We start from the raw sequence: 1,153,433 nt of genomic DNA, 5'->3' as shown, positions 1-1,153,433 counted from the left end.
ACCATGTTGTCCAGGCTGGTCTCAAATTCCTGACTTCAGGTGATCCACCCACCTCAGCCTCCGTAAATGCTGGGATTACAGGCGTGAACCACTGCACCCAGCTGCAATATAATCTTAAGCAGGGATGAAACCCTTTGGCCAGAACTGAGGGACAAGTGGGAAGTGTGCTATAGCCACGGGTGCAGGAGCTGGGTGCCCCTCCTTCACCAGGGCAGACTGGGAGAGGCATGACCGGAAAACCAAGGTTTCTGTTCCAATGGGGAAGGCTTATGGCCTGGGGCAGTTTTGAGTTCTGAGCACAGGCTATCTTGAAACCAGCTAGCTGCTGCTACTAGAACACAGTGGGTGTGAGACTTGCCTTGTAAATGCATGGGAGCTGGGCAGGGCTTACTGCTGCCTGCAACCCCTCAATCCCCATGTGGATTCTTCTGTGCAGCAGAGGCAGATGTGCTACTCCCTGGAACATTGACCCAGTGGCCCCAGAACTGTACTCCGATTTCCACTGGGGCAATGCTTGCACCCACATATGGAGAGCCAGAGCACAGACTTGCCTGATCCAACCCCCATCTGGCTTTTCTCCTCCACCTGCCCTGATAGTTTAACACAAAGGACAGGGACTTTTGGAAGCTCCAGGTCCCACACATTGCCTAAGACACCAGAGTACCTCCCCTGGGTAACATAAGGCAAGCACAAATCCCACCACTACTACCGCAGCTGGCACTCTTTTGCAAGTACCACCTACTGGCTGGAGGCCAACCAACACAATCCATTACAGCATCTGCAGACACAATAAGACAACAGCCAGGAAGGAGAAAACTCTTATCCACCCTTAGCTATCACCACTGCCTTCACCATTCTTGCTAACCAGGAGGCCTTGAGTCTGTCCACGTGGCCAGCACATTACTACTACAGCTGGTATTTGAGAAAGCCAACACATTAAGGCTATTTATAACCAAGGAAATCTCACAGAGTCTACATCTCTCCCCTGCCACCCCCATCAGAGCTGATACTGGTACTTACTGCTGGGAGACTAGATGACAAGTCATATTACTAGATTCCCTGCAGACACTTCCAGCACCAGCCTGGAGTGTGACAGCCTCGTAGAGTGGAGGAGCACCAAAATTCACAGTAGTCTGACCCTCAGGGACTTCTACTCCTATGGAAAGGGGAAGTGCACTACAACAAGGGAACATCTCATGGGACAAAATAATTCAGACTGCAAGCCTTGAGTCACAGAACTTTCTGTTTGTGGGAAGGTGCAGTGCTGGACACAGGTGCAGAGGCACAGGTGCAGTGCTGGGCTCAGTGAGGAAAGTCTGTAGCTTTACCCCAATAGTCAGGCACCCCTAGTGCTCATGAAGAGTCTTGGAAAAAAATACTTCTTCTCCCACTTAGCCATCACTGCACACAGAGCTGAGGCTTCTCCCATGGAACCTCGGCATGGGTATACCTGTAGATAGTCCTGGAACACTTTAGGGTGACTGCATCCCCACAGGAGGAGTGCCCTCCAGGTTTATCCTTGCATGAGGGGTAGAGTCACAATCCATTTCTACATAGAACATCAACATTTTTTCAGATGAACAGAGGAGTGTATCTAATCTAAATAGCTGGAACACTGAGCCAGCAGTGTGACTAGGAGGTAAATTGCTTCCCCGCTGGCGTGGTAGGGAAGCTGAGGTGGCTCCCTCCCTTCCCCCTGACCTCAGTGCGTTTTGCTGAGAGCTCCCCCAGTCACCTCTGTCAAGACTGGGACCTCTGCCCACCATTAGGTATTGCATTTACCCACCTGCTTTAGCCACAGCTGGTTTTTACTCATGGGCATCTCCTACAGGCCTAAAGCCTGAACTGCTTAACTCTATGAATAATATACTGGGGAAAGTAAATAAATAAAGAAGTGCATACCACTGGGGAACAAGATAAGCCTCATAAGAACTCTGCCATCCTAGCCCTACAGGAGACAGTGGACCTACTCACACACTGAACACATTGCTACTACAACTAGCATCTGAGAAGGGCATCACACAAAGACTCTCTGTGACCAAGGAACTCATACAGTGTCTTCTCCACTGAAAGCACATACAGCCAAATTAGGTTGCAATAAACTGTAAACATTAAAGTCACATTCTCAAGAGGGGGAAAAAAGAAATAAGACAAAAACACAGTTGAATCAAAAATAAATTGAAAAAAATAATTATAAGAAATAGTCTACCCAAATGAGAAGGACCCAGAAAAATAACTGCAGCAATATAAAAAACAGGGCTCCGTAACACCACACTAACTCTCCAGCAATGGATCCAAACCAAGATGAAATGTTTGAAATACCAGATAAAGAATTCAAAAGGTTGATTATTAAGTTACCCAAGTAGATACAAGAGAAAGGTGAAAAACAACATAAAGAAATTTTTTAAAAAATTCAGGATATGAAAGAAAAATTTTCTAAAGAGATATACATTTTAAAGAAAAACTAATCAGAACTTCTGGAAATGACACGTTTAGGGAATTACAAAATGCAATGGAAATTTAATAATAGAGTAGACCAAGTAGAAGAAAGAATTTCAGAACTTGAAGAAAGGGCTTTCGAATTAGCCCGATCAGACACAACATTTTTAAAGTTTTTTTTTAATTTTAAAAAATGAACAAAGTCTCAAAAAAAATCAGATTATGTAAAAACATCTAAACCCAAGAATCATTGATGTTCCTGAGGAAGAAGAAAAGGCAGAGTTTGGAAAATATATTTGAAGGAATAATTGAGGAATACTTCCCTCATCTTACTAGAGATTTAGACATCCAGATATAAGAAGCTCAAAGAACCCTTGGGAGAATCATTGCAAAAAGGACATCATCAAGGCATATGGTATGAGGCTATATAAAGTCAATGTGAAAGAAAGAATTCTAAGAGCAGTGAGACAAAAGCATCAGATAGCCTATAAAGGAAAACCTATCACACTAATAGTAGGCTTCTCAGCAGAAAATTTTTAAGCCCGAAAGGATTGGGGTCCTATCTTTAGTCTCCTTAAACAGAATAACTGCCAGGCAAGAATTATATATCCAGCAAAACTAAGTTACATAAATGAAGGAGAAGTAAAATCTTTCTCAGATAATCAAATGCTGAGGGAATGTGTTACTACAAGGAATAGTAAAAGGAGTTCTAAATTTTGAAACAAAAGGTCAATATTCCCTGGAATAGAAACTTTTGGCCCAGGCATGGTGGCTCATACCTGTTATCCTAGCACTTTGGGAGGCCAAGGTGTGCACATCATCTGAGGTCAGGAGTTCAAGACCAGTCAGGCCAACATGGTGAAACCCCATCTCTACTAAAAATACAAAAATTAGCCTGGCATGGTGGCACATATCTGTAATCTCAGCTACTTGGGGGGCTGAGGCATGAGATTTGCTTGAACCTGGGAGGCAGAAGTTGCAGTAAATTGAGATTGTGCCACTGCACTGCAGCCTGGGCAATAGAGTAAGACTCCATCTCAAAAAAAAAAAAAAAAAAAAGAAATTTTTGAACACATAAAATTCATAAGGCATATAAAGTAATAACAAGGAAGAAAACAAAGTAAGTAAATAACAGTCAACACAATGAGGAGAATAGTAGCTCACACCTCAATATTAACATTGAATGTAAATGGTTCTTATGCTCCACTTAAAAGACATAGATTGAGGCCGGGCGCGGTGGCTCAAGCCTGTAATCCCAGCACTTTGGGAGGCCGAGACGGGCGGATCACGAGGTCAGGAGATCGAGACCATCCTGGGTAACACAGTGAAACCCCGTCTCTACTAAAAATACAAAAACTTAGCCGGGCGAGGTGGCAGGCGCCTGTAGTCCCAGCTACTCGGGAGGCTGAGGCAGGAGAATGGCGTGAACCCGGGAGGCGGAGCTTGCAGTGAGCTGAGATCCGGCCACTGCACTCCAGCCTGGGTGACAGAGCGAGACTCCGTCTCAAAAAAAAAAAAAAAAAAAAAAAAAAAGACATAGATTGGTAAAATGGATAAAAAGTCACAAACCAAATATCTGCTATCTTCAAGAGACTCACTTAACATGTAAGGATTCTTTTAACTCAACATGAAGGGGTGGAAAAAGAGACACCACGCAAATGGAAACCAAAAGTGAGCAGGAGTAGCTATTCTTAAATAAGACAGACTTTAAACCTAAATATATATGCACCTAACTGTGGAGTTCCCAATTCATAAAACAATCACTACTAGAGGTAAGAAGAGATAGACAGCTACACAATAACAGTGGAGGACTTCAACACACCACTGTCAGCACTAGATAGATCATTGAGGAAGAAAGTCAACAGAGAGACACTGAACTTAAACTTCCCTCTAGAAAAAAATGGACTTAACAGACATTTACAGAACATTCTAGCCAAGAACTGCAGAATATACATTCTTCTTATCACCAGATGAAACATTCTCAAAGACAGACCATATGGCCAAAAAACAAGTCTCATTAAAATATTGAAAATTGAAATCATATCAAGTGTCTTCTCAGAGCATAGCAGAATACAACTAGAAATCAATTCTAAAAGGAACACTCAAAAATATACAGATACATGGAAATTAAACTATCTGCTCCTGAATAATTTTTAGGTTAACAATGAAATCAAGATGAAAGATTTGTTTGTTTGTTTGTTTGTTATAGGGTCTCACTCTGTCACTCAGGCTGGTGTGCAGTGGTGCAATCTTGGCTGACTTCAGCCCCAAACTCCTGGGCTCAGGTAATCCTCCTACCTTAGCCTCCTAAGTAGCCGGGACTACAGGCACACACCTCCATGCTTGGCTACGTTGTTAATTTTTTTATAGAGGCAAGGTCTCACTATATGCCCAGGCTAGTCTCAAACTCCTGGGCTGAAGCATTCCTCCCACTTTGGCCTTCCATAGTGCTGTGATTATAGGTGTGAGCCACTATGCCCAGCCTCATGATGAAAATTTGAAAATTCTTCAACATTGATAACAGCTGGGCATGGTGGCTCGTGCCTGTAATTCCAGCACTTTGGGAGGCCAAGGTTGGCAGATGACTTTAACCCAGGAGTTTGAGAACAGTCTGGCCAACATGGTAAAACCCTGTCTTTACTAAAAATACGGAAAATTAACCAGACATGGTGGTGCATGCCTGTGGTCCCAGTTACTCAAGCAGCTGAGGCACAAGACTTACTTGAACCCAGGAGGCAGAGGTTGCAGTGAGCCGAGATTGTGCCACTGCACTCCAGCCTGGGTGACAAAGTGAGACTCTGTTTAAAAAAAAAAGTAATGATAACAGTGACACAAGTGATCAGAATCTCTGGGATACAGTAAAATCAGTGCTAAAAGGGAAGTTTATAGTACAAATGCCTACCTAAAAAACGTTGGCCTGGTGCAGTGGCTCACGCCTGTAATCCCAGCACTTTGGGAGGCCAAGGCGAGAGGATCATCTGAGGTCAGGAGTTCGAGACCAGCCCGACCGACATGGTGAAACATCGTCTACTATAAAATAAAAGATTTGTCAGACATGGTGGCACATACCTGTAATCATAGCTGCTCGGGAGGCTGAGGCAGGAGAATTGCTTGAATCCAGGAGGCAGAGGTTGTAGTGAGCCGAGATCACGCCATTACACTCCAGCCTGGGCAACAAGAGGGAAATTCCATCTCAATCAATCAATCAATCAATAAATCAATAAATCAATAAATAAATGTAAAAGATGGGCCAGATATGGCGGCTCATGCTTGTGATCCCAGCACTTTGGGAGGCCAAGGCAGGTAGATCACTTGAGGCCAGCCTGGCCAACATGGCAAAACCCCATCTCTACTAAAAATACAAAAATCAGCTGGTCACAATGGTTCATGCCTGTAGTCCCATGTACCCGGAAGGCTGAGGCAAGAGAATTGCTTGAACCTGGGAGGCAGAGGCTGCAGTGATCCAAGGTCATGCCTCTGCACTGCAGCCTGGGTGACAGAGCAAGACTCTGTCTCAAAAACAAAAGCAACAAAACAAAGTAAAAGACCACAAACTTAAAACCTAACTTGACACCTCAAGGAAATAGAGAAACAATAACAAACTGATTAAGAAACAAACCATCCTAACGAAAAATAAAACTGAGAACAAACCAATCCAAAACTAGCAGAAGAAAAAGAATAATAAAGATCAGAGCAGAACTAAATGAAATTGAAACAAAAAAATACAAAACATCAGTGAAATGTAAAAACCGGTTCTTTGAAAAGATAAAAAAAATTGATAGTTCATTAGCTGGATTAACCAGGAAGAGAGAAGACTTAAATAAGCTCAATTAGAAATGAAAATGGAGACATTGCAACTGATATGCAAAATGACACACCCACATTGGAAGGCAGTTTCACAATTTGTTTTTTTTTTCTTTCTTTTCTTTCTTTTCTTTTCTTTTCTTTTTTTTTCTTTTTCTTTTTTTTGATGTAGTTTTGCTCTTATTGCCCATCCTGGAGTGCAATGGCACGATCTCCGCTCACTGCAACTTCCACCTCCTGGGTCCAAGTGATTCTCCTACCTCAGCCCCCCAAGTAGCTGGGATTATAGGTGCCCGCCACCACGCCCAGCTAATTTTTTGTATTTTTAGTAGAGATGGGGTTTCACCATATTGGCCAGGCAGGTCTCAAACTCCTGACCTTAGGTGATCCACCCGCCTCAGCCTCCCAAAGTACTGGGATGACAGGAGTGAGCCACTGGGTCTGGTCAGTTTCACAGTTTCTTATGAAAAGAAAGCATGTAACACATTACCATCCCTGCTTCTGAGACAGGTTATGAAGTCTAAGCAGGTGGTAACCATAACTGCTGTCTTCCATAACTCATTCCATGTTCTCTTACCCTTTGATAGCACCTCACCTAATGGGGTTCTTTACCTGACAGGGTGACTCAGACCTTTATTCCTACAGGATTTGAGTCCTTAGTGACCTTGTTCTTGTGTGCTACTACAGTTTTTCATTGACTAAGACAATTGGCCAAATGAGTACTAAGAGGCACCCCAGTGAATCCTCTGGGTTTCAAACATAGCTCTCTGTCTTCTCTGGGTGGCAGCAACCCAATTTTTCCCTGGTAATCAGGATTGACTACTCCAGTCAACACAGTAACCCCATTTTCTGCATTCCTCCCTTGGGCACTAGGACCTGTAAATACACAGAAGCCAAGGTCACAGGGACAAAAAAGCAAAAATTCTTCAAGGTTATGGTGTCATAGTGAGAGGGATCACTGCGATCTCCAACCCTGGTCCCTAGGCTCATGCATTCTGGCTAGGAAAATGAGGACATCATGTGCTGGTCACTGGGTTATAAGCATACCTCAATTTGTAGGTCAGGAGCCCACCCTTACAGGGTGTTGTCTCCCAGCTGACATTAGGATTTCAGCAGAGCATTCATTCTACTGTTCTATCAAACCTACTTTTGTGTAGTGAGGTCTGTGGTGAGATAGGTGAAGTTCACAGATGTTGGGTTCATTGTTCCACTTCCTTTGCCATAAAATTCATGCCCTTGTCTTAGGCAATGTTGCATGGGATATGAGGGTGGTGGATAAAGTATTCTGAGAGTCCAAAAACTGGTGGAGCTGGCAGAAGCACTGAGGACAGGGAAGATAAATCTACACCCAGTTTATGTGTCTACCCTAAACCTACCACTAGTTGGCTCTCTGGTCTCCCCCAGGAAATTATGTCATGTCAAGGGCTTAAAATTGTCCTGTGCTGTTGGCAGGTTGGGCGCTCAGCATTGGTGGTAGCCCTAATGAGGGAAAGTCCATGTTGTTGAGCCCATGCACAGCTTTCATTCCTGTCTGTACATAGGTCCACAAACTCCATGAGTGACTGGAGAAAGAAACTCATTGACATTCATAGGCCAAGGCATCTTGTCCCTCTGATTAAGAGCCTCTTTGTTAGCAGATACCCTCTGGTGGGCATTTACATGGAACATGAACATTTTCACACTTTGTGCTCATTCCAAGAGCTTTACCCACATGCATCCACCCCAGATCTCCTTCCCACTGGTTTTCCAAAATTAATCCTTCCAAGTTCCTGACCAAATGGATCACTGTCCATGTGTTACTAAGGTTCTGTCCCTCAGGCTACCTCTTCTTCCACATGTAGTGGACAACTAGATGCAACATCCAGCACTCTGCCCACAGGGATTTCCCTTCACCACTGTCTCTCTAAGCCACCTTTCAGTGGAGAGATGGTGTAGCAGCTACACATCTCCAGTTGGGGATGTCCTAAAGGCAGATCCATCAACAAAACTGGCCTATGTGTTTCTTCTTCCTCTATTAACTGGCTATATGGAACTCCTCAAAAGGGACTAGTGTGAATTCAGAAAGAGGCAACAAAGCAGTAGGAGCAGTAGCATGGGAGTCTGTGCCGCCTGCTCATGCAGGGTGCTGTGTCTTCCAGACCCGTACCAAGCAGATCATATCATTTCCATTTTATAAGAAACCTGCTGTTGGCCGAGCACAAGTGGGTCATACCTGTAATCTCAGCACTTTGGGAGGCTGAGGCAGGCAATGACTTGAGGCCAGGAGTTCGAGACCAGCCTGGCCAACAGGGTGGAACCCCATCTCTACTAAAAATGCAAAAATTAGCCAGGCATGGTGGTGCACACCTGTAATCCCAGCTACTCAGGAGGCTGAGACATGAGAATCGCTTGAACCCAGGAGGTGGGGGTTGCAGTGAGCCAAGATTGCACCACTGCACTCCAGCCTAAGCAACAGAGTGAATGAGACTCTGTCTCAAAAAAGAAAAGAAAAAAAAAAGAAAAAAGAAAAAGAAACTTGCTGTGTGCAATTTTTAGGTTTTAGTGGAGCATATAATACCCAGTTCAGGATGGCCAGTTTAGCCATCCTGGTCACAGGTGTCTGTCAGAGCTCAGTAGTAATCTAGGAGGGTATTTTTTGGTTTTGGTTTTCAAATAGAGAATAGCTAAAATTCTTTCAGGAGCTGAGTCCCTCCAATGAGGGACAAAGCTAGCCCATGGTGACTTCTTAGAGAGGACATTAGAGGAATAAATATCTCAATCTCACTTTCCCCTCTCTCTCTGGTGTCCCTCCGGGTTGCCATGGGCTGAACTCAAACAGGACCCAGAGAGAAAAAGGTTTGCCAATGATGGTAGACCACCTGTCACAGAATAGGGTGGAGAGTGGATCTGGAGGGGAAAATAGATGATATCCTGCACAGCAGATGAATGTAATCAAGGAAGAACAGAGAACTAAGAAAACGTTGAAAGATCATATAAATTAAGCTGGATAAGGGGGGTGGTGAGGATGTAGTAAGAGAGTGATGAGAAAGATACAGCATCCTACAACTCTAGGTTCAAAGGAAGGTATCTAAGTGGGGATACTAGAGTAAATTAGAAAGACAGAAGGTGCCCATCAAGAATGGAATTGATGAAAATAGAAGTTATTTGTTATGGTAAGGTTTTGAGCAGCCCTAGCCAATACAACTTTCTGTGATGATGGAAATATTCTTATTTGTGCTATCAACTACAGTAGTTACTGGCCGCATGGAGCTACTGAGCATTTGAAATGTGGCCAGCGTAAGTGAGAAATGAAATTTTTAATTTTATGTAATTTTAGTTAATTTAAATTTAAAGTCCAGGCACGGTGGCTCACACCTGTAATCCCAGCACTTTGGGAGACTGAGGCAGGGGGATTGGTTGAGGTCAGGAGTTTGAGACCAGCATGGGCAACATGGTAAAACCCTGTCTCTACCAAAAAAAAATATATAAAAATTAGCCAGCTGTGGTGGCACGCACCTGTAGTCCCAATTACTCAGGAGGCTGAGGTGGGAGGATTGCTTGAACCCAGGAGGTGGAGGTTGCAGTGAGTCAAGACCATGCCAGTGCACTCCAGACTGGGCAACACAGCAAGACTCTGTCTCAAAACAAACAAACAAACAAACAATAAATACATTTAAATAGCCACACATGGCTAGTGGCTACTGAATTGGAGAGCACAGGACTAGAATATGAGCATGTCAGCTGCTTTATTGGGAGGTGGAATCCTAGGGAAGCAAAGAGTAATGGAAAAAAGGAAGAAAGAGAAACAAACCCAACACTGCCATGGGCATCAGAGAGGTCAGGACAGAGCTAGGCACTCACCCCAGGGGAGTGTGAGTCAGCTGTGAGTCAGCTGTGGTGTTAGGAGACCAGACGAGCTCCACTGAGCAAGCAGCCAAGGTCCAAGGGTAGGGCTGAGTGGGGCCAAGTGAGTCTGGATGGGGTACAAACTCAGTCAGGTATCTTGTGAGTGATGTTGAGCAAGTCACTTAAGCACTTCAACCTTTAGTTCCCTCTTCTGTAAAATGGGTAACATTAGTACCTACCTCATATGCTGGCTCAGATTATTCATTTATATTATCCAGTATTATTACAAGAACTTTGTAAAAATAAGTGAGGCAGCTATCACTCTTGCCATTTCACAGCTGTGGAAACTGAAGCAAAGAGATTAAATGAATATGACTTATAAATGGCAGAGCCAGAGTTTCTTCTGACTCTTAGCCTCTTACTCCTTCCAGCATACCACACTTCCCCTTGAGCTTTCATCAGTGGACTGAACTTCAAAACTTAAGGGAGACACAGAAAGGCAAAAGGGGGTTAAAAATTGTACTTAGGGGCTGGGTGCGGTGGCTCATGCCTATCCCAGCACTTTGGGAGGCCGAGGTGGGTGGATCACCTGAGGTCGGGAATTTGAGACCAGCCTGGCCAACAAGGTGGAACCCCATTGCTACTAAAAGTGCAAAATTAGCCAGGCTTGATGGTACATGCCTGTAATACCAGCTACTTGTGAGGCTGAGGCAGGAGAATCACTTGAACCTGGGAGGCGGAGGTTGCGGTGAACTGAGATCGCGCCATTGCACTCCAGCCTGGACAACAAGAATGAAACTCCGAATCAAAAAAAAAAAAAATTATACTTGGGGCTGGAGACAGTGGCTTATGCCTGTAATCCCAGCACCCTGGGAAGCTGAGGTGGGTGGATCCCTTGAGGTCAGGAGTTTGAGACCAGCCTGGGCAACATGGGGAAATCTTGTCTCTGTAAAAATACAAAAAATTACCCGGGCATGGTGGCATGTGCCAGTAGTCCCAGCTACTTGGGAGGTTGAAGTGGGAAAATGGCTTGAGCCTGGGGGCGGAGGCTGCAGTGAGCTGAGACTGCACCACTACCCTCCAGCCTGGGTGACAGAGAGACCTTGTCTCAAAAATATATACATATACACTTGGCTGCAGATAGTATTAAGTATAAAATGTGTGTCCATCAATGTGCAATTCTAAAATTTCTTAATTTATTTTATAAAGTAAAATGTACTTTGATGATGGCACCTACCTGTTGTCTCAGCCACTTGGGAGGTTGAAGCAGGATGATCACTTGAGCTCAAGAGTTCAAGGTTATGGTGTGCTATGATTGCACCAGCCTGGGCGACAGAACAAGACTCCATTACTAAAAATAAAAAGAATAGATTAGAGATAAAGCCTCACTCTATTGCCCAGGCCGGGGTGTGATGATGCAATCATACTTCACTGCAGCCTCAAATTCCTGGGCTCAAGCGATCCTCCCACCTCAGCCTTCTGAGTAGCTACAACAACAGTCATGCGCCACCATGCCTGGCTACTTTTTAAAAAAATTCTGCAAAGACAAGGTCTCCTTATGTTGCCCAGGCTGGTCTCAAACTCCTGGGCTCAAGCGATACTTCCACCTCAGCCTCCCAAAGTGCTGGGATTATTAAAAAAGTGACCAGCTTGTGTTTCTAAATTTAAAAAAAAAAAAGTACTTTGAAAGCAGTTTACAAGTATATTTTTTGAAGTACCCGAAAACATCTTTGATTTGAATTCATTTATCTCTGTTGAATTGCAGTGACCTGTTAAAACATAAAACAGAAAACTTATTCTTCCAAAAAATGTTTAGGGACCCCAATTTCATTCGTTAGGAAAGCGCAACAGGAGAGCTGCTATCATTGAGATCACACTTGCTCTGACTTGTCAAGAGTTACTTTTTGTGTCTTCGTCCCGCCAAGTAATAGGCTCAGCTATCATAACCTCTAATCCCTTGGATCCAGCTGCCCCTCAGACTGTCAGAGCCTGAGCCATGTAGCTCCCCTGCATAGCAAGCCTCTTTCCGATCTGAGTATTCCAAGGAAATAACAATGGAACAGAGGGATTAAAAGCAAAGACCCTCCACACTACTCCGAGTAGAAGTCAGTAATTACAATGAGCTGTGAACTGTTAAATGTTTGCACTTTATGCAAATACAGAGAGAAATCAAAAGTCTTTTAAAAATAGGGTTATTACTTGCCACCCTTCAACTCTCTGAGTAAGGTGATATGGGAGTGACGTTAATGTGCTAGAGGTAGGCAGGGCTCTTAAAGAAGCCTCTGTTCCCAAAAGCACAGTGTAGAGTTGAGCCAGCTCATGACTGAAGACTTTTCCTGTGAACTTTATGAACTTCATCAGGCTGTGGAAACAAATTGGCACCTGTTAATGGAGTTGTTACCCTGAGAAACCGATGCTGGAAGGGATGAAAAGGTCACCCAAATGTTAGATTGAGTCAGGTGTCCTGGACGTCCGGAGCCTCCTCATCATGCAAGAAGACAAATGGGAGTGCTGTCTATTTTTTCTTTTTTTTAATTGGACCCACTGAATAGGAGGGAGTGCTGCCTTTACAGTATGACTCCCCTCACCTTAACTCAGACTGTGGGGCAGAGCCAAAGGGTACAATGATCATCAATATTGTTTTCTTTCAAGGGAAGCTAACTGGTGGGCTACTACTGATATAAAGAGTTATGTGAATTGTCTCTAAGGACATTTTTCTTTTAATTGTTTCTTTGTCAGCCAAAGACATGTTTTTGTTTTAGAGAAGAAGAATCTAAAATATAATATACCCTGGGATGATGGTATGCTATAGAAACATATTTCAAATAAACTTTGCAGGCTGGGCACAAGGGCTCATGCCTGTAATCCCAGCACTTTGGGAGGCTGAGGCAGGAGGATCACTTGAGCCCAGGATTCAAGACAAACCTGGGCAACATAGGGAGAAGCAGTCTCTACAAAAACCAAAAAATTAGTAGGGTGTGGTGGTATTTATCTGTGATCCCAGGTACTGGGGAGGTTGAGGTGGAAAGATTGCTTGAGCCTGAGAGGTCAAGTCTGCAGTGAATTGTGACTGCCCCACTGCACTCCAGCCTGGGCAACAGAGCGAGTCCCTGTCTCTAAATACATAAACCTTCCCCACAAAGAGATAAAAAGTGTACTGTCAGAAAGGAAACAAGTCTGCTTTATGTTCTTATGCTTTTGTGCCCAGAGTAGTCCCCTCCATACACACAATAGGACTCAACAAATCTTTTTTTTTTTTTTTTTTGAGATGGAGTGTGTCTCTGTCACCCAGGCTGGAGTGCAGTGGCGCCATCTCCGCTCACTGCAAGCCCTGCCTCCCGGGTTCACGTCATTCTCCTGCTACAGCCTCCCGAGTAGCTGGGACTACAGGCGTCTGCCACCACGCCCGGCTAATTTTTTGTATTTTTAGTAGAGACGGGGTTTCACCATGTTAGCCAGGATGGTCTCGATCTCCTGACCTCGTCGTGATCTGCCCCCCTCGGCCTCCCAAAGTGCTGGGATTACAGGCATGAGCCACCGTCCCCGGTGGACTCAATAAATCTTTGTCATCAATGTTGATAATGAGAAGTCTTGATATGGCCCAGTGTGGTGGTTCACACCTATAATCCCAGCACTTTGGGAGGCTGGCACTTTGTTGGCCAGGCTGATCTCAAACTCCTGGTTTCAAGCTATCCTCTCGCCTTGGCCTCCCAAAGTGCTGGGATTACAGGCGTGAGCCACTGCACCTTCTTTTGTTTCTAAATAATGACTTTAGTTCTCAGCTCATTTATAAAATAGGCAAATCCCAAGCCTGATGAATAATCAAGTTCTTCCTACCCTTAGATCCCTTTACAATTCAATTGCCCTCTTCCCCACTTTCACAGGGGGTGTCCTAGACCTTAACACCATAATTACACAAAACAAAACAAAAAAGAAGAAAGTTTTACCAAGGAAAGAGGGTTGTTTTCTTAAAGAACACTGTACTCACAATCAACTCTCCTAACTTGCCTTTTGAATAGCTTGAACATAAGTTTCCTGAAAACCTGAATTATATTCCCAATGCCCAGCATGTTGGGTAAAGTAGTGGGCATTCACAGACTATTTCTTCATGCTCACGATTTTTAAAAAGACTTGATTTCCAAGTTCATCTCTGTACATACCAGCAGAAACTTATTGCAAGAGCTTTTTTTGTAAAAATTTTTAATTGAGAATGAGAGGATTTATGAAAGTTTAACAGTATGCTCCATTTTACAAGAAAATTATAAAAGAGATTATAAAAATCTATCAATTGAGACAGATAAAACCGGAAATGCTGTGAAATTTTTTTTCCTGATAAATTTTTGTATTTCTCTGAAAAAAATCTAGATTTATAAAGGTCGTTGATTTAAATGAAATCCTTCACAAATGAAAGAAAATTCAAATGGACCAGAAAAAGGAGACTGACCTAAATCTGAGAAAAATGCTTTGGGTCCCAAGTCACTCACCTTCTTCTAAAATATTTTTCAAAATATGGACTATTTCCTGCTCCTTTCTCTTTTCCTTAAAAAAAAATTATAGTATCACCAGTAAAGCTTAACTGCCATTTTGCATGTTTTTAAAATCCGATAATCCTATGAATGGATACTACACTGCGAATTCAGCTGAAAACATTCCCAGGCAATAACTCATTTACTTTTCAAAACAGCCCTGTGAGGTAGGTATCATTATTATCATTCCTATTTCACAGATGTGGAAATAAAATTTAAGGAAATTATTTACTTTTCTCAACATCATACAACTAGCAAGAAATAGAAACTTAAGTAGTGTTTGTAAATGCTTGAGAATGGAGATGAGATGAAATGGGAATAATAGTCTAAAGAACATATATTTGTTTTGAGACCCCATCTTTACAAAAAATACCAAAACTAGCCAGGCATGGTGGTGGCATGCTTGTAGTCCCAGCTACTCAGGAAGCTGAGGTGGAAGGATCCCTTGAGCCCAGGAGACGGAGGTTGCAGTGAGCTGTGATCACACCACTGTACTCCAGCCTGGATGACAGTGAGACCCTGTCTCAAAAAAAGAAAAAGAAAAGAAATAAGGCCGGGCATGGTGGCTCACACCAGTAATCCCAGCACTTTGGGAGGCCGAGGAGGTTGGATCACCAGAGGTCAGGAGTTCAAGACTAGACTGACCAACATGGTGAAACCCCATATCTACTAAAAATACAAAAATTAGCCGGGCATGGTGTCACTTGTAATCCCAGCTACTCGGGAGCCTGCGGCAGGAGAATCGTTTGAGCCCGGAAGGCAGAGGTTGCAGTGAGCTGAGATTGCGCCATTGCACTCCAAGCTGGGCGACAGAGCAAGACTTCATCTCAAAAAAAAAAGAAAGAAAGAAACAGAGAAGAAATTTTTTCAGTAAGAAAATCCAACTTTTATGGTCATAAAGTTATAAATCCTCTAGTGAGATTAGCGTCAGATGATAATAGATGAAGAAGCCAAACTGTGATGAGTTAACCAAGAAGGTGCTGTGGAAATACCCGAGATGATATACAACTCAGCCTTGAAAGGGTGAACAGGGTCCCTTCCTGGAGAGAGCAGATCTAAGTTGAGCTTTCACGGATAAGCAGAAGTTAGCCAAGGGAAAGAGGACTGGAAAAGGAAGGAACAACACACCCAGGAGCTCAGGTTCAAGGACAAGCAAACACCACATTTGTGTTGATTAGGGAGTTGAGAGAAGTGGCCAGAAAGTGATCTGAGATCAGATCCAGAAAAACTTAATGCAGCTGGGCATAGGATTCCATCCCTGGAATCCCAGCCCAGCACTCTGGGAGGCCAAGGCGAGAGGATCACTAGAGCTTAGGAGTCCAAGACCAAGGCTGGGTGCAGTGGCCTTTAATCCCAGCACTTTGGGAGGCTGAGGTGGGAAAATCACTTGAGGTCAGGAGTTTGAGACCAGCATGGTTAAGATGGTGAAACCCTGTCTCCTAAAAATACAAAATATAAAATAAAATAAAATTAGCTGGACGTGGTGGCAGGCGCCTGCAATTGTAGCTACTTGGGAGGCTGAGGCAGGAGAATCACTTGAACCTGCGAGGCAGAGGTTGCAGTGAGCCGAGATCACACCACTGCACTCAAGTCTAGGCAACAAGAGTGAAAAGTTCGTCTCAAAAAAAAAAAAAAAAAAAGAGCAGCAGTTGTTCCAAATCAGCCTGAGCAACATAGTGAGGTTACATCTCTAGGAAAAACAACAACAACAACAACAACGCTGTATTGAAGACAATGGGGATCCAGTAAAGGATTTACGTTAGGGGAAGGCCTTAAGCAGATTTGCCTTTGAGCAAGGTCCCTTAGGACTAGTGTGGAGAACAGATTGAGGAATATAATCTGGCTATTCATCCAGTTTTCATAAGTGTCATAGAGGGAAGAAAGTGACATCTAATAAACTATTTATAAAGTTTAATCTAATTTTAATTTCTTAATATTGCTCTCAGAAACATCTTTAGTAGAGATCTTTAGTAACTATATTATTTAACTCTATCAATTCAACTTGCAAATGTCATGTAACTATATACTGCTAATGTGGTGGTGGGTTTTTGTAAAAACAAGAATTTCTAGATAATCTGGGTGTTGTTCCAGAGATGATTTTCCCCTCGTGCAATGTCAATGGACTGATTCCTTTGGATTTATCATTTGAAATCATTAGTCATGCCATATGTCATGAACAGTTGTATAATTAAAGAATCTATACTTCCTTTATGAAAAGCACAAATAGCTCCATGAAATATGGGTGGCACTTTCGAGTTTTCTAACAGATGATTTCAAAATGAAATGACCAGAATGGATTCTTAATTTTTCAGTTCCTCCATATTGTAAAACTTAACAGATTATCTTACTCAATTATTTCATCTCCACAATTTAAAGCATACTTAAGATTAAAGACTCCCTGGCTGGGTGCAGTGGCTCACGCCTGTAATCACAGCACTTTAGGAGGCCAAGGCAGGTGGATCACTTGAGGTCGGGAGTTCAAGACCTGCCTGATCAACATGGAGAAACCCCGTCTCTACTAAAAGTACAAAATTAGCCAGGTGTGGTGGCACATGCCTATAATCCCAGCTACTGGGGAGGTTGAGGCAGGAGAATCACTTGAACCCAGGAGGCAGAGGTTGCAGTGAACCGAGATCACGCCACTGCACTCCAGCCTGGGCAACAAGAGTGAAACTCCGTCTCAAAAAAAAAAAAAAAAAAAAAAAAAGATTAAAGACTCTCATGACCTGCATAAAGATAAATTCTGGGGGACATAAAAATGTGGAAACCCGCATTTTGTCTGTTCTTCCAAATCTGCTAAGACCTATTTTCCTTCAGGGAGAGATAATGTCTTTTGCACTCTTCCAAACTTTTTCCAGCCATTGGCCTCTTCTATTATTGCTGGCAACAAATACAGTTATCCTCACTTTCAGAGTAAGTTCCTGGCATGCCTAATAATACCTACCTGCCTTTCAAAATCAAGGAATAAAAAAGAACTTACAATGGAAAGCAACAGTCATCTGCCCCACCCCTTATGCCATTTTCCAGAGGCAACTACTTTGAATCATTTTATTGCTATTTCTTAATTAATCAGGTTTAGACATTTTCTTTTTACTTCCTGCTATGACAGTTGAAAATTCAGCACACTTATACCACATCTCAGTTTGCTTACCTCCCTTCTCAATTCTGTTAGTCATAGCCTATTCAGTATTTATTAGTAGCTTCTCTACTGCAGAGGTTGCAAACAGATGGTCTGCAGGCTAGACCTGACTGTATGTGTATTTGGTTTGGATTGTAGTAATTTTTTTTAAAGCCAACATTGAAAAACTATTAGATGTATTATTATTTTTTAATCCAAATGTTGACCCGGTGTGGTGGCTCACACTATAATCCCAGCACTTTGGGAGGCTGAGGCAGGAGGATCACTTGAGCCCAAGAATTCAAGACTGGCCTAGGCAATATAGTGGGAACCCATCTCTACCAAAAAAAAAAAAAAAAAGGAAAAATTAGCTGGAGGTGGTGGTGTGCACCTGTGGTCCCAGCTACTTGGGAGGCTGAAGTGGCAGGATTACTTGAGCCCAGGAGGTCCAGGCTGCAGTGAGATGTGATTGCACCACTGCACTCTAGCCCGGGCAATAGAGCAAGACCTCGTCTCAAAAAAAAAAAAAAAAGAAAGAAAGAAAAAGAAAAAGAAAATGCCTAACTTTTCACAAAAAGTCAGTTGTAGCACACATGAGTTTCTTAGCATTGCTATAACAAAGTACCACAGGCTAGATAACTTAAAATAGCAGAAATATATTTTCTCACAGTTTTGGAGGACAGAAGTCCAGAATCAAAATGTTGGCAGAGCTCTGCTCCCTTTGAAAGATGTTTTCTTGCTTCTTCTTAGCTTTTGCAAGCAATCCGTGGCATTCGCTGGCTTGTAGTTGTTATTACTCAAATTTCTGTCTTGTCTTCACGTGGCTTTCCCGTGTGCGTGTGTGTGTGTGTGTGTGTGTGTATGTCCCCAAATCTCCCCTTGTCAGGACACTAGCCATTGAAGTTAGGGTACACCCTAATCCAGTATGATTTAAACTAATTACATGTGCAAAGACCTTCTTTCCAAATGAGATAACCTTATGAGGTCCAAGGTGGACATGAAATTTGGGGGGATAACCAGTACATGAAAAATATAGCCCTTATCTCCAAAATTAATCCCATTAAAATTAATGATCAAGTGGCTGTACTCTCCAGATGTGACCAGTGGCAGCTTGTATGCCAAAGTTCTCAACACACCCAAGAGGTAAACATGCACACCCATGCTTGAGCCCTGTTTCTTATTTATATTACTTGCTTTGCTCCTATAAGCATTTCAGTTTGTTTACCATGCTAACTGGTTACCGTCATAACATTAAATAATATATCAAAACTCCTATTTCTTTGTTTCTTTTTTTTTGTTTTGTTTCTTTTTGTTTTTTGAGATGGAGTTTCATTCTTGTCACCTAGGCCGGAGTGCAATGGTATGATCTTGGCTCACTGCAACCTCTGCCTCCTGGGTTCAAGCAATTTTCCTGCCTCAGCCTCCTGAGTAGCTGGGATTACAAGCGTGCGCCACCACACCTGGCTAATTTTTGTATTTTAAGTAGAGACAGGGTTTCACCACATTGGCCAGGCTGGTTTTAAACTCCAGACCTCAGGTGATCCACCCACCTCGGCCTACCAAAGTGCTGGGATTACAGGCATGAGCCACGACGCCTGGCCTCCTATTTCATGTTCTATAGACTTTTGTCAATATTTCACGACTCTCTTTCTGTTTTTGTAAGACCAGGACATTAGATTTTCCCATTTTTTCCTCTATCTCTTCTCACAAATTTTCCATTTCCTTTCCATCTCACAAATTTTGTTAGCAACACGTGTAATTATGGTTGTGAGTTGAATTGTGTCCCCTCAGAATTCATATGTTGATGTTCTAACATCCAGTACCTCAAAATATGGCCTTATTTGGAAATAAGGTCCTTGTAGATGTAGTTAAGATGAGGTGAGCACCTAATGCAATATGAGTGATGTTCTTAAAATGGGGGAGATTCGGAGACAATCGTACACAAGGAAAGATAGACATGTAGAGATGAAGGCAAAGACTGAAGCAGCAAGAGCCAAGGAATGCCAAATATTGCATTGAACTTGAGAGAGAGGCATGAACAGATTCTCCCTCACAGTCTTCAGATGGAACTAACCCTGATGGCATCTTCATCTCAGTCTTCTAGCCTCCAGAACCATGAGACAAAAAATTTCTGTTGTTTAAGGCCCTTTTATGTCACTTTGTTTTAGCAGCCCTAGCAAACTGATACATCTACATGTGTTCAATATTATAACACCTATATTGTGTTGTGGAAAAAATATATATAGATATATATTTTTTTCTTTTTTGAGAAGGAGTCTCGTTCTGTCGCTCAGGTTGAAGTGCAGTGGCGCGATCTCAGCTCACTGCAACCTCTGCCTCCCAAGTTCAAGCAATTATTCTGCCTCAGCTTCCTGAGTAGCTGGGACTACAGGTGTGTGCCACCACGCCCGGCTAATTTTTGTACTTTTAGTAGAGACGGGGTTTCACCATATTGGTCAGGCTGGTCTCAAACTCCTGACCTCAGGTGATCCACCCACCTCAGCCTCCCAAAGTGCTAGGATTACAGGTGTAAGCCACTGCACCCGGCCTGTGTTGTGAAAATTTAAGTAACCCTTGTGTTCTCCCATCCTCAAATGTCTGCTGATCCTGGGTTATCTATTCATATTTAACAATGAGTCAGTAGAATTCTGCGTCCACTTATGGAATGGTGTCAGTATGGAGCTTACTGTGCTGCCATAGAACACAGAAAACAAAGTGTGTGAAATCAGTGTTTTAAGCCCTCTTTCTTTCTTTCTTTCTTTCTTTCTTTCTTTCTTTCTTTCTTTCTTTCTTTCTTTCTTTCTTTCTTTCTTTCTTTCTTTCTTTCTTTCTTCTTCTTTCTTTCTTTCTTTCTTTCTTTCTTTCTTTCTTTCTTTCTTTCTTTCTTTCTTTCTTTCTTTCTTTCTTTCTTTCTTTCTTTCTCTTTCTTCCTTTCTTCCTTTCCTTCCTTTCTTTCCTTTCTTTTCTTTCTTTCTTTTTCTTTCTTTCTCTTTCTTTCTTTATTTTATTTTATTTTTTTTTTTTGAGACAGACTCTTGCTCTGTCACCCAGACTGGAGAGCAGTGGTGAGATCTCAGCTCACTGCAACCTCTGCCTCCCAGGTTCAAGAGATTCTCGTGTCTCAGTCTCCCCAGCAGCTGGGATTACAGGCACACATCACCACACCCGGCTAATTTGTGTGTGTGTGTGTGTGTGTGTGTGTGTGTGTGTGTGTGTGTGTGTGTATTTTTAGTATTTTTAGAAGAGATGGAGTTTCACCATGTTGGCCAGGCTGGTCTCAAACTCCTGGCCTCAAGTGATCCACCTGACTCAGCCTACCAAAGTGTTAGGATTACAGGCGTGACCTGCCATGCCTAGGTTTCTTTCTTTCTTTCTTTTTTTAGACAGGTCTCACTCTGTCACCCAGGCTGGAGTGCAGTAGGGTGATCATAGCTCACTGCAACCCTGAACTCCTAGGCTCAGGGGATCCTCTGCCTCAGCTTTCTGAGTAGTTGGGACTACAGGCACAGACAACCACACCCAGCTAATTTATTTTTATTTATTTATTGTATTTTATTTTGGTAGAGACAGGATCTCACTTTGTTGCCCAGGCTGGTGTCGAGTTCCTGAACTTAAGCGATCCTCCTGCCTCAGCCTCCCAAAGTGCTGGGATTACAGGCGTGAGCCACCACCGCCAGCCCTAAACCATTTATTTTTAGCCATTGAAAGAAAGGAAATCATTAAGGTGTGTCTTTTGATTGTTGCAGCTTCCTTCCTAAAGGCAATTCCTGGCTATGGCACAGAGAGGGGAAGCACAAACGTCACTGAGAGATCTCACTGAGTTAATGAAGTAGAGATAAAAACTTGGTATATTTTACCTGCGCTAGACATTAAAAAAAAAAAAAAAAACTTGGGGAAGCTGAAGTGGCTGGAATTTTTGGGGCAGAGTTCCAAAGAGGGAGATAGCAGAGAAAGAGATCCAAAAGTTTGCATAACCTTCATTATTTGGCAGAATCTAATGTGTACTATGTGAGGTGAAATTACACAAGGCTGAGCGAAGAACAAAGTCTGTGAGTTGTAAGCTAAACAAGTCCTAGAGGTCACACAGGGCTAAGAGACGTTTGATCTCCTCCTTACCAGAGTGAAGAGAACTTCAGAAAACCCTGGGCTTTCAGGCTGGGCACGGTGGCACGCCTGTAATCCTAGCCTTTTGGGAGGCCCAGGCAGGCGGATCACCTGAGGTCAGGAGTTCTAAGACCAGCCTGGCCAACACGGCGAAACCCCATCTCTACTAAAAATACAAAAATTAGCTGGGCATGGTGGCGCATGCCTGTAATCCCAGCTACTCGGGAGGCTGAGGCAGAAGAATCGCTTAAACCCAGGAGGTGGAGGTTGCAGTGAGCTGAGATTGTGCCACTGCACTCCAGCCTGGGTGACAGAGTAAGACTCCGTCTCAAAAACAAAAACAAAAACAAAAACCTGGGCATTCAGCACAGAACCAACAAGTGTTATGTCTTAGTAGTACAGCTAAATATGTCTTAGAATTAAAACTACTTTAGATTTTCCTTAATAAGTTTAAAAGTAGTTCTTGAAATGATCAAGCAACTAAATGATCCAAGTAACTAAATTACCTGCCAAACATTTTCAACATTCATTAAAATAAGTCAACAAAACCCAAATACTCAACAATATAATATTCACAATGTTCAACACCTAGTGAAAAATTGCTAACAAGATGAAAATATGACCCCTAATGAGGGGAAAAATTAGCCAATAGAAAAATACTCACAAATGATAAACATAATAGAATTAACAAAGACTTTAAAATAGCTATTATAAATATGTTTAACGTTTTAAAGGAAAACATAAAAATAATAAAGAGACTGGGTGTGGTGGCTCACATCTGTAAACCCAGTGCTTTGGAAGACTGAGGCAGGAGGATTGCTTGAGGCCAGGAATCCAAGAATAGCCTGAGTCAGACCCCGTTCTACAAAAAAATTTAAAAATCAGCCAGGCATGGTGGCACATGTCTGCAGTCTTAGCTACTCACTAGGCTAAGGCAGGAGGATCACTCGAGCCTAAGAGTTTGAACTGCAGTAAGCTATGATCATGCCACTTCACTCTAGCCTGGGTGCCAGAGTGAGGCCCTATCTCTAATAATAATAATAATAATAATAATAATAAATAATGAAATATATTTTTAAATAATCAGATGGAACCTCTAGAGGCAAATAATACAATATATGAAATGGAAACATCACTGGTCTGCTTTTGTGGGGACATAAATTAATTTTTAAAAAAAGAAAGAGAAAATTTCACTGGATGAACTTAATAACATTTTAGATACTGCAAATGAAGAGATCAGTGAACTTGAAGACACAGCAATAGAAATTGTCCACATTGAAAGAAATAGGATGGACATGGTGGCTTACTCCTGCAATCCCAGAACTTTGGGAGGCTGGGGCAGGTGAATCACCTCAGGTCAAGAGCTCGAGACCAGCCTGGCCATCATGGCAAAATCCCGTTTCTACTAAAAATACAAAAATTAGCTGGGTCTGGTGGCAGGCACCTGTAGTCCCAGCTACCTGGGAGGCTGAGGCAGGAAAATCTCTTGAACCTGGGAGGTGGAGGTTGCAATGAACCCAGATTGCACCACTGCACTCCAGCCTGGGCGACAGTGAGACTCGTTTCAAAAAAGAAAAAAAAAAAAAGCCTGCTATATTACCTGTATGTTTATCATTTCTGAAGTTTATTATTTCTTTGTATAAATGTAAGGTTTTCTGCGATCATTTCCTTCAGCCTGAAAAATATTCTTTATATTTCTTGTAGTGCAGGTCTTCTGGAGACAGATTTGCTCAGCTTTTGTTTGTATGAAAAAGTTTTATTTTGTCTTTAGTTTGGAAAGGTATTTTTATCAGGTATAATAAAAATGAAAAGGGTTAAATATGAGAAATGGGATTTTTTTAGGGCACTGAAATTATTCTGTTTGATGCTATAATGGTGATACATGAATGTTCATGGCTTATGTGAACTCACAGCCCCAACCCAGAAAAATCTCAGCTGTCCAATCACAGGTGAATAGATAGGCAAATTGTGGTACTGTATATCCACTGTATACTGTGAGGTACTACTCAGCAATAAAGAGCAATGAACTGATATGATCTATGACACAAGGAATCTGAAAAACATTATGCTGAGCAAAAGAAACTGGAACCACATAGTCTGTGATTCAGTTTATAAGAAACTCTAGAATATGAAAACAGATCTACAGTTAGTTGCCTGGGTAGGGTGGTTGGTGGTGGTGGGCATTGATGGCAGAGAGGCTGGAGCCAACTTTTTATTTTTATTTTTGTAAATGAAATATTCTTTGCTTTGATTGTGTGGTAATTATACGCTATATATATTTGCCAATATATTATATTATGCAGAAGCTATGCATCTATAAAGTTGACATTTTTAAAAAAGAAGACAACATCAAGACTGACTGATTTGTGCACAAAAGATGAGATTCTCTGGCTTTTATGCTGGAAGCTTCCCACATGTCAGAATGGAGAGCTTTTCTCTGTTTTTCCAACTCTTCCCTGGTATCCCTAGTTCTCTCTAGGCAGTTCTTTTGAGAGGAATTCTCCTGCTGGTATAGATTAAGTATTTGCGTCCTTCTGAAATTTATATGTTGAAACTTAACCCCCAGTATGGTTGTGTCTGGCTTTCGGGAGGTGATTAGGTCATGAGAGTTGACCCCTCATGAATGGGATTAATGTTCTTATAAAAGAGACCCCAGAGACCTCCTTTGCCTCTTTTGCCATGTGAAAACACAATGAGAAGACAATGTCTATGAATGAGTGCAGGCCCTCACCAAACACTGCATCTGCTGGTGTCTTGATCTTGGACTTCCCAGGTTCCAGAACTGTAAGAAATACATTTCTGTGGTGTATAAGCCACCCAGTCTATGGCATTTTGTCATAGCAGCCTGAATGATGGAGACACCTGCCCTTTTCAACCTTCACCACCATCCACCCTGGCTGCAAACTATTCTGTGCTTCAGGGTGCAGATCAGAGTCAGTCTGTTCCCTGTCCACCTTCAAACCATTCTGTTTCGGCCTCACTTCTCCCTCTTTCTTTCTGTAATACTTTCAGTATCCAAGTCCAGAACCTCTCCAAATCCCTGCAAATCCAAAGTTGTTCATTTGTTCTCAGAGTTTTTATTTATTGATGTGCATTCACTGATTTAATCCTAACTAAAAAGCAGTGTATTAGTTATCAGTTATCTACTGCAGTGTAACAAATGCTTCAGACTTTAGGAGCTTAAAAGAACAACAAAAAGGGGACGAGGACCATTGGAGGCCATCTGAGAGGCTGGCAAACACAGTCAGTAAATACTTACTTGTGTGTCTATATTCATCTACTTCATTTTTATTCCACAGCAAGTCTTTCATCTGCCACTTGTGAAGAAAATACCAATCACAGATACTATATATTATAAACATACACAAGAAGTTTATAGTATTTTAAAATTACATTTGTAAGCTGGGCACAGTGGCTCACACCTATAATCCCAGTACTTTGGGAGGCCAAGGCAGGCAGATCACCTGAGGTCAGGAGTTCGAGACCAGCATGGCCAACATGGCAAAACCCCATCTCTGCCCAAAATACAAAAATTAGCTAGGTGTGGTGGCGCATGCCTGTAATCCCAGCTACTCAGGAGGCTGAGGCAGGAGAATTGCTTGAACTTGGGAGGCAGATGTTGCATTGAGCCAAGATCGCACCATTGCACTCCAGCCTGGGTGACAGAGCGAGAGTCTGTCTCAAAAAAATAAAATAAAATAAATAAAATAAAATTACATTTGTATATACTCTTTATTTTAAATTAACAGACTTTTAAAAGCAGTTTTAATTTTAAAGAAAAATAAGTGGGAAGTGTTGCATTCCCATGTACCCTCCCTACCCCACTCCCAGTTTCTCCTATAGCTATCTTGCATGAGTGTGCTACATTTGGTATAATTAATAAGCCAAAACTGATACACAGTTCCTAACTAAAGATCATAGTTTACATTAGGGTTCATTCTTTGTGTCTTACCTTATATGGGTGTCGGCAGTGGTATGGTAACAGGTGTTCATCTTCACAGTATCATATAGAACAGTTTTGCTTCCTTAAACATATCTCTTTCTCTATCCATCCATCCTTCTTTCCTTCCTCCCTGAACCTCTGCAATCTCTGATCTTTTTACAGCCTCCATGGTTTTGCCTATTCCAGAATGTCATATCGACTTTTCAAATTGGCTTCTTTTACTTAGCAATATGCACATGAGGTTCCTCCATCTTTTTTTTTTTTTTTTTTCCCTATATTTTTAGTAGAGACAGGGTTTCACCATGTTAGCCAGGCTGATCTTGAACTCCTGACCTCAAGTGATCCTCCTGTCTATCTTCCCAAAGTGCTGAGATTACAGGCGTGAGCCACAGCACCCAGCCCTCCATATCTTTTTGTGGCTTGATAACTAAATTCTTTGTATCACTGAATAATATTTCATTACATGGATGTGCCTCAGTTTGTTTATCACTTTTTTGAAGGACATCTTGGTTGCTTCCAAATGTCAGCACTTATGAATAAAGCTGCTATAAACATTTACGTTCACGTTTTTATGTGGATAAACACTTCTTTTTCTTCTTTTTCATTCCTGGTTCTTCAGGTTTACACTGGGTCTTTTTTTTTTTTTTTTTCTTATATGGTTCATTTCTTCCATACCTGGGAAAAACACTTAATCTTGTTTTTGCAAGCCTGAATTCGTAGATTCTCATCAAATATTGATTACAAGAAAGTTTCCTCACAATTCATACAAACATTTAAACATTTGTTGAGTGATTCTCAAAGTCCCTTGAGTTTCTAGGCTCTTGGCCATTTCCACACAAAGATGAAATGGTGTGCTATAATTGAGATTGGAGCGCTAAATAACTTTTCCATAATGCAACTCAAAATATCTTAGCTTCTTTTCAGTTAATAAAGTCTATTTTGTAATTTCTCTATCTTTAACTGAACACTTCATTAAGTTAAATGTAGACACTTATAACTATATCTGAATTACTGAGTATTCCTTTTGATGACAGAATGAAAATTATGCTTCTTTAAGAGTATCTCCAAAAACATTACACTGTGTTTTTTACTACTTTCTGAGCCATTCTAGAAGCCCTGCATATACACATGGCACCAAAACAAGCTGCTTCTGTGTGGGGACACATATTTTGCTTTAGTTCTAGACAGCTGTAACTAACAGCTGTACTTTCTTAGCTGTACTATGTCCAATCCTTCCTTCCTATGTGAGAGAATTCCCCACTGTCTTGGTAATGCCCTTCTTCCCACTCTGGAGGCATTAGAGGACATATCCTGAGGCTCCCCTCTCCAGCAGCCTATGCATGGGCATGTGATCTAGGCTTAGCCAATGATCATTTTTCCAGAACATTGATTCTTGACCAGATAACACAAAGACAAAGGGGAGATGATATTTAATTCACAGCAGTAGGGAGATTATCTCCAAGGGCACTAAGGATGAATCCTAAAAGTGCCCTACAATGATGGTGGCTGTGTTCTTCCCAGGCTATTGCTAAAATCTTGTAGCTTCTTGGCTTCTGGAACCACCTAGGTCTCTACCCATTTTTCAAGCCTAGTATTATAGATTCCTGTCAGTTTGTTAGCCCTTGATAACACCCTTCCAATAAATTTGTTTTTCCCTTAAGATTGTTAGAGTAGCCATTTACTTTCCATAAAAGTATTTCATGGAAATACTTTAATAATGAAAATCAGTCAATTCATTCATTAATTTTCCTAATATTCATTAAACACCTACTGTATATTGTAGCAGAGCTTAAGAATATGATGGTGATTAAATAGAATATGATGGTGACTAAGAATATGATGCTGAGTAATAGGCACTGTTTCTACTGTCTTGGAACCCACAGTCTTTTGGAAGATACAGACAAGGAAGGAGATGATTGAAACACAGGCATGATGGAGAAGGATGCTATTCACCAGAAACACAAAAGAGCATTTACTCCAGCCTCAACGATGGTAGTGATGGGGCGGGGGGTGTCAGATAAAGCTTCAAGTGATATCTAAATTAAGATCTGAAAATATATAAAAATGACACCTAGTTGTGAGGTAGGAGGTGGGAGTGAGAATTCCAAATAGAGGGAAAATGCCATGTGATGGCCCAGAGTTGAGAAGAGCAGTACCTTTCAAAAATGAGAAAAAAGCTCTGTTTTTCTGAAGTGCAGAGTAAATTTAAGCAGGTAGAGACTTGAATCTGGAGCAATAAGTGGGACTCAGATTATGCCAAGTATTGTGAGTCACGTAAGGGTGTTAGCATTTTTTCCTATAAGCAGTTAGAAGCAATTGAAGGCTTTCAAGCAGAAGCCTCAGTAGGTAGCTATCTGGTACCTGCGGGCCTGGGGAAATTGTGTAAGAAAAGATTGTGAAATTCAGGAGTGGGAGCAAAAATCTCTGATCTGTCATGACTTCAAAGTCATTGATTTATTTTTATTTTACTTCTTTTTTTTAGATGGAGTCTCACTCTATTGCCCGGGCTGGAGTGCAGTGGCACCATCTCAGCTCACTGCAACCTCCGCCTCCTGAGTTCAAGTGATTCTGCTGCCTCAGCCTCCTGAGTAGCTGGGATCACAGGTGCGCGCCACTACGCCTGGCTAATTTTTTTTTTTTTTTTTGTATTTTTAATAGAGATGGGGTTTCACCATGTTGGCCAGGCTGGTCTCGAACTCTTGACCTCAAGTGATCCACCTGCCTCAGCCTCCCAAAGTGCTGGGATTACAGGCGTGAGCCACCGTGCCTGTCCTATTGATTTTTCTAAAATTTTTATCTTGTTTTTTACAGAGATGGGATCTCTCTCTGTTGTCCAGGTTGGTCTCAAACTCCTGGGTTCAATCAATCCTCCCGCTGCAGCCTCCCAAAGTGCTGGGATTACAGGTGTGAGCCACCACACCCAGCCAAAGTAATTGATTTTTGCTTTTTTTTTTTTTTTGGAACAATGATAATGTGCTTTCCTTTATGTGTGAAAATGATAATACTGGGCTGAAAATTAGCAGACAGGTCAGGCGCAGTGGTTCACGCCTGTAATCCCAGCACTTTGGGAGGTTGAGGCTGGCAGATCACCTGAGGTCAGGAGTTCGAGACTAACCTGGTCAACACGGGGAAACCATGTCTCTACTGAAAATACAAAAATTAGCTGGACTTGAAGGCACACGCCTGTAATCCCAGCTACTTGGGAGGCTGAGGCAGGAGAATCGCTTAAATCTGGGAAGCAGAGGTTGCAGTGAGCCGAGATTGCACCACTACACTCCAGCCTGGGCAACAGAACAAGACTCTGTCTCCAAATAAATAAATAAATAAATAAATAGCAAGCCGAGTACAGTGGCTCACATCTGTTATCCCATCACTTTGGGAGGCTGAGGCGGGCAGATCACTTGAGGTCAGGAGTTTGAGACCAGCCTGGCCAACATGGTGAAACCCTGTCTCTACTAAAAATACAAAAATTAGCCAGGCGTGGTGGTGCATGCCTGTAATCCCAGCTACTCAGGAGGCTGAGGCAGGAGAATAGCTTGAACCCTGGAGGCAGAGGTTGCAGTGAGCCAAGATCATGCCACCTGGGCATGTGCCAGCCTGGGCAACAAGAGAGAGACTCTGTCTCAAAAAAAAAAAAAAATAGTAGACAGGTTTATTGAGAATTTTTTTCTATAATGGTAATGGATTTACTATGATTTACCAATGTTTCACAGAGGATTACCTATGAGAGTGGCCTTCAGATTTTTTGCTTGTATTTCCTAAAATAATCTTGGAAGCCTGTATCTTTGTACATTTTTAAGTTGACATTTAAGATTTTTTATTATAAATTTAAATAGTTACTAACGATACAATTTTCTGTCATTGTATAAGTAAAACTAAATCACTTGCGTTTATGTATGGAAAATATTCAAACTATAGCAATTTGATATCCACTATCATTCTTTCAGAAATAATGCATCATCTTTAGTAAGCAGAATTTTACATTGTTCCTCTTTTTCTTTGACTTGTTATTTCCATTCTACTTCCCTCACATAATTTTATCATAATACAATATGGTAATTACTTTTTGGCTTCCGACTCTTTTTCTGACTACTCTATCATACATCCTGCTATAAAAATGTGTATTAAATTGACACTTATGAGTGAAAAAAATTTTTTTTCTTTTCCCCATTTTCTATGGCTGGAGAAAAAAAATTTTATTCTCGATTAAGCCTTAATTTTAATTATCACTAATATTGATTAAAACAGCAAATACATTTTGTATTTTGATAAATAATTTTTAAACATTAGTCAACGTGCCATGCACCATAAGCTCATATGTCCATGGAAGATTAGTACTTACTGCTACAATGAGACAGATTGCCTTGATTAAAAATTGCTTCCTCATACCAGTGTTTTGAACTGTGGCTTCCTTTGTTTGTCTTTGTTCTTACACCTTTGGGCAATGCACCATTATGATTACAGAATGCGTGAAAGTGGCGTCAGCTGCAGGTGGCTCATGCCCGTAATCCCAGCACTTTGGGAGGCTGAGGTGGGTGGATTCTTGAGCCCAGGAGTTCGAGTACAGGAGGAGTTTGAAATCAGCCTGGGCAACAAAACCCCTGTCTCTACTAAAAAGGCAAAAATTAGCCGAGTAGCATGGCACACACCTGTAGTTTCAGCTTCTTGGGGCTGAGGCAGGAGATCACCTGAGCCTTGGAAGATTGAGGCTACAGTGATTCATGATCACGCCACTGCACTGCAGCCTGGGTGACAGAGCAAGACCCCTGTTTCAAAAGAACAAAAAGAAAGAAAGAAAATATGTCTTCTTTTGGTAAAATGAGGGAAAGAGACCCAGCAAGACACCTTGAGGCCAGGCATGGTGGCTTATACCTATAATCCCAGCACTTTGGGAAGCTGAGGCGGGTGGATCGCTTGAGGTCAGGAGTTCGAGAACAGCCTGACCAACATGGTGAAAGCCTGTCTCTACTAAAAATACAAAAATTAGCCAGGTGTGGTGGCAGGCACCTGTAATCCCAGCTGCTTGGAAGGCTGAGGCACAAGAATTGCTTGAACCTGGGAGGCGGAGGTTGCAATGAGCTGAGATTGTGCCATTGCACTCCAGCTGGGTGACAGTGAGACTCTGTCTCACAAAAAAAAAAAAAAAAAAAAAAAAAAAAAGACACCTTGACCACGGGCAGATCGATTTTATTTTATGTATTTATTTAAAATTTTAATTTTATTTTAGATATGTGGTATTCCTCTGTGACCCTGTTGGAGTGCAGTGGCGCAGTCATGGCTTACTGCAGCCTTGAACTGCTAAGCTCAAGTAATCCTCCCACCTCAGCCTCCTGGGTAGCTGGGACTACAGGCACGTGCCACCGTGCCATGTTACTTGTTTTATTTTTTGTAGAGATAGGGTCTTGCTGGTCTCAAACTCCTGGTCTCAAGCAATTCTCTCACCTCTGCCTCTCAAAGTGTTGGGATTATAGCTGTGAGTCACTGTGCCTGGCCTAGATCAATTTTAGAAGTATACAAGTTGAGGATCTAAAAACTCACTTCCTTAAAAGTTTCCCAACCTATTTATTCCTTAGAACATCTTTGAGTACCACTAGTAAATTTGAAAATCATGGATCTAGCTGGAAGGCAAAATAAACCAGGTTTCTTTTACAAGTAGCAGTAGGATCTTGGACAAGACATAGATTTGTGTAAATCTCAGTTTACATCATAAAAAGTGAGGGTCAGGGGATTGAGTTAATTTTTAAGATTTTTTTTTTTTAATTTTATTTTGAGACGGGATCTCACTCTGTCACTCAGGCTGGCATGCAGTGGTGCAATCTCAGTCCACTGCAACCTCTGCCTCCTGGGCCTCAGGTGATCTCCCACTTCAGCCTCCTGAGTAGCTGGGAATACAGGTGTGAGCCAACATGCCCAGGTAATTTTTGTATTTTTTTTTTTTTGGTAGAGATAGGGGTTTGCCATGTTGCCCAGGCTGGTCTCGAACTCCTGGGCTCAAGTGATTCACCCACTTTGGTCTCCCAAAGTGCTGGGATTGACCTCCCAAAGTGCTGATATTACAGGTGTGAGCCACTGTGCCTGACCTAAGATTTTAATTTTTAAATCCCTTGAATTCCACCAGTAATTTTTAGCTATGCCCAGGACAATAAGAAGAAGGCCAGGAACAAAGAGAGGGAAAAGGAAAGATGAAAAGCATCTGTGTGGTTACTGAGGACACCACAAAGGAAAAGAGCTATAGATCAATACTTTGACACTGTATTAGTCCGTTTTCATGCTGCTGATAAAGGCATGCCCGAGACTGGGAAGAAAAAGAGGTTTAATTGGACTTACAGTTCCACATGACTTGGGGCAAAAGACACTTCTTACATGGCGGTGGCAAGAGAAAATGAAGAAGAGGCATTTCTTATTATCCCTAATAAACTCATTAGATTTTGTGAAACTTATTCACTATCAAGAGAATAGCATGGGAAAGACTGGCCCCCATGATTCAATTATCACCCCCTGGGTACCTCCCACAACATGTGGGAATTCTGGGAGATAGAATTCAAGTTGAGATTTGAATGGGGACACAGCAAAACTGTATCAGACACTTAAAAAAAATAGTTTTGTGTTTAGAATATGTTTTGAGGTTAAAATTTGCTTTACATTATTGTTTATGTGGCTATAGGCTACTCAATCTCTTTGATCTTTACTTTTCTTATCTGTTAAATGATAATAATATCATCTATTTTGTGCTTCAGGTGATGATTATGAGAGAGAAACTAAGGCTTCTTTCACTTAGCTAATGGCTTCAAGGTTCATCCATGTTGTAGCATGTATTAGAAATGCATTCCTTTTTACTGCTGAATAATATTCCATTGTATGGCTATGCCACATTTTGCTTTATCTGTTCATCAGGTGATGAACATTTGGGTTGTTTCCATTTTTTACCTATCATGACATGTTGTGAGAGCATACGTTTTCATATCTTTTGGCTAATATGCCTAGCAGTGAAATTGCTGGGTCATACGGTAATTATATGTTTAGCATTTAGAGGAACTGCCAAATTGTTTTCCAAAGGGGCAACACCCAGCTTGGCGTGGTGGCTCACACCTGTAATCCCAGCACTTTGGGAGGCCGAGGTGGATGGATCACTTGAGGTCAAGAGTTTGAGACCAGCCTGGCCAACATGGTGAAACGCCATCCCTACCAAAAATACAAAAATTAGCTGGGTGTGGTGGAACGCCTGTGATCCTCGCTACTCAGGAGGCTGAGGCGGGAGAATCGCTTGAACCTGGGAAGCAGAGGTTGCAGTGAGTCCAGATTGCCCCACTGCACTCCACTCTGGGTGATAGAGACTGACTCTGTCTCAAAATAAATAAATAAACAAAGCAAAAAGCACAAAAGACATTTTGAGAGAAGATTTTCTCATAATATTTAATCAACAAAAGTTGAATATTAAGCAATAATAAATAAACATTTACATTTTTAAAAAGTGGCTGCCCCATTTTTACACTTCCACCAGCAATGTATGAAAGCTCCAATTTCTCCACATCCTCAACAAAACTTGTCTATTGATTATAGTCATACTGGTGTTTTTAATTTTGTTTTATTTATCTATATTTGAGACAGGGTTTCGCTCTGTCACCCAAGCTGGAGTACAGTGGCACGATCTCGGCTCACTGCAACCTCCGCCTCCCAGGTTCAAGCGATTCTCATGCCTCAGTCTCTCAAGTAGCTGGGACTACAGGTGTGCACCACCACACCCAGCTAATTTTTTTATTTTTCTAGAGCCGAGGTTTCACCATGTTGCCCAGGCTGGTTCTGGTGTTTGAAATGGTATCTCCTGTGGTTTTGATTCGAATTTCCCTAGTGGATAATGACATTGGACATCTTTTCATGTGCTTTTTGGTCACTTGTATAGCTTCTTTGGAAAAATGTCTGTTTAGGTCCTCCAAAATTATTTTTTTTTTTTGACAGAGTCTCGCTCTGTCACCCAGGCTGGAGTACAGTGGTGCGATCTCTGCTCACTGCAACCTCTGCCTTCCGAGTTCCAGTGATTCTCGTTCCTCAGCCTCCCAAGTAGCTGGGATTACAGGTGTGCGCCACCACATCTGGCTAATTTTTGTATTAGTAGTAGAGACGGGGTTTCACCAGGCTGGTCTTGAACTTCTGACCTCAGGTGATCACCCGTCTCAGCCTCCCAAAGTGCTGGGATTAAAGGCATGAGCCATTGTGCCCAGCTGAACTTTTTTTTCTTTTTCTGATAACACTTAAGATCTATCCTCTTGGCAATTGTGAAATATAGGATCGGTTTTTCTTTGTTGTTGTTGTTGTTTTTGAGAACGTGTCTCACTCTGTCGCCCAGGCTGGAGTACAGAGGTGGGATCTTGGCTCACTGCAACCTCTGCCTCCTCGATTCAAGTGATTCTCCTGCCTCACTCTTCAGAGTAGCTGGGATTACAGGTGTGTGCCACCACACCTGGCTAAATTTTGTATTTTTAGTAGAGATGGGTTTTGGCCATGTTATCCAGTTTGGTCTCCAATTCCTGGGCTCAATCTGCCTGTCTTGAATTGTAATTTGGATGAAATCCAGTTTATCTATTTTTCCTTTTGTCACATGTGCTTTTGGCTCATTTTGATTTTTTTTTTTTTTGATATGGTATGAGGTTGGCATCCAGCTTTTTTCTTTTGCATGTGGATACCCAGTTGTCCTGGTATTATTTGTTGAAAAGTCTATTCTTCCCCATTGAATTGTCCTGGCACCTTGTTGAAAATCAACAGTCCATAAATGTAAGAGTGAATCAATTCTTAAATGCTGATTTTTATACTTTTTTTGTAATGTTCTGTACACAAAATAAGATTAACATTGCCAGTTAAAAAGTTCTGGTAGAAATGGGTCGGGAGCAGTGGCTCACACCTATAATCCCAGCACTTTAGAGGCTAAGGCGGGTGGATCATCTGAGGTCAGGAGTTCGAGACCAGCCTGGTCAACATGGTGAAACCCTGTCTCTACTAAAAATACCAAAACTAGCTGGGCGTGGTGGCAGGAGCCTGTAATCCCAGCTACTTGGGGGGCTGAGGCAGGAGAATCGCTTGAAGCTGGGAGGCAGAGGTTGCAGTGAGCTGAGATCACACCATCGCACTCCAGCTTGGGAGACAAGAGCGAGACTTTGTCTCCAAAAAAAAAAAAAAAACAGTTCTGGTAGAAATGGTTTCCTGTAACCTATGTCATCATCAGTATTATATTTTAAGATGTTAATGACTCAAGAGAAATTTTAACAAAACATAGATGAATTGTTCACGCTTGTTTCTCTCAAATTTGTTGATGTAATCAGTAACTTGAAATACTTTTGTTGTCTAGTTGAACTTCCAAATATTCACGAATATTTATCTCCTAAGAGTACCTAAACATTTTTGTAAAATTAAAGAATAAAAAACATTTGGCCGGGTGCGGTGGCTCACACCTACAATCCTAGCACTTTGGGAGGCTGAGGCAGCCAGATCACTTGAGGTCAGGAATTCAAGACCAGCCTGACCAACAGGGTGAAATCCCGTCTCTACTAAAAATACAAAAACGAGCCAGGCGTGATGGCGCACATCTGTAATCCCAGCTACTTGGGAGGCTCAGGCAGGAGAATTGCTTGAACCCGGCAGGTGGAGGTTGCAGTGAGCCAAGATCACGCCACTGCACTGCAGCCTGGGCAACAGAGCAACAATAACAACAACAACAATTTATTCCAGGCCAGGCACGGTGGCTCATGCCTGTAATCCCAGCACTTTGGGAGGCGGAGGAGGGCAGATCAGTTGAGGCCAGGAGTTCAGGAGCAGCCTGGCTAATATGGTGAAACCCCGTCTCTACTGAAAATACAAAAATTAGCCAGGCATGGTGGCACACACTTTGAGACCCAGGCATGGTGGCGTGCGCTTTTAGTCCCAAGCGATTCTCCTGCCCCAGCCCGGCCCTGATCTTCCATTTTCTAAGAATCATTTCCAGAAGCTTCGTCCAACAACTTCTACTTCCCTTCATCGGCAGGAGCCAATGATCACGTCTCATCTGTAAGGAATACTGGAAGATGTAGTTTTTAGCTAGGCACATTTACCCCCATCAAACCCAGGATACTGTTACTTATGTAATCAAGGGAAAATCCATGTAGGAAGACAGCTAAAAGTTTACTCCACCATTACCGTTTTATAAATACGTATCCTTCAGCTTTACTGAACCAGCAAGAATTCCCACTCCCCAACACATAGAAGCAATATTGCACTTCTGAAAAAAGTGCCAACACTGTGGGCCTCTGAACTGCATAAAAGATGAGTCCGGGGCCGGGCGCAGTGACTCACGTCTGTCATCCCAACACTTTGGGAGGCCGAGGCCGGTGGATCACCTGAGGTCAGGCGATTGAGACCAGCCTGCCCAACATGACGAAACCCCGTTTCTACTAAAAATACAAAAAATTAGCCCGGCATCGTGGCGGGCCACTGTAATCCCAGCTACTCCGGAGGCTGAGGCAGGAGAATCGCTTGAACCTTGGGGTGGAGGTTGCAGTGAGCCACGATTGCACCACTGCACTCCAGCCTAGGCGACAAGAGTGAAACTCTGTCTCAAAAAAAACAAAAACAAAAACAAAACACCAACCCCTCCCCCCCACACACAAGCAGTAATAAACAAAAATATACTCTCAAATGGCAATTTCAAATCTCTTGAATATTCAGGCAAGCAGACAGGCTTATAGACACAGACGACTTCTAATTCAAAGGTCGTTCCCATTTTTTGGAGTTTGAATCCTTTTAGTTATTAGTGTTTCCAACCACGTGGGCGGGTATCTTTGGAGAGCTCAAAATGTTCATTCAACCTCCCCCACCAAAGGTAGAATCTTTGAGGAAACATGTGGGTGGTAGAACCACAGTAAAAATATTTTAGTACATGTTTTTTGTTTGCAGCCTGAATTGGGAACTATCCATTTACTTTTCCTTTTTCTTCTTCTCCATTTAATACACTTACCCATGGGAATTATCCATTTACTATGGATCAACTTTTGTTTGAAAGTATATGATAGAAGATGACATTCTCAAGTGGAACTGTTTGTACATGTGGGGAGCTGCAAGCTAAACCTCTTATTTGCTCTCTTTGTTCTGTTATTCCAGTCTATTTAACGTAGGATGATGGAACAAGTTGATCCTACATGTTTCTGAAAAAGCCACTTGCTAAACAGTCTTTGGTAGGAGGCTGGCTACAGGACCTTCACTCAACAATACTGTCAACGAGAAATTTGTTTTAGAAACTCTGCCCCTATTTTTCTATTCAGTTTCTCAATGCCCGTCCCATGGTGTGACCCACCCAGGCCTGCCCTCCTGGGACATGCTCTAAGATTACCTATTCCTTTGCCTCCTCCTTTACCCTTCAGCAAACCAACATCCTTTGTACTCGGTCAGTGAAGTCTGATCTTAGCTTGAATCAGTCCAGTCTGTGATACTGTGATGTCAAACTGATTAAAATAATTTACACTAAGGTATGAATGATGGATAGATACCAAGTGTTTAAGAACTAAACCAACTGATGATCTGAACAAATAAATTTTCAAAGGGGTGACTACAGGTAGTCATTAAACAGACGGCTTTTTATTAGAGGCAGGGCCTCACCCTGCCGATTGCCCAGTATGGGGTGCTGTGGCACGGTCATAGCTCACTCCAGCCTCGAACTCTTGAGTTCCAGAGATCCTCCTGCCTCAGCCTCTGGAGTAGCTGGGACGACAGGCGTGTGCCACCGCGCCGCCTTAGCTTGAGTTTCCAACCATTCCAAAAGTCAATAAGCCATTTAGATTTTAATCTAACCATCCCAAGTGCTCAGTCTGTAACTGAAGGGCAATTCTAAGGCAAGAAATGGGATGTGAGGTCACTATATGGCTATGTTTGGCAACCCCAGAGGTGTAGATATTAAGGTGAAAGGGGGTGAAGTACTAAGAGGGCACTCCTCATTCGCACAAGATGTTTTGGTTTCAAGGCTCCTGAGAAGTTATGGAATTTTCAGTAGTTCCTTGTAACATTTCACTTATTCCCTGCATTGATTTAAAGCTTTAAAAATTTTTATTTTAAAGTAAATAGTGTTACCGAAGCTTGAGCTGTGATTCCCAAGTCTGTTTTTTAGGATAAGAAGGTGCCTCACGGAGGTTGCGGTGAGCCGAGATTGCATCATTGCACTCCAGCCTGGGCAACGAGAGCGAAACTCAAGTCTCCAAAAAAAAGAAAAAAAAAAAAAAAAAGAGAGATGGGGCCTCGAACTTTGGTGTCCGTTAGACAAGTTAAACCAAGGCCATCTCCGCCCTGTTTCGCGGGGTGTCTTCTCTCCTTTCGCAGTTGTTCCACTCCCAGGGCTTGACTGAAGGTAGACTACGGGGTGACTGCCTAGCCCAGAAGGCCTGACCAACAGCATTATTTCCCTCGCAGTCTCCACAGACACTTGTTCTCACTGTGACCTTTCGCTCACCAGGCAGGCAGTGCGGCATCTGCAGAGGGCCGGAACCGGCTCTGCGCGCTGGACGCAAGCAACAGGCACGACGGGCGCGCCACCACGGGGAGAGTCTCAAGCAACAGCAGTGGGCGGCGCACAAATCCTCTCCTTTCTTTAACCCTTCTTCACATCGAGTCCCACCCTCGCCGGAAGCCGAGCGGTTTCTACACATGTCACTTCCGGTGCGGCCCGCCGGCCCCTGGCGGGAGCGAGCACGCCAGTGCGCGGCAACTTTGTTCCCGCCTCTCTTGTCCCGGCCACCTCTCATCTTCGGCTTTCTCTGAGCGTGACGTCCGGGCGCGCTCCCGGTCGTACGTCAGGGCTGAGGGGAAAAAGCCGAAAAGACCGAGGCGAGGAGGAGGGGTTGCGGAGGTTAGGGCCCAACCAGCAAGTCCCGTGGCTCTCCCTCCTCCTGACGAGGAGCGGAGAGGGAAGGGGAGGAGCGAGCCGGGGCCGGCCGCGCACATCAGGAGCCTCCTCGTGGAGGGGGGGAGCGGAGGAAAGGGGTAGCTCCGCCACCTCTGCTCGCGGCTGTGGCGGCGAAAGAAGAAGAAAGTCAGGGCCCATAGTCACCGCCACAGACTCAGAAACGCCCCCGCCCCCATCTCCCCGGAAATAGCCCCCCGCCCAGCCCCGCACACCCGCTGCCCCAACCGAGAGCCGCAGCCCGGTCGCCCCCGCCTCGCCCCGCCCCGCTGCCCAACCCCGCGGGCCGCAGAGTGCGCGAGGCTCTAGGCTGGGAGTTGTTGTCAGGCCCAGGCCACTTCCGAGGCGCCTGCGGTGTGTCGCCGCCACCACAGGAGGACGACGTCGACGCCGAAGAGGAGGCGGGGGAGGCGTGTTGTTGTCTCGCCCACTCCCCTCCCCTGAACTCGCACCCAACGTCAGGGCGCGATGGAGTGAAGCGGCGACGAAGGTGGTACTTCCGCGTTGCGCTGCCCGAGCCGAGAGCGCGGCCGAGGCCGCTCCCCCACCCCCGGGGGCACTTGGAGGACTCGGGACTCCCCCGCAGGTCAGCGCCCGGCGCATCTGGTGTTTTCGCTGCCGAGGTATAGGACGACGAGCGCGATCGGGAGCTCCGCCGCCCGGATTCTTGCTTCTCTGAGGCCCGGAGGCCGCTGCGTACCCCACTGTGACCTGGAACCCTGGGACCCGAGTCCCGACCCGGATTATCGTGGCGCGTCTCCCGGCCGGTCCTGGTGCTCGGTGTCCCTCCGCCGCCGCTCCCGTTTCCGGCGGGGGAGATGGCCAGGATCTGACCCGGGAGGAGGCCGCACCCGCGCCGCGCTCTGCGGCTGGCTTTAGGCGATGCCGAGCAGCTCGGACACGGCGCTGGGGGGAGGCGGGGGCCTGAGTTGGGCGGAGAAGAAGTTGGAGGAACGCCGCAAGCGGAGGCGATTCCTGTCCCCTCAGCAGCCGCCGCTGCTGTTGCCGCTCCTGCAGCCGCAGCTCCTGCAACCGCCGCCGCCCCCGCCGCCTCTGCTCTTCCTGGCTGCTCCCGGCACGGCCGCCGCCGCAGCCGCCGCCGCCGCGGCCTCCTCCTCTTGCTTCAGCCCGGGCCCCCCTCTGGAGGTCAAGCGGCTGGCGAGAGGCAAGAGGCGCGCAGGAGGGCGGCAGAAGCGGCGCCGCGGGCCCCGCGCCGGGCAGGAGGCGGAGAAGCGTCGGGTCTTCTCGCTGCCCCAGCCGCAGCAGGACGGCGGTGGCGGTGCTAGTAGCGGCGGGGGTGTGACCCCGCTGGTGGAATACGAGGATGTGAGCTCCCAGTCCGAGCAGGGGCTGCTGCTGGGGGGGGCCAGCGCGGCAACGGCGGCGACGGCTGCCGGGGGAACGGGGGGCAGCGGCGGGAGTCCGGCCTCCTCCTCCGGCACCCAGCGGCGCGGGGAGGGGTCGGAGCGCAGGCCCCGCCGGGACCGCCGCAGCAGCAGTGGCCGCAGCAAGGAGCGCCACCGCGAGCACCGGCGGCGAGATGGACAGCGCGGTGGCAGCGAGGCCTCCAAGTCCCGCAGCCGCCACAGCCACAGCGGCGAGGAGCGGGCCGAGGCCGCCAAGAGCGGCAGCAGCAGCAGCAGCGGCGGCCGCCGGAAAAGCGCCTCGGCCACGTCCAGCAGCAGTAGCAGCCGCAAGGACCGGGACTCGAAGGCCCACCGCAGCCGGACTAAAACGTCCAAGGAGCCGCCTTCGGCCTATAAGGAACCGCCCAAGGCCTACCGAGAGGACAAGACCGAGCCCAAGGCCTATAGGCGGCGGCGGTCCCTCAGCCCGCTGGGAGGCCGGGACGACAGCCCGGTGTCCCACAGGGCCTCTCAGAGCCTGAGGAGCCGCAAGTCCCCCAGCCCGGCAGGAGGTGGCAGCAGCCCCTATTCTCGGCGGCTGCCGCGCTCCCCGAGCCCCTACAGCCGCCGCCGCTCCCCCAGCTACAGCCGCCACAGCTCCTACGAGCGGGGCGGCGACGTGTCCCCTAGTCCCTACAGCAGCAGCAGCTGGCGCCGTTCTCGCAGTCCCTACAGCCCTGTGCTCAGGTGAGTCCCGTCGTTCTGCCCGTGTGTACTTTGGCTGCTCTAGCCAGATCCCCAGGAGGAAGGGAAAGTGGTGCCTGGGTCCTCAAAACCATTCAGGTCCACCACCGAGACGAGACAACACTGCCTGAGCCTCCCAGGAAGGGTAGGCGTTTTCGCGCGCGTGACACTTTTTTAGGGGGTCGAAGGGACAAAGCAACTGGGTGAACGGAACTTTTCTCCTAACTGTGGCAGGGAAGATTTCTAAGGAAGAATTCAAAGTTTCAGACTTGTTGCATTAATGTGTTAACAGGTTTCTCTCAATTGCTTTTTGCGTTTCTGGTACAATTTGGGTAAACCCAGAGGTGGTTTAAGTCGTTTAAATTTCGAAAGTTCTGTGAAGAGGTTTCATTGTTGGGGATTTAAGAATGTACTGCAGCTTAGGATCTAGTATTGTACAGGGGAATAAGAATCAGGTGCTGATGTCAGAGTTCGATGTGGATTGCACATGTTTCTTATGATAATTACAGAGATGGGAGAAGCAGCCTTTCTGTAAAGTTTATTATTCTTTTAGTATGTGAAAAAAGCTTAGGTGGAAGCTGATAGTTCTGAATACTGAAGAGATAAGGAAGGTATCTATTTAGTGATATTCTTGTGTGGGGTAGTTTTTACCTGATCTTTCAAAGTCATAATTATAGAAAGCAGAAAAAATGACAAGATTGTGGTTTCTTTGTTGGTTTGTGATGACACCCAGTTGCTAATAACATTATAAATCTGGGTAGTGTAACCTAGTGTAACCAAGTGAATGGCTGAGTACATTTTTATACTATTATAAGCCTGCAACTGCTTAGTTTAAAAGCTAAGTCGACTGTTTTTTTTTCTTAGATATGCCGGAAGGATAAAAACACAATGTAACTATACCTTTAGATATCAGATTCTTTGTCCAGAAATCTTCAAAAGGTGTAATTTAATTTAGTGAAATTGGAGTAAAACTTTTAGGTAGCTTTCTTGCCTTTTTTGTTATAAAATATTCTTTTTAAAAAATATGCCTTAAAATATACTTATCCACTAAGCAAAGTGCATTAAAAACAACTTTCGAGTGTTTTATGGGTTCTTATATTCCTTGAGATATTTGGACATTCCAGGCCTTATAGTTTAGAGTATTGCAAAATGACATTTGTATCAGTTTTTCCTATTGGGTTTCAGTAACGGCAAGTGGATATACGGTACCCCTAAGTATGGATTATATGGAATCTCAACATAATACGAATATGCATCTGCAAAATTAGCAGACCATTTTGAAGCATCGGCATAGTAAATGTGAAGGTGTGATGTTTGTAGAGATCTGAGCGTGAGTTTGTCTTTAAGCTAAAAGAGTTGTATAAATTGCTTCACTCTTTTAAAGAGTGTTGAAGCACACTTAAAATGGTAGTTGATGCCTTAGTGAAGAATTGAAAAACTCATTCATCAAAATTAGCCATTATATCTTGTAAGAGTTTGTATTTTGCTTTTAACTAGAATACTTTGCCAGAAGGTTTGCAGTTTTTGCAGTTGAATTTGTTTTGCAAACTGGTTGGTTGAAATTTCAGGACCTGAACAATTTAAAGTGCTTGATGCAATTTTAAGAATGGATTTTATACTTAGGCTTTTTAGTTGCTGGTTACTTCAGCGAGGTCCTTTATTGTATAATAGTGGCATGTATTTTATATATATATGAAATATATAATTGTGGTATGTATGACTAGGACTATTCATATTTAGCAAGTATTTTTTGACCCTGTATTGTATGCCATATACTGTTTTAGGTATTGGGATGTAGCACGGAAGAAAAAGTTACTGCCCTCATGGAGCTTGCATTCTGGAGGACCATTCAACACAGAATCTTTTCATGGTGTTTATATTGACCAGCGGTATTTCTAAAGGGTTGAATTTGGAAGGAACTTTAGGGTATCTTGGCTAACATTCCTGATAGATGGCCATTTGGTGTGTGCCTTAAATACATCTGGAGGTGGGAAGCACATTGCTTTGAGGCAGCCTGTTCCACTAGATTTGGGACTTGATTTTTTAGCAAGATCCTTGAAGACTCAGTTTCCTAAACTGTAACAGGGAAACACTTGTTTTTCTGGATTATTTCAAGGATTAAATGAAAATTTATCTTTTTAAAACATGCAGTCTCACAGAAATATTTAAGGTGGTTGAGTTATTCAATATCTCAAATTGTTAGAATTCATTTTGTAACCAAAATCCACCTTCATGCCACTTCTATCCATTGCTCCAAGTTTAACCTTTTGGAATGGTACAGAGCACACGTGTATGCTAACCCTTTAAAATGTAAAGACAGTTGTGATGATTTCTGAGTCTTCTAGGCTTAAAAAACTCGTATGGTTTTCAGATTTTTCACATTATATCTAGTTTGTCAAATGTCTAGCTGAAAACATGGGGCCCAGAATTAATAGCTAAAATAGTTGATTGGAAAATCTTAAGATTTTAAAGTATAGTAAATGTGTCATTACTTTTTGGGGACAGTTAATTGAACTCACTTGTACAGATGAATGCAGAAAGTTTTATTTATTTTCAGAATGTATTACTTGTGGTAAGTGGCCCATGTTCTTTAATGAATGGACTGCTGTGAGTTCCATGAAGGCAACTGGCCTGTCTTGTCCACCATTGTGTTTCCAGTGCTTAGCACTGTATCTGGCACAAGTACACTCTTAATAAATGTTGAATAGGTAAATGAAGGGATGCTGGAGTTTCCTGAACATAAAAAATACTAATGTGGGCCTGTATTACAAACTTCAGTCAAATATTTAATATAGACCATGTGTAATGCTGTAAGAAACAGTGTAATCTTTTCCCAGCCTACGCAGAACTTACATATTAATGAATTGTCAGTGTCGATATTTTTAAGGAAATGCATACACATTCAAAATAGTATTGAAATCATGGTATGAAGATGAAAAACAATTTTAAATAAGCTGAAAATAGAGATAGAGTTTCACCATGTTGCCCAGGCTGGTGTCAAACTCCTGGGCTCAAATGATCCACCTGCAGCAGCCTCCCAAAGTCCTGGGATTACAAGTGTGAGCCTCCGTACCCAGGCTGAAGCTTTTTTTGATGTCAGATAAATAAATCCTTTTCATTTTAGTGACTTCTGCTTCACAACTTGTTCTTTGTCTTCATTTGAATCTTCAGTCCTCATGCGTTTCTTTTCGTCAGTTCCCTCTTACCTTTACTTTTTCCCCTGTATGATCTGTTTGTCATATTTTCTTTACTACTTGACTATTGGGGTGTGGAAGGTCACATAATCTTGCTGATTGGCCCTATAATAAATGTGAAGGTGTATTGAAAAGAAGGGAGGGTACTTTTTGTAGTGTTTTACTGTATGCCAGGCGTTGATAAATATTTAACATACATTGACCACCAAAATCCATGTGATAGTTGGAAACATTTCCATTGATGGATTGGGAAACGGGAGCTCTAAAAAGTTAAGTGATTTGTTCCAAGGTCAGCTTGGATTGAAACCCTGGACTGATTTGAAAGTACATGCTCTTAATATTAAAGAGCATGGATTTTGGTTACAATATGAAGGTGGATTTTGATTACAATATGAAGAATTCTTTTTTTTTTTTTGAGACGGAGTCTTGCTCTGTCGCCCAGGCTGGAGTGCAGTGGCCGGATCTCGGCTCACTGCAAGCTTCACCTCCCGGGTTTACGCCATTCTCCTGCCTCAGCCTCCCGAGTAGCTGGGACTACAGGCACCCGCCACCTCGCCCGGCTAGTTTTTTGTATTTTTTAGTAGAGACGGGGTTTCACCGTGTTAGCCAGGATGGTCTCGGTCTCCCGACCTCGTGATCCGCCCGTCTTGGCCTCCCAAAGTGCTGGGATTACAGGCTTGAGCCACCGCGCCTGGCCTAATACGAAAAATTCTAACAGCAGTCTATTCATTAAAGTACATGGGCCACTTACCACTTAAAGCATATGCATCATTGAACTTCAGTTGGCATTCAGGGGCGCTGGCCACCTCACATAATGACCTGTTCTGGTGACAAATCAGCTTCTGTTTGGGTACTTATGTGTCAATTTCTGTTCCTTGGCCATTTTTTCAGCATTTTGAGGATTTTAAAAGACAAATCTTCTAAAGAGTCTTTCAGCTTATTTGTGTTTATTCATAGTTTTTATGAACAATTGGGTTTAAATCTTGTGGATTTTTTTCTACTTTGTCTTTACAAAGATTGGCTAAAAACATTTCTTGAAGACATTAATTACTTTTAGTTTATTGGTGTTGGTTTTCCCGAATTATTTTGAGCTGAAGTTACTGATGTCAGATTAAAATCTGTGCAAGAAATTACTACGTATGTTCTGTTCTTTCTCTAAACCTATGGAAGTTCCATTCCACCAAGAAGTCCAGAAGCATTCATTATGGAATGATAACAAGAACCTAAGAATCTGAAAAAGATGGGTGGACTCCAAATATAAATAAGTAAAATTATTACTATATGTGGTCCCTCTGTTATGGATTTTTTAGTGTTTTGTCCTGAAAACTATGGTTCAGAAGTATATGAAATGAAGATATTCTATAATGAAAAAAGAAACTCAAAAAATATGCCACTGATTTAATATATACTTAATAGAAATAAGTCATGAAAATCCCTAGGTGAATGGAATTCTTAAAATGCTTTTAAAAAGTGTCAAAAAATAGGATATTAGAACAAATGCAGAAACTCTCAGAAGGGAATGGAAGTTCAGGTCAACTGTCTTAAATTTCCAGAGCTGTAATCATTATTTTCATTTCAAAGTGATGGCCTTGTGTTTTGCTCCTTCTCTGACCAAACTTTACCTGATATTTACATCTACTCAGTCCTTATCATATTTCTTTTCCACTCTCACTAATATTTATTTCTTTGCATTTCTATCACCCTTTCAGGTTAATTAGCTAGACTTCCTGTTACTGTTACCAGTCTTCTCATTTCATCCATTCTTCTCAGTTCATTCTTTATGAGGAGAGTTAATGTCTTTGTTTAGCTCATGTCACTCCCATTATATTAGAATTATTATTCAAATAAACCTAAACTTTTTTGCTTGAAGGGGTAGCGTCTAGCTCAGTTGCCCAGCCTGGAGTGCGATGATGCCATCATGGTTTACAGCAGCTTCGAACTCCTGGGCTCAGAGGATCCTCCTGCTTCAGCCTCCCGAGTAGCTGGGATTACAGGTTCACGCCACCATGCCTGGCTACTTTTTGTATTTTTTGTAGCGATGAGTTTTACCATGTTGCTCTGATTTGTCTTGAACTCCTGTCCTCAGACAATCCTCCCACCTGGGCCTCCCAAAGTGTTGGGATTACAGGCATGAGCAACTGTGCATGGCCAACTCTAAACGTCCTAATGCATCATCAGTTAATGCCTTTTATGATCTGACTCCATTCTATCAGAATTCTATTTTCAGAGACATTTTTAATTTCTATTTTTATACTTGCTGTTCTCTTAGCTTAAATGATGAGACACTCTAAACTCTCTTTTGCTCTTCATCTCCAGCTTTGCATTTAAAACTCAGCTAAAAAATCCCCGTCGTGTGTGTGTGTGTGTGTGTGTGTGTGTGTTTTCTTGGTAGAGGTGGTGTCTCACTATGTTGCTCAGGCTGGTCTCCTGGGGTCAAACAATCCTCTTGTCCTTGCCTCCCAAAGTGTTGGGATTACAGGCATGAGCCAGTGTGTCCAGCCTTAAATCCCACTATCTTGAGACCTTTTTCCATTCATCTAGATAAAAGTTAATTTTTTTTCCTGTGCCCCACAGCACTTTATCTTTGTTATAGAACTTTAAAAAATTGTGTTTAATATCTGCTTGGTTGACTGGCTACTTTTGTGTTTTCCCTGCTAGATTGTAAGCTCCTAGAGGAAAATTACAGAGCTTATTTATTGGTGGTTTAATTTAAATACATTTTTTCCCTCTATAGATTAGTATAAACCAGTCTGCACAGATGCCAGTTACATCTCTAAACTTGCTTGGTATTTTGGTTTACACATACTCTCATACTCTAGGATAGGGCAGGTAATTGTTTCGATTTATAAGGAGGGAATTTAAGAACCTCCTTCTAGCTTCTACTTTATTAGAATGAGTAGAGGATGCTGGGACTCACTTTAGTGTGAATGGAATAAATTCAGACCTAATGTTTATATTTGCTCTCTGTTGTGCTGATCAAGATAAATTCTTGGTGAGTTTGAATTAATCTTTAAACGGAAAATTTTCTCAGCAGACATTATGTCAAACTTTCATTTCCTGACTCTGAAAAATTGTAGCTATTTTTGAAAAACCAGTTGAAAGTGAATGTTGCTTAATATTCACATATAAGGTAATTTTAATTTTTTCCTTTATTTTGGACTTTGTGAATATCATTTTGTTGTTGTTATTTTGGTTTTGGTTGGCTTTGTTTTCTATAAATTTATAAGCTTTAAAGTGGGTGTTGGAAGCAGAAGTACCAAGCCAGAATCAGAAGCATTACTTGTTTGCAGTGATTTTGTTCCTTTAATTCCTGCACATTTAAATTGTGGAAGAACCTAGTGTTTTTCATGTATTTCGAAAATAAAATTGATGTACGGTAGAGGATAAATATAGGTAAAACTGGAATGTAAATAAAACGGAAATGAGAAGGTTAGTGAGAGGAACCGAAAATGGTAAATGATCTACATGCCTCCCCGCTTTTCTGTTTGCATTTTCAGTTGCATAGGGGCACTTTCACTGGGATATTTAGTAGGCATTCCAAACTCAATTTATCTAACATAAAATTATTTCACCTTTTTTAGAGTCTTTTTTTTTCTGATACTGCTCTTTATTATTTTTCATCTGTTTGCAAACATAATAGAGGCTAATGGTAGAAATTTTCAGTTAGTACAGAAAAGTATAAGAGATAAAAAGGCCTCTTAAGCCAGCTACCTGATGAGATGATCATTCATGACATTTTGATAAACATTCTTCTAGACTTTTTTACATAAGTGGGAACATGTATCGATACTGTCTTGGAGCCTGTACTCCGTAGTACAGTATATCATCTTTAGTAGTAGCTCGTAGTATTCTGTTGTATGGATATAGCATACATTGTTTGGCTGAATCCACTTTGATAAATTCTTAGTCTTTTTTTTTTTTAATTTTTGCTATGTGTGTGTATCTAAAGCAAATATATTTTTTGTGCATTTGTTTCATTATCTTCTTTAGATTGAATTTCCCAGGGGTAAAATTGTTGAGGCAAAGATGGTATATACATGTGAAACATCGATACACTTTCAAAATGCCTTTCAGAAGGCTTTTACAAATTTATATTTCCCAGCAGTGTGGGAGTACGCATTTCCTGAGTCTCACCAACACTTGGAGTTGTCACATACTCGATTATTGTTTTTTTGTTGTTGTTGTTGTTTTGTATTTTTAGTAGAGATGGGGTTTTGCCATGTTCGCCAGGCTGGTCTTGAACTCCTGATCTCAAGTGATCTGTTCACTTTGGCCTCCCAAAGTGCTGGAATTACAGTTGTGAGCCACTATTGGTGCCTGGAATCATTATTGTTTTATTTGCACTTTGATATTTAATACGGTTTAGTATATTTTAATCTGTTTACTGGATATTTTAATTTTTCTTTTTTTTTTTTTTTTTTGAGACCGAGTTTTTTTGCTCTTGTTGCCCAGGCAGGAGTGCAATGGCTCCATCTCGGCTCACTGTAACCTCTGCCTCCCGGGTTCAAGCGATTCTCCTTCCTCAGCCTCCAGAGTACCTGGGATTACAGGCATGCGCTACCACGCCCAGCTAATTTTGTATTTTTAGTAGAGACGAGGTTTCTCCATGTTGATCAGGCTGGTCTCAAACTCCCAACCTCAGGTGATCCACCTGTCTTGGCCTCCCAAAGTGCTGGGATTACAGGCATGAGCCACCGCGCCTGGCCTCTTTCTTTTTTTTTTTTTAATTGAGACCAGGTCTCACTCTCACCCAGGCTGGAGTACAGTGGCACCATCTCTCCTCACTGCAACCTCCACCTCCCGGCTCAAGTGATATCTCACCTCAGCCTCCCGAGTAGCTGGGATCACAGATGCATGCCACCATGCCCAGCTAATTTTTTTATTTTTGGTAGAGACGGGGTTTCACCATGTTGCCAAGGCTGGTCTCAAACTCCTAAGCTCAGGTAATCTGCCTGCCTTGGCCTTTCAAAATGCAGAGATTACAGGTGTGAGCCACTGTGCCTGGCCAGATGTTCTAATTTCTTGATTCTTTTTTTTTTTTTTTAATTGTAAGAGCTACTTGTGTGTTATAGCTACTAATTTTTTTTTTTTTGGTGGCATTAGCAAGTATTTTTCATGAGCTTGTCTTTTATCTTTTAACCTTATTTATGTAATGTTTTGTTTTAAGACTAGGTTTTTGATTGGTCTCTGTGTGTGTGTGCACATGTGTGTTTTAAGTGGCAGTAGTTTCTCCCAGGTACCTAGTGTCAAACTTTAGTAGTACTTACATCTTCTCCCTCCATAATTGTAATGAACTTCTTGTTCTGTAAAGTTTTTTCTTTTTTTTCAGTGGTCTTTTGGTCTATACATTAGTCTTGGAATGCTTTGTTGTTAGTTCTGCTTGCTTTTTGATTTCTCTTTAAGCTCCTCCTGTTCTCTGCATTCAGATTTAAAATACCACTTTCATTTGATTTTTTCTTTCTGTAAGATACTTACAGAATGAAATACTTTTTAAATTATTTATTTATTTATTTTTGATATGGCGTCTCACTTGTTGCCCAGGCTGTAGTGCAGTGGTGTGATCTTGGCTCACTGCAACCTATGCCTCCTAGGTTCAAGCTGTTCTCCTGCCTCAGCCTCCTGAGTAGCTGGGATTACAGGTGCCCGCCACCATGCCTGGCTAATTTTTGTACTTTTAGTAGAGATGGGGTTTTGCCATGTTGGCCAGGCTGGTCTCGAACTCCTGACCTCAGGTGATCTGCCCACCTTGGCCTCTTAAAGTGTGGGGGTTACAGGTGTGAGCCACTGCACCTGGCCAATTTATTTTTTATTGACAAATAATTATATAAATTTACGTGTGTGATATTTTGGTGTTTACCTGTGGAGGGCTTAATCAAGATAATTAAGAAATCCGTCACATCACATACATGCTATTTTGGTGGTGAAAACATTTTAAAAATAATTTTCTTTTTTAACACAGCTCCAAGCAGCCATTGAAGAAAACATTTAAAATCTACTCTCTGGTCAGGCACAGTGGCTCACGTCTGTAATCCCAGCACTTTGGAAGGCCAAGGTGGGTGGCTTACTTGAGGTCAGGAGTTCAAGACCAGCCTGGCTAACATGGCAAAACCCTGTCTCTACTAAAAACACAAAACATAGCCAGGCACAGTGGCGTGTGCCTGTAGACCCCAACTACTCGGGAGGCTGAGGCAGCAGAATAGCTTGACCCTGGGAGGCAGAGGTTGCAGCAAGCCAAGATCTTGCCATGACACTCCAGCCTGGGCACAAAGCAAGACTCTGTTTCAAAACAAACAAAAAAACTACTCTTTTGTCAATATCAGAATATGCAGTGCGTTATTGTAGTCACCATTCTGCGCAATAGATCACTAAAATTTATTCCTTCTGTCTATCTGAAACTTTGTGTCTTTTGATCAGCATCTCCCTTTCCCTATACACTCCTCTCCCCTAGACCCTGGTAACCACCATTCTACTCCCTGGTTCTATGAGTTTGAATTTTCTAGATTCCATATATAAGTGAGATCATGCAGTATTTATTTTCCTGTCACAAATGACATAATTTACTTCTTTTTTAAAGCTGAGCTGAGTGCGGTGGCGCAGGCCTGTTATCCTAGTACCTTGGGAGCCCAAGGCAGGCAGATCGCTTGAGCTCAGGAGTTTGAGACTGGTCTGGGCAACGTGATGAAATCCCTTCTTTATAAATACAGGAAAATTAGCCCAGCATGGTGGCATGTACCTGTAGTCCCAGATATTTGTGAGGCAGAACTGGGAGAATCGCATGAGCCCTGGAGGTAAAGGCTACAGTGAGCTGAGATTGAGCCGTGCCACTGCACTCCAGCCTGGGCAACAGAGTGAGACCCTTTCTCAGAAACAAAACAAAACAAAAAACAAACCTGAACCACATTAAAAAAATTAATCCGTTCATCTAATGATGGACACCTAGATTGCTTCCATATCTGAACTATTGTGAATAATGTTGCAATGAACATGGGAGTGGAGACATCTCCTACGCATACTGATTGCAGTTTCTTTCGGTATATACCCAGAAGTGGGATCATGTGGTAATCCTGTTTTTACTTTTTTGAGGAACCTCCATACCATTATCCATGATGGCTGTAGTAATTTACATTCATACCAGCAGTGCACAAGGGTCCCCTTTTCTCTATACCCTCGCCAACACTTGTTATCTTTCATTTTTTTGATGCTAGCCATTCTAGCAGGTGGGAGGTGGTATCTCATAGTGGTTTTAGTTTGCATTTCCTTGGTGATTATTGATGATGATGAGCATTTTTTCATGTATCTGTTACCATTTGTATGTCCTTTTTTTTTTTTAAATACTGAGATGGAGTCTTGCTATGTTGCCCAGGCTGGTCTCAAACACCTGTGCTCAAGGAGTCCTCCCACCTCACTCACTTCAGTCTCCCAAGTAGCTGGGATTCAAGCATTAATCACCAAACCCAACTGTGTTCCCTCTTTTGAGGAATGTCTATTTAGGTCCTTTGCCCGTTTTTGAAATTGGGTTATTTATTTTCTTTCTGTTGATTTGAATTCATAAAATATTTTGAATGTTAATCCCTTATCAGATGTGTGGTTTGTAGGTATTTTCTCCTTATCCACAGGTTGTCACTTTACTTCGTTAATTGTTTCCTTTGTTTTGCAGAAGCTTTTAAATTTGATCCATCCCTTTGTTTATTTTTGCTTTTGTTCCCTGTACTTTTGGGTTTATAACCATGAAACCTTTGCCCAAACTAATGTCATGGAGCTTTTCTTCTACTTTCTACTGTATAAGGTGTGAGATGAGAGTCTATTTTCATTATTCTCCATGTGGATATCCAGTTTTCCCACCCCTGTTTATTTTTATTTTTAAGACACAGGGTCTTGCTGTGTTGGCCAAGGCTGGTCTCAGAACTCTTACGTTCAAGCAATCCTCCCGCCTAGCCTCCCCAGTAGCTAGGACTACAGACATGCACCACTGTGCCTCACTCCCGTCACCATTTATTGAAGAGGCTGTCCTTTTCTTACTGTATGTTCTTGGCTACTTTGTCAAAAATCAGTTGACTGTAAATGGGTTTATTTCTGGGTTCTCTATTCTGTTCCTTCAGTTAATGTCTCTGTTTTTATACCAGTACCATACTCTTTTGATTAACATAGCTTTGTAATACACTTTGAAGTCAGATAGTGTGATACCTCCAGCCTTGTTCTTTTTGCTCGGGATTGCTTTGGCCATTTGGGATCTTTTGAGGGTTTGAGTATTCCACTGAATCAAATTCTTGAATGGGGCATTTAAGACTGCCAACACAGACTGAACCAAACTACTCTTACTTCTTACTGTATATCCTGATCACAATACAAACTGGACTATTTACTATTTTCTTGTATCTCACTTTGTATCCTTCCTTCAATTGGCCAATCTGCCTTGCTCGTTCTTTCAACCTTAGTTCAGGTGTTTTTTTTGTTTGTTTGTTTGTTTTGAGACGAAGCCTCGCTTTGTGGCTGGAGTGCAGTGGTGTGATCTCGGCTCACTGCAGCCTCCATCTCCCAGGTTCAAGCAATTCTCCTGTCTCAGCCTCCGGAGTAGTTGGGATTACAGGCACACGCAACCACGCCTGGCTAGTTGTTTTTGTATTTTTAGTAGAGATGGGATTTCACCACGTTGGCCACCTGGTCTCGAACTCCTGACCTCAGGTGATCCACCTGCCTTGGCCTCCCAAAGTGCTGGGATTACAGGTGTGAGCCACCGCGCCTAGTCTCAGGTGTTGTTTTTATCTATGAAGCCTTCATTAATCTCGTTCAGAAGTGATTTTTAAAAATAACCTTTAGAACTGAGATCACTTTGTGAGTAATTATTACATCCAGTTCACCCAGTTGATAGGCATTTGAGTTGTTTCCAGTTTTTGGCTGTTATGAGCAAAGCTACTGAACATTTGAGTACAGATCTTTTGTTTTTGTTTCTCTTGAGTAAATTAGGAGAGGGTTTGCTGTGTTGTATGGGAATCGAATGCTTGACTTCCTACAATCCCATAGTCTTTTTCAAAATGTCTTTGCCATTTGCATTCCAGTCAGTACAGTATGGGCATTCCAGATGCCTCACCTCCTCAGTAAGACTTCTTTTTTTTTTTGTCAGTCTTTGATTTTAGCCATTCTAGTGGATGGGTATTGGTATCTCATTGTGGTTTTATTTGCAATTCCCTAATGATAAGTAATGTTGAGTATACTTCCATATGTTTATTTGCCTTTCGTATCTTCTGCTAAGTGTCTCAAAATGTTCATTCTTCATGAATTGGGTTGTCTTACTAAGTTGTAAGAATTCTGTATATATGCTAGATACAAATCCATGTTTTGCAAACGTTTTTTCCTCAGTCTGTGACTCACTTTCCCTAACAGTAATTTCCAAGAGCAAAAGTTTTAAATTTTAATGAAAAACCAGTTTAGCATTTTTCTGATTTATGCTTTTTTTTTTTTTTTTTTTTTTTGAGACAGCGTGTCTCGCTCTGTCGCCCAGGCATGTTCTCAGCTCACTGCAACCTCCGCCTCCTGGGTTCAAGCGATTCTCGTGTCTCAGCCTCCTGAGTAGCTGGGATTATAGGCGTGTGCTATCACGCCCAGCTAAATTTTGTATTTTTAATAGAGACAGGGTTTCACCATGTTGGCCAGGCTGGTCTCAAACTCCTGACCTCAGCCTGCTTCTGTCTCCCAAAGTGCTGGGATTACAGGCGTGAGCCACCCACCGCGTTCAGCCAGATTTATGCTTTTTATGTCCAAAAAAATTTTTGCCTAACCCACAGTAACAGAGATTTTCTCCTTAGGCTTATAATGTGCATGTTTATCAGTCTACTTTTATGTGTAATGTTAACTTCATGATAACATACTTACATTTTCATCTTGTACTGTTGTCACCTCTTTTTTTTTTGAGACGGAGTCTTCTTCGCCTAGGCTGGAGTACAATGGCATGATCTTGGCTCACTACAACCTCTGCCTCCCAGGTTCAAGCAATTCTCCTGCCTCAGCCTCCCCAGTAGCTGGGATTACAGGCATGTACCACCACGCCCAATGAATTTTTGTATTTTTAGTAGAGATGGAATTTCACCCTGTTGGCCAGGCTGGTCTCGAACTCCTGACCTCAAGTGATCCACCCACTTCAGCCTCCCAAAGTGCTGGGATTACAGGCCTGAGCCACCGCACCCGGCTGTTGTCATCTGTTTTATGTCTGTGTTTGCATGGCGTATGTGTGTTATACATAGACATAAAATTTAAAATGAGAAGAGTCACTTCTTGGGGAAATATTTACTCAAATATTTACCTTTTCAAGTGCTTTTCCTTTTTACAGATCCAACTTTCCATGTAGTATCATTTTCCTCTGGCTGGAGGAATGACTTTGAACATTTTTTATAATGTAGGTCTGCTTTTTGTATGTCTGATAAACTCTCCATTTTGAGAGATAGTTTTACTGGGTATGGAATCCTAAACTGAAATTTTTTTCCTTAATATTTTGACTTGTTGCATTTCTGGCTGATAAATTTCTGTAATATTTTGGTTTTGTTTCAGCCATTGGATTTCAAGTCCTATGATTTTTAAAATATTTGTGGTTCTTAAGCACCTAGTACAGCATATGATAGTAGGTACCTAGCAAGTGAGATTAAATTGCCTGTCTTGTTTTAAAACTGTATTTTCTAGGGCTGTGTGTAGTGACTCATGCCTGTAATCCCAGCAGTTTGGGAGGCCAGGGCAGGCAGATCACCTGAGGCCAGGAGTTCGAGACTAGCCTGGCCAACATGGCAAAACCCCATCTCTACTAAAGCTACAAAACTGGCTGGGTGTGGTGGTATGCCCTTGTAATTGCAGCTACTTGGAAGGCTGAAGTAGGAGAATCGCTTGAACCCGGGAGACGGAGGTTGCAGTGAGCCAAGATCTCGCCACTACACTCCAGCCTGGGCAACAGAGTAAGACTCTATCTCTAAAAAACAAAACAAAACAAAACAAAAACCTTGTATTTTGTAGCAAACTATTTCTTCAGCCTAAATTGCTTTGGATTAAAAAAAGAGGTTCAGGCTGGGCACGGTGGCTCACACCTGTAATCCTAGCACTTTGGGAGACCGAGGCAGGTGAATCACGAGGTCAGGAGTTCGAGACCAGCCTGGCCAATATGGTGAAACTCTGTCTTTACTAAAAATACAAAAATTAGCCAGACGTGGTGGCAGGCGCCTGTAGTCCCAGCTACTTGGGAGGCTGAGGCAGAAGAATCACTTGAACCTGGGAGGTGGAGCTTGCAGTGAGCCGAGATTGTACCACTGCATTCTAGCCTGGGCGACAGAGCAAGACTCCATCTCAAAACAACAACAACAACAACAACAACAACAAAAAACCACAAAGGTCCAGCCTCACAGGGTTAAAAAAAATTCTGTTGATATTAACAAAGTCTAATAATATACTGTGAACAAATTCTTGATGGCTGGAGAGAGACTATCAAAGTATGTGCCTTTGTGCATATTAAGTACTGAGCTCCCTTCTACTCTTCTCACCTGCTTTTCTTTTTCCGTCTTCAAAAATACATCTCAAGGCATGGTTCAGGAAAACATGAAGACAAACACAGAATTTGTGCTCAGTGGACTAGAACATGTTTGCTTGAGCACATTTGCAAAAAGTCAGCCATGTGTCTTTTTGTTGTTGTTGTCGTTACTTTTAATATGGCGTGAGGACCATAAAGGAAGTATACTTTTAGAATAAACACAAAACTTTTCATTTTTATGTTATCTTTTCTGGTTTTAAAAATAACGTGTTTATTGAAATATATTTCACATACCGTACAGTTACTGTTTTAAGCTACAATTTATTAGTCTTTAGTCTCTTCATAGCATTGTGTAACCGTCACCACTAATTTGAGAATATTTCAGCCACTCCAGAGAGAAACTCCATGACTATTAGCAGTCACTCCCCATTCCCACATCCTACAGTCTTGGCAACCAACGGTTGGTGATTTCTTTCTGTCTTTATAGATTTACCTATCCTGGACATTTCATTTCACTGGAATCGTATAAAGTATCGTGTTTTGTGGCTGGATTCTTTCACTAAAGCATAATGTTTTCAAGGTTTATTTGTGGTGTTGTATGGATCAATATTCCTTTAAATGGTCAAATATCCCATTGTACAGTTATGCCACACTTTATCATTAGTCATGGACATTTGGGTTAACTTTTTGGCCATTTTTTTTAATGCTGCTATGAACATTTGTGTACACATTTTTGCATGAGCATTTGTTTTTCTCTTGAGCGTATACCTAGGAGTAGAATTGCTGGGTCATATGATAATTTTATGTTTAAGATTTTAAAGAGCTGATAAACTGTTTTTTAAAATAGTTGCATCATTTTTATATTCATATCACCAACATATGAGGGTTCCAGTTTCTTCACATCCTCAACAAAAGTTTCTTTTTGATTGTAGCCATCTTGGTATTTGCAGTGGGATCACATTTTGGTTTGGATTTGCATTTCTCTAATGACAAGTAAAGTTGAGCATCTTCTCATGTGTTTTTGACCATTTGAGAAATGGCCAAAATCTTTTTTTGAGAAATGTCTACATGAATCTCTTGCCCACCCCCACCCACCCACCCCTGTTTTTTGAGACAGGGTCTCATTCTGTTGCCCAGGCTGGAGTGCAATGGCACAATCTTGGCTTACTGCAGCCTCCATCGCTGGGGCTCAAACGATTTCCCTGTCTTAGCCTCCTGAGCAGCTGGGACCACAGGTGCACAGGGACCACCACACCCGGCTAATTTTTTTGTATTTTTGTATAGATGAGGTTTTGCCATGCTGCCCAGTCTGGTCTCAAACTCAAGCTCAAGCAGTCGTCCCACCTTGGCCTCCCAAAGTGCTGGGATTATGGGCGTGAGACACCATGCCCGGCCTTCTTTGCCCATTTTTAAATTGGGCTGTTGTCTTGTTATAGGGTCTTAAGGGTTTTGTATACTGTCTATTCTGGATGTAAGTCCTTTATCAGATACATTATTTACAAGTAATTTCTCTCTCATTCTATCACTTTGTTGATGGTGTCTATTAAAGCACAGAAGTGTTTCATTTTGATGAAGTCTGATTTATTATATATTGCTTGTGTTTTTGGTATCAAATCTAAGAAGGCTTTGCCTAATCTATGTTCACAAAGATTTTCTGCATTTTCCTCTAAAAATTTTATAGTTTTAGCTCCTACTTTGATCGATTTTCAGTTAGTTTCTTGTATGGTGAAAGGAAGAGGTCTAGCTTCATTCTTTTGTGTGTGGATATACAGTTGTCCCAGCACCATTTGTTGAAAAGAGTATTCTTTTTCCATTGAATTGTCTTAGCACCCTTGTTGAAAATCAACTGATCATGAATATTAGGATTTATTTATGTACTCTGAATTATATTCCATTGATTTATGTATCCGTCTGTATGCCAGTGCCACACAGTCTTGCTTACTCTAATTTTGCAGTAATTTTTGAAATCAGGAAGTATGAATCTTCCAACTTAGGTCTTTTTAAAGATTGTTTTGACTGTTTGGGTTCTTGGCATTTTCAAATGAATTTTAGAATCAGCTTGCCAGTTAGTTCAAAAAAGAAGCTAGGATTTTGATGTGGAGTACATTGATTTAAACAATTTTTTGTTTCATCACTACAAAATTGCAACACATTGACTTTTTAGATTAATTTGGGGAGTATTGTTAATTCTTTTTTTTTTTTTCTTTTTGAGATAGGGTTTCACTATGTTGCTCAGGGTGGTGTTGAACTCTTGGGCTCAAGCACTCCTCCTGCCTTGGCCTCCCTAGGTGTTGGGATTACAGGCATGAACCAGCACGCCTGGCCACGGAATATTACCTTTTAACAGGTTAAGTCATCTAATATGTGAACATGGGATGACTTTCCTTTTATTTAGATTTTCCTTAATATTTTTTAGTGTGTTTTGTAGTTTTCAGGGTATAAGCCTTGCACTTTTTAAATTAAATTTTTAGGTATTTCAGCCTTTTAAAGGCTATTGCAATGGGATTGTTCTCTTTTTTCTTTCTTTTTTGAGATGAAGTCTTGCTCTGTCGCCCAGGCTGGAGTGCAGTGGCGCGGTCTTGGCTCTCTGCAACTCTGCCTCTCATGTAGCTAGGATTACAGGTGAGGACCACCACGCCTGGCTAATTTTTGTATTTTTAGTAGAAACAGGATTTTGCCATGTTGGCCAGGCTGGTCTCGAACTCTTGACCTCAGGTGATCCGCCCACCTTGGCCTCCCGAAGTACTGGGATTACAGGTGTGAGCCACAGTGCCCGGCCTGGATTTGTTTTATTTCTTATCCTTGACCAATTACGATGGCTAGAATCTCAAATACAATGTTGAGCAGAAGGGATGAGAAGGGACTTTCTTGTCTTGTTCCTCATTTAGTCTTTCTTCGCAAAGTGCTTAGTTGCAGATTTGTCATAAATGCCTAGTCTTATTTTTTAATAAAAAATAATGACTTTGATTCCAACTCATTCCAAAGAAAAAAGACTTTGTTTGCCTCAAAGTCTAAGTTTTGGTGTAAAAAAAATTCTGGGTTGGGCATGGTGGCTCACACCTGTTATCCCAGCACTTTGGGAGGCCGAGGCAGGAGGGTCACTTGAACCCAGGAGTTTGAGACTAGCCTGGGCAACATGGCACAGACTTGTCTCTACAGAAAATACAAAAATTAGCCAGGCCTGGTGGTGTGCACCTGTAGTCCTATCTACTTGAGGGGCTGAGGCAGGAGAATTGCTTGAGCCCGGGAGGTTGAGGCTGCAGTCAGTGAACCAAGATTATACCACTGCACTCCAGCTTGGACCACAGAGTGAGACCCTGTCTCAAAGCAAAACAAAACAAACAAACAAACAAAAAACCTCAAATACCTTGTTTGACCCCTATACGGGAGCATATATTAATATAAATATTCATTACTATTCTAGGGTCCATGAAAAAAGGAAATCTCCTATTTTGTAGTATGTGTGTAATGATTGCCACATTGGTTTCTCATATACCATGTGTACAGAAACATTTGAACAGTGTTTTATAATGAGTAATATATGCATTAATGTTGAAATTATGAGAAAGAGCCAGCCATGTGATGATCTAAGCATCCCAGGAAAAGAAAATAACGTATGCTTAGGCGTCAAGTCAGGAAGAAGCTTGACCTTCTGCAAAAGCAGAAAGGAGACCAGCGTGGCTGGAGTCTAGTAAATAAAGAAGGGTATAATAAAGATGGAAGGTGGTTTAGACCTTGTGAGTCACAACACAGAGTTTTATTTTTATTTTAAATGCAGTTGGAAGCCATTGCAGAGTTTTAAGCAAGGAGATGGCATAACCCAATTTATGTTTTTAAAAGACAAAGACATAAAATACAAGCCAACCTGTAACAAGCACTGGGTGATTTCAGCAAATGGGGAAGTGATAGAGATGAGACCTCAGCTTGACCCATGAAAGATCAATAAGAGTTAAACAGGCTGGACATCGTGGCTCACACCTGTAATCCCAGCACTTTGGGAGGCCAAGATGGTCGGATCACCTGAGGTCAGGAGTTTGAGACTAGCCTAACCTGGTGAAACCCTGTCTCTACTAAAAATACAGAAATTAGCTGGGTGTAGTGGCGGGTGCCTGTAATCCCAGCTACTTGGGAGGCTGAGGCAGGAGAATCGCTTGAACCTGGGAGGCGGAGGTTGCAGTGAGCCAAGATCATGCCATTGCACTCCAGCCTGGGCAACAGAGTGAGACTCCGTCACACACACACACACACACACACACACACACACACACACACACACGAATTAAACAAATGGAGGAGAAAGAGGTAGTGTGTAGCAATAAATAGTGCCTGGCTTTGAAATGGAAGACTTGGGTTTGAGTATTGATTCTGCCTCTTCTTAGTTCCCGCATCTGCTTTCTCTATACCTTGGTTGCACATGAGGAGAAAATCAAATGAAAAATGCTTATAAATGTGAACCTGTGAGGGTTAGTGTGGTATATCGTCATGTCCCCACTTTTCCATGGGGCATATATTCCAGTATTTGCAGTGGTTGCCTGAAACCACCAAAGTAGTACTCCACTCTAAACATACTATGTTTTTTTCTATACATATGTACCTGTGATAAAGTTTAATTTATAAATTAGGCACAGTAAGAGATTAACAACAATAATAAAATAGAACAGTTATGACAATACGCTGAAATAAAAGTTATGGGAATGTGGGGTCTCTCTCAACATATCTTATTATACCGTACCTTGCATATGGGAAACCATGGAAAGTAAAATTGCGGATGAGGGGACTGTTGTACGGTATTTGTTTTATTCAGTGAAAGACTCTTACCTGTGTGGTATTATGCTAGGGGCTGTGGAGTGATACAACAATGAATTAGACTTCTCAAGGAGGGTACAGTTTAATAGACAATGTGAAGTTGATATCTAAAATATGAAGTTAAGAGTGAGAGATCGTAAGAAGGGTGCAGATACAATGCTATGGGAGTTCAAAGAATGGAGAGCCTGCTTCTTGCTTGGATTTGACTTCTTTCTTCATAAGGCTTTATGAGGAAGGAAGCACTTTTATGCTAGTGCTTGAGAGATGGATAAGCCTTGAATATAAGATGGAGGGCAAGATGATATTCTCCCTAGGCTGGTATGTGGGAGTGTAAAGGCATGGAAGTACTGGGCAAATTTAGTACTTGATAAGCAAAGGTAGGTTAGGACCAGACAAATTATGCAGTACCTTGATACTAGGCTACTGTGCATTCTTTTCAATAGGAATACTATCAGTAGTGTCTTTAATTGTGTAAATATTTATTGAGCATCTACCACTGCCAGGTTTATGATAGAAGTCAAGGCTTGAAGATAGAATATCTCAGTTTAGTTGGGGAAGATAGATTATCTGATTATTTTTATTCCGAGATATAAACAAAGTTGTGATGGGATCATAGGACAAGTACCAGCTCTAACTGACTGGCATAATAAGAGAGGGCTTTATAAAGGTGGTAAACATTGTGCTGAGATACGAAGTATCCTTTTGTTTCCTAGATAAAGGAGGTGAAGAGAGGAATATTAGAGAAACATTCTAGGCCTGACACTTCCTGTATTTTGTGATGGCTGGACAAGGACTTTATATGCAAGTCAAGCAAGGCTGAAGGTTTTGGGGTAACTGAAAAATTATTCAAGTGCAGAGTTAATTGGAGAGGGTGGAGACTAGAGGTGGGAACCTGGTAAGGAGACTTGCACTGGGCCAAGTGTGTGATTATGTAGTACCTAATGTGGAATAGTAGCTATGGGGATAATGAGCATGGAAAGCTGAAGACACGCTTGAGATGTAGAATTGGTGGAGCTTGGAAACCAAATAGATCTGAGAAGAGATAAAAGGGATCATGTGGGTATCTTGTTAAAGATACCCATTAAATTGTGGGCTGGAGTCTGAGACACAGCATCTCTGACAAGCTTGCAATTGGTGCTGATGCTGCCTGTCTATGGACTACACTCTAAGAAGTAAGGCTCTAGAGAGTATGAGATTGATTCATTATAGGGGAGTTAGCCTTAGATAGAAAGAGGAACACCTCCTCTCTTAATTGAGGTGGAATGTACGGTGGATGAAGGCACAGGAAATACAGATTAAATTTGCAGGCAAGAGACATGCCTGGTAGTCTTTGTGGGTTTTTTTGTGAAACAATAAATAAAGCTATGTTATGAGAAGACTGGGATTGTGTGAGCTTGATGAAAGTTGTGAAGGTTTGGAATAGCTACTAAGAGGAGGAAAATGAGTAAATTTGGGACGTGTAATCACTGAACAGTGAGGATTAGTTTGGTTATGGTGTCTGTAGATATAATTGGAGCAGAGAGAGACTAGTAATAAAGATTTTTTTTTTCTTTCTTTCTTTTTCTTTTTTTTTTTAAATGGAGTTTTTGCTCTTGTTGCCCAGGCTGGAGTGCAATGGCATGATCTTGGTTCACCGCAACCTCTGCCTCCTGGGTTCAAGTGATTCTCCTGCCTCAGCCTCCCAAGTAGCTGGGATTACAGGCATGTGCCACCACACCCAGCTAATTTTGTATTTTTAGCAGAGACAGGGTTTCTCCATGTTAGTCAGGTTGGTCTTGAACTTCTGACCTCCAGGTAATCCGCCCATCTTGGCCTCCCAAAGTGCTGGGATTGCAGGTGTGAGCCACTGCACCTGGCCAGGAGAAATTGCTTATTTTTTTAAGATGATATGGTAGCCTAGGGAAGTGGTAATGAGGCCTAAAGTTGAACAGTGTCCTTGAGAATGGAAGAGGAGGATGTGGTAGGCCAAATAACACCCAATACCACACCCCCTCCAAGTGCCATGCCCTAATCTTTGCAATCTGTGACTGTTACACCTTACATTTTAAGAGAAACTTTGTAGATATGATTAAATTAAGTATCTTGATATGGAGGGGTTATTCTGGGTTATCTGGATGGGTCCTGTGTAATCACAAGGATTCTTATAAAAGAGAGGCTGTAGGGTCTAGTCAGATGACAGGAATAGGAGAGAGGAAATGCCATGGTGAAAGTAGAGGGCCGAGGAATGTAGACAGCCTGTGGAAGCTGAAAAAGGCAAGGGAACATTTTCCCAAGAGACTCCAGAAGGAACAAAGCTGTGGTGACATGTTGATTTTTAGTTCACTGAGACTGATTTTGGACTTCTGACTTGCAGAACTGCAAGATAATAAATTTGTGTTGTTCTAAACTGCTAACTTTGTGGAGTTTTGTGTTACAACAATGATCAGAAACAGAGGGTATGGATATAAGGGAATAGTATAGAGTTAGAGTCAGTAAAATGAGACAATTAAGGGGTTGTGGTATGGGAACCAGGAAACTAGATTTCTAGCCTGGGTAAATGAGTGGAGAGTAGTGAAATTAAAAATAGAGAATGGTAAGGAGTAGATGTTAGAGGAACGTGTATTTGCTTTGCATGTCATAATTTTAGGAACTGGTGAGAATAGTATTTTGAGTCTAGTAATATAGATTAGATAGAGTAGAAGAAAATTTGAAACAAGGAGATGAATTTAAGAGGCTACCACAGTGCTGTTACATATACTTAGTAGGGCTGTTATAATGACGTTACATGACAAAATACATAGGAACATCACTTTAGTGCTTTTCAGTTTGGGAGTCATATTCATACCTTTTTTGGGGGGGCGTTAATAAGTATTTGAAATAGACACAGCTGCTATTAGCATGAGAAATAAGCAGAGTGGAAACATTAGCCTCAAAGATGTTGTGGATCGCAGCTACCGTATTGGACATCCTATGTATAGAACATTTCTGTCATCCAGAAAGTTCCATTAAGTGACGCTGCTCTGTGTTATTTTCAACAGTGGAGGACTGGATATTATCAATATTTTAGTAAAATTTGTAGGATGTGGTATTTGCTAATGAGAAACAATTTTCAGAAGACCTAGACTCCTGGAGAGACTGTGAGGTAATAGTCAAGTGAACACTAAACAATCCTCTCTCTCCAAGGAACACTAAATAGTCTAACAACGAGCACTAGCCAGTTGGGTTTCAGGATACTGGGTTTTTATTCTGGTACTGCTTTGTGTTGTGTGTATTGGGAAAGCCTGTTAGAAACATAGAAAGTTCTCTTCTTAAAGAGGTCCTGTAGCCTCTTAAAAACATCAAAAGCAAGAAACAGGTAATATGTATTCATTAATTTCTATAACAATATAGGAATATTAGGAAAACATTTTTAGAAAAATCTTGGCTGGGTGCAGTGGCTCATGCCTGTAACCCTAGGCCAAAGTGGACAGATCACTTGAGTCCAGGAGATCAGCCTGGACAATATGGTGAAACCCCTATCCCTACAAAACATACAGAAATTAGTCGGGTGTGGTGGTGCGCGCCTGTAGTCCCAGCTACTTGGGGGGCGGAGGTGGGAGGATCACTTGACCCTGAGAGGTCGAGGCTGCAGTGAGCCTTGTTTGCGCCACTACACTCCAGCCTGTGCGAAAAAATGAGAGACCCTGTCTAAAAAAGAAAAAAAAAATTATCTATTAAACAAGAAGGTTGGACCTGCTACCTACTTCCATTTCAATTCTTTTAGTAAAACATTATCATGCCGTAATTCATTATATAGTTTTAATTAAAGATGCACTTCTCTCTTATTCTCATAACTTTTTATGGCTAAAATGTTAATCATTAGTAAAAATGACCTAAACTTAAATTTGTTTAGTTTTAGGTTCCCAAACCATGTTTGTTATAAACAGTAAATATATTATTGGAATTTATTAGCAAATCACAATATCTGAGAGAATGGAAATTTACTAAGGCATGAAATAAATAGTTTAAGGAAGGAACTTTTGTAGATAAATAAGAGTTGGAGAGGAGCAGAAGTTGTATGTAGAAGAATTTAGTTGGTATAGTGATCAAATACTATAAAAAGTTGCCTCCAAAATATCTTTTTTTTTTTTTTTTTTTTTTTGAGACGGAGTCTCGCACTGTCACCCAGGCTGGAGTGAAGTGGCCCAATCTCGGCACACTGCAAGCTCCGCCTCCCGGGTTCACGCCATTGTCCTGCCTCAGCCTCCGGAGTAGCTGGGACCACAGGCGCCTGCCACTACCACTACGCCTGGTTAATATATATATATATATATATTTTTTTTTTTTTTCTTTTCTTCTCTTTTCTTTTCTTTTCTTTTCTTTTCTTTTCTTTTCTTTTCTTTTCTTTTTTTAGTAGAGACGGGGTTTCACTGCTTTAGCCAGGATGGTCTCGATCTCCTGACCTCGTGATCCGCCTGCCTCGGCCTCCCAAAGTGCTGGGATTACAGGCGTGAGCCACCGTGCCCAGCCCCAAAATATCTTTTTATAGGACAAAAGTTTTCTGAGTCTTTATTGATACCTCTGTTATTCAGATTCTGTCTAAAAGAGATTAATAGTTTAGAAGAATGAATTGTGTTGGGATTTTACCTATTATCTTTGTATCTCTTTTCTTAGATAAGATTCACTGATTATAAATCTCAATTAAATATACTTTATGTGTCTGAATGAAACTGATGACCAGAATCTTGCCAGTGTAGGAAAAGTTGACTTAAGAAAAGAAGGTTTGCTTTCCAAACCTTCTATGCTGTTACCTTTAATGAGATGACAGTCTCTTTGCTTTCTTCTGCTGTTTAGCTTTCTGCTACTCATCAGTATGTGATCAGGGAGTAGAAACATGATGTATATCAGACTTGTTTGGAACTCCAACAAAATCTGAAGGGAGAGGAAATTGAAAATGTGGCTGAGTATTTCATGTTATGACACTTTGGTTCCTATATTAAAGTTAACCACATTATTTCACAACCAACTTACAATCACTTCATATTTAGCCAAACATTTCCTCTCATTTCTGTGTATAATTATAAGTTTATTGATACTAAAGTATGGTTTTTTTATGAAATGCTTTCTCAATACTGAACCCTAGTTGACCCTCAGCACTTACTTGTTTTTGAAAGAAGGAGGTAGAAGTTGAATTTGTGTTTGAGTTTATCCTAAACCTAATCATCATTTTGTTTTTATCCTAGAATTAGAATGTTTCTAAACACTTCCCTCCACACTGTATTAATGTCAACTAAGAACAGAAATTTTCAGTGGCTAGGCATGGTGGCTCACGCCTATAATCCCAGCACTTTGGGATGCCAAGGCAGAAGGATCCCTTGAGCCCAGGAGTTCGAGACAGCTTGGGCAGCAAAGTGAGACCCTGTCTCTACAAAGTTAGCTGGGCATGGTGGTGCATACCTGTTGTTACTCAGGAAGCTGAGGTGGAGGATTGCTTGAGCCCAAGAAGTCGAGGCTGCAGTGAGCCATGGGTAGTGTGTGTGCACTCCAGCCTGGGTGACAGTGAGACCTTTTTCAAAAACAAAAACAAAAAATCTCTGCTTATTTTTTTTGAATTACAAAATTTTGCAAAATAAAAATTAAAATTTTGTGGGTACATAGTAGATGTATATATTTATGGGTTACATGAGATATTTTGATACAGGCATGCACGCATATTAGCACGCATATTAGGGTAAATGGGGCATCCTTTTATCCTTTGTGTTAGAAGCATTTATCCTTTGTGTTACAAACAATCCAACTATTCTCTTACAGTTTTTTTGTAAATGTACACTTAAATTATTTTTTACTATTGGCTAGGTGTAGTGGTTCATGCCTGTAATTCCAGCACTTTGGAAGGCCGAGGCAGGCAGATCACCTGAGGTAAGGAGTTCAAGACTAGCCTGGCCAACATGATGAAACCTCATCTCTACTGAAAATACAAATACTAGCCAAGCGTGGTAGGGGCATGCGTGTAATATCAGCTATCAGAAGGCTGAGGCAGGGGAATCGCTTGAACGCGGGAGGCAAAGGCTGCAGTGAGCCGAGGTCAGCCTGGCAGCTGAATTGAACAAGAATAAAAAAGCACGAGCGGCAGAGGCAGCAAGAGCCGCAGAAGCACTGCACTCCAGCCAGGGCTGGAGCGAGACTCTGACTAAAAAAAAAAAAATTGAGTATAGTCAGCCTGTTGTGCTAACAAGTAGTAGGTCACCTTCATTCTTTGTATTTTTTGTGCCCATTAACCCTCTCCCGACCCTCCACTATGTCACTCCCCTTCCAGCCACTGGTAACCGTCCTTCTACTCTCTGTCTCCATGAGTTGAATTGTTTTAATTTTTAGCTCCCACAAATAAGTGAGAACGTGCAAAGTTTGCCTTTCTGTGCCTCACTTATTTCATGTAACATGATGACCTCTAGTTCCATCCATGCTGTTGCAAGTGATGGGATCTCATTTTCTTTTTATGGCTGAATAGTACTACATTGTTTATATGTACCACAGTTTGTTTATCCATTCATCTGTTGATGGACACTTAGGTTACTTCCAAATCTTGGCTATTATGAATAGTGCTGCAATAAACATGGGAGCACAGGTATCTCTTTAGTATTATTGATTTCCTTTCTTTGGGGTATGTACCTAGGAGTGGGATTGCTGGATTGTAAGATAGCTAGTTCTATTTTTAGCTTTTTGAGGAACCTCCAAACTGTTCTTCATAGTGTTTTTACTAATTTACATTCCCATCAGCAGTATACAAGGGTTCCCTTTTCTCCACATTCTTGCCAGCTAGCTCCTTGGCAGTGTGTTAATGTGTTAACCTGCCTACTTTAGAGTTAAAAAAAAATGCTGAGTTTAAGACCTGAGTTCTAGGCAAAAATAGAATCCAACTCAGATGTTATAAGAGACTTTAATGCAGGGACTGCAGAGGTGCCCTGGGTTAAGGGAACCCATAAGGCATGTTTTTACTAGAAACAGGGAAGCCCAAAGGGGCAGGAAAAATATTGTGCTATTGGAGCCTCGTGAGAGCTGTGAAGAGGGTGCCTCACAGCAACCATGGTGGTGGAGGGATGCAGCTTCTGCCAGAAAATGTGGCCATGAGGAGGGAGGGAGGTAGGAAGAAATAATGCAGCCTTTCTCCGCCTTCTTATCTTCTGTCAGTGGCAGGACAGCCCTGGAACCCAGAAGGCATATCTGTTGGGGTCAGCATCATTGGTCACAGAGTAGAGCAGAAAAGTATTGGGAGATAGAGTAGTTGTAGTAAGATAATAAGCAACACAACTACTAATGAGTTCAGGTGTTGACTTCAGGTAATGTAATATTTTACCCAATTTCTTATATGTTATCTATGCATACTTTACTGGGTTGATGTGGGCATTAAATGAGATAACGTGAATGTATTATCATAGTGTCTTTGTCTTGTTGAGTATATTTTAAAAGTCTTAGTAATGCACGGATTTGAAAAGCTCAGCTTCCTTTCACTTGGTACTGTGTTAAATTTGTTTTGTGGGAACTTTGGTTGCCACTATATTTTTAAATATATGTTTTCCAGTAATTTTTGAGAAGCGAATGGCCTCATTATCAAGTTGTTTCCAAGATTTAGTTTCTCATTGTTTTATAGAGCAAGGAGCCTGAAAACCTAAGTCCTAGTTCAGGCTATAGTACTATTTGTGGCATAGTTCTTTGTGGGAGTTATTTTTACTTTGCCTCTCTGTTCTTTTCCCTTCTGAGAAATTGGAGTAATAATACTTAACTAGTAAATGTTTAATATTATGGTAAAATAATCGTTGTCAAGTACTTTGAAGACTTAAATGATACGTATATTAACTTTTACTCTCGTTCATTTTGAAAGTATCAGAGCCTCAGATTAAGAGTGATTAGATGGTTTTTAGTTTGTAGCATTTTCTGTGTGAAATTATGTAGCTCATAAGATATTATCTTGTATATGTGTGTTTATGTGAGTAAAGTGATTATGCTTGTGTCTATTTTAGTTAATGTGTGTGAATGTAATTTTTTTTTTTTTTTTTTGAGACAGAGTCTTGCTCTGTTGCCCTCCGCCTCCCAGGTTCAAGAAATTCTCCTACCTTAGACTACAGGCGCATGCCACCATGCCCGGCTACTTTTTGCAGAGTTTTTTTTTTGAGGCAGAGTCTTGCTCTGTCGCCCAGGCTGGAGTGCAGTGGCCGGATCTCAGCTTACTGCAAGCTCTGCCTCCCGGGTTTACGCCATTCTCCTGCCTCAGCCTCCTGAGTAGCTGGGACTACAGGCGCCCGCCACCTTGCCCGGCTAGTTTTTTGTATTTTTTAGTAGAGATGGGGTTTCACCATGTTAGCCAGGATGGTCTCGATCTCCTGACCTCGTGATCCACCCATCTTGGCCTCCCAAAGTGCTGGGATTACAGGCTTGAGCCACTGCCCCTGGCCTACTTTTTGCAGTACTAGTAGAGACGGGGTTTGATTCACTATGTTGGCCAGACTTGTCTCGAACTCCTGACCTCGTGATCTGCCCACCTTGGCCTCCCAAAGTGCTGGGATTACAGGCGTGAGCCATCACGCCTGGCTGTACATTTTCTTAAAACTATCTTTCTGAAACGAACTCTAAGAGACTCTATTTATTGCCCAGTAGTAAGTCTTGTCTTTTTCACTCTTGCCGTAGACAGAGCACTGTTTATTTCTGAACTTATGGTTGAGTAAGGTACTTTTGAGATGTGGCAACTGTCTCCTGGTAAAAGATTTGTCAGATTTTACCCTGCTGCTACTACTACCATTGATGTAGCCTTATTGCCTACTTCTTTTTTCTGAGACAGCAGTGATGCCTTGTCACATTTTTCCTCCTCATTTTTACATTTGTAGACCAAAGCAAGATCGGGGCAATCCATTTTGAAGAGAACTATGAGCACCAAATAATATTCTACTTTAAAGAACTTTTTATTTTTCAAAACTCCTTCGAAAATGTAACTTTGAAATTAAGTAAAATTTCTATTTTATTTCATAAACTCGAGTTAGCACTGTCTTTGTAAATTCCAAACTGAACCTTTCTGAATTACTGACTAAATCTTAATTATTTCTCACCAGACGGTCTGGCAAATCCCGAAGCAGAAGCCCATATTCATCTAGGCATTCAAGATCTCGTAGCAGGCACAGATTGTCTAGATCCAGAAGTCGTCATTCTAGTATTTCTCCTAGCACACTAACTCTGAAGAGTAGCCTGGCAGCTGAATTGAACAAGAATAAAAAAGCACGAGCGGCGGAGGCAGCAAGAGCCGCAGAAGCAGCGAAAGCTGCAGAAGCAACTAAGGCTGCTGAGGCTGCTGCCAAAGCTGCAAAAGCTTCAAACACTTCTACACCTACCAAGGGGAACACAGAAACTAGTGCCAGTGCATCACAAACAAACCATGTGAAGGATGTGAAGAAAATTAAAATTGAACATGCACCTTCTCCCTCAAGTGGTGGAACTTTAAAAAATGACAAAGCAAAAACAAAGCCACCTCTTCAGGTAACGAAGGTGGAAAATAATTTGATTGTAGATAAAGCCGCCAAGAAGGCAGTCATAGTTGGAAAGGAGAGTAAATCTGCTGCTACAAAGGAGGAACCAGTATCTCTTAAAGAGAAAACCAAACCACTTACACCAAGCATAGGAGCCAAGGAGAAGGAGCAACATGTAGCTTTAGTGACCTCTACATTACCACCGTTACCTTTGCCTCCCATGCTGCCTGAAGATAAAGAAGCTGATAGGTAAGTGAAAAAAGTATTTGTCAATAACTGCTCAAAGAAAAAATGTAAGTCTGAACTGAGAAATGATTTGACCTCCCCTAACCCCCTCAAAACAACTTTAGTGAAAAAGACTACAAGTAAGAGAATGAATTTTCTTTATTGTATGCATCTTAAAATTAAGCACATTGCATACAAGATGGCAAAATTAAAGTTTATACTAAGACATTCAGGGAAAAATTGCCATTGCCTTGGGATACAATGAATATTTCAATATGATTTTGGGTATTAGAAATACCAGTATTCTCTTTGGTTTAGTTTTCCTTGATGATGGCAATCAGAAACAGGACATTTTATGAATGAGTTGGCCATGGTTAATATACATCTGATAAGCATTTGTCTCATTTATTTCTAAGTTTCTTCAGTGGCCTCGTAGATTTATCACTGTCAGTGATTTTATTATCATTTTTTAGTTTAGTCTTTTCTTTTTTTTTTTTTTTTTTGAGACGGAGTCTAGCTCTGTTGCCCAGGCTGGAGTGCAGTGGCCGGATCTCAGCTCACTGCAAGCCCCGCCTCCCGGGTTCACGCCATTCTCCTGCCTCAGCCTCCCGAGTAGCTGGGAGTACAGGCGCCCGCCACCTCGCCCGGCTAATTTTTTTTTGTATTTTAGTAGAGACGGGGTTTCACCGTGTTAGCCAGGATGGTCTCGATCTCCTGAACTCGTGATCCGCCTGTCTCGGCCTCCCAAAGTGCTGGGATTACAGGCTTGAGCCACCGCGCCTGGCCTAGTTTAGTCTTTTCTTAACTCTTTTAATTAAAAAAAATTTTTTTAAGCCTGTCTTGCAGTTGGGATTAATCACATTATATTATAGGAAACTCATAATGTGGCCAGGCGTGGTGGCTCAAGCCTGTAATCCCAGCACTTTGGGAGGCCGAGGCGAGTGGATCACCTGAGGTCAGGAGTTCAAGACCAGCCTGGCCAACATGGTGAAATCCCGTGTCTACTAAAAATACAAAATACTTAGCCGGCTGCAGTGGCGGGTGCCTGTAATCCCAGCTACTAGGGAGGCTGAGGCAGGAGAGTCACTTGAAGCTGGGAGGTGGAGGTTGCAGTGAGCCGAAGTCACACCACTGCACTCCAGCCAGCCTGGATGACACAGTAAGACTGTGTCTCAAAAAAAAGAAACAAAAAACAAAAAAAGAAAGAAAGAAAATTGATAATGTGATTATGCTTTCCTTTAACACGTTTAAAAAATTTCTATTATGAACGTTGAGGGTATGACTTATTTTTTTATTGAGAAACATATTCTTAAGAGGAAGTTAAAATACAACTAAGAATGTTTATTTTTTGTGTCCTAGTGTAGAAGAATTAGACTTGTGTGGTTTATCTGCCTGTTATCTGCCTGTTATACCAGCTAGCTGTTTTTATTTTTATGAAGAAATTAGAGCTTCCACCCCCACCCACTCCCCATTAAAAAACAACTATATGAGTAGTTTTCCTAGCTGACTTTTTAAAATAGATTTTGTGGATAAAAATGCCATGTGGACAAGTGCTTACTTTGGCATTATGGAAATTTTATAATTTAACACAAACAAAAGTGAAATAATAATTCTTGAGTTTCATGCCCTTTGAGGTGCCTTTTGAAAAATAATCAAAATGTTGTTGGGAGACCCCATCCAATTTAATTGGGTGTTATTTAATTATACTACTATAATTGTTGTATTTGCAGGTTTGACTGTTAATTCATTGAATTGAGTTACTTCATTAGAGAGTAACCTGTTACTGAGAATCCATGTTTTATTGAGACTGGTGGTTCTCTACTTTATATTCTTCATATATGCTTTAGGAGTAAATTTTTACTAGGATATTTTCAGGAACTCTGTATGTACACATATGAGTGCTTAATAAGGATACTGTTTATGCATCTGTCTTTAATTAGTTGATGGCACATTTAATTATTGTTCATTACTTTTTTTTTTTTGATCCACCTTTTCTGTCTCCTCTGCTTTTTCCCCTTTTTGTTGTCTCTTCTTTCTTTGAATGTGTTTGTATGTTTAATGGATACAGAAGTTTCTTAAGATTCATGAGCACTACCAGTACATGTCTGTGTGGCCAAAGATTAATTCATCACCAATGGAACTTTCCTTATTTTGATATCTGTAATTTAACTACCGAAATGTATGTACTAACTGCATATGAGGAAGAGACTTGATATTGTTTTACTTTTTATAAAAGTTTTTAGGTGATTAAATAAAAATGTATTGTAAAAAGAAATGGTTAGAAGTGATTACTTTTGGAAATAAATGGACGCTGAAGGGAATGGATGGCACAGGAGACTTATATTTATTATTTATAATACTGTTAGAAGTACAATAACATTTGTTAGTAGGCTGTAGTAGAAAGCTTAGTTTTTAGTGCCAGTTGTACTTCTTACTACGCTCATGACTTAATCTTTCTGTGCCTCAGTCCAGTTAGTTCTATTCATGGGTGAAAATATTTACAGTTTAACCTCACAGATTAGTTGTAAACATTAAACGAGTTGATGGACTGAATTTTGCAAGCTGTAAAGTGTTATGCATCTCAGTTATTATAATTAGTCCTAGTATAAATCAGCACTGCTGGAAATATTACAGATATTTAAAACTGCTTTAGATTATTGAAAAAAGGTAAAAATTACAAAGTATGATTTACATTGTATAATATATGAACCATTATATATGTAACATGTAGATCTGTTGTGTAACGAATAGACCTAGTGCTTCCTTTGAAAATAATTGGTTTTTGTAAAAGAGGAACTATTGGTTGGTTTTCCATCCTCTTTTATAATGAAGGGGGAGCACCCCCAGGACATATTTTTCATGTATCCGAAAGTAAGCTCATGGTAATTTTATGTTTACAAGTTTCTTTTTAGTAACCATTGTATACTTTTTGGTTTTTGCTGAACAGCTATTAGTTGAAAGTGGTTTATAAACTATTTCTCTTGAGGTAAAGAAACAATCTTTTCTGTTACAACATACTTTAGGAAAGCCAAATATGGGAGGTATCTTTATTTACTTGTTACTCAGTGTAAATTTAAAGATCATTTTAAAGAAGAGTGAGTAATGGTCTGCATAATCTCATTGCTGTATCTTAAGGAAAGCTTTCGATCTTTGCTTTCTTTGAGCATGCCTGTATCTGTATTCCTGGTTGACTCTCACTGTTGTATCCACAAATACATTAGCAAAAGTGTGTGTGTGTGTTTTGAGTGGCCTCTTGATTTTGCAAACCTCTACTCCACTTGTTTTTGCTGTTTTATTATGTCTAAGTAAATTCTCCCCTTCCCTCATACTTCTTTTATTTTGAAAGTATTCAAGCACTTAGAAAAACTGAAAGAATAATACAGTTATCATCTGTGTTTACTGGATGGAAGTTACATTTTGTTTTAGATGCTCCGTCTCAGCGGGTGTGGTGGCTCACAGTTGTAATCCCAAACTGTAATGAGCACTTTGGAAAGCCAAGGTGGGCAGATGGCTGAACCCAGGAGTTTGCGACAATCCTCGGCAACATGGCGAAACCCTATCTCTACAAAAAATACAAAAATTAGCTGGCTGTGGTGGTGCATGCCTGTAGTCCTAGCTACTTGGGAGGCTGAGGTGGGAGGATCACCTGAGCCCGAGAGGTTGAGGATGCAGTGAGCTGTGATTGCGCCACTGCACTCCTGCCTGGGTGACAAAGTGAGACCCTGTCTCAAAAAAAGGAAAAAATTACACACACACACACACACACACGCTCCATCTCTAGTTGTTTAAGAGAACTAATGAGGGTATGTGTGTGTGTGTGTATAGTTCTCCCCGAGATGAAGTCTTGCCCTGTTGCCCAGGCTGGAATGCAGTGGTGCCATTTAGGCTCACTGCAACCTCTGCCTCCTGGGTTCAAGCAATTCTCCTGCCTCAGCTTTCGGGGTAGCTGGGATTACAGGCGCACACCATCATGCCTGGCTAAATTTTGTATTTTTAGTTGAGATGGGGTTTCACCATGTTGGCCAGGCTGGTCTCGAACCCCTGACCTTGTGATCTGCCTGCCTTGGCCTCCCAAAGTGTTGGGATTACAGGCGTAAGCCACCGCTCCCGGCTGTGTATATATTTCTTTTTACTATACCATAAATATTTAAGTCATCTCCCAAGAATAAGGTCAGTCTCCTGCTTGATCACAGTATCATTATTGTGATAACAAGGAAATCAACAGTAGTTAATCTAATATAAATAAACAATAATATCATGCACTATATATAATCAGTAATCAGTACTCTCCCCCACCCACCCCCTGTCTCCAGCCCCATGACTTTTTGAAGAGTCTGGGCCAGTAATCTTACAGAATGTCTCACCTTTGGATTTATCTGATTATTTCTTCTTGGTATCATTTAACTTGTTCTTCTCTAATCCCTTTATTTCCCATAATCTGGAAATTACTTGTGCTTTGTTTAGATAAAGAATACACAGTTTTTTAGCCAGAATATTTAAGAGGTGATTTTATGTATTTTATGCTGTTGTTACAGGAGGACCAAAATACCAGATTGTCTTACTCTGCTAGTAGTGATGTGATCACTTGGTTAAGTGGATGACCAACTGTAAGGTCTCTTCATGTATGAGGGTACATTTTCCTCTTTGCAATTATAAGTGAGCTGTAGGGTAATAGTTTTGGCAGTGATTGAATATCCTTTTTCCCAACAACCTATCACCTAATGGTTTAGCAGCCATGAATGATACTTGTCTAATTCAGTTACTATAGTAGGGGCTGCAAATGGTGATTTTTTTTTTTTCCGTTGCTGCTGCACAAATTGAAAATGGTTATTTTCTAATTCTGCCGTTCCTTTTAACATTAGCTAGCCTTGTTTTGTATGTACATGTTTCCCCATATCCCATTTAATCATTCTACTCTCGTGGATTTTTATTTATTTTCTGTGTTACTAATAGTAATAGCCACTATTCCTTTTGACCCTCACATTGTCTGAAATTTGGCCAGTGGAAGCTGCTATAAGCTGACTCTTTTATTTTTTTGACATGACCTCATTTGTTTTTTCGTGTTTCCTTGCCAAAGGTATATGTTAGGCTCACTTTGAATTTTGCTTCATTCCCAAAATTGCAGTCTGTTTTCCTACAAAATCATGAGATAGATGGTAATCTGTGTGTTTTCAGAGAATGTGATTGTTTTATTATTATTTTTAAAATTAGGATCATACCATGGATAATGTTCCTTGACTTGCTTTTTCATTTAATGTGTTGGAGATCTTTCCATGTTGGTATAGATGGGCCCGATATTCTTATTACAGGAATGGATGTATCGTGTTCTTCTGTTGATTAATGGATACTTAGGTTTATAATTATTTGCTATTAAACTCTCCTTATATATTAATATTTTATGTATATTTAGGTAATTTTTATAGGACAGTTAACATGTCAAAGTACACACATTAAAAATTTGATAGAAACTGCCAAATTATGTCTTAATAAGGCTGTATACCAATTTATGCACCCAGATGTATGAAATTGCCGTAACAGTTTTGGATAGTGTCAATTTTGACACTCTTTAAAATACGTAATTATTTAATTTTGCATTTTTCTGATAATGAGGTATGGTATTTTCTAGAACGTTTATTGGTTATTTATTATTTTTCTGGTGAATTGCTTGCTTGTATTCTGTGCTGGCTTTTCCTTAAAGTTGTTTCCCTTTTTCAAATTGGTTTTTAGTTGTTATGTTAGAGATGTTGACCTTTGCCTCTCAGAATCTATTGCTTATCTTTGACATTTGTTTTGCTTTTGGTTGTATGAATGTTTTCCATTTTTATCTAGTCAAATCTATTCTCTTTTCTTTAAGACTTCTAGGTTTATAAAATTTAAAAAGGTTAAGTCAGATCTCATAGAAGTTTGCTTTCGGTTATAGTGTAAAGAAGTGTTCTGATTCTTTACTCCCCCAACCCAGTGTTGTTACCAGTACTGTTTATTGTATAATTCATCTCACTAATTTCCATATATAAAAATTCTTACATATATCTGTTTCTCTACTTTCTTTTCTTTAACATATTTTATTTGTCAGTATCTTACCATTGTAATGTCTTTAGATACATGGTATATTGGCTCCCAAACTCAAATTTCTATTTTAGGGGCAAACAGTAATATAAAAATGAAGGGAATGAAGTAAATTTGTGATGAGTAAACAGCTCTGCTGTTGAGCTGCAACATCAATGTTGCTCTACAAGAATTTAAGCTTGTCTTAGAACTTTTGCTTTTTTAAAAGAGGAAGCCTAGAACCTGAATATTATGTAAATCTTTGGATTTAAAATTACTCACAATTCATAGTTCTTTATAAAACATTAGATAGACTGAATAATATATATCCTTTGACTTCAACCAGCCTTTGGCTTGTAGTTCTAGATCTTTGAATAGCTTGACAGGGCAAATCCTACTTAATTTCTCTTTTTCAGAAATTTCTTGGCAGTTCTTTTGCCTTTATTCTTAGACAAATTTTATAATCAGTCAGGTTGTCAAGTTGTATTTAAAAAAAAAACTTTCTTGGATTTTTTTGAAACTCTATTAAATGTAATAGAGTCATAATTTGGAGACAGCTTTATAATATTAGTTTTCCATATTAAAACATGGTTTCTTTTCATTCGTTCAGATCTAATTTTATGTTCTTCAGTCAGATGTTTTATTTTTTTTCTGTTGCATGTGTGTATTTCTTTTTAAGGCATTTTATTTTTGTTGCTGTGGTGTATGGAAGTGTTTTTAAAAGCACATTTTCTATTTGATTATTGCAAATACTCAAAAATGTTTTAAATTATGTAATCTTGGAAAGTAATATTTGATAGTTAATATAATAACATTTAATATAGATAGTTTTTTAAGTTTTAAATTATAACTGAAATTAAAACTTTAGTTTTTTGCTTTCAGAAATGTTGATTGAATCTTCAGATAACTCTTGACTAAAGCCTCATTACAAGTTAGAGACTATAGTTTTCAAATAAGTTATTCTAAATAGGCCTATTTTCAGTTGGCGTTCAGGTGATACCTTTTCTAGAAAGAAGCCTTTACTGTATTTCAGACTTGATTTAGCTACCCTTTAGCTACTACATTACTCTAGGAATCTGTTTGTATAACACTTTATCCTACTTCCTGTCTTCCAGACTGTAAGCTCTTTTTTGAAAGAAACTGTAGCTTAATGTGTTTGTTGTTAAATTTCCAGTGCCTTACAAAATACCTAGCACATGGAAGCTCATAATCAATATTTGCTGAATGGAGGGAGAGGAAAATTGAGAAGTGGGCTGTGTGATACATTATTTTAAAATTAAAACTACAGGCCTGGCATGATGGCTCACGCCTATAATCCCAGCTCTCTGGGAGGCCAAGGCAGTTCTTTTGGATCACCTGAGGTCGGGAGTACAAGACCAGCCTGGCCAACATGGTGAAACCCTATCTCTACTAGAAATACAAAAAAATTAGCCGGGCATGGTGATGCGTGCCTGTAGTCCCAGCTACTTAGAAGGCTGAGGCAGGAGAATTGCTTGAACTCGGGAGGCGGAGGTTGCAGTGAGCTGAGATTGTGCCACTGCATTCCAGCCTGGGCAACAGAGCAAGACTCCGTCTTAAAGAAACAAAACAAAACTACAAACCAGTTTCTTTTAAAGCATGTTTTTTCTCTGTTAAAGAACCTTTCAGTGAGTAACACAGGACATACATTTACTATGATTATTAAGTCATTTTTATCAGATGGTATTATTAAGTTTTTATCAAGTGGTATTAAAGGATTCATTTGTTTTACAGTATTATTCAACATGAACAGAATAATTACAATTAAATTATTTACATTGATAATAATATCTTCAGTAATTTCTGATCACAGCAGTGTAGTTGGAATAAATTTTTTCACTATGGGACTCAACTGCTATGACAGTATGTGAAGTCCAAATTTTATTATCATTATGAGATTCTCTTTCAACATGTCACATTATATTAGATGACGTACTTTGTCATATCAGGGAAATTTAAAATAAATTGCCAAGTTAAGATATACTTTAAAACTCAGAGCTCTTTATGCATTCATAAAAAGTACAAAGCTAATGGAGTTTAAATTTCAACTGTAATTCTAGTAGGCTGGAATCTTAAAAAAATTAGAAGAATCATTGTCCAATTTAGAAAAATTAATTAACCCTGAAAAGGGTCAAAGCTGAATTAGCTGTGGATATTTAAATGGGCAAGATAAATACTATCATGTGCTTTCATTTATTTATTACAGTAAAACATCTTTTGTGTCTCTACCAGAATCAAAGTAAGTGCTTTGCAGCTGGGTGTTGTGAGGCCAAGGCGGGCAGATCACTTGAGGTCGGGAGTTCAAGACCAGCCTGGCCAACATGGTGAAACCCCGTCTCTACTAAAAATACAAAAATTAGCCGGGTGTGGTGGCAGGCACCTGTAATCCCAGCTATTTGGGAGGCTGAGACAAGAAAATCGCTTGAACCCAGGAGGTGGAGGTTGCAGTGAGCCAAGATCCCGCCACTGCACTCCAGCCTGGGCGACAGTGAGACTCCATCTCAAAAAAAAAAAAAAAAATGCTTTGCAAAACTGAGTTCTTATGCAAAGCATGTTTAGTTGATTTTCAATTTTAATGTACAGTTTTATAGTTAATTCTGTATCGTTTTAAAAAATAAACTTTATTTTTATAACAGTCTTATATTTATAGAAAAATTATGAAGATACTACAGGGACCCTGAATACCCTGTACCCAGTTTCCTTACTGTTAATATCTTACATCATTGTGGTACATTAGTTAACAATGAATCAATATTGATACAAAGTTCCTACCTTATACAGATTTCCTTAGTTTTTACCTAATTCTGTATCATTTTTACCCCAAATTTTGCATTTTACAGTTGAGTATAGTGTATTACTTTAGCTAGAAAGAAACTCAGGCAATAGTCTTATAATGTGAAATATTGTTGAATATTCATGACTATTGCTGCTTAAATGTAAGACATAAGCACATTTTTATTACTTAACAAAATTTTTATTTGTCTGACTTCTTTCACTTTTAGCTTACGAGGAAATATTTCAGTAAAAGCAGTTAAAAAAGAAGTAGAAAAGAAACTCCGATGTCTTCTTGCTGATTTACCGCTGCCCCCTGAGCTACCAGGAGGAGATGATCTCTCAAAAAGTCCAGAGGAAAAGAAAACAGCAACACAATTACATAGTAAAAGGAGGCCTAAGTATGTGCTTGCTTTCTACCTGCTCTTAAATTGACCGGCAGTGATTCTGGGTCATCAGAAGTTCATAAAACACTAAATTAAGGTTTAAAATAAAAAATGTACTTATTCTTTCAACTTAAATATATGAATTCTATTACAGTTTTGAAAAAATTCATAATTGCTTGCATTCCTATTCACAGTGACTAATAAAACCAAATTTAATTTTCCTTCATAATTTGTAATGTATTAATTTCCTGGGGTATTGTATTTGTTTAAGATATTTTCTGTTATTAAGAGATTGAACACAGAAACACTTAAATTGGGCAGAGTAGAAGTCAGCATTTAGTGAGCCCAAATAAAATTAGTAATGGGCAAGCTGCTATTACCTTTGCTTTTAGCTCCATTTTCTCCTATAAACAAATACATTCTTTGTTTTGCAAGAGGTGGAGTAGAAGGTGGTTTGAAATTTGTATCCTAAATTAGCTTCAAGTAAGTGCCCAGAGAGACCTTTTTCCCTTAAAACCTGTTAATCAGTTAAAGGCGGGCAACACTGGTGCTTTTTTTTTTTTTTTTTTTTTTTTTTTAAACTTCCTAACCAAGGGACAGTGAGGACTTTAAGTTAGATCTGATTTTAGAATTGCAGTTGAGGTAGTATGTAGTGTGTGTGTTTGAGGTCGTTTTCTAAACTGGCCGGGCACAGTGGCTCATGCCTATAATCCCAGCACTTTGGGAGGCCGAGATGGGAGAATCACTTGAGTCCAGGAGTTTGATACCAGCTTGAGCAACATAGGGAAACCCCATCTCTACAAAAAAAAAAAAAGAAAGAAAAAAGCCCGGTGTGGTGGTGCATGCCTGTGGTCCCAGCTGCTCAGGAGGCTAAGGCAGGAGTATCACCAGAGCCAAAGAGGTCAGGGCTGTAATGAGCTATGATCGTGTGCTACTGTACTCCAGCCTGGGCGACAAAGCAAGACCCTGTTTCCAAAAAAAAAAAGCCAAAAAATACTCTCTTCTTGAGCACTGTAATAATTTTATTCTTTTACTTGAATTTCTGTGATTTACTATAATATTAAAATACTACAAAATTATGTATCTTTTTGAAGAATGTAAGATTTTTGTCCTACCTATCCATCTGTATCTGCTTAAATGTGGATTCATGAGAGTTGGTTGTATTAATACCTTTTGTACTCTCTTAGACTGCAAAATCTTTTTTTTTTGATGTTTTTCAGATGATTTCATCCAGCCATAAGTCTAAATTTGTCAATAAGTTTTATAGTTAGATTTTTGTTAACATTCTTTATCAAACTCTTGTTTTTTAAAAGTAGATTATGTATATTGTTAATGGATGAAAAATAAAACTCCCTGGAGATTGATTAGAGAATTTTGACTCTTACTAGTGTTGGTTTCATCTACTCATTGAAAAATTACATTTTATTTTTGAAAACCCTTCATACAAGCTCTACTACTTTTTTTCTCAGTTTAAATACTTGTCTACAGAAGAAGAGTCAGTATATAGAAATGATACCTCAATTTTTATGATAACTTAAAATACCAAATCAGTGTTACTTGTTTTGGATAGATGATGATAAATACTGCAAGAGTAGGGAAGAATAAAGAATATACAATTGGGTGGCAAGTACATATTGAGTTATTAGACAGTTTATTCAATTTGCTTGATTGTATATAAAAACTTTAGAACTATATTTGATAGAATATGTGGGCCTCGCTATGGTGAAATCAAAGAAAAAGATATTGACTGGGGAAAACGCTGCGTGGATAAATTTGATATCATCGGAATTATTGGAGAAGGTACTTACGGACAAGTTTACAAAGCCAGGGATAAAGACACTGGTAAGAATGCCAAGTTCTGGGGATCTTTTGGGCCTACGGAATGTACTTAGTTTGTGTTTCTTTTCTAATGTTTAGCTTTGGAAATTTTCCAAAAAAATTCAAATTTATTGTGCTTTTGTTTCATCTTGTTTTTAATTTTATTCTGTATATGCATTTTGTAAGTTATGAGTACATGTAAGTGAGTCTGTATATGTATATATTTTAAAAAGTGTTCCTTTAGTATTTGTGATATACTGTATGGTAGGATTTAGTTTTTCTTTCCTCTTTTATGGTGAGTAATTCTTACACTGTTATTAATCAGAGGGAAAGGTATCTTGACCTGAATTAATCTTACTAGTAAATTTTTTTTTGTCATAAGCCTTACACAACACTTTCATTTAGCCTTCAATTTTTCTCCTGCAGTAACTATCCTTGGAGGTCAATTTTAGCAGCTTAATCTTTTATAACATAATCAGGAACTCAGAGAAAGTTTTAAAAGGCTTCACAGGAGAAGCAAAAAGTAGCTGTGTCAGAAGCTATGTATTTTACTTAATAATGCATAGAGCTAGTATTTTATCTTTCTTTACTCATAATTGCTTATTGAAATAAACCAATAGATTGGGCATGGTTGCTCATGCCTATAATCCCAGCACTTTGGGAGGCAGAGGCAGGGAGATGACCTAAGGCCAGGAGTTTGAGACCAGCCTGGCCAACATGAAGAAACCCTGTCTCTACCAAAGACACAAAAATTACCTGGGCATAGTGTCACATGCCTGTAAACCCAGCTACTCGGGAGGCTGAGGCTGGAACCCAGGGGGTGGAGGTTGTAGTGAACTGAGATTGTGCCACTGCACTCCAGCCTGAATGACAGAGCGAGACTCCACCTCAGAAAATAATAAAATAAAATAAAAACACACAAATTAGCCGGGTGTGGTGGCGGGCACCTATAATCCCAGCTACTTGGAAGGCTGAGGCAGGAGAATTGCTTGAACCCCGGAGGTGGAGGTTGCAGTGAGCCAAGATTGCGCCACTGCACTCCAGTCTGGGCAACAGAACGAGACTCTGTCTCAAGGGAAAAAACCAGTAGATTAAAACAGCACAGCTATTTGAGGCCATATAGTATATGGGAGGTGACTTTATTGTTAGAAACTACTGAGGGCAATTACTTCATAGAGTAATAATTAGTATTTATAATGATGTGTTATCAAAAACATTAAATTACAACTTTTAAAACTGTTAAGTAAAACCAGGACTCATACACAATATAGAAGGCATTCCATTAAAATTAATAGAATAAGTTGTAATGATTAAAAGAATACACCTCCTTCTTTTAGAAAATTTGTAAGAACATTTTTTTCTCCAAAGAAGTGGAATGAACAAACCTTTATTATAGTGAATTTTTTCTTATAATAGACTTTGTGTATGTGTGTGTATTTCATTTTCTATTTGGATCATTTCTGATACAAAGCTGACTCATACTTAAATTACGTGACAATTTAGTGTAGTGGGGAAGAACGTATATTTTTGAGGCAAGTAACTGGATTTTGAATTCCAGTTTTACTACTAGGTAACTGGCCAGGTTTGGGCAAGTAATATGTCTGAGCATATTTTTTTCACTGATAAGAGTTTTTCTCTATTCAGAGAAATTTTATGCATACATAGCATATGGGCTATATTTGTCTTTCCCTTGTTCACTTTAAAAAAAAAAAAAATGACAGTGTGATATACCCAGTCTTCAGCATCTTTTTTTTTTGAGGCGGAGTCTTGCACTATCGCCCAGGCTGAAGTGCAGTGGTGTGATCTCGGCTGACTGCAGCCTCCACCTCCCAGGTTCAAGTGATTCTCCTGCCTCAGCAACCCAAGTTGCTGAGGTTACAGGTGCCCAGCTAATTTTTTGTGTTTTTAGTAGAGTTGGGGTTTCACTATGTTGGCCAGGTTGGTCTCGAACTCCTGACCTCGTGATCTGTCCTCCTCAGCCTCCCAAAGTGCTGGGATTACAGGAATGAGCTACCGCATCCGGCCTAGCATCTTTCTGTTTTCTTTTTATTTTTTTCCAAGTGAATGTAAAAGCATCTTACTTTATTCACTGAATATATAAATGGGGAGCATAATATATTTGGACTTAGCTCATTTTTAACAGTTGTATAGTATTCCCTGGTTTATATAAATATTACATAATTTGTTCAATGACGGACTTAATTTTTTTGAACTATAAGTATTATTTGGTATATTGGAAACAAACGTATTTTGTGGGTTGTATTTTTGAGAAGTAAGAACAGAATTAAATTAAAATACATTTAAAGTTAAGAAAAATGTCATCTGCTTTTGTCAGCTGGTAACCTGATTTTATTAAATTCCTTAATAGGAGAAATGGTAGCCTTAAAAAAAGTACGTCTGGATAATGAAAAGGAAGGCTTTCCAATTACAGCAATTCGAGAAATTAAAATTCTCCGGCAGCTTACCCATCAGAGTATTATCAATATGAAGGAAATAGTGACTGATAAAGAAGATGCTTTGGATTTCAAGAAGGACAAAGGTATGTGCGCATATTTAAATAACTAATTCTTTGTATTCATGATTAATATTGCTAACTTGCAAATTTTTTAATAGATTTGACTATTTGAGTAATTAGATACTATTGCTCTAATGTGAAACTATATTTTTAAGTTTGGTAGAGTTGAAGAATTGATTGATTTACTTTAGTGAGTTTTGAGTAAACTTCATAAAGGGTATTTGCCAATGTTACACATAAAGTATTCACTAGTAATACGTGTTTTTTTTTGACATCAGTGTCTAGTTTTTAGAGTTCATTTTTTAGTAGTTGAAAAACCAGTTCGTAGTAGTAGTATTTTTACTCTACATTTTTATGTTACAAATGCCTTAACATACAAGGAAACTTTATGGTAGGCATATGTATTATTTCTGAAAGTGTGGAGGCAAAAATCATACTTGAAATTGCCTTTAATAATCTATAGTGGGGTATGTATATATGTATAGTTATTATTTAGTAGAGAAGCTGACAAAAAATTAGCCTGCTTATTAAAGTAGTTATTATAGGGCATATGATGGGTGAAAGCAGTGCTCTACTGCTGGTATGTTTTACATCTTAGATTTTAGATTTAAATCTTTATACAATCTTATATTAAATCTTATATTTAAGATGTAAATATAGGATCTTTATATGAATCTTATATTTAAATCTTCATGAGATTGTAGAACCAAAGTTTACTGACTATATTCTGAGGTTTGCAAACAGCAAAACTTTTTTTCAGACTAAATCTAACATAAAACAGACACAGTGTTGCACATCTATAAGCCAAACACTTTGTGAGTCCAGGGTGTGAGGCGCACTTGAGCCCAGGAGTTCAAGACCAGCCTGGGCAACATAACGAGAGCCCATCTCTACAAAAAAAAATCAGAAAATTAGCCCTGCATGGTGGTGCATGCCTGTGGTTCCATTTACTCAGGAGGCTGAGGCAGGAGGATCTCGAGTGCAGGAGATGGAGGCTTCAGTGAACTGTGATTGCACCCTGCACTCCAATCTGGCTGACAGATTAAGACCTTGTCTCTCAAAACGAAAAGAAAAAGATTAAAGTAGGAATGTTCTGATTGAACATGGTACTTAGCCTTCTGTCTTCCCCAGCTACACACACACAGTCTCTCTCTCTCTCCCTCTCTCTCTCTCTCTCTCTCTCTCTCTCTCTCTCTCTCTCTCTCACTCTCACTCTCACTCTCACTCTCACTCTCACTCTCACTCTCACTCTTCTGGGGGACACAATTCAAAATGATTGATAAACTACATGGTAGTTATTTTGCATAAAGGAACTTTTTGAAAGTACAATATGGAGTTCAGAATCATCTTTTTAATTGATGTCACTTCTGTTACTTTTTGTCCCTAGTAAAGCTTGCATTTCTCAGCCTGACTTTTACCCTGGTTTGTCTTTTCAACTTTATTTTTCATTACTACTTATTGTGTGGTAGAAGGGGTACTGGTGTGACTTGAATTAGAATATCTGGGTCTTGAGACTGAGTGCATTAGTGGTGTGGGCTTATTAGTAAGGCTTTTAGCCCTTTTGAGTCTGTTATCCCTTTATCCATAAAAGGGAAACATTATCTGTCATGGTAAGAATTAAGACTTTTCAACGTGAAAGTATTGTGCAAATGCTGTTTGTTTTGCATTAACCTCATGCTCTAGCTAAATTAGTATATTTGCTTTTCCTCCAGCATACCTGGGCCGTCCTGCTTTTTTGATCTGTGAGATCACCTCCCTGCTTGCTTCTCCAATCCCATCTATGCCATTTTGATTGCCCACCAGGCTTCACAGACACACACATACCCACACACTCATTCACACATGCACACATGCACAATTTGAAAGGCTAATTTTTCACGCCTGAGGTCTCAGCCTGAATGTTGCTTTATTCATTAGTGAGGCCTTACCTTATCAGTCTTCCCACTTTCCACTACGTATAGACACAGACAATTTAATATTTCCTAATAAGTGGGAATAATTATAATGGTTTGTTACTTGTTTCTGTGCAGATAGATGGGAACCATACCTGTTTTCTTCACTGTTGTGCCTCCTACCTAGCTCAGTGGCTGGACCATGGAATGTGCTGAATGACTAATTGCTGAATGAATATATGAGATCTATTTTTTTAAATAATCCTATTTATACTTTAATACTTAAACAGTACTATCTGTGAATGTAGTAATAGTCTTCCGGGTATTACAATTATGGTCATAATTTATTTTCTTTATCAGGTTATAAATTCCCTGAGCCTTTTTTTGCTTTGTTTTTAGTTATATTTCTCCTCAGTGCCTAGCGCTGCACTTCAGAAATCATAGATTTTCATGTTATTTGCACTCTTCATCATCTTTCTTCCTACCATAATCCTGTTTGTAATTGTATGAGTCATGATAAACAGGAATGTGTTTTACTATGTGAGAAGTTACATGTGGGTACCTGGAATTAGTTAAATGCATTAGTGTATGTGAGAAGTTATAAAATTTAAAACATAATTCTTTCTTAAATGAATCTAATAATTTTGATGGGAACTATGATGAAGCAACATATTTTCTGAAAAGGGAACTAGATTTGAAGTCTAATCCTGACCACGGTAGCTGTATGACATTATGCTAATTGTGATTGCCATACTGTGTGGTATTAAACTAATTTTAATTGTCTAGTTAGAGCATAAAGACAGTTCAGTAACACTGGTTAAATGTTACGGGCTAGTCTAAAATGAGTGTATTGGAATGTATAAACATTAAAAAGTAAAAGTTTAGACTTAACAATGTAAATATGAAAATTAGAAACAATACAAAAATCAAGTAAAAATATTAACTTTTAAAAATATAAACATTGCATTGTTATAACTAACTAAGCTATTAGTTGTGTAAGAGAAACATCATAAATGCCCCGTGCAGTGGCTCATGCCTGTAATCCCAGCACTTGGGGAAAGCCGAGGTGGGTGGATCACTCGACTGACGTCAGGAGTTGTTCGAGGCCAGCCTGGCCAACATGGTGAAACCCATCTCAACCAAAAATACAAAAATTAGCCAGGCATGGTGGTGCGTGCCTATAGTCCCAGCTACTCAGGAGGTTGAAGCAGGAGAATTGTTTGAACCCAGGAGGTGGAGGTTGCAGTGAGCCGAGATTGCACCATTGCACTCCAGCTTAAGCAACAGAGCGAGACTCCTGTGTCTAAAAAAAAAAAAAAAGGAAAACATCATAAATATATTTTCTTAAAACTTGGCTTTACTTAAAAATGAGAAAAAGTTAATCATGAAGGTTATTAATTTCAATTAATTATTGAAAGTAAAAAAAATTTTTTTTGTTTTTTTTCGTGACCCAAGTCTTGCTCTGTTGCCCAGGCTAGAGTGCAGTGGCACGGTCTCAGCTCATTGCAATCTCTGCCTCTCAGATTCAAGCTATTTTCGTGCCTCAGCCTTCCAAGTAGCCAGGATTACAGGTGTATGTCACTACAGTGAACTAATTTTTAATTTTTATGTTTTTAGTAGAGACGGGGTTTCGCTATGTTGGCCAGGCTGGTCTGGAACTCCTGACCTTAAGTGATCTGCCTGCCTCGGCCTCCCAAAGTGCTTGCATTACAGGCTTGAGCCCCCGTACCCTGCCAAAAGTGAAATTTTATTTCATCTTAAAGAAGGAATTATTCTTAAGAAACAGAGGGTTAAGTGGTATCACCGAGTCATGGGTATATTTTTGTGCAGAAACAGATGCTGAAGAGGCTTTTTCTTGTTTTTTTTTTTTTGTTGTTGTTGTTGTTGTTGTTGTTTGTTTTGTTTTGTTTTTTCTTTGAGACAGGGTCTCATTCTGTCACCCAAGCTAGAGTGCAGTGGCATGCAATCAGGGCTCACTGCAGACTTGACCCCAGGCGATCCTCCTACCTCAGCCTCCCAAGCAGCTGGGACCACAGGCGCATGACAGCATGCCTGGCTAATTTTTAAAAAAGTGATTTGTAGAGATGAGGCTTGTCGTGTTCCCCAGGCCGGCCTCAAACTTCTGGGCTCAATTGATCCTCCTGCCTCGGCCTCCCATAGTGCTGGGACTATAGGTGTGAGTTGTTACACCTGGCCTAAAGAAACTTTTTCTAAACTAATTGGGGGAATGGACAGGGGATAAACTGAATCTGAAATTTCCTCCTAACTCTTTCATCTTCATGTAGTTTCATCTCTTTTAATCACTTTGAAGGGAACTTTGAACCTTTTTGTCTGATTTTTTAAATCTTTTATTGTTAACAAGGTGGGGTTTTGGGATCAGAGAGCTTTTCCTGTTCTTCTAGATACTCAGTTTCTTCATGTATGGAAGGAGAGTGGGATGCAGTTACTTACATTAGTTTCAGTATTTATGTTCATATTTCACTGTTCAAAAAGTCTTTGAACTGTTCAGTGTTTATATTATAACAGATTGTGAATGGAGATGCATTTGCTGAAAATAGAATTAATTTGCGATATAAGCTTTTCTTTGTTACTTTCTTCCTTTCACTGAGGATTATAAAGTTATAGAAGAATACTTTCTGAATGAGTAAAATAATATTTAATTAAATATTAAACATTTTAGTGCTGTTTACAATTCTCTGGGTAGGCTGGGCATGGTGGCTCACACCTGTAATCCCAGCACTTTGGGAGGCTGAGGCGGGTGGATCACCTGAGGTCAGGAGTTCCAGACCAGCCTGGCCAAGAGGCCAGCTGGGTGTGGGGACACGTGCGTGTAATCCTAGCTACTACGGAGGCTGAGGCAGGAGAATCACTTGAACCCGGGAGGCAGAGGTTGCAGTGAGCCGAGATCGTGCCACTGCATTCCAGCCTGGGCGACAGAGTGAGACTGTGTCTCAAAAAAAAAAAAATAAAAATTCTCTTGGTAGAGAAGACTTTTATGCTGTATAAAGTAAAAACTCGAGTCATTGATCTTTATTTCAAGATGTAAATTTTCAGTGTTCAGATTTAAAAAATTCGTCAACTGAAATGTACCTGTTTCTACTGATAAGACCTACACATTAACATTCTTCTTTTTCTTCTTCTGCCCCACCCCCAAAAAGGTACCAACTCTGCTTTGTAACAGTACTACACAGAGGGGTAGAATCCTAAAACTATGAATCTATGACCTTATACCTTAACTGTAAATTTCACATAAAACCTTCCTACTTAACAAAACAGTGTTTTGGTACTTAACATGGTATTCTGGACACCCAAACATCAGTATTATAATTACTATCCCCTAATTAATTTAGCTGTAATACTTGGAATATTAGTGTTTTTATAATGAGGAACTCGAATTAGAGCACTCTACTGTGGAATTTTCCTAAAAATCAGAAGACAGTATTCTATAGTAAATGCTTGTGGCAACATGTCACTGTGTGGTCCAGGGAAGAAGTCCTCACATGTCACTTCCTCTGTAGTCTCTGATTCACAAACAGTGTTAGGTGCTCCCGTATACTTGAATTGCATGTCATACATAATTCTGTAATAGTACTTTCATATAACTTGTATTTTTGCTTTGTTTTGTTTTTGTTTTGAGACGGAATCTCGCTCTGTCACCCAGGCTGGAGTGCAGTGGTACAATCTTGGCTTACTGCAACCTCTGCCTCCCGGGTTCAAGTGATTCTCCTGTCTCAGCCCCCGAGTAGCTGGGATTACAGACGTCTGCCACCACGCCCAGCTAATTTTTTTCTGTTTTTAGTAGAGACGGGGTTTCACTGTGTTGGCCAGGCTGGTTTTGAACTCTTGACCTCACGTGATCCACCCACCTCGGCCTCCCAAAGTGCTAGGATTACAGGCGTGAACCACCGTGCCCAGCCATAACTTGTATTTTCATATAACTTGTCATGTTTTCATATCTTATTCTTACTGTATTTCTGAGAGCAGGGACTGAATTTTATTCTTTGTATTCATTGTGTGCAGCCCACAGTTGATTATCATTAAATTTTGAGTAAGTGAATGAATGAAATGGAGAGTTCGGAAGGTTCTATGGAATAGGTGGAATGTTAAAGGTGGGTGCAGTTTGGATAGGTATAGTGGAGGGCATTCTAATTATTAGTTGTCATGACTTGTTTTTACAAGACAATGAAAGTCTGGCATATCCCCTAAAGAATACCTAGCTTCCAAATTATTTACCTTGTGTTTTTCTAGGCCTGAATTTATATTCCCGCAGTTTAGAACTGCTGATATCTCCTGAGGTTTGAGAAGAAAGCAACATTGATTTGTTCATTCTTTCTTACCACAAATGTTTATTGTGCTAGGTTCTAGATAGAGCTGGGCTGGCCAATGCAGTAGCCACTAGCCACATGTAGCTATTTAAGTTAATTAGTATTAAATAAAATAAAAAGTTTAGTTTCTTAACTGCACTGTTCATGTTCCAAGTGCTCTGTAGCTACATGTAGCTACCGACTACATTTTGGACAGTGAAGTTACAGAACATTTTCATTATCTTAGCATTGAATAATGCCCATCTGAATACTGGGGATGTTAAACAAACCAAATCTGGTCCCTAACTCAACCTAGTTTCTGGAACCAGAAGAATCTGCAAACACTGCTAGAACTGAATCAAACTTATATATGAATGACAAACCTGTTTCTGCCTAGAGATTTTTCTTTATTGTTAGTTAATGTGTAATTGTTGGAATTTCAGTTGAAGGTGTTAAGTTTCAAAAGAAGTGAACAAACTTAAGCAATAACTCACTGTGGAACATACCCAATAAATCAGGGAGCTTTGCTAAGGAGTCTGTTCTTAGCAACTGTAAACTGTGTTATCTTTTTTTTCCCCTCCTAAAAAGAGAAATGAACTTGCAGGGTTTTTTTAATTGAAAATAACATGTTTCTGTAACAGTGGGGCTTCCAGCAGCACATTTAAGGCAGGGTTGAAAGTCACTCATAAGTTACTTTTTTTTCTTTTATAGTGGGGGTTACCTATATTGTGTTATCCATTATGTTATGTAAAAGATAAAACTTACAAAATAGTCTCCATTCTACATTTTACTTTTATCTGGAATTTTATGTGAAATTTACAATTAAGATATAAGGTCAGGGATTCATAGTTTTAGGATTCTACCCCTCTGGTGTAGTACTGTTACTTTGTAGAGTTAGTACCTTTTTTGGGGTGGGGCAGAAGAGGAGAAAGAAGAATGTTAATGTGTAGGTTTTGTTTGCTTGATTATAAAATAAATATTTGTCATCTATTTGAAAAACAAAGTATAAAGGAGAAAAGAAGTTGACCCAGATACTGTCACTATCATCATTTGTCTATATTTTCCTCTAGTGTCTCTTTTCTCACATCTATGTGATTATTACCAAATGAAGGTTCTGCTTCTTTTAATGTCTTATTTAATAAAATGCTTTTGTAATGGCATAATGTCACTTGGGTGAAATGTAGCCTGAATTATATTTTATTCCTCCATTTTGTGTATTTAAGTTCCTTTGGACATTTCATTATAGTTCCTTCTATTGAAGCTTTATGCTTGGATATTCTAGGAGGTACCTGCCACTGTTCATATGCCTTTAGCTAAAGCAGAGGCTTCATGTGCTAGGAAAAGTCCTAATCAATTCTTAATTACTGGTTTGGTTAGGAATGAAGTATTGAGGATAAAAGTCTTACATAATGAGCAGCTGTTGCATCAATCCTAGCAGTCAGTGGGTCATAGATACTAGAACCAGATTTCCTTCCATTCTTAATATCCTTATTGGTAAACTTTTTTTTTTTTTAACATTTGATTATTTCCTTAAATAGATCAATACGAATTGAATTGAGAGACCGAAGTTTTTAAATTCTGAAACTTCTTGACATATATTACCAAGTTGTTTTCCAGAAAAAAGGTGCCAATTTATACTCCTAAATCCAGGGTACACTTCACAACCTAGAAGTAGAAGGGAACTGCCTCAACCTGATAAAGGACATCTTATGAAAAACAGGGATATCTGCTTCTACCACTTGTATTCAGCATTGTACTGGAGGTTCTTGCCAGGACAGTTAGTCAAGAAACTGGAATAAAAGGTGTCCAAGTGGGAAAAGAAGAAGTAAAACTCTCTTTAGTTTGTGTGTGTGTATATTTGTGCATGAAAATATAGAAAATCCTCTGGACTCCACCAAAACAGTATACCCCAACCTTTTTGACACCAGGGAGTGGTTTCATAGAAGACCATTTTTCCACGGGCTGTGGGGGAAGTGGGGATGGTTTTGGGGTGATTCAAGCACGTTACATTTATTGTGTACTTTTTTATTATCATAATATATAATAATTAACAACTCACCATATTGTAGAATCAGTGGGAGTCCTGAGCTTGTTTTCCTGCAACTAGATGGTCCCATCTCAGGGCGATGGGAGACAGTGACAGATCATCAGGCATCAGATTCTTGTAAGTAGTGTGCAACCTAGATCCCTCACATGCACAGTTCACACTAGGGTTTGTGCTCCTCTGAGAATCTAATGCTGCTGCTGATCTGACAGGAGGCGGAGCTCAGGCAGTAATGTGAGCAGTGGGGACTGACTGTAAATACAGATGGAGGACCAGGTGTGGTGGCTCACACCTGTAATCCCAGCACCTTGGGAGGCCGAGGTGGGCAGATCACTTGAGGTCAGGAGTTCCAGACCAGCCTGAATAACATGGGGAAACCACATCTCTACTAAAAATACAAAAATTAGCTGGGCATGGTGGCTTGCACCTGTAATCCCAGCTACTCGGGATGCTAAGGCAGGAGAATCCCTTGAAACCAGGAGGCAGAGGTTGCAGTGGGCTGAGATCATGCCACTGTACTCCAGCCTGGGTGACAGAGTGAGACTCCATCTCAAAACAAAGCAAAAAACAGTTGGAGCTTCACTCACCCGCTGCTCATCTGCTGTGCGGCCCAGTTGCTAACAGGCCACAGGCCAGTACTAGGGTTGGGACCCCTGCACTAAAAAACTATTAGAACTAATAGGTAAGTTCAGCAAAGTGCCAGCATAAAAGATCAATATGCAGAAATCATTTGTTCTGTATACAAGTAATGAACAAAGTAGAATTAAGTCAACAATTTAAAAAGAGAATAAAATGTCTAGAAATAAATTGATGAAAGAAATGTAAGACATGTATCTTGAATACTAGAAAACATAATTGAAAGAAATTGAAGACTGAATGGAAAGACATTCCATATTCATCGATTAGAAAATTCAGTATTAAGACGGCAATACTCAAAGTGCTCTACATATTCAACACAATTCCTATCACATCTCAGCTGACTTCTTTTCAGAATCTGACAAGCTGATTCTAAAATTCATATGCAAATTCAAAGGAGCTAGAATAACAAAAGGAATCTTGCTGGACGCGGTGGCTCACACCTGTAATCCCAGCACTTTGGGAGGCTGAGGCAGGTGGATCACGAGGTCAGGAGGTCGAGACCAGCCTGGCTAACACATGGTGAAACTCCGTCTCTACTAAAAATACAAAAAATTGGCCGGGCGTGGTGGCTCAAGCCTGTAATCCCAGCACTTTGGGAGGCCGAGACGGGTGGATCACGAGGTCAGGAGATCGAGACCATCCTGGCTAACACGGTGAAACCCCGTCTCTACTAAAAAAAAAAATACAAAAAACTAGCCGGGCGAGGTGGCAGGCGCCTGTAGTCCCAGCTACTCGGGAGGCTGAGGCGGGAGAATGGCGTAAACCCGGGAGGCGGAGCTTGCAGTGAGCTGAGATCCAGCCACTGCACTCCAGCCTGGGCGACAGAGTGAGACTCCGTCTCAAAAAAAAAAAAAAAAAAATACAAAAAATTAGCCGGGTGTGGTGGCAGGTGCCTGTGGTCCCAGCTACTTGGGAGGCTGAGGCAGGAGAATGGCATGAACCTGGGAGGCAGAGCTTGCTATGAGCCGAGATCGCGCCACTGCCCTCTGGCCTGAGGGACAGAGGGAGACTCTATCTCAAAAAAAAAAAAAAAAAAAAAAATCTTAAAACAGAAGAACAAAGTTGGAACCCTCACACTTCTCAATTTTAAATCTTCCTACAGGCCAGGCATGGTTGTTCATGCCCATAATCCCAACCCCTTGGAGGCCAAGGTGGGAAGATCACTTGAGTCCAGGAGCTTGAGACCATCCTGGGCAACATAGTGAGACCCCATCTCTATTTTTATAAATTTATATAAATTTTAAAAAATCTTCCTACAAAGCTAGAGTGCTCAAGATTGTGTGGCACTGGCATTATGATAAATGTATAGATAAATAATAGAATTGAGAGTCTAGAAATTAATTCCACACATTTTACAAGCTCAATTGATTTTTGACAAGGTGGCAGGATGATTCAGAGGATGATAGCTTTTCGGCAACTGGTGCTGGGATAACTGGATAGCTACACACAAAAGAATGCAGTTGGACCCCTTCATACCTCATACAATAATTAACTTAAAATGAATCAGTGACTTAAATGTAAGAGCTAAAACCATAAACCTATTAGAAGAAAATATAGGAGTAAGTCTTTATGATCTTGGATTGGGCAGATAGATGCTTATTAGATATGACACCAAAAGCAGGAGCAACAAAAGAAAAATAATAGATACATTGAACTTCATCAAAATTAACTTTTGTCCTTTAGTGGACATTATTATTAACATGAGAAGACAACACTTAGAATGGGAGAAAATATTTGTATACTGTATATCTTATAAGGGACTTGTATCTTAAATGTATAAACTCTTAGAACTAAATAATGAAAAAAGACAACCTGATTAAAAAGTAGGCAAGGGATCTGAACATATATTTCTCCAAAGAAGATATGCAAATGGCCAATAAGCACATGAAAAGATGTTCAACAACTTAGGGAAATGCAAATCAAAGCCACAGTGAGATACCACTTTATATCCATTAAGATGGCTATTATAAAAAACAAAACACCACCACCACCAACAAAAAAAAAAAACCCTAGGAAATAAGTGTTGGTGAGGATGTGGAGAAATTGGAACCCTTACTCACTGCTACTGAGAGAGTACGATGGTGCAGTTGCTTTGGAAAACAGGATGGCCTTTCCCCCAAAAAATCAAAAATAGAATTCTAGAAATTTGACTACTGAATCTCCAAAAGAATTGTCATTAAGTGTGGTGGCTCATAGCTATAATCCCAGCACTTTGGGAGGAGGCCAAGGTGGGAGGATAACCTGAGGCCAAGAGTTCAAGACCAGCCTGGGCAACATAGTAAGACCACATCTCTTCAGAAAATTAAAAATTAACCAGGTGAGGTGGCACATGCCCATTGTCCCAGCTACTCAGGAGGCTGAGGTGGGAGGATTGCTTGAGCCCAGGAGTTTGAAGCTGCAATGAACTATGATTACTCCATTGCACTTCAGCCTGGGTGACAGAGAGAGACTTTGTCAAATAACATATTTAAAAAAAAATAATAAAAAATCGAAGACTGAGCGCGGTGACTCACACCTGTAATCCCAGCACATTGGGAGGCCGAGGTGGGCGGATCACCGGAGGCCAGGAGTTGGAGACCAGCCTGGCCAACATGGTGAAACCCCGTCTCTACTAAAAATACAAAAATTAGCTGGATGCAGTGGCGGGCGCCTGTAATCCCAGCTACTCGGGAGACTGAGACAGGAGAATTGCTTGAACCCGGGAGGTAGAGGTTGCAGTGAGCTGAGATTGCACCACTGCACTCCTGCCTGGGCGACAGAGTGAGACTCTGTGTCCAAAAAAAAAAAAAAAAGAAAACAGCATTTCAAAGAGATTCGTAAGCTCATGTTCATAGCAGCAGCATTCACAGTAGCTGCAAGGTGGAAGCAATCCATGTGTCCTTGGATGGAAGAATGGATAAGCAAAATGTGATATGTACCTGCAATTAAGTACTGTTAAGCCTTGAAAATGGAGGAAATTTTTACACATGCTACAACATGGATGTATCTTGAGGACATGCCAAGTGAAATAAGCCAGTCACAAAGATAATATATGTATGATTCTACTTATGTGAGGTACCTACAGTAGTCAAATTCATAGAGACAGAAAGTAGAATGATGGTTACTAGGGGCTTAAGGGAGAGGGGAATGGGGAGTTACTGTTTAATGAGTTTCAGTTTTGCAAGATGAAGAGAGTTCTGGAGAGGGATGGAAATCATGGTTGCACAACAGTGTGAATATGCTAATGCCACTGAACTGTACAGTTTAAAATAGTTAAGATTATGTTGTGTGTATTTCGCCACAATTTTAAAAAATTAAGCAAGATGAAGTGATACATGCTACTATTTGGATAAACCAAGAAAACGTGCTAAGTGGAAGAAAGCTAGTCACAACAGACTATGTATTATATGATTCCATTTATATGAAATATCTAGAATAGGCACCAAATATTACCAGAATATAGATTGGTGATTGCCAGAGACATGGGGAGGGGATTGGAAATGGAGAATGACTGCTAATGCCTGTGAGGTTTCTTTCTAGGATCATGAAAGTGTTCTAAAATTCATTGTAGTGATGATGGCTGCAGAACTCCAAGTATACTCAAACCAGTTGAACACTGTAAGTGGTTGAATGTATGATATGTGAATTATATCTCAATAAAGCTGTTATTTAAGGAAGAAAACCATAACTAGCTCCTATGAATTCTGTGTTTAATTAAAATACAGTGCAAATTGAGAGGGATAAATACTGGGGTGAGAGGGGTGTCTCTCTGTTATAAAAGATGAGACTGTAAAGGTGCTAGACCTTGAATACTATGCCAAGGAACCAAAATATCCAAAAACTTCTACTTTTTTCAAAAAATGATAATACAGTGCTTATTGTACATTTCAAACAGCATTTGTAGTGATTTTATTTTATCTTTGGGCATTTAATAGGCAAAAAATGGTGTCTTGTTTTTTTTTTTTTTTTTTTTTTTTTTTTTTTTTTTTGAGACAGAGTTTTGCTCTGTTGCCCAGGCTGGAGTGCAGTGGTGTGGTCTCGGCTCACTGCAACCTCTGCCTCCCAGGTTCAAGTGATTCTTCTGCCTCAGCCTCCCAAGTAGCTGGGACTACAGGCGTGTGCCACCACGCCCAGCTAATTTTTGTATTTTTAGTGGAGACAGGGTTTCACCACATTGGTCAGGCTGGTCTTGAACTCCTGACGTCATGATCTGCCCACCTCAGCCTCCCAAAATGCTAGGATTACAGTTGTGGGCCACCGCGCCCGGACTGTCTTGTCTTTTTATTTTTAAATTTCTATGGAGCTTGAATAGTTTCTTGTATGTAGAGGCCATGTATATTTGTCTTTCTTTTCTTTCTTTCTTTTTTTTTTTTGAGACAGGGCCTTGCCCTGTCACCCAAGCTGGAGTGCAGTGGCGCAATCATCTCAGCTCACTGCAGTCTTGACCTCCTGTGCTTAAGTGATCCACCCACCTCAGCCTCTCGAGGAGCTGGGATGACAGGCACATTCCAGCACTCCTGGCTCATTTTTGTGATTTTTTGTAGAGATGTGATTTCACCATGTTGCCCAGGCTGGTCTCGAACTCCTGGGGTCAAGTGATCACACCCGCCTTGGCCTCCCAAAATGTTGGGATTACAGGTGTGTGCCACTGTATCTGGCCCATTTATATTTCTTTAACCATCTATTTTCATGTTTAGGTCCTTTACTCTTTTTTAACTAGGGTATTAGTGTTTTTCTTAATTGATTTTAATTATATGATTTACATAGTAAAAATGTTCATGTTTTGACTAACATTAAAAGTTATTCAGGCATCTGGTTTTCTTGCTCTCTATGTTTTTCTGATGTTAGTGATCAATAAATTTTTTTGAGGGGTGAGTTGAATTGAGAAGAAAAATATGTATAAAATAGATTGTCATCTGTTTCAGAATAATCAAATAATTGCTAGAAGATAGAGGAATGTGTTTTAGTTAAGATACACCAAATAATGTCCTAAAGGAAAAAAGCTCAAATCTTAATTTGGAATGACTTTCTTCTCTGGGTTTCAAGGAAATATAGAGTTAGTACCACGTGTTGAAATTTAAAGAACGTAGAGAGATCAGAATGTGTTAGATGCCCATCAGGAGATGATACATGGCAAAGGGACTGTTAGGAGTTTAATGGAAAGGGAAACGGGGCAAGTAGGGAAGGGAGTAGGATAGGAATGGAAAGTAGGGTGGGGAGTGCATTTCCCATGTCACTATTTCCTGAACAGTACATTAGAGCACTAGAAATACGTGCTCTTGGAACAGGCGGTGTAAGGTAATAGTGATGGTAATATGTATAATGGGTTAAAAGCATGAATTAGTATCCTATACTCTGTTTTCCTCATCTGGAAAATGGGATAATAATGCCTAACTTATAGGTTTCTTGTGATTATTTAGTGGTATAGTCCATGGGAAGTACTTCACATAGAATATGGCACATAGTAAGCACACAGCAGTAAAGTTTAGCTTGGTAGTAGATTGATTTTGAGGGTAGAATTAGATCATTAATATAATATTAGGCAGGTGGGATGGAATTTTGGAAGAAATAAAAATTTTAGTTTTAGTCCTCTAGTGAAATTTTATTATGTGGAGATCAAGCCTCAAGAATGGAGTTGATCCAGAAGTTAAAAAAAAAAACAAACATTTTCTGAAAGCTTAGAAGCCGTCTCTAATTGTGAAGAGTTTCAGTCACATCTGATTAGCTCTGAGTAATTGGTTAACCCACCAGAAAGAAAAAACAAGTCATTGGTTGCGATCAAACCCAAACTGGCAGCGAAAGGAAGACTGACAAGTGAAACTCAGGAGCAGATAATAAGGGAAATACAAAGAGCAGATGCCTTGGTACAGGTTAGAAATGGAGAGTAGAAGAGGAAGTTAAGGAGCAGATGCTCTTGACATTGAGATAACTATAGCCAACAAGAACAGATAGAATTCTGCAGTTAAATTCTGCACTGGGAGAAATGCCAGCAGTGATGGGTGGAAGTGGCAGAGTGCCATTTAGAGCGCATTAAGCTAAAAGTTACCTGTTATGTTGCTGTGCAGTTTTTGGTACCTCTTGGAGGAAGGTAATGATTAACTGCTGTTTTTTCATCGTGAAAAGTAGAGGACAGTGAGGCTGGGGGATTGTTTTACTTTTGCCACATAGTAGTTGTGTGAATGTGGGCAAATTATTTAGTGTCTCTGAGCTTGAGTGTTACAAGAAGATCATTATACTTTTTGGGTTGTTGTGAGACATAAGTGAGACAGTATGTGAAGTATTGTCACCATTCTTTCTTCATGATTACTGTTAGAGTCAACCTATATGTACTAGGATGTCACTCTTACTATGCCATGTGATAGGAGAGACTTTATATAGTAGTTGATCCATCATGCAATTACCGTATAAAACTTGCCGGTTTCTTACTTGTTTCAGTTTGTGTTTAGAATTTTGTTGAAAGTCAGATGCTAAAGTTTGGGAGTATTGTACCAGGTGTTCTATATTTATAGAAATATATCATCTGATGTTGAAGAGAAATATGAACTGTGGCATAACTTTTAAACAAGGAGGCATAATTCTTCTTTATACCTCATTAAAGATTTACTGTAAAAGTACATAAGGCAGGGCAAAAAGAAAAAAATAATTTCCAGTAAATGTAAGAAAAAAGAAAAAATATCCAGCCTCGCCATAATAAAATAAATGTAATTTAAATGATACAAACTTTTTATCTGTCAAAAGTGGTAGTGTTTTAAAAAATTTTTCTCACTAGATTTTTTTAGAATTATAAAATTATTTTTGATTTGGTTAAAACAATGGAAATATAGAAATAAAAAGCATAAATGGATAGAAGGGGAATATGTAGCAGATAAGAATACCATGGCCAATGATGAAGAGACGTGAGTCACGTTTTTTCAGTTTCTTTCCACACAATTTTTTTGTGCAAAACAAGCATGCGCATTATTCTATTCATGAATTTTTTCAAAATTGAGGCATTAATATGCAATATTCTGCAAAATAGTTATCTTTATATGCCATGATACAGCCACCTAAAAAGCAGAGATAGTATTCTGTAATTCTGTAATTTAGATATATTTTGTATTTTATTAAGCTTGCCCATATAGATGAATATTTCGGTTATTGGTTTTTAGTTTCTTCAACAGTGCTTTACCAAACATCATTAAGTGTAAATCTATGTGTATTTGTTTGGGACTTTTGTAGGATACATTCCTAAAATTGGAATTGCTAGTTAAATGATGTAATTCTTTTGTGTGTTAATAGGTATAGCCAAATTAATTTATAAGGAAGTTTATTCAATTTTTTTACATTCTAATAAAAATTTTGTGGGAATATGTAGTTTACTGAAACACAGTGTATTATTGATTTTATGGTTTTGCCCATCTGATAAGAGAAAGTAATACTTTTTCCTTATTGTTTGTGAAATTATACTTTTTTCCCATAATTTTTGCCATTTCTTTTGTGAATTTGCCTGTTCCTTTGATATTTTCTTACTGATTTAGAGAGATATTAAAATACAGATATCAATGTTTTATGTGTTTCATGTGTCAAATAATTTTCCCATTTCTATTGCTTGCCCTTTGTTTTTCTGTGTTGTTATTTTAAATCTTTATGTGATCACACCTGTCTGTTTGGGGGCTTTTTTTTAAAAATTTTGGAAGGGTGGTTTCTCTCATGCTTAGGAAGGCTGAATCCTTGGCAGAGTAATAGGAATTTTTTTGTGTTTAAAAAAAACTTCTATTATAGTTTGAAGAAATACTCAGTGATCTTAATCTTTTATTTTTATCTTACACTGTTCTGCAATCTTAGCCCGTATGAAATTCCCACGTTATTATTATTTTTTTTTAATTCCCACATGTTCTGAATTTCCTGTTTCATTGATGGTTTTGTATGTCCTGCCACCATATCATATTGCTTTAATTATCACCACCCTATAGTATATTTTAATTTCTGGTGGATAATTATTTCCTTCTCTTTCCCCCTTAAAAAAAAAGATTTTATTTTTATGCATTTTAGATGGATATAAGGTCTGAAAACATACTGATGGAAATTTGACTGGCATTACATTGATGTTAGTATGGGAGAAAGAAGGCTTTTTAAAAAATTGGTCAAGGTGTGGGATCATTGACAAGCATATTAATGTAATGCTGGAGAGTAAAAGTTGTTAGAGAGTAATTAAGGATGTAATATAGAACCTGGCATGTGCTAAATACTAGATAAACATTTCATGTTACTATTATAATCATTATTTCTTAAAATATAATGTATTCCTTAACTCTGCAATTGTATTTTTGGAAACATAAGGAAGTAGTCATACCCAAGAGAAAACAAGTCATTATATCAAAAAGACACCTGCATGCGTATGTTTATTGCAGCACAGTTCACAATTGCAAAGATACGGAACCAATCTAAGTGCCTATCAGCCAATGAGTGGATAAAGAAAATGTGGTTTGTATACACCATGGAATACTACTCAGCCATAAAAAAGAACGAGAGTGTCTTTTGCTGTAACTTGGATGGAACTGATGGCCATTATTCTAAGTGAAGTAACTCAGGAATGGAAAACCAAATACTGTTATGTTCTCACTTATAAGTGGAAGCTAAGCTATGGGTATGCAAATGCATACAAAGTGGTATAATGGATGCGGGAGACTCAGGGGGAGAGTGGGAGGCAGGGTACAGTGTACACTACTTGGGTAACAGGGGCACTAAAATTTCAGACTTCACCACTATACAATTCATCCATGTAACCAAAAACCACTTGTATCCCTAAAGCTGAAAAAAATTTTTTAAGTAATTAAAATTGAAAAAAATTTTTTTAAGTAATCAGGACTAGATAGAGCTACAAGATTGTTCTTCATTGTATTGTTTATAATAACAAAACGTTAGCATCAACATAAATGTCTCAACAATAGAGAATTGTTGAACAGAACTATGGTATATTATTACTAGAGAATGCTATGTGGATTATATACATTGTGTAAAAGTTAAATTATAAGGGAGGTTATTCACAGTGTTTACAAAGGACTAGGTAAAGTTCAATCCAAAATTTTGTTAAAATTTATTCCAGGAACACAAGAAAACTTTTGAGGGTGATGGATATATTCACTGTCTTAATTATAGCCACAGTCTTAATGGGTACATACCTATGTGAAAGCTATTTAAGTCATTCCCTCTAAATACGTGCAGCTTACTATTGTCACTTAATACATCGAAGCTGTAAAAGAAAATTTTCTGTTAAAATGTAACAAACTTAAGCTAAATTATTCAGTTTATTACTTTAAGAAAGAACCGGCTGAGCGCAGTGGCTCAGGCTTGTAATCCCAGCACTTTGGGAGGCTGAGGTGGACGGATCACGAGGTCAGGAGATCGAGACCTTCCTGGCTAACACGGTGAAACCCCGACTCTACTAAAAATACAAAAAAAATAGCCAGGCCTGGTGGTGGGCGCCTGTAGTCCCAGCTACTCGGGAGGCTGAGGCAGGAGAATGGCCTGAACCCGGGGGGGCAGAGCTTGCAGTGAGCCAAGATCTCGCCACTGCACTCCAGCCTGGGCGACAGAGCGAGACTCAGTCTCAAAGAAAAAAAAAAGAAAGAAAGAAACAACAGGATGTATATTTACGTATGTAGAGAGAGATTTGTTTTAAGGAATTAGGTCACAGAATTGTAGGGGCTGGCAAGTCTGAAATTTGTAGGGCTGGCCAGCAATCTTGAGTCTGAAGGTAATCTGGAATCAGAATTTTTTCCTTTTTGGTGGACCTCATTCTTTTCTTTCAAGGCCTCAACTGCTTGGATGAAGCCCACCCACATTGTGAGGGTTCATCTTTTCTCCCCAAAGTCTTCTGATTTAAAAGTTGATCCCATGTAAGAAATACCTTCATAGCAACATGTAGGCTGGTTTTTACCAAGCAACTGGGCACTATAGCCTAGCCAAGTTAGCACATGAAATTAACCTTCAAACTGTAACAGGATGATTTTGGCAGAATAACAAAATATCCAACTGAGAGAGTTTTAACCCACATGGGAATCTATTAGCTTACATGAGAAGAGACCCAGAGATAAGGGCAAGGTTTAGCATTGGTTGATTTAGTGGCACAAAGATGTTATCAGAAACTCAGTGTATGCCATAATGCGTGCTTCATTCTCATGCTTGAGAATTTGGGTAACGGGAACTGAATGATTTTTGCACTTTCATGAAGTTTTTTGTTATTTGTCTCTGGCTTTAAATGTGTTTTCTGAAAGTGAATTGGAATTTTACACGTATGTTCTAGATTTAATATAAATGATAAACTTTCAACTTTATTTATTTATTTTATTTTTTTTGAGACCGGGTCTTGCTCTGTCACCTAGGCTGGAGTGTGATGTCACAATCTTGGCTCACTACAACCTTCACCTCCTGGGCTCAAGGGATTCTCCTGCTTCATCAGCCTCCCAAGTAGTTGGGACTACAGGTGCATGTCACCATGCCCAGTTACTTTTTGTATTTTCAGTAGAAATGGGGTTTCTGTGTGTTGCCCAAACTGGTCTCCGACTTCTAGACTCGAGCAATCCTCCCGCCTCCGCCCCCCAAAGTGCTGGGATTACAGGTATGAGCCACCGCACCTGGCCCAGATTATTTTATCACCTCTTGTTATTTCTGTAGCAGCCACTTTACCAACCAGGATTCCTTTATTGCTACTTTCATACTCCTTTACTCTTCAGTTTTGAACCTCTTCCTTTCCCTCCTGCTGTTCCCCCGATGTATTTCGTTGCCTAAGAAAGGCTAAACTGGCATGCTACTCCTAAAATGTTAACAGTGATTGCATTTGTCTTAGAATGTTATTGAGGTTACACATACTTCTTGCTACACTTTCGACTCTTATAGCAGACACTACATTAAATGATGGCAGTTCAATGGAATATTCATAATTAAGCTAAATAAAAGTTGCTTAAACATAACAAATAAGCTTTTAAGATGGTAACATTATAGTTATAGGTGAAATACTTTGTAGGTAAAATTTTTAAAAAGCAAGGTAACTTTTAAGGTTAAGATTGCTTTAAATATATTAAAATGTAGGGCTGGGCGCAGAGGCTCATGACTGTAATCCCAGCACTTTGGGAGGCCAAGGCGGGTGGATCACGAGGTCAAGAGATCAAGACCATCCTGGCCAATGTGATGAAACACCATCTCTACTAAAAATACAAAAATTAGCCAGATGTGGTGGCGGGCACCTGTAGTTCCAGCTACTTGGGAGGCTGAGGCAGGAGAATCACTTGAACCTGGGAGGCGGAGGTTGCAGTGAGCCAAGATTGCACCACTGCACTCCAGCCTGGTGACGGAGTGAGATTCCGTCTCAAAACAAAAACAAAAACAACATGTATATAAAGTTTTAAGTCTGAAATTCCCAAAGATCAGTTCATATGCTTTCTTAGAAAGAATAATTTTGGCTGGGCGCGGTGGCTCATGCCTGTAATCCCAGCACTTTGGGAGGCTGAGGTGGGTGGATCACTTGAGGTCAGAAGTTCAAGACCCGCCTGACCAACATGGTGAAACCCCATCTCTACTAAAAATGCAAAAATTAGCTGGTGTTGTGACACTTGCCTGTAGTTCCAGCTACTTGGGAGGCTGAGGCAGGAGAATCGCTTAAATCCAGGAGATGGAGGTTATGGTGAGCTGAGATTGTGCCACTGCATTCAAGTCTAGGAGACAGAGACTGTCTCAAAAAAAAAAAAAAAAAAAAGGATATAGTAATTTTGTCTGTTTCGATAATTTGCTTACACATAAACCTCCAAAAAGTTTTTGAAAATATCACTAAAAAAGTAGAACCAACATACTTTTCTTTGAAAACTAGTTAGAAACTTATCTAAAAAAGTAGTGTTTTATTTAATTAAAATATATATGTATAATGCTTACTATGGGCCAGAGACTGCTTTAAGCTATTTACAAATATTCAGTTAATCATCGTAACAAATCTATGAACGATAGAGAAGGAAATGAGGTACAGAGGTATAGGAAAAGTTAGAATTTTTGTCACGCACTAAATATGTGAAAAATAGCAACTCCAAATTTTCTTTTCAAGCAGATAGTCATTTCTGTTGGTTTGATTTCAACAGGATGTATAGAATCTCATTATTTATCAAGGTATATTTATGGGAAAATGTGTTTAGAACTCAGATTTTCAGGCACGATGCACACCTATTCTCACTCCCAGTTGTGATGTCATTAAGTGGATTTTTGCTCTTTATACTCCTACCACCTTTCATGTTGAGGGCACATATTTACTTAGGCAGCTCACTATCACTAGTGGCCTTAGGGCCTGAAATTTGGAATGGAAAAGAGCCAGGAGGTCTTAAGTTTTCAGTTTGAAAGTTGGAGGACCGGAATTTTCTTTGGGCCTCTTTTTGGTGTAAACACCTCTGGGTTTGAGATATATATTTGGTTTCATGTCGGCACAGTGACCAGATCTTTCTCTTTTGCCATTTCAGGAATTGATCTAGTTTTTCTTTTCATTGCTGCTGCCCCCATCAGCCACAAACTTCTTGTAATGTGCGTGTATCAATTTTTAGGTTTCCTACCACTGACATTAATGAGAAATGGAAGAGTATAGGTCCCTTCTCTTCCAGTACTCATACTACACCTTCTACCTTCAGGCATATTTTTTTTCATATCTCTTCTACAGTTTATGGCTTTGGGTTAAATAGAAATGTTGAAATAAGATCCCTGAATACTTTTAAAAGAAATACTGTAACAAATGCTTGTTGAGCACCAATTATATACCATTGTTCTAGGCATTTGGAATAGACAAGGTCTCTACCCTATGTTGTGTCATAATGGCTGAGGATTGGGGCTGGAGTGGGGTTAGGGGAATAGAGGAAGTATCTTTTTTTTCTCTCTGTCCCAAATTGAACCAGGGTCAAAGGAGAGTAGAGGAATGTCCTGATCCACCCCCATTGATACTGTATGACTTGGGACTCTAATGTTAGGTTAATTTGCTTACTCCTGTTAGAACTAGAATTGTTTTCTAACAATTACAGATTAAAGGTAGACCCATAGGAAGAAATGGGTTTTTTTTCTTTTTTCTTTTTTCTTTTTTTTTTTACAGAGTTAGGCAGAAATGGTTTTGAATTTCATATGAATGTCCTGAAAACTTTGCAGATAGTCTGATTCTTTTACTTGTTTTCTCAAGTAAAGATCAGTGCAATTGTTGCAGCCCTTAGTTTTACAGTCAGAGCTGTTAAATCTTGTTTCTGAAATTCTCTTCCTTAGTTTTTTCTGTTGTTGAATTTGAGAAAGCAGAGTTCTAGTACAATTTATACCCAACCTTTTTTTTTTTTTTTTTTTTTGGAGACAGGATCTTACTCTCCTGCCCAGGCTTGAGTGCAGTGACGCTATCTTGGCTCACTGCAACCTCTGCCTCCCAGGTTCAAGAGAGTCTCATGTCTCACCCTCCTGAGTAACTGGGACTACAGGTGTGCACCACCATGCCCAGCTAATGTTTGTATTTTTGGTAGAGGAGGTGAACTCCTGGCCTCAAGTGATTTGCCCACCTCGTCCTCCCAAAGTGTTGCGTTTATAGGCGTGAGCCACCGTGCCCTGCAAACTTCTGATTATACATTTTCATAAGTATTTGTGGTTGAAATAGATGATTTTCTGAGACTTTGGTCAGAAAGTTTATACCTCTGACATTTTGTCTTTTGGTGTCACACCTGCCCTAGCCTTGGATTGATCTCTTAATACTAAAACTGCTGGAGAAAAATCATTACAGCCATCTAGGTTATTTTCTTCTCAGATTTATGGTCAACAAAGATAGGACTTCAGGGCTACCAAAGTATCCTTTTATTTGTCCTTAGTGAGCTCTGTCTTCCATTATGCAAAGCAAAGATTCTTGTCCAGCTTCTATTTCTTTTCTCTTAAATAGAAGATATTGCTTTATTATCTGCAGGGAAAGTCACACCAGCCAAGAACTCACTCTCAGCTTTTAACTTTCAATGTATTTACCTCACTCTGTACCCGTTTTATTCATTTATCTCAGAGGAGGTAATAATTCTCTTTCCTACTTGAAGCAGATTCCCTCAAGTTCCTAGGTACTTTGACGTGTGTGTTACCTCTTCTGCATTTTTAACTGCTTCCCTCTCCACTCACTCCTTACCTTCAGCACTAACCCTACCCACATATTTCCTGTATTAAAACAAAAAAACCTTTCTCCAATTTGAGTCTGCTTTATGGATTATTACTCTGTCTTACTATTTCTTTTTGCTGCCAGACTTTGTGAAAGAGTAATCAGTAAGTGGATGCCAATTGTACTGCCTCGCTTTGTCATTCACCTGTTGGTCTGAATTTTCTTGCTACTTTATAAAGATAAGGACAGTGGTAATTTATTGCTAAAAGTAATAATTTCTCAGGTTTTCTTAGTTGACTTGGCCAGCATTTATTATGTTGACTTGCTCTTAAAACTTCTGTCTTTTCTGAAACAGTTCTATTCAGGTTTGCTTTCTCTCTCTCTGGCTGTTGCTTCATAGTCTTTCTCAGTGGTGTCTACTTGGTGGTGGTCTTTTTCTTCCAAGATATTTGTAGCTCTGTGTTTTTTTTTTTTTTTTTTAGACAGAGTTTCGCTCTGTTGTCTAGGCTGGAGTGCAGTGGCATGATCTCTGCTCACTGCAGCTTCCGCCTCCCAGGTTCAAGCGATTCCCCTGCCTCTACCTCCTGAGTAGCTGGGATTACAGGTGTGCGCCAGCATGCCTGGCTAATTTTTGTATTTTTAGTAAAGATTGGGTTTCACCATGTTAGCCAGGCTGGTCTCTAACTCCTGACTTCAAGTGATTCGCCTGCGTTGGCCTCCCAAAGTGCTGGGATTACAAACGTGAGCCACCGCACCCAGCTATAGCTCTATGGTTTTTTAATCATCATGTCTCTGTGCCATTACCTTATGAAAACATTCCCAGATCTGAGCTTCAGATAGCTACAGCTATTCACTAGATATCTCCATGTTCATATTTCACAAAGGTATCTCATCATGCCTCTGACCGCTGTCAGCCTGCTTGCTCTTAGTCCTGCTTTAAATCTCAGCTTAAATATCTCTTCCTAATAGCTCAATCAAGTTTTATCTTTTGGGCTACCACTGCATGTTTAAGCCTATCAAAGCATTGTAATACTACAGTTACTTTATTTACGTGTTTGTCTGCAATGGTATTAATAAATTTCCAGCCTCCTGATGTGAACAACTCTTATTTGTCTTTATACTTGTAAACAATAAACTTCTGTTGTTTTGTTGAATAGTCTCACAAAGAAAAAATTCCAAAATAATTGATAGAGTATAGTTTTTATAAAGTTATATTTTAAAAATTACTTAAATTAGTATTTGTAAATGTAAACTTGTAGTTTTTTGATCCACTTTCACCATTGCTGTTCCTTGTATCTACTTCCAACTTTTGCCAACTTACTAGTCTTAACAGGTAGGATATATATTAATTCAGAGAATTTCTAGAATGGATAATTGAAAGTTGATTGGACATTCACAGCCTTTTTCTTGAGATGAGATTTTCTTCCATTAGGAATAATCTAATTGAAGAATTTTAAAACACATTTTTATAAATAGTGCTACCTTGCTTTCCATAATGTTTTGGTCATGTGTGAACTTTTATTTTGGAATTAGTAATAAGTGAAAACTTTAGTTTGATCTAAACCAGTGTGCCATTGAATTTATTGTTTATTTTATTGGTGTTCTTTCCCCTTTCTTGCCTTATATGAACACTTAGAGAAGAAAATTAAGAAAATCAAATGCTTTATTCTCTCTTAGTTTTAATGCCAGTTCTGCTAACAGGTATTTTTCTATGTGAAGCAATTTTTTTGGTTGCCAAAATAAGCCAAGGTTTAGATTCTTACTGTCTGAAGTAGTGGATAAGGACACTCAGGGTCAATTCTTGGTTCTATCTGGCTGTCTTTCATTGCACCCCCCACCCCTTTTGCTCTGATTCTTTCTAACCCATGGTTAGCAGTCTCAAAAGCACTAGTGGCATCTCTTTTAAGTACTAAACATAAGTACTAAACATGTGGGGAGAGTATTTCAGTAGAAGTGGTTATGGCCACTATACCTTTTCTAGAGAACAAAAGTACCTCACCATTGAAATTAAGAGAAAGAAATCCTGTGTAAGAATACCATTTAGGCCAGATGTGGTAGCACACGCCTGTAATCCCAGCACTTTTGGGAGGCCAAGGCAGGAGGATCACTTGAGCTCAGGAGTTTGAGACCTATCTGGACAACATAGCTAGACTCCATCTCTAAAGCAGTAAAATACATTAGCTGAGCATGGTGGCACATGCCTGTAGTCCCAGCTACTTGGGGAGCTAAGGTGCGAGGATCCCTTGCTTGAGCCCAGGAAGTCAAGGCTTTAGTAAGCTGCGATTGCACCACTGCACTCCAGCCTGTGCAACAGAATGAGACCCTGCCTCAGAAATAAATAAATAACAATCTACCATTTAAAAATAATTTGAATATGTTTTTCTTACTCTTCCCTTAAATAACCTAATAAATAACCATAAAATTTCTTCACTTTGTCTACAAGGACTCTTTACTTGCAGCAGTTTTTGTTCCGGTTTTTCCTTGAAATAGCCAAAACATGCTGTTGGAAAGACAGATGGTAGATTAAGCAGATTTCATAGACCTCTGCTGTGATTGTAATTCATTTCCTTTCCAGCCTTCATTTTAAAATGAAAATACTAGGAGAAAATTGGGAGTGCAGTGGCATGATCTCGGCTCACTGCAACCTCTGCTTCCTGGGTTCAAGCAATTCTTCTGCCCCAGACTCCCAAGTAGCTAGGACTACAGGCGCATGCTACCACACCCAGCTAATTTTTGTATTGTTAGTAGAGACGGGTTTCACCACATTGGCCAGGATGGTCTTAATCTCTTGACCTCGTGATCTGCCCGCCTTGGCCTCCCAAAGTGCTGGGATTACAGGTGCGAGCCACCATGCCAAGCCTGAGTTGACTTTTTACCAGGGTTTTTACAGACCTGTTGGTGGGGCAGATACTTAACAATCTACTCAATGAAAAGGATCAGAAATGCAGATAACACAATTATTTATTCCCCTGGTGGTGGTCTCACTGAGTCTTATTTGCTTTGCCTGTGAGTTTAGAACTTATTGTTTCCAAATTTTATTGAATATAAATCTCTTGTATTTTAGGGACTTTTAAAGTATAAATTCCTTAATATTTTTCTTTTCAAAATAAAGTTCCTCTGTAAGAAGTACAAATGAGTTTACTATGATGATAGTAATGCAAATATATATATATAAAATATATGTAATAATGCAAATATACATAAAGAAAAAAATTAATTTCCCATTTTCTCTTGCCCCTTTTTGCCAAATCCAGTGTTAACAGCTTAGTATGTATCATTTGTACTACATTAAAAAAAAAGGGAAACAGAAATGGAAAAATATATTAGATATATGGTTGACCCATGAACAAGATGGGTTTGAGCTGCATGGGTTCACTTATATGCAGATTTTAAAAATAAATATATTGGAAAATATTTTTTTGGAGATTTGCAACAATTTGAGAAAACTCAGATGAACCATGTAGCCTAGAATTTTAGAAAATTAAGAAAAAGGCTGGGCGTGGTGGCTCACACCTGTAATCCCAGCACTTTGGGAGGCCGAGGCAAGCGGATTGCTTGAGACCAGGAGTTCAAGGCCAGCCTGGCCAACATGGCGAAACCCCATCTTTACCAAAAAATACAAAAATCAGCCTGGTGTGGTGGTGGACACCTGTAGTCCCAGCTGCTTGGGAGGCTGAGGCAGGAGAATCACTTGAATTGGGAGGCAGAAGTTGCAGTGAGCCGAGATCATGCCACTGCACACCAGCCTAGGTGACAGCAAGACTCTCCGAAGAAAAAATAAAAATTTAGGCTGGGTGCAGTGGCTAGCCCCCATAATCTCAGCACTTTGGGAGGCTGAGGTGGGTGGATCACAAGGTCAAGAGATCGAGATCATCCTGGCCAACATATTGAAACCCTGCCTCTACTAAAAATACAAAAATTAGCTGGGCGTGGTGGCATGCACCTGTAGTCTCAGTTACTCAAGAGGCTGAGGCAGGAGAATTGCTTGAACCTGGGAGGCAGAGGTTGCAGTGAGCTGAGATTGCACCACTGCACTCCGGCCTGGCGACAGAGCGAGACTGTCTCAAAAAAAAAAAAAAAAAATTAAGAAAATGGTGTCTCGTGAATACATAAAATTACATAAAATATATGTAGATGCTAGTCTGTGTCTTAACTGTCATTGGGAAGGCTTCTCGTCAACAGTAGGCTATTGACTGGGCACGGTGGCTCAAGCCTGTAATCCCAGCACTTTGGGAGGCCGAGACGGGCGGATCACGAGGTCAGGAGATCAAGACCATCCTGGCTAACATGGTGAAACCCCGTCTCTACTAAAAAAAATACAAAAAAATAGCTGGGCGAGGTGGCGGGTGCCTGTAGTCCCAGCTACTCGGGAGGCTGAGGCAGGAGAATGGCATAAACCTGGGAGGTGGAGCTTGCAGTGAGCTGAGATCCGGCCACTGCACTCCAGCCTGGGCGACAGAGCGAGACTCCGTCTCAAAAAAAAAGAAAACCAAAAAAAACAGTAGGCTATTAATAATTAAGTTTTGAGGGAGTCAAAAGGTGAACATGGGGTTTCAACAGTGTGGGGGACCAATGACCCTAACCTCCAATTTGATCAAGTCTCCCTTTCTCTCTGTCTATCTCTCCCCCATACATATATATACACGCACACATATATACACACACATATATATGTATAGGGAGAGAGAGAGAGAGAGAGAGAGAAAATATTTTTTTTTTTTTTTTTTTTTGAGACAGAGTCTCGCTCTGTTGCCCAGGCTGGAGTGCAGTGCCATAATCTTGGCTCACCACAGCCTCTGCCTTCCAGGTTCAAGCAATTCTCCTGCCTCAGCCTCCTGAGTAGCTGGGACTACAGGCTTGCACCACCATGCCCTGCTAATTTTTTGTAGTTTTAGTGGAGATGGAGTTTAACTCTGCTGGCCAGGCTGGTCTCGAACTCCTGACGTTGTGATAAACGCCCGCCTTGGCCTCCCAAAGTACTGGGATTACAGGCATGAGTCACCATGTCTGGCCTAAATTAGAGTCTTACTGTCTGAAGTAGTGGATGAGGACACTCAGGGTCACTTCTTGGTTCTATCTGGCTGTCTTTCATTGCACCCCCTACCCCTTTTGCTGTGATTCTTTCTAATCCATGTTTAGCAGTCTCAAAAGCGTTAGTAGCATCTCTTTTAAGTGCTATGTGGGGAGAGTATTTCAGTGGCAGTAGTTGTAGCCTCTATACATTATATCTTTTCTAGAGAACAGAAGTACCTCACCATTGAAATTGAAAGAGAAAAAAGTATGTATATATGGGGGCATGGAGAGAGAAAGAGAAACAGTCATTCAGGCAGTCTGGCATGCAAAGACACAGAGAATCTGAGAGTGACACAAAAATCAGCAGAATACTTTTTCTGCTTTAAAAGTCCTGTGTTCATCCTTCCCCACCCCTGCAACTCTGGCAACCACTGGTGTTTTTGTTTTTTTCTTTAAGACAGTCTTGTTCTGACACCCAGGCTGGAGTGCAGTGGTGCCATCTCAGCTCACTGCAACCTCACCCTCCTGAGCAGCTGGGATTACAGGTGTGCACCACCATGCCTGGCTAATTTGTATTTTTAGTACAGATGGGGTTTTGCAGTGTTGGCCAGGCTGGTATGCAACTCCTGATCTCAAGTGATCTGCCTGCCTTGGCCTCCCAAAGTGCTAGGATTACAGGTGTGAGTTACTGCACTCTTCCACTGATTTTTTTTTTTTAACTTTATCCATAGTTTTGCCTTTTCCAGAAAGTCATCTAGTTGGAATCATACAATATGTAGAATATTCAGATTGGCTTCTTTCACTTAACAGTATGCGCTTTAAAGTTCCTCCTTGTCTTTCTGTGGCTTGATAACTCAGTTTTTTTTTTCACTCAAAATATTCCATTGTATGGGTGTACCACAGTTTGTTGAACCATTCACCCACTGAAGGATATTTTGGGTACTTCTAAGTCTTGACAGTTATGAATAAATATTTGTATGCAGGTTTTTGTGTTAAGTTTCAGCTCCTTTGGGTAAACACCAGGGATTGATGGATTATATATGGTAAGAGAATGTTTACCTTTTAAGAAACTGCCAAACTGTCTTCCATACTGTCTGCATAAGCAATAAATGAAAGTTTGTGTGGTTTCACATTTTTGCCAGCATTTGGTGTTGTCAGTGTTTTGGATTTTTGCAATTCTAATAGATATGTAGTGGTATCTCATTGTTGTTTTAATTTGCCATTCTCTGATGAAGTATGATGTTAAGGCTGGGTGCGGTGGCTCATGCCTGTAATCCCAACACTTTGGGAGGCCAAGGTGGGTGGATCACTTGAGGTCAGCAATTCAAGACCAGCCAGGCCAACATGGTGAAACCCAGTCACTACTAAAAATACAAAAATTAACTGGACGTGGTGGCATGTGCCTGCAGTCCCTGCTACTTGGGAGACTGAGGCAGGAGATTTGCATCAACCTAGGAGGCAGAGGCTGCAGTGAGCCAAGATCATGCGACTGCACTCCATCCTGGGCAACAGAGTGAGACTCTATCTCAAAAAACAAAAAAAAGGAAAAAAAGAAAAATATGATATTAAGCATTTTTTCATTTGCTTATTTGCCATTGGTATATCTTCTTTGGTGAGATATCTGTTCAAATGTTTTGCCTTCTTTTTTTTTTTTTTTTTTTGAGACGGAGTCTCGCTCTGCTGCCCAGGCTGGAGTGCAGTGGCCAGATCTCAGTTCACTGCAAGCTCTGCCTCCCGGGTTTATGCCATTCTCCTGCCTCAGCCTCCCGAGTAGCATGTGCCACCTCGCCCGGCTAGTTTTTTGTATTTTTTAGTAGAGACGGGGTTTCACCGTGTTAGCCAGGATGGTCTCAATCTCCTGACCTCGTGATCCGCCCACCTCAGCCTCCCAAAGTGCTGGGATTACAGGCTGTAGCCACCGCGCCCGGCCCTTGCCTTCTTTTTAATTGGGCTCTTTATTTTCTTTTTTCTTTTTTTTCTTTTGGAGACGATCTCACTCTGTCATCCACGCTGGAGTGTGGTGGCACAGTCATGGCTCACTGCAGCCTCAAACTCCTAGTCTCAAGTGATCCTCGTGCCTCAGCCTCCTGAGTAGCTAGGACTACAGGCACACACCACCAAGCTCGGCTAATTTATTATTATTATTATTATTATTATTATTATTTGGAGAAATGGGGTCTTGTTATGTTGCACAGGCTAGTCTCCAACTTCTGCCTTCAAGTTATCCTCCTGCCTCGGCCTCCCAAAGTGCTAGGATTATAGACGTGAGCCACCATGCCCAGTAGATACCAATCTCGCAGTCTGACTTGTCTTTTCATTTTCTTAGCAGTGTCTTTTGAAGAGCAAAAGTTTTTCTTCGGTTGTTTTGTTTTGTCACCCAGGCCTGGAGTGCAGTGGTATGACTTTGGTTCACTACAATCTCTTCCTCCCAGGCTCAAGCGGTCTTCCCACCTCAGCCTCCAGAGTAGCTGGGACTAAAGGCACATGCCACTGCACCTGGCTAATTTTTGTATGGTTTAAAAAATATTTTTTGGAGAGACAGGGTTTTGCCATGTTACCCAGGCTGGTCTCGATCTCCTGGGTTCAAGCGATCTGTACACCTTGTTCTCCCAAAGTGCTGGGATTATAGACATGAGCCACTGCACCTTGCCAAAGAGCAGAAGTTTTAGATTTTAACACTATCCAACGTATTAGTTTCTTCTTTTCACATATTGTGATTTTGGTGTCTTATATAAAAAGTCATTGCCAAACCCAAGATCACCTGGATTGTTTCCTGTGTTCTAGAAATTTAGTTTTGCAGTTTACACTTAAGTATGTGATCTGTTTTGAGTTAATTTTTGTGAAAGGTATAAGTTTTGTCTCTAAATTCATTTTGTTCACGTGTCAGTGTCCCCTTGTTTCAGCAGCATTTGCTGAAAGGACTATCCTTTCTCCATTGAAGTGCTTTGACTCCTTTGTCAAAGATCAGTTGACTATTTTTTTTTAAAGGATGCATTTCTGAGCTTTTGTATTCTGTTTTGTTAGTCTAGTTATCTGTTTGTTTTTTTTTCCCCCCCACTGATACCGTACTGTATTAATTACTGTAGGTTTATGGTCAGTCTTAAAGTTGGGTAGTGTCAGCCCTCTACCTTTGCTCTCATTCAATGTTTTCTTGCTACTCTGAGTCTTTTATTATCTATATAAATGTTAGAATCAATTTGTTGATAATCCACACAATAACTTACTGGGATTTTGATTGGGATTGCTTTAAAAGGATATATCAAGTTGGGAAAGAACTGACATCTTGACAATGTAGAGTCTATGTGCATGGAATTTGTCTTCATTCCTTTGATTTCTTTCATTAGAGTTGTGTTATTTTTCTTATATAGAGTACTTGGGATTATACATGTGAGCCACCATGTCCAACTAATTTTTGTATTTTTAGTAGAGGTCTCACCATGTTGGCCAGGCTGGTCTCGAACTCCTGACCTCAGGTGATGCGCCCACCTCAGCTTCCCGAAGTATTGGAGTTACAGGCGTGAGCCACCATGCCTGGCCTGAACATTGTCCTTTGATTCTTAAGAGTTTCCATTTCTCTGCCTTTGCATTTTGTTCACCTTTTTTCCATTAGAGCTTTAGGAATATTAATTAGAGCTTCTAAAAAAATTAGTAGTCTGATAATGCCAATATTTCTGCTGTATCTAAGTCTGACTCTGATGCTTACTTTGTTTCTTCAAACTGTGTTTTAGCATACTTTTAAATTTTTCATTGAAAGAAGTAGTACATGGTTTATAGAAGGAACTGAGGTAAATATGCCTTTAGTGTAAGGTTTTGTGTTTATCTGGCTAGAGGTTAGGCTATGTTCTCTCTTTGCTGTACCTATAAGTATCAGAGGCCAAAATTTCCTCTAGTGTTCTTTTTGTCTCCCCTGTTGTCTTTTGGTTTCTCTGGAATTTCTTAAATAAGGTCTGAGGTGTGCAATTTGTTTAGTTGTATTCTCCACTTAGTATACAGGAGCTGTATTTATATAGTGGTAAGGTGTGGAGGGAGGGAAGTGTTCTATAGCCTAAAGATTTGTTCTCAGTCTTTTAGTGAACCTGTGCCCCTAGACTGTAGTCTCCACAAGTGCTTCTGATGTTTTGGTTTTTCCCTGAGACAGGAGTGCTAGAGGATGCTGGTATATTGGGTATTTCATTACCCTGAGTCTAAGGCTAGAATGCTCTGGAGTTGAATATTTCCCTTCTAGATTGGCAAGGCTTTGGTGGAACCCTGGTAGGTTAGGCTCTGATAAATAATTTCTCTTGAAGTCAGGCCTTGTTAAGGACAGAATGCTCTGGGCATATTTCATCATAACTACATATTTTTTTCTGATCTTCACTATGATAATCTGGAGGACTTCTGGTTATTAAAAACTGACAAAATGTGGAGGCCTCTCAGACAGGGTCCTGCTGTAGTTTTTAATTAAAACTTGTTCACACTGAGCCTCCAGCTTGGTTTAGGCTTTCCTACCTTTGTAATGGTTCCCAAGGAGATTTCTGCAGTTGTAAGTTGTGGTTCTCTGTATCCTGTACCTGCCTGCCTCTCTCTAATTTTGTGGGCAGTGGTGTGCCCTGTGACTCCAATTTCTGTGATAGCTCTAAGAAGAGTTGTTGCTTTTCACCTTTTCTTTTCTTTTCTTTTGAGTGTGGAATGGCAGTTTTTAACTCCTTAAATTCCAGACCAGAAACAGGTAGTCCCCAGGGCTAATTTTTTTTTCCCATAATTTACTTTTTAAATTAAAGATTATAACATATCTCTAGCTGCATAATATACTACAGTATGGATATACTAGATTTATTCAACCTTTTGTTTATTGGTGGACATTCAAGTTTTCTCAGCTTTTTTCCATTATAAATAGTACTGCTAAAAATATTCTTGTACATATATATTTGCATACTACTGCTGTTATTTCTTTACATTTACTCTTAAAAGTGAGATAGCTAAGTCAAAGGATATTTGTATTTTTAATAATACATATTGTCTGATTACTTTGCCCAAACGTAGCAGTGTGTGAGTATCCTTTCTTTGGCTATTACTGCATGTTGTCAATCTGATAGAAGAGAATGATATCTCATCATTGCTTTGATTAGTACTTTCTTGAAAACTGGTGAGGTATGGAGCATCTTACATATATTTATTAACATTGTAATTTTCTCTCTGGATTCTTTATTTGTGGACATTGGCATTTACTTTCAGTTGGGTTATTTGCTGTTCCCCTTATTAATCTGAATATTAGGCACAATTGATAATGTTTCTTAAAATTGTACTTCTTTTAGAAAAAGTTAGAAAATTGCAGCATAAGAGAAAGTAAAAATCACTTATCTGTTCACACAGATAAACTCCTCTTAGAGTTTTGATACTAATATTTTTCTAAGGATATGTATATATATCAAATTTCCTACCATAATGAAATTTTATGTGGCATGTTATAGTTCCACCACTACATTACATATGATTTTATTAATTTTAAATACAATATAGGAAAAATATGAAGCAATATAAAAATGTTTTTAAAAACACAGATCATGACTTATTCAGTTGATTACATGACCCACAGTTTGAAAACCATTGCCTTAAACCAGGGTTTCCCAGCCCCCAGGCCATGGACAGGTACTGGTCTGTGGCTTATTAGGAACTGGGCCACACACAGCAGGAGGTGAGTGGCAGGTGATCGAGTGAAGCTTCATCTGTATTTACAGTGGCTCCCCATAGCTCCCATAACTGCCTGAGCTCTTCCTGCTGTCAGATCAGTGACAGCATTTGATTCTCATAGGAGCCCAAACCCTATTGTGAACTGTGTGTGTGAGGGATCTAGGTTGTGTACTTCTTATGAGAATCTAATGCCTGATGATCTGTCACTGTCTCCCATCACCCCCACATGGGACCATCTAGTTGTAGGAAAACAAGCTCAGGGCTCCCACTGATTCTACATTGTGGTGAGTTGTATAATTATTTCATTATGTGTTACAATGTAATAACAATAGAAATAAAGTGTACAAGAAATGTTATGCACTTGAATCATCCCAGAACCATCCCTCCACCCACCCAACCCCCATCCCTAGTCCATGGAAAAATTGTCTTCCATGAAACTGGTCCCTGATGACAAAAAGGTTGGGAATCACTGCTTTAAACTTAAACTTGGCTTACACCTGTAAGCCCAGCACTTTGGGAAGCTAAGGCAGGAGGATGGCTTGAGCTCAGGAGTTTGAGACCAGCCTGGGTGATATAGTAAGACCTCGTCTGTATAAAAAATTACAGAAATTAGCCAAGCATGGTGGCATACACCTTTAGTCCCAGCCACTGGAGTGGCTGAGGCAGGAGGAGGAGCGCTTGAGCCTAGGAAGTAGTGGCAAGATTGTACCACTGCACTCCAGCCTGGGCAACAGAGTGAGACCCTGTCTCTAAATAAATAAATAAATAATATATACAGATACACACACATACATATATATATAAAAAACCTTGATAAGTAAAAACCAATTTTAAAATATAGGAACATAAAATTTATCTCTTAATTTAATAATTTCAAACCTTCTAAAATTTTATTTACGTTTTTAAAAGACTCATTATTACTAAAATATTCAAACATCTAAAAGTAAATGAGGTCAGGAGTTTGAGACCAGCCTGGCCAACATGGTGAAACCCTGTCTCTACCAAAAGTACAAAAATCAGCCACGTGTGGTGGCAGGCACCTGTAATCCCAGCTACTCTGGAGGCTGAGGCAGGAGAATCGCCTGAACCTGGGAGGCGGCGGTTGCAGTGAGCTGAGATTGTACACTGCACTCCAGTCTGGGTGACAGCGTGAGACTCCGTCTCAAAAAAAAAAAATTAAATTAAAATAGGGCCGGGCGCGGTGGCTCAAGCCTGTAATCCCAGCACTTTGGGAGGCCGAGGCGGGCGGATCACGAGGTCAGGAGATCGAGACCATCCTGGCTAACACGGTGAAACCCCGTCTTTACTAAAAAATACAAAAAACTAGCCGGGTGAGGTGGCGGGTGCCTGTAGTCCCAGCTACTTGGGAGGCTGAGGCAGGAGAATGGCGTAAACCCGGGAGGCAGAGCTTGCAGTGAGCTGAGATCTGGCCACTGCACTCCAGCCTGGGCGGCAGAGCGAGACTCCGTCTCAAAAAAAAAAAAAAAAAAAAAAAAAATTAAATTAAAATAAAATACAAAAATAAAAGTAGAGGAAATAATATAATGAACCCCAGTGTCCCCATCCTCCACTTTTATAGCGAACACATTTTGCTAAATTTATTTATCCCTGTCTACTTAAAAAAATAAAATAAAATAAAAAACTCCTAGATTATTTTTAAGTGAATCTCAGGCTCATTGTATTATAAAAGTTAGTCTTTGATTATAGAGAGACAATAGATAATGAAATTGTAGTTATATTTAAAAAGAAAAGAGACCTTATAGTTAACAAAATTAGCCATAATTTTATGTCATCTAATGATCTACATTCACGTTTACCCAGTTGTCTCAAAAATGTTTTTTATAGCTGCTTTGTTTGAACCTGCATGCAAACAAGATGTGCATGTTATTCATGATTAATTAGTATTTTAAGTCTCATAATTTATAGTAGCTCTTCTTGCCTTTTAAACATTTTATTCCTTTTTTTTATTGGAGAGTACACTGCATTTTCAATTTGGCCAAATGCTTCCTTTAGGTGTTAGTTAGCTTGTTCTTCTATCCCTCTTATTTCCTTTAAATAGTAATTAAATTTAGAAGTTTCTTTAGATACAAATTCAATTCTTTGGCAGTTGTACTTAAAAGGTTATGGTGGAAGCTGCTATATCTTGAAGTTTCTGTGGGCAGAAATTTGGGAGCATCTTGGCTTGGCAGTTTTGGTTTGGGGTCTCTCATAAGATTGCAATGAGATGTTAGCTAGGGTTGTAGTCATTAGAAGGCTTGACTGGGGTTGGAGAATCCACTTCCAAGGTGGCTCCCTCACATGGCTAGCAAGTTGTTCTCTTGGTGGGAGATCTCACTTATTCTTTACATGGGTCTTCCACAAAGTTGCTTAAATATCCTGACAGCCTTGGCGGCTGGCTTCTCCCAGGTTGAATGATCTAAAAAAGTAAGGTAGATGCTGCATTGTCTTCATGACCTAGTCTTGGAAGTCACATTATTCACTCTCCAATATTCTGTTGGTCACAAGGACCATCCTTGAATCACTGTGGCATGGCATGGATGCCAGATAGTGAGGATCATTCAGGACCCTTTTGGAGGCTGGCTACTGTCAATGATTTCAATTTCAATTTCAGAGTACATGATTTATACATCTTTGACCTTATCTTTCTTGTAAACTAAAAGCCTTGGTTCCTAAAGTATTAACATAGCTTGTTTTGTTCTACCATATACATGTAATAATTTCAAAGTAACAATGCTAATTTTAATTGCCAACAAGACTACTGAATGCAGTTTAAGATTTCTAAGTGATTCCTTTTGTCCTTAAAAAATATACCCCCCAGCTGTATATAGTCAGTATACTGTTTTGTAGACAGTTTATGTAACCAATTTGATAAACATAAATCCACCTAAATGTGGATATGTTTCTAGTTTTTTAGGGATTGCTTTTTTCCCCCCTTTTGATTTAATGATGTATTTTAATTATATAAAACGTGTACTTGGTTTCAAACTCTAAACTATAAAACAGGTACATTCAGAATAGTGTCACTTCCATTCCTTTTTTCTTGTTCTCTCTCTTACCCATGGGTAACTATTTTAAATGTTTGTTTCATCCTCCAACATTTCTTTTGTACATATTCACCTTCCCCTTTTTTTTAATAAAAAAAAGGTAGCAATGTTTTAAGTGCTCTACTCTACCTTTTTCTTTTCATTTAACCATACATGCTGAAGTTTACTCCATGTAAGTAGACAAAAATCATTCTCTCATTTTATTGCTTAGAGGCACTGCACTGTGTGGATATACTATAGTTTATTCAGCTACTTTCCTAGTGATAGATGTTTTCATTGTGTAAATAATGCTGCATTGGATAGCCCTTTGCATACTTCATTTTGTATTTTGGCCAGTGAATTTTTGGTACAAGTTCCTAGAATTGGGATTGTTAAGTCGAAGGGAAATGCTGAATGTGATTTAGCTAGATATTGCCAAATTTCTCTCCAGAGGTCTTGTATTTGTGTGTTTCCACTACCAATGTATGAAAGTGTTTCTTACAGCTTTGTCAATAGTCTCTGGAGTTCTACTTTTGGATTTTTGTCAATTTAGTATTTTGGTCAAGTTTTAGTTTGGGAAATTAATTAATTAATTAATTAATTTTGAGGCAGAGTTTCATTCTTGTGCCCAGGCTGGAGTGCAATGGCATGATCTCGGCTTACCGCAGCCTCTGCCTCCCGGGTTGAAGCAGCTCTCCTGCCTCAGCCTCCCGAGTAGCTGGGATTACAGTCATGCACCACCCCATCTGGCTAATTTTGTATTTTTAGCAGAAACAGGATTTCTTCATGTTGGTTAGTCTGGTCTCGATCTCCTGACCTCAGGTGATCCACCCGGCTTAGCCTCCCAAAGTGCTGGGATTGTAGGCGTGAGCCACTGCGCCTGGCCATAAATTTTTATTACGAGCAAAGTTAAGCTACTTTGCATTCACTTAGGGGCACTTTGCTCTTTTTTCAGATGAGCTAATTGTCTCTTTTTCTCACTGTTTTGTAAGGTCGTTGATCTTTTTTCCCCCTAATTTAGAGAGTTTTTATTTTATATATATATATATATATATGAAGAGTGAGAGAGACAGAGAGACACAGAGTCTTGCTTTGTTGCCCAGGCTGGAGTGCGGGAGCACAGTGGCATAATTGCGACTCACTGCAACCTCTGCCTCCCGGGTTCAAGCAATTTGCCTGCCTCAGCCTCCCAAGTAGCTAGGATTACAGGCGCCCACAACCATGCCTGGCTAATTTTTTTTTTTTTTTTGCGACAGAGTCTCTTGTCACCCAGGCAGGAGTGCAGTGGCAGGATCTCAGCTCACTACAAACTCCACTTTCTGTGTTCAAGTGATTCTCATGCCTCAGCCTCCTGAATAGCTGGGATTATAGGCATAAGCCACCATGCCTGGCTAATTTTTGTATTTTTAGTAGAGACAGAGTTTAACCATGTTGGCCAGGCTGGTCTCGAACTCCTGACCTCAAGTGATCCACTTGCCTCAGCCTCCCAAAGTACTGGGATTACAGGCATGAGCCACCGTGCCTGGACTGTAGTTGGTACTAATAATCACTCTGCAGTATAAGTTGCAGCTAATTTTTTTCCAGGTTGCTATATTCTGTTAATTTTGCTTGTAGTATTTTTAGCCATGCAGAGGATTTTTATTTTTACATAGTCATATTTATTACTTCTTGGTATGAATTATTTCTTGATTCCTAGTTGGAACTTTTTTTTCTATTCTTAGATTATTAAGGAATTCTGTGTTTTTTTAAAAGTACTTTTATAAAAATTTAGATAACTGATTCGTTTGCTTTTTTTTTTTTTTTTTTTTGAGACTGAGTTTCACTCATGTTGTCCAGACTGGAGTGCAATGGCATGATCTCAGCTCACTGCAACCTCTATCTCCCAGGTTCAAGTGATTTTCCTGCCTGTGCCTCCCCAGTAGCTGGGGTTACAGGCACCCACCAGCACATCTGGCTAATTTTTGTAATTTTGTAGATTAATTTGCTTTTATGCTGGTGTATAGTGTGAGAGACAGACAAGTTTTATCTTTTTCTGGCTATTCAGTTATCCCAATACCACCAATTAAAAAGTCCATCTTTTCCCCACTGAATTGATATACCGTCTTTATCATATAGTAAAGGTCCATGTGTATGTGAATGTATTTCTGAATTTTCTGTTTTATTTCGTGTTTATTTACCAGCATCACACTTTTTAATGATGGAAATGTATACTGGTTTAATATCTGGTAGAGTGTGTACACATACCCCCTTTCTCTTTCAGGTGTTACTTTGCTATTCTTAGTTACTTTTCTATGTGGATATACATTACAGAAAAGCAACCAATAAGTATCTTGAAAAATTTGGCTGTGTCTAATTTATAAGCTAACATAGGGATAATTAACATCTTTATCATGTTTAGCCTTGCTGTCCATTTGCTCATGTGTACTTTTCTGTCTTGTAAGAGTGTTATAGTTTAAAGGATTTCTCACATTTCTTATGTGAGCTGGGACTACAGATACACACCACTACACCAGGCTAATTTTTGTAGTTTTTGTAGAGAGATAGGATTTCGACATGTTGCCTGGGCTGGTCTCATGTTTCTGACCTCAGATGATCCACCTGCCTCAGCCTCCCAAAGTGCTGGGATTATAGGCATGAGCCACAGTGCCCGGCCATCTTTTGCTTTTTGAATATTGATTTTTCTTTTTTTGAGACAGAGTCTCACTCTGTTGCCCAGGCTGGAGTGCCGTGGTGCGATCTCGGCTCACTGCAAGCTCTGCCTCCCTGGTTCACACCATTCTCCTGCCTCAGCCTCCCAAGTAGCTGGGACTACAGGCGCCCACCACCATGCCTGGCTAATTTTTTGTATTTTTAGTAGAGACTGGGTTTCACTGTGTCAACCAGAATGGTCTCGATCTCCTGACCTTGTGATCCGCCCACCTCACCCTCCCAGAGCCCTGGGATTACAGGCGTGAGCCACTGGGAATTTTTTTTTTAATCTCATACATAATACCTAGCCTTTCCTATTAAATATTACATTGGTTGTTGGTTTCAGAGAGGTACCATAATAAACTTTTAAGAAAGACTCCTGTTGCAAGTTTACCAAGAGTTCTTTGCTCTGTTTTAAAAATTAGGAACTTATCTGAACCAAGTTCAGATGCCTTTTTTTTGTCTTGGTGTTAGTTTTTCTGCTTTTCACAAATGTAATGAATTCTATTTCTCATTCAGTTTGTGTGTAAGTTTCATTTAGGATTTCTGAATCTCTCATAAGTATGTTTGTATAGTTTGTGTGTGTGTGCTATGTGCTGTTTTAGGTTTTTGTAGAAGGACTAAGCTGTTTTTTATAAAATAAAGTTGTAAATTCAAATTATATTGTTTTTCCTCAAATTCTTGCCTTTAGGTACTCTGGAGCTGTATAAACAGAATTAAATTACATGTTTATTGAAGCATTTAGAAGTCACCTAACATCTTTCTTGGCCTGTACTCTTTTTTGTTGTTGTTGTTTTAAAGCAGTTCTTTTACCAGCTTTTAATTTTTTGATAAACTATATTGATTTTATTCAGCTTCTAAGAGACAATTTGATGTCTAAAACATTAATTGCACCTAGAAACTATACAATATGGAGAACAGCAGGGTGATTTTTTTTTTTTTTTAATCGTAACTGTTTTTTGGAGGGGAGAAGAAAATAGGTTAGATGTTTTCGTTGGGATTTATTTATTGATATTATTAAGTCCAGAGAGAAAGGTGAATGTTATTAAAGTAACAAAGTAACACTTCTTTTCAAGGATTAATTCTTCCTCCACCAGCCTTTTATTGTTAAAAATTGTGAATTTATAGAAAAGTTGTAGGAATAAGTTTTTAATGTATTAATTATTCTCATTCTTAGGTGCATTTTATCTGGTGTTTGAATATATGGACCATGATCTGATGGGACTACTGGAATCAGGCTTGGTTCATTTTAATGAAAATCACATAAAGTCATTTATGAGACAGCTCATGGAGGGTCTGGATTATTGTCATAAGAAGAACTTTTTGCATAGAGATATTAAATGTTCCAATATCCTTCTAAATAATAGGTATGGTTATGAACTTTATATATATTTAAAATGAGTTTTACCATGGACATGTACATGGAGAGAATAGCCTGGAAACTGTAGCGGCGGGGAATGTCGGGGATAGTGAGGGTTGAAAGTTACCTATTGGGTACAGTGTCCAACATTTGGGGGATGGGCACCGTAGAAGCCTAACCCCTACTATTACATTTCTAATACCCGTGTCACAAACAAGCACATGTACCCCCGAATCTAAAATTTTTAAAATAAAGAAAAGATACAGTGTTACATGACGTTGCACCTTGATTATGTTAAAAAAATATTTAAAATTTAGTTTACTTTATACAAACTATTTAAAAATAATCAGGCCAGCCACAGTAGCTCACGCCTGTAATCCCAGCACCTTGAGAAGTAGAGACAGGCGGATCACTTGAGGCCAGAAGTTCAAGACCAGCCTGGCCAATGTTGATGAAACCCTGTCTCTGCCAAGAAAATACAAAAGTTAGCCTGGCGTGGTGGAGCACACCTGTGATCCCAGCTACTCAGGAGGCTGAGGCATGAGAATTGCTTGAATCCAGGAGGTGGAGGTTGCAGTGAGCTGAGATCATGCCACTGTACTTCAGCCTAGGTGACACAGCGAGACTCTGGCTCAAAAATAAAAATAAAAATAATCACCAATATTATAGCTTGGGATACCTCAAAAGTTGTGTTAAATATCTGTTAGTGGCCGGGCGGGATGTCTCACGCCTGTAATCGCAACACTTTGGGAGGATGAGGCAGGCCAATCACTTGAGGCCGGGAGTTCGAGACCAGCTGTGCCAACATTGTGAAAAGCTGTCTCTACTAAAAATACAAAAATAAACCCGGTGTGGTGGCACACGCCTGTAATCCCAGCTGCTAGGAAGCCTGAGAAACGAGAATCGCTTGAATCCCAGAAGTGGAGTTACAGTGAGCTGAGATAGTACCACTGCACTCCAGCCTGGGTGACAAAGCAAGACTCGGTCTCAAAAAAAAAAATCCAATAATAGTCTGTAATGCATATAAAATAATACTTAGTTTACTTTTCTGTTTGCTATTTTTCCAAGTAATGTGAATGGATCATCTAATAGCAATATAATTTCAGCTTTAGGCTAAGAATAGATTTTAGAAAATTTTAAAAAAACAGTCACAGTTGTAAAGTGAACTTTTTGGAAGTGTGTACACACACATACACATTCACATATTTAAAACTTATGTACATATTTAAAACTTATGTAAATAAGCTTATATTCGTAACAGCTTATATTTGAACCCTGGTAATTCTCTTGTAATTGGTACTGTTTGTTAATTTAAATAAGGCATGCCTGGTTCTGATTTTAATTAATAGACAGTGTTCTATGCACCTAGCCCCTCTAAAACTGGAGAATTAAACAAATTAAAAGTGATGTCACTTAGTTCTTGTGCACTGTTACCTTGAACAAGAAATTTGTCTTACTGCTAAGTAATAAAAATGATCTCGTTTTATTTTGTTTCCATTGAAGTGTGCTTTTCTAAATAGGAACTGAATAGTAATAAAATACTATTCTAATATTATAATACAGTAATTATAATAATCATATTGCTGTAAGTTTGACTATCCAAGGATTTATTTTTTTGTTTTGTGAATTTATCCACTAGTTGCTTTTACCTGTATTACCTTGATGATATTGAAGTGTGAGCAGAGTTAACGTTTACATAGGTATTTTTTCTTATCAGTTCTAGGCATAGAATATAAATGTGTATTGTCAATTTAGAGTAAATTAATACTTTTTGTTCATCTTGTCTTTTTTCTACCAGAGGGCAGATAAAACTTGCAGATTTTGGACTTGCTCGATTGTATAGCTCAGAAGAAAGGTAAGCATACCTTCAAATGAATATTGTAGATATTAGAGTTTAGTATTTGAAGCTATACTAAGAATACCTTATTGATAGTTTTATTTTTTAAAAGAGAAATTTACTTTTCATGGTTAGTACATAAAAAACTGAAATTTTATACCATATTGGGTTGATTATTGTAATTACAATATTTCACACATTATCTCAATTTAAAAATTGATCTTTAACACAGGTAAAAATGATTTTTAAAAAATGTACATCTTTAATTGTGACTGAAGTGAACTTATACTTAAATTTCTAATGTGTATTCAGATATTAAATATTCTTAATGAAAACCTTTTAAATTGCGTTTTTAAACTTATAAACTTTGTTTTCATTATTATTTTACACAGGTTTTATTGTTATATTTACAGTTCTTTGTTTTTTTAACTCCCTAGAACCCTTTATTTAAACCAACTGTTGTGAGGATGTTCAGTGTATAAGACACAAAAAGGTAGAAATTTTCTGGCTAAAGTTTGAGTATATACCCAACTTGGCTTTCTTTGTGCCTGATGGTAGTGAAATGACTTGTCTTATTAGAACTAATATGGGATTTCAAAATAAAATATTTTTGTGCAATAGTAGGTTTTATGTAAATAAAATATAGAATTAATTTTGCTTAATAAATCTTTAGTCCATTTACTCCATTCCTTTCTTGTCTTTATTTATATATATATATCTCTCTGAAATAATATATTTAAAGAATTTTAAAATTATTTTATGACAATTCTGTCATTTCTTTAGTATCACCATAATTTAATATAGTGAAACATCAGTTGATTGTAGTCTTAGGAATAGATGTTTACTTTCATTTAATCTTTGCTTTTTTCTGGTTAAAGGAATAAACAAAAACTCTCGTTTGAATTTTTCAGAGTAAAAAGTCTATGTTTTTAAATCTTGCAGTGCCTGTAACATAATTCTGGAAAGTATTTTCATTATATAGTGCTCTAGAGTAGAGGTTTATAAGTGATATGTTTTGGATCCACTCAAGTTCCATGAAACCCCTCAGAAAGTGTGCTGTGGGCCGGGCGCAGTGGCTCATGCTTTTACAAATCCCAACACTTTGGGAGGCAGAGGCGGGTGGATCACTTGAGGGTCAGCACTTGGAGACCAATGTGGCCAACATGGCGAAACCTCATCTCTACTAAAAATAGCTGAGCTTGGTGGTGCACGCCTGTAATCCCAGCTACTTGGAAGGCTGAGGCACAAGAATCACTTAAACCTGGGAGGTGGAGGTTGCAGTGAGCCGAGATTGCACCACTGTACTCCAGCAAGACTGTCTCCAAAAAAAGAAAGGAAGGAAGGAGGGAGGGAGGGACGAAGGAAGGAAAGAGAGACAGAGAGAGAGAGAGAGAGAGAAAGAAAGAAAGGAAAGAAAGTGTTCTGTGGATGGGGTTTTGTGATTGGACCTCCAGTCCTCTGTACTGACTTTCACCAGAGTTACTTGGTTTTTAGTTGTTTTGACTGCTACACTTAAAATTAACATTTTATTTTAGGAAAGGGTTGTATGAGTGTTTTTTTTTTTAAGTTTAAAATGTTTTAAAGCTCAAAAGCTATACCCCTCATTTTGCATTTGAGAGAATTGAGACCCAGAAAGGGCTGAGTTACTTTCTTTTTAATTTTGAAATATGTATACATTGTGAAATGGCTACATTGAGCTAATTAATATGTATTACCCCAATATTTCTACCAAGTTGAAGAAATTCAATAAATCTCTTGAATTTACTTTTGTATACATTGTGAAATGGCTACATTGAGCTAATTAATATGTATTACCCCAATATTTCTACCAAGTTGAAGAAATTCAATAAATCTCTTGAATTTACTTTTGTCTAACTGAACTTTTATATCCTTAGGCTAGCATCTTCCCCCCATACTCCCTATGCCCAGCATCTGGTAACTCCCAGCTCTCCTCTCTACCTCTATGAGCTGAGGGTTTTTGGATTTCACATATAAGTGAAATGATGAGTTATTTGTCTTTATGTGCCTGCCTTATTCCACTTAACACATTGCGCTTGTTCATCCATGTTGTGATAAATGACAGCATTTCCTTGTTTTTTTAAGACTTGAATAGTATTTCATTGTGCATATATGCCACATTTTCCTTGTTTTGTTTTGTTTTGTTTTTTTGAGACGGAATCTCTGTCGCCCAGGCTGGAGTGCTGTGGCGCAGTCTCGGCTCCAGGATTCAAGTGATTCTCCTGTCTCAGCCTCCCGATCGCTGGGATTACAGGCCGCATTTTCTTTATCCGTTCATCTCTTAGTGGACACTTAACGTTGATTCCCTATCCTGGCTATTGTGAAGGGTTGAGTGACTTTAAAGATCAAAAAATGTTGGCAGAGCCAAGGGTGTATAGCTAAGTTTTCAATTCCCAATTTTTTATTCTTTCTATCATATGTAATAGTGCCTCTTGGTAGAAGTTGAAAGAAAAAATTGATCTGAATGTGTACTTAATCCAAAGCTTCACTTGAAGTATATATTTTTTTCTTCTGCTGTTTAAGAAGCATATGTATTTATTTTATTTGAGACAGAGTCTTGCTCTGTCGCCCAGGCTGGAGTGCAGTGGCGTGATCTCAGCTCACTGCAACCTCCGCCTCCCGGGTTCAAGCGATTCTCTGGCTTCAGCCTTCCGAGTAGCTGGGACTACAGACGCGCACCACCATGCCCAGCTAATTTTTATATTTTTTAGTAGAGACAGGATTTCTCCATGTTGGCCAGGCTGGTCTCGAACTAGTGACCACAAGTGATCTGCCTGCCTTGACCTCCCAAAGTGCTGGGATTACAGGCATGAGCCACCATGCCCAGCTGAGAAGCATATATATAACTAAATTAATGTGGCTATTATTTTGGGCAAGTTCTGGTTAATTAAGAATTCTAACTGCTAAGCTGGTTGAGATTTCACTGTAGTTAGATTTTGCTTAATACAAGTTTGTGTCTGTCGTTAATTATGTAAATCCTTTTCTATGAAATGGAAAACAGCTAATTACCATTTTAATCTAATAGATTCTTGATATGCAGATATTTGTGCACATTTGGAATAGATATGTTTCAGAAAAGCTGATTATAAAGCCAGATTTTATATTATCAGGCTCAATTTTCCTATTCATTTTCATTTTAAAATATAATTTGGGTTCCAATGGAGTGCCAGGGGTGTGGCGTGTTCACTGGGCCATGGTCCCTGTTGCCCTGCGAGATTGATGTAGAAATTTTGAGTTTAGAGAACCAGAGTTTTAAAGTCCAATAACTTTGCATCTTTGGGTAATATATACTGAATTTTTCTGCTCAGTTAAATGTGTAAGAGGAAAATTCAGTCTGTCATTTTGTTTTAAGAGCAAATATCCTATCATTATGGGGTTTATATACTCCTTTAAAGCTTCTCTTTTTTTTTAAAGAGAATAATTGTGATTTATTTAGAATCTCCTGGAGTAGGCTTAATATAATGGAATACCTTTAAAATACATATATTGCTCTAGTGAACCTTAATAACATACTGATTTTAAAAGAAATCTACCTTTAACAGATTGTGTTGTCTCAAATTTTCTAGATATTTTTTGAGATAAATATACAACAAATGATTTTTCATTCATATTTCTGCTTCATTATAGAGAGCCAGGTAGGGCCTTACTATAATACTCAAGCAAATATAAAGTCACTTTGAAGTGTTTTTATATTCTAAGTAGTTAATATAGATTGAATAACTGAAGTGCTCAAGAATTTTGTGTAAGGTTTTTTGTTTGTAAATAGAGCAGATTTCAGCTTACCACTGTAATAGCATCAACCACAGCTCTCATTAGATTTTGGATGTTCCTTTTTTGAATTTGAGGAAAACTGGGTGGAGTTACAGCTAGCACTTGAGGGGGTCTGTGGCCAATGTGGATCTGCTCTGTCATGTGCCTATTATTGAAGAAAGAAAGAGAACCACTGGATTAAAAGTAGAGGGGAAAATTATTTCTTTCGATTTGAATCATTTTCTCATTTTGAACATTGGTATTTATACTTTGTCCCATTCTGCATTGGAAACTTTAAAACTTGAGAATAGAGGTTTTTACCCCATTTCTTCGTTTAACTGTTCATCTTGTAGTATCTTTTCTTAACTCTGGTTTTTCTGACAGCTACAGTGTTTACCTCTTCTTAGTTTTTATTTTACCAAGTCATTGCTCAAGTGGTTTTCAAAAGGATGGAGTATTTTTCTCTCTTCATGTGACTGTCCTGTGTGAAAAAAACGTTTTCCATATTAATTGAAATTAGCTTCATTTTCTAGAGAAGAAACTATAATGTAACACTTTATTTATTTGTTTATTTATTTATGAGACAGAGTATCACTGTGTCACTCAAACTGCAGTGCAGTGGCGTGATCTCAGCTCACTGCAACCTCCGCTTCCCCGATTTAAGCGATTCTCCTGCCTCAGCCTCCTGAGTAGCTGGGATTACAGGCACCTGCCACCATGCCCGGCTAATTTTTGTATTTTTAGTAGAGACGGGGTTTCACCATGTTGGGCAGACTGGCCTCGAACTCCTGACCTCAAGTGATCTACCCACCTCTGCCTCCCAAAGTGCTAGGATTACAGGTGTGAGCCACTGTGCCCGGCCCTGAAAAATGTATCTTTAATAATGTTTCTGTGATCAAAATAAAATAGATTTTTAAACAATAACCAGAAAGCATACTACGTTTCTGTATGATGATCCAATAAGGAGAGAGAAGGGAAAAATGAAAAGGGCCTTAAAGTATTATGCTAGCTCACTAATACCACCCTCCCAAAACGCACACACCTTTTTGAAGGCAGTATCGCCATCTAGTGGCTTTTCAGAACATTGTTATTGAAAGCAAAACTAAATTTTCCCAAAGTTGAAGGTATTAATGAGAGAGGAAGGCAGTATTACCGTATTTTATTCTTTTGTGTTTTATGTTCCTTAAAACATTGACTGCATTCATGGCAAGTGCTTGGTTGATTCTGATCTGGGAGAAGGTGATCCTCATCTGGAGGATCCTCCTGATATGGATGAGTGCAGGGAGTTGGGGATTCTGGGTAGTAAAACAATCTTCTGAGAATCACTAGACAAAGATTGGAACCATGGTAATAAAAAAAATTACTAATAACAGGTGAATGACAGTAAATAATAAGATTAAACAAGCTTCAGGAAAGGAGATCTCATTTGGATCACTGACTTTTAACTGTAAGATCAAGATTAAATTGTTCTCTCTTCAGCTCTGATGGAGTAGTCTTCATTTTTGAGCATATAAAGTGGAAAGAATTCCCCCTTCCTTCTGTTGGGGGAGTGTCATCCAAGACATTACTGCCAAATACTTACAAAACTGAATTCCAATCCTTGGTCTTTCTTCTGGTCTCCAGACCTTTTGTTTATTGGAAATCTCTACCCAGGTGATCTGGGTACCCTAAATTAAACCTTTATCTATTTCATTCCCCAGAAAAATGTCCACTCCTTTTCCTTTATTTCCTGTTTTAGTTAAAGGTACCCAGTCACCTTCTCATATAGGCCATTGTAAATAGAATTGTATTGGTTTTTCTGTCGTCTGGTCTTTCTCCCTTATGTTCTTGTCTTCTGCCATTCCAGCCCCCCAGATAATAGCAATGTTGAACTATTTGTAGTTCCATAAACTTGCTGTGCTCTTGAGTGCCTTTGTGAATCTACATAAGCTTTCTTTTTGTATGTAATTATACTTCCCACCTGAGTTTGACAAAATTGTTTTTTTTTCTTTCAGTGTGCAATTCAGGCCCTACCTCCTTTGAAATCTGTCCTGAATCCCACAGGCATCATTGGGCACATCTTTTTTTATGTGTTTACAGTATATTATTCATCCTATGTATTATTTATAGTACATGATTATAATTTATATTACCACCTTTTTTTTTTTTTTTAAAGGCTGGAGTGCAGTGGCGAGATCTTGGCTCACTGCAACCTCTGCCTCCCAGGTCAAGCAGTCCTCTCACGTCAGCCTCCTGAGAGGACTACAGTTGTGCACCCCAAGCCCGGCTAATTTTTGTATTTTTAGTAGAGATGGAGTTTTACCATGTTGGCCGGGCTGGTCTCGAACTCCTGACCTCAAGTGATCCACTTGCCTCAACCTTCCAGAGTGCTGGGATTACAGACGTGAGCCACCACACCCAGCCTATCACCATACTTAGTTGCTCTAATAAGTGCAGTTATTAATTGCTCTATAAGTGTGTATTTTTGTTTCGTTTAACCATCTGCTAGTGCTTACTTAGCACAGTGCCTAGCTCAGAGTTTCAATAAATAGTTACTGCTTATAAAGAAAGGAAAAGGAAAGAACAAACTTAACATTTGTGTACATTATTATACATAGTTTCCTTCACAAGAATTATTTTAAAAGAAAGTTGAGATGGATAATGTAGGTATCATTATTCTTATGCACATTTTAAAGATACAGAAACAAGTTTAGAAAACTTAAGTGCATTTTCAAGCACAACCAATACACAACCAATAAGTAGTAGAGCTCAGGATCTTTTGTCAGATTATTTTCATTATATGGGAGTGCTTCCCTGGTAAGACTCTGAATTCAGCCTTTATTTCCTAGAAGTGTCTTCCAGGTAGAGAACTCTAGGGGCCTCTCAAGTCTGCTTTAGAGGTACCATTAGGCTGATGCCAATTTTTAGAGTTCTTTTGTAGTAAAGGGTCTGCTGAATTTTGCTTTTTGTCTTTGCATCCTCCAAATATAATATTTTTGACAAATGAGGTATGCTGTAGTTTTAATCTTCCAGCAGATTAGCAAGTTATGTGATATTTCTACTTCTGAATCTCCCTTAGTCATACTGGATTTAATTATATTTTAAGCAGTTTGAAAGCTCTTGAAATATCTAGTGAGAAATCTATAAACAAAAAATATTTTGATAGAAACAGATATTTAAAATTACTTGTAATTTTTCACATGAAAGTTTTATTAAAGTCTGATGATTTTAATGTTTTTTTTTTTTTTTTGAGACAGAGTTTCGCTCTTGTGCCCCAGTCTGGAGTGCAGTGGCACAATCTCGGCTCAACGCAACTTCTGCCTTCTGAGTTCAAGCGATTCTCCTGCCTCAGTCTCCTAAGTAGCTGGGATTACAGGTGCCTGCCACCACACCCAGCAAATTTTTGTATTTTTAGTAGAGACGGGGTTTCACCATGTTGTCCAGGCTGGTCTTGAACTCCTGAACTCAGGTGATCCACCCGCCTTGGCCTCCCAAAGTGCTGGGATTACAGGGGTCAGCCACAGCACTTGGCCTGACTTTAAATTTTCATATTTGGTTAATCATTTAAGGTTCAAGGAAAAACAAAAGAAGGTGTTACTTTCCTGGCAGACAGACAAATAGTGTCTGCCTTCTTTTCAAAAACAGTAATGAGATTTACAAATGAAAGTATTTAGCAGAAGGCCTGGCCTTGGTGGCTCTTGCCTCTAATCCTAGCACTTTGGAAGGCCAAGATGTGAGGATCGCTTGAGCCTAAAAGTTTGAGTCCAGCCTGGGCAACATAGTGAGATCTCTATTTAAAAAAAAAAAAGTAAAAATTGAAATGCACAATAGTTAATGTTGAGACCATTATTTTTGGGTCTTTACAAAGTTTAGTTTCTTGCCATCCAATAACAACTTATTGAAGTTACTAAATTTTGTTTTTCCAATTTAATGGCAGAAGGACTGTGTGTGTGTGTGTGTGTGTGTGTGTGTGTGTTTCTGGGTTATTGAGTTTATTGCTTGGAATTGATCTAATTATGTAAATAAACTGGAGTGGTTCATTTCATTTTTAGATTTTTCTTTTTTGTGTGATAACACCTAAGAACTTGACTGTATGTTTTTCAGTCCTGTTTCTTTTTCATTGTGAGTTAATTAGCTTTTTGTGCAAATACTGGGTATAGACACATCACGAGAATGTAATTTGTTTTTTAATCCATGAAAGTAAAAAACATCGTATATGTAGTGTCACATCAGTTTGCTGCTTCTCTGTGTGATCTAAACAAGATCATCTCTATGATGTTGAAAATTGGTAGCCAAATCTAATAGAGCAAGTTTGAAATACTCATTTTTGAAGATTCTGGATGGTTTTTTTTTTCTCCTTTTTTTCTTTTTTTTTTTTTTTTTTGAGACAGAGTCTTGCTCTGTCGACCAGGCTAGGATGCAGTGGTGTCATTTAGGTTCACTGCTACCTCTGCCTCCTGGGTTCAAGTAATTCTCATGCCTCAGCCTTCTGAGCAGCTGGGATTACAGACATGCACCGTGATACCTGGCTAATTTGTTTTGTATTTTTAGTAGAGACGGGGTTTCACCATGTTGGCCAGGCTGGTTCCGAACTCCTGGGCTCAAGCAATCCTTATGCCTCCACCTCCCAAAGTGCTGGGATTACAGGCATGGGCCACCATGCCCAGATGGATTTTCTTTTATTTGTCTCTCTTTGGATAATGTATTTTCATATTACAACGTGGTTTAATTTTTCTGGGCTTTAAATTTCCTGGAGCCAAAACATAGTTTCAGTCTCTTTTACTTTTGTCTTTACATTTGTAAACGGTTAACGAGATTTAGTATTAACATCCTAATCATTACATAGATTTTTGTTTGATTGTCTGCTGTATTACTGAATTGGGCAATACCTGAAATTGCCCTTATTCTCTTCTAACTCCACTTACCTTGGAACTTGCTTTTATGATTAAATACTTCTGTCTGCTCACTTTCTCAATATTTGCTTCTTTCTCATTAGAGAGGTAGAAAGTGAGGCATGGTACCTGTTTTGCAAAATTTTTGAATAAATCATCGGATGTTTTTCCTTGTCCTTAGTAATGGTCATTTTCATTGTCTTTTGTCATTGTTACCTTTTAAAAGCTTTTTAAAAAATAGTTTATTAAAAATATTTAAAATACAATTAAAGCACCACTAACTTCTTTAAAGTTTTCTTGCCAGCTCTGTTCTCTCCCTGGCTTTATCCCCTTTCTCTGGAAAATGAACATTTGCTCACCTCCCTCAGGGAACTGAAGGTTTAGTGTGATTGGAACAAAAACCAAATTATAATGGATTTTATAGGCCTTGTGTAGATATTCTCTAGATGGAAGCAATGTGTACTATAGGCATAACATACTCATGTTTTATTTCATACTATCACTTTGATTGCACTTTGGAAAGTGGTTTGGCCTTACAAGTCTGGCAGCAAGAACAATCACTTAAAAAAGCTGTTGCAGTAAATCTAAATAGGATGATTATAGCTAGAGCCAAGGAATGGGCACAAGTATTGGAAAGACAGATTAATTATATCATAAGGATATAGAATTGTTAGAACTTGATGGTTGCATGTGTTGTGAGATACATCCCTGCCTCTACCCCTTACTGTAAGGTTTCTGCTTAAGCACCTGGATGAATGATTTGTTGGTTAGGATAGTCTAAACTTTTGTAACAAAGAGAACCACAAAAGTTAGTGGCTTAAAGAATGGGAAGTTTATATATGTATTTCTCACTTAATAATCTTGAGTGGTGACTGGGCGTGGGGGCTCACGCCTGTAATCCCAGCACTTTGGGAGGCCAAGGCAGACGGATCACCTGAGGTCAGGAGTTCAAGACCAGCCTGGGCAACATGGTGAAACCGCATCTCTACTAAAACTATAAAAATTAGCTAGGTGTGGTGGCTGACACTTGTAATCCCAGCTACTTGGGAGGCTGAGGCAGGAGAATTGCTTGAACCTAGGAGGTGAAGGTTGCAGTGAGCTAAGATCACGCCACTGCACTCCAGCCTAGGTGTCAAGAGCAAAACTGTCTCAAAAGAAAAAAAAGAAAAAATGTTGAGTGGTTGTCGGTTACCTTAGCGCACAATTAAGAATATTTAACCATATCACCAAGTCAAATGGTGACTGCTTCAATATAGCTATTCAGAGAAGCAGATTGGAAGATCTGCCATCTTCTACACATACCTTCCAAGGCTGGTGCCAGAAGTGAGAAAAGAGGAAGGAGGAGAGTAATGAGCCAGGCCTAGAAATGACACTTACCACACATGCTTATGTTCCACTGGAGAGCACTTGGTCATGTAGCCACACCTAACTGCAGTGAGGATGGGAGATGTAGCGGAGCTGGACAACTGCCATAGAAGGGAGGAATAACAGATTTTTAGAGGATAGCTATGAGTATCTGCCACAAATGGTGAGGCTGTTTGCTGAGACAGTAAAGAAGAACAGAGATGCAGTTTGTAGCAAAAGGTAATAATGTAGGTACTTAGAGGACTTCTAAATTTGCTTGTGATAATAAGAATGGGCAAGTAAGACAGTTGATCTTAGTAAGATGACAGCATCAGTTGGGAAAAAAGTGGTTTTGTTTCTCTATAGCACTGTGATGATAGAGGAATTTAAAAAGTTATTTTTCTTGGAAGATATCAAAAGGAGGAAAACAGGAGTTCAAGATTGTGTTTATTGCTATGTAGTTATGGTATATGAAAGTATTAATAAGTTAGGCAATGCATATGTAGGGTGAGGAATTTAAAATAGCTAAGTGCTACAAAGCAAATAAAATAATGACTGTAATGTCAAAGTAGGGGTGGTAGTGGCTGATTGGATAATTTTCATTAGGGTAGTTAAGATAGACCTCTTTTAGGAAGTAAATTGGAGCTAAGACCAGAGTGATGAGAAAGGGAAAACTTAATGAAGACCTGGGCCACGAACATTCCAAGTACAAAGGAGAAGGAACTCAGTACTGCCTGGGAACAGACTTGGGAAGTTTAAGGTCAAAAGTTGCCCAGTGTAATAGGAGGTAAGATCTTCGGTGTACAGTCCTATCAACTGAAGTAAAGTTTAAATTTTATTTGATTGCACTGGGAAATCACTGGGCAGTTTTAAGCAAGTAGGTGATACCTGGTTTTATGCTTAATAAAAAAACTGAAAAGAAGTTAAGGGTAGCTGGGCATGGTGGTACACGCCTGTAATCCAAGCTACTCCACAGGCAGGAGAATTGCTTGAATCCAGGAGGCAGAGGTTGCAGTGAGCCAAGATTGCGCCACTGCATTCCATTCGGGGCAACAGAGCGAGACTCTGTCTCAAAATAAAATAAAATAAAAACAAAAACAAAAACGGGTGGCGGGGGGTGTGATGAGAGATGGAGGCCAGGAAACCAGTTAAGATATTGTTGTGGTCATACCAGTGAAAAGAATAATGACTTGGACTAGGTATTTGGATTGGGGATCTATTTTGGATGAAGAATTGGCGGAAGTTGTTTGGAAATCTGAGGAAAAGATGAATCAAGAATGACACCTGGATTTTTGACGTCAAAAGCTAGGTAGGTGTTAGAAAGTGGATCCCATATTTCTTTTGTAGGTTTGGTAAATTTTTCTGCAGTGGATTGTGAATGTCATAAAGATGACATGCCATTTTGTGTATATAATGAATTTAGTTTACTGAAGACTCTCTTTGTCTCAAAACAGTATAAATTATAGTATAAAAGAAGTACATGGGAGGGTTGCCTTCAAGCAGGAGGAAAGAAGTACAGACTTTATCATATGTTGTTGGAAAAATGAAGCATTTTAGAGCTAGTTTAGGTATTTTATATGATTTTTTTTTTTCACTTAGAATGGTCTTTAACAAAGGCAGCAACCCTGCTTTATAAATTTTAACTGGGATTATCCAGAACCCCCAAATACTTCAAGGATCTAGGATTTTGTGCTGTTTTTCTATATATATCTAGACCAATAAGAGGTTGAAACACGTGCCAGCAGAGGGGCACACTCCTTATTGCACTGCTTGGTTTGTTGTGGATACAGTGCAGCTTATCAGGCCTGAAGGCAGGGAAGGCCATAACCGTATGTCATCTTACCTGCCCTAAATCTCTGGAATTCCTGGGATTGTTTTTTGTTTTGTTTTGTTTTTTGAGACAGAATCTCGTTCTGTCACCTGGGCTGGAGTGCTGTGATGCGATCTCGGCTCACTGCAACCTCTGCCTCCAAGGTTTAAGCAGTTCTCTGCCTCAGCCTCCCAATTAGCTGGGATTACAGATGCGTGCCACCATGCCTGGCTAATTTTTGTATTTTCAGTAGAGACAGAGTTTTACCATCTTGGCCAGGCAGGTCTTGAATTCCTGACCTCGTGATCCACCCACCTTGGCCTCTCAAAGTGCTGGGATTACAGGCATGAGCCACTGCGCCCAGCCTTCTTGGGATTGTTTAGAGGCAAAGTATTGGAATCTATCAGTGAACAGATAGTCTTTGATCTCTACTCCGTTGACACTTCCTTGAGTGTAAAAATAATTTTTAGAGTGTGGTACTTTTTGTTTTATAAAAAGTATGTATCAGTCTGAATGCTTGTTTGCTTCATAAATCAAAGAATTTCCATACTTTCGAAATCACATTAAGTGTTTTCAAATTCAACTTCCTAGGTTAAATTTTACAGTTGAATGTTTTCTCTCAATCTTTGCCTGGTTCTTATTTCTTGTCTAACAGAAACTAAGCATTTAGAAAGGCCATTAAGTAGTATACATTAAATATTTTTCTGTACAGTTAGAAATATATTTCATGTGATTTTGTGTTTAATCATTTTTGAAAATTTACTATTTTCATGTCTGAATAAAAAATTTAACAATAAATTATATTCTAGTTTTAACTGCTACGGTGACTGCTAAATATTGCATTAGATGATGCTACATATTGCCTAGAATTTGATATACAATATCTACAATAATCTTTTATTTAGATATTCCTTTTTAGACACCTGAATTTGTTTAATTTCTCTACAATTCAACATACTTTTAATTTTTAAGATGTTTTTAAAAATACAAGACACTAAAAATATTTTTTAAAATAAAATAAAAATTAACTATTTGCAGATAGATTTATATAAATTTAAACATTTCCTTGAGCCTAGTTATCCAGTTGCACTTTTATAACACCATTGTATAGGTTTGATATACTCATCCTTAACATGTTTGAGAAATTAGTTGTCATAATTTTTACAAATTTTGTTATTCCACCCAGTTAATCATGTGCCATCTAAAGTTAGAGGGCCATATACATTAAGGTGCCTGACCTGTGGCCAGCATTGTTCTGGGCTTTGTGTGTGGGGTTCATAATAAAGAATGTTACAAGGCTTTTTAACTTTCTAGGAAAATAAAAATAGGGAGTTCAAGACAGGTAAGTATGATGTAAATTTAAGAATGTGAAGATAAATATATTTTTAATAGAGATTAGACTTTATGAATTTGCATCTTTTACTGTGTTGTAAAGGAAGTATAGCACTTCAATGAGAAAAATAGGGAAAGGATTTTATTCAAAGGGGGTAAAGCAGCTGGGCTCAGTGGGTCACACCTGTAATCCCAGCACTTTGGGAGGCTGAGGTGGGCAGATCACCTGAGGTCAGGAGACCAGCCTGGCCAACATGGTGAAACCCCATCTCTACTAAAAGGACAAAAATTAGCCAGACATGGTGGTGGGTGCCTGTAATCCCAGCTACTCAGGAGGCTGAGACAGGAGAATCGCTTGAACTCCAGCCTGGGTGATAAGAGTGAGACTCTGTCTAAAAAAAAAAAAAAAAAAAAAGGAGGTAAAGCATAAAGAGGTGAGCATAGTTTTAAAGAATTATTAAGTTCAGCTTAACTAGAGTAGCTACAATTTAAAAGACTTGCTCATTATGTGAAGATAAGTGATTCCAATAAACAAGCAAAAATCACTGAGAAAAGTACATTAATAATGTAAGAAAAACCTAATCTTAATTTACTATTAAAAATATTCATCTTATACTATCCTCTTTTTGCAATTTTTACCAAAGTCAAATGTTTTTGCTGGCTTTGGAGCACTGTTAAGTAGAGTCTTATCTGTGTTAATCCTAGAATGCCCAGATTGATAGTTTTATAATACTAGTGCTTAAATTATTTGGAGAAATTTGGCTGGATGGGGGCAGCCTGGAACTGCAAATCTATAGGTGGCAAGAGGGAATTGCTTTCTAAATTGAATGCTCCATTTCCTTAACAAGACTGGTCCAGGACCAAGCCAAGCTTAAATAAATGGGCTTGGAATACAGCCTTTCTGGGGAATTTGCTGTGGCTTTTGAGTCCTTGTGATTTGGAAAACATCTGGATATAAAGAGATGTTTATAATTGATCTGAATACATATGTGATCTTCCTGAAGTAAGTAACTACAGATCAGCCAAAGAACCTCCTCTGACTACTTAGGATTCTCTTGAAGCGTGTCAGTCAGCTAGAATGTGACCATTCTCTGAGCGTTTACATTTCTGAGCATTACATTCTCTGAACACTTTACGTTGCCAGATAATTTGTGCTGTGATAGTCAAACCTGACCCTATTATAACTTGACTAAATAATCTTTTCTGTGGCAAATAAAGAGGTAGCAGTATATTTATGTCCTCTTTTCAGAAGGTAATAAAAGAATTATTTGATAAATTACCGTATGTATTGCTACTTTGCAGAGTAGACCTCAAGCACTATAGTCTGCATTTCTGTGCTTTTTTCTATTCACATACACCAGTGGGTATGTAAATCAGTGAAAAATTGCCAAAAATATGATCATTTGAAAACTCTTGTTAGGTGGTCTCTATTTGAATTATATGTTGTCATCCATTAGTAATTTACAAGATTTGATCAGAACCAGTCAACGCTCTTTAAATCAGTTAATCCCATTAAAGGTTTTTATGGAAAGCAAAAACAGTGCTCAACAATTGAGTTGATACTAAAGCTTTGCTTTGACCAAATTGCAGTTAATACCAGTCAACTACTTTTTTTTGAGAGGGAGTCTCACCCTGTCCTCCAGGCTAGAGTGCAGTGGCATTCTCGGCTCACTGCAAGCTTCGCCTCCTGGGTTCACGTCATTCTTCTGCCTCAGCCTCCCAAATAGCTGGGACTACAGGCACCCGTCACCACACCCCCTAATTTTTTTTTAGTAGAGTCGGGGTTTCACCGTGTTAGCCAGGATGGTCTCCATCTCCTGACCTGGTGATCCGCCCGCCTCGACCTCCCAAAGTGCTGGGATTACAGGCATAAGCCACCGCACCTAGCTTACCAGTCAACTACTTTTTATTTTTATCTTCATATATTAAGGGAATTTTTAGTTAAACAGGTTGCCCTCACATATATTTTATGATTATATATTAGATGCCTTTGGATGTCTGTATTTTTTAGTAGGCAGATGAAAGTGTTTTTAGTAGCCGGGCACGGTGGCTCACGCCTGTAATCCCAGCACTTTGGGAGGCCGAGGCGGACGGATCACGAGGTCAGGAGATCAAGACCATCCTGGCTAACACGGTGAAACCCCGTCTCTACTAAAAATACAAAAAATCAGCCGGGCGTGGTGGCGGGCGCTTGTAGTCCCAGCTACTCGGGAGGCTGAGGCAGGAGAATGGTGTGAACCCAGGAGGCAGAGCTTGCAGTGAGCCGAGATTGTGCCACTGCTCTCCAGCCTGGGCGACAGAGCAAGACTTCGTCTCAAAAAAAAAAAAAAAGTGTTTTTAGTTAGGATTATAGGATTGCTTTAATAAACAAAATAATATTTCCTCAGAAAATCTCTCTTATTCCAACAAATACTAACTCTAAAGACTGTTCTCTGTGTTTTTTAGTCGGCCGTATACTAACAAGGTAATTACTTTATGGTACCGTCCACCTGAACTGCTGCTGGGAGAAGAACGATACACACCAGCCATTGATGTATGGAGCTGTGGGTAAGATAACCTTATTTACTGGTTTATTTTACTTGAAACTTTTGGTAGTGAATTAAAATAGATCATTTGGTAATGACGGGTATTTTTTCCATTAGCTGTATCCTTGGCGAACTCTTCACTAAAAAACCTATATTTCAAGCAAATCAGGAACTTGCACAACTAGAATTAATAAGGTAAGCTGCTGATTATAATATTGGTGGGAGTTGGGAGAGTGTCAAACTCCTCAGGAAATTTAAACTCTGTCAAGCTTGTCTTTTCTCTTGTTAGTTCTCTGGAGGGCTTATGACTGCTAAATGGAGGACAAACTGAAATGTAGGCACTTTGATACTTGTTCCAGTGAAATTAAGGATATCAAAGCCCCTTGGTGGGTGTGTGTGTATGGATACATGTGTGAGTGCATGTGTGCGTTTTTTTTAAATCAAAGGACTTGAGGCCCAAAAGATAAGACTGTAAAGGAAGAGTAAATGTAGGAGAGAATGAATGGTAGATAATGTATTTTTTAATTATGACAGAAATGAAAAATTAATGTTTTGGGGTATTGTTAAAAAATACTCTATTGTAAATACACATATGTTTTTATGTGTATTTACATGTGTCTATATATGTGTGTATATACACTAAAATATATGCATAAACCCTCTAGCATAGGCCTTCATTATTTGGAGCCTATCATAGGACCTAGTTCATAAGCAATTACTCATACATTTTTGTCACTTTTCTTTTTATCTTTTATTTTATTTTATTGTTTTATGTTTTTGAGATGGAGTCTCTGTCACCTAGGCTGGAGTGCAGTGGCACAATCTCCACTCACTGCAACCTCTGCCTTCTGAGTTCAAGCAATTTTCCTGCCTCAGCCTCCCGAGTAGCTCAGATTACGGGTGCCCACCACCACACCCAGCTAATTTTTGTATTTTTAGTAGAGACGGGGTTTCACCATGTTGGCCAGGCTGGTCTTGAACTTCCGACCTCAGGTAATCCCCTCACCTTGTTCTCCCAAAGTGCTGGTATTACAGGCGTGAGCCACCTCATCCAGCCCATCTTATATTTTAACATAATTTTAATTTTAAAAATGGGCTTTGTTCGGGCACAGTGTCTCACGCCTGTAATCCCAGCACTTTGGGAGGCCTAGGTGGGTGTGGATCACCTGAGGTTGGGAGTTCAAGACCAGCCTGACCAACATGGAGAAACCCCGTCTCTACTGAAAATACAAAATTAGCAGGGCGTGGTGGCCCATGCCTGTAATCCCAACTACTTGGGAGGCGGAGGCAGGAGAATCATTTAAACCCAGGAGGCGAAGGTTGCAGTGAGCCGAGATTGTGCCACAGCACTCTAGCCTGGGTAAGAAGAGCAAAATTGTCTTCAGTTTCATATGTAATAATGTAAACGTGCAACTTATAAAATTTCCATGACAGTTTCAAAATACATATGAAGTTTTTTAGAAAAGATATTGGTAGGGGGCACAGATTTACAGAATTTTACTTTCCCGACTGAACAAAATGAACATAAAGCAACAAATAGTAACCAGAGAAGGACCTCAGCATGCCCTGGACCTCAGCATCAGATCATAAACAGACAAATTGAATCAAACTAAAAATCTTACTATTGCCCTTTTTGATGGTTAGGCAAGGTTTTTACTGTAGGGTACAGCAGGGAAAGATTAGTTCCCTGGTTAGAGCCTGCTTCTTCTCTGGGGATAACTTGGCTATAATCAGAAGTACCCAAAACCAGAAACTAGTAGTGCTTCAACTCCAGAGCAGCGAGTTGCCTCACCTTTAAATGGAAGCATAGAACTAATTATGTCCAGACTTCACTGAGGGTATCCATGCACAGAACTTTTAATAAAATTACAAAAAAGGAGAAGGGAAAGGAAGGAGTTCACCTGAAACATAGAAAACTTTTATGTTACTTTTTTTTTTTTTTGGAGACAGGATCTCACTTTGTTGCCTAGGCTGGAGTGCATTGGGGCAGTCATGGCTCACTGCAGCCTTGACCTCCTGCCTCAGCCTTCTAAGTAGCTGGGACCACAGGCATGCACCACCATGCTGGGTGATTTTTGTTTTTGTTTTTTTTTTTTTTTTAGAGACTGGATTTCTCTATGTTGCCCAGGCTAGTCTCCAACGCTTGGGCTCAAGCGATCATCCTGTCTCAGCCTCCCAAAATGTGTCTTACCTTTTTAATTGTGCGACAGACAAGTAAAAAGGGTTAAGAACAACTGATATTCTTGGAAAAAAGAAATATACCTTTCAATGCTAATCGAGCATTTACAAAAGTTAGTTATATATTAGTAGAGGAAGAAACTCCAAAACGTTGAAATACTATAGGCTAAATTCTCTAAAATAGAATAAAACTAGAAATTAATATAAAAATGAAAACAACAAAGTCTCTTAACTATCTGAAAAATTTACATATGCTAAAAAACCCTGGATTACAGAAAAATCAAACTTTAAGACAGGGGTGTCCAGTCTTTTGGTTTCCCTGGACCACACTGGAAGAAGAATAGTTGTCTTGGACCACTCATAAAATACAGTAACACTGATGATAGCTGATTGATAGACTAAAAACAAAAAAAAAAAATGCAAAAAAAAAAAAAAATCTCATAATAGTTTAAGAAAGCATGAATTTATGTTGGGCTGCATTGAAAGCCATCCTGGGTTGCATGCAGCCCGTGGGCTACGGGTTGGACAAGCTTGCTTTAGAACATCTAGGTTCACAAAGAGTGATAAGTATAAAAATCCATGGGCTCACCCTGTGCTTAGGAGAAAATCACAACCTTAAATATACTACTAAATAAGAAAAGGAAAGCAAATTAATTAAGCATTCTACAGAAAAATTAGACAAAAGCAGCAAAATAAACCAAGGAAATAAAAATGAATTATAATACATAAAATGTAGAATTTATGAAGAAATCTGTGATCTGGTCTTGGGTTTATTCACACATATATATAATATAAATTAATCTAGTTTGACTTCATATGAAAAGAGAGTATAAAGAAATTGAATGACTGAGTGTGGTGGCTCATGCCTGTAATCCCCGCATTTTGGGAGGCCGAGGCAGGATCACTCGAGCCAGGATCACTCGAGCCAGGATCACTCGAGCCAGGATCACTTGAGCCCAGGAGTTTTAGACCAGCTTGAGCAACACAGTTAGAACTTGTCTCTACAAATTAAAACAAATAAATAAAAACAACAACAAATTAGCTAGTCATTGGGGTGTGAGCATGTGGTCTGTACTACTCCTAAGCTGAGGTGAGAGGATTACTTGAGCCCGGGAAGTCGAGACTGCTGTGAGCTGATGGCACCACTGCATTCCAGCCTGGTTGACAGAATGAGACCCTATCTCCAAAACAAAAAACCAGCCCTAGTATTTTCTTTGATAAATTATTGCACATCTTTTAGAAACCAATACTTGTAATGTTCTTTAAACTATTCTGGAACATAAGAATAGTGCAGTAGAAGCTTTCTTACTCAGTCTCCTCTTGAAGAGTCTTATTAGATTAATTGATGCTCTTCATTCCCTCTGTAAAGAAAAACTGACTTGATAAAATGGCAAGCTGAATGCTTATAGCTAGTAGGCTATCATTTTCTAGTAAGACTATGTATTTATCCCACCAGTTGAAGAGTATGCTGAACAGGAGGTGGTTGTTAGTTTTCAATTTTTATGCTAACTTTTTATTATTATAATTACATAGTTTAATTAAGCATAGATACAGTGCTTTACAAAAACTTTAAGACATTGCTGTCTAATTAGGGGTGGACAAGTAATTGTGTAAGTTAGAAAAGTCATAAAAATCTAAGATGTGGCATTAGATTGCTTTGAAAGTGTTTTTAATTTCTAGATTTATTTAAAGAAATCAAAACTAAAAATCTGTGATGATGTGTTATGCGTGTGGTTTGTTCAAGAGAGCTAATACAGAATTCCATTCGGGGAATCCTCTGTTCAAAGAGAAAGCCTTGGCCTTTGTCAGAAGATGGGAAAACAAATGTACATTTATAAACTTTCAGTTAAAATAAAATGTTTAAATTATGTATCTGTGTATCTTTTTTTTTTAACGATTCCTTCTAACCTTTTTATAAACGAGTCATTCTAACCCCCCCCCCCTTTTTTAAAAAACTTAACCAGCCAACTCTCTTGGTCCTGATTATATTGGAAACTAGGGCTTGTATTAAAGATAGTTAACATCTATTTAGTTTATATACAATATCAGCATTATTCTAAGAGTTTCACTTGAATTTTCTCAGTTAAGCTTTATAACAACTCTATGTCTTCTCTTTATAGTTGAGAAAACTGAACCTTAGAGAGGTGAAGAATTTGTCCAGGGTCATATAACTAGCAAGTGGCAAAACTGAGATTTAAACACTGCTAGGTGTTACCTTAGGATCTAAACTTTTAACCATTACTCCAAACTACAGGCTGGGTGCGGTGGCTCACGCCTGTAATCACAGAACTTTGGGAGGCCGGGACAGGTGGATCACTTGAGCCCAGGAGTTCAAGACGAGACTGGGCAATATGGCAAAACCCTGTCTATACTAAAAACAAAAATTAGCCGGGTGTCGTAGCACACACCTGTAATCCCAGCTTCTTGGGAGGCTGAGGCACGAGAATTGCTTGAACCTGGGAGGCAGAGGTTGCAGTGAGCCAAGATAGCACCACTCCACTCCAGCCTGGGTGACAGAGTGAGAATTGGTCTCAAAAAATAAATAAATAAACTAAATAGGAAATAAAACTACCTGGAATCTTTTCTTTTATAAAATCAATATGACTCACATATCAGTACTTGACAAAGACAGCATGAAAGTTTTTATAAGATATTAGGCTGGGCACGGTGGCTCACGCCTGTAATCCCAGCACTTTGGGAGGCCGAGGTGGGAGGGTCTCTTGAGACCAGGAGCCCAAAATCAAGCCTGGCCAACATGGTGAACCCCCCTGCCCTGTATCTACTAAAAATATAAAAATTAGGCTGGGCGTGGTGGCTTATGCCTGTAATCCCAACACTTTGGGAGGCTGAGGTGGGTGGATCACTTGAGGTCAGGAGTTCGAGACCAGCCTGGCCAGCATGGCAAAACCCTATTTCTACTAAAATTACAAAAACTAACTGGGCGTGGTGGTACGCGCCTGTAGTCCCAGCTCCTCAGGAGGCTGAAGCATGATAATTGCTTGAACCCAGAAGGCAGAGGTTGCAGTGAGCTGAGATTGCTCCACTGAGCTCCAGCCTGGGTGAAGGAGAGACTCTGTCTCAAAAAAAAAAAAAAAAAAGGAAAAATTTTATGAGATATTAATCCAGGAATTCTAAGGGAGGTATTAACAAATAGTATCCAGCTTTTTATCAAAAAGTTAACTTGCAGAAAATGATGGGAGGTAAGATGATATAGAGGGTCAAGAAAGGTATCTCCCATAAAGTGACACTTGAGCAGAGATCCGAATGAAGAAATGGCAAAGTAATAAAGACTCTGAGACATGAGTGTATTTGGTTTTTTTTTAGGAATATGTTTTCAGTGAACCATATGCGGGGGAAGGCTTGGTTTATCCATTTTATAGCATACTGTACAGTTACTAAAAAGGAAATAGTTGGTCAGGCACGGTAGCTCACGCCTGTAATCCCAACACTGTGGGAGGCCAAGGCAGGTGGATCACTTGAGGTCAAGTTCAGGACCAGCCTTGCCAACATGGTGAATCCCTGTCTCTACTAAAAATACAAAAAATTAGCTGGGCTCAGTGGTGTACGCCTGTAATCCCAGCTACTTGGGAGACTGAGGCAGGAGCCAGAGGTTGCAGTAAGCCGAGATTGTGCCACTGCACTCCAGCCTGGGTGACAGAGTGAGACTATGTCTCAAAAAAGAAAAAAAAAAAAAAAGGAAATAGTTGATTTGGAGATAAAGAAATGGAAAAGCAGCATGAATAGTTACAGAAGGCTATATTGAGATTGATGTTATTTAGGTAACACGAAAGACTCAAATTGTTCATCTGAACATGGACTTTCAAGAAGAGTAGGGAGGAGAAATTTTTGTTTTCTAGTTTATATATTTCAGCATATATATATTTCAGTTTTTGTTTTGTTAAGACATTTATAGTTTTATAAATAGATTCTCTGGGCACAGTGGCTCACATCTGTAATATCAGCACTTTGGAAGGCCAAGGCAGGTGGATCACTAGAGCCCGGGAGTTTGAGACCAGCCTGGGCAACGTGACCAAACCCTGTCTCTACAAAAAATACAAAAATCAGCTGGGTGTGGTAGCACACACCTATAGCCCAAGCTATTGGGAGGCTGCGGTACAAGGATCACTTGAACCCAGGGAGGTCGAGGCTATAGTGAACTGTGATTTCACCACTGCCCTTTAATCTGGGCAACAGAGCAAGAGCTTGTCTCAAAAAACAGAAACAAAACAAAAAATAAAAACATGCTTCAATTTTGATTTCGTAGCATTAATTTCTTTTTAAACACGAGGAAATGAAGTTTCTGATAAACAAATCTGAGTATAATGAGGCAACGGAGTATACTGAAAAGTGTGTGGCCTTTAGAATCTTACAGACTTGGGTTCTAATGCCAGCTCAGCTACTTCCTTCTCTTATGGTTTAGGGTAAATCCCATATGCTTGAAGTTTATTTCTTCAAAAGTAAAAGAGGACTAATAACATGCTTAGGGTTGTAAGAATTAAATGTAAATAAGTTTTCAGTACATATTTCTTCCCTCACCTTATTTGCAGTAATGCTAGGTTGTTTCTCTAATCTGTAGGCTCAGGAATGGTGAGACCTAGTGTCAGTATTGTACAAATACATGTAAAACTGATCAAGAGTGATAACACTAATCAGGATTTGCTTTAAATGGCTTTACACCATGGTGATTGAGTTACTTTATTTATAATTTGCTTTGTTCCAGAAAGTATTTCAGGTAGATTACAAATATTTTATAATAGAAGTAGCATAGATTAAAAAGTGATGGAGGGAGGCCGGGCACAGTGGCTCATACCTGTAATCCCAGCACTTTGGGCGGCCGAGGCGGACAGGTCACGAGGTCAGGAGACCGAGACTATCCTGGCTAACACGGTAAAACCCCATCTTTACCAAAATTAAAAAAAAAAAAAAAAAGACCGGGCATGGTGGTGGGTACCTGTAGTCCCAGCTACTCAGGAGGCTGAGGCAGGAGAATGGTGTGAACCCAGGAGGCGGAGCTTGCAGTGAGCCAAGATGGCACCAGTGCACTCCAGCCTGGGCGACAGAGCGAGACTCTGTCTCAAAAATAAGTAAATAAAAAAACAATTAGCTGAGTGTGGTGGCACACACCTGTAATCCCAGGTACTTGGGAGGCTGAGGCGGGAGAACTGCTTGAACTTGGGAGGTGGAGGTTGCAGTGAGTGGAGATTGTGCCACTGCACCCCAGCCTGGGCGACAGAATAAGACTCCATCTCTGCCGAGCCTAGTCTCAGTTTGCAAGTCAAAAAAAAAAAAAAAAGTGATGGAGGGCAAGATGACTCACACCAGTAATCCCAGCACTTTGGGAGGCTGTGGCCGGTGGTTTACTTGAAGTCAGGAGTTTGAGACCAGCCTGGCTAACATGGTGAAACCCCATCTCTACAAAAATGCAAAATTAGCGGGGCGTGGTAGCTAGCACCTGTAATCCCAGCTTCTAGGGAGGCTGAGGCAGGAGAATCGCTTGAACCTGGAAGGCAGAGGTTGCATTGAGCCAAGATCGTGCCACTGCACTCCAGCCTGGGCAACAGAGTGAGACTCTGTCTCAAAAAACAAAACAAAAAGTGATGGAGGAAGAGAATGGAAAACAAACATTGGGACAAAATGGGATGAATGAAGGCAGAAATCTCTGTGTAACCACACATATACACATATATGTGTGTGTGTGTGTGTGTGTGTGTGTGTATATATTTAATTTTTTTAAACATGAGGATCACATTAAGCCTTATAGCAGTGAGCTAAAGAGCCTTTATATCATACAATGTACATTCCCTATGAGATAAGAACGATTATAATCAGTGAAGAAATTGAAAGTAGATTAGAATTAAATGAATCTTTTCTCTGACTCTCTGCCACCTCATGCAGTACACACAAAGCCTCAGGCCTAGGTGGTTCACACAGGTGAAATTTTTTAAACTTTAAAGGAATAGATTTTGGTTGTACCAGATGATAGGTAAAGAAGGAAACTTCCCATATTGAAAAAAATGAAGCATGTATGCCTTCATAAACCAATACCATAAAATATTCTGTAGAGTTGTGCTTCTCAAACTTCTTGGTCTCAGAACTTCTTTACGCTCAAATTATTAAAGATCCCAAGAGTTTTTGTATCTACTGAGATTTACCATATTAGAAATTAAAGATATTTATGAATTCATTTTAACACAATATTTTAACATGCTTTAAAGTCTATAAAGTCTATAGTTTCTAAAATAAAAGTTGTTGGAATGAGTGGCAGATCTATCTGGTTTAATAGACATGACACTTGAATCCTCGTATCTGTGATGTGCTGTTTTCAATAGCCTTTTTGGATAACGGTGCATGTTCTTAGAAACCACAAAAATTAGATGATTGGTAGTTTTTTACAGGTTGTAATGTGTAATCTGAAATCATATGAAGGAATATTTTATACTGTACTATATTGAAATCCATTGTTCTGTCTTGCACTTTGAATGGATCTTTTATCTGTGATGATTTTGTGACATTATGCATTGGTCATTTGAAAAATGCTGCTTCACTGAATTGAACAGATCTTCCACATGTAACATTTTATATTATATAATTTGTACCACCACTGATCTCATCAGAAAAGCTTTTCAGTACTGTGAAGCTGTTAAGCTGACGGTGGAGGATATAAGTTTTCTAATCTAATTTCTCTAGAAAGTTCAAATTGTATAATTGACAATAAATACTGTTGTTTTCCTTCAAGTGACAAGCTGACTTTGTTCCTATTTGAGAAAATGTCTGGAAAATACCCAAGTATGAATGACTGCAGTGTGTTAGTTGTCTTTGTCGGTAAAAATAGAGGTCCATGAAAAAAGCAGCTACCTCAGTTTGTAAGTCAAATCATTGCACAGGCACGTCTTCTCAAGATAACTATCATATTTTATTGTACAGTAGAAGCGCTTATGAGTATTTCTCATTTCATTGCAGAGAATATTAAAAAGATACATACTCAAGTGTCAGAATTAAATGCCATTAACAATTTGTACTGCTTCAACAAGTACATTCTTTTTTTGAGACAGAGTCTCGTTCTATCACCCAGGCTGGAGTGCAGTGGTATAATCTCAGCTCACTGCAACTTCCGCCTCCGGGGTTCAAGCAATTCTTGTGCCTCAGCCTCCTGAGTAGCTGGAACTACAGGTGCACCACCACACCCGGCTAATTTTTGTATTTTTAGTAGAGACAGGGTTTTGCCATGTTGGCCAGGTTGGTGTCGAACTTACGACTTCAGGTAATCTGCCGACCTTGGCCTCCCAAGTGCTGGAATTACAGGCATGAGCCACTGCGCCTTGCCTAACAAGTACGTTCTTATTTGAAACTGGCTTTTCTCCCCACCCTGAAATTTGCATGATAATGAAGAGTACATCCTGTTAATAGAGTTTGTTGCCACTGAGTTGAATCATTTTAAGGTGCTGGTGGTTTTACCACTGTTTTTGAACCATTAGTGCAAATCAACACATGGAAAAAGTCAAATAATGGCTTAGTAATAACTTCGACCTGCCAGACCTTGAAGTGTCTAGGGGACACTCAGTGGTCCTTGGACCCCACTTGTGAAAACTGTTGCTGTGTGTCAGTCTTACGTATGAATACTGATGTACAACATCTAACTTAACAAATAGAAAATACAGCATTACACTGAAATAATGGTACTTTTATTAGGCTCGGATGGTTTTCTTCCTTTGAATATAATGATGAATATGTATTAGGAAATCTGGTGATATAATTCACATTAGTAGCCCTGGAGGAAATGCAGATGATGGTGGTTATAGAAGTTCTAAAAAATCAAAACTGATAAAACTAAAGCACTCTTAGAATGTAAAAGCCACAAAAATTAAAATCCATAGTAGAGAAGAATAAATGAATACTTCCTTAACAGGAAATATGTGTGAATTTGTATGTATATATGTGAGTATATTTCTGTTATGTGTTTTTCAAACCCAAAGGCATAATTCCTCCCAGGGCTGACCAATGAATGTGCTCCCATTAAAATCAGAAAATGAAGTTACCCATTGTTGTGTACTGGCATTATCATTTTAACATTGTTTAGGAATTGCCACATAATATAACATACCACAGTGATAAAGATACATTTGAAAAAATATAGATGATTCCAACATGGGTTATATGATTTATATACCTGGAATACCTCAAAGAAACACCTGCTAAAACTGGTAGGAACCCTGCAATCTCAGATGGCTTCCTATTATTAAGTTTTTGTTTGCAGCCAGGAATGATGACTCACACCTGTAATCCTAGCACTTTGGGAGGCTGAGATGGGAGGATTGCTGGAGTCCAGGAGGTCAAGGTTGCACTGAGCCTGGTTTGCACCCCTGCACTCCAGCCTGGGTGACAGAGTGAGACTTTGTCTCAGAAAAAATAAAGAAAAAAAAGAATGTAAAATTTCAAACCTTTCCTGTCATAAAGCTTTTCTTTCTTTTCTTTTTCTTTTCCTCTCCTTTCTCCTTTCTCCTTTTCCATCCTTCCTTCCTCCTTCCCTCCCTCCCTCCCTCCCTCCCTTCTTTCCTTCCTTTCAACAGAGCCTTGCTCTGTTGCCAGGCTGGAGTGCAATGGCGCAGTCTCGGCTCACTGCAACCTCCGCCTCCCAGGTTCAAGCGGTTCTCCTGCCTCAGCCTCCTGAGTAACTGGGACTACAGGTGCACGCCACCACACCCAGCTAATTTTTGTATTTTTGGTAGAGACAGGGTTTCACCATGTTGGCCAGGATGGCCTTGATATCTTGACCTTGTAATCTGCCCACCTCAGCCTCCCAAAGTGCTGGGATTACAGGCATGAGCCACTGTGCCCAACCTTTCTTTCTTTTTTTCTTTTTTAAACAAAGTTTTGCTCTCTGTCACCCAGGCTAAAGAAGTGCAGTGGCCTGATCTCAGCTCACTGCAACCTCCACCTTCCAGGTTCAAGTGATTCTCCTGCCTCAGCCTCCCAAGTAGCTAGGATTACAGTTGTGCGCCACCATGCCCAGCTAAGTTTTGTGTTTTTAGTAGAGATGGGGTTTCCCATCTTGCCAAGCCTAGTCTCAAACTCCTGGGCTCAAGCAATCCACCCGCCTCGGCCTTCCAAAGTGCTGTGATTAAAGGCGTGAGCCACCATGCTTGGCCAAGCTTTTCCAATTAATTGCTTAGAAAATATAATGGGCTTGGGCTGGGTGCGGTGGGTGGCTCACGCCTGTAATCCCAGCACTTTGGGAGGCCGAGGTGGGTGGATGACTAGGTCAGGAGATCGAGACCATCCTGACTAACATGGTGAAACCCCGTGTCTACTAAAAATACAAGAAAATTAGCCGGGTGTGGTGGCGGGCACCTGTAGTCCCAGGTACTTGGGAGGCTGAGGCAGGAGAATGGTGTGAACCCAGGAGGCGGAGCTCACAGTGAGCCGAGATGGTGCCACTGCACTCCAGCCTGGGCGACAGAGCGAGACTCCCATCTCAAAAAAAAAAAAAAAAAAAAAGGAAAGAAAGAAAATACAATGGGCCAAAAACATGTTTAAGGCTGGGCTCAGTGGCTTATGCCTGTAATCCCAATACTTTGATAGACTGAGGCAGGAGGATCACTTGAGGCTAGGAGTTTGAGACCAGCCTGGGTCTCAAATTAGATGGATATAGTGGCATATGCCTGTAGTCTCAGCTATTTGGTAAGCTGAGGCAGGAGGATCATTCGAGACCAGGAGGTTGAGGCTGCAGGGAGCTATGATTGTGCCACTGAACTCCAGCCTGGGGTAGCAGCGGAACCCTGTGTCTATTTTTTTTAAAAAACTGTTTAAAAAACAAAAAGCCCATAAAGGAAACACACAAGATCTCACTGGAAATAAATAAATAAATAAATAAATAAATAAATAAATAAATAAATGGAAAGAAATAGAAGCATTGAATTTTTCTAAAATAGAAATATTAAGCATTGTAAAGGCAGTAGTTGGTTCTAAATCTATAAATTCAGAGTGGTGGTTGAATCCTAGCAGGATTCTCTTCTGGAGTGCTACAGTATTGATTATAGTTCATGTGTAATAAAATTTTGAGGATAATAAGTGAAGAAGTGGATAGGAGATTTGTTCTATCAGACTTTCAAGAAATATTAATAGCACAATACGGTATTGACACCAGAGTAGATTGATCAAATCATGATAGATTCCCAAAGTAGACCTCAGATAATTGGAGATTTAGTATATACCTTAGTGTATGATGCATCTCAGTAGTAAATGGTCTTGGAGTAGCTGACTGGCCACCAGGCACAGATTTTGTAAATGAAGTTATCAGTTGCTGTCATGTCTACCTCTCTAGTTTCTAGGAACTTTCCTTGCATCGGTATGTATATTCCATCGTGTTTGCTGCTTTTGATTAGATAACTTTGGTACTGAGATATCTTTCAACATCACGTATGCTAAAATAATTGAAATTATTTAAGGGTAATGAAACTTATTTATTATAAGACTATTAATGGGCCAGATGCTAGCTCATTTAATTTTGTAGCTTCAAAATAAAATTAATCTTAAGTTTCCAAAAGAGGAGCAGATTCCTAAGCAATATAATTTGACCAGTGTCAGACAGGATTTAAATCTAAAGCTTGCTTCTGAAGTCTGTCTTCATTATACTTAGGCAAAGTACCTTCTTAGAACTGTATTGTGGACTGGGCGCAGTGGCCCATGCCTGTAATCTCAACACTTTAGGAGGCTGAGGTGGGAGGATCACTTGAAGTCAGGAGTTCAAGACCAGCCGGGGCAACATAGCAAAAACCTGTCTACAGACAGACAAACCCACCACAGTATTATGTAGACCCCGGTTATGCTTCCAGCTAAGCCTCCCTGAGTCCTGTATTCTACCTACACTGATTTACATAGTGTTCCTCCCAAATGTCTATACTTTGCTATTTCCATGCCTTTGCCTGTGTTCTTCTTCTGGTAAGATAATTTATCTTATTCCGTTTCCCACCTGTCTATGGTTTTTTTTTTGTTTTTTTTTTTTTTGAGACAGAGTCTTGCTCTGTCGCCCAGGCTGGAGTGCAGTGGCGCGATCTCGGCTCTCTGCAAGCTCTGCCTCCCAGGTTCACGCCATTCTCCTGCTTCAGCCTCCCAAGTAGCTGGGACTACAGGCGCCCACCACCACGCCTGGCTAATTTTTTGTATTTTTAGTAGAGACGGGGTTTCACCATGTTAGCCAGGATGGTCTCGATCTCCTGACCTCGTGATCCACCCGACTTGGCCTCCTAAAGTGCTGGGATTACAGGTGTGAGCCACTGCGCCCGGCTCTATGGTTTATTTATCCTTGGAATTATAACCAAAATTCTTCACTCTTTCCCTAACTTGAGTAAGTTTTCTTATATTTCTGCATGTTGAAAGTATCTTTGCCTTCCTGTATTCCAGTATGCTTTATACCTCTATTATAGTGCACATCAGTCTGCCTGGGGTCGATTGTGTTTACATAGTTACTCAGAAAAGTATACAAAAATAAGAAATGGAAAAGAGACCTGTAAACAACTAAAATAGAAAGCAGGATGAAACAAATGTCAAACCAGTAGCATGCAAGGAGTAATTCTGAGTAGCACTAGGGAATACAGAAGACTTTTGTTAATTAGATTACTTTTGATCTGAATCTTGAGAAGTGGAAAGAATTCAGCTATATAGAATTTAGGGAGAAGGAACATTAGCATAGACATGAAGGAGGGCCTGTGGGGAGAGATGCATTGGGAAATGAGACTAGGAAGGCAGATTGGGACCAGATCTAGAGAGCCCATGCTACAGGAGTTGGGCTTTCTTTCCAAGGGAGTAGGGTTGAGGAGGTTGTAAAAATTGGACTTTCAGACAGAAGAGAGTAGAACTGTACAAAGAATAAGTTCTTAGTATCTTTAAAGCTTGGGTTTATAAAGATGTTAAATATATTGAGACAAAAAAGTACATTTCAGTGACATATGGCTTTAGACATGTGAAAGGTCTCCTATAAATATGTGTTTCTGAGTTATTCTAAAGCTCAGCTAAAAGAATGTCTGGCAACTTGAGCCATTACTTCTTTATATACATTTATACATGCATTTGTATTTACGTATGTTTGGAATATTTTTACTTTCAATCAGTGATACATTAACATTTTCTTTTTACATATGCAGATTAGCTGACAATTTTATATATAATAAACATTTATCCTTGAAATTTGGCATACAAAAAATAAGCAGATTTAATCAAATTTTCATCTACATATTACTAAATCAGTTAGTTTTTAAATGTTTAGTAGCTGGAGTTGCCTATTTGTTTATAGCATTTTTTATACAAATTACCATAACAAGGATTTACTAGTTAATACTAAAATAATGAGGGTTTTCAAGATACAGGTAAACGAGAGTAAAGCAGTTAAAATTTCTTTATGACTTAAGATCAGCAGCACTACTTAAATTGAAGAACTTTAATGTTTCAGGAGTATTATGTTTAGTGTCCTTCCATTGATGGCAGTTAGCAGTAGTCTACACTACAGTTACCTTCTTGAGGTCATATAGGAATCTGTTTCTGCTATTATTGTAGACTGCCTTATATTCATGGGAAGGAGGAGTGACAGGTACCAAAAAACCATAGAGGGACATATATTAAACTCTAGTTCCTTAATTTATTGGCATACATTTTTTATGTTGGTTTTAAGGTATAAGTCACATATTTTGAGTATCATGTTTTAAGATTTCATTTTGCAAATATGAAAGTCCTCTAAGAATTGGAATGCTTGGATTGTTAAAAGTATCTACTGAAAATAAATTAATTTCTTAAATAATTAAATTGGGATGACTAAAATATTTAACGAGGGCCGGGTGTGGTGGCTTATGCCTATAATCCCAGCACTATGGGAGGCCTAGGCAGGTGGATCACTTGAGGCCAGGAGTTCGAGACCAGCCTGGCCAACATGGGGAAATCCCGTCTCTACTAAAAATACAAAAACTAGCTGGGCCGTGCTGGCGCATGCCTATAATCCCAGCTACTCAGGAGGCTGAGGCAGGAGAATCACTTGAACCCAGGAGGTAGAGATTACAGTGAGCTGAGATTGTGCCACTGCACTCCAGCCTGGGTGACAGAGTGAGACTCTGTCTCAAAAAAAAAAAAAAATAAATAAAATAAAATAACAAAATTTTTTATAGACCAAGGCTTCAATTTTTGTGTATTTAAAAATGAGTTGATGTTTTGTATAACAGTTGTATGTATTCTTTATGTAGTTTATAGTGATATACTTTCTTTTGTGTATTGCTTAGCCGAATATGTGGGAGTCCATGTCCTGCAGTGTGGCCTGATGTAATCAAACTACCATATTTCAACACCATGAAACCAAAGAAGCAGTATCGTCGAAAGTTAAGAGAAGAATTTGTTTTGTAAGAAGGGGATGTATAAACATCCTTATTGCATGAATGTTTTACTTTTAATTCTAGTGAATTATAAATGTTAGTCTATTCTCTAGTGATCTGAGGTAAACCTATAATTCTTCTAGGGCATTTAATTTTGAGTTCTGTTTGCCACATGCAGATTACCATTTTACCATTATTATGCAGTCAGTGATTTGAGGTTGTGTGTTTGATATGGTACTTACACAAAATAACTTGACTAAGATCATTTAAATGTTACTGGAACAGCTTTCAAGTTACTTGAGCTCAGGTTTTCATTTTGCTTTAGAAAAAACTATACTGTTCAGTTCTTAATTTGTGTAATAACAGCAAATTGCCCATGGAGTAACAATATATACTATTGTTTAGAAAGTGATTGCAAAAATTATGTAAAAATAATGAAATATTTATTCTAAGGAAAATTCTGGATTTATTAAAGTATTATGCACATATTAAAAAATGTTAGTATTTAAAATTATTTTTACATTATCTTAGTTTTAGTTTTACAATTTAATAAAAAATAATTTAAGCTCCTAAAGAAACATAAGCTTGTATCTAAAGAACACATCTGACTTTTGTAATCCTCTCATGCTAGTATTCCTGCAGCTGCGCTAGACTTATTTGATTACATGCTCGCCTTGGATCCTAGTAAGCGCTGCACTGCTGAACAGGCTCTTCAGTGCGAGTTCCTCCGAGATGTGGAACCCTCAAAAATGCCTCCACCAGAGTAAGTGACTTTTTTTATATCAGCTTCCACATACACAGTTTTAATAACATTTATGTATAATGATAAGATAGTTCATGCCTGGTTATGAGAAAAGAAATATAATAAATCAAAGAAAAGATAAAACAGCAGTAATACACATAATTTGCACATCTAGGATATAGATGCTTAATGTTTAGAACTAGCAAAAACAGCTGCCTTCTAGCTAATTTTAGGCTTGATTGACCTCAAGATTTAATAACATATTTCAACTTTAAGAAAATATTACTGCTGCCGGGTGCAGTGGCTTACGCCTGTAATCCCAGCACTTTGGGAGGCCAAGGCGGGCGGATCACGAGCTCAGGAGTTTGAGACCAGCCTGGCCAACATGGCAAAACCCCGTCTCTGCTAAAAATACAAAAATTAGCCGGGCGTGGTGGCAGTTGCCTGTAATCCCAGCTTACTTGGGAAGCTGAGGCAGGAGAATCACTTGAACCCGGGAGGCGGAGGTTGCAGTGAGCCGAGATCGTGCCATTGCACTCCAGCCTGGGTGACAAGAGCAAGACTCCATCTCAAAAAAAAAAAAAAAGAAAATATTACTGCTGTTGCTATTCTAATACTACATCTACTAAATACTTAACACTGCTACTGGTGCTGCTATAGCTATAATTTTGAGTGCCATGCTAAGCATTTTTCATTTTTTACATTAATCTTTATAACCTTATGAAGTAGGTGTTAGTATTATTATCATCACTACTTTATAGAGGAGGAAACAGGCTCAGAGAGGTTAAGAAACTTGCCCAAGAATACAAATCTAGTAAAGGGTACAGCCAGCTCTCAAATTCACGTAAGTCCAGTAAGTAAGAGAGGTTCTAAAAATACTTTATAGCATACTGTACAATATAAAATTCTTATCATTGAATGAAAGAATATTAGTATCAGAAGCCTGTATGGAAGGAATTACTGTCTGATGGGGGAAATATACAGAGTTTGGGAGTCAAAATAGCTGGCTTCTTTTGAACCTTTACCTTCACATGGCTCCTGTTATTTCTCTAGGATTGATTTGGGGTTGGGGGGGGGGAAGGAAAAACAGTTCATTTGCATTCCTTGACAGGATCTAGAAACCTTGTAGGTATTTTCTTAGTAATTTTTTTTTTGTCTTGAGACAGTCTTACTCTGTCACCCAGGCTGGGGTGCAGTGGCACGATCTCAGCTCACTGCAATCTCTGCCTCTCAGGTTCAAGTGATTCTCCTGCCTCAGCCTCCCAAGTAGCTGGGATTACAGGCATGCACCACCACATCTGGCTAATTTTTGTATTTTTAGTGGAAACGGCGTTTCACCGTGTTGGCCAGGCTGTTTTCGAACTCCTGACCTCAGGTGATCCTCCCACTTTGGCCTCCTGAAGTGCTAGGATTACAGATGTGAGCCACCACACCCAGCCTTTCTTAATAATTTTTAAAATGATACGGAGCATCATTAAAAGCAAGTCTGTTATCTATAATAATAAAGTGGTTCCATGTAATAAATACAGCATATTTTAAATGAACAGACATGGGCTCTGGAGTTCAAATCCTGGTTCTTCTACTTATCAGTTAGATAGTGCTTGTTATATTTCTATGAGGCTGTCATATTCAGCTTCATTAAGCTTTTATTGAGCTGTATATGATTGGCCTTTATGGGATGATTTGAGAGCCAAAAAGGATCTATTATTTGACATCATGAGGGACCTGAATTTTTCACTGTTGAATTAATTGTTTCATGTTTGCTTTTTCCTTAGTGTGTATCAGTAATCTTAAAACTTGGGCTCAGTATCCCTTCAAATAACATTTTTTAAACTTCGGATTTGGAAAAATTTCAACTCTACAGAAAAATAGGAAGAATAGTACAATGAGTATTCATGTATATCCTTTATCTAGATTCAACAGTTATTAATAGTTCGACACATTTGCTTTATCACTCTCTGCTTTTTTCCTGAACTAGTTGGATATCATGTTGTGGAGGTGACACTTATAAATATGTAATCATATCTGTAAGAACTAGGACTTTATTCTACATGCATACCATATAAAGCATATGAAATTTAACATGAGAATATTTAATGGTCAATCCATATTCAGATTTCCCCAGTTGACACAATAATTTCCTTTATAAGCTTTCTTTTTTTCCGGATAAATAATTTTTCAAAGTTCGGCATTCTATTTATTTGTTATGTCCTTTTCATCTGTAATCACTCCATAGGGAAGAGATCTTATGACATTTAACATTTTTTAAGATTCCAAGTTAGCTGTTTGGTAAAATATTTCACAATTTGGATTTGATTGCTTTCTTTTTATCAGAATTAGATTAAGAGTTTGGGGGGCAAGAATATCATGTTGATGGTGATCCTGCTCTGTCATAATTATGTTCAACAGAACGTAATATTACTTAGTAACATAGTAAATGCTGACATTTTTAGGTAGAGCAGTTACATCACTCTTGTAAATGTATCAAGTGGAAAGCAACTATCATAGCATTTTGATATCTACCACCCATAGTCATTTAGAAAATGTTGAGCAGTTGTACATCGTCCCATTTTCATCTTGAACTTATGTTACTCCCATAGGCTTTTATTCTAACATAAAATATTTATGCTGGAAAGTATTTTATTGATTACTGTATTATATATTTTAAAAAACAAATATATGTATATAAATGGAAATTAAATTTCACATTTCTTGTGACTAAAAGCTCTCTCTCTTCTTGATTAAATTGTTACTGCAAATATCAGTAGTGAATATTTCCTTATTTATTTATTTATTGACGGAGTTTTGCTCTTGTTGGCTCAGCCTCTCAAGTACCTGGGATTAGAGGCATGTGTTACCACGCCCAGCTAATTTTGTATTTTTAGTAGAGACAGGGTTTCTCCATGTTGGTCAGGCTGGTCTTGAACTCCCAACCTCAGGTGATCCGCCTGCCTTGGCCTTGCAAAGTGCTGGGATTACAGGTGTGAGCCACCGTGCCTGGCCCGAATATTTCCTTTTTAAATAAAGAAGAAATTAGTAAATTTTGTTGGAAGTACAACCTAATGAAAGAGATAGGGCTGAGATTTTTTTTCCCAAGTAGTTTGCGTATCTGTTGATTAATATTGCTTATTTTAGAATGAGACATATTTCCATATGAATTCCAATTTTATTTTTTATTTTTATAAGCACGCTTGTAAATTAGCATTTGAGAATGTAAGGAGTTTTGTCATAGTTATATCACTGAGTTCTTGGAACTCCTTCAACATTATGTGTGAAAAGTCTTTCATCAAAAATGATTTTAGACTGGGCACGGTGGCTCACGCCTGTAATCCCAGCACTTTGGGAGGCCGAGGCGGGTGGATCACAAGGTCAGGAGTGCAAGACCAGCCTGGCCAACATAGTGAAACCCTGTCTCTACTAAAAATACAAAAAAATAGCTGGGCGTGGTGACAGGTGCCTGTAATCCCAGCTACTCAGGAGGCTGAGGCAGAGAATTGCTTGAACGTGGGAGGCAGAGGTTGCAGTGAGCTGAGATGGCGCCACTGCACTCCAATCTGAGCGACAGAATGAGACTCCATCTCCAAAAAAAAAGAGAAAGATTTAAAGGACGGGCATAATGGCTCATGCCTATAATCTCAGCACTTCAGGAGGCCTAGGCGGGAGGATCACTTGATGCCAGGAGTTTGAGATCAACCTGACCAACATGGCGAAGCCCTGGCTCTACTAAAAATACAAAAATTAGCTGGGCATGGTGGCATGTGCCTGTAATCCCAGCTACTCAGAAGGCTGAGGCAGGAGAGTTACTTGAGCCTGGGAGGCGGAGATTGCAGTGAGTCACGATCTTGCCACTGCACTCCAACCTGGGTGACAGAGCAAGACTCTGTCTCAAAAAACAAAAAAAAAAAGAAAAGGAAAGAAAATGATTTTAGGCCGGGTGCAGTGGCTCACGCCTGTAATCCCAACACTTTGAGAGGCCAAGGTTGGTGGATCCCTTGAGCCCATGAGTTTGAGACCAGCCTGGACAACATGGTGAAATCCCATCTCTACTAAAAATACAAAAAAATCAGCCAGGCATGGTGGCACACGCCTGTAATCCCAGCTACTCCAGAGGCTGAGGCATGAGAATTGCTTGAGTTTGGGAAGCGAGGCTGCAGTGAGCGGAGATCGCGCCACTGTGCTCTAGCTTGGGCAAAAGAATGAGACTGTCTCAAAAAAAAAAAAAAAAAAAAAAAAAAGATTCTAATGACTTTCCTGTTGTTAAGATTCTTTCAAACTCAGTTTTTCGGATAGTAAAGAGTTGGAGGCTGGGCATGGTGACTAATGCCTGTAATCCCAGCACTTTGGGAGGCCAAGGCAGGAGGATTGCTTGAAGCCAGGAGTTTGAGACCTACCTGGGCAACATAAGGAGACCCTGTTTTTACAAAAAAAAAAAAAAAAAAAAGATGAAGGATTAGAGATCACATGATCTAAAGAAGGATTTCTTATCTAGTAATTATTTGCCTTTTCAGTTGTCTTACCAATACTTATGAAATGACATTTTCTAGTACTTGTTACTTTTTCTTTTCATAGCACATTTAATCCAGTATACCTAGAAAAGTTTAGGAAATCAGCATGTATTATCAGTGCTACTTTGCCAATCCATTTTTTAAATTGTTTCTTAATTATGTTTTTTAAGTATTTTGCCAGAACCTTGGAACTATAGGTTTATCCGACTCAATTTATGGGAAATGCCGACTTTATAACCTAATCATAAACTGTGTCCTTATTGTAGAGCAAATTACCCAAATCAGACTTAATTTTATCAGAACACACCTGACTGCATTTTTTCATTAAAAACAAACATGTTAAAACACATTCGAGGAACATTCTGTAAGCTATCTGTAACACATTATGGAATGAATCCTGCTAGATATATTACTAAAGCAGTCAGGTAAAGATTATCAGATTGACCCAATATTTAAATAAAAACATTTTATAAACAATATAATGTCTCTCACTATTTTGCAATATGATGTAATGAGTAGTTAAAATTATAAATTATTTATGAGGTAAGGACTATGAAGAAATACATGGTATTCCTTTAGAAAGTTGGAAGATGTATCAAACTCTTTCGATCAATTTTTTAGGAATAATCAAATGAGAGAGTGGGGTATTTACAAATCGGAAATAGGCTGGACACGGTGGAGGTGGCTCATGCTTGTAATTCCAGCACTTTGGGAGGCCGAGGCAGACAGATCACCTGAGGTCAGGAGTTCAAGACCAGCCTGGCCAACATGGTGAAACCCCGTCTCTAGTAAAAATACAAAAATTAGGCCAGGCACAGTGGCTCACACGTGTAATCCCAGCACTATGGGAGGCCGAGGCGGGCAGATCACAAGGTCGAGAGATCGAGACCATCCTGGCCAACATGGTGAAACCCCATCTCTACTAAAAATACAAAAAAATTAGCTGGGTGTGGTGGCGTGGGCCTGTAGTCCCAGCTGCTCGGGAGGCTGAGGCAGGAGAATTGCTTGAACCCAGGAGGTGGAGGTTGTAGTGAGCTGAGATTGCATCACTGCACTCTAGCCTGGTGACAGACTGAGACTCTGTCTCAAAAAACACATACACACACAAAACACAAAAATTAGCCAGGTGTGGTGGTACATGCCTGTGTTCACAGTTACCTAGACTGAGGCATGAGAATTGTGGGCTGAGGCGGAGGTTGCAGTGAGCCAAGATCGAGTCACTGCACTCCAGCTTGGGCAACAGAATGAGATCATGTGTCAAAAACAAAAGGCCAGGTGTGGTGGCTCACGCCTGTAATCCCAGCACTTTGGGAGGCCAAGGCAGGATGATCACCTGAGGTTAGGAGTTTGAAACTAGCCTGGCCAACATGGTGAAACCCCATCTCTACTAAAAATACAAAATTAGCTGGGTATGGTGGCACATGCCTGTAATCCCAGCTACTTGAGAGGCTGACGTACAAGAATTGCTTGAACCTGGGAGGCGGAGGTTGCAATGAGCTGAGATCATGCCGTTGCACTCCACCCTGGGTGACAAGAGTGAAACTCTGTCTCAAAAACAAACAAAAAGTCAGAAATAAGTCCATTAATTGTATTAGATGCCCTGTCAAACATAAAGTATATATAGCTAGAAAGTGAATTAGACTAGCAGCCAGCCTGTAAGCTTTCTTTAACAGCAAGTAAAAAGCATTAAGCCATTTATAAGACAAAATATCAATTGCCATTAGGATATTTCATGATATGACTTGATGGAAATAGTTGTAAACTACTAATTGAATGATCAGTGATATCAAACATGAATTAATACATTGCCTACCTTGTAAGAGGCACTGCTGAAGAGCTTGCACATGTTAACATACAGTACCTCTACCCTATGAGGTAGATAGTATTGTTAATCCTATTTTTAAAGACAAGGAGAATAGGCACAGAGGTCCAGTCCAGTTATTTGCCTAAGACACATCAAGTAAGTGACTGAGCTGGCATTTGAACCTTCAAGAAAGCAAATAAAAGTTTGGTTATCTGGAAAACATTCCTGATCGATCTGAAAGCACTGGCATCAGTAACCTGTACTATTTTAGCTATTTGTTGGGTAAAGTTTATTTTTCCTAGAGATGAGTGTTGAGATCATCCATAAAGAATCTCTTACTTTTAAGGGGGCCAGATACCGTAGCTCACGCCTGTAATCCCAGCACTTTGGGAGGCCAAGGCTGGCAGATCACCTGAGGTCAGGAGTTCGTGACCAGCCTAGACAACATGGAGAAACCCCATCTCTACTAAAAATGCAAAAATTAGCCAGGCATGGTGGCGTGTGCCTGTAATTCCAGCTACTAGGGAGCCTGAGGCAGCAGAATTGCTTGAACCTCGGAGGCGTAGGTTGCAGTGAGTCGGGATAGCACCACTGCACTCCAGCCTGAGTGACAGAGCAAGAGAGCAAGACTCCATCTAAAAAAAAAGGAAAGAAAAGAATCTCTTACTTTTAAATTGTGGGAGGGAACAAAAGCTCTTTTTGATGGATTACTTTGCTTTGCTCTCATGGGGCTGTCCTTCAAGAGCAATGCATTCCCTGAGCTTCAGGATGGAAAGGTGGAATCACTCCAGTTACCCCACTCTGCAGTACTACAGTATATCTGAATTTAAGATATTCCAACAGAGACTGAGGCCCACATCATATCATACACACACTTAGAAAGGAAATTCTTTGGCGGGTTTATGATGCCTGAAAGCTTCCCAATATCGATATTTCAAATTGTCCCTTTGTTTGTTACTCCAGGAGGTTTTTACACGCTGAGGCAATGCATCATAGTAAGATGGCTGAGAGGTATGCCTTTGTTTTGTTTTTGGACCTCAGGTGCATAGACTTGGTTTAATCATAATCCTTGTGTCACTCATCATTGGTCCATGCATGGCTCTCTTTTATTTATTTTAGTTACTTTAGTTATTTTAAATAATGTTAATAAGCAGCCATGAACCTACCAGACAAAAGCTAGAACCCTGTAAATAACATACTTTACTCATATTATCCCTACCCCCACCAACCTATCCCCTTGCCTTCCTCCACCTGAGGTAACCATCATCCCTGTTTTCTTTTGTATATACTTTTTGTTGCCATCTATATGTACTCATAAAAGGTTATATTTTAAAATTTTAGTTGTTAATTTTATAAAAGCACATCAGGCTGTTTGTAATATTTTGGGAATGACTTTTTAAACTAATATTATATTGCTAAGATTCAGCCATATTATTGCATCTGCCTTTATTTTATAACATGAGTAATTGTGAAAGAGTAGATGTGAAAGAAGAACTTGCTTAGACAGGCAGGCCATCCTCAAAGCTCAATCTTAGGAAAGCAGACATGGATATGGAAATTCCTTTAAAAAAAATTCCAGGTGTACCTCCTTGGAGAGTCTTCATGTACCTCCTAGAGGTAAACAGATCCAGGTTGAGGACTATAGGTATATATCACTAGGTGGGGTTGCTTAAGGGAATTTGTAGATATTCTGGGCAAGTTTATTCACCTTTCTAAGCGTCAAGTTTCTCATCTTTAAAATAGATACAACAGTAACATTCCATTAAATACTTTATTAGGTTAAGAAGAAAGCATTTATAAATCAAATATTTGTATCTTTAAGCAAAAGTTATTCTCTCGTGTTATCAGTTGTATGAAGTTATTTTAAGATAGAATTGACTAGGAATTGTGGGCAGTTTTGGTAGTTGTTATTCACAACTCTGTTGATAAATGATGAGCCACTCTATGCCTGGATTACCTATTTTGAAAACTTGTCTGTAGCATCAGTTTAATTCTAGAGCATTTGGCTAGACAAGCAAGTTAGTAAAAAGTAAGATTTTACTGTAAAGTTCTTCACAAATGTTATGTTCTAGCCTTCCTTTTTTTTTTTTTTTCTTTTTCTTTCTTTTTTTTTTGAGATGGGGTCTGGCTCTGTCACCCAGGCCAGAGTGCAGTGGCATGATCTTGGCTCTCTGCAGCCTCTGCCTCCCACACTGAAGCCATCCTCCCACCTCAGCATCCCAGGTAGCTGGGACTACAGACATGTGCCACCATGCCTGGCTAATTTTTTTGTAGAGACAGGGTTTCACCATGTTGCCCAGGCTGGTGAACTCCTGAGCTCAAGTGATCCACCCACCTTGGCCTCCCAAAGTGCCGGGATTACAGGCATGAGCCACTGTGCCTGGCCCTTTACTATTTTTTTTATCCCATATCTAGTTTCTGCAAATGGCATATTTTTCTGTTTTGTGTGACAAGGCCTGGCTCTGTCGCCTAGGCTGGAGTGCAGTTACATGATCTCAGCTCACTGCAACCTCCACCACCCGGGCTCAAGCTATCCTCCCACCTCAGCCTCCCAAGTAGCTGGGACTGCAGGTGCACAACACCATGCCCAACTAATTTTTGTATTTTTGGCAAAGACAAGGTTTTGCCATGTTGCCCAGGCTGGTCTTGAACTCCTGGGCTCAAGCAATCCTCCTGTTTTGGCCTCCCTAAGCGCTGGGATTATAGGCGTGAGCCTCTGTGCCTGGCTGGAAGTGGAATATTTTTTCTGCCTTCTTTTTCATGTCTTATTCAGTGTATGATGTACTATCATAAGAACTGACTTTGAAAGGTTGCACCAACAGTGATAGTAGGCTTTTTTTTTTTTTTTTTTTTTTTTTTTTTTTTTTTTTTTTGAGACAGAGTTTCAGTCTTGTTGCTCAGGCTGGAGCGCAGTGGCACAATCTCGGCTCACTGCAACCTCCATCTTCTGGGTTCAAGCAATTCTCTTGCCTCATACTCCTGAGTAGCTGGGATTTACAGGTGCCTGCCACCATGCCTGGCTAATTTTTGTATTTTTAGTAGAGACAGGGTTTTGCCATGTTGGCCAGGCTGGTCTCAAACTCCTGACCTCAGATGATCCACCTGTGTTGGCCTCCCAAAGTGCTGGGATTACAGGCATGCCTGGCATAGTAGCCTATTTTTATGAATATATATTCTTCATTCATAATTTTGATAAATGATTATTTATTGATTATTCAAAAGCCAAAGAAAAATAGTTTACCTGTAAAAACAAAGCAAGCCCTGAAGTAAGTGGGACAATAAGGATGATTTTTATTGGAGGAGTTTTACAGAGCCATTCTATGAAATCTTCAAGAACTATTTGGGGTGGGGGCATAACTTTGGTGCTACATAGTAACTAGCATTTTTTGTTAAGAAATGCCATTTACAATTTAATTCCTTTTTTTTTTTTTTCAGTCTTCCTTTATGGCAAGATTGTCATGAGTTATGGAGTAAAAAGCGAAGAAGACAGAAGCAGATGGGCATGACCGATGATGTTTCCACAATTAAAGCCCCTAGGAAGGACTTGTCTCTGGGCTTGGATGACAGCAGAACCAACACACCCCAGGGTGTGCTGCCATCTTCACAGCTGAAATCTCAGGGCAACTCAAATGTGGCACCTGGTCAGTAATGCTTCCATGGGTTGGTTTTCTTCACATTGTTTTGCAGTTAATGCTGATCATACTGCTCTAGTGTTAAAGCATCTTGTGGCTAATGATGAAAATTAACATTTATTCGCTGAACTAGACATTTCTTTGTGCCAGTATAGAAGTTTCCTTGCTATTGGCACCACAATTTTAAGTAATCTTAAGGTAACTTACAAAGAAGCATCAAATTACCTGACTGGCAAGTCCTCGGATTTCTGTATTTCCTTTTTGCTCTTAAAGGTGCAGGAGTCAGTAAGTCTTTTACTGACACTGCTCTCAGTGAGGCTCCGCATTCAGTGTCTACAGATGCTTAAGGAGTAGGAAGAAAGGTATAAGAAGAGAGCTAAAAATCATAATGAGAGCTCTTTCATACCATAGTGACCCCATGTCACTCCTAATGTTATCATTTCTCTGGTTATATTAAAGAATCTTAAAGATTGGGGCCAGGCATGTTGGCTCATGCCTATAATCCTAGCACTTTGGGAGGCCGAGGCGGATGGATCACCTGAGATCAGGAGTTTGAGACCAGCCTGGCCAACATGGCAAAACCCCGTCTCTACTAAAAGTTCAAAAATTAGCCGGGCATGGTAGCACACACCTGTAATCCCAGCTACTCGGATGCTGAGGAAGAAGAATCGCTTGAACCTGGGAGGTAGAGGTTGCAGTGAGCCGAGATTGCGCCACTGTACTCCAGCCTGCACGATAGGAGCGAGACTCCATCTCAATATATTTATATATTTATGTATGTGAATCTGATATTTTGCCCAAAATAAAATATGAGAAGGGAAGGCCAGGCATGGTGGCTCACATCTGTAATCTCAACTCTTTGGGAGGCCATGATGGGCAGACCACTTGAGTCCATGAGTTCGAGACCAGCCCAGACAACTTCCTGAAATTCTGTCTCTACTGAAAATACAAAAAAAAAAAAAAAAAATTAGCTGGACATGGTGGCACATGCCTGTAATCCCAGCTACTCAGGAGGCTCAGGCATGAGAATTGCTTGAACCCAGGAGGCAGATGTTGCAGTGAGCCAAGATTGTGCCACTGCACTCCAGCCTGGGTGACAGCGAGACGGTCTCCAAAAAAAAAAAAAAAAAAAGGGTATCTTATATCTAGTTATTTTAGGGAAACTTAAATTTCTTCCTCTGTCATAGAGTAAGTTTTTTGATGCAAAGTCTGCCTATTTAATGTTGCCAAGAGTGTTAAAATCATTTAACAACTTTTTTAAAAGGACCTCCACTCCCTCATTTTGCCTAAAGCATCCAGAAGCACTCATCTTTAGTTTCAGTTGTATGAAAACAGAGACTGATATCAAATAGAGAGGTGTGTGTGTGTGTGTGTGTGTGTGTGTGTGTGTGTAGGTGGTGGCTTATTAAACATGAAAAAATAGACTAGCACTTCTTAAGAGATGAGTATATGTTGATTGATCAGTTAGTTGATTAAAACAGATGTGTGGATCAGACTGAACTTTTGGTGGTTGAAGATAAATATAGATTAACTGAGAAAGCTTTAGAAAGATAACCATTAATGCTTGCCGATGTAGTCTACAAGCTTCTACTTGACCTTGGTTCGACTGCATACTTAAAGTACTCATTCTATGAATACCAAAAGCAATTATTTGTTGTTCAAAAGTATTATTTCTTGAAATAGTGAATTCCCCTTATACATTAAAATATTTGTCCTGCTAACAAAAGGATGTGAAATGGCAATAACAGAAATTTTGGATGGTGATCAGTTTTCCCAGGCAACAGTTGTCATATTTAGCAAGACTCTCAGGTCTTTACTTGTGGTCCTCTTCATGGAACTGATGTCTTAAACTCTACTAAACCTAGTACAACAGAGGGTTGTTAGTTTACTCATTATAGCTGGTAAAAAATGAATTGCCCCTTCTGGGCTCGTTTTGTTGTTAATTTGCTCTAACTTACTTTACAACCCTGTTTTAATGTTGGAGAGTTTTATTTTTTATTTTCCTTTTTTAGCTTTAATTTTTTTTTTTTTTTTTTTTTAGACAGAGTCTCTGTTGCCCAGGCTGGAGTACAGTGACACAATCTCAGCTCCCTGCAATCTCCACCTCCCAGGTTCAAGTGATTCTCCTTCCTCAGCCTCCAGAGTATCTGGGATTACAGGCATGTGCCATCACACTCGGCTAATTTTTGTATTTTTAGTAGAGATGAGGTTTTGCCACGTTGGCCAGGCTGGTCTGGAATCCTGACTTCAAGTTATCTATAAATAGCTGGGTGCGGTGGCTCATGCCTGTAATCCCAGCACTTTGGGAGGCTGGGGCGGACTGGTAGCTTATGTTCAGGATTTCGAGACCAGCCTAGGTAATGTGGCAAAACCCCGTCTCTACAAAAAATACAAAAATTGGCCGGGCCTATATTCCCAGTTACTTGGGGGACTGAAGCAGGAAGATTGCTTGAGCCTAGGAGGTCGAGGCTGCAGTGAGCTGAGATTGCACCACTGGCACTCTGGCCTGGATGATAAAGTGAGACCCTGTCTAAAAAAATCAAAAGAGGAAAGAAAAAAATCAGTATTCTGATTAAGAAGTGAGAATTCCAGGCTGGGCATGGTGGCTTATGCCTGCAATCCCAGCACTTTGGGAGGCTGAGGTGGGTGGATCACCTGAGGTCAGGAGTTCAAGACCAGTCTGGCTAACATGGTGAAACCCTGTCTATACTAAAAATAAAACAATTAGCCAGGCATGATGGCACACGCCTGTAATCCCAGCTACTAGCAGGGGCTGAGGCAGGAGAATTGCTTGAACCTGGGAAGCAGAGGTTACATATCACGCCACTGCACTCCAGCCTGGGCAACAGAGCAAGACTCCGTCTCAAAAAAAAAACCAGTGAGAATTCTGTTTTTTTGAAAAAAAGATGAATCCTCTGAGTCATTTTCTTCTCCGTCATCAGTAAGTGTGCTGAAATAAGAAACGCCCCTTCAGCAAAAGAGGCACCTCAATTAAAGACCACATCCCTGAATTCACATGGAGAGACTACCTGTGCTAATAGGGAAATGAAAATAAGGAAAAATGACTTTTGATATGTAGCATACAAGCATGCTCACGGGTCATAAGAATAACTTGCAGAAGTATCTCAAAATATATAAAGAGAATATAAAAGCATTAAACATCAGTTTTTCATCATCTTAGAGTTGCTCTTCTATCAATCTGTCAGCTGTGATTATGGGAATTTCTTACCATTGCAGTCTTATAGTTACCATATATGGTATTATATGCATTTGAGTCTTGTCATTATGTATGATTAAGATAAGCTTGCTTGAGGGAGGACCTGTGTAAATTATCCCAAGTCTAAACTGAAAGTTGGAAAAACAACTGAATCGCTATTACTGGTGATGAGTTAATACTATCATATGCATATATTAATAATAAACATGTTTCTGTAGGCATTCCTAACTTATCCAAAGTTGCTTACAAAAAAAAAAGGTAATTTGAATAGAAACACAGGCATTTTATCAGAATCTGCAAAACGTCATAGTTTCAATATAGTGCAAAGATAACCTTAGATTTTGCATAATAAACTTTATTTTAGAGAAAGTATGGTGTAGTTAGGAGCTCAGATTCTGGAATCAGAATATCTGGATTCAGATCTCACCTCTGCCACTTACAGAATATTTGACCTTGGGCAAGTTGCTCGGTCTCTTTCGGTGTCAGTTTCTTCTCAGTAAAAGGAGGTTAATAATAGTCTGCCTTATAAGGTTTTTGTAAGGAATAAAGGATATTAAATGTTTTGAAGGTATGTGACACTCCCTTAGCTGTTATCATTATCATTATTCATTTCCCATTCACAATGTGCTGTTTCCTGGTTAAATCCATAACATGAGTTTTTAGTAGTGGTCTTGATTTTCCTTTTGAAGTATTTACCCCTAAAGATAAGTTATTCAACATTGACTGCAGTTCTTTTTATGTACAGGTACATTTTAAATGTACATGATATTTAACTAGACTTGAGGTTCTCTTTTTACAATATTTCTTAAATACTCTCCCTCAAATATACATTTTCATATGGTAATACAGAGCCATTTTGGTGTGGGGGTGGGAGGAGCTGTGAATTATGGCAGTTCTAATTAATATAATTTTGTCTTTAGTAAAAACAGGCCCTGGACAGCACTTAAACCACAGTGAATTGGCAATTCTTCTAAACCTACTACAATCTAAAACAAGTGTTAATATGGCTGATTTTGTCCAAGTGTTGAACATTAAGGTAAACTCTGAGACTCAACAGCAGCTAAATAAAATAAACCTTCCTGCTGGAATTTTGGCAACAGGTGAAAAACAGACAGATCCATCAACACCACAACAGGAGTCTTCGAAACCGTTGGGAGGAATTCAGCCTTCTCAGACCATCCAGCCTAAAGTGGAGACTGATGCTGCCCAGGCGGCTGTGCAGAGTGCATTTGCAGTTCTGTTGACTCAGTTAATAAAGGCTCAGCAGTCAAAGCAGAAAGATGTGCTACTAGAAGAGAGGGAAAATGGATCGGGACATGAAGCATCATTACAACTCAGGCCACCTCCAGAACCTAGCACTCCGGTGTCGGGTAAGTGTGCAAATACCAGACCACGAACACGGCTGCATTAAATTGTCTACTCAGTGTTGCTGACTATTTATAATGTGTATAGTTCAGTGACATTGCTAAAAGCTGTCCTGAAAAATCTCAGGTTACTGGCAATAGGTTCGTTTTTTAGTCTGTTTACTTCCAGGAATGGATTCTTTAACAAATTATCTATGTGAGATAGAACTCATTATGAATGGTAAAGAAATTTCTAAGGTAAACCTATGGTTAAGAAATAATATTTAACTCCAAATACAAAAGGATACTTGACTAAGGCATAATTTATGTATACAGTAGCTTTTGTTCCTTAAGCAATGAAGTATAAGTGAATTATGCACCCAGCCAATTATAGCTGGGTGCAGTGGCTCACACCTGTAATCCCAGCACTTTGAGAAGCTGAAGTGGGAAGATTGCCTGAACCCAGGAATTCAGTACCTATCTGGGCAACATAGTGAGACCCTGTCTCTAAAAACACTTTTTTAATTAACTGGACATGGTGGCACATGCCTGTGGTTCCAGCTACTTGGAAGGCTGAGGTGAGTGGATCACTTGAGCCCGGGAGGTCAAGGCTGCAGTGAGCTGTGATCACTCCACTGCACTCCAGTCTGGGTGACAGTGAGACCATGTCACACAAAAAAAATTTTTTTAAAGAGAAGTCACATACAATAAAATTTACCAGTTACCATAGTACTGGTAAACTTTTTGCTTTTTTCATTTAACATTTTGCCAGAGATGGAACTTCTAATCATCTTTAGGACTACCTACAGGAAACACTATTTTGAATATTTAGTTTTCCATGGTAACTTTTGACCTTGTTTTTGCTCTGTTTCACTTAGGACAAGATGACCTCATCCAGCATCAAGATATGAGGATCTTGGAGCTAACACCGGAACCAGACCGGCCTCGAATTCTGCCTCCTGACCAACGACCTCCTGAGCCTCCTGAACCACCACCAGTCACTGAGGAAGATCTAGATTATCGGACAGAAAACCAGCATGTACCCACCACCAGTTCTTCATTAACTGACCCTCATGCCGGAGTGAAGGCAGCCCTGTTACAGCTGCTTGCTCAGCATCAGCCCCAGGATGACCCCAAAAGAGAAGGTGGGATTGATTATCAAGCAGGAGACACTTACGTGTCCACTTCAGACTACAAGGACAACTTTGGATCGTCTTCTTTCTCTTCTGCTCCTTATGTTAGCAATGATGGTCTAGGAAGCAGTTCTGCTCCACCACTAGAACGACGTAGTTTCATTGGAAATTCAGATATTCAGTCTTTGGATAACTACAGTACTGCTTCATCTCATTCTAGTGGTCCACCTCAGCCTTCTGCCTTTTCTGAGTCGTTTCCCAGTTCAGTAGCTGGTTTTGGAGACATTTACCTCAATACTGGTCCAATGTTGTTTAGTGGAGACAAGGACCATAGATTTGAATATAGCCATGGTCCGATTGCAGTCCTGGCAAACAGCAGTGACCCTTCCACAGGGCCAGAGAGTACTCATCCTTTGCCAGCAAAGATGCACAACTATAACTATGGTGGTAACTTACAGGAAAACCCGAGTGGCCCCAGCCTCATGCATGGACAGACCTGGACTTCTCCTGCCCAAGGACCTGGATATTCACAAGGATACAGGGGACATATTAGCACATCAACTGGCAGAGGCAGAGGCAGAGGGTTACCATACTGAGCATCTGTTTTTCCTCAGGCACATCATTTTTATCTGGAAAGACTTTTCTAGCTGCAATTTAAGGCAGCAATCCAAGAGACTTGAATAATAATAATTCAACAACAGCTTTATTTTTATGTGGAGAAGGGTCTTGCATACAATAGTTTAAAAAGACAAAAAAAAAAAAAACCTTTGCTTAAATTCATGCTGTTCTAAAAACTAGATCTATCAATTGTACATCTTCACAAATTCTAGTTAACAATTTTATTTTGTATTCTTGCAGTTTTAAGTGGATGCTAATTTTAGGGACATAAGCCTTTTATGGCCCTCTTGCAGATCTTCTGAACTATGCACATTTGTGCTTTTTTTGTAAGTTTGGACCAACTTTTATGTAACAAACAGCCCCTCCCCACCTCCAGTTTTACAACAATCAGAAAGGGCACTGATTTATTTGGTATTTTTCTTTTTACAAAGCTACCTTTAGTCAAAGGTCACTGTCAGTCTTTGCACCTGCTTTCAGTGTTATTGTGAAAGGTGTACTTTGTGCTCATTTCAGAAAATAAAACACAACCTTTCTCTTGATGCAACAGTTTTATAAGAAAAAAATGGTCAACGTTATTTTTGTTTTGTTTTGCAGATTATCATAGCCTAGCAAAATGCATTTAAATGAAATAGTGGGTTTTATATGAAAATTATGGGTGGGCTGGGGAGGGAAAGTAAGTGCCTTAACAGGTAAGCTTAAGGTCTGAAAAACAATAGTTAACTTTTACCCCCATTTATCTTTTAAAGGGAATCAATGCATTAAAAAGGCAGGAAGCTCTCAAGTTTTCAGGGGCTGCCTGTTCAGTTCCGGTTAGGTCCATTCCCTCTGCCTGTCACACCTTCTCCTTTTCTGCCTGTCTTTGGGCTGTGTTACCTTTCACTACTACCTTCTCTTGATAGGGGAGTGAGAGCAAAGAAAGGGAGCAGAACTGCAATCCGTACCTTTTGTTTGATAAGTTCTAAAAAGTTTTGTCATTTAAATGGTTGAAAGTAATAGCTCCAGGAGAATTTTAGAGTACCATTTTCTTTCAGGCTGCCATATTATCCCTGTTTCCATTTGCCATGGATAATTGGAGGGTCATAGTATAGAAGCAAGAGTTAATAACAGAACTTGCATAAGTGTGTTAAAGTTCGTGGGGGAGGGGTGGCAAATACCATATTTTAAGTTATGCAATTGCCATTTTAAGAAAGTCAATTCTATTCACTTGTTAACTAGAAACATTGCCTAGATTGAGTTTATTGAAGCAAAAAGAAAAGGCAATGAGAGAGAACTTTTATCTTCCTTCCTGTCACCTTCTATATAGTTGATTATGACTTCTGCCAGACTTAGAGGAACAACTTTAGTTCATTTCAACATTTTTTTTTGTTTTTATGAAGAGCATCAAAGAATGGAGTAGTCCTTATTTAAACTGTAATGGTGTTAAGTCTCACTGTGTGCACACTCTCACACATATACACACAATTATTATTCTAGAAAGGAACCAAAGGTAAATAACCAGTGTTTCCATTATCACTAAATGGAAAAATTGACTGGAAGTTAGAGTTGTGCCAATTAATCATTTTGTTCATTAACTGTTCTGGTAACTTATTTTTTTTAATTGGAATCTTAAATTGGAACAACTGTTACAGAATGTATATTGCTCCAGTTCTAAAGCCAGTTAACCCTGTGCCCTCTAACTTACGAACCTTCATTTCAAAACAGTATGTGGGAAGCCCTGTAGTTTGATAACAGTAAAATTATTTTAAAGAGGATAATTTACCATTTTACTACTATAAAACAGTTGATATCAGTTGACCATTTTATTTTTTGATGGACTCTTTATTGTTGGGAGAAAGAAATGAATGGAAGAAAAAATATTTTGCTTTTATTTGAATATTGATTACTAACAACTTATAAACTACATTGCAGGAAATGAAGAAATATTTTGAAATTAGCAAAATAGCAACAGTATTCAAGTATCTGAAATTTTAATATGGTGAGTCTTAGAGCTTTAGACTTTCCTATAAGTGACAGTATCTAAGTTATTCTTAATAGTCACACTTGATAATTCTGCTGACCATAAGCAGCTAACCTACAATTGAAGATATTTATGTGACATGAATAGCCTGTGTTTTAAAAATTAAATATTTTATATAAAATTGAACTGTGTTTGGATAGTTTTTCTAATCAAACATTTCAGTTATATATTTATGTTGGGAGAGTGGCTGGGAGGACAGGGAAATTGTTGCTTTGAAATTGAAAATTTGAACTAGAACTTCTAATACTATCCTAAGACAGCATTGCTTGTGAGACATACCAGTCTTTTATATATCACTTAGAAGAAAAAATGTTTGCCAATTAAGCCACAAAACAATGCTAAGATGTCATCAATTATAAGCTGCATCCCAGATTCAGACATGTTATTATATAGAATATTTGTCTTATAATTGATGAAATATGATAGTAAAAAATTTTAATGCTTCCCTTCATAGCATTTAATATTTTAATTCAGTGAATTCGGATTAATAGAAAAAAGTTTGGAAATCACTAATTCTGTAGGTTATAGTTACAATAACAGCAGTCATCGCTGAAAATTTGAGTGAAATCTAAGGAACACAAAATATTGCTTAAATTTTTTGGAAAAAAGCAGGTAAGTCAGATTTCAAGTTAAGAAGACAAAAATATAAAAGATTTGACCTACCAAAAGAAGAAAGTATTTATCTTCTCCCATGTGAAATTCTCTTTTGTGTTTACTGACACAGCAGATTTTTCTGCACGCAACTCAGTATGTTTCCCACGTCTTCATTATTTGTTAGAGAGTTGCAAGTCACTTGTGAAACCTTCAAATGCTAATTTTAAGGAGTTGTCATTTGTGGAATGTGAAATAAGGTAATAATTCTAGCTGTGATTGAGAGCTTTATTAAGTCAGCAAATACATAGTCAGTGCCTACAACATGCCAGGTACTAATCTAGTCCTTGGGGTAACATCAATAATCATCAACAGTGTTAAATCATACTTCCAATGTGCTGACAGTGAACAAGATTTTTTATTTATTTATTTTTTTGAGACGGAGTCTTGCTCTGTCGCCCAGGCTGGAGTGCAGTGGCATGATCTCGGCTCACTGCAAGCTCCACCTCCCGGGTTCACGCCATTCTCCTGCCTCAGCCTCCCGAGTAGCTGGGACTACAGGCGCCCGCCACCGCGCCCGGCTAATTTTTTGTATTTTTAGTAGAGACGGGGTTTCTTCATGTTAGCGAGGATAGTCTTGATTTCCTGACCTCGTGATCCGCCCGCTTTGGCCTCCCAAAGTGCTGGGATTATAGGCGTTAGCCATCGTGCCCGGCCAGTGAGCAAGATTTTTTAAATGTCTGGAGAAGCTAGTGGTATTGCTACCCTCAGCTGTATCTAAATTGTACTTAAGTGAATGTAGGGCATGAAAATGTGAGTATCTTTTTGAAATTTTAAATTGAAATTTGGATAGAGATGGTTATGGAGAGAAATCAAACAACTGGAAATTCAGTGATAAAATTTTAAGTTGAATCTGGTCGGTTTGCAATGGCCTATTTGTAAGAAATATCAAGGCTTCTTGAGAAAAATGAAAAGTGAATACGTAAATGTTTACAATCTAATCTGGTACTTCTGAGTTAAGGTTTTGCTGTTTGCTTTGAGCTTAATCCAATTTGGGATGATTTTTCATCCTAGGGCTTTTTGTTTTCCTTTTTTATTTTTATTTTTTCTTTTTTTAGGGGGAGGGGACTTGCTTTCTTTTCCAAAAAGCTGAATCCTTCCTGTAGGAGACAGCGAAAAAAAAAAAAAAAAAAAAAGCTGAAATACATGTTTTGACCATAGATCAGCTGGGATATAATATCCTTTCGATTTTTTTTTTTTTTTGGCCCAGTCTGCCTTTTGATATTTTAAAAGTCTGAATGAGATGTCCCAATAATCTAAAATTATCCGGTCAGTCTTCTTACTTTACAGCTAAGAAAAATAAGGCTTAGAGAAAGGGATTGCCAGAAACTTTGGCGACTGGATTGCCTGTGCTTGTTCCTCTAAGCCATACCCAAATTCTGCAGTAAATACTAAACTTTTTAATAGGGAAATTGCTTCAAAATAACTTGACCAGTGATACAGTAAAATAATTAAATTTAGACTGTTGGACTAATGGCTTAACACAAGTGGCTTTAAAAAGTCTGCTTAAAAAACAATTTTTATTTAGAAAAAAAACAGAAAAAGACATTTTCAAAATCTAGGAGCCTGAAGGGGCTGTTTGTTTCATATATGGATAATCTTTGAAAAGGCAAATCCTGTATATATTTTTCATTTGTTCAAAGAAGATTGGTTATCAGTAGTCTTGCAAACATAATTCGCTTTTAAGTTCTTTCAAGGTTTTATGCAATAAAACCTATTGATTTGGAACTTTTTCTTAAAAAATCAACAAAAATACTTTCAGGGTTTTGTAATTTCAAGTGGTGTTTTAAGGGGAGCAATAGTTTGCCATTTACCAAAAGCTTCTCCAGATAATTTCTTAAATGTTTCTACTTAAAAATAAAAGCTATTAATAAGCTGTCATGGGATCCAGTTGAAGACAGCGAAAATGGAAAATTTTTATCGTAATGGGAAGAACTTATTCTTTTAATTTTATGGACTGACAGAGTCTGTGGGTCTTAACTCATTTCAGCCTATCAAATGTCCAATTAAAAATGAATTTTCTAATTGTATTCAAATGAGGCTCTATGGTGAATACAGAATCACTCTTTTAAGTTTTTTCCCAGTTAATTTGTTGTAAAAGTATTGTACCCTTTTGCAAGAACGATTGAAAGTTAAGTCTTGAAACTGTTAACATCTAATGTATTAATATAAACCATTTGTTTTTTACCATTTTTTTTCAGGCTGTATTCAATAGTCTGTAAATAAATTGCCATAACACTCCCAGGCCATTTTTCAGCCTTGTATGCTTTTTGCTTCTATCCAGAACAGACTTTTTGAAGTTTTTATCTGATAAAGATGACCACTTGTAATCCACTGTGCCGTGTTTTTTCGACAAAGGTTAAGATGTGGAATCCTTTTTTCTTTTTATAATTAGTACATATGCGGAAATAGGAACACAGAGAAGAACAACCCCAGATAACCACCTAATATTTTGCCTTTGATGGATGTATTTAAATGCATATCTTGTTTGATTTTTCTTAAAACAATGGGATCATACTGCCCATAACTTTGTAATTTGATTTTTTTCATTTAATAATATGTTGTGAACATCTCTTGGTATCAATCAATTAAATTCTACCCTCTTGTTTTTTTTATTTTTTAGAGAGAAGGCCTCACTCTGTCCCCCCAGTCTGGAATGCAATGTCAAGATCATGGCTCACTGCAGCCTCAAACTCCTAGGCTTGAGTGATTCTCCTGCCTCAGCCTTCCAGATAGCTGGGACTACAAATGAGCACCACCATGCCTGGCTAATTTTTAAAATTTTTGGTAGAGATGGAGTCTCCCTGTGTTGCCCAGGCTGATCTTGAACTCCTGACCTCAAGCAGTCCTCCTACCTTGGCTTCCCAAAATGCTGGGATTAAAGACCTGAGCCAGTGTGCCCAGCCCACCCTCTTTTTAATGGTTGTAAATTATTGCTTTATAGAGGAACCATACTTTCACAATTTCTCATTGCTGGACACAGTATTTTGGATTTTCTGTTACAAATAATGTGATGAAAATCCACAAAAATACATACATACACACAAACATAAATTAATTTCCTTGGAGTTGCTGGTATAAAGAATGCACTTTAAAAATGTTTGCTAGATCCAAATCTCTCTAGGGAAAAGTTTACCAATTTCACATTCCTGTTCCTTAACCTTTTCATTTAGCCATGTTGGGTACTTAAAAGTTAGAGATCTTTGTTAGACAGGTGGTAACTCCTCTTGTTTTAATTCATATTTCTTGGATTACTAGTGAAGTCCAACACTTATACATACTTTTGTATGCATATACATACTTTGTAAGCACATATACATACTTTTGTATGCATAATATATACTATATATGTATGCATAATATACGTGTATATGTATATATTGTATATATTGTAAATGTGTATTATGTATGTCTATTGTATATGCTATATATTATATATACAATATATACAATATACATACATATATGCATATATACAATATATTGTATGTATATATTAAAATTGTCCCATAACAAATATATTTGTAGTTAATATAAAAATATTTTATGTAGTTAAGGCTGTTAATCTTTTCCTTATTTCTCTTTAGAGAAATTTTCCTACTCCAAGGTTATTTAAATATTTACACATATTTTAGTATACATTTCATTCTAAACCATTCTATAATTTATTTTATAGATGTTTGTTTTCAGATATGGATCCAACTTTTTTACACTTTTTTTTTAAATCTTTCTCTTCTGTTTACAAGGCCTACACTTGTATCATTATAAACTAGGCATCTGACAGTGTGTGTTTCAAAAATCACTTTATTTTCAATTCTTCGAACAATGTGTACCACATAAAATTTGTCAGGCAGAATTTTAATTGTCCCCTTTTCAGAGTTTTCTATTCCTGTCTATTTTTCCATGTGACTTTCAGAATCATTCAGATTATTTTCTCAAGTATTCTGTTAGGATTTTAATTAGAAACATATTAAATGTTTTTTACTTAGGGGATCTTTCCATTGAGAACTTAGTAGAATTGTTGTTTTACATGTTCCCCATTAAGAGTTTTGTTTTGTTTTTTTTTGAGACAGAGTTTCACTCTGTCGCCCAGGCTGGAATGTGGTGGCGTAATCTCAGCTCATTGCAGCCTCTGCCTCCCAGGTTCAAGTTTCTCCTTCCTCAGCCTCCCAAGTAGCTGGGATTACAGGCCCCTGCCACCACACTTGGCTAATTTTTGTATTTTTAGTAGAGACGGTATTTCATCATGTTGGCCAGGCTGGTAAGGGTTCCAAACTTTTCTTTATGTTCTTTTTTTAAGTTTCCAAAAATATTTTTGTGGCTTTTAGATACAGACTCCTCGTAAGTATTATAATATTTTTAACTAGTCACCACTTATACTGTAAAGCTGATTATTGTTGCTGTTAAACTAGCCACATAATTTTTATCATCATTTTTAATAGTTTTCAGTGAGTAAGTATAATAATGGGCATTCTTGTTTCTGATTTTACTGATATCTGATTTTTAGTGTTTCACTCGTGTAATTTATAGGTTAAAAATAGAATATTATGTTTAAGAAGAATCTTTTTTCATGAAGCCTGCTTATTAGGATCAGCTGTTAAAGTTTTTTTTTTCAAATGACATTATATGCATTTGCTCTTTTGATGACAGACACCAATTTTATTAATAGAATGTAATAACCATTAATTTACAATGCTGTTATGTTCTAATTCCTAACCATGTATTTGGGACTTTGTATCTATGTTTTGTATCTATATTAATTTTATTAACAGGTTATGACAGGTTGGCAGAATAAACTGGAAAACTAATGTTTTATTTAGAATATAGATCCTCTTGGGTGCCGTGGCTCACATCTGTAATCCCAACATTTGGGAGACTGCGGTGGGTGGATTGCTTGAGCTCAGGAGTTCAAGACCAGCCTGGGCAACATGGTGAAACCCTGTTACCACCAAAAATACAAAGAACTTAGCCAGGCATGGTGGCGCATGCCTATAATCCCGGCTACTCGGGAGACTCAAGCAGGAGAATTACTTGAACCTGGGAGGCAGAGGTTGCAGTGAGCTGAGATTGAGCCAGTGTCCAGTCTGGGTGACAAAGTGAGACCCTGTCTCAAAAAAAACAAACAACAAAAAAAAGTATGTGTGTGTGTGTGTGTGTGTATGTATATGTGTGTATGTATATGTGTGTGTGTGTGTATATATATATATATATATATATATATATCTCCTGAGAATTACCTGTTTTTTGAAGTTGGAGCTATTTTATTTATAAGCAGATATACTTGGCTCTTGAAAGTAATTCTTTCATGTTTCTATTTCCTTATGTGTTGGTCTGTTGACAGGTCTGTTTACCAGGTAAATCTTGGTAATTTCCCTTTTTTCTGGAAATTCATCATTTACCTTTTATTTAAAATGTCTTAAGCCTATAATTGCACATAATCTAAATATTTTAAATACATTTTATAATTACATACACTTTTTGTGTCTTTTCTCTCTTTCTTGATTAAACTAGCTAAGGTTTGCCCAGGCTACCTCCATTCTCTCTCTCACCACCTGGGAATAAGAAACTATCATTTATTTTCTAATTTATTTAGGTATTTTTACTTTGATTCCTTCTTCTACTTCCCTTATTTATTCCTATTTATTGAGTTGAATAATTGGTCCATTTATTTTTTTTTCAGTTCTCAAAGGAACCATTTTAATGTTATGAATCTCCTCTGGTTATTTATTTGGTTCCATCCTGTAGGTTAAAAACGTTTTCATTCACACACGGTGGTTCACGCCTGTAATCCCAGCCCTTTGGGAGGCCAAAACATGAGGATTGCTTGATCCTAGGAGTCTGAGACAAGCCTGGTCAACATGGGGAAACCCCATCTCGACTAAAAATACAAAAATCAGCCAGGCATAGTGGTGTGCACCTGTAATCCCAGCTATTTGAACCTGGGAGGTGGAGGTTGCAGTGAGCTGAGATTATGCCACTGCATTCCAACCTGGGCGACACAGCGAGGCTCTGTTTCCAAAAATAAAGTGTTTTCATTACTGTTTTCTAAGTATTTAGTGGCTAAAATGTGACTACTTGATCTGAGTTGTTTAGGATAGTATGTTTCTATTTCCATGTGGTTGGGTATATTTTATTTTTTAGTTTTTGTTAACAGTTTGTAGTTCTAATACACAGAGTTAGTGTATGTAGTCTGCTTCTGGAAATTTATTCAGGATTTCTTTTTAACCTGCTAAGCAGACATTTTGTAACTATTTCCCCGGTGCTAGGAAGGATGTGTTCTTCAGTGCAATTTGTTATCTATCCATTTAATCAATATTAATAATTAAACACTGGTGGATTCTCTATATGCTTATTTCTCTCAAGTAGTGAGAAATGGAAAATAAAGCCGATACTGCTGTTACGTATTTTTTTCCTTTTTATTCAGTGTTTTGTATATTTGAATCCCTTTTGCTTTTTGTATTCAGTGCTATACTCAGCACATAAAGGCTCACAACTACTTAATTTTTGTCCCATTTATTTACATTTTTTAACATTTTGAATTCTACATTGTTTTAGCATTACCACAATTAGATGGTCTTCTTTTAATTTTATGCTCTGCTTGTCTGCTTTTTTTTTTCTTCTTAGTGTTAATTGTTTTGTTTTTAATCTTTTCTGAAAAGAATTTTTTTGGTTTTATTTTGAGACAGGGACTCACTCATCACCTGGGTGGAGTGCTGTGGCGTGATCTTGGGTGATCCTCTCACCTCAGCCTCCCAAGTAGCTGGAACTACAGGTGCATGCCACCTTGCCCGTCTAATTTTTTTTTTTTATGTATGTATTTTTAGTCGAGATGGGGTTTTACCATGTTGCCCAGGCTGGTCTCAAATTCCTGGGCTCAAGCAATCCACCCACCTTGGCCTCCAAAAATGTTAGGATTACAGGCATGAGCCAACGCCCCCAAGCCAAGAATTTTAAAATTTGAATTTGGGGGCCTTCTCTTAATTTGTAAGGTGTACATACTATTTTCTATTCAGCTTTAAATATGTCAGAGACATACTTAAAACAATTTCTTGAATGAGTAACTTCAGGAATAAAAGTTGCCATCGACTGCCTCCTATATAAAATGAAATTTGCACATTTTCACTTTATTCTAAGCCTCTACTTCTTCCTCTTTTGTTTTGTAGTAAGAGTCATGATTTTAGACTCATTTAAAAAATGATGTTTTAGGCCAGACATAGTGGCTCACCCTATAATCCTAGCACTTTGGGAGGCCGAGGCTGGTGGATCACTTGAGGTCAGGAGTTCGAGACCAGCCTCGCCAACAGGTTGAAACCCCGTCTCTACAAAACGTACAAAAAATTAGCTGGGCATGGTGGTGGTGTCTGTAGTCCCAGTTAGTGTGGAGACTGAGGCAGAAGAATCGCTTGAATCTAGGAGGCGGAGGTTGCAGTGAGCTGAGATCACGCCACTGCACTCCAGCCTGGGTGACAGAACGAGACTCTGTCTCAAAAAAAAAAAAAAGTGATGTTTTAGTTCTCTTATTTAACTATTGTAATTATTTCTTTCTTTCTTTTTTTTTTCTTTTGAGATAGAGTCTCGCTCTGTCGCCCAGGCTGGAGTGCAGTGGCGCGATTTTGGCTCACTGCAAGCTCCGCCTCCCGGGTTCCCGCCATTCTCCTGGCGCAGCCTCCTGAGTAGCTGGGACTACAGGCGCCCACAACCGCGCCCGGCTAATTTTTTGTATTTTTAGTAGAGACAGGGTTTCACCGTGGTCTCCATCTCCTGACCTTGTGATCCGCCCGCCTCGGCCTCCCAAAGTGCTGGGATTACAGGCGTGAGCCACCGCGCCCGGCCTATTGTAATTATTTCTAAAATGTAATCCAGCAAACATACTTGGGGTAGAATGTTAGACACATTTATTTTAAGATGAGGAATAGACAAGGATGTCCATTATTAGTTACTGTTCAGGTAGTCTGCAGTTTTGAGGGATGGAGGAAGGTAGAGAAGGGTTTGAAAAGGCATAATTTTATCTATCTATCTATCTATCTATCTATCTATCTATCTATCTATCTATCTATCTATCTATCTATCTATCTATCTATCTATCTATCTATCTATCTATCTATCTATCTATCTATCTATGAATGACAGGGTCTTGCTCTGTCACCCAGGCTGGAGTGCAGTGGTGCGATCATAGCTCACTGCAGCCTTGAAATCCTGGGCTCAAGTCATCCTACCGCCTCAGTCTCCCAAACAGCCGGGACTTACAGGCACATGTCACTATGCCCGGCTAATTTTTAATTTTATTTTTAGAGACAGAGTCTCACTATATTGCCCAGGCGGGTCTCAAACTCCTGGCTTCGAGTGATCCTCCTACTTTGGGAGGCCAAAATGGGAGGATTACAGGTGTAAGCAACTGTACCTGGCCAGAAAAAGTTATTAATGTTAGACTTAAGTGATTGTCTATGTAAAGCACACAAGATAAACTATTATTAGCATTGATAGATTTGCATGAATCACTAGTAACATTTACAGTAGTCTCACCTTATCTGTGGGTACGTGATCCAAGACTCACCACTCAGTGCCTGAAACTGCAAATAGTACCAAACCCTGCATAATACTATGTTTTTTAAATCTGATAACCGAGACAGCTACATGTGACTAATGGGCAGGTAGTATCTACAGCAGGCAGAGCCAGGATGGTGTGAGATTTTATCATGCTACTCAGAACTGCTCACAAGTTAAAACTCATGAATTGTTTCTGGAATTTTCCATTTAATATTTTCAGACTGCAGTTGACCTCTGATAACTGAGGTAAGCAAAACTATGGATAAAGGGGAACTACTGTGTGTAGAAGACGCCATGAATAGCTAAGGTAATTTCGAAGAACAAGATTTTGGATTTGTTCTACCAGATATAAAGATTCCTGGGACAAATGATTATCTACAAGAAGAAATAGGAAGAGGCAAATTTTGAAAAAAAAACCACACATTTTCATAGATCTGAATGGGAAAACTTTAAAATACTGAGAAAGAACAAATACACTTTGACTAGCAACTCCACTTCTGGACATATATATATTTAGCTTATTTCTGTCTGTATAATTTTATATATAATTATAAAGTGAAAAAAGGTAAATATGTTAAATATTCATTTGTAGGAGAACAGTTATATGGATAAAAGTATAGAATGACTCCATTGTATTAAATAAGTATGTCTACATAGTGCATAGAAGGACTATTTGAAAACTGAAACCAATTGTGGGTTATAATATTGCAGATTGTTTTAAAAAGAGACTTGGGAGCCAAGACCAAATCCTGGTTTTACTATTTATTAATCTGTATAGCCATAGACAAGCTATTAAAACTCCCTTATTTCTTAGTTTTTTCATTCATGAAGTAGGTACAGTACCTAAAGGTTTGTGTTGAGGATTAAGTAACTGAATTGTGCCTTGTACATACTTCAGGGCTCCCCGAATGTTTGCTGTTGTGACTGACAGAGGAACTGGGTGGGAGTGGGGAAGGGGGAATTTTGCTGCTGCTTTGATGCTTATTTTTTATCTTAATTAAGAAAAACATACTTGTAATAAAATAATTTTTTTTTAAAGTAGGAATTTATGGGTTCCAGTGAACAAAGCAACAATATTCACTCTTGAGGCTTTCCTTCAGGTTTTGAACTATTTTCTATCTAGTTCCACCTTAAATATCTGACAGAAAAAGATGAATGAAGAACTGTCTAAAGTGTATGTAATCCATGGCTCATGCCTGTAATCCCAGCACTTTGGGAGGCTGAGGTGGGTGGATCACTTAAGGCCAGGAGTTCAACACCAGCCTGTCCAACATGGCAAAACCCTATCTCTACTAAAAATACAAAAATTAGCTGGGCATGGTGGTGCACATCTATAGTCCTAGCTACTCAGGAGACTGAGGCACGAGAATCACTTGAACCCAGGAGGCAGAGGTTGCAGTGAGCTGAGGTCAGCCGAGATCACACCACTGCACTCCAGCCTGGGTGACAGAGTGAGACTCCATTTCAACAACAAAAAACAGTATATGTAGTCCATTTGTTCCTTGTCATGTAAACACTGGAACTTACTCTCTTCAATTTCACATGATTTATTTCTCTGCTGTCTATTGGAAGAGATAAGAATAAGCAAATTCTATGATTGCTAGGAGGAAATGATATAAATAAGATATCCTAGCATAGGAACCATTCACTTTGAAAATTTAGATCTCCAGTAAGCACTCAAATCAGCTCTCAGGCCACACTTGAACTCAAAATTTTCAGTCTTGAGTAAGCATCAAAATCTTAAGTTTATTTTCCATGTAATTTTTAAATTGTAATATGTTTACATTAAAGTTAAATTAAGTACATTTAATGGATTTTTATATTAACACCTAATAATGACCCAGGTCAAGATGGAGAAAATCTGTGTTACTCCAGGTCATGTTCTTCTCAATCAGTACCCCTAGAAGAAATCACTATTCTAACACTCAATTAATTTTGCCTGTTCTTAAGCTTAATTTGTTCCAGTAAATCTGATAAGTTAGATGATACAGGAAAATACAGCTTAAAACTGACAGAAGAAATCCCAAAATCTTGTATCTATTAATGAGAATGAATCTGTAATTGAAAATCTTTCCACACATAAAAAAATAATATAATTGCAGCCTCAGAATGCTTTGCTGATGAATTCTTCTGAAAAAAATAATTTTTTATACACCCTGAGATTAGAGATAGAAGGAACATGTTCCAACTGGTTTTCTGAGTTTAGCGCAACTCTTAACACCAAAACCTGACATGGGACTTTACAAAAATGTTACAAGTCAATATTTCTCTTGAACATCCTTAAAAAAAAGTTGGAAAATCCAGAGGTTTTTTTTTGTTGTTGTTGTTTTGAGACGGAGTCTCACTCTTGTCACCCAGGTTGTAGTGCAGTGGCGCGATCTAGGCTCACTGCAACCTCCACCTCCCGGGGTTCAAGAGATTCTCCTGCCTCAGCCTCCCGAGTAGTTGGGATTACAGGTGTGCACCACCATGCCCAGCTAATTTTTGTACTTTTAGTAGAGATGGGGTTTCCCCATGTTGGCCAGGCTGGTCTCAAGTTCCTGACCTCAAGTGATCCACCTGCCTCAGCCTCCCAAAGTGCTGGGATTACAGGTGTGAGCCACCGTGCCTGGCCAAGAGATTTTGTTTGTTTGTTTGAGACACAGTCTCGCTCTGATGTGCAGTGGTGCCATCTCGGTTCACTGCAACCTCCACCTCCCTGGTTCAAGTGATTCTTCTGCCTCAGCCTCCCTAGTAGCTGGGATTACAGGCACATGCCACAATGCCCAGCTAATGTTTTTTGTATTTTTAGTAGAGACGAGGTTTCACCATGTTGGCCAGGCTAGTTTCTAACTCCTGACCTCAGGTGATCCACCTGCCTTGGCCTCCCAAAGTGCTAGGATTACAGGCCTGAGCCACCACGCCCAGCGAATTTTTTTTTTTTTTTTTTTTTTTTTTTAAAGGATGATATATCAGGACCACATAGGATTTATTCAGGAATGCAAGGTTGGGTAAACATTCCGAAATCAATGTAATTTACCACTTTCACTGAATAAGGGAGAAAAATCATGTGATAATCTCAAATTCAGAAACTATAAAAGTAAACACCCACTTATGATAAAAACTCTCAGCAGACTAGAAATACAAGGAACATAGATGATCTGATAGAAGATGTCTATAAAAATCCTATAGTTAACATACCTGAAGAGGAAATACTGAGCACTCTCTCCCTTAGGTCCACAACAAGATAAGGATATTTACTATCACTGTTTCTTGTCAATATTTTACTAAAGGTTTGAGCCATAGGTAAGGAGAAAAAAATATATAAAGATTGTAGGCTGAGCACAGTGGCTTACACCTGTAATCTCAGCACTTTGGGAGGCCGAGGTGTGACGATTGCTTGAGCCCAGGAATTTGATCGAGGCCGCAGTGAACTATCATTGCATCACTGCAGCCTGGGTGACCCGGCGAGACCCTGTCTCTCAAAAAAGAATTGGAAAGGAAGAAATAAAGCTGTGTTTATGTGTAGATTACATGATTGTATTCATAGAAAATCCAAAAGAATCTACAAACAATAAACTTATTTAGAAAGAAACTAAATAAAAGATCAACATACAAAAATTAATTGTATTTATATGGATTAGCACAAAGAATTGGAAAATGAAACTCAGTAAACACTGCCTACATTACTGTCAAAAACAAATACTAAGAAATACACCTTAGAAAGATGTACTTCACTAAAAACTACAAAATATTGCTGAGAAGGTAAAAAAGACCTAAAATATATATATATGTGTGTGTGTATATATATATAGCAATGTGTATTCTATATATTTTATATATATGTGTGTACAGTGTTTATATATAGTGGCTTTAGTTTATAGTATAGAGTATATATAGAGACTGTACATATATACACACACATATATACAGACTATATATACATATATATAGAGAGAGAGAGACACACACACACACAGAGAGTGCTTACATATATAAATACACACTGTCCCCTGGTATCTGTGGGAGATTGGTTCCAGGACCCTCTAGGATTCCAAAATCCACAGATGTCCAAGGCCCTTATATAAAATGATGTAGTATTTCCATATAACCTATGCTCATCCTCCTGTATTCTTTAAATCATGTCTAGATACTTACAGTACCTGATACAAACTGATATGTAAATATTTGTTATACCATATTGTTTAGAGAATGACAAGGAAAAAAAGGCTGTACATATTCAGTACGGATGAAACCATCCATTTTTTTTTCCTGAATGTTTTTGAGCTGCAGTTGGTTGAATCCATGGACGTGATGGCTGACAGTGTGTATACAGTCATGCGCCACATGATGACATTTCCACATTTCAGTCAATGATGGACCACATATATGACACTGTCCCATAAGATTATAATGGAGCTGTGGGATAAAGTAAGTACTTGATGGCTCTGAGGAATCTGTGTGACTTGGGCATTGTAGATCCATACCCACCATCATGTGACATTAAAGGATCATATACAGCACAATTGAACATACCATAGTGTTGGGTCCAACATATAAAGAAGTTGTCAGCAGAGGAAAGTACTATTCAACTTAGTCACAAGCCACCTCAACATCTTTATTTTCTAAGCTTTGTTGGAGTACGTTATATGAGAATTAATTTGCAACATGTTGTCTGTTTTAACAGTAATACTTCTTTTTTTTTCTTTTTGAGATGGAGTCTCCCTCTGTCGCCCAGGGTGGAGTACGGTGGCGTGATCTCGGCTCACTGCAACCTCCATCTCCCAGGTTCAAGCAATTCTTACACTTCAGCCTCCTGAGTAGCTTGCAAGTGCAGGCCACCACACCCAGCTAATTTTTGTATTTTTAGTAGAGACAGGGTTTCACCATCTTGGTCAGGCTAGTCTCAAACTCTTGGCCTCAAGTGATCCAGCCACGTTGGCCTCCCAAAGTGTTGGGATAACAGATGTGAGCCACCATGCTTGGCCCGTAATACTTTTATCCATGTTTAAAAAAGAAGGAATTTGGCCAGGCGCGGTGGCTTGCACCTGTAATCCCAGCACTTTGGGAGGCCGAGGTGGGAGGATCACGAGATCAGGAGTTCCAGACCAGCCTGGCCAACATGGTGAAACCCTGTCTCTACTAAAAATACAAAAATTAGCTGGGCATGATGGCAGGCGCCTGTAATCCCAGCTACTCGGGAGGCTGAGGCAGGAGAATCACTTGAGCCAGGGGGGCAGAGGTTGCAGTGAGCCGAGATCGAGTCACTGCACTCCAGCCTGGGCAACATAGCAAGAATACATCTCAAAAGAAAAAAAAAAAAAGAAGGAATTCGATCAAAGACAAGCCATCTAATGTAATTAACCAAGGGGAAAGCTTTCAGGACTTTCAAATGTTAACTGTTTTTCCCCTTCCTGTCTGGGAAAATGCTATTATAAAGCTCCACTGAGTTAGGAATGACTTACACGTTTTGTTTTGAACACCTAAGGGATGCTTTTCTGATATTTATAGTGCCATAATTTTACTTGAATGCTTTGAATGATTACATCTAATTCTGCACCTATACCTGCTGGTATTGCTTTTTAATCTTCCTGGAATCCATTTTCTAAAAAAGAAAGACATTTTGAGATCTGAGAGCTACATCTCAGGGTCTGTGGTTATAATTCTGGACAGAAAGTAGCTAAACTTAATGTAGGGAAATGCAGAGACATTTATCGGAATTGTAGACCTCTACACTGAGACTTTCTTCTGTCATAGTGGCTAAAACAGGATCTACACATGCATAAAGTGGGACAATCATCTTTTCTTCATAAATAAATACACAGCTTTAGGAATATGTCACCATTTTTTATAGGACATATTAGTCCTTGTTTTCTTTTCCCTGGCATCAGAAAGATGTAGTAATTGAAACATAACTTAGGAACATTGTGCCATCTTGAAACCTGGATTTAGTAAAAATCTGAATTGTGTAGATCATTTGTTCAATGGCATTACTGATCAGGAAATGTATTCAGCTTGCTTAGAAAACCAAAAGGGTATTAGAGCCACAAAAGCAAAGAAAAACAAGAAAACGTCCCATATTTGGATCATGTTCTAATTAGAAAAACTAAATTATAATTGTAGGCTTTTTCATTCATGAGCCAAATGCTGTAATACTTTGCCCTTTGACTGGTTTGGATTCTTAACATTACTAGTGGTGTTTCCCGAAGTAAGACGACAGTTACTCTCCTTATAGCAACTGAGTGTACTAAGTTGAATGTAAGGATGCATAATATTAACTTGTTTGAACTGAGCCCCACTGATGATTCTTTAATAAATTGCTTGAATTTTTTTTTTTTTTTTTTTTGAGATGGAGTTTCACTTTTTTCATTCCCCCCAGGCTGTGGTGCAATGGTGTGATCTCAGCTCACTGCCACCTCTGCCTCCCAGGTTCAAGCGATTCTCCTCCTCAGCCTCCCGAGTAGCTGGGATTACAGGCATGTGCCACCAGGCCCGGCTAATTTTTTTATTAGTAGAGACGAGGTTTCAACATTTTGTCCAGGCTGGTCTCGAACTCCTGACCTCAGGTGATCTACTTGCCTCAGCCTCCCAAAGTGCTGGGATTACAGGTGTGAGCCACCACACCTGGCCTTGAATTCTTTTTTTTTTTTTTTTTTGAGACGGAGTCTCGCGCTGTCACCCAGGCTGGAGTGCAGTGGCGCCATCTCGGCTCACTGTAAGCTCCGCCTCCCGGGTTCACGCCATTCTCCTGCCTCAGCCTCCTGAGTAGCTGGGACTACAGGCACCCGCCACCGTGCCTGGCTAATTTTTTGTATTTTTAGTAGAGACGGGGTTTCACCGTGGTCTCGATCTCCTGACCTTGTGATCCGCCCGCCTCAGCCTCCCAAAGTGCTGGGATTACAGGCGTGAGCCACCGCGCCCGGCCTTGAATTCTTATATGTAAACAATTTGATGGGAATGTTCCATCATAAATTGTAAATTGTTTATATGCCAAGGTAGCCTTAATTTGTAAACATTTCAGTACAATGAGATTCTATTGCCTCTGGGATGCTGTTTGATTTATATTTTGTTGAACGTTTTTCTCATAGGAAGAGAAACCTATGACTTCTGTATCTAGATCATTTGTTACATTAAAAAGCTGCTCTTTCAGCATTAGAGCTATAAATGAATGTTATCTTGTGAGGAAAACAATCTAGTCTTTAGCTGTATGAACTGAGGCAGGTAGATCACCTGAGGTCAGGAGTTCGAGACCAGCCTGGACAAAATGGTGAAACCTTGTCTCTACTAATAATAAAAAAAATTAGCCGGGTGTGGTGGCACATGCCTGTAATCCCAGCTACTTGGGAGGCTGAGGAGGAGAATCGCTTGAACCTGGGAGACGGAGGTTGCAGTGAGTTGAGATTGCACCATTGCACTGCAGCCTAATTGCTAGTTGCCTAGTGACATTGTTGCCTTCATAACATCATAAGGCAAAGCATTACTTTTTCTATGTTTAGATGCACAAATACTTAACATTGTATTACAACTGCCTACAATATTCAGCATAGTAACATGTATAGGTTTATAGCCTAGCAGCAATAGGCTTTACCATATAGCCTAGGTATATAGTAGGCTCTACCATCTTAGTTTGTGTAAGTACATTTTATGATGTTCACACAACAACAAAATTGCCTAACAATGCATTTGTCAGACTGTATCCCCATCATTACGAAACACATATAGTCTATATAACCAGAAAGCTACATAAGTAGGTAGGTAGATAAAGTTCATGGATTGGAAGGCTTGATATTATTATTATTATTGTTACTTTTGAGACAGGGTTTCATTACCATCTCCCAGGCTGCAGTGCAATGGTGCAATCTCGGCTCACTGCAACTACCCCTTCCTGGGCTCAAGCAATCCTCGTGCCTCAGCCTCCCAAGTAGCTGGGATGACAGGTGCATGCCACCACGCCTGGCTAATTTTTATATTTTTTGTAGAGACAGGGTTTTGCCATGTTGCCCAGGCTGGTCTCAAACTCCTGGACTCAAGCTTTCTGCCCGCCTCAGCCTCCCAAAGTGCTGGGATTACAGGTGTGAGCCACTGCGCCTGGCCAAGGCTTGATATTATTAAGTCAATGCTACTCATATTGGTCTAATTTATAGATTCAATGCAATTCCAATCAGAATCCTAGCAGGTCTGTGTGTGTGTGTAAATTGACATGTTGAGACTAAAATGTATGTGAAAATGCAGAGGAACTAGTGTAGCCAAGCCAACCTTGAAGAACAAAGTTGAAGAACTTACTTTACCAGATTTCAATGCTTAATATAAAGCAACTACTATTAAGATAGTGTGATATTAGCATAAAGACAGACATAGACCAGGGCCAGGTGCCGTGGCTCATGCCTATAATCCCTGCACTTTGGGAGGTCGAGGCCGATGGATTACTTGAGGTTAGGAGTTTGAGACTAGCCTGGCCAACATGGCAAAACCCTGTCTCTACTGAAAATACAAAAATTAGCTGGGTGTGGGGGCATGAGCCTGTAGTCCCAGCTCCTCGGGAGGCTGAGGCAGGAGAATTGCTTGAACCTAGGAGGCAGAGGTTGCAGTGAGCCTAGATATCATCACTGTAATCCATCCAGCCTGGGTGACTGAGTGAGACTCCATATAAAGAAAACAAAGAGGGTCGGGCACGGTGGCTCACGCTTGTAATCCCAGCACTCTGGCAGGCTGAGATGGGTGGATCACCTGAGGTCAGGAGTTCAAGACCAGCCTGGCCAACATGGCGAAACCCCGTCTCTATTAAAAATATAAAAATTAGCCAGGTGTTGTGGGCACCTGTAATCCCAGCTACTCGGGAGGCTGAGGTAGGAGAATTGATTGAACCCAGGAGGCAGAGGTTGCAGTGAGCCAAGGTAGCACCACTGTACTCCAGCCTGGTCGACAGAGCGAGACTCTGTCTCAAAAAAGGAAAAAGAAAAAGAAAATAGACATAGACCAATGGAACAGAATACAAATCCAGAAATAGACCTCACAATCATTTTCAGCTTCATGTGATTCAATGGAGATGAAATAATCTTTTCAATTCATTTTGGTGGAGCAACTGGGTTCCATGTGGGGAAAGAAAGGAAGCTTGGCTCATATATCACATCATATTCAAACATTAATTTGAGATAGATTCTAGACATACATACAAAAGGTAAATGTCAAAGCATGTAGAAAAAAAATAGGAGATTGTTATGATCTGGAACAAAACACAAAACCACTAATAATACTTCATTAAACTTAGGAACAAGTCCATGTATTCTTATAGTTATTCTAAGTGGTATCTTTAAATCAAGCTAGTCTTCATAATACTGCCACCATTATCTTGAAGTTTGTAGAATTACCTAAACTAACATTTTATTATTACGCTCTCAGCTTTTTATCAAAGGGCACTATAGGAAACATTCACATGAAATTATTACTGGGCTGAGCATGGTGTCTCATGCCTGTAATCCCAGCAGTTGGGGAGGCTGAGGTGGGAGAATCACTTAAACCCAGGAGTTTAAGACCAGCCCAGGCAGCACAGTCAGACCCCGTCTCATAAAAGATTAAAAAATTAGCTGATGTCGTGGTGCATGATTGTAATCCCAGCTACTCAGGAGGGAAGATTGCTTGAGCCCAGGAGGTCGAGGCTGTAGTGAGCTGTGATTGCACCACCATACTCCAGCCTTGGTGACAGTGAGACCCTGTCTCTAGAAAAATTAAAAAATAATTATCATTGCATTTGCTGTAGATGATTAACACTTTAGTGTTTACTGTGCACTAGGCACTATTCTAAGCTCTTATAAATATTACATCATTTGGTCCTCATGACTCCTATGAAGTAGATAGTATTCCTACCTACATTTTACAGATGAGGACACTGGTGAAAAGACATTAAATTACCCAAGGTTAGTAGCCAGGGACTGCCACATAGCAGGGATGGAATTTGAGCATACTCAGTCAGCTAGGGCTGCCATAACGAATGTCCACAGGCTACGTGGCTGAAACAACAGAAACTGACTTCTCACAGTTACGGAGGTAGAAGTCCCAGATAAAGGTCTGGCATGACTTGATTTCTGGTGCGTGCTCTCTTCCTGGTTTGCAGACAGCTGCCTTTTCATTTTGTCCTCACATGGCCTTTTCCTCAGAGTCCATGAGGAGAGAGAAGAGTGAGCTCTCTGGTGTCTCTTCCTATAAGGGCACTGATCCCAATGGATCAGGGCTTCACCTTCATGGCCTCATTTAACCTTAATTTTTTTTTTTTAACCCCAAATACAGTCACACTGGGCTTCAACATGAATTTTGAGAGAATACATATAGTAAATCCATAACCATTCCATCACCCAAAAATTAACATCCTTCTTGCATGCTGATACAAATGACCAGATCTCATGAGAACTCACTACCATGAGAACAGTACCAAGGGAAATGGTGCTAGAGCATTCATGAGAAATCCACCACCATGATCCAGTCACCTCCCACCAGACCCCACCTCCAACACTGGGGATTACATTTCAATGTGAGACTTTGGGGCTGGGGACACATATCCACACTGTAACAAATGGAGAAATGAAAGTAGAGAAAATAACCAAAAACATTGGTGGGAACTACCACATGGTGAAAAACTCCAGGAAAATTCCAAGCTCAGGGCCAATAAATTCAGGAAGTCCTTTTTCATGCCGGTATAACAGATGCAGCAAAAGACAACTTACAGAGACTCCAATTAAAATGGTGGTGGTAGGGAGAATTCTATAGTGGAGAAAAAAGTTTGGTTGGTACCTGATTTTTAATAACGATTGTGAAAGCTATGAAGATAAATCTGTTGAATTTGTAGTTAAAATTTTTGTTATAATTGTAACTGTGTTAATTGTTAAAAGGACACAAATTGAATCACTCCTCTGCCTTTCTTCTATAACATTTCTGACCAGACTGGATGTGGTAACTCAGGCCTATAACCCCAGCACTTTGGGAGGCTGAGGTGAAAGGATCTCTTGAGGCCAAGGGTTGCAGGCTGCAGTGAGCTGTGGCTGCATCATTACACTCCAGCCTGGGCAAGAAAGCAAGACACTGTCTCGAAAAAGAAAACAAAAATCTAAGGCCTGGCATGGTGGCTCAGGCCTGTAATCCCAACACTTCTTCTTTTTCTTCGTTTTTTTTTTTTTTTGAGACAGAGTCTCGCTCTGTCGTCCAGGCTGGAGGGCAGTCACGCGATCTCGGCTCACTACAAGCTCCGCCTCCCAGGTTCACGCCATTCTGCCTCAGCCTCTCAAGTAGCTGGGACTACAGGCGCCCGCCACCACGCCTGGCTAAAGTTTTGTATTTCGGTAGAGATGGAGTTTCACCACCAACACTTTTTCTTTTCTTTTTTTTTTGGGCACCTGGGCTGGAGTGCAGTGGCACAAACATGGCTCACTGTGGCCTCAACTTCCTGCACTCAGGTGATCCTTCTGCTTCGGCCTCCCTTGTAGATGGGACCCTAGGTGTGTGGCGCCATGCCTGGCTAATTTTTTTTTTACAGGGTCTCACTTTGTTGCCCAGGCTGATCAAACTCCTGAGCTCATGTGATCCTACCCCCTTGGCCTCCCAAAGCACTGGGATGACAGGCCTGAGCCCCCACGCCTGGGCAGTCCCAGCACTTTGGGAAGCCAAGGTGGGAGAATCACTTGAGCCAAGGAGTTTGAGACCAGCCCTGGCAAAACAGCAAGACCCCATCTCTACAAAAATAACATTTAAAAATTAGCCAGTCATGGTGAAGCATGCCTGTAGTCCCAGATACTCATGAGGCTGAGGTGGGAGGATTGCTTGAGCCCAGGAAGTTGAGGCTGCAGAGAACCATAGTCGTGCTACTGCACTTCAGCCTGGGCAACAGAGTGAGACTCTGCCCCCTGCCTCAAATTTTTTTCTGATGAAGTAGTGTGATGGACAATAAGAGATTTTCCATTCCATGCTTCATTTTTGTAACTTATTCATCGATCTGACCTTCTATTTAATGGTATAAGGCCTTGAAGCAATTTGAAACAACAGCCTTGTGTAGGAAGCAATGATTCATAATTCTATAGTTCTGAGAGAAGCCTGATAACGTTTATCTCTTTTTCTCCATCTTATCTCCTATTCTGTCTCCCACTTTATTGGGGGGAATAATCCCGCTTTTTAAAACACCAAATCAGGCTGGCTGTGGTGGCTCTCACCTGTAATCCCAGCACTTTGGGAGGCCAAGGTGGGCAGATCACCAGAGGTCAGGAGTTTGAGACCAGCCTGGCCAACATGGTGAAACACTGTTTCTACTAAAAATATAAAAAATTAGCCAGACCTGGCAGTGCGCGCCTGTAGTCCGAGCTACTTGGGAGGTTGAAGCAGGAGAATCACTTGAATCTAGAAGGCAGAGATTGCAGTCAGCCAAGATTGCCCCACTGCATTCCAGCCTGGGCAATAGAGTGAGACTCTATCTCAAAAAAGAGCAAATTAACCTAAATATCAAGTTGAGAGATGCTAGGGATGATCCTCCTTAAAATTAACCACTAAAAATTTTTAAAAAGTATAAAGGCAAATTGAGAAATGAATAGATCCAGATATCGCATTATCCATCCTATAGCAGTTCCAAAAGGAGAAAACACAGATAATTTGGAGGAAGAAATACACAAAGAAATACTAAAAGAAAAATTTCCAGAGTTAAAGGAGACATGAGTCTTCTAATTTAAGAGGCCTATGGAATACCAAGCAAGATACGTGACAAAGGTTTCAAACTTGGAATAGATCAAAGTAAAATTTCAGAATTTTAGATTTTATTGGAACTTTAGATTTATTTATATTGAGAAAATAACACAACAAGATTGTCTACAAAAGAACTCCTCACCAATTAACATTACATGCAAAAAAGATTCTGCAATGTCTAAGAGAAACTAATTTTGGCTGGGCACAGTGGCTCAAACCTGTAATCCCAGCACTTTGGGAGGCAGAGGTGGGTGGATCACTTGAAGTCAGGAGTTCAAGTTCAGCCTGGCCAACATGATGAAACCCTGTCTCTACTAAAAATACAAAAATTAGCCAGGTGTGGTGTGGGCACCTGTAATCCCTGCTACTCGGGAGGCTGAGGCAGGAGAATCACTTGAACCTGAGAGATGGTGGCTGCAGTGAGCTGAAATGGCACCACTGTACTCCAGCCTGAGTGACAGAGTGAGACTCTGTCTCTAGTAATAATAATTTTGACTTTAGATTACCATACTAAGTGTGTTAAGGTATGGTTTCATTTGGAGAAATTATATAGATAGCTTTTCTCTAAGTGTTCCCTTGGCCTTCTTGCTTTGACTGAAGCCTGGCTCTTCCCTGAGGACACTGATCGCCCTGTAGCTTTCTCCAGTGATGACTGTTTTCTCTCCCTTGTACCACTGGGTTTAGAGTCTAGCTGGAGGTTCTTATTTCACAGATAGATAAATAAATAGAAGAGAGAAGTCAGTTGGCATGTGAGAGGTTTTCTCGCTCTAGGTAGATTCTTTGAGCGATCACTATGTCGACAGACACAGATGTTTCCTTTTCTTTGTATGATGAAGATCAGGGATCCAAACTTACTCAAAAGCTAAAGAGGCACCATTCACCCCCATTGGAATGGCAGGTTTTATAGCAATTGTTGCATACGGATTACACAAATTGAAGAGGAGGGGAAATACTAAAATGTTCCATCATCTGATCCACATGCGTGTGGGAGCCCAAGGCTTTGTTGTAGGAGCAATGGCTGGGTTGGTATGGGCTATCGGGAATTCTAGGCAAAAACTAAGCCTTAGAAGAAGAGATGCTGTCTTGATCTTGTTGGAGGAGCTTGCTTTAGTTAGACATCTCATTATTGAAGTTACATATTAATGTTGAAAATAAACTATTTGAGTGGGTTAAGATGGTAACAGCATTTTGAATATTGGCTTCCTTTCTTGCAGGCTTGATTTGCCTGGTGATTGAATTACTAGTGACTAAGTTTACTAGTAGGTCATTAAAGGAAGTAGAGTTAACATAAAAGATACATGTCACCTAAATACACTTCAGAGTGTTGAAATGTCCACCTTGTTAAACTGTTAAGATGAAATTAGTTCTAAAGAAGATAGTAAGCCAACCCTGAAGTACTGCCAGTTTGCTGCAGAATCTCACGTTTTGAATATTATGTAAGAGTGCTATTTGCCCAGTTAATTTAACTTTTTCCTGCCTGTCTTGTGGACTGGCTGGCTCTTTTAGAACTCTGTGCAAAAAGTGCATGGAATATAACTTGTAAAGCCCCCCACAACTGACAGTATCTGTGTGTGTGTGTTTAAACCCAACCTCAAAAGCTTACAATAGAGCTGTATAGTAGTTGTATTAAAGAATCACAGTTGTAAACACGAGAATAACTGATGGATTCTAGTTTAATTCTTTTGTAATTGCATAATTATATTTTTGCTGCTGTTACATTAGAATAATTTTTAAATGTTATCTTGAAATAGAAATATGTATTTTGGTTGGGCACTGTGGCTCATACCTGAAATCCTAGCACTTTGGGAGGCCAAGGCGGGCGGATTACCTGAGCTCAGGAGTTTGAGACTGCCCTGGGCAACATGGTGAAACCCTGTCTCTACCAAAAATACAAAAAATTAGTCCCAGCTACTCAGGAGGCTGAGGCATGAGAATTGCTTGAACCCGAAAAGTGGAGGTTGCAGTGAGCCTACATCGTGCCACTGCATTCCAGCCTGGGTGACAGAATGAGACTCTGTCTCAAAAAAAAAAAAAAAAAAAAAAAAAAAAGGAAAGGAAGAGATGTGTATTTTAAGAGCTCATGCAAAAATAAATGAACACTATTAAAATGTGTATGTTGCTTATTTTCTCCATAAAAACTGTAAACACTAAACAAATTACCTATAATGGAATTAATGACTTATAAGCAAACTGGTTTGGCCAGAAAGTATACAGAATTTTTTTTGTTTGTTTTTTAGTTTCACTCTGTCTCCCAGGTTGGAGTGCAGTGGCACAATCTCGGCTCAATGCAACCTCCACCTCCCAGGTTCAAGTGATTCTCCTACCTCAGCCTCCACAGTAGCTGGGATCAGAGGTGCCTGGCACCATGCCCAGCTATTTTTTGTATTTTTTAGTAGAGATGGGGTTTCACCATTTTGGCCAGGCTGGTCTCAAATTCCTGACCTCAGGTGATCTGCCTGCGTTGGCCTCCCAAAGTGCTGGGATTATAGGCGTGAGTCACCGTGCCCTGCACACAAACTTTTATATACTATGGAATGCTATTATACTTGTGAAATTATCTTGTCTAACCTGAATTTACATTCCATGGTGATAACATGGTATATGTACTGTTATGAAAGTGTCCATAAATAGAAAGAAATCCCATAACTCCTGCTACATCACTTCTACCTTTTGCAACCATTTCCATTACACTAACTTCTGTCCTGCTGCTATGGAAAAGCTATCTGGACTCCTAAAAAATCCCTGCTTGCCAAACAAAGAACACACCAGCTCACCGCTCTCTCCTGCCTCATTTTTTCCCTCATATAAGGTTCATGAGGGCCATAGTTTTGTTTGTTTTGATTTTCTCTGCTTCTAGCATCAAGTACTGTGCCTGGCACACTATACAAGCTTAGTCTTTAATGAAAAAATACAAATTAAATCTGTATATGGGCTGAGTGTGGTGGTTCATGCCTGTAATTCCAGCACTTTGGGAGGCCAAGGCGGGCTTATCACTTGAGTTTGAGACCAGCCTGGCCAACGTGGTGAAATCCCAATGTGGTGAAATCCCATCTCAAAAACAGAAAAAAAACAGTCCGGGCACAGTGGCTCATGTTTGTAATCCCAGCACTTTGGGAGGCCAAGGTGAGAGGATCACCTGAGGTCAGGAGTTCAAGACCAGCCTGGCCAACATGGCGAAACACTGTCTCTACTAAAAATACAAAAAAAAAAAAAAAATAGCCGGCACGGCGGTGGGTGCCTGTAATCCCAGCTACTCGGGAGGCTGAGGCATGAAAATCACTTGAACCTGGGAGGTGGAGGTTGCAATGAGCTGAGTTCGCACCACTGCATTCCAGTCTGGGTGATACAGCAAGACTCTGTCCCCTCCCCAAAAAAGAAAAATAGTTCACTTTGCTGCCAAGATCACGAGTTTTTGCTATTTCTTTCAATTAGGGGATGTTATACGTGTATGATGTCAACCAGTGACCACTGTATGTTTTCATTTCTCTCCTTTCCTAAGGGAAGTTTCTTTCTTTGTCTTTTCTTTTTTTCCAATTGTGGTTACCATGGTTTTGTTTTTTGTTTTTTCAGTTTGAGATGGAGTCTCGTTCTGTTGCCCAGGCTGGAGTGCAGTGGCGCGATCTCAGCTCACTGAAACCTCTGCCTCCTGAGTTCAAGCAATTCTCCTGCCTTGGCCTTCCGAGTAGCTGGGACTACAGGAGCACACCACCACACCTGGCTAATTTTTGTATCTTTAGTAAAGACGGGGTTTCACCATGTTGGCCAAGCTGGTCTTGAACTCCTGACCTCGTGATCCTCCCGCCTCAGCCTCCCAAAGTTCTGGGATTACAGGCGTGAGCCACTGTGCCCGGCCACTATGTTTTATTTTTACCATTGCATGTTGACTGAGCTGGAGTCAGTTAAGTGTAATTTGGCAATCATTTGCCATGAGAAGTTGTATTATATCTAGACCTGAAAAGAAATACAAATCATCCATGCATTTTTGACCCTCAATGGGAATGAATAATGAGACTTTCAGCTATCTCCCTGAGGAGGTGTGTTTTATCATGTAGGTTAGACAGTTACATTAGCTCGGGTGTGACTATTTTTAAGAAAGCATACAGATGCTAAATGCAGTGTGGAATCCTGGATTGGATCTTGGAACAGAAAAGGATAATTATTGGAAAAAGCAATGAAAGCCAGATGAAGTCTGTAATTTGTTTAGTATTCTTAGTTTTAACACATGTTCTATGATTATGTAAGATGTTAGCACCAGGGAAACTTGTGTGAAGGCTATATGAGAACTCTGTACTATCTTTGCAACTTTTCTATAAATTTAACAGTCAACATATAATATAAAAACAAAACAAAACTACAAGGCTGGGCCTGGTGGCTCATGCCTGTAATCCCAGCACACTGGGAGGCCAAGGCAGGAGGATGGCTTGAAACCAGGAGTTCGAGACCAGTCTGAGCAACATAGTGAGACAGTGTCTCTACAAAAAATAATACAGCAAAAAAATTAGTCAGGCATGGTGGTGCACGCCTATAGACCCAGCTACTCAGGAGGCTGAGATGGAAGGATCACTTGAGCCCAGGAGGTCAAGGCTGCAGTGAGCCATGATGGTGCCACTGCACTCCAGGCTGGGTGAGAGCAAGACCCTGTTTTCAAAATAAGAAGAAAAAAAGAAAACCATACAAACGAAAACCAAATAGTGTATGTATAGCAAAAGGTTTGTGTATGGAAACTGGGCTGTCAGGACACACAGAATGTCTTTTCTGGCCAGGTGTGGTGGCTCATGCCTGTAATCACAGCACTGTGGGAGGCCGAGGCGGGTGGATCATGAGGTCAAGAGATTGAGACCGTCCTGGCCAACATGGTGAAACCCAATCTCTACTAAAAATGCAAAAATTAGCTGGGCAAGGCGGCGTGCGCCTGTAGTCCCAGCTACAAGGGGGGCTGAGGCAGGAGAATTGCTTTAACCCGGGAGGCAGAGGTTGCAGTGAGCCGAGATCATGCCATTGCACTCCAGCCTGGCGACAGAGCAAGACTCTGTCTCAACAAAAAAAAAAAAAAAAAAAAAAAAGAAAGAATGTCTTGTCTTACTCAGTATTGACTTTTTTTTTCTCAACAACATTCTATTTTCTACTGGGAAACTGTGCATTCCCTTATTCTCAGTCTTTGTGATTTAGAGGGACACTAATTCCACCTCTGCTTCTATGGATAGCAACTGACCTAGACTTGACCTGCTGAGCAACATCACATCTTCCTGGTCACAGTTACAGATTCAGGGATGGACACGTGATTTAATCAGAGCAAATAAGGTGCAATTACAAGACTCTTGTGAAATTGTTAAGAAGCCTGCCAGGTTGAGGCTGCAGTGAGCTATGATTGCGCTACTGTACCCCAGCCTGAGCCACACAGTAAGACCCTGCTTGAAAAAAAAAAGCCAGAATCTCTCCCTTCCACTGGGGGGTTGATAAGAAGAGTTGTATTAATCTTATTGCCATCACAAGGTGAGAGGCTGCTGCAAAACGGGACCAAGACAGGAAAGAGTAGAACAAAAGAGCACAGCCAAGGACTGACAGCATTACTTACACTCCTTTACCCAGCCAGGCCCTGGACTTTTAAAATAAAGTATGTTTGTTCTATGAGGCCATTTAAGTCTGAATCTTACAACTTGACGGAATCCAGACTAAGACATAAATCGCTAACTATAGTGAGGGAATGCAAAACCGTGAATTAGTATGAAACCATCAAAAAAAAGTATTTGTTAGTGCATATAAAAATCTTTGGAGGCAGGGTGCAGTGGCTCACACCTGTAATCCTAGTACTTTGGGAGGCTGAGGCAGGCGAATTACTTCATGTCGGGAGTTTGAGACCAGCCTGGGCAACATGGAGAAACCCCCGTCTCTACTAAAAATACGAAAATTAGCTGGGTATGGTCGTGCACACTTGTAATCCCAACTATAAGGCGGGAGGATCGTTTGATCTGAGAGGCAGAGATTGCAGTGAGCCAAGATCCCACCACTGCACTCCAGCCTGGGCGACAGAGCAAGACTCCATCTCAAAAAAACAAACAACAACAACAACAACAACAACAACAACAACAAACTTTGGAAAGACTAATCAGTTAACTGGATTGGGATTACAAGAGATTTTCACATTCTGCTCTACACATTTCTGAATTATTTGAATTTTTTAATAGGAGCATATATTACTCCTGTTACCAGAAATAGCAAACATCAAGCTGAACTGCAGTTAAGGAAGTGTCTGTGATAAAGTGTCTGATTCTTAAACAAAAAAAATTGAAGCCCAAGTTCTTTTAATTAGCCTTGTTCAATTAGTTACTTAACTTTATGAACTCAAGTCATACACTGAGACCCTAAAGTTGTTTTTGTTTAGAATAAATGCCATATAGCTGAAAGTCACAAACACTTTGCTCATGGCAGTATACAGAAATTATCAGGGAAGATTAAAAGGCATGAAAACAGCCGGGTGTGGTGGCTCACGCCTGTAATCCCAACACTTTGGCAGACCAATGCGGGCGGATCACGTGAGGTCAGGAGTTCGAGACCAGAAGACCAACATAGCGAAACCCCATCTCTACCAAAACTACAAAAATAAGGCAGGTGTAGTGGCGGGTGCCTGTAATCCCAGCTACTCGGGAGGCTAAGATAATCGCTTGAACCTTGGAGGCGGAGGCTGCAGTGAGCCTAGATCGCGCCACTGCACTCCAGCCTGGGTGACAAGAGTGACTCTTTCTCAAAAATAAAAAATAAAAAAAAAGACATGAAAACATGACTCTTGATAGACAATTCCAGCAATATACAAACTGTTTTTACTTTGTTTCCCGAGAATCTTGAATTTGTTGTCCACCTCATTTTCTGGTTATGAATTTTAAATTACAGCATAGAACCAATGTCTGAGATGTAATCTGTTATTGGTTTAAATTCAGGATTCTTAATATAATATTATGACTCCACAGGAGTCTGCTCACATATTCCATGGGCTCATGTAGTGATCTTAATTATGTTTCAGAAAAAAAGCATCATGGTCACCCATTCCCAATAAACACAGTTGAATTACGAAACTAGTTTTAATATGTAGAATGCCAGTCAACAATTAGAATTCCTTTATATCTATACATTATGAGAATATTTAGGTAAGTTACTTAATAAATCCTGATCCCAACTTAAAAAGCAACTTTTGCTGAGGTAGATGGATCAATTGAGCTCAGGAGTTTGACACCAGCCTGGACAACATAGGGAAACCGTCTCTATGAAAAAAAAAAAAAAAAAAGCAAAAACCTAAAAACCACCACCAACTAAAACCTAGTCAGGCATGATGGTGCACGACTGTGGTCCCAGCTACTCTGGAAAGTGAGGTACGAGGATTTCTTGGACTGGGGAGGTCAAGGCTATAGTGAACTATGTGATTGTGCCACTGCACTCCAGCCTGGGTGACAGAGCAAGATCATCTCAAAAATATATATAGAATAACAACTTTGCCACTCTAGAAAGATCCCGGTTCAACAAGTTTATTAAAAAATAAAATGGCTGGGCACGGTGGCTCATGCCTGTAATCTCAGCACTTTGGGAGGCCAAGGCGGGTGGATCAGGAGATTGAGACCACCCTGGCCAACATGGTGAAACCTTGTCTCTACTAAAAATACAAAAAAAAAAAAAAAAAAAAATTAGCTGAGCGTGGTGGCTCGTGCCTGTAATCCCAGGTACTCGGGGGGCTGAGGCAGGGGAGTCGCTTGAACCAGGGAGTCGGAGGTTGCAGTGAGCTGAGATCGTGTCACTGCACTCCAGCCTGGTGACAGAGTGAGACTCCATCTCAAAAAGGGAAAAAACCAAACAAAAAGCATTGGGCTGAGCACAGTGGCTTACACCTGTAATCCCAGCACTCTGGGGGCTGAGATGGGAGACTTGCTTGAGGCCAGGAGTTTGAGACCAATAACAAGATCCTGTCTCTATAAACACAATTTTTAAAAAATCAGCCAGGTGTGGTGACATGCACCTGTAGTTCCAGCTACTGTGGAGTCTGAGGAAGGAGGACTGCTTGAGCCCAGGAGTTTGAGGCTGCAGTGAGCTATGATGACACACACCACTCAACCGCTGCCTGGGTGACAGAATGAGATTGTCTCTAAAAAAAATAAAATAGGCTGGGTGCCATGGCTCACGCCTGTAATCCCAGCACTTTGGGAGGTCGAGGCTGGTTGGGTGGAACACCTGAGGTTGGGAGTTTGACACCAGCCTGACCAACATGGAGAAACCCCATCTCTACTAAAAATACAAAAAAATGAGCTGTGTGTGGTGGCGCATGCCTGTAATCCCAGCTACTCGAGAGGCTGAGGCAGGAGAACCGCTTGAACCCCAGGAAGCAGAGTTGCAGTGAGCGGATATCATGCCATTGCACTCCAGACTGCACAATAAGAGTGAAACTCCGTCTCAAGGAAAAAAAAAAAAAAAAGATAAAAACCAATGTGTGCACAATTCTGTTAATCATTTACAACAAATGTCATAAACTGGTGATCTGGGGTTGGGATTCAGCTGATATGTGGTTTTGACGTACATTGTTTAAACAGTAACAAAAAATTAGTTTAAAATTGGGAGATTTTGAGTAAAAAAGCCCAAATTTTGGGGTGTTTTGAAAAACTGAAAAATCTGGTGACATTACACTTCCACATTGGGTTTTAATTTTATTTTTGTGAGACAGAGTCTCACTCTGTCACCCAGGCGAGAGTACAGGGGCTTGATCATGGCTCACTGCAGCTTCGACCTACCAGGCTCAATCTTCCTGCCTCAGCCTTCCGAGTAGCTGGGACCAACGCGTGCACCACTACACCTGGCTAATTTTTGTATTTTTTGTAGAGATGAAGTCTCACTTTGTTACCCAGGTTGGTCTTGGGCTCCTGGGCTCAAGCGATCTGCCTGCCTCGACTTCCCAAAGTGCTGGAATTAACAGGTGTGAGCCACCATGCTTGGTCTACAAGCTCTGACTTGTTAAGTGGAAGCTAAATAATGGGTGCATGTGGACATAAAGTGTGGAATAATAGACACTGGAGAGTAGGAAGGGTGGGAGGGTGCTGAGGAATAAGAAATTACTTAGTGGATATGATGTATGTTATTCAGGTGCTAAAAGCCTAGACTTCACCACTACGTAATATCCATGTAATAAAATTGCTCTTGTGGCCCTTAAATTTATACAAAAACAAAATTAAAAAAGTCATAGCCAAACCCAAGTTCACAAAGGTTTTTTCCTGCTGTCTTCTTTTATAGCTCTGTGTTTTACATTTAGGTCTATGATCCATTTGATGGTTTCTGTGAAAGGTGTACGATCTGTGTCTTGATTCACTTTTTGCATATGGATGTCCAGTAGTTCCAGCACTATTTGTTGAAAAGACAATCCTTTCTCCGTTGAATTGCCTTTGCTCCTTGATCAAAAATCAATTGATCTTTGACTAAGATCAATTTGTAATTGTGGGAGTCACACAATTGTATTTGTGTGGGTCTATTTCTGGTCTCTTTATTCTGTTCCATTGATCTAGTTGTCTTTTCTTTTGCCAATACCACATTGTCTTGGTTACTGTAGCTTTATAATAAGTATTGAAGTCTGGTAGTGTCAGTCCCTCAACTCTGTACTCAATCAGTACTGTGTTGCCTATTCTAAGTCCTTTACCTTTACAATTAAACTTTAGATCAATTTGTCTATACCCACAAAATAACTTGCTGGGATTTTGACTGGGAGTGAGCTGAGTCTACAAACCCAGTTGAGAAGAACTGACATCTTGACAATATTGAATCTTCCTACCCATGTTCATGGAATACATTAAATTTCTTAGATTTTCTTTCTTTCACCAGTTCTGTAGTTTTCCTTATATAAGTCTTACACATATTTTCTTAGATTTATACTTAAGCATTTCTTATTTTTTGGTGCTGAGGTAAATGGTATTAGGTTAATTTCAAATTCCAGTTGTTTATGATTGGTATGTAGGAAAGCAATTTACTTTTGTGTATTAGTCTTGTATCCTGCAACCTTGCTGTGATCACTAATTAGTTCCAGAAGTTTTTTCCGTTTCCGATTATCTGTGATTTTCTGCATAGACAATCCTGTTATTATTGGGGAGTAGTTTTATTTCTTCCTTCCCAATTTCTATACTCTTTATTTCCTTGTCTTATTGCATTAGCGAGCATCTCAGTACAATATTGATAGGAGTGGTGAGAGGACATCTGACCTTTTTCCTGATCTTAGTGGGAAGAATCTAATTTCTTACCAGTAAGAATGATGTTAGTTGTAGAATTTTGTAAATTAAAAAAAAAATCAAGTTGAAAAAGTTCCCTCCTGTTCCTAGCTTGCTGAGAGTTTTTGTCATGAATGGGTACTGAATTTTGTCAAGTGCTTTCTTGTGGCTGGGCACCGTGGCTCACACTTGTAACATCATCGCTTTGGGAAGTTGAGGTGGGCGGATCACTTGAGTCCAGGAGTTTGAGACAAGCCTGGGTGACATGGCCAAGTCCCATCTCTATAAAAAATACTAAAATTACTCAGGCGTGGTGATGTGCAACTATAGTCTCAGTTGATCTGGAGGCTGAGGTGGGAGGATTGCCGTGAGCCAAAACCATGTCACTGCACTCCAGCCTGGGCAACAGAGTGAGACTCTGTCTCAAATTTTTTTTTAAAAAAAGCTTTTTCGTCATCTATTCATACGATAATGAGATTTCTCTTTTTTAGTCTATTGATGTGATGGATTACTTTGATTTCTGGATGTTGACTAAGCCTTAAATATCTACAGTAAATACCACTTGGTCATGGTATATATTTTTATCTGACAGGGCCTTGCTCTGTCCCCAGGGTGGAGTGCAGTTGCGTGAAAACTGCTTACTGCAGCCTTGACCTCCTGGGCTCAAGCTATCCTGCCTCAGCCTCGCATGTGGTCCTATCCAGCTGGGACCACAGGCGTGGACCACCATGCCTTGTTAATTTTTTGATTTTTTTTGGTAGAGACAAGGTCTCACTTTGTTGCCCAGGCTGGTCTCCATCTCCTGGGCTCAAGTGATTCTCCTACCTTAGCTTCCGAAAGTGCTGGGATTATAGCTGTGAGCCACCGTACCTGGCCAATACAATTCTTTCTATTTATTGTTAGATTCTATTTGGTAACACTTTATTGAGAACTTTTGCATCTATGGTCATGAGATATTGGTACGTATTTTTCCTTTCTTGTAATGTTTTTGTCTGACTTTGGTATTTGGGTGATGCTGGCATCACAGTATGAATTAGGAGGTCACAATAAATTTTTTATTGTAAAATATTTCAAAGAAGAGAAAATAAATACATGTGTATTCCATGGCAAGGTTTAATACATTTTAACATTTTCCCAATTTGGTTGACTTGAAATACATACCTACTCACACATCCAAGTCCATCTGAAGCTTGTATCTCCCCAAACCCACCCCAAAATAATTACTACCCCAAAATAATTACTGTATCTAAAGTATTTGTTACTTCATTTGTATTTATAGTATGACCTTATATTTACCATCTATAGCGAGTACAGCATATTGTTTTGCAGACTTTTAAATTTTATGTAAAGAATGTAAGTTTTGCTTTGGCTTTTGTTTGTACACGATTTTAGATTTATTCATGTTGTATCAAATGGCTCTAATTTAATCAACTATCTTGTTATACTGTGCAAATATGCAACTTATTTATCCTTTCTCCTATTGATGGTCATTTAGATTGTTGCCAATCTTTTAATTGTAAAACTTTTTTTCTTTTTTGAGACAGGATCTCCCTGTGTTGCCCAGGTTGGAGTGCAGTGGTGAGATCTTGGCTCACTGCAACCTTCACTTCCTGGGCTCAAGCAGTTCTCCTGCCTCAGCCTCCCAAGTAGCTGGGATACAGGCATGTGCCACCATGCCTGTCTAATTTTTGTATTTTTAGTAGAGACGGGGTTTTACCACATTGGGCAGGCTGGTCTCAAACTCCTGACCTCATGATCTGCCCGCCTCAGCCTCCCAAAATGCTGGGATTACAGGTGTGAGCCACTGCGCCCAGCCTCAATTATCGTTTTTAATGAATTTGAACAAATATAAATAGCTCAGAAGAGTTAACCCTAATTAAATAAAGCTGATTTTCAAATGTATTGTCCTACACTACTTTTTGGAGACATTTACTTCTCTATACCTATCTATATCTAAGTATATATTCTGCTTTTAAGAGTACTGTAGGCCAGGAACGGTGGCTCATGCCTGTAAACTCAGCACTTTGGGAGGTCAAGGTGGGCAGATCACAAGGTCAGGAGTTTGAGACCAGCCTTGCCAATATGGTGAAACCCCGTCTCTACCAAATACAAAAAATTATCCGGGCGCAGTGGTGCGCGCCTGTTGTCCCAGTTACCTGGGAGGCTGAGGCAGGAGAATCGTTTGAACCCGGGAAGTGGAGGTTGCAGTGAGGTGAGATCGTACCACTGCACTGCAGCCTGGGTGACAGGGCAAGACTCTGTCTCAAAAAAACAAACAAATAAAAAACAGTATTGTATATGAGCTGGGTGTAGTGTCACACACATGTAATCCCAGCTACTTGGGAGGCTGAGGCAGGAGTTGGAGACCAGCCTGGGCAACATAGCAGGACCGGTCTCAAAAAAACAGTATTGTACGGTATTTTTATCAAATTAAGACATATATTTAACATCTCTGAAATTAAGATGTATCTTATAATCAATGACATGTCACTGCTTAACTGTCAGTATTTTTACTAAGTGGCATATAAAATAATAGTGAATTTTAAGGCATCTTAAATTAGATGATAAATTATGGAAATTATGAGCAAAATAAAAGAGATAATTCAGGCTGAGTGTACTGGCTAACCCGTGTAAGCCCAGCACTTTGGGAGGCTGAGGCAGGCGGATCACCTGAGGTCAGGCGTTCAAAACCAGCCTGGCCAACATGGCGGAACTCCATCTCTACTAAAAATATAAAAATTAGCTAGGCGTGGTGGCTTGCACCTGTAATCCCATCTACTCGGGAGGCTAAGGCAGGAGAACTGCTTGAACCCAGGAGGTGGAGGTTGCAGTGAGCTGATATCACACCACTGCACTCCAGCCTGGGCAACACAGCAAGACTCTGTCTCAAAAAAAAAAAAAAAAAAAAAAAGGTCATTACGAAGTTCAGGGTTTATATAAGGTGTGCTGATGACTACTATGTATTTTTTTTTTTTCAGACTAGTCAAGCGCAGCAGTGAGAAGTGGGGGGAATAGAACAAGGAGTTTGATCTGTGACTGTGAACAATCAATTGAGATAACCCACTACCTTCCGACCAGCCTATTATGTGTTTTATTTACAGTAAAAACTACAACATATTTCTGTTAACTTAAACCTAAGTATATGGTAGGAATGAATGAAACAGAGAAATGGTTGAGTGACAATAGCAGGAGACTTTGGCCTACGTAAAACAACTAATATGGATTTATAGAACCTAAGAAGAAATGTACTGGCAAGGGTTAATGTTTCTCTTAAGATTCTGAAAATGTTTCAGAAAATATACATTCATGAACTTACTTCTAAAATATGTTTTTAACTTGAAGATGTAATGTTAGTATGTCAGAAGTAAACATGAAACTTTTAACTTCCTCCTCCTTGAAATCATGCAAACTACGCTACTGAGACAGGAATTGAGATATCTTCATCAGGCTGTTTATCATTATCAAGAATGGTGGAGGGCCGGGCGCAGTGGCTCACGCCTGTAATCCCAGCACTTTGGGAGGCCGAGGCTGGGCAGATCATGAGGTCAGGAGGTCAAGACCATCCTGGCTAACACAGTGAAACCCTGTATCTACTAAAAATACAAAAAATTAGCCGGGTGTGGTGGCACACACCTGTAGTCCCAGCTACTTGGGAGGCTGAGGCAGGAGAATCGCTTGAACTTGGGAGTCAGAGGTTGCAGTGAGCTGAGATCGTGCCACTGTACGCCAGCCTGGGCGGCAGAACAAGACTCCATCTCAAAAAACAAACAAACAAACAAACAAAGAATGGTGGAAATACAGAGCTTGCTTCACAGGTGATGCACCAAAACTAACCATGTTTTTACACTAATCTTGAATATTTTAATTCTTAGATAGATGAGGCAAAGCGCCTTACCATTTGCCTTTTGTCTAAAAATAAGGTATCTTTTCCTTCATGTTAAACTCATGCTCTTTGCTTTCCTTTCATACAATGCACCCACAGAAGAAATGATTTTTTTAATAGTCCAGAAACAAAAAGGCAAGGTAACTGAACACTTTCATCATTATTTCCCAACTTGATAATACATCTGAATTCTGAACATCTCCACCTAGGCCAATATGACTTATTTTTTTTTTTTTGAGATGGAGTCTCACTGTCACCCAGGCTGGAGTGCAGTGGCACTATCTCGGCTCACTGCAACCTCCGCCTCATGAGTTCAAGTGATTTTCCTGCCTCAGCCTCCCTAGTAGCTGGGATTACAGGTGCGCGCCACCATGCCCAGCTTATTTTTGTATTTTTAGTACAGACGAGGCTTTACCATATTGGCCAAGCTGGTCTCGAACTCCTAACCTCAAGTGATCTGCCCACCTGGGCTCCCAAAGTGCTGGGATTGCAGGTGTGAGCCATGGTGCCTGGCCTGTAACTCATTTTTAACACCACACTTCACCCACAATGAAAATACATTAACTTCCAACATATTCTCTTAATTATGGCAGTCAGAAATCGGCTAAGGGGCTGGGCGTGGTGGCTCACACCTCTAATTCCAACACTTTGGGAGGCCGAAGCTGGAGGACCCCTTAAGCCTAAGAGTTAGAGACCTGCCTGGGTAATACAGGGAGGCCCCTATAGGGAGACCCCCTAACTCCTCCTAAGTCTGTTAATGTTCAAAGGGAAGGGACATAACTCCACATCTTGATAAGGGTAGTGCCAACGTTCTAGCAGGGTATGAGACTTTAAATATTGTTGGGGTAGTTTTTGGAAAACACAACTTGCCACAGGCTTCTTTTGTAAAATGGGAGAACAGTGATTACCAAAAGGCAGAAGGGAAAAAGAACGGGCATGATCTCTTGATCATGGATATGTTTTTATGTAGGTCAATTTTAATAAAGAATTTACATGGGCACTGGGATCTGAACTTACATTCCCTTACAGCTATTTATGCCTGCATATCCCTTAGAAAGTTTAATATTCCCAAGAGTATGTGGACCCTTGTTTGAAGACTCTACTATAGACTACACTCCCATCCTTTAAGCATCTGAATGTTTAAAGATGTATACTTACTTGTAAGTTTTTCTAAAAAGTTATTCAGCATTTTTATGGAGGTAAAATGTGTATCCTAGAACAATAAAAAACAATCCCTTTCATTTTAAAGAATGATCAATTCCTTTTACTCAGCTACATAAAAATAGCGTAACAGTAACAAACCAAATGACCAATGCCACAAGAATTTTGATAACTGAATACACTACTTATAGTATATGCACCTTTCGTGAGGACAAAATTTTTTCTCTTAGAAAACTCAGGCCAGGTCTCTGGAAGTAGATGTTGGTAAGCTTTAGCAAGAAATTTTACCTTTGTTTTATGTTACACTTACAGTGAAAGAAAATGTACCTAGACCATTAGAAGAGTTACAGTTTGAAGGTCTTCCAAATATGATATAAATACGCTGGCACAAAATTCTTCCTAACTTCTGTTTTCGTCTTTACTAATAACCCAGTGATCTAAGAGATGCTTCAGTACATTATTTCCAAATGTCATTTCCTAAAGACAACATTTCTTACCTATAAAGTTCAATAAAGTATTTTAATTTCCATTATACATCATGACCTCGACATATCTGGAAAGACATAATATTGGGAATAAGGACTTTTTCTTTAAAATACTGGGGAAAAATTACTAAGTTATCCCTTTATATATAGAGTGTAGGTAGAACAATATAGTAGTTACAATCAGAATTTCTATATCCATTCATTACTAAAGTACCTACTATCTTGCAGACACTATTCTAAAAACTGAGGAAATGGGGGTAAATGAGAAAGAAAGTAACAGCTACCATTTATTGAGTGCTTACTATGTGCCAGGCTCTGGCTTAAGAGTTTCATACATAAATTCACTTAATCTTCCAACACAACACCTCTATGACACAGGCACTATTAATTTCCTCATCTTACATATGAGAAAAACGAGGCATAGAGAAGTGAACTCATCCAGCTAGTAACTTGTAGAAACAGAATTTCCAAAATCTTGGATTTCATGGAGCTTTTATTAATCTAAAAGCCTTCCATTCTTATTTTCTTGTCTCTGTGAAATATCTAATGAACAAATAGAAGTGGGTATGGGTCAAATAGGAGGTGTGACTATTTTGTTTTTACATGTTTCTTTCTGGAATGTTGAAACAAAAGTTTTAATAGCTCTATCTTCCTATTTTGTAACTTCAAAATGTCTAGAGTCTGTATTACACGTTAGAACACTTGATTTTGGCCGGGCACGGTGGCTCACGCCTGTAAACCTAGCACTTTGGGAGGCTGAGATGGGTGGATCACTTGAGGTCAGGAGTTCGAGACCAGCCTGGTCAACATGGTGAAACTAAAAACACTAAAAATACATGTTCTCGGCCGGGCGCGGGAGCTCATGCCTCAAATCCCAGCACTTTGGGAAGCCAAGGTGGGGGATCACTTGAGACCAGGAGTTTGATCGAGACCAGTCTGGCCAACATGGTGTAACTCCATCTCTACTAAAAACACAAAAATTAGCCGGGCACGCGCCTGTACTCCCATCTACTCAGGAAGTTGGGGCGGGAGAATTGCTTGAACCTGGGAGGCGGAGGCTGCAGTGAGACAATATCGCGCCACTGCACTCCAGCCTGGGTGACAGAGTGAGACCCTGTCTCAAAACAAAACAAACAAAATAAAACAAAACATGGTCTCTACTAAATATACAAAACTTAGCCAGGCATGGTGATGTGCGCCTGTAGTTCCAGCTACTCAAGAGCCAGAGGTTGCAGTGAGCCAAGATTGCACCACTGCACTCCAGCCTGGGCGACAGAGACACTGTCTCAAAAAACAAAAACTACTTGATTTTAAAAAAATAGTTGGGGTAACAATTCTTCCATATTTTTCTCTCCAGAACTATAGTTATATATACATAGTATCCCTTAATTTGGAATACCACTTCTCTACTCCAGGTAGGCCCAGTGGTGCTCAAGGTCACAGAACCCTGTGTCATTATGGTGATGTGTCCATGATTCAAGCTAATCAGATCTCACTGTGGCCTTGGCCACAGTTAATTGGTTCAATAATACAGAAACATGATCTAAGTATGGCAAATTTGTCTTCTCTTGGATTGATGGAGATGAGAGATGTTCTTTTTGCAATGGAAGTGAATTGAGACTGCTGGTAGCTATCTTCTTTGGCCTCAAGAGAAAATAACTCCATAAAGCTAAGAGGTATAGAGAAGTTCAGATAGAACACTTTGATTTAGCTATGCATGGTCTATTCTTGCCTTTTCCAGTTAAATGAGTATAAAGTTATGCTTAAGTGGGTTTCTGGGGCTTCAAGTTTTAATGCATTTTAACAGAAGCATTAGATAAAGTGAGTATGAACAGAACTCTGTTATTCTCATCCTCGTTATTTATGAACAAATACAGAGCTGTCTACAGCTCAAAGGATGGTTTATCTATTTCATTTTCAAAAATAATTTGCAAAATATTTACCTACAAACGCTAAGTGATTACAAAGCATTACTGTAATAAGTCTACTTCTTTATCATACCACAAAACCACAATAGCTAGAAGACAAAATGTTTTATTTTAAAACATTGAAAAAACATTAAAAGACAAATGTCCATTATATAACCAGGAATGTTAAATATATGGAAACTGTAAATCTCTAAAATGTGGTAGGTACTTGCAGAGCTAAATGTTGCAAATTATCCTACTTTTTTTCTGTAATATCAACAATACCTGATACGATGAAAAATAACAAAAAGACCTTACTAATCATCCAATCAAAGTCATCATCTTTGGGTAAATTTATATCAACACAAGTTAAAGTTTTGTCCAAGATGTTCCTGACACATGAAGCTTCCAGTTGAATTTCAGAAATGTTAACAAAAGTATCTTCCTTTTTTGCCTGTGAATGTTTGAGTATTGCTGTATTGTTGGCTTATATCCACTACAGATACTGGTTCTAGGCCAGCCCAAGGATCTTCAAGCATTGAAGGCTTGAAATAATTTTCCAACTCATTAGACATTCTTTTTTCTCTAACACGCCCTGATCCAAATGGTGTAGATGTCCTTGGAGAACCCTTTAGAAAAAAAATCAGTTAAAAAAACACTTAGTAAAGATAATTGGTACTTCTTCCTTTAGCTCAAGGTTAGTGGGAATCACATTGCTGCTTAAAAGTTGTGACTTGAACCTAAACATGTTCGATTACAAAGTCCATGTTTCCTTTAATCAAGTGTTCCTCTTTTTTTTTTTTAAAAAAAAAAGTACTTAAAGCAACTTGTTATTCTCACTTATTTATAATTCCATGACCACTGTCACCTCAAATACTTTTGTGTCTAATGTAGTAGCTCTGCATTACATTACAAATACAAGCAGTGATGAAATAATTATATTCAATTTTCCCTCGAAATTTTCATTTTTTTCAGGATAAAACAATACTATAGTTTTAAAGTTTCTACAACCTTTCTAGCTCATGAACATTTTCTTTACTCCTTAGCTCCAGACTCAAAGGGGTAGGGAGGGGGTTGGTGTAGAATACACCAAGTTGGAAAACCACGTAGTTGCAAGTTGTAAACCACAGAAATCCTAGACATGCTAGAGATACTTCTCTGTCTTTTGTATTTACTCTCACTAAAGGAATGGAAAACTTCCCCTACCACCGATTTTCTCTCCAGGGAAGCTGGAGCAGAAGCCAGTGTAGCTGGAAACAAAGATTAAAAAAAAAGAAAAAGAACGATTTCCTGAAACAAACTGGCAAGGCCCTTGGCAAACAAGAGGAAATGGAGAATTAGGGAAATCTGTGTATGGGTGGCAGTGTACTGGTTAAAAGCACGAGGGCTCGAAAACAGAACGTACGGCTCTGCCACTCTTTAGGGTAATCTTCCGAAAGTTACTCAACTTCTCTAAGCCTCAGTTCGCTCATCTGCAAAATAGGGGTAACAATAGTACCTCAGAGAGGATTAGACAAAATAATCCACGTAAAGGGAATATTAGTACCATGCCTGCCATACAGTAAGAGCTCGGCAAACGCTGGCTATTATTACCTGGGGGTGGGTCTGCTGCTGCCCTGGGGAGTAGCCGAATTGCTGCTGGGACCCCGCGGGGGACCTGGAGTAGGAGCCAGGGTAGCCGCCAGGGGACGGAGACCCGAACCGGCCCCCCGGGAAGCTGCCGCCGTGTCGCGGAGAATGACTGCTCCCGTAAGGCCTAGACCGGGGCCCGTACGGCGGCGTGTGGTGCGGACTCCCGTAACCGTCTCGAGGGGAGGGCGGCCGTGGTCCGCCCCCGCCCGGGGTACCCCGGAAGCTGCTTCCGCTACCCCAACCTCCTCCACCCGAACCAGGGTAAGGAGGAGTCGGGGGCCGAAAATTTTGTCGCTGCATATCAGGAGCCAAAGCCGAAAACCTCGCAGCGGCGTTCTCCCACCGGAACTGTATCGACCGGCCCTCCACAGAGAACTGCTAGTCCTTTACCAAAACAGTCCTCCGACCGCAGCCACCTTACGGCACATCCGTTCCCGCGTCACAAAGGTTCCGCCAGGGGCGGCGGGATGACCTAAATTACTGACTCGGCGAGAGACTCAGTGGATTTAAGTGAAAGGAGGAAGAAAAGGACACAGGAAAGGATGGACACCCGAACCCAGCAAGAACCTTTCCAGTCTGGGTGACCTTGGTCTGACAGACGAGACGCTATCCCGGCGGGCGACTGGTACTGGGAGTGCTCCACCCCACCCGGCGGGGGCGGGGTCTGCGGCGTCCGTGGGCGCCCCCCAGTGGCAGCGGGTGGCGCCGCACGGAGTTCGCTGCTTGGACCGGGACCGATGCCATCTGAGACGCACGCGATGCTGGCGACGCTGGCGAGGGTGGCAGCTCTGCGCAGAACCTGCCTCTTCTCCGGCCGGGGCGGCGGGAGGGGGCTGTGGACTGGCCGCCCGCAGTCAGGTACCCTCCGAGATTCGGTCTGGGCGGCTAAAGGGACCCCTGCCCCAGTTTGCCCCCTTGGGCGCCCTGAGGAGAGCGATCGGGGTCTGAAGTCTCTGCTGACCCCGCAGCCCATCCGGTGGCTTTGCTCGCCTCCCTGCAACCCAGCTCTGTGGGCCTGCGGCCGGCCTGCCCCGCTCTGGCCGCCCAGGGTCGCCTCTGCCCCGCGCGTTGCTGTGACCGAGGGCTCGGTGTGCGGCGGGGTCCGGCTCCTGCGCGTCACGCGGCTCGCGTTTGAGGCCTCTTTACTCCTATCCTTTCGTCCGCCAAGTTTAAGTAACTTCGAAAATGCACACCCAGCCACATTTCAGAAAAGACTTTAGCCCGCTGTTTTGCATAACTTGACACTTCATGTACAATAAAAGACGCCTTTGTACAGTTACCTGTCGCAGAATTTTATTTAGAGGATGAAATTTAGCTTTACTACAGTGTTATAGAACTTTCTTTACTCCTTCTGAATTTGGGAATGGTAATCCACTATGAAGCTTTTTTTTTTTCCTTTTCTTTTTTGAGACGGAGTCTCGCTCTGTCGCCCAGGCTGGAGGTTGCAGCTGCCACCTTTTTTGAGACGGAGTCTCTTAAAAAAAAAAAAAAAAGGAGTCTCGCTCCGTCGCCCAGGCTGGAGTGCAGTGGCGCCATCTTGACTGACCACAGCCTCTCCTCCCGGGTTCAAGCGATTCTCCTGCCTCAGCTTCCCAGAGTAGCTGAGATTACAGGCATGCGCCGCATGCCCGGCTAATTTTTTTGTATTTTTAGTATAGACGGGTTTCACCTTTTTGGCCAGTCTGGTCTCGAATTCCTGGGCTCAAGTGATCCGCCCACCTCGGCCTCCCGAAGTGCTGGGCCTCCCGAAGTGCTGGGATTTCATGCGTGAGCCACCGCGCCCGGCCTAGGATACACAATCTTAAAGAGCTTTAGGACTCATTTAAATCATAGCCTAATGGGTAGCCTGGACCTGTGATTTCCATTCACCCTCTTGTAGCTGCTACTCCTCGCTGTCTCTGACATGTTCTGTGACATCCCGAGCTGACGAGTGTGGTATCTTCTCAGCTTCTAACCTCCTTGATGAATGGAGACACACACACAGAGTTTGTTTGTTTGTTCTGTGGAAATTCAATTCACTGCATTTCGTTTCTTCTGTAGATACAAGTCGCAGAGTTAATCAAGGTAGCATATTGCTATTAAGGCTTAGTGATAAAATTAAGGCCTGAGGACGCCAGCCTATCCACTTTATTATATACAGTAGTTCTGTCCTGGCCAAAAATTCACCTTTCTGGACATTATCTTTAGTTTTTAACTTAATGCTTGGAAATTGCTCATTTGAATATTTATTGAATAAAATCACCTAGGCGGGACGATTGCTTGAGCCCAGGAGTTGAAGACCAGTCTGGGCAACATGGTGAAGTCCTGTTTCTACCAAAAATACAAAAAACTTAGCCGGGCTTGGTGGCGTGCGTCTGTAGTCCCAGCTGCTTGGGAGGCTGAGGTGGGAGGATGGCTTGAGTCCCAGGAGGCTGAGGCTGCAGTGATCCGCTACTGTGCCACTGCACTCCAGCCTGGGTAACGAAGTGAGACCCTATCATACCCCCCCACCCCACTGAGAAAAAAAAAGGTTCACATACATCACATAGGTAATTTTCACCTTTTAGATCGTCAGTCTACTCAGGGGAGGGGACAGAAAAGTGAGGGTGGTGGGGACCAAAATTAACTTTATTTTATATATATATATATATATATATTTTTTTTTTTTTTTTTGAGACAGAGTCTTGCTTTGTCGCCCAGGCTGGAGTGCAGTGGCGTGATCTTGGCTCACTGCAAGCTCCACCTCCCGGGCTCACGCCATTCTCCTGCCTAAGCCTCCGGAGTAGCTGGGACTATAGGCGCCCGCCACCACGCCTGGTTAATTTTTTGTAATTTTTAGTAGAGACGGGGTTTCACCGTGTTAACCAGGATGGTCTCGATCTCCTGACCTCGTGATCCACCCACCTCAGCCTCCCAAAGTGCTGGGATTACAGGGGTGAGCCACCGCGCCCGGCACTTTATTATTACTCTTATGGAGATGGAGGGTCTCACTCTGTCACCGAGGCTGGAGTGCGGTGGTGAGATCACAGATCACTGCATCTTCGACCTCCTGGGCTCAAGTGATTTTCCCACGTCAGTCTCCCAAGTAGCTAGGACTACAGGCTCATGCTACCATGCCTGGCTAATTTTTATTTATTTATTTATTTTTTGTAGAGACAGGGTCTTGCTATGTTTCCCAGAACTCCCGACCTCAAGCATTCCCCTCTCCTGCCTTGGCCTCCCAAAACTCTGCGATTAAATGGTGTGGTGAGCCACCATGCCCAACCAACAAATTAATTTAATAGTAAACAGTTTAACTGATGGCCGCATAATGAGTATATAGATCTTTATTCCACCAATGCATTTATCTGTATAACTTCAATCTAACTAAATTTCACTAAAATTTATTAAAATTCAAAAGCCATGCTCTTTTTAAGCTTTCAGTAGTACATTTTGTAGCAAGATGATTAAACTGACAATAAAAAAGTTTGAGTTGTGTCTTTCTGTCTTATAGCAGTGTACTCTCTCTCTCTATATATTTTGTATTTATTTAAGTATTGAGACATGTCTTGCTCTTTCATACAGGCTAGAGTGCAGTGGCACAATCCCAGTTCACTGCAACCTCCGCCTCCCTGGGCTCAAGCGATCCTTCCACCTCAGCCTCCCAAGTAGCTGAAACCAGAGGTGTGTGCCACCATGCCTGGCTAATTTTTGTATTTTTTGTAGATATGAGGTTTTGCCATGTTGCCCACGCTAGTCTTGAACTCCTGGGCTCACACAATCCAGCCACCTGGGCCTCTCAAAGTGCTGGGATTACAGGCATGAGCCCCCTGTGCCCCAGCCAGTTATGATTGTTTTTTGGCATCTATTCATGGGGGTACAAGTGCAGTTTTGCTACACTGATACATTGTATTGGGGTGAAGTCAGGGCCTTCAGGGCATCCATCACTGGCACAACACACATTGTACCCAGCAAGCAACCTCCTGTAGTCCATCCCCTTCCCTCTACATTCCCAACCCTCCAAGTCTCCATTGCCCATCACTCCACACTCTGCTTCCATATGTACACATTATTTAGCACCAACTTATAAGGGAGAACAGGCAATATTTGTTTTTCTGTGCTGAGTGGTTTCACTTAAGATAATGGCCTCCAGTTCCATCCATGTTGCTGCAAAAAGCAGTTTCATTCTTTTTTATGACTGAATAGTATTCCATTTTGTATATATGCCACATTTTGTTTATTTAGTGCTTCATTGATGGGCACTTAGGTTGATTTCATATCTTTGCCTTTATGAATAGTGCTGTGATAAACATGAGTGCAGGTGTCTTTTTGATATAATGATTTATTTTCCTTTGGGTAGATGCAAGGTAGTGGGATTGCTGGATCTTATGGCAGTTCTATTTTTAGTTCTGTGAGAAATCTCCATACTGTTTTCCACAGAAGTTGCACTGATTTACATTCCCACCAACAGTGTATAAGAGTTCCCTTTTCTCAGCTTCCTCACCAACATCCTGTGAGTTTTTTGTCTTTTTAATAGCCATTCTGATGCGTGTAAGATGATATCTCATTGTGGTTTTAATTTGTATTTCTCTGATGATTGGTGATGTTGAACATTTTTTAAAAATTTTACTCATGGCAGTACACAGAAATTTTCAGGGAAGATTAAAAGCATGAAAACATGACTCTTAATAGACAATTCTAGCAATATACAAACTCTTTTTACTTTGTTTCCCTAGAGTCTTGAATTTTGTGTTCAACTAATGTTCTGGTTATGAATTTAAAATGATTACAGCATACTGCCAATGTTTGAGAAGAAATCTGTTATTGGATTAAGTTTGGGAATCAGGCTGGGCATGGTGGCTCATGTCTGTAATCCTACCACTTTAGGAGGCTGAGGTGGGTGGATCACCTGAGGTCAGGAGTGAGCCGAGATCACGCCATTGCACTCCAGCCTTGGCAACAACAGCAAAACTCTGGCTCAAAAAATAAAATAAAATAAATAAAATAAAAAAGATTAAATAAATTCAGGATTCATAATACTGTTCATTAATTAATTTTTGAGACAGTCTTGTTTTGTCACCCAGGCTGGAGTTTGGTGACAAGATCTCAGCCCACTGCAACCTCCACCTCCCGGGTTCAAGGATTGTTCTGCATCAGCCTTCAGAGTAGTTGGGACTACAGGCATGCGCCACCACACCTGGCTAATTTTTGTATTTTTAGTAGAGACGGGTTTCACCACGTTGGCCAGGCTTGTCTTGAACTCCTGACCTCAGCTGATCCGCTCACCTCAGCCTCGGAAAGTGCTGGGATTACAGGCGTGAGCCACCGTGCCCGGCTGATGGTGAACGTTTTTGATATGCTTGTTTGTCTTTTGAAAAATGCCTACTCGTGTCCTTAGCCCGTTTGTTAATGGGATTATTTGTTTTTTGTGGTTGAGTTGTTTGAGTTGCTTGCAAATTCTGGATAGTAGTCCCCTGTTGGATGTGTAGTTTGCAGATATTTTCTTCCATTTCTCAGGTTATCTGTTCACTCTGTTGATTATTTCTTTTGCTATGCAGAAACTTTTTAGTTTAATTAAATTCCACTTGCCTTCTTTTGTTTTTGTTGCCTGTGCTTTTGAGGTCTCAGTCATGAATCTCTTCTAGATCAGTGTCTAGAAGAGTTTCCCCTAGGTTTTCTTTTTTTTTTTTTTTTTTTTTTTTTTTTTTTGAGACGGAGTCTCACGCTGTTGCCCAGGCTGGAGTGCAGTGGCGCGATCTCGGCTCACTGCAAGCTCCGCCTCCCGGGTTCCCGCCATTCTCCTGCCTCAGCCTCCTGAGTAGCTGGGACTACAGGCGCCCGCCACCGCGCCCGGCTAATTTTTTGTATTTTTAGTAGAGACGGGGTTTCACTGTGGTCTCGATCTCCTGACCTTGTGATCCGCCCGCCTCGGCCTCCCAAAGTGCTGGGATTACAGGCTTGAGCCACCGCGCCCGGCCTTCCCCTAGGTTTTCTTCAGTATTTTTATAGTTTCATCCTTACATTCAGGTCTTTAATCCATCTTGAGTTGATTTTTTTCTTTCTTTTTTTTTCCTGAGATGGAGTTTTGCTCTTGTTGCCCAGGTTGGAGTGCAATGGTGCGATCTCGGCTCACCGCAGCCTCTGCCTCCCGGGTTCAAGCAATTCTCCTACCTCATCCTCCCAGGTAGCTGGGATTACAGGTATGCGCCACCATACCCGGGGAATTTTTTGTTTGTTTAGTAGAGACGGAGTTTCTCCATGTTGGTCAGGCTGGTCTCAAACTCTCGACCTCAGGTGATCCGCCCGCCTAGGCCTCCCAAAGTGCTAGGATTATAGGTGTGAGCCACCGTGCCTGGCCAAATTGACTTTTTTATATGGTGAGATACAGGGATCCAGTTTCATTTTTCTGCATATGGCAATCCAATTTTCCCAGCACTGCACTCCAGCCTGGGCGACAGAGCAAGACTCCGTCTCAAAAAAAAAAAAAAAAAAAAAAGAGAGAGTGACGGGGTGAGTGGTTTGGCAGGAGAAATGGTTATGGCACAGCAGGAAATTGGAATGAGTCAGGGTGGAGAATGAGCAGGTAATCGGAATGAGTTAGAGTGGAATAGGTAACTGGAATGAGTCATGGTGGAGCATAATCGGAATGAGTCAGGGTGAAGCAGGTAATCAGAATGAGTAAGGGTGGAGCAGGTAGTTGGAATGAGTCAGTGTGGAGCAGGTCATTGAAAAAGGTTGCTTTATGAGGAAGTTAAGTTTAAAAGTAGAAAGCAAAGAATTGAACATACTGACATACCGATTCTTTGAAGAGGAATTTAGAACTCATATCTAACATTCCCTCCTCTTGCATTTCCTTACAGCTCTTTCTCTTCAAACTTCTTTAATATGTCTTGGCTTACTTGTTTTGCTTGATTTTTCCAAAAGAAAAAGCTTCTCTGGATAAGGCAGAGGAATAGTTAAGGGAGGTTTTAGTAAGTGCTGTTTTTATGAACCTCTGCACCAACCCATGGATGCATGGTGTGACACAGCACCCGACAAGAATAAGTACACCCATTAGGGCTCGAGGGAAGTAAGAATTGAGGCTATTCTTCTTTTCCATTTACTGAACCACTTTTCTAGCCATCGTGTAAAGGGGTCATTTACCCCTGAGTTGTTGGCTAACTCATTGGACACAGCAGTCAGACTTTGCAATGCTTTTGTTATACTTCCATCAGGGACAGTGTTGTTTTGGATGAAGGTACAACACTGAGTTTTAATCATGACGCAAACTCCTCCTCTTTCTGCTAATATCATGTCTAAGGCTATCCTATTTTCTCAAGCCATCTGGCTAGTAGCCCCAATTGCTCAGCTGTTCCTTTAACAGCATCTCTAGTGTAGTTAATAAATTGCTGTTGGTTGTAATAGATGCAGTTTATCTAATCTACATTTTTATTAATTGTCACCCACCAAAATATTGACTCAAATCCTGCAGCTATTTGATTTCAGGGTTTAAATTGATCTGGTATTCCCTGTGGGACTCCAGTTGCATTTAAATAGACATGAGAGTCGAAAGACCCATAAGAGGCTTCTCTTGCTTTATGATGTGTGGTTTTTCCTTCCTCTGGTAGATGAAAGGCCAGAGTAAAAGGGATAGTCAATTGGACTAGAGCATAAGTACTGCTCTAATTATTTGGCAGAGTGTCCAGTACAGGTCCTCCACAATCCCACCATACATCCGCTCAGGGATGAATAAGGGCAGACTGATGGGTCAGCTCTTGGAAGTGCAAGACTTCACTGAATCCTGTTAAGTCTCCAAGGAATGCCTAATATTTCCCCTTGTCGTTGGAGACACAAGGTAAAATTGGTTTTGGAAGATGGAGGCTGGATGGCCCTCGGGGGCTGACCTGCAGCATGACGGACTTTGGGATATAGCAGAGAGAGAGCGTGGCACAACTTGTTACTCCAGGCTGTAGAATCCTGGAAAAGAGCTACCAGGGAGCCCATGCCCGGTTGACTGGACGACCACCCTAATGGAAAGGGGACGGTCTGGGGCTCTGGCTTGCCATGCGCACAAGCATAACAATTGCTTTTGTTTAACGTGCAGATGGAATACTTGATCCATTCTAACCAGGCGTTTGCATCTTGGTATCCTTTCTTAATTGCCAAAGTTTGTTTTAAATCTTTACTTTCTACGATAGCTATCTTGGTCTTATCGTTAGATGGAGGAGGGGCAATTGTTCAGTTGTGAGAGGTTTTGGAAGAAGGCTTAGAGGAAGGTATAGGCGGTGGGGGATCAAAGAAACGTATTTCAAAGAATCCCATAGGGTCTGTCCTGAAACCTCAGCCCCCATACCTTAAAACTGGCTTAAAGAAGGGAACCAGCTTAGAAAAGGGGAAGAACTTTGAGGGTTTGAGATAATAACCTGTATTGGATTGCAGTGGTTTAGCTGATCCCCAGTTGGGGGTTGGCTGTCCCTATAGTAAAATGAATGTATGGTTTTAGGAAATTACAAAAACCTGTTGGAGCAGTCCATCCTTGCTCTTTAGTGGTCCATAGAATGTTGGAGAAACTACAGTGCAAAAGCTCTATGTCGCGGGGCAAGACTCCTGGTTGACACTGGGGTCTTTATCGAAATATCCCCGGATTGAATGGTCCCAATTCACTAATGTCTAGTCTCAGGAGAGTCAGGAGGGACAGAGGTACTTTTCTGAAGTAGAGAGCTGTCTTTGACTTGGCAAGTCCCCACAGGGTATAACAAGGCGTGCATCAAATGCAGTAGTTTGAAGAGAAATTGACTTGGTTATATTAATAACTAGGTAGTCAGCAATAGAGTGAGGAAAGATGAAAGAGTAATAGAATAGATGAAAGAGAGTTAAATTTTTCTTTGCTTTAGTTTGGTAGAGTTTTCCCCCGGGACTATGACCCATGACTCTGGAGGGGGCGGTGCTTTTGGTGTGATGACTCCATCCCCTTTCCATTGTACAAATAGCAGTCTCAGTGGTTAGCAGTAGAAGGTAGGGTCCTTCCCAGACTGGCTGGAGTTTTCCTTTGATGAGAAGGTGATCCTTAGGCTGGTGCTAGTTTAACGGAAATTCTAGGCATGGTACCTGTGCTAGAAGACTTTTAGTTTTGAGGGAAAGGAAATTGGAAGGTAAACCAAGTATATAATTTCTAAGAAATTGATCTTTTGTTTTTTAATGTGGGGACATCAGCAGTGGACTTTATAGTCCTTGGTGTCTTCTTACTGAGAAATTTCCTTTAGCACCTATTTTTATTAGTTTTTAGACCAAAGAAAGCCAGACACTGTTTTTTATTTGACAATGCTTCCTGTATGATTTTTATACCAGATAAGCTAAATTTCACCTTTAAATTAGTGTGCTATTAATGATAAACTTAATTTTAATAAAACCTTGTAGTCACATTTATCCAATTTTTAATGTCTGACCATAAAGTAAGATTTTTATACTCTTTTTAACCTTGTATAATTTTTGTTAAAGAGCAGATTCGTGCTTTAAGAAAAACCTGTTGTGCTTTAATTTTAATGTCCAGTTCACAGAAAAACTGGATGATACCCCTTTAACTTTAGCCAATATGTTTACACACAGAATTTCCTTTAAAATTAATGTTTCGAAACTTGCTTAAACCTTTTAAACAAAAAAAAATTTTTAACCTTTTAATGTAGGTAAAAATCCACATTGTTATGCCTCATTATAATCCTTTTATCAAAAGTATATTTACTTTCCTTACACACCTTGCACATAAACTGTTTCTTCAATAGTTTTACATTCAGGAGGCCTAATTACTTTTAAATTATACAACATTTCTTGCATAAATTTCCTTTTATAACTTTTTTTCACAACTTTCATAGACAATTCTTAGATATGCCTCAGTTGCAAACTTTTAGCAAACTTTACTTTTGTTGAAAACCTTGTAAGTTTGGGCTTTCAATTATTCTTCCTTTAAACAACCAGTTAATTTATTTTAGGACAAGCATTTACCATATAGCATTCCTTTTTACATAAATTCTTCCCCCTACTTTTTTCTTTTTTTTTCTCAAAGATGATAACCATTCTTTTCCAAAGCAACTTCCTTCATGTCTGTGGACTAGACTGCCTAAGGCCAGAAGATTAGAAGTTAGGATAATACATGTGACACTGTTAACTTTCAGCAAACTTTAGTTTTGTTGAAAACCTTGTAAGTTTGGGATTTCAATTATTCTTTGCTATTAATAAGACCCAGTTCAGTCCATATTAACTTACAATTGGTATAGATGGTTCCTTCCTGATTCTATAAGTACTTTAAGGCTTGGCTGAGTGCAAACAGCTCGCATGTTTGAGCAGACCAATTATTAGACAATTTTCCTAACTCTGCTTCTACTAGAGTTTCCTTATCACTTACTGAATACCCATTGTGTCTTTTTCCCTCAATCACTGTGGGGAGGAACCATCTATCCTCCTGTCCTGAAGGGAGTTCCTCCTAGGTCTGGTCGGACCTTTGTATTCTAATTAAGATTTAGATTCCCTGTTAGGAAACCTGCTGGGTTAAGGGAATTTTCGGTGGTTGATGTTAAATCATCTTTTTCTAACAGAACAGCCTCATACTTTAAGGTTCTTGAGTCAGTAAGCTACCTTTTTTGCTTTTTTTTTTTTTTGGACTTAGTATATTTCTGACCTGATGAGGTGTGCTCACAATGAGGTTCCCTCTGAAAGTTATTTTTCTATTTTCTTCTGCTAGCAAAGCAGTTGCCGCTACAGATTGAATGCATTTGGGCCATCCGCATGTTACTGGGTTAAGGATTTTTGATTAGGAAGGCTAATCAGTGGCCTCAGGTTGTCAGTGGCCTTAGTGCTTCCAGGCTACGCCCTTATTTACACTGACAACTGCTGAGACCAGCTGGGTCTTGGAGACCCTAACCCAGTGGCACTAGAGGAAGTAAAGACACACACATAGAAATATAGAGTGTGGAGTGGGAAATCAAGGGTGTCACAGCCTTCAGCGCTGAGAGCCTTGAACAGAGATTTATCCACATATTTATTGACAGCAAGTCACTTATAAGATTTCCAAAAAGTATTCCTTATGGGAAACAAAGGGTGGCCAGGTGTTCCTTGCACTCATTGCGGTAAACCGACAACCTTCCAGCGTGGGCGTCAAGGCCATCACGAGCATGTCAGTGTTGCAGAGATTTTATTTATGGCTAGTTTTGCGGCCAGTTCATGGCCAGATTTTGGGGCCTGTTCCCAACAGACAACAAGGTGGTATTGGAGTGTTACAGGGTCACAGAGAAGACCTTCAATTATAGGTTTTAAATTTACCTTGGCTTTTAAAGGAATAAGGTACACTATTTTTACTACTTCTATCTCTCTCTTTCTTTCTTCCTCTCTTTGACTTTCTCTTTCTCTCTCTGTCTCTTCCTCTCTCTCTCTGTGACTATTTTTCTGTCTCTTCCTCTCTCTCTCTGCTTCTCTCTCTCTTTCCTCTTTCTCGCTCTCTCTCTCTCTCCCTGTTTCCTCTGCCAGCCATGCTGATGTTCTCCCCCTCCTTCCCCTTCCACTAGGGGAGGGACCAGCAGGAGTGGAGCCACTCTTTCTTCCCCAGAGAAGAAAGGAGAGGAGGGTTCTGAATATTTTTGTTACTACTGGAGGTTTGCACCTCTTTTTGAGGTTCAACCCCCCCATTGTGAGGATTTCTCACTTCCTTCTGAGGTTGAGCCACCACCTCAATGAGGATTTCTCACCTCTTTTTAACCTCCAAGACATCTCTACTAAGGAATACTAAACCACATCCCACGGCTTTCTTTCCCTAGTTCCAACTAAGGAATGCTTTACTGTCCCTGTGATTTCTCTCTCCTTGGTATGTCCTAACCAAGGAATGCTTTACCACCCTGCAGCTTTTTCCTTAGTTCCAACCACCAAGGAAATACTTTACCAGCTCCTGCGGCTTCTTCTTCCTTGGTCTTTACACAGAGACATCGCCACAGTATGTGAGGATCCTTTCAGCTAGGTTACTGGCCAGTTTCTGTCAGCCTTGCTGAGAAATTCGTCGCACCGGGTGGGTCCTGATTTCTCACCCTTGAGGCCACCACAAGGGGGCAGGGTGGACCTCCTCATGAGGGAGAACCAGAGACTGCCCCCGGAGGGGAATGTAATCAAGGGAGAGCCCCCAAATTGTTATAAATAAAGTTTCGGTGCCGCAAAAGAAATAGCACTCAAATATAAAATTTTCTTTTTAATTCTCAGCAAGGCAATGTACTTCTATAGAATGGTGTGCCCTTTCAGATGGAGCAATGGTGAGCACACACTTGGACAAGGGAGGGGAAGGGGTTCTTATTCCTGATGCACATGGCCCCTGCTGCTGTGTCATTCCCCTATTGGCTAGGGTTAGACCACACAGGCTAAACTAACTCTGATTGGCTAATTTAAAGAGAGTGACAGCGTGAGTGGTTTGGTGGGAAAAATGATTATGAGAGAGCAGGAAATTGGAGTCAGGGTAGAGTAGGTAATCAGGTAATCGGAATGAGTCAGGGTGGAGAAGATAATCGAAAAATGTTGCTTTATGAAGAAGTTAAGTTTAAAAGTAGAAGGCAAAGAATTGAACATACTTGTAAAGGTAAACTGAGGCTGGAGCCGAACCAGGAACGAAGACACAAGGCAAATGGCAGTGAGAATAGCTTTTATTGGGGCTTGCGGGTGAGGTTCCTCGGTCCAAAGGTGTGGGCTGAGGAAGTCGCGCTGAGGGAGGAGGGTAGGGGCTTCTTATAGCCCGAGAGGTAGGGAAGCTGGTTGTGCAAACAGGGCCTGGGGGGTCTTGAAACTACTAGTGTAGGAGTTGAGTAAGGGTCATGAGGACGGGGTCTTTGGAAACTCAACCGAAACTGCTGTTTACGAACTTGTGGAATGCAGGTGAGCTGCAGGTCATGGGGGAGTGTGACTGCCCAGCCAGAACTCTGACGCATATAAGTCTGCGGGTGTGTACAAGGGTGAAGGGAGTCTTTAACAAAAGGCCTGCTACTCCGGGTAAGCTGCCATGTTGGGTCTAGATTCCTGCCTAACATTCCGACCTCTTTCCAATAAGAAAATGGGGCGATGTGTTCATCTGGCTGCTTCCTGCTGGTATGGGTCGTCGTGGGGTTCTTTGGAGGTCGGAACTCGGGTATAGGGGTGGAGCAGCATCTGATTGAAAGTGACCTGGGAGACTTCTTTCATGCGGTCCTGTATGAAGCAGAGGACACAGGGAGCTATGAGTAGCAAGAAGCCAGTGATTAGTAAGGGCCTTAGAAAGGGTAGGACTTAACCGGCCACAGACGACTGCCACCACCTAAGTGAGGGCCTTGATCTGAGGTTTGTTCTGGTGGAGTCTTTCCTGAATCTTTTCTAGAGTGAGGAGATTGGTTTCTACTAGTCCTGACTTATTGATGTAGTGTTCGGCCAGGAAGGGGAAAGGAGGCGGTTAGGTTAGAGGAGTTAAAAGGTCTGGGTAAAGGTACCGCAACCAGTGGGGGCTTATTCAAGGCTACACACAAGAAACAACGAGAGATGTTGTGTACCTCGGCCGTGTGTACCACTTGAGCCCCTTCCCTGACTAAGGTTAGCCAGGAGAAAGGTTGCTGCTGTCCTGGGGCTTGCTGCCTGGGTTAGAGCTGAGATGGCTTCCTCCTGTTGTCTGATGTCAGAGGCCAGGCTGAGAGGCTGCTTATGACCTTGATGTAGGCCTTAAAGATCCTGAATCGGGACACGGGATAAGGCTCACTGTGCCCACCAGTCCTAGGAAGGACAAGATCTCTTCCGCATCCTGAGGAGGCTGGAGAGTTTCAATGAGGCTTATTCTATCTGCTGTGAGGCTTTTTGTAGTGAGTGTGAGGAGTATGCCTAGGTAGGTGACAGAAGGGGTGCAAAGTTGAGCCTTACCCGGGGTAACCTGGTAACCTTGGTCACCTAGAAAATTTAGAAGTGTAGCAGTGTCTGTAAGGGAGCACTCCCAGGAAGGACGACATAGTAATAGATCATCTACATATTGTAGAAGGGTGCTATGGGTTAGGGGGCAGAGGAGGATGTCCTGTGCCAGTGCCTGTCCGAAAAAATGGGGGCTATCTCAAAACCCTTGAGGCAAGACAGTCCAGGTCAACTGGGAAGAAACATGAGTGTCTGGGTCTTCCCTGTGAAGGCAAACAGAAAGTGGCAGTCTGGGTATAGAGGGATGGTAAAGAAGGCATCCTTCAGGTCAAGGACAGTGAAATGGGTGGTGTCAGGGGGAACGCGCAAGAGGAGCGTATATGGATTAGGAACAACTGGAAAGGTAGGGACTACTGCCTCATTGATGAGGCGTAGGTCCTGCAAAAGACGATAGGCCCCAGAGCTTTTCCGTACAGGCAGGATAGGAGTTTTGCATGGTGAGTTGGCTGGAACTAGCATGTGCTGTTGGAGCAGGCGTGTAATGATAGGTTTTAATCCCTGTCGATGTTCAAGGGAGATAGGGAACTGGGATCTAGAATGGAACTTGGAAGGGTCTTTTAGCTGGATGCGGACCGGAGTGTGGTGCTGGGCAATGATCGGGGTGGAGGTGTCCCACACCTTAGGGTTAATGGGGACTGGAAACGGGAGTGGGAGGTCAGCCTGCTGGGGTTTGTCAGGTGAGAGAAGGGGGAAGAGGAACGCGAGGTGTGGGGAGGGGTTGGGTCAGAAGTGAACTGAGGCCCCTAGCTTGGAGAGGAGATCTCGTCCTAACAAGGGGACTGGGCACGAAAGAATGATAAGAAATGAGTGCGAGAAGAGGGCGACATCCAGGCGGCAAGACAGAGGAGGAGTCTGGCGGTAGGTGGAGGGAGTGCCGTCAATTCCCATGACTGTGACAGCGGAGGGGTGGCTGGGGCCACTGAAGGAAGGCAAAACAGAGTAGGTAGCCTCCGTGTCCATAAGGAAGGATATGGACTTATCCGCTACCTGTAGCATAACCCTGGGCTCATGAGAGTGAGAGGGGTCCCTGAGTCTGGGCCTCTTCAATCTTCGTCGGTGTCGAGGAGTTGGAAGGCGCCTCCAATACCTGGAGGAGGGTCGTCACTTGGAGGCACAGCGACCGTCCTTAGGTCGGGGCAGTCTGACTTCCAGTGGCCCATCTGCCGACAGTTCGGACAGGGGTGGGTTGGCTCCTTTGGGTTGGGGCACTGCTTGGCCCAGTGGCTGTCGTTGCCGCACTTGAAGCAGGCACCAGGTGGTGCTTGGGTAGTACCTCTTTTCTGGGAGCTCCTGGAGCCGGCCGGTCTCAGGGCTGCTACCAAGGCCTGGGTTTGGAGTTGTACCTTCTGTTTTAGCCTGGCCTGTTGTTGGGCCTCAGCTGCTTCCTCCCTGGAGTTGTAGACCTTGAAGGCCAGTTTGACTAGTCCTGGATGGGAGTTTGAGGGCCGTCCTCTGCCTTTTTAAACTTTTTTTGGATATTGGGGGCCGACTGAGAAATAAAGTATGAAGCTAAGATGGCTCCTCCTGCAGAGGAGGCAGGGTCAAGGCGGGTATACTGAATAAGTGCCTCTGTCAGTCGGTTAAGAAAACAGCCGGATTTTCATCTGCGCCTTGGACTACCTCCTTTAGTTTGTTAAAGTTGACTGATTTGTTAGCTGCCTGCATGCCGGCAAGAAGGCACTGAACCATCATGTCTCAGCGACGGCGGCCTGCCTGCCCTACCTGGTAGTCCCAGTCGGGCTCAGCCGAGGGCACTGCCTCGGTGCCGACTGGCATGGCAGGGTCAGTTAAATGAACCTGGTTAGCATGCTGCCTGGCTGCTGCTAGGATGTGTTCCTGCTCCTCAGGAGACAGGGTTGAGGTCATAACGACATGTAGGTCGTGCCAAGTGAGATCATATGCCTGGCATAGATACCTAAACTCTTTGATATAACGAGTAGGATTGGCCGAAAAGGAGCCTGCACGCTCCTCAACCTTAGACAAGTCTGCCAATGAAAACGGCACATGGACCCGGACTACTCCTTCGGCGCCTGCCACCTCTCGTAAGGGACACAGGAGGTCAGTCCTGGACCGAGTATGGGCTGAGACAGGCGAGGAAGGGGAGGAGGTGGAGGTAGGGGAGACAGAATCTGTCGGGTTTGGTAAGGGCACAGGATTGGGGGAAGGGTGGGGAGGCATTGACGAGGACGGGGATAACGGTGGGTCAGGGTAAGGAGGAGGTTGGGCAGGAGACCGGAGGGGTGGCTGGGATAGGGTGTCAGGAGGCTCAGAAAAAGAGGAGGAATCATCTCTCTCCTTGCTCAAGGGAAGAGACTTTGCGAGCAGAACTTGAGCTAATGAGCATTGGGCACAGAGATCTGGGCGAGAACGCAAGTCCCAAAAGGCCTGAACATAGGGTATCTCAGACCATTTGCCTAGTCTCTTGCAGAAGTTGGTCAGATCTGTGAGAATGTTAAAGTCTAGAGTGCCTTCTGCAGGCCACTGAGACTGATTATCCAAATTATATTGCGGCCATGCTATTGTGCAGAAGAAATGAGTCGCTTTCGTTTTATGTCTTGGCTGAGACTTAAAGTCTGGAGATTCACCAAGAGGCACCCCAGAGGAGATTTTTGGTTTGGTTTGGACTGGGTAGTTCCCATGGTCTCAAGGCGGGCAGTCCGGAGGCAATGGGAGCGTCCTCCCACTGCCACGGGGAGTGCGGGGTATGGTGGCTTCCGGGGAGGTTGGACGTCTCCTAGTCCCCGGTGCCGAGGTCACAGCTGACCAGAGAGAGCCCCTGACGCGGCCCCGCATTTTGGACAGGGACTCCCGGAGGGAGCCTTCAGGACGGGGGAAACTTACCCAGCAGTGATCGAATTGAGTCAAATTTGGTGAGAGGGCTCCAGGCTTGAGGAGGGGATCCCGGCTCAGGGAGAGGAGAGCCTGCCCAACCCGGCAGGTGTCTGGGGAGGGGATCTCCTCCCAGGTTTTGGCACCAAATGTAAAGGTAAACTGAGGCTGCAGCCGAACTGGGAACAAAGACACAAGGCAAATGGCAGTGAGAATAGCTTTTATTAGGGCTTGCGGGCAAGGTTCCTCGGTCTAAAGGTGTGAGCTGAGGAAGTTGTGCTGAGGGAGGAGGGTAGGGGCTTCTTATAGCCCGAGAGGTAGGGAAGCTGGTTGTGCAAACAGGGCCTAGGGGGTCTTGAAACTACTAGGCCAGGAGTTGAGTAAGGGTCATGAGGACGGGGTCTTTGGAAACTGAAAACCGAAACTGCTGTTTAGGAACTTGTAGAATGCAGGTGAGCTGCAGGTCATGGGGGAGTGTGCCCAGCCAGAACTCTGACACATGTAAGTCTGCGGGTGTGTACGAGGGTGAAGGGAGTCTTTAACAAAAGGCCTGCTACTCCGGGTAAGCCGCCATGTTGGGTCTAGATTCCTGCCTAACAATACTGACATAGTAATTCTTTGAAAAGAAATTTAGAACTCCTATCTAACACAGGCAACTATGTTTCCCAAGAAATGTGAATTGACTATCAGCTGTGGAAAGGTAAGACCTGGCTGGGCACAGTGGCTCATGTTTGTAATCCCAGCACCTGGGGAGGCTGAGGTGGGTGGATGACCAGAGGTCGGGAGTTCAAGACCAGCCTGACCAACCCCATCTCTAGAGAAGCCCCATCTCTACTAAAAATACAAAATTAGCCGGGTGTGCTGGCACATGCCTGTAATCGCAGCTACTCAGGAGGCTGAGGCAGGAAAATCACTTGAACCCGGGAGGCGGAGATTGCTGTGAGCTGAGATGGCGCCATTGCACTACAGCCTAGGCAACAAGAGCAAAACTTCGCCTAAAAAAAAAAAGAATGAAGACCCATCCCCATGATGAGGTTTAAGAGCTCCTACACCACACCATCTTGAGGTTACAGAAAGAATAGGGGATTGGATTCTGATGAAAGAGGTTATGGGAACGGTGAGAGAAGAGGAACTCTGTTGGGGGAAATAAAGGATTGCTAGGGAGAATGAATGGATGAGGAGAGCGATTAACTCGTTCTCTTTAGAATTAACTAGTTCTCTTTAGAATTTGAATGAGTCTGAGAGACAGGCTTTATCTTCTGAAAGGGGCTGTTCAGGTCTGATTACATTCTTGGTCTTCCAGGGAGGGGAAGAAAAACCAGTTGTTCTTTGGTGGGTGACCCTGGAGTTTAGGCAGATAAAAACTTAAACTTCTTTAGAAGCAATGGTAGGGGTGGGGAACCTTGGAGAGTCCTTGAGGTTTCTCCTTCAGTTCAGCATGTCAATATGCCGAATTTTGGGGTCTCAGTTTTTGAATCCCAACACAGTCCGTTCTTTGAAAAGTGCAACAGATTAATAAGCATGTAGCTTATTTTAGATTTAAAGATTTGGAGATATAACCTTAAATACTGGATTTTTATAAATGTAGCTAGGGTCTTCCTGAAACTGCCTTTGCAAAATTGTGACTGAGACAGTGAAAGAGATCTAACCTTACTGACTCCATCTTGCTTCTTGCCTCCAAGCTGTCCTTGTTCATTCCTGGGCGTAGGCTGAACTAACTTTAGGAGAAACTTAGTTTATAGCTTATAGTTTAAACAAAGACTGTAACAGCCCTTTCCCAAAGCAGACCTCCTTCTTGTCTGGGGACTAGATTGCCTTTGTAGGACTAGCATTAGCCACAAGATTAGAAATTATGGCTTAGGGCCGGGCGCAGTGGCTCATGCGCATAATCCCAGCACTTTGGGAGGCGAGTGGATCACTTGAGACCAGGATTTCAAGACCAGCCTGGCCAACATAATGAAACCCTGTCTCTACTAAAAATATAAAAATTGGCCAGACGTGGTAGCTCACGCCTGTAATCTTAGCATTTTGGGAGGCCGAGGCAGGTGGATCACCTGAGGTCAGGAGTTTGTGACCAACCCGGCCATCATGGTGAAACCCTATCTCTACTAAAAATACAAAAAATTAGCCAGGCATGGTGGCAGGCACCTGTAATCCTAGGTGCTCAGGAGGCTGAGGCAGGAGAATTGCTTGAACTCAGGAGTTGGAGGTTGCAGTGAGCTGAGATCGCGCCAGTGCACTCCAGCCTGGGCAACAAGAGAGAAACTCCATCTCAAAACAAACAAACAAACAAATACAAAAATTAGCAGGGTGTGCTGGTTCATGCCTGTACTCCCAGCTACTCGGGAGGTTGAGGTGGGAGAATGGCTTGAACCCAAGAGGTGGAGGTTGCAGTGAGCCAAGATCGTGCTGCTGCACTCCAACCTGGGCGACAGATTGAGACCCTGCCTCATAAAAATAATTATGGTTTAGGAGTCATGCGGCTGGAGGCTGCAAGATTCTGACACTCCCAGAACTGCTCCTAAGATCAGTGCTTAAGATATTTTGCAGACCCTACACTTGATGGATCAGGTGGCCTCACCCAGATTAATAAACTGGTTCATCTGATCTTATGGTCCCCATCCAGGAACTGACTGATCAAGAAGACAGCTCTGACTCCCTAGGACTTCATTCTGACCAATCAGCACTCCTGGCTCACTGGCTCCCCCGATCCTCATCAAGTTATCCTTAAAACCTCTGCTTGCTGGGCCAGGCAAGGTGGCTCCTGCCTGTAATCCCAGCACTTTGGGAGACTGAGGCAGGTGGATCACTTGAGGCCGGGAGTTTAAGACCAGCCTGGCCACCATAGTGAAACCACATCTCTACTAAAAATACAAAAACATTAGCTGGGCGAGGTGGTGGGCGCCTGTTATCCCAGCTACTCGGGAGGCCAAGGCAGGAGAATCGCTTGAACCCAGGTTGTGAACGTTGCATTGAGTCGCGATCAGCCATTGCACTCCAGCCTAGGGAACAAAAGCGAAACTACTCACACACACACACACACAAAAACAAACAACAACAACGACAAAACTCTGCTCTCTGAATGCTGGGGAGACTGATTTGAGTAATAATAAAACTCTGGTCTTCGCTAAGCCAGCTCTGCGTGAATTACTCTTTCTGGATTGCAATTCCTCTGTCTTGATGATTGGCTCTATCTAGGCAGTGGGCAAGGTGAACCCCTTGGGCAGTTACATTCCTAGGCCTTAGCCAGGGAATTACCATTTATATGATGATGAGTTCAGGGAAAAAGAGATGAAGAGACAGGGAGAAAGTTTTATCTTGGGCCGGGCACAGTGGTTTACGCCTGTAATTCCAGCACTTTGGGAGGCTGAGGTAGGCAGATTGCAAGGTCAGGAGATCGAGACCATCCTGGCCAACATGGTGAAACCCTGTCTCTACCAAATTACACACACACAAAAATAGCTGGGCGTTGTGGCGCACACCTGTAGTCCCAGCTACTCGGGAGGCTGAGGCAGAAGAATCACTTGAACCCGGGAGGCAGAGGTTGCAGTGAGCTGTTATCACACCCCTGCACTCCAGCCAGGCGATAGAGTGAGACTCCGTCTCAAAAACCAAAGCAAAACAAAACAAAACAAAAAAAAGTTTTATCTTGGATCACCTAGAGGTAGAAAAGTTAAGAACTGGAGGTGGCTTCCAGTCATGTGACCTGAGCACATGAGGCCAGTGGAATGCTGGCGCTGAAAGCATCTATGTGGCAGCTGGACATGTCCTTTTCACTGGCTTCAGCTGCCTTTTTTAGATGAAGATTGTATTCACAGTGACTGTGAGCTCCTTAGGTGCAGAAACCGAATTAGTGTTAAACACTGTTGTGTATGCCTGGCATGGCATGAGGACAGTATAGATATTTCCAAGATCTCTCTTCAAGGCCATCCTTGGATCCCAGAGCCTGAGACAGTGTTAGGGATCTTGGAAGCACTGCCAACATGTCTGACATTCAAGAAGCCACTAACAGCTCCTAATTGTAAACCTGCATGAGAACCAGAGGTCTGCACAAGTGACAGAAAGTGACCTCAGAGGTGAGTCTCAGCTTCCTCAAGTCACTATGTAACTGCCCAGTTATTCATTGTGCTCAGTGACCCAGATACCGTTTAATTCATGCATAGCCAGCTGTATAAGAGACTGGGGATTTATTACTCCAATCAGTCTCCCTGAAAATTTGGAGACTGAAGTTTCTAAGGATAACTTGGCAGGTTGGGGGCCAGAGGATAGGCAGTGCTGATTGGATGGGTCAGAGATGAAGTCACAGGGGTCAAAGTGGGTTTTTCTAGCTGTCTTTTGTTTCTGGGTGGGATCACAGAACAGATTGAGCCAGATTATTGGCCTGGGTGGCACCAGCTGGTGCATCAGAACACAGGGTCTAGGAAATATCTTCAGCACCAATGTTAGGTTTTACAATAGTGATGTTATCCCTAGGAGCAACTGGGAAGGTTCGGAATCTTGCAGCCTGTGGGTGCGTGACTCCTAAACCATAATTTCTAATCTTGTGGTTAATTTGTTAGTTTTACAATGGCAGTCTTGTCCCCAGGCAAGTAAGGGATTTGATTTGGGAAAGGACTTTTACTGGCTTTGTTTCAAAGTTCCACTTTAAACTACGTTCTACCCAAAGATAGTTCATCCTATGCCCAGGAATAAACAAGGGCAGCCTGGAGGTTAGAACCAAGATGGAGTCAGTTAGGGCATATCCCTTTCACTGTTGTAACTTTCTCACTGTTTTAGTTTTTGTAAAGGTGATTTCAACTATTGGAGCCAGCTTTGACCAAGCAGCTGTGGATGGAAGTGAGAGACAAATTGGGGTCACCATACAATCAGCAGAGACCAATGCAAGATATATTTTGTCATTTCAGTGAAAATTTGGCTCAGGTTTATTGTCCGAGATCAGTTGATAACTTGTGGTTGTTCAGGAGTTTCAAGATTACTAGTTTAGAAAAACAAAGAAATTCTAAAGGATTTTGAAGACTTGGCTGGAAAACTCCCATGGTCAAACACTTTAATTATAAGGAAAATTAATGCTGATTTTTTTTTTTTTTGAGATGGAGTCTTGCTCTGTTGGCCAGGTTGGAGTGCAGTGGTGTGATCTTGGCTCGCTGTGCAACCTCCACCTCCCTGGTTCAAGTGATTCGCCTGCCTCAGCCTCCTGAGTAGCTGGGACTACAAGCACCCACCACCACACCCGGCTAATTTTTGTATTTGTATTTTTAGTAGAGATGGGGTTTCACCATATTGTCCAGGCTGGTCTCGAACTCCTGACCTTGTGATCTGCCCGTCTCAGTCTCCCAAACTGCTGGGATTACAGGTGTGAGCCATTGCGCCCAGCCAATTAATGTTGATTTTAAGGGAAAAAAGAAAAAAAAAAAAAGCTCAAAAAGATAATTCAGAATTCAAGTAAAAGTAAGGTTGATGATGGATAAGAAGTCCAAACAGATGAAAGAGATGTTAAAAAAAGAGTTCATTCACTACAATGTTTTAGATTCACACATCTTAGATTATTGTGAAAATCCAGCCATCAAAGGAGATAGCAACATTAGTAGGTGATGATTTGGCATCTTGCAAAGATGAGACTGATGAAAGCAAAAAAGAAGAAACAGCATCAAGTGTCAAGTTTAGAGTCATGTGCAACAGAGTAGGAGAGAAACCTTGCTTTCCCTCAAATGAGGCTGGAAGAGATTCTGGGGGTGATGTTTAAGGCTATTTTAAGTGGAAGGCCGACATGACCAACTTTGATGTTGCGATTCTTTTGACTATCCATGATATCATTGTGGGCATGGCATCGACTAAAGCGAGTCTCCATTGAAGACATATCACACATTTTGGACCTCTGACTCTTTTGTACCTATCAGTATTTTGGACCTATGGGCACATTTTGGACCTATCAACTCTTGCCCCTGGGATATCCAGCCTCTGTAGTCTGCTACCTTATGTTATAATAGTCGATCCAATGTGTGGAACAGGGGCAATACCAATAGAGGGGACTACTGAATGTTTTCACATTATATTCTGGTGATAATAATCCCCTGGTTGTGTGTTTTTTTTTTTTTTTTTTTGAGACGGAGTCTGGCTCTGTCGTCCAGGCTGGAGTGCAGTGGCCAGATCTCAGCTCACTGCAAGCTCCGCCTCCCAGGTTTACGCCATTCTCCTGCCTCAGCCTCCTGAGTAGCTGTGACTACAGGCGCCCGCCACCTCGCCTGTCTAGTTTTTTGTATTTTTTAGTAGAGACGGGGTTTCACCATGTTAGCCAGGATGGTCTCGATCTCCTGACCTCGTGATCCGCCCATCTCGGCCTCCCAAAGTGCTGGGATTACAGGCTTGAGCCACCGCGCCCGGCCTTCCCCTGGTTGTGAATAGAGCAGCAAGCAATGTCACATCTTTATTGATCAAGAGCCAAATTAAAGAAGGCTAACCATCCAGAAGCTTGCCCATAGATGCTGTTCAATGGGATATCTGCAATCTGCCATTGAGAACTGGCTCTGTGGATATTGTTGTAGCAGATTTGCCATTTGGAAAAAGGATGGTATCCAAGAAGAGAAACTGGAACCTTCATCCAGCTTGCCTACGGGAGATGAGTTGTGTCTGTGTACACCTACAACAGGCCAAGATGTACGATGTACTCAGGATGCGAAATGCTTTACCAAAGCATTATCTGGCATGTGACGTGTATGGTGAAAAGTGGATACAGTTCGGGTGAACACTGGGGGTCCTTGTGCTGCAGTTTATATTTTGAAGTGTACACCTCAAGCTTTTGTTCATCCTTCAGAACAAGATGGAGAAACAGGAACTCTGGTAATGCAAAGATTGAAGATGACTAATAATACTCGTATTTCCCAACACTGGAAATGTCAGCATGAAGAACTTGCTTTAAGAGCAAAACAGTATTAACAAAAGTGCAGTCTGCACTCTTTAAACCTGTTCAAAGCTCTTCACCCTAGTTGGCAAAAGATGTGAATGTAATGTAATGAGATTGAAAGAGTCTTATGAGAAAGCAGAGCTTTTCCTTGGCACTGTTTTGTATTTTGGGCAATTAGTATTTTGCTTACAATGCTTTTAAAGATGCCTAGTGAAACGCCTAGTAAAACGCTGTGAGATTTGGGTGTAGAACATTTTATTTTCAGGCTTAAAACATTTTTTTTTAAAAAAAGTATAGTTTTTTGTAGAGATAGGGGTCTCACCATGTTGCCCAGGCTGGTCTTGAACTCCTGGACTCAAGCAATCCTCCCAAAGTTTTGGGATTACAGGTGTGAACCATGGCACCTGACCTATTTTCAGGCTTTACAAGCTGTTTTCTGTTGTGCCAAGTGCAAAGCTACTCTGGCCTAAAGGAAAGGCAGAGAACATAATTACATCTTAGGCCACATTTCATTGCCTATGTATCTGTGCTATTCAGTTGTTCAAATTCTTTAACTCTAGAAGTGAAGTATTGCATTTTGTGAACAATGTTTGCCCCATAAGATGAAATCTCACAAGTCCTATAGAAAAGTTTACCATCTGCCTTAAAAATTAAAATGCATATCTGTTATTCAGGTTAATATGCATCTGTTATTCAGAACTAAAATAGAGGATTAGGATTTATCAAAGGGATTGCAAAAATACTGTTGTTAGTAGTAGCATAGAGCATTACTATTTGTAAATAGCAGAGGCAGGGCGCGGTGGCTCATGCCTGTAATCCCATCAGTTTGGGAGGCCGAGGCGGGTGGATCACCTGAGGTCAGGAATTGGAGACCAGCCTGGTCAACATGGTGAAACCCTGTCTCTACTAAAAATAAAAAAATTAGCTGGGTGTAGTGGTGCACGCCTGTAATTCCGGCTACTTGGGAGGCTGAGACAGGGGAATTGCTTGAACCCAGGAGGTGGAGGTTGCAGTGAGCCAAGATTGCACCACTGCACTCCAGCCTGGGCAACAGGGCGAGACCCCGTCTCAAAAAAAAAAAAAATAAAAAAAATAACAAAAAATAACAGACACAATTGGTATTTGAGGCCAACAAAGCAAATTAAAAGAAATTTTTTCTTCCAGTTAAAAAAAAAAAAAAAAAAAGGACAAATGAAGAACTGGGATGATGCATGTGAGCTTATAGTGGCTGTCCTGTGAGCTAAGGGGAAAGGACCCTGCTCGTTTTTGTGAGCAACGTAGGTATGGTTCCCACAAAAAGACCCTTGCAGCACTGTTGAGGGAAGCCCAACATTAGAAGATAAGATCCTGGATAAGGCAGTGCTTTTATGAAATATGCTTCCAGTGGCTAGGGGCTATCTTCAAGTGACATTGTATGCAGAAGACATCACCAGACAAAAAAAAAACATCAAGGAACATTTGAGCACCCAAGCCTCTTGGGGAGCCCCATAAATACTTGGTTATTATTGTTAATAACTGGTTATTAATAATGTGGTGGTGTGTGTTTGGAAGTTCTGCTTTAATGCAAGTAAGGGTAACAAGTCAAGGAAATTTAAGTCTAAATGTAAATGGGACCTTGTCTAGTTCTATAAGGCTGAGGAGTTTTACTTAGGATACCTAAGATTTTTTTCTTTCTTCTTTCTTTTTTTTTTTTGTTTTGGCGATAGAGTCTCTCTCTGTGGCCCAGGCTGGAGTGCAGCATGTAATCCTGGCTCACAGCAACCTCTGTCTCCTGGGTTCAAGCGATTCTCCTGCCTCAGCCTCTGAGTATCTGGGATTACAGGCGTGCGCCATCATGCCTGGCTAATTTTTGTGTTTTTTGTAGGGATGGGGTTTCACCATTTGGCCAGGCTGGTCTCGAACTCCTAACCTGAAGTGATCCACCTGCCTCAGCCTCCGAAAGTGTTGGGATTACAGGCGTGAACCACCGTGCCTGGCCTAGGATACCTAAGAGTTTTAGTGCCGACTGGGCGCGGTGGCTCATGCCTGTAATCCCAGCACTTTGGGAGGCCGAGGTGGGCAGATCACGAGGTCAGATCGAGACCATCCTGGCTAACACAGTGAAACCCCCTCTCTACTAAAAATACAAAAAATTATCCTGGTGTGGTGGCGGGCGCCTGTAGTCCCAGCTACTGGGGGGGCTGAGGCAGGAGAATGGCATGAACCCTGAAGGCAGAGCTTGCAGTGAGCCGAGATCGGGCCACTGCACTCCAGCCTGGGCAACAGTGAGACTCCGCCTCAAAATAAAAGAAGAATATTTTTAGTGCCTTGTCTTAAAAAAAAAAAAAAAAAACTACACTTGGGAGCCCAATATGTAAGAGCAAATGGGCTATATTCAAAGGAGGAATTGGAGTCCCAGAGACCTGCTCACTCTGTACTCCTATTTTAACTACCCCCCTACCCCCTCACCACCTCTGAGGTGGTGGCTTCTGGTGGCACCTCTGAGGAATTCCCAAGGCTCTGCAGAAAGGGTTTGAAAGCCACTATTTTTTCTTTGGTTACTTTTACTATGTATTATTAAGAAGTAAATATTGGACAGGCGTGGTTGTTCCCTTGAGGACAGGAGTTCGATACCAGCTTGGACAACGTGGTGAAACTTCCATCTCTACTAAAAATACAAAAATTAGCCGTGCGTGTTGGCACACATCTGTAATCCCAGCTACTTGGAGGCTGAGGTACAAGAATCACTTCAACTCGGGAGGCAGAGGTTGCAGTGAGCCAAGATGGCACCACTGCACTTCAGCCTGGGTGACAGAGCAAGACTGTCTCAAAAAAACAGGGTAAATATTTTCATGTTTCTGCATGGTCAGGGCTTTCTGAGCGTAGAAAAGTAGAACCTGGGTTAAAAGACAAGCCTTGGGAGTTAAAAGATGACTTAAGGGATATAAAACCCAGAGCGCTGGAGGCATTCCCAAGATTATAAACCCAGTAACATTTATCTTACCTTCTCCTGGAGACATTTATTTATGTTCCAAAGGGTAAGAGCCCGGGGAATCTTCCCCTTTTCTTCCCAAGGAGAATTTGCTTACTGTAGGTAGATTAGCTTTCTTTCACTTTCTTAGGCGAAGGCGGCAGCTGGGCAGTTATCCTGTACAAACTTACAGATTCAAAATTTTGGGATTCTTCTCCTGTAGTTCAACCCTTACCTATAAATGGGTTTTCATTGCATTGTCTATGGGGTATTAGGTATGGGAAAATTATGTATTTCTTGACTTAAGTAATAATAACTCTGATCTCTGCTCCAGAAACTTTGTGTTTACTTTCAGATTACAAGAATGAATAAATATAGAGATTAAAAACTTAAATATTTTTATGTAAAACACTTCTTAGGAGAATATACTTAATAATGTATCTGTACAGAAATGATTGTATGTATACTTCAGGTTTAAGCTTTACCTTAGTATCCCTGAAACTTTTCAGATTATCTCAGTTTTCCTTATAGAGGTGCTTATTATTAGCTGTTTCATGTTAAAGACTACTAATAGTGGAAAAGTAAATGCTTCTATAGGATGTGATTAGCTCACTCATTGATAGGGTTAGACCTGCACTGAGCACAGTAGATTACTTAACTGTCACTTAAATAATGATCTCATTGATAAAGGGAGAATTAGAAGTGGCTTGTTTTCGAGGGTTTCTGAGAGCCGGATTCTACTGCTTCATTAAAATGTGATATTTTGGGGCCAGGCATAGTTGCTCACGCCTGTAATCCCAGCACTTTGGGAGGCCGAGGCAGGCAGATCATGAGGTCAAGAGTTCAAGACCAGCCTGGCCAACATGGTGGAACCCCGTCTCTACTAAAAATGCAAAAATTAGCCAGGTGTGGTTGTGCATGTCTGTAATCCCTGCTACTCGGGAGGTTGAGGCAGGAAAATCGCTTGAACCTGGGAGGTGGAGGTTGCAGTGAGCCGAGAGGGCACCACTGCACTCCAGCCTGGGTGACAGAGCAAGACTCCATATCAAAAAAAAAAAAAAAAAAAAAAAAGTGGTATTTTCATTTCCAATTATGCAAGGTAGTCAAGCACAAGAGAAATGTTTTATACATATTTACTTCTTTGTAGACTAATATTCCTCACCCAAGTGTAACACAGGTATTAATGCATTAACTTATGCTTATAAACATTTTCACTGAAAATAATAACATTACTGACAGATTATTTCTATATGAAGAAAAACAGAGTATGAATATTGTTTTCCAGATACAAAGACTAAAAGTTTATTTAAAAATGAGTAAATATGGCTGAGTGTGGTGGCTCACGCCTGCAATCCCAGCACTTTGGGAGGCCAAGGCAGGCAGATCATCTGAGGTCAGAAGTTCGAGACCAGCCTGACCAATATGGTGAAACCCATCTCTACTAAAAATACAAAAATTAGCTGGGCGTGTTTGGCGTGCGCCTGTAGGCCATACTACTTGGGAGGCTAAGACAGGAGAATTGCTCGACTGGAGGCTCAGAGGTTGCAGTGAGCTGAGATGGTGCCACTGCACTCCAGCCTGGGTGACAGAGTAAGATTCTGTCTCAAATAAATAAATAAATAAATAAATAAGTAAAATAAATAAATAAAATGCGTAAATAAATTTTTTATGTCCCTAGCATTTACATATTTGTATTTTTTTCAATTGTTAAAATGATGGATACATTTTGCAGAAAATGTGAAATATTTAGGAAAATAGAAAGCAAGGAAAAATACAGATCTCTTTTTAAATTTGTATTTCTTGAGACAGGGTCTGGCTCTATTGCCTATGATGAAGTGTAGTGGCATGATCACAGCTCATTGTAGCTTTGACCTCACTGGCCCAAGTGATCCTCCTACCTCAGCCTGCTTTTGTATTTTTTTTTTTTTTTTTTTTTTTGCGATGGAGTCTCGCTCTGTCGCCCAGGCTGGAGTGCAGTGGCACGATCTGGGCTCACTGCAAGCTCCGCCTCCAGGGTTCAGGCCATTCTCCTGCCTCAGCCTCCCGAGTAGCTGGGACTACAGGCGCCCGCTACCACACCCGGCTAATTTTTTGTATTTTTAGTAGAGACGGGGTTTCACCATGTTAGCCAGGATGGTCTCGATCTCCTGACCTCGTGAACCGCCTGCCTTGGCCTCCCAAAGTGCTGGGATTACAGGTGTGAGCCACCGAGCCCGGCCTGTATTTTTTTAATAGAGACAGGATTTACTCATATTGCTCAGACTGGTTTCCAGTTCCTGGGCTCAAGTGATTTGCCTGCCTTGGCCTCCCAAAGTGCTGAGATTATAGGTGTGAGCCACCACGTCTGGTCAGATAATTTCTTTATGGCCGGTTTTTACACAGATATGGCAGAGAGACAATTGGAGTAGTATTTTTAAGTTTTGTGGCTGGCATTGGGGAAAAGAGTTCTGGTTTTTGTGACCCTTGTTGGGGAAGAAGTTGTTTTTTGTTGTTGTTGTTTTTTGTTGTTTTTTTCGTTGTTGTTTGTTTGTTTGTTTCTGAGACTGAGTCTCGCTCTGTTGCCAGGCTGGAGTGCAGTGGTGTGATCTCGGCTCACTGCACTCTGCCTCCTGGGTTCGAGCGATTGCCCTGCCTCAGCCTCCCGAGTACAGGTGCACACCACCACGCATAGCTAATTCGTTTGTATTTTAGTAGAGAGGAGGATTCACCATGTTGGCCAGGGTGGTCTCATTTCCTGACCTTGTTATCTGCCCACCTTGGCCTCCCAAAGTGCTGGAATTACAGGTGTGAGCCACCGCTCCTGGCTGAATTCTAGTTTTTATAGCTATCCTCAGAGGAGAATGGGACTGAGAGATAGGAAGGCAGGAGGTCAGAGAAAAGCTTTGGCTTCTGAGGCTGCTGTGATGCCTACATTTTAGGGTATGGTTTCTGTGCTTCAACAATGGTAAACACCTACCTTTCTTCTGGGAGGGAGTCTGGAATTGTGGTACATGGTATGCAGACAGTGCCTATGTAAATAGTGTTCATTGAAAACCGAGGTTCTGAGTCTCTAATAGATTTCCCTGGGCACAAACTTTGCATGTTTCTATATCTATTTTTTGTTGTTGCCGGAGAAAGAAGCATACCTGATGTGGCCTTCCATGAGAGCAAAAGAACATAAGCAGCCTTTGCATGGCATGAATTTTTTCCATCTCTACCTGTGTCTTTTCCTCTCGTTGGTCCTGTCATATGTCATTTTGCTGTAGTAAACCTTAGCTCTGTATACAACCAGATGATTAGGTCCTGTGGATCCTCCTAGCAAATCACTGAAAATATGGGTGGTCTTGGGAATCCCTGAAACAATACCAAAGGCAGAAACCATAAAATAATTTTCTTTTTTTTAAAGATGGAGACCCGCTCTGTCGCCCAGGATGGAGTGCAGTGGCGCAATCTCGGCTCACTGCAACCTCTTGCTCCCAGGTTCAAGCGATTCTTCTGCTTCAGCCTCCCAGATAGCTGGGATTACAGGCGTGTGCCCCCACACCTGGCTAGTTTTTGTATTTTTAGTAGAGATGGGGTTTCACCCTGTTGGCCAGGCTGGTCTCGAACTCCTGACCTCAGGTAATCCACCCTCCTTGGCTTCCCAGAGTGCTGGGATTACAGGTGTGAGCCACCATGCCCAGCTAATTTTTGTATTTTAGTAGAGACGGGGTTTCACTATGTTGGCCAGGATGGTCTTGAACTCCTGGCCTCAGGTGATCTGTCCACCTCGGGCCCCACAAAGTCCTGGGATTACAGGTGTGAGCCACCATGCCTGACCCTTGAATTTTTTTTTTCTTTTTTTTTTTTTTTGAGACGGAGACTGCTCTGTCATGCAGACTGGAGTGCAGTGGCGCAATCTTGGCTTGCTCACTGCAACCTTCTCCTCCTGGGTTCAAGTGATTCTCCTGCCTCAGCCTCCCGAGTAGCAGGGACTACAGGCACCTGCCACCACGCCTGGCTAATTTTTTTGTATTTTTAGTAGAGACAAGGTTTCATCATATTGGCCAAACTGGTCTCGAACTACTGACCTTGTGATCCGCCTGCCTCGGCCTCCCAAAGTGCTGGGATTACAGACGTGAGCCACCGCGCCTGGTCTGAATTGTTTATGTAAAGAGAAAATATGGAAATTAATTGCAAAAGTTGAGGATTTGGCCAGGCACGGTGGCTCACTCCTGTAATCCCAGCACTTTGTGAGGCCAAGGCGGGCGGATCACGAGGTCAGGAAATCAAGACCACGGTGAAACCCCGTTTCTACTAAAAATACAAAAAATTAGCCGGGCGAGGTGGCGGGTGCCTGTAGTCCCAGCTAGTTGGGAGGTTGAGGCAGAAGAATGGCATGGACCCGGGAGGCAGAGCTTGCAGTGAGCCGAGATCGCGCCACTGCACTCCAACCTGGGGGACAGAGCGAGGCTCCATCTCAAAAAAAAAAAAAAAAAGTTGAGGATTTTTTTTTTCTGTTTTTATTGTGTCTCTTTTATTTACTTTATTAATGTAACAGAGGCTTCAGAAAATTAATATTAATTAGTTGTATTGGAAGGTGAATTCCTATTTTATTTTTTATTATGCATAAACATTTGATGCTGAAAATTCATGTCCCCTCTGCCTCCAGAGATTTCAGAAAAAGAAATCTAATTAAAAATTATCATCTCGATGTGATTCTTTTGTGAGTGATTGTGTTAAAGAGGAATAAAGTGGATGATGATGAGACAATAATTAATCTGTAATTATGTCAATACATACTCATGAATTTCCATGATGAACAGAACTGAAGCCTCCTTGAGTCCATGAAGATCTTTTACTCTCCTTTTCCACGAACCTCGTTTCTTATTTCCCATGAACCTAGAAATTGAAAACAATTATTGCCTGGTGACTCCCAAATTATAATTTCCCTGGAATGTCTTCCAGTGGATACTAATTTTCCAGGTACCATCAACTCCTAAAATTTCCTGTCAAACTAGGTTGTTAGGAACAGAGCTTCTTCCATGACTTTGGACACATGCTGGAAAGGAAACATCATGCTGTTACAGATAAAGCTTCAGCAGATTAAGAGTGCATGCTTTTAAGCGAGGCCCATTTTCTGCCTCTTCGTGCATAAGGTCTGGTGGTTAAGTTCTCTGTGAATCATCAAATTAAAAAATTATTTTGGTGTATATCAAAGGTTTCTGTTTCATATTGCTGTTTGAGCAGTTTGTTTTGTGACTTGGCCTTTAAAAAAGTTTTTTAATCTCAGTAGTTGGCTAGTATGGGTGGGAAGAGATGCCATGATTCCTGTCACACAGATGAGCCACTTGTGTGGGCATCTGTCAATTATCCCTGCTCTGGTGTTGCTCAAGTTTATTTGTGTCGTCTAAACCCCAGGGCCAAGTACCAGGGGAGTCCTACCAAGCAGCTTTGGCAAGCATAGAATTGATGGCAGCTTCATTATAATTATACTTCTTTGCATGGTTGACCAGCTGTATCATCATAATAGCTTTCCATACTAGAGGCCAAAAAGACAGAGAGATATACAAGCTGCTCAATATATTTCAACAAATTACATTACAATTTATGCCTTTTCCAACTGTTTTATGCCTTGTAATCATCCCCTACTCCCACCCAGCCCATCAGTTCTTTCACAAATAGGCAAAATTTGACTGTAGATATCCTTTTTAAGTATAGTGCATTAAGAAATGATTTTTTTCTTGTTCCTTAGAATAATCATACTAAGATTATTGTTTTCAAACAAGAAGTTATTTGCTGTAATAGATCATGTGACTGTATAATACATATATAGTAATGATGATAGTAATAACAATTGCAGGCCAGGTGTGGTGGTTCATGCCTATAACCCCAGAGCTTTGGGAGGCTGAGGCTGGCGGATCACTTAAGATCAGGAATTCAAGACCAGCCTGGCCAACATGGGGAAACCCCGTCTCTACAAAAAATATTTTAAAATTTGCTGGATGTGGTAGCACGCACTTGTAATCCCAGCTACTCGGGAGGCTGAGGCAGGAGAATCACTTGAACCCAGGAGGTGGAGGTTGCAAGGAGCCGAGATTGTGCCTCTGCACTCCAGCCTGGGTGACAGAGCTAGACTCCGTCTTTAAAAAAATAAAAATAACAATTGCAACTTTTAGTAGCATTTACTTTATGCCAGGGAGTGTACTAAACACTTTATATACAACATTTCATTTAAAACTTGCAAACTCAATGAGACAGGTGCTTCAGATGAGGAAAGGGAAGCTTTGATAAGTGGAGTTACCTCATGCAATGTCACTGAGCTTGTATATAGTAGAGCAGGGAGTTGAATCCAGGCAGTCTGCTCTTAATGATTTAAAACTCACTCATTGATTTTGACTTAAATATGCTCTAGAAGTCCTTTCTGAGTGTCTTATCAGATAATAAAAGTAAAATTCCATTGCCTGATATTAAATGAATTCGGTTTAAAAGTTTTTGCTTCATTAAATGGCCAACTATTACATGAAACGATATTCAACATCATTAGTCATCAGTGAGATGCAAATTAAAACCACAACAAGAAACCTTTATATGCCCATTCGAACAGCTAACATTAAAAAATGAACAATTCCATGGCTGGGCGTGGTGGCTCACATCTGTAATCCCAGCATTTTGGGAGGCTGAGGCAGGTGGATCACCTGAGGTCAGGAGTTTGAGACCAGCCTGGCCAACATGATGAAACCCTGTCTCTACTAAAACTACAAAAATTAGTCAGGCATGGTGGTGGGTGCCTGTAATTCCAGCTACTTGGGAGGCTGAGGCAGGAGAATTGCTTGAACCCAGGAGGTGGAGGTTGCAGTGAGCCAAGTTTACGCCACTGCACTCCAGCCTGGGTGACAGAGTGAGACTCTACCTCAAAAAAAAAAAAAAAAAGAACAATTCCTATATTTCAAAGATGTGGAACATATGTAACTCTTACACAATGTGGTACAAGCATTTTAGAAATCTGTTTAGGCTGTTACTTAAAAAGCTGTACATGCACTTACCATATAACTCAGCCATTCCACTAAGTATTTACACAAGAGAAATGAAGACATGTTCTCACAAAGATTTGTACACAAATGTTCATAGCATCTTGATTCACTGTAGCCTAAAAACCAATTCAGTGTCCATCAACAGCTGAATGTATAAACAAATGTAGTATATCCGTACAGTAGAGTATACTCATAAAAATGCAACAACGTGATGAAACTCAGAATCATTATGCTTAAGGAGAGAAGCCAGACACAAAAGTACATACGTTTTTCATTTATATAAAATTCTAGATCATGAAAATTAAATTATAGTGACAGAAAGCAGACCAGTGGATGTCTGAAGCTGGAAATTGAGGAAGAGGTAGTTTGCAAAGGGCAAGTGGAAAGTTTTAGGTGCTGGAAAGTTCTCTTTCTTGATTGTGGAGGTGATTTTGTTACAGGCGGGTCTTTATTCTTAGAGCTCCCAAGATGGTGGCGGCCGTTCCCAAGATGGCAGCAAGCCTTTTGTTCTCTGACCTGGGGTTCATGGCCTCACGGATTCCAAGGAATGGAACCTTGGGCCATGCGGTGAGTGTTACAGCTCTATTAAAAGGCGTGGGTCACAGAAGAGAACCATGGAACCCAGTGACTAGGGTTCAGCTCGATTAGGACAAACCCGGGCACTTAGCAATGCAGGAATAATGGCATACCTTTAGCCTGATCAAGAGTGGCAGTGGGCACCTCACTGGATCAGAAACACAGCGGACACCCTGCGGGATCTGGAGGGGTGAAAGTCAGTGGTGGGTCTGTGAAGGCAGCAAACAGCGGTGATGGACAGTGAGTGAAAGCTCAGCTCGAGCTGTAAAAAACACAGACCAGAAAAAGAATGTGCAGTTGCAAGACTTAATAGAGTGAAAACAGAGCTTCCATACAATGGGAGGGGACCCAAAGGTGGTTGCCCACTCCCGGCTCAAATGCCTAGGGTTTATATCCCAATCATTGTCCCTTCCCCTGTGCTCTCAGGTGATATATGATTTGACTACTTCTTTACCTCCTGCTTTTAGCCTAATTTGTATTTTAGTGAGCCCTCTTTACTACCTGATTGGTTGGATGTGAGCTGAGTTAGAAGCCCCATGTTTAAAGGTGGGTGCGGTCACCTTCCAAGCTAGGCTTAGGAATTCTTAGTTGGCCTAGGAAATCCAGCTAGTCCTGTCTCTCAGTCTCACCTCTCAACAGGAAAACCCAAGTGCTATTGGGGAAGTTGGCTGACGACTGCTCTAACGGCTTCCTGCTGAATTGGGGCATAGTAGGGGTCATGCAGTTGAGATTTCTTCGGGAGGGGTGCCTTGGATGTCATTAACATCAGAGCATGGGCTAGCAGGCTGGTCCAGGGGTCCGTGGTAGATCTTAGTCATGGACTGCATCTGGGGCTCCATTTGAAGAACGATTTGTAGTTTAACAGCTTCAATTCTGGAAGACAACTTAACGAGGAGGTTAAAGATACAGGGATTGAAATGTATGGCCTGAAGTGCAGGGGATTCTTTCTTTGGCACACTTCACAGGCCCTGACTATCTGACTGATAGTTTTTAAAAGGCCTGGTCCAGTAAATGATTTGGCCATCTGATGCGTGCTATCAATGCCTAAGTGAAAGGTTTGGTGAAGGGTTTTAAGTAATTTCCATTGGTTAGCTGCAGGCAAAAGTATTTTTCCTTCTTCCATGGCTAGCCATCCTGAGGGGAGGAAACTATGTTCTTGTGAGGTTCCCCATTCTATTTCTTCTGCTGAGTACTGGGACTTGGTTTCCCAGAGGGGATTACCTCATACTAGGGGACCTTCTATAAGCATTTTTAATGGAGGGTCTCGCCTTGCGGCTCTTTTGGCTTCAATATCTGCTTGGCAGTTCCCTTCTATTTCCCTTTCCTTTCCTTTCTGATGACCCCAGCAGTGTAAGACTGATACCTCTTTAGGTTTCTGTACAGCCAATAATAATCTCCTAATGGCTTCCTGATGTTTGATAGGTGTTCCCTCAGAAGTTAGGAATTCCCTTTCTCTCCATACTGCTGCGTGGGCATGGAGGACTAGGTAAGCATACTTAGAGTCTGTATATATATTTACCCTTTTTCCTTCTCCTAATTATAGTGTACAATGGCCCCTGCTTTTGCTAGGATGTCTGTCCCTGACAAAGGAGTGGGGCTTTCAGGCATAATTAGAAAGGCACGTGAAAAGAGTAAAGTTCCCCAGTCACAACTTACTGGCTGGGAGAAGTATCTAGTGACTGCCTGCCTTAGGACCCCTAGGATAGTGACAGATCTGGAGGACAGTTGTCCAGCACAGGAGACTAAGACTGAGAAGGCCGCACCAGTGTCCAGGAGACAGTTAACTTCCTGGCCCTCAATGGTCAAGCATACCTGGGGCTCTGTGAGGGTGATGGCATAAGCTGGCACTTGCCCCGGGCACCCTCAGTCCTGCTGCTGGATCATCTGGTTAGTGGTTTCTGGGGCAGTGGGCCTTCCAGTGATTCCCTTGACATAAGGGGCATGGATGAGGAGGAAGCTTATTTCTATTCAGACAATCTTTTTTAAAGTGTCCTTGTAGACCGCACTGGAAGCAAGCCCTATTAGGCATTAGATTTGCCTAGCCTTTCCCTTTTCCAGAGCCTCCAAAGTCCGCTTGCCTGAGGGCCACAACTAAAGTGGTGGCCTTTTTTTTTAAAATCCCATTTGCCCTGTTCTGCCTGCTCCTCCCGTTCTCTATTATAAAAAACCGAGGCTGCCAAGTTCAATAGGGTTTCTAAGTTTTGCTCTGGGCCTAAGGTGGACTTTTGAAATTTTTTTCTAATGTCTGCAACTGACTGAGTAATAAACTTACCCTTTAAGATTAGTTGTCCTTCAATAGAGTCAGGTGACAGAGAGCTATGCTTCCTCAATGCCTCTCTTAGTTTCTCCAGAAAGGCAGTCTCTCTTCCTTTCCCTGTGTTGTGATGGACATCATTGAATAATTTATAGACTTCTTCCTAGTTTTCCTTAGTCCTTCTAGCATGCAAGTTAGCAAATGTCGTGGCAACAATCTCCATGTTCTGATTCTGTGTCCCAGTGAGGGTCTACACTGGGAACTGCCTGCTAACCTGTGGGGAATTGTTCTCTTTCCTCTGTTGTCATCCTATCATTGACCTGACTGAGATACCAGAGATCGCTAAACTCTCGGGCTGCAGTTATGGCAGCACTTCTCTCATTTGGGATTAGTGTCTGATCTAGCAATAACATTATATCTCTCCATGTCAGATCAAAGGATTGTCCTAACCCTTGTAAAACATCAATATAGCCATCAGGTTTATCTGAAAATTTACCTAGGTCTATTTTAATTTGCTTCAAGTCTGACAGGGAAAAAAGGTACATACACTGACTGGGCCGAATTCTCCAGAATACATCTTAGGGGCGTTTTTGCCTTAGGGGAACTTTTCCCATCTGAAAAAAGAACATAGTGATGCCAGCACCTCTAGTCATTTTCTGATGAGCATTAGTCCTAAGGTGTCCTCTGTGGTCCTAATGCTTATTCCTTTCCAGGGTGTGTAACCACCCATGAACCTCTGCTTATCGGATTAGTTAGGCTCACTGATGTAGCAAACCTGCACCTGTTTTCCCGCCTTTCTTGACCACAAAGAAAGGGGTCTGGGTTGCTGGATTCTAGTGATCCTTTACCAGTGTGCTCAACATTGCCTTTGTGCTCAGAGGTGAGTTCGTTTCCAGGGTGCATAACCACCCATGGACCTCTGCTTATCGGATTAGTTATGCTCACTGATGTAGCAGTCTTGCACCTCTTTTCCTGCCTCTCTTGACCACAAAGAAAGGGGTTCGGGCTGCTGGATTCTAGTGATCCTTTACCAGCGTGCCCGACACTGCCTTTGCGCTCAGGGGTGAGTTCTAGAGCTGGGCTGGGTTCCTGAGTATTTCATAACTGTCTTAATTTAATACTTAATTTAATACTTAATTTAGGAGAGCTAAATAATTAAACATGAGGCCAAAGTACATAAGAAAGCGGCAGTCTTTTATTGCAAATATGCACACACTCTTGGGCGAGGTTTTCCAGTCCTCAGGTATGGGGCCAGGGAAGTCGCACCAGCGCTCTCGGGTGAGGTTCTCCGGTCCACAAATAGGAGGGGCCGAAGAAGTCATGCCAGCACCTGCCAGCAGCGGACTTTTATGCATTGGTACTGGAAGGGGGAGGGCAGTGGGCGGGATAAGGGCGTGATAGGGGCGTCTCCATAGGTGTGGCTGGGTAAGTTTCGATCTCTTCGGATTGATGTCACCTGGCGCATGCTCGGTTGATCTGCATCTTCCTGGGCGCGGGCTGCATTCTCCCGTGTGTGGGAAAGTTGGTGAGGAAGAACCCGGAAGCAACATGGATTGTGCCTTCTTGTTCACCTTCCTCCATCTTGTCCTTTCTCCCTCACCCAAACAATAACATCCCAGCTGCCCCATCAAGATGCATTCCCATAAACAACAGTTCTTATGCAACTTCGTTTCAGAGAGGGTGTAGGTAACCTTTTGAGTCAGGATTGAGATAGAGTTTTTGCCCACTAGGGCCTTTGTCCTTCTTTCCTTTGTAGGAATATGCTTTAATTATCAACCTTAAACTTTTTGTTGCCCCAGATTAAGTCCTTTTGGGTACAAGATATGAGAGATGAATCCTGTTTATCCTCTGTGCCTTTTTCCTATGAGGAGGGCAAGGAGAAAAAGATGGGTTTGCTTTTTTGCGAGTACTTTAAGGCTTGGCTGAGTGCAAACAGCTCTGCATGTTTGAGCAGACCAATTAGGCAGTTTTCCTAACTCTGCTTTTACAAGTGTTTCCCTATCAATTACTGAATACCCATTGTGTTTTTTCCCTCAATCACCTTGGAGGAACCATCTATCGTCTTGTCCTAAAGGGAGTTCCTCCTAGGTCTGGTCAGACCTTTGTATGGTAATTAAGATTTAAATCCCCTGTTAGGAAATCTGCTGGGTTAAGGGAATTTTCAGTGGTTAGTGTTAAATCACCTTTTTCTAACAGAATAGCCCTATACTTTTAGATTTTTTTAGTTAGTAAGCTGCATTTTGCTTTTCTTGACTTAGGAGAATTCTGAACTGGTGAGGTGTGCTCACAATGAGGTTTCCTCTAAACGTTTTACTTTTCTACTTTCTTCTGCTAGCAAAGCAGTTGCCGCTACCGATTGAATGCATTTGGGCCATCCGTGGGTTACTGGGTTAAGGATTTTTGATAGGAAGGCTATGGGTTGTCAGTGGTCTCAGTGTTTTCAGGCTACGCCCTTGTTTACACTGACAACAAGGTAGTATTGGAGTATTATAAGGTCAGGAGAAGACCTTCAATTATCAGTTACAGGTTTTGAATTTACCCTGGCTTTTAAAGGAACAGGGTACACTATTTTTTCTTTAACTACTTGTATATCTTTCTCTTTATCTCTTTTCCTCTCTCTTTCCCCTCTCTCTCTCTTCCCTTTTCTCTTTCTCTTTCCCCTCTGTCTCTCGCGGTAGATGGATTTTGGGAACACAGTAGAAGGACGTTTGCTTGTTGCCCCCATTTGTCACTATAGGAATATGTGCCTCCCTTTAATTTACTCAATTCGCTTTCATCCTCATCTATTATGTTGTCGTAGACCTAGTTCCAGTTGTTAAAGTACTGGGTCATCAGTTATAAGGCCCTGACCAAGGAGCCGAGGCTTGGAGATTGTATTGCAGTGGGGGAAGCTGGGTAGAAATTGGGGGTGGAGAGCATCTCACACAATGGGAGAGGAATCCTAGCCATTTACAAACTTGGGATCCTGGCAAGGGTGGTGGGAAACAGGTCTCACATAACTGCCCAAGTCAAGAGCTGTATATTGGGAGGGGCATCAGGGACAAGACTCCCTGGGTTCATAGCCTAGATGCCTAAGGACACAGTGTAGAGCTTCCTTAGATCCCTTTGGAGATGCAACCTGCTCTAATACTTGGGAGAGAAAGTGAAAGTCTGAAGCATTAGTACATAGGAGGCAGGGGTGGGAGGAACTAGATTCAGAGGTAAGGAGAATTTTGAGGCTACACTTTAAAAAAGTCGTGGTTGGGACCCAGGAGGTATAGGTCAGAAGGAGAGGTAGGGGCACACGCATGGGCAACTGTTGAGTAGAGACTTCTGGCTGCACCATGATTTTGACCGGCCAATGCCAGGAGTTTGGGATGACAGCTTTCTGTCTCTAGTTGGCCCTCGGCTTCCCCAGGAAAACTGTGAAAGTGGAAGCTGGTTCCAGGCAGACCACTGCTCCCAACCCGGAAGGGTTGGGGGTTTTAGAAAGCCTTTTCCCTTCTTAAGTCCGGCGGTCATGGTAATTTTTTTTAACTGGCCGACAGGTGCCTGGTATTTCCTCCTATTCTAAGGAAGGATAGGACAGAATAGCAAGTGAAAGTGGTCCAATATTACTCACTGCTTTGGAGAATCCCCAGACGAGGCCACCAAATGTTACTGGTGGGTCTTCGTTTTTAGAGCTCCCATGATGGTGGTGGGCCACTTACAAGATGGGGTGGGCCACTCCCAAGATGGCGGCAAGCCTTTTGTTCTCTGACCTGGGGTTCTTGGCCTCACGGATTCCAAGGAATGGAACCTTGGGCCATGCAGTGAGTGTTATAGCTCTATTAGAAGTCGTGGGTCACGGAAGAGAACCATGGAACCCAGGATTAATGTTCAGCTCGATTAGGACAAACCCAGGCACTTAGCCATGCAGGAACAATGGCGAGCCTTTAGCGTGATCGAGAGCAGCAATGGGCATGTCGCAGGATCAGGAACACCGCGGACACACTGCCGGATCCAGAGGGGTGGAAGTCAGCGGCAGGTCTGTGATGGTGGCAAACAGCAGTGGCGTACAGTGAGCAAAAGCTCAGCTTGAGGCATAACAAACATGGACCAGAAGAGTGTGCAGTTGCAAGATTTAATAGAGTGAAAACAGAGCTCCCATACGATGGGAGGGGACCCAAAGGGGGTTGCCCATTCCCAGCTGAAATGCCTAGGGTTTATATCCCATTGTCCCTTCCCCTGTGCTCTCAGGTGATATATGATTTGACTATTTCTTTACCTCCTGCTTTTAGCCTAATTTGTATTTTAGTGAGCCCTCTTTACTGCCTGATTTGTTGGATGTGAGCTGAGTTAGAAGCCCCATGTTTAAAGGTGGGTGTGGTCACCTTCCCAGCTAGGTTTAGGAATTCTTAGTCGGCCTGGGAAATCCAGCTAGTCCTGTCTCTCAATTTCACAGGTGTATACATCTGTCAAAATTTATTTAATTGTACAGTTTAATGTATTTATAGAAATAATATATAGCGTATCATAAATCATATATAATGTATTATATATAGTTATTTACATAAGCTAATTTATTTATATAATGTATATACTGTGTGTGTGTGCATTTTTCTTAGAAACAGGGTCTTGCTCTGTTGCTTAAGCTAGAATGCAGTGGCGTGATCATGGCTCACTGTATTGTTTTTGTTTTTGTTTTGTTTTTTGAGATGGAGTCTCACTTTGTCCCCCAGGCTGGAGTGCAGTGGCGCGATCTTGGCTCACTGCAACCTCTGCCTCCTGAGTTGGAGCAATTCTCCTGCCTCAGCCTCCCGAGTAGCTGGGATTACAGGTGTGTGCCACCATGCCTGGCTAATTTTTGTATTTTTAATAGAAACGGGGTTTTGCCATGTTGGCCAGGCTGGGCTTGAACTCCCGACCTCAGGTGATCCACTCACCTCAGCCTCTCAGAGTGCTGGGACTACAGGAGTGAGCCACCACGCCTGGCCCATCATGGCTGTCTGTAACCTTGAACTCCTGGGCTCAAGTTATTTCCCCATCTCAGCTTCTCAAGTAGGTAGGGCCACAGGCATGCCACCACACCTGGCTAAGAATATTATAATTTATTATATATATAATTATTATATGTAAGTCATTCTTCAATAAAGTTAATTAGGTGCTGGATGCAGTGGTTCATGCCTATAGCCTCAGCTACTTAGCAGGCTCAGGTGAGAGGATTGCTTGAGCCCAGAAGGTCGAGTTTACAGTGAACTATGTATGTTTCTGCCACTGCACTCTAGCCTGGGCAACAAAACCCAGACCTTGTCTCTAAAAAAATCAATAAATGAATAAAGTTGATTATAAAACATCTAAAGTACAGCAGAAAATCAAAACAAATTTTCTGCCATGAATATTTTTATACCTATGTCTCAGCATATTTGTAGAAGATTTCTGTGAATTAAATTCTGCCAACAGGAAAACTTAATTAAAGCCTATTAAGATTTTAAAATACAGAAAGTGTCAATTGCTCTCCTAAAAGATTGTTTCTGATTGACATTACACAATGTATGAAAGTGTCTATTTCACCCCACCTTTGCGAGTATTGAATAGTTATCTTTTAAATGTTTTCCAATCTGGTGAGAAAAAAAATTTTTTGTGATAATATTCATCTTTTTGATTGTAAGTGGAATGGCTATGAATATCTTTTGCTATGATACTGGAGATTTTTATTTATTTGTGAGTTGATTGTTGTTTTCCCACTTTTCCATCAGACTGTGTTTCTTTCTTACTGATATGTGAGAGTTCTTTATACCTAGAAACCTCTCTTCTTTATTTTTTAGCCTTTCAGGCTGTCATTTATCTTCTAATTGTAGTCATGCTATCTTTCACTCTACTGTGTTTAATTTTTTTTTTTTTTCTGAGACAGAGTCTCACTCTGTCTCCGAGGCTGGAGTGTAGTGGTGCAATCTCGGCTCACTGCACCCTCTGCCTCCCGGGTTCAAGCAATTCTCCTGCCTCAGCCTCCCTAGTAGCTGGGATTACAGGTATGCACCAACATGCCCGGCAACTTTTTGTATTTTCAGTAGAGACAGGGTTTTGCCATGCTGGCCAGGCTGGTCTCTAACTCCTGACCTTAAGTGATCCGCCTGCCTCCTCCTCCCAAAGTGCTGGGATTACAGGTGTGAATCACTGCACTTGACCTGTATTTCTTTTTAAAGACAACTTATTGATTCCATTAACACCCTGTTGATTCATTAACATTGAACTCTTGATCTACAGCACTATAACTCATGCCTGAATGAAGCTTACCTAACAACGTATTTTCTCTATAAGGCATATCACGGCCTTCTTATGCTATGCTTCTGGGCCATAAACTGCGAGATCACCAACATAAAGCACAGAAATGTTAAAAACGCAACATTAAATATACTGGAAGAGGACACTTGTTTATAGTATGAGAGGTGAAACAAGTATCACGTTGTTCAACTTCAGCTGGGAACATGCACAATGACCTACTCAAATTTTTCTGCATTCTGTGCATGTCTGGGAATGACCGTGAAAGCTCCACATGTACTGATTCTGGGGTTACAAATAAATTTTAGTGAGTAGGCTGGGTGTGGTGGCTGGCTCATGCCTGTATTGCCAGCACTGTGGGAGGCTGAGGCAGATGGATCACCTGAGGTGAGGCGTTTGAGATCAGCCTGGCCAACATGGTAAAACCTCGTCTCTACTAAAAATACAAAAAATACCGGGACATGGTGGCACATGCCTGTAATCCCAGCTACTTGGGAGGCTGTGGCAGGAGAATCACTTGAACCTGGGAGGTGGAGGTTGCAGTGAGCTGAGATCATACTATTGCACTCCAGCCTGGGCGACAGAGCAAGACTCCATCTCAAAAAAAAAAAAAAAAAAAAAAAAAAAAAAATTAGTGAGTAGTCAAATTCCCAAATACAGAATCTGAGTATTAACTGTAATCCCTCTGTGATGATGCTGCTATGTGTACAATGAGTCAGTAAAAGCTTCAGAGTAGAAATATTTATCAGGCTGGGCGTGGTGGCTCAAGCCTGTAATCCCAGCACTTTGGGAGGCCAAGGCGGGTGGATCACGAGGTCAGGAGGTCGAGCCCATCCTGGCTAACATGGTGAAACCCCATCTCTACTAAAAATACAAAAAACTAGCCTGGCGTGGTGGCGGGCGCCTGTAGTCCCAGCTACTCGGGAGGCTGAGGCGGGAGAATGGCGTGAACCCGGGAGGCGGAGCTTGCAGTGAGCTGAGATTGCGCCACTGCACTCCAGCCTGGGCGACACAGCGAGCTCCGTCTCAAAAAAAAAAAAAAAAAAAAAAAAGAAAGAAATATTTATCAAAGCATTGCAGGGGGCTGTATAGCAGAAGATACACAGAATGATGCGTCACCCTGTTGTTCACGAATGTAATATAATTTATAATTTATTTTTTAATTTTTAAAATCAAAGTTTTAGGTATACTTGGTTTTAAAACTTCAGAAGTTCTACGGTGTTAATTGTGTAAAAGAGTAACCCCTTATGCCTTTCTGCCCCTTCCCTTTGCCCAGAGACAACAAATTTCAATTCTTTTTGCCTTTTTTTCTCCTGCCAAATTGCTAAATAACTTGATTATAATGTTATTGATTCTTTTGTTTTGTTTTTAGGCACTATCGATAGTGATAAAGACTAGCTTTCAGGCCAGGCACGGTGCCTCACACCTGTAATCCCAGCACTTTGGGAGGTCAAGGCAGGTGGATCACCTGAGGTCAGAAGTTCGAGACCAGCCTGACCAACATGGTGAAACCCTGTCTCTACTAAAAATACAAAAATTACCTGGGCCTGGTGGCAGGTGCCTGTAATCCCAGCTACTTGGGAGGCTGAGGCAGGAGAATCACTTGAACCTGGGAAGCGGAGATTGCAGTGAGCCAAGATCGCAAACCTGGGAGACAGAATGAGACTCTGTCTCCAAAAAAAAAAAAAAAAAACAGAGGCTAGCTTTCTTTCACTACCATTTGAACAAATATTCATGCACTTTCCATCCTTTCAAATTATAAATTTTGTTAGATCACTATTCAGTATTTTGATTGTTATTATACTGTTTCATCAAACTAAAATCTGGCCTAAGAAAGCCTCCATACTCACATACTTGAGTTTTTACCTACAACCCACAACCTAATTTAGTAGGTAAGCAAACTGAAAACCTAACTTAGGGGTATGCTTCAATAACAGTTGCTGACTCTCAGCCAGTCCCAGGAGCTGGACCTCAAAGACTTATAGCCACCAGCTGTTCAGATTGTGTTCTAAGGCACTAGCTGTTTCTATACCTTGCTTCTGCTCCCTGCACATCACTTTCCTTTTTGTATGCATAAATTCTCTCCCACTATGCCCACTATACAGCAGCGCCGGAGACCCTCTAAATCTGCTGTGACTTGGGGGAGGGTGGGAAGGGGTTGTCTGATTTCACAAATCATTTTTTCCTTGCTAAATTAAACTGCTAAATTATGTTTGTTTAAAAAATTGTTTTAAACAGTACAATTATTATTCATACTCTAATTATACTGCTGCTCATGTATACCTTTTTATTTCTCTTTGTTAATATTTGTCCGGTTTCTTTATTTGCCTTCTCAATATCTAGCCTCCATTTATCCCATACTGCGATGCAAGTGTAAACCTCTCAGCTATTGTGTTGGTATCTTCCTTGTTGTCATCCTGAGCTTTCACTTCACCCCTCAGCTTTATTTTTATTCTTTTTGTATTTTATTTTTAATTTAATTTAATTTAATTTAATTTTATTTTATTTTTGAGATGGAGTCTCCCTGTGTTGCCCAGGCTGGAGTGCAGTGCTGTAATCTCGGCTCACTGCAACCTCTGCCTCCTGGGTTCAAGAGATTATCCTGTCTCAACCTCCTGAGTAGCTGGGACTACTGGCGCTCGTTGCCACACCTAGCTAAATTTTTGTATTTTTGTAGAGGTGGGGTTTCACCAAGTTGACCAGGCTGGTCTCGAATTCCTGACCTTAAGTGATCCGCCCGCCTTGGCCTCCCAAAGTGCTGGGATTACAGGCATGAGCCACCTTGCCTACCGTTATCTGATTTTTAATAGTTTGTTTGAATCAGGCTCTAAGTAAGGCGCATATGCTGTGGTTGGTTGACAATTAAGTCTCATTTAATTGGGGTATCCTTCTACATCTTGCATTTTTCTTGCCTTTTTATTTGTTAAAGAAATAAATATTTCCATTTCCTGCAGTGTTTTGGGCATTCTGGATTTTTCTGCCTGCTTCCGTATTGTGTCCTTGACATGGTCCTCTGTCTCCTATAGCTCCTGTCACTTGTAAGTTGGATCTAGAGTCTTCCTTATATTCAGGTGGGGAGGAATGATTTTCTTATAAAGTAATTTTCTAAATTTCTAGATTACTTTTGAAAGTAATTTTTCCAAGAAAGGATGCATGACAGGTAGTTTTTGAAAACCTGCGTGACTAAAAATATTTTTTTTCTATCCTCACACTTGACTTGTGTTTTAATTGGGTTTAGAATTTTAGGGAGAAAGAATTTCTCCCCTCAGAATTTTAAGGGTTTTTTTTTTTTTTTTGCTCCAGTTTTTTGTTTTGTCTTGCAGCATTGTTGAGAAATTCAATGTCCTCCTGATAACCAATCCTTTCTATCTGACCTGCTTTTTTCTCCCTAGAAATGTTTAAGATCTTTTGTCAGAGAAGTCAGTACTCCAGATTTTCACAGTGATGTCTTGGTGTGCTTGCTGTGTGTCTTTTTAAAATCCATTATGCTGGGCCAGTAGAGGGACCTTCCAATCTGGAAATTTATGCCTTTCAGTTCTAGGCAATTTTTTCTGAATTATTTCTTTGGTAATACTCTCTTTTCTGTTTTTGCTGTTCACTCTTTAAGAAGCTCATATTATTGGGTTTCCTGGACTGATGTTTTATTTTTGTTACCTTTTCTCCATTTTCCACTTTTATTTTTTTGTTCTGCTCTGTAGGTGATTTTCTTATCTCGATCTTTCTGCCTTTCTATAATATTTTTCCTTCTATCATATTTTTAAGTGTCAAGGGCCAGAACAAGCAGGATTTTGTGAGCTGTGGAAAGAAGTTGGATTTCATTCTAAGTTTAGTAGGAAACCATAGAGGATTTTGAGCAGGGAAGGATGTTTTACGTATACAAGGATCATTCTCACTACTATAACAGGTTATCTCTGCTGTAAGCCATTGTATTAATCTATTGCCATATAACAAACCACTCCAAAACTTAGTGCCTTAAAACAAGGCTTTATTTTTTTCTCAGAGTTCTGTGGGTTGATTGGGCAATTCTTTATTTCTTTCTTTTTTAAAGACAGAATTTGCTTTTGTTGCCCAGGCTTGAGTGGTGCCATCTCAGATTACTGCAACCTCTACCTCCTGGGTTCAAGCGATTCTCCAGCCTCAGACTCCAGAGTAGCTGGGGTTACAGGCGTGCGCCACCATACCCAGCTAATTTTGCATTTTTAGTAGAGACGGGGTTGGCCAGGCTGGTCTGGAACTCCTGACCTCAGGTGATCTGCCTGCCTCAGCCTCCCAAAGTGCTGGGATTACAAGCGTGAGCCACCGTGCCCAGCCAGTTGGGCAGTTCTTTTGCTGGATTCACCTGGGTTTATTCATGTGTCTGCAAATAGCTAGTGGCTTGGCTTGGCCTGGGTGTTCCAAGATGGCTTCATCCAGATGTCTGGGCCTCAGCAGGGACTGCTGCAATGACAGTCTCAGCTGAACTTCTCTCCATGTGTTCTTTCATCTTGTGCTTCTTCGCATGAAGATTGAAGTGGTCCAAAAAATCAAGCCCCAATGTATAAGCACTTATCCTGCCTCTGCTGGCATCAACTTTCCTAATATCCTATTGGTGAAAACAAGGCAGATGTCCAAGCCCAGTGCCAATGTGGGAGGAGAATGTATAAGGTTGGAGGTGTGATTTTTGGGGAAATAGCTGTAACAATTTACCACATTAAACATGGTTTTAGCTACTTTCCGTTTTCTGATGCTTTGCCTATAAGTTTACCTTCTGATTATAATTTGGTTTTCCATATAAGTATGCTGTCAAGAAAATAATGCACCAATCCATGCACTTCAAATATTTGCTATTGCTGTGATTGTGATAGTAATTTTTTTTCTTTTTCTTTTTCTTTTTTTTTTTGAAGTGGTGTCTTGCTCTGTTGCTCAGGCTGGAGTGCAGTGGCTCCATCTCGGCCCACTACAGCCTCCGCCTCCTGGGTTCAAAGGATCCTCCTGCCTCAGCGAGTAGCTAGAATTACATGCACACGCCACGGTGCCTGGCTATTTTTTGTATTTTTAGTACAGATGGGATTTCACCATGTTGGCCAGGCTGGTCTCGAATTCCTGATCTCAGGTGATCTGCCTGCCTCGGCCTCCAAAAGTGCTGGAATACAGGCATGAGTCCACGTGCCTGGCTCAGCTTCCCATATTCTTTACTAGAGCCTTGTGGTCTGTGGACTCCCTTGCTAAGAATCACTGTAGTCCTTGTGATCTATCTCAAGTTTATAATGGTGTATGTGAAAATGTAAGAAAATTAATAATCAATTATCTTGAAATGTTTTCTCTGTTTTGGCAGATATGAACAATATAAAGCCATTGGAAGGGGTAAAAATTCTGGATCTAACAAGGTTTGTATTGGTTTATCTACATTTGGGTTTTTTTTTTGGGATTTGGTTTTTCCCTTTCCTCAAAAACATTTAATTTTTTGAATTAAAAGAAGATTCTTATATGCTTATGTTGAGATTTTAGAGAAGAAAATAGGAAAAGAAAAATTCCTGTAATATCATCATTCTATGAGACAATTAGTGTAGTATTTATGCCTTTTCCCAATGTGTATTTATATATAATCTTAAAAAACTAAAATTGGAACCATATTGAAATTACAGTTTTACCCACATTTTAAACACAATGTTATATTTTAGATATTTTCCTATGTTATTCAAAATTCAACAAAAAGTAAGAGAGTAATTAATATATCGATGTCACATAATTACTTAATCATCCTCTAATCTTTCACAATTATAAATTAGGCTTCCTTGTACACAAATATTTCCCTCAGTTTTGATTTCTTCCTCAGGATAAAATTCTAGATAAAGAATTATAGGGGCCGGGCGCAGTGGCTGACGCCTGTAATCCCAGCACTTTGGGAGGCCGTGGCGGGCGGATCACCAGATCAGGAGATCGAGACCATCCTGGCTAACACAGTGAAACCCCGTCTCCACTAAAAATACAAAAAAATTAGCCGGGCATGGTGGCAGGCACCTGTAGTCCCAGCTACTCAGGAGGCTGAGGCAGGAGAATGGCGTGAACCCGAGAGGTGGAGCTTGCAGTGAGCTGAGATGGTGCCACTGTACTCCAGTCTGGGTGACAGAGCGAGACTCTGTCTCAAAAAAATAGAAAAAGAAAAAGAAAGGGGGTATATATTTTTAAAGCTCTTATTACATATGGCCAAATTACAGTTTTAACTGTTTTGATTCTTACTAGCATTATATGAGCTTGTCTGTGTTGATGGGTCTTTAAGAAAATAATTAATATAAAAATTTTCCAGATGGTAATTAATTTATTTATCATTTTTAACATTGTAGAATCCTGGCGGGACCTTTTGCTACTATGAATTTAGGAGACCTTGGAGCAGAAGTTATAAAAGTGGAGAGACCAGGTAAAGCTATTAATCTCTTTAAAATATAGAAACAAGCTAATAAATATATTTAAATAATTCTCTAAATACCCATGTTTAGTGTACCTGTAAGTGGGATAAGGAGAGAATTAAAATGAAATGATTGTCTTTTTCTTCTCCATTTCTTGTTTTCCTGTGAACTAACACTAATGGTATCTTTTTACTCCTTATGTGTGCTCAGTGCTCAGGCTCAAGCCAGTTTCTTCTTTGCACCTGAAGGCTTTTGTTAGAAGCTGAGGCTGGCCACAGTGGTTGACGCCTGTAATCCCAGCACTTTGGGAAGCCGAGGAGGGCAGATCACTTGAGGTCAGGACTTCAAGACCAGCCTGGCCAACATGGTGAAACTTCGTTTCTACTAAAAATACAAAAAAAAAAAGTAGCCAGGCATGGACCTGTAATCCCAGCTACTTGGGAGGCTGAGGCAGGAGAATCACTTGAACCCGGGAGGTGGAGGTTGCTGTGAGCCTAGGTCATGCCACTGCACTCCAGCCTGGGCAACAGAGCAAGACTCTGCTTCAAAAAAAACAAAGAAGCTGAGATGCAGTGTATAACAATGATGATAAGGACACCTACAGTGCCGGGCAAAGTTCTCAATGCTTTGCCTGTGCTTATTTAATCTTTACAACAACCCTATGGGCTGATGTTATTATTCATAGTTTATAAAGGAGAAAATGGAGACACAGAGATGTTAAGCAACTTACTTAGGGGCACACAGGTAATAAGGAATATCCAGACCTTCAGCCATGATTCTGGCCTTCCTTAGCCCCAGCCTAGCTTTAGCGTTGAGACTAAGATTACAGTGGGCCTGGCCACCCTCCCTCACTGTGGAATAAAGGGAAGGCCAGGAGAAAGGAAGATAAAAGTGAAGAAATAGGGTAAAGAAGAAGGAGAGAAGGAAAAGGAATCAAAGTCCCTCAAAAAACAACCCAAGGCTGGGCACGGTGACTCACGCCTGCAATCCCAGTACTTTGGGAGCCTGAGGCAGGTGGATCACCTGAGGTTGGCAGTTCGAGACCAGCCTGGCCAACATGGTGAAATCCCGTCTCCACTAAAAATACAAAAATGAGCCATGCATGGTGGCAGACACCTGTGGTTCCAGCTACGTGGGAGGCTGAGGCGAAAGAATCTCTTGAACTTGGGAGGTGGAGGTTTCAGTGAGCCAAGATCGTGCCACTGCATTCCAGCCTGGGTGACAGAGTGAGACCCTGTCTCAAAAACAAACAGACAAACAAACAAACAGAAAACCTCAAATACTCCAACCTAAGTCATTCTTTTCTATTTCCTTTTTCTTTTTATTTTTTAGAGACGGCATTTCCCTCTGTCATCCAGGCTGGAGTGCAGTGGTGTGATCATAGCTCACTATAGCCTCCAACTGCTGGGCTTGAGCAATTCCCCTGCCTCAGCCTTCTGAATGGGTGGGACTACAGGCATGTGCCACCATGCCCAGCTATAATAATACAATTTTTTGTGTGTGTGTATGTAGAGACAGAGTCTTGTTATATTGCTTGTTCTGGTCTTGAACTCCTGTCTCAGCCTTTCAGAATGTTGGGATTACAGGTGTGACCTACTACTCCTGGCCATTTTTTTCTATTCCCAATAAAAGAAACATTTCCCCATTTTATAATTTTAAAGGTTTTGAAGGAGGAAACACCTAAGCTTAGATCAGTTTTTTGCTTTTATGTTTTCATCTGACATCTTTCCTGTTCTTTCTTCCTCCTTTGTTCACCAAATAAATACATTCTGTGTACACATTTCTCACTTTTATTTGGTATCATCTTAGCAGTTTGGTGTTTAGTTCAAGCTGTTATTGATAAAGTTTCTTAGAAAGGCCTCATTATTGGCCGGGCATAGTGGTTCACACCTGTAATCACATTTTGGGAGACTGAGGTGGGCGGATCACCTGAGGTCAGGCATTCAAGACCAACCTGGCCAACGTGGTGAAACCCCCTTCTCTACTAAAAGAACAAAAATTAGTGGTGCATGATGGCGGATGCCTGTAATCTCTACTTGGGAGACTGAGGCACGAGAATTGCTTGAACCTGGGAGATGGAGGTTGTAGTGAGCTGAGACCATGCCATTGCACCCCAGCCTAGGCAACAAAAGCCACACTCCATCTCAAAAAGGAACGTGTCATTGTTTTGTGCCCTTTCTCTCCAATAAGCACTTAAAGGGCACAGTCCATGTTTTTTAATGTCTGCTATATCATCATATAAACAGCTTGTTTTATTTTATTTTATTTTTGAGACAGATCTCACTCTGTCATCCAGGCTTGACTGCCATCGTGTAATCATGGCTTACTGTTGCCTCGACCTCCTGGGCTCAAGCAATCCTCCTACCTTAGCTGGAACCATAGTTGTGCGCGACCGTGCCTGGCTACTTTTTTTTTTTTTGAGATGCAATCTCGCTCTATGAGCCACCGCACCCGGCCTTATTTAAAATATATAAATAATATATATATAGTTTTTGGTAAAAACAGGGTCTTCCTATATTGCCAAGACTGGTTTTGAACTCTGGGCTCAAACGATCCTTCGACCTCAGCCTCCCAAAGTGCTGACATTACAGGTGTGGGTGAGCCACCACACCTGGCCTATGCAGCTTGTTTTAGAAGTTTTCAAAAATTAGCATTATTATTTATGTTTCAAGATCTGATCCTATGGGTCTTAAACAGAATCCCCAAATCAGTGAGACTGGTCTAGTGGTGAATAATGTGTATGTATCTCTAAGACTCACAGGAGAATGATTTATAATTACGTCAACTTAGTAATTGACCGTAAGTGATAACCATATAAAGTAGAATATCTTTTTGTTTGTTTCCTTCTTTTTAAAAATTTTTTAAATTTTATTTTGTCTTTACAGACAGTAGAATACTTGATCTGGAAGATTCAATTTCTTGTTAAGTAGATATTCTTAAGAGGCCAAGGCAGTTAGCAGAAGATTCTCTGATAAGCATGAGGAATATCATGTATTAGTATATTTTATTACTCTTTATTATCCCTGCCAGTCTCAGGCGGTAGAAGTGCTCGGCAAGTCCTGCTCCCAGAGATGATGCTTCGTTTATTCATTCAATGATGTTCATCGCTTTTAGTCAGTGTTGGATACATGCGGAAGAATGTTTATTTTCTAGCTCAACATTTGTTTTTTTTCTTTAAAGCTTCTAATTTCCATATTGCTATCTGATTTTAACACCACAGCACTTACAACCATTGGTTTTCTTGCATTTTCCATTCCTATAACACATAGAACATTCAATGTGTTAATAATTTCTCTTGCTATTTCAGTTGGCCACCAGGGTAACATTTGTATTTCTATTAATTTTATAAATTGTTGTTCCCTATATAGTGAGGCCTATTTCTCCTTTGTACTTTTTAGTTTCCACCATGGAAACTAAACCACAACAGATCTTTCTTTGTCTAGGCCTTTATTATGTCTCATCGCCATACACTTGGTATCGGGCTTTGTTCCTAGCAGGTGTTTATTGTCCTTTTTTTTTTTTTTTTTTTTTTTTTTTTGTGACAGAGTTTTCACTCTTGTTGCCCAGGCCTAGAGTGCAATGGCATGATTTCAGCTCACTGCAACCTCTACCTCCCAGGTTCAAATAATTCTCCTGCCTCAGCCTCCTGAGTAGCGGGGATTACAGGCATGTGCCATCACGCCCAGCTAATTTTTTTATTTTTAGTAGAGATAGGGTTTCACCATGTTGACCAGGCTGGTGTCAAACTCCTGACCTCAGGTGATCCACACACCTCGGCCTCCCAAAGTGCTGGGGTTACAGGGGTGAGCCACTGCATCTGGCCTATTGTCCTTTTTTTGACCGGTTACTATGACTACTTCTCTTCACCCTCCCAATTAATACATTTTAATATTCATATTATATATTTAATTGTTTTGGGCTTTTGAGATAGTTATTCAACACAGATATGAGAAAAAGTGATTTTCATTAAAAGCAGCTTTGTGGTATTTTCACATTTCAGTAGAAAACTAGTTTCATTTTATATCCACTCTACAGTTCCTCAATTAAATAAAATTTGGTTGTAGTTTTCCCTTCCCTTCCCTTCCTTTCCCTTCCTTTCCCTTCCCTTCCCTTCCCTTCCCTTCCCTTCCCTCCCCTCCCCTCCCTCCCTCCCTCCCTCCCTCCCCTCTCTCCCCTCCCTTCCCTTCCCTTCCCTTTCTTTCTCTCTCTCTCTCTCTCTCTCTTTCTTTCTTTCGCCCTGCCCTGCCCTCCTTCTCTATTTCTTTTCTTTTCTCTTTTCTTTTTTTCCCTCCCTTCCCTTCTCCTCCCCTTTCCTCCTCTTCTCTTCTCTTCTTTTTCTTTTCTTTTCACAGGATCTTGCTCTGTCCCCCAGGCTGGAATGCAGTGGCACACTCCTGGCTCAGTGCAGCATTGACCTCCTGAGCTCAAGCGATTGCCCCATCTCAGTGTCCTAAGTAGCTGGGAATACAGGCATGTGCTACCACACCTGGCTAATTTTTTCACTGTTTGTAGAGACATGGTTTCACCATGTTGCCTAGGCTGTTCTCAAACTCCTGGCCTCAAGTGATCCACCCGCCTTGGCCTCCCAAAGTGTTGGGATTATCAGCATGAGCCACCACGTCTGGCCTGGTTGTAGTTTTCTGATTTAGTATTAGATTAGATTATTTTTATTTGTGTAACCAAAGAGCATATTACATTTATGTATACTCCTCTTTTTGTAGAGTTAGCCAGTCAGTGGATGTATCTGTGTGCCTGCAGGGCCAGGCAGGGAACCTAAGTGAGGAAAGTGAGCAGGGAAGTGAGCAAGGATGCAGCTGAAATTTCAGCATCGTCTCCACTAGGGCACACGAGGCCAGGGCTGTTGGTCTTTTGTTCACTGCTGTGTCTGCTCTGCACAGAGCAGTGTCTGTGACATAGTTGGTGCTCAATAAATATTTGTTGAATGAATGAATGTGTCAAAAGGTCATCTAAGAAAGGCAGTGTGAAGTTTTAAAGATTTCCAGATTTTGAAATCATGGCAGCTAGTTAAAAACTTTAAGAATTGTGTGGGTCAAATAAAACATGTCTCCCAAGCTGCAGGTTTTTCCAGATATGTCCTTTAATCCATTCATTTCCTGTCATGTGCCATGGACACAGAGCTTTCTGAAACCCCAGTTAAATGAGGAAAGCCTTGTAGGCCTCCAGTTTAGACTCCTGACATTATCTCCACCTGAGAAATGAGTGCAAATGTCTAAAATAAACTACTGGCCTGGTGCAGTGGGATCACTTTGGGAGGCCTAGGCGGCTGGGTCACTTGAGGTCAGGAGTTCAAGACTAGCCTGGCCAATATTGTGAAACTCTGTCTCTACTAAAAATAAAAAATTAGCCAGGCATGGTGGTACACACCTGTGTAATCACAGTTACTACGGAGGGTGATGCAGGAGATGTCATTGGTTTAGCTCCAGTTAGAACTAATGCTTCTTGGCTGGGTGTGGTGACTCACACCTGTAATCCCAGCACTTTGGGAGGCTGAGGCGGGCGGATCATCTGAAGTCAGGAGTTCGAGCTGGGCTTGCCAATGTGGTGAAACCCCGTCTCTAGTAAAAATACAAAAATTAGCAGGGCATGCTGGCGGGTGCCTGTAATCCTAGCTGGTTTTAGCAATTGATAGTACAATTAAATTATAGTTCTAGAAATTGATAGTACTATTTTTATTTTTTTTTCACAGTCACTTAGAAACTACTTTAAATGACTGGGTATAGTGGCTCACGCCTGTAATCCCAGCACTTTGGGAAGCCGAAGTGGGTGGATCACCTGAGGCCAGGAGTTTGAGACCAGCCTGGCCAACATGGTGAAACCCTGTCTCTACTAAAAACACAAACATTAGCCAGGTATGGTGGTGCACATCTGTAATCCCAGCTACTCGGGTAGCTGAGGCAGGAGAATTACCTGAACCCAGGAGGTGGAAGTTGCAGTGAGCAGAGATTGTTCCTCTGTACTCCAGTCTGGGCAACAGAGTGAGACTCCATGACTCCATCTCCAAAAAAAAAAAAAAAACAAAAAAAACAAAACCCAAAGATTAATAGCTCATGTTATTATTTTCAGGAGTTGGAGATGATACACGGACTTGGGGGCCACCTTTTGTTGGGACAGAAAGTACATATTATCTCAGTGTTAACCGAAATAAAAAAGTAAGAATATCATCCCTTTTTGGCTTTTTGTGTGTAATTCTCTTGTAATAGCAAAAATGTTGATATCATTGTGGCTTTTTTTTGTTGTTCCTTAAAGAAATTAAGATGTAATTAATATTTCAAATAAATTAAACTTCTGTTCATTTACCATTCACTAAGTAGAAACAATGGAGCTTTTTACTACTCTTTCTTACCTACTAAGTAACTTAGAACATTTCATAAGAATTTATAATGGAAATAATTTTATGAAATAGAAAAATCATTTGATTCCTTACATTTGTTATTATTAGGGAATAATTGCCTAACACTTGGTATTATACTTTAAAAACATCTCCTATCATCCTTGTTAGCATATTAATATATCCTCATGGTAAATAGAATCAGTAAAGATGATTTAAATATTTCTTCATGCATAAAATAAATTTAAGAGGATGATCTATGATATGAATGGCTTTCTTGTTCAGCAATAAGAAGAACTTTCATAACTGGGCACAGTGGCTCACGCCTGTAATCCCAGCACTTTGGGAGGCCGAGGTGGGCGGATCATGAGGTCAGGAGATTGAGACCATCCTGGCCAATAAGGCAAAACCCCATCTCTACTAAAAATACAAAAATTAGCTGGGCATGGTGGCGTGTGCCTGTAGTCCCAGCTACTTGGGAGGCTGAGGCCTGTGAATCGCTTGAACCCGGGACACAGAGGTTGCAGTGAGCCGAGATCGCACCACTGCACTCCAGACTGGGTGACAGAGCAAGACTGGTCTCAAAAAGTGAAAAAAGAAAAAAAGAAAAACTTTTATGATAGTATTTTAATATACATGCTTTTTTTTTTTTTTTTACTTTTTATTTTGGATTCAGGGGATACATCATTGCATGTTTGTTATGTGGGTATATTGCATAATGGTAGGGATTGGGGCTTGTATTTTGGTCATCGAAATAATATATATATATTTTTTTAATTTTTAGAGTATTGCTGTTAATATCAAGGATCCAAAAGGGGTGAAAATCATCAAAGAGGTACAGTATGCTGTATAGAAGGCATCCTACCACCTAGGTTATAATTAGGGATTGAAATATCAGAGCAAAAGTGTTTTAAAACTCAATTTTATGGGTGATCTGTACATTTGCAACAAATACCTTTTAAGTATTTACCTTGATTTGTATACTTCTTTGTAAGTGTAATGTGCTTTAAATTTTTTGTATATTGTGTATCATTATGGTGCTAGCTACTATTGACTGACCACCAACTCTGTAGCAAATCCTGGGCTTGGGCACTTTGCTCACGTTATCTTCTCTAATCCTCAGATTTTACCTTGTAAATGAAGTATTGAAATCTCATTTACATAAAAGGGAATTGAATTTCCTGGTGCCTAAGTGATGCTCCAAGATTACCTAGCTAGTATGGGGAAAGCTGACATTTGGATCTGAGTCACATCACTGGAGAGTCCAAGCTTTCTCTAACCCTTACTCAGATGATCAGTATATCCAGACCTGATCTCAGCATCTTTCTTAGAGGAGCTGGAAGGCACAGTGGTTAAATTAAGGATGGATACCTTTGCATGGGATTTGAATCCTGCCTTCTGTGCTTACTGGCTATATGACTTCAGACAGGTTATATAACTTCTTTGTGCCTCAGTTTCTTCATTAGTAAACTGGGTAATAATAGTACCTACTTTCTTTCTTTTTTTTGAAACAGAGTGTTGCTTTTTTGCCTAGGCTGGAGGGCAGTGGCATGATCTCGGCTCACTGCAACTTCCACCTCTTGCGTTCAAGCAATTCTCTTGCCACAGCCTCCAGAGTAGCTGGGATTACAGGTGTGCACCAGCACACCTGGCTAATTTTTGTAATTTTAGTAATGATGGGGTTTCACCATATTGGCCAGGCTGGTCTTGAACTCCTGACCTCAAGTGATCTGCCTACCTTGGCCTCCCAAAGAGCTGGGATTTACATGTGTGAACCACTGTGCCCAGCCCAATAGTACCTACTCTCTAGGGTTGTTGTTAGAATTGAGTTAGTCTGTGTAAAATGTGTAGATGAGTGCTTGCCACATAGTCAGCACTCATGAGTTATTAGCTGTTATTATTTCCTATGTTCCTGATGTTGGATTCATCATGTGGGATAAACCTTGTTTGCCATCTTTGCTAAGGTTTATAGGTGAATCTAATGGATGTACAGTATTCTTCTGTATTTGGGGGACTGATTCTACTAGAACCTCAACATATACCAAAATCTGTGAATACTTAAGTCCTGCAGTACAGGACTTGTGGAACCTGCTTATATAAAAAATTGGCTCTCAGTGTACATGGGTTTTGCATCCAGTGCATACTGTATTTTCCATCCACGTTTGGTTGAAAAGAATCCACCTAGGGGTGGACTTGCACAGTTCAAACCCCTGTTGTTCAAGGGCCAACTGTACTTAGGGCTATTTGGTTAGAGAACCAAGTCTTAAACTTATTTATTTATTTAGAGACAGAGTCTTGCTGTGTCACCCAGGCTGGAGTGCAGTGGCGCGATCTCGGCTCACTGCAACCTCCGCCTCCTGGTTTCAAGCAATTCTCTTGTCTCAGCCTGTGGAGTAGCTGGGTCCACAGGCACGTGCCTCCATGCCCGGCTAATTTTTATATTTTTAGTAGAGATGGGGTTTCACCATATTGGTCAGGCTAGTCTCAAACTCCTGACCTCAGGTGATCCACCTGCCTCGGCCTCTCAAAGTGCTGGGATTACAGGCATGAACCACTGCGCCTGGCCTCAAACTTTATTTTTTACCCAAACATGAACTTAGCTTCAATTGCTCTTCTGCTGCTTTATGTTCTCTATCTTGATCATTGAAAGATAATCTTTAATTATTAAGATCAGAATCAGGGACCATCCTTTTTGGTTCTGCTGGATCAATGCAGCCAATTTAGAATTTTCATTAACTAGATGTATTTTGAACCCAAAGCTTGAAAATCATCCTGATCTTACCACCCTGCCTTCCCATATCTTTCCTGTAGCATAACTTAGGTTTGTTTTTGTTTTTCTTTTGAAACTTGTTTTGATTTTTCGAAATTGTTCTCCTGGCCTCAAGCAATCCGCATACCTTAGCCACCCAAAATGCTGGGATTACAGGTGTGAACCACCATGGCCAGTCAATTGCTTTTAAGTAGTTATACAATTCATAAGTTATGTATCTTACTTTCTAAAGGAAAAATTATTTTTTCTCTAGTCTTTCTTATTTCTGGTATAGATTTCTCTTCTGGCCTTAAGAGTAGCAAAAAAGGCCAGGCATGGTGGCTCACACCTGTAATCCCAGCACTGTGGGAGGCCAAGGCGGGGCGGATCGTGAGGTCAGGAGTTCGAGACCAGCCTGGCCAACATGGTGAAACCCTGTCTGTACTATAAATGCAAAAATTAGCCAGGCGTGGTGATGTGTGCCTGTAGTCCCAGCTACTTGGGAGGCTGATCAGGAGAATCACTTGAACCCGGGAGGTGGAGGTTGCAGTGAGCCAAGATCGCACCACTGCACTCCAGCCTGGGTGACAGAGTGAGACTCCATCTCAAAAAAAAAAAAAAAAAAAAAAAAAAAGGGATTGCTAATATAATGGGTCTAGTTTATAGAAACAGTTCCAAAGTATTATACAAGTCAATCAGCTGGATACATGAGAGCTTCAAAAAGTATGACTCCTTTGTCAACTAGGCTAACCAAAAACAGGTTGTGTAAAAACTGAAACTCTGCTTAGAAAACCTATATGGAACTTAGTATTATTGTGGCGATATGATTTGATAACTTTTGATCATGTGTTATCCAATATTTCAGACAATTTTCTATGTTAATTAGTTGACAGTCACAATATCATTATTACGGGTGTGTGTTATGGTCAGCATAGCAATGCATGAGTTTTATTTTCCTATGACATTTTGTTATGAAAAATTAAAACATTCAGAAAAGTTGAAAGAATAGTGAACTCTCATTTATCCTATGCCTAGATGAAACAATATTAGAATTTTGCTATATAGCATGCAGTTTATTTTCTTTTTCTTCCTTTTTTGTTTTTTGAGGTGGAGTTTCGCTCTTGTCTCCCAGGCTGGAGTGCAATGGTGTGATCTCGGCTCATTCCACCCTCTGCCTTCCGTGTTCAAGCAATTCTCCTGTCTCAGCTTTCCAAGTAGCTGGGACTACAGGTGCCCACCACCACGCCTGGCTAATTTTTGTATTTTTTAGTAGAGACAGGGTTTCACCATGTTGGCCAGGCTGGTCCTGAACTCCTGACCTCATGTAATCTACCTGCCTCGGCCTCCCAAAGTGCTGGGATTGCAGGTGTGAGCTACTGCACCTGGCTAGCCTGCAGTTTATTTTCTTTAGTGCTTGTAGGAGTGCATGTTTTTTTTTTTTTTTGAGACAGTCCCACTCTGTTGCCCAGGCTGGAGTTCAGTAGCAAGAACTTGCTCACTGCAGCCTCCACCTTCTGGGCTCAAGCAGTCCTCCTGCTTCATCCTTTTGTGTAGCTGGGACTACAGGCATGTGACACCATGCCTGGCTAATGTTTAAATTTTCTGTAGAGATGAGGCCTTGCTATGTTGCCCAGGCTTGTCTCAAACTCCTGACCTCAAGTGATCCACCCCCTCAGCCTCAAAAAGTGTTGGGATTACAGGCGTGAGCTATTGGGCCCAGCCAATTACTGTGATTTTTTTTTTTTTTTTTTGAGATGGAATCTTGCTTTGTTGCCCCAGCCTGGAGTGCAGTGGCACTATCTTGGCTCACTGCAACCTCCACCTCCTGGGTTCAAGTGATTCTCCTGCCTCAGCCTCCCGAGTAGCTGAGACTACAGGCGTGTACCACCATGCCCAGTTAATTTTTGTAGTTTTAGTAGAGACAGGGTTTCGCCATATTGGCCAGGCTGGTCTCGAACGCCTAACCTCAAGTGATCTGCCTACCTTGGCCCCCCAAAGTGCTGGGATTTACAGGTGTGAGTCACTGTGCCGAGCCAATAAAAAATATATATATAAAATATTATTTATATATATATATATATAAATATTTTTTTTTTTTTGAAACAGGGTCTCACTCTGTCACCCAGGCTGGAGTGCAGTGGTGCGATCTCAGCTCACTGTGACCTCTGTCTCCTGGGTTCAAGTGATTTCTTGTGCCTCAGCCTCCCGAGTAGCTGGGATTGCAGGCATGTGCCACCACACCTGGCTCATTTTTTTGTAATTTTAGTAGACAGGGTTTCACCATGTTGACCAGACTGGTCTTGAACTTCTGACCTCAAATGGTCTGCCTTACTTGGCCTCCCAAAGTGCTGGGACTACAGGTGTGAGCCACTGCACCTGGCCCTTTACAAACATTTTTAAAAGTAGTCACAATTGAAATTTTGGGAAAAAAATTAAAATTAAGGTTTACAGTGCTGCATTGTCCTCTAATTCCTGTAACAGTGGTCTGGGCGTCACAATCTGGAATTTGTTCCTGACAGTTCCTGGTTTACTGGGCTATAGTTTAGTGGCCTGAAGAAAAAAAACTTCGGTGGTTCATTAAATACATTTAAAACTCTTTGGGAAGAATGCATCTGAAAGGTGTGAAAACATTTCAGAATCCTGTTTACATGCGTTAAGTGCATGTTATAATGAGGAATATTACGTAACAATAGGGATGCTGAGTAGTAAAGACTTTGTATTTAGGTCTGTTTTTGGAGACAAGGTCTAATAGTCTCCCAGGCTGGAGTGCAGTGGCACCATTGCAGCTCACTGCAACCTCAACTTGCTGGCTCAAGAGATCCTCCCACCTGAGCCTCCTGAGTAGCTGGGACCATAGGTGTGCACCACCTTGTCTGGCTAATTTTTGTAGAGATGGGATTTTGCCATGTTGCCCAGGCTGGTCTTGAACTCCTGATCTTGAACTCCTGGGCTCAAGCAATCCACCTGCCTTGGCCTCCCAAAGTGCTGAGATTAGAGAAGTGAGCAACCAGACATGACCTATTTAGTTTTCTTGTAAATGTTTTAAAAGGTGTTTTTCATAGATTTAATGTACTTACATTCTAATTTTTCTACCTAATCTTTTGAGAATCTATTTGGACAGACCATGTAGTCTAGATATTTATTACATTTAAAGGATGCAGAATCCATTCAATACCATGTACTTACAAAAACTTTAAAAGCCATTATTTTACTGACAGTAATGCTTTAAGTAGTTGACCAGAACTTCTATGTTTATCTAATTTGCTTCATCGGTCCTGTGATTTTTCTGAGCTATTAGAAAGGGAGAATCAATTGTGTAGAATTTAAAATTCTATCATGTGAGGATTTGTTGAGGGGAAGTCTGACTCATGTTCACCTCTTCCATCAGCTCGCAGCTGTTTGTGATGTGTTTGTGGAAAACTATGTCCCTGGCAAACTGTCTGCAATGGGCCTGGGATATGAAGATATAGACAAGATTGCTCCTCACATCATCTATTGTTCCATCACAGGTATTTCAACCCCACATCCTTGTCAGTTAAAAGGTTTTCCAGTTTCTGTGTTTTCTTATTGCTGTAAGAAACTTCTTGCTGGCTTTTTTTTTTTTGGAAGTTATTCTGCTTTCTTTTTTCCCAGGCCATTTAGGTTGCTGAACATTAATTTTTTCTTTTTTGTTTTTTCTTTTTTTTGAGACAAAGTCTCGCTCTGTTGCCAGGCTGGAGTGTAGTTGCGCGATCTCGGCTCACTGCAACCTCCGACTCCCTGGTTCAAGCGATTCTCCTGCCTTAGCCTCCTGAGTAGCTGGAATTACCAGGCACGTGCCACCATGCCTAGCTAATTTTTGTATTTTTAGTAGAGATGGGGTTTCACCATGTTGGCCAGGATGATCTCGATCTCCTGACGTCGTGATCCACTCTCCTCAGCCTCCCAAAGTGCTGGGATTACAGGTGTGAGCCACCGCATCCGGCCTTGGATGCTGAACATTATTAAGGAACATTAATCTAAATGAAAATTTTCATAAATTTATTGGCTATTCATATTTTTTCTTTGAATTATCTGCCTATAGTTTTGCTAATTTTTATGTTGATGTTTTACAAATGTTTACAAAGTACTGTTATTAACTCTTACAATTTTTTTTTTCTTTTTTGAGACAGAGTCTCACTCCGTCGCCCAGGCTGGAGTTCAGTGGCGTGATCTCGGCTCACTGCAACCTCTGCCTCCTAAGTTCAAAGGTTTCTCCTGCCTCAGCCTCCTGAGTAGCTGGGATTACAGGTGCATACCACCACGCCTGGCTGATTTTTGTATTTTTAGTAGAGATGGTTTCACCATATTGGTGAGGCTGGTCTCTAAATCCTAACCTCAAGTGATCCACTAACCTTGGCCTTCCAAAGTGCTAGCATTATAGGCATGAGCCATCATTCCCGGCCCAGAGTTGAAATGTTAATTGACTTTAAGGTAATAACATAGGAGCCCAAGGTATCCCTTCAATATATTCAGAAGCACTAAGCCAAGAGAAGGAAAAGAGTGGCATAAAGCCTTCCGATTATTCAGCCCTTGCCAGTGAACTGCTTATATATGCATGTATTTGTATGTTTAGGCTAAAGGGAAAAAGTCACAGTGTTACTTAGTTTTCTATATAAGTACTTAACTCTTAATTAGGGATGCAATAGAGAAAAGTGACTCATAACATAAAATGTTATATTAATAGTTTGCATCAGAAAAATTCCTAGTATTATAAGTTTTTACTCAGTCATCCACCAAATATTTACTGCAAACCTATGATCTTCCAGGCAGTAGACTCCGATTCTGGAATATAGGAGTGATAAAAATCCATCTGCGCTCTCTAGAGCATTTGTATTCTAGGTTAGGGTGATAGATGGTAAATAAATAAGCACTTTTATTTTTGTTTTTGATAATTGAGTCTGGTAGTTGGCAAGGGGGTGGGGTGAGGATAAGTTATTTCATACTGGTAGAGAGAATGCTCTACCCATATGGTGACATTTGAGTAGAGACCTGCATCAGGTCAAGGAGTAATTTTTTTGTGTTTTTCATAGAGATGGGGTTTTGCCATGTTGGCCTGGCTGTTCTTGAACTCCTGGCCTTATGTGATTGGCCTACCTCAGCTTCCGAAAGTATTGAGATTATAGGCGTGAGCTACCATGCCTGGCCAGAAGTGTTTATTTTCATAGACAATTTATACTTAAAAACATAGATTGTTTAAGCAGAAAGGCATATAGCATATGTAGGTTGGAATTACTTGCATTTCTTTTTTTTTTTTTTTTTTGATACTGAGTCTCACTTTGTCCCCCAGACTGGAGTGCAGTGGCACCATCTTGGCTCACTGCAATCTCTGCCTCCCCAGTTCAAGCGATTCTCCTGCCACAGCCTCCTGAGTAGCTGTGATTACAGGTGCGCACCACCACGCCTGGCTAATTTTTGTATTTTTAGTAGAAATGCGGTTTCACCATGTTGGTCAGGCTGGTCTCGAACTCCTGACCTCATGATCCACCTGCCTTGGCCTCCCAAAGTGCTGGGATTATAGGCATGAGCCACCGTGCCCGGCCTTTATTTTATTTTTTTGAGGCAGAGTCTTGCTCTGTCACCCAGGCTGGAGTGCACTGGGGCAATCTCAGCTCAGTGCAACCTCTGCCTCCCAGGTTCAAGCAATTCTTATGCCTCAGCCTCCAGAGTAGCTGGGGTTACAGGTGTGCACCACCTTGCCCGGCTAATTTTTGTATTTTGGGTAGAGAGGGGATTTCACCATATTGGCCAGCTGGTCTCTAACTCTTGACCTCAAGTGATTCACCTGGCTCGGCCTCCCAAAGTGCTGGGATTACTGGCATGAGCCACCGCACTTGACCTTTATCTCGTTTTTTACTTCCTCTTTACTTGCCAGTTTCCCTCACGCCATTGAAGGTTGTTATTCTATTCCCAGTTCCACATGTAATGCAGAGCACATGATAGGGGTTCTACAGCCAACAGCAATTTTTTTTTTTTGAGACAGAGTCTCACCCTTTTACTCAGGCTGGAGTGCAGTGGGGTGATCTCCATTCACTGCAACCTCTGCCTCCTGCGTTCAAGCGATTCTCCAGCCTCAGCCTCTTGAGTAGCTGGATTACAGGCGCCCGCCACCACGCCTGGCTAATTTTTTGTATTTTTAGTAGAGACGGGGTTTCACTATGTTGGCCAGGCTGGTCTTGAACTCCTGACCTCATGATCCATCCGCCTTGGCCTCCCAAAGTGCTGGGATTACAGACGTGAGCCACCACACCTGGCTAATTTTTTTTGTTTTTTTTTGAGATGGAGTGTCACTCTGTTGCCCAGCTGGAGTGCAGTGGTGCAGTCTTGGCTCACTGCAACCTCCACCCCCTAGGTTCAAGCGATTCTTCTGCCTCAGCCTCCCGAGTAGCTGGGATTCTAGGCACCCACCACTATGCCCAGCTAATTTTTGCATTTTTAGTAGAGACAGGGTTTCTCCATGTTGGCCAGGCTGGTCAACAGCAGTTTTTGAACTAGTGAATGAGTAATCAGAACTTGACTAAAGAGTTTAATAGTTGCAATTTTTCCTGCATTCTACTTTTCAGAGATAGGGATAAGTACTAAATAGTATGCTTATATTTTCCAAAGAAACTTTCAAAGAATAGCCGGGGGTTAGTACATACTTAGCTTTATCTGTGATTTCTTCTATAGCTTATCCATGGCACTACATAATGATCATTGCTTTAAGATACCAAAAGAGCCTATACCATGAAGCAAATATTCTATTATTGTCATAGATCACTATGCCTTAGGTCTTTTCCTAAGCTAGGAAAAGGAACTGGTGCACTTAGAGATTTTAAAAAGGAACTAAGCAAAAGCTTTACTCCTTATTATTCAGTAAGTTTATCTTAAAATAGATATCTGAAAATATTTTTTTACTGTAGAAAGCTTCAAAATACTTTGTTTTTTTTCTTTGAGATGAGGTCTTATTCTGTCACCCAGGCTGGAGTGCAGTGTCATGATCATAGCTCACTGCAGCTTCTAACTTGTGGACTCAAGCAGTTATTCTGCTTCTGCCTTCCAAGTAGCTGGGACTACAGGTGTGCACCCCCACGCCTGGCTAAATTTTTAATTAGAAAAGTTTTTTTTTGTAGAGATGGGGTTTTGCCATGTTGCTCAGTCTGGTCTAGAACTCCTGGGCTCAAGTGATCCTCCTGCCTCAGCCTCCCAAAGTGCTGGCATTATAGGTGTGAGCCACCATGCCCGACCTATTATCTGTTGTTTTAAAAAATATTCATAAAAAATAAAATACTGTAATTTCTATGGATTCAGGTTAGTGGAGTTATTATAATAATTTGCTTTTCACAGTGTAATTATCAATATGGTGATATTGTAATTGCCCAATGGATTCACCTTGCCTGCTGCCTCAACAGAGCTGATTTATCAAGACAGGGTACTTGCAATAGAGGAAGAGTTAATTCACGCAGAGCGAGCTGTGTGGGAGACTGGAATTTTATTATTACTCAGGTCAGTCTCCCGAGCATTCAGGGATCAGAGTTTTTAAGGATAATTTGGTGGGTAGGGGAAGGCCGGTGAGTCGAGAGTGCTGATTGGTTGGGTCAGAGATGAGATCATAGGGAGTTGACGCTGTCCTCTTGTAAGGAGTCAAATCTGGGTGGGGGCCATAGATCACATAAGCCAGTTTATCAATCTGGGTGGTGCCAGCTGATTCATCAAGTGCAGGGTCTGCAAAATATTTCAAGCACTGATCTTAGGAGCAGTTTAAGGAAGGTCAGAATTTTGTAGCCTCCAGCCGCATGACTCTTAAACCATAATTTCTAATTGTGTAGCTAATTTGTTAGTCCTATAAAGGCAGCCTAGTCCCCAGGCAAGAAGGAGGTTTGTTTTGGGAAAGGGCTATTACCGTCTTTGTTTTATTTTATTTTATTTTATTTTTGAGACGGAGTTTTGCTCTTGTTGCCAAGGCTAGAGTGCAACGGCACAATCTCGGCTCATTGCAATCTCTGCCTCCCGGGTTCACGTGATTCTCTTGCCTCAGCTTCCTGAGTAGTTGGGATTACAGGCATGCACCCCCATGCCTGGCTAATTTTTTTGTATTTTTAGTAGCGATGGGGTTTCTCCATGTTGGTCAGGCTGGTCTGGAACTCCTGAACTCAGGTGGTCCACCCGCCTCCGCCTCCCAAATTGTTGGGATTACAGGTGTGAGCCACCGTGCCCAGCCTTTGTTTTAAACTATAAACCATAAACTAAATTCCTCCCAAACTTAGTTCAGCTTATGCCCAGGAATGTACAAGGGCAGCTTGGAGGTGTGTTAAGAAGCAAGATAGAGCTGGTTGGGTCAGATCTCTTTCACCATCTCAGTTACAGTTTTTCAATGGCGGTTTCAGTATCTTCATATAAAGTAAGCTGCAGGCTGGGCGCAGTGGCTCACGCCTGTAATCCCAACACTTTGGGAGGCCGAGGTGGATGGATTACCTATGGTCAGGAGTTCGAGATCAGCCTGACCAATATGGTGAAACCCTGTCTCTACTAAAAATACAAAAATTAGCCTGGTTTGGTGGCATGTGCCTGTAGTGCCAGCTACTCAGGAGGCTGAGACGGGAGAATTGCTTCAGCCTGGGAGGCAGAGGTTGCAGTGAGCCAAGATGGCATCACTGCACTCCAGCCTGGGTGACAGAGTGAGACTCCGTCTCAAAAAAAAAAAAAAAAAAAAAAAAATTAAAGAAGTAAAGTAAGCCGCAATGTTAGGCTGGTTGTCATTTTAGATGGGAAAAAGAGCTGTAGTGATTGATTGATTGATTGATTGATTGATTGATTTGGAGGCAGGGTCTCCCTGTGTTCCTCAGGTTGGAATGCTTTGGTACAATCTCCGCTCACTGCAATCTCCACCTCCTAGGTTCAGGTGAGTCTCCTGCCTCAGCCACCCGAGTAGATGGGATTACAGGCATGCACCACCATGCCTGGCTAATTTTTGTATTTTTAGTAGAGACGGGGTTTCACCATGTTGGCCAGTCCGGTCTGGAACTCCTGACCTCAAGTGATCCATCCACCTCGGCCTCCTAAAGTGTTGGGATTACACGTGTGAGCCACTGTGCCCAGCCCTGATGATTAACGTCTGTACTGAATGACAGATTCTATACATGGTAGATGATTCTTGGCCACTAGATCTCACTTTTTAAAATGTGCTGTTTAATAGATCCATAATCATATTTTTATTTTTCTGTCTAAACAATAATATTTATATGTGTGACAGAGTGAGGGAGATATTTTTTTCCATTAGAATCCTGTAATCTAATGGAAATGTTGAGGTTTAAAATGTTAATATAGGTAAATTATTTTCTGAATGATCATATTACCATAAAAGTGCTGCATAACCAACAAATGCAAAATGCTATATGACAATAAGCATTTATTTTTGTTTCCCATGTCTGTGGTTGGTTGGGATTCAGTTGATACAGACTGGTTAGGTTTGGCTCCAAGTGTGGGTTGGGGGACTGGTATGCTCTGCATGTCTGTTATCCTCCTTGGACCAGTGGCCACCAAATGCATCTCCCCTTATAGGGAAAGGTGGAGTGCAAGAGAACAAGCCCATTTTCATCAGTGTGTTTAAAGCTTCTGCTCCCAGTGCATCTGCTAACAAATGGAATATTTGTCAAAGCAAGTCACATGGCCAAGTCCAATACCAATGGGTGGTGAAATACATTCTGTTTCAGAGGGAGGAACTACAAAGTCGCATGGCATAGGGCGTGGGTTTCGAGCAGGATGACAGTTGAGAATAATAATGCATTTTATCACATCATCGAGTCAAATAAAATTCTAGTCTACTTGGGAAGCCCACACTTCCTAATGATTCACATTCATAACCAACTGGTTAGGGTCAAAAGTTCTTCTGGGCCTTGACTTAATGATTGGATAGTGTCTAAGTTTTCTTACAGTTCTCAAATTCTGTATTAACGTTTTAGTATGGCGAATGGCATTGGAGATAGATTATATAATTCAGTAGTTCTCAGATAAGGAAGCATGGTTCTATCATGTGCTTTTTAGTGATATAATGGAGGAATGAGAGGGGGATAGGCAGATAGTCCGAAAACATACCTCTCATTATTCTATAATCTCCTCATTCTCACCTCCTGACAATTATTGGAATAACATCTATATACTCAGTTCTTCTTTATTTCCTGATAATGAAACAGATCCAGAACTAAGGTCACACAGCTATTTAATAGCAGATGGGTTTAAAACAGGTTTCTTGACTTAGTAGTAAGTGCCTTTATGCTTTTCAAGACATATCAATAAGTAATGACATAGATTTTGTAATTAGGCGACACTGAACAGCGCTACTTGAGAATAATATATTTTTGCCATTTTCCTTTTCTTTGTTTTTTGAGATGGAGTCTCGCTCTGTCGCCCAGGCTGGAGTGCAGTGGCGCGATCTTAGCTCACTGCAAGCTCTGCCTCTCGGGTTCACGCCATTCTCTTGCCTCAGCCTCCCGAGTAGCTGGACTACAGGCGCCTGCCACCACGCCTGGCTAATGTTTTGCATTTTTACTAGAGACGGGGTTTCACCGTGTTAGCCAGGATGGTCTTGATCTCCTGACCTTGTGATCCACCCGCCTGGGCCTCCCAAAGTGCTGGTATTACAGGCGTGAGCCACTGCGCCTGGCCTATTTTTACCATTTTCTTTCACTTGTTGCTAATTTTATTGGCAATGATGGAAGTCATGAACAAATTTATTAGTCAGGGAGTCTAAATTTCAACAGATTCTTCCGGAAGCCAAAGCCATTCGTGAGTCGTGAGTTTGTGTGCAAAAACAGCAAGGTTCATCTCTTTTTTTAAAATTTGATTTTCTTGGCTGGGTGCGGTGACTCACGCCTGTAATCCCAGCACTTTGGGAGGCCAAGGCGGGCAGATCACAGAGGTAAGGAGTTCGAAACCAGCCTGACCAACATGATGAAACCCTGTCTCTACTAAAAATACAAAAATTAGCTGGGTATGGTGGTGGGTGACTATAATCCCAGCTACTTGGGAGGCTGAGGCAGGAGAATTGCATGAACCTGGAGGCGGAGGTTACAGTGAGCCGAAATCATGCCATTGCATTCCAGCCTGGGTGACAGAGAGACTTCATCTCAAAAAAAAAAAAAAGGTTTGATTTTCTTGGTAATCAGTGTGTCTGTGTGTGTGTGTGTGTGTGTGTGTGTGTGTGTTTTATAAGACTGATTACGTCAGTCTAAAGTTGCACATGTTATGATTGAGATCCTAGACTTTCCTGATGTTTCCCCGTGGTATTGCTGTCTTGTCAGTGCTGTCCAAGCCCAAATAGTTTGTTCTCACTCAGATGTTGGCCTTACTGCTGATGACAGTAATCTTAGAATGGCTGGGAGATTGACTTTAATGCACTCTGACAGTTGTGTGGTTGAAATTGCCTCAGTCTGTGAAATCTGGTCTGCAGGACAAAAATGCTAGAGTGATCACAAGGGAGGAAGGACCTGATTATTTTTATTAGCACGGTCCTCTTATCATTTCAGAGGGAGCTGAGTATGCACATTAGGGGGCAGTGTTTAAACAGCTATTATTCACTAGGAGTTATTTTTGTAAAAAGGGCGGTGTTTCCTGTGTACCTCTGGGTAGGAAGACTCTCTGAAGGACATATTTATATTTGTGAAGTGACCACTCTATACTTCTCTATACTTTTAGAAGTACAATGGTATTTCCCCTAACAATTTAAGTTGTACCTTCTTTCCTTTGTATCTTCTGAACATGTTATTAATTATGAAAATTTAGCAGTAGGAATCCTCTCCACTACATTTTAAAATGTTATTTCTTCTCTTCTTGTTAACTTCATTACTCTTTCTTTCTGGAAGGATAAACATTTCATTATATTATTGACTAGACTGAGTTTGTAGTGGGAACACTGTATATGTCATTTAATGAAGTTTCCTTTTTTTTTTTTTTTTTTAAAGGAAGAGGGTTTGAAAAGTGCCTTTTTGATTTTTGTGAATTCCTCAGGGACATTTCCTTAATCTCCATTTATATAGCATTACATAGAGGTAAAATCATACAAAATATGTGTGTTTAAAATATGAAGACATACAAGGTAATGAATAGTACAAAATTCAAGAGAATGATTAACTCTGGGGAATGGGGAGGGAGGATGTGGGACAGGGAAGAGAGACACAGAATTTCACTTATATTCGCAAAATAAGCTGACTGGCTGGTACATGAGTATTTGTCGTTCTGTATTTTATGATTAAGTAAGAATAAAAGATTCAGAAATGCCCACATAGCTCCCCTCCTTTTTTCTTTCCTTTCTTCCCTTCCCTACCCCAAAACAGCTATTTCTTGAGCTTCTATATACTCCTGGCTGTGTTGAGTGTTCGGGGCAAACAATGTAGACATTGTCCTTGCATTTTTAAGGAGCTGACAGCCTAGGTCAGAGACATTCTATAAACAAGTTAAAACATATAATAAATACGACATGTATTAGCAAACTATACTATTATGAAAGAATGAAATAGTACTGTGGTGGAGGTTAATAGAGGAGGGGTGGCATGCTGTAAATGGGCTTGTCAGGGAAGGCTTTTTTGGGGATGTAACATTTAAGAGACCCAAAGGATGACAAGGAGCCAGCCATGTAATGAGTAAGGGGAGAAGTGATTCAGGCAGAGAGAATACCATGTGCAAAGTCTCCGTGGCAGGAAAGATCTAGATGCCTTTAAGGGTCTAAGAGAAAGCCAATGTGTTTGGAACACTATAAACTGGAGCAGTATGCTTGAGAAGATACTGCAGAGGTGTGCAGGGGCTGTGGCATGCTAGGAGGGATCTGAGCAGTGGAGGGGTAGGATCATAATCTTTAAAAGAGGTAGGATTTTTCAGTAGAATGCAGATTAAAAAAAAAGAGGTAGAATTCAATTCCTGGTTGACTGACTTCATTATAGGCACTGGAGATGGACATGGGGCTCATGTTTCACAGAGTAGCTATAAAGATAATTTTTTAAGGATTATTAAAGGCCCTCATAGTGTTTCAGAGGCAATAGCAGAGAATGGTGAGCCCAAATGGATGAGGCAAATTATTTAGCAACTGCATTCTACATTCATATCACAGCAACGAGAATACAAAACAAAACACTGCTGCAGTTGGATTCTTACGGCATGAGTTAGTCTGTGTGTGTGTGTTCTTATTTTCGGCATATTCACCACATAACCATAGCTTTAAAAAAAGATAGAATAATTAGAATAGGATCTGCAAATCCATACTGCAAATTCATAGCTGTTTTGAAGGTGAGAAAAGACATTAAGACTAGAGAGAGGGAAAAGAAGGAAGGAAGGAAGAGGGAATGAAGGAAAAAGGAATGAGGGAATGAAGAAAGGAAGAAGAGAAGGAAGAATAAAATAAGAGAGGCAGAGTGGAGTAAAATGGGATAACAATCAGCAAGATTTTTTAAAAATTTCTAAAGACAGTAGTCTAGATTAGTTCATCTGGTGATATTCACATGGCATGAAGCATCATTTGTAGTCTGAATAAATAATCAATATGGAGATGATAGTTCTTGACATTAAAGGAACTCTCATAGTCAAAACAATTGAAAACTACTGGTCTAAATTATGAGTGTCTCTGTTGCACTCTCTTACATCAGGAAATATTTTTTCAACAGAATTTCAGGATTTCGTGGCCATATGTCCAACTTTATAGCCAGTGATCTTTAGTGAAAGTGTGGTTTGACATATTTACCATTTCATATTAAGCTCATTATTTAAAGAAATAATGACACCATCTCTGCAGGGGAAGAGAAACTTAGCATATAAATGTAGGGTTTCTTTCTTTTTTTTTTTTTTGGAGACAGAGTCTCCCTCTGTCGCCCAGGCTGGAGTGCAGTGGCCAGATCTCAGTTCACTGCAAGCTCCGCCTCCTGGATTTACGCCATTCTCCTGCCTCAGCCTCCTGAGTAGCTGGGACTATAGGCGCCCGCCACCACGCCCGGCTAGTTTTTTGTATTTTTTTAGTAGAGACGGGGTTTCACTGTGTTAGCCAGGATGGTCTCGATCTCCTGACCTCGTGATCCACCTGTCTTGGTCTCCCAAAATGCTGGGATTATAGGCTTGAGCCACTGCGCCCAACCAATGTAGGGTTTCAAAACACAGCCCTTGGAGCTAAGAACTCAGGTTATATTTTGTCTGTAGACATGGACTGATTCCAAAAAATGACTTTATGCCTTCATTTTATTCCCCAACGGCATAACCTTTTATCTTTAAATACTTCTTTTTACCCATACACGTATAGCAGATATGTTACACGATTGGACTTACTGGAGTACAAGCAGACACTTTCTTCTCTCCCAGCCCACCTCTGCAAACCTGCGCTATCCACTTATTCTCTTTGCTCATAGATGAAATCCCAAGCAAGTCCTATAGATTTTTTCTCCCCAGTTATTTCTTTCTTTTTTTTTTCTTTTTTCTTTTTTTTTTTTTTTTTGAGACGGTCTGGCTGTGTTGCCCAGTCTGTAGTGCAGTGGTGCAATCTTGGCTCACTGCAACCTCTGCCTCCTGGGCTCAAATCATCCTCGTCCTCAGCCTCCTGAGAAGCTGGGACTACAGGCACATGCCACCACGCCCGGATAGTTTTTGTATTTTTGGTAGACATGGGGTTTCGGCATATTGCCCAGGCTGGTTTTGAACTCCTGGGCTCAAGTGATCTTCCTGCATGGGAATCCCAAAGTGTTGGGATTATAGACGTGAATCACCATGCCTGGCAGTTATTTCGTTTAAAGTATTAAAATGTTCAGTCCAATCTAATATCAAAACCTTAGGCTCTTGTCCAGTTTATGACGTCTCCTTTTCCCCCACTTCAGGCTACTTTCTTGGGAATGTGAAGAGTATGTGTGTGTGTTTGTATTACAGGTGCACATATGTTGCATGTGTGTGTGTTTGTATTATGTATGCACGTGCATGCATGTGTGTGCATGTCTATGTGTTTTGGAAGAGCCTAGTCAGTTTCTTCATTATCCATCTTTTCCTATTGCTAGCTGCTATTTGTGGTTTCTTCAGAATCAGGCCCTCCCAGGGAAGGGAAGCGAGTTAAAGGGTGCAAAAAGGCTATTACTTGACTGCTGTAGTTGTAACCTGCAGTGGAGCCTTCTGTGTGCCTGAAGCTCTGTAGGTGGCTCTCTTTTATGGGGAGCTTTGTAGTCTCCTCAGAGACCTCAGACTGTAGTTCTCCCACTTCAGTCCCTGTTTTTTTGTTGTTATCTATACACAGAGTCTATCTGTTATGATCACCTTGTCCTATAGGCAGCCCTCATGGGTAGAATTCCTTTTCACATAAACTCCTTCTGCTTTCCTCATGGTGAACTTGGCCCATGGGGAAAAACCCTCCTTCCTTCTTGTCACCATTGGCAGGTGTACAGTTTATTCCCAACTCTTAGCTCTGTTGCCTTTAACTGATGTAACCATAATTCCTTGCCTTTGGTATTCTTTTAGACACATGCCACAGGTGCTTAGGTAATTCAAAATTCCCAGAATTCCCAAATTCCCTTGGCATGTGCCAAGGTCTCTGATGCTGTTTTGGAAGTCTCTCTTGTGTGGCTTAAGTTAAGGTGAAAACAGCTTGCTCCTCTCTTATGACAGAATTAGATACCTAGCATATAATAACAACTCTTTCCAAGGAAATTCGACTGAAGGTTTTATTTAATTTTCCACCTTTTCTCACATATCCTCAAATGGATGATAAGCTAATGGCAGCAAAACTAGTTTCATAATCTTTTAGTGTTATCTGTGCTAGTATTCTGGCACTTAGGACATTTCTTGGGGGTTTGAAGCCTCAGATGAAATAGAGAAGGAGTATCTTTGGCACATTCTTTAAAGCAAATTTTGCTGAAGAAATATGTTTTTCAGGTAGTAAGGAATAACGTTAAGTCGAGTGAACATGAGATAGCTGTCTTCAAAAGTTTTTAAGTATGGAAATAGAATATTTATTTAAGGGTGCAGTGACTCATGCCTGTAATTCCAGCACTTTGGGAGACTGAAGCGGGCAGATTGCTTGAGGTCAGGAGTTCGAGACCAGCCTGGCTAACAGGGTGAAACCCCGTCTCTACTAAAAATACAAAAATTAGCCGCTTGTGGTGGTGCACGCCTGTATTCCCAGCTATTCGGGAGGCCGAGGCATGAGAATCACTTGAACCTGGGAGGCGGAAGTTGCAGTGAGGTGAGATCACACCATTGCACTCCAGCCTGGGCATCAGAGTGAGACTCCATCTCAAAAAAAAATAAAAATAAAAAAAAGAAGAAGAAAGAAAAAAAAGAATATCTATTTAATAAGATAAAAATATTTAGGCTAATGTTGTAGATATTTTCAACTATTTAAACTCAAGTGAAAAGGTTAACTTTTTCTGTATATATAATTTTAAAATATATTTTCTTGCTATGAAAAATCAATTTAAAGTTGATACTGAGTTGTTACTGGGTATAAGAAACATTATGACAGTTTTCCTCGGGAATTTTTTTTTTTTTTTTTTTGAAACAAAGTCTCATTTTGTTACCCAGGCTGGAGTGCAGTGGCATGATCATAGCTCACTACAGCTTTGACTTCCCAGGCTCACGTGATCCTCCCACTTCAGTCTCCCGTGTAGCTGGGATCACAGTCATGCACCACCACACCTGGCTAATTTTTTGATTTTTTTGGCAGAGATGTGGTCTCACTATGTTGCCCAGGCTAGTCTCAAACTCCTGGCCTCAAGTGATCCTCCTGCCTTGGTCCCCTGAAGTACTGAGATTACAGGCGTGAGTCAGCCACTGTGCCCAGCCTACTTGGGAATTATTTATGAAACTGTGGGATTAAGAAAATCTTGGAGCCGGGTACGTTCACTCATGTGTGTAATCCTGGCACTTTGGGAGGCCAAGATGAGAGCATTGCATGAGGGTCAGGAGTTTGAGGCCAGCTGGGGTGACATAGTGAGACTTTGTCTCTACAAAAAATAAACCAAAAAAAAAAATTAGCCAGGCATGATGCTGCAAGTCTGTAGTTCCAACTACTCAGGAGGTAGAGGTGGGAGGATCACTTAAGCCCAGGAGTTGGAGGCTGCAGTGAGCTCTGTACCACTGCACTCCAACTTGGGTGACAGAGTGAGAACTGATCTCTTAAAAATAAAAAGAGAAGGGCCCAGTGCAATGGCTCATGCCTGTATTCCCAGCACTTTGGGAGACTAAAGCAGGTGGATCACCTGAGGTCAGGCGTTCGAGACCAGCCTGGTCAACATAGTGAAACCTTGTCTCTACTAAAAATACACAAATTAGCCAGGCGTGGTGGCACATGCCTGTACTCCCAACTACTTGGGGAGGCTGAGGCAGGAGAATCGCTTGAACCCAGGAGGTGGAGGTTGCAGTGAGCCGAGATTGCGCCACTGCGCTCCAACCTGGGCGACAGAGCAAGACTCCATCTCAAAAAAACAACAAAACAAAAATAAAAAGAAAAAAGGAAAAAGAAAAATGTATTGGATTGGAACATGGATAAAGTGATTTCCCATTCTATTAAAAGTGACAAAATTGGCCGGGCACGGTGACTCACTCCTGTAAATCCAAGCACTTTGGAAGGCCGAGGCAGGCAGATCATCTGAGGTCAGGAGTTTGAGACCAGCCTGGCCAACATGGTGAAACCCCATCTCTACTAAAAATACAAAACTAGCTGGGCGTAGTGGTGCATGCCTGTAATGCCAGCTACTCGGGAGGCTGAGGCAGGAGAATCACTTGAAACCTGGAGGCGGAGATTGCAGCGAGCCGAGATCGCGCCATTGTACTCCAGCCTGGGCGACAGAGCAAAACTCCATTTCAAAAAAAAAAAAAAAAATGTGACAAAATTGTTCATCTTAGAAGAGCTCTGCTGGGTGTAATTATGGATATGCAAGTACCTTCTCATGACACAACTTTGTACATAAATGTATGTGGTCTTTTTCAATTCCCAGATATTTCTATTTTTCTGATACTATTGATTTAAAAAAAAGAAACCCAAAACTTTAACAGGAGACTGAGCTGTTTTTCTACATACTTTAAAATTCCAGAAGCAAAGAGATCGCCTGGGCCTAGAAATATGGTATCAATTTAGTATAGATCATTACCCACCAGAATCAATTGATTTCATCTTTGGTCTCTAACTTCTGATATATGGTTAAAATAGTTTCCAATTTAAAGAATCTCTTGGAGACTAGGGACCAGCAAAAGGAAAAAGATGACAATACTAGTTAATGTCACAGCAGTAGTTATTTCAAAACTTTCACAAATTGAATGTTTTATGGATCGTGCCAGATAAACATGCCAGGACTTAGCCATCATCCAAAAACCCTGTCATCAAAACGGAATTGTTTCCCCTTATGGTAATAGGCCTGGGAAATAAATCCATAAATTTAAAGAAGCAATGTTAGATAAGAAAAAATTTTATACTTAAAAGGATAAAAACATACATGTTAGATAGTGTTTAGATAGCATTTATCTCACTAATTATTTTTTTCATTCTTTGGATGTTTCTTCAAGCCAGCATTAGTGCAATACCACAACTTTCAGCCTTTTATTTGAACCTCAGTGTATTTAATGACAACGGTTAAATATATGTGGAATAGGTAATAGTCATGAATCTGGAAAGATCAGGGATTTTGATGGAATGCCATATTGTGGAATCAGTGAAATCCAATTTGTAAAGAATATATTATGCACAAAGGTTTTTCAAGCGAAAAATATCAAAGTTTAAGAAATTTGGCAAATGTACAGTTAAGTTTATGTGAGGGATTAGTTCCAGGACCGTCTGTGGATGTTCAGGTCTCTGTTATGATTGGCATAGTGTTTGCATATAACTTATGCACATCCTCCTGTATCCTGTAAATCATTTTTAGATTACTTGTAATATATAAAGTAAATGCTGTGTAAATAGTTGTTATACCTATTGTTTAGGAAATAATGACAAGAAAAGAAAATGTACATCTTCAGCACAGATGCAAGTTTTTTCCTAATATTTTCCATTTGTGGATTGGTTGAATCCATGGATGTGAAACCCATGGATACACAGGGCAGATTGTATTTGATTATAAGAAAGACTAGTCTGGTCAAGTGGGTGACTCATGGCTGTAATCCCAGCACTTTTGGAGGCTGAGGCAGGAGGACTGCTTGAGCCTAGGGGATAGAGACCAGCCTGGGCAACATAGTGAGATTCTGACTCTACAAAAAATAAAAAAATTAGCCAAGTGTGGTGGTGTGCACCTGTGGTCCCATCTCCTTGGAAGGCTGACATAGGAGGATTGCTTGAACCTGGAAGGTTGAGACTGCAGTGAGCTATGTTGCACCACCACACTCCAGCTTGGGTGACAGAGCAAAGATCAGTCTCAAAAAAGAAAAAAGAAAGACTAATCTAACAAGCCACCAATTAGGAAATGGGCAAAGGACTTGAATATACACTGCTTCAAATAAGATATACAGATGGCCAATAAGCATATGAAAAATACTCAACATCATTAGCCATTAGGGAGATGCACACCAAAACCACAATGAGATACCTACCATCTCACCCCCATTAAGATAGATACTATCGAAAAACTGGGAAACAACAAGTGTGGCTGAGGATGTGGAGAAATTGGTACCACTGTGCACTGTTGGTGGGAATGTAAAATGGTTCAGCCACTCTGGAAAACAGTATGGACATTCCTCAACAAAATTAAACACAGAAACTGGGTGTAGTGGCTCACACCTGTAATCCCAGAACTTTGGGAGGCTGAGGCGGGTGGATCACTAGAGGCCAGAAGTTCAAGACCAGCGTGGACAACATGGTGAAACCCTGTCTCTACCAAAAATACAAAAATTAGCCGAGCGTGTTAGCAGGCACCTGTAATCCCAGCTACCCCAGAGGCTGAGGCAGGAGAATCACTTGAAACCCGGAGGCGGAGACTGCAGTGAGCTGAGATTGTGCCAGAGTGAGACTCTGTCTCAAAAAAAAAAAAAATTTTAAACAGAATTAGCATATGATTCAGCAATTTTATTTCTAGGTATATAGCGAAAGAATTGAAAGCAGGACCTTGAAGAAGTATTTGTACACTCATTTGCATAGCAGCATTATTCACAGTAGCTAAAACATCAAAGCAACCCAAGTATCCATTGACAGGTGAATAAATAAGGAGTAATGATGGAATATTATTTAGCCTTAAAAAGATGGGGAATTCTTACACATGCTACAAGGATGAACCTTGAAGACATTTTGTCAAGTGAAATAAACTAGTCAGAAAAGGTCAAATACTGTTTGATTCTACTTATATGAGGTTCCTAGAGCAGTCAAATTCATAGAGACAGGAAGTAAAATGGTAGTTGCTAGAGGTTGGGAGGAAGGAAAGACTGGGGAGTTAGTGTTTAATGGGTATAGGGTTTCTGCTTTCCAAGATGAAGAAGTTCTGGAGATGCATGGTGGTGACAGTTATACAACTATGTGGATATATTTAATGCCACTGCACTGTACACTTAAAAATGGTTAAAACAGTAAATTTTTTGTTATGTATATTTTGCCACAATTTTAAAAAGTAGAAAAAAAAAGAGGAAAGAACAGTCTAAACTGTAAGGTATTCTATGGAAGAAATTCAGATTACTATGTCACAACTAGTAGAAAATGTTTTAATATGTCTTGGATCATGGTCTACAAATACAAGTAAATATTTGACAATTAGGTATTGAATATGTAAAATATTCTCTTGTTCAAGAATAAATTGATTTTTTTTTTTTTTTTCTTGCTCTGTCGCCCAGGCTGGGGTGCAGTGGCACGATCTTGGCTCACTGCAACCTCTGCCTCCCAAGTTCAGGTTCAAGCAATTCTCCTGCCTCAGCCTCCCGAGTACCTGGGACTACAGGCACACACCACCATTCCCAGCCAATTTTTTTGTATTTTAGTAGAGACGGGGTTTCACCGTGTTGTCCAGGCTGGCCTCGAACTCCTGAGCTCAGGCAATTCACCCGCCTCCGATTCCCAAAGTGCTAGGATTACAGGTGTGAGCCACCGTGTCTGGCCTACTTTTCTTTCTTTACCATATGTCGCTTTTTGCCTCCTACACACCCTCAGTTGTGTTTCAAACCCACATATTGATACAATGATTCCATTAAGCTGTTTGTACATATATATATATATTTGTTATATATAAAGTTTCGGTGCTGGAAAAGAAATAGCACTCGAATATAAAATTTTCTTTTTAATTCTCAGCACGGCAAGTTACTTCTATATAGAAGGGTGCACCCTTACAGATGGAACAATGGTGAGCGCACACCTGGACAAGGAAGGGGAAGGGTTTCTTATCCCTGACGCATGTGGCCCCTGCTGCTGTGTCGTTCCCCTATTGACTAGGGTTAGACCGCACAGGCTAAACTAATTCTGACTGGCTAATTTAAAGATAATGGTGGGGTGAGTGCTTTGGTGCGAGTCAGGGCAGAGCAGGTAGCAGATAATTGTAATGAGTTAGGGTGGAGCAGGTGATCAGAATAAGTCAGGGTGGTGTAGGTAATCCAAAAAGGTTGCTTTACGAGGAAGTTTAAAAGTAGAAGGTAAAGAATTGAACATACTGACATATTAATTCCTTGAAAAGAAATTTAGAACTCATATCTAACAGTCTGTCACCCAGGCTGGAGGGCAGTGGCATGATCTCGGCTCACTGCAACCTCTATCTCCCGGATTCAAGAGATTCTTGTGCCTGTCTTCCGAGTAGCTGGCATTACAGGCACCTACCACCAGCCCAGCTAATTTTTGTATTTTTAGTAGAGATGGGGTTTTGCCATATTGCCCAGGCTGATCTCAAACTCCTTTACTGATTGATTGATTGATTGATTGAGAGTGAGTCTTGCTCTGTCGCCCAGGCTGGAGTGCAATGGCATGATCTTGACTCACTGCGACCTCCACCTCCTGGGTTCAAATGATTCTCCTGCGTTGGCCTCCTGAGTAGCTGGGATTACAGGTCCCCACCATCATGTCTGGTTAATTTTTGTATTTTTTAGTAGAGATGGCGTTTCCCCACGTTGGCTAGGCTAATCTCGAACTCTTGGCCTCAAGTGATCTCCCTGCCCCAGCCTCCAAAGTAGCGGGATTACAGGCATAAGCCACCTTGCCGGCCTTAGACTTGAATTATTTATAACATACACGAGGCATGGAGCTTATTGGATATAGGCTTTTGATGCATCATTATTACCACCTTGAGACCTGTAGTATCTAAGACAAAAGCTAATGTGGAAGGCATAGAACACTGGATGTGCGGCCCAGACACGTCTCAGGTGAAGATGGTGGAGAGAAAGAGGGACAACGCCCAGGTGGAATCTGGGCTTGTGAGTGACATGAGTGGAGCTTAATATGTTTTATTCTCATGCCCCACCTCTCACACCACCACATTCCCAGCATTTCTTTGGATTCTTTGCGGTTCCCAAATTTACTTATCTAGAGCAGGGACCCGGAAGAATTATTTCCATTCTTGGGAATGTGGGCACAAAACTCACATTCTTGGCCTTTACATCATAGTGCATTTTCTATCCTAAGTATCCTCAGGGCCTAGATTTTTGAAGCTCAAAAGGGAACAAATAATGTACCTTTTTTCTCTACATCCTGTGGTGTTATCCCTGCCTTTAAGCCATGAATACCAAATACTCTAGATCTGGGGCCTGCAGAGTTTTTCAGTAAAGTGCTAGAGAGTAATTCTGTTTTTTTTTTTTTTTTTTTAAGACAGGGTCTCACTCTATTGCCCGGGCTGGAGTGCAGTGTCATGATCACAGCTCACTGCAGCCATGACCCTCTGGGCTCAAGTGATCCTTCCACCACGATCTCCCAAGTTTGTCAATTCTAAAGAACCTGGGCAACTAGTGAGACCCCGTCTCCAGAAAAAAAAAAAAAAGAAAAAAAAAAAAGAAATTAGCTGGGAATAGTGGCACATGCCTTTAGTCTTAGTTATTTGGGAAGCTGAGGCAAGAGGATTGCTTGTGCAAGGAGTTTGAGGCTGCAGTGAGCTATGATCAAGCCACTGCACTCCAGCCTAGGTGACAGAGCAAGACCCTGTCTCAAAAACCAAAAATAAGATATATGCCCCAAATAGTATGGCCACATTATATATAAAACAAAAAATGATAAAACTATAAGGAGGAATATGTAAATTGATGATTATAGTTCAATATACATATATTTTTTGTTTGTTTGAGACAGAGTCTTACTCTGTTGGCCAGGCTGGAGTACAGTGGTGTGATCTCGGCTCACTGCAATCTCTGCCTTCCGGGTTAAAGCGATTCTTCTCCTCAGCTTCCCAAGTAGCTGGGACTACAGGCGTGCAACACCGCGTCCAGCTAATTTTTGTATTTTTACTGGAGACAGGGTTTCACCATGTTGGCTAGGATGGTCTAATCTCTTGACCTCGTGATTCACCCATCTTGGCCTTCCAAAGTGCTGGGATTACAGGCATGAGCCACCATGCCCAGCCTACAGTTGAAGATTTTAATGCGTCTTTCTCAGTGATTGATAAGAGAACAAAAATAGTAACTGTGAGGTGATGGTACATTAATTAACTTGATGGTAATTATTTCACAATGTATATAAGAACATATCATATATCATAAATGTATACAATTTTTGTCAATTATACTTCAACAAAGCCAGAAAAAATTTAAAACTAAATAAAAATTTTGAAGGTTTTCTTTCTATAGGTCAAGATTATTAATTATACTATACAAGTCTTTCATATCTTTAATTTTTTTGTGTGTCTTACCAATTATCAATTATCTTATCAATTACTGAGAAAGATGCATTAAAATATTTACTATTCAAATTTGACCAACTTTTCCACTTAATATCCTTTTCTGTCCCAGGATCCAATCCAGCATGTGGTACTGCATTTAATGATTATACCTCCTTCGATTTCTCCAATATGTAACAGTTTCTTAGTCTTTCCTTGTTTTTTTGATCTTGACAGTTGTCAGAGACTTGTCAGATATTTTGAAGATGTCCTTCAAGTTGGGTTTGTCTGATGGTTTCTTGGGAACTGAGCTGATGGCTTTTGGGAAGACTATTATAGAGGTGAAGTGCCCTTCTCTTTGCATCATGTCAGGGACTATCTGATGTCACCATGACATCACTGATGACGTTAACTTCGATCTCTTCGTTAGGATGGTATCTGCCAAGTTTCTCCAGTATAAATTTACTACCCTTCCTTTTCCATATGATAGTCTTGGAACTCAAGTTCAGCCTCCTCTCTGCTGAAGGAGAATGAAGCTTCACCTCCTGAGAAAGGGGAGTATCTCTATTATTTGTAACTATTCTGAAAGCAACATTTGTTCTTTCCCAGTTGTTTGTTTATTCAGTGATTTGTTTATGTCAGTATTGACTTATGTATATTGGTTTTATTCTTCAAGTTGTAGTCCAATACTATTGTTTTTTTGTTTTGTTACTAAAATTTCTCAGCTTTGGCCAAGGGTTGCTGTTTCAGGTTGGCTTTTGTGTCTTTCTGACATGCCACTATCCTTTCAAGATTTTTTTTTCTTCTCTCTCCTCCTTCTCTCCTTCCTCCTCCTTGCATCAGCCCTACAACTCAGTGCTTGTTTTGACAAATTATCTCATGAAATCCTCAAGATAGCCTTGCAAGGTAGATAGATATTATTATCTCCATTTTTAGATTTTGAAACTGAAGTCACATAGTGCTTGGCATAGTCAGACCATGAACTTAGCGGTTTGAACCACACTATTATCAACTGCTAAGCTATGTACTCTCTCCTTTTTCTGACAAGTTCATATTCAAAGAGAGAGGTTAGTTGAGGAGGTTCTTACTGATAGAGTTTAAAATTTTCGTATAACCGTTGCCCTGCCTTCTAGACTCTTCTGTCACTAAGAATTCAAAATGAACAAAACAAAAAAATTCCTGTCCTTAAGAAGTCCATGTTGTAGTTGGATAATGGTAACAATGACTGAATACTTATTAAATGTTAGTCACTGTTCATCACTTTACATGTATTACTTGACATAATATTTATAATATATTACATAATATTTACAGTAGTCCCATGGAGTAGCTTCAATTATCATTTTAAAGTGAGAGAACTGAGGCACAAAGAGGTTATGTCACTTGTCTAGGATTACTCTGCCACTAAACTAAGATAGGGTTGTGATTTGCACCTCTGTGTGTGTCAGAACTTAGGGACTGGGAGCAGAGAGTTGTAGTTGTGGTGATGTTCTTTATGAGCAGTATTGTGGGTCTAAACTGAAATTCAGTCAAAGTAGAAAGTATGGGCTGGGCACGGTGGCTCATGCCTGTAATCCCAGCACTTTGGGAGACTGAGGGCGGGGGGAGGCGGATCATGAGGTCAGGAGTTCGAGACCAGCCTGGACAATATGGTGAAACCCTGTCTCTACTAAAAATATGAAAATTATCTGGGTGTGGTGGCACATGCCTGTAGTCCCAGCTACTCAGGAGGCTGAGGCAGGAGAATCATTTGAACCCGGGAGGCAGAGGTTGCAGTGAGCCAAGATTGTACCACTACACTCCAGCCTGGGCAACACAGCGAGATTCTGTCAAGAAAGAAAGAAAGAAGAAAGAAAGAATGAAAGAGAGAGAGAGAGAGAGAGGGAGGGAGGAAGGAAGGAAGGAAGGAGAAAGAGTATGTGTATATGAATAGAGGAGAGAATATGTATGTCTACGTGAGATCAGTCACATAGGCATTCCCCCCATGGGGAATGAGAGAAATAACTAAGAAAGATCCCCAGAGTTTCTAGCATGGTAGATACATTAGGCTCTATCAAAATTAAAGGTGTCTCTGTTTTTCTGGGCCACATTATACTTTGAATACTTTTTTTTTTTTTTTTTTTGAGGCAAAGTCTCATTCTGTTGCCCAGGATGGAGTACAGTGGAGCGATTACGACTCACTGCAACCTTGAGCTCCTGGGTTCAAATGCTCCTTCCACCTCGGCCTCCCAAGTAGCTGGGACTACAGGCATGTGCCACCATGCCCAGAGAATATTTGTGTGTGTGTGTGTGTGTGTGTGTGTGTGTGTATATATATATATATATATATTTTTTTTTTTTTTTTTGGTAGAGACAGGATTTTGCCATGTTGCCTAGGCTCAAGCGGCCCGCCCACCTTGGCCTCCCAAAGTACTGGGATTAATAGGTGTGAACCACCCACTCTCCTCTTAAACATTTTCATTATGGTAGTGCAGAACTTTGAGGATACTAGCAAACAATGGCTAGTCAGTGAGTTTCATGTATCATTTACTTCTTATCAAATACAATTAATGTTAAGAGAGAGATTAATATTAAGAGATTAGGCCGGGCGAGGTGGCTCACGCCTGTAATCCCAGAACTTTGGGAGGCCGAGGTGGGCGGATCATGAGGTCAGGAGATCAAGACCATCCTGGCTAACACGGTGAAACCCTGTCTCTACCAAAAATAAAAAAAATTAGCTGGGCGAGGTGGCGGGCACCTGTAGTCCCAGCCACTCGGGAGGCTGAGGCAGGAGAATGGCATGAACTTGGGAGGCGGAGCTTGCAGTGAGCCGAGATCATGCCACTGCACTCCACCCTGGGCTACGGAGCGAGACTCCTTCTCAAAAAAAAAAAAAAGAAAAATTAAGAGATTAGGCTATTAAGCTCATTAGTATTAAGAGATTAAGGTTTGGAACTTCTATAGCATGAATGGTTTGGAATTTTGGAATTGATGTTTCTCTGTTGGTAAGTAGAGGTAGATGACTATATCCTGCAGCCCAGATGTTTTAGTAAATATCTGAGCTATTATTACCTTGTATAGAACAGAAATTATTGATATGAAATGCAATTTACTTACAGCTCTCATCCAAAGAGAAAGGCTGTTTTTTTATATTTTATTATTATTATTATTATTACTTATTTTGGGAAATAAAAGGCGCTTTAAAAAAAGAATTTTCTTCATTTTGTCTTTTGGCAGTTTCACAAATAGCTTACAAGAAAGCAAGATGGGACTGGGTGTGGTGGCTCACACCTGTAATCCCAGCACTTTGGGAGGCTGAGGTGGGCCAATCACCTGAGGTCAGGAGTTCAAGACCAGCCTAGCCAACATGATGAAAACCCATCTCTACAAAAATACAAAAATTAGCTGGCATAATGGTGGGTGCCTAGTAATCCTAGCTACTTGGGAGGCCGAGGTGGGAGAATCCCTTGAACCCAGGAGGAGGAGATTGTAGTGAGCCAAGATCGTGCCACTACATTCCGGCCTGGGCCAAGAGCAAGACTCCATCTCAAAAAACAAAAACAAAAACAAAAACAAAAAACCAGAAAGCATAATAGGACATGGTTGCCTAAGTTTGCTTAAGAAGGGTGTTGGCCGGACGCGGTAGCTCACACATGTAATCTCAGCACTTTTGGAAGCCAAGGTGGGTGGATCACCTGAGGTCAGGAGTTCCAGATCAGCCTGGCCAACATGGTGAAACCCCACGTCTATTAAAAATACAAAAATTAACCAGGTGTGGTGGTGCACGCCTGTAATCCCAGCTACTCATTTTGGGGGCTGAGGCAGGAGAATCGCTTGAACCTGGGAGGGAGAGGTTGCAGTGAGCTGAGATTGCGCCATTGTACTCCAGCCTAGGTGACAGTAAGAAACTCCATCTAAAAAAAAAAAAAAAAAAAAGAAAAGTGTTGTAATTTATTAATAACCTCTCCATGTAAGAAAGAATAAAAATCATTACAGGCAGTCAGGACGTTCAGAGCATGTCTAAGGATTTTCTTTGTGGTATTCTTTTTACTCTATTCATTTGGATGCTGGCATTTGCCCCCTCTCAGTCTTAGATTGAATGGCAAATTGTTTACGGAGTCTGTATCTGAATTTAGCAAGAGTTTACTGCACTGAGGTTTATAGTCTCTTGTCTTAACTGCCTGATAACTGTGATTAAACTAGGGCCACAGATACCATTTGATGTTTACCCTTCTCCCTTGCCCACCAACCTGTCTTGAATTGATTCCAGAATTATTATTTTTCTTTTTTTTAAGACAGGGTCTCACTCTGTCACCTGGGCTGGAGTGTCATGGCACCATCTCAGGCTGGCTGAGACCTCTGCCTCTGGGACTCAAGTGATCTTCCCACCTCAGCTTCCCAAGTGGCTCGGACTACAGGCTCATGCCACTACACCAGGCTAATTTTTGTAATTTTTTTATAGAGAAGGGGTTTTCCCTTGTTGCCCAGGCTGGTCTTGATCTCCTAACCTCAAGCAATCTGCCGGCCCTGGTCTCCCAAAGTGCTGGGATTACAGGCATAAGCCACCGCACCTGGCCAACTTCCAAAATTATTGTTGTCTCCACACCTGCTTACAGTGCTTTTCCTCAGGTATCAAAGCATCCCAGCATGTTGTGCCCTTCTCCCCATCCTCCTATACTTTCTCCTCTGTTGTGTACTGGTAACTTGGAATCTCTGAATGGTTGTAGAAACAGAAAAGTGGATGGGACTGATGGAAGACCCAAATTTGGGTTTCAGAAAGCTATCTGTTGTTTCACATGCAGTTTAGAATTAATGACTATACCAGGATACCCTTGGAACATCTTGCATTTGTGGGCTGAAACATTTGGCTACTTGCCACGGGGTTATCCTGAAAAAAGATGGGCTTGAAAAACTGTCACTGGTGTCACTTGAATTGGTCATCCATGGTTGGGGAGTTCCATTCCAAGAAGATAATTTACACAACTTAAAATAAAAGGGGCCGGGGGTGGTGGCTCACTCCTGTAATCCTAGCACTTTGGGAGGCCGAGGAGGTGGATCCCCTGAGGTCAGGAGTTTGAGATCAGCCTGATCAACATGGTGAAACCCTGTCTCTACTAAAAATACAAAAATGATCTGGGCATGGTAGCATGCACCAGTAATCCCAGTTTTTGGGAGGCTAAGGCAGGAGAATCATTTGAACCCGGGAGGCGGAGGCTGCAGTGAGCTGACATTGTGTCACAGTGCTGCAGCCTGGGCGACAGAGCTAGACTCTGTCTTAAAAAAATAAAAAGTAAGTAGAATAAAGGGAGTGAAAAAGCAAGAGGTGCTCTTTAAAATTATTATTCGCTCTTTGGAGAAATACACACATGTACTACTTTGTAGTAGTAACATTTTTATTAAACAATAGAAGCCTGGCTCCCACTTCTCCAAATGAAGGGGTGGGGGCGAAAGCGTTGTAATTGGATGTCATGATCAGTCATCTCAGTTATAAAAGTTAGGTGACATTGTCTCTTTGGGACGTTGTGCCCAGGCCATGTGAATGGAGATTGTTGAAGGATAGGTCTCTCTCCACCAGGTATGTCAATCATGGTGGTAGGGGTGGTGACTTCTGTTTGGATGTTTAAAATGTACATTAAACAGACACAATAAAATACAAACTTAAAAAAACTAAAAAACTTATTACCAAAGGGCAGAAAAAACTTGTGCAGATAATACCTTAAATTAAAATTAAGAAATTAAAAGACAACTTGTTAATTAAAAATCTTTTTGATCCAACTTTCTTCCTTAGAATTCTAAATCTTTTGTTCACTCCCTTATAACAAGTGTCAATTAATTAATTAGAACCTGGTAAAAATAAGGAAGTTTACCCTAATTGCTGGCTGGTTTTTTTTTTAGTATAGGAGCATGTGAAGAAATAAAACTTTTTTCCCAACTCATTTGAAGGCAGTGTGTACTGTTTTGATTCAGAATAGGAGACACATGATTTATCATTTAAGAATGTGCTTCTTAATCCTTTGCACCAATGATGCTTTTTGTGGAAATTCTCTACTAAACATGGTAGGTGATGTTATCTTCCCTTTAAAGTGTTTTTCCCCAACTTTGGACAGTTTTGATGTTTATCATATCTCTCTATAAGTATTTTGATGAGATGTTGAGAGGCGTACTGGTATGGCTGTCTGCTGCCATGCTGACCCAGAAATAGGAACTACTTCTGATGCATTCCCTGATATTCCATCTGGCTGTAATGATATTCCCAGAGTGTTCTAGATATTTATATGCATCTGGTACAAAGTTATTATTAATTAAAAACATAAACCTGGCTTTGCAACTTGACTATATCAAGTGGAAAGTTGTTATTGTTCATGACTTTTTGATAAGTCTGTTACCAAGTATTTTTAAGCCATTAGGCCATCAAGCCAAGTGATAGTCCCTGAGTGACAATGGAGGAAGCACCACTTAATCTAAGTTGCATGTGGACATGACAAAATCTGAGAGCCTTTAATGATTTCATCCACCCCATTTAACTTAGGGCTACAAGGGAAAGTACTCTTTATGCAATAGTTTCTCATTTAATGTGTGAAATTTTCTCTTCTTGGCACAATTCCACAAATACATAGATATATTCATTTTCGAGAAAATAATGCCAGCCTCACCTTAAGTTTCTTATTTTAGCATTGCAAATTCTAAATTATTTTTGGAGTAGCCACAGAAAAATTTTGAACCTGAGCTGACTCACCCAACACAGAATGTTTTGACATTATCTTCCTTGTTTGGATTGTTGAAAGAGAATGTAAATTTATCTTACTATTAGCTTAGCTCAAACAATGAGGAAGTTAAGTTAATTGATATGAAGTCACCTTTTCTGTATTGAAGATGCATTCACAGGACAATTTTTGTTTTAGCTTTTTAGAGTCAGTGTCTTTATCACTGGAGATACAAAATATATGAATATGGTTAGATCCCCTCTTGATATTTGTCATGCACTTACCAAAAATAACCCAAAAAACAAAAGGCAGTTTTCATTTATATTCATTTTGAAAATACACTTTTAAATTATTATTATCAGAAATCTAATTATAGCCTGTAATCCCAGCACTTTGGGAGGCCGGGGCAGGCAGATCACCTGAGGTTAGGAGTTTAAGACCAGCCTGGCTAACACACTGAAACCCCATCTCTACTAAAAATACAAAAATTAGCCGGGCATGGTGGTGCATGCCTGTAATCCTAGCTACTTGGGAGGGTGAGGTACAAGACTTGCTTGAACCTGGGAGGAGGAGGCTGCAGTGGGCCGAGGTCATGCCACTGCACTCCAGCTTGGGTGACACAGCAAGACCCTGTCTCAAAAAAAAAAAAAAGCTAATTATAGAATAAATCATGTTTTCATTATCTATTTTTTAATTTAGAAAGCTATTGCTCTTTTTTTTTTTTTTTTTTTTTTTTGGCAGTGTTTCGCTCTGTTGCCCAGGCTGGAGTGCAGTGGCGCAAACTTGGCTCACTGCAACCTCCGCCTCCCGGGTTCAAGTGATACTTGTGCCTCAACCTCCCGAGTAGCTGGGATTACAGGTGTGCACCACCATGCCTGGCTAATTTTTGTATGTTGGCCAGGCTGGTCTTGAACTCCTGACCTCAGGTAGTCTGCCCGCCTTGGCCTCCCAAAATGCTGGGATTACAGGCCTGAGACACTGCATTTGACCCCATAATCATTTTTAATTAATAAATGTTAATTGAATGTTCATAGTTTCAGAAGGAACAGTTCTATAAAATTTATAATCTGATGGCAAAAGAAAGGGGCTTCACTGGGACCTCTGGAAGATTTTTGTTTCCTGAGCTTGGTGGATGAGTGGATTTATACATGATTCACGCCTGAGATATTTAGAGACTAAGAGGATGTCTGGAGGGCTGCGGTTTGGGATGCCACTGCACTTCTGCAAATATTTCCTGTGGAATGGGGTAAGAGAGAACATTGTGTGCTGGTTTTAGAGCCTGTGCAAGTGGGCAGAAGGAAGCTGGTGGTGTGCTGATGGTGCCTGGGGCTGAGGAGGGACTTAGAAGTGACCAGGTGGAAAACAGATAGATTCATCAATGTAAAAAATTCTGGCAGTGAGAGATCCCCAGTGATGGAGTGGAAGAGATCTTGGAAGAACCTATTACAATGCCCCATGTTACAATAAGTAGGCTTTAAATTCCTGTCAATCCCAGGGAGCGGCAATGCTGGGTCACCAGAGTGGTACAATTAAATAAGACCTTCACTACTGCCTGTACCTCTTCTCCATGTTCTCCAGTCCTTCAACCTTATGTCCAGCCGTGGAGGCATTAGAGGCTAGGTTTTGCAAAATGAGGTGCTACATGGATTTGCGTCTGTCACTGTTGAACACTGATGGTTTTTCTTAAGTGCTTCTGATTTTTTTGGAAGTACTGTCTGCACATGGTAGCTACTCAGATATTTGTCAAATCAAAATTAGTAGAATAGACTGGGTGCAGTAGCTCACGCCTGTAATCCCAGCACTTTGGGAAGCTGAGATGGGCAGATAACCTGAGGTCAGGAGTTCGAGACCAGCCTGGCTAACATGACGAAACTCTATCTTTACTAAAAATACAAAAATTAGCTGGCTGTGGTGTGCGTGCCTGTAGTCCCTGCTACTTGAGAGGCTGAGGCAGGAGAATTGCTTGAACTCAGGAGGTGGAGGCTCCTCCATGCCCAGCTACTTTTTATATTTTTAGTAGAGATGGGGTTTCACCATGTTAGGCCAGGATGATCTCAACCTCTTGACCTCGTGATCCACCTGCCTTGGCCTCCCTAAGTGCTGGGATTACAGACGTGAGCCACCATGCCCGGCCAGCACTTTCTTAATTAAGTCCTTCCTTCCTTCCTTCCTTCCTTCCTTCCTTCCTTCCTTCCTTCCTTCCTTCCTTCCTTCCTTCCTTCCTTCCCTCCCTCCCTCCCTCCCTCCCTCCCTCCCTCCCTCCCTCCCTCCCTCCTTCCCTCCTTCCCTCCTTCCCTCCTTCCCTCCTTCCCTCCTTCCCTCCTTCCCTCCTTCCCTCCTTCCCTCCTTCCTTCCTTCCTTCCTTCCTTCCTTCCTTCCTTCCTTCCTTCCTTCCTTCCTTCCTTCCTTCCTCCTCTTTCTTTCTTTTTGAGGTAGTCTTTCTCTGTTGTGCAGGCTAGAGTGCAGTGGCATGATCTCGGCTCACTGCAACCACCACCTCCCAGGTTCAAGCGATTCTCCTGGCTTAGCCTCCCAAGTAGCAGGGGCTACAGGTATCCACCACTACACCTGGCTAATTTTTGTATTTTTAATAGAGACGGGGTTTCACCATATTGGTCAAATGGGTCTCGAATTCGTGACCTCAGGTGATCCACCCGCCTTGGCCTCCCAAAGTGCTGGGATTACAGGTGTAAGCCACCGCACCCAGCCTATTTTTATTTCTTGCCCCAGTTGTGGAATCAACCGTTTATCCAAGAAGCCCTGGTTCCATTGAGTGACAAAGGGTATTTAAAAACCAAGATCTGAGAACTAGATGTGCTTATAACTGCAAACTTTTTAAACTACCCATTAGTTATTCTATAAATGATCATTTTCACCAGGGCCATCACATGTTATACATGCCATTACATGCTCTTTCTCCTGATTTCACATTCTTTTCTGCCTGGGATTTGCAGTCACTGTGTATGTTTGCCTATTTAGGAAGCATTGCTTGCCCTGAAGTCTGCACTTTTGAAAAGACTTTAATTGCTCTCACTTTGGGCAGTTCAAAGGTTACTGGATTTTATTTACTATCTTACTTACTTTAGTTACTTTTATTCTGTTCTTTCATTTATCTCTATTAAATAAAGATGTAGACTGTACTTAATTGTGTTTTCCTCTTGGCGATGGAACAAGGCTGAAGGTGATTCTTGTTAATTTATTACTCATTTGGGTTATCCATTTATCTGGATTTGATTTGAGATGTTGTTTAGTCTTGGTTTGTAAAGAGATCTGTACTGAACATTTCTGTGTTCTTTGCCTAAAATGTCCTTTCACAGGCTGACGTAGTGCTGCTATTTGGAGTGTGGGAATCCAGCTATAGGGAATTGGTTTTATGTGAGAGTCTGGCTGAGTCTTTATTTTCTTTTCTACTAAAAGATTATGTTTTATATTCCTGTCATTTGAAATTTGATTTTGCTCCTGACAATGAAAAATACCTAACAATGGTAATTCTCTTCATTCTTTAATGATTCCATGATCCATCTGCCAGAATGTGAGCTGCATTCATTTTGTAAAAAATGTTTGATCTTTGGGACATAGATCTAATTGCTGATGTAGTTTCTTTAGATTCCATGAAAATATATTTAAATTCTTAATTTGAAGACAAATTTTGCAATTTATTTTCATTTAGTCTGTGTGGTTTATAATAGTTTTTTTCCCCTCCTTATCTGAATAAGTGTTCTAGGATTTAGGATGATCTGTGCATGTGTGTGTGTGCACGTGCATGTGTATAAGTGTGTGTATGTGATTGTGAATTTAGTTAAGGTCACTTTTAGCAAGATACATTGACATGGTCATCAGAGCCTTTGAAATTGTAGACTCCATTTGAATAATAGTTTTGAAGACTTTTTTTTTTCCTTTAAAAACAGTGTATATTTTAGGCAAGATAGTATCTTGATACTTAGCTCCTGTCAATCTTCTGAAAACATTTATTTTGATAGTTTACGTGAAAAACATCACAGGCATGCATGGGATACTGTAAAAGGTGAAAATATGCACCAGTTAGGTGAAAAGTGTTTATTAAATTCCTGCTATACTACTGTTTCCTGTGTCCCAGTGTTCCCGCTATTCAGATCAGACCGGACCACTTTTCATCTGTATGGATGTTGATGTTTCAAGTAGGGAGGAATTGTGACTCTGCCTTTTGTGTTGGCCTGAATTTGGGGAATGCTCCTCCTGTGGGTTGCAATCATTCTCAATTGTTCTAGGAAGGCTGTCTATAGGTGCATCCACACTACATTCCTGTGGGAGAAGCCCCGCTGTGTCTACAGTGGGGTACCATGGGGGAACAAGACCTTTTGGTATCACAGAGGCTGCCTGCCTGTTGGGGTAGAAGGTGCTATCTAGTTGAGGAAAATGAAACATATGCGGGTGAAACAATTGCCAGACAAAACATACCTTTATATATTAGCATTCTCAAGTTGGATATAGTAAAACAAAGTGGGAATTCTGTAATAAAGACAAGTATCAGTGTAAACTTTTTTCTTTTTTTGTTCAGTATGCTTTTGCTGCATCACAGGATACTGCTTAACTTACCAATTTATTTACCTTTGGTGACTAGGGACATATGCTGCTTGTTATTACATTTCAGAAGTTTTAGGTGCTGTGTAATTATCCAGTTTTGCTGCCTTTCTGTGGTAGAGATTGAGGGGTCCAATTTCAAAGGTGATTGAGGTAGTAAACCATATTAATCAGATTTTTGGTCTTTGAATAATGTATGAATTTTTTTTTTTTTTTTGAGATGGGGAGTCCCATTCTGTCGCCCAGGCTGTAGTAAGTGGCTTGATCTTGGCTCACTGCAACCTCTGCCTGCCGGGTATAAGCAATTCTCCTGCCTCACCCTCCAAGTAGCTGGGATTACAGGCACGTGCCACCATGCCCAGCTAGTTTTTGTATTTTTAGTAGACATAGGGTTTCACTGTGTTGGCCAGGCTGGTCTTGAACTCCTGACCTCAATTAATCTGCCTGCCTCAGCCTCCCAAAGTGCTGGGATTACAGGTGTGAGCCACTGTGCCTGGCTAAGGTCGATGAATTGTTGATACTCATGGAAATATTTTGTAAAATATTACTCATAGTAATGAGTGTTTACAGTTCAATAATTATAGAATCAGAGAGAGTAGCTTTGTATCTTTGGGTAAGGCACTCAGTCTTTCAGAACCTCATATTTTCTCAATAATAATTAAACTAGGGCAATAAAATTTACTTTGTATAGTTCTTGTGAGACTTAAATGAGATGACATATGAAGCACCAACACAGTCTATAGAATACAGAAGTGCTCTGTACATGTTGACTATTATTATTATAACCCTAAATTACTGCTATTAGTTGACTTTATGGAGTCTTTGGGTTATATGTTAATTTAGATTGGCTAGCAGGTATGTTGGGAGGTCTCTTGCTGTATTGAAATTTACACAAATCTTATTGGTATCCTGCTGAGGTTGGTTTTGGAATCTTGCATGTAGAAAAGTGACTATCTGTAGGTTGGAGATGCTGTATCTGTACCCTGAGGGCAAAAGAGAAAAGGAAATAAAGCAAAATGAGGTACAACTGTGTGAATCTACATTATCATACACATGACAGAAGGATAAACTACTAAATTGACAGTATGGTTGTGGCAAAACTTCTTTCAAAGTGATGGGAAGGTTTTTCACCAGGTCAATAGAAAAAATGAAGTGAAATCCTGTAAGACTGTAAAACTTTGGACCATTTGCTGACCACGTCTCATTTAGTTCTCACAAGGGAACTGTCTGCAAAACAAAAACACACAAAGACCAAAAACACTAGAGAACTGACTCTAGGTTTTGGTTCTGAATTAACTCCATAAAAGTAAAAAGTGGCTAAGGAGAATCTTCTGAATAGAAAACTAACTCTTTTTTTTTCAGGTGTGGGGTATCCAGTGTGGAAAACTGAAATGAGCATTAGTTCTAGTTTTGTTATTGCTTGGCTTCATGACTTTGGCCAAGTCACTTAACCTACCTGGTCTTCAAGTTTTTTTCATCTGTAAAATAAGAATTTTTGCCCCATACCCATTTAGCTCAAAATTCCTTGGTCTACTTTTAGACATACAAAATGAAATTTGCATATCACTTAAAAATTTATTGGCCAGGAGCAGTGGCTTATGCTTGCAGTGAGCTGAGGTCCTGCCATTGCACTCCAGCCTGGGCAACAAAAGCAAAACTCTTGTCTCAAACAAACAAAAAATCTATTAAATAAAAAAGTTAATTATTAATAATTAAATAAAAAATAAATAATTTTTAAAACATCTTATTGTGGAAAAATTTAAAGTTACCTAAAGTAGAATAGTATAATAGGTCTTTTTTTTTTTTTTGGTGACAGAGTCTCACTTGATCTCCCAGGCTGGAGTGCAATGGTGCTATATCGGCTCACTGCAACCTCCGCCTTCTGGGTTCAAGTGATTCTCCTGTCTCAGCCTCCCAAGTAGCTGGGACTACAGGCACCCACCACCACGCCTAGCTATTTTTTTTGTATTTTTAGTAGGGGTGGGATTTCACGATGTTGGCCAGGCTGGTCTGGAACTCCTGACCTCAAGTGATCCACCCCCCCCCCCGCACCCCCCGCCAGCCTCCCAAAGTGCTGGGATTACAGATGTGAGTCACTAAGCTTGGCCAGTATAATAGATCTTAAGATCTTAAGATCCCAGCCCATTAATGATAATTCATGGCCAGTCTTACTTTGGTGATGGGATCACAACTCACTGCAGCCTCCTTGACCTCCTGGGTTCAAGGGATCCCCTTACCTCAGCCTCCCCAGTAGCTAGGACTACATGTATGTGCTACCATATCTGGCTAATTTTAAAATTTTTGGTAGAGATGGGGTCCTGGGCTCGAGAGATCCTCTTGCCTTGGCTTCCCAATGCCAACATTATTTTATAAAAAAAATTTTAAATTGATATATAATAGTTGAATAATCCTTGATTATTTTAAAGCAAACCTCAGACTTCATCATTTCATTTTTAAATATTTCAGGATGTATCTAGTAGGAAAGGACTCTTCTTTTAACACATAAACATCCAGGCCAGGTGCTGTGGCTGACGTCTGTAATCCCAGCACTTTTGGAGGCCAATGCCATTATCACACATAAGTAAAAATAATCATAATTCCTTTATTTATTTTTTGAGATGGAGTTTCACTCTTGTTGCCCAGGCTGGAGTGCAATGGCACGATCTCGGCTCACTGCAATCTCTGCCTCCCGGGTTCAAGCAATTGTCCTGCCTCAGCCTCCCAAATAGCTGGGATTACAGACATGTGCTACCATGCCTGGCTGATTTTGTATCTTTAGTAGAGATGGGGTTTCGCCATGTTGGTCAGGCTGTTTTGGAAGTCCTGACCTCAAGTGATCCATCCGGCCTCCACCTCCCAAGGTGCTGGGATTACAGTTGTGAGCCACTGTACCTGGCCTTTTCTTTTCTTTTCTTTTCTTTTTTTTTTTTTTTTTTTTTTTTGAGACGGAGTCTCGCTGTGTCTCCCAGGCTGGAGTGCAGTGGCGTGATCTCGGCTCACTGCAAGCTCCGCCTCCCGGGTTCACGCCATTCTCCCGCCTCAGCCTCCCAAGTAGCTGAGACTACAGGCGCCCGCCACCACGCCCGGCTAGTTTTTTGTATTTTTAGTAGAGACGGGGTTTCACCATGTTAGCCAGGATAGTCTCAATCTCCTGACCTCGTGATCCACCCGCCTCGGCCTCCCAAAGTGCTGGGATTACAGGCTTGAGCCACCGCGCCTGGCCTCTTTTCTTTTCTTTTCTTTTCTTTTCTTTCTCCTTCCTTCCTTCCTTCCTTCCTTCCTTCCTTCCTTCCTTCCTTCCTTCCTTCCTTCCTTCCTTCCTTCCTTCCTTCCTTCCTTCCTTCCTTCCTTCCTTCCTTCCTTCCTTCCTTCCTTCCTTCCTTCCTTCCTTCCTTTCTTTTTCTTTCTTTCTTGTCATTATTCCTTAATGTCATTAAATATACAGTTGTCTTTCAGATTTTTCCCAATTCTCTCTCTCTCTTTTTTAGTTGGTAATTTGAATTGGAATCCAAATAAGGTAATTATGGCAGTTGAGTTATGTATTTCTTAAGACTTTACATTTATAGTTCCTTCTCAGTCTTTTTTCTTGAAATTTATTTGTTTAAAAAACCAGTTAATTTGTCCTGTTGTATTTTTTGATTTTGCTACATTCCTATGATGTTAATTTTTTTTTGTTCTTTATAAATTGATTATAACTTGCTCAGATTTGTGGGTTTTTTTTTTTTTTTTGGCCAAAAATACTTCACAGAAGGTGGTGTGCAGTTCTACTAAGAGGCATATAAATGGCTGGACATTACTTACTCTGTGATGTTGGCAGGCATTGATGATGATTTCCTAGATCTGTGAATTTATTAGGAATTACAAAATGTGCTATTCTAGTTCTATCATTCCTTCCTCATATATTAGTTGGGAAACTTCAGTAAGGGGACTCTTTCTGTCATCAGCTTTTTGATTACCCTGAGGTATAGGCAGGAGGGATACACATTCCCTTTATTTACCAATTGTCATAATAATGAATTTTCCCCTAGGCTTTACCAGTAGTGGCTATTTTTTTTATTTTTTTTTTGTAATATCATTATGAACCCACGGTATTGAGCATATTTGATGTGCTTCAAGTTTTTGCAATTATTATCCTTCTTGATGCTCACATTCTCAGGCCAGTAAAGGCCTTTCCGGGTTGGCTTCTGCATCTTTATGACATGACCAATAATTTTTGATAGCTTCCTTGATTTCTGTTACAACAAGATATTCCAGGAACATTTTGTACATTTCCTGCCCCATCCTGGAATCAGCCATTTCTTCAAGGACTGTTAGTTCCTCTTAGTAGGAAGTTGTATTTACATACCACTGTCTGATAGTAGGAATCTCAGTGATACTGGGTTAGTCTTTGATTCTAGGCCTTTTTAGTGGATGGATAAGAAAATAAATATTAAAAAAAAAAATATGCGCTGGGTGTGTTGGCTCACGCCTGTAATCCCAGCAGTTTGAGAGGCCAAGGCGGGTGGACCACCTGAGGTCAGGAATCCAAGACCAGTCTGGCCAACATGGTGAAACCCTGTCTGTACTAAAAATACAAAAATTAACCAGGCATGGTGGCATGCAGCTGTAGTCCCAGCTACTCGGGAGGCTGAGGCAGGAGGATGGCTTCAAGCTGGGAAGTGGAGGTTGCAGTGAGCCAAGATTGCCTCACTGCACTGCAGCCTGGGCAGTAGAGTGAGACTCCATCTCAAAAAAAAAAAAAAAAAAAAAAAAAGTCCGGGTGCGATGGCTCACGCCTGTAATCCCAGCACTTTGGGAGGCCGAGGTGGGTGGATCATGAGGTCAGGAGATATCAAGACCATCCTGGCCAACATAGTGAAACCTCGTCTCTACTAAAAATACAAAAATTAACTGGGCTTGGTGGTGCGTGCCTGTAGTCCCAGCTACTTGGGAGGCTGAGGCAGGAAAATCACTTGAACCTGGGAGGTGGAGGCTGCAGTGAGCTGAGATGATGCCACTGCACTCCAGCCTAGTGACGTGACAGAGCAAGATTCTGTCTCAAAAAAAAAAAAAAAAAAGCATCAGGAGTTTATACCTCATCATTTTAATTCAGAAACATCCTACACTAGAAAATGAGTAGAGAAACAGAATCCAGATATATATATATACATTTTGAGGAATTACATTGCTTACTATGAAACATTTTATTGCATTTTGTTTTCCTTTCAGGTAAACAGTCTGTTGTTGGAGTTTCTGTAGTTGCTAGAATATTAATCTTAACCTTCTAGCTAATAATAATGGTATTACTTTTAAATATATACCTGTTTTTGAACTCATTACCAGGATAGGTCTTAGTCCTCTTTGAAACCTGCTTCTTTCTTGTCCCTAGTAACCTATCATTGACCAGGTCTATATCTTAAAGAGTGCTAGGTTTGAGCTGTCCTTGAACTGACAAATAATGGAGATGAGGATCACAAGTGAAATGTCATGTATAGAGGCTCAGAGGAGTTAAAGAGTTTGCATATCTGAAGAATGGCTATTCTAAGTATGCATGTCAAGGGGTGGCCAGAGATAAGATATAGGGAGTGAGTGGGGGCTAGGTCACAAACAATGCAGTATGTCTTGCTAAGGAACCGTTATTTTTATCCTACAGGTGATTTCCTAAGAATTTCAATAAGGAAATGTCTTGATTAGAATTACAAATTCGAGGCCGGGCACGGTGGCTCAAGCCTGTAATCCCAGCACTTTGGGAGGCCGAGACGGGCGGATCACGAGGTCAGGAGATCGAGACCATCCTGGTTAACATGGTGAAACCCCGTCTCTACTAAAAAATACAAAAAACTAGCCAGGTGAGGTGGCGGACGCCTGTAATCCCAGCTACTCGGGAGGCTGAGGCAGGAGAATGGCGTGAACCCGGGAGGCGGAGCTTGCAGTGAGCTGAGATCCGGCCACTGCACTCCAGCCTGGGTGACAGCGCGAGACTCCGTCTCAAAAAAAAAAAAAAAAAAAAAAAAAAATTACAAATTCAAAAGGCTTTTGTAGTCACATAAAGAATAAACTGAGACGGGGAAGCAGTAAGCAGGCTATCGCAGGACATGAGAGGCTGGGTGGATTTGGGAATTATTTGGCAGGTCAAAAAATTAGGAATTAGTGATCCATTGGATATAGGCAGTAAGTAAAAGAATAGAGTCCAGGATGGCCCTTAGGTTTCCTTCAGTTTGAATTAGTGAATGTAGAAGGAGCAGTCTGGGTTGGTGGCATATGAGTGTGACTTAAGTGGGATAACTTCTGCTTAGGGGTTGTCAGCTTGCATTACCTTGGACTTTCTGGTGGAGACGTCCATACATGCATAAATATATATAAACATCTTTTTATTTAAGGACCCAGATTTGGGTTCAAATCCAAGCTCTGTTACTTCCTATTTGCGTGACCTTGAGTAGATTAGTTAACCTTTCCATGTCTCAGTTGTAAAAAGGGGATAATTCATAGAGTTGTTTTGTGAATTAAACAATCTAATTGACAGAAGTCTAACAGAGTGTCTAATATACAATAACTTGATAAATGTTGTCATTGTTATTGTAGATATGGGGATTGCCAGTATCTTGTTTAGAGCCACAGAAGGGATGAGATTTATTAGAGAGATGAGAATGAGAAGAGAGGGGACCAAATATGGACTGCTGGGGAATCTCAACAGTTGAACTTCAGAACTCAGTTGCCGGGAGTCCTCTACCCTCAGTAGGTTATTTCAGACATCACTGGAGGAAGTAGAGGTTTATCTCTGTCCTATAGCCAGTTGTAACAAGTGTTGTTTTTATTCCCAGACTTATATATTCACAGTCACTCATTTATTCAACATGCTTTTGTATCCACTGGTGATAAGTACTTTAGAGAGAATGAAAATATCATAAAATGCTAGAGAATTCCTAGGAGTCTATGTTAGATTGTGTGGCAGAGAAAGCTTCTCTGAGGAGGATGTAGTAGCAAGCCATGTGAAGACTGGAGAGAAGTACATCCTAGGTAATGCAAAGGCCCCACCATGGGAATAAACTGTGGAGAACGCAAAAAAGAACATCAGGACCCAAGATAAGGCATTGGGAAAACAGATAAGCTGAGGCCAAAGAATAGGTAACCAAGCCACATGGGGCCCTCTAAGCCAGGATAAAGAGTGGAAGTTTATTTTAAGTGACTTGGAAAGCCCTTAAAAAGCTTTAGGCAGGAAAGTAGTGCACTGATTTACCTTTTCAAAAGGTCACTGTATGGTTGAGCATGGTGGCTCATGCCTGTAATCCTCGTACTTTGGGAAGCTGAGATGGGAAGATTGCTTGAGCCCAGGAGTTCAAGACTAGCCTGGGCAACAAAGCAACACCACATCTCTACAAACAATTTTAAAAATTAGCCGGATGTGGTGGTGCATGCCTGTGCTCACAGTTACTTGGGAGGCTGAGGTGGGTGGATTGCTTCAGCCCAGGAGATTGAGGCTTCAGTGAGCTAAGATCACACCACTGCACTCCAGCCTGGGTAATAGATCAAGACCCTGTCACAATCAATCAATTAGTCAATCACTATGATCACAAGAGTCCAGAATGAGGTAGGGAGAGCAGAAACAGGTGGCTAATGAAATAGTATAGATGAGAGATACTTTATTTTGTTCTCTCTTTTCCTTTTATTAGAAAGTGAAAGCCTCATCCTGAGTCTCTTGGTTGCTTGGAAGTCTCAAAGCTGTCCTTGAACAGATCCCTGGTGGGAGAATTGTTTTGATAATTGAAGTGCTCCGGGCCTGGAGCAGTGATGACCTACTGAAGGTCCTTAGCCTGACTCTTAACCCAGGGCAACAGGGGTTAATGAATGGGGTTCTAAGAGTATGAGCATGTGTTCAATTACTTTCTTCTGAGGTGAGTTCATAGCTTCTTACCAGTTTGTCAAAGGTACCTGTGACTTCCAAAAGGGTAACGGTTGACAGACAGTGTGTTGAGCACTGATGGGAGGTGTCACAGGAATTACAGAAAACAAGAGCACCAATGGTAGCTCCTGCTTTCTAAGGCAGAAGTTAAGGAGAGAGGGAAAATATAAAGTTAGACATAATTAAGAGGAAAAATGGGGTAGGCAGGCCAGATCATATGGCACTCAGGGAAAACATTAAGAGATAGTAAATCTTTTCCCCTTAGCATCCTCCCTGTACATTTTTACCTAGTGTAGAAATTCACATTTTGCTTTCAGTGTCCATAAATGCCACAAGATGGCGAGGTTGCTCCTTAAAATGAATGTGAATTACTAAGTGGAAGAGAGGGAGGGAGAAAGAGAAAGAAAATGTGTGTTGGGTGTTCCTCTCTGATTTTCCATAACTTCCCTGATTTTTCTTAGCTCTTTACTTGAATATAAAATAGAATTGACATGCCTACATTTTTGCTCTTTAATTTATATTTTAATTATAGTTGTTTTTGGAATTGTAAAGCTAAAAATAAAATTTAAAAGAACTATCTGGATCCCAGGCTTAACATTTTTTTCTACCTCTTCATTAAATTATTAATGAATAATTTCATTCTGCACAACACCAACAGAGTAATCTTAGTAAAATACCATTCTGATGTCCATTCTCTGCTTTAAAATTTTGTTTATTTATTCTCATAAATATTTGTTGATATACTGGTAGTCAGTATTTAAATAGTTATAAGTATAAGGTGAAAAAGTGGAATAATTTTTGACTTCTATTATGGAATATATATGTTTATTGTTATTATTATTATTATTGAGACGGAGTCTCGCCCTGTTGCCTAGGCTGGAGTGCAATGGCACAGTCTCAGCTCACTGCAACCTCTGCCTCCCAGTTTCAAGTGATTCTCCTGCCTCAGTGTCCCAAGTAGCTGGGATTACAGGCATGAGCCACCACGCCTGGCTAATTTTTTGTATCTTTAGTAGAGACAGGGTTATACCATGTTGGCCAGGCTTATCTCGAACTCCTGACCTAGTGATCTACCCGCCTCGGCCTCCCAAACTGCTGGGATTACAGGCGTGAGCCACTGCACCCAGCCATGTTTATTATTATTGTCAGCTTCTTTGCTATTATGAACAAGTGCAAGGTTCCAAGTACAAAGTATCTTAATTTTCATGGTTTATTAAATAACATAATGTCAATGCTTAGATGTCTCTTGTCATCATTTGACATACCTCAGGGTAGTTTTCTTTTTGTTATTCCCAACATTTTGTAGAAAAGGTAAGCTAATATATTAATATATTGATTAATGCATCTTTAGTAACTGTGTATATTTAGCTCTCAATGTAAAATTCATTTTGCTTGTGTTATCTAATTGAATTAAATCCTCATAAGAAATCTGTGAGATAAATGTGAATATTGCCGTTTTACAGATGAAGACATTGAGGCTTAGGAAGATTGAATGAATTGTCAAAGATTTAATAGTTGGCAGAGCTATAATTTGAATCCAGATTTTTTTTTAATCCAAAAACTCCCCTTTTCCCCTATACCTTACTGCTTCCAATGAGAGCAACTATTCCTTTTCTCTTTAATAGAAATACTTACAAGTTGTAATTTAAAGTAATTGGGGTATTTGTGTCTCTCCCTTGTTCTAAGCTGAACAAAAAGAGAATTTTTCCTGCAGGCCTTTATTTAGAAGAGTCCGTTTAGAGTTGCACTGATGGTGAGGGACCTGGGTTTGTCCCATTTGAAGGATTTGGGCTCCTGGCCAGAAGCACCTGATTTTCCGAACCTAGAGTTAACTGAAACTTAATTCCTTTTGTTGACTTCCTGCTGAGATAACAGGTGGTTCACGTGCACAGGCCTTCCTGCTGATGGTGGTAGCTTCTCTCTGTTTCTGGAGACTTGTTTTATGCTGAGGACTACCTGTGGTTTGAAAACCATTGCTTTGAAGGCTGGAATCCCGGGCCAGGGTGCCGTTTACAGCAGCACATGGCCTACCCTGGAACTCGTTCTGTAAAACTTGGCGTTAATTTATTTCTGCACAGAGAATGTTGACTTATAGTTTATTTCTCTTTATTTGCTTCATATCCCATTTTTGTTTTTCTAAAGCCTGAGAAAGTAATAGTTAGGAATTTATAAGTTTTGTTATTGATATTGGGAGACAAAACTGTAATTTACCTGAATCAAGATGTTTGGGTTTTTTTCAGTATGGTTTTGTGTGGCAAGGCGTCGTAGTTCATGCCTGTAATCCCAGCGCTTTGGGAGACTGAGGCAGGTGGATTGCTTGAGCTCAGGAGTTCAAAACCAGCCTGGGCAACATAGTGAAATCCCATCCCTACCCAAAATGCAAAAATCAGCTGGGCGTAGTGGTGTGTGCCTGTAGTTCCAGCTACTCGGGAGGCTGAGGTGGGAGAATTGCTGGAACACAGTCAGTCGAGGTTGCAGTGTGCCCCGACGGTGCCACTACACTATGGTCTGGGTGACAGAGTAAGACCCAGTGTCCAAAAAAAAAAGAAAAGGAGAATGGTTTTGTTTTTTTCTTCATGTCATAGTTCTGATTGAAAAATAGGCATAGTGGAAATAAGATTGACCATGAATAATTATTGAAGTTGACTGATGAGTTTATTATATATTCTATCTATTTTTATTTGATAATTTCCAGGATAAAGCATAAGCAGAGACATGTTTTAACACTGTTTTTAAATCATCAATAATTATAAGTATAATCTTGAATTATTTTAATTCCTTAATATTAAGTGATAATTTTGTCTGTGGAGTTTGTTTTACATACGCTTATTTGTGAGAAAGATCATTTCTGGTGGTGAATACATCTGGGTAGATTAATTGGTGATTATCACTTTTGTAGTTTTCTTTATTTACTTTTTATAGACTATTTGTTTTTGAAAAAAATTATTAATGTTATTATTATTATTTTTATTCTTTGAGACAGACTTTCACTCTGTTGCCCAGGCTGGAGTGCAGTGGCACAAACTTGGCTAACTGCCACCTCCACCTGCTGGGTTCAAGCGATTCTCCTGTCTTAGCCTCCCAAGTAGCTGGGACTACGGGCGTGCACCACCACGCTTGGGTAATTTTTGTAATTTTAGTAGAGATGGGGTTTCACCATGTTGGCCAGGCTGTTCTCAAACTCCTGACCTCAAGTGATCTGCCTGCCGTGATCTCTCAAAGTGCTGGGACTATAGGCGTGAGCCACCACATCCGGCCAAAAAATTATTTTTATATAAAATATTTTTGCACTCATTCATTCCTTCAATAAATGTTATTGAACACTGTTCTAGAGGCTGGGGATACGCAGTGAATGAAACAGAAAAACATTCTGGAGTATACACTTTAGTAGGGAGGAGACAAAATAAATCTAACAAATAATGGTATTGTGTTTATTGTGATAAGCGCTGTGGCAACATATATAACAAGGGTGCTCTTTTACACAAGGTTGAGGGAGAGTCTTTCAGGTGGCTGGAGAAACAAGGCTTGCAGGCAACTCTGTCATGGCCTTCCTAAAGCAGCATATGCAGGGAATATCAGCAAGTAACTGATGTGTATGGAAAGCTCTTTATTGGGCCACTCTGCTTGATAGGTAGGATTTGGAGACAGATTTATGTAGCTTCTGATACAGCCTGTATTTATTTTTATTTTTATTATTATTTTTTGAGACAGAGTTTTGCTCTGTTGCCCAGGGTATAGTGTGGTGGTACAATCTCGGCTAACTGCAACCTCTGCCTCCCGGGTTTAAGCAATTCTCTTGCCTCAGCCTCCCCAGTAGCTGGGATTACAGGCACTCACCACCACATACAGCTAATTTCTGTGTTTTTAGTAGAGACTGGGTTTCATTGTGTTGGCCAGGCTGGTCTCGAACTCTTGACCTTAGGTGATCCTTCTGCCTCAGCCTCCCTGAGTCCTGGGATTACAGGCGTGAGCCACCGTGCCTGGCCTGATAAAACCGTCATGATGTAGCAATGAGCACTAGGACTGAGGGGAGTAGGAGAAAATCTTTCCTGTGTTCTGTTAATTCTTGCTGGTGGCAAAAAAAAAAAAAAAAAAAAAAGAAAAAAATGTGACACCTTTTCTACCTTCTCTTTGTAATCTTAAAAATTGATGTAAAAGTTGATGTAATTGTTTTATTTTATTTATGTCCAAATTTTAAAATTATTTAGGTTTTCTTTGCTTGCTTGAGAAAATACATAAATAGAACTCAAGGAGATACTGTTTTGCTTAACTTTGTATATTACTGTGTACAAAACAAGGGTAGCAAATACCTGTTGGAGTCAGGGAAGTAACTGAAACCTGGCTGAGGTGTATGGGAGTAGAGTGGTGGACCCTGTGACAAATCAGAGGTTTATGCCCTATGTAGAGGGGAGAGGCAGTACTGAACTCTAATTGATTATTGCATGTGAGAATGTGAGTCTGGTTTTGAATTATTTCCTTTTTTTTTCTTTCTTTCTTTTTTTTTTTTTTTTTAAAGGGAGTCTCCCTCTGTTGCCCAGGCTGGAGTGCAGTGGTGCAGTCTCAGCTCAATGCAACCTCCACCTCCTGGTTCAGGCGATTCTTGTGCCTCAGCCTCCCCAGTAGCTGGGATTACAGGCGCATACCACCACACCCGGCTAATTTTTGTATTTTTAGTAGAGACGAGGTTTCACCATGTTGACCAGGCTGGTCTGGAACTCCTGACCTCAAGTGATCCGCCCACCTCAGCCTCCCAAAGTGCTAGGATTACAGGCTTGAGCCACCGCATCCAGCCTCTGATTTTTTTTAAGAATAGCCAGGCACGGTGGCTCACGCCTGTAATCCTAGCATTTTGGGAGGCTGAGGCAGGTGTATCACTTCACGTCAGGAGTTTGAGACTAGCCTTGCCAACATGGTGAAACCTTGTCTTTACTAAAAATACAAAAATTAGCTGGATGTGGTGGCGCACACCTGTTATCCTAGCTACTTGGGAGGCTGAAGAAAGAGAATCACTTGAACCTGGGAGGTGGAGGTTGCAGTGAGCCGAGATCGAACCACTACACTCCACCCTGCTTGAAGGGAGTGAGACCCTGTCTCAAAACAAAACAAAACAAAACAAAACAAAACAAAACAAAACAAAAAAACAAAAAACAAAAAATAGAATAGCCAGGGCGAGCACTATAATGAATTCTTACTGCCTTCTTCAAGGAATAGTATAGATCTAATAGTCTCGAAATGCTGCAGGATTTCTGGATACAAATGTTTTTAACACACTATATTGTACAGTGGTTTTAGCACACCCTGTGTGGTGCTGAATATGTTTATTTTTGTTGTTTTAGGGTATGGTCAGACAGGTCCAATTTCTCAGCGAGCTGGTTATGATGCTGTTGCCTCAGCTGTTTCTGGTCTGATGCACATCACAGGGCCTGAGGTAGGTATCATTCCTTAGAATATTCATAATTTCATCCCTTACATATTCCAAAAGGATTTTACTCTGCACTAACCCATAGGATTAAACGAGTCATTAGGTTGGGGAAAAGGTAGTTGCTGTTTTTGCCATTGAAAGTAATAATTTTAGAAAGAAACCAGGGAAAGCGAATGCTTATGAAAGTAAAATGGGAAGCGTTCATTGCAAATGTATTCAGGCTAAACATCAATTTGGCCACATGGAAAAGAGCAGTGTTTTTAGCAAGAAGCCATAGATCAGATGGTGAACACACTTTCCACATTTATTATGTTATTCAAGCTTAATATAGGCACCTTTATGTGATTTAGGAATATTTCTTCTTTGAAATAAAACAGTTGACTAGACTAGACCACAGATGTCCATTTCACTAGAGTGCCTTCATCTGCCATGTATACATAGCAGAGGGTCTCTTTTTCCTTCTGGAACATTATAGGTAGTTATGTATTTGAAAATTTGTTGCTTAAAGCCTCCCTCAGGTTTAAATGTATCTGATTTGTCATGTGCATGAGATTCTGACAGTGAAATAATTATTTATAATAATTCCTCTCCATTGATATTTGGTTGGGAAGTTCAAGCATTTAGATGGCCAAAATGTGGTTGGTTAGATTAAAAAAAGACTCTTGGGGAAAACAATATGAATGACGTTAAACAAAGTGAAAAAAAAGTGCTAAAACACACCCCATTTCAAAACAAATTAGATTGATGGCCTTAAAAAACTTGTTTCAGTGGGTGTTCATTCCCCAAATCACTTCTTCTAGTTAATTCTTCAGGAAATTTTGCTTGCTGTAGTGTTGGAATAAACTGAGGCAGAGTGACCTCAAGTCTTTTGCAGTCTTCTTTTTATTTAGTTTTACTTATTAATTAATCATTTCTCTTTGCCTCTATTTCCTCATGATGAGATTTACTTTTTATTAATTTCAAAGCAACTGTTGGGGTTTTAATTTCTTGAAATATAAAGTTATTGTCACAACTTTCATTTTAGTTTCATTTTCACAAGTCTTAGGAAAAAAATGTGTGGCCTTTGCTTTTTTTTTTTTTTCTCTCTTTAAAGACAGTCTTGCTCTGTCGCCCAGGCTAGAGTGTGCAATGGCACGATCTCAGCTCACTGCAGCCTCCACCTCCTAAGTTCAAAGGATTCTCCTGCCTCAGCCTCCCAAGTAGATGGGATTACAGGTGCCAGCTACCGTGACCAATTAATTTTTGTATTTTTAGTAGAGACGGGGTTTCACCATCTTGACCAGGCTGGTCTCGAACTCCTTACCTTGTGATCCAGTCCCAGTGCTGGGATTATAGGCATGAACCTCCACACCCAGCCTGTTTTGTTTTCTTTGAGACAGGGTCTCACTCCAGGCTGGAGTGCAGCCTCCATGGCACACTGCAGCCTCCTGGGCTCAATAGATTCTCCAACCTCAGCCTCCCACATAGCTTGGACTACAGGTGTGTGGCACCAAACCTGACTAATTTTTAAATTTTTTGCAGAGATGGTGTCCCGTTATGTTGCCCAGGCTGGTCTTGAACTCCTGGACTCAAGCCATCTTGGCCTCCCAAAGTGATGGGATTACAGGTGTGAGCCACTGTACCCTGCTGGCCTTTCCTTAAAATATTCAAGAGCACCAGTTTTCTTTCCATCCATTGAGAGAATAGAGCATGGACATTTCTCTCATTGCTGAATTCCATAGACTCTCATATGGCCAAGACATTCTTTATTGTGAATGCCTTTATTTAAGGGTGTTGAACTCAATTAGGAATATGTGAAAAGATCTGGGATTTAAACATTTGTATATTCAAATGGTAAAATGAATTAAATGAAAAACTTGAGATGGGGTATTACTGTAGTTCCTTTAGTACATTGCACTGTAGTCTAACAGGGATAACTACACAGTATATGCTTAACCTTAATTTCTCAGTCAGTAACAGCTTTTATCTCTTGTGTTACCCTACTCAGATGATTTTTGTTCTAGGTGAGCAAATAACATTTATTAAGTGCTTGGTATGTGCCAAACATTGCTTTATATACTTTCCATGTATTACATTAAGTAAACTTAACTCTCATACTGTATTTCTTTCACATGGACACATCTTTCATTCCTTAATTAAATTACACATTAACCTAGTAAGTAGTTACTGCATCTGTTTCCTACCGTACTGTGGGAATGGTGGTAGGCGCTGGAGATTAAGCAGGCTACAGGACAATCACAGTCCTTATCTTCCTATAGCTGTTAAGTGGGGAAAACAAACAGCAGAAAATATTTATTACATGCAAATAAAAAGAACTCCGAAGAAGAGTACAGGGTACTGTGAACATATATAAATAACAGTGTGCCTTGGGCCATTATTATGCTTCTAAAGATCTCTATAAAGTGTAGTTTGACAGCTAAAGATAAAAGCTGATTGAAATCAGAATCAGGCCAGCCGGGCACAGTGGCTCATGCCTGTAATCCCAGCGCTTTGGGAGGCTGAGGCGGGCGGATCACCCCAGGTTGGTAGTTCGAGACCAGCCTGACCAACATGCAGAAACCCCTTCTGTACTAAAAATACAAAATTAGCCGGATGTGTTGTTGCATTCCTGTAATCCCAGCTACTCAGGAGACTGAGGCAGGAGAATCGCTTGAACCCGGGAGGTGGAGGTTGCAGTAAGCTGAGATCGCGCCATTGCACTCCAGCCTGGGTGACAAGAGTGAAACTCCGTCTCCACAAAAAAAAAAAAAAAAAAAAAAAAAAAAAAGAAAAGAATCAGAAGAATCAGGCCATGCTGGGAGTCCCCCTTAAGAGAGTTATTTTCTCTTATGTTATCAGCAATATATTAACAATTCCCTAAGCCTCTCAGCAGAGATTGTACAGGAAAGCACTTCTGAAAGCCTTGGCTAATATTTTTAACCAGCGGATGCACACACACTATTGGCAATTATATCCATTGTGTATGAACTTTTCTCTAACTGCATAGCCATGTATCTGTGCTGTAGCGTAACTCCATGTTGTCAGATGAGTGATTGGAACCCAGGCTTCTCTGACATCAGGAAGCTTCTCCACATCACCCTACACGGTGGAGCCCAAGTTTATCAGGGCTTTCGGTCAGGGAAGGCATCTCTGAGGGCCACATATTTAGGGTAGGATCCTGTTAAACATTAGCCGATTAGCATTAGAGAGTAGTGCATGGTATTGCATGTCTTGATGCTGGAGAGTCTGGTAGTTTTGAAGAGCCCAAAGAAGGGCAGTGTCACTGGATTATTGTGAACTAATAAAGAAGTCGGGCCAAATGTGGTTGGGGAGGTAAGGAACAGTGGCTGAACTTATTGCATGTGGATTTATTACATTACTTAATAGTTTAATGAGAAAATACACTATTATATACAAATATATTTTTAGTGATAGTCTCATATATTTCTATCTGGAAATCGAGTGATATTCCAAAGATATAGACTATAGTATTATAATGAAAAAACTCAAAATGTATGTTTTTTTCCTCTAATGTTATAATAATGTCATTTTTATCCAAAAGGGGGCATATCTAAATGTATAGTATATGGACTGGGCATGGTGGCTCATGCCTGTAATCCCGGCACTTTGGGAGGCTGAGGCGGGTGGATCACTTGAGGTCAGGAATTCAAGACCAGCTTGGCCAACATGGTGAAACCCTGTCTGTACTAAAAATACAAAAATTAGCTGGGCATCATGGCACATGCATGTAATCCCAGCCACCTGGGAGGCTGAGGCAAGAGAATTGGTTGAACCCGGGAGGCGGAGGTTACAGTGGCCCAAGATTGCACCACTGCACTCCAGCCTGGGTGTCAAAGAGAGACTCTGTCTCAAAAAAAAAAAAAGTATACTGTAGGGAAAATTTTATGAAAGAAGTCTTTATGGCTGGGCACAGTGGCTTACGCCTGTAATCCCAGCACTTTGGGAGGCCGAGGCAGGCAGATCACGAGGTCAAGAGATTGAGACCATCCTGGCCAACATGCTGAAACCCCGTCTCTACTAAAAATACAAAAATTAGCTGGGCGTGGTGGCATGCATCATCTGTAGTCCCAGCTACTCGGGAGGCTGAGGCAGGAAAATCACTTGAACCTAGGATGTGGAGGTTGCGGTGACCTGAGATCACGCCACTGCACTCCAGCCTGGTGACAGAGTAAGACTCTGTATCAAAAAAAAAAAAAAAAAGCAGTCTTTATCATGTGATTTTGGGTAAACTAGTTACTGTTGACCTTTACTAAATCTAAAATCCAGCCTTCTACATATGCTGTGGTGTTGTCAGATTAGATTATATTTGATTATGGACAAAGAGAGAATCTATTTTGAATTCTTACACTATGCCAGACAGATGATAGACGTTTTACATATGTCTTTTGATTCTCACATTGATACTTCCAGGTATGTATTGATAAACTCTTTTTTTTCTTTTCTTTTCTTTCTTTTCTTTTTTTTTTGAGATTGAGTCTCACTTTTGTCGCCCAGGCTGGAGTGCGGTGGCATGATCTCGGCTCACTGCAGCCTCCGCCTCCCAGGTTCAAGTTATTCTCCTGCCTTAGCCTCCCCAGTAGCTGGGATTATAGGCAGGTGCCACCACGCCTAGCTAATTCTTTTTTTGTATTTTTAGTAGAGTCGGGGTTTTGCCGTGTTGAGTGGTCTCTAACTTCTGACCTCAAGCGATTCGCCACTTCGGCCTACCAAAGTGCTGGGATTACAGGCGTGAGCCACTGTGCCCGGCCTCATATTGGTAAATTTTATAACTGAAGCTTAGAGGCTTACATAACTTGATATGTAAAGGGCTAAAGCCAAACTTTGAACCCAGGTTTGCTTTATTTCTGTAGCCTGTATTTTTTCCACTCCCCATGATACCTGCAGAATGATCCTGATGTCTGTTGTATTTGCATCTTGCTTCTGCATGCTGCTTGATATATGTTACGATGTGGTAAATAGACCATTTGAAAGAGTGGGAAAGCACTCAAATAAAGAGTTTGGGGTTCTGGCTCTAATTCACTGCTGTCTGTTCACTAACTGCCTAAAATGGGCCTCAGTAAGATGTAAGCCTCATAGGAAAGACCGTGGTCCTTGATTTGGTCACTACTTTATGCATAGAACAGACCCTTAGTAAACAATTATGTTGAGTAAACAAGTAAATGAATATCTGGTACTGTGCTATGTGATTATCTATCTATCTATCTATCTATCTATCTATCTATCTATCTATCTATCTACCTTCCTACCTGCGTATCTATCTATATTTTTTTTAGACAAGATCTTACTCTGTTGCCCAGGCTGGAGTGCAGTAGTGTAATCATGGCTTACAGCAGCCTCAACATCCCTGGACTCAGGTGATCCTCCCCACTCAGCCTCCTGAGTAGCTGGGACCAAAGGCACATGCAACCATGCATATCTCTATCTATCTATCTATCTGTCTGTCTATCTATCTATCTATCTATCTATCTATCTATCTATCAATCAATCAATCATCTATTTATCTCTCTATCATCTTTTTTAAATGCATAAAGAATTGAGAGATTGGGAATGAAATCAATAAGTGTGAGAGATTCTGGAAAGTAAATGACTCAGACATATGTGATATGTGTTCTGACTAATAATTCATCCATAAATCTTGGCACACTTAAACATCAAGAAGAATTATACTGAGCACTCAAATGAACAAAGACATATTGACCATACGTGTAGTGTTGTATTAGGTACCATAATAGGTTACTCTATAAGGAATGATTTCCTTCCCTAGATTAGATGTATATGTATGGAAAAATTAGAAAATAAAAATAACAGAAAACTGAATAAAATTAAGTGGTATGTTTTGTTGCAGATAATACATCAGATTGGAAGATAAAGTATCCTTAATTTTTTCTTGAGGATTAACAACATTGGAACACTCATGATTTGGATGATCCTAGAGGCTTGGGACTTGGGAATGTGTGTTTGTCTGTGTGTGTTTGTGTGTGTATATGTCTATATATGTGATGCTGACAATGAAGGCAGTTCTTTGCAAGCAGCTGAGAGTGGCAGATATATGAGGGCAAGGTGATATGATGGCAGTTATTAGATGTTTCTTTGAGAACTTCCATGGTAGGGATAGCCTCTTATTCAACTCTGTGTCCTAGTTTCCAGTACAATAAATGCTCTTCACAATTTTAAAAAACTTAATAACATCTTCAGAATCTATTTATGGCTTACACTGAATCTGTTGGAGAGAAATTTTTATTGCAACTTGATGATGTAATGTATAGGCTGAGTGCAGTGGCTCATGCCTGTAATTCCAGCAGAATCTTTGGGAGGCTGAGGCAGGTGGATCACTTTAGGTTAGGATTTCGAGACCATCCTAGCCAACATGGTGAAGCCCTGTCTCTACCAAAAATACAAAAATTAGCCAGGTGCGGTGGCAGGTTCCTGTAATCCCAGCTATTTGGGAGGCTGAGGCAAGAGAATCACTTGAACCTGGGAGGCGGAGGTTGCTGTGAGCCCAGATCGCGCCACTACACTCCAGCCTGGGCGACTGAGTGAGACTCTGTCTCAAAACAAAACAAAACAAAACAAAATTAAAATATGTAAAGTATAAATGTGGTTCAGGGTAGGACTTCAAGGAAGCAGTAGGACTTGAGTGGCATGGTGTCTGGAAAGGTAGATAGAATGTGGATGGATTAAGACATTACTAGACATTCCCAGGGGAGATCACACAGTGGGAAACAAATACAAAGAAGCAGGAAGGAATCAGGCAGACTTAGGGAAAACAATCAGCCAGTCACAGAGGCGCTGAGAGTTAAGGTTTCAGAACATAAGGGGAAGGTTGTTTTAGGCCTTACTTTGGCAAGTCTTCAAGGTTAAGTAAGGAAGTTGGGAGGTTGTTTGCTCAAAGTGAAGTTCAGAAAATGTTTCAGAAGGGGAGTGATATGATGAAAGCTGTGTTTCGTAAGATTAGTTTGGCCCAAGTGTGCAGGATGGATTAAATCAAGTTTACAAGCATTGCTCCTTAGATATTTATCTCCTCCTTTAAAAACTAAGAAAAAACAAAATTACACAAAGAGAAATTGCTCTTACATTGCTGTCAAAAGGCATCGTATTATGCTTACTTTATATTTTATTTATTTTTTGAAGAGGTAATACATTCACATAATACTAAATCCACAAGATATATAAGTAGGTGGGCCGTATAATTCATCATATAAACCAGGACACTTTTGAGAGAGAGAGAGCAGGAACGTCCTCTGTATGATTACATTGGGACATAAACTGGGTCTTTTTCCTTGAGTGTCTAACAGTCCACAATACAAATCTCCTTTCCTCTATGCCCATCCCACCTTATTCTCTTCCTCTGAAGAAATCCACATTACCAGTTCTTTTTTGTACCTTTCCAGAGATACTCTATTCAAAACCAAGCAAAATAGTCTTCCTCTTTAAACTTTTTGTTGTTGTTATTGAGACAGAGTCTCACTCTTGTTGCCTAGGCTGGAGTGCAATCGTATGATCTTGTCTCACTACAACCGTCACCTCCCAGATTCAAGCAATTCTCCTGCCTCAGCCTCCCAAGTAGCTGGCATTACAGGCACCTGCCACCACGCCCGGCTAATTTTTTTTTGGTATTTTTAGTAGAGATGGGGTTTCACCATGTTGGCCAGGCTGGTTTCAAACTCCTGACCTCAAGTGATCTGCCTGCCTTGGCCTCCCAAAGTGCTAGGATTATAGGTGTGAGCCACCGTGCCTGGCCATGAACTTTTTTTTTTAATTTTAAATTTTTGTAGGTACATAGTAACACACACACACACACACACACACACACATATATATATATACATATTTTTTTTTCGAAACGGAGTCTCGCTCTGTCGCCTAGGCTGAAGTGCAGTGGCGCGATCTCGGCTCACTGCAAGCCCCGCCTCTCGGGTTCACACCATTCTCCTGTCTCAGTCTCCCGCATAGCTGGAACTACAGGCGTCCGCCCTCAGGCCCGGCTAATTTTTTGTATTTTTGGTAGAGATGGGGTTTCATTGTATTAGCCAGGATGGTCTCGATCTCCTGACCTCATGATCCGCCCGCCTGGGCCTCCCAGCGTCTGGCATAGTAGATATATATTTATGGGGTATGTAAGATCTTTTGATAGAGGCATACAGTATATAATATTCATATCAGGATAAATGGGGTATCCATCACCTTAAGCATTTATCATTTCTTTGCATTACAAACATTACAAGTCTTGCTCTGTCGCCCAGGCTGAAGTGCAGTGGTGCGATCACGGCTCACTGCAGTCAGGGCTCAATCGATCCTCCCATGTCAGCCTCCTGAATAGCTGGAACTACAAGCACATGCCATCATGCTCAACTAATTTTTGTAGTTTTTGTAGAGGTGGGGTCTCTCCATGATGCCCAGACTTGGTTCGATGATTTTTTTTTTTAAAAAGATATACACCTGGATAGATGCTACTCAGTTTAAGATATAGTATATTTCCATCACTCTGGAAAGTTTCTTTTTTTATTCCCAAACAATACTACCTCCTCCAGAGATAACCACTATTTTTGACTGCTAATACTCTATGCTAGCTTAACTTCTCTAAGTAGGTTCTTTTTTTTTCTCTTTGAGATGGAGTCTTGCTTTGTCATCCAGGCTGGAGTGTAGTAGCGCAACCTTGGCTCACTGCAACCTCCAGCTCCAGGGTTCAAGTGATTCTTGTGCCTCAACCTCCTGAGTAGCTGGGATTACAGGTGCTTGCCATGACACCTGGCTGATTTTTGTATTTTTGGTAGAGATCAGGTTTCACCATGTTGACTGGGGTGATCTTGAACTCCTGGGCTCAAGTGATCTGCCTGCCTTGGCCTCCCAAAGTGCTGGGATTACAGAAGTGAGCCACCTCACCTGGCCTAGTATGTTCTGATTTATGCCTGATTTCTTTTGCTTAATTGAAGACTTTCTTTTTTTTTTTTTTTTTTTTTGAGATGGAGTCTTGCTCTGTTGCCCAGACTGGAGTGCAGTGGTGCGATCTCAGCTCACTGCAACCTCTGCCTCCAATGTTCAAGTGATTCTCATGCCTGAGCTTCCCGAGTAGCGGGGATGATTACAGGCACTCATCACCATTCCTGTCTATTTTTTTTGTATTTTTGGTAGAGACGGGGTTTTGCCATGTTGGCCAGGCTTGTCTTGAACTCCTGGTCTCTAGCAATCCGTCCACCTCAGCCTCCCAAATTGCTGGGATTACAGGTGTGAGCCACCGTGCTTGTACTAATTGAAGGCTTGTAATGTTCATTCAATTTTGTGTGTATCAGTGGTGTGTTTTTACTGTGTGTATTGTATTACATTTTATGAATATACCACAGAGTATTCACATTGCTATTGATCAACACTTGAGTTGTTTTTAGTTTTTGCCTTTTGTGAATAAAACTGAACTTTCTTTTGAATGCCTTTTGTTTGACATGCATATTGATTTCTTTTGGTATATACCTACAAGTGAAAAACTAATGGGTCACAGGGTAGATGTATATTTAGCTTTAGTAAGCTGCTGGTTTTTTAGAATGGTACCAGTTTATACTCTAGTAGCAATGTTTGAGAGTTTTAATTATCTGCACCAACTCTTGATAATGCAAACTTTTTTTTTTTTTTGAGAGAGTCTTGCTCTGTTGCCCAGGCTGGAGTGCAGTGGCATGATCTGAGCTCACTGCAACCTCTGCCTCTTGGGTTCAAGCAATTCTCCTGCCTTAGCTTCCTGAGTAGCTGGGATCACAGGCACCCAACCACCGTGATGACCAGCTAATTTTTTTGTATTTTATTAGGGATCATGTTTCACCATGTTGGCCAGGCTGGTCTTGAACTCCGAACCTCAAGTGATCCACCTGCCTGGACCTACCTGCCTGGGGTTACAGGTAGGAGTCACTGTGCCTGGCCAGTCTTTTAAATTTTAGCCATTTTGGTGAGTATGTAGTAGAATCTCATTGTGATTTGAATTTGCAATTCCCTGATGAGTTAAGATGTGTTTTTTAATGCTTAGTGGTCGTTTAGGTATCTATGTGAACTATAGGTTCCGGCCTTTCCATTGTTTTTATTGGAGTGTTAGTCTTCTCCTCAGTGATTTAAAGGATTTCTTTGTATATTCTAGATACAAATATTTGTGAGATGTATACATTGCTGATATTTTCTCCCAGTCCGTGACTTGCCATTTTATTATCATAATGCTATCTTTTGATAAGTGTTTTTAAGTTTTATTTAAGTCAAATTAGTCAATTTATTTTCTTTATGGTTAGTGTCTTTTATGTCCTCTTTATGAAATCTTTGCGTACCCTTAGTTTTGAAGATTTTCTTCTAGAAGATTTATAGTTTTGATTCTTGTGGTTTTTTTTTTTACTTTTTTTTGAGACTGAGTGTCACTCTTCTTGCCCAGGCTGGAATGCAGTAGCATGATCTCGGCTCACCGTAACCTCTGCCTCCTGGGTTCAAGCGATTCTCCTGCCTCAGCCTCCCAAGTAGCTGGGATTACAGGCATGCGCCACCATGCCTGGCTAATTTTGTATTTTTAGCAGAGACAGGGTGTCTCCATGTTGGTCAGGCTGGTCTCCCGACCTCAGGTGATCTGCCCATCTAAGCCTCCCAAAATGATGGGATTACAGGCATGAGACACCACGCCCGGCCTATAGTTTTGATTCTTACTTTTAGGGTTACCTAAACTGAATGTTCTGCATTGTATTTTATTTTAAATCATATTTCATAGAGATTATCTTATTGTCAATGCACTTGCTTTTATTGTGTCTATACCTGTGGATGTACCATAGTTTATTTAACCTCCTCTTGCTGGGCAGTTAGTTTCTTTCCATTATTTTACTAATACTGTAACACTACAGGGAACATCCTTGCACGTATAATTTTCTACATGTGCAGTTATTATTATTATATTTTTTTGACATGGAGTCTCGCTCTGTTGCCCAGGCTAGAGTGCAGTGGTGAGATCTTGGCTTCAGGCATGAGCCATCGCATCTGGCCCCACATGTACAATTATATCTTTAGGAAAAATCCCTAGAAGGAGGCTGTGGTGTCAACAGTTTAGTTCATTTGTATTTTTGATAGGTATTTGTATTTTGTAAGATTGAACCAATTTATACTCCTATCAGCAAAGTTTGAGAATAAAAATGTGTTTTAAGTTAGAAATATCTATGCAAATAAACAAGTAGAGATGTGGCCCCTTCCAACACACACACACACACACACATACTCTCTCTCTCTCTCTCTCTCTCTCTCTCTCTCACTCTCTCTGTCTCTCTCTGAAAAATTCAACTGTATTTGCTATGGGTTAAAATATATGTTCCCTGGACTGGACATGGTGGCTTATGCCTGTAATCCTAGCACTTTGGGTGGCCAAGGTGGGAGGATTGCTTGAGCCTAGGAGTTTGAGACCAGTCTGGACAACATAGGAAGACCCTGTCTCTAGTAAAAATTTTAAAAATTTGCCAGGTGTTGTGGCGTGAACCTGCAGTCCCAGCTACTCAGGCAGCTGAGGTGGGAGGATTACTTGAGCCCAGGAGATAGAGGCTGCAGTGAGCCGTGATCTTGCCACTGCACTCCAGCCTGGACAACTGAGTGAGACCTTGTCTAAAAAAAAAACCACCAAAAAACTATATATATACACAATATATTATATACAAATATTACATATAATATAATAAAGTATATAATATATAAAAAATTATATAATATATTCTGCAAGAAAGGTGTCATGTATTTCTACATCTTCAGTGCCTAGGAAAGAACTTCACGCTTAATAAATATTATAGGAATAATGGGTTCTTACGCATATAAAATATATTTCTTATTTTATGACTTAGGATATTTCCTTGATTTTAATCTTAACCATTATAAGTATTAGTTCACTAACAAAAGAGGTTAGTCTAGGTTAAGTAATGAAGTTTTTCTTAATTCATGCACCTTTCTAACATGGCACTTCTTAAACATATCTGACCATTGATTACAGTCAGAATTAGGGTCAGAGTTAATGGTGGAATAACTTAACTGCTCAGTTTTATTTATACTTTATTTTAATTGACTTTCTGTGTGTGTGTGACAGAATCTCACTTTGTCACCCAGTCTGGAGTGCAGTGGTGCAATCTTGGCTCACAGCAACCTCTGCCTCCTGGGTTCATGAGATTCTCCTGCCTCAACCTCTTGAGTAGCTGGGACTACAGGCGTGCACTACCATGCCCAGATAATTTTTGTATTTTTAGTTGAGATGGGATTTCACTATGTTCGCTAGGTTGATCTCGAACTCCTGACCTCAGGTGATCAGCCTGCCTTGGCCTCCCGAAGTGCTGGGATTATAGGTGTGAGCCACTGCACCCGGCTTAATTGACTTTTAAAAGTAATTATTCTTGGGCCAGACACGGTGACTCATGCCTGTAATCCTGGCACTTTGGAAGGTTGATGCACGAGGATTGCTTGAGTTCAGGAGTTCAAGACCAGCCTGGGCAACGTGGCAAAACCCCATGACTACAAAAATTACAAAAAAATTAGCAGGACGTGGAGGTGCCTGCCTGTAGTCCCAACTACTCTGGAGGCTAAGGTGGGAGGATTTCTTGAGCCCAGGAGATAGAGGTTGCAGTGAACCAAGATAGTGCTACTGCCCTCCAGCCTGGGGAACAGAGCAAGATCTTGTCTTTTTTTCTTTTTTTAAGTAATTATTCTTATATATAATACGTATTTATTATAAAACTGAGACAATGTCAAAAATAATGGAGAAGAAAGTCACAAATTATCCTCATCAGTCAGAAGTTCCCAGTGTTAATAGTTGGTAAGCATCAATCTCGACATATGTTTATGCTTATACGTTGGCATATTCATAGCATATGATGAACATAAATTATAAGGATGAGATCATAACATTCTTGCTAATTTAAAGTAAATAAGTATACAATTTAATTGAATTTAACAGAGGAACAATTAATTGAAGTGAAATAGAGGGTATTGCTCCAATTTGGCTAAAGTTTCTTCTTTACAAAAGTAATCATTACTAAAAGATCCTGTGGAGGTTGAGAGATTATGAAAACCCTTAAGACGATGGGCTCATTTCATGCTTCTTCTTCTTTTTTTCTTTTTGTTTTTTTTGAGGTGGGGTCTCATTCTGTTGCCCAGGCTGGAGTGCAGTGGTGCGATCTTGGCTCATTGCAACCTCTGTCCCCCAGGTTCAAGTGATACTCCTGTCTCAGCCTCCCGAGGCCCCTGCCACTGTGCCTAGCTAATTTTGGTTTTAGTGGAGACGGGGGTTTCACCATCTTGACCAGGCTGGTCTCGAACTCCTGACCTTGTGATCCATCTGCCCTGGCCTCCCAAAGTGCTGGGATTACAGGTGTGAGCCACCGTGTCTGGCCTCATTTCATTCTTCTTTAACTATTGCCTGCATGTTCCATCATGTATTGATTTCATGCTCTGAGAAATGATTAGCATTCGAACATTCGTTCCTTCCATCTTCCCTCTCTTCACTTCCCAATTACTGCTGATTAACTACTTGTACTTAGTCAAAGTTTACTTCACCTTTATACTTAAATACTTTTACTTAGTAAGTGCTGTCAAGTACTTTTACTTACTTTGCATACCCTAACTCTAGTCAAGTTCCCTAACATTTAGATTCTATACTGCAACAATAAATCCACTAATTGGCAGTTGACTGAGGTAAGGCATAGAAGTGGGATGAGGTTGAAGAGAATGTACCATAGAAGGCCAAGCCTTGCGGGGCTGAGTGCTGTCCTTATAGGGTTCAGGGGTCAGCCCTCTTCCCAAGACCCCAGCCAATTCCCTATGCTAGGCATCCTCCACCCTGGCAAGGGTGTGTCCCACTCCCACATGAAGGTACGTGGCAAATCCTAGCAACACCTTTGGTCTTGGTTCTGGGCCTGAGACTTTCTCCTTTGAGGGTATTTTTGTTGACTTTTCCCAGTGTTAATTTATTATTTCATTGTATTTTCCCCCTCTTAGAGATTTTTAGTAGGATAATTTAGATTCAGTCTACTGGCCTTTCTTCCCTTCAGTATTGGCTTGGTAAGGAAGGAGCAATGAGGTGCTCTCCACACAGGCAGCACTTCAGTCTTTTGCTTGGCTTTATCCTTTCAAGTCCATAACATGAGTTTTTTCTCCTTTCTTTGATTGTTAATAGGACCAATTTGTATGACCTAGGAAACATAAAAAAAACAAAGAAAGAAATAAGTAGAGATGTTTTTGAGAAAAAATGTGTTGGTAGAATTCTGCCTTAATGTGTTTGTTCACCACCAGAAAACTGAAGAGATTTTCAGTATTACTTCTATATGAATGAAATGATGTACTTAACATATTATTTGTTAAAATTATACTTCTATAGATCATATAAAGATTTCAAGATAAAAAAATCTTAAGATAAACTATGAGTTGATAAACTATAGTTTTTTTTTTTTTTTTGAGACAGGATCTCATTCTGTTGCCCAGGTTGGAGTACAGTGGCACAGTCACTGCAGCGTCGACCTCCTGGGTTGAAGTGATCCTCCCACCTCAGCCTCCCAGGTAGCTGGGGTATAGGCACGCCCCATCATGCCTGGCTAATTTTTTGTTAGCTAGGAGTTTTTTGTTACCTAGGCTGCTCTCTAACTCCTGGGCTCAAGCGATCTGCCTGCCTCAGCCTTCCAAAGTGCTGGGATTACAGGCATGAGCCACTGTGACTGGCCCAAAAAACTCTGGTTTTTATTGTGATAAATGTTTTGGTGTACCTTTCAAACAATGTAAGATATTTTGTGAAACAGAACAAATTTTACTAAGAATTTTCACATACAACTATTTCAGAAATGATAGTCATCCTGAAAGTACTACATTTCAAGAATTAATATTAATAACTTACAATTCTTTTTATTTTCTATCAACTCTCAGGAATATGGTATATAATAGGGATTTGGTTTATAAAAACTTGTTTTATTTTTTGAAACAGGGTCTTGCTGTGTCACCCAGGCTGGAGTGCAATAGTGCAGTCATGGCTCACTGTGGCCTCGAACTCCGGGGCTCAAAGGATCCTCCCACCTCAGCCTCCTAACTAGCTGGGACTATACACACTTGCCACCAGGCCTGGCTAATTTTTTTCAGTTTTTATAGAGATGGAGATCTACTATGTTGCCCAGAGTGGTCTTGAACCCCTGGGCTCAAATGTTCCTCCACCTCAGCCTCCCAAAGTGCTGGGATTACGGGTGCGAGCCACCATGAAAGGCTAAAATTTATTAAAGCTAATGAATAATATAACTGTGGAAATATAACTTTGGAAATAGTGAGGTCATTTTGATTTTTATCAGCGATTGTGTGATACAGTGCAAAGAACATGGGGTTTGGAGTTACATAGCATTTGAATGCAGGCTCTGCCATTTATTATCTGTGCAAATTTAGACAAGCTATTTAGACAAATTACTGTGAACCTCCCTTTTTTCATCTGTGAAATGGGGATAACATACCTATTTCTCATGGTTGTTGTGAAGATGATACCTATTAACATCTCTGAATAACAGTATGTGGTCAATAAATGGAATACTTGATTTAGTGTACTACTAATTGAGGTTCAGTCCTGAAAGGGTGACATCCCTTTTAGGTTGTCCGCCCATCCTCACAATGTTTCCAGTTACTCTCCAGCTCCTTATCTTCCTTTAGTTTTCTTCATAGCCGTCATCTTCATGTGTGAAATTATATTTCATTCTTATTAGTTACTTTCTTTATCTACCTTTAAGATGTAAGCTTTATGAAGGCAGGGACTGGCTGTACCGTGCCCCCCAAATCTAGAACAATGCCTGGAACATAATTGGCACTCACATATTGTTTGATCGAATGTGTAAATATATTTACTTTTTTTTTTTTTTTTTTTTTTTGAGGTGGAGTCTTGCTCCATCACCCAGGCTGGAGTGCATTGGCTCCATCTGGGCTCACTGCAACCTCCGCGTCCTGGTGGCTGTACAGAGCCACCACACACGGCTGATTTTTCTATTTTTGGTAGAGAGGGGGTTTCGCCGTTTTGGACAGGCTGGTCTGGAACTCCTGACCTCAGGTGATCTGCCCACCTCGGCCTCCAAAAGTGCTGGGATTACAGGCATGAGCCACCACACCCGGCCTACATGTTTTAAAATAACTAGATTCTTAGTTAGTTCAGGGAACCTGCAAATAAAGATAGAGAAAATAAACAAGCATGTTTTTCTACCTTTATGTAACTTATTTGTTGGTTGACTGAATTGACTGCTCAATTTAGTTTAGTTTAGTTCGTTCAGCTAGAATTGGATTTGTAGACTCAATCCCAGTGACTGACATTAACACTGTGGATATTTGTTATTGAAGCTCATATGATATTTCAGTTGTTATTTCATAAAAGTTATATCACTAGGTAGTTCTACTTTGTTTTTCTTATATTTGGCCCCTAAATGGAAGGAAAGCCAAGACAAGAGTTATCTGTGAAATTTACATTGGAAAGCAAAATCTTGAAATTCCTCTAAAACCTCTTTTCTAAAACAGATTGCTAGTGAAAGATTTCACACACACACACACATACACCCATACAATTAATCCTGTTTTTTCAAGAAATAATTTTTATATCTTTTGGGGAAAAGGGACTCCCTTATTTGAGGTAAGTTTCTTTTTTTCATAGAAAGTATTTCATTTTAGAAGGATTATGTCTTATTCTGAAATATCTAATGCTTGTTAAAAGTTTATTTATTTATTTACTTATTTATTTTTTTGTGGCAGAGTCTCATTCTGTCATCTAGGCTGGAGTTCAGTAGTGCGATCTCGGCTCACAGCAACCTCTGCCACCTGAGTTCAAGTGATTCTTGTGCCTCATCCTCCTGAGTAGCTGGGATTACAGGTGCTCACCACCACGCCCAGCTAAGTTTTATATTTTTTAGTAGAGACGGGGTTTCACCATGTTGGCCAGGCTGGTCTCGAACTCCTGACCTCAGGTGATCCGCCTGCCTCAGCCTCCCAAAGTGCTGGAATTACAGGTATAAACCACCGCGCCTGGCCAAAAATTTATTTATTTTGTAAAAGGTCATGCAATCTTCTGTAAATGTCAGGTTTTACTTCTGTTGTATTTCTCTTTCTATAATCCAAATGCCTTTTAAGTAAAATGTACTTGTTCTTTTTTTATAGAAAAAAGTTATTTTTCAATAATTTAGCACATTTATGGTAATGATCCTTTAGTTTTTAAATGACCCAAACAAAATATTTGCTTTAAAGTTTGAAAAAGAATAGTAATGAAAGGATATGTCTTCACTTTGAACTTGTCTACAAATTGCAAGAGAAGAGAATACTGTTAGAAGGATTAGGTAAGAGATGGTTTATTTTTGCCTGGCTCAACAAAAGCTTTGAAAATAACACGCTGAGCCTGGGCACAGTGGCTCATGCATGTCATCCTAGCACCTAAGGAGGCCGGGGCCAGCAGATCACCTGAGTTCAGGAGTTCAGGACCTGCCTGGCCAACATGGATAAACCCCGTCTCTACAAAAATACAAAAATTAGCCGGGCATGATGGCGGGTGCCTGTAATCCCAGTTATTCGGGAGGCTGAGGCGGGAGAATCACTTGAATCCGGGAGGTGGAGGTTGTAGTGAGCTGAGATCACGTCACTGTACTCCAGCCTGGGTGACAGGGCAAGACTATGTCTCAAAAAAAAAAAAGGAAATTTAAGTATACATAAACAATATAGAAATCTATAGTATAGATTGGGATAATGGTTTTAAGTTATTCTCAATTGGAAGATGCTCGTTCCTGGCTACTCCACTTTCTGCAAACACTGAACCAGGGATGGTGTCCCAGGCTTCTTGCTGTCTACCTTGACATCTAGTCATGGTTCCACAACCTATGCCAACATCCACTCTACTTTTAAAATCTAGGCACATACTCTCTTTCCCACCGTCATAGATAACAAACATCCTGGCCTTTTCTCTCCTCTGCCATGTTATCTGAGAACCTTGACTCTTACAGTTTTCTTCTTAAGTTCATGTCCTTTCATTAACTTTGAGCAGTTTTAGCATTTTCATTGAAGACCTATTTAACATCTTTATTGAACAGTCATAGGAATCAGAAAACCTGGGTTTGAATTTTCATTCCATCATTTGGTGTAACATTAGACAAATTCTCTAACTTCAGTTTTTCCATCTGTAAAATAGGGAAAATATGTTTTTGATTTTTTTTTTTTTTTTGAGATGGAGTCTCACTCTGTCGCCCAGGGTGCAATGGCACGATCTTGGCTCATTGCAACCTCCACCTCCTGGGTTCAAGCAATTATCCTGCCTCAGCCTCCTGAGTAGCTGGGGTTACAGGAGCGTGCAACCACGCCCGGCTAATTTTTGTGTTTTTAGTACAGATGGAGTTTCACCTTGTTGGTCAGGCTGGTCTCGAACTCCTGACCTTGTGATCCACTCACCTCTGCCTCCCAAAGTGCTGGGATTACAGGCGTTGAGCAACCACGCCTGGTCGGGAAAATATGTTTTTTAACTGGTAATTGTAAAGTTGTAAAGTGATGGCTGTTAGGGGCTGTGTAAATTAATGTGGCCATTATGGAAAGCAGTATGGAGGTTCTTCAAAAAATTAAAAGTAGAACAACTATATGATCCAGCAGCCCCACCACTGGGCATGTACACAAGCGAAATGAAATCAGTAATGTGGAAGAAATATATGCACTCCTATGTTCATTACAACGTCAACTTAAGTGTCCACAAATGAATGAATAAATGGATAAAGAAACATGGTATATGTACGCAATGGAATACTATTCAACCTTAGAAAAAACAAGGAATTCTTGTCACATGTTACAACATAAGTGAACCTGAAGGACATTATTCTAAGCGAAATAAGCCAGGCACAGAAGATAAACACCACATGACCTCACTTATATATGGCATCTGAAAATGTCTAACTTATAGATGTAAAGAGTAGAATGGTGGTTACCAGAGTCCTGGGGAGGAGGGCAGGTTAAGGAAATGTTGGTCAAAGGATATAAAAATTTAACTAGGAGGAATAAGTTCAAGAGATCTATTGTACAATATAGTTACTATATTTAATGTACAGTTGACCCTTGAATAACATAAATTTGAACCGTGCGGGCCCACTTGCATGTGGAGTTTTTTCAGTCAAATGCAGATTGAGGGATACATATATACTGAGGGTCAATTTTGTATTTATTTGTGTTCTGCAGGGCCAACTGTGGATATGCAGATTTCTGCATATACCACGGGATGGCTGTATTATAATCCTGAAAATCTCTAAGAAAGCAGATTTTTAAGTGTTATCATAATAAAATAAAAGTATATGAAGTAATGCATTTGTTAATTAGCTTGATGGAGCCATTTTACAATGTGCATATGTTTCAAACTATGTTGTACACAGTACATATATATAATAAAAGAACAAATACATGGTTGTAAAGTGATGGTGCAGCATCACATGAGGTATATGTGAAACCATGCTGTAATTTGTAGTCTTTTTTTTTTTTTTACTTTTTCACCCCAAATTTTTAAAGGATATTTATTTTTTTATTTTTTATTTATTTATTTATTATTATTTTTTATTATACTTTAAGTTCTAGGGTACATGTGCATAACGTGCAGGTTTGTTACATATGTATACTTGTGCCATGTTGGTGTGCTGCACCCATCAACTCGTGAGCACCCAACAACTCGTCATTTACATCAGGTATAACTCCCAATGCAATCCCTCCCCCCTCCCCCCGCCCCGTGATAGGCCCCGGTGTGTGATATTCCCCTTCCCGAGTCCAAGTGATCTCATTGTTCAGTTCCCACCTATAAGTGAGAACATGCGGTGTTTGGTTTTCTGTTCTTGCGATAGTTTGCTGAGAATGATGGTTTCCAGCTGCATCCATGTCCCTACAAAGGACACAAACTCATCCTTTTTTTTATGGCTGCATAGTATTCCATGGTGTATATGTGCCACATTTTCTTAATCCAGTCTGTCACTGATGGACATTTGGGTTGATTCCAAGTCTTTGCTATTGTGAATAGTGCCGCAATAAACATACGTGTGCATGTGTCTTTATAGCAGCATGATTTATAATCCTTTGGGTATATACCTAGTAATGGGATGGCTAGGTCATATGGTACTTCTAGTTCTAGATCCTTGAGGAATCGCCATACTGTTTTCCATAATGGTTGAACTAGTTTACAATCCCACCAACAGTGTAAAAGTGTTCCTATTTCTCCACATCCTCTCCAGCACCTGTTGTTTCCTGACTTTTTAATGATTGCCATTCTAACTGGTGTGAGATGGTATCTCATTGTGGTTTTGATTTGCATTTCTCTGATGGCGAGTGATGATGAGCATTTTTTCATGTGTCTGTTGGCTGTATGAATGTCCTCTTTTGAGAAATGTCTGTTCATATCCTTTGCCCACTTTTTGATGGGGTTGTTTGTTTTCTTCTTGTAAATTTGTTTGAGTTCTTTGTAGGTTCTGGATATTAGCCCTTTGTCTGATGAGTAGGTTGCAAAAATTTTCTCCCATTCTGTGGGTTGCCTGTTCACTCTGATGGTAGTTTCTTTTGCTGTGCGGAAGTTCTTTAGTTTAATGAGATCCCATTTGTCAATTTTGGCTTTTGTTGCCGTTGCTTTTGGTGTTTTAGACATGAAGTCCTTGCCCATGCCTATGTCCTGAATGGTATTACCTAGGTTTTCTTCTAGGGTTTTTATGGTATTAGGTCTAACGTTTAAGTCTCTAATCCATCTTGAATTAATTTTCGTATAAGGAGTAAGGAAAGGATCCAGTTTCAGCTTTCTACTTATGGCTAGCCAATTTTCCCAGCACCATGTATTAAATAGGGAATCCTTTCCCCATTTCTTGTTTTTGTCAGGTTTGTCAAAGATCAGATGGCTGTAGATGTGTGGTATTATTTCTGAGGACTCTGTTCTGTTCCATTGGTCTACATCTCTGTTTTGGTACCAGTACCATGCTGTTGGTTACTGTAGCCCTGTAGTATAGTTTGAAGTCAGGTAGCGTGATGCCTCCAGCTTTGTTCTTTTGACTTAGGATTGTCTTGGAGATGCGGGCTCTTTTTTGGTTCCATATGAACTTTAAGGCAGTTTTTTCCAATTCTGTGAAGAAACTCATTGGTAGCTTGATAGGGATGGCATTGAATCTATAAATTACCTTGGGCAATATGGCCATTTTCACGATATTGATTCTTCCTATCCATGAGCATGGTATGTTCTTCCATTTGTTTATGTCCTCTTTTATTTTACTGAACAGTGGTTTGCAGTTCTCCTTGAAGAGGTCCTTTACATCCCTTGTAAGTTGGATTCCTAGGTATTTTATTCTCTTTGAAGCAATTGTGAATGGAAGTTCTTTCATGATTTGGCTCTCTGTTTGTCTGTTACTGGTGTATAAGAATGCTTGTGATTTTTGCACATTGATTTTGTATCCTGAGACTTTGCTGAAGTTGCTTATCAGCTTAAGGAGATTTTGGGCTGAGACAATGGGGTTTTCTAAATATACAATCATGTCATCTGCAAACAGGGACAATTTGACTTCTTCTTTTCCTAACTGAATACCCTTGATTTCTTTCTCTTGCCTGATTGCCCTAGCCAGAACTTCCAACACTATGTTGAATAGGAGTGGTGAGAGAGGGCATCCCTGTCTTGTGCCAGTTTTCAAAGGGAATTTTTCCAGTTTTTGCCCATTCAGTATGATATTGGCTGTGGGTTTGTCATAAATAGCTCTTATGATTTTGAGATACATTCCATCAATACCAAATTTATTGAGAGTTTTTAGCATGAAGGGCTGTAGAATTTTGTCAAAGGCCTTTTCTGCATCTATTGAGATAATCATGTGGTTTTTGTCTTTGGTTCTGTTTATATGCTGGATTACGTTTATTGATTTGCGTAGGTTGAACCAGCCTTGCATCCCAGGGATGAAGCCCACTTGATCATGGTGCATAAGCTTTTTGATGTGCTGCTGGATCCGGTTTGCCAGTATTTTATTGAGGATTTTTGCATCGATGTTCATCAGGGATATTGGTCTAAAATTCTCTTTTTTTGTTGTGTCTCTGCCAGGCTTTGGTATCAGGATGATGTTGGCCTCATAAAATGAGTTAGGGAGGATTCCCTCTTTTTCTATTGATTGGAATAGTTTCAGAAGGAATGGTACCAGCTCCTCCTTGTACCTCTGGTAGAATTCAACTGTGAATGCATCTGGTCCTGGACTTCTTTTGGTTGGTAGGCTATCAATTATTGCGTCAATTTCAGAGCCTGCTATTGGTCTATTCAGGGATTCAGCTTCTTCCTGGTTTAGTCCTGGGAGAGTGTAAGTGTCCAGGAAATTATCCATTTCTTCTAGATTTTCTAGTTTATTTGCGTAGAGGTGTTTATGGTATTCTCTGATGGTAGTTCGTATTTCTGTGGGGTCGGTGGTGATATCCCCTTTGTCATTTTTTATTGCGTCTATTTGATTCTTCTCTCTTTTCTTCTTTATTAGTCTTGCTAGTGGTCTATCAATTTTGTTGATCTTTTCAAAAAACCAGCTCCTGGATTCACTGATTTTTTTTGGAGGGTTTTTTGTCTCTATCTCCTTCAGCTCTGCTCTGATCTTAGTTATTTCTTGCCTTCTGCTAGCTTTTGAATGTGTTTGCTCTTGCTTCTCTAGTTCTTTTAATTGTGATGTTAGAGTGTCAATTTTAGATCTTTCCTGCTTTCTCTTGTGGACATTTAGTGCTATAAATTTCCCTCTACACACTGCTTTAAATGTGTCCCAGAGATTCTGGTATGTTGTATCTTTGTTCTCATTGGTTTCAAAGAACATCTTTATTTCTGCCTTCATTTCGTTGTGTACCCAGTAGTCATTCAGGAGCAGGTTATTCAGTTTCCATGTAGTTGAGCGGTTTTGATTGAGTTTCTTAGTACTGAGTTCTTGTTTGATTGCACTGTGGTCTGAGAGACAGTTTGTTATAATTTCTGTTCTTGTACATTTGCTGAGGAGTGGTTTACTTCCAATTATGTGGTCTATTTTGGAATAAGTGTGATGTGGTGCTGAGAAGAATGTATATTCTGTTGATTTGGTGTGGAGAGTTCTGTAGATGTCTGTTAGGTCTGCTTGCTGCAGAGATGAGTTCAATTCCTGGATATCCTTGTTAACTTTCTGTCTCGTTGATCTGTCTAATGTTGACCGTGGGGTGTTGAAGTCTCCCATTATTATCGTATGGGAGTCTAAGTCTCTTTGTAAGTCTCTAAGGACTTGCTTTATGAATCTGGGTGCTCCTGTATTGGGTGCATATATATTTAGGACAGTTAGCTCTTCCTGTTGAATTGATCCCTTTACCGTTATGTAATGGCCTTCTTTGTCTCTTTTGATGTTTGATGGTTTAAAGTCTGTTTTATCAGAGACTAGTCTTGCAACCCCTGCTTTTTTTTGTTCTCCATTTGCTTGATAGATCTTCCTTCATCCCTTTATTTTGAGCCTATATATGTCTCTGCATGTGAGATGGGTCTCCTGAATACAGCAGACTGATGGGTCTTGACTCTTTATCCAGTTTGCCAGTCTGTGTCTTTTAATTGGAGCATTTAGTCCATTTACATTTAAGGTTAATATTGTTATGTATGAACTTGATCCTGACATTATGATATTAACTGGTTATTTTGCTCATTAGTTGATGCAGTTTCTTCCTTGCCTCGATGGTCTTTACATTTTGGCATGTTTTTGCAATGGCTGGTCCTGGTTGTTCCTTTCCATGTTTAGTGCTTCCTTCAGGGTCTCTTATAAGGCAGGCCTGGTGGTGACAAAATCTCTTAGCATTTGCTTATCTGTAAAGGATTTTATTTCTCCTTCACTTATGATGAAACTTAGTTTGGCTGGATATGAAATTCTGGGTTAAAAATTATTTTCTTTAAGAATGTTGAATATTGGCCCCCACTCTCTTCTGGCTTGTAGAGTTTCTGCCGAGAGGTCTGCTGTTAGTCTGATGGGCTTCCCTTTGTGGGTAACCCGACCTTTCTCTCTGGCTGCCCTTAAGATTTTTTCCTTTATTTCAACTTTGGTGAATCTGGCAATTATGCGTCTTGGAGTTGCTCTTCTCGAGGAGTATCTTTGTGGCGTTCTCTGTATTTCCTGAATTTGAATGTTGGCCTGCCCTACTAGGTTGGGGAAGTTCTCCTGGATGATATCCTGAAGAGTGTTTTCCAACTTGGTTCCATTTTCCCCCTCACTTTCAGGCACCCCAATCAGACGTAGATTTGGTCTTTTTACATAATCCCATACTTCTTGCAGGCTTTGTTCATTTCTTTTTCTTCTTTTTTCTTTTGGTTTCTCTTCTCGCTTCATTTCATTCATTTGATCCTCAATCGCAGATACTCTTTCTTCCAGTTGATCGAGTCGGTTACTGAAGCTTGTGCATTTGTCACGTATTTCTCGTGTCATGGTTTTCATCTCTGTCCGTTCGTTCATGGCCTTCTCTGCATTAATTATTCTGGTTATCAATTCTTCTACTCTTTTTTCATGATTTTTAGTTTCTTTGCGCTAGGTATGTAATTCCTCCTTTAGCTCTGAGAAGTTTGATGGACTGAAGCCTTCTTCTCTCATCTCATCAAAGTCATTCTCCGTCCAGCTTTGATCCGTTGCTGGCGATAAGCTGCGTTCCTTTGGAGGTAGAGATGCGCTCTTATTTTTTGAATTTCCAGCTTTTCTGCCCTGCTTTTTCCCCATCTTTGTGGTTTTATCTGCCTCTGGTCTTTGATGATGGGGTTTTGGTGTGGGTGTCCTTTCTGTTTGTTAGTTTTCCTTCTAACAGTCAGGACCCTCAGCTGTAGGTCTGTTGGAGATTGCTTGAGGTCCACTCCAGATCCTGTTTGCCTGGGTTTCAGCAGCAGAGGCTGCAGAAGATATAATACTGCTGAACAGCAAGTGTACCTGTCTGATTCTTGCTTTGGAAGCTTCCTCTCAGGGATGTACTCCACTGCGTGAGGTGTGGGGTGTTGGTCTGCCCCTAGTGGAGGATGTCTCCCAGTTAGGCTACTCAGGGGTCAGGAACCCACTTGAGCAGGCAGTCTGTCTGTTCTCAGATCTCAACCTCCGTGTTGGGAGCTCCACCGCTCTCTTCAAAGCTGTCAGACAGAGTCGCTTGCGTCTGCAGAGGTTTCTGCTGCTTTTTGTTGTTGTTGTTGTTGAGCTGTGCCGTGTCCCCAGAGGTAGAGTCTACAGAGACTGGCAGGCCTCCTTGAGCTGCTGTGAGCTCCACCCAGTTCGATCTTCCCAGGGCTTTGTTTACCTACTTAAGCCTCAGCAATGGTGGGTGCCCCTCCCCCAGCCTGGCTGCTGCCTTGCGGTTAGATGGCAGACTGCTGTGCTAACAATGAGGAAGGCTCCGTGGGCGTGGGACCCTCCTGGCCAGGTGTGGGATATAATCTCCTGGTGTGCCCGTTTGCTTAAAGCGCAGTATTGGGGTGGGTGTTACCCGATTTTCCAGGTGTTTCGTGTCTCAGTTCCCCTGGCTAGGAAAAGGGATTCCCTTCCCCCTTGCGCTTCCCAGGTGAGGGGATGCCTCGCCCTGCTTCAGCTCTGGCTGATCGGCTGCAACAGCTGACCAGCACCGATTGTCTGGCACTCCCCAGTGAGATGAACCCAGTACCTCAGTTGATAATGCAGAAATCACCTGTCTTCTGTGTTGCCTGCGCCAGGAGCTGGAGACTGGAGCTGTTCCTATTCGGCCATCTTGCTCCGCCTCTCTGTAGTCTTATTTAGATGCCAGTTGTATGGTTATCTTTACTTACCAACATTCATTTGCTCAACCCACTCATATATCCACATTTTGTATTTTGCGTTATTTGTGAAGATTCTATTTTTGGTTTTATTCTCTAATTGCATCTTTTATATCACAAATTTCTTGACCTTATTAGGTCTTTTGACATTTTAAACACTTTCACTCATTTATTTAGTCATTGAACTCCTAGCTTCACTTTCCCTGCTACTGTTCATAATTAAGAAGCAATAGGATAGTGGGTCTGGTCACTATGTCAGTTCTGAGCTTGAAGTATCCTAGGCTCTAGCAATGGTTTTCATTTGGAGATAGTAAAACTCTAGGGAAATTTTAAAATGATATGTGGGATATTTCATTTGTTATTGACACTAGTGCTTGGGTATGAATTAAACATCCTTAATGTATGGGACAGGCCCATGAATCTAAATTTTTCTTGCAAAATGCCAATAGTGCTTCTACTGAGAGCACTACTAGGTGTGCAGGATTTCTCTCCATCCTTTATGACATGGTTCTTAACTCTGTTAGATTTGTTTTACCCTTTTTTTCCTCTGTGCTTCTGTATGTTTGTACTTATGCTGCTAATATATATCTGTTTGTCTTCCTCTTTAGAATATTAGTGGCTGAATTGAGAGAAAGTCTTTGGGACATTCCTTTTGTACATCTAGAATATAACACAGACCCACCATGGAGTTGGTGCTTATTGATTATTTGCCATATATGAATTTGGAATCTTTAATTGTTCTAGGAAACATTCTGCTTCAGTTTGATTATAAGAAGCTGCTACATGGTAGCCATAGCTATGGCACTTGATTCCGTCTAGAGTTCTTTAAGCTACATGCTTAAAAGGAGAGCCTTTCTTTTTAGGTAAAACCTTGTACTCAGATAATGTGAACCGAGAATTTCTGGGTTGTGAATATTTGGAAAAAATATGGTACAGATGTTGGGAAAAAATATTCAGCTTTGAGGTAGGGATTAAAAAACTTTTTTGTTTTGTTTCATTTTGTTTTGTTTTGAGATGGTGTCTCACTCTGTTGCCCAGGCTGGAGTGCAATGGAGTGATCTCGGCTTACTGCAACCTCTGCCTTCTGGGTTCAATAAATTCTCGTGCCTCAGCCTCCCAAGTAGCTGGGACTACAGGTGCGTGCCACCACGCGTGGCTAATTTTTGTATTTTCAGTTCGCCAGGCTGGTCTTGAATTCCTGACCTCAGGTGATCCACCCGCCTTGGCCTCCCAAAGTGCTGGGATTACAGGTGTGAGCCACCATGTCTGACCTGTTTTTACTTTCTGAATTTTATTAAAGAAAGGAACCCCACCCCAACATTTTTTTTTTGTCCTTCTATCTCTGTTACTTTTCAGAGTGTTGTGTTCATTTGAGTCATAATGCTTTGAAAAAGTTGTTATAATTGGAGAAGAAAAAAGTCCAAAAGTATTTCAGGGATATAAAGTAGATTTTCTCCAGTGAAAGTCTATAGGGACTGGAGTTGTTTGCCTTGGATAAGGCAAATAGATGATTTGATGTCTGTTTTAATCTATTTTTATGGGGAAGATGTGGAGCAGTTATTGTTGTTATTCATAGAACGTTGAATAAGAGAATATTAGCTCATATCAGAGAAGAGGTTTTAGTTACCTAATGAAGAACTGTGACCACTAGGGTAATGAATCTTGCAACAGATAAATAAATAGGTTCAGGTCACGCATTTTCTATTAGCATGATGGAGTAGCAAGATCTTGGGCCTTCAGACAGTCCTGGCTTGGAATCTTAGTCCCAGTTAACATCTCTCAGCCTCGTTATTTTTTTCACTTGTGAAAATGAGAATACTAACAAGTATTCTGAAACATGTACTAAGATTCAATGAGATAATGTGTAGACAAACACGGAGGAAACAATGTTAGCTCCTTTCACCCTTGTAGTGCTTGCCTGGCATGTAAGAGACACTCAGTAACCATTCTCGGTTTTCTGGAGATATTTAAAGAGAGAGATGAGCATCTCTCCTAGATGACTTAGAAATTTACCTACCTAAAGTCAGGGAGTTAGACCAAATATCTCTTTAAAAGTTTTTTACAGACTGAGTTCAGAGGATGCCTATTCAATGCAGGATTTTTTATACGCAGATCTTAGTGGATATAAATGTTGTTTTGTTTCAGAAGTTGGAGCCATTGACTTTTACATTTGTTCTTTCTACCCTCTGATCCATCAGTGCAGAAAGCTGTAGCACAGGAACTATAACTAAGAAACTTTTTCTTGAAGAGCAGCATGGAAAGATGTAAAATAATTTTTGAAATTATTTCTTAGTCTATTCCTTAAAATATCATAATTTTCCAACCTTACATTTCATTTTCTCCCAGTCTTACTCTATTTAAACTCATGAGGACAGCCAGACTAGATGATATTTTGGGCATCTCACTGTGGGAGCTTGGTAAAAATGATTGAGATGGTTTTCAGTCACTAGACAAGAATATAGTGTGATTGGAGTATTAAGGCATTTTCGGAAATTTGTGGGTTTGTGTATTTTTCAATGTAGGCTGCCAGTGAATTGACTCTTTCAATTATTTTTTGAAAAAAGTTTTGGTTTACATTATTCAGATGGTAAAAGCATCTATGGCCATACCTCCCTGAACGTGCCCATCCTGCCTGATCTCTGAGTGATAAAAGTATATTTCTCTGTAGGTGCATTAGATTGTTTGCAGTTCACTTGAGTTGCAAAGAACAAGCCATACCACATTAGGGCCAATCATTTCTTGACTGCAGTTGTAGAAATGACAAATTAACTCACACATTTACAATTTTTGCTCTTTAGTGATTGTCTGAAAAGGAAAGATGAGGAATATTGATGTATAATAAAACAATATATGGAGAAAAGATGGTAGCAAAAAGAACAGAAGCTTTTGGATCAGAATTCCTGAGTTCTGCTTGTATCATTTACTCTCTGTGACTTTGGCAAGTTAATTTATTGTCTAAATATTTCTTTGTTTTGAGACAGAGTCTTGCTCTGTCATCCAGCCTGAAGTGCAGTGGTGCCATCTCAGCTCACTGCAAACTCCGCCTCCTGGTTTCAGGCAATTCTGCTGCCTCAGCCTCCCCAGTAGCTGAAATCACAGGTGCGTGCCACCATATCTGTCTAATTTTTGTATTTTTAGAAGAGATGGGGTTTCACCATGTTGGCTAGGCTTGTCCTGAACTCCTGACTTTAAGTGATGTGCCCACCTTGGCCTCCCAAAATGTTGGGATTCCAGGCATGAGCCACGGTGCCCAGCCTAAATATTTTTTTCATGAATTGTAAAATGGTGATAATACTGGTAGTTATAAAATTATCTTTTAGTGTTAAATGTGACATCATGTGTTAAAGCACTTTGAAAAACATGATGTTGGAAGCATATACGTTACAGATGTGAAAGAGATCCGAATACAGCTTCTTACTAGTTTACTAAATACAAAATATTTAATCCAAACCGATCATGAAGGCTTGAGGAAGGCATTTGAATCCAGCAATGTGGTATAGACAGCAGTTTTTGGATCAGTTGATCTGGGGTCTCATCTTGACTTTGCTACTTAACATCTCACAGTATTTACTTAAATTGACTCTTCCTTAGCTCCTCATCTGTAACAAGGATTGCTTGCTTGTAAGCCTTGTGTAGAGTAAATTAGATGCTGCTTTTAAAACTTGACTATATGATGTTATGATCTATAAGTTCAGTACCTCCAAGTTATACTTTTCATGTTTGGAATGGCAGAAAATTTTAGTATAGTATCACAAAGACATTAATAATATTAGGTAATCAGGCACTTACAAGGGATCCAGAGAATGACACAAATTGCTTTGTTACATTTTCCCTTGAGTTGCCTGGCTAATATGGTGAGTCCACCTGCGATGAAGATCAGAGAGAATTTTTGCTTTCTTCTTTCCCTTTCCTCTCAGTCTTTCTTTTTTCTTCCTTTCTTCTGGGGTCTCAATTTGTCATTTTTTTTTCTTTCTGGCTTGTGGTTTGTTGAGATTTAGCTGGAGGTGTATGGGTGAGGAGTGAGCTGGGAGCTTCAAGTCTTTCAGGGTGTAATGAAGAAAAATGATCTGCCTATTCTAGTCTGCAATGTAAAGACCTTTCTCTTGTTGGGATTATTCACCACTTATAGCCTAAATTTAGTGCCTTGTAGTGTTAAGACTCTTTTCTCTGTCTTATTAGGGCTCTGTTAGTCAGTAATTAGTAGATGCTGATCTCTAAACAACTGGTGTAGTTTCCTGTTTGTTTACCTTTACTGATAAGAGGATTGAACTACAGGATCCTTTCAAGTTCTAAAATAGTGTGATTTAGACTGGAGGACTCCATAGTGTTACTGAGGTACATAAGTAACAGACTTTGTTATGCCTATTTATAGATGAGGCAGTGAAAGGAGTGGAGTTCAGTGTTTTGAGTTAGTAAATGGAATTTCCTTCAAGTAGGGGAATGTTAGTTTGTGGAAATTTGTATGTGAATGTCTGTAAGCGTATTTTTAGTATCAATTAGTGGTTCAAGTAGAGTGTGTGTTTAGAACAGAAGGTTCAGATGCTGTGTAGTTGCAGAGTCTGTGCCCATGAAGTGTGAATGCAGTGACTGTGAGGACTCGTGTTCTATGTGCACGGAAACCTTCATTTGATCTGAATATTCCGTTCTTTGTTCTCTATGCTTGCAATTCCACTAAAGACCGTTTTCCACTCGTTAGGGCTACAAGTCTTGAGAATGGTGGTTTTAACAATGAAAATACTACCTTCATATTAAGAAACTTAATTTCCTGTTGATTGTTTCCCCAAATTTATTTTATTTTTTACTCTTCCCAACTGATCAATAATCAAAGTCTCTGAATTCAAGTTTCTAAGTATCTCTTGAATCCATGACCTCCACTTGTCCTTGATTGAGATTCTCATCTCATCTCTCTGCCCTGCACTATTGCGAAGTCATTCTGACGGGTGTCCCGTCATCACACCAAGTATCTTATAAAAAGTCTCATTTGTGCAGCCTTTTACCTTCATAAAGTGCTTTTATACACCTTTTCTTACTTAATTCTCATACCAAATGCTGAAGTAGGTTTTGTCATTACTCATATTTGACAACTGAGAAAAAAACTAAGAAAGGCCAAGAACTTCTCCAAAGGTTATGTGGTTAGTAAATGGTAGAAAAATTTATATTTTGGAAAGTAGTTTATTAAAAAATTTGTGTGCCCCAGGACATAAAAAAAATTTCTGTAGATTACATTAGTATAATGAATGACTCAGTATGAAATAAAGATATGACATAGGGACACAGATACATTTAAGAATGATTTTTTATTTTAGAAATGAAGCCAACTACTTAAAAAAATTTTAACACTTTTGTTGTTTTATGAAGTAATTAGGTTCAGTAATGTAACAAGAGAAAAATGCTTGGCGACTTTTCAAATTCATGCTTCTTTATTGAACATATGCCCAAATTGATTTACAGCTTCGATGTACTTTTTAACAAAACAAGATTTTAGAAACTTAGAAAAACACATGATTTTTTTTCATGCTGTCCCTCCCTCCCCCTCCTTCTTTTCTTCCTTCTCTCATTTCTTTCCTTTTTCTTTCCCTATTTCATTTGACAAGCTCTGAATGTAGTGAGAAGAGCATAGAGAAATGAGTAAAAATGTTAAAAAATTCTTAAATTGTGTGTGAAAGTAATTTTTAAAAATACTTAATTTTGTGATTTAAGAGATCGGGATGTAAAGGAAACAACAACAAAAAAACCTTTGGCTGGGAGCAGTGACTCAGACCTGTAATGCCACCACTTTGGGAAGTTGAGACGGGCCAAGCATGGTGGCTCACATCTGTTATCCCAATACTTTGGGAGGGCAAGGTGGCTGGATCACTTGAAGCCATGAGTTCGAGACCAGGCCAACATGATGAAACTCTGTCTCTACTAAAAATATAAAAATTAGCAGGGCATGGTGGCATGTACCTGTAATCCCAGATACTTGCGAGACTAAGGCCAGAGAGTCGCTTGAACCTAGGAGGTGGAGGCTGCAATGAGCTGAGATCATGCCCCTGCACTGCAGCTTGAGCAACAGAGCAAGACTCTGACCCCCCGCCAAAAAAAACAAAAAACAACACAAAACACAAAAAACAAAAACCTTCACAGGTAGTGGTGTGGTTTTCCCCCTTAAATCTCTAGATTGCATAATCAAAATAAATAAATAAATAAATAAATAAATAAATACCACTAAACCATTTCTGCCATTTCAAAATTATCATTTTTTAAAGAAAGAATTTCAGGTTTTACTTTTTGACTTTTTAATTTTGAAATAGTTTCTTTTTTTCTTTCTTTCTTTTTTTAAGGTGGAGTTTTGCTCTTGTTTCCCAGGCTGGAGTGCAATGGCACGACCTTGGCTCACTGCAACCTCCACCTCCCGGATTCAAGTGATTCTCCTGCTTCAGCCTCCTGAGTAGCTGGGATTACAGGCGCTCGCTACCATGCCCAGCTAATTTTGTACTTTTATTAGACACGGAGTTTCTCTATGTTGGTCAAGCTGGTCTCGAGCTCCCAACCTCAGGTGATCCGCCCACCTCAGCCTCCCAAAGTGCTGGGATTACAGGCGTGAGCACTGCACCTGGCCTGAAATAGTTTTATACCTATCAAAAAAATTGCACAAATAATAGAGTGCCTATATTCTTCACCCCATTTCCTTTAATGTTAATGTTTTCAAAACTGTAGAGCTATGATCAAAACTAAGAAATTATCACTGATACAATTCTTTTATCTAAACTGTGCCTTATTCGCATTTGACTGGTTTTTCCACTATTGGTCAACTTCTACTTTTAGTGAGTTTTTGAATACATGAATGAATGGGGGATGACAAAGTATAAGAAAATAACCCATTGGGGGCTGGGCATGATGACTCACGCCTGTAATCCCAGCACTTTGGGAGGCCAAGGCGGTCAGATCACGAGGTCAGGAGTTTGAGACCAGCCTGGCTGATATGGTGAAAGCCTATCTCTACTAAAAATACAAAAATTAGCCAAGCATGGTGGCATGCATCTGTAGTCCCAGCTACTCAGGAGGCTGATACAGACGAATTGCTTGAACCCAGGAGGTGGAGGTTGCAGGGAGCCGAGATCGTGTTACTGCACTCCAGTCTGGGAGACAGAGCAAGACTCCATCTAAAAAAAAAAAAGAAGAAGAAGAAAAGAAAATAACATTGGGAATAGTGAAAACAGAGAAATACATGAACACATATGGAAAGTGAATAATCAGAAGACTTTTAATATTTTTATTTAATACTTTGTCCTCCCACTATAATTGCATGTCTGAAGTGTTAACTAGATACTCTTCCCTTTCTTGTCTTTATTGATAACAGGCATATCTGTTACTTTTACAGGAAAATTATCATAAATCTCTCTGACAAAAGGGTTACGTTAATTCATTAAAAAAGCTAAATACATGTAAAGCTGTTTCTAAGAGACCATGAACAAAATAAAAATTGTACTATCAATTTCTAAAGCTATAATTTAACAAAATAAAATATTACTTGATGTTTAAAAGTCTATATATGAGTTTAAGTCCACTTCTAATAAATTATGGTGAGATTCTCAGGCATATTGCTTAACAAAGTTTGTTAATTACCCATTTTTTTCAATATATTTTTAATAAAGATGTTGAGTAACGAATCCCTTTACCCATGATAGAGAAAATACCACCCCATTCATCCCAGAGTTAAGGAGAAGGGAGACGTTGTTTTGTACTGTCGTAGCAGCAGGGCTCTGTGGAGTTCCAGATGTGGAATGGGGTTGTACCTTGTAGATTACACAGCTTCTTCTCTGATTTTGTCTTATTGCACCTGGGAATACTTAGGCACTTCACAGCCACAGTGTTGTTCTCTGTGGGGATTTCTACTCACTAAATGGTAATTTATTTTTACTTCCTTATTTCTCTGGCATTTTGACAACTTTTCAATGACAGGAATATATTTATAAGATATTTTCACAGTATGAGCATAGCCACCTCAGAATTGTACTAAGGAGTAAATGGTACCCCTTCTTTAGTTATTGTTACCCTTGAATGAAATAAAACTTCATTGAAATAAATAAGTGAAATAAAACAATAGCCTTGAATGAAAGAAAACTTATAGAATTTTTACTAAATACATGATTTTAAGCAGGACTTTAAAGAGTTTTTTTTAAACTTTATTTTTTCTGCTTCATTTAATTATCAGAATTATGAAGTTTAAAAATATAACAGCTTTATGGAGATATAATTCATATACTATACAACTCACCCATTTAAAGCATACAATTCAGTGGCTTTTTGTATACTTCAACAGGTTTTGCAACCTTACTACGGTCAATTTTAGAACATTTTCATCACCCCATAAAGAAACCTTTTATGTATTTGTGGTCATTCCCTATTCCTGCCTCCTCCCAGCCCCTGGCTAATCTACTTTCTATCTCTATGGATTTGTCTGTTCTAGATAGTTCACATAAATGGAATTATATAATATGCAGCCTTTCTCTCATTTAGCATAATATTTGTTAAAGTGCTTTTGTGTATTAGTATAATAGTTTATTTCTTTTTTGTTGCCTAAAATATCTCACCGTATGGCTAGTCCACACTTTATTTATCTGTTATAATTTGATGGACATTTGGGTTATTTCTATTCTTAGGCTATTGTGAATAATGCTGCTGTAAAAATTTGTGTCTTAGCTTTTTGTGAGGACACATGCTTTAATTTAAAAAAAAATTTTTTTTTCTTCCCCAAGTTGGAGTCTTGCTCTGTCCCCTAGGTTGGAGTGCAGTGGTGCAGTCTTGGCCCACTGCAACCTCCGTCTCCCAGGTTCGAGCTTCAGCCTCCTGAGTAGTTAGGATTACAGGTATGCGCCACCACACCCGGCTAATTTTTGTAATTTTAGGGGGGATGGAGTTTCACCATGTTGATCAGACTGGTCTCCAACTCCTGACCTCGTGATCCACCTGCCTCAGCCTCCCAAAGTGCTGGGATTACAGGCATGAGCCAATGCTTCCGGCCCATGCTTTCATTTTCTTGGGTACATACCTACTAGTGAAATTGCTGGGTCATATGCTAACTCTATATTTAACTTTTTGAGGAACTGCCAGACTGTTTATCACAGTGACTACCGCATTTCACGGTCCCACCAAGAGTACATGATGGCTCTAGTTCTTCACATCCTTGTTGACACTTGTTATTATCTCTCTTTTTTTATGGTAGTCATATAGTCATCCTTGAGAGTGTGAAGTAGTGTTTCATTGTGGTTTTAATTTACATTTCTCTGACAACTAATGATGTTGAATATCTTTTCATGTGCCCATTCATCATTTTGTATCTATGTTCTTTGGAGAAATGTGTCCTTAAAACCTCTGCCCATTTAACTTCAATTTTTAATTTTTTTTTTTTTTTTTTTTTTTTTGAGACAGAGTCTTGCTCTGTTACCTAGGCTGGAGTGCAGTAGTGAAATCTCAGCTCACTGCAACATCCACCTCCCGGGTTCAAGCAATCCTTTTGCCTCAGTGTCCCTAGTAGCTGGGACCACAGGTGTGCACCACTATGTCTGACTAATTTTTGTATTTATTGTAGAGACGCAGACTTGCTTTTTTTTTGCCTAGGCTGGTTTCAAACTCCTGAGCTCTAGGAATCTTCCAGCTTTGGCCTCCCAAAGTGCTGGGATTGCAGGTGTGCACCATTGCACCTGACCTACCCATTTAAAAAAAAATGGATTATTTGTCTTTTTATTGTTGAGTTGTAAACTCATTGTGTTTTCATTTGCATTTCTCTGGTGTCTAATGATGTTAAGCATCTTTACATGTGTTTAGTGACCATTTGTATATTTTCTTTGGAGAAATGTCTATTGAGATCTTTTGCCCATATTTAAAGTAGGTCACTTTTCTTGTTATTTTTGCATTGTAAGTGTTCTTTAAAAATTCCAGGCTGGGTGTGATCGCTCATGCCTTTAATCCCAGCACTTTAGGAGGCCCAGGCCAGTGGATCACTTGAGTCCAGGAGTTAAAGACCAGCTTGGGCAATGTGGCGAGACCTTGTCTCTACAAAAATTAACTGGTTGTGGTGGTGTGTGCCTGTGGTCCCGTTACATGGGAGGCTGAGATAGGAGAATTGCATGAGTGCAGGAGGTGGAAGTTGCAGTGAGCCGAGATTACACCATTGGATTTCGGCCTGGGTGAGGGAGCAAGACTCTCAAAAAAAAAAAAAAAAAAAAAAGGAAATTTTGTACAAATTTCTTATCAAGTACATAATTTGCTGAAGTTTCTCTTATTCTGTGGGTTGTCTTTTCACTTTCTTGGTAGTGTCCTTTGAAACACATGGTTTTAATTTCAATTATGTCCCATTTATCTATTTTTTCTTTTGTTGCTACTGTTTTTGATGTCATATCAAAGAAATTATTGCCAAATCCAAGATCGTAAAGATTTACGTGTATATTTTCTTCTGTTACATAGTTGTAGCTCTTATTGTTACAATTTTTGATCCATTTAGAGTCAATTTTTGTATGTACTACAAGGAGGGGATCCAACTTTATTATTTTCACCATTTTTTGTAAAGACTCTTACAACTGAATTGTGTTGGCATACTTGTCAAAAAGTAATTGGATGTAAATGTGAGAATTTTTATTGTTTATATGTCTGCCTTCCAACAGTACCATGCTGCCTTTACTACAGTAGCTTTGTAATAAGTTTTGAAATTAGAAGTTATGAGTCTTCTAACTTTGTCTTTTTCTATATTGGCTATTCTTTGTTTATGGTATTTCCATATGATTTTTAGGATCAGATTTTATTTCTGCAAAAAAGGCATCTAGGATTTTGGTAGGTAGAATTTCCTTGAACATGCAGAGGAGTTTGGGAAGCATTGCCATATTAACAATATTAAATCTTCTGCTCCATGACTTTTGGTTTATTTTTGTCTTAATTTCTTTCAACAATATTTTATTATTTTAAAAGTATAAATTTGTACTTCTTTTGTTAAATTTATTTCTAAGTGTTTTATTCTTTTTGATTCTATTATAAATTGAATTGTTTTATTTCATTTTTTGTTTGTTTATTGCTACTGTATAGAATACAGCTGATGTTTGTTTATTGGCTTTTATCTTGCAATCTTGCTTAACTCGATTACTAGTTCTAAGAGTGTTTTAGTGGATTCCTTAGGACTTTTGATACGTAAGACTGGGTCATCTGCAAATTGAGATAGTTTTACTTCTTTCTTTGCAATCTAAATTCATTTTATTTCTTTTTGTACCCTAACTGCACTGGCTAAAACCTCCAGTGTAATGTTGAATTGAAGCAGTTAGAGTGGACATCCTTGTCTTATTCCATTAAAAAAGTGATTAGTTAAAAAATTTTTTTCTTTTGTAAAATATATAGGTGGGGGTCTCACTATGTTGTGCAGTCTGGGCTTTAACTCCTGAGCTTAAGTGATCTTCCCTTCAGTCTCCCAAAGTGTGGGATTACAGGAATGAGCCATCGTGCCTGGCCTCTTATCTTGTTCTTGATTTTAGGGGAAAGCATTCAGTTCTTTACCTTCAAGTGTAATCTGGGTTATGATTTTTTAATAGATGCCCTTTATCAGGTTGAGAAGCTTCATTTTTTTTTTTAGCTTTTTAAAAAATCGATACATAGTAGGTGTACATGTTTTCAGGGTTCATGTGATCATTCCATACATTAATATAATCAGATCAGGGCTGTTGATATACCCATCATCACCTTAAATATTTACCATTTCTCTATTCTAGGAACATTCAAATTATTCCCTGTGAACTATTTTGAAATGTACAGCCTTTTGATGTTAGCTATAGTCACCCTACTGATCTACTGAATAACAATTCTTATTTCTTCCATCTAAGTGTATGTTTGTTCCCACTGATCAACCTCTCTTCATCTCTCCTCCCCCTACCCTTCCCAGTCTCTAGTAACCACTAGTCTGCTGTCTATCTTCATGAGATCTACTTTGTTAGCTTCCACATCCGAGTCAGAATATGTGATATTTGTCTTTCTGTGCTTGGCTTCTTTCACTTAACATAATGTCCTCCAGTTACATCCATATTGTTGCAAATGACAGGAATTTATTCTTTGCCCAGCTAATTTTTTATGGCTGAATAATATTTCTATCTATCTATCTATCTATCTATCTATCTATCTATCTATCTATCTATCTCATTGCAGTTGTTTTTGAAACAGGGTCTCAGTCTTTTGCCCAGACTGGAGTGCAGTGGCATGATCATAGCTCATTCCAGCCTGGAACTCCTGCACTCAAGTGATCTTTGCACCTCAGACTCCCAAGTAGCTGGTACGAGAAGTGTGTGTCACCATGCCCAACTAATTTTTGTGTTTTTTGGTAGAGACAGCATCTTACTCTGTCACCCAGGCTGATCTTGAACTCGTAGCCTCAAGTGATCCTCCTGCTTGGCCTCCAAAGTATTGGGATTTATAGGCATGAGCCACTGTACATGAACACATTTTCTTTATCCATTCATCCACTGATGGACATTTGGGTTGATTCCATATTTCCGCTGTTGTCAGTAGTGCTGCAATAAACATGGGAATGCACTTACCTGTTCGTTATTGATTTTCTTCTTTCTTGGATATCTACCCAGTTGTGGAATTGCTGGGTCATATGGTAGTATTATTATTATTATTTTTTGAGATGGAGTCTCGCTCTGTTACCTATGCTGGAGTGCAGTGGTGCGATCTCAGCTCACTGCAGCCTCCGCCTCCTGGGTTCAAGCAATTCTCCTGCCTCAGCCTCGTGAGTAGCTGGGATTACATGTATGTGCCACCACACCTGGCTAATTTTTGTATTTTCAGTAGAAATGAGGTTTCACCGTATTGGACAGGCTGTTCTCGAACTCCTGACCTCAGGCGATCCACCCGCCATGGCCTCCCAAAGTGATGAGATTACAGGTGTGAGCCACTGTGCCCAGCCTTTAGTGTAGCTTTTATTGAAAAAAAAAAATCCATATATGAGTGGATCCAGGCAGTTCAGAACTTTGTTGTTCAAGGGTCTACGTAACTTTGAACTTGTCTCTCGCTTTTAAGACATTATAATGACAAATTTAATTTTAAATATATTGATTTAAGGCATTACATTACAACTTTTGACAATAATGGTAATAGTAAACTGCCAGACATTTCCAAGTTTCATGGCAATATCGTCCTTGAAATTGTATTGAAAAGCAGGGAAAAAATAAGTTTAGCTACTCTACAGTCTCAGTTACTTGCTTTAAACATAATTTTGGAAAACAATACTTTTCAAAACAATTAACATGGTTTATGATGGGATACAGAAAAAGGACAAATTAACTTCTGAAAATGACTCAACGGAAGCTAGAATTAATTAATAAGGAGGTAATTGAATGACTGCATCAACCAGATGAAATGTGAAATGTGAGTTTTTTTAGGTATTCTGTGCCATTTAAGGCTTATCAGAATTAAAGGTAGTGACAAGTAGAAACTGTCTGATATATCAATGATTAATAATAATGTTGATGATAATTTTGATAGGTGATTTTTATTTTATGTCAAGTACTGTTCTAACATGTTTACATATGGGCCAAGAATTGGATTATCAAATCAGACTGACGTGAAGTGGAGATGTTAATCAATGTTAAGCTTTCCTTATAATTTCAAGAATACAAGCAATCAAAAGGTTCAGGAAAAGCAGAGACAGGTCCAGGACATTGAGAGAGGCCCCCAGATCCTTTCTTACTGCAATAGACAAAACTCTGCGGCCCAGAGCAGTAGATGAAGTCCTTAATGAAATATATGAGTTATTAGCAGGCAGTGTTACAGGCTGTGAAACATCTCCATTTTGTACCCAGATAGTTGCAAAGCTCATGTCCTGTGCCCCGTGCTCCATGTCCCATAAATCTGTAGATTCTCAGTTTATCATAGTAATCCTAATCCAGGGGCAGTCTGCTGAAAGCTTTTTATGGGTAAGTAGTCTTTTTTAAAATTATTATGCAAACACCGTTAGTATTTTTGCCAGCTATTGGCATGCTTATAAGGAGGTTTGATCAGATTTTTTACTTTCTTTTTTCTTTTTTTTTTTTTTTGTGAGAGAGCCTCTCACCCAATAGGAGAAAAACACTGCTTTAACTCTTTCTCCCCAATAAATTAACCCATTTAAATTCAATTAATTTTTTTTAGTATAAACAAGATAAAATATATCAAGAAAGAATTTAAAACATTTGAAACATCAGATCGGTTTCTAAAAAATCTTTTATTTTTAGTTTGGGTTAGTTAGGTTAGTAGGCATGGCGGAGAGAAATACACTGAGAATTATATAGCAAATATAAATATTTTCCTATTACCAACAGATACTCACAATAGCAATTTATTTTATTAACTTTTTTGTGTGTGTCTGCACATTTCATAGAGAATTCTTTTTTCTATTTCACATTAGAAGATTTGAGAAATCATATAGTTCTTTTAATGTTTAATTATTTCTTCTTTCTCAACCCAACCTTCAAATCAGGATGGAGATCCAGTTCGCCCAGGAGTAGCCATGACTGATCTTGCCACTGGCCTGTATGCATTTGGAGCTATTATGGCTGGATTGATACAAAAATACAAAACCGGAAAAGGACTGTTCATTGATTGTAACCTACTGTCATCCCAGGTAACAATCCAAATAATATTTCAGATAATGTTATAAAAACTGTGTCTGGGTTATACCTTTTCAGATCAAATTCTGTGGTCACATGTACAAAAACAATACAAAAACTAACACAACAACAACAAAAACTGTTTTGTTTTGATATACTTTCTCTCTCTCTCTCTCTCTCTGTGTCTTTCTTTCTTTCTTTTTGACGGAATTTCACTCTTGTTGCCCAGGCTAGAGTGCAATGGCGCGATCTCGGCTCACTGCAACCTCCACCTCCTGGGTTCAAGCAATTCTCCTGCCTCAGCCTCCTGAGTACCTGGGGTTAAGGCATGTGCCACCACGCTCAGCTAATTTCATATTTTTAGTAGAGATGGGGTTTCTCCATGTTGGTCAGGCTGGTCTCGAATTCCTGACCTCATGTGATTCGCCCACCTTGGCCTCCCAAAGTGCTGGGATTACAGGCATGAGCCACTGCGCCCGGCTCATGTACTTGTTTTCATATTAAAATACACGGACCATGAAGATTTTGTTGTAATGTAGACATCATTGTTGAACTCAAATTTTCCAGGCTGTTTTTACTAGAATGTGTCTGTTGCTTCTTGTAAGACAAGAGATATAGTTGCTTCATATGTACCCTATAACTTCTTTTGACTTGTTTCTCCTTTTATGTGCCATGAACCCCTTTGGTAGTCTGGTGAAGTCTGGACTTTTCCTTGCAATTGTGTTTTTGAACACATAAAATGAGGTACTTAGGATTACAAAAGAAGCCAGTTATGTTGAAATATATTCAATGGAAAAATCAATTTTCTATTATTAAAAATATAATTTTTTCTAACACATTAAGCCACAATATCTAATAGTGGGTATAACACTATTACAATTTTGAAGTCGTGTTGAAGATAAATGGTATTTCATGGTATCTGTAGTAATTGTAATATGATACAATTGTAATATGATAATATTTATTCGTGATCAAGTCATAGGTACTCTTGTGGTTTGTCACCTACATTTATAATAGAAGAAAATGCTAAATTTTAGAGGTTGATGAAAATAAAGATATACTTTTTTTTTTCACTTGAGTTGATGAACTCCCAGAAATCTGTTTATAGACCCCAGATAAAGAATTCCTGGTTTCCATACTTATCAGTTATGTTGTGCTAAATACTAAACTAGGGGAATAAAAGGGTTAACTCACTGTCAAAATGACATTTTGCCTTCTTTTCACTGGATCAGACCCAGATGCTGTACCATATGTGGAAGTTGATTCTGAATAGATAATTTTTCCGTGATAGAAAAAGAAAATATCTGATTTGTGCATGGAGACATTTTACTGTGGGAAAAACTACTTTCTAGACATAGAGACCTCAGTTGGGAATTTCAGATTTAAAAGGCATACATGGGAAAATAGTAAACTTGGAACACTGCTTTGGATATTTTTTCCTCTTAGGCAAAATTAAGGAGGTATATAGAAATAAAAAACATCAATATAGTTGAAAATGAAATACTACGTATGGGTTTTTACATAACAGTAGCTTCAAGTCACAGTCAGAATTTTAATGTTTCTATAAAAAGGTGAAAGAACTCTGTTCAAATGAATGGTTTCACTCCTTAATAAAGAACTACAGATGTTAGTTATGGGAGGGTGCAGAAAGTCTTTTCTTCCCCTAATTCTAAGCTGTAAGGAACCTGAGGTAGGGTAAGCAATGAATAAAAGTTGCACATCCAATAAGTTTGGAAGCCATGAAGGTTTCATGGGTGTGTAACCTGTGCAGTCATGGGTAGCCCTGGGCTTAGTTCAATGTTCTGCTGTCACTGTCTTGAATTTGTTAATAACTTCCACAGGAGGCCCTACAGTTTTTTTTTACATCAGGACTCACAGATCATGTAGCAGGTCATGGAGTTGGGACTCTACTTAAGTCTCCTAATTTTTACCTAGACTACTTTACTCTAATGTGTAAAGAGTATTGTATTGTTTAGATGAGTATCGTAGAGTTTAATTCGCTTCTAGCATGTAACTAGTGGTTCACCATGTGAAGGTGTGTATTTCCCTGGGAGTAAGGGTGGGGAAGGTGGAATCACCGCAGGGCCCCTTCAAAGTGAGGGCACAGTGAGGGCAAACTCATGCATATACATACAGGTATATAGTCAGTCATTTTTGGGGTGTGTGTATGTGTGTGCATGTCTGTGTCTATTTTTATTGTCCATGTTTCTCCCTGAGACGGTAAATTCTATGATGGCTGGGACAATGTTTTTACTTACAATGGTATCCTCAATGCCCAGCCCAGCCTTTGTCAAAAATTGGTTTTTCCAATTCTTTGAGATCAATGTGAGAACTACTGTTACCAATGGGAATGTCTCGTAACCCTTAGGTTTGCCAGAGAAGATGAGAAAAGATGGTAAACCATTAGAATTATGATAAGTACTCAATAAACAGCTAATGATGAGATTATTTGCTTTTGGCAAACACAGTAGCAGTGATTTGGCCTATTGTACTACAGTTAACTCAGATTGCTAAAATTAGTGTATTTCAGTCACATTAACTATCTTTTTTTCTTTTTCTGTAAGCTAAGCTGGAGTGCAGTGATGTGCTCTCAGCTCACTGCAACCTACGACTCCCAGGTTCAAGCGCTTCTTGTGCCTTAGCCTCCTGAGTAACGGGGACTACAGGCGTGTGTCAAAACTCCTGGCTAATTTTTTTTTTTTTTTTTTTTGGTAGAGACGGGGTTTCACCATGTTGGCCAGGCTGGTCTTGAACTCCTGACCTCATCACCTGCCTTGGCTTTCCAAAATGCTGGGATTATAGGTGTGAGCCACTGCACCCGGCCAGGGCCACTGTGCTGAGCAAGAGTTCTGTTTCTTTATCCATAAATTCTAATAGGTGATGGTCTTTTAAGGCAAAGAATATGTCTCTTCATAGATTTGCTACAGCTGCGCCATTCAGAATAGCTTCTGGACTGTGAGTAGTGGTTAGAGAACTTCAAAAGGCAGTTGTAACAGATAATTTATTCTACAGCTTACCTGAAGTGCAAGGCAATGCGTGGTAAGAACTTTTTCACTCTCTGGATTCACTGCATCCTGAGCTCTGTTTTTCTCTGTTTGCCTCTGCTTTATTCCTTGTCTCTGTCCTCCCTTTCTTCTCATGTGCCCTTCTCTAGCTTGGGCATCTCTTTTCTCTTCTTTGTCTCTCTCGTCTATCTTTACTTTCCTGTTTTCCTTTCTCCTCTATGCTGTCGACCTTCTTCCCTCTCCCTCCCTTTTATCCCTCCTTCCTTATGTGGAACTAAGGTTGTAGCCGTTTTGGTTTCAGATCTTGCATTTTTTTTTTTTTTTTTAAGGAGATACGGTCTCGTGCTTTTGTCTAGGTTGGTATGCAGTGGTGCGATGATAGCTCACTGCAACCTCGAACTCCTGGACTCAAACAATCCTCCTTCCTCAGCCTCCGTAGTAGTTGGGACTACAGGTGTATGGCATTATGCCTGGCTAATTTATATATATATATATATTTTTAGAGATCAGGGGGTCTGACTGTGTTGTCCAGGCTAGTCTCGAACTCTTAGCCTTAAGGGATCTTCCTGCCTTGGCCTCCCAACATGCTGGTATTACAGGTGTGAGTCACTGCATCCAGCCAGATCTTACATTCTTACACCATATTATTCCGAAAAGTTTCAGAATCTTACAGTAGTTCCTGTGAGAGAAAAAGGAAGTTCCCTTTTCCTAGAAGTTCCAGAAAGCAAGAACATAATTTCACTGGTTTAAGTGACCATTCCTAAACTGATAAATGGGGCCTGAAAGATAGAACACACTGAGCGGCTTAAGCGATTCCTGGTACTAGAGATGGGGTTAACTCCACCCAAACCGTATGGCTGAGACTGGGGGACAGGTGATTCCTCCAAAGAATGGTATGGTTATTTTTTGGCCAGAAGAGAGGGAAATGGATGCTGGGGAAGCAATCCACAAATATTTACTCTCCTAAAGTAGAGGGTTGTTTTTAGGATCTAATGCAATAAAGGATGTGAAAAATACTTTGTAAATCAGAAAATATGATGATGACAAGCATTAATTTTATTCGGTTATTGAAAAAATAATTCACTGTTAGTAATGTGTTGAGATTAAAAAGTTGACTAACAACATAATTATTTTATCATAATTATTATAACTTTTCATAATAGATAAACCTTGACTGACTTCAATTTGTCTTTCAATTTAAGATAACACTTATAAATTCTAGATCCAAAAACCAACCACAACATGGTTAAAATCTACTTTATGTAAATAAGGAGTGCTATTTCTAGGTACTTTTTAAAAAGCATAACAGGAAACTTCACCTTTTTTTAAATTAAAAAAAAAAATTCTTTTTTTGGATATAAATGTTCACCTGCATTAAGCAGATAACATTTGAACTTAATTTCAGCTGCCTGGAAAATGAATACAATTTCATGCAGTAGTAAAAAACATACTTTTCTACTCATTTTGATTATATTATATGGAATGACGAATGATTATAACATTGAACATTAGTTGCTAAAAATTAAATTGTTATAATCCTCTTAAAAGTGATCTAGTGTAAAAAAGACAATTTACACCCGATTGGAATAGTAGCTGATTATTAACTCAGAAACGATTGCCTCAGCCACAACAAAACCATTTCAAGTAGTTCATTATAGAGACATGACAATTGCCAGGATGTGGTTTGTAGTGGGCACTACATTTTTTATAGTTTTAAGGCTATAACTTTTAACCCTGTTCAAAAATTCTTTTGATTTTTTTTTTAGTCTGAATATGATTTAAATTTGTCCAGTCAAGACAACTAACATCAGCATCTAAACAGTGTTCTTTAGATGACATTGGTAAATAACAAGGAAGTGGGTTTGGATGTGGTTCTACTTATTCTGTTGCTCTATTCTTCTGTTGTGGCTTACAGAAATATCTTTTGGAAGTTTTAATATCCTTCCTGTACTTAATTGCAACCAGGCTCCCTTAATTACTACTACAATGAGTTAGTTTTTTTAGCACCATAATTATTTTCACATACAGAATGTTTTGTCACTTTTGATGTCACTATCCTTTACTCACATATGTACATTGATCATATTATATGAACATATTCAAGTAGATACAATTTTAATTCTTATCATTTTGACTGATAAACTTTTGAATCTCAAACAAGTATAGTAATCTAAAATTCATTGTTTTGTGTCCTTAGATATACCTGTGTTTCTAGCTTTTTAAAACAACTCTATATCTTTTTTTAAATAATTTTATTGAGGTATATATTACATATCATAAATATTATAACTTAATGATTTTAGTAAGTTTAGTGAGTTACGTAACCATCACTATTAATCAGGTTTTGATAAGTACCCGTATTGTTACTTCTGGTGCAGGTCTTGCCTATGAGGCTAGAATGGACAAGTTTTGACTGGGGAGAGATCTGGGACTAGGCTGACTTAGAAGAAGGGGCCCATTATGACTTCTTTGGGCCCTGGGAACTTTTGCCTTTGTGGGTCCTTTCCTTCATAAAAATATTAAAAATTATATTCTATAACTGCATTGGTATAACGATGAAGATAATTCATTATTCTACATTTATTATTATTACACTTTTTTTTTCTGATTTTAAATGAAATGAAAATTGCAACATTTTGTGTATCCTTAAAGTATTTTGGGTCTTAAGCATTGTGCCTACTGTGCCTAATTGATAGATCAGCTCTAGAAGAATTTCCTTGAGAAAAGCCCGTGAATGTACAAATCTGTGAGGAAAGCAGTTGTGTATTCAGGAAGGAAGTAGAGCTAAAAGCTGAGATTGTGTTGAAGCATGAGTATAGGAGGAAAAAGTAGAGAGGCAGCACAGTCTATGACTAAGGAAATTAAGAGAACTCTTCAAAGGGAGTTTTGTTTTTTCTTCCTTTGAGGGAGAAGGAAAAATAGAAGGTTATAGCAGAAAGTTGGGTATGATACTAACTGTGGGCTTGTAATATGTAGTTTTTATTTTGTTGAGGTACATTCCTTCTATACCTAATTTATTGTAAGTTTTTATCATGAGAAGATGTTGAATATTGCTAAATGCTTTTTCTGTATTCCCTGAGACAATCATATAATTTTTATCCTTCATTCTGTTAATGAATCCAAAGCAGTCTCAAGTAAAAAACACAAAGCTGGAGGTGTCATACTTCTTGATTTCAAAATATAATACAAAGCTATTGTAATCAAAACGGCATGCTGTTGGCATAAAGACAGACGTGTAGACCAAAGGAACAGCACAGAAAGCTCAGAAATAAATACACACAGTTACAGTCAATTGATTTTTTGTTTGTTTGTTTTTGTTGTTTTTTGCAGACAGGGTCTCAATCTGTCACCTAGGCTGTCCAGTTTAGCAGCACAATCTCACTGCAACCTCTGCCTCCCAGGTTCAAATGACTCTGCTGCCTCAGCCTCCCAAGTAGCTGGGATTATAGGCACGAACCGCCATGCGCAGCTACTTTTCGTATTTTTAGTAGAGACAGGGTTTCACCATGCTGGCTAGGCTGTTCTTGAACTCCTGACCTCAAGACTGCTGGGATTACAGGCACGAGCCACCCCACCCAGCCTGAATATCCAGTTTTACCAATACAATTTATTGGCGAGGCTGTACTTTCCCTATTGTATATTGTGGCACCTTTGTCAAAGATCAATTGACTGGCCAGGCGCACTGGCTCATGCATGTAATCCCAGCACTTTGGGAGGCTAAGGTGGGGGAATCATTTGAGGTCAGAAGTTTGAGAGCAGCCTGGCCAACCTAGTGAAACTCCATCTCTACTAAAAATAAAAAAATTAGCTGGGTGTGGTGGCATGTGCCTATAGTCCCAGCTACTTGGGAGACTGAGGCAGAAGAATCTCTTGAACCCAGGATGTGGAGGTTGCAGTGAGCCGAGGTTGTGCCAGTGCACTCCAGCCTGGGTGACAGAGCTAGACTCTCTCAAAAATACCAAAACAAACAAACAAAAAACCAAACAAACAAAAAAACAAACTGGATATTCAGATGCAGAAGAATGAGGTTGGACCGTTATCTTACACTATATGCAAAAATCAACTTAAAATGGATTAAAAGGGCCAGTGCAGTGGCCTGTAATCCCAGTATGCAGGAGTATCATTTGAGGCCAGGAGTTTGGGACCAGCCTGGCCAATAATAATGAGACCCTGTCTGTACAAAAAAAATATAAAAATTATCCGGGCATGGTTGTGAGCACCTGCAATCCCACCTACTTGGGAGGCTGAGGTAGGAGAATTGCTTGAGCCCAGGAATTAGAGGTTACATAGAATTATGAGCGTGCCACTGAACTCCAGCCTGGGTGACAGAGCGAGACCCTGTCTCTAAATGTAAATACATAGATAATATGGATTAGAGACTGAAACATAAGACCTAAACTGTTAGACTACGAGAATAAAACATAGGGAAATAGCTTCTTGACTTTTTTTTTTGGTGAAGGTATTTGGATATGAGCCCAAAAAGCACAGGCAATGAAAGCAAAACTAGACAAATGAGATTGCATCAAACTAAACAGTTTCTGCACAGCAAAGAAAACAATCAACAGAGTGAAGAGACAACTTAAAGAATGGGAGAAAATTTTTGCAAAGCATATATCTGATAAGGGGTTATTATCCAAAATATATAAGGAACCCAAACAGTTCAATAACAAGGAAAACAAATAACCCCATTAAAAATTGGGCAAACGACCTGAATAGACATTTCTTTCTTTCTTTTTTTTTTTTGAGATGGAGTCTTGCTCTGTCACCCAGGCCGGTGTGCAGTGGTGCCATCTCAGCTCACTGCAACCTCCGCCTCCCGGGTTCAAGAAATTCTTCTGCCTCAGCCTCCAAAGTAGCTGGGATTAGAGCTGCGGGCCACCATGCCCAGTTAATTTTTGTATTTTTGGTAGAGATGGGGTTTCACCATGTTGACCAGGCTGGTTTTAAACTTCTGAGCTCAGGTGATCCACCCGCCTTGGCCTCCCAAAATGCTGGGATTGTAGGTGTGAGCCACCGCCCCTGGCCAGACATTTCTTGAAACAGGACATACAAGTGGCCAACAAGTATTTGAAAAAATGTCCAACACCATGAAACATCAGGGAAAATGCAAATTAAAACCACAACCTCAAACTTGTTAGAATTGCTATTATCAGCAAGACAGATAATAAGTGTTGGCGAGAGTGTGGAGAAAAAGGAACACTTACACACTATTAGTGGGAATGTAAATGAGTATAGCCATTATGGAAAGCAGTATGGGGGTTCCTTAAAAGAATTAAAAGTAGAACTACCATATGATCTAACAATCCCACTTCTGAGAATATATCAAAGGTGAGAAAATCAGTGTGTTGAATAAATATATGCATTCCCATGTTCACTGCAGCATTGGAATCAATCTAAACGTAAATCATCAGATGAATGGATAAAGAAATGTGTTATATATACACAATGTAATATGGTTTAGTCTTAAAAATGAAGAAAATCCTATCATTTGCAACAAGGCATATGAACCTGCAGCACTAAGTGATATAAGTCAGGCACAGAAAGAAAAATATCACATGGTCTTGTATATATGTGGAATCTGAAAAAGTTGAAGTCATAGAGGCAGAGACTAGAATGGTGGTTGCCAGGGGCTGCGGGTTGGAGGTGGGGGCAGGGGGAGATGATGGTCAAAGAGGGCAAAGTTTCAGTTAGATGAGATAAATAAGTTCTGGAGATCTATTTTACAGCAAGGTGACTAGAGTTAATAATAATGTATGCTTTAAATTTCCTAAGAGATTAGATCTTAAATGTTCTTATCATAAAAACACAAATATATGAGGTGATGAAGGACAGACATGGTGGCTTATGCCTGTAATCCTAATGCTTTGGGAGGCTGAGGAGGATGGATCACTTGAGGTCAGGAGTTCGAGACCAGCCTGGCCAACATGGTGAAACCCCATCTCTACTAAAAATACAAAAATTAGCCAGTTGTGGTGGCGGGCACCTGTAATCCCACCTACTCTGGAGGCTGAGGCAGGAGAATTGCTTGAACCCAGGAGACAGCAGTTGCATTAGCTGAGATTGCACCACTGTACTCCAGCCTAGATAATAGAGCAAGACTCCATCTCCAAAAAAAAAAAAAAAAAAAGAGGAGATGTGTATGTTAACTAGCTTGATTTAATCATCTCGCAGTGTATTCATAGATCAAAACATTATATGTACTATCAATATTTATAATTTTATTTTCAATTAAATCAAAAATCATCAATTTAAAATATTGAAAAAAAGGATCTGTTATGAAGATGAGTAATTAGGAAGTTAAACCAAAAAAGGAAAAATCAGATTATTTACAAAGAAAGCTCTAAAGAATTTTTGATACTCTATCATTTTATGTTGCTGTAATGCTATTGGTTAGGTTAAATGCAAATTGACTTCAATACAAAATATGGTTTGTTGTCTTCTTGAGGAAAACTGAGTGAAATGTAAGTGAATTGGGAACATGCTCTGGTTTTGTATACTGAAGTCATTAGTTATATTCATGGGCATTGCATATTTTTATATGATATGAACTAAAAAGGAAAGTCAGGTCTTCAACTTGTAATAATTGATAATTACTAGTGGGAGGGTACCCTAAAGGAAAAAATAATACAATGGGGAGACATATTTTATGGTGATGTAGCTTAATTTTCTTATTAGATACTTAAAAACACTTTGGAGCTTTCAAATGTTGTAAAACAATAGAAAAATAGTTGAGTTCAAGATATAAAAGAAATAGGAATAGAAAGATCTATTGATGTTAATATGTATTTCCTGAATTTAGATTTTGTCCTTGCAGAACCTAGTAGAATCATGAATTTAATGGACTATTCCTAAAGCTGTGTTTAATGATATCAGAATCATCTTTGTTATCTACTTTTAGAGTTAGAACAATTTGTTTTTGTTACTAAGTTAATTAATTTCACCTTTATCTTTGCATTTTCTCAGGTCAGGGAATTTTTTATTTTATTTACTTATTTATTTATTTTCTTGTTTTTTTTTTTTTTCTTTTTTTTGTAGGGGGCAGGAATTTTATTTAGAATGAAATGTTGCCATCATGTCCTTGTTTGTTGGCTAATCAATGGTGACTATTTACCCATCTTAATTTATGGACCATGTCTGTAAACTAGATCATGTCTCTTTGGTCCCAACTATTATGGTATCATTGTAGCTAAATGATAAATAAACCACCTGCATCAAGCGTCATGGTTTCATTAGGCCCACGTGGATAATCCAGGATAATCTCCCATCTCAAGATATTTAATTTAATCACATCTATGATGTTCCCCTTACCATATAAGGTGGCATATTCATAGGTTCTGGGGATAAGGACGTTGACATCTTTTGGAGACTATTTTCAGCCAACCACGGGTGGTAATATGGAAGGAGGAAAGAGTAGACATAGTAGTGGTTAAACATTGTAGAACATGTCAAGCTTTCTCCTGCTTCAGGCCGTTGCATTTATTGTTTGGTGTGACTGACTGAAAGCCTTCTCCTAGCAGTTGTGATTGGTACTAAATCTGGCCATTTCTTCATACTCTTGTGAAGAATAAACATCGGGTGTGACATTTCAAATAATAACCCTATGTCCTATATAGTTAGTAGGTCCATTCAAAGTAAAGAGTCAGTAACAGGCTGTTTTTTGTTTGCTTGTTTGTTTGGCTGGGAAAGAAGGACTTTCTTGGCAGGACATTGGGCCAAGCCTGTAGAGCAGGAGTTGACTACTAGTGCTGTTTTGGTGGAATGGTAGTAGAAGCAACACAAGACTGCAGACAGCTTTAATCTTTCTGTCACTTGGACCTGGACTGGAGGGTGGTATTGAGAAGGTTGACATGACTTCTGGAAAAGAGTGCTGTGATTATTATCCTTGTCTGCCAAGGTACAACACTCACTGGGAGGGTGCTGTAAGTTTGCTGATCTTGGCATAGGTGCTGCATTACATAGGCTGTTTATATTCTCTAAAGTTGAATTATTGTGATCAGCATTGAGCAATAGAACTTAATGTGATGATCATATATTTATTTTTTTTTAATCTTACAACCTTGCTGGGCTCATTATTTGGTTCTAAGAGTATTTTAGTGGATTCCGTAGGATTTTTCCAGTGTGAGATTACATCATCTGCAAAATAAGATAGTTTTGCTTTTTTCCTTTCCAATCTGAGTGCACTGTATTTCTTTTTCTTGCCTAACTGCCCTGGACAGAATTCCAGTACAATGTTGAATGGAAGTGGCAAGAGCAGGCATCCTTTTCTTGTTCTTGATCTCAAGGCAAAACATTTCAGTCTTTCACCATTATGTATGATGTTAGCTGTGTTTTTTTCTGTGATACTCTTTTTTTTTTTTTTTTTTTAAGTCAAGGTCTCTCTCTGGCACCCAGGCTGGAATGCAGTGGCATGATCATGGCTCACTGCAGTCTTGAACTCCCAGGCTCAAGCATTCCCCCACCTCAGCCCGCTGAGTATCTGGGACTACAGGCATATGCCATCATGCTTAGCTAAATTTTTTTGAATTTTAGTAGAGATGAGCTCTCACTATGTTGCCCATGCTGGTCTCAAACTCCTGAGCTCAAGTGATCCTCCTATCTTGGCCTTCCAACGTGCTGGGATTACAGGCATGAGCCATAGTGCCTGGCCTTCCTTGTTATGCTTTAACAGGTGAAGGAAGTACCCTCTGTTCCTAGTTTACTGACTGTTTTTATCATGAAAGAGTGTTGAATTTTGGCAAATGCTATTTCTGTGACTACTGACATGATGATTTGTTTTGTGTCACTTATCCCATTTATATGTTATTTGATTATTGATTGATTAACAGTTGACATTGATTTTTGTATATTGAACCAATCTTTCAACCCTTGGAAAATTTTCAGTTGGTCAAGTTGTATGATCCTTTGTATGTATTGCTGTACTCAGTATGCTAGTATGTTGCTGAGGATTCTTAGGTTTATATTCATAAGGGATATTGGTTTTTATGGTCTGTAGTTTTCTGATGATGTTTTTGTTAGTTTTTGGTGCCTGAGTAACATTTGCTTCATAGAAAGAGTTGAAAAGTATTCCTTCCTCTCCTGGCTTTTGGAAGAGTTTGTGAAGAATTAGTACTAATTTTTCTTTTATTGTTTGGTAGAATTCATCAGTGAAGCTGGAAAAAAAAAAAAAAAAAAGAAAAGAAAGCCTGGGTTTTCCCCCACTAAACTTTAAACTCATTCTGCTGTCTTTTGTGGTTGCCAGGCTGCTAGTATTTAGTTTCTGATGAGGCTGTTGGTTCTCAAGCCTGGTAGAAGTGGATGATAATATGGCAAGTTAAGATGTCACAAAGCTTGCTGGTCTTATTAAAATTCAGGTGTTTTTTTTTTTTTTCCTTGGATAAAAACTCATCAGTTATTGCAAGGCTTTAGTTAATTTCCAGAGTTTTCAAAAATTTGATTTTGAGAATTTTTGCCAGTGTTCTTGTTGCTTTTATGGCAGAAGACTTTATTTCATCTTTTTTGAGTGTGCTTATTCCCCACATCTGTAATTTAAAATTCCCTATTAGCCCTGTTAAAAAAATAAAGAGTAACAGATGAGATTAATTTTGATTATATATTTTATTCAACCAAATATGTCCAAAATATTTTCCTTTCAAAATGTAAAATTTGTTTAAAATTAATCATTAGACATTTTACTTTTTTCTTATATGATGTCTTTCAAGTTTTATATGTAGTTGTACATTTACAGCACATCTTAATTTGGAATATTGCCATCAAAGTCTCAATAGCCACATGTGGGCAGTAGCTATTGTAATGGTTAGAATAGTCTTAGAACACAGAAGAATGGGCTGATGCTTTGAAATTTGGGTCTTTTCTTTCTTCCTTCCCCACTCATGTTGAAAGTGAAAAATAATGTTTAACCGCTACTATGTCTCCTCTTTCCTCCTTCCGTATTACCACCTGTGGTGAACTGAAAGTAGTCTCCGAAGATGTCCACGTCCTTATCCCCAGAACCTATGAATATGTCACCTTACATGGTAAAGGGAACATCATAGATGTGATTAAATTAAAGATCTTGAGGTGGGAGATTATCCTGAATTATCCATGTGGGCCTAATGAAACTAAAAAAAAAAGGGGTTCTTGTAAGAGAGAGGCGAGAGTATCAGAGTCATTACAATAGTCTCTCCTTACCTGTGGGGGATACATTTTAAGATCCCCAGTGGATGCGTGAAACCATGGTTAGTACCAAGCCCTATAAATACTGTGTTTTTTTCCTATACATGCATAACTATGAATAAATTAGGCACCATAAGAGATGAACAATATGGTAAAATAGAGCAATCGTAATAATATACTGTAATAAAAGTTATGTGAATGTGGTCTGTCCCAATATATCATTACAATATGTACTGTACTCAACTATTTCTAGATTGCAGTTGAAAGTGGAAAGTGAAACCACAAAGTAGAGGGGACTACTATAGTTTGAGGTGTGATAATGGTAGCAAGAAGTTGAAGTGATTTGGTGAATGAGATCACACATCTAACAAATGCACTCAGACTCTAGAAGCTTAAAGAGGCAAGGAAACAGATTCTCACTTGAGAGCCTCCAGAAGGAACCAGCTTTGTCGACACCTTCACATTAGCCCATGTGGAGTGGTTTCAGACTTCTGACCTCCAGGATTATAAAATATTAAATTTGTCTTATTAGAAGCCACTAAGTTTAGGGGCAATTTGTTACAGCAACAATGGGAAACCAGTTCACCACCTTAGCAGGTGGAGGTGGCTACAGACAGTTTTGGTTTTATATACCATTGTGTTGTTACTATTAAAGAACATACATTCTGTACAAATGAAGGTCTGTATCAGTTCTGATTCAAGCTTTCATTGCTGATGGAGTGGTATTCATTTTTAATGTCAGCGATTTTATATTTTAGGTGGATTTTCATAGGGACAGGGGATTAACACATTGTTGAGACAATTGTAAGAAATTTCAGCCTAGCTCTATAGTCTGTATTTTTTAAATTTCCAGGAACACTGTCTTCTTGGTGGGATAGTTATTTTCAGTTCAATCAGTTCTTCCTGAAACTGAACCACACTTATAGGATAGACGATAATTCAGATGCATTTTGAGGTTTTCTTTAAAGTAAGCTGTAGACACTTAAAGCATGATTTGAAATCATGTAAGTCATTGAGTCCTTTATGAAATGATGATTTCCTTTCCACCAGACAGCTCTGCAATTCTTTTATATCTTTGATTCTGTTGAATTCAAGCCAGGTCACAATAGTAAAATGAGTACATTCTCCTTTTGCCTTCTGCTAAGTCTATAGGCCCAGTTTGATTTTGAAATTTGTACTTCATTAAGTAAAGACATGCTTTTAAAATTCTGTGACTGTAGTTTCTGGTGCAGTATAGTCAGATATGTTTTGTCAGGTTTAGTAATGCACTATCTTATCTTGTAAGCCCCTGAGGGAAAATCAGGGTGCATCCATCTTTCAGTCTTTTAACTACAGAAGCTCTTGACTTGAGATATCAGCTCAATGAATCTGAAATTTAGTTTATTCTGATACACATTCTACTTCTGTATTTTCTAACTGTCCTCAAGCTGTTGCAGATTGATATGTAACAGCATGAAAAAAAAGCATATTGGTCACTTCATCATATTATTTAATGAAACCGATTTAGAAGATAGGTTCAGAGCTGTATTTAGAGCATAAGTTTTCTTTCAATGGAGGCTGGAATTAATGAGTCACATTTTTGTTTGTTTAAAAGTGTTGAAAACTTTTTTTTTAATTGTATGTAGTCATATTTGGTAATGAGAATTTTTCTGTGTTTAAACCATACTTAAGATTTTTATGGCAGCTTGTTAGGTCTTGTTGTCACTGTGAAAAAGTGAGTATTAACCATTTTGTCGTTGTTGTTACTGCTAAAAGTCTCAAGTTGAGTGTGCTTTGACACTCAGGAGGACTCAATTTGGTATCTAAGCTGTACCTTGGTCCTTTACAACACCAGTGCTTAAAGTTGGCTGCCCACTGAAATCACCTGTGGAGTTTTCAGAACTTCTGCTGCCTCTTTCCCATCCCCAGAGATTCTAATTTAACTGGTATAGGGCATGGCCTGTGTACTGAGGTTTTAAAAATCTCTCCAGATGATTCTGATGTGCAGCAAAATTTGAAAACTGCTGTCCCACAGAATACTTAATGAACTTACGATATATAAAAGTACCAGTGAGCTTTTTGAAAAAACGATTCCTGGGCCTCACACGCAAGCATTGAAATCCACTCAGTCTGGGGCAGGATTCAGGAATCTGCATTTTGGAGCAGCACCCCAGATAACTCTGATGCAGTAGACCTGGGGGTTACAATTTAAAAAGAAAGTGTGTTTTAGGGTAAACCTGCAAGGTGTGTCTCTTATATAGAGAGACTTCTTGGATGGTCCCACTAATATTATCATTTGATACTCCTAAAATTAAATGGCATCTTAGTTCCCCAAATAATTTTTAATCAAAACTGAAGTTGTAGCAACTTTCTTGACTGGTCTGGGGGATAGTTCTATACTTAATGTCTTTGCTCTACAGGCTACCTCAGGACAGGGGACTAAAAGAACATACAGTGATTTAGAAAGAACTTTTTTTGTTTTTTTGAGATGGAGTCTCACTCGGTCACTCAGACGGAAGTGCAATGGCGCAATCTTGGTTCACTGCAACCTCCGCCTCCCGGGTGCAAGCAATTCTCCTGCCTCAGCCTTAGTACCTGGGATTACAGGCACGTACTATGGCACCTGGCTATTTTTTGTATTTTTAGTAAAGATGGGGTTTCACCGTGCGGGCCAGGCTGGTCTTGCCTACTCCTGACCTCAGGTGATCCGCCTGCATCAGCCTCCCAAAGGGCTGGGATTACAGGCGTGAGCCACTGCGTCCGCCCTGGACAGAACTTTAAGACTTGATGACTGTGTGGACACAATGACCACAACTGAGGCAACAAGGATATGGACTAAGTGCATAACAGCAGCTTTGCACTTTTGTAACTGGTAGTTACAAAATACCTTTGTAACTGGTAGTCTTTAGGAGTGTTTAGGAGCTCTTCATGTGAAGCACTTGTCCTGAAGGGAAGCAACAGCAGAGAGGGACATTCCAGTGGCCATAGACATGAACCTCAAGTTCGACTCCACTGGTCACAGTTTACATACCAGTCTTTTAAATCATATTCACTTCCCATAAATGCATAATTATGATGATGATGATGATGATTTGAGATGGAGTTTCGCTCTGTCACCCAGGCTGGAGTGCAGTGGTGTGATCTTGGCTCACCACAACCTCTGCTTCCCAGGTTCAAGCGATTCTCCTGCCTCTGCCTCCCAAGTAGCTGGGATCACAGGCACCCACCACCACGCCCGGCCAGTTTTTGTATTTTTAGTAGAGACAGGGTTTCACCATGTTGGTCAGGCTGGTCTCAGACTCCTGACCTCAGGTGATCCACACACCTCAGCCTCCCGAAGTACTGGGATTACAGGCGTGAGCCACCATGCCTGGCCCTGTTGATGCATTGTTAATCACGGCACTTTAAAAAATGAAAATTTAAAAGTTAACTTAGCTGTCAGTTGGAAAATATGCTGTGCAAAATGCTTAGATTCTGAAGTAGTTCTGTGGTGAAGGACATTTGTTAAATTAACCAGAAGCTGTGTTTTATTAGTGTATGTGCAAATCATTTACACAAATGATTGAAATGTGTAAGAGATATGTAGAAAATAGAGACAAAGTCTTATCTTTCAGTGTTTCTTCGTTATGACTGTAAAAGTATGGTGCATAGTACTTTTTTCACATCTTTAACAAAGAAATTCATATTAGAAAAAAATGCCAAAATGATACAAATGTATGATTTAATAAGTAAATTGTTTTTTGCAATTCCACTCCTTAGTGATAACTACTATTAAAAGTTTAGGGGGCGTGCACCCAAGATGGCCGAATAGGAATAACTCCAGCCTCCAGCTCCCAGAGTGAACGACACAGAAGATGGGTGATTTCTGCATTTTCAACTGAGGTACTGGGTTCATCTCACTGGGGCATGTCGGACAGTTGGCGCTGGTCCATGGGTGCAGCCCGACCAGCGAGAGCTGAAGCAGGCTGGGGCATCGCCTCACCTGGGAAGTGGAAGGGGGAAGGGAATTCCTTTTCGTAGCCAAAGGAAATTGAGACACACAACACCTGGAAAATCGGGTAACTCCCACCCTAATACTGCGTTTTACCAAGGGTCTTAGCAAACAGCACACCAGGAGATTATATCCCACACTTGGCCCAGAGGGTCCCACACCCACGGAGCCTCCCTCATTGCTAGCACAGCAGTCTGAGATCTAACTGCAAGGCAGCAGCGAGGCTGGGGGAGGGGCACCCACCATTGCTGAGGCTTAAGTAGGTAAACAAAGCTGCCCGGAAGCTCAAATTGGGTGGAGCTCACCACAGCTCAAGGAGGCTGGTCTGCTTCTGTAGACTCCTCCTCTGGGGACAGGGCATAGCTAAACAAAAAGCAGCAGAAACCTCGGCAGAGGTAAATGCCCCTGTCTGACAGCTTGGAAGAGAGCAGTGGATCTGCCAGCATGGAGGTTGAGATGGGAGAATGGACAGATTGCCTGCTCAAGTGGGTCCCTGACCCCTGAGTAGCCTAACTGGGAGACATCCCCCCACTAGGTGCAGACTGACACCTCACATCTCACAGGGTGGGGTACAGCCCTGAGACAAAGCTTCCAGAGCAAGAATCAGACAGCAACACTAGCTGTTCAGCAATATTCTATCTTCTGCAGCCTCCGTTGCTGATACCCAGGCAAACAGGGTCTGGACTGAACCTCAAGCAAACTCCAACAGACCTACAGCTGAGGGTCCTGACTGTTAGAAGGAAAACTAACAAACAGAAAGGACACCCACACCAAAACCCCATCAGTACATCACCATCATCAAAGACCAGAGGCAGATAAAACCACAAAGATGGGGAAAAAGCAGTTCAGAAAAGCTGGAAATTCAAAAAATAAGAGCGCATCTCCCCCTCCAAAGGAACACAGCTCATCGCCAGCAATGGAACAAAGCTGGACGGAGAATGACTTTGACGAGTTGAGAGAAGAAGGCTTCAGTTGATCAAACTTCTCAGAGCTAAAGGAGGAACTATGTAATCAGTACAAAGAAACTAAAAACCTTAAAAAAAGAATGGATGAATGGATAACTAGAATAATCAATGCAGAGAAGACCTTAAAAGAACTGATAGAGATGAAAACCATTACACGAGAACTATGTGACAAATGCACAAGCTTCAGTAACCGACTCGATCATCTGGAAGAAAGAGTATCAGCGATTGAAGATCAAATGAATGAAATGAAGCGAGAAGAGAAGTGTAGAGAAAAAAGAGTAAAAAGAAATGAACAAAGCCTCCAAGAAATATGGGATTATGTGAAAAGACCAAATCTACGTCTGATTGGTGTGCCTGAAAGTGACGGAGAGAATGGAACCTAGTTGGAAAACACTCTGCAGGATATCATCCAGGAGAACTTCCCCAACCTAGTAAGGCAGGCCAACATTCAAATTCAGGAAATACAGAGAATGCCACAAAGATACTCCTCGAGAAGAGCAACTCCAAGACACGTAATTGTCAGATTCACCAAAGTTGAAATGAAGGAAAAAATGTTAAGGGCAGCCAGAGAGAAAGGTCGAGTTACACACAAAGGGAAGCCCATCAGACTAACAGCAGATCTCTTGACAGAAACTCTCCAAGCCAGAAGAGAGTGGGGGCCAATATTCAACATTCTTAAAGAAAAGAATTTTCAACCCAGAATTTCATATCCAGCCAAACTAAGTTTCATAAGTGAAGGAGAAATAAAATCCTTTACAAATGCTTAGAGATTTTGTCACCACCAGGCCTGCCCTACAAGAGATCCTGAAGGAAGCACTAAACATGGAAAGGAACAACAGGTACCAGCCATTGCAAAAACATGTCAAAATGTAAAGTCCATCGATGATAGGAAGAAACTGCATCAACTAGCGAGCAAAATAACCAGCTTATATCATAATGACAGGATCAAGTTCACACATAACAATATTAACCTTAAATGTAAATGGACTAAATGGTCCAATTAAATGACACAGACTGGAAAGTTGGATAAAGAGTCAAGACCCATCAGTTTGCTGTATTTAGGAGACGCATCTCACATGCAGAGACGCACATAGGCTCAAAATAAAGGGATGGAGGAAGATCTACCAAGCAAATGGAAAACAAAAAAGCAGGGGTTGCAATCCTAGTCTCTGATAAAACAGACTTTAAACCGTCAAAGATCAAAAGAGACACAGAAGGCCATTACATAATGGTAAAGGGATCAGTTCATCAGGAGGAGCTAATTATCCCAAATATACATGTACTCAATACAGGAGCACCCAGATTCATAAAGCAAGTCCTTAGAGACTTACAAAAAAACTTAGACAATAATAATGGGAGACTTTAACACCCCACTGTCAACATTAGACAGATCAAGGAGACAGGAGGTTAACAAGGATATCCAGGAATTGAACTCAACTCTGCACCAAGCGAACCTAATAGACATCTACAGAACTCTCCACCCCAAATCAAAAGAATATACATTCTTCTCAGCACCACATCACACTAATTCCAAAATTGACCACATAGTTGGAAGTAAAGCACTCTTCAGCAAATGTAAAAGAACAGAAATTATAAGAAACTGTCTCTCAGACCACAGTACAATCAAACTAGAACTCAGTACTAAGAAACTAAATCAACTATATGGAAACTGAACAACATACTCCTGAATGACTACTGAGTACATAATGAAATGAAGGCAGAAATAAAGATGTTCTTTGAAATCAATGAGAACAAAGATACAACATACCAGAATCTCTGGGACACATTTAAAGCAGTGTGTAGAGGGAAATTTATAGCACTAAATGCCCACAAGAGAAAGCTGGAAAGATCTAAAATTGACACTCTAACATCACAATTAAAAGAACTAGAGAAGCAAGAGCAAACACATTCAAAAGCTAGCAGAAGGCAAGAAATAACTAAGATCAGAGCAGAACTGAAGGAGATAGAGACACAAAAAGCCCTCCAAAAAATCAGTAAATCCAGGAGCTGGTTTTTTGAAAAGATCAACAAAATTGATGAACTGCTAGCAAGTCTAATAAAGAAGAAAAGAGAGAAGAATCAAATAGATGCAATAAAAAATGATAAAGGGGATATCACCACCGACCCCACAGAAATACAAACTACCATCAGAGAATACTATAAACACCTCTATGCAAATAAACTAGAAAACCTAGAAGAAATGGATAATTTCCTGGACACTTACACTCTCCCAGGACTAAACCAGGAAGAAGCTGAATCCCTGAATAGACCAATAGCAGGCTCTGAAATTGAGGCAATAATTGATAGCTTACCAACGAAAAAAAGTCCAGGACCAGATGCATTCACAGCTGAATTCTACCAGAGGTACAAGGAGGAGCTGGTACCATTCCTTCTGAAACTATTCCAATCAATAGAAAAAGAGGGAATCCTCCCTAACTCATTTTATGAGGCTAGCATCATCCTGATACCAAAGCCTGGCAGAGACACAACAAAAAAAGAGAATTTTAGACCAATATCCCTGATGAACATCAATGCAAAAATCCTCAATAAAATACTGGCAAACCGGATCCAGCAGCACATCAAAAAGCTTATGCACCATGATCAAGTGGGCTTCATCCCTGGGATGCAAGGCTGGTTCAACATACGCAAATCAATAAACGTAATCCAGCATATAAACAGAACCAAAGACAAAAACCACATGATTATCTCAATAGATGCAGAAAAGGCCTTTGACAAAATTCAACAGCCCTTCATGCTAAAAACTCTCAGTAAATTTGGTATTGATGGATCGTATCTCAAAATCATAAGAGCTATTTATGACAAACCCACAGCCAATATCATACTGAATGGGCAAAAACTGGAAAAATTCCCTTTGAAAACTGGCACAAGACAGGGATGCCCTCTCTCACCACTTCTATTCAACATAGTGTTGGAAGTTCTGGCTAGGGCAATCAGGCAAGAGAAAGAAAGGGTATTCAGTTAGGAAAAGAAGAAGTCAAATTGTCCCTGTTTGCAGATGACATGACTGTATATTTAGAAAACCCCATCGTCTCAGCCCAAAATCTCCTTAAGCTGATAAGCAACTTCAGCAAAATCTCAGGATACAAAATCAATGTGCAAAAATCACAAGCATTCTTATACACCAGTAACAGACAAACAGAGAGCCAAATCATGAATGAACTCCCATTCACAATAGCTTCAAAGAGAATAAAATACCTAGGAATCTAACTTATAAGGGATGTAAAGGACCTCTTCAAGGAGAACTACAAACCACTGCTCAGTGAAATAAAAGAGGGCACAAACAAATGGAAGAACATACCATGTGCATGGATAGGAAGAATAAATATTGTGAAAATGGCCATACTGCCCAAGGTAATTTATAGATTCAATGCCATCCCCATTAAGGTACCAATGACTTTCTTCACAGAATTGGAAAAAACTGCTTTAAAGTTTATATGGAACCAAAAAAGACCCCACATTGCCAAGACAATCCTAAGCCAAAAGAACAAAGCTGGAGGCATTATGCTACCTGACTTCAAACTATACTACAAAGCTATAGTAACCAAAACAGCATGGTACTGGTACCAAAACAGAGATATAGACCAATGGAACAGAACAGAGCCCTCAGAAATAATACCACACATCTACAGCCATCTGATCTTTGACAAACCTGACTAAAACTAGAAATGGGGAAAGGATTCCCTATTTAATATATGGTGCTGGGAAAATTGGCTAGCCATAAGTAGAAAGCTGAAACTGGATCCTTTCCTTACTCCTTATACAAAAATTAATTCAAGATGGATTAGAGACTTAAATGTTAGACCTAACACCATAAAAACCCTAGAAGAAAACCTAGGTAATACCTTTCAGGACATAGGCATGGGCAAGCACTTCATGTCTAAAACACCAAAAGCACCAGCAACAAAAGCCAAAATTAACAAATGGGATCTAATTAAACTAAAGGGCTTCTGCACAGCAAAAGAAACTACCATCAGAGTGAACAGGCAACCTACAGAATGGGAGAAAATTTTTGCAATCTACTCGTCTGACAAAGGGCTAATATCCAGAACCTATAAATAACTCAATCAAATTTACAAGAAGAAAACAAACAACCCCATCAACAAGTGGGCAAAGGATATGAACAGACATTTCTCAAAAGAAGACATTCATACAGCCGACAGACACATGAAAAAATGCTCATCATCACTCGCCATCAGAGAAATGCAAATCAAAACCACAATGAGATACCATCTCACACCAGTTAGAATGGCAATCATTAAAAAGTAAGGAAACAACAGGTGCTGGAGAGGATGTGGAGAAATAGGAACACTTTTACAATGTTGGTGGGATTGTAAACTAGTTCAACCATTGTGGAAAATAGTGTGGCGATTCCTCAAGGATCTAGAAGTAGAAATACCATTTGACCCAGCCATTCCATTACTGGGGATATACCCAAAGGATTATAAGTCACGCTGCTGTAAAGACACATGCACACGTATGTTTATTGCGGCACTATTCACAATAGCAAAGACTTGGAATCAACCCAAATGTCCATCAGTGACAGACTGGATTAAGAAAATGTGGCACATATACACCATGGAATACTATGCAGCCATAAAAAAGGATGAGTTTGTGTCCTTTTTAGGGACATGGATGCAGCTGGAAACCATCATTCTCAGCAAACTGTTGCAAGAACAGAAAACCAAATACCGCATGTTCTCACTCATAGGTAGGAATTGAACAATGAGATCACTTGGACACAGGAAGGGGAACATCACACACCGGGTCCTATTGTTGGGGGTGGGGAGGGATAGCATTAGGAAATATACCTAATGTGAATGACGGGTTGATGGGTGCAGTACACCAACATGGCACAAGTATACATATGTAACAAACCTGCACATTGTGCACATGTACCCTAGAACTTAAAGTACCATAATAATAAAAAAAAAGTTTGGTAAGTGTTTTAGAAAAGAAATTATATTTAAGGAACTCATGGGCTGGGTGTGGTGGCTCATGCCTGTAATCCCAAGACTTTGGGAGGTCAGGGCGGGTAGATCACCTGAGGTCAGGAGTTCGAGACCAGCCTGGCCAGCATGGTGAAACCCTATCTCTACTAAAAATACAAAAATTAGCTGAGCATGGTGGCACACGCCTGTAATCCCAGCTACTGGGGAAGCTGAGGCAGGCAAATCACTTGAACCGGGGAGATGGAGTTTGCAGTGAGCTGAGATTGTGCCACTGCACTCCAGCCTGGGTGATAAAGCAAGACTCTGTCTCCAAAAATAAACAAATAAGTAAATTAAAGAAAAAAATGCACTAATGAATGTTTCTTAAATTTCTTCCAGGGACATAAATAAATATTTTCTCTTAGTGGTAAAATCAGCCATAACGTTGTGGCTTCGGATGAAAACTAAACTTTAGAATTTAGTTACATCATTATGTAAACCTTGTCTGTATGAGAGTTTTGTAAAAATAATTGCCTATTTAGGTGCATAGATAAATTTTACATTGTTTGATGCTTGCCCAGTTCCTCTCCGTATCTCTCCTTGTCTCTCCTTTACCATATGCTTAATTGCTGCATCCGTTTCTTTTTGGAGGTTCTGTAGTGTGGGTGCTGCTGAAGGCAGAACTAGCCATAATTTACTTTGCCATGTATAGGGCAGGTGCTTTCAGCCTTAATCACTGACTGCTTTTGAACTCTGCAAAATACACTAACTGAAAAGTCATGTTAGGTAGGATCGAAGTACCCTATATGATGATAATATATCCTTGTTGGGTGACTGAGATGCTGTTAATAGTTTGAATGATTTCTTGAGGAAAATGAAGTACTCTATTAAATTATCCGCGACTCCTCTTAACTCTCAAGTTAATAGTTTGGGTTGGTCTTGTCTGAATTTATACACTTAATTAAGAAATAGTGGAGAATTTAAATGTAAGGTAATTTGGCACAAGTCATAGAAAAATAAAAGATACGTTATTACTTATGCTAGTTTCCATTTTTTATGTGAAAATTCTGAATTGCTTATTGAAAAGACTAAGGTTTAATATTCGATTCCCTTGCAGAAGAGGATACATGCGTGCTTCACCTACTTTATCGCTGGATGGCACTGTGTGTTCTTGGGCTGCCCTACGAATGGGATCTCTTTCGTGGTTAAAGTGTTATGTACTCATGTTTCTGGAGAAGGCTTTTTGTATTCTTTTCTAATGTTTGTAATAGCACGTGTTACTTGTTGCCAAGTACATATTACATTTTATGTTGTACTTATTAGTAGGAGAATATGTTAATTTCAATGCAATGCAAATTTTTTTTTTCCCCTTATAAGGGAAAATCTCAGAGAGATGGGGAAGGGAGAGAGACAGAGTGACTCGTGTGTGTGTGTGTGTGTGTGTGTGTGTGTGTGTGTGTGTGTAATTAATTTTAAGCTTATTGTTGAATTAAATTCTCTCTCCATTTGGTAACCTTCCTGTATAGGCCTCTAGGGTAGTGGTTAGGAAACCCTCAGTCTCTCTCTCGTGTGTGTGTGTTTGTGTGTGTGTAGTTGATTTCAAGCTTATTGTTGAACCCACTTTCCATTTGGTAACCATCCTATATAGGCCTCTAGTGTAGTGGTTAGGAGCATGGACTCTGGAGCCAAACTACATTGATTTAAATCCTCAATATACTACTAAATAGCTGTGACCCTCAAGCCGGTCATGAAATGCTCTATGCTTTAGTTTCCTCATTCACTAAATGGGAATTAAAATAGTGTTTGCCTCCAAGGATTGCTGAGAATTAAAATGAATTAATTTTTGTTAAGTGCTTATGGCAGTGCCCATTACATAGTAAGCACTAAATAAGTGTTAGCTTTATGACTATATTATTATTACCAATACCTTAGTTTCTCCTTTTTGTTCTCTTTCCTTCAATCCCTCTTCTGTCCATTTTCACCTTATTACTACTTTCCTTAGCTATGCACGTCCTGCCCTAGGAGCCCATGGGTTGCAGCAAAGACTGATTTTTACCTAAAGCGTTTACTTTTTGATAGTCTTGCAATTATGATGTCTTCCATTATGAAGTAAGAGTCTTACTTTGCTACTGCTTTTTTTTTTTTTTTTAAATTTCAATTAGGGTAATGTGCATGTTAAAATACTTCAACCAAAATTAAATGAAACATGCTGATGGCATATTTCTTATTGTAAACATCCACGTGAAGCTTCTGGATTCTGGCTGGTTCTTAGACTAGGCAGAGAAGTGAGATAACTTGAACGTTCAGGAATGACCTCTCTGGTAGTCAGCTGTGATGCAAATCTGATCATTTTGAGGAAAAGTACTCCAGTGCACATTGACCTCTTTCACTAAAAGAGATCTTGAGGTAACTGAGGTGTAGACCTTTAGCATTAAATTGGTGAAAATCAGTACAGTGAAACAAAGCTCAATATGAATTAGTATAGCCAGCACATATTACTCACTACAGGTAAAACTGTTATTCTCTTTTTTGTGTCTTGTTTTGTTTTTGGTTCTATCAACAAACTCCTCTTGACTCTAAACTGCATCATTTCCTGAACTTTCCAATGTACTCTCAAGCATGTCCTACATACATGAAGGATGTCAAAACTCAGAGACAAAATTTTTTTCAAGGTGATTCATAACAATGGCATTTGACTTTTGTCCCTGCACAAAATTTATATTAACAACAATGTAAGAAGACACATGACATTGTTTTCCTCCTTCTGTTTTTTTTTTTTTTTTTTTTTTTTTTTTTTTTTTTTTTTTTTTTTGAGACGGAGTCTCGCTCTGTCACCCAGGCTGGAGTGCAGTGGCCGGATCTCAGCTCACTGCAAGCTCCGCCTCCCGGGTTTACGCCATTCTCCTGCCTCAGCCTCCCCAGTAGCTGGGACTACAGGCGCCCGCCACCTCGCCCGGCTAAGTTTTTGTATTTTTAGTAGAGACGGGGTTTCACTGTGTTAGCCAGGATGGTCTCGATCTCCTGACCTCGTGATCCGCCCGCCTCGGCCTCCCAAAGTGCTGGGATTACAGGCTTGAGCCACCGCGCCCGGCCCCTCCTTCTGTTTTTTAAACATATCCCTTTTTTTTTTTTTTTGCCTCATGTAACCTCAAAACATGTTCATGTTCTTCCTTTCCTTTCCCTTCCTTCCCTTACCATCCTCCCTCTCTTCCTTGCCTCCTTTGTGTTTCCTTAACTTTCTTTTTTTCTTGAAGTTAGCTATAAGCCATGCATGGCTAAGTAATGTTGACCTTATAATTTGGGGACTAGGATAGAATTCCAGATACTTGTTATTTTTGAGTATCTTGATAAAAAAAAAAAAGATCAGTCACCTTGCTAAAGTAGGCCTGAGGCTGAAAGTGAGGTTAGTGAGGGGAAAGGAAGGAAGATAGATTTTTTAAAGGAGTGCATTGGGATAGAGACTTCTCATAGTTGCTCATATTGCATAGTTGTAATGGCGGAAGTGATTACTGTTAGGAGAGTGTCAAGAAATACAAAACCCATTGATGGGAACTGTTTTAGGAACTTCCATTGGTCTTTGTTCTTTCCTCAATTTTGTCCTCTGTATTTTTTCTTAGGACCTTGGAAGTGGTTTTTGAACAATGATTTTCTTTTAGTGGGTAGGACTGTGAAGTTCATGCCCCAGGGGAAGAGACTGATACATGCAATCATTACTGTCGTGGGAAACACAGATCTATGTATTAGAACAGGATACACTGCAGTCATTTGTGTAGGAATCCACTTAATGTGACTTGAAAGGGAACTTTCCTGACCACTATCATGTCTGGCTTCATGTTCAGACATTCTTACTGAAATACTCATTTAATCAGAGGTTTCTCTTGTGAAGGAATTTTTTTTTGTCCAGGTTTTCAAGAGTTCCGTCAAATATCTGTGTAAGGTTTTTAAACAAATGAAGGAAGCCTGCTTTTGAGAAGCAATGATGGCTTTTTCACTAGAAATAAAAAATTCCAGGTTTTATAGTTTGTTTCTTAAAAATATATGGTTAAATAATTATCTTCTCTTTAAAAACTTTTTTTTTTTTTTGCTGACTTCTTACTTTGTGACTTGAAATGTATGTTACAGTCTTCTTTGGTGCTTAAATAACAATGGTTTGAAAAGGAACAAAAAGGAATCTAAAGATGATATTTCAATTTGTCCAACAGTGTTCAATTTAAGCCTTTTATTTTTTAAAATTTCAAATAAGCACAGTGACTTGATTTTTTTTCCCCTATGTTATCGTCTAAGAGTGTGTTTTGAATGTGTGTTTTGACCGTAAACCAGGAGTTGCAAAGTCAAATGCTTAACTATGCTAGACGGGTAATTAAAATAAGTGAACTGAGTCAGACGAAAAACAATAGGAAATGGTGATGGATATGGACTAAAGAGCCCACATCCTGTCTGAGGAAGGAGTCACTACTCTCGCCAGCCTGTGCTACCATGTGACATTGTGATCCCAGTGCAGAGGTGTGCTGGTAAATGTTTAACAACTGGTTCATTAAAACAAGAACAACAACAACAAACTGTCACATGTTGCATTTGCCAATTCTCATGGTGTAAACACTCCCAGATAGCTAATTTCAAGCCTCTACTATGATTGTCATTGAACATGTTTAGAAGGAATACTAATAATTGGCTCAATGAGCAAGTACAAGCTAGCTCCAGCACACTGCTAGCCCCAGTGTAGCCAGGTTTGCAATTTTTGAAGAAAACTAATTTTCTTATATAAAATCTCTTGGGTTTTAAAATACTATGTAGGCCAAAAAAAAAAAAAAAAAAATTAATGAACTAAATCATGCTTATCAGTTGCCAATTTATAATCTCTGACAGTAAATGGATAATACTTTTGGAAATCTTATTAGAAATCAATTTTGCTATTTTATAGTCAAACTGCAGATGTCTAATCAATGGTTCCACTGGTATTTTTTTGAATCAACAATTTTTTTATTTTTATTTTTTTACACATGAAAATGTACAGCTATCAACGGTGTTCTAATGTATGTTTAATATTGGTATAAGGTAAAAATTAGCAATTCAGAAATTATTCTTTGATTAATTAGAACAGCCAGTATACTTGGAATTTCTAAAACTGACTAAACCTGGCTTGCCATCTGGGGGAGTTGTTTTTCCTAGATTCATTATTTGTATTAGTAAAAGATGGAAAATATCAGTCTAATTTATTGAAATTACAAAATTGTCATATAGCAAAACCCTAAGTAAGCTGTTTGTGTGTATTCCCTTGGGTGATATTTTTTCAAATTATGTTTTGCAATTCTTCTTACTTTTGAGTATTTTTGAAGCACTTTTTACAATGTTACCCTGAAGTCATACAGACAAGCCTGTGAGGAGGTTAGTGCTATTTTGTAAACTTGACTCAGGGTACAGGACTTTGCTGTCCAAGAGAGTATAATGAGGGCTGAGCTGAGACTGGGTCTCAGGCCTGTTGAATCAGGGTCCAAATTCCTTTTCACTAGACTGCTGAGGATGTAAAAAAGATTAAAAAATTCTGCCCTCTTCAGAACTGTCTAGCCCTTCAATTGTGGTTAAAGGGTGAATGGAGGATATAGCTAAGATAACGATCGTTGTTGGATGAATATAAGAATTGACACAACAAAGCAGTGGCTCCTTAAAGGTTTTATCATATTACAGTCTTCTCACATATAAAACATAGTTGTGGGTATGTTAGAATGCAGATCATATGCAAATCTGCTGAATTAGGGACATATGAGTATATGGATATATGATATACTATGTCATCAAAGGCTGATTGTGTTAGTGTACCTTTGAGGTCTCTTAGGGGTGATGTTGAAAAGTCCAAACATGTCTACAGCTTGCAGCTTAGATCTTAAAAGCCATCCAGTTTGTGCCATGTGGTCTGTTGATGAGGAGTTCTGACTGTGATGTAAGTTAGTGAATTTCTGAAATCAGTTTCCTTGATTTTATTCTCTGGTGAGATGCATTAGTAAGAACAGAGGAACGATTATCCAGGTGTTAGTTGTGTGTCGTGGGATATTCTCAGTGTTCCTGTTCCTGTGAAATGATGGCCATAAAATGGCAGTTATATTTAACAAAAGCATTTTATATGAGTTTGGGGAGGGGGCAAGGAGGTGTGAAAATAACACAATTGTCATGCAAACTCATGTTTGAAGTAAGTCTTCTAGGCCTGTTTTCAATCAGACTGTGTCTCTCAACTCCTCATGTCACTGGGTATTATTATTATAATCTTAGCACATCATCCCTCTAAGTCACTGGGTTTTATAGTGTTTAGTGTGTGTCTTTTACACCAGACTGTTTTTCCACGAGGACAGAAAATTCATTTCTTTTCACCATTCTATCTCAGCACCTAGCATGGTGCCTGAATGAAGTAACAAATATTTGCTGAATGAAACCAATGAAATGTGCATACGAGATTTTTAAAACTTTCAAATAAAACAGCATTAATATATGAGAATATAAAATGTGTTTTCTCTCACTTGCTATTCTTCAGGTTGTTTTTTAAATCACTGGGTTTGTTTAATTAATATAGCAATCCTTGGCATTATGTACCTGTATTCTTTGCATGAATTTTTGCTTGAAGTGTAAACACATAACATGTACTTTACCTGCTGGATCATTTGGTCACTGAGATCCTGCATTTCTTGTCCTATTCCGTGCTTGGCTTTGCACCTTTCCCTGGAACTCCCATGAGATAGATCACTTTAAGAAGAATCATCACTAAAGAACTTTGTCATGTGCTGTGTAGTCTAGTGAGTCTCCCCTGTTATTTTGGGAACCATTCCACAGAAGCTCAAGAGAGCAGTGCAGTACGACATGGCCAGAGAAGGACTGTGCCAGCTGTGCAGTGGATCATACAAGTAATTATCAGATTCACCATTACATTCTTGGATTTTGGTTAATCAGAATGATCAGATGTAGGGAGAGTGTCTAAGTTAATTTATTTTGTTTTCATGCTGGGGCTTGGTTCATGAGCTTGTCATATGTGGGGTAGCTCTGTTACTTAATAGTTCTAAGAAAATGCCTGAAATTCCACCAAGAGAGCTTCATTCCTTTAGCTGTAGGGAAAGCTTTTGAACCTTTATTAATTTTTTATTAAAGTCTGGGTAGCCTTGGAAAGGGTAACATCATGAATAACCTTTACTTGATTCCATTTTTGGTGATGTGGCTGTACATTCCCACTGTTGTTCTATTTCTTTCCTCTTTCAGTGCCAAACTTCATATGTTATTAGTATTTGAGGTTTCTGCTTCCTACCCACTAATTATTTTCTTAATGCTTTGCATTAGATTGTACTCCCATCCTGCTACTGATAATACCTTTGATATACATTCAACACTCTTCCTTCTAACACTCTCCTCCTTTGGCCTTTAGACACCACACCACCTGTTATTCTTCTCACCTGTTTTTTTGTCCCCTCCTTGGTTGACTCCAGTGGTCTGCCCTTGTCCTGTGCTTTCCCTCCAATTATCCAGGCTAGTCATCCACTTCAGTGGCTTCACCCTTGTGTTAGTTTTCTATTGCTGCATAACAGATTATCAGAAATGCAATATGAAAAGTGCCTTCTAACAACACAAAGTATGATTTTATAGTTTCTATGTGTCTGTTGTCTGATAATGGCTTAGATGGAGTCTCTGCTCAGGTCTTAAAAGGCTGCCATCCAGGTATCTGCTGGACTGAATTCCTCAGCAGGACCTCAGAGGTCTTTTCCAAGCTCATTTAGATTGTTGGCAGAATACAGTTCCTGTGGCTCTAGAGCTCATGGAGGTTGTGGTTTTCGAGGCCAGCAGGAGCATGACTCTCTGAGCTTCACCTTCTTTTAAAGGTTAGACCAGGCCCACTCAAGATAATCTCTTTTTTGATGAATTCATTATTAACTGATTACAGACCTAATTATGGGAGTGACATTGCATTGTACAGGATGTATATGCCAGAGGATGGGACTCTTAGTGGCCATCTTAGAATCCTGCCTCCCCTAAACCTCAGTGTAGATGGCCACTAAGTATTCATGACTATCTCTCATCATTATTCAGGGCTCCAGTGGCTGGATGGCAACTACTCATGGGCCTCTTCAGCTGGACATTCCATTGACACCTTTAAATAAATACCCCTTCCCTAAACAAACAATCCCACTCTAACCTAGCATATTTCTTCACCAAGAAAGCCATTTTTTTTCTTTTTCTTTTTTTTGAGATGGAATCTTGCCCTGTCACCCAGGCTGGAGTACAGTGGTGCAATCTCAGCTCACTGCAACCTCCGCCTCCTTGCAACCTCCACCGTATTCTCCTGCCTCAGCCTCCCGAGTAGCTGGGATTACAGGCGCCTGCCACCTTGCCCAACTAATTTTTGTGTTTTTAGTAGAGATGGGGTTTCACCATGTTGACCAGGCTGGTCTTGGACTCCTGACCTCAGGTGATCTGCCCGCCTCAGCCTCCCAAAGTGCTAGGATTGCAGGCGTGAGCCACCTTGCCCGCCCAAAAAAGCCATTTCTATAAAGTAAATTCACATTTCTTATAAGTTCTGGGCTAAAAACATTGGAACCCTCTTTGTGACTTCTTGTTTATTCCCCATAGTCTGTTCCCAGGACTTGTGATTCCATCCTTTAAATGTCTCTCAGATTTGCCATTTCTTCTTCTTTTTTTTTTTTTTTTTGAGACGGTGTCTTGCTCTGTTGCCCAGGCTGGAGTGCAGTGGCGCCATCTAAACTCACTGCAGCCTTCGCCTCCCAGGTTCAAGGGATCCTCCTGCCTCAGCCTCCTGAGTAGCTGGGATTACAGGTGTGAGCCACTGTGCCTGGCCCATTTCTTCTCTTTCATACTATCCGTACCTTACAAAGACCTGTGCAAGTTAGCTTACTACCTGTGAGAAGGGGCAACAGTCTAAGGAATGCCTACATGCACTATATTCCATACTTCCATAGTTTTGTGCCACCTTTCTCCCCGTTTTGAAGGGGAAAATACATTATTGAATGATATTACAGGCGGCTCATGCCTGTAATCTTAGCACTTTGGGAGGCTGACGCTGGTGGATCACTTGAGGTCAGGAGTTTGAACATGGGAGGTGGAGGTTGCAGTAAATTGAGATTGTGCCATTGCACTCCAGCCTTGGCAATGGAGTAGTACTGAAAAAAAAAAAGAATGATGTTGAAGAAACAGTAACAAAAGAGCACCAGGACATAAAGGCAATGGTAGTCAGAACTGGAGGAAAATGTGACAAATAGAGAATTGGAGAAGGTACTAGAATAACTAAACAAAGCATGTGAAGCTCTTCCCAGAATGAATCACTCCTGTGGAAGAAACAGCCACTTGGGCTGCATGAAACAATGAAATAAATCTACTGAAGTTAGAGGGAAGTAGCCTTTATTCAACTTGTTTGCTTTTGACGTGCTTAGTGCTATCTCATGGAACCCATTGGTCACCCCAGTTACAACAGACTCACCCCACTCCCTATTCCTAGGCCAATTCTTTTTTTAAATTTAAATTTTAAATTTTTCATATTTAAATTTTTTATTTTTTTATTTCAATAGGTTTTGGGGGAACAGATGTGTTTGGTTATATGAATAAGTTCTTCAGTAGTGATTTCTGAGATTTTGGTGCACCCATCACCTGAGCACTGTACACTGTACCAACATGTAATATTTTATCCCTCACTACCCCCCATCCTTTCCTGCAAGTCCCCAAAGTCCGAAGTATCATTCTTATGTCTTTGCATCCTCATAGCTTAACTCCCACATATGAGTCAGAACATAGGATATTTGGTTTTCCATTCCTGAGTTACTTCACTTAGAATAATAATAATAATAACAATCATCATCATCATCATCATCATCATCATCATCATCATCCAGGTTGCTATTAATACCATTATTTCATTCTTTTTTGTGGCTGAGTAGTACACCACATAAACAGAATTAAAAACAAAAATCACGTGATTGCCTCAATAGGCACAGAAAAAGCATTTGACAAAATCCAGCATCCCTTTATAATTATGATTAAAACCCCAAGCCAATTCTGACGTCAGGGAAGGTTTGCTATTTCTTTTCTCTACCCATCCATGGGTCTTTAGCATCACCATGCACTCAATTTTAGCCCCACAGGGTCTTGCTCCTTGAAGATTCCCTCATTGTTCCCTAAGCCACCTTTCCTCCTTTCTTCACCCTGAATATGGGGCCTCAGTGCCTGACATTGTTTCCTAACCCAGCCTCTATGTTTATCCATCTGGTATGTGGGGAAGGAACAAGTGGACTTGGGCTTTGTCACTTCAGTGGGCAGAGCCACTAAACGAGGCAAATTTCAGCCTGACCTTCTCATTCTGTGGAGATGCTTTTCTACTATTGTAGCTTTCTGTGGGAATTGTACCTAACTTTCCTCCTTTTCTCTTAAAGCATTTCTTCTTTAAATTCTTCAAATGAGAGGAAAGGGATGTTATTCATTCATTTATTTTTGAGTTTAACTAATAGTTACTGATTGCCTACAGTGTGTTTTGGGAGTGTTCCTGTTGTGGAGAGAGAGCAGGAAACAAATCCTTTGCTTCCTGAAGCTTGCATTCTAGCAGACAGAGAGATTCAGAAGACAAAATGACCCATCTGAGTGAATGAGGGAAGAGTTGACTGAGAGATGACATTTCAAACCATAAACCCTCCTCTTCTACTTTTTTTCTCATTGTCTCCATCGTGCTTAGAACTCCACATCTTCAATTATTCTTTTCTCTTGTATATATAGATGAACTCCAGTTATTTTTTTATTTTTATTTTTTTGAGACAGAGTCTTGCTCTGTGTCCTAGGCTGGAGTGCAGTGGCATGATCATAGTTCTTTGCAGCCTCAATATTCTGGCCTCAAACAGTCCTCCCTTCTCAATCTCCTAAGTAGCTGCTTCTCCAGGTGCACACCACCACGTCCAGTTAAATTTTTTCTTTTTTTCCTTAGCCGAGAAGAGGTCTTACTATATTGCCCTGACTGATCTTGAACTCCTGAGCTCAAACGGTCCTCCTGCCTTGGCCTCCCAAAATGATGGGATTATAGGCATGAGCCACTGTGCCTGGTCAGTTATTTTATTTTATTTTTTTACATCCTCAAAAATAAAACCTTTATTTTTTCTGCTCACCAACGTAAGCTATGGTCCAGTATCTCTCCTCTCCTTTTTACATGAGCCTCTGAGATACCCCTGTGGCTCTCATATTGTTTTCATTCATTCCTTTGCCCCTGTTAATCTGGATTTTGTCCTTGCTGCTTTGTTGACACTGCATTTTAAGAATCATCTGTGATCTCCTGGTCATTAAATTTAATGGCTTGTCTCAGTTTTTATTCTCAATACTTTTCCAAACATGTGACTGTGACCACGATATTTTCTTACTGGGAAGGCCCTTTCCCTTGTTTTTGCCTGACTAAATTCTCTTTATCAAAAAATGTTAGCTTGAATGCCACTTTTTATCCCTTCTTAATTTTTTAAAAACGTCTCTTGTAGCATTGATCATTTCTATTCTGAATTATAAATAACAAATTAACCTTTCTGAGAGATGAAATTGTTTTATTGATTTTGGGATCTCCCACTACACTTAACAGATTGCCTTGCATATAATAATTATTTATTAAATAACTGTTAAATGCATGAAGAAAGTAATAAACACAAGTAAGTTTCATGTCATTTTTAGAACTTTCAAAACTAGAGTTGTAGAATAATGTAATATTTTATATTTATATAATATATTTATATATTATATTTTATATCTGTTATCTAAAATGTAAAAGAGTATTTGAAGAAGACACTTGAAACTGAAGACTTGCTATCACAGGAATAAATAAGCACACCCTGTCATTAAATGTTGTTTTTCTACATTTCCACTTACTCATCACATTTTGTTTAGTTGTTCATAACTGCTCTTTGAGTCATGTGATTGACTGGGTCAGTGGTTCATGGTAAGAAATATGTTTGATGTATTATTCTCAACACGCTTTTGAAATTCTGTCTCTCTTTGCTGTCTGGTCTTACCTCTGGCATTTGATACCCGGTTTCCTCATATGTCTGATTTTGATTCATATGGATTGGGAAAATTATTCTCAGTATAATATGATCTGTTTTTCTTTTGAGTTCATAAGTAATATACATATCAATATGATTTGACTGTTGTTAATGACAATTCAGAGGAATGGGTAATAGTTATGTTCCTTTCATTAAGTTAAGAAATGACTATGAAGAGAGTAATTCCATTATGTGTTTTTTCTCTGGTAAGTAAATAAAAGTAGAGATTTTAAAATTATGTAACAACTCTACTGGTTTTCAATGTTTACAGGTAAAATATTTATGGTTTGAAGTTTATTTCTAATTACATTGCAGTAGAAGCCAAACCATATTTGCAGCAAAGCAGAAAACTTTGAATAAGTACTGCATCATGTATTATGTAATAATTAAGGTCAAATTTATCTGTAGAGGTTCACCTAATTGGAAAGGATGCTCAATCACTATTTTTTCTTTACCAAGTAGTAAATTCCAACTAAACTTTTCCAGGATCAGGGCCACTCAGAAATTTTGAGAAGTCTGATTCTGTATCTAATTTAGTATAGAATGCCAGAAACCAGGCTAGGTGAGTTCAGATCCTGGCTTGTCCACTTACTAGGCATATAACCTTGAGCAGATTATCAGACTCCTCAGTGCTTCAGTTTTCTCATCTCTAAAATGGGGTTATCATAGTACCTCTCCCATAAAGTTATGAGGATTAAATGAGATAATTCATGTAAAATGCTTAGAACAGTATACAGTAAGTGTTAGCTCTGATCAGTCATCAATACTAGAAACAATGATAAATGTGGCACCGATGGGTAGAATACTGATTCTCTTTTTAACATGGCATGGCCAATATACCTTGTGTACTCTGGGGTCTTTTTTCCTTCTCGACCCTAGTTATTCTGAACAAATTTGTTCACCTTAAGGTGTGAGGGACTAAGTGAAGCAAGTTAAATTGCAAAGGGAGTTTGACATGTAAAGTAACAGTATTAGGTTAAAAAGGGAGATGCCAGAAACTCGAAATCTCTTCCTCAGGCGAGGTCCAATTTTTCTTCTTGAAAGTTATGTTTTCTACGAATGCTAGCCCCTTCATTTCTCTTTTAGCAATTTTTTCCCTGTAAGACATTTTATAGTTAGTAGATGAGTGAGGTTGAGCAGAAGGATGTGAGAATTTATTGGTTTAGTTAACAGTGTGTTTTCTAAGTACAGGGGACAGTAGAGGACTTCCAGTCCATTCCATTGATATAGGGGGACTTGCCTGGAATATAAAATGTGAAGCCAAGGATACAACCAAAGATACAAAGGTAAAGCTACTCACTACCTGGGTGAAAGGGGCAGGGAGAAGAAAGGCTGAACAGAGAGGAGGTAGTGGCTTAGGGATGGTGTACAGAGTACAGTGACCTGGGTTTGGGTCAGGATTTTTCCGTTGTCAACTGTGAGACCTAGACAGCATATTTAATCTCCTTGGTCTTTAGTTTTTTCTTACAAAATGGGAGTTGTAATGTGACTTAATTTGCTTTCATTCATTGCCTGTACATACGCCATAGTGACCAGGTGATTTAATTATAGAAATCAATGCCTTCCTATTACACTTGGAATAATATCTGAGATCCTTACCCAGGCCTGCAAGGACCCATATGATATGGCCCTTGTATACTTTCCTGACCCCTTCTTGTACTACTGTCTCTTTTACTTAGTGAGTTCCAACTACAATGGCCCTCTTTCTGTTCTTCACTGTATGTACGCTTTTTAGCATATTAAAGTCTTCTACCTAGTTGATCTCACTGCCTAGAAAGATTTTTTCTAGGCCAGGCACAGTGGCTCATGCATGTAATGCCAGCATTTGGGAGGCCCAAGCAGGCAGATCATTTGAGGTCAGGAGTTCGAGACCAGCCTGGCCAACCTGGTGAAACCGTGTCTCTACTAAAAATGCAAAAATTAGCTGGGCATGGTGTTGTGCACCTGTAATCCCAGCTACTTGGGAGGTTGAGTCAGAAGAATTGCTTGAACTTCGTAGGTGGAGGTCAATGAGCTGAGATTGTGTCACTGTACTCCAGCCTGGCCAACAGAGTGAGACTCTGTCTCAAACCAAAGGAGAAATTTCTCCCAGGTTTTAGCATGCCTTCTCCAGGCCTTAAATTAAATATAACATCTTCAAAGAGGCCTCTACTAAACCCATTAGTTTAAAAGAGCACTCTCTGTGATTCTGTTGCATTTTTTTCATAGCATGAATCATTTCTTGGTATTTTTCTGTATGTTTATGTCTGAATGTAGCTTACCCTAGAATGTAAGCTTCATGAGAGTAGGACTATGTCTTTCTCCTTCTCTGCTGTATCCCAGTATCTAGAGCAATTCCTGGCACATAGTAGGTGTGATATCAGTGTTTTTTTTTTTTGAGACGGAGTCTCACTCTGTTGCTCAGAGTGTAGTGCAATGGCTCTATCTCGGCTCACTGCAACCTCCGCCTCAAGTGATTCTCCTACCTCAGCCTCCCATGTAGCTGGGATTATAGGCACCCACCGCCACACCCAGCTAATTTTTGTATTTTTAGTAGAGATGGGGTTTCATCATGTTGGCCAGGCTATTCTTGAACTCCTGACCTCAAGTGATCCACCTGCCTTGGCCTCCCAAAGTGCTGGGATTACAGGCATGAGCCACTGCACTTGGCTTATGTCAGCGTTATTTCAATAAAGTATGGAATGAATAAGGTGCTGATTGACACTGAAATAAATATGTGCTCTTTACCCTAAAACTCCTATTCTCTTTATGCTTTCCTATATGACTGGGAAAGGAAATAGGAAGGTGAGCCCAGAGCATCTTATATTGTCACAAAGTAAGGGAGTACTAAAAACAAAGTGCTAAAACGACGTGTGGTATGTGAAAGGGACACAGGTACCCATGGAGAGAGGTCCCAGTGGCCAAAACTGGAATAATTTGATCAAAAACAAAAAAGTGGTATTGAATTATAACCAAAAAAGTATTTTTTTAAAAAAAACCGCATGACCATGCTGATTTAAATAAATGATTGAATAAATAAATAAAGGGAGACAAATGTGTGCCAAATTCTAAATAATTATGTAGATACTCCACCCTCCAGAAGCAGGACCATCACTTTCTATCCCTTAAGTATAGGCTGCATGTAGTGACATTCTTCCAAAGAGTACAGTATGGAAAGGGGGAGGAAAAAAGAATAATCTTACAGCAGAGAAAACTAATAAACACTACCTCAGCCAGGTGATCAAGATTGATTGTTGACACTGTATATCTTTGATATGATATGTTGAAAATGGTGCTTTTCTTTTATGGTCTTTCTTTTAAAACCTCATAACTCCAGTATAATTATGAGTAAAACATCACAAAAATCCCAGTCGAGAAAAATTTTACAAAATACCTGATCAGTTTCATCAAAACTTTCAGTGCATAAAAAATAAGGAATGTATGAGGAACTGTCAGAGCGAAGAGAAGCCAGGATGACTAAATACGGACATAGAATGACTAAATACAATATGGTATCCTGGGTAGGATCTTGGAATAGGAAAAGTATATGAAGTGAAAAGTCAGGAAATCCGAGTGTATGGGTTTTAGTTAATAATAAGTGTCAATATTGGCTCTGTAATTGTTAAGAAGGCACTCCACTAATGTAGGATGGTAATAACAGGGATACTGGATATGGAATAGATGGGAATTCTCTGTACTATCTTGGTTTTTCTATAAATTGAACACTGTTCTGAACTAAAAAGTTTGTTTCAGATAAAATTCAAACAAAATGTTATGAATATTTTTTCACATGATGCTATATTGTTTTGTTGTGTCATTTAAGTGCCTATTCATCTTCTATTGTTATATACAGATGTCATAGCTTATTTAAAACATCCATTCTTGGGCATTTAAATTGGTTCTAGTAGTTTGTACCTACATCTTTGATCATCCCTTTGGTGATAGAGGAAGGACTGTTTTTGCATGGAAACTTTATCTTCTCTTGTTTGGGATTATTTCCGATTTCTTCTCTTATTTTATCTCTGTTTCCCCCTGGGTTAGAACTTTAAATACTTTCTATATGCTAATGAGTCCTGCCTAATTGATTATATCACAGGCATCTCAAATTCAACACATTCAGAGATGGGCTTTTATTTTCTTTCCCCTTCAATTACTTCTCTCTCTGATTTCTCTTTTTCTGTTAATGCTGTCATAGTTTACCCAGATATTCAGCAGGACTGTGGGAGTTAAGTTTGGTTTCTCCTCTCTGTCACCATTCTATCTGCATCCTCTGCCCATACAGTCTTTCACATGCTCTGCCTGTTCTGCTCTTACAATGTATCTTAAACCCAGGATTTCCCATGTCCACTGCTACCAACCTTCTCTGAGCTATCTATCATCAAATTATGCCTGGACCTTTATAATATCCTTAACAATCCCCTTTCTGTCTTGCCTCTTTTTAGTTCACTCTTTGAATATAATTACAAATGTCGGGGGATCCCTATGGGTTTTAAATAGAAGAATGACGATACAATTTGTGATTGTTCTGAAATGATCATTCTGCAAGATGTGCAAAGAATGGTTCCTTGCCATTACTACAATGACTGACCTCTGTCTGCCTTTCTCTTTCATTTCATTTCAGTCTCTTTCTCACCATGGTTTAGTTATATTGGTCTTCTTTCAGTTTTGTTCTTTCAACCCGTTTCCTGCCTTTGAGCTTTCACACATGTTACTCTTTGTTTTCCAGTTTTGTCTTCCATCCTCTTTCCCCATGGCAGGTCCTATAATTCTTTGTTTAGTTATTTTCCCCACTATTTCAAAGAAGGCAAAACCATATCTTTTTCATTTCCTTATGTATACTCAGTACCTAGCATAAAGCCTTACACATAGCAACACTCAGGAGTTGCTGAATAATTAAACAAGTAGTAATTACCATTTTCATTCATTTGTTAAAAATAGTGTTCAGGATCTGTGTTAAGTGCTATGGAAACATACAAAGGGTTTAAAATAAATAAGTCTTACCTTGAAAGAGCTCCTAATTTAAAAGGAGGGATAGGAGAATATATAAATAATATTGTAGCATGGAGGAAGGCAGTGTTGTTGGAGTAAAGTTCTGTTACTAACCAGCTGTATGTCCTCACATAAGTTTTTTTTTTTTTTTTTTTTTTTTGAGACAGAGTTTTGGTCTTGTTGCCCAGGCTGGAGTGCAATAGCATGATCCATCTCGGCTCACTGCAACCTCCGCCTCCTGGGTTCAAGTGATTCTCCTGCCTCAGCCTCCCGAGTAGCTGGGATTACAGGCATGCCCCACCACGCCCGGCTAATTTTTTATATTTTTAGTAGAGACGGAGTTTCTCCATGTTGGGTAGGTTGGTCTCAAACTCCCGACCTCAGGTGATCCACCTGCCTCGGCCTCCCAAAGTGTTGGGATTACAGGCATGAGCCACTGTACCTGACCAAGTTATTTTTCTTCTATGTTCCTTTATGTGTCCGTTTGGATATTAAGGAGTTTGACTAGACTCTTGTAAGGCTTTGCTTCTCAACTCTGGTGTGCCATTAATACTACACTGGTGAAATTATTTTTTTTCAGGTTTCCATCCCTGAAAAACCTGATTCATTTGTTATGGGGTGGGTTCTAGGAATCCCATAGGTGATTGGGATGCGTGGGTAGGTTAAGGAAGTAGTGACCTAACTCCTTCCAGTTTTGACATCTTATATTCTAGTTGTAGTACAAGGAAGACTGTGAAAGTGCAGCAGAAATCAGATAAATTAAGTGTTGTATTCATTCAGGGACAGGGAATATAATCTCTTGCTTGCTGGCTGGGATTGGGGCTTAATGGAAAAGATGATGTTGAAATGGACTTTGAGGAATAGGTGGAAATGTGGGCAGGTGGATGATTGCATGGTTGGTGTTGAGTTCAACTTAGCTGTAGGCCAGAAGACACACAAGGGAAGCGGGGGGAAATGACCTGTTTTGATGCAATGGACCATGGTTCTAGTCTTGTTTTTCTCATTTTACCTGTCACACTTGGTTGTCCTTTTGAATTTGAAAGATTGTATTATTGCAGCTTGATCCTCATTCGGTGGAAGTGGAGCATGTGGTGACAGACAGCATGGGACTGCTTTGGGAAATATTTGGGCATATTCTTCCTCAAGCCTTTTGGGGCTGTGCTCTTTGAGATCCATTTTGACTCCCCGATTGGTTTTCTGGTTAGAAACAAAGAATATCAGGACCCACTCTGTTATCTAAAATAATAGTTTGCTGTCAGAATGATTATTATTAAACCAAAGTTGGCTTTTTTGTTTAGATGAAACCATAAAAAGGCAACATTCTGAGTAAATTACATAGCGTCCACTTGATGAAATAATAAGCCTAAGTTTAGGGAATGAAAGTAATGATCTAATGCAGTATTTAGAATGGGCATACAGTATATAGTTATTAACCAAAAAGTCACATCCTGCATTCTTTTAATTTGTGCAAAATTTGTCATTAATTGCCCAGGAAACCTCTGATTTTTTTCATACATAATCACATCATAGCTATTGACTTTCTCTCCCTTCTCCTGCCTTAAAATACATCCCTGTAAATAGTAGATTACTTTCAGATTGGTAATACCGCCTTTAAACATTGAGTTGCTAAGTTTAGCCATGTTGCTCTCTTTCTTAAAATATAGAATTCTTTTTTCCCCAACTTTGCCTTTGAGTTGTTGCTGACAAATCACATTTTGTTTTTTTTTTGTTTGTTTTTTGGTTTTGTTTTTTTTTTGAGACTCTGTTGCTGAGGCTGGAGTGCAGTGGTGTGATCACCGCTTACTGCAGCCTTGACCTCCCCAGGCTCAGGTGATCCTCCCACCTTTTTTTTGTTTGTTTGTTTTGTATTTTTAGTAGAGACAGGATTTTGCTATGTTGCCCAGGCAGGTCTCAAACTCCTGGGCTCAAGTGATCCACCTGCCTCAGCCTCCCAAAGTGCTAGGATTACAGGCATGAGCCACCACGCCTGGCCCACAGTTTGTTTTTTCATGGCAATTGGCTTAAAATTTTATTTAATCCTTCTGCCCAACGTGAGCTGCTAATTCTGAAATGCTTTTTGTTTTCATTAACTACCACTGTATGGAGGAGGCAATGTATATAGTATTCTACTTGCAAACAGTTTGAGAGATGGGTTTTGATTCTTCATTCAAACTCATTCTAAATGGGGCAGGGTCAGAAACACAGAAGTCAAAAATTGAAAAGAAAGAATAAGATAGTGGGTAAGGAATGGGGCAGCCAAGCTGATATCCAGCTAGGAATCCGGTCCTTCCCTATCCCTGGCAACTATCTTAGATCAATTTAGGATTTATAAGTTGGCCTGTGATCATCCAGCCACCTCACCACCTCGTGCAGCCCTTGATGATGTTGATCTATTGACTTTGAAATTAGAGAAGTAGAAATAACAAGCCTTTTGTGATTGACTACTTGCACAGAATAACCTTTACTAATTTAAATTCTTGGCCTTTGGTAGCAACAGAGCCCCTTAGAGAGTGACATTCACCATGATTTATTTGAATGAAAAAATAAATAAAAAGAATAATAACATAGCTAGATCTGAAAAGAGACCTCAAAATTCAGAAAATGTCTCCAATTTCAGGAAGGGGTGTCATGGGAAAATAACTGCTATTGCATCCCTTGTGTCTTTTTTTTTTTTAAGACAGAGTTTTGCTCTTGTTGCCCAGGCTGGAGTGCAATGGTGTGATCTCAGCTCACTGCAACCTCTGCCTCCTGGGTTCAAGCAATTCTCCTGTCTCAGCCTCCCAAGTAGCTGGGATTACAGACATGTGCCACCATGCCTGGCTAATTTTGTATTTTTAGTAGAGATGGAGTTTCTCCATGTTGGTCAGGCTGGTCTCGAACTCCCAATCTCAGGTGATCCACCTGCCTCGGCCTCCCAAAGTGCTGGGATTACAGGTGTGAGCCACTGCTCCCGGCCCCTCGTGTCTTTTTATCTGCCAGATTGTTAAGAGGAATAATAGAGCCCGAAGTGTACACCAAATTTGCCTTGTAAGCACATTGAAGATTACTTACTATTTTGCAAATTGTGTTTTGTGTTCATGCTGCTTGGGTGGTGGTGCAGGACTGCTTCTGCTTCATCCAGAGCACTTGAAATATTATCTGCTTACATATTTATATATTAGGATTTCATGTATTATTTAGTTGAATACAAGAGTTCTGCTTTTAAAAAAAATTTGAAAACCTTTGGTTTAGCTGAAATGCCCAAGACTTTATAGAGAATGTATCAGAAGATCAAAGAAGTAAATTATATACCCACAGTCATGGAACTATTTAGAGGTCGACAGAGAGAAACCATCCAGGTTTCAACTGTCCATGTCTGGACTTCCTATCCAGGGCATTTTTGCTACAAAATGTTGATTTGATTTTCCATTTTGAAAGACACAGAAGTGATCTGTGAAATGGTGATTAGCACTAGGCGGCCCCAGGCAGCCCTGGAATGCTCCATGGTTCAAATGCCCAAGACCAGATGGAAGTCCAGAAGTGGATGACTCAAAGTTTATTAGTTTTGCCACCTGGGCTGTACAGCCAAACCAGCTGCCACAAGGCAGTTCTAATTTTGACAGAGCAGTAAATGAACATAAAAGTGAGTTTAAGTCCCAAGAATAAAGTAAAGGAGAATGGCTGCAGCAGTAAGGAGATTCATCCAGGCTGAGTCGTATTGATATTTCTTGTAGGAAGCACAGCTGCTGTGCTAGGTAGGGGGCAAGAAAAGGCCTGAAAAATCATGCCTTGAGTTGTTCCAGGAGCCAATCTCAATTTGGGGTATGTTTTAATGACTGGCTTGCTAGGTTTTCCAGTTGCATCTGACGATCTAGAAAGGGAAAAGCAAGCTGATGCATCATGATGATGTTGTGTGGCCAGAACCACTTTTTATTCTTTTCTGGAATCCATGGAAAATCGTTTGATCACCTCCTTTCCATAGTTCTGTGGTGGTGGAGCCATACGTATTCATTGGAACATAAGATCCTTGTGGCAGATCACCAGGAATCAATTCATTATCCTCATATTATCGTCATATTGAGTTGAGCTATTGTAGATTTGTCAAGATCTGTCCATGAAATACCACAGTAGTCAGAAATTGACTGTAAGATTTTTGATGACCCCTTTAATCTGCAGTTCTCAAAAACTGAATTGAGTATGACAATGAGCACGCGGGACTAGGAACAGATTGGGAGAGGTATAGTCATGTTTCTTTAAATGAGGATGATCCACTAATTAATTTTAAAAAGTCAAATAATCTTGATCTTTTGTGTCAGAATGCTTTGGGCAGAAAGTAACAGAAAACCTGGCTAAACTGACTTAAATATAATGGAGGTTTATTATTACTGCTTTTTTAGGTCATCAGAAATGTAGAGAATGTGGCTCCTGGCTTTGGTTCATCTACTCAGTGATGACACAGGTTCTTTTTGTGTTATCTTGGTGCAAAATAAAAGGAGACACATGCAGAGGGGAAAAAAAATGTACGAGTTGCTGATGTATATTGCTGTGGGTTTGGTGATAAAGGCTGGACCACAGTTTCATCTGCTTGGTCAACCTCTGCTTTTAGATAATCTTTTTAGGGGTTGAACGTTTATGTATTTGTATTTCTCAGTTGACTGTTATTTAGTCTCACGCAATAATGTAATACCGTTCTTCATTTGTGGGATAAAAGTACAAATGCCTGTATATTTTCTAACTTGATGGACAGTTTTTTTTTTCTTCTACAATGAGATGAAGTGAAATTACTTTCATAATACAACATTCTCTTTATGAGTATAGATAAACTAGCTGTTCTATTTTATTTATTTACTTTTTTTCCTGGTAGGTGGCGTGTTTGTCCCACATAGCTGCAAATTATCTTATTGTTCGAAAGGAAGCAAAACGTTGGGGTACAGCTCATGGCAGTATTGTTCCTTACCAGGTAAGACTACAGCAGTCTAGGGTTGGGCTATTGCAATTTGCAGTTTCATATGATGTGTTTTTGGAAAATGATTTCTTTCTATACACAAATCCTTAAGGTTTTTTTTTTTTTTTTTTTTGTAATGTATCTGTGTCTGGCTATAACAAGGTTCTGTCGTTCACATTAAGTTCTGTTGTGCATATTTCTTCATCAAAAAGAGATTAGTAACAGGACCCCTAAACAGATCAAAGGAACTCATTGAAAATAAGTGACTTTTGGGCTCAGATGATGGTTTTCTTTTTTTTTTTTCCCCACCTAAAAGAGGCACTGACTATAGCCATTTTATAAAGCATGATTTGTTAACCATGTCAGTTATAAAACAAATGTTACCTACCCCATCTGACAATAATATTCTCTCAGGATTGAAGTAAAATGAAAATTTGCGTGTGATGGTTCTTCATTTTTGGAACAAAGCAGATGGCTCAGGAGCTGCTGTTCTTTATTAAGTGTCTAAACTTGTCCTTAGGAATTCTTGACTTTGGCTAGTGTAAATGAATATGTGAAGTAACTGTGGTCTTTCAAAAATAAAATTTAAAACAAAACCTAGCTCTTCTTCCAATCCCTAACCTTTGCTTGGTCCAGTTGCACCGTATGTTGTTCTATTTATTAATGTATCTGCATATCTTCTGTACTCTATTGCAAGCTCTTAAGAGTAGAGGTGACTTTTTCTTCATTGTATGTCTTCTCACAATCAATGGAAGCACATGTTAGGTACTGTATACATATCTGTGGAGTGAATGAGTGAATTTTACTGGAGTCATTTCAATGCTAGTGCTCTTGGGAGAAAACAAAAACGTCAGCATTTTTCATTTGCCAGGAAATTAATCAACCCTGCTAATCATCCTTTTAGCTTTAAGACATTATTTCCTTAGGCAAAACTAGTTTCCTTTCAATTTTTTAAAATCAGAATTTGAGGAAAGCAGTGACCCAATATGAACCTAGGATTATTTCCTCTCTGTTTATATTCATGGCCCCTTACTTGAGGCGTTACTATGATTTCACTGTAGAATTGCTTTTCAACACATTGAGTTGATGTTTAGGTGTAATTACAATTGTGGAGGTGTTTTCTCCACTTCTTCCCCTTTGTCTCCACCATTGGTTTTATGACCACCATTAATGACATTTTGCTTCCCCACTTCCTAGCCCTTTGTGACTGACCCTATACTTCTAACCAGACTTGCTTCATTTCACAGAAGTTATTACATTTTTGAATTGGTTAGAGATCACCAGATTTAGTCTTCGTGTTTTTCAGATAAGAAATCTGATACCTAGATTGGGCAGATGGACTCCAACTGTGGTCCCCTGCCTCCTTGTTGAATATTCTTTCAGATACTGCTACCTTTGACAAGAAAAGGTGATTTCAATTTCCTTCATCAACTCTACCCCTATCAAGGGTCTCCATCAAACTTGCTTCTAGGTCAAGGGTCTGATCAGCTAAATTTATACTCATCATTGATAATGGAGGTCTTTCTCAAGGGTATTTTAACAGAGAACAATGTTGGAATCTATGTGAAATCATCTCAAATAATGGAAATCTGGCCTTCAGTCATTTATTTATTTAGAGATGGAATCTTTCTCTGTTGCCTAGGTGGGAGTGCAGTGGCACGATCTCAGCTCACTGCAACCTCCACCTCCCAGGTTCAAGTGATTCTTCTCTCTCAGCCTCCTGAGTAACTGAGACTACCAGCGTGTGCCACCACGCCTGGCTAATTTTTGTATTTTTAGTAGAGACAGGATTTCACCATGTTGGCTAGGCTGGCCTCGAACTCCTGACCTCAAGTGATCCACCTGCCTTGTCCTCCCGAAGTTCTGGGATTACAGGCATGAGCCACCATGCCTGGCCTGGCCTTCAGCCTGTGATGTATGTGAAGAAAGCATTCCTGAGTTGAAAGGTTCTCTAGTGTAATTCCAAATCCTATCACATAGGTAGGTGTTCACTACATTCAAGCATAAAGTTTATAGTTTATTTTTTGCTCATTTAAAAGATGGAGTGTCATTTTAAAAAGCTTTATATAGACCTCAACTGTCCCTTCTGGGCATGTGCACCTAGAGTTCTGGCACCCTGGGTATGCCCTCAATTATTTCACTATGTGGTGAAAAGAAATTCAGAATCTTGGCTTTTATTTTGGAAAGTAAAAGACACAGGATTTTTTTTTTCTCTCTCTCTCTGTGTGTCTGTGTCTGTGTTTGTCTGTTCTTCAATGATAGAAATGTACTTTTCCTGTTGAATTGTGCCATTCACATAAAATGGATAGTATGCTTATTTGATTTTAGTTGATTGCAGCTTTATTATCTGTAAGAAATAAGAAATCTACCAAGGTATTTCCTCAAGAGCCCAGAATTAATTTGTTTCCTCTTCCCAAAAACTAGTTCAGCACTGTGATTAAGGAATAAATGCAAATTTAGCTGAAATGAAACTAGCATACCAAGATGGGTCCTAGATATGCTTAGAGACTCCGGTCTGTTTTCAATTTTAAAAATAGATTGGGGGAATATTTTTGTGGGTGAATGCCAGGATAATTATAATTCAGTTTTCTGTAATAATTACAGCTTTGCATCTAAGTTGAGTTGTCTGACTTTTGGGTTGCCTCTCTATAATGGAAAACTCTGATGGTCACAGGAGTTACTTAAAGTGCCTAGCTCACTCTCTTCCATTCTTATTGAACCCTATCTGAAAGATTATATACCTCCAATGCATGGAATGTAAATTTCAGAAAAGTAGTGATCCTTGTTTGTGTGTTATTTTATAAGCATGCAGTTCTTAACTTCTCAGATTGATTATCCACTCACGCCCTTTTCTTCCCTATTCTTTGGCTGCCAGCTTTTTTAAGATTAAGTAAGTTATACAAACATAGACAGAGCTGAGATAATCATTTTGCTACTTGTTGAACATATTGGTGGATGCTTTTCTGATAATTCAGTTATTTGTTTATTTAAGAAACTGATTCTCACTTTGTCGTCCAGGCTGGAGTGCAGTGGTGTGATCATAGCTTACTGCAGCTTTAACCCGCTGGGCTCAGGTGTTCCTAGTAGCTGGGATCCTGAGTAGCGGAGACTACAGACACGAACCTCAGTGTCTGGCAGGTTTCAGATTTTTAAAAAGAAGTTTTAGATTTCACTGCTTCTTTTGTTCCCATTTCTAGTGGACCCTGCCACAGAGAAGCACTTAGCTTAAGGGATTAATAGTTACATAATGTTTGTTAATTATTTATTTATTTTTTTGAGGTAGAGTCTTGTTCTGTCACCCAGGCTGGAGTGCAGTGGCGCGATCTTGGCTTACTGCAACCTCCGCCTCCTAGGTTCAAGCCATTCTCCTGCCTCAGTCTCCTGAGTAGCTGGGATTATAGGCATAAGCCAACAGGCACGGCTAGTTTTTGTATTTTTAGTAGAGATGGGGTTTCTCCATGTTGGCCAGGATAGTCTCCAATGCCTGACCTCAAGTGATACGGCTGCCTCGGCCTCCCAAAGTGCTGGGATTACAGGTATGAACCTGTAATATTTTTAATGCATAGGTATGTTTCCCAGTCCTTAAACAATTATACTTAAAGACAGTAGGCTTCTAGAGATGGGAGAGGAGGGTGCAGAGAAAGCAGATAGCTGGTCTTCAAAAAGAATATATTTTATTATGTAACATAGTTGTCAGTTGGGCCACTGTCCTTTAGATACATGCCTAACACAGTAATTCTCTTAATTTCATCACCTGCATCTATCTAAAACTCTTGCCCAAATTTCTTCAACCTTCTAGGAAACTTCATTTGCATGTCCTCCTTTGCTTGTGACCCACACTGACCTCTACCTGTCTCCAATGTCATAGAAGATCCATTCATGAATACACTCACAAGGACGGGCAATACTGAATATAGTGGGAAAAAAAATGGAGTTTTTATTTACTTCTTTTAAAATTAGATTTTAGAGCATACAAGTGCAAGTTTGTTACATGGAAATATTATGTAGTGGTGAAGCCTGGGTTTTTAGTGCAGTCATCACCTAAATAGTGTATGTCATATCTAATAAGTACTTTCTCCTCTCTTACTCCCCTCCCACCTCCCACGTTTTCGAGTCTCCAGTGTCTATTATTCCACTCTCTATGTCCATGGGTACATGTTATTTAGCTGCCACTTATAAGTGAGAACATGTGATATTTCACTTGCTGTTTCTTTTTTCTTTCTTTTTTTTTTTTTTTGAGGTGGAGTCTCACTCTGTCGCCCAGGCTGGAGTGCAGTGGTGCGATCTCGGCTCACTGCAACCTCTGCCTCCCTGGTTCAAGTGATTCCCCACCTCGGCCTCCTGAGTAGCTGGAATTACAGGCAAACACCACCATGCCTGGCTAATTTTTTTGTATTTTTAGTAGAGACAGGGTTTCGCCATGTTGACCAGGCTGGTCTCGGACTCCTAACCTCAAGTGATCCACCCACTTTGGCCTCCCAAAGTGCTGGGATTATGGGCATGAGCCATCGTGCCCAGCCATTTTTTTTTTGACAGAGTCTTGCTCTATTGCCCAGGCTGGAGTGCAGTGGTGCTATCTCAGCTCACTGCAACCTCTGCCTACTGAGTTCAAGTGATTGTCCTGCCTCAGCCTCCTGAGTAGCTGGGACTATAGACCTGTGCCACCATGCCTGGATAATTTTTGTATTTTTAGTAGAGATGGGGTTTTGCCATGTTAGCCAGGCTGGTGTCGAACGCCTGACCTCAGGTGATCCATCCACCTCAGCCTCCCAAAGTGCTGGGATTCCAGGTGAGAGCCACCACGCCCAGCCTGACTTGTTGTTTCTGAGTTATTTCACGTAAGATCGTGGCCTCCAATTCCATCCATGTTGCTGCAGACAATATGATTTTACTCTTGTTTTATGTCTGAGTAGTATTCCATGGTATAGATATACCACATTTTCTTTATCCAGTCCATTGTTGACAGGCACTTAGGTTTATTCCATCATTTTGTTATTGTGAGTAGTGCTGTGGTAAACATATGAATGCAAGTATCTTTTTGATATCATAATTTTTTTTCCCTTTGGGCAGGTATCCAGTAGTGGGATTGCTGGATTGAATGGTTGTTCTATTTTTTAGTTCTTTGAGAAATCTCTATACTGTTTTCCATAGAAGTCGTACTAATTTACATTCACACCAGCAGGGTATAAGCACTCTCTTTTCTCCATGTCCTCACCATCTGTTCTTACATTTTAAGAGCAGTATTTTTTTATAGATGAAATGTACCCAGTCTTACAACAGGAGACCTCACCTTTCTAACCACATCCTTTGATTGTTACCAGGGAGTTTCACTGTCCTGAATAGCATAAGAATCTCCCCATCTTCTCTCTCTCTCTCTCTCTCTCTCTCTCTCTCTCTCTCTCTCTCTCTCCCTTCTCCTTTCTGCCTTCAGAGGTCCCTTGTCTCTCTCTTCTTCTTTTCAAGAGGAATGAATTTCTCTAGTCTTCTATGAGTTTTTGTGCTCTCTAGTGCAGGCACAGTCTTTGTGCCCACAGAGCTTTGGGTAGCTACCACTATACTAAGTGCTTAATTATTTAGTTTTGATATACAGTGAATCCCTTCCCAAGGGGCAAGCTGATGTGAAGATCTAATAGAAGCCCACCAGACTGTGTTTCTGACGAGAAACACAGTCCGCCAGCTCATTCCTTCTGCAGCAGGAATTGAAGGAGCTCACAGTTTATTCTGCTCCTGGTAAAACCACAGCTCCTTCAGCTATAGTGTTGCCCTCATGACAGGGTGAATTGCCTGAGAGGCCAGTCTTGAGAATAAGACTATAACCTTTCCTTAAAAAGACTACCAGAGCCAGTCGTGGTGGCTCACACCTGTAATCCCAGCACTACTTATGCATGAGGATTGTTTGAACTCAGGAGTTTGAGACCAGTCTGGGCAACATAGTGAGACCCTGTCTTTCAAATTAAAAAGAGGAAGAAACCAGGTGTGATGGCACAAGTCTGTGGTTCCAGCTACTCTGAAGGCTGAGGTGGGAGGATTGCTTGAGCCTCCCACCTGACTTGGGAGGTTGAGGCTACAGTGAGCTGTGATGGCACCACTGTACTCTAGTCTGAATGACAGAGTGAGACCCTGTCTCAAATAAAATAAAATAAAATAAAATAAAATAAAATAAATAAAATAGAGTACTACCAGAATGAGTCCCATCACTCCTTATACCCATTTGCCTCAATTATGACCAGGACTCCAAGCCTTTTGGCCATCTGTTATCAATTTTCCCATATGGCTTTGTTAATCTCTCTTCTTTTGACCCAGTCATTTCTCCTGTCATCAGTCTTGATGTCTGTAAAATCCATATAGAGGACCCTTGCAACAGTCCACCCTCTCCTTTCTTTAACCTCTCCTCTCTTGTAATGATCCTTTTCTGTTCTCACTTGGCTCCCACTCCCATTCAGTTGGTATTTCTCAAAGTTTAAAGTGCATGTGAATCATTTGGATGTCTTGTTAAGATACAGATTCTGTTTCATGGTGATGTTGATGCTGTTAGTAGGGGCACTCAGTTTCCAGATCTAGAATGTATTATTATCATAATTTTTTTAGAGACAGAGTTTCTCTCTGTTGTCCAGGCTGGAGTGGTGGTGTGATCATAGCTCACTGCAGCCTCAAACTCAAGTGAACCTCCCATCTCAGCCTCCCGAGTAATAGCTGGGACCACAGGCACACACCACCATGCCTAGCTATTTTTAAATTTTTTTTAGAGACAGGGTCTCATAATCTTGCCCAGGCTGGTCTTGAACTCCTGGACTCAAGTGATTCTCCCACCTTGACCTCCCAAAGTGCTGAGATTACAGCTGTGAGCCATTGCTTCTGGTCTTAGACTATTATTATCAATGACTACACCTTTACCTTTATGCTTAATTGGCAAAATCCCAGTGCAGATAGACTTAATTGTTTATCTATTCCTGGCCTGCAGTCAAGTGGTGGATATGGCCAGAAGAAAATATGCTACTATGCTGATGATCTCCCTCCCAATGGCCATCTCTCTCAAGTGGCCTCTCAGGCTTACCCAGAAATCCTGCCACCTTCACCTAGGTAATTTATTTTCTCCCCCTCTGAGATAACTACCTCATGTCTTGTCTTCTCTAAGATCTTTCCATCTCTCCTCATCCTTAAAGACTTTGTTTCTTATTCCACTTAAAAGTAATGCAACCAGAAGAGAACTACCTTATCTTTTCTCTGCTGTACCTCCCAAACTCTTGCATTTGAACCTATGTATAGATCACTACATTCCTTCCTGTCACAAGAGAGAAAGTGTCCCTTTCCATATTTTGCCTAAGGGCATTGCATCTGCATTTTATGTCCTCTATCACCTGTATTATACTTCATAGGATAAGCAGACGATTATATATATATATGTGTAAGACATATACATATTTTGTTTTTGAGACAGAGTCTTGCTCTGTTGCCCATGCTGGAGTGCAGTGGCGCGATCTTGGCTCACTTCAACCTCCATCTCCCAGGTTCAAGCAATTCTTGTGCCTCAGCCTCCCAAGTAGCTGGGATTACAGATGTACGCCACCACGTTCGGCTAATTTTTGTATTTTTAATAGAGATGGCGTTTCACCATGTTGGCCGGGCTGGTCTTGAACTCCTGACCTCAGGTGATCCACCTGCCTCAGCCTCCCAAAGTGCTGGGATTACAGGCATGAGCCACCGCACATAGCCAGATCATAGTTTTTACCTTAAAAAGCCCACCAACCTTTCTTTGATTCCCAAGCAATGTCTTTTTCAAATACTATCCTATTTCTGTATGTGCTACTATACAGGACTCTTCCAAAAAAATTTGGGTGATGTTTGCTGGATGGAAGCCCTCTGCTGTCTATTCTATGATGTGGTCTGTGCTTTGCAGACCAATGGGAGACCCCAGGAGTTCAGGTGGTATGCAATAGCTCGGGGTAGTTGACTTTCTGAGTAGTTCATTAATGAGAATTCTTTTTTTATGCTCTTTCATGAGCCTTTCAATGGGAATTTTCCTTTAAATGGGCTGATAATTCACATGATAATTTCTTCTAAACTTTTCTTCTGAAGTAGCTTCTAACTCAAGAGGTTGAAGGAAACAATTATTTATATGATTAAATAAAATAACATCTTCCTTGTTCCAGTTTGGGCTTATTCAACCAAGGAGTAGAGCAGGAAGCTGTGCTATGTTATTTCTGGTAGGGACATTATACTGTATATTTAATTTGGCAGAAGCAGAGACTCAGACAGGCAGTAAATTCCAAGTTTGAAGATATGCAGTACTTTGCTATCATTCCTTAGAAAAATGTCAAAGTGCTGTTAAATCATGGCATATTAGGTAACATTGGGAATCTTTTTCTTTTTTTTCCCTTAAACCCATGTCAAGGATTTTTTTTAAAAAGTCAAAATGTAAATGATATATATCTGTCTCTTCTTGTGTGACTTTGTATTTATTTATTTTACCATAGTCACACTAAAGCACTAAAATGTGAAGGTATAAACAGGCATATGATTCTATCACATGCTTAATATAATTGTTGTATTAGTAATAACAGTAATAATAATCATGCTGGACACGTACTATGTAACTGGGAGATATATGTATACATACATGTATATATGTATTTATAAAATTTTTGCTTATTCTTCTTTTAGTTTGATGAAAAGGAAGCCTAGAGACATTAAGCAGTTATGTTCTAGAATAAATAGGAACCATGGATTTAAGGTTTTAAAACTTGTTTCTGTTTGTGACCAGCCTGGCCAACCTGGTGAAACCCCATCTCTACTAAAAAATACAAAAATTAACTGGGTGTGGTGGTGCGTGCCTGTATTCCCAGCTACTGGGGGGGCTGAGGCAGGAGAATCGCTTGAAACTGGGAGGTGGTGGTTGGAGTGAGCCAGGATTGCACATTGCACTCCAGCCTGGGCAACAAGAGCAAAACTCTGTCTCAAAACAAAACAAAACAAACAACAACAAAAAACTGAAACAAACATTTCTTTTCTGACTGTATCCAAACTAAGCTGGATACGTCGTGGATGTGTGTCTTTTTTTTTTTTTTTTTGGCAGATTCTAGAATTCTTCTAATCTGTTTCCATTATCTCTTTAACAAATGTCAAGTTTGCTATTATTCTGGTGGGTACCAAACCTAATAGCTGGCCTTGCTTCAGAAGTATTTTTGAATTATGAGCTGTAGGGCAAGTGTAGGTTTCCCCCTACCATGGTTTCAGTCCATTGCTTTCAAATGACTCTTGACAAACCAATTAAAAAATAATTAATTGAGTCCCCTGTGGGGTAGGCAGTGTTTTAGTCCTGAAAGCCTCCAGATGAGGAAGAACTGGCCCTTGATTTCAAGGGACTCAAAGGCAATATAGCAGGCAAATTTGGGAGAACTTGAGCTTTGGGGTCAGACAGACCTGGAGAATTAAAAGAGATCATTGTACTAAGTGTTTCGTGCAGTATCTGACTCTAGTAAGCCCTCAATAAAAGGTGGCTCCTGTTATTATTGGTGTGTTGAACTAATAGTTATAGCTTTTGTGAATAATAGTTTCTATGAAAATATGAAATAGTCTCTATGAAAACTACCCATAGAAGCTTAGGGGCAGAGTAAATAAATAAACAGAGCTGAATTTCTTTCTTAAACTTTATGGGATTTTTAGCTTAATTTCTTTCCATTTTTTAGAGAGGAAAAGAGGGCAACATGCTGTGGTAATTTTGTTTTAAAAAAACTCTTCTTAGAACTTTTTCGGAAATTGTAGCCTTCAGCTCATTATCTAAATATAGCATTATTAAAATTAATAGAGTTTGAGGAGAATCTTGTATGGCAACATCACTCAGTTGTTAAAGGGAGTATAAGGCTTCTAGTTTATTGAATGGTTTAATTAATTGAGATTGGGTATAGATTCATATTTAACAAAAGGAACAATGACAAAAATGATTTTCAGGAGTAATCTCTGAGAAGCCCACAAAATGGGGGCCTACCTTTATAAAAATATGTATACTCACCCTTGTAAGAGCAAAAAATTGTGGAGATTTCTCTTTTGGTTTTAAAAAGTAAAGGAAATAGAATATTTTAAATGCTTGTTTTTATAACCTTAAAATTGCAAAGAATGTTGATAATGCTTACCCATTAAAAAATGCTTGGAGATTTATTGGGAATGAAAGAGTAGGTGATAGCAAATACATTAGATTACATTTCAGAGGCTTCTCCAAACTTTTGATTAATTAGCACTGACAAGCTAGAATATTGAAAAGTTGGTTTTCTGGTAAATTAAGGCATGGATTGTATGAACCCCCAGCCCCTTTAGTTCTAAAGTTTTTGGCTAGGTAGCTTTTGAATATTTGCCTTAATGCTTGTGTATGCCTTGATCCTTACGGATTTGGGGTTCTTGTTAAAGCAAAACAAAATTTTTGTTTGAAGATCCTGGTTACTTTGGAACCAGTTGGCCAGGAGGTTGCCACAGTCTGAAGAATATAGGTCACTGGGCAGTCCAAGAGCAGATAAAATTAAGGCAGATGTGCCAGCTACTGGCGTAATAGCTGCCATCCTCTGGGCCACTTCTTAGAAAAGATTTGGCAGTCTTTGATTTAAAACAAAATTTCTAAAGTTAACATAAATAAGGTAACATAATGTCCAAGGGTAACTATTGCACAAAGAATAAAAGCACTTAGAACTGTTCAAAGACTATTAATGATTTTTTAAACTCAGAATTCCCTCTAATTGACATATAGTGTTTTAAATGTATTTCGCTAAGAGGTAAAATAGAAGGTGGTGCAAAGAAAGTAAAAGTAATAAATCTCTAATTCCTTTAGGATCTTTTCAGCTTTTCTTGTATTCTTAATATATGTGCAGAACTAATGTGTTTTTATATTTTCTATGCCTATCATATTTGGCTAAAATTGTCTAAAAGAATCAAAGGCCATTTTGAATATTCAGTCATTAGTCCTAGTAATACTATCTTAATCATTATAATAATTATCAGATGTAACATTTATGAATGATTACTATGTTTTTAAATACCTTACATATATTAAATATTTACAACAGCCCTTACAATAGTTATTGCTATTATCTCCACTTTCAGGTGTGGAAACTGAGGCATAGAGGTTTAGAGAACTGTGCAAGGTCACAAGTCTGTGGTGTAAGTGGGATTCTAACTGAGGCAGGGGGACTCGAGCCCGTTGTACTGTATAGGCAGATGATACAATGCTGCATGTTTAGTTTCATTTTCTATCTTCATCCTACTTTTGAGAAATAATTATGTGACCTTTTCTTCTACATAATTTCCCCTTTAGGACTTCCAAGAGCAACTGAAGAGGTATAAACAATTCTGTTGTTTACTTATCATAGGGATCCTTAATTATGCTTAAAAGCAAATTTCCTTCAGGAAATCAGGTTGTACATCTTTCGAATAAATCCTTTGGTCGCATATGCTAAAATTGCATTAGGATCATAAGTAAGTGATGGTATAGTGAAGCAACTCTACTTATTAATAGTTCCATCTATTTAATGAGAACAGTACTGTCCTTGAGCAATATAGGAGTTGGGGATCGTTTTAGCTGTTGTGAGACTCATCGTTTCTGGTTTTAAAACTGTATTTCTGTGAGGTTGGTAGGGTGGGGACAGAGCTAGGGTGGGAAGGAATATTTGGGACATGAGGAGGAGTATTCCAGGGCCTAGGTGGGGGATAGCCTGGGTAGAAACCAGTTATACAGTTTTCTAAGTATTCCCACCCCATTTCAGCCAGAACAATTCCACCTTCTGGTAGTTTTTTGAAACAGATGTTCCACTGCTTAAAACTTGTTACTTGTCCTAGATCGATCATCTTGTATTGAAGGACTTTATTGAACTAGAAAGTGGGTTTTGTATGTGTGTGTGTGTGCGTATGTGTGTGTATGTGTATGTGTTTTGGAGAAAAGAGACTGATTTCCTTCAGTGCTGGAAATCATTGTTGTAGTTCCTAGAACCGTGGACATAAAACCAAAGAACGGGTTCAAATTGACCCAAGATGGAGGCCTTGGTTGGAGGAGTTTGGGTGAGGCCTGGCATAGCTCCTCTTTGAAGGGGCACAGACATTACCTCACAGCTAAGAGTCTAGCCTGGTGGCTCTGTGTGGAGGTCAGGGCTCTTCAGCTCAAATAAATCACACAGGACTAGATTCTGGAAACAGTTGGATTCGGATGTAGTTACATGTCCTGGTTTGTTCCTAGTGGGGTCCAGTGCAAATCTTGTTGAAATTCTGAGTAGCTGTGCTTAGCACCAATACAGTACCCTGATAGATCTCAGTTCAGGTGCAGACTGCCTCGGGGGAAAGTAACTGAGTTCTGATATGGTACCAGTTACTATTATAATATAATTTAGTATTAGGCAAATAATATAACAATGGGAGAAAGCTTGTAAGATGTTAAGTACTGAAGTGAATCTGTACTGGAGACTTGAACAAATCATATTCATGTATAAGTATGGCTGTGAAGTAGGCTGTTTCCTTCTTAAGTTTGCTTCTGGCATTTAGGAAAAAGACTACTGCTTCAGGGACCCTGCCCAGACAGGAGATAGTACATGTGCATGCTGAGTGGGGCTAGTGAAATAGGAACATTATACAAAATTATATTAATAATCCATTTGGCCTATTTTTCAACTAGAAATTATTCTCAAGTGCCCCTTCCTCCTTCTCTCCTGAGGGTTAAAGCAGGTGCAAAATGCTCTAGGTCCTAGTGACTCTGAGTGGTCTATGGAGTGGCAGCATTGGCATCACCTGGACGTTGGAAGTAATAAATTCATTCTAATGAACCAGAATCTGCATTTTAACAAGATGCGTGTGCAGGTGATTTGTTTTCGTTAGACCCTTGTTGTCTTTCTAATATGAGTCCACTAGATGTCACTCTTGGAACCTGGTAATGGGACAGGATTTTTCAATGGGGATTTGCAAGAATCCCTGAATGTGATCATATTATTATTAGATGATTTCCTCCCCATCCTTATAGTTACTGATATACACATTGATTATTTAAGGTAAAACTATCTTTCTCTGTGGTTCAAAGTCCTGGAGAGAGATTCCTGGGAATAATTTCCATTTTGTTGGATTGGCACTCCTGCCTACTGTCTTCCCTGTTGCATGGATTAGTCTGTCATTATATAACCTCAGCAGAGAATATGCTGCAGATGCTGTGACAGGCTCACTGAGAGAACAGCATCCTGGGCTTCTGAGCACAGCAACACAGAATAAACATACAGATTTGATCTCTGTAGAAATTACTGAGAACAGAAAGGAAGCAAGGCTGTATCCTGAAATTAGCATCAGCCTCTAAGATGTGATTGTTGGAGGAAGTGCTGATCTTTCTGAGTGTTTAAGGTGTCTCAAGGGTAGTTTTATAAAGAAGATTGAGTCTGCTTACAAAATAATGTCCCAAATGTAATCTTGTGGGGAGTTAGTTTCAGCCATGAAGATGAATATGGGGACATTTACAGGTAAAGTAATATCCTGAGGGAGAAGATATACATTTAGAGATGTATGAGGTTACTAGGAAAGGTCCTGTTAACAACTGGTTAGGTCTGCATTTTAGGAAAGAAGGGTGAAGAGGGTAAGGACTATGCTTGAGAAGATTCGATTTTTATTTTTATTTATTTGCCGGATGCTTAGCTTGAGAAAAGTTAGTTCTTGAAAGAAATTACCTACTTGCAAAACGCTCCTCCCACTAAGTCCGATGTGGTTTTTCTGCTGTTTCAGTTAACAAGGGTAGCAAACAAGTCATAAAGTAGCAGGTGTTTGTGTGTGCTTGAGTGTATTTTGGGAGTGTGTGTATTTCCTCTTCTGGATGGGGGGGGGCATTTACTTTATGTCACTAAATGTATGGCATATACTTGGTTTGGGTAATTTCAGCCAAGGAAATGCTTTTATTGATGTAAAAACAATACACTTTTAGCTTATATATAATTTTCTTTTGTTCAAATAATTAAGGTCACCATAGTAATTACTTCTAAGCTTTAGGGTCCTTTTTCTAATGTCATTTATTCTGATGTGTTTCCTTATGACCAGAAACAGAATTAATTTTGAAGCGTTTTAGTGAAAATCAATTTTATTTTTCTAAAGAATTATCTAAAATTTAGATAATTTTTTGACTTCCCTGCACCACATTGAATGAAGAAGAATTGTCTTGGGCCACACATAAAATACAGCAACACCTATGATAGCTGATGAGCTAAACAAGAAAATCAGAAAAAAATCTCATAATATTGTAAGAAAATTCATGAATTTATATTGGGCATTCAAAGTGTCCTGGGCCGCATGCGGCTTGGGGGCTGCGGGTTGGACAAGCTTGATCTAAATCATGGGAAACAAGCCTAAAATGCCCATTCTTATTCTTTTTTTTTTTTTTTTTTTTTTGAGACGGAGTCTCGCTCTGTCGCCCAGACTGGAGTGCAGTGTGCAGTGGCTGGATCTCAGCTCACTGCAAGCTCCGCCTCCCGGGTTTACGCTATTCTCCTGCCTCAGCCTCCCGAGTAGCTGGGACTACAGGCGCCAGCCACCTCGCCCGGCTAGTTTTTTGTATTTTTTAGTAGAGACGGGGTTTCACTGTGTTAGCCAGGATGGTCTCGATCTCCTGACCTCGTGATCCACCCGTCTCGGCCTCCCAAAGTGCTGGGATTACAGGCTTGAGCCACCGCGCCCGGCCGCCCATTCCTATTCTTAGGCACAGTCTAAACATCTACTTCTTCAGTGATAGTATTTTACACACGCATCTCCTTTATGATGAATTTTTTTTCCCTTTTTCTTTTCATTTATTGCTGCCCTGCCGAGACTCAACTTGCTAGAGATTGCAGCACATTTAGGTGTAGTGTTTAAAAGCATGTCTGAGCTTTAGAGTCAGACAGACCTTGGCACATTGCTTCATTTCACTGATCTTTAATTTCTTCATGTATAAAATAGGTATAATGCTACCTGGTGACAAGTCACAAGACAGTGCATTTAAAATATGTGGCATAGAGTCTGGCACATAACTTATGTTCAGTAGCCGGTAGCTGTGACTGCCAGTGGTACACGAGCTCAGAGACCGCAGACCTGCTGCTGTTCTCTTTATTTCCCAGCTGATAACCCAGTTCATCAACTGCCAGGAGTCCTTGTTTCTACAGGTTTTGTCCACCAGAGGAGAGCTCCAGGTCATGGAGAAGTCTTCCTTCTCCTCTGCCTCGCCAATGTATTCATGACAAGGGCGTGGGTGAGTGACTGGTAGTCTGATAGAGGGGCAGGGAAACATGTGGATCCTAGAACAGGAACTGGGAGAGAAGTTCCACACTGAGATTCTCAATGAAAATTTCCCTCAGTGTTATAAATGGTGATCAAACTCAACAGAATTGTTAGCACCATTAGTATTGTTAGTATAGCCATCTTACAGGCTGGGCCATTTAAACTGTAAATGGCATAGTCACCGATTTAAGCTTTATTTCTAAAGAGAAACAAACTGAGAAGCAAACTGCCAAATTCTAATTGAATGTTTGCCACATAAATTCCAGATTGTCTGCTATTTATTATCTTTATTGCTTTGGAATGACCATTTTTGGTTCAGAGAGGACCTCTAGGCTTTGAATAGCTATGACTCATACCTTGGGGTCATCAGAACATTACTTGGTTAGCAACAGCCTTAGAAAATTACTTCAAGGAAGTCTGAAGAGATCTCTCATCCTGAAAACATGCTAGTAAGAATCTTTGCACTTCCATCGTAAACAGCCCCATGGTTTCATTTGATAATATCCCATTGATGAAGAATGATCTAGATTCTGATGTGACATCACCTGTATTAGTGTGCTGTCTCAAATAGAAGAATACAATATTAAAGAATTAAGAGCATTATGTGTCTTAAAAATAAACTCATCTTTCTTGTTAGACTTTTGGAATCCAGCATTGGATTATTTTTTGTTTTGTTTTTTTACATAGTTAAATTTAAGATCTATTTTTGGTCATTGTTTAAAATGCATCTCAAAAACTTTAGAAGGGGTGTGGATTGTTCTTTTTTCCCTACCATGTCATTCCTGTTTCCATTGTAGGAATCAAATCAGTAAGTTCAGTCCTAGTTCAAAGAAGCTGGGGGGTGGGGAATAAAACTTATAATGCTGTTACTGTGTAGACTGCAAAAGAATCTGAGGTTTGTTCAGCAAACATAATGGTGCATTGAGGTGTTGCGTTAATGTGGGGGGCCAGAAAATGAGCTCTGTGTGTAGTGAATCTGTTAAGTGGCAGTTTAGGGTTTAACCTAAAAACTGGGAGAAAGTTGATAAGTACAGAGGAAGCATGAGACCCAATTTGACACAGACCTTGGTAGGGTTATGGTGGCAGGCAGTGGAGGGAGTAGTGACAGGAGAAGAGGATTTAATGGTGTACTGGATGAAGATGGTGTGTTGGGCATGGCCAAATCATCCATCCCTCTAGAATGAAATTAACAGTTTTGCAGAAAAGTGTTATAAATATAAATATTTATATGCATATTAGATATATAAATGCTAAAAGCATAAAAACAGAATGGATAGAATGATTGGTGGCAAGTAAGTATCCTGATTCCATTTTCCTTTCATAGTCTTGGTAGAAGGAGTAAATTAGTAGAAACTAATGGAAACTGCTACTGTTGGATTAGGAAATCTTTAGGAGCATCAGGGATGGATGAAATGGTGGGATTATAACATTTTATATACAGAATGATGAAAACAGATTAAGTATAATGAAAACAGTAAACAAAATGTATAAATTGATACTGGACAAGTATATTCTCTGTGAATGAGGTAACACATGGTCAGTATGTAATAATACATTTAGTGGCCGGGTGTGGTGGCTCACACCTGTCATTCCAGCACTTTGGGAGGCCGAGGCAGGTGGATCACTTGAGGTCAGGAGTTCGAGACCAGCCTGGCCAACATGACGAAGCCACATCTCTACTAAAATTAAGAAAATTAGCCCAGTGTGGTGGCATGGATCTGTAACCCCAGTTACTTGGGAGGGTGAGGCAGGAGAATCGCTTGATCCTGGGAGGTGGAGGTTGCAGTGAGCCAAGATCACGCCACTGCACTCCAGCCTTGGTGACAGGGTGAGACTCACCACACAAAAAAAAGAAAAGACATATATATGTATATTTTCATAGTCTTTTCATAGTCTTCATCAGTTCCTCAAAAGAAGTACAGGCAACAAGAAAGTTTAAGAGCCACTGATCGATGCTGTCACTAAATTGTGACACACACACGGGTGTGTGTGTGTGTGTATATATACAATTTAGTGACAGCATCGATCAGTGGCTCTTAAACTATCTTGTTGCCTGTAATTCTTTTGAGGAACTGATGAAGACTATGAAAGCCTTTCTTAGAGAAGTACACATACTTAGAGATATACATGCATGTACATCTTTTACAGATATACATGCATGATTTTGCCTATACATGCATGATTTTTCCTGTGATATCAGGAGCTTCTCAGACTTCCTAGAACTCATTCCTGGACCCTAGGTTAAGATTATCTTCCAGAGACCAACTGAATAGGGTAAGGATAGTGAAATTACATTAAGAACACTGGAAAATTAGACTAAATAGTAGTAAGTAGTATGAGAGAAATCACACTATGCGACTGAAAGAAGATCGCACACAAGTATCTGCCACATAGGGCAAGAAGTGTTAGAATTACATAAGGAATGAAATTATACTGGACTTGGGCTTAGGACTGTACAGGGATTGGTACAGGAAATAATCTGTGACTATCGTAATAATGCTTACAACTCAATTACATTTAACCTTCTAAAGGGAAATAAAGGCCAAAACAAAACAAAAACCCCATCACATTATTACTCAATTTTAGAGAATGGAACTATGATCAAATCAGCGTGTGCATTAAGTTAAAAAATGAAAGTAATATTTTTAAAAGTGTGTAACTTGTAAGAAATCTGGAAATGCTTTAAATACATTAATAGAAGGGCAGGGAAATATGTCATATCAAAGATTAGGAGCTCATATAAAGACTTTTGCATCCATTTCATAAAGTAAGAGAAGCAAAAGTAAGGGGGAAAAGTAGGCAAAAGATTGTTCAAGTGAGAACAGGGAAGACCTCAAAGTGTGACAGGTCAGGTGTAAATAAGGAGCCAGTCAGGCTATAAAGGAATTCAAGACACAGCACAAAAAGGACTGCAATTCAGAAATAAAAGTGTTTTTATACATGAAAGGCAGAAGGTCGACTGGAGAATCAATGAGACTGCTTGATGATCAGGGCGCTCACGGGAAAGAAAGGAGATCTGGAAACTCAATGAATTCTTTGCTTTGGTCTTTGTTGAAATGTAGAACTTTCCACTGTCATCATGTCTTTTGAAGCAAGGAGGTGAGATATGTAGTATTAGATCAAATAGTGATAAGGGAACAGGATGTTCTGCCTGATTGGCCTGATGGATATAAGTAAATTGCTGAAACTTTATGACATCCATTATGAGGGTCTGAAGAAACTCAAGGAAATAAATGGATCTAAATGTGAAATAAGTTATTGCACTCACTCTTCAGTATTAGTGAATTCTTGTTTACATTCTAATGAAACCTACTGAGGAGACCCTACAATCTGTTGACTGTTGAATCTCATTCGTATTAGTAAACTCCAGAAATTGTAGGATCATTGACCACTTTGTATAATGAATGGAGAAAAGCACCCTGGTTTTTATAATATGCTTGAGCTATTTGAAAGGGTAAACAAACACCAGGAAAAAGGCAAGAAACAATTTATTTACACTTTCAAGGAGTCAGAAAGTTTCACAGTGCTATTCCGAATTGTGTTACCATGGTATTAGGGGGAAACTTTCACCACAGGTAGGTATTAATAGAGAAAAAAAATGTAGCATGTATGAGCCTGCTGTTGATGGAGATGTGTAAACAATGAGGTCCCTCTAGGGATTTCTGCTGGCCCTGTTTATTAAACATGTTTATAGATAATCTGAAAGGGCAGGCACACAATGAAATTTCTAAAGGTATGGGACTTAAGCTCTTTTGGCCAGTAAAATTATAAATCAACTGGAATAAGCTTTTGAAAGATGGCATAAGTGGACAAGAAAGTGGCAGGGAGAATCCAGTATTGTGAGAAGTGCTACCTATTTAGAGAAAAAGAAACCAGACTAAACTTGTAAAGTTGTGGGCTGTGAATTAGTTAGAAACCTGGTTTCATTTAGGAACTAGGAAAGGAGTTCAGGGGCATTGTAGATGCATCCTTCTGAGTAGGCCAGCAGAATACTGGAAGGTTCTGAAAACAAAAGTACAGTTGAAGCAAAACCATTGTGCCTGTGCATTCTTTTGATTTTGATGGGCAACTATTAAAAAAAAGAATGGGGTATGGGAAGGACCTGGTTTCAGATCCTGACTCAGTCCTCAAAGTGATATTCTGAGGACCAAATTAAATGCACATGAATGTGCCTGCACATGTGGTGCAGTGGTACACAGCAAGTCTTGAATGCAGCATCTCAGAATGGCCATGATGAAGTTATCCTCCTCGTTGGAGGAAATTAATCAATCTCTTACCTGGCACTGGAAGCCCCCGAGAAAGTCTATGGCAGATGCTGATCCATCTTCTCTCCAACTCAGCTACAAGGCGTTCACCTCTAAAAAAGGGAGACAATTTGACTTTTGAACCTCTCTAATTGTCATTAGTGACTTAGTAGAAAGCTAACTTTTTGTAATTCATAGAACAACAGAATACAGGGACGAAAGGGGACTTGAGAGATTACTCAGAAACCTTGTTCTTATGGATGAGTATGAGCAATATATAGGTAAAATCAAAGCTCAGAAAAGCAAATGAGAGACAAATTACTGATTTGTGAACTCTGATCTTTCAACAAAGTAATCAACCATAATGTTTCCTCCAGACAAAGCTACACACCCCTGTTTAGTTCATATTATTAAATATTGGTTAATTCAGAGTAGGGGACTCTGTGGAAAGTACATAGAATACTTGGTATTTCATTTTTGAGTCTTTAAGGAAATACCTGTTATCAGTATTGACATTTTCCATTTCCAGCATATTAGAAGTTAATTGAATCTCCAATATCCTAAAATTACTGTGTCAAATTTCTAAATGTGTACTTTTTTTTTGAGACAGAGTCATGCTCTGTTGCCTAGGCTGGAATGCAGCAATTGCATAATCTTGGCTTACTGCAACCTCTGTCTCCCAGGTTCAAGAGACTGTCCTGTCTCAGCCTCCCAAGTAGCTGGGATTACAGGCACCTGCCACCACACCTGGCTAATTTTTGTATTTTCAGTAGAGGCGGAGTTTCGCCATGTTGGCCAGGCATGTTTTGAACTCATGACCTCAAGTGATCTGCTTGCCTTGGTCTCCCAAAGTGCTGGGATTACAGGCATGGGCTGCTGCGTCTGGCTTGTCTCCAATATCTTAGAAGTTGGTCTTCCTCAGCCTGAAATAAATCTGGTCTGGAATATTTTTCTGTTTTTAGGCACATGGCATATGAGAAGGTTTCTATGTGAAGTAATGACTGTTGGCAAACTTTGCGTGACGTTTAAAAAAAAAATTAATCTGAACGCTATGCTATGGAGGAAGTTCCATAGTCATACTCTAATACACACGTCTCTATCAGCCTTCCACCCTCAGCTTTATCTTAAAATGTCATCCTAATTTATCTGTTTATTCCTGGGGTTATTATTGTTAGAGTTATTAGAAATTATTAACTCATTAACTCAAAACTATTATAATTACTTATATGATGTAAATCAAATGCCATCCTAATAGTTTCTGATATTTATTTGTAAATAATTACCAGCATACCACCTCATAGCATGTACTGGCCAAATTTATAGAGCAAATTAATCAGACTTGGAACTTGCACCCAGGTCTTTTTAAGACTCAGGAGATAGAAATCCCATTGAAACTGTATCTGGTGTTTCAGTTATGGACTGTGTTAGTAAAAAATAAGAAAAAGGAACTCTAGATATCTCGATAGATGTTATTTCCTCAAAACTCCACCAAGAACAGAATCCCTTTGGCCGATCTCCAAACTTGAAAACAATTATTTTTTCATTCTCACCCCTGTACCCCTTCTCTTCCTTTGAACATTTTTATTAGTTGAAACTCTTTTTTTAAATTTTTATTTCATTTTATTTTTGAGATGGAGTCTTGCTCTGTTGCCCAGGCTGGAGTGCTGTGGCGTGATCTCGGCTCACTGCAAGCTCTGCCTCCCCGGCTTCACGCCATTCTCCTGCCTCAGCCTCCCGAGTAGCTGGGACTACAGGCACCCGCCACCACGCCCGGCTAATTTTTTGAAATTTTAGTAGAGGCAGAGTTTCACCTTGTTAGCCAGAATGGTCTCGATCTCCTGACCTCGTGATCTGCCTACCTTGGCCTCCCAAAGTGCTGGGATTACAGACGTGAGCCACTGTATTAGTTGAAACTCTTACCTCCTTTTCCTCACTGCCTTCCATGCAAACCTTAGGCCTGTTTCCAAGAGGTAGAGTATTGGACATTCAACATACTTTAGTATCCCCTAGGTAACTGTGTTGGCTCCAGATGGTGAGGTACATTCTGGGTTCCGTGGTGCCATTTTATTCTATTTCTTCCTCCCTCAAACTTGTGAAATTATGGATTTAAACTGTTAGCTCAGGATGTGTTTCCAACCACATGAGTTCATAGAATGATGCCTTATTAATATTTTTGTTTGCATTATTTATTAGTATGTTTATTTTATCTTGGTATTTTTAAGTCTCTTAACATCCAGACCCATCTTGACCTTGCATTGTGTAGCATTCATTTGAGCTTTTAGTACCAATCCTGTCCTTGGGCTTATTTATTTCATTTTCGATATTGCAGAGGAGGGCAAACTAGAGCCCATAGATCTGTGATGATTTTATGTGACCCATGAGCTAAGAATAGTTTTCCCACTTTTAAATGGCTGAAAAAAATGAAATGAAGAATAAAAGTTTTTGACATGTGAAATTCAAATTTAAAAGTCCATAAATAAAGTTTTATTTAACCACAGCCATGCTCATTTGATTATATATTGTCTAGCTGCTTTTGTGCTAAAATAACGGAGTTGAGCAGTTGCAACAGAGATTGTATGACCTGCAAAGCTGAACGTATTTATCATGAACTGTTTACAGAAAACGTTTGCTGACCCATGCTTTAGAGTATCTTCAAAGACCCAAAAAACATCACTCTATATCCCTTCTTGGGCTTTTTCCTCCTCAGAGGTTTTGCTTGAATTCTACTTCTTTTATGATTTTGAGAAATTTCCCTTTCCTCTTTATCTAACACATACTAGCATTCAATTGATTGTATAGTTCTCTAATAGTTTTATGTATATTAAATTTTGTGATTAAAAAAATGTAATATTTTTGAAAGCAGGAACCATATAAAGTGTTTAGCAACCCAGCACTCAGCCAAGGATTAGGCACATAGTATTTGATTCTCACTAGGTACTTGCTGAATTTAATGGAATTCCTTTATGTGGGGTTTCCCAGAGTTCATTTAAGGAGCCACAATCAAGAACAGAATATTACCATATACAAATAATTAGCTGCCTTAATTGTGGTTTGTACAGAGAACTCTGGGAGCCCAGATGAGCATAGGAAGTGAAATTTGATCTAAATCTTGAAGGGAGAATAAAAGTTTGAGAGGAAAAAGGGGAGAAGGGAAAGAGGGTTTGAGCATTCCAGTCAAAGCGGGTTTGAGTGTACAAGGTATGGAGGGAATAATGTATCTGGGTGACCTCTTAGTCACTTTCCTCCCCTGCGGAGGGATAAACACTGTCCTAAATCTGGTGTTGTCAATATCACAAATACTTTTATTCTTATATTACATATGTGTGTATCTTTAAACAATACATGATATTATTTTATATGTTTTTAAACTTGACTTACATAGTACCATACTGAAACATCAGTCTGAAAAATGCCTTTATTTCTTTCAATCTCATTTTTATGAGTTTTATGTATGTTTATATATATAGTTCTAATACATTCTTTGTTATGTCTCACATTATTCCATTCTTTCAGTATTGCACCATTTGTTTGCCATTCACCTGTTGAACAATTTTTAGGTTGTTTCCCAATTTTTATTTCTGTAAGGTTGCTATGCACATTTTTGTATGTGTTTTTTTAATTCATTTGTCTTAAATGATCAGAAATCTGTATCTGAGAGTAGAATTGCTGCATCATAGGTATGTATATATTCAATTTTGCCTGATATTGATAGAAAGTAAATTATATCACTAGATTTTCTAATATTACATTGTTCTTCCATTCCAAGGATTATGTATTGTTCCAAGTTATAATGTATTGTTTTTACATGTTTGTAGATTCATTTTTTCCTATTATTTTATATAGGACTTTTACATCTACTTTCAAAAAGAAACTGGCTCAGATCTTTCTTTTCCTATATTGTTCCTGTGTTTTTTTTTTAATTAATTAATTTTTTGTACATGTAAAGTTCTTTAGTGTTGATTTCTGAGAGTTTGGTGCACCCGAAGACTTAAACTCTACTTTTCATGTTAGTTTAGTTTTATAAAATGAGATGGAGAATAACCATCCCTTTTCTATTCTCTAGAAGATTGAAATTATCTGTATATCAAAAGCTTGATAGAGATAATCTGTTAAACCATATAGGCATGGTGGGTTTTGAATGGATAGATTTTAAATTATAGGTCTATTTATTTTCAAGTTTAAAAATTATACAGGCTTTCCATTTCTAAGTCAATTTTATTGACTGTTGTTCTAGAAATTTGCCCACTTAATCTATGAACGTATTTATGTATTTAAATTTATCATAAAGTAGTTTTTTTCTTTTTCATAAAGTTAAGTATCCTTCCATAACTAAAAAAAACCCTGTTATATTCATTATTGTTTTCGTTTCATTCCTAACAGAGAGAAAATTACAGCAGGATAGGGAATATAGGTACAGACTCTGTAGCCACGTTATCTGGGTTTGAATCTAGCCTTCACAGTTTTCTGGTTGTGTGATCTTGAGAAAGTTACATAACTTTTCTGTGCCTTAGGTCCTCAATTGTTAAAATGACAATAAAATAACATCTACCTTATTGGCTGAACTTAGAATTTTATAAACATAAATATATGTATAAAGACATACACACACACTGTTGTTACGGACTATATGTGTCCCCCCAAATTCACATACTGTAGCCTGTATTTGGAGATGGGTTTCTAAGGAAGTAATTATGGTTAAATGATGCCATAAAGGTGGAGCCCTAATCTGATAGGATTAGTGTTCTTCCAAGAAGAGACACTCAGAGAGTTCTATCTTTCTCCTTGTACATTTACTGAGGAAAGACCATGTGGGGACAGTGAGATGGCAGCCATCTGCAAACCTGGAAAAGTGCCCTCACCATTTGCCAATCAACTGGAACCTGATTCTTGGACTTCTAACCTTCAGAACTATGAGAAATAAATTTCTGTTTTGAAAAGCACCCAGCCTATGGTATTTTGTTACAGCAGCCCAAGTACACTAACACAGATTATGATACTGAGAAGCAGAGTGTTGCTGTAACAAATACCTAAGCATCTAGAAGTGGCTTTGGAACTGGTTGATGGGTAGAGGCTGGAAGAGTTTGAGGTGCATGAAAGAAAAAGCCAAGATTGCCATGAAACAATTGTTGGTAGAAGTATGGATATTAAAGACACTTCTGCTGAAGGCTCAGAAAGAATGAGGAGAGCTGGAGATTATGCCTTCATTTTCTTAGAGAATACATACATAATCCTGAACTGAATGTTGGTGGAATGTAAAATCCATTGTGATGAGGCCTCACAAGTAAATGAGGAACAGGTTGTTGGCAATTGGAGAAAAGGCAACCCTTCTTGTAAAGTGGCAGAGAACTTGGCTGGGTTGTCTTCTAGTGTTTTTGTTTGTTTGTTTGTTTTTAAGACAGAACTTGCAAGACATGAAACTGGTTATTTAGCTGGAGAGATGTCAAAACAAAATGTTCAAAGTGTGGCCCATGTCCTCCTGAATGCTTATAGTAAAATGGGAGACAAGAGAGATGAATTGAAGAAAAATTGTTAAGCACAAAGATAACTAGAGTTAGAGATTTGAAAAATTCTCAGTCTGTCCCTATTCCAAAAAATGAGAAAGCATGTTCAGAAGAGGCTAGTGTTATTGTGACTTATTTCCAACCTCTAGTTTATCTGCCATCTTTCGGTTAATCAACATAGTTGAGTTATAGCTGTTGATCCCACTGTGAATCCATTTGCTAACTTTATTAATCAACTTACACACCCTATATATTGCACTGCAGGATATTGCAATAGACATATACAAACACCTCTTGAAAATCTGTTCAGATCATTTATGATACTTCCTTGTTCTAGTTACTCATGTTGTTACTTGCATTCCATAAATTAGTATGTAATTTACTAGAGTGAATGTAAAAATTATGTCTGCCTAGCATTCTTTTCTAGGGAGGTACTTTTCCCTCCTCCATTTTATAACCATATCACTTGGTACATGTGTTTCAAGGGATGGGAATGACCCTACCCATTGTAAGGTTTTGAGGGGAAGGGAAGGGTAAAAGAAAGAGAGAGTTGGTGGCTCAACAGTAACACAGGTTTATTGAACAAAGACCTGCAGTGGCGTAGCGGGGAGATACCAGCTAGCGCTGGAGCCCAACCCCACTTACAGACTGGGGTAATTATAGGTCCAGGCGGGAGAGGTCTGGGCTTTTTGGGAACTGGGTTGTGTGGTGTGGTTAGCTGCTGATAAAGGAGGAATTTCTTGCAGTCAGGTGGTTAGGCCTGGCACTTGTCTGGCAGGATATTTCTCATGGCTGGAGCTCTAGTGGAATTTTCTGCTCTGACCAGGGTCTGTGAAATGGTAAGGTTTACAAAATGGCACAGGTTGGGCTAACACCGCTGACTTTCTATGCCAAGCAGGTCTTGTGAATGAGTCTCATTAGAATCCAGTCCTTCCTAGGGTCAGATGATTGGTGTGGGCATAGGCATATGATCTCAGCTGATTGTCTGGATCCATCCGTGACAGGAGCTGGAATACCTTTGAACTCATCAAGTCTGTGAGCCAGTGCACTTGACTCACAAGTGTATTGTAAGCCTCTCCACTTCCCCACCTTTTTTGTTTGGGTTAGTTTGAGTTAGGCATCTTTATTTTAGGTCTCTGTCTGTCCTTTCATCCTTTCATATTTATTATGCCTCATCAATTTTATTTTTGCTCCTTTTCTTCTTCTTCATTCTGGAAGAAGTTTTCAGATTTGTCCTGTATATAACTTACCCCATTTTCTTTAATGCTGAATTTTTCTCTTTTACCCTTGAAATCCATAGTATTCTTATCTATCTCTATTGTAATTTCTTTTGACTTCTCAGTTAGTGCTGTTGTTTCATAATCTCATGTTTGATTTCATATTTAAGGAAGACTATATTTCCCTGAGTTGTTTTGAGTGGATAAGCAGACACTTTTTAAAATTGGCTTATTTCCCTACATAGATGGTTTTGAAATTCTTGTTTTTTTGCTGCACCTGGAGAACTCTGTTCTCTTTCTTTTATATTGTGAGATATTTCTATAGGTCTTTTCCATCCCACTTCTGTATATCCTCACTGAATGAATTCTCACGTATATTGGCTGGTGTTTGCTGGCAAACAACGGTAGGTAATAATAGCTTTGCTTCTCTTTAATACTCATCACTATTTGGTTGCTGTTCAAAGTGCTTCTCTTAAATCTTAATGTGAAATACTCATTGACACAAATTTAGATTCAGAAAGGTTTACAGGAGTGTGCAGGCTCATCAGGGGAACTATGTCTCTTGATGTTTCCTTCCCTTTTGATACATTTGATTTGGCCATTGCTTCAGTGACTAACTTACTTTCTTTTTTTTTTTTTTTCTCTTTTTTTGTGACAGAGTCTTGACTCTGTTGCCCAGGCTGGAGTGCAGTGGCACAATCTCAGCTCAACTTCAGTGACTAAATTTCTATACTTGACACTATAATAGTCCGTATTTCCTAGTACAAACTTGTCTTCTGTCTGAAATAGTTGAGTCTCGTCTTTGTCATTCTGTTTCCTACTTGGTGTTGTCAGTGCACAAATTCTGGGGCTCTTTCTAAGATCCCTGTGTTCAACTACTCATTCTCAGTTACAAAATAGAGGCTTTGCTGCTTGCTCCTCACCTGGTGTACCATCACTCATTCCTCTAAGAAGTTCTTCTTATATGGTTTTTTTTGGAGGCAGAGTTTCACTCTGTTGCCAGGCTGTAGTGCAGTGGCACCATCTTGGCTCACAGCAATCTCTATCTCTCGGGCTTAAGCGATCCTTTTACTTCCGCCTCCTGAGTAGCCAGGACTAAAGGCATGCCACCACACCCAGGTGATTTGTTTTTATTTATATTTTTAGTAGAGATGAGGGTGCTCTATTAATGCTACATGTTCAGTCTGGTCTTGAACTTCTGAGTTCAAACAATCCTCCTGCCTTGGCTTCCCAAAATGCTGGGATTTATAGGCGTGAGCCACTGCACCTGGCCTTTCCTATGTTTTTGTCAACATAGATTTTTTACTTGTGTGAGTTATCAGTGGACCTCTGGTGATTTCATTTATTTTGGTTCAGTTAGAATATATCTAGCAGAAAATCTTCAGCATTTCTAATATCCTTTATTCTAATATTGTTCTTTTTGAAGTAATTTCATATATATAATTTATATGTCAATTTTAATGGAGATCTATGAAGAATAACAGATAATACTTTTTATGTCATCTGTGTACTTATTACAAATTGATTTTTAAAACTTTTCCTGTTTTGTAAGTGAATCATACTCATTACTATGTCTTATTTATTTATTTATTTATTTATTTATTTATTTATTTATAAGAGAGTCTGTGTTGCCCAGGCAGCAGTGCGGTGGCATGATCTCAGTTCACTGCAGCCTCTGCCTCCTGGGTTCAAGCGATTTTTCTGCCTCAGCCTCCCAAGTAGCTGGAACTACAGATGCCTACTGCCATACCTGGCTATTTTTTTTTTTTTTTTTTTTTTTAGTAGAGTCAGGGTTTCACCATGTTGACCAGGCTGGTCTCGAACTCTTGACTTTAAGTGATCCACCCACCTTGGCCCCACAAAATGCTGGGATTACAGGCATGAGCCACTGTGCCTGGCCTATTATATTTAGATTTTTTAAAAATTATACTTTAAGTTCTGAGGTACATGTGCAGAATGTGCAGATTTGTTACATAGGTATACAGGTACCATGGCGGTTTGCTGCACCCATCAACCCATCATCTACATTATTTTTCCTAATGTTATCGCTCCTCCACAACCCCCCTGACAGGCCCTGGTATGTGATGTTCCCCTCCCTGTGTTCATGTGTTCTCATTGTTCAACTCTAATGTATGAGTGAGAATGTGTGGTGTTTGTTTTTCTGTTCTTGTGATAGTTTGCTGAGAATGATGGGTTCCAGCTTCATCCATGTCCCAGCAAAGGACATGAACTCATCCTTTTTTATGGCTGCATAGTATTCCATGGTGTATATGTGCCATATTTTCTTTATCCAGTCTATCTTTGATGGGCATTTGGGTTGGTTCTTAATGGTTTTGAATGTTTGTTCTAATTTCTTAAATATTTGTATATAGTGAGTTGTATATATGTTCTTTATGGCTGTGTGAGCCATCTTAAGAGTTCTTTGTAGATTGATAACATTATGCCCAACTTATATTTGTTTTGACTAGTCTTTCTCTGTGTTTTAATTTTGTTTTTACTGTGTCAAATATTATGTTTAAGTATCAAAATTAATAATTTTTCTTTCATGACCTCTTTTGTTGTGTTTCTGCTTTAAAAGTATTTGCCATCCTAAAATCTAAAAATGGATCTCTTTTGGATGAATTTTTATGATTTCACATTAAATTATTTTATATTTTTATTTCTCCTCTTTTTAATAAAACAAATTATGTTCCTAATTCCTTGAGTGGATTATTTATTTAGGAATTTAGCAAAATATACTTATAAGAGTGTGATTGTATTGTTTTCACTACTCTTTTAAGATTTTCAAAGCCTTTATAAGCATTATCCCATTAATTCACATAATACCTTTTTGGGTTAGGTAATAATTGTGATCAGGGTTCCACATAATGTTTTTAGAAAATCTCTAGAATGAATAAAGCTTAATTTTGTCAATAAAACATTTATAAGCACTCTTTAATGACTAGCTGACATCACATTTAGAGTTTGGTTAAAAACAGTTGTATTTAATGGCAACTTTGCCAACTTATCTATGGTTTTGTCTTCATTTTTTAATCTGTGGAAAATTTGCTACTTTTCTATGGCTTTCTCAATGATATGGGTGGATTATTATTGGAGAAACAGAGAAGAGTTTAAATTTTAGATTAGTGGTTCTCAACCCTAGCTGCACATTAGAATTACCTGAGAAGCTTTTAATGCAAAGTTAATGTTCAAGTTTCACCTCCAGAAATTAATATTTAACTGTTCTTTGGTGTCGCTGGGCATTAAGAGTTTTGAAAAAGCTTCATTATGCACCTGTGGTAGAAAGCTATTATTTTGCATCAATGGTTTTCAAAGTGTGATCCCCAGATTTGCTGCATCACATGAGAACTTGAGATGTAATGAAATGTAAATTATCAGACAACGTCTCAATCTGTCTGCTTTTTTTCATAAGAATTTTTTGTTCAGAGATAATTGTGGATTCACATGCAATTGGAAGAAATAATACAGAGATCCATTTTCACCAGTTTTGCATGCACTTGTGTGTTTGTGTGTGTATATTTACTTATATACAGTCTTTTTCTTTTTTTTAGTATATGTGCTGCCAAAGTGAGCACTACAATCTTTTTTTTTTTTTTTAATGTTTTATTTTAGATTCAGCAGTACATGTGCAGGTTTGTTATATAGGTAAGTTGTGTGTCACTGGGGTTTGGAGTACAGAGTATTTCGCCACCCAGGTACCCAATAGGTATTTTTTCAGTCCTCTCCCTCCTCCTTCCCTCTACTCTCAAGCGTGCCCTGGTGTCTTTTGTTCCCTTTCTTGTATCCATATGTACTCAATGTTTAGCTCCCACATATAAGTGAGAACATGGCGGTGTTTGGTTTTCTGTTTCTGTGTTAGTTTGCTTCAGATGATGGTCTGTAGTTCCGTAAGTACATGATTCATTCTTTTTTATGGCTGTGAAATATTCCATGCTTTATCCAGTCTATCATTGATGGGCATTTAGGTTGATTCCATGTCTTTGTTATTGTGAGTAATGCGATGAACATATACGTGCATGTGTCTTTATGGTAGAATGACATATGTATTCCTTTGGGTGTATACCTAATAGTGTGATCGGTGGGTTGAATGGTATTTCTGTTTTGTGTTCTTTGAGAAATTGCCAAACTGCTTTCCACACTGGCTGAACTAACTTGCATTCTCATAAACAGTGTATAAGTGTTCCCTTTTCTCTACAACTTTGTCAGCATCTGTTAGTTTTTGACTTTTTAATAATAGCCATTCTGGCTGGTGTGAGATGGTAACTCATTGTGGTTTTGATTTGCATTTCTCTAATGATTAGTGTTGTTTAGCACTTTTTCATATGCTTATTGGCCACACATATGTCTTCTTTTGAAAAGTGTCTGTGTCCTTTGCCCACTTTTTAATGGAGTTTTTTTCAGATGTCTACTATCACTAAAGTCAAGATACGGGATACAACAACAATCTGTGTTTCACCAAGTTTTCAGGTGACTGGTATGGCTAAGGTTTGAGAACTATTTAAAAAATAAGACTAGAAGAGCAGGAACAGACTTTTTTCCCCCAAAAGGGTTAGTCTAAATACGCAAAGGGTACTCATAGACTAGCAGCATAGATCTCATCCAGGAGCTTCATATTACCATAGAAACTTAGGTCCCATCTTGGACCTAATGAATGAGAATTCACATTTTAACAGTATCCTCAGATAATGTGTGTGCATATTGAAGTTGAAGGGTACCTGACTAAGGGTTAAAAAAAAAGCAAGCAAACAAAAACAACTAAATCAGTTTTCCAAAATTGGGTTCAAATATTTATTCTCACAGTAAATACCTTTCATAGTGAAGATAATTTGTCTTTTAATAAAGATAATTTTAGTGTTTAAGCAAAACTAATATCATTTTCTGTGGTTTACATCTCATTTTAGGGTCATTATGCTGTGATTTTTTGCTGATGGAGTTGGATTCTTAAAGAAACCATATAGATATGCAAGTTGATATTTTCTATCAATTAGTATTAATATTACACCATCTTAAGTACCGAAAATATGACAAGTATCATCAGTTTCATCAACATCAAACTTAAATGTGTCTGAATTTTTTCCTCAACTTTTTTTTCCACTTGTCACTTACTTCTGATGAAATTGGATATACTGGGTTTCAGGTTGCTGTTGTAGTTCATTTGGTAACTATCATTATTTTCTGCTTTCATTTTTACGGCATTTGGTTTGAGAGTCTGAGAAAGAATTTTAAAGAAAAAGTGCAACATTGAGAAAACCAGACAAGAGACAAGGAAGTAGCCTTTTTAATAGATAGATGTATTAGTTTCGGCTATTTTCCAATTCTGTTTTGCCTCCCCCACGCCAACGAGTAATAAATGAACACATTTATAATTCTTTATCTTCTTCCCTCCCTTCTTTTCACACTGAGTAAGGTCAATGGAGTTTCTGGTTTACCCAGGGGAAGAATATTGTTAAATAAGGCTTCAAAGAGGTGCAGAAGGCTAAATAAGAATTTGTGAGGTGGATTTATTGGTTGCAGGGCAGTAGAATACAGAATTCAGTGCCGATAGTTCAAATTGAGGTTATTACGTACAACAGTGTGGGCAGAGGGCAAAGAAGGGATGGATGGAAAGGTGGGAAAAGCAGGGATCTATCACGTTGCCATAGAGCCAAAGGGACAAGAAGGAAATGTACTTCCTGGAGCCCAGTAAGGGAACTGTGGAGGAGAGGCCACCTGGTTAAAGCTATAGTCATGGAGGAACCTACCTGACTGCTTCTTGAGATACAGTGCCTACATGAGAGGGAACCACAAATAAATTCTTCTGTCTCTTTTTCTTCCCAGAGGTGAAATCTAATGAAAAGTTGGCTAGGTGTTGCAGTTTGTGCGGTCACTGTCAAGAGCACTGAATAGACTAGAGAAGGCTGAAGATGGATGGAGTTTGGGGGCATAAAATGAAATAACCAGGAGATCAGAGTGGAATGCAATTCTGAAGAGAATGAATATTATGTGTATGCACAGAAATGCCAAAGAGTGGTAGCTGTGGGAATAATGAGGAATATAGGAAGGGGAAATGTGAAAGCAAAGTAGTAGCAGGAGATGAGGCTGGATACATGATAATAATAATAGTTAATGCTTTGGTGCCAAGCACTTGGCTAAATAGTTTACATAATTTCAGTCTACACATTATTATGAGGTTGGCCCTATCATGTAGCAATTATGACTTTTGTCCACAAATGCATATGCAATTTTTTTTTCTTACATTGACTCTCATGTCATTCTGAGCCTTTACCTCATATTGGGAAATTGTACCTCAGTCATTGGTTTGGCTCCTGCCGTCTCCATAGAGTTCTGTAAAACTCCAGATTTGCAGGGTGACCAGATAAACAGGGAAGGACTCTAATCCCTAGGCCACCAGATTCTGCCTACCTCTTCTTCGTTACTGATTGGTCACTTGAAATTCCTGGATTCTTGAGCCATGGGAAGGACATTGGAGTATTTTCGAAGGCTGTGAGCCCCAGTGGGTTAGGTGTCCACTCCCTTTGTACGTTTTGGTTTATCATTCCTAATGTCATAAACTTGTCAGAATCTTTTCATAATTTACTTAGGAGGTTTATAATATCTCATTAATCTTTCAGACATTTATGTCAATCACAACCTATGACAATTTCTTACTATTATGTTTTGTAACCTATTCTACTTTTGGGCAATATTAACCATGTGTGCTCCTTAGAGATTGTGAGATGTTCCCTTTTACAATCAACCCTTTTGAGCAGGAGTTGGCAAACTTTTTTGGTAAGCAGCCATATAGTCAAGAATTTAGGCTTTGCAGGCCAAGAGGCAAAACTGAAGATATTATGCAAATATTTAAGCAATAAGGGAGGAAAGCATCTCACAAAATTTTAAGTGATTAAATTAAAAAATATAAAAATAATAAAACAGATTTACTAATGAGAAGAATGGAATTCTTTTTTGGGGAGGATTATATTTCACTTCATTCAGGTGTAAAATTAGTGTTCCCTGTAATTAGAATTGATTTCAAATGTTTATCTCTTAATGCTGATCTGTAATAAGAATTTACATATTTCATCTTTGAAAATGTCTTTTCACACAGAAAGGTGCTGCCAAGTAGTGATATCAATCCACAGCATATGATTTAAATTAAGCATATTCATTGCCTGGAAGGCATTTCTAGAATTTATTAGACTTTTCTCTTGATATTTTCCTTTTACATGTCATTACATTGCAGATTAATCACTTCCAATTGAAAATTAGGTGGAAATTCCTCAATTGCTCCATTAAATGGATTTTGAAATATGGAAATTTCCTTTGCGCTTGCATCAAGGTCTGAAGAACACTGTTGTAGCTTGAGCTCAGAAAATATATCCGCTCCAGATTCATGTGGGAATGGAAATCTCACTTTTTGTTTTATCTTCTGACAGCACAGGAAGTATATAAAACAGCTTGGCATAACTTGTGATTGAAACAACATTAGTTGTCATCAAAATGACTTTACCGTCATAAAAGTTTTGCATGTAAATGCTGTTTTGCCTTGAAATTTTAGATTGAATTCATTAAACATATTGTCAAATCCACAGGAAAATCTAATTTCCAAAGCTATTTAGTGCTCAGTGATAGTGGTTGAGGATGGATTTTTTTACTCAGAAAAATTTCATTCTTGATCCTGAGCTCAAACACCACACCTAAGTTTATCCCTATTACAGGCATGAAAGTGCTGTGTGGTGGGGTGAGTCAGAATATTAAACTTCTATTTCTGAGAAAACTTCTGGGACTAACTAGCTAAGCCTATCAGAGCAAAAAATATTTTCTGAAAAGTACCTGCTGATGAATAATACGATGAATAACGATAGGCTTTGAACACCTTCCTCTGTAAATTTGTCCAAGTCACTCTCTGCTCCACACATAACTTTTTGCCACTCTAAATTGTAACACATTTTAGTAGATTCCACTTAAGTTGTTTTGAATTAGTGTTTCCTTAGTTTCTTTGAAAATACTTGTTTGTAGTTGTTCTGTGCAGTCTATTCATAGAAACTAATTCTTCAGCCTCTTCAAAGTCGGTACCGACTCCTTGAAAGAACAACTGAGCAGTACCCATCACATCTGTTAGCTTATCAAAAGCCGAGGAAAACCACACAAAATCATTTGCCTTAGTTTCAAATTGACTATTGATATTGCTCCCAATGTCTTCAACTCTTTGAACAACTGTTTTTACCGAAAGATTAATACTTCTAAACAAATTTATTTTCTCTGGACACATTTCTTTAGCTGCTGTCATCAGACACAATTTAAAATAACTCATCACTGGTAAATGGTTTTGTTTGCTTGGCTCAGAAATGAGGCACTCAGAAACTCACTTTCATTGCAGTCTCATTTTTATTTTTTAATTTTTGTGATTAAATTCTGCTGTTTTAAGATACTCTATTTTAAATTTTATAATTTTTCTGACTATTGCTTTCCTATGAGTTGGGAATATTTTTATCAGTACCCAATTTGGCAGTTACTGTCTCCCTTTAGCACAGCTATAATGTCATTACATAATAACCAAAATGGTTTGTCATCTAATTTAACCTAAAAAAATTCATTTTCCAACATATGCCAAAATCTGGCATGATGGAGTCCATTTGTCTTCCCTTTTCTTCTTTTGACATGATTGGTATATATTGGGAAGATTAAAAAAATGTGACCCGACAACATGGGTGACACTGTCGATTTTGTTGAGTTATGATTGTGTCACTGTGATTTGTGGTGCACCAAAAAGATGCGCAAAGCAATGAGCATGAGAATGCGACATGTGGTCTCGGTCACAACTACTCACTTCTGCTGATGTGTAGGGCAAAAGTAGTCATAGATGTAAACAGATGAATGTGGCTGTGTTTCAATAAAACTTTATTTATGGACACTGACATTTCAATTGCATGTAATTTTCGTGTATCATGAGATATTTTTCTTTTGATTTTTAAAAATTTTTCTTTTTTCATTTTTCCTTTTTCTTCTTTGTCTTTTTAAAATCTTTTTTTTAAATCTTCTTTTGATTTTTTTAATCATTTAAACATGTAAAGAACATTCTTAGCTTATGGGTCATCCAAGAATGGGCAGCAGGCTGAATTTGGCCAACAGGGCATTGTTTGCTGACCCCTACTGTTGAGAATCATTGATCTATGATCAGCAGAATGTCAAAGACACCCAAAAATAGGTCCTGCTTTAAGACTTGGCACATAAGAATAGGAGACTTGGCTATCTTGTTTCCCATTAAATCCTTAGCACATAGATGCCCAATAAGTAGTTTTGAATAAGGCCAGTTATAGAAAACTTCTGGCACATAATAAAACTAAAAGATCTGTTCTGTGAATGAAATGAATGAATGATTTGCTGTCTGTCCTACACAATACATGAGAGCTTAAAGATGATGGGTTAAAAATAAATTGTTTAATCTGAGAGAGTTCAAAAATAGGGAGAGGTTATCCCTGGAAAGCATGAAGTGTTTAGTAGCTGGGAATCATTATGGCCAGGTTATTAAATAATAATAGCTGGAGAGCACATTATTTTGGGTAATTAAGATGTGAGAGGAGTATAGAGACAAACACAACCCTCTGTAGGCTATTTCTATGAGGCTCTTTGTAACTAAATTACTTTGAAAAGTTATTCAGAGGGCCGGGTGCAGTGGCTCACACCTGTAATGCCAACACTTTGGGAGGCCGAGGTGGGTGGATCACCTGAGGTCAGGAGTTCAAGACTAGCCTGGCCAACATGGTGAAACGCCGTCTCTACTAAAAATACAAAAAATTAGTCGGGTGTGGTGGCACACGCCTGTAATCCCAGCTACTTGGGAGGTTGAGGCAGGAGAATTGCTTGAACCTGAGAGGCGGAGGTTGCAGTGAGCCAAGATTGTGCCACTGCACTCCAACCTGGGCAACAATAGTAAAATTCCATCTCCAAACAAACAAATAAGAAAAACACACCAAAAACAAACAAACAAAAAAACAAAAAAAACCCAAAAAACCAAAACCCAACAAGGCTATTCATAGAAAATGACAGGGTTTTCAACAAAGAAATAACTTAAAGCCAAAGAAGCTAGTAGCCAATTGCATTTTCCAGGAGGGTGAACTCCATGTTAGGGTATTTTAACTATTTAACAGGCTAGACTGTTTATACAACATCCCCCAAGTTATGTATACTTCCAGGCATGTGTTATATCTCTCAGGTATAGGTAACTGTGGGAAATATGATTGTTAGCCAAAGATACATTTTACACTATGTTTATAAACTCACTTAGATTGCATACAAATAAAGAATTTGGCAAGCTTTTAGTCATCACTTTTGGCATGGGGCTGTTCCCTGGATATGCACTGTTTTATCAACTCAGAGGCATTTCTTATTCCAGCAGCCTTAATTTCATGTTCTGTCATTTATGTATGTATGTATGTATGTATGTGTGTATGTTTTTGAGACAGAGTTTTATTCTTGTTGCCCAGGCTGGAGTGCAATGGTGCTATCTCACCTCACTACAACCTCTGCCTCCTGGGTTCAAGCCATTCTCCTGTCTAAGCCCCCGAGTAGCTGGGTTTACAGACAGGTGCTGCCATGCCTGGCTAATTTTTATATTTTTAGTACAGATGGGGTTTCATCATGTTGGTCAGGCTGGTCTCAAACTCCTGACCTCAGGTGATCTGTCCACCTCGGCCTCCCAAAGTGCTGGGATTACAGGCGTAAGCCACCGCGCCCAGCCTGTTCTGTCATTTAGTAGAGTAAGGTTGGACCTGACAGGGCAATATCAGTACAAGTCTCATGATAACTCTTGTTTTCCCCCAGGATGTAAGAGTAGAGGTACACCCACCCAAAGGAAGGGTATAAAGAGAATGATTGTCAAACTGCCTTTCTCATGTCCTAACTGTGTTGTTGTAGTCTGAACCTTCATTTCTTCCCCTGAAAAGTTGTAATATGATTTACTTTAGAGCTAGATTGTGGAGATTAAATGAGACAACATGTGTCAACTGCTTAGTACAGTGTTGGAGAATGGAAATGGTAGCTATTATTTACATTAAAATGACATATTTTATACTTTAATATTTAAAAATTTAAAATGATGAGATGACTGTTGTCTCTGCATAATACAATTTCATTATGGGCAGTTTTATTGGTAACTACTTACAAATGTTAGAGAGATGACCTGCAGCCTTTTATGACCCACTGTATAGCCCATGAGTCTGCTGTGCATGTGTGTGCAAGATTTTTTTTTTTTTTTTGAGACAGTCTCTGTCGTCCAGGCTGGAGTGCGGTGGCACGATCTCAGCTCACTGCAACCTCTGCCTGCCAGGTTCAAGTGATTCTCCTGCCTCAGTCTGCCAAGTAGCTGGGATTACAGGCACCCACCACCATACCTGGCTAATTTTTGTATTTTCAGTAGAGACAGGGTTTCGCCACGTTGCCCAGGCTGGTCTAGAACTCCTGATTTCATGTGAACCGCCCTCCTTGGCCTCCTAGAGTGTTGGGATAACAGGCATGAGCCACTGCACCAGGCCTAAGTTTTTTTTGAAAGTACCATTTTTCTTCTATTCTGCCTTTGTTTGAAGAGGGTTAATGCAAATTTCGTTGAGATTTGTGAGAAGGAATACAATTCATTCATTGATTTATTGATTCATGATTTCAACAAATGCTGAGCACCAACAGTGTGCCAAGCGGTGGGTCCACAGTGAAGAACAAGAAATTGCCTCTGCCCTAAGCAGCTCATGTGCACCTAGGGAGAAAGTGAAGGTGGTGATGGATGCAGTAACAGAGTAAGTGCACTGTGATATGGCCATGCATGGAAGGCACTCCTAACCCCGTTTTGGGAGACTTGAGATTTCTTAGAAGTAAAATCTCCATTGAAAGCAGGTGAGGCAGAGATGAAGGGATTGGACTAGCATGAGAGGGAGCAGTGAATGTAACCGGAGAGGTTTCTAAGGGCTTTGTAAACCATGTTATGAAATGCAAACACTATCCTAAGGGCAGGAGAGAGCCTCTGAAATGTTTTAGGTACTCAAAGACATTTGTGTTTAGAAATATTAATAAAAATTTGACAATAGTGTGGAACAAGCAAAGATTGTGGGCCAGGAGACCAGTTAAGGGGCTGTTACAGTACTCCAGGTGCAAGGAAATGGTGGTTATGGGGATGAAGAGACAGCAAACAGGTTCAAGATCTGTTAAGGAGTTAGAATTGATATTGCTTGGTCAATAATTATTAGTGTGAATGTTGAAGGAGTAGACGATGATTCTCAGGTGTTTTACCTCAGCCGCTGGGGGAGATGTTATTAGGAAAGACTAGAGGAGGAGTAGGTTGTGTCTGGAGAAATGAGGGAATGATGACTTGACTTGTAGACTTTGATTTTTCTAGTGCTATGGGCGCTTCAAATGGAGATCCTCTTAAATGTCTGCAGTTTAGGAAAGGTGTTCTTGTATGAGTTCAGTTTCCCAGTCAACAGTCTGCCCTTTAGGATACCAACAAAGCACAGGCAGCTCAGTCCTCAAAAAGAGAGAAAATTCGGCCGGGTGCGGTGGCTCACCCCGGTAATCTCAGCGCTTTGGGAGGCCAAGGTGGGTAGATCATGAGATCAGGAGATTGAGACCATCCTGGCTAACACTGTGAAACCCCGTCTCTACTAAAAATACAAAAAATTAGCTGGGCGTGGTGGCGGGCACCTGTAGTCCCAGCTACTCGGGAGGCTGAGGCAGGAGAATGGAGTGAACCCAGTAGGCGGAACTTGCAGTGAGCAGAGATTGTGCGGCTGCACTCCAGCCCGGGTGACAGAGCGAGACTCCGTCTCAAAAAAAAAAAAAAAAAAAAAAAAAGAAAAAGAAAAATCAAACACTCTAGGAAGAAGTGATTTAAATTTCAACAAAATTTTCGTGTTGTTTTAATTTAAAAAGTAACATTTTGTGGTTTACTGTATTGTTTTGGTATTTGGATTTTTGAATGATAAAGGCAGTGGTAACTGGAGATATAGACTTGGGAGTCACTGGCATAAAGATAACAATTGAAGTGATTGAGTGAGATCTCAGGCAGGGATCAAAGAGCAGTCATGTTTTTTTCTTTTTCTTTTTCTTTTTTTTTTTTTCCTGACGGCACACTGGAATCACATGGGGATCTTATGAAATATCCTGATACCTGAGCCCCGTCCCCAGAGATTCTGATTTAATTGCTTTAGGGTAGCCTGGGGCAAAGTTTGAGAAGCACTGGCTTAGAGCGAGAAGAAATTACAGGAAAGAATGTGGGGGGATCACAATATTTAAGTGTCAATCCAGAGAGGAATGTAATACAGGTAGGCTGCCAAGGAGTTCGAGGAAAGAAAACTCTTTAGAACATCAGGTGTAGCTGCATGTTCTTGATTCAGATAATTAAGAAGTTCAACCATGCCTGGCGCAGTGGCTATTGTCTGTAATCCCAGCACTTTGAGAGGCCGAGGTGGGCGGATGACCTGAGGTCAGGAGTTTGAGACCAGTCTGACCAACGTGACAAAACCCTGTTTCTACTAAAAATACAAAAATTAGCTAGGTGTGGTGGCACATGCCTGTAGTCTTAGCTACTCAGGAGGCTGAGATAGGAGAATCACTTGAACCCAGGAGGCAGAAGTTGCAGTGAGCCGAGATGGTGCCCCTGCACTCCAACCTGGGTGACAGAGCGAGACTCCATCCCCGCTCAAAAAAAAAAAAAAAAAAAAAAAGGTAGTTCAACCAGCCAACCAACCAATCAATATAATCCTTCAGTGTCTCCAGCACCATCACTTGCTGTGATTAAAGGTTCTGGTGTAAGTCTGCATGCTAGAGAAGGAGGTTTGGGTAAAGATATAGGTATACATAGTTATTTTTCTCTTTGACAGTACTATATAGCTGTAAATATTAATAATGATTATATCCAACATAGAAGGAAAGTTGAAATTGGAAGTGTAAGTTTGGAAACAATAATATAATTTTAAAAATTGAAATAAAATGATACAATTTATATATTATAAAAATTAGTCCTTTGAAATGTACAACTCAGTGGTTTTTTGTAAATTCACAAGTTTGTACCGCTATCTCTACTATCTAATTTTGGAAAAAAATGTAGTCTTGATCTATATGGTATTATTAGAATGTGGCTTTTAGCCATTTTATTTGTAAAGTGCAATTTTGTCTCATAGTATATGACATGATCTAATTTTAAAAATCAGAAGGAAAAATGCTAACAGAAAAATCCCTCAATACCAAAACCCCAAATAACAACCCATTTTTAAAATGGCTGGCACTGAGATATTCACTAAAAGTATATGAACTTACTAAACAACACCCTGTCCCCCTCAAAAAACACTTATTTTTTTTTTCTAAAAAAAGAAATGTTATTTTACTTCTTAAAATAATTTTACTACTTAAAGGAAAACCAGCACCACTTGCCATAAATAGTAGGTAAGAGCAAAAAGAAATATAATAGAAATTAATGCGATATTTAACTAAGGCAAACACATCTGTCCTCATCTCTCTTTTTCTTTTCTTTTTTTTTTTGAGACGGAGTCTCCCTCTGTAACCCAGGCTGGAGTGCGGTGGCCGGATCTCTGCTCACTGCAAGCTCCGCCTCCCGGGTTCACGCCATTCTCCTGCCTCAGCCTCCCGAGTAGCTGGGACTACAGGCGCTCGCCACCTCGCCCAGCTGGTTTTTTGTATTTTTTTAGTAGAGACGGGGTTTCACCGTGTTAGCCAGGATGGTCTCGATCTCCTGACCTCGTGATCCGCCCGTCTCGGCCTCCCAAAGTGCTGGGATTCCAGGCTTGAGCCACCGCGCCCGGCCTCATCTCTCAAATCTCTCTTTTTATTTCCTCTTTTTTCCATCTCTGCTGCCCGACCACGTTCTGTTATCTAGAGAACACTGCAGACTCTCATTCTTTCTCTCTGCTTCCACTCTTGCCTCTCAAGCGTCATGTCACCCAAATGATTCAAGAATGAAGACCCAGTCCTTAACCTGGCCTTCCTGGCCCTTGCCATCTGTCCTCACAGCCTCTCCATCCCTGCCTCCCACCATTCTCCTCCTCCTTCATGGCACTCCAGGCAAACCACCTGCTTTCATTTCCTAAATGAGTCACTCCTCTTCTAGCCCCTAAGCCTTTGCTCCTGCCACATTTCCATCTCCCTAGAGCACTTCCAGCACCCCTTCACCTAGGCAACACCTACTTATCCTCCAGATTTTGTCTCTATTGTCACCTCCGAAAATCTTCCTTGACCTCATACTTCCTGCTTTTCCCTCCTAAGTCAGATCTCACATTATAACCTTTTAGTCTATACTTATTTTTTTTTGTGTTTGATTGTTTATTGTTCTTTTTCTTTCTTTCTTTCTTTTTTTTTGAGATAGAATCTCGCACTATTGCCTGGGCTGGAGCACAGTAGCCAGTCTTGGCTCACTGCAACCTCTGCCTCCCAGGTTCACATGATTCTCCTTCTTCAGCCTCCCTAGTAGCTAGGATTGCAGGTGCATACAACCACACCCGGCTAATTTTTTGTATTTTTTGTAGATACATGGTTTCACTATGTTGGCCAGACTGGTCTCGAACTTTTGACCTTGTGATTCCTCCGCCTTGCCCTCCCAAAGTGCTAGGATTACAGGCATGAGCCACTGCACCCCGACTATTGTTTATTATTAATATCTGAAAGTTCTTCTCTTACACAGAGGCTGATATGATCACTGCATAGACTTGGAATCTTTTGTCTGCAGTTGCCTCAAGCTCAGATTTCAAGTACAAAGCATCTTCATTGAACGTATACCTAGGTTTGAAACTAGTTTTGACTCTAAGTCACCACTACTCTGAACTAGGAGTGAAACCTCATGAAATGAAAGGAAGTCCATGTTCCTAGGATGTACTGATTTTCAAATTTGGCTGATTTTCAGAGTCATCTGGAGGCCCTTTCAACATGCAAATTCCTAGGCTTTAGGCTTATTCAATTACAACTTTTGGCCAGGGGTGGTGGATGACACCTGTAATTCCAGCACTTTGGGAGGCCGAGCAGGGTGAATCACCTGAGGTCAGGAGTTCGAGACCAGCCTGGCCAACATGGCAAAACCGCATCTCTACTAAAAATAAAAAAAATAGCTGGGCATCGTGGCGGGTGCCTGTAATCCCAGCTACTCGGGAGGCTGACGCAGAAGAATCGCTTGAACACAGGAGACGGATGTTGCAGTGAGCTGAGATCACACCATTGCACTCCAGCCTGGGTAACAGAGCGAGACTTTTATCTTCCTCCCCCCTCAAAAAATTATAACTTTTGAGTGGGGATCGAGTGTATTTTTAATTAGTTTTCCAGGTGGTTCACATGTAGTGAGATTAGTACTAAATAGATGGCAGAGAGGCATTTGGGAACGAATACTTCAACAAATTTGGCAAAATTCTTGTAACTGTCTTCCCTCTGCTTTGGAAGTGGAGTGGAAGTTGGCAATGAAGTAGACTATTATTATAGATTTTTCTGGCTTTTCTGGGAAGAAGATGGCTTCTAAATTGAGTTTTTCTTGAAGAAACGGACTCCTAGTTATGTCTACCATTGTTTTTCTATCATTTTTTCCTTTTCACACATCAAATATTCTATTCTACTTCTGACTTCCCACACCCATGACTGCAGGAGCTTGATGTATAACAGCTTAAAACATATACATTTATGTCTGGCCCCTTATGGAATATTATAATGGGCTGTTGCAAGAAGGAAGGAAGTTGAGTACAACAGTGATTCTGCCCCAGCTCTGGTTCCTAAGAAGGGGGAGGGTGCAGGCATCAGTCCCAATTATACCACTTAAGAGGCATATAAAGGTTAAATCCAATTGGGATTAGGATTAATATCAGAGATTCCAGTTGACATGGGCAGGAAATGGCAGTAGAATTATTGGATGGAAGCCACAGAGAATAAAGTGGGCCTGTGGATTAGGAGTCCAAGCAAAGTTTATTCAGTTGCAATAGATCCTAGGCCCCTACTGAATGTGTGAGTGAGTATTTTGATAGGTCATGGAAAGGAGAAAAGAAACTGGTAGCATCTAGCAGCATTTCAGGGCTCTGGCAAGATTAGTGAGGTTTATGGTCAGGCTGTAGTGCTGGTGGGGAATGGGAGTATGATGCTGGAGAGAAGACTTCCAGTTCGAGGTCTCATGGTTCATGCCATAGATGGTATTGCAGTTACTTTGTATTAGAGAAAAATGAGACACTCTGGGTATGTTGGATCCTTGGTTTAGGGCAGTATGTAAATATCCAAGTTTACCCACTAGTGGGAATGTGCATTTTGATCTACTGCCAGGGTCAGTTCTCACTGTCAATCCATGACCGAAGCATAACTTTCTACTAAAGTTGTCTCATCATATCTGTGTTCCTTTTCTCTCAGTTTAATTAGTAAAGAACTCCTAGAAAAGGGAGGCAAAAAAGAAGGAAGAAAATAAAAATAAGTTTTGCTAAAGCCAGGGAAGGATCAGTTTTGAGGGAGAATGAGTCTTCACGGGAGATCTGTGGGGCCCTGCGCTGTAGCTGCTCCTCTCTACACTTGTATTTTCTTAACTGCCGAACCTGGAGGATCAGGAGTGATTTCCCCCAAAAGGTGTAATCGCTGATCCCCTCATATGAAGTTGGTTGCTTTGTGTGTAACTGAGGCTATAGAAGGAAAAACATACCTAGAGATCCTCACTTGCAGAGGTTCTTTTCACAATGTTTAGGATGGGTTTGGAGGGCAAAGGAGAGAGAGAGAGTGGGGAAGAGAGAGAATGGGGAACAGAGAGAGAGAGATGGAGGCAGAGAGACATTTAAATGTTAAATCTGGTATCTCTTGGTTTTAAGATTTGGAAGGATTTCCTCTTTTTTTTTTTGCTTTACAGGGTTTTCTAAATATTTCTATATTTTTTATGTATTACTTCTTAGTAAGAGAAAAGTATTTTTATAAAGCACTTTAACTGCTATTTGCATTTGTGGAAAAATATGAGTGCTATGTGCTTTAAACTAATAACAATAGGTTTAGTGTTCATTTATTGAGTACCTATGGTGTCTCAAGCCCTTCATCTTAGTTAACTCTCAGTACTGTTGTGCAGGATATATAGCTGGAGGAACTAATGCTCAGGGATATTACATGACCTGGCTAGACTCATGTAACTAATGGCCCAGAGCTAGAGAGTCCCAATTCCAAAGACCATAAGTGTTTCTTTCATGCTAAATGTTTTTACTCATATGAACATTCAGAAAAAAATGCCAGAAAGGAAGAGTCCATTTTGACCAGTTCTCATCTGTTTCTAAACCAATTTTCTTTCACTTTCTCTCTTTTTTCTTAGTTATTGAAAAGAGTTTTTTTTGGCCGTATAAATGCTTTCCGTGACTACAAAAGTTACATAGAGTACAGGATGAGCCAGAAACAATAATAATAATAATAATAATAATAATAATAAAAGCTTTGTGTTTGTGTTTTGTTTGTTTGATTTCTCATTTTTATTACTCCTATAGCTGGTGAACACATGGTAATTGGTGGTGTCAGGTGAGGGAAGAGTTGGAAAGATTGACTGTGCAATAGAAAATTGGTTACTAACCATCAGGAAATGCAGCTGTGAAGTCGGGTTAAGGCAACACATTCTTTTTTGTACACGTCAAGTTCCTAAAAATATTTTTAAATAACAGAGAAAACAAATTCATTACATTGTGGTTTTTATACTGCTACTAACTGAACAGATTTGGGAGCTTTCAAAAATATATATTGTGTAAAAATATTACAAAGAAATCTTAGCTTTGCACCAGAGATTCATTAAATTTAGCATTTTTAGAAGATATTTTCAGTCATTAAAGACTTTTGGTATTATTTCGTTATTGTCTTAATTGTCACTGTTCAATTACAGTTAACATCAATATTGTTCTGATCTTCGAAAAGATTACAGAGAAACTTTCACTTCATTTCCTGATATAGGAAGGAGAGAATCTTCTGATTTTCTCCTGTCTAATTTAAAAGTTATGTTCACAGGAAATTCTTCCTAATCCTTTTAAGTAAACAAAAGGTATAATTATTGCTTTGGATGTATGTATATACATCTCGAGTACACACACACGTGTAAAAATAGTCTAGGCTGGGGAGGACAGTGTGTTTTCTAAAAAATCAGGATTACGAAACACATACTCCAAATGAGAGCCAGGGTTGTCTGTGTGTTTTTGACATGTTTTGTCATTGTTTGAGACTTGTTTGAAGTTTATTTATTTTTTATTTTATTATTATTTTTTTGAGATGGAGTCTCGCTCTGTCCCCCAGACTGGAGTGCAGTGGCGCCATCTTGGCTCACTGCAAGCTCCACCTCCCAGGTTCATGCCATTCTCCTGCTTCAGCCTCCCAAGTAGCTGGGACTACAGGTGCCCGCCACCTCGCCTGGCTAGTTTTTTGTATTTTCCCTAGAGACGGGGTTTCACCGTGTTAGCCAGGATGGTCTCCATCTTCTGACCTCGTGATCTGCCCGCCTCGGCCTCCGAAAGTGCTGGGATTACAGGCGTGAGCCACCGCTCCCGGCCAAGGTTTATTTTTTTTAAGGTTTGTTTTTGTATTATGTATTTTTTGACGCTCTTCCTCTTTTCTTCCAAGTCCAGTAATGGAATAAGAGTTGAAAAGCTGAAAATTTCATATGGAGATGACCTCTGTGACTTCATCTGTCAGGTGTCTGTGTCTTTATTAGTCATCTAGAATTCTGAAGACTGATTGAGGCCATTACAAAATGTACTGCAGCTCTTAGACCCTACAGCTTTAATTAACTACTGTTAGCAAAGCACTTTGCAATCGATGAATGAAACTAGTTGTAAAAATGTACTGAATGGTTTGCTCTCTTTTATTTTTCTATTTTCACACCAAATACCTTAATTTGATTTTTAAAAATTGTGCTGTGGATACCCCTAAGCACTTTTTTCTTTTGAGCTGTTTGTTATTTATATATAGTTGACAGAGAAATATCTTCTGTAGTTTTGCCTCTGATTTTACTGGGAAATATATACTCCTGTAGGCTATAAATTAATTTCTCAACTGAAAAACACCATCCCAACGTTGTGTTAGTTATTAATAGGATTAATCTTTTATGTCAGTGGAAAAATGTCTAAAATTTTGCAGGCAAATAAATCATACATTGATAGAAACTTTGAAAAGAGGAACGTAAAGATCACAGAGAATGTTCTCTAAGAGAATGGACTATTCCAAGATAATGCTTTCTAACAAGCAAAGGTAAATTTTATCTAAAACAAATATGACTGAGGAGTAGGTGCATTCTTTCAAATAATGGAAAAAATTCAATGCAAATAACCACACATTTTGTCCTCTAATAATTTACAATTCAAATCCATATTGATTTGTCATAAAAAAGAAATTGTAAGACAAATATATACAGACAGAAGATTATTAGGTTTCAAGAGCCAACTCTAAGTATTAAGATTTGTGCTATATGTAAAAATTATATAATATGGCTTGTGTATCATAGTAGTAATTATTACTAAACAATTTTTGGGAATTCATAGGTGAATATCGTTGCTAGTGAAGTCACAGGAAGTAACACTATCATACTAAAATTCCTAGAATATGTGATTTAAAGTTCAAGTTAGAAAGTTAAATTTCTCTTCTTTTACTATGAAGAAGTTAAGTGGTTCTAGAAATAATGCCTATTTAATTCTCTGGGTTTTCCACTTAGCTATAATAATATATAGAATTTAGAATCTATAGATTCTAGAATATTTAGAATCTATAATTAATGTATAGAATTTAGATCAGTGAAAAGTATCCTAAAACTTTATAAATTTTATTTTTGAACAGCATTATAAGATTTAGAAAAGTGAATTCCAAAGTAATAGTGCCCTCATAATTTGAGGGTACTCATTTTGACATGTGAGTATGTTCAATCTGAGACTATATACTCCTGAAGAAGAAATACAGTTCAAAGAAGTCCTCAAATCCATATTAGGACAATGCTAAGTGTCTGTGGACTTCATTCTGTTCCCAAATGCGTATTTTTGATTGTCCTTGATATTACTGGAAGTCACATGCAAGTTTATTTTGGTAAGAAACAACAAGATGAACAGGTGACTTATGTATGATTGACTCATTATGTTTGTGCCAAATTTATTTTGCACCGTACTTTCAGGAGTTTTGACAAGATAACTGTTTTAATATAAATGAATCAATAACAGGAGTGATAGAAATCTGTAAGAATGTTTCAAATGCTTTATAGTAAAAAAATGCAAGTTGAATTTATTATCATAAAGAGTTACATAATGCCTATATTAATTTTCTTTTGTCCCCAGTTTACTTTGGCGTCAGTTACTAGAACCCCTATCATATCTGGTTAAGTGGAAAAATACTCTGGTTAATTGTTGTTGTTGTTGTTGTTTTGTTTGGCTGTGAAACAAGACTTGAAGTTTTCAGTGAATCTACTGAGTTACATGGCACCTTACTTAAAGTTGCACAATACTAACTATATGAACCCATAAGGCAAAATATTAACATGTTTCAGCAACTTTGCTGGGCACATGCATATATAGGGTTGAGGAAGGAGGAATATTAATATAACCTTGAGCAATAGCTATTTCTGGAATGAAGGTTTAAAAAATCCACAATTGCAGTTTGAATTAATATTTGTATGTTGGTTTTTGCACATGCTTTCTGTTTTGATCTTCAAAATGACCCTATGAGATAAGTGGCATCATCCTCATTTTACAGATGAGGAAGCTGAAGTTCAGAAATATTAATTCCCTTAAGTCATAAGTAAATAAGTGGATTTAACCTGAGCGTTCAAGCTCCACTTCCATGTTTTCCCTTTCCATCAAGTGGAGACACAGGCAAGATATTAATCCAAATTAAGGGTATCAGCACAAATTTTCTGGGAGGAATCGTTCTTGCAAGACAGAGGAAAGGTAAAATCTAGACATATATGGAACTAGGGCTGTCTCAAACTGAACGGTTCATGGACTGAATTCATCCTGCCTATGAGTTAGGTATAACTAGCTCTGTGTTTCCAAAGGGTATGAATTTGAGTGCCTTAGGTCTAAAAAGATTTTCCTTTTTTTCTCAGTGTTCACCACTCTGCTGTTCTCAGCTGACTCATTTATATCATCTTCTTGTGTTCTGATGTTGTATGAACATGTAATCCTGGGCTGACTGAATCACTCAAACAAGAACGTGGTGAGACATATGTGGGTGTTAGTGCAGAGAGCAATTTTTTTTTCACATAATTTTTTTTTATTATACTTTATGTTCTACGGTACACGTGGACAACGTGCAGGTTTGTTACATATGTATACATGTGCCATGTTGGTGTGCTGCATCCATTAACTCATCATTTGCATTAGGTATATCTCCTAATGCTATCCCTCCCCCCTCCCCCCACCCCACTACAGGCCCCGGTGTGTGATGTTCCCCTTCCTGTGTCCAAGTGTTCTCATTTTCAGTTCCCACTGGTGAGTGAGAACATGCAATGTTTGGTTTTCTTTTCTTGCGATATTTTGCTGAGAATGATGGTTTCCAACTGCATCCATGTCCCTACCAAGGACATGAACTCATCCTTTTTTATGGCTGCATAGCATTCCATGGTGTATATGTGCCACATTTTCTTAATCCAGTCTGTCATTGATGGACATTTGGATTGGTTCCAAGTCTTTGCTATTGTGAATAGTGCCACAATAAACATATGTGTGCATGTGTCTTTATAGCAGCATGATTTATAATCCTTTGGGTATATACCCAGTAATGGGATGGCTGGGTCAAATGGTATTTTTAGTTCTGATCCTTGAGGAATCGTCACACTGCCTTCCACAATGGTTGAACTAGTTTACAGTTCCACCAACAATATAAAAGTGTGCCTATTTCTGCACATCCTCTCCAGCATCTGCTGTTTCCTGACTTTGTAATGATCGCCATTCTAACTGGTGTGAGATGGTATCTCATTGTGGTTTTGATTTTCATTTCTCTGATGGTGAGTGATGATGAGCATTTTTTCATGTATCTGTTGGCTGCATAAATGTTTTCTTTTGAGAAGTGTCTGTTCATATCCTTTGCCCACTTTTTGATGGGGTTGTTTGTTTTTTTCTTGTAAAATTGTTTGAGTTCTTTGTAGGTTCTGGATATTAGCCCTTTGTCAGATGAGTAGATTGTAAAAATTTCCTCTCATTCTGTAGGTTGCCTCTTCACTCTGATGGTAGTTTCTTTTGCTGTGCAGAAGCTCTTTAGTTTAATGAGATCCCATTTGTCAATTTTGGCTTTTGTTGCCGTTGCCTTAGGTGTTTTAGACATGAAGTCCTTGCCCATGCCTATGTCCTGAATAGTATTGCCTAGGTTTTCTTTTAGGGTTTTTATGGTTTTAGGTCTAACATTTAAGTCAGAGAGCATTTTTATCTGGCCTGAGCCGAGGTTTTCATGAAGGGGACTCTGGTGGAAAGTTGTTAGAGACCAGATTATGGATGCTATCTGGCCCTCTTTGTTCCCCAACTCCACTACTTCTTTCATGAACTCCGTATTAGTTGAATTTGCCAACGTACAAGTGAATAGGAATAAAGGTTGTCATGTGTGGGCTAGTCTTCAGAAAGGAGGTCCTGAAACTTTGACCATAAATGATATATGTCCAATTCTGTGGGAAACCATTAGTACAGACAGAGTCACAAAGCTACATGTTCTGAGCTGGGAGAAGGAATCATCATGCAGTTGCGGTTAAGTGAGGAAACGTACTGAGTATTGCTGTGAATACTGGCTAATATTAGTAGTACACTTTTGAGGGTCAGTGGAAGAATGATGTTTTATCAATAACAAAATTTTAAGGGTCAGGCAAGTTTAGAAAGATACAATCAAGTTTCTTTGTGTATGTAGAAGATTCTTTTGTGAGACATCTAATTAAGGCAAGTCCCTTTGTTTGGAAACTTTGAGTGGGAGGACTTGTCTAAGTCCAGTGGACCTTTGAGTCTTTGGATGATTTGGAGGAGAAATAAGGTTATAAAAAATTATCATATCAAGATTTGAAATTATGGGTTTCTCTCCTACTCCCCATCTCATGGCCTTGGCACATGCTTTATTTCCTTCATGGAATGTTCTTCCCCAACTGTCAGTGGAGCTGATTCTTTCTTACCTTTTAGACTCTTTACCTATTAGCACAACTATCCCTCCTTTGAGAGATTGTCCCAGACAACCCTATCTAAAAAGAAGTTCCTTCTACCTGTATTCTGTTCTTTAGTCCTGTATTAATTTTTACCACAATATTTATTAATATATAATTATTTTGTCTTAAATAGATAAATTATGGACATATAAATAGATATATAAATTATGTTTTTTCTTCTTTTTATTATTATTATTATACTTTAAGTTCTAGGGTACATGTGCATAACGTGCAGGTTTGTTACATATGTATGCTTGTGCCATGTTGCTGTGCTGCACCCATCAACTCGTCAGCACCCATCAACTCATCATTTACATCAGATATAACTCCCAATGCCATCCCTCCCCCCTCTCCCTCCCCGTGATAGGCCCCGGTGTGTGATATTCCCCTTCCCGAGTCCAAGTGATCTCATTGTTCAGTTCCCACCTATGAGTGAGAACATGCGGTGTTTGGTTTTCTGTTCTTGTGATAGTTTGCTAAGAATGATGGTTTCCAGCTGCATCCATGTCCCTACAAAGGACACAAACTCATCCTTTTTTATGGCTGCATAGTATTCCATGGTGTATATGTGCCACATTTTCTTAATCCAGTCTGTCACTGATGGACATTTGGGTTGATTCCAAGTCTTTGCTATTGTGAATAGTGCCGCAATGAACATACGTGTGCATGTGGCTTTATAGCAGCATGATTTATAATCCTTTGGGTATATACCCAGTAATGGGATGGCTGGGTCATATGGTACATCTAGTTCTAGATCCTTGAGGAATCGCCATACTGTTTTCCATAATGGTTGAACTAGTTTACAATCCCACCAACAGTGTAAAAGTGTTCCTATTTCTCCACATCCTCTCCAGCACCTGTTGTTTCCTGACTTTTTAATGATCACCATTCTAACTGGTGTGAGATGGTATCTCATTGTGGTTTTGATTTGCATTTCTCTGATGGCCAGTGATGATGAGCATTTTTTCATGTGTCTGTTGGCTGTATGAATGTCTTCTTTTGAGAAATGTCTGTTCATATCCTTTGCCCACTTTTTGATGGGGTTGTTTGTTTTTTTCTTGTAAATTTGTTTGAGTTCTTTGTAGGTTCTGGATATTAGCCCTTTGTCAGATGAGTAGATTGCAAAAATTTTCTCCCATTCTGTAGGTTGCCTGTTCACTCTGATGGTAGTTTCTTTTGCTGTGCAGAAGCTCTTTAGTTTAATTAGATCCTATTTGTCAATTTTGGCTTTTGCTGCCGTTGCTTTTGGTGTTTTAGACATGAAGTCTTTGCCCATGCCTATGTCCTGAATGGTACTACCTAGGTTTTCCTCTAGGATTTTTATGGTATTAGGTCTAACATTTAAGTCTCTAATCCATCTTGAATTAATTTTCGTATAAGGAGTAAGGAAAGGATCCAGTTTCAGCTTTCTACTTATGGCTAGCCAATTTTCCCAGCACCATTTATTAAATAGGGAATCCTTTCCCCATTTCTTGTTTCTCTTAGGTTTGTCAAAGATCAGATGGCTGCAGATGTGTCGTATTATTTCTGAGGACTCCGTTCTGTTCCATTGGTCTATATCTCTGTTTTGGTACCAGTACTATGCTGTTTTGGTTACTGTAGCCTTGTAGTAGAGTTTGAAGTCAGGTAGCGTGATGCCTCCAGCTTTGTTCTTTTGACTTAGGATTGTCTTGGAGATGCGGGCTCTTTTTTGGTTCCATATGAACTTTAAAGCAGTTTTTTCCAATTCTGTGAAGAAACTCATTGGTAGCTTGATGGGGATGGCATTCAATCTATAAATTACCTTGGGTAGTATGGCCATTTTCACGATATTGATTCTTCCTATCCATGAGCATGGTATGTTCTTCCATTTGTTTGTGTCCTCTTTTATTTCACTGAGCAGTGGTTTGTAGTTCTCCTTGAAGAGGTCCTTTACATCCCTTGTAAGTTGGATTCCTAGGTATTTTATTCTCTTTGAAGCAATTGTGAATGGAAGTTCATTCCTGATTTGGCTCTCTGTTTGTCTGTTACTGGTGTATAAGAATGCTTGTGATTTTTGCACATTAATTTTGTATCCTGAGACTTTGCTGAAGTTGCTTATCAGCTTAAGCAGATTTTGGGCTGAGACAATGGGATTTTCTAAATATACAATCATGTCATCTGCAAACAGGGACAATTTGACTTCTTCGTTTCCTAACTGAATACCCTTGATTTCTTTTTCTTGCCTGATTGCCCTAGCCAGAACTTCCAACACTATGTTGAATAGGAGTGGTGAGAGAGGGCATCCCTGTCTTGTGCCAGTTTTCAAAGGGAATTTTTCCAGTTTTTGCCCATTCAGTATGATATTGGCTGTGGGTTTGTCATAAATAGCTCTTATTATTTTGAGGTACGTTCCATCAATACCAAATTTATTGAGCATTTGTAGCATGAAGGGGTGTTGAATTTTGTCAAAAGCCTTTTCTGCATCTATTGAGATAATCATGTGGTTCTTGTCTTTGGTTCTGTTTATATGCTGGATTATGTTTATTGATTTGCGAATGTTGAACCAGCCTTGCATGCCAGGGATGAAGCCCACTTGATCATGGTGGATAAGCTTTTTGATGTGCTGCTGAATCCGGTTTGCCAGTATTTTATTGAGGATTTTTGCATTGATGTTCATCAGGGATATTGGTCTAAAATTCTCTTTTTTTGTTGTGTCTCTGCCAGGCTTTGGTATCAGGATGATGTTGGCCTCATAAAATGAGTTAGGGAGGATTCCCTCTTTTTCTATTGATTGGAATAGTTTCAGAAAGAATGGTACCAGCTCCTCCTTGTACCTCTGGTAGAATTCAGCTGTGAATCCATCTGGCCCTGGACTTTTTTTGGTTGGTAGGCTATTAATTATTGCCTCGATTTCAGAGCCTGCTATTGGTCTATTCAGGGATTCAACTTCTTCCTGGTTTAGTCTTGGAAGAGTGTAAGTGTCCAGGAAATTATCCATTTCTTCTAGATTTTCTAGTTTATTTGCGTAGAGGTGTTTATAGTATTCTCTGATGGTAGTTTGTATTTCTGTGGGGTCGGTGGTGATATCCCCTTTATCATTTTTTATTGCGTCTATTTGATTCTTCTCTCTTTTCTTCTTTATTAGTATTGCTAGCAGTCTGTCAATTTTGTTGATCTTTTCAAAAAACCAACTCCTGGATTCATTGATTTTTTGGAGGGTTTTTTGTGTCTCTATCTCCTTCAGTTCTGCTCTGATCTTAGTTATTTCTTGCCTTCTGCTAGCTTTCGAATGTGTTTGCTCTTGCTTCTCTAGTTCTTTTAATTGTGATGTTAGAGTGTCAGTTTTAGATCTTTCCTGCTTTCTCTTGTGGGCATTTAGTGCTATAAATTTCCCTCTACACACTGCTTTAAATGTGTCCCAGAGATTCTGGTATGTTGTATCTTTGTTCTCATTGGTTTCAAAGAACATCTTTATTTCTGCCTTCATTTCGTTATGTACCCAGTAGTCATTCAGGAGCAGGTTGTTCAGTTTCCATGTAGTTGAGCGGTTTTGATTGAGTTTCTTAGTCCTGAGTTCTAGTTTGATTGCACTGTGGTCTGAGAGACAGTTTGTTATAATTTCTGTTCTTGTACATTTTCTGAGGAGTGCTTTACTTCCAATTATGTGGTCAATTTTTGAATAAGTGCTATGTGGTGCTGAGAAGAATGTATATTCTGTTGATTTGGGGTGGAGAGTTCTATAGATGTCTATTAGGTCTGCTTGCTGCAGAGATGAGTTCAATTCCTGGATATCCTTGTTAACTTTCTGTCTCGTTGATCTGTCTAATGTTGACAGTGGAGTGTTGAAGTCTCCCATTATTATTGTATGGGAGTCTAAGTCTCTTTGTAAGTCTCTAAGGACTTGCTTTATGAATCTGGGTGCTCCTGTATTGGGTGCATATATATTGAGGATAGTTAGCTCTTCCTGTTGAATTGATCCTTTTACCATTATGTAATGGCCTTCTTTGTCTCTTTTGATCTTTGATGGTTTAAAGTCTGTTTTATCAGAGACTAGTCTTGCAACCCCTGCTTTTTTTTGTTCTCCATTTGCTTGGTAAATCTTCCTCCATCCCTTTATTTTGAGCCTATGTATGTCTCTGCGTGTGAGATGGGTCTCCTGAATACAGCAGACTGATGGGTCTTGACTCTTTATCCAATTTGCCAGTCTGTGTCTTTTAATTGGAGCATTTAGTCCATTTACATTTAAGGTTAAGATTGTTATGTGTGAACTTGATCCTGCCATTATGATATTAACTGGTTATTTTGCTCGTTAGTTGATGCAGTTTCTTCCTAGCCTAAATGGTCTTTACATTTTGGCATGTTTTTGCAGTGGCTGGTACCGGTTGTTCCTTTCCATGTTGAGTGCTTCCTTCAGGGTCTCTTGTAAGGCAGGCCTAGTGGTGACAAAATCTCTAAGCATTTGCTTATCTGTAAAGGATTTTATTTCTCCTTCACTGATGAAACTTAGTTTGGCTGGATATGAAATTCTGGGTTGAAAATTCTTTTCTTTAAGAATGTTGAATATTGGCCCCCACTCTCTTCTGGCTTGTAGAGTTTCTGCTGAGAGATCTGCTGTTAGTGTGATGGGCTTCCCTTTGTGGGTAACCCAACCTTTCTCTCTGGCTGCCCTTAAGATTTTTTCCTTCATTTCAACTTTGGTGAATCTGGCAATTATGCGTCTTGGAGTTGCTCTTCTCGAGGAGTATCTTTGTGGCGTTCTCTGTATTTCCTGGATTTGAATGTTGGCCTGCCCTAGTAGGTTGGGGAAGTTCTCCTGGATGATATCCTGAAGAGTGTTTTCCAACTTGGTTCCATTTTCCCCCTCACTTTCAGGCACCCCAATCAGACGTAGATTTGGTCTTTTTACATAATCCCATACTTCTTGCAGGCTTTGTTCATTTCTTTTTCTTCTTTTTTCTTTTGGTTTCTCTTCTCGCTTCATTTCGTTCATTTGATCCTCAATCGCTGATACTCTTTCTTCCAGTTGATCGAGTCGGTTACTGAAGCTTGTGCATTTGTCACGTATTTCTCGTGTCATGGTTTTCATCTCTTTCATTTCATTTATGACCTTCTCTGCATTAATTACTCTAGCCATCAATTCTTCCACTTTTTTTTCAAGATTTTTAGTTTCTTTGCGCTGGGTACGTAATTCCTCCTTGAGCTCTGAGAAGTTTGATGGACTGAAGCCTTCTTCTCTCATCTCGTCAAAGTCATTCTCCATCCAGCTTTGATCCGTTGCTGGCGATGAGCTGCGCTCCTTTGCCGGGGGAGATGCGCTCTTATTTTTTGAATTTCCAGCTTTTCTGCCCTGCTTTTTCCCCATCTTTGTGGTTTTATCTGCCTCTGGTCTTTGATGATGATGGTGACGTACTGATGGGGTTTTGGTGTAGGTGTCCTTCCTGTTTGATAGTTTTCCTTCTAACAGTAAGGACCCTCAGCTGTAGGTCTGTTAGAGATTGCTTGAGGTCCACTCCAGACCCTGTTTGCCTGGGTGTCAGCAGCAGAGGCTGCAGAAAATAGAATATTGCTGAACAGCGAGTGTACCTGTCAGATTCTTGCTTTGGAATCTTCCTCTCAGGGGTATACTCCACCCTGTGAGGTGTGGGTTGTCAGACTGCCCCTAGTGGGGGATGTCTCCGAGTTAGGCTACTCAGGCGTCAGGGACCCACTTGAGCAGGGAGTCTGTCCCTTCTCACATCTCAACCTCCGTGTTGGGAGATCCACTGCACTCTTCAAAGCTGTCAGACAGAGTCATTTGCGTCTGCAGAGGTTTCTGCTGCTTTTGTTGTTTACTGTGCCTTGTCCCCAGAGGTGGTGTCTACAGAGACAGGCAGGTTTCCTTGAGCTGCTGTGAGCTCCACCCAGTTCGAGCTTCCCAGAGGCTTTGTTTACCTACTTAAGCCTCAGCAATGGTGGGCGTCCCTCCCCCAGCCTGGCTGCTGCCTTGCTGCGAGATCACAGACTGCTGTGCTAGCAATGAGGGAGGCTCCGTGGGCGTGGGACCCTCCCGGCCAGGTGTGGGATATAATCTCCTGGTGTGCCCGTTTGCTTAAAGCGCAGTATTGGGGTGGGAGTTACCCGATTTTCCTGGTGTTGTTTGTCTCAGTTCCCCTGGTTAGGAAAAGGGATTCCCTTCCCCCTTGCGCTTCCCAGGTAAGGCGATGCCTCGCCCTGCTTCAGCTCTGGCTGGTCGGGCTGCAGCAGCTGACCAGCACCGATTTTCTGGCACTCCCTAGTGAGATGAACCCAGTACCTCAGTTGAAAATCCAGAAATCACGGGTCTTCTGTGTCGCTCGCGCTGGGATTTGGAGACTGGAGCTGTTCCTATTCGGCCATCTTGCTCCGCCCCCCTAAATTATGTTTACAGTAACATACCCTCATAATAATGTGCCCCATAGTACCCTCAGGGAATGTACATTTCATAGGGCAGGGAGTTTGAATTCAGAGTCTTGTTTCATGCCAGAATGGATGCCCTGTGTTTGTGAATGAATGGAGGAATGGTTAGAATATAGCTGAGAAGAAAAATACCGTGGGTATTCATGAGAAAGTGTACCATAGATACTTGTTTCAGATGGAGGATGTAGCATATGCTTTTCTAATATGTGTTATAACAGAAATTCAGTATGTAATAGCAACAGGGGACCTTATATGTATAGGTATGAAAATTTCATAATGCTAAATTAGAACATTGATTCATTCTTTTAAAAAGTTATAGGATTGGTATATTCTGGATGTAAAAGTTTAAATGACAGAAAAAGCTATGAAGGGAAGGTAAAATTTGTCCTTTTTTCAATTCCTTTCACTAATCACTATTAATACAGTCTTACATGTCTTTTTGCAAATTTTATGTATATATGTATATAGCATTAATTTATTTATCTTTCTGTAATTAAATAGTTATCTACTTATTATTTAAACCATTGTGATCACAAAATTAATATAGTTTCGCTATTTGCAACTTTCATCTAATGTATCTTTTTTTTTTTGAGATAGACTCTTGCTCTGTCACCCAGGCTGGAGTGCAGTGGCATATGATCTCCACTCACTGCAACCTCTGCCTTCCGGTTTTAAGCGATTCTCCTGCCTCAGCCTCCTGAGTAGCTGGGACTACAGTTGCGTGCCACCACGCCCGGTTAATTTTTCTATATGCAGTAGGACAGGGTTTCACCATGTTGGCCAGTCTGGTCTGAAACTCCTGACCTCAGGTGATCCACCTTCCTGGGCCTCCCAAAGTGCTGGGATTACAGATATGAGCTACTGTGCCTGGCCTATCTAATATATCTTGAATGTCTTCTGTCAACACATAAAGATATAATCACTGTTTTTTTATTTTGTTTATTTTTGTTTGTTTGTTTTAACAGTTGCATACTACCCTGTTGAAGTTTCCTTCTGTTACCATTTTCCTTCTGTATGAAAACTTCCATTCTTTTAGAACAGGTCTGCTGCTACAAATTCCTTAGTTTTCATTCATCTGAAAATGTCATTATTTTATTTGCATTTCTGAAGGGTATTTTCACTGCATATAGAACTCCAGTTTATAGTTTTTTTTCCCCCCAGCATGTTAACTTGGGAAGGAAATTTTCAGCCATTCTTTCTTTTTCTTTTTCTTTTTTTTTTTTTGAGATCTAGTCTCACTCTGTTGCCCAGGCTGGAGTGCAGTAGTGGCGTGATCTCGGCTCACTGCAACCTCCACCTCCCGGGTTCAAGTGATTCTTGTGCCTCAGCCTCCCGAGTAGCTGGGATTACAGGCATGAGTCACCACACTCAGCTAATTTTTGTATTTTTAATAGAGATGGGGTTTCACCATGCTGGTCAGGCTGGTCTCAATCTCCTCACCTCAGGTGATCCACCTGCCTTGGCCTCCCAAAGTGCTGGAATTACAGATGTGAGCTACCACGCCCGCCCTTCAGCCTTTCTTTGAAAAGTTTTTTCATCAGTGATCCTTTTCCTTTTAATTCTGAAACTCTTGACAATACAAATGTTAGACCTTTTTTACTGTCCAACATGTTCCTGTTAATTTTTTCTTCAATGTTTTTCTCTCTTTTGTTCAGATGGATAATTTCTATTGATCTATATTCAAATTCACTGACTCCTTCCTCTGTCATCTACATTCTGCTATGGAGTCCATCAGTGAATTATTTTGGTTATTACATTTTTCAGCCCTAAAATTTCTATTTTATTCTTTTTTATACGTTTTAAAAAATATTTTTCTTCTTTCTATTTCAATATTGTTTCGAGAGTGTTTATTATTATTTAAGTATTTTTATAATAGCTGCTTTATAGACTGTCAGATAATTCTGACTTGTTTTATTTCATACTTGGTGTATGTTGACCATCTTCCTGATGTTTTCATAGCTCTTCAGGTACTGAGTAATTTTGGATTATATCCTTGATGTCTTGAATATAATGTTATGAGACTTTGTATCTTATTTATATCAAATGGAGAATGTTGATGTTTTCACTTTAGCAGACACTTCAGCCGGTTAGGGTCAGCCTTTAAGTTCACACTGCCTTCTGTTGGCTTTTGTTCTAATGTCACTTCAATTTCAAAGTCTTGGCCATGCTACTCAAATCTATCCTGGGCTGAGGTCCCTGTTAGGTCAGTTTTCAAAATCTTTGATATACTAAAGAATGTCAGATCCTCACAGGTGTAGCTAGACGGTGAGCCCAGGAGTTCATAAACAATTTTATGGAGGCACTTTGCAGACTTCTTTCCTCTTACTTACCTCCCCAGTTCTTTCTGGTTCCTGGGCTCCTCTTTATGGTCTTCAGGCCATAAACTTCTCACTTCTCTAGTTGCACTGCCTCTGGGGCCACGTGGTGGGAAGCCAAGCAAACCAAATAGAGAGAAAGGGTCCCCTTCTGTATAGTTTTGGCTTCTACTTTCATGTTGCTGTTTGCCTTCACTCGAACCCTCTCCTCTGCTCCTTCGTAGATTGTCTCATGACTAGGGTATGAACAACTCCACCCACCCAATCCCGCCAAATAAGAAGAGAAAGGACACCTAGGGGAATTTTTCTTACTCTCTGAGCTTTTAGGATTTCTCTTTTCTGCTCCTTGAGTCAGAAGTAGAGGTTTACTCCTGGATCTCTATTTGTCCGCACCACAGCATTTACTTTTAGGTTTTAGGCTGTATTGGGTTCAGACCAGATGGTATTAGAGGAAAACACAATTGCAAACTCATAGTCAGTTTTGTGTACCTTACATTCTAGTTTTCTTTGAGGAACCACCTGGTGCTATTTACTTTTCAGTCAAATAGCTTCACCATGGATAGCATTCACAGGGAGAGAAAATTGGCTTGTGTTTATTTCATCTTAACTGGAGCTGTAACTCCATCCTGTTCTTCATTGATAGTATCTATTAACTATGTACTTTTTACTCTCAATTTATTGCTTAGTCCTTCTTTTCTCCCTTATCATTTTGTTTAGCTTTCTTATTCTATCTCTGATCTTGTTTTAAAGGTTTTACTTCTCTTTACTTTGTTCAAGAAAGTATAGGAAAATTTCTTATGGTACATCTTCTTCCAGAATGGATTCTTTGTCTTTCTTTACCTACCATGTTCTTTTCTAACTTGCTTTTTTTTAAGCACCATTTTTATATCAGTGCCATATAATTTTTAAAATTTTATATAATTTTAACATGAGATATTAGTTATCAGCTATTTTCTCAAATATAGTGTGAATAAATTCCCATCAACTTCTTTTTTTCACTTTACATGGGCCTTGATAGTGTCTTTTTGTCATTGTTAATGTTTAAGGATGAAATATTAATTACTTATCTTCTATTTGTTCTTCTGTTTCCTGTGGGCTGAGTAGAGAGGGGAGAAAGTGATATAACAGAAAGGGTAATAACTAGGCCAGGTGTGGTGGCTCATGCCTGTAATCCCAGCACTTTGGGAGGCCGAGGCAGGCAGATCACCTGAGGTCCAGAGTTTGAGACCAGCCTGACTAACATGGTGAAACCCTGTCTCTACTAAACACACAAAACTTCGCTGGGCATATTGCCAGGCACCTGTAATCTCAGCTACTCAAGAGGCTGAGGCAGGAGAATCATTTGAACCTGGGAGGCGGAGGTTGCAGCGAGCCAAGATCGTGCCATTGCACTCCAGCCTGGGCGACAGAGTGAGACTCTGTCTCAAAAATAAAATAAAAAAAAAAAAAGAGTAATGACTTTGGAGGTGTGAATTGGCACAGCTGATGAATTTAGTGTCTGCTGTTTTGTTTTTTTCTTTTTGCTAAATTCCCTGGATGTCTATGGAGCCTATGGAATTCCTAAGGTATTTAATAGGATAATTTATTGAGGGCACCTTCAAGATTTTTTATTCCCCTGCCCCTTTATTTTGTATAGAGAAAATCAGCTGTACATTTTTATTTCCTAAAATCCCCTACTTTACCTAACAGCTGTTTCTAGACCTTTCCATCTCAGGGGAGAAAAGATGTTTCCTAAACATATAACTTTTGTTAAGTATATATTTTCTTGTGTATCAGTTTAATCCCTTATTTGTTTCATGGTGGTTGCTCTGGGGATTATAATTAATATTTTAATGTTCAACAATCTAATTCAAGTTAATATCAACTTAATTTCAATGTTATACAAAAACTTTGTTTCTGCAACTTCATTTCACTCCCTTTGTGCTGTGGTTATCATACAAATCATATTTGTATATGTGAATGTCCATTCATGCAGTCTTAAAATCATTGCTTTATGCAGTTATTTTTAAAATGAGATTGGAGGACAAAAGAGTTACAAACCAAAATACATTTTGGTTGTCTTTTATATTTACCTATGCAGTTATCCTACAAGTATTCTTTATTTATCTATGTGGATTTGAGTTACTATATAGTGCCCTTTCATTTCAGTCTTAGGGATTCTCTTTAATGTCACTTGTAGTGCAGGTTTGCTTGCAATTAATTATTTTATAATTTTAATTTGTCCTTTATTTATGAAGAATAGTTTTGTCAATGTAGAATTCTTGGCATATGTTTTTGTTTGTGTTTTCTGTTTCAGCACTTTAGATATAATATGCCATTCCACTGTCTTCTGGCCTCCATGGTTTCTAATCAGAAATCAGTGGTTAATCTTATTGATGGTCTGTTGTATGTAATGAATTGCTTTTCTCCTGCTGCTTTCAGGATTCTCTCTTTGTCTTTTGATTGTTTGGTTTAGGTGTTTGTGTAGGTTTTGATTGTTTGTCTCAGTATGGATCCACCTTGGAGTTAATTGAGCTTCTTTGATGTGTAGGATTTTTTTTTTCCAACAAAGATGAGACATTTGTCTGTTACCTTAAATATTCTTTCTGCCCCCACTTCTCAATCACCTGTTCTCCTCTTCTCCTCTTTCTCTCTTCTCTTTTTTTTGGGACTCCTGTTGTGCACATGTTAGTACTTTTGATTATGTTCCACAACTCTCTGAGGATCTGTCAGTTTTTCTTTATCCTTTTTTCTTTCTACTATTCAGACTGGATAATCCCAGTTGACCTACCTTCAAAGTTACTGATTCTTCTGCCACTGCAAATCTGCTGTTGAGCCTTTCTCGTGATTTTAACATTTCTGTTATTGTACTTTTCAACTCCAGATATTCTTTTTACTGAGGCATCTTTCTCATACCTTTTTTTTTCTTTTAAGATGGAGTCTTGCTTTGTCACCTAGGCAAGAGTGCTGTGGCACTGTCTCAGCTCACTACAACTCCTACCTCCCAGGTTCAAGCGATCCTCCCACCTCAGCCTCCAGAGTAGCTGGGACTACAGGCATGTGCCACCATGCCCAGCTAATTTTTCTATTTTTAGTAGAGATGGGGTTTTGCCACATTGGCCAGGCTGTTCTGGAACTCCTGACCTCAGGTGATCTGCCTGCCTCAGCCTCCCAAAATGCTGGGATTACAGGTATGAACCACCATGCCTGACCTTTCTCATACTTTTCTTTAGTTCTTTAGGACATGCTTTTCTTTAATTATCTGAACATATTTTACATAGCTGATTGAAACTGTGTATTGGGCTGAAGGTTGGCCCCTAAGATATGTCCATGTCCTTATCATTGGAGCCTGGCTTATATGAGAAAAGCGTAACTATTATCACATATGTAAAGATGTGATTAAGTTAAGGATATTGAGAGGTGGAGGTTATCCTGGATTATCTTGGTGGGCCCTGAATGTAATTACATATGTTCTTACCAGAGAGAGGCAGAGGATGTCTTGAGACATACAGAAAAGGAGAAGGCATTGTGCAGAAAGATTAGAGTAATGAAGCCTTGAGGCAAGGAATGCTGGAAGCTACCAGAAGGTAGAAAGAGCAAGGAACTGAATCTGTCCTATAGCTTTTAGAGGGATGCATGCTGCTGCGCACACCTTGTGTTTAAACTTCTGATCTCCAAAACTGTGAGAGGATAAATTCCTGTTATTGTAAGCCACCTAGTTAGTCTGTGATTATTTGTTATGGCAACCTTACAAAATGAATGCAGTCTAGTCTAGTCTTTGTCTAGTAAGTCTAACATCTGGCCCGCCTCAGGGACAATTTCTATTGACTGCTTACTTTTTCGAGTCCTATAAGTTTTTAATATTTTTGCATGCCTTGTATTTTTGTTGTTGCTGAATATTAAACATTTTAAATAAAATTAGTGACAATTCTGGAAATCATATGCTGGCTCTTTTTCAGGATTTGTTGTTTTCCTAGTCAGTTTTCTGAACTAAACGTAAAATTTATATTCTTTGTTGTGTGTGACTACTGAGTGTCTACTCAGTTAGCTTAGTAGTCAGCTAATGATTTGGCAGAGATTTCCTGTCTTCAAATATTTGCCGAAGGGCTCTGTCTTTGCTGAGGCTTGCCCTTCGTGCTCAGCCAGGCCATTGACAATTCAGCCTCAGTCTTTACCTCTTTATTGCACAGAGCCTCAAGGTTAGTAAGAAGTGAAAATGTAGGCCCTTTTCAGGTTATTCCTGAGCTGTGCACAGCCCTGGGCATGCAAACGTTTCATGTGTTCATGGGTCTTGTAGGTTACCAGGAATATGGTGGGAGCTTCTCAAAGCTCCTTATGAATATTCTTTCCTCAGATGTTCCTTGATACATTTTTTGCTTAGTCTATTGTTTACCCCAACTATTATCCACTGTCTCAGGCAGCTGAGATGTTAGACAATTGGCAAATGCCCATAAGGAGATGGTTGTTAACAGTGGGTGAGCCCTGAGTCAGGTCAAATGAAGGGAAGCCTTGAAAATGAGGTATTTTTCCATAGGTCAAATAATGACAATTCTGTGTTAATGGTGATTCCAAGGAGTTCCAACCCAGTTCAGTGTCTTCTAGTGGCTGTTAGCTGCTGGTTTTCACTGTGATTGCAACTTACTATTTTTCAAGGCTAGTGTGTGGCTGGGGATAGGGAGATGGAAATAGGACAAGCTAAAATGCCATAAATTCAACTGTTTTTACCATGATTCAGCTGTTTTTTAAACACATGCTCCCTGGATTGCTACAAGCCATTACTTAATTCTCATAGTTCTGAAAAAGTTTTTATTAACTATTTTTGCCCATCTTTTCATTGTTTTGTGGAGGAGAGGATTTTCGGAGGTCTTTTTTTTTTTTGAGACGGAGTCTCCCTCTGTCCCCCAGGCTGGAGTGCAGTGGCGCGATCTCAGCTCACTGCAAGCTCCGCCTCCCGGATTCCCACCATTCTCCTGGCTCAGCCTCCCGAGTAGCTGGGACTACAGGCGCCCCCAACCGCGCCCGGCTAATTTTTTGTATTTTTGGTAGAGACGGGGTTTCACTGTGGTCTCGATCTCCTGACCTTGTGATCCTCCCGCCTCGGCCTCCCAAAGTGCTGGGATTACAGGCGTGAGCCACCGCGCCCGGCGGAGGTCTGTATCCTGACATTCATGCTGATGTCACTCCAGCATATGGCTTTTGAACTCTGTGCAGCTTGCGTCCTCTGAGTTGCTGTTTACTGTATTTATGGCTTATTCTGCTTTGAAGCAGCATTCTTTGCTTTTCTTTTGGGTTGCATCGCATCCCCTAGATTCTACTTCCATCCGAATTGGGGGATTTCACCAAGAATTATCAGAATTTTCTGGATTCAGTTTCTTTCATCTCTGTAATACGTATTGATAGTCATGAGAGGAACTGAAAGTTGATGTTGGAAATTCTTACTCTCTTGTCTCTGAATGGCATTTGTCAAAATTTGTGGTATAGTTTGCTAACTTTCTTAATTTGATTGCTGCCTGTGTATTTTCCTTTCTGTATTTATTTTGTTAGGTTTTGGGGGTTAGAGCCTGCATAATTATGTATTTTCTGTTTGTTGTCTTTTTTTGAAATCATATAGGATTATTCACTGTGAAATCAAATGAAAACTTTGATTTGAAAAATGAAATGTGTAGCTTTTTCTTTGTGGCTATAATTAGTAAGGCTAGTTTCTGTCTGTGACCATATCTAGTTTGTAATACTGAAATAATACCATCATTTGTCATATTATTAATATCTATTTTCAATAGGTGGAGAGCAGTAAAAAGTGTTGAGAAGAATGAGAGAATCCATTTTGTTTTCTCTCTTTAAATTCCTCAGTAGTGATTTGATTCTTTAAGACTCAACTTGATTCTCATAGTAGTGTTATGGTACAGATAAGTATTACCCTGAATATGGCTGACGACATAATATATAAGTAATAGAAAAATTAGTAGTAGTAGTAATAGCAGGAGTGATAAGAGCAGTAACAATAATAAATTTTTAATAATAAGAAAATTATATTTTTAGCTCACTTTTACAGGACTATTACAAGACACTGGTATTTTTTAAATTTTCTTTACCCACATCTCACAGTACTTTGTTCTTTTGTTTGAAGAACAAAAGTATTTCAAAGAAAAAAAGTATTTTGTAAATAGTAAAAAGTATTATGAAACTATTTTGTAAATAGTAAAAAGTATTATGAAACTTCTATAATTTTATGTTCTTTAAAACTCCAATCTTAAAACTGTCTTCAGAGCATTACTGTTTTTGTTTCGTAACAACAGCAAAAAACCCTAAATCTGTTGACTTGTGGTTCCAGAAAAAACTGTAAAATTCAGTAACCTCCTAATCATAGTGAAAAGAGTTTTTCCTTGTCTCAGGAGACAACCTAGATTCAATCATGTTGTAGTAGTGTGGATGTAATGAAACTCACTACATTACTAAGGAATATGTTGGCAGTTCATATCATATCATTTCCCAACTCCTCCTTATCTCTCTCATTGTACCAGAAACCTAGGCATTAAAAAAATCACAAACACACACCTACAAACCTGTGAAACCAAATAACTATATACCATTTGGCAAAGTGTTAGTTTGGGATACATGAGCAAATGATTAGTATTTTTTTATGTTAATCATTTTCTGTTTATTTCATATATGTTTTTTTCTACTGGACAATTACTTCAAATGGAGTTGATACATTTCACTTCATTCAGTGCACCATGCCAGTGCTGATGACACAGATCTGGAGTAAATGTGATTCCTACCATCAAAGGACGTGTGTGTGTGTGTAACTCTAGGAATTTCTTGAGTGTGGTATATGGACTTTTACTAAACAGAGCTGTTTTTGTTTTTCAAAAAACACCTATATTTAAAAATATAGTCATTGCTCTTTAGTACATTCATTTTCATGTGTCCCTGTGTAGGCTCTTTTAAGAGTTTTATGGACATGTGGCTTTTCTGATAGACTAATAGGTTTTTCAAAATCTTGCATAATCTAGTGACTGTCACAATTATGTTGTCAGGAATACAATTTTATTGCTTGTAGGTTTACTTTTCACACATTTATACATGTGACTAAAAAAGGGGAAAGCTATTTTAAATTGGAAGTGAGCTTAGCTCATCTTATGTAGTCCCTTGAGAGCACATGAGTCTCAGGATTTGGCACTTCCACTCCACTTTATTGGATAGGAAGAGGTCATGGGTCACTAGTCTTATTTAGTATCTCCTTTTTATGAAAGGAAATACTCCCCAAGGGTACAGAAAGGAGGACGTGAAAGAAGATTGAAGTCTTTCGCTTTGTGGTGTAAGCTCTTACCTTTAACTCATAATTACAGTGCTAACTGTAATGTCTTATGTTTAGGAAGGAGTTGGTGATGAATAAAATGGAACAGCTTATTAAAGCAAATATATTTGTGTTAAATAGCAAGGAACTGACCTAAAACAAAAAAGAAAACTTAATTTGTATTGCACACTTATAAATAAGTCTATTTGAGATAATATTCATTGAATATATACATTTTGGTGAAATGACAATTTAGATGCTTTGAAAACTTCATAAACTCTTTGAAGTTGTGAGATGATGTACTCATATCCATTATCTTTAGAAAGTATTTAGTGTGGAAACGTGATAATATTACATAGAGAACTAATAAAAATGTGTCTGCTTTGCAGGATTTCATATTTAAGACAGATTACATTCATTAATTCATTTTTATTGAATGTATGATAAGAAGCTTCTATAGACATAAATTAAATTGTCAGAAATAAATAGAAATTATAAGTATGACACACCCTGCAAAGTGGAGATTTATGGCGCTATAAGAGCATTACATGAAGGGATTTGATGTAGTCACGGCCCTCTGGGAAAGTTCTCTGTGGAAGTGATGAAGAGTTGAGTTCTGAAGATAGACTAAGAGTTACTGAGCAAGGGGTATGGGGACTTGTGTTTCCTCTGTTTGAAATTATATACATATATTTTGCTATACACTACATCTATGTATTAGTAATGGCCTGAGAGATTTGCTCTAATTCATGTTCCTTTTCAGATGAAGAAACTAGAATCCATTAATTTTAAGTAACTTGCCTGTTTCATAGCTAGCCTGTGATAAAAATTGAAGTAGCACTGTGTTTTATGATTCATCCCATTTCTATTAGGATGGGTTCAAGATGTAGGAACATCTGAACAGAAAGGGACTTTATTCAGTCCCTTTATAACTCTTTATTCAGTCATTTATTTATTAGTCTTAAATTTCAAAGTACTTACTATATAGAAAGGACTATACTACTTGATGTGAAAGATGAGGAAGTAAATGATATGCGGCGTTTGCTTTCAGAGAACTTCCCGTCTATTGGGAAATATAAAGCATAATCTGAATTTAGAGAGTAACATGATAGATGTCAATAGAAAAATATTAGATAAAATGTGGGAATTCTGATAAGGAAGATATTATGTCCATTGGGACTAAGTTTGGGGTGGCTTCCTGGAGGAAATGATAATCGAGCTGGGTTTAAGCATGAAAATGAAAGGCATTTGGTACAGAGTGGACTGTATGATCAAAGCAAGAAGTTTGTCAGGGCATCAGCAGGTAGCTCTTTTAGATGGCACTAAAATGTGTGAAGGCAGAGATAGTGGGAAATAGATTTGAAATGTATATTTACACATGATTGTGGGTAAATACTTTAGATAAGGGGTAGCCCTTAATTTTCTTTTAAAAAGGAGAACAAAGTACTGCAGTTGTTGTTCAATGGTAAGAGCATTGGGTGGCGGATAAAGAAAGGTTGAATGTGAAGTTGCTCTATGGGGTGTTGGGGATACGAAGTTGAATATGTGTAAGTATGATGCTCAAAACATGATGAAAATCTGGTGTGAGACAAATCATGCCCAGCGTGTAAGAAAGTGAAGCAATTAGTTCTCCTGTGAAGAGTTTTGAGAGCCTTCATGGATACGTGGGCCTTTAGTTACTTTTAATGTCTTCATGTTTTGTCTTCTTAGATCACAGGTTCCCTATGGTTTGTTATCATCCAGTAGTTGACAAGGAGGTCTTGCTGCTAGGTGCCAACACATACCCTGACTCCCTTAGTCAATATATATATATATATATTTTGAGACAGTCTTGCTCTCTTTCCCATGCTGGAGTGCAGTGGCATGATCTTGGCTCACTGCAACCTCTGCCTTCAAGTGATTCTCCTGCCTTAGCCTCCCAAGTAGCTGGGATTACAGGTGATTGCTACTACACCTGGCTAATTTTTTTGTATTTTTGGTAGAGACGGGGTTTCAGCATGTTGGCCAGGCTGGTTTTGAATGCCTGACCTTAAGTGATCCACCCACCTTGGCCTCCCAAAGTGCTAAGATTACAGGTGTGAGCCACCGTGCCTGGCTCCCTCAGTCATTCATTCAATAAAGGCGTATTGAGAGCCTACTATGTGTCAGTCACTGTGCTAGGTTCTGAGTCTTGTGGTAAACAAATATAGGCTCTTTTCTTGTCCTCAAGGGCCTTGTAGTCTGGGAGGCAAGGCACATTAAGTAATTAAAATAAAATATTATTAGTATTAATGATAGAGTAGTATGGAAGATAAAGGCAGAACGATTGTCAATGATCATAACATTCTAGGAAATTGAAAATAGTCTTATTCGTTCATATTTTAATTTGGCACTGTCAGAATCGATGATGGCCACTAGGAAAGATTCATATTCTAAAATTAATGAAATCATACCATGTGAGGGGTGAAGAGAAAAGGAGGATTCATGGGTTAGGATCACAGGCTTTGGAGTTCATGGTTGGAGTCAGGGACAGTTCTAGCTGAAATTCTGTCAGTACGTGTTGGCTAGGTGATCTTGTATAAGCAAGTTAATGTCACTGCTCTCGGCTTCTTCCACTGTAAAATGGGGAAAATTATATTTACCTATCAGGGTTATAGTAAGATTTAAGTGAGATGAGTGCTTTAAGTATAGTGCCTGGTATATAGTAAGTATCCAGTGAGTACTATTTTCTAAAAAAGGTATAATTGTTCGTAAGAGAATGGATTTAGTGTCCTAGTCTTTATGTAGGATTTTGACGTGATCTTCACTGATCCCTGTCCTCAGGCAAGAAATCTGAATTCCTTGTGTTGCTTCCCCCATATGCAAAAGGACAATGTTTCTCCTTTTTTCTTTTTAGAAAAGAAGTATAAAGATTAATTACATCACAGAATGGTCTTTTCATTTTTAGGGAAAGGTGGTACATAGATGTGTTTCATTCCTTTCCTCAAATCTATTTTTGTACTAAAGTTGAAAATGCTTCAAGTCTCTTTCTATTTTTTAAATGCATATTGCTGTTTAGTTAGCTTTTAAGGTGATGTGTGGACATTTCTTATAAAACCAATAATTTGTGTTACTTTATATAGCATTGCAAAAGTCCTTTCTTGCCAATTTTGTTGTGACATGTAACAATTGTTAGGGGGAATGGATGCATATCCAGATGCTTAAGCAGATTTTATTGATTATAAATAAAATAGCTTAAAAATAAAGCTTTAAAAATATAATTACTGCTGCCATTTTTACACACAAAGAAGTAAGAGTAAAGAAATACGTGGTGTTGTCTTGGGGACAGAAGGATGGCCTGGTTTTGTCTTCATTGTACTAGGACACAGATGCAATCCGGAAAGCCATCTCAGAACTGTTACTGTAGAAAAGGCTGGTGCATCCCCAGGAGTGCACAGAAGATAGAACAAGAGCTTTGCATATTTTCAGAAAGCCCCGACACTCAGCTGTTAATCTGAAATATCTAGAAAGCACATCTTCTCAATAAGCCTTGTTGTGCAAGAAATGTCTCTACATGTATTTCTTTTAAATCAACTAAATCCAACACTGAACCCTCATTCCACCATCTTGATGGGAATCTCAGTTATAATGGGGCTCCCTCACTCACAAAGTTATGGGGCTGAGGTCCTGTGATGGTGCATAGAACAAAGTATTCAGGTGAGACCCTTGAGTTTTTAGTTCAAATTAGTTTGTTAATTTCCTAATTGGTTAGCTAATTAGTTTCTCTCAACAGAGGCGTACTGGAGTTTTGGGATAGTTCTTGTGGTGTGGGCATTGCAGGATGTTTTTAGCATCCATGGCTTTGATTCATTGTGACAACTGAGAAAAAGCCTTTTCTACCTTTCCAAAGCTCCTTACTTGAGTACCATAATATACCTACTTTTATCCCCCTAGCCGATCCCTTGGACTGTGATGGGGTTGGGACTGTTGTGTCACCCAGCGGGTGAGAAAGTAGTGGGCCCAGGTGCTCTGAATGGAGCCTTGTGTGGCCACTTTACTTTTTTTCCCATGGGGATCCAACCTCTTTCCTGGAGCTCTGCAGGAGGAAGCTTTTGGATGCATTTACTTGTAGGTGCCACAGACCAGCGCTTCCTCAAGCTTGGGGTAATCTTTTTCTTTCTCTTGCTGCTTGTGCCAGACCTGTCCCCCGCATCATCCCTCACTCTCACACCAATGCAGTGGCTTCTTTTTGTGTCCATAGTACTGAGCTTTTGGAAAACAACAGCCAGTAAAGTAAATTCTCTTAGGCCACTTCTGTGGTAGCTGGGCTACCCTGTGGTGAGGAAGCGTACAAGACCTGGCTCTTTTCTCAGGAGATAGGGTGAGGTATCAAAAGGCAAAATAGGGAATGCAGATTACTAAATGTGATTTCAATCTTTTGGGTTATTCCATGGCAACAAAACTACGAAGCTCATTAATATCTTAGTAACTTACCTTGCACCCAAACGTAGGTATTATTCATCTTCCCTTCAAAAATGAGTGATCTTGCCCTATCTCTACGGTCTGATTTCTTTACCATGGGGAACTAGAGCTCTGTAACTTGGGCAGATCCGGTATGTGGCCCACATGTAAGGCTGACGCAAAGGCAGGTAATCTATGGACAGGGTTCAGTGCTGTACTTACTTTCTATTTGGGTTTTTGAACTGAACAACAGAACACAGGAAACTATCTGAGTCACTATTTTTCTCATTTCTCTTGTGGATGCTACCTTCTAGTTTAATAGGAAAGAAGTTAGATTGTTACATGGAATGGTTATCTCAGGGCATTCGGGTTTATTTTTCTTGCTGAACCCTTTGGAGTGATTAGTGCTAATCCTTGTTTTTCTGGTCCTGTTATCCTGTGAAATAATCAGAAGTGTGGTGTACAAACGAGTTCTCCTCTGTTAAAGGAGGATGATAATAGTACCTACCATGTAGGTACTATCAAAGGGATTACTAATGTCTGTAAAGTGCTTAGTACGCTGCCTGGCCCTCAGTGAGTGCTATGTAAGGGAATAATGGGTTATTATTATTATTAATGGGTAATAATAATAATGGGTCCAGCCACTATGCTTAAGTACTTTACATCTTGGTGTTTTCTCATTTCATGCTCCTCTAACTGTTCCTGAGATAAATACTATTATTCCCATTTCACAGCTGAGGAATAGGAGGCTTAGAGAGTTTGTTACTTGCCTGAGGAAACACAGCCTGTAAGCAGATGAGTTAGAATCGGATGCAAGTTTGGAAGGAAGTATCCTCTCCCCAATGTGGGGCAGAGAGATGCTTGGGCTCACCTAATTGTTAAAGCCTCAGTCAGTGTTATGCTGAATTTGTCCCTTACATGTCTGCACACTACTTTTAACTGAAAGTAGAAAAATGAAATTAAGATCTAATAAACATTACCACAATGTTAAGACTGAAAATGAATCTTTGTCTAAATTTGTTGAGTACAGAGCCTATACCTGGAACATATTTCTTTGATCCCCTTCATAAACTGCTAAAAAATAATGCTGTAATTACAGGCATTTAATGAAGAAGCTACTGGGCACTTTTGTAATAGGTTGCATTTTCTTTTCCTTAAGATAATGAACAGACTTATAACATAATGAGGAAATTTCGACTTCCTCACCTTAACTTAGTTTTAATACAAGTCATTGAAAGCAACTGATATCAGAGCATTTTATTTATTTATTTATTTTTAGAGACAGAGTCTCGCTTTTTAACCCAGGCTGGAGTGCAGTGGTGCGATCTTGGCTCACTGCAACCTCCACCACCCAAATTCAAGCGATTCTACTGCCTCAGCCTCCCAAGTAGCTGGGATTACAGGCGTGTGCCAACATGCCTTATTCATTTTTGCATTTTTAGTAGAGATGGGTTTCACCATGTTGCTCAGGCTGGTCTTGAACTCCTGACTTAAAGTGATCTGCCTGCCGTGGCTTCCCAAAGTGCCAAGATTACAGGCATGAGCCACTACGCCCGGGCAGAACATTTAACATTTAAAATATTAGCAGATGTTCTTGTGAACTTAATGTTTTATATTTTCACATGATCATGCTCTGAAGTAAAATAAAAGCACAATCTCCTATTATTTTGGATTTGGGTAATTCATAATAATTTAGATAAAAGGGATCTTGTTTTTTTCTCAGAAAGAGTCGTCCATGGTTCATAGTATTCATGTTTTACCACTTAAGAACTTAAAAAAAAGTTTGAGATATTCATTTATTGTGAGAAAACTTTCTGCTCTTCTTTCCATTGGCAAGTCATTGTCAAAATTTGCTTGTTATTGTTTTAATATGTATCAAGATTATTTCTGTTTGTAAGAAAGAGGTATTTGTTTGTAAGCACTAAAAAGACTAACTCAGATAAACTATAAGAATGTTTTACAAAGATTTCTTTGCCAAAGTAAGACATTTAAAGAAGAATTACTGAGGCCGGATGGGGTGGCTGATGCCTGTAATTCTAGCATTTTGGGAGGCCAAGGCAGGTGGATTGCTTAAGCTTAGGAGTTTGAGACCAGCCTGGGCAATCTGGAGAAACCCCATCTTTACAAGAATGCAAAAATGAGCTGGGCATGGTGGCACACACCTGTAGTCCCAGCTACTTGGAAGACTGAGGTGGGAGAATCAATTGAGCCCAGGAGGCAGAGGTTGCAATGAGCTGTGACTGCACCACTATACTCCAGCCTGGGTGCCCCTGTCTCAAAAAAAAAAAAAAAGAAGAAGAAAGAAGAAAGAAGAAAGAAAGAAGGAGAAGGAAAAGAAGGAAGAAGGAAGAAGGAAGAAGGAAGAAGGAAGAAGGAAGAAGGAGAAGGAGAAGGAGAAGAAGGAGAAGAAGAAGAAGAAGAAGAAGAAGAAGAAGAAGAAGAAGAAGAAGAAGAAGAAGAAGAAGAAGAAGAAAAGAAGAAGAAGAAAAGAAGAAGAAGAAGAAGAAGAAGAAGAAGAAGAAGAAGAAGAAGAGGAGTTACCAAACATATACATTACTGTTTTGTGTTCTGACTTCAAAGTCAGCAACAAACATAAATAACAACTACAATTCTAACTTATTGGGTTCTTACCCAGTGTCAGTTTATATCCTAAGCACTTTATCTCATTGTCAATGACAAAGCAATAAGGTGAATATTATTTCTATTTCGCATATAAAGGAACTAAGGAATTAGAGAAGTTATGATTTTCCCAATTAAGAGAGTTGATAAATAGTGGCAAAGGAATTTCAATCCAGTTCTCTGTGATTATGCACTGCTCCTAACTACTGCACTCTGATATGGATAATATGGAAATGCACAGGCTATTATGGACATAGAGAGGTGGACAGGTAGCCAAGCCTGGGAGTCATGAGTCTTAAAGTATATGGATTAGCCAAAGATATAGAGGCAGGTAGAGGGAATGGATGGGGAGAAGAAATGAATTCCAGGTAGAGGGTTCGGAAAGTAGCACATCTTATTATTGTTACTTGTTACTATGAATATCAAGTGAGATTTGCATGATGCAGCAAAGGTGAGGTCCAAATTTTTGAGTATCTGTGTTAAAAAGCTTGGGCATAATCTTGTATGATACAGAGATACTGATAGGTTTCATGCATATCAATGACATTGTAATATTTGTGTTTTAGATAAATTAGTCTTGAATGGATGAGGAGATGGTTTTAGGAGAGACAAAACTGGAGGCAGGGAAGCCAGATTTAATCTTCCATGTGAAAGATGAGTAAGACTTTAGATTAAGTCAGTGGTAACAAGGGATCTATTTGAGATGTAAGTTTGAAAAATAAATTTGCAGGACCTAATGATGCTTAGCTTTGAGTGGTGAAGCAGAGAGGGGTTAAAAAAAAAGTGCCAGGCTTAAGCCTGTAAAACTGGGTGGATTGTAGAGTCACCAATTAAGACAGTGAAATGCAGGAAGAGGGTCAGGCAGAAGATATAGTGAGTTTGGTTTGGGGCACATTGTGTTTGGTATAGTCAAATGGTGATAGTCAACAGAAATTGACCATATGAGTCTGACCTTGTGGGCAGAGATTTGGGGTGGAAACAGTTGAGGAATTGTTATTATCTGTGGTAGGTGCCATTATTATAGTAACTGAGTCATGGTGCATGTGGGAATAGTGGGTTGTAGATGGATTACTGGGGTACCTAGGTTCATTGAAGAATGGAAAACCTGCAGAAGACACAGAACAGGAATAATCAGATGTATGATGAGAACCAGCGGTATGTGGTATCAGAGAAACAGACACAATTTCAGGAAAATGTTCAACAGTGTGCAGTGCTATGTAGAGGTCTTATGAGATAAGGGTTGAAAAATGTCCACTAAATTAGGCAATGGAGACAACTGGTGACTTTTGCAAGAAGAGATTTGATAGAATGATCTTGACAGAAGTCATGACATATTGGGTTTAGAAGTAAATGTTGGATTGGGACTTGAGGCAGCAAGTAGGGAATCCTCTTTCACATATTGTGGATGATAAAGGGAGAAGATTAAGAGGTAGATACAGGTGGAGTTTTTTGGGGGGGTTGAGATGGTAGAATTTAGCAGATTTCTAGGTTGTGGGAAAGAAGGCTATTGAGAGGGAGGTGCAGAAGATAGAAGAGGGAGTATGACCAATGCATAGGTTCCCAGTGAGTCCAAAGTCTGGAATAAAGAGCTAAGTAGAGGGTGGGCTTTGCACGGGTCTACAGAACCATTTCTTTCCTGAAGGAAAGGAATGAAGATGGTTGTACTTTTAGAGCATGTGTGGATCATATGTTTAGACAGTCCAGTGATTACACAGCTGGTTCCAGCCATCTGGAGGAAGAAGGAAGCAGTGACAACTCTTGAAAATGAATGTGGTGAGACACAAAAGAGAGTAGTGAAAAATTATACTGGTTTGAGTTGCTAGAATTAGAAACAACAACAACAAAAGCAACCAAAGAATTGTTCTAGGGATTGTGTCTTAGCCTGTAGTGACAAAAATGTAGAGGTTGTGCAGAAATAATCTATGAATAGTTGAAGACCTGAACTTTATTCTTTCACTTTGGTGACTTTGTCTATAGTTGCTGAGACATGGGTAGGATGAGAATATTTCCTTTAGACCAGTGGTTTTGAAACTTGACTTCTCACAGGTGTTATTTGTTGAACTTTTAAAAAAAATGATGCCAAAGTCACTCCCAGAAATTCTGCATCATCAATATTTTTAAAATCTCCCCAGGTGATTTGACTATGTAACCATGATTAAGTACCACTGCTGTAGACCAGTGGTTAGCAAATGGTTTTTATTTTTTTGTAGAAGACCAGATAGCAAATATTTTAGGCTTTGTGGTCTATACAGTCCCTGTTGCAACTACTTAACTCACACTGCAAAAGGAACAGAGATAATAAATAAATATGCCCGTCTTCCAGTAAAATTTTCTCTGACATTTTATTATGACTTATTTAATTGACAAATATAAATTATATAGATTTATGCTATGCAACATGTTATGAAATATGTTTACATTGTAGAATGGCCAAGTCAGTTAACCTATGCATTACCTCACATGCAATGTTAACTGTAGTCACCATGTTCTACAATAGATCTCTTGATCTTATTCCTTCTAACTAAAATTTTGTATCTTTTGACCAACATTTCCCCAGTGCTTCCTCTGCTTCCTCCACCAGCTCCTGGTAACCACCATTCTATCTTCTGCTTCTATGAGTTTGACTTTTTCACATTTATATATAAGTGAGGTGATGCAGTTATTTCTATTTTATTTTTTATGCCTGGCTTATTTTACTTAACACACCGTCCTCCAGATTCATCCCTGCTGTTGCACATAACAGGATTTCCTTCTTTTTAAGGCTGAATAATATTCCGTTGTTTATACATATAACACATTTTCTTTATGGACACTTAAGTTGATTCTATATCTTGGCTATTTCAAATAATGCAAGAAAGCTTTTATTTATGGACATAAATTTGAATTCCTTATAATTTTTAAATGTTGTGAAATATTATTATTCTTTTAATTTTACTCCCAACCATTAGAAAATGCAAAAACCATTTTTATCTCATAGGCCAAGTAGACATAGGGTGCAGTTTGCTCTGAATCCTTGGCTGCTACTCAGCGTGGTCCTGAACTCACAGGATAGGCATGACCTGGGAGCTAATTAAAAATTCAATTTTGAGGTCAGATGAGGTGACTCATACCTGTAATCCCAGCACTTTGGGAGGCCGAGGCAGGTGGATCGCCTGAGGTCAGGAGTTTGAGACTAGCCTGGCCAACATGGTGAAACACCGTCTCTACTAAAAATACAAAAATTAGCTGGGTATGGTGTCTGGTGCCTGTAATCCCAGCTACTTGGGAGGCTGAGGCACGAGAATTGCTTGAACCCAGGAGGCGGAGGTTGCAATGAGTCGAGATCTTGCCATTGCACTCCAGCTTGGGGTACAAAAGTGAAACTCTGTCTCAAAAAAAAAAAAAAAAAAAAAATTCAATGTTGAGCCTCACCCCTGCTGTACTGAGTCAGAATCTACATTTTAACAAGATTAACGTGATTTATATGCAGATTCAAGTGTGAGAATTACTTATCTGCTCTAAGGCATATTCCCCCATTCCCACTCAGCTCAGAAAATATGGGAGCCTCCTCATTTCTTCTGTTGTCTCACGGACCTTTTAATGGAGGCATGAGAGCTTTGAAGGAAAACTGTGGCAACAGGCTGTCATCCAGGTGTTCTGAGTTGCTTAACCATTTGGGTAGTCTTGCTTTTGGTTCTAGAAATCCAAGTGGAAAGTTATCGTTCTCCTAAAAAAATGAAGAGTTTAATTTATATTCTGGCAACTATAGACTGTTCCTTTTACAGAATGGGAATACTAAGATTCTTACAGGGAGAACCAAACTTTCCTTTAAGAGACACCTTGAATTTATTCAAAAGCCTCTATAAGGACTTTTTTTGAGACTCCTGAGAACTAAAGCCAAGAGAATGTAAGAGATAGTTTTAGCTTTGCTCTCTGATAGGATACCATAGAAGAATATTAAATATATAACAACTAGCATGGATACTCAGAGTGAGACTTAGTGAAATAAGTGTCCCCATTTTTTGCATTTTTGAGATTCAAAAAGTGAATTATTTAGGAAATAAGATAACTTATTTTAGATAAATTGGAAGAAAGTGGTATTTAAAATGCCTTAATACAACTCTGACATGGGGAAGTCAAACTTTTTTTGAACCTTAGTTTTATCATCTGTAAAATGCAGATAATGTTTTTGGACTAATTTTTTTGAGAATTATGAATATTAAATATATGATAATTTGCTCTGAAAAGTACTCATGTATGTTCAGAAGTAGAATAAGCCATGCTTCTGTGTGTTTAAAAGAGTTTGACTAAGACTGTGCATTTGTGGGCCGACAAAACAACCTTTAGGATTGTCTAAAACAGTCCTCAGGTTGAACTGAAGTACTCGTCCTGTAAGAAAGAAACAATTTCCTTCTAGCTTCAGTTATTACATTTTTGCCGATTTACTTCCCATTTGACTCTGGTAAGAGTAAGATTAATAATGGGACTGCAGCAAGAGTAAAATGTTAATCCCCCAGGATGTGTAGAGAAACCACATGCATACAAATGTGTTTAACATTGATTTCCCACGTTATTTATTTTGGCTAATTTCCTTTAAATTCGCATATATATGTGGATTCAGGCACCTGTTGAAGAGTGTATTAAGCATTGACTTATTTTGTTTATTCATCTTTTTTTAATTACCTCATTCTCCCTCTTTTGTAAAATACAAACCATCACTTCTTTCTTTAAGCAGTCACTGGACAAAGCAAGACAAAAGATCATGGGCTCTTAAACTTTTACTCTATATGACCAAGAGGGAATGACCCCCTTCTGAATTCCTACATTCCATTTTAACAAGTTTGATCTTGTAGAAAATTTAAAATATGAATACTATACTGGTCTTTAGAAATAATATATATTGGATAGACCTTACCACCAGAGGCATTAATGTCATGCCACTTTTAAGAGTTGAAAACTCTGATGATAGATTACTGAAATGGTTAAAAATGCAGGCAGAGTGGTCCTTTCCAGCGATACCTCCCAGGATACTTCTGTGATGTGTACATTATGCTCCAGCCAAAGCAGACTGTATCTCAAAGGAGCATGCATTTTTCTGTGGTTGGAACTTTGCTTATAATATTCTCTATATTTAGAAAGCCCTCTAGCCACCTTTTACTGACAAAATTCCATCCATCCTTCAAAGCTCAGCTCTCAAGCCTCTTCATTCACATATCCTTCCTGATCCTGCCAACTGGATGTGATATTTATCTCCTTTGAGCCCTCAAAGCACTTTGTATTTACCTCTCTTATGGCACTTAGCTTATTTTGCCTTATGTTTTAGTTATTTGTGACTTCGACTTCTGGACAGCAGGGACTTTATTCTTGAAACTCTTGAAAGTTAATGCTCCTATTTCCTCACGAAGATCACTGTGGAGGAGAGTAAAGACAGACTGGTTAGAGAAGGGACATTGTATCCAGTCTAAGTTGCTTTTGTCTTTTGGATAGTATTCATCAAAGGAGAATCTATTATATTTAATAAGGGGATTGTACCTATGTTCAAGTATGTGATACAATATGTTAAGTAGGTGAATGAAAATGTATATAGAGACTGCAGAGAAATCCATGAGGTAATGTGGAGGAGAAAGAGCTTGCTGGTATTCTTGTGTTCATGAAGATGAGGTGACTTGCAAGCTGTTTTGGGCAGTGTAACTGATGCTGTTGATGGTCCATTCCATATCCTTTCCGTCCCCTCTGAGTTTTCCTTCTTTCCTTCTGAGATAGCCCTGTACTCACTGATGACTGCCCACTTCAAATATCTGTCTCTCCTCAATCTCTGACTGAGGTCTTGCTTTCATATCACAGGTTCTAGCTTACCTAACACAGGGAAGTTCTGAAATGCCAGAGTTTTTATGTCTCCATGGGCAACCATCAACCAGTGAGGTGTGGGGGTCAGAGGGTTGAATATTCCACGTTATCTATTTCTCTTTCTTTCTTTCTTTCTTTCTTTCTTTCTTTCTTTCTTTCTTTCTTTCTTTCTTTCTTTCTTTCTTTCTTTTTCTTTTCTTTTCTTTTCTTTTCTTTTCTTTCTTTCTTTCTTTCTTTCTTTCTTTCTTTCTTTCTTTCTTTCTTTCTTTCTTTCTTTTCTTTCTTTCTTTCTTTCTTTCTTTCTTTTTCTTTTCTTTCTTTCTTCTTTTTTTTTTTGAGACAGGGTCTGGCTCTATCATCAAGCTGGAGTGCAGTGGCATGATCTCGGCTCACTGCAACCTCCACCTCCTGGATTCAAGCAATTCTTCTGCCTCAGCCTCCTGAGTAGCTGGGATTACAGGCACATGCCACCATGACCAGCTAATTTTTGTATTTTTAGTAGAGACGGGGTTTTGCCATGTTGGCCAGGCTGGTCTTGAACTCCTGACCTCAAGTGATCCACCTGCCTGGACCTTCCAAAGTGCTGGGATTACAGGTGTGAACCACCATGCCTGGCCCCACATTCTCTATTTCTTAATAAGACAATTCCAAGCTATATCATACATCATTCATCAGAAAGCCCCGGTAGGATTGCATCTCAGTTGGCCAGATCAGTAACCTCATCAGTAACACTTTATTGGCTTTTCTTTTTTTCTAATTTTCTTGTTATATTTCTCTAAATTATGCTTGCGAGGATCATGTATCAAATAGGGTCTTGTTTTGGATCAGCTCATTCTAGTACATTCTAATCAAGTGTAGCTGAAGACTTGGCAAAAAATAAATTAGTCCTGTTATAAGGCCCATTCTTTTGTTAGTGATGTAATAATCACAACAGCTAGAGGTAAAAGAACCACAGAGTAATGAGAGTGAGAAAAATATAATTTATTTAGCATGATTTTGGAGAAGAATTTTTGGAGGGGTCTGGAAGGGATTTGTGCGGTGAACAAAGGATGGAATTATACGAAGGATGACCTTGGGAAGTAGATAAAAGTGATTGCATTGAGCTGCCATGCTTGAAAATCAAATGTGTACTACATACTTCTCATATCTCCTGTTGACTTTGTCCATTATCAGTATAAATAAAATCAACATGTTTTATAACTTCACTCCACACATCTGACATGTCTGATTGCTGTTTCACTGCCACTGCAATGTGGAAAGTGAATCTAGAAGTAGTATAATAGATGAATATACATTATCACCCTCCTGCACTAGTGAAGAGATTTACAAAAGACTGATTTTGATTCATCAATCAGGAAATTTTTTTTAAAAAACAAAATTTAATGTGTGGCAGGATGGTATTTACACTAATTTCTTATTAGAAAGCAAAGGAAAAAAATGTCAGAAGGAAAGAAATTTAAAAGTCTAACCCCTGAGAGGATTAAGATATTAAAAATATGAGGAAGAAATTAAGACTCTTAGGTGATAAGGGACAAAAAATCTAACCCAAATTGGCTTCAGCCAAAAAGAGAATTTATTATTTTATGTAACTAGAAGGTCCAGGCATAGAACTACTCTCAGACCAGCTTGATTCATGGTTCAGTGTCACTAGGATCATTTTTAGACCCAGCTTCTAATAGAGCAGGGTGGTCACCAGGAGATTGAGAGTTTCCTCACCACAATAAAAGATACAACAGGAAAGAGAATTTGTACCAAAATTTAGGAATTGTTTCTCCTTGGGTCTTATTAGCCTGATTTGGCTCATGTGTCTGTCTCCAAACAAAGGGCTGGATAATGAAATGAGCATAATAGCTTATTTTACTTTTTGCTTTCCAATCTGTATGTCATTAATTTCTTTTTCTGGCTTCATTGCACTGGCTAGTACCCCTAGTACAATGCTGAACAGAAAGGGTAAGAGCACATCACTATATTACTCTTGATATTAGAGAAAAATGGTTTAGTGTTTCACCATTATAGTGGTAGTTGTAGGGTTTTTTTTTTTTTTTTTTTTTTTTTAAAGATTTTTCTACAAAAATTAGCTGGGTGTGGTGGTGTGGGGCTGTAATCCCAGCTACTTGGGAGGCTGAGGCATGAGAATTGCTTGAACCCAGGGGGCAGAGGTTGCAGTGGGCCAAGATTGTGCCACTGCACTCCAGCCTGGCGACACAGCAAAACTCCATCTCAAAAAATAATCATAATAAAAATAAAAATAAATAGATTTTATCTATCAGACTGAGAAAGTCTTCTATTTCCAGTTCGCTAAGTTTTTTTTCTTAATTCATAAATTGGGTTGAATTTTGTTAAATGCTTTTTCTCATCAATTGAGATGATAATATGGATTTTCTTCTTTATTCCTGTTAGTATGGTGAGTTTATTAGTCTGTTTGCATTGCTATAAATGAGGCTAAGTATTATATAAAGAAAATAGGTTTGTTTGGATTATGATTCTCCAAGCTGTACAAGAAGCATGACAACAGCATCTGCTTCTAGTGAGGGAAGCTTACAATCCTGACTGAAGGCAAAGGAGGAGCAGGCAGGTCACATGGTGAGAACATGCAAGTGCATGTATCTTTTTAATATAATGATTTCTTTCCCTTGGGGTAGATACTCATTAATGGCTTTGCTGGATTGAGTGATAGTTCTATTTTTAGTTAAGAGGATATATACTCTTCATGAAGAGTATATCTTCATGAGAGCCAACTTCTGTCTCCATCTCAGCATCATTTATTAATGTGTCTCCTGTGACGAGAACTTCTGTGACAGGAGCAGTGCATAAACTGCTCTTCTAACTGGCATTTGGTGAGGATCTAACCACCTACCAGAGTATTTCTATTGACTTTTTGCTGATGTGTTGGATTTCTGTGCTTATGCATTTTGCTTACTTTGTATCTTACTTAAGTAATGAGACCCCACTTTCAGGGTCCTTCAATAGTCATAGCTCATCTCAGGCCAGTCGCCAGAGATAAAGAATATGAGCCTGTACCCTAAAGGAGTGATGGAGATGTGGGTGGAGAAAAGCTTTTGCACCCTTACTTGAATGTCTTTGAACAGGGCCAGATGGAACTTTCCAATACATGTAATCATCAAGAAGGCATCCCAATACAACCCTTGGAAGTTGCTAAAATGCTTTTGTTTTATATCCTTCTTTCATCGTCATGTTATTCTTTAGTTGTAATTTACTCTTTTTTTGTCAATCATGAATTGTTCTTAACTTCTGAGATTAAGGAAGGATAACTGGTTTGATTCTTTTTTTTCTTGTGGAATAGCCTGTATCTCATAAAGCCTCAGATATATTTATAAAAATTACAGTGTCTGGTCTTAAGAAGGAACATTTTCTGTCATTACAAGCTGACCAAAAATTTCCTTGGACTCTTATTACACCAAACCTGAGAAATAATTGTATTTTTTCAAGTTACAGTAGTACCTTGTACAATTACCTTAGACTTTAAGAGGTCTGCTATGCACCAGGTCCAATAGGGCTAGACCTTGAAATGATTCAGAGAAGGGTTCTGCCCTCTGTGTGCTCTACAACTCTGTTAAGTAGAAGTGTCAGGCTCTGTGGACTAGACAAGGAAACATGGAAGTGGAATAGCAGGTTAAGAAGCTACTAATTTATTTACATAGGCAAGACACTGGAGGGCCCAAGCAGAGAATACTCCATTAAATGTGAGCATTCAGGAAAGGTAGGTTAAGGACTCTGTATTCTCTGAGGTTTGCACTTCCAACTTTGCAGTCTGGGAACTGACCATTCATTTAATCTGAAGAGTGATTAAGCCCTAGGGAAAATGCACTTACAATGACCAAATTCTGGTTTTAGTTAGAAACTAGTTTAATAATCTAAAATAGGAAATACGTCTTCCTACAAGGGAAGTTTACATAAGACCAGAAATAACAAGAGCTATAAATCAAGACAAGAAAGCAACTTGGTGAATATTTAGTATTTGAACAAAGAAGGATCCCCAAGGAAAAGCCTTTTCCAATTTTTGGATAGTCTTATTTAGATAGGGGTCCTCTCCTCTTAACCATGATTCTGTTTCTTGCTTTCTGATAGCCTTTCAAAATGCTCCAGATTTCTTCTTTAATATTTTGGGTTTCAACAACTTTTTTTTTTTTTTTTTTGCACCAAACATTCCAGATTGTTTCATTAAAACACATTTATTAAACACTCGTAACAATAATAGCCAATATTTCTTGAGCATTTATGTGCCAGGTACTATTCTAAATGCCTTTACTTCTTACATGCACTCTGTAAAATAGGTATTTTTATCCTCTTTTTTTCAAATGAATGAGACACATGGAAACTAGATATCTTACCCAAGGTTACACAATTAGGAAAGATCATTCTAGAACATGTGCTATTAAGCATTCTGTAATTCTGTCCCCGTCTTTCTTTTGAGTTGCTGGAGACATTAAAGGTGATTTGATATAATCTATTTTCATTGTCAAGATGAGCGAACAGGGAAAGTTATCCAAACTTAGTTTATGGCTGACATAAAAATCAAGCTGTCTTCTGTTACTGTGCTATCTGACATCCTATGGCCTGGAAAACAACTGCCTCAATTAAGAAAGTCAACTTATGTTATAAGAGGAAAAGATTTTCTTTTTCTTTTCATAAACTTCTATGGGGGAAAATTTATGATTAGTAAGAAAAATAAATCTCCTTAACAATATGCAATACAAAGTCAGTGAAATTTCCAGATACTGTTTATTTGTACCTGTCTTTTTTTTTTTTTTTTTTTTTTCTGTTCTTTCTTAAAAATCTACTTTTAAAAATACATCTAGGTTTTCTCTTTTTGGCTTAAATGTGTTGGAATGGGAATCCATATATGCATTTTAATAAGAGCTATATTAAATGGTTCTGGAAATAAAATGTCTTTCTCTCTCTCAGCTTTTAGAAAGTCCGCTCTCATTGTTTCATCCTGATCGGGCAGGATTCATCCTTTTTAGGGTGAGAGGAAGTTCAGTCTCCAAAAAGCTTAAGTTTCTGGACTCTCCAGAGCAAGCACTGCCAACTTTCTGATTTATGTGTGGTTTTAGTGATGAGGACTACTGTCTTCCATGGATTTAGGTGAGAACACAAGAGACTTTTTACGGAAACCTCACGTTGAACTTCACTTAATTTCCAATAGGTTAGAGGCAGCCCACGGCATGATTATGTGCACGGGGGCATTGTCTGGTCTCAATATCTGTGTTACTTATTATATTTTAGACTGTACCCTTATTCCTCATGTCCTATCTTTATTCTTATTCTTATTTATTTTTCCATTTTCCTTGTTTTGCCTTTGGGGAGTAGATGACTGTAAACTGTATGTTAAACACAGTTTTGCTGTCATTTTCCATGATTTTATTAGGTTTTGTACAAAATTGCAAGTGCTTTTGTTGCTTACCTGGCACAAAAATAAGGAAGTAGGTAAGCTTAGCAACATTACAATCTGTCAGTAAATAGAGAGTTCCAGGCAAGCTTTATTCACAGATACATAACATAAGACTTGTCATGAGGAATGAAAGCTGAGTAGTATTTTATCCAAAACACATTTGACTAGGGTACAATTTCTTTATCTCACTGTATTAAAAACAGTGGTAACACTTGCAGGGACACTGAATTTGCTAGAGAGAGTGTAAGCCTAAAGGGGCAGGGGAGCAACATTTGTAAAGCGGGAATAACGAGAATAAGAACTATCTTTTTAACTGTCAGTATGTTGGGTAAAAAGAGAAAAGTTACAACAGACATAAAATAGGACGGGCTATTTGAAAATTCAGGAGAATGTTCACATAACCCAAACCTGTCAAATGGCAAGCACGTTTTCGTGTTTTCTTTGTCTATATGGCAAACAGGTTGAGTTTACAGTGCAAACGTGCCCTTTTAATCTCTTTGAGGATTAGTTTTGGAAGCAGCATCTGCTCCTGGGATTCTTTTTGACTGGCTTGGTGGCTGATGCAATGTAATCAATCTAGATGAAATTGTGCATTACATTCTTGGGCACTTGTATTCTTTGTTTGATTTCCTTTTCCACGTTGTAGTCACATAGGAAAAGGATATAAGGAAGGGATCAGGAAAAGGAACACACTGGCTACACCAAGGCACTGAATGCAAAATGACTGATACAGGTCACTTAGGAATGGAAGGAGCTGGACGAGCACTGCGATGTGCAGGAAAAGGGCCTCTGCCAGGATCTCAGGAAACTCCACTTCTGGGTGACCTTGAGCAAGTTGCCCAGTTTTCCTGGGCTTGAGTTTACTCATCAGAGAGAAAAAAAATTAGAGCCGATGAAGTTTCTTACAGTTACCATTGCACAATTCTAAGCAAAAGATGGAAGATTATATTGGTTTTACTCATTAGGCAAGGCTCCTGCTATCTTGTAGGTGTTGGTACCAAGACAATGACATCTCTAGTCTTTCTTTATTTGTCTTCCTTGGTCTGAGAAAAACATACTTTCAGAGAAGGATCCACTTGATTTTTTTTTTTTTTTTTTTTTTTTTTTTGAGGTGGAGTCTCACTCTCTCTCCCAGGCTGGAGTGCAGTGGCACAATCTCGGTTCACTGCAATCTCTGCCTCATGGGCTCAAGTGATTCTCCTGCCTCAGCCTCCCTAGTAGCTGGGATTACAGGCACGTGCCACCACGCCCAGCTGATTTTTGTATTTTTAGTAGAGACGGGGTTTTACCATGTTGACCAGGCTGATCTTGAACCCCTGACCTCAAGTGATCCGCCCACCTTGGCCTCCCAAAGTGCTGGGTTTACAGGCATGAGCCATCATGCCCAGACTCCACTTGAATTTGTTGCTATCTCTTTGCCCCTAGAGGAGATTTTCATCCACGTTTTGATAGCATAACTTCTTGTAGAGAAAAATGCTTCTCAGGTCAACAAAGGCTGTTCAGTATGATTCCATCCTCTGACAGGTTCTTAATGTTTACAGAGAGATGTGCCCTAGCAGTGCTGGAAATAGTGGTTTCTATTCCTAATTCTGGTATCTTTATAGAATTAGCTGGGCTTTATGTTGAAACACAATACCAAAGCTCTCTGGTATGCTGAGCCAGGGAATGTTTTCCAATTTCTAGGCCTCTTTATTACCTGAAACCCAAACCTAAACCTTATCACTGTTCTGTAAGCTGCATGGCAAATCAAAGAGATGAGAGCTTCACCTGGCAGATCCCCCTCAACAGCAGAAGTGTTTAAATAGCCAGGCCTTCTCCTGAGCTGTTTTGGCAAGGCTAAGGTGTCAGTTTAGTGATGGCTGGAAGAAGTAAGAGAGACCCAATCACATGTATACAGTGACCTTAGCCCTAGGAAATTCAGTGTTTTATGCTCTTTCAAAGTGATGTAAGGTATGTATTATAGGATATGTTATATATATATCTACCACAGTTTCTCCATTTGTATAATGGGGATAATGTATTTTCTATTTTTCTTTTTCTTTACTGCTAAGATAATATTTCCTTCTTTAAAATTAGCATTTGAACATGTTTTAATTATTGCAAAGAACATTTACTTTGCTTCTTATAATATCAGCTACTTACTATAGAAAATATTTTACAAAATTAATGTTTTTAACAGTGAGGAGCTGGGCGTGGTGGCTTATGCCTGTTATCCCAGCACTTTGGGAGGCCAAGGCAGGTGCATCACTTGAGGCCAGGAGTTCAAGACCAGCCTGGCCAACGTGGCAAAACCCTGTCTCTACTAAAAATGCAAAAATTGGGGGGCGGAGCAAGATGTCCGAATAGAAACAGCTCCAGTCTCCAACTCCCAGCGCGAGCGACACAGAAGACCGGTGATTTCTGCATTTTCAACTGAGGTACTGGGTTCATCTCACTGGGGAGTGCCGGACGATCGGTGCTGGTCAGCTGCTGCAGCCCGACCAGCGAGAGCTGAAGCAGGGCGAGGCATCGCCTCACCTGGGAAGCTCAAGGGGAAAGGGAATCCCTTTTCCTAGCCAGGGGAACTGAGACACACAACACCTGGAAAATCGGGTAACTCCCACCCCAATACTGCGCTTTAAGCAAACAGGCACACCAGGAGATCATATCCCACACCTGGCCGGGAGGGTCCCACACCCACGGAGCCTCCCTCATTGCTAGCACAGCAGTCTGTGATCTACCGGCAAGGCAGCAGCGAGGCTGGGGGAGGGGCGCCCGCCATTGCTGAGGCTTAAGTAGGTAAACAAAGCTGCTGGGAAGCTCGAACTGGGTGGAGCTCACAGCAGCTCAAGGAAACCTGCCTGTCTCTGTAGACTCCACCTCTGGGGACAGGGCAATAACAAACGCAGCCAAAACCTCTGCAGACGCAAACGACTCTGTCTGACAGCTTTGAAGAGAGCAGTGGATCTCCCAACACGGAGGTTGAGATCTGAGAAGGGACAGACTCCCTGCTCAAGTGGGTCCCTGACCCCTGAGTAGCCTAACTGGGAGACATCCCCCACTAGGGGCAGTCTGACACCCCACACCTCACAGGGTGGAGTACACCCCTGAGAGGAAGCTTCCAAAGCAAGAATCAGACAGGTACACTCGCTGTTCAGCAATATTCTATCTTCTGCAGCCTCTGCTGCTGACACCCAGGCAAACAGGGTCTGGAGTGGACCTCAAGCAATCTCTAACAGACCTACAGCTGAGGGTCCTGACTGTTAGAAGGAAAACTATCAAACAGGAAGGACACCTACACCAAAACCCCATCAGTACATCACCATCATCAAAGACCAGAGGCAGATAAAACCACAAAGATGGGGAAAAAGCAGGGCAGAAAAGCTGGAAATTCAAAAAATAAGAGCGCATCTCCCCCGGCAAAGGAGCGCAGCTCATCGCCAGCAACGGATCAAAGCTGGACGGGGAATGACTTTGACGAGATGAGAGAAGAAGGCTTCAGTCCATCAAATTTCTCAGAGCTCAAGGAGGAATTACGTACCCAGCGCAAAGAAACTAAAAATCTTGAAAAAAAAGTGGAAGAATTGATGGCTAGAGTAATTAATGCAGAGAAGGTCCTAAACGAAATGAAAGAGATGAAAACCATGGCACGAGAAATACGTGACAAATGCACAAGCTTCAGTAACCGACTCGATCAACTGGAAGAAAGAGTATCTGCGATTGAGGATCAAATGAATGAAATGAAGCGAGAAGAGAAACCAAAAGAAAAAAGAAGAAAAAGAAATGAACAAAGCCTGCAAGAAGTATGGGATTATGTAAAAAGACCAAATCTACGTCTGATTGGGGTGCCTGAAAGTGAGGGCGAAAATGGAACCAAGTCGGAAAACACTCTTCAGGATATCATCCAGGAGAACTTCCCCAACCTAGTAGGGCAGGCCAACATTCAAATCCAGGAAATACAGAGAACGCCACAAAGATACTCCTCGAGAAGGGCAACTCCAAGACACATAATTGCCAGATTCACCAAAGTTGAAATGAAGGAAAAAATCTTAAGGGCAGCCAGAGAGAAAGGTCGGGTTACCCACAAAGGGAAGCCCATCAGACTAACAGCAGATCTCTCGGCAGAAACTCTCCAAGCCAGAAGAGAGTGGGGGCCAATATTCAACATTCTTAAAGAAAAGAATTTTCAACCCAGAATTTCATATCCAGCCAAACTAAGTTTCATCAGTGAAGGAGAAATAAAATCCTTTACAGATAAGCAAATGCTTAGAGATTTTGTCACCACTAGGCCTGCCTTACAAGAGACCCTGAAGGAAGCACTCAACATGGAAAGGAACAACCGGTACCAGCCACTGCAAAAACATGCCAAAATGTAAAGACCATCGAGGCTAGGAAGAAACTGCATCAACTAACGAGCAAAATAACCAGTTAATATCATAATGGCAGGATCAAGTTCACACATAACAATCTTAACCTTAAATGTAAATGGACTAAATGCTCCAATTAAAAGACACAGACTGGCAAACTGGATAAAGAGTCAAGACCCATCAGTCTGCTGTATTCAGGAGACCCATCTCACACGCAGAGACATACATAGGCTCAAAATAAAGGGATGGAGGAAGATTTACCAAGCAAATGGAGAACAAAAGAAAGCAGGGGTTGCAAGACTAGTCTCTGATAAAACAGACTTTAAACCATCAAAGATCAAAAGAGACAAAGAAGGCCATTACATAATGGTAAAAGGATCAATTCAACAGGAAAAGCTAACTATCCTAAATATATATGCACCCAATACAGGAGCACCCAGATTCATAAAGCAAGTCCTTAGAGACTTACAAAGAGACTTAGACTCCCATACAATAATAATGGGAGACTTCAACACTCCACTGTCAACATTAGACAGATCAACAAGACAGAAAGTTAACAAGGATATCCAGGAATTGAACTCATCTCTGCAGCAAGCAGACCTAATAGACATCTATAGAACTCTCCAACCCAAATCAAAAGAATATACATTCTTCTCAGCACCACATCGCACTTATTCCAAAATCAATCACATAATTGGAAGTAAAGCACTCCTCAGCAAATGTACAAGAACAGAAATTATAACAAACTGTCTCTCAGACCACAGTGCAATCAAACTAGAACTCAGTACTAAGAAACTCAATCAAAACTGCTCAACTACATGGAAACTGAACAACCTGCTCCTGAATGACTACTGGATACATAACGAAAGGAAGGCAGAAATAAAGATGTTCTTTGAAACCAATGAGAACAAAGATACAACATACCAGAATCTCTGGGACACATTTAAAGCAGTGTGTAGAGGGAAATTTATAGCACTAAATGCCCACAAGAGAAAGCAGGAAAGATCTAAAACTGACACTCTAACATCACAATTAAAAGAACTAGAGAAGCAAGAGCAAACACATTCGAAAGCTAGCAGAAGGCTAGAAATAACTAAGATCAGAGCAGAACTGAAGGAGATAGAGACACAAAAAACTCTCCAAAAAATCAATGAATCCAGGAGTCGGTTTTTTGAAAAGATCAACAAAATTGACAGACCACTAGCAAGACTAATAAAGAAGAAAAGAGAGAAGAATCAAATCGACGCAATTAAAAATGATAAAGGGGATATCACCACCGACCCCACAGAAATACAAACTACCATCAGAGAATACTATAAACACCTCTACGCAAATAAACTGGAAAATCTAGAAGAAATGGATAATTTCCTGGACACTTACACTCTTCCAAGACTAAACCAGGAAGAAGTTGAATCCCTGAATAGACCAATAGCAGGCTCTGAAATTGAGGCAATAATAAATAGCCTACCAACCAAAAAAAGTCCAGGACCAGATGGATTCACAGCTGAATTCTACCAGAGGTACAAGGAGGAGTTGGTACCATTCCTTCTGAAACTATTCCAATCAATAGAAAAAGAGGGAATCCTCCCTAACTCATTTTATGAGGCCAACATCATCCTGATACCAAAGCCTGGCAGAGACACAACAAAAAAAGAGAATTTTAGACTAATATCCCTGATGAACATCGATGCAAAAATCCTCAATAAAATACTGGCAAACCGGATTCAGCAACACATCAAAAAGCTTATCCACCATGATCAAGTGGGCTTCATCCCTGGGATGCAAGGCTGGTTCAACATTCGCAAATCAATAAACATAATCCAGCATATAAACAGAACCAAAGACAAGAACCACATGATTATCTCAATTGATGCAGAAAAGGCTTTTAACAAAATTCAACAGCCCTTCATGCTAAAAACGCTCAATAAATTCGGTATTGATGGAACGTACCTCAAAATCATAAGAGCTATTTATGACAAACCCACAGCCAATATCATACTGAATGGGCAAAAACTGGAAAAATTCCCTTTGAAAACTGGCACAAGACAGGGATGCCCTCTCTCACCACTCCTATTCAACATAGTGTTGGAATTTCTGGCTAGGGCAATTAGGCAAGAGAAAGAAATCAAGGGTATTCAGTTAGGAAAAGAAGAAGTCAAATTGTCCCTGTTTGCAGATGACATGATTGTATATTTAGAAAACCCCATTGTCTCAGCCCAAAATCTCCTTAAGCTGATAAGCAACTTCAGCAAAGTCTCAGGATACAAAATTAATGTGCAAAAATCACAAGCATTCTTATACACCAGTAACAGACAAACAGAGAGCCAAATCAGGAATGAACTTCCATTCACAATTGCTTCAAAGAGAATAAAATACCTAGGAATCCAACTTACAAGGGATGTAAAGGACCTCTTCAAGGAGAACTACAAACCACTGCTCAGTGAAATCAAAGAGGACACAAACAAATGGAAGAACATACCATGCTCATGGATAGGAAGAATCAATATCGTGAAAATGGCCATACTGCCCAAGGTAATTTATAGATTGAATGCCATCCCCATCAAGCTACCAATGAGTTTCTTCACAGAATTGGAAAAAACTGCTTTAAAGTTCATATGGAACCAAAAAAGAGCCCGCATCTCCAAGACAATCCTAAGTCAAAAGAACAAAGCTGGAGGCATCACGCTACCTGACTTCAAACTCTACTACAAGGCTACAGTAACCAAAACAGCATGGTACTGGTACCAAAACAGAGATATAGACCAATGGAACAGAACAGAGCCCTCAGAAATAATACCACACATCTACAGCCATCTGATCTTTGACAAACCTGAGAGAAACAAGAAATGGGGAAAGGATTCCCTATTTAATAAATGGTGCTGGGAAAATTGGCTAGCCATAAGTAGAAAGCTGAAACTGGATCCTTTCCTTACTCCTTATACGAAAATTAATTCAAGATGGATTAGAGATTTAAATGTTAGACCTAATACCATAAAAATCCTAGAGGAAAACCTAGGTAGTACCATTCAGGACATAGGCATGGGCAAAGACTTCATGTCTAAAACACCAAAAGCAACGGCAGCAAAAGCCAAAATTGACAAATGGGATCTCATTAAACTAAAGAGCTTCTGCACAGCAAAAGAAACTACCATCAGAGTGAACAGGCAACCTACAGAATGGGAGAAAAGTTTTGCAATCTACTCATCTGACAAAGGGCTAATATCCAGAACCTACAAAGAACTCAAACAAATTTACAAGAAAAAAACAAACAACCCCATCAAAAAGTGGGCAAAGGATATGAACAGACATTTCTCAAAAGAAGACATTCATACAGCCAACACACCCATGAAAAAATGCTCATCATCACTGGCCATCAGAGAAATGCAAATCAAAACCACAATGAGATACCATCTCACACCAGTTAGAATGGTGATCATTAAAACGTCAGGAAACAACAGGTGCTGGAGAGGATGTGGAGAAATAGGAACATTTTACACTGTTGGTGGGATTGTAAACTAGTTCAACCATTATGGAAAACAGTATGGCGATTCCTCAAGGATCTAGAACTAGATGTACCATATGACCCAGCCATCCCATTACTGGGTATATACCCAAAGGATTATAAATTATGCTGCTATAAAGACACATGCACACGTATGTTTATTGCAGCACTATTCACAATAGCAAAGACTTGGAATCAACCCAAATGTCCATCAGTGACAGACTGGATTAAGAAAATGTGGCACATATACACCATGGAATACTATGCAGCCATCAAAAATGATGAGTTTGTGTCCTTTGTAGGGACATGGATGCAGCTGGAAACCATCATTCTTAGCAAACTATCACAAGAACAGAAAACCAAACACCGCATGTTCTCACTCATAGGTGGGAACTGAACAATGAGATCACTTGGACTCGGGAAGGGGAACATCACACACCGGGGCCTATCATGGGGAGGGGGGAGGGGGGAGGGATTGCATTGGGAGTTATACCTGATGTAAATGACGTGTTGATGGGTGCAGCACACCAACATGGCACAAGTATACATATGTAACAAACCTGCACGTTATGCACATGTACCCTACAACTTAAAGAATAATAATAATAAATAAATTAAAAAATAAAAAATAAAAAAAAATAAAAATGCAAAAATTAGCCAGGCATGATGACAGGTGCCTGTAGTCCCAGCTACCGAGGCAGGAGAATCACTTGAACCTGGGAGGGAGAGGTTGCAGTGAGTGGAGATCGTGCCACTGTACTCCAGCTTGGGTGACAGAGCGAGACTCTGTCTAAGAAAAAAAGAAAAGAAAGAAAAACCAATGAGGAAATGTTATTTTCAATTTATGAAATCCTATAATGCAGATTTTCATGGTGATGCCATTGGTGTGATCACACAGTGCATTCTTCTTGTTTGCTGCCCAGATAGTGCCAATTTATCAACGTGGGAATTTCAATAGAGTTTAATATTCATAGAGCTGGCTAAATGGAAGACAGGATTTTTATCATTCCTTAAACCAGCCTCCCTGAAAATTTGGAGCATAGGGTTTTTCAAAAGTAGTTTGATAGGCAGGAGGCTAGGGAATGGGGGATGCTGATTGGTGGGGTGGAGGATAAAATCATAGGGAGCTGAAGCTGTCTTCCTGCTGAGTCAGTTCTTACAGACCAGATGATCCAGTGTACTGGTCTGGATGGCACCAGCTGGTTCATCAGAATGCAGGGTCTGAGAAATACCTCCAATACCAATCTTAGGTTTGATAATGGTAATATATATGGGAGCAATTGGGGAGATTAGGAATCTTGTGGCCTTTGGCTGTGTGACTTGTGAGCCATAATTTCTAATCTTGTGGCTGATTTGTTAGTTTCACAAAGACAGTCTGGTCCCCAAGCAAGGATGGGTTCATTTTGGGGAGTGACAGTTATCATCTTTGTTTCAAAGTTAAACTAAGTAAATTCCTCTCAAGTTTGGCCTACATAGAGGAATGAATGAGGGCAACTTGGAGGTTAGAAGTGAGATGAAGACAGGTCAGATTTCTTTCACTTTCAGAGTTTTCTCACTGTCATAATTTTTTCAAAGGTCTTTTCATTAGGCAAGGAAATTGATTTATTTAGGTTAACTAGAGAGTTAACCTGATTAGGGTTTGTTCAATTGTGAGTTAATGTACACTATTCTCGTTATTCAAAAAGTTGTAATTTAATCATAAGAATGTATCTCAGGGATAAGTATTCCAAAAATCTGTCCTAGACTTTTGAGAAATTTTTAAAAGAGTAAATAATATTGCAAAGTATACTGGTTTTTTAGGTGCTCATTCATATTCAATGATAGCTAAGAGAATTCTGAATTTTTACAATGATCATTTGGTGTGGGACTAGAAACAAAGGATCCCTCAGCTGTTTTTGCTGAGCTTTAAATTATACATATGGACAGAAAACTGGGAAATATGATGATAGTCTAAGTTGTTGGTTGAAAACAAGTTTCGAAATAAAGTCTAACTTACAAAAATAAAAACTTAAATACATTTTTTTGTTGTAAAAGATAAAAAAAAGAACAAAGAGCTTGAAGACCTTTGTAGACTGCAACAAAGAAAACAAAATATGAATGAATATAAGAATTCAAATGCACATACTTACACAAAAATGCTTGCAATTCACCTTATTGTTATCAGATAAATTTTGCCGTTGACATATCTTTGTTGAGTCAAGACAAATTTTACGCTGATTTACTTGGCTCTATGAGTAGAAATATAATAAATGTAGCCGTGTGATATTCCAAAAGCTGGATGAAATGGCTTTTAGTATTTAAGCATAATTCCATATATTTTGTCTTAATAAAACAATGAAAGTTAGCATTTGTCAGGATATTATCTGAAATTAATGTAAATATTCAATTATTTATATATCTTTAAAGTTGATGAAAATATAAAATATTATGTATATTAAAACTGGCAAAAATTAAAAAAAGAAGTATGTCATCATTTATGGTCCTCTTTAAGTCTTAAGAAGATAGAAATAGTGAGCTTCAGTACTAAGAAGAAGATCATGCCAAAAAAAAGAATATTGTTCTGTTCAGTGTGTAAGTATTGAAAAACAAACAGCATTGACAATAACTTTGCTTTTGATCTTCCCTCATTCTATTTTGGCAGTCCTCTGCAAAAGGATTTGGCAGATCTGAGCTTTTAGAAAGCTTTTCTTAGGAATGAATTAAGAATACCCCCCTCCCCCAATTTACGAATTGGCAACATAGACTAGAAGAAAATCTTCATTGATATTTCCTCTAAACAAGACTGCCTTAGCGTAAAACAGGGCACATTCTCTGAAATAAGAGCCATCCAGTTCATTCCCTAGTGATGCTGGAATAGTTTTCGATTACCATAAACTATCTTACCCCTGAGTTCAGATGTTTTATTTAGTTCTGTTTTACCTATTTTCCTTGAAAGGATATTAATGGTTTATTGATTTTGATGCCACCAAGCTTCTCCAAGTCATTCAGATTAAATGTACTTTTCTGTAGTCTTTTGGTAGTCAGTATGTAAAAAAATTTAGAAGGCAAATTGAAGATGATACCTTTTTTATTTAAAAGAGTATTGCTACAGCATTTCTTAAACTTGAAAGCAACATTAATTACAGTTACCTCCTTTTTTTTAAATGACAGATGCTCTTGGTTAATGTATAATGTATATACTTGCATATTCTATTTATCATATATATTGGAGCTACTATTGAGAAAATATTCTTTACTTTTCTAGAGATACTCATCTATATTACTAGTAATTTAGGAAACCTAGTCCTTATCATTTGAACACTTTTATTTCTGAAACCATGTTAAAAACTGACTTCTGTAAACTGAAGGATTTACTCGATTATTTTTATCCCACCCTAGAATACCTCCCGCTTCCTACTTACTTAGACAGTGACCTCGTGGAACTCCTCATGAAGTCTTAATTTTCCAAGTCAATATCCAACTAAGAATATTTTTCAGGCATTTTCTTTTTCATAGTTTACCTGGGTTATAGTTTATTACCAAATCAATTTTTTCCCACAGTTGCATCATTGTGAAGGAAATCTCAGATTTATAGAATTTTTAAAAACATTTTTTCTTTTCTAATTACAACTTGAATTGAACCCATACTATTAAAATAACATTTATGAGCTTTTTCTCATTATGAAATGGAAGCATTCTCATTGTTGGAAATTCGGAGAGCTCAGGAAAATACCAAAATGACAGGGAAACACAAAACAAACAGAAGGAAAATGAAGTCATTTGCCTAAAGATAAGTAGTTTATATTTTTGTGTAGCCCCTTCAAATAGTTATTCCATTAACCTTTAACCATTTATATTAATAATACCTCAGTGATTTGTACTTATTTTATGACCAGATACACAAAGGCCCACATGGTTCTAGCCTTTATATTCTGTTCTCTCTCTCTCTCTGCTTTTTGTTTCTTTTGTTTGTTTTTTTGAGACAGCATCTTGCTCTGTCACCTAGGCTAGAAGCTGTGGTGCAGTCATGGCTCACTTTCAGACTCTACCTCTGAGGCTCAAGTGATCCTCCCACCCCAGCCTCCTGAGTAGCTGAGACTATAGGCACAAGCCACTGCACCTGGTCAAGTTTTGTATTTTTTGTTTATCTGGGGTTTTACCATGATGCCCAGACTGGTCTTAAGTTTATGAACTCAAGCCGTCTGACCACCTTGGCCTCTCCAAAGTGCTGGGATTACAGGTATGAGCCACCATGCTGAGCTGTCTCTCTTTTTTATTTTTTAGACAGGGTCTTGCTCTGTTGCCCAGGCTGTATTGCAGTGGTGCAATCATGGCTCAAAGCAGCCTCGACTTCCTGGGCCCAAGTGATCCTCCTACCTCAGCCTCCAAGTGGGGACTACAGGTATGCGCCACCACACTTGGCTAAATTTTTTATTTTTTGTAGAGTTGGGGTCTCACTCTGCTGTCCAGTCTGGTCCTGAGTTCCTGAGCTCAAGCAACCCTCCTGCCTTGGCCTTCCAAAGTGCTGGAATTACAGGTGTGAGCCACCATATCTGGCCCCTGTTGTCTCTTACTATCTCAGTTCAATTCTATTGTCATTGTTTTGGCTTTGTAGCAAGTTTAGACATCTATTTTCATAAATCCTATAGTATTCTTCATTTGCAGTATTTTTTTGCTCATTGTTTTCTGCGTATTATTTTGGATAATTTTTCTTTTCTTTTGGGACAGAGTTTTGCTCTTGTTGCCCAGGGTGGAGTTCAGGGGCGGGATCTCAGCTCACTGCAACCTTTGGAGAAAATTTTGAGAGAAAATGTCAAGTTAACAACAGTTTATCAGATTTTGATTGGCATTGATTTAAATATAAAAATTAAATTGATTAGAGCTGATCTGTTCATCACAATTGAGTCTTCCCTTCCAAGAGCATAGCACTAGTCAACTCTCATAATAGCAAGTTTTGTAGATTTCTTCTTATACATTGTATACCTGTCTTGGTAAGCATGGTAGTTGCTTGTATTAGATATGCAATTACCATGCTTATATTGTATTGCCATGCTTATATTACCATGCTTATATTATATATGTCTCGTAACTGGCCACATCACCAAAATCATTTATTACTTCTGGGTAGTTTGAATTCACATGTCTTGAGCTGCTGTGTTATATAATCTTCTTTAATTTTATTGAGAGTTTTCAATTATTACTTTAAATCCAGTTAATATTTTTTGTCTTGAATATGACAATATTTGTTTATTTGATATTACTTTAGTTCTTTGTACAAGTTTGACCATAAATGAAGGCAACAGGGAGACACTATTTGTTCCCTTCTACTTTTTTCTTCCTTCAGCTTCCAGATTTGTTTATATATTTGATTTTTTTAATCTCAGTTACTACCTCAGCCATTATTATTTTTAACTCATATATCTTTTCTTTCAATAATTATTATACCATTTTATTTTATTTTATATATTATGGCTATTTTGGATATAATTCTGAGATTGAGTAGTAGCAATATTTATTCCCATTTCTTTCATGGCACTTGCATATTTATGAGTTTTTTATCTTACCTAACTTTTTTATGGTAGGAATATGCCTCCAACCTTTTATTATTTCTCCAGCAGGCATAGGTGGCATATTTTGTAAGTCCTTACATATCTGAAGATATCATTCTGTTGTGTTTACAAGTGAATGAAAATTTGTCTGGATATAAAATTCTTGGTAAGCATCTTTCCCCATAGAAAAGCTATAATTTTATTCCGTACACAATATTGTGAAGTGATCTAGGCCAATCTGACTTTTAAGTCTTTTTTAAGGACTATGTCTTTATCTTCAAAAAATATTCATCAGGATTGTCTAGGTTTAATGAATTGCACCTTATGTAAGGTGAATCTTTTTGGTCAGCACAAAAAAGGTTAGATTTGGTTAGATTTTTATTCAGCTCGGCTATTTTGTTACAGAAAAAGTCTAATTAAGCCAAAAAGTATAGAGTGGGAAAAATGACTTTTCTCACTTTTCTCTAACACACTGTTATAAGCCAATGAATTGGCTGGGTGCGGTGGCTCATGCCTGTAATCCCAGAACTTTAGGAGGCTGAGGCGGGTGGATCACTTGAGGTCAGGAGTTCTAGACCAACCTGGCCAACATGGTGAAATCCCATCCCTACTAAAAATCCAAAAATTAGCTGGGCATGGTGGCACACACCTGTAATCCCAGCTACTCAGGAGGCTGAGACAAGCGCATCACTTGAGCCTGGGCAGCGGAGTTTGCAGTGAGCTGAGATCGTGCCACTATACTCCAGCCTGGGCAATAGAGCAAGACTCTGTCTCAAAACAAACAAACAAAAGGCGAATGAATTATGCATTTGAGGAAAGAACAAATTAAAAAGTCCTGTTATTTGCTGCAGCATAGGTGGAACTGGAGGTCATTATGTTAAATGAAATAAGCCAAATAGAGAAAGACAAGTAGTGGATGTCCTCATTGACATGCGACAGTTAAAAAATTGCATCTTAGGAAGAAAAAAGTAGATTGGTGGTTGCCAGAGGCCAGAAAGGGTAGTGGGGATAGGGGGGAATAAACAAAGATTTATTAATGGGTACAAATATACAGTTAGAGAGAAGTTAAGGCCTGATTTCCAACAGATCTGTTGGGTGATTATAGTTAACAATAATCTATTGTACATTTCAAAATAGCTAGACAGGATTAATTAGAATGATCCTACCATACAATAGGTACATATTTAAGGTGATGGATATCCCAGTTACCCTGATTTGATCTTTATACATTGCATGAATGTATCAGATTTACACATGCAGCCCCAAATACATACATCTATTATGACTCAATAGAAAAAAGTAAATTTTTCAAAAAAGGAAAAGAACATAATTTTTTGATGGTGGCAGACAAAATCGAGGCAGGGCATTTTTTCCTGCCTCCTTTAGACCCACCCCATCCACTTTTCCCACCCCCCTTTAAGCGCTCAAATGTTCTTTCTCCGGCTGGGCATTCTTGATGGCAAATATGATGTAAATGACTTCTTGTTCAAAGGTGGAAGTCAGAGGTTGCCAGGGTGGTTTTCTATTCAATCACGCCTTGTGTAGTGTTCCCAATCCACAAAATCTTGTCCATTAGACCAGAGACTGCGCTGCTTGTCCACGTCCTCACACTGGTCACTTCAGATGCCTCTCACTGTTCATGCACTTCTTTTCTCATAACTCTCACTCACAAATAGACTGCTTGTTTCTTACTGGTGCATCTCCTTAACTTGTTAGGAAAACAAACTTTAACTAGGAACTAACATTTTTTGGTGGCCAAAATGTGCTGTCCAATACAAATTCCTCTTATTGCTTGGAGGAATTACGGTTTGCAAAATTAGCTGATGCTTTTTCTCCTTTCTTTATCTTTTCAAGATAAGATAAACAACTACTACAAGGTACAGCTTTAAGGAAAGTTTCTTATGCAATATTTTATGTTTTGTCGAATTTGTTTAGATGTCTTCTTTATTAAAATACATTATTTATATGTTGAATCTCCATTTTATGTCTCCCATAATTCTTATCAGTTTTGGGGGCCATTTTAATATATTCATCCCATTTTTCATCAATCTTGCCTGTATTGATTTTCTGCAATGTTGGTTCTGATCTTTACAAGTTTTATTGCAATTTTAGACTGTGTTAAGGCATTCTTCTCTCCTTACTTTAATGATTCTGCTAAGTTTCTTTTTGTTTAAGTGTTTTTTCTTAGCTCATCTTTACTTTCTTTGTTTGGAGGGTCCAGAGAGTTTTCTTTAATATATGAGAGGATAAATAAATGCTTTCTAAAATTTACCTGTTTTCTGCCATATTTATGTTAAAAGTATGCTCTTTACGTCTTAAATTTTATAGTTATTTCCTTTTGTAGGGCATAATATCTTCATGGATATTATTGTATCTTCTTGTCTTTTTCATTCTTAAATGAAAAAGATTTATTCTGATCTTGTATTTGCCCAAAAATAGCATGGATTTTTTTTTTCTGTATCTCTTCAATATTCTCTTGTACAGTAGTATTCTCCCTTCACATCTAACATTGAATGGCTGATTAGTGTAAATTTACATTAGTGACCAAGCAATCTGGAGAAGGTGGACACACAGGACATCTAAGCAGGGAGATTTCCTCTCTGGTTGGTTTACTGTCTGTACATGGGGAAACTGCTGTTCCATGGGCCAGCTTTCCACAGCTAGTTTCTTTTCCTCCTGGCATCTCCTCAAGAATACTGCTTGGCTGTGTCTGGCCTCCTTCCTGGAGCTCCTGCCTGCTGTTTCAGGCAAGAACCCTACTTCAATGGGGAAAGTCAGATTCCTAAGTCACTTCATCCACCAAAATAAACTCCAGATGGATTAAAGATTTAAATGTTAAAAAAATAAAACTTTGCATGTACTTTAAGAAAACAGGGGAAAACATTTATATACTCTTTGGGCAGGAATGTACATTTTAAATCCAATACAAGGGAAGATTAAATTACTGATAGGTTTAACTATTTCTCACAACATCTGTATGTGAGAAAGCTCACTCCACATACAGTATTATACAGTAAATAGAAATATTTATAATGTAATTTGTTGGTCAAAGATTGAGTCTTTATGTACAATGGATTTTTACAAATTAATGAGGGAAACATGAAAATCCTAATTGTAAAACAAGCAACATTGACATAATCCATAAAGAGAATGCACAAATGGCTAATAACAACATAAAAAAACTTTCAATCTCATTAGTAATCAAATAAATGTAAATAAAAGTAATGAATTACAGTTTTCTTTATTACATTGATAAATGGGAAGAAAAGATAATAGCTAATTCAGGACTTGGGAAAGTGTCTTTCCAAGACTGCATTCTTTTTTTTATAGCTGCATACTATTTCATGGGTTGGATGTAACTTGGTTAATTTCCCTATTGGTGGACAATATATTGTTTCTCTGTTATTTACTATTACTATAAATACTGAACTAAACATTATTTTATATGTGAATAACATATGGCTTTTAAATCTACAAAATAGATTATCAGGAATGAGATTGCTATCACTAAGGAAATAAAGAACTACAGTAGTCCCCATTTATCTGCAGTTTTGCTTTCCATGGTTTTACATACGCATCATCAACTGTGGTCTGAATATACTAAATGGAAAATTCATTAGATTTAAATTGCATGTTTTTGTGAGTAGCAAATCTTGTGATATTCTCCTTCTTCCCACCCAGGATGTGAATTATTCCTTTCTCCAACATATCCACACTGTATATGCTACCCAATTGCAATAGCCGTCTAGGTTTTCAGGTCAAATAAACATAGTATATATAGGGCTCAGTGCTATTTGCGGTTTCAGGCATTCACTGGGGGTCTTGGAACATGTCCTAAGCAAATGAAGGAGACTACTCTGATTACTAGATTTATTTCCAAAAAGATAGCAGTCATTCACATTTTTTTTTCTTTTTTAAATTTATTTATTATTATTATACTTTAAGTTGTAGGGTACATGTGCATAACGTGCAGGTTTGTTACATATGTATACTTGTGCCATGTTGGTGTGCTACACCCATCAACTCATCATTTACATCAGGTATAACTCCCAATGCAATCCCTCCCCCCTCCCCCCTCCCCATGATAGGCCTCTGTGTGTGATGTTCCCCTTCCTGAGTCCAAGTGATCTCATTGTTCAGTTCCCACCTATGAGTGAGAACATGCGGTGTTTGGTTTTCTGTTCTTGTGATAGTTTGCTAAGAATGATGGTTTCCAGCTGCATCCATGTCCCTACAAAGGACGCAAACTCATCCTTTTTGATGGCTGCATAGTATTCCATGGTATATATGTGCCACATTTTCTTAATCCAATCTGTCACTGATGGACATTTGGGTTGATTCCAAGTCTTTGCTATTGTGAATAGTGCTGCAATAAACATACGTGTGCATGTGTCTTTATAGCAGCATAATTTATAATCCTTTGGGTATATACCCAGTAATGGGATGGCTGGGTCATATGGTACATCTAGTTCTAGATCCTTGAGGAATCGCCATACTGTTTTCCATAATGGTTGAACTAGTTTACAATCCCACCAACAGTGTAAAATGTTCCTATTTCTCCACATCCTCTCCAGCACCTGTTGTTTCCTGACGTTTTAATGATCACCATTCTAACTGGTGTGAGATGGTATCTCATTGTGGTTTTGATTTGCATTTCTCTGATGGCCAGTGATGATGAGCATTTTTTCATGGGTGTGTTGGCTGTATGAATGTCTTCTTTTGAGAAATGTCTGTTCATATCCTTTGCCCACTTTTTGATGGGGTTGTTTGTTTTTTTCTTGTAAATTTGTTTGAGTTCTTTGTAGGTTCTGGATATTAGCCCTTTGTCAGATGAGTAGATTGCAAAAATTTTCTCCCATTCTGTAGGTTGCCTGTTCACTCTGATGGTAGTTTCTTTTGCTGTGCAGAAGCTCTTTAGTTTAATGAGATCCCATTTGTCAATTTTGGCTTTTGCTGCCGTTGCTTTTGGTGTTTTAGACATGAAGTCTTTGCCCATGCCTATGTCCTGAATGGTACTACCTAGGTTTTCCTCTAGGATTTTTATGGTATTAGGTCTAACATTTAAATCTCTAATCCATCTTGAATTAATTTTCGTATAAGGAGTAAGGAAAGGATCCAGTTTCAGCTTTCTACTTATGGCTAGCCAATTTTCCCAGCACCATTTATTAAATAGGGAATCCTTTCCCCATTTCTTGTTTCTCTCAGGTTTGTCAAAGATCAGATGGCTGTAGATGTGTGGTATTATTTCTGAGGGCTCTGTTCTGTTCCATTGGTCTATATCTCTGTTTTGGTACCAGTACCATGCTGTTTTGGTTACTGTAGCCTTGTAGTAGAGTTTGAAGTCAGGTAGCGTGATGCCTCCAGCTTTGTTCTTTTGACTTAGGATTGTCTTGGAGATGCGGGCTCTTTTTTGGTTCCATATGAACTTTAAAGCAGTTTTTTCCAATTCTGTGAAGAAACTCATTGGTAGCTTGATGGGGATGGCATTCAATCTATAAATTACCTTGGGCAGTATGGCCATTTTCACGATATTGATTCTTCCTATCCATGAGCATGGTATGTTCTTCCATTTGTTTGTGTCCTCTTTGATTTCACTGAGCAGTGGTTTGTAGTTCTCCTTGAAGAGGTCCTTTACATCCCTTGTAAGTTGGATTCCTAGGTATTTTATTCTCTTTGAAGCAATTGTGAATGGAAGTTCATTCCTGATTTGGCTCTCTGTTTGTCTGTTACTGGTGTATAAGAATGCTTGTGATTTTTGCACATTAATTTTGTATCCTGAGACTTTGCTGAAGTTGCTTATCAGCTTAAGGAGATTTTGGGCTGAGACAATGGGGTTTTCTAAATATACAATCATGTCATCTGCAAACAGGGACAATTTGACTTCTTCTTTTCCTAACTGAATACCCTTGATTTCTTTCTCTTGCCTAATTGCCCTAGCCAGAAATTCCAACACTATGTTGAATAGGAGTGGTGAGAGAGGGCATCCCTGTCTTGTGCCAGTTTTCAAAGGGAATTTTTCCAGTTTTTGCCCATTCAGTATGATATTGGCTGTGGGTTTGTCATAAATAGCTCTTATGATTTTGAGGTACGTTCCATCAATACCGAATTTATTGAGCGTTTTTAGCATGAAGGGCTGTTGAATTTTGTTAAAAGCCTTTTCTGCATCAATTGAGATAATCATGTGGTTCTTGTCTTTGGTTCTGTTTATATGCTGGATTATGTTTATTGATTTGCGAATGTTGAACCAGCCTTGCATCCCAGGGATGAAGCCCACTTGATCATGGTGGATAAGCTTTTTGATGTGTTGCTGAATCCGGTTTGCCAGTATTTTATTGAGGATTTTTGCATCGATGTTCATCAGGGATATTAGTCTAAAATTCTCTTTTTTTGTTGTGTCTCTGCCAGGCTTTGGTATCAGGATGATGTTGGCCTCATAAAATGAGTTAGGGAGGATTCCCTCTTTTTCTATTGATTGGAATAGTTTCAGAAGGAATGGTACCAACTCCTCCTTGTACCTCTGGTAGAATTCAGCTGTGAATCCATCTGGTCCTGGACTTTTTTTGGTTGGTAGGCTATTTATTATTGCCTCAATTTCAGAGCCTGCTATTGGTCTATTCAGGGATTCAACTTCTTCCTGGTTTAGTCTTGGAAGAGTGTAAGTGTCCAGGAAATTATCCATTTCTTCTAGATTTTCCAGTTTATTTGCGTAGAGGTGTTTATAGTATTCTCTGATGGTAGTTTGTATTTCTGTGGGGTCGGTGGTGATATCCCCTTTATCATTTTTAATTGCGTCGATTTGATTCTTCTCTCTTTTCTTCTTTATTAGTCTTGCTAGTGGTCTGTCAATTTTGTTGATCTTTTCAAAAAACCGACTCCTGGATTCATTGATTTTTTGGAGAGTTTTTTGTGTCTCTATCTCCTTCAGTTCTGCTCTGATCTTAGTTATTTCTAGCCTTCTGCTAGCTTTCGAATGTGTTTGCTCTTGCTTCTCTAGTTCTTTTAATTGTGATGTTAGAGTGTCAGTTTTAGATCTTTCCTGCTTTCTCTTGTGGGCATTTAGTGCTATAAATTTCCCTCTACACACTGCTTTAAATGTGTCCCAGAGATTCTGGTATGTTGTATCTTTGTTCTCATTGGTTTCAAAGAACATCTTTATTTCTGCCTTCCTTTCGTTATGTATCCAGTAGTCATTCAGGAGCAGGTTGTTCAGTTTCCATGTAGTTGAGCAGTTTTGATTGAGTTTCTTAGTACTGAGTTCTAGTTTGATTGCACTGTGGTCTGAGAGACAGTTTGTTATAATTTCTGTTCTTGTACATTTGCTGAGGAGTGCTTTACTTCCAATTATGTGATTGATTTTGGAATAAGTGCGATGTGGTGCTGAGAAGAATGTATATTCTTTTGATTTGGGTTGGAGAGTTCTATAGATGTCTATTAGGTCTGCTTGCTGCAGAGATGAGTTCAATTCCTGGATATCCTTGTTAACTTTCTGTCTTGTTGATCTGTCTAATGTTGACAGTGGAGTGTTGAAGTCTCCCATTATTATTGTATGGGAGTCTAAGTCTCTTTGTAAGTCTCTAAGGACTTGCTTTATGAATCTGGGTGCTCCTGTATTGGGTGCATATATATTTAGGATAGTTAGCTTTTCCTGTTGAATTGATCCTTTTACCATTATGTAATGGCCTTCTTTGTCTCTTTTGATCTTTGATGGTTTAAAGTCTGTTTTATCAGAGACTAGTCTTGCAACCCCTGCTTTCTTTTGTTCTCCATTTGCTTGGTAAATCTTCCTCCATCCCTTTATTTTGAGCCTATGTATGTCTCTGCGTGTGAGATGGGTCTCCTGAATACAGCAGACTGATGGGTCTTGACTCTTTATCCAGTTTGCCAGTCTGTGTCTTTTAATTGGAGCATTTAGTCCATTTACATTTAAGGTTAAGATTGTTATGTGTGAACTTGATCCTGCCATTATGATATTAACTGGTTATTTTGCTCGTTAGTTGATGCAGTTTCTTCCTAGCCTCGATGGTCTTTACATTTTGGCATGTTTTTGCAGTGGCTGGTACCGGTTGTTCCTTTCCATGTTGAGTGCTTCCTTCAGGGTCTCTTGTAAGGCAGGCCTAGTGGTGACAAAATCTCTAAGCATTTGCTTATCTGTAAAGGATTTTATTTCTCCTTCACTGATGAAACTTAGTTTGGCTGGATATGAAATTCTGGGTTGAAAATTCTTTTCTTTAAGAATGTTGAATATTGGCCCCCACTCTCTTCTGGCTTGGAGAGTTTCTGCCGAGAGATCTGCTGTTAGTCTGATGGGCTTCCCTTTGTGGGTAACCCGACCTTTCTCTCTGGCTGCCCTTAAGATTTTTTCCTTCATTTCAACTTTGGTGAATCTGGCAATTATGTGTCTTGGAGTTGCCCTTCTCGAGGAGTATCTTTGTGGCGTTCTCTGTATTTCCTGGATTTGAATGTTGGCCTGCCCTACTAGGTTGGGGAAGTTCTCCTGGATGATATCCTGAAGAGTGTTTTCCGACTTGGTTCCATTTTCGCCCTCACTTTCAGGCACCCCAATCAGACGTAGATTTGGTCTTTTTACATAATCCCATACTTCTTGCAGGCTTTGTTCATTTCTTTTTCTTCTTTTTTCTTTTGGTTTCTCTTCTCGCTTCATTTCATTCATTTGATCCTCAATCGCAGATACTCTTTCTTCCAGTTGATCGAGTCGGTTACTGAAGCTTGTGCATTTGTCACGTATTTCTCGTGCCATGGTTTTCATCTCTTTCATTTCGTTTAGGACCTTCTCTGCATTAATTACTCTAGCCATCAATTCTTCCACTTTTTTTTCAAGATTTTTAGTTTCTTTGCGCTGGGTACGTAATTCCTCCTTGAGCTCTGAGAAATTTGATGGACTGAAGCCTTCTTCTCTCATCTCGTCAAAGTCATTCCCCGTCCAGCTTTGATCCGTTGCTGGCGATGAGCTGCGCTCCTTTGCCGGGGGAGATGCGCTCTTATTTTTTGAATTTCCAGCTTTTCTGCCCTGCTTTTTCCCCATCTTTGTGGTTTTATCTGCCTCTGGTCTTTGATGATGGTGATGTACTGATGGGGTTTTGGTGTAGGTGTCCTTCCTGTTTGATAGTTTTCCTTCTAACAGTCAGGACCCTCAGCTGTAGGTCTGTTAGAGATTGCTTGAGGTCCACTCCAGACCCTGTTTGCCTGGGTGTCAGCAGCAGAGGCTGCAGAAGATAGAATATTGCTGAACAGCGAGTGTACCTGTCTGATTCTTGCTTTGGAAGCTTCCTCTCAGGGGTGTACTCCACCCTGTGAGGTGTGGGGTGTCAGACTGCCCCTAGTGGGGGATGTCTCCCAGTTAGGCTACTCAGGGGTCAGGGACCCACTTGAGCAGGGAGTCTGTCCCTTCTCAGATCTCAACCTCCGTGTTGGGAGATCCACTGCTCTCTTCAAAGCTGTCAGACAGAGTCGTTTGCGTCTGCAGAGGTTTTGGCTGCGTTTGTTATTGCCCTGTCCCCAGAGGTGGAGTCTACAGAGACAGGCAGGTTTCCTTGAGCTGCTGTGAGCTCCACCCAGTTCGAGCTTCCCAGCAGCTTTGTTTACCTACTTAAGCCTCAGCAATGGCGGGCGCCCCTCCCCCAGCCTCGCTGCTGCCTTGCCGGTAGATCACAGACTGCTGTGCTAGCAATGAGGGAGGCTCCGTGGGTGTGGAACCCTCCCGGCCAGGTGTGGGATATGATCTCCTGGTGTGCCTGTTTGCTTAAAGCGCAGTATTGGGGTGGGAGTTACCCGATTTTCCAGGTGTTGTGTGTCTCAGTTCCCCTGGCTAGGAAAAGGGATTCCCTTCCCCGTTGCGCTTCCCAGGTGAGGCTATGCCTCGCCCTGCTTCAGCTCTCGCTGGTCGGGCTGCAGCAGCTGACCAGCACCGATCGTCCGGCACTCCCCAGTGAGATGAACCCAGTACCTCAGTTGAAAATGCAGAAATCACCGGTCTTCTGTGTCGCTCGCGCCGGGAGTTGGAGACTGGAGCTGTTCCTATTCGGCCATCTTGCTCCGCCCCCCTCAGTCATTCACATTTTTAACAACAATGTATGAAAGTGCCCCTGCCCTACCTCTAATTTTTTATAATAATGGATATTGTCACATTAAAAAAAAAATTGGCCATGTTGGCTGGGCATGGTGGTTCATGCCTGTAATCTCAGCACTTTGGGAGGCCAGGGCGGGTGGATCGCTTGAGATCAGGAGTTCGAGACCAGCCTGGTCAACATGGTGAAACCTTGTCTCTACCAAAAAGTATAAAAATGGGCTGGGCATGGTGGCTCATGCCTGTAATTCGAGCACTTTGGGAAGCTGAGGCGGGTGGATCACCTGAGGTCAAGAGTTGGAGACCAGCCTGGCCAACATGGTGAAACCCCGTCTCTACTACAAATACAAAAAAAATAGCCAGTAGTGGTGGCAGTCGCCTGTAATCCCGGCTACTCGGGAGGCTGAGGTAGGAGAATTGCTAGAACCCTGGGGGCAGAGTTTGCACTGAGCCGAGGTCACGCCACTGCACTCCAACCTGGGCGACAGAGCTACACTCTGTCTCCAAAAAAAAAAAAAAAAAGTGTATATATTTTTATATATATATATATGTATATGTATATAAAATTAGCTGGGCATGGTGGCAGCCCCTGTAATCGAAGCTACTCAGGAGGCTGAGGCAGGAGAATCGCTTAAGCTCAGGAGGCAGAGGTTGCAGTGAGCCACAATGGTGCTACTGCACTCCGGCCTGGGTGACAGAATGACGCTCCATCTCAAAAAAAAAAAAAAAATGAAATAAAAGTTTGGCCACATAATGTGTAAAAAACATGCGTAGCAATGCTATTTTAGTATTGTCTCCTCTGATTCAGATTGAGTTTGACTCTCTTTATGTTTATTGGACATTTGCATTTCCTATTCTTTTTTGGTTGCTTATACTTTTTTTTTTTTTTTTTACTAATATGTGGAAACTTTTATGTGAATATTTTTCCCAATCCTTTATTCATCTTTGACTCTATTTTTTTTAATTTTTTATCTAATCAAATACTTCTAATTTTTCTTCTAGAATTTTTGGGTTTTCTACCTTCGGTATAAAAACCTTGAGTAAAAAGTCTCCCCCAAAGTTTATTCTCCTAAATTTTATTCTATTTTTACTTATTTTCACATTTGTGTCTTTAGTGTACTCATATGAAATATGATGTGAAATAATGACTTAATTTACTTACAGATAGATAGCTAGTTTTGACAGCGTTTTGAATAAATACTTTTTTTCTTACTAAAATAGAATTCTACATGGAATATATTAATTGTATATATTGGGACCTACTACTGGATGCTATTCCAATCACTCAATTATTTGCTTATTTCTTATTTGTTTAAGATGCTGTTATAGTAAGTTTTAATAGGTGGGAGTCTTTGACTTACTATTGTTTTTATGTTTTTTAGTCTTCTTAGCTATTTATACTTCCATATGAACATTCACATTTTAACTGATTTCAAAATGGTTGTGATTCTAACTAGATTGCTTAAAAGTATACTTAGAAGCATATACTTTTTGGAGGATTTTTGTTTATAATATTTTGGCATGAAGTCTTCTTTTCCAAGGACATTGGTTGCCTATCTACTTGTTCAAATCTTATTTTGTATTTAACAATAAAATTTTTCAACAACATGAAGGGTTTTTTTGTTTGTTTGTTTAACCATTGTGAATAGCAGTTGTTTTCTGTTTTAATTTCTTGTTTTTGTTAGATATAAAATATTGGTTTTGCATATAGTGTACGTAGTCACCTTATGCAGTTCCCTTATGAATTTTAGTAACTTTATTACTATTAAGCCAATTATTTTATTTTCTTATCCTTTTTTACTAGAACCTCAGAGCCCAATTTTGAATAATAATGGTTATAAAGGGTCATTCTGATTTTACTGATGTTTTTCTTTATATATAAATACTATATTTATTTTATTCCATTCTGACTTGGAATTCTTATTAGAAAATATGGCTGCATTTTATCAAATTACTTTTAGTACCATTTATGAAATCATAGATATATAGAGCTATATAGAGATGTGTCTTTAAGGTTTCAATGTAATGAATTTGTCATTATGTTTATTGGTCATCTTTGGCTTTCTGAAATAAACCATACCTGATGACAATGCATTACTCTTTGGAAATCTTGCAAATATTTATTTAATTTGATAGTATTTTATTGACATCATCTGCACATATATTTACCAGTGAAACTGGACTGTAATTTTCTGTTTTTGAACGTTATTACATCTGGCTAGTTTAAAATTTAAAAATCAAATTAGGAGGCTTTCTATTTTTAAATATAATCCGGAATAATTTAAATTTCATTGAAATTATGCATTTTTCAAAAGTTGGATAATTCATCTGTAAGTCTATCTGGAACTAGTGCCTTTAAAAAACAAGGCTTTAATTGCTTTGATAATCTACATTATTAGTGGTTTGTATATTCATTTTCTCTATTTTTATCAGTTTTGGTAATTTGTATTTTTCTAGAGAATTATCCACTAATGCTAGGCTTTCAAATATGTCATCATAGAGTTGCAGATAATATTTTCATAAAATTTTCTAACTATCTGGTATATCTGTTTTTATTTTCTGCTTGCCTTTCTTATTCTTTCTCTTTTCTCCTTATCAGACTTGTGATAATTTTTGCTTTTTATTCATCCTCGCAGAGTGAATTTTTGAATTGGTAGATCATACATTTCAGCTTTTTTCTTTGTTAATTTCTACATTCTGTTTTCTTTTGGTTTATTTTGTAGCTTATCTTTAAAATTTTAAAAATGTTTACTTGGTTCCATTCAGTTTTTCTTTTTTAATAATGATTTTTCAGGGTATACACTTTTCTATAAGCAAGACTTTATCCTAATGTTTGGGGTATGAAGTAGTCTCTTTTTTATTGTCTTGTAGATCCTTAGTAATAGCAGTTTTCTTTTATTTTCAGACCTAAGGATTATTTAGGAAAATATTTAGCAATTCCCAAATAGTTAGCTTTATGTTTGTGAACATTTTATTGTGCTTCTAAAATTTATTGGTTTATCAGAAGATGTGATCCATATGATTTTCCATGTGTTGAATTTAAGCATATTTTTTGTTCAAGTGCATGATTTAATTAAAAAATGTTCTATGGACCTGAATAAAATATTTGCTCTCATTTCATAATAGGTGTAATTATATTTATGTATCTATATAAAATCTTGTTTCTGACTGTATTATTCATGTTTTCTATTAATTATATTATTAAAGTTTTTCATGTGCTTACATATTTTTAATGTACTAGCTATATGGTATTTTTTGAAACATGGGTATGAATCTCTTTGTCAATGATTGTTTTGTTAATTTCTCATTACATTTTTATTAGTTTTTGCTGTATTTATTACACTTACATTTAATTTCTGTTATTTTGCTTTAACATTATTTAACTTTTATATTATATGTTATGCAGCATAGAAAAACAATACATGTGATAAATATTATATCTTTCACATGAGTGGAAGCTTCATGTGATGTCAACTGTCTTCAGACAGATGTGTATGATTTTTTGAATACAGCCCTAACTTTTTACACATCTTTTGATATTCAAACAGGATAAGTTCTTTTTTTGTTAGGTTTTTGAATTTTACATCTCTGTGAAATAGTTTCTTTTTATTAGCTTTAAAAGAGCTGCACTAATTGTTCAATAGACACTACATCAGCAGTTATTGTGTTTCTGATTGTTTGATTGCAAGGAGCAAGATTCCCTCAGTAAAAGGAGGTTTACTGTAAGGATTCAGATGGGAAATCTCAGGAACGATGTCTTTTCTAGGAAAGGGTCTCCCTGCCCTCTGCTTCTCCTTGGTTGGGCGATGTAATCTGCGTTTAGCAGCTACTCAGTGAAGTTTTTGTCCCTTCATTATTTTGGGTTGCATGGATTGTTGGCTTGCCATGTTCCTGATTCACCCTCACTGCACATTTTTATTACCAGCTTTACATTAAATGGCTGAGTCTTTCCTTTTCCCAACACCAACTATTTGGGAGAATAATGAATTTGTACCAGCTCAAATATTAGTCAGGCACAGGCTAACTGGCTGGCCTGCAGATGAGCAGACATTGATCAGGTCCCTCTGTCTTAGCTCCTACCAACTGCAACAAGAGGGAGTCATGTGATAGAGGAGTAAGGCACTTGGGCTGCAGGGGTTCTCAGCAGGCCCATTACAAGTGGGGTGTGGCCTGGACAGCCAGTGACAGCTTCTCCCCTGTAATCCACTGGTTACCAAGAAGGTCTTTAAATGAAGAGAATCACCTTTTCAGGTTTTCTCATTTGCAAAACAGAGGAAATGACATTTTTCCTCTGCCCTGTCAGTGTTGGGCAGCTTAATTCTAGGATAGAGAAAATAAGTAAAAATGCCATATTAAACACCATAATTCATAAACCATAACGTGTTTGTAACCAGCATTTCAGTATTCATCAAGGTTTTGAAATGATGCGTTCTTCTTTTCTTTACTCTCTGCCTACAGTAGAGTGCTATACATGTATTTGGAAATTGTGATGGCATTAAATATAGCTTTAAAGAAGAAATTTGCTATAAAGTATGTTACATGAGTTTTTTGTTGTAATGAGATGCAGCAGAATCATAAAAATATGTGCTCATTTATGAGGCAGTGAATTCCTGTTACATGGAACAAAAGGCAAAGTTCATGTTTACATATTGTAAATGGATCTTGTAAATGGATAGTTCTTCATGGGTTTCATTGATTGAATTTCTTCGGCTGATGACAGAGTTACCAAAAACTAGTGCAATGAGAGATCTGATACTAGGAATTCAATTTTTTTCTTGTTCTTAATTAACCACATCCACTTCTATATATTACTGGCCAACTCTAAGCCTAGACAAAATCCCCAGTATACTCATGAATCACTTGATTCATTACTGAAAAGGGGAAAAATAATTTTGGTTTGAATTAGAAGGAAATGAAGGAGAGTTCTAATTATTACTCAGTAAAAAGCTACTTTCCTCATTTATTTATTTCTTTATTTTTTTCTGGCTACAAAGCTATACAAAGTTCAGTCTGCAGTTTGGGTAGCTCCCTCTCCATATTTTCTTCTTCTTTGGTATCTGTGGGAGGAAAGAATGAATTCATTCAAGAGTGTGCTCATCTCTGTGAAGCTGTAGCTCAGGTCCACTGTTGAGGTCCACTGCTAAGAGGCATTGTTTGGAGGGAAGAGGGAATAAAATCCTGGAGATGGTGGGGGAAAGCCTGGTTCTATTCATTGACTTGGAGTGTATCTCTGACACATAGCCTAACTGCTTCTTTGTTTTGTCTGCAACATCACAATAATGGTTAATCAAAAGAAAAAACTTTATTGTTCAGTGCTTCTGTCATGTGAAGCACTGTGCTAAGCAGCTTGCATGTATTGTCTCCTATGCATTTTGCAGAAGTGCTGTGAGGTACCATGGATGATATGCAGCTGGCAAGTTACAGAAACAGGAACCTGGGCTCCAAACCATGTGCTTTTTCTCCCTGTGACTGGTTATAGTTTCAGGAGGGAAAACAGAAAATCTGAATCAGCACTTACTGTATGGTAAGTGTTGGAGCTGAGATACTGCAGGCTGCTGTGTGAGTACACGGGTGAGAGAGAAGAGGAGAACATTAGGAATACCAGCAGCTGGGTGATTTTTGAAGTGTGAGAATGAGTTGATAAAGGAAAAAAGTGTCAAAGGCACGTTGGAGTATGTTGCTGTTACTAGTTGCAGTGAAAGTGTCTTGAGAGTGGCAATGGGAAAGGAAGGTATGCGAAATAGATCATATTATGCAAGTTGCTTTTAAGGAAGAGTATGTAGTTGTCTTTTTTGTTTTTTTGAGACAGAATCTTACTCTGTTTCCCAGGCTAGATAGAGTGCATTGGTGTGATTTGGGCTCACTGCAACCTCTGTCTCCTGGGTTCAAGCGATCCTCCTGCTTCATCCTCCCGAGTAGCTGGGATTACAGGTGCCCACCACCATGCCCGGCAAAGTTTTGTATTTTTAGTAGAGACGAGATTTCACCATGTTGGCCAGTCAGGCCTCAAACTCCTGACCTCAAGTGATTCACCTGCCTCGGCCTCCCAAAATGCTGGGATTACAGGCGTGAGCCACCGTGCCTGGCCAGGAAGAGTGTGTGTTTTAAGGAAGACTAAGTGCTGTGGGAGATTGTCTTGCTGGCTCTTTGTGCTGCTGTGGTTTATATCTCCATTTCCATGGACACATGATCCTACCTTATTTTCACTTGTCTGGACTACTATACAAGCTGCACCCCAGGATACCACACACACACACACACACACACATACACACACACATATACACTCTTGAAGCTGGAAGTAGGGCATTGATAAGGTCTCTTCTCTGCTCACCAAGTTTGTAGAGCCTTTCTATCGTTTATTGATTAAAGCCCACCTTCTTTATCATGGATGCTATTAAGGTTCCACCCCACTTTTCCAACTGTGTTTCCAATATTTCCCTTGACCTACCCTGTATTTTTATCCAATCCACTTGTTCCTGTTCCCACCCTGTGCCTTTATTTATGTAGTTCTCTCATGGAATTCCCGGGGTTCTTTACCTTGCCACATATTTGGATCTGCAAAATCTGCCTTGTCAGGCCTGGTGAGAACTGTGACGGCTGCTTCTTAACCTACTACTGAGACCACTGGCCCCCTTCAGAGGTCTTGAACTACTGCTTTTTCAGTTCTGGGGACTTTCCTAGACTCTACCTTCTACTTCCACTTTTACTCATCTGGTTTTCCAAGTCTCCATGTTGTTGTCAAGTTCCTGGAAATCTGTTACTGGGGTTTGCATTGTTTTCTCCTCAATACCCCACCTCTTGCCTCATTAGCATTTGCACTGAGAGGCCTCAGGACCAGTGGCTCCTGACTTCTGCGTCCTGGACAGCCTCCTGGATACTTTATTATAATCCAAGCTCAGCACCCCTTTTGACTTCCAATTTGCAAGGATGATTGGTCTGAATTCCATGAGCTTCTTGATTTATTTTGCCATTTATCCCTTCAACAAATGTTTATTAATTACCTACTTTGTGTCAGACTCTGGAGGCACAGTGGTGAGTCATACAGTGGGCCTGGCCCCTGCTGTTTGTTAAACATGCTGTCTACGGAAAGAGACCAATTTGCAACCAATCTAAGTAAGTGTAAGACTGGTAGAGAGTGTGAGGCCATGACTGCTTACCAGTGGGAGATGGAACCTAACTAAGGTGGTAAAAAAATGCTTCCTTGAGAAGTCTCCAGTGCTGATACTTGTAATCACTCTTAGGACTGTGCACTCACTGATACTTATCACCTGGTAAGACTGTGCATTAGCTCTGAGCTGTGGTTCATCCACAGCAGGTCCTTCTGAACAGTTCTCAGCGATCTGTGACCTTCTAGCTTTGGGCCATTTACCTTGCCCCAACTCTTTCCCTTAGGTGTTAAGACATTAGTGATGTTTTGGTGATTCGGTGTCTAACATTTTCCCTCTAATATCTACTCCTTAATGTCATTTGTCCCCAGATCAAGTCCAGGCCTACGTGTTTCAAGGGACTGTTTGTACCTTTTTTTTTTTTTAATCTCCAAAATCTTGTGGAACACAATTAAGATGGATTTAAAGGCTTCTAAATCAGTCTTAAATTTATAATGTAAGCTAAGTGCAATGTGGTGGGGGTGGGGTGGGGTTGAATTCTGTTGTGTGGTCCTGTGTTTATATGTTGGCAGTATTTTGTCAGTATTTAGAATAGGGTGTAATTAAATTTTTAACAAAGCAATTATTTATTGACTAGCATTTTTGAGTTGTTGGTAGTGAGGCAATCACTACTAAAAGTTACCATTCATATTATTTCATTTAATCCTATGGAAAATCTCAATGTATCTTCCATGGAATCTTGTACAAAAATTTTCTTGGTCGTTTTACAATTTGGCCAATGCCTTCTCATCCAGCCTCATTTCCCACTATCTTTCAATCCTTTTGTCTGGCATTGTATATGCCACATTTGCAAATGTTTTTTTCCTTTACTTAGAATGCATTCTTTTATCTTCACATCAGAATCCTAAACTTGTAGTTTTTACCCTTTCCAGGACATTTCAGGCAGCCTGTATACAATGTAACCTTTGTATAAATAAAGTAGGCCCTCAATGAATATTTGTTGAATTAAACATCAGGTGTGTTGGGTAGATTTGCTAATTTATCACATTTAAACTAAGCAGATGTTTTGTAATAGCCACATAATTACTGTGATTTGATTTGCTACTCTTTATCCTTGCCATTTTAGAGAATTAACCAGTTGTCCAAAAACAAAAAACAAAAAACAAAAACATATAGTCACTAAGAATCTCTACTACTTCATTTTGAGAAATGTTTCATGATTTAATAATACTTATCTTTAAATAAAGCAAGTTTCAGAAAAACTAATTTAAGTGCTACTTGCTCATAGATGCTGAGTGTTATGAATGAATGGATCCTATGAGATAGGTTCTATATAATTTTATTATCAGTTTCAAAATGAGATGCCTGAGGCACAGAGAAGTTAAATAGCTTGCCTGGGTGACGGAAGCTATCAGTTGGCAGAACTGACACCTTGACCTATGTGGCTTCAACTTCTGGCCTATATTCCCATCTCTGCTAACAGTTATCAGAGGTATAATTTTAAATGGAGTCTCATTTCATATTTAATTTCATTATTAATTTTAGGACCCCACCCTTTTAGGAATAGCTGGACTCACAAATACTGTGTTTAGTGTCTGTTACTGCTGATGCGTGTCGTATTCACTAAGAAAGTACATGTCAAACTGTCTGAAATCATAGACTATTTTATAGGAAGAGATGTGACTAAATTTATTTGGCAACAAATCCCAAAACATATTTATCAATTTAAGTAACCAAAAGCTATTATATAACTTTGCTTTACAGTACCTGTTCCTCAAAATAATTTTTAAAAATCTTCTTCCAAAGATGGTCAGCCATTGCTTTCCATTTCTTTTCACTTAAAAAAAAAATGTTACTAAGAACACATTTGCCAGATTTCACTTAATTGCATTTTTATGGTCCAGTCATTAACCTACTGAAAAAAAAAAAAAAGCAGCTTAAATGGAAACATTGACATAAACCTCATTACACTGGCTCCAATGTGTTGCTATCATAAACTATCCATCTTCTATATGTGTATGTTTTCATAGGATACTATTGAAAAGGTAATGGAAAATTAATGTTGCAATGGAGAATTTGATTCTGTGTATAAATTTTTTAACACACCAACACAGTGTATGTTTACAGCATCAAGGGGTTTATTTGGAATTAAGGTTTATCGTAAACTTTATGATATTTAAAACACGTTACAACTGGCCATATATTATTTCTGGTCCCCATTTTCAAGTTTTTCTCATTTTTTGACAAACTATTTGTTATGTGTCTCTCTTTGGACTGATAACAGACAACTGATAATCATTTTCAATAAGAAAAAAAGAGTTTTAGGATCTCAAAGTGGTCAATCTATCATACTTTCCCCTGTAAATTATTTTTTTGGCATTTACATTTTAAGGCATGCTCTGCCATGGTTGGATAGTTCCTCAAATGTTAGAAACAGTTGAGTCCAAGATAATCATTTAAAATCATTTAAATAAGCCCTATTCTTATTATTAGATTCACTGTTTTCAGCACAGATACTTACTTATGTAGTTTTCATAAAGCAAGGGTATAGGGAAGTGAAGAATTGAGATGGTGACAGAAGTATTGGAATATGTCAGTGCCTAGAAGGCCATTTCTTTTTGCACACACTTGATATGTGTGTAGGTGTGTGGAAAGCAGAAGAATTTCATGATTTATTTGAAATTCTATAAGCACTGCCTGAATAATCTAAGAATCCTAGATATCTATTTGTGAAACATGAGAATAAATGATTACTTTTCTTCTGGATCTTGAGCTTCTACCTGATTTTAGGTGATTTGGAGGTAGGGTTTTGTGAGCATTGATCTTTTTAAGCTGTGTAACTCTAGGCAAGTCACTTAACTTCTATGTGTTTCAGTTTCCATACCTATAAAATAATTCCTAGCCGATGAAGTTGCCACGAGGCTCGAATGGGTTATCAGGTAATAATGATTTAATAAATTTCACTATTATTATTATTTAAATAGTGAGTAGATTTACTTTAAGTTGTTTTGGAGGCAAAATGGCAGAGCAGAGTTTGACAGACTTAGGTTCTCATCCTGGTTTCTTATTTAACAGTTGTTTAGGTAAGCTACCATTCTCTCTGAAGATTGGTTTTTTTTATGAGGAAAGTGTGATAATTATACATATTTTGCAGACTTGTTGAAGAATAAGATTATGTATGTAAATTGCCAAGCATAAAGTCAGATCCAATGATAGGTACTCAATGAATGGGAGCTATTGTAATTATTTACAAAAAAACACAGTAATAGAGTGGGTACCTAAGGACCCCATGTCTTTATAAAATAGCATTACTTTACCCAATAACATAAAGAAAAAAGTCAGTGTTTTCAGAAACTCATGTAGTTGAACATTTCTCTCAGCCAAAAGAAATATATTACAGTGTAAGTGGTTGTAAATGCTGTGTTCTATTTATACATGATGAAGGTGTTGTGAACTGTGGAGCCACATTTTAAATATCATGTGTGTGTGAGGGCCTTCTTGTTTCTTACCTTATAAAATGTCCTCATTTTAAATGTCTCTAAGAGCATGTAAACATGGCCCCAAACACTCATAATAAAATAAGCAAGATCTTCTATTCCAGACCATTTTCTTTCTTTTTTTTACTGTTTTATTACAATCCTCCTATCAGGATCTCATGTTTGATCTTGAAATCACAGAATTTTATAGCTGGAAGGGACTTGTCTAACACCTTAAATTTATGGATTAAAAAAACTGCCACCTAACCAATTTAAGTGATTTGTTCAAGGCCGTATAGTAAGTTAGTGTCGGAATCCTGATTTCTTGTCTTCAAGTCCATAACATTTTGGGAAGAGAAATGAAAACCTGTTTCAGACACAATTAAGCTTTTTTGTTTTTTTTTTAAAACTAATTGGAGGTGGTGCTGGGGTCCTACAAAGTGACTCTCAGCATTCTGCTGAAAGGAAAGATTGGTGGGGAACCTTAGTTGTGGGGATCTTTACCTGGTAACAGAGACTGCCCTTGTGGAATTACCTAGATGGAGCCATACACCATTGATAATGCATATTGTGATCTCAGGTATGTTCAGATAACAATTATCCAAGGATATCAGGTTAAACCAGAAAGACAGCATCTGGTGGGGTTCCAAGTAGTGGGAAAGCAGATTCAAAGTCAGATAAGCAATAGCACCTTCGTTCCAGGGAAGCCTTGTTAATGAATGCTTGGGGAAGTTGCTTATCTTTCAGCGCTTCTGTTTCCTCAACAGTACATTTATAATAATACATATATTTTATGGTTGTGCTGATGATCATGCAAAGTAATTGATAAAATGAATTTGTTATGGTGTCTGGCACATATTTTAGTCACTTAATAACTTAAAGCTACCGCTATAATTCCAGGTGATCAGTCTCTTCACAGTAAGAGACTTGTTACGGGAGATAAGCTCTATTCCTTGAGAAAGGACTGAGAGAAGTTACTCGGTATTCAGAGTCTGAGCTCAGTCATCCACAATTTAGGATAACATTTTAGTCCAAACAACTCTTGGGGGTACTTACTGGTGAAACTGAGGCAGAACCCTCTCCCATGAAGGAGCCAACAAGGTGGATAATTGGTTTGATTGTAGCACAGAGACTATTATGATTTATGGTGTGTGCATGTCGGCTGGATATATCTCAGACTTACCAGGCTCCAAGACAAATTTCAGTGACCCTATCCTGATTAGATTCAACATTCACCAGTGGCCTTTCATTCTGGAATCTTTTAGAGAGATGACTTATTCTCTATGTTCTCAAGTAATTAAAAACTACTTCCAGGAAGAGAAGCTAGATAGAGGCTGATTTTAATTTAAAATAAAGCACCTCTTCAGATGAGCAGAAATATCTGTTTAAGAACTTGGTTACTTTGGATGATATTGACTTTTACATTACTGAAGGTGTTTCCATAGATGGAGAACAGCCATACTGTGGGGATTCTGGAATTGGATCTCAGGCCCTTAAGGTTTTATAACACTATAGAATCTCTGGGTTTATGATAAGTGAAAGTTAATGGAAATAGTTGGGGATAAAGTATGAGTAGAAGGTATAGAAGTAGAAAAGAATATATATATTTTAGGAATGGCACATTTAATTTATTATCTTTTAATTTTTATTTATTTTTTTTAAGAGACAGGGTCTTGCTCTGTCACCCAAGCCGTAGTGCAGTGTTGCAATCATAAGTTACTGTAACCTCAAAGTGCTGGACTCTAGCAATCATCCTGCCTCATCCTTCTGACTTGTTAATTTGTTAGAATTACAAGCATGCAGCTAATTTTTAAACATTTTTTTTAAGAGACAAAGTCTCTACCCTATTGCCCAGGCTGGTCTTGAACTACTGACCTCAATTGATCCTCCTTCCTTAGCCTCCTGAAGCATTGAGATTACAGACATGAGCCATACAACCCAGCCAAGAATAGCACATTTTTAATTTTGATTGAGACATATATGTCTAGGCATTTTAAGCAGTGAGATTGGACAGGCTAATCAGGATTAAACTGTGGGGAGTTCCAAATGTCTGGTTAAGGGATTTGGGTTTATTTTATGAAAACAAGTGATAATAATTATGATCCTCTATGGATAATTATCACAAAGTTCTATAAGATGGTCACTATTTATATATTATAGAAGACATAACTAAAGTTCCGTGACTCGTCTAGGGTCACACTGCTAAGTAAGTGGCAATACTGTGATTCAGACTCAGCTCTGTCCGATTTCAAAGTCAATGTCATTTCTCCCTTAACATAGTGTGGACATTGTATATTCTGTTTATTTTTCAGTGATTACTTTAAAAAACTTTAACTGTTAAATAGTTAAGTCTTTATGTTCCTTTCAAACATTATAAGCAATGTGAACACTCATTCCTCGGTTTGCATATTGTTGTTTTTCAGTATTTAATTCCACCTTGGTTTTTATTTTAACCTCATAACTAGTCATTGTAGTGGTTTGGGTTCTCCGAGAAGCAGAAGACGCCAAGGCTGAATTACCCGTGCCGGGGGCTCACTGGGAGGAATTTCTGTGGAGCAGGAATAGGCAGAGAGGCCTTCCAATTGTAATGCAGGATATGACATCTGGGAAGGGAGAGACGAAGAAGGAAGATGGAGAGTGATATGGTTTGGATATTTTGTTTCGTGACCTAACATAATCTGGAGAATATTCCAGTGGTGCTTGAGAAGAATGCGTATTCTGATGCAGGGTAGGAGGCTCTCTCTATATATGCCTGTGAGGTACATTTATTCCATAGTATTCTTCAAGTCTTGTTTCCTCTTATCTGTCTGAATGTTCTATTCGAGATTGAAAACAGGTTATTGAAATCTGGTATTATTGTGGTGTCCTCTTTATCTTCCTTTTACTCCATCAGTGCTTGTTTCATATATTTTCATAATTGCTATATCTTCCTGATAAATTGACCCTTTGTCTCTTGTGACAGTTTCTGACTTAACATCTATTTTGCTGATGTAAGTATGGCTACCTCTGCCCTCTTTTAGTTGACATTTGCGTGAAATTCCTTTTTTCATCCATTTGCGTGAAATTCCTTTTTTCATCCATTCACTTCCAGCCTATGTGTGTCCTTAAATTTAAAATGAGTCTGTTGTAGATGGCATATAGCTGGATTTTTGAAAACTGGAATTCAGGCACTTTTATGTCTTTTGATTGAGGAGTTTAATTCATCGACGTTTAAAGTCATTACTGATAGGGAAGGACTTACTATTATCACTTTTAAATTGTTTTCTGCCTGGCTTGTAGCTTATCCCCATGTTTTCCGGTCTTGTTATATTCCTTTGTGTTTAATTGATTTCTGTAGTGACATGTTCAGTTTCTCTCTCTTTCTCTCTCTCTCTCTTTCTCTCTGCTGTGTGTGTGTGTGTGTGTGTCTGTGTGTGTGTGTGTGTGTGTGTGTATCTTCTATGGGCCTTATGTAAAACATAATACATTTTAAGCTGATAACAACTTTAACTGCATACTGAAACTATATTGTCTCCACCCACTTATGTGATTGATGTCACATGTTACACCTATTTTATATTGTGTATCCATTAACCTATTTTTATAGTCATAGTTGTTTTTTATGCTTATAGCTTTTTCCTTCTTTACCAGCATTAAAAGGTTTACATACCAATGTTATAGTATTACAGTATTCTTTGTCTATATGTTTGTCAGTGAGCTTTATACTTTCACACTGTTTCATATTGCTATCTAATGTCCTTTCCTTTTACCTTGGTGGACTCCATTTAAGGCAGATTTTAAAGTGGTACCTCTTGTAAGGCAGGTCTAGTAGTAAAGAATTCCCTCAGCTTTTATCTGGGACAGTTCTTATTTCTCCTCCTTTTTTTCTTTTTAAAATAAAAATTTTAATTGTGTATATTTAAGGTATGCAGCATGATGTTATGGGATACATATAGAGAATAAAATGGTTACTATAGTGAAGCAAGTTAACATATCCATCATCTCACATAATTACCGATTTTTTTGTTATTGTGGCAAGAGTTGCTAAAATCTACACATTTAGCATGAATCTTATATACAGTACAATTTTATTATCTATAGTATTTATGTTATACATTAGATCTCTAAACTTGTTAATCCTATATATCTGCTACTTTATATCCTCTGAATTGCATCTCTGTATTGCTTTCCCTTCTTCCCATGCTTGGTGTATTAGTCAGGGTTCTCTAGAGGGACAGAACTAATAGGATAGATGTATACATAAAGGGGAGTTTATTAATGAGTATTGACTCACATGATCACAAGGTGAAGTCCCACTATAGGCTGTCTGTAAGCTGAGGAGCCAGGAAGCCAGTTCAAGTCCCAAAACCTCAAAAGTAGGGAAGCTGACAGTGCAGCCTTCAGTCTGTGATCAAAAAGTTCAAGAGTACAAAAGCTGAAGAACTTGGAGTCCAGTGTTCGAAGACAGGCAGCATCCATCACGGGAGAAAGATGGAGGCCAGGAGACTCAGCCAGTCTAGTCCTTCCATATTCCTCTGCCTGCTTTTATCCTAGCCGCACTGGCAGCTGATTAGATGGTGCACACCATTGAGGGTGGGTCTGCCTCTCCTAGCCCACTGACTCAAATGTTAATCTCCTTTGGCAATACCCGCGCAGACACACCCAGGAACAATATTTTGCATCATTCAATCTAATCAAGTTGACACTCAATATTTACCTTCACACATAGTACCCTCTCTTTTGTTCTGTATCTCTGTATATAATTGGATTTTTAAAAATTTAGATCCCATGTATTGAGATGATGCAATATTTTTCTTTCTGTGTCTGACTTATTTCACTTAGCATGATATCCTCCAGGCTCATCTAAGTTGTGGCATTTGGCAAGTTCTTGTTCTTTTTTAAAAGCTGAACAATATAATATTTTGTGTAGGTACTACCATTTCTTTATCTATTTGCTTATCAATGAACATTAGATTGTTTCCATATTTGGCTATTGTGACTAATGCTGCAATGAACATGGGAGTGTAGATATCATTACAGGATGGTGATTTCATTTCCTTTGGGTATATGCTCAGAAGAGGGATTACTGGGTCATATGCTAGTTCTATTTTTAATTTTTGAAGAAATGTCCATACTGCTTTTCATAACAGCTGTACCAATCTATATTTTCACCAGTGGTATACAAGAGTTCTCCTTCGTCCATACTCTTACCAACATTTGTTTTCTTTTGACATTTTGATAGTAGCTATCTCAGTGGGTGTAAGGCAGTATCTCATAGTGGTTTCAATTTGCATTTTCCTGATGATTAATGATTTTGAGCACCTTTTAATGTACATGTTGGCTATTTTTATGTCTTTGGAGAAATATCTGTTCAAGCCTTTTGTCTTCTAAAAATCAGGTTGTTTTCCATTATTCAGTTGTGTGAGCTCTTTATAAATTTTAGATCTTAACTCCTTATCAGATATATGGTTTGCATAGATTGTTTTCTCAATCTGTAAGTTGCTGGTCTGTTTTGTTTACTGTTTCCTTTGCTATGCAGAATCTTTTAAGTTTGATGTAGTCTAATTTATTTATTTTTGCTTTTGGGGCCTTAGTTTTTGGTGTGATATCAAACAAATTACTGCCTATGTTCTCTTCTAGGAGTTTTAGAGTTTCTGGTCTTATATTTAGGTCTTATACCGATTTTCAGTTTATTTTTTTGAGGGATAAGATAATGGCCTGTGGGCCGGGCACTGTGGCTAATGCCTGTAATCCCAGCACTTTGGAAGGCTGAGGTGGGCGGATCACTGGAGGTCAGAAGTTTGAGACCAGCCTGTCCAACATGGTGAAACCCTATAAAATAAATACAAAAATTAGCCGGGTGTGGTGGCACATGCCCATAAATCCCAGCTACTTAGGAGACTGAGGCATGAGAATCTCTTGAACCGAGGAGACGTAGGTTACAGTGAGCCAAGATCACGGCACTACATTCCAGCCTGAGCAACAGGGTGAGACTTTGTCTCAAAAAAGATAATGGCCCGTGGATACTGAATTACCTGACACTATTTATTGAAGAGACTATCCTTTCCCCATTTTGTCTTCTCTGTGCCCTTGGGAAAAATTAGTTGAAAGCATATGTTTGGTATTATTCAGTATTTCTGAGCTGTCTATATTTTCCACTGGTCTGTGTGTCTGTTTTTAAGGAAGTATCCTAGTGTTTTGATTACTATAGATTAGTAATATAATTTTAAATCAGGAAGCGTGATGCTTCCAACTTTTGTTTTCCTTCTCAGAATTGTTTTGGCTATTTGGGGTCTTTTATGGTTCCATATGAATTTTAGTATTTTTTTTTTTCTATTTCTGTGAAGAATGTCATTGGGATTTTGATAGGAATTTAATTGAATCTATAGATTGCTTTGGGCAGCATGTACATTTTAACAATATTCATTATTCTATCCATGAGCATAGGCTATATTTTCTTTTATTCTGTTTTCAATTTCTTTAAGCAGCATTTTACAATTTTCAGTGTAGCGTTCTTTCACTGCCTTTGTTAAATTGATTCCTAAATATTTTGTTGTTTTTCGTGCTATTGTAAATTTGTAAATTATTGTAAATTGTAAACTCTTTAAAGGTAAGTTTGTATTTTATTGGCATTCTCAGCATTGGTGCTATTTAGATGTTTTATTTTTTATGCTGTCATAAATGGGATTTTTAAAAATTTCTTTTTAATTTGTTATTTGTGTATAAAATGCTGATAGTTTTTGTTTGTTGATTTTATATCCTACAGTTTTACTGAATTTGTGTATTAGTTGTAATAGTTTCTTTTTTTATTTTTATTTTATTTTATTTTATTTTTCTTATTATTATACTTTAAGTTCTAGGGTACATGTGCATAAGGTGCAGGTTTGTTACATATGTATACTTGTGCCATGTTGCTGTGCTGCACCCATCAACTCGTCAGCACCCAACAACTCGTCATTTACATCAGGTATAACTCCCAATGCAATCCCTCCCCCCTCCCCCCTCCCCATGATAGGCCCCGGTGTGTGATGTCCCCCTTCCCGAGTCCAAGTGATCTCATTGTTCAGTTCCCACCTATGAGTGAGAACATGCGGTGTTTGGTTTTCTGTTCTTGTGATAGTTTGCTAAGAATGATGGTTTCCAGCTGCATCCATGTCCCTACAAAGGACACAAACTCATCATTTTTTATGGCTGCATAGTATTCCATGGTGTATATGTGCCACATTTTCTTAATCCAGTCTGTCACTGATGGACATTTGGGTTGATTCCAAGTCTTTGCTATTGTGAATAGTGCCGCAATGAACATATGTGTGCATGTGGCTTTATAGCAGCATGATTTATAATCCTTTGGGTATATACCCAGTAATGGGATGGCTGGGTCATATGGTACATCTAGTTCTAGATCCCTGAGGAATCGCCATACTGTTTTCCATAATGGTTGAACTAGTTTACAATCCCACCAACAGTTTAAAAGTGTTCCTATTTCTCCACATCCTCTCCAGCACCTGTTGTTTCCTGACTTTTTAATGATTGCCATTCTAACTGGTGTGAGATGGTATCTCATTGTGGTTTTGATTTGCATTTCTCTGATGGCAAGTGATGATGAGCATTTTTTCATGTGTGTGTTGGCTGTATGAATGTCTTCTTTTGAGAAATGTCTGTTCATATTCTTTGCCCACTTTTTGATGGGGTTGTTTGTTTTTTTCTTGTAAATTTGTTTGAGTTCTTTGTAGGTTCTGGATATTAGCCCTTTGTCAGATGAGTAGATTGCAAAAATTTTCTCCCATTCTGTAGGTTGCCTGTTCACTCTGATGGTGGTTTCTTTTGCTGTGCAGAAGCTCTTTAGTTTAATTAGATCCCATTTGTCAATTTTGGCTTCTGTTGCCATTACTTTTGGTGTTTTAGACGTGAAGTCTTTGCCCATGCCTATGTCCTGAATGGTATTACCTAGGTTTTCCTCTAGGGTTTTTATGATATTAGGTCTAACATTTAAGTCTCTAATCCATCTTGAATTAATTTTCGTATAAGGAGTAAGGAAAGGATCCAGTTTCAGCTTTCTACTTATGGCTAGCCAATTTTCCCAGCACCATTTATTAAATAGGGAATCCTTTCCCCATTTCTTGTTTTTGTCAGGTTTGTCAAAGTTCAGATGGCTGTAGATGTGTGGTATTATTTCTGAGGGCTCTGTTCTGTTCCATTGGTCTATATCTCTGTTTTGGTACCAGTACCATGCTGTTTTGGTTACTGTAGCCTTGTAGTAGAGTTTGAAGTCAGGTAGCATGATGCCTCCAGCTTTGTTCTTTTGACTTAGGATTGTCTTGGAGATGCGGGCTCTTTTTTGGTTCCATATGAACTTTAAAGCAGTTTTTTCCAATTCTGTGAAGAAACTCATTGGTAGCTTGATGGGGATGGCATTGAATCTATAAATTACCTTGGGCAGTATGGCCATTTTCACAATATTGATTCTTCCTATCCATAAGCATGGTATGTTCTTCCATTTGTTTGTGTCCTCTTTGATTTCACTGAGCAGTGGTTTGTAGTTCTCCTTGAAGAGGTCCTTTACATCCCTTGTAAGTTGGATTCCTAGGTATTTTATTCTCTTTGAAGCAATTGTGAATGGAAGTTCATTCCTGATTTGGCTCTCTGTTTGTCTGTTACTGGTGTATAAGAATGCTTGTGATTTTTGCACATTAATTTTGTATCCTGAGACTTTGCTGAAGTTGCTTATCAGCTTAAGGAGATTTTGGGCTGAGACAATGGGATTTTCTAAATATACAATCATGTCATCTGCAAACAGGGACAATTTGACTTCTTCTTTTCCTAACTGAATATCCTTGATTTCTTTCTCTTGCCTGATTGCCCTAGCCAGAACTTCCAACACTATGTTGAATAGGAGTGGTGAGAGAGGGCATCCCTGTCTTGTGCCAGTTTTCAAAGGGAATTTTTCCAGTTTTTGCCCATTCAGTATGATATTGGCTGTGGGTTTGTCATAAATAGCTCTTATGATTTTGAGGTACGTTCCATCAATACCGAATTTATTGAGCGTTTTTAGCATGAAGGGCTGTTGAATTTTGTCAAAAGCCTTTTCTGCATCTATTGAGATAATCATGTGGTTCTTGTCTTTGGTTCTGTTTATATGCTGGATTATGTTTATTGATTTGCGAATGTTGAACCAGCCTTGCATCCCAGGGATGAAGCCCACTTGATCATGGTGGATAAGCTTTTTGATGTGCTGCTGAATCCGGTTTGCCAGTATTTTATTGAGGATTTTTGCATCGATGTTCATCAGGGATATTGGTCTAAAATTCTCTTTTTTTGTTGTGTCTCTGCCAGGCTTTGGTATCAGGATGATGTTGGCCTCATAAAATGAGTTAGGGAGGATTCCCTCTTTTTCTATTGATTGGAATAGTTTCAGAAGGAATGGTACCAACTCCTCCTTGTACCTCTGGTAGAATTCAGCTGTGAATCCATCTGGTCCTGGACTTTTTTTGGTTGGTAGGCTATTAATTATTGCCTCGATTTCAGAGCCTGCTATTGGTCTATTCAGGGATTCAACTTCTTCCTGATTTAGTCTTGGAAGAGTGTAAGTGTCCAGGAAATTATCCATTTCTTCTAGATTTTCTAGTTTATTTGCATAGAGGTGTTTATAGTATTCTCTGATGGTAGTTTGTATTTCTGTGGGGTCGGTGGTGATATCCCCTTTATCATTTTTAATTGCGTCGATTTGATTCTTCTCTCTTTTCTTCTTTATTAGTCTTGCTAGTGGTCTGTCAATTTTGTTGATCTTTTCAAAAAACCAACTCCTGGATTCATTGATTTTTTGGAGAGTTTTTTGTGTCTCTATCTCCTTCAGTTCTGCTCTGATCTTAGTTATTTCTAGCCTTCTGCTAGCTTTCGAATGTGTTTGCTCTTGCTTCTCTAGTTCTTTTAATTGTGATGTTAGAGTGTCAGTTTTAGATCTTTCCTGCTTTCTCTTGTGGGCATTTAGTGCTATAAATTTCCCTCTACACACTGCTTTAAATGTGTCCCAGAGATTCTGGTATGTTGTATCTTTGTTCTCATTGGTTTCAAAGAACATCTTTATTTCTGCCTTCATTTCGTTATGTACCCAGTAGTCATTCAGGAGCAGGTTGTTCAGTTTCCATGTAGTTGAGCGGTTTTGATTGAGTTTCTTAGTACTGAGTTCTAGTTTGATTGCACTGTGGTCTGAGAGACAGTTTGTTATAATTTCTGTTCTTGTACATTTGCTGAGGAGTGCTTTACTTCCAATTACGTGGTCGATTTTGGAGTAAGTACGATGTGGTGCTGAGAAGAATGTATATTCTGTTGATTTGGGGTGGAGAGTTCTATAGATGTCTATTAGGTCTGCTTGCTGCAGAGATGAGTTCAATTCCTGGATATCCTTGTTAACTTTCTGTCTCGTTGATCTGTCTAATGTTGACAGTGGAGTGTTGAAGTCTCCCATTATTATTGTATGGGAGTCTAAGTCTCTTTGTAAGTCTCTAAGGACTTGCTTTATGAATCTGGGTGCTCCTGTATTGGGTGCATATATATTTAGGATAGTTAGCTCTTCCTGTTGAATTGATCCCTTTACCATTATGTAATGGCCTTCTTTGTCTCTTTTGATCTTTGATGGTTTAAAGTCTGTTTTATCAGAGACTAGTATTGCAACCCCTGCTTTTTTTTGTTCTCCATTTGCTTGGTAAATCTTCCTCCATCCCTTTATTTTGAGCCTATGTATGTCTCTGCGTGTGAGATGGGTCTCCTGAATACAGCAGACTGATGGGTCTTGACTCTTTATCCAGTTTGCCAGTCTGTGTCTTTTAATTGGAGCATTTAGTCCATTTACATTTAAGGTTAAGATTGTTATGTGTGAACTTGATCCTGCCATTATGATATTAACTGGTTATTTTGCTCGTTAGTTGATGCAGTTTCTTCCTAGCCTTGATGGTCTTTACATTTTGGCATGTTTTTGCAGTGGCTGGTACCGGTTGTTCCTTTCCATGTTGAGTGCTTCCTTCAGGGTCTCTTGTAAGGCAGGCCTAGTGGTGACAAAATCTCTAAGCATTTGCTTATCTGTAAAGGATTTTATTTCTCCTTCACTGATGAAACTTAGTTTGGCTGGATATGAAATTCTGGGTTGAAAATTCTTTTCTTTAAGAATGTTGAATATTGGCCCCCACTCTCTTCTGGCTTGGAGAGTTTCTGCCGAGAGATCTGCTGTTAGTCTGATGGGCTTCCCTTTGTGGGTAACCCGACCTTTCTCTCTGGCTGCCCTTAAGATTTTTTCCTTCATTTCAACTTTGGTGAATCTGGCAATTATGTGTCTTGGAGTTGCCCTTCTCAAGGAGTATCTTTGTGGCGTTCTCTGTATTTCCTGGATTTGAATGTTGGCCTGCCCTACTAGGTTGGGGAAGTTCTCCTGGATGATATCCTGCAGAGTGTTTTCCGACTTGGTTCCATTTTCGCCCTCACTTTCAGGCACCCCAATCAGACGTAGATTTGGTCTTTTTACATAATCCCATACTTCTTGCAGGCTTTGTTCATTTCTTTTTCTTCTTTTTTCTTTTGGTTTCTCTTCTCGCTTCATTTCGTTCATTCGATCCTCAATCGCTGAAACTCTTTCTTCCAGTTGATCGAGTCCGTTACTGAAGCTTGTGCATTTGTCACGTATTTCTTGTGTCATTGTTTTCATCTCTTTCATTCCATTTATGACCTTCTCTGCATTAATTACTCTAGCCATCATATCTTCCACTTTTTTTTCAAGATTTTTAGTTTCTTTGCGCTGGGTATGTAATTCCTCCTTTAGCTCTGAGAAGTTTGATGGACTGAAGCCTTCTTCTCTCATCTCGTCAAAGTCATTCTCCGTCAAGCTTTGATCCGTTGCTGGCGATGAGCTGCGCTCCTTTGCCGGGGGAGATGCGCTCTTATTTTTTGAATTTCCAGCTTTTCTGCCCTGCTTTTTCCCCATCTTTGTGGTTTTATCTGCCTCTGGTCTTTGATGATGGTGATGTACTCATGGGGTTTTGGTGTAGGTGTCCTTCCTGTTTGATAGTTTTCCTTCTAACAGTCAGGACCCTCAGCTATAGGTCTGTTGGAGATTGCTTGAGGTCCACTCCAGACCCTGTTTGCCTGGGTGTCAGCAGCAGAGCCTGCAGAAGATAGAATATTGCTGAACAGCGAGTGTCCCTGTCTGATTCTTGCTTTGGAAGCTTCCTCTCAGGGGTGTACTCCACCCTGTGAGGTGTGGGGTGTCAGACTGCCCCTAGTGGGGGATGTCTCCCAGTTAGGCTACTCAGGGTCAGGGACCCACTTGAGCAGGCAGTCTGTCCCTTCTCAGATCTCAACCTCCGTGTTGGGAGATCCACTGCTCTCTTCAAAGCTGTCAGACAGAGTCGCTTGCGTCTGCAGAGGTTTCTGCTGGTTTTGTTGTTATCTGTGCCCTGTCCCCAGAGGTGGAGTCCACAGAGACAGGCAGGTTTCCTTGAGCTGCTGTGAGCTCCACCCAGTTCGAGCTTCCCAGCAGCTTTGTTTACCTACTTAAGCCTCAGCAATGGCGGGCGCCCCTCCCCCAGCCTTGCTGCTGCCTTGCGGTTAGATCGCAGACTGCTGTGCTAGCAATGAGGGAGGCTCCTCCAGGTGTGGGATATAATCTCCTGGTGTGCCTGTTTGCTTAATGCGCAGTATTGGGGTGGGAGTTACCCGATTTTCCAGGTGTTGTTTGTCTCTGTTCCCCTGGCTAGGAAAAGGGATTCCCTTTCCCCTTGCGCTTCCCAGGTGAGGCGATGCCTCGCCCTGCTTCAGCTCTTGCTGGTCGGGCTGCAGCAGCTGATCAGCACCGATTGTCCGGCACTCCCTAGTGTGATGAACCCAGTACCTCAGTTGAAAATGCAGAAATCACCTGTCTTCTGTGTCGCTCGCGCTGGGAGTTGGAGACTGGAGCTGTTCCTATTTGGCCATCTTGCTCCGCCCCTCAGTTGTAATAGTTTCTTTTAAGTGGAATCATTGTTGTTTTTTCTTCTCCCATATAGGATTATGTTATCTGCAGATAGAGCTATTTTTACTTCTTCTGTTGTGATGTGGATGTCTTTTATTTCTTTTTCTTGTCTGTTTTTTCTAGTGCTTTCAGTACTATGTTGAATGGAAGTGATGAGATTGGGCATCCTTGCCTTGTTTTGGATCTTAGTGGAAAACATCCAGTTTTTCCCAATTGATTATAATTTTACCTATGAGTTTTTCAAAAGGGAAGTTACTTTTATTATGTTGAGGAACTTTCCTTCTGTAGATTTCCTCATTTTTCAGGACATTTTTGCTGACATAGTATTCTTGGTTAGAATTTTTCTTTCAGCACTTTCAATACATTATCCTATTCCCTTCTGATCTGTGAGGTTCCTGCTGCACAGACCCACTGATAGTCTTATAGAGACTCTGTTGTACATAATGAGTCAATTTTATCCTGCTGCTTTCAAAATTCTCCTTGGCCGGGTGCAGTGGCTTTCACCTGTAATCCCAGGACTTTGGGAGGCCGAGGTGGGCAGATCACGAGGTCAGGAGTTCAAGACCAGGATGACCAACATGGTGAAACCTTGTCTCTACTAAAAACACAAAAATTAGCTGGGTGTGGTGGTGGGCACCTGTAATCCCAGCTACTCGGGAGACCAAGGCAGGAGAATTGCTTGAACCCGGGAGATGGATGTTGCAGTGAGCCGAGATCGTGCCACTGCACTCCAGCCTGGGTGACAGAGTGAGACTCCCTCTCAGAAAAATCAAAATTCTCCTTTTGTCTTGTCCTTTCTCCTCTTGTCTTGTCTTGTCTCCTTTTGTACAATTTGATTTCAATGTATTGCAGTGTAGATTGCTTTGTGTTTATTTTAGTTCATGAGTTTTGGGCTTCTTGAATCTGGATGTCTATTTCCTTCCCTGAATTTGGGAAGTTTTTAACCATTATTTCTTCAAATAAGTACTTTATCCTTTCTCTCTCTCTCTCTCTCCTTCTTCTTTGTGAACTTCTATAATGTGCATATGGATCCACTTGATGGTATTCTATAAGTCCCTAGGCTTTATTCTCTTTTTCCATTCTTTTTTCTTTTTGCTCCCTCGATGGAATAATTTACAATGACCCATCTTTGAGTTTGCTGAATCTTTCTTATGCTTGATCAAGTCTGCTATTGACTCTCTGTAGTCAATTTTCCAATTCAGGGATTGTTTTCTTCAGGTCCAAAATGTCTGGTTCTTCATTATGTGTTCTGTTTCCTTGTGGAGCTTCTCACTTTGTTTATGTATCATTTTCCTGAGGCCATTGAATATCCTTATGATGATTATTTTGAATTATTTGTCAGGTAATTGATATGCCTCTGTTTCTTTAGGTTGGTTTTTTGAAATTTATTCTGGTCCTTTGATTGGGTCATGTTTTCTTGTTTTTTTTTTTTTGTCTTACAACTTCTTGTTGATATCCACATTTCGAAAAGTATGTGACATACAATTGAGATTCACAAGAGGTAAGATGCCATTAGGAATGAGGCAGTTGCTTAGTCCATATCTCTATTTCTATTTTGTAGTCTGGTCTGAGTTTTAGTCTTTGTTAGTCTTTTAGACTTTACTTATTAAGTTGAATATGGCCATCTCATCTCCACCTTCCTGTTTCCTTTTAAATCTTCAAGCTGATGCAGTTGATTTGTGCCCAGTAAACCTACTGGCTGGCATGGAAATGATGCTCACACTATTCTATTCAACCAGGGAAGAGGAATGCTCAGTTGCATGATGTATAGAGCTGCTTCTTTAAGTTGTTTGGGGTGGAATAGAAATTAAACATATCTAATGTAATTGGGATGAAGAATTATAGTATTTGGGGAGGCATGCAAAGATAAATTATTTTCAGCACATTCTGTTATTGTGCATAAAAATATTTACATATTTTCCACCTTTATTTATAGAATAGGAATCCCAGAGAAACTGAAATATAACAATTACTCACACAGACAAATGAACTCTAAAATAAAACAGAATTTCTTGGCTACCTTGATCTTTTAACTGTTATAACCTGTTATAATAACTTTGGGGTGGGCATATGCATACCACATATGTAATCATAAGTGGTTTTAGAGATCTGGAAATAATTATTGCTTTCTTCACCTTGTGACCTACTAGGATGACTTACTAAATTTTTTTTCGTGTTGTTTTGGAGGAATGTTCCCATTTGTTCTGCTGTTAACTTACTTTGGAAGGGATAACTTCCTAATTGGTCTAAATTTTGTTGCAAACCTTACATAACACTCTCATGACCTTAGTCATGGTAGATGTGCCCATGTGAGTCCAATTCTTTTGAGTAACTAATGATTGAAAGGTATGTACAGAATACTATTCAGATAGTATCTTGTTTTTTCTTGTGTTTCATAGAGTTCAGTGGTTGAGGTACATTTGGAGACCTTAATCTTCTCACAATTTATCATGGTTCCTTCTGTTGAATAAGCCTGGCCCTATTTTTTTCTCTTACAGTCACACACAGAATGGTCTAATGTTTTTTTCACTGGCAGATTTAGGCTGAACTTCATATCCAGATTCATGGGGACTTGAGAAGGAAGAACTTAAACCATGCTTGTGTCTGTGATCTTTTACCTTCTAATTATTAGTTTCTCAAGAAGAGAATTAGTCATATAGTCTTTAAGTACTGTGGCTTATAATATAGTTCTTCCTAATCACATAGTAGTAATTTATCCTTGTGGTATCTATCTTAATCTCATATGCATTTTAGATGCCTTGAGTTAGGCTTCCAGGTCTGATCATCCAGTACAAGAAGTGAGTCCTATAAAGAACAAGTCCAGACCCTGGAATATGGCAGTCTCATCAAGGTCCTGCCTGGTGCTTGTTGCCTGCTACCTTTTCCGTTACATTTTTCAGTTATAAATGTCTGTACATTTATCAGATAGAGCCTTCCCCTGTGCTTTTTCTGACCCTGGAGTTGACTTGTTTTAATACTTGGTTACTCCATGAGAATTTCACCTGCTGCTCTGGGTCAGCAGGACCCTCCCATAAGGACTCATTTTCTGCTGAATGAGCCGAGTAGCCATTCACACTTCCCATAGTTTGCCAAGCCAAAAGATGTTTTGAGAGTCTGTATACTTTAGATTCCAACCCTCTCTACAGGAACCCAAATTTGGATGGCAGATAGATTTTATTATCAGTGTATATCCCATTACTTGGTAGTAGCTATGTGAAAAGGGTACAAAGGCTGACCCTGTATACTTCAAGGCCAACTTTTGGGCGTGGTAAGAAGAATGAGAAGTACCTAATAAGAAGGACTGAGGTCCTTGTTGTTCCTGCTATAGGACATACCTATAAATCCTGATAGAAGTATATTCAGCATCTCACTTTAACTAATATTCACCCTTAAACTTGGGTGATCGTCTGTGAGGAAGAGGAAGGAAGTTTGTTTGGGGAATCTATTCTTAGCATGCTTGCCTTTTTCAGTTGGTCCTTATCTTTGATTCCCTGAAACTCTCCTCTATTTTATGCTTACAGTTTTGCCACCAAGCCTTATAATGTCTTGTATTTCCTGAATTGCCTAGATTGCTGTGACACATTGACATTGATTTAAAAAATTTATTGGGTTCTAATATCCCAGACACTGTCTTAGACGCTTAACTAACTAGCACCTTGAACTAGCATTTAAGTTGCTCTTATCTGACATTCAGCCACCTGCCCTCCCCAGAGATCACTCTCCATGCTTGCCCTGCCTTTGTTCAATGGCTTGGGCTTCTGCTTTTGCTTATATTCTCTGAGTTTCTCATTGCATTAACTGTCTGGTTCCTGTCCCTCCACCCTTTGCCTTGCTATCACAATTCCTTATATGAGAATTTGGTGCTGAGTTTCTGAGCCTCATCCTCATAGCTGGGATCCTGCAGCCTGTGACTCTTTATATGTCTTTTGGGCCATTTAACTACTGTGAGTTTCAAGATTTTGCTATCAAAATTTTTCATCTCCCATACGCCATACTTTGTCTTGCTGACTGCATTCCTTCCTTCCTTCTTTCTTTCCTTCCTTCCTTCCTTCCTTCCTTCCTTCCTTCCTTCCTTCCTTCCTTCCTTCCTTCCTTCCTTTCTTTTTTTGTTTTTTTTGTTTTTTTTTGAAATGGAGTCTTGCTCTGTTACCCAGTCTGGAGTGCAGTGGTACAATCTCAGCTCACTGGAAACTTTGCCTCCTGGGTTCAAGCAATTCTCCTGCCTCAGCCTCCGGAGTAGCTGGACTACAGGTTCATGCCACCACACCCAGCTAATTTTTGTATTTTTAGTAGAGACAGGGTTTTGTCATGCTGGCCAGGCTGGTCTCAAACTCCTGAGCTCAGGTGTTCCTCCCACCTCTACCTCCCAAAGTGCTGGGATTACAGGCTTGAGACACCATACTCAGCCATGACTGCTTCCTAGTACCACACTTGTTCAAATTTTACATACTCTGGGATGAAACTCTGCTGTCACCTGGGCCTGTACTCTAATGCCACTTCAGGTCTAGTGGGCAGGCCTACTTTCAGGGCCTTCCCCAATCTCTGTCTCACTATGAATGCCCTGTGTTTTGTCATTGATAAATCCAGAGATATGATGAACAGATATGCTTGGGAAACATTATTGGCAATACACTATATAAGCTGATTTAGAATATTTTTATTGTAACTATAGTTACTATTTTTTTCTAGCTTGATTCTTTGCTTGTAGGTAGTGAAATGTGGTGACAGCTTGACTAAAGCTCTGTTCTATAAATGCCTTTAGTCTGAGGTAAATGTAGGCTTTGTCAGAAATGATATTTTCATATATGGTACATAGATGGTACAGAACTGTGATTGTTGTAACATGTTTGAGATACAACAAAGAGTACTTAAAAATATTTCATATGCTCAAGGAATTTTTACCTTGGGTTGTTCCTGAAAAATCAATATGGTCCCTTGTCTAGCATTTTTTTGTGTAGTTTCTGTAAAGCAGTAGCTGCTTTTGGTAAGCTATTCAAAATAATCTGGCTTAGCATTTTTTGGAATTTTTACCTTTGGGTGTTCCTGAAAAATCAATATGGTCTCTTGTCTAGCATTTTTTGCATAGTTTCTATGCAGCAGTAGCTGCTTTTGGTAGGCTATTCAAAATAATCTGGTTTAGCATTCTTTTTAATACAGTTAGTTCAGTTTTCTTAAAATCAGTTTTTGGCCTATATTCCTCCGGAAGAAAAACTCTATGTGTCATTTTACCTTGTGCCCAAGATACATGATAACTGCCTTCTTGAATAACAGCAGGCTTTCTTCATAAAAAGTTTTCTTTATAAGAAAAATAATATCCATTGACAACATGTAAACAATAGAAAGTATTTGAGGCAGTTGCCCATTTCCCTCCTTGTCATTACCTCCACACCTAGTATCAGAAATGGAGTGATTGAAAATCCTAGATATGTTGGGTTGGAAGTAAAATTTAATTTGTTTGAGGAACCTCAAGGATATATGTGAGCATTCCAACTTCCTATTATGGAATTAGCAAAACCTAGCCTGGATCTGGGGCAGGAAATCATCAGTATTTAATGTTGCTTTCAAGGCTACTCTAGAATTACGTAATTCAAAGCAAGGGCTTATATTTAGCAATAAGCTCTCAACATGGTTTGTTCCATGTAAAAATTGTCCTGCCAATGCCAAATTGGTAGTAGGTGAAGTTGGAGACTCCAGAGCTCATCTACCATTTGTGGCATTGTTCCATCCATAGATGACACTGTTCTTGATTTGTAAGCAGTCTGTGCCTCGTTGCCATCTGGCTCAGCCCAGTTCCAGTGCCATAAGGTGAACTGAACTGTCAGCGGTAGGAAATACTGCTCTATGTTTGTCATGATGTACTAGCACAGACCCAGAAGTCAATAACTGCTTGGCATTCCAGAAAACATTCTCATGGCAGTGAGTTAAACTTCATGGAATGTCTTTTTCCAGTGGATGATGAAGTCATTTAGCAATGGTTACCTTTTGTGGAAGAAAATCTTGTTAAAAAGTAAGTAGCCTTAGGAAGGCTTGAAGTTTATGCTCTTGTTTTGAAGTAGACATACTACTAATTTTTTGTATTTTATTTAGGACCGGGAAAATACTAGATGCACTGATAAAATAACTTAAGAAGATAACACAGGAACTTCTAGTTGTACATTTTTTCTTTTCCCACTTGATTATATGATATATTGTGTTGACATGGGCTTCTGAAACCCCTATGTTTTCATCTTTAGTCAGCTTTATAATTAGGATGTCATCAAATGAGGCTAACATGCCTGAAAGCCTGGAAAGCAAAGTCCCTGGGAAGGAGTAGAAACTTCCAGGAGCAGCAGCAGAAATTCTCAGCTGACCTTCTCAATTCCCTGCCTTCACATCTGCTCCACAGTCTGCACTTCTGTATCTTATGTCTCAGGGGTGGTCACATCTTCTGTGTGGAGCTGCTCTAAATAGAGAAACTACACACCGAACCTCCATTCGCTTCTCCTTTTGTATCTCCTAGTTTGATCATGAAGTTCTTTAGTTTTGTTGTGTCATCAAATTCCTTGACCCATCATTATTTTCTCAGTCTTGAAAAAGATCTCCCTCTCCAGGACAGGAGGTTTACCATGATGAGCATATGATGAAATTGTGCATTTGTGTTTGGTTTCCCTATCAGTGAATCTTGTTGTGCCTGAATCTACACAGCTCCTAGTGAGAAGGATGTCTTTCTTCAGGAGTAATACAATCTGGTCTCCTGTGAGGCAAGGCTTGGTTTTGGCCTTGTCCTTTAAAAATTCTAGACACTTGCCCTTGCTGCTGTCTCCCCACATCATTTCGTTCAGAAGCAATTGTTTCTTTCCTTCTGAGGCTTGAATTTCTTACAGGAGACACACTTCAGTCCTGACTGTTCACAGCCCAATTCGCTGCTTATGGTTTGAGCTCTCCCTGTGATAAAAAATCTGCTAGTGGTGTGTGTGCACCACATGTTATCACTTGGTTTTCTTTCTTTTAGGCAACCAACAGAATGAAGAGAAGAAAAGGAGGAGTGATTTGCAGGGTCAGTGAGGCCTGGGAGTCAGGACCTAAGGGCTTAGAATTCACTGAAGAGTTCCTTTCTTGTGGGACCAAGTATAGTAGTAACTATATCATAATTATAATATACTATAATATACTACTGTATATACATAGAAAGTATATATATAGAAATTGTGTATATACACACACACACACACACACACATATATATAGCGAGAGAGAGAGAGAGAGAGAGAGAGAGAGTATTGCTGCTGTCTCATAGTAGCAACTATTTTATGTACTTCACACTGGATCTCTAGGCATAACCTGCACCCGCCTCACTTCTGTAATCACTGATTGAAGCATTTTACATTCTAACCATCCATCGTCTCTTGTTCTTTCACCTTACTTATTCAATTACTCCCGTCATGACTACTCCTAGACCTCATCAGGACTTCTGACTCACTGACACACCTCCCCATGCCTAGTCATAATCTCCTCCTATCTTTACCACTTTCTCCCTTATACAGCTAGTCCGTGGCTCATTGCTCAGTAATATTCTGGCTAACTTTCCTACACATATATCTTTTTGTCATATCCATCTGGCAACACCCTAAAGCTAGTGAATGTAAATATACTTTAGTCTATGTCTGGATAACTGAGAGATGATGGAGAAAGTCACTCGGTTGGGCTCTCAGAATGTCAGTATCCCAGTTGTGTTCACTGGTCCCAGTGCTCTGCCACTGTCTTCAGTGATACGTCAGAACTTCTCTACTCTTTTTTAGTCTTTCATTCTCCTATCTCCCCAATCTTCTCTCAGTTAAAAAGAAGGTAGAAGCATCCAGTGGGAACTTCCTCAGTCCTCCTCGACATGGGGCCTCCATCTGCAGCCATGCTCACGCTGTGCTTTCAGTCCGTGCTTATCCCTGTGCTTCACAGCCAGACTGCTCAGACAGATGTCTGCATGTGCTTGCTCCCTTTCCTTAACAGTTATGGAGTCCGTGATTCACTCCAAACTGCATTCTGTTCTCATGATGACACCAGACACCTCTTGCTGATGTAATGGAAGTCTACTTTGTAGGCATTCTTCAGTCCTCATCTTACTCTCTGAGTACTTCTCTTCGGCCTGGATTTCAAATGGGAGAGGCCTTCAGACTCCTCACTTAACTCCCTTTTTTTCCTACTCGGCAGTGTGAACTTTCTTCCTAAATGATTTGATCCATGTGATGACTTCAATTATAGATAATAAGCAAATGAGTCAAGTTTTTTTTTGTTTGTTTTTTGTTTTTTTAAGACAGATTCTTGCTCTGTTGCCCAGGCTGGAGTATAGTGACCTGATCTCAGTTTACTGCAACCTCTGCCTCCTGGGTTGAAGCAATTCTTCTGCCTCAGCCTCCCGAGTAGCTGGGACTACAGGCATGCACCACTACGCCCGGCTAATTTTTGGATTTTTAGTAGAGATGGGGTTTCGCTAATGTTGGCCAGGCTGGTCTCAAACTCCTGGACTTAAGTGATCCACCTGCCTTGGCCTCCCAAAGTGCCAGGATTACAGGAATGAGCAATTGCACCCAGCCAAGTTTTTATCCACAGTTCAGACTTTCACCTGGTACCCAAGTCTTACTCATGTGAACTTGTCACTGGACTATCCCAAAAGTTCCTTAGAAACTTAAGCATCATCCGTGACACCTTTTTCTCCCTTAGATTTCAACACTCAACCATGATATTCAAGCCATTACCAAGTCAGTAAATTTTACCATCTCAATCTTTTTCTAGGGACTTTTCTAGGATCACTTTTCTAGGGACTCTTTCCTGGCTTCACAGCTCCCAACCAAGACAACATTAGGTCCACCTACCCTAAGATCTCATTGTTTGGGGGCCTGAGATTGGAGGATTGCTTGAAGCCAGGATTTTGAGATCAGCCTGTGCAACACAATGAGACTCCATTTGAGTAGTCCTAGCTACTCAGGAGGCTGTGTGAGGAGGATCTGTTAAGCCCAGCAGTTTGAGACTGCAGTGAGCTAGGATTATACCAGTTAGTGACAGAGAGAGACCCTGTCTCTTAAAAAAACAAAGAAACAAACAAAAATACCTCATTGGGTTTTGTACTTTTCTTTTCCAGTGCCTGTCACTGTTTATAATTACTTATGTGAACGTTTGAGTAGTGTCTGGTACTTTATTAGAATGTATGTCTCATTTGTCTTGTCATTTTCTACCCATTCTACCCAGAGCCTAGCACATATTAAGTTATAACAACAAATATTTGCCAAATACATGAATCAATGTACTTTATGAACTTAGTCAAAATAATTTTAAAGGTAATTACTGATCATTCCTATTTTAGAGATGTCAAAACTGAGACTCTTAAATTATGTAAGTTGTCTAATATCACACAGGTTAATTATTAATAAATGTCTTGGGTGGGATTCATTTTTCTATTTTATCTTCCAGGCCTTACTGGGGTAAGGTTGGCTTTTTAAGGATCTTAGTTGGACCAGACATTTTCTTCAGAGTTTCAATATGAAATAGGGCTTGATTTGAATACAAAACAAACTAAAAAAAAAAAAAAAAAAAAAAAAACCCTCCAGTTTAAATGAACTTAGAATGTTGAAGCAAATTTTGAAAATGATATTTTGTGTCATTAAAAACAATGCTATTTAAAAATGCTTGTGATAGGATATTAAATGAAAAAAATGCAGTCTAGAAATTAATGTATAGTAACATATTCATGTAATTGTCTGACTAGTTCTTCTTGCCCGTTGCAGAGATGGAGCCAATTTGCTGAAACAAGTGTTACAGTAGAGACAGAGTTCAATAATCACAAGGCCAGAAAGTATGGGAAGTATGGGAGTGTGGGAGTTTGGAAGTATGGGAGACATTTCTCAAGTCGGCCTCCCAAACAGCTTGGAGTTTAGTGATTTAAAGAGTAATTTGGCAGGCTAAGGGAGAGGGATTGGGTGCTACTGATTGGTTGGGGATGAAATCTTAGCAGTGTCCAAATTATCTTAGTACTCTGAGTGAGTTTCTGGGTGGGGATCTCAGGACTGGTTGTATTAGATCCTTCCTATGACTCACGGGTCTGGGTAGAGTTAAGTCATTCACCAGAATGCCAAAGTCTGAAAAATATCTCAATTACCAATCTTAGGAGGTTTTGACGATAGTGATGTTATCTGTAGGAGCAATTAGGAAGTCACACACCTTTTGACTTCTGAAATAGTAAATCCTTATAGAAAGGTAAGCAAGGGAACAATGCTGGTTATCATTTAACTAAGCCATGTCTTAGCAGAATTCAAGTCCCTCCTATAATGCTAATGTTGTATCCTTTCATTAGTCTTAAAAGGCAGTTTTGATCCCTGAGCAAGGAGAGCTTCTGGAAGAGACTGTAAAGTTAAAGAAGTCAGTTAGCTTGTGAAATTAGAAACAAGATGGACTCAGTTAGGTTAGATTTCACTCACGGATAATTTTTCTGTCATATTTCTCTCAAAGGTAGTTTCCTTAATAATGTAAAAGCACATACAAAGAAACTAGAAAGAAGAATACTACTTAATAGTTGCTTCTTCTGGGTGATGATATCATGCAGTTTTTTTCTCATCTTATATTTTTCTGTACTTCCCCAATTTTCTATAGTGATAACATATTATTTTTTATTTTTTTTGTCTTTATATAGGACCATTTAGTGCCTTCTTTACTAGAAAAGTTGTTGATGGTAATGTAGCTCATAGACTTTACCTGGGAGTTGAGACTTGCAAAATGGCTTAATTTGGTCGTTTCCAAACCTTGTTAAAAAGCTTAAAAAGTCCCAAATTCTTATAAGAAGCTCATTTTTTAAAAAATTATACTTTAAATTCTAGGGCACATGTTCACAATGTGCAGGTTTGTTACATATGTATACATGTGCCATGTTGGTGTACTGCACCCATTAACTATCATTTACATTAGGTATATCTCCTAATGCTATCCCTCCCCCTTCCCCCCATCCCATGACAGGCCTTGGTGTATGATGTTCCCCACCCTGTGTCCAAGTGTTCTCATTGTTCCATTTCCACCTATGAGTGAGAACATGCGGTGTTTGGTTTTCTGTCCTTGCAATACTTTGCTCAGAATGATGGTTTCCAGCTTCACCCATGTCCCTACAAAGGACATGAACTCATCCTTTTTTTATGGCTGCATAGTATTCTATGGTGTATATGTGTGGCATTTTCTTAATCCAGTCTATCATTGATGGACATTTGGGTTGGTTCCAAGTCTTTGCTATTGTGAATAGTGCCACAATAAACATATGTGTGCATGTGTCTTTATAGCAGCATGGTTTATAATCCTTTGGGTATATACCTGGTAATGGAATGGCTGGGTCAAATTGTTTTTCTAGTTCTAGATCCTTGAGGAATCACCACACTGTCTTCCACAATGATTGAACTAGCTTACAGTCCCACCAACAGTGTAAAAGTGTTCCTATTTCTCCACATCCTCTCCAGCACCTGTTGTTTCCTGACTTTGTAATGATTGCCATTCTAACCTGTGTGAGATGGTATCTCATTGTAGTTTTGATTTGCATTTCTCTGATGGCCAGTGATGATAAGCATTTTTTCATGTGTCTGTTGGCTGCATAAATGTCTTCTTTTGAGAAGTGTCTGTTCATATCCTTCTTCCACTTTTTGATGGGGTCGTTTGATTTTTTCTTGTAAATTTGTTTAAGTTCTTTGTAGATTCTGGATATTCGCCCTTTGTCAGATGAGTAGATTGTAAAAATTTTCTCCCATTCTGTAGGTTGCCTGTTCACTCTGATGGTAGTTTCTTTTGCTGTACAGAAGCTCTTTAGTTTAATTAGATCCCATTTGTCAATTTTGGCTTCTGTTGCCATTGCTTTTGGTGTTTTAGACATGAAGTCCTTGCCCATGCCTATGTCCTGAATGGTATTGCTTAGGTTTTCTTCCAGGGTTTTTATGATTTCAGGTCTAACATTGAAGTCTTTAATCCATCTTGAATTAATTTTTGTATAAGACGTAAGGAAGGGATCCTGTTTCAGCTTTCTACATATGGCTAGGCAGTTTTCTCAGCACCATTTATTAAATAGGGAATCCTTTCCCCATTTCTTGTTTTTATCAGGTTTGTCAAAGATCAGATGGTTGTAGATGTGTGGTATTATTTCTGAGGGTTCTGTTCTGTTCCGTTGGTCTATATCTCTGTTTTGGTTCCAGTACCTTGCTGTTTTGGTTACTATAGCCTTGTAATATAGTTTGAAGTCAGGTAGCATGATGCCTCCAGCTTTGTTCTTTTGGGTTAGGATTGTCTTGTCAATGCAGGTTCTTTTGTGGTTCCATATGAACTTTAAAGTAGTTTTTCCAATTCTGTGAAGAAAGTCATTGGTAGCTTGATGGGGATGGCATTGAATCTATAAATTACCTTGGGTAGTATGGCCATTTTCATGATATTGATTCTTCCTCTCCATGAGCACAGATTGTTCTTCCATTTGTTTGTGTCCTCTTTTATTTTGTTGAGCAGTGGTTTGTAGTTCTCCCTGAAGAGGTCCTTCACATCCCTTGTAAGTTGGATTCCTAGTTATTTGATTCTCTTTGAAGCAATTGTGAATGGGAGTTCACTCATGATTTGACCCTCTTTTTGTCTGTTATTGGTGTATAGGAATACTTGTGATTTTTGCACATTGATTTTGTATCCTGAGACTTTGCTGAAGTTGCTTATCAGCTTAAGGAGATTTTGGGCTGAGACGATGGGGTTTTCTAAATATACAGTCATGTCATCTGGAAACAGGTACGATTTGACTTTGTTTTCCTGATTGAATACCCTTTATCTCTTTCTCTTGCTTGATTGCCCTAGCCAGAACTTCCAACACTATGTTGAATAGTAGTGGTGAGAGAGGGCACCCCTGTCTTGTGCCAGTTTTCAAAGGGAATGCTTCCAGTTTTTGTCCTTTCAGTATGATATTGGCTGTGGGTTTGTCATAAATAGCTCTTATTATTTTGAGATACGTCCCGTCAATACCGAATTTATTGAGAGTTTTTAGCATGAAGGGCTGTTGAATTTTGTCGAAGGCCTTTTCTGCATCTATTGAGATAATCATGTGGTTTTTGTCTTTGGTTCTGTTTATATGATGGATTACGTTTATTGATTTGTGTCTGTTGAACCAGCCTTGCATCCCAGGGATGAAGCCCTCTTGATCATGGTGGATAAGCTTTCTGATATGCTGCTAGATTTGGTGCAGAAGGCAAGAAATAACTAAGATCAGAGCAGAACTGAAGGAGATAGAGACACAAAAACCCTTCAAAAAATCAATGAATTCAGGAGCTGGTTTTTTGAAAAGATCAACAAAATTGATAGACCGCTAGCAAGACTAATAAAGAAGAAAAGAGAGAAGAATCAAATAGGTGCAATAAAAAATGATAAAGGGGATATCATCACCAATCCCACAGAAATACAAACTACCAACAGAGAATACTATAAACACTCTATGCAAATAAACTAGAAAGTCTAAAAGAAATGGATAAATTCCTGGACACTTACACCCTCCCAAGACTAAACGAGGAAGAAGTTGAATCCCTGAATAGACCAATAACAGGCTCTGAAATTGAGGCAATAATTAATAGCCCACCAACCAAAAATGTCCAGGACCAGATGGATTCACAGCCGAATTCTACCAGAGGTACAAAGAGGAGCTGGTACCATTCCTTCTGATGCTATTCCAATCAATAGAAAAAGAGGGAATCCTCCCTAACTCGTTTTATGAGGTCAGCATCATCCTGATACCAAAGCCTGGCAGAGACACAACAAAAAAAGAGAATTTTTGACCAATATCCCTGATGAACATTGATGCAAAAGTCCTCAATAACATATTATTTTTTAAAGTTCTTATTTAAAATATGTTTATTAAATAAATACTGTAGCAGTAACAAGGAATAGATAATTATTAAAAAGAACTCCTAATCTTACCTGAATCTTTATAAAATCTATTTGATGATCTTTAGGCTGGCTGATTGTATTCTGAGACTCAGCTGCCATGAGTTCTTCACTTTTCAATGATCATTGACTAGTTACCTTTGCTTAAAACTATTGTGCTTGCTGGTTTATTATAAAGGATATTAACAAGTGTCCACATGAAGAGATGTGTAGGGTAAGATATAGGGAGGGGTATGCACCTTCCATTCCCTCCCAGGGCATGCCATCCTTTAGGAACCTCTGCATGTTCAGCTATCTAGAAGCTTCTTAAACATTTTAAACTTTTATATTGATAAAATATATATTTAAATATATTTTGGAGGCTGCAGGGAAACATTTGCATTTCTTTACTTATGAAAAGGAAATGAACACCCCAGAAAATATAAACTTACTGGACATGTCACTAATCCAAAATTTGTAAAGCCTTTCTTCACGTTATACGTTCCAACACAGATTGTTACTTCACATTTACTTATTCACCCCCCACCTCACCCTTCTCCACAAAAAAGGAAGCAAACAACCTGTATAACTTCACAGTTGTCAATGGTTCCTTGCAATACTTCAGCTCTAAATCCTTTGTACCTCACCCACAGCTTTGTTGCAGATTTTCTTTCTGTAGTCTGAGAAACACTAATGCATTGTCTATGACACTAACTTTACTTTTGCCCTCATGGACAAGAGAGAATGTTTAAAAGAGTTTATGTGATATCTCCTTAATAGCATTCCTTACCAAACCAAGCAACAATGTAAATAGAATAAAACCTTGTTATAATGTATTACTTGACATCTATTTTAGCTACCATTGTGCTATCTGGAAGCAATCATTTGGTAGATTCATTAGCTTTTACCTACTATTTATTAATTGCCTGACATTCTTCAGATATCATGTTAGGATGATGAAGACTGAAATGAAGACATGACCAATACAATCTCCCAGTTCCACTCAATCAGCACTGCATAAAAGAACTTTGTGATGATGGAAATACTCTCTGTTTGTGCTGGCTAATACAATAGCCACTATCCACATGTGGCTATTGAATGCCTGACATTTAGCTAGTGTGACTAGGGATCTGAATTGTTAATTGTTAATAACAGCTTTATTGGAATGTACTTCACATACCATATAATTCACCCATTTATAGTGCACAATCCAGTGATTTTTAGTGTATTCAGAGTTGTGCAAGTATCAGTCAATTTTAGAACATTTTCATTGCCCTGAAAAGAAACCCAGTATTCATTAACAATCACTCCCCATCTTCCCCCAGCTTCCACTGCTTTATGCAGCCACTAGTGTTTTTTTCTGTCTTGATGGGTTTGCCTATTTTAGTCATTTCATATAAATAGAATCACAATATTTGACCTTTAGTGACTGGCTAATTTAATTTCAATTTATTTAAATTTAATGATCACATGTGGCTAGTGGCTACTATAATAAGCAAGTGAAGTGAAAGATCAAAGACAGATGCTTAAGAAATGCTGAAGGCTCAGGAGAAGAAAATCCTGCAGAATACTACAAGATATAGTATTTTATTTTGTACATTATAATGAATTTTCTTTATTTTTTTGAATCACTCTTTTTTATTTTTTTTGACAAATGTTGTAACAGCGGAAGAGCTAGGAAATGCTTAGAACGATCTAAATGAAACCAACTATCCATATATAAAAGAAAAAGGGCCAGGCACGGTGGCTAATGCCTGTAATCCCAGCACTTTGGGAAGCCGACGTGGGCAGATCTTGAGCCCAGGAGTTTAAGACCAGCCTGGGCAACATATTGAGACCCCATCTCTACAAAAAGGACAAAATTAGCTGGTCATGGTGCCATGCACCTGTAGTCCCAGATACCCAGGAGGCTGAAGCAGGAGGATTGCTTAAACCTGGGAGGTGGAACAGTGAGCTGAGATCATGCCATTGTACTCCATCCTGGGAGCCTGGGTGACAGAGCCAGACCCTTTCATCAAATATATATATATACACACACACACATACACACACACACAGACACACACACACATATACATATGTACGTGTGTACATATATGTGTGTGTTTGTATATAGATACATATATATTGAGAGAGAGTGAGATCTATTCTGTGATGATGGAAATATTCTGTCTGTGCTGGCTAATACAATAGCCACTAGTCACATGTGGCTATTGAATGTTTGACATTTAGCCAGTGTGTATATATGTAGTATATCTTTTGCAGAAGATATACTATATATATACATATATGAAAAAGATACAAATTAATTGTTATTGAATTAATAACATTGCTTTAGAACAAGCTTTCTATATAGATATTTTAGAAATTAAAGTAAACTTTTGTGGTCTTGTCAACATATAAATAATATTTCCCATGTATTTATTTCTTTTAGGCTTTTAAAACCAAGGATGGCTATATCGTAGTTGGAGCAGGAAATAACCAGCAGTTTGCCACTGTGTGCAAGGTAATCTATAATTATTGGGATTGGTCTATGATCTTGTACAAAGCCAGGGAAAATTTAGTTTTGCCCAGGTCATAACCAACTTAGGCCCCCTGTGTTAGCACCTAAAAGTATAGGATTTTTATGCTTATAAAGGATAAGGCAGAGTCCAAATTAGCCTTCTGTGTTTTTTTGTGGTATCTGACTGCATTTTAAAATGAAGAATCGTAGTAGCTTAAATTGTCCTAAAACTTGACCTGCCTACCATTCCAAACAAAATGGGTGAAAAAAAATCATTTTTAAAGGGACTTTTAACACTGGTATTTTTTTCTTTTTTCCCCTCCCTCCTTCCCTTCCTGCCTTCCTTTCTTCCTTTCATTCTCTACCTTCTTCTTTTACTATATCAGGTTAATTGGACCCATATATAGTTAAGCTACTCCCATATTTATTTTATTTACTACTGGAAATTTTGAAACTGTTTTTCAACTTAACTTTTATTTAATGAGTACCTTTCTGAAGAATTTATGTTTCAAGGTTTTAGGAATTAAGATTATATTAAAATTGTTCCTTCTCAACAAGGCCTTAAAATAAAGGCCTTGGAATCATTTTAAATAATTTATTCTTAGGGATATTCTAAACTTGTAGCATTTATTAGACTTAGCGATCTCGGAACACTGCAACCTCCACCTCCTTGCTTCAAGTGATTCTCCTGCCTCAGCCTCCAGAGGAGCTGGGATTACAGGTGCACGTCACCATGCCTGGCTATTTTTGTGTTTTTAGTAGAGATGAGGTTTCACCATGCTGGCCAGGCTGGTCTCAAACTCCTGACCTCAATCGATCTGCCCACCTCAGCCTCCCAAAGTTCTAGGATTACAGGTGGAACCACTGCACCTGGCCTACTAGACTTTTTTTTTTTTTTTACTTGATGTTTATATGAGTTACCAAGACTTTGGTGTTTTGTTTTAATTTTAGAACTTAGGTATCTGTTCATTTTTTCTAGTTTTAATCCAGGGAATGTTTATTTTTATTTTTCTTAAATATATCCAAAGGCCTTGCCTGTTAAGGATTTTTTTCTTTCTTTTCTTTTTATTTTTTGAGAGACAATCAGTTTTTATACTAAATTTTACCATGAGCTTTTGGTGTTATTAAAGATGACTATGAGGGCCGGGTGCGGTGGCTCACGCCTGCAATCCCAGCACTTTGACAGACCGAGAGGTGGGCAGATTGCCTGAGCTCAGGAGTTCGTGACCAGCCTGAGCAACATGGTGAAACCCAGTCTCTACTAAAATACAAACAGCCGGGCATGGTGGCCATGCGCCTGTAGTCCCAGCTACTCAGGAAGCTGAGGTAGGAGAATTGCTTGAATCCAGGAGTCAGAGGTTGCAGTGAGCTGAGATTGCACCATGGCACTGGAACCTAGGGACAGAGGGAGACTCTGTCTCAAAAAAAAAAAAAAAAAAAAAAAAAAAAAGATGCCTATGAAATCCTGAATCTCATTTACTGTAGTTAACTTATTATGTACAAAAATTATTTATTACTGTGCCTCTTTTGTATGAGAAGTTAGGGAGCAGAGCTAAAAACCACAGCAAAGGGGTGGGAAGGACCATGGAGAAGGTGACAAATGGAGACAGTTCTGATTGCAGGAAGGGCTGAAACATCTGAGGTGGGAAAGAGGGGAGCCTTTTAAATGGTGACTCTGAGTAAATGTAGGGAAAATCGATTCAAACATTTGATCTGGGATCAAAGAATCTTTATTATGAACGGTCAATGTTAAAAATATGAAACATACGGAAGCTGTTGCCTGTGAAGTCATTTGCGTACTCTAACTGCAGAGATGTAAAAGCCAGTTCATTCCTATAAACGAGTACAGATTTTCTTCCTGGGCCATATGTTTTGGAGTTTTCTTTCTCCAGAAAGTGGTGGGGTTGGGGGTGGGAGGACCTGGCAGCGAAAATTACTGCTTGACATACTCTTTAGTTTTGAAAATAACTGTACTGAATTCTTTGTATTTTTGATTCATTACTGCTGATCAAGTTAACACTTTTGAACTTCCTCATAAATATCCATAAGAACAGTTTTCAACAAAGGTTCTTATTTCAAAGCAGACTATTTGTCAGAAGTTTTAGTATTGGAATATGACTTATTGTTATGGTGTGTTATAAAACATTGCTTATAAAGGAGACTATTGGAGGGCCTTAGGAATGGCACACTTGACCTTGATTTTCCCATATGAGAGTTAGGAATGATAATCCCTGATATGAGCCATTAATCCAATGTCTATAAAACTCTTTGAGATTCTCAGAAGATTTATGTGTACAGGATTCTTGAGTTATTTACATTATTAGCTAGGCATCCTGTGTGAATGTTGCAATCTGATTGACTTTTTCAAATCTTTGTAATTACACCCTTACATGTAAACTTGTCCTAAACACCTTCTTACCTAAGAAAAATCATCTGTTCCTTCATTCTGATGCAAGGTTTTCTTCCTTCCCAGTTATGTGTAGTGTGTGGATTTCTTCTAAGCTGTTTTTTTTACTCATATTTATTTATTACTGAGGGCCTTGTTATTCAAACCGGGCTTATAGAAGATGGGGTTCCCAGTTCTTCACAGTGAGCCCCTCAAAACTGTTGTTTTGTCAAGTACACTCCATCAGGAAAGATGGGACAGCTTTACTTCCTGGGGAGAAATGTGGCAGTACTGTCTGTGACAAATGAATGGAATTGACTTATGCTTAGTCTCTTTCCAAAATAGAATTCATATAGTGATTGATTGATAATTCTTGGGGAGGAGCTGTATTAGCGAGCTTTCATTGTAAGGAGTTGGATGAGAGTAAGAATGTTGGGTTCCAGTGTGAGGTTCCAGAAAATCTTCTTGTGTATAAAGTGAATCTTGTTCATAACAAGTCCTACTTAATGTTCCTTACCATGATATGGCAAAGTAAGAAAGTGAGCATATGTAAGCTATTTTAAGCCGATGGATGCCACCCCAATGGGTATTCCTATATGAAATATTGAATATTGATATCCTTTTGAAAGTAATGTAGATCGAAGGCTTCTTTTGTTGGAGAGACTATACATTGGTTCTCAATGTAGTATGCATAGGAACGTTATTTAACACTATTCCCAAAGATTTTACTTTAGTATGTCTGGGGTGAGACAGAGGAAACTTCAGTTTTAAGAAGGACTGTAGGTGATTTTGGAGCAGGTTTTTAAACCGCCTGCTCCAAAATATAATATATCCAAGGTATAATGTTTAAGGCCTACTATAAGTCTTGTTAGTAGGTAGGTGAACGCTGTCAAGGTCCTTCATCTTTTCTAAGCATCTGTTCTCCTATGTATAAAATGAAGATTATAATATGTAATTATACTTATATACAACTTAGGGGTTTGGAAAATGTTAGAGAAGTGAAGCACTTAGAATAGGCCTTGCTCATATGTACTTAATAAATGACATCTATGAAAATTAGATGTGAAGATTCTGGTTCTGAGGAGGATAGAGTAAATACACTTTTCCCACTTACCCTGAGCATGGTGATCATACTTGGACAGAATTACATGAGTCCATGAAGCATGTATTAAAAGACTTTGAAAAGTAAATAGTAAGAGATTTAGGGGAGAACACCCAAATTTGAAGTACCTCTAACCGGCAGTCAACTTAACCAGCTTTTCCCTCCAGTTATTCCTTCACTCGAGTATAGTTGAACCTGAAACCTGGAAGTGAGCACCAGGCAACGCAGCAGATATCCAGGAAATGCTCTTTATTCCTGGGGCAAAGAACATGAAAAAGTGAGCTGTAATGTCAGAGAGAGTATGGATATAGTTTGTTTTCCCTTCCTTTCCATTTTCTTATGCCCCAGACCCCAAGTAATCCTGTATTGGAAACAGCAGATGAGCAGGAGCCAACTTTGCGAAAGAAGAACTTTCTTCATTGATCCCAAAGAAAGGAGTGATTCCTTGTTGCTTTTTTCCCCTTCATCCTCCCATTGCATGGCCTCTGCCCTGAAACCATGCTGGGGAGTGGGATAACTAAAGCAGGAGCCCCAGGCAACTGGAAAATGCTAGAGAGATTGCCAAGAGAAGATCTTGACGCTATCCTTTATGTTGTTTATGAACTCTTGGGATCACCCCTTACTTGCATATGCACTAATTTGATCCTAATCAGCATACCAAAGATGATAGGAACTGTATTAATAAATAGACAACTGCCCAGGTTGTCGTATGACCATTAGGTTTGGCACATACTAGTCAGATTCAAATAACACTGCAAAGGCTTTGAAAACTTAATCAACATGAGAATCAGAGCACACAGAAGTTGGGTTAGAACTGGCAGCTTGGATGTAACCAGGTCAATTGTCTGCTAAATCAGCAAGAGTGAAAATTCTCCTTATAATTTAAACAAGACTCAGTGGCTCATAATATAATGTTCAAAATATCCAGGATACAATCTATTATTACTCAGCATATGAAGAACCAGAACTTGCATGAGAAAAGGCCATCAATGCCAATGCAAAGATGATGCAGATGTTGGAATTAACTTACAAAGATGTTCACATAGTTATTATAACAATGTTCTAAAAAGCATCACAAATACCATTTAAATAAATGGGATATAGAAATATTCAGCAAAGAAATACAAGATATGAAGAAGAACCAAAGGGAAAATTAAAAACTTAAAAGTATAATAACCAAGAAAAAAATTACACCTCACCGGTTGAGCTCAATAGTGCAATGAAGATGACAAGGAACTTAAAGATAGATCAATAGAAATTATTCAATGTGAACAATAGAGAGAACAAAAGATAGCTCCTTCCTACTCAAAACAAGAAATAACAGATCCTCAGGAACCTGTGCAACAATAACAAAAAGCCCAATATTTATGTCATTGTAGTCCCAGAATGAGGGGAGAAAGTGTACATGCTGGAAAATATTTGAAGAAATAACAATTGTATATATACCAAATTTGGTAACAGTTAAATGCCCATAGATTTAATAATTTTGGCAAACCATAAATGGGATAAACTGAAACAAATCTATGCATGAAAACATAATGTGTCCCTTAACAACAGGTATATGTCCTGAGAAATGTGTCAGTTGGTGGTGGCGTGTGAATATCGGAGTGTACTTACACAAACCTAGATGGTATAGCCTGCTACACACTTAGGCTATATGGGATAGCCTGTTCCTCCTAGGCTATAAATCTGTACAGCATGTACATGTTACTGTACTCAATACTATAGGCAGTTGTAACACAATGGATACACAAAAATCATCCAGAAAAACACTCAGAGGACAAAAAGAATGTATTATCTATGAGGGATCAGTGACTCAATTAACTGCATATTTTTTTTGTCAGAAATTAATGCTAGGGAAGAAGTGGCACAACATGTTTAAAAGGCTGAATGGAAAGAAATGCCAACCTAGATTTCAATATCCAGTAGAAATATCCTTAAGAAATGAAGGTTAAATAAAGACATTCTGTATAAAGGAAAACCAAGCTGACTTGCTCTAAAATAATTTTTCAAGGAATTTTTTCATTTACAGAAGATAAATGTTGTCAGAAGGGAACTGGAAACATGAGAAATGAAGGAAAAGCAACATAAATAGTAAATATCTGGGTGAATACAATGGTCTGTTCTTTTCCTAGTGAATTCTTTGAAATATTTGATGGGTGAAAGCAAACATTAAGATACTGTCTGATGGGATTTTCGGTGTATGTAGATCTAACGTACAGATAAATACAACATAAAATGGGGAGAGTAAAGGGACTATATTGCAGTAAGTTTGCTATATTCCACTTGAAGTGGTAAAATTTTGATTCTAACTACACTGTGAAAAGTATATGCATTATGATCCCCTAAGCAATAAACATCTATCATTAAACATCTATGCAGAAATATAGCCAAAATCAAAATCGGTAAATGTAATAGTAACAACTCTAAAGAATACCAGAAAGCAAAACACGAATAAACGGAAAAAAGAATAAACTGATAGATCTAATTCATTCAAAAATATGAATAACATTAAATGTGAATGATCTTAATATTATGAATTAAAACAAGTTGTCAGAAAAAAATGACCCAACTCTATGCTGTCCAATGCATATTTGAAATTCACATCAAATATAATGATACTGTCAAGTTAAAGTAAGAGGATGGAAAAATATACAAACACAAACAAAAGGTGCAAACGCTAATGAAAAGAAAGCTGGAGTGGGGCTATATTAATTATGGACCAATTTTTGTCATCTCAGAAAACTCGTTTGCAACAAATTCTTGTGCAAATACTTATTTAACATTTATACCGGCAGAGGGAAGATCAGATGATCTGAATTTGTTGAGAAATTGTGAAACCTCACATTTCACGAGAGAGATGTTGCCTTTTCCTTTATCTAAAAACTAAATTCCAGTAGTTCTTATGCTGCAAGTGATTCTCTGTTTCTGCACCTTCCTGCATATGCAAAGATCTTTTATTTCAGTACTGAGTTATATTTTCTATTATACTGGATGCCATTTTAAATGGCAATTAAACTTAACATGTGTTGTATCAGTAATGCACATAAAGTGATGGCGGTGTATATGAACATTATGACTTACAGTCAATGACAACTCTTCATAATTTTCTCCTGACAAACAACTCTTTCAAGAGACCATATAGCTTTTAAGAAGCACCTATATATTTTATTTATTTATTTTTATTTATGAGATGGAGTCTCACACTGTTGCCCAGGCTGGAGTGCAGTGGTGTGATCTTGGCTCACAGCAACCTCTGCCTCCTGGGTTCAAATGATTCTTGTGCCTCGGCCCCCTGAGTAGCTGGGATTACAGGCACCCACTGTCATGCCCGGCTAATTGTTGTATTTGTAGTAGAGATGCAGTTTCACCATGTTGGCCAGGTTGGTCTCCAACTCCTGACCTCAGGTGATCCACCCGCTTCGGCCTCCCAAAAGTGCTGGGATTATAGGCATGAGCCACCGTGCCTGGCTGCAGCTAAAAAGTGATTTTAGACACAATGGAATAAGGTATATGCAAAAAATAATGTCTGAAATATCATACACCTGGAAGTGTTCACATTGTTTATCTGTGAGCTTGTCAGTTGAAGAATGTGTTGTCAGCATTTGGGCTATACCAGTGAACAAAACATTTAAAATATTTTGACTTTGTGAAGCTTACATTTTAGCAGGGCAGACAGATATGGAGTAATAAACATGATAAATATGTTAGGTGATAAATATTATGGGAAAAAATGGGCAAGGGAAGAGGGAATCAGGGGAGTCAGTGTTGAGTGGGGTGGGGTGGCCTGTGGTGGGGGTAGGGTAATCAGGGTAGTTGCATTAAGAAGTTGAATTTGAGTCGACTCAACAAAGGAAAGGAGGAGCCAGTCGACTAGATGTCTGGTGGAAGATGTTCCAAGCAAAGGAATAGCTATTTTAAAACTCCTGAGGCTGAAGTGGAATAGACATGTTCCTAGTCCAGCAAGAAGATGAAATGGCTGCAGCAATGAGCAAGGGAGGAGGGCATGGTAAGAGGTGATGTTAGAGAGGTAATAGCACCATATCGTGTAGAACTTTTCAGACTATCTTAAGGATTTTGGTTTTTGCTATAAGGGGGGCTTTAGATGACAGGCATGTTAAAACACTTGCAGTTTTTATTATCATGGGTCTTCATTATTTTTTCTCTCTTTTCCCCTTTTTAGAAAATGCTTGTCACTCAGTTTATGGTGTTTTGTTATTTTCTTTCTTTTTGTTTTTGCCAATGTCTCTTCATTTTTTTTTTTGCGGAACCCTCCCTCCTTTCTTGTTTGAACCAATATATGCTTTTTAAAAATTTCTGGCCAGACTCTGTGGTTCATGCCTGTAATCCCAGCATTTTGGGATGCTGAAGTGGGTGGGTTGTTTGATGTCAGGAGTTCAAGACAAGCCTGACCAACATGGTGAAAACCTGTCTCTACTAAAAATCCAAAAAATTAGTCGGGCATGATGGCATGCATGCCTGTAATCCCAGCTACTCAGGAGGCTGAGGCAGGAGAATCCGTTGAATCTGGGAGGCGGAGGTTGCAGTGAGCTGAGATCGTGCCACTGCACTCCAGCCTGGGCAACAGTGTGAGACTCTGTCTCAAAAAAAAAAAAATTCTTTTGGGGGAAACAGTACCTAGTTGGAATACTTCACATTTATTTACTGCTTAATATGTCAAGCATTTTCATGTACGTTGTTTTGTTTTATTCCAGGCAGCACTCTTTTTAAATTTAAGCTCCAAAATAATAGTTATGATCACAGTCCTTGAAGCTGTCTCTCTAGAAACATTTTGAATGTTAGCTGGCATAGTTGAAGATGGAAGGATTATTACTTTGGCCAACAATTTCACACCATCTTTGAAACAGAAAAGAGTCCCATTAAGTCAAATACAGTGGACACATGGGCATTCCAGTTACCCTTAAGTGTGGTCACTGTGTAATTTTTTGTTGCTGATGGTGCTTTTTGGGTAAGGCCAAGTTTGTAAATTTAACCTGTGACTTAGTGAAGACACTTGCTTTTTTTTTTTGGAATGACTTATTCACTCTTAGGGAGGGAGGGTGTCTAACTGCTAGACAAGGCTTGAGGCCAATTCTTGGATCAGGTGTTGTGACAGGGAGATTTCTAGAAAGGGTGCTGTATGTGGTGTTGGTTTTTAAAATCTGGGAGATTAATGCTGTCTTTATTATTCCTAAAGGAAATAACTGAAACATGTGAAAGAAATTACACCACTGAGATGGTCTCTTTACTCAGGGGAATCTTCTTCACTTCTCTCTCCTTTGTAAATACATTAATAAAGACAATGAAGCTTTCTGTAGGCCGCATGGCCTGCCCCCAGGCTGTAAATGCTCCTTGTAACTTTCCAACACAACTGCCAAGCACTGCCTCTACACAGTCTTTGTAAAACTTTCCCATTCCAAATCCACTTGGTACTTTCATTATAGTCTTGTTAACATTGAACGTTGTCCAAAGGGACTTGCAAGATAGATTTTCCCCTTATTGAGGAGGAGCAAAAGAGGAAATCTATAAAAGCATTTCTAGTTGGTATTACTTCAGGGAGATATATTAATAAAAAATAGTGATATTTCTATAAGAAGAAGATCTTTTAATTTGCTATTGTTTAAATGGTGAGAATTTGGGCAAACGTATTTGCTTTTACTTTATTTTAGCAGCTTTTAGAACATTTTGCATAGGACAACCTGGGAAGATCACAGTATTTTATTTACATGTGGAATAAATAAGTGAATATATCTACAAGGTGCATGTTGACTGTATACAAGATACATGTAGGTATGCACTTATGATATTGGTTTTTAAAATTTGGTCTGTTTTACCCAGTTTGGCATCTCTCTCCCTATTTCCTCTAAACAAGATTTTTTTTCTATGGTAATCTGATAACATGTTTCCTATATTCTCATATTTGGCATAAGACTTATGGGGATCTTTTGCTGTTCTCCTATATGGAAGAATATTTGCTTAAATGTAGTAAAAGCCTCTTATGAATGACAGACCCTTTCACCAGCATGATCCATCCTAACTGTGTGCTTGTTCCCTCCATATGTCCTTGTTGAGGGGCATAAAGACCAGCAAGGAATGTTCTTGAGAAGGGAGAGACAAGACCTGAACACTGGCACCCAGAGGCAGGTACAAGAACAATCTACTTCTTATACTTGAAAATTATTTTTCCCTTTTAGATCTTGGATTTGCCTGAGTTGATTGATGACTCCAAGTATAAAACTAACCACCTTCGGGTACAGAATAGAAAAGAGCTTATTAAAATATTATCTGAACGGTAAGTTTGGATCTTGTATTCATCCATTTAAGAATTAATATATGATAAGCATTTATCTGGTGTTTTGTGGGTTTTTTTCTTGGCTTATTTGAGATCAATTTGTAATTCTCTTCCATTTTACAAAACTGGCTAGTGGAGAGATTTTAAAGCTGCGGGTTTTTTTTTTTGTTTGTTTGTTTAGAAGCACTTGAACACATTTTATATGCTTTGTTAAGTACTGAGTCATAACAATGATATAAATAAGAAAGTCACCATGACTTGAATTAGGTTGTTTCTCTGTGTCCTGTAGCTGTTTGGGTTTAGTTTTTCATAAATACAACAACAACAATAATAATTTAACATTATTTCATACTTTCACTGTGTTAAATGCTTTAGATACATTATCTCATTTAATTCTCATAATCATCCTGTGAGGTAAGTTCTGTTATTTCCATTTTACATGTAAGGAAAACAAGGCAAAGAGAGGTGAAACCAAGAGTTGGTTTGCATTTCTGAGCCACTCCTGTGAATCATGATGTTATTTCTGGATCTTTGCAAATGCCAAATTTTTCCATTAATGTCAGGTTATTTATTTGTAATACCTGTACCAATTTTTCAAGTTTGTCTGAAAAAAAGTAATTATTCTTACTGTTCCATGTCAGTTTCACTTTTTGTTTGCCTTTACATGTCTTCTGAATCTGTACAAATAGGCTTTGTGGCTTTTGTGGATCGAAATGCCCACATAAATTTTTCTTCTATTGAAAATTTGCTCTCATCATGCCAATAGATTAGGTAATTTTGTTTAAATACCATATCCAGTCTTTTGAAAAGGCTCATGTGTTTCTATGTAGTATACATCAAAGTTATAAGAACTAAAATTCTGCTGTTGTTTTTATTTTTGTTGTCTTTGTATTTGGGGATGTCTGTAGGAATATCTGAATCAACATTCATCTATCTATTTTCTATTTCCTGGATTTGAAATACTTTTGTAACTTTAAACACTTTTGTGATTTTAAACACTGCGTGTATCTTTTCCATGTGCCAAATGCTGTTCACATCAATAGAGGGACTGTGTGTTGTGGGACTGATAGACACAGAATGGGGGAAGGAGAACTGGGTGTCCCTGGTTAAATATAACTCTGATTCTACCGCGAAGCCCCAGAGCCCTCAATGACTAACTTTTCTCCACATGAGAATTGCCCATTTATTTCTTCTTTTTGCCTCTATGCCTCTCAATCATTTGTAATTAATATAGTTAATTGATAAAACTTTTTCCTTTCACACTATGGTTACCAAGTTTCAATAATAACCACTTGTGAGAACCTTATCAGAAGCTCTTTGATAATCTGAATAAATCATGACCATGCTGCAAGAAGAGTAGATCCCAAGGAAAATATGATACCTAGATTGGTTTCCTATGTTTTAAAACTTTTATTCCTTGTTAAATTCTGTAATGGAGTTCAACTGTGGAATGACTTTTAGTAGCATCTGTAACATACTCATTTCCATTTTCCCTCTTTGGTGTGAGTTAGATAATCTGCAACCTTCTTCTTTCTGTTCTTTTATATACAGAAGTAGAAGTTTCAGCATTTTGGTATTCGTAAGATTGTTAAATTTTTGTTCAGACTTAACAATAAGTAAGGAATCAATGTGCAAGGAAGAGACTGGATTGGGGGAGGGGGTAGTCCTAGGAGAGGAAATTTCATAAGGAGGTCACATCATCATTTGTACTGCTGTTAAAACACAGACCACAGATAGAGCCCTTGGCTGCTTGGAGGCTAGCTTTTGTGCTCTCTTCTGCTAGTGCGCTGACATTTTTTGGTACTTTCTTATGGGTTGCAGTTCTCCAAGTCTTTTCTAGCATGTCTCTTCTCCTCCAAGGTAGTTCAAATAGTGATGATCTGGGAAGATTAGAATTAGAATATTGATTCATTCCAGTTTATAAGCTTATCATTTATTTTTCCAAACAAATAGCACTGGGATCATTAGTATTGTTTAGTGCTTGGCTTTGAGAAGTCTCTACAGGTTCTTTAAAATTTGTCATTTTCATTATATGATTCTGTTTTTCCAGTATTCAAAAATATTAGTGGTGCTTCATAAATTACATGATTAGACATAGCCTCCAGCCTGGCATGCAGGGTCTTCCATAATCTGACATCACCTTTCCTGTCCACTCTTCTAACATGTTTCCAAAGGATATCCCTGCTATAGTCACCCTCCCTATTGGTTTAGTTTCCTCTCTGAAATGCTTCTCAGGATTACCACTATTCTGAAACTTAGTCATGTTTCAAGGCCAGTTCTAGAAGCCTCTGTTCCCAGTCAGATGATGGCACCTTTAGAAAAGAAGGTTGTCCTTTTTGTGCTTTGTCCCTTGTCAAACGGAAGTACAATCAATGTTGGTTGTCATTATGAATGATACTGCTCCAGGGCCTTCTCAACATTCTTGTCTTGCTCAGCACACACATTGCACAGTCACCTCAGAACTTGCAGGCATTTTATTTCCTAACAAAAGTGTTACATTAGCTCACAGCCACAAAAAAGGAGCCAGGGAGAAAGGAAGGGGTGGAACCAGCCTTTGGTGGCTGCCAAGTACATGCCAAATAAGTGTTACTATTTGATATGAAAATTCTGACATTTAGGGAGGTGGTCTCCAGGTCAGGCACATAGTGAATAGTTAGAAATGGGATTCAAAATGTAACACCTTTTTCATCTCTCATATTGCCTCCCTGAAGTGGCACATAAAATATGACTGTGTCCTTGTTTGTTTATGCACTCAAGAAATATTTATTGAGCACTAACTGTGTAGTAGGCACTGTTGCAAGCGTTGGGGATAGAGAAGTGAATGAAACAGACCAAGTGTATCCATGAAAAATAATGCAGGCCAGGACAAGGAAGAATGCCAGAAGTTAAGTGTGAAGCTGGGTTTTTCATTTAGCCTGGTCACAGAGGGCTTTTCTGTGGAAGTGACATTTGAGCAGAATCCTACAAGAAATGAGAGAAAATGTCTGAAGGAGGCTGGCAGGCATCTGGGAGATGCATTCCAGGCAGAGTTTATGGAGTAACTCAGAGGACAGTGTGCTTGGATCTGGGGGAGCAAGAGAAGAGGGGTGTTAGGTTGGTTCAGAGAGAGTGGGAGCCCATGGCAGGCAGATCGTGTCATGAAATAATGAAAGCCTTTATGACAAAGTAGTTTATTAAACTTGTGAAATAAAGCATTTTTTTTTGTGGGGGGTGCATAAAATGGATTTGCTTATTAGCAACTTTTTTCTCTTTAACTTGAAGAGAGAGCATCAAGGGAGGGAGTGCTCTACCTAGTAGAGGAGAGGTCAAAGCATTTCAGCAACATGGAGTCAGGAAGACCCTGTTTCTTACCTGGAGAGACCAGAGGGCTAGGTTGAAATGGTCTATGCTTCTCCTCCATTTATTCAGTCTCTCACGTATTCAACAAGCATTTATCGAACACCTACTGTGTGCCATGAACTGTTCTGAGCACTAGTAATATAGCAGTAAAATACAGTAAAGAATCCTTGCCCTCCTGAATTTTCATTTGGTAACCATTGCAGACTTTCTAGAAGACATTGTAGTGGTTATTTTTGAACTATTCCTTAACACTTTTGTTTCAGTGAGCCTAAGAAGTTAGTTTTCCATATTTTTCATAATAACCACTTTTTAAAAATTTCTATTTTGCAAAAGTATTGCAGTTACAGACTGTGCCTGTTACTCATTTATTGTATTTTTTCAACATGTTGATATACATGCTCCAATTTTTTAAATGTGGTTTGCCAGTCATTTCCATAGTAAAAACATAGTTTTAGTAACTGTAGCCACTCACAGATAATCGACTTTACCATGTGAGTCTATCGTGTTTTTGCCTGTTGTCTTCTATTAAACCTTACATCACAAGCACTTTCCTTTAATACTTATAGATACTTTCCTTGCCTGATATTTTTATTTTAGAAAATCTTTAAAACATGTAAAAATATGGAGGGATTCATGAGAGTGAATTTGCACAGCAGATAAGTTTAAAAACAAACTCTAGGAATGATGAACTCACTGTATTTGTTTTAAAAAGGTTTCTCCTCCTTTGTACCCAATTTGAAGACAGTGAAAACAGAAGCATTCATGGATTTTTACGAAGTTGGCGCTTGTAAATATACACGTGAATTTCCTATTGTGTTTCAAAATCTTCCTTCCAAAGTATTTTCCCTGAGCAATTTTTGAGTACTCCCCTCCCTGTCCCTTGTAAGCCTTCATTTATGTTTTTTAGAATCAGGTGATTCTCCTATGAAAAGTGCAGGCTTTTTTGGAAGTACCTACCAGAGTTGTCAGTCACTTACCTCACTTGTCTGTTATTCTTGCTAAGTACAGTTTGAAGCTACTCTCTGAGGGCGGTCAGCCTTGCTCAGGACGGCAGCTGCCTGTTTTGGTCATCAGCTGCGTTTTCCACAGCCAGCACACACAATTCCCCTCAAATGTTCTCAGGTGTTACTATTCCCCAGCCAGGGCTGTGAGCAAGTCTTTTTTATTAATCTAAAGGTAGAAGACTTTCCCCTGGAGTTTGCCATTTTATCCAGGGTGTTGCAGAAAGTATGTTTACCCAGCTGCTAACATTGAAAACTAGGTAAAACTCAATCATGTTAAAAATCCCTAGCTAAAACAGAAGAGGAGATATAATGGAGACTAATCCAGCGCCAGATAAAACAATCCTCTTCTTTGCAATGCTAAGGAGCAACAAACTGTGAAACCTGTGCTACTCACACACCAGATCAGCATTTTTGCAATAGTTAGGACCCCAAGAGAGATATTGCAAGTTGTGAATTGAAACTAGGAAGAGAAGGATAAAGATGATGTATTAGTGTTTGGAGAGAAGTAATAGGAAGACATGACATGAGGATGAAGGAGAAGAGAATTGATGGAGAAAATAGACATAAAATTTATTTTATTCCCTCTCTCTTCCTCTCTTCACCAACATTTATTGGCCACTGACTGTGTACCCTTGTCCTGCAGATGCAGAGCTGAAAGATGAAGCCTGGGCTTTTAAGGAGTTCATAGTCTAATTAGGAAAATAAACTATTTCCAGAAAGCATTGATTTAAGTAGAGTGTGGAAATTACCCAGGTAATCATATGCACAGTGGATTGGGGAGCCCAGAAACGGAGCAACTCCTTTAATCTGGGAAATCAGGGAAGGCTTCCTGAAGATGGTGCCATCTAAGATAAATCTTGAAGGATAAACAGAATTAGGCAGGTGAAGGAAAATTTGAAAGAAGGAAATATTGATGTGAGTGTACTTTTGTAGCATGAAAATAAAATCATGGGAGAAGAAAAGAAGTACAGATGGTCCCCAGCTTACAATTCTATTTGACTTACAATTTTTTTAATTTGCCATGTGGTGAAGTGATACACATTCATTAGAAACTGTACTGTGAGCCTGGACAACACAGCAAGACCCTATGTCGCTACAAAAATTAAAATAAAAAATTTAACTGGCCCTGGTGGCATGTGCCTATAGTCCCAGCTACTTTGGGAAAGAAACCATGCTGTGAATTTGGATATTTTTCCAGGGTAGCCATATATGCAGCAAAATACTCTGTTGTGATGCTGTGTGGCAGCAGTGAGCTGCAGCTCTCAGTTTGGTAGGTTAGGTGTATTAAATGCATTTTTGACTTATGATATTTACAATTTAATGATAGTTTTATTGGGACATAACACCTTCATAAGTTAAGGACTATCTGTAGTTTGGAGAGATGCAGATGACAATTTTTAAACTGCTTTTGGAAAAATGTTACACATGTAAAGCAAGTATATGTCAATTTAGTCCTAGTGAAGACATTTGTAAAAAGTTGTTTACATTATGTCATCATAAATAAAACTAACAGCATTAAATAAGTTCACCTTTTAAAATACCATGGCAATTCCTTTAGTAAAATAAATATTTTTGGTTTTGAATGATTCAGTTTTTTTCTTAAATTAAGTTTTTGATTGTTAATTGTCTGTTTACTTATTTTCAGTTTACTGCATTGTGGAGTTAAATGCCCTATATCAGCCAAACAAGTATTTGTTGAATTGAATCAAGCGTTTAGGCTGGGTGCAGTGGCTGGTTGGGCACAGTGGTTCACACCTGTAATCCTAGCACTCTGGGAGGCTGAGGCAGGCAGATCACTTGAGGTCAGGAGTTCGAGACCAGGCTGGCCAACATGGTGAAACCCTATCTCTACTAAAAATACAAAAATTAGCTGGGTGTGGTGGCAGGTGCCTGTAGCTACTTAAGAGGCTGAGGAAGGAGAATCGCTTCAACCCAGGAGGTGGAGGTTGCAGTGAGCCAAGATCACGCCACCACACTCCAGCCTGGGTGACAGAGCAAGACTCTGTCTCACAAAAAAAAAAAAAAAAAAAAAAAAAAAAAAAAAAAAATAAGTTTTTTAGTTACTTTTCTCTAATTTGATCATTTTCAAAATTTTGTATCAAATTATTTTGAATAGATTTATACAAAATATTGGAGAATTGGACCTGGAACATTTCTTGGCTCTTGATGGAGCAATTGTAACTTCAAAGGTCCCTATACTGAATGTCAATGTAAAAAAACTGACATCTTGGCACTCTTAAGCCAATATGACCATTTCACTGCCCTGGCTAGGTCCTTCTGGGGCTCTCTACACCTTTCAAAAATATTACTTTTTTTTGAGACAAGGTCTCACTCTGTCACCCAGACTAGAGTGCAGTAGTGTGATCGTAGTTCACTTTAGCCTTTTCCTAGGCTCAAGTAATCCTCCTGCTTCAGTCTCCCACGTAGCTAAGATTACAGGTGCAAGCCACCATGCCTGCCTAATTTAAAATATAAATTTTTTAGAAAGATGGTTGGTGGGGTGGGGGAGTGGGGTTTCCCTATGTTGCTTTGGCTGTTCTTGAACTCCTGGCTTCAGATAATTCTCCAGCTCCGGCCTCCCGAAGTGCTGGGATTACAGGGCTGAGTCACCGTGCCTTGTTTCTATAGCTTGAAGGATAAAGTTCAAACCATTTTACCTGAACACATGCACCTCCCACCGTGTCAGCCTTGCCTGGGTCACACAGAGCCCAGTGCTACTACTTTTAATGTGGTCTGGTCTTTCAGTCCTCCATGTTTCCCCACATGCTCATTATTTGGCACTCAAATGATGGAACTTCTTTGTCTCACTACCTGCTATCAGTCCTTTAAAATAAGCACAAGTTTTAGGAGCTTTTCCGGTCTCACTAGTCTATTTCGAGCAGCCCCTCCTGTGTCGCTGCATCACAGCATTTACCCCACCTGGCTGTCATCAGTCATTTACTTCTCTTCCTCCTTGACAAGACAGTGAATTTCTTATGGCAGAGAATATATCTTTTGGATTTTTATTTCTAGCACCTATTGGCACTCAATAAGTGTTCTCTCAGTTAGTGAACATGTGAAGCAATGATGGGCAAGTGAACATGTGAAGCAATGATGGGCAAGTTATCCAAGTATGGCAGAACTGGCCAAAGGGAGAAAACAAGAATCCATGATGACAGGTTCTACAAAACAGAAAAGAGCAGTGGTAGCTGAGGACTTTGAATGAACTAGAGAATCTGTCTCATGGTCAGAGAATATCAGAAGATCTGAATTTGAGATCCTAGTCTTTCAGTGATCAGCCTTGAGCTTCAGGTTCTCATATATCATACACGTAAAAATACCTACATCACAAAGAGGATTAAAAAACAGAACAGACGGGCCGGGCACGGTGGCTCATGCCTGTAATCCCAGCACTTTGGGAGGCCGAGGCAGGTGGATCACAAGGTCAGGAGATCAATACCATCCTGCCTAACACGGTGAAACCCCATCTCTACTAAAATACAAAAAAATAGTGCACACCTGTAGTCCCAGCAACTTGGGAGGCCGAGGTAGGGGAGTCGCCTGAACCTGGGAGGCGGAGGTTGCAGTGAGCCAAGATCGTGCCACTGCACTCCAGCCTGGAGACAGAGTGAGACGCTAAGAAAAACAAACAAACAAACAAACAACAACAACAAACACAGAACAGGCATGAAAACAGCCAGCACAGTTTGACCGTGCAGCAGTACTCAGCCTATTTGAGGAAAATCTTTTTTTAAAAAAGTTTTAATTTTAGGAGTACATAGTGTACATCTATAAATTTATGGGTAGCATGAGATATTTTGATACAGGCATGCAATGTGTAATAATCATATCATGGTAGATAGGGGTATCCATCAGCCCACACATTTATCCTTTGTGTCTCAACAATCTAGTTATATTCTTTTAGTTATTTAGAAGTGTACAATGAAATTATATTTTACTGTAGCTACTCTGTTGTGCTAGCAAATACTAGGTCTTATTCATTCTTTCCATTTTTGGGATCCATCTAAGGAAGATCTTAATCCTGGAAAATCATAAACTTTAGTTCCCCAATTGTTTGCTTTAGCAAGTTATGTAATAGTTTTAAATTCATGAACCTTATTTCTAAGATTTTTTTTCTGCCAAACTGTAATTATTATAAGACTCAACTTTCACAATTTGTGTTTAGGAAAGTTATTTTTAACTGCCAATCAGACATCCTAATAAGGATGATATGACTAGTATTATAGTAGCAATTTACTTCTACCAAAAGCAAAGCATGACATTTTCATTAGCCTGCGTGGCCTTGTTGTAGGTGGATAAATAATTTATTCAACTTTTTGAAAAAATAGAAATAGCTCATAGGACTTAGGGATACATTTTATTTTGTACTAATTTCCTAATTAAGACTATTAATAGTGCTCATTTTCTTTCTTTTTTTTTTTTTTAACTGAAAGAGTACCTTAATAGCCCCTATTCTATTCCCTTTCAAGAGATACTTTTTTGCATTGCGGGTAATGAATTTAGAATTTGTGAACACTCCACTTGAGTTATTCCTTGCATTTGTGTCTATACTTTCATAACTAATGAAACACTTTTTGTGTGTTCCTTAATTGCTATCCTGTCTTAATAGCCTCCATGAAAAGCTTCAGCCTGTATCTTTAAGCACTTTAGTAAAATACACCCATGACTTCCCTGTGCCATTTTTATGTGTACGTTTTTCACTGTTTTATTTGGTATCTCTAGCCTTCCTGAAAACTGTTGACTTTTAAGTTAAGTACTATCTGTAATTTCCTCATTTTTTATTTTCTCGTGTTTAATTTCTAACATCTGTGTCATCTTCCTTGGCCTTTCCCCCTTTCCTAAATCCTCAATTTTATTCCTCCCTCCTTCCTTTTCTGGCCTACCCCATCTTTCTGCCTCTACTCCGCTTTTCACACTTTGAACTGTTTTAAAATTAAACAATAAATGGGTATGATGTATTACAGTCCTAGTTGGATTTCACTTACTTGCATGAAGGCTTTATTGAGCACAAGGTTTTTTAGAGAACAGGGAGGATTTTTATCAGTGGTTACCTATATAATACAATTTAGAAGGCATGGAAGGAACTTTATTCCATGGAATTTAATTCTTCCTTACACATAGTTTGCTGATTTCAAAGGTTTTACAGTTAAAGATTTTGTGGGGGAGTGGGGGTGGGTTAAAAGTCTTTATACTCTTAAGTTTCAAACAGCACAGGGAGGGTTAAAGCTTGAACTCTGATTCCTTCGTGTAAATATATTTTCCCAGATCTTTGCCTCAGTTTGGATTTTAATGTGGAGAAAACAGAGAAATCATCCAAATACTGGCTGCTTAAGGTGAGTGAAGAGGGACGAAATGAGAAGCTGAGAGCAGTCAGGAGTCCCAGAGATGAAGATCCCCTTCCTGACACATTTGCCCAGGGCTGGGAGGTTATGGAAGTGTCTTTTAAATCCGATGAATTCCACGTTTCTCTCCACCTGGCAACCCTCCACTCTCCCATATCTACACGTTTTTAATATACATAGAGAAACTTATTGTTTTCGCCCTCTGAAACTTTTTGTGTTGGTCTAATATTCTTTTTTCCATATGATCACATTTTAAAATCTCTTCTGCCAACTTTTTTTTTCTGACTTCTATTAACATCTTATGAGGCTGCATTTCATAAGCTTTATATGTATCCTCAACTTACATATTTAGTTTATTGTAACCTCCTCCCAACCCCTCATAATTCTTTGAATCATATCATGGCATTCACTGCAGAGGGGCTAATTTGGATAAATGGATCTGACGTTTGGTGAGGGTCACATTTGTTTTCTTATGCATTCCTTGGCAGTGCTGCCATTATCAGCTAATAGATGGTCCCTTGTAAAATGTCTATATTTTATGTGGTACATTTTCTGAATGTTGGTTGTTTGGAGATAGATTTAAGTGGCTGTGTTTTGTTACTATAAAATCAGCCTGGAGGGTAAAAGAAAGAAAGAAACACAACTCTGGAAAGCATCCCTTTGGCTTAGAGAATGCAAAGGGAACCACTGCAACTCCAGGCAATCTCCTCGTGACCAAGGCTTTTTCCACCCTGTTAGGAGAATTCTTTGTGACTGAGAATCAAATGATGTCTTTAAGTGAGTCAGGATGGAATGGAATGTCATCTCAGTTTTTTTTTTTTGTTTTTTGTTTTTTTTTTCCAAGAGGGCTATAAACCATTCCACACTACCTTTTAGGAGGAAGAATTAGGTGGTGGTTGTGGGATATTTATATGTTTGTATATGGAGGGGATGATGGTGGTGGGAGGGAGTCCAGTAAACTCTGTTTCCCTGGATAAAACATTTAATACCCTCGTTTCTCCATTGGAACTTAATGTGTATTTTTAGATTTATAGAATGTTAGAGTCCTAAACACTTGGGGAGCTGGATAGAAGTTTGGATATCATCATATTTAACCCCTTCCTAAGTGTAAGAACTTAGAATTAATAGAATCATAGGCCAAAGATCCCTTGAAAAGTGGTGGAAGACTCCACAAGTCAATGCTAAAGGCCTTCTTTTTTGGGAGGGGGAAGGTACAGTTCTCCAGACTTTTCTGGCTGACCTTGTTTCGCTCTTGACTTTGGAATTGGATGGAGAATCTGGAGTTTGACTCAGTCAAATCTGGTTTGCTCCTCGGACTCCCTGACTCATTCCTGTCCTGCCCAATTTCCTGCTTGCCTTTGGGTCAGACTGAGTTCTGCTCTGTACTTTGCCCACTTGGGTTCTATTCTTATCTCCTCTTAGCTTTGGCTCTCCAGCATGGACCTTCCTTGAGTCTTTGATTTTGCATCAACTGATGTTTCTAGTAAGGGCTGACTCCACCTCTCTCCCAGTGCTGACAGCTGACATCCCTGCTGAGTCCTGATTTCCACCAGCTGTTTAGCATTCTGGATCATTCCTTGTTGACCAGCTGCTTCTGGCCATCCTCACCTGGACAATCCGCAGTAGTTTTGGCATGTTGCTCACTGCTTCCATCGCCTGACGGTACCTACCTTAGTTCTAGTTTAACATGTTTTCCCCAGTTCACATAGCTCATTGATGAGGCTCAGATTGGAATCTTCTGATTATTAATGTCTTTTCCATAGCTCTCACAGAATAATTGCTTATTCTCCTTTTCTCTAACTTCACATTTTATGTTTACAATATTCCTGGCTAGGAAAAGAAACTAAGTGAACAGGCTCTATCTCTGTCTCTGTCTCTGTCTCTGTCTCTGTCTCTGTCTCTCTCTTTCTCTCTCTCTTTCTGTCTTTCTCTCTCTGTCACACACAGAATCATATGTACACAACTTAAATCTCTAAATTTATAAATTTACATTTTCCTTTTTAAATGATTTTTCTTTCCTCTATTGTGAATTGTTTTTCTTTTCTCATTTGCTAACTTTGGAAAGAGAAAAAATCCAGACATTGGAATGTCTGAGTTTATTTAAGTCTCAGTACTCTGTTCAATTTAATGAACGGAAACAAAAAAGGAAAATCAAAATGCTGGCCTGGATCTTCGTGGCTCCAGGATTGGCCCTTTTTGGTGGCCGTTGGTAGATAATGTATTTGAAAAATAGGAGTAATTGTTGGTTTCAACTTACTTTTTAAACACATCAAAGTATACAAACATGCTCTAAAACACAGAAATTTGGAATTATGAGAAAGTGAGAGAGAAATTGTGAAAAACATAATTGTATATAATTTAACATTCTGTTATCTAAAATAGAGGATAAAATGGGTCTCTGAATGCACACTAACAAGTACACGTTGTTTACTTAAATGGTTATATTTCTTAGACTAAAAAAAGTACTAAAATACTAAATATAATATTAAAATAATAATATTTAAAATAAAATTTTAAACTCTATACAAGTTATAGAGTTAAGCATCTGACCAAATATGAAATCAGTGTACTTGCCTATATAATTGAAAATGTAATGGAGAAGAGATTCTATGCATAGTTAACAGCAGCATGAAATATAATGTGTCTAGGGATAACAGTAACAAGATGTGTATGGGGCTTACATACACAAAACCTATACAACTTTCTTGGCTAGGAAGACTCAATATCATAGTGAAGATGTACAATTTTCTCATATTAACTTTCACAGAATTCAGAACACCATTTCAACAGGATTATCTTCAGAATTTAACAAATTCTAAAGTTTATCTTCAAGTATACATGAAATTGTTTTTTAAGTACTGGAGATAACAATCCCTGCTATATAGTAGAACAACTCTAATGTTAAAGCAACATAAATAAATTGAAAATATAAGGTGGGGAATATATTTCCAAGAATAACTACTGGTAATAGTAGTTATTTTACAAAGAGACTATTAAAATAGGTGAGTAAAAAATTATAACAACTTCAATGTATTAACTTGAAATACTTCACAAAAGCTGAAAACATAAGGTCAAATTCATGTATGAAAAATATTGTCTTACTAGAAATTAAATATAACCAAATAAAATGGCTGAAACATGTTTTTCTCTTTTTAATCACTCAAATACTTATAAAAATGAATAATAATTAGTGTTGCCTAAGGCATAGTAAGACATACAGGTTCATTCCCTGCTGTGCAAAAAGCAATTGCTCAATAGGCATATAGAGCCTTAAAGTGTCATTCTTAGTGACTCGATAATTCTATTTTGAAATATTCATTCTTGGAGTCCTGGGTAAATGTCTTTAGAGGAATCAAGATAAAGACAATGATAAGTACACAATTGCAGAGTTGTTCACAATCATGAAATAGCACAAAGCACATACACATCTGGCATTAGAGAAACAAGTAAAAACTTATTTTGGAATATTCTGTATTCACTAAAAATTAAATTTGCCACATATTTTTCGTTGTGTGGGGAATGCTTATTATATCATACTAATTTAAAGGCACAGTTATAAACTATTCTAGCAATCACATAAAGGAATAGCACCAAAGAAGGAAGTAAAGCTAATATTAACCATGGTTGTCTCTCCATAGAATTATAGGTAATTGTTTCACACCTTTATGTTTCTAACTGTTTTCCACGTTTTTAATGTGAACATCTCAGTAATCAATAAATTGATGAAGCTAACAAATATCTTTGGAATATACATCCATTTTTAAGAGAGCAAACCATATATTGCCTATAATAATAATAATAATAATAATAAACTCAGGGATCTGACATAGCTGATGAGCACTATCAGCAATTTTAATAATAATAATAAACTCAGGGATCTGACATAGCTGATGAGCACTATCAGCAATTTTATTTGTAGCCTTTAGTCATTGAGAGCCCATAATGGCACAGAATATAGAGGTCAAAATATAAGTAAGAAATAAATACTATTTATGGAAATGACTTCTGTTACTAATTCATGTTCTTGACTTTCACTTGTGTGAATATCAGTGTCACATGTGTCTTTGAGTATTTTCTAGCTTTTATGTTACTCAGGAGAAATGGCTAAATTCTTATAATAATGTGTTATACAATTGACTTATTTTCAGTTGTAGTTTTCTTCCTTACAAATGCATTGAAAAATTTGTATATTTTTCTTTCTTTGATTTTTCTATGGGAAGGAAAGTATAAACTCAGTAAGAGGGAAAAGAACCATGTTTCTTGTTTGTATATTACAAAATGTTTCATTTTTCAGTGGGAGAGTGAATGTTCTGATGAGACACAGTCCACCAATGACTTCTGCCATAAGTAGCCGAATCCACTAACAATTTATGCATGCTTTTTGTGGTTGTTTACTGTTTTGTTCAATAAATCTTACATACTTATTTTAACAGTAACCATATGAAGCATCTTAAAGCAACATGCACATGCAAAAGCTGTACATTTGAGAAATGTCAATCATTTTATGATAGCTGGTTACATTATTTTTACTAAATATATCACTTTATCCCAATAGCAATAGTAGTTGAATGTAATATTTGATTGAAATATTATTTTTCAGTGCCTTAAAGTTAAAAGTTAAGATTGCATTTAGTATACTCTCTTAAGTAGCGTTTATTTTTCCCACTCCATGTTTCTAAGCCTAAGGTGTGTCTGAGTCTGAAATGTTCCTTCTATAGGTAAGTAGCACCCCTGCATGACTGAGTTACTGATAGTAGTTTTGACCCCCTCCCAAAAGTCCTCTTAAAGTTAGAAGAGTGTGACTGTGATCCACAAATGCAGTAAGAGGATTTTGAAAAAAATGGTGGCATGATTTAACCAAGGATGAGTAATTGTTTTCTAATTTGCCAGCTCAGTTTGAGTTACATGTTTGAATGCAAGTAACTCCCTTGGGGCATATCCAAAAAGAAATTAATTTAGGAACTCACTCAGAATTTATTGCAAATGGTCTAGTTTTATAATTTGGTGCCTGGAGTCCAAGGGTGGCTGATCGGGTGGGTAAGAGTCCTTGGGTGGCTGACAGGATAGGTAAAAACCTAACTTTTACTTGAGTAAAAGTTTACTCCTGTGTTTCAGAGTTTTTTCATCTGTAAATTGGGGATAATGGGCATATAATAGTAATTCCTATCTTTAAAATTGTCGAGAGAATTAAATGTGTGAATACAGTAGAGTGCCTGGCACATAGCAAGCACTTGATAAGTACTACATGTTGTAGGGGTCTGCCAGGGCAGCAGCACAGTGTGATGTTAGTTAACTTGTCTTGAGTAACAGTTCCCTTAATGAAGTTTTAAGTTTTCACTCTTTTTGGAAGCTATGTGCCACGTTGATTTGCATTAGGTGCCCACCACTAAATCATCTTTTAAAGAAAACCCTGACAGTTCCTGAACCTCATTTCTCCTGTGCCTTCATTATAAAGTAAATTTTTTATTCACTCTGTTTAAAATAAAATCATCTTTGTTTAAACCAACATGATTGTGGTCTCCGCTAGCTTCTTGTTTTTCACAAATCTGACCAACATGACATCATCCAAGTCCTTGTTTGGGTTCAGCAATAGACACCATTCTCACTACCTGAGATTGAAACTGAAATCTCTGGTTGTATTATTTGACTGCCTTCAAATTCACACATTTGTGTCATTATGCAAACTACATTTCTCCATCTTATTCACAAAGATATTTTGAATAACCTTGTTAGTACCTTTGGTGAAATCCAGGAATACTTTGTCCATAGTGTATCCCTCATATACCTGTTTAAAACCAAGCAAAAAAGAAAATGAGATTGGCTTGGCATTATTTGCTTTAAGGAAACCATATTGGTGACTAATTCTTACTATTTCCTTTTCTAAATTTCAAAAGAGTACTTTACAATCTTTCTTTCAACGAGTATTGAGCTTGAACTCTGCGAGGCATCATTTCGAATCCCAGGATTTTTCCAGGAATTAACATCAAATTTACAAAATCCAGTTTCCACATCTTCAAAACGAGGCAATATGAGGCATATTACAGGATTGTTACTATGATTCAGTAAGAAATATGTGAAAGCACCTAGCAGAGTGTCAGAGCAGAGAGGTGCTCACTACTAAGTCAGTTTCCTTTCTCAGTTTCAGAGAGAGTGAACCCAAATAATTGATCTATAAATCAGTCTATCAAAATATCTATCAATCCATCAATTGGTTGTTTCATTCATCCATCCATCCATCCTAAAATTCATCCACCCTTTATTGCTCACCTCCTCTTTTATTGAGGTGGTATAGCAGGGTGGGTTGGGGTGGTAAGAGCATGGATTCTGGGGCTCATACTGTCTCAGTTTTAATCCTGGCTCTTGCTGACTCTGTCATGTTGGTAAATCATTTAAACGCCTCTGTGCTTCAGGCCCCTTGTATATAAAATGGGGATGATAATAGTACTTATGTTATAGGGATTAAATGTCTATGTGTATGTCTGTGTCTATGTCTGTCTATGTCTTTGTCTATGTCTATGTCTGTCTATGTCTATGACTATGTCTATGTAAAGTACTTAAAACAGTGCCTGACACATAGTATATGCCATAAAAATATCAGCTGTCAAATGTCAGGCTCTGTTCTGGTGCAAGGCTATGTGGAACAGGGAACAACTGAGGCTGTTTCCTGCCCCACAGTGCTTACAGTTAGTGGAATGCCGCATACTCTCTATCAAGCCATGAGACTGCTTTAATCATCTGCCATTTTTTTAAAGGATTTGGAAACTGTTGAGGAAAAAAATATATGATGATGAGGTAAAAAATTTCTTTACAAATTGTTTTTGGAGTATGTATATGCATAGTTAGATATAATCATATGCACATACAATTGTGAGTTCTGTTTTTGCATTTGCTTAACATTCTTTGTGTATATGGTATCAAGTATTTTGTGTACATTGGCTATATTTTTTGCTTTAATTGGCTCATATACTATCCGGTTGTATAAATATTTCAAAGTATACTAAGGGATTTTGGTTTTTCTTTTTTGGCATTTAGGGCATTAAAAATTTTTATTATTAGAATGTTATTGTCATGAGAATATTATTATATTGAATATTACTGTGCAAATGGAATGATTCAATCAAACTGAATTAAAAGATTTATAGTTCTAATTCTTTTTTTTTTTTTTTTGAGAGAGTCTCGCTCTGTTGGCAGGGCTGGAGTGCAGTGGCACAATCTTGCCTCACTCCAACCTCCACCTCCCAGGTTCAAGAGATTCTCCTGCCTCGGCCTCCTGAGTAGTCCCTGTACTTGGAGTCCTCCTGGGACTACAAGCACATGATACCACGCCCAGATAATTTTTGTATTTTTAGTAGAGATGGGGTTCCTCCATGTTGGCCAGGCTGGTCTCAAACTCCTGGCCTCAAGTGGTCTGCCCTCCTCGCCCTCCCAAAGTGCTGGGATTATAGGTGTGAGCCACCGCGTCCAGCCAAATGTCGATTTTTAATATCACAAACAACATTCAAACTAATTTTTGCAAATGAGAGCAATCATCTTAGCCTTAATGTGTTTATTCTTCAATTAATATAGGGAAACAGTATTTGAGATAAATTACTTCCACATTTCTCATAATAATGCTATATGTATAGGAAAGATAACATCCTCAAGTCCAATTTTATTGGATTTTATTATCATATTGTATTATAGATTAATATTTATAACATATTTGAATTATTTGAGTGATAGTTCTGTAAATAGAGATATCATCTTTAGGAGTTATTTAAAGAAAATGAGTAATTTAACTGAAACAACACTAGTCTGGGTGGGGTTAGGGAGGATGGACAGAGAGCAGCAAGCCTGGGGAGCTGGAGTCTTATTTAGAGATTTCCAAAAGTGACTTCCTTCCGAACATAGTAGTATTTCCTGGAAGAGCACTTCCTGTGCTGTATACATGCAGAAGAGGGTTGCATTACCTCTCTTCTGGGTTCCTCGGGTGGAATGACATTGTCGGTAAAATTTATTCTACCTTTGGAATCTTTTGGAATAAAAAATAACGTTTACTATCTTATGCCTCTCTTCCTTATTGTGTACAGTTAGAAAATAATGTTTCCATTCGTAAGACTAATTTATGCATGGAAGGCAGCAAATGAGAAAATGGGTAAATGTAAAGCAGTAAATTTTTATGCTTCATTTGAAAATTTCTTTATTTTAATAAGTTTAAATTAAATTCAGTGGGGACATATTAAAAATAGGGTTTCAAAACAGAAAAATCAAAGAGAAGTTGTAGGCTTGTATATTCTGGCATGTTGCTTTCCATTACCATATACTTGAATTTAGATTATGTTTGATAATATTGCTTAGAGTCTGAATGTGCAGTTGAAGTGACTTTAGCTTCATTATTAATCTTTCCAGTATGTCAATAGAGAACAAATAGATTTTAGGGCAAGAAATCTGACAATGGCATCCCCAACAAATTATTTTTGGGCTTTTTTTTTCCCCCTTTAGGAGAGAGGTTCCTGCTGTGTTGCCCAGGTTAGTGGGCAGAGGTTGCAATCACAGCTTCAAACTCTTGGGCTCAAGGGATCTTCCTGCCCAAGCCTACTGAGTAATTGGGACTACAGGCATTACAGGCATATGCCACCATGCCTGGCTGATTTTTTACAATTTTTTTTCTGAAGACAGGGTCTTGCTTTGTTGCCTAGCCTTGTCTCGAACTCCTGGCCTCAAGTGATCCTCCCTCCTCAGCCCCCCAAAGCACTGGAATTATGGGCATGAGCCACCATGTCTGGCCTCCTAATTTCTATCTAGTACTTACTACCATGTGCCAGGCACAAAAATAAGACTTTAGTTTACATCACATCTATTTTACTTAACCTTCATGAAACTTGTGCGAGATAGGAATCATCATTATGTGCTTTTTATTGATGATGAAACTAAGGCTTAAAGACTTAAAATACTGTGTGATCATGATGGAGACAAATGCTGGCTCACCTATTTAAAGATGCATTGCTGGTTTTTTTTAAAGATGTATTTAACAAATATTGTATATACTTAAGGTGTGCAGTGTGATGATTTGATGTACATATGCATTTTGAAGTAATCACCACAATCAAGCTAATTTACACATTTTTCACTGCAGCTGGTTAACACTGTTTTTGTGTGTGTAGTAACTGAAGATCTAAGCTTTTGGCAAATTTCAAGTACAGAATAAAGTATCGTTAACTGCAGTCACATTGTTTACTACATCTCCAGAACGTATTTGTCCTCATAACGGAAACTTTGTACCCCTTGACCAACATATCCCCCTCCCATAATCAAATCTAATATTAATCTAATCCATGTTAATATACTATATAATGTCAAATAAAATCTATTCGATATATATGGAGTTCCACATATATATGAGGTCATATAGTATTTGTCTTTCTGTGTCTAGCTTATTTAACTTTATATATTGTCCTCTGGGTTCATCTGTGTTTCAGCAAATGTCAGAATTTCTTTATTTTTTATGACTGAATGATAGTCCACTGTGTGTGTGTATGTGTACATATATACTCACACACACATGTATGAATGTCCACCTTATTTTCTTTATCTGTTTATCCACTGATAGACAGTTGCTTAGGTTGTTTTCATATCTTGGATTTTGTTAAGCATGCTGAAATGAACATGGGAGTGAAGATATCTCCCTGAGGTACTGGTTCATATATTTTGGGTATATAGTCATGTACCACATAACAACGTTTCAATCAATGACAGTCTGAATGTAGCATAGCGGTCCCATAAGAGTATAAGAATGAATTTTTATTGTTTCTTTTCTTTGTTTAGATATGTTTAGACATACAGTATTCATACAATAACATGCTGTACCGGTTTGTAGCCTAGCAGCAATAGACTATAGCTTATAACCTAGGTGTGTGGTAGGCTGTTCCATCTAGGTTTGCGTAAGTACACTCTATGTACTTGTTCTTACATGATGAATTACTTAGCAGTGCATTTCTGTGTTAAGTGATGTATGACTGTATACCTAGAATTGAGGTGGCTGAATGACAAAGTAGTTCTATTTCTAATTTTTGAGCAGCTTCCCTGTTTGTCAAAATGGCTGTGCCAATTTACATTTCCACCAACAGTGAGAAGCATTCCCTTTTCTCTATGTCCCTACCACACTTGTTATTTTTTTCTGATAGCAGTCATTATAAGAGATTTGAGGTGATAGCTCCCTGTGAGTATGATTAATATTTCCCTGGTAATAGCGAAGTTGAACACCTTTTTATATATCTGTTGGTCATTTGTATGTCTTCTTTTATGAAATGCTAATTCAAGTCATTTGCTTATTTTCACATTGGGTTATTTATTTATATTTGCTATGGAGATGTATTAGTTCCTTATATATTTTGGAAGACTATCCCTTAAATATATGGTTTGTAAATATTTTCTCTCATTCTGTACATCATCTCTTCACTCAATTGATCATTTTCTTTGTTGTACAGAGACTTTTTAGTTTGATATAATCTCATTTGTCTATTTTTGCTTTTGTTGTCAGGCTTTTATGGCCATAATCTAAAAAATTGTTTCCCAGGCCAATATTAAGAAATTTCCTCCCATTTTTTTTCTATTAGTTATATGGTTTTATGTGTTATGTTTTAATCTTTAATCCATTGTGAGTTGATTTTTGTATACAGTGTCAGATACAGGTCAAATTTCTTTCTTCTGCTTGTGGATATATAGTTTTCTCACCACCATTTATTGAAGAGATTGTCTCTTCCCTATTCTATGTTCATGGCATCCCTGTGATGATCATTTCACTGTAGATGCATGGATTTATTTCTGGACTCTCTATTCTGTTCCATTGATTTGTTTTGATTATTGTAGTTTTGTGATCTATTTTGAAATTGGGAAGTGAGATGCCTCCAGTTTTGCTTTTCCTGCTCAAGTTTGCTTTGGCTATAGTCTTTCATAGTTCCATATAAGCACAGTAAAGAATGCTGTTGACATTTTGATAGGGTTTATATCGCAGATTACTTTGGATAAAATACACATTTTAGTGATATTAGTTCTTCTAATCCATGAACATAGGGTGTATTTCTGTGTCTTCTTTAATATTCTACATTAATGTTTTCTAATTTTTAGTGTACAAGTCTTTTAATTTCCTGGTTGATTTTTTTCCCCAATTGTTTAATTTTATTTTTTGTTACTACTGTTCATATAACCGAGTAATCTATTGGAGAATAAGCTTCAGACCACAAAAGTGCCTGAAGAGATAGCGATCTATAGATTGGTGGTGTGTTTACTTGATACGCACATACATACACCCAGAGACACACACTCAAGAATGGCTAAATAAGAGTCAAAGAGTAAGAACAGAATATGCAGTGAGCACATGCTTTATGTAGACACATAGATATAATATGACCATTAAATATGAGGGCAACATAATCAACATTTTTTAAAAAATCAAGTCTGGTGCTGTGGCCCATGCCTGTAATCCCAGCACTTTGGAAGGTTGAGGTGGGAGGATTGCTTGAAGCCAGGAAGGACTTTGAGACTAGCCTAGGCAACATGACAAAACCCTGTCTTTACGAAAAATAGAAAAATTAACTAGGCATGATGGAGTGCACCTGTAGTCCCACCTGTTTGAGAGGCTGAGCTCTGAGGGTCACTTGACCCCAGGTGTTTCAGGCTGCAGTGAGCTATGATTGCACAATTGCACTGCAGCCTAGGTGACAGAGTGAGACCCTGCCTCAAGAAAAAAAATATATAATGTTTTCTATATGTGGTAGGATAAAGATATTTATTATGTAATTATTATGTATATGATGTAGAATAAAGCAAATGAGAAATTGTGAGATACTCTAATTTTATCGTTACCTGTGTCCTTGAGAGCCAGAAGTATTCTAGAAGTTCTGCACATTAAAAACCACCATCAACAAAAACTTAAGGTAAATACAAAGTTGTTCTAACATACTTAATATAAAAATCATCTACACATTTGTAAGAAAAAATAATAACCCAATAGAAAATTGTCAAAAAGATATAACCAGGCATTTTGTAAAACAAGATGTGTAAATAACCGTAAGCATTAGTAATCAGTGAGATGCCCCCTTTTTCCCTATCACACTGGAAAGAAAATCAGATCAATGATAAAAATGAAAATACCAAATTTTGTTGAGAGAAACTGCATATATAATGTATTTGACACTTACTCTTCTCATTGAGACCTTCTTAAGTTACCCTGTTAAAAAGTGCAACTCTTCCCAAAGGGCTTTATTTTTCTCCTTGATTTTCTCCATTGCAATGCTACAAATAATACAGATTTTATTCATTTATCTCTCCTTTTGGCCATCTTGGAGATGAGGATTTTTGTCTATTTTGTTCACTGCTGTAACCCTACACGATGCCTTGCATTTAGTAGGAACTCAATAAAACTTATTCAATGAATAAATAAAATGTTTTAAAATTATACACATTTAAAAGATTTCCCTTTCCGAGAATGGATCGTAGTGAAATAAGATCATGTATAGAGCTTTATCTGCAGTGATGTTTATTGAAGAAGTACTCAGAAATTTTAGGAAAATAAAACATAAATATCACAGGTTAGCTCAAGTAACTTACGATAGACCCTTATAATTAATATTCTTCAGCCATAGTAGGTAACTATTTCTAGACCAGGACATATGACTGCTAAGTTTAAAATGGTTACAAAACATAATGATCACTTCTTAATTTTATAAATACACATTTGTTACAGAATCATGGTATGGAGAAAAGAATAAAAAGTAAACATTCACATTTATAGAAAAAAGCTAAAATTATGCATAAACCAAAATTATTTCTATGTGGTAAGATTATAGTTGATTTTATTTCTTCTTTTGTCTCTGTTGATATTTACATTTTTTTTCTTTAATCATTTGGTATTACTTTACCAGTAGTTCTTCACAAAGAGATCCTAATTGAAAAGACCTATTTTTTAGTATAAGCAGTCTCTGGTGTGAGGTGTGACCAGACCTCGGTAATATGGGTAACTTTCCTATATCACGTTTCCATTGACATAGCTTAGGTTGTGTGGACGGTCATAGTAATTCTCGTCAGGCCAAGCCATTGTAAAATATGATCCACATTTTATTCAAAATCTGTACAAAAAACAGTTTACGTCTGAACTGTGAATGATAATTAGTATCGACAAGAATTGTTAATGTGTTCGTAATAACTGTGAATCTTAATACATTAACCTATATAACTGTTGTCTTTACGAGCAAGTTGTATGTAATGTACTGAGCCATCTTGAGATTGAAAGCAGTGCTTAGATTCCTTGTTGGACTCTTACTCCATCTTTTGTGTGGCCTGCAAATTGACATGCAGACAATGGAGAGCTCATAAATGCTAGGGGGAGAAAAGATAACTTTAACCATAATTTATCAGTAATATGTAGAGATAATTCCTAAGAGGAAATAAGATCTGAGGAAATTACAGGAAATATTAAATCTGTGATTCTGTTTACGGTAGAAATGCCGACCAACAAATTCCAGCTGTTTCTCTGTGGGTTACAGAAGTGTCACAGGCCTGTTTATAGTTACTGAACTGTAGACTTGAGACTGGATCTTATGGAGCCTTGTTGGTTTGATTTGGATTTACTCAGATTTGTCCAAAGGGACATTTCCTATAGGTAATGCATGTATAGAATGCACCCTGTACCAAGATTTTGTTTCTAAAAACTTCTCTAGTGTCTTCCCCTTTCCTGCCAACAGTGTGCCTCCCCACAAATGTTAGTGTAGTTTTGTTTATTTAACACTTATATAGCACTTACTCGTACCGTGCACTGTTCTGAGCACTTTCAAAGTGTTAATTCATGTAACTTATCGTAATAAGTTTATGAGGCAGGTACTATTTTTTAAACCAACACAAAAGTAAAAACCTTGAAGGACAAGAATAATAATTTGTGGAATTAAAATAGCTTCTATATGAAAAAGGTAATTAAAAGAGAATCTATAGTTGAGGAGAAGAAATTTGAAATTTGTGTAACTGATAAAGGATTTGTTTCTAGACTAGTACAAAATTTCCTGTTTCACTGAAAAAAAAAAAAAAAAAAAAAAAAAAACCAATACAACCCTCAACATCTGATGACCTTTAGTCCCATGAAAAGATACTTAATATCTCCAATTGTGGGAACTATAAATAACCATGAGCTATACTATTCTCCCTCTATCAGACAATAACAAAAGTTGGTGAGAATATGGAGCACGGTATAAGTAGTGAATGGCATCAATTATTTTAAAGTGCAATTGGGCAAAATCTAATATAGCTGAAAATGTGTCTTGTTTCTGACTGAGAGGCTCTGCTTCTTTCTCTGTCTACTCTTAGGAAATCACTGATAAGTAAATGATATTTACTGTTACTGTGCACTGTGCTAAGCAATTTACAACCATTATAATTTCCTTAGAACAAATGAGAAAATTGGAGCTCAGAGAAGTTAAGCAACTTGCCCCATGGTCACAACACTAGATTATGGTTAAATGTCAGGCTTATGTTCTCAATGAATTTTATTTATTGATTTACTGATTATCTTCCATATAAAGCAGCAGTGTGTAGTGAGATGGGCTATGGGCCTGGAATGTAAAGACCTGAATGTGAGTATCTTAGTCCTTCAATTTTTCATATTCCAAATAGGAAGCATTTGTCTTTTCTCATAGCATTCTTGAAAGAATCAGTTCATAAAATCGTTGCCAATATTATGAGGCATTTTGGAACTATTGGGTGGATCAGTGGTTAGTCGGGAAGAAGTCAGGAATGGGTAGAGCCTAGGCAATACTTCCAGTGCTCCCAAGTGGCCTTGGGGGCAGACAGTAGCTCAATTGCCAGTGGCCTAAGGGTGTTCCTATATGTTAGAGTTTGTTTGCATTTTTGTTAATATCTAGTGAGTCTACCCTACTGAATAAACCTAGAGAAATACCAGTTCAAGATCTCATCCTCAGCTAAGAGATTTGAGCCTTCAGGTCCAGACATTGCCCTATCTACCTCTCTAAGCCTCAGTTTCATCAATCATGAAGATCATAAAACTCATGTCATAGGAGGACTAGAAATAGTATTTCTTGTGGTGCCTGGTACATAAAAGGCTTCAGTTAATGTAGCACTAAGATGCTGTATTTTATATACCTACTCCCTTTTTAAGCCCTCTATGGGACTGGTCTTTAGCAGCACATCACTCACAGAGCTTTGTGTGGTCTACTCTCATGAACTTCACCACCAGAAGTCAAGCAGTAGAAAGTGGTGATTAACACATGAGCGTTGGACCCAAGATAGAATTTCTGCTTGGTGCATAATGTTTACATGAATTTAAAAGGTTACTTATACTTTCTAAACCTTGATTTGCTTATCTTTAAAGTGAATGTAATGATGGTATTCATACTTACCCCATAGGATGTTGGAAGAATTAAATGAAATAATGTGTATTAGTAAAATGTGCTTAGCACAGAACCTTGCACCTACTAAATGCTTAATAAATGGTTCATTTGAAAAAATGTTAATCTTAATTAGTGAAGATTTTTATGAAGATCCTATTGATAATCGAGCTTGTTACTTTAACCCAAATCTATTCAAAGCTCATGTGTATTGTAGCACACTTCCTATGTTTGTTTGAAGACTTCCGGTAACCTGACTGCCTGTGAGTTTCCTATTACTAGTAATATTTTAAATATGCATTAGACAATTACTTTGAAGGAATGTAGAAAACAATGGAATTTTATATTTTTATTTTTTTCAAATATATGTCTCTGTCTATATATATTTTATTTATTTATTTATTTATTTTGAGACAGAGTCTTGCTTAGTCACCCAGGCTGGAGTGCAATGGCCGATCTCGGCTCACTGCAAGCTCCGCCTCCCGGGTTCACGCCATTCTCCTGCCTCAGCCTCCTGAGTAGCTGGGACTACAGGCGTCCGCCGCCTCGCCTGGCTAATTTTTTGCATTTTTAGTAGAGACGGGGTTTCACCGTGTTAGCCAGGATGGTCTCGATCTCCTGACCTCGTGATCCGCCCACCTCGGCCTCCCAAAGTGCTGGGATTACAGGCGTGAGCCACCGCGCCCGGCCAGTCTCTGTCTATATATCTAGATATATAGGTATACATATCTATATACATTTTTATTTTTATTAATTTTTTTTTTTCTGAAACACGGTCTTGTTCTTTCACCCAGGCTGGAATGCAGTGGCATGATCATGGCTCATTGCAGCCTCAACCTCCGAGGCTCAAGTGATGCTCTCACTTCAGCCTCCCATGTAGCTGGACCAGCAGGCATTCACCACCATGCCTACCTAATTTTTTTGCCGGGCTAGCCTCAAACTCCTAAGCTCAAGGGATCCTCCTGCCTTGGCCTCCCAAAGTGCCAGAATTACAGGCATGAGCCACTGTGCCTGGTCTCATGTATACCTAATTTGTGGAGGGTTTTTTAAATCATGAAGGGATTTTGAGTTTTGTCAAATTTTGTCAAATGCTTTTTCTGCATCAAGTGAAATGATTATTCTGTTAGTGTGATATATCAGGTTTATTGACATACATAGGTTGAACCATCTTTGTATCCCTGGGATGATCGTTTTAGTATACTGTTGAACTCCATTTGCTAGTATTTTGTTGAGGACTTTTGCATCTATGGTCATCAGGGATATTGGCCTGTAATTTTCTTTTACTGTTGTGTTTTTGTCTGGTTTTGGTATCAGAGTAATGCTGACCTTGTAAAATGAGTTTGAAAATATTCTTTCCTCTTCAGTTTTTGGAAGAGTTTGAGAATAATTAGTGTTTGCTCTTTAACTGTTTCATAGAATTCAGCTGTAAAACCATCAGGTCCTGGGCTCTTCTTTGATGGGAAACTTTTTTTACTGATATTGTTTCATTATAATTCAATTGTGGTTGGTTGAGTATATTTAGGAATGTATCTGTTTCTTCTAGGTTATCCAATATGCTGGCACATGATTGTTCACAATAATCTCTCACGATCATTTGTATTTTGTGATATCAGTTGTAATGTCTTTTTAATGTTTTTGGATTATATTTATTTGAGTCTTCTTCTTTAAAAAACTTCTACCCCTCAATGATTTGTTGAGTTTGTTTATCTTTTCAAAAATCAATTCTTTGTTTTGTTCCTTTAAAAAATTTTTTTTATAGTTCCTATTCATTTATTTCTGCTCTGCTCTGATTTTTAATATTTCCATTGATTTATAATTTTGGGGTAGTCCGTTTTTGCTTTCTTAGTTCCATGAGGTGTATTATTAGATTGTTTATTGTTAATCTTTTTACTTTTTGATGTAGACACTTACTGCTATAAAGTTCCCTCTTAATACTGCTTTTGCTGTGTTTCATAGGTTTTGGTATGTTGTGTATCCATTTATATTCATGTCAAGAATTTTTTTTTTTTTTTTTTTTTTTTTTTTTTTTTTTGAGACAGAGTCTCGCTCTGTCGCCCAGGCTGGAGTGCAGTGGCCGGATCTCAGCTCACTGCAAGCTCCGCCTCCTGGGTTCACGCCATTCTCCCGCCTCAGCCTCCCGAGTAGCTGGGACCACAGGCACCCGCCACCTCGCCCGGCTAATTTTTTGTATTTTTTTTTAGTAGAGACGGGGTTTCACCGTGTTAGCCAGCATGGTCTCGATCTCCTGACCTCGTGATCCGCCCATCTCGGCCTCCCAAAGTGCTGGGATTACAGGCTTGAGCCACCGCGCCCGGCCTTTTTATAATTTTTCTTTTATTTTCTTCCTTCCTTTTTTTTTTTTTTTTGTTTCAGTAGAGATGAGGTCTTGCACTGTTGCCCAGGCTAGAATGCAGTGGTATAATCATAGCTTACTATAACCTCAAACTCCTGGGCTAAAGCTATCCTCTTGCCCCAGCCTCCTTGTACTATAAGCAAATTCTACAAATTCTACCACACCTGTCTAACTTTTTTTTTTTTTCCTGTAGAAATAGGGTCTCACTATGTTTCCCAGACTGGTCTTAACTCTTGACCTCAAGTGGTTCTTCTACCTTGGCCTCCCAAAGTGCTGCTTTTAAAGAGTGAGCCACTATACCCAGCCCTAAAATTTTTCTTTTACTTTCTTCATTACCTGATTTATTGTTCAGGAGCATGTTATTTTATTTCCATTTGTGAATTTTCTGAAGTTCCTGCTATTACTGATATCTATTTTTATACTATTTTGATCAGAAAAGATAGTTCATATGATTTCAATATATATATATGTTTTGACACAGAGTTTCACTGCTGTTGCCCAGGCTGTAGTACAATGTCATGATCTCAGCTCTCTGCAATCTCCACCACCCGGGTTCAAGTGATTCTTCTACCTCAGCCTTCCAGGTAGCTGGGATTACAGGCATATGCCACCATACCCAGCTATTTTTTTAAATTTATTTTCTTTTTTAGTAGAGAAGGGGTTTCACCATGTTGGCCAGGCTGGTCTTGAACTCCTGACCGCATGTGATCCACCTGCCTCAGCCTCCCAAAGTGCTGGGATTACAGGTGTGAGCCACCATGCCTGGCTCAATCTTAAATTTTTTGAGACTTGTTTTGTAGGCTAATGTAGGATCCGTCCTAGAGAATATTTTACTTGTAGTAGAGAAGAATGTGTTGGATGGAATGTTCTACATATATATATATATTTCCATTTGGCCTAGATCATTATTAAGTCTAATGTTTCCTTTTTGATTTTCTGTCTAGATGATATGTTTATTTTTTTTAATGGCATATTAAAGTCTTTTACTACTATCGTATTGCCGTTAATCTCTCCTTTTAGAACTATTCATATTTACTTTATATATTTAGGTGTTCTGATTTGGGTACATATGTATTTATGATTGTCATGTCCTCTTGCTGAAGTGACTCCATTATTATTATATAATGTCTTTCTCTAGTGTCTTTACAATTTTTGCATTAAAGCCTTTTTTTTTCTGAGCCTAGAAGCTCTTGCTTTCTTTTGGTTTTCAGTTGAGTGCAATATATTTTTCCATTCCTTCACTTTCAGTCTATGGGTATCCTTAAAGATGAAGGGAGTCTCTTGTAGTCAGCATACTACAAGAGAAAGAAAAGCAAAGCAACTGGTTTTTCTTTTTTAAAATTTTTATTTATTTATTTATTTTTCATTCATTCAACTACTCTGCTCTTTTTTATTTTGGAAGAATTTAATCCAACAAATTCAGTGTACTTATATATAGGTAGGGAGTTAATACTGCCATTTCATTCATTGTTTTGTAGTTGTTTTGGAAATACTTTTTCTTTTCTTTCTCTCTTGCTGTCTGCCTTTGTGGTTAATTGATTTTCTTTTCTAGTAGGATGTTTTAATTTCTTGTTTTCTACTTTATGTGTATTTTTTGTTTGTGAGTACCATGAAGTTTACAAGAACTTATGATTTTTGTAATAGTTATAGCACATAACAATAGTTATAGCACATTATTTTAATTAATAACAATTTTTGATTGCAACAACAAAAAACTCTACATTTTCACTTCACTCCCTCTTCTCCACATGTTGAATTTTTGATGTCACAACATTCATCACATTACATTGCATATTTTTTAACAAATTATTATAGTTGTTATTGTTTTTAATAGTTTTATCTTTTAACCTTCATTCTAAAGATATAAGTAATTTACACACCATCATTACCATATGAGTATATTCTGAATTTGATTGTGTACTTACTTTTATCAGTGAGTTTTATACTTTCAGATTTTTTGTATTGCTCACTCATGTCCTTTTTGTTCAGCTCAAAGAACGGTCTTTAGCATTTCTGGTAAGGCAGGATGGATTTCCTTAGCTTTTACGTGTCTAGAAAAGTCTTCATTTCTCCTTTATTTCTGAAGGATAACATGCTGAGTACAGTATTCCTGGTTGACAGTTATTTTCCTTCAATGTGTTAAATATGTCATCTCACTCTCTTCTGACCTATAAATGTTTCGTTGAGAAATCTTCTGCCAGATGTATTGAAACTTGCTTATATGTTAATTGCTTCTTTTCTCTTGTTGCTTTCAGTATCCTCTTTATGGTTTTGATAGTTGGCAGTTTGATTATAATATATATCTGGTTAGCCTGATTTTGATGAAATCTGTTTGGAGGTCTTTGATTTTTCTATACACAAATATTTATATCTTTCTCCAGGCTTGGGAGGTTTCTTGCTGTTATTTCTTTAAATGTGGTTGTACCCCTTTACCTTTCTCCACTCTCTTGAATGCCAATAACTGCTCTTTTAATGTGGTCTCATACATCCATTAAGCATTCTTCATTTTTTTTTTCTTTTTTATCCACTGCCCATATATTTTCAAATAATTTGACTTTGAATTCACAGATGTTTCTTCTACTTGATTAATTCTGCTTTTAATGTTCTCTATTGCAGTTTTTTTTGGGGGGAGTGTTCACATAATTTTCAGCTCCAGGATTTGGGGTTTTTTAAAAATATTTTAATTTCTCTGTTATGTTTCTCTGATATTTGTTTCTGTGTATTTTCTTTAAGTTCACTGAGCTTCCTTAAAACTGCTATTTTGGGCCAGACGTGGTGACTCATGCCTGTAATCCCAGCACTTTGGGAGGCTGAGGCAGGAGGATCACCTGAGGTCAAGAAATAGAGACCATCCTGGCCAATATGGTGAAATCCCGTCTATACTAAAAATACAAAAATTACCTGCATGTGGTGATGCACTCCTGTAGTCCCAGCTACTCAGGAGGCTGAGGCAAGAAAATCACTTGAAACCAGGAGGTCGAGGCTGCAGTGAGCCAAGATCACAGCACTACACTCCAGCCTGGTGAGAGAGCGAGACTCCGTCTCAAAAAAAACCAAACAAAAAAACCAAACAAAAAACAAACAAACAAACAAACAAACAAAACACACACACACACACACACACACACACGCAAACTGCTATTTTGAATACTTTGTCATTTCTATCTCTTCTAGATCAGTCCCCAACACATTATTTTGTCCATTTGGTAATGCCATGTTTCCTTGATTGTTTTTGATCCTTGTGGTTGTGTTGTGATGCCTGTGAATTGAAGGAGATATTTGTTACAGTCCTCACCATCTGGTTATGTCTAGTAATGTTACTCAACAGTAAGCCTGTCCAGAAATCCTGAGCAGACCCTCTGTAGTGGTCCCAAAGCCTATAATCACTATAGCTATTGCAGCACTAGAAGGAGCTCTAAGCCCAGGACAACCATGGCCAGTGCTAACCAGGCTTGAGTTCCTTGACTTATACCGTTGGTACAGAAGCTGTCTGGAATCAATATGGGGAAGACTCAATGAGAGCAACAGCTTTGTTTGGAAGCTGGTCATGGGTTCAAGCCTGGGAGACCTGTGGTCTGTGTTTCCTGCAGCATAATGTTGTTGGCTAGTTTCTCTTGTGTGGTACCTTCATTGGCCAGAATGTAGAGCAACCACCAAGGTTTGTATATTTGTTGCTATAAGCCCCAACCCTGTGCTTTGTTTCTCACTGAGCCTAGGTGGTCTAGCCCTACTGGTACTCCCAAAATTTTTCATGAGTTCTTGGAATGGTGGGGAACCTGAATGTCTGCTTTGAGCTCCACTTTTCCCACTGCCGAAATTGTGAATGTAGGGCAGTTTGCTCTCTGTGGTACTGTTTGGCTGGGGAGAGAAGTGACATGGTCAGAGAATTGTTCTTCTTACCATTTTATTATAGTTTTTCTCAGTTTTGTGGTGCAATGGGGTGTCTCAGCCTCCCAAGTCCTTGAATATTCAGACTGGTCCTTTTGCCTGATGATAGTTACTGGTTGGATTTCTTTGTGGAGGAGTTAAGCTGTAGAATGCCTATTCCTTCATCTTGCTGCTGTCAGTCTAAAAGAATGGGTTTTTAAGGTCATTTGAATTCCTGAGATCTTATGACTCTGGAAAGTATAGGAAGTCCCTAAATTGAAACATGATGTTTGAAGCATTTATATGTTAGTCAGTTTTGAAATGTGATTTTTTTTTCCCTAAGACATACTGCAAGATTTTCTGCAAGACATACAGAATTTAGGGACTAGTCTTAAAGAAAATTTAAGAGGAGATGCTGTGCTATTCCATTTTAATCTAAGGGTCTCAAATTGTCTTCCTTCTCTCAATGTCTGGGTCTGATTAAACATAGTCTTTACAAGGTTTTAGGAGACAATTATGTACCACATTAATTCAAACTAATGTGACTGAGAGTCTCTTATTCTTTCCAAATCATCATATATTCAGTCATTCAGCAAATATTGAGTACCAATTATCTTCTACTTACTGTGTAAATAGCAGTCAAGAAACAGTCTGTTTTAGTGTGAGAGAAGATAGTGGTACTGGGGAAGGAGACAGTCAAACAGACTTGAGATACACCTAACATCGGTGACTTTTTGGAAGGAGGAATATTGCAGGCAGTATGTTTTTAACCAGGTATTGCTATAGTCTGGGTGTGCGGAATCAAGGGCCAGGACTGTGATAGTTACAGTGTGAATGGAGGAGTAGTTGATTCTATAAGGCAATTGTATCTAAGTTATAAGAAATGAATGAAAAGGAAGGCGTTCCAGGTTTAGCCAAGGGTGTGAGTTCTGGCAAGTGAGGAATCCTAAGTTTATGAAGGAAATGGAAATCATAAAATCTTCCATGGTCATGATATCATGGGGATGCTAATGCATCTGAGTGGAATTATCCTATGGTATATAGAAAAAGGGAACTAGGGAAAGAAAGGTCTGGGCTGGTAATATGGATTTAGGTGTCATCTGCATAGAGATGACAAGATGGCTTAGGTGAGTAAAAGGGAACGAAGAATATTGCACAAATGTCCAATAGAATAAAGCACAAATGTCCAAAGAATAAAAGCACAAATGTCCAAAGATGTTTTAGAGAACCAAGGGAGGGCCGGGTGTGGTAGCTCATGCCTGTAATCCCAGCACTTTCGGAGGCCGAGGCAGGAGGATCACTTGAGGTCAGGAGTTTGAGACCAGCCTGGCAAACATGGTGAAACCCCATCTCTACTAAAAATACAAAAATTAGCCAGGTGTGGTGGCAGGCACCTGTAATCCCAGCTATTTGGGAGGCTGAGGCTGGAGAATCGCTTGAACCTGGGAGGCCGAGGTTGCAGTGATTTGAGATTGCATCACTGAACTCCAGCCTGGGTGATAGAGCAAAACTCTGTCTCAAAAAAAAAAAAAAAAAAATCTAGGAAACCAAGGGAGAATGGTGTCACAAGACCTCCAGGTAGAATAGTTAACATCATCAAATACTGCATAGGGATGTAGTATGACAACCATGAAAAGAATATTGGATTTTACAAATGATAGCTGGAGACCTTTAGAGACTGGGTAAGAAAAGGCATTCATGACCAAACCAGATTTCAGAGGCTCGGGATTGATGGTGAATTGAAAACAGATAAATAAGAGTAATTAAAAGGATTGGAAATTTCTAGTAAACAATCTTTTTTTTCAGATGGGAACTTGTTTGTTATTGATAATAATATGGAAGATACTACTGATCGGCAGATTTGGGATGCATCAGAGGCAAAGTGTATGTTGCCTCCTGTCAAGTTTCTCATCTACATCAGCCGTACATCTCTAGTCTCATCTACATCAGTCCATTGTCTGCATTAGTGCTGAGTAGGTCAGTCCTCTGCCTAAAGACCTCTCTGAGTTCCTTGTTGCAAGAAGAAATCCAATATTCTTAGCATAGCAGACAAGTTGCTTTGCATTTTGGTTCTAAACTCTCTGTCACATTTCATCTTCTGCCACTTGGGGCACAGGAGATTTCAGATTGTTTCCAAGTTAGATCTTTGTACATATTGCTCTCTCTACCTGGAAGATCCTTTCTCCCATCTTTCACATGTCTAATTCTAACTTGTCTTTCAATACTCAGCTCAAATATCGCCTTGTTTTTGAACCCTTTCCTGCATCCATGGTTCCAGTGCAAGTCTCCCTCTTTGTTGAAGAAACAACCATAAGTTGTTTCTTCGTATCTTCGTTTCAGCATCCTGCATTGTAATTCCTCTCTTTTCATAGCTGTGTTCTCCATTAGACTATATGAACTCTTAACACAGGGACTCTCTTTTTTATTGCAATCTCCATGGCAGAGGCAAAACAAACTCTTGCTAAAAGCATCGGGAATGAATGTGTATTAATGTAATAATATATACTGAGGTATATAAGATAGAAGTGAAGAAGCATATTATTAGTACAAAAAATGAACAGTTTCACCTCTGCTCCTTCAGTTTTTAGCTGTGACCATATATAATGAATAAAATATGTGAAGCTATGCATTCCGAATGTATTCTGCTACAGTCATTATGTGTTAGAACGTGGTTTTGGAGTTAAGCAATCTCAGCTTTAAACATGACATCTGACTCTAAGACTCTAAAACCTGTATGAATTTGAGCAAGTCAATTTCTCTGAACCTGAGTTTCCTATTGGTCAAATGAGAATAATACCGTATAGCGTGGCTGTGAAGATAAAATTGACAAAATATAGATTAAACTATTTAATAACCAGCATTTAGATGTCGCTAATGTCACAATTATTTCCAACTCTCACCTTCATGGCTGAGATCTCTTATTAGTTTCTTTCTGGTCTTGTATTTGTCTCATTTACAACTTTAATTCATTTTATAAAGAGAAGAATGTTTCATTTCTTAAGTGGAATTTTGATGTTAGGAAATTTAACATCAGCTGTGCTTCACCTATCTAAATGATGCCATTTGATTCATAATACTCATTCCCAACATTAAGTGAATTTACAAAAATCTAGAATGAAATATATGTGTTGATTTAGTAAGTTGCCAATTACATTTGAACTGTTCATGAGTCTCCAGATAATTTTCCAGTGAAGGCCCTAACTTCACTTGCTAAGTTGGATCTGAGGACACCCTTTTTGTCTTATCTTCTGGAATCTATTGCCCTCAGTGATTTATATTAGCTTTTAAAATTTTTTTAGCAGAATTTTTGTGGTTAATAAAAACATGTGCTTACAGCTTTTTGCATAAAGGATTCCACATCCGATTTAGATCAAGAGAGAGATTTTTAGAAAAAAATGATGGATATGTCCTCTGAGAGCAGTGGAATGCAACGATGTTCTGTCTCTCTCTGATTGAGTTCATGGCATTTCAGAACCCTTCCACACCCACACCCACGCAAAGACACAAACAGTGGTCACAACTGCAGCTCCCGCAGTCTCATTTCCAGAGTGCATCCGTTGTTTTCCATAGCATGAAATAAATCCCTCTTTTTTGCCCAGTGGTGAAAAGCTTATATAAATACTAAAACTTCAACTATTCCCCTGAGTTTTCTGTTGGCTAACCTGCAGCCATGGGTTGTTTGGATATTGACATGCATTTGCTGTGTAGATCTTTCAGGCCACTTTGGTGAGTCCAGTGGTGATAAATTCTGTTGTCTTGAAAATTTATCAGGCTAACTGTTTTCATGCTCCATCTATGAAAACTTAAGTAATTGACGCCCTCATCGAAAAGGCTCCAGGTTCAAAGTATCTCTTGTTCTTTCAGCATATATCATTCTGATGATATACATCTATATATATTTCAGGAAGCCTTGACCAGGAGTTGACTGTAACAGTCATTGGAAAGAAAGTAAGAATGTGATGAATTGATGAACCAAACATTTAACCTTGCATTGTTATTCCTATGAAAGATTTTTTAAAACTATATTCAGAAGTGAAGTATTTTATTGTGTACTAAATAGGGGTAGTTAACATTACTGGGCTGAAATTAAAATGTATAATAAAAAATCCTTATCCATAGAATTGGAGAGAAAATGGAAGGCATATATTTAAAAACAAAATCAATACTTGGTGTATAGTGGGTAATCAGTAAATGAATGTGTGGATAGGATTGATTAGCTTCCTAGTGAAATGTAATACTACCTTTATAAAAAATATTTATTATATCCTTAAATAAAAACTTACATGATTGAACATCATTGTTTATATAGTAGCCTTATTTTGGAGCATATATTTATTCCATTTTTTCTTTTTATTTCTTGTTTTTCATTTCTTCTCTTACATAGCAATCAATTAAGTGTCCTTCAGTATTGAAACTATTCTTTTTTTTTTTTTTTGAGATGGAGTTTCGCTCTTGTTGCCCAGTCCTGGAGTGCAATTGGTGCGACCTCACTCACTGCAATGTCTGCCTCCCGGGTTCAAGGGATTCTCCTGTTTCAGCGTCCCAAGTAGCTGGGATTACAGGCACCGGCCACCATGCCTGGCTAAATTTTTGTATTTTTAGTAGAGACAGGGTTTTACCATTTTGGTCAGGCTGGTCTGGATCTCCTGACCTCAGGTGGTCCACCCGCCTTTGCCTCCCAAAGTGCTGAGATTACAGGCGTGAGCCACCGCGCCTGGCTGAAGCTATTCCTATATATATGTATTTTTTTTTTAATGGTGAAAGAAGTAAATTTATCTAATACAGTTTCCTCCGGAGTCTGCAGATTTGAAGTTAATTTTAGCTATATACAGGAGAACCGAAGGGAAGTCCATGAATATTCTACTATTGTTTCACTAGCCCTTCCATATTAGTAAAACATTTTAGTCTACGTTGGCTAATATTTTAAAAATGTCTCTTTGGTTGCCTAGATTATTAATTAGAATAGGTTTGACATTTTAATAATCAATAATTCTGAAAGTCTTCATTCATTAGAAACTAATTGTGTTGGGGTGTCCCTATAGATCCAAGATTTTATTTCTGTGTTCACTGTTTTTACAGAGAAGAAATATCAAACAATAAATCTCATAAATGTGTTAGCTTCCCTTCCTTAAGACCTATTAGGAAAAATAAAGAAAATCCATATGCTTTTCTGTCTGTGAAGTCCAATTTTAAATTATAGTAGAAATAAAACAGACAAAGGATTTGAATAAATTTGAGTTTTGTTGGCTGAACTGAAATATCACTCTTTGCATGTCTTCAGTTGTGCTGGTTAGTAAATCACAGTGTAAAGGTTGTTTGTAGGCCAATGGTTGTGACCATTAATTTTTGCATACTTTTCCCAAAGCTTTCTTAAAACAGTTATGTTAGTTTTTCTTTTTGTTTTGAAGAATAATATATCAGTGCCTATCCTAACCTGATTTCCACTACCTGAGACCTAAAAGACATATTGCCCAATGACTTCACGCTCAAAGTACAATGATATTATTATTATTAAATTCACAAATTGCTCAGAGAATTCATAGCAATAGAAATAGGAAGAATTACATCTGTAAATGATGGATTTTTAAACACTAGCACCTGGGTGGCTGCTCTTATCCGTACAGGGCCACTCAAGTCATTTCATACAGACAGCCTTCTCTCAAATGAGGTGTAAAGAAAGACTAGGAAACATATTTTTGTCACTATTGCTTGCTTTGAAGGAGGGCCACATGATAGAAGAGGCTGTGTTATGTTCCTTCCTATGTAAAAAAATGTATCCTTGTTTGTCTTAGGTTTGAAGAAGAACTGACCAGCAAGTGGTTACATCTTTTTGAAGGCAGTGGAGTCCCATATGGCCCAATCAACAACATGAAGAATGTATTTGCAGAACCTCAGGTTTGTTTTTGAAGTTTAACAACACAAGCATTTGCCTCTCTTTTCTGTCCAGATTGACTTATATCAAGGTACCTTTGCCATTGATTTCAAGCTTAAGTCACACAATGTGATTTTTCACCATTATATTAAAATTGTTTGTGGGTCTGAGATGAAAAGAACCAGAACTTAGAAGTGGCTGTCCATAAGCATACTTATGTCTGTGTTAGATTTAATATACTGTATTTCTTCATTAGCCACTACATGAAGTTTCTGTGGCCAGGGTATTTAATTTTCCTGAAAAACAGAAATATACACAATTGAGATATCGGGGTCGGGTACTCAGAGACTATTCTTTGTAGGAAGAAATATGAGAACTTTCATAGTTACAGTCTACCTCTGATCATATGATTATCTTAAAATGTACAGAGCAAGTCATATTTAATTCTGCAAATGAGAGGACTTTGTTTGCTTTGATGAATATGTGTTATTTGTGAGGCATAAATTTTACACAGATAGATATTTATGCTCTACATTGCTTATCAGGCTCCTTTTTGGGGTCCAGGAACAGGGTCACCTGAAAATATATTTACTTTATAACGTTGTTTAAGTGATTATTTTTAGATGATGTGAAAATAATGTTTTGATTTTATTACTTCAATCAGTATAACTACACGCAGTTTACCGTTTCTCAGATTCATCCGTTAATCCCCAAAAGTAGAGGAACTCCATTTTAAAGCTTTCATTGTGATTATTCAACTGTCTTGTCAGTTTCCAACATTCAAAACTATGGGGTATATTTTCCTGGGTTCTTTATATTTACATAGTGGCAGGTTTTTCTTAGAAATAAATTACTGAACATAGAATACACCTTTTGAGGGAGACCTTTGTTGGAAAACCTTTGATGCCTTTTATCTTACATGAATATCTGCTTAAAAGAAAATTGAAATATTTTAAATTTAATGGTTACTACATTTACTGGAGAAAAAAAGTGAACAAATTCAGGGATTCTGCTTGTGCTATTTTTCTGCCAAGATTGTGAGTATGGCAACGCTTTGTTCATGTTAAAACATTGGTCAATAATGGTCAATAAGTATCTGAGATAAAGGGGCCCATTTGGTGTGTACTATGTGAATTCATCTGAAGGGGACCCCACACCATCAGTGGGTGAATGCCTGGTGATTCTTTACAAGGAAGTAGCATTGTGCACACTCTGAATGTAGTAGACCAGGGGACTGATTTTCTCACTTCGTAACTTTGAGTGAGGCCAAGCCATCATTTGAAGCTGTCATGTATTGAGGTGTGTGTAGAACTTCATGTTTACCTCAGTTTGAGGGTACATTCCTCTGGAGATATTTCCTAAGAGTTTCTCCATCATCATTTCTATTGCTCCATCTGTGTTTTATCAGAGATGAAGACACCAAAGCAAAGAATTATTTTAAATAATTACATTATTTAAAAATATATTAAGTATATTCTAACACTACCTATTTTTTAGGCTTTGATAAACAAAGATTTATAATCCCACCCACTATCTTAAAATAATTCACTTTATTGGCTAGTTCAAAGTGAATATAGGATAATTAGAATTTTTATACCTAATTTTCTCTTGTGGTTCAATGTAAGTACTTTAATCTTTGCATGTCAATTCTTTTGGAACTACAAAAATTTGTTATTGGTCTATGGCATATTTTCAGTCATTAGCCTACTTTCCAAAATGGAGAACATTTATATTACCTAAGTCAACATACTAGCTTTTCGTACTATTACAAATGTCTCTACTGCCCTTTGCGTACATTTGTGTAAAACAGATTATTTTTGAAAACCCTCAAAATGACATCTAACTGTGATGACTTAGTTCATTCATTTATTCAACACACTTATGATATATCCAGTGCTTGTGACTTAGCAGAAATTCAGTACACAATGTGTACCTGCTATTTAAGTCCATTTTGAATGTATTTATCAGAAAGGTGCTAGTTAATGAGTTGGTTAACTCTGGAATGTGCAAGTTTTCCAAATAATCAAGTTGCTCCTCTGCAGTCCCCCCTCCCCTTTTTAAAATCCTCCCCACCATAACTATCATCTTGTGTACTCCTGAGTGAGGCTGACAAGCTGTATCTTCAGGGCTGGTTGGAAAACCCTTGGTGATCTGAGGGAACTCAGTGTAACGTAATGGTTAAGACCATGGAGTCAAAATTGGTGGGCAGTTTATTATAAACTTCTAGACTTTAGTTTTCTTAAGTGTAAAATGGTGAAATGGCATCTGAGATACTGTTTATGAAGGGAACAGCACAGGGATTGTGAGATGGTAAACAGCCAATGCCTAGTAGTAGCTGTGGTTATGATGGTGCCCTTTAAGGTTATATTCTTGTTTAACTTCTTTTACTTGTCTTTGTATAGTGGATAGAGGAAAATCCAGTGTAGCCTTGGGGATGGGGATCATTAAGTTAAGCTTGCACTCTGCTATCCTTTTATAAAAATATATCTGCAAACCCTATGCCAAGAAGAGAACTTCCCTTCCTCATTTCTGATGATTGAAAATCCTTTTATTTTTCATTTTCCGTAAAAGTTTTTTCTAAGTATGATTTCCGTTTAAGGTATCCTCCCTTGTTTTGCCTCTGATGAGCTGTAGAGTTTCTTGGCCCTGGGTGCATGGAAACGGCCACTTCTGTTCAGATGTGGGAACACACCGCTGGCGCATGTGGCCCACTCTCCGTGTGCGCTGTGCCAGCACAGCTGCTAGTTCAACTGAAAATTGCTTTGGGTGAAGTACAAGGCCTGGAACATGGCGTAGGAATGGAGACTTTGATAAAGTGAAAAGGGGTATGTCTAACAACCACAACAAAAGCCAGGATTGGGAGACTCAAGTAACGGCAGAAAAATTTGAGTGCCTACTTCTTAAGTAGACCATTAACAGCATTTCATCTGTGGTTTGAACTTGGAGACAACAAAAATGTACTTGATGGTAGAAACTATTTCTAGCCTAACAATTTCATCATAGTCTCATGGATTGAGGTAACTTGATTTTTCGATTCAACCAAAACAGCAGATGATTTTTTTTTCTGGGATAAATGAGAGATTGTCTACCTTTTATCCTCCGATTATATGTGACAGACCTTTGCACAGTTAAAGTGATCCTACAGGCATCCACTGTTAAGTCAATCAAGAATACTGCAGGCTGGGTGTAGGGGGATTGGTCTGCATTTACTGAAAGTTCTGAGGAGTTTTTATTCAGAACCCTTAGAGTGGGAGTTTTATTGTCTTTCTCTCTCAATGACAAATTATCTGTGGAAAGTTCTGTGCATTATAGATGTATAATATAGATTATCTGCATATAGATTTTAATAGGCAGTCATTTTTCCAAGTGCTTTCTTAAAATATCTTCTTTTAATCAAGCCAAGATTGTGCAGTACATTAAAGGAATTCTTAAAAAGTTTCAAAAACTTACTAGATGACCTCAGTATGGTCCTATTTAACATACCCTCGGGAACATGTGCATGAAATACATTGTGGTTTGAGGGTTTCCAACCCAAACAAACTTAAAAGAAAATGCAGCTTTTAATAGAAACTATTCAAATTCCTGCAAACATAGGTATATATCTTACCACTGAGAGGGATTAAAAGCATCACTGTCTACACTGAGAATCAAAAGGGAATGTGCCATTCTGCTTTTAGGCTTTGCTTAAGACTATATTTGGTGATTCTAGCATATCACCATCTTTGATTAAACTGCTCAATTAAAAACTATGAGTGATTGAAGCCTCTGATTAGTGTTTTTCTTTGTCATTGATGCCATGACCTGAGGGTAGGGAAGAGAGGGCAAAGAGTGTCACAAAACTGGTGTTATTTAATAGAGTCTTCACATTTGTACCACACAAGTTGAATGTATCAGGTGTAAGACATCACCCTGAAGCATCACTTCTGAGAACTATTGGGAGGAAAATATCAGAACTATTGAAATATCACAGCTGGCCCTGATTTTAACTAGTGCCAAACACCTGCAGGCTCTAAAAGGATACCAAAACAAAACCCCACCCCGTGGCAGCAAGCCATTCCTTAACAACCCTTTCTTAACTTTGCATCACCATCAAAATTAATTTAACATTTTTCTCCAGAAACCTTATTCTTCCTGTCCCAGAAGGCCATTACAACCCCTTTAGCAAATCTTTCGTATGGGATGAATATGTCATAGAAACAGAGTGAAGTCTTGAAATATTTGATGGCTGAAAATTATCTGTTTTCATTTCATTATTTGTATAAGCTTTTGCAATTGGAGGGTTTATTAATCTCTAGACTAGCTCATATTATCTGAGTGACTTTGTTTTAGCACATTTTGGCAAAATATCTGAGCATCTTATTTTTTAAAAAAGGCCAATAGTCATATAGTAAACATCAGAAGCACCCCCAAAATACAGAGTTAGTTTTCAAGACCTTTCTACCACACAGACGTGCATGTGCGCGCACGCACACACACACATCCACACTCACTTCTGATGCATTTTAAAGATCACCTTTCAAATGACATTAGTTAATATTTCTTTAAATGCAGTTTCATAGCCCTCAGAGGGTTGTACAAGTCAAGCAAAATTATATTCTTGTTTCTAATACTGATGGGAAATACATATATACAGTGGTCTTTGCAACTGGAAAACTGTTGATAAAGATCTGATGTAAAATAGTAGGTCTGGAAATAATTCCTAGCAGGCAAGGAGATAAAAACATAAATTTTATGTGTGTCTGCGAATATACATAACACATTTAACTGATGTACAAATTTAGATACACCATACTTGTGTGTTTGTTTTATCATCCCTGTAATATTTTAAATATTTGAAGAAATAATATATTTCTGATGTAGGTGATTAAATGAAATAAAAATGGAGAGTTTAAGCTCCCAGTTTTATATTAATATATAAAGTATAAGGCAATTGTGTACAGTTTTATCTTGTTGATTTGAGAAAATTATCCTATTGCAAAAAACTTCCAGTGTTATTATTTAAGAGGAAATGTTAAAATGTCGAGTAAGAATCAAAGACTTAGTACAACATTACTGGCATTTTATGTTCTTTTTCTTCTACATACCTATGAAATTTGGACACTTTTTAATGGACATAATGTCTTTAAGCTATAACACACAGAGGCAAAAGAGATCATAATCATTTTTTCATTCACTCATCCCTTCCTTCATTCAGTAAATCATCGTTGACATCTGCTATGTGTATGGTCTTGTGTTTGGTATTTGGCAAGGAGTGGTATGATGGTAGAAAGTGAATCAAGAGGACAAAGCTGTCAAAATTTCAAGGACTTTGCAGTTTAGGTTAAAGTAGAAAGTGTTCAGTGTCACAGAAGAGTTACACATAAATGCTCTGAGCATTTCTAATAGCAAGAAATAACAGGCATAAAACTTGGGGTTTTCTTGTTTAATGATGTAACAAAGGTTTAAAATCTGACAAAAATTTTTAAAACGTCTTAAGCATATTTGCCCCAGAACTCTTTATCCTTTCAAATGCCTTTTGTAATTAGTTTATTCTATTATTAATAACTTTCTCCTCAATGACTAAGAAGAAGATAATGGAGGGTTTCAGCTTTTGCTATTGAGTAATTTTGAAATTATTTGTGACCTTGATACATAAAATATATTTTGATGTCTTATAACGTTATTCTTTCTCTGCTCGCTCTCTTTCTCTCGCATGTCCTATAGTTTATTCATCAAGCTCCACATATGTACTTCATATTTTCTGAACACTTTTATAATATTTCAGAGTGGAAAAATATAGTACAATAATTGACTTTTACTAAACTTTGAACTTGCAAGCCAAAGACATAATTGTTTTAATGTGTAAAAAATTAAAATCAAGAAAACTGAATTAACACTATTTGGGGGCATTTTGCAACCCAGAATAAAGAGTAATTAGTACCAGCTAATTTTTGAAAACAGTTTAGCACAGTGCTGTACAATAAAAATATAATGCAAACCATATTTATAATTTAAATTGTGTAGTGGGCAAATTTTTAAAATAAAATAGCAAAATTAATTTAATATTAATAGCAAAATGTATAATTTTAATTATATATTTTATTTAACTTAAAATATTCAAAATATTAATGCAATTAAAATTAAAGGACAACATTAATGAAACATTTTAAATATTGTGCTAAGTCTTTGAAATCTGTTGTGCATTTTATGCTTATAGCACTTATTGCAGACTAGCCTAATTTCAAGTACTCAGTAGCCACATGTGGCTAGTGGCTGCAGTGTTGGCAGGATCAAACTAGCCAATTATAAAAATATGTGGGAGTTTGTTCTTCACTTTATTCTCCAGCTTTGCTCACTTTTTAGTTATTTTAATTTTCATTTGTTAGCCTCCAACTAAACTTAACATATAATTTTAGACTTAATATCATCATAGTATTTGCTTTGAAGGCATAATAATTTCATCTTTTAAAAGTCCTATATGGAGTACGTAATTAGCATGCATTCTACTACCCGTTTCTTTTTGGCAACCTCCTGCATTTGTGTTGGAAGGAAAAGCTTTTACTCAAACAAATGATTCCTATAGTAACAAAATGAAAACATGTAATAAGTTAGCAACTATCTTTTCTCATACATATAATGTCAGATTTTAAGGCTTTCAGGCTTGGTTTTTTTGAGGGAGTTGAAAAGAAAAATCCAAGGCCTAGATACAGAAAACTGTTAATATTAACCTTGATTGAGAGACATAAAAGGTTTGAATATATGTGGAGACATAGTCATTCATGGCTGCAAACACCAAATATTATTAAGGTATCAGTTATTCCCAGATTACTTATTGCTTTAATATAATTGCAAGCAAAGTCCTGTTAGAATATTTTTCTGAATTTTTTTAGCAAGTGGTTTTTCAAGTCTACCTGAAAAAAACATGTGGACAAGAATAGCAAATATTTTGTATGTTTAAACATAAGTAATGAGAAGGAAGCAAGCATTATCATACATAATTAAATATATTCCAAAACCACAATAATGGGGCTAGCAGAAAATAAAGAAATAGATCAATGAAACGTAAAGAAAAACTTTAAAACATGCATAGAGATTTGGTATATGATAAAAATAGCATGACAAATAAGAGGAGATAGGGAGACATTTTCTGTTTGAAGTAAAGGAAATTAACTGTTACTTTTCTCTTAAAATTATATCTATGCTTTCTGCCCAGATAACAGAGGTTTCAGAGTTTACTGTAGACTAATTTTAATTGAAAGAAAGTATTCATGAAAATCAGTTAGATTTTAAGAAAAGGAAAGGTTTTCTAAGCATCATTGCAGTAGAAGATGTCAGAAAGAAAAGAAATTGATAAATTTGGTTAGTAAAAGTGAAAACCTGTAAAGCACATATCGTTATGATAAAAATACAGAGTTTAGTTACAGAGCAATATAAAGTTATTGCAATGAATATGACCAAATGCTGTTATAACCTAAATATCTTAAGAGCTCTTAGAAACAATAGAAAACACTAAAATTTCCAAGAGAATAATGGGCAAAAGACATAAGATACCACTTTGTACAAACTCAGAAAATCCAAAGAGTCAATAAACATATAAAATGAAGGTCAACTTTGCTAACCATAAATAGAAAGATACGTTGGTCAAAGAGTACAAACTTTCAAAGATAAAACCTTTCATTTATAAAGGTACTTATAACATGAGTAAGTTCTGGAGACTTAAAGTACAGTATAGTGACTGTAGTTAAAGGAAAATGTATTTTCTACTTCAAATTTGTTGGGAGAATAGATCTTCTTTTTTTCAAACAACAACAACAACAACAACAAGGTTTTGCTGTGTCTCCCAGGCTGTAGTGCATGGATAATTTTGTTTATTTTTTATTTTTTGTAGAAATGAGATCTCACTATGGTGCCCAGGCTAGTTGCAGCCTCTGGCCTCTGCCTGTACTCCTGCCTCAGCCTTCCAAAGTGCTGGGCTTATGTACCTGGCCAAGAATAGATTTTTTTTTTTTTCTTTGAACAGTGCCCTGGTTTGTTGTCCTGGCTGGAGTGCATTGACACAGTCTTGGCTCACTGCAACCTCTGCCTCCCATGCTCAGGCAACTCTCATGCCTCAGCCTCCCCAGTAGCTGGGATTAGAAGGGCACACCACCACACCCGCTAATTTTTGTATTTTTAGCAGAGATGGGTTTTCGCCATGTTGGCCAGGCTGGTCTCGAACTCCTGGCCTCAAGTGATCCACGCACCTTAGCCTCCCAGAGTGCTGGGGTAACAGGCATGAGCCACCGTGCCCCGCCTAGATCCAGTTGTCTCAGTACCATTGTTGAAAAGACTTTTTTTCTAGTGAATTTTCATGTCAATTAACCTTGCTCAAAAGTAATTCACCATTAATATAAACAGATTATTTTTTCTTGATTATTTAGGAATGTCTTGTTTAGTATCCACTCTTTTGTATTTCCGAAACTTTTTAATGCTAATTTCTAATATCACTTGTTGTGTTTGAAAACATACTTTGTGTGATTTCAGCTCTTTTATATTCATTGAGTCCTGTTATGTCCTAGCATATAATCCATTTTGTAGAATATTTCATGCATTTTTGGAAGAATGTGTATTCTGTTGGAATATTTTATAGATGTCTATTAGGTCCCTTTGTCTGTCTTATCAGTATGAAGGTCTCTCTAATTCTAGTAACATTTTTGTTTTAATATCTATTTTCTGATATTAGTGTAGCCACTCTATTCTCTTTCATGGTGATTGATTATATTATACATCCTTTTATTTTCAGCCTGTTTGTGGCTTTGATTCTAAAGTATGTCTCATGCAGATGGTAGATAGATGGATCCTGTTTTTTCCTTTAATTCAATGTGAAAATATCTACCTTTTGATTAGGTTATTAAAGTATTCATAATGTTTTGATTGATAGGATGGATTTACATCTGCCATTTTGCTTTCTGTTTTCTATGTGTCTTATGTCTTTTTTACCCCTCTGCTCCCACTTTATTGCCTTCTTTTGTACTAAGCAGGTATTTTCTAGCGTACCATTTTAATCCCCTTAAGAATTTTTAAAGTATATTTTTGAGTTATTTTCTTATTGCTTTATCTAAGCCTTGTAATATGCATCTCAGTTTATCAAAATTGACTTCAGTTTTGTACTGATTTAATTATAACATGCTATATACTAAACAAGTGCTACACACTTCCTTTTTGTACGTGTGTGCGTATATACATATAAAACACATCTATGTATATTAAAAACTCAACAATGTACTCATAGTATTAGATGTATTTAATATTATCTCTTATGTAATGCTATATCTTTTTTGGAAGCTGGTGAAAGAAATAAGAGCAAGTCTATATTGATATTTGTTATAGTAATCTTTTTGTTAACCCTATCTTATTCTTACTTTCTTGCTATTGATTTGAGTTATTAAATGGTATCTTTCTCTTAATTGCTCCCCAGAAAGACCTGTATTTCTTTTAACAATATATTTCAGTATAGCTTTTTGCTCTTACTCACAGTGATTGTGTAATTGTTGTCAAATATATTACATTTATATATGTTAAAAGCCTAACACTACACTTATGTACATATTGTTTATTGAAATTGCTTTTGAAATCAATCAAGAGAAGAAATATTCAACTGTATTGTTTTGTGAAATTGCATACATGATTACTTTTACTGGTGCTCTCTCTTTTTTTATGTGTGTGTGGATTCAATGTGTTGATGATATTAGTTACTTTCACCCTAAAAGATTTTTTTTTGGTGTTCACTTTAACGTAAGTCTACTAACAGCAAGAATTTTTTTTTTCACGTTTTTGTTGATCTGAGATTGTCTTTAGTTTGCCATCTTTTTTGAAAAATATTTTGCTGGATATGATTCTTATTTGACAGTTTCTTCCTTTGAGCACTTCGAATATGTCATTCCACTGCCTTCTGACTTCCATTGTGTTTGATAATAAGTAATGTGTTAATCTGACTAGATTCGCTTGAGTGTAATGTATCGTTTTTATTTTGCTCCTTTGTTCAAGGACAAAAGATTTCCTCTGTCTTCGGACATTTTTAGTATGATATGTCTGGATGTTTGTGGTTCTATTAACAGTTAATATACTTTGAGTTCATTCAGCTTCTTGGATGTATTGATTATACAATTGATGTATTTGAGTTCGTTGAGGTTCTTGGATGTTTTTCATAAAATCTGAATAGTTTTCAGCCATTTTTTTCTTTGATTTTTAAAAATTCTTTTTTCTTCTAGTACTTCCATTATACATATATTCTTCTATTTTTTTATATTTCATATTTCTCTAAGGCTCTGTTTATTTTTCTCCAATCTTTTTTGTCTGTGTTCTGCAGATTGCTTATCTCTATTAATCTATCTTTAAGTTTGCTGATTCTTCCTCCTGCCAGTTCAAATTTATGGTTGAACTCCTGAAGCACATTTTTCATTTCAGTTATTGTACTTTTGGACTCCAGAATTTCTATTTGGTTCCTTTTAAAAACTTGAATAATTTCTACCTCTTTATTGATATTATCTCCTTTAGGAGACAGTGTCAACATACTTTCCTTTACTTCTTTAAGCATGCTTTTCTTTTGTTCTTTAAGCATATTTATAACAGCTGATTTGAAGTTTTTTTTTTCTCCTAAGTCTACCATCAGGATCTCTTCAAAGGAAGTTTCTGTTGCCAGCTTTCTTCTTTCTGTATATTGGTCACACTTTACTGTGCTTTGCATGTCTCATAATGTTTTGTTGATAACTGAACACTTTAGATCTCCCCTCCCCCACCTCTAAGGTTATTTTGTTTATTGCTTGCTAGGTCAAATGACATTAACTTTGCTCAATCAATTCTGTGAAATGTTCTTCCCCACCCACATTTTCTGCAGTGCATAGCTTTTGATGTCCCAGCTCTGACTCTTTCTGATTGTTTTAATCTTCCACCTTGGGGTAGGCGATTTTAATCTTGACCCAGGGGTCACTCTTCATATGTTATAAGCTACTAATTGATCAAAGGTTGTTCTTAGCCAGTTATATTTTTTATCCTTGGATGTGTGTGCTTGACTTAGAGACTGCTATCACAGTTAAGGTAGTTTACTCACACCCTTACCCCTGCCACCCATCCACATGCAGCCAGGGACTGGTAATGTGAAGATTCCTTCTGCAATTGCTTCTGAGAGGACCCAGCCTTTGAATATGCACATAGTTGCCCAGACTTCAATGGATGAGTGTGATTTTGAAGCCTAGCTTTCTAGGCATTGCCCCTGGGTTAGAACAGCTTACTGTTCACTCAGTGTTCGGTTAGAGTTTAAGTACCTCATGCCAGTGAGGCTACTGCCTTTTGGATGGGTCAGGAAGCAACTTGATGAATACTTTCAGGTCTGGCCCCAAATCCTGCTTTGATTACCCCTTCTTGGTACAGCTGAACACATGTGTACATCCTTTCTTGCATACAGAGTTGCCTGTGATCTCAGAAGGGTTCATTTTGACTGTCTCTTTTCTTGATTCTATTAAACTGGCTTGTCTGCTGTTTTGCTAGTATCGTGAAGCTGACATCTTTCTCTTAATTGCTCCCCAGAAAGACCTGTATTTCTTTTAACAATGCCCTTAGACTTAGAATTCTCCACTCTCTCTTCCACATAAGGATAGCCTCCTCAGGCAGAGCTGGAGAACTCTTCATCCTTATGACCTACCTTTCTGCCAGACCAAAACCTTGTTGCCACTGTACCAGACTTCTGGGGTAAGTTCCACTTTTCCTGAGTAACATTCCTGCTCTAAGAGTGAGAACTAGAAGTGGTGGTGGTGAGTGCCCTTGGTCTTTTTGACTTGGTCCTTCTGCAGTGGATCATTTTACCTACAATTAAGCTGTAACAGGGGCAACAAGAACCCCCTTTCCTTGGCCTTCCATGCCTAAGGTAGAGCTTCCACCCTATGTGTGGGGATGGGATGGGGGAAGGCAGACCATGTCATTTTTGCTATGTCTGCCTAGAATGTATCTTCTGCAGCACGGGCTATGAGAAGTGAAAAACACAGCCACCTGCTCCTCATGGGTTAAAGCCATAGTCCTAGAGCAGAAGGTGGGTAGAGAGGAAGCCCTCCTTATCTTGGCTGCACCTGCCTGGAGTAGAGTGCCTTGGTTAAAGCTTTTGTAATGCAGAGGTGTAGAGCTTGATGGTGATGGTGGAGGTTAATGGAATAAGCCATGGCTCAAATGCCATGGACCCTCACCATTCTTACTAAGATTGAGTTGATTTTCTTGAATGAATGTTTTTTTCATTTGCTGTATGACCTTAAAATAATTTCCAGAGAATTTCAATTTTTTTAAAAAAATAATTTTCACCAGGAATATTGCTGTTTTGCTAAGAAGACTGTTCATTTCAAAAGTGCTGTCCTGCACGCTTTACCCTGCCTCTTTCCAAGATAACCCAAATGTATCTTTACCCTATCAGAATAAATGTGCTAAATTTATTTTACTTTGGGGTTGGTGCTTATTCTCTTTCTAGTTCTTTCCTACACCCTCAAGAATGTCTGACTGTGCCCTGCCGTGGTGTTCAGCCTCCTTGTCCTGACCTTGCTAGCTGTGATCTCCCATCTCACTTTTTTTTTTTCTTTAAAGACAAATGTGAACGTTTTACATTAGTGTGTTTGGAGTAATCTCCCAAAGAACACCTGGGCCAGAATCATCTTGGAGCTTTGTTAAAATTTATATTTCTGGACCTAACAAAGTCCAGTGATTTCTAGTATCTTTCATAGGGTTTAGGAATTGGCATAAGTAGGTTGCCAGGAATTATTCTGGTATAAACTATGTGATTCTTAAGCAACTTTATATAGTCATATTCTCAAGTTTTTCTCTCATGATCTCCCTAGTTATTTCCAGTTTTTTGGGGACACCTTTTTTGATCCTTTGGCCAAAATACTATGACTTTTGTTACCCTAATCTACTGTGCACTTGCGCAACCACACTGTCTTTGGGGCTAGGTGGCAGGAGATCACAAAGGGAAAAAGACCAATGATATTTGGCTATACCTTTTGGAAACTGTCATTTCTTTAAACCTAGAGGAATGTTTCCTTTCTTAGGGTTTTGTCTTCTGTTCACTCCCTTTCCCTCTTTTGTCACTGCTGCTGTTACCACCATCAGCAGAGGATTGCCTGAAGTCCAGTGGGTAGGCAAATGAACAAAATAATTTTTTTTTTTTTAAATGAGGGTTTTTTTACATTCTCTCTGAGTGTTTTGCATTCCTTTTCCCATAAGCCAGAACTGAAAGGCTTCTCCTGGGCTTTTTCTTTCCATCTGCTTTTCAGGGCTCACCTCTTTGTTTGTTGCGTGTTGAGTTCAGATCAGACCAGGGGATACAGGTTGTAAAAAAGTTAGTCATGTTACCACTTGTCTGCTGGTATTTGAATTCTGTTCTTCTTCCTCAGTCCATCTGCTGCTATTTACTTTTGAATCCTCAAATAGCTGCTCCTTGTAGTCTGTCCAGGATTTAGAGCTGTGTTCAGTGGGAGAGATGGTGTAGAGTTATTGCTCTATTGTACCCGCAACCTGAATGTTCCAACTTTAAAGCAACATTTTCTTACTGTTTTTGAAAAAAGTGTTTTGATCATTTGCTTGAAAAGAATCCTGACGTAGTTGTTAAGTTGAAGTACTCTAAAAGTTTAGATATTTTGTAAGTACTTATTCATGGGAATTAGAATTTTCATAACATATATAACTCAAGGCTATAGAAATATATTATATGAAATAATAACTGGAATTATTATAAAACATTATTATATTGATTATAAGGTAAGCAAATGTTATAATTTTGGACATGTATGTAGATATATTTATAATAATACTGTATTGCTTTTTAATTACTTATATGTATTAGAATTCTGTTTTTTTATTAAAATAAAATGATTTTGTTGAAAAGACAGAGAGAAAATCTGATATAGAGGAATGAATGGTTAGCTTGTTCTTAAACTCCTTTCCTTAAATATCATTTTTCTATGTAAGGCATTTGATAGTTACCTAGCACTTATTCAGTGTTCTCTGGTAAACACAGTATTTTGGAGTGTGAGGGAAACCAGATTTTTCAGAAAGATAAAGTATCAGAGTCTGCAGTAGTTGGGGTGAGTGAGGAAAAAGAAATCTTGTTTTTTGGTATCTGAGTAGTACTAAATAATCTGTCCCATACTTTACCTCAAATATAATATAATGCTGGAACATCTTGTGGTTCTATTAAGTAAGGAAGTTTTCACAAAATGATAGGAACATGGCAGAAATACAAAGAGGCAACGTTAAGAGTTTTCAACAACCACTTTGGGACAATTTTTGTTACAAAATTATATGAATGGATTATACTTTTCAGAATAAAATAAGTATTCATGAGGTCATACAAAAATAAGTCATTGGTTGAATAAATAAATAAATAAATGTGAAATGTAGAATTTCGATTAATAAACTTAGAAGACAGAAGAGAAATAGAAAATTACCCTTAGGTAAACACCCCAGTAATAATTGTTGTGGGAAAAAGGACCATTGGTGGATGCCTCAGAGTCACCTGGGAAACTTTTCCAATATACAGATCCCAGAGCTCCAGGAAGAGCAAACACAGGTTTAGGATGGAGTTAGGGATATCTGAATTTTTAAAAGATTCTGCAAGGATTTCATTCTAGAACTACAGAATATTTTAGATAGAGTGCTGTTGCTGCATACATAGTTTTCACAGTTAGACATAGTATATTTCCATCATCATCATTAAAAAGGAAAAAGTAATAACCTTACCGTGGAGGAATCTTATAGACATCAGCTTAACCAAGTCATCACACATCCCAAGAGCAAACTTCCACATCATGTACCCCTTGGTATCATGTATAACCTTAATTTCTTGCCCGAAATGCATGACTTCAATATAATTGTGGGAAAACGTCTGGCCAACTCAAACATAGGGACCATTGTCCCTAAGCTAACCAGTATTCTTCAGAAGCATCAAGGTTATGGAAGACAAAGCCTGAGGAACAGTTTCAGGTTGGAGAAGGCTAAATGACATGACACTTGAATGCCGTGTGGAATCCTAGATTGCCTCCTAATCCAGAGAAACGAACATTATTAGGCCACTTGCCAAAATTCAAACAAAGTCTGTAGATTAGTTAAGAGCCCTGTATCCATTTTAATTCTTTGATTTTGATAATTTTACCATGATTAGGTAAGATGTTAATAGTAGAAGTTGAGATGGGAGTGTGTGAAAACTTCATTTTGCAACTTTTTTGCGAGTCTAAATTTATTTTAAATAAAAAGCAAAAATAACACAAAACAAATTTCATTTCAAATATCTCGCATTACATAAATGCAAAGACAAAGAGCCTTGAATTTTTTGAAAATGTTAAAGCGTATAGTGGCAAAGGGGGAGCCCTATATATGCCATGGTTTTCATTTTTGTCTCATTTCACACTTATTGATTACAATAATCCTCCTTTTGTTGTTCCAAAAACATGAAAGAGTGAGTAGTATAAAGCCTGAAATATTATTAATATTTCTTCATCATACTTGAGATTTTATTTTTGATGCCTGAGGACCACTAAGACAGCTACACACTCAATCAAATGTTCAAATCAAATCTATTCTCCACACAATTGTAGTTGATCCCTTGTCAAGAATTTAAATGAAAGATAATTTAAATTCATTTTTCTTTACAAAACAGATTTTTGCTAATTTACAAAATGTAATTAAATGTTACCAGAATGCAGTTACTCCTGGAAGTACTTCTCTACAGATTCTCAGTTTTGCAAAATAGACATGTCTCATTTAACTTTTTTGAAAAATGGTATATCACCAAAATTGGTTTCAGATGCTATCCAATTCCTAGTGGTACACTGAAGTGTCAATAGTTGTTCTAAGACCTTCTATATCATGAGGTGGTGGTTCTCAAATACATTGTGCCTCAGAGTCACCTGGGGAACTTTCCCAATACACAGATCACAGAGCTCCAGCAAGAGGAAACACAAGTTTAAGATGGAGTTACGGATATCTGAATTTTTAAAAGATTCTGCAAGGATTCCATTCTAGAACCATAGAATATTTTACATAGAGTGCTGTGGCTGTGTACATGTTTTTCACAGTTAGACAGACCTGGCTTTTTCTTTGGGCTCTGTCACTTACTCAGTGGGTGACTTTGGGCATTACTCAACTTCTATATGCCTCAGTTTTCTGTAAATATTTATTTAGTTCAATGATTTATGCTTCATTTATTTAATATACCAGTTAGATAGTACAGGCATAAAGAACTTTAAAATGAAGGAATTTTTTTTTTTTTTTTTAAGATGGTAAGATGTTTGCTGGAAAATGTGGTGAAAGGGTAGGTACTTCAGGCAGAAGTAATAACTGGCATATAAATGGTAAGTGTGAAACTGCTGCGGAAATATGAGAAACTCAGGTAGTGTGCATGGCCAGAGCATAGAGTGCACATGAGAGATGGTGAGATGAAAATGGGGAATATAAGAGTCAGTTTGGGAATGCCTGTATGCCATGTTGGGGAGTTTGATCTATATTCAAATTGTAGCACCATATACTATGATGCCAGCTACTGGAAGTGGAGCAGATGGACTTATACCAGCAGGAGAGGATTCTGCTGATCCTGAGTACCAATATCCTTCTGGGCAATGGAGCCCAACATGATCCAGGATGTAGATACGCCTGTGTACATCTACAGTTGACAAATGTAGGGGAGATCAGTCCCATGGTAGAGCTTTAGTTTAGAAGAAGTCTTCGGGTCCAAGCCACATTTAACACAACCTACCAAAAATCATACATCGTGTGATTTTTTGGGATCTTGCCCACCATAACTGATCAACCTTTGTTTTATACCCTGTTAGTCAGAACTCTGGGCCTCAGCTTCAGATAAACTCAAATTCTGATAATAATCAAGGTATGGATGACCAATGAATGAGCACTGTAAAAGCTATACTGTGCTTCAGGTTGCCAGAAATCAGCTACTTCAGTATATGGATGTGTGTGGGCATTTTGGGGAACTATATTGAACTACAACTGGGCTAAGGTAACCTGCTCTAAGCTCTGTTTTTGGCCATTTGGGATCATAAAATTTGTTTTAAAGAGCTTTTCTGGGATAAGATTCAGTTCCTATTTCCCGAGAGCTCCATTTCACTTATTCTCAAATTGTCATTAAAGTAGGGAGAAGCCAGGACCTAACCTCAGGGATACTCTTGTACAGGAGCAAACACAGTAAGATAAGATGCTTTTTTATGCTCTACCATCCCCTTACACAGGCACTCAGTGATGTCATGGCTTTGAAAAAGTGACCTTCCTCCTGAAAATATTTATGAGTTATAATTAGGACTTATTTAAATTAGGGGATTCTCCTAGAGATAGTGCTGACTGTGTGATCTTTAAGCTCAGGGAAGTTTTTTTTTTTGAGACAGAGCTCGCTCTGTTGCCCAGGCTGAAGTGCAGTGGCGCGATCTCGGCTCACTGCAAGCTCTGTCTCCCGGGTTTACACCATTCTTCTGCCTCAGCCTCCCGAGTAGCTGGGGCTACAGGAACCTGCCGCCACGTCCAGGTAATATTTTTGTATTTTTAGTAGAGGCGGGGTTTCACCGTGTTAGCCAGGATGGTTTCCATCTCCTGACCTCGTGATCCGCCTGCCTTGGCCTCCCAAAGTGCTAGGATTATAGGTGTAAGCCACCGCACCCGGCATCAGGGAAGTATTTTTATACAAACTTTAGTACAAGTACAATTAAATATGGACTTTTTTTTTTTTCAGCGACTCAGAAACTTATGCATAGAAAAGAAGATGCCTTAAATTGACATTGATGTTTCCTTTAGGCTGAGCTTCACAGGCCTGATGTAGAGTCACCACAGCTCAGTTTGTTTTCTGAGACCTGAAGATTCAGACTTCATTTATTATCAAATATTTCGTGAGTGCCAGCTATGCAAGGCAATATGCTAAGCACCAGGGATAAAGAATCACAATTTAACTTATTCTTTTACAGAAAAATGCAAGATTTGTTAACAAAAATGCCAAGTTAAGGCCAGGCACAGGAGCTCATGCCTATAATCCCAGCACTTTGTGAGGCCAAGGAGGGTGGATCACCTGAGGTCAGGAGTTCGAGACCAACCTGACCAACATGGTGAAATCCCATCTCTATTAAAAATACAAAAAATTAGGCATGTGTGGTGGCACATGCCTATAGTCTTGGCTACTTTGGAGGCTGAGGCAGGAGAATGGCTTGAACCCGCGAGGTGGAGGTTGCAGTGAGCCAAGATTGCGCCATTGTACTGCGGCCTGGGCAACGAGAGTGAAACTCTGTCTCAAAAAAAAAAAAAAAAAAAAAAAAGGGCAAGGTATGTTTTTGCAATGAGAGATTTGCTTCAAAGCCAGCGACACATGATATCTATTTGCCAGGGCATACTTTTCAGGTATTAAGGAACTCATGGGGAGCCAAATTAATAATCAGGATATTGATGATAAAGATGAGATTTAAAGACCATGGAAGTTATTTTTAAAAACATGTTTTTATTTTTAAATATGAAATAATTTGATTCACAGAATATCCTGAAGGTGGTTAGAGAGGTCTCGTGGACTCCTCACTTGGTTTCCCTCAGTAATTACATGTTATATAATTATAGTATAACAGCAAAACAGGAATCTGACATAGTTGCAATGTGTGTATATATAGAGTTGTATGTCATTTTAATACATGTGTAGATTTTTGTAACCATGACCACCATCAAAACACGGAGCTGTTCCATCAGCTCAAAGATCTCCTTCATGCTACCCCTTGAGAGTCACACCCACACCCGCCCTCATTCCTGATCCATGGCCATCATTAATTTGTCTTCCAGCTTTATAATTTTATCAATTCAAGGATGTTGTATGAATGGAATCATACACTATGTGACCTTTTTACAAAAACAGCTTTATTGGGATATTCACATACTGTAAAATTACCTTTTTATTAAAGTATATAATCCACGGATTTTAGCACATTCACAAAATTGTGTAACCATCACCACCATCTAATTTCAGGACATTTTCATAACTGTTAAAAGAACACCATTGACAGTCACACCCTTCTTCCCTCCCCTTATCCCTAGTAACCTAATCGACTTTTTGTTTTTATGAATCTGCCTCTTCTGAACATTTTATATAAACAGTTATTGAAAACGTGTACTTTTATGAGTGTCTTCTTTGACTTAGAACAATGTTTTCAGTGTTCTTCCATGTTGTAGTATGTATCAGTACTTCATTCCTTTATATGGCTGAATAATATTCTGTTGTGTGGTTATACCACATTTTACTCAGCCATTTATCTGTTATAGGCATTTGTATTGTATCCAAATTTGGGCTACTATGAATAGTATGTCTATGTAAATTCATGTAGTCTTTTATATGGGCATATGGTTTTCCAGTCTTCTGAGTAAGTACCTAAGAGTGGAATTGCAGGGTCATATGATAACTCTATGTTGAACATTTTAAACAATGGCTGAAATATTTTCCAATGTGGCGGCGCCATTTTCCAAATCCACCAGCAATGTGTGAGGCTATGAATTTCTCCGTATCTTTACCAACACTTCTTTATTTTTTTCATCCCTCTCTCCCTTCCTTCCTTCCTTCCTTCCTTCCTTCCTTCCTTCCTTCCTTCCTTCCTTCCTTCCTTCCTTCCTTCCTTCCTTCCTATACTGGTGTACATGAAGTTGTATCTCATTGTAGTTTTTATTTGCATTACACTAATGACAATAATGTTGAAAATCTTTTAAGGTATTATTGGCTCTTTGTCTGCTTTGAAAAAAAGTATATTCAAATCTTTTGTCCTTTTAAAAATTTGGTTATTTGTCTATTATTATTGAGTTATAAAAGTTCTTGAGAGCATCTGGAAAAGTTCCTAATCAAATATATGTCTTGAAAATATTCTCTTCCATTCTGTAGGTTTTCTTTTCATTTTCTTGATTGTATTCTTTGACATACAAAAGTTTTTAGTTTTGATGAAGCACTAATTACCCATTTTTAAAAACATTATTACTTGTGCTTTTGGTATCATATCCCAGAAACTATTACCTAATTTGAAGACATGAAGATTTAGGAATATGTTTTATTCTAATAATTTAATGGTTTTACCATTTACATTCAAGTTTCTAGTCCATTTTGAGTCATTTTTTGTATAGGGTATGAGGTAAGAGTCTAATTTCATTCTTTTGCATGTGAGTAACCGCTTGGCACAGCACCAGTTATTACAAAGACTGCTCTTTCCCCATTGAATTGTTCTGGACCCTTGTTGAAAATCAGTTCATTATAAATGTGAGGGTGTATTTTGTTTCATTAATTTATATATCTATCCTTTTGCCCATACCACTCTGTCTTGATTACTGTAGCTCTGTTGTTAAATTTTGAAATGAAGAAGTATCATTTCAAATTTTTGTTCTTCTTTTTCAAGATTGTTTTGTTTTTTCTAGGCCCCTTCCATTTCCACATGAATTTTAGGAATACCTTGGAAATTTCTTGTAAGAATCCAGTTGGGATTTTGTTAGGAATTGTATTGAATCTGCAATTTTAGTTCATATTGACGTCTTGTCAATATTAATTAAGTCTTCTGATTGATGAAGGTGATATAATTTTACATTTATTTACGTCTTCTTTAATTGCTTCCAAAAATGTTTTGCAATTTTTAGTGAGTAAGTCTTTCACTTCTTTAGTTAAATTTATACCTGAGTAATTTTTTTTCTTTTTGATACTATTGTAAATGAAATTTATTTCTTAATTTCACTTTTGAATTTTTTATTTTAATTGCTGTTACATATAAATTAAATTAATTTTGTATGTTAATCTTGTATCTTTCTATCATGCTAAACTCACTTATTAGTTCCTGTATCATTTTTTTTTTTTTTGATGTGAATTCCTTCGGATTTTTAAAACGCAAGATCACGTTATCTTCCTATCCAATCTGGATGCCTTTCTTTTCTTGTCTTTTTTTCTTTTCTTTTCTTTCCCTTTTCTTTCATTGTATTTTTCTTTCTCGATCTCCCTGGATAGGACCTCTAGTAGAATGTTAAATAGCAGTGGTGAAAGCAAATATCCTTGTCTTGTTTCTGATTTAAGAAACAAAGCATTCAATCTTTCACCATTAAGAATAAAGTTTACTGTGTTCTTTTCATGGGTACCTTTTATCAGGATTAGAAGGTTCCTCTGTATTTTGAGTTGTTGAGTGTTTTTATCATAAAAGGATATTGGTTTCCTTTAGTTGTCTGAACATATTTATAATGACTATTTTGAAGATTTTATCTGTTAAGTTTGACATTTGGGCCTAGTATCGATGTTCTTATTGAAATTTAGCAGATTTTACTTCTCTAAGTATTTCTTTCTTTGCTGTATGCTCTGAGGATGATTTATAGAAGTGTTACATGTTGTTTTTAATAATGATTTTCACCACCTATGGTTGATTTGCTGTAGAGTAGTTGGTCCATGAAAGTCCTCATGCTGTTGTCTGGAAGTTGCCACCCCTTCTACCTATCCTGGTAGATCTTAAATCTATATTGCTGTATGAAAGAAGCCAGCCACAAACAGATGCATATTATATAATTCCATTAGTACACCATTATCTGAAAGGAAAAACTATAGAGTCAGAAAACAGAATAGTGGTTGCTGATGCTTGAGAATGGAGGTAGGCGGTGATTACAGAAGGGTAGCACAAGAGAATTTGGCAGGAGATTGAACTCTTCTATATGGTACTGTGGTGGTGCACGCAGAACTTTATGCATTTATCAAAATTCATTCAAGCCTACAGTATAAATAGTATATGTATATGAAGAAAAAATCAACCGGGATATCAAGAGAACCCAAGATGGAATCCAGAATGTGACAAATGAATGACCCCACTGAAATGGGTAGGGAAGAAAAGAGCTGATTGAAGTAGCCTTGAAACCAGTTATTTTGAGGAGAGCCTTTAAGGCCAAGCACAATGATGACTACATCTAAACAATGTCTTCCAACTGGTAAATTTGTTTTTCAAATGGGCATGGGCTAACAATTATGAAACTATTTTATCTGTATACTAGGTTTGAACACATAAGCAAATATATTTTAGATAATGAAAGCCAGATTACTTATGTTGTAGAAAGATGTCGTTAATAAACCAAGTGGGAGTAATAGAATGAACCAATGTCAACTCAGGTGTTGTTTTTAAAATGCAAACAGATACTTAGATGCAGAAATGAATATAGTTATGTATGCATGCATTAATTAGTATTCATATATATGATGTTCTAGAAGCAGTTGTATCCCAGATGTCAGGAACTTATTTAGCTCCCAGATCTTGCTTTCCAAACATCTTTTCCTATTTAAAAGTATCAGAGCTTCTTGGAGTAGTGGTTGATTCCAGGGCGGGTACAGGAAACCATCTAAAATATGTCTGAAAGTCTAGTGGTGCCAGAAAAGTAAAAAAGATATAGGATCTAACCAAAAAGAACTCCCAATGGCCAAAGTTAGAACAAACTTCACAAAAGATAATCCAAATAACAATAAATAGACCAGAATTCTTTGAGTGACAACTCAAAGAATAAAATAAATATTCATGACACAATAAATGCTTAAATAAATAAATTAGGGAATAAGGGAATATAATATGTTTTCTTTATAAAAGTTTTCCAGTTAACAAATGCACCTTAACTCTTTGTGCTTGGTAACTTAGACACCAATATCATGTATTCCTGGATATAATTTGCAGAAGAAGGGCACACCACTTTTGCAATAGTATCTCCAAAAGTCCATAACCTCAATCTAATAGTGAGAGAACATCGGACAAACACAAATTGAAGTGCATTCCATGAAATATCTGGTCACAAATGCCATCTCCATGAATGACAAGGAAAGACTGAGTAACTGTCCTAGAATGAAGAAGACAAGGCAACTAAATTCTAAGTGTGACCCTGAGTTAGATCCTGGTACAGGATAAGGACATTAGTGAAACAAGGTTCTGAACAAAGTCTTTAGTTTAGTTAATAGAATTTTGCCAATATGAGATTCTTGGTTTCGGCAGTTGTACCATGGTTATGTGAGATGCTTGCGTTAGGGGAAGCTAGCTAGAGTACATAGGAACCCTTTGTAGTATTTTTTCAACTCTTCTGTATGTCTGCAATTATTTCTAAACAAGTAATTTTAATAAATAAAATATTCAGTGAAACAACACTGCATAAGAGATGGCACAAAATGCTGTATGTTCGGTAGACACAGAAAATTCTTAGAGCCAAGAAGAGAAAGGATTGAGAAAATTTTGACATTATATGTCTGAATTAAATCTCTGAAATAAATTGCCAGGAGAATAGAAAGTATAATAAATATTTTTAATGGGCCAATTTATAAAAGATACGACAAGCTGTTGATACATTAGCTCATAGTTACAAACAAAGAAATCTTATATTAAGTTAGAAATTAATAAAAATTACTTTTCCTTCCAGTAGGAGAAACCTATATTGCAAAGACAGATTCAGTGTGAAACTCTGATGGAGAATTAGGATAATTCAGATAGGTAATAAATAGATAATTTAGAAAGGTGTCCAACAGACTCCAAATTTGTTGAAGCACTCATTTCAACTGCTCATTTATTCCAGATACTGAGTAAATGATAGAGTTACCAATAGTATGTGGTTCTGTTATACCATATTATGCTTTGGAATTTGGACTATTTTAAAAAGAAGGTGGATAGCTTCTAAATTCAAAGTTTGAAAGACTATGGAAATAGACAATGGGGAACTGGCTTTACTTATTACAGACAGAAAGAAAACTCTGACTTAAGAGTTGACAGTCAATTCATATTTAGGATATACTAATACCAAGTTTCTTAAGACATATGGAATAAAAACAAAACACTAAAAGGACACATGGTATCCTTACAATACTAGAATTTTGATAGTTTTTCAACAAGTAGCATTGAATATAATTAGAAAAGCTAAAGATGGGACAGGTTAAATAAATTCTAGTGTCTATTAAACTTTGGAGGGATTTTTTTGGTTTCTAAGAGTTTCGGTCAGAAAATCTGGCTTTTAGTACTGTAATCTAGAGAAAGTCTGCCCCTGTGAAGCTCAGCTTCATGGTTTATGAAGTGGTGCAAACATCTGTCTCCCAAGGCTATCTTAACATCTAGTGAAATAATGGATATAAAAGAACTTTGTTAATGTATTAGTTATTATATTTTAAGGGAAACTTCTACCTTCAGAGGAGCCCACAGAATGCTACAGCGGTGCTGTTCTCATGATAGTAAGTGAGTTCTCAGAAGATGTGTTTTTTGTTTTATTTTTTTTGTTTGTTTTATTTTTTAAGCGTGTAGTACAGTACTTTCCCTGCCTATCTTTCTTGCTCCTGCTCCAGCCATGTGAAGTGCTGGCTCTGCCTTCACCTTCCGACATGATTGTAATTTTCCTTTCCTAATGGAAAATTGGGCTACACAAGGGAGGTAGGGCATTCTCTTGGAAGTCTCTTGGTACTTCCATTTAGATAGTAGTAAGAATTCAGACATTTCAAGAAAGAAGGCATAGGTTACTGACCAGTGAAGTCTTGGCTGATGTTAGGAGAAACAGGGAATAGTGAAAGAAGGAAGTTATAAACAGTAGTGACAGCCTCATGAACAGTTGCATAAATAAAGACTGTAGCAGCTGTGCATATTTTATTCTTTTATATCTCTTCTTTTTTTTCTTATTTTAGTTTTTTTAGAGATTAATTTTTCATGTAGTGCTAGGTAAGAAAATTCAAATGAGACTGTGTCTGAAATTGGGGAATAATGTAGTATAGGAATGAATACTATGATTGTTGGGATTTCGTGTCTACTCGCTTTGAAGAGAGAGTGTCTGCATTTGCACTAATAATAGTTGCATCTTTGTTAAGTGGAAACAGAGATTGGTGGTGTTGTTATTGTATGAAAGAATATATTTAGATGTAAGTTCACCAAAGCTATATCAACTACTAAGTTGTTTCTCAGCAGGATATTTACCCTTCTATATTCTGTTTTGTGATGTTGGACCTGGAATTCTATAAACCACATTTCTGCTTTGCAACCTGACTTCCTGTTTGAATTTTACACAGAAGAGACATTAGAGGGAATTGACAAGGTAGGAAGAGGATGAAAAGACTTTCCCTTTTCTGTTTTTCTGCTTTCTGCTCATGGACTTCATTTTGTCTATGGTTCTAATAGTCATCACCCTAGTAACACTTGTTTACTTTGGCAGCAGCAGTTCTTTCATGTACCAGCAGCTAATTCAAACTTGTAGTTTCTCTAACACTTGCAAATTAATTTCAAAATGTACTGTCTCAGAGAAACCAACTCTAACTGGGCAGCCTGTCCTCCTTAGAGAGGTCTGAGTTTTAACTTCAAAAGCCCTTTCTCTAAGTTTCTAAGTTATTAATTTTAATGTTTTCCATTGTTTAATAACCTGCCACAGGGGTGATAACTACTTAAACTAGTTGCTACCATTGTTATATCTTAGAGTTCTCTTTTTATCCTTACAGTTACCTAGTTAACAACTTAATGTTTTTACTAAATTAATCTTTCTATCACACTATCCCTGAAAGGAGAAATGGTGTGATTTCTGTCTCCTCCCTCAACCCATCCTGATACTGAATGTGCAAGAAAAAAATGTTAATTTGGAGAAAAACTTCTGTAGGAAATATGTAATGTACAACAAAGGAAAACATCTCATAAATATTTTAGATTTTCCATCCAGGCAGTAACTAGACTGAGTTCTTCTTTTTCCTCTTAGTTTTAACAGTTGAGTAGACCTGTTTGCAGTTGCTATACGAATAAACCAAAAATTGCAGATGTAATACAAAATGTTTGTCCCATGTGCATATTAACAAGTCATTGTTGAACTCTCTTGTTGAAGTTTTCACACTGCTATTATAGGTGAAACTCTTAAGAAATTTCAACTGACAAACATTTTGCTAACTTTCTAAAAATTTTAGAATTCAGTCTGTTACAAAAATACATTTTATGCATAAAAGCTTAATAATATGTAATTAATGTTTGCCAGATTATTGAATGAAGCTGACAAAATATAGTAAGTGATTATCCCTTTTGATTCCTATTTTATTAGCAAATAATTTTACAATAGTGTCAATGGAATTAAGAAAGCCATGAAGAAAGTCCTTATAGCAAAGACTGAGATATTTAGGGAAAGAGGTAAGTCCCTTTCAACCAATAATATTGGTGGATATTATTCTTTCTTATATGATATTATTGGATATTAGTGGGTATTATTATTTCTTATATCAAAATCCCCCAAATAAATTTTATCTAACATGCAGGCATTTATGATATCTAAAGATTTATGAAGTCAGACTATCAGCAGATATAATGAAATTATGTATAATTCAAATAATTAGAAAGTCTTATGGCTTGACATTTAATACCTATCTTAAGAATTTTGATATACAAATGTACCTGTTTTCTCCATGGAGGAGACTGTGATGTCAAAAGCAGAGGATATCTTAGTATTTTTATAACCTGATGAGTGTGTGATTGTATTAGTTTTCTATGATTGCTAGAAAAAACTTCCACATAGTGCCTTAAACTAACACAAATTTATTCTAGTTCTGGATATCTAAAGTCTAAAATAGGTCTCACTGGGCTAAAATCATGGTGTTGACAATGTTAAGGTCCCATTGAAGGTTCTAGGGGAGGATCTACTTCTTTGCCTTTTCCAGCTTCTAAAAACTGCCCACATTCCTTGGCTTATGGCCTAGTTGAAAAGGAGCTCTGAGAATCCTAGTAAAGGAGAAAATCATTATCAAGATAAATCCCATGTATGCATGGATTGTTTGCTGGACTTTTTAATCTGTTTACTGCCCAGTCTATATATTCCTGGATTAATTTCCTGCTAGTTTTTTTTTTTTTTTTAAATTTTTTTTTTTGAGACGGAGTCTTGCTCTGTCGCCCAGGCTGGAGTGCAGTGGCCGGATCTCAGCTCACTGCAGGCTCCGCCTCCTGGGTTTACGCCATTCTCCTGCCTCAGCCTCCCGAGTAGCTGGGAGTACAGGCGCCCACCACCGCGCCCGGCTAATTTTTTGTATTTTTTTTAGTAGAGACGGGGTTTCACCGTGTTAGCCAGGATGGTCTCGATCTCCTGACCTCGTGATCCGCCCGTCTCGGCCTCCCAAAGTGCTGGAATTACAGGCTTGAGCCACTGCGCCCGGCCTTCTTGCTAGTTTTTAACTACTGTGGCTACATAGTACAGTAGTAGGCCAAATTTTCTCTCAATTTTTTTTCTTTTAAAACAAATGTTCTTGCTGATTTCATGGATCTATTGTATGTAGATTTTAGAATTAAATGAGAGGATTTCATCTAATTCATAGACTAATTTGGGGGCAAATTTATAGTTTCATAATATTGAATCTTTCGATAGTAGCATGGTATTTCTCTAGGATTTAAGTCTTCTTATGTCCATGGTTAGGTTGGCAGTTAAAAAATATGTTTTGCACATTTACTTTACCCTTGTTCTTAGTTTATGAGTATTATTTGTTTTCCAAATGAGATCTTTAAGAGTTTCATTTTCTAATTTGTGATTGCTAGCTACTGATTTTATATGTTGACATTGTTTCCAACTGGCTTAGTAAACTCATATTTATTTTAATAATTTTCCAGATTTTTTGCTGGACATCAGATTGTTGGCAAAGAATGCCTGTTTTTTAAATATGCTATATTTCTGATGTCTTTTTGCTAGGACATGTTGTGTTTGCTAGGACCTACTTTAGTCCTAAGTGATTTCTTATGATCTTCCAAATCATTAATTGAATCTTTATTCATATCCATCTTGCTAATTTGCTCATGTATTTATTTTTAAAAACATTTAACCACAATGCTTTTACTTTCCAGAAATGCTAATTATTTCTCTCCCTCCAGTTCTTTCTGTTCTTCCTCCTCTTATTCTTCTTTGCTTTTTTCTGAACATTGTTTTTAAGGGAATGCTGTATTTCTTCAGTTTTATTGATTATAATAATAATAATTCTCTTAAAATTTCTTTGTTTCTTTCAGAAATTCTATGGGATTAGTTCTATTTGTAGGATATTGTCACATTATTGGCTTCCGTAGTTTTTTAATAGTTATATTTGAAGGATTCAATTGGGAAGCTTTGGTAGTTGGAGGGTTGTTTCATAAATACAAAGAGGAATTCCTATTCTTTCAGCAATGATTTGTGGCTGTGTCCCAGGAAGGGTGACCAAGGTGATGATGTGGTAGAGAGTGGAGGGGCATGTCTACTTCACCCCTACAATGTGAGCCTCTGGGGCAGAAGCCTTTTTCCTTCATAAATATGTTTATGTTTGGCTTCTGGAATAGCACTAGCTCAGTATTTAATTCAAATGCTTCTATATAGGTTAAGCAAAGACCTTTGTTAAACTGTTAAACTTTCATTATTTTGTCCTAACAGTTGTAAATTCAATATAACAGAATAATGAAATTAGAGGCACTGATCTATAATTAAATCCTGGAGAGTAAGCAAGCTTTAATTTATTCTCTGCTTTAATGCCTATTCTCACGTTGGCATTTTGCATCAATCACTGTTTGTCCAAAGATTTGGAGAAGGATGAAGAAGAGTTACTGGAACGAACATTCGTGACATGTTTTTAAGATAGTGAATATAGAACTGTGATTGGAGTGTAGGGTTCACATAAGGAAAGAGCCAGAGATAAAGTTGTAGCCAAGCTGTGAAGATGTTTATATTTATGTCTTAGGAGTTTGGACCCTGTCAGTAATGAAGTATTGATGGGTTTTGTGCAAGAAAGCATTGTGGGGAAAGTGTCTGTATTTGACAGTGGTGTCATGAGAAGTATAAAGGAAAAGGATTAAGAGATTGTTCAGTGATCTAGGATGAGATGGTGAGGGCCTGAGATGGTGTGAAGGAAGTTGGAATGGAAAGAAAGTGACATTTAGAAGAATCTGAACATAATAACTTTAGGATCTGGTAATTTCTTGGATGAGAGAGAGAGAAAATACGAATACTTAACAAGCATAAAGGTTTTAAGCCAGGATTACTGAAAAAAAGGTGATAGAGTTATAGAACTAAATAAAGGGATCAAAAAGAAGTGCTTGATACTAATTTTCTGGTTTAGCTGTCATTTAAATACTTAGACACAATCATGTTTTATATCTTGAACTCCTTTATGCTTTCTGTGCACTGACATCAAGAATATCCGTTAATTACATAAGGGAGCAGAGGCGCAGAAGACGGTGTTTGCGTTATGTGCTGGTCAGACTTGGGGACAATCTGGCTGCACTATCTGCCATCCGTCTTGTCTCCAAGGCTATTAAGTGCCTCTGCCTCACTGGACTCAGTCCAGCTCCCAAGAAGGGAACTAATTCAGAAGTTGACTCATGAATATACTAGACTGTTACCTGTCAGTCTTTCAGGAGAAGTTTTATGAAGATTTTTACTGTTAAAAGTTGCTTTGAAGGTATGCAAAAATCCTCTTTTGAGGCCTCCTAGGGTTTTTGCCTCTGTTGCTGTTGATAGATGTGCATTCAGGAAACTCACTCTTTTCATAATAACATTGTTTTTTCTTTGTTATTTCTTTTCATTGTGCCCTGTCAAACTAATAAGTTGCATTGACTTAGTACATGCCATAAGGATTAAGTAGGAGAATATAAGTAATATGCCATGAAGAATGCTTTGCTTAGTTAGCCCTCAATAGCTGTTAACTGTTTTCACCATCAGGATTCACAGTTTCTCTACTTGTTATTGATCGTGTTGTGACATTTAAGGCAACGTACTTCATACTTTAGTATGCATTAAAATAATCTTTAGGGTTTATTAAAACAGATTATTGGGCCTCACTCTCAGAGTTTCTTACCCAGTTGGTCTTGGTTGGGGCCTGAGAATGTATATCTCTAAAAGTTCCCCAATGACATTGATGCTGCTGTTTAGGGATCAAACGTTGAGAACCAGTGGTTTGGGAGAGATTGGATGGGGGAAAATTTTTGTTTATAATGGAGTCAATCACTTTACAGTTAAGAATCTGCTCTTCTGTCTGTACATTCTGAACCTAGTCTGCTGTGCTCTTTGTTTTTGGAAGCAGCAGAAACCAGTCAGCAGGTGACAAATTTCATTACTCTACTTTCTTTGAATTTTCCCAGAGTACTAAGTATACCACTGTTAGTGCTGGCATTTTTCTGTTATTTTAAGGATTTGTTGGTTTTCCAAGGTGGTTTTCCCTTGATGCCAGAAGATGTGAATAAAAACATTATGATGATGTTCAGGTCTATCTTGCTATTTGATATACGGTAGAATTTTTCACTTAATATTAATTTTTTAAGCGTAGTTTTCTTTCTTACTTTTTTTTCAGTTCTCATTTAATTAGAGTTACAAATGGCATTGCTTATAAACATACTTATTGTAAGCACAGCAATGTGGCTTTCAGTATCTTTGTAATGAAAGTTTAAACTACTTGGAACTCTAGCTTACATTCCTTTAAGTCTTTATGATCTAAATATTCTTTTCCATGATGCCAAAAGGGTTCTGTGTGATCATCTAAAGTTTGAAATTCTTTTTCAAATCAAAGGCACTGCCAAACCCAGAAGCAACTGTGTGAAGAAAATGTGTGGAAACACCACTCATTACAGGTTGGTTTATAAAAAGAGTTGCAGATTGATAGGTCTTTGAAAAATGTTTGGTGACACAAAACTCTTTCAATCAGTTCCAAATCTGGCAACCCTCTTGTTGCATTAGATTTTTTTCCCCTCACTTTTCTTCTCTTTCTAACAGAGACGACACATCCCTTTTCCTGTGTCCCATTTTAGATGACTGATGGAAAAGTAAACACCAAATATGAGCATGTGGGGATGGTTTATTTCTTTTTACATTGACTAGAAGGCAGTGTTGAAAGGGAGACACTGCTGTCATTTCACAATGTAGGAAATTTAGAAAAGGTGTTAGAGCTGTTTTAAATAATTTCTATTTTTGGATTATGCCATTCATGAGGGTATGTAGTCTTTCCTTTATAGAAGAAATTTGTTTAAAGTATATCTGAGATCTCTTGGTGACAAATAAACAGTGTGTTCAAAAGAAACCCTGTAATTTTTTCATTAGATGATTCATGCTTAAAAATGTCAAATGATCAGAAATGAAAGACCCAATGATCCGGTCATTAGAAACATATGGTTCTGGGAATTATTACGCATGCCAACTCTAAATATGGAATCTCAGTCCATTCTTTTGTCCTTACAAAGATAGCAGGGGCTTTTGTGCCTAGTTTTTTTCTTTTTACATTTTAAACTCAGTGCCCTTGGATTTCCTTTACCTATGAGCTAGTACAGCATAGTGGATAGATATAAGTACAACAGGATGAGTTTGCCTGGGTTCAAATTCTGAATGTACTAATGCGTGGAGTGATGTTGAGAAAGCAGCTTAGCCTTTCTGTGCCTTCATTTTCTATACTTACCTTGAAAGACTGCAGTGAAGATTGAATGAAATCATACCTCCAATGCCCTTAGAAGAATTCTTGGTACATAATAGGTGCTCAATCAGTGGTGGCTTTTATTATTTACTTTGACTAGAGACTTCTTAGTTTGACTTGTTATTCCCCCTAGAGAGGAAAGATTACAACAACCTCAATGTAAATTGCTGTTTAGGATGCCTTTGGGAATAGATCTGACTTGAAATGGCTTAAATATTATACTTTTAGACCATCATCTTTTTGAACATTGAATATGTGATATTTTGGTCATGGGTTTAAAGAGATACACTTCTACTATTAGAAACCATTCTTTATTATAGTAATTTCTCCACACATTAAGAATGGAAAATTCTGTTTTAGATCAGTAGATTTAGGGAGAAAGACTCTATGATCTTTATTTCTGTCTTATTTTCTCAACAGCAATGGAAAGGTTGTGCCAAAAAAGGATAATTTGTTAATGATATTGAAACTCTTAAGAATGACCTAAGTAAAATATACTTTTATGAAAATCTTTTCTTCTGAACTATATGTTTGGATTTGATATGGATATTTCAAGTATACATTTTAGAAATACTAAAATAATGTGTCTAGATTCCTGGTAATGCCAAGTTCCTACTTGTTCCTTGATTCCCCCAACTCATTAAATCAATAGCATTCATTGCTTCTTGCACAGGATCAACCCAGATGAGAATAAACAATAGAGTCATCATTTGGCTTTGATCTTTCAAACATGTATAGCAAGATGGTAGTCTCCAAGCAAGCACCTTTTGTTTGCAAAAACCATGCTTTTTTGAGGTAGAAAAAAGGAGGAGATGTATATTATGGTATTCTTACAAGTTAGAACTCGATGTGGGGATCTTGGAGTAGAATAAAATAGAGAGGAACAAAGGACAGAACACATGGGAAATTCCCACAACATAGGAATGAGCAAATCTCCCCTGTACTGGGGAAGATCACTGAAGGGGAAGAATATCAAGAAATTTGGCAGAACACTTTTCCTTCTCCATCCTGTCACCATTAGGTGAGATCTTGAAACTAGGAGTGTACAAGTAAAAGTTTAATTGATTGTTCCAAATTCCAGAACCTGGGGCAGGTTGTAGACCCTCTTTATAGTGAAATGTCCAATATGACATTGGGGTGGCTAATGGGAGAGGCTAAGGTTACCTTGAACGAGTCTTGCACACCACAGAGTCAACAGTGGAGGGCTTCCTCTCCACCTCCTCTCCAGTGTTCAGATTCTGTGAGGACCAGTGGACCAAGGAGCTGAGTAGTGGAGGATGCAGAATGCAGAGAACTCACCACCAGGTACAATGGCAATTCCATGATCATCAGGTGTGGGTACCGTTAATAAACCAGGGCAGACAAATCACTGTTACCAGGAGAGGATTGCCAGCAGACTGGGCAAATCACAGGACATTTTAGCAAAAGTCCCGAGAACTCAGAGGACAGAGGAACTAGATGTTCCTTTTCATTCAGGAACACCCTCTTGGGAAGAAGGAGGAGAATGAAGAAAATGTTCCTTTTAATTGTAAAGTTAAAGGATATTTTTTTTCCGTCTGTAAGAAGACCTGTATGGAAAACTATATCAGTGATAAAAAGTAAAGTTATAAGTTTGGTGCAAAAGTAATTGCGGTTTTTGCCTTAGGAAGTAATGATTAAAAACTGCAATTACCATGCACCAACCTAATAAATGAATTGTAGAATATAAACTTTACACCCACCAGCTAAGCTATTCATTCTGTGCTCGAAAGTACAAGGAAAGTTGACTTTTTTGAGGGCCGGAAATGTAGCAGTATAAACAGCTTATTTAGCCCAGTGTGGACCATAGCTCTAGAGTGTGAGTACCTGAAGATTTTTTACGTAATTGCCCACCTCTTTCCAATTTTTTTGCCTTTAAATTCTATCCTGCATTTTGCTGCTCATGTAGTCATCTGCTTGAAGTCTGCCTCTCTGTGTCACGCAATTCCCTAACTCAAGTACCTCAGTAATGCATTTCGTTATACCAGGAAGAGCTGTAATTCACTCTTAGGATTTGTTTCTTGTTTTATTGCTATTTTCTGTTCCTTTTGAACAATTTTAATTATAACTTATAGCAAGTTGAGTATAGTTTGTTCTATAATTTTTAGCTACAGAAAATGACTATTTAGAATCATTTTTTCCATGCCTTCACTGTTATTCTAAACATAATATATAGCTTAGACTATGACAATATAATTGTTTTAATAAAAATTCATACTGACCAACAGCAGGAAGTATATATAAGCCTTCAAATACTACTGCTAACCAATTGAGTTCAGTGACCACATTGAAACTTGAGAAAAGCATGCTTACAATTTAGCTTTGTGGTATATTGGAGTCTTGTGTGTCAGTATGCATGTTTCGTGGGATTTGTAAGCTGAAAGACCTTGAAGCTAACCTAATACAAACAAGACAAAATATTCTTAACAGAGTGTGCTGACCATATGTGAGAATCATTTGATGATGTTTTTCATTTTCTTTATAAAACACATCTCAGGACCACTAGCCGTTATTGTTCTGAAACTTAAATGACACAAATGAAGTCATATCATTGTGATCAGTGAAACCATCTCTAATGGTTTAAATTTTAGATTCAGCTAATCTAAACTAAATCCCCTCTGTATCACAGACAATAAGCCCACTGCTTTGTGTATGTCATGCATTCATTTAAGCATTGATTTTTTTTTTGTTTTTTCGATCATGGGTTAGGCATGTGCTAAGTGCACATGAGACGGAAGAGATGGAAGGCATAGTTTAGGGTCTCAAAGAACATATAGTGTCAAGGAGTTGGAATAATAAACAAGTAAATATAAGAGTAAAATTTGTATAAGTTTATCTTGGAGCCTAGAGAATAGACTGATATTCTCATGTGGTCATGGAAGATTTCCTTAAGTCTTGATGAATTAGTCCCTATTACCCAAGTAAATAGAGGAAGAACGTGTTGAAAGCCAAGAGGATGAATGAAGCTGATACCATTTGAGAACGTCGAGGCGTTTGATTTGAACAGAACATAAGATGCACATGGAGAAAGTGCCTAGATATAAAGGCTGAAAAGTACAATTTAGGGGAGATCATGCATTATCTAAACCTCACAAGAACTCTGCAAAGTAGCTAGTGTTATGTTTATTTTACACATGAGGAAACAGCCTTGGGGCACTTAAACAACTAGCTGATAGAGAAGTTATTGGATTTTTTTGTCTCTTCATGGTGCTTTTTATTTCTACCTGTAGTATCAGTCATTAATGGGAAGAAAATTTTGAGTTGGAATTGCCTTATGGTAGAGAACAATGCTACTCCAAAATTCATTAATAATAATAAATCATAGCTCTTACTCTTAAGATTATAAGAAGTAAGAAGTTCCTATCTACCTTCACAGCCGTGTGTTTAAAGTTTGTATTGAATATGAGACAAATATATTTTAAAATATATTTTTTTATTCATTTAAAAAATATGTTTCTGCCACATGTATAGGCAGGCCTTTCATTTTGTCCTTCTGAGTAACCATTTGTTCAGAAGCCTGGGAAGGAAACTAGCCTAAGGGATGAGGCCGACTGCAAGGTTGGTCTTATACCGATGTTCATCTGGGGTTGGCTAAAATTGTTTTGAGATTTCTTCTTCAGAAATAAGGATCCAATGCTGATGAATGGTTTGATGTCTTCGAGTGACTCAAAGCATCAGAAACATTTTAAGTATTTAGTTTGGAACCATTAAAATGAAAGAAATGAAAATTTAGACATGCCTTATGCTCCTTGAGGGACCATCAGGAAGAAAATAATCATTCTTCTCCTCCTCAGCCTCCCAAGTAGCTGGAATTACAGGCACGTGCTGCCGTGCCCAGTAGCTGGGTTTATAGGCATGTGCTGCTGTGCCTAGCTGATTTTTGTATTTTTAGTTGAGACGGGGTTTCAGCACGTTGGCCAGGCTGGTCTTGAACTCCTGACCTTAGGTGATCCACCCACCTTGGCCTCCCAAAGTGCTGGGATTACAGGTGTGAGCCACTATGCCTGGCCTAAAATTTCTTTATCTTTCATTCTGGTTTCCAGTAATTTCCAAATAACCTTTAGTAAAATTTGAAAAATTACTTATGCCATTATAATGGTAAACATGCTTTCAAGAAATAAAATGTTTTCAACTATAAGTTTTGCCTACTCTATTTGTCTTAACATATATTTATAGCTTATTAGTGACAGGTGATCACAAAGAGATTTTCCCCAAAACTGAAATGATTTCAAATATATTTATTTATATGATTTTTTAATGTTTTTAATGTTTGGTGAGTGACTCTTCTCTATAGATTAACATTTTCATGGCAGAACAAATTTGCATTTAATTAAATATAATCTCTTTATTATCATTTATCTAAATATAAAGATGCAATAAAACATAGTCCATCTCAAAATTTTTATAATTTGGAGATAAATTTTTATATATAATATCACTTTAAAAAAATTTTTCTTCCTCCAACTTTTAGATTCCGTGGGTATATGTGCTGGTTTGTTACCCAGGCATACTGTGTGATACTGAGGTTTGGGTTACAAATGATTCCATCAGTCAGGTGCTGAGCATGGTACTCAATAGTTAGTTTGTCAACCCTTTTTCCTCTTTCTCTACCCGCTGGTAGACCCCAGTTTCTATTGCTGCTGTCTTTATGTCCATGTATAGATATTATTACCTCCCACTTATAAGGAGAACATGCAGTATTTGGTTTTCTGTTCCTTCATTAATTGACATAGAATATGGGAAAGTAAATTGGTTCAGCCACTGTGAAAAGGAGTTGAGAGATTTCTGAAAGAACATAGAACTGCCATTCAGCCCAGCAATCCTATTAGTGAGTATATATCCAAGAAGACACATGCAACTACATGTTCATTGCAGCCCTTTTCCCAATAGCAAAGACACTGAATCAATCTATGTGCCAATCAGGGTTGGACTAAAAGTGTGGTACATATATACTATGGAATACTATGCAGCCATAAGAAAGAATGAAATCATGTTCTTTGAAGCAACATGAATACAATAGGAGTCCATATCCTGGTCAGGCTGGCCTCAAACTCCTGACCTCAGGTGATCCACCCGCCTTGACCTCCCAAAGTTCTGGGATTACAGATATCAGCCACTGTGTCTGGCCTTTTGACTTTTTATTAATAGCAGTTGACTAGTGTGAGATGGTATCTCATTGTGGTTTTGATTTGGCATTTCTCTGATGATTAATGATGTGGAGAATATTTTGCATATGTTTGTTGGCCACTTATATTTTCTTTGGGGAAGTGTCTCTTCATAACTTTTGCGCATTTTTTGATGAGGTTGTTTTTTGCTTGTTATTAAAATTTCATATAGATTCTGGATATTAGACCTTTGTCGAATGCATGGTTTGCAAATATTTTCTTCCATTATATAGGTTCTGGTTACTCTGTTGTTAGTTTTAGTTTGGTGGACAGAGGCTTTTTGGTTTAATTAGACCCCACACATCAATTTCTGGTTTTGTCGGAATTGCTTTTGAGGGAGGAAGACATTTCATTTTTTTAGAGAAAGAAGGAAGATAACAAATGGAATAAGATCTTGAACTTGGTGTAAATGGGAAAGTATACATTCTGAACATTGGAGAGAGGGATACCTTATGCTCTGAGACTGGCAGGGAGAAGGAGTCGGGGATTGCTGGTGTCTGTAGATACAGGGACAGGAAATAGAATGAATTCATGCCTTGTTTATTTTGTCAATTAAGTAGGAGGCAAAATCATTTGTGAATCATAAAAAAGGAAGGCAAGGTAGTTTGTCTCAAGGGGTTTGAGAATGGGAAGTTTTGGAAGGGCTGTTTACAATTGGATGTGAGATAGCCAAGTAGGGCCAGGCAAGTAGTTAGCTGTGTGGTGTTGAGTCCCAATAATTTAACAAGCATTTCCTGAATTCTTGCTACACGTCAAGTACTTGGCTAGGCTCTGGAAATACAGAGATGAAAGATTTGGTCCTGGTCCTTGGGAGTTTACAGACATGTCAATCACTAGTTACCCTGTGGGTGCTGCTATGGCAGCTGAGAAGGGGAAAGTCTTTCTCAGCTTAGGTAGGGGACAGAAATGGATACATTTTCCTTGAAGGAGAGCTTCTTAAGCTCTCTTATGTGCTACAAGATCATTTTATTTTCAAGCAAGTTAACAACAAAATATTCTTAAGGTCTAAGTTATGCACTGAATGGCATCTGACAGTACAGTAGGAAATTAAACACCACCACCTAAAAATAATGAACACCGAAATATTAGGCAGTCTTTCAGTTGTTAGTGATGAAGATCCAAAGTAAATTAAAGAGGGAAAAAAATTTGAAATTGTTGATTCACACCATTGCAACAATCTGGATATCGCTTTTGGTTTCAGAAATGGCTATATTTAGGGGTTTAAATAATATCAGTGTGTCTTGATCTTTCTATAACTTTGAGAAAGGAGCCTCCTCTATACTCAGCAGTTTCATATTGTACACCTATGAGCCTGTTCATTCCCCTTTGAGAAGGAAAACTTTCCCTTTTGCTATAGCTGTGTGGCAGAACTGTGAGTTCCAGGTTCAGGAAAGCTGTGTTCGCTGTCCAATCTGCCCACCGAATCTGATGAGAACATTTTGCCTTACCATTATAGTTTTTAAAAATGCTATTTTTTATATATTTAAAAATTGTAGGGTAAAATTATCAAGTCTACGATTGAAACTTCATCTTTATTAACAAAATAGCCACTAATTACTTGAACATAATTCTGAATACGTACCATGCTCAATTCTAGTGTTGATAGTTAATAATTTAAACAGAAGAATAAAAAAAAGTGCATTAGAATCTTAAATGCAGATGTAGGCAAAGTCACATGTGCTTGTTTGAGAACATTTTTCTGTTGTATAACTTGGAATAGATAAAGCATTATAAAACCTTCAGTGCAGGGTCCTCCTTGACATTCAGATGTGCTGGCCTGTTAACAGAGATCGTAAAGATTTTTAATGAAATGTAATCCAAATAACTATTAAACACGTTTTCTAGTTTTGTTTAATATTTTCAGGAAACTATCTGATCATGAAAATGTAATGTTCCTGAAGCAATTTTTTTAATAAGTCCAAACATAGTCACATGAGGCTAATCTTAGACGATTTAACTACATTATGAGCAAGAGAATTGATGTTTCAGGAAGTTGAGAAAATAAATGTATATATGTTTTATATAATCACTAAGAATCATTTCAGTGTACCCTATTGCATATATCTAATTTCTGTATTCCTTTTTTTATTTGTTAGAATAATGAACACGATAGCTATAAAACACTGTTTCCTTTACCTGGTTTATTTAGACTCTGTTATGTCCTCATTTGCATTTATCTGTAGGTGAGCAATTAACATTATTATTTGTGTTGCTCTTAAGTCATAAATATTATACCATAAACTGTGCTTTAGGTAGTCCAGTTTTATTACTATGATTAATAACTGCGATAATTATTATTATTTTTACATCATTTAACATTTTGTCATAGGAAATCATCGCTACAATAAAGGTAATGAACATATTCATCCACTAAGCATTAATAATGTTTAATGCTTGGATTTTGAAATTATGTTAGAGAGCAGTTTGAAGGATGAAAACATCAAGATTGTCACACGAATAGGAAATAAATGTCCTGGTATGGAAGAAATGAAATAATATAAAAAGTTTAAAGTAGCTGCACAACCCAGGGTTAAAAATGAAGGCTTATGACTCAGTCTTTGCAGTCAAAATACCTCCTTTCCTCCTTCCTAAAGTGGTCTCAATTACATAAGGTTACCATTGTGGTCACCACATTTTTTGTAAGAGCGGGGCATTCTGCCCTCTAAGTTTCTGGTCAGAGGTTGAAGCAATGTAAAACAAAATAAGCACCATTGTTACGTAAGTACTGCATGTAGATAAGGTATATTCAGCTTTGTAGGTAGTTCGGAATACTAAAGATTAGAATATGAAGGCTAAGAGTCTGGGGAAATTTTTTTCAAGAAATGTTTCTGAACAAAAACCACAGCAAAGATTAAGGATTGGTGCTTACAATACAAAGAATGATAAGCAACATGCATTAAAATTTTACTGAAGACATTTTCTTCATAATGACTGTACATGGAAGACCCCAAGGCTCTCTAAAGTGGTATGCAGATGAAGAAAGACTGTCTAGGATGCCTTGGTTGTTCAGGGCAGAAGGAAGACATGGAGACAAAAGATTGCTGACCTATGAATGACTCTAAATGGAAGTCCAAAACTTACTTTTCCCTGACTTGTCATTGAGATTGTGCTTTTTATTCATAGTTTAACCTTCTTTACTCAAGATGATAAAAGAGCAATAGGAAAATCTGGGGAAAGGAAAAAATGGGTAGGAAAAAAAAATGTATCTATGAATGAGATGAGGACATAGAATTCATGCTGTGTCATCCAGCACATTCAGAAGTGACCTCAAATTTGGTTCTGAGATTTCTAGCAGCAAGCAAAAAGAAAGAAGGCAAATCAGTTACAAGTGTCATGCATTTCATAAGATCAAAAATAAACAGTCATTCTAGAGAAGCAAAACTCTTCACTGGCACTAAAGGGAGACATTTCTTCTCTCAGTTGTTTTGTAGTTAAGGAAATGGTGGCTCCTCTTCCTTGGACTCCACTGTTAGGGAGAATCTTCTGATTCCTAGAATATTGAATAAAAGGTAAAAATCTCTTAATGATATTGTAAAAGGTAAAAAATTTTGACAACATCATTTTATCCCTAGAAAAATGCTTTTGACATTTGGAATTATGTTAAGAATATGTTATTTTTTCCAATACTAACTAAATACCAGTAGTAACCAAGGTGCTATCAAACTATGGATATCAGTTATATTTAACACGTTTCATGCTATTTTGCAGGTCTTGAAGTGCATTCACATTTATAATCACATCGAATTTTTATAGTATCTCTGGGCAATAGATAACATTATCCCTATATACAGTGGTTTTCCTACTGGTTTGAGGTCAAGAGACTTGCTTACACTCACACAGAAATAAGTGGTATAGTTGGGACTAAAACATAGAACCAAATTTTTAAAATGTTTTTCTCACTACAGAAACTACAGTTCAATTTTGCAAGGAAAATCTTTCACTTACTCATTTATCATAGGTATAGGCATGTCTTTTCAATACTGATTTTATATATTAGCAGCATCCTTTTATTTATTGCTGTAATCTTGATAATATGGAATAGATTGGAGAATAACGGGCATAATAAAATAACTACCTTTTATCAAGTACTATATCTTTTCATTTAGTTATTACAATAGCTCTGTAAGGTAAGTACACATTTTGCAGATGAGGAAACTGATGTGAAGAGAAACAAAATAGTAACATAGCTGGTATGTTGCAGAGCCAAAATTCTAAACAGGTCTGCCCAAGTCCAAAACCCTTATTTCTAATTAGCATGCTGTGTGACTTGACAGCTTTTATGATATATGTCAAGGAAGTTTCCAAGATGGTAGAGTTAATTAGGTGTAAGACCATTGTTGCTTTGTCCTTACCAGGAAAGTTACAGAAAATCTAACTTCCCGTACTGGCTGCTGGGTAAATGCCTGCTTACTCTCTGGGGTATATTAATGTTGGCAAACAGGGCAGTTTTCTTACACCACACTGTATATCTGTATTGAAGAGCAGAGCTTTGGAAGTTGGCAATGCAAAACTGCCAGCCTGACTTCCATTTGGTCCATAAACATGAATAGTAAAGTGAGTGTCCCTGCATATGGGACCAAGGAGACTGATTGTGTATGTCGCAGTAGAACTTTAGAATTCTGTGCATTAACACCTTCTTCCTTTCCTTCTTTATGGCATTTGAGATATTAAATGGATGCTGCTATTTTCAGTTCAGCTGGCTAAGGGAAGTCATGGGTTAGCAAGAAAAGAGGAGTAAGAGCAACATGTAACTATTCTCATCCACTTATACTTCCATTCCTTCCATTTATTTTTGTGTTCATGTTTTATTTGTTGTTTCAGGTGCCATGGTAGGTGTTACAGTGAGTGCAAAAATGAGGGGAAAAATACCCTGTACCTTAAAGGAATTTATAATTTGGCAGTGGGTGAAGAGGAAAGATAAGCATTTTAATTTAAAAATGCCCTCCAGGCTCTATAAGCTGAATGACCAAGAAAAATAGACCTATTAGTAAGGAGAGAGATACAAATGAAAGCAATAATAAGATGTCACTAAAGTGACAATAAATAAAGTGGCAAGAGTTAGAAAAGCAGAGAGAGCCAAGTAATGGCAGAAATGTAGAGATGTGGGGGCAAACACGGACTGCTATTTATATTGCATAATTTCACAGACATTCTAAAGAACGGTTTGTCATTACTTAGGCAATAAGGTCACCTATTCCTATGACCCTTCAATTCTTCTCTTTGACATATAGATTAAGAAAATTCTCAAACAGGTCAGTAGTGGTCAGATATGAACATATTCATTTCTGGTGAGCAGTAGTTGATTGTTAAAAGTGTGGGCAGTAAGCATTATGCAATAATTAGAAGTTCTTGTGGAATCTTGGAAGGGTTGTAAAAACCAGCATGGTACAAGCAAGAAAGGAGCATGAGCTCTATCACAGAATCCAGTTACATAAATGAGAATGAATGTATAAAACAGTACATATTCTGCAAAAGTTACGTGAAATATTTTAGAATAGTTTCCTATGGGAAGAAGAGTCTAGAGATTAGATTGGGATTACAAAAGACTGTAAATACAATGGAGGGACTATTCATAAACCAATAATTATAATGTTCCATTAAATAAGAAGTATGCTAAATTCAAACCTCTAAACTAGAAAAAACAAAAACCTGGAGATTCAATGGGATAAGAGGTCACAACTTGAAGAATTCAGGATATATTTCATGGAGGAAGTGGCATTTGAGGTGTATCTTGAAGAATGAGTAAAATTTTAAACAGATATTGGGGAGGACAGGGAGCTATCACAGGTAGGAGATAGTGGAATAATGAAGAAAGCCTTCCACCAGGGAGGTGGGTCAGGGCCAGCGAGTGCTTGGCAGTACAGTGGCAAGGGGCAAGGATTCATTTAAAAGAGAGGAGTTCACTTTGGTTGGAGCAGAGGGTATATATGAAGCAAAGTAAAGATAGTGATCATTTATGTGTCAGGCATTGACCTCAATACTTTATGCATCATATCTAATTAATCCTCACAAAGGCCATATGACATAGAAAATATAATTGTAACCATTGTCATCATCATCATCATCATCATCATCATCATCATCATCCACCTCACAGATGAGTAAACCATGTCTCAAAGAGGTAGATAACTTTTTGGCCACACGTCCTGCAAATCCTAGAGTCATGAGGAACAGCCAGGTATAGCTCTTCCTCTACTATGACTCCCTTTCTCCAGGGATACCTCACACTTTTGAAAAACAGGGCCATTCTCTGTATCTCTGTCAATGTAGATGCAGAGGGGCTTGGCAGTGAAGTGGTTAAAGTAGTGAAAACTCAGCCTTACACTAGGTATGGGTTTAATTATCCCATAGTACTGATTAGTTTGATAGCAAAAAAAAGGATATTTGAGAAGGAAGCTGCCCATGTTATAAAGGCCTGCCTATATAGTATAGGCCTTTTTGCTCATATGTGTCTCATTGAAATGATGGAGGGGCTCTGCCAACATCAAGCTAAATAAGGAGAAAACATTTATAAGCACCCTTTTAACTCTGTTAGAGCTATGTATTCTGAGATCCCTTCAAGTAACAAATGGGTAAGAACAAAAGGGGCAGAATTGGCCTTTCAAGTACAAAGACTGAGGCTCAAGCTTTAGGGAACCCTGTTTATGATACTAATTCGATATAGTTAAACTCCAAGTTTCTATGCAGTTAAACATGGGGGAAATGGCCATATCTATAAGGTAGGATTATGAGTCTCAAGCATTCTGAAAAGGAATGTCAGACTTGTCATTCTGGTCAATGAAGGAATAGAATTTGCTTCATCAGCTAGGTGAACATTTAGGCCAATTGCTATGGCTGTGTCTTAGAAAGTGACATTTGTGACACGAGAAACAGCTAAGTATAGAAGCCCACCAGTGAACAGCAAAAGCCAAAATGTCCATGTGAACTAATGTTTCAACACGTCTGTTTTTAATTTATGCCTTCCTCTTTCTGGCATCTCTACCCATTTCTCAAATTCTTCCCTTGCTATTTACACTTCAAAACATCTGGGATTGGGTTTCCAGCACCTGCTATAGGAAGCAGAGATCATCCTGTTGAAAATATGATTTTACATGTTAAAATTTAAATTAACATTCCTTATTTAGTTCAAAAACAATATGTTTTAAAATCTAGTTCTTGTAAAATATATGCAGTTCAAAAAATGATAACCACCACAAAATTTTCACAAATGAAATGTGCAAACCTGAAGATCTTGATAAAATAATTAAAGAAATGAAGGCTACAACACATAGACTGAAAACAGGCTCTTCATAGTTTAGGGTTGGAAGACTCTGCCGTACATCTGTTTAACATCTTGCAGTTTGAAGAACCCTGCCTTGCAAAACCTCTGTACCAATGACACACAAGATGAAAGGTTATATTATGACTTTCAGATGGAAACCTGCAAAAGTTTATCTGGTGGACTGGACCATTAACTCATGCTACTTTTGATTCTAACTGTTAAAAGGATTTTTCATGTGCAAATTATAATGAACTTTTAGGTTTATGTCAGAAAACACCAGAAAGAATTCTTACTTGGAGAGAGTGAACATGCTGTGGAATGAATAGAATGTTTTAGTTGTGATGTTCAAATGGAACTAAAATTCCCCCAGTAGGGAATTTGTAGAGTGTATTTTAATAATGAGTATATATGCCTATGTATTTAGTTGGGAACAAAAGCACCACATTTGAAATATGAAAATATTCCAAACTTCCATCACTGCCAACATTTATTGAGAGTTTAGCTGAGAGAACAGAAGCCTGTTTTCAGGTATGGCTTCACAAAAATGCCCATATATTGATGTGGCAAAAATCATACTTGGTAAGGAGGCACGCTAGTTTGGAATAATGTAATATAAAAATTAGAAATCCCTTTTGAGGTCAGTTGGCTACCAGAATTGCATTGTCTTTGCTTACAACTTACTTGGCTTGGGTGAAGGTGGGAGGTTTTTTTTTTTTTTAAGGGCTGTTTCTAAACACACCCGGTCTCCTGTGTTAAGCTGTCATGTGGATGTGGATTTTCTTAATTTGTAAAAAGGAGATACTTCCTTTTTCCTCCACAACTCAGGGGGCTTCACTGCCAGCCTCTGGCCCCTGTGTCTCCAGCGTCCAGGCCACAGATCCCATGTATGCGTGGAAAGCTCACTGTGCCGCAAGTGGGTGTGTGAGCAAAGGAGAGGTAGCATTTCCTTTAGAGACATCCACACCCTCTGACCCAGACGAAGGAAGAATCTGCTCTGCAGCGGGCTTACTGCAAGGGACTTTCCATGTGCATTTTATCATGCCGAAGCTGATGGTGGTGACAAGTTCCACATTAAATAGCTATCTGTCTTTTCTGAAATTTCACATTCTCTTCTTTTTGTAGGGAAAGTGTTGTAATACTCTTTCGTTTGTGTAAACAGTATCATTTAATTAGAGGGTGTCAATTTTCCCTTGTGTACCATGAAAGCTGCCTGGCCCCCACTCTGGGGTTGTTGTAGACTTTGGTTATGCAGTGATTTCCTAAGCTTTGGGGGGCAGTGGGGTGTACATACTGACATTGGTAGTAGCCAGCAGTTTTCACTAGGGAAATCAATTTAGTATACTGTTATTAATTTGGTTTAGAAAATAACTGCAGAGTGCACAGATGAATAAGACATAGCAGAACACATGGTGTTCGTTATTCAATAACTATTCTTCTGCAAAGGAAGCATGGTCTATTTCCCATTTGAGAAGGAGCTTACAAAAACTAGTAAATATGGAAAGAGGGCATGTACTATAATTTTATAGAATAGTTCTCCTCATGCACTTATACAGCCCTCTCGTCTCCCCCACACCCTCCAATCACATTCCCACAACATGTCCACATAGAATGTATTCGCAGCTGGTATTAGCATAATCATTACCACATTATAAACAAGCTGGTGGAAAAATAGCCTGAAAGACTTAGATCGTTTGTTTTATAAATGAAGGTGGGGGTGGAAAACCAGATATTTTTGGAACAAATTCCTCTCTCTTTAGAAATGATAGCTCAACTCTCATAAACCTCAATTGAAAGCATGGACTGAAGAGGTGGAGTTGAAGAAAGTCATGATATATTGGGTATTCTTCGGTGAAGGTCAATGAAAGGTCTTCTATGGAGCCTCCCTGCTGGAAGAAGTCCTCATGATAGAAATGTTGAGCCTTCCTTTCTTCTTTCTTACTGGAGCACACATGGAATACCTTTTTTTTTTTTTTTTTTCTGGTTTAATATAGTTCCTGTTGGTCAAGGTCTCTGGCTGTTTCTCCTTTCTCTATGGTATTTTTCCTGGAATTGACGAGATGAGAAATCCTGACTTAATGGCTAATTCCAAGTTTACTGCCAAGAACAGAAATCAAATATGATGTAAAATATGACCTTACCTGAAAGCTTCCGGACATTAAATGCTGTTAGATCCAGTTTTCATTGTAAAAAAGAACCCAAGACAAAGGAAGGAAAAGAATGTTATGAAATAAGAGTTGGTTTGTGTGTCCAGGTTCTAAGAGATAGACAACAGGTTGAAAAGAGATTTAGTATGCCATCTTTTTTTCTTCCTTTCTTTTTCTGTTTGATTTTTGCAGTTATACAGAGAATAACTAAGTGTGCTTGCCACAGAAGAATCATGGGTATGTTCTTTTAAACATCTGACTTTGGAAATACCCAGAGAACTGTGTGATGGGGATGAAGATGGCATTAATGAATGTGATTCAGACAATGCACTCTCTGTGGGCTTATTGCATCTGTGACCTGCTGATTTGTTTGTAAGATTACCTTAATTTGATCAGATAGGCTCAGTCATGTGTATCTATAAAATCAGAATCGTATATCATGTGGATCACATGAAGTTCAATATCCAGGAAGTTAATCTTCAAGCCCAGTACTCAAATGTCTTTCACCTTTGACATGGGATTTCTATTTGGAATAAATTTAACAAGACTCTTTCCTCCTGCCCTAGCTCAGACTTAGACCTAGGGCATCATTACATGTAGCAGATCAGTGGGAGTAGAATTCACACATATCACACTGGCATGGCTGTTTGGAATACTGGAACCTCACTTTAACCCCTGGACACTGTCCTCAAATTACATCAAGTGCTGTGGTTATTTAATGTTTCATTATCAATAAATCATTTGATATGAAATAATTATACTCATAAATTGGCTTTTTTCCTTAAGAAAGGTAATTAGATTAAGACAGACCTATTTCAAAGTAATGTGCCCATTTTTTCATTATATGTTTGCAAAGTTAATAAAGTAATTGATATTGTAAAGCATTTGCCAAAAGTCAGGGCAGTTCCAGGCCTTAAAATTAAAGCCTGATGTCCAAAAGAGCTTGCTTAATGTATTATTTATTGAGCACTGATGGAATATTCAGTGTAAGACAACAAAATTAAGCCAGTGTATTCACAGTTTGAATAAAAGCCTCTAAATATTTTTTCCTGTTGACAGCAGAATCTTAGACTCATAGAATGGAAAAGGACCCTGGAAGATTTATGATCTATCAAATTCACATTATAGATGAAGAATCAAAGGCTTAGGCGAGGGCAGTGACTTACCCCAGGGCATAGTAACCCAGCTGAAGTTAGAACTCAGTCCTATTGATTTCCTGAGACTGACAATCTGCCCTTTTTCACGGATTCCACCCCAGGCCATCCACTCATCCTTTTTGCTCACTTTCTGCAGTCTCTTTCTGGCTCGATATTTAGCCTCTGGCCTTCCCCAGCTCCACTCTGCATGCCATTATAAGATTAACCTTCTTCAAGCATAATTTTAATCATTAATCTTTTATGTATTAGAGTTCTCCAGGGACACAGAAGCAATAGGAGATTTAATGTAATAAGAGATATATCTCCTATTGCTTTTGTTTCTCTGGAGAACGCTGACAACTACAGAAGAGACTAGTCATATGTATATGACTTATGAGTAATTGAATCATGTGATCAGTCCCAAGATCTACAGTTGACAAGCAGGAGAGCCAGGAAAGCTGGTGATGTGGTTCCACTTTGAGGACCGGAGAAGACCAGTGTCCCAATTCAAACAGCCAGGCAGGCAAAGTTCCCTCGTAGCCTTTATGTCCACATTAATGTCTTCGGTTGATTGGTTGAGAGCTACTGTACTTAGTTTGCTGATTCACAAGTTAATCTCGTCCAACAACAGACTCACAGGCATACTTGGAATAATGTTTGACCAAATGTCTGGGCACCCTGTGGCCCTGTCAAGTTTATGCATAAAATTAACCATCATACCTTCCTTAAAAACTTATAATGGCTATGTCTTTTTTGTTATTATTACTTTAAGTGGAACGTTTTATTTATTTCAAAACTTTTTTATGGACTTAGTCTTATACCAAATTTTGGATTCAGAGAGAAAAGGAGGGAATGCCAACATTGAGTTCCAGATTGTTCTCAGATACTAAGATTATCTTTCAGCTCTTATTTTAATTATGAAAAATAAATACATACTATAAAAATGCAGATAATAGAGATAAAAGAAGGAAATAAATGTTTTCTTTAATTCAAGGATTAGAGGTTACTTCTCTTTATAGCTTTTTAAAATTTTGTGTATGTGTAGTTTTATAAAATACTAGAAATAATATTCTGATATATTATCTTTTTTATTCACATACATATACCTATGAAAGGATTATTTTTAATCATTTTGGTGTATTTGCTTTATGGATATTTTATAATTTATTTAACTAATCCAGTGTGGAATATCAAGATTGTTTGTAATTTATGCTGAGATATAGCTTCGTACATAGAGCTTTGCACATGTCTAATTACTCTTTTAAAACAAATTCTGACAAGTGGAATTTTTATTTTCCTTATCATGTCAACTCTTAACTACTTTGTCTCCTTTTAGCCTTATAATCTTAGATATATTTTCTACAACATTTTAACACAAGTCTTTCATTTAGTGACCTGAGTTTTATACTGTTTTTCAAGCTATAAACTTTTTTTTTTTTAAGTGATTAGGTCTCGTTTTATTGCCCAAGCTGGAGTGTCGGAGTGTAGTGGTGCAATCATAGCTCAATGCAGCTTCAAACTCATGGGCTCAAATGGTCCTCCCGCCTAAACTCCCTGAATAGCTGGAACTACAGGCACACCCCATGGTGCCCTGCTCATTTTTAAAAAATTTTAACATTTTTGTAAGACAGGTCTTGCCTGGTTGCTTAGGTGGGTCTTGACTTCCTGGCTTCAAGCAATCCTCCTGCCTCAGCCTTTTTAATTGCTGGGATTTCATGCATGAACTATGGCACCCAACTTTTTCTTTTTTTAGTAGACTATTTTTTAGAGAAGTTTTAGGTTCACAGAAAAATTGAGTAGCAGGTACAGAATTTCTCATATATACCCTGTACCCATGTATCCATAGTGTCCCCATCATCAACATTCCCCCACCCCCAGAGTAGTGCATTTGCAATAATCAGTGAACCTACATTGACCCGTTCTTATCATCCCAAACTCCATTGTTTACATTAGAACTCACTCTTTGTGTTGAACATGCTGTGGAATTAAAACACTATATAATGACATGTTTCATATCCATCAGTGTATTATCATATAAAATAGTTTGATTCCCCTAAAAACCCGCTGGCTCTTCCTATTCATCCTTTCCTATCTTCGGACACCCAATCCATGTCTTTTTATCTGTTTATTGAAGGGAAGTATCATATTTTATATTTTTGTGTTGAATTTTTAAGTAAACATACAATAATTGACTTGAGTGTACTGCCTAATAACCACCTTGTTACTCAGAGGCCCTCACTGAGCTCTTTTCTTGGGCCCTCTATATTCAGGTGAGCATACTCTTTGCCCACAGTTTCTCCTCGGATCTTCTCCTGATGGCCCTCTTGGAACACTTGTGATTGTATGGATTACAACCTTCTTGTTCTCCTATTTCCCACCCTGTTCTTTGGTTAAATCCTTAGTGAGGGTTTTAGCCTTTGCATTGAAAAGCTGATTTCTGGTATAAGAGGCTTAACTATGTTTCTGCTGAATATAAAATTCTGTCTCTTTCAAGGGAGACTTTTATGTGTCATTAGGTCTGATAATACACTTTTTGTAGACTTAGCTAATGAATTATGAATAGAGAATATTAAAAATAAAACTTTTGTAATGACTAGGAATAAACAATTAGTCCTGGAATAATGACTAAATTTAGTTGAATGTCAAATTAGAGGTAGTCTTAAAGAAATGCAAGCATTTGGCTGAAACTGTATAGGAGGAAAACAGAGATGGAAAAGACAGTGTACCTCTGCCTTAGGAGTTTATTATCTAGTGTGAAATTTGGAGAAACACAACTCTCTAATATGTCAATTTTCAATGGTGATGCACTCGGGCATTAGCATAATGTGGTTGGAACGTAAGGGCAAGAACAGTTATTGTGACTAATTGGTCCAAGGAAAGATTCATTGAGAAAAAGACAGTTGAGCAGGGCTTTGAATGATAAATATGATTTAGGTGTGTGAGTTGTGGAAAGTAGGTTATAAATGTGGAAATATTATGAGGAGGTAGTATAGACATTTGAATATACATAATTGTTTCTGAGTTGTTGAAGAGTCTTGTGTAGCAGAAGAAAAAGATGAGTGCAGTGGACCGTGGAAGATAAAACTGGCGGGGTAGCTCGGGGTCAGATTCTGAGGAATATTCAGTGCTGTCCTAGAACAATTGAGAATTCATTTCATAGGCAGTGGAATGCAACTAGGAGAGGATTGTAAGGAGGAGATAGGATGTTTGGGTTTATCTCAAGATAATTACTCTGATCTTGTCACAAAAGATAGATTGCAAGGGCTAGACACTGGAAGCTGAGAGAAGGGTTGGGAGACTTTACAATCAGTGGTTCAGGATATCAACAATCATCAGTTGCTATCTATGCTGGTGGCTCTACCACCTGATTCAGAAATTTCATCAAATTTAAATCCTCTTGGGTCTTATCTGTGACTTTGGTCCTTTTCCTTTTATGGGATATGAATGCCTTCTCTTCTGCTATTGGTTGTATCTCTTCGCATGGGGAAGGATTATTTGTATTGTGTTCAGTGTTGCTAGTGGTACTAAGTATTCCTGCTAGCTAACAATGCAGAATTGTTCTTCCCCAGAATTGTTCTTCCCTGGAAAAGTCTTTCATGAAGTTGCGTTTGCTTTCTGACACCAATTCTGCTCTATCTTACCTTTTCTCTTCTTGTACTAGAAAGCAGGAGTAGAGGCAGATTCCATCAAGAACTGTTTATGCCTGCTTGGGTAGAGGAGAGCAACCACACATTGAAGCATTTGTTATACATACAATATCCTTTCAGGGCTCTTATCTTGAGACTTATAACCAAAAGCATTTATTTCAGAACCATGTAATCATATGCAATGACCAAAGCATTAACTGAATGTACTAAATAATTATTTAAACATTTAAAACAAATATGGATATACTTCCCTTTGTCCGCCAGTTTCAATTCACTTAGCAAGTTCTTCTGAGCCAGAATAGCCATTGTTCTGTTCCTTTTCCATTTTACTATCATTGTCCCTTTTGAGGTGTTGCAAGGGGCTCTAGATGTTTTTCAGAGTTCATATACATTTCACCTTTGTTCTTCAGGATCCATTTACTGTAGTACTAGAGTTCTCCTCTTCTGGCTACAAAATCTTACTGCAGCACTTTCCTTTATTCTTGCCTTCTGTTTTACTCATTTTACCTGTTTCCTTTTCTTTTCTTTTGTCTTGTCAGGCGCCTGTGGCAGCCTTCTCCCTGCCTGCCCTCAGGCAGCAGTGTGGCATATGTCTGCAATGCCTTGTTGCTTGGAGGCCCTCATTGAGCTCTTTTCTCAGGCCCTCTGTGTTCAAGTGGGCATGCTCTTTGCCCAGCAAGTTCTCCTAGGATGTCTCCTCTTGGAACACTTGTGATTTTATGAATTACAAACTTCTTGTTCTCCTATGTCCCACTGCACCCTTTGGTGAAATCCTTAGTGACGGTTTTGGCCTTTGCTTTGAAAAGTTGATTTCTGGTATAAGAGGTTTAACTACATTTCTGCTGAATATAATGTTCTATTTATTTTCCTTAGGGATATTCTGTGTCTTCTGAGGGAGAGAATTGACTTCCAGGCTGAATGCTACCAGGAATACAATCCTCTGTAAACATACTCAACCTATACTCACATATAACTTTAAAACATCTTTAAGCTGTCTTTGAAAGTTTGTAAACAGAGAAATGGCTAGTTAAATCACAGGGAAGTATACAATGTAAAATAGACAGAAAGAGAAATAAATATATATGTTGTGCTCAGTCATAATAAACATTGACAGTTCAGGCTGAAGTATATCCATCATTCACTCCACATACACCCATGGGCACCATAAGTGATCACTTCTATGCATGGAAGGCAGTAGAAGGCATACATCTTGTCCACAAGAAGAGACCGTTCAGTTGGAGAGACAAACATAAACATGATGACTGATTACAATGTGGTAGGATAAGTGTCACAATACAGCCATGTAAAAATAATTTTGAAGACATAGATAAGAAAGTGAATTATTCTGACTAGCACAGGAAGCTGGTCTGAGGCAGGGGTGCTGAGTCAGCCAGCCTGAGGAAGACAGTCAGAGTGAAATAAAGGAGCCTTCACAGGTCAGCACTGTACTTGACTTGCAAACTGTGAGAGGCTCCCTTCAGCTCAATTACAGAGCCTATCAGACTCATCAAACTTGAGCTATACCATATTGGAATGCTTTATCAAACTTTAAGGATCCCGATTTTCTAGAGAACAAAAGCATCTATGAGGTGCTAGAGAATTGTCTTGAGAGTTCATAGGTCACATTCCTCACATCACAGGACACTTTCCCTCAACAGTGTGAGGAAGGCAGCAATATCTGTTTCCATGTGACTACACTGTGATACAATGAAAGGGACAGACGGGGGTTTAGTGCAGCCTGCGACTTGTGAGGAATTTCATATGGAGAGAATTCTACTCTGCGGTTCTGAAATTAGGAAAAAGAGGAAGTTGCTTTTATTACTGTGGCATGAGAGGCCCCTCTGCCCTCCATACCTCTTTTTCTAATTTGTAACCATTTCCTGACTGCCGTTCCTGTTGCATGCTTTTTTTCATAAGTTACTCCATGGCTTACATCAGTTAATGGCTGGGGCTGCACTCTCTGAGCCTGGAGCGGAGTCCCTGCACCTGGGCTCACCCTACTAATAGATCACCTAGGGCCTGGTGATGGCCTGTGAGGACAGCTGGAATGGCTCAACTCCCACACTCATCTGTCATGATTACCACGCGTTGGGGGTTTGCCTGGCTTTTTCCACTCATTTCCTTTGTCAGCATGACTGAGATCAAAGTGCAAGCAGGATACATAAATGATAACCTAGAACTTTGCCCAACACATAGGCTGCGATCTGGATGACATCTTCCATCACACTTTCCCCACAGGCACGGAAGGAAAAGGGCAAATTATGTTTAAGTATAGCCTTTTTGCCCAGCCACTTCCAGCCCCCCATCCCCACCCCCACTGCCCTGACTGTTTCCTGAACCCATGGTAGTTGTATTAATCAATTGGTTCAGGGATTTGAGATTTCCTGACATAATCACAGGATTGGGGAAATCCTGATTTCTGTTTATATGAAACTGTGGCTGTGATTGCAGACCTTGTACCTAGCTGAGCTTGCATCTTTCATTCCCCATTCAGAGTTTGAGATGGTTCTGGCCATTTTCCTAAAGAATGGGAGTGAATGATCTTTGCATGTCTGTCGAGCAGAAGATAATTTACTTGCAGAATGTATTTTGTTTAAAATAATACTGACAAAAAGTGTTCAAAATGGTAACAATAGTTTATGTAAATATTTGGGCAGGTAATAATTACTTTTGGATTTGTGTTGCCGATTCAAAACCAAAATACCTTGCAGTGTTTGTTTCTGAGTTTACTTTTGTCATGCTGTATACGTTCTCTCTTCAAAATGAATACTGATGCGTTAAAGAAAGAATGAGATGAATTTGAGGTATGGGTGCAAGTTAGGGAACTACTAGGAATTAACTAAGGGTTATTCTTTCAGAAAATAACATTCAGATAACACAAAGGGTTTTTAATTAGGAAAATGTACATGATCTCTGGATTGATGTTGTCTTTGAGAGTTGCATCATACAGAACAGACATGGAAAGTTGACCTTGAATGATGTAGCCCTTGGTCAATTCCATTGCACTTGCATGTTTTCTCCATCGAGATAATTTTTTTTTATTTTTTATAATAATATATGAGAATTTCTCCATGGATTTACAAAAATTACAGCTAATCCAGGAGATTTCTTTCTAAATATAAATATCTATGTATTTATCTATATCTATATATGTCCACCCTCTACACACAGACTGGTAATCATTAATTGATAGTAAAAAGCTAAAAATGTAGACATTTTCCACACCATCTACCTCCTTTACTAAGCTGCCACATTATGTGTGTATGTGTGTGTGTGTGTGTGCATGTGCACGAGCTGGGCTATGTTTCAAATGTTCTGTTTCCTTTCTCAGAAACCATTGGTGTGTTTTGGAAATATTAAGGATGCCCCCAGTGTGAGTATCCCCCATATCAGATAGTGGGCAACCCTGCCCTGAGAACTTAGACGACTCAGATCAGATCTTCCCAGTGGGCTAACTTGGCACCTAACTTCTTCATGTTTCGTGTTCCTCACCTGTAAAATGCTGATAAAAATGACTATCTCAAACAATGACTGTTAGGAGGATTAAATTAAAAGAGCTAATGTGTGAAGAAAAGTTGCTTAGTGCATTGAACTCTGGCTCTGGGGTCTGCAGACCTGGATTTGAATCCTGGCTTTTCTATTTAAAAGCTGTGTAACCTTGGTGATGTATTTAATTCTTTGTGCTCAGCAATAAATGTTGTAAGGCATGTAAGTGGCATAGTGCCCGACACATTATGAGCACTCAATAAATACTTGATATTAATGTTAAATTGTAAATCTGTGCAGAAGATAACTTTTTTTGATGAGCTGATAATAAGACAATGCCTAACTCTGATGGTGGATGGTTTCCCTAAATGTAACAACAGATCTGGAGAGTTTAGTGGCTTGTAGATTATCATTCTGTTCATTCATAATCTGCCAACTTGTTAGGGAATGAGTGTTTTTGTAGGTTTAAGCTAAAAGTGTGATTGCATGCATTTGTCTTAAAGACACCTGGAATCATTTAGCTCGTCCATGTTTTAGAAAACTTCTATGGTAAATGTGAGAGTTAAACAGCATTGTATAGTTGTAGCTTCTCTGTACTATGTTTTATTGTGTGGATAATTTTAATGACCAATGTCTTGAGGGTAAGAATGACTTTGGTGGTTCAGCTAAAAAGCTGACTTTTACAGAAGAGGTGTATTGTATTTATTGATGTCTACAGTCTGCATAAAAATGTTCCCTTGACTTCCCGTAGACATATGTTTGTCATATACATAATTTATGTCATATATGTCAGAGTTTCTCATATATTTTCCTCCTATCAACAGTTGTACTTCTGAGCCTAACAGATTTTTCCTCTTCCAGCGTCTCTCCTTTCTAATCCATTTTACAAAACTTGACAATCATTTACCTAAAACATGACTTCTGTTTATTTCACTCCTCTGCCTAATGGTTCCTCATCCTGACCTTAATGCCTGTCTCCACTATCATATGTTCATTTTACCATTCTGTGTATCCTGGCCCATGAAACTGCTATTTCTTCATAAACTATACTATATGACTCAGCAGTTTTTTCTGTAGGAAATATCTGGTGTTCTATATAGTATTTGACATATGATCTCAAAGTAGTGCAGCCTGCCCTCATCCTCTTTTGACCAGTCATTTTCTGAGGCAATGTGGGTATTTATGAGCCCCCAGAACTGGACCAGTTCTCAAAGAAAATGGAAGATCAAGAACTCCGAGAACTTCCAGGAAATGGATGGGAGGATGGCCAGCTTGCAATGGTCCAGGATGCACTCTCTGATCAATGAAACCCTTCCTCTTTGTCATTTTTTTTTCCTCACTGATTAGTCCTCATGGAATTCTGAGCCTCAAGCTTGTTGTTCACAAAAGGCTGCTCTTTGGATGACTGTCCCTTCATCTAGCCTGAACTCACTTTTCAGTCCTGGGTGTTATTCATTCCAGACCAGGAGTGTGTGAGTGTGATGCTGGGCAGGCAGCATGGTCCCAGGTGGCCTGGTGTCTAGCACTTGGTTGAGCTTTCACGGGCCCATGATCTTGGGTGTGATAGAACAGTATCTCTCCAACTTAAGCAGGCATCAGAGTCTCCTGCAGGGACTCTGCTGGACATAGTCTGCTGGACCCCACTTCTGAGTGTCTGATTCAGTAGGTCTGGTGTGGGGCCTGACAGTGTTTATTTCTAGTACTTTTTGGAGAACTCATGACAAATTCCAATATTCCAGCAGTATTGTAAGGAAGTGCAATATTGCTGGGTGGTATGATTATGAAAGTGCTCGATACCTTCATATCTCGGTGTGGCTGCTCATGTTTGAATGGTCTTGTAGGCTTTCCCCAAGTCTTTCCATATACAACACCTAGATCAAATGCTACATCTTTAATGATGTTTTTTGTGACTCTTTTAACCAGGGGATAAAACATTTGCTGTTACTCTTCTAACTTCTTAGCAATGTGTTTGCCCCTCTTATAATATTTATCACCATGTATCCTACATAAAGTATGCCTGTCTTTCTACCAACACATAATCTCTTTGAAGGTGAGTGTGTTGGTCTCATTCATCTTGCTGCTTCTAATGCTTGGTACAAGTGCCTTAGATGCAATACATATTATTGGCCCTGTGCCCAGATACCTTTGAGTCCACTTTTTTACCTCTGTTAAGTCTATCTTCCACCTTTAGCACACTTTGTTCCTAACAACTTGAACTTGTAACATTTTCTGGAGGACTGATCTTGAATTACTGGAGGCATTTCACTCAGACATATGGTAAGCTGGGATTGTCTAGAAGTTTATCTCCACAGCAGTGTTATGCTGCAGAGTGGTGCAGCAGTATGAAGGCTCTGCTTCTTGCCTTGAGGTGGACACACTACAGCTCTCTGCAGGATCAGGCTGAGGCAGCCCCTTCAAACCCTTGTTTGGATTCTTCCCCTTCTCTGTCCTGCTTTCCTTATTACTTTGACTGATTTCTCCTGGGAGCACTTCCCTAATGAATCATTTGCACACAAACTCTTGTCTCATGGCCTGCTTCAGGAGAACTAGCAGGTGTTGTGTGAATATTTTAGAATGAATGAATGCTTGAAAACGAGTGTAGTATAATAGGAGCGTGGACTCTGTAGCCAGACTGCCCGGGTTTGAATCCCAGTTCTACCACTTAGCAGCCATGTGACTGAACAAAAAACCTTTTTGTGTTTCAGCTTTTTTATTCATATACTGAAGCTAAAACAGTACTTTATATGGGGTTGTTATGAGAATTAAGTAAATTAATACTTTTAAAGCACGTGGAACAGTTTCTGGCACATAATAAGTGGTAGTTAAGTGTTTATAAGAATAAATTTTAAAAATTGCATTGAATAACATTAAAATACACACAAGTAAATGGAAAGACACCTTGTGATTATGAACTGAAAGACTATATTATTCAGATAATTATACTACTCAAAGTGATCTCCAGATTTAATTCACCTTCTATCAAAATCCCACTAGCGTTTTTTACAGAAATAGAAAACCTGTCTTAAAGTGACCTCAAATAACCAAAACAATCTTGTAAAAGAACAAAGGTGGAAGACTCACACTTCCAAATTGAAAAATTTATTTCAAAGCTATAGGAATCAAGACAGTATGATCTGCATATGGACAGGTATATATAGACTAATGTAATAGAATTGAGAGCCTGGAAATAAACCCACCACACATGTGGGGTAAGGTGAATTTTAAGCTAGGTGCCAAGACTATTCAATGAGGAAAGGAAACTCTTTTCAACAGAAGTACCAGGAAAACTGGATCTCCACATGCAAAAGCATGAAATGGTATCCTTACCTTAAGATATAAAGTTATAAAACTCTTAGAAGAAAATATAGGGGAAAATCTTCATGACATTGGATTTGGCAATGATTTCCTGGATATGACACCAAAAGCACAGGCAACAAAAGAAAAAATAGATGGCCGGGTGCGGTGGCTCAAGCCTGTAATCCCAGCACTTTGGGAGGCTGAGACGGGCAGATCATGAGGTCAGGAGATCGAGACCATCCTGGCTAACACGGTGAAACCCTGTCTCTACTAAAAAATACAAAAAACTAGCCGGGTGAGGTGGTGGGCGCCTGTAGTCCCAGCTACTCGGGAGGCTGAGGCAGGAGAATGGCGTGAACCCGGGAGGCGGAGCTTGCAGTGAGCTGAGACCCGGCCACTGCACTCCAGCCTGGGCGACAGAGCGAGACTCTGTCTCAAAAAAAAAAAAAAAAAAAGACAAAATGTGCTTCATCAAAATTAAAAAGTTTTGTACATCAAAAGACACTATCAAGGCTAGGTGTGGTGGCTCACGCCTATAATCCCAGCATTTTGGGATGCCACGGTGGGCGGATCACCTGAAGTCAGGAGTTCGAGACCACCCTGGCCAACATAGTGAAACCTCATTTCTACTAAAAATACAAAAATTAGCTGGGCGTGGTGGCGCATGCCTGTAGTCCCAGCTACTCAGGAGTCTGAGGCAAGAGAATCACTTGAACCCAGGAAGCAGAGGTTGCAGTGAGCTGAGATCACGCCACTGCACTCCAGTCTCGGTGACAAAGTGAGACTCCATCTCAAAAAAAAGAAAAAAAGACAGTATCTTGCAAAAGGACAACCCACAGAATGGGAGAAAATATTTGTAAGTTATACATCTGATAAGGGATTAAGAACCAGAATATTTAAAGAACCTCTATCGGTCAAACAACAAACAACCCAGTTAAAAAATGGTGAAAGGTCCTGGAGAGACATTTTTACAAAGAAGATAAACAGATGAAAACAGATCAATAAGCAGATGAAAAGATGCTCAACATCATTAGTCATTAGGGAAATGCAAGTCAAAACACAATGAAATATTACTTCACACTCATTGGGATGGCTATTGAAAACAAAAAAGCAAACCAGAAAATAAATTTTGATGCAGGTATAGAGAAATTGGAACCCTTGTGCAGTGTAGGAATGTAAAATGGTGCAACCTCTGTGAAAAACAGCTTAGTAGTTTCTCCAGAAGTTAAACATAAAGTTATTGTGAGATCTATTAATTCCACTCCTGGGAATTACTTCCAGAAGAATTGAAAGCTAAGAATTGAAAGCTGGGACTGAGATACTTGCATACCAGTGAGCATAGCAATGTTAGTCACAATAGCCCAAAGGTGAAAACAACCTAAGTGTCTGTCAATGGATGATCGGATAAACAAAATGTAGTATACAATAGAATATTAGTTATAAAAAAAGGAATGGAATTCTGATATATTTTACAGTGTATGGATGAACTTTGAAACATTATACTAAGTAAAATAAGTAGGGACAAAGGACGGGTATCATTAGGATTCCACATATGTGAGGTTCATAGAATCGGCAAATTCATAGAGATTGGAAATAAACTAGATGTTACCAGGCTTCGGATGGTGGGGTGGGGAGCAGAGCAAGGAGTTATTGTTTAATAGTAAAGAGTTTCTGATAGGGATGAGTAAAAGTTCAGGAAATAGTGGTGATAATTGCACAACATTGAGAATGTACTTAGTGCAATTGAATTGCATACTTTACATGTTAAAATGGCAGGTTTTATGTTATGTATACTTTATCACAGTTTTATAAAAACATTAATTCTAGTCTTGCATTTTGTTATTCTTGCTCTGCCTCTGGGTTGTGGATATATGCATCACTAATGCTGCTTTTCTCTCTCATGAGGGAAATTCCTGTGAATTGTCTATGAGCATTTAAATAGTGTGCTTGGATAGCTGTGAATTTTTAAACATCTAATTAAGAACAGAGAAAAAAAAATCACTATATGTAAACATGAATAAATAAAGGAATAATTAGATTATTTGAAAATTCTTTAGGTTTACTCAGAATTTGCCATAATCTTGTGAATGCAGTGAGTCCAGTTTAATTATTTATACCATAAAGCAGTCTGAACCTAGAGTTTTCTTCAGCTTTATTGCTTATGCTTTTGTAAAAGCTCTCCACATGGGTCCACTTGGTTTGGGCTTATAGGCAAATTGGTCTCCGGCCAGATGCTCCATCTCCTTACGTGTCACACCTCTCCACAGGGCTGAAATGTTTCCCTGAAGAGAAACTTTTTAAAAGCCCACAAACTCCAATTTAGCTTTGGCAATCACTGCACTGTGGTGTTTAAGTGTTTTAGACTTAGCAATAAATAATGTTTTAAAACTTCCAATGTCTTATTTGTCGTGCTGTTTATATCTATAGGTGACAGCCCTGGATACACAGTATATGAAATGTGATAAAGTCATTCAGTGGTTACAATTGTCCTACCTGCCCCATAGCCTCACATTTTTCTCATTTTTATCATAAATGGTGAAATGAAATGAAGAAAAAAGGGGGTGAGAATGTGTATTTGTTTATGAGATTGTGTCCCTCAAGGAATTAGTTGATAAGTTTGACTAATATCTATAACATTTACTCTGACACACTTTTGCATCTTTGTTTTTTATACTTATACATTATTATGTTAAAAACTTTTTGGTTTTCATCTGGGGAGCCCAGTACTGTGGATACATGGGATGGAGAACTGACCTTTTTAAGTATATGTCATTTATATGAAATTTCATCAAAGAGAATGCAATAGCAACAAAAGGCCAAATTCGTTTAACAAGAACTTTTGAAACTTTCGCCACTGTCACACTTATTTCAAACAAAACCACTCTAAATCTGTTCTGGAATAAGACAGTGCCTAAAGAGATAATACAGTATGTTAAACTCATGCAAAAGTTTTGGTATCTGGATATGTAATGATATGTTTTAACCTTTTCTATTTTGGATTCAGATCAGGTCTTCTGTTGTGGATCAATGGTTCTTAGGCAAAAGGGTAGTTTGCTATGAATTATCCTATTAAAAATATCTTGTTACTAGTCGTTCTGTTCTTGAAGAGTGTAAATACATCTCCCCACCTCCTGTGCTTGGAGTTAACTGTGACAAGAAATGAGTGGCCCTAAGCATATGACTAGCTTTATCACATGAGTATTTAGTCAATGCCCACTGGTTGAAAATCTGATCATTTGGAAAGTGACACACACACATGTGCATGCATGCATGCACATATATATACATGCACACATCATCTACACATGCATACATGTTTTCCCTTTACTTTTTGGGTGGAGGGCCTTGCAGAAAATAAAATGTCCAATAGAGAGAGAGACAGAAGAAAGAATGCCCGTGGAACAAAAGGCAGCACAGAGATATAAAACTAGTTTCTCACTGTTACTTGCTTTTTCCACGCAAGACAGAATCATTCTTGCCTAAACACAGAATTCCTGGAACATCTTTTAGGAATGATGTATTTTAAGGTGAAATCCGATACTCCAAGGGTCTTAAGAGTCCTGAGTAGAGATTATACTGATAGAGACAAATTGGTTATTTCCACCCAACCCTCCAAACTTCACTGTTTGGCTTTGTATTGAAAATTGAAAGTATGTATTTATTTACTTTCAGTGTAAAACTTGCATGGTAAAAGTTTGTTGATATGCAGTGTATCCCTAGTTGGAAATTACTAGAACTAAGAAGACTAGGAATATTTGTTTTCAAATAGATTTTTAAATTGACCTTGATAGTTTTCAATGTTTCTTAATTAGTGTTTGCAAATCTGCTGATTTTACGAAAAATCTGTTTCTTGCAGTATTAGAGTATAGCATCACAACAAAATTAGCATTCCATATGTTGTTTTGTTAAACATCCTTAGTGACTTTCTTTAAAATCCTTTGGGAAATGTTTTGAAATTTGTTGAAACAAATATGCAACACTTGAAAATAAATGGCGATTATCACCACATTGTTCTTTCTTAAAAGTATTGCCTGTGTTTGGACTTGGTAGAAATGCTATCACTGAACACATATCCTTCAGAAATTCCTAACGAGTGGGTAAGGCCTAATACAAGCCTTTTTACACAGACTAGGAAAAGCAACTTGCTACAGAATTCCAGCAATGCCATGATGCTATGTGAGGTAGATAGATTTTACCAAAGGCTGGAGTGGGGAGACCCATGTATAAAACCCTTTACTGGATTTTTTTCCCTCTCTAATTGGAATGAGCAAATTCAACTTCCTTTTCCTAAAATCTCGTTCAGTTCTCATAAGTAGGAACAGAGGAATATATTTCATCCGAAATTGGAGAACTGGGTTGCATCTCATGGTAGTACCACTGATTTTTAACCACTTACTGAAACTGAGAGTCCTATCTGTGTCTTCATTTTAGATTTAAGATTTAGTCAACAGATATACTGAACATCTATTATGTGCCAGGCATTGTGCTTGAGGCTAAAGTTACCAACAGGAATAAGACAAACACAGTGGATTCAATAACCCTACATTGAGGGCATCATAACTCAACAGGGGAGATAACTTGAAGCACAACAGAGCTGTGGGGAGGGGTTCACGGATGATTCACCAGAGGTGGAGATGCTTAAGCTGAGTCTTTTTTTTTATTATTATTATTTTTGGGACAGAGTCTCTCTCTGTCGCCCAGGATGGAGTATAGTGGCGTGATCCAGGCTCACTGCAACCTCTGCCTCCTGGGTTCAAGCGATTCTCCTGCCTCAGCCGCTCGAGTAGCTGGGATTACAGGTGCATGCCACCACGCCTGGTTAATTTTTGTATTTTTAGTACAGACGGGGTTTCACCATGTTAATCAGGCTGGTCTTGAACTCCTGACCTCGTGATCGGCCGACCTCGGCCTCCCAAAGTGCTGGGATTACAGGCATGAGCCACCGCACCCGGCCTAAACTGAGTCTTAAAAGCTGAATGCCAGGCCGGGAGCAGTGACTCACGCCTGTAATCCCAGCACTCTGGGAGGCCGAGATGGGTGGATCACGAGGTCAGGAGATCGAGACCATCCTGGCTAACACGGTGAAACCCTGTCTCTACTAAAAATACAAAAAATTACCCGGGCATGATGGCGGGTGCCTGTAGTCCCAGCTACTCGGGAGGCTGAGGCAGGAGAATGGCGGGAACCCGGGAGGCGGAGCTTGCAGTGAGTTGAGATCCTGCGACTGCATTCCAGCCTGGGCAGCCGAGCGAGACTCTGTCTCAGAAAAAAAAAAAAAAGGTGAATGCCAGTTTATCTGGTACAAAATGCAGGATGGGTCATTCCATGCTGAGTGACTGAGGTGTAGAGACTGAGGCGCTAAGGTGTAAAATGGTGTAGGATGCTGGTGTGATGGCAATTTCTTCAGTGGGGTTCAGGATGGGCCATAATGTGTAGATCTAATGTATTTGTAAAGGTATACGAGGTGTTTTCTGCTGCGCGAGGAGATTGAACTTCAATTTGTAGGACTGAGAGACTGAAGAATTTTGATAAGGGACAGAAATTGATCAATGTGGGAAAGGTGGAGAGACTGAAGACAAAGGTATTAATTAGGAAACTGTTATACTAGCTTGGGAGATGATGGTAAGGGCCTGACCTAAATCATAACAGTGGGATTTAAAAGGTTCTCCTGTTTAGGTCTGAGAGATACGAAGAAGGACCAATTTCATGCTAAGGAAAGAAGGGTCAGACAGAAGGAATGATGATGAACTCCAAGGTTTGTGCTATGCAAACTGGGTGCATGGCCACAGCATCCATTGTTAAGAGCAACAGTAGAGATTTTAAGAGGAAGAAAATGAGTTCTGTTTTGGACATTTTTAATTTGAGGTTACAGTGAAACAGATGGGAAGTATGGATCTTGTTCTTGGCTCTGATCGTTGAAACATTTTATTTCTCTCTCTCAGTGGCTTAAGACTTCTACTTCATATGAGGGAGGGGTCCAAGGGGTCCAAGGAAGGGAGCGGGGTTGAACTCCTGCCCCTCTTCCTGTGTAACAGTGGATCATCACGCACATGCACATGCCCCTGAAGTGCTCTCTCCATGTCCCGTCCTTCTCCCGTGCTTTCTCATTAACAGGGAGTGGTTGCCCAAAGAGAGGAGCTTGTTGGAGACTCCCCTTTTATCTGTGACTCCAGTTATTCTGTCATGTTGTTCCATCCTCATACTTTAAAATTTGTAAAAATTTTAGCTATTTTCTTCTTGCCTGCTTTTATGGTAGCTGCCTCTTCTTCCCATGTTCTACCAAAGGTGAAATAGTTCATTCACATACTGTCTGTTCTTAGAAGGGTTTGACAGTTCTTCGGTATTTGGTTTACATAGTTGCCTTCTAGGAAATGCTAAGGAAAAGTCATTATTTGGGCTGGGTGTGGTGGCTCATGCCTGTAATCCCAACACTTTGGGAGGTTGAGGCAGGAGGATTGCTTGAGCCCATGAGTTTGAGACCAGCCTGGACAACATAGTGAGACCTTGTCTTTACAAAAATAAAAAGAAAAAAGAAAAAAAATAACCAGGCACGGTGGTGTGCCCCTATATTCCCAACTACTTGGAAGGCTGAGGTGGGAGGATCACTTGAGCCTGGGAGATCAAGGCTGCAATGAACCATGATTGTGCCACTACATTCCAGTCTGAGTGACAGAGCAATACTGTCTCAAATAATAATGATAATGATAATAATAATAATAATGATGATGAAAAGGGGGCGAGAGCCTCTTATGGCTTTCTGCAATCCAAGTGAAAGCAATACTCTGTGAATGAATTTTTATAATTAAACACTAGCAATTATTTTAGAATATGATCTGAAAGGCCTACTTGTGTATAGCTGCTGACAAGTAGAGCATACAAAAAGTAATCCCCCAGAGATGCCAAGGAGACAAACACAGATATCGGTCCTTAAAAGTCCACAGCACAATGAGTGGGATATGTATATAGAGAAAAAAAAATCTAGAAGTAAACGTACCAAAATGTTTCTTATCTTTGGGTTGTTGAATTGTAGGTGACTTATTTGATAAAAATATGCAACATCTTGGCAAGGCGTGGTGGCTCATGCCTGTAATCCCAGCACTTTGGGAGGCTGAAGCAGGCAGATCATGAGGTCAGGAGATCGAACCGTCCTGGCTAACACAGTGAAACCCCGCCTCTACTAAAAGAAAAATACAAAAAAAATTAGCCGGGCGTGGTAGCAGACATCTGTAGTCTCAGCTACTTGGGAGGCTGAGGCAGGAGAATGGCGTGAACCCGGGAGGCGCAGTTTGCTGTGAGCCAAGATCACGCCACTGCACTCCAGCCTGGGCAACAGAGCAAGTCTCCATCTCAAAAAAAAAAAAAAAAAAAAAAAAATGCAACGTCTCAAACAATAAACCTATCAACTTTTATAATCCAACCACAGTCATTTCATAATAAAATAATAATTATATGTGTAGGGTAGAGGAAAGGAATGTACTTGAAATTGCTCTTTGTAAGAGTTAATTTCAATTTATTCTGCTTACTTGCCCTGTCATAAGTCAGAATCTCTATTTCTTTTCCTACTGGAGATATGTGTGTCCTTTAGATCACCATTTGATACCTTGACAATGAAGAAAATTGTATAACCTAGAAAGGGCTGAATATTACGGAGCCATGGGACCCAGGTCAATGATAGTCGTAATGTGACTGTCTTTTAGGAGGGGCTTGGCCTAACTTCTTGTACCCGCTGATAGAAGGAATCAGACCTCCCTAATCGCAACTTTCCCTTTCTGCTAGTGAACTGGGTACTCTAAGAGATGTATTTATTACTTCAGAGCAGGCTTTTGTATACTGAGAACGAAGACAATTTTTTTCTGTCTACAAAATGCCCAATATTATCCTGGTCTAGGTAAAAAGCACTTGCTAAACATGTTCTCATGTAAGTAGCTCCAGATCCAATTTCCTGTACCCCAGGAAGAATGGTAATCCAGGACTGATAACCACATCCTTCAACTAGAGAAACTGGATTCCGAAGAAGTACTGTAGATACTAAAAATATGTTGTGGATGTGGGCAGTTGTTATTACCAGGATTGGATTTAAGGGACAGTTGAAAAATAGGCAGAATTCAGCATTATTTCCTTCTCATTTTAGTAGCATTCTCTCAATTTTTTACCATTACCCATGCCTTCTTGAGAATCAGATGGAAAACTTACCCCCTAGGTCTCTTTTTGTCCAGACACTTAAGAAACCCCCTTTCTGTTGATAGTTAAATTGGCCAGATCTGTTAGTCAACTAATTTATGGAACACAGTGATGACTTGAAGTGGCTAAATTATTATACTGGTCGGGTATGTTCTGCAAAGTAAAGGGAATATGGCTTTGATTAATGGAATAAAGGTCTAATGGTAGATAAGTTTCTGCTGGGGCATAGGCTATCACCATCATTTCTTATATTAATTCATCTTTTCTTTCATTCAACAAATCTTTATTGCACATCATTTATGTACAGGTACTGTTTTCAGCATTGTGCTTTACTTTAGATGGAAACTCTATTCATTGGACTACCCTAGTCATTGAACACCATGATCACCATGACCCTATTCTGCTCAAATCCTCTGATGTCTTTCCATCACGATCAGCATGAATTCTAGGGCTGGAATGATCTGGTCCCATTTACCTCTATTGTCTTATTTCCTATCTCTATCCAACCTTCTTTTTCTGCTTCAGCCCCACTGACCCCTTTGATGTTCTCTAGCACACTAAGCAAGCTCACACTTTGGCATTCTAGTATTTCCTGTTATATCTGTATGGAATATTCTTTTTACAGACATCCTTGGGGCTTACTGCCTCATTTTATGTAGGACTCTGCTCAAACGTCACCTCAACAGAGAGGTTTCTCTTGATCACTCTCTTTCCTTGCTTAATTTTCTTCTTAGTGATCAACACCTGGCATATCACACACACATACACACACACACACACACGAATATAAACTTCATAAAGTCAGGTGTTCCTGGCCATAATATACACTCAGTGAATGTGTGTGTTTGTTGAATGACTCTGCTTCTCATGGAGCATCTACAATGTTGTCTTCTTAATCTTGAGTTCTTATGTTCTCCCCAGCATATAACCAAGTAAATAGAGACAAAATATCATTACCACACCAAAAATAATAATTAAGGAGATTCAATCATATGTTCCAAGTGCTTAACACAGATACAATTAATATTATATCTACACATTCCTTCCCTAGGATGGGCCCTGTTTTCAGGACATTTGGCCGTCGTGACTCTGGTATGGCTCTGCTGTTATTTTTACATGGTGTTAATGTGTTCCTGACATATTTCAGAGACCAGGCCTGTCATTTACTTTGAGGGGTCCCATGAATTTCTCTCTTACACTTTTCAAATGAAATTTCAGAATTGAGTCAAATTTATTGTTTCAATCAAAATGGATTTGAATTACAGATGTCTGATCCCTTAAAAACAGAGCTAAAAAAAGAAAGCTTCCATCAACTTCAGTTCTTCTTTGCTTGTCTGCTACAAACCAGAACCAAGGACTTTCTATGAGACTTTAAAAATCTTTATTATGTTAAAAACATCATGCATATTAAGCTAAATGCATTATATTTGCTTATATTTTAAGGTTTGCTTCATCGAGGAAGTGGCATAACCCATGAGCAGATTGTGGATGCTTTCTCAAAATGTGATTATTGCTCATAAAAGCTGTTTTAATTGAAAATTTTATTCCATGGAAAGCCTATAGCAATCTTAGATGCACATACCTATATTTATATCTATAATTTATTTTTAAAGATTCCCTATACAACACTATTTTGAAATTACTAAAGGGGTTTTCCTTCCTTTTTGTTATTCATCTGGGTAACTTAAAAAAATATTGCTGTTATGTTCAACTGTTGGCACTGTTGCAGGCAACTAAAAGCTTAAGAAAATTATTCCCTCACTTGTCCCCCACAAAGCCACATCTAAAAAGGTCACGAAAGGAAACACACAATTCAAATAATCTCCATGCTGTATCTGAGATTAACTTGGACACAGATGTTTTAACTTACAGTTTGATCTGGCGTAATATATACATTTAACAAAATCCTGTTTTGTATTGCTTCTATAAACACTGACGTTTGATAAAAGTGTATTGATTTTTCTGCTATTTAAGAGCTTTTGAACCAGTGCTTAAAGCAGGTTTTCTCCAAGGCCTAAATTAACTCTTTCAGCCTTTGACTATGGTTTCCATGTAGGGATTTGTGTGTGCATTAAAAGTATGTGTTTGTTTATACTGGAAATGCATTCGAATGGCAAACCAGTTTGTGGTCTGCAGTATTTTACTCAGTAGGGATAATCATTAGACTTTGTTCTTGATTTTTTTCTTAGGAGTTTAAATGATTCAACACTATTCATTACCACTCATTTTGGGCACACTGTAATCATTATAGGCCTAGATATTATCTGAAAAGTTACTGAATAGGGGATTTCTCCTAGTACTCTGGGCATTTCAATGTGGACATCATCCTTCCTCCTCTCTGTCCTCTGGTCTTTTCTCCAACTTTAATGTGAGGGCTCTTGAGAAAGTGGGAACATCCATCCAGTTTAAGTCTGTCTTGCTTTCAGAGTTGTTCTCACACTCTCTTCTTTGTTGGCCAACATTCTAACATGTCACAAGTTTCTTTTCTTACTTTGTGTGGGAGCACAGAGCCACACAATTGCAAGTAGACTTCTCTAAGTAAACCGTGTCTTCAGACTAGGTAACTCCTGGGGAAAAATGTCCAAATTTAAAATAGCAAAAGAAATTTCAAATTCAGCAACACCACAACCTTTGAAGCTACAGAAGGTTGCTGTTATGTAGAATCTCTTATGATGGCATACAAAGAAAGACTGTAAGTTATGTAAGACACTAGCTTATATGAGGGCTTATTAGACTTCGTCATTTTCAAAAGTCTTCAAATGAATGATTCCATCTGAGTCTCAGTATAACTTGGGTATTTTATTAGGTATTTCCATTTTGCAAATGATGACCTCATATGTGAGAAAGGATAAGTGGTAGAGGCAAGAACCTAAATTCTGCATTTCTTTTCTTTTACCAGCCAGAAAGATCATGTCTCTCTGGATATAATGGAGAAGTAAAAAATTTGATTCAGTGGAAAGTTAGTCAAACGGCTATTTTGTGATGCGGTACCACATTTCTTAATTTTTAAATTCATCATTCAGGTACATAGTAAGCATAACCTATAACATTGATAAGAATATTTCTTTATCAGTGATAAACACACACACCCCCCTCAAGAACAGGGGACAAAAACAAATGGAAAACTCCAAACTAGAAACCTATAAGGTTTTATACAAAGGACTGTTACCTTAAGATCTTTCTCAAACAAAACTTTAGAAAATGAAAACTGTTTGAGTGATTGCAATAAAAAACAACTTTCAGAGGAGTTTGCTCCTCAGCTCCCAGATTTTTCCTCTTTCCTGAGACAGAGCTTCCAAATATAAATGGGCACCATTGTCGTCGTTGGTGGTGACATGGCCTGTGCAGAGCATGGACATGAAGCATGGCTTGTCCAGACATCTTGCTGGAAAATGACATTGTAATGATGCTATGGCTCTTGGGAAACCCAGGACATAGCTCAAGTAAAGTTAATATTTATTATTAGAAAGAATGATGGAGATGCTTTACGTATTTTTGTAGAGATTTTATTTAATTTACATTTTATAAAAGAAAAATATCTTCCTTTCGCCGAAAGCAGTTAATAAGTTCCTTCGTGAGAATTAGGAGCAACAATGAAGCTAAGAGAGCAGCCTCCCTCTAAAGGATTTGGATTTGAATCCTGGCTCTGCTATTTCCTAGCTGTGTGACCTTGGGGAAGTTCATTGTCCTTTTTTAGCTTCGGTTTTCTCATCTGCAAATCATAAATAATAACACCTACCTTTAAGGATTGTTTCAAAGGTTGTAGATAATACATGCATTGGCCCAAGGTAACTTTTTAAAAATCAGGTACTCAGTTCATGTGAGGAATGGGACTTTGGATCATTAAGAGCCTCATTGCACATATATTCTGCCAAGGACTTGTAAGTCCATTCTTGAAATACGAATTAAGGGGGATGAGATAGAGGGGGCAGGGATTTTAGATCTTAAGAAGATGAATCTAAATGTAGGATGTAGGTGATCCCAGGGACACACTTAAGTCTCTCCTTTCCCTCCAGTGGTTACCGAACCCTTGGCCAAGGCACTGCTTCCCTGATCGGTAATGTGTGAAATGTCATCCTTTCACTCAATATCTCTTCCCGTGTGTCTTTGAGTTATATCTACTCATTTTACCCACCAAACTTGCTTTTACTATCTTCATCTTTGTAGAGCCAGCACATCTCTGCAGGAACTAGCTGAATCTGATTCTGCTTCTCACATCCCTGACAAAACTGTCAGCTTCATTTCCATCACAAAATCTTGGTAGCTCTTAAGGGTGTCAGAACTCAATGTTTCCCATTCCAGGTTGAATTGGCACAGCTGGGGCAAAGAGGCACTTCCTTAAGACTTGAGAAGTGAGCAACTTGGACTGACAGATCATTGAGAAATACAAATGTGGGTTTAAATTTCTACTGTAAAATAGGAATTGTCTCAATGTGGAAGGATTATAAAAAAAATAAACTTTGACTTAACTCATTGATTGTTGAGAGTCACAGTATAAAAAGCAATTAGACTGACTGTTCCCTTTGACCTGTGGTCTATTCTGATGATAATCATTGCATTAAAAACCTTTTAATTTTGTTAAGCCTTCGATTCTGACCTAAATGATAAAGTTGATTTTTTTAACTTAACTGATTGGAAAAATTGTTAGGCAAAAATTTATGTGATTATTCTTTCACCAATCATGAAGTGTGGTATCCAAAGTTGATGATATGTAGCTTGCTACCATAAAAATGAAGGCTGCATTGGCCACATTGTTATAAAATCTTGCCTTCAAATAAAAGAAAATGAGAGTTTCAAGAGAAATTACTATGTTAGGGAAGTAGCTCAGTGGTGATTGCATTATATTTTCAAAAATAAGAACTTTTTTAGTTACCTGAAGTTGCTACTCTTATTTTTTCTTAAGACAGACTTATTTTAAACATTTTTGGTGGACATATTATAAGCCTTTTTCTCTTTGCTTGTTAGTGAGAACATACTAAAGATTACTTTTCCTGAAGGACACAGGGTTAACGTATTTTTTCATTTATTTATTCAACTAATATTTGCTGAGTGCCCATACCCTAATAGTTACAGTATAAAGGGAGTCTTAAAGAAAGAAGGCCCAGCCATGTCAAGAATGGGGAGAATGGAGTTCCCAGCAGGGAGAACAGCATGAGCTGTCCCTGTGGTGGGAAAGCACTTGGCAAGTTTTGTGGAACTGAAGAACAGTGTGGTTAGAGCTTAGTGTGAGAGAAGGAGAATGGAACAAGAAGAGACTGGAATGCAGTTAAACGTGGAGGGACTGTTAACATGCATGGAGCGATTGCCCTTAAGTTTAACATCACCAGGCTGCTGCACATTTTCTGATACACGTGATGTATTTATTTTGTGATGCTTCTGATGTCTTTTCCTTCATTGTTGTTAATTCTTTGACTTTGCAGCAATTGTAAAATCTGAGTTTAGTGGTGTTTCCTTTTTTTTCTTTCTAAAAGTCTTCTGTTGGGCTGGAGAATCGGATAACTAGCCTAATTAGGATTATGTCTAAACTAAGAGTAAAACAGCAATGAGTTTGCAACAGATACACTCTCCTCTGGGCAAAAGCTTAAGGCTTTTTTTTTTTTTTTTTTTTTTTTTGAGATGGAGCTTCGCTCTATCGCCCAGGCTGCAGTGCAGTGGCGCGATCTTGGCTTACTGCAACCTCTGCCTCCCTGATTCAAGCGATTCTCCTGCCTCAGCCTCCCGAGTAGCTGGGATTACAGGCGCCTGCCACAATGCCAGGCTAAAAAGCTGTAGGCTTTTATAAATGTACCACTTTCTTTCTGGGCCTCAGTTTCCTTATCTGTAAAAGCAGGCTACTGATCAAAATACCACATAAAGGCCCTTTCAATTTGTAATTTGACTTACAATAAAAGATCTTTAAAATATATTGCATTTTATTATGCTTTGCATAGCTAAGCTTGCCCTTGCCACATTTTAATTATCTGCAAGGATTAACTGCTTTTTGAAATAACAGCATCCCCAAGGAATTAATATTGACCAAAATAAAGTAAAAAATTAAAGTGTTGAGAATTACTGTATAAATGAAATTAATAGTTAATTATGGATCACTTATTCTGTTACATTTTTTTCTTTATTTGACTGTGAAATTTATTGTGAGAAAATGTGAACTCAAGTGCAAATTAGTTTTAAGTTCCATGTCTAATCATTTCTAAATTTGGTAAATGCATGTCATTATTTTCCTATTTCAGAATTTCAAATTCTATACTTTCTGTACACAGGAGTGTTACAATTGTTCATGCACACACAAATATCTCTTAAGGGAGAAGCTGTTGCTTCTGTTTTCATGTCAACTACAGCATTTGACATAGTATTTTGAGCAAAATAAATGCTCAATAAAATGTTTTTTGAATGAACACATCAATGAAAAAAATTCATTGGCTTGAATCTGTCTTAAATATTTGCTAAATGGATCAAGCACCACCACCAAGCTACTTTTCTGTCTTCAGAAAAGCTTTTATCAGGCACCAGTTACTTAAAAATAAAGTGTGAATCTGTGGTATTCTTAAATTCTTTGGGATTATGTAGGAATGTGTAAAATGATGTTCAAGTGTCTCCGGAGAAAAGGGTTAGTAAGCAACACTTACACAGAAATTAAATTGTTTCAGACAGTGGTCAACCTCAGCAAAGTATTTGCAAAATAGCAATCAAGTGACTGCTGTCATTTGCTTTGGGGGTCAGAAGCTGTCCACTTACCTCCAAACCTCATTCCTCACTAATTGTAGGGATGAACGAGTGGAAGGCAGGGCGTTGAATGAGTGCTGACAGCTGTCCCGAATGTGGCATCTTGTTTCCTGCGGGCCCAGGTCTGCTTAGCATTACACAGTGCTTAGCTTCGTTCAGGATGTGGTCAGTGTTTGCTGGGAGGTGTATGAGACACTGGCTTTCCAGGAGGAAAGCTCCTGGAAATTTACACCAGCCATGCAAATTTCAGTGTAGAAAATTGACTGTAAAAATTCAGGGGGGAGAAAGAAAATTTCTTGGTGTGGCAGCAAGGAAAATATTTCTTTTGCCTCCCCAAGAAAAAGAAATTCCGCAGGGCTTAGAGTTTGTATTTGAAAAGAGATAAATTCATTCCTAGAAATATTTTGGTATCACTGGCTCTCAGGTGGCTCAAGTTCCATTCATTGGTGGTCAGAGCTTTCTGGGATCTAAGGAAGGAGAGGTGAGGAGTTGGAGGGGAGGACCTTACATGTAAGGAGAGCACGTGCCGTGTGATATAACAATCCCTGAGCCCCCCAGCAAGTAGTGGAAATTATGTATTAGATTAATCTGTGTCTAACTTTAATGAGGATTGTTTTCAGTTTAAAAAGCAAAGGTGGAAAAAAGCATCTGGGGAAAATCCTTCATGCCTCTGGAATAAATTTATGATGTTAATCTCATATTATCCTAATGTTTAAAGTATTACACTTTTTCTTAGGAATAAGCAGCTAAATTGATGGTGCCTCGGGTCGCTGCTGGCTTTCAATTTCAGGGATGCTGTGATGAACGAAGACTGAAGGGTGTGTCTGAGAAACACTTGGGCTTATCTGCTTATTTCCAAATCAAACGGTGTCATTGGTAGCATCCACTGTGGCATCAAACTTCTGGGAAAGAAGACAATATATATGCGCGGAGGCACGTGATTCATCTTGACGTCGTCTGTCCTTTGCGTTATTTGGAGAGTGGACTGAGAAACCCTGGGACTGAAGACGTAGGGTAGAGTAACAAAAATGCACCCTATCACAATGTCTAAACACAAATGTTCACTTTTTGTTTCAGCTTGAGCTGTGACCCCTCAAAACTGCTTGCTCAGCCTTTCTTAATACCAGAGCAACTTAAAAACAAATCCCATCTCCTACCAAAACTGCTTTAGGAAGCAGCTCCTCTGGGCCCCTGGCTTTGACAGGATTCATTCTGAAATGGTCCTGTATCATCCAACCAATACAGCAAATCTGTTACTTTTATAACAGGAGAATCTGACAGGATTTTCCAGAGGCCAGCTGTGGATCTTTAGATTGTCGTCATGTTACTCAGAACAGAACAACTGTTTGAATCAAAGCCAAAGATGTCCTTGAATCATTTGGTATCAGGGCACTAATGAGCTCTGCAGACATTTCAAATTCCTTTTCCTTCCCATCCCTCCCTCCCCGTCCACCTTACCCAGGTGTGACTTAATCCAGTCTATTTTTTCCCCTAGTAATAAGCTGTAACACACATACACTCATGCACACACACACACATCCATACATACAAATAGACATAAAATTTATAGGTGTATAATCTGTTTTGTGTGGTGAAGTAAGGTTTCAAAACAGTGATTTTTCAAAAGAAGCAGCAGATTCTTTACTGATCTCTTTTAATTAATAGATATGTAGAAGTAGAGCTTTGATTTTCATTGTGTCCTATGGTTTTTAGAAATAGCAGATGCTTTAATGATCTGCTAAGTCAACTCTGAGTTTTTGGAGATGAGAAAACTGAGGCTCAGAGTTTGAGGAGATTTGTCCAAGATCCCCCAGGTAGCATCTGGTAGAGCTGGACTTGAGCAGGTTGTTGACCTCCTGGCTCTCTTTCCTCTGTAGCACACAATTTGAGAGCTTTATTCATGTTTCTTATTTTCTTCTGATTAAAACTGCCTGTTATAAATGGGCAAGTTTTATTCACCTATGATGTTTCTTTTACTTGTTTTTCATGGCAAATTGATGAAATTGTGTTATTCTGAAGTCATATGTTATATAAGCACATATAATTTCAGTCTGGTATGCTCACTGTTCCCTGCCCCCTACCCCACTACATCTGTGTGACGAATTCCACTTATAACCAGGGCTCAAGTCCTCTGTGAGTCTCTGTGCAAAGCAAAACCTCCCCTGGATACTCACCTCCCCTCACCCTTGGCAGCTGCTCCTCTCTCTACTCCAGCAAGCCTTTGTATATGGAAACATGAGCACTCCTACATTCTATTGTATTTATTTATTCATTCATTTATCTTTTTTTAATCCCCAGTTCTCCAATATAGCAAATGAAATTCTTTATAGAACAAACCCCTACATAACTTAAGACTGTTTTAACCTTTATTTCCAATTTCATTTGTGAAGATATATTATGTCATCCTGAATGTGGGCCTGTTAGTTTTGTTGTTGTTGTTGTTGTTTGTTTTGTTGTTGTTGTTGTTGTTTTGAGCCAGAGTCTTGCTCTTTTGCCCAGGCTGGAGTGCAGTGGTGTGATCTCGGCTCACTGCAAACTGCGCCTCCCCAGGTCAAGAGATTTCTTGCCTCAGCCTCCCGAGTAGCTGGGATTACAGGTGCATGCCACCACACCCTACTAATTTTTGTATTTTTAGTAGAGACAGGGTTTCATCATATTAGCCAGGCTGGTCTCGAACTCCTGACCTCAGGCAATCTGCCTGCCTTGACCTCCCAAAGTGTTGGGATTACAGACGTGAGCCACCATGCCTGGTTGTGCCTGTTAATTTAATCTTCCAAAAGATTATGAATCAGCTTCCTACTTTTTAACCGATATTTACTGAGCATCAAGTACTGTGTTACAAATAACCATAGGACTTGCTTCTGTGGACCTTATGCCATGAAATCTTCACAACAATCCTGGAGAGTTAAGTTGGCCTCACTGATACATAGATACAGAAACAGAGCAGAAAGAGGGCACATCTTTTCTAAAGTCTACTGAGCGGCTAAATCTGAGATTCAAACTTGACCATTTGAACCAGTGTTTAAGATCTCCACCCCTCCATCCTGCTGCCTCTGCATCCCTCCTTAACTCATTAATCAGATTTTTTCAATATGCCTATACTTCAGCAAGAGAGAAGCAGGATGGTGGGCGGGGAGGCAGGAGGGGTGGGGTTGGGAGAAGTTTTGGAGTACATTCTTTGGATTGTCTGCCTCAAACATACCCCTCCAAAAGTCATCACTACCAATATGGAAGTTTAAACTGTTATACTTTTTAAAGAAGAGGACTTAGGCCCCCTCAGCTCTCTGTTATTGTTGCCTTATTTTCTGTTTATCACTTATCTGATTTAATTTCTTACCGTTACTTAAAAAAAAAAAAAAAAAAAAAACTAACCACTGAAAGGTAGTTCCTAATTATCCCAGGATAGTGAAGAAGAGGGGGATGGCATATTCACATTACTAGTTGATGCAAAATGTGGAAGAAGTTGATGCCTAGTAGCTTCCTCCTACCAAATTGTCAGAACTTCTATATAATAGCAAACATACATTGCATCTGCTTCCCCCCACCCCACATCTTTTAATCTCAGAAGTCCAATTGATTCATTAAGTGGCAATATTTAAATGGTAAAAAAAAAAAAAAAAAAAAAAAAGCTAAAAATGTCTTAGGTTTCCATCACTTGTACCTGAAGAGTTAAGAGTTTTATGAGGCTGGGTGTGGTGGCTCATGCCTGTAATCCCAGCACTTTGGGAGGCTGAGGCAGGTGAATCACCTGATGTCAGGAGTTTGAGACCAGCCTGGCCAACATAGTGAAACCCTGTCTCTACTAAAAATACAAAAATTAGCCAGGCATGGTGGTGCCCTCAGCAGGCTGAGGCAGGAGAATTGCTTGAACCAGGAGGGGGAGGTTGCAGTGAGCCGAGATTGTGCCACTACACTCTAGCCTGGGTGACAGAGTGAGACTCTCTCTCAAAAAAAAAAAAAAAAAAAAAAAAAAAAAAGAAAGAGTTATATGTAACTGTGTAATGCTTCTCCCATGTTGTGAAAACTAGACAGTGTCACTGAGTTGTGACAATCAGTCCTTTATAATTCACTGTTGCTCATGTTTTGCCTCTATCAGTACTGAAAAGTAAAAGGCAGGCCCTTTCATTTACATAAAATAAAAAAGACCCAGGAAACTTTTTAGCTTTTTGAATAACTCAGCTCTAGAGGCAGAGCAGGAATGTGTTTAAAAGAATTAAAAGTGATGAGAAGTGTTTATCTGTTGATAGAACAGCAGCAGCCTGAAGGTTGATCCTGCCTGCAGCTTTGAACTGTTTGATGACTATTTGTCTTCTCCCTTGCAGTTGTCAAACAAGGGAAGCAGGTTTTGAAGGGGCAACAGTGAAAGAAGAAAGGGAAAAAGGTCTGCCCTCACCAGAGGAAAATGTTCATAATGTAGCTACTGATCCGTGTAGTCCAGCTGGAAACCCTACCAGAGGCAAGGATTGTCTTTGATTTGTATAGGCCACAGCTTGGCTGAGTTTTGTTAGAGCCATTGTTTTCAAATATTTTTCTTACTATCTGAACTCTTTTATCAAATAAAATATCAATATATGAAACAGATAGTAGCAGAGTTGCTCTGGTTGCAGTAGGGGAGAAGGCCTGGTCCCTGCTTCCTAGGCTTCACCTTCCCTCTAATAGCAGATGCTCAAATGTCAGATTTCCCCCAGGAAATAATTCAGAAAACAAACAAGGAAAAGTGATTGGTGAGATCCCTTATCATCCTATTGTCCTGGGGCCAAGGGGAGTGATGCTTATACCAGTGGTTCTCAAAGGGTAGCCCAGACTGGAAGCATCAGGATTACCTGGGAACTTGTTAGACATACAAATTCAGAATCCAGATCTCTCACCTGGAGCCCAGCAACTGTGTTTTAATAAGACCTGTGTGTCAAGACCACCAAAGTTTGAGAACCATTACTAGAGCAGTAGTTCATATTTTAAGCTTTCCCATATCAGTTGTGTAACTGGATCCTCAGAGAGGCAAGTACCACTTGCAAGAATGTTAATAGAGGAAACACCTGTGAGAGAAAGTGAGGCCAAGAGCTGGAAAAGACTGAGAGAGCTGCTGAAACTCACACATGTCTACTCTGAGTGGAGGAGAGAGGGAAGGAAGATTGGGTGGAAGCATCCCAAGACGTTAGTACTAATATCTGGGTATCTTGTAATTGGTCTCCATTATTTGTCATTTCTCTTGCAAATCTCATATTTTCCTGGATATTTTGTGTGTGTGTGTGGGGGAGGGGGGCATGTTGGGAGCAGTTGAGTAAATTTAGTAAATGTTTTCTAGTCATGAATGATCTCTTGTGGAGACTCTGTATTTTGATATACTCCCCTGAAGAGTGCTGTTTTAAAAAAATAGTCACTTGATTTTGCTGGACCCAAACTGTAAACTCTTTCTCTCACCTCAAATCTTGGGTTAGTTCTTGTTAGCTTTAGCTGTCAGTGCTATATGCACATCACAGGGGTCAGCCACAGTTGGAACAAAGTTTATAGACTCTGCATTTTGGACTCTCTCCTTTCTGGAATTTTCCCTTTGCTTTCCAGTACACTTGTTTTTTTTTTTAAACTGTAAGTGGTTTTCTTTTAGCATCATATTATCAAGGTACTCTATTCTAAGGAGTTTCACAGCAGTTTGAGCCTTATGCTGATTTTCTTTTGCTTTTGATTGTTTAAAAACTCTAAACATTTGTTTTATTGCTTGAGCAAAATATGCCTTTCTACTGGCTTATACATTCATAAAATCAAAGACTTTAATATTCATCCCACTGTTTAGACATTATCAACATATATTTCCTGATGAGTGAATTGATTTATTCATTAATTCTTCAAACCATTGCCCCCTTCTCTGTCTACACTGTAGACATAGATTTCTCCATTACTCTACCATATTGGTTCTCAAACCTTAGTCTACATCAAAATCATGTAGAGGGGCTGTTATGACACAGATTGTGGGGCCTCACCCCAGCGTTTCTGATGCCATAGGACCATTCTTTGAGAATGACTTGTCTAACCTTGGTGACAAATTATCCTTGTTTGCCAGAGACAGCTCCAGTGTTTGCACTGAAATTTTCATGTTCCTGAAAATTCCTTAGTCCTGGGAAAACCAGGACTAGATCTGGTCACTTGATAGTACATTGAAAACTCCTGAGTACTTTTCGAAACTACTGCTGCTTCCCACTCCTCACTCCTCTTGGCCCCACCTCCACCCCTTGCCTTCTATTTAACGGGTTTGGGGTGTGGTGTGGGCATTTGGATGTTTAAAAGCTGTCTAGATGATTACAATTAGAGGTTTGTCAACCACAGCTCTAATCGCAAGCCTCACCCCTCATTGGAAGAGGTTTGGAAGAGTTTGGTACTAGCTATTCCTTCGCCTGGAACATTTTTCCTCTTCAGTGGTTCTCAGTCCTGATTATTAGCATCAGCTGGGGAACATTTAGAAAATACCAATATGCAGGCCCCCACCTCCCAAACCCAGTGAAAAGAATCTCTGAGAATGTAGCCAAGGCCTTGATAGTCCTCAACTCCTCAGGCGATCCTCTTAGGCACTCAAGAATGGGAAGTCTTGTGATCTTCTCATAGCTAGCTCCAGTCATGCAATGAAAAAGGCCTGTCCTTCCTATCCATGCCATTTAAATTCACCGCCACCTGCTTTCCCTGATACTTGTCAGTTTCTGATATTTTCTTTTTCATTTAATTCTATTTATTTTTTCCTTTCCCAAATAGAATGTGAGCTCCATGAAAGCAAGAGCTTTGTCTTATTTATCACAGTATTACCAGTTCTCAGAAGTGTCTAGAACATGTAAGCACCCAATAAATGTTAATTCATGCCTGCAATGTGTTGAGTACCGTGCTTGGCTCCAGGAACAGTACAATAATGAACAACAACAATAATGACAACAACAGACAAAATAGTAGTCCTTTCTGACCTCATAGAGCTCACCATCTAGTGGACTACTTCTTTTTTTTAAAATAACTTTTTGTGATCTGCCATTAGAACCTCAGAAAAGTAAATGGTGAAATCAGTCGAGGGGACACATTTCACCACTTGAAGACCGTCACTGGCATCTCACCTTTTCTTGGCAGTTACCAGCATCACATTTCCATGGTTAAATGAACTTAGTGATCTGTAGAAACTGAAGTAACATTTCACCCCTGCCTTATGACAACCTGAGCCCTGGTTTCTGGGCTTTGTGAATTTCTTCTGTTTTCACTGGCAACTTGGGGGCCGTTGAGAAGCTGGGAGACAATGCAGCTTTCACCCCCACACATCAGGCCCACACTGGGATCCCCCTGGTGGTCCAAGGATAGAGCCGAGTCTTCCTGTTGTGGTTGGGTTGCAGGAAATACTCTGCAGTCCTTCACTTTAGCCAGACAGACACATGAAAGGACACAGAGAAAACATGTAAACAAGTGGACATCTATTTTTATGGAAACAGACATAAATGGTGTGGGGGTGCTGTAGCACGTGGGTGTTTAGATTCCAGAGGGTTTTAGTCAGGAGACAGTGTAATGCTCAACAGCAGATATTTAAACGAAGCGGGAACTTTGTTGGAGAGGTCAGGACTAGAGCATTGCAGTCCACGTGAATGACACTGCAGAGTCTTGAGGACCTTAGCTGACACACCCAATGTGAGGTCAAAGCACAGTCCCTGTACTGTTCTTAAGGAGCCCTACCTGGAGCAGAGTAGGATGGTTTAGGGATTAGGCAGAGTCAGCATTTCTTCCTCCTGCCTTTCCTTCTGAAATAGTTCACCTATCAGGTCAGGTTTATTCTAAGATTAAAGAGATAATTGTAAAGTAATTTATCCAATGATATGAAACAATCTGCATAGCCAAATAGACACTGTGAGGAAAGAAACCTCAACTTTTGCCTAGATTATCTAGTTTTATTATGTCTCTAATGATTAAGTCACTGGAAATGTTTCATCTAGAGCTTTGTTTTTGCAATGCACAATTATAAAGAGAAATCCATTAGTTGAGCGAAACATGAGCGTGAACAAGGTATATTTTTCAATATGCAATACATAGAATATGTACATAGTATGTAATATTGTGTATATATAGTACATAAATATCATACATATATACATTTATCTATCTCTTGATCAATTAGTCTGTCTCTTTCATATGAAATGATAGTTTGCTGAAAGGTAGAGACCATTCTATAATACTTAGAAAATATATTTAAAATATGTCCTATTAGCATTTAAACTATTTGTGTTATTAGTGAAGGAAGTTTAAGAACAGTGCTAGAAGACTTGTAGCTTGCTTAGCTGTATCTACCTAGCTGTATTGTCTTTTGAATTGCTTTCATTTTATCACACATATTTAACATCGCATCTCCCAAAACCCAGGCCATGCTGTGAAAGGTCAAACCAGAACTTCAGAAGATCCCAGGTGGTATATTTGGCCTTACCTTGCATTTTGTTTGGAGCCTCAGTAAGAAATTTGACCATCATGACTTCACAAAGCAGAGACATTGTGGTGGATTAAGAGAAAGGCACAGGACATTTCTTGATTAGGGCAGTCATGTGCCATGTATGATGTTTTGGTCAATGACAGACCACATGGACAGTGGTTCCATGAGATTACAACTAAATTTTTACTGTACTTTTTTATGTTTAGATACACAAATACCATTTTGTTACAATCGCCTACAGTATTCAGCACAGTGATATGTATAGGTTTGTAGCCTAAGAACAGGCTGTACCATATAGCCTAGGTGTATAGTAGGCTATGTCATCTATTAATAGATTTGTGTAAGTACAGTCTATAATGTTTGCAAAATGATGAAATGCCTAATAACACATTTTTCAGAAAGAATTCCTGTTGTTAAGCAACACATGACTGTAATTTTAGATTAGTGTGAAGATGTACTAGCGAGACATTATGACACTGTATTTTACTTCATTAAGCAGTAAAAATCCCTGTTGTCTGCTTCACTATTTATTTAATCATTAATTCAATACATATTTATTGAGTGTGTATTATGTACCAGGTACTGTGATAGGCACTGGGTATAATGGTTAAAATAAAATTTAAGAAAAACAGTTTACAATTAACTTGTGGAGGTAGGAAATTAAAAATTCTATAATTGCAGGTATGGTCATACAAGAATGAAAATGGTGCTATGAGAGACTGATGTGAGGAACATAATTTAGATGAGGAAATGTAGCACCTAAGTGAAATTTAAGGCAGGAGGTAGTTAGCCAGCTAAGGAGTACGTTCCATTTCAGGATTTCCAGAAAATCTGCAAACTTGACATACCTTGATTTACTTTTAAAACTAAAGGCAGAAGAGGTAAAGTAACTTGTTTTTCTAGTTTTTATTGTTTTCCTGGGGAAAGATATGGAAATTAATTTTTCCCTAAAATATATTCATCATGAAGGAAGCCACATGGATTAATTGTGGAGGGTTACTTTATTTTTCTTTCAAGATCATGATTTTATCATGCATATTTAACACTCTATCTTCCAAATGATGTGTGTGTGTGTATATTTTTCCCCTGATATCTATCAAAGACCATTTGCAGAGGAAGTAAGAAGTAGGAACACCCATAGGCTAGAATATTTAAATAATTTCTGCAAGATGTAGTACAAATAGTGCCTAATTTATGGAGGCTCTGCTCATTTTGCCATTTACAGCCGGGAAAGAAAAGTCCACCTGGAAAGTGACCAGAGAGAATCTCAAGGAGTCCAAGTCACTTCTTTATTTGTAATAACTGGCCTAAGAAATTAAATAGAAGAGACCATTGGGCACAGAAATAAATGTCCCTGCTCCTGCATGACTAATTTGAGGAAATAAAACAGAGAAAGGAAACATAAAATAAAACAAGGAAGGAAATGCAATCTTTCTTCTTTCCACTTTGGTACTGAAAGTATTGAACAGGGACATGCACAGTCTCACCCAGAACTTACTGTAAATTACAGTTCTGGACAAACAGACATTGCTCTCTATAACAAAAATAAAGAAAAGTCACCAAGAGAGATTGCTTTCAGAAACAATAAACAAACACAAAACCATTCCATTTTCTGTAAGGTCATCACAGATTACAAGCTAAAATAGAGTCTGAATGTGGAGTCCATCCCCTTCAAAATGGTGTTACTTGCAGTATTGTGAAGTACATACTTTGTTGGTATAATCTGTACGTGATTTCCTGAGGCCATATTAATAAATTGCGTACTGGTTTTAGTGTCTCTCAACAATGAGATATTTGAATTCCATTATTATTTCACAGGCAGAACTGAAATTAGTCAATATTTTGCCACTAAACTATTATAATTGAGGCACAGGGTCTTGAGTTGAATGTTTTTCATAAATAAAAGTGCCATAAACGTAATTCATAATTTGGGTATTTGATAATCCTCTATTTATAGACACTATTTTTACCTGTCCTGAAGGCAAGCCTGTGGCCTAAACTTGAAAATGGAGTTCCTTTCTTCATATGCTAGAGCAGAAGTCCTGCTCATCCTCTGTTAATTGCAGCTGCAAACACCCTCATCGTTAGGTTGCTGGTGCAGAGTAAGTGCTCTGGAGTAGATAACTTCAGCTTTCTCTAATGACTTTGCTTCAACTTCCTCATCTATACGTTGGGGAAACTCATTGTAGCTTCCTTAATGGGTGGACCCTTAACTCCATGGCTGTCACAGGGCACATACTCAGGATACATTAGTTCTGTATCCAAAAAGTTTAGAAAAGTGGTTTAATAATGTCAATACAGGGCATTTTCTGTAATAGTAATGCTGATATTATTAGTATATCCTAAATATTGTCATTTATTTTCATAAGGAATTTTGGATCAGCTGTATTTTATATATAAGTAAACATTTCTTAAAAACTAAATCAACGTAATAACGAAAAAACTGACTGTGAAAATACAGAACACAAAAACTAGCAGCTCAATAATTTGCCTTGCAGCATAGTACCCTTAAATAACAACTAGCTGGTATTGGAAGCTTTTGAAATCAACAAATGAATTGAATGGGGTGGTACATCCATAAAGGAAAATATACTTTAAAGTATTTAAACTCAAGTAAAGAGCAAAGGTGAGAAAACAGCCTTTGAAATCCTGTCATAAGGCAATATAAAAGTCAGAATCTTCATTGTTAATTTCAAGTAATTGAAGTTTTTTCTTGAGTATACAGGGAGATAAATTTCTCAATTTTTTTTTTTTTTTTTCCAATTTTAGAAACTCTTCTTTCCTATATGGGTTGATCTTTCCTTGGCTTTTCTAATGAATACTTTTTAGTATTATACCTTTATCATAAAGTGATCATTGAAAATCACATACCCTTGCCGTTGGTAGTTTAAATATGTCTTCCCTGGAATTGTCTGATGATATTTAGTGTCATCAAGTCAATTATTTTACCTTCACTTCCAGATAGTTACATTTAAAATGAATTCTTAAACATTCAGAAGTGAAAAGAATGCCTCCACATTAAACCAATGGCTCTTTTGGTATCTACTACATGCGTTAATTTTTACCACATATGCATAAATTGGCAAAGTATCTTGTGGATTATAATAATCCTGATGGCTTGGAATTAATGTATTGCCTTCATAGAGCAAGTCCTGAGCCCATCTACTCTGAATCTTTGGATAAAGACAAAACTCCATCCTGCCATGCACCTGGTCAGTTGTGCAATGCTGACCAATACACAGCTGCTAACAATAAGGTTATTGTGCTTATGTAACGCAGTTCAGGATCTGATGGTGAGTCTCTCGATACATGCTGAAACATGAGGGAATTTTTACTTGCCAGGATGCCTGCTTCATGGAAAATATTGTGTCTGTGTTGAAGCATACACTTACATTTCTCTATATAAGTTGGTGGGCTTGAATTCTACCAGATTACCTTAGCTTTAAGGCAGTTTTGATGGGGTTAAGGCTCTCTCAGTCAAGAAGAGGTCATACAGTGTGGCATCGAATGTAATTTTAGGAATTGTTTTTTGAGCACTTGTTTTACCAAGTTAACAAAAGTCTGTGTTATGTTTCTTCTCATTGATGTGGGTGTGTCCTTGTGTGTGTATTATTCGAGAGAGGCTTCCATTTGTTGAGTGATCTTCATGCAAACATCTTGGAGTGCTTTACAAAAGAATTTAAAAAATCAAACCAAACAGGATATTAAACTGTGCTGCCAAACAAGTAAGTCTTTAGGCATGATTTAAATTTAGTTAATGACATAAAGAGCTAAATCTGTGAAAGGAAGCAAGTTCCTTGGATCAGAAAAAAAGCAGAAAACAGATACTCATATTTTGTCTAAGTCTTCATTTGAGTAGCTCCAAAAATGTTCTTTTAGAAGTGAAGTTGGAAAATCCCAGGCTAAGTGAACTCCAAGGAGCAGTGTTTTAGGCGAAAAGACCAGATAATAGTTCCCATGTGCATAGTGATCTACAGATTGCAAAGTGTTTTCCCAGCCATTATTTCATTTGACCATCACAACACTCCATCAAAGTAATTAAGGACAGTGTTACCCCAGTTTACAGATGAATAAACTGATGACAGGAGAAATTAAGGAATTAAATGAGGGTCACCCAGCTAGACGGTGATAGAACTGGGATTGGCATATGGATATTGCCCTAAATCCCATGTTGTGTATATAGTAACGTAAGGCTCCACTGTGGCAAACTATTTACACTGGATACTTTTCTCCTGCCATTATAGCTGCCTTGGGAGTGATAGTAATGACTCTGACTTCCCAGGGTATCTTAACATTCTGCTTCCTCTCAGGAGGATCTCGTGACATTCTTGTGTAAATGGAAAAGTAGAAAACCAGGATCTTCTAAGGCAAGTGCATTGTAAATGATAATTTCATGCCTTAATCTTTTCAAAACATTTAAACTGGCTTTGATGATTCACCTTTAAACTTACCCTTCAGTGGTTCTCAGAATCCTCCTTGAGAAGATGAAACTGGAATAATCCCATCAGCTCTGGCAGTTGTAGGTGGCTTCTCATGGTAAGGGACTGTAGTGGGGAAAATGGGGAATTCTTAATGAGCTGTCTTTCCATTGCTAAATTGAACCAAATGTAGTTACCCTTGAACGTTTGAGGATTCTATAAGCATTGTGTTTTCAGACAGTGAGTCATGACCTTGTGCCAGAGGGGTGGGTGATATAGTGTATGGATTGATTCATGAGACATATAGTGACTTTTTAAGGTATATTCTGAAATGAGTCTTCCAGCAGTCAAATTTAACTGTTGTTGTCTTTGCTTTGCCTTCTTCTCTGAAAACACAATGATTTTCTCATTCAAGGTTTGGACTTTAAAAGCTTACCTTTTCCTTGAGACACCTTTAGCTTGAGACAAATCTAGGCAGAACATTGTGTTGTGATTCCGTAGATCTTTTGACAAAGTGGATCCTCCTGCTTTACCCTCCCTGCCAATTACTTTTTCGTAGAGGCAAGATCTTGGTATGTTTCCCAGGCTGGTGATGAACTCCTAGGCTCAACCCATCTTACCCCAATTGGCCTCCCAAAGTGTTGGGATTTTAGGTGTGAGCCACCACACATGCCTCTAAACATTTTTGTTTTGTTTCTTGAGACAGGATCTCACTGTGGCACCCAGGCTGGAGTGTTTTGGTGCAATTGTGTCTCACTGTGGCCTCGACCTCCCAGGTTCTGGTGATCCTCTCACCTCAGCCTTTCAAGTACCCAGGGTTACAGGTGTGCACCACCACACCTGGCTAATTTTTGTATTTTTTATAGAGATGAGGGTTTTGTCATGTTGCCTAGGCTGGTCTCGAACTCCTGGGTTTAAGCAATCCATCCATCTTGGCCTCCAATGTACTAGGGTTACAGGTAAGAGCCACTGTGCTTGGCCAACTTCTAAATTTTAATGACTTTTTTTTTTCTTTCACCTGCCAGACCTTGGTAATCATTTCTTCTTTTAAATTTATTTTATATAATTGTCCAGGTGGTTCAAGTTCCCCTGAAAGATGCTGTATCATTGCTTAAGGTAAAATGTCTTGCACAGAATAGGAGCTCAGTCAATGTCTGCTGATTATTAGTTTTTTTCCATTCTATATAGAATTACATAGTTTTAAGTGTTAGGCAGTGTTTTTAACTTAGAACTTAAAATGGGAATCGCTGTGATGATTAAAATATTCAACATCCTCATTGCCCAATATGGCAGCCACTAGCCATTTTGCTGTTGAGCACTTGAAATGTGGCTCTTGTGACTGAGGAACTGGATTTAAATTTTATTTAACTAAATAAAATTTAAGTGTTTAAAGCCACATGTGAGTAGTGGCTACCAGACTGGATGATGCCTGCTATAAGAATGTGCAGAATGGCAATCTCAATGTGAACTGTGAGTTAGAGAAGTCCTCCTGGAGCAAGAGGAACTTGGGTCTTGCAGGAGGCAAGCAGAGAGAAGGGGTGGGCTGTTTTAAGTGACGAATATAGCAAAAGCTCTAAGGTGATAGATAGTGTTAAATTTGGGATTAGTTTCAAGACTGGAAGTAGAGCAGAGTTTGAGCACTAGGGACAGTAGTAATAATAACAGCAGACACTTATCAATTTACAGGCCACATACTAGTTTAATATTCACAACAATACTGTAACTCCAAGAATATAAGTAATTTGCTCAAAGGTACAAGTTGACATTGGACCTGAGATTGGAACTCATATCTGTCTAGCTCAAAAACCTAAGCTTTTAACCACAATACTATGCTGCCTTATGATCTGCCATGTTAAGAAAGACTTACAAGTAGGAAATAACCTCAGTGCCTTTCAACTGCTAAATGAGTAAACAAATAATGGAATACATCCAATCAATGGAATGCCACTTAGCAATATGAAAAGTAACAGAACTACAGATATATGTAACAACATGGATGAATCACAGATGCATTATGCTAAGTGAAAGAAGCCGAGGTGAAGGGCTATATACTGTATATTCCATTTGTATGACATTCTAGAAAAGGCAAAATTTATAGAGACAGAAAACAGGCTCAGGAGTTGCCAGGAGCTGGCAGTGAAAGGCAGGGATTAACTATAAAGAGACACAACAGATTTTTTTGCGGGGGATGATGAAAATAGTGTATATCTTGATGGTAATAGTGGTTACATGACTATTCATTTGTCAAAACTCACAAATCTGTGAACAAAAAGGGGTGAATTTTACTGTATATAAATTGCACATCAATAAAGTTGAATGATAAACAAAGACAGACTTACAAGTAGATCCAAGTTTATTTTCTCAATATATTTAGTTATTGTAACCAGGCTATTTTGAAAAATAAATAATTCTAAAATTTGTGTGTCTAAACATGTCTTCATATTTATGATAGATATATATATATACAATACATATAATAGAAAAATGGTGTAGAAATTAAAAATTCATGAAAGTGATACGTGTGTGTATGTGTACCTAAAGCAGTTAAATTTGTATTTAACATGAGTTGACACATTAAATGTTTATTCAATTTAGTGTTTATTTGTCATTGCCATAGCAAAGCAGTTGGAGGTGAAAGAGGAAGAGATGTTTTAATTAAACATGATTGGTAAGATGTCATATGACTTATCCCATTTTCCTTTTATTGTGTTTAAACGAAAATAGCTACCATATGAAATCATCAATCCTTTTAAAGCTTGCTTTAAAATTTTTCAATACATAATGAAATTTTCCTTTTCACTCATATTTCACTTATATAAACCACTTGTATGAGACAACAGTATAATGGATATCTTTTAAACATAGATATATTTATATCCTTCCTTCCCTCCCTCCCTCTCTCTCTCTTTTCTTTCTTTCCCTTCCTTCCTTCCTTCCTTCCTTCCTTCCTTCCTTCCTTCCTTCCTTCCTTCCTTCCTTCCTTCCTTCCTTCCTTCCTTCCTTCCTTCTCTCTCTCTTTCTTTCTCTTTCTTTCTTTCTTTCTTTCTTTCTTTCTTTCTTTCTTTCTTTCTTTCTTTCTTTCTTTCTTTCTTTCTTTCTTTCTTTCTTTCTTTCTTTCTTTCTTTCTTTCTTTCTTTCTTTCTTTCTTTCTTTCTTTCTTTCTTTCTTTCTTTCTTTCTTTCTTTCTTTCTTTCTCTCTCTCTCTTTCTCTCTTTCTCTCTTTCTTTCTTTCTTTCCTCTCTCTCTCTCTCTCTTTCTCCCCTCCCCTCCCCTCCCACCCCCTCCCCTCCCCTCCCACCCCCTCCCCTCCCCTCTCCTGTCCTCTTTTCTTTCTTCACAGTCTCGCTCTGCCACCCAGACTGGAGTGCAATGGTGCAATCTCGGCTCACGGCAACCTCCTGCCTCCTGCCTCAGGCTTCCGAGTTGCTGGGATTACAGGCGTGTGCCACCACACCTGGCTAATTTTTGTATTTTTAGTAGAGACAGAGTTTCACCATACTGGCCAGGCTGGTCTCGAACTCCTGACCACAAATGATCTGTCCGCCTTGGCGTCCCAAAGTGCTGAGATTACAGGCATGAGCCACCGCGCCTGGCCCTCCTTTTATATTTCTAAAAGAATTCTCATGCAAAATAAACTTCCTGAAGGTCTTACATCACTTTGTGGTCACTAGTTTTGTAATGTATTCATAAAACTATAGATTAATATAATTTTTAGGCAGAGAGGACCTCAAAGTGTTAACTCTCCTTGTCCATTATCTACAGCAGGTAAGGGGTTATCCCGGTTTTTAATTGAAGAGGTGACATACAGAATTCCAACTTTCCCATGGTCATATTTCTAATGATTAGAGTTTTAGGTTTAAAGAGTGATTAATCTTAATAAAGAACTATAAACAATATTAATTAATGGTTATGATTTAAGCATTTCATTTGATTCTTTGCTTTAAGCATTTCTCTAGGTTCAAGGTTTAATACCATCATATGTAATAATACTGCAATCATCCTGGTTAATCTTAAAATAGTTTCATGAGGGAATGTGTAATTTATAGGCTATATTATTCTTTGAATGAATTTCATCTACTCTTGTGGAATTTGAGGTAATGAATCTGAAAACAGTTTGAAGGCTATAAAGCACTTAACAAATGTTATATTTTTCTTCTTTGTTTTCATCTTTCTGTCATTTCCTTGCCATTTTCCTTAGAATCTGGAGTAATATTCATGCATACATTTGCAGAGAAAACTCATATCTGATATTTTTGCTTGCTAGGAAATAGTTCTGTTTTGTACAAATAAATATATAATTAAACATGCATCAACATGTAGCATATTTTCAAAGTATGATCTAATTAAAATAATCTAAATACAAATTTTTTTTTCTGAACTGATACAAAACCAGTGATTCGTATCATAGCAACTTGTCACTGTTTAGTAATCTTGTAGCATTGTTTAAATATGTACATATATGTGTGTGTATATGTGTGCTTGTGTGTGTATCCTTAAGACTGTGAGCCAAGACAATATTTTCTTATGTACCTCCTTTTTCTTCTTATAATTTCACTTTAAAATATTATCTTAATCCATTTTCCGATACTATAACAATACATGAGGCTGGGTAATTTTTAAAGAACAGAAATTTATTCTCTCGCAGTCTGGAGGCTGAGAAGTCAAAGATTAAGGCACCAACATCTGAGGGCCAGTTTCTCTGCTTCCAAGATGCTGCCTTGATCAGCCTTCCAAGATGCTCCCTGCCATTCTAGAGGGTAGGAATGCCATGTCCTCACATGATAAAGGACCAGAAGAGAGCAAATGCATTCCAAAAGCCCTTTTTATAGTGACATTAACCCATTAATTAGGGCAGAGCCCTCAATATGTAAATACATCCCATTAGGCCCCACCTCCCAATGCTGTTGCATTGGTGATTAAATTAAATCTCCATCACATTAATTTTGGGGAACACATTCAAGCCATAACAGATATATAGGGAGAGCAAAAGTAGACATAAGTAAGGCCAGATAATTTACTAACTCTTAATTGTGTTATGGTAATGTTAATATCTCCATAAATATATTTAAGTTAGTGAAAACTTAAACCAAATAACAAAATGGTAAATTTGTTAATGTTACGTGCATTTTAGATCCTCTAATGTATTTCAGGCATTTTGGATATATTATTTTGACCTTTGCTCATTTCTAACTATAAGGCGTGTCTCATTTCATTGTACTTCACTTAATTACAGTGTGCAGATACTGCTTTTTTAACACATTGAAGTTTTGTGGCAGCCCTGTGTTGAGCAAATCTACTGCTGCCAATTTTTGAACATATGCTCACTTTGTGTCTCTGTGTCACATTTTGGTAATTATCCCGATATTTCAAACTTTTTCATCATTAGTATATCTGTTATGGTGATTCATGTTATGGTGATGATGTTTGATGTTACTGTAGTAATTGTTCTGAGGTGCCATGAACTGCACTCCTAGAAGATGCTGAACTTAATAAATCTGTGTTCTGACAGCTCTAGTGATCAGCTGTTCCCCATCACTCTCCCTCTCATTGGGCCTTCCTCTTTCCTGAAAGACAATAATATTAATATTTGGTTAATTAATAACCCTACATTGACCTTGAAGTATTCATGTGAAAGGAAGAGCCATACATTTTTCACTTTAAATCAAAAGCGAGAAATGATTGAGCTTGGGGAACAAAGCATGTAGAAAGCCAGTATGGGCTCAAACTGAGGCCTCTTATGCCAAACAGCCAAACTGTGAATGTAAAGGAAGGAAGTAAAGGAAAGAAGCCATCTTCATAACATAAAAGTGCAAAATGAAGTAGCAAGTGCTGATGTAGAAGCTGCAGCAAGTTATCCAGAAGATCTAGCTAAGATAATTTATGAAGGTAGCTACACTAAACAACAGATTGTTAATGTATTCAATGTAGCCTTCTATTGGAAGAAGATACCATCTGGATTGTCAAAGCTGGAGAGAAGTCAGTTCCAGGCTTCAAAGCTCAAAGGACAGGCTGACTCCCTTGTAAGGGGCTAATGTAGCTGGTTACTGTAAGGTGGAGCCAATGCTCCTTGACCATTCTGAAAATCTTAGGGCCCTTAGGAATTATGTCAAATCTACTCTGCCTGTACTCCATACAGGGAAAAACAAAGCCTGGATGACACTGCATCTGTTTATAGCATGGTTTACTGAATATTTTAAGACCACTGTTGAGACCTAGTGCTCAGAAAAAAAAAATTCTTTAAAAATATGATTTCTCATTGACAATGCACCCCATTACCCAAGAGCACTGATGGAGATGTGTAGGGAAATTAATATTGCTTTCATCCCGGCTGACACAGCATCCATTGTGCAGCCCATGGATCAAGGAGCAATTTTTATACATTTCTTTTTTGTTGTTGTTACACTTTAAGTTCTAGGGTACATGTGCACAACGTGCAGGTTTGTTACATATGTATATATGTGCCATGTTGGTGTGCTGCACCCATTAACTCGATATTTACATTAGGTATATCTCCTAATGCTATCCCTCCCCCCGCCCCTCCCCACAATAGGAACTGGTGTGTGATGATCCCCTTCCTGTGTCCAAGTGATCTCATTGTTCAGTTCCCTCCTATGAGTGAGAACATGCAGTATTTGGTTTTTTGTTCTTGCAATAGTTTGCTGAGAATGATGTTTTCCAGCTGCATCCATGTCCCTACAAAGGACACGAACTCATCATTTTTATGGCTGCGTAGTATTCCATGGTGTATATGTGCCACATTTTCTTAATCCAGTCTGTCACTGATGGACATTTGGGTTGATTCCAAGTCTTTGCTATTGTGAATAGTGCCGCAGTAAACATACGTGTGCATGTGTCTTTATAGCAGCATGACTTATAATCCTTTGGGTATATCCCCAGTAATGGGATGGCTGGGTCAAATGGTACATCTAGTTCTAGATCCTTGAGGAATCGCCATACTGTTTTCCACAATGGTTGAACTAGTTTACAATCCCACCAACAGTGTAAAAGTGTTCCTATTTCTCCACATCCTCTCCAGCACCTGTTGTTTCCTGATTTTTTAATGATTGCCATTCTAACTGATGTGAGATGGTATCTCATTGTGGTTTTGATTTGCATTTCTCTGATGGCGAGTGATGATGAGCATTTTTTCATGTGTCTGTTGGTTGTATGAATGTCTTCTTTTTTTTTTTTTTTTTTTTTTTTTTTTGAGACGGAGTCTCACTCTGCTGCCCAGGCTAGAGTGCAGTGGCCGGATCTCAGCTCACTGCAAGCTCCGCCTCCCGGGTTTATGCCATTCTCCTGCCTCAGCCTCCCGAGTAGCTGGGACTACAGGCGCCTGCCACGTCACCCGGCTAGTTTTTTGTATTTTTTTAGTAGAGACGGGGTTTCACCGTGTTAGCCAGGATGGTCTCGATCTCCCGACCTCGTGATCCGCCCGTCTCGGCCTCCCAAAGTGCTGGGATTACAGGCTTGAGCCACCGCGCCAGGCCCGAATGTCTTCTTTTGAGAAGTGTCTGTTCATATCCTTTGCCCACTTTTTGATGGGGTTGTTTGTTTTTTTCTTGTAAATTTGATTGAGTTCTTTATAGGTTCTGGATATTAGCCCTTTGTCAGATGAATAGATTGCAAAAATTTTCTCCCATTCTGTGGGTTGCCTTTTCACTCTGATGGTAGTTTCTTTTGCTGTGCAGAAGCTCTTTAGTTTAATTAGATCCCATTTGTCAATTTTGGCTTTTGTTGCCGTTGCTTTTGGTGTTTTAGACATGAAGTCCTTGCCCATGCCTATGTCCTGAATGGTATTACCTAGGCTTTCTTCTAGGGTTTTTATGGTTTTAGGTCTAACTTTAAGTCTCTAATCCATCTTGAATTAATTTTCGTATAAGGAGTAAGGAAAGGATCCAGTTTCAGCTTTCTACTTACGGCTGGCCAATTTTCCCAGCACCATTTATTAAATAGGGAATCCTTTCCCCATTTCTTGTTTTTGTCAGGTTTGTCAAAGATCGGATGGCTGTAGATGTGTGGTATTATTTCTGAGGACTCTGTTCTGTTCCATTGGTCTATATGTCTGTTTTGGTACCAGTAACATGCTGTTTTGGTTACTGTCGCCTTGTAGTATAGTTTGAAGTCAGGTAGCATGATGCCTCCAGCTTTATTCTTTTATTCTTTTATTCTTAGGATTGTTTTGGCAAGGCGGGGTCTTTTTTGGTTCCACATGAACTTTAAAGCAGTTTTTTCCAATTCTGTGAAGAAAGTCATTGGTAGCTTAATGGGGATGGCATTGAATCTGTAAATTACCTTGGGCAATATGGCCATTTTCACAATATTGATTCTTCCCATCCATGAGCATGGTATGTTCTTCCATTTGTTTGTGTCCTCTTTTATTTCACTGAGCAGTGATTTGTGGTTCTCCTTGAAGAGGTCCTTTACATCCCTTGTAAGTTGGATTCCTAGGTATTTTATTCTCTTTGAAGCTATTGTGAATGGGAGTTCATTCCTGATTTGGCTCTCTGTTTGTCTGTTACTGGTGTATAAGAATGCTTGTGATTTATGCACACTGATTTTGTATCCTGAGATTTTGCTGAAGTTTCTTATCAGCTTAAGGAGAATTTGGGCTGAGACAATGGGGTGTTCTAAATATGCAATCACGTCATCTGCAAACAAGGACAATTTGACTTCTTCTTTTCCTAACTGAATACCCTTGATTTCTTTCTCTTGCCTGATTGCCCTTGCCAGAACTTCCAACACTATGTTGAATAGGAGTGGTGAGAGAGGGCATCCCTGTCTTGTGCCAGTTTTCAAAGGGAATGCTTCCAGTTTTTGCCCATTCACTATGATATTGGCTGTGGGTTTGTTATAAATAGCTCTTATGATTTTGAGATACGTTCCATCAATACCGAATTTATTGAGAGTTTTTAGCATGAAGAGCTGTTGAATTTTGTCAAAGGCCTTTTCTGCATCAATTGAGATAATCATGTGGTTTTTGTCTTTGGTTCTGTTTATATGCTGGATTATGTTTATTGATTTGCATATGTTGAACCAGCCTTGCATCCCAGGGATGAAGCCCACTTGATTATGGTGGATAAGCTTTTTGATGTGCTGCTGGATTCGGTTTACCAGTATTTTACTGAGGATTTTTGCATTGATGTTCATCAGGGATATTGGTCTAAAATTCTCTTTTTTTGTTGTATCTCTGTCAGGCTTTGGTATCAGGATGATGTTGGCTTCGTAAAATGAGTTAGGGAGGATTCCCTCTTTTTCTATTGATTGGAATAGTTTCAGAAGGAATGGTACCAGCTCCTCCTTGTACCTCTGGTAGAATTTGGCTGTGAATCCGTCTGGTCCTGGACTTTTTTTGGTTGGTAGGCTATTAATTACTGCCTCAATTTCAGAGCCTGCTATTGGTCTATTCAGGGATTCAGCTTCTTCCTGGTTTAGTCTTGGGAGAGTGTAAGTGTCCAGGAAATTATCCATTTCTTCTAGGTTTTCTAGTTTATTTGCGTAGAGGTGTTTATAGTATTCTCTGATAGTAGTTTGTATTTCTGTGGGATCGGTGGTGATATCCCCTTTATCATTTTTTACTGCGTCTATTTGATTCTTCTCTCTTTTCTTCTTTATTAGTCTTGCTAGGAGTCTATCAATTTTGTTGATCTTTTCAAAAAACCAACTCCTGGATTCATTTATTTTTTGGAGGGTGTTTTGTGTCTCTATCTCCTTTAGTTCTGCTCTGATTTTAGTTATTTCTTGCCTTCTGCTAGCTTTTGAATGTGTTTGCTCTTGCTTCTCTAGTTCTTTTAATTGTGATGTTAGGGTGTCATTTTTAGATCTTTCCTGCTTTCTCTTGTGGGTATTTAGTGCTATAAATTTCTCTCTACACACCGCTTTAAATGTGTCCCAGAGACTGGTATATTGTATCTTTGTTCTCATTGGTTTCAAAGAACATCTTTATTTCTGACTTCATTTTGTTATGTACCCAGTCATCATTCAGGAGCATGTTGTTCAGTTTCCATGTAGTTGAGCGGTTTCGATTGAGTTTCTTAGTCCTGATTTCTAGTTTGATTGCACTGTGGTCTGAGAGACAGTTTGTTATAATTTCTGTTCTTTTACATTTGCTGAGGAGTGCTTTACTTCCAACTATGTGGTCAATTTTGGAATAAGTGTGATGTGGTGCTGAGAAGAATGTATATTCTTTTGATTTGGGGTGGAGAGTTCTGTAGATGTCTATTAGGTCCGCTTGGTGCAGAGTTGAGTTCAATTCCTGGATATCCTTGTTAACTTTCTGTCTCGCTGATCTGTCTAATGTTGACAGTGGGATGTTAAAGTCTCCCATTATTATTGTATGGGAGTCTAAGTCTCTTTGTATGTCTCTAAGGACTTGCTTTATGAATCTGGGTGCTCCTGTATTGGGTGCACATATGTTTGGGATAGTTAGTTCTTCCTGATGAATTGATCCCTTTACCATTATGTAATGGCCTTCTTTGTCTCTTTTGATCTTTGATGGTTTAAAGTCTGCTTTATCAGAGACCAGGATTGCAACCCCTGCTTTTTTTTGTTTTCCATTTGCGTGGTAGATCTTCCTCCATCCCTTTATTTTGAGCCTATGTATGTCTCTGCATGTGAGATTGGTCTCCTGAATACAGCACACTGATGGGTCTTGACTCTTTATCCAATTTGCCAGTCTGTGTCATTTAACTGGACCATTTAGTCTATTTACATTTAAGGTTAATATTGTTATTTGTGAAATTGATCCTCTCATTATGATATTAGCTGGTTATTTTGCTCACTAGTTGATGCAGTTTCTTCCTAGCATCGATGGACTTTACATTTTGACATGTTTTTGCAATGGCTGGTACCTGTTGTTCCTTTCCATGTTTAGTGCTTCCTTCAGGATCTCTTGTAAGGCAGGCCTGGTGGTGACAAAATCTCTAAGCATTTGTAAAGGATTTTATTTCTCCTTCACTTATGAAACTTAGTTTGGCTGGATATGAAATTCTGGGTTGAAAATTCTTTTCTTTAAGAATGTTGAATATTGGCCCCCACTCTCTTCTGGCTTGGAGAGTTTCTGTCAAGAGATCTGCTGTTAGTCTGATGGGCTTCCCTTTGTGTGTAACCTGACCCTTCTCTCTGGCTGCCCTTAATATTTTTTCCTTCATTTCAACTTTGTTGAATCTGACAATTATGTGTCTTGGATTTGCTCTGCTCGAGGAGTATCTTTGTGGCGTTCTCTGTATTTCCTGAATTTGAATGTTGGCCTGCCTTACTAGGTTGGGGAAGTTCTCCTGGATGATATCCTCCAGAGTGTTTTCCAACTTGGTTCTATTTTCCCCGTCACTTTCAGGCACACCAATCAGATGTAGATTTGGTCTTTTCACATAATCCCATATTTCTTGGAGGCTTTCTTTATTTCTTTTTACTCTTTTTTCTCTACAGTTCTCTTCTTACTTTATTTCATTCATTTGATCTTCAATTGCTGATACTCTTTCTTCCAGTTGATCGAGTCGGTTACTGAAGCTTTTGCAATTTTCTCCTAGTTCTGGTGTTATGGTTTTCATCTCTATCCATTCTTTTAAGGTCTTCTCTGCATTGATTATTCTAGTTATCCATTCATCCATTCCTTTTTCAAGGTTTTTAGTTTCTTTTCGCTGGTTTTGTAGTTCCTCCTTTAGCTCTGAGAAGTTTGATCAACTGAAGCCATCTTCTCTCAACTCGTCAAAGTCATTCTCCATCCAGCTTTGCTCCGTTGCTGGCGATGAGCTGTGCTCCTTTGGAGGGGGAGATGTGCTCTGATTTTTTGAATTTCTAGCTTTTCTGCACTGCTTTTTCCCCATCTTTGTGGTTTTATCTGCCTCTGGTCTTTGATGATGGTGATGTACTGATGGGGTTTTGGTATGTGTGTCCTTTCTGTTTGTTAGTTTTCCTTCTAACAGTCAGGACCCTCAGCTGTAGGTCTGTTGGAGTTTGCTTGAGGTCCACTCCAGAGCCTGTTTGCCTGGGTATCAGCAGCGGAGGCTGCAGAAGATAGAATATTGCTCAACAGCAAGTGTTGCTTTCTGATTCGTGCTCTGGAAGCTTCATCTCAGGAGTGTACCCTGCCGTGTGAGGTGTGAGGTGTCGGTCTGCAACTAGTGGGGGGATATCTCCCAGTTAGTCTACTCAGGGGTCAGGGTCCCACTTGAGCAGGCAGTCTGTCAGTTCTCAGATCTCAGCCTCCATGCTGAGAGATCCACTGCTCTCTTCAAAGCTGTGAGACAGGGGTAATTATCTCTGCCAAGGTTCCTGCTGCTTTTTGTTTAGCTATGCCCTGTCCCCAGAGGAGGAGTCTACAGAGGCAGGCTGTCCTCCTTGAGCTGTGGTGGGCTCCACCCAATTCGAGCTTCCCAGCATCTTTGTTTACCTACTTAAGCCTCAGTAATGGTGGGCGCCTCTCCCCCATCCTCGCTGCCGCCTTGCAGTTAGATCTCAGACTGCTGTGCTAGCTATGAGGGAGGCTCCGTAGGCATGGGACCCTCCGGGCCAGGTGTGGGATATAATCTCCTGGTGTGCCTATTGCTAAGACCCTTGGTAAAGCATAGTATTAGGGTGGGAGTTACCCGATTTTCCAGGTGTTGTGTGTTTCAATTTCCTTTGGCTAGGAAAAGGAATTCCCTTCCCCCTTGTGCTTCCCAGGTGTGGCGATGCCTCACCCTGCTTCAGTTCTCGCTGGCAGGGCTGCACCTGCAGACCAGCGCCAACTGTCCAACATGCCCCAGTGAGATGAACCCGGTACCTCAGTTGAAAATGCAGAAATCACCCGTCTTCTGTGTCACTCACGCTGGGAGTTGGAGGTTGGAGCTGTTCCTATTCAGCCATCTTAGGCGCGCCCCCCGACAATTCTTTTTATACATTTCATAAGGATGTACCTCCCATAGATAGTGATTCTTCTGATGGATCTAGGAAAAAGTAATTAAATACTCTCTGGAGAGGATTCACCATTCTACATGCCATTAAGGACATTCGTGATTCACAGGAGGAGGCTGAAATACCAACATTAATCAGGGTTTGGAATAATTTGATTCAAGCATTCACAGATGACTTTGAGGGGGCTCAAGACCTCAGCAGAGGAAGTAACTGCAGATGTGGTGGAAATAACAGAGGATTAAAATCAGAAGTGGAGCCTAAAGATGTCACTGAATTTCTGCAATCTTATGATCAAACGTGAATGGATGAGAAGTTGCTTCTTATAGATGAACCAAAAAAGTAATTTATTGAGATGGAATCTACTCCTGGTGAAGATCTTGTGAACATTGTTGAATTGACAACAAAGGATTTAAAATATTTCATATATTTAGTTAATAGAGAAGTGTCAAAATTTGAGGGAATTCACTCCAGTTTTGAAAATTCTACTGTGGGTAAAAAGCTATCAAAGAGCATTGCATGCTACAGAGAAATCTTTTGTGAAAGGAAGAGTTAATCAATGCAGGAAAGTTCATTGTTCTCTTATTTGATGAAATTGCCACAGCCACTCCAATTTTCAGCAGCCGCCACTTTGATCAATCAGCAGCCATCAACATCAAGGCAAGACCCTCCACCAGTAAAAAGGTTATGATGTACTGAAGGAACAGATGATTGTTAGCGTTTTTTAGCAATAAAATATTTTTAAATTACGATGTATTTTTTAGACGTAATGCTGTTGCACACTTAATAACTTTCAGTATAGTATAAACATAACTTATATGCGCTGGAAACCACAAAATTCATATGACTTGTTTTATTTTGATATTCACTTTATTACAATACTTGTTTATTGTGATATTTGCTTTTTTGCAGTGGTCTGAGCCAAGTTTGTAATATCTCTAAGGTATGCCTGTATTTCTTTGCACAAAATATAGCGAAACTTTGCAAAAAGACAGAAGTTTTTACTGTAGAAAGTATCAAATTTACATTAGAAGACAAATCTTTGGTAATATTAAACAACAGGTTTAAATATTAGTTGAAATGTTGGTTTAGATTTTCTTTAAGATCACTTTCACCCTTGTGAATTGCTAATCACCATAATTATGGGCTGTCCAATTTAGCTATTGCTAACTGAGGGCCCATAGGATAGGGATCAGGTCCCGTTGTCTTTGTGACAGAGATTCAAATAAAATAATGGTGACTGCTGCTCCTGGATTTGCAGACCACAAGATGAGGCATCCTAAGAGCACTGGTTGGTTGTCTGGAAGAGACGTACATCCTCTCTGGTTGACTGTCTGGATCTGCACGCCTTGAGCAGAGGGATTGTGGGTAGAGAGCATGCAGGGAAGAGCTAGAGGAATGATGAAGGTGAATAAAGGAGGTTGGAAACTTCATATCCTATAAATTGCAAGATTGCTAATCTAGGGACATGCATATGGAATGGAGGACTGTGTGATATTTGGAGAATGTGTAGTAAACTTAGAAGTAAAGTAGTGCCAGGGGCTTTCTGATTTGTTTTTAGATTCCGTATTTGGGTTTTGCTGAGGAGGTGCTTACCCTGAGCCAGGCAATATTTTGAATATGGTTTTGACTGAGATATTTTGTTGTGTATCAAACCAAAAAAGGGGTAGTAGCAATTCTATGTTTTGTTTTGTTTCCCTGTGATCAAGGACGTAAAGAGAGATCTTCATCCCATTGCTGTTTCTCATCTCTAGGTCTTGGGTATGGTCCCTGGAGGTCAGGGATATCAGTTGTATGCAGTTATCAGTGATAAATAGTGATTTTTACATTTTGACACTTTTCATCAAAAGGCTCTCTAAAGAACTAAGTGAAATATCCTGCTTAGAATTAAGGGCACAAGTAAGTGCCAGGTGATCCAACCAGACTAGGGCCTAGGAGAAAAGCATAGCTTTGGGTCAGATTCTGAGCAGCTGGTAGGACACAAAGGGGAAGAAGTCAATGAATGTGAAGGATATGGCCAGGTAAGAAGGTGGAGGCCAGTAGAACTTAAGAGTTCAGAGTCACAGAAGCTGACTTAGCCTTGGAATCCAGAGCAGGGGAGGAGCTGAACACCCAGCTCTGTCCTTGGCCTAGAGTCCATGGGATTCTAGTGGGAACCCCTCTCCCTTTTCTACTGGATTAATAATTTCTCTCCATTGCCTCCCCAAACCCACACCTTCCCACATGCCCAGCAACCAATGCCAGAGAGGTAGACATGGTCAGACTGTATTATCCTTGGTTGGTGGTTTTAGGGGAAGTAAATGGATATTGTTGGCAATTAGAAAATGGGCATTGGCAAAGGACAATGCACAATTGTTGCCTTCAAGAGTGGCCTGAGTGTTTCATATATAAGAAAGTTTGAGAACACTCTAATAAAACAGTAATAAACAGTGTCAAAAAAGATTTTTGAGTTGAAATATCTCAGTATGGGCCAGGCATGGTGGCTCACGCCTGTAACCCAAAACTTTGGGAGGCTGAGGAGGGTGGATCACTTGAGGTCAGGAATTTGAGAATAGCCTGGTCAACATGGCGAAATCCGTTTCTACTAAAAATACAAAAATTAGCCGGTGCGGTGGTACACTCCTGTAATCCCAGCTACTTGGGAGGCTGAGGCAGGAGAATTGCTTGAGCCTGGGAGGTGGAGGTTGCAGTGAGCTGAGATTGTGTCACTGCACTCCAGCCTGGGTGACAGACTAAGTGAGACTCTGTCCCACAAACAACAACAACAACCTCTCACTATGATTTTCCAGATAAAATATGATGTACCATCCCAATATATTATCCGTTGTACCCAAGTCACCTCTACCATAATTATGAAATGTGATCACCCTTCCTTTTTGTACCCAATTATTATGACAGGAACCTCCACTTACCAAGTTGCTAGGAATTTGCCCATGTTAACATGCTCTCAAATGATTTAATTAGCTCACTTAGGCAAGTTAATTAACCTCCCCATGCCTCAGTTTTCTCCTCTATAAAATGGAGAGTCTGACTCAAACTATGGCCCCAGATTTACCTGGGAATCTCTTGTTGTGAACTTCTTCCAGGATTATTCACAGTTAGAACAACTGGGGATACCCCTCCTCTCTTCACAGGATTTTAGTCAGGTCCTGTGTGGCACCAACAAGACAGTAAAAAAGCAGGACATCATTGGTGAATTTCCCAAATCCCACATTTATGCATGGTCAATGTAAAACAGAACACAGTGCGGCTGCTTTGGTTAAAGTAGGGAGAGAAACTCAAAGCCCCATCCGCTCGGCTTCCCTGCTCACCTTAACAGCCCTTTAAGCCACTCTGCTAAGCTTAGAATGAAGATGGGATCCTCAAAGCATCATTTCTTTAATAGTTTAGGAGTAGTTTATTGGCAAGGTCTCATTTTTTCTGTCATCAATGAATCATTTTACTTTAGGGTAGCCATTGGCCCTGAATATGAAAAAAGAGGTTGCCTAAGACATCAGAAAAAAAATAATTCTCTGTATATTTAATATTCTAAGTAAGAAACCAAAAAATTTAAAGCTTACCATGTGCTGGGTGCTTCAAAATATATTATCTTTATACTATCTGCCACAACTCTGTGACAAACTATTGTCCTCCATGTTATAGTTGATGAAAATGCCCCCAACTCCGTCGGCAAAAGTGAAGTAATTTGACCGAGGTCATAATGCTCTTAAGTGATGGATTTGTATGACACTGAAGGCCACATTCTTTCCATCCCCTCCTTCTCATTTGTGGAGCCTTCAGGAAATGTATTGTGCTTCTTTAATTTTTGTTGTAATTTATCATGATTCAGTATTGTCATGAGCAGAGAAGAGAGTCGAGTTGAGTCAGTGAACATTGAAAAGCATTGCGTACAAAGTGGGGAGCATTTAATTGACATGTTGTCACTGATAAAACTGGCATCACCTTAGAGGCAGAGGACAAATCCTCACATTGTTTCTGGGACAAGGGCGTGGAAGAAGAGAAGCTTTCACTAACTCCCTTTATGTTGTGTATCTCAATGGCTACTAAATACACCTCTCTCCTTTCTTTTTTCTTTTCTTTTTCATGCCTCCCCCAAAAAAGAGTATGGTAAATTTTTAGGAACTAGTTACAGTTATAACTAGTTACACCACTCCCATCTTCAAAATCATTTAGCTGTCCCAACTCATTAAAGGTCAAATGTGGTAACCAGAATATGGAGATGATCTTTGCTAATAAGGTTCAAACCTAACATGGACTCTTTACACTGTGAGCTGGGGTGGATTTAGATTTCGTATCAGTGGTTGATAGCCTATGATCTTAAGTTTAGTAGCTTAAGCAATTTATATTCACCAAAGTTACTTGTACCTTTTCCCTCTGCAGCTGATGGAAAACATGTCCTATTTAATTGGAAGGAAAAGCATCTTAAAATAACACTGAATCTTGGACATGTTGAAGAACAAATAGTTTCATTTCCATGTAGTGCGAAATCCTCATTTTATTTGGGACATGGCTGACATGTTTATAAGCTAAGTTTCTTTTCAAACTAGAGAATCCCACAGATGTCTCATCTGGGAGGACTTATGAGCTGTGTGACTTACTTTATTGTTATTGTTAATAATAAAACAAACTGTTCAATTTAGAAATCATTTCTTATCCTTTTCATTGCTTTTTGCACATTTCCTTTGTAGTTATAAAAGGATTCTTTGTGTTTTAATGGTTTATTCACTCATTCCAATGAAAATAGCTAAAAAATAAAATTACAATAGGCACTGGGAGTACATCATGTCCTTGGAAATCATATTGGTACTACTGATATTAAAAGGACCAGACAGTCACAGATAAAATTCTACCACTGCTTTTCTAAATGTATAGAGATCACTTTGGTAACATTGAATATTGCTGCTGCAATGTAAATTTTCATTTAGGAAATGGGATTCTTTAAACATGCACAAATTGTTTCAAGTTGAATACCTAGGAAGTCAAAGGAGAGCTTAAGGCCCTATCAGCTATCCAAGAAAATATGACTTCCCCTCCATGAATGGGCCACACACTATTTGACAGGTTTGGCTTTATATATCTTTGGAAACTTGGACATGTGTTTCATTGAACACTGGGGTTCTGGTAGATGCAGATGGATGGAGATCTTCTTTCAGATCTTCTTTCAGCTAATATATGAGGTGTTAAAGTTTACATTTGCCTCTTGTATTCATTGCCTTCCTGTCACTTGTCTTCCCTATTACCTCCTTTTAAGGACTCATACTGGTGCATTGAACAGATTAGTGACAGTCTTGGTAATTTTTATACTATGGACATTTATTCCTGTATTAACACATTCTATTATTTAGAATCAAATGGTTTTTATAACTAGTAGCAAGCAGATTAGAAGATCCGTGAGATCAAGTATCGTGCATCTTCCCCCTTAATCGCTGTATTACCAATGCAACCTAGTGGCTGCATCCAGTGGATGCAGAATGACTGTTTGATAATTGAATGAAATAATGTTGTCTATTTCTGGATAGAAATATTGAAGCACAGGGATTCAAAGTTATACAGTGAGTAGGTAAGAAGATAGGAACTAGATCTTATATATTTTTGTTATTCTAATGAATCTCTGTTTTCCATCAGATGCTGTTTCTCCAAAAGAAAATCCTTGACCTATAAAAATCAGATTGTTAATAAGTAGGTTAATTTTTCCCAAATTATTTATCAAACAAGGAATTGTTCTGGCCTAGCTTCCTTAGCAAAACATCTTGGAGATAGAACTGTGCAATTGTTGTACAACTTCAGGTTCAGATAAGTTGTTTTTTTCCTAGAATCTTTCAGACTGGACATGAAAACATCTATGAGCAATATGCATCTGATTCATTTAAACTAAGTTAACAGGAAAACCTGTTTCAGTAAAATATAATTCAATTTATTGTAACAAGTGTGATCTACTTTACAAGCTTGAGGTACAAATAAGGTCATGTGGTAGTCATCAGTGCTGTTTACCAAATATTTCCAGCTTTCTGACTTTTGGCAATGTGGCAGGATTCACTTTCTGGCTTTCTTATAGTAGGGTGGAATGAAGACTAGGTCTGGCCATGGTGCCACAAACAGAGGGTTGTATGTCATTTCCAGGCCAGAGCATTCCGTATCCTGCCTGAGACCCGGAAGAGCTCTCAATCTCCTTGGCATGGTGGACTGGTAAATGCTTGATACAGTGACTTCTTTGTCAGCTTGGGTTCCTCAATGATTAAAAGGAACAGAGTCCACTATTGACCCACAGTTGAAATATAGCATGGAAGAGAAATGAACCTTTGTTGTTTTAAGCCACTGAGATTTGGGGTTGCTGTTCCTGTAACATAATTCAGCCTATTCTGACAAATATAGGTACTATTTTTTATTTTTCCAGCTAATCTTTGAGCCCTTCAGATATCATCTGCCTCCTCTATTAGTTTCTCCAAAAAAAAAAAAAACATTCCAATGTATTATTTTACCCAAAAAGGTCTGGAAAAGACTGAAAAGTCTTATTAGCATGCTACTGCCTTTTCTTCATCTCCGTCAAATAGTGTACCCATGGTTTCTCACAGACAAGTGGATTCTCATCTGCTGGAGTGATAATATCCTTGCCAAGTCCAGATTTCTGCATAGGTAGTGCCACATGCCAAGATATCAGCTGTTTAAATTCACACCCTTAGCTGTTGCTTAAAGCGCAACAGTGCAAAAGGGTAACTGGACCACAGCACTCAATATACTGGAACCATGCCTTTCTCTTGAGTTCTGGACCATGGTAGGCCCCTCTTTGCCAGTAGACTATAGTTAGAGTGATGATTCAGCCAAGAGATTCTAATTATCTTCACTACCAAAAGGACGAAATCAACGTCTTGAACCTTGTTCAGGGAGCTGGACACATAAACAATTAATTCATGTATGTGAGCATGCCAGGTCATTACTATAGAGGCAGATGCTCTTTAGAAAGGTGAGTGGAGGGAGGATTCATAGAGGTGATAATTGTTTTGGGCATTCATGTATATGAATTTCTTTTTCCTAGCAGAGAACTAGAGAAAGTCACTGCAAGAAGAGGCACTGTTCACGTAGACATGAAATCCAGAGTGGGAACGAGCATGCAGGGGTCAAACATCTGTTTGATGGGACATCAACATCTGTTAATGGGACAAACATCCGTTTGGATGCATGGGATGTGAGCCATACCTGTAGGATATTATTTCAGAAAACCAGGTGGTCAAGAAGGTGACAGAAGATGCTACCTTTGACCAGGGGATGACAGCTACCATCCCAAACACAGGATCTGTGTAGATAGTGTGCAGATTTTCAAACCACACATGTGTGATACGTGACTCTCAGAATGGAGAGGGTTGACATTTGAGAAAGAGAGAATATTAGACCTTCAAAATACTGACAAGGGGATAATGATTCTTAATAAGAGCATTTCTCTCATCTCCAAGACCATCTTCTTTTCTGTCCACGATTCTAAACTTAATGGTGACTGGAGAGTTGGAATTGTAAGGTGAACCTAAACGGGGCCTACCTTCCTCTCCACTTCCTTCTAAATGAAATACTGTCTCTTATTGCTACTGCCAACTTCCGATGCCACAGGAAGCAGGTCTGTTTTGTGGTCAGATGAGAGAGGGAGGTTGAAACCGACACTTTTTTAAGGGAAGCCTCAGAAGCTGGTGCTTGAGATTTGCTTGCTAACCAATATTACCCTTGCCACAGGATACCATAGGGTTGGGAGAGGGTTTCTCAGAAGTTTGTGGGTAGCGCGTGTATTCTCATTAATTAGGAAATTAGATTGTTGGCTGTAAATTGAAGGGTAAGGAATGTTTTTATTTAAAATTGAGGAAATGAAGTGTGGGAGGGTAGATGATAGCCATGCTTTTTACACCAAATTGCAGTGGTTTACTTGCTTTTGCTTTGAGGGTCATATTAACTTCAGCACCAAAGCTGGTCCCTTGGAATGCCTTTCAGTCCTCTGAAGAATGGATTCATTTTATAAGATTTCCTGTATGAGCATGATTCTGGGTAATATAAGTCACCTTAGTGATTATAAGTTTTCAGTCTCTTCCACCAAATTGCCCATCTGAATTTCTTTAATATTCTCTCTTACTCCTTCTAGAAACAAACTTAAAACCCAATTGCTTTTGATTTCCAAGCTAAGTTTCCCCAGGCTTACCAGCTTGTGGATAATACATAATAAACCGTAATATCGCTTTCTGTTCACTGGTGTAACTCCAGGCCTCTAGCTATACTTTCAAGCAGTCCTTTCTTATTTTCTCACTCTAGCTCCCATTACTGGAGTCCAAATCCCAGGAAGTCAGGTAGGGGTAGTGCCTGAGTGGGAGTGCTATATGGATACTGGTGTCAGCGTCCAAAGACCCGACACCGTGCACTCTGGAAGCTCTTCCAAAGTGCCCATAGGGTGCCGGGATCCCTGCGTTTCTCACTGTGAGGAGGCTGCACCAGGTCACATGTGAGGAGATTGCTTCTCTTCCTCTTTGCAGTTATATTTTGTCTGTTGGGCTCTGAAGCAACATTTCTTGTGCCTGTCAGCAGTTCTTTCTATGAGACTGGAACACAGAAAGAACATACAACCCATTCCTGAAGTTGAAAGCAGTCTGTTCTGCCAGTCACAGCCTCTTCCTGGATGTGTCTGCAAAACCATTTCATTATTCTTTTTTCAGGAACCTTCCACCAAACAAACAAATAATAGCAAAAATTTCCAACAACATAAGAATAAAAGCCAGAGTTCCTGTTCACTCATTTCTTATGTGTGTGTGAATCCCAGTGTAGACTCAAGCTGGATTTCTGTGCATCTAAGAAAGTTACTTCATGCAAGTCTCCCATTAGCCCAACCAACAAAGTTGTGCTGAAAACACTTTCACCCAAATCCTAGGCATCATTGTGGCTAGATGAATGGGTTACCAGGGCTGACTGATAACACATGGTTTGCAGAATGTCATCTAAGGTATTCATTTTGTTAATGTTGCAAAGTTTATTAGAGAACCTCTGTGCATCTGGGTAATCTCCAGGGCTTTCAAATCAGTTTGGGGGATACAATTGTAACAAGTTCTGTTCATTTTTCTTTGATGAGAGACATGGAGACTTGGTACTTAACTTCCTAATTGATTTGAAAATTCAAGCCTCAAATACCTTTTGGGAAGTAGAAATCATGAAAACCAGAGTAAACCACTTTTCTTTTTTTCTTGGTCAAGGGGACATACAAATTCAGAATTTCTGAAGAATCAAGGTAGAAGGTTTTTTCTTTTTCTTTTCTTTTCTTTTTTTAAAATAAGCCTTGTGGATTGGATTCAAATGAATAAGCATTCATTTCATATAAAGGGAGTAGATATGTCTGTGGCATGAGGATGATGCTCAGAATTGTCTAGTTAGAGACAGTTTTGTTTTGTTTTTAAGCTCTCTTTACTTTGATATGGGGGGGCAGTTAAGTACTTTTTAAGATACTCATACTCAACACTATGTTCCAATATTTTGTAGTCAAAACATGAAATGTACCACTGTCATTCTAATATAGCAACATAAATGGAATACTATAAATCTGAAGCCAGTTCTAGAAAGAAAGAGGAGAAGGGAATATTTTTTAAGTCCTGTATGTATATGAAATTCAAAACTGCTTATGGTAGTAGACAAATAGAATTTCTTCAGTTTATCTATGTACCCTTTGAATGGCCAGATGTATTAGTAGCAAATAGTTTAGTATTTGCTATTTGGATGTCTTAGGAAATAGCTTCCAAGGTAGGAATTGCATAAGGTGGGAATCTGTAGAGTTTGACATCAGGGTGTACAATCTAAAAACTTCTTGTTATTCTAGTTTACCTTTTGTTTTGTGTTGACCTGAAGCTCTTAGCTCATTTGATTGGCGAAGGGAGAGATCTGGGATCTGCAGACACCAGGTTTCCCTGTGGACTGTAACCATCAAGAACATATGTCCTAGCCACAAATCTTTGAGGTACTCATGTAATGGATTTCTGAGTGATAAAATAATACTGCTTAGAAACATTTTCTGAAGGTTTTCAGTCTGATGTGGAAATACTTATATGAACCACAAAGTACCCTGGCTTTATGCTGTGGTTCATTACCATGAAATTCCATGATGTGGAGTATCACAGGAACCTTATGCTTCATCTTCTAGTATTTGACAACAGCAGTTCTGCAGGAGAAAGCCTAAGCCTCTAAGACAAGCTTGTCCAACCTGTGGCCTGCAGACTGTATGCAGCCTAGATGGCTCTGAATGTGGCCCAACACAAATTTGTAAACTTTCTTAAAAAGTGAGGGTTTTTTTGTTTATTTGTTTGTTTGTTTTTGCTCATCAGCTATCGTTAGTGTTAGTATATTTTATGTCTGGCCCAAGATACTTCTTCAAATGTGGCCCAGGGAAGCCAAAAGATTGGACACCATTTTTCTAAGATCTAACCCTTGAAATAAGATCTAACCCTTCAAATGGCCAAATTCAAAGTATATCTAACAATCCAGGATTGCCCTTTGCCTGAAAGTTCTCATTTCAAAGCACTCAACATTTTCATTTAGAAATAGTTTCTTTGGCCTTTTATAGATATACTCTTTCAATTTTTACCATGGAGACCTCTTCATATAACAATACTTAGAATTTTAAACATGGTTTCACTTTAAGTAACTTCAGCCCAACTCTGCTGAGTGAAATAGATTTCTTTCCTCTCTCAATTGTGTCTGCTGTAATGTAGGATCAGATTATAGGTCAGCCCTCAAACCATCGTTATATACTTAAGCCATGGGAAAAACCAACCAACCAACCAACCAACCAACCCCCAAATCTGTGTTACTGAGGCAGTTGGATGCTGCACTTTGCCACAGTTACCATGGGACTGAACGATGGGGTAGGAAAGCAGAAATGAAAACTTAAAACAAAAGAAACTGTTTCAAAGAACGGATCTGGGGGGAAGAAGAGGGTTCCCTGCTTCTAGTGAGCAAAGGCAGCAACCCTGAGCCTCTACAGCCCTTCCGATTTATTGGGTAGAAAGAGCAGGGAGGAGGAGTTAACGACTGGTCAGCTGCTTGATTGATCACAGGTTCACATTATTGCTAACAGGCTTCAGATGTGTCTAATCACAAGAAACACTTGTGCCTGGGTTGTGACTGCCCTCAGCATTCCTTCTGGATGGTAGACTCAGTTTGTCAGTTTGCCAACATCCTGCTTTCATGAGAACAGTTTGCTGTTTACTCATATAGCCTCCAGTGGTATATGGAGTTGATCACGACTCTCACTCTTTTGGCCTGCAACAGTAGGAAGTCATAGTGTCCTCATGAAAACCTACTAGAACTGTTTCCTTCCCTTTTGGGATCTTCTGTTCTTTTTGTCATCCATTGTAATCATTTCTAGGTATACTATCTCTCCCTTCCATGGGATTAGCAATCCCATCCTAGACATTATTCATGGTAGTGGCAGCATTCTCCAACAGGATGACACTCTTAGGATATTCCCACTTGCTTCTAGAAATGGTAGAAATTTCCCAAACAGTCTCGGGTGGCTGCTTTTCAGAACTGCAATACTGATGGGATGTTGGAGCAATGAACTGGCGTGGTAATTTTGAGCATAAATAGGACTGAAGGGAGCAGAACTCTCATGTGAACTTCTAGGGAACTTAAATTCTAGGATGAATTAAATATATTCTTCATCCTATTATTTTTTATGGTTATTCTCTAGTTGGTGCTGATGTGTTTTTAAGAATATCTAACCTCTATTTTTGAAGGAAATGCAACCTAAGAGTATAGAAAATACGTTGATTTAAATTTGATTTTCCTAAGTTCAGACTCTATATTTATGCTTGCATAACTGGACATTAGAGACTAAAAAGGTTTAGATACATAGGAATATTTATTACAAATGCATAATGATAACGAAAGTGCTTTCATTGGTATTCTTGTGTGCCCAAGGTTACCTATAAACCAAATAAAAAACAAGTGATTTCCTCTACTTGATTTGAAGTAGTCTCTGAATTTCTAAAGACAAAGATTACATTTTATTGATCTCAGAGTTCCCAAAAGAGTCTAGTACAATGGATTAAATATAGTAGCTGTTCCATAAGTTTTTTTGTGTAATTAAGTTCCTGTATAATGAATAATACTTTTATGATTGGAAAGTAAGATAGTAGTGATAAAATCTCAAATCACTTGAGATTTTATTCTGGATTTAGATGGTTCTTGGCCTTGTGGTCTGCATGAATAGTAGCCCTTAGCATTGTTCAAGGCATGAGGCCCTGGGTTTAGGGTATAAGTCAAGTGGACTAGAAATGAGAAAAATTCCCCTTCTTATTTGGTATGTCCTGCTTTTCAAAAATAAGTTAATGATCTTGCCATGCCCTATCATAATTAGTAAGCATGAAATTTAATTTGACATTTCATGTTTGATATGCATAAGCTTGCCCCACTATTTTCTATTTCTAGAATGATCTACCCAACATGCAAATCTGCTCATGTCATTCCCCTGTTTAAAATTCCTCAGTGGCTTCTCGTGAGTTTGATATAGATCATACCCTTAGCGCTATTTACAGTGAGTTACACCAACCTTCATCTTTCATTAACCCCAGTCCCCATTTTGTCCTTTAGCCCATCCTGAGGTGGCCACTATTTTTCAGTAACCATGTTCCCTCCTGCTTCTAGACCTTTGCATAGGAGTGGGGGAGGTTCCTTAATGTGGGGGTAAAATTCCGGGCAGGCTTCTCATTTCTGTGCTTGAGGCATATTTTGAAGGAAGAAAAAAGTATTTTGTGACATCTTTCTGAGTGTTCGCCCGAGGCCCTTGCTATCTCCTCCCCTTTAACAGGTTTAATGATTAACAGAGCAGACAAGCAATCTCCCTGCAAGGCCTATGATGGTCCCTTGTTTTTCTCAGAAAAAGCGTGGGAACTTAAAGGTTTCCTTGAATGTTACATGACTCTGCTTCGTTTATTTTATATGTTTAATTTTTTCTTTCTAGATCACTGGCCCTTCTTACATTGATCAACAGAAGCATCTGTTTTTAGAATGTGAGAGGATGTCATGTTTTCTCTCCTCTTCTACAAGCTCATTAAGTATTAGTAATGTACTTAGGTGAAGGACTTTATGCCATTGAGCCTTTTAATAGAGTAGTGATCTTAGCATTACACTTCCGATGCCTAAAATATCTAAACCAAATTAGTAAGAGTAGAAAGTCATTTTCATTCAGTTTGGGGACAGGGGCCTATTGAAAACCCCTACCTTGATCGTCCTATATTCACTTACAGAAGGAAAGAATTAGAATGTAGGCTACAGCCAGTTTAGGGTGCTTTCTGTCGCTGTAAGGCCAAGTAGGAGTGAGTTAAAGCTTCCTTTTCCAAGAAATCATCACACTCCTGAGTGAAGAGCCTCACCTTTGCCCTCTCCCTATTTGCTCCCAAATTGATTTGCCTGAGAGCTGGAGGTTCACTAACACCTCATTGTGAGTGGGAAGAACAGAACAGAATGCCAAGGAGCAGGCAAGGACAGGAGGTCAGCACGCTGACCCGGATTCAAAGGCTTGGGTTTGTTGAACAACCTCACCCAGTCCCGCCAGCCCGCTTTGTTGGCCGGCGTTGCACGGTATTGGGGGCTGTGCGCCCTCTGCTGGGCAGAGCAGCACACGTGTCCGCCTCTCAGCGCCTGGCCTAATGAATTTCAAGCTTTTGCTAACACGTGGGCAGATTTTCCTCTCAGGGGTGGTGCTCTACCAGCATAAGACAATGGCCATGGAAATACAGCCTTGAGTTATTTTGGGAAATTTTAAGCCAAAGAAACAAATGATAACTTACTTTACGTTCTACTCCAGTCAACTTCAGAACCACCAATTTCCTTTCATTGTGGAATGGGGCTTTAAATTTGCTCTGATGACATTCAATTCAGTGGCACAATACACCAAAGTGAACATCTTTATGTTCACAGACACAAATGGACCCACACAAAGAATTACCTAATAACTCACTCTTTCCACTCAAGATATTCCGTGTTTTTTTTGGAGAATACAAGATTTGACATATTTTTGTGGCTTTCCTTATGTTTAACATAGCAGTTTCTAAAATCAAAGCCTTAAAATCTATTTGGATTTCATTCATTCATTTATTTTTCAGTCACTGAACAGACATGAATGGGCACCCACTATGTATCTGCCATTGTGTAGGGCTGTATAGAGCAGAAATGGAGGAGAAAAGAGAATATCTACAATCTTGAGAAACTCCGTCCTGAGGAGAACTTAAAGAGCATACTAATAAAGGAAGATATTAATTGTGAGGGAAACACAGAGATGGTAATAACAACACTATGAAGGGGCAGGAATTAGGATCTGCTTTGCAGGCTGGCGAGAGGTAAGTATTAAAAGATATTTGTATGCTTGAAAGATATTTGTATGTTTGCCAGTAAGACAAGGTCGGGCGTGGCAGATACTAGATGGTAGAAGAAATGGTGTGTGTGTGTCTCACAGGGCCTTTTGAGAGGCTGGAGTCCAAGGAGTGGAGCCTGGTGAGAGGTGAGCTAGAGTGGTAGGTTACAACTACTTTGTGCAGTGCCTTGTCTAGCATGCTGAACAGATTGCATCGTATTCAGTCGGAGAAGGCAAGTCGTTGAAGGACTGTCACTAGGAGAGTGTGAGGACTGCTTTTCATTTTAGAAACATCTCTCAGTAAGGTAGTGGATGGATAGAGGGTAGAGGAATGTCAAAAACAGCAACAGGAAGCTGTCTACCTTCTGTTGGATCAGAAAAGACAAAAGAAGAAAGGCAAAGAGAGTGGGGCTCCTGGAGAAAGGATTAACTGGAAAGCTTTCTGAGAGGCAGAAAGTTGATTGAAGGTGGAGGATGAGGGTGAAGGAAGCATTGAGGAAGACTGAAAGTGTGGATGATGCTGATACCAGGATGGGCCGAAAAAGGTTTTGTGCTGCAGTTGTGAGTTTCACTTTGGGCATATGGAAACTGAAGCGACCATGTGTGAGGATACCCACTACACAGATGGAAACAGGGTCTTCAGCTCAGAGAGAGAAAATGCCAAAGGGTGAGAGCATCCAGGAAGCATCTTTGTGTGGAAGATACGGGGATAGAGGCAAATGGAGGCTTTCCTTGTTTCCTGCTTCCCTTTTACTTAGGAGATTAAAGTGACAGTTTCATTAACTGCTTTTACCACATTAAACATTGTTGAGGATTTGGATTTGGGTAACATTTTGTCTTAATAAGAAACCTACTGAAAAGTAAGTTTTTCAAAAAATGTTTTACTCTTACATGATCAAGTCTTTATCATGGAACCTGTCAGCGTTAACATCTAGGATTTAATGTCAACCAACGTAAGCTTTTAAAAAGGCATATTAAATCAGAAGTGACTTAAAAATAAACTCTAGATGAACTTGATCTATTTAAGTTAAAGGATTAAGTTATATACACGATGGAGCATCAGAGATTGAGTTCTTTTTGGGTGGGCCTTGGAAAGGGAAAATGCAGAAAGATCTAATTGGTTTTGCTTTCGAAGAAGAATCATCATTTTTATGTATATATGTATTCATAAGCATAATTTGATCGGAAAAATGCTTGATATTCTAACCTTTTAATTAGGAGGGAGGAATTTAGGGATCATGTTGTAAAATTGTTTTCCAGGTGAGGAATCTGTGCAATAAATTTGGGAAACACTGAAGTCTTTATTGTATGCTTTTTCTGGAGATTTTTTTTTTTTTTTTTTTTTTTTTTTTAGCCAGAATGTCACTTTGTCAGCCAGACTGGAGTGCAGTGATGCAATTATAGCTCACTACAGCCTCATCCTCTGGGCTCAAGTTATCCTCCCACCTCAGCTCTCCAAGTAGGTGGAACTACAGGAATGCACCACCACACTCAGCTAATTTTTAAATTTTTTGTAGAGACAGAGTCTCAACTGTATTGCCCAGGCTGGTCTCAAACTCCTGGGCTTAAGTGCTTCTGTCACCTAGGCCTCCCAAGTGCTGGGATCATCACAACTGGCTGAGATTTATAATTCACATTGTGACATTGAAGACTCTGAGAAGTTCTGCAGGAACCTCGCATTTCCCAGTCTTATTTGATGGCCAACCCAGCATTTCCCAGAGTTTGGATGATGTTACTTTAAAAGTTTCCTTTATAATTAAGTAGAGCAATGTAAGTGTTCAAGCTTTTAGCCACAGAGCTCAGTTCAATTAGTAAACATGCATTGAGCTCTTTTATGATAGTTACCAGGTTAAGTCCCCAAATCACAAAGATTATTCATAAAACAATAATAATGACAATAATAATAGTAGCTAAGACTTGTTGAGTGCATACTAGGTGCCAGGAAATTTACTAAATATTTTGCATACACCATCTCATTTAATCCTCACAACTTTGGGAGAAAAGTATCCATTTTAGAAATGAGGAAATTAAGACCCAGAGAGGGGAAGTGCTTTTCCTAAGGCCATAGACCTAGTGAATTACAGAACTGGGTTTTAGATGTGTTTCTACCTGATACTGCTGTTCACATTCTTAACTACCATAGCCCTGTCTATGGAGAATTTATGGCCTCAATAATATCCATGAATATTTCCAAGATGGGCTTCAGGTATTTTGACTTGAGGATCTTCAACCTGTGAGTTCTATTATTAGTTTCTGATATTCTGCATTACACTGAAACGTCTTCCTAATTTAGAACCAAGGCAGCTCCCTTTCTCTCTGAATCTGAAGCTCTTTGTATCAAACAGCCTTTTGCTGGGATGTAGTATCTCGTTTCTTCCACATTACGTAATGCAACATACATGAAGTAGATCAGGATGTAGCTAATTTACAACTTTCCTGCATGGTTCCTGAATGTTCCTTTTTCATTTTGTTAAGTGGGAAAAATGAACACTATATTTTAAATCTTCCTTATACACTCTAGGCAATACTTAAACATTTAACTCTTAGCGATTTGTGTTTTTAGTGGAATAGGGTTTTCCTTTTGGGTCATTTTCATAGAGTAACTTTGGTTGTCCAAACATACTCTGAAATACGTTGGGGATTATGGCTTCAACACATGTAAGCCTAAGGCCAAAGTATGAGTAACACATGATATTTTGTTACATTTCATGAACAAACCACTGTTTTGTGGTATAATACAAAACATAGCTAAGTAGTTTAGATTACTATCAGGCATTACAAGGTTAGGTTTTCAATTTATGGGATTACTCAAAGCTCATTAGAAGTATATTCTCTAGCTCTAGGGAATGCAGCCTAGAAAATAGTGGTTTCCCTTGTGAAAGTGGTATGTTTTTAGTCCATTTATTATATTTTTTAGTTTATCTCAATTATGTCCTTTGGTACTTTAGTACAATAGTTGATTTCACAAATAAGCTTACAAAGTCTGTTTTACCAATGAGCCAAAAATGGTAAAAAGAGGGAAAACACATTGTTGTTATTTATTAACTTAAACTCTGTCTTCAGAATGTCACAGACACTCTGTCAATGACACTTTTCAGAGCAAACCAGCTGTGATTGGTAGAAAAGCTCTGAGTTGTAGTTTTGTCTCTAGCATACACTGCAATGGCAGTTTGTCTTTCTGATATTTTTTTGGTTTCCTCATTTAGAAAAATGGGCCTAGTATCCTGTATTCTGCTATGTGAATGTTCTTTCGAGGTATGCTAGGAATAATACGAGCTTTGCAATTACATATAAATGGGCTCCTATTCTCTTGCTGTATGTATCTGTGATCTCGAGCACATTATTTAACCTCTTTGAGCCCTAGTATCCTTATCTGTAAAACATTGATAATGGTAGAGTGTACATGATCGTATTATTGTGAAGATTAACTTAGGTACATGTAAGTACCAGAGACCAGGATGGATGCAGGGTAGCTTCTCACTGCATGGGAAGTTCTTTTCATTCTTCCTTACAATAGAAATATGATTATCCCAGCCCTTTGGGAGGCCGAGGCAGGCGGATCACGAGGTCAGGAGATCGAGACCATCCTGGCTAACATGGCGAAACCCCATCTCTACTAAAAATACAAAAAATTAGCAGGCGTGGTGGCGGGCGCCTATAGTCCCAGCTATTTGGGAGGCTGAGGCAGGAGAATGGCCTGAACCTGGGAGGCGGAGCTTGCAGTAAGCAGATCGCGCCACTGCACTCCAGCCTGGGCGACAGAGCAAGACTCCATCTCAAAAAAAAAAAAAAGACAAAATAAAGAAAAAATATGATTATCATTTTATTCTTTCACACACTGTTTCTTAACTTTTGTTTATATATCGGTACTTCAAAATTGCACTGAAAACTCTTAAAAAAATAACAGCAAAACAACAAATGGATTGTGGCTATATATCTGATACCTGAAGAATTGGCCGAATCTGATCCAGCATATGTTTACTGACCTTTTGCTTTGCATAATGCATTAGAGTGACAAAGGAGAGCTGATCTCTTTTTGAGTTCTTGGTAAGTCCACATTTCAAAATGCTGTTTTTGTTTTTTGATTTTTTTTAAGCCAAATCAGAATGCATTATAGGCCATTACTTTAAAAGTTTCCTTTGTAATTAAGTAGAGCAATGTAAGTGTTCAAACTATTAGCCACAAAGCTCAATTTAATTAGTTAACATTTATTGAGCTCTTGGTATTAGAGGTACCATGTTAGTTTCCCAAATTACAAAGTTTATTCATAAAATAATAATAATAACAATTATTTCTTTTGGTATAAAAGGGAAACATGACCCTATTTTAAAAACGGAAGTATTGTCTCGTCTGCAGGACACCCCTTCCTTCTGGAGTGGCTTGGGGCCTAAGGGAAAGGGCAGCAGCCATTGCTCTGGAAGGGATGTGTGAAGGAAAACCTTCATGCAGCATCCACATGTGAGTCTTAAGTAGACCCACATTAACTGAAATATTTATACATGTAATTTTTGAATAATCATTTACATCTGGGTCTCTATCTGAAATCATTTTAACTTAATTCTTGCAAATCTTTTCTCTTCTTGCTTTGACTACCAGGAAGCTTAAAACAGAATCTGTGACCCAATTATATTAACTTTGTGATAATTTTTTAGTTTGGGTCATGTTTTTCTTGGTCCTGATTTTTGTGATGTGTCTTTTATTTTGTTGTCTATTAGTGAGTGATAAAATTTGTCGAGTAGGGAAGAGCATTAATATAATACCTAAATCAGGAAAAAATTCTAGGAAAACATTTTGCTAGAAGAAAGCTAGTTCTCAAATGATTCAGAGATTCTACTTGTAATGGGTAATGATTCAACTTACACCTCATCTGCTTCCCCTTGGAAACTGCATTTGTTTTGGCAAAGCCAAAATTAAGTGTTTAGAAATGGAGTGTTCTGAGAAGAAACCAGCAAATCCTAGTGATTCTGGGCTGCCCTTGGGATCCCAGTGCTGGTTTGAACAATAATCCTGATTTTTAACAGCTTATTATGTGTGGCTCCACTTTGGGCCAAGGGGATTTAGTTGTGTTTAAGACTTTGAATTCCATCATGAACTTTGGGCTTGCCTCATATCAGTTTAAGATTAATTATGGTAATTCTCAAAGCAACTGAGTATGTGTCAGAATTTCTATCTGGATCAGCACTCCTCCTCTGATCCAGAACCCACGTCTGGGGAGGCTGGGTAAGTAAGTGGAATTAGGAGAAAGGCATGCATTTTAGACATCTCCCCTGAGTGTGCTTGGTTCTGACACCAGGACTTGCCTGCCTGCTGTTGACGGTACCTTCTTGTACATTCGCTGTACATTTCCTGGCTCACTCATACAGTTTTTTAGTCTGGGTGCATCAAATTTAGTAATATGTCTCCAGAATAACCATATACTTTGAGGTATATTTCATTTTCCAATACTGAAAATGAAAGAGCCATTAGGCTATGAATCGGTAAACAATCAGTCATTCCCTGTGTAAAGTAAAATGAATTAGCATAATTTATTAGCAAATTCAATTTTCTTTAAAGTGTTCTTTGTATTTCTAGGCTGTATCATAATGGTTAGTAATGCCTCATTTAAAACAATAACCTAGGAAGTCTTCCATTTTGGATTCTTAATGGTGGGACTGATTGAAAGAGGAAGAAAACATACTGAATGTCCTTTCACAAACTTCAGGAAATAGGGTTACTGGATCTTCATGTGGAGTGTTGCTTTTTTTTTAAATCAGATGTGATCTCTACACCATGTGCCCATTTCTTCTCTTGGGGCAATAATTCTCTAACAAAATAGACTGAGTCAGGTAGTAAAATTGCATAGTAGTAGTAGTAGTAGTAACAATAGTACTCCTAATAATAGCTAACTCTTTTTGGGTATCTGCCAAGCTTTCTTCAAAGTACATTACATATATTAGCTCACTTAAAACTCTTTATCCTGTAAGTCAAATGTTCTTATTATCTCCATTTTATAATCCTTTTAAGGCAGGCATTTTTATTATCCTTATTTTATAGGTAAAGAAACTGAGATACAGACAGGTTAAAGAAGTTACCCAGGGTCACACAGCCATGGAGTAATATAGCTGGTATGATCTGTGTAGCCTGTGTGCAGAGCTGCTGCTGTAACCACAATCACAGAACTGCCTTCTAGTCATTTTTTATTGTTAATATTTTATAAACTTATGTCTCATTAAAGCACTGTTAAAAACTTTGATTTCCCCCCCCTTTTTTTTACAACACATCACTGATTAGTAACAACATTCTTAGATTACAATAATGATCCTCATAATGTGTTGTGCAGTTTATGTGTATGTTCATGTCTCTTGTGGCTAGCATTTATGGATAGGCCAGTGTTCAAAATTCCTTATATGTATTAAAACCTTTAATCTTACTATTATTTAGGTAATATTAGATAACAGTGTCTTCTTCATAGGTGTTTTTGAGAATTAAATATGTTATCTGTGCAAAGTGCTGTGGAATGTGTGGCTCATAATAAGTGCCCTGGAATGCTGATCATTATGATCCAAATGTTACAGCTGGTGAGGCTGAGACTTTAGTGAGGTTGAATACCTGCTCGCAGGCCCTTACCCGCTTAGAGAAAGAGCAAAGCTTTGAACTCGGACACTTGCCCTTTAGAGCCCACACTCAGCCACCACACAAACAAGAAATATCAGGACCTTGTCTTTGTTTATTTTGGTAAACCAAAGCTTTTGTTTAGCTTACAAGAAGCAGCATGGTATCAAGATTAAGAGAACAGGGTCTGGAGTCAGCCTTCCTAGATTGGAATAGCATCACCCTCCTCCCTTGATAGCTGGGAATTTACCTCAACTCTCTGTGCCTTGTTTTTCTCATCTGTATAATGGGAATAATTACAGCTTGTATCTCACAGGGTAGCTATGATGATTAAATGAGAAAAACCTGCAAAACTTAGTACAGTGTCTGGCATATGATAGCATTCAAATAAGATTAGCTAACATGATTACTAGAATTGTATTTGCATTTCTTAAATGTATTTTGAATTTTAAAGTCACCGCTTAAATCCTTGGAGCCACCAAATGTGGTGGCTCATGCCTGTAATCCCAGCACTTTGGGAGGCCAAGGCTGGTGGATCACTTGAGGTTAGGAGTTCGAGAACAGCCTGGACAACACGGTGAAACCCCGTCTCTACTAAAAATACAAAAATTAACTGGGCATGGTGGGGGATGCCTGTAATCCCAGTTACTAGGGAGGCTGAGGCAGGAGAATCACTTGAACCTGGGAGGCGGAGGTTGCAGTGAGCCGACATCGTGCTACTGCACTCCAGCCTGGGCAATGAGCAAGACTCTATCTAAAAAAAAGAAAAAATCCTTGGAGCCAAATTCAACGATACTCTTATATGCCAGACTCCCCCTGAGAGTCTGTATGTGTGAAGCCTCTTACTTGGAAAGACTGCGGGGGCTGTCATAGTAGGGTTTTGGCGGGGGCAGTCACCATGAGGCTGCTTTCACAGCTGGAGTCACTGAAAGGGGCACTAAATGAAGATACCCTAACGATCTGCGTGGCCACATTTGTTTTGGGCACTCAGAAACTGTGTTTAGACTGTTTATTCTCTGATTATGTGTGGAGTTAGACTTCACTTAGCTCCATCATGACTTTATTTTCCCCAGCTGGGATAGATGGAGGAGAGAGAGAAAGAGCATAGGCAGTGGCTTCTTGATATTATGTTTTCCTCATTAGGATTCTTTTATTCTGGAAAGATGAGCTCAATGGTGTAGTCTTCTTGCAACAACTGACACACACATTTGCTTTTCCTTCCCAGTCTTATCCTACACCCAATTTTTTTTTTTTTTTTTTTTGAGCTGGAGTCTTGCTCTGTCACCCAGGCTAGAGTGCAATGTCGCGATCTCAGTTCACCGAAACCTCCGCCTCCTGGGTTCAAGCAATTCTCCTGCCCCAGCTTCCCAAGTAGCTGGGATTACAGGCGCCTGCCGCCATGCCTGGCTAATTTTGTATTTTTAGTAGACACGGGGTTTCTCCATGTTGGTCAGACTGGTCTCCATGTTGGTCTGGTTGATCCGCCTGCCTTGGCCTCCCAAAGTGCTGTGATTACAGGCGTGAGCCACCGAGCCCAGCCTGCACCCAATATTTCTAACTATATAGTGGTGCATGCTATGGGTTACAGTTTGGATTTTATTTTCAAGTTATTTCTGTCATGTTTTGAATGTCATATCTGTGCTAATTCATATGTCTATGGTTTTTAGTCTCCACTCTCTGAAAGCCTACCATTTAATTCAGGGAATTACCCTGAGGTCGGGGTAAAAGATAAGCCAAAAATCATAAACAACCCCAAGGCGGTTTTTTTTTTTTTTTTTTTAACTACTTCATTTTCTAATTTACTTTGAAGAATGTTTCTTCATTTTTCTTGCTTTCCCTAAATTTTGTTGAGTTCTGCATTTGAGAAGAGGACACATTCCTGTGTGTCTATAGCCAACTTCCCCAGTCTGTTCTATATAAGGCAAGTCAAAAGATGTTAATATGCTCTGCTAAATACATGTACTGCTTTATGTTAGTTTGGGAACCACTAGCACATACAATATAAGCAGGCTTCTTTTCTGCTGTACTTTGAGAATCCTTTACTAATCCAGTGTAGGTGTCTGTCTCCAAGAGGAGACAATCATATGCTGACATCTTTATTTCTTGCAGCATCTCACAAAGTCAGTGTCAGAGGACCATGCTTTGGGAAATGTTAGTTTATGCAGCAGTCATTGCTATAGATGGAAATAGGGAAAGGTGCGCCAGCTTAATGGTAGTTGTGCTGTTATTTTTTTTAAAGATTAAATGAGGCCATACCACAGTTTATTAAAAACAAACACAAAATTATTGAAATCAGAATTTAGTAAAGTGTTTTTTTCGTATATTGAAAATAAAGAGGAAAATGATAAAGGCCAGGCACCATGGCTCAAGCCTGTAATCTCAGCACTTTGGGAGGCCAGTGTGAGCAAATCACCTGAGGTCAGGAGTTTGAGACCAGCCTGGCTAACATGGTGAAACCCCATCTCTACTAAAAATACAAAAAATAGCCAGGCGTGGTAGCGGGTGCCTTTAATCCCAGCTACTTGGGGGGCTGAGGTGAGAGAATCTCTTGAACTTGGGAGGCAGAGGTTGCAGTAAGCCAGGATCACGCCATTGCACTCCAGCCTGAGCAACAAAACCAAAACTCTATCTCAAAAGAAAAATAAAAAAGAAAGAAAAAAAGAAAACGATAAAAATTTAAAAATAATATTTACAAACACACTGCTAATTCTATATGGAATGCTGAATCTACCACAAATTTAATCTAATAACACACAGATTCCATCTATAGTCGGATTGATGAAAGAAAACTACAAGCTCCTCAGTATTCAAAGATTTTTTTTTCTTTAAACAAATGTCACAATACAATAAATATAGATTAACAGGCAACTTTTTTTTTTTTTTTTTTAAACACAGATTTAAAAAATGTTTTCTGGACATTCCCACCTACCCAGAAAACCATTTTTCCAGAATCTCTTGGTCCCAGTAAATAAAATTATTTATTGTGGTGGTATGTTAACTCATGCCCTTTAATTCTCAAGTGAGAAAAAAATTTATTTTTTGCTATCAAGATAGGAACCTAGAAGGATCCTGAGCAGAAAGTCAGAAGGCCTTGGTGACCTTATTAAATACAGATCCCAGTGGGCACCATGCCTCTTACAGAATGGGTACCCAACACATTGCTGTAGAATGGACTTTTTCTGCCTGAGCTCATCTGCTGTTCAGTGGAGAAGTTGGGCAGAATACATGACCTCCTAGGTTCTTTCAGGCATGGGAAGGTGGATTCCATGGTATATTGTGGTTATTCAATTGGTTAGCGAACATGCAAGGATCATTCAGGAGCAAATAAAATTTTCATCTTTCTATGTAAGTCCAGGGATAAGCTTTAATTTTAAGAAATGGGGCTTCCCACCTTCTTCAGCTTCATACTCCTTGTTGTGTGTGCCATGCGTTCTTATGTGCCCCCTTCACTGCATGGAAAGTAAAGCAAGTGATCAAGAAGAGTTTGCTCTCCATTTTGAATGACACCCATACCATTTAATATGTTTAATAATATTAGGGTTTAATTAATGCACTTATCTCTTGGAAGCATCACCTGTTTCTTTTCCCTCAGTGGTCTCTATATTTTTTATTTCAGGATCACACCTAATGTGAAAAACAGTATAAATATATGACTGGAAAATGTGGTTAATAATTATTGAATGACTATTATGTGCCAGATACTGCACAATATATTTACATGTGTTTTCTTCCATATTCTTTTAAGAAACCAGGGAACTAGGTATGTTAAAGTAGTGGGGTTTTTTTCTTTTTTCTTTTTTTGTCTTTTTGAGATGGGGTCTTACTCTGCGGCCCAGGCCGGAGTTTAGTGGCACGATCTTGGCTCACTGTAACCTCTACCTCCTGGACTCCAGCCATTCTCATGCCTGAGCCTCCCAAGTAGCTGGGATTACGGTTGTGAACCACCACGCCCAACTAATTTTTGTGTTTTTAGTAGAGAAGGGGTTTTGCCATGTTGGCCAGGCTGACCTCAAGCAGTCCACCCACCTCAGCCTCCCAAAGTGCTGGGATTACAGGCATGAGCCACGACACCAGACATTAAATTAGTTTTATACATGAGAAAATCAAAGCGAAATAAAGCTAAAGTGATTTGCCCAGGATCCATATGCTAGTAAATGATACAATAGGAATGCAAACCTAGTTATCCTCAGAGACAAAGAAAACTATTTTGGGGAGTAAGTAGTCCACTTGAAGTGTATGGTGGATTGTGGACCGTAGAATGAGTGAAACAGTGGAAAGACTCTGAAGGTGGCCATAAGGACTGTTGTCCCTCGCTCAGGGAGAAGTCCTGCTGGGGAACAGTCTTCAATAGAACTGGGGTTCAGTTCCCTTCCCACCTTGCCCTCCAAGGGGAGCGGAAGCCTCGAGTAGCATTTCAGTCTGAATGGTGGGGTCCTAGAGACAACATATTTAACAGCATCTTTCTATTTGATTAACATTGGTTGTCCTGAAAAAGTCTGTATTTTCCCATTTGCATGTAAAAGAAACCAGATATCCAAAAAAAATGTTCCATTTCAAATTTGAAAAAGCTGTTTTTAGTGGATTAAAGGTCAGGCATAATTACGACTTTTTTCATACTATGCCACAAGGCAATAAACCTACACTTTATTTATTAATCTTTTTCTTCTTGTTTAATATTTGGAAAAAAAATCCAAAGGCTTTTGCCGCTATTTCCCACTATTTTGGAGAAATGAATCCTAAAGACTGGAATTATGTCTTTGAAAAATGGACGAACACTATTTTAATGTCTAGCTGAAAACCTTTGTCATAAGGGGGCTTAATGAATACTTTTAGATGATCAAGGTTAGATGAAAGCTTTGAGAGGTCATCCAGTCCTAGGCTTTGAATAATATCTCCTCCAAAGTTTCTGTCAAGCTTGAAGCTTTATACTTTCATGCTATCTGAAGTGTACCCATGAAATGTCTCCTTTTGACATATTTTTGAAGAAGAACTTTGACTCACAGTACAAGAGCTCAGATGTCCAGTAAAATTCTGATTCAACTGGTTAGATTTATGTGTGTGTGTGTGTGTGTGTGTGTGTTTTCTTACTCGTTGACCTGCTCTTCTAGGAGAAAAGAAATTTAGCTACTTGAAAAAAAAGGCACTTGACTTTTATGAATGCCATTATAGAAATAACTTACTGAATTAAAAAGGGAAATTCTAAAATCTGAGAAGACTTAGAATGTCTTCGAAATTCTATAACTTTTAGATTTTGTCTATAAATTGATTCTAAATACTGAAAACCAATAACTATATACTTTTTTTTTCCAATGGAGAACTGTGACTATAATTTTTTCTCAAAGCTTTCAGTGACATAACTCTTGTGCTACTCATAAAAAGCGGAAGAGATTGTTTTTTCTTACATTGTACTGATTGTTCAACGTCATGTCTTCCTTCAGTTTTTTCATATTAATGTCATCAACTCTGAAGTACTATTTTTCTTCTTGTTTTAATTGCCTTCTACATAATTGAGAGAAAAAAGTATTTTTACTTCACTATAATCCTGTTGCTTAGTCATTCTGTATATCCATTTCATTCTTTCTCTAGAAGACATTCTTGGAGCCTTTTTGAATTTTGAGTGATTGTTTTCTAGGCCTGTTACATGGCTAATGTTCTGAGAATTATTTTCAAAGAATTCTTAAGTTGGTTTTGACATTCTTTATTACTGCTATCTTTCTTTTTTGATCCTGAGTATTACTTGATATCTCTACATGGATGTCCCGTAAATATCTCAAATTTTTCTGCTAGTCTTGCTGTACCCACTGTCTTCTTCATCTTTATTTATGGCAATTCCATCTTTCCCATTGCTCAGGACACAAATCTTGAAACTACAGTCGACTCTCTCACAGTCCGCATCTCACTCAACAGGAACTGCTATAGCTTTACTGCCAAAATAAATCCGAACCTAACCAGACTTCTACTGAAGCCATGAGCAGCATCAAAGTGGTACTCATACTACTGTCCTAGAGTTGCACATGACCAAGTAACTTTGTTATCATGACAAAACTGGGACTCTAGAGGAGATATTCATGCTAGTAGCATGTCTTTATATATTCTGTGTTGAATATGAAATTTTCCCTCTTCAAAGATCCTTGATGACATTTGGTAGCTATTTTCAAATAATTTAGGGACTGTCAGAAGTAATTTTTGGAGTTGACATGATTTGTTATTTATTTGTATAGAAACTTAGTTCATAAAGCACTATACATGATTGTCTCATTTGACTTTTATAATGTTTGTAGGTATCTATTTTATCACTGTTTTGCAGGTGAAGAAACTGAGGCTCAGATACTACATAATTTGAGCTGATCTTGTTAATGGTGATGTCTTCAGAATTTAAATCTGATTTTTCTGTTTCTAAATTTTATTTTCTTTCTGTCATTTCTGCCCTCTAGGAGACATAATTAGGAAACAATTATACGTCTGAACTTATAGAGGATCCTGTTGAACAAAGATGGACATTCCTTTATTAGAATGATCCGATGTTAAGACATGGTGAAAACCCACCATCTTTGAGGCACATTCTAACATTCAACACCCCCTACCTGTACCTCCTATTACACTCTGGCCAGGAATACTATGGGAGTTCCCCTTTGGCTAGCTGATATAATCCATATTTTCTTTCAGAGATGAGATTCTGTTATTTACAAAGGCCCATGGGCATGTCTGCTTCTGTAAGAACCCATTACATCAGAAATATAACCAGGCTTCTTGCAATCCCATTTTAATAGAACTATTTTTAATTAAATAATTGGAACATCTACATTACTAGTCATGAGTACTTCTGCCATGTTTGTTAATTCTTTAATATTTGTATTATTGTCTTCCATCCTATAGTAGGCCAGGATATTTAAAATGAAAGCTAAAGAAATTTTCTGATAAATAATTGGAAAATATGTTGTTTATTTTACATTGCCAAATGGTATACATCTATTGATTTTGTTTGTTTTTTTCCTTCATCTAGAATACTCACAATTTTTATATTAAAATCTAAATGAAGCAAATAATTTCTGCCCATTTTATGATTGACTGTTTTTGTTTGACAGTTTTTATATATTAATAATGCATGACCTTTCCATCAGCTTTACAATTTTTGTTTGGGATTTTTTTAATATGTGGGAGAATGTATTTTCATTATATAGCTTTTAAAATCTGATACAGGAATAAAATTCACTTTAGTTTTATGAATATACATAAAATAATTCCTATCTTTTATCTCAAAGTTTTTTCAACCCAGCAAAGCCATTTAAAACTTTTTTCCCCTCAGATTCATTTGTGATATCATTTGTTATATCAGCCCCATGTTAAAAGAGGGCTGACCGTTTCTATTAGTAGGCTTATCATACTTTGTATAATGTTTCCTTGCCATATTACTTTCAATTCAGTTTTCAAAGTTATCTACAAAGAGTTTTCATTTTGACTCTGACTTCGCATAGCAACAGGATAACTTAGTGGCTTTCCTCTATATTTTACCTTTACAATGAGTGAAAATAGCTGATAGTTAGAAATTGTTTGATACTGCCAGGAAGAAAACATATCCAGTATCCAATTTCCTTACTCACACTTACATTCTCAAGAATGTGGCAGTGAAGGAATATTCTCCTTTTAGAATTAAGCTGGTCTGTATTCAAGCCATGATGTGCATGATGTCAGGGATGTACCTTACCTGACAATTGTGATCATGCACACATGCACTCCATGCTCAGTGACATCACCTTGGTATGTAGAAATACCCCCTTGTTGTGGGTATTTACACCTTGGAGCCAACAAATACTAAGGACCAGGACTCTCCTATCACCTCAAAGAGCCATTTGTTAAACATTTACCAGCACAACACTTGTACAAGCACATTGAATTTATGTGACTTTGCTCAAGATATTTAACCTCAAGATGTTTAGCCTTATTTTATATCTCTATAAAATAGAGAGAAGCTAGTACTCTACCTACATCACTCATTTTTCAATTTGGATAACTTGCTTTTTTTTTTTGAGAAAAAGTCTCACTCTGTTGCCTAGGCTGGAATACAACAGTGATCTCTGCTCACTGCAATCTCAGCCTCCTGGGTTCAAGCAATTCTCCTTGCCTCAGCCTCCTGAGTAGCTGGAATTACAGGCGCCCGCCACCGTCCCCAGCTAATGTTCATATTTTTAGTAGAGACAGGGTTTCACTATGTTAGCCAGGCTGGTCTCGAGCTCCTGACCTCAGGTGATCCGTCCACCTCGTCCTCCCAAAGTGCTGGGATTACAAGGGTGAGCCACCGTGTCTGGCCGATAACTCTTAATATAGTATGGTATTTAGGATTTGGTGAATGACTATAATAATAATGAGACTGATAAAAATTATCATTTCAAACACAAATAGATTGTTAATGTTTTTTAATTTATAGGACTGCTTTCCTCACTGTTAGCTAAATAGCAAGAGGAACAAGTTTGCAAAACACTAGGGGAAACTTCATCTATCTTTAGGTGGAAATAGTCTTGGTGAGTTTTAACTTATTTTGGTTTAATTCAGCATCCATTTTTCATATTTATCATAAGGCAAACCACCATGATAAATGGAGGAGTATGTTTTGCATGTAGCCTGTCTTGTTTTGTTTCTTCTCAAACAGTAAAACAGTTCTAGAAGTAAGCATCAATGATTTTTTAGCCTGTATTTTTATTCCTTCTATCATCAAAGGCTTATTTACTTGTATACAGAATATAAATATTTATATATACATATATGTATTATAAGTATTGTATTTATTATTGTGGCAGGTTGAGGAATAAATGGGAAGTGAGAAATTGAAGATACACAAGGAAGTCAGCAATTCTAGCCCAACGAACACGGCAGCAAGAACACTGTTTCCCTGAACACTGGGGAGCTTTTTTATGTGTGTTATTTTGATTTCTCCTGTCTTTCTCCTTGTAATGATCAGTGATGGAAATGAGCCAGTGTGGATATTCTTAGAGCTGAGATGCTGAGCTGCTTTTCATTCCCTGGCTTGAGGCTTGAACGCACAAAGTCTCCGGGGAAGAGTGGGTGGGAGTAGCTACCTAAGGAGAAGGAATAGGTTAAATCTCTGGGGCCTTTGGCTATAAAGCAAAGGAGAACAGAGTAGACTGGTGTCAGTCGGCATATCAGCCCTGGTGCTGATCAGAAGGGGCTCTGGTGAGGTTTTCTGACATATGGAGCAGTTGGAGAAATCTGGTGATAAAGGAAGAAGGGTGTTTCAATAACTTGAGGAGAAGGTAACAGGCAAGAGAAAATCAAGGATGCAGGATGTGAAATCAAATGATGGAACTTTCTGGCTTAATGTAGACCATCTGGCTATCTTATCTTTAAACCAGTGATTTCTCAGACATTTTTCATCTTATATCTACAATGACCATATGTCCCGGAGTTTTTAGGATAGGCCAGATTTCAAATATTTCTGCCATTGTTAGGCTCTTGGTCCCAAATTGAGATTGGAAAATATGATCATTAGTCTTACATCCCCTCCCCCAACTTCTGTTACCTTTATCACAGGCATTTGAGGAAACCCTGTGGAAGCCTCCAACTAGTTAACAGCATCATTAGGCAGCTGTCCACAGCAGTAGGTCGCAAACCTGACCATGTATCAGAATCATCTGGTGACATTAGTTAAAATACTGCTTTCTGTAGCACCTGCCTCATCCCTGTAGCCCCAGAAATTTGGATTCATTTGGATGTGAGAAATCTTCAGATTATTTGTATTTTTAGCAGGTGTCCCATGTGCTCATGAGACATCTGTCCTTTGTGGTAGGTTTTTGGAAGTCAATGTGCCAATCAATGCCTTTCACATCTTTATCTGAGCATTCAAAGCTTCTTACAACAGGGCTTCTCATACTTGGGCTTTGACTTACGGTGATCTTTGAACTTCTGAAACTTGATGATAAATTTGTGAGTATGGGTTCATAAGCAGTTCCTGGGAGAGGACCTCAGTTTTCATCAAGCTCTCACTGGTGGTAATGCCCCAAACAGTTACAAACCCGAGGCTGCACGGTCAGCAATACGAAGATCATCCAAAATGTGGAAGGTACTTTTTTCATTGAGCTCAGACTTAACTGTCCTCATGTTTGTTGTTGTGGTTGTTTTGTTTTTTATTCATCTTCTGAGAACAATTTCTGGCTAAAATTCACACACACATATGTACACCGCTATACCCACCCACTAGTGACTTATTCTGAAAATGATGACTTCTTTCAGACCAGTATTTTCAATTTTATCAGCCAGTAACATTTAATAGGATGTGTGTGTGTTTGTGTGTGTGTGTGTGCATGTGTGTGTGTCTTTGAAGGGTTGCTGACTGTCAGGGTGGGAAGATCTAATTAGGCCTCCCTATTTTCTCAACCATCCTCTCTTCCCTCTCTCCCTGGCTTTCCCCATGCATCCCCCAAAACAGGTTCTGGGTCTGTGATCCCATGAAACCTCATCTGGTTTAAACCTTAGGGTAATATTCTGCAGCTGTGTTGCCTCAGCTGTAGGGAGACTTTTTCCTTGACAAGCATTGTGGTTTAGGGAGCCAAACAATTGATTGGAAACTTCAGGGCTATGAGTTCTAACTCTTGGTCTGCTCTGACACAGTGTGTGACCTTGGGCGATTCATTTGATCTCTGTCCAAACTCTCTGATGCTTGATAACAGGATTTTCTAGAAATCTCCCTGCCAATAAAGACACATGGAAACACTCCTTGGTTCCACAAGGGAAGGCTACACTTCATTATCTCTCAGGCTTTTAACTCTCTTTCTCCATTTGCCCATCTCTCCGTGCCAGGGACTCCATAGTTTTTCTAAGTCTTAGAAACACGTTCCTACTTTTCCTTCCCAAAATACATCAGCAATGCTACTCTATTTCAGTCGTCCCCAGGATTTTAGACTTTGTCCGTAAATATTTATCCCACAATACTAAATTACCCAGACTGCTTTGGAACAGTGAATTGTGCAGAACCGGACTCTGCCCTAAATTTCACATGGCTACTGTAAATAGGAGAGCTAAATTTCTCTCTCATTTTTCTGCATTCTGCAAGTACAATTTATTGTTTTATGAGCTTCCACAAATCATTTTATACTCCCTCTTCTTTTTAACATCTCCTTTTATAGAAAATTATTAAGTTAATAAATTTTAGTAAAAGCAATACAATTCCAAGAATTTTTTTGTAGAAAATATGTACTATTTTAGCTTTTGGACTTTGTTAGAAGATTATTTACTCAGATAATAATGTTAAACTTGCCTTTTAAGTTTTAGGAATGATCACACACGTGCACGCACATGTGCTCATACGCACACACACATCTCAGTGTGTAATCGAGAATTTTTTGGGATGGCATAGGAGAAAATTATATTTTATAAGGGGCTTTTATCATGACTGGTTCCTCATTTTAGAACAAGGCTGAAGAAATAGAGTTGTAAATATTTCTTTCTTACTAATATTTTCTTCTGCTTTCTGTCTCAAGGTTCTGTGTCTCTCTGGGATACTGGATTTTGATATTTTAATCACTTTATTTCTGTTAATGTTAATTAAGCGTTCTTGGGCCAAAATACCAAGAAGGGTCAGTATGTGTTTCATAATAAATCAATCAAATGGACATGCATTAAACAGGTCATGGACTAATTTCTGTTACATGTCATATGTCAGTCAGTCTCTGGCTTGGAGTGATTTACTGGTTACTCTTTCTGGAAGGAGAACGTTCCTTCCCTGGCACTTCCCTCCATCTCCTCCCATTCCACATGGGGCTGGCACAGAGCACCCGCCTCAGGCCTCTTCCCCCAGTATCTTCCTCTTGCTCTAGGTTATCCTCTCCTCTCTCGCCACCAGGACCTTTTTTAGGTAATTGCCAAACTGGAAATGGTTTGATAAACTTATATCTGTATGTTATTATTTCTGTGCAAAGGAAGAGGAATATTAAAGTAACAGTAATAGTTAACACTTATTTTTAACTCTGTGCTAGTCCTTTTTACAGTGCTTAGCATGTAATTTTACATTTAATCATCACAATAACCATGTGAAGATGTGCATGCTTATATACCTACTATATGTTAATAGATGAATAATAAAAAAGCATTAAGGCAGTTTTCCTAGAATCACAGGATGAGTGAAGGCAATCTGATTTGAGACCTTGTGTGCTTAATTAACTAATGTGCTGATAAGCTGCCTTTTTGAGAAATAGCCAAATGCACCTCTATATGTGGTGGTTTTAAACTGCGATGGTTAGACTCCTATCACAAGTAGAACTGCTCTTTGGGTAAGAGGAAAGTTGGGAGTGAGGAAATCAAGTAGATAGGGCCCTGACTTCCCTCCTCTGTCTCTGTAAAACGTTTCTGTGCAAACACACACAGACACACACAGACACACACACACACACACACACACACAAACACCACAAACACGCTAAGCTGAGCAGACCTTCTTTTATCTGTTTTCACACTGGACTTCCAAGTAATGTTTTATTTGAAGAGTTTCTCCATAAAAGACAAACACACTTTGAAAATGACTGCCTGCCACAACCCCACTTATCATAGTGCATTCTTATCTTTCCCCCCATTGGAAATGCTAATGTAACTCAGATGTTAGCTGAGGTCATCCTTGTCTCTGAGGTCACCCTGGTCTTTGAGATTGAAATAAAATTGCCTCAATCCCCCATTTCATATCTCCTAAAAGGTTCCAATGCCATTCCCCAGATTTCTACACATTCTTGGACCTATTCTCATGGGTAGTTCTTCCTGGCGAACTCTTGACCTGACTGCATATTACCTTCTCTGGCTGCATTTTTCTCTGTGCTCCATACTGACCTAGATGTGGAACTCAATCCTTTTTCCCTAACATACAACCCCCTTCATCCCCACTTCACTCCCACAGAGAACTGTTCATAAAGATTTGCAGGACAATAGGTGAGGGTTTATATCCCAGCAAAGCATTTAAATAGGATATCAGGATCCATGTTCTTAAAAATTCTGAAGCCACTCTGTCACTGGAAGGCTCTTCTTGACTGCATTCTTGTGCCTCACCAGGTTGGGCCCCCCTTACTCCCTCACCTGCTCTTCCTCCTGTTCTTTCTCCTCTCCTTTCTCTTTCTCCTTGTCATCCATCAGTTCAAAATTCCTCTTCATTTCTTCAGTGAGGTGTTGATTGCTGCTTCCTTCTTACCAATGCCTCCTTGAGCCTCACCTCTTTTACCTCAGGCAACTCATTAGGGTATTTTTCTAAACGAAGACAGTTTTCTCTCCAGGAGAAACTCTGGTGCAAACTATTAAAATAAATTTATTAAGATGAATTCCCCTCAGCCCCTGCAACATTAACACAGTATAGCGGATTGGCAGGGTTTAAGCAGGCTGATTAGCAAGCCCCATCAGAAGCTAACTTAAACCCTCACTGTAGAATGGTCAGGGTCCATGTGCAGGACAAGTGGATGATTGCTTTTTCCATGAACAATTTATTAAGAGTGATTTAAAAAAATTACTAAGCAATTGCTCAGCGTCAAGCATGGTCCAAGGCACTTCGCATTCTTTAATTGAAATTCACACCCTGTGAAGTACATATTTGTATTTTCTTTTAACTAATGATAAAAATTAAGCAATTTACCCAAAAGTCACAGCATTAGAAAGTAGTACAGCCTTTGATGGGCCCTGCACTGACCCTCCTTGTTCTTAACTACCATACCATGCTATTCAACCACCTTGTGGCCAAAAGGACCACATTTTCTAAATGTTCCATTTTGCCTTCCAGCACTCCTTGGTCTCCTGAGGAAGCTTCCCCAAGACACTGTGTTATCTTCCTGTCTTTAAGAGACTTTCTTTTTTTTTTTTTTTTTTTGAAATGGAGTCTCACTCTGTCGCCCAGGCTGGAGTGCAGTTGCATGATCTCAGCTCACTGCAACCTCCGCCTCCCGGGTTCAAGCGATTCTCCTGCCTCAGCCTCCCAAGCAGCTGGGACTAAAGACCCGTGCCACCACGCCCAGCTAATTTTTTTCTGTATTTTTAGTAGAGTCGGGGTTTCACTGTGTTAGCCAGGATGGTCTCAATCTCCTGACCTCATGATCCACCCACCTCGGCCTCTCAAGGTGCTGGGATTATAGGTGTGAACCACCACGCCCGGCCCATAGAATTTTAGGAGTATAGCTATTTTCAACTTTCTTCTGGGAATGTCTGCTTTCTGCAGGATTCAGGAAAGAATGAAATGTGCTAAGTAAACATTTTTATAAACAATAATGAGAAAACTTATGGGGAATGGGTTCTTGGAGTTAGACAAACACGGGTCCAAATCCTAGTTCTGTGTCTTACTCTGTGTCCTATGCTAAGTTGCTTATCTTTCCTGAGCTTCCATTTCTGTATAACATGCACAATCATACCTGCTTCTCTAGCTCAGTTCTTGGCACATGGAAAATGCTCAATAAATACTAGTGTCTTTCTCTGTTCACGTCTAGTTGAAGTTTTTCGTATCAGCATATTTACTGAGTATTTTTTCAAAACATCAAGTGGTTTCAACACTGGAAGTTGAAGGAAGGCAATATGATGAAAATGTTCTATTTTTCCAGTTTTCCTTATATTTTTATGTGCATTGCAAAAGTATTGCAAAGTGCCAACAAGGGGAGGCCTGTTATCCCACTCCTACTTTTAGTGAAGGTTGAAAGGCATGTAGACAAAGAAGAGGATGTGGAGTCAAGACCCATTGTTACTGCTGGAAGGTGTCCAGATTCTTGTTGTTTTGAACAAAGAATTAGACAAAACGTACAAACAAAGCAAGGAAAGAATGAAGCAACAAAGCAGAGATGTATTGAAAATGAAAGTTTGCTCCACAGTGTGGGAGTGGTCCTAAGCAGTCATTCAAGGGCCACGGATACAGAATCTTCTTGGGTCCAAATACCTGCTAGAGGTTTCCCATTGGCCATTTGGTGTTCATCCAATGTAAAGTGGTGGCCCACAATCAGTCTGATTGGTTGTGGAAAGCAATCAATCAGAGGCTGAAGTGAAGTTACAAAGGTCACACTCCTATGCAAACGTCTGATTGGTTGTGGAAAGCAACCAATCAGAGGCTAAAATGAAGTTACAAAGTTGCACTTCTATGCAAACAAAGACTTGACCCGTGATCAGTCTGAATGGTTGAAGACAGCAGGCTGAAGTGAAGTTTCAAAGTTACATTCCTCTGCAAATATCTGATTGGTTGCAAAAGCAACCAATCAGAAGTACTTTCAATTTCCCATCTGCCTTTCAGAAAAGGTAGGGGTTTGCAAAGGGAGTAGCCTCTGGTCCTTTTGTTACTTAGGCATGGAAAATTAGGGTTTTTCTTTCAATTTAGTTCTGGGAAGTCAGTATGAAACGGCCTTAGGTTCCCTGCCTCCAGACACTATTCCCCACCTCACCCGTGACATGAAACTCCTCTCTAGGGCTAGATGGCAGGAGGGCTCTCTAAATGTGTCTGACAGGAATTGAGTATGGCATTGACATCCTCAAATTGAAACATGTGACCTGTATTTATTTATTTGAATATAACAGTATATTGCCTTTTGGACTTTGGGTTTCATGTTATCAATGCTTACTATATTGAGTGATTTTATATCCAAATTTATTGTGCAGTAGGGTCCCCCCTTTTCTGTGGTTTTGCTTTCTGTAATTTTGGTTGCTTAAGTCAAGTCTAACTGGAAAATATTACATACAATAAGATATTTTGAGAGAGAGAGAGACCATATCCACATAACTTTCATTATAGTGTATTGTTATAATTGTTCTATTTTTATAAATTAAACTTTCCACTGGAGTTTTGGGACATATCCCCCTGGATAAAGGGGACTACTGTAAATGTGTTGTTGTTTAAATAGGCTTATTGAAATGCAAGGTGCTCACCACAGGTATGCTAGGTGGTTGGATCATTTAGCACCAATCTAGTGATTTGTCACATCTTTCCCTCAATAACCATACTCACAAAACATCTACACTATTCTTGTTTAGGACCACTGGTTTTGTAGCTGTGATTCAGTAATCAGAGTATGCTGTTTAAATTGGGGGTTCCTGTCAGGTGGGACATCTAGATCAGGCCCTCTGGCCAGGTGAGAGCACACTCAGGAACGCCTGCCATCTTGAATGGAAAGATCTCACCTGACATTGAATCCTGCTCTTTTCTTCTTAACACCAACAACTGCAAGTTTAAATGAAGTGTGTGTACAAGATAAAATAATCTTCCTCCTTTCAGATTTTTAATTATCTCTGAAAGTGGATAGCATTCAACACTTTAGAATTTACTCAGTTTTGGGGTGTGTGTGTTTTGGTTTTTTGTGTGTGTGTTTCTTTGTTTGTTTGTTTGTTTTTTGAGATGGAGTCTCACTCTGTCACCCAGGCTGGGGTGCAGTGGCACAATCTCGGCTCACTGCAACCTCTGCCTCCTGGGTTCAAGCGATTCTGCTGCCTAGGTCTCCCTAGTAGCTGGGATTATAGGCATGCACCACCACACCCAGCTAATTTGTTGTATTTTTAGTAGAGATGGGGTTTCACTATGTTGGCCAGCCTGGTCACAAACTCCTGACCTCAGGTGATAGGATTTACTCTGTTTCAACATCCTCATTGTACAGCATTGTTTCCCAAACCTTGCTGTCCATCATGCCTGCCAGACTCTTAGGTCTCTCCTCATAGGTTCTGACTGAGTTAACTTGGGATGGAATGCAGGAACCCTGGCCTTTCTAAAGCTCCTTCTTGAGTATTTCAGCACAGTTCATGCATATCTTTCAAACAGCTACACACAGCCTGACACTTACTAAGCATAATTTATGTGGTTAGAAACAATGAATGATGTATTTATCCAGAAAGAGAAAAACCCATGTACCACTCTTCAGGGCATGTCAGATCTAAATAATTTAGCCAGTCATTTGACATGAAAGAATCTGTCACACAGAGTAAGTAATAAACCAAAAGTGAGGGTAGATGCTCTCCCTGAGGGTTGTCAGAGGGTCAGGGAGAGACTCTCAGATGAAGAGCTTTGAGGAAAGCCTTGAGAGTAGACTCTGAGTTTGCCACACAGACAAGAGGCAGAGGACTTTTAGGATATAGCAATGAAAATAATGTGTGTGGATCTCAAATAATCCTATGTGGCAGGAATAGGGAGTTGGATAACGGCAGGAGGAGGTGGTCAATTTTGAAGGCCATTGTACAGGAAGAATATGTTACTCAAGGTCATATCATCTGTCAGTAACTGAGATGGGAATAAAGTTAATTTATTTGAGAAGGGGCCAGGGAAAGTTATTGTTCAGAATTAGCGATGAGAGTTAATGACTGCTTCCTCTGTCAGATTTATGTATTAAGAAATACTAGTTTTTAAATCTATATGTTCGATCCATATGTAAATTACATGTAAGTTTTTGCATATGGATAAATTTTTTGTTACATGTAAAATTACCCTGGAAGGATAATGTTCATGACCTTTGACAAGATCCGTTGATCCACAAGAGGAGCTCATTTTGTGACCTGCAGAGCTGGAGTGAGAAGCTACAGGGTTTGAGAAGAGACATTCTAAATTTTTGAGGCCAATTTCATTGGAGAAATAAAAACATAGCACTTCAGGAGAGAACGGTTTTGGGGATAACCTGCCTGTATTGCCCGTGACTCCTGACTTCTTGCTTCATGATTTTAAATCTATACTAAGGCGTGGAACACACCTCACTTCCTCCTCAACCAGCCAGAGCGGTCCCACGCTTTGCGCCTGCCATCACTTCCTCCGCCCTGTTCCTTTATGCTACAGGGAAACCTGTCTCCTGTGAGCTGCTTTCTCATTTCATCTACTATTTCTCCTTCAGTGCTGTTCCTTAGCACAAATCCAAAGTCCTCTAATACCAGCTACATATGAAGTCACAACACAGAGGGAAGCCCCTGCCCTGCTCCCTGTTGACCCTCTGGAAGTGGGGAACTGGGTCCTTTTCTTCTTCATCCATGGCTTGTTTAGTTGACATTATAAAATACCTGCTATCTGTTCACAGCTGCCTGACCCAATGGAGAACGGAGATGCTATTTTAAAAGAAAGAGTGACCAACAAAAAGGATAAGTGGAAACTAAAAAATAGTAGGACCTCTTTTTGTAATATTGTTTTTGGTTAAAAAAAAAAAGATTTTGCTTGTGCATGATAGAATATTGGAACATGGGTGCTATCCTATCTCAGTAAATGGAGAAGAGGACTCTTAGAATGTGAGTATAGTGAATGTTAAAAAAACAAAAACACAAAGTAACTTTTTCTGACTAACTGTATGCCAATAACTTTCTGAATCCTCATGACAGAGGGACAATATGATACATCTTCTGTCCCCCAAAGGGCTCTCAGTCTAATAGAGAAGGTAAATTTATAGAAAATACTTTAAAAGTTGTATAATAAAGTACACACAAGATTCTGAGCTAGCAGAGTGGGGATTTATAAACTGGTCTTTGTGTCTCCGTGTCTTTGTGTTTGTGTGTGTAGATGTGTGTGAGACCCACATGCAGGGTCGGGGCGGGGGCGGGGGTGGGAGACTCATTAATTTCATACAAAAATCTTATGATATGGGTATCAGTATCTCTGTTTATAGATTAGAAAATTGAGGCTCAGAGTGGCTGTGTGATTTGACCACATCATCTAGGACGTGGTTACTTGACATTCTTACCCAAATCTTTCTGACTGTAAAGTCCAAAGTTCTTTTATTTTGCCCCACTGCTTCCTGTCTCCCTAACCCTGTGTTCTAGAATGATAGGAAAGAACAAACATATGAAAACAGGAGAGAGTATTTGTTTTCATGAGCACTCTATTGTGGCATAAATATATTGCATAGCTTTACTTTCAGTGATTCTGTGTTGTTGTTTTGTTTTTGTTTTTGTTTTTTTTCAGTATTATTTCCATGTAACAAGAAATCATTTAGCTTTCAACATAGACTCCTGATTTGATTTATGCTTAATAACACCCTTTCTTCCTCAGCTTGGCTGTGTATAGATGGTTATGGGTTTTGGATGTAAAATGCATCCTGAACAGGAGTAAAGATTACCACGTGACATTTGTTTTTCCTGCCACGAGCTGTTTAGATTTGGTTTTACAATTCAACAAATTCAACATTTGATGGTTTTTACTCATCAAAGAACTAAATCAGCAGTTTCCCTACAAATTGGCAAAAGCTAGTCCTTTCATGATCTGAAATCCTGTGCCTGGATTGGATCTGGATAAACATAGAGGGGAAGAAGTGATCCATGTTTAGACCTTGCTTTTTGAAATCAATAAGGTAATGCCACAGGTTTCTTAGATCAGATTCTGCCTGCAGATGTCCATCTCTCCTGAGACATAAGAGCAGTTCCATCTCAAAAGCCTGGGTAGGGTTTGACAGAGGTAGCTAGAAGACCACTGAGTTAAGATTCCCTTGATCATATACAGGCTCCTGTCTTCTCCTAGGACATAGCTAGAAGGCTAGAAGACCACTGAGTTGATATTTCTCTGATCATGGACAGGCTCCTATCTTTTCTTCTAGGAAAATACAGATTTACCTCATTGTTACATGGATTTGAACTTTTACTTTTGAGAATCCGGGGTCATCCCTAACTTGAGTTTTGAAGTTACTGAGGTCTTTCTTTGGACTCTGACCTGAATCCCTGCAGATGTTCCCAAGCCAGAGCCCACTGTAACTCTTCTCCTGGAATGCTAGCTCCCCAGGAGCAGGACCTCATTTTCCGCAGGATCTCCAGGACCTGGAAATGGTGCTTTGTACATACTATGTCCACCATAAATATGTGTGGGATGCATTGGCACAGGTGGACACTCAGGATGAACCATTCTTGTTTGACATTGTCTCCCTCATGGGATGGAAGTCCTTATTCATTCCTGCCCTGTGTCAGCATCATTCTGAAGCCTTGATAAGCTCCTGTGCTGGCCTTTTGCTGGAAAGTAAGAATTATGGTTTTAGACAGTGGGCCTGGCATGTAGTGTATAACTAGTAAATGCCAAACCTGCTTCTCTGAATCTTATGCCTCTGAGTCTCCTTAGATGGTCTGTGACTGCCATGGGTGGTGGTGTTCAGGCATCTGTTCCTCTGTACTTTATTTATTTGTTTTATTTTTCTTTTTTTAGTCCATTTTCATCATCTGTACTTTATTTTCCATTTCCTAGTCACTCAGCATGAAGACATACTAGATAGACACAAAAAAGGAATATGGAGTTACCCCACCAGTTTCTTTCTTCTGACTGTCTTTCTTGCTGTTCTATGACTGAGCAAGAAGAAAAACAATGTTATGTATCTGTTTCCATACAGATAGTGTAAAACCATATTCATTCATTCATTCAAAAAAGATTTGAATGTCAAGTATATGTCAGTCACACAAGTAGTTGAAAATATGATTTATTTTTCACTGCATCTTCAAAATAGAGATTTAAAGTCTTCCATTTAGAACTTTTAAGCAAAAGAGACTAGTATGCAAGTTCACTTGAAATTGAAGTGCATGAGTATTCTTAAATGTCACTAAGGTTGCCTAAATGTAGTGATCTGTACATTTCGTGAGTCTGGATACAGACCGTATTATAAAGAGGTTTTTCTTTAGCTAATTAAAAATAAAAGTCAAGCCATGTTGGTTCATCTTGAGTTTCTAGTGGTGCCACATTCATTATACACATATTTATGGGAACACAATATGTACAAGGCACTATCCCTAGGAGGATAGCTTCAAAAACTATGACAGAGAGAGAGAAGAGAATCGACTGATTTATAAGAGATTCATCTCATAGCATAAGATAACTATATTATAAAATTGGCTAGAGGAGGAATTGTGTATATCTTACTCATCCTTTTTATCACCTGGTGAAGACGCTCAGGAATTTTGCCTCTGATTTCCTGTGCAGACACTTTTAAATAATATCGAAACCGAAAGTGTCTCTGTCATTTTCTCTTTTAAATCTATTGAATACTTAGTATTGAGGATCAAAAGAACATTTCTCGTTCTTTTTTTAAGTAAAATAAACATTCAATGATATATCCCATATGCCAAAACAAATTTCTTTGCAGAAAGATGGGCCTACACTGAAATTGGCTGACTTGGCTCAGGATTTTGAACATATTAAAGTTTGTTCACGATAACTGACATGTGAACAAGTATTTATATGAAGTCTCTTGTCAGTCAGTGCATATGTCAAATCACCTGCACTTTTAGCCAGGAAAGTGATACTTTTAGCAGGTGCTTGGTACAAAATCAAACAATCAGGACTTGTCTTTGAAAATTATAACCAAAGAGCCAGTCCTCACCTGGCCAGAAAGTTGTTTATGCTATGAATCTCAAGCAAAACCCACCAATTCCAAAGATTTAAAGGCCCCTAAAGGTATAGTTTAGGGAGATCTGTGAAAGGTTCATGTCCTATGTGAGGAATACAATGTGTGTGATTTTCTACATATCTTCTGGTTTTGCATAAATATACATGCATATATATTTAAAAGTAAGGACTGAATCAAATATTTATCAGACCTTTGCATTACCTATAATACTTGCATCATAATATTATTTTTAGTTCTTTATTAGAGCAAATGTATCATTTTATGCAATGATAGACTTGTTTTACTTTCTTCTGTCCGTCATGATAAATATGAAATTTTATCTGTGAAAATATAGGGATCTTCATGCTAACTCGAGGAAACAAAAAGAGTTACTTTTATTCTGATTCTTGCCTCTATGGTCAAAATGGCAGAGTGACTACACATGGGGTACAAGGCAGGGAGTGCCTCTCCATCTACTTGGAACACAGAGAGTTGGGGCCCCCCCCAAAAAAAACCAAAAAAACAACAAAAAAAAAAACGAAAAAAAATAGAGTTTCACTTATAAAGCAGAATTTAACATGAAAATTTCTGCCAAACAAAAACACAGTGAAAAAAAGAAATGGTGAGCTGGCGGTGAAGTGCCCGGAGCACTGACTGAGACTAGAAAGAGGGAGCTAACCTAACCCCTGTCGTCCAAACCCCATGAAACACTAAATGCAACCTACCGCAGTGCGTCTCAAGGGCTGCTGCTCTGTATGATGTCAAGGGCTGTGGTAGAAACGACGTGGCCCAGAGAGGAATCCGTTTCTTGCTCATTCCAGTGGATTTTCCAATGGTGCCTCCATGTGATCCCACAGGAACTGGAACTATGATTTCCTACTGGCAAGATCCCAGACTTCTAGTATGAGACCTGGTTCTGTGCTGTAGACTGTGGTGTCAGGGCTGAGGCAATTATGAAATTACCCACTGCGAGTTTAGAAAGATAAAAACAATGAAGCAAAACAAAATTTACTAGGCAAGAAGAGCTTACAAGCCCAAATTTTAAAACACAAGGGAATTTAAGGCAGATAGCCAGTGCACCCAACAAATGGGAAGCGTTAACACCTAAGGAACTAGACATTATCATGCATTGCTCAAGTTATTTAAAAATTATTTTATACATCTTTGAAAAGATAAAAAAGGAACTGGTATCCAAATTAAATAGTAAAAAGAGATTGTCAAGAAAAATCAAATTTTTTGAAACATATGAATGAATACAGCCAATAACTCATTACAAATCTTGTAAATAAAATTTTCATACAATTTAAATGTTCAAAAAAGACTCTAATTAGGAGAATAAATAATAGGTCAAACACAGTTGAAGTGACAGTTAATGAAAATGGGACTGAGGCTGAATGCGGTGACTCACCCCAGCAATCCCAGCACTTTGGGAGGCCAAGGTGGGTGGATCACTTAAGGCCAGGAGTTCAAGATCAGCCTGGCCAACATGGTAAAACCCTGTCCCTACTAAAAATTCAAAAATTAGCTGGGCATGGTGGCCAGTGCCTGTAGTCCCAGCTACTTGGGAGGCTAAGTCATGAGACTCACTTCAACCCAGGAGGCAGAGGTTGCAGTGAGCCAAAATTGCACTACTACACTCCAGCCTGGGTGACAGAGCAAGACTCTGTCTCCAAAAAAAAAAAAAAAAAAACACACACACACACGTAGGGATTGAGTCAACTATATAAAATATTGCAGAAAGAAAGACTTGGATATACTATGAAGGAGAAGAGCATCAGGGGATGAACTGAGACATGAAATACAGGAATTTCAGAAGAGTAAAGAAAAGACAATATACAACAGATGACAACAGCTAAGAATTTTCTAGAACTAAAGAAAGCCATTAGTTATCAGCCAGAAAAAACATTGAGTGCTCATCAAATTAAATTAACATAAAATAGCAGGAGAATCTCTATATAAGCATATTGTATAGAAGCTCCAAATAAGGAAATATTTTGAAACATTTATTTCTTTCAGTCCTGTTGTTGCCAGAACAGAATCTGTCTGTATTATTGTCTCTTTTTCTGCCACTGAAGTCTCCTATTAATCTGTTTTTATTGCCAGTATTTACTAAATGAAGGGGCAAGTTATCAAAATAGCTAAAAGCTTAATTTTGTTTTCTCCCAATGCATGAATGTTAATCACTATTGTGCAGATACTCAGGTATCACTAGATGATTCAAGGCTGTTGATTCCTTCCTACCTTAACTTTGGATTTAAGTTACTGTGGACTTAATTGACTTAAATATTCCACAGCCATATTGTCTCCAGGATTCCCTGGAGTTGGCTTGTGAATTTTTGGCTTGGTGTATTCTATGGGATATGTGGAGCACAGATATTCAGCTGATACATACGTATTGATGTACTGGCCAGCATTCACCATGACTGGTTGGTATTCCATATCTCACCTGCTGCATAACAAACTACCCCCACATTTTGTGACACAAATTATAACATTTATTTTGCTTATGAATCTGACATTTGGGTAGGGCTGGATGAGGTCAGCTTGTCTCTGTTTCACATGGCATTGGCTGAGGTGGCTCTAAACCTGGGGACTAGAATTAACTAAAGGCTCCCTCACATGACTAGTGGTTGATGCTGGCTGTTGACTGGGTCTTCAGCTGAGGCTGTGGCCAGAACCCCCTTGACCTCTACATGTGGTTGCTTGGATTTCTTGGAGTATGGAGGCTGGCTTCCAGGGAGAGGTGGGGAGCAAGTCAAGTGGAAGCTGTATTGCCTCTGTCTGAGCCTCCAATTTACCCAGTGCCGCTTCTACCTCATTCTGTTCATTAGGGGTGTATCACTAAGGTAGGCCCACGGTCAAGTGAAGGGAAATTCTTTGATGTACAGGAGTGACAAAGAGTCTTCAGACATTAAAAATACTGTAGTCGTTATACAAGGGGCCTAGGCAAATTCTTAAAGACACAGTAAACTAGAGGCTGCCAGGGACTAGGGCAGGGTGAACAGGGAGCTCGTGTTTTATGGGTACAGAGTTTCTATTTGGGATGATGAAAAAATTCTGGCAATGAAGAGTGGTGATGGTTATACAACATTGTGAATATATTTTGTACGCTTAAAATGCTTAAAAGGATACATTTTATGTTATATATAGTTTACCACAATTTAAAAAGCCACATTATCTGCATCCATTCTAATTAATCATGCCTGACTATTTTGGTCTTAAAATTTTTCAGATGGTCCTTTTGGATACATGTATGTCCCCAAAATATTCAGAAAGGTATCCCCAACCCCTCCTTTCCTGGCAAGAATTTCACAAAGGCAGAAGGAAATATTACTAGTGAAAGGAGTGGTGACTTTTGCTGTGTGCTCCTGGGGCTAAAAGATCTAGAAAAGTTTGGCAATAAGCTATTACCAATTTTATTTCGTGAGCAACCCAAAAGGGGAGCTACTTTTAATATGAGGGGATGACTGATGAAGCTCATGTTTCCCATTTATGTTTGATGAACTCATAATTTTGTTTCCCTCCAGGGAAAACCCACTAAAATATCTAAAAGGGAAATCATAATGGAGATTTTCAACGTCTCAGTTCAGCTTCATCTTTCTGTTTGCTGGGAATGGGAAAAGCCAGATATCCTCATGGCTCACAGAGTTACACTGGGACTTGGTGAGAATGTGCTAAAACTGACCACCTAGTGAATAGAAGGTCCTTTGGTGTCTTGCCACACAAGGCAGCCTCCCCTGAAACACTGAAATCTAATATGTTGCATCAAGGAGAGTGTGGCTGAGGCAAAGGAACCAGGATCTCTGAAGGAAGAAAGAAGTGTTTGATAGGAAACAAGGAGGATCTCTTGACCCCAGGATCATTTTGTATAGCGCCAGACGCCAGGGTAGTTCATTGAGTTAAAACATCTTTTTGTTATTTGTTAATTCTTTAACATCAGACCCTAGTCAGCAAACTACCAGAACACATGGCTCTCTAGACTGAGAAAACTGGCTGTCCCCACTTCAGTGTGATGGTCCTCCAGTAGGAACACCAGAGCTTAGTCTCTCCAGGTTTTGCTTCTAACTGAGAACCTGGACAGATGCTGTCATGTAGTTACCTCTCTTGTTTCTTAGTTTTATAAAAGTGATCATACTCACACATTAACTAATTGATTTTTGTAGTAACAGCATGAAATGTACTTCTTTGAGACTGTAATATGGTGGTTGGAAGATTTTTTAAAACGAAAGGTTTAGAAGGCATAACATTTCTATACAATTAGCCAATGTGGAAGGAAAGCTTTGGCCTCAGTAACACAGTGTTTCTTCTAATGACTTGTACAGAGTATTTGTAAGTACTTGATTGCATTATTATCTGTCCTGATACTGCTTGAAATTTTTAGAAGAGGCTATAGGGTACATATTTGAGCATATGTGGTGCATTTTATCAGAACTGCTTATGACCTCAGCTAATTTGCCACAAAAGAGCTCCTGTCAGTCCCTATTTCTGTAGCTTACCTCTGTTGAACAGTAAGTTGCCTTTAGAGTGCAGGGTTACTAGCCACTGCCTTCAAATATCCGGCACTTGTTTTGGTGGCAGGTTTGTAATCACAGTGCCTTGGCTGTGAGGTGTGTTGTAAAACATAGGCAATTAATTACTACTAGTTAAGTGAATTTGAGTGGTTTATTTTTTTAAAAAATAAAACAGATTCAGATTTTTGCTTTAATAATATTACTCTCATTTGCATTATGAAATAATTCCTTGATGAAAGACAGTAGGTGAAGCTCTGGCTGGATCACTTTCATGAGAGTGTATTCTGCAGGCAGAGGTCATCTACCCTATGCATATTAAAGAATTCTGGTTAATCTCAGCATTTTGTGTTCATCTTGGCACGTGACTTGTATCTGCTTTTGAAAAATCTGAAGACAGAAGTGACCAAACACATGTTCCAAGGTGATAAAGCTTGATTAGAATGCTGCCAGAAACATTCTGACTTTTCTGCTTAGTATGAGGAGAAGACCGAGTACCCAAGAATAATATGAATTGGTCCTTTCTGCCATTGGGGAGTTGCTCAGTCCTTGTGTGCAAAGTGCTATAGGGGCCAGTAAGGGAGGAAGGGAGCAGGGTGTACATTAGGAAAATGATGTAGTAGGGATGTGATGCCTGTGGTGTCAGATTGCCTTCAGGAGGTGTGATGGGGATAAACAGGTCATGACTGGTTGAAGGAGAGGGAGTAATAGGCAACTTCCGACATGATGTAGGTGGGACATGTGCTGCAAGACAAGGGCACTAGAAAGGCTTGAAATCCAAGGAAAGCAATTTAAGAAGAACCCATCCAGGACCTCTCATCTAATTATTCTACCTGGCCCTGCTGAAATCACAGAAACCAAAGAAAACTGACTGGATAACATTTTATTTAAATAGAAATATCACACTATTGAGATTGAATTGAGTGAACAGTGGGATGACTTGAAGTTTAGGGGATGAAGTTGATTTCTCAGCAAGTAGTTTTCTGTGGCATCTTTTGCAGAATGCAGAATTTATACCATTTGGCCAGGTTCCCCTCTTGTCCCCTTGTATGCTATACTGTTTGTTTATAACCCAAATTTTACCTATTGCTACTCCTTGTAGGTTTGTCTCCCGGGCTAGATTGTAAACTGTGATGGCAGGACCACATCTGCCTAATTTACCGCTACATTACCAGTATAACGCCCAGCAAAAAAATCAGTGCTAACTAAATACTGGCAAAAGAGGAAGTGTAAGACAGAAGAAAGACCACAATATCTCAAAGCAGATGAACTTGGGTTTAAATTCCAGTTTTATTACCAGATAAGAATTGACTATATCTAACTTGAGACAGTCACATCAATTACTGTGATTTTCAATTTCTTTGCTTGTAAAAGGAAGGTAATAATATATGCTTTTTCATAATTTTTTTTTTTTTTTTTTTGAGAAGAAGTCACACTCTTTTCACCCAGGCTGGAATACAGTGGCACGATCTTGGCTCACTGCAACCTCCACCTCACGGGTTCAAGCAATTCTCCTGCCTCACCCTCCTGAGTAGCTGGGATTACAGGATTACCATGCCTGGCTAATTTTTAAATTTTCTTTCTGTAGAGACGGGGTTTTGCCACATTGGCCAGTCTGGTCTCGAACTCCTGACCTCAGATGATCCGCCCACCTTGGCCTCCCAAAGTGCTGGGATTACAGGCATCAGCCACTGCGCTCGGCCTGCTATTTCATGATGTTGTAAGAATTAAACTCACTGTCTGTAAAGGATGTCATTCAGTTTCTGGTTCTTAGCCGATACTCAATACATGATTTTTATTATTGACAGTAATAATTTTTAAGTCATCTTTCTCTGTCTCTTGATTGATTGGTTAGAGAAGACTAATGCAATTAGAAAGTTGTGAAGATTCAGCATCACGGTGTTTGAATAGTAGGCAAGAAAGTGTAAACTATCCTTAAGGCACTTGCTAGAAATCATTTCAGAAAGATATAAAACAATGATTGTACCTTCTTAATGAATCCTTCCCTCAAACTTCTGGTGGCTGCCTTTTTCTATTAAACCCAGCAAGTCAGAAAAATCAAACAATGAAACCAAAAAAGTTAAATCTAACCATGGGAAGTGAAATAAATATTTACACATGGCTTCCATAAGCATGATATATGTTTATACCTTTAGTATGTTTTGATTTGTGTATCTTACCACCTCAAGATGTAAGCATCTAGCAGCTGGGAACCTTATCCTGGATATATTTTGTATTGTACTTCATTGTATCTAATGACTGTCAGAGTCTACCAATAAATATACTAGACTTAGTGTAGATACATGCATGGCTAATTCAGCAAGCATTCTTATCTAACATTTAGTGTTTTTACTTGGCTGCTGTATTGGTAGACTTGAAGACTCAGCCGCAGCTGTCCTGAGAGGCTATCTATAAAAGTGCAGGTGTTCAGCATTAGCAAATATTTCTTATTATATGGATTGACTTTTGGCAGCTAGTAACGATGTTTCCTGAGATTGAAAAATGATTTTCTACCTTAAACAGTGGTTTCACATTACTGGAATGCTGAATTAAAAAACACATACACACACACACCCCCCACAAGATTCTTCTCATCAAGTAGTACCGAAACTGTTTTTGTTAGTTGTATACATTTCATGATTTGTGTATTTTATAGTAGAATGCAAGCCTTTCTTTTTAACTGTTGTGGTTGGGTTTAGGCCCTTTGCCAAATGAAGCAGACTATGAAGAATTAGGAAGCGTAATGCATCCTGGGGTTTTGTTCCTGGTAAAGGGGACCTGGACCTAGCTAGAAGCCAAGGAAGGACCTGGGGCTGGAGATATTTTCAAGACTTTAAAACTATCAGGACATTTTGTTGTTCTGCTATTGGTGACTTGTTTGCATCGTCAGATATTAACAAATAGCCTTTTATCCCTGTTTACAAGAAGTTCAAATACCCTTTGTGATATCTCTCTTCCCCTTCTTAACCTTAAAGTCACAAGTGGGCAGAGTCTGAGGACCTTGTTTTAAATGATTTATGGGAAGTTGAGAAATCCATCCTTCTGCAGTCCCTCCATTTCCTATACACACACCAAATAATAAAACCAAAGGATAAGATATTTGGCTTGGTATCTGTTAATTTCTACATTAAATCTAGAAATTATAGTTTTTCTATATTCTATAAAGCAAAAGACTAAAAATTGAAAGTAGAGGGCAGAGACATTTTCCTTTTGGAATGTTATCGAAAAAAATATGAAGATCATTTGCAGTGGGTTAATGAAGCTTGCATTGAATACCCGAGCTCTTCACTGCTTGCCTGAGAGTTTGCCAAACCAACAGAGAAATTAGTTTGGCTAAATAAATAAATGACAAGAGGGCGCTCTTGGGTGCGGTGGGGTTGGATAATTGAATCCAACTTAAGTACAGCTGGTTCTGTTACACTAATAATTTTCCTGACTTTGGCAACACATTGCTGATGTTTTGGAATCTTTACAAGGCAGGTAAGCCTTGATATCGAGGAAAACCAAACAAACCAATGTCAATTATTTGAGCTAAGCTCTACTTTCACACACTTGAGTTATGGCCCATGGCAGGAAAATTCAAAAATGTTCCATGCGTAAAGGTTTCCCCTTTATCATCTTACCTTCTCTGTCCTTCAGGTCTTCGCAGGAGAGTGCATTTCAGGTTTTTGTTCAACTTATGAAAGGCTCAATTTCAAAGGCTTGGGTTTTCACATCCATGTCAATATCACAGATTGAAATGTGACACGGGTACCTGGCTGCATACTTTCTTTAAACCTGAGCCAGTTATACCACAAAACATTAGGGGAGGCACTCTTTCATCTCACACTTTAAAGTGAGGTTTGTTGATGTAACCCAATTTCCAGTCTGTGGAGGTCACTCTGTAATGTAGTGCGATGATGATAAACCCATCAATCCTGTTTGATGTTTGAATTTCCCTTCCCGTGGTTTTTACCTCCACTTTGTTTTGTAAAGTAAGTTTGGTAATAGTGATATTCTGGCTTGCCAATGTGTGGTGATATGAATTCCCCTGACACTCACTGGCTTTTTAAAGCATGCACATGCTTTTGCAGAGATTATGCCGTGGATATAATTATGAAGGGGATAATAGAAATAAATATTTTTATATACTTTTGATGATGTTCTTAGGAAGAATGAGTGATCAAATGCAGAGATATTAACCCTGATTCCTGGCCCTCCTGTGACATCTGAAAGTAGTGAAAGTTCTTCTATATTCTGTAAAGTGTTTGGCAGGTGGTTTGAAATTAGTTGGTGGTCTCAGCAGTCTCTGTATGATTGTGGGTGTGTGGGCATGAACTGAGGGTAAGGAGAAGGAAGGAAATGGATAAAAACCAGTATTACCAGGAGGAAGGGCATGACATAACTCCTGTGACATGCTCAGGAGTCCTTGGTTGAACACAGAGAACCTTAAGTAGAAGACTGCACTATATTTTTTGGTGCCTGTCCCTAGTTAAGAGGTAGAATCAGGGATGAACAAGGAACTAAAGCCTGTTATTTGGAATATTGGAAGGTCAAAGTCCGTTGAGAACCAGGCCAGTGAAATACAGGTTGAAACATACAAAAGTGCCAGTATTTGGCCATTTATGATTTATAAAACATGTGATTCAGTGTTTTCATTTCATTTGATTTCATGTGATTCAGCCTAATTCTGCATGCAATAGCCAAATTGTTTTTTTTCTGTTTGTTTAGAAACACCACCCTCATCACCTCCTTGCTCATGGAAAACCAGGGTTATAGTGAGGGCAATATGGTCGAATTCACAGCTGCCCATTGTGACAAACGTTAGTTGTTTTTGTTGACTGGTCCCTTCTGGCAAGGGGCAGCAAAAAAACAAAAACAAAACCAGAAAAAGACACCTTGTCCAAATTATTGTGTTGGAGGTGATGGGAAGCTCCATTAGCTCATCACTTTTCCTCCTGTTAAACTATCTGGATTATAATTACTTGCCACTTTGCAAAGATCGGTATTACTGGCAATGGCACAACTCTTTCTAGTGATATTTTTCAGTGTGAACTTCCTGGCTAGGTACAGCCTCCTCTAAGACCTATGGGCATTAGCAGATGAGGTATATTGCAAGATAAGAAGAAATTAGACTAGTATTAATAATGTAAATCCCTTTAAAGTGAGTTGGAGCTCTCTGTGTTGATTTTAAGACCTTGTCAAGATGAGCCAAACCATGATGGATCCTAGTAGCATACCTCCGCCATTGATTCAGCTGTGCAATTTGGGCAGTCACGTAAATTCTCTGCTTAACATTTTTCCAGTGCAGTAGAACCATTTCAGAGGTCTGGAAACTATAGTGTGAAGTGCCAGGTTCCTCTGAGTTGCTTTTGGGTGGTGCTGGGGAAGGGAGGGGAGTCCTCTTGGTTAAGCCTGGGCTTCCACATCTCTTAAGGTTTTTGTCCCATTCAACAAGAACAGCTCTGTCTTTATATTTGAAGAGAGAGTTCAATGCTAAAAGGAAAACATTTGAAAACAAGTGGATCAAAAAAAAAATCTCTAGGCCTTCTACTAGCTCATTTGAATTTCTCTTCTCTAAATATCAGAATGTACAATCTGACGATATATGCCAGTACAATGGAAGGAGGCTAATTTTCTTCCTTTCCAGGCATCCCTACTGAGGCCCGTAAAATGGAAACATCTGTCCTTCTGGAAATACTAGGAAGGGAGGAAGCTTTCACCCTTCCTGCCAGCCCCCTCCTAAAGGAAAGGGGGGACTTATCTGATTGCCTAACTGGGGAAAGTAGCTGACTTTCTGTGGCTCAGCCCCCTGGGGCTTTCTTTCTGTCAGCCCAGTTTGCCTGTGGGCAGGACATATTCTTCTTTCCTCCTTGTGCTAATCTTACTGGGCAAGCTGTGCGTCTGCCTTGGGAAAACCTGTCGTTTGGGATGGGTGTGGGAAGGTAGGAAGTCTGATTGTGACCTGAGATACTAGCCACATTCTCTGGTCCAGCTTTACTAGTAATAAAGATGATAGATTGATCCCTAACTAACTCCTACATCAGCTTCTCTGTAAGTTCTGAAACTATAGGAGTGAGGAAAGATGGCGGAAGTTTCTTGAGAGAAACTCCGACAAATAAATCCTTATTCCTTGGCAGTTCATTATTGATTTCCCCCATAGAGTGAACAGCCTGTCTCCTGATCTTGATCTGTCTTAAAGTGACTTCCATGTCCAGATTAAGATCCTATCCCCTTGAATGTTCTTTCTCCTTACTGCCTCTCTGGTTCTGGTCTGTGCCCACAGCTACCCCTCAATCACTGCTTTCTGGATTATGGAGCCACTCCCTACTGATTATGCTTTTGCTTTTCCTCATATTGGCTCTGCATTTCAGCTTTGATTCACAACCCTGTGGGCCACCATAGGTGGATCTATGTTTCACAAGAAAGGTGTCAATTTTTTAAACTTCCTACAGCTGTGTTTGTTGATCCCAGGACACCATGCAGGGTGTTCAGCCCAGGTTAATGAGCAGTCGGCTCACCCACAAGCAGTCTCTGCTCAGGGATGCTAAGCCCTTTCATCTCTGGATTTCATCACTCTTAGAACTGTCAGGCGGTTGCCAGCTATTAGGGAGCCATGCTATTAAGGAGTTTGGCAGCTCCTGGAATTCCATGTGCAGGAGGAAGCTCCTTTCATTCCTTGTCTCCTCATTTCCTTTGTGGGCAGACTCTGTGTGACGCTTGCCGTCACCAAAACTTGCCCTCCTCAGACTGGCTCATGGGGTCTACCCAAGTTGCTTTGTGAGCCCATCCTCCTCTCCACACCTGGGTCCACGGGCAAGGCGGATCTTGCACCTTCCCTCAACCGCACTGTGGCTATGTTTCTGCATCAGCTGTTCTCCAGGGCTTAGAGCGTGATACACGTCAACATGCTTCCCCTGCTGGTCCCTTCTTTCTGCCCACTGCAGGCCTTTTAATCCTGTGAGTCAACCTCACTCTGCAGAGCAGGTGCTGCTGTTCTGTACCCCTATCCGCTATGTCCTGCTCCTTTTCCTCTGTTAGTCAGCACCTACCTTGTGGGGAGAGACACTGCACTGCTGGTGGCTGTTACATGGGCTGCATCTCAACTCCACGCCTTCCATCCTTTTGGCTACTCTGCCTAAAATGTCCTCATCACTCTTAGGGAGTTGGACAAGGAGATCAGAGCCCCATTGTTCTAGAGAGCAAGTGAGAGGACAGTCCTAGAAGAACACCAGAGCCTGGTGCTGTGGGCTGTGGCTCTCTTCTGCCTCCCGGGCTGGAGTGTGGTGTGGGAGGGCCCACCATGTACAAAGGGCCGGGGACTAAGTGGACATGAAATAAATGTATAAGGGCTTGCCTCTCTTGTATACTCAGTTCACACCACATGAGCAATATCTATTCAATTGCCTGCAAAGAATGCCATCTATCCCAAGATTTTTCCTACCCCACTTCCCTGAGGCACTGTGGATTCATCTCCTCAGAAAGACACTGCCTTTCTGCTAATATTTAAATACATGCTCACAGTAGAGCACAGTCACCTGGTCCAGTATAGACTGGATTCAGATTGGAGGAGGCAGACCTTTGGTATAGAAGCCTGGCAGGGAATCTCTAGGTCATATCAGTCTTGTTATCAAACACCTGGGGTCCAGTGGGATCCGAGGGTAGATCTGGGTCTACTACACAGTGAAGAGGAACAGGTGGGAGGTCAGCCTCTCTGCCAATCAAGCTGGGGTTCAGGCCCAGGCTCTATTCACAGTGGGAACTGTCACAAGGTCTCACAAGGCAGTCCCAATTACAACTTCCACATTTTCATCCTGAGCTTAGACCGCATGTCTCAGTTCCGGACATGGATATCTAACTGCCTCTTTTCATCTCCACTAGGATACTGGATGCGCGGGTATTTCAGTTACCACATTTTCAAGAATGAACTGTAGTCCCCCTTTTCATCTTCACCACTACCAGACACCCCCAATAAGATTTTCTCAAGTCTATCCTTATCTCAATGAATGACCCCACCAGAATGGTGCTTGAGCACCATTCTTGCTCAAGCGAGAATCCTAGTAATGGCCCTTAGTTCCTTCTTCTTCCCCACACATAATATAACTCTATTATGGCTTTCCCAACATGAAGCTCAAATGCCTCCAATTCTCTGTGACCACACTAGTTCAAGGCCCCGTTATGCTTCACTTGGAAATCCTTATAGCCTCCTTATTAGTCTTTCTATTTCTACCCTTTTCTATTTTCTATTTTTCAGAAAGCAGCCACTTTCATAAAAATGCAATTTAAATAGCTGTTTTTTTTTTTCTCTTTGCTTAAAACCCATTGATGCCCTCTCAGTGAAATTAAAACAGAATCAAAATGCACTTCTTCCTGTGTCCTACAAGACCAATTGCTGCAAGGTCTGGTCTGTGTTTAGCTAACTCATATCTTTCCTCCCTTCTCTGCACCACTCACTGGCTTCATTTCTATCATTTTTACTGGTCTAGTGCTTTCCTGTTCAGGACCTTCATACCTGTAGAATGTATTTCCTCTCCAGGGCCACTCTTCCCCACTCTTTGCATGGCAGGTTACTTTCATCCTTGAAGTTTTTAATTTATTGTCACCTCCACAAACAGGCCTTCCCTGACTACCCAATCTAACCAGGTCACCTCTTCCTCTTGTTCTCTTTGTACCATATCGTTTTTCTTCTTGGTGTTTATCACAATGTATCATTCTGTATTTGTTTAGTACTTTAATTCACTAAACTCGAGGAGGCAGGTGCAATTTTGTTCAGCATCTAGTAAGTACAGGGCCTCCCACTCAATGAATAGCTGTCGCATGAATGAATCAGGGTGAGCAGGATGCTGCTGCTGATTCAGAAAGCGGGCACACCTGCCAGCGGAATTAGTGTGGTGGGCAAATCCCAGACCACTCTGCTCTGAACACACTGGCTAGAGTTCAACGAAGCTGGGCTGGGTACGCCTGAGTGTCACAGTCCTTCAGTACATGCAGCTTGACAGGGCAAAGCAGGAACAGATAATATCAGGGCCCTCAGCACCTGTGGCCATTTTTTCTGGGAGCTGGACAAGTAACTGAAAGTCTCTAACTTTAAATCATTATTAGATCAAGGCACTTGAAGGATATCAAAGAATATCAGGAAATATATGAAACTTACCTGTGTATTTGGTAGGGGAGAGACGAACACAAATATCTAAGGGTCAGTTTCAGACTACTATGCCTTGTTTGTCATTGAAGTCATCATACCGCATTTCAGGAGAATGTACTCAATCAGAATATATTAGGTTGGTGCAAAAGTACTACTGATACTATCAGATACTCCATATGAAATTACTGGTCAAATTATAGGTGAAAAGCAGTTGACTTATTATTCTTATTAAATATATGAGCAAAACCTTGTCTAAAATGATGTTCTGAGAAAAGCCCTATCATATATTCAGCTTACATGTTAGGACACTGAGACACATAGAAGTTAGGTCCCTCAGCCAGGTACAGTGGCTCACGCCTGTACTCCCAGCACTTTGGGAGGCCAAGGTGGGCGGATCAACCAAGGTCAGGAGTTTGAGACTAGCCTGGCTGAGACCAGATGGTGAAACCCCATCTCTACTAAAACTACAAAAATCAGCCAGGCATTGGGGCGGGCACCTGTAATCCCAGCTACTCGGGAGGCTGAGGCAGGAGAATCGCTTGAGCCCAGGAGGCGGAGGTTGCAGTGAGCAGAGATCGAGCCACTGCACTCCAGCCTATACAAAAAAGTAAAAAAAGTTAGGCCGCTTGCCCGAGTTCACATAGCCACCAAGTAGGAGATCCTGACTGCAAATCCAGGTCATTGGAGTGTAATCTTCATTATTACATTATGAATAAACCCACAGCTATCCTACATCACATACATTCCTTGAACATTGATTCAATCCCTTCAAAAAGCACAGATGCATATTCACAACTATCAGAAGATGGGTGTAAAAAATATACTTTTACTGCTGTAAGGCAAAGACTACGAAAGTCTAGAAAAGCATTTTAACTGTAATAAAATAGTTAAAGTATATAACATTATGAAGATGAAACTAAAAATCACCTCTTGTCCTACCAACAATGTCAATGATGATTAATATTTCAGTGTACTTTCCCTAAGATTTTTCTGTATATATACGTACATAATTAGCAGTAATTGTATCTTTTTGCATATTTAAGCATCTTTATATTTTAATATTTTTGGTTTACACCATATCACTGATATTTTTATGTATTGGTCTTCCACAAAGTTTTAGTAGATTTTAAATATTCGATTATATAGATGCAATGCTAATTTGTCTGTTTCCTAGTTGTCACATATTTAAATTGCTTCCATTTGTTTTCAGTTGTATACCTTTTGAACACAGTATGTCGTTGTGGGTTGAACTCTGTGTTCCCCAAAAGATACATTAAAGTCCTAACCCCTGGGACCTGTATCTGGTACCTGTGATTGTGAGCTCACTTGGAAATAGAGTGTTTGCAGATGTAATTGAGTTTACATGAGGTCATAGTTGATTAGGGTTGGTCCCAAATCCAATGACTGGTGTCCTCACAAGAAGAGCATTTTTGTCCTTACAAGGAAACATAGCCACACACTGTGTGGAAGATGGCCCTATGAAGGTGAAGGCAGGAATCAAAGTGTTATTGCTACTTTCTTTCATTTCAGCTACAAGTATGCCAAGGATGGCCACAACTACCAGGGGCTAGAAAGAGACCAGGCAGGATTTTTCTTCAGAGCCTTCAGAGGGAGCACAGGTCTCCCAGCACCTTGATTTTGTACTTCTAGAACTGTGGGAGAATACATTTTTGTTGTTTTAAGTCAACTAGTTTGTGGCAATTTGTTACAGCAGCTCTAGGAAACTAATATAATGATAATATTTTGTTCTTTGAACAAATTTATGAAACTTTTTTCTTAAAAACTTAAGAGAGCTATTCTTATTTGTTATTATTGCTAATATAATTGATCTAAAACTTCTTTCACTAATTTGTTGTTTTTTATATGGTTACTTATGTTTCCTTTTTTGAGCTTTTTATTTGCTTATATTTTCTCTGGTGTTTTGAAATCTGTGTATTTTATTATCTTTCCATTTTTCAAAATAATTTTTTTACCTATGTTTTTCAGAATTAAGATTCAAACAGCAGTATTTGAGATGCCTGTGCTTGAGATCAGAAGTCAAGCAAATTTAATTTTTTCCTCCTTTGTCAGTTTTTACCTCTTACAGTGTAATAATAGTATGTCACATTTACTGAGCAGGTACCATGCCCCCATGATAGTCTTCACATGTGACACCTCTGCTTTACAGATGCAGGGGGAGGCATTGAGAGATGATGTAATTTGCCCAAAGTTACTAGATAGCCTTTGCATAGCCACTGCTACTGTGATCTCTAGCACTATGCTGTCAGGACTTCCCAGTAAATTCTGGGGTGGTAGACCTAATTATTTAGGACATTTTCTACATTAATTATAGCCTCTATTTTCAGATTTCTTTTGGACATTTTATTTTGGTATTAAAGATAGATTGATGTTGGTTTAATTGGTTGAATAGCTGATTTCTAAATCTGTGTAGTATATAGAGACATAATGGTATTAGTACGTATATGAGACTCTTGCTCAAACTGAAGGTGTCTTCCTTCCCAAGACCAAGAGTAATTATCAGTTATTCAAAAATTGTCCATATGGTAGAAATTTCAGAATGCTAAGAGACGGAGAGATCAAAGAGTCACTTGCTATTTTCTTACTCTTAACTTTATTCATTATTAACCTGTAATATATTGATTGTTTATTGCTGCATAACAAATTATCCCAAAATGTAATGGCTTAAAACAAACATTTATTATCTCCTAGTTTTTGTGTCAGGAACCTGAGCATGGCTTAGTTGGATGCCTCTGCCTAAGGCCTGTCAGAAGACTGCAGTTGACATGCTGGCCTAGGCTGCTTTCCCATGTAAAGGTTCAACTGGGGGGAATTTGCAATCAGGGTTCATTTCCTCATAAGATGTTGAACTGAGGGCCTCAGTTCTGCACAGGCTGTTGGATGGAGGTCTCTCTCAGTTCCTTGCCATATGGGTATTTCAGTTTTGCAGGTGACAGCATGACAGCAGGAGTCCCCTGCAAGGAAGAGAAAGAGAGGGCTGAGAGAGAAGCCAATCTTCATCTTGGAAGTGACATTCTGCTACCTCTACCACATTCTATTCATTAGAAGGGGATAACTAAATTCAATCCGTACTCAAGGAGAGGGATTACACAGTAGTGTGTACCAGGACATGTGGACTATTGGAGGCCGTCTTAGAGGCCGCCTATCACGTGTTGGTTTCAGCTCTCTGCTCATGAGATAACGTTTTAAAATGTAGCTTCTAAGCAGGTTTGAATACTCTGAGATGGTTTAGAGGAATCCAACACTAAAGGTTAGGTCCGCTCCCTATGTATATGTTTTGTAGGGTGCATTTTACCTCCTCTTATAATCTCTTAGGCAGAAATAATTGGCAGTGATCACATGAACATGTTTTAGCCAACTTTCAGCAATAAATCGATACTCCTCCATTTTCCTTTGGTATTTAATGTTGCAAAGGATATTGCCAAGAATAATCAAAATTTATTGCTTCATATTGCAGAATTTGATGACATTTTCACTCAACTTTGTACTTTTTAATTTTTATTTTTATTTTAAGTTCTAGGGTACATGTGCAGGATGTGCAAGTTTGTTACATAGGTAAATGTGTGCCATGGTGATCTATCAACCCATTTGCTGCATCTATCAACCCATCACCTAGGTATTAAGTCAGCATGCATTAGCTATTTTTCCTAATGCTCTCCCTCCCCCTCCCCTAACCCTCAATAGGCGTCAGTGTGTGTTGTTCCCCTCCCTGTGTCCATGTGTTCTCATTGCTCAGCTTCCCTGTGTCCATGTGTTCTCATTGCTCAGCTTCCACTTATAAGCAAGAACATATGGTTTTTGGTTTTCTCTTCCTGCATTAGTTTGCTGAGGATGATGGCTTCCAGCTCCACCCATGTCCCTGCAAAGGACATGATCTCATTCCTTTTTATGGCTGCATAGTATTCCGTGGTGTATATGTACCACATTTTCTTTATCCAGTCTGTCATTGATGGGCGTTTGGGTTGGTTTCATGTCTTTGCTATTGTGTGTGCATGTATGTTTGTTCTCATTCCTACCAACAGTGTAAAAGCATTCCTATCTCTCTACACCTCACCAGCATCTGTTGTTTCTTGACTTTTAATAATTGCCATTCCAACTGGTGTAAAATTGTATCTCATTGTGGTTTTGATTTGCATTTCTCTAATGATCAGTGATGTTGAGTTTTTTTTCCTGTTTGTTGGGCACATGAATGTCTTCTTTTGAGATGTGTCTGTTCATGTCCTTTGCCCACTTTTTAATGGTTTTTTCTTGTGAATTTGTTTAAATTCCTTGTAGATTTTGGATATTAAACCTTTGTCAGATGGATAGATTGCAAAACCTTTGTACTCTTTAAATGTTATAATCATGTGCCAAGGCATGCATTTTTTTCACTAGTTTTCCTGTGAACCACTAAGCTGTGAACCATTGAAACTGCTTACACATGACTTTCTTCATCTCATAGACCTTTTTTTTATCTTTTATCTTTGATTGTTGCTACTTTCTTTAATTTCATTCTTCAGGAGCATCATTCAACCTCAACTTGGCTTTATGGGATTTATTGTCTGTAGCTCTCATTTCCTTCTTCCTGCTTAGTTTTTTCCTTTGCGTTCTAAGGAAACTTCTACGCTTACCACCACATTTTCATTTGAGTTTATGCATCAGTGATTCTGCCCTTCCTTCAATGCATATTTTAATTCTAATAATGTGGTTTTAATGCCATTGCAATTATTTTTTCATTTTGTCATCACCCATTTTATTTCATCCTTGTATCTTTTTAACTCCACCTGTTCTTTCCTTAAGATTATTTGATCCCATTCTAGATCCTTGACTTTTTGTCCTCATTGAAGAAACCAGATGTTTTCATGAAATTTCTACTCAGTCCTGAAATAAATGAATGTTATGAAGTGTTTTATTCTTCTCTATTTTCTGGATGCATTTCATGTTCCTTTTTATGCAAATCATTTTCTCCATGTTGGCTTTCTTTTTACTTGTCTTCAAACAAGTGTCCAGTTTCAGTATTTTTCAGTAAATAAGGAAGCTAAACTGTTCTTTATACCCTGAAGTTGAATCACTTTCTTAGTTGTGCATGTGGAGGGCAGATTCATTTATTCACCCATTTTCTAACAGGCATAAATTTTAGTACACCTCTATTCCATCAATAGAACAACTTACTCCTGCCCTGCCTCCTTATTTCTCTGGTTTGATGAACTGATTGAATACATGAAAAAACACATTTGTGATATCAAGGTTATGTCTATCTCCATCTTCAAAGCTGTACTATTCTACCTCTAGGATCTCCCCCCACCTTCATTTTTGCTACTCAGTAGAAAGTAGGCTTTCTGGTTTTTGGTCTGTGTCTGCAAATAGAATGGTACAGAGACAGATGCATCTCAGCCTAGCTCCAATTATCTAATAGCTATTGCACATTTTCCTAAATTCAGACATAGTCTGTTGATATTAGTTTTAGGTTTATTTTAGTATTTTTGTGTCTTCATGGATATTTGAACAAGAAGTTGGGGGAATTGCACTGGTGGCTTCCACCCAACATTATTTTGAAAGAAAAATCTGTATTGCTATAATAATACTTTCCCTCTCTGATCTGTTAGCTACAGTGCTGCCTAAAGATCTTTGAAAAGGACATAGATTGTGTCCCCTCCATCTTAAAGCACCTTAATGTCCTTCTTATCCAAACTCCCTTCTTGTGGAATATTTGATCTTCAGAACCTCATGTCTGTTTCATTCTGGAGATCTGCCTCTTTCCTCACACTCTGTTCTAACTCTCAGGCTTTGACCACTGGCTTTTTCCTTACCTATGATATCCTTTCCTCCCAGTTTGTCTTGAAAATGCCTGCTCACTTTTTAGGACTCAGCTTCAGCTTCATCTCTACCATGAAGAGGAGACTTAATGATTTCATCTTTGTGTCTCTGTTGGGCACCATGGGTAAGTAGTCTCAGCACCTCTATCTCCTTATTACTTTTACTTGACCATGGCTGGACAAAGGAAATTTCTAGTTTACCTCTGATTCCCCAGATCCTGGTCTAGCGCCTGGCACATATTAAGTGCATTTTAAAATGATGGACTATTCAAAGAACACTTGGTTGTGTAACTACATTTCTTCTTTCTTCTAGTAAAATGAAAAAGGGTTGAATGTGGGATTAGTTCTTCTCTTTAGTTCTTCTTGTCTCTTAAGGATTTAATACCCAATTCTTGAGCTTTTTTTTTTTTTTCCAAAATAAAAACTTCTTTCCGTTGAAAATTTATAACATGCATTATGACTTTATTGTCCGTTACCTCTAGTCTGTGACAGTTGTATACATCAACCCACCTATCAGGAAAAATGGCTTAGTAAGCTAGCTGACTCTTGAATGGACATTCCCAGGTGTATTTAAAAAGCTGAATTCATTGTCCGCATCTCCTTTTCCCTCCCTTTCAGTTTCTTCTCTCCTCTCTTCTGGAATTGTTCTGATTGCCTGGGAGCTGCCTGGTCAGCTGCAGGAGGTCCTAATCCTCACCCAGATAGGCTGCGAATCTCTGAGGGAACCACTTGCACCTTTGGGTGTCTTACTTTTAACCCCTGAAAAACATATTGACTTTATTCATTGTATTTTTTCACATGAAATCCATCTATTAAGCAGCAGAAAAGTAGTATTGTTTTTCTCTTCTTGAAAGCTAAATTTAGTTTCTGTGGAAATGATTTTGTTGCCGCTAACAGTATTGCGGACTCCTGTGTGACACAGTAGCAAGTACATATCAGCTGTTAAGAAACAAAGATCTTGCTTTCCTACTGGAGACATATGGTTAAAACCACAACAACAACAATTTAAAAAAAAGGATACCAAAAGGATATTTTGCATACATAGAAAGAAGTCAAGAGAATTAGTTTTAAGTAATATAGTACTTACTTTCCCATAAGGTATCAATATCTCACAAACACTGAATAGCATTGATCCAATTTTTAAAATTTTGATGTTAAATTAAGATGCTAGTTACTTTAGCAACAGGGAGATGGATAGAGTACATTAGAGAGTGAGAACTAGTCTTTTGCTGTTGACACTTATGAGAATGAAAAGGATAAGAAGAGCTCAGGCAAAAAAAAAAAAAAAAAAAAAATTCATTTCTAATTGCAGTGCAACCCACAAGCTTGCACATCCTATAACGAGAAAGCTCCTTGTTAGCTGCCAAAATCTGCCATCCAATCTGTCTAGTAGTTGATTTCGTTATTACATTTTGATGTGCCCTTGACAAGCTTTAGCACACAAAAACTCAACACCTCCTCCTAAGCAACTCCGGTACCAGAAAGATCATGAAGGGATGACAAAGGCCTGTGCTTGGCTTTTTATTATTCACATAGCTAGAATGTTTATAAACAGAACAGAGTGTAACGAGAGCAAATGCTCAACCACATCAAGTGGTTCCTGTGTCTTGCATGTCATTTAAATATCGATTTAATCTCGTCCTGCACTATGTGCTTCACACACACAAAGACCCAAACCAAGTGCCTGAAAACTGTCCTTAGGGGCTTTCAAAATGTGGACAAACAACTCTCTTCTCTTTGGATAATTGCGATGCCTTGTTCCACCACTTTGGTTCTACAGCATCTGGTGTTTCTGAAATCATCTTTAGATGTCACTGTGATCTCTTTGGTCAGCACTGGTCCACTATCTGTCCCCTAACTCATCCTTACAGATGTACTTCTGCACACAGATTCAAGTGGGGGAAAATAGACAATAAAATTAGAGGGAATTCAATTAAATTATTAATTTCTTGAAATATATTATAAGCCTTAGAACAACTTAGGCAAAAGGCAATTAAAACAACCAATGCCTTGATGCCTTAACAAATGTAATTATAGGCTAGGTGGCTATAATTATAGGCAACATCACTTTTGGAGGCTGAGACAGGAGCATCATTTGAGCTCTGAAGTTCAAGACCAGCCTGGACAGCATAGCAAGACCTCGTTTCTACAAAAAATCAAAAAATTAGCTGAGTGTGGTGGCATGTGCCTTTAGTCCCAGCTCCTCAGGAGGCTGAGGCGGGAGAATCACTTGAACCCATGAGGTCATACCTGCAGCGAGCCATAATTGTGCCAATGTACTCTAGTTTGGATTATAGAGGGAGACCCTGTCTCAAAAAAAAATTAAAAATTAAAAAAATTTGTATAATTATATCCTCTTGCCCTCTCTCTCCTTTCCATTCAGTAGTGTTAATGTGCTATAAATGTTCTGGCTGGGTTTCACGGAAAAGGTTATAACCTGCTCCTTGGGAGTAAAATATTGCTTTCAGCATTATTCTTAGCTACACTAAACTTCATAGGAAAGCAGAATTCTCTCCCCTGATAGAATACTTTTAAATCCATATATATGCTTAATTTCTTGTATTCTGTGCCATACTACTGATGTTTTAGGTTGTAGGCTATATCAAGCTTCCTGTCTCATTATATTTGCCAAAAATATATTGCCTTTGGAAAAATAAGTTGTTAAATAATAGAGGGAAGGAGCCGGGAGGGGCAAGAGAATTAACAATTATTGACTACCTTCTGTAGCCAGATAGTCCCATAATTGTTTGTTGTTTTACATATGCTATACAATTTAATATCATAATCATAATATAGATCTCTTTAAGATAAGAATGATCCATATTTCCAAGATAAGGAAAAGATAAAGCAAGATTAAGTAACATTCCCAGAGTCACACAGCTAGTATTTTAAAATCTTGGTCAGTCTTAAGCCAAAATCATGCTTATTCTCATAGCATCTTTTTTTTTTTTTAATAGTCAAGATGTCTGAACACCTAGATTTGACCCTAACACACTAATACTCCCAGGAAAAATGTGTACCTCAAAGGGACATTCCAAAGTTTGCCCTACTTAAGCAACAACTGATTGAAACTATTTGTGGATATAGTACTAATAATTCTGGTAGAAATATTATGAGAAGCAAATAGATCTACTAGCTAGAGGTAGCCAGTTTGCATTTGAGATTAGCTGGCATTCGTAGGTTGTTCTTTCTTGTTTAAAAAAGTGTAATTAAACCAACTGTCCTAAGAAAACTCTTCCTCTGTTCCACATGTAACCAATTCCAGATGTGAAACTGATTCCCTACAATAATTGGTTAGTGTTTTACTTTCTTAAAACCTACTCCTTGACCTTTCTTAAAACCTACTCCTCTCTCAAACTCATTTAGATGCTAGTTTCCAGACTGAAATCAAATTTGGGCCCTAAGATGAGGAATGTCTGCAAACTGAGAATTCCAATTTAATTTGCACTATTCTCGAAACATTAGAAGTTGAAGGGAAGGAAAGAATGATGATCTCCCAAGGGCCAGAGATCCAACCCCACTCTTTGGTGTGTTCCTGTGGCTTAGCCCCTCTTCCAGGCAAGACCCTCAGCTTTCTTGGCTTGGAGTCATTTTGCTGCAGTTAACATTTAGTTCACACATCATTAGGTGAAGCCCTGGTTACAGAGATACACTGCTCTTGTCATAGCAGAAGTATGCTGCATGCACCTGCAGTTTGAAGTTTTTGTTGAGGGAATAGACTGAAATGAATGAAAAGATTGAAACCGTTTACTCTTTTGTGACTCCACCTGCTGTGGTATATTTTTGTTGGACAGAATAACTGGAGGTGTGTTTATAGCTTCAGGGAAAGGATACATTAGGGGTTACATGATTTTAAGGTGATTTTTTTTCTTTAAAGCTATAAATCAAATTTCCATGAAAACAGTTATATATATATATAAAACTGCTATAGAATTTGTGGATAGATATATATATCTATTATGCTTTTTTCCCCCCTTGGTGAGTAAGAAAGGATAATTTCCTTTGTTGTTGTCATCCCAGAAATAATTTTTCCATGGTAGTGGTATGTCAGTACCATATCTGTGCTGTATTTGAGATTGACAATAATGTCAATCAATGCTAGCCTATCATATCTACAAACTTATAATTATTAGCTTCTGTTTTACATGTCTTTCAGAACCCACATTCTGTATCAAATGCTCAGTCAGGACCCGTAACATTTAATTAGTAATCTCATGAGATAGATGATTTTTTTCTTTTTTTTTGAGACGGAGTCCTACTCTGTCGCCCAGGCTGGAGTGCAATGGTGCAATCTCTATCACCCGGGCTGGGGTGCAATGGCACAATCTCGGCTCACTGCAGCCTCCGCCTCTCTGGTTCAAGTGATTCTCCTGTCTCAGCCTCCCAAGTAGCTGGGAATACAGGCACCCGCCACTAGGCCCAGCTAATTTTTTTGTATTTTTAGTAGAGACGGGGTTTCACCATGTTGGCCAGGCTGTTCTTGATCTCCTGACCTCGTGATGTGCCCGCCTCAGCCTCCCAAAGTGCTGGAATTACAGGCCTAAGCCACCGCACCCGGCCGCGAGGTAGATTTTATAATCCCCATTTTCTAGATGAAAGACCTAACGTCAAAGAAGATAAATGTCTGGGTGAAGCTTTTGCAGCTCTTCAGTGATGGAGTTGGGATGAGAACCTCAGTGAGACACCAAATCCGGTGATCCATGGCACAACAGTACCAAGGAAAACTCTAAAGCCTCTAACGACAGTGAAACACATTGTTTCTTTATTAGAATGTATCATGTCTTCAATTAAGCCGTTTTTGTCCATGAATTCTAGGCCTCCCATCTATTGGCATTTGTATTGTTAATCTCTGAATATTTACAAGTCAGCATGAATATATGATGTATAACCTCTTTATTGAGGAGTCTCAGCTCTTTGAGATAGAGGCATGAAATGGTCTTGGATTTTTCCAATTACTGTTTCAATTCTGTTATGTTGAACCCCTCCCCGCTTTCCCGTCTCTTAATTTCCTATTGAGATGACTCCATAAGTTTCCAGTTATTTTAATATGAGACCTAATATTATTATAATCCCAAACTCAACTTAAAGTCCTCTCTTTTTCCCATTTAAGGGGCAGATCTGTCCTGGCTCTGATTTCCCTTCTCCCCATCCTCACCAAGACTTATATCCTTATCTGCGGGTCAGGGAACTAGCAAAGGCAGATATTCTCTTGTGTTACTCTGGTTACAGGTAGTAGGAGAAGTGTCCCTGGCTGTACTCTGATTTGGTCTAGTTCTGTCTGATGCTATGGACACTTCATTTAAGGTGAATGTGTTTCGAGTGATGAATTGTCTTGGGATAGGCTTACAATTATTTGAATCCCCTTTGTTGTGAGTGCTTTCTCACAGAGAGGCTGTTTAGTTTTCCTTTGGCATTTCCAGCCATAAAATCCCACACCCCTCACTGGGTGGGGTAGCCTCATGCTTGGCCTGGTGGCTTCTTGTGTAACCCCATGGCTTTTGCCTGGCTCTTCTTCTCCATGCGTCATTACATAAGCCAAGAAAGCTACAGAAAATTTCTTCTGTTCTTTGAGGGCCCTGGGAAACTGGAGTGGTGTGAAGTTTGACTCATCTCATTCCTAGGAACACTACTCCATTTGTCCCTACAAGACCTATTGGCATGGCTGCTCCAGTGAGGCTCTCATATCTGGAAGTTTCTAGTCTGGGAGCAGTCACTAGTCTCTGCTTATGAATGCACTCACATTTCTGGGAATGGATTAGGAAGCTTTCTCTTATTATACAGCGATCTAATATGCAGGATGGATCAACTCCCAAAATTGTGCTTAACCCAACAATGATACTTTATTATCCCATCGTTTCTCTGGGTCAGAAATTCTAAAGAAACTTGACTGGGCAGTTCTATCTCAGGGTGTCTCGTGAGGTCACAGTTAGATGTCATGTGGAGTTGCAGTCATCTGAAGACTTTATTGGTGCCGGAGGATCTACTTCCAAGGTAGCTCACTTCCGTGGCTGGCATCCTGGGGCTCACTATGGGCAGAAAGTCTCAGCTCCTCTCCATGCGTGCCTATTGAGTGTCCTCATGACATGATGCTGGCTTCCTCTCAGAATATGTGAGCCAAGAGACCAAGGCAAAAGCTGCATGATTTTGTGACCTCAGCTCATAAGTCATATACTGTCACTTCTGTACTGTTCTAGTATTCACATAGTGTAGTCCTAATTCAGTGTGAAAATGGACTACACAGACATATGAATACCAACAGGATTCTTATGGGTCATATTGCAGGCTGGTTACCACAGTGGACCTTCAGATTTCTGAAACTTAACTAAATGAAAAACAAAACAGCAGGAAAGAGAAGCCAATCCACCCTCCTTGCATGCAATCCCAATTTCTAACCAGTGACTCACTGAGAGCCCTCCAATTTACTTGGCTTGGGGTGGCAGACACCATCACTTTCTCCTCCTTAGATATACTCTACTACTCTACTATACCATAGTATACAGTGTACTACAGTACACTGTGAGTGACAGCCAATAACTCATTTCTCTTCTCTTCTTCTTCCTCTCCTTATTAAACTAGAGAGGAAATGTGGGGTTATGGTTGGTGTGTGAGGCCTCTACATCTAAGTAATTTTTGTGAAGAGGTCTCCAGCTTCCATTATAAGACACGTGATGGATGTAATATTGATTACAGTGATAGCTGCTGTAACAAATTAACACCAAAATTTGAATGGCATATTCACCTTCAGTTTATATGTTTCTCATGTAAAGTTTTCTAACTGGGAGGAATGCTCTATATAGTCATTGAGGCTGAGAGAGGCTCTCCCATATTCAATATGAGATCTGCAATGTCTCCTTGACCTTGACATACAGCCAGTTAAATGGGGTAAGGCAGAGAGTATGGGAAGTTTGTTGTTGTTTGAGATGGAGTCTTGCTCTGTCACCCAGACTGGAGTGCAATGGCACGATCTTGGCTCACTGCAACCTCTGCCTCCCAGATTGAAACGATTCTCCTGCCTCAGCCTCCCAAGTAACTGGGATTACAGGCACCCGCCACTACACCTCGCTAATTTTTGTATTTTTAGTAGGGATGGGGTTTCACCATGTTGGTCAGGCTGGTCTTGAACTCTTGATCTCATGATCTCCCCGCCTTGGCCTCCCAAATTGCTGGGATTACAGGCATGAGCCACCGTGCCCAGCCAGGAAGTTTTTATAATAAGCTTGGCCTGAACTTGCACTCATCGGTTCTCAGACCTCTTTGACTTTGATGATCTATCTTCCTCTCTGCTACTACCTGTTGGAAACTCATTCAGGTGGGCATACCTTAGATGTTGTAATCACTGACAACATCACAAGAGAGTTGTGCCATCTCAGAAAACTTTGATTAAAAACAACCCAGTCTCTGACTTCCTCTGTTGACCTCCCTTACTCTGGTTCTGCCTTTCCAAGAACTCTCCCACTAATCTACAAGTGTACGTGTTTTCAGTTCCTCCTCATTCTCCTTGTGCCCTCACCTCTCTGTCTACTGGCCTGGATTCCCGTCCCAGCATTATAACTTTCCGGCCACCCCGGTCCTTTCATTGTACATGACTGGGAACCTCCTGAGGCTGGTTAAAACCAACTGTCTACTTGCGCCACACCTTTATTTGTGCTCTCGAACATTGTCAGTGAAAAAACATGCAACTTTACTCACTGGACTCACTCCACATTTACAACCACAACTATGAAATGGGTGCTCCACACTGCCTATATGGACTAGAGGACTCACTTTCTTATTGTCTAAGATGTTCATTTCACACCTTCTCCATTCTCTTCTCCTTCAAATATTTTTAGCTAATGACCTCAATCTATAATTTGTAGAGATAATTGATGAAATCAGTAAATAACTAACTACTTTAACTTCCCATTGCTCATCATGTTACAGTGGAAAGTGATTCCTGCCCCTAAAACCAACCCCTTCAGTGTTTTTCTTAGATCCTGTCTTTTGTACCTTCTGAAAGATTTAGTTACCATTTTCCCCTTTCTGTCTTACTTTGTCAACTTTTTCCTCTCTGCCAGATCATCCCCACTGGCTAACAAACATACTGTAATATCATTCGTCTTAAAATGAAAACCAAATCCCTTTAATTTGGTCCTTCTTTCAAGTGCCACCCCATTTCTTGGCTATTTTTCACAGAAAAACTCCTTGAAAACATTCTTCAAATTCACTGTCCCTAAGTTTTCCCCTCATTGCTTTTTCAGTCTACTGAAATTGGAATTTGACTCCTACAACTCTACTAAAATCGCTTTCAACAAGATCCCCAGTGATGTATGTCTTGTCAGTGCCAATAGTCAAGCCCCTCCTATACTCAGCCTCTCAGCAGCCACCCTGGTTACATGTTTCTTCTTAAACACGATCTTTTCTGGCTTTCTTGGACTTCCTTCTTCTTGGTCTTCTTTGCTGGCTTCTTTTTCTCTACCATGTTTTACATGTTAGTGCTTCAGCCATACCCTCTCGCTTGATGACCTCCTCCAGTTTGAGGTTTTTAAATCACTGATACACAGATATCTCTAAATTGTTCTCTCCAGCTCAGTCTGCAGCTAAGGTCCAGACTTTTAAATCTAACTGCCAAATTGGTATCTCTACTAGAACTCGTAACTCTAAACTGACATGCAAAACAGAGCTGTTTCTTTTTGTCAAACATATCTCCCTCTTGCCCCAAAGCAAGCTTTTCTCTTTTCAGCAAATGGTGCCATCAAAGGCCTGGTTTCTTAAGCTAATATCCTAGGAATGTCCTTGAGGTTTGTGAGTTTTTAATTTTTTTGTCCATTGACAAGTCCCTGTTGGTTCAACCTCCAAAATATAGTCCTAATTCAACTCTTTCCCACCAGCTCTGTTGCTGAAACCGAGCCTGCACTGCGTCACGAGTTTGGTCTACTTCAAGAACCACCTCACTCGTCTCCTCACATCCTCTGTTCTCCTCATATAGCCCATCCTCCCCACATAGAATTCAGACTGCTATTTTAAAGGGAAGATCTTGTGATTTCTCTGCTTAGAATCATCCAATCGCTTTTATTATCATAGGCTTCAAGGCCTACCTGACCAAACCCTGCCTAGTCCTCTAACTCCAGGCCCCTCCTCTCTCCCTCCTTGTTCACTGTGCTTCTGCCACATTGGCCTTCCTTTCGGGACCTTGGACCTGCCAAGCTCATCCCCATCACAGAAACATTGCACATACTATTTTTTTGATCTGGAATGTTCTTTCTCCAGGGACTTGTGTGGCATTCTCCTGCTCTTTCAGGTCTCATTTCATATACTGCCTCCTCAAGAAATCTTCCATGACCATAGAAGCTAAAGAACTTCCACGTTGCATCAGAGCACTCTATTTAATTTTCTTTCTAGCCGTACTGGGACCTGAAATTATCTCACCATATTTTATATTTTCATGTTACCTTTTTAAAAAATTAATACTTGTAATCATACTCTAATACTTAAGCTCCTTGAAGACAAATCCTTTTTCATTTGCTTCTTGTGATATATCTAGTGCCAAGAATGGAGCTTCCCTCAGAGTCGCTGCTAATAAATATTTGCTGAATGAATGACTAACTCTCATAATTTCAGACATTTCAATTATAACTCAGAATTCAATGTGATAGTCATTATTATAGCAGCAATCTTGTCTTCTATATGTAGAAAACAGGCAGGTTTAGTACTTTAAATGACATTATTGAAAACATTAGCACACTGTCCAGCTAATGGCAACACATTAGTAAACTATTTTATCTTCATACTGCAATGAAGAATTATTGCCCTTTTTCATGAAGATATATAAGGAACTGATCAGTCATGGATTTTGTTTAATTTTTAATTAAGGGTAATTCTTTTTAAATAACTATTTTAACTTTTTCTTGCTTATTAATGTAATACATGTATATTTCAAAAAAATTTGGGAAGTCTGGGAAAAATAGTTATGTGAATATATTATACACTCTTTTTTTTTTTTCTGAGATGGAGTCTCGCTCTGTCACCCAGGCTGGCATGCAGTGGCGCAATCTCGGCTCACTGCAAGCTCCGCCTCCTGGGTTCACGCCATTCTCCTGCCTCAGCCTCCTGAGTAGCTGGGACTGCAGGTGCCCACCACCACACCCGGCTAATTTTTGTATTTTTAGTAGAGATGGAGTTTCACCATGTTAGCCAGGATGGTCTCGATCTCCTGACCTTGCAGTATTTTGTTATAGCAGTCCTGGCAAACCAATGTAACACTGCAAAGCTATGAATTGAAATCTGTAGTTTAAGAAAATCTCCAGGTGATTTTTATGCATGTTAAGGTTTGGAAACATGGAGCTAGAATGCTTTACAGAGCAAGTCAGGGAAACCTAACTCAAATAGTCATTAACAATAAACAGAATTTATTGTACTGGCTCAATCTCGATGCATGCTAGGGTCACCTGGGGAGCTTTTAAAAATCATAATGCCAGGAACATAACCCAGATCACTTAAGAAAGAACCTCTGGAAATGGGTCCTAGGTATCAGTGAGCTTCCCTGAAGAACTGAGCAAACAGAGATGAGAACTACTGATTTATTGATGTATGTAACTGAAAGAAAGTCCTCCACTGAAGAACTGGAAACAAGCATCTTCTCTTATTTAACAGTAGATTATGCTAAATGTGCAATGATGCTTATAATCTTTTAAATTTAATTAAAATATTTTTCTGGGGCCAGCGCAGTGGCTCACGCCTGTAATCCCAGCACTTTGGGAGGCCCAGGTGGGCGGATCACGAGGTCAGGAGATCGAGACCATCCTGGCTAACACGGTGAAACCCTGTCTCTACTAAAAATACAAAAAATTAGCTGGGCATGATGGCGGGCACCTGTAGTCCCAGTGCTCCAGAGGCTGAGGCAGGAGAATGACATGAACCCGGGAGGCAGAGCTTGCAGTGAGCCGAGATTGCGCCACTGCACTGCAGCCTGGGTGACAGTGAGAGACTCTATCTCAAAAAAGAAAAAAAAAAAACAACTTTTTGTGTCATTTTTATGGCGATCTAATTTTTTCTTATATGTCCACTGTAATTATTTTACTGATACTGTATTATTGAACACCCTGGGGAATATAGATACATAAGGCTGGGCCAAGAAAGTGAACTTTACAAAGCAAATTTAAAAGTACTGGCCAGGCTGGGCACCCGGTGGCTCAGGCCTGTAATCCCAGCATTCTGGGAGGCTGAGGCAGGCGGATCACCTGAGGTCAGTAGTTTGAGACCACCCTGGCTAACATGGCGAAACCCCGTCGCTACTAAAAATACAGAAAGAATTAGCCAGGCATTGTGGCGTGTGCCTGCAATCCCAGCTACTCGGGAGACTGAGGCAGGAGAATTGCTTGAACCCAGGAGGTGGAGGTTGCAGTGAGACAAGATTCTAGCCTGGGTGACAAGAGTGAAACTCTGTCTCAATGAATGAATGAATGAATGAATGAATGAATGAATGAATGAATGAATGAATAAATTAATAAATAAAGTACTGGTCCAAGAGAGAAGAGAAAAACCAGGAAAATCCAGCATGAGTGAAGCCAAGTGAAAACACTGTTTTAAGAAGGCGGCAGTTTTCAAGGGTGGTGAGAGCTAAAGAGAGGTGAAGTAAGGGAAGGGAATAAAAGTTTCCACTAGTTTGAGCATTCCAAAAGTCACTGTAGGGAAAGAATTACTCTCTATAGAGTGGGGACCAAAACCATTTTGCAGCAGGTTGAGGAGTGGGGATTGGGGAACGGGGAGGCAGCGAGTGAAGACAAGTCTTTTAAGAGTCTAGGTAGGATAGAGAGAAGATAAGGTAGGAGCACAGGATGTGACAGCAAGGTTCTTATTGATTTTGAAATTTAAGTATTTTATTTTTTAATAGGTATGCCAGTAAGTATAAATGCTGAGATTGATAATTCAGATAATGAGAAGAAATAACTGGTGGATATAAGCCTCTGTATAGGGTAAAGAGAATAGGATTTGATCCACAATTTGAGGAAAAGAGCCTTGAATGGGAGAAATGCCTCTTGTGGCTGGAAGGAAAGAAGAAAGAAGGGAGGGCCACGTGCGGTGGCTCACGCCTGTAATCCCAGCACTTTGGGAGGCTGAGGTGGGTGAATCAAGGGCCAGGAGATCGAGACCATCCAGGCCAACATGGTGAAACCCTGTCTCTACTAAAAATACAAAAATTAGCTGGGTGTGGTGGCACATGCCTGTGGCACAGCTACTCGGGAGGCTGAGGCAAGAGTATCGCCTTTACCTGGGAGACAGAGGTTGCAGTGAGCCAAGATCATGCCTTGTACTCCAGCCTGGTGACAGAGCAAGACTCTGTCTCAAAAAGACAAAAAAAAAAAAAAAAAAAAAAGAAAGAAAAAAAAGAATGGGTAGGGATATAGGTTAGGTTTTTTTGGTGGGTGGACAGGATATTTAGGGATTTTCTGCTTCATGTTTTCCATTTTTCCCAAGGACTGGTAAACAAGAATGTTTTCCAAGAATGAAGAAGGAAGTAGTGGGCGAATAGTGGGAAGACCAATGATTTGAAGAAGCTACTGTGTGGAATGGAAAAAAAGAAAGCCAGCCAGGGAAACCAAGAGTGTGTTCTGCTAAGTGCTGAAGATCTAGTGACTTCAGATATAATACATTTATGTTCTGTGTGTTTGTATGATTTCCCCCAACACTGCATAGGAAAAGACAAGTCTGATAATTAGATTAGTTCAAAGTCATAGGTTTACTTGACGGGTACAACATAAGTAAAGAAGTGTATACAGCAGATTAATGTCAAGAAAGATGTTAAAGTGATGGATCATGGACTTGCAACTCGAAAGATAAAAAAGTGCTGATGGGGACGCTTTGGTAGGCTGAGCATGAGGATTGCTTGAGCCCAGGAGTTTGAGACCAGCCTTGGCAACATAGTGAGACCTCATCTCTACTAAAATTAGACGTGGTGGTGCACGCCTGTGACTACTTGGGAGGCTGAGGTACGGGGATCATTTAAGCCTGGGAGGTCAAGGCTGTATGGTTGTGCCACAGCACTCCAGTCTAGATGACACAGCTAGATCCTATCTCAAAAAAAGAAAAAAAAAATGCTCATTGGGACCCCAAAATGGATGAAGGGACTGATGATTTTTAATGAGATAGAAAACATTTTGTGTGTCTATTTAGTTGATTGTATGGTTTTTGTTTTCAATTCTGTTAATGTAATTAATTAAATTTATTGATTTGCATATGTTAAGCCAATCTTGCATCCTAGGAATAAAGCCTACCTGATCATGGTGTATTAACTTTTTGATGTACCGGATTTGGTTTGCCAATATTTTGCTGAGGATCTTTGTGCCTGTGTTCATCAGGGGTGTTGGCCTGTAGTTTTCTTTGTCTGTTGTGTTTTTGCCAGTGTTTGGTATCAAGATGATACTGGCTTCATAGAAAGAGTTAGGGAGGAGTCTCTCAGTTTTTTTGAATAGTTTCGGTAGAATTAGTGCTAGCTCTTCTTTGTATGTCTGGTAGAATTTGATTATGAATCTACATCTGGCCCAGGGCTTTCTTTTTCTTTCTTTTTTTTTTTTTTGGTAGGTTTTTAATTACAAATTTAATTTCAGAACTTATATTGGTCTGTTTAGGGTTTCAATTTCTTCCTGGTTCAATCTGGGGAGATTGCGTATTTCCAGGAATTTATTCATTTCCTCTAGATTTTTTAGTTTGTATTCATAGAGATGTTCATAATAGCCACTGAGGATCTTTTGTATTTCTGCGGGATCAGTTGTAATGTCACCTTTGTTGTTTCTGATTGTGTCTATTTGGATGTTTTCTTTGTAATCTAGCCAGTGGTCTACTGATCTTGTTTATCCTTTCAAAGAACCATTATTTTTTGTTTAGTCAACCCTTTGTACAGATTTGTGGGTCTCAATTTTTTTCAGAAAGCAGCTGAGAAAAAATTATAAGGATATTATGTTTGATACCAAGAAACCTGATATTCATAAAATTAGAACATTATATAATCATAATTAAAGCAATTATTTAATCACGGTTCCAGTGCTCATTGTTAATCTTCTTAAAACTGAGATTTCATACTTGAGTTAATTTGCATTTGTCAGAATATAAATGATACACCTTTAAATTATTTTACAGCATGATATATTGGTGAATGGTATTGGCTGAGTCCTTTCACATCTTAGAATGTTTTTGTGCTGTCTTCACATATGAAGTGTTGTTTGTCTGAGTTCAGAATTTTAAAATTATTTCTATTTTCAAACAACTCCGAGGTATTTAATGGTTTTCTGCCATTCATTGCTTCATTCATCTTTATTTTTATTTTATTCCTTTGTAGATAATCTTCTAATTTATATATGAATAGTTGTAGATTCATTATATGTAACTGAAGTATTTACCAAAATATTTTTATCTTGGGGATCTTTTCATTGATTCATTCTCTAAAACAGAAAATTTTCTTTAAAAAAAAAAGTCAACTTTAGAGACTTCTGCTTCCAGAAAAGCAGAATAAATGTTTGTACTTTTCTCTATTCCTTCTGCTAAGTAAAACTGAAAACCCTAGATATTATATATTAAACAAACATAAGAAGACTCTAAAAAGTAAAGAGAAAAAGGCAGACTGGTTAGGCATCTCAAGACCCAAGAAACAATATGATGGTCAGTTCTTTTGTACTTATACATTCCAGAGTTAGAGCTAAAGAAAGTGGCAACCTAGAAACATGAATAGGCCATGGACAGTGAAAGCTCCAAGAACAGCCAAAAGACAAGGAAGGGGGCAGCCCCACAAGACAAAAATCTTTTAGACAATAACTGCTTTACTCTAGCCAAACACCACTGAAAAATTGTGACCTCACCCCCAATCACTCTAAAGCCAAGATGGGAGCCTAGACTTCTACCCTTGTCAGAGTGTAATGAGACACTCCAACCCCCCTGACAGGGTGTTCAGAGAAGGCCAAATAAAGAACCAGGACTTTCATCTCTGCCAGGCTGAGACCACACAGGGAGGCTGAAATTTCACCTCTACTCAGTAGTAGCAAGGCCCCCTTCTGTGATGTCGGTGCCACATGAGGAATAGGACAAAGATTTTTTGCCCCTTCCATTCAGGGCAGTTTTAAGTGGAGACCTACTGGGGAGCCAGAACTCCCGCTCCTACCTAGTAATGAGTGGTTTCTTCCTCTCCAGAAGGTCTAACATAGGCCAAATGGGGAACCTAGACTTCTACTCTAACTTGGCAGTACAGAGGTGACTGTATTGAAGCAGAATTAGATGAAGCCAGCTAAAACAGAAGGTTTAAATAAGGTCCAGAGTCACATAACATAATACCCAAATTGTGTAAGTTTCAAAAAAAAAAAAAAAAATCACTCATCCAACCAAGAACTAGGAATATCTCAAATTCAATGAAAACAGACACTCAATAGATGCCAACAGAGATGCTAGAATTATATGACAAATATTTTAAAGCAGCCATAATTAAAATACTTCAAGCAATTATAAATATGCCTGAAAGAAATGAAAATATAGAAAATCTCGGCAAAGAAATAGAAAGTCTCAGCAAAGAAATAGAAGATCTAAAAAAGAATCAAATGGACATTTTAGAACTGAAAAATACAATAACCAAAAAAAAACACTCCAAAACAAAAAAACCCACAACTCAGTGGTGGATTTAACAGCAGAATGAAAGGAACCAAGAAAAGAATCAGTGAACTTGAAGATAAAACAAAAGAAATCACCCTTAATGGACAACAGATAGAAACTAGACTAGAAAAAAAGAAATAAGCCGAGCTTCGGGGACCTGTGGGATCTAACAGCCCTGGTACCGGAGGCCAGGAAGGATAGAAGAAAAAGAGTAGCGTGGAAAAAGTACTAGAAAAAATTTGATGAAAAGCTCACCAAATTTGTTGAGAGACATAGTTGTAGAGATTCAAGAAGCGGAGCACACCCTAAACAACAACCTAAAGAAATTCATCCCAAAATGCATCATCATAATGAAAACTAAAAACTAAAGACATAGAAAAAAATATTGAAGACAACTAAAGAAAAATAACACCTTCCCTACAGAGGAAATACAATTTGAGTGCCTGTAGCTTTCTCATCAGACATCATGGAAGCTACGAGGAAACTGCACTCCAGCCTGGGCGACACAGTAAACTCCATCTCAAAAAAAAAAAAAAAAAAGAGAAGAAGAAAAGTCTTATATCAATAATCTAAGCTCTTTCTTACCTCAAGAACCTAGAAAAGCACAGCAACATAAAACAGAAAGAGAAGGAAGGTATTAATAAAGGTAAAAGCAGAAATCAATGAAATTCAAAGCAGAAAGCCAAGAAAGAAAATCAATGAAATGAAGGGCTGGTTTTATGAAAAGACTGATAAAATTGACAAACCTTTTCAAAGACTGCCAAAGTTAAAAAGGAGGAAGACAGAATGTACTAATATAGGAAATTAAACAGGATATTACTACAAACCTTGCAGATATCAAAAGGATAATAAAGATATACTATGAACAACGGTACACACATAAATCTGATGACTTATTTTTACATTAAAAAAATTTTTTTTAGAGATATTGTCCTGCCATGTTGGTCAAGCTGTTCTCAAACTCCTGAGCTTGACCAGTCCTTCTGCCTCAGCCTCTTTAGTAGCTGTGCCTGGCTTAAATTTGACAACTTATATGGAATTGGCCTTCTTTCAAAAATACAAAATACTATAATTCACTCAATATTAAACACATAATATAAATAGCCTTTCAATTATTAATAAAATTGAGGTCAAAATTTTAAAACTCCCCCAAAAGAAACCTTCAAGCCCAGATGATGGCAAGGGAAAATTCTACCAATGTTAAAAAGAAAAAATTAACACCAATTTTACACAAACTTCTAGGAATTAAAAGAGGACAGAGCACTTCCAGTTCATTTTATGAACAGACAAGGAAGTACTCAAAAGAAAGCCACAGACCATTATCCATCATGAATATAGAAGCAAAACTACTTAAAATATTAGCAGATGGAATTTGGCCATATATAAAAATAATGATATACCATGACTAAATGGGGTTTATTCCAGGGTACAAGTTACAATGCTTGAAAACAAAATGTTGTCTGTGTCTTGCTCAGATTTTGATAGGAATTGTGTGAAACCTGTAAATCAATTTGGAGAGAATTAACATTTTTCCTCTGTTGAGTCTTCCAATCTGTGGGACACCATGGATCCATCATATTAATAGGCTAAAGATGAACAACCACATAATCATGTCAGTCAATGAAGAAAAAGCATTTGACAAAAATGAAACACTCATTCATTATAAGACTCTCAGAAAAGTATAAACAAAGGAAAACTTTATCAGCGTGATAAAGAGCATCTACAAAGTTCTGGAAGTTCTAGCCACCACAACAAGGCAGGGAAAGGAAATAAAAGATACATGAATTGGAAAGGTAGAAAATAAATGGTCTTTATTTACAAATGACATAATTTACTATGCTGAATACTTCTAGAACTAATAATTGAGTTCAGCAAGTTAGGGGGTGCATATTAAACACATCAAAATCAATTGTATGTCTATATACTAGCAGTGTACATGTGGACACCAAAATTAAATATACAGTACCATTTACATTCTCTCAAGGATAAAAATGAAATAGATGTAAACCTAACAAAACATATATAGCACTTGTATGTTACAAACTACAAATGAATGAAATCAAATATACTTTTCAAGTGGAGATATACTTGAAGACAACATAGGAAAGATGTCATGTCTCCAAGTTGATATATAAGTTTCATGGAATTCCTATAAAAATCCAAGCAAAACATAAACAAGCTTATTCTAAATTTTTTATTTAGAGGCAAAGGATCTAGTCTAGCTTAAACAATTTTGAAAATGAAGATTAGGAAAGTAAGAATTAGTCTACTTGGTTTCAAGACTTATTTTATAGCTACAGTAAACAAGATGGTGTACAGAGAACAGATAGACACGTAGATCAGTGAACAGAAGAGAGAACCCAGAAATAGATCCCCACAAATATACCCAATTGATTTTTGACAAAGGTGCAAAAGCAATTCAGTAGGGAGAGAGAGCCTTTTTAACAAATGATGTTGGAGAAACTGGACATCCATTGGCAATACAAAACACAAAACAAAAAACCTAACCTAAGTTTCACATCCTATACAAAAATTTACTCAAAATGCATCACATATTTTAAGGAGAAATATCTTTAGGATCTGGGTTAGGCAGAGAGATCTTAGAGCTGACATCAGAACACCGTCCATAAAAGGAAAAAATGGTGAATTGAATTTCATCAAAATTAAGAGCTTTCCTCTGTGAGATACTTTATTAAGAGATGAAAAGACAAGTTACAGAATGTAATAAGAAGAAACAAACTATTGATACGTGCAGTGACTTGTATGGATCACCAGGGAATCATGCCCAGAGATAAAGACAATCCCAGTAAGTTACATATGGTAAGATTCCTTTTATATGTACATTCTTGAAATAACAAAATTATAGAAATGGAAACTAGATGAGTGGTTGCTAGGATTTAAGGAGAAGGTGGGGCCAGAAAGGAAGTGGATGTGGGTGTCAAAGGGCAACGTAAAGGATCCCTGTGGTTATGAGACTGTGGTGATGGAATATATCTTTACTCTATCAATGTCAACATCCTCACTGTGAGATTGAACAATAGTTTTACAAGATGTTACTGTTGAAGGAAACTGCGTAAAGGTTATGTGGGAGCTCTGTATTATTTCTTACAACTGCATATGAATCTATAATCATCTCAAAATAAAAATTTCAATAATATTAATTTCATGTAGGTGTAGTTTACATACAATAAAATGTCTCCTTTCTGTGTGTACAATTTGATAAGTTTTGATAAATGTATAAATGATAAATGTGGTGGTGTATATCCACCACCACAATCCCCCAAACAGGCTCCCTCATATCCTTTTGTAGGTGATCTTCCCCCATCCCAGACCTTGGCAACCTGTAATATGCCACTATAAATTAGTTTGTGTTTTCCAGAATTTCATTATTTACTTTTAAACCACAATATTTAGATCTCTATCAATATCAGTAACATTTTCTTCAATAAATTGTAACTAGTTTTGTTCCATTTGTTTCTTATTTGGAAAATTCTATTTTGTTTAGATTAAAACTTGGAATCTCCATCCTCCACGTCTGTTACCTTCTTTCTCATGTTGTTTTCATTTCTTTGTTTCTTTCTTCCTGTATCAGGAGAACATCTCGTCTTTGCCCCTTAATCACTGATTGGATTTTCTGTAGAGTGATGTGTCTGTTACTTTCACCAACATGGATTCTAATGCTGCTCTGTGCTAAGTATTTCTTATAAACCACCTGTGGGCTCTGCTCCTCTCTTTGCTGCTCTGACTCTAACTTCCCATGGCCTTTCATCATTTAGTTTCTTCTTCTGTGGATGCTATTTCATCTCTTTGCCAAAACTCCCTCTGAACCACTGAGTCACTTCCTCTATTTAAATCTTGCCTTAAAGCCTTCTTTTCCTTTTTTATTTATTTATGAATGAAACTCTCTGTGAGGAGTTTTGTGGTTCTATTTAAGGGAGCTATGTAAAGCTGAAGAGTATTATATAACCATCCATAAAATGTCTCTGACTGAAGTACAACATACAAATGGAGGCTGTACAATTCATAAACTTCTTTTATAGTCACCTATCACTTAATAAATATGAGGGGACTAACTGCATTACATTTTTTTCATGAACAAAAACCAATCTTTGAAACAAAATTGCCTATGCTTTGGAGCCGATTCTATCTTTCATGGTCTAAAATTTATGCATTGTGACATTATACTGTTGGAGATAATAATTCTTCCCTCTATTATACAAAGGGTTTTGCCACTTTAAAAGATATTCCAGATATCTAGAAACCTTTTGTACGACCCAAACTCATTTCCTGTCAAAGCCATTTAAAACAATAACAAAGAGCCACTACAACAATAACAACAATGAAAACTAGCCACAGATTTTACACTTTTAAATGTTCTATTAAAATGAGGGTTGATCCGATTAAAGATTAAGCATATTATGAAAGAAAAAAAATGTAAAAGGCTTCAACTAGGAGACCATTCTTTGTTTTTTTGAAAGAACAGGTTTGTTATTGTTAAAGTACCAAATACTATTTCTTCCTGGAAAGAATAAATTTTATAAAAGGAGTGGCTACATAAAATGGAGACTTTTACTATAGGATATATAGTCTGTGGAAAGTTTCATTACCTTGTAGTGCAAACTCCCTGTTGCAGTTTATTGCCAAATCTGATGCTTCACTTCAGAGAAATAGAGCTGGTTAGTGCCACTTATGGTGGAAGAATAAGTCCTTTAAGGATGGGCAGGGATTTCAATTCAAAATGGCATCATATTCACATTTTATGAAATGTCCTTCCCTGGCTCTCTACTGAAATACTAATGAAGACATTTAAAAAGGCAGAACAGTTACAAAAACCAAAGACAGTTGTGAACCGTTTGACAGCTACAGAGGAATTCTCACCAACCACAGCAGGAAAGAACCTGGGTGGGGACCAAAAATTGTGGCCCCAGCATGCATGCCTCCACTTCCAAAGAATAGCCTCATCCAAGAAAAATAAAACAGTAAAATAAATAAAAATAAATTGGGAAATGTATAAAAATGGCTCTAGTTAACAAATAGAAATGAAGAAATCCAGACAGACTGGTTTTGTTGTTGTTGTTGTTGTTGTTTTAGGGGAAAGGTTGATATAGAAATAGTTTTCTGTTGAAGTACATAGCAATATTAGAATGTATATCAAAAATGATAGTAAAGAACTATAGAAAATCAAGTCAGTGATTTAGGAGACAAAGATGAGAAGTTCTGCTGTCCATAAAGCAGAAGGTGGAGGTGGGTGCTGTATATTAGGAAAGTAGTTTTTGATTGAACCTAGTGTACTTAGAAGGTGGAGTAAGGTCATAAGAATATAAATTAGAGTATGACTCTAGAGTTGAAAAGAGAATCTCTCCTCCTGTTAGATAATTATATGTAATATTATGTATGTATTTCTAAAATCTTTTTTTTTTTGAGACAGAGTTTCACTCTGCTGCCCGGAGTGGAGTGTTGTGGTGTGATCCCGGCTCACTGCAACCTCTGCCTCTTGGGTTCAAGCAATTCTTCTGCCTCAGCTCCCCGAGTAGCTGGGATTACAGGCACGTGCCACCATGCCCAGCTTATTTTTGTATTTTTAGTAGAGACGGGGTTTCCGTGTTGGCCAATCTGGTCTCAAACTCCTGACCTCAGGTGATCTGCCCGCCTCGGCCTCCCGAAGTGCAGGGGTTACAGGCGTGAGCCACCGCACCTGGCCAATTTCTCAAATCTTCTAATGTGTAATCACATACGTATAAAATATACATTGCCTATATGCATATATATTTGTATGTGTAGAAAATGTGGTGTGTTTTAGAAGGAGAATGAGTAGTTAACTGTGCAAGTTTAGTTACGCTAGGCTCAGAGAGAGAAAAAGGCACAACAGTGAGGCCTGGATTAATAGAAGCACATGGTGCTAAAAGAAACATCTAGTGAGGCCACTTAACCTACAGTTGGGGGTCAGAAGTGATGTCTAAGATGAAGGAGGTTTGGGAGTTGGGCAAAAAGAGTCAGGGAAATTGCTCCATGCAGAGGCGCTTTCGGCTGCAGACGCCTGGAGCTGGAAAAGTATAAGGAACTGGGAGACATCCAATATGGACCAAACACAGAATAAGCAGTAAGAGTTCGGAGACAGAGGTGTCAGAATGGAGAGGACTGCTGGGAGATGAGGCTGGAAAGCAAGGAAGGGGTAAGTGATACAATTCAGAAGTGTCCTGTCAAGGAGTTTTGACCTAATTCTTTGAACAACGGTGGAGAAATATGAACAAGTATAGACAAGAAAGATGTCTGTGGCTGCAGTCAGATTGGAGAGGACTCAGGGAGACCAGTGAGGTGGCTGAGGCTAGTCACATCTGGAAAGCCGACAAAAGCGAGTAATATCAAATATATAATTAACAGTAGCTGGTAATTGATTTAGATTTGAATGGGGTTGGGGAGATGTGGGAGCCGGAAACAGGAGGCATTGAGACATAATGATATGAGCAAAAGCTCTGAACTCAACAGTGCTGGGCTTACTTTGTAAGCATCATCAGTCTTCTCATCTGGCAAAGGGACTGATAAAAAAAACTTACTTCATGGAGTTATTGTTAAATATAGATAAAATAGCATATAGAGTATGCTTAGAAACAGTATAGAATTGAAATATGGCTACTATTACTTTTCTAACAATTATTACTTTATCATCAGGGCAACAAGTGAAATATGTTTTATGAGATCTTGTGTCTAGATCTTTTGCCAATGTAGATTTTCAATTCATGGGCTAAATAGGAGAAGTATATACCAGATCCTGCGTAATGCTTACTTGGGTGTTACTCATCAAAGCAGAGAAACACCAAGGAGAAAAATCCCTTGTGGTTTTGTGTGTGTGTGTGTGATGGAGCCTCACTCTGCCCCCCGGGCTGGAGTGCAGTGGCTCAATCTTGGCTCACTGCAACCTTTACCTCCCAGGGTCAAGCGATTCTCCTGCCTCAGCCTCCTGAGTAACTGGGATTACAGCGTGCACTACCATGCCGGGCTAATTTTTGTATTTTTAGTAGAGATGCAGTTTCACCATGTTGGCCAGACTGGTCTCGAACTCCTGACCTCAGGGGATCCTCCCACCTCAGCCTCCCAAAGTGCTGGGGTTTCAGGCATCAGCCACCATGCCCGGCTTATTCCCTTGTGTTTTGAAGTTGCCTATTTTGTTTCTTCACACAAAAATTGTTATAAAAACCAAACATACAAACCCAAAGCTTTCAGAATGACTGTGTGTGTGTGTGTGTGTGTGTGTGTGTGTGTGTATGTGGTGTATAAAGGGTCATACTCTTTAACATGCCATGCTGTGAAGTGCTCACAGAAGTCATTCACCTCCCATGTGAGTTTTCCAAATGTTCCAAAATGTATGATGTATGTATGGAAAAATAAGCTTGCCCAACCAGTGTTTTTACATTTACCTCTAACGCTAGAGCTTTTATCATTGTGCAGCCTGCATGCAACAGGCAACAGTTACAACAAATGTGTCACCACTGCATAGTAAAGGTGATCCTGTTTCCAAACAGAAAGGGTTGGAACCTAACAGCCAGATGTCCTATCTCTTTCATTCGGCCAACTCTGCATTTGAGGACCTGTTCTCTAAAGCACCCCTTCTTGGTTCAAAAAAGGAGGAGTTCTGTCAGCCGCAAGTGATAGAATACTTAGCTAATAGTGGTATAAAAACAGGGTTTATTTTAATCACTCACCAAGGTGGTAGGAAGTTGCCAACATTCATTTATTTACCCAACAGTGTTATAAGGGACCTGAGCTGTGTACTTGTTTTCACTCCACAATCCTCTGCTGTCAGCTTTTTACCCTCATGCATGTTACATCCCTGCTATAAGATAGCTACGTCAGCCCCAGACATCATGTGCGTAGCAGAAACTGGGAGGAAGGTGCTGTGTGATGAACTCTCCTTCTACCTGCTCCTTTTATAAGACAGCTTCTTCAGTCAACTCCTGTTTATGTCTTATTGGTCAGAATGAGTTCCATGCCCACTTCTGGCTACAAGGGAGGCTAATAAGAACGTTCATATCTTGCTTTTAAAAAATCTCCATAGCAGGAGTCAGTCAAAAGAGAATAGGGTTGGAAATCATGTTGGGTTAGTAGCTGTATCTATTGCTACATAATATGCCCCCAAATGTAGTGGCTTTAACCAAAATAAGTGTTTCTTATTTTTCAGTTACTGTGGGTCTGAAATTCAGAAGCAATCTTGGTTGATCTTGACTGTCACATGTTGGCCTGGGCTGCACTCATCTGAAGGTTTGACTGGGGTTGCAGGTGCTGCTTCCAAAGTGGCCCACTGACATGGCTGGCCAGCTCGACCTGGCTATTAGTGGTCAGCTTCAGTTTCTCCCCAGTAAACCTCTCCACAGGGCACAGTCTTTGGCTTCCTCCAGAGCAAATGATTCAAGATATCAAAGCAGAAGCTGCAATACCTTTTATGACCTGTTCTCAGAGGTCAGACATCCTTACTTCTGCAGTATTTGATTGAACACAGAGGTCATCCCTGTTCAGTATGGGGGACACCAAAGAAAGGCGTGGCTAGTAGGAAGCAAGGATCATTGGTTGCCATCGTGGAGACTGGCTACCATAGCAGCAAAATCTAAGGTGCTGCCCCTATTTTATCTCTTCTCTCACTCGGCATTGGTTTTTTGCACTCATAGTAACATTTTTACAGCTTTTAGTGCTTCCTGTCCATAAGCAGCAATGAGTGAATATGTGATGAAGGAAAAAGAGACTTGATCTAAAACTATTTCTAGTTGTCAAAAAACAATTTCCCATACTTCCCTATTTCACCAGAAGAATCCCTCTGAACTACCAGCCACCAAAAGAAAGAAAACAGTACACAATGGGGTGTGAATGGCAATTCCTACTTTCCCTTCCTGGGCAAATTTGCTGGAACCAAAAAAATAAAAAAGAAAAAAAAGCCCGCCATCACTGAGTGATTTTTAACAAAATTCCACTATAATAACATCGAGTGAATGGTGTGAATTGTTTTTCCAGTAGTGAACTGTTCATATAGTATATCTAGATGAGACATAAGGACAAGGAACTGTAACATTTTGAATACAGTTTTGTGCTTTAGGGCAGATATTTTTTCCTACATGAAGAAAACATAGGTAATTCGATTCAGTGAATCTCACACTGTAACCAATTTGGTTTGTTTGTCCTGGGTTTTTAGAACAGTCCTTTCACTACTATTGCAAAGTGTTATTAAAAGCAAACAACAAATAAACCCGTGACAAATAAATAAATAAATAAATAAATAAATAAATAAATAGAAAATGTAACCACTTCAGCTCATAATTTTGAAGTTCCTTCTGGTTGACTTTGGTAGCCACCTAGATAGTGATGACCAAGAATTATTCAAATCAGAGACTAGACATAAGAGGACTTCGGAGAGCCCAGGCCACCCTTCTAAAGGGTTCAGGCCGTTGGGCTTCCCATATTCTTATGCTTCATTCTCATTTATGTGAAGGTATAAACGTCTCTGTAGTATGTCTACCCAGTTCATATATCTTGATATTACATTCACTGAGAAAGGAGCATTTCTAATATCCATTATGCTACAGAACAAAGCCCCTGGTGTTTATCAATCTTGAAGATAGTTGAAACCTATCTTGTGAAAACTGTATCTGGCGTTCGCCTTTTGTTTAAGATTTTTTCCATGCTAGCCCACCATTCCTGGAGTGTGTATGCCTGATAAGAACAGATGACCAGCTCAAAGGTGTACCTTAAAATGAACACTTGCAGATACATTACTGATCTATGCTAGAGTATGTTAAAGAAGGCTAACAGCTTCTCTCTGACTAGACAAGCTTGCATTCTACCACAAACAACTGCCCTCATTTATGCCAGTCTCTTGAATGAAGTCAAGAGCCTCTATTTACAATGAATAGTACTCTAGACAACCTTTCCCAGTTTGCTGCTGTTCTGCTGGCTGGATGCAGAGAACACCTTTTCTGGCATGGACAATAGAAGAGAGCTAGTTGACAAAATAGTGATAATCCATTAACTTTGGAAAATTTATGATTAAAAAAGCCCACATGTAGAAGGCAGAATCCTGAGTCCAAGGCCAAATCGCTCAGGAACTAAAATTTAGTTTGTCTTCGTTAAAATCCTCCTCCCTTTTCCCAATCTCATTTGTTGTCCTGTGATTGATCCTCTTATTCACATCAGTATTCTGTCATGATGAGAATTTCACATCCAGTCTACACAATACTTAACTGAAAGCTACTTACCATACTGCAGCATTTTGTGTTATGATATAGAAAGATATGCTATTTGATTTTTTTAAGGCATTGTTGCTAATGCGTGGCCCTCCATCCTAAATTAAATGGTTAGATGAAAGAAAATGTAATGTCATATTTTGGACCCTTCAGCTTTTTAAGGAACAAGTCCACATTAGGTCATATCTTAATCTTCACAGAAAGTTTATTTTGCAGAGAAATGCAATCCTTTTTCTCAGGCAGAATAGAGAGGAAGGATTTACTATCAGAATCACCTAAATAAATAGAGCTTGTTTTTAAGTTTTTGGTTTGGTAATAGATGGATTTGTTTCTTTTAAAAAATCAAAGTCAATTGTTTAACATCTGCAAAGGATTCAGGATATATTATGTTCAATAAGTGTTAACTTTTTAAAAGGGGCAAAAATTCAGCAAACAGAAACAAAAAAAATCTCCATAAAATAAATGTTAGCATCTGAGAATCTCTCTTTGACTTATTCATGAGTGTTACTTAGAAGTCTGTCTGAGGCTCATTAGGCCATTTAAAATCACAGGTCTATCCATATGTAGACCAAATGTTTAAGAAAGGATTACACACCCACAAAAGAAGTAAAAGAAAAATAAAAGGCCTGAAGACTGTGCCTTGAAAGTCCCAGGGTGTGTTCTCTTCTCAAGAGGTAATTATACTCTACTCCCCTCCCCACCCAAGGATGTAACTACTTGTTCCATTAAGTTTTACAGGAGGAAAAAAATCTCATATTTTACATTGGTACAATCCCAGTCTGGAGGGAATTTTGAAATTTCTAACTTGGAATCACATATCCCCTATTCTGCATTTTCTGTGCTCCCTTCGATTTTGGTGACCATCGTTACCATATACAAATCAGGCATGTGTGGCCAGTGTAGTCATGATCATTCAACGTGGGGTTGGCAGTCTTCTAAAGTAGTAGTACAGTAGGTGAGGCGCTAGGGGCAGTCATAAGTAATGAGATGAAGCACCATGTCCACATTTAAAATTAGGAAAATTCATCACTTTGAACTTGAGCAAAATTGTAAGTGCGAGCATGTTTTCACTAGCAATGGACAACTGAAGACTTGCTCTGGGATATTAACTTCAAAACATCCGGATCCTCATTTATAATACACATCAGATACTGGGAACCATGGGGTTTGTGATATCGTGAAATATATAGGACATTTAGTCTTTCTCTAAAGAAAGCACCTAAAAGCCTTGGAATCTCCAGAGTGATTAGTGTGTCTTTTGTATGCTAATGAGACAGCGTGACTCATTAGATAGTAGTGATTGGCAGCCCCTATACAATTTAGAATGAGTTTGGTTACCAGAAAAACCAAAGCCTAATTAGAGGGTTGGAATTTTCAGCCCCACCTCCCCAAGCTCTAGGGAGGGTAGAGGCGCTGAAGGTTGAGCTAATCACCAGTGCCCAATGATTTAATCAATTATGTTCATGTAATGAAGCCTCCATAAAAACCCAAAACAAGGTTCAGATGAGTTTTCAGATAGCTTAATGGGTAGAGGTTCCACGAGAGTGGCACACTTTGTAATAGAACCCAACTGGGGCTCACTTTCTCAGTACAGTAAGACCAGATAACACACCGAGGTTTTGCAGGAGTAGAAAGGAAGGCATTTATTGGCACAGTGCTAAGCAAGGCAAATCAGGCAGCCGATGCTTCTTTCTCACTTGAACTCCTCAATGGCTTGCAGGTAAGGGTTTTTTAAGGCACGCATAAATTTCAGGAAAGCAGAAGTTACCGGCAAAGTCATAAATCAAAACATGGACCATACACATTGGTTTGACCTCAAAAGGCAGGACCTCTTGAAGTAGGGGACCCACAGGTCAGAGGTGGATTCAAAGCTTTTCTCATTTGTGGCTGGTTCAGGACATGAAGCTTTGTTTAAAATTAGGGATCAGCAAAAAAGAATATTAGCTCTAGCTCACGGACATGACTTCCTCCAGGCCCTCAGGAAGAAATTTGGAATAGAGAACAGTGGTCAGAGTTCAGCCCTCAGTTTTTCGTGCAGGCAGATCTGTTTGGTGGGGGTCTGGGTTTCTGAAAAACAAGTCAGGGGTGCATGTGAAGATATCTTGAGTTTCTATAGAGAACCAAACATTCTTGTGACTAACTTCCTTAGCAATTGTTTTAGGCTACTATTACCTTGTTGCTTATCAAATTGCTTATTTACTTCTCAAGGTTAGCTAGGTGCCTGGAATTTCCCTTGAAGGAACTCAGGATTTTCCTTTATTTCCATGCTTCAGGGTCCCCCGCAGGCCCCTAAAAGAGGGATCCCTGCTCCATCTCAGCCTGGAAAGGGCATGGAAGCTCTGTGTCCCTTCTCCCATTCCCCACCCTGTGCATCTCTTTCATCTGGCTGCTCATTTGTATCCTTTGTAGCATCCTTTGTAATAAAAAGTAAATGCAAGCAGCATTTACCAGACTTCTCTGAGCTGCTCAAGCAAATTAATCAAACCCAAGAAGGGGGACCAGAAACCTTTTATAGCCCGTCAGTTAGAAGCACAGGTCATAACCTAGGGCTTGTGACTGGCATCTGAAGTGGGAGGCAGTTTTGTGGGACTGAGCTTTAATCTGTGTGATCTCTTGTTGTCTCCAGGTAGATAATATCAGCACTGAGTAGAATTACAGAGCACTCAGTTGATGTCCACTGGAGAACTCATTGCTTGGTGTATGGGAAGAAATCCCCACACATCTGGAGTCAGAAGTATTGTATTTACTGATGTGTGAGAATAAGAAAAACGCTTTATTTTTTTCTATGTCTATTAAGGTTTCATAGAAAACTGACTCCCTCCCATGCCCTCCCCACTCCCCCCAAAAAATTCACCTACTTCCTGTGGGAAGAAGGAGAAGAGTTAATTTTTTGTTTGATTTACATAGCTTGAACAGAATCATTATTCTTTTTCTGTTTTGTGAATGTGGACCTAAGTTATATTTATCTCATTTCTTCTACATTTTTGGTGTCTCCCAAAGGAAAAGATCTGTTTGAAATGAAATGTCAGTGTGTATTGTTAAAATGGAAAAGGTTACTTCCATTTTTGTTATTGTTCTTCTTTCAACAGTTTTTGGAACTTGTGCCCTGTCAGTAGTGAAATAGGATTCCTTTGCATTTTTTAAATTTGTCAATTTACTTTACTCACTTTATATCAGTAAATTATCCTTTTAAAATTTACTTTAGATGACTTTTCTGCTTAAAAAAAAAGTAACCCTTGACTTTTTCTGAAAATAGAAATTTTAATAAAGACAATTTCTCAGTCATTCTTTATTAATTCCAAGAGGCTTTTATGTTCTAGTTAAGAAAGTGATCAGGGCGATTTTCCTGATTTGCTGGTTGTCAGGTTGAAGTGAAGGACAGCATCTTTTGTTAAAGCCTATATAGCCCTGAAACTTCTACAAATGTCGCTTCTCAGAGGGCTGTGAGAAAAGGTTAGTTTTTCCACCTGTGCTCAAGACCACCCCCTTCCTTTCTTCAGGGCAGACTTCTGAAGTCTGAGCTTGTGCTTTTTTATCTTGGGTGCTTATAAATGTTTAATTTCCATCATAAACACATCCCACTGGCTTGGATGCATTTGAGAAATGGCTCTAGTGGAAGAATGCGGAAGAAATTTGGTTGTTAGAAGTTCCCTTTCCCACTGTGGGAACCTTCAGACATCTTGGCTGTGCTAAAAACTACTGATCAGCCTGTGGTGGGGAGATGGATACTCCATTGCTTGACTCTCAGTTGACCCTTGTCAATTACGTTGAGAAGATGAGACAATCTCTGTAGTGAATTTTAAGTTCATGTGTTTATTGAGCATATTAAGTGTCAACATTCACTCTCAGACATTGTCACTTAAGTAGGTAACTGCGTGAAATGGCTTGGGATTTGGCAGTCTGTATTAGTTTTCTGTTATTGCCATCACAAAGTTCCAGAAGTGTTGTGGCTTTAAACAAAACAAATGTATTATCTAACAGTTTTGTAGGTCAGAAGTCTCACATAGGTCTCACCAGGCTAAAATCAAGATGCTGGCAGATGTATTCCTTTTTGGAGGCTTTCGGGGGGAAAAGCCATTTCCTTGATCATGTGTGTTATTGGCAGATTTCAAATCCTTGTGGTTGTATGACCAAGGTCCCTGTTTTCTTTGCTGATTGTCAATAGAAGGTTGTCTCTGGCTTCTAAAGCCTGTTGCATTCCTTGGCTCATGGCGCCTTCCTTCATCTTCAAGGAGCAGCAAGGGTGAGTTGAGCCCTTCTCTTATTGCATCTCACTTCCTGCAGCCAGGAAAGGATAATCCAGGATAATTTCTCCATATCAAGGTTTGAGACCTTAATTACATCCATCCTTGTTCATTTACATCCCAGGTTTCAGGTATTAGGACATAGCATCTTTAGGGAGCCATTATTCTCTCTGCCATAGTCATGGTGTTGTTTAATGGACAGAGATGCAAAGAGGCATTCCATTTTACTTAGATTCCATTTCGGAGACTCTACCCCACTCTTTAAAAAGCCTTTCTTGTAATTTTTAAAAACATTTTTATCAAAGTAATTCATACATATGGTTTGAAGAAACAAGTAGTATGGATAGATTTATAATGAAAAACAGCATAACCTTGTGCCACCTCTCCTCTTCAGATTCTTGTCTCTGGAAAACTCTGGAAGTTATTTATTCTGCTAATTATATCTATATTTCTAAATAATAAAATTAATACTATTTCCTAATATTTTTTGAATTTTAGACATTTATTCTGTTCCATGGACAGTGAGGATTTAGCTCTTTTGTTCCATTTTCTACACAACTCACAACCTGCTTCTCTCTCTCCCTTCCCAGTATAATCTTATATCACTATTTTGGTTAAATAAGTAGCTAACTAACATTTACATTACTATGAGTATATAAATGTTTCTCATAGTTGAGATACGTAGTGTTTTATGAGTTTTCATGGTTGTTGTTGTTGTTGAGACAGAATCCTGCTCTGTTGCCCAGGCTGGAGTGTAGTGGTGTGATCTTGGCTCACTGCAACCTCCGCCTCCTGAGTTCAAGCAGTTCTCCCCCGTCAGCCTCCCAAGTAGCTGGGACTACAGGCATGTGCCATTGTGCCTGGCTAATTTTTGTGTGTGTAATTTTTTTTTTTTTTTTTTTTTTTTTTTTTTAGTAGAGATGGGGTTTTACCATGTTGGCCAGGCTGGTCTCAAACTCCTGACCTTAAGTGGTCCACCTGCCTCTGCCTTCCAAAGTGCTGGGATTACAGGTGTGAGCCAACATACCCAGCCTTTATGAGTATTTTCCTGAATTTAACAATTTGACCTCATTCATATACTGCTTAATTTTCTGTGTTTGTTCTAGTAATTCAGACCTAAATTCTCTACTAGAGATGTAAAACTGTGTGATACAATTTTTAAAAATCAAGAAATTTACAAATTATAATTTACCTAAAGACATCTCTCTTGAAGCCCTCTATCCTGTCACTCTGATGTGGATTAATTCTCTATAGACATTGCTGTTCGACTGTCTTCCTGAATTGTCCTCTCACCATCAACTTAGGACCATTTTCTAGAACCCTGTTTTCCTACTGGAAAAAGATACATATGATATAATTTTGTGGAGATTTGCATGCATCTTTATCCCATCTTTACCTTTGATTGGTAATCGGCCAGATGCCAGTCCTCTTCTACCTTCAGAGTTGCTGTTGCATGCCTCATCCCATTCTAATTCTTCATCTTTTGATTGTGGATGTTTTTCCCTTCTAGAAACTTTAAAAATAATCTTTTAATATCTGGTGACTATTTCTCAGTAATATATTTTAGTGTAGATCTTTTGTCAAACCTTGTGCTAGTTGGGTATTCTTTGACTCATTTACTCATAAGTTTTAGGCCTCACGCATGGCTCATGCCTGTAATCTCAGCACTTTGTGCGACCAAGGTTGGAGGATCCCTTGAGGTCAGAAGTTTGAGACCAGCCTGGCCAATGTAGCAAGACCTCATCTCTACTGAAAAAAATTCAAGCAATTTGGAAGTTTTCTTATATTAATTCTTTGAGAATTTCACACCACAGCTCAATCTGTTGTTACTTTCTAGATAGATCATTCTAGTTTTCTATCTCTTTTAGTTCTGTAATTCTATTTTATAGCTCATCTATCCAATTGTCTGCATTCATACTCTCGTTCTCTGAATGAAAGAGCATCCTGTTTTTATTTTTTTATGATTATAATGTTTTACCTGAGTAACTGTGGTATAGTTGGTTATACTTTTCTTCTGGTTCCTGGTTTCCTGTTCCATTGTTTCCCTTTTTTGCTTCACTTTGTCTCTTTTGTCATGTTTGAGGCAGTAAGATGTACAGGTTAGAAGCATGAGCTCTAGATAAAAACTGAAAGACTGTGAAACTAGCCATACTACTTAGTAGCTTGTGACCTTGAGCAAGTTACTTTTATGTACTTTACTTTCCTGACTGAAAAATGAGAATAGTAATGGTACTTACTTTTAAAACTGGTATAAAGTAGTAATTAAGTTTATATGTATATATGAAAAACATTAATATATATACATAAAGAAATTAATTTGCATAAAAATTAAAATGTGCTTAGAATGGTGCTTCATACACAGAAAGACAACATTGACTATTGATATTTCAGAGTGTGGCACTGATAAGCTGACTGGGAGCTTTGTATGTGTGAGCAGGATTTGACGACTAGCAGCTTCTTGAGTGGAAGCAGATAAGATGGAAAGCTGGCTTTTTCATTGAAGGACCCCAAATAAGAGGATCTACACATCCATTCTCTTGGTCTGTTCAGTTCTCTAGAGGGAAATTCTACACATCTCTGCCTGTGGGATTTAAACCTAATTGTCTTTGTTCTAGGAGCCCAGTCGGGGAAGGAGGATAGGGAATGTCATATTTGGCATGTGAATTTTCAGTTAGTTGTCTTGGTTTTCTGCATGGAAAATCATTTTTGTTAACAGCTGTGGATGGTGTTACAAAACCTATAGCTTCTATGTTCAAAACCGCTAGAAAGCAGGGGGGAGGGGCAATCACCTATTTACAAACTTTGAGCCAATGCTCCTGTTTTCAGTGTTACCCTGCACACACACCTTCCTCAGGTTACTCCGGTCCTAGGATTCACATGTTTGAACTGGCTTCTTTCTCACTGCCCCCACCCCCAACCCACAGTTTCATTTTTTCCCATCTTCTAAGTTGATTACCGCTTATCCACTGCATTTTCAACCTATAAAATGTTGTTACCATCTATCATCATCTGTTATTTCTACTCCTCTTCTCTTTGCCCTTCTAGGTTTGTTCTTGACAAAAAAAATCTCTACTGTCATTTTGGTGGAGAATTATGACGGAAGAATAATAAACACTGTGTTCAACCTACCACGTCTAATTGTCGCTCTTCAAGCAAGGGCTAGCTCCATTGGCAGAAGGGGACATGGAGAAAGCAGACATTTAAGCAGAAATTCCTGTTTTGAGTTTTGTCTCCTTTTCTCTGACACTGGTGGACTCTCTTGATGTAGTAGTTGTGATTTCTTGAGAAGACTTTCAGTTTTACTCCAGCTCCCTCCCAGGGAGTGGCAGATTAATTATTTTTTAGCTGCATCAATAGTTGATGGTCTAGTCCCTTCTACCTTTTCTGGTGGCTATTTGGTGGCCCCACAGCACCCATATCCCCTCTAACCTCTGTGTTCCTTTATAAGGAGCTGAGGAACCGCTGAGTTCTTTCCACCCTCAAAGTTTCGTAGAGAACTGGAATGGGTATACCCACAATTTTGCTTCCCACAAACACCATACTGTTATAGCCCCTTTGTGTCCTATTGGCATGAGCTGATCCAACAGATCTCAGTTCCTCAGTCATCTCTAGATGAGAAGCAAGCACTAGCCTCTATTTTTAATTTGTGCCACCTACACCCATACATACTTCAGAAGACTTATGGCAAGCTTCTTAGGAACTCCTTCCCCAGGCTTCTCTAAAGGCTTTCAGGTTCTATGAGTGAGCAAGCTTGAAGCAGAGAGGCGGTGGCTATACTTGGAAATGGTGGAGATAATTTATTTTTGTTCATTTCTTTTGTGTGTATTTGGAATTACAGGGCCCCCCAATTTTTTTAGCCACCAGTTTATTTGCCATCAAATTACCAAGCAGTTTGGTAATTTGGAACTATTCATTCTTCTGCAGTTTTTATTGAACATTCAAGATGTTAAGACTTAATTTGGATACTCTTATAAAAATCTATAATCTCAATAGTATTCTTAATGCAATGGTCAGTAATTATTAGTCCTTTGATAAGCAAAGACCTTGGGACTCCCGTGGCACAATCAGTCTTGGCCCAACAGGTTCAACTTTCTTCCACGTGTCAACGTTGCAATCGATGCCGTTAGAGACCCAGTCTTTCTCTGTTACACAGATTCCTGGATCAGTAGGGTCAGAAAAGGGTCTCTCTGTTACCAGAGATTTATAGTGATATGTTTCATGATAGGAATTTTGCTTCTGAGTTCACATTTGCCCCAAGAAATTACAATCCAAGTCTTGTACCCAGTCACTGGAATAGTTGCCCTGGGACTTCCATTTGTCTTGAAATTATATTTGTCCCTAAGATATCATGTAATAGTAAAAATTTAAAAACAATTCCCAAAGCCTCTAAGCAGTTGTATCTGAATTACAGATTGTCATCAGACTGCTAAAAAATATATATATAATATTTAAAAGAAAATAAGTTACAAAATTTCTAGCACATGTTGGTCACTATATTAAAGACAATATGAAAAATAAAAAATTTCAAAGGAAATACACTCAAGTCTTAACACTAATGGTGTTTGGGAATGAGATTGTGATATAAAAGTTAGGGCTAACTTTCCCCTTTTAAAAAACGTATCTCTGCATGTTACAAATTTCCTATGTTGAAATTGTATCTTTTTGAGTTAGAAAAAATAATTTACACAAGCACATGATAGAAATTACCAAATTAAATTAAAAGTAGCATATTTGTAGGGAAAATTAGTATTTAAATTCTCTGTTTATATTTTAAAAAAATTTTTGGAGAGAGTAAAGATTCTAAATCTTTACCCCATCACGCTACTGAATTCTGAAAAGAAATGGATTTATGTAAAGGCTAACTTAAAGGACTATGGAGTGTAGCAAATGTGGTAGTTTTTACATTGACTATTGCTGGTTCAGTTTATCAAGGAAGGAAGGAAAGGGAGAGACTTATTTTTCTGAGGCAAAGATCCAACTTAAAGTTTCTTTAAAAACTTCTTGTAGGTTAAGACATGCTCAGAAAGCTGCAAACCAATACAGGTTCCAATTCACATTGCCCTTCATTTTTGCCTGTGTGTTTACTAATTTTTAGCCTGTCAAGTAATAGAAAAGGTAGCCTTGGGTGGAGCAGATATCTCGTTGTTCTAGAGAAGGCTTACATGTCCAGTGGATAGCAAACAATGAGCCCCCAAGTTCTGGGGAAAATAAAAATATCACGAAGGCAATCTTTTTTACCTCTTCTATGTCTAAATTTTTTAAGAAAATCATAGATTTCTAAGCAAAGCAGAAAGACCATAGTTTGTTTAGAATGTCACTTTCAGAAGAAAGAGGATTATCATGAGAAATTTTCCAATGACAATATTTAGCAACTTTAATGGAACATAATCCTCTCAGATTTCAGACAGAGGCTTTCTACTCCTGCTGATCTTCCATAAGGACAAAATTCTTTCCTGACTTCTACTTCCTTCACACTGTATGAAGGGCATCACATAGCCAACGCAGAGAATCTTCTAGTGGAATCCTGGTGCAAATGAGATGAAACCATGGCAAAAGGCCCACTTCTTCTAAAGAGACTACATCTGCTCCAACTCATATTCTTGTAGCAGCCAAACTGGCTGGGCAGTTTCACTTAATTGAGTGGGAGGGGTGGGGTGGCTGGATTGAAGGATGGGGGGATTGGGGGGAAGGATACTGAGTGAGTCATAAGGATTAGCTGTGCATATTATTTTACTCAGGGTACTCTCTTCCTTAATTCCTATGACTTACCCCTATGGATTTTCCACATTTAAGCAATAAGTAGCCACTGTAAATTACCATTTAATAGGATCAGTTCCCCATGTCAGAAACCTAAAGTACTTCCACAGAGTGGGAAATGAGTATTTGTCTTTTGCTTTCTGAGAATCCGTGCATATGGTCACCATACTACAAAGAATTTCAAATTCATATTTAGATAAATGGATTTGTTCTCTTTGCGTTTGTAATAGTAACATAAAGGAGGCTTCATAGTTGAGCCCTTATTGTTGAGTCCAAAAAGGATGCTGAAAACATGTGGAGCTTGGGATATGGGCCAAGATGGTAAACATAATGGTTACAATTTGGTTGTCTGGGACTGTTGCCTTAAAGTTGTTGTATTCACAATATCATTATATGTATGAACAAGAATATTTTTGTGACATGAGTAGACTTCTGCTAAAAAAACAGTTTATAAAACGTTTTAGAACCTTAAGTAGACTTTCTAGCTACCTTTAGATGTACTCTATAAATCGAATATTACCTTTTTTAAGCACTTAACTTCTTCCCCATGCCTAATTATGTTAATTATTGCCCAATACATTAATTATATTAATAGGTATATTATGCTTACTATGTTAATTATTTAAAAACTACTTTCTCGTTATTCTTGCTGTAAGTCATATTAATTGAATAGCAACATATAGAGAGATCAATTCATCCCTATAATTTTTTATTTTGAGACAAGGTGAAACTCTGTTGCTCAGGCTGGAGTGCAGTGGCTTGATCTCAGCGCACTGCAACCTCTGACCTCCTCGGCTTAGGTGATCTTCCCACCTCAGCCTCCTGAGTAGCTGGGACTACAGGCACGTGCCAAGATGCCTAACTGCCTGACTAATTTTTGTATTTTTTTATAGAAATGGGGTTTCACCGTGTTGTCCAGGCTGATCTTGAATTCCTGGGCTCAAGCAATCCACCCTCCTCAGCCTCCCAAAGTGCTGAGATTATAGGCAGCAGCCAGCACACCTGGCCATCCGTATAAACATTTGAGCTGAAATCTTAGGAAGACCTAAAAATTGTAACTAGAAGTCACTGACAGGCACCCTCAAGGTCTGGTTCTTCTCCAGAGGAAAAGGCAAGAGCCCATCTGGACCAAATATACTTGGGTCTTTTGCACTTGGCTGTCTGATTTTCCTCTGGAATAGAAAAGGAAGACTCAGGAAAAACTGACACTGGGGCTTCCTACTGTTGGAGAACTAAGAATCTCAAAGAATGAAGACGGATTCTATAGAAACAGGAAACAAATGGAGCTACATGAAATCCTGGAATGACCTGGCCCTCTACTTGAAGATGCAAGAATGGTTTTTGGGCTCAAGGTCAATCAATATTTTCTCTTATGAACCTACAGTGTGTATAAGACTGTGGTAGACTCCTGAAAACTACTTGATTAATTTATGTGAGAAACTTTTTTTTTTCTTGCCTTTAGTACTGATATAAGACAGAACTTTTTCTCCTCACCACTGGATCACACCCAGAAGCCATGTTTCTTACTGATCACGAGCTATCATAGCCATTGGGGTTTAGAAAGAATTGAAATCAGCATGATCAATAATTCTTCCCAGAAGTCAGACCCAGTTTTCTGGTGAGTGTGGAATCAGATATAAACTTTTGATATATGTTAGATATACACTAGATATATCAAAAGTTTAATGGAGCCCCAAACCGAGACAGCCTACTATATCCACTCAGTGATGGCAGCCAGAAATTATTAAAGTCTTGGCTTAAGAATCCTATCTTTATCTTCACACTAGAACCTTTCTTGACATTAGATTTATAGTATTCAAGTTGAGTGGATAGCTTTCTTTCTTAGAGTCTGTTTGGATGAACTCTCCTAAAATTTGTCATTAGAATTCTCTTTTATCTAAACTTTTAACAACCACCTTCCTCTTTTCTAGGGAGAGGAAATGGCATGGAGTTTGGGGAAGGAGGAATATAAAGAGAAGAAAATGTGGGCAGATTTCAAGAGACACAAAAATTTGTTAAGTGCTCACCATGTAGCAAAAATATTTACAACCCTTTCTCATTGAATTCTTTTAATGAAATGATCTATTTCATAGATAAACAGAGGTTTGTAGAGGTCTTGCCATATGAGGTGATAAAGCCAGAATTTGAACCTAGATGTCTCTAATACCAAATATTAGGCTCTTTAATCGCTGTATCACCTCTGCCTCACCTATCCTAGTCACTCGTTAATAATGTCTCAGTAAACCCTATTCAGTGTCTGTTATGTCTCAAGACTATGCTAGCTGCTGAGCAGAGAAAGGGCTTGATACATTGCCTTAAGTGGCATGGTAGTGGTACTTAGAGGGGATCACGAACAACTGAGGGGTGCAGACAAGGTAACAATTCTGTTTTGCAGGGAACACAGATATTCAGTTCTATGAAAACTACAGTGAAGGTGGGACATTTAAGTCTTCCCCTGAGAGTAAGGGTATGACTTTAAGCATTGGGGGATAGAATAGGGAAATGAAGAAGCTGCTTCAGGTTCAGGAAGTAAGAACAACAGAAGCAACATTTGAAAGCTTGCCAGTCCTGATTTTTTGGACTTCCATGGTACAGCCAGTGAAGATGCAAAGGGTCTCGTACTGTGTATTAAGAGAATGGGAGCCTTTCTGGAGGTGAAACTGGATGAGAAAATTAGAGCTGTAGAATTTAATGACGGAGTAGAATATACTACTGCAGCACACACTTTGGCTAACCTAAGAACAGTTCATAGAGCCTGGCTTCCTGGAACACAGGGATGGTTGTACTGGAGAGAGGATTCCAGAAGCAAAATAGTTACAGAAAGGGCTCAGGCACCAACTCTAAACTTCATTTAAAAACTCAGAAGAACCTGCTAGGCCTCCTTTCCTTCACCTAGAAGCCAGCTGAAATGGGCTCATGGTCTCATTCTACCAGTGAGACACACAGTTGTGATGAGAGAGACACATTCTTGAGAATTGGTTGAGTAAGGGGAAGAAGAATTGCTTGAGATATTCCTGCTTTGTGCTAAGTGTCAGGAAAGTGACCTGTTTAAGGGAAGTTTAGTTTGACTGAGCTAGTAGGGGTCATCTTTGAAATCATATTACTTCATCTCTACTATATGGGCTTTGGAGAGAGGAAAGAAGTTGTGAATGTCTCCTGGAGGGTCATCAGAAGCTACTTCTTAAACGAAGAATGTTCCTTATTTCTGCCCTAGTAGCCATTGTTTCCTGCAGTACAATAGACCAACTCTTCACAGTCATTTCCCCAAATACATTATTTTGTGAGTGATTATGAGCTTGGGCTTTAACTCATGATAGAAGTTTTTCAAGTACTGGTTCCACCACTTATGAGCTGTGTGAACTTGGACAAGTTAATTGACCTAGCAAAGCCTCCCTTTCCTTATTCGTGAGATGAGAATGATGGATGGTACTTAACTCACAGGGCCTTTGTGCAGATGAGATGAGACCTAGAATTGAGAGCACACTTTCAGGCGCTTTTCCAAATGCTTTACATGCATTCATGCATTGAATTTTTGAAACTGTAACCATATAAGGTAGTGCCATCATTATCCCCACTTAACAGATGAAGAAACTGAGGGCCAGAGAGGTTAAGTAAGTTTCCTAAAGTCACATGACTAGTTTCAGAGCTGAGATTTGAACCCAGGCTTTTGGGCTTCAGAGATAACAGTATTTGGCTACTGTGCTATACTGCCTCTGAAGAAGCATGAATCACCTGGACACATTTGCTATCAGATATAATCATGAAATAAATATCAGCCGGTCAAGAAAGCCTGACTTTTTATTTCAACCTGATGTTCAGTGTATTCCTTAGTATTAGAATTTTGGAAGCTCACCTTTACCTCATTGGTGCATTAGCTGGTATTTATTTCTTCCCTAATCCAGTTACATGAACACCATTAAAATGTTTGCTATTTTCATGACCTGGGAAAGTTCTAAGGAAAGACACTTCTTTCAATCACTAATTTAAAACAATTTCATTTCAACCTCACAAAACAGTGTCCTGCGCTCACAAAAAAACATTGTCCTGTTGTGTTCTCACCATTCTTTTTGAAAACATTCCCACAGCTCAAACAAATTAAAGATGTCAGGATCCACTGCATAGCCAATGTGTATCTAGATATTTCTTGTAGTGCATTTTCACTTAAGTTCAAGTTTATTTCTGGTTTTATCAGCTATTGTCCTTAAAAGGGATCTCCAGATGTTGTAAAACTTGAGATCTTGATTTTGACTGGCTTCTATTTTCGTTTTCCATTTTGAAAGTTTCTGTCAAAGGCCTCAAGTGTGAATGAGGAAGATTGCCTTTAGTCCTAAACCTACCAACTTGTTTCCATCCTGCGAAAAGCTGATGTGGAGAAAGTTCAGCAAGGATGTCAGGTCTGCCCTAACATATCTGTGATGGTTTGCAACGCATGTGAGCAGGCTCCTGGCAAAACCCTGAGGAGAGGAACTTCTCCAGCTGTAGCTCTGGGCTGCCATCCCTTTCTTGAACTTGGCACTTAATGAATTGGCCCTTTGCTTGTTTGCATCTCAGAATCAGCTTGGAATAAGCTTCATTCTCAATGTCAGGCTTTTCAATTTTGTCTCTAGTATTTCCTTTGCAGTAGAAATTTTTATTAACTTTCATAAATAACGTTTTCCACATACTGTCATCTATCTCTCTTCCACCTAACTTATCCCAGATTTTCTGGGGATTGTCTGAAAGTGATTCACGTTGTTAGTGAACAATTTCTACATTGTTCTTGCTGGTTGCTAAATAGAGCCTTGCCCTTGGTGAAGTCAATGAGAAAGATACAGATTTGTCCTCTTTCCAACAGTTTGTTTCCTGTTAAGCAAACTGAAGAAGATATAAAACAATTCTTGCCATCAGTAGTCAGATCCCTCTTTTAAAAAGACATCATGGCTAGGAAATGGCTCTGAACTTTCTGAGATGAAATGGCTACCTTTGTTCTAGAAGTACTGAAAGAATTTGCACCAAGTGGCTAGAGATGTTTTGGGGGATTGGATAGACCAGTATCACTTGGTCACGGGCTCAGTTGTAGTCACTTTGGCTTGAAGAGCAGACACATTTGTGCTGACTATATCCCCTTTGTTTTATGATGTAAATCTTGTTTTCAGGATGAATGCTTATGGGGCATTGTTGAGGGGTATTACAATTGCCATCTGCACCAAAATAGCCCAGATACTGAATTGCCTTAAGATGCCTTAGACTTTCGCCATTTTAATCATTTATTTCATTTATGTTATCTACCTAAACCCTTATTTTTATTTTTATTTATTTTTTTGAGATAGGGTCTCACTCTGTCACTCATGCTGGAGTGCTGTGGTGCGATCATAGCTCACTGCAGCTTTAACTCCCTGGGCTCAAGCGATCCTCGCACCTCAGCCTCCTGCATAGCTGGGACCACAGGCACATGCCACCTGCCTGGCTAATTTTTTTATTTTTTGTAGAGATGAGGTTTTGCCATGTTGCCCAGGCTGGTCTTGAACTTATGGGCTCAAGTGATCTGCCTGCCTCGGCCCCCTAAAGTGTTGGGATTACAGACATGAGTCTGTGCCCAGCCCAAACCCTTATTAAAATACAAACATGTTTCTTGGAGAATTTAATATTCAATCCTTAGAAGTATATTGTAATTTTAATGTGAGTTCTTTTTCAGGATGTGATAATATAATGGCAATGATCATAACTAAAATAGCAAATATTATTGAGAGCTACAAAGGCTTTTTTTTCAGACGGGTACAATTATTAGTATTCCATTAAGACATAATTTTTTAGCCTTTGATATTTTGGGTTAAGAATAGTTGTTATGGGGGCTGTCTTGTGCACTATAGCATGTTTATCAGTATCCCTGTCCTCTACCCACTAGATGCCAGTAGGAACCCCTTCACTCCAGTTTGTGACAATCAGAATGTCTCCAGACTTATCAAATGTCCCTGGAGGAGAGAACTGCATGCAGTTAAGGACTATTGTGTTAAGGAGATGATGAAACTGAGGTCTGGAGAGGTTGAGTAGGTCCTAAGGTCCTAAATGGCAGTTTGTTCTGCAAGGCTTTTCTGACTAGAAAATGCTTGTCTACTTACTACTGTATGCCACCAACCCATCCAACAATTCTTTTCCTGTTTCTGTCTAATAGCATATGTCTAGTGGGTATTTGCCATGTATACTGTGTGTACATACCTGTATGCACTCATGTCCAGCACTATCTGTTAATATTTCAAAGCACTCTTAAACTGATTTTACATTAATCCTCAGTCACCCATTTTCACGAATTGTAGAAGAGGAAACTGATACCTGTGCCATTATCCTAGCCATTTCTGAGCCAAGAGATGCATTTGAATGGAGATCTGAGGTCAGAGACTTGGCATAAAAGTTCAGATTAGGAAACCCCACTGCAAGCAAACTTTCATTTCCTAATGGAGCTGTGCAGCCTGCAACTCCAGTCATCACTACCCTGGCCCTATCTTATGTTTGGGGTGAGTAGATTATGCCAGTCTCCAAGGGGTAAATAAATTATATGAAAAAGCTCCAAAATGCTTCTCACCCCTGTGCTGTCAAGAAATGGAAATGACACCCAAAGCCAAAACTAGCCAAGTTTCTATCTTTGTTTTCCTGCCCATCCTGTAGTCATTATCAAAACCTCCAAACTCCAAGTTTCAGCCTCTTCCATCCAAAGCAGTTGAGCCACTAGGAATGTGCGAGAATGTGAGTAGATTTTAACTCTGTGTCTTTCTCTCCTGACTGTTAACATTAACCCTTTCATGCTCAGCGACATTTTCTTCATTACTTCATAAATACACAGGTATTTATTACCATGGGGGAAAGCACACTACAGTTTACAATGACTGCAGCTGGAAAAAGTAATAATTAACACGAGAGATTTCCAGGACTCAGGAGAGTAAGCAGCCTAGGGAAGGCAAACTAGGGTCTGTGGAATATGAAAACAACCGTCACCCAGAAACAACCAAAATGGTAAAGACCTGCCAAAGGACATTGTGTTGGCAGAAAATAACCAAGATAAATTTTAGATTATACTGTGTAATTAGTGTGTAATTAGCATTTGCATAAATATTAGCACTGCGGTACTTTGTATGGCAGTAACAGATACTACCACTACACACACACTCATATGCACACACACACATAACACACACACAGCCAAAAGGCTCAAAAAAGTGTGTATTCATATACTTATTCAAAATCTTACTTGAAACTCAACTCCCTATTTAAATCTTCCCCATCTTGCCTACAAAAAGTACTTGGCATTTTATTCCGACCTCTATGACTCTTTTCTATTTATAAGTCTGTTATTTCTTTAGATGCTAGACTCTTGGCTTACCTGGTTTATTGCTTTCACAGTACCCAGTGAAATGCAGGTATGTAATAAATGCTCAGTAATTGATGGCTGGGTCAGATGAAGTGGCTCACCCTATAATCCCGGCACTTTGGGAGGCTGAAGCGGGTGGATCACTTGAAGTCAGGAGTTCGAGACCAGCCTGGCCAACATGGTGAAACCCTGTCTCTACTAAAAAATATTACAAAAATTAGCTGAGTGTCGTGGCGGGAGCCTGTAATTCCAGCTACTCAAGAGGCTGAGGCAGGAGACTCACCTGAACCCGGGAGGCAGAGGTTGCAGTGAGCCGAGATCACGCCACTGCACTCCAGCCTGGGTGACAGAAGGAGACTGCATCTCAAAAAAATCGATGGCTGAATGAATAAAGATGGTCAAGATGAGAATTGTATGGTTCAGGTTCATTTAACTACCCGGTAACATGCCCCAAGCAGGCAGTGTGTTAGCTACTGGAGAACACGGACATCTCAAGGATTTGTGGCCTTTCCTTCACCGTGGTCTGAGATGATGGCTCATACTGCATCTTATTGCTCGATCATTCAGCTAGTCAGACAGCCAACAAGCCTTTTCCCTCAGTGCTCACAATGTGCCAGCCATGTGCAGGGCCTCTGAGAATACCCAGCAGAGAAGTTAACAGACATTCCAATTTGATGTCATACATGCTGTGCTTGATATGTGCTCAAGAGTTTTTGAAAACAGACAGGAAGATATTCTGACTGGTAGAGACAGTCAAGACTTTCCAGGTTAATGAGCTGAATCTTGAAGGATGAGTGGGATGCTCAGATGGGCACTGAAGGTGAAGTACAGCATGAGCAAGTCCTGAAGATGGAGGAGAGATGGTAAGATGGCAGCCTGCGAGTGGCTGGCATGGCCGGATGACAACAATGTGAAGGCCTTTGGAGAGGTAAAGGTAGTATCTATGTAATCTGCAAAATTCAGGTGAATGTCTCAGGTGGCCTCAGTCCAGGCTCTTAGAGGGGTTAGGGAGGGTGAGGCCAGAAGAGGTAGGCAGGGCCAGACTTAGTGGCCCAAAGTGTAATTCAAAAAGATGGGGGCTGGTAGGGACAGGGGGCTCACCCTGACTTGCAGGACTCTTCAAGGGTGGAATGCAGAGTCCTCACCCTGTGTAACTGGAATGCAAGCTCAGGGCAGAGAGCAAGTTCAGGATGCTGTCTCCATTAGGGTTGGACCTCCTCTTGTGGTCAGCATCCAAGAGGAAGAAGCGACCACACCCTGTCATTTGCTGTGGAGACTACACAGATGCTTCAAGTTGCACATATCAGGCTATCAACACAGTCTGTTGAAATAGCTTACTTTTTTTCTTTTGGTCATTTACTTTGATTTCAAAGTCAACCTTGTCTAATTGGTTGCTAAGATTGGGCTTTGTATCCAGTTAGGGTTGAAGCATTACATTTTACTATCCACATAATTCGTGAGTTAAAAATGCTTCCAACAGTTTATGACTCATACTTTTCAACTCATAGATGAGAAGTGAGGTGGGTGACTGTGGATGCCTGTGATTTTGGTATAGGCTCAAGGGCCAATGGGTTCTAAATGTGATTTCTGGTCTGCTGAAAAGGCCCTGACATTCCCAAATCATTCCAAGACTTTCAGGCTATGCCAGAAATTAGAGCCACATCCATTTAGTTTATTACCTACTGTGATGAGTAACATTTTAAGTTTCTATCAATCACACAGCCTTTTATGTGTTTGAAAGATCTGGGAGTAGGTTTTGATAGGTGGGAGTCAGGGTTGAGAACAAGAGGTTACAGGGTGGGGGAGGCACAGAATTCACCTGGTTTGCAATTTCATATGAGATTAATGCAGTTTGGTTCAATGTGCCAAATTTTTATGGAGCACATACTGCATTCAAGACAGGGCAACATGTCCTCAGGCTATCAAAGATGGGGCTCCTGTGCTCCTTGCCCTCAGTGAGGTTTCTAGCCTTTGGGGACACTGAGAAATATATCAATAACTGGGATGCAGCTCACAGTATGATGAAACAAGCTGCTAAGGGGCACAGAGGTGGAGAGCGAGGAAGTTTGTGTGTGCAGATGGGAAGAGGTCGGGACATGAGAAGAAAAGGAGCTCAGGCTGCATGGCAGTGGATACTGAGTGAGAAGGCTGCCAGGTTATACAGACCCACCCTAGAGTTGGCTTGCTCATTTGTAAACTAGGGGTGACAAGTCTCCCCGTGTCCTGCAGAGGTATGTTGTAAAGGTCAAATGAATTGCATAATGTGAATGAATTGCATAATGTTAATGAATTTGAACTATATAAAGGGCGTTTAAATGCTGTTAAGGCCCCTCACAGTGGTTTACGCCTGTAATCCCAGCACTTTGGGAGGCTGAGGTGTGCAGATTGCTTGAGGTCAAGAGTTCAAGACCAGCCTGGTCAACATGGTGAAACCTCATGTCTACTAAAAACACAAAAATGGGCCACGCCTGGTGGTGCACATCTGTAATCCCAGCTACTTGGGAGGCTGAGGCATGAGGATTGCTCAAATCCAGGAGGTGGAGGCTGCAGTGAGCCAAGATCATGCCACTGCACTCCAGCCTGGGTGACAGAGCGAGACTCCATCTCAAAATAATAATAATAATAATAATAAGTTTTAAAAAATGCCATTAATTATTTCATTGTTGGCAGCATCAGAATCAGAACCCAGGCTATTTGGTTTAACTTACTCTCTGTGAGCCTTTCTGAAACTTTTTTCCCCTTTTAAGTGGAATTTGCTTTATTGGAGAAATCTTTTGGTTGCTGTAGGCAGCTGCATGTGTCTCTTGATTTATAGAGGAGGGTGGAACAAGGACAAGGAGGAAGATGACATTGATAAGTGTGGGTGGAGAATTCTAAATTTCATGAGTCAAATACAATTTCTGGGACTCTTAAGATGCTTGGAACCTCTTTGAAAAACTGCCTTACACCCTGTGTTTTAAATTGTGCAGGGGAGCATACATTAGCTGAGTGGGTCTGCCCTTACATCTCCAGTCCCATCTTAGGACTGGAGATTCCTCAAGCATTCAAGAGAACTTAGCTTCTCCCTAAGACATGGGTCTGTCCAGGCCTTGCTTGCATGAAATCTTACATTGTAAGATTTAATTGATCATGAAATGAGAAATCTAAGCATTGAATTTACTCATGGACTCTGTAGTGGGAAACCTCCCCAATACACTCTTGTTTGAGTAACTTGGAAAGCAGAAAGAAATAAAGCGACAATGCTGTCTGAGTATTTTGAACAACATTTCATTTGCTCTGCTTTCAAATCAATTATTTGTATTTTTGTTGTGACTGAAAATTGACAAATGTCAGAGGAGATGCTCCATGACTTTCCCCTGTCCTGGAAAATGAAGAAACATATTTATTGACCATGTAGGTGGTTTTATATCTAAGTATCAGCTGCTGTTCAAATCTGTTCTTTTCCTAATTTCTAACAGCACGAGTTCAGATGGCAAGGGATACTTTCTGAGCAGGTAGTGTATTTTGTTAGAGGCCACTAGGCGGTGTGTGGTGCAAAAAGCAGCCACTGATTCTTCTTGTTTGACTTCTTAAATGTATCTATTGTGGGAGTATGAGGAGACTAGATACAAATGACTAGATACGACCCACAGTCACTCACTGAGGAGAAAAGAGCCACTGCAGAAACAAAACCAAACCTCACCTCTCTTGTAAGTAGCTTCCCGTAGCCAATCCATTCTGAAAATTACAAGCAGGGGTTGGGGTTGAGAGGGGATCTTCTTCCTTCTACTCTTTATTTAGGTTGGTAGTGGTCCTGCTGAAACCCTGACTCCTTTTATCATTCTTTCCTTTTATAGTTTCTTCAGGAAAGCCCCAGGCCTCTGATGCTGGCTTCCTCCCCCTCCAGTGATTTTAAATGTGAAGACAGGAAACGTTTGTTGGGCTTCGTCATTTTATGACACCGATGCCCACTCCCCCTCCCACACACTCTCATTCGATGCCTCCTAAAAAGTTCTGCCAACATTAAGCAACCATCTTTTAATGTGGCTTTGGCTGAACTTGTCCTCTAGGAAGTGTGTGTGGCAGGGCACTCCTATCTCAGCCACGGCAGCCACTTCAGAGAGCTGAGCTCATCCGCCATTCCAGTGTTCAGAGGCCCTGTGGGCGTCAGCCTTGCTCATACAGCACTGGGAGGCCTGAGGACCAAAGCTACCTCTGCAGGGCCATCTGGCTGCTTCCAGCACCAGCCCTGTCCTTTCAGAGGTAGCTGCTAGGTGTCCCAACAAATGATGATACGCTGGGTATATGCATAGTATTTTCCAGGCAATCCCTTGGGAAATGGCAGAGTTTGTGTGGGAACTAGAGAAATACATAGTAGTTAAAGGAATTGTTCATCCACAGCCATTTGGGCACTGATAGAAGGTGAATTTCCAATTCTCCTTTCTACCAAATTTTGTTTAATTAGCTAGTGTATTTCACTGTTGAATCTCTAGAGCAGTTCTAAAATTGTAACATGCTCTGCCATCCCCATTTGCTAAACTTCACTGGAAAGCTCTGTGAAGTAGGTATGTGGGGGCTTCCTCCTACTTTCAGCTAAGGAAACTGAGTTGGGGAAGAAGTTCTTATGTGGCCTGGAGCCAGACAGTGAGTGAAGGAGAGATATGCTCTAAAAACTTAGCCTCAGGTTAGGAGACCCTGGTTTGTCCCAAGGCCATGGTTCTGTCCCTTTGCTGTCACGCATATGCCAAAGGAAAGCTGTAGAAAGGCATAAGAAATTCACAGATTACTGCGCAATCCACCTGGGTTACATCAACACAGGATTCAACTCTCACTTTGTCGTTAGCCTTTTCTGTAAGCCCCGCCAAAGATTACCTTCCTAAAATAACCCTCAAAGCCACCAAAAACCTGAGCTCTGCCTGAGGCAGGGTGTTTGAAGGCAGCCAGACCTTCCTCAGATTATCTAAGTGATAATAGAGAGATAGTTACCAATGATCAGACTTCTTCTACATCTCACAATTTGTACTGGATAGGCAGGCCAGCTGCTAGAACAAGTTTAGAAGAAATTTAAAATCTAGTTTCTAACCTCTCACTGTGTCAAGGTATTTCTCCTAATGTGAAAGAAACTTGGCACTATTCCAGATGAGGGAAATAATAGAGTGAAAAATACGCATTTTCATGTGACTTTTTCTGTAAAAATTATCAAAGTCAAGAAAACCAAGTTAAATCATTATTCATTACCTCTAAGAGCCACAAATTACCTTCTCAGCTTCTTGGACTATGGGCATCTGTCTGCCTTTTCCTCCCTCGTGTGCTCAGCAATGATGTTTTGAGCATATGGTATTGGTACATTAGATTTATGTGTATTTTAAAGGCATTGAGTCCACTTCACTTTAAGCTTCTCTGCTTTAGAGGTCAGCCTACTGTAAAGCTACTTTCAGTTTCATAGTGATCCATCAGTATGAGTCTGCTCCATGTTTTTGGGGGTTGAGAGAACTATGTAACAAGGTGTTCTTTTAATGTCCTGCAAGCATCAGTATGGGATTTCCAGCTCAATGAAAGATCACTGAAATGCATTTCCTGGGCTAGTTTCTTATCCCATGGGCCCCTCACCTATAACCAGAACTACAGCCTAAAACTATGGAACTCTCAGATCAGCCCACAAAGTGTGCGAGAATATTTTGGTTCTGTTTTTATGTGTGACAGAGCTGTTATACCAGTCCTACCTCACCTCTGTTGTTCCAAGGAAAAGCATCTAAATGCTATCTACATGGACTGTTATAACAGGAGAAATTTGCATTCTGTGTCTATATGTGTTTCAGCCTATCCTCTTGTTTTGAGATGGAGTTTTGCTCTTGTTGCCCAGGCTGGAGTGCCATGGCACGATCTCGGAACACCACAACTTCCGGCTCCCATGTTTAAGTGATTCTCCTGCCTCAGCCTCCCAAGTAGCTGGGATCACAGGCATGCACCACCATGCCCAGCTGATTTTGTATTTTTAGTAGAGATGGGGTTTCTCCATGTTGGTCAGTCTGGTCTCGACAGCCTGTCCTCTTTATAGGTGCTGGTCAGTGGTCCTTGCCAGGGTCCAGTTGACCATGGTTCTTTTGAACAGAGTTTTCCTGGAGATCTCAGCACAGGTGAAGCTCTGCATAACCCACAGCGTCCCCACAGAATGTGATTCTTGAGTCCTTTGAGAAGGTCACTTCCTCTGACCTCTCTCTATATATACATACTCAAAGTTCTTTGGAGACTGGAAGGATTGGAGGTACTATCTTTTAGAGTAGTTTTGTTGAAAAGTGATAAACTCCTTTCACAGTATGGGAAAAGAGATCCAGTAAAGCTTAATCACTTGCCCAAGTTCACAGTGAATAGTGATTTTTAAGGGCTAACAACAAGAGCTAGCAATAAATCAAATACATTTCCTGATATTGATACTCAAGTTTCTATACTTATAATTCCAGATGGTCAAAGATGGGCATATATACAAGACCTTTTCAAACAGAAATATGGGCAGTCTCTGCCTTCTTCATGCAGTGTTTCAAGTTTGGGAGCCAAGGATTCACTGTTACAGACCACTATGTTAACTGTTATGAGTGAATACCAAATAATAGCAACTTGTGGTCCCCGTGTTCTATGAGCCTCCAGTCTATTTGAGGAGAAAGAACTCTAAAGCCACTAAAGGTCTGACAAAAGCAATGTGTTCTCATGCCTAGCGTGGTCTAACTATAGGAGCAGCTGACCTGCCCAGCGGAGACTTGTACGGTGGGTCCTCCTTTCTGGGACGCTGACGAGAATCAAGAGTAGAAAAGTAAAACCTGTCCCGACAACAAGGTGTCCAAAAGCTCCCTCTGGAGCCCTAGATATTCTTTTTGGGAGTCTCTTAGTTTAGATGATGCCCATAATGTGGGAGTTTCTCATCACTCTGGAAACTTCCAGCCTTGGCTTTTAATTCAGAAAAACTGGCTTTGAGAATAGGAACTACTTCTTGCTGGCTGTGTGATCTTGGGAAAGTCACTGACTTTACTGAGTTCGCTTCTCTTCATCTGTAAGTGGAGATACCTACCCACAAGGATTTTGTGAGGATTATCAGCAGTGATCTGTGGGAGTATGCAGATACAACACCAGATGCTGTCACAAGGGGGCTCTTACAAGCATGCCATTACCTAACCAAGTGGACAATAAGACCCATATTAGAAGGGAGGTGGGGGTGAGTAGTCAGGGAGGTAGGGGTATTGGAAAGAGCAAGGAGTTCCAGCTAACAGGTGACCACAAGGGTAGAGGTCACATAACATAACATGGATAATCAGCTGTCAGGGTAAATGGCCAGGCCTGACCCAGCATGAGGGTGTCATTATGTTACAGCTTGGTGAAGGGTAATCTGTCCAAGGGTGAGTTTTCCCCAGCCAGTTTCCGCGTACCTGAGCCTGATGTTAGGGAAGGTTTGTCGTTTTTGTATTGAATTGTAATAAGAATAACAACGATGACAACAACTAACCCAACTAACACTGTTTTCCAGATACTTTTCTAAGGACTTGACATTACATCATATTAACTTATTTACCCACAGAACAATTTATTGAAGAAGGTACTGCTGTCCTCGTTTCACAGATGGTAAAGCTGAAACTAGGTGAGGAAACTTTCTCAAAGGCATGTAGCTATCAAGTAGTGGAGTCATGATTTTTGGTCAAGCTGTCTGTTCACACTTTCAACAGCTATGTAAATGACATATTAAGACTTCTGACTCCTCATTTGTCAGATATGCTGAAAAATCTTAATATTTGCCTTTTAATTTTATATTTTTGTACATTCAGAAATTTTCAATTTTTATAGTTAAGTTTATCAATTCTTTTTTTAAAAAAGGATTCTTCCTCCCCCACACCACGTTCAGCTAGTTTTTACTTCATTCTGTTTCTTTTATGCTTTTATTTAAAATTTATTTTGAGTTTTTATTTTTGAGATAGTTATAGGCTTGCAGGAAGTTGCAAAAATCATATGGAGAGGTCCTGTGTACCCTTCCTCCCCTTCCCCCAATGGTAATGTCTTACATAATTATAGTGCAATATCAAAATCCAGAAACTGACATTGATATAATGTATATGTATTGTTTCATGCCATTTCATCCCAGGTAGATTTAGATAATGAACACCACAATCGAGAGGTAAAACTGTTCCATTACCACAAAGATCTTTATGCTTTCATTTTTATTCACAATGTTTTGGTTCATCTGAAATTTATTTTGGTGTTATTGAGAAGTAGTGAATCTGTTTTCTAATTTCCAATTTTCTCAGCACCATTTGTTTTACAAATCTCCATTTTGACACTGACTAGAAATTTCACTCTTTTATCCCAGCATAACACTATTACAAATCCTGTATCTTTCAGACCCCAGAGCCATTGCTCCTTCTGATCCACTACATTTCATCCTAAAATTTGGGTCATACCAGAAGTAATATTTAATTTTTATGCCATCAGAAGCAATAGAGCTTGAAGCAAGGCCTCAGACCACTTAACTGCTGCTGGTGCCAAATTGTTGCCTTTTTCCTTGACATTTATCCCTGGATTTTACTGGGACAACAGGGCAAATAGCACCATCTTTTGCACCCTGGTGGCTCCTTTCCATGATGGCATATCTCAGAAACTCAGAGGGGACTGGTGTGCTACAAAGGGCACGAGTTCAGAGCTATAAAACCAGGTTTCCTCACTTTTCTTAATTTCCTTAATTTTTCTTTGGCCTTAGTGTCCATCATCTATAAAATGAGAAAAATTGTATCTACTTCAGAGGCATGTGATTTTTATGAAGATAACATGATATCGTACCTTTAAATGTATGGCCTAGGAAGGGCTCAATATTGTCTAGTATTTATATGATCATTAATATTTCTAATAATACAGCATTTCCTTTATTCTATGGTAAATATATTTTACTTTAGATTTGAAGACACATTTATATCAGTATGTGTCTTCAGTCATGATGGGGATTCTTATCTTTCTGGAAAAGTCATTATGGAGTGGCTGGGCGCTGTGGCTCATGCCTGTAATCCCAGCACTTTGGGAGGCTGAGGCAGGCAGATCACTTGAGGCCAGGAGTTTGAGACCAGCCTGGCCAACATGGCGAAACCCTGTCTCTACTAAAAATACAAAAATTAGCCGAGAGTTGTGGTGCACACCTGTAGTCTCATCTACTTGGGAGGCTAGGCAGGAGAATCGCTTGAACCTGGGAGGCAGAGGTTGCAGTGAGCCAAGATTGTGCCACTGCACTCCAGCCTGGGTGACAGAGCGAGACTCTGTCTCAAAAAAAAAGAAGAGAAAAGTCAGCATGATAAGAGTCTTTGAATTTAGGAAATGTGGTCATTGTGAGGTTAGAGCACGGACTTGATTATAATAAGTGGAAACATTCTCCTTCCTCTCTGAGTGATATTTCTCATGGCAGTGGCTTCTTTGGTTGGCAGTAACATCCATTCAGCAACTTTCTAGAGGCTGCTCTGGCATGGGGACAGCCAGCCTTGTTCCCAGCACCACTTCCAGCGAGCAGCTATCTCTAGAGACCTTGCTGAGTCTGGATCCAGAAGAAACCACAGCATTGCCAAAAAATTTTGAGATAGCTTTGTGTGCTGGCTTTGCATTTAGGAGGCTAGGTTATATAGCATAGCTGCCTCTTTTTTTCTTTTCTTCTGAGCACAGTCCCCAGACTCTCACTTTGCTCAGGATGAGCAGTCCTGCTCCTTGAAAGAGTCTTCACAAAGATTGCAGTCATGACGCAGTTCACCTAAGTAGAGAACTACCCACCCTCATCGTCCACCCTCACTCTTGGAACAAGAGCATCTCTGTGTTAGCATGTCCCAGCAGCTGCCTCAGATACCTGGATATCCTAGAATTTTCAAGGTAGAACTGTTTGGACTGAACTTGAATAGTGACTCAGATTACACGAATTTCCTAACACTAAAAGAAGAACCTGCCTTTAAATGAGGGGTATAGATATGAATTTTCAGTATAAGCTAAGAAAATGCTGCAAAATCTACCTTTAAAAAAAAAAAAAAAAGGCAGAACTGTTTGGGCAAAGAGAACGTTTTCTTCATCTCCTTTCTTTGCTTCATTCTCATTTGTTTTGGAAGGTGTTTTGAATGAATGTATATGCATGTTTTTCTTCTAAGTTGTCGTCATATAACACAAGAATGATGCTGTGATTATCATTTCCTAAAGAGGCACTCCTACAGGAAATTGGGCTGCAAGAGAGGAAAAGTGTGTGTTTCCCTGAAGGAAGTGCTTGTAGAAAGCTAAATCTGGGAAACAAATCATGGAGAATGTATAAATAGACTTCTGGCCCTTTGCATTTGAATGGTGAGGTAGTACCTTTGGTCCCATGGAACGCAAATGTTTTTTGGATATAATCCTTAAGGCATGTGAAAGATTCAGGTTTAATTTTAAAACCAGCACCTACAATCTTCCAATAGCCCACTTTCCCTAAACCACTTGACCACAGGCGTATATACCACAACCGTCAACATCAGGAAACTTACAAATGGGAAAATTGAATTTCATTTAGGAAAGGAATCTCCATGGATTTAAGCCTTAAATATTGTTTCTAAGTAGGTCTGGTGGATTTTTATTTCTTACCAAAGAATTGACTTCTTTTGTTAAAACTTGCTTGTAATATAAATCATAATTGAAGTATTTTTTCTGTGCATTTAGAAAATACATAAAATTTTAGCAATGAATAGGAGCTTTTATTGGGAGAAAAAATGAATTACAGATTTTTAGCTGTTAGCATAAATGATATAAAATATTTCTTTGTGGTATTATTTGATAATATTTATATACTTTGAATAAAATGAAATAGAGATAAGTTATTCCCTACTTTTCAGCTTCAGAGAATAGAATGTGATCTCAAGGATACTTCCCAACTCTCCACAGCACCATTTAAAGTGACAGGAAGCAGAGAGATATATTAGTACTATTGAATTATTGCAGTACTAATGTCAACATTGGGTACAAGGACTGAAACACTTCCTGGGTATTCTGTGCTTCAATAGTGTCCTATACGTACCTCAGTCTGGATGTCTGAGACTTGATGCCCTCATAAACCCCTCTTTCCCATTCCAGGTTGTGATAAAGCAAAAAGGAAAGGAGAATTGCATTGAGTATGTAGAGTGTGTGCATCCTGCAGGGCCTGTCAGAGCTCTTAGTGAATGAAGGAAGTATAGGAATAGGTCAATAAACTTTTCTGGAAGCCATTAGTGTTTGTTTCATTCTCACCTAGCCTGCTGCTCTATCCTTTTATCTGTGGTCCCTGATTCTCTTGCCCTATCTACGTTAGCTCAATCATGCCACCACCTGCTCAGAGCCCTTGGAGGCCTTCCGATCACACCATGTTCTTCCTGTGAATATGGGACCTACAAGCCCCTGTGTGATCAGGGGCCTGGCTACGTCCTGAACTCATCTCCTGCCACTGACTCCCTTGCTAAGCAAGCAAGCCCCTGCCTCAGGTCTTACACTTGCTGTTGCTTCCACCTGAGCACTCTAGATATCCTCATAGCTTTTCTTACTGCAGTCACTGCTTGCTCAAATATCACCCCTTCAATGCACTCTCCAACCCCCACCCCCAGTTATCACACTGTATCGCCTTCTGCTTCTTTCTTTTGGTCCATAGGATTTCTCACCTCTCTATATCAGATTACATGTATTCATCTGTTTATTGCCAGTCTCTCTGATCAAGATGGAAGCTCCTTGAGGGTAGAGGCTTTGCCTGTAGAGTTTACCATAGAGGTCCCAGTGCCTAGAACATAGAGGAGCAGTAAACATTTGTTCAATGAATTATTTTGTTAGTAAATATGAGTACTTGCCCTTCTTGGAACTTCCTGTCACAAAATTGTACCATAAGTATCTCTTATTCACTGTCAGGAATTATGATGACATAAATTTTAGAAAAGTCAATAGAGATCATGTGATCCACCAGTTTTCAACCTTTATTTTTGCAGTGCCAGAGTACACAATGTTGTATGATGCATTTTTGATGACTCCTATGGGTATTCCCTCATTTGTTAACTCTTCCCCACCAAACAATAACTAGTCCCATCCATTATCACCCTAAGAAAAGTTTCGTAAGTAATTACACAACAATTAGTCATATCTTAGTCTGTTTCCCTAGAAGCAGACTTGAGAAGTGGATTCATGTGCACAGGATTTAATGAGGAAGCAGTCTTCAGGGAAATCCTGTAAGAGAGTGAGGAGAGCAAGATAGAGAAGGAGGAGGATCTACAAGGATATGGTCTTAGGCAAAGTCTAGCCTTGGCCTGGTTCCCAGGCTCACAGGGCTGTATTGCCCTGCAGAGAGTTCAGGCTTAAGTACCTTATGTCATTGCCAACCCAGGGTTGTGGGTAGTTGGCTTCCCAGGCATCTCTCCTTGTTCTGCCAACCATGGAGAAGTAACAGGAGAAGGACACAGGTGTAAACCCTCAGCTGTATTCCTCCAAGCAGCCAGAGTACAAGTGCATTGGCTGGTCAGGAAGATCTGAATCGGTGGTACCAATAGCCTCTACTACAGATGCTTTCTCTGTAATGGTTACTCACTATAGGTGATAGCTGCAGTTCTCAAACTTCAGTGTGCATGAGAATCACTTGGAGGGTGACTTAAACTACATATATATTGTGGGGCTTCACTGCCAGAATTTCTAACAGATCTGGGGTGAAGCTCAAAGATTAATTTCAACAAATTCCCAGGTGCTGCTGCTGCTAGTCAGGGGTTAGGAACCAACTTCGAGAACCACTGCTTATAGCATTCTGAAGATTGCCTTGAAGAGATTCTCAGACAAAAGAAACACAAATTTTACCCTAAACAGCATTGGAAGCAACATAGGTCTTTATTGAAATTTTCTTGAGGAAAGGACAGGGCTGTACATAAACTAGGGACAGCACCCAGCTAACTTCCTAAAGAAGAATTCCTAGATATTACTCCTCGCTTCAAAGTTCCCACTCTTCACTGTACTGACCGCATCTCTCTCTGGGTTATGAAACATTCTCTGCATGTTAACTATATGGCGGACCACCTCTTTCTTTCTCATTCCAGAAAATGCTGTAGAATGGAAGACAGAGGAGATACATTTTTACAGACATAACCTTGAAGTTGCTTTTACTTACTGAGAAACAAGCCATTTGTAAATTTTTATTCTACAGGTATTAGGAACAAATTATTTGTGATCCATTTCAGTTTATGGAAATAATATAGATATAACCCCAGCCTCTGTTTTATAGATGGTGAGTCAGGGGCACTGAGGGACGTAAAGCTGTTAATATTTTACCCCAGAGAACTTATCTTTGGAATTCTTCATCCACTTCCTCCTCCTTCATTCTCACTCCTCTAGATCTTCATAAAAAGGGTAGTTTTATTTTCATTATTTTGTTGTTGTTGTTGAGATGGAGTCTTGCTCTGTTGCCCAGGCTGGAGTACAGTGGCGTGATCTCAGCTCACTGCAAGTCCCGCCGCCCGGGTTCACGCCATTCTCCTGCCTCAGCCTCCCGAGTAGGCCACCACACCTGGCTAATTTTGTTTAGTACTTTTAGTCGAGACGGGGTTTCACCATGTTAGCCAGGATGGTCTCGATCTCTTGACCTCGTGATCCACCCGCCTCCACCTCCCAAAGTGCTGGGATTACAGATGTGAGCCAAGGCACCGGCTAAAAAGGGTAGTTTTAAAGATGTGTGTGTCTGTATGTGTGCAATCAAGTGTGAGAGAGATTTCTAAAATCATACCTAAAGAAAAACAAATGAGAAAAACTTTATAATCACATTATTAACTAGTCTAGGAAAAAAAAGAGATGCTGCAACTAGATAATTTTATTTGAGTGGAGAGCCCAGCAAATAATTATCCACTTATTGAAAGATCAACCCCAGGGCTCATCAGAGGTTTTATTATTGGTTAATTTATTTTTTCCCATGAGATCTTAATTTAAGAAAATTACCTTGGGGAGTTTTTATTTGAAAAGATGCCATCTAAAATAAACTCAAGGTTTGCCTGTAGTTTCTCTGCGTTTAGAGTGTGAAATGCAGGCGTTAAGGTGTTACAGGATAAGTTGCTGCCAGTGGACTGGGGTAAAGGAAGGAATCAGGAGTACAGTGTGGTTGCCTGAGTAGGTTGATGTTCACTTAAGTCTGGAGCACTGTTTACCAAGGTTAGTGAAACTTCTAAATCAGAGACGAGCAATCCCACATGCCTACCAGGGCTGGGCAGGGAAGAGCAGAAAGTGAAGGCCAACAGGTGTGAGAAACTCAAGAGAAGCGACCACTGCGCTGCCCTAGAGAGGACAACTTTTCTTCAGACAGCAACTCTGACCCAGCCCCTGGGGTTAAAGGAAAAGCTGAAGGCCAGACGCGGTGGCTCACACCTGTAATCCCCAGCACTTTGGGAGGCCAAGGCGGGTGGATCACAAGGTCAAGAGTTTGAGATCAGCCTGGCCAATGTGGTGAAACCCCCGTCTCTACTAAAAATACAAAAATTAGCTGGGCATGGTGGCGCGCACCTGTAGTCCCAGCTGCTTGGGGGGCTGAGGCAGGAGAATCGTTTGAATCCGGGAGGCGGAGGTTGCAGTGAGCCGAGATGGCACCACTGTGCTCCAGCCTGGCAACAGAGCAACACTCCATCTCTAAAAAAAGAAGAAAAGAAAAGCTGGAAATCAGGATTTTGTTGTGAAATTTGATAATGGAGCTGTTAGTTTGCAACCTCTGTATTAAAAACTGCCATACCCGTTTCTCTTTCCTATCCAATCCTCCCCATAGACCTCTATTCCTCCATCCTTTTGAAACTTCAGCACTGCTGCCCACGGAGTTCGCTGCCCTCTGTGGAACCTTATCACTAACTATTGGAATCACTCATTGAATTTATACTGTTTTGTGAATTCTGTTTATATTTGAACCTTGAAATCATTGTTAAAATGTTTCTGTGTATCCTCAACTAGATTTTAGGTTTGTAAACTCTGAGCACAGTATCCAGTCTCATGGGTCTTTGGGTTCCCTGGATGGCTCATGCCTTGACATGTACAGAACAGGATGGCTGGCCCGCACTTAGGTAGTACTTACAGCGTGGCAGAGGCATTCACATCCTCACTCTCACTCAGTTCTTCCCATGGCTCTGGAAGTGAGGTCCACATCAAAGATGAGGAAACTGCGGCTCTGGAAGCCTAGTTGACTTAGAAGGCGGCCCAACCATAACAGCTGGCACTTGAAACTGACTTTGACTTTGTTGCTCTCTGTGGTATGTAGACTACAGCTTCTTTGCTTAGTAAATAGGGGTTTTGAATGATGGATCCATGTTTGAATATTCAAATTGTTTGTATGGATTACTAAACATTCATCTTGTAAATTTTAGGAATGGTATTTGTTAAAGGAGCAATGTTAACAGTGAAGTCGATAGGTGAGATCTGATAGAAAAATATAACCTACCTCCTCTTAACCACAAGTAATTTTATAGGAACAGATTCAGCTGTATTTTCTAGCCAAATAAAGCATATTGTGTTGCATCAGGCAGAGCTGGAAAGCAGCATATATCTCACATTATATGTTTCACATGAAAGTTGATTTTTCACCATAATTTGTTATAGGATGTTGTGCAAACCTCCTGGAGCATAATGCAATATGGAAGGAAAACTACCAATTGCCTCTGTAGAGAAAAAGAGTTTAGGATTATATAAAATCTGTCTTGAGTATGCAGCTTTTACTTGAAATGCTGGCCAAAAAAAAAAAAAAAGGAAATGTATTTGTTTCTTTTGAAGTATTTATTAGAACTACCAGTTAATTGCTGTCTTTCCAGAAAGGGATGTCGAATCCAACATTTCAACATTCAGCCTCTGAATATACCTCAGAGGAGGATGGAGTCTCTTACTTGAGGCCACAGGGGGCCCTTGCCATATGCAGGCCTCACATCTCCATAGAGTTAAACTTAAGGAGCAGAATTCAGAGTGCGCTGCCATTATTTTATTCTTTTGAAACCTTTAGATTTTCCTGCCTCTCGATGTTGGGCCCATCCCAGAACTTTTTCAGTGACTTGATAGTAAAACGTCTTCCACATCCCTTTCGGTCACAAGACTTGTCTAAAATGTAATTCTTACATTAATATGGTGGAATAGCAAAATCTCTGAACTACTTTAGAATGAAAGCTTCTATTTTTTTCCATCAGTGGCCCACTTCAATTCAGAAGTCTGTAGTGGAGGGAGGAGGAGGGGATGCGGTTGGCTTCTGTTCCATTTCCTCACTTGTCACTTGTCCTGCACCCCTGGTCCCAATTACCTGTCAGGAGAGGGACACAGCAGAGTAGATGCAAGGACAGGAGAAGCCTCCCCTGACTGGAGCTATGTAGTCTGGTGCAGGCCTTCTCTGGGGTGGAGACTGCTGCAGGCCGACCCTCTCCTAGATAGGGCAGTTTTGTTCTTCTTCCCCTCAGAAAGTCCTCCTGCAGGGCTCTGGGCTCAGACAGTGCCTCTCCTGTGCCTGGCCTCCTAGCATTTCCTCAGCCCCCTCTAAGTCCTGTAGATACGATAACCCTCCCATCTTTTCTTGATTATCTTCTGCAGGCCTCTTTGATTAAACTTGAGGGCAGGAAGAAGCAGTTCCTTTGTACATCCCTGGTCAGGGGTGTTATCACAAGAAACGCCGCTGTATTCCAATCACTTTTTACCCATGAGGTAGGTGTTGGGTTAAGGGTTACAAAACCAGTTTTCCCCACTGCCTTGCAAGTCCTACCAAGGCATTCTAGAATCACAGACACCTGTTAATTTGTGTTTAACCTTTGGACCTTAACCACAACAGAGGTGGATGTAATGTCATCTTAATATTCTGTAGCATGTGCTAATCCTGCTCGGCACTTAGACATCTAGCTGTGGTCAATTTGAGTGTTTGTCTGGGAATTACCAGTTGTGTAGAAAATTGTTTGGATTATTCCTTCTGTTTCTCTCCAGTCCCTACCCTCTCCTGTCCCTCCCACAATGCTCCCCACCAGATCATGCATTCAACTTTGCTTCATATTCTCTTACCCCTTTTGGAAAAGAGGCATTTTAACCACATTAGGGGATATCATTTGGTATCTAACTTCCATTTGCCATGTAGAAAACAATCTGAAGTTATTAAATTAAGAAACATTTTAAACTTTATGTCAGTTTCCATGAGAACATTAGCTAATATTAATCATTGAAAACAAGGCTGGGTGCAGTAGCTCATGCCTGTAATCCCAGCACTTTGGCAGGCCAAGGCAGGAGGATCACTTGAGGTCAGGAGCTTGAGACCAGCCTTCCCAACATGGTGAAACCCCCTCTCTACTAAAAATACAAAAATTAACCAGGTATGTTGGTGAGCGCCTGTAATCTCAGCTACTTGGGAGGCTGAGGCAGGAGAATTGCTTGAACCCAGGAGGTGGGTTGCATTGAGCAGAGATTGTGCCTCTGCATTCCAGCCTGGGGAACGGAACAGAGCCAGACTTTGTCTCAAAAAACAAACAAAAAAAGAAAACAAAACAAAAAAATAGAAACAAAAGGAACATAACTACTCACCCCCTACCCAAATTAAAAAGATTCTCTGAGATTTGTCATATACTTATTTAAGTGTCCCTAAAAACAGAGAGCTATGGTTCTGCTCGTTTCTGTTTAAATCTCCTACTTTTGCCTTAAGCCATGAAGTTAACCTCAGAGCAGAGCGTCTCTCCAGCCCCTGCTCCCCAAATGAAAACCATGTGCTTGTGTGGGTTTTCTTTGTTTTTCTTTTTAAAGATCTTCTCCATTATTTAAGGAAATTATTACATAATACATAGGTCTTCAATAATAGAGTTCACACTGGCTTTTATCAATTAAGTCACAAATAGTTGTTCTCAGAAGCAAATTTAACTCTAGACATTTTTAAAGCTGATTGTAACACCCTGGAAAAACTAGAAACTTCTTGCGTGTTAGCCAAGTCAAACTGTACAAGACAATACGTGGAAATATGTGGATGAAACACTTAATAATACTTGCACAGTTCTTAGCCATACTTTTCTCCTTCCATGAAGGCAATTAATCAGTCTGAACTCCCACGCTGGGTAGTGCCACTTCTGACCCTGGTTTAAATGTAGAAATATGTAATTCATACTGAAGTTCTATCATGTTCCTAAAACTCAGCTGCAAATCACAGGTCAGTACACAGAGTGAATGTGGTTTCTCTGCCCTCCACTTGCCAGGAGTTAAGGTTGTATACGGGAAAAAAAAAAATTGTAAGGGTGTGACTTGGATTATAAAAATCACACTTTTAATTCTACTGAAACATTATTTAAAAAAATAAACTCTCTCCTTTGCTCTTAAAATAGACCAAATTTGTACAGATAGGGCATTATTGAACGATGTATTCATTTCAGTTACACAACAGGGAATGAGCAGTTATGGTCAGTGCAGCAAACACAGCAAAGGTATTGATGCGGGGTGGGATGGGAAGTTTTGCTTCTGTGACCTCATCTGTACAATTGCAGAAGAACATCTAGCCTGCCTCTGCTACCTTCTTAAAGTCCCCTCTCCTGTTCCCTGGCATCCCATCTCCCTTCCTTGAGGAACCCAGTGTCTTCCACTACAGGACGGAAGGAATGTCACCCAAAGTATGCTCCATCCATCAGTTGCCCTCGTTTTCCATAAAACAAACGTACAAACAAAAGAGCTCAATGTGTCTAAAACTGAGTTTACCTTTGCCCCTCCTCCTGTGGTTTCTATCTCAGTAGATGGGCACAAGCATCTACCAAGCATAAAAGCTACAAAAAGAAGAATCATCCCAGACTTCTCCCTGTCTTTACCTGCATATTCAGTCAGTTGCTGAGTCCTAATTCCACCTCCTCTTCCTATCTTCTGACTCCTTTTCTGTTTTCCCAGACTTGTCTTTTGACATCCTCCCTCACATCTCCTGCCATATGCTTGTTAAGCTGTTCCCAGTCCCTGTACCCCCAACTCTGTATCAGCCAAGTGATTGTTCACGTACCACTTTCCTGTGGTTTTTCGCCCTCCCCTGTTTCCTCTTGGACCATAGTTTTCTTTGTTCTCCTATTGCACCCTCCCCTCCATCAGGAAAGTAAGGATTGGATTTTGTAGCACTTGTTATTGACTTATCTTTCTTCCTCACTAGCTGGCGTCCTGAAGTCAGAGACAGCTTCCTATTTCTCTGCCTGTCTTTAGTGCTGAGCACAGACAAGCTGCTTATTAAGTGGTAGGTGAGTGCATTGCTGGACCTGGGCATTATAAAAGAGGAACTTGTGAAGTCAGTTGATGAGCTGGGTGGGGAACGTGTTCCTGACTTTAACATATTGCTTGACCCTGGTGGGCTGCCAGTAAATTCCTGTGGAATTCTGTTGAATACTGAAGCAGGAAGGCTTTCCCGCCCTGCACAGTCCTCCTTCCTCCCTGATTCCATCAGGTCAGAAGAGTGGTCATCATTAGTGAAGATATACTAGGTTTCAGTTTGTTGGGTCCTGTTACATATAACGTGACTGAGCAGTAATAAGTCAGGGAGCCCAAATGGCTGGTTGACGTTTAACCTGTTCAACTGTCATCTCTGCAGAAGGTCCAAACAGTTACTTCAAAACTTTAACTCATTCCAAAGCCTACTTCTGTTTAACAAATTCAATTACTGAATCTATGGTTATCTATTAAATGCTTGTTGTGTTTAAAGGGATTAGTAATATTTAAACAGAATAAGCTTTAAATATGTGACACAAAATAACTATTCAATAAATACCACTAGGGTAATTGGCTAATCATTTGTGAAAAGAGTAATTTTTGAGTATTTCAATGTAATATATAACAAGGAGAAAACTAAGGTAAGTGTTTATCACAGAAAATGAGAGAAATCATGGACATGAAGCCAATGAAGAAAGCAGCTCACTAGGTAAATACTAAAACTTCTCTGTATCTACTAAACACAACCACTGTATATAAATGCAGATAATATATTTTGTAGATTTCAGATATTGATTCAATGATACAACATTGAATTATAAGTATCAATGATAAAGAGTCATTATAAGTATCAATGATAAAGAAAAAAATGCCACTAGTCTAACTATGGTATACCATAAATTGTAATATATAACTAGATTTTAAAGATGTTAAAATGTGAAAGAAAAATGTGCCTCTTGGAATCAACAAAGTATAGTAGCAAACTAGAAGAAAAAATATGATAGAAAAATTTCATCTGCTCACCTGTACTGGGAATGTACTTTTGTACAATATTTTAGCAGTTATATACCAAAAAGTTTAAAATATGCACCCTTTTTACACAAAATTTTATTTCTTGAATTTATGCTGAGGAAATAATCAAGAATGCATAGAAGATTAAGCTACATATTTGTTCACTGCCATAATATTGTTGCTGAACTTTCTCCTTAGTTCAGCTAAAAGCAGGCTCTTGTTACACACGACCAGGAAAGATTAGGCTCGCGGACAGATAGAAGGGTGAGGAAAATGGAATTTATTGGGCGAAGAGGAAAAAGGAAAATGAACTCTTAGCAAAGCAAGAAAGGGTCCTGCTAGCAGGTTTTCTGCCTCACAGATTGAATCCCAGGTCACCATACAGCTGAAGAGAGCAAGCTCCTCCCCTGCATAAGGTATGAACTCCCCATGGCCCCACCCATTTCCCCCAGGGCACATGTCGGGCTCCAGTACACTGTGGGCATGCCCAGACAAGCCCTGGGCAGGTTCCCTCATTTGCACGAAAGCTTCTGATGTAAACTCTTGTGGGGGCAGGTTGCAGATTCTCTGGGGACCCCTTTTTATCTGTATAGGCATTTAACTGTCTCAATATTTATAAAACTGAAATATTGGGAACAAAATATTAACAGAAATCAGTGATTAGTTGAATAAATTATAGCGTATCTATGTCAGGGCACTATCCTTGATATTTAAAAATAATGCTGTAGATGAAGAGTAATTGGCATGGGAAGATCTTCACTGCATGTTTTGGTTCCAGGATTTTTTCTAAGAAAATATCCATAGACATAGTTATATAGATATGAATACATAGAAAAAATATTGGAACTAAATTTATATTAGAGGTAGTTACTGAGAATGGTACATAATGAGAAGTATATTCTCTTCTTTTTCTTTATTCACATATTTTAGTTTTTAAAAATTATCGCCTATAATAGCACAATAATGAAAAATTATTTTCTATTTAAATGAAAGATGTGTCTTTAATAAACTGATAAGATTGACACAGTAAAGGGAGAATACAAATGAAAATGTTTTTGGAATAACAATAGAAACTGTTCTCTTGATTTTGGTCATTTGTATAAAATCATATTTCATGCAAAGCAGTATCTCCCATTTTATTGCTGTGTTGATTAGTAACAAATCAGTTTTCTATTTGTGTCTCATATGTGTATTAAGACTCTAACCTCTGCAAGCAAATCCAACAAAATCTTGTGAAAAATTTCAGAAACAATGTTTGAGAAGAAACCCGGGACTTAAAAATGAACAAGTATGCAGTGTAAGCTGACCTTGAGTGTCACATTTTAACATCTGTTTTTCATGTTGTGATACTTATTTGAGATTTGGTATTATTAAGTAATGAGGAAAATATCTTACTGTTTCCATAGGTAACAGGGCAGTAACTTGAGGCTGATGGATTGGCATGCTTTGTCTGTATAATGTAATTCAAATAAAGTCATAACATTTTGGCTATGGCTCATGTGTCAAGCATTTATACATTTTTTTTTTTTTTTTGTCTGATAAATGAACTGCTAGGCTTTCTGACTGGTTAATAATAGTCCAATAAAAAGGGAGAAAAATAGCTTTTGACCTTCCATTTAATATTACTACCAGCAGTTTGGATATTTAGGTGTATATGTAAACATTTAAAAATGATTTTGCATTGACTTTTTTTTCAGAAAAAGAACTTTTAATATTTTAAATAATACTTATTGAAATGGATTCCACATACTTGTGTCTGAGCCAGTGTCCACACTATTGCCACAAACTCTGGGAACAAATTCTTATATATCGGATACTATACAAATATTTATTTATAATCTTTTCCCACAGACTATATGATATAAAAATTTAAAAGCCAATATTAAAGTAGACCACTTAAAAAAGGTAACTGAATATAGTCCCCTAAGGAATTAAGGCCAATTTGGAAATTTCATATGTGACATTCCTAAAATACAAATTTCATCATGTTATTCTATGTCTAAACTTTTTAGTATCTCTTCATTGTCCTTAAGATAAAGCCCGATGCCCTGACATAGCTTATGAAGCCATATGTGATCTAGCACCTGCCATTCTCCCTGGGCTCATCTTTTCTATGAAACCCCTTTGATCCTTCAGGGCATTGACTGTGTCCTGCTTTCTGGTATATAGAACTTTGCACATGCTGTTCTTTCTGAAACTGTCTGGCCATTCTTTTCCTTTCCCTGTTCCTCAGTCCGCTATATTCCAATCTTTTTCACATTCTGTTCCAGTCTCTAATCATCTCTAATTTATTGCGATTATTCTTTAAGTTTCCTGCTTTCCTAGCTGCTGGTGTGTGCATCACATCAGCTTTCCACCCCTGACCATCGTCTCCCTCAGGGACTTTCAGTTGAGCTTGTTGTTCCCACATTGGATTCTTTGGCATTATACCCAGCTGGAGCCAGCCCCGGAGAGCCACATGCCAGGGGGCCTTAAAACCTGTGGGACTTCTACAAGCCACCAACTCAAGAAGAGCAAAACTGAAAACCAGGAAAAAGATTTTCAAAACTGAAAACCAGGCAAAAGCCCACAACAGAAAAATTGAAAGCAGAATGAGGTTGAGAAGTGGGTCCACACAGAGAGAGAACTGGGATGAAGATGAGAATCTGATGGGCAAGATGAGGTGAGAGGCAACGAAGCTGCTGAAATAAAGGTGCATAAGGGAAAAGACAGGATTACGGAGAGCTCAGGTGAGACGTCACTTAGTAGTAGGCAGAACACATGCAGTTCTGTTTTGTTTTGTTTTTGAGACAGAGTCTCACTTTGTCACCAGGCTGGTGTGCAGTGGCACGATCTCAGTTCACTGCAACCTCCGCCTCCTGGGTTCAAGCGATTCTCCTGTCTCAGCCTCCTGAGTCGCTGGGATTACAGGTGTCTGCCACTATGCCCAACTAGTTTTTGTATTTTTAGTAGAGATCATGTTGGCCAGGCTGGTCTCGATCTCCTCACCTCAAGTGATCCACCTGCCTCGGCCTCCCAAAGTGCTGGGATTACAGGAGTGAGCCAGCGCACCAGGCTGGGAGCACATGCAATTTGGTACAATAGTCAGAAACCTAGATTCTAGTCCCCACACTGCCAGACCTTGGGTAAGTCACTTAATCTCATGTGATTTTAGAGTCACATGACCTTGGTTAAGTCACAAACTCCTTGGTTCTGAGTAATCTTATCTATTAACCGAGGAATTTGTGTTAGATCTGTATTTGTCAGAAGGCACATAAATGTTAAGAGGTACAAGGGGAAATGGAGGGGTTCACAAAGTTATGGCATAAAAATGCCGCATCTTGGATTACTTTTATATAATGGAACAATTTTAAACACTTTAATCCACAGAATAATGGAGATGCTATGTATCAAATGCAAAATTTGAACAGTTTTAGGAAGAAGCATGAGAATACAAAGAAATTTTATTCATGGTGAGGCCTTTGTAGACTTTTCTGCAAAATGTGTATAGAATCTTCGTTTGCTCCTTTCTACTATTTGGGGCCCTTCAGTGGACATGTATGAGAAAGAATGTCTACAGTATTAGACTCTTTCCAGCTTAAACAAGAAATTTTAAAAAATAAGTTTAGCATAATATGTTAAATATGAAGTTTACTAATAACAGTGTTCTGTCTCTTTGAAATAAGTAAAATGATAACCTTTAGATGGCCAGATGCCACTCTGTGTCATGTTTTGCTCCTTGAGTGTATGTATTTTGTAATAAAATGCATTGCTTACTTATCATCTTTGAATGAGACTAAAAGATGCATGGTGTTTTGACAACATGAAGAAAGCTTTACAGCATGTTACGTAGAAGATTTTAAAACACTGAGCTGTGTTTTCTCTGTGTATTTCTAGGTTCTACCTGGATTTGTAAGATTCAGGTTATTTTTCCTGGTCTTTAAGAAACTTATCTTCCAAAAGCACATAAGGTTAATTTTTTGAAATACTCAAACATTGAGGAAACAAGAGTCTGGTCACGGCAATTGGAACTTTTGATGTGCCCACTCCAGTGACCTGTTCATGCAAGAGCCTTAAGTAAGCAGGTTCTGGAGCCAGTCTGTAGCAGCTCTTTTCACTTTGAGAATGTGTTGATGGATTAAAGCAGAACCTGAAGAGTCCACTATCTGCCTGTTGCTGTGTAAATGAGAACCTCCTTGATTTTTTTTTCTTTTTTTTTGAAGGAGGGGAGGATGTAAATCTCAATGCTGGGAGGTAACCAGATTAGCATGAAACAGAGCTCCCATTTTATACTATGCCTCATTCAAGCGACAGTCATTTGAGTTGCATTGTTTTTTTTCATCTCCTGAGAGTTATTATGAACTTTCTTTACTGAGTGTTATATTTAAGCCCTTTGAATAGTTTGCTGTCTGCAACAGTGGCGGCAGATAAGCAATGCTCTCAGAGGATCTCACTGTGAGACATAATGGTGAAATGCTGCAATGCATGGAATTTTATTTGAGACTACAATTTAATAAATGATGGACTATCTCTAGGTCAAATCTCGTCCAGATCAGTCACTACCATCTGTCACCAAGCTACAGCCAACTGGCAGCTGGTTGGTGGCCATTATGAAATCCATTAGAAATTTCAGTTCATTTCTTAATTAATGGACATACTTATGCACAGAACATTCCATAATTGACCATTTTCTTAAGTGGCTTCATTCTGTTCCTGTTTTAGGATGAACATTCTTTGCCTCCGAGGAATATGTCTTCTAGTTTGCAGTTGCTACAGTGGAGATGAAGTTTCTTCTATCTCTGTTTATGCATATGTGTACAATCTGTGAAGGGATAGTAGCTTTGCAACTTCATTTTTCATAGCTTGAAGTTGAAAATATGATTCCCAATGAGACTTTTAGAGTTGGACACATTTCAAGAATGTCCTTTCATGGGAGATTTTAGTATTGCATCCATATCTTCTGGTCCCAGATGAAAGAAGGTCTTATAGAAACCTTCAACCAAAGGAAGAAAACCTATCCATTTAAATATGAGGAAAGCTGGCCTGTGTTTGGACCATTCTCCCAGTAAGTTTTTTTTTTTTTTTTTTTAACAGTTTTGAATGATTTCATCCACCACAAATTGACAGGGTAGAGGACTTCCTCTTTTGGAGTTGCCAACAAGCACATTTTGCTACCAGTCAATTCTCCTAAATAATAAGTATGATGAATAACAACCAATTGGGGAAAAATTTTCAGCATGAAAAAAGGCTGACAGCTGTGAAAACAAAGCAAGCATGCAGCTCTGCAATTTAAAGAAATCCTTGCTCACGCTTATACTATAACGTAGGGGAGTCTCTTGGCAGAGTCATATTTTGCTCTATTTTTACATAATAAATACACATATAATCAAGTGAAAATAGACCTTGGTGCAGTGCTCAGCCATTCTCATGCTGTGGCGATATAGTTCATTTAACCGCTCCTTGGGAATGTTGGCTCATTCAATGAGAAAACAGTCAGTTTTAGACCAAATATAGTCAACTCCAAAAAGCAGTTAAGCCAGTTGCATGAAAATGGACTTTTTTGCTTTTCCACTGGCTGTTTTCAAATCACATTAGCTCAGACAAAAAATGGAGTGAGCCTTCTACAACTTCATGGTTTGTCCACTATAGCTTTATTTTATTTTACTATTTTTTACTGATATATAATAGTTATACATATTTTGGGAAATACATTTTAATATAATGTTCAATACTTATCTGTTTCTTCTCTAAGCTGAATTACCATATTGCTACTTCTGTTGTCTTATCATATCCTTTCAAACTGCCCCTTTGAGGTGAAGTATTTTTTTTTTCTTGGTCAATAAAATGTCTGTGTGACACATTGAAGCGATATACTTCAATCTGATAACATTATTTATAAACCCTATAAATCATAAACAACATCTGTACTCTCAAGTTATGTTTGCCATCTGAAATGAATCTACCAATAGTGCTGTGTAAGTGATTTGCTTCCGAGATCAGCTAGCTTGGAGTCCAAATACAGAAAGCAAACTGGCAGAGTTTTCATGAACTTTTTTTACAGGACTATTGAAACTTCTACTTAACTAAAATGACAAAGTGCTTCCAAAGCTTTGTGCTTTGTAAAACTGGAGGTCATACTGCTTCATAAGCACACCAGATGCCTTTATATGAGGCTGGACCTTAGGCACTCAGCTGGCTCTGTATACACAATCTCTAATTTTAGCGGGAGATAAATGTGAACTAGAATCTTGGTCCCACCATTTCTTTGTGACCTTTGAAAGTGACTTGACTTCTCCGATCTGAGTTTCCTCAGCAGTTGACACAAGTTTGAAAGGAGAGGATGGCTGTGGGAGTGGCTGCTTCTGTACCCACTCTAGTGGTGTTTAGCAGTGTTCCTCTCTTTCTCCATATCTTTCCCCTTTCCAGCGGGTGTAGCGGCTGTGGCTTTTTTTTTCCTTTTTGCATCTATTTGCAGAAATATACAAAATGCACGAATTCCTCCACAAATAATGGAGCAGATGACTGCTTAGCCTCTGGAATATTCTGTCTCTTTGAAGTCCCAGTTCTCTAAAGAAGAATGAGGTTGACTTTGACTTAACTGGAACAGCTTCTGCTACTAATTTCTTCTAATGGACTTCTACTTGTGATTCTGACTTTGAATTAAATCACGAAACCACAGGAAATTTCTAATTTGTTTTTAAGACTAACTTTTTGGTGAAAAAAACAAAAGTATGACTTTCCAGAAAACACTAGAGTTACTTATTTTTCATACTACATCCCATTAATTCAGACACATATTGAAGATATTCAGCCCTTAACCACTGTACACCACAATTGTCTGCTTACTGTCTGCATCTTCATAATATGGGATCTTGTTCACCTCTATCACCACTTCCTACCACCTAACAGGCCCTTGGAAACTGCTGGTTGAATCAACAAATGGATCAATATTTATGTATTTCCTGTCTATTTCTCAAAAGGATTCAAGGCAGTTTATAAGAAACACATGTGAAACAGAACAATACAATTAAGATCAGAAAAAATGAGACTAGACACCATGTGAAGAAAATGAAAAGATATTTATGCTAAGGACCAAGGTCTGGTATGAGATCATTTGAGAACTGGACTTAACTCTAAATTAAGGCAAAAAAAAAAAAATGAACACATGATTGCCTATACTGTTCCCTTAATCGGAGAAAATAAGACATACAAGGGAAATTTCTTCACATGGGGGAGCTATCAAGTAGGAGGACATTGCAAATGACCATTGCCACATCTGACCCTATTTGTGTCTATGTGGCATTTCCATCTCTTATCAAGAAGGTCTGGGGGTCTGGGGTGAAATGTAATGTCCTAGAACCTGAGATCTAAGCACAGTTAGTGGTTTACTATTCTCTCTTCTGAATTTAGTACAGTGCAATTTGGATATGTATTATATGTAAGTGTTTATATATAATATATATTTTAAATATATATATACACACATATAAGGTACATATGTATATTTATGTCATGTATGAAAACTAAATTTCTATGGGAACCAACTCTATATCCTTTATTTTTTAAAAAGTCAAATTAGAAACAGATAAAACTTTGACAAACATTGCTATTTAAGGTTTGAGGAAACAAAAAGGAAATTCCTTTTAAACATCTATTCTGCCACTGTAGAAGGGGCCTTTGATGCATTTGCCAGTAGTCCATTTTTATGGCCATGTAAAAACTCTAGGAGTACTCAAAACAGTTGAGAGTTAGAAATGCTGGACAAGAGGAGTGCTTGCTGAGACAGGAGCTGTCGTGGAGCTCCTTTCAGATCCTGTTCCCCACTCCTCATTGAGGCCTGGCCTTGCTTTCTCTTCCCAGGACTTACACATATGGTAGTGTTCTCAAGTGGTTATAGAATGTAGAATTTTGCTACTTAAAATGAGTTCTGGAAGCATCAGCATCACCTGTAGTCTGAGGAATGCAGAACTCCTAAGCCAATTCTCTAGAGGATTTTTATACATTGCTAGTGTGCCGAGCAGTAATATAGAGGACTCTTCATTTTGAATGAATAAATGAAAAATGCTTGACCTTCTTTCTTTAGAGTATACTTTTATGGTATGCATTATCTGAAACTATCTTCTTTGAATCCTAATATCCAAATGACACAATGCATTTTCCATGAACCTTTGCCCACTTTTAATCTTTTGAGTTTCTGTGTGTTCATATTTCCTTTTAAGTTTCTCCTTCTAGATGAAATTCTACCTATTACATAGGTGGCCAACATAACACATTGAGAGTCATAATAGACATTGAGCAGTAGTGACCTCTATTTTCCTTTTTTTTTTTTCTTTTTACTCTCTTTTCACTAATCAAACTCACCAGTACGTTTGTCTCCTGTGAGGAAGCTCATATGCTTCCTCCTAATGGTAATCTCTTGAAACCCTGTAATTAATTGTTTGTACCTACCTTAAAATCCCATTTCTCAGCAGAGTTAATACAAATCTGTAGTTCCCAGAATCACTGTGTTCTTGATGAAAATCCTAGACTCTTTTCATGGAGAAATCGGATTTTGCCTATTTATCTTGCCTCAAACCCTTTTATAGCCTTGATTTTTAAGGATATCTATTTTTTAGACAGACACACCAGAAAGAGTAAGAGAGTAAAGAACTTTGTAGAGAGTGACAGGAAGGAGCTCCTAGGGAAGTATTAGAGAATCTTGCAATCAGGAAGGCAGTCATTAGAAGATAATATAAAATGAGCATCAAGAGTTTTGGCCCTGGCACCAGGCAGCCCCAAGTCAGGAAATGATCCATATAAAATCTTGGCACATAATAAATACTCACTTAATATTAGCAATTACAGTTAACTCTTGAACAATGTGGGGATTAGGTTCCTATGCGGGAATGGTGTCAGGACACCCACATTGTATTACTTGAACTCCCCAAATATTACTAGCCTACTGTTGACTGGAAGCCTTACCAATAAGAAACAATCACTAACATATATTTTATGTATTATATGTATTATATACTGTATTCTTATTATTAATATAAAGTAAGCTAGAGGAAAAAATGTTATTAAGAAAATCCCAAGGAAGATAAAATATATTTACTATTCCTTAAGTGGAAGTGGATTATCATAAAGGTCTTCATTTTCAGCATCTTCACATTGAATAGGCTGAGGGAGAGGAGAAAGAAGGGGTTGGTCTTGCTGTCTCGGAGTGGCAGAGGCGGGAGAAAACCCATGCATAAGTGGACCCGTGCAGCTCAAACCTGTGTTGTCCAAGGGTCAACTCTATTACCTAATATGCACTAACCTGCATACTTTAGACACTTACCAGTTTCTTAGGTGTTCATAAAGGCCAATATCTTATATTTCAGTATAATCACACATGAAGAGATACTACATTCGGAGTGGGGTGAAAGAAAAGCTGAGGCGCCACAACCGAATTGCCAGGTCTGTTTTGGGAGGGCATCGACAATGGGTTGGCTTACCGCCACCGTAAGGACACACGCTGTACCTGACTGCAGAGGTGCTGCTTGGAATAAGAATTTTCATGGGAGGAACAGTGGGATCATCAGGGAAGGGGTTAGGACCCACAGCCAAAGGACTATGCACTAAGACCGCAAAGAATGATATATAAACAAGGCATAACACTTGCATGGCAGGAGAAAGATGAATGAGGTACTTAAGCAAAGCTCTCGAGACAGAGTAGTGTGTGACTGAAAAGGCTAAAATGACTACGTATATTGTGTTTGGAGAAACAGGTGAGGCCCTATGGGCTGTCAAATAATGAATAATATATTAGTAGTCACGGTATCGTGTTATTATTAGTGACTCCTTTGCTCACTGTTAGCTAAGGCAGTTACTTTTTCTCTATACAAGGATTTCTTGACCTGTGAGATTTCCTTTTTTTTGCCTTTCACAGTACACTTTTCAATGCTATATACAAAGGTGTCATGATTTGTTTGGCAGGAAATCTATTATTATAGTCCCCTGGAAGTTATTTTTCAGCTTATCCAAGGTATACAAATTAACTTTTGCATTTCTAAGTCACAGTTGTTGATTCCCTAGTCTCGGTTGATATAAAGCTGTAGCATTTTGGAAACTGTTTGCCAAGCATCTTTCTTCATTTTCACCTGTGGAATCTAGCCCATTGGACCATTCTCCTCTCTTGTAAGCAATTTTTATTTAGTCAAGTTCCAAGGCCCTTATAGTTTTTTTATGATACACCTTTATTGACAAATGAAGACTATTCCACCTAAAACTTAGTTGTGTACTTCATGTCTGATATCTGTGCTGAGGCTCAGCAAGAAATAACTATATCTCACTATATAGCCATCCAGTTCAGATTAGAACCGAGTTTTTCAAACTTTGATCATTGATAAACAATGTACCTGTCGATTTAATGTAACCTTTGTCTAATTCTGAATGCATACGTCATAAAGTTGAAACGTTTAGTTACTATGTGCAGAAAGAGAATTTTGCAAACCTAGGAAAATGCTGTAGTTCTAGTGCCTATTAAGAAAGAAGTGTTAATTTCCTTTCAGTTTTTCCCTCTTAACATTGGGGATTAGTTTATTAACACAAAATTACATTATGCATTTTTACTTAGTAACTTTCTCATGTTGTTAAACAATTTTGTGAACATAATTTTACTATTTCCTCAATGTTCTAGCATATATCTGTGTTATTATTTATTATTCTAGTTTTAGACAGGTTCTTACCAATTAGATAATACTACAAGTATTCTGAGATGAGCATTTTTACACATAAGGTTTTTTTCTTTGTTAAAATTATCTCCTTAAAAAAGATGAAGAATATTAGGATTGTTTAGTCAAAGAGTATTTATAAATTTTTTTGTATATATATTGACTAAACCCATTATATAAATTTACACCTTTACCTTCAAGGTAAAAATTATATGTCTTCTTTCACCATTGAAAGTTATGTCTTTATTAAAGATATACGTATTTAGGCCAGATACAGTGGCTCATGCCTGTAATTCTATCACTTTGGGAGGCTGAGGCGGGTGGATCAACTGAGGTCAGGAGTTCGAGACTAGCCTGGCCAACATGGTGAAACACCGTCTCTACTAAAAATACAAAAATTAGCCGGGCGTGATGGTCGGTGCCTATAATTCCAGCTACTTGGGAGGCTGAGGCAGGAGAATCACTTGAACTGGGAAAGCAGAGGTTGCAGTGAGCCGAGATCGCACCTTTCACTCCAGCCTGGGCAACAGAGAGAGACTCTGTCTCAAGAAAAGAAATGAAAAAAAAAAAAAAAAAGAATATACATATTTATATGTTATAGATAGATGGTATTTTATTGTGGTTTTAGAATAGCTTTTCTTCAATTACATATATTTATATAGGACTAAATTGGAACTGAACAAAAGGAGGAGTTTCTTCAAATACCTATCTATGAGAAATGAAGGCTTTATGACTTGTCTGAATATATATAAATATTTTACCATATGTAAGTGATATAGAAGACCTCTGAATATAGCTTTCTCACTACAGTGCTGTTCTATAGGTCCAGTCTGTGGAGTGGCTACATAAGGGAGACTTCTTGATGAAGAAGGCTTTATATAACAAAACAATAACCATAATGATAATTGCAATAACAATAATATCAGCTAAATTTGTTTAATGCTGTGTGCCAAATGCTCCTCAGTATTTTGTAAGTCATATAATCATCTCAATATCCTTGGAAGCAGGTTAAAATTCCTATTTACAGATAATTAAAGCATTTTGACAAGTAGCTGGGCTAGAATTGTAATCAGTACAGTCTGACTCTAGAGCCTACAGTCAGACGCTACACTATGATGCTATTACTTTCTCTTTTGATTGGATCCAAAATGAAATTCATTAATATTTAATTCTAGTCTGTGATACCTAATATTATTTACTCCAAGTCAAACCAAATTTATTAGTACTTGCTGCGTGCTAAGTAGTGGATAAGTACTCCATTTTTGTTTGTTTTAGCCATCAGTTATTAACACCTGTATATATCAGGTACTGTGCTAGAGGCTAGGGATATAAAGGTCAGTGAGCATGGCCCCTTTTCTCAGGGACTATGTGTCCACAGATTATTGGAAACCAACATCATAAATTCTGTAATGTGTGTAGCATTAGAAGAGGAAGCACAGAAGTTGTTCTGAGCTGACCAAATAAAGCTTTGCTAAAGTAGTGCCATTTAAGTAGAGTCTTGCAAGACACATGTTTGCAAAGAAGATAACATTGGAGGTGTGGTAGAGGTGGTGGCAAGTGGAAGCATATTAAAACTCAATGAGATTTTTTGAAAGAGTATGTTGTTCAGGAATCTACAGGTGTTTGATGTTGCATTTGGATGAGATGAGAAAAGTAGTCCAGGGTAGGAATCTGAGGGCCTTTGGTCCATGCTAAATTTTGGACTTTATCTCGTAGACCAAAAGTTACAGTTCAGATACCATCAGATGCTAGGCAAATGAAATCAGTGAGTGAATCATACGGGGTAACCAGCAGTGAGAGTGGTGGGTACTGTGGAAAGCAGGAAAACACATGCCACTGCTAAAGAGAAGAGCTGCCTCTCAGCTCATGTAGGTTATATCTAAGGGTCTGGTTGCATCCAGACCCTTTTATTTTTCATGGAAATTCATAAATCCGGGTTTGTATGTGAAATCGCCAAATTTTCAATCTTGGCAATTAAGATGGAAAATGATTATGAAACATTGTGCAAGCCAAGGAAAATATAAATGGTGCCCTTGGGCTGCTTGGCTGGGTCCTGCTAATACAGAGGGTCCAGGGAAGAACATGAAGCAGGGGAATGACATAGTTGGATTTGAACGCTGGAGAGTTCATTCAGATGGTATTGTTTTCTTGTTTTGTTTTATTTTTGTTTTTGAGACAGAGTCTTGCTCTGTTGCCCAGGCTGGAGTGCAGTCGCATGATCTTGGCTCATTGCAAGCTCCACCTCTCAGGTTCAAGTGATCCTCCTGCCTCAGCCTCCTGAGTAGCTGAGATTACAGGTGTGCACCACAGGCCCAGCTAATTTTTGTACTTTTAGTAGAGACAGGGTTTCATCATGTTGACCAGACTGGTCTCAAACTCCTGACCTCAAGTGATCCACCTGCCTCAGCTTCCCAAAGTGCTGGGATTATAGGTGTGAGCCACCACGCCCAGTCTATTTTTATTTTTTAATGACAAATAATAATTATATATGTTTCTCACATATGCTCTGATATTTTAAAATATGCATAAATTGTGTAATGACTCAGTTGAGCTAATTAATATCTACATTACCTCACATACTTATTTTTTGGGGGGTGAGAACACTTAAAATCTACTCTCCAGTGTGTTTCAAAATGCAATACATTGTTATTAACTATAATCACCATGTTGTACAATAGATCTCTTGAATTTATTCCTCCTAACTGAAATTTTGTGTCCTTTCACCAATATCTCTCCACCACCCTCTCCCTCTGCTCCTGGCAACCACCATTCCACTCTATATTTCTGTGAGTTCGACTTTTTTAGATCTCACACATGAGTGTAATCATGTGATACTTGTCTTTCTATGCCTGGCTTATTTTACTTAGCATAATGTCCTCCAGATTCATCCATGTTGTTGCAAATGACAGAATCACCTTCTCTTTTAAGACTGAATATTATTCGATTGTATACACACCTATCAATTTTTTTAAAAGCCATGCATCCACCAATGGACACCTAATATTTATTTCATATCTTGGTATTGTGAATAATGCTTCAATGAATGGACAAGTAATAGACTTGGTAAGGAATTTAACTTGACTGAAGGACAAAAGTGGCAAGTTGTTAGAAAGGACAAAGTCAAGGAGATTTCCCAGGTGTGAGACATGGGAAACTGAGTGAATGGGAGTGCTAGTGGTCAGTAGGGAATTTGGTAGGAGCAGGTGTGAGGAAGGGTGACAATGAGTTTTGGGTGGCCCTATTGACCTTGACAGTTTCTCAAGGGTGTTTAGGTGAAAGTATTTCAATTCATCTAATTATCTTAACAAGGCTACATGGTCAATCATAATAGTGCAGTTTTTAAAAATGCAGAGACAGAAGTCCAGAGAAGTTACAAGAATTTTACTCAACCCCTCTCATCTGATTAGTGCCAGAACCAAAATTGGTAGGTGTTCCCTCTACTAGTCCACAATTATTTTAGATAAGATCAGGATTCTTTGAAATACCTGTTCCTAATCTCCTTATTTTGGTTTTGGAATATTCTTATTTATAGGAAAAAATAACATTATCAATTATCCTTTATACTTGAAAGAAAAACTTGAGAAAGTCAATTTCAGGAATCCTCAGAAAATAATTATGTCTTAGAAATGAATCAAAAGAGTGAGGATAGCATGAATCTGCATTTACATGGTGCACACCACCCCCACCCCTACTCGCCCCACCCTAGGAATCACCAACCTGTGCCTGAGTTCAGGTCATTTGCATAAACACATCGCTAAAGTGGAAGAAATGTAAATTTGGTGTGAAAACAGTATTTGGTTTTAGGTTTTTCCAAGTTATTGAGAGTGACAAAGTTAGTACCAAAAGGGTGAAACATAGGATAAAAACAATAATATTTCTTTATGAAAATAGTTGCAATAGAATACCATCTAGTTGACTTCATCGTGATTATGTGCTGCTCGAAATATTCCTTTCTGCATTATGTAGCAAGTCAGTCTCTTTTGGACTGATTCGGGTCTTTGTTTGTTTTTTAAATGGAGGGGTTATTTGTTTAGATAGGGGTACATGAATTAAACAGAATTCTAGCTCCTGATAATCTATGTGGGTATATCTCGGGAGCTAGGATACAGTTTGTTTTAGGGCTGCTGTAACAAGTTACTACAAACCAGACGGCTTAAAGGGACAGATATTTATTCTCTCACAGTTCTGGAGGCCAAAAATTCAAAATGAAGGTGTTGGCAGCATTGCACTCTCTGAAGGCTTTAGGGGAGAATCTTTACTTTCTCTTCCAGCTTCTGAGGCTATAGGCGTTCCTTGGCTTGTGGCAGCATCACTCCATTCCCTATCTGGCTGGTCATGTTGCTGCTTCCCCTTCTGTGTAGCTGCGACATCTCCCCTTGCCTCTCTTATGAGAACACTTGGTGATGGCATTTGGGGCTCACTCCCATAATCCAGGGTAATTGCACCATTTTAAAATCCTTCATTTAATCCCATCTGAAAAGACTCTTTTTCTAAATGAGGTAACATAATCTAGGAGTGGGACTTGAGATCTTTGGATGACCATTATTCAACCTGTTATGGGCAGTGTAAGGTTGGATTCAAGGACTAGGCAAAGTGAGGTGGGCATTGGACATAGGTTCAACCTCAAGGAAAGTCTTTATTGTGAGCAAAAGCAAAATGTCCAAACCAGAGTGGCAGTGTCAAGTGTCAGGCCCAAAAGATAAAGCCTAGATCTGAATAAGAAGACACACCACACAGCTGGAACTCTGAAGGCAGCACTCTCCCTGATACTCAAGCAGGGCAGAGGCAGGAACCACTTTTCTGGTTGGGTGTTGAGATGTGATAGTGTGATATCCATGCTGAAACAGTGTGTCTGTAAGGCAGGTTGATGACACTTGATTGAAATTGTGAGCCAGCACGCCTGTAACCCCAGCACTTTGGGAGGCCAAGGTGGGTGGATCACTTGAGGTCAGGAGTTTGAGACCAGCCTGGCCAGCATGGTGCAACCCCCACTCTACTAAAAATACAAAATTATCCAGGGATAGTGGCGCGTGTCTGTAATCCCAGCTATTTGGGAGGCTGAGGCAGGAGAATCACTTGAGCCCAGGAGGCAGAGGTGAGCTGAAATTGCGCTGCTGCACTCCAGCCTGGGCAACAGAGCGAGACTTCATCTCATAAAAACAAACAAAAAAGAAATTGTGAGCCAAGTCAGCTGGGAACACAAATGTGTCTGAGAGACGTTCAGGCTTGACTCCTGACTGGACTCATGTCCCTTCGTTTTAGTTTCTATGTATTTCCATCTCTACCCCTCTGCCCCACACTCCAACTAGTGTAAGCCAGAATTACATATACATGACTCAACCCTTTCTCCCTGATAACATCTCTTGGCACATCCAAAGGGTCACTTGCCCACAAAGTTATCAGTGACTGAGCTCTGACTTATCAATATTATCTCCCCCAGGCCTGGTCACATAGGCTCCTTCCTAAAATAGTTCTCCTTATCGCCTGGCCTAGAGCAAACATGCATCTATCTGCCTGCAACAAGCAAAGTATTTCCCCATCCACACAAATTCCCAGGAAAAGCAAACCAAAATGTAAAATGAAAACACTGAGTTTATTGAATTTTAGGACCATCACCTTAGTGTTTTTAAGTCTTAGAAACGTGTTAATTATCATAATGGTTCTGGCCTTTTTGAGCCTGAGCAAATTTTTGGCATAATGAATCAGGCACCAGGAGGATGCCATGTGCAGTGTCCGTGTCTTTCTGTAGCCACAGGACTGTCACTTGATTGCCCCCTGTGGTGTTATGGTTCTCTAGAATGGCTGACATAAAGCAAACAAATGATATTGCTTCCTCATGGCAGAGGACTGAGTAATCTGCACATTTATCAACCGCTGCTCGGCCTTGTGGCTGTTCAGATATTGTATGTGCCACGACATTGTTTCCTTTGTGGCTTCCTGATGCTGAAAACCTTTCCTGGTTAAACTTCTATCATACTGTATCAAGAGTGATAATGATTCGTAAACATATTTGGCATGTATGAGTTTATTAAGAAAATTTGTTAAGGAAGCAGATGTTAGTGTTTTGTTACATCCTTCATATTCCTGTGAACTTACTAAGGGAAAGCTTTGCTACATCAAATAAGGAGATGCCTTGTTTCAATTCGATCCCAAAGGAGATTTAATTTCAGTAGAGTTTACAATACACTACCCTCAAGGAGACAGAGAGGAAGGTCTCCATAAAAGATTACTTACATCTTACTATACCTGATTTTCTCAGGCAGCACTTGGACCAGCAGAAGAAATGACAAATTGCTAATGGCAATCATTTGGAATATTCTGTGTCTCCAGTGACTCTTTCTTCTTATGTCCGTGTTGCACCCAGATCAGCAATACTAGAATCTTATTATAGTGGAAAGTTGTACTGGACACTTTTGAGACAGACACAAGTGTGGTAGAAAGATCATAGGCTCTGCTGTCAGATGGACACATTTTACTTTAACTTACATTATTACATTTTACCTCCTCAAATGTATGTCTTCATATATAAAATAGAGCTAATAATGAAAAATCTATTTCACTGTGTCTTGGTGCATGCAAATTGCCACCTCGGTATTAGGCAAGCGTCAAGTATGGTCCTCTCACACTCACTCTGTCCTTGCTTTACATTCGTGCTGGTTGGACTGTCCAACCCTGACAAGTCACACAGAAAACTCTGCCCATTCAGAGAATCCATGTGCATTTTTTGTTTTGTTTTGTTATGCCATATTTTTGTCCAACTGACTTTTTTTCCTCCTTACTCTCTTTTGTTACTTTGGTCCCTGCAAAAAAAATAGAATGGTTGGCAGACATTTAAGTGATGAGTTTTTGATCAACCAATGTAAAATAATAAGAAAAATGTTTGCCTTAATGACTTCTGAAGAGGATGAAGCATCATTTCATTAGTAAAATAGATAGCTTCTGCCTCTTAGACTGGACTCCCAAATTCTTGCCTAGAATCTTCAGTCTCTGGGGAAGAGAGAACTGAATCCAGTCAGAAATATAATATGTATACAACCTCCTGACCTGTTCTTAGGACTAATCAAAACTCACAGGTTTTCCACTGGGCAACTAGAAAATTCCTAAGAATGAAGGAGTTATTTGGTTCTTGCTAAGTGAAGACAGCGCACACAAAATTACCCTGCTGACCACCACTTGGAATGGTTCCCTTCACAGGGCTTTGCAGACTCCTGTGCTGGAGGGGAAAGAATGCTTTCTTAACTTGTAGTTTGGTTCTGGGATAACTTAATTAAAGACCCCACTGCCAAGAAGGATAGAATTAAAGATGTAAGTCTGGACTTCGAATATCTTGACTTTACAGTTCATAAATCACCTTTGTATTTCACTGGATTCTATTGTATTTCCTCTTTTATTTAATAGTTGTTATTTTTCTTATTTTCTGGGCTACTTAGCCTTGGGAAAGGTTGGAACACCAAATTAAGACTTCAAATGTAGCTTAAAGAGGATGCAGTGACATCTGGAGGACCTCTGTTTCTGACAATATGGGGGACTATATGACCAGAGAAATCCTGGCAGTAGAAAAATGATTAGAAAACATGCATGCAGAGAAGCAGGCACTAGAACCCTCATTTGCTAATACTCTTTGACTTAGACCTGAACTTTATGGGCCATAAGAAATGAGGATATAACAAGAATCCTGAAGTCCACACTAGATGGGAGATAGAATAGAAACTTCAAAATAAAGATTGGACATCTAAAAGTCAGCAATGTCAGTGGATGAACTAGGTAAAAAACAAAACAAAAAAGAAAGCAAAAAAATTTTAAGACCTGCCACTGAAGACTGAAGAAGGAAATAGTAGATATTCTAACCTGTTTGACTATGGCTCTTGAAGGAAATACATAAAAAGAAAATCTCTCATTTTTCTGGGGCGAGGAGGTGAGCTAGCTACAAATCTATTTTTCTGTATATAGGAGAGTAATTAATTCTACTTGGTGGGCCAAAACCACCAAACAGAAAGCTAAGTTTAATTTGGTTCTATTTCAGAGGTGCCCTTAAGCACTTAGAAAAATAAAATGCAAATCATCTCTGGATTAAGAACAACTGCACAGCAATGGTAGATTTGATAGAAGATTGAATTCATGATGGGATACGTAGATCTGAATAAATTAATTACAACTCAACCCAGAGAGACACACACACACAGAGGAAAAACAAGAGAGGCAGAGACTAATATAGAGTGATCACATCTAATATATAGCTAAAATTTTCATTAATTTTATATATGTAATTTATTATAATATATATTCTAATGTTTATATAATATATCTTATATATATACATTTATAATGCAGTTCCAGGGGAAGCTAGAGAGAGTAGGCAGAGGCAATACTTTACCATGCTTAAGAATTTTCCAAAACTTTCGAAGACATAATTTTTCAGACTTAGAAAGTCCTAAAGACTACATGGATTAAGTAAAAATTAAATAGATTAAATAAAAAGGTATTCAGGTTTAGACTGATGGTGGTTAAACTGTAGAAAACAGAAGACATAGAGAAGATCTTTAAATCACCCAGAGAAAAAAATACAGATTACCTACAAAGCAATGACAATTAGAATCATGGCCGACTTCTTGAAAACAATAGTGAAACTCGGAAGACAATGGAATAATATCATCAGTATGCCAACAGAAGATAACTGTCAGCTTAGAAATGTACAACCAATACAACTCTTTTAGATTGAAAGCAAAGTAACTTCTGGGAAAATAAAACCAACTTACTATGGAACTTACTCTGAACAGATGAGTAAGGAGACTCTAAAGAACATTCTACAGGAAGAGAGAATATGGCCGCTAAAGGAAAGTCTAAAATAAAAAATTAAAAAAAAATGAGGATCAAATATTAGGATAAACATACAGTAAGCTAAAATCATTGATTTTGAAAAACAGTATTGATAATAATGATTTCCAGATTTAAAAAACAGAAAATCAAAATGCTGAACCCAATTGCAGGTGACTGTGGTTCTCAAACTATGTACTGAGGCACTCATGACATCCTAGTGAATGCGCAGGGGCACTGCAGGATGTTTATAATTTCTAGAGAAACAGGGCAATGTATGTTGGACACAGCACGGAGTGTGTTCAAGTTCACAGCTTCGATATTGAATCACTCTACATTCCTTTGCTAAACATATTTGATCAAACTCGGTTTTTGGATGGATGTAGCTATGAAAAAAATGCAAGTACCAAGAGAAAATCAATATAAAACAAGAAATATGGATGGAGATATCTGATTCAATTCCAAGATTGAAGTTTTGCTGTGCCTAACAGGTGTACATATACTATTAGAAAGTAATAGTGGTTAAGAATCAAATAAAGATTTTTTTCTTTTATTATAATTTATGTCTATTATTTTTTCAAATGACTACTCAGTTATTAGGATATGAATACATACTGTTTTTAATTACTTAATAAACAAAACAATACTACTTAATACACAAAACAGTATTCCTTTTTGCCTAAGGACATTATGAAAAATGTACAGAGACAAAAAATATGGGGAACCAAGACAATTTGAAAACATCTGGCATATAAATTGGTAGGGAGATAATTGGATCCTGGCATATAATTGGTATGGGGATAACTGGTATTGATTAAATTTTTATTTTGTTAAGTTAAATATCCATGTTAAGAGTTCTGAAGGAAAAAAAGTTTCATCTTGATACAAAAATTAGCCAGGGGTGGTGGGGGGCACCTGTAATCCCAGCTACTTGGGAGGCTGAGTCAGGAGAATCACTATAACCCGGGAGGTGGAGGTTGCAGTGAGCCAAGATCGTGCCACTGCACTCCAGCCTGGGCAACAAGAGCAAAACTCCATCTCCAAAAAAAAAAAAAAAAAAGGGCCGGGCGCAGTTGCTCATGCCTATAATCACACAGATCACGAGGTCAGGAGATCAAGACCATCCTGGCCAACATGGTGAAACCCTATCTCTACTAAAAATACAAAAATTAGCCGGGTGTGGTGGCACGCACCTGTAATCCCAGCTACTCAGGAGGCTGAGGCAGGAGAATTGCTTGAACTCTGGAAGCAGAGGTTGCAGTGAGCTGAGATGGCAGCACGGCACTCCAGCCTGGGCAACAGAGCAAGACTCCATCTTAAAAAAAAAAAAAAAAAGAATATCCTTTTGATAAAGTATATATCTTCAAACTAGTAAATGTGAGGAAACAATCTCAATCAATCTCAAACAAGGCAAAATGGGAATTTTTCTTATAGGAGGCCAAAAATAGGCACTAAGTAAGGTTCTAAAATGAATTCCCGTCTCAAAAAAAAAAAAAATGAATTCAAACATATCAAAAATGTCAATTCAAGTAAATGCAGTAAACTTTTCAGTTAAAAAGCAAAGATAGAATAAATCCTGCTGTTTTTTTTTTTTTTTTTGAGACGGAGTCTTGCTCAGTCTCCCAGGCTGGAGTGCAGTGGCGGGATCTCAGCTCACTGCAAGCTCCGCCTCCCAGATTTACGCCATTCTCCTGCCTCAGCCTCCCGAGCAACTGGGACTACAGGCACCTGCCACCTCGTCCGGCTAGTTTTTTTTTTTTGTATTTTTTAGTAGAGCCAGGGTTTCATCGTGTTAGCCAGGATGGTCTCGATCTCCCGACCTCGTGATCCTCCCGTCTCAGCCTAATCCTGCTATATTCTATTTTCAAGAGATACACCTAAAACTAAAAACTTAGAAAGGTTGCATATTATAGGTTAAAAAATGATGTATGAAGAACATACAAACCAAAATGAAGCCAGTGTAGCTTTAGTAATGTTAGATGCTACTGACTTTAAAACAAAATGCATTACTGTTCAAGTCACCTCATGTCAATAAAAATTTGAATTCACCTGAAAGAGGTAATTATTCTAAAATTGTACAAGTTTAAGACAATAAATTTGATCACTTACTGCAGTTGTAAGTGATCAGATTAATGGAGAAAAATTATATGATCCTCCCAGTAGATGGATTAAAAGCCATTTGCTCTAAGTAAACATCTATAATAAAATTTCTCATCAAACTAGGAATAGATTCTATAACTTGATAAAGTATGCCCATTATTCCTTGTCACAAACATACTCAGTGATGAGGCATTAAGTACATTTCCTTTAAAATTAGGAACAAGATAAAAATGTTTTCTACTAAAACTCTATTCATCAATATATTTCTAGCTGAGAAAATAAAATTGAGTCCCCTCTTACATTATCCCCCAGGAGACCATAATTTTAAAAAAGCTTTTTATTTTGAGATAATTATAGATTGACATGCACTTACAAGAAATAATACAGAGAGATCCCACGTAGCCCTGTTCCCCAATGGTAACTTCTTGCAAAACTATACTACAGTATCACATTGAGGGCATTGACATTGATATAGTCAAGATAGAGAAGAGTTCCATCACCATGAAAATCTCTCCTGCTGCCCTTTTATAGCCACATGCACCTCCCTTCCCTCCACTCCCATCTCTCTTCTAGCTTCTGGAGACCACCAATCTGTTCTCTATTTCTAGAATGTTGTCATTTCAAGAATGCTATGTTCAATGAAATCATATACTATGTAATCTTTTGGATTCGCGTTTTTCACTCAGCACAATTCCTTTAGGATTGATGCAGGTTGTTGTGTGAATCAATAGTTTGTTCCTTTTCATTGCTAAGGAGTATTTCATAATATGGATGTACCATGGTTTTTCCTATTTTATTATTTAAATATTTATATAAATATTTTCCTGTTTATTTTCCTAAATTTTATAGTTATCCATTTTCCATTTAAGTCTATGATTCATCTTGAATTAATTTTTTACAGTGTGAGCTTTATGTTGAGATTCTTTTTCCCCCCAGTTCCAATACACATGTTTCAGTGCTATTTGTCGAAAAGGCTGTATTACTTCCTCTATTGCATTTGTACCTTTGTCAAAAATTATTTGGACATATTTGTGTGGATCTATTTTTGAGTTCTCTGTTGTTCTATTGATTTATGTGTCTGTCTCTCTGCCAATGTGATATTCTCCTAGTACCTACTTAGTGTTTAGCAGTTATATAGTATATCTTAATATCAGATAGAGTAATTATCTCTTACTTTATTATTTTTATGATTGTCTAAGCCATTCTGAGGCTGTTATCTTTCCATATACATTTTAAAATAAACTTTTTAAAAAGTTTACAAAAAAACTTTCCTAGGACTTTGGTAATAATTGCTCCTTGCCCACCACTCACCTCCTGCTGTTCGGGTCGCTTCCTAACAGGCCATGGAGCGATACTGGGTTGTGGACCCCTGATACCATGGACCATGGTACCGGTTTGCAGACCCCTGATCTAAGTAAAGTTAGGGATTTTCATGTCAATTTGTTTTCATGAATTTATGTTGTTTTTACATTTTTTGAGGGCACAGTTTTCAGAAGTAGTTGAATTAGCTTTTTAATATATTCATGGTAAGTTTTGCCTTCAGTTGTATAACCTTTCAACTATTATTCCAAGGTTGTTTTCCTATTATGCTAAAGGTATGACTAAATTGCTAAAATGGGAAATAAAGAATATTACTCCAGTGTTTTTTGCTTAGTAAAATATTGTGTGTTTTAGAAATGGTTTTCTGAGTATTCCTAATGAAGAATTCTGTAATTGTTTTCTTCAAGTTGAGCAGATTAATTTCATTCACATGTATAAATGTGCATGCCCATGTTTCTTGGCTTTCCTTTACTGATAATGACCATTGTCCATGCAGAGCTTCTCAGCATGGCCTCTGGAGTGTCTTAAAATATACAGTGTATATGGCAGATTCAAGATCAGCTGGAAGCTGCTTTAGAAAACTGCAGAAATTTCAAGGCAACACTGGAACTTGATATCTAAGTTCCTAAACATGACTGTATTTTGGAAATTCAGTAAAACAGTTTTGTGTCTAGAGAACTCTAGGCATTCATTAAAAGCTTAAAACAAGAGCACTCCTCCTTACTTCTGTAAAATAAAGAAACCAAAAGGAACTACCTGCAACTTACTCAGTTAATTCAATTTAATTTTAAAAAATTCAGTAAATGTTTATTGAGCATCTACCAGATAGTGCCAGATAACATTCATGGCACTGGGCATATAGCAGGGGACGAAACAGATAATATTATGTAACAATAACAGACCAGTGGTTTCTGCTTAATTAGAAAGTTTCCCTTAAAAGGCAGTAAGCTTCTTGAGGGCATGACCTTGAGTTTTCTGTGACCCAGTTTTTCCTCAGCACTTAACAATGCCTAGCACATTAATATGTATTTAATGCTTATTGTTAATTATCATTCATTACTGTTAGTACATTTAATATGTGTTCAATGAATGTACCCAAAGCCACACATCTTGAACTTGATGGAGCCAGAGTTTGAACCCCTCTATTGGTAACAGGAAAAACAGTTGCCACTTCTTGTGAGCACACTCTGCACCAGGGCCTATGCTCAGGGCTTTATACTCATCATCTCACTTCTTCCCTTAGAAAGAGATATTATTATCCCCTTTTTACTGATATTCTTTTTTTTCTTTAATTTTCTATTTTTTTAATTTTTTAAATTTTTTTTTTGAAATGGAGTCTTTCTCTGTCACCCAGGCTGGAGTGTAGTAGCACAATCTTGACTCACTGCAACCTCGGTCTCCTGGGTTCAAGCAATTCTCCTGTCTCAGCCTCCTGAGTACCTGAGATTACAGGTGCACACCACCATGCACACACTACTGTGCCTGGCTAATTTTTTTTTTTTTTTTTTTTTTAGTAGACGTGGGGTTTTGCCATATTGGCCAGGCTGGTCTTGAACTCCTGAACTCAGGCAATCCACCCGCCTCGGCTCCCAAAGTGCTGGGATTAAAGGTGTGAGCCACCACGCCTGGCCACCGATGAGGGTTTTGAGCCTTAGAGTACCTAAGTGCCTTGCCCAATATCACCCTCTGGGTCCATTCCCTTCAAATCCTTCCAATTTTCACAGCCAGAGTATCCTTGGCTACTTGCAATGGTGCAGGTCAGTTTATTAACTAATAGGACCACATGGTGACATGTAATCTGTTTGACTGATTTTCTTTTCCCACTGAAGTGACTAATTTGTTTTACAGAATTGACCACATCAACTAGTTATTTTAATGGTAAATCAAATAATGCTTTTCCATTTTTTTTTCCCTCCAACTGCCAGGAACCTGGCTAAATTAGACACACCTAAATTATAATCCAAGATCAGCCACTTAATAATCACGAAATCTTGGACAAATAGCTCCTCTAAGTTTCTAACACCTCATCAGTAGAGATGAAGATAATACTTCCTACCTAGTCTGGTTAATGAGAGGATTAAACAAACAAAGCTTTAGCTCCTAACACAATGCCTGACCCTTAAGGAGTTTTGTAGAGCAGCATCTGCTGTTATTACGTTTATCATTGTTGTTTTTAACCTTAACATCTAATTTCAATATTATCTTTGTTCTCTGGTATTTACTAACCTCCCTGACCTAAGTCATATTATCTTAATCTAACAAATCATCAACTTCTTTCAAGATAAGCAGAGTTACTTACTTGCTCCTCATTGGATTTGTTCCTTTGTTATGGAGCTTAAACTGTGTTATAACAATTTATATGACTGTGCTATAAAAAAGCTCTCTTATTCTGTACCCTCTCTTCTAATTACATACATTTTTAATGCAGGTTCATTCATCTTTTTACTGCCAGCTTCTTCATTTTGCCTAGCATATGAGTGCTATGGTGTTTGTTGAATTGAATGAATAGGTCATATCATTATTCACTGTGAATAGATAGGTCAGTTCTCTTTTGTGCATTATTGCTAATACCATTGATGGTATTACTTTGATTTTGATATGTGTAAGGACAGTGTAGTGTTTACAAATATCATTTGTGTATGTAATTTCATGTCTTTTCGTTTGAATATTCCTCTCTCATTTTCCATAAATAGTTTCACTGTCTATAGAAAGGGTATCGATGTTTATTTTTTGCATTTTTTGTCTTGCTAGTGCTATATTACAAATTTTTTTCTTCTGCCATTTCTGCCATAGGACTTTATAAAAAGACTTTCTTACTTTCACTTAAACTTTTATTTCCCACGTTACTTTAAGGTATACATTTTACTCTTTCCCCCCATCATTAATACATTACCATTTGACTCTGTCATTAGGCTGTCAATCTGTAAAATGCTTGAGAAAGAAAGAGAGACCTTATTTAAATAGGCCTGATACTTTGCTAAAGAGGTTGGCGCACTGTCTACAATTCTATTCTTGTCAAGAATAGGCTTTTGAAATTTCAAGGAGAAGAAATGGAATTTAGAAGAGCTACTAAACCATGAAAGACCTAGGAAGGATAAAATAAGTAAAATGAAGGAGAAAACAGTAAAATCCAAAGACATTGCCAAATGGACAAAATTCACTACAAAATTCTAGAGAAATTCCCTGCCTTATAGTGAAACAACTCAATGTGCAACAAAGAATGCCCCGAATGGCCAGACCTAGCACCAAGGCATGAAACTCTCTTCAAGCCTTGAACATCTTAAGGGAAATTGTAGCAGTTAATTGTTACTGGTCAGAAAACGAAGCGTTTTTAAATTGAATTTCTAGGTTAAGGTGGTAGAGGTCCGGGTGTTGGGGCCAGATGAGAAAAGAACAAGGAAACGTTTAGTAACCATTCTCCAAAAAATGTTACGCAAATAGTGGTAACAGGTAGTTCCTTCATTTCCAGTAAAGTTTAGAGGAGACAAATTTAATCATGTAGCAAAGTTAAGTGTCAAACATGAAAGGGAGTTGAAGGGTAAAACGTGAAAGGGTAATGAAGCAGGAGAGATTTATGTTAGAATTCAGACAGACTTCCTGGGTTCTGAAATCCTCTAGTATGTTACTAAGCAGAGCAGGATTCGCCCCACAAACAAGGCTGGAGAGTTTTCCAAGATTCCAAGTCATTAGGCAGGGTTTCCAGGGACAGCACTGCCACAGACCGCATTGTTCTGTGGGATATTCTGACCTGATTCGCGAAGAAAGCCTATGGAATTGTATGGACTTCACACTTTATATAAAAAGGTGGGTGGCAACCAAGCAGGGGAATACATCCGTTCCTTCTGAACATGGGGCTCACACCAGCCTGTTTGCCTCATAATTGCATGCATGCTATAGCAAATAAGAAACTGCAGTTAGCTTCCTCTGCCGAACGTAAGAAGAATTTAAATTTTTGCTTAAAACGGAATGGTTTTCAATGCAAAGGCATTGATAAGGTTAAAGTTTCATACTGAAAATATCCTATATAGACAGCAATCGGCGTAGGGGTGGAGAAAGTACACTCTTTAAACTGCTTCCGTGGAAAATTTCAATCAACTGCTAGCTTTTGCTTCACAAAACTTTGACATATGTCCCTTGACCTTTACCAACTACCCTTTCACGTTTGACACTTAACGTTTGCTACATGATTAAAATTCAGCGTTAATTAATTTCAACACTATCAGTTAAGTTATATTTAGCTAAGAACACTCACTTTTGTCTTTCGTGAGTAGCACTGCAGTGTTATTACAAAGAGGTAGTCAGGAGGGCAACAGAGATACGAGGAGAGAAGAATGATTCAGTGTGCAGATAATTGTTTTGAGTGAAATTTAGCTCGGTATTTTTGTTCCTGTCCTCAGTAGAACTGAGATTTAGCACCTCCCGTTGGCATTTAGCCCCCACCCCCACATAGGAGGAAGCTGTGCTGGGCGGGTGCTGAGAACGAGCCACACCAGAATTAAATTATAGCACAATTCTAACACTGGCGAGAATTTTATCTGGCCAGCTCTTGAGTACAAACCTGGTGATCCCAAAAGAAAGAATCTCTGTGTGATGTGTTATCATCCTCAATGAGGGAGGTTGACATCGTTGTCTAAAGAGCATCACCCAAAAAGTGGTAACCATTTCCAAAGGAACCAGGCGCAGCCAGAATATTTAGCCATAGCAAAACTGTATTTCTACACTTAAAAAGTCACCCATGAAGTTGTCTTATTGATGATTTATTTTATGATGTGACCAAAAACTCACTAGAAATGAATAAAACCCAAGAAATTTAAGCTCTTTCTCTGAGCTTAGCAAAGTGAGAAAACATTTTATTAGTTTCTTTATTCCATGCTCTTTTACTCTGCGAACAGATTATGGTAAGAAGGTAGATAGGCAAATCTTACTTTTACCTGAAGCTCAAAATGCTGTAGAACCAATTTAACAGCCACTCTTTGGGATGCTGGCATGAAATTGTGGTCTGTAAGATTACTGTGCCACTGAAATACTTCTGTCCTTTAGATGCACGTACAGGACAGGAAGAGAGAGGTTCTCTGCTTGGTAGATAGTGCAGGTGAAACACAATTTATAGGTAAGATATCCATAAATGTCTTACTGAGGTTCCAGTAATAGATGTTGGATTCTTTGAGACGGTATAACCAGGTAGCCTCCAATTGTTTTTTGTTGTTGTTGTTGTTTTAAAAAAAGAAAAAAAAAGTAGCATTTCTATTTGTGTATCACGGAACATTTTGCCTCTAATAATTCAACACTTATGTTCCAGAATTTGGTTCCATGCCCTCAGCTCATCCACCACTTATAGTTGGAGGGCACTGCAGATTTTGTCTTTTTGCCTACCCCCGGGAAACATTCCAGCCTTCATTTGCCAGGGATTTAAGTTGCTTCATTTCAGCAGTCAAGTGATTCAGCATCAAGTATATTTCTCTTGTCAGGCACTGGCAGAATGTCCCTGCACTAGTAACTGGCCTTAGATCTTAATCCCAAGCCAAGGCTACCTTATGTTCTTGATGGGACACTAGATACCTATCTCGGTCCCATTGTTGTGCGATTAGGAGGATTAGAGAGAGATTCTGGGGTATATAAAGGAGGGTATTTTTTATTATTGAATGTGTTTAGATTTAGTAGATTTAGTGTTTAAAGATTGGGTTTAGAATAAAGATAGCATTTGATTTTTACATATATTTTATAAAAGGGGGTGGGTTAGTTTGAAGTAAGTTTATAGTGTGTGAAAGTAGGGATATAGAGGCAGGATAAAGATAGTTAATTAAATTAAAATAGGTTTATAATTTAGGATTGTATATGATTGTTGTTAAGTAATTTAGATGTTTATTATTTAGGTTTTGTTTTAAAGAGTTTTGTATTGGTTTATTTTATAATTTTTATTATGGTGTTTAGATAGTTGTAGTTTTAGGTTTGTTTAGGTTTTTTATGATTTTATTGTATTTTTTAGGTAAAATAGAATATTTGAAGTTATTATAGAGAATAAAAATTTATAAAAATATACTTATTGTTGTCTTTGAAATAAATTAATTTAATATGGAAAAATTTATTTTATTTTATTATTATTTTTTAAATTTCCTGCCTCACCATTGCATGAGAATCTAATCAGCCCTCTGGGATGAAGTCTCTGGCTTTTTTACTCCAGTATCCTGGAATCCTGTTTCTGAACTCTAGTCTTTTGCTTAAGGTCTTGACCACCATTGAAAACGTTCCTGGTTCAGCTTCCCTGTGCACGCCTCTGACCTGGGTCTCCTCTGGATTTGCTGTCTGCTGCTCATTTGCTTGTCACAGCAGCCCTGAATCTTTCCACCTCCAGCAGTCACCGAGCCTTCTGGATACTCTGATTTATTCTTCAAATGGACTGACTCCCCATACCTTCTGCTGCACAGTTTTCCAGGAGCATGTGTATCACCCCAGTGTGCTGCTCTGTTCGAGGTCCTATTTCTTGTCCTTGGCCGAGTCCTGCCATAAGGTTATGCAGGAAAGGGCTGAGCTTTAATATTAGGGGAGCATCCATAGATGAAAGAGAGGAAATCATCTGCTATATTTAGGGGCAAATAAAAATTTTAAGAGTGGGAAGGTCTTATTGAAATGTTTTCTAGTCCATGAATCCTCTAGTCTTTTTTGGCTTCATTTGGTGTATTATAAGATGAAACATTATTTTTATGTCAAGTATTTACTTTCAAATTAAAATTTTAAACATCTCTGTGTTTTGCCATATCTTTCTTTGATGTTGACTGAATAGATGACTGTCCATGCCTTGTAATTGAAGATGGTTTTATTTTGTAAGTTATTTTTCTCTCTGTTTTTGCCTTTTCAGGTATTACACAACAGCCTTATTATGGAGATGGAGCATCCAACTGTGGGGAAGATTTCCGTCCCAGGTCTGAAAAGTTTTGGTATTTTCTCTAACACCTTTCTTTATTAATTGTCCCATATGCTGTTTACTACAGGTAGCTTATGAGCTCCCAAACAACTTTCCAAGACATTATACAAATTTATAACTTTGGGTAAAAGGGGAATCCTAGGACTGCACTCACAGAAATGTATGATGAGACTACGGCATTGTGTCTTAGTTCTAAGGAGTGTCAGATTGCCACAATGACAAAAAAATGCTTGCATTTCTTAATTTCATTTTGTGTAATCACATGCTCACGAAAGTACATCATGTAATTATCAACAGGTTGATAGTAATAGGTATGGCCAATAACAAGAAATAGAGTGTGGTTCATATGAGAATTGGAAAGAAAGCCAGGCAAGATATAATTGGAGTCCAAGGAAGGCTACTGACTGCCCAGGCTCGGCCTTTTTCTTTCATAACTGTGGTTTAAGGTATGGATCTTGGCTTTACAGATCAAGAAACTAAATGTTTTCAGTACACCCAGAATAGATTGAATTTTTGTAAGTTGACTCATACTAAACCAACTCATCAGAGACCGCTGCCTAAGCCGAAATGCCAGCTTCTTCACTTGCAGAGGGAGCTCTCATTTCAGCAGTCAGTAGACTCATGCCGACTCTCAAAGCATCCTCTTAGGTGGTGCATTTAAACAATAGTGAGAGCTTGTGACCAATACATTTCCCTCCCACAGCCTTCATTTCTCTGATAATCGTAATATTACCGTTATCAGATATTGTGTTTCTCTATTCCAGGCATTGCTAGAAAAATCCACATTCCAACAATGGAGTTCCACATTATTTGTTCATTGTGTCCATATTTTCTAGGCTATCTACAAACCAAGCACTTATTTTTTTTTTCTTTTCTTCTGACGGAGGTCAATTAAATTAGCTAGGATATACTTTTTGTTATTGTTTTTTCCTAAAATCATTTCCTGGTCATCTTACTTGAAATTTAGGTATTTGCCAAACTCCTCCGTCACCTCAGTCAGGTGCATAGAGTATTTACTTCTATAGGTATCTGGTCTTATTTATTGAAGGACTATTCTTGTTAATTTTATCCTAAATAGAATCTAATTCTAAGATTTGGGATCAGCTTTATAATAATCTCCCACAACCTACCAGATAGTGACCACTCGCACATGAAAAGAGTAAGAAGAGGGAAGTATGATGAATAAGAAAGTGGAAGAGAAAATTCTAATGTTCAAGAACATAAGGAACATTATGCATGGTTTAAGGAAGGTAACTAAGAGAGCCGAAAGACTGAGATCACGTTCTAGGGAAATGTTATATGATATAGAAAAGTGGTAGAAAAAAATGTTGACAAAAGCTAAGAAGTTCATTAGTTCATGCACTCATCTATATTATTGCATATATACTATGTGCCAGGTACTGCTTTGGGTCCTAAAAATACAAAAATAAACCAGACAACTTCAGCCCAGTCCACCTGGAGCTGATACTTAATAGGAAGTTGAATAATATAACAACCAACAAATGTTTCCATAACTGTAAGTCATAAGTGCAAAGAAAGAAAGAAGAATGTGCTGTCATAGAGAATGATAGGGGTCAGGTGGGGCCTTCTGTAGTTTAGGTGATTGAAGAAAGTCTCTGAGAGGCCGACTTGTAACATGACACTGAAGGCAAAAAGAATAGAGAACAAGCATTTCCAGCAGAGGGAACAGCATGGGAGAAAACCCCAAGGTGATGAAGAGTGGGGCGTGTTCTAAGCCAGGATGAAAGGTGGGGAAGTGGGGCAGTAAATGAGACTGGAGCAATAGGGAGAGCCTGGGGGCCCCGTTAAAGTTGGGTTTTCTGTCATTTTAAGTAGGGGAATAAAATGACATAATTTACAGCTTAAAGCAGAGTGTCAGGTTAGGAAGTGATACAGGAGTTTAGGTGATAGTGTCTTAAATTAGGGTCATGGGAATAGAAATAAAGAGAAGGGAGTGGTCAAAATAAAAACGTAATCATAGGGCTTTGAGTATTAGAAGACTTTAGAAAACATCTGGTCTAGTAGTTTTTGATATTTAAATAGTAAAACTGATTTTCCACATGAAGAATTCATAGCTAACACAGATGGAAGCAGAGTTATGCTGATTGATAGGTTAGTACTCCTATTGTTTAGCTTTCCTCCTCTGCCCACCATGCTGTGGTCTTCCATACATCTCTCCTTGGAAGTCTGGGACCTGAAGAACCAGTGATCACTTAACCCCACAAGTTTACAGATGAGGTCATACAGGGGTTGGTATCCCCAACACATTAGAGAAAGGGTAAGCATTTGAAAGTCAATATGATTGTCAGCATGATAATGACGAAAAAAGTAAGTCAGTGGCCAACCTAGAATGAACTCATTGGAGGTAACACTCTTTCAATCAGGCATGAATTTTCTGACTTTCATTGTAAATAAATGAAAGCTAAATCTCAGGAGGAAGGAAATATTCTTTACAGATTACTAGAAGGGAAGAATATTTCTTTTGCCCACTTTAATTTATAAATGTATCAGGTAGCCATTGTAACAAGAATGCTGTGTAAGAAATAACCTCAAGCTCTTAATGGGTTTCAAACATAAGCATTTGTTTATCCCATGCATGTGGATTAACTTGGAAGTTTCATATAGCTTGGACTCAGCTGGGTAGCTTTGCTTCTAGTTCCAGGTCTGGCCAGGTTTAGCTTCTGCCGGTGCTTGGAGTCATTTCCAATCTATGTGTCTCTCCTGCTCTTCTGATTGTCACGGCTGCAGAACACTGGGGCAAGCAGAAACTACAGTGCTACATAAGATGTTGGTATGCAGCTGGCAAACGCTTCTGCCTGCATCTCATTAGTCCAAGCAAGTTTTATTTTTTAAATTAATTTGTTTTGAGATAGTCTCACTCTGTCACCCAGGCTGGAGTGAAGTGGCACAATATCAGCTCACTGCAACCTCCACCTACCAGGTTCTAGCGATTCCGCTGCCTCAGCCTCCGGAGTAGCTGGGATTACAGGGATGTACCACCACGCCAAGCTAATTTCTGTATTTTTAGTAGAGACAGGATTTCACCATGTTGGTCAGGCTGGTCTCAAACTCCTGACCTCAGGTGATCCACCTGCCTCAGCCTCCCAAAGTGCTGGGATTACAGATGTCAGGCACTGTGCCCGGCCAAAAGCAAGTTTTAGGCTGTATCCAAAAGGGTGGGGAAATACATGTGACTCTTTCTGAGAGAAATTTCAGTGTTATATGGTGAGGAGCATGGGCACAGGGAGAAGTAAATAATTGGAGTAAAAAATTCACTTGACTACAATAGAGTTCTCAGATCCACAGCAATTTCTTTCTCCTTTTTTTGTTTTAACCTCCCTTTGGAAAATTCTATTTTTGTTTAATGTTTATAGGGCTTAGTCATCTTTTTGGTATGTCTATCCTGTTATCTTGTATTCTTTCTATAGAATTATCAATACAGGAATTCCCAGATTTGAGATGAAATGCATGAGTCTAGTTTATGTTTGGAATTAGAATCTGAGTGTCTTTTGAGTGCAGCACATATGAATTCCTCATGAGAGGGGAATGACAATTCTGCTTATAGATGTCAGATAAAAAGAGGCTATTGTATCTCGTAATTCATTGTATCCCAATAAGAGGCCACACAGACAGGACAAGAGTTATTAAATGCAAAGGGAATTTATCAGTAATTAAATTTACAGTTTGTCTGTGGATTCCACCTGTCCTTGATTTTATTTACCTATGATAGTTCTGCCTTTCTTTGTTGGGGATGTCCCCATTGGAGAACTCATAAATGCTATAGACATAACTCAGATTTCCTCAGAATGTCTCCATGTGATATGTCTGCCAAAACAAGAAACACAGGCTACAGTTAGAGGTGACTTTTGCTACACGGTTTTCTGGTTAACTAGTGGAGACACATTTTGAATTTGTTAAACATAGTTCTATAGATTTACACATACATATCCACATCTTCACGTTTACAGTAACAATCCTTATTAGGATTGTTATTAGCATTATTAGCATTACCATCTTATTACCATTCTAAATTATTCTAGTTATTTATATTTCCTGCCTTATTAATGAACTTCTTGCAACCAGTACTGAATTTTCTGTATGTCGCACTAATTTACCTGAAGCACTTTCTATCTTAGTCATTACCAGAAACTTGTCGCTTAAAAACAGCAGTAAATCATGTGATATTTATAGAGCCGCCTTTAGAGTTGTATAAATCCACGTAACATTCCTTCAGATGAGAGTTTATTGATTAATATGTTAAAGGCACTGGTCAGCCCAGGTTTAATATACTTTGGACAAGGATGGGAAATTATTTACCTCTTAAAAATCCCTCTTGGCTACTTAAAGAAAATAATTATTTCAGCCATTTAGTACATTGTTTCAATCTTTGTAATCATTCCCATTATTAAAATACAATAAGTAGTATCATCTAAACGATTTCCTTTATTATATCTATTGCAAACACTCGCTTTCATATAATTCTCTATCATCTTCAAACTCTAATAAAGAATTAGGAAAGAAATGTAATTTGTGTTTTCAGATGATCTAGTTAAAGCATGCAAACTAGTTAAGCCCATGAATTATCTCTAAGTGTGAGTTTTAGTTATGCTAATGCTATTGTTCTTTATTTAGTATATTATTCATTAAAGTACGCTCTCATCTAAGCTTTAAAGCCTATTATACAGTTAAAGGTGAAGAGAGACAAAGAAAAATGAACTATCAATGGGCGTATAAGTGAGAACAGGTATCATGTGTCTCTTTGCCAGCCTCCAACATTCTGGTGTTCTAAGAGCCCTCAGTGAGGGAAGTGGTTGTTAGTTTGAGGTCACCATTAGCTTAGTGATAGAAGTGTCAGCATGGTAGGCACAATGTACTAATTTGCTCCTAATTAATATAACCTATATTGGGTGATAAAACCTCAAACGTTACCTCCCCTTTCCCCCACAACTAACCTAACTAAACTTACTGTGTCCGGTACACTACGTAAGCTCTGGGGAGAAAGCTGGATAGGAGCAGTCCCTCATGGAGCTTATGCTTTGCCAGGGGAAACAGGCGTGAACAATGAACATGGAAAAGTAGGTTGAATGTTTCCTTGGAGAATCAAGGGCAACAGCTCAAGGCTCTGGGTGCCCATACCAGGGAGACCTCACCTAGTGTGTGGGCTGAGGAAAGGTTTCTCTGAAAAGTGAAATGTATGCTTCACCTTCAGTGTGTAACCAAGTACAAAAACAGTATCAATGTTGAATCTGTGAGTGGTTTTCCATTTACTGTGATGTGCTACTGTAAATATACCTCTTTAATTACTTCAGGTCTCTTTGATGACCGATTTACATTTGTATACATTATTGTACATAGAATAAAATGTTTTCATGTTCTTATGAGAAAATTTGAACAAATAGCTTTTTAATAGACGTAATGATCCTATGATGCATCAACGATGCCAAGGATTCTTCAATTAAATTATATAATGTAAAAAAAATGCAAACAGATACATAAACAATGTGAGTGCATGGCACCCTGGAGGAGCAGAGAAAGCACTCCGGTGGAGAAATAGGGAGGGGGCAGGCTCACAGGGACCCTGAAGAGGGAGCCAGAGGCCAGATGAATAAGTTCTAAAATAGAGCTAATAATCACATTCAATACGCATCCAAAAAATTCAAAGGTATCTATGCCGGGGTCCCTGAGATTCCTACTGTCTGAGGAATGAAGGTAGGATTTGGAAGTGGAGCTTGGATAGAAACCACTGGTTTAGCAGATGTTCTCATGGATTGATTTTAGGGGTAATTTCTATCTCTGTTGAAGACTTTTGTAAAACTTACAGTGTCCTAAATTTTACACTGTGAAATTGATAGAAATTTCTATTTGTTAATTACAGAAATTAAAAAAGCACATTCAAGTTTACACCACAGCATTTCTACAACAGGAGATGGGCCATTACATAAATTTCACCTTATTTGTGACTTTAGTGGGAAGATCTTGCATAAGTTATCACATTCCAAAGGTTGGCCAATTTCCTGTAAGCCATTCACCATTTGCATCTTCTTGCAATCACACCAGCCTTTGGCCTTTGAGCCAGAGTGGAGCATGCTGTCCTTGAATGTACTGTGGAGGTGCCAAGTTAGCATTGGTGCTGAGCACCAAACTTCAAAGGATGTCATTGGAATAGAGTTTGATGTGTAGCTCTGCAGTTTCTCACCATAACCTTTTTCAGATACTTCCTGTGAATGTGCATTGCAGTCATTTGATTCTAGTTGCACTTCTGGGAAGTGTGTCAGTGGTGAGTGTGTCTGAGCTGTGAAGGGGAAGCAGTCTTCTATACATGCAAAAGGATTCAAAATTGAGTTACTTCTGCCTGCTGATCCCCTGATCTGTGTTTTTCAGAAAGCAGCTCCAAGTTCTTCAATATATTTTCTCCATAGTATTTTAATACTCACATTTGGAACTTGCAGCAATTTTTAACTAGTGGGTGTTGGATTCAGAGACAGTAGTCACCACCATGCATGAGTGTAGTTTCAATCAAATTGTTAGAATATTGATATTTGGATTTTAAGGTGAATTTTTATAAAGTTGAATGTACTCCTCTGTTGTGTGATCAGACACATTGTATTTCTGAGTGTTTTGCAAGATGTTTTGTAAATAATTATCTAAAACACTTCTCTGGGTTTGAGACAGTATACCTTCATAAGCTCCTGGAGGGCAAAAATGTCATGATTTGAAGTCTAACCAGCACCCTCTATGCCAACTAGGAACTTAAGAACATTTTCTGGATGATGATTACAATGAAAAACTACTAATCCAAAACATGGTTTATGATCCATTTATTCAGTAGGCATTTTTTATTAATGGACTGGCTACCCGCAGAAGCTCTCTGATAACAGTTTATTTTACTTATTTAGTTAGTTTTCAGTTTGAAGCCCATACATTAAATGGAGTAACTGCCTTGTATTTTCCATGCATTACAACTCTGCCTTTTCTATGCTACACAAGACTTTGCCTTCCCCTGTTACTTTTAGCTTTTTTTCTTCCCTTTAGGTAGAAAATTAGATCATGTTTCTGAAATCACATGTCCTCAAAGTGCAGTTAAATTTCTATAATGGATAACAGCAATGGGGAAAGCTGTCACAAATCTCACTGGGGAAAGAGAAAAATTAAGAGGAACCAAAGTTTCATCATATATCTCTCCATAAAGTTTAAGTATGTTGGTGCTCACAAGGAATTCTGTGTAAAACCAATGTGAGAATGAAAGGTGAGATAAGTTATTTCTTCCAGGTAGAAAGGCCCTTCAGATGACAACAGGAAAAGTGTGTAAAGTTTTCATGTTGTGCGTAGTGCATAATCTATCTTCTAGAAAGAGCATACTCCTTTAGGGACCAGGTTAAGCTGCAAAAAGAGGAAAGAGATGAAAGGAAGTTTCTATAGTCTGTCAACAAAATGAGAGAAAGCTGGCAGGAAAGTGAATTTTCAAATAGACTAGCTAGGGTACTTCCCAAAGTCCTCAATTATTTTTTACCATTATTAAATCCTTAACCCATGGCAGGATACTGAGAGTGAAATCAATCAGTGTATTCTCAGGTGACTTGCCATTGAGTGCCTGGAGTCTTCTCTGGAAGTCCCTATAACAATAAGGTGGGATAGTAGACATTGTTACTGTTCTGTGAGAAATGAATGGCACAGTAATTTTCCTTCCTAGGAGAGCAGGGAGGAAACAAAGGAGGCGTGAATTACATCCCCAGGTATGTCTTTCCATCAGGCACCAGAGAAGCTCTGAGAGCCAAGTTACTGTCGCTGATACAACTCAGGGATCTCCATCAACTATGCTTATCTGTGGCATGAGGAAGAAATATTTTGTGAGACCTGGGCTTTCATGCTCTGGGAATTCTTGTTTCTGTTAGTTGGGACTTGGAAAGCTGCCAAGAACTCAGTTGTTCCTTTGCAACATATCCTCATCAACCTAGACCCTAGTGGGTTGGTTTCCTGATAAGTGAATGTGTCTAACAGACAAGAAACTCTTATTGCAAATCAACCCTAAGTTATCAATGAATTCCTGGGGTGTAGAGTAAGTTTTCACTACTAGGAAGTGATAGTTATGCTCAAGAATTTTCCTGGGGGAATATTTAATTGGACTTATACATTCTTTGGTATTTTTTCCAGTATTTCTATGCAGAATGAGCCTTGAGATTAGAGGTATGTTTTAAATAATCCAAGTGGACCATTGAATGTTAACCTGAATATAGAAATCAAAAGAAAAATAAAAAGCCACAGGAAGAGTGAAAGGCTAAATGATGGTATACCATTTTTGTTATTGTGTCAGAAGATGTATCAGAAATTTTCATCGGTTCTTGATTGCGTTCCTGGTGTATTAGCTGCAGCAAACCTTCACTGAGTACACAAAGAAGTCTTTCTGGATCAACTTTAAGTACTGACTTTATGATAAGCCTTTAGGGAATAAATTAAATTAATCAAATTTAATTAGACATGTAATCTGATTAGAGAAGTAAAACCAAATACCTTACGATCGCTAAATACAAAAGTTTCTTCCAGTTTGGACTTCAGTGTCATGGCGTTAACTTGAAGAATCAAGAAGTGCCATTATCTTTGTCTCCAAGTGTCTTCAGCTAGGAGTGAGTTGCTTGGCTTTATTGCTCAGTTGATTCCTGGTTGGACAGGGAGTCATTTTAATCCTTTCTCAAAGAGGAGTGGCTTTGTTTTCCTTCAGCATTACCAAGAAGGGACTCCTTGGTGCATGAAGAGCTAAATGGGGCTGAATTTCATGGATTTTTTTTTTTTTTTTTAAATATCAGTCTTTAAGATGTCAAGAAGTATTCTGATTAAGAAGACTTAGATAAAATATTTATCTGACTAAGCCAGATGGAGCAAGCCATCTTTTTATGTAAAAGGATCGTAGTTTAATTTTGACTAAGCACACAATGTTATGTTAATATTAATAAGATGTTGGTGGAGATAAAGAAATTGTAGTAAAGGGGTTAAAGAAGAACCTCCAGATACCTTACTATAATCAATAGGAAATGTATCATATCTCATTTTTCATATCATCCCCAAACCTTCAGGATTTGGGGTACTGAGCTAGGTCTGTGGACCTTATTGCTTCTCTCTTCAGCTAGACCGAATCTTATTTGTCCTGTATGTATCAGCTTTTATGAAACCATATCTTCTTGGCATATCTTTATCTGGGTATGGCATTAACAGTCAGCGTGTCTCTGAGTTCTTCCTTTGAGTAAGATGTTCTAACACCACATAGGAAGGGGGACCTGAGGGACCTTGAAATGCTTCCCTAATTTGCCCTTTATCTGAACATTGTATAAGTCAGAATGGGTTGTGTGCCTATTGGAGTGGGTTGCCAAATAGTCTAACCTACTTACAACCCTTATGTCTGTTTGAAATGTTCCTAAGAGCTCTAAATCCCAGGTTATTTCAAGAAGCCATAAGCTTTTCAAGCAGTTAAGCAAAAACCAAATTTTAACCAAATTAAAAATGAAAAAAGTTAATAACAGGACATTTTGGGCATTTGAGGCGGGGATATGGTCAAATAAAAGTACCAAGAAGATGCTGCAGCCACAAAAAGCCAGAGAAGCACTAACTACCCTCCGCAGGATTAAAGAATATCTGCAACAAAGACTAATTCTGCTTTCTCTTTGTTGCTGGGCCTTCAAGTTCATGTGTGACCTTAAATAACTGACTTCAGCTTCTAGTGCCCTGTTTTCTTGTTCTAATGGGATTAGTCTTTTCATCCTTTTAATTTACCAGAAAAATGCAATTCACTATGCTGCACATAACTATATTTTGTGAATAGGTTTTAATGGCATAATTGCTGTGGAGCATTCAAATTTGAGAGGAGGGAATGTAAGTAAATAAACATCTGCTTAATACTTATCTATATATGGTATATATACGAATACTTTTTATATACCATTTGTTTCTTCGCCAGGACAATTCAGTAAGCCATATTACTATGTCCACTTTACAGATAAGAAAATAGAGATTTGCTGAATGTTGCTACACCAACCAATGTTAGTGTTGCAATTCAAACCCAGCTCTGGGTGTATCTTTAATCTATCCTCTTTTCTCTATTTAGTATTATCTCCTAAAATTGAGCCAAAAAAGGAAGTTGAACCAACTATTGCAGTTTTTTTTTAACCTATCTTACATCAGTCTCTAATTTAAAGGCTGCTGGATATATTTTAAATTTGAAGTTCAGTTGACATTTATTTAAATAATATTTACATTTTAAGAATTAAAAGTTAGATTCAGCCTATCTATTTTAGGATTACCTATCTCTTTGGGGATTACCTATTTTGGGATTACATGGATTTTTGTGGTGGTTGTTTTTGTTTTTTACAAAGCCTGTAATTGTGTTTCTATTAAAAAAAAAAAAAAAGCAGCAGCAGCCATCGGAAAATGTATTGTTAGGCTATTTTGATATTCTCAAGAGCATATAAGTGTAAATGCACCAAAACATGTGGACTACATTTCCCCCTAGTTGTACTGTTTTCACACATTAACAGAGATGCTGTTTGGAAGGGGAATAAAGGAGACATGTTTGGGATACATATGCAGATTTCAATAATCAAAAGAGCCAAGATATTAAGCTGCCTCCTGGAATCACCCAGAATTTTTGTCTTTCCAGTGATCTCTGTGGCCATGGTGCTGTGTGGGCAAATTTCCTCTTGCTGACCTGGGGCTGGTATTATTTCAAAGTTAGAGCCTGATTCCTTAGAGCAGCATTAATGAAACTGCAAACAATGTTGTGTTGGTATAATAGAGTTAAGATGATTTTTCTTCCCCAAGCATGTGGTTGATACTATAGCCAGAAAAGTTTAAAAATAAATTAGTGACAAATACTGTGTGATTCCATATAAGGTTCCTAGAGTAGTCAAGGTCATAGACACAGAAAATAGAATAGTGGTTGTCAGGGGCTAGAGGGAGAGGGGTATGGCAAGTTAGTGTTTACAGAATACAGAGTTTCACTTTGGGAAGATGACAAAGTTCTGGAGATGGATGGCATAACAGTTGCACAACAATGTGAATGTACTTAGAGCCGCTAAATTGTACACTTAAAAATGGTCAAAATGGTAAATTTCATGCTATATACATTTTCAGCTACAATAAAAATATGATTCATAAAAATATTAATTAACTTCTTTGATGTTTTCATGTGTACATGTAGGATGTATGTGTGGTGTGCATACAAAATAGGCTAGAATGGGAGCATGTAGGCTTAGTCACCGAGACCTGAGCTCAAAGCCTGGTTTTGCAATTTATGCTTGGAGATCATTGACAGCCTGTCTCACGTATTTCAGTGGAAGCTTTCTTATCTGTGACAGGAAGACCAAATACTCACTGCAACTTATAATAATTAAATAATAATAAATGTCCAGTGCTCATCACATAGAAGGATTAAGTGGAAACACAGCATAGATAATTAGTAAACTCGTACCTTCATCTACAGTAACAAGTAGTCTTGGGGAAAAATAAAACTAGCTACATGATTAATTTTTCAACCATTAAACCTTGAAACAATCACTCATGTTTCTCTAAGAAATACACTAAAACAAATCATTCTTTTGTTTAACAAATGTTTATCTAGTGTTTACTCTGTGCCAAGTCCTGGCTGTCAAGAAGCACTGTGTAATGGGACATATGACAGTGACCAATCAAATAAGACACAGTGAGGACTAGGAGATCCTGGGACTGTAACTGCCAGATGTGTGCAAGGCCAAACTGGCCCTTTTGTCTGTTTTCCAAGCAGGAGCTCTTGGATAAATATTTTGTGTATAAAGTCAGTGGAGACCATGCAGTGTGAAAGCCTCCTCCAAAACCATCATTCTCAGACAGTTCATGCAGGTGAAAATAATGCAGCGGTCATAGCTAACACTGTAACAGCTTGTTTAGGAGAAATTAGAGAGGGACCCATGATAGAGCACAGCATTTCCTAAATGTTCCCTGCCTGAAGGACCCTAGTTTTCTGAAATAGTCATAGTTGTGCTACCACAAAATGACCCCTTTGTCAAATAACTTTGGGAAACCTGCATTAAGCAAAGGTCAGTGAATTTTCTTTACTTTGACATTTCTCGGAAGCATTGATAGTCTAAAATGTGTTTGCCTCTCTAAGAGGGAGATATTGAAGACCATCTTTCCCAAAGTTCTTTGGTAGCAGAGCCCTTTTTCCCCCAGAGCGCTTATTAAGATCCTGTGGAAAAGTGATTTTTGGGTCACCCCACTAGGAACATGTGTCCCTTGGAGCCACATGAGACAAGTTGTAATGGTCATTTAATGGAGAAATTGGCTGGATTATGCTAACAAAGGGAGAGGAAACCAAATAAGAAAACCGACCATCCTCCGAGGGTCAGGATTTTCTTTTGTTTTTTAGCTCAAGGGTCCAATGTTCCTAAGGAGTGTCAATGTGGGTTCTTTCTGCTATGAGAGCTGAATATCCATGAACACTGCCCAGGAGAGGGTTGGCTGGGAGCACGCCCCGGGGAGCCTGTGTGGTAAGAGACCTCCAGAGGGGGGCAGTGATTTCACTCCTAGTGGGCTCAGCCCCCACCAGAGAGCTTCATTTGACAAGGAAAGGCATTAATAATGGAAATGGATTGAAGGTAACACTGGCGTGCAGATCAGGAATAGCTCACACGGTGATGCTCTTGCACTAGAAGCAGAAACTATCCTGGGATCTAAAGAAATCACTTAAGAAGAAAACATTTGCTCTTCATTGAGCCTCAGTAAAGCTGCATGAGGAGAATTCTGCACAATTGTTCGTACTCTAGCTTAGAAAATGGAGTTGATTAAGTGGAAGGAAACTTTAAAAATGTGACAAAGATGATGAGGTGATTAAGGGGTAGGTTTTAAGTAGCAAGATGTGGGGAATTGAAGATGTATGACTAGTAGCGGTGACAGTGAGGTTTATGATAGCTGCCTATAAATACCCAATTAATTGCCTAATGTGGCAAATGAGAAGAAACAGGCTTTTACCACCAAAAGGGAAACTTGAAGTGTATTAGGGAAACAGTATTTAACAGTAGGGGTGATTTGGCTGCCATGATATGGAGAAATCAGTTGTGTTATTTAGATAAAGACTCAGAAAGGTACTTTTCTTCCTGATAAAATCCTGATGTCAACAGATTGTTTTTCTTTAAAAAGGATGCATATGTTTTCATATTTCTTAGGAGCAGAGATTGAAAAATAGAGAAAACTATTTAATTTGCTATAATTCAGGTTGCCTCAAGCCTCCAAACATGTATTCCCTCAAGCTGAATTATAGTAATACCTTTGATGGTAAGAAGCATAAAACAACTCTTTTTTTTTTTTTTTTTTTTTTTTTTGAGACGGAGTCTCACTCTGTTGCCCAGGCTAGAGTGCATTGCAGTGGCGTGATCTCAACTCACTGCAACTTCTCCCTCACAGGTTCAAGTGATTCTTCCACCTCAGCCTCCTGAGTAGCTGAGATTACAGGTGCCCACCATCATGCCCAGCTAATTTTTGTATTTTTTTTTTTTTTTTTGGTAGAGATGGGGTTTCACCATGTTGGCCAGGCTGGTCTTGAACTCCTGAACTCAGGTGATCCTCCCACCTCTGCCTCCTAAAGTGCTGGGATTACAGGCATGAGCCACCCCTCCCGGCCAGCATAAAACAATTTTATGCATTGTATTATACTGTATGTGGAGCTACACCTGATAGTGTAAGCCACAATAAGGCTAGTTGTAGGGCACACCTGATAACACTCACTAACACTTAGTGAGCCTGAATATGAATTATGTGCTTTATACAGGAGTATGTAATCAGCACATAGACTCTCTGGGTGTGGCATTAGAATCCCCATTTCACAGGTGAGCAAACTGAGCTTCAGATAAATAGCCTGAGGAAGGTCACATAAGTAGAAAGTCACAGAGCTAGAATTTGCATTCACTTCTGAGTTACTCAGAAATCCATGCCCTTTTATTGCGATGCTCTACTGCCTCCTGAAGGCATTTTTTGCTTTTCACTTTTATAAACTTTAGGCTTAGTTTATATGAAGCACTCCTGAGAGTGAAATGGTTTGCTCCTGTTTGAGAGTGGGTGGTCACCAAGGGTGTTACTCACGCTTGACACAGATAATCCTGTGGCATGACTTCAGCAAACAGCTTGCCCAAGGTTGCACAGAGAATGAGATAGGCCAGGCTAGAAGGAAGGGCAGTTGGCTGCAGCTCACCGGGCATTCATATGGTATATGGAGGAGCACTGGCAGATCTCAGAAACAGCATCCAGATTTGATTATAAGTTCTCTTTGTGGTCTTTGAAGCTTTGTGTTACTTCTTCCCTTCACTCGTAGAGTTCGGATCTATTTTCACATAAACAGAAATGATTCCTCCTTTCTGAGCACTTCATTGTTGGTGGCATTGTGGAATGTCCCAGGAAGGGGGGAATGGGGCCAATTAGAAAGGAGAAATTCTTCTTCGACTCACATGTTTATATGAAAATGCCAAAGCCACCAGCTGTTGCAACAGCAGGCCTAGGGTAAAGTCCTTCTCCAACTGTCCTGCAGCATATATACCGCAGAGGGAGGTCTTTTCAATAGGCTCAGTTAGAAAGTGGAAAAGAAAAGCACCCTCCACCAAAAAAAAAGTGTGGTCCTGTGTTCATGAGTTGTACAGCAAACTTTGTAAATAAGCACTTAAGTATACTTTTTATTTCTGCAAGAAGTTCCCAAATATGAGCATATAAATGACAACTCAAATTCCAACCATTCCCTATTAAATGCCTTACCTCAGCTCACCACTGAGGAGTTTGTTCCTTGAGTAGAGAGAATGTAGATTGAAAAAAATTAATTTCACATTTCTATTTATGGGACATTTGAGACAAACAGCCCATCAGTGTTACTGTTACCTCATTCGCCTTTTTTAGCCATCAGGACTGACTGCTTATGTCTTTTACATTCATGGGACACATTTCAAATATGAGGAATTCAGTTCCATAGCAGGACTTTAGCAGAGATGATATATATCATCTTATTTGGCTATCTTTATAAGGCTTTCTTCTTTTCTTCAAAAAAAAAAAAAATAAATAAAATAAATGGTATATTAGTACTGATGGAAAAAACAGACCTGACAGGAAGGTTTAAAAAAAGTGACTTAAACAATTAAACTGGAATCAATTCAAGAGAGTAGGGTGGAGTAGAGTCTGAAACCAAACAATATAATCCCAAAGATTATATTTGTTAAATGAAGCTTAATTGGGGCTGTTTTACTGCATTGAACTAGCTAAGGTGTTTTCCCTGTCAACCTTCCTGATAGAGGTAGTTCCAATCCTATTTCATCCCTCTGCTCCCTTGTGTACAAGGTGAGCTGTCAATTTGTTGGAGAGGAGTAAGATCACAGCTGGGACTTACACACAGTTCTTCAAAGCATGCCACAGGTTGGGGCTGCAGTGTTCTTTCTGTGGTATGGAGGCTCCTCTTTCTCTAGTGTTCCAATCCTAGAGGTTCTTTGTGCTTATGGTATCTCAAGTTATAATCAGAATGATATAGTGGGGTTTCATAATCTCCTTTGCCAGCTTATAGCAATAGAGTCCCTACATTCTCAGAATGTGTAAGTGACAGCTTATTTCGTATTTAGCATTTTAGATTCAGTGAGATTTAACAACAGTTTTTATTAGTTAATTTCTCTTCATTTTTAATGAATTACAGATAATTTTCTTTCTGATCCTTTTTTTCTAAATCTTTAGTTGTGAAATTTTCCCGTAAGACAAATACAAACAGCTGTCATGTAAATATATTTGGTCTTAAATCACATTGGAACTGTGGACTCTCCAAACCAGAGGTTCTCATTCCAGTTGAAATACCAAGATATTTTCTATGGAAATGGATTCTCTTCATTTCAAAAAACTAAACTATATAAACCAAAAAAATGGCTTGAAAATACTTATTCATACTCCTTCCTGGAATCTAAAGAGCCTGATACAAATGCTTTCAGGGACATGCCATTAAATAAAAAACAAAAACAAAACAAACAAACAAACAAAATCCCAAAACCATGTTTTTCTCCTGAAATAAAAAATAACCAACTATTATAAAGTCATCTATTTGACTTTAACGATTTGGGTATTCATGGAGCTGAAAGAAAAATTAGCTGCTTAGAGTAAGAGGTTTCTAAGCCAATAGAAATTGCCAATTATGTTCTTCTTTATCTTTTAAGTTTCCTTTGCCCTTATGTAAAGGGTTTAGGAGGTAATAATAAAGAAGACTGAGAGAAGGCCCATACAGGGGGAAGAAACTGGAATTCATGAGTTAAAAAACAGTAGAGGAGATACTCATATTTGAGCAGTTTAAGTAGTCTAAATCTTTCACCCAGTCAACCAGGGCGCCTTCTCTCGGATGCAGGGAAACCCTCTGACCACATGGCTGCTTCCTGTTCTTTTCTTGAATATCAAGCATCACCCTCTAAGTTTTCAGCCATGTATTTTCTTTGGACTACTCTTTTTTACCTTTATGAAATGCTTCACATATATGAAAGGAAATGTCAACATTCCACCTTTTGTGTGAGGTGGGAAAAGGCAAAAGTTTATTTCGGTGCTCTCCTATTTAAACACAGCAGAACTCTGTTGTAATATAATTTTTTATTCTTGAATTCCAATATAATGTAGCTGAAACCATGAAACCCTCACAAGTGTAGAAAAAGTGATATATATAATCTACATATAAATCCTGTTGTCAGTCCTGGTATAACTAAATTCAACCTTTAATCTTTATTTATTTATTTATTTAGAGACAGGGTCTCATACTGTTGTCCAAGCTGGAGTGCAGTGGCGTGATCTCTGCTCACTGGAACCTCTGCCTCCCGGGTTCAAGCAATTATCCTGCCTCAGCCTCCCGAGTAGCTGGGATTACAGGCACATGCCACCACACCCAGCTAATTTTGTATTTTTAGTAGAGACGAGGTACACCATGTTGACCATGCTGGTCGCGAACTCCTGACCTCAGGTGATCCACCTGCCTCAGCCTCCCAAAGTGCTGGGAAAATCTTTATTTAATAGATGGATATTCCTGTTGTTTTTTTCTTTGTTCCTGCAAATCTAAATTCCTGCAAATCCTGTCAATTTAGTTTTTTTCCTAATAGAAATTGTAAACTTCAATATGTTACTAAGAATTAAGCTTTGAAGCAAATATTCTTTTCCTGCCATACTCTTTTAGGGTATGTATAGAGAACTGCTGGAGTATTTGAAAATTAACCAGTTGCCAGTTTTAGATTTTAGCAAATAACACATATTTTTTGTATAAGCAATCCAATCCTATCCTCCTGGCCTGTATATGCAATTTGAGGTGGATATGTGTTCATGTGACATATTTTGAAATTCCAAGTCAAATAATTTAAGTGTTATACAAATGTAAGTTACTGGCATTATTATTGTGTTTCTGACATTTAATTTGCACCATGGGGAATTTAACAATATTGGATGAAGGTGATAGCTTGGATATAGTAGTATAGGCATGAAAACTGGCGCCCACACTTAAGGAGGCCTTACATTGATGATGATGACTACGTAACAGCAATATCTCTACATTTAACATAAGAAATGTTTAGATTTGTACTGTCTGGATTATTTATTTATTACATGCTTTTGAAAATGTTCCAGTAACTTAAAGACTTTTAAATCTATCTTTTGCAAAGAAAGAGAAAAGTCTACTTAAACCACAACACTAAAAACAAGTTGCCTTATAGGAATTGACCCCCTGCATTGAAGAAAAACAAAAACAAAAACAAAAAAAAATAGGTGATGTCTTCACAGAATTTTTCTCAAAAGGGTGTAATATTAATTCCTATAACTTAAAAAAGCCATCCATATAGAGTTTTGTACCCAAAATATATGCCCATGGAATATAAATCATGTGATATAAAAGAAAACTATATGGTATTCCTAAGCCTTAACTTTCCCAAACCTGTCTGAATGGGGCATTTTTCAAAATGCTATTGGTCCAAAGGGTCTCTCATGGGACCCAGATCTGATATGAAACCATGGAGGAGAGTGACAGTGTTAGTTGCCCAGGTAGGATGGAGCAGCTCATGGATGTGAGAACTTGGAATTGGGCAGGCCGAGTGGTGTGGGTCAGAGTGGCGGCAGAGGATGGCCTACCTGCGGGCAATGGAAAGAATGCTGACCCATCAGGTGGGGCACGGTAACTGGTAAATATGGTGTCAGAAGATTTAGCAAGAGATGAAAAGGTGCCCTTAGAGGCAGTGGACAAAACACACAGAGATCGTAGGTTCAAGAAACATCACAGAATCCTAGCAAATAGGTAAGACAGAGACTTCAGGTAAATCCTTCTGGATAGCAAGGCCTGAGCCACAGGGCCAGTATTCAAAAGCAGACTTCAATTCCTGACATTTAAGAAAGAAAAAGCCAAGAACAAGATGGAATCATTGATTTTCCCATATGCTGGAAGGACGCAGTTACCAGAATGGTTTTAAGGGTGGAACTAAGACCAAGGGAAGAAGGGAGACTTTTCAAAACTTGAACAAAAGGTAGGAATTCATTTCAGGACACATTTGAGCACCACGACTGCATCTGAAGACATAGTGAGGACTGGCCATGGGTCATCTGAGCTTGGACCAAGAGCGTCCCATACTCCCTCAGGGTCCCAGGCTCTGTAGAAATTGGGGAGGAGAATTAAAGGGCAGAAAACCAAGCGGAATATTATCCAGATAAGATTTTCAGCTCAGTCTTGGACTCCTTCTTCTCCATTCAGCAGGTAAGATTCCACAGTCAGGGGCCTCACACTGCTTCACTACCTATTTCTTAGAACTCTGCACAGCTTTAGTGGAAGAGGCAGTGGCTGCTCAAGGAGAGTTCACAGCAGCAATCTGCAGGAAGCTTCGGCTGCTTCCTGTGTCCCTGGAAAAGTTCTCAGGAGTTTCCCAGAGTCCTCAGTGGCACCATGGACTCTTGTTTTCCGAAGGATATTAAGAATGATGTTTCATCTCGCCTAGGCCAGTTTGTGGGAGGCACCTTTTGACCAGGAGGCAAGGTCACCCAGGAATCTGTTCAGTATGTTTAATGCCAACAAGCCCTAAATGTTTTAAATAGCACTGAGACCCACTCTATCTTTCTATGACCATTTCTACGTAGAAGTATGTTCAACATGAACAGTACCAAACGTTGCTTCATAAAAGAATACTTGCTATGGAGAACAGGCTGGATGCTTAAAAACTGGGTCCTATAGGCAGTTCATTTTCTTTCAAATAATGTCATGTTTGCCATATTGCAACCCAAATGTCTTCGTATTATGGTTGATACTGTTGGTGTCACATTTATGAAACACTTAATTTGTTTATGCCATTACTTTTTCTTGCAAATACCTAATCAGACCTCCAAACATCAGCACCTTGTATTGGAAGGTAGGTTTGATGGGGAGGCACATGTGAGTGCCACATTGTTCTTTAGGGAGAGTGCAGCTTGCAGGGCGAGGCAGCTTGAAATCGTGTCCTGTGATGAGTGTGCCTGTTAGGAGAAGTCTTGACTACAGTGGTTAATGTAGAGTGATATTCCTTGAGAGGGCAGAACTAGGACTAATAATTAGATGTTAGAGGGAAAGGATTTGAGCTCAAGGCATAGACAAGTTTTCTTACGTGGGGAGCAGTAAAGAAAAACAAGGGGGAGAGTACTGACCTTCCTGGCAAGGTAGCAAACATAGCAGTAATAGTAGAGTTAAAAGAAGAGAGTGAATGAGCACTTAGCAGGAATTTTATATTTACGTGTAGAGTAAAGAATTGACTTAAGTGGCTTTTAAGGTCAGTGACTGAGTTAGAAGCAAAAGTCGAATTTCTCATTTCCTTATCTGGGATTTTTACCCAATTCCTTGAGTTGGTGGCTGAACAATGCCCTCTAAATATGTCATGTCTTAATCCCTGGAACTTGTGAATGCTATCATATATGACAAAAGGGACTTTGCATATGTGATTAATTCAAGGATGTTGACTTAATTATCCAGGAAGGCCTCATGTAATCACCATCCTTTTATAAGCGGGACCCAGAAGTAGTCAGAATCAGAGGAGAATACAATGCAATGATGGAAGCAGAGAGAGGAGTGATAAGCTTTGAAGATGGAGGAAGGGGCCACAAGCCAATAAATGCAGGCCATCACTAGAAACGGAAAAAGGCAAGGAAATGGATTGTCCCCTAGAGCTTCCAAAAGGACTGTAGTTCTGCCAGTGCTTTAGCTTTAGCCCAATGAAAAGCATTTCAAACTTCTGACCTTCAGAGCTCCACAGAAACAAATGCATGTTGTTTTAAGCCACCAACTTTGTGATGATTTGTTACAATGGCAACAGGAAATGAATACACCTGCTTTTCTCTCAACTCTATCTTAAATTTTATTTGAGCCCTAAACAAGGTGGCCAAGGCCCCAAATATACACACCAACGCAGGAAGCATAGCTGTCTGACTTCCTCCCTTCAACACTTAGTTGTTGATTCTTGGATTGAGCCTGTATATTAAGTCACTCATTTCTTATAACATTATTTCTCCTTTATTTAAATATGCATTTTGACTTTTATGTGTTTCTAATTAAATCTTATTTTATTTGCATGACCTGCAGCTTGCTACTTTTCCATCTACTTCCTCCCTGAACCCCTGTCATACTGAACTTGTTAAGTTTCTTGAAAACACCATGCGGTTTTGTCTCTGTTATTTTGCATACATTGTTTCCTCTGTGGTGACTGGCTTTTATATTATGTTTTGCCTAGATAACTTCTATTCTGCTGCATCAGGATTATGTTTAGCTTTAACAGAGACTCCCAAATAGCACAGATTAAAGATAGGTTAATCCTCTCTCCCATGATAGTCTGGAGGCGGGCAGTTCAGCACTGGTATGACATCTCTGCCCTGGGATGTCCTCAGGAAATCAGGCTCCTTTTAGCTCATTGCTCCACCTTCCCTGGGGTGTGGTCCTTGTCTTTATAGTACAAGACGGCATTTCAAGCTCGGGTCATCACATCTATGTTCCAGACAAGGGTTAGAGGAAAGCACTAAGAGGAAAAGGAACAAAGAGTATACCCCAGCTATTTTGGGAGAAGGTTCTTGGAAGCTGTCAAATTATACCTCTACTCACGTATATTAACAAGTACCTAGTCACCTGCACAGAGGCTGGGAAGTGTAGTTTTTATCCTGGGGATGAAGAGTGGCATTTGCCCTACTGGAAAACAGATGCCCTATTTCTATGGAAGAAGAGAAGGGATATTAATGGACAACAAACCATATCTGTCACATCTTCATGTAACTCAGCTTATATAATTCCTGCTCTGGGAAGTCTTTTTCCTAATCCCCAATGCATTGGTGTCCCTCCTGTGTGCTCCCCACATCCTGTGAATACCTTCACTTACTGTGTCAAATGCCTTGATAACCTTAGAGACAAATTGCTCACTGGATTATGAGCAATTTGAGGCAAGAGCTCTGTGATCACGTTATCGCCCAGCACAGTAGCTATTAAAATGTATTTATAGTGAATGAATAAACTAATTAACCCTGAAAAGTTTCCAGATGCCAATGTCTCTAAAATATTGAAATATGAGCAGATATTTTAATTTCACGTATACTATATTTTGTGCTCTTAAAAGTTTTTTAGAAATTCCCAGGAAGTTAAGATTGTATATCCAAAAGCATAACAAATGTGTGTGTATGTTTTATGTTTCAAAAGTTATAATTCTACACATAGAAAAACATACTTAGGTTTCCCCCCCTCAACACTCACCCATATCTTTCTTTGTAAATATAGTTTAGAAAGGTGTAATCAAGGGAAGGTTATGTTAGTTTAATCTATTAAAATACAGCAGATTGTGTGTGGATCACACTCTGTATCAATGTAACAAAATTATATCAGTAACTGTAACACTATAGTTTTCAAGTAGACTGATAGTCAAATTGAATCATAAAATCTATCAAGTAACACGATACACAATTTATTTTCTAGCAATTTTTTTTCTAATGTGCCCCTTTCCTGTAATGTATCTTAACAGCGCCATGAGGTTGTCAATGCTGGAAAGGTAAATACTGTGGTTCAGAGCAATCCAGGATCTTATAGCACTCTCTAAGTTCAAGTGACTAATTTTATTCTCATAAGATTAATTCAAGATTTGATGGGGGAATAAAAGTGTAATTATTATTCATATTATTTTCAATTTGTAGGTCTTCCATTTTTCTTACAGGTACTATTTTGATTGTTAACAGATATTTATCATCTACTGAAGAAGTGAAATAAATGAGACTTGAAAGGAAATGTAATTTTAAAAGACATTCTGGCTCTTGAAAATGTGTAATCTAATAGGAAAGAGAGATTGTATTGGAAATTGTAATGTATTACAGTAGCTATTCACTGAGACTAACTGAATGAATGATTGAGCACATAAATTGGGGAAGCTATTTCTTCAGGGTATTCTATGGAATCTTTTTGTGAATTACTCCTTTATATTTTCCCACTGTCCTCTACCTCAAGAATTGTTAGAGGATAGTTAATTATCATAGTATTTTTCATCTTGCTCCTTAAAACTAGGGTGACCATATGTTCCATTTGCCTAGAACCGTCTTGGTGTATGCCTGTTGTCCAAGCGTAATTATTAATAGTGCCCCCTCAGACTCCCTGAAGGAGTAAGCCGGCTTGCAGCCTGCTCCTCCATCCTCAGCAGGATGAACTTTCCCTTCCCCTTCCCTCTTCTTGACTTTTCACACCAAAAGTCTGTAGGAGTAGGGGAGAGAGTAACAATCTCATTGAAAGCTCAGTTTCTGGCTTTGGTTCCCATATTCCTGTTACCACCTGCTGAATATCAGCCCATACATAAGTCTTGCATTTGTTTCAAGTTCCTGTGGTTACAGACAAAAGCCTTTATTCTTTGGAGGAGAACATGCTTCTGGTTAAAAAAAAATAAAAATACATAGTTCCATATTTGAGCTCACAAGCAATTATTTAAATAACTATGGGATTATCCAGCATTCATCATGATAGATGCTAGATCTCCAGAGCGTATCCTTATGTGCCAATCCTTTTGAAATATCTGTCATCTGTCTCTGTCTGTCTATCTATCTATCTATCTATCATCTATCTATCTATCTATCTATCTATCTATCTATCTATCTATCTATCATTTACTTTTGAGACAGGGTCTCACTCTATTGCCCAGGCTGGAGTGCAGCAGTGCAATCATGGCTAACTGCAGCCTCGACCTCCCTGGGCTCAAGTGATCCTCCCACCTCAGCCCCCTTAGTAGCTGGGACTACAGGTGTACACCACCACACCCAGCTGATTTTTTTGGTAGAGGCAGAGTTTCCCCATGTAGCCCAGGCGGGTCTCAAACTCCCGGGCTCAAGCAATCTGCCTGCCTCGGCCTCCCACAGTGCTAAGATTACAGGTGTAAGCCACTGCATCAGCCTGAAATATTTTGTATTCCATTTAATTCTTTATAAAATTACTTTATAAAACAACTTCCTCACTTTCTTAACTAATGTGAATTGAATAAAATGAAAACTTTTGTTTTTATAATCATTATTAATATTAATTTTTATAGTAAGTGATTCCTTATGGACTACAGAGGCACTTGGAGTCATTTGACCTTTTTATTAATAGTTTTTGAATTAGTATCTTTCTTTTTTTGAGATGGAGTTTTGCTCTTTTCGCCCGGGCTGCGTGATCTCGGCTCACTGCAACTTCTACCTTCTGGGTTCAAGCGATTTTCCTGCCTCAGCCTCCCAAGTAGCTGGGATTACAGGCACCTGCCACCACGCCCATCTAATTTTTGTATACTTAGTAGAAATGGGGTTTCACCATGTTGGCCAGGCTGGTCTCAAACTCTTGACCTTAGGTGACCAGCCCACCTTGGCCTCCCAAAATGCTGTGATTACAGGCTTGAGCCACTGTGCCCAGCTGTATCTTTTTATATCATATTATTTTGAGTGTATTGCCTCTATTAGTCTCTCTTTCTCACATACGATTTGTTTCCTCTTATCTGCTCTAGGCTCAAAAACATCATCTTAGTGATGGGAATTGTGAATAAAATCAATGTACATTTGCTTCAAATAATGAGCAGCTCTCCGATGGGGAAAATCTATGCGATTTGATGACATCACTTTGCCTGCAGAGATACTTTTTTTGCTTGCTTTTTGTCTGAGTTCCAAGTAGCTGAGTTTGTAGAATAGTTGACCTCAAGATAAGTAAAGTGTTTTTGTCATTCCATTTGAAAATTAGTGTGGAAAATTAAGGTGTGCACCCCCATGGAGATAGTTGAGGTCAAGCAATTCATTCCCGAAGCTGTGCAGTCATAAAGATTCACATGCCGAGCTCAGAACTAGTATTAACCAATCAAATTGCTCCCAGAGGGGTGCTCACTTCCTAGGTCAACTCTTAAAACACTCCACATAGCCATTTTAGGCTTCTAAATACTTGTTGGTGAATGGACAGAGAAACAGGAAATCAGAGTGAAAATGGATGCTATAAATCTATTTTCTACAGAAATGTGTTATGAGGGCAAATATACTACATCAAATTATAGAATCTCACAATACTTCCAAATTCAACCCAAATCTTTCCTTTGTTACATTTCGTTCTTTCCCTAATTTAAGATTCACCAAGATTGTGTAAAGCTTATGATTATTTCCAAGTTTTGGAAATCAGCCTTCTTTCCCTTTTAAAAGATACCGAATAGCCTTCCCTCTGAAAGTCACAGGGAAGATAGGAAATCTATGAAGTAGATTTAAGGTATCTCATGAAAGCCCAGAAGTTATTCTTGCCAAAAGAATGTCTTCAGAAGTAGCAGGCAAAATGAAAACTAAAATATTTGCTGTAATTTACATAAGTGCTCTCTTTTATGTAATTACAGCAAATAAGTATAATGAAATATATGTGTCTGTTGCTTTCTCTTTAGAATAGATGGTATTAATTAATCTTGAAAAGTTCCCAATGTCCCATGAAATTGATCTGTAATGTTCTCATTACTCATTGTGGAGATGGGGAGATTGCTGATTGTGTTAATTTTTGCTACATTTTGATTTTTAGATGGTCAAGTAGAATCTGTAGGCCAAAGACACTGTGTCTTGGCGGAATGCAGTTATAATTTCATATAACAGAGTTATATATATATATATATATATATATATATCATATATATTTATATATATTCATGTAACAGAGTTATATAATTTCAAATAACAGAGTTATTTCTGTTGTTGATACTTGTCTGCAGATTATAAAGCCTTACAAAGACTTACAGATTTTGATTATATGTTGGCTTTTTCCATAAGTTTCATATTTTCAATTTACCCCAAATACTGTAACTGTGAAATATAATGACTAAGGCATTTTGGCAAAGAAAAAAAAAACCCCACAAATTTGGTCTGAACATCAAGAAATAATGGGTCTTGAGTTTTCATGGCCATGTGTACTGTCCCATTAGTAACATTTAGTTGGTAATAAAAAGAGAAAAAAGTTAAGTAAAATGATTCACATCTTTTTAATTGTGAAACAGCAATGACCAAAAAAACCTCTAAATGAGACTGCAATTCTTGTTATTGGAAAATGTATATATTTCACAGTAGCAATTTATACTTATTTTTGGAACTGCTTACCATACCATGGAATTTCAACTGTGGTGTTATTGGGTTTCTGCACAGAAGAGATGCCAAATAACAAATGCAAATACTTTTATTTGAGAGCCATTCAGAGTTACTTGAACATCTCTGAAGGTTTTGAAAGATAAATCTGCTTTGCCATCTGTAAACATATAATGTGGCTTGCACCAGAAGGAGGTGGCCTGAAGGGCCCATGCACACTAATGAGCTGTGCTCAAAATGAGTGCGATATCCTTTTTCCAATTACGTACCCTGACTTACAAGCAAATGTATTTTACTTCTGCTCTCAACCACTGGCTTATACATACATGAGGTCTTTGGCAGGACATAAAGTCCCAGTTTCTCTACTGGAAAGGCAAATAGCTACAAGCATTCTCAGTTAACAATGCTAAGAGGTGTATCTGCAAACTAATAGTTAATATGCATTGAGTGCTAACTCTGTCAGATAAGATGCCTAACATACACTGTTTTAGAAACATTCTTTCATCTTGGCAGGTAGATACTATTTTCTCTGGTTTACAGATTAGAAAATTAAGGTACAGGTCAATTAAAGACATGGTTATGGCCACACAGCTGGTGAGAGTCATGGCCACACTGGGCCACTCTTTAGCTTTACTTCTCCATGGGAGAAAATTTGGCCTGGTTTTAGATGGATATACCTTATGCCTTTTAGAGCACAAACCCAAGATACTAAACTGTCTCTGGATTTAAGCGTAAGGTGAGTGTATTATTTCTGCACCTTATCTCCTTCCGTGGAAGTATAAGTAAGTCAATGTAGGTGCAATCTTCGAAATTCCTATTAAGCAGCAGCCACATGGGTGTGAGATGGAGGAGCTCCATGTAGGTTTTGAACACAGATAAGGCTTTCAGAATGGTTCTGCCTCTGGAATTGTTACTTTAGTTCTTTTCCTTTTTCCAAAGTTTGTGTTCTAAAGAAGCTAGTCTGTTAAGGTATGTTGTCCTTCAATGTCAGATGACCTCCTGGCCACTCACCTGAGCCCTTCTCCATCGTGCCTGCCACTTTTATACACCTTGGCCAAGTTCCTGCTGAGCCATATTGCCGTTTGCAGTGAGGTGCCCAGCTGTTGTCCCCATCCTGCCACTGTGAAAGTCAGCCAGGGAATCCACATGTCTGAGAACTAAAACAAGTCAACTCCAAATCAACTCTTATTTCTAAACCCAGAATCTGCTGTTGATTCACACTGGGGCCTTTGAATTAGTTTTCTCTTTCCCAAGCTGCCTCAGTTTCTCAATTATCAAAATAGGAAAAGGAACACAAAAGCACATGTGTTCAGAAGGGAGATTCCAGCCTTATTTAGATTGAAAGCTTTTTTAAGTTTTGTGGGGTTTTGTTGGTGTCTTTTTTTGTTTGTATTTTAGGACATAAGCCCAAACTGATTACATCACTATTTGTATTCATTTTAATGGTTGTTTCTGTTTGATTGACATCATATGGTCCTTTTGCATCATGAGAAAAACCCTACTTCTTGGATTTGAGTTTTCATATTCTTCTGGAAGTTCCATAGTTATTAATTAGTTGCTCTTACTTTTTCTGAACCTAGAGGCTATAAGTTTCATCAATGTTACTTTCTGTATATGATTTCAGTTTTAAATGTCAACACCTCTGTCTCAAAGAGGTATCTGAAGCTGAATCTCTTTGTGCTCTAGGCTCCCAAATGCAGTCCTCTAAATCAAACACTCGCTTGCACATTAAAGGTGTAAACTAAAGCTGGCTGGTACCTAGCATTCTGGCTCTTTTCCCTCCCACACCTGTGACCAACATTGCTCATCAATCCCAGGCTCTTTTCCACCAAGCCTAGAGTGCAGTTGGCTTTGGAGAACCCTTCCTGGGACAGGGCTCTAACCGCATTTGGAGTTAGCAAGTAGGATGAAATCCATTTGCCATCTATAGAACAATGCCCCATGCAGTAAATACCAAGCCAAAGGTTGATTTTTCTCCTCGGGGAGCTGTTTGAAACGTTAAATGCAGTAGAGTGGTGAAGCATGAGAAGGTGTTGACAATCTTAGAAGCCCTATTATGGTGTAACGGGGATCTCATCTATGAAGTTTTGAACTCAAAATCCTACTACCGGGGTAGAGATTAGAGAGAATTTTCTTCTCTTCTCTAAATAGCCTCTTATCTATCTTCATACATAGTGGTTGTTCAGATTCATGTTGACCAAACACTAATGAAATGCATATTCTTCTTCCTAGACCCAGATATTAGTCTCTAGGTTTTGATCGTACTTGGTTTTTTTCTGCTTAACTTGAACAGAAAGCCACGTGATGGAGGTATGCATCAGACTGGGCCCTCTTACCTTTTCCATGGGCATCAGGATCAACTAATGGAGAAGTCATGGGTTTCTATTGTAGTAGGGTAAAAAGACATCAGAGCCACATTCTGATGTGAATGGCCACATCCCTATTTATGTTCCCATGCTGGCGTTTTTTTTTTTTTTTAAATCAGTTCACTTTTTTGGGTCATCTTTTAATCTGAATGTTATTAGTATTAAATTTCAGTGATACTTCATATTGATTTTGGAGGAAGAATGACCAAATTGCTTGAAGTACTCTCATGAACCGGGAGCTACACTAGGAGCCACCCTCTTCTGGGAGTCCTGGCATTGCTGTGGGTCTGGGGAAAGCTGAGTCTTCCTGGTACTGGGGAGCGCCATGGTTGGACTACCCCAGAAGATCTTTAATCGTTTCCTTTGGGGGCCTTCTTTTCTTCTCAAGGCATTCTTGGTTACCAGAAACAGACATGTACTTAAGTTGCCTCCTGTGAAGGAGGATTGATTGAAAGTTTGTGCCTGGGAGAAGCCAAACGACCAGCTGCAGCAAGGGCAGGGGCTGCACTGTGCCACCCTCACATCCTTGTTTGAATCACAGTTCCTCTGCCTGACTCTTCCCTTTTTTTCCCAGCTGGCTTCCTCTGTGTATTCATAGTCACTCCCCTCCTCAGCATATGCTTAGCCTAGCCCACAGTGGCCACCCCAGCAACGCCTCCCACCACCTTTCCACTCCAGTGGCCCCTGCTGTCTAGCTCAGCGACTTAGCTTGCCAGTTCTCAATTCCACAGAGAGGACTGGGACACAGCGTCTCTGATAATAGTGTCACATAGACTGAAATCCAGTGGTTAACCACTTTTGAGTCAAGACCCTATTGCTTTACTCAGCTGTGGCCAGAGGTTGTAGAATCGTACTTTACAAATCACAGCTGCCTTCTACAGACTCTTTAGTATACTTTTAGCACCCTTGGGGTGTGAGAATGTAATGATGATGCCTAGATTAGAATCGTGACAATCTACTTGATTTACCTGGGGAATATCGTAATAGTACAGTAGCCATTTCCAAAGCTAGCTCCAGAGAGCTCACAATAGGATTAAAGTTATGTTTAGAAATTAAATATGATATTTAGCTCATTTAAAATTTACATTTGTCTACCCATTTATTTTTTTCTGGCAGAAGTAAAATTATTTCAGAAGCACTCATTTTTTTCTGTAATTATTGCCATTGGATTATTTCATAATTTAATGATCTAAGAACCCTCCACGTCGCCCAGTGGTGAGGTGAGGCTACAAAGAAAGGACCCTTGGCATCCTGCCCTGCACCCATAAGTGATCAGAAAATAATCAAAGTGGATCACAGGCCTGGAGGCCAAGGAAGCTAGTTTGATATGAGTGACCTGCTTGGAGTAAAACTTATACCTTTCTTACCCCGACCTTCCCACTTAATGAAATGTGATCTTACTAGTAACTTGGGATTCGACTTGAGAGCCTTTTGTAGAAACATATTTCTGTGGTAGGTGAGATGAAGCTGAGAGTCTTTTGGATAAGGAGATTTTCCACTCCATTATTTTCTGTATGGCTTTTACCAAGTACAAATCAAACCAATATTAGAGTCCATTTCTCCAGCCCTTTCGGCTCCCTTTCAGCCACCTCAGGAACGTTAGCATGGACATTGACCAAAACACCCTAGCCTTTTGCAGAGGATGCAGGTAGTGTTCTGAGCAGAGACCCTGGGGAAACAGATCAGGCAGAATGGCTCAGGAGTCTGGGGTCTGAGATTCTGCACTGGGTGGTGCTGGTTCTGTCTCCGTTGATGTCTTTGCCCTAGAGAAATTCACCCAGCTTCTTTTCAGGTCTCAGTTTCCTCATCTGCAAAATGGGAATCAATTCCCCTCAATGACCTCTAAGGACCATTAAGGAGTTTGCTTATTAATGATGCTAAGAATGCTTGGGACTTTCCTAAGCAGAGCTGATATCTTTCCTCTTGCTATAAGATTGGAGGAGGTATGCAGCATCTCTTCTGTTCATCTGTAATGTAGTCAGCTTGTGTACATACTGCATTGCATTAAACGCTGAACTCTGATCCTAGTGTTTAAACATATTAAATACAAAATATGAGTAGTATAAATTGTATGAAACACTTTTGTCTCCTACTTGGAGGCTTAACAAGATTTTGATGCAAGGTCAGCACAAACATTATACAGACACTGCTAAGAGTAAGTGGAAGTCTTGTAGACAGTGGTTGGAAAATAGTCTTACAGCAAAAGTAGTAGAAGCCCATCACTGGGGGATTTATAAGTAGGCCAAGGGAAATTGAGGGTGGGCGAGGATTTGAGGTATTTGTTTATTTTATTTGACCATTAACTTTTGTAATACTGTTTCTCTAAAGAGCACAAGAAAGCTTCACAGATAACAGACTTCAAGTTTTAAACTCTTCATTCCCACAACAGCTTTGCTGGGGTTTGCTGCCATAATTAATCAAAAGGAACATCACCTATGTCTCCCTTTAGAAAAATTAAGCTTCAGGACAAGGCAGTTTTCTATTAGTGGCTTGGGGATAGAGGACACCACCACATGTCTTTTATTTCTGAGATCTGGCTTCTGGGTGTTCATTAATAAACATACAAAGGGTTTTACCTGATGGCTCTGTAAGGTACAGTGTTGCCAACAAACTGCGTGGAAGCCATTGATGATTATCATACTCTCCTGTTGTTTCATTGAAACTCTAATGGTTTTATTTACCTAAGGATTCTTTAAATTATGGAGTTTTCTTTCTTCCTCTTTCTAGAAGTGGTCATCTGTTACCCTCCTTTGCTTTTGTCTTTGGCTGGTGATTTGTAGCCTCTACATCCGTACAAGTGTAGTTCTCTAAAGCCACCCTGGATGGGAATCCGGTGCTGGGTAAAGGTTTATGTCCTAAAAGAAATGTGGAGCTCTTTAACTATTTCCTTTTCATAATCATGCTGTTTTCTGTTTTTGCCCTGACTTGCGTTTTTAAATTTTACTATAATACCCTGAGGTCTTTAATATTTTCCTCTGGGACAAAGTCTGAGAAGAAAAGAAACTCTCTAAAGAGTGATAGAAACTATTGACAAGAAAAGTTTGCAAATAACCATGTTTTATTTCAGTTTTGAAAAACTATAAGCAGACACACAAAATCCCAGCAGTTAACCATATCTGCTGATCCCTCTGTCCTCTAAGAAGAAGGAAGAGATTTATGGAATCCACAGGGGCTAGGGCCACATAACCCAGTTTGAGCTTAGAAGGCACTAGCTCCTTAATGCCAAGTAAATTTTGGAAATGATTCTCCTTTGCTGACAGTACCCTCATTACTGATTGTGTAGAGTAATTTATCAGGCATTTCTTAAAATAAACCGTTCATTTATACTAATAGGACTTGGCAGGAAGAAAAAATTGGCAGGACTTGGAGTTCCTAGTGTGGGTTTTTTTTTTCTTTTTCTTTCTTCTTCTTCTTCTTCTTTTTTTTTTTTTTAATTTTGTTGCCTTTAAAATTTAAAAACACCAGCATTGAAAAGTTTTAAATATTTTGAGGAAACAGTTTTCAGAGGCCAGCATGAAGTTCATTAAGGCATAAAGAATGGCATTATAAATCTGCAAAATGGAAGAAAGGAAATATTTCCAATGACAAAGTTTACCAAAAGAAAAATTAAGTACAATGTATCCGATTTTATCTTTCTGCATTCTTCAGGCATTGGGTTCCTCATGTGGATAACTTTGTTACCTCTTTTTGGTGTCACATGGGCTTTTGAAGAATGCTCATTTCCCTTTTTCTTCTCCATGTACAGTTACAATCTCCTTCTCCTTGGAGTCTGTATCAGCTAGCTGCTTCTCCTTAGTTATGCACGTAATGTATCAGTGTTGTTTATATATACCCAAGATAGTTATTCTGAAGGCTTTCTTATTATCTCTGTATTCTTAGCCTTGGGCCTCTGACAATAAATTTCCATCTTACATTCCCTTGGAATTAAAAGGACATCACCAGGATTGATAACCTTTTCTCCTGAATAAAATGATAGCGATGGAAATCTTAATAAAAGATATGTAACAATTGAATCTGCAGTCTCAGGAAAACTGCATTAGCCCTCTGCCAGCACTGGGAATGAGGCTGGCCTCAGAGCCAAACTCAGATAAAATGCTGCAGTACAGGGAAGATACACACACACACACACACACACACACACACACACACACACACACACACAGACACACACACACACTTGTAACCACACACCGCTTTATATTAGATATATTTTTTAAATAATGAAGCTATATAAATTACAGCCTGTGTTGAGATTCAGATTTGCTAGTAGGTTGTGTGAATTCAGACCAAAACAGAAAGAATAAATGTTTTCTGAGAATGAATAGAGTTTTTAAAAAGTTCAGGGGTCTACGGATGGTTGAGTCACACTAAAAAGGGATAACATGGGCTAAGTGAAACTTACAGGAAAAAATTGGCAAGTGTTTTCATATCACTGAATTAGCAGACTCTACCAGTTTCTTAGGCAACTTCTTTAACTGATTTTTTAACATCAAATGGTTAGCCCTGTTTTCATCTTCTTTCCTATCTGCACCTTAGAGCTTGTTATTTGTCTAAAATTCAACTCTTAGATTGTTTTGTAATATTCAAGCTTTTGCATAATTGATAGTATGAGGTGTATGCCTCCCCCACCAAAAAAATGCCTAGAAGGAAACTTATCAAAATGTTAAAGACAATGTTATGATATTAATAATAATTCTTCCTGGGTGATAACATTTTGGGTAATTTTTATCTTCTTTATCTTTCTTCAGTATTTTTAAATAATATACTCTAATATTTAGAAAAATATTAACAGAAAAATGGGAAAAAGGCATAAACCTTATTTTTTAGAAGTATAGTGTTATTAATAGAATATTGTTTTTTCTAGAAAGTTAGTATTGTGTCCATTATTTCTTTCTCCATGTGCATTGAGAATTAAGGCTCTACACAGTCATATTCTGTTTATCCTTATTTTTATTACATATCTATGATTTTTAAATCTGCCTGACCAATTCATCAGTAACTTTTAGTTCTCTAGTTTTCTTATACTTTTCTTGCCAATATAAGTAGTTTTCCTTTGTTTTCTTTCTTTTCATTTTTCAGGCTGTCTATTAATACAAGCATATGCCAGTTCATTTCTATTAATATCTGTGGTCTACGATATAAGGAAGTTAGGTAGTAAACACTTGGGCTTTGTAAGTTTCTTCTGCTCCTAACCAAAGATTTCTAGCAAAATCATTAGCAGAAGTGTTCTTGCAGCCACCACATTTAGGTCATTGCTTTTAATTTCAAACCAAAAGATTGTCTAGAAAAGTTTGAGGGCAGTGTGTATTTAGATTGGCATATGCGTCCTTTGAGCCTAAATATAATAAGAGAATCCAGAGAAATATTATCATTCCTGTCAAGGAAAAAAGTGGTATAAAGAGGCCTCATTCCTTACTCCTTTTCAGATTGAATTCATCTCATGAAATTGTTATGTTCTTGGTTAGCGAAAACAACAGGAGCATAGAGGAACATGGTTATTTCATAATAAAGATCCTTTTTATCACAGTATCTTGGGATGTCCAGTAGATTCTAGTCTTTTCACTATGGTCCTTTCACCCTTCTAACCACTGGTTGTCTTTTCCTGTGTTACTATGAGTAACACAGGAAAAGAGTGCAAAGGGGACTCAGTTAACAGGAATGAGTGAGAGAAAAACTTTCATGTGACTCTGTGTCTGTGGGCACTTTGGTTATGATGTGGTGGGAAGATATTGGAGTCCAGTTGATTCTGTGCTGAGGAAGGCTGACTTTGAGCATAAGCTTCTTCCTGGCATCAATGACTAGTGAGACACCCAGCCAGAAATGGCAATGAAATCTGTCTTTTGTGACAAACTCTGGTGGTCACAACATCCAAAAGCTTGCCCTGTGGAGACCAACTGATGCTAGCCAGAGGACACTGGGCTACCTTTTCCTCTTGCTAGGAATTATTTTAATCCTGGAACTGAGAGGGTGGCCACCTCTTTTTCAGGGAATCCCATATAGAATGAGATAGAACTTTCAGGCCCTACAGGCAAATTAGCTTTGATAGGTTCAGAAAGCTTTTCTTAATTAGTTTGCCTATGTGTGTAGCATTCTTATTTCCCCTTTGTTCTCCTTTAATATTTAGTAAAAGAAACTTTTCTGAACATTTCAACCAATTTCAGTGAAAACTAATAAGTAAAACTAATTTTGTTCCTGTTTATTTTAGAGCACTAACGGAGGGGTGGTAAGAGACCCATAGGAGAAGGCATAAGAATCAGAGAGGAGAAGGTGAACAGGTAGGCGAAGCCCAGGTGGAGAGCCTGGGGGTTGGTTCAGACACCCCTTTCCAGCCATTGATTTGCTGTCCAATGCTAAATTCTGAAGTTCCCTATGTTTTATTAAAGGAAATAGTGCCATTGATGAATTACTGAGAAAATGTACCAATGTTGATGTGCTTACAACTTCATGCAGGTTTATTTAGGCTGGGATCCTAGATTTGCTCTCACCTCTAAACTCTAGAAATTTCTCAGTTATTTGACCTGAATTGCTATGATTTACTCTTCCATTAGGTTGCAGGCCCTGATGAAATTGGTTTTTCCCCTTTAAACTCACTCATGAAACTAATTTGCACCAAAAAGCCAGTTGAATTCTGAGCTCCTAAAGGGCAATGGTGTCTATCGTTTTAGATTCTTCAGTGCTAAACATGAGTGTATGACTCACTCAATCACTTGCTGAATGAGTACGTATTAAATTTTTTGTGGGAAAAGCCTTTTACAGTTTCTGGATCTTTCTATTTCTGAGTATGATACCTTCTTCTTCTCAATAAGAACCTAATGTGGCACATTGATATTCACAAGATGGTTTGAGCATGGCTTCCGGGCAAAAAGAAGCAGGTAGTTTGGAGCCATTTTGTGTGTGTTGGAGGTGAGGGGGGTGGTGAGTTTCACAGCTTTATCAAAAATTGGTTCTGCTCCACTCACCAACATGCCTTTATCATCATCTGAAACTTAAGCTCCTGTGATGGTGTCTCCCTTGGACAGGGCTAAGAGCATTCTTTTCATTCTCATTTTCAGTGTTTCAAGTGGGCCACTCAGAACTGCTTAGGTCATCCTCTTCTCATAGAGATTTCTAACACTTTTATGTCATTAAAATTCTACATTACTGGGGATTACATTCAGAGGATGAGATTCGCTTGCTTCTGGGAGGAACTCTTGTAGACTAATCCCTTATTCATACACGTGAATTCTTGACCTCTTGGGCCAGAGAATGTCCCCTTTGATCTCTTTCCAGTTCATCTTTTCTGTAGCAGGGACTGGGGAAGAAATAACTTTAAAACAGTTATAAGTACAATGCTAAAATTACTCTAACATGCCTTGAGGATGTTAAACAATGTTATCTGATGTGATTATAGTAGATGCAGGTACTACCTGGACTGTGGAGAACTGGAAAGAGTAAATACTGAACAAAGAGTTAGAATCTGGCTTTCGTCTTTATATGTTTTGTTACCTGTAGCAAGTCACTTAATCATGCTGAGTCTCTGTGTCTTCACTTTAAAATAAATAACTTTACCTACTGTCTGAAATTAATAATATTAACATATACATCTATAGGAGCCCATAAATGCAAGGTAATATTGCATGTGATAGATGGATAGCAAAAATATTTTTGAAGAAACCCATTAACAGGGGCCATTTACCTTCTAAGCAGGCTCAATAATTAGTTTTAGCTGGTCAAAACCATCACAGCCTCTGCCACCATCATTTCCCCCTACACCCCTCCAACATTTATACATTTCACATTTTTTACATAAATTTTATCAATGGAAAACAGCCTCTCAAAGTGAACTAGAATATATACAAAATTGATATCAACCATTTCTTCTATTAGGGAGAATAAGCTGCTGGATTGTCCACTCCTGGAGAAGATGGCTATTCTCAGATTAACTTGGTTTGCCTACCTGTATTTTTACTCATTCTTTAGGGATAAGAACCATGACTAAATTAGCTCAGTGAAGTGAATTTGACAGTTTGGCAGTCTTCAGTCTTCAGTAACCCAATCCTTACAGTATCTTCAAAGATAAGTATGTCTCATAAATCCTAGTAAAGAAAGCTTAGTCCCGGTTAGAGAATGTACATTTGATATTGAGATTTCTTTGGACCAAATTAGTAACCAGGAACTTAAGGTAAATCCAGGAAAAGCCTCCAAGGCTTGGTCACAATCACTGGGAAATATGAATACATCTATAAGCACTGTTTCTTTTTCTTTTTCTGGGGGCAGCAAGAGACGGTGGCTCACAGCTGGCATTCTTGCCCCTCCCTTTTTCTTTTATTTGCAGCACACGGTTCCATTTTCAATGTAGCATATAAAGAAAAAAAGTTAAGGTATTAAAAATGCATGTAATGTTTTCTAAATTGGTGGATTTCAGAGTGAAGAATTGTAGTTGTATTACAGTTAGGCAAAATCATTAATTAGGCTTCTGTTTGTAATTTGGTTTAAAGAAAAATAATTTTAGGGCCAGGCATGGTGGCTCATGACAGTAATCCAAGCATTTTGGAAGGCCATAGTGGGAGGATCACTTGAGCCCAGGAGTTCAAGACCAGCCTGGGCAACATAGTGAGACCCTGTCACCAAAAAAAATAAAAAATTAAAAAATTAAAAAATTTAATTAGCTAATGGTGGTAGTGCATGTCTGTAGTCCTAGCTACTCAGGAAATTGAGGCAAGAGGATTGCTTGAACCCAGGGATATGAGGCTGCAGTGAGCTATGATTGCCCTACTGCACTTTAGCCTGGGCAACCGAAGGAGACGCTGTCTCCAAAGAAGAAGAAAAAAGAAAGAAAAAACCTTAGCTTGCATAATGCCTTGAATTTTCCTATGGAAGATCAGTAAGTGAAATATTGATTAAGGCTTGTGAAATTTGAGCATATGATTTCAGACATGTGTATTGACAATAATACACTGATACCACAGTTCAAGAAGAAAATGATTCAGGGGGTAAAGGAAGAATAAAGATGGCCACTATTAACTAATTTGCTAATGATTATTTTCCATAAGATATGTGCTATAGGATGTCCTTAGTTTCACATATTCAATGTAACACTTTTGATTAGCAAGAATTACTTATTATCTCAGCTGTGAGGTTGGTCTTACCATAAGTTATTTGGCTTAAACTGGCAATTATGTCTGATTTCAATTACATTAATGAAAAGTAAAGATATTCGTAGACTAGAAATTAAGAGTATACTAGCAGAAACAATTCCAAATATTTTTGCTAATTATATTGTTGCATATTATTCAAATAAATAAAGAGTCATATTAAGCAATTATCTGTGGAAATAACCAAAAGAAAAATATAATTAATTTCTATAATAAATGAAAAATAAACAAGCTGAGATAAGTATACAGGAGTGGTGTTCAAAATACCTTAACAATAGTTAATCATACCCCCTCACTAAAAATAATAGTGTGTTGGCCAGGGCATTGGAATGGTGTCACTGAGGTTGCATCCTGAGCTGGGTGTTTGCCTTAATGTTTTGGATCATTAAGAATTCCACTGAGATCCCAGGTTGGGCACAGGTGATGCATGACAGGAGTTACTTACTAATTAATATGAAATAGATCGGTATTCTAGTAACCAGTATGAATGTACCAGTGCACACAAACTTAATATCAGCCCTGGTGAAAACCTAATAATTCGTTAGTAACCATTTGATTCATTTTTTATTAAACTTTACAAATGCAGTCTGTCTTGACTCTCAGGCCTCCGCTGTCAGAATTGAATTATAAGTCCTGAGCAGATACGAAGGAAGAGAATACTCGTTGTGATATTGTATACAAATCCTAAGGAGGTATCTGAGAGTTTCATTTCTGATAAAGAAGACCAGTTTGTAGCACAACAGTAAGAACAGTAACCCTTCCAGCAAGAGCAGTAAGAAAAACTGGATAAGTTTTCAAAAATCTATTCAAAATCACCGGGGAACTACCAAGAGAGTTAGGGCTTCAGGGCCGATATCCCAAAGAGAAAGGAAACACGCCGGAGTAAGCCCTATGTACTCTTTCCCTTTCCCCACTTAGAGCATTACCATTTCTTCATGCATGGCAGAAAGACCTACTAGAAATGGTGGCTTAAAGCTTGCACCAGTTTTGCTGGGTATGGGTTTAGGGACACGAAAGTAGTCAACACGTGTGGGGCCAAGATCTCAGAGAAAAGTAGATATTGGAGATAAATGTAAGACTGAAAAGCAGAGAGAAGAGGCAAACCAGCTAGCAATCTTGGGATCTAAGGATCAACATGACAATAAGATTCTGGGATTTCTTTTTGCTTCATATATCTCAGACTGGGTGTTGGAGAAACTGGTAACCAAAGAAATTTTGACCAAAAAAAAAAAAAACAAAACTCAAGAAATGCCTGCTCTCTCTAGCCGAAGAACCAGGAAAGGGGCAGGCTAGCATGACAGAAAACATTTAGACAGTAACCTCCCTACTTCAGCCAAACACCACAGGAAAAAATGGCAGCCCCACTTCCACCTCTGTCAGCAAAGGCAGAGGCAGAGTGAGAAGCCTAGACTTTCATTCCTACCTGGCAGTAATGATGCCCATGCCCGCATCAAAAGTGGAGACCCATGGGGAGAAAGCACTTCCTCCCCCACCTAGTAGTAACAGTCATGCCTGCCCATCTCTGCTGGTGAGGTGTTAGAGACCAAGGGGAAAAGCCTGGACTGTTATCTTCCAGCAGTACAAGCCACCCACTCCACCACCTGCTGTATCCATGAAAGCCACATGGGTAGGAGCAAGAAGGTCTCTGATATCACCAGAGACCCAGGGGGACCCTGAAGCTCCACCCTTGCCCAGTAGTATTGAGGAGTCATTCCCCCCGCAGCAGGGTGTCAGTGGAGACCAAATGGGGGCCTGGGCTTCTACCTGCAGCTTGCTATAATGAGGCAGGACCCCTTCCCCGGCCAGCATGCAGTCAGAGGAGGCTTCCTAAGACAGAAGACTGAAATGAGATCCAGTCTCCTAATACCCAAAATGTCCAGGAATACAATTGAAAATCAGTCTTCGTATCAAGAAAATCCACCCAAATCTCATTTTGAATTAATTGTAGTTCCCATAATCCCCATGTGTCTTGGGAGGGACCCAGTGGGAGGTAATCGAATCATGGGGGCGGTTACCCCCATGCTGCTGTTCTCATGCTAATGAGTGAGTTCTCATGAGATATGAATTTTTTATAAGGGGATTTTCCCCATTTTGCTTGGCACTTCTCCTTGCTGCTCCATGTGAAGAAGGACATGTTTGCCTCCCCTTCCGCCATGATTATAAGTTTCCTGAGGCCTCCCGAGCCCTGTGGAACTGTGAGTCACTTAAACCTTTTTCCTTATTAAATTACCCAGTCTCGGGTATTTCTTCATAGCAGTGTGAGAATGGACTGATACAGCTTTTAGTGTATTCTAAATACTTAGTGAGCCATGATACAGAGGAGAGTTTTCTTAAAATGTCTTTTCTCTGAAGGCCTAACTCAGATCAAAGAAATAATTTCAACAGGTAATAGAATAAATAATAATATGGACTACAGAAATTATTTGCAGACAAATAACATTAATTTAAATACAATCTTCAAATAATTCAAATATGTTAAGGCATCACGTTTACTTACATGCACATGATAATTTAAATTCTGATAACTTTATCTTGAGAAAATAAACATTTGAGATATTACCAATGATTTTTTAGAAACTCTTTAACTTATAAAGTGATGAATAAATATTTGAGTGTTATCTGTTTTAGTATTGTACTCTGTCTTTAGACACTGACTGGTGTGCATTGTTGTCATCTGTAAGCAATGAACTAAATTACTTTTTTGATGCAGTCCTTTTATTTTCTAGTCAAAGAATATTGCAAATGATTGAAAAGATTTATAAAATGAGGTGGCTGAGATTTGTTCTTATTTGCTTGCAGCTGAAAGCATAATACACTTAATACTTCCAGGATATGGAGGAGCTAACAGATGTCAAAAGAGCAGAGAGAGCTATTTTGCAAAGATTGTTCAAAAAGCAAACAAAAATCCTCTATTGTACAAAATTCATAAACTTTCTCTATCAGACATTAATTATCTTTGACAGAAAATGCATTTGCTGTTTATATAGAATGTATCTTTTCCCTTTTCAATTAAAAAAATTAAAGTTGTTATGATAAAGGTAAGACCACTGGATTAAAATTAGTACAACATAAATTTGTCTTCATCAAAAGAACCATTACCATAAGCTCTATCTTTGTAACACTTTACTGTCAATGCAATATAGACAAATAATTTTGCTCAAAAATAGCAACAAAATAATTTAAAATCAAAGAATGTTTTCAGTTGCCATTTTGCCTAAACAGCTTTCTAACTGATTTGCATTTCCGGGAACTGCCATTTAATACTAGAGATTTTATTCAGCAAATTCGGAGGCTATGGATGTATTCTAGTGATCAGAGGTCTGTAGGGCTACCTAGGTAGGTCAGCTTGATATGATTGAAATAATAATAATAATGTTGCACATTAGAATTTTAGGAGAAAAATGATAGTTTGAGGAATAAATTGCTTAATGCTGTTTCCATAGGTCCCATGTAAACAAATAGTAGAATGCTGGCAAGTTTTCACAATCAAGGCCAATGTTTAATAAAGACAGGAAGGAATAAAAAATGGAAATATTTCTGGATTTACTTATTTTAAGTAAATAAGTAAATAAGATAAAAATAATTTTATCTTATTTCAGTCCAAATTTCTAATGCTAAAACAATCCAAAAATATACTGAAGCTCTCACCTGGGCTGCAACCGTGCTCTTATAAACATGTTACTTAAATGAATTGGTTTGTTTGTGACACAAGCTCCCTTTGGAATTAATCAGGAATACTACAAATATAGTAACTATTTGGCCTTACACATCTTATTTCCCTCTTTTGTTGGTCTAGCCCCTCTTTCTTCTGGTGTAACTTCTCCCACACACATGGAGATCATGAGCAAAGATTTTAATCCTGTCCTCTGGCCACACGTGATTTGTCAAGGGTTGGCCTAAGATGAGTAAACATGAAGCATTGCCGGAGAAAATTTGCAGTTATAATGGAAGAAACGATTTTTTACACTCTGATGGGCAAAACTGCATTGATTTAATAAAAACAAAGTCACATTAAATCTATATATTTGTCTTAAGATATATCTGGACTTTAGAAATATGAACACGCACCTGTGTCATAGAACAGGAAGGAAGAGTGTATATTTTTAAAGTATTACTCTAAAGCAGGGTACAGCAGTTAATGAAGGAGTTTTATGAGAGCAGTGCACATCCCAATCTTGTTCACATACTCAGAGTTCCATTATCAGGAGGATACTAAGGTAGATTACATTGTTCACAGGGTTATTGTCAAAAGCCCTACATATTCTGGTCTTGTGTTAAAAACAATTCCTTTGATGAGAAGGATATTTCAAGGGATCTTCAATTTGTCTCATTCCCTTGTTCTGATTCCGTATTGACCAGCAACCTATTAATTTCCACGAAGAAAATATGCTGATGCAATATGCTGGACTTGTAGCTGTCTGGTCCATGTGACAATGGTTTCTGATGCAAACAAAGTCTCTTCTTGAAATAATGCTTCCATGTAGTTGACTGTAGGTGGAGAATGGGCCAATCATGGGAACATGAATAGCAGTGCTTCATATGACAGCTATATACATTAAGGAGTGGCAATTTGGTGCCCATATGAGTTTTAAAGACAGTTTGATTTTGAGTATGTCAGCTTTCATGGGACTGAGAACTAATAAGAATCAGGTACTGGGCCTTTGGAGCACAAGGCTAGATCTAGCTGGAATTCCCTTAGACAAGTGGTTCCCAAATTTTTCCATGTATCAGAATTGCTTAGGGAGGCTTTTAAAAGTACAGATTCTTGTGCTGGAGATTCTATTCAGTAGATCAGGCACAGTCCAGCTATTTGTATTATTTAAGAACACTCCTTAGATAGTTCTAATGCATATTTAGGACGCACTGTCTTAGACTATCTTCATACAATCTTCGTATGTGCCTTCTTTTAGCTGATTTTTAAAGCCATAATTAGATTTCATGAGTTACTGGATTTGCCTGCATTATACTTATAAATTTGACTCTAGATGGAATTTCTGGTTGATTATCTAAGGTACACATCTCTGGGTTTGCAGAAGAGGTGGAATGGAGGGTTGGCAACAAAAATTGGAATTTGCATCTTTGATGTGGTAAACAGGCAGCCTAGCTCACTACTCCTGTCCCTAGAGACTGCACTTCAGAAATGATTAGTGATTACCCTTAATTTTAATGACATTCTTTCTCTAGTTGATCATTTCATTGGTCAGCTTCTGATACTTTTTACTTTGTTTTCATAATTATAGGATATTATACAAAACTATTTGCTTTGAGTAGTAACGTCTGTGCTTCTGGCTTCATTCCTGCTGTTGAGAAGTCAGCTTTCTATCTAAGTGTTGTTACTTCATAGGTGATCTTTTCTCTTTCTCCTTCGACTTTTAAATTTAAATTTTTGTCTTGGACTTTATTTTTTGTTGTTGTTGTTTGCTTGTTAGTTTTGTTTTTGCAGTTTTACTAAAAATGTAAGATGTATCTATGTATGAATTTATATTTGTATTATCTTGTTTATAATTTGTTTGACTTTTTGAATCTGAGAAGTCTTGTCTGTCAACAGTTCTGAAAGATTCTTCAATGTTGATAGTCTCTTTTCTCCTTCTAGAACTCCAATTAGCTGCGTGTTAACCCTGATTACTTTACCTTTCATGTCTTTTAACTTTCGTGTTTTTTAAGTCTGATTATTATCTTCAGTTCTGTTTCACAGTTCACTAAATGTCTCTTCAGCTGTATCTAATCTGCTGTTTGCAATTTGCTAAATGTCTCTTCTTCTATATCTATACTGATGTTTAACCTTTCCATTGAGTTTTTAATGATTTACTTTTTACTTCTAAAAGTTATGTTTTCACGTATTATTCTTATAGACTGATTTTTTTCTTATAACTTTGATTCTTCCATTGTAAAACGTTTATATGTTGGATCTGATAATCTAATAGCTGAACTCTTTAAGGATCTGTTTCTTTCATTTATTTGTTTTGCTTTCTGCAGTTTTTGGTAATTTATTTCCAGGTATGTTTAATATGTTATGTTACTTGGAACTTTACCTGTCAGAATTCTTTGAGGTCCAGATCGAGAGCATATTCCTTTGTGTTTGTTTCTGATAGACACCCATGATACTTCAAATTAACAACTTTTTAAGCTACATTTCACCTTATAGTGTTTGTTACTCTCAGAGTGGTGTGAATTCAGGCTGTAAACCTGTATGAGGTCTGACTTATGGTTAAATTCTCAAGGAAATTATTTTATCACCCTCCATGCAGCGTCAGCATTCTTGACATTGTTCCATGAGATGTATTTATTTATAGTTCACCATTTCACTGAGGTTATAACATTTTGGGAAGCCCAGCTTTATGGAGGGATCACAAATATGACTCCTCATCTTGTACAACCCTTAAGCTATGTTTTCTGTTCTTCCTGTGGTCATTTATACCACAGCTATAAGTCAGAAAGTATTGACAGATGCTCCTGGGGAAGCTGCTAGCTTCAGAACTCACTTAATATTTTGCCAAATGCTGTGTGTACTGGATCCTCCCTACCCTCCTCCTGCCTTCTGGAAAGATTTTTTTGTTTTTTATTTTATCAATGTAGCCATACGTTTAAAATATTTTAAATCTGTATCCTAACATTTTTTTAATGTCCTGGGTCAAGAAGATTTTTTCAGGATAGTTAATCCACCATATTTCCATAAATAGAAGTTTCACGTTCTTTTTAAAACTTAAGAAAAATAACTTAATTCTTCAATTTTTATTTCATTCCACAGACATTTTGAGCAGTCAAATAATGCAAGAATTTATGGGAATTTTAATAAACATCTCTTCCAATATGCTAATATATTTGTGGTGAGTAAACATACACCTAGAATAGCACTTCCCAAAGTAAATGTTCCATAGAACACTAATTGTAGTTACATGGTAAAATAAGCTTGAGAAACACTGGGTTAAGCAAACTTACAGATTTCCTTCTGGAAGAAATTGCGTGATGTATAATACACCAGTAGGCTCAAGCATCTTTGAGAGTAGAATAACTTATACCCCTGTCTTCCCAGAGGTGCACTGGAAGAAAGCTGGCTTAGACATAAAAATGACTTCCCCAAAGCCATAGAGGTAGTTAGCAGAGAGCCAAGACTAGAACCCAGTTCTCCTCATACTCCCTTTCTCTTTATTACCACAGTGAAACATTTTGTAAATAGCTACTTGCAAAACTATTTCCAGTAGGACCCCATCCTCAAATTGAAATGTGTTTAAAGCCCATCTTCTTTCACTAAATAAATTAAAGTTGGCTTCTCTCCTAAGAGCAGTTAAATAGGAATGTTCCAGAAGTTCTTCAAGAGAAATAAAATCTTAAGTAGAAAAGCAGGGGTTCCACATCTTGAACTGAAGTCAAAAATTGATGCTTTCATGGGGCTTCAACCCACATCGACACAGAGTTATAATAATCCTGTCTGATTGTTAAGAGGGTCTGTATTCTCTTGAAAATCATAGTTTTTAGTTGGCAAGGAGCAAACTCCCAAGAACAAGTTGTGACAGAAAACTTTAAAAAAAAACTACATTTGGATTTCAACCAGCAGAATGTGCATAGTTTCTGACTGTTAGTGTATTCTTCCCCCTATTACGGAAAATGGACTATGGGAAGTTGGGAAGGTGAAGTGCAATGTTATTTACATTTTTGTGCCAAAACATTATGAAGTGAAATGGTCAAACATGCTGAGTGAATGCAGCGTATGAAAATTAATAGGAACATTTTGAATATGTGATCTTGTACTTGAAATAATATAAATGAAAAGGGTTCTGTGGAGGTACTTTCTTGACCTCTTTTAAATGTTTCTTTTTCTTTCTTTCTTTTTAAACACTCTCAGTTGTTTATAATAACCCATTTGGATCCTAGACTTCAAAGTTCTTTCCTTTCAGAATTTCCTTTTCTCTGTTTGTCTGTGTACAACAAATACCTTTCAGGAAAACAAAACAAAGCAAAACAAAAAAAAGCAATGTGTTGCGCCCACTAAATAGTCAGTAAAAGATGTCTAATAGCATCTAGAAGTAGGAAAGGAGATGAGTATTGGATTTTGGATCTGAGTGTTGTTGTCCCGTTTAGTCATCAATCTGTGAAAACAAGTGATTATATGCAAAAGTATTCAAAAGGGATGAGAACACTGATATGGTAAGGAGAGAACTTCCGACTGTAAGCTAGAGAGTGACCTGGACATTTCTGAGAAAGTGCTTTGAAGGATGGCAACTTGGTAGACTTCGTACTAACAAGAAGCATATTAGAGAATTAACAATGATGAGGAAAAGGAGAAGGAAGAGAAGTAGGAGAAATATTGAGCTTTTATTCTCTGTTACATACCAGGTTAAGCTATCCGATTGTATTATCACATCGGTACCTTGAAAGCTAGGAGGCAGCTTCCATCGTCATTCCTGTTTTATAAGTGAGACTTAGAGAGCTAAAGTAACTTGTTTGAGATTTTATATCATACATAGCAGACCAGAGATTTGAACCTAATTTTTTCTGATACCACACCCTGGTCTTCATCAGTAAGCTGTATTGCCTTCTATATTAAGTGTGGCTACAGGTTGCATCTTTTTTTTGTCTTAGATATTGTGGAGAAAAGATTTGACTTTATGCTATGAATCTAGACCAATGAAATTTCAGAGCCAACTGATAGCACCAGAAGTTTGGCCCTGAGGCAGTGCCCAAAAGAGAGGATGACAATGAGTGAAGGTCAGCCTGAGATAAGACAAGGCAGCTCCCTGAGGAGAAGCCAGGCACAACCTGAAAGATGAATGTCCAAAGAGCAAGGCAGGGTAAGGCCAGGGTTGACTGGGATACGAACAAAGTATGAAGTGGGTCAGGGCAATTCTGACAAAGGATTTTCTAGTGGTCATGACCAAGTTTCCTCAGTCTACAGCATGCATTGCATACTGAGGGGCTCAGTAAGTCTTGGGATAAATTTGTATTTGTTCAATAGGATAGAGAAAAGATGAGATAATGCAAAGTTTCATTCCATGAATATTAAACTGACCTTCAATATCAGTATTTAACTTAAAGTACACAGCATTTCATAGTTATAGCAATAGCTCCAAGTTGAAATACCTGCCTTATTTTCTCACAAAAACTGCATATTGGGATGTCCTTATAAAACAGTTTTTTTAATTTGGAAAACATGATCACTCTCTTTATAAGTCATTTCAATTTCTTAACTTATGACTTCTGAAACTACACTGTTTTTCTATTCTCTGAAGTCCGTTCCTCCTGTTGTATTCACCGTCTGGATTATTGGTCCCATTAGTCACGGTAGTTGGAAACGACAATCATCCTAGGCTGCTTCTGCTCTTATTCCCCACATCCATCTAGTCAACAGAACTCTCAGTTCCATGTCATGTATCTCTCTTAGATTTATCCCTTCCTCTCCGTTCCTACATTTTCCATCCCGTGTACCTTACAGGCCAATGGGCTTTCTCATGTCCAACCTTTGGGCCAGCCACTGATTCTCAGCCCACTTTATTGTTATCAAACTTACAGGGTCACATGATGAAAAACATGGACCCCCAAATAAATGGTGGGCTACCTTGCTTAGAAGAGGTGATACAAGTTGTAGGTACTTTTAGGATTTAGGGCTTCACAGTATTAGGTACATACTCTGCATGCCCTTTGCTTATAGGTCAGAATTCATATTCTATAGCCTGGAATACAAGGACTTCTTTACCAGGACCCCATACACCTTCCCCGCCTGTCTTGCCCTATGGCCAAACTCATGCTGTATTGATTAGTCATTCAGATATATTGGCAGCTTTATACAGTTGCATGACCTATGTTATTTCCTGTGCTTGAAACATGCATCTCCTTATATAATGCCCACCAGGAGATCTCCAATCCCTCCTTTAGAATTTCAGCAACTCTGATTGAATCCTCAACCACACACAGATTCCCCAACCTGCCTTTGTGCATTTCTCCAATGCATATGTGCATTTCCTAGCATTTATCAAACTGTATTGTAGTAATAATTTGATATTATGTCTTTTCCCTCCCCAGTGATCTTCTTGACTATAGACTCATATTTATCTTTTATCCTCAGCCCTTTGCAAAAACTTGGTTCAATAAATGCACTTGTTGAATAAGTGATTGTGCTAAGATTGATTGATTATGACAAAAGAATAACTCCAGCTCCTTTGATACAAATTCTGTTGGTTCTATGGTGCACTCCTTTTCGTGAGATTCTTTGAGAACTGTACAGATGAATAATTTTTAAGAGGGAAAATACGTGTTTTGAATTGCTGAGGTAGAACATCAATATATTGAGAAATTTTTGTAGGAATTTTTTTTGTTGACAGTAGTGAAAGAAAAAGTCAGAAGCTTTAGTCAAAATAAGTGAATTTTAACTCATTTTAGCAAATAATACATCCTGGTGCTAGTGAGTAATATTTCAAAGCACATCGGTGTCTTGGGTTTAAATAAATCTTGTTTTCTTTATTGCCATAAGATTCAAATACCACCAGTTATTTTGTCTGTTTCCTTTTTGCTTTGTGCATGCTACTTAACTTTCTGAGCATTATAATCCCTACTGTAAGTGCAGAAAATGATATCTACCTCTCAGAACTATCATAAGAATCCAAGGAGGCAAAATACCTAAGTTACTGAAATAGTAGCTGACTTAGCACTTAATAGTACATTTTTTTCTTTCTTTTTTATATTTTTAAAAATCATTTTTGTTAGATGGACTGTACCCCAAAGTGTTAGGTTCACAAATGCATTATAACTTGTCATTTCTCATTACAAGCTAAACTACCCCAGCGCCACTGCAAATCCCTGCAGATTTTTGCTTTAGGAAGATTGCTGTAGACTTAATGGGTGAATCACTGTTCTGCTGGATGGTAGCCCACAGCCACCTTGAACAAAGGAACTCTTAGGAGACAGGATGGACTCTGGGCCCGAACACATTTCCAATCAGATCAAGAATGCCCTGAAAGGCCACCAGAGCTACCTCTTCCATGAAGAGAGCCTGGAGCTGATGCCTCCTTTTTGTGCACCAGGAGGCTCTTCAGTTCCCTAGAATTGGTGCTTTTATTTATCCAAACACTCAAACCAGACTTTCTTTTTCTTTTTCTTTTTTAACTAATATCAAGGTTATTGGAAAATTTTGATAGCTTTTATGTAGTATATTTTGCTTGGGAATAGCATACTCCTTTTGAAACCTTCTAAAGAGAGCATATAAAAATATCCTGTGCATTTTGTGTGAAAGACTGACAAAAGTATGTTTTCCTAAAGAAAGTTACCCAAACAACCAGAAGAAAAGCGAGGCAGAGTAAAAGGATAGACAAGGGTTGGTTGATGGTTGACATGTGAAACGCTTTACCATTCATAAAATATTTAGGTTATTTGAGCTAAGGAGGAAATTGCTAAGGATTAGGTTTATAGCACTTGACCATGTCTCAGAAGTGCTACTCTGTAGAACTTGTCAAAGAGGAAAAAAGAAAAAGAAAAGAAAGCAATCCCATTAGGCAACCTGGACTTTGCATCCTGTCATTTATTAAATTTGTCAGTTGAGGCAGTTAGGATTATGGCAGTAGATTTATTAATTTTTCAGAAAACCTGGCATAGAAAAGCCTTATCCTTGGCACTAGCCTGGAAAACGCAGAGAAGAAAGTTTGTGAAACAAGCAGAATGCTGAATACCTGCAGTGAAAAAGTCATTACTATAGCAAACCTGTCCCAGATGAAGCCAGGTAACAGATTTTGGAAGGGCTAGATTCCTGAAAAACAGCGAGATTTTATTCAGAATCTTTTTATAGAAAGGAAAATCCTTTCTTAGCACAAGTGCTATGGTGGCTCCACTCACTGTGGGCCTGGAAAATGACATTGTGCTCCAAGCAGACATTTGTTTTCATTTCTGACATTCAAAAGTCATTGTCATCAGTGTCTAAAGATTTATTCTTGCGTATCCAGCCAAAAAGCAGGACTTACTCCTTTCCCTTTACATAACATTGGGGGCTGCAGCACTCTGAGGTCATCTTGCCTTGGATGATGGGTGTGGCCTTGTTTGAGAGTGGCTGTAGTCTGAGGCAGGAGTGGGGGGCAGGGTGGGGATGTTGTATTCATGACTCTTTTTTTTTTGAGACAAAGTTTCACTCTTGTCACCCAGGCTAGAGTGCAATGGCGCAATCTCAACTCACTGCAACCTCTGCCTCCTTGGTTCAAGTGATTCTCCTGCCTCAGCCTCTCGAGTAGCTGGGATTACAGGCACCCATCATCGCACCTGGCTAATTTTTTTTGTATTTTTTGGTAGAGACAGGGTTTCACCATGTTAACCAGGCTGGTCTCAAACTCCTGACCTCAGGTCATCCACCTGCCTCGGCCTCCCAAAGTGCTGGGATTACAGGCGTGAGCCACTGCGCCCGGCCCTCATGGCCTTTTAAGGTCTTTGTTATTCATTCTGGATACCACGGAAAGAAAGTTCCCATTATTTTCTGCTACTGCTTACTGTAGACTCAAGTTGCTTTGTTTGTTTGTTTTCTACCCAGGAAGGTGTACAGGGCATACAGAAGGTTCTATATTGTATACAGAAGTTGAAGCTATAGTCTTCTTGATTTAATAATAATAATCATAAAGTGTTTACTATGCTTCAGGCATTATTTTAAACACTTTTTACACATATTAATTAACTTAATCACACAATTTGTATCCTAGCCCTATGAGGTAGTTGCTATTATTACTGCCATTTCAGAGATATATAAATTGAGACAGACACAGTTAAGTGTCTTGGCTGAGGTCACAGAGCCAGGAAGTGCCACTGCCAGGGTTTGTGTTCCCAGGCACATCCTGACACTGATCTCAAGCAATCATGCCATGGTGGCAGACAATGTGTTTAATGTGAACCAGATCAACTTATTCACACAGAGCAATAGTTCCATTGTGAGTACTAATAGGTAGAAAGATGAAGATTCCTGCCAACAAGTGGGTCGATAGTGAAAGTGTGTGAACACTCTCCAGGATAGAGTGAAAGGGATGAAGACCTTCGTTACTTCTACTTCAGCATACACATGAGTCATCCGGGGCATTTAACTTTTCCCCCACCTGCAGAAATCTCTGATTCAGCAAGTCTTAGTGGGATTTGGAAGCTACATTTACGTAAGCAATCTCAAACAATTTAGAACATCTTGTGGGGGTGGTCTGAGATGTATTTTGTTAGAGATGTGTGCCTTATTCTCACAGGCTTGGGTTATTTCAATGAGGATAGAGAGAAAATTTTATCCTAACATCTTCCCAACCAGGATCTTGTGGGTGTGTCTTGGTAAGAAACTTTGCAGTACTCAAAGTACTTCATCTTCAGGGGTAGATTTCACCTGGACAATGAATAAGAGGTTTGGAAAAACTGGCAATAGTGAGCCAGTCTACAATCTTAACCATAAAAATGAAGACTGAGTTTTTTCACAGGAGGATGCCCTTTCTTCTGGGAGATACAGCAGATGGCAGTGTGTATTTTCTAGAAATAAGTTCAGGATTGAAATCTTGTGGGACATTTCAAATTGATTTGAACTCATGTTTATATACCTTGGACATAGGAATGGGGGAAAAATAACAACCCTAAAGATGTTATGTAATATATGGTTTATCACATTTGCTCAGGCCCTCTGGGTCGGGATGTATACATCTAAAAATGCCCTTATAAGTGCATTGGATGAGGATCTGACCCCATAGACCAGCTTATATATCTGTTGTGAACAAGCAAAAATCTGCATTTAGTCTTACATCTCTTCTAGCAAATGTTAAGCGTGGCCACCGAGAAACCCAATCATTAACAATGAAAGAAAACAAAAACTATTTCCTATGACGTGAATTTAAAGAACAGACTCTTTTTTTTTCTTGAATGGAAACAGTGACTTGAAATGGAGTAAAATTAAGCTAAATAAGAGGAAACAGTGAAATTTTGTAGACTATGGAATAGTCTCACTGGGAATATTATGGAAGCCTCATCACTTAGTCATTACAAACTAGACCAGACAAATGACTTGAAGATATGCTGCAAGAAACAGGGTCATAGGGAATGGATGAATGATTTTTTTTCTATCCCCCATGGACATTTCCCCAGTGGTGTCAGTACTCAGAGATACACATACACACACGCACACACACACACCACACGCACACCACACACACACACACAGAGTCACCTTAAAGTTGTCTTCTTTCTGACTTTGCAATGTGATCATCACCAAAATAGCATTTAAAAACCCCCAAAGCCTCTTTCTATTGCTGGGTCTATATTTACTGTGTATTCAGGTCCCCTGTCTCGTTCATTATGGATAAGGTTTTCTGTTAAGATTATAAAAGCCTGACTTCCACTTCGTCATCTTTAAAGCCTTGTAAACACCTTCCCCAGCAAAGCCTAGTGATTGCAAGTAGTGAGCGGTAGAACTGAAACCCGATGGAGATTGAAGAGGACAATCCAATTCTGTTCAAATGGTGGTTTACAGATGCTGTTCACTTCAGCAAGCTCATTTAACATACACAACCTAAAGACCACTGAGCCTTCCTTCCGTCCCTTGAGTCACACTTGCTTTCTATAGATAGCTGGTAGAAATCACAATATTGAAAAGCCAGTTACTTGCATATTTGGAGCTAAACGTGGGGATCTGAAGTGTGACCATCCCCAGTGTTTCTTATTCTAGAGTGTAGCCTGCACCAGAAAATATATAAATGACCAGATTTTATTCACTGTTTGTTCCATTTTCTATAACTAGCTACAATAAGAAATTTGAATGAAATTTAAAGATTGCCATGGCTATCCATTTAAACACACTATTTCTGATTCCCAGATTATAGGAAATTAGCAATTGGTTGCATGTTTCTTTAAAAAAAACTCTTTACCTATTCCAGGTAGTTGATGATAATGGAAAATAATAACACCAATTTTTATCAACTATAATTTTATTTGGAAGACAAGTGTTTTCTATCATACTTCATTCCTTTTCTTCTTCTTGCTCATGGGCAAGATAAAACTGAATTTTCTGCTCATCATCACTGGCCATCAGAGAAATGCAAATCAAAACCACAATGAGATACCATCTCACACCATTTAGAATGGCGATTATTAAAAGTCAGGAAACAACAGGTGCTGGAGAGGATGTGGAGAAATAGGAACACTTTTACACTGTTGGTGGGATTGTAAACTAGTTCAACCATTATGGAAAGCAGTATGGCGATTCCTCAAGGATCTAGAACTAGAAGTACCATATGACCCAGCTATCCCATTACTGGGTATATACCCAAAGGATTATAAATCATGCTGCTATAAAGACACATGCACACGTATGTTTATTGCGGCACTATTCACAATAGCAAAGACTTGGAATCAACCCAAATGTCCATCAGTGACAGACTGGGTTAAGAAAATGTGGCACATATACACCATGGAATACTATGCAGCCATAAAAAAGGATGAGTTTGTGTCCTTTGTAGGGACATGGATGCAGCTGGAAACCATCATTCTCAGCAAACTATTGCAAGAGCAGAAAACCAAACACTGCATGTTCTCACTCATAGGTGGGAACTGAACAATGAGATCACTTGGACTCGGGAAGGGGAACATCATACACCGGGGCCTATCATGGGGAGGGGGGAGGGGGCAGGGATTGCATTGGGAGTTATACCTGATGTAAATGACGAGTTGATGGGTGCTGACAAGTTCATGGGTGCAGCACGCCAACATGGCACAAGTATACATATGTAACAAACCTGCACGTTATGCACATGTACCCTAGAACTTAAAGTATAATAATAATAAAAAAAAAACTAAACTAAATTTTCCCTCTTGTCTTATGCAATGTAATAATAAAATAAAATACTAATAATAGTGATAATGAAAAGTAGCAACCTTTTATAGAGTCCTCACAGGTATGTCAGGCCTTGCACCAAGTTCTTCATGAATATTGTTCCATTTTATGTTCACAACAGCTAAGTAAAATATTCTTATCTTACTGATGGGCAGCTTGATCTTTGAGGGGTTCAACTGTGCCTAAAATCATGTGAGTATGTGGCAGAGCCAGATTCAAGCCTATTTTTTCTGACTCCAAAGCCTGTGCCTTTAATTACCATGAGCCTCAAATTCCTTAAGTCTTAAGAAAATTATTGTATTTCCTATGCCCTCCCTTCCCTCTTATTACATCTTCTTATTCCATCCTCATGAAAGAAACAAGAGTTCACCACCCAAAATATTATTTTTGAGCCATTAAAAATAATAGACACAACTACTAATAATTTTACCAGTGATTAAAATGATCACAAAAGTAATATGATCATGCAACTAGACACAAATTCTTTGAGCAACCTAAAGAAATCAAAATTTAAATTTAAATTTCTTTAGGGTTCCTAAAGAAAATCAGATAATTCAAAACCATTTCCAGCACATTTGTGCTGTTGCGTTTGTTTTTTCAAATGCTAGTTTTATTGAAGACTGTTAAACATATTGTTACAATCTACAGTGGGAAGGACAGTGTGTTGATTACATTACTTTTGGAAGAAGAGGAAAAGATTTATATTACTTTTCTACCTGGTCATCTGGAAAGATCAGCTTCAAAACCCGAGAAAATTCACTTTCCACACGAAAAGCAGTCCATGGTAGTATGTTGACTAAATGGAGCATGGGGTTTTGAGATGATAGTATTTTATTATTTTTTGTTGCAAAGGGGCTAATCATAATCATCTAGGAATTGATTATCGCCCTACAAAGAAAAGTGTGTGTAAACTTCTTCCTGCCTTCTGAAAGCTTACAGGTTTTGGCAACATTGTACATACTGTGCATAAATATAACATTGAGCATAAAACTAAGAGAAGAAATGCTTACAAAAGATTTAAATCAATGCTTACTTGAGCAATACAGCATTGGTCTAGTTCTTTATTTTTCCCTCTTGAAGTATAATAGAATGCAAGTTTTATGAGGGCAGATACTTGGAACTTGTTAACTAATTGCAGTCTCTCTAACACTTAGAAAAGTACCTGACACATAAAAGATGCTTAATAAACATCTCTTAGATAATATGAGCTTTAAGAGGAGGAATCATGGGATGCCACACCTCATCCTGCATCTATTTATTTCTATAAGTTGAAGTAGTGAGGTCCTCTACCTTCGTCTTTGTAAGAATATCACTGTCCAGGCCATTACCCTTCTCAGAAAAAAAAAAAAAAAAATTATTTCAGTGCAATCGGCATTTGTGGATGATTCGAAGATGGAATATCTTAAGTGAAAGCATCTGCTGGAAAACATGGTAAGGTACTCAGAGACAAAGTCGTTGTCATTTATATGTTCTGAATAATGCCTAGCTTCCCATGGGTAAACACTGAGACCTAAATTGCCATAATAAAAGATCAGTGCCATTGCCATTAAAATGCACTGTATTTCTACTATCTTGAGTGCAGAAAAAGAAAAAATGTTGGCACAATAGGACTGATTCTGCACCCATGTGGAATAATTTAATTCTGTTAATAATGCTAGAAATGTTAAGAAAACATTTGGGGGAGGGAAAGGCAGAATATGGGGACGTGCAAAACCAGCCTTGTTTCATCTGAACTCCAGGATCCATTTGTTTTCCATTGTTTACTGTACTTATTCTGGATCTGTTTTCACTTTTATTTGTGGTCAGCTTCGAAATGTCTACACGAAAGCACACTTCAGAAGTAAGATGACTCGGTCTTTTTACAGTATGACTTTAGACAGTTGGACAGTTTTAGGATGCACTGGTTCCTGGATCAGTTTTCGGGCTGCTTAAGGCATGCTAGTTAATATACTGCAAAGAGAAAAGGCATTGTCTCTAAAGGCACATGAATCCAACCTCTGAGCTGGGTTCTGGGTGTATGCCATGCCCTTTGAGCCTCATGCATAGCACCCCAGCCAAATTCTGCCCACCCTCAGAAGCTGAGCTTTATGCATACCACCCCAGCCAAATTCTGCCCCCCAGAAGTTCTCATGCAATTTTCATTGACTATAGTAGGACTCATCTGGGTGTGTCCAAGGGCAGAATCTGGCTGTCTACATGTAACATACTGTTTGGGTTGGGGCATGAAGCCAAAAAAGCATTGTTTACTATTTATATGGGTCTTCACCAATTTCTGGACTCTAAAAGAGATGAACTCACTGCTTCTGAATAATTCATTCATCAAAGCAGACATGAAAAATTTTGTTCCTTGAGTTTAGTTAGAAAGCAAAGCATTTGCTGTTTCACTGTCTGGAAGCCAAAATATGTTTGGGGCTCTCTACTTCAACCCAAGCTGACATTCCCAAGCTGACAGCATCTTAAAGCAAGATGACTTGCTTTCTTGCAAAGAGGCATATATGCAAGCAATAGTGGCCATGACGGTATGACAAAGACATTGAGATTGCCTTGAACCTCCCTCAAGGTTTCCTACAAATTTCACGTTCCTGTAAAACACTTGGGGAAGAATCACTTTGGTATCATTTAGACATAAATCCAGTCTAGGGAACTGTTAATGTTTCTACTGTCAGGAATCAATATTTCTTCTGCATAGTTGACTTAATAGCAGTTGTCATTTGTTTTATGTTTTTGTGAAAGGAGCACATATTCCTTTGGGGGTCCTTTTTAATATAAAGATTTTAGTGCTTTGCTTTTGAACATATTAAATGGTTTCATGTGTATTAACAAACTATCATGGTAGCATAGAATAGGGTGTTGCTCTGACTTGGACTAAAATCATTTGTTTGTGTGTATGTGGAGTGCCATCTATGGCGCCTTAGAGATGAATACCAGAAATATGAAACAGTGAGGAGGAAAGGTTCCTGGAAATAGTGCATGCATCTTGGAAATCCACCTGGGGAATCTGCTGAGAAGGGATGGCTAGATATACTTCCAAATCCTCAAATATCAAGCATCCAAGTAAAAACCATTAAGTTTAATGAGTTACTCTGTTTGCAAAAGAAAACTAAAAGCTTATAGAAATTTCAAATTTACAAGTACCTAGGGCTAGATATTCTGTAATAAGTTCCTGCTTTTAAAAAGGGGCAATGTCCAAACTCTGTAGTGTTGGTAGAGTTTTGTTCTCAAAGGTTCCCAGGTGGTCCTGAATGGCCCATTTCAGGGTTTTATCAAACCCTGACATGGGCAAGACTTACAGATGTTCAGTCCTAAACCCACCCTGCTTTAAATTTCTTTTATCTTGTCCATATTTCTATGAATGTTGAGAGTAAAATCCTCATTAGGAATTTTTTGAACATTGAGATTCAAGACAGCCTTAGCCTTCCCTTCTCAACCATTATCATTGTAACCTTCCCTGTCAACCTGATTTTCCTCTCTTTGCTTATCTTTCTCACTTTTTTCCCGACATTTTATAACATTAGAGGAATTATGGTGGTTCTGAATGATCTTGTTGTCTTATAGCCATCCTTGGTTTTCCTTTCTTCCCCCTTTTATTTGTTTTGTTAGGAAAAACATCATCATGAATATTGATTCTGAAATCAGGTTCTAATTTCCACATATTTGTATTCAGAGTGACTCTACCACTCAACCAAGTTTCTTTAACTGGTCCTTCGCAATATATTCAAGGTGATAGAATATATTAAAATTAATAATGTTGGCACAAATGCTGGGATTGGAAGCCGGGAATGAACAAATGGGACCAGTTGAGGTAGAGGCTGGGGGTTTCACCCAGGCTCTACCCAGCTGCCCTGAAGATGAGGGAATCTGTATCGCAGAGGATGCAGCATGGTCTCCATGCAGCTCCATGTGCACAGCACTTGGCAGTCTCTGGCTTCAACTCCTTATATATCAGTTTCCATAGCTATAAAATTAAAATAAGGAGGATATTCACTACCCATCTTCTAAAGTTGTAAGATTGAGTTAGTTCATACCTGTAAAGCACTTTAGCACAATGTCCATCACTCAAAAGATGGTAATTGGTAATGATAGTAGTAGCAGTAGCAGTTGCAGTAGCTTTATTTCTTTACAGTCTCACAAGTTAGAATAATTGACAAGTTATAGTCCAATGTTATTTACATTTTCAGAGAACATTTATGTTATTTTTTTAAAATTTTATTTTGAGTTCCGGGGTGCACGTGCAGGATGTGCAGGTTTATTACATAGGTAAACAGGTGCCATGGTGGTTTGTTACACCTATCAAACTATCATGCTTAATGTTCTAGAACAAGAAATTTTGACGTGAGGTCTCACAGGATGAAACTGCAATAAACTAAGACAAGTGAGAAGGGGAATGGGTAGAGAAGAGATTTCCACAGCAGGTAGAGTCTGGAGGCAATTACTGAGTTTCTCAGCAGAAACAGGTGAAGTGTCCAAGGGGGCTACACAAATAAAACAGTCCAAAAGCTGAGATTTAGGAAAGGATGATGGCCCTTGACAAAGCATCTACAAGAAGAAGCTGGACAACCAGATAGAGGCTCAGAACCATAATGAGGCTAACTTGGGGGTTTGAATTATGATGGAAGAGCTATCTGACTACACTAGACATGTCCCATGGTGTATTAGTTAGGGTTCTCTAGAGGCACAGAACTAAGAGGATAGATGTATATATAAAGGGGAGTTTATTAAGGAGTATTGACTCACACGGTCACAAGGTGAGGTCCCACAATAGGCCATCTGCAAACTGAGGGGCAAGGAAGCCAGTCCAATAAACCTGGAGTCCAATGTTTGAGAGCAAGAAGCACAGAAGAAAGATGTAGGCCAGAAGACTAAACCAGTCTAGCCTTTTTATGTTCTTCTGCCTGCTTTTATTCTGACCTCACTTCTGTGTCTACCCAGATTGAGGGTGGGTGGGTCTGCCTTTCCCAATCTGCTGACTCAAATATTAATCTCCTTTGGCAACACCCACATTGACACACCCAGGAACAATACTTTGCATCATTCAATCCAATCAAGTTGACAATATTAACTATCACACATGGCTACTCCACCCTTACCCTGTTCGTCAATAAGGAAAGCACAAGAGCAGGTGAGGGCAGCCAAGAGACTTGGCAGTAGATTCCAGGCCTGAGAAAGCTGCTTAATTTCAAGGTTAACCTGCAGGACTCTGCCTTTGAGACTGGCCCCTGGCCTCACCTGAAGACAGAGGCCATCAGACATCCCAGCAGCAGAAGCCTGTGCAGTCTGAATAAATGGGAATAGTCTTCTGGAAAATGAAGAAGGCTTGGATTTGCAAGAACTGTATTCGGCCAAGGCTGGATTATCTGCAAAGAGGTATCCATATGCTTGGGCACTGTCTCCTCCCTCACTGCCCAACTGGTCTACTTCCAGCCATGCTCCCTGGGGACATTGCCTCCATTCCCCAAGACTTACTCTTCTGCAGTTTCACAAAGCCCAGTTGGTTTAAATTCTTTGTCCTTCCATTGTCCAAACCTAATAAGGAAGTCAGTCAGCTGTGGGTTGGGATAAGGAGCTGGTTGGTGGTAAGGAAGAACATTCCTCCAAGGGCCTTTTGATCTTTAAGAGGCAATAAGTTGCCCCATTCCCGCTTTTATACAAAAATATCTCTTGTGTGTGTCATTCAAACAGATTGTTTTCCTTCCCATGAATGTAATTGTTGTCTCTTGGAGATTTTATGAGAAACAGAATTCAGACCATTCCAAAGTTAGGCAGAAGAGGAAAGCATATGACTTTATCTTGCTCACTTCCCAGACTTGTCTCTTTTACTTGTTGATATTTGTCTCCAGGAGTCATATATTTCAATGACAAGGCAAAATGCCCCCAGACAATTCATGCCTGTTCCTGATTCTGTACCTAACCAACTGTGGACCTTGTTCAAGACATTTTATACCATTGGGCCTCGGTTTTCTCATCTGGAAACCTGGGAAGTTGGACTGGACAAGATAAATTTGGAAGGCAGTGTGTTATTGCTATCAAAAACATGGATTTTGCAAATTAACCTACCTGATTTTCAAACCTAGTTCTGTTGTTTGCAAAGATGACTTAAGTGCAGCAGAGCCTCAGTTTTCTCTTATAAACAAGGTTGTTATGAGGATTACATAAAATAATTCTTGTGAAGTGCTTAATACTACCAGAATATTGTAAGTGCTAAGTCAACTTTAGCTCGTATTTAGTGTTTCCATCTATGATTTTTCCTTCTGAAGTGAACTTTACAGTACCTGTTATTCTTTACCATATATGCCAATGATATTTTCTATTAGTGTGGGCAAATCAAAATGGGCAATGGTAACACTATATTTTATTCTATATATACAAGTGTGTGTGTGTGTTCTCTCTCTTTCTCTCTCTTTCACACACACGCATACACACACCCAAAAAAGTAACTTATTTTTCTACCATCAGCAGAATCTAGAATTAACTTAAAGAGGTTATGTTAACCTAGTATGGTTAAAGAAGTACCATACTAGGTTTTGGTTCCTCAAACGCTTTCACAAATCCTTCCTTTTGAGTCAATGGCTTGTGAAGATAGGAGGTCAATGTTTTTTTCAACTTGTATTTTAGATTCAGGGGGTATTGTGCAGGTTTGTTATCTGGGTATATTGTGTGATGCTGCGGTTTGGGATATGAATGATCCCATCACCCAGGTACTGAGCATAGTACTCAACAGTTAGTTTTTCAGCCCTTGTCAACCTCCCTACCCTCTCTAGTACCCCCAGTTTCTATTGTTGCTATATGTTCCCGAGTACCCAATGTTGGGCTTCCACTTATTTATATATGAGAACATGCAGTATTTGGTTTTTGTCCTGACATTAATTTGCCTAGCATAATAGCCTCCAGCTGCATCCATGTTGCTGCAAAGTACATGATTTCATTCTTTTTTATGTCTATGTAGATTTCATGGTGTATATATACCACATTTTCTTGATCTAGTCCATCTTTGATGGGTGCCTAGGTTGATTCCATGACTTTGCTATTCTGAATAGTTCTGTGATGAACATATGAGCGCATCTGTCTTTTCAGTAGAATGACTTCTTTTCTTTTTTTCTTTGAGACAGGGTCTGGTTTGGTTACCCAGGCTGCAGTGCAATGGCACAGTCATGGCTCACTGAAACCTCAACCTCCCAGGCCAAACCAATCCTCCCACCTCAGCCTCCCAAGTAGATTTATTTTCTTTTAGATATATACCTAGTAATGGGATTGCTAGGTCAAATGGAAGCTCTGGTTTTAGGTCTTTGAGAAATCTCCAAACTACTTTCCACAGTGGCTGAACTCTAATTTACATTCCCACCAACAATGTATGAATGTTCCTTCTTCTCTGCAGCCTCACCAGCATCTGTTGTTTTTTGACTCTAATAATAGCCATTCTGACTGGTGTGAGATGGTATCTTATTGTGGTTTTGATTTGCCTTTCACTGATGATTAGTGATGTGGAGCATTTTTTCATATGTTTGCTGGCCACTTGTATGTCTTCAACAGATGTGTCTGTTGCTGTCTTTTGCCCATTTTTTAATGGGGTCATTTGTTTTTTACTTGGTCAAATGTTTATGTTCCTTATGGATTCTAGGTATTAGACCTTTGCTGGATGTGTAGTATGTGAATATATTCTCCCATTCCATAGGTCATCTGTTTATTCTGTTGATATTTCTTTTGCTGTGCAGAAGCTCTTATTTTAATTAGGTCCCACTTTTCAATTTTTGTTTGTGTTGCAATTGCTTTTGAACGACTTAATTATAAATTATTTCCCAAATGCAATGTCTAGAATGGCATTTCTTGTTTTCTTCTAGGATTCTTATAGTATGAGGTCTTACACTTAAATCTTTAATCCATCTTGAGTTAATTTTTGTATATCGTGAAAGGCAGGGTTCCAGTTTCATTCTTCTGCATATGGTGAGTCAACTGTCCCAGTTCCAGGTATTGAATAGGGAATCCTTTCCCCATTGCTTATTTTAGTTAACTTTGAGGAAGATCAGATGGCTATAGGTATGCAACTTTATTTCTGGGTTGTGTATTCTGTTCCATTGTTCTATATTTCTGTTTTTATACCAATACCATGCTGTTTTTGTTAGTTACTATAGCCTTATAATATAGTTTGAAGTCAGGTAATGTGATGCCTCCAGCTTTGTTCTTTTTGCTTGGCTTGCTTTGGCTCTTTGGGCTCTTTTTTGGTTCCATATGAACTTTATAATAGTTTTATCTTCTCTTCTGTGAAAAATGATGTTGATAGTTTGATAGGAATGGCACTGAATATGTAGATTGCTTTGGGATCTATGGGCATTTAAACGATACTGATTCTTACAATCCATGACAATGGAATATTTTTTCATTTGTTTGTTTAATGTATGATTTCTTTTAGCACGGTTTTATAGTTCTCCTTGTAGAGCTCTTTTTTGTCCTTGGTTAGATATAGTCTTAGGTATTTTGTTTGTGTGTGGTGGTTTTTGTAAAAGGGATTATGTTCTTGATTTGGCTCTCATCTTGAACATTATTGGTGTATAGAAATGCTGCTGATTTTTGTACATGGATTTTGTGTCCTGAAACTTTAGTGAACTTGTTTGTCAGTTTCAGGAGCCTGTGATGGAGTTTTTTGGGTTTTCTAGGTGTAGAATCATATTATCCTTAAAGAGAGATTGTTTGACTTCTTTTCTTATTTGGATATATTTTATTTCTTTGTTTAGCCTGATTGCTCTGGCTAGCATTTCTAGTACTGTATTGAATAGGAATGGTGAGAGTGGACATCCCTGTCTTGTTCCAGTTCTCAAGGGGAATGCTTTCAGTGTTTGCTTGTTCAGTATGATGTTGGCTGTAGGTTTGTCATAGACGGCTATGACTATTTTGAGGTATGTTCATTCAATGCCAAGTTTCTTGAGGGTTTTTGTCATGAAGTGCTGTTGGATTTTATTGAAAGCTTTTTACATGTCTATGGAGATGATATGGTTTTTGGTTTTGATTTTATGTTTATGTGGTGAAGCACATTTATTGATTTGTGTATGTTGAGTCAATCTTGCATCCTAGCAATGATCTTGGATCTTTCTCCAAGTCTTTACTTGGAGCCTATGGGTGTGTAAGATAGCCTTATGTGTAAGATAGGTCTCTTGATGACAACAGATGAATGGGTATTATTTATCCAACTTGCCACCCTTTGCCTTTTAAGTGAAGCATTTAGACCATTTACGTTCTAGGTTAATATTGATAGATGAGGTTTTGATCCTATCAAGAAGTTGTTAGTTGGTTGTTTTGTAGTTTCTATTGTGAGGCTGCTTGATAGGGTCTGTGGGCTTTGTACTTAAGTGTGTTTTGTGGTAGCAGTTATCATTCTTTCATTTCTGTGTTTAGAATTCTCTTAAGGATCTGTTGTAAGGCTCATCTAGTGGTAATGAATTCCTTTAGCATTTGCTTGCCTGGAAAAGATTTTCCCTTCATTTATGAAGCTTAGTTTGGTGGGATATGAAATTCTTGGTTGGAACTTTTTTTCCTTAGGAATGCTGAAAATAGGCCCCCAATCTCTCCTGGCTTATAAGGTTTATGCTGAGAGTCCACTGTTAGCCTGATGGTGCTCCCTTTGTATGTGAGCTGCTTTTAAGATTTTTTTTCTTTAGTGTTCACCTTGGACAGTCTAGTGACTGTATGCCTTGATGATAGTCATTTTGTGTAGTATCTGGCAGGTGTTCTCTGGATTTCTTGTATCTGGATGTGTACCTCTCTAGCAAGATAAGGGAAATTTTCTTGAATGATTTCCTCAAAATTTTTTTCCAGGTAACTTACTCTTTCTCCTTCTCTCTCAGGAATGCCAATCATTTATAGGTTTGGTCACTTTACATAATATAATATTTCTTGACAACTTCATTCATTTTTTAAAATTCTTTTTTCTTTATTTTTGTCTAACTTGGTTAGTTTAAAAGACCAGTCTTCAAGCTCCAAAATTCTCTCTTCTGCTTGGTCCAGTCTGTTGATAAATCTGTCAATTAAATTTTGAAATTCCTTAAGTGAGGTTTTCAATTCCAGAAGCCCTGTTTGATTTCTTTTTTTTTTTTTTTTTTTTTTTTTTTTTAAGATGTTTACCTCTTCCTTCATTTCCTTGATTGCTTTAGAAATTTCTTTGTGTTGGTGCTCAAACTTGTCTTGGAGGTTGAGCTTCCTTGCAATCCATGCTTTCAAATCTGTCATTTTTGAGTTTCCATTTTTGTTAGAAGCCATTGCTGGAGAGCTAGTGTGATCCTTTGATGGTGTCACCACGTTCAAATCCCTCATGGTGCGAGCATTCTTGCAGTGGTTCCTTCTCATCTAGAGATGCTGGCACTTCTAATTTTTATGATTATTTCACTGTGAGTAGGATTTTTCTTTTTCTTTCTTGCCTATAATATTATTTTTTCTTTACTTTTCCCTCCCTTCCTAGGTGATATGACCGTAGAGAATGCTGGGTAGGGTCTTTTGGCTTTGTTTCTATAGCCCCATGCACTCTGATGGCAGGTTTTATATTGGGCTCTGCAGTTTGACCTGCAAACTTGTACATGGCACTTATAGGTAAGAGCCAGCTGCAGTCAACATGGTTGGGTATATACTTGATCCTTGCTTACTAGGAAAAGCTCTCTATTTCCTCAGGCAATGGGCTAAGCTGTGGAGTGCACAGTGGTCTGAGCTCCCTCCTCAGCCCTGTGGGGTTGGGGGCCAAGATGGGCAGGGCTAGACCAGGCAGGTCCTCCTCCAGGGGCCCCAATGGCAGGTGTGAGCACCAGTGCTGAGGGTGGGTACAGTGAGCAGCCACTGAGCACCCAGAGGTGTGCTTAGGCATGGTGCTGGGAAACCTCCTTGGCCTAAGTTCTCTGTGTGGGAGTGAGGGGTGGCTTAAACTCCTAGGAGAGTAGGTACTCTAGATGCCTGGAGGTCTGCCTGGGTATGGGGTAGAGAGGGCCCCCTGCACCCAGGATCTCTGCACAGGAAGACTGGGGCAGTTTAGGCCACTGTTCCAGATGAGTGGGTGCTATGAATGCCTGGAGATTTGCCTGGGTGTGGAGCAGAGAAGGTCTCCCTGTACTAAGTTTTCTGCTCAGGAGGGGCAGGATGACTAAGGCTAATGAACTAGGCAAGTGTCCTGGAGATTTGCCTGGGCATGGAGCAGAAAGGGCCTCTCTGCATCTGAATCTCTGCATAGGAAGGGTGGGGTAGGTCAGGCTGCTGAACTAAATGAGTGGGTACTCTAAATGCCTGGAGATTTGCCTGCATGTGAAGCAGAGAGGGCCTCCCTGTACCAGGATCTCTGCACAGGAATGATGGGGCATGTCAAGATGCTGATACAGGTGAGTGTGTGCTCTGAATGCCTGGATGTCTTCCTGTAAATGGAGCAGCAAGAGCTCTGCTGTACCACAATCTATGCCCAGGAAGGGTGAGGTGACTCAGGCTGCCAAACTATACAAGTGGGTGCTCCAAATGCCTGGATTTCTGCCTGAGGGTGAAATGGAGAGTGCCCTGCTGTATCACAATCTCAGAGGAGCAAACTGGGACACCCAGCAATGGTACATGCAGACCAGTTCCACGTTGCCAAGCTGGCAAGTCTCACTGCCCAAGAGAAACTACAGCTGTAGCAGCTCTCCTCCTGCCCCAGGCTTGCAGTGTGGGGAGCACAATTCTAGCACCTACTGCTGAGGTGCCTTCTACAGTTCTGGCTGTGGAAGCTCCTACCCCACTCCAGAGCAAGTCTTGCTCCAGCCTCTGATCCAAGACTAAAATACCAACACAGTCATGCTGCCGTGTCACCAAAGAATTCCTGACTTTATATGGTCCTTGGTTAAAAATGGCACCCTGCCCTTGGTCCTAGGCTAGGCTAGGCTGGGAAAATGTATTGAGGTTTTCATGGTGTCTTTCTCTTACAACATCTTCAATCCTTTCCCCAAGTTAGCACTAGGGCTTGGAAGAAACAAAGTGCTCTCCCTTGGCCTGGGTTGCTTGGATCTCCATTGGAAAGGTGAGCTTCAGAGGGAGGCTCTCTGCCTCTCTCGTGTACTGGGGTTTTACTCATTTTTATCAGCCAGACACCATCACAGGGGCTGTTTGTGGCATTTTTCTCCCTGGATTCTCGTTTGTTCTTCAAGATTCCAGTAGATTCCTATTTTCCTTCTTGAGTTAAAGTTCACAGAGTTGATCTTTATGCATTGTCTTGCTATCTCCAAGTGGCTGAGGCAAACTAAAAGCCTCTCATCTGCCATCTGGGATGGAGTGGGGGAGTTGGTCAATTTTAAGGTGAAACAGGTTACTAAGGCGATTCTTTAGCAAGCCCATTGTATGCAAAGTAAAGGCCTCTGTACATATGGACTGAACAGAATCTTAATAGGCGAAGTTATCACAACTTTGCAATATTAGCTATAGCCATTAACTCCAGAACCAGGGCTTGGTTTTGTAGGAGTATACAAGTGAGAAGTCAAATAAGAGTTGCATTAAGGTATTGTAAAGAAAGAGTATAAGAAGGGGATGAGAATAGAGTAAGTTAAAACTGTTTGTCTGTAGTGTCATTGGGGAGGAGAAGTTTGGAGATTACAAACCAATACTTCTATTGTCCAATATCACATTTCCCATTCTTAGTTGAGTTGGTGTTGATGTAATTTGAAGACTGGAGCTTCTTCATTTTTGTGTATGACACAGGCAATTCTGACTTTTTACTTATTTATCCACTTATTTATTATCCACTAAAAAACAGTAGTAAGTACCTATATTTGGCCAGCATTATGTTAGATTTTAAAACTGGTCCTCTATCCATGGGCAACTTACATTTTTGCGGGAGACAGATGAGAAAGTCAACATTCAGTACAATAGGTGGTTCTTTGAAAGAGGTCTTCTAGGAGGAACACCCGAGTCACCGGGGAGTCAGGGAAAATCCCTGAATAAGCAGTGATAGAGGGCGGGAGTGGTGAAGACATACTGGAGAGAAGTTAAATCATGGAGTAAGTGAGAATAGTGACTGGACTTAGAATCAGGTTACTCACTGGGGGGATTTAGGATAATAATTATATCAACTATTGATGGAAGGAGTACAAGACAAAGAGCTATTTTGTACCAAATAATGATAATTTAGGTCTTAACCATGTGGAATTTTGAGGATCTTGTGGTACATCCAAAAGAAGATAAGGTATCCAGCAAACAACTGTCATTAGGATTCAAATGGAGGTTGAAGCCATGAATATATATATATATAGTTCTTCAGACAGAGTATATAGACTGAACAAAAGTAGGCAATGGGATGCCTGAGGAAGATCCATTTTTAAGGGTTGAAATGAGTAAATAGAGATGGCAGGAGGAAGAGAAGAAATAGCCTCATTAGTAGGACGAATATCTGGAAGAGTTGTATCACATAAGCCAAGAGAGAGAACTTCTAGAAGGAGGTAGTGATCTGCAGAATCAAATATTACACATGTAATATAATGGTTGCTAGGTGGGGTTTTTGCTAGCCAAGAAATGTTCATTCAGGTTTTCTTGATAAAGAAATCAAGAAATCAATTTGCTTAATTATAACTATACACTCAGAAAGTGAAGTAGACAGAAACTCTACTCATGCAACCAGGTTTTGAGAGAATAGGAACCAAGAAATGCCAGATCTCATAGAGAATGGACTGCAGTTCAGAAACTATGAGTTCAGGATATAACATAACTCTTGCAATCAGGATATTTTGTTACCTCCTTAGTAGGAGGTGCACCCTGGTCTGTCTACAGGTAGTCTGCCATCAACCTAATTATTTGTTACTCTATGGAGGTCTGCATGCCTTGGATGCACTTCCATATTACCATCTTTAGACCAGCTCTTTCAAGAGAGAATCTGATTGGTCTAGTTTATCCCCATGTTTCTAATTAGGGAGGGACCTCATAGTCCATAGATGGTAGTTATTGAATCACTTGTGTTGCCTCACGCCCCTGGGGCCCAGTCAGCTGTAGCCAGGGAAACAAAATAATATGGTACCCAGAACATGACTACTTCTTCATAAAGAACTGGTAAGGACCTCTTTCTTCAAAAAGGAGCAGTGGCTCTGGAAGATGCTTCCTGTTTTAAAGCCTGTATCATTGACATTAATTATGTGGAAGTGTATGTATACCTGTGAGAGTATCTTCAACACTGGAGATAAACACTGCATTTGAGATCTTAATGGATTGAAGAGTAAATGGGAAGTGAGCCAGTGGAGGCAGGGAATATAGATGAATCTTTGCAGGAAGGAAGGTAAGAGATACAGCACCATAGCAAATAGGAAATATGTTTCCAAGGTAACATTGTCTGTGTGTATGTGTGTGTGTGTGTGTGTGTGTATGTGTGTGTGTGTGTGTGTGTGTGTGTGTGTGTGTATGTGTGTATTTTTTTAAGTTCTAGGGTACATGTGCACAACGTGGAGGTTTGTTACATGTGTATACATGTGCCATGTTGGTGTGCTGCACCTATTAACTCCTCATTTACATTAGGGATATCTCCTAATGTTATCCTTCTCCCCCCCGCCCCACCCCACGACAGGCCCTGGTGTGTGATGTTCCCTATCCTATGTCCAAGTGTTCTTATTGTTCAGTTCCCACCTATGAGTGAGAACATGCAGTGTTTGGTTTTCTGTCCTTGCGATAGTTTACTGAGAATGATGGTTTCCAGCTTCATCCATGTCCCTACAAGGGACACGAACTTATCCTTTTTATGGCTTCATAGTATTCCATGGTGTATATGTGCCACATTTTCTTAATCCAGTCTATCATTGATGGACATTTGGGTTGATTCCAAGTCTTTGCTATTGTGAATAGTGCTGCAGTAAACATATGTGTGCATGTGTCTTTATAGCAGCATGATACATACCTTTGGATATATACCCAGTAATGGGATGGCTGGGTCAAATGGTATTTCTAGTTCTAGATCCTTGAGGAATCGCCACACTGTCTTCCACAATGGTTGAACTAGCTTGCAGTCCTACCAATAGTGTAAAAGTATGCCTATTTCTTCACATCCTCTCCAGCACCTGTTGTTTCCTGACTTTTTAATGATCACCATTCTAACTGGTGTGAGATGGTATCTCATTGTGGTTTTGATTTGCATTTCTCTGATAGCCAGTGATGATGAGCATTTTTTTTTCATGTGTCTGTTGTCTGCATAAATGTCTTCTTTTGAGAAGTGTCTGTTCATATCCTTTGCCCACTTTTTGATGGGGTTGTTGGATTTTTTCTTGTAAATTTGTTTAAGTTATTTGTAGAATCTGAATATTAGCCCTTTGTCAGATGGGTAGATTGTAAAAATTTTCTCCCATTTTGTAGGTTGCCTGTTCACTCTGATGGTAGTTTCTTTTGCTGTGCAGAAGCTCTTTAGTTTAATTAGATCCCATTTGTCAATTTTGGCTTTTGTTACCATTGCTTTTGGTATTTTAGTCATGAAGTCCTTGCCCATACCTATGTCCTGAATAGTATAGCTTAGGTTTTCTCCTAGGGTTTTTATGTTTTGGATCTAACATTTAAGTCTTTAATCCATCTTGAATTAATTTTTGTTTAAGGTGTAAGGAAGGGATCCAGTTTCAGCTTTCTACATATGGCTAGCCGGTTTTCCCAGCACCATTTATTAAATAGGGAATCCTTTCCCCATTTCTTGTTTTTGTCAGGTTTGTCAAAGATCAGATGGTTGTAGATGTGTGGTATTATTTCTGAGGCCTCTATTCTGTTCCATTGGCCTATATCTTTGTTTTGGTTACTGTAGCCTTGTAGTATAGTTTGAAGTCAGGTAGCGTGATGCCTCCAGCTTTGTTCTTTTGGCTTAGGATTGTCTTGGCAATGCGGGCTCTTTTTTGGTTCCACATGAACTGTAAAGTAGTTTTTTCCAATTCTGTGAAGAAAGTCATTGGTAGCTTCATGGGGATGGCATTGAATCTATAAATTACGTTGCGCAGTATGGCCATTTTCACAATATTGATTCTTCCTATCCATGAGCATGGAATGTTCTTCCTTTTGTTAGTGTGCTCTTTTATTTCATTGAGCAGTGGTTTGTAGTTCTCCTTGAAGAGGTCCTTCACATCCCTTGTAAGTTGGATTCCTAGGTATTTTATTCTCTTTGAAGCTATTGTGAATGGGAGTTCACTCATGATTTGGCTCTCTGTTTGTCTGTTATTGGTGTATAGGAATGCTTGTGATTTTTACACATTGATTTTGTATCCTGAGACTTTGCTGAAGTTGCTTATCAGCTTAAGGAGTTTTCGGGCTGAGATGATGAGGTTTTCTAAATATACAATCATGTCATCTGCAAACAGGGACAATCTGACTTCCTGTTTTCCTTATCGAATACCCTTTCTTTCTTTCTCCTGCCTGATTGCCCTGGCCAGAACTTCCAACACTATGTTGAATAGGAGTGTTGAGAGAGGGCATCCCTGTCTTGTACCAGTTTTCAAAGGGAATGCTTCCAGTTTTTGCCCATTCAGTATGATATTGACTGTGGGTTTGTCATAAATAGCTCTTACTATTTTGAGATACGTCCCATCAATACCTAGTTTATTGAGAGTTTTTAGCATGAAGTGCTGTTGAATTTTGTCGAAGCCTTTTTCTGCATCTATTGAGATAATCATGTGGTTTTTTTGTTTGGTTCTATTTATATGATGGATTGCATTTATTGATTTGCTTATGTAGAACCAGCCTTGCATCCCAGAGATGAAGCCAACTTGATGATGGTTGATAAGCTTTTTGATGTGCTGCTGGATTCGGTTTGCTAGTATTTTATTGAGGATTTTTGCATCGATGTTCATCAGAGATATTGGTCTAAAATTCTCTTTTTTTTTGTTGTGTCTCTGCCAGGCTTTGGTACCAGGATGATGCTGCCCTCATATAATGAGTTAGGGAGGATTCCTTCTTTTTCTGTTGATTGGAATAGTTTCAGAAGGGATGGTACCAGCTCCTCTTTGTACCTCTAGTAGAATTCGGCTGTGAATCCGTCTGGTCCTGAACTTTTTTTGGTTGGTAGGTTATTAATTATTGCCTCAATTTCAGAGCCGGTTATTGGTCTATTCAGGGATTCAACTTCTTCCTGGTTTAGTCTTGGGAGGGTGTAAGTGTCCAGAAATTTATCCATTTCTTGTAGATTTTCTAGTTTATTTGCATAGAGGTGTTTATAGTATTCTCTGATGGTAGTTTGTATTTCTGTGGGATCGGTGTGGTGATATCCCCTTTATCATTTTTTATTGCATCTATTTGATTCTTCTCTCTTCTTTTCTTCTTTATTAGTCTTGCTAGCGGTCTATCAATTTTATTGATCTTTTTAAAAAACCAGCTCCTGGATTCACTGATTTATTTTGAAGGGTTTTTTGTGTCTCTATCTCCTTCAGTTCTGCTCTGATCTTAGTTATTTCTTGCCTTCTGCTAGCTTTTGAATGTGTTTGCTCTTGCTTCTCTAATTCTTTTAATTGTGATGTTAGGGTGTCAATTTTAGATCTTTCCTGCTTTCTCTTGTGGGCATTTAGTACTATAAATTTCCCTATACACACAGCTTTAAATGTGTCCCAGAGATTCTGGTATGTTGTGTGTTTGTTCTCATTGGTTTCAAATAACATCTTTATTTCTGCCTTTATTTCGTTATGTACCCAGTAGTCATTTAGGTGCATGTTGTTCAGTTTCCATGTAGTTGTGTGGTTTTGAGTGAGTTTCTTAATCCTGAGTTCTAGTTTGATTGCACTGTGGTCTGAGAGACAGTTTGTTATAATTTCTGTTCTTTTACATTTGCTGAGGACTGCTTTACTTCCAACTATGTGGTCAATTTTGGAGTAAGTGCGATGTGGTGCTGAGAAGAATGTATATTCTGTTGATTTGGGGTGGAGAGTTCTGTAGATGTCTATTAGGTCTACTTGGTGCAGAGCTGAGTTCAATTCCTGGATATCCTTGTTAACTTTCTGTCTCATTGATCTGTCTAATGTTGACAGTGGGGTGTTAAAGTCTCCCATTATTATTGCGTGGGAGTCTAAGTCTCTTTATAGGTCTCTAAGGACTTGCTTTATGAATCTGGGTGCTCCTGTGTTGAGTGCATATACATTTAGGATTGTTAGCTCTTCTTGTTGAATTGATCCCTTTACCATTATATAGTGGCCTTCTTTGTTTCTTTTGATTTTTGTTGGTTTAAAGTCTGGGTAACATTGTCTTTTAAGATAGAAGATACTTCACCCTAGTTGCATTGTAATAGGAAAGAGAAAGAGTGCAAAGAGTGCATATGTAGGGGAGAAAATGTTTGATAGACTGAGGTCCCTGAGGAACTGCAAGGGACCCTTGTAGAGCACTGTTTTTTACCTTATTCATACGCGCAATCATCAGTGGACTCTCCTATCTGATTTAATGTCATATTGTTGAATGTGGGAAAATCCTGAAAGAGATATGGGGAAGGAATAAATTGAAAATGAGAGTGTTAAAGAAATGGGGAAATACTATGGGAGTGGGCAGCTAGAAACACAAATTAGGAAAGGAAAGAGTGGGGAATTCAGAGAAAGTGAAGAACCACTAAGCAAGAGTTTGACCAAATATTCCAAAGGGACAGGTTATAAGTCCTCCTGGATGTTCGGATCACTCCAAGTGCTGCTTATTTCTTTTGTTGCAAGGAAAAAGCCAAAAGCAAGCCTTGGTTGTGATGTCTCTCATAACTCACTACCACAGCAGGCAAACTCTCAGGTATTCTATACGAACTTTTTGTTTTGCATCAGTAAATATTTGCTGCCATTGTTTCATCTTAGTAATGATTTACCATACATCCTATTTGAATTTCATGGAGCAACCCCATTAAATAATTTTTAATACCAGAGATAATCCCAGTGGCTAAGTCAATTAGATCTTAAAAATAGAACCTTTGTTAAAAGGTCACTCCAATTTCTCTTCTGGTGTTGGGTTCTGACACTGATAAATTGTCCCCAGCCTCCTCTCTTAACATCTTAGGTTAAGACTGTCTCTAGTACATACATACACCAGAAGCACTGAGATTTTTTTTTCATTTAAAAATAGATCCAAAGGCAAACATATTTAAAGTGGATTTCCTACTATGGCGATTTCAAAACCTAACACTGGAGAATGAAGGTGGTAACTGTCGTTTCACATGTGTACTCAGCAAATGCAATTTCTACTCCCATAGTTTTCCTTTTCCTCCACCTAACTCTACTACACTGCTTTACTATAAATATTAGTTGAAAGGGGTAGATTTTATAAGCATTTGGGACCTTGATTTTCATCCTTGAGAAGAAAATGGACCTCTTAAAATTTTCCTTTACTTTTCTTTCCTTCCTTCTTCCTTCTCCTTAGCCTCCTCTTGCTTCTTCTCCTCCTTCTTTTTTTGAGAAGGAAAAAAGAAAAAAATTATTTGAAGAGAAATTGAGAGGTGGTATGTATACTTAAATTTTTATTTCCCTTAAGTTTCAGATCTGGGATTCAAATAGCTATGGACTAAGAGAAGGGCCTGGCATCTCTCCTAGTCCCATGAAATTGTCCTAATGCCTCTTAACAGAGTTAAGGCCATTTGTCTCCTGGTTTTGATCTTATTGCTAAATAATAGCTAACTTTTAATGATTACCTAGTAGTTTCCAAATATCAGGGATAAAAAACGAATAAGCACTGGTCCTTTTCCTAAAAGAGCTCACACTATAGTGGTGATGATTGGGGAGTGGCTAGATTAATGCAACAATTTAGGGAAAGTGGAAGTCAGAAGGAGAGAAAATGACAGTGAGCAGTGGATGAAAAGTTTCTCCCTTTCTCTCATTCAGGTTCATGACAAGTAGCTAGCTAAATCCTCAAATTAATTCACTCTATGACTGGAGAGGGCAAACCATATTCCTTGCTCAAAAAAAAAAAAAAAATCATTAAGGAAAGAAATCTGTCTATAGCAATAAAGCTGATGGATGTTCTTAAAGTCCAAAGAATCTTTCCTGTTAGGCCCGCTTGCCATTTCAAAGCTGAAAAAGGAGTATATAAAGGTAAAGGGGGATGTGTGTGTGTTGGGGAGGCAAGAACAGAGGGAGGAGGGGAAAAACATCAGGCAGAAAGAGCACTTTGTGCAGATAAAGTTGTTTTCTTAACTGTTGTCTTAAAATGATGGCTATGGTTGAGGTAGGAAATAAGCAACACAGAGAACGTACATGATAGAATATAGTATGCATTAGTTGGGGTACATGACGCAAGCTACTACAATAACCGCTAAATCTCAAATAATGATTTATTGCTTCTTCCTGTGTCTTAGTCTGTTTTGTGCTGCTATAACAGAACACCAAAGAATGGGTAATATATAATAAAAACAGAGTTTTATTGGCTTGTTGCTTAGTGGCTGGGAAGTCCAAGATCAAGGTGCCAGTATCTTATGAGGGACGTCTTGTTCTATCATCCCATAGTGGAAAGCAGAAGGGCTAACAAGAGTGAGAGCAAGAAAAAGAGAGTGGAAGTGAGTGAGCCTACTCCTGATAACTGGTATTAGTCCACTTATGAGGGCAGAGCTCTCTTAAGGCCCCACCTTCCAATACCATCACAATGGCAATTAAATATCAACATGAGTTTTAGAGGGGACAAACCTTCAAACCATTGCAGCCTGTCGCAGACCAAGATAGTCATGGAAAAGAGGGGACTGCTTCATGCAGTCTTGCAGGAACCCAAGCTCTTCCTGTCTTGCAATGCCACCATCTTCACTATGTGGTCCCGGGGTTACTGTAAAGGGGGAAGAGAGATGTTAAAGGTTGTGCAGGAGGTGGGAGGATTCTGGCAGACCTGGAAGTAGTATACACAACTTTCACTTGCATTTCTTTGGATAGAATTCAGACTCATAGCCCAAAATTAATTACAAAAGAAACTGGGAAATGTAGTCTTTCTGTATGCCCAGAGGGAAAATAAATTGGTTTTTTTTTTGTTTGTTTTTGTTTTTGGTGAACATATGGCATTGTCTCTGACACATGATAGTACTTTCATCAAGCTAGAACTGACAGTGATAAGAGTCCTAAATAATAAACAAGTGAGGTCTTGCCCTTGTTGGAACACTCGCTGCCTTGTTTTTAGCATTACTTAGGAGAGTTTGAATATTTGTGTCTCTCTATGGCTTAAATGAAGAACCTTTTTAGGGTTTCAGATTTTCTGTGGAAGCTTCGTTTGAAGTACATGGCATAGGTTCAATATTTCTTTCTGTTTTTTAACATATTCCATGAAATAAAGAAAAAGACAAACCTGGCTTCTTTAAAGTCCTAACCCCTCCACATGAGTCAGGGAAAAATGGAGGGGGTACCTGATGTGTGCTCACTCTGAAGAAGGTGCTTTCTCCCAGCTCTGACTGTTAGAGTGGACTCAGCTCATTAAGTAGTCTAGGCAGGTGACCCATTCTCCCCAGCTGTTTGACGGTCCAAACGGGCAATCTCCCCAGTTAGAGGAGCCCTCTTTTTGGATTAAGGTTACATAGATGCTTACATTCCCAGTTAGAACTTCTAAAAAGCCTCCATGGCATAGAAACTTGTCTTTCAATGTAAGTATTGCTGTAGAAATAACTACATGCCCGTATTTATAAAGGAAAACTAAATCACCAAAAAGTTCCAACATTTTATGTATAATATGCATGTTATATATATAGTAAAGCTATTTTATTTTTCCTTAAAAATCCATTTTATTAAGTGCCTACAGACAATATATTAAGAAGGAGACTTGAGGTCAAAATATAAAACCCACGATAAACAATCCAAGTACTGAATTTTTAAATCCTCATATTGCACAGCTAGTTGTCTCTAAGTTTTAAATGGTAGTTACTAAAGCATAACATCAAGGATGACTTTTAGCAAAAATAACAGCTGGCTTTGAAATTAATTTGAAAATGAATATAATCTGTAACAGGTACATATACATGAGGTGAAGTAATTCCTGGCATCCTTCAACTGATACACTGTCTTCAAGTTCAGGGCAAAGCATTTAGTACTCAGGAAAATTACACGTAAGATTATATTTTATGATTTTTTTTTCCCTGGGAGCTTATGAACAAGCATTGCAAACATGCTATACACCTGTAAGACCAAGCATTATGGTAGGTAACTAGGGAATATCCACAACACTAGAAAGAAATCTGCACAATGAATCAGGCAGAGAACAGCTGGTGAAGAAATCAGATGGAGAATGGGAGTAATCTGTGGAAGGTATTTGAGTTTGCTATAAACATTTTGCAAGCATTGGGTGAAGAAGCTAAGCCTCTGGGCCTCACAGCCAAAGCCCAGGCTTGCCTCAGGCTAGAGAAACAGTTTTCAGAAAGTACCCAGCTCTGGACAAAAAGTGACCATTTAAACACTATGTGGAGAATGTTGTTAATTCTGACTCTAGGGTTGTTTTTCAATCACCCACAAGGCATCAGTCTTTGTAAGTATTGGCCCCAGGTTTCTAGAGAGTTTGACCTCTTGGGTGCCCTGTATTTCCACTGTTACAAACAAGTGCATTGCTAGAGAAAGAAAGGGTATTTCTTTTAAGTATTAAGTAAGTGCTGAGCAGGAAAGAGCTTTTTGCCTATCCCTTGAGGCACAAAATAAGAGTACTGTGGTGAGTAACTGAGAACTGGGCCAAGAATATAAATCTGTTTAAGGTTTCGAAAACTGGGTGCAAGTTTGCTTTCTTTCACCTCCAAATCCACTAGATTTTTCTATCGTCATTTTTTTTTGGTGCTTTGTGCTTCAATTTTTTTGTGGTATGCATAGTTAAGATCCTGACGAATGAAAAGGAATCCTCTGTCATACAAACAAAGGAAGAAGCTCAGTGTACTTAGGCCACAGCATAAAGGAGGGGCGGGGAGGGAAAGAGAAGCATAGGAAAGAAAAACACGAAAACACAAATACTGGAGCAAACTCAGACCACTGGGTCAAATGAAAACCCACAGTGCAAATGGCAAAGGATCAAAGGTGACAGGGTGTGTTGCTGGGGAAGGTGCTGCCCCTGCTGTAATGCATTCCGCAGTGGAGAGAGTCCACTGGAATCGGGCACCTGCTGCTTTAAGAGCAGAGCCTCAGAGAAGAGGAGAGAAGCCTTCTGTGGAGTAGGGAGGAGAGAGGGAGCAAAGAGGCTGCTGGGGTCAAAAGCAAGGGACAAACAGAGCTGCTGCATTTAGAGGCTGAAGTGTCGTTTCCCTGCTCACCAGCTCCAATCTGCTTCTGATTTGGGACTCCCTGTCTGTTCTCAAGTCAACTGAAATGTGAAAAGCTCTTAATTCCAGTGAAAGATTAGACAAAGGAAGCTTGGCTCTGTTACTAACCACGAGGATCATTTCTCCTCCGGGGCGTGTCCAGGCCTGGAGCTTCAGGCCTGATCCTCTCCTTGTCTTCGTGGCCAGGATACTTGATCTGCAACTCGTTTGCCCATTCTCAAGGGAGTCTTTACCATCCAGCTCTCCTTTGGTCTTAAGCAAGGCTGGCAAAGGGGAAAAGCCACAAGAACTTAAACTTCACAAGAGGAACAACAACAAAACTCCCCCACACCATGGAAACCATCCAGCCACAGAGAGGCCGGCATGTCTCTTGGTGGGGTTGCTTTGATACTGCCAGCACAGAAGTTGCCCGTCTGTCACAGACGGGTATCAGAGTATTGAAAACCAATCCTGTCCTCTAGCCTAAGCTCTACAATGACAGTGGTCAAGCTGCTACTTCAAAATCCATGCCTGGATTCTTGTGTGGAATGTGCCCTCTGTCTACCCGCATTTCTTTAGAGCTTAAATCCAAACATTGCCTGTTCAGTGAAGGCTCTGAAATAAAAATAAAACAGGTAATTGGAACATGAGAGGACAGAACAGTAACAGTAACCAGCAAGTATAGCTCCTATGTTCAGTTTTACTTTGCTTGCAGAAGTGAATATGCTCATCAGTTCATGAGTCAAGTGAGGCTGCCCCGGGGTCAGAACCTCTGTCTGCAACCCATGGGAGGGCTCCTGTTGGGGAAGGGAAGCAAGCATGTTCCAGTTAAGGGCTATAGGGCCACATGGTCTTTCTTGTCCTGAGGGGCTGTGAAGCTAGCATTTAATATTGTCACAAAATTGAATGATCCTCTCCTTTCTCTCCAATAGCTTTGCAGTTAAGGAATGAAAAAGAGGGAGGGATGGAGAAAAGGCGTCTGGAGAGCTGTCATATTGGAACCAAAGCACCTTCACATTGCACTCTCTGCAAAGATTTTGTTTCCTCCTCCTATTACTCTTATATTCTAAACTGTGTCTGACTTGCTACCAAAAAAAAAAAAAAAAATCTGAAGAACACAGTGTTGAATTTAAAAAAGATACAAAAGAATACAAAAATTTACCCTTTATATTAATTTAAAAAACATACAGAATTGTACTGTGCATTGTTATGGAGTTGACTTTATGCAGTAAGAGCTAGAAAATGCATGGGAAAGACCTCAATATCATCATAATGGTAAAGACCACCTCCAGCAGCGCCACAGTTCTTGACCTTCACCGAGAACTTCCCACACACCAGGCACTGTTATCATTGCTCACTAAAGCCTCCTGGAAGAAGAAGAAGCAGTTTGGACAGAGGGGGCATGACTTCAGTTGTCTTTGAAATGAATATAGTGAGATGGGAGACCAGCAGGGCTTATATTCCGAGCACCGATCATGACCCTACTAATCAAAGCAGGATGCAGCAAAGACACCAGCTGAAACCAGCGGATAGCAACAAAAGTGACCCTACTTGCCCTCACTGCTAATAAGCATAAAGACAGCCTCACCAGTGCCATGACAGTTTACAAACGCCATGGCAACAATCCAAAAGTTTCCTTATATGGTTCCAGGAACTCCCCCACCCCTTTTCTAGAAAATTCTGAATAACCTGCTCCTTAAATAGCATATAATGAAGAGTGTGTATAAATATAGCTAGCCAGCAGTCCATAAGGAGTGCTACTGCTGCTGCTGCTGCCCTGGGCAGCTCTGCCTATGAGAGAGCCCTGCTCTAGGGAGCAGCCACTTTGCCGTACACTGTTGCTCTAATAAACTTGCCTTCTTTCATTGCCAGCTCCTTCTTCAGTTCTTCCCTGAGCAAAGTCAAGAACCCTTCCGGGCTGAGCCCGTTTTGGGATTCGCCTGCCATCAATTGCAAAGTGGCAAAATGTTCACAAGTTAGAAATTTGGGTGGAGTGTCAGTTATTTTATTTTCAGTATTCAGCATGTTTTGAAATATCTCATAATTGTTTTAATAAGAAAAAGAAAAACAAAAGCAATAACCAAAAAAAGGAACACAAAGAATTTTTGTAAGAAAGGGCCTCTTTTGTCTTGTCACTTTTCATGCATGGAGTGGCATCTCCTTCCTCAGACCTCTAAAATGCTGCGCAGTGTCATGATGGGTTCTCCTCCCTCTCCTCCATTCCTGCTCCACAGATGACCACGTCCGGCCCTGTGCTTTTTCACTGTATCACTCTGTGGAGACCTCCGCAGTGTCTCTCTCTAGGCCTGCACCCTTCCCTAGCTCCAGGGCTTTACTATACCACACACACACATTGAGTCAGAACACATCTGTGTCCCCAGCTGCCACCACCCCAGGCCCAGGGCCTCATCTCATGTCTGCTCTGCTGACTACAGTCACCTCCCAGTGCTTGTCTGCCTTCACCCTTGGGCCACAAGTTTCTTCTGCATGTGGCTTTTCACAACGTAAACTCCTTCACTCAAGACTACCTTCCAAGGGCTTGAGTACCTAGAAGTTAGGAGAAAGTCCTTCCAGCAGTGTACAGAGCACATATCAACAGACCGTTGGTCCTGCCCTCCCCTGTCCCTGCCCTGTGCCCATACTTTTTGCTCTCTGCACTAGTCACGAAGACCCCTGAGGACCTCCTTGCAATGTCTCAATCAGGCCCTAGCAGGCCCTGACAGCCTGGCCTTTACTCTGATTATTCCCTCTTCTTGGATGCCTCTTTCTGGATATTTCTATGGCTCACTCCCACTCCTCATTCAGGCCTCTGCTCAAATCTCATCTATTCAGGGAAACTTCCCTGACCACTCCATCTAACAGAACAGGCCTGCCTTGATTATTTCCCCTTGGCTGGATTCACGTTTCTAAGATAGTGCCAGGTCTATAGTAGGCACTCAACACACATTTGTCAAAACAGTGAATGATAATTATTGACCAGCTAGTTGCAGCCATTGACACACATGTTAATTCCTTGCCACCAACAAAAGCCCTCAGAGGACAGCACGGAAGACAGTAACTCGGAGAGTGTGCTCAGCCCCTCCATGGGGTTGATTCTGAGAGTGGAATTCCAATCCACTTATTTTTACTCTAATCTTTCCCCTGTACCACCTTGCATCTCTCAAAGGAGGAAAGTAAGATAAAGCAACATTCAACTGTCTGGTAAATGCTGCTGAAGTTTGTAATAATCACATTTACACAATTACTTTGATCTTCACAAACACCCTGAGAAGTAATGTCATCTCAATTTTAGAGATGAGAAAGCTGAACCTTCTAAGAGGTTAAGTATTTAGCTTAAGATCATTTTTAATAAGAAACAGAATGTACCCCAGGCCTGCCTCATGCCACGGCCTGTGCTTTCTTAATGACATTCATCCATCCTGCTTAAAAGTTGCATTTTAGATTCCCATAAAAAGCCTGTGTCCTATCAACAGCGTAGGCTCACCCAATGTTTGCTGTCTGGTGATGATTCCAACTCTGTCTTCTTCCCTCTCCTGCCCCCCTCCCTCTACTGCTGGGACTGTTCCCCAGCACTTTCACCTTCTCCCCATTGCTTACGCCTGCTGTGGCCTCAGAGGAGCAATAGCCTTCATGGGCCACCCAGAAGTTGGACATAAGAAAACAGGTTAGGTTGGAGAGAGTGAGAGGGAGAACAGCCAGTGCTGGAAGACAGACAGTGCCCAACTTTCAAACAGGTTTTTTTGCTAGAATTTCTTTGGAGGGCTGTCATACAAAACTTCAAACACATTTCCCCATAGAAACAATATTATCAATGATGGATAGGGTCTTGCGGTCATCCGTGAAGCCCTACATAATGCAGATGTTTAACCAAGATACTACTAAATACTCCCAGAATTATTGAATCTCATTAGCAAGTCAGCATCAGTCACATGGATTCTGTGGGAAAATATAACCTTGAGTTCCAACTGTGGACACTAAGAACACTTCTGTTTACATGTTACACCTCTAGATCCTATCTCTGTGTGATACTCTTCTTACTATTCACCCCCACCCCAGCCTGAATTCATCAGGGCTGGCTGTAGGCCTGTAGGGTGATGAAGGCTACCAGGCACGTTAAGGAGGAAGCAAGTACAGGCTTTCACACTAGCAGGAGAGCCTGGAGGGGCCTCCAAGGACTCCCAGAGGAGTCGTCTTCTGGCAGGACAATAGGACAATAGCCTGCGTTTAGAACACTTATATAGTAGTAACTCCAGTTTCAGGGCAACAGCACATGTTGGGGGGTCTTGGGTGTTATGGTACAGTAACCTAAGCGTGCAGGGGAATGAAAGAAAGTGAGCAGTAGGGAGCCCGTCTCCATTCATAAGGGTCCATGAATGCAGATATGTGGCTGTCCCTGTGTGCATCCGGGTATCTCTGGAGAGCACTCATGAGATAGGTGGTGACACAGAGTCCTGAAAAGTAATCCAGAGTGGGAGTCCAACAGCTCTGGTTCTTGCTCTGCTTCCTTATTTGGGGGATTCTAGGCAACGTTAAACCTCTCAGGGCCTTATTTTCCTTTAATGTTAAGTAGGAACAAATAATTATCCTCCACCCCACAGGGTCACTGTGAGTATCATCTAATGTGATATGGTTGTGAAAACACTGTGTCCCATTTACTGTTGTGGTAGTATTAATATTATACCAAGAATTACATAAAAGGACACGTGTTCTCCAAAACTTTATATTTTTTAGTATTCTGCACCAAACGGTTAAGAGAAGGATAGCTATAACGGTCCATATATCCACTCTGGGTTTTTTGTTTGTTTGTTTGTTTTGGAGGTGAGCACTCCTAGCCACAGAGAATTAGCTAAAGAGGAAGATTTCAGGCCAAACATACCTATTGCTTCAGGCCTTCTTTGTTTCTTCCACTCCTACTTCTTTTTTGTTGTTGTTCTTGTTGTTTTTGAGACAGAGTCTCACTCTGTTGCCCAGGCTGGAGTGCAGTGGCCGGATCTTGGTTCACTGCAAGCTCTGCCTCCCGAGTTCATGCCATTCTCCTGCCTCAGCCTCCCGAATAGCTGGGACTACAGGCACCCGCCACCACGCCCGGCTAATTTTTTGTATTTTTAGTAGAGATGGGATGTCACCGTGTTAACCAGGATGGTCTCGATCTCTTGACCTTGTGACCTGCCCGCCTCGGCCTTCCAAAGTGCTGAGATTACAGGTGTGAGCCACCGCACCCGGCCTCTTCCACTCCTACTTCTATTCTGCATGCTGCCATCCCCTCAGTCCATAGCCCTCTGCTAGGGCCATCATCCCTTGACAGGCCTGCATATTTTACCTCTAGATATTTTTTTTCGGCAGTCCATTTTTTCTTGGTTGTCCCACTGTAAAGAAATCTAATCAGTACTGTTTTTAAACATTACAATAATAATCAAATAGATCCCATTGTAGTTGACGATTACTGGAAGAAAAAAAAAAATCATCCAAACTCCACATGTAGGAATGTTGATCTGAGATGGGTTGTTTTCCAAGACCCATCTTAACATAACAAGAAACATTAACATCCCAAGGAAGTTTCCCTGTTTGGAAAGCTTTTTTTTATACCTGCTGAATGATTTCTCCCATTTGTGATGTAAAGTTCCCTACATGGAGAGTAAACATTGACTTAACTGACTCCTGTTAAATGACTCTTTTCTGTAGGAGAAGCCAGCCTATTTAGTGCCTTGCCATTTCAACATGTGTTCATACACTTATTAGTTAATTTGCCAGATTCCCTGTTTTAAAGTCCCAGGCTGCATTGTATCTTTTGAAAATTGAAGTCATGTACACAAACCATTTTCAAGTTAGGAGAGACGTTAAAAATAATTAGATCCTGCAGTATTTCTCTAGAACCGTTCCTTTCAGGATCTTGGCACATGCTACATCATTAATGCATAGCCACCTGCTTTGGGATCAGGTGCCGCAAATTTTCCTCTATTTGTTTCTAGACTGAATGAGTCAGTGAGAGACTTAGTTCTAAAACATCCCAGCTGGACAGTGGTGAAAGCAGCATTTAGAACAGAGAGTTCTCCTCTCCCACAGCCAGTTCAAAGAGTTTTGTACAAGAAGTGCATTTGGTGACAGACTGTGGTAAATACCGAACTCATTAGGATTCAATTAAGTAGGACCCTACCCTTTATTATTGTTTGAAAATCAATAGAACCATTAGAAATTGTTTTCAGCATTGTTTTAACATGAAATGCTAGAGTTGCCCACTGTGGGGTGCCAATACTTCAAGTGCATCGTCCCTTCTCCAGGGTTGGTGAGTTCTCTTCTGTGCTGTAAAAGCCTCCGTAGTCATCTTAAACAAAAAATCTCAGTGTCTGCTTTTTTTGACTTTCTGGGAAAGGTGAAGCATATTGCAGGAGATACAATAAAAGCTGGGTTACTAGGTATGTCTTTGTGGGTAAAATGGAGAAGCATGGACTGGACAGTTAAATAGTTGAACTGACTTGTGAATGGTTAGATCCAAACTGTGATGATTCTTAGGCTGGGAGGTGGGTGGAGGTTAGAGTTTCCTAAAGACATATGCTGGGTCCCCATTATTAACATTTTTAACAGTTACATGGAGAAAGATGTTGGAGGCCACACTTTTGCAACTGATATAAAATCAACAGGGTTAATGATTTTTCCACCAGAAGTATTCAAAAGTAGACTGGTTATAAATAGGACACACAACGTTTCAATTAGATGGAGCAATGGGCCACATTAACCAGATTGCAGGGTTTTACTTAACTAAAAACTAATTGCAAAGAAATTTATTGGTGGGGTTACTAAAAGTCACCTTGTGATTTTAGTCTGTAAAAGTGGATGCATAATATCTAGAATAAGGAAAAACATAAACCTCCTATACTCTGTGCACCTGGAACATGGCACTTAATTTTGGCACAAGTTATTTGACTGGAGATATAGATAAATTGGAACCCAGATTGGAAATCAGCAGTAAGCAGCCAGAATGATGAAAGACTTAAAGCTATAGAACAGTTTCAAAGGAGAGAAACGTTTCTTTTAACCTGCAAAAGAATGAAGGAAATAAAAATTATTTGCCATGGCTATTCAGACATTGATAACCAGAAAGATTCAAGCCTGTGACAAGTGTTTTGACAGGATTGCATTCAGGGTCTTCTCCACCCTGCTCTTCTAGGAGGCCATGGATATGAATCCGTCAATGTGTCATTTGCAAAATGGTGTCCTTTTTAAATTAAAAAAAAAAAGTTTTGTGACGTTTCAGTGTTTTCATTAGTTATATAGATTGGAGCTGTCCAATGCTTTATTGAGATTATAGAAATGTCTTTCTTTACTGTCCAATATGATAGCCACTAGCAACATGTGGCTGCCAAGCCTTGGACATGTGCTAGTCCAACTGAGAAACTGAATTTTAGTTTGATTTAAGTTTAATTCAAACACCCACATGGGGCTGCTGGCTCTGGACCGGCACAGTGCAGTTCAAGATACTGCCTTCCTCTTCCATTTCACCTTGCAGACAGCTTGGAATTTGGTCTTTTGTCTCTTCCAGATTCACCCGAAAACTTAAAAGCATAAGAACGGCAGAATTAAAATCTAATTTCCAAATAACTAGATGTGGACTGTTTTTTGTTTGTTTTAGATGCCTTCTAGGTATATCCTAAATTGTATGCCCAAGTTCTTCAAATTTCTTCTTATCAAATGATGGCTGCTACAAGCACTTTCCCCTATTTCTTACATGATGAAATATTGACTACAGAAATTAAGTTCTGCTAGTGCTCTCCTTCTGGCAATACCTACATTCCATTCTATTGCCAAATCTCCAGAAACAGTGTTTTCTGTAAAGGATCTACATAAAACCTGATTTGTATGACACAGTAGGCAATCTCCCAAGGCTTACAAACAATTTGGAAGAACATATTTGATGGCTTTATTGTATATTCTTACTTGGTTTCATAACTTTTAAAAGCATAAACATATTTCTGGATTGGAAGTAAAGTTTAGTCTTGGTTTAATGTTAAGCTTCATGAACCTATTATTAAGTCCTCTGGTTCAGGTAAATCACTTAACTTTTCTATCCCCCAATTGCCAGATCCATCCAATTGGTTAGGAAAATATTTAATACTTTCCATTTGGAGGAAATCATTAGTATCTTCCATTTTCTTTTTCTTTTTTCTTTTTTATTTATTTATTTATTTTTTTGGTGAGATAGGGTCTCACTCTGTCACCCAGACTGGAGTGCAGTGGAGTGATCATGGCTCACTGCAGCCCTGATTTCCCAAGCTCAAGCAATCCTCCCATCTCAGCCTCCTGAGTAGCTGGGACTACAGGCCTATGTCACCATGCCTACTAATTTTTAATTTTTTTTTTTTTTTTTTTTAGTAAAGATGAGGTCTCACTGTGTTATCCAGTCTGGTCTCAAACTCCTGAGCTCAAACAATCCTCTCACCTCAGCTTCCCAAAACTCTGGGATTACAGATGTGAGCCCTGTGCTCAGGCATATTTTTCATTTTCTTGAAATGGGATGTTAGATACAAAATGATTTTTAATACAAAATGAAAAGCATTAATCAGATGTAAGGTTTTGCTTTTGTTGTTGTTGTCTTTTCATAGCTTTTAAAACCTTTTTATTTTGAGATAATTGTAGATTTACATGGAGTTGTAAGAAATTATCTGTTCACTTGATTTGCTTCAGTGGTAACACCTTGCATAACTATAATACAATATCAGCCAGGAAATTGACACTGATACAGTTGACTGACCATATGCAGATTTTACCAGTTTTATGTGACTCATTGTGTGGTGAGCGTGTGTGTTTAGTACTGTGGAATTTTATCACACATGTAGATACTTGTGAGTATACCCATGATCAATGTATAGAACAATTCCATCACAAGGATCCCTCATTCTGCCCTTTTAGAGGGACCACCACTTCCCTCTCTCCCTCCTTCTATAATTCCTGTCAACCACTAATTGTTCTTCATCTCTATAATTTTCTTATTTCAAGGATGTTATATAAATGGATTCATACTGTATGTAACTTTTTTATTTTGGCTTTTTTTCACTTAGCAGAATTTCCTGAGATACATCCAAGTTGTTGCTTGTGTCAATAGTTCATTCCTTTCATTGCTGAATAGTATTCTATGGTATAGAATACAGCACCTTTGTTTAACTGTTCACCTACTGAAAGATATTTGTTTCCAGAGTTTGTTGTTACATATAAATCTGCTATGAACATTCATGAGCAGATTTCTGAGTAAATACAAGTTTTTATTTCTTGGGGATAAATGTTTAGGCGTACAATTGCTGTATCATATAGTCAATGCATGTATAGTTTTGAAAGGAACTGTCATACTGTTTTCCAGAGCGATGAGAAAAATTTTATATCCCCAACAGCAATGTATGAGTGATCCAATTTCTCTGCATCATCATCAGCATATGGTGCTATCCCTATTCCTTATTTTAGTCATTCTGTACATGCGTTTCAATAGCTAATTGTGACTTTTATTATAATTCCTGAATGGCTAATGTTGAACGTCTTTACATACGCATTTAGCTACCACCATTTTATCTCAGTGAAATGTCTGTTCATGTCTTTTGCTCATTTTCAAACTGGATTTTTAAAATTTTTACTTGAGTTTTGTTAGTTTTTTTAAATATATAAATTCTAGGTACTAGTTCTTTGTTAGCTATGTGGTCTGCAAATATTTTCTTCAAATTTGTGACTTGTCTCTTCATTTGCTTAACATGATCTTTCACAGAACAAATATTTTACATTTTGATGAGGTTCAGTTTATCAATTTTCATTTTAGATTTTGCTTTTGGTATCAAGTCTAATTCTTCACGTAGATAAAGATTTTTCTCCTATGTTTTTATTCTAAGCATTTTACACATTTAATTCTGTGATCCATTTTAAGTTATTTTATTATTATTATCATTATTATTATTATTATTTGAGACAGAGTTTTTGCCCTTTCACCCAGGCTAGAGTGCAATGGCGCAATCTCGGCTCACTGCAACCTCTGCCTCCTGAGTTCAAGTGATTTTCATGCTTCAGCCTCCTGAGAAGCTGAAATTACAGTCACCCACCACCATGCCCAGCTAATTTTTGTATCTTTAGTAGAGATAGGGTTTCACCATGTTGGCCAGGCTGGTCCCAAACTCCTGACCTCAGGAGATCCACCCGCCTTGGCCTCCCAAAGTGCTGGGATTACAAGCGTGAGCCACCATGCCAGCCTATTTTGACTTAATTTTTTATGGGGTATAAAAGTTAGGTTGAAGTCAGGTTGCCTATGGATGGTCAGTTGCTCTTGCACCATTTGCTGAAAAAGCTATCTTTTCTCTATTTAATTGCTTTTGCACCTCTGCTAAACATCAACTGGGTATGTTTTGTGAGTCTATTTCCGGACTCTCTATTTCTGTTCCATTGACTGAGATTTCTGTCCCTCCACTGGTACCACATGGTCTTGATTATTGTAACTGTATAATAATAGCTAAAATACAATAGAGTGAATCTTCCTACTTTATCCTTTTTTTCAAAATTATTTTAGCTATTACAGATCCTGTGTCTTTTCAGATAAAATTTAAAATAGGCTTATCTGTGTTTACAGGAGAAAACAACAATTCTTTCAGGGATTTTGATAGAAATTACGTCCAACATGTGTATCAATTTGAGGAAAATTGACATCTTTAATATGTTGCATTTTCCAATTTATGAACACAGTATGTCTCTCCATTTACTTAGGTCTTCTATGATTTCTTTCATCAGCATTTTGTAACATTCAGCATGCTTATTCAGTAAAAACTTTGTTAATGTTATACCTGTTTCATTTTATTTGGAGTAATTGGAAATAGTATCGTGTTTTTGATTTCAGTTTCCACGTTTTCCTTATTACTACATAGAAATGTGATTGCTTTTTGTGTCTTTATCTTGTATCCTAAGGCCTTCATTACATCTAGGGTTTTGTTTGTTTGTTTGTTTGTTTTATAGATTACTCAAGATTTCCTACATAGACAACCATGTCGTCTGCAAAGAGGGACAATTTTATTTCTTCCTTTCCAACCTATATGTTCTTTATTTCTTTTTGTTGCCTTATTACTGGGCTAGAACTTACAGTACTTTGTTGAATAAGAGCAGTGAAAGGGGACATCCTTGCCTTGTTTCTAATCTTAAAGGAAAGTATATAGTCTTTTATCATTAAGTATGAAGGTAGCTACTGGATTTTGTAAATGCTTTTTAGTTTTTTATGAAGTTGAAGAAGTGCCCTCTATTCTTCCTTTGGTGAGAGTTTTGTTTTTGTTTTTGTGTTTGTTTTTTTTTTAACAAGGAGGTGTTTATTACGTCTAATACACTTTCCGCATCTTGATATGATCATATGATTTTTCTCCTTTAGCCTGTTCCTATGGTGAATTGCATTGATTGATTTTTCAAATATTAAACCAACTTGGCATTACTGGAATAAATTCTACTTGTTCTTGGTGCATACCTCTTTTTTATACATTACTGGATTTTATTTGCCATATTGAGATTTTTAGACATAAGTTTATGAGATACGCTGACCCCTAGTTTTCTTTTACTGTCTGTCTAGTTTTGAGACCATATTTTTATGTTTTAGAGACAGGATCTTGCTCTGTTGCTCAGGCTGGAGTGCGTTGGCACAATCATAGCTCACTGCAGCTTCAAACTCGTGGGTTCAAGCAGTCTTCCCACCTCAACCTCCCAGGTAGCTGACACTGTAAGCATGTACCACCATGCCCAGCTAATTTTTATTGGTTTTGAGATCATAAAATGAATTGGGAAGTATTCCTCCCTCTTCTATATTCTGGAAGTGATTGTGTAAATTCTTTTTTAAATGTTTGGTATAATTCTACAGTGAAACCATAGGAACCTAGAAATTTCTTTTTTAGACAATTTTAAAATATGAATTCAATATCATTAATGATTATAGAACTGTTCAACTTACCTATTTTAATATTTTTTGACTTTTGCCAGTCAGTGGTTACTGAGTAATATGTCCATTTTCTGAGTTAAAATTTTAAGAGTAAACTTTTAATGACTACAAGATCTGGAGTGATGTCCCTTGTTTCATTCTTGATATTTGTAATTTGTGTTTTCTCTATTTTTATTTTGTCAGACTTAGCAGGAGTTTATCAATATTATTAACTTTTTTTTAAGAACCAACTTTTGCTTCATTGATTCTATTCTCTTATTTTCAATTTATTGATGTTTGATCATACATTTATCAATACCTTCCTTTTACTTGCTTGGATTTATTTATTTATTTATTTATTTATTTATTTTTCCTTAGTTTCTTGAGGTAGAAACTTAGATGATTGATTTGAGACGTTTTGTCTCCTCTGATGTAAGCATTTAGTGCTATAAATTTTCCTCACAGCACTACTTTAACTGTGTCCTACAAATTTTGACATGTTATCTTTTCATTTTCATTTAGTTAATTGTTTTTCTTTTCTTTTCTTTTCTTTTTCTTTTTTTTTTTTTTTTTTTTTTGAGTCTTTCTCGACCTATGCATCATTTAGAAGTATGTTGTTTAATTTCCAAGTGTTTGGAGGTTATCCTGTTGTCTTGCTGTTATTTATTTCTTGTCTGAGAACATATTCTATTATTTTGTGGTGGTCACCCTGCAGGACTGACCTCCACCCAAAACTTCATTTGGATGTTGAGACTTAGGATTATAAACACATACCAAGAGGGTATGAAAGGATTATTATTCACATAATGAGACTTTCTGAGGAGTGCAGGATGACTCCCACAGAGTTCACAAAGTGGCTCAAATTTAGATAATGAGCCCTACTCACCAAGATTCTGATTTAGTATGTGTAAGGCCAGGCTCAGCAATATGCATTTTTGACTTGGCAAGCTAGAAAACTGAGGTGGAAAGCCCATTATTCACACTTTGACAAATACCTAAGGCATTGAGTCATCTGTTTTTTCTTTGATAAGCTGGCTCTCACCCATAAAGGAAGCAGAAAATGAGCAAATCTGTTTTTTTTCTTTTTGAAAACAGAGATTTGGGGTGCTCTCCTCTTCTAAGTTTTGCCCAAGAGGCTTCCAGCATTTTCTGTAGCACACTCGGTGGGCATTATTGCACATTCACTGGCACACCACTGTGATGGGCAGTCAAACTTACTGTAGAATAGTCCCTTGAATGTTTATTGAATGTTCTGTTTCATAGGAAACAAAATTGTGGTTATCTTTAAAACATAGACATGTATTTGGGTGTTTTTTTAATGTTACAACAACTATTTTTAGAGACTGCCAACTACCTAAACCTTTTATAGTATATGAAAATAGTCACTTTCCTCACATAAACTATTTTATAATTTCAAAGTACAAAAACTTTTAAACCAGTGTAATCCAAGGAGGACTCTTAAATTTAGAACTCATCATTGTTATAATACTTAGACTTTTTTTTTTTTCTTTTATGGAATTCAGAATATCATGTGGGAACCTTCTCATTAGAGTACTTCCTTTTTACTTATTTATTTTTCCTAATAAACAAAATAAAATTTTGCTGACACAGACAATAAAATGTATTAACACAGATGACAAATTATTCTTTTATTCATTAATCAATAACTTTTTACAGACAATAATCTACAAATCATTATCTGAGACTGAGTCTTCCTGTTTTACAGACCTTTAGACTTAGAGACCTAAGAGTATTTATATTTCAAATTTGGTTCTCATTAATTTTGGATATATGATCATGTATTATAGATGATGACAACTAAATTGATGTTTATCTTTGTGCTATCTTGTTAAAGAAATTCCTAAACAAATTGTTGGTTTAATTATGATTACACAGGAAATGTTTCAGATACTCCTAAAAATAAGCATGCTCAAACACAGAACAAGTACCCGTTGTAGACAAAGAATTGATTTACTAGTTATAATTCACTTGTGTATTTTACTAGAGTAAGTTTTCTTATGGGTTTGTAAGACATCTCTGACATAATTTCATTTATTTATAAGAAATAATATGTTTCATATTTTTCATTACCTATGCTGGATTGTGAATTGGGCAAAATTAATGAAGCTTCGATGTGGAAAGAAATGTCTTCCCATTCAGCATGGGCTGAGGATATCCTAAACATTTCATAGACAATGGCCATCTCTACCCTTAGTGTGAGTAGAGAACCAGTTTTATTTCTTGGAAACTGTGCAGATGGCCCTTTGGGGAGAGAGAATATTACTCGTGTATTTAATTAGTACATAAAAAATAAATGACCATACTCAGATTCACAATGAAACTGTGAAAATAAAAACATTTCAGATTTTCAGTACTAATTAGCCCTTTTCACTTTGTGTGTTAAATACTTTTAAATAATTCAAAAGATACTGGGAAAGAATAACCACAGAATTAATATTAGGAGCATTGGTAGGGCATTTTGTAAGCATCAATCTAAATAGTTAATAAGGAGAATATGGAGAAGGGGAAGAAACAGTAAATAGGAAAATGTTTGTGTACCACAACAGACACATATCATTATTGTTCTTATTATATGAAATTTGCAACATCCACTACCAAAGAAACATGGGAAACAAAATAAGGTTATTGTACAATTGTAAAAATTGCAGTCTCATAGAAATAAGAAACAAGACTTATGTTTTCCAAGTAGAAAAACAGATAGTCATTCAAAAAAATTGAGAAAAAAAACTTATGTTCTTCCAGGAAGAAATAATAAGCATTTTTAAAAGTCTGACGGTGTTTTCCTGACCCATTTTACATGGTTCATGGAGTCTTACCTATTATTGTCATAATAAAAGCTTAACATCTAAACAAATTAAATTAAGGTAAATGTGGTATCACACCAACACCCAGATGATAAAACCTTTAAGTGAGAAGTAAAATTACCTTTTGCATTCTTGTTCATTTCTGAAAATGTAGAGACTCTTTCCTTTCATTCATTTGTTCATTTAACAAATATTTATTGAGCATGTTAATTTACTAGACTCTGGGCATACAATGCAAAGAAAACAGATAAGATTCCTGCCCTCACAGAACTTAAAATTGTTCTTGAACACCTGTTTTTATCCAACTTATAAAGTGGATCTTTATACTCAAAGATTTCGCACAGCTGTTGGAATGTTTCATTTTTGGAATATTGCAAGGCCTCTTTCTTGTGGGTAACATACATGCAAGTTGCACAATTCTGTAAGTCAGGTGCAGTGAGAATAGACACATTGCGTTTAACATTTTCTTGTCTACATGAGACTGTTTTGGTTCATGTTCAGTGAAAATGCCTCACCTTGCTTTTAGATCTGTTTGACAGAGTTTGTTTTTTGAGGTTGTGAGCACTTTGAGTTTCCTTGTTTTAGAAACCCGAAGACTGAATTCAAAGCTTGGGTGAACTCAATCAGTCCCTCGTTCACTCTCTCTTGAGGAAATACAAATATCTCTACCATTATAAAATGTACATTCTAGCAGTGAAAGACAGATAAAGAATGGTAGGTGTACATGAAAAGTACTCCGGAAGAAAGGAGGTAAACTGGGCTAAGGGGTGATGGGAAGTAGCAGTCAGGGTGGCAGGATGAAAAAAAGTGAAAGTGAAGCTGGGCGTAGTGGCTCACGCCTGTAATCTCAGCTCTTTGGGAGGCCAAGGCGGGCAGATCACGAGGTCGGGAGATGGAGACCATCCTGGCCAACATGGTGAAACCCCGTCTCTACTAAAAATACAAAAATTAGCTGGGCATGGTGGCGCATGTGTAATCCCAGCTACTCGGAAGGCTGAAGCAGGAGAATCGCTTGAACTAGGGATTCAGAGGTTGCAATGAGCTGAGATCATGCAACTGCACTCCAGCCTGGTGACAGAGAGAGACTCTCTCAAAAAAAAAAAAAAAAAAAAAGTTGACGTGAGTCAGTGTAGACCTCACTGAGCAGAAATGTGAAGGACTTGAGAGAATGATGTGAGTAGATTTTAGGAGGAAGAATGTTCCCAGCAGAGAAGAATGGCTGGAGGAAAGGTCCCAAGGAGGAACATGCCTGGTGAACAACAAGGAGGCCAGTGTGGCTAGGGCAGACTGAGCCAAAGGGAGCACCACAAGAGAGGAAGGCACAGGATGGCTTGGTGGGAAGGGGAGTGGATTATGTAGAACCCCATAGCCTATTGTGAAGAGCAAGGGAAAGCTTCACAGTGTTTTGAGCAGAAGAATGACATGACTGGACTTGTTTTTAAAGGGTGACTCCAGCTGCTTTGTTGAGAATACACCGAAGGAAAGCCTGCAGGCAGGCAGAGCTGGTAGTGATATTTCCCTTGACCTCTTTGCAAAACTTGTGAAGGGGTGGCTCAGCCCGCAGCTCTAAACCCATCACGGGAAGGGGAGTACTCAAGTGAGTGGGTACAGAAGCCAGGGCAAATGAACACTGGAACAAGCCAGTTGCTCCTCTCTGGTGGGAACAGACTTTGTACAGGACCCGCGGCAGCATCCAAGCGTGTTACAATGCTCTTTTAACTCTGCTGTCTGGGAAGGGGTGTCTGCAACTCCCAGAGCCCCAGAAGGCATGTAATACAATCAGTGCTCTTTTAGCATTTTCCATCTGCAGATGGCTAAGTGTAAACCAGCTCAGTGGAGGGTCAGGGTGACAACCTTTTACACCCTGCCCTCTTGGTATCCAAGTTTTTGTCCAGTGTCCAGGAAGAATCAGGTTACCCACATGAATTGAAGGCTGGTGTATGCAGAGGATTTTATTGAGAGGTGGAAGTGGCCCTCTGTGGGACGGGGAACTGGAAGGGGATAGAGTGGGAAGATAATTTTCTCCTGAATGACCAAACTCTTCTTGGAAGTCCCACCATCAAGCCACCCCTCTGAAGTCAGCCTACTTTTCCCTGACATGTGGCTTCTGCTTCTCTTCTCCTCATCTCTGCCTCTCCACTCTGCTCTCCTGACAGTGGAGCTTGGGGTTTTTATGGATACAGGGTGGGGGGCAGGGTGGGCCAGGATGGTTTTGGAAAAGGCAACATTCGGGTGGAAAAACAGGGATGTTAAAGTTCTCATTTTTGGCTGCAGGTCCAGGCTTGAGGGTGGGGTCCTCACCAGGGACCACCCTCTTCTACCCAGTATTTCCCTGCCTCCTGTCAGTATCAGTAGGAGGCTCTCACAGAAATCCAGCAAGAGATGATGGTAACTACCATTAGGCTGGTTGCAAAAAGTGGCTGGATTTTGTATGTGTTTAGAAGATAGAATCAATAGAATTTGCTGACAGATTGGATATGGCATGTAAGAGAAAGAGAAGAGAGTCAAGATGACTTCGCTTAGAAATGTAGTGCAAAGTAATACTGATCTGTATGCCTTGACCTCCCTTTAGTTCTATATTTCACATATTTCTAGTGGTCTTGTTTTCTAATCTAGGAATCTAGTGGGTTTTGGTTTTTGGTGTTTTTTTTTTTTTTTTTTTTTTTTTGTCTAACATTTTCAGCAGTTACTGATGGAATACTCATATGGTAGATGCTGTGGAGGATACACAATGAACAAAACATTAATTTTGTTGTCAGCAAAGATCGCAAGAGATAATGCAATTAGAAAGTGAGGTACAACATTGAGGAGAAGCAGATCAAATGTTATAGGGAGTCAAAGAAGAGAGATGTTTCTTTGGACTATGGGAAAAGGGGAAGGTTCAACATTAAGTTAGCCTAAATAGAGCTTTGAGAATATTGTAGACTTGAGGATTGCCAAACTGAGATGCATTCTATTTTGGCACATAGACCCACACAGCCTCAGGTCCAGAGGAGAGTAAGTGCAGTTTGGCTGGAGGAAACAGCAGTGAAAAAAGACTGAACAAGTTGTCCTCATATTGCACAGTACTTTGAACCAAGAGGATAACAGAAAAGATCAGAAGTGTGGGTGTATGTGAAAGACATTTTCAGAGATAGGACTGTGGGGCTAGCAAGGTGTAAGTAAGGCCAGGGATTAGAGTGCTGTTATTAAGAGGATGGTCATGCCAAAACTCAAATAGGGGCATAGAGAGAGAAAGGACTTTCTCCTAAAACATTTCCATCTGGACTGCACAGGCAAGGTGAAAGGGGAAAACTAAGATCAATTCTTTGACAAATAATTAACACATTCCCTTTTTGTTAGCAGCAGTTTTGGGGTCCTAATTTTCTTGATTCTCTCTTTGCTTGAAATATAACCGTGATTTGTGTGATCTTAAGGACTCTGGGGAAAGAATAGAAGATGGTTGATATAAGACTAATTCTTTTACTATAGTGACTAAGACATTCAGAAAAAAATTATTTAATTACAAAAGACTAGTATCATCAGGTTTACAGAAAAACTTTTCAAAGCTCATTTGGGGTAAGAGCCATAAATAACCACCTACTCTAGCTCTGTTTAGTTCCTCCTTTTAAAATTGAATCAAAATGTGATCTGGCTTCTCTGACTGGAAACTTCCGGTATTTTCCTTAATGGAGCACAGAGGCAGAGGAGGTGAGGAGAAGGTCACTACTTTGAAGGACTATGAAGCTTAAAATGTTCTGGCTATAGACTTCAGCTGAACCAATTTTGTTTTCCATGGTGAAATCTAACCAAAGTCTTGGGAATGCGCCCAAAGAGCTTGTATTGGATATTTGAATTCTAGAAGGCAAAGCAGTGGAACAATTGATTATTTTGGCAAAGAGCACATTGTCGGCAAGGTGTTTCTTCACCCTTTCGAGTGTTCACGAGTGTCTAAAATAATAAGAAGCAAACAGTAGTGTTGGGGAAAAAAAAAAAACATTCAGGAGAGAGCTTCTTCCAGTCCCACATTTTTCAGAGACCTCAGAGGAAGGTTTGGGTAGCACACTTTGAGGGGAGACAGCATGTTTACTAATGAATATGAATAGTATTTCCTTATGGGCCATATATTTTTCCAGTAGGAAATGGATAATCTACTATGACATTTCAGTGGGTTGGAACAAGATAGATAAATCAAATACAGGTTGCCCTGTTACTTTTTCAAATGAAAGATAAATGCCTTAATGGATTAGCAATCATGAAATATATAAGTATTTATAACACAGTACTGCTTTATAACACCATCTGCTAAAGAATTGTATTTATCCAGCCACTGATATGAGAGCAGATTTTCTTCCACATTATGCAGGGAGGAAGTACATCCCAGTGTTAACGAGCACGCACTTTGTATTTAACCAGCCTAAGTTCTAATGAAATTCTTCAGTTGACAAGCTGTGTAATTTTGATACAGTTACTTAACCCCACTTTCTTCATTGAGAAAATGATCCTAGGTATCATAATGATCCTACCTTTTAAATTCATTTAGTGTATCAAAGAAGGTAATATATAGAAAGCATACCACCAAGTGCTTAACACATGTAAGTACTCAATAAATAATAGTTAGTATCATCATTCCACTGGCCAAAATTGGCTACACGCATAATGAGCCATTTCAAAGTATTTGGAACGTCTGGAGTGAATGCTTTTTAAAGGAGTGCTGAGGAACTAGATTAATGAGTTTCTCCTCTAGTCCAGGCAAGTGGGTCTCTACACTGAAACTGAGGCATGTGATCAATCTTAATAGGCTAATTTGTGGTAAGGTAACAAACAATTCCCAAATAACAGTGTCTTAAAACAACACAAATGTATTTCTTGCTCACATTACCTGTCCATCATGGGCTGACAGGTACCCAGGCTGGTGAAGCAGTCACCATTCTCACACACTGCCAGAGACAGGGAGAATGACAGTGTCTTAAATCAGCAATTGAGGGTTCTGTCCTGGAGATGACATATACATTTCTTTTCTTTGTTTGTTTTTGTTTGTTTGTTTGTTTTGTGTTGTTTTTTTTAAGAAGGAGTCTCACTTTGTCACCCATGTTGGAGTGCAGTGGTGTGATCTCAGCTCACTCCAACCTCCACCTTCCGGGTTCAAGCGATTCTCCTGCCTCAGCCTCCTGAGTAGCTAGCATTATAGGCGTGCATCACCATGCCTGGCTAATTTTTGTTTTTTTGGTAGAGAAGGGTTTAACTACATTGGCCAGGCTTGTCTCAAACTCCCGACCTCATGATCTGCCCACCTCAGCCTCCCAAAGTGCTAGGATGACAGACATGAGCCACCGCATCTGGCCCACTTTTTTTTTTTTTAAATTTTAAGTTGTAGGGTCCATGTGCACAATGTGCAGGTTTGTTACATATGCATACATGTGCCATGTTGGTGTGCTGCACCCATTAACTCGTCATTTACATTAGGCATATCTCCTAATGCTATCCCTCCCCCCTCCCCCCTCCCCACCCACAACAGGCCTGGGTGTGTGATGTTCCCCTTCCTGTGTCCAGGTGTTCTCACTGTTCAATTCCCACCTATGAGTGAGAACATGCAGTGTTTGGTTTTCTGTTCTTGCAATACTTTGCTGAGAATGATGGTTTTCAGCTTCATCCATGTCCCGACAAAGGACATGAACTCATCCTTTTCTATGGCTGCATGGTATTCTATGGTGTATATGTGCCACATTTTCTTAATCCAGTCTGTCATTGATGCACATTTGGGTTGGTTCCAAGTCTTTGCTATTGTGAATAGTGCTGCAATAGACATAAGTGTGCATGTGTCTTTATAGCAGCATGATTTATAATCCTTTGAATATATACCCAGTAATGGGATGACTGGGTCAAATGGTATTTCTAGTTCTAGATCCTTGAGGAATCACCACTGTCTTCCACAATAGTTGAACTAGTTTACAGTCCCACCAACAGTGTAAAAGTGTTCCTATTTCTCCACAACCTCTCCAGCACCTGTTGTTTCCTGACTTTTTAATGATCGCCATTCTAACTGGTGTGAGATGGTATCTCATTGTGGTTTTGATCTGTATTTCTCTGATGATGAGCATTTTTTCATATGTCTGTTGGCTACATAAATGTCTTCTTTTGAGAAATGTCTGTTCATATCCTTCGCCCACTTTTTGATGGGGTTGTTTTTTTCTTGTAAATTTGTTTGAGTTCTTTGTAGATTCTGGATATTAGCCCTTTGTCAGATGAGTCGATTGCAAAAATTTTCTCCCATTCTGTAGGTTACCTGTTACTCTGATGGTAGTTTCTTTTGCTGTGAAGAAGCTCTTTAGTTTAATTAGATCTCATTTGTCCATTTTGACTTTCGTTGCCATTGCTTTTGGTATTTTAGACATGAAGTCCTTGCCCATGCCTATGTCCTGAATGGTATTTCCTAGGTTTTCTTCTAGGGTTATTATGTTTTAGGTCTAACATTTAAGTCTTTAATCCATCTTAAATTAATTTTTGTATAAGGTGTAAGGAAGGGATCCAGTTTCAGCTTTCTACATATGGCTAGCCAATTTTTCCAGCACCGTTTATTAAATAGGGAATCCTTTCCCCATTTCTTGTTTTTGTCAGGTTTGTCAAAGATCAGATGGCTGTAGATGTATGGTATTATTTCTGAGGGCTCTGTTCTGTTCCATTGGTCTATATCTCTGTTTTGGTACCAGTATCATGCTGTTTTGATTATTGTAGCCTTATAGTATAGTTTGAAGTCAGGTAGCATGATGCCTCCAGCTTTGTTCTTTTGGTTTAAGATTGTCTTGGCAATACAGTCTCTTTTTTGGTTCCATATGAACTTTGAAGTAGTTTTTTCCAATTCTGTGAAGAAAGTCATTGGTAGCTTCATGGGGATGGCATTGAATCTATAAGTTTCCTTGGGCAGTATGGCCATTTCATGATATTGATTCTTCCTGCCCATGAGCATGGAATGTTCTTCCATTTGTTTGTGTCCTCTTTTATTTTGTTGAGCAATGGTTTGTAGTTCTCCTTGAAGAGGTCCTTCACATCCCTTGTAAGTTGGATTCCTAGGTATTTTATTCTCTTTGAAGCAGTTGTGAATGGGAATTCATTCATGATTTGGCTCTCTGTTTGTCTTTTATTGGTGTATAAGAATGCTTGTGATTTTTGCACATTGATTTTGTATCCTGAGACTTTGCTGAAGTTGCTTATCAGCTTAAGTAAACAAAGCCTCCAAGAAATATGGGACAATGTGAAAAGACCAAATCTACATCTGATTGGTGTACCTGAAAGTGACTGGGAGAATGGAACCGAGTTGTAAAACACTCTGCAGGATATTATCCAGGAGAACTTCCCCAACCTAGCAAGGCAGGCCAACATTCAAATTCAGGAAATACAGAGAACTCCACAAAGATACTCCTCAAGAAGAGCAACTCCAAGACCCATAACTGTCAGATTCACCAAAGTTGAAATGATGGAAAAAATGTTAAGGGCAGCCAGAGAGAAATGTCAGGGTACCCACAAAGGGAAGCCCATCAGACTAACAGCAGATCTCTCAGCAGAAACTCTATAAGCCAGAAGAGAGTAGGGGCCAATATTAAACATTCTTAAAGAAAAGAATTTTCAACCCAGAATTTCATATCCAGCCAAACTAAGTTTCATAAGTAAAGGAGAAATAAAATCCTTTACAGACAAGCAAATGCTGAGAGATTTTGTCACCACTAGGCCTGCCCTACAAGAGCTCCTGAAGGAAGCACGAAGCATGGAAAAGAACAACCGGTACCAGCAACTGCAAAAACATGCCAAATTGTAAAGTTCACTGATGCTAGGAAGAAACTGCATCAACTAATGAGCAAAATAACCAGCTAACATCATAATGACAGGATTAAATTCACACATAACAATATTAACCTTAAATGTAAATGGGCTAAATGCCCCAATTAAAAGACACAGACTGGCAAATTGAATAACAAGTCGAGACCCATCAGTGTGCTGTATTCAGGAGACCCATTTCACGTGCAGAGACACACATAGGCTCAAAATAAAGGGATGGAGGAAGATCTACCAGGCAAATGGAAAACAAAAAAAGGCAAGAGATGCCATCCTAGTCTCTGATAAAACAGACTTTAAACCAACAAAGATCAAAAGAGACAAAGAAGGCCATTACATAATGCTAAAGGGATCAATTCAACAAGAAGAGCTAACTATCCTGAATATATATGCACCCAATACAGGAGCACCCAGTTTCATAAAGCAAGTCCTTGGAGATCTACAAAGAGACTTAGACTCCCATACAATAATAATGGGAGACTTTAACACCCCACTATCAACATTAGACAGATCAACGAGACAGAACTTTGACAAAGATATCCAGGAATTGAACTCAGCTCTGTACCAAGCAGACCTAATAGACATCTACAGAACTCTCCACCCCAAATCAATAGAACATACATTCTTCTCAGCACCACATCGCACTTATTCCAAAATTGACCACATAGTTGGAAGTAAAGCACTCCTCAGCAAATATAAAAGAACAGAAATTATAACAAATTGTCTCTCAGACCACAGTGCAATCAAACTAGAACTCAGGATTAAGAAACTCACTCAAAACCGCTCAACCTTACGGAAACTGAACAACCTGCCCCTGAATGACTACTGCGTTCATAACGAAATGAAGGCAGAAATAAAGATGTTCTTTGAAACCAGTGAGGGCAAAGACACAACATACCAGAATCTCTGGGACACATTTAAAGCAATGTGTAGAGGGAAATTTATGGCACTAAATGTCCACAAGAGAAAGCAGGAAAGATCTAAAATTGACACCCTAACATCACAATTAAAAGAATTAGAGAAGCAAGAGCAAGCACATTCAAAGCTAGCAGAAGGCAACTAAGATCAGAGCAGAACTGAAGGAGATAGAGACACAAAAAACCCTTCAAAAAAATCAATGAATCCAGGAGTTGGTTTTTTGAAAAAAATCAACAAAATTGATAGACCACTAGCAAGACTAATAAAGAAGAAAAGAGAGAAGAATCAAATAGACACAATAAAAAATGATAAAGGAGATATCACCACCAATCCCACAGAAATACAAACTACCATCAGAGAATACTATAAACACCTCTACGCAAATAAACTAGAAAACCTACAAGAAATGGATAAATTCCTGGACACATACACCCTCCTAAGACTAAACCAGGAAGAAGTTGAATCCCTGAATAGACCGATAACCAGCTCTGAAATTGAGGCAGTAATTAATAGCCTACCAACCAAAAAAAGTCCAGGACCAGACGGATTCACAGCCGAATTCTACCAGAGTTTCAAGGAGGAGCTGATACCATTCCTTATGAAACTATTCCATTCAATAGAAAAAGAGGGAATCCTCCTGACCTTATTTTATGAGGCCAGCATCATCCTGATACCAAAGCCTGGCAGAGACACAACAGAAAAAGAGAATTTTAGGCCAATATCCCTGATGAACATTGATGCAAATATCCTCAATAAAATACAGGCCTTCATGCTAAAAACTCTCAATAAATTAGATATTGATGAGACGTATCTCAAAATAATAAGAGCTATTTATGACAAACCCACAGCCAATATCATACTGAATGGGCAAAAACTGGAAGCATTCCCTTTGAAAACTGGCACAAGACAGGGATGCCCTCTCTCACCACTCCTATTCAACATAGTGTTGGAAGTTCTGGCCAGGGCAATCAGGCAGGATAAAGAAATAAAGGGTATTCAGTTAGGGAAAGAGGAAGTCAAATTATCCGTTTGCAGATGACATGATTGTATATTTAGAAAACCCCATCGTCTCACCCCAAAATCTCCTTAAGCTGATAACCACAATTCTTTCATTCACAATTCATTGGGCTCACACAGTTTTACCCAACCCCAAAGGGACCAGGGTGTGTAATACTGTCATATTCCTGGAAACTAGTGTAAAGGAAAGTAAAAAAATCTCAGGACCCCCAAACTTCTTTGCAAAAGGGAAAGTTAAGACTGGAGGCTGAGTCATGCAATGCCCTTTTCCAAATGAAGCTGTTACTGGCATTATACATCAGCCAGATTCCTACAAGGTGAAAGGCCTTGAGCATCTATGAAGGACTGCTCCCACAGATCAATCATGGGTTAATCTTTTGCTGGCCTCCCAGAAGCAAGGGTGTGCCAATTATAACTTTAGGTCTGCAATCTAAGTCTAGCTCCTAAATTTAAAGTCTGTTGGATTCCACAGTGATGGTGTAGATTGGAAGCTTATCTTTCCAGGTGCAGAACAAAGATAAGAGGAGACCAATTATTTCCACCTACCCAGAGACACTTGCATAATTTACACTTCCGTTACTTCTTTTTCTCTTCAAACAGTCACCTTATTACATGTAAAATGTAGATTTACCTGGCACTAACTAAGGTCTCACAGGAATGTAACCATCCACTTTACCTTGTACCTGGCCCTCTTCCTACATGTTTTCTCTCCCCTTTAAGGACATGTATATATACTGGACAGCCTGAAAGCTCTTGGGAAAACAGCTACAGATGTGTCTATGGCTCGTGGTTTTCCTGGATGTACCCTAAAGCTGGCTTAATAAACCTCCATGATTGAGACTTTTTCCTCAGTGCCTGATTTCAGTTGTCAGCAGAAACTGGAAATTTGGTGGATAACACTGATGACTATCAAAGGGTCATTGATGTGGTTAAAAATAGACAACCTATAGATACTGGCACTTGAGGCCCTCCTTATTGAGTTAAAAAACAATGAGCCAACAATTGATTCAAGCAGTAGTGATCTATGGCGTTTTTGAACTCTGAGTGAGTCTAGAGACCTATCTACGTTGGTGGTACATACCACAAGATGCCTTGAGTTTCTGGGATGCCTGGTCCCGTAAGCAGTGCCACGGATTGAGTTCTTCTGTTAAAAATATCCAAAGTCATATTTATTCTCTATGGCCTTATCCCACCATTCCATGCTAGTTAAATAGCTTTTTCGGTTTTTATCTCACATCTAATGGGTTTAATGTGTTCTAAGTGTATGACTCCATTTGGTGCATTGGATGCTATGGCTGAGAGGTGCCATATAAAAATATTGTTATTGTTATGATGATGAGTTCAAGCACTGGAGGGGAAATTGTGCAATAACTTAGTACTGGAGCTATCATTATTTTCAACAAAATGAAGTTTGGCTTCTTACTACACTACTAAGCCTTGAAGATTAAATGGTATCTACAGCATGTATCTTAGCAATGAGCCAAAGAAGTCCAAAGAAAAAACGTTTGTTATAACAAACATTTCATATATTATAAAACAGATGTTCACTTTTAAGTATTCTTGATACTTTAAGAAGTTGATGATACCCACATCAGAAATTAAGAAAAAAAAATCAAATTAAAAAAATCCACACATTTAGGGTATTTTTCCATTTATTAAATTTTATTCATTCTTATTTCCAGTGTGATCAGATTGGCCAGCTATGTTAATTAATTTAACCCTTAGTGCTGATCAGTTGCCAGTTAGCTGTGAGGTTGAGCAATAGTTTGTTTCATTGCTGTAGAAATGCATCATTAGGATGGAAGGTGCATGGAGTTCTGGAAAAAGGGACTGTTTAGGTCTCTTCCCTCATGATGATGTGATATTATGTTCCCATTACTTGAATATTCATTATGGTTTCCCACATGTTTTTGGCTACCTCTGTTTCCTGCAACTGTTTACATTATTAAGTTGGTTTGGCTTATAGAAATGTAGCTTGAACCTGTGTATCGTTAGAGTAGCTTGGGGTGTTTGCATAGATTGAGTAGATTTCCCTTTCACCCTAAAATAATCATGGGTGGTTTCTAAAAGGAGGTGAGACAAAACAACTGGGGCCGTGTTACGGAGGGGCCTCAAACCACAGATGGAAAACACCACAGAGCTAGCCTGAGGGGTTCTCAGGGGGCACCAGGCACTAGGCCCTCCTTGTGCTTTGACTCAGGTAACTTTCCACAGAGGGCACAGTGAAGGCTTCATTCCTTTCAGGACGGGTGGAGAGGGAGGCATTGCAGAGCATCCCCTGATTCAGAGGCATGGGAAATTGGCATGTATCGACAGTGCTGTGAGTCCAGGACTTCCTGCAAGGGGATAGGTGGCATATGACAAATTCATTTGAAAACATGAAGTAATAACAAGTATTTATTGCACAAAGAATCTGGTGGACTCTGATCTAGAAAGATGGAGAGGACATACTGGTCAGAAGATGAGGCCTCAAGTGGCTTTTGGCATGTTCTACTTCCAGACCCCTGAGTTCAGTTTCAAGCTGAGATCATTCTCTCCTTCCTTTGCTCTCTTTCTTTCACCAGAAAGCAGTGTGGTCCAGTGGCAAAGAGCTGGGATTCTGGCACAGGAATATCTGAGTGTAAATCATAGCCCTGCTCCTCACCAGCTCTGTGACGCTGAGCAAGTGACTTCCCTTCTGTCTCTCAGTCTCCCCCATTTGTAAAGTGGGGATGATAATAGTGCCTTCTGGGGTTATCATAAGGACTGAGCAAAATAAATGAGTGAAGCACATATAATAGTGTCTGTAGTAAGTGCTTGTTAAATGAGTGAAAGAAGTCCCATGTTTTCATAGTTCCTTACACTTAACTAGTTAAAAGGTAAAAGGGTGTAAAATGAATTTCTGGTATACGTCCTCATGCTGTTAGAGACACTAAGTATGTACTTACAAAAGTGTGGCTTGGGTAATCATCCAACCTCCTGTGCCTCTTTTTTATTCTCTGTAGGAAGGGGAAGCATACCTGTTCCAAAGGGTTGTAATGAGGAATAAGCAAAATAAATCTTTGAAAAGTGCTTTTTATGTAACACGTGCTTGAGAAATGGTTGATTCCTTCCTCCCTTTTCCCTTCACTTTAAAAAACCTCGTCCCTGACTGTTAAAGATTTCTACAAGTTAAAACTTTTATTTTTAGTCTTCTCTCACAAATCTAAAATGCAGCTAACTTGCTAATGTTCTGGGAAGTCTAGGTCTGAAATTAGCAGGTGATCAAAGCTCTATGAGAGTAAGTGATCAAAGCTCTAATTTGCTAAGGTCATCACTGTAGCAGAGAAGAAAGGATAACATATATTGAGTATTTACTGTGCCTGGTTCTGTTCTCAGGGATTCATAAGAATCAAAGTTTTTCATTCTCACAGCTTGATATGAAACTTTATATCAGTGTCATGCCCATTTTATGTGTAAAGATACTGAGGTACAGGTTCAGTAAGTAAATTTCCCAAGGAGATGGAGTCAGTACATGGCAGAGCCAGGATGTGAACCTAGACACTCCAGCTCTAGAACCCACAGTCTTAACCACCTTGCTGAATCACTTCTCAAAAACAACAGCTATGAAGTCAACAGATCTGTATTTGCATCTGTCGTGTGCTCTTGTACACATTTCTTAACCCCTCTGAGCTCCATGTTCCTCCTTTGTGATTTAGGCATAAAATGCATTTGTAAATGAAAAAAAATGTTTAATGTTGTGAGGATCAAATTAGATAACAAACACATAGCACCTCACGTCAGGTGAGGTATGCAGTAAGCATTCATTAAATAGTAGTTTTAGATGTTATCACATATAATTTAGAAACTGTGACAGGATCCTTCCACACCTACCTCTGCATTTTGTCTACTGCCAGCTCGGTAATTCTGGCTTCTATGAAGTTGATCAGTTCAGCCTCACAGGTATAGGCATATGAAGCAGTTGAAGCAAAAAGCCTTTGTCATTGTCTTAGATCCCTCTAGAACCATCCCTTAGAGGACCACAGGCAGTTCACACACAACGCTTGCTTAGAGGTAGGCATAACCTGTAAGCATGGTTAAAGTAAAAGTAAAAGTACCTTAATTTATACCCTGAAGTCCGTAGAGATTTGTCTGTTGAAGGACAAGAATATGGACTTTCTTTTAAAGAAATGCACTTATCTCCAAAATTATGAGCTTTAGAGGTTAATCACTTATTTATTTTATTTGCCTCCTGTGGACATAAAATATTTTTGATGCAACAGGTTTTAGCAAAGACCTTAAACAGTAGAGAAAAGGGTGCATAAACAACTTGTTTTTAAAACCTCAGCATCAGAGATGTTGGAATAAATACAATTGCTGTGGAAATATGTCATTTTGGAATGAGGACATTTAGATGCTAAATAACTTCTAATTTTATATATGCTGGCCAAAACTCTTCCTTTAATTTCAGACTTGCATAGCTAAAGACCCAATGACATCTCTCCTTGGATATCTCATAGGCATCTCAAACTTGGCATGTCCAAAAAATAATCCTTGGCTTGTGCCAAACTTGTCCATGCAATCCATTCAATCTTCCCTATCTGGTAAGTGAACCCAGAAACTCAGGATTCTTCTTTGATCCTTTTCTTTTTCTCCTGAACTACATTGGCCCATGTATTAATCAGTGTGTCCTTTCATTCTATCACCAGGATACCTCTCAAACACATCCACTTTTCTCAAACTCTAATGTACCTTTCCAGTTGAGGCTGCCATCATCTACCTACAACAGCCTCCAAACTCATGACATTCTCTGCCTAGCACAAAAGTATTCCTTATTGTAAGTCCTGCCACTGCTTTGCTTAAAGCTCCAGCAGCTTCCCACTGAACCTAGAATAAGATCCACTGTCACTGCTATAGTCTCTACCCTGTGCATACCATCCCCTGCCACTCCCTGCAAGTTCATCTAGTACCTCTCTTCTGTTAAATTACATGCTAGCCACAGTGGATCATTTTTTTTTTCAGTCCCTTGAACATCAGACTTTTTTATGCTTTCTGGAATCTTCTTTCCTCCACTGTTCGTATTAATAGCTCAGCTTCCGACTCAGCCTAAGGATCACCTAATCAGCTTGGCCGCCTCTGCACATCCCATTTAGAAATACTCTTTCTCCCACTTCAGCCCCTCCTCACTGTGGTTGCAATATTGTTCCATTTTCAACTTGGTTTTTAATAATTTTATAATTTTTAGCAGATTTTAGCAATGTATTTGCTTTTGTTTGTTCATAGTCTGCCTCCTCCATCAGAAAGTAAATTCCAGAAGAGTAGGGTCCAGGTGTGTTTTGTTTGCTAATATATATCTAGATAATACAGCCCAGATCTTGGCACCAGAATAGATACTCCAAAATTATATGTAGAATAAATTAGTAGATGCATACATTAATTAATATGATATGTATTACTATGTGTAGTAATATCACAGTGTTTATTAAACTTTCTTTTATTGTTAGCAATTATTTGTTCAAAAAATTTGTATTGATTGACAGAGCATGAGCCATGATGTCTAACAGATAGAAGTTATTTTTGTTTTTGAGACAGAGTCTCGCTCTGTCACCCAGACTGGAGTGCAGTGGTGCAGTCTTGGCTCACTGCAACCTCCGCCTCCCAGGCTCAAGAAATTCTCCTGCCTCAGCCTCCCGAGTAGCTGGAACTACCAGTGCACTCTGCCACACCCGGCTAATTTTTTGTATTTTAGTAGAGATGGGGTTTCACCGTGTTGCCCAGGCTGATCTCGAACTCCTGAGCTCAGGCAATCCGCCTTCCTTGGCCTCCCAAAGTGCTGGGATTTCAGGCGTGAGCCACCACCAGCCCGATATAAGCTCTTATACTGGTTCTATCACTTAGCTGGATAACCTTAGACAAATTAATTAACCCTTCAAAGAGCCTCAGTTTTCTGATCTGTAAAATGAGAGATATAATAGTCTCTACCTAATATAAATCGAAAAGTGCAATGAAATAACGAAACAAAAAGGCATAGTCCACAGTCATAGTGAATATCTAAGAAGGAATGCTTGCCATTGATATTTTCCATTTTTTAGGGACCATCAAAAGCATTGAAAGCCCATTAGCAAACACAATTGACATTGTTCCTGCCCCCATAGGGGATACAGGCATCTAAATGGACAATTTAATGCTAAGAGCTGCTGAAGAGAATGCACAAGGTTATATGTGCTACTTAAATGAATGTTCTTGGCATTAAGCTCAAATGAATTTTCTTTGCATATATTCCATCAGTTACTTAAAATCTTGCCATATTTTGGATTTGCTTCATATTTGGATCTTGATTTTTCCATGCACATTTTTTTGTAGAGTATCTATTATTTTTTCTTGCATGATGTAACTTTTTCTCATTATTATATTTTTCCAACTTTTCAGTTTTAGCAGTTATACAATTAAGGCTCTTTTTTGCCTTCTTAGATATCCCTTTTGAAGGCCTCTGTCCTCCTTCTCCATCTCTGCTTTTATTGGCTCTTCTGGTCTGAGCTGTCATCCTGGGACATTCTTTCCTTATGCTCCTTGGTAGGTCCTCATTGAGTATCAAAATTTTCTTTCTTTCTTTCTTTCTTTCTTTCTTTCTTTCTTTCTTTCTTTCTTTCTTTCTTTCTTTCTTTCTTTCTTTCCTTCTTTCTTTCTTTCTTTCTTTCCTTCTTTCTTTCTTTCTTTCTTTCCTTCTTTCTTCTTTCTTTCTTTCTTTCTTTCTTTCTTTCTTTCTTTCTTTCTTTCTTTCTTTCTTTTCCATTGGCTTCTATATTTTACTGGAATCATACTCAAGAAATTTATTTCAGTGCACTTACTTACTCTTTGAGAGTTTGCAAATATCTTCATATTTGATTAATCATTTGACTGGCCATACCATTCTAACCATTCTAGGTTTAATAATATTTCCCTTAAGAAAGTTGAAAGGTGGACATGGATGTTCCTGTATCTTAGCTACTTGGGAGGCTGAGGGAGGAGGATGAGGCCAGGAGTTTGAGACCAGCCTGAGCAGCATAGCCAGTCCCTATCTCTGAATTTTTTTTTAATTAGCCTGCTGTGGTGGTACCCTCCTGAAGTCCTACCTACATCTGAAGCTAAAGTGGGAAGATCCCGTGAGCCCAGGAGCTCGAGGCCGCAGTGAGCTATGATAGTGCCGTTGCGCTCCAGCCTGGCAGACAGCACGAGACTCTGTGTCTTCAAAAAAAACAAAAAGTTGAAAACAAGCTCTACTTGTAGTTTTTAGTAGACACTAGTGAGGAGTTTGGTGCAGTCTAATTTTATTCTTAAAAAAAAAAAAAACTAGTTTCCACCCTCCCGTCCCACTGTTTAGATCTTGAATTGTTCCCCCCTCCTCCACTTCCAGAAAGTTTCTCAGATATTTTTAACGCTGATATTCTGAAATTTTACATGATGTAAAGAGGTAAATCTTTTCTTCATCTATACTGTCGTATTCTCAGTTGACTCTTTTAATCTGCAAAAATGCTCTCTTCTCTATTCCTCATATTCTTTATTGAAAAATTTCTCCTCGGAAAAAAAAGAAAAATTTATCCTCTTCTACTCTTTTTGCCTCTTTTTTCCTGGGGTTCTTGTCTGTTTTATGAGAACTCTTAGCTTCTTTCTCACATTTTTTAGACAAGCTGTATTTTTGTCCCTATATCCTTGGGAGCATCTTTCACTTTATTTTCTAAATTCCTAATTTTGACAATAATATTGGAAAATCTAAGTGCTAAGTATTGTTTCAATTGTGTGTATTTTTTTTTCTTTGCATAGCATTCTGTTCTTGCTCTGTTCTGAGTTATCTTCATTGTTTCCACTTTTAAAATCTTTTATTTGGTTCTAATATTTCTAGTGATCTCTGGTTGATCAATCTTTTATAGAAAAAAGATCTGGATGTCTGGCATTGATTTTTCTCTGTTGTTGAGGATGTTTTCCACTTTTACTGGATCTACTCCAAATGAGAATGCTTGGAAGTGTGGGTCAAGGTCATTTCACTGACAGTCTTTACGACATGGATTCAGAGCCATAGACAGGCTATGGGCCCCTCAAATGTACAAGTATGGAGGGCTTTGCATGGGGGCACAAAAATCCATATTAAAAATTTTTAACTTTCCCTTTATAGGTTTCTTGAGCTTCTTTTTAAAAGAAGAGGTTGATGCTAGCTAAATGCTAGCTGCTTGTACTCTACTTTTACAAAGCTTGTTTAAATGTTATTGCAGATCCAAACTGGACTACTTGTTCTCTATTGAGACATTCAATCCTTCTTCTTAGTCCTATTTCTAGTCCCTGTTCTGTGTCTCTCATAATCACTGACTTTAAGATCAAAGGCTCTTGGGAGGCAAAACAGATCAACTGGTATCCACTTGCTCTTATTCTCCTTCTAGAATATTTTAGGCTTCAGCTTCCTCTATCTCTTTTATCCATCAACATGATCTCATCCATGTGGCCTGTAAATTCATTGGAAATATCCCATTCATTAGTGATGCTCCCTTCCATTCTTTTCATTCAGATGAAGTTTTTTTGTTTAATTTTTATACTTTTATTTCAGTGGGGTTTCAAGAGAGTGTGAAGGCAATATATGTACTCAAAGACAAAAGTTAAATTATAACTTGAAATTACTGTACAATTTCCCTATAATTTATTTAACCAGTGCCCAACTTTTGGATAAATCTTTCTAATATTTTTCCACATTATAACTATTTAACATTTTTATCTGGAAAAGAGAGGTTGAAGATAGGTCTGCAGGGCAGTACATGAAATAATGAGAAGCTGAACACCTAGTCCTAACAGAGGTAACCTTTGGAAGCAATGAGCAGACAGAAAATTCAAGTTAAACCAAAGTTAGGGATCCCATGCAAAGAATTTTTATGGGCTGTAGGTTACAATGCCATGTAGGAAGTCGAGAGCTCTTAAGAGTAGCAGATTAAAAAATCTATATGGATCTTTGCCTATGAAAATTGTGAACATTCCTAATTATGTCAATAGGAAAAAATTTTTTAAATGGGATTTCTCCATCCAAGTATGCAGACACTTAAAAGTCTTGATATTTAGTTGACAAATTTTTCCTCCAGAAGGATTGCACCAATTTACACTCCTATCAGCCACCAACCTCTTAAAATCAAACAAAAATTCCCACATTATTTGCTAATTTTATAAGCAAAAATTTACCTTGTTATTTTTACATACATTTCTTAGACTATTACTGATATTGAATGATATCTATATAATATTACTCAGTGCCCAAACCAACCTTCAGTAGGTATTGCTGACTTTGTTTTGGAAATGTGTAGACTGAGGCTCTGAGACCTTAAGAGTTCTGAAGTTCACACAGCTTGTACGTATTTAAAAACAGATGAAAACATAGATATTAGTTTGCCAAAAAATTTAAGAGCATGTGACTTACCTTGCTCATAACTTTTTAGATGAAAGATCAGATCAGTCATTTTCTTTGAACCTTAGATATAAATAATTATGTCAAATATTTTCTACTTTTTGAAACAAATGTGTTTTGTGAGCCCTTTGTTTTCTTCATGCAAACCTTATTCAGAGAGGGATGTCTCTGCTATTATTATTATTGCACAGGGTTGCAAGAACAGATTTCAAATGACTCATGGGAATTTAGCTTTCTCTGAGATCTTGACATCACTTTGTCCCGTTGTAGTCTTTATCCGAGCAAGTGTGAAAAAGTTGCCAAGTAATACCATTTTACCAACCTAAATTCTTGAAGATGTTTGATGTAAAAGGTTAAATACTCTTCGTTCTAAACTGGTAGCATACTCTTCACTGTAGATCTGGAAGCTACCAGAAAACTATGGCATACAGTGGGAGTAACACAAGTTGAACTGCCCTTTAGTTTGGCTGGACCTGAAGAATTCCCTCATTTGATCACTGTGTGGAGGTTAAAAGTCTAGGTTTTTAGTACTGATATGCATAATATGGATGAATCTCAAAAATATTATGCTAAGTGAAAGAAGCCAGACACAAAAAGTCACAAATTATATATGATCCTACTTATAAGGAGTGAGCCAGAATAGATAAATCCATAGGGACAGAAAGTAGATTAATGGTTGCCTGGATTTGGGAGGAATGAGGAGAAGCTGCTTGTTCACTTTAAAATGGTTAATTTTATGTTATGTAAGTTTTACCTCAATAAATTATTATTTTTTAATCCAAGTCATTGAACCCAACAGACATGAAATTGGAATCTAACTCTATCATTTTCTAGCTGTGTGAATTTGGGCAAGTTATTTTAATTTCCTAACCTTAATTCTAACTTTAACATTTAAACCTCCATTCCCTTTAATGTCCTGATCTGGAAATAAAGATGACTGACAGTCTACCTACCAGACAGGACTGTTGTGAGAACTGTATGCAATGATGTATTAATACATAAAGCCTTTGGTGCAATGGTTGACACATCACAAGTTCTTAAGAAATGGTAGCTGGGCCAGCCTGATCAACATGGGGAAACCTCCAACTCTACTAAAAATACAAAATTAGCTGGGCGGGTGGCACATGCCTGTAATCCCAGCTACTGGGTAGGCTGAGGCAGGAGAATTGCCTGAACCTGGAAGGTGGAGGTTGCGGTGAGCCAAGATCATGCCATTGCACTCCAGCCTGGGCAACGAGAGCGAAACTCCATCTCAAAAAAAAAAAAAAAAGAAAAAGAAAAAGAAAAGAAAAGAAATGGTAGCTGGACTATGATCACTATTACTGCTACTGACTGACTTGCTACTACCACTGCAGCAGTAGCTGCAGGAGCTGTATTCCAACCCAGATTCTTGGTATATTCAAATGACTATTTTCCATTCTGGAGTCTTGCTTCAGGAAAATCAAGTGGGGTAAAGTCACATGACATTGACTTCAGGAGGCATATATTGCCTCAGTGGAGTTCTTCTTTTGATAGACGGGTTTTAGATTCAAACTGTTTTTAATTACTATCAAAGTGGAACAGAGTTGGAGAGAGCAATGAGTAAGGGTCAGATCCCTAAACCATCACATTATTGGCATTCTTGGGAGAGCTGTGGACCCTGCCTCCAAGTGTGTGCTATCGTTGATTTCTCTCTTACTGAAAAGGGACAAACCCTTGAAAAGGTAGTCATGCACTGAGGCATTGAAAAGAAAATGTGAGAAGAAAACAACGAACGTCACTAAGCTTCAGAGAAGGAAAAACTTTAGGCATCAGTTGAAAGTTGTCCCTCTGTAGTGCATCGGATGTGTTACACAAAGGCACAGCTTGACGGTGTTAGGAGACCCAAGTCCTCCATCTCTATCAACAGTGGCATGTGCAAAGGTACTTTTATTAATGGAATTCTCCAAAGAGCTCAAAGCTCATTTGCTGCCTTACTGATGGACATTCTTTTACTCACTCATGCTTTGGTTTTATTTGTTCTTTCTATGGGCTCCTCAAATCAAGAGAAAGCCAGAAAAAAAAAAATTGAGATAGGAATATCCTGTTTTATCAAGTCTTCTTGTGACTACCATCTCATTTGTTCTCCTGAAGCCTAATCAAATGAGACATAAAGGACAGCCAACATAAATACCACTTACTGAATGTGATAACAAAGGTAAAATTAGTTTCAACAACATGTTCCCCAGTGTCCAGTTTCTCCATGGAAGAGTGAGAAGTCAGAAGTGGCCGCTGATGTTATGGAAAGTTCATGGCCTTTAATGTAAGACAGTTCCAGTGGACACAGATTTTCATCCAGGCCCTACGATTAGCTATGTGGCCTTGAGCAAAACTTTAGGTTTTAGGGACTTTTGTGTCCTCATGGGAAGAATGGAGATAGTAAAATCTATTTCCAACAGTTCTTAAAAGCATTGCTCAACTCTTTTTAGAGGAACTTAGTGCCCAGCACCCCTTTTCTCCTCACACTATAAGCTTCAAGAGAGATGTTGTAGCAGCTTTTGTAATCATAGTAACCAACAAGTTTTGTGCATTAGCATGGGTGAGGGAATGCTTACGTAGTGCTTTCTGTCTATTATCTCAATTAAATCCTGACCTCAAGTCTGTATGGTAAACAGTTTACCGTGTGAATTTCAGTCATTCATCCAAGATGGCTCTGCTAGAGAGCATAAGAGCTGAGAGCAAAGCCTAAGTCTCTCTGACAGTGAAGCCTGCACATACAACCTCTTCTACCACCAAAAGCCTTGAACCAGGGTCTAGCTGAGGTTTCAGTGATCTGCAGTCAGTTGAACTAAACCATGGACCCATACAGTAGACATTGAGTAGTCAACTTCTGGGATGCTTTCACCTGGGATCAAATTTCCAGCTTCAGAGAGACACTATGTTTCTGTGGTCACTGTTCTTTCCTACCCAGAGTTCACTCAGTTGAGTGCCTTACCTCTGAGTCTTCATGACGGGAACACCAGCTTCCAAAAGAGGCCCGGCACATGTTAGCTTCATCTATGCAGCCCCACTGCATGGCGATGAGCGAGTCAGATGAACACTGCACATTTGGATGAACCTGAGTCAAGAAAAGCCACAAGTGAAAACACGTTTATTTCCAAAACGATGGTGCGTCTGCAAGGGTGTAACTGGTACTCATTGATATTTTTGGCATTCATGGAAAACACCCCAGGCTGCTTAGGTAATTAATTTCCTCGGGTTAGTCATTAACAGGCTTCCTGCTTTCCTTCTCCTTTGGCAGGCCCAGCTGTGAGATACAGTAAGTTCAAGATGTCAGAGGCCAGGCCGCCTCCCCTGCTCGGGCAGCACACGATGCACATCCTGAAGGAGGTCCTGAGATACGATGACGGGGCCATCGGGGAGCTGCTCAGCGCTGGAGTGGTGGCCCAACATGAAACCCACTGACAAAGGAAAAGGGTTCTTCCTCATAACCTCAATCCGAATACCCTGGCAAAGGCAACACTTTGCTTGGACCCTTCTCCCCTGTTCTGATACCACTAAAAAGAAGATTTAGAGCAACTCCCGATTTCCTGCATGGCGTCTCCAGAATGGCTCTGGTATTAATGAATCTAGTGCCTTTTAAATGTACCCCACGTTTTGTTCCCTACTATTTTTTTTTTCAGATGATGATTTAATTATGGATTTGTGGGATTTTTAAAAATAAAGATTTAAATTTTTTCCTGGAAAAATGCACTCCTCATTCTAATTACATTAATGTCCTAAACATTTGCTCCTTACCCGCCATGCCCTCACCCCCGCCCAGTCCATACAGGCCTGAAAAAGAACAGATCTTTTGATACTTTCTACTTGTACATAAAATCTGCATTTAACTTTGCGTTAGGGAGTCAAAGCAATAAGCAGAATGACAGTCTCTGTGATTGATTTTAAACAGAATAACTTAATTCTGAGCTCTTGAACCCTTTGTTAGTCTGTAATTTAAACCATGGACTTTGCTGATGTCCATTATAAAACTGAGCTCCATTCTCCCCTGTGGGGGTAAATATTTACTTTATGTTGTATTTCTCTGGTGATTTGATGCTATGTGGCAGAAACTCGATTTTCCCCAATGCATTTAGAGATGTAGGTATCTGTCTGCACAGGTAGGTGAGAAGTGGTTCTGCACTTGGTACCTTATTTTGAGCCAAGTGAAAATGCAACAGGGTTTTTAAATGAATTAAACAGATTCTTAAATGACTATCCAGGTATTAAATAATGTATACATAATGACAAATAAAAGAATGACAGGAAGACATTGCTTTGTAATCTGAGCATCCGCTGTTGAAGACTAGATCATGCCTTAGCATTGAGTATTTCAATGATTATAAAGTATAAAAAACACCTGTGTCCAGTAGGTGAGAAATGACTAGGATGTATGTTGCAGGATAAATTGTCGCTCAAGACTGCTAGGCCCAGGTGTAGTCTGGGGAATCAGATGAGCCCACGATCACTATTCTGAGATGACCTCAACTCCTGGCTGTTAGGCACATCTATTTTAAAGTAATGTTATTATATACCAAATGGTAATTGAAAGCTAAATTACAGATGTTCATCCTTCAAACTGTGACTTAAAACTCATTTTCTTTTCCTCTTCTTCTTTATTAAAATGATTTGAGTCATTAATCTATGCTGTAAGGCCTAAGATGTTTCTAGAATGAAGGATTCCAAACAAATAGGAAGCTTGTCTTCTCACAAGGTCTCATGACACTTTTCCAAAGAATGTTTACTAATTTTTGAAACAGTTATTGTCTTCTCTGCTTTGCTTTTTGTGGACATCTTATTCTGAAGAACTCCTGCTGTTATTCTACTGGTTAGAATCACATCATACAAGGGTAATTGGATGCCTTATGCAGTACTTTTCCCCACTTGGCTAATTCACAAATGCATACTCAGAGACATTTACTTCAGGCCAGGTATTGAAACATTTCTTTATGCTTGTACATTTAATATGAAAAATGGTAAAAGATTAGATGGCAGAGAATTGGCAAAACCACATATCTTGAAATACAGGCCCAACCATTTCTTCTGCTGATCTGGGTAGATATCTTGAAATGTTAATTTACTCAGTTACTGAGCAGATCCTAAATATCTGGGCAAACGTATGTAGGATGATATTGATCATGTATAGGGGACAGAAAATTCCTCTAAAATTTTCAAAATTCCCCTAAAATTTTCAAATCCATGTAGAGTGCAGTCTTCAGACATGACACAGTCACAATTAAAACAAAAAGACCATTGCTAGTGAAATCATGTATGTAAGTATCTAGGACTCCACCTACACAAGTCAAAATGAGCCAGAACTTTGAACCTACTGGTCAACCAACAGAAAGCATTCACTGTGCTCTACTGATTTAGTGAAATAAATAATATGGAACATATTTCAAGTTCAGATGAATAATTAGTCCTGAAAGAAACATCATGCTTGCTAAAATTTCTAACAATATGCCCCAGATCAAGTTATGCTTATAAACAAATGTGCTGTTTTAATTATCGGGGCCTATTATCTTATACATTCCTGAAACAGAGCACACTACTAATATACCATATGCTCAAGTTCAGTTTGTGTCAAGGCCTGCCTTCTGGCAGGTTTGGGTCTAAGGTTGGCTTAGAAAATTTTCTGAAACTCCATGGGCTACTCGTTACAGAATTGGAAGTGTGTCCATAAGCAAATGAGCTGCTTTTTCTTGTGTGTGTGTGTGTGTTTTTTTTTTTTCCAGAAACTTTTTACTGCCATGATTTTCTGATTAATCAAGCATGATATTTTCCAGGCAGCAGTCTGATATGCTGAATGCTTCTCTAGCAGAAGAGAAATGAACATTGATCAACTTTGTGTGACTACCTAATTACTTGGTGTGAGCATGTGTTTGATCCATCTCCTAGGGGTTAGAAGTACAGTCATGATTTAAGGAAACAAAGAGGGGGCCGGGCACAGTGGCTCATGCGTGTAATCCCAGCACTTTGGGAGGCTGAGGCACCTGGATCACTTGAAGTCAGCAATTTGAGACCAGCCTGGCCAACATGGTGAAACCCCGTCTCTACTAAAAATACAAAAATTAGCCGGGCGTGGTGGCGGGCGCCTGTAATCCCAACTAGTTGGGTATCTGAGGCAGAAGAATCACTTGAACCTGGGAGGCGGAGGTTGCAGTGAGCCGAGATAGCGCCACTGCACTCTAGCCTGGGTGACAGAGCGAGACTCCATCTCAAAACAAAGATGGTTTTATACAGGCTAGTTCATACCAGGACATTAGGCTGGATAGCACCACAAGGCAGGGCTTTGGTATGAAGACTTCACAACTCCTGCCCTTGGGAAGGCTGCACCTTCTCATATCTCACCTGAGTTTGCTATTTCACCACTGACTCTTTTGTGCTATGGGATTGGCATGTTGTATTTTAAAGGCTTTATAGATATGAAACTTGTAGGTCCCACAAATGCTGCATTCATGCATATGATTCATACTCCAGATAATGGAACTAAAGAATCTGAGAATGAAGGCCAGATCCAGGCTGGACAGACTGTGCAGATCTTCAGCCTCTTCTCATAACTGCTCACCATTGGCTCTCAATTGGCAAAGGAGATGAGTGGGAAAAATGCACATTCTTGCCCTCCATACCCTAACCCTGGGCTATTCATTTTCAAACTCGTTCCCCAAGATTATGATAGTCTCCTTGCATTTGCCTCTGTTCATGGGAGACTCCCTGATGTAGTGAGCCTTCTAATTGATGGAATTCTTGAGGTATAAATGGGCCTGAAAGAAGCAGTTGCTTGACTTGATTATAGTATGAGTGATCTTTAGGAGGTTAGGATGTCAATCTCACTCCTCTCCCTTCTTCATCTAGTGGTACCAGTACTGGTGCATGTGTTTGATAAGGAAGATGAAGAGATGCCTCAAAGGTGTATATTTCCATTTCAAACAGCAGCTAGGGAAAATAAAAAACCCATCACAGAGGTTTTTTATATTGCCGTCTAAAAGTTTTCTTAGGCATAAGGGTATAATTGAATTTCTTCTTACTATCCCAGTATAGCAATACTAGGGTTAAATGTTTCATGAATTACTGCTTTCATAAGATGCTTAAATAGTTTCTCCATACAGACACACCATGCCATTTTCTGAGCATGAATGGCCCTGAATGTTTTTGTAACATCTCAGTTGCCTGGGTTCTGTTTTCCAGACTGGAGTGCAGTGGTGCAATATCAGCTTACTGCAACCTCTGCCTCCCAGGTTCAAGCAATTCTTATTTCTCAACCTCCCAAGTAGCTGGCACAACAGGCATGCACCACCACTGCCTGGCTATTTTTGTGTTTTTAGTAGACACGGAGTTTTGCCATGTTGGCCAGGCTGGTCTCGAACTCCTGACCTCAATTGATCTGCCTACCTCGGCCTCCCGAAGTGCTGGGATTACAGACATGAGCCACTGTGCCCAAAATGGCCTTGAACTTTTAAACAAGATTGGCAATATGTAGGACAGGCTTCCGTGGTGGGATTAGTGGAGCAGAAGCAACTCCACCTGATATGTTTCCCCCAACACCCATTTAAAAATACGTCTTCCGGTGTCACTTTAGGAGATTAAAGTATTATAGGCAAATGAATGCAAATACTTTGCACTAATACATTTATTCCACACACTCAGGAAAACAAGCACAAAAAGAGAGATTTGGAGGAATGGGAACTGGAATAGGCAAATTTGATTGGGGGAAAGGGAAAGAGAGAGCACACCCAGGAGCAGCAGATCCAAGGACACATTTCCTTGGAAGACTCTGGAAGCCACAGGCAGGAGGAACTCACCCTGACACGTCGGTGCTGAGAGGGAGGGGCAGGCACTAGAAAGAGCTCGAACACTACCCAGATAACAGAATTTACTCACCTTGAGTTTTCATGAGAAGCAGCTCTTTTTTCTCATTCATTAAGACCTTAGGGTTAAAAGTACAGGAAAAGAAAGTCCTTTGCAACATAAACAATTGCTGCCTCCCCGCTCTTCCATTTTCGCCTCTTTCTCTCTTTGTCCTGATTACTCCCATTCTTACTTGTCTTTTTTTTCATCCTTTGAACCTCTTCCCCTCTCTCTCCTTCTCTGGAGTAAAAATCGTTTTCCTCCCATCCTTTTATCTTCCAATCCCTCCTCTTCCTCTTTCTTCTCTCCTTTCTTCATCTCCTCATCCTTTCTTTCTCTCTCTCTCTCTCTCTCTCTTTCTCTCTCCACACACTGACACACGCACAGAGTTATAGATCCATGTTATACAACCGTGGATACCAAAACCTGTGTCCGACCTTCCTAATGACCTTTCTCAGCCATTAGGAAGATAACTAGTGGTAATTCTCACCATGACTTCACCCCCACAAGCAGTCTTGAATTAATCTCTGGGTGGGGTGGCTCTTTAATAACTAGCTGCCACTTCTTGTCCCTTGAAATGCAGGGAAAGAAATGAAAGGGTGCTCCAAATGCTACTCTGGGCTGTGGCAGAGTTTTCAGGCTCTCTGGCTCTATGTCGCATGCACCCAGTTCTAAGGGAGAAAACCTAAAGTAAATAAAATAGAATGCAGAGCAGAGTCTAGACTCTTCCTTCCAGGCCCAGGCACTGTGTTCCGACCCCAGATGCTGGAGCCGAACAGTGTGGGTCTTGCTGTTGTGGTTGCAGAGGAAGTTCCATTAGGGCAGGAGCAGGGAGAGCATGATGGCGTGATGGGGGACTGTTCCGCTCCAGCGTCAGGCTGGGTCTTGGACTTTGCCTCTTACTCTTAGCGAAGGAAAATTTACTCAGCCTCAGGTGGTGATGAATAGTTTGTCCCTGGCCATTTTAGTCCAATGGCCTCCAGAAGGACGGTGCCCTCACCTCTACCTTGTTAAATAGGGTGATTCCATTCTCATGTTCCCTTTGCTTTCTTCTCCCAACAGGCTGAAAACACTTCACTACATCCCTCCCTGTGCCTCCTCCCTTTCTCTTTCTTTGCAGACTAACCATGTGACAGTCCATTCAACTCCAGTTAGTTCCTTTGGCTCCTGACCACATAGATTGGGGGAACAGTGTTTTCCTGCTTCGCATCCCATCACCCACACCCCTTCCTCTCGCCTAGAACTTTGCATGAGTGCTCACCATAAAACAGGAGACTCAGCTTCAGAAGACGCAACTGGGATATTGAAAGAAAAGAAATTAATGTCAAACTACCACAGGAAAATACCTTTCTTTCCACCCCTCTTACCTCTTTGTGAACCCACAAGAATTTGGATCTCCATAGCATCTCTTGGTATGGGATGTGGCAACATGCGTAACACACATTCACCCTGACGGTCCTGGATTTATGTTTTTAGATTTTACAAAAAACTTCCAGCTGTTCCTGATAGAAGCTTTGAAATGTACTCCTGATGAACACTGTTGTGTTCTTTCCTTGGAAAGGGTCAGGAAAATTATAGCTTCCATTTTGGGAGGCCAGTTAAAGAAACACTATCTCTAGAGGTAGAAAAATGAACTCTCTTTTCCTATCTAGGACTGCCTCTTCATACAGCTGAACATGCTTGCAATGGCTTTGACACCGGCCGCAGGGAAGGACAGAAATGCAGTAACTCCACAAGTGCGACGGGAGAGGTCTGAGGCTACAGAAGACTGAAGCCCCCGTTCTCAGAAACACGACAGAGCCGAAGTAGCCAGTGACTTGGGCTCCCACCTCCAAGCCCACGTTTCCCATATGCTGAGTCCCAAATGTTTTGTATCATTCTCTAGCTTTACTTTCTGGAGTCTGGGAAAACTCCAGGGCAAGGATGTAAGCCCAGCATGCAGGCCAGAGGTGGTGCTGAAGACTTGCTAAGTGAATCATTAGCTGAACTCACTGACAAACCACGGAGAGGTGACAACGATCCAAACTCAATGTTTTATGCAACTCCTCTCATACAACCTGGGTGACATGAGGTGAAATGAGTAGCTTGGTGGGTCTCTGTGTGGGTGCATTTCTGGGGGAAGGTTTATTAGCTCGGCCAAAAAAAGCTCTCAGATCTAGAATAGGCCCAGATGGGGGGAGACAGAGGACTCTGACAGTTGTCAGAGTTATTACCTTTAATTTCCTGAACAAAGTGGAAGTACATTTACAAGACGCATCCATGTAAAATAAGAACTCTTTATATATATAAAATAAGATTAATATATATAAAATAAGAACTCTCCCCATATATATATTTATGTCTCTATATCACATGCTCCCATATATATGTGTCTATATCTCTCTCTGCATATATAATACATGATATATATATCATAAGCTTACAAGAACATTTCTTATAAGCTTATAAAACATTTTCAAATATTGGAGCATATATATATACACACACATATATATGCTCTCCCTATATATAAGGAGAAAGCAAGAGAGAGAGAGAGAGAGAGCATCTCTTATAAGCTCATAAATGATGGCTTACCAAAAATTCTGAAAACTGTTAGAACATGAGTGAAACCTATTTCCAATTAAATTTCAGATTCTTGGACAAATAAAATCTAGAATTGTATATGTAACTCCAGTAGGAGTTTTAAAAATTGTATTAGTAGGAAAACATGCATTTATATAAAAACCTACTCTATGAGCAAATTAAACAAAAAAATATAGTCCCACAAAATGAGAAGACACAGCAGTGAATTAAACAGATAACTTCTTTTAGTTTTGGTTTGTTGGAACATTTTCAAATATTGGAGCAGAAGCAAGAAAGAAGTACATCTTCATGTTTGTTTATTAAGCTATGAATGAAGCTCTTTCTAATTGGCACAATTAGAAGTGCTCGCTGCATGTTTTTTGCTGTCTTAGTCCCCTATGCTTATCTGACCAAAATAGCTGTCACACACTGAGCTATCATTATCTGGTTACTGGTGGTTCTCTTCTATTAAACTATAATATAATTGTGGGTATCATGGTCACTATTGCATCTCCAGTTGTTATCATGGCGCCTACTCTATAGAAGATACATCACAAATATCTGCTGAATAGACATCCTCTCACCCACCAGATTATAAGTTCTATGAGTCAGAAACTGGTCATATTTTTATTTTATTACGCATAGTGTCTGTAATAGCCTTCAAGGATAGTCACCATCTGTTCCTCCCTATATGTGCAGGTGCCTCTTTCTTGCAAGAAATGCACTTTATTTCTCCTCCCTTTGACACTGAGCTAGTCTTTTTTCTTTATTTCTTCTAAAAAAACAAAACAAACAAAACAAAAGGGATACATGTGCAGAACGTGCAGGTTTGTTACATAGGTATACACGTGCCATGTTGGTTTGCTGCACCTAGCAACCTGTCCTCTAAGTTACCTCCCCTCACCCCTCACCCCCTAATAGGCCCTGGTGTGTGATGTTCCCCTCCCTGTGTCCATGTGTTCTTATTGTTCAGCTCTCACTTATGAGTGAGAACATGTGGTGTTTGGTTTTCTGTTCCTGTGTTAGTTTGCTGAGGATGATGGCTTCCAGCTTCATCCATGTCCCTGCAAAGGACATGATCTCGTTCCTTTTTATGGCTGCATAGTATTCCATGACACCGAGATAGCCTTGTGACTTGCTTTGTTTTTGTTTAAGAGGTGAGCCCTTGGTCCGTCGTCCAGGCTGGAGTGCAGTGGCACAATAATAGTGCATTGTAGTCTCAAACTCCTGGGCTCAAGCGATCTCCCACCTCAGCTTGCTGAGTAGTTGGGACTACAGGCATGCACCACCATGCACAGCTAATTTTTAATTTTTTTGTAGAGTTGGGGGTCTCACTATGTTGGCCAGGCCAGTCTCAAACTCCTGTCCTCAAGTGATTCTCTCACCTCAGCCACTCAAAGTGCTGGGATTACAGGTGTGAGCCACTGAGCCTGGCCATGACTTGCTTTTTAAAAAACTTCTTACTTTAAGTAATTTTAGATTTACAAAAAATGCCAAAAATAGTACATAGAATTCCCATGTACATTCATCCAGTTTCTGCTAATGTTAACGTTTTATATAACCAATGTATCATTATGTAAGTTGGAAAATTAACATTGATATAATCCTATTAACTAATTTATAAACATTATTCAAATTTTACCAGTTGTCTCACTTGGGTAGGCAGAATTCTAAGATGGTCCCCAAGATTCCCAGCCACACACACTGTCTCTCAGTTATCCAATCAAACACTAAGTAAGTGCTGCTAGGGAAGGAATCTGTAGATATAATGAAGGTCCAAAATCAGTTGATCTTAATATAGAGAGACTCTCCAGGTGGGACTGAGCTAATCACATGAGTCTTTTAAACCTGGGTCTAGAGGTCAAACTCATTAGGCCTCAGATTTGAAGCACAAAGAGGATTTGACATGTGGAAAACCCCCATGGCTGGAAGTAGTTACATGGCAAGGAATGCAGGTGGCCTCTAGGAAGTGAGAGAAGACCCAACGGACAGCCAGCAAGAAAACAGAGACCTCAGTCCTACAACCACAAGGAGCTGAATTCTGCCAACAACCTGAATGAGTTTGGAAGTGGATCCATTTCCAGAGCTTCAGACAAGAACTCAGTCATGCCATCTTGATTTCAGTCTTGTGATACCCTGAGTAGTGATACACCATGCTGGAATTCTGACCTACGGAACTGAAAGCTTATAAACGACTGTTGTTTTAAGCCTCTAAGCTAGGAGTAATTTGCTATGCAGTGATAGTAAATGAATATACCCACGAATGTCATTTTTTTTCTCATCCAGGATCAATTACAGGATTCCACATCACTTTTAGTTGTCATTTTTTCTTAGTCTTCTCCAATCTGGGTCAGTCTGCAATCTTTCTTTGTTTAATTACCTTCAGCGTATTGTGCAGTTATTTTGTAGAATGTCCATTAATTTGGTTTTGTGTGAAATGCTTCATTATTAGATCAGGATTATGCATTTTTGGCAAGAAATTTCAGAGGTGATTTTGGATCTTTGCAGTATATCGTAACAGGAGGTACATGGTGTTAAGATATTGTATTACTGATCTTTTTAACTTTGGTCCTTTAGTTAAGGCGGCATCTTACAAGTTCCCTTTAAAAGTCCTGGGTTTGTTTTTGTTTGTTTGTTTGTTTGGTTGTTTGTTTCTGTAATTAGTAAGCATATTACGGGTAAATATTTTGAGACTCTATTAGTTCACTTTGGCCACTGTAACAAATTACCACACTCGTGGTCATGTAAAACAATAGAACTTAATTCTCTTAAAATTCTGGAGGCCAGAAGTCTTTGGATTTCATTCTGATCACTATCATTGAACTGAAAGAAGAGTGTTACAGGGCTGTGCTCTCTGTGGAGTCTCTAGAAATGAATTCCCTTCCTCACATAGTCTAGCATCTCAAGCTGCATTCCTTTCATTCCTTGGCCCATGGCCATTTCTTCACCTTCACAGGCAGTGGTGTAACATCGTCTCTCTTTCACTCTGCTTTCTTCCTCCTCCTTTACATGATCTTCTGTGTGCCATCAAATCTCCTTCTGCCTGTCTCTTGTAAGGAAATTTGTGGCTGTATTCAGGGCCCACCCACACAATCCAGAATAACCCCTCCATCTCAAGATCTTTCACTTAATCACATCCATAAAGTCTTTCCCATGTAATATAACATTTATAGATTTCAGGGATTAGATAGAATGTGTTATCTTTTGAGGAGGCTTTTTCTAGGATACCATAGAAAATATGCAAATATTCTGTTTTTCATTATAGTTTCGCCCACTAATTTTAGCATCTGTCCGTGATTCTTGCCTTAAACAATTATTTGGTATTCTACTTCTATTTTTCCTGGTTTTAGATTTATTAACTGTAATTCTATTGTAAGAGTTGCCCATTCTCCATTTGTTTATTTATTCAATTATTTATTTATATCAATATGGACCAGTTGACATTTATTTTATTTTGTGGGTTATCATTTACTGTACTCATTATTTTATTGCTTAAATTGTCACAGATCTGGCCACTGGGAGCTTCTTCAGCATGAATTGAATGTCCTTTCAACACACTCCTACCTTTTTATGAACACTTTCTTACTTTCTGTCAATACAAGATGTTCAGGATCATGTTGTATTTTTCCTACAGTAGCCCTGGAATTAATCAGTTCTCCAAAAAATGCTTGTTCCTTTTACTAGAAAATGGTATTTGGAAAGCAAGGTCTGAATACTAGACATGCTAATTGTTACTGGAATATCATTATGACTAAGTCCTCTTTACAAATGAGGGAGGAAATACATGCATACACACACACCCAGCCACACATTGATATTTGTTTCTATATGTATCTTTCACATATTTTTAAAACCACATGCCATTTCTAAGCTAAGTCTTTAAGAGGTATGGCATCTTCCTTTTTTGCTCTTGGAAATCAACCAGCATGCTAGATGTGCGAAAATCATCCTCTGAAGAGGCCCAAGCTGACTATGTGGAGAGAAAGGGGGGCCATTTGGAGGAGCACCAGTATACCAGACATGTGACTGAAGCTCTCTTGGATATCCAGCTTATCTCAGCAACCAAGGGAATACACCTGAATGAATAACCCCAGCCAGTGCCACATGGAGCAGAAGAACCTGCCCATCTGAACCTTGACCAAATTTCTGACCCACATACATTGACATTGTTTTAATCCATTAAATTTTAGATAGTTTGTTATATAGCAATACATAATTAATTGTAAATTCAGAGAGGAGTTTAACTTCCTGAGTGCTTTCTGCAGTCAGGTCATCTTTATAGTCCCCCAAAACCCCACCTCTGCCAGTGAGCCTTACCCTCTGGTTTTCACATCTTTCAGTGATCTCCACTCTTTGTCAACCCTTGTCTGGAGGAGGCATTTTGAAAGGGCAGTGTTGTTTGCTGTATGTTAACCTCTTTGGGGGAGCTCAGGATAGAAATTACAGCAGTAATGGTAGAGTAGGTAGTAAAGGGTATGGAACACAAATATTAATGAGAAACTTCTGCAAGGACCTCCCAAAATAACCTCCACGTTCTAGACCAGTGGTTCTCTGGGAGGAGGGTGGCAATTTTTTCCCTCATGGGAAATTTGGTAATGTCTGGAGACATTTTTGGTTCTCATAACTGGGGGCAGCATGGAGGAGGGTGTGGGGGAAGAAGGATTGCTACTGGCATCCAGGGTGTAGAAGCTGGGGATAGTGGGTACTGATAAACATTCAGCAATGCACAGCACAGCCCCACAGCAAAAACTCAACCTAAAATGTCAGTAATGCTGCTGCGGAGAAACACTATTCTAGAGGAAGCTAATCCTTGAGGTGGGAGAGCAGGTGCCTGACCGTCCTATTTATCTTTTTTTTTTTTTTTTAACATTATATAAGTTTAAGGGAGGATAGAGGTGGGCTGATTGCAGTATAATTGATCCACAGATAAAACTTACCATAGTGGTTTTTTGATGAAAAATTCTTGTTCTGACTTCTTGTGAAATTCTTATTTTGGCTTCTTGCAATGAGTATGTTTCTAACGTGGAGGAAGCACAACATTCTATCTAAAGAAGGGTCCTCATTAATTGTTCTTTAAATTTGCAGTTACATTAGGGACATAAGTCAAATTACAGGGAAGATCTTAGTTCTTAATATAATTAAAGAACTATAAGTTGTCTAAGTGACACTGACCAGGCCGCATCCCCCTCTGGGCTACGGTTTATTCTGATGAGTCAGGGGCTCTGAGGACATAATTTCTAAGATCCGTATTTTGAGTTCTGCCATTCTTATTTCTTTCATACTGTGGATACACAGAGAATGGAATAAGTATAGAGAAAATAGATGGACAGTTTTGAACAGTGAAGTTTAAAGGAGAAAGAAACTTTAAATGAGGAATTGACTGTACCTCCTTTGGGTATCTGGTAACCCAGATCTGTAGGGAAGTAGAGTGTTTACAAAGTTAAGAAATATCAAGTGAGAGAATTCATACCTTCCTTGGCACACCTTCCTAACTCTTTGATGTACACACTCTTCAGATGTCTGCTCTGGAAAAGAACTGAGGTGGATTAAAGCTAAAGTGTTGAGCATGAGAGGGGTCTGAGGTCAGGGCTTGCTGACTGGGTCACAGCTGTGCAGCCTCAGCCAAACCTGGCTGATCCCTTGATCAGAACATAACAGTAACGTACCCTACCCCACTGAAAACCTGCAGATCTAGAAGTCATAGGATCTTCTCTACAATATGGAGCTTCCGAGAGGGACTTGAGGACATGAAAAAGAGGATAAATACATGTGCAAAATGTTAATCAACATTTGCAATTCTGTCCAATTGTTCTAACAAGGTTAAAATGAGGACCAAAAAACTTACCAACAAGCTTCCCATTGGAAAAAAACTACTTTGCCAAAGGAAATGGTATTTTAAAGAAATGAATTGAAAAAAATATTTAAAGGTCATAAGATAGAATTTGAGCCTACAGGATGACTTTTTCTTGGCCCTAATTGTTGACTCTGTAGACCTCAGCAAGTTACACCTAGAAGATATGCAATGGGAAGGGCATCTGGCAACCAGACTTCTGCACTGGTTTGTTGATTTTATTGCATTATCAGAATGTGGCCAGGCTGCCGGGCCCACCCATTCCATGTCCACATTCTTTTCCATGTCCACAGCCACCATTTTAACCTACGCCCTTCTTGCTTCCTCCTTCTCACACTTCAGTCATTCCTGCCCTTTCTTCCAAATCCAATTTTAAAAGTCAGTGGTCTAGTAAACCTTTGAAAAATTAATTCCAGTTTATTCTGGTTATAACTAATTACTCCTTTACTCAGCTCAGTACTTATGCCTAACTTTATATTGCCATCAAAAGCATTGATGAAGATTTTGTGTTTGTTAAGTTTTGGCTATACAGAGAGGATTAGGACAGGTACTCAACATCAAGGAACTTAAAACCAAGGTTGGGAGGCAAGACATATAAAATTGATGCATAATAACTCATCCTATTACCTAAGAAATGCCAGTGTTGTTGAAGTTCAGAGATGGGAATGACTCTGTAAACTGCTGTGCTTAGGAAAATAATTTTGTAGGAAATGAGCCTTTATCTTCAAAGAAAAACAAGACTCATATAAGTAGAGGCATGAACAGTGTTACATGCAGAGGTGAGCAGGCCGTGGAGGCAGGAACACTATTGGCATATTTGGAAATAGAAATCTTAAGTAAACAAATTTAGTTAAAGGAGCCTTGTGGGTAGTGAAAGAGGGCAATTACATGGCAATAGATTGGAAGACTGGGAAGAAGCAGATTTCAGATGATAGTTGGAGACCTTGAAAGTCAAGAGGGTAATTTTTCTCTAGGCACTGTGATGGCGTTGTAGGTTTTCCACCAAGGAAATGACTCATCCAAAGCTATACATTGTGAAGACGGCCCTGACAGTTGTGTATGGAGTGGACCAAAATTGAGCCAAAAGAACCAACTGTCATAATCTGCCTTTGAGACAGTAGAGACCTAGATGAGACATAGTAGTCTTGTATGTTCGTTTATACATTTTGTTCTGTATATCTCTGTTATATTAAGTTAACCAGATTATAAATATCTTGTAAGCCAGAGACATTTTCTTTTCAGTTTTATATCATGATTCTTCTCGCCTATACAGTGCTCTGGATTAAGTGACTGTTAGTGAGTAACTGTTGCTGTTATTATCACTCCGTAAATTTTTATCAGGCTTAGCTGCTCCAAATTAGTTATAGACATGTAGCACTGATATGAGCATGTAAGAATTTGTGATATACAATATATTCTCTGTATAACATATTCTCTAGGGCCAAGAGTGCAGAGCCACTTTGATAGATCAATGCTGTTCAACTGGGAATCCTAAGAGTTGTATTGCAAGAAGGTGCAGGAGCCTAAGAAGCCACTACCATACTTAGAGATCTATAAACGTACCTCCTCATCAGGCTTCAAGATCTATCCTTTACTGGAAGAATATATATTTATACAAGGTCACAGTAGTGGGTATGATTAATATGTGGGAGAAACTGAAGCTGAGTCTGAAAATCTCAGGCCATCTGTCTGCCTGCTCCATGGAAAGTATCAGTCCCTGTTACAGATTTAGGCAGAGTCCATATGCCACTCTGCCAAACGGCACTGCACTTAATTATGGGATTCTCCCTGGTCAAGTTAGTCATGGCCAATTAAAATGGCGGTAGCAATTTCCTTGCACTCTGAGTTCTAGATGGTCTTTTCTACTATTAACCCTTTACTGCTCACATGTTTTCTTCTGAGATAGATTGGAAATTTCTTAAGGGTAGAGTTTGTCTTACATGTCTTTTGTATTCTGCTTAGCACTTGGCACAACATAGGAAATAAGTTAGTGTTCAGGAAATGGTTGTTGAATTGGACCGTTGAGAAAACTCACTGTCTCAGAAATCTTTCTCTCAGAAATTTATTTTTCCATGGGGAGGATGTGCTTTTGGTTTTAGTCAAAAAAGCTTGAGGACATGTTAGTGTAGTTCCATATTGTCTAAAGTTTAAAAGGTGGCAGAACAAAAGAGTGTAAAATGAAACAGCACCCAGTTGTTCAGTCTTACCCATGGCATTGATGAGGCCATGTCTTCCATTCCAGGCTAATTCCTACAACTAATCATTTTTCCTTCTCCTACTCAACACAGTTGGAACCCCTGAATCCTTCTTAAGTATCGCTTTAGACAGCCACTAGAAATCAACCTGAAGCGACAAAACAAATAAAATGTGTTTGTCATTTCAAGACCTTTGAGGCAATAACCAGTTGCATATTTAGAAAAACTTCCTGTAAGTCTATAAGCGTGTAGACCAGAATGCTAATAAAAGCTAACCTTTACAGAATCTATACGTAATCTTCCCCTTCATCCATCTCTCCTGCAAAGATGAGTCTGTGTCTCCTAGGTTGTTTCAGGCCCATGGAAGGTGGAGTCGGTGTGTGGGGCTGGTGAAGGCCTTTGGGGCAGTTTGGCGAATAACCATGCTGAATGTATTTGTATTTGTGCATCCATCCCAGGGCTGCTGCCTAGAGCCACGGGTTCCCGCTGTGAACATACACTGGTTGTGCAGCCGCGACTCGTGGAGGGGGCTGTGCAGCCTGGAGCCATTCCAGGACTCCACAGCATCCGCGGTCTAATTTCCCCTGAGATCAGTCTTTTTTTTTTTTTTTTTTTTTTTTTTTGACAGTACCCTTTCTTAGAATTCATAAAAGCCTTTCTCTTCTTTAATATACAAATGGATTTTTTTCACTTAGAGCCTAGACAAAGTTCAAAATCATTTAAAGTTAATATCTACTCAACTTTGTTTGCAAGGAATCTCTTCCTTTAACCTCTTGAAGCTTCCTTCAGCCAAAGCATGTGCCCAAACGAACAATTTCTTTTGAAACATGGCTTGTAATCGACACGTTACTCTTTAGATAAAATGTAATAAACAATTTAGCAAGTGCTTTCTAAGAATACCTTTCATGTTACACCCAAATGTGTGTCTGTGTGTGTTTACCAGAAATGACATGTGATTTCAAGGTTCATTATTGGATATTTCCCCCAAAATCATTAGCCATGGGTTCTATAAATTTTTTAGATTTAACCAGTGTAAAAGTAATTTTGACATATTCTTTAGTTTTTTGATAATGTACTGCAGTGAATTAATATGTACTCAATGAGTGGGGAGTATGTGTGTGAATGGAGTTTTTCTCAACACACAAACATTTTCTTTTTATAAAAATTTCAAGCATAGCTCTCATCTGAAAACCACTTAGTTCCAGCTTTCAAAATCAAAATGATGGGAACTTCTCTAGCTGATTTACATCCCTGTGAGAGATTCTTAGATTTGTTTTTAATCTTAACCTGTATACACCAAGAGCTGACCATGAATGTAGGGACTGGACTTTGAAATTCTCAGTTCTAGAAATAAAAGCCTGGCTGAGTTATTACATACTTGAGGATTTACTCCATATACTGCTGAATCTTCTTTGGTTTTACATTTCTAGATTATGCTCATCACATTAAATTGCTTCTGCACATGTGCATGTCACATATTCTGAAACGACATGGTGACAAAACCAGACATGATGAAAACACCAAAGATCTAAACAAAGCTCTAGAATTCCACTGCTCTGTCAGATAAATGGCAGATTTCTAGTACTCTTCTCTTCTATTCTACTCTTCTCTTATCTGCTTCAGTTACTTCCCACTTCTAGGTGCCCCAAAAGTTTCCTTCACTTTCCCTGTGATGGAAAGTATCAGATTTCTCTTTCCTTTTTGAGGGTGTTCCATTATATCTTCTTTTGTTGTTTCTTCTTCTTTTTTTAAAACCAGGGCAGGGTAGGAGTTAGGATTGAATTTTAATTTCCAGCAGTCCTTTCTACTACCTCTTGTTTTTCCATTTTCATGGAATTCTGCTCTTGTTTTATGAGCATTGCCTTGTTTCAGTATCTCTGAGAATGCTAATTTAAAGATTTTCTTTTTTAAAAAATATTATCCTGTTTCCTAGTTATTTCTGTTTTCTCTGGTGTCACTTTTCCTGTGTTTATCTCTGTTGAACTGCAGACCTTCCCCAATTGTATAGCGATTCTTCATAGTCCATTCACATCTAAGAATAAGGCAATATTGGCCTGTTTGGCATTCCTCTGTGGACAGGGCTGATTGGCTGGTAGGCTTCGCTTTAGGGTGAAAACAGGAGGAGCTGGCTATTGGGCTGAAAAGGCCTAGATGCTACATTTTGGAGTGCTTTGCTCTTGGGCACCAGTACCCACATTAGCTGCTCTAGTTTTCCTTAGACAGGTTTTGCCTTGTTTAAAGGAAAAGGAAGTCTGTTATTTTTCACTTGAAAGGAAAATACTTTACCAGATATCATTCTGTATGCAGATGTCTGGATGGGTGAATGTGGTAAAGTTGTCAGCTTTATACTGAGCTCTCCAGGGCAGATCAATACCCTCCGCCAGGAAAACCCCTGCTACCCTCCACCACACATGCACATACTTGAGAATGAAGCTTTCTCAAGCTTTCTTTCTTTTTTTTTTTTTTTGAGATGGAGCCTTGCTCTGTCGCCAGGCTGGAGTGTAGTGGCACAATCTTGGCTCACTGCAACGTCTGCCTCCCAGGTTCAAATGATTCCCCTGCCTCAGCCTCCCGTGTAGCTGGGACTACAGGCACGCGCCACCACGCCCAGCTAATTTTTGAGTTTTTAATAGAAACGGGGTTTCACCATGTTGGCCAGGATGGTCTCGAGCTCTTGACCTTGCGATCCGCCTGCTTTGACCTCCCAAAGTGCTGGGATTACAGGCATGAATCACCGCGCCCGGCCCCTCAACCTTACTTTCTAAGTTCCCACTCATCTAAACACTTTACGTATTTAAGGAATTTCATAATTTTGTCTACTGATGACTTCCTCCATGTCCTGTCTGTCATTTTTTGAAATACCTTTTAATTTATTCACTATGATTTAAAACCTATTTACTAGGCAAAATTTTAAAACATGTATAAAGTTAGAGATAATAGTGTAATTAACCTCCTTGTATTCATTATCCAGCTTCAACAATTATCAATGTTTTGTGAACAGCTTATTCATTTCTTACTTTGTTTTCTAGAAGTATTCATAGCAAATCCAGACATCATGTCATTTGTGTCTTGAATATCTCAGTATATATCTCTAATTCAGAAATACATGCATACATGAACTTCTCATACCTAACACAATCAACAATCCCTTAACATTCTGTCATACACAAAGATTGTTAATATTGCTTCTGTTTTCCCCAAAGTGAGATTTTATAGTTTGAAATGAGGCCTAATCATGGTTCAAGAAATATCTTCAATGGTTACATTTCTCCAGCTTCTTTTATTCTATAATAATTCATTTTGCATATTTTTTTCCATATTACATTTACCTGTTTTGTTGTGGTAACAAATGACCCCCAAATCTCAACAGCTATGACATAAAAGATTAAATTTTTTAATTTCTGGACCACAGTGCACACTGTCTGCAGTTGGGCAGTCCTTTGGCCTCTCTCCATGTGTCTTGTTTTTCTGGGACCCAGGCTATTTGTGTCAGGACATTCTTGTGGCAGAAATAAAGGGGCAAGAAAGCTGGTGATGGCATAGCTGACATGGCTTTGCTTGGACATGGCATAATTTCTGCTGCTTACTTGCCATTGGTCAAAGCAAGTCATGGGGCCCAGTCAACACCAATAGGACAGGAACATACTCTGTTCCTTGAGAGAATGGTCAGCCAAAAAGCAATAGGCCTGAAAGTATAATCTTCTCACAGGAAAAGGGAGTGAATAATTGGGCAATAATCCAGCTCACTGTACATTCTTTTGATCATTTGGAGAAACTAGGATATTAGTTCTGTAGACTGTCCTACATTCTGAATTTGGCTGCTTGCTTCCTCATGGTATTGTTTGATTTATGCTTTTATGACCCATAACTCCTGGAAACTGATGTGATTAGATTTCCTGGAAACTAGAGGAAAGATTTTTGAGTTTATTTCATTATTTATTTATTCGGGCAAGAGTACTTCATAAGTCATGCTCTATACTCCCTGCTGCAACTGCTCTGAAGGCACAACATAGCTGATTAACCCACTTTTACTAATAATAGGTGTGATCACTGGGCTCTGTGGATGTCAGCCTGATCTTGTATTGTGAAGCTCCCCATCAATCTTTCATCTTATGATTTCAGCACCCATTCATGGTTCCTGCCTAAATCCATGGCTTCATTAGGGACTGCAAAACGATGATTTTTTTTTTCTAATTCTACTATCTATATTTATTTACTGGGTACAAGTAATAAAAAGTTATGATCAAAATGCCATGTTGAATCATAGCTACTATGTTTATTTTATATTTTGAGATTTGAGTAAAATTTCATTGGAAAAAATCTTTTTATGAAAAACAGTTTAAAAAATCACTGGGCCAGAGAATCTCTTGGCTACCTTCCAACTCTAATGGTTTATGATTCAGTGACCTGTGCTCAACCGAAGTTTCATGACAGGAAAAAGGAGTAGAGCTGATAAAGAGAAGTTCTGTTGTAAGTGTGCAAAGGTAGCCAGGTAGATTTTCCATCTGGCCTAGAAGAGATTGGATATTGATGGAACCATGAAGGATCCTCTGGTCAACAGCTTATTGTGAGGTGGAGAGAGAATAACCCTCAAGCCTTTGGTCCTTGAAAGCTATGCAGAATGATTATAAGGCCAAGTTGTACAAGCATATGTGTCTCACACCAATGTAGACTATAAAACTGGGATTAGAAAACATAACAGAACATAACTTCTACCTTATCCCTTCACCATCTCATCCTCCACTATGAGATTTTCAGTTTCTTGTAAATAGCTTGCCTCTGTCCTCATGTTTTCGTGGGTAACATGTTCTCCCATGTTCTCAGAAACCTAGAGGCACCCATCATTAACTTCTTCTCATGAATCATCAGCCAAAGCCTTGGCTACTTTGAAACCATAACCTGTCACTGCTATATAGAACACGACTCTTCTATGTTTTCTACATTCCCCGGTATGCTAAAGCTGCTCCCATTCCCTTTAAAGTGGGAAGAATTATTCTTCTTCATATTTGTGTTCCATTCATTACATGAATAGAAAAGGAATTCTTCTGGGGACTCAATGATGTACAGAGATTTTAGTGAAACCTCTCTTGTCAAGTTGAGCCTTCTGCCTTCTCCCTTAAGACTCAGGTACATGTTTATGGAACTTGGGAGGATGGGTCATCTGAGCAACAGCCACTTTATTGCATATCAAATGCTCCTTTTATTGTTTTGGCGGGGAGATGGGGGTGGCCCATATCCTGATATAAAAGAGGACATTGTTAAGCCCTTTCTTAACATAATAGTTGCATGCCAAGTAAAGCAGCAGGCTGGGAAATAACCCCCATCTCTTTTGCAGATCTCAGGCACAGTGGCATCCTTCACCATGTGGAAGTTGACACTGGCTTCTACCACATAGTGTGGTTCTGGAGAGAGTCAAGATGAAGTCCTGTTGATAGAAGAACTGTGTTTACTCTGAAGCCCTTGCTCCCATCCCAGGGAAAGCCTAAGGAGGAGCTCAACAAGCTAAAGGGTAAGCCCTGGAAAAAGGCATAATCTAAAGTAACATTAAGGACTAGGGTAGTAAAAATTCACATGTGAAAACCATCACAAAAAGGATCATTTGGTTTGCTAAGGAAATCAACATTGGCTCTAATATTTGTCTGAATCCCTGAGAAAGGTCCCTTTTCTCACACCTTTGTTTCCTTCCTAGTTTCCTCTTAGACAAAGTATTGGAAGTTATGAAATGTCCTTGTTGTAGATGAGAGCCACTGACTAGATCTGCCACACAGAGGAATGTCTCCCATTGCCCTCCAGGCATCAGAAGATGATCCATTGGGCACCAATTATGGAGGGATAACCCATTAATTTATGAGGGTTTTGAAATATCCAACACTAAAGTTGAAGTTCTTGAAGTCTGGCCAGTATAAACAATTTTACATAAAGCTCTGTTTACTTCTATTCAGAAGCAGTCAAAATGACCCAGTTGTTCTGTGGAGCATGGAGCTCTGGTGTCTATCATCCACTGGTTCGATTTATTTATGGTCAGGTTATAAAGAGGATCATCTTAGCTACTTCCTGCTATAAAATTTTATCCTCTCTTCTCCTATGGAAGGCAATACTCAATGGTCCCTGTAGAACGTATCTTATTGGTAGCACACATCAAGGCTGTGTGTGTCTGTGCGTGTGCTCTCAAGATCCCCCCTGTCATTAACAGAAGAGGACTATAGATATGCTTCCTGTTAGAACACACAATAAAGCTCTTTGATTAAGGCTCACACTAACTGCATGTGAAGTCTGCTACCCATTGAATTCAGGTTAAAGTTAAAAATAATAAAGATGTTACAGGTGAACATTGGCCTTCCTGAAATTGTGTAAATGTAATTGATGAGAAAAACAATGAAACAAATTAATGAATATGTTATTAATTTTCTGGTTTAAGTTTGAAGTCAAAAAGAGATAAAAGTGGTCATCAGAATTGGTGTTTTATCAGGTAAAACTGGATTCGTATTTTTTTTTTTTTTTTTAATTCTAGGAGCAACAATTCATCTTTGGTTATTTCTTAGAAAGAATTCCATGTTGTTTGGAAGCTCAAAAACTTGAGCCCATCTCCATCTGTTCCTTCGTTTAGCTTTGAAAACCTTTCTATGCTTCTAGCCTGCTTTCTCCTCCTTCTTCCTAGGACTCTTTTGCTGTCTTAGTCCTTGGCTCCGACAACCTTTTGGTTTAGTTGTCCTGCCTAACTGAAAGCATGAGATTAAACCAAGGCAATGAGAACTTGGTGTTCCCGACTTAAGTTTGTGTGGTCAGTTCATCAGAACTCACCATGCTTTCTTCTTAACAGTACAGGCTTCTTAATTAGATATCTGTCCAGCTCATGAACTGCAAGAGGTGAAGACCTTTCCCTTGTATATTTGAGGGAAAAAAAACAGCTTGCCTCTGGTGGTTTGGGACTTTGGCCCCAGTAACTCAGCTGTTCTTTATTCCTATAGTCTACCTTCATGTACGACTTTGAGAATCTCAAGAGTTAGAGAATGGGGAACAACAATTAAATTGGGACTCTTCGAGTTTCTTTTATTTGATCCTTAGTTTGCATTATATAGAAGTTAATAGCATAGGCATTGGAGTTTAACACCCTAAGGTCGGATGTTTATGCTGACCCATATTCTGTATGAACTTAGAAAAGTTTCTGATCCTCTCTGTGTCAGTTTTACTTATAGGCATAATATAGCTATTTATCTCATAGAATTGTCAAGATGATTGAGTGACACGATACATGCAAAATGCTTGCTACAGAACAAGGCCTTGTTAAGTGTTGGCTGCTATAATTGTTGTAAATAGTGTTAAATTGGCCTTCTAGAAGTTAAGGGTGGGACTTTCCAGGATGTACTTTATACCTGTTTTAATGTATGAATTTTGTAATGTGAAACATGCTTTACTTCCCATGTATTTTACTATAAGTATAAGCAGTGGATTGATTTCTCCCTATCTCAGTCCCAAAACATCAGTCAATGCTTGTCTACCAACTTCAGGGCATATCCCACTGAACTGGCTCCCAACTGTGGGAGCAGGATATGCAACTACAGACAGAGTCTCCAGTAAATTCAGTTTCCATAAGCTTAAATCACAGAAACACTCTGCAATGCCAAGTTTCTTCCAGAAAGAGAAATACTATGATCATAGCTCACAAAATCAGGCTGAACTTTCACATTCTCTCTTGTATCACTAGTGAAAAAAAAATAATAATCTTACTGTCAGGGAATCTCCACCCTAGGCAAGATTTATGTTCCACTTTCCTGATATTTGTTGCTTTTCCTGGGATCAGACTCATTCCAATATATTTATGCTTGAAGAGTCCACTGGAAAACTTTCTAAGCCAGCAATAGGAAACTGCTACCTGGGTGATTCTCTCCTCAGCTGCTGGCATAACAGAGAAAAGACTTCAGGAACCTTCAGCAGACTGTCTCCCTGTCCAGATTTGTATCAACATTAATGCTTTGCTCATGATTGAAAAGCATGTTCAGGCTTCCAGACTCAAATATGTTTCTTTTGCTCATAACCTTCTGGTGAGGGAATAACTGGTTTTGGATCCCTGGAGAGATGGGATGTCCCTTTATGACTGAGTTCCCCTGAACTCAGTGGGGTGCTGTGGGCTCTCTGGATGCCATTATGATGAGACTGGAGATGCTCCTTGCTTGGCCAAATCCTCACATGTTAATATTTGGCCTACCTGTTCTGCAGTGATTGATATTGAGGGATGAGAGTTTTTTCCTGAATTTTTTTCCTGCATTTTTCAAGCAGAGGTCACAATGACCTGCTGAGAAGGCAAGAATGGCTATAGCAATTTAGAAGAAACATGAAAATCACATCTTGCATGGTAGAAATAGGCAAGGGAGTGATAGCCCCAAAGGAGAAGGAGAGAGACTGGTTATTCTAAAGAGTGCAATGGAGTCACAAAGTATGAGTGAGCAGGAGAGGAGTAGTTGGGGATGAGAGATGTGGAGTAGGCTTTATCCTTACTTTATGGTTTGTGGTTTGTTAATCTGAACTCTTCTTCTCTGCCCCAAAGGGAATCTTTCATCTGTCATAGTGGTTAAGAGCAGAGCCTTGGTGTCAGATGCACTTGGGTAAGAGCTCTGCCATTTAGAAGTATGCCTTGGTCAGCTTGTCTGGCCTCTCTAAACCTTGGTTTCCTCTAATAATTCCTGTTATATACATTAATGAAAAGTAAACATTTGGTCACCTATAATGGTACCTGCCAAATAATTCAATGACACTAAAGAGTGGCTAGTGATAGTAGCGGTAGTTGGAAGAGTGGCCAAGGTTATGGTATTGATGTTGAGGATGGTGGTAATGGCAGTAGAAGCAGAAAGGGCAGTAATACTTGCAGGCTCCAGCATTTTCACCGTATGATTCAACAGTACTCCAAGGGCACCACAGCAGATGTACTGGCTTGGAGAGAAACCAGAGTTTGTTGGCCTCACCACTCTACTGCCTCCTCAAAAGTACACTTTTTCCACCACTTCTTCCTTCTTTTAATGGAACCAGATTTACAAATGGAAAAAACAAAACGGGCCCGTATTTCTGACACCTGCCTCCTGTGCTCCTCAGAGACTTGGCAGCGAAGATTTCCCAAGGGCCATGGCAGAAACTAGTCCATACATCTTCCTCTTTGGGGACCCTTGTTCCCTTTCCTGGATCCCCAGCCAGACAGACCAGGTGGTTTTTCATGCCATCAGACTGAGGTTAAATTCAACTTCAGTTCTTAAAGGAAAAGGTACCATTTCCTTTCACCAGTCCCTGGAGCCCACCTCCATCCTATGATTGGCCTTCTCCCAGAATGACTCATCAACACAGAGTTTGTCCTTGTGCTGACCCCTGACGTCTTCCTGAGATGGGGTGAGACCTGCTGGGAGGAAAGGCAATCATTATATCATCCCAAGCTGAGGCCACATAAACACTTCCCTTCTCTAATGAATGGGCTCCAAAGGGCAGTCTGACTTGTCTTGGTGTGACCCTCCTAGGCCAAGGGTGGGGAAGAGAATCTAAGCTAATGTTGGTGTTGGAAACATTTAGATATCAATTTCCCAACTTTTTCTCATTATAACAAATAGTTGATACTATTGTGGATGGACCTTTCTTTACCTTCCCGCCACTTTTAAGAGACTTTACAGAAGCAGAATAGGAAACCACTCTATTAACAGTGTGTGACCTGGAAAGTGTCAGTGTTTCATATGCTGTGGAGGCCTAGTATATATGAAGATGAGCCTCAAGGAATGTGGAGAGTCATGCTTTGAAATGAGGCAAAATAGTGCAATGGCTAAAATAATGCATGATAGAGTAGAACAGATTGGGTTTGAATTATGAATGTGGACATGCCACTTCATTTTCTAGGCTTAATTTTCCTCATGGGTAGTATACTGGGGCTCTTGATGGTACCTATCTCATAGGTACTATGTTAGATAAGGCTTATGAAATGCATAGCATGGTGCCTGGTCTACCATGGTAGGATGTGGCAGGGGCCACTAGTGGGAGATAAGCACCATCACTTGGAGCTCCAAGAAGATAACACTAAGCTACTGTTGGGATGAACACTTAGATTCAGAGTATTCATGAGTTGACATTCAGACTAGGACTTGAAGGAGAGTGTGGCTTCCACAGTGGCTAAATAAGTATCACAGGTAGAGAATGAAAACAGAACTGTGAAAGGTAAATTCATCAAGCAATGAATTGTGTGTGGGTAGCAAGATGCATGTGTGTGGGTAGAATAGTAAATGAAGAAATAAGCTGGGCCAAAATGTTGGATGGCCTGACTAATACACTAAGAAATTCTTCCAGAATGTGATGCCTCCATAGTGGTCATTCTCCTAGGCTTGCTAATTAGCCAACTCCAAGAACTGTTAACCCCAACAGGCAAGATAATTTGGAGATACCCATGTTGGTATGCAGTGAGCATCCCAGCATATGCTTTAGGATTGTTTCTACCCCTGTAATTCAGACCTACTGACAGGTCTGAACTATTGGAAGGACATGGTCAGAAAAGTCTGTTTATATGAGAAATCAGGGTACTGCCAGGGAAAATAACCACTTTGGAACTTGACTCTTGGTCAAAGATGTAGCTTGAGAGAGTAGGAGCAATTATAAATCCATGGGATCTCTTACTTCTGTCTCCCTTGGACCTGTACCTGAGTCCTGTATTAGATAAAGGTCCTGTAAACCAGAAATGGCAGGGAGTCCTAAGCCCGTGGAACAGAACCTTTGAGGACCTCAAGGTGGAAAAGAGGACCAGTATAACCAGTGGCTGGGAGAGTGGCATGTAGTGAAGTTGAAGATTGAGGCAGAGGCCAGATGATAAAGAATATTCTAAGTCCCGAAGGATAGTCTGAATTTACTAATATTTCTAAATAAAATGGGAAGTTACCCAGGAGAATTTAAGCAGCTGAGTGATACGACATACTTATGGTTAGAAAGACCACACATATTTGGAGACTGTGTTGGGTAGGAAAAGGTCTGGAACCTGGAAACCAGTTAGGAAACTACTGTAGTAGTAAGAGCAAGAGGTTGTGATGACCTTCATTGCTACAAGGGTAGTGGAAGGAGTTACAGAGACAAGTATAGATTCAAAATGTCTTTTTAACATAGAACCACAGAGTTCAATAATGGATTAGAAGAATAGCGAAGACAGAGAGGTTGGAGTCAAGAAAGTCTCCTGTTTCTGGATTCAGCAGCCAGGCCAACAGTGGTGCTATTGACTGAGACAGAATACACAGGGTTGAGGAGGTGCTTTGGCTGGAAGACACAAGAATTCTGATTTTCAGAAGTTCAAATAGGTCCTCAAGTAGGCATATGTTTATCCAAGACCTTTTGGTGCCCTGGGAGTGGTCTGGACTAGAGAGACAAAGGTGGGAGGGCTGAGATTCCTGGAAGAGAGGAAAAAGACAGGACTCTGGAAATAACCTCCAAGCAACTCCAAAATTTTGTGTTTGGAAGGAGAAGGCAGAGCCAGTAAGGATACTGAAAAAGTGACCAATAAAGTTGGATGAAAAGCAGAGGAATGTGGTACTGGAAAGTGGGGACTGGAGAGTGCTTTCAAACAAGGGAGGGCTCAGCAGGGTCAGGTGCCACTAAAGGGCTCACAATGGCAAGTGTGACACTAAGCGTTCTATATGCAGCATCTTATTTTATCTCTGAAGTGGCAGAGTTGGGGTCGAAAACAAGATATGTCTGAGTCCAAAGCCAATGCCTTTTCTACTACCCTATGCTCCATAGGCATCCACGCCCTCATTTTGCAGATAAAATATTGAGTGTCAGAGAATAAAGTGGCTACACAGACAAATAGGAACTCATGTTGGAATGAAACCTGGGGCATCTCACTCCTAAATCTATGTCACTTCTTCTACAGCAGGCTTCCTCTCTTACTCTGCCTCCAACATAGACTTGGAAAACTCTGGGAATATATGCAAATGGTTCTCTATGAAGTAGAAAGAAAGGTACTTTTTCTACCTCTACCACTTTTTCTACTCTCTACCACAAAAGGTAGAGATAGGGAGGCTGAGGCAGGAGAATCACTTGAACCCGGGAGGTGGAGGTTGCAGTGAGCTGAGATCATGCCACTGCACTCCAGCCTGGCAACAGAGCAACGCTCCATCCAAAAAAAAAAAAAAAAGAAAAGAAAGGAAGGTAGAGATATACCTAAGATCAGGTTTTTCAGCAGTGTTTTTGAAAAGTTAAAATAAGCTTGATTTGCATAAGAGGCAAAAATTGATGACATTCTAAGCCTTGTGATTTAAGGCACATTCATAGGTTTAAAAAAAAAAAAAACAACCATGTCACATAATAAGGCAAGGTGCACTTTGGGTGTGGTAGACTGGAACACCCAAGCAGAGATTACGGGCATGGGTTGGGTGCACCTGCACTTGGGAGGATTTATGGCAGACCACAGACAAGTACTGCTCACTGCATCAGTCAAGGCCATGGGATTACAGGTGGAAGGGAGGTGTCAAGGAGGAAGTCTGAGAAGAGCCCAGGTCACCTACTCCCAAGTATGCATTGGAAGGGGACTCAGATGCACCTGGGTATGGCGGTGTCCACTTCTGTTTCTGGAACCAGAGCCATGGCTGCTGTTCAGCCAGGCTGGATTTGCTGCTCTCCTCCCTTAGCTGTCAGAGTCAGTTAGACTGAGACAAAAAGCCTGTGGCCTGATACTGCTGCATGGATTGTGTTTTATTTGACTGATTTTCTTTTGGCACAAAAGTGGCAAGAAAATGCAAATGCACTGGAGCTTGACTGTGATGAATGGGGCGGGAGGGTGGTGGGAAGAGGGCTGGTCCAGAAGTTAAGCTGTGCCTTGAAGTACATCAATGGGCTGGTCAGGCAGTGGTGGATCACAGCTGGTAAGAGCATGGACCCTGGTGGATAGGCCAGCCAGCTGGCTGCCATGGCTCTCAAGGGACATCTGGAAAATATGGGGGATCAGTCTGTGACTTTTAGCTGGACTTGATGGTCTTGAAACACATGGTCTGAAGTGTTCCCTGGGAGGACTGCTAGTTGCAATCCTTCAGGTTTATATGTTCTGTGGATCCACCTTACTGGGAGGAGAGGGTGTCTCAGAGTACTGTTAACTTTGGCATGGGCTTTAAGACAGGATCTTGGAAAGGTTATGCATTATCCCAAGCACCCAAATGCCATCAAGAGTAGTTCCCAGGGGCCTTTTTAAGGACTTGATCATGAGCCCTAGCTGTCTCCAGAATCAGAAACAGAGCACATACTCAGGCCCTCATAATTCACTACCCTGAGGGCTTGAGAGTAGATTCTTATCCCCCAGATGGAGATCTCTTTCTGTGGAATCCCACGTGGACACATAACAAATTGTCTCATCACCAATATCTTGCCTAACAAACTTCCTTTGACTTATTAATATAGGTCAAGTAGGTTATCATCTACTGACCACAGTTCTCACAGTTCTATTCTTCTGGACCTTTTCCAAGCAAAATTCAAGGAAAAGACTATCCCTGTTATCACTTCCCTGAGTTCAAAGTCTAAGTTCAAAGTCTAAGTTCAAAGACTAAGTCTCATGCACTATACAAAATAGCCCCGCAACTCAGGTTCTACCCTTTAACCCCCTTGTTTTCTGCATAATACCTAACAACCATGTTATTTGGGTATTTGTGTTTATTTCCCCCTTTGTCCTGTAGAATGCAAGCTCCATGAGGTCAGTCATACTGCATCTTTCACTTAGCAGTGACAGAATATCTGACATATAATAGTTGTTCAATGAGCACTGATTCAATCATTGAATGAATACAAGATCTGTGTGGTTGCTGTATGGGGCATGATGAGGAGACAAGTGAGCAACAGGAGACGTAAGCCTAAGAGTATGTAAGCTGCTGAGTGTTGTGTTAATATGTTTGGGCTTTCACCCTTGTGGACCTAGGCTCTAGGTATGCTGTGCCATGTCCAGGCCACTTCCCTGTCCCATGCTCTTGGCTCACCCCCATGAACCCAGGCTCATCTGAGGACTCAGTCGTCACGCTCATCCCAGTGGACCCTAACACCAGGCCAGCACCTTTGGGCTCAAGCTCCAGGCCTGCCCACCTGCTGACTCAGGTATCAGGTCATCCTGCCTGAAGAGTCCAGTAGCAAGCCTGCCCACAAGCCCCACCAGTTAGCCTACCCAGAATCTCTGCATGGGCTGACTGGTAAAAGGCTTTCCCTGGTGAAGATGGTCTGTAAAGACTGGAGGAGGTACTTACTTCTTCAGATGCCACAAGAAACATGAATAATCCGAAAAACCCAACACCAAGAAAGGAACAAAATGAAGTAATCTAAAGAAATGGAGATCTATGAACCCCTTGACAAAGGATTCAAACTAATTGTCTTAAAGAAGTTCAATGAGATACCAGTGAATACTGATAGAAAGCTAAACAAAACTAGGAAAACAATACCGAACATAATTAGAAATTTGACAAAGAGAGACAACCCATAAAAAAGAACTAAAAATTTCTAGAATTTAAGAGCATAATGTTTAAACTGAAAATTTTCATAAAGAACTCAACAACAGACTCAATCAAGCAAAAGGGAGAATTAGCAAGCTCAAATAGGTCATTTGGAATTTCCCAAGTAGAGGAATAAAAGAAAAAAGAGTCAAGAAAGTCTATGGAACTTAAGAGACACAATCAAGGGAACTCAATGTAAGCATTATGAGAGTTCTAATGGAGCAGAGAAAGAGAAAGGAACAGAAAGCATATTTTAAAACATAATGACAGAAAACTTATCACACCTGGAATGGGAAATAAATATCCAGATCTACTAAGTCCAAAGAACTCCAAATAGGTTGAACATAAGGAGATCTTCACTGAGACACATTATAATTAAATTCCCAAAAGTCAAAGTCAAAGAGAAAATTATCAAAGCAGCACAAGAGAAGCAACTTATGACATAAAATGGAATCCTCTTCAGACTATCTACATATTTCTCAGCAGAAACCTTGCAATCCAGGAGAAAGTGAGATAATATATAGAGTACTGAAAGAAAAAAAGAATGAAAACTGCCAACCAGGAATATTATACCCAGCAAAACCATTCTTGAAAAATTAAGGGGAGACAAAGACTTTCCCAGACAAACAAAAGCTGAGGGAGTTCATTACCACTAGACCTACTTTACAAGAAATACTAAAGAGAGTTCAAGTTGAAAAAAATGATGCTAACTAACAACCTGAAAACATATGAAAATATAAAATTCATCCAGGTGCAGTGGCTCGTACCTGTAATCCCAGCACTTTGGGAGGTCAAGGCGGGTGGATCACGAGGTCAGGAGATTGAGACCATCCTGCCTAACATGGTGAAACCCTGTCTCTACTAAAAATAAAAAAAATCAGCTGAGTGTGGTGGCACGCACCTGTAATCTCAGCTACTTTGGAGGCTGAGGCAGGAGAATTGCTTGAACCCAGGAAGTGGAGATTGCAGTGAGCTGAGATCATGCCACTGCACTCCAGCCTGGTGACAGATCAAGACTCCGTCTCAAAAAAAAGGAAATAGATTATATAAAATTCACTCTAAGGATAAAAATATGATCAGACTCAGAATAATACTGTAAAAGTGGTGGAAAAATACTGTAAAAGTGGTGGAATAATACTGTAAAAGTGGTGAATAAGTCACTTTTAACTCCAGTATAAAGTTAAAAGATAAATGTATTAATAATAACTATAGCTACAATAATTTGTTAATGGATACATAATATATAAAAGGTGCAAATTTTGACATCAATAGTAAAATGTGGAGGGAGGAGAAGTTAAAGTGTAGAGTTTTTATATGTGGTCATAATTAAGTTATTATCAGCCCAGAATTGACTTTTATAACTATAAGATGTTTAATGTAAGCCTCGTGATAACCACAAAATAAAACAAATACCTATAGTACATACACAAAAGATAAAGAGAGAGAAATCAAATCATACTACTATAAAAATTTATCAAATCACAAAAGAAGACAGCAAGAGGGAAAAAATGAATAAAGGAATATAATACTCTCAGAAAACAATAAACGAAATGTCAACATTAAGTTCTTACCTCTCAGAAATTACTTCTTTTTTAATTAAAATTAAAGATTTTTTAGAAAGAGGGTCTCGCTTTGTCACCCAGGTTGTAGTGCAATGCTGTGATCATAACTCACTGCAGCCTCAAACTCCTGGGTTCAAGCAATCCTCTCTCCTCAGCCTCTCAAGTAGCTAAGATTGCAGGTGTGCACCACCACACTTGGCTAATTAAAAAATTTTTCTTTTGTGAAACTAGGGTCTTGCCGTGTTGCCCAGGCTGCTCTCAAACTCCCGGCCTCATGATCCTCTCATTGTGACCTCCCAGAGTGCTGGGATTACAGCCATGAACCACTGTGCCCAGACCTGGTAATTACTTTTAAATGTAAATTGACAGAGTGACTGAATAGATTTTAAAAAACAAGATCTAATTATATGATGCCTAAAAGAGACTCGTTTTTGCTTTAAGGAGGCACACAGGTGGAAAAAGAAGGAGTAGAAAAAGATATTTTGTGCAAACAGTAACCAAAATGGAGCAGGAGTGGCTATGTTAATATACATTTATATTTGGCAAAATAGACTTCAAGTCAAAACTATATATAAACATATATATATTTATATATTTATATAAATATATAACAAAGAAGAGACAAAGAAGGTCATTATTTAATGATAAAAAGGTCAATTCATCAAGAAGACATAACAATTATAAGTATATATGCACCCAACATCAGGGTCCCTAAATATATAACACTGATAGTAACAGAAAAAGAAATAAATAGACATGTATACAATAACAGTAAGGGACTTCAATACCCCACTCTCAACAATGAATAGATTATTTGGAGAGAAAACTAGTAAGGAAACAGTGGATTTGAACCATACTGTTCAAATGTTATAGATCAAATAAATCAAACAGATATAAAAAGAATATTCCATCCATCAGGAGCAGAATACACATTCTTTTCAATGCACATGGAACATTCTTCTGGATAAATCAAAGGTTAGGTAGGCCATGAAACAAGTCTTAACAAATTCAAGGAGACTAAAACAGCATACTAGTAAACAACCAATGGGTCAAAGAATAAATCAATAAAGAAATTTTTTTTTTTTAATTCACAGAATTATAAAAAAAACTGTTCTAAAATTCATATGGAACCAAGAAAGAGCCTGAATAGCCTAGGCAATCCTAAGCAAAAAGAACAAAGCTGGCCACATTAATTTACTTGACTTTGAACTATACTACAAGGGGCTGGGCATGGTGGCTCACACCTGTAATCCCAGCACTTTGGGAGGCCAAGATGGGCAGATCACCTGAGGTCAGGAGATCGAAACTGACCTGACAAACATGGCAAAACCCTGTCTCTATTAAAAATACAAAAATTAGCCGGGCATTGTGGCAGGCACCTGTAATTGCAGCCACTCAGGAAGCTGAGGCAGGAGAATCACTTAAACCTGGGAGGCAGAGTGAGCCGAGATCATGCCACTGCACTCCAACCTGGGCGACAGAGTGAGACTCTGTCTCAAGAAAAAAACAAAACAAAACAAAACAAAAAACACATATACTACAAGGTTAAGATTACAGTAACCAAAATAACATGGTACTGATACGAAAACAGGCACATGGACCAGTGGAACATAATAGAGTCCAGAAATAATCCTGCATACCTACAGCCATCCAATCTTCAGCAGAGCTGACAAAAATAAGCATTGGAGAAAAGGATCCCTATTCAAAAAAAAAAATGGTGCTGTCATAACAGGCTAGCCATATTCAGAAGATTGAAACTGGATCCCTTCCTTACACCATATACAAAATTCAACTCAAGATGAACTAAAGATGTAAATGCAAAACTTAAAACTATAAAAATCCTGAAAGAAAACCTAGGAAATACCATTCTGGACATACGACCTGGCAAACATTTCATGATGAAGATGCCAAAAGCAATTGCAACAAAAACAAAAATTGACAAATGGGACCTAATTAAACTGAAGATCTTCTGCACAGAAAAAGAAATTATCAACAGAGTAAACAGACAGCTTATAGAATGGGAGAAAATATATGCAAACTATGCATCTAACAAAGGTCTAATATCCAGAATCTATATAAAGGATCTTAAATCAACAAGCAAAAAACAACCTCATTAAAAAGTAGACAAAGGACACAAACAGACACTTTTCAAAAGAAGATATACATGTGACCAACAAGCATCTGAAAAAAATACTTAACATCACTATTCATTAGAGAAATGAAAATCAAAACTACATTGAGACACCATCTCGCACCAGTCAGAATGGCTATTATTAAAAAATCAGAAAATAACAGATGCTGGTGACGTTTCAGAGAAGAGGGAACACTTATACACTGCTGATGGGAATATAAATTAGTTCAGCCATGTGGAAAGCAGTGTGGCAACTCCTCAAAGAACTTAAAACAGAACTACTATTTGACCCAGCCATCCCATTATTGAGTATATAACCAAAAGAATATAAATCATTTTACCATAAATACACATGAATGTGTATGTTCATTGCAGCACTCTTCACAATAGCAAAGACATGAAATCAATCTAGATGCCCACCAGCAGTAGAGTGGATAAAGAAAATGTACATATTCATCATGGAATATTACGTAGCCATAAAAAAGAATGAAATCATGCATGACCTTTGCAGCAACATAGATGGAGCTGGAGGCCATTATCCTAAGAAAAGGACAAAACTGGAGGCATCACATAATCTGATTTCAAGATACAGTAAAAAGCTATCAAAGCTATTGTAATCAACACAGTATGGTGCTGTGGGCCTCAAAATAATAAAAACCACATATGATAATCTAACAGCTAATATCATTTTCAATGGCAAAAAACTGAAAACCTTTCCCCTAGGATCAGAATTAAGATATGGCTGTCTATTTTTGTCTCTTGTATTCAACATAGTACTAGAAGCCCTAGCCAGAGGAATTAAATTTTTAAAAAATTACAGGGATCCAAATTTGGAAGAAAGAAGTAAAATTGTCCCTGTTTGCAAAGGACATGATTTATATATAGAAAAATTCTAAAGATTCCACAAAAATATCTGATTTAAACAACTAAACAAATTTAGTAAAGTTTCAGGTTACAGATTCAATATGCAAAAATCAGTTGTACTTCTATACACTAACAATTACCTATTTGAAAAAAAAAAAATAAGAAAAAAATCCGATTTACGAAAGCATTAAAAATTTTTCAAAACTTAAGAATAAATTTAACCAAGGAAGTGAAAGGTCTATACACTGAAAGTACAAAACATTGATGAAAGAAATTGATGCAAAAATATCCAATGTTTATGGATTGAAAGAATTAATATTGGTAAAATATTCATACTACCTGATATGGTTTGGCTGTGTCCCCACCCAAATCTCATCTTGAATTGCAGTTCCCATAATCCCCATGCGTTGTGGGAGGGAACAAGTGGGAGATAATTGACTCATGTGGGCAGTTACCCCCATGCTGCTGTTCTCATGATAGTGAGTGAGTTCTTATGAGATCTGATGGTTTTATAAAGGGCTTTTCCCCTTTTGCTCAGCACTTCTCCTTGTTGCCACTACGTGAAGAAGGATATATCTGCTTCCCCTTCCACCACGATTGTAAGTTTCCTGAGGCCTCCCCAGCCATGTGGAACTGTGAGTTAATTAAACCTCTTTCCTTTATAAATTACCCAGTCTCAGGTATGTCTTTATTAGCAGTGTGAAAATGGACTAAAACATTACCTAAAGCAATCTATAGATTTAATGCAATCCCAATGAAAATTCCAATGTCATTTTCTGCAGAAATAGAAAAAGCAATCCTACAATCTATTGAAACCACAAAAGTCCTCAAATAGTCAAAGCAATCTTGAACAAAAAGAACAAAGATGGAGGTATCACATAACCTGATTTCAAAATACACTACAAAGCTACTGTAGTCAAAACAGTATAATACTGTGTAAAAACAGACATATAAACCAGTGGAACAAACTAGACAGACCAGAATAAATCCACACCTTTATGGTCATTTGATTTTTGGCAAAGGTGCCAAGAACACACAATAGGGAAAAGATAGTCTCTTCAATAAATGGTTTTGGAAAACCTGGATATCCACATGTAGAATAATGAAACTGAACCCTTATCCCACACCACATACAAAAACCAACTCAAAATGAATTAAAGATTTAAATGTAAGTCTTGGAACTGTAAAACTACTAGAATAAAATATAGGGGAAAAGTTTCTTGACATTGTTTTGGCAAAGACTTGTTTGGATATGACCCCAAAAGCATAGGAAACAAAAATAGAAATAAACTGAGATTTCATTAAAAAATCATGTTGTACACTTTAAGTATATAGAATTTTTGTCAGTTATACCTCAATAAAGCTGGACACACACACACACACACACACACACACACACAAACACACACACGCACATATATTTGGTATATTTGGGGTTTTCTTCCAGCACATGAGGAAGCCACAGAAGGGCTTTAACCGTTCAGGGATAGGATCCAAGTTGTGTTGTAGAGTGACACTCTGGTGGCTGGGAAGAGTGAATTGTGTTACACCCAGAAGCAGAGAGATCCCATTGTACGGCCATTGCAGTGGGCCCCCAAGAGCCTTCAGTGGGGCTGGTGACTCCACCTGAGCTTGAAGGATTTCCAAGGGCAGAAAGGGGGTGGGGGTGGCAGAGAATAGTACTCAGTGAGGCTTTAGGGGGCCATTATATGGTTCATGTGATCAGTGTGAACAGTTCCTAGATCAGGGACAGTCAAAACTTCCTAGGTAAATGAAGAAGCTGTTCCTCAAACAAAATCTCACTTGGAACTGCCACATTTAAGTAGAGGAAAGGGCAGTGGCTCTCCTTGGGGCTGGGGAAGGGGTCTACAGCCACATCTGGCTCTTAGGCATTGTTATTCCTTCTGCTCTTCCCCAACTGTGGCCTCCAAACCACTCTTGTAGAACCCCCAGGGCTCTGAGGGTCCCAGTGGGAGAACCTCTGATGGGAGGGAAGGAGTGTGAGAGTGCCCCGCTGTGCCCTTCCTCTCGCCTTGCTCCCTTAACTTGTGCTGTGCACAGCTCTTGACCTTTCTGAGAACAGACTGGCGTCTCTGGCTGCCCTCCCTCCCTCCCTCCCCACCAACCCTGACCAGCAGAGGTTCTCTGCATAGCTGACTCAGTGAGCCACCTTCCTTAAGGCAAGGTCCTTTATTTACCCCTCTGCCTCCCATTTTGGCACCTCGGTGGCTATAAATACGCCCTGTGAATGCAATTACGTGATGGAACACAGACTATGCCAAAGCCTCCTTGCTCCAGGCTATGGTATCAGCCATCTACCTCTGTGAAGCATATAAAAAGACACGCGACTCAGGAGGCAACCGCACGAGACAGAAAGCAAGAGCACAACGAAAAATATAACAACAAACAAACTCATAAGACGGCATTATGAGTATTCCCAGGAGAATAAAAAGGCTCCAAAAAGGTAACTCCCGTCTCTTGAGCATACAATATGGTTTTTATAAAATTCCAGGACTCTTTCCTCCTTTTTTTTTGTTGTTTTTACCATTTCACCCCCACAACACAGTTTTTTCTTAAGGAAATTAAACACAAAACACCTACTGTATATTTAATTTAAAGAGGAAAAAAAAAAACAAACTCCTCAAACGTTTCAATGTTGAAATATCATTAAGGAGGGTGACGCAAAGCTGGAGAGGCCAGGAAATTGAGTCTTTAACCTGCCACTCCTTCCCGAGCGTATGGCCGTGTATGTCATTACACAGCACTCCGCTCCGGAGTATAAATTAAGCTTCATTATAAAGATAAAGAAGGCAGCCCAGGCCTGGAGCTTCGGCTCGATCTGGCTCTGGCTGCGGTGGGCTGAGGGGGAGTGGGTGGGTCTTGGCCCCTCTCTCTTCTAAAGGTCACAGTAGTAGCACAAGGACCCCCACCTCCTTCATCTTGGGGGGGCTGCTGCGAGGCCTTCTCAGTGAAGCATTGGCCAGACTCTGGGAAGAGCCTGCGATGGACAGGCTGTGCTTTCCAGATTTGGAAACTTGGCTCATACTTTTCCTTAAGCAGCCTCCCCCTTCTCTGCCTGTCTCAAATCTTCCTGTCATTCAATGCCCAGAGCAAACGCCATGGTCTTGCTGAAGCCACATCTCTAACCGCCCAGCTATTTCTTTCCCTCTGGCTCGTCCTGCATAACCAAGATTTTGAATTGTGAAGTTGATTGCCTGAGTTCCCGGCCAACGTTCCTTCATGTTGGACAGGTGACTAAGCCTCTTTATGCCTTTGTTTCCTTGTCTACAGGATGAACTAGTTGCGTAGATTAAGTGAGATTGTGCCCATAAAACACTTAGTCATTCAACAACTCTTACTTAAACTATCTTGGGAGCATAGCAGATGTGAAAGAAAACTATCTTTAGTCCCCTTTGAAAGTTCATTCCACAGATCTGGCTGGCCCAAACAACAGTACTTGTTTGTCAAAGGCATGGTCTGTGCCCCCAAGCCTGGGCTGGGGAGTGTCAATAGCTAATGAGAGAAGGGCCGAGGAACTCTGAAGGTCCTTGCCAATGAAGAGCACGTCATACTTCAAGGATGCTGTCTGTGCTCTGCAGAAACCACGAGGCAGCCTAGAAGCTGCATTTCCACAAGGAAGCTGAAGGAACGCAGGACAGAGTAAGGACTGCTGGGCTGCGGTGAAAGGGAAAACCTTGCAAGAAAAATGGCACATCATTTATTTTTCATTTACAAAGCGATTAACCTATGCATTATTTTCCCCCAAAGGATTTTAGGTGGTTTTCAAAAGCACGTGCAATTCAAAATATAAGATAAATGAGGGAAAATATATATAATTGTCAGTCCAGGGATTATATTTGACACTTGGAGCTTAAAAGAAAGAAATGTTTGGATGGATGTGTATGTGTGTGCATGTTGTAGGGGGTGGGGAGTGAGGGAGGGTTTCCCAACCGTAAGCTGATTGTTTTAGGTTTTCATCTTGTGATTCATACTATATTTGGCTTTGAGAAGCTTAAGTCCACTATAGAGAAGATACTTCAGGTGACTTACAGCTCTTACATGGACTCTCAGCAGAACTTGGTTACAAAGGATTGGGAAAGTGTCCCAGGGATCTTGGTGACCAATATCTGGGGACATAACTAATGAGGAAGTGACCCAGGCTTGCAGCGAAGAAAACAATGACTCTCTTGGCTGGTCCTAAATCTCCTGTTTACTCATGAAGATCCTTTGATCACCTCCTTGGCCAGGCAAACCTGTCCTTACTGTTTGTTTCAACTTACGGGGAATTTCCCGGGAGCCTGGCCCTATCTCTCCATCTCACAAGAATAACCTTTAATCTTACGAATCTTCACAACACACGCTGTATAGCAACCATCACCTTAGGATACTAGACAGTGGAGTTGGTGTGCATCCAATAAGGAGGTCATCCCCAAGGCGTTCTGGAAGCTCAGGCCTCACGGAATGATGTTCCCAAACTGCCTTGATTTCTGGCGATTTCAAACAGAGGATCACAGAGCACTCTTCAGGTTCATGTTAGTGGCTTCCTTGGCACGTAGATCCCAAAGCAAAGGATGCCAGGCAATAAATCAGAAATAGAATTGAGAAATAAGCACAAAGAGGATGAAGGGAAGTGCAGAATACATTTGGTTTCTCGTGGGGGATAAGTTGGATTACGGTCTTAAAAAGGTTTAAAATAGTGCAGAAATGCTAAACATGAAAAGAGGTGTTGGATATTTTTTAAAATTCCAGAAAGTCAGAACCAGAGTCATGACATAAGAGGGATTCACTGGTCATTTTGTTCAGTAGTGTCAGAAATAAGGAGCCTGGCGGTGCACATCCAGCCAAATCCAGGCAAGTGGGAATGGAGAGGCAAAGAGGGCTTGAGTTAAAACACAGTATCGTTTTCATGCCCCACCAGAACTTGCTGACATCCTCACATGGGCTCAGAATTTAAGCACATGAGCTCACCTTCAACTTTAACAGCCTACATTCACCTTCCCCGAGTGGTTCTGCAAAGAAATAAGAACCTGTGTTTTCCTTCCAAGTAACAGAGACCGTGAGATGAGTGTTTAGGCTGGTTTTCCTGCAAATTCAGGCATCACAGACACATGCAAAAACATACATTCTGTGGCCAGAATATGTTTATGTTTAATATACTTTTCAATTAAAAAAATAAAAACTGGCTGGGCATGGTGTCTCATGCCTGTAATCCCAGCACTTTTGGAGGCCAAGGTGGGTCAGTCACAAGGTCAGATCAAGATCATCCTGGCTAATAAGGTGAAACCCCATCTCTACTAAAAATACAAAAAATTAGCCAGGCTTGGTGGCATGCGCCTGTAGTCCCAGCTACTCAGGAGACTGAGGCAGGAGAATTGCTTGAACCTGGGAGGCAGAGGTTGCAGTGAGCTGAGATCACGCTACTGCACTCCAGCCTGGGCGACAGACCGAGACTCCATCTCAGAAAAAAAAAAAAGAAAAAAAGAAAAGAAAAAATATCAAAACCACAAAGAATTAATGAGAGCAGGCTATCTATAAAGCCATCTCCTTGTATTTCTTTTAGAATCATTTAATAATGTTAAAATCTTAATGTAAATGAAATCATATTTTCAACATGATTTTCAGGATTTGTATGCCTCTCTCTCTCTGTAAGTCTAAGTCAGGACCTTGACTGAAGAAAAGTATCCCTGCATCCAGTTCTGCTCTGGCCTCATCTTTCTGAAAGCGTAGAGAAACAGAGGCTCCAAGCGATATCCTGTAGCTGAAAAAATCAAAATTGTTAAAACTAGAAAACATCATAGGCAATGGATTTAATTCTTTCCTGTTACAGAGGAGAGTTCAACCTTTGAAAGAAATTATTTCCCCAAGTTCAGATCTCCTGACTCCAAATCAAATTACTTTTTTTTTTTTTTTTCAGACAGAGTCTTGCTCTGTCGCCAGGCTGAAGTGCAGTGGCACGATCTCGGCTCACTGCAACCTTCTCCTCCCGGGTTCAAGTGATTCTCCTGCCTCAGCCTCCCGAGTAGCTGGGACTATAGGCACGAGCCACTGCACCCAGCTAATCAAATTACTTTCTATTGTCCTGGGGCCTGGACTGCTGGTGAAGTCAAGGGGGGCAGCCACTTATCTAGCCAAGTCATCCACCTCTGAAGGGCTGTGCAGCTGGACGGCGGGGAGAGGGAGCTCTAAATGGGCTCCAGGCAGAACAGGTGTCACTTGAGGGACAGCTCTCAGTGCAGGGAGTCCTGCTTCCACATCAATGCCCGGACAGAGAATTATGGAAAGTAAATGGGGACAGAGTTCAGAAAGGGGGAGAAGAGGGCCAGGGGAGAAGAAGAGAAGGGCAGTGGCTCAGTAAGACCATAACCTTTGCTAGGACACCAGTCTGTTGAGCCAGAAGTCCAATATGAGAACTTCTTTGGCTGTCGTTGGAAGCCCCCATACAGGTCTACTGGTGCCAAGTCACTTCTGGCTCTGAAAGGCCTGCCTTTTGGTTATATTCTCCCAGTACCTCAGAATGAACAACAACAACAAAAGCATCTTTTTACTTAGATAAACCCTCCTCTAGCAAACCCTGCAGAAAGAAGAGTTCTTTCATCACACACAAGGTAAGGGGTGGCACCCTGGACTTTCAATGGGACCTGTTTGCAGCAGGAAACAGTCATTCTCTCCAGCCTTCGTTTCCAAATGTTACCTTACATCCTCCTACCAAAAAGAAAGATTGCTATTGTTCAAAGGACCTGAGGGGCTCGAAGACTGCCTCTGTATCCCCAGTAGGGCTGAGACTGACAACTGACCTGTGTCTTCTGCTTGGTAGCCATTTACCCAACAGCAGTTGATATACTTGGGAATTGAGGACCACAAGAAAGATGAACCTCTCGGAAGGCAGTACCGGATGGCCACTGCCCAAGCCTGGCGCAGCTTACATCACGCATACCATCCTTCCTAGCCGGCCAACCACCCTCAGCCTCTCTGGCAGGGTTCTCGCCAGCAATCATTACGACTTTATTATAGCCCCTTTCAGCAACTCATGAGTTTTTACAGCCAAATTACAAGTCTGTTTACAGTTAAGTAGCAGTAAGTACTTTTAAAACAAGTACTGTAGATATTTTTACGACTGAGTTTGCACCATCAGAAACATACCGAGTATATGGCAGGGACCAGAACGCCAGGGAGGCTGTTTAGGGTTCATCTAAATAGGGCAAATAAAGGGGCTTTGTGTTTGCCTCATGGAGGCAGGTCCCCACCAGGCCAAGGCTTGGATTTTACACCATGAGGTCTTTGTATGTATACCAATGTGGGGTTCATCTGATAGTTTAAGGGACATAATTTGCTTCATTAGCTGTATTAAATCTTAGAATAATTAGGTTATAATTTTAAAAATTATTATGATCACGTAATAGAATAGTCAAATTCATAGCAACAGAAAGTAGAATGGCTGTTGCCGGGGGTTGTGGGGTGGAAGGAATGGGGAGTTGGTGTTTAACGGGGACAGAGTTTCATTGTGAGAATGTGAAAATCTTCTGGAGATGGATGGTGATGATTTTGCACAGCAATGTGAATGAACTTGATGCCACTGAACTGTCCACTTGAAATGGTTAAGATGATACATTTTACGCATATTTTATAGCAATAAAAATTATTTAGAAGCTGAAGACATATATTATTGCCTTCAGGTAGAGGATGGAGATTTAGGATTAGGGAAGTAAGTATACACATATATATGTATATGTGTGTGTGTGTGTGTGTAAAACAATCCCTTTTCAAAACACATAGTTAACTTATTCTTTCACTTTCTCCTTTGATAACACCAATATCCAGATTTAGTACAAGATGCCTAAAACATTCCAATTTTATCATATGAGCCAAGTTTGTCTGAAAACAAGTGGTGGATGGTATTTTTAGTGTGGTAAATAGTTTTATTATTTTCAAGTAAAATCTCTGTAACATGGTTAACTCATGGAGTGAGATGTTCAATTCTGAAGAAACCTCTAATAGGATAACAACTTTCAAGTATTTTCTGTGATGGAATCACTCACAGTTGTTTGAGAACTTTGATACGTTTGTCCAACAAATACTTAAACTATTCGTATTGAGTAAATCTTTTTACTTGAATCGTTTGGGTCATAAAGATGACTTACCCACCATTTCCAAGCAGCAAGAAACCCTTGGTTGTGAGAAGACAATTCTGAACAATATGTGTATCTGAAGAGTAATTTTCTCATTGACTTAAAACATTCTCTTTTGATTATAACCTGAAGAATTCATGTTTTCTCACAAAAAAGCAGAACAAGTAAATATTAATGAAAAGAGATGATAAAAGGAAATAGAGCAAGCGTAACTAATATTGATTATGATATTTATAGTTTTTTTTTGTTTTAAAACAACAGAAATGTATTTCCTCCCAGTTCAAGTTCTTTATCACTACACTGAACTGTCTCATTCATATAACGCCATTTATTTTTTGCATTTCCCTCTGAATGGTAAATTTCACAATGGCCAAATAATCTGTCTCTCTCATTCACTACTGTGTACTCAGGGTCTAGAACAATTCCTGGCATCTAATAGGTGCCTTGAAAAAAAATTATTGTGGTAGAATATACATGACAAAACATTTACCATTTTAACTTTTTTTTTTTTTCCAGAGACAGGATCTCACTTTGTTACTCAGGCTGGAGGAGTGCCGTGGTGCGATCATAGTTCAGTGTTCAGTGCAGCCTCAAATTCCTGGGCTCAAGTGATCTTCCTTTCTCAGCCTCCCAAGTAGTTGGGACTCCAGGCACACGCCACCACACTGGCTAATTTTTAAATTTTTTGTAGAGATGGGGTCTCACTATGTTGCCCACGCTGGTCTCAAACTCTTGGCCTCAAGTGATCTTTCCACCTTGGCCTCCCAAAGTGCTGGGATTACAGGCATTAGCCACTACGCCCTGCCATCATTTTAACCGTTTTTAAGTGTACAATTCAGCAGCATTGACTGCATTCATACTGTTGTGCAACCATCATCACCATCCATTTCCAGAGCTGTTTTTTTTTTTTTTTTTTTTTTTTTTGGCAACAAACTTCTCAACAGTAAAGCAAAGACCATAGTGGAGAACATTTTTGATAAACTCAAGGATTTGATCCAAGGAGTTTATGAACCAAGGCTATCCCTCAACAGATTTGAGCATGCAAAACTCAGGCGATCCTATGCTCTGAAACTTTCTTTCCACAGGACTATTCAAGGAGAAATGCTTCATCCAAATCAGAGAGAACTGGGGAAACATTGGCCAAATGACTAATAGTGGGTCTTCAATATATTTAATTATAGATCCCAAACTAAAAGAAATGTAGGAACAATTAAATTTTTATTGTCCTGACGAATATGTCGGCCCTCCATATCTGTGGGTTCCACATCTTCAGATTAAAACAACTACAGATAGAAAATATTTTTTAAATGCAATAGTAAAAAATACAAATAAAAACAATAGAGTATAATGACTGTTTACACAGCATTTACACTGTATTAGGTACTATAAGTAGTCTAGAGTTGATTTAAAGTATACAAGAGGATGTGCATAGGTTATATGCAAATACTAAGCCATTTTATATAAGGGACTCGAACATCCATGGAATTTGATAGGGGAGGTGTTGTCCTGGAACTGATATCCCATGGATACCGACTATATAATAATACAACTTTAAAAACTGGGAGAAAGGAGAGAGGAGAAGTAGAATAAGCACATTGATTGCTGCATAAGAAATAGATGGGAATTACAATTTTTAAGAATGCTCTATAACTTAAGAGTTGACAAACCAAATAACAAATCTTCCCAGAGAGGGAGCATTCCTCCAAGCATTACTGGCCTCCCAGAGACTCAAGGTAGTTCTTTGCTCACCATGGAGGTGCTGTTGTCAAGAGCCATGAGCTTAGCTGGTGCTTCTTTGTCTCCATAATAGGATGGGGCTTCAGTTCAGGGTAGGAAGATGGAAGTAGGATATACTTGTTAGGATAAATATTTGTTCTAATTGTGTGTGTGTGTGTGAGAGAGAGAGAGAGAGAGACAGAGAGAGAGAGAGAGAGAGAGAATTAAGTGGGGACTTGGGTTTCTGCTTCAGAATCATGAACTTCACTGGCTTCTAAACTCTTTCTTAGCTCAGAAATGCAGTATCAATGTCCTGACTGGGCTCACCCACTACTGTGTTATGTGTCATATTCCCAGACAGAAATCAACATCCCTGAAACATAATTCTATAAGGGTGGTGCTTAATCTAGTTTTTACCTTCCTGGGCTTTGAATTCCTGATTCTAATTGCAAGACAAGGCCCATAAATAACAGGTATAATAATACTCATTTAATGTAGCCAACACTTATTGAGTTATCATTCTGTCAGGCACTAGGCTTGTAAAGCAGTGCCTAAATGTAGTTAACATGTAACTGTTACTGGTTTTATGTGCATTGCCTCATCTAACGCTCACAAAAGACCCTATGAAGTAGGTGTTATTACTCTTCCCATTTCACAGCTGAAAAAACTGAAACTGAGATTAAGTATATTGCCTAATATCACATGGTTGGCGGGTTACAGAAAGGACTTGAATCAGATTTGTTTGACATCACAGCCCCTTAGCTTAACCACTCTGTTAATTCTGGAGGGATCTTTAACTCAGAATTGCATAAAGATGCAGCGAGGCTGTTAGCAATGCCCAAGACACACTGCATTTTGCAGCTGTAATCTAAGATAAGTTTGACATCATCCTCACCAAAATTGAGATATTGTAACCAGAAAAGTTTGTTAATTTATTTATCTTATGAGGGGAGTCAATACTCAGCTTTTAATTCTAAACACTAGTAAATAAGGATCCAGTTTCATCACTTACAATGTTTAAAAGTAATTATCTAGTTTTTTTTTTTTTGTAAGATGTACATGCAAATTGGTAAGAAAAAGACTCACATCCAACCTCAATTTAACAGAAAAATTGGAAAGGCATCACCAGGACAGCCATTTAAAAATATGGACCGGCCACGCGTGGTGGCTTATGCCTGTAATCTCAGCACTTTGGGAGGCTGAGGCACGCAGATCACAAGGTCAGGAGATCGAGACCATCCTGGCTAACATGGTGAAACCACGTCTCTACTAAAAAAAAGTACAAAATATTAGTCGGGCGTGGTGGCGGGTGCCTGTAGTCCCAGCTACTCGGGAAGCTGAGGCAGGAGAATGGTGTGAACCCGGGAGGCAGAGCTTGCAGTGAGCAGAGATCGCCACTGCATTCCAGCCTGGGGGACAGAGGGAGACTCTGTCTCAAAAAAAAAAAAAAAAAAAAATGGACCACAAGTAAATGAAGTTTACTAGAAATCAAAGAAATACAAATTAAAACTTAATAATATACCACTTTATTCTATCAAATGGAAATATTTTAAAATTAATAACACACAGTGTTTAAAAAGGTATGAGGAAAGGAAGGAATCATTAGAAATAATTCAAAGAGCAATTTGGCCAAATATATCATAAGCTTTAAAATCTGCATACTTTTTGATACAGCAGTTCTTTTCCTTCACCTAGGACTTTGTAATACCATATAATGCAAAAAATATAAAAACAATGAACAGCAGCATATATAGCTACCAGATTTTTCATAGTAATATCGAATCAGGGAATCGGTTAAATAAACTTTGGAAGATTCTTGCAATTTAATACCATGTGGCTATTAAACCCAGTGGAATATCTGTAGCTGTAGAAAAGCACAATGACTTAGTAAAGAAAATAGAACTGACAAAGTAATATGGATTTTATTGCGTTCTGCATGTGTACGTGCACTTTTCTCTATGTAAGTTATATTTAAAGTTTTTAAATGACCATGGATGGTATGGCTTCATTTTTGTAAAGTATGCATAGATACATCATATGCAGAAGAAAATCTTCAGAGTGGAATACCCTAAAATACCCACAAGACTATCTCTGGGTGGTCGTTTATGGTTTTTTCCCACTTTATTGTGATGTGCTTTTTCTACAATGCATGTATACTGCAAGCACAATCATAAAATTTTATTAAGTAAAAGAGAGTGGAGACCCAATCTGTTGTGGCAGAAATACAGTCTCAGCCATTTCCAAAATCAACAGTTCCTTCTCGGGTCACCTGGACCGAAACTCTGCCAAGGACAGGCTGAGGTCTGGAAAACAGTAGACCACTTGGTGATCCTGGAGGAACCTGGGAGCCACGCCGCTGGACACTCGATGTTTGGTTTCTGAGTGCGACTGGTCCAAACAGTGCGTGCCTCCACCTGTCTCTCTGACTTATTGCTCTGAAGCACGGCTACATGTCACCCCGGAGTTCGCTAGGCTCCTGCTCATGGGCTGTGGGCCAATGTTTAGTTACTGAAGGTGTTGTATTTTCTGACAGTCAGAATTGGTTGCTAGATGCAGTGAAACATGACGACAACTGAGGTGTGGGCTGCAGACCTTCCTTTGATGTCACAGGGAGGAGAGAACTACAGGGGAGGCTATTCTTAAACATTGGAGCTCTCTTTCACTAACGACGGCCTTTGCTTGGCTTTTCATTCTGTGTAACTTCATCTGGAATTCTGTTTACTCATTATTACCTGTTTCCAGATATTTCATGAAAGATTTCAACTAGTCCACTTGTCTGATTATTCTGGCCCCTTCCAGACAGACTGGCTCCAAGGTTATGAGGTAGTTTGGACTCATCTCGTGGCTTTATCAGGAAGGTTTGCAGAAGAGTGAATTCGTCTGTACGAAATTCCTTACCAAGTGGCGGCTTTTAGAGCCAACGTGTCTGAGTCTAAAAACAGCAACTTGGTTAGACAGGGCCTCACCCAAGGGCATCTTCCAGGAAAGTGCTCACATTACCTGCTGACTTCTTGAGTTGGGGTTCAACAGGCTAATTCACTTTTAATTTTCCTTGTTGGAAGCTGGTGGCAACAGGGAGAACATTCGGAGTCGGAAAAGTGCAATCCAATCCAGCTGCTCTTGCCTTGACCTAGATGTAGGATTTGGTTTCTTTCCTTTTTTTTCCCTCCTTGGTTTTCAACATGGAAAGTGCTTTCCTATGGCCTACCAGCACACAAAGAAGGATTCTCTGAAGGATCCATGGAATAGAGGAAGAGTTGGAGACAGGAAGCAATCGCAGGCTTAACCAGAAATGCACATCGAGCTGGAGACGGAAGACTCAGACCAGGGAAGACAGATGTTAGGTCAAAATAGAAGAAAGATGGCAAAATGCCCAGTCTGGGAAGATTAACTTTTAATGGAGGCTAGCAAGAATTATAAACTTAGGTTGGTACTTGCTATCTACAGGAAATAGTTAACTTATCATGTGCTGGGTTTAAGAGATATTGCAAGGCCTGCCTTCAAAAATATGGAACATTTTTATAATGACATAAGCTTGAAAGTTGATCCATGCTTGCAAAGTATACTGCAATGCAAACGGAGAGGGGATATAATGGCAGTTAGAAGGGAAGTGATGAGAAGTAAGAATGCCTGCCTGTGTGTCTAGTACTGATCAAGGATTCTAGTGACCTCTCTGACACTGTTATTTTGGTGACTTTGGAAGATCCAGTCAGCCTTTGCTCTATTTGGTTCCTCTGTATTTGCATCCATTGATCAGTGCTAATAATAATGGTCGCCCCATGTTCCCCTTTATGCAAAGCAGGAAGCATACTTCCTGTACCTCTCTATGACCAGTACCCAGCATAGCCCATGGCACACAACAAATCCAAAATGTATACACTAATTTGGCATTTATTTAATGATTGCCTTTTACATATAGAAATGATGGTAGGCCCCAGGAAAAGTCAAAATGGCTTTACAAAGAAATTTTTGATTGGTTTGTTTGTTAATAGTAAAGACCATCCTGGCACTGGATTGTGTTTTCAGGAAAGAAATATAACTCAGAGAAGGAGGAGGTTCTGATAATAGGTGCTAAAAATAAATCTGGGCTTTATTAATTTAAACCTTTGTGCCCCCTCCTATCTTCATTTCCCTTCCCTTCACCATGGCTGACAGGCATAACTTTCCATTCTTTCTGAATACTTACCCCAAAGCAGCCATGGGTGACTTTCCTGATATTACTTCGGGGGTGGGATAAGTTCAGAAGAACTAAGAAGATAAACAACAAACAAAGCAAAACATTACAAAATAAGCAAATAAACAGTACAACCCACCAAAAATTGTGTCAGAATTCTAGATTATTAAGACATTGTACTTGCTGTTTTGAAAATACTCTTCTGAAGTTTGAGTACAGTTCAAAGTCAATGACATTATTTTAAAATCTTCTATGTGAGAGCTGCTACAAGAACAATTGTACAGTGATTAAAATTAAAAAAAATATTTAGTTGGTTGTGGTGGCACACACCTGTAGTCCCAGTTATTGGGGAGGCTGAAGTAGGAGGATCAACTGAGCCCGGGAGGTCAAGGCTACAGTGAGCCGTGATTGCGCCACTGCACTCCAACCTGGGTGACAGAGTAAGACCCTGTTTCAAAAAAAAAAAAAAAAAAAAAAAAAAAGTCTCTCAACTTTGGTACTTTGGCGCCAGATAATTCTTTGTTGTGGGAGCTGTCCTGTGCATTGCAGGATGTTTAGCAGCTTCACTGGCCTATATACACTAGATGCCAGTAGCATCCCCCCAATTAGTGACAGCCAAAAATGTCTCCAAACATTGCCAAATGTCATGCAAATCATGCTTAGTTAAGAACCATTGGTATAAAGGAACCATGAAAAGCAGTTTTCTTGGTCTTGTTTCATACATCCTATGTTCACATACTGAAGGAATTGTAGTAACTATGAACTCATGCAGGAGGGAGGGCGTGGTGTGTGTGTAGATGGACGAGTGTGTGTGCACAGGTGTCAGCTAATTATATATGAAGATTGGTGGAAATGGTGAAAATTTAAATTTAAGATCTGTTGGTATTTTGTCCTAAACACTCTTCCCCAAGGTCTGGCATTTCAAGAAACTATTGGCTTTTATATGACAAATTTACTGCACTGAAATTTATTGAGGAATAAAGGATGCTTCACTTCAACTTACTGTGACAGCTGGCTTTTTTTTTCTTGAAGAACTAGGCCTTACACATTATCCTACAAAAGTTTTAATTCAATGTTTACAATACCTATCTTTCTATTAATTTAGATTGGCCAGATTTATGATACATTAGGCCTGTATTTTATGTGTTATTTTTAAATTCTTGCCCATTTTATGGTACTGGGGTCAAAATTTTACTAATTCAGATGATTTTAGAGGTTTATGGTTGTTGTATCTTGCTTGTGTGACATTTTGTTAGTTATATCTATGATTTATCTGTTGCTGAGTCCTTGGTCAGGAACACAACTCCCAATTATCCAACCAATTATAACATTGTTCCATGGGAAAACTTTAGCAGCTGAAACTGTTGACTCAGTGTAATAAAAAAGAGCAGCTTAATATCAGATAAACTAAAATAAAATTTTGTTTTGGTTGACAATTGCCAACATTCACAAGGCAAGTCCTGAGAAACTCCATCTATCATTAACTTATACTGTGCAATTTCCTGTCCTAGATGGGCCTGTGCTGATACCATTTTTGTAGTCAAGATGTGTCTATCTTTGTAAGAATTGTTCTTAGTTTCCAAATTAAAAACAGTTGCTTCATTACTACATGACACAGTAGTCTGTGTTCTGAAGGACTACATGTTCAGGCAACTAAACATTTCCAAAAAAAAAAAAAAAAAAAAAAAGCTGACTTCACCATAATGCAACGTGGAGTTCACTATTTAGTTTTCACAATAGAATGCTACTTTGCTGTCAGTCAACTTGTACTCCATCAATATTTAATGATGCTCTTTAGATACTTGATGCATTTGATTGAGAATACACCCCTGATCTGACTGCTCCAGTCCTGCCATCTCCTGCTATCCTTCACCATCCTTTCTGACTACTGAATTGCTGGATCCAACTTTTTTTTTTCTGAGACGTAATCTTGCTCTGTCACTCAGGCTGGAGTGCAGTGGTGCCATCTCGGCTCACTGCAACCTCTGCCTCCCGTGTTCTCCTGCCTCAGCCTCCCAAGTGACTGGGACTACAGGGGTGTGCCACCACGCCCAGCTAGTTTTTTGTATTTTTAGTAGAGATGGGGTTTCACCATGTTAGCTGGGATGGATCCGACCTTTGATGGACACACCATAAGCAGTGGGGCTCAGGACATGGAGAAATGCCATCATATGTCACTACGCCACATACACATTGGTTTTATAACACATCCTGGTTTTAAAAATGTTAAAATGGAAAAAAATTGTACATCTTAAAACTAAGAACATCACATTATCCCCCAAATTTCCATTGGTCCACCCAAAGTAAATATACAATTTAAATAAAAACTGTACCCTTGCTATGAAAATTCAATTTCAAGATAATTTTCATTGTCCCATATTCCCAGTTGCATTTTTGCTTTTAGAAAGAAATTCCAGAGCATGTACTACAAGAACGTGTTAATGAGATTTTGCCAAAATAATGCTGCCTACCAAATAATCTCAAAGCTTGGTAGCTGACAACACAAGCATTTGCTCTCCCATTCACTATTTTGCATGCTGACTTGCAGTTCAGCTGGTCTAGAATGGACTCATCTTGTTGTCTTTGCTTCAGGCTGTGGGCTGGCTGGATTCAGATCTGCTATATGTGTTTTTATTCTGGGGCCCAGGTTAAAGGGGCAGCTCTATCTGCAGTATGCTCCTCTCATAGCGAATACCAAAGCACAAGAGGCAAACTGAAATGCACAAGCTCATGGAAGACCTCTTCATGTCATGGCCACTATCATTCCATTCACTATAGAAAATCATATGGCCAGGTCTGGCATCAATGAAGTCAGGAAAACAAATTTCACCCACACAAGAAAGGGAAATAAATAATTATTTGCTGCACAATAATACTATCACAAAATTATGGCATCTGACAATGAGACTAAAAATGCTGTTAAGTCAAGATTTTTTTTTTTTGGTTTTTTTTTTAAAGCTTACTCTTGAGTTAACTCAGACAACACCACTTCTTTTTTTTTTATTTTTTTTTTATTTTTTTGAGACGGAGTCTCGCTCTGTCGCCCAGGCTGGAGTGCAGTGGCTGGATCTCAGCTCACTGCAAGCTCCGCCTCCCGGGTTCATGCCATTCTCCTGCCTCAGCCTCCCGAGTAGCTGGGACTACAGGCGCCCGCCACCGCGCCCGGCTAGTTTTTTGTATTTTTTAGTAGAGACGGGGTTTCACCGTGTTAGCCAGGATGTACTTTTGTCTAGGGATTTTCCCCTTCCTCTCTTTCAGTCCCTAATGTCTGGATAGGGTTCCATGCTTGTCCTAAGAGTGGCACACATCACTCAAAGTCAGATTACATTTCTTTTGTCACAGTGCTCAATGCATCTTAGGACAAGCCTTATAAGACTTTCTTTTCAGCCCTCTACAAAGCCAGATCTCCTGGGCTTTTCAGTTTTGTCACCCAATTAATGGCTATGCTTGATATCTCATATTTAGAAACTTTACCATGGATGAGATCTTTACACAGAAATAGAGTATAGTAGAGTATAGTAAGTATTAGATCTTAAAATATGAAAATGCTAGGCTGAGGAAGTAGAGTGGAAGGCACTGAGAACCTCTATTCACAGCTTAGAAGTTGGTGATCCATGTTGTTTGGTAGTGTAGCCATATCTTACACTGCTCTATCTCAGACCTCAAACCATAGGCCTATAGAGGCTGCTGCATTATGGAATTTGGAGGAGAAATTCAGGATATTGAAACACATGCCTGCCTTTTGTGGCCTTTTAAAAGGCACCATAAAGGTTCCACCAGAATTAGACAAGCCTATGTTGAACCTTCTATATCTGAAATTCAGAGGAAGGAAAGCACAATTTGGCTAAGAGATGCCTTTCTGCATGAGCCCTGTAAAATAAGGAAGATGAGAATTGGGTGATCTGGAATTTTGCAGGGCTGGAAAAGTTTATTCTTACCGTAATCATAAATTAGTGCAAACCCAATCAGGAAGGTAGGGATCGTATCGGAAAATACCTTTAGAATGTGGGGCTAACTTCTTTTCCGATCACTGCTGAGCACATCTTGTTCCCTACGTGACAAAGAGGATAATGACCCACATTCTTTTTTTTTTTTTTTTTTTTTTTTTTTTTTTTAATTTATTTATTATTATTATACTTTAAGTTGTAGGGTACATGTGCATAGCTTGCAGGTTTGTTACATATGTATACTTGTGCCATGTTGCTGTGCTGCACCCATCAACTCGTCATTTACATCAGGTATAACTCCCAATGCAATCCCTCCCCCCTCCCCCCTCCCCATGATAGGCCCCGGTGTGTGATGTTCCCCTTCCTGAGTCCGAGTGATCTCATTGTTCAGTTCCCACCTATGAGTGAGAACATGCGGTGTTTGGTTTTCTGTTCTTGTGATAGTTTGCTAAGAATGATGGATTCCAGCTGCATCCAAGTCCCTACAAAGGACTCAAACTCATCCTTTTTTATGGCTGCATGACCCACATTCTTAAGGTGCGGCTGGTTGGTGCTTGAGTGCCAGATGAATTTTCTTACCTCAACTATTGTTTCAAATTGCTCTGGGCAGTAAGTCAAAGGTCACTAAGGGAAAGACTTCAGGGATGGACAGAGCACTGCTCTTATCACTGAGAAACAGAAATTCTCAGGCTGGAATCCAATTTTAAGGATCATGACTCAACAAGATATCTGGAGACTGACTTATGGAGTTCAGTATTTGAAACTGGGTAAGCCCTCAAATGTTCCTAAAGGAGGAGCCAGACAATTTGTAGGAGGAATTGTCTATGAATGTTTAGTCTCTAAGAAAACCCTGAGGTCTAAGAAATGTTGTCAGTGACAACAGCAATAACAACAACAAAAACAGGCTAATAATGGGGACAGTTTTGGCAATGCCATGTTAAGATATGGTCACAGAAAACAAAAAATCAAGAAGAGGATTCTACCAAAAGCAGAAAAGGTGGCCAGAAAGGCAGAGGACAGGAGCCATTCTCTTAGAGGGAAGAGCAGGAAGAACTTGGCAAACTGGGCAAAGGAACTATTCTGCTGGGACAGGCAGCCCTTCCCATTCCTGTCCAGCTGTGTGTGCATTCATTAATTCAGCAAATACTATTGTACCTACTGTGTTGCAGACAATGTAGAAATACATAAGTAAATAAAATAGAATTTGATATATGCAGTGAAACAATGATTACTAATGTTTCCCATCACACCCTGTTTTTTTTGTTCTCTCTCCACCGTTGTATATTGGGCATGTTGTGTACCTTGTGAGGACTGCACATCACTCATTAATCTTAAACTTGAAGTGGGGTTTAACCATCAAATGATATTTTTCTTTTTCTTTCTGGAGACTGAGTGAGTATATTATATATGTCATATATGGATGTGGGACATGCGCTCTCTCTCTCTCTCTACACACACACACACACACACACACAAGCACTAGAATTGTATGTGAATGGTAGGCAGCCAAGAGGTTAACTGCAGTGGGTGGTTGCTATTTGTTTCTCCATCATCTGTTTCTTCTTCTTGCAGTACCAGACCTAATATTTTGTTTGGGATCTACTTCTTCTCAGTCCACTTACAGCTCTAGATATGGGTCCACTTACAGCTCTAGAAATGAAGTGCATGATGTAGGCCTAAGTCTTTCTGATTGCAGTGGTTGATTGAAGGATGGGTATGAATGGAACAAGTCCAGTTAAAGTGAATCCAAGGAGTTGAACCATGTTAGGAAAGTCTCTCACTAGTTACTACTGGATTTTAACCTGGCGTTAGGTAGCTCATGAGCTTCTGACATCTTGTGAGGATGAAGGAGGAGTCTTTTTGAGAATGAAGCCAATACAGATGAAAATAGATAAACTGAATCCTGATAACATCATGTGGATCATGGCATCCGACCATAACTGAATCTAGGTCTACCCTCGAATAGTTCTGTTTCTGAATCAGTAAGCTGCCATTTTAATTACATTCTATTATTTGGTGTTTGATTTTTCAATTACTTAAAAAAACAACTTTATGTGTGTGCATGTGTTTGTGTGTATGTGTACAGAAAAGACAAAGACATGCTACTGGCACTTTTTGAGTGTCAGACTATGTAGGCTTTAACATTTATTCATTTGTTTAACATTTATTCATTTATTATTCATTTGTTTCTTTATATACACAGATATTATACTTTAAAAATGTCCATACATGAAGCTATCGACAAAGCCATATGGAGTCTGGAGTAGTTACAGAATTACAAACATGTGATTGATAGACCGTAACTAAGAGTGCAGAATGTCAGAGTCTATTGATTCAAGTAAATAAGGAATCATAAAAAACGCTGTAGATAAAAGAGGGCCCCAGGGACTGAATTTGTTAAGTAATCTTCTTGTCTGACAAAGTAGCCTAGGAATATTCAACACAAAAATAAGCTATTATTCAGCAGACCCAGTGAGGGACATCAAAAGTTCCTCAGTCATACAGTGTAGACTTCTTTTCCTCGGGATTGAGAAGCGTCAGCTCCTCATGGGGGAAGACTTTGGACAAAAATTCATGGCTGTCAACTCTAGTAAACTTTTTTTGTATCTTTGACTCTGCTAATCATTATAAAATGACCTTACAATGTTTTCTATAATTTAAAAATACTATGTAATTCCCTTTAGAAGAAGGAGCAGTTCTTGGTTTTATTACCCATCTTACCCACAGTTTCTACCATACATAAGTTAGGGTAGTAGGTTACTCTTATAAAAATATTTCCCCAAATTTAGAGGCTCAAAGAACAAGAAGTTAATTTTTCTCTAGAAGTTCAAGATGAGAGGTCAAGGTTGCTGGGATGTACGCAGCCACGCAGATTCCTTTCCTTTTGTGACCACATCATCCTTTAGGGCCTCGCCATCATCTGCTTAGTAGAGGCTCAGTTACAGCCATGCCCAGGCTCTAGCCTCCAGGAGGATAGAAGAAGCCGGTTGTCTCAGTTTAAGCTGCTATAACAACAACGACAACAACAACAACAACAACAACAAACTTGGTTCTTATAAACAACAAACCTGTGTTTCTGACAGTATTGGAGACTGAGACATCCAAGAACAAGGCAATGGCAGATTTGGCCTTTGGCGAGGGCCCTCTTCATGGTTTGCAGATGGCCACCTTCTTGCTTTGGGTCCTCAGATGGTAGAGAGAAGAAACTCTGGCATCCCTTTCTCCTCTCATAAGGGCACTAGTCTTATAATGAGGGCTCTGCTCTCGTGACCTCATCTAATCCTAATTATCTCTCAGAGGCTCCATCTCTTAATACCATCACACTGGGGGTTAGGACTTCTCTATATATATTTGGGCTGGATACAATCATTCAGTTCATAATACCCATCCACATCTGAAGGCCTAGATATAGGAGGGGCAGGCACTTTCCATTGGAGAAAACCCAGTTAGAGGATCACTACATAGTGAGGTGGGAAATGTGTCCTAGCCATGAGCCTACAGGCAGGAGAATAAAATTGGGTGGAAAATAAGTCTCTTCATCTCCTCATACCCCGCTGAATAGGGTCTTTGGTAAAAAGGGGAAAATAGGCCAGTCACGGTGGCTCACGCCTGTAATCCCAGCACTTTGGGAGGCCAAGGCAGGTGGATTGCGAGGTCAGGAGTTTGAGACCAGCCTAACCAATATGGTGAAACCTCATCTCTACTAAAAATACAAACATTAGCTGGGCATGGTGAGATGTGCCTGTAATCCTAGCTACTCAGGAGGCTGAGGTAGGAGAATCGCTTGAACCTGGGAGGCAGAGGTTGCAGTGGGCAGAGATCGTGCCACTGCACTTGGGTCTGGGTGACACAGCAAGACTCTGTCTCAAAAAAAAAAAAAAAAAAGGATGGGGGGATATAGAAACTATGTTAGTCTATTACAGCCCCAAAGCTATGATGATAAGAGGAAAGTCAAGTTAGCATGGGAATAATCTACTTGTTTTAGAGACATTACCTTCTGTCAGATGTTGTAACCATTCTCCAGGTTGAAATGCAATGGAACCCGCTGAGTGAGCCCAGAATTCTGGAAGACGATCGAAATAAAAGGATGGAACAAGGAGGGAGGGGAGAGAGAATGTATTCCTTGGTGCCCATCCTGGCTTCAGAAATCTTTGTTTATGCCTGAAATTCCATTCTTAGTGGTTCATTTCTTTGGTATTCAAATAACCAAACAACTAGAGTCCCTTAGAGTTTAAATTCCACAAGACAGGGTAATACTTTTAATCTCTTATATCATTGTTTTATACAAATATGCTTATGTCATTGTCTGAAGGATCTGGTATCTGTGGGACTCTGAATAGATGAAAAAGTTCCCTCACAAGTGGTGGTGAGAGAAAAGTTACCTGACACACTCTGGTTTATTTCACAAGCATGGAGAGCCATCCACTTAGCTGTTGGGGTTTTCCTGAGTTTTATCTTTCCTCTCTCCTCATTCTAAGTGTTCTTTCTGGATGAGCTCACTGAATCACATGCCTTTAACCACCTGCTAGCTACAGATAACTCACACATTTATTTCTGTACCCCTGACCTCTCCTCAGGCTTCTACTCAGTTGCTCAGTGCCTACCAGATATCTCTACCTGCATGTCCCATGGGCACTTCAAACTCACCCTGTCTAACACTCTACTCATCTTTCCCTAAAAGTAAGCTTCCTCCTGGATTGTCTGTTATTTGTTGGTGCCAGCACCCACCCAATTATTTCAATCAGGCACTGGGAAGTTACCCTTGAATCAACCATCTCCACCATTTTCCATTTAATCATTCAGAAAGTCCTATTCATTTTACCTCCTAAATAACCCCAAACTGGGGGGTTCTTAATTTATCATTTATAATCCTGTATACAGAAGTGTTATAACGACTGATTGACAGGTCTCCTTGTCCTAGCTTTGCTCCCTCCTCATTGCCACCACTCCAATACATTTCGGATTGTTGCTAATAAGATATGCAGAACCCCAACCCAAGGTTTCTTAATTTATCTTTTATGATACCATACACAGAAATGTTACAATAACTGATTGACAGGTCTCCTTGTTCTAGTTTGCTCCTTCCCCACTGCCCCCACCCCAATACATTTTCAGATTGTTGCTAGAAGGACCTGCCTGACCATCTTACTTGTGTAATACCTTTCCACAACTCCCAATTACCTGACAAAGTCCTACACGTTCAGAACGCATCCAGGCCTTTCACAGCCTAGCTCCTCCTGATTCTTCACACCCATCTCCCAGAGCTCCTTTAACATCCCTTCTGCACCTTCCCTTCTAGCATCAGCTCCAATTGCCTGAACACGTCTTGCTGATCCAGTGTGTGGCTCATGCTTCTTTCTTCCTCCATAGTTTTTATCATGGTGTTGCCTCCTTTTCCTTTATAACTCAGCCTGAGAGCGCCTTTTTGGAGCTTTCTTTCTTGACTATCTTCTTCCACCTCCTCTACTTGGTTAAAGGCCCCTCTGTGTGCTTCCACAGTCCCCTATACATTCCAGAATTCCTCCACTATGACCTTGTGTCGAAGTCATTTATATTTCTAGCTCATCGGCTAGATTGTCATTTTCTCAGTGAAGGAACCTTGTCTTGGTCTCTTTGGTTTCCTAAGTGCCTAGATATGGCATATATGATGCCCATGATAAATATTTCTCCCTTTGAATTGGCTTCTTCTGTGAGGAAAGTATGCCCTGTGCAGGACAACTGACAATTGCATGTGAGATTAACAAGAATATCACCAGAAGCCCTGGAAAGTTCGATATCTGCTATCGCCCGACCTGTACCTGCTGATATTGCCAAAAAGAAAGGGCTGAAGGAAAGGGTGGGACTTCTCCAGGAATGACTGAAAAATGCACCCCCAACTCAGCCCATTTGGAAGTGAGGTGGTTCAGCTACTTCCTGTTGGCATGTGGTCATGTCAGAGCCTCAGACATGAATTGGGCTTCAGTTTTATTGTTGTTTGCTGGTTGGTTGGTTTTATTTCTTCTTTCTCTTCCATCATTCTTGGTCTAAGCAGGAAAATCATCCTCCCAAATTGTTGATTGGCGGATCTTCTATTTGCCAATGTGTCTCTAGATCTCCAAATGAAAGAGAAAGGATGGACTACCTTTAGATATTATCAGAGAGCGAAGGAGAAACAGCATGAGAGAATGTAGCCAAGAGAGAAATAAAAATAAAATGAAAGATAAGCAAGTTTAAGGTTTCAATACTTAATACCTTGTTTTCTAAAAGCCTCAGAAGGAAAAGAAAAGAACAAAATGCCGAGCATGTTCATTTGGATGGTAATGACATTGCAGTCCCATTGCTGTGATTAGTATCCCTGTGCTGTGCTCACTTGAAGGAAGTGGACAGGTTTGTGTTGGCCCTGAGGGTAATGTTAGCTCCACCCTCTGTGCCCATATCTCCCATCGCGGGTTGGATGTTATTGGCACCTTCCTGCATTTGCCAGTGCTCTAGGGATATAGATGGAAATGTGTTAATATAAATTGAAAATATTCATGTTGTAACAATCACTTTAGTAGGTGCTCGCAAGGTGAAAATTCTGTTTTTAAATTAATTTTTTTATTATTTTCTTTTTTACAAAAGAATATATTATTTGGAAGAACAGTGAATAAATTTGTATGTGGACTATAGGGGCCTTATAAAAGCAAAGAAGCACAGGTCCCTGAACCTTTTGTTTTCAAAATGCACAGTTGCTGCACTCTGCCAGGGTGGAAAGGTCCTAGTGAGAGGGAATAGCAAGGTTTCTGAAATAAAACCTCCATGGGGGTAGAGAGAGGCTGGGGCCCAGGTGCATCCTCGTACTGAGACAGGTCATCAAGGTGCTCAGATCTCACCTAGGTGACAGCAGGCGGCACTGGGAGACCAGGCTTGGTGTAGGCTGGAATACTCTTCACCTTGAAGAACTGCTGAAGCTAGGTCAGGACTCTAAACTTTCTCCAGTGGCAAAGAAGAGCCCAGTAAGCAAGAACAGCACAATCAGACGCCTCGGCTTTTCTCAGCTGTCATCTGCTGCAGAGGCCTTTGTCTGCTTCTAAAGCTACCAACCCCTGGGGGTGGTGACTGTAACCTCCTGCTTTCCGTGGGCCTCAGCTCGAAAGTGAGGCTGCCCACTGCACTTTGAGAGGTTTGTGTGGGTGTGTGCGTGTATGAGCATGCAAGGAAAGACTCTAGACTGGAGATGAGGACAATCTCACAATAGGGAGGTGGTAGTTCCAGCCATGTATTTAGAACATTAAAATTAATTGCCATCTTTTTCACTCTACCCTGGAGAAGTTGCATATATCCATAACATGAATATAAATCGTAGTGAGGTCAGTTAAGTTGCAGATTCAAAAGAGACATCAGTGTTCCTATATTAACTCAAATGTGTTAGAAAGGAAAAAAATGTGTCTTCCCGTATTTGTCACCCCCTGAATTGTTTCCATGGTTATCCAATGCTATGAGGGGAGACACTTGGTTTTTACTCCAGGGTTTAGAGGGATGAGGAGTTCCTTAATGATTAAGCTTAGCATTCTTCCAAATCGGACTATGTCTTCTAGCGACCCCTTTTGGGCTTAGTAAAGTATCTGTCACCTATCCCAGAGTTTCTATAAAATTGATCAGGAAAGAGGTGACGCTGTTTCACCCGGCCTCCCTGGTGGTAGGATCACCAGCACTCCAAGTCCTAATTTCAGGAAACTCTGGCTCTTTGCCTGTGCTTTTTAAGACCTGGGTGCTTCTGAAGAAAACACCTTCTTCATTAGGTGGCTCTTGCAGTCTGCCTCAGATTCACGCCGCAGGAGTCAGAGAGCCTGACTCATGGGGCAGGGTTCTTAGTCCTTGCCAAGGAGACAGAGACAGCAGCCTCAGGCAAAACTGACATCACATGCATACTTTAAAAGGAAGCAAAAAACACAAGGTTTCTTTACTGAGAGTGTAGAAATCGACAATGACTGTAGCTTCTCTTGAAATAATCCACTGGTATATTTCACTTCATCCAAAATAGAGCGAGATTCAAGGGGAGGCCTCATGCGCTTTGGGTTAATAAATTGAAAGCTGCCCTTGACAGTGCCTTGAGTTGGAGTTAGCAACTTTCTCATAATGATGAGTGGAGTTTACCTTGTAGTAAGTGCCACACATAGCTGACTTGCCTTCAGACATATTTCTTTACGGGCCTCTCTCTTTCCTCTCTATGCCCCAGTGGTATTTCCTGCCTGTTGGCTGTTTTACACAGGCATGGGCAATACCAAGTAATTACTAATAGGAGCTTTGCCCTCTGAGCTGTCTTGAAAGTGCCCAGCTCTTAGTTACTGGACAGACCCTTTGGTACAAGGCCACTTTGTGTGTGCTTCTGGGAAGATTAGAAAGCTGAGATGGGTGGAGAGGTAGACATGAAGGCCAACACTTTCAAGATTCAGTTGGAGCCTCGTTAAAATAGAAATTGAGGGAGACTCCTTAGCCTGTAAATGTGAAGAAAGAGGAGAAAGAGATAAGCAGTGTTTTGTCCTGGGTGTGCACCCTGTGGATCTTTTGTATAGGAACTTAGGCTTCTTTGTTCCCTGCCTGGTTTTAAAATCATTGCAGTTGCTTGGCAAGTTACCATCAGAGAACATCATAGAATTGTCTGCTATTTATGTTGAAGCTACTACATGCAGGAGACATTTATTCTGAAAAAATGCCTTTTGAGAATCAGAAAAAACAAGAGCATTTAGCAGTTTTGATGAGAATTCTAACTCACATAGTGGTTTTTGGCTTGGTCATTGGTAATCATTAACCATGGTTTTGCATCATTTACCCATTCAGAGCACAAAGCTCTTAGGTAGAGAGTTATCAGTCAACAATCAATGCTGAAAATGAAACATGTTGTCCACATGCATATTGTCTTCTCAGAGATAACTATTGGTAGAAACCTTGGCATTCTTTCAACTTTTTGTGATATTAGCTCTATTTAATTTTAAGTGATATTATTCCCTATTCTGCAGAGCCTCTCAGGTAGAGCTCAATAGGTGTTCTCTTCATCACAGAACAACTCTTTTGGGCTAGGTGGTTTACATGAGTCTGGAGAAACCCCAGTTGAGGGCAAGGAGGAGAGAGTAGCTGAACCGAACACCAAGATAAGAAAACTGGACCAGCTTCCAATCCCATCCAAAATGGTGTATTCACAATGCAACTCCATGCTTGATGCACAGAATTTATGGAAACTCATTAGAGTCACAAATCATACTCAAGCCAAAAGCATTGGTTAAGGTGTCATTTGAAATTTCTTGCCAGTCATGGTGGCTCATGCCTGTAATCCCAACACTTTGGGAGGCTGAGGTGGGAGGGTTGCTTGAGTCCAGGAATTTGAGACCAGCCTGGGCAACATGGTGAAACTCCATCTCTAAAAAAAATCCAAGAATTATCTGGGCATGGTGGCACGTGCCTGTAATCCTAGCTACTTGGGAGGCCAACGTGGGAGGATTGCTTGAGCCAGGAGTTTGAGGCTGTAGTGAACCATGATCCCATGATCACACCACTGCACTCCAGCCTAGGAGCAAGTTCCTGTTTCAAAAAAAAAAAAAAAAAAATGCCCACTCCACTGCTCATTCTGCTAATTGAGAACTAACTACTGATGCTAAATAAATATTAATACAGCTTGATTCTTCCCAACAGGACCATCCATGTTACTTAATATTTCAGTAGTAGTAATCAGGCCTTATTCTTCTTAACTTATAATGGAAATCATAGAAACTAACTCTTGAGAACTGGGTAAGATTGTCTTTGTATTTGACTCTTTGTTTGGTGTTATTCAGCCAAATATCCACAAAATTTCTTCCTTAATGGAGAAATGCTACTAGATTCATAGATACTAGATCAGAGGATTTCCTAAAATTGCTGCTGGAAAACAGAAGATTGTTAAAGAGCAAAGGTAAAAACTTAGAATAAAGTAATGAGAGTTTCTAGATTAAAGTAGTTTGCTTTGTGTAATGGACCAAATGTTTCTATCACCCCAAAATTTATATGTTGAAGCCCTAATCTCCAATGTAATGGTATTTGAAGATGGGGTCATGAAGGTCAGTCACTCATGATGAGATTAGTGTCTTTATAATAAGAGACACCAGAAAACTTTCAAGTTTTGTCTCTACCATGTGAAGAAACAGAAGACAGCCAGCCTCAGCCAGGAAGGGAACCCTGACCAGGAACTGAATCAGCTGGCACCTTGATCTTGGATTTCCCAGCCTCCAGAACTGTGAGAAATAAATTTCCATTCTTTAAGTCACCCAGTCTGTGGTAATTTGTTATGGCAGCCCAACCAAACAAATACACTTTGGTTTGTTTTTCAGTCTTTCCATCAAGGTCAAATATTAGTTTGAGGTAAATTCCAAGTTGTGAAGACTGATTCATTTAATAGAGCTGCCAGGGCTCTTGTAAACCTGAATGCTCCTGCCATCTCTGACAGTATAACTGTTTAGACATTGCCCATGAGGAGATCATGTTCAAAATCTCAATGTGGGAAACGTATTTTGTGACTGGAAAATAGTGTCTCAAAGACTATAAAAAGTATTATTTAAAAACTTGTATATGTAGCATGGCAAATTAACCAATCGTACACGTCTAAATGGGCAAAGGAAAATGTAACTACTTAGCATTCCCTAAGGTATCTAATCTCATTTGTGAGTGCTACCCACTCAACCATGGGAAAATAAAGATAAAATACATTGATTTAAATTATTATTTTGAGATGTGTTAATCTTTTGGTGAAAGCATAGTCATATAGATTTCCTTTCTCTTGTCTTGCCTTGCTTCTGTGTTGTATATGAATATAGGTAGCACTGAATGCTGGGAAAAGGGGAGTTAGAACTATACAGTATCCTCTGCATGCTTGCTGAGGTCTCTCCTGTAGAGGACCTGATTCTTGTATTGATGGCTGCTTTGGTAACCAACCAGCAAGAAACAGGCTTATCTTAGCATTAAAAACTTTGCATACCAGGAAATACCTCAGACCTGGGAAAACTTAGTTGGTCACCTAAATTGACTGTTGAGGGACATGTAGTTTTATCTAACCTTTTGGGACAACATGAAAGACCACTGAATTAAGTCCTGGCTACTTGCTTCTAATCATGATGTCCCTGCATACGTGAGCCTCTTGGTCCTGAGCTCAGGCGTCTTTCAGTCCAGTGACCCTTTTGGACACTCCAGGTAACACCACTCAAATGGGATGTGGAAATGTCTGTGTTTCCTGCGTATCATTCAAAATTTGTGAGAAGTTAGAATCATTCCCTGAACTCATATGTTTGTAGTAAATTTATTTAGTCTTTATATGTCTTTATATACCTTTATTTGTCCTTACTCATACATGAGCATTTAGGTATAAAATTCTAGGTTGATGATTATTTTTCCTTAACACTTAAAAAGATATAATTTCATTTTTTTCTGGAATCTATTGTTGCTAATGAATCTCTGGTGGTAGTCAAATTGTTCCCTGGAAAGTAATCTCTCTTTTCTTTGTATTATTTATTTTTTCCCTGAAATTTCCCAAAGATATGCCTGGTTGTTGGTTTAATTAAATTAATTATTTTTATTTTTTTCCCCACCCTTTTCCCCCTAATTTTATTTAATTTGCTCAGTACTCAGAGTACATTTTCCCTACAGAAAACTATGGATTTCTTCAATCATGAAAAATATTCAAATACTTCTTTTTCAACATCCACTCCATTTCTTTTACAAGAACTTCTGTTAGACATATGTTGGAACCTCTCAATCTATTTAGTTATCTCTTCACTACTTTCAGTTTTTTAAAACATCTTTTCCTTTTTTTGCTTTACTTTTTGGCAAATTCCTGAATATTATCTTTCACTTAATTAATTTTCATTTTTATACCATCATATCTGGAGGTGGTTTTTCTATTAAGTTTCTTTTTATTTCAATAAATGTATTTTTCCATTTATAATATTTTTAAATTCTTCTATATTTGTAATTGTTTTGTCCTTTCGGTTTTTGTTTCACATCTTTAATGTAAGGTATCCCAGAATTTGTTTCTTTGAGGATAGTAAAACTGTACTTTTTTTTTTTTTTTTTTTCAGATGGAGTCTTTCTCCGTGGCCCAGGCTGGAGTGCAGTGGTGTGATTTTGGCTCACTGCAACCTCTGCCACCCAGGTTCAAGCAATTCTCCTGCCTCAGCCACCTGAGTAGCTGGGACTACAGGCACACGCCACCACAACCAGCTAATTTTTGTATTTTCAATAGAGACTGGGGTTTCACCACATTGGCCAGGATGGTCTTGATCTCTTGACCTTGTGCTCCACCCACCTTGGCCTCCCAAAGTGCTGGGATTACAGGCGTGAGCCACCGCGCCCGGCAAAACTCTATTTTTTTCCTTTGTCTTTTTCTTTCTTTCTTTTTTATTATACTTTAAGTTCTAGGGTACATGTGCACAATGTGCAGGTTTGTTACATAGGTATACATGTGCCATGTTGGTTTTCTGCACCCATCAACTTGTCATTTACATTAGGTATTTCTCCTAATGCTCTCCCTCCCACAGACCCCCACCCCCTAACAGGCCCCAGTATGTGATGTTCCCCACCCTGTTCTCATTGTTCAGTTCCCACCTATGAGTGAGAATATGCGGTATTTGGTTTTCTGTCCTTGGGATAGTTTGCTCAGAATGATGGTTTCCAGCTTTATCCATGTCCCTTCAAAGGACATGAACTCGTTCTTTTTTATGGCTCCATAGTATTCCATGGTGTATATGTGCCACATTTTCTTAATCCAGTCTATCACTGATGGACATTTGGGTTGGTTCCAATTCTTTCCTATTGTGAATAGTGCCACAATAAACATACGTGTGCATGTGTCTTTATAGTAGCATGATTTTTAATCCTGTGGGTATATACCCAGTAATGAGATTGCTGGGTCAAATGGTATTTCTAGTTCTAGATCCTTGTGGAATTGCCACACTGTCTTCCACAATGGTGGAACTAATTTACACTCCCACCAACAGTGTAAAAGGTTCCCTGTTTCTCCACACCCTCTCCAGCATCTATTGTTTCCTGACTTTTTAATGATTGCCATTCTAACTGGTGTGAGATAGTATCTCATTGTGTTCTGATTTGCATTTCTCTCATGACCAGTGATGATGAACATTTTTTCATGTATCTATTGTCTGCATAAATGTCTTCTTCTGAGAAGTGTCTGTTCATATTCTTTGCCCATTTTTTGATGAGGTTGTTTGTTTTTTTTCTTGTAAATTTGTTTAAGTTCTTTGCAGATTCTGGATATTAGCCCTTTTTCAGATGGGTAGATTGCAAAAATTTTCTCCCATTCTGTAGGTTGCCTGTTCACTCTGATGGTAGTTTCTTTTGCCATGCAGAAGCTCTTTAGTTTAATTAGATCCCATTTGTCAATTTTGGCTTTTGTTGGCATTGCTTTTGGTATTTTAGTCATGAAGTCCTTGCCCATGCTTATGTCCTGAATGGTATTGCCTAGGTTTTCTTCTAGGATTTTTATGGTTTTAGGTCTAACATTTAAGTCTTTAATCCATCTTAAATTAATTTTTGTATAAAGTGTAAGGAAGGGATCCAGTTTCAGCTTTCTACATAGGGCTAGCCAGTTTTCCCAGCACCATTTATTAAATAGGAAATCCTTTCCCCATTTCTTATTGTTGTAAGGTTTGTCAAAGAACAGATGGTTGTAGATAAGTGGTGTTATTTCTAAGGCCTCTGTTCTGTTCCATTGGTCTATATATCTGTTTTGATACCAGTACCATGATGTTTTGGTTACTGTAGCCTTATAGTATAGTTTGAAGTCAGGTAGCATGATGCCTCCAGCTTTGTTCTTTTGGCTTAGGATTATCTTGGCTATGTGAGCTCTTTTTGGTTCCATATGAACTTTAAAGTAGTTTTTTCCAATTCTGTGAAGTCATTGGTCACTTGATGGGGATGGCATTGAATCTATAAATTACCTTGGGCAGTATGTCGATTTTCATGATATTGATTTTTCCTATCCATGAGCATGGAATGTTCTTCCATTTATTTGTGTCCTCTTTTATTTCATTGAGAAGTTGTTTGTAGTTCTCCTTGAAGAGGTTCTTCACATCCCTTGTAAGTTGGATTCCTAGGTATTTTATTCTCTTTGAAGCAATTGTGAATGGGAGTTCACTCATGATTTGGCTCTCTGTTTGTCTGTTTTTGGTGTATAGGAATGCTTGTGATTTCTGCACATTGATTTTGTATCCTGAGACTTTACTGCAGTTGCTTATCAGCTTAAGGAGATTTCGGGCTGAAATGATGGGGTTTTCTAAATATACAATCATGTCATCTGCAAACAGGGGCAATTTGACTTCCTCTTTTCCTAATTGAATACCCTTTATTTCTTTCTCCTGCCTGATTGCCCTAGCCAGAACTTCCAACACTGTGTTGAATAGGAGTGTTGAAAGAGGGCATCCCTGTCTTGTGCCAGGTTTCAAAGGGAATGCTTCCATATTTTGCCCATTCAGTATGATGTTGGTTGTGGGTCTGTCATAAATAGCTCTTATTATTTTGAGATACATCCCATGAATACCTAGTTTATTGAGAGTTTTTAGCATGAAGGGCAGTTGAATTTTGTTGAAGGCCTTTCTGCATCTATTGAGATAATCATGTGGTTTCTATCATTGGTTCTGTTTATGTGATGAATTACGTTTATTGATTTGCATATGTTGAACCATCCTTGCATCCTAGGGATAAAACCAATTTGATTGTGGTGGATAAGCTTTTTGATGTGCTGCTCGATTCAGTTTCCCTGTATTTTATTGAGGATTTTCACATCAATGTTCATCAGCGGTATTGGTCTAAAATTCTCTTTTTTTGTTGTGTCTGTGCCTGGCTTTGGTATCAGGATGATGCTGGCCTCATAAAATGAGTTCGGGAGGTTTCCCTCTTTTTCTACTGATTGGAGTAGTTTCAGAAGGAATGGTACCATCTCCTCTTTGTACCTTTGGTAGAATTTTGCTGTGAATCTGTCTGGTCCCGGACTTTTTTTGGTTGGTAGGTTATTAATTATTGTCTTAATTTCAGAGCCTGTTATTGGTCTATTCAGAGATTCAACTTCTTCCTGGTTTAGTCTTGGGAGGGTGTAAGTGTCCAGAAATTTATCCATTTCTTGTAGATTTTCTAGTTTATTTGCATAGAGGTGTTTATAGTATTCTCTGATGGTAGTTTGTATTTCTGTGGGATCAGTAGTGATACCCGCTTTATCATTTTTTGTTGCATCTATTTGGTTCTTCTCTTTTTTTCCTTATTAGTCTTGCTAGCAGTTTATCAATTTTGTTGATCTTTTTAAAAAACCAGCTCCTCGATTCATCGATTTTTTTGAAGGGTTTTTTGTGTCTCTATCTCCTTCAGTTCTGCTCTGATCTTAGTTATTTCTAGCCTTCTGCTTGCTTTTGAATTTGTTTGCTCTTCCTTCTCTAGTTCTTTTAATTGTGATGTTAGGGTGTCGAGTTTAGATCTTTCCTGCTTTCTCTTGTGGGTATTTAGTGCTATAAATTTCCCTCTACACACTGCTTTAAATGTGTCTCAGAGATTCTGGTACATTGTGTCTTTGTTCTCATTGGTTTCAAAGAACGTCTTTATTTCTGCCTTCATTTCATTATGAATCCAGTAGTCATTTAGGAGCATGTTGTTCAGTTTCCATGTAGTTGTGTGGTTTTGAGTGAGTTTCTTAATCCTGAGCTCTAATTTCATTGCACTGTGGTCTGAGAGACAGTTTGTGGTGATTTCTGTTTTTTTACATTTGCTGAGGAGTGCTTTACTTCCAGTTATGTGGTCAATTTTAGAATAAGTGTGATGTGGTGCTGAGAAGAATGTATATTCTGTTGATTTTGGGTGGAGAGTTCTATAGTTGTCTATTAGGTCTGCTTGGTGCAGAGGTGAGTCCATTTGTTAAGCTTCTGTCTCATTGATCTGTCTTTTATTGACAGTGGGGTGTTAAAGTCTCCCATTATTATTGTGTGGGAGTCTCTAAGGACTTGCTTTATGAATCTGGGTGTTCCTGTATTGGGTGCATATGTATTTAGGATAGGTAGCTCTTCTTGTTGCATTGATCCCTTTACCATAATGTAATAGCCTTCTTTGTCTCTTTTGATCTTTGTTGGTTACAAGTCTGCTTTATCAGAGACTAGGATTGCAACCTCTGCTTTTTTTTTTTCTTTCCATTTGCTTGGCAGATCTTCCTCCATCCCTTTATTTTTTATTTTTTTATTTTTTTTTTTATTTTTTGAGACGGAGTCTCGCTCTGCCGCCCAGGCTGGAGTGCAGTGGCCGGATCTCAGCTCACTGCAGGCTCCGCCTCCCGGGTTCACCCAATTCTCCTGCCTCAGCCTCCCCAGTAGCTGGGACTACAGGCGCCCGCCACCTCGCCCGGCTAGTTTTTTTTGTATTTTTTAGTAGAGACGGGGTTTCACCGTGTCAGCCAGGATGGTCTCGATCTCCTGACCTCGTGATCCGCCCGCCTCGGCCTCCCAAAGTGCTGGGATTACAGGCTTGAGCCACCGCGCCCGGCCCATCCCTTTATTTTGAGCCTATGTGTGTCTCTACACATGAGATGGGTCTCCTGAATACAGCACATTGATGGATCTTGATTCCTGATCCAATTTTCCAGGCTGTGTCTTTTAATTGGGGCATTTGGCTCATTTACATTTAAGGTTAATATTGTTATGTGTGAATTTGATCCTGTCACTATGATGTTCGCTGGTTATTTTGCCTGTTAATGGATGCAGTTTCTTCCTGGCATCTATGGTCTTTACAATTTGGCATGTTTTTGCAGTGGCTGGTACTGGTTGTTCCTTTCCATGTTTAGTGCTTCCTTCAGCAGCTCTTGTAAGGCAGGCCTGGTGGTGACAAAATTTCTCAGCATTTGCTTGTCTGTAAAGGATTTTATTTCTGCTTCACTTAGGAAGCCTAGTTTGGCTCGATATGAATTTCTGGGTTGAAAATTTTTTTAAGAATGTTGAATATTGGCCCCCATTCTCTTCTGGCTTGTAGGGTTTCTGCTGAGAGATCCGCTGTTAGTCTTATTGGCTTCCCTTTGTGGGTAACTCGACCTTTCTCTCTGGCTGCCCTTAACATTTTTTCCTTCATTTCAACCTTGGTGAATCTGACAATTATGTGTCTTGGGTTGATCTTCTCAAGGAATATCTTTGTGGTATTCTCTGTATTTCCTGAATTTGAATGTTGGCCTGCCTTGCTAGGTTGGGGAAGTTCTCCTGGATAATATCCTGCAGAGTGTTTTCCAACTTGGTCCCATTCTCCTTGTCACTTTCAGGTACACCAATCAAATGTAGATTTGGTCTTTTCACATAGTCTCATATTTCTTGGAGGCTTTGTTCATTTCTTTTTACTCTTGTTTGTCTAAACTTATCTTCTTGCTTTATTTCATTAATTTGATCTTCAATCATTGATATCCTTTCTTCCACTTGACCAAATCTGCTACTGAAGCTTGTGCATATATCATGAAGTTCTCGTGCCATGGTTTTCAGCTCCATCAGGTCATTTAAGGTCTTCTCTACACTGTTTATTCTAGTTAGCCATTCATCTAACATTATTTCAAGGTGTTTGGTTTCCTTGTGATGGGTTAGAACATGTTCCTTTAGCTTGGAGCAGTTTGTTATTACCAACCTTCTGAAGCCTACTTCTCTCAACTCATCAAAGTCATTCTCTTTCCAGCTTTGTTTCATTGCTGGTGAGGAGCTGTGATCCTTTGGAGGAGAAGAGGTGCTCTGGTTTTTAGAATTTTCAGGTTTTCTGCTCTGGTTTCTCCCCATCTTTGTGGTTTTATCTACCTTTGGTCTTTGGTGTTGGTGACCTACAGATGAGGTTTTTGTGTGGATGTCCTTTTTGTTGATGTTGATGATATTCCTTTCCATTTGTTAGTTTTTCTTCTAATAGTCAGGTCCCTCAGCTGCAGATCTGTTGAAGCTTGCTGGAGGTCCACTCCAGACCCTATTTCCCTGGGTATCACCAGCGGAGGCTGCAGAACAGCAAATATGATTGCCTGATCCTTCCTCTGGAAGCTTCATCCCAGAGGGGCACCTGCCTGTATGAGGTGTCTTTCGGCCCCTACTGGGAGGTGTCTCCCAGTCAGGCTACACGGGAGTCAGGTACCCACTTAAGGAGGCAGTGTGTCCTTTCTCAGAGCTCAAACGCCATGCTTGGAGAATCACTGCTCTCTTCAGTGCTGTCAGACAGGGATGTTTAATCTGCAGAAGTTTCTGCTGCCTTTTGTTCAGCTATGCCCTGCCCACAGAGGTGCGGTCTATGGAGGCAGTAGGCCTTGATGAACTGTGGTGGGCTCCACCCATTTTGAGCTTCCTAGCCACTTTGTTTACCTACTCAAGCCTCAGCAATGGTGGATGCCCCTCCCTCCTGCCATGCTGCAGTCTCATAGGTTGATCTCAGACTGTTGTGCTAGCAGTAAGCAAGGCTCCGTGGGCGTGGGACCCACTGAGCCAGGCATGGGAGAGAATCTCCTGATCTGCCGGTTGCTAAAGCTGTGGGAAAAGTGCAGTATTTGGGCAGAGGTGTCCTGTTTTTCCAGGTATAGTCTGTCACAGCTTCCCTTGGAAAGGGAAATCCCCGACCCCTTGTGCTTCCCAAAGCTCTGCTTTGGCTCACCCTCTGTGGGCTGCACCCACTGTCCAACCAGTCCCAGTGAGATGAACCAGGTACCTCAGTTGGAAATGCAGAAATCATCCATCTTCTGCATTGATCATGCTGAGAGCTGCAGAACAGAGCAGTTCCTATTTGGCCATCTTGGAATGGACCCAAAACTCTAATTTTAAAGTCTTTCTCTGACTGATAAGTGAATAGAAGAGAATATAGAAAACATGGCTAATTTCATCTGGAATAGATTTATGCTCAAATTATCTATTTGTTGATTCTTCTCACTAGCTTCAGGTATTTTCATGTGTTTATAATTTTGGCAGTCTGTCTAATTTTTAAAATTGAGGTTTTATTCATATACCATAAAAATCACCCTTTGATAGTATACAATTTGTGGTTTTTAGTATGTTTACAAAGTTGTGCAACCATCACTTCCATTGAATTTGAGAACATTTTCATCATCCACCAAAGATACTCCATATCATTAGTTGTCACTTTGTCACTCCAATTCCTTCCTGACCTCAGCCCTGGCAACCACTAATCTAATTTTTATGTTTATGGTTTTGCCTATTCTGGCTATTTCATATAAATAGAATTATATAATATGTGGCCTTTGTATCTGGCTTCTTTTACTTAGCATAATGCTTTCAAGGTTCAATAATATTGAAGTATGTAAACATACTTTATTTATTTTTATGGCTGAATAATATTCCATTGAATGGATGTGCCACCTTTTGTTGATCACTTGACAAAATGTTGTCAGTTCCAATAATTAACTATTATGAATAATACTGCCATTTGCAGCCATGTAACAAGTTTTTGCATGAACATTGTTTTCAGTAACTTTGGGATATAGCTAAGAGTTGAATTACTAGGCCATATGGTAACTCTATATTTAACTTTGTGAGTAATAATGAAGCTATTTTCTAGACAGGCTGTATCATTTTATAATCTCACCAGCAGTTTATATGGGTTCCAACTTTTCAAGATCTTTACCAACATTTGTTTTTGCCTTCTTTGAGAGAGCCTGTCTAGTAAACTAGTCAAGTAATATTTTCTGTGATTTTGATGTTCATTTCACTGATGATTAAAAAATGTGTTGGACAGTTTTCACGTGCTTATTAATTATTTGATGGAAAAATTTCTATTCAACTCCTTTGCCCATTTTTAAGTTGCATTATTTGCCTTTTATTTTTGAGTTGTAAGATTTATTTATATATTCTGGATTTTTTCCCAAGAATTGTGATGTATTTTGCATTAATTATTTAAATGTTTGTAAAATTCACCACTGAAGCCATTTGGGCTTGGGTTTTTCCTTGTGAGAAGTTTATTATTATTATTATTATTATTATTATTATTATTATTTTATTACTAATTTAACCTCCTTACTTTTTATAGGTCTTTTCAGATTTTTCATTTCTCCTTCACTCAGTTTTGGTAGTTTGTGTCTTTCTAGAAATTTGTTTATTCAGATAGGTAATCTAAAATGTTGTTATATAATTGTTCACAATAGTCCCTTAAAATTCTTATTTTAATTTTTTGTTGTTAATAATAATGTTCCCTTTTTCACTCATGATTTTAGTAATTTGAGTCTTCTCTCTTTTATTCTTGGTCAGTCTGGCTAAAGGCTTATTAAATTTGTTGATATTTTCAAAGAATCAACACTTGGTTTTGTTGGCTTTCTTGATTATTAATATTTTCTATTCTCTATTTCATTTATTTAGGTTCTAATCTGTATTATTTTCTTAGTCCTTGTTTTGTGTTTAGTTAACTTTTTTTTTCTAGTTTCTTATAATGGAAAGGTAGGTTATTGATGTGAGATTGTCTTGTTTTTCCGTATAAGCTTTTAGAACCATAAATTTCTCTCTCCGTACTTTTTTAGCTACAGCTTATATATTTTGATATGTTGCACCTTAAAATTTTCATTCATTTCAAGCTGTTTTTAAATTCTTCTTATGATTTCTTTTTTGATTCATTGGTTGTTTAAAGATGTGTTGTTTTATTTCCACATATATAAAATTTTCACAAATTTCCTTCTATTATTGATTTCTAATTTCATTTTGTTATGTGTCATATCAATGCTTTGTGATTTCAATTCTTTTAAATTTTTGAGACTTCTATTACGGCCTACCATGTTCTTTCCTGGAGAATTTCTGTATGCACATGAGAATAATATGTATTCTGCTGTTGTTTGGTGGACCAAATAGATGTCTGTTAGGTGTAGTTTATAGTGCTATTCAGGTCAACTATTTCTGTGTTATTTTTCAGTTTAGGTGTTCTTCCTCCCACCCTTCCACCCCCTCCCAAGAGATGCGGTCTTGTTCTGTAACCCAGGCTAGAGTGCAGTGACTCAATCTCGGCTCACTGCAACCTCCACCTTCCAAGTTCAAGCGATTCTCCTCCCTCAGACTCCTGAGTAGCTGGGATTACAGGTGCCTCCCACCATGCCCAGCGAATTTTTTTGTATTTTTAGTAGAGATGGGGTTTCACCCTGTTGACTAGGCCGGTCTCAAACTCCTGACCCCAGGTGATCCACCTGCCTTGGCCTCCCAAAGTGCTGGGATTACAGGTGTGAGCCACCACACTCCGCCTCAGTTAGTTGTTCTAGTCATTATTGGAAGTGCTGTTTTAAAGTCTCCAGCCATTATTGCTGAACTGTTTATTTTTGCCTTCAATTCTGTCACTTTTTGTTTCATTCTGGGGCTCTGATGTTAGCTGCATATGTGTTTATAATTGTTCTATATTCTTGATAAATTGACCCTTATATCATTATAAAATTTTGCTCTTTGTCTCTAGCAACAAATTTTTTCTCTGAAAGTCTATTTTGTCTGATATTAGTATATCCATTCTAGCTCTCTTGTGGTTACTGTGTGGATAGTATATATTTTTTCCATCCTGTTACTTTTAGCCTATTTTTGTCTTGAATCTAAATTGTGTTTTATAGACTAACGGTCCCATCCTTTTTGGCACCAGGGACTAATCTTGTGGAAGACAATTTTTCCACAGGCAGGAGCCAGAGGGGATGATTTTGGGATAAAACGGTTCTACCTCAGACATCAGGCATTAGATTCTCATAAGGAGCACACAACCTAGATCCCTCACAAGTGCAGTTCACAATAGGGTTTGTGCTCCTTTGAAAATCTATTGCCACTGTTGATCTGACAGGAGGCGGAGTGTACGTGGTAATGTTCAGTCGTTCACTGCTCACCTCCTGCTGTGCAGCCGGGTTCCTAATAGTCCACAGACGGCTACCAGACTGCAGCCCGGGGATGGGGACTCCTGTTGTAGACAACATATTGTTGGATTTTTTTCTTTAACTCTTTGCTGTTTGATTGGCATGATTACTTTATTTACATTTATTGTAGTTGCTAGGATACAATAAATTTATGATTTTTCTTTTTCTTTTTTATGTCATATATCTTTTGGGTTCATCTATTCCTTTGTTACTGCCTTCTTTTGTGTTAAATATTTTCTAGTGTATCATTTTAATTCCCTTGTTTTATTATTTTTTTGAGTCATTGTCTCAGTGGTTGTCCTGAAGATTACAAATAACACAGTAATTTATAACAACCTAATTTGGATTATTACCAACTTAATTAATTATTTTTTAAAATATACATTTTCTATTTCTATAGTTTTTGAGGTACAAGTGGTTTTTGGTTACGTGAATCAGTTGTTTAATGGTGAAGTCTGAGATTTTAGTGCACCCATCACCCAAGTAGTGTACATTGTACCCAATATCTATTACTGTATTAGTATTAGATATTAGAGTAATTAGGTATTAATACTAATACTGTATGAGTCTATTTTCACGCTGCTGATAATACCCCTTCCCACTCTTCCCACCAAGTCTCCAATGTCCATTATACCACTCTGCATGTATATAGTATTGGGTTTTTTATTCCTAAGTTACTTCACTTAGAATAATGACCTCCAATTCCATCCAAGTTGCTGCAAAAGACATTATTTCATTCTTTTTTATGGCTGAGTAGTATCCCATGATATCTATATACCATATTTTCTTCATCCACTCGTAGGATGATGGGCACTTAGCCTGGATCCACATCTTTGCAATTGTGAATTGTGCTGCAATAAACATATTCATGCGGCTGTCTTTTTAACATAATGACTTCTTTTCCTTTGAATACATACTGTATTTGTCCGTTTCCATGCTGCTGATAAAGACATACCTGAGACTGGGCAATTTACAAAAGAAAGACGTTTAATTGGAATTCAGTTCCATTTGGGTGGGGAAGCCTCACAATCATAGGGGAAGGCAAGGAGGAGCAAGTCCCATCTTACATGGATGGCAGCAGGCAAAGAAAGAATGAGGAAGATGCAAAAGTGGAAACCCCTAATAAAACCATCAGATCTTGTGAGACTCATTCACTACTACACAAACAGTATGGGGGAATCCACCCCCATGATTCAATGATCTCTTTCCAGGTTTCTCCCACAACACATGGGAATTATGGGTGTACAATTCAAGATGAGATTTGGGTGGAGACACAGCCAAACCATATCACATACCTAGTAGTGGTATTGTGGGATTAAATGGGAGATCCTACTTTTAGTTCTTTGAGAACCCTTTATACTGTTTTCCATAAAGAGTGTTCTGATTTATATTCCCACCAGCAGTGTTCCCTTTTCACCACACCCATGCCAACATTTGTTGTTTTTTAATTTTTTAATAATGGCCATTCTGGCTGAGGTAAGGTGGTATCTCATTGTGGTTTTAATTTGCATGTCCCTGATGATTAGTGATATTGAGCACATTTTCATGTTTGTTGGCTCTTTGTATATCTTCTGTTGAGAAGTGTCTATTCATGTAGATTGCCCACTTTTTGATGGGATTTCATTTTTCTTACTGATTTGAATTCCTTGCAGATTCTGGATATTAGTCCTTTTTCGGATGCATAGTTTGCAAATATTTTCTCCTATTCTGTTAGTTGTCTGTTTACACTAATGATTATCTCGTTTGCTGTGGAGAAGCTTTTTAGTTTAATTAGGTTTTATGTATTTATTTTTTTTCTTGTTGCATTTGCTTTTGGGTTCTTAGTTATAAATTCATTGACTAATCAATGTCCAGAAGAGTTTTCCCTAGGTTTTCTCCAAGAGTTTTTATGGTTTCAGGTCTAGATTTAAGACTTTAATCCAACTTGAGTTGATTTTTGTATGTGGCAAGAGATAGGGATCCAATTTCATTCTTCTACATGTGGCTACCCAGTTTTCCCAGCACCATTTATTGAATAGGATGTCCTTTCCTCAATTTATGTTTTTGTATGCTTTGTTGAAGATTAGTTGGTTGTAAATATTTGGCTTTATTTCTGAGCTCTCTATGCTGTTCCATTAGTCTGTGCATCTACTTTTATAACAGGACCATGCTGTTTTGGTTACCACAGCCTTTTGTAGTATTATTTGAAGTTGAGTAATGTGACACCTCCAGATTTGTTCTTTTTTGCTTAGGGTTGCTTTGACTATTTGGGCTCTTTTTTTTGGTTCCATATGAATTTTAGAATTGCTTTTTCTAATTCTGTGAAAAATGATGTTGCTATTTTGATAGGAATTGTATGGAATCTGTAAATTGCTTTGGTCAGTATGGTTATTTTCATGATATTGATTCTTCCATACCATGAACATGGGATGTATTTCCATTTGTTTTTGTCATCTATGATTTCTCTCAGCAGTGTTTTATAGTTCTCCTCGTAGAGATCTTTTACCTTCTTGGTTAAGTATATTTTGAGATATTTAACATTTTTGCAGCTATTGTAAAAAAGGATTGAGTCCTTGATTTCATTCTCAGATTGGTCATTGTTGGTGTATAGCCATGCTACTGGTTTGTATATATTGATTTTGTAACATGAGACTTTATTGAATTCATTTATCAAATCTAGGGTCTTTTGGAGGAATCTTTAGGGTTTTCTAGGCAATCTTTAGAGTTGTCTAGACAGTTAGATATCCTCTTTCCCTATTTGGATGCCTTTTATTTCTTTCCCTTGCCTGATTGCTCTAACTAGCATTTCCGGTTCTATGTTGAATAGACATGGTGAAAGTGGGTTTTTTTTTTTCTTATTCCAGTTCTTAGGGGAAATGTCTTCAACTTTTCCCTAGTTAGTATGATGTTGGCTGTGGGTTAGTCATACATTGCTTTTAATATTTTTGGGTATGTTCTTTCTATGCTTATTTTGTTGAGGGTTTTTATCTTAAAGGGATGCTGGATCTTACTGAATGCTTTCTCTGCATTTATTGAGATGATCATATGGTTTTTGCTTTTAATTTTATGTGGTGAATTAAATTAAAGGTCACATTTGTGACCTTTCAGACTTTTTGAATTAGGCATTTCATTCTATAAACATTCCTTTTAACACACTTTGCTGTATCCCAGAGGTTTTTATAACTTATGTTGCTATTTTTCATTTTGAAGAATTTTGAATTACCATCTTGATTTCATTGTTAACCCCAAAATCACTCAGGGGCAAATTATTTAATTTCTATGTAGTTGTATAGTTTTGAGGGTCCTTTTTGGAGTTGATTTCTAATTTTATTCCACTGTGGTCTGAGAAGATATAATTTTGATTTTTAAAAAATTTACAGAGACTTGTTTTGTGGGCTGTCATATAATCTATCTTGGAAAATGTTTAATGTTCTGATTAGAAGAATGTATATTCTGCAGTTCTTGGGTAGAATTTCTGCAAATATCTGTTAGGTCTATTTGGGCTAGAGTGCAATTTAGTCCAGTGTTTCTCTTTGTTGACTTTCTGCCTTGAGGATCTGTCTGTGCTGTCAGTGGAGCGTTGAAGTTCTTCATTATAATTGTGCTGCTGCCTATCACTTTGCTTAGGTCTATTAATAATTGTTTTATAAATCTGAGAGTTCCAGAGTTAGGTGAGTATATATTTAGGATTGTAATATCTTGTTGTTAAATCAATCCTCTTATTGTTATATAATGACCTTTTTCTTATTTTTACGGCTGTTGCCTTAAAATCTGTTTTATCTGATGTTATAATAGCAACTCCTGCTCATTTTTTATTTCCATTTTCATGTAACATATTTTCCACCCTTTGCCTTGAATCTATAAGAGTCTTTATGTGTTAATGAGTCTCTTGAAGACAGAAGACATTTCATCTGTGAGTTTTATCCATTCTGCCAATCTGTATCTTTTAAATGCAGCATTTAGACCACATTTAACATTAATATTGAAATATAAAGTACTATTTCAGTCATCCTGTTGATTGCTACCCAGATACTTTGATTTCTTCACTATGTTATTGTTTCATAGGACTGTGAGTTTTATGCTTTCAAGAGGTTCTATTCTAGTGCATATTTATCTTTTGTTTCAAGATTTAGAATTCCTTTTAGCAGTTCTTTATAGGACTAGTCTGGTAGTGACAAATTCCCCCAGCATTTGCTTGTCTGACAGATACTTTATTTTTGCATCATTTATGAAACCTAGTTTTATTGGATACAAAATTATTGGCTGATAGCTATTCCATTTGAGGAGGCTGAAGATAGGACCCCAGTCTATTCTGGCTTGTATGGTTTTTGCTGATAATTCTGCTGCTAGTTTGATAGGTTTTCCTTTGTAGGTATTACATGATACTTTTGTTTCAATACTCATAATTCTTTCCTTTACAATGAGTTTAGATAATCTGATGACTATATAGCGAGGTGATATTCTTTTTGCAATGAATCTCCTAGGAGTTCTTTGGGCTCTTGTATTTTGATTTCTAAATCTCCAGCAAGGCCCAGGAGGTTTTCCTCAATTATTCCCTCAAGTAAGTTTTCCACACTTTTTGTTTTTTCTTCTCCCTCAGGAACACTAATGATTCTTCGGTTTGGCTGATATACATAATGCCATATTTCTTGGAGACATTGTTTCTTTTCATTCTCTCTCTTTTTAAATTTTTGTCTGATTGGGTTAATTTGAAAGCTTTGTCTTCAAGCTCTGAAATTCTTTCTTCTACTTGATCTAGTCTATTATTAAAACTTCCCAGTGCATTCTGTAATTCCCTAAATGTGTTTTTTATTTCCAGAAGTTCTGATTAGTTTTTTAAAAATATCTATCTCTTTAGAAAATGTTTCATTCATATTCTGAATTTTTTTTACATTTCTTTATGTTGGTTTTCACCTTTCTCTTGTATCTCGTTGAGTAACTTAATAATCAACTTTTTGAATTTTTTTATCTGATATTTTGAAGATGTCATCTTGGTCTGTATGCATTGTTAGAGAGCTAGTGTGATCTTTTAGGGGTGTTACAGAACCCTGTTTTGTCATATGGCCAGAATTATTTTTCTGGTTCTCTCTAATTTGGGTTGATAATTTCTTCTAATTATTTTTAATTTATTTTTTGGCTGTTTATCTTTTAATTTCTTTTCCCCCCTTGAAGATGTGACTTTAATGATTATAGTTTATCGAAACTCAATTCAGCTCTTGGTGCTTTCAAGGGTGAAGACTCTGTAAGAGTTCGTTCATTATAAAGAGTCTTTGTAAAATGGCTTTCTCAGATGCTGGTTGTAGTAGCAATGTGCTCAGTGTGTGAGCAGGTTCACTATCTTCTGTGGGGTTGGAATGGTAGAGGTCTCTTGAGGCTTATGTCATTCTCTAGTGGTGTACACTTATTTCTTTATTGATTTTTCCCCAGTGTTTTATTTACTGGGTTAAATAGTTCAGACTTCAGGCAGTAGAGGAGGTATCTATGGGTAAAAACCAACTGTGGCTAAAACCGGTGGGTAAATGCAATACCCAGTGGTGGGCAGGGGTCCAAGTTTTGACAGAGGCAGTTGGGAGAGTGCCCAGTGAAACACACTGAGGTCTTTTTAGGGGGAAAGGAAGAAGCTACCTCAACTCCACTGCCAGGCCAGCAGGAAAGTGGTCTACCTACCAGTCGCATTCCTGATCCGGTATTCTAGCTATTCAGATTAAACAGGCATCTCTTTTTGTCTGCAGGAATGCTGAATGCTGACGTTTCATGTAGAGAAGGATTGTAACTCTACCCCTCATGCAAGCCTGAACCTGGAGGGCACTCCTCCTGTGAGGATGCAGTCACCCTGAAGTGTTCTAGAAAGGCTGTCTACAGATGCGCCCACACCAAGCTCCTGAAGGAGAAGCACTGCTATGTCTGCAGTAGTGGGTGAGGGGAAGAAGAAGTCTTTTCACCAAACCTTTCACAAGCACAAGGGCTGCTTGACTATTGGGGTAGAGTGTAGGCTTTCCACCACTGAGCCCAGCCCTGCACCTATGGCTCTGCTGAATGAAAATTTCCACAAGCAAAAGTTCTGAGACTCAAGGTCTACCATGTGGATTATTTGGTCCCATGGGGTGCTCCCTTGATGTGAGGGACTTCCCTTGCCCCAGGAATAGGAGTCCCTCCCTGAGGGCCAAACTAATGTGAATGCTGCTGCTCCTCTGAGTCTAGCCACCCAGTGGGGCTGCCACTCTGTACTTCAGGCTGGTGCTGAGCAATATCTGCAAGGGTCAGAGTAATGTGACCTGTCATCTAGTCTCCCAGGAACAGGTACCAGCACCAACTCTGATGGGGGTGGCAGAGGAGTGATATAGAATCTGTGAGACACCTTGTTTAGAAATAGCCTTAGAGTGTTGGCTTTTTCAAATGCCAGCTGTAGTAGTAATTCATGAATAGACTCAGAACCTCCTGGTTAGCCACGATGATGCAGGCAATGGTGATATCTGAGGTCACATACAAGTTTTTGGTTTTTTTGTTTGTTTGTTTTGTTTTGTTTTTGTTTTTCATGGCACTCTGTTCTTCTGCCTACAGATGCTGTAAAAGACTGTGTTGGTTGGCCTCTAGCTAGGAGGTAGTGATGGGATTTATGCTTGCTTTATGCTACCCAGGGGAACTACTCTGGTGTCTCAGGCAATGGGTAGGACCACAGACCTCTCAAAAGTTTCGTCTTTTGTATTAAGTGACCATAGTGGGTAGAGGGGCAAAGTCAGGTGGGGGCTGAGACAGGGAAGTCCACACTCTGGCTCTGCAAATGTGGATACAAGCTGTGGTTCCAGTGGGGATTGGAGGGCAGTTCTCTGGCCACTGGGGTAATGTTCCAAGAAGGAGTGCAACTGCCTCTGCTGCAGAGAAGAGTCAGCAAACAGAGTAGGGAGTAGCAAGCAGCAATAGGCTCATTCAGCTCCTATGTGCTTATCTGCTAGTGGTCTTTATTTGTTCATGTGGATTTAAGTTACTCTTTTATTTCATTCTAAAGGTCTTTTTAAAGTATATCTTTTAGGGCAGGTTTGCTAGTGACACATTCTCTTGGTTTTGGTTTATCTGGGAATGTCTTTATTTCTTTTCAAATTTTATTTTGAAGAACAATTTTGCTGGATATAAAATTTTTGGTTGACAATTGTTTTCTTTCAGTACTTTGATTGTGTCATTCTACTGATTTCTGGTATCCATGTTTTTTTAAATGAGAAATCAGCAATTAATACTATTGATTATCTTTTGTATGTGATGATCTTTGTATTTCATGACTTGCTTCTGTCTTGCTACTTTTACATTTCTCTCTTTGGTTTAGCCTTTGACAGCTTGATTGTAATGTCTTGATCTGAATCTCACTGAGTTTATCCTACTTAGAATTTGTTGAACTTTTTGGATGTGTAGATTAATATTTTTCTTCAAGTTTGGAAATTTCTCGTGCATTGTATCTTCTAATATTTTTCTGCCTTTTTCTCTTCTCTACTTCTGAGAAATGTTATCCATGTGTTAGTTATACATATGTTGTTATACATATGTTGTTATGCTTGATGGTGTCCCACAGGTCTCTGAGACTCTATTTATTTTTCTTTCTGTTTTTCAGACTAGATAATCTCAATTAACTTATCTTCAAGTTCGCTAATTATCCCCTCTGCCAGCTCAAATCTGCTGTTGCACCATTCCAGTAAATTTTCCATTTCAGTTGTACTTTTCAACTCCATAATTTCTACTTGATTCTTTTAAAAAATAATTTCTATTTCTATTGATATTCTCCAATTGATGAGGCATTATTTCCTTTATTTCTTTAGAAATAGTTTTCTTTACTTGTTTGTACATGTTTAAATGATCTGATTTAAAGTCTTTTTATAGTAAGTCTAGTGTCTAGGCTTGCTCATGCACAAGTTCTATTGACTGCTTTTGTTTTGTGTATGGGGCCATACTTTGTCTTTTGTTTGTTTGTTTGTTTTTGCGTGTCTAAGAATTTTTTTGTTGAAAACCAGACATTTAAAATAATACAGTATAGCAACTCTGTATATCTCATTTGACTTCCTCCCCAGAATCTGTGATGGTGCCGTGTTTTATTATTGTTGCTGGTGGTTGTTTGTTTAGTGACTTTCCTGAACTAATTAAATAAAGTCTATATTCTTTGTCATGTTTAAGCACTGAAGTTTGTTCAGTTAGCTTGGCAGTCCACTAATCATCGGAAAGACATTTCCTTAAATGCTTGTTTCCCAGCCATTGCCAAGAGTCTCTTCATATGTGCTAAGTGATATCTTCAATGCTCAAGCCGGCAGTTCGCAACTTTTTCTTAACCTTCACTTATTGTTTGTGCAGAACCCCAAGTTCATTCATCAGTCTTTTAGTGAGATTATAAGAATAGCAGCAAGAATGACTTTTATCCTATCCAGTATGCAGCAGAACAGCCTCTTCTCCCTTAGCCGATGAAACCTCTCTTGCCAATTTGATTATGGAGAAGAAGTAACTAATGCTCTTATACTCTGTGTTTGGCAAAACTCAAGTCTTTTAGATTGTTTGTTTTACAAAGAAATCCGTTGGATATCTTGGAGTTTCTCTTCATGTCCTGTAATATTGCACAAGCAACTAAATGTCAAACAGAATATAGTTTTTACAGTTTAGTTCTTTATTTGTTAGAGCCATGCCATTCCTTCTCTGCATGAAAATACAAGCATGGCTGTTTGTTTAAAATTGCAACCCGTGATCATGTTCCAAGGCAGTTGCAAGATAGATCACTAAAGCAACTTTTAATAAGTAACTTCATCCATCATTCCATGATTCATGCCACTTAGACTGAAATGTAACCCACAAACAGATTTAGTGTCAACTCTGGCAGTAATCTGCTCCCTGAGAAACCTTATTATAATTATTATTATGCTTAAGTTCTGGAATACAAGTGCAGAATGTGCAGATTTGTTATATAGGTATACACATGCCGTGGTGGTTTCCTGCACCCATCAATCCATCATCTACGTTAGGTATTTCTCCTAATGCTATCCCTCCCCTTTCCCCTACCCCCTGACAGGCTCCAGTGTGTGATATTCCCCTCTCTGTGCCCATATGTTCTCATTCTTCAACTCCCACTTATTAGTGAGAACATGCTGTGTTTGGTTTTCAGTTCCTGTGTTAGTTTGCTGAGAATAATGGCTTCCAGCTTCATCCTTGTTGCTGAAAAGGACATGAACTCATTCTTTTTATGGCTGCATAGTATTCCATGGTGTATATGTGGCACATTTTCTTTATCCTGTCCATCCTTGATAGACATTTTGGTTGGTTCCAAGTCTTTGCTATTGTGAATAGTGCTGCAGTAAGCATATGTGTGCATGTATCCTTATAGTAGAATTATTTATAATCGTTTGGGTATACACCCAGTAGTAGGATCACCCGGCCAAATGCTATTTCTAGTTCTAGATCCTTAAGGATTCGCCACACTGTCTTCCACAATGACTGAAATAATTTAAACTCCCACCAACAGTGTAAAAGTGTTCCTATTTCTGCACAGCCTCTCCAGCATCTGTTGTTTCCTGACTTTTTAATGATCACCATTCTAACTGGCATGACATGGTATCTCATTGTGGTTTTGATTTGCATTTCTCTTATGACCAGTGATGATGAGGTTTTTTTCATGTTTGTTTGTTGGCCACATAAATGTCTTCTTTTGAAAAGTGTCTGTTCATATCCTTCGTCCACTTTTTGATGGGTTTGTTTGGTTTTTTTTCTTATAAATTTAAGTTTTTTGTAGATTCTGGATATTAGCCCTTTGTCAGATGGGCTGACAAATATAGATTGCAAAATGTTCTCCCATTCTGTAGGTTGTCTGTTCACTCTGATGATAGTTTCTTTTGCTGTGCAAAAGCTCTTTAGTTTAATTAGATCCCATTTGTCTATTTTGGCCTTTGCTGCCATTGATTTTGGTGTTTGAGTCTTGAAATATTTGCCCATGCCTATGTCCTGAATGATATTGCCTAGGTTTTCTTCTAGGGTTTTTATGGTTTTAGGTCTTATGTTTAAATATTTAATCCATCTTGAATTAATTTTTGTATAAGATGTAAGGAAGGGATCTAATTTCAGTTTTCTGCATATGGCTAGCAAGTTTTTCCAACAGCATTTATTAATTACGGAATCCTTTCCCCGTTGCTTGTTTTTGTCAGGTTTGTCAAACAACAGATGATTGTAGATGTGTGACATTATTTCTGAGGTCTCTGTTCTGTCCCATTGGTCCATGTATCTGTTTTGGTACCAGTACCAAGTTGTTTTTGTTACTGTAGCCTTGTAATATGGTTTGAAGTCAGGTGGCATGATGCCTCCAGCTTTGTTCTTTTTGCTTAGGATTGTCTTGAATATACTGGCTCTTTTGTGGTTCTGTACACAACTTAAAGTAGTTTTTTTCTAATTCTGTGAAGAAAATCAATAGTACCTTGATGGGAAAATCATTGCAACTATAAATTACTTTAAGCCATATGACCTTTTTCACAATATTGATTCTTCCTATGCATGAGCATGGAATGTTTTTCCATTTGTTTGTGTCTGATTTCCTTGAGCAGTGGTTTGTAGTTCTCCTTGAAGAGGTCCTTCACATCCCTCGTAAATTTGATTCCTAGGTATTTTATTCTCTTTGTAGTAATTGTGAATGGTAGTTCACTCATGACTTGGCTCTCTGTTTGTCTGTTGTTGGTGTATAGGAATGCTTGCGATTTTTGCACATTGATTTAGTATCATGAGACTTTGCTGAAGTTGCTTATCAACTTAAGGAAATTTTGGGCAGAGACGATGGGGTTTTCTAAATATACAATCATGTCATCTGCAAACAGATAATCTGACTTCCTCTCTTCCTATTTGAATCCCCTTTATTTCTTTCTCTTGCCTGATTTCCCTGGCTGGAATTTCCAGTACTATGTTGAATAGGAATGGCAAGAGAGGGCATCCTTGTCTTATGCTGGTTTTCAAAGGGAATGCTTCCAGTTTTTCCCATTCAGTATGATATTGGCTGTGGGTTTGTCATAAATAGCTCTTATTATTTTGAGATACATTCCATTAATACCTAATTTATTGAGAGTTTTTAGCAAAAGGGGTGTTGAATTTTATCAAAGGCTTTTTCTGCATCTATTGAGATAATTATGTGATTTTTGTCATTGATTCTGTTTATGTGATGGAGTATGTTTATTGATTTGTGTATGTTGACCAGCCTTGCATTACAGGGATGAAGCCAAGTTGATCACAGTGGATAAGCTTTTTAATGTGCTGCTGCATTTGGTTTGCCAATATTTTATTGAGAATTTTTGCATCAATGTTCATCAGGGATATTGGCCTGAAATTTTCTTTTTTTGTTGTGTCTCTGCCAGGTTTTGGTATCAGGATGATGCTGGCCTCATAAAAAGAGTTAGGGAGGAGTTCCTCTTTTTCTATTGTTTGGAATAGTTTTAGAAGAAATGGTACCCGCTCCTCTCTGTACCTCTGGTAGAATTCAGTTGGGAATCTGTCTGGTCCTGATTTTTGTTTTTTGTTTTTTTTTTGGTTGCTAGGCTGTTATTTACTGCCTCAATTTCAGAAGTTGTTATTGGTTTAGTCAGGGATTTGACTTCTTCCTGGTTTAGTCTTGGAAGGGTGTATGTGTCTAGGAATTTATCCATTTCTTCTAGATTTTCTAGTTTATTCAGGTAGAGGGGTTTATAGTATTCTCTGACAGTAGTTTGTGTTTCTGTGGGATCAGTGGTCACATCCCCTTTATCATTTTCATTGTTTCTATTTGATTCTTCTTTTTTGTCCTCTTTATTCGTCTGGCTAGCAGTCTATTTTGTTAAGCTTTGCAAAAAAACAGCTCCTGGATTCATTTATTTATATTTTTTCTGAAGGGTTTTTCGTGTCTCTATCTCCTTCAGTTCTGCTCTGATCTTAGTATTTCCTGTCTTCTAGCTTTTGAATTTGTTTGCTCTTGCTTCTCTAGTTCTTTTAATTGTGATGTTAGGGGGTCGATTTTAGATCTTTCCTGCTTTCTACTGTGGGCATTTAGTGCTACAAATTTCCCTCTCAACACTGCTTTAGCTGTGTCCCAGGAATTCTGATACATTGTGTCTTTGTTCTCATTGATTTCAAAGAACTTATTTATTTCTGCCTTAATTTCGTTATGTACCCAGTAGTCATTCAGGAGCCGGATGTTCAGTTTCCATGTAGTTGTGCGGTTTTGAGTGAGTTTCTTAATCCTGAGTGCTAATTTGATTGCACTGTGGTCTGAGAGACAGTTTGTTATGATTTCCGTTCTTTCGCATTTGTTAAGGAGTGTTTTACTTCCAATTATGTGGTTAATTTTAGAATAAGTTCTATGTGGTGCTGAGAAGAATGTATATTCTGTTGATTTGGGGTGGAGAGTTCTGTAGATGTCTATTAGGTCTACTTGGTCCAGAGCTGAGTTCAAGTCCTGAATATTCTTGTTAATTTTCTGTTTCATTGATTGGTCTAATATTGACAGTGGGGTATAAAAGTCTCTCACTGTTATTGTGTGGGAGCTGAAGTCTTTTTGTAGGTCTCTCAGAACTTGCTTTATGAATATGGGTGCTCCTGTATAGGGTGCATATATATTTAGTATAGTTAGCTCTTCTCGTTGCATTGATCCCTTTACTATTATGTAATGGCCTTCTTTGTCTTTTTTGATCTTTGTTGGTTTAAAGTCTGTTTTAGCAGAGAGTAGGATTGCAACCCCTGTTTTTTTTTGTTTGTTTGTTTTGTTTTGTTTTGTTGTTTGTTTGTTTGGTTTTTGCTTTCCATTTGTTTGGTAAACCTTCCTCCATCCCTTTATTTTGAGCCTATGTGTGTCTTTGCATGTACAGCACTCTGATGGGTCTTGACTCTTTATCCAATTTGCCAGTCTGTGTCTTTTAATTGGAGTATTTAGTGATTTACATTTAAGGTTAATATTGTTATGTGTGAATTTGATCCTGTCATTATGATACTAGCTGGTTATTTTGCCTGTTAGTTGATGCAGTTTCTTCATAGTGTTGATGGTCTTTACATTTTTGTATGTTTTTGCAGTGGCTGGTACTTGTTTTTCCTTTCCGTATTTAGTGCTTCCTTCAGGAGCTCTTGTAAGGCAGGCCTGGTGGCGACAAAATCCCTCAGCATTTTTTTATCTGTAAAGGATTTTATTTCTCCTTCACTTATGAAGCTTAGTTTGGCTGGATATGAAGTTCTGGGTTGAAAATTCTTTTCTTTAAGAATGTTGCATTTTGGCCCCTACTCTTCTGGCTTGTAGGGTTTCTGCAGAGAAATCATCTGTTAGTCTAATTGGCTTCCCTTTGTGGGTAGCTCGATCTTTCTGTCTGGCTGCCCTTAACATTTTTTTCTTCATTTCAACCTTGGTGAATCTGATGATTATGTGTCTTGGGGTTGCTCTTCTCAAAGAGTATCTTTGTGGTGTTCTCTGTATTTGCTGAATTTGAATGTTGGCCTGTCTTGCTAGGTTGGGAAAGTTCTCCTGGATGATATCCTGAAGCGTGTTTTCCAGCTTTGTTCCATTCTCCCCGTCACTTTCAGGTACACCAATCAAACGTAGGTTTTGTCTCCTCACATAGTCCTGTATTTTTTGGAGGCTTTGTTCATTCCTTTTCATTCTTTTTTACTCTAATCTTGTCTTCATGCTTTATTTCATAAAGGGGATTTTCAACGTCTGATATCCTTTCTTCTGCTTGATCCGTTCAGCTATTAATACTTGTGTATGCTTTAGGAAATTCTCGTGCTGTGTTTTTCAGCTCCATCAGGTCATTTATGTTCTTCTCTAAAGTGCTTATTCTAGTTAACAGTTCCCGTAACCTTTTATCAAGGTTCTGAGCTTCCTTGCATTGGTTTAAAACATACTCCTTTAGGTTGAAGGAGTTTGCTATTACCCACCTTGTGAAGCCTGTCTGTCAATTCATCAAACTCATTCTCTGTCCAGTTTTGTTCCCTTGCTGGCAAGGAGTTGTGATCCTTTGGAGGAGAGGAAGCGTTCTGGTTTCTGGAATTTTCAGCCTTTTTGCGCTGGTTTTTCCTCATCTTCATGGATTTGTCTACCTTTGGTCTTTGATGTTGGTGACCTTTGGATGGAGTTTTTGAGTGGTCATCCTTTTTGTTGATGTTGATGCTATTGCTTCCTGTTTGTTAGTTTTCCTTCTAACAGTCAGGCCCCTCTGCTGCAGGTCTGTTGGAGTTTGCTGGAGGTCCACTCTAGACCCTGTTTGCCTGGGTATCACCAGAGGAAGCTGCAGAACAGCAAAGATTGCTGCCTGTTCCTTCCTCTGGAAGCTTCATCCCAGAGAGGCACCCACCAGATGCCAGCCAGAGCTCTCCTGTATGAGGTGTCTGTCAACCCCTGCTGTGGGGTGTCTCCTAGTCAGGAGATACAGGGATTAGGGACCCACTTGAGGAGGCAGTCTGTCCCTTATCAGAGCTTGAGTGCTGTGCTGGCAGGTCCGCTGCTCTCTTCAGAGCCAGCAGGCCAGAACATCTAAGTCTGCTGAAGCTGTGCCTACAGGTGTACCTTCCCCCAAGTACTCTGTCCCAGGGAGATGGGGGTTTTATCTAAAAGCCCCTGACTGGGGCTGCTGCCTTTCTTTTGGAGATGCCCTGCCCAGAGGAGAGGAATCTAGAGAGGCAGTTTGGCTACTGCAGCTTTGCCAAGCTGTGGTGGGCTCTGCCCAGTTTGAACTTCCAGCCAGCTTTGTTTACACTGTGAGGGGAGGCAGGGGCGGAGCAAGATGGCCGAATAGGAGCAGCTCCAGTCTCCAACTCCCAGCGCGAGCGACACAGAAGACCGGTGATTTCTGCATTTTCAACTGAGGTACTGGGTTCATCTCACTGGGGAGTGCCGGACGATCGGTGCTGGTCAGCTGCTGCAGCCCAACCAGCGAGAGCTGAAGCAGGGCGAGGCATTGCCTCACCTGGGAAGCGCAAGGGGGAAGGGAGTCCCTTTTCCTAGCCAGGGGAACTGAGACACACAACACCTGGAAAATCGGGTAACTCCCACCCCAATACTGCGCTTTAAGCAAACAGGCACACCAGGAGATCATATCCCACACCTGGCCGGGAGGGTCCCACACCCACGGAGCCTCCCTCATTGCTAGCGCAGCAGTCTGTGATCTACCGGCAAGGCAGCAGCGAGGCTGGGGGAGGGGCGCCTGCCATTGCTGAGGCTTAAGTAGGTAAACAAAGCTGCTGGGAAGCTCGAACTGGGTGGAGCTCACAGCAGCTCAAGGAAACCTGCCTGTCTCTGTAGACTCCACCTCTGGGGACAGGGCACAGTAAACTAAACAAACACAGCAGACACCTCTGCAGACGCAAACGACTCTGTCTGACAGCTTTGAAGAGAGCAGTGGATCTCCCAACACGGAGGTTGAGATCTGAGAAGGGACAGACTCCCTGCTCAAGTGGGTCCCTGACCCCTGAGTAGCCTAACTGGGAGACATCCCCCACTAGGGGCAGTCTGACACCCCACACCTCACAGGGAGGAGTACACCCCTGAGAGGAAGCTTCCAAAGCAAGAATCAGACAGGTACACTCGCTGTTCAGAAATATTCTATCTTCTGCTGCCTCTGCTGCTGATACCCAGGCAAACAGGGTCTGGAGTGGACCTCAAGCAATCTCCAACAGACCTACAGCTGAGGGTCCTGACTGTTAGAAGGAAAACTATCAAACAGGAAGGACACCTACACCAAAACCCCATCAGTACATCACCATCATCAAAGACCAGAGGCAGATAAAACCACAAAGATGGGGAAAAAGCAGGGCAGAAAAGCTGGAAATTCAAAAAATAAGAGCACATCTCCCCCAGCAAAGGAGCGCAGCTCATCGCCAGCAACGGATCAAAGCTGGACGGAGAATGACTTTGACGAGATGAGAAAAGAAGGCTTCAGTCCATCAAATTTCTCAGAGCTAAAGGAGGAATTACGTACCCAGCGCAAAGAAACTAAAAATCTTGAAAAAAAAGTGGAAGAATTGATGGCTAGAGTAATTAATGCAGAGAAGGTCCTAAACGAAATGAAAGAGGTGAAAACCATGACACGAGAAATACGTGACAAATGCACAAGCTTCAGTAACCGACTCGATCAACTGGAAGAAAGAGTATCAGCGATTGAGGATCAAATGAATGAAATGAAGCGAGAAGAGAAACCAAAAGAAAAAAGAAGAAAAAGAAATGAACAAAGCCTGCAAGAAGTATGGGATTATGTAAAAAGACCAAATCTACGTCTGATTGGGGTGCCTGAAAGTGAGGGGGAAAATGGAACCAAGTTGGAAAACACTCTTCAGGATATCATCCAGGAGAACTTCCCCAACCTAGTAGGGCAGGCCAACATTCAAATCCAGGAAATACAGAGAACGCCACAAAGATACTCCTCGAGAAGAGCAACTCCAAGACACATAATTGCCAGATTCACCAAAGTTGAAATGAAGGAAAAAATCTTAAGGGCAGCCAGAGAGAAAGGTCGGGTTACCCACAAAGGGAAGCCCATCAGACTAACAGCAGATCTCTCAGCAGAAACTCTACAAGCCAGAAGAGAGTGGGGGCCAATATTCAACGTTCTTAAAGAAAAGAATTTTAAACCCAGAATTTCATATCCAGCCAAACTAAGTTTCATAAGTGAAGGAGAAATAAAATCCTTTACAGATAAGCAAATGCTTAGAGATTTTGTCACCACTAGGCCTGCCTTACAAGAGACCCTGAAGGAAGCACTCAACATGGAAAGGAACAACCAGTACCAGCCATTGCAAAAACATGCCAAAATGTAAAGACCATTGAGGCTAGGAAGAAACTGCATCAACTAACGAGCAAAATAACCAGTTAATATCATAATGGCAGGATCAAGTTCACACATAACAATATTAACCTTAAATGTAAATGGACTAAATGCTCCAATTAAAAGACACAGACTGGCAAACTGGATAAAGAGTCAAGACCCATCAGTCTGTTGTATTCAGGAGACCCATCTCACACGCAGAGACATACATAGGCTCAAAATAAAGGGATGGAGGAAGATTTACCAAGCAAATGGAGAACAAAAAAAAGCGGGGGTTGCAATACTAGTCTCTGATAAAACAGACTTTAAACCATCAAAGATCAAAAGAGACAAAGAAGGCCATTACATAATGGTAAAGGGATCAATTCAACAGGAAGAGCTAACTATCTTAAATATATATGCACCCAATACAGGAGCACCCAGATTCATAAAGCAAGTCCTTAGAGACTTACAAAGAGACTTAGACTCCCATACAATAATAATGGGAGACTTCAACACTCCACTGTCAACATTAGACAGATCAACGAGACAGAAAGTTAACAAGGATATCCAGGAATTGAACTCATCTCTGCAGCAAGCAGACCTAATAGACATCTATACAACTCTCCACCCCAAATCAACAGAATATACATTCTTCTCAGCACCACATCATACTTACTCCAAAATTGACCACGTAATTGGAAGTAAAGCACTCCTCAGCACATGTACAAGAACAGAAATTATAACAAACTGTCTCTCAGACCACAGTGCAATCAAAATACACTGTGAGGGGAAAACCACCTACTCAGTAATGGTGGACGCCCCTTCCACCACCAAACTGGAGCATCCCAAGTCAACTTCAGACTGTTGTGCTGGCAGCAAGAAATTCAAGCCAGTGGATCTTAGCTTGCTGGGCTCCATGGGTGGGATCTGCTGAGCAAGACCACTTGGATCCCTGGCCTCAACCCCCTTTCCAGGGCAGTGAGCTGCTCTGTCTTGCTGGTGTTCCAGGTGCCACTGGGGTATGAAAAAAAACTCTTACAGCTAGCTCAGTGTCTGCCCAAAAGGCTGCCTAGCTTTGTGCTTGAAACCCAGGGCACTGGTGAGGTAGGCACCCGAGGGAATCTCCTGGTCTGTGGGTTGCAAAGACAGTCAGAAAAGCATAGTATCTGGGCTGGAGTGCACCATTTCTCAAAGCACAGACCCTCATGGCTTCCCTTGGCTAGGGGAGGGAGTTCCCCGACCCCTTGTGCTCTCTGGGTGAGGCAACTCTCTACCCTGCTTCTGCCCATCCTCTGTGGGCTGCACCCACTGTCTAACCAGTCCCATTGAGATGTGCCGGGTACCTCAGTTGGAAATACAGAAGTCACCCGCCTTCTGCTTTGGTCTTGCTGGGAGCTGCAGACTGGAGCCATTCCCATTTGGCCATCTTGCCTGGAAACCCTCAGAAACCTTTGATGCCACATTGCCCAATTGCTTACGATGATCAGTAGATTTTGGGCCCTTTGTGAAGTGAGTAAACAACTACCCACAAAAGGTCATAGCACCTCATTTGCACACTCTGCTTCAAAAGCTGTTTCTCATAGTGAAAAAATGAGAGTTGTTTCTCTGCAGTTTCTTTGGAAGTTGTGACTTCCAATATGTAGATCTGTGCTCATGCCAATGTTTTCTTTCCCCACAAGTTTATTCTTAAATCAGTCATGGTACATAAATGACATCAGTATTCGTGAGAAGAGTCCCATTAGTGCTATTAGAAGTATTCTCCATTTTGCTTCCAGGTCCAAACAATATGTTTGAAACCAGACAAAATCCTGGACAATACATAAGCATTTCAGATACCATAAATACTTTCAAATGCCCCATAGATCTAAAAGATGTTGGAGATTCAGAGACCATGCACTTTAGTAGCCCTAGAAAGATATTTTTCAAGAGAAACATTATAAGTATATATTACATCATCTTGGAGACATTTGGGTAACTTTTTCTATTTGTTGTTTTTCCAAAGTTTCTTATGGTTATCTCACAGAAAATGAGAAATAGTTTATATAAATTTCCTCCATTTTCATATGGTCTTCAGCATTATATCTCATTTATGTTTCTTTTTATGTATCTTACCATACCAGCACATTGCTTCTCTCCCAAAAACTTAATGCATTAGTCCACAAACATGTATACGTGTACCAGTGCATGTTTGACAGCAATCACACACTTATATCACTGGTCATGTGATCATTTACTTGAGCAGGAAAGTCTGAAAAGCCTTTACTTACCACAAGGATTTTTGAAGTTGAATGTTTATTCTTAAAAGATTGGAAGACTCTCTTATGAAGGGAACAAAATACTGTGCACATACACATGATATTGGAAAACAACACTATCATGGTCTACTGTAACTGATATGATTTCTCCTCCACCCTCAGCCCCCCCACCCCCCACACTCCTGATAAAAGTTACTTTAAATCACATAGTGGATTCAAAATATTTAAAAATACTTCAAACTGGATTAACATTTACCAAATGCAATTTAACTGTCCTTTAAAGGCTGGACTGCTCATCCATATGTAGGCCCTTTCTAAGGGAATGCTCTGGAGACAGATGGGATCACACACAGTGCCACACCTGCCTTCCTAGGAAGGAGAGAGAGTGTGACCAAAGCCTCCCTCATTAAGTCAGCAAGGGAGTGTGAACAAAGACTCCAGATGACAGACCTTTATTCTGTTTCTTATTCTTCGCTTTTGTGATCAGTCACCTCTGTGGCTGAAGTGGGAGAGGAGGACTCAGAAAATCCCAGCTCTTCTTCATTTGCTTCAAAGCAATCAAAGCCTAAGATTGAAGCGTGTCCAGAATTGGTTCCATCTGGTGGGTTCTTGGTCTCGCTGACTTCAAGAATGAAGCCACGGACCCTCGCGTTGAGTGTTACAGTTCTTAAAGATGGTGTGTCCAGAGTTTGTTCCTTCAGATGTTCAGATGTGTCTGGAGTTTCTTCCTTCCCGTGAGTTCGTGGTCTTGCTGACTTCGGGAGTGAAGCTGCAGACCTTCACAGTGAGTGTTACAGCTCTTAAAGGTGGCACATCCAGTGTTGTTTGTTCCTCCCAGTGGGTTCCTGGTCTCGCTGGCTTCAGGAGTGAAGCTGCAGGCCTTCTGTTACAGCTCACAAAGGTAGTGTGAGCTGCTGGCTCAGGTGGCCTGCTTTTATTCCCTTATTTTATTTCCTTACTTGGCCCCACCCACATCCTGCTGATTGGTCCATTTTACAGAGAGCTGATTGGTCCATTATACAGATAGCTGATTGGTCCATTTTATAGAGTGCTGATTGGTCCATTTTTACAGAGTGCTGATTGATGCATTTACAAACCTTTAACTAAACACAGAGTGCTGATAGGTGCGTTTTTACAGAATGCTGATTGGTGCATTTACAATCCTTTAGCTAGACAGAAAAGCTCTCCAAGTTCCCTACCTGATTAGCTAGACACAGAGCACTGATCAGTGCATTCACAATCCTTTAGCTAGACAGAATAGTTCTCCAAGACCCCACCTGACCCAGAAGCCCAGCTAGCTTCACCTCTCAGAAGGAAGGTAGTGTACAAATACGAAGTCAACCTCTCAGAAGGAAGGTAGTGAAGGAATATGAATTCCTTCAAAGACAAATCACACACACACACACATCAGAAAAATGGAGAGTTTTGCTCAAGACAGCATACTTGCATTACTAGTGAGAAGTTCTGTTCTAGGTTAAAAAATCCATTCGTGTTATGAAAATAGTATGCAATTCAATGGGAAAAGGGTGGGTGAGTTGGCTTTTCCTGGGCTGATCACACAATGGCTCCAGGTTGACGTTTGATAAGGAACACAGCTGAGTTCAATGTTCTTGTTAGATAGAAGTCTAATGGATCAGCTCCTGGAAACTTTTCTACCCTAATCTGCCCAGCTTGTTTATTTTCAAACCTATGTACCACTCTTTTAGGCAGGTTTCCAGGAAGATCATCTGGAGATGAGTTTATTTCCAGCTTCCTCCCCTTATAATAATGTCCAAAAAGAAACTGACCAAACCAAAGAGGTTGTATTTTAAGCATCAACTACACCTTTTTCTGGGAATTGCATATAAACAAAGAAACGTTATTATGTTGCCCCAGCCCTGTGCTTTCACATGTTGTCTCTTCCAAGTTATATCATTTCAAAATTTACCTAGTTCTTATTTGAATTATTCCCACATGTATGTATTATGCTTATTCTTTTCAAGAATGTTGGGTTTTTTGTACCCAGAAGTGAGAGATACTTCTGGTGAATGTAAAGGTATTGTGGGCTGCCCAAGGGGAGACTGTCACTAAGTTCCTTGGCCCACTGAACAAAAACATGTCCTATCCCAATTCAGCTTCCTAATGAGACGGAGATAGATTTCTTCATTGATTTTTACTATTCCCAATTTTTACTCTTTCCAATATAGCAAATGCATTATCTACTTGGGTATTAAACTACAACTGGATACTTTTTAAACATCTGCTCATTCTCTGCTTTTATGAATGAAAATAATTGACTCTGTAACCTGAACAGCATGATATGCTTTTATGCCTTACCTGGAGCCAATTTGTACTGGGAAGAATGTTTTTGTGTTTCTCTTAAGAAAGCTGTGTTAAATTAAATGGAACACTCCTTTCCAAATGAATTTGCATACAAAATTTAATAATGGCAAATGGTATTCTGTGGCATAAATATGGGGAAATATTGCTTACATATATCAATATCCTAGTATGATTTATTCTGCTTGTATACAGTCATCAGTGTGTACTCATTCTCTTCATTGTTTCCGGCAGAAGATGTGCCTCTATATCTAGAAGTAGTTGCAAATCATCAAGATAGAAGTTAAAAATAAGAGAGGTCAAACCGCCATATTTCATGCTGTTCAGTATTTTGATCCTTTGAAGAGATGTCAGATACAGGTTTAGACCCATTTATGTGAGGCTGACTTACTCACCCATCTTAACTAAGACCATCATCAGAAGAGATATCCTGGACTTGTCAAAGCAATTGTTTTTCCTTCACATTAACCCTTGTACTGATGTCTGCCAGCCCAGTGAATGTTAAATTGAACGTTGGTATTTAGGAGTATCAGAAAGACTTGCACATTCTACATAGTATTTCTTGATGTCATGAAGATACCAAAATGTCCTATTAATCGTTGCTCAAGAAGGACTTCTCTATTCATTTTGTATCAATGAATCATTTATACATTGAGACAGATTTGTCTTGCTATGCTTGAATAAACTTGGATCTTGCCTATGTGGCTCTTGATTGGGAAGGTCTTTCTGGGTAGAGAGAAAGCCCCACTTAGATCAAAGAGAGAGTATATCAGGGGAAACAGAAAGGAACTTGCTAAAATTTAAACTTAATTTTGAACATCTGATTTGCATCATAAAATCAGAAATACACTCCATCTTTGTGGGGATGTTAGATTGACTGTATTGATCAGCAAGAGACAAGTCTCTGAGACCCAGATTCTGGAAAGCACAGTCCAGGCAAGTGCCTCAAATGTTATAGGCACTTGGATCCATCTGGGTGGGTCTCAGTAACATCACTTTGCAAAGCTCACATAGTGAAAAGTAGCCAATGGTGTGCACCACTGAGTGAGGATGCTTTGCCACATGTTCCAGTCTTAGTCATGTGACTTCATGGGAATGATCCTAGCTAAATGGGCCCCAAGTAAATATTCTGTTTGCAGAAGGTGAATACTTAATTCTTTATTGATATACTGGGAATACACTTCTATTAGAAGAGTTGTCTGCATTCACACTCAGATCCTAACTCTGTGGGGTGTTGGTAGGAGAGTAACAACTGCTCACCTGTTAAATTGTTTTTGGCAGATCCATATGCTGTGGTTGAGATATCTGGTTCAGGACAACATATCAGCCTTCAACTACCTCATCACAACACTGGCCTTCCTTATCTCCACTGAAAAGGCAATATTAAGTCTATTGTCCAGCCTTCACAAAAGAGTTGTCTAAAGGTTAAGCACTCTGTTAATGCTTCTACCCAAGTTAAACGGATAGAAGCTTCATACTTGGGTTTACAAATTGCCTAAACTGGATTGCATTTTAAGGTTGTGCCTTGGTTTCTAGGGAGGAGACGCTAGCCTTGCTTGTAGGATTCCAGTTAAGTTTAGTGTGTATGACATCACTCAGCATTTTCCATATGAGGCCCCACCAGCCTGAGTTCCTTGAGAAATTAGTACAAGAAAAATACATTCGCTTCCCCTGAGGAAATAGTATGTTTCTTCTCATCTAATAATAAGAACTATGCAACTGACCATATCTCCCCTCTTTTGCTTTGACTGCCCGGGGCCAAGAGCCAAATTTAACTATGTTTGCAACAATGTAAGCCTATATGGGCCTGTGTATTTGCATCCTTGTATCACCTGCTTCTTTTCTTTCTTTCTTTTTTCCTTTCCTCATTAATACATTTGTTTAGTTTTACCTTCATCAATAACTCTGAAAAAAATAGGCAGAGTTATATATTAATAATAATTTAAAAAGTAGAAAATGTTTGGTAATTTTCAAAATAAAGATGGTTTCACTTTAGAATGATTATTGGCCTATTTCTAATGTCAACGTTACGAATTCATATTAATAGGGTTGTATATGATGTTTCTTTTAAAGTACTATATATTCGTACTAACACAGATGAAACAAAATAAAACATACAAACATACTTTTGTCTTTGAGTTGATTTAAGTTTCAGAGATTTGGCAATTCTACCTCTGACAGACAAAAGAGACTATTTGGAAAACAAAACCAAAACTGATGTAGAACATACAATCTATGCATCTACTATCAGAGAATGACCTCTTTGTTTTAAAATGGACAATGAAAAATGAGAGTTATTTACATTAGCTGCACTTTGTTAATATGCTGATACCATGAATGAAAGAAGACTGTTGGTTGAAAATCTAAAAAATGGTAAAAATTCAGTCGTTGTAATGGCCTAGTTTCAAATATCACAAGGCAGGTTTCGGGGCATTTCCCCCACATTGTCACTGTCTTCTTTTTTGCCCCACCACTGTTTTACACAGAAACCTTTTTTTAAAAAAAAATAAGTACCTCTATTTGCATGGTACTGCATAGGCCATCAGAATCATGCAATAAAAAGTAGGCGCTATTCGTAAGACGAGGGTTGAACATGTTTGAGTTTTAAAGAACCTAAAACTACTTTCAAAACAAACAGGACCCTGTGGATTTCGCAGAACCTTTACAGATGGTAAAACTAAATGGAACAATAGATTGAGAGCCAGGATTCTGGGAGAAGGTAAGCAGGACCCAGAGATTGTGAAGGGAGAGCAGAGGAGAGGGCTCCTGAGAAAGATTTTGCATTGATGGAAAAATAGAAAACAAAGCTGTTGGGTAACATCCTCTGGACATGCATGAGTGATCATATAATAGCAATGTTTTCTTTCTGGTAATGGACTGTCCTCTTTTGTATTTAAGAAGTTAAAGACTCTCTTAAGGAGACTCTCTTGTTGTTATGCTGGGAATAAATTCCTATGAGAAAAGTTGTCTGCGTTCATGCTCAGAGCCTAACTCTGAGGCGGTGGGAGGAGAGTAACAGCTGCTCACCTGTTAAATCGGTTTTGGCAGGTCCCTATGCTGTGGTTGAGATATCTGGTTCAGGACAACATATCTGCCTTCAACTACCTCATAACACTACTGGTCTTCCATGTCCCCACTGAAAAGGCAATATTAAGCCATCTAATGTCCAGCCTCCACAAAAGAGTTGTCTAAAGGTTAAGCATTCCGTTAATGCTTCTATTCAAGCTAGACCGATAAAAACTTCATTCTTGTGTTTACAAATTGCCTGAAGTGACTTAAACATAGAGGAAGACCGCCACATTGGAAAATGACTCATGGTTTGGTTGAAAGAGCTGAAAGAAATGGAGAAAAGGAAATATGTGAAACTGTTCTGTAGGTTATTTCAATGAACCTAGAGATGTGTATTTTAGCTTCTTGTGCACTATCCAGAAAGCTGTGCTTGTGGATGCATCAGACCTCATTTTTCTTTTCTTACATCTTTTGAAAAATTTGATGCTTACTATGATGGAACCCTGGGCATTTCCAAGCTCATCCTTCTCTGAGTTCGAGTTTGTAAAGCACAACTTAGGTGTTTCTCAGGTTCTTTGTTTTGTTACCCAAATGGGTGAGAAAGGACTCACCCTGTGCTCTCTCTTCCATCACCACAGTCTCGTGCTATCCAGTAGCCTCCTCTTCTGCACAGGCCAGAGTGCAATCTCACCAGTATGGAAAAGGTGCTGCCAGGCTCCCAGAGGCAGGGATGTTATCCTTGTCATAGCTGGAAAAGAGCAAGTTGAGATTGGAACCATGAAGTGTTATTACAAGTCACCAAGTTCATGTGTAAGTAATGAGAAAATCACAGAATCTCCATTTAATAAGACAAGTACCAAATCCCTCAGAATAGAGTGCATTTCATAGGAAACTGATAACCAGATCCTCCCACACCCAAGCAATTAAAATAAAATAACCTCCTTCCTGCTTCCCAATCTCACACACCCTCACCCTCAATCAAACTGAAGTTGAAAAAGTACTTGTATAAATTCTGGCTACATAGCAATGAATATCCTCTCTCAAATTATGGGAACTTCTGGAAATAAAACGCAATGAATTCTTGTATAGAAATATATACAATAACCACAAGAACCCACTCCCACTATTCTTCCCTAATATAGGGTCTAAGACTGGAATCAATGGATATAGAAAAACTGAACGTAATGCTTATTTCTAACCTGTGGATCATAATTTTAATAACAGATGCTATTTAATACCTTTCTATGTACCCCTCCCCCATTTTTTTCTTTTCTTCTTTCATGAACCTAAGAAAATTTCCAATGAAAAACACACTCATTGTATGAGCAGTGGACCTGATGAGGTTTGGAACCAGTTCCTCTTCTTGTCCACAGCTTTAAGTCTTATTTGCATATTTCTGTAAAACTAGAAAAGAATAAAATAGGATGAGGCAATCTGGATATATTTGAAATGTTTATAAAACAAATCTTCTTACAACAAATAATTTACAACACCCATGGATCAGGTCACACACCGAACCCCTTCTTCATCTGCCCATAACCTGAAACCGAACAATGGAACCGCATCTGCCGAGTCCGCTGTGAAGAGGGCTGCTTCCAGCACAGCCTCATTTTATTGTCAGGGCTTAACTCTAACTGGCGTGGACACAGCAAACCATGACCAGTTGAGGATGCTGCCTCCCTATATATAATTCAGTGGATGGGTCCAGCCTTGGAATGCCGAGAAACTAACGCAGTGCAATGACTGTACATTATTAGTGCCCAACCTGTGATCAACCACCTCCAAGGTGAGGTTCAGCTCCTGAAGCCTCTAGAAGAGACATCAAAAAACAAAATGAAATTCTCCACAGTTTACAGGAAAATAAGTGCTGCTGATCTCAGGACCAAAAGGATGGCTGGGTAAAGGTAGTGAAAGGATACGGGGCTTAATGTTCACCAAGACAAGAGGTGTAACCCAGGCTGGGGCACAGAAACGATCTCTGAAGCAAACGCTCCAGTAAGTGACAAGGCCCATCTGTGGAGGGCTGTGACTGGGCTGCTGCAGTACGTGGGCCAACTCTTCCTCCACGTGGCACCCAGACCCCACAGACCTGAGGTGGAAGTCCCCTCCTCACAAGCCCCTGTGGCGTGAGCGTCCAGAAGGCCTTCCTGTAGCCAAGTGGATCATGAGCAGCTCCCAGAGACCCTAGTCCTACCCAGAAGTCCCTGAGGCTCACTCTTATTCCAGCTCCTGCTCCAGCCGGTCCCATGAGGCCAACTCAGGGCACTGTGGGTGTCAGGAAGAGAAAGAACCTGTAATGGCAAAGATGTTTGTCCTGATCCTGTCTTAAGAGAGAGTTCTTTAAACTCCACTGCTTCGGATCGCTCCAGAGCCTTTCTTGGCAAAAATCATCATGTTACAAATGGCTTATCAGTCCTCATGTTACATGGTCTGTCTTGACCTTTCAAACCCTTTCTGGAAACACTGTGTTATACTCTGCTTACGATAAGGGATCACAGGATCACACTGATGAAATAAAGATTATTTCAGATTTACATGTGGTCTGTATTTTAGAGGCCTATTCCAACTGATGCATTTTATGTATGTGTGTATTTATTTATTTAGAGACGGAGTGTTGCTCTATTGCCCAGCCTGGAGTGCAATGGCACAATCACAGCTCACTGCAGCCTCGACCTCCCAGACTCAAGGGATCCTCTTGCCTTTGCCTCATGAGTAACTAGGACTATACCATGCCTGGCTATTTTTTTTTTTTTTTTAATTTTTGTACAGATGGAGGTCCCACCATGTTGTCCAGCCCGATCTTGAACTCCTGGCCTCAAACCATTCTTCCACCCCAGCTTCCCAAAGTGCTGGAATTACAGGCATGAGCGGTTCAAGCCTTCAACGGTTGTATTTTAAATAGAACTTAGAAACTTGATTTCCAGTTTCAGGCCCACATCCTATTGGGTCAGTTTTTATGTCTGGTCACGGCTTTTGTTTGTTTTCTACATCTGCTTTGGTTCATTCGAGTTGACATTTATTTCTGTCCTTGAATGTTTTTTGAATAAATTACAGAAAAGGTTTAAAGTATCTCTTAGTATGCTTAGTTCCACAGGATAATCTGATAAAGCATATTATCCTGTTATGGTGTTAGTTTTTCCTGTTGGCTTTTGTCCCAGTGATGCTAACATTTCCAGGGTGGCAGGAGGGGGAGACTGCCCTGTGTCCAACAGAAACAAAAACATCTAAAGCAACATTCTTTGCAGGTAAAAATCACATAATTTATTTCTTTCTGGGCAGCAAAATATTGATGGCAATACATTGAGAGTCCATCGCGAGGAGGCTTTTTAATTGGGAACTTCTCAGAATTAAGAAGGTTTGTTGAGTGTGTTTGTACTTGGGCTCTATGGTTTTGTTTTCCTTTTTTTTTGAGACAGAGTCTCGCTCTGTGGCCCAGGCTGGAATGCAGTGACACGATGTCAGCTCACTGCAATCTCTGCCTCCTGGGTTCAAGTGATTCTCCTGCCTCAGCCTTCCGAGTAGGTGGGATTACAGGCACCCGCCACTATGCCCAGCTAATTTTTATATTTTTAGTAGAGACAAGGTTTTGCCATGTTAGCCAGGCTGGTCTTGAACTTCTGACCTCAAGTGATCCATCTGTCTTGGCCTCTCAAAATGCTGGGACTACAGGCGTGAGCCGCTGCACCTGCCAGACTCTGTGGTTTTAACTATATATTTTTTCATTCAGGTATAGATTTTCTTTTGGGTGCCAAGTATAGGACTAGATGTTGATAATGTAAATATAAATAAGATGTGGCTCCTGACCTCATGTGTTCACAATCAAATAGGAAAGTTCTGAGAAATACAAAAGCAAAGGGTGGTAAGTGTTTTTGGTGAACTTGAATATGATACAATTGAGACTCCAAAGAAGGAATTCAACTTGGGGAGACTGTTATGAAACCCTTCCTGGAGGATCTGAATCTTGACAGGAGCATTTGCCTGGCAGGGTAGGAGTGGGGACATTCCATAAAGGAGATGCAAGAAATCAAAAGAAATGAGTCTGGGGAGAAGGACAAGGGGGACAACAAGAAAGTTTAGTGAGGCCAGCAGGTGGACCTTATGTGCTGGGACACCTTGTAGGTATTTGGGAGATAATGAAGCATTTTAAGCAAAGAAGCAACACTCTGACTTGTGTTTTTTAAAAAAATCAGGTGGCAGGGTTAAAGGAGTGTGTGTTGGATTTTTCTTGTGTTGCTATAAAGGAATACCTGAGACTGGGTAATTTATTTTTTTAAAAAAGAGGTTTAATTGGCTCATAGCTCTGCAGGCTGTATAAGCATAGCACCAATATCTGCTTGGCTTCTGGGGATGCCTCAGGGAGCTTTCACTCATGGCAGAAGGTGAAGTGGAAGCGGGCATGTCACATCGCGAGAACAGGAGCAAGAAAGAGCGATGTGCACAACCAGGTTTCATGTGAACCCACTCAGCATGAAGAGGACGGTGCTAAGCCATTCATCTGTCCCCATGATCCAGTCACCTCCCACCAGGCACCTCCTCCAACACTGACATTTCCACAATGAGATCTGGAGGGGACTTCCAAACTATATCAGCATGTGAAGTGGAGACAGACCAGCTCAAAGAATATTCTAATATCCAGGAAAATGATGATGAGAACCTAGATTCAAGCCAGAACAGGGAAATGCACTGGAAGGAATAAGCACAAGAGATTTAAAAGGGGTTTATGCAGAGGTGAGTCAGTGATTGAGGGCTGAGTCTCAGGCTTCCTGGGTGACTCGTGGCACTGGATAACTCACAGACACTGAGTGACAGTGTTTATTCATTAAAACACCAGACATAATTTGCACCTCAGATTCTAAAAGTTAGGTTCTGAGACTGATCTTCCGTTGTTCTGAGAGGATCGCGTCTGAGATGGGTATTTCCATTATTTCTTCTCTTTCATGTTCTTTGGGTTGTCGTCGGTGCCACAGGCAGAGCTGTGTCCCATCAGGAGCCTCACTTCTGTCTGCAGCTCCCTCTGTATTTGCAGAGCAGTTCTTCACAGTTTGTTTCAAGTACAAGGATTTTGTCATATGCTCTTTTTCTAGCAGTTCTTTGTCAATTAATATAATTAATTTTTACATAGGTAATTCATGTTTACCTTGAGAAATAAGAGACCTTATAGATGAAAAAGTAAACAAAACTCATTTATGAGTCCACCACCTAGAGAAAGCTCTGGTTAACTTTTTTTTTTTTTTTTTTTTTGGTATAGGACCATACAGAAATTGTATATATATATATACCTGTGAAATGTTTATGTGTTTATATAAAAGTGGTATATCTATATGTTTCTTTTTTAGCTGGGTTTTCACTCAAAAATATGTTGTTATTTTATTTCCATGTCAATAAATATACATCCTGAAGCCATTCTAAATGTCTGTGCCATACCTTGTGTATCTATGTACCACAATTAATTTAGCCAATTTCTCCTTAGATGACAGTTAATGTCCTTGTTTTTACAAAACAATCAACATAGCTGTCAGGTCTGGGATTTGATTTTACCATCCTTGCCAGCTAAAAAGTAAACCTGCTACTGTTTCATGGGTGTTGGTAGAAGACACAAGATGCTGAGTCAGAGACAAAGGGCTTTATTACTACAGTACTACAGATAGCATGAATATCAGAATGTACATCGGTTCCCTTTGCTTCCAGACCCCACAGTCGTGATTCAATGGGCGTAGAGAGATGCTTTGCACACAGTGGGTTTGCATTGCAACTGAGGAATACTGAGCTTAGGGAATATACTTCTGCTTTGTAAATGGTAAGCAAGCTTGCTCTTTGTCTCAGTAGGAGACATTACCTCATCTTCCAAGGTTGCTTGCTATTAAGTACCAGCCTGGGAAATGGCCTTGGTAAAGTGGTAAACGATGGTACATTCTTGCCATATCCAGCAAGGTGTGTTGTAACACAAGAGATTTATCTAGGGCTACCTCCCAACAATAAGCATCCTTGCCTACATATCCTTAGGATAATTTCAAAGGAGTGAAATTACTGGACCAAAGGGTTTGCACTGCCATAGACTTTCTGTAAGACTTTCTAATTGTAATGTAATTACCAAATTACCATCTAGAAACTTGCTCCTGCAGGTTTGCTTTCTCACTTGTGTTCTGTAAAATAACTCTAGCTTTTCACTTACTAACCCAGGAATGGCCTCTCTCATCTGAGCGCTCAGATCCATGTTGGCATTCTCTGCTTTTCCGGAGATATGTCTCATTTGTATTAACAGGGAGGGTATTTTAGCAGAGCCATTTCCTGATTGGTGTCAAGCTGAAAATAGATTGCTTGCCCCAGGTTGGTGGAAACAGGAATGCTTAGAAATAACATTGCCTCTCCTCCTCTGCAGCAGGTCAAGTCTCTTCCTACTCATGAGGCCTAAGCCCCTGTTTTCTCATTTGATCTAACACTCTAGACAGGTGGTATGTTCTGCATATGTGCTGATAGGTGAATTTTAATGACATTTTCAAGGCATTCTGAAAAAAAAAAATTATTTGACATAAGTCTCATTGAAAACAGATGTGGAAATATGCAATTCTTACTTTTTTATTATCCTTCCCTGGGGACTTTTGGCTTATGTCAATCTGAATTTTGATGTCGAAAGTTTTAGTGTCTCTCTTTTCCAGCTGTATTGTCTTTAACATATAGGAAAATCTAGGGGAAGGGACTCTGAGCAGTAGCTAACACTGTTGAAAGCACGTCTGAGCTATCAGAGAGCTAATTAAGTAGGAAAGGTTTGTTCTTGGACCAAAGCCTCCCATGGATAGGACTGTGGTGCATGAATCCTGGCAGTGGCTAAAGCCAGTGGGTTTGGGCATGGGAAACTCTGTTTTCATCACAGAACTTTCCTATAATTTTGGCATATTCATTTCTTTTTTATTTCTTCTTCAGTTAAATGAAACTGCAAATATCTGACCTTTACTTCAATCACAAAATCATTTCTAATAGCCCCTGTATTTTATTTATATATGTGACACCAAAGCATATGACCCAAGACAGTATTTTGTTTTCCTTCTAGAGCTCCTCTCTCTTTCATCCCCCAGTAGTGGCTCTCCATGATCTTGCCCATGTGTTTCCTGGCATTGGAGGCAGATAAATTGAAATCAATTCTGTATTGACTAATACTGGTTGTTCATAGTTAGCTGCTAATGGATTACCTATGGTATTTGCTTGAAGTCAGTGAGTCCAGTATTTGCAGAGAAAGAATTCTGGCTACTGCATGCTCAAGATGGTTTATTTTTGTCCCCATACCAGGGATGTTGGAAGGAAAAGTCCATAGTGCCTAAAGAGCCACCTTCAAAGAAAAGTGACTCTAGTTTTCTTTCTGATCTTGTGGTGTTGTTCACATAGAGTGCCCTCTGAGTGACATCTACCCTACTACCAAAGCAGGAAGAATCAGCCATTATTATAGACTGAATGTTTATGTTGCCCCAAATTCAAACGTTGAAGTCATAACCCTCCAACGTGACTGTATTGGAAATTGGACCTATGAGGAGGCGATAAAGGTTAAATAAGGTTAAAAGTGTGAGGGTGTAATCTGATAGGGCTGATGCCCTTATAGAAAGAGAAAAAGATGCCAGAGCTTGCTCTGTCCATCATATGAAGACACAAAAAGAAGGTGACCATCCACAAGTCAAGAAAAGAGCTCTCGGCAGAAACCATCCCTGCCAAATCTTGATCTAGGGCTTCCAGTATTAAGAACTGTGATAAAATACATTTCTGTTGTTTAAGCCACACAGTCTGTTGTATTTTGTTATGGCAGCCTGAGATGACCAATACAGTCACATGAACACTCCAGAAACAGCTACCTAGGACTGGGCAGGTGGAAGTCCAATCACCTTTGAGATGACATGTTACATGTAACCAAGAGTAGCATTTCACCCTCACTGATTGGTACCAAGTGAATTCTCTGAAATCTCTTCCTGGGAAAGCACAAAAGCTAAGTGAATTAAGGAAAGTAGATTATGTGTGCCAAGTTTTCATTCTTATCTATAATGAATATTTTTTTCATTTCTCTGTAAAATGTAGACATATCCCAACTATCCAGATATTCATCCAACTTTATAGGAAGTACTTATTGAAAGTCTGCTTCAAGATCTATCTCTGTGAGAGTAAATAAATCTTAATTACCAGAATATTCATGCACCTGGCGCAGTAGGTGGTCAATAAACCTTTGTTATAGGCTAAGTGAATGAATAAATGAATGAAAGAATGAATCAGTAACAAATAGAATCTGAGGTGACTCTAGTGTTTGATCAGTTTTATAAATATTCCACATATCTTCTGTCTTTCCAAAAACCTTCATTACCCATGGTTTTCTATACATTTCCCTTCAAGAAACCTAAAGAAGCTTAACCAAGATTTCTTCATCCTGTTCTACACTATAAAGGAGGGAGGATTTGGAAGTGGAAATCTCAAGGATCATCCTCCTCTTATGTACAGAGTGCTCCTTCAGATCTCTATATGTGGATGACTTCCTTGGGTCCCATATCACAGCTGAAATGTTCAAATCATTTAAGTCTGTTTCATGATGTTCAAGAGGTGTGCAAGATTCTATTCATTCTGAGTACAAGAAGCCTCCTCTTCTGTTTGCAAATATCAGAATACCCAATTCACAGGAGCTTAAACCAATAGTTGTACTTTCTTTTCTGTATATTATACAAATACTAGAGGTAGGCTGTCCCAGGCTGATCCTTTGATTCCATGATCCTTCAGTTCTGTGGCCTTTAAAAAATGTTTTCCAGATGGTGGCTACTTTTCCAGGCATAACATCTGCTTTCTAGTTAGTTGGAAATGGGAAGAGTATGTCTTTGCTGAATTCTTTTGAAGCCCATCTTCCATCCCACAGAGTTCTACCTATATTTTCTTGGCCAGAGTTACAGTGCATTGCCATCCTTAGATGCAAGGGAGAGAGGAAGGCAAGCAAGGAAGAACTGGGTTTAGAATATGTGTTGAATGAACACACATATGCAAGTATCTTCTACACTTTCTTCGCTAAGAAGAGGAAGTTTCTGAGAATGCCAAACAAGACTTGGAAGTAAGAGTAGCTCCTGAGAGTTCAGCAAAAAGCGTTATGACCAATTCTTTCATAGCCCTGCCTTAACTAAGCTCCATGACTGAGTCTGTGTCATCCAGTTCCAATCTAAATGGCCAAACCAGGATCAGATATCCCTCCCATCATTTGTGGATCAGTCATGGCTAGGGGTCCTGCAAGCTGAGGGCCAGGGTTGGATGGTTCAAACATGGGTTTTAGGGGCACTCGATTTACTAATAGCAATTTTCACAGAAGAGGAGTCATTGTGAACAAGGGAGCCTTGAGGTGGGTCTATTTACTCTTGGAGGAGGTGAGCGGGTTGCAGGCAGATTTTTCCGATATCACTTCCTGCTGCCCTCAATTGCTTCTAAATGTGGTTTTAGAGACCTTGGAGAACAGAGCTCTTGTCTGAGCATCCAAAAACATGGGAGGTATCCCAGTTCTAACTATGACTTTGGGCAAACTATTCATTAAATATCCATTGCCTCATCTGTGCAGTAAGAATAAAAACATCCATGGATTAAGTGAGAAATTGAAATAAGCACATTCTGACATGACTGCAGCCTTAGATAAATAGAAGATGTTGCTATGATTTGTATCTTAGAACAGTGCCAAGCTATGGCTACCTTTCCTAAGCATTGATAGGTTTCACATCTCTGAATGTGATCTCATGAACATGGGCCATCAATGTTTACAAGAATAATTATTTTTCCTACAACCCCTCCTTCATTTTTTTCCAGGCTTTTTGTCACCTCTCACCCAGCATGTTGTCTTCCAATGAGTGGCTGAGAGCGGAGGATGGAATATGTCTTCTGGAATCAGGAGCTGTGTCTCATGATCCCATTTGCAGTGCATGTGACTAGAGAAGGCCAAACCTGAAATCCCCTCTTCTCACCAGAAGTCATGCAGAGCCCAAAGGGTTAAAGCAACAGTCAAATGAGCTGCACACTACCTCTCTAACAGGCTGTTCAATGAGATAGTTATTTGACCACACTACTTTCAATGAGGTAATGGTCCCACATGCACCCTCTTTCCTTGGTAGAAGGTGCATAAAATATAAATAAATGATCAAGTTACAGAATGAACTCTGAATGACCAATTCTGGTTCAAGTAAAGGCCTTCCCCTACCCTGCAGTTCCCTGATAATAAATCTTTCAGCAACAGGCTGATCCCTTTCAGAAAACAGGCTGACTAGCAATGTTTTCACCTTCTGCACTTGTCAGGATGGAGTGAGTGTGAGATGGAGACCTGAACACACACACAACCACAGACAAATGGCCTTGAATGGATTTCCTCATTCAGGGCCATTTGGCCGATCCTCTGGCGGCTGCTGGGAGGGAGAGAAAAGGGAACAGGTTGCAATGTCAATAATAATAGCAAATGCAATAGACCATCTGTAAAAGGGAGCTGTTGATCTGACTTTCAGAGCATGCTGGCGACAAGGTTGAAGGGACAGGACAGAGCTCCTACTACTAAAATGAATGGCGATGTCATTTTCCATTTCTTCATTCTCTTAGTTTTCCTTTGGGGGTAGATTATTTAAAGTCTGTCATGAGTCTTTGAGAATTTGCAAAGCAACTTGTATGTGCTATCTCATGTTACCCAGGCCTATGTGTATGCCATAGGAAAAAGAATATGAAGGAATTAGGGCTTCAGTATTTTTCAAGGTATTTTTTGGTGACAAGTTGCACAGGGCTTCTAGGGGAGGGGGTACGAACAAGCTTACAAAGTGACTGCTCCGACCAGAAATGGAAACCACTCCCTCTCACAAGGAAGTTATTGTTGATAAACACTTTTCAGAGGTAGTCAGAGGATATAGAAATCAATCGGATAAGGTTATTTTCCTTTGTTTTGTTTCTCTGGTTCCCCTGGTGTTTGCTTTTCCCTCTAAATTAATTAGAGCCAAAAGGCATTAAAGTGACTAGCAAATCCCTACCTGGGCAGATCTTATCTGAATGCCACCACTTCCTGCTCTTGCTCCTGCCAGGAGATTCTCGTCTTGGTTCTGGCTGATGTCTTTCTGTGATCCAAAGCCTGCCTCTGTAGCCTGATGGACCTGCCACTTGACCCTTAAACCTCAGCCATCTTGGGGCTGCGATTCAGTTTTTTCCGGTTCACCATTGGCTCTCTGGTCTGTAACCCCCTTGAGTTACTGACAGGGTCTTGGATAGCCCCTGCTGTGTCTTTGTGTGAATTTCCAAAAGCTTTCAGCTCTTGGCAGTCTAACCAAAAAAGCATCTCCCCATGGATTGAGGTGGCTGGCACCTGGCCAGCTCTTGGAGTACAGGCTGGTCCTCAGCCCTCGCTTGCAGCCCTCTGCCCAGCATACAGACACATGCTGTGGGCTGGAGAATGGCAACACCTCTGTCATTTCTCTTTGCCTCTGGCCAGAGTGTCAAAGGGAAGTCAGCTCTGACGGCAAGTCAGGCAGGAGTTGCTCTCCAGGCTCCTTTGACTGCTGTGTCAGGCGACCACAAATGTCCTGGCAAGGACGGCTTAATTCTTGCCAAGGGGACTTTCACTTATTCATTCAAACACCGACTGAACACCTTCCAAGTGCCAGGCATGTGTAAGATGCTGGGGATATCGAGGGGCTACCAAGACAGATGTGGTCCCTGTGCTCATGGGCCTCATAGTTGAAATGCGGGACAGGCAAAAACATGTGAGCGGGCATAGTAATTTCATGATGTACAAGGACTGAGGAAGTTAAGACCAGACTGCTGAGAAAGAAAATAATAGAAAGGCAAGGGATGGATTTCGAATGGGGCAATTGTGGTGAGACCATAATGATAAGGATAAGCCAAAGCCAAGAGCATGAGTGGTCCATCTGAAAAACAAAAGCAGCATGGGTCAAGGCCACGAGGCAGAAAAAGACTGACATGTTCCAGTAACCAAGAGGGCACTGGAGTGGATGGGATGAAGCTCGAGAAGGGAGGCACAAGTAAGGTCTTTGAAATGTGCAGGACACAGGTTATGCAGGACTCACTAAGGCTTTCCAACTGCATTCTTCATGCAATGAAAGTCATTTGAAAGGCTTTAAGCAGGATAATGACATGATTGGGTTTGGATTTACGAAGATCACCTTGGCTGACAGCTCTAGTTGCTGTAATTTGCTTTATCTGCCTTGCTCAGCCTCATAATGTACCTTCCTGATTGGGAGTTGGTGCAAGGTTGATGCACCCCTACATTCACAGTCCCTGGCTCCCCATGCCTTTTCCATTATGCCCTATGCTTGTGCCTCCACAAAATACTGAGCCCCACATCTGTGAGGAGAACTTCCTTGACTTGGTTTCCCCCTTAGCATTTCCCACTTTCCAAGCTTCAAGACATCCACAAGCAAACATCCCTGGGACACTTTTCCTACTCATATGAAAGAAGCAGGGTTCCTGTTACTCTACTCTTTCCCAAGACTCAAACGTGGGCCCAAACTACCTGTGAACCTGACATAGTGTACGTGTTAATCTAAAGACCAGAAATGCTGTTGCAAAATGTTTTACCTTTATGTAGATACTAAAGACACATTTGTATTTTTCTCCAAGAGCTCTGGTTCTTACCAGACCACAGAAGGCCAGCAGCACGGTGGTCTGATGAGTGGATTGGAGTGTGAGTCATCAACGGGTCTTCCTGGAGACACTGCAGCTCAGCAGCCCCTGCGGAGGCTTGACTGCATCTGGTGAAACTTCATTTTGACACAGGTGTTGGTGACATGGTCAAGTCATGTAGAAATGAGAGAGTCAGTTGCTCTTTTCCTTTGTGGCCTGTCTACACAGCTTCATGAGGGGAAGGGTGGGGAAATTTCTGTCCCACTACTCAGAGACATTTTAAGAAGAAGAATAAATCCAAGCACCTGGAACCTGAAATCAAGTCACTTTTTTTCTTATCCATTGGTATAAGGGAAATTTTGGAGACAAAAATATACCCTAAGAGGGATACCAAGCCTTCTTTTTTGGAAGTCTTTGTGGGGAAAAGGGACTATTAAAACTGTAGTGTAGTTGGTCAAGTGAAAAATCCTCAAGTAAGGCTTCCAAATTCAAATCTCAATCCTACCACTTCCTAGGTGAGTGGGTTCATCTGCTCAGGCTGTCATAATGAAATACCCTGAACTAGGTGACATAAACAACAACAGTTTGTTTTCTCACAGTTCTGGAGGCTAGGAAGTCCAAGATCAAGGTACTGGCCAGTTTTGTTCCCCAGTGAGGGCTCTCTTCTGGCTTGCAGATGGCTTGCCAAATTGCTGTGTCCTTACATGGAAGAGAGAGAGAGAGAAAGAGAAAGCAAGAGAGAGAGAGAGAGAGACAGAGACAGAGAAGAAGCTCTCTGGTGTTTCATCCTTTAAGGGCACTAATCCCATCATGAAAGCCCCACGCTTATTACCTTATCTACCCCTAATTAACTCTCAAAGACCCTGTCTCCTAACACCTTCAAATTACAGGTCAAGACTTTGGTACATAAATGTTGGGGGGACACAGATATTCAATCTACAGTATTGCATCCCTTTTGCCCCCTCAAATTCATGCCCTTACTGCATATAAAATATATTAATCCCACCCCAATAGCCACAAGTCTTAACTGATTTGCAATATTATCTCTAAAGTCCAAAGTCTCACCTCAGTATAATGTAAATCAGATATGGATGAGACTCAATATACAGTTCATCCTGAGGAAAAACTTCTCTCCACTTGTGAAACTATGAAACCAAACAAGTTGTTTGTTTCCAAAATACAATGGTGGGACAGGTATAGGATTGACATTCCTATTGTAAAAGAGAAATATTAGAAGGAAGAAAGAGGTGAGTGGTCCTAAGCAAGTGTAAAACCTAGGAAGGCAAATACCATTAAATCTTTTTTTTAGATGGAGTCTCACTGTCATCCAGCCTGGAGTGCGTGGCGTGATCTCAGCTCACTACAGCTTCTGCCTGTTGAGCTCAGGTAAACTTCTCGACTCAGCCTCCCAAGTAGCTGGGACCACAGGCACACACCACCAAGCCGGGCTAAGTTTTTGTATACTTGGTAGAGACAGAATCTTGCCATGTTGCTCAGGCTAGTCTCAAACTCTTGAGCTCAAGCAATCCACCTGCCTTGGCCTCTCAAAGTGCTGGGATTACAGGTGTGAGTCACTGAGCCTGGCCCCATTAGACTTTAAGGTTCGAGAATAATCCTCTTTGGTTTGTTCCTCCACCCTCCAGGCCCAGTGTGATGGCAGCATCTCCCCGACAGGTCAGCAGGGCAGCCTCATTTCTTTGGCTCTGTGTGGTAGCTCTCCCCACACATGTTTCTGCAGAGTTGTGGTCCAGTCATCTGAAACTTACGTGGAGGCAGCTTTGCATCCCTGGCCTGTGCACTCTGGACCAGTGATAGGATTGGCAGCCCTGATGAAGTCTGAATTGTGGCTCTGGGGTCCTTTTTACCTTTTATTAAAAGACAGCACATGTTTGCAACCAGATAGTTCCATGATTCCATCAGGTAAAAGAAGTCTGACAGACTTGCTGCATTTTGTTGTGTCTTTTTTGTCCCCTTTAGTTCATTAACACTGGCAGTGTCTTTGCTGGTATAATCTCATCTCTATTCCTGGCTCCTGTTAAGATGGCTGATTAAATGGAGAAACTGCATACATGATTTTTTATTAAATGGTTGATCATCCATACTCTTAGTGTTCTTTTCAGAACAAGTTTTCTTTTATTTCTTTCTTTTTGCAATATGGAGAGGCAGAGAAATTTTCAAATATTTAAATTCTGGTTCCATCTTGCTGAACAATTTCTTCTTAAATTTATCTCTTTCTTCACATTTTACTATAAACAGTCAAGAGGAACCAAGTCACTCCTTCAACACTTGGATTGGAAACCTCCTGAGCTAAATATCCAATTTCATGACTCACAAGTTCCACCTTCCACAAAACATTAGAACATGAACAGAAACCAACAAGGTTCTTTGCCATTTTATGACAAATATTGCCTTTCCTCCAGCTTCCAATAACATGTTCTTCATTTCCTTTAAACATAAATCTATTAAACATAGATTCAAGACCTCACCAGAATCTATGTTTAATGTCCATATTTCTAGCATACATCTCAAAATTCTTTCGGACTGTATTCATTACCCAGCTCCAAAATTACTCCACATGTTTAGATATTGCACCACACTTGTGTTTAACCAAATGTCTGGGCATCTTGTGACCCAGTCAAGTTGACACATAAAATTAATCATTATACCATCATGTCATATCCAAGATTCTTATCTTCTTTATTAGTTCCTTCATCTATAAAGCCCAGATAATAATAAAATCAACCTCACAGAATTGCTTTGAAGAGTCACCTTTTCGATGCATACAAAGCACTTAGCAGGGCCTGGCCCACAGTGAAGACTCAATACATAATGACTATTATTATTGCCCCTAGGTTGTACACATCACCAAAAAACAAGACTACAGTGAACATTAGAATGTTCATAAATGAGTTCAATTCACCACTGATTATTCATAAGCTGTAATGCCAGGTGTCTTAGTCTTGAACATACTATCCTGGAACAATGTGACCTGGCATTGTATCTGTTGAAACTAAAAACCCTTACTGGACTTTTAGGGTTAGGGTTAGCATTACTCACTACTTTGTGTAAAATACTATACACAAAGTAAAGTAGTGTACACAAAGTAGTGAGTAATGCTAACTGCATTAGAATCACCTTCTAACTTGTTAAAAATATAGACTCTTAGGTTCCAGATAAAAGTTACTATACCAGTACCTCTTTTTAAATTTTTATTTTTTATTTTTTAGATAGAATCTGTGTCACTCAGACTGGAGTGCAGTGGCATGATCTCAGCTTACTGCAGCCTTCATCTCCCAGACATTGATCCTCCCATTTCAGCCTCCTGAGTAGCTGGGACTACAGGCATGTGCCATTATGCCCAGCTAATTTTTTGTATTTTTAATAGAGACAATGTTTTTCCCTGTTGCCCAGGCTGGTCTCAAACTCCAAGGCTCAAGTAACCTGCCCATCTCAGCCTCCCAACGTGCTGGGATTACAGGCATGAGCTGCCATGTCTGGCCTTGTAGCACCAGTTGACCAAGAAGCCCAGGGCTCTGCACTTTTAGCAAGAACCCTAGGACATTCTTAGGTATGTTATATGTCGAGAACCACCGTCTTAGTGGAACTTGGGACAGCTTGCTGATTCATTATTTTCATCCCTTTGCTTTAGTAATGCACAGAGTCAACTGTATTTTAACATTACTGCCCCATTTGAGTTTTTGTTAGTGTTTTATCCCTCTTGTGTTCCTCAAGTTGTAGATCATGTTCCTTCAGGATGGGGTTCAGGGCAGTTTTCTACGACGGTTGGTCTTGTGGTCCGAGGCCTTCTCACCCCATGCTTGTTTACTGCTACTGAACACATCATTCCCTTGCTACCCTCAACCGTAACAGACAGTCCTGCCGACTCCCTCCTGATTTATCCTGTATTGTATTACTTTCTTTCCCTCCCCTTCTTGGTGATTTAAGAAGCTGTTTTTATTGTTCCCAGAGCCAACACATCTGTCATATATTTTCCTCCAACTTAAAAACATTGGAAAATCACTGGCTGCTTAGCACAAAGTCCTGCCGGCACTGGATGATTGTTCCTTTTGTAGTTGGTGCTCACTTAGTGAGACTGCACATTCTAGGCTTCTGTTCGCCCACTCCTTTGCTACCATTTAGCCCAGGTCCTTCAAACTCAGAGGAGACAGAGAGGCTTCTCAGTCTAGGTTTGTGAATATAATTGCTTCATTTTGTGAATTAAAGTAAACAGTGTGGTTTATCCACAGTTTTCTCGTTTTAAAGATCTATGCTCTGTCTATGAACATAGAAAATTGAGCCATGGTTTTAACTGATAAAGTGATATAGCACGAAGTATGTTAGCAATGGAGAAACAAGGACTAGATTGGAAATGACTGGTCTGCCTTTATTCGAATTATATTTATAGTGAGTGTCTTGCTAGTCAGAAGTCACAGAAATCAATTTTGCCTATCCTAAGCAAAAAAAAAAAAAAAAGAATTTGTTGGAGAGCTCCCAGAAACATCAGGCTTGAATCGCATGTAGGAACCAAGGGGGCCTCTGTAGCTGGATCCTCTGGCAGAATGCAGGTAGGTGAGGGGTAGGGCCATGTCACTTCCAGGTTCAGAGCCCCAGTGGAAGCTCAGATTGAATGGGTTCCACCAGGTGACCACTCTCTCACTGACAGAACCCTCCCCTTCTGGCCTCCGTAATGAAAGGTGGACCTTCCTCCTCTCCATCAGAGTTCCTCCCAAATACGAAGATTTGGTTGTTTTGTAGCCCCAGAGGACAAAAGTCCACTCCAAACATGATTCACATTCCCTGTATTTCCACTGCAATAATAATAATATCTATCAATTATTGAGGACTCATACTTTTTCAGGCATTGTACTAGATGTTCCTAACTTAGAACCTTTAATCCTAACTGAAACCCTCCAAAAAAGATAGCAATGGATTTTTTTATAGGCAAAAAAAAAAAAAAAAAAAAAAAAAAAATGAGCCTCAAAGAGGTTAAGTGACTTTCCTATAGCCATACAGGTGATAAAGCCAGACTGATCTGCCTCCTGGAACTGATGGCTTGTCTACTCTATTATGCTGCCACTTTATGTAGTATCTTTCCCTCAATTTTTTCCTATAATCTAATAAGTCGAGTAGATGGGACTTGTCTCTTAGCTATTACATCCACATCTCAGTAATGAAAGGTATTAACAGCAATTCCCCTAAGACTCCTTCCATCTGTGATGTTCTAGGTTGCTATAACTATATTCCAACGGCTACCATTTTACAATGGCATTGAGTGTATAATTACAGAGCAGATTTGGACAGTGTCCGTGGAAACATTATCACTATCAAGTGTGATGCTGTTTTGTTGTTGTTGTTGTTGCTGTTTTGTATTGTTCAGCCTTCCTCCTCTGTAAGATTGTACTTCTCCCACCAAGTTAGGTCCCTGAAATCTGTTAGGAAATGAAATGCAGGCCTGTATCCCTCTAGAAGTGGCTGCCAAACATACAGTTTCTGCTGTCTGGTTGGTGACATGCTGATCAACCTTTGTCCTTCTAAATGAATACATCTCAGCAGAGACTCAAGGGAACGTTTTCAAAGAACAAAGTGTATATGTTCACCATTTTTATGTGGACAGGGTGTCTATTCAAGTAATAACTCTTGATGTTCTCTTGGGTGTATGTGGTTTTAACTAGAAGCTAAAACCTACTTGGATGCTTTTGCAGAACCGTAACACTGGCTTCAGTCTGGAACTTGATACAATTGCAAATTGAAATTGCAAATTGTATCAGGGCTTTAACAGGCATGAGCTCTGGGCTTGCTCCTTTCTAGTGAGGAGCAGTTGTGATTCATTTATTCAATGGCACTGTAAATGGGCATTTATGGAGCACCTGGTTGGGGCTTGGGATTGTATCAGCGTTGAGCTTTCATTACAAAAAAGACAAGTCCTCAGCATGGTGCGGGAGTTAGACATCAAAACGAACGATGGAAATGCTGGTGATGGAAACGACACAGCTTGAGTGCCTGGAGAATACACTAAATGATCAGGAAGAAGGGAACCACTAGGTATTGGGGAGAGAATGTGAGGGGAAAATCTCAGAAGAAATTATATTTGAGTGCAGTGTTGATGACAGCAACTTTACCTGGAAGATAAGGAGAAGTGTGTTTGAAGGCTGAAGGATAAAAGCCTGCAAGTTTTGGGACATATGAAGTTCAGGACAATTGTGAATTACACAGAAGGGCAATTTTAAAAGGGCCCAAAAATAGGCCATAATATGAAGAGTGCTGTACATCATCCAAAAGTATTTGGATTATGTTAACAGGGAACTGTTGAAGGTTTTCACTAGAAAGTGATACAATCAGATCTGTATTTTAGAAAGATCACTCTGTGGACAGAAGGATTAGGGCAAATAGGGAAAAGCAGCCCTTCTGGATAGTAAAATTAGGGTTTTGGTAGAAATTCATACAAGAGTGTGAAGACCTATGGTTTTTCAGTCTCTTTAAACAAAAAATGAAAGCCATGAGGCTTAGATACGAAAATGTGTGGAAATCTCATTACAAAATAATTACAGTGTTTATTTTCTTTTACTAGCTTGAAATGTTTTTCTAAAAAGACAGTAGGCCAGTACTATATACTTTGACTTTTTGTAGCATAAATTTTATACAACATGAGCCGAATTTTGTCCTCTAGCCCATAAAATGATTACCAACAGAATCCTCAGTTATGGTGAGTTAATAAGTTATTAAGAATACTATTTCTTATTTGAAAGTTTTCACACTGTTTCTCTTGCTGCGAAAATGCTTACATAATGTTCAGTGATTTATTTAAGAACCGCCTTTCAAACTTGTATCATGTGTCATTGAGCTAAATCAGAAGATGTGAATGCGGACTTCTTTAAGACATGTCAAAATGAATAAGAGTTTTAGTGAGCTGTTCTATTTCTTGTACAAGCCAGTGAACTAACAATGAGCAAGTCTTCAGTGTTGAGATGGGGAAATACAAAAACCATCCCAGCTTACTCCACTCATCACCATGGTTTCATCATCTATTACACAGTAAAACAAACAGAGCCACTGACTATAACCCTTAATGAGCATATGTGACTCCGATAATATTTATCGGGTTTATTTGTTTGAGGCCAACTGAAATGAAAAGAAAACAGTGCGGCATTGGGTCATTACTCTCTTCTGACGTGTGCTGTAATTCTAAGGAAAACATTAGTAGCCTATTTTTAGCAAGTACCTTCATCCACTGAAGAGATAATGGCCCAAGGAGTAATCTCTGAGATGGAAAGCAGAAATTCCCAGAATTAAACTGTCTTGCTCATCTGTTCTATGGTCATAGGAAATCTATCAGCACTGTCATTTCTCATCAACAACGAGGAATGTTTTACATCAGACCATTATGCAATTCTCCCCAACTGTGCTGCCTTTCACCTTCATCTCTGCTAAGTCAGGATATCCCAGCCAAAAGAAATAAAAAAACCTCACCTCCTCCAGAAAGTCTCCCCACATCAACCCCTTTATCCACAAATGCTATCACTTACACGTTATATTATTTGCACTTTCATAATCTGTATATTCTGTGTTTTTCCTTGATTCAAAAAAAACTATTGAAAAACTCATACAAAAATGATAAGGCCAGACATTGTTCTAGTTCCCATAATGCTGGTGTCTGGGGGAGGTGGAGCTAGATGGAGAAAGGTACCATGTCTTCCCTAAAGGAGTACATACATAACCCAGTAGGACGGATAAGGACCACGAACAGGGTCAAAAAGTGGTCCTGAATATTGTTTTGCCTCAGGGTCTGAGGGGGATGCCACCTCCTGCCACCAGTCCCAGGGACTCATCAGAGATGGACAAAGGTATGTGGACATGATGAAGGGACCGCAGTCCAGGCTGGTGGGGTGGAGGAGAGGAGGATGTAGAAAGTGGTTTAAAAATGATGAAGAGACACTGGTAGTTTAAAGCAGGGTTTTTGGAAGAAAGATATGGATTACAGTGTGGTACCTTCCACTATCTGCGTGACTCTTGATAATTTATGTATTTTTTAGAACTTAATAAGATTTATGTTACATATACTCCCACCCTTTCTTCCGGTGGAGAATCATTGTATTAAATTGTAAAATATCTCCCATGAAAAATAGTATATATGCCAGAGGTTCAGAAGAAAAGGAATTCTATGACTTTGGAGGAAGGGATCAGAGACAGCTTTGTGAAAAAGATGCCATTACATCTGGGTTTTAAGGTTAGTTATGATTTGAGGAAGCAATGATGAAGGAGACAGAAACCATCCAACCATGAGCCAAATGATAAATGGAGTAAACAGAGAGTATTTGCATATTCCTTTCTTGGTATTTCAACATGAATTCTAGGCATTTGTTGATATTCCCACCAGAAACTGTAAGCTTCTTAGAGCAGGAACCATTATTTTTCATTCTATTTATTATCTATCTGCACAGAGAGGCCAATGGAAATAAATACCTTGTTGATGATCTGGGCCCATGTGAAATCATTCTTAAAACATAGAGGTTGATCGATACACTGTGAAACTTGTTCTCTTTCTCTCTCTGTGTGTGTGTCTCTCTCTCAAAGGGAAAGGGAGGCTTGGAGAATGGAGAGGTGGATCCAGGGAGTGGGATGAAGCCTTCTCATTTCTAGAAGGTTTCACGTGTGTGAGATCCCATCGATTCTCCTCCAAAGCGCATGGAGCCTACGTAATAGGCTCTCCAAAGTCAAGTAGTTAGGGTTTATTCATCTTTTTGTAATTGGTAAAGTCTTTAATTTTAATTTTAATTTAATATTAAAATTTGGCAACATGTTTTCAACTAAGCAAAGAGGCAACTAGATGAAGATGCTTAGTTTAAATGTGTTTAGAAGTATTAAAGGCCAAGAGGACCCACAGGAATTGGTGGGTGGAGATAAGACCTTAGGGTACAGGCAACTCCAGGGAAAGGAAGTTGGGCTCCTTGACTTATCCCTCCTCTCCAGAAGCAGATTCTCCTTCTAATGCTACCAGGTTCTGGGGTCCATTTTTTTTTAAGGTACATGTACTTCTCCTTGAAGGAATCTTTTATAGATTGGCATAAACTACTGAGATCATGCTACAAGGAGGTGTTCAAAAAAACTGACTTTACAGAGTGCTATACAGCTGTGTAGGTCCTAAAATGTAGATACTGATATTGCTATAGAAAAAAAGTGTGTTTTTAAAAACACATAATAATGCTGTAGAAAAAAAGTGTGTGTTAAAAAAAAGTGCTTTAAATATGTGCTCTACATGTAATTTATGATTATTATAGAGAAAAAAAATCAAAAGATTGAGAAAAAGCATTAAGGATAAACTAAAGAGCTCCCATAAACTTATTATTTTAGCACCCTTATATACTCAATATTATAGATTGACAGATTCTTGGGAAAAAAGACGTAAGAAAATGCTGAAATTCCTATTTTGTGACTAGATTTTTTCCAGTTAATATATGACTTTGCCAATAAATATATTTCTAGCACATTCTTAATTTTTGTAGTTTTTGTTTGCTTGTTTGTTTTCTCCTCAGTATATAGGCAGGTTTGATTCCAGAACAACAATAAAGCAAATATCGCAATAAAGCAAGTCACATGCATTTTTTGTTTTTTCAGTGCAAATAAAAGTGATGTTTACACTATACTGTAGTATATTAATTGTACAATAGCATTATGTATATAAAACAATGTACAGCCCCTAATCGAACATACTTTGTTGCTAAAAGAAATACTCAAGATCATTTGAGCCTTCGGCACATTGTAACCTGTTTGCAGGATCTAAATATGACAACAATGAATTTTGCTGCATCTATTGACTTTTCCTGTCACAAAAGATTTCTCTGTAACATGTGATACTGTTTCACAGCATTTTACTTCTTTCAAAATTGGAGTCAGTCCTCTCAAATTCTACCACTGCTTTATCAACTTAGTTTATGTACTATTCTAAATCATTTTTGTCATTTCAATTTATGTAATATTCTAAATTTGTCTTTGTAATTTCAACAATGTTCATAGCATCTTGACCAGCAGTAGACTCCATCTCAGAAACCATTTTCTTTGCTCATCCATAAGAAGCAACTCCTTAGCTGGCATGGTGACTCACACCTGTAATCCCAGAACTTTGGGAGGCCAATGTGAGCTGATCACCTGAGGTCAGAAGTTCGAGACCAGCCTGGCCAACATGGTGAAACCCCATCTCTACTAAGACAAAACAAAACAAAAATTAGCTGGGCATGGTGGTATGGGCCTGTAATCCCAGCTACTTTGGAGGCCGAGGCAGGAGAATCACTGGAACCTTGGAGGCAGAGGTTGCAGTGAGCCAGGATTATGCCACTGCACTCCAGCCTGGGTGACAGAGTAAGACTCTGTCTCAAAAACAAAACAAAAAAGGAACAGAACAAAAAACAAAGAAGCAACTCCTCATTTGTTCAAGTTTTATTATGAGATTGCAGAAATTTAGTCACTTCTTCAGGCTATATTTCCAATTCTAGTTATCTTGCTATTTCTACTACTTCCATGGTTACTTTCTCTGCTGAAGTCTTGAACCCCTCAAAGTCATTCATGAAAGTTGGAATCAACTTCTTCCTAACTCCTTTTAATGTTGATATTTTGACTTTATCCCATGAATAACAAATGTTCTTAATGACATCAAGAATGGTGACTACTTTCCAGAAGTTTTTAATGTACTTTGCCTAAATCCATCAGTGGAACCAAGCCCTTGGGCAGCTACAGTCTTACAAAATCATCTTCTTAAATAATAAGACTCAAAAGTTGAAATGACTTCCTGATCCATGAGCTGTAGAATGCATATTGTGTTAGCAGGCACAAAAACAACATTAATCTCCTCACACATTTCCGTCAGAGCTCTTGGTTGAGCAGGTGCATTGTTATGAGCAGTAATATTTTTTAGTTTGGTGCTAAAGTTATTGCAGTTCTGCAAATACTTTTGCAGCAAACTAATAAAAGGAATCTTTTTCTTTTTTCCTGAATAGTCGATCTCAACAGTGGTCTTAAAATATTCAATAAACTATGCTGTAAACGAATGTGCTGTCATCCAGGCTTTGTTGTTGCATTGAGAGTACAGGCAGAGTATCTTTCGCATAAGTTTTAAGGACTCTAGTATTTTTAGAATGGTAAATGAGCATTGGTTTCAACTTAAAGTCACCAGCTGCATTAGCTAGTAACAAGAGAGTTAACCTGTCATTTGAAGCTTTAAAGCTAGGCATTAACTTCTCTCTAGCTATAAAAGCTATAAAAGTCCTAGAGGGCATCTTCTTCCAATAGAAGGATATTTAATCCACATAGTTTAGTGTAGCTACCTTCATCAATTTTCTTAACTAGATCTTCTAGATAACTTGTTGTGGCTACTCCATCAGTTCTTGCTGCTTCGCCTTTCACTTTTATGTTGAGAGAGCTTCTTTTCTCAAACTTCATTATCCAACCTGTGCTAGTTTCAAATTTTTCTTCTACAGCTTCCTCACCTCTCAGCTTTCACAGAAGTAAAGAGAGTTGGGGCCTTGCTCTGGATTAGGCTTAAATTAAGGGAATGTTATGGCTGACTTGATCTTCTATCCAGGCCACTCATACTTTCTCCATATCAGCAATAAGGCTGTTTTGCTTTCTCATTCCTTTCCTTTTGCATTCACAACTTGACTAAACACTTGGTACAAGAGGCCTAGCTTTTGGCCTGTTTCAGCTTTTGACGTGTCTTCCTCACTAAGGTTAATCATTTCCAGCATTTGATTTAAAGAAAGAGATGTGCAACTCTTCCTTTCACTTGAACACTTAGATGCCATTGTAGGGTTATTAATTAGCCTAATTTCAATATTGTGGTGTCTCAAAGGAATAGGGAGGCCTGAGGAGATGGAGAGAGATGGGGAATGCTGGTTGGTGGAGGAGTCAGAGCAATTCCAATATTTATTAATTAGATTTGCCATCTTTACTGTTCCTCGCACCTCAAAATAATTACAATAGTAACATCAAAGATCACTGATCACAGATCACCATAAAAGATATAATAATAATTTGAAAATTGGAAATATTTTGAGAATTTCCAAAATGTGACAAAGAGACATGAAGTGAGTGCAGACTGTTGGAAAAATGGCACCAATAGACTTGTTGGACACAGAGTTGACACAAGTCTTCAATTTGTAAAAAATGCAATATCTGTGAAATGCAATAAAATGAAGCAGACAAAAATGAAGTATACCTCTACATTCTCACTTCATCTATTGTATTCTGATTTGTTTAGGGTGAAGCAGGCAGGAGGGAATTTACTTCCTCCCGTTTGGCCATGTGACTGGTGAGAAGACCCACCTGCAGCTCCAGGAATGCCCCCAAATTGGTTTAAGTGTTTCAGTGTTTTCACCTTCAGCCCCTGTGATTGGGAAAGAGTGGGCACGAAACAATTTGGGCCAATAAATGATAATACATCCAGGACGAGCACATATCAGAAGAGCCTTTCCCTCTTCTGCGTGGTGTTTGAAGATGGAAGCTGAGTTTTCTCAGCTATTCTGTGGCAAGAACAGTGGTGAGGGGAACATCTGAACTGCCAGAGAATGTATTTCCAGAAAACGGTCCCAATTCGGACCCCAAGAGAGGGAATTTTCTTGGTGCAAGAAAGAATTCAGGATCAGTCCACAGAGTAAAGTGAAAGCAAGTTTATTAAGCAAGTAAAGGAATAAAGAATGGCTACTCCATAGGCAGAGCCCCAAGGGCTACTGGTTGGCTATGCTATGGTTGTTTCTTGATTATATGCTAAACAAGGGATGGCTTATTCATGAGTTTTCTGGAAAAAGGGTGGGTAATTTCCAGAACTGAGGCTTCCTCCGCTTTTTAGACCATATAGGGTAACTTCCAGATACTGCCATGGCATTTGTAAACTGTCATGACACTGGTGGGAGTGTCTTTTAGCAAGTTAATGCATTATAATTAGCATATAATCAGCAGTCAGGACAACCAGAGGTCACTTTCATGGCCATCTTGGTTTTGGTGGGTTTTGACTTCTTTACCACAACCTGTTTTATCAGCAAGGTCTTTATGATCTGTATTTTGTGCTGACCTCTTATCCCATTTTGTGACTAAGAATGCCTTAACCTCTTGGAAACACAGCCCAGTGTAGATCTTGGCCTTATTTTACCCAGTCCCTATTCAAGATGGAGTTGCTGTGGTTCAAACACCTCTGACAAAAGTATCCCTCTTGTGGGTCTATAGGATCTGTGAAAACGGCTTCCCCATATTCTGCAGAGGATTTTTCTGGGAAAAATGGGCCATAGGAGCTTGGTATGGAGTAGTTCTGGTTATAATAGGAAGAGATTTGGCTTTGCAGTGGGCCAAGCCTAGCTTCACATTCCAGGCACAGCCACACCTAGCAGTAATTCTACCCTAGGTGAGTTATTCTCTCTTTGTACCTCAGTTTCAGTACCTGTAACGTGGTGACAACAAAACATATCTATGAGCTGTTGTGAGAATTTAAGTCATATATTCAAGAGCAAGAGTGTTGTGAGGTTTGAGCATTGTGAGAGAGGCAGGTGGACACAGACACAGTTATTGGGGGAGGGGATAGGTAAGAGAATAAAGGAGGAATTAGGGCACAGATCTCCTCGTATGCAGGCTCTAGAGAAATCGGTTCCCTGATATAGGTTTCTCAACCTTGGATATGTGCATAAATCACCTGGGGATCTTACTAAAATGCAGATTCTGATTCAGGAGTTCTTGCATGAGGCCTGAGTTTCTGTTTCTAACTAGCCCCTGCCTCCTGGTCATACGGATCTTCTGGTTTGTGGACCACTTGGGTCAAAATGCTCTAGATCACACATGAGGGCGGACCTCATCACCCTTATTTTTATTCCCGAGAAGTCTTTCTACTACCCACTAAATGGTGAGCTCTTCCAAGGCAATCCTAGATGTGTTTAGTGTTCTGTGCACTGTGTTTGCTTACTCTGTGGAGGAAGAGAGCTCAATTATGGGAGGTAAAGGAGATGCCCGGATGCCATCTGCTTATCCTGCAGAGCTGAATGGGAGAGGCTTACAAATGGAGCTGAGCTCAAAAGTCAGGAAGCATTGGTAGAATCCTGGCCAAGGCCTGGGTGGAGAGCTTGTCAGAGGGAAGATGGAAAATGAAAGGCTGTCTGTGTCACTGGTTCCCTTCATTGTTGAGTGTTCACATCTCACAGCACAGGAAGCAGCTTCATCTGCAGTTTCCTTCATGAGTCTAGGGAGCGCAAATTACTCCTTGATAGCCGGTAGGTAAGACGGTGACTTGTTTCCCATTGGCAAGCATTTTACACATGGCCAGAATCCAATCACAGGGTTGTGCGTCTTTGAGATGTAATCGAAGAGCAATAGATTTGAAGTCGGAAGAACTGGATGCTGCTCAGAGCTGGAAAATGATCTGTTCAGTTACTTGCACAAATTATCTAACCTCCCTGAGACTCAACCTTTTAACCTGTAAAATGGTGATTATCAAATAGCACAAGTTTTCTAGTAACCCTATTGTCAGGAACAAGTGAAAAAATGTATGCAAGAACTTTGAAAAACAAGCAAATAAAACACTATTCAACTGTAAAGGATTGTAGGGACAAGCGTTTTAGGGCAGCTTAGTTATCCAATTGCCTGACTGTGAAATTATATCTAAGACACTAGAACCCAAAAGGTGGGCCTTAAGTATATCTGATGAAGGGGCAATGCAGAGAGAAAGGTGACAACGGCTCAGGAAATCTCTCATGCCCTCTGTGTCTCATGATGTCTCACATGGTGTGGCCACCTGTGTCCCCAAGGATGCAATGCAGATCAGGACATGACAGCCAGAGCATGACCCCAAATGGTAGACCCCATGGTCCCTTGAAGGTGTGCAGTGGCCATTCAGTTTGAAGGCAAAGAGATCTCCCTAATCTAATAAAGCACATCTGAGCAAAAGGATGGAGTTCAGTTTCTTCCATATCGTTACAACTAGATTGAGAATACCCACAAAATCTAATGTATGGATGGAAAAGAACAAAGAAGATATTTACATCCCGCTTCTCTCAAAGAGTTACCCCCCATGTGGAAGCCTGTCAGCATCCTAATATTGTTCTTTTCTAACTCCTTGACCTGAATAAAAAAGTCCCATGCCCCAAGTGTAAAGAGATTGGGGCACATGCTGTGGATCGGTTTCTTGACATTTTAAAGAAACAGGAAAAGCTCAGAAACCACCTGGCATCCACACCAGGAAATGCAGGGCCTGCCCAGAGAAGGTACAGAAGGATAAATTCTCCTTGTGAGTTAGTCCATGCGGTCTGCTTGAGTTTGGATATTTGTCCCTTCCAAATCTCATGTTGAGAAGTGAGATTCCCAGTGTTGGAGGTGGGGCCTGGTGGGAGGTGACTGGATTACGGGAGTGATCTCTTATGAATGGCTTACCATCATCCCCTTGGTGATGAGTGAGTTCTTCCTCTGAGTTCACGCCAGATCTGGTTGTTTAAAAGAGCACGCACCTCCTGCCCTCTCCCTTTTCTCTTGCTCTCCCATGTAATATACAGGTTTCTTCCACCATGATAGTAAGCTCCTTGAGGCCCTCACCAGAAGCAGATGCTGGCACCATGCTTTTTGTTTAGCCTGCGGAACTGCAAGCCAATTAAACCTCTTGTCTTTATAAATCACCCAGTCTTAGGCATTCCCTTATAGCGACACAAATGTTCTAACATGCAATCCAAAAACCACATGTTTAAAACCCCTAAGCATCACATACTGTACGATTCTGACAGATAAGGCAATGAAGGATGCTGAAAAGGAAGGGAACACCAGTTAATCCCTAGGGACTGGGAATAGAGATGACAGGGAAGTCAAAGAGTCAACCATTTGCCCAGAGAATGACTCTTTCATTTAGCCAGTGGATTCTGTCTAAATGCTATCTTCTTGGTGTCTCTTTCTCCGACACTCATTAAACAAATTAGTACCCACCCCCTAGACACATACACACATTTTATCCCAATTACCTCCTCCTCTTCTCAGCACTTGGTATTCTATATAGCTGGTATTATTATTATTATTATAGTTTACTCTCTTTCATCACCATAACAAAAGTTCCATGAGATCATTGATTGCTTTGTTTACTATTATATCCTCAGCACTTAGCATGGCCCGAAAATGATAGGTGCTCAATAAATATTTCAGAACGAATAATGCCCTGGATTGTGTTCAATTTAGTCCTTGAATATTTCCCTCACTTAGTTGTTTTAGGTTCTTCAGCTTTTTTTCCTCATTCTTCTTAACTCCTTAAATATTTTTTTCTCAGCCTATTTTCCTATCATCATCGTCATCACTATAATCATCACGTAAAATGGCTAGCATTTCTGTATGTGGAGAATTTAAAACCTTACAGCCCTTCATGGCAATAGCTCCCTGGCAATCCACCTACAGGCACAGAAAGGGCTGGCAGTGGCACCTCAAGCTGAACAGTCTCCAACATCCTTCAGGCAGATTGCTTCATTTGTGAAATTCATTTCTCAGGGTATATTTCTCTCCAGGTCATTTATGAAAAGCGACTAAGTTAGTTGGATAAAAGGAAAGTCATAAAATCACTTTTCTGGTGATATCATACACCAGGGGCAAATGGCATGCTGGTGTTCTAGCCCCCTGAATTGCAAAGTGACGTCTGACTGGCAGGAAACATGCTGATCCAGTGTGAGCAATTTTGTCACAGATGGAGAAATATCTTTGGAAAAAAATATCTGACATATAATCAGTGCTCAACATTTTTGGAATGAATGCATGGACCAAATCTCCCTGGCTGCTCCCTTTCTCCTTCCTATGTTGGTGGCTTGAATTTTGGGGATTTGTGGTAGAGTTAACTACATGTCCATACTTTTTTTCTCTGAAGCCCAGCTGTCACTGTGTAGCCTCTGCCTTCCTGTACATAAAACATTCCCTGTGCATCTGGAGGCTCAGAGAAGGGACCCCGCCAGTCTGCACATGAAATTTGCGCCTCAGCTTCTGCACCTGTGGGCTGAGCGATCTGGAATATATTTTCATTTCCCGGTCACAGTTGGAGCAGTGAGATTTGACCTTCAGAAGGCAGTGGTTTGTTGAGAGCCTGTTCTTAGTTCTTTTTAAATCATGTACACACTGCAAGAGCTGAACACCTCTGCCTACCGAAGGCTGAAGGAATGTGCCTTGAAGCCAAGTCTAGACAGGATTCCAAAGCAGGGAATTGGTGGGGACCAGGGAAATTGCCACACGGTCCACGCCAGCTTTCTGTCCTACAATTTTACCATTTTTGTGTTTCTGGATGTTAGCCAAAATGAGACGCCTTTTGTGCCAAGAATGACCATAACAAGCAGGTTGAGGTTTCTACTGGAGGTTAATTTAAATGTTCCACCTTCCTTCAGCTCCCAATTTAGAGTGCATTATGTTTCCCGAGGCAACTCCAAGATTTTCCAGGCCTCTGGTTTACTGAGGGGAGAAGCAAGGAGAAGCCAAACTATTCCCTATCATTTCTCAATTTATAGCCACCTGTAATCAATCATCAGATGAATGAGGATTTACAAAAACAATTGAATTAGGAAAGTACTAATCCCAACTGTCAATGCGATGAGTCAAACCCCAGATGGAAGCGAAGGAGACAGGCATGATCTTTCTGGCTCACTTTCTGCTGATGTCCCAGCTCTACAACCTGAAGCTGAGCCGACCCCAAGCCACACAGCTGGCACACCATGAAAACCTGGCACCCCAAGTCCTCATGTGGTTTGTGACCTTTTGTTTTAAACTGCCTGCTCCACCCATTTCAAACTCCATGTCCCGAGGAAAACATTCTCTGAGCATCTAATAGTTTCTTATTCAGAATCTACTCTCTGTCTCCCTCATCTCACACATCCATCAGCCACAAAGTCCCACCGATTTTACTTCCTGTCCCATTCATATGCACACCCACTGCCACTGCACTGGTGCAGGTCCTGCCATCCCTCACCTTGCTGGGACCATCTGCCCGCCCTCAACACGTTCTCTACACCAGCCCCTCTCTCAACTCCATTTTCCCCATAGCAGCCAGCACCACAAGTCAGCCATAAGAATCTGACCTTCCTCTTTCCTGCCTAACATTCTAAGCTTTGATCACCAGATAGCTCATGGTCCACCTACCACCACCCTCCACACACACACCTGCTGGATCATGACTTTGCCCTTCCTTTGGCCACTCCCCAGGCATTCCCAGGCTTCACTTGGATAATATTCACTTCTCAAGATGTGGATAAGGTTGCATCTCTTGGAAACCTTCTCAAACGCATCACCCTGATTCAAACATGTCTTCTCACTCTGCTCATAGTTTCCCGTGCAATTTGGAAATTATTCGATGACATCTTCCTAAGCTCTCAGATCCTAGACAATGGGATTGCCCCTACCTGACCCCCTACATGGAACACAATAAGTATTCAAGAAATCTGTGTTGAATGGAAGTGATAAGCCTCACTTTTCCCTAAAATCCATTTTCTTGGTATTGATCTCTTGACTTGCTTCATTTCCTGTCTTGACAATGGTGTAGACTGTTTCCTCTAAGGGTGCTTGCCTTGGCGTGTTGGTGAGCAACCTGTCCAATGCTCACGAGTGACTCCTAGGAAATCTCTCAGTGGTCCTGGAGTCCATCCCTGGGGTCTCTCGGTGGCCTCTCTGTAGTTTTAAGAAGAATTTTCAATGAGAACTTAATTCCGGAATGATTTTGAAAGTGGGTGTGGGCAGTGGCTCACACCTGTAATCCCAGCACTTTGGGAGGCTAAGGTGGGTGGATCACCTGAGGCCAGGAGGTTGAGGCCAACCAGGTCAACATGGTGAAACCCTCGTTTGTACTAAAAATACAAAAATAAATTAGCCTGGTGTGGTGGCACATGCCTGTGGTCCCAGCTACTCAGGAGGCTGAGGCTGGAGGATCACTTGAACCTGGGAGATGGAGGTTGCAGTGAGCCAAAATTGCACCACTGCACTCCCGTTTGGGCGACAGAGTAAGACTCTGGAAAAAAAAAGGGGGGGGGGAGGGACTAGGTGTGTTGAACCGATTATGTAATCACTACTACATTAAAAAATTGCTCCAGAATAAAGCCAGAGGAACAAGAGTGGCGTGAAAAATGTTGCAGTTCTATGGCACTTTGTAGGTACAAAGGTTGGTTTTATTTGGGAAAATTTAGTAGCTCTTGTGCCCAGCTGTCACTAAATTAGTATGTTTTCTGAGTACTGGCTTATTATTACATCACGTAGGGAAGTTTTAGAAAAGCTGATGCCCAGGTACAATCTCAAAGGTTCTGATTTAATCAGCCTCGGTAGAGCCTAGAGTATTAGTGTCTTCTAGAAGGCCCCTCAGGGATATTTTGAACATCCAGAATTAGGACAGGTTGCTCTACAATGAGCTTCTCCTCCTTGGTGGTGACACCCCCGACTCTGTCTTCCCAGCCAAAGCAAGTTCTTTTTCACTGCGCCCCTAATGACTATGGACATTACCAAAGCTTAGGTGACCTCTCTTGAGCACAGCTTCCAGTGATTCTTCAACTTGGGATTTCACTATGCGGAAAATGTGTTGAAAAGAGAAAAAGAAAACACTGCAAAGGGATCACATTTATGATTCTGTAACAGGTAATTTAAGCAGTGGTACACATACACATGTAAATATGTACCCAATGCAAATATAACATGTTATGCCCCTGCCTCTGTGGAATGCAGTGCGGCACAACAGAGACCGCTGTGCTGTGAGCAGCTGAAGGGACACACTTTGAACTTTATCTCTGACTTGGGAGAGCCTGGAGATCGATCTTCATAAATTTAGGTGACAGGACATCTGTAGATTGAGGGCGCTGCCTGGAGGACAGACTCTTCCATTATGCACAGCTTTCTTTTTTTTTCTCTCTCTCTTTTTAAAGTATTCTTCTTGTCTCCCTGAAGCAAGACCAACCATCACTGAGGAGATGAAAACACCTGACAAACATCAGCCTTGGTACTAAAACTTAAAAAAAAAATTAGTCTTTCAATTCTTTCATGCCTGCTACATCGACGGACAAATTCACAATGTCTATGCTTGAATTTCTGTTGATCCTAAAATAACATCCACCTTGAGAAAGACGCCAACAGAGAGTGAGCCAGGGTGTTAGAGACATACTTCCTATTCATTAGGAGACTGCAGATTGTATGACTGTGTTTGCAAAGCAACTAGAATAGTGCCTCGCATGCACTTCTAACACTACACAAGTGTTAAACAAACACAGGATAAATGTAGTAGAATGCTGCTACTTTTCCTTTCTTATATCATTTCTTCTGGATAACAGCCCACTCCCCAATCAATGAGATTCCAGTGGGGCCAGACATTCTAAAGTCCCCTACCCCAGACTTTCCTGCAGAGAGCAGGCCTCCAGTAGCAGGATCACGGTAGGACTTCTACCTTTCCAGAACGTCTGCTTCCTTCATCCTTCCTCCATTAAAACATTTAACAATTACATTTGACAACTGCTTTGGCATAAAGATAAATAAAAATACAAGCTGAATTTCTTATTGTATGTTTGTTACTATATCACTGTTTTCTGTTGATTTTAAAGGAAACTTAAATTAAAACATTTTCATCGGTCCCTAAAAGAACTGTGGGCCCCAGGCACAGTTCTTCATGGGTAAGTTGACCCTGTCCAACAGTCCGATTGAAGAGGCCTTGACTTTGCCAGTTCTTTTCCTTTCCAGAACAAGATGGCAGTGTTTTATTTTGTTTTGTTTTGTTTTTGAGATTTGGGAGAAGGCAGATTTCATGAGCAATTGTAAATAAAATTCAAAGCACTCAACAAGTTCTTATTAAGCATCATTATGTTTGTGTGTGTGCATGCATTACTCGTTACACTTACACACATGCACACACATGCACGGACATGCACATGCATGAACACATGAGCAAACAGGCATGCACACGTGCACACACACGTGCACGGACATGCACACACGCACACACACACTCTTAAATTGGTCTTGGATGGTAGGAGTTTGCAATCTGGTTGATATGTCCATAATTTATCCATATCCCAAATGTTTTCCTACGAAGAGCCAGACATTAAATGAATTCTAGTCCGAGGCTATGTAATTACAGTTCTTCAATTGTAAGCAACTAAGTTAGACTCTGCCTAACTTAGTTTTTTTTTTTTTTAAAGGAATTTGGTGGAAAGATACTAGAGAACTCTCAAAATGAAGAAAAAGCATCATTATCATTTTTCTTAAAGATGCTATGTTGTGTTTTGCAAGCCAGAGTGAGAAATTTGGATTTAATTACAATGTGAAAGGAAGCCATTGGATGGATTTAAAGGAGGCTAGTGGTGTGATCTGATTTATATTTGCAAATAATGTTTCCAGCTGCTGTATGGAGAATAGCTTGTAGATGTGTGGGATGAAATCAGGATGATAAGTGAGGAGACATTTCATGGACCCGGCAGAAATGATGGGGCCCTGCTAGTGAAAAAATGTGCATATGGAGAGGAATAGACAGAGGCACAACATATTGTTAAGGTTATGGAAGTCATCAAAGGATAACTCTTAGGTTTTTAGCTCCTTGGCCTTGCATTTGACCAACTAGGTATATAGTCATGCTACTTACTAAGAAAAAATTTAAAAACTGGAAAAGAAACATGTTTGAGAGTGGCATCAAAATTCTTGCTGTGGCAGTTTGAGGTATCAGCTATATATCCATGTGGAGATGACAGACAAATCAGGAGTGGTCTCTGAGTTTGGAGTTTCAGGGAGGGATCAGGGCTGGGGATATCTACTTTCAATGTTTACATAAAAATGATATTTAACATGATAAGTCTGATAACAGTACTCAGTTAAAGATGCTGATAGAGGAGAAGAGGGTTGGCTGAAGCTCTGAGGTGGCACTTCAACATTTAAGGTCAATTAGTGGAGGGTTGATGAGTGGGGAGTGCGGTGTCACAGAAACTCAGGGAAGAAGGAGTGTCACACAAAAATGCATAACGTCCTGCTGAGATATAAAGTGAGGAGAGAGGACACCATGGATTTGGTGGCATAAGTGTTCTTGATGACTAGAGATATGGGGGGAATAGAAGTCTTACCGGAATGAGTTGTGGGAAGAATGAGAAATAGTCTACTAAGAAAAATGGGGACTGAGAATGGGATGTTAACTGGAGGGAATGTCTGAAATCAGGCTGCTAGAATAAGGTACCATAGATGGTGGCTTATAAACAGTAGAAACTGATTTATCATAGTTTTGGAGCCTGAAAGTCCGGCATCAGTGTGCTGGTATGATCCAGTTCTGGTGAGGGCCCTGCAGACTGTGGACTTCTTTTGTATCTTCACCTGCTGTTACTAGGGTGAGAGAGAACTCTGGGGTCTTTTTTTTTTTTTTTTTAATATAAGGACACTAATCCGATGCATAAGGGCTCCACCCTCATGACAATTACTTCCTAACAACTCCATCTTCTAATACCATCACATTGGTGGTGAGGCTTTCAATGTATACATTTTGGGAGGACACATTTAGCACCCAACAGAGATGTAGCTTCCAGGCAAGAATCATTTAAAGTTGCATGTTTGTCTGTTGACAGTAGGAATACAGTAGAGAGAAAGAATTTGGTGATTTAGCCAAGGCAGGAACCAAGTCTTTGAAAAGACAAGACTGCATGAGAGCTGGGTGCAAAATTGGAACGGTCACCTTCTCATGAGAACTGTGAATTTTTTTGTTTGTTTATTTTGAGAGTCTTGCTCTGTTGCCCAGGCTGGAGTGCAGTGGTATGATCTCAGCTCACTACAACCTCTGCCTCTTGGGTGCAAGTGATTCTCCTGCCTCAGCCTCCTGAGTAGCTGGGACTACAGGCACACACCATTACGCTTGGCTAGTTTTTGTATTATTAGTACAGATGGGGTTTCGCTATGTTGTTCAGGCTGTTCTCAAACTCCCAACCTCAAGTGATCCACCTGCCTTGGCCTCCCAAAGTGCTGGGATTACAGGCATGAGACACTGTGCCTTGTGGAGAATGGGAACTTTATCCCTTATCAAAAGACAGAGGACAGAGAACAAGCAGGTCAGTAAATATGGTGGAGAAGAGGTGAAAAAGCTCCTAGCTGATTGCTTACTTTCTCAGCAATGAGGCACGGCCATCAGTTGAGGGTGAGGGTTGCAAGGATGTATAAGATAGGACAGAAGGGTGAGAAATCGTTGTTTGGGAGAGCCTAAACATGAAGATGAAAAGGAAACCCAAGGAGGGCTGCCTGGCATGATTGAGTGTCTATTTTAGATTTAACAATATGAAATTTAGAAGACCAGTCAGCATAGTTGGGTTTTTGTCCAGCAATGTTTAGCTGCACTGGGGCAAAAGTCTTGGCTGCTATTTGGCATATATTTTACGCTTATTAGGTGTCAGACACTTTCTGAAGTACTTTAGAAGTCTTATTTGTTTCTCACAACTGCTTTATGACGTATGTGCTATTATTATAGGTGAGGAAAATGAAATAGGGATAGCTTGAAAGGGCTGGGGCCTGTTACAGATCCTGGCAATTAGACTCAAAAGACCACATAATTCACGCCTCATGGGTTGTTACTAGGACAGATGAGTCAATGGTATATAAAGCATCTAGCACAGTGCCCTGCCCATAGGATGCCTTCAATGAATGCTAGCTATGAATAGCAGTATTTAGGAAATGATATTATCTACCACATAGAGTTTTATAAAGTTTAAGAAAGATGAAATGTGTGAAATTCTGAGCCTAGCACCTGGAACTTAATAAATGTCGGTGCGTTTCTTTTCTGTACTTCCCCCACCAACCTACATAATATTCTGACATCAAAGTCCTTAGTCATTTGATTGCTGAGAACTGTGTTGCCATGGGAGACCACTAGGTGGCGCCACCAAAGAGCAAGCCTGTTCCATTTACCTTCAGATTTAACTCAGATACAGGTGGGCGAGCAGAAGCTGGACCTTGACAACCAAAAGAAGAATTGTCATAAATAAATAAACAGATGGATAGAGAGAGGGATAGGGTTGCATTTAAAGCATATATTTGGGTAAGCAAATAAAACAAAGAGCATGTATATCCAAAGAGACTCTGTTAATTAGATAGGCAGGCGACAAGGGCCAATGCAAATTTCCTGTGCTTGCAAGCTAAATAAAACAGAAATCTTGCCTACTTTCTCAAAACCAAGCTATACTCCCAAACTGTTAAATCCATGCATCAGACAAAATTTCTAACGGTGGCATGGGCATATGTCTCTCTATTTCCTTTTCCTGCCTCCAGCACAGGTAATGGAGACTTCAGCCCAGCCCAACTTATAATTTGATAGCCATCTCTCTAGCTGCCAATCCCATCCAAGATCAACAAATGAAAACACCTAGTGTTCCAAGCAATGCTGCCTCATACGGAGACAATCCCAGGTATCCTTTGTGCAACACTTACATTCCAGGAGGTTCTCTCTGAATGACAAAGGTCAGAAACAGATTAGCCCAGGCATGCTTTTCTTATCTGTCTTTTCCTAGGAGCAGTGATGTAATGTGATTGAAATCTCTTGCCTGTTTAATTGTGTCATCATCCATAACTGTATGGCTCTACCGTATTCTGGAAAAGGTATAGATACAATTAAAATAAAAATCCATCCCACCACATTATCATGGCCTTGGGGTACATTTTCCAACTTCCACCCTCCCCATCCCTGGGCATCTTTCTATTGCTTCCTGGATCGCCCCACTAAGGACATATGTATCTGCTTGTAGCCAGTGCAACTGAGCTCCCCAAACACAGATTCCCATGAAAACTGAACAAAAGAGGAGGGAGAGGCAGAGCATGTTAAATGTCTCATTAGGCCTTCTGTCTGATTCTCATTAGATTCGCTGACTGCTTCTCATTAGGCCCATTGCCTCAACTTCTTTCAGGCCCTGAATATGTAGGCCAGTGCTTATTGTCATGGTCGGTCGAGAAGATCCATTTCATTTATTCATAAATTGAATGTGGCTTCTGAACAGTCCCAGGCAATTTCTTTTGGCAAAGTGAAGGCAGGCGTATTGTTGTTATTTGCTATTTTTTGAGCAATCCTAAGCAGGGTGGGCAGAAGAAATGATTTAAAAGACCCAGCACAAAAACTTCAAACACTGCTGCAGAACTGGAGCACTGGGAGACACACTGTTGCAGCCAAGAGGCCAGCATCATGTGCAGACATCTGCAATGGGACATCATGGGCACAATCACAAATACCACCAGGTTCAGAGAGGAACTGCTATGGCTCTAACAAGATGCCCACTGGGCAGGCTACGGAAGAGAATAGCTATCAGGGACATCAGTCAGTTGCAACTCCTGTCCTGCCTGCCATTTGAAAACATGTACCCAGTGTTTTGAAATAAGAGTCAAATAATCACATAGAAAAGTTATTGTACCGTCAAATATTCTACAAATTATGGGTATAATACATTACCTTTGTGGGAAAAAAATAACTGACGTCTCAATATTCTTCTCATTGAAACAAGCAACTGATCCCTTCCCCTGGGAAGAAAGCTCCCAAGATATGGCAGAACGCTAATGGAACTTAGAGACAATATGTTTATTGTGACATCAGTGGACTTGGCCCTGAAGAATTACACAAAATACATATCTGCAATGGAAAAAGTAAACGTTAATGAGCATTTGCCCCCAAAATGGTAAACAACTGCATACTTCCTATGCTGTCTCTTTGCCATTGTTTGCTGTCTTGGTGCTTGAGTTTCTCTCCTGGGTGCATGTGATGTGCGTCTAACATGACTTTCAGAGTCATCCGGTGCCTAGAATCAGAGAGGTGATTTTCATAAGGAATTATTTTTAAAATTTTCCCGGACAGTGAAGTTTGAGGGAGGAGATTTAGTACCTTTTAGAAAGCCAGTGTTTCCCCCTCAGCTGAAGGTATGCTCTGTGTTTGATATAGACCTATGAAAGCAAGTCAGGCTGCCCAAGAAACACTTTTCTGAAATTGAATGTTAATATCAGATTGGAAACTTTCTCCCTGCCCCATTCCCCCACCGATGAGGGAGAAAAGAGGTGTCTCCATATAAAGTCTTCTCCATCAGGAAGCAATGCGGGTATTCCCCACGGAAGGAGAAGGGCCATGACTCACTGAGGAGGTCCAGGGTGTGGTTTCTTTTAGACAAGCTCCAGCTGTTCCATAAGCTGGAAAGACATGGCAACTTCTCCTTTGTGGGTTTTGTTCAAGTTTGTAATGTCCCATTTTGAGGTAGCATTGGAATCCTCTTTTTACCCTGTGATGTGGGAAGAATTTCCATCTGGGTACGTGACTGTTATCAATGAGGTTACCTGTGTTTAGGTTTGTTGCCTTTGTATCAGGCTATGTGGTCAGCCTTATAAGGACCTACGTGAAGATCAGGGCATAGAACTTGCTGTTAGGAAAGGGCATGGTCATTCCAAAGATGCTTCTATGCTGATTTTCCTCACCCCCAATACTGACATCTAAGTCCGTTTCCCCATCCTTGGTGAGTGGCCCTCAACCTTGCATAAGTACTCCCACTTCGGGGAACTTGACCTCCGAGCATTCCAGGAAATGTGTATCCCAGACTGCAACGTTCATTCACAACATTCCCAAACAAAACTTGTTTTTCTCCCAGTTGGCTTGAGGAATACACTGTTTTGTGAAGCCCTTCTAAGATGGCAGGTTTCCGTGCATTAATAAATATCTGAAAGAGACATGCTTATTGATGCCTGGGAGACATGACTGTGGAGATGACATAAAAATTTTGGCTCCAAAACTTTTCAGTAAAAAGCCCAGTTCAGAGACAGGCTAGAACAATGGGCTGAAAATGATCTTGGCCTTTCAAGTGCTTTATCCTATCCAAAGTTTCAGCGCGAGAACCTGATCTCCCAGAAAGTATTTCTTTTATTGCCAGCCGTAGAGAATCACTGACAAAACTAATTAAAGAATTTGAACCTCATTTCCTCTTTCATTAGCTGACCCTCAACCAGGGGCTGGACTCCAAACAAAGGCGCTCTGAGCCAACAAGATATAGAATGTGAGGCTCTCACCAGGGTAAAGAGGGCTGCATGCTCTCATTCTCCTCTTTGAAAGAGCTACTTGAGTGCAAAATACCTTGCCCTTTTTTTTTTTTTTATAATGGAAAAAGCTTTGGGTTGCCATCAGAAATAATGAAGTTTGAAGTTCCTGAAAGTTATTCATTTATTGGACTTGACTTTCCACCCTTCCCTTGAATTCCAGGAGCCAGGTCAAGACAGTAAGTTCTCATGGAAAATTAAGCACTTTTGCAAAGGTGCTTAAAGAAATATGCTTGTTTCAGGTTTCAGACTCTCAAGGGGATGGTGTTCATTGATTTCCAGGCTTAAGACAACGATAAAGACTTCCAGATATGAATGAGCTTATATGGAATCCAGCCAGTCTACCTGAAAGGCCTGTTGTAAAATACTTGGTTCTGTCTTGGATATTCACCCTTCTCCTTCTTGACTTTTTTTCTTCCGCATTTTAAGATTCATAATTTGGCAGTCATTGCAATGATTACATAGAATGGCATTTATTGATTGAATACTTTGGCCGATTGAAGAATAACTATTTGAAGATTGTGAAATGATTTCTGTAAGTTACATGATTATCCACTGAAGTGATGGGCTCTATTACAGCATATATCTTTGTTAGTTGGTTATGAAGCTGACATAAATTTAAAGAAGAGGGGCCTCAGGTTTCTGGAAAAAATTTTGATTTTATTAATATGGAAAAATCTTAAGCTTAGAGATTCAGGGGTTTTTTTTAAATTAAGGAGTGGAAACAAATCCTATTTTATTTTTAAAATATATTTTATTTCCATTTTAACTTTGATGATAATAAAACAAAGATTGTGGTATAAGAGTCATCATTCAAAAATAAAGGATGGGTCTCCTTTCTCAAATGGCACCCTGACCTACTTAATATTACACTACTGGTTGGTCTGCATGATCCTGTTTGATCAAGTGAGATGACCCTCACTGAACAGGCTTTTCCAAAAGCATTTTACAACAAGTCGAGGCGTCCTTAATCCAGAGTAAAGCTAGGGATATACAAGAGTGGCAAAATGTAAACAAGGGGAGACCCAAGAATACACTCAGCACGGGAGCTCATGACTTCCTCTCTGATTCTGGCCAAGAGTATTGTTCCTGCTGTGTGCACGCCTTAGAATATCACCCAGGGAACCGGATGCAATGCTTTGGCACTTCATTTAATTCCTCTGCTCTGGAGACCCAGTCACCAATGCCAGATAGATTCCCTTGCAAGTGATCAAATACTTAGCTTTGAACTTTTGGTGAAAGATTTAATGTGGGATAATCAATGAGTGAAACTACATTATGCAATCCCACAAATATGCAAAAAATAAGAAAAAGAAAGGGGAAATTAACATTCTTGGATTATTTGACCATGAGAACATGGAACTTGCTTTAAGTGAAAGCTTCTATGACAATGGAATCTTGAAGGAATTACAATTGAAATCCAAAAAAAAAAAAAAAAAAGAATTAAATGGTCTTATGTATTTTTTTTTTAAATCGTTGTGTTCAATTGTGCTATGTAGAATCTACAGTTTTCTCTTCCCTTAACAAAATCTTGGGTGTATTCCATAACTTCCTGGTCACATTTGGTAATTAAAACTTAGTGTGGCTTAATTTAAACCCTTAATTGCATATCCAATTTAAAGCTAGAGCTGTGACTCTGGCTGCTTAGAAAGAGGGTGGGGGGCAAAATCTGGCTGTGGAGCAATGCTATCCTCCCCCTCCTCTAGACCCAGCTTTTCTGGGGAGCCTGAAGCAGGGCTGGGGGATGCACAGAAATCGTTTCTTAAATGGCCACTTGCCTGTGGGAGGGAGGCGCCCCTGGGCACTGTTCTGATTTTTCCTGGTTCCATTTCCCTCTAGGAGTTTCCATGCAAGTGCTGTATGTGTTTTTAAGCTTTCCCCTACCCCACCCTCCCAAACACAGCCTTGTCTGCCATCAGCCCTGGGAGGGCATCTCAGGTCTCCACTCGGTGGACCCTGGAGGAACCTCCTGACTCCAGCACCTCCTCTCACATCCGGGTTTCTTCTAGTGGGGACAACGAAAGGTCACAGTCTGATTTCATGTCCTCTGAGCACAGAAGAAAACTAGGTGGGTTGGGGATCACCCTCCCTTTCCCCAGGAATTGCTACCACAGTCCCTCCAAGTCGGCACCCATGCCTTGGGAAATTCCTAGTCTGAAAGCAGGCCACAGCTTGCATGTTCCTCTCTGCCTGTATCGCACCTCAAGGCTCCACATCTTCCATGGAGACATCTTGAGTCTGCCAGCTCTGGAAGCTTGGGAGGTCTCCCAGTGGGGAATGAGATGCCATTTTCCCTGAATTGCAAGTTCCCCCAGTCACTATGAATGACGCTGCTGGAGGGCACATGCGCCCTCCCCTGGGCCTGTCTCATGCACACATCTCCTGCCATCTTCTCTTGACTGGGGAGGACCTGGCAGGATGCAGCGGTGCTTGTTGGCAGTGGGACCTTCCTGCTGCCTCGTGGTCACCCGAAGGGTTGGTGTCTTGTCCCAATGCATGGTGGCTTCTTGATGGGTCTTGTGAGAATATGACGGTATCTCTGTTTCCAGTAGTATTGAATATCCTGTCATATGAGCAAAAAAGGGACATGGCTTAAAAGTGACTTATTTGGGGGAAAATATAGTTCTATAAAATGCAATTTAGCCGGTTATGGTGGATCATGCGTTAATCCCAGAGCGTTGGAAAGCTGAGGTGAGAGAATGGCTTCAGCTCAGAAGTTCAAGGTTACAATGAGCTATGAAAGTGCCACTGCACTCCAGCCTGGGTGACAATGTCTCTCTAAAGGAAAAAAAAAAAAAAGCAACTTATATGTTAAATGATGGGCAATGGAATGAAAGATTCGACTTCACAGTCTACGAATCTATGTTAATTGTTAATTCTCAAAATGATTTTTATACTTAGGGCTCAATAAATAAAATGTTTCTTCATAAAAATTAGAGGAAGGAGACTGAACTGAGCTTAGATTTCCAAATCATAGGCCCAGTGCCACAGGACAGGTAAAGCCATGGAGATATACAGTATATCATATGCCCACTTGCTTAGAATCTTCATGTGAATTTGGTTGCTAACTTAGAGCACTGAGTCACTGGGTCCATCTACATATCCATCCACCATCCATCCTTCCTTCCATCCACCATCCATCCTTCCTTCCATCTACCATCCATCCCTCCTTCCATCCACTATCCATCCTTCCTTCCATCCACCCACCCATTCATCCATCTCAGCTTCCTGATTCTTGTCCCTTGAAAGCTATAATACAATGTTTTCATTATGTGGATTGACTTTTAACAAGTACCCTAGATGTGTCTGATTTAAGTTTGAGAAACTCTGGGCTGTACTGAAGACTGTAGAAAAGTACCGTCTCATCAATGAAATCAGTGATCGGTCTCTTCGGTGATATTTTCCCAGGCATGACTGGCCTCACAAAGAACCTTCCCTTGAGATATGTGCTGTATTCACATGCAAACTTTGATGTGCGCATCTCAACCAAGTTAGCCTACATGTGTTTGTGCCCGATGTGGACTATTTTGTAAAATGAATTCAGAGAGATGGAGAGTTCAGATAAAGAGGAAGCTTGCTCCCTGCCCTCTAACCTCACACCACCCAGCAGAACTTTTTCACCATCTGCAATTTTTGTTTGTTCATTTATTGCTCATTATCCACCTTCCCAAACCTGAATGTAAACTATGATATTAAGTACATTCATTGCTTGTTCACAGTGGAGCCCCAGCACCTGGCTTAGATACCAACACATAGGAACCACTGCTACTGTTACTGTTAATGACTCAGTGAGCCACGTAGATAGACATGAGTAAAACACAAGCTTTGCCCACATAATTGCAGACATTGAGGTGAAGTAAGGATCATAGTGGAGTAAAAAACTGGATAGGATTAGTTTGGGAAACATTTCTAGGAGTGAAGTCTGAGAAGCCTTCTGAAAGACATAGAGAATGATAGGTAGGAACTTGTTCCTTCTCTGTAGACCAGTTCAGGCAGAGGCCTTGAAGCGGAAATTGAGAAACTGGTTCTGAAAAACAAGAAGCACAGCCTGGCTGGAGCAGAGGGACCTTGGAGAGGAGAAGTCACAAATGAGAGTGGCCATAGGGTGGTGTTGGGTGAAGGAGAGTTTGAGGGAAATGGTCAGAAGTTTATATTTGGTCCAGATGGTAATAGCAAGCCACCGGAGGGCCATGTTTACACATTTTCAAAATCCAATTAGGATACCACATGTTTTTGTGCTCTAATCACCCATTTTGGACCCATTAAATAAATTAGTTGAAAGAGAAAAACAAAGAAAAAAATAAAACGATGTGTCATTTGATAGCATTAGGAAATCATGGGATAAATGTATTAAATTGGAATGTTTGACCTGGAATGAAATTAATCCAAATATGGTCTTGATGACTGAGTGTCAAACTGAGCCAGGCCCACAGCTGATGTTTGAAAATATGAATGGTTAAGAAACAAACAAACAAAAAGAAATGATGGTGGTTTGGGTGAGGAAAATAGGCACGTCTTTCCCTTTGAAGGGTTTGGACATTCATTTACTGAGGGCAGAAGCCTAGACCTGCTGATTTCTCATGCTTGATTCCAAGCTCTAGATTATGACAGTTCTATAAGAACCCTGGTTGACACGCATGAGGAGGAAGCAGCTGTTTCAGTGGAATTCCCTCTGGAGAGGAAGGAAGTCCAGCCATCCAGATGGGATGAGGCAGAGGGAGGCGGATAGAAGAGCAAGCAGGCGCTGGGAAGAGGGGAGCTCTACAAACCTGGGGTTTGGTGTGTACCCACTGTACATCCTTTCCTTAGCCTTAGCCACACATTAGGACATGCAGAAAAGATAGTAGAAGACAAAAGGGAAGTGAGAGGATGGACACAGATGCTGCTTTATTGGGAGAAAGTAATAATCTTCGTCTCTTCTGCTAGTATGATTTATTTCTTAGAGCCCCCCACTATTCAGTGTGATACACCAACTGGGGTATCCCCCAACCTCTAGGGGAGCTTGTTAGAAATGCAGAAACTCAGACCATACCCCATACTTACTAAATAAGAATCTGATTTAACAATATTTCCCAAGTGTTTCATAAGTGACTGAAGTTTGAGAAGCACTGTGTTAGAGTTTGGAGCAAACTACATAAAATAAAACTCAAGGTGAGAAAAAGTTGGAGAATTATAATCCCATAGGACAGAAAACAGTGTAAATCATCCCACTTCCCTCCCAATGGAACTGGATAGGTTATAGAAATTACTACAGACCTACCCACATGTATTCAACCATAGAAACTCTTGATTCACAGGTGTACACTTTCGTATACAGATAGATGCCACTGGGAATGCACTGGTGGGAAAATTCCTGCTGTTCCAACCCCAAATCAGCTTGTTTTTTTCTTTACCCTGTGGCTTTGGAGCTACCGTCTTTTCTATCAATCACACCCAGTTCCCTTCACCAGTGGTGTTTTATGTTCTTTCTCTGTTTCACTTCATATTCCATACTTGCATCTTTCTCGAGTGCAGCCCCAGCTAAACCAATAACTGGGGAAGCCAAATGGAGACAGTTTGAACTGGAATCATTTGCCATTCAGCTGGAAAAATAATGATTCCCCAGTTTCTCAAGTGTGGAAATTTCCCGGAACCAGCCTTTTCCCAGGGCCTACGGACCCTCCCTCATTAGTTCCGGTGAACTATCCCTCCCTCTGTGTCTTTGCTCATACTCCTCACGAGGCTCCAGGCTTGATTAGCTCACGCTCCCCTGTGCTTCTTTTCCATCACAGCTCAAGCTCACTGCCTTTCTTTGCAGCATTTAACCTCTGTGAAGAGCCGTGAACTATAATGGCTAAACGCAGTGGTTCAGTGTCTGGTGGGTCTGAGTTTCAACCCAGCTCTACTGCTCTGTGATCCTGGTCAAGCTACTCAGTCTCCAGGAACTGAAGTTTCTTACCCTGTCAAATAGGAACAATAATAGCAGCTGCATGGAAATTTGTCATGATCAAAGAGACTCTGTTACCTAAAGCAGTCAGCACCATACTTGCACATAGCAAGTGCCCCAGAAATGATCAATGGTAGCTATCTGAGGCCTCCATGGTAAATTCATTAGGTAATCTTGGCTTACAAAAAACCTGAGTAGATCCAAGTGCCTCATTTATATTGTGATTACTTCAATTCTCTCTAGACAGCGCTGCCCTAAGATTCATGGACATTTTAGGTGAAGAGACTGCCACCCACACATTTAATTACACTAATGTTTTATCCAGAGAAACTAAAAAAAAAAAAAAAAATTAAAAAATTAAAAAGAAGCAGAAGAATGCAAAAATCAGAAAATTATGGTGATAATGCTATGAGTATATTTTTTGAATCTCAGAATCCATCATGAAAATTCTACATGAAAAGCAAAATATTTTGACCTTGTTTAAATAGTTCCACATTCAGAACTCTTGTAAATGTCTGTGTAAGTGAATTACATGGTTGCCAGCACAACACCATCTGCAAGTCACCTTTAATAATCCAAGTAAGGGAACTCTGATTTAAATATATAGACATATTATATATCATTAATTACATATGCATATATAATTTTTAAAATAAGAAGTCCACTTATGTGTTTGCAGAAAGTTTTGTCCCACACACTCTGCTGTGCTGCTTCAGAACAATGATAAATACAAATGGCATTTCACTTCAAACTGCGGGAATAATCCATGATTTCTGTTCCTTTGGCTGACCAGTCATTTATCACAGGTCATTTACATAGATCTGGATGGCTTGGTAAACTAATCACTGAGCTCTTTCATGTGGTACCGCGTTCTTCTTAGTACATCATGTAAAATTAGTTTGATGATTTCAGCTCCTTCTCTTGGGATCCATAACCCCATTCACAGATGAACAAAAAACAATTTGGCTGAACTCACCAGCCCGGGTCCAAAGAAAGGGACAGTTGTGTCTTGATGTTGGATTCATTGACAGCCAGTGAGTCAGTTCTGAGAAGGAGCATTGGCCGAGGACATAGACGAACATATAGTAACAAAAAAAGTGGTGTCCACGTGTTCATTTGAATGTGCATAAGTGTGCAGGTGTCTGTGTGTGTGCATCTAAGTGTGTATTATCTATGGCTGTATATGCATTTTGTGGGTGTGTGCATGTGGCTGTAGTGAATGGGCTGATTTAGGAGGGCAAATATTGTGACACATTCCAAGTGGCTACCTCCTAACGTTTTGATCAGGACACATTTTAGTTGTTGTTGTTGTTGTTGTTGTTTTTGGAAAAGAAACACTGAGTTTTGATTTTTTTTTCACCAATTTATTTCTCTTCCTAATCTCTCATGACAATATTTCAGGTCCCACATGCAGATAACTGGAGCATATATTATATGAAATTAGTTTGATTGTGTCAGTTTTCAATTTGGGGAACCATAACCCGATTCCAAGATAAACCAAAACAATTAGACTGAACCCACAAACCTGGGTTCACACACAGGGACAATTTTGACTCAATTCGGTGACAGTGAGAGTCCATTATGGCTTCTGAGAAGGAGGCTTGTGCTGGAGAAACAGATAATAAGATTCTTAAAATAGTGTGTCATACAAAGTACCAATGCTCATTTTCTTGTTTTGATACTGCACTATAGTTACGGAAGATGAAACCACTGAGGTGGAGTGGGGGAGGGTATGTGACCTCTCTGCTCTATCTTTGCAACTTCATGTGAATCTATTTCAAAATGGTTTTACATGAGAATGTTGTATATATGCGTATATGCATGGCTGTGTGTGTCTGTGGTGAATGGACTAGATTCAGTATGACAATTATTCCCATGAAACTTTCAGTGACTACTTCATAAAAGTTTGATCATGACAGGTATTAGTTACTTAAAAAAAGAAACCTCGAAGTTAGATATTTTTATTAATTTATTCACCACCTCCTCCTTCTTCAATTTCACATTGGATTTAAAAAGTGAGAAGGGGCCTATTATAATCAAATAGCACAATTTTCTTACTGGAAAGAACATGATAAATATTGAGCAAGATCTAAGAAGGGTAAAGGACTCGCGGGCCCTCGTGGTGAGTCCCAACTGAGGACTTGGAGATGTGAGGGTCAGCCTGGAGCTGCAGATCACCAATGCTCCTTCTCAGAAGAGGCATCAAATTTACCATTGAGCCAAGTCGTCAGTCTCAGTTACTAAGGGGATGGTTTTTAAACACGGAAAAGAAAACTTGGGAGCACAATGAAGCAACATGGGATCCCTAAGAAAAAAATTACTAAATTTCCCAAATTTCTCCCTTTCTGTTTGTTGTTATTAGATTTATTTTACCAATATATTGAGGAATACGGCAAACATAATTCATGAGGGACCTGACAAAGCATTTACAGCATCTAGATGAATAGGCTGGGGAAATTGAGAATGATCAAATAGAAAGCATGCAGCATATGGATGACACATGGATGGCATACCCTGGAAAACCATTCATGTTCCAATACATTACCTGAGAATTATTATCTTTTTAAAACAAAAAGAAAAGTATGATTGCAGGCAGAACTTTTGAATTAGAGATGAGATATAAGCAGGAGATAATGGTGTGAATCACTGACAAAGAGGTAACTTTCCCTCTCCATAGTCCAGTGGTCGTAGGAAGAGTCAGAACTGAAAAGAGGAATGGTGGAACAGAAGCAGAGATCAAAGAAGAGGCTTCGTTTCAGGAAATAGATGGAGTAATTCACAGTAGAGTGAAAGGGGACACTTGGTATTTACTTTGCATTGGTTAGTTGACGATGGTGATGATGATGATAATGTATACATGCGTGTTATTTGTACACATGTTAATTTTAAGCAATTAATTGGGTGAAATAAATTAGAATAGGCTGTTTCTTTAAGTGGTCATGAGCAGAGGTTTTCAAACTTGGCAGATCATTACCTACCCTCATATTTTAAAAATATAGATTCCCAGGCCCTACTCCAGACCCTGTACACCAGAATCTTTGAAAGTATGGCCCTAAATTCTAATATTTGAAAGTATAGCCCTACACTCTGTATTTTTAATGGCTTGCAAGATGATTCTTCAAATTACCTTGGCTTGTAGAATGAGGTAGAAATGAATGAATGTTTCAGTTCTCTACCCTTCAAATGATAACCGGCATCAGGCTATTTGTAGTCAACTGCATTGAGGTAATGCAACTTTCTATAGGAGGTTCTGGTAGAGCCTTTCAGACAATGAGCAGACCCAGTGTGGGCTCTTCCCACAGTGTGGGAAAGCACATCTGAGTGATTTTATTTCTAGATTTGTCTGTTTTAACTCAACAGACCATTAACATATATCCCCCAAATATTTTTCTTACTTCCTTCCTTTAATGCCAAGCATTCACCACACAAAATGCCTGAATTGGGTGTTGCATGTATGTGTGTGTGGAAGTAGGAGTGAGGGGTGTTCTAGGAAGGACAAGCTTGGGAAAAACCCTATCTGCATGGTTACTGCATTCAGCGAGAACAGTGAACCACAAATGATTATGAAGGGCTGATGTTTCAGGGAGGTCCAGCAGCCTGGAAGGACATGTGTCTTTTCATAGGACAAAATGTTCCTGTGTTCTAACCATCAGAAAGGTGTACCTTGGGAAAGGTGGCTTGCTATCCAAAGACTTTGTTAAGGGGGCATTTTTCATATTAAAGTCACTTACAATTTAATTTTTGCAGCTTTCTTAGCTCTTCATGGGAATACACTTTTGAAATGTATTATTTATTTTTATTTTTACGTTTGGCAAGTGCCTTCAAGGTGGATGTTTACTGGCTAATCTTAGACACAGATGCATGAATAAAACAATGCATGCATAAATAAAATAAATAAAATAGAAATGCATTATTTTGTATCGAAAAACGGAACGGCCCATAAGATAGCACATTACATCCAGAAGGGACTTGCCAAGTCAGAACCCATGGATTCCTGTTTCCCTGACTCTCTTGATTTTAATTCATACTTTTTTCTCTTATTTTTCTTTAAACTCAAATTTGCTCCCCCACCCCCCACTAATTACAACAACATGGTGGAAAATCTAAGCAACATATATTAGTAAAAAGAAAAAAACATGAAGAAGAAAATAATGATCTTTTGCAATCCCAGCACCCAGCAATAACTGTGGTTAACATCATCCAGATATTTTAATATGTATCCTTATATGTATAAGCCAGATGTCAACTGGGTCTCTCTGCTCCTCATTGTCTAGATAAGATGCCTTGGTCCTTCATTTCATTGTTCTCCTCCAGATTTTGGCAACTTCCCAGGATCTCCCATTCTAATGCTCACCTGTGACTCTGGCTTCCTGCGTCTAGTGAATTCCATTCTCCACTCCTCAGCCTACAGCTGTTCCTTAATTTCTCTTTGGCCATAGACCCAAAAGTGGAAATCAGGTTCTTTCCTTGATTCAATAGTAACAACAAATCAACCATACAAGGAGTTTTTGGATTCACAGCTGACTTAACTGAACGTTTCAGGATGTGAAGATCATTACGCTTGAATGTTTGACATCCTTTTCCTTAGAATCCTTTGGTCTTTGAGCCACGTTACTCAGCCATGCCCTTGCTCTGCTCTTACCATTCTCTTTTTGCTTTCTTCCTCTCATAAGCAGAAATCATGTTCTTCAACCTTTTTTGTGTTGTATTTGTATTGCAAAGCAATACAGATGTTGAAAGACCTTGCCTACAAACTTCAGAAATTCCCTTTCTATATACAAAGTCTCCCCTAAAACTTTGACATTCTTATTATCAAATGGGCCTGAGTTCTTGGAAAAGCCCATTCACATCTCCATAAGAGCATGAAGTTTCTACCGAGCCATAAAGATGCGATACATGGCAAAGGCAAAGGGGGTTGAAAACAAGGCCACGTGGGAGGCCCTTCCAGTGAGATATTTAAAAATCAGTTTCACATTTGTCAGTCCCGTTCTTCACATCAAGGATATCAAAGAAACAAGACTGGAGATTAGGAAAGGTTTTAGAAAGATTTCACTAGAGGCCTGGTGCGGTGGCTTACTCCAGTAATCCCAGCACTTCGGGAGGCTGAGGCAGGCAGATCACGACCATCCTGGCTAACACAGTGAAACCCCGTCTCTACTGAAAATACAAAAAATTAGCCGGGTGTGGTGGTAGGCACCTGTAGTCCCAGCTACTGGAGAGGCTGAGGCAGGAGAATGGCATGAACCCGGGGGGCAGAATTTGCAGCGAGCCAAGATATGGCACCACTGTTCTCCAGCCTGGGCAACAGAGTGAGACTCCATCTCAAAAAGAAAAAAAAAAGGAAAGAAAGAAAGATTTCACTGAACAGCCTGTAAGGATCCCCATTCCAACCAGAAAGAGATGGGAGTAGGATGCTTTCCATTTCACATCAACTCAGTAGAGAGAAGCCTGAGGGCCACTCAGAATTGCATTAATTTGATGGAATTGTGTTCTCAGTTGGGGAGTTGCAGGAGACTGATGCATGACTTCTGCTTGGGAAAACTTAAAAGCCACAATGGGCTAGATGGGGCGTGTACTCTGCCTGTCCTCAGGTCAAAGGAGGGCAGCCCTAAGGAACAGCTGTGGCCCCTGGGCAAGGATGGTTGACCAGCTCATCTTCCTTCCAGCTCAAGAGGACTTTCTGGAGGAGCCTGGGGACAGACAGACACAGTCTCTGCCTATGGACCGCTGCAAGGGGAATGGATAATTGGAGAGAATGCATGACCAAGTCACAGCAAATGCAATCAATTGAGTCCCGTGCAGGGGAGGAGGCTCCAGAAAGGCCACCAAAGGTGGCGAGCTTTAATCTCCAGCCAGCCTGAGATCATGGTGCCTCCCACTGCAGACTGGTCAAGTGACTTTTCTGCTTCTCGCTTCTCTCTTTCCTCACTGGAAGCCAGACTTAGCAAAATGGAGGGAAAGGCGAGGAAGCATGGCAGGGAATGAGAAACAGATAGCCACCAGCTCTTTTGAACTTCACCTGCAGAAGATTCAAGTCAGATAAAGAGATTTATCCTAAAACCAAGTCCTTTATTTTGACAATTACATAGCACTGGATATTTTACTGAGTTGGGACTGCGTTTGTCTTACAGAGATTGATAGTATTTAATTGCCTAAGAATGATTTAAAAAAACAAAACAAAACATGGGCCTCCCCAAGTTTCCATCAAGGTATTTACTCTCTCCCTACCTAAAACTGTCTGAAGAAACTATGGAGGATAGAAATGCAGATGCTGACTAATTGATTGCTCTGTACTGCATTAACTATTCTGCAATATTATTTTTCAATTATTGACAATTGCAAATAATTGTTAACAATGATCAATAATTCTTTATCCAATATAATTGCACTTGGCTTACTTTTTATTTTCCCCTCTGAACAACATTTATATGATTACTAATATGTTCTTTTTTTTTTTTTTTTTTTTGAGATGGAGTCTCACTCTGTCTCCCAGGCTAGAGTGCAGTGGCGCGATCTTGGCTCACTGCAACCTCTGTCTCCCGGGTTCAAGCGATTCTCCTGCCTCAACCTCCCGAGTAGCTGGGATTACAGGTGCCTGCTACCATGCCCAGCTAATTTTTGTATTTTTAGTAGAGACGAGGTTTCACCATGTTAGCCAGGCTGGTCTTGAACTCCTGACCTCAGGTGATCCACCTGCCTCGGCCTCCCAAAGTGCTGGGATTACAGCCAGCATACCCAGCCACTAATACATTGTTAAGTATTTCTTTAGGACAACTGTGAAGTTGTTGGATCCAGGTGTATATTAATAATTAAAATGTTAGCTATGAATTGCCAGATACACATGGATTTACATGTCATCCACATAAGTACTTGTCATAGATATGTTAAGACTTTCAGTTCTCCTTCATTCGAGTGACTTGGCTCTCCTGACCCTGATCCTTGTGGATTGATTTAAAATGTAACTCTTAAAGAACAACATTATTTTCCAGTTCTTGAGGTAGTGATCACATTCATAAACACACATGCATTTTGGAAATCCAACCTGTTCATATATTAGCAGCTGCCTTCATGTTGTTTTTATGGTCTTTATTATTACAAGATTGGTCTGAAAATTCACCATTATTTGTATACTTTGGATAAATTACCATACTTGGGTTGGGAAAACAAATTTATTGAATCAAATTTTCCAACTCCATGTTCTCCTTCTCAGAAAGATGCAGTTGCTTTCTGACCTCACAACCCCAGCTAAGGCTGTAATTTGGGTTGACTCAGTAAATACATCTTCTGCCTGACGGGGGTGTTATCTGTGAAATCTCTGGTCTTGAAAGGTGGAAGAAACAGAACTTCTAGAATTTTCTTGGGCTTTCGTGATAGGAAAAACACAAATTTTTAAAGAAATATTTCAAAACAGGATTTTAATAAGCAGTAATCCCCTCTGTCTATATTTGGATATGAGGTACCTCCCCATGAAATGTAATTCCTAGCTAGCTGTCACTTGTCATTTTTCCTGTGTTCAATATTCACCAACATAAAGGTCCTATTTTGCCAACTCCCAGCACTTAATTTTCCTTCTCATTCATTTTATCATTTTTCCTAAAGTGAAAATAACACTCGATTGTCAAGGGGATTGAATGCATTGTAAATAACAAATGCTATCTTACTTTCTGGAACTTATCTTATGCTATGTTATGGTTTTACCAGGTCCCACAAAATATCAAATATATGAGCCTTAAAGGGGAAAAGTCTCCATACTAGTATATGAAAAAATTCCTAAATTCCAGAAGGGTGAATGAACAGATGGATACTTTTGGGACATGTGTGTGTGTCATTTTTGTTTTACATTTCCTTGGCTCTGCAAGAGAACGCATTTTCTACAAAGTATGGTAGCTAAAGTGAGGGATCATATTAAACTAAACCTGGAAACAAGAAATGAGAAGTAAATAGTTTAGCAAAAATGCAGTTCCATATGTTAATTTTGAAAAGTTTCATTATTAAAACCACAGATTTAAAATAACAGGGCCATGGTCTAAGACACAAAAGATAAATAGTGATGACTGATGTAATAGAGAATATTTTTCTTACTTGGAGGTATAGATGCCATTCTAACTCATTCATATATGTATTTTCAGATTTTCTTATTTAAGGAAATTCAATGTTTTAATAAACTGCCATAAAAGTAATTATATATTGGTGCTCACCCACACCCTCGGTAGTAATGTCTTCTATAGGAAGTAAAGCACTGAGCAGTGCTAGCAACATGGAGGACTGGACTATAGTAGACCCATCTCTTGTCACAAATATACTAATTCTGGATAAGTCATAAGACCATAATAGTTTATAAGACATATCGCAGGGGAAAAATGAATGAAAGGAATCCCCAGTTGCCAGAAATGGGGGGCCAGAGCAGAGCTAATGTAGCAGCAGCCTGATATGGTTGTGGGATAATTCACATTTAGATAGATGTCCTGCAATTTAGAGGCTGAAGTATGAATGCTCACATATGGACAGGAGATGTGGCCTGTGGCCTCCATGAGGCACAGTGCTTGAACTGAGGCTGGCATTGAATTACCCACTCCGTGAAGAGACCCTCACAGAAAAGCTGCCTTGACCAACATGGCAAAGTACAAGAAGCTTGCACTACCCCAAACATAGGGAAGAGTAGAAAAAGTCACAAATAATCTCTTGAGAAACAGAAACTCTGGCCTGCCACAAGCAGAGGAGTGACAAGCAAAGTTATGGACTAGTTAGCAAAGAATCTCAACTCAGAAATCCACATGGAATCTGGTCTCAGATGAAATCCTTGGTACTTTGAAAAAACAAAACCACTAAGGATTCAGAGCTAAAAAGACTCACAGAGAAAACCGACATTTTCCTTATTTATTTTTTCCTCATATATGTTTTTTAAAGTGCCCTGTTGTTATTCTTTATCCAGCTGTTTTGTATGTTTGTAGTAGGAGGTGAATCTGTAATAGTTCAGTTCACATGATGCTAGAATCAGATAACGACTTACTTTCTATGCAAGTAATTATCATTCAGAAAAACTTTCAGTCTGAAAAATGGCAAGATGAGCTAGCAAGAAAAACATGGGAAAAAACAAGTAATTATTCATCATAATAGAGAGTCAACGATGGGAGTGTTAATGCCCCCCAAGAACTAGAGGTAATGGAATAATCTGAAAGAAACTACAAAACAAGAATATCTAAAATTATTGGATATTTTATTTTAAAAGAACAGAGAACGTGATGAAAGGCATGACACTCTGTATAAAGAACAATTTAATTAACCAAAAAGTAGCCACCAAAATAAATAGAGTGTCTTTCCACAGAAAAAGTAATTAAAAACTTAAAGGATAAACTCAATGATGCATTAAACATAATAGGAGAGAGACTCAATAAACACAGATATAAAATCTGGGAAATAACCTAGAATGCAGCATGGAGTGATACAGAAATTGAAATATGAAAGAGAAGTAAAGGAATATGCAGAATAGTCTTAGGCAGCCTAAAATTTATCAAATTAAAATTCCAGAAAGAAAATAATAGAGTGAAAAGAAAGAGCAAATATTCAAAAAGATAATGGCAGAGAATTTTTTGGAATTGGTTAAAGTCATCAGTTCTGAGATGTAGAAAGCGCAATGAATCCTAAGCAGAATGGATTAAAACAAAATACTCACCTAGATCGCTTGTATGTGAACTATGGACTGCTAAAGACAGGCAGAAGGTCTTAAGAGCAGCTAGAACAAAACAGGGTATTCTAAATAGAAAATAAAACAATAATCTTGTCATTACCAAAATAGAGACCTGAAGACAATAGGATATTATCTTCAAAGTGCTTACTAAATTTATATTGAAAACAACTGTCAGTCTAGGATTCTAGGGTAGCTAAACTTCTACTCAGGAGAGAAGGCAAAGGAAAAACATTTTCAGATAAACAACGAATGGGAGTTTCTTCTTTCAAGATGCTTATTGAAGAAACAACTTAAGAGTGTAATTAAATTAGATGAGAATTAACTCTGGAATGAGGAATAGAATGCAAAAATTGATGGTGGGTAGAGGATTGTTAAAATGTTGGATACATTTCAAAAGCATTGACTTAAAAATATTAAAACCAAGTATTTGAGAAGAGACTTAAAATCCAGGTAGAACTAAAATGCTAGAAAATAGCACAATGGAAGATGAGAAATACTCCATAGAACTAATATATTTTGAATTCCTTAAACTGTTTAGGACAAGAGTATAAATATTGATTTGCTGTGCTAAATATACATTACAATTTTAAGATAAGCATGTAAAAATAGGAATAGAATACTTTTCCCAATAGCTGAAAGAAAGTGTAAAAAAAAAATTAAGAGCAAGATAAAGAGAAAACACAAATTAGTTAATATCTGTATTTGTCGTAAATATAAACTTATCAATTAATATAGCTTCTCAGATTGAATATTATCCAAACATCTGTCACGACAGTTTTTCATGCTGATCAGTAAATTTTCCATATCTTCATCCTGGACTCATTATTTGGATGTCACTTGCCTACCCCAGGAGTGAAGTGTGACTGTATAACTTGTTGTATGGTGTGAGGTGAAGTGGTGTGTGCCAGTTTGGGGTAGAAATGCTAACAGTTCACAGTATGTCAAATTTTCTCTTTCTGCTACAATCACCAGCAATGGTGCAAACAATGGCTTCTTGGGACCCCAGAGTAATGATGAAGTGGAACAGAACCCCCATGGAACTTTGAGGGACCTACAGTCCTTTGTTTTGCTGAATTGTTGATATGTTGGAGCCATTTATTACCACAGCAGAGCATACCCCAACCTTACCGATGTGTACAAGAAAAAGATGCAAACATAAAGAAATATACTTTTAAAATAAGGGATGAGAAAAGAGATACAGGAAAGCATTCATCAAAAGAAAAAACATAACATTAATATTAATGTTAGACAAAATAACCTTCAGGACAATAAAAATTAATAAAAATATAGAAATAAGGAAAAAATAAAAATATATTATTACATAAGAATAAAAGGAACAATTTGTCAGCAAGATAATAATCCTGAATCTTTGTACATCCAACATCTGAGCCCTAAAATAGATGCAGTGAAAATAGAATTATAAGGAGCGATGGACAAATTGACAATAATATAACAGTTCCTACAATCCCATTTCTTTATTCAGGCAGTTGATGAATGGCTGCCCGTGTCACCCACTGCTGGGTGTGTAAGGAGCAATCCCCAGCAGGGATTCTGGGAAAGGATTTTTTTTTTTCTGATCAAAGTAAGATGTCCTTCATGCCTGCACTTCTCTTTTTGTCTTTGAAAATGTTTTCATTAGGAAGTGATGGTTGAAAAAGCATAGCCATTTTCCTTCATTATTCTTGTTATATGGCATTTTACAAAAGCCCATTTTTATGTCAGTGTGAATTGCAGCCCAAAGCATCCTAACAAATACAAAGGTGAACTTCTCATGTTAGGCATCAGTAATTATGATCAAGCTCTGGTAATGAAAATGGCATAATAGTGCACAAATGGATAAATAGACCAATGCAAGACACCATGCATGTATATGAACTTGATAGATGGCTGGAGTGGCATTGCAAGGATGAGGAGACAAAATAAACTATTCAATGATTCTGTGGAAACTACCATTCAGAAAAACACCAAGTTAGAACCCTACCTTACACTATACAGAAAATTACATTCCAGAGGATTAGAGGCATGAATGTCGGAGCAAAACCTAAAAATACTTAGAAGTGTATCTTGGAGAATATCTTTACAAGCTTGGATGGAGAAGGATTCACTAACCAAGACACACAAACCACAGACTGAAAACAAAGAATGATTAACTACATTAAAATTAAAATCCTCTGTATAACAAATGGCAATCCAAACTTAGCGAAAAAGCAAGCCACAGACTAGGAGAAGAAACCTGTTACACTCTTAACCAACAAAGAATCCATATCTAGAACTTGTAAAGCACTTTCTCATAAAAGTATACCCAGTTTTTAAAAATATGACAAAGGATATAAATAAATGCATAGCAGAAGAGAAAACCCTGATGGCCAATAAACATATGGAAAAACACGTAATCTCATTAGTGATAGGGAAATGAAGATTAAATCAGCAATATCAGCAATGAAATGTCCCTTCACACCCAACAATTTGGCAAAAAAAAAAAAAGAATGCCTCGTTATAATAAGTAAGAGAGAGGAAGTGTACTTGGGAAACTCTCAAATATCGATTGTGGGAGTGCAAATGGGTACAGCCCCCTGAATGGATATTGTCAAACTGCCCCCAACTGAAGCTGTTCAGACCCTACAACCTGGGTACATAATCTTGAGAAATATATGCACAAGAACCACATACTCTAATAGTCACTGCACATTGTTCATTAAAAAATAGCAAAAAATCAGAAAGAAGCCTAAGACATGGGCATGTATAAGTTATCCTATATGCATAGGAGCTTACTAAATAGCAGTTACAATGAATATCCTAAATCTACATATATCAACATATATACTCTGTCAGTGTTGAAGGGATAAAGAGCAAGTTACAAATGCATTATATAATTTTGGTAAATTAAAAAGGAAGACACAATGCTATCTAGTTACTTATGCATCAAAATATAAAACAATTGATAGGAAAGTTATAAAACCTTCAAGATTTTGGTTAATTCTGTGATAAAAAGGAAGGGAGAGTATGGGGACATTTCCAATATGTCTGCAATAATTTCTTTTTTTTTTTTTTTTTTTTTTTTTTTTTTTGAGACGGAGTCTCGCTCTGTCACCCAGGCTGGAGTGCAGTGGCCGGATCTCAGCTCACTGCAAGCTCCGCCTCCCGGGTTTACGCCATTCTCCGGCCTCAGCCTCCGGAGTAGCTGGGACTACAGGCGCCCGCCACCTCGCCCGGCTAGTTTTTTGTATTTCTTAATAGAGACGGGGTTTCACCGTGTTAGCCAGGATGGTCTCGATCTCCTGACCTCGTAATCCGCCCGTCTCGGCCTCCCAAAGTGCTGGGATTACAGGCTTGAGCCACCGCGCCCGGCCAATAATTTCTTTCTTAAAACAAATAAACAGATGTCAAAGAAATAGGGTAATACGCCAACATTTATTAAATCTAGGGTTGGATATATCTGGATGTCTGCATATTATTTTCAGTATGTTTGAAGTATAATTATTTTCCATGTTTGAAACAGAATCAATGTATGATTTTCTTTTCTTTTTCTTTTTTTTTTTTTTTTTTGAGACAGAGTTTTGCTGTGTCACCCAGGCTGGAGTGCAGTGGCGTGATCCCAGCTCACTGCAACCACCGCCTCCTGGGTTCAAGTGATTCTCCTGCCTCAGCCTCCCAAGTAGCTGGAACTACAGGCACCCACCACCACACCCGGCTAATTTTTATATTTTTAGTAGGGACGGAGTTTCACCATATTGGCCAGGCTGGTCTCGAACTCCTGACCTTGTGATCTGCCTGCCTTGGCATCCCAAAGTGCTGGGATTACAGATGTGAGCCACCGTGTCCAGCCAATATATGAATATTTTAAAATAAAACAAGAATGAATTATGTTAAATAAAATAATTGAAAAGTTAAATAAAATGAGTTATGAATACAGGTGAAAAAATGTTAAATTCTGTAGTTGGAAGACATCCATTTCTTTTTAGAATGGAAAGAAGGGAAAAGAAAGTGTATTAGGTCTCTGCCCTGACTTCAGCTATGCACCCATAGCTTTTTGGAAAGCCCCTTGCTTGCCACGTTATCAAAGACCCGTGCTGCTGATCTCAGGCACTCTGCATGTGTTAACATTTGTAAGTCCCGGAGCAGTCTAAATGGGTGGAGGGGTGGACTCCAGGAGAGGCCTTGGAGGCCAGCACACTTTTTACAGCATTCACACTGGGATTTCTCTGAGTTGAACGGTCTCAATGGGTGTGCAAACGCAGGTCTATGTGTGCTCTGGAGCTGTACCTGCTGCCACCATGACCTTGATCTGACCTTGCCTCCTGGCCAGGGCTAGCTTCATGGGACTGCAGCCTGAGTAGGTCTTCCTGACAAAGAACCCTGTGTTTTCATTTTGCAGTGGGACTCCCATATTATGTAGCCAGTCCCGCTCCTGACAACTACAGAGTGGTGATGGTTCCCTGCTAAAGGGGGTATGTTTTCTCATCTTTACCTGGTCAACACTGTCCCCAGCACTTGAATTGAACCATCCATTCATACAACTTGCTTGACTCCTGCAGGCATCTAGTTTGTGGCCTGTATTTTACAGTTTGGACCTGGCTGTACTAAGGAGTTCCTGGAGAAAAATGCTCTCCTGCCATCAAGCTCTGTGAAACCTTGGGAGTCCAAGGCAGAAGGCTGCATTCATCTTGACAATGATGCCTTGATACTAATTCTATTTATAGAATTAGTGAAACTATTTATAGAATCAGTGAAACTAATGCAACAGCTTAGTGTAAAATGACAATGAAACTAAAGTTATGGTATCTCAGAAATGATTATTTAGGTAAACACAATGTGATTGTCTTTAGATTGTATTAACATGCCCATCTACATGACAAGACTTGTACAGTCTTTATCCAAATCAAAGGCACCAGCCTAATTCAGACTTTCATAGAAGATGGCTGTCTCATCCTTAACTTTTATACTTAAGCCCTGCACGGTGGCTTATGCCTGTAATCCCAGCACTTTGGGAGGCTAAGTTAGGTGGATCAGGAATTCAAGACCAGCCTAGCCAACATGGTGAAACCCCATCTCTACTAAAAATACAAAAATTAACCAAGACTGGTGGCATGTGCCTGTAATCCCAGCTACTCAGGAGGCTGAGGCAGGAGAATTGCTTGGACCTAGGAGGCAGAGGCTGCAATGAGCCGAGATCATGCCATTGCACTCCAGCCTGGGCGACAGAGCAAGACTCCATCTCAAAAAAAACAAACAAACAAACAAACAAAAAAAAAACAAAAAAAAAACTTTTATACTTAAGAAAAAGTTTAAACAAAAAAAAATCCTTCTAGATGTTTCTAGATATCAGAGAGAAATGGTTAATTCATACATTCTCTTTTAGAAGCAGAAGCAATCTGGAAAAAGAAGTCCAGTGTTTTAGCCTAGGGCCTTAATGGCTGGTGCTCTAAAACCTCCCAGCCTCACCCTGCATCCATGCCTTCCAAGACGTCTTGGGAAATTTCAGGGCAAGAGTCCCAAGGAAGGGATTGCTCTAGGTACCATTAGTGAAGGGCATCAGTCTTGAAAAAAAGACCTTGGCCAGGGCAGGGCTGAGGATGAGTCAAGGGATGTGGCTATTCCTCTCCTTGGTGACGCTGTGGTGACCATGAGCAGAAAAATGGTAAATCCCTCAATGACACTGACTAGGTTTGAAGCTTACATTGTATTAGCAGGAGGGGGACTTTCCCTTTCAAAAGACTCCTCAATTCCTGGATATGCATAATGTTCTGCGGTGTAAGAAGCATGCCAGGAATGGAAGGGACAAATATGCAGGAAGTTTGTCCATCCACTTTATATGTACTACAATTTGTGGTTATGAGAGCATCGAAGGTATTCAGGGCAATGACATTCTCATTCATGGCATTCCACTTGGCTCCTGGGGAATATAAACCAGTCGTCTTATGTAAAAAAGTCTCACGCTCCCTTTAGGGAAACATTAGGAGAAAATAGACATAACAGGGACATATTTAATTTTTTAACGATCGTCTAAAGACCACAGAGAGTCTGTGATATGAAAGACTTTAAATTCCTCTTTGATCTACGTTAGCTGAGTAATCACCACATTATCGCAACATGCTGGGGCTCCAAGCATCCGAAACAGTACAGATGTCATCTCAACAGATGCCATACCTTTTGCCTCTGTGCAAGTTGATGAACCCATCCAGACTGGCTTTCCTCATCTGTTAAATGGGTGGATACTGGGATTTTCTTCATAGGTTTTGAGGATTACATTGTCATGCAAGAAACAGGCTTAGCACAGGGTCTAGCACTTAGGAAGTCCCTGGTGAGTGCTAAGGATGATTTCTAACTCGGGCAGGCAGGTATTGAGGCAGTGCCTCCGGTGTCTGGTCCCTACATCCTATCCATGAAATCAATGCAGAGGGGACATGCATTACAGCAACAGACCTAGAAGCCAAGAAAAAGAAGGAATGTTTTAGTTCTTCTGAAGCTGAGACCCTGGACATGTTGAGAAAACTAGCATGGAATAAGAGCGGTCAAAGAAAGGCTTTAAGAAATAAAGTCATTAGAATGTATCGTTTCTGTCGAAAACTAAATAATCCCTGAGAGGACTAACAGCATCACTGGCCATCCCAAGTGATCAATTTGGAAAGCAACATACAGTCATGAGTTGCTTTAACAACTGGGAATCCGTTCTGAGAAATGCATAGTTAGGCAAAGTCATTGTTGTGGGAACATCATAGAGTGCACTCACACAAACCTAGGAGGCAGAGCCCACTACACACCTAGGCTTTATGGTATAACCTATCGCTCCCAGGCTACCAACTTGTACAGCACGTTTCTGTGCTGAGTACTGTAGGCAATTGTAACATAATGATAAGCATTTGTGTATATAAACATAGAAGGGGTACAGTAAAAATAAGGTATTATGATCTTATGGGACCACCTTCCTATGTACAGTCCATTGTTGATTAAAATGTTGTCATGCAGTTTATGATAGAACCTAAATGATTCAGCTCTCCAGTTCTGGGGAAAGACAATGCCAGCATTCTCTGTGCATGCTACTTCACCTCTGTAAGCCTGGGTCTTCACATCTGTAAAACTGGGATATCAATTGTGCCTCCCTCATGGGCTTGTTGAAGTGTTAAGTGTTCAGCTCTCAGTAGTGTTAATTGGTATTCTCTCTAATATACCCCCAGAGAAGAGCTTTAGGGAATAAGATGGCACCAAAATCATATTTTTGGCGTGTCTTTCAGACAACAGATAAAAGGATGATCAGTTCTGGATGCTCAAAGCGTGGCTTAGTCAGCCTCTCCTCGTGCCCTCCTCCCCTGATGTCCTCAGTGTTGTGGGAGCCCTCGTGAGGACTCCCCAGCAAGCCAGCCTACATGCAGTGCAATGACCTGAAAACTCAGTCATCTGCAGACTCCATGACGTGAGCATGAGTCACTGAACTCTCTAAATGTTACACTCTACAAGGTGAGTGCTGCTTGTTTGTAAAGACAATGGGGCCTTGGCTATATCCGATCATGTCTCCTTGAAAATTCTTAGTCACATATTAGTCAGACCACCCCCAAGTCAGAAGGGAGAGCCTACCCCCAGATTCTGCATGTAACTTCTGGAACCTCCTGAGTCAGCAGTTGTCACACCCCCTCCACCTCTGTGGCTGGGGTCAGGCACATGACTGGATGATTGGATGTCCATGAAACAGCCTCCTACACCCTGTAAAGCCCCTTGCCTGCTAGGCCCACTGCTAGCAAATGAAACTCCCTTGCCTTCCTTCTAGGAAAAATCCATGCCAGAGACTTTTTTTTTCCCCAGTAGACTTTAATTTTTGGGTAGTTTTAGGTTTTCAGAAAAATTGTTCAGAAGAAAAGGTACAGAGAGTTCCCATACACCTTCCCCCTCCTCTCCCCAGTTTTCCCTGTTGTTAACATGTATTATTTTGGTACATTTGGTATAACTAATGAACCAATATTATTATACTATTCTTAACCAGAGGCAATAGTTTACATTAGGGCTCACTCTTTGTGCTGTATATTCTATGGCTTTTGGCAAATACATAATGTCATGTATCCATCATTGCAGTATCACAAGTAATCGTTTAACTGCCCTAAAAATCTCATGGCTTCACTGGTTCATCCCTAGTCTCTCCCTTCCCCAACTCCTGCAGAACACTGATCCTTTTATTATCTCTATACCTTTTGTCCTTTCCAGAATGTTATAGAGTTGGACTCATACAGAATGCAGCCTGTGCAGAACAGCATCTTTTACTTCACAGTATGCATTAAGGCTTCTCCCTGTCTTTTCATGGCCCGATAACTCACTTGTTTTATTGTTGATTAACACACCATTGTATAGATGTTCCACAGTTTTGCTGTTTGCCTATTGAAAGACATCTTGGCTACCACTTTTTGTCAGTTATGAATAAAGCTGCCATGTGCAGGTTTTTATGTGGACATAAATTTTCCAGAGGCTGTTTTTTTTTGTTTTTTGTTTTTCGTTTTTTTTAATTATTAAGATCTTCAGTGATTCACTGTCTTCTGCTTTTTTGGCTTTTCTTAGAGAGTAGGCAAAATGGAGTTTCATTTGGAAGCCTTACTCTTCTGAAAAATAGTTGGTGAAATGCAAAGCCAAGCTTTCATCCTTTAGGAGTTCATTTAATCCTTCTGAACTTCGACTCATCCATTAAGGCAGTGATAACATACAGCCTGGAAAATACATATAAAGAGGATGGTTATAAAATAATAAGTGAATACACATTCATTTTACATGTTTTCTTGCACTCTTTACTTCCTCCTCTTGTCCCTCCCTTTACATTTTCCTGCTGAGAAATTTTAAAAATTAGATTTCCAAATTATCTGCTGCTTGAATTTTTCACACATTTTAATTTAGTATCTAAGAATTTCTCACACCACCCCAATTTCCATCCTGGATTAATCATACATTATAAATTCTGAATGTATGCTGACATTTCTGTTTTGTCTTCACAGTTATGATAAAAAGTTAATTCCAAGGTGAGTCTTCATTGGCTGGAAGAGAGCCTGTTGCCTCTGAGTTATGGGAGTAGCCCAGGGTGGTGAGTGAGGAGAAAGGGAGGAAACAGGTCAGCCAACCCCTGGGGGAGGAGGATACAGAGGGGAGTGCTGTAATGATTATTCATAGATGGAGGACATATTAGTGCATCATAGATAATGTAGTAGGAACCAAGTGCCACAGAATTGATTATTTATTTATTTTGAGGTAAGAGTCTCACTCTGCTGCCCAGGTTGGTGTGCAGTGACACGATCTCAGCACATAGCAACTTCCATCTCCCAGACTCAAGTGATCCTCCCACTTCAGCTTCCCGAGTAGCTGGGACCACAAGTGCATGCCACCACGCAGGCCTAATTTTTAAATTTTGTGTAGAGATGGGGCCTCATTATGTTACCCAGGCTGACCCATAGGATTATTTAAATCAAGAATTCTCTGTCTTCTATGATAAGAGCTTATGCCAAGTCTTGACAGGGCGGTTCATTGAAACCTGAAATGATGGCCCGAAATGTCACAGGTTGGTGAGGATGCTAGCAATATGGTCTGGTCTCTCTGATTTATGAATTTTGGAAGCTGTGTCTGCATGGCACTGCTAAAAAGGACTGAGAAAGAAAATTATCTGTTTTCTACCCAGTTGCTTTGCCAAGTAAGAACAAAGTCATTTGGAATGAAATTGTCTAAACTGATTGATCCACAGTGGTAAAAATAGTCTTTTCTAGACAGGTCAAGGTTACAACATGACTGTCTGTGGCCATCTGTGACTTCCACTTCAAGCCCGTCATTGGCTCCCTGTGCTTTCTGGACAAGGGCATCACGATCTGACCGTTGCCTACCTCCTGTTGGCTTTTCCTTGTTTCAAAGGCTATATTTCAGCTATTCTGAACTTTCAAAATTTCCATAAGGCCAACATTCTTCCTCCAAATTCTTTAGATCATACTGACCATTTCTCCTAGAAAGACCCACCCACTCATCTCCATTACCTTCTTCTCTTACTCTTCTCTGAACACCCTCCCTAACCCTAATGAGTTGCATGCCTGGCATATTGTGTGCCCCATTGCATCATTTACTTCCCTTGTCGTGGCACTCTTCTGTCCACCTCATACTTACCTGATCACACATCCCCCTCTCTCTACTAGAATACAAGCTCATGAGTGTAGGAGCCAGCTTCACTCCATCATGCTCATGGAGTGGAGTCCTGTGCCCAATATCTACTAGGGTCTCAACGAATGAATGAATGAATGAATGAACCTAAAATTAGACTGAAGATGCTTGAAGCACATGTTAAAAGCTGGGGGATTATATGAACAAGAAAGGAACTCCATATTATTGCTTTTCACACCACAGCCGTAAGGGTTGTGGAACTAAACCAACAAGCAAATAAACACAACAAAAGAATTATCTTCCCCAATTAGGCCAAGTGCACATCCCCAGACTTGGGGTACACACTGTTGATTACCTACCTAGTACCCATGTGCATCTTTTTCTTTGCTAATAGAATCCCAGTTTTGTTCAAGGAGACAATGTCCTATATTTTAAAAATAAAAGCTACATTTCTCATGTTTTTTTTCTTTGCAGTGGAGTTCACCATCTCAGACAATTCTCACCAGTGAGAAACAGAAGATTGTTGGGGATTCAGAGAAAGTTTCGTTTTCCTGATATGAAGGGCACCTTTCCTTCTTGTTGCCTGTCTTTTCCTCTTTTTTGCCTGGAATGTAAAGGAAAGGCAAGAGTAGACTCACCGTAAGTATATGACTACATTCTAAAAAAGCCAGACCAGAAAGACGGAAAGACCCTTGAACCTTAAAAATATGGTGGATCCTACCTTCAGATGTGTTGTCAGAGAAAAATAAACTGGCTAAACCACAGTAGACTAATTTGTGTTCTATGCAGAATGCCACCTCTGAATGACACAGAGCTTTATCTCTAGGCTCCTGAAGTGAGTGCATTTGAGTGGGGAAAAACCAAAAAAAACCCTAGTTTTTGTTTGTTTGTTTGTTTTGAGACAGAGTCTCACTCTGTCACCAGGCTAAAGTACAGTGGTGACATCTTGGCTCATTGCAACCTCTACCTCCCGGGTTCAAGCGATTCTCCTGCCTCAGCCTCCCGAGTAACTGGGACTACAGGCATGTGCCATCATGCCCAACTAATTTTGTATTTTTAGTAGAGACAGGGTTTCACCATGTTGGCCAGGATGGTCTCAATCTCCTGACCTTGTGATCTGCCCGCCTTGGCCTCCCAAAGTGCTGGGATTACAGGCGTGAGCCCCACTGCGTGGGGCCAAAATACCCCTGTTTAAACCCCTGTTTTGTATGGCCTAATGTGTAGAGGACAAAGGAAACTAGCCAGGCCCAAACATTTGGTCATTCAACAATCAAACTGCAGGAACAACAATCAAATGGCTCGGGAACCATTAGCCCTCTCAGTGAGGGAACATCTGAATACTACATCTTCAGAAGTTGCAGTAAGTCAGGTCAACAACTGCAAACTTCTTTTCCCTTCATCCCTCCTTTCTCACTTTCCTTTCTGCCCTCACTTCCACTACCTGCTCTCTTAGCACCCGAGTTCTCCTTTTTTTGTCCTTTGTAAGATGCAGTGCGGCCATTTAAATTTCTCTGCTTCTCTGTTGGCTTTTGCAGAGGTAGCTGTCAAAAACTACACCTGAGAAGCTTGCATATAGTAGGAACTCCGGGACCCAAACATGTTTATACATCCCCAGCTGAGACCAACTCTTAGAGTGGTGTCTTGAAATTTCCAAATCTTTATGGTTTACAAACTTCTGTTATGGTTCTAGGAGGTCAAATAACTTATCTTAGAGGTTTTACAGTCTGCGGGGAGGGGATGGGAGGTATGCGTGCAAATGTGCACATGCAGGAATTTCCAGGAAACTTATTTAAAGTGCTTCTTTCTATTTCCCACTCCTAGAAATTGTGATTCAGTTAATTGAGCTCAGGAACTTGAATTAACAAGCACCCAAGTATTTTGGCTCAGGTGGTTCCTGAGTCAGACTTGAAGAACTATTGACCTATGATGGGTGTGAAGTGGCCCCGTGTGCTGAGCTGGTCCCCATCTGAGAGCAACGTCTTGAAGAAAGTGAAACTGGAATTGGGTCTTGGGGGCCAAGTAGGTGAGGAGTATGGAAAAGCTAATCGACACAAAGGAAGGGAAATAATGCTAAAAAAGAAGGAAGAGATGGTCAAAATGCAAAGTTTCCATCTCCACAGAGGTTTAAACCTATCAATGTTGTTCGTGTACATTAGAGTGACAGGGGGTTAGTATCAAACTGTTTTGCTTAGGGTAACCATGGCATGAGGAGTATAATAGATCATGAAACCAATACAATGCAATAGGTGTGAGCAACTTAATTATACTTCTCATTGTGTTGAGAGCATTTAAATTATGATGTGCTGGCATGGTCCAACCTAGATCATTTGAATTCAGCAGTGTGTGCGTGTGTGTGCGCGCACATGAGTGTGTGCAACGGAGATGGGGGCATAGTACATCTTGATTCATGTAGTATCTGTGTGGTCAAAGAGAATTCTCGTTTTCCATGAAAGTAAAACAGATTGAGAAGGAACAGTTCATTACCTCTGGGCCAGACTGTTTTCTCTTTGGGTCAAACTATCATGTGTTTGGAGCCGAGTCTGAGCCTTGCGAAAACAAGGCTGACCGTGGAGCATTTGGACCCGTGAACACAATCTTGCTGGGGCTGGAGGGGTCAGAGCTGCTCACATCTAGCCCCACAGAAGTGAGCTGATGAGACTAATTGCGCCTTCCTGTGCACCGGGCTGAAGGTAATTGGGTCCCTAGACATGCTGACCTTTTCGTTTATTCACCGTTTAACATGAACTCTTAGCTACTGTGTTTGGAGCTTAAGCTGGTACATTTAAAGCGGCAGCCGCATTCTTCTTCTGCATGTCCATTCATCCTTTTTAGCTTCTTTTCTTTCTTCCCTCCTTCAGTCCGCCCTTCTTTCTGGTCTTTTGAGGAAGACGGAGTGGCCTCTGAGCGGAGGTGTTCTGCCAACAGAAGGCAAACCTTACTTCTTGTCTAGGCCTCTTTCTAGGGGTGATGTGAGCATTGCTTAATGAGGCCCCCAGCCTCAAAAATGGAGTTGAGAATTTGAATAGCATGGCTCCACTCCAGCTGCCCCTTCCAGACCCTCTCAGCATAGGCTGGCTGGATTCCCTATTCTCTGCACCCCAGGTTGGCCAATGGGCTGAGAAGCACTTGGGCACTGGGACACTGACCTGACCTTTGTCCCCAGCGGTGTTCTTTGCCACCAGCTGCCTGCTAATTCAGTCTATTCCTGTAGCCAGTAGAGGGGCAAAGTACCCAGTGCACACAGGCCAAGGCCAGTGGCATTGCCTGGATCTCTTATAGCTACAGTATTCATATTGCTGAGAAGAGAAGGTTCTTGAAATTTTGTCTTGGCTATTGAGTGCAACCAGGTGGTCTCCAGGAATCCAAATAAGATGAACAGCAGGTGGGTGCACATTTGTGCTGTAACACAATCACTTACAAAAGGGCCCTCCTACTCCTAGGGAAGGGTGACTGCACCTCTCATCCAGGAACCCCTGGGCCCTTCCATCCTGAAATAGCATGCAGAATATCACTTGGGAGTGCATTTACACACATGGTGTAAAGAGGGGCTGCATTGTTTCCATCATGCTCTCAAAGGGTTGCTGGGCCTCCCAAATGTAAGACCCATCCCTCTATATTCTCACCTTTACCCTCTGGCCTGAGGTGTTCACATTTTGTTATGCTAGGACAGGTTGTTTACAAGATACACAGTTAAATATCTTTTTTGAAATGTTAATGTCTTAGGAAAAATAAATAGTACATCAAAGGAGCGATTTTGTGGATTTTAAAGTTTGAAGCTAAACTATCTTAAAATAGTTGATTTAAGTAAAAACATCAAATAATTATGCAGGTGGTGTGCTGATATGTCAAATGTCAGGAGGTGGGCAGTGTGTTGACCTTTGGGAGCTCACTTTAGCCATGTGGCTCCCTCGTGGCTCCACACAGCCCGCACTGCCCACACCTCACCTCACAGGACTGCCCAGGCTTGCATTTTCTCCCATCTGCCTCACATGACGCAGCTCATAGGACCAGGATCACGCCTTGTCTTTGAAGCTTCTCTGACTCCTCAAGAGGAGCAGCCCCATGCCCTTGGAACTCCGCATGGTTTTCTCTCGCATCCTGTTCAACAGACACGTGAGCGTCTTTGTTCAGGTGACAGATTCCTCTGAGGCTGCAAGATCCTTCAGGGAGGACTTCAGTTCCCCTCGCTGTGGGAAGCCTTGCTTACTTGACTGGTGCCAGGCTTATTATAGAGGCTCAAAAAAAGTTTGAGGAATGCATGAGTGAATCAATGGGTACACGAATAAGTGGATGAGAGAGTGCATGGGGGAATGAATGAGTGAGTGAATGGACAAACAGCTCCTATGTCTGGCCTCACCAGGAAAGTATTTCAATTAAGGCACCTATCTAGACAATTCTCATAGCTGTCAGACTTTTTGTAACAATTTATGTTAGAAACGTTTCTACATCAGAAAAGCATAATATTTAAGAGCATGATATTACAAGACAAACAGACCTGGGTTCTAAATCTGGTCTGACACCAACCGATTGGTGACTTTAATGACTACTTTCATTCTGTATGAGCTCTTGGCAGCATTTATGGCATGTCTTGACCCTGTTCATTCCTTAAGATTCTCCTGTCTTCTGATTTCTGTGTTTCCTCCACTCCCTTGACTGTCTCAGCCCCTCTCCCTCTTTTCTCTGTTCACCCCTTGATTCCCGCCATAACCCAGGACTCTACTGGGTTGGTGCAAAAGTAATTGCCATTACTTTTAATGGCAAAAACAACAATTAGTTTTGTAACAGCCTAATAGCTGCCACTGCTGCTTTTCTAACCAAATCCCCACCCAGGCCAAACTTCTTCAGGCTCACACATACCTCAGCTGCCACCAATCTGTCCAGTCCTCTCATATCTGTCTCCAAACTCCCTTTTAATCCAAGACCTTTATTCCCAGCTAATCTTCTCCTACATGTACCTTAAGCTTGGCCATTTTAAGAACAGAACTCCTTACCTTCCCTCTTGACCAAAGCCAGTCTGCTCCAATCAGGCACAAACTTTGAGTCTAATTCACAGACTCTAACTCAGATAGTAAGTTAGCAGCTTGAGTCCAAACTGTGGTTTACTTTTTTAGTAACCTTGGACGAGTAACTTCAACTCTCATTATCTCAATCATAATTACCTCACTTATAAAATGGATAGACAAATCACTGAAACTCACCTGTGCATGTGTGGATGAAACATGATTAAGTGTGTGAAATCTGTAGCACAAAGAAAGCCCTTCCTTTGGGGTTGCCTTTTTTACCTTGCCAACCAAGGGCATTTGTCTCCATTATTTTTTAGTTTTTTCTGCCCCTCTGAAGCCAAATCATTTCCCACCAACATAGACACTCTCGCCCTTCAAATATGGATGACATATGTCCGTGGGTCTCACTTGCATGCCTGTCTTTCCCTCTAAATTGTGAACTCCTGTGTCCTTACTGAATCTCAATCCTCACACCAGGCATTTCATACACGTTAGGTGAGTTGTGTTAAGCTGAATGAAACTTTAAAAAACAAGATATATTACATAATTCTCAAGAAGATTCTAGAAAAAAGACAATAAAGTCCATGTGCTCAGCCTTTTGTTGTTGTTGTTGTTTCAGAACACTGAGTTTCAAGCTATTGAATTTACTGACAGAACAGTGAAAATTTCTTAACTAACCCGGAAAAGTTCACTAATTGAAAAGGTCATTTCAGTTGCAATTCCGGAGGCCTTCTGGAATCAGCTTTGGTGTCCTTGGCAAATGTCTAGATAGATCCTCCCTCCAACACGAAGACCGTGGAAATGCCTCAGTTATCAGTTCACCGCCATGTGTGCACTTTTTTTTCTTTTTTTCTTTGGAAAGGTAGGTTTGAGTGTCCCTCCAGCTTTTCTTGAGAAAAGCTGAAAATATGGAAACTTCTTGAGTAATTGATTTAGCTTCCCTAAAGCTCTTAGTTCTTGGCAGGTCCGATGTCGGAAACTGCAATAAGATTCCTTTTTCTGTTGTGTTTTCGACATTTGGTTCTTAATCCATATAAAAGTGCAGTTGCTATGAGGGAATGTTGTTGGGTCACTCAGAACACAGGAAAGGAAAAAAATTATCTAATAATACATACACACCCTGCAAGCGGGGGAAGAGTGCTTCTGATCTTTCTTATATTTTTCTTTCCAAGAAAGTCTTGAAATGGAGGGGGACAAAGGAAGGATTGTGAGAAGGCTTGGAGAAGTGGGCAGCCCGGGGCACCTGCCTGCCCAGAGCTGGGACAGGTGGAAAGTGAGGCATCCGTCTGCCCTCCTCTTTGCCCTCCTCTGTTGGGCCTGATGTAAGTAGAAGGTTGCTACAGGGCTGTGTGGGGCACTTGCTGGAAGCTTCTGACCTAGGCCCTTGCAGCTAATGTCTGCTGTGTATTGACTTTCCTCTGATTCTTCCTTCTGCTGTTCTGCAGGCAGCAAACAGAGGCCTTGAGAAAACTCTCGAAAATGGCACCTTGGCTGAAAGCCCAAGGGAGGCTCTGATCTCTGTCCATTCAGGGAATATTCCGCAGGCCTATTTTTACGTGGGATGTGGCTGCTACTCTGAACAGACAAGTAGTCATATTTCACTCACTCTTAATATACCCAGTACCCCCAGTACCCCTCTGCCAACTCTTCTGTGACCGGTGCCAGTTTCAGACAGGAAAGAAAGGTGAGTTGCCTCCTCATCAACAGTGGAGGATCACCCTGCTGTGGGACAGCTTTAGAAACCCAATTTGAACTCCCCATAAGCTGGCTCTGTTCACAGAAGGAGAACACATTAATCAATGAAAGCCAAATCTCTGCCTCCCATACCATGCCTCATAGTTTCCATAAAAGAGAGCACATTGGGCTCCGTCTCTCTTCACTTCAGTTTCATCATCAGCAAGCTGAGGATAGTGATACTGACCTCGAAATGGGGCTGTCAGGATTGATTGACATGGGGCATGCAACGCGGGGAAAGGGGAGCGCGGCAAAGAGAAAGTGCTCCGAAAATAGCAACTATTGTTTTCTTTCTCTTACATATACTTTATTATTTTATTTAATTTACCTTTGTCATTTCACTAACTTCTCTGTGGACAGCTTTTTCTCTACTGGAAACCCCTTTTCTTTATTTACTTTTCATTTTTTGAGACAGGGTCTCACTCTGTTCCCAGGCTGGAGAGCCCCGGTACGATCACAGCTCATCACAGCCTGAAACTCCCAGACTCAAGGATCCTCCCACCTCAGCCTCTTGAGTAGCTGGGATCACTGGCACATGCCACCATGCTAATTTTAAAAAGTTTATTTTGTACAGACAGGGTCTCACTATGTTGTCCAGGCTAGTCCAGAGGCCCCCTCCTAATTCAAAGCCCCTATAACTCTGTTCTGTCAATGTGAAGGCATCGAACACTTTAACATATGTTTGCCATTGAAAGTCAATCTCTCAGCATTCCCTGTGTGAGGGACCCCAGACACACCAGGGAGCTGGCCCTTGTGAGCCCAGTATTAAGGTGGAAAAAAAGAGTCCAGTGTGGGCTGTCTGTGTGTGTGTGTGTCTGTGTGTGAGAGTGTGTATGTGTGTGCATGCATATCTAGAATGTGTTTGGGGTTGGAGTGGGATGAATCAGGGGCTTGGATTCTTGGAAGGGCTTAAAGATTTCCTGGAAGGAGAGACCACAGTGGTGATGACCAGGGAGTACTTGAGAAGGCAAGAGCTCCAGGGAGTGGGAAGAGTAATGGAGAGGGGTAATGAAGAGGAAGAGGCCCTTCTCCATCCGCAGGCCCCACTGTTGCCTCAGGCTATTTTAGCAACCCCGCTGAGCCTTGGGACAAGCCTTGGGGTGAGCAACGAGGCCCTGAGAAAATCTCCACAGCCTCTGGCCACAGCACCACCTGGCTTCCTTCATTCCCAAGGCTTGTCTTCTTGCCTTCTTGCTCATGTTTCCTCAGCTTTGGCATGACGACTGATCCCAGGCTCCCATGGACCTCCTGCCGTCGTCTTCCAATGTGCTAACAGTATTGTTTCTTCTCATATTTCTTGTTGATTGTGTGTCTCTGCAAGAGAGAAGAAAAGGTTTCCACAACCACTCACATATCCAGCCACACACAGTGCCTTGGATTGAAAGAGGTATTTCCCACAGAATTTGGTATTTGTTCTGCCAGGCTTTGACCTTCTGCCACTAAACTGAAAACTGGAAAGGGAGCTCCATCTCCTGAACAGTCACAACCCCTGTGGGACTTCCATAAATCTCATTCTGTTTACTACTGATCTTCTTTGCTCTGCTGCTCTTAGATTGCTGATTCTGAGGGTGTGAATACAACACAACTTTCCATGTAGAGCAACTCATTTAACCAAGAGACTCAGCTGGGACCCTCAGTGGCTAGGAGAGTAGGGGGAAGACTGGGGACAGTGCAGGGTTAATTCTAAAATCGACAGACCTACCTGATGAAGGAGGGAACAACAGTCTCAGATTCTTATAAAGAGTGATCCTCTTAAACTGGAAGCCTGTTCTGGCACCTTTGCTGTGTTCATAGGCAAGTCAAACAGTTTTTGTGTGTTTGAGAACTCTATTTCATTCTTGGACTTGAAAAGCTTCTCCTTTATTTTTTTCCTTTTCAAAATAGATCTTTTGATAGCTAAAGCAACGTTGAAAAAAGAACAAAATTAAAGATCCCTCACTTTCCAATGTCTAACTTTATTAAAAGTTGTAATAATCAAAACAGAGTGGCATAAAGATAGACACACAGCTCAATGGAATAGAACAGATAGCCCAAATATAAACCCTTGCATATGTGGTCAAATGATTTATGACAAGGGTACCAGAACTATTCATGGGGAAAGGATGGTCTGGTTCGGACTTGTCTTGTCTTGTCTTCTCTCCTCTCCTCTTCTCTCAATCTCTCTCTCTCTCTTCTTTTTTTTTCAAACAGTGTCTTACTCTGTTGCCCAGGCTAGAGTACAGTGGTATGATCATGGCTCACTGCAGCCTTGACCTCCTAGGCTCACGTGATCCTCCTACCTCAGCCTCCTGAGTAGCTGAGACCATGGGAATATACCACCACGCCGGGCTAATTTCTGCTTTTTCTTTTGAGATGAAGTCTCACTCTGTCGGCCAGGCTGAAGTACAGTGGCACAGTCTCGGCTCACTGCAAGCTCTGCCTCCCAGGTTCAAGAAATTCTCCTGCCTCAGCCTCCCTCAGCTGGCACTATAGGTGTGTGCCACCACACCTGGCTAATTTTTGTATTTTTAGTAGAGATGGGGTTTCACCATGTTGGCCTGGCTGGTCTCAAACTCCTGACCTTGTGATCCACCTGCCTCAGCCTTGAAAAGTGCTGGAATTACAGGCATGAGCCACCACACCCAGCCTGCTAATTTTTAATTTCTTGTAAAGACAGGGTCTTGCTATGTTGCCTAGGCTGGTCTCAAACTCCTGGGCTAAAACAATCCTCCTGCCTTGGCTTCCCAAAATGCTGAGGTTACAGGAGCAAGCCACCATGCCCAGCCAGGTCAGTCTTTTCAACAAGTGGTATTCAGAAAACTGGTTACCCATATGGAAAAAAATAAAGTTGAACCCTTACCTTGCAGAATATACAAAAGTAACTCAAAATAGATCAAAGACCTAAACATAAGAGCTAAAACTATAAAGCTCTTCCAAAAAAAAAAATAGAGAAAAAGCTTCATGACATTGAATATGGCAACGATTTTTTTTGGACATGACATCAAAAGCCCAGAAAACAAAAGAAAAAATAAATTGGACCGCATCAAAATTTTTAAAATTTCTATGCATCAAAGGACACAATCAACAAAGTGAAAAGGCAACCTATGGAATGGGAGAAAATAGCTGCAAGTTATATATCTCATAAAGATTAATATTCAAAATATTCAAATAACTACAACTAAACAATAAGAAAACAAATCACCTGATTTTAAAATGGGCAAATGGCTTGAATAGATGTTTCCTTAAAGAAGATATACAAATGGCTAATAAGCATGTGGAAAGATGCCCAACATCACTAATCTTAAGGGAAATGCAAATCAAAACCACATTCCTCACATCCACTAAGATGGCTACTGGAAAAAAAAAAAAAAAACCAAAAAAAAAAACAGAAAATAACAAATGTCATTAAGGATGTAGAGAAATTGGAATCTTTGCAGGCACTGTTGGTGAGAATGTAAAATGGCAAAACCACTATGGAAGACACTATGATACCTCCTCAAAAAATTAAAAATAAAATGTTCGTGTGATCCAGAAATTCCACTTCTGGGTATACATCCAGAAGAATTGAGAGTAGAGTCTCAGAGAGATATTTACACATTCATGTTCATTGCAGTATTATTCATGATACTTACAATGTGGGAAAAACTCTAGTGTGGGTCCAATAGGTGAATGGATTAAAAAAAAATGTTCCATATACATACAGTTTAAAAAGGAGCCTTAAAAAGGAGGGAAATTCTGACATATGCTACAGTATGGATGAACCTTAAGGACATTATGCCAAGTGAAATAAACCAGTCAGAAAAAGACAAATTTTCTATAATTCCACTTATATGAGGTATCTAGAGTAGTCAAATTCACAGAAACAGAAAGTAAGATAATGATTGCCAGGGGCAAAGGGAAAATGGAGAGTTATTGTTCAGTAGGTATAGAGTTTGCATTTTTTAAGATGAAAAATCTCTGGAGATTGGTTGCTCAACAATATGAATATACCTAACTACTGAACTATACACTTACAAATGGTTACGATGGTTAATTATTTTATGCGTAGTTTACCGTAATTTTAAAACTAAAAAAAAGCCAAACGGATCTTTTGGTGACAGCAATGGTTGGATGTTGCTTCAAACAGGCCCAGGTTGTAATCCTGGTCGTGTCATTAACATTAAGCAAGTGGCTGCACCTTGGTTAAGCCCACATCTCTTCATCTGTTAATGCAACATGTGCATTTCCTCACAGGGTTGCTGTGAAGATTAAATGAGGTATTATTTGTAAAGTCCCTAGCACAAGATCTAGTATATAGAAAAGCACTCAATAAGTGTTGGTTCCTTTATTTACACATTCATGAGCACACATCGTTGGGGGCCAGTTGGATAGCAAAGGAAGTAATGTTTATGGGGAAGATCTCTTGCAAAGAAGCAGCCACATGTGCCTTATAGTCTCTCCCTCTTTGTTTAAGGCGACAGTATGAAGTTCACACCAGATTCCACAGGTCAGCAATGTTTTGAAGCTGTTCCTGGTTGCTTACATGGGACCCTCCTAACTAATGTGGCTCCTGACCTGTACTGAGAGGGAGGCATCTATTCTTCCACATAGAGTTTTCTCAGAAGGTAGTTTTATGCTGATTTTCCACTAGAGATGGGGACTAAGGGAGGCAGGATTATTTACATGTATGGCCAGCATACTGCTATTTCTTTCCACATCTGCTACTTTCCAATTAATCTCAGAAGTTTTCCTTGTGCTGTGTCTTTTGTTGGAAAACTGGCGGTTTCCCAGAAGAGCTAAGTTTGTTTTCTAAAGCTCTACTCAGAAACCTCAGGATATTTGAGAGGGAGATGTGGATTAGGGTTTTCTGTCTTTCAACCTTAATATTAAGACATTTGAGAAGAAACCTTGAAGTTTAGAGAATGTATCTGACCTATTCACAGGGCTTCTTCATCTATGCTCAGTTGGGTGTCAATTAAGCAATGCTTTGCCTATTGTAGAAGTGTCAGCCAAAGCTGTCCTTGAGTGCCCAGTGTAGCCCTGTCCGTGATAATGGAGTTGGGAGGGTGGAGGAGAGAAGAGGAAGAACAGATGAAAAAGGAACTTGAATTCTATAATATTCGTGGGCCAAATGAAGTCAGTAGCCTTTTTGACATGTAGAAAAATGACTACATTTTATTAGCCAGGAAATTCTCAAAGTTCCATTATCACTGCACTAACAGGAAAGGTATGGTTTCAAAAGCATTCCTAACTCTTTCTTTCTCTAAATCTTTTTTCATTTCAGGACCTAAAGTGCCTGAAATAAATTCTACCATTTTATTTTGTTCTCGTTTATGTTAATTAATAGGTAGCAAATTGGGTTATCTAAAACATTTTCCTGGATGAGTTTATCAACTCTATCTCTGAGTCCAGAGTTGTTTAGAGGCCCCTGAGTGGGTATGTTAAGTGATGCAGCAGAGAAAAGCAGTAGAGCCCAAGGCAGGGTCTCCACAGAGTGGCCCATTAACCAGCAGCATCACTTGTGGCTGCAATGTTCACGTCCTCCCACACCTACAGAATCAGAATCTCTGGAGGTGGACCCAGAAATCTGTGTTTTAAGAAGCCCTCTCAGTGATTCTGATGCACCACCAATGTCAGAAACATGCTTTTACTATCCATAATCCACAATTCATGTATACTGAGCACTTACTCTCTATCTGGCTAGACTCATATATTTTGTCTACTAATTACAACAATCCTTTGAGGCTGATATTTCTTGACAATTTGCAACTGAGAAAAATAAAGATCAAAGCAATTAAATAATATTTTTCCAATGCACCCATTATATTTCGTTTCTTGGGAACAAGAAGCCTGGCCGTATACCCTTCCTACCAAGAGGTAGAAGGACAGCCTGGCACTGAGCCAGTGGTTTGAGCTTTTCTCCCAGGACCAAATAGACACAATGAATGAGGTCCTATTAGCTATGACTCTCAAGATCTCTGTTTCCTAAAAATGTCACTTATTTTTCTTAAGGTCTCAACGTATAAGAATATGAGCACACTGTCTGCTGGACCCTTATGCTGACTGACAGAACATGATTAAGAGAGGATTCAGTTAACTAATGCCCAGGCTGCACTCAGCATAGTGCATACATATTCTGGACACATTAAATTTTTCCATGTAATTCCCTCTCCTCCTAATTTTTATTTGTCTGCATTTTCAGGCTATTTTTTTTATTTCTAAAATGTCATACCAATTCCCACATGTATAAGTTATGACCCACTTTTTTTTCAAGTCTAGTTCTACATCCTTTATATATTTCTTAAATGCTCACTTTGGACAGTTCATCCTTCCCTCTGCAATACCCATGGCCCTTTATCTTCACAATTCAATAACCCTCACAATACCCTCAGAGAGGGCACATTGCCCATCACAGGCAATCCAAATTGCTTGTTGAACATAGGAACAAATACAACATTGAAAAAAATTATACGCATTCTAGAAATATCAGTTTCTCTTATTACTGTTACCATATGTGATATAACTGCTATGTAGACATTCTATTTCATATTTTTTCCAGGTACATCCAAAGACTCTAATAGAGAAAATATTCTCCTCTCTAATATTTTACAGGTTTTTATTTATTTTACTCTTCATGGTCAAGATCCTCATAAGAATAGTCTACAAATGCAAATGGTAAGTAGGTTCCATTTTGTGTGCCAGCTTATACTCCAATAGGGTGGGCTGAGTCCTTTGCCATTTAACTCAATTGGAAAGCCTTCCGTGGTGCGCAGTGATGTCTGCCATGGATGAGTGAGCCACAAGCAGCCATTCACAATCCTGTGTTCACCGATCCTCCCGCTCAGTTGCCTTCACTTCTTTTTTTTTTTAAATTACTGTATTTATCTTTCTTTTAACTACTCATCATTATTAATGTACTCATACCTCTCTCAGTGGGCTTTTGCTAGGTTCCTGCTGTGTGCCAGAGTTTTCTTCACGCTGGCTTAGGGAAATCGAGGAAGACAAAGCCCCATGAGTAAGGGCAAGAGGTGAAATGGGTCAAAGAGCTTTCATTGCCTGTTGTGCCTTTGCCAGTTCCATGCCTGGAAATACCTGCTCCTCCAGCCTCAAAAGCCTTCCTGCTGCCTGCAGGTGGCACTGACCACCTGCCTGATGCCACTCACATGCTTTCCAAGCCCCAGATCTGGTGCCACAGGATTGCCTTTGTTTACTCCCTGGTCTCTCTCCCACCCCAGGCAGCCATCAGCTCCAGAATGGCATCTGTCCCCTGGGTCTCACTGTGCTGGAGATTGGGCACTTAGGCATTTTTAAAAAGATGGATGGCCTGATGGATAAATGAGTGAGTACGTAAATATAATAAACTTCGACCCAATGAAGGACAATGCATCAAGTTATATAATTCTAACTTTATCTACCAGTTCACTTGAAAATAATGGATCTGAAAAATGGTGAGGTGAGGGAAATGAGTGATTCCTATTTACTCCTATTTATTGGGGATTTACTAATCTTCTCATTTCAACAACCAATATTCAGAGATCATTACAGGAAAGTGGGAGGCTGGGAAACCTGTTTCTGTCAACTTTTTATTCCATATAAGGATGGCCCATTACATACACATATCCTCAGGACATGGGCTTCCTCTAAGAGGCGGAGGGCAATGGGTGCTCTTGGTGCAGGACTTGACTTCAAGTAGCAGCTGAACCTCAGTGATGGTCCCTGGCCTTCTGTGCTGGGAGAGGGAGTTTTAACATATTACGAGAGAGCAATGGGCCCAGGGAGTGAGTCATTTCCTCCTTCTAGCTCTCTGTGGGGTTGGCTTGTGAGGCTCTGATTTGGAATGAATTTGGAGTGACCCCGATGTGTTCTCGCCCCCCACCAAGTAGCCTTAAAAAATATATTTGTGCCTAACCGGATGTGAGTTAAACTAAAAAATGACTCTGCTAGCCAATAACGTAGGTCATCAAGCTCAGGGGCGGGTGTGCAGCTGGTGAATGATGTTTGTGTTGCCTCACTTACCAAAAGTGCCTCTTGGGGAGGGGAGAAATGTCAAGGAGGACATCTCAGGAAGAGGGACAAGTGTAGCCCTGGGCCAAAGTTTCTTAGAACAGCTACTGAATGAGGTTGCGTCACTCTAATTACTGCAATAGTGGATCTCATGGGAAACTGGAAACCTTACAGGGGAGCTGAACACTCACACACGCTCACACGCATGAACACCCCACGATGGGTGCATTTTGTATCGGGATTCCTTCTGTGTCAGCACCTGACAAGTGCTGAACTTGAAGATTAGCAGGGTCACCATGGCTGCAAAGGTGTGTGTGGGGGTAGATGAAAAAACCACCTGCCCTCAAACACATTTCCATAGTGACAACAGGCTTCGGTGACAATGCGCAGGCTTCATAGTCAGCTGAGCATGTCTCTGGGATAGGCACTGGGAGTATACTGGGGAGAAAAAGCCAGAGGAAGAGAGAGAGCCAGCTCCATTTTGCTAAAAGACAGATTAAATTTCAACCCCTGGAGGAAAACAAAATGTGAAATTGAAAAATGAAAAAATGCTAAATACAGGGCTTATTTTCCACGCTTTTTGTTATTGTTTAAAATGCATATCTGTCTTTTGAACAGTTGCAGAATGACAGATGCACGCGCTTTGACCCCATTCCTCCTGGATGCTGCCTGGCGCAGCTGGGCATCTCTCTGACCTTTCTTTCTGGACAGCGTGGTGAAGGGGAGAGGGAAGCTTCACCCTCCACAATCTGTCTGATCCAGCACAGCTGCATTTTCTCATTCTTGAGAACCGGACGAGTTTCCTGAGCCCTGGGTTGATATACTGTACCATCTTTGGTGCAGCTGTAATTTTAACAAGGGGAACCGACTTGAACCTCTCTAATCCTTACTCCAGACACCTCGCACTCCTGAGACTAATGTGTATGCGTGCATGTGTTTTTAAGGATTTTTCAGCTGTGCTTCTGAGAAAGTGGCTCAGTCCAAAGTTTAAAAAAGAAAAGAAAAAAGTGGGGAGGGGTTTAGTGGCACATCTGTCTGATTCTGACCACAAGACATTTCAGTAGCTTTTGTATTTACAATAGCAAAAATAATGTTATTATTCTGTGCTTACCTACTGATGTCTTTCCATTTCTATCATCTCTTCTGGGGTAAAATGATGGACACTATGTCTCCTTCTCTGCTTTGAGCCGTGGAAGAATAATCAAGAATTAAAAGTATGAGAGGCATCAGGGAAAAGGCTGGAAATCAGTTGCAACTAGTCTCAGAATTGCACAGCCAACTTCAGATTTTTCTTTTTTCTCAAAACTTATATTTTGGGAGGGAGCTGTTTTATGAATGAATGTAGGCCTGACACATGAAGCGCGTGGGATTTGTTTGAGGGCCTCATCTGGGTCCACTGTGACATCTGGCTCTGATGAATCTGGCATATTGTGACTCACAAATACACAAATAATAATCCTTGATAGTGACCACTTGTGACTGCCAACAAACAATGTCAAATGTCAGGGAACTGCTGCGGCTGCCGGGCTGAGCTGCTCTGGCCCCTGCTGCCCTGATGTTGTAGAAGGCTCTGAGCTGCCGTCAGGGAAGAGTCACGGAGCTCAGAACCTCCTCATCCCACTAGGACCCCAAAAAGCCTGGCCCTGAGGAATTTATACTCATGGGTGCTCCCTGAGTGCTCCTCTTAGGAAAGCCCGGTTGAGAGCATATGGCTGTGATGGCCGCTGGTCTGGGTTTGAACCCTGGCTCAGCCACACCCTCGGCTGAGAATGTGGCAAGTTGTTTAACTTCTCTGTTTCCTCATTGGTTAAAACAAAAAAAAGATGAAACAGTGATTAAAATAGCTGAAGTTTATTGAAACTTCCTATGGGTCAGGCATTGTTCTAAGTAAGGTGCTAGAATTATTTCAACTAAGATTTTAAAAATATGATGTGCTTGGTATTTTGCCAATGAAGAAACTAACACATAGCCACATTGGTAGTAGGTGTTGGAGCCAAAATTCCTTGAGCCTTTCTGAGACTCTAGGGCAGTAGTTTCCAATCAGGGGCAGTTTTGCACCCCAGGGGACATTTGGTATTTGGTAATGTCTGGAGACACTTTCAGTTACCACTACTAGGGGCAGGAGAAGAGTAATACTGGTATTTATGGGGCTGAGGGCAGGGATGTTGCTTAACACCCTACAGCGTACAGGACGGCCCCTACAGCCAATGATTATCCAACCCCAAATGCCAACATAACATGTGTTAACTCATTTAATTCTCAAAATAGCCAGAGAAGTGCTATTTTTATTCCTATTTTAGATATGGGGAAACTGAGGCGCAGAGTTGCTAAGCAACTTGCTGCCAGCAGAAAGATAGCAGGTGGCATAGCTAGGAAGCAAGCCCAGGCAGTGCAGAGCCAGACGCCACACTCTCCACCACCGTAACGAGTTGCCTCTACCTAGAAGGGGCTGGAGGTCATTTAGGCAAGGTGAGCAAAGATTTCCAAGTGCAGCAAGTCAAAATCAAGAGACAGCATAAATAACAGAAACACACACTCAAGTCACCTATATTGTTTATAAGCTTTTTTATATTCCTCACTGAGGGCAGAAATTGATAAGTGAGTGGGCACACATAATCATGGATTAGGGAACTCTCCTGTATGTGGTTTCAGACACGAGGGGAACAAGCCAGAGGCCATCACCCTGACCAGGGTATGGAGAGGGCATTTGGGCTTACAGAGGTCTGAAGTGTTGGTCAATATCCATGAATAGCATCTAACGCTAGCCAGGTATTCCCAAATACACACCTTCCATGATGTGTTTTCTTAGTGTCTGCTGCGGGCCCCAAGGAGGGTATCGAGGCAGAGGCAACACAACTGCTAAAGAAAGAACGTACCCACCACATATCCCTTCAATCCGAAGGGGAGTCTGTTCAGAGAGACGTCATCTAAGACAGCATTGTTCTAGAATTCTGCCGTGTGTTAGAACTGTTTCATCTACATTTTTAAGGATTCAAGAATTGGACACACTCTTGGGGCTGAGCTTGGTAGAGAAACTGAGAGTTGAACCAATATCCCTGATAAACCCTTTGCACACAGATGAGGCCTGGAGTTCTGGCCACCTCTGACCATCACTTCCAATTGAATTTCTAATGCCTACTAAATATTAAAGAAGAGCTGTTCAGCCATTCGATGGCATCGTCTGTCACCTGAGGAGGCTGGTGTCAGTCAACTACCAACTTCCTACCCAATGATCAGGGAAGTTGGTGAGGGCAATTTATAAATGCATCAATTTTGTTAGGACCACCATGATGATACATTCATTAATGTGTATTAATCCTTCCTTTGCATGTTGAAATAAATTAATATATTAATGTGTATTAATCCTTCCTTTGCATGGAATCTGAGTCCTTTCATGTTTTGGGGGCACACACATCAGCTCCTGTGCATTGTGTTTGGGAGGAGAATGAAACCAGAGGCTAGAGTGATGCTCTGTACCCTGTGCATTTCCTAGGAATGCATGTGGATTTGCCATGACACCACCTCCAGTGCTTTTCTGATCCCCTTTGTAACCTGTGCCATTGCAGAACAAATACTAGGATTACTGTGGTGATCTGTGTGACTGCACCCACTGCCACTCCTGCCTGACAGTCCTCCACCCACACCCAAAGTCTCCGCTACTCTCTTCCTCCCCAACCACATCACTGTGACTTTCTGGGAAAGGCCACCTTTTGCTCAATCCAGTGGACAAGTCCCAATCCTTATCTTCCTTGACACCTAAACTACCTGACGTGGTTTCCCACTCACACCTACAGCGCCGTCTGTCCTTGGCACACATGGCTTTGCCTGCCTTTCTGACAATTCACTGTCCCATTCAGTAGTGACCTCTCCTCTCTACTCCAGACTTTTCTATATCTGCAACTGCTGCCTGGATATAGATCCTTAGAATTCACAGAATCAAATCACACTTAATTTGTCCCAATCTTAATTCATTATTTTTCTGCCCCATGCCTGCTCCTCTCAGTGAATTCTGTATCTTAGTGGACATTAGTGCCATCTTCCTAGTCACCTGGTTGGATACCAGGGAGTGAACCAAGGCCACAAACTTCCTATTTCCCCAAATCCAGGAAGCCAGCAAATCTTGCAAACTGACTTTTGAATACGTCTTAACTTGACTGTCTTCCCACAATCATTGTCTTGATCAGGCCATTATCATCACACTCTTGCACGATGGCAGTAGTGTCTTTTGCGGCAATTCTTGTCCCCTGTCCTCCTCTCTTTTAAAACCATCCTCACTGTGGTTCTGATGTGTAGTCATATCAGGGCTACATGTGGTCTTTAGGTCAAAAGACGTTTTGGTCAAGATCCTAAAAAATGTTAGATAATTCACGACAAAGCATGGCCACAACATAGAATCCGGATACTGGCGTATTTTTGTGAGTGTGGGTGGGTGAGTGTGCATATAGGCACACATTACTGCACATATGCCCCACCTCAACTACACAGGATTTACAGTGTTGGTTTGCAAGTTTTTTAGAAGCATGTGTTATTTTTTTCTGGGAGGAGAGGGTACTCTATAGTAGAAAGGGAGGAAATCAGACAGGCAGTTACATGGAAATTAAATTAAAATTAAATTACATTAAATTAAAACATAAGCTCCTTTAAGACAGCTGGTCATGATCTCTTGTTATGCCTCACAACACTTAGCAAAATACCTTGTTTAATGTGATCGGATTCAGACCCAGGAAAGAGGCAACTTGCATTAATCAAAAGCAGATGAGGACAGTTGAGCCTCTGCAGGTTAAAATATGCCACTCTTTGACAAGAAAATGGAGTGGATT

General features: G+C 39.3%; 4 protein-coding genes, 2 long non-coding RNA genes and 2 pseudogenes across 20 annotated transcripts; 5 read left to right on the top strand and 3 right to left on the bottom strand.

Moving 5' to 3' along the window:
- Positions 1-36,424: 36,424 nt before the first annotated feature.
- Positions 36,425-38,564, bottom strand: LOC107129140 (uncharacterized). Its single transcript, XM_015447338.4, has one exon. The coding sequence runs from the start codon at positions 38,512-38,514 to the stop codon at positions 38,038-38,040; it is 477 nt and encodes a 158-aa protein (XP_015302824.3). The 5' UTR covers positions 38,515-38,564; the 3' UTR covers positions 36,425-38,037.
- Positions 38,565-38,943: 379 nt separating this feature from the next.
- Positions 38,944-176,388, top strand: CDK13 (cyclin dependent kinase 13). 5 transcript variants are annotated; one of them, XR_012432523.1, is made up of 15 exons: positions 38,944-40,765; positions 69,325-69,984; positions 79,026-79,196; positions 80,884-81,023; positions 83,368-83,538; positions 124,057-124,246; positions 126,038-126,094; positions 126,514-126,569; positions 141,647-141,748; positions 141,844-141,921; positions 157,167-157,283; positions 157,888-158,019; positions 167,743-167,948; positions 172,257-172,526; positions 173,378-176,388. XR_012432523.1 is itself a non-coding variant. In XM_005549747.3 (14 exons), exons 1-14 carry the CDS (start codon positions 39,555-39,557, stop codon positions 174,226-174,228), a joined length of 4,356 nt encoding a protein of 1,451 aa, XP_005549804.1. In that variant the 5' UTR covers positions 38,944-39,554; the 3' UTR covers positions 174,229-176,388. The 5 variants fall into 5 exon arrangements, 3 of the variants coding, with proteins under 3 accessions (XP_005549804.1, XP_005549803.1, XP_065398159.1); XR_012432524.1 differs by lacking the exons at positions 172,257-172,526; positions 173,378-176,388 and adding an exon at positions 172,077-172,230; XM_005549747.3 differs by lacking the exon at positions 126,514-126,569.
- A 22,554-nt stretch (positions 176,389-198,942) lies between these two features.
- Positions 198,943-199,609, top strand: LOC107129160 (HIG1 domain family member 1A, mitochondrial pseudogene; annotated as a pseudogene).
- A 16,325-nt stretch (positions 199,610-215,934) lies between these two features.
- Positions 215,935-217,810, bottom strand: MPLKIP (M-phase specific PLK1 interacting protein). Its single transcript, XM_005549741.3, has 2 exons — positions 217,417-217,810; positions 215,935-216,452 (listed from the first exon to the last, which is right to left on the bottom strand). Exons 1-2 carry the CDS (start codon positions 217,753-217,755, stop codon positions 216,252-216,254), a joined length of 540 nt encoding a protein of 179 aa, XP_005549798.1. The 5' UTR covers positions 217,756-217,810; the 3' UTR covers positions 215,935-216,251.
- A 366-nt stretch (positions 217,811-218,176) lies between these two features.
- SUGCT (succinyl-CoA:glutarate-CoA transferase) lies at positions 218,177-970,663 on the top strand. 11 transcript variants are annotated; one of them, XR_010585692.1, is made up of 16 exons: positions 218,177-218,313; positions 265,399-265,450; positions 266,408-266,481; positions 272,555-272,640; positions 273,604-273,654; positions 278,957-279,077; positions 323,732-323,823; positions 364,032-364,175; positions 409,061-409,156; positions 557,056-557,127; positions 566,807-566,904; positions 603,973-604,075; positions 823,631-823,741; positions 857,012-857,075; positions 891,230-891,299; positions 970,216-970,350. XR_010585692.1 is itself a non-coding variant. In XM_065542091.1 (16 exons), the coding sequence occupies exons 3-16, from the start codon at positions 265,401-265,403 to the stop codon at positions 970,377-970,379; spliced, it is 1,326 nt and encodes a 441-aa protein (XP_065398163.1). In that variant the 5' UTR covers positions 218,177-218,313; positions 263,039-263,122; positions 265,399-265,400; the 3' UTR covers positions 970,380-970,663. The 11 variants fall into 11 exon arrangements, 9 of the variants coding, with proteins under 9 accessions (XP_065398163.1, XP_065398162.1, XP_065398160.1 ...); XM_065542091.1 differs by lacking the exon at positions 891,230-891,299 and adding an exon at positions 263,039-263,122 and having other exon boundaries at positions 970,216-970,663; XM_065542090.1 differs by lacking the exon at positions 891,230-891,299 and adding an exon at positions 220,999-221,097 and having other exon boundaries at positions 970,216-970,663.
- Positions 238,611-243,104, top strand: LOC102116111 (tRNA (guanine(6)-N(2))-methyltransferase THUMP3-like; annotated as a pseudogene).
- LOC135970167 (uncharacterized) lies at positions 826,885-830,649 on the top strand. The gene is made up of 3 exons (XR_010585694.1): positions 826,885-826,946; positions 827,610-827,664; positions 828,446-830,649. It is a non-coding gene; the product is annotated as an uncharacterized lncRNA (long non-coding RNA).
- A 96,035-nt stretch (positions 970,664-1,066,698) lies between the features above and the next one.
- On the bottom strand, positions 1,066,699-1,081,696 carry LOC123572251 (uncharacterized). The gene is made up of 3 exons (XR_006696629.2): positions 1,081,131-1,081,696; positions 1,069,904-1,069,973; positions 1,066,699-1,069,317 (listed from the first exon to the last, which is right to left on the bottom strand). It is a non-coding gene; the product is annotated as an uncharacterized lncRNA (long non-coding RNA).
- Between the last annotated feature and the right edge of the window lie 71,737 nt (positions 1,081,697-1,153,433).

This window comes from Macaca fascicularis, chromosome 3 (genome assembly GCF_037993035.2).
Source record: "Macaca fascicularis isolate 582-1 chromosome 3, T2T-MFA8v1.1".
Taxonomy (NCBI): Eukaryota; Metazoa; Chordata; class Mammalia; order Primates; family Cercopithecidae; genus Macaca; species Macaca fascicularis.
The sequence above is the reverse complement of the archived record's forward strand: the minus strand, read 5'-3'. Positions and strand labels throughout refer to the sequence as shown.

Coding starts and splice junctions, on each gene's coding strand:
- LOC107129140 (XM_015447338.4), bottom strand. CDS start 38,514: ATGAGAGGTGGCCGGGACAAGAGAGGCGGGAACAAAGTTGCCGCGCAC.
- CDK13 (XM_005549746.4), top strand. CDS start 39,555: ATGCCGAGCAGCTCGGACACGGCGCTGGGGGGAGGCGGGGGCCTGAGT. Junction 83,539..124,056: donor GGATTTCAAGAAGGACAAAG/GTATGTGCGCAT, acceptor TCTCATTCTTAG/GTGCATTTTATCTGGTGTTT. Junction 124,247..126,037: donor AATATCCTTCTAAATAATAG/GTATGGTTATGA, acceptor TTTTTCTACCAG/AGGGCAGATAAAACTTGCAG.
- MPLKIP (XM_005549741.3), bottom strand. CDS start 217,755: ATGCAGCGACAAAATTTTCGGCCCCCGACTCCTCCTTACCCTGGTTCG. Junction 216,453..217,416: donor AGCAGCAGACCCACCCCCAG/GTAATAATAGCC, acceptor TTTTTTCTAAAG/GGTTCTCCAAGGACATCTAC.
- SUGCT (XM_065542088.1), top strand. CDS start 218,193: ATGCCATCTGAGACGCACGCGATGCTGGCGACGCTGGCGAGGGTGGCA. Junction 265,451..266,407: donor AAAATTCTGGATCTAACAAG/GTTTGTATTGGT, acceptor TTAACATTGTAG/AATCCTGGCGGGACCTTTTG. Junction 279,078..323,731: donor CATCTATTGTTCCATCACAG/GTATTTCAACCC, acceptor TTGTTGTTTTAG/GGTATGGTCAGACAGGTCCA.